General features: G+C 32.2%; 59 protein-coding genes and 7 long non-coding RNA genes across 102 annotated transcripts; 29 read left to right on the top strand and 37 right to left on the bottom strand.

Annotated features, from left to right (window-relative positions):
* Window positions 1–96,822: 96,822 nt before the first annotated feature.
* LOC139099375 (ATP-dependent DNA helicase PIF1-like) lies at window positions 96,823–97,881 on the bottom strand. Its single transcript, XM_070651819.1, has one exon. The coding sequence runs from the start codon at window positions 97,879–97,881 to the stop codon at window positions 96,823–96,825; it is 1,059 nt and encodes a 352-aa protein (XP_070507920.1).
* A 19,658-nt stretch (window positions 97,882–117,539) lies between these two features.
* Window positions 117,540–122,638, top strand: LOC139099922 (uncharacterized). Its single transcript, XM_070652464.1, has 6 exons — window positions 117,540–117,909; window positions 119,118–119,661; window positions 120,233–121,165; window positions 121,232–121,590; window positions 122,024–122,257; window positions 122,333–122,638. The coding sequence occupies exons 1-6, from the start codon at window positions 117,846–117,848 to the stop codon at window positions 122,512–122,514; spliced, it is 2,316 nt and encodes a 771-aa protein (XP_070508565.1). The 5' UTR covers window positions 117,540–117,845; the 3' UTR covers window positions 122,515–122,638.
* Window positions 122,639–128,062: 5,424 nt separating this feature from the next.
* On the bottom strand, window positions 128,063–132,002 carry LOC139099934 (synaptic vesicle glycoprotein 2B-like). Its single transcript, XM_070652473.1, has 9 exons — window positions 131,894–132,002; window positions 131,674–131,835; window positions 130,241–130,403; window positions 129,749–129,870; window positions 129,334–129,631; window positions 129,010–129,274; window positions 128,695–128,818; window positions 128,477–128,636; window positions 128,063–128,246 (listed from the first exon to the last, which is right to left on the bottom strand). Exons 1-9 carry the CDS (start codon window positions 131,976–131,978, stop codon window positions 128,084–128,086), a joined length of 1,542 nt encoding a protein of 513 aa, XP_070508574.1. The 5' UTR covers window positions 131,979–132,002; the 3' UTR covers window positions 128,063–128,083.
* A 30,536-nt stretch (window positions 132,003–162,538) lies between these two features.
* LOC139099947 (uncharacterized) lies at window positions 162,539–180,091 on the top strand. Of its 2 annotated transcripts, XM_070652490.1 has the most exons (3): window positions 162,539–163,321; window positions 176,919–178,016; window positions 178,128–180,091. In XM_070652490.1, exons 1-3 carry the CDS (start codon window positions 163,297–163,299, stop codon window positions 179,495–179,497), a joined length of 2,493 nt encoding a protein of 830 aa, XP_070508591.1. In that variant the 5' UTR covers window positions 162,539–163,296; the 3' UTR covers window positions 179,498–180,091. The 2 variants fall into 2 exon arrangements, with proteins under 2 accessions (XP_070508591.1, XP_070508590.1); XM_070652489.1 differs by having other exon boundaries at window positions 176,919–180,091.
* Window positions 180,092–272,504: 92,413 nt separating this feature from the next.
* Window positions 272,505–278,541, bottom strand: Rsph4a (Radial spoke head protein 4a). Its single transcript, XM_070651807.1, has 4 exons — window positions 277,780–278,541; window positions 276,119–276,782; window positions 274,547–274,955; window positions 272,505–272,739 (listed from the first exon to the last, which is right to left on the bottom strand). Exons 1-4 carry the CDS (start codon window positions 278,539–278,541, stop codon window positions 272,505–272,507), a joined length of 2,070 nt encoding a protein of 689 aa, XP_070507908.1.
* A 15,557-nt stretch (window positions 278,542–294,098) lies between these two features.
* On the top strand, window positions 294,099–295,490 carry LOC139099891 (apolipoprotein D-like). The gene is made up of 3 exons (XM_070652441.1): window positions 294,099–294,264; window positions 294,931–295,156; window positions 295,216–295,490. Exons 1-3 carry the CDS (start codon window positions 294,154–294,156, stop codon window positions 295,452–295,454), a joined length of 576 nt encoding a protein of 191 aa, XP_070508542.1. The 5' UTR covers window positions 294,099–294,153; the 3' UTR covers window positions 295,455–295,490.
* An 18,944-nt stretch (window positions 295,491–314,434) lies between these two features.
* On the bottom strand, window positions 314,435–322,118 carry LOC139099913 (juvenile hormone epoxide hydrolase 2-like). The gene is made up of 7 exons (XM_070652453.1): window positions 322,034–322,118; window positions 319,319–319,456; window positions 318,993–319,081; window positions 316,554–316,753; window positions 316,175–316,464; window positions 316,045–316,107; window positions 314,435–315,355 (listed from the first exon to the last, which is right to left on the bottom strand). The coding sequence occupies exons 2-7, from the start codon at window positions 319,422–319,424 to the stop codon at window positions 314,709–314,711; spliced, it is 1,395 nt and encodes a 464-aa protein (XP_070508554.1). The 5' UTR covers window positions 319,425–319,456; window positions 322,034–322,118; the 3' UTR covers window positions 314,435–314,708.
* Window positions 322,119–336,118: 14,000 nt separating this feature from the next.
* Window positions 336,119–337,635, top strand: LOC139099910 (probable transmembrane reductase CYB561D1). The gene is made up of 3 exons (XM_070652449.1): window positions 336,119–336,298; window positions 336,453–336,610; window positions 336,986–337,635. The coding sequence occupies exons 1-3, from the start codon at window positions 336,274–336,276 to the stop codon at window positions 337,490–337,492; spliced, it is 690 nt and encodes a 229-aa protein (XP_070508550.1). The 5' UTR covers window positions 336,119–336,273; the 3' UTR covers window positions 337,493–337,635.
* A 14,878-nt stretch (window positions 337,636–352,513) lies between these two features.
* On the top strand, window positions 352,514–355,471 carry LOC139099957 (cytochrome P450 307a1-like). The gene is made up of 5 exons (XM_070652508.1): window positions 352,514–353,092; window positions 353,190–353,490; window positions 353,566–353,797; window positions 353,934–354,204; window positions 354,312–355,471. The coding sequence occupies exons 1-5, from the start codon at window positions 352,621–352,623 to the stop codon at window positions 354,641–354,643; spliced, it is 1,608 nt and encodes a 535-aa protein (XP_070508609.1). The 5' UTR covers window positions 352,514–352,620; the 3' UTR covers window positions 354,644–355,471.
* Window positions 355,472–370,913: 15,442 nt separating this feature from the next.
* LOC139099832 (uncharacterized) lies at window positions 370,914–373,011 on the top strand. Its single transcript, XM_070652377.1, has 2 exons — window positions 370,914–371,302; window positions 371,753–373,011. The coding sequence occupies exon 2, from the start codon at window positions 371,896–371,898 to the stop codon at window positions 373,009–373,011; it is 1,116 nt and encodes a 371-aa protein (XP_070508478.1). The 5' UTR covers window positions 370,914–371,302; window positions 371,753–371,895.
* Window positions 373,012–381,384: 8,373 nt separating this feature from the next.
* LOC139099982 (glucose transporter GlcP-like) lies at window positions 381,385–404,604 on the bottom strand. 2 transcript variants are annotated; one of them, XM_070652538.1, is made up of 11 exons: window positions 404,568–404,604; window positions 402,430–402,553; window positions 387,869–387,994; window positions 386,925–386,979; window positions 386,777–386,857; window positions 386,626–386,706; window positions 386,447–386,557; window positions 384,714–384,862; window positions 384,401–384,560; window positions 383,957–384,301; window positions 381,385–382,001 (listed from the first exon to the last, which is right to left on the bottom strand). In XM_070652538.1, the coding sequence occupies exons 1-11, from the start codon at window positions 404,594–404,596 to the stop codon at window positions 381,586–381,588; spliced, it is 1,677 nt and encodes a 558-aa protein (XP_070508639.1). In that variant the 5' UTR covers window positions 404,597–404,604; the 3' UTR covers window positions 381,385–381,585. The 2 variants fall into 2 exon arrangements, with proteins under 2 accessions (XP_070508639.1, XP_070508640.1); XM_070652539.1 differs by lacking the exons at window positions 402,430–402,553; window positions 404,568–404,604 and adding an exon at window positions 392,642–393,530.
* A 7,553-nt stretch (window positions 404,605–412,157) lies between these two features.
* LOC139099923 (kelch-like protein 17) lies at window positions 412,158–430,283 on the top strand. The gene is made up of 13 exons (XM_070652465.1): window positions 412,158–412,274; window positions 417,575–417,815; window positions 418,558–418,820; window positions 419,585–419,821; window positions 426,785–426,891; window positions 428,327–428,560; window positions 428,632–428,881; window positions 428,946–429,033; window positions 429,140–429,183; window positions 429,254–429,283; window positions 429,369–429,567; window positions 429,627–429,814; window positions 429,888–430,283. The coding sequence occupies exons 2-13, from the start codon at window positions 417,790–417,792 to the stop codon at window positions 430,049–430,051; spliced, it is 1,830 nt and encodes a 609-aa protein (XP_070508566.1). The 5' UTR covers window positions 412,158–412,274; window positions 417,575–417,789; the 3' UTR covers window positions 430,052–430,283.
* Window positions 430,284–436,310: 6,027 nt separating this feature from the next.
* LOC139099825 (uncharacterized) lies at window positions 436,311–437,150 on the bottom strand. The gene is made up of 2 exons (XR_011545368.1): window positions 436,959–437,150; window positions 436,311–436,513 (listed from the first exon to the last, which is right to left on the bottom strand). It is a non-coding gene; the product is annotated as an uncharacterized lncRNA (long non-coding RNA).
* Window positions 437,151–438,482: 1,332 nt separating this feature from the next.
* On the bottom strand, window positions 438,483–440,056 carry osk (oskar). Its single transcript, XM_070652526.1, has 2 exons — window positions 439,928–440,056; window positions 438,483–439,870 (listed from the first exon to the last, which is right to left on the bottom strand). The coding sequence occupies exons 1-2, from the start codon at window positions 440,028–440,030 to the stop codon at window positions 438,894–438,896; spliced, it is 1,080 nt and encodes a 359-aa protein (XP_070508627.1). The 5' UTR covers window positions 440,031–440,056; the 3' UTR covers window positions 438,483–438,893.
* A 408-nt stretch (window positions 440,057–440,464) lies between these two features.
* Rab39 (RAS oncogene family member Rab39) lies at window positions 440,465–442,497 on the bottom strand. Of its 2 annotated transcripts, none has more exons than XM_070652462.1 (5): window positions 442,121–442,497; window positions 441,442–441,541; window positions 441,334–441,384; window positions 440,937–441,272; window positions 440,465–440,875 (listed from the first exon to the last, which is right to left on the bottom strand). In XM_070652462.1, the coding sequence occupies exons 1-5, from the start codon at window positions 442,223–442,225 to the stop codon at window positions 440,805–440,807; spliced, it is 663 nt and encodes a 220-aa protein (XP_070508563.1). In that variant the 5' UTR covers window positions 442,226–442,497; the 3' UTR covers window positions 440,465–440,804. The 2 variants fall into 2 exon arrangements, with proteins under 2 accessions (XP_070508563.1, XP_070508564.1); XM_070652463.1 differs by having other exon boundaries at window positions 440,466–440,875; window positions 441,442–441,532; window positions 442,121–442,496.
* Window positions 442,498–442,715: 218 nt separating this feature from the next.
* On the top strand, window positions 442,716–445,395 carry Vps4 (vacuolar protein sorting 4). Its single transcript, XM_070652460.1, has 7 exons — window positions 442,716–442,875; window positions 443,081–443,254; window positions 443,318–443,456; window positions 443,516–443,753; window positions 443,807–444,373; window positions 444,542–444,685; window positions 444,753–445,395. Exons 2-7 carry the CDS (start codon window positions 443,119–443,121, stop codon window positions 444,852–444,854), a joined length of 1,326 nt encoding a protein of 441 aa, XP_070508561.1. The 5' UTR covers window positions 442,716–442,875; window positions 443,081–443,118; the 3' UTR covers window positions 444,855–445,395.
* A 315-nt stretch (window positions 445,396–445,710) lies between these two features.
* Window positions 445,711–447,387, bottom strand: LOC139099916 (twisted gastrulation protein homolog 1-A-like). Its single transcript, XM_070652456.1, has 4 exons — window positions 447,292–447,387; window positions 446,454–446,880; window positions 446,290–446,389; window positions 445,711–446,228 (listed from the first exon to the last, which is right to left on the bottom strand). Exons 2-4 carry the CDS (start codon window positions 446,863–446,865, stop codon window positions 446,009–446,011), a joined length of 732 nt encoding a protein of 243 aa, XP_070508557.1. The 5' UTR covers window positions 446,866–446,880; window positions 447,292–447,387; the 3' UTR covers window positions 445,711–446,008.
* Window positions 447,388–447,865: 478 nt separating this feature from the next.
* Window positions 447,866–452,483, bottom strand: Vap33 (VAMP-associated protein 33kDa). The gene is made up of 4 exons (XM_070652471.1): window positions 452,304–452,483; window positions 450,146–450,298; window positions 449,663–450,048; window positions 447,866–449,577 (listed from the first exon to the last, which is right to left on the bottom strand). Exons 1-4 carry the CDS (start codon window positions 452,359–452,361, stop codon window positions 449,386–449,388), a joined length of 789 nt encoding a protein of 262 aa, XP_070508572.1. The 5' UTR covers window positions 452,362–452,483; the 3' UTR covers window positions 447,866–449,385.
* Window positions 452,484–453,602: 1,119 nt separating this feature from the next.
* Window positions 453,603–454,873, bottom strand: LOC139099359 (uncharacterized). The gene is made up of 3 exons (XM_070651793.1): window positions 454,646–454,873; window positions 454,048–454,294; window positions 453,603–453,991 (listed from the first exon to the last, which is right to left on the bottom strand). Exons 1-3 carry the CDS (start codon window positions 454,871–454,873, stop codon window positions 453,603–453,605), a joined length of 864 nt encoding a protein of 287 aa, XP_070507894.1.
* A 6,322-nt stretch (window positions 454,874–461,195) lies between these two features.
* On the top strand, window positions 461,196–483,200 carry LOC139099956 (uncharacterized). Its single transcript, XM_070652507.1, has 5 exons — window positions 461,196–461,704; window positions 480,531–480,706; window positions 480,896–481,183; window positions 481,274–481,591; window positions 481,796–483,200. The coding sequence occupies exons 2-5, from the start codon at window positions 480,701–480,703 to the stop codon at window positions 482,315–482,317; spliced, it is 1,134 nt and encodes a 377-aa protein (XP_070508608.1). The 5' UTR covers window positions 461,196–461,704; window positions 480,531–480,700; the 3' UTR covers window positions 482,318–483,200.
* Window positions 483,201–486,002: 2,802 nt separating this feature from the next.
* Window positions 486,003–490,118, bottom strand: lovit (loss of visual transmission). Its single transcript, XM_070652531.1, has 5 exons — window positions 489,912–490,118; window positions 487,396–488,564; window positions 486,973–487,280; window positions 486,281–486,353; window positions 486,003–486,213 (listed from the first exon to the last, which is right to left on the bottom strand). The coding sequence occupies exons 1-5, from the start codon at window positions 490,106–490,108 to the stop codon at window positions 486,056–486,058; spliced, it is 1,905 nt and encodes a 634-aa protein (XP_070508632.1). The 5' UTR covers window positions 490,109–490,118; the 3' UTR covers window positions 486,003–486,055.
* A 1,794-nt stretch (window positions 490,119–491,912) lies between these two features.
* On the top strand, window positions 491,913–495,139 carry LOC139099919 (synaptic vesicle glycoprotein 2B-like). Its single transcript, XM_070652459.1, has 9 exons — window positions 491,913–492,131; window positions 492,255–492,383; window positions 492,513–492,710; window positions 492,792–492,818; window positions 492,969–493,158; window positions 493,250–494,064; window positions 494,132–494,329; window positions 494,489–494,578; window positions 494,917–495,139. Exons 3-9 carry the CDS (start codon window positions 492,542–492,544, stop codon window positions 494,970–494,972), a joined length of 1,545 nt encoding a protein of 514 aa, XP_070508560.1. The 5' UTR covers window positions 491,913–492,131; window positions 492,255–492,383; window positions 492,513–492,541; the 3' UTR covers window positions 494,973–495,139.
* LOC139099917 (homeobox protein MSH-D) lies at window positions 495,034–499,291 on the bottom strand. 2 transcript variants are annotated; one of them, XM_070652458.1, is made up of 5 exons: window positions 499,067–499,291; window positions 498,906–498,977; window positions 497,022–497,114; window positions 495,899–496,091; window positions 495,034–495,534 (listed from the first exon to the last, which is right to left on the bottom strand). In XM_070652458.1, the coding sequence occupies exons 1-5, from the start codon at window positions 499,080–499,082 to the stop codon at window positions 495,333–495,335; spliced, it is 576 nt and encodes a 191-aa protein (XP_070508559.1). In that variant the 5' UTR covers window positions 499,083–499,291; the 3' UTR covers window positions 495,034–495,332. The 2 variants fall into 2 exon arrangements, with proteins under 2 accessions (XP_070508559.1, XP_070508558.1); XM_070652457.1 differs by having other exon boundaries at window positions 498,906–499,291.
* Window positions 499,292–504,059: 4,768 nt separating this feature from the next.
* On the bottom strand, window positions 504,060–517,445 carry fbl (pantothenate kinase 3 fbl). 4 transcript variants are annotated; one of them, XM_070652498.1, is made up of 11 exons: window positions 517,232–517,445; window positions 511,695–511,787; window positions 511,195–511,370; window positions 507,324–507,426; window positions 507,097–507,167; window positions 506,908–507,026; window positions 506,568–506,758; window positions 505,596–505,763; window positions 505,399–505,478; window positions 505,190–505,304; window positions 504,060–504,650 (listed from the first exon to the last, which is right to left on the bottom strand). In XM_070652498.1, exons 1-11 carry the CDS (start codon window positions 517,299–517,301, stop codon window positions 504,613–504,615), a joined length of 1,224 nt encoding a protein of 407 aa, XP_070508599.1. In that variant the 5' UTR covers window positions 517,302–517,445; the 3' UTR covers window positions 504,060–504,612. The 4 variants fall into 4 exon arrangements, with proteins under 4 accessions (XP_070508599.1, XP_070508597.1, XP_070508600.1 ...); XM_070652496.1 differs by lacking the exon at window positions 517,232–517,445 and adding an exon at window positions 513,476–514,024; XM_070652499.1 differs by lacking the exon at window positions 511,695–511,787.
* A 789-nt stretch (window positions 517,446–518,234) lies between these two features.
* Window positions 518,235–520,690, bottom strand: LOC139099841 (uncharacterized). 2 transcript variants are annotated; one of them, XR_011545370.1, is made up of 3 exons: window positions 520,482–520,690; window positions 518,692–519,011; window positions 518,235–518,633 (listed from the first exon to the last, which is right to left on the bottom strand). It is a non-coding gene; the product is annotated as an uncharacterized lncRNA (long non-coding RNA). The 2 variants fall into 2 exon arrangements; XR_011545371.1 differs by having other exon boundaries at window positions 518,700–519,011.
* A 13,911-nt stretch (window positions 520,691–534,601) lies between these two features.
* kug (FAT atypical cadherin kugelei) lies at window positions 534,602–685,166 on the bottom strand. Of its 3 annotated transcripts, XM_070652483.1 has the most exons (23): window positions 684,225–685,166; window positions 647,544–648,607; window positions 640,987–641,634; window positions 640,521–640,889; window positions 640,218–640,365; window positions 638,329–638,973; window positions 635,032–635,846; window positions 633,969–634,187; window positions 633,519–633,625; window positions 627,411–627,618; window positions 626,628–626,689; window positions 624,450–624,605; window positions 595,445–597,997; window positions 595,025–595,231; window positions 593,525–593,708; window positions 569,267–569,287; window positions 554,482–554,718; window positions 550,920–551,102; window positions 548,437–549,825; window positions 538,333–543,564; window positions 536,327–536,350; window positions 535,583–535,882; window positions 534,602–535,350 (listed from the first exon to the last, which is right to left on the bottom strand). In XM_070652483.1, exons 2-23 carry the CDS (start codon window positions 648,547–648,549, stop codon window positions 535,154–535,156), a joined length of 14,910 nt encoding a protein of 4,969 aa, XP_070508584.1. In that variant the 5' UTR covers window positions 648,550–648,607; window positions 684,225–685,166; the 3' UTR covers window positions 534,602–535,153. The 3 variants fall into 3 exon arrangements, with proteins under 3 accessions (XP_070508584.1, XP_070508586.1, XP_070508585.1); XM_070652485.1 differs by lacking the exon at window positions 536,327–536,350; XM_070652484.1 differs by lacking the exon at window positions 569,267–569,287.
* On the top strand, window positions 574,105–586,476 carry LOC139099943 (uncharacterized). Of its 2 annotated transcripts, XM_070652487.1 has the most exons (8): window positions 574,105–574,669; window positions 574,722–574,904; window positions 580,522–581,769; window positions 583,135–583,257; window positions 583,924–584,083; window positions 584,772–585,283; window positions 585,469–585,547; window positions 586,049–586,476. In XM_070652487.1, exons 2-8 carry the CDS (start codon window positions 574,752–574,754, stop codon window positions 586,171–586,173), a joined length of 2,400 nt encoding a protein of 799 aa, XP_070508588.1. In that variant the 5' UTR covers window positions 574,105–574,669; window positions 574,722–574,751; the 3' UTR covers window positions 586,174–586,476. The 2 variants fall into 2 exon arrangements, with proteins under 2 accessions (XP_070508588.1, XP_070508587.1); XM_070652486.1 differs by having other exon boundaries at window positions 574,105–574,904.
* Window positions 685,167–685,722: 556 nt separating the features above from the next.
* Window positions 685,723–688,517, top strand: Pdp (pyruvate dehydrogenase [acetyl-transferring]-phosphatase 1-like protein, mitochondrial). The gene is made up of 4 exons (XM_070652186.1): window positions 685,723–685,953; window positions 686,566–687,530; window positions 687,598–687,723; window positions 688,090–688,517. The coding sequence occupies exons 1-4, from the start codon at window positions 685,867–685,869 to the stop codon at window positions 688,292–688,294; spliced, it is 1,383 nt and encodes a 460-aa protein (XP_070508287.1). The 5' UTR covers window positions 685,723–685,866; the 3' UTR covers window positions 688,295–688,517.
* Window positions 688,518–696,036: 7,519 nt separating this feature from the next.
* Window positions 696,037–698,794, bottom strand: Cht11 (Chitinase 11). Its single transcript, XM_070652451.1, has 6 exons — window positions 698,667–698,794; window positions 698,522–698,571; window positions 698,367–698,453; window positions 697,737–698,300; window positions 697,437–697,673; window positions 696,037–697,255 (listed from the first exon to the last, which is right to left on the bottom strand). Exons 1-6 carry the CDS (start codon window positions 698,702–698,704, stop codon window positions 696,711–696,713), a joined length of 1,521 nt encoding a protein of 506 aa, XP_070508552.1. The 5' UTR covers window positions 698,705–698,794; the 3' UTR covers window positions 696,037–696,710.
* A 281-nt stretch (window positions 698,795–699,075) lies between these two features.
* On the bottom strand, window positions 699,076–700,627 carry LOC139099348 (uncharacterized). Its single transcript, XM_070651782.1, has 3 exons — window positions 700,585–700,627; window positions 700,000–700,529; window positions 699,076–699,948 (listed from the first exon to the last, which is right to left on the bottom strand). The coding sequence occupies exons 1-3, from the start codon at window positions 700,604–700,606 to the stop codon at window positions 699,076–699,078; spliced, it is 1,425 nt and encodes a 474-aa protein (XP_070507883.1). The 5' UTR covers window positions 700,607–700,627.
* Window positions 700,628–706,221: 5,594 nt separating this feature from the next.
* Window positions 706,222–751,438, bottom strand: HDAC4 (histone deacetylase 4). Of its 5 annotated transcripts, none has more exons than XM_070652518.1 (12): window positions 731,104–731,546; window positions 727,197–727,447; window positions 716,733–716,836; window positions 714,584–714,691; window positions 713,037–713,237; window positions 712,857–712,924; window positions 712,649–712,785; window positions 711,230–711,382; window positions 708,857–709,062; window positions 706,958–708,778; window positions 706,591–706,895; window positions 706,222–706,525 (listed from the first exon to the last, which is right to left on the bottom strand). In XM_070652518.1, the coding sequence occupies exons 2-12, from the start codon at window positions 727,222–727,224 to the stop codon at window positions 706,462–706,464; spliced, it is 3,195 nt and encodes a 1,064-aa protein (XP_070508619.1). In that variant the 5' UTR covers window positions 727,225–727,447; window positions 731,104–731,546; the 3' UTR covers window positions 706,222–706,461. The 5 variants fall into 5 exon arrangements, with proteins under 5 accessions (XP_070508619.1, XP_070508620.1, XP_070508617.1 ...); XM_070652519.1 differs by having other exon boundaries at window positions 731,117–731,546; XM_070652516.1 differs by lacking the exons at window positions 727,197–727,447; window positions 731,104–731,546 and adding an exon at window positions 751,236–751,438.
* Window positions 751,439–752,478: 1,040 nt separating this feature from the next.
* LOC139099990 (protein jim lovell) lies at window positions 752,479–754,724 on the top strand. 2 transcript variants are annotated; one of them, XM_070652554.1, is made up of 3 exons: window positions 752,479–752,796; window positions 752,908–753,883; window positions 753,950–754,724. In XM_070652554.1, exons 2-3 carry the CDS (start codon window positions 752,908–752,910, stop codon window positions 754,264–754,266), a joined length of 1,293 nt encoding a protein of 430 aa, XP_070508655.1. In that variant the 5' UTR covers window positions 752,479–752,796; the 3' UTR covers window positions 754,267–754,724. The 2 variants fall into 2 exon arrangements, with proteins under 2 accessions (XP_070508655.1, XP_070508654.1); XM_070652553.1 differs by having other exon boundaries at window positions 752,480–752,796; window positions 753,935–754,724.
* A 1,344-nt stretch (window positions 754,725–756,068) lies between these two features.
* LOC139099342 (2',5'-phosphodiesterase 12) lies at window positions 756,069–757,817 on the top strand. The gene is made up of 2 exons (XM_070651770.1): window positions 756,069–756,281; window positions 756,339–757,817. The coding sequence occupies exons 1-2, from the start codon at window positions 756,069–756,071 to the stop codon at window positions 757,815–757,817; spliced, it is 1,692 nt and encodes a 563-aa protein (XP_070507871.1).
* Window positions 757,818–758,099: 282 nt separating this feature from the next.
* On the bottom strand, window positions 758,100–760,233 carry LOC139099989 (charged multivesicular body protein 7). 3 transcript variants are annotated; one of them, XM_070652552.1, is made up of 4 exons: window positions 760,093–760,233; window positions 759,652–760,003; window positions 759,434–759,565; window positions 758,100–759,376 (listed from the first exon to the last, which is right to left on the bottom strand). In XM_070652552.1, the coding sequence occupies exons 2-4, from the start codon at window positions 759,662–759,664 to the stop codon at window positions 758,190–758,192; spliced, it is 1,332 nt and encodes a 443-aa protein (XP_070508653.1). In that variant the 5' UTR covers window positions 759,665–760,003; window positions 760,093–760,233; the 3' UTR covers window positions 758,100–758,189. The 3 variants fall into 3 exon arrangements, with proteins under 3 accessions (XP_070508653.1, XP_070508651.1, XP_070508652.1); XM_070652550.1 differs by lacking the exon at window positions 759,652–760,003; XM_070652551.1 differs by having other exon boundaries at window positions 759,652–760,224.
* Window positions 760,234–760,300: 67 nt separating this feature from the next.
* Window positions 760,301–762,098, bottom strand: Prim2 (DNA primase subunit 2). Its single transcript, XM_070652546.1, has 2 exons — window positions 761,704–762,098; window positions 760,301–761,642 (listed from the first exon to the last, which is right to left on the bottom strand). Exons 1-2 carry the CDS (start codon window positions 762,084–762,086, stop codon window positions 760,388–760,390), a joined length of 1,638 nt encoding a protein of 545 aa, XP_070508647.1. The 5' UTR covers window positions 762,087–762,098; the 3' UTR covers window positions 760,301–760,387.
* A 1,477-nt stretch (window positions 762,099–763,575) lies between these two features.
* Window positions 763,576–765,453, top strand: LOC139099988 (cytochrome P450 4d10-like). Its single transcript, XM_070652549.1, has 3 exons — window positions 763,576–764,227; window positions 764,288–764,354; window positions 764,420–765,453. Exons 1-3 carry the CDS (start codon window positions 763,681–763,683, stop codon window positions 765,297–765,299), a joined length of 1,494 nt encoding a protein of 497 aa, XP_070508650.1. The 5' UTR covers window positions 763,576–763,680; the 3' UTR covers window positions 765,300–765,453.
* On the bottom strand, window positions 765,399–768,083 carry Zyx (lipoma-preferred partner zyxin). 2 transcript variants are annotated; one of them, XM_070652548.1, is made up of 6 exons: window positions 767,911–768,083; window positions 767,675–767,846; window positions 767,590–767,612; window positions 766,367–767,526; window positions 766,182–766,302; window positions 765,399–765,860 (listed from the first exon to the last, which is right to left on the bottom strand). In XM_070652548.1, the coding sequence occupies exons 2-6, from the start codon at window positions 767,796–767,798 to the stop codon at window positions 765,741–765,743; spliced, it is 1,548 nt and encodes a 515-aa protein (XP_070508649.1). In that variant the 5' UTR covers window positions 767,799–767,846; window positions 767,911–768,083; the 3' UTR covers window positions 765,399–765,740. The 2 variants fall into 2 exon arrangements, with proteins under 2 accessions (XP_070508649.1, XP_070508648.1); XM_070652547.1 differs by having other exon boundaries at window positions 767,675–768,083.
* A 1,650-nt stretch (window positions 768,084–769,733) lies between these two features.
* On the top strand, window positions 769,734–771,124 carry LOC139099926 (uncharacterized). Its single transcript, XR_011545375.1, has 3 exons — window positions 769,734–769,849; window positions 770,651–770,738; window positions 770,808–771,124. It is a non-coding gene; the product is annotated as an uncharacterized lncRNA (long non-coding RNA).
* Window positions 769,838–771,167, bottom strand: LOC139099927 (uncharacterized). Its single transcript, XR_011545376.1, has 2 exons — window positions 770,366–771,167; window positions 769,838–770,003 (listed from the first exon to the last, which is right to left on the bottom strand). It is a non-coding gene; the product is annotated as an uncharacterized lncRNA (long non-coding RNA).
* A 5,844-nt stretch (window positions 771,168–777,011) lies between these two features.
* On the top strand, window positions 777,012–778,983 carry LOC139099939 (uncharacterized). 4 transcript variants are annotated; one of them, XR_011545380.1, is made up of 3 exons: window positions 777,028–777,552; window positions 777,878–777,991; window positions 778,651–778,983. It is a non-coding gene; the product is annotated as an uncharacterized lncRNA (long non-coding RNA). The 4 variants fall into 4 exon arrangements; XR_011545382.1 differs by having other exon boundaries at window positions 777,082–777,114; XR_011545381.1 differs by having other exon boundaries at window positions 777,540–777,556.
* A 698-nt stretch (window positions 778,984–779,681) lies between these two features.
* Window positions 779,682–783,729, bottom strand: LOC139099851 (aminopeptidase N-like). The gene is made up of 8 exons (XM_070652400.1): window positions 782,989–783,729; window positions 782,530–782,920; window positions 782,055–782,168; window positions 781,973–781,985; window positions 781,862–781,909; window positions 781,607–781,798; window positions 780,648–781,315; window positions 779,682–780,583 (listed from the first exon to the last, which is right to left on the bottom strand). Exons 1-8 carry the CDS (start codon window positions 783,570–783,572, stop codon window positions 779,750–779,752), a joined length of 2,844 nt encoding a protein of 947 aa, XP_070508501.1. The 5' UTR covers window positions 783,573–783,729; the 3' UTR covers window positions 779,682–779,749.
* Window positions 783,730–785,759: 2,030 nt separating this feature from the next.
* On the bottom strand, window positions 785,760–788,998 carry LOC139099331 (pickpocket protein 28-like). The gene is made up of 8 exons (XM_070651758.1): window positions 788,860–788,998; window positions 788,700–788,800; window positions 788,086–788,591; window positions 787,794–787,975; window positions 787,287–787,559; window positions 787,040–787,238; window positions 786,790–786,986; window positions 785,760–786,733 (listed from the first exon to the last, which is right to left on the bottom strand). Exons 1-8 carry the CDS (start codon window positions 788,996–788,998, stop codon window positions 786,528–786,530), a joined length of 1,803 nt encoding a protein of 600 aa, XP_070507859.1. The 3' UTR covers window positions 785,760–786,527.
* A 1,112-nt stretch (window positions 788,999–790,110) lies between these two features.
* Window positions 790,111–792,617, bottom strand: LOC139099320 (putative uncharacterized protein DDB_G0290989). Its single transcript, XM_070651747.1, has 2 exons — window positions 792,084–792,617; window positions 790,111–792,016 (listed from the first exon to the last, which is right to left on the bottom strand). Exons 1-2 carry the CDS (start codon window positions 792,116–792,118, stop codon window positions 790,111–790,113), a joined length of 1,941 nt encoding a protein of 646 aa, XP_070507848.1. The 5' UTR covers window positions 792,119–792,617.
* A 2,894-nt stretch (window positions 792,618–795,511) lies between these two features.
* Window positions 795,512–796,582, top strand: LOC139099552 (uncharacterized). The gene is made up of 2 exons (XR_011545321.1): window positions 795,512–795,671; window positions 796,203–796,582. It is a non-coding gene; the product is annotated as an uncharacterized lncRNA (long non-coding RNA).
* A 10,168-nt stretch (window positions 796,583–806,750) lies between these two features.
* On the bottom strand, window positions 806,751–810,292 carry w (eye pigment precursor family transporter white). The gene is made up of 7 exons (XM_070652480.1): window positions 809,863–810,292; window positions 808,681–809,388; window positions 808,411–808,613; window positions 808,127–808,345; window positions 807,952–808,060; window positions 807,751–807,882; window positions 806,751–807,622 (listed from the first exon to the last, which is right to left on the bottom strand). Exons 1-7 carry the CDS (start codon window positions 809,908–809,910, stop codon window positions 807,017–807,019), a joined length of 2,025 nt encoding a protein of 674 aa, XP_070508581.1. The 5' UTR covers window positions 809,911–810,292; the 3' UTR covers window positions 806,751–807,016.
* A 2,961-nt stretch (window positions 810,293–813,253) lies between these two features.
* Window positions 813,254–817,770, bottom strand: Pi3K92E (phosphatidylinositol 3-kinase 92E). Its single transcript, XM_070652195.1, has 6 exons — window positions 817,379–817,770; window positions 816,834–817,103; window positions 814,895–816,624; window positions 813,800–814,613; window positions 813,569–813,688; window positions 813,254–813,512 (listed from the first exon to the last, which is right to left on the bottom strand). Exons 1-6 carry the CDS (start codon window positions 817,520–817,522, stop codon window positions 813,384–813,386), a joined length of 3,207 nt encoding a protein of 1,068 aa, XP_070508296.1. The 5' UTR covers window positions 817,523–817,770; the 3' UTR covers window positions 813,254–813,383.
* Window positions 817,771–818,234: 464 nt separating this feature from the next.
* LOC139099309 (28S rRNA (cytosine-C(5))-methyltransferase-like) lies at window positions 818,235–820,851 on the top strand. Its single transcript, XM_070651736.1, has 3 exons — window positions 818,235–818,860; window positions 818,918–819,185; window positions 819,764–820,851. Exons 1-3 carry the CDS (start codon window positions 818,726–818,728, stop codon window positions 820,849–820,851), a joined length of 1,491 nt encoding a protein of 496 aa, XP_070507837.1. The 5' UTR covers window positions 818,235–818,725.
* Window positions 820,852–821,257: 406 nt separating this feature from the next.
* shtd (anaphase promoting complex subunit 1) lies at window positions 821,258–827,422 on the top strand. Its single transcript, XM_070652579.1, has 4 exons — window positions 821,258–822,091; window positions 822,153–825,312; window positions 825,460–826,760; window positions 826,917–827,422. The coding sequence occupies exons 1-4, from the start codon at window positions 821,390–821,392 to the stop codon at window positions 827,361–827,363; spliced, it is 5,610 nt and encodes a 1,869-aa protein (XP_070508680.1). The 5' UTR covers window positions 821,258–821,389; the 3' UTR covers window positions 827,364–827,422.
* Window positions 827,423–827,549: 127 nt separating this feature from the next.
* Remo (Remoulade) lies at window positions 827,550–833,074 on the bottom strand. Its single transcript, XM_070652577.1, has 3 exons — window positions 832,832–833,074; window positions 829,127–832,761; window positions 827,550–828,939 (listed from the first exon to the last, which is right to left on the bottom strand). Exons 1-3 carry the CDS (start codon window positions 833,023–833,025, stop codon window positions 827,876–827,878), a joined length of 4,893 nt encoding a protein of 1,630 aa, XP_070508678.1. The 5' UTR covers window positions 833,026–833,074; the 3' UTR covers window positions 827,550–827,875.
* On the top strand, window positions 829,120–836,786 carry LOC139100001 (GATA zinc finger domain-containing protein 8-like). Its single transcript, XM_070652578.1, has 4 exons — window positions 829,120–829,279; window positions 835,358–835,527; window positions 835,638–835,836; window positions 835,917–836,786. The coding sequence occupies exons 3-4, from the start codon at window positions 835,641–835,643 to the stop codon at window positions 836,381–836,383; spliced, it is 663 nt and encodes a 220-aa protein (XP_070508679.1). The 5' UTR covers window positions 829,120–829,279; window positions 835,358–835,527; window positions 835,638–835,640; the 3' UTR covers window positions 836,384–836,786.
* LOC139099951 (uncharacterized) lies at window positions 833,625–834,443 on the top strand. The gene is made up of 3 exons (XR_011545384.1): window positions 833,625–833,807; window positions 833,900–833,947; window positions 834,180–834,443. It is a non-coding gene; the product is annotated as an uncharacterized lncRNA (long non-coding RNA).
* Window positions 836,787–837,193: 407 nt separating the features above from the next.
* Lnk (SH2B adapter-like protein Lnk) lies at window positions 837,194–858,204 on the bottom strand. 5 transcript variants are annotated; one of them, XM_070652524.1, is made up of 10 exons: window positions 846,771–847,581; window positions 846,615–846,698; window positions 844,908–845,033; window positions 841,954–842,199; window positions 840,607–841,103; window positions 840,380–840,552; window positions 840,257–840,266; window positions 840,035–840,182; window positions 837,769–837,846; window positions 837,194–837,632 (listed from the first exon to the last, which is right to left on the bottom strand). In XM_070652524.1, the coding sequence occupies exons 2-10, from the start codon at window positions 846,672–846,674 to the stop codon at window positions 837,588–837,590; spliced, it is 1,383 nt and encodes a 460-aa protein (XP_070508625.1). In that variant the 5' UTR covers window positions 846,675–846,698; window positions 846,771–847,581; the 3' UTR covers window positions 837,194–837,587. The 5 variants fall into 5 exon arrangements, with proteins under 5 accessions (XP_070508625.1, XP_070508622.1, XP_070508623.1 ...); XM_070652521.1 differs by lacking the exons at window positions 846,615–846,698; window positions 846,771–847,581 and adding an exon at window positions 857,531–858,204; XM_070652522.1 differs by lacking the exons at window positions 846,615–846,698; window positions 846,771–847,581 and adding an exon at window positions 857,531–858,203 and having other exon boundaries at window positions 841,954–842,187.
* Window positions 858,205–859,065: 861 nt separating this feature from the next.
* LOC139099950 (5-hydroxytryptamine receptor 2B-like) lies at window positions 859,066–860,440 on the top strand. Its single transcript, XM_070652494.1, has 3 exons — window positions 859,066–859,151; window positions 859,214–859,347; window positions 859,411–860,440. The coding sequence occupies exons 1-3, from the start codon at window positions 859,103–859,105 to the stop codon at window positions 860,161–860,163; spliced, it is 936 nt and encodes a 311-aa protein (XP_070508595.1). The 5' UTR covers window positions 859,066–859,102; the 3' UTR covers window positions 860,164–860,440.
* Window positions 860,441–862,597: 2,157 nt separating this feature from the next.
* On the bottom strand, window positions 862,598–1,038,303 carry sick (sickie). 6 transcript variants are annotated; one of them, XM_070652545.1, is made up of 19 exons: window positions 1,038,280–1,038,303; window positions 1,033,596–1,033,695; window positions 986,474–986,644; window positions 960,274–960,479; window positions 932,846–932,976; window positions 932,663–932,762; window positions 928,695–930,158; window positions 901,691–901,781; window positions 901,359–901,632; window positions 901,140–901,275; window positions 900,784–901,071; window positions 900,188–900,214; window positions 899,231–899,448; window positions 898,933–899,090; window positions 865,706–865,789; window positions 865,132–865,467; window positions 863,756–865,056; window positions 863,448–863,700; window positions 862,598–863,386 (listed from the first exon to the last, which is right to left on the bottom strand). In XM_070652545.1, the coding sequence occupies exons 2-19, from the start codon at window positions 1,033,632–1,033,634 to the stop codon at window positions 862,790–862,792; spliced, it is 5,874 nt and encodes a 1,957-aa protein (XP_070508646.1). In that variant the 5' UTR covers window positions 1,033,635–1,033,695; window positions 1,038,280–1,038,303; the 3' UTR covers window positions 862,598–862,789. The 6 variants fall into 6 exon arrangements, with proteins under 6 accessions (XP_070508646.1, XP_070508645.1, XP_070508641.1 ...); XM_070652544.1 differs by lacking the exons at window positions 1,033,596–1,033,695; window positions 1,038,280–1,038,303 and adding exons at window positions 986,831–986,905; window positions 993,015–993,044; XM_070652540.1 differs by lacking the exons at window positions 1,033,596–1,033,695; window positions 1,038,280–1,038,303 and adding an exon at window positions 1,014,053–1,016,055.
* On the top strand, window positions 1,000,119–1,009,141 carry LOC139099935 (brachyurin-like). 2 transcript variants are annotated; one of them, XM_070652476.1, is made up of 3 exons: window positions 1,000,119–1,000,994; window positions 1,001,049–1,001,496; window positions 1,008,286–1,009,141. In XM_070652476.1, exons 1-3 carry the CDS (start codon window positions 1,000,692–1,000,694, stop codon window positions 1,008,288–1,008,290), a joined length of 756 nt encoding a protein of 251 aa, XP_070508577.1. In that variant the 5' UTR covers window positions 1,000,119–1,000,691; the 3' UTR covers window positions 1,008,291–1,009,141. The 2 variants fall into 2 exon arrangements, with proteins under 2 accessions (XP_070508577.1, XP_070508576.1); XM_070652475.1 differs by lacking the exon at window positions 1,008,286–1,009,141 and adding an exon at window positions 1,001,879–1,001,955.
* A 6,004-nt stretch (window positions 1,038,304–1,044,307) lies between the features above and the next one.
* LOC139099726 (ankyrin repeat domain-containing protein 29) lies at window positions 1,044,308–1,062,780 on the bottom strand. 5 transcript variants are annotated; one of them, XM_070652246.1, is made up of 7 exons: window positions 1,062,597–1,062,780; window positions 1,055,821–1,056,025; window positions 1,048,514–1,048,624; window positions 1,046,623–1,046,721; window positions 1,046,351–1,046,548; window positions 1,045,946–1,046,239; window positions 1,044,308–1,045,878 (listed from the first exon to the last, which is right to left on the bottom strand). In XM_070652246.1, exons 2-7 carry the CDS (start codon window positions 1,055,830–1,055,832, stop codon window positions 1,045,621–1,045,623), a joined length of 972 nt encoding a protein of 323 aa, XP_070508347.1. In that variant the 5' UTR covers window positions 1,055,833–1,056,025; window positions 1,062,597–1,062,780; the 3' UTR covers window positions 1,044,308–1,045,620. The 5 variants fall into 5 exon arrangements, with proteins under 5 accessions (XP_070508347.1, XP_070508362.1, XP_070508338.1 ...); XM_070652261.1 differs by lacking the exon at window positions 1,062,597–1,062,780 and adding an exon at window positions 1,058,274–1,058,361; XM_070652237.1 differs by lacking the exon at window positions 1,062,597–1,062,780 and adding an exon at window positions 1,058,062–1,058,343.
* A 1,164-nt stretch (window positions 1,062,781–1,063,944) lies between these two features.
* On the top strand, window positions 1,063,945–1,064,516 carry Phf5a (PHD finger protein 5a). Its single transcript, XM_070652223.1, has 2 exons — window positions 1,063,945–1,064,094; window positions 1,064,161–1,064,516. The coding sequence occupies exons 1-2, from the start codon at window positions 1,064,043–1,064,045 to the stop codon at window positions 1,064,439–1,064,441; spliced, it is 333 nt and encodes a 110-aa protein (XP_070508324.1). The 5' UTR covers window positions 1,063,945–1,064,042; the 3' UTR covers window positions 1,064,442–1,064,516.
* On the bottom strand, window positions 1,064,502–1,065,187 carry RpS21 (ribosomal protein S21). Its single transcript, XM_070652225.1, has 3 exons — window positions 1,065,112–1,065,187; window positions 1,064,979–1,065,037; window positions 1,064,502–1,064,776 (listed from the first exon to the last, which is right to left on the bottom strand). The coding sequence occupies exons 2-3, from the start codon at window positions 1,065,026–1,065,028 to the stop codon at window positions 1,064,575–1,064,577; spliced, it is 252 nt and encodes an 83-aa protein (XP_070508326.1). The 5' UTR covers window positions 1,065,029–1,065,037; window positions 1,065,112–1,065,187; the 3' UTR covers window positions 1,064,502–1,064,574.
* A 327-nt stretch (window positions 1,065,188–1,065,514) lies between these two features.
* LOC139099687 (sorting nexin lst-4-like) lies at window positions 1,065,515–1,068,667 on the top strand. The gene is made up of 3 exons (XM_070652217.1): window positions 1,065,515–1,066,298; window positions 1,066,375–1,067,336; window positions 1,067,508–1,068,667. Exons 1-3 carry the CDS (start codon window positions 1,066,238–1,066,240, stop codon window positions 1,068,177–1,068,179), a joined length of 1,695 nt encoding a protein of 564 aa, XP_070508318.1. The 5' UTR covers window positions 1,065,515–1,066,237; the 3' UTR covers window positions 1,068,180–1,068,667.
* Window positions 1,068,668–1,068,761: 94 nt separating this feature from the next.
* On the top strand, window positions 1,068,762–1,070,916 carry Ns3 (nucleostemin 3). Its single transcript, XM_070652290.1, has 2 exons — window positions 1,068,762–1,068,915; window positions 1,068,970–1,070,916. The coding sequence occupies exons 1-2, from the start codon at window positions 1,068,823–1,068,825 to the stop codon at window positions 1,070,788–1,070,790; spliced, it is 1,914 nt and encodes a 637-aa protein (XP_070508391.1). The 5' UTR covers window positions 1,068,762–1,068,822; the 3' UTR covers window positions 1,070,791–1,070,916.
* Window positions 1,070,775–1,071,681, bottom strand: Ssu72 (Ssu72 CTD phosphatase). Its single transcript, XM_070652302.1, has 3 exons — window positions 1,071,507–1,071,681; window positions 1,071,310–1,071,437; window positions 1,070,775–1,071,249 (listed from the first exon to the last, which is right to left on the bottom strand). The coding sequence occupies exons 1-3, from the start codon at window positions 1,071,603–1,071,605 to the stop codon at window positions 1,070,889–1,070,891; spliced, it is 588 nt and encodes a 195-aa protein (XP_070508403.1). The 5' UTR covers window positions 1,071,606–1,071,681; the 3' UTR covers window positions 1,070,775–1,070,888.
* A 49-nt stretch (window positions 1,071,682–1,071,730) lies between these two features.
* Window positions 1,071,731–1,073,221, top strand: Taf7 (TATA-box binding protein associated factor 7). The gene is made up of 3 exons (XM_070652323.1): window positions 1,071,731–1,071,899; window positions 1,071,976–1,072,224; window positions 1,072,285–1,073,221. The coding sequence occupies exons 1-3, from the start codon at window positions 1,071,801–1,071,803 to the stop codon at window positions 1,073,080–1,073,082; spliced, it is 1,146 nt and encodes a 381-aa protein (XP_070508424.1). The 5' UTR covers window positions 1,071,731–1,071,800; the 3' UTR covers window positions 1,073,083–1,073,221.
* Rfk (Riboflavin kinase) lies at window positions 1,073,149–1,074,430 on the bottom strand. Its single transcript, XM_070652314.1, has 4 exons — window positions 1,074,254–1,074,430; window positions 1,074,125–1,074,136; window positions 1,073,906–1,074,057; window positions 1,073,149–1,073,674 (listed from the first exon to the last, which is right to left on the bottom strand). Exons 1-4 carry the CDS (start codon window positions 1,074,342–1,074,344, stop codon window positions 1,073,351–1,073,353), a joined length of 579 nt encoding a protein of 192 aa, XP_070508415.1. The 5' UTR covers window positions 1,074,345–1,074,430; the 3' UTR covers window positions 1,073,149–1,073,350.
* Window positions 1,074,431–1,074,753: 323 nt separating this feature from the next.
* LOC139099298 (dual E2 ubiquitin-conjugating enzyme/E3 ubiquitin-protein ligase BIRC6-like) lies at window positions 1,074,754–1,076,792 on the bottom strand. The gene is made up of 6 exons (XM_070651725.1): window positions 1,076,501–1,076,792; window positions 1,076,365–1,076,441; window positions 1,076,172–1,076,310; window positions 1,075,936–1,076,116; window positions 1,075,698–1,075,882; window positions 1,074,754–1,075,632 (listed from the first exon to the last, which is right to left on the bottom strand). The coding sequence occupies exons 1-6, from the start codon at window positions 1,076,790–1,076,792 to the stop codon at window positions 1,074,764–1,074,766; spliced, it is 1,743 nt and encodes a 580-aa protein (XP_070507826.1). The 3' UTR covers window positions 1,074,754–1,074,763.
* A 5,848-nt stretch (window positions 1,076,793–1,082,640) lies between these two features.
* On the top strand, window positions 1,082,641–1,118,992 carry LOC139099979 (otoferlin-like). Its single transcript, XM_070652536.1, has 20 exons — window positions 1,082,641–1,082,697; window positions 1,083,002–1,083,257; window positions 1,084,111–1,084,298; window positions 1,096,239–1,096,297; window positions 1,097,576–1,097,759; window positions 1,100,215–1,100,457; window positions 1,100,661–1,100,743; window positions 1,101,290–1,101,432; window positions 1,101,503–1,101,896; window positions 1,101,969–1,102,031; window positions 1,103,753–1,103,837; window positions 1,112,690–1,112,846; window positions 1,112,913–1,113,685; window positions 1,114,465–1,114,964; window positions 1,115,031–1,115,384; window positions 1,115,465–1,115,927; window positions 1,115,995–1,116,529; window positions 1,116,587–1,117,444; window positions 1,117,507–1,118,520; window positions 1,118,583–1,118,992. Exons 3-20 carry the CDS (start codon window positions 1,084,220–1,084,222, stop codon window positions 1,118,761–1,118,763), a joined length of 6,168 nt encoding a protein of 2,055 aa, XP_070508637.1. The 5' UTR covers window positions 1,082,641–1,082,697; window positions 1,083,002–1,083,257; window positions 1,084,111–1,084,219; the 3' UTR covers window positions 1,118,764–1,118,992.
* SmydA-1 (SET and MYND domain containing, arthropod-specific, member 1) lies at window positions 1,085,569–1,089,817 on the bottom strand. Its single transcript, XM_070652337.1, has 5 exons — window positions 1,089,447–1,089,817; window positions 1,087,520–1,087,645; window positions 1,087,260–1,087,447; window positions 1,086,772–1,087,197; window positions 1,085,569–1,086,309 (listed from the first exon to the last, which is right to left on the bottom strand). The coding sequence occupies exons 1-5, from the start codon at window positions 1,089,744–1,089,746 to the stop codon at window positions 1,085,760–1,085,762; spliced, it is 1,590 nt and encodes a 529-aa protein (XP_070508438.1). The 5' UTR covers window positions 1,089,747–1,089,817; the 3' UTR covers window positions 1,085,569–1,085,759.
* Window positions 1,118,993–1,119,353: the final 361 nt, after the last annotated feature.

The raw sequence follows: 1,119,353 nt of genomic DNA, 5'->3' as shown, positions 1-1,119,353 counted from the left end.
TCTCTTTTTAAATAAATAAGAAGCTTTGATATGGTGTCTAGTGCAAATTGAACGAGAACTTATTTCTGCAATATATTCTCATTAAATTTTTACTCTATAAAAAAAGGCGACGCAATATGTGTAACAGAGCAAGTTTTATGCAGATGTTAATACCTGTCAAAGAGAATTTTCTATGAAACTTGCGAAAAAAAAGAAACTTTTTCTATTTCCTGCTGTGCAACTTATTATAAATAAGATATTGAGTCAGAACTTACAGCATTAGAGTCTCAAAGTTCGGCAATCGACACAATCTTAAAATAATATGTGATTTGAGGTTAGGATCTTAAGCTTTCATAATGTAACTATGGGATCATTTGGAAATTGCCCCAAATAGGCAAAGAGCATGCTCTCGATAACTCAAATTTCTCAGTTTACTTTGCTATTTAGAACAAGTCCTTGAACTTCTTTCCAAAATTCTAAACTCGCTTTTCTTTTAAACACTACCTAATTTTCGAACGTATCCTAAGTACACTTAAGAGAGTTGCTATGCAAAACAATTCAAAGACTTATAACGTAAGATTGAGGTAGCGTCATTAAAAAGGATGTCATAGTAACTCAAAGAAAATATAATCAAAATGATCCAATTAACATAAAGTCACTTAAAAACAAAAGAATCTATTTTTAGAACTCTGAAGAGTAGCATTAAGCTATCAAAAGTTTTTCTAAAATTTCATATTAGTTTAAAGCGGAACTTATAGTAGACTGCTATCCAAAGCTCAAAATCGACTCGAATTTAACATTGAGTCGAGTTTTTTATACAAAATCCGAGTCGACTACGAGCTTTGTTCGTAAAGTTTATAGAATAATTGTATAATGTTCGAAGGACACAGTCTTATGAGCTGGAGGCACTGTGAGTACAGAGACTATAATCATACTCAACTTGTTTGCTCTGGAAATTATTAAAAGACATGATGACGTCATAAGACTTGATGTACTGTTCAATGCACCCTAGTTACAATTCGTGTACGCACGATTTTGCTTAGAAAACCATCTAGATACTATGATTGCGAAAGTACTTAAAGCTTTGAAACTTTGATTTGGTTTTGGTGTTTTAAACAACATTAAGCTTGTTTAGCAACTAAATCTGTAACTAGGAATTGTTTATTTTATGGTAAATTACTAGCTTACACAACAAACATAGTAGCAAATGTCATTCCTATAAGCTATACGCCTACTTTTTTAATATCTTCCCACGGAACATCTAAAGCGCTAATAAAACCCTTAAACACAAATAATTTCCTAAGTAAGCAACTTTGTTGTTGTTTTTGTATAAGTTTACCTTACATAAGTTATTACCAAGGTGATTTCTTCTTTGTGGTTCTGATTCAAGCCTCATTCTTTTTTTTAAAAAAGTTCCCACTACCAAAATACTATCGGTATTCATTTAAAACTTTTATAAAATTTCTTAATTGGGTATTAAAAGTTAAATTTTACAAACTTAGTTCAAAGGAACCAAAAGGTTGTTTACCAATTTTTAAATAGCTTTCAAAGTTGAAAATGTCGGTAAAAATAATCTTTTTTAAAAATTTCTATGTTATTGTAAAATTCGTATGCCAAAAAAGTTTTATACCTACAATAAAACGCCAGCATAATAGGATTGAAGGCATATGTTCTTTATTATTGGTAACAGAGTGTCGATATTGCTGAATAAAATAATATATAAATTCATTCAAAATATAAATGGAATAAGTAATAATAGAAAGTACGTAGGATGTAATTCTACTAGGATCTTATTCTTAAGATAATCTTATATCCAGTGCTATATTAAATCTAGTGCTATACATTAGTTGATGAAAAATCACCACTCATTGTTATTTTTATTGCCTTAGAGATCAGAATTACAAATAATGTCATCAAAATCCATGGATTTTAAGCATAAACTGATTGCAAAAGGATACAGATGTATGGTTACTTACTTACTGAACCTTTAACAAGCAAAAAGCGTACTAGGTGGGCATGCTCGCGAGCATGTCCCAGCTTACTCAGCCCTACAGAGCATACTCTTTGCTTGCTAAGGTACCATGCTCCGACTTGGAGCCTAGGTTATTACAAAAGGATTTTTATTTGACTCTATTGCTGATCACATCGCTAAGTTTGTGCAAATACTCTGTTTTGTCATGTAATTGACATTCTGGCATTAATGTTCTACGCCATGAGGCTTTTGGCCAACCAAAGTCGGTTAAACCAGTCTTTCCATCCCACTTACGACACTTTCACTAGTGTTTCGCTTTGGAAGCGCGAGAGCTATCCATCCATACATTCGCTTGTTGGCTTCCCGATTAATGTCTTCCTGACCAGCTTTATGTAGTTGTATGGTTAATGAAGACCATAGAGCACAAACAGAGGGACACAATTATGAAAGCTCCGCTACGAAGCTTTTAGGACTCTGAAGCATTTTGGAATTCGAATGACTATAGTGGTTATTTCCATTTGGTGTTAGCAAAAGAGTTTTAGTGTAGTCTTAAAAGCTACGTGCTGTTAGCTCTGTTATTTCTTATTCAGTCAAACTTTCCCATTTGCTGGACATCAAAAGCGCACGACTCCCACAAAGCACACATGTTTCATTTTTCATCCACTTAACCTCATTTCAATACCACTGATTCATTTCACATTCAATATAATAAAATAAAAAAAAGCTTTTTCATCATAAATTGCACTTGACTCATTTCATCTATTATTTCCTGCTTTGTACTTGTGAGAACATAAAAATTTTCTCATTTTCAAGTACATTTTCTATCTGATGATAAAAATCAATGTTTTTCTTTCTTCTTTTTGAGGAAAGAATTTTTATATACATACGATATACATCCTCATGCATATAACATAAAGAACAAAAGCAAAGAAAAAAGAGGAGAGAGAAGGAACGAGAAAAAATCTTAAAAGAAATGTTAAAGTGGTACATAAATTGCTTTGTTTGAAATTCCATTTTCAGCCTTGCTTTTCGCAAGCTTTTATTTGCTGTTTCTTTTCGCATGAAAAAGGACGTCTTAAGAAATGTTTTTAAAGAATCTCTCGTTTCCTCATTCTCATTTATATCCGCGAAATACGTCACGTTTCACAAATGAAAAAAATATTTTTTCTGTTTGCAAATTTTTGTGCTTTCTTTTTGGAAGACAAATGTGCTTTTGAAATTATCTTGTCTATATTGATTGATGACTGACTTGACTATGTGCTAGGTAAAAATTGCTCAGTTATAGACTTTTTGTAATGACACTTTGAGATGATCCAGGTGTTTATATGTGAAGATCTCGACCAAACAAAGAACATGCTCATGATTATGCTCACAAAATTGAGCATGTTCAGTTATTCCCAACGCACGAGTGTAAGCTCAATAAGCATCTCCGTATGTTAGGATATATTGATGGAGTATACTAATGAGTAAGCTCATTGTCTATTAATAAGTATACAAATATTAGGTGTTTGGAAATCAATGCCGTCTAGTCATCGCTATATAAAATGCTCTAAGGCTAAATAACACTTGTTAAAGAAGTAAATATCTGTTGATTTATAACAATAATGTAGTATTAAGAATTCCCAGAAGGCACACAGCGTAGAAATTGCTGAAAATCCGACCGCATCGAATCTGGCCTGAGAGCAAAGTCACACCGTTTACTAGACCACTAGACACGCGATTATCAGACTGTATTTCCTTCGTGAAATTGACTCAATTCTTGTTGAATTTTGTATGAAGAAGTCTTTAAGCTTTACATTAAAACCAACAATCTATGCACAATCAGATGAATTGCGCACACCTGAGTTATTTAAGGAACAACGTGTACCGCAGGACACAAGTTGCCCACCCCTGGCACCATCTTAATCATTGTTGCATTTCAACTTCTCCGACTCCATAAATATTTAATCACAAAAATGCGCCTAATTCAGAAAATTTCACGGCTTGTCACCCAATGTTCTTCTATCTTCTTCTTTGCTCATTCGTTAAGAGATGAAAAAAAAAAATCCTTTTTTATGTCAATGAAGTTTTATGCTTTTTTCATTCTCACTTCTATGCCATGAGCCAGACATCAGAAGAGGAGCAGGATTCGTTTTTTGCAAATCTTGTCACGATTAGATACTTTGGAGTGAAACAAAAAAAAAGAAAGGAGAAGAAGAGATGGGAAAAGAGCATAAAATACAAAACGACAAGGAACGATGAACTTTTTGCTTCTCTCTTTTTTATTTCTTTGTGATGTTTTTTTAAAAACAATTTAACATTTTTTTTTTCTTTTTATTTTTACATCTTCTTCCTTTCACGCACATCAAATGAGATTTTCTGCTGATAATGACAGCGTGAACATTGAAAAGAATGTGTATGGATGTACATATTTCGTTAGGGATTGTAGAGAGTTTTTCTCAGGTTTTAAAAATTGAAATAGAGATCAAAGTGGAAATGATATGTACGCACAATGTATTGATGGGAACGAGAAATGCATAGATCTTTAGATATGCTCGTATAAAGGCATTACTTGAATGAAATAAGTTAGGGGAAGAAATCCATTGAGAAAAGAACTGTGTGGGAAAAAAAAATCTTTATGAGCCACCGCAGTCATGAAATCATGATTATGTTATTTGTGAAGAAAAATAATACACGAGAAACAGCATGAAGAGCTTAAGTCAATACCAAAAGCATCGCGATTTTTATGTTCAATTTCTCAATTCACATTTTCATTTTTCTTATTTTTTTTGGCTTTTCTAGCATGTGTATTTGAAGCTCGTTGGGATTTTTGGATGGATTTTTTTTTTATATTTCTACGAAAAATGTATTTATGCGGAAAATTGTCAAGAGAATAAGAAGTTAATAACGTTCCTTCGTAATTTCCTAAACAATATTATGCATGAGCATTTCTTTTGGCTTTATTGGGATTGGTAAAATATAAGTTCTCTAATTTATGGCCTTTTGGTAACTTGATTATTTGAGATAATGTGTATTCTTTTGGTTTATATCCAAATAAGATGTCAAGATTAGAATGCCGAACTTTAATATTCATTTAATAATCGACTTGAAGATTTATGAGTTTGTTGAACTTATGACCACAGTTCAGAATCAGCATGAACTTTGGTTGATCTCGAGTTTATTTGACTTCACTTTTTAATACAAAATTTGGTAAAATTCGACAGATTTGTTTTAGAGTTGATTCTTTGAATTCTATGGCAGTTTTTATTTAAGCTCTAAAATTGTCAAGTTTATGTTGAAGGTCAATGCTTGCATACCATATGATACGTAATATTATATATTACGATAATTTACAACTTACTTACTTCATTGGTCGTATCAACGTTCATCTATTGTGATGCATGACTGCTCATTGATGTCGTTTGAAGCTGGCTTTATCACTGGTTTCAACTCGTCTATTTCAATTTCTCGTAATTTAACCTGAGTAAATTAAGAGCAAAAGAATATCAACTTAAGCAACATCATTGCCTTTGTCTGTCATTGCATGTTTTTGTTTATATTTTGATTATCGTATGCTATCATGAAAAGTAAGTGCTTTCAAAATTTAGCCACTATCAAGGTCTTTGAAAATTGCATTTGAATTCAAATATATCAACTCTGAAATTCGAGTCAATTTCAAATTCAATTTCAAGTTCTGCTTATGAAGTTATGAGGTTGTGCGACATTTCGTTAAAAAGAAATCGCTCTTCTTAAAATATTTACTAGTGAGTCTAGAATTTTGATTTTGAACTCAATGATTAGATGCACAGACAAGTTATCAATAACAATATTTGACGCCAAGTTTTGGAAAATAAGAAAAAATGCTAAAACATTTTCCAAAAAGAAACCTTAAATATTTAAGAATGAATACCGACATTCTCATTCCGAGCAATACACAAGAAGTAGGCTTACGTCAAAGCTTCAAATAGCTGTTGTATGGCATACATATGCACCCACATGGAGGTGTCTTCCATTTGATGTTAATAAAAGAGCTTTAAGAACTTTCTGACGTTCATTTTGCATATTTGTCGCTCGGATCAGTTTGAGATAAATAGACAATACATGTTTCATACGGTGCTAGGTTTTAATCCCAGAAAATATAATCCCAGACGTCACTTCAAAATATAAGTCCAGAACATAATGCCAGGAGTAATTGTATGTGGCATTATAATCTGCACGTGTAGTTCATAAGGCCACATACATTTACTCCTGGACTTATGTTTGTTCAGTGCAATTATAAGTCCAGGTACAATTACTTCTGGGATTATTATCTCTTCGTGCAATTTAAGCCCAGAAATATTTCCAATTCTGGACTTATTATCCTGATGTGTATTTGAAGCTTTTGATTTTTTCCTTGAAAAATCTTATTAAAATTTGCAAAAAAGTTGTTTTTTAAATCTTAACACTTTTTAATTGTCTAATTTTAGATTTCGATTAACTAATTTAATAGATTAGTTAATTTAGGGGTCGTTCCTTTGTCACTTAACGCTTTTAAGGCGAGTTGTGCCTGTGGATAGGTGCCTAACTGTATCATGTTAGAATTTGACTTTATCTATGCAATACCTATGCAAAGGCAAACAAATCTGCCTTCTTGTAGGCTTACTTAGCCAAAGAGAATATCTCAATATTGAAATAAAAAAATAATGAAATTTTCAAATGAAATCTCGTATACTTCACAAGAGTAAAATTTCATTTTAGTCGATCTTAGTCGCGGCTTTAGTCGACTAAGAAAAATTCTGAAATTCTTTAGTCGGCTTTAGTCGACTAACTCCGACTTCGGCTTCTGGTTCAAATACCTCGGAAACAAAGACGTCACAATCGAATTATGCAAGAGGAACCAAAGCTACACCAGACGCTTATCCTGGTCATTGCACTATATTGCTCAGAAACCTGGAACTCAACACAAGCTGATGAGAACGCACTACTCTCTTTCAGAGACGCGCACTACGAGCGATTTATGGTCCTATGAAGGATGTGCTATTCCAGGAGGAGATATAGTGACAGTTTTACGTGCTAATCGAGATGGATAGGTCATGCATGCAGAAGTCCAAATGAGCTCTTAAAGTAACAACTGCAGACATTGTGGATGGCAAGAACACCGAAAAATTCCTGAATTGGATGTGTTGAAAAGGACGCTAAAGTACTTAATATCCCGAACTGGCAGAAGGATTCGAAGGATAGAGTTGTCTTTAGACATTCCCTATGCCCAAGCGCCAACTGCAAATATACGTCTATAGCTGCTATAGAAGGATTCTCAGGATTTGGTGGAACGGAAATCCAAATGATGCCTTCGAACGATAAGGTTCTGCAAAAAGCAGGTCAACAAGGAGATACAGATGAGGAAGTACGGCTGGAAAGGGCATACGCTTCGGAAGAAAAATGTAATTGCTGGGACAGAAACACAAGTTTGTTCCACAGTCCTTGGATGGAATCCACAAGGGAAAAAGCGACCAGGAGCTCCAAAAGCTACTTGGCGCAGAACAGTAATGAAAGAAGTTAGCTGCAACATGCGGACAGAGAATTTGTACAAACTAGCTGACAGAGCCAGCAACAGAGTCAGATGGAAAGCCTTTTGTTGTAACCTAAGCTCCACATAGGAACATGGTTGCAGTAAGTAAGTAAGTAATTCCCTATGCCCGGCAATGGGCCCTCGTGCGCCCCAGCCAAGGAAGTAAGAAGGAAAAACTCAATTAAAAAGTGTTAAGATTTAAAAAATAACTTTTTTCGTAAATTTTAATAAGATTTTTCAAGGAAAAAATTCAAAAGCTTCAAATACACATCAGGATAATAAGTCCAGAATTGGAAATATTTCTGGGCTTAAATTGCACGAAGAGATAATAATCCCAGAAGTAATTGTACCTGGACTTATAATTGCACTGAACAAACATAAGTCCAGGAGTAAATGTATGTGGCCTTATGAACTACACGTGCAGATTATAATGCCACATACAATTACTCCTGGCATTATGTTCTGGACTTATATTTTGGTTGTGTATTAATTTTGTATCTGGGATTATAATTTCTGGGATTAAAACCCAGCATCTTTCATACTAGCTGTAAATTGTAAAAATTTATATCAACATGTTTCGATGCAGTAGAGTTTTTATTAAAGAAAATATATTCCATACTTGTGCCATACCAAGTCAATGAAGGAGAAATATAAATTCCGATTTTAATGCTGAACCAGTACTTTTCATCTCATAGAGAAATAAAATTGAATGATTTCATTATTCAACGTTAATGTAATTCATAATTCATTAAATTTGAAAACTTTGATCATTTAAGAGGATTTATTACAAATTTTTTTATGGTTTTCTTCGAAATTTTTATCTTGATTCTTTTTCGGTCGTTCATTTTTTGCTCACTTTTTTCCTTTAGTATTGCCATAAAGATGGTTTATTTGCCTTGGAAATGTAAACATTTCTGGGAAAATCTTTTTAAATTAAAGAATTTTTTTTTCGCCCGTTATCGATGCTGAAAAAGTTCATCTTTATTAGCGCTCTTGATGAATCTTGATGGAATCAAATTATTACGAATTTTATGAAAAATAAAAATTGTTTTTGTGGAAAATTGTAAAAAAAAAATTATATTCAGGCACTTGAAAACCCAAAAGACTCATTAAAAGAAGCTTAAAACCCATTTTCGGAAGAAGCCAGTTCTCAATTGTTTTTGTATTGTTTACATGCGTTATATATACAAAAAATTAAAATCCTTTTACATATCCTTTAGCATTTATTAAATTCTAAAACATTAAAATATGGTTCGAGAAGCCACAAAAACAAAAAAAAAATTCAAATCAAGAGTTTCATACATAATTCCACATGTGCTGTTGTTGGGGATATAGACAAAAGTTTTAATTAATTTTATTATTTTAGATTGTTTAAAATTAGGAAAATATGAAGAAGATTTAGAAAATTTTCTATATTGAGTATAAGTATCATGTTATCAATATTTTGGTATTGAGGAAAACCATTTAGATAGGATTTAAGTATTAACCTAAATTGTATTTCTATTGAATATTTCAGATTCCGTCTTTTTATTACTTGTTATTGAATCTAAATATTATTACAAGATGAAAGGAATGAGGCTTGTTCATAGATGATGTCAATTAAAACCAGAGCTCGAAGTAGACTTGAATTTTTTATGGAGCCGAGTCGATTTGTAATTCTGCTATTATGAATAGATATAGTCCTCCCTCATATATCGAGAGACATCGCTTCTAGAGCAGCCAATTAATAATCCTACTTGGATCTTAGAATCAGTTCCTAGTAAGACAAAAAACAGCCTAGAATTAGTCACTAGCTGGACATTAATCTGCACGTGTTCATATCAACTCATTTTCCAATTGTATATTAACATAATAATTGAATATTTCTTATTTCTAAATATACCATTCATGACATTAAACTACTAATTAGTTTTAATTTATAAATTCAAGAAGTTGAAGTGTCTAAAATTCTTAAAACTCACTGATGGTGAAATTCGAACCAAGAAGTTCAAACTTAATACCAATTTTAGTAATCCGCTTCTAGCTAAGTGAGCTATCAAGGCACTTCTGTTTTGGCCAAAAAATGAAGGAAAAATAGCTAAAAACAATGTATTGACTCCTAGAGTAAAAGAGATCAGAAATACAACAATTCACTTTCGGTGCGGATGATCTGTTGAAAATTCACTGCAACCAATCTTCGGCTAAAGTGCTTGAACTTTTTAAATAATGAATTACAAAAATTGCAGAATTTTGCAGGTAGGTAATATTCATCTTATCTAAAATTCAGTCTACACCACAAGAATCTAGACAATAATTTTCAAATTCAAATGTTTAAATCCCCTCAAAAAGTAAATAACATTTGAGAAATTATCAAAACTTACACAAATCTACATTTTACAAATTTTTTAAGTAGATATAAAATATTAAGCAATAAAAGATTAATTTGAATACTCACATCATATTCAGTATGGAATTGCTCAAGAGTAAGTAATTTTCCACAATATTTCAAATGGCTTTCTCTTGAAAGCATTTATATAAGTTCTACAGATTATCATCTAAATCCATGATTATTATTTCTCGAACAAAATTCATAAATCAAAATTGTTATTGCATAATTCTTCTTTGTTGTGCTGTTAAGAACCAAATGTACTTATAGGATTTTTTGGTTTTAAAAATTACAGTCAACATTTTTTTTGTTGCTTTTTTAAGAAGAAATAGCAGAAATAAATTTGTATTATTCATGAACGAGAGGCGAAAAAAAAAGTGCATAAAACAGGCAAAAGCCACAAACCAAAAGCTACAAATTTTTCCATCTGCTCTTTGGCCATGCATTGCAATGTAATTTATACGATTTGAAATATGTTTTTATGTATGAAATTCAAGCATTTTTTACAGTAAAAAAATAACAAAATACGAAAACAAGGAAGGCTTTCGGTTATTCCTTCTTTTAGAATCACCAGATGCTTCTAATGGGAAAATTTTTTGTTCCTTGCTTTTTTCGCATTATTATTAACATTATTATTTTGTGAAATTACGTGCGCCTGGTATATTGGCAGACATTGAATAAAGAATGAAGGCATTGGAACGAAGAAGATAGAATGAAAGAGGGACAGAGACATCGAAGGATAGATAAACTGGATCATAACCCATATTATTTGTATTTTAAAACAGCAACATTTTTTGTGTGCAGAGAATATGAGAAGAATAGATTTATTCATGAGGAAAGGACTGCAAATGTGAGACTGTTACAGCAAATGGCATTCCAAAAGCGAATACTGAAAATGTTCAATGGAAACCATTTCATATATGCGACATTGAGAATGGAACTTGAATAATATGTGATGATTTCGACAGAAAGCTTCCAAAATTTGTATGAATGAATGGATGGGAGAATTCAGCATGAATGTTTCTGTTAATTCATATTTTATATGCTTTGTTTGCCATCCGATGAGTATTCCAATATTGAAATTCTGTGAGATGTTCTGGTGTATTCAATCGAAATGCTTAAAGAATTGCTGACATTTTTTTATGACGACATGGGGAAGAATTTTGTTGCTTTAAGGGTTCAGCTAACTCAGAATTTCAGAATTTTACAGTTCAGCTAACTTGCACGAAACTCTTGAAATTGAGGCAGTTCCATCAGATGATTTCCTTTTAAAGAATTAGCCAGTGTATATCAAATTTGTATTTAATACTGTGTAATGCCAACAACTCTGAAGACGTAACTGTTTTCCTTATTTTGTTCTAAAATTTGAAATAAGGAATTTTTTTGTTCCTTATTTTAGTATATCGAGTCCGTTAATTTTTTTTGGACAAAATCATAAAAAAACTTGCTTTCTAAGTAATAAATTAACTTTTTAACTATGCAAACGTTAATGCACTGATAAAAATAATTTAATATTTTGTATTAGATTTGTATGAGAAAATCTAATACAAAATATTAGATTTTCCTCAAATGCAAAAGTATTAAATTCTAATATATTTGTATTAAATATTTGGGAAAAATTTAAAAATAAAAGAAACGTTGTGGTCATTCCAAATTTAATATGATCGTATTAAAATTTAATATGCGAATATTAAAATTCCTCAATTTTTAAAACTGAAAAATCTGTTAAAAATTACTAAATCTAATATTTTGTATTTGATTCTAATAAAATTTTATTAAACTTTTTATAAAATAATTTTAATGAAAATGTATTTTTATCGATGCTTATCGATGCTTGCTCAGGCTTCAATTGCTTATTGATCTAATAATAAACAGAACTTCATGTCGATATTCTCAACTGTAAAATATACATAGAATTAATATAATGAATCATTATTAATAATTAAATTTAAATACCATTAAAAAGTGGAATCACTGCTCCAAATCCAAATTCGTTTAGAATGTCCTCTAAATTTCCTCCTCATCTTTCTTCATTGAACATCCAGTCCAGATCAGTTCAAAATTTATTTCCTAAAAATAAAATTATCATTAACACATGTATTTTTAAAAATTTTAATCAAAAGTTACCTATTTTTCAGTTGTATTGAACTATGCTTTGTTTGTAGATGTTCTTTATAAGTTTTAGCTTCACTGAAATATTTATGCATTTTCTTTTAAACACAGCATTTAAATATTTTAATTATTGTTTCTAAAATTGTAATATCACTTCACATTTTTTTTCACTAATAGAAATATATTAAAATTTAATACTAAAATATTAAATTTTAATACTAAATACTAATTTAATACTAAAATATTAAATTTTAATACTAAATTATTAAATTTTAATACAAAAATATTAAATTTTAATATTGTAATATATTAAATGGTAAGATATTAAATTTTAATACTAAATTATTAAATTTTAATATAAATTTTAATATTGAAATATTAAATTTTAATACAAAAATATTAAATTTTAATATTGTAAATTATTAAATGGAAAAGTATTAAATTTTAATACTAAAATATTAGATTTTAATATAATTGTATTAAAATCGAATAGAAAATTTTAAAACTTTTGAATTTTAAATAAAAACCTAATGAAAAACTATTAGAATCTAATAAAAAATATTAGAAAATATCTTAATACAAATCTAATATGAAAATATTACAATTATTTTTATGAGTGTAAAAATGGTATTTCTAATTGAAAAGTGAGTAACAGTTGGTAAAACTAAAGAGAAAAATAGTAAAATTAATTGAAAACAAATTATCTTTGCTATTGTTGTGTGCGTGTTTGCATGTATTAGTAATGTTTACAAAAGTGACCAATCAGAATTAAAGCAAGTTTTTTAATGTGAATTATGCTATTATTTAATTAAAATCCCTTCAAATCGTGAGAAATAATTTGAAAAATTGCTAAAATTACAATTTTGATACGTAATAATAGCTGATTACTTCTAAAAAAGTTGAAAAACTAATGATCAAAATTTCACATTGCATATGTGTGTGTAAATTTTTTCGCACACAAAATGAATTCAAATTCAAAATTTTGGACTAAATAACGGAAACTTTTGCTCTTCAGAGTTGTTGGTGTATAATGGCATGGACTATTTCCATAACAGTAAAATGATACTGATTTGGATCATCATTACTCATGTTTCGGTATGGAGTAATAAGAAAAATGAATGAAATATTTACTTTAAGATTGTTACAGCTATTTAGCCATTGGGTATTCCAAGTATTTTCAAGCATCTTGAATATACTCTTATTATGTGAAGTATTTCTTGAATTTAAGTCCATTAATAATGAAATGAAATCAATTAGGTCAAATCAATCACCACATAGGCATATTCATGGAAATAAGTTATAAGCATATAGTTTATTGATTGCAAATTTGAGGTTATGTCTCAATCGACACAAATAAAGAATGCTTTGCCACTGAGCTTTAAAAGCTCCTTAATTGCCTTTATTTGAATGGTGCATCTATTTGAAAGCCATATGTATGATTCACTGAGGTGGTTTTCATTTGGTGTTAATTAAACAGCTTTGGTGCTTACTTCCAGATCTCAAAGTCGACTCGAGTCAAATTTTCCACACAAAATTCGAGTCGACATTTAGCTCTGCTTACTTCGTTCTCTAATTTACCTTTTAATGCTTTAAATTAAAACTTTCAATCAGCCCTATGACTAATCATTAATCATCTAATTCCATAATCATTAAAATCCATTCACAAAACTCATCAAAATTCAATTAATCCATACAATCTGATTTGAAATCACAAAAAAAAATTCTCCCACATTCACATTTCCACATTCATTTCACTTTTTGTGTCATTTGGGATTTTTACGAATGATATTTGAAGCACATCTCGGTAGAATGTCAATTCAGCATCATCATACAATTCAAAAATCTTTCTCTCGTCTTTTCACTCAGTATTTTCCGACAAAAATGGGATGAATGATGAAGAAGAAACAAGAATGGAAAGAGCAAGTGAGAGAATGAAAAGGAAGAAGAAATAATTGAATTGGAAACGTTTTGTTGCAACAGGTAACATAGTCCTTTATAACCTAACCTTTATTTTTATATAAAAAAATCTCTAATGATTCCTTTGCATGTCATACCCGATATCCTTTAAGTAGTAGATAAAACTTACACAGAAATTGAAATTGAAAGTGAAGACAAGCAGCACAAAAAAAAAGCAAAAAAGTTTCATGTGAATAAGAAATTTTTTCAAGTGCTGGAAGGAACGAGAAGGTAATTAAGGCACTCTACAGGTGTAAAGTGATACTCACTTTATCTAACGGAAATTTCACTCTCATCATGAAAAAGCTATGGATGTGATGATAATGATGATAATATTTCAAATCAAATCATCCACAATCAACTTTATTGTTTAGAAGAGCATTTGATGATAATGTACAGGCTCTGTATAATCATCATATAAACAATTTAAGGATTTAGTTGGATGATCATCAATTTAAGATGATTTGGGGCTACTGTATATATCTCTATATGTCTATGGCGATAACAATAACATATAATAATGGCTTAACTTCAATGTACATAAAATCATCATCATTTTTAAGGGTCATTGAATACAAATAATATGGTCAGAAATTCAATTTAATAACAAACAATTTTTATTGCTTTTTGAAAAGCATAATGATAATATTGAAGCAAATATCATTCTACGACTCGGTAGGGTATCCAGTTTTTTATTTCCATTGATTTCTATATGATGATATTGATTGGAAGAAAGGGATTTTTGATTAATGATAATTGAAGTTGCCGTGCAAGTTCGCTCTCTAGATATCGAGATTGATAATTCTGGAAATTCTTAATCTCAATATAAGATTTGCGCAAGGTTTCTTAATAATTGTTGGGTTAAAGTACATAATACCGTTTTTTGACACAAAATGTGAGAACAAACTGGCATGATTTTAATCAAAAATTTGAACTTGACTCATATTTTATATGCAGTCGAGTCTTCTTTAGTTGACTTTTCAACACAAAATCCGAGTCAACTTCGAGCTCTGTTCAAACCGAATCTGGCACCAAGTCAGAGTCATTTCGGCTATGTGCCAAATTTTTGATCGATTTATTGCTTTGTGCTATTCAGGAACGCCCACAAAAAATATAATTTCAAGCACTTAACACACTATAACACAATGATCTCTAAAAGTTTGAAATTGAATGTTATTCCATGTCACAATACGACAAACCGCATTTTCGCCATTAAAATGGGTCTAAATGCCTCATCATACTGTCATCTGGGTAACTTCATGCTTTAACGTTGATATGTCGACGCAGCGGTCCCTAAGAAAACATGGTTATCTGTTTAGGCTAATTAAATTTTACTGTTCAGTTTATATGAAGACGATAAAGTATAAAATAGCATTAATTTAAGATTCAAATGAATTCTCGAATGCAATTGTAAGTTGCTGACAAGAAGAGAAACTTTTAATTTAAACAATACCAAAAAACCCTTTCAAAAATAACATCCGGAAGTGTTCTATTCAAATACTAAGGACTTTAATGCCCTAAGAAATTTCCCATCCATTTCTGTTTATTTATTGACTGTCATTAACGAAAAACAGTTCCTCGATAGAACAATTTCATTATATCTAAAAAAAGCTCCACAGATTTTCATTTCCATTTTCGTCTATAATTAAGACTAATTGATGAAGAAAGCTTTAAGAAAATTTGATTGAGGTTAATTTGATGGCTCTTGAATGTTATTCGCTTGAATGATTTGTTACGAGTAAATTCAATAGCTCATTATGCTCAACATGCATCAAAAGATGTACTTATGAACATAAAGGTTGTGGCTTTTGAGGTTAAATCTCTTTAATCTCCTTTAGAGCTATTTTATGTGATATAGATAAAATCATAAAATAATATTATTTCATAACTTGTTATGGGTAATTGAGGGAAAAAAAAACTTCTAGTTCCAAAGGGACATTAGAAGCCAATATAAAATCGATAATACGGAAAATCTTTAATAAACTCCTAAAGACTTTGTTATTGTTGATGCTTAAAGTGGCTTTAAAGATTTCAAATAAACCATGTTTTATGTTTCTTTGTAGCTTTTTCGTCTGAATAATTTTTTTTTGTATTGACAATAGATTTAAGTATTTTATTCCAAGGCTGCAACACTTTGTGATCTTGGGAATATTTGAATATTTCGAAATTACCGTACACAATTTTGTCACGGAGTTTAAATTTTGGTTCATGATTTTGTTACAAAGGGTTACAGTGGAGAAATGATGATGATTAGTTCCTATTGATTCACTGTGAATCGTAGGGTGTAAATAAACAGTGTTCTGTTCTTGATTAAAACGGCTATACTAGGGAGCGAGAAGACCTCACTAAAAAAAGCTATTTTAGCGTTACATAGTGTCTTAATTTTCCCCAAAATGAAATAATTTGGAAATTATATTAAAACTATTACAATTTCTTTATCAAAGATAAATTTTATTGCATTTGCTTAGTTATGTAAATTTGCTGAAGATTAAGCTAAAGTTTGAATATATGTAGAATTTTCAAATTTATTCATCTTCATTTGAGTTAAATTACTTTCACTTATTTGTACATAATTAATATATTAAATTGGTATAAATTTCTGATGATTGACGAAATATGAAAAATTTATTTAAATAAAATCTATATCCATGTGCTTTTTCCTACTCAAAATGTTTTTGCAGCATTTCGCTGTTAACCGCTTTATGCTGATTTTTTGCTAAAGCAAACTTACTTACTTATTTACTCTGACTTGGAGCCTAGGTTATTACAAAAGACTTTCCATCTTACTCTATTGCTGGCCACATCACAAATATTTTAGGATGCCTTATGTATTTCAACCAAGGGTGGTAAAGCAAACTTACTTTTCAAAGTTTGCCCAGTTACGCATTTGACAATTTTGAAACTTTTAATTTTTTCCCTGTAATTTTTCCTTTTCTAAAATTGAAAATCAATTTCAAAATTTGATAAATTCGGCGTTTTTGAAAAACCAGCGAAATCTTAAAATCAACAAATTTTTCCATTCGAAATTTAATTGGAGTCGACTCGACTTGAGTAGTCTTTTCAATACCAAATTCAACTCGACTTCGTGCTCTGCTAAAAAGTCAAGTATACTCGTAAGAAAACAGCTAGCAAAAACCGATTAAATTCTACAATGTCTTTTCCTTTAATTACTTGAACTCTGCTTGAACTTTAAAATTCATTTAATTTTCCTAACAATGCTATTCGTTGCTCAATTAATAAAAAGTTGAAAATGAGAATCAAAGAAAAAAAAACTTGATAGAAAAAAAAAATTCATTCAATTTAAAACTAAATATTTTTTTCCTATAGAAGAAAAAAAGTAAACTCAATCATAGAAAACAAAACTTTTGCAATTAGTTCCAACATCAGAAAAGTGTTTCCCACATCGTTATGCAAATTAATTGCGAACAAATGTTTACGTCAATCAATTATAAATGAAGAAAATTTCTTTAATTAATATAAGGAGTTTTTTTTTATTATGGAAAATGTTTAAGATTACTTTACATTTGCTTTGTATAAAGGAGATTGCTGAAGGGTCTATAAAAGCTTTTTTTTATTTTGCTCGCTTTTTTTTGCCTCCTCAAACATTAAAACAACAACTTTAAAAAAATAATTTACAAAGTAATAAAACTTGAAATTGAGTTTGGACGAGAAGGAAATGAGAAAGGAAAATTTGATTTGTCGAAACTCACTAAACATTTCATTATATCCATTGTCATCGTAAGATAAACTTTCATTTTTTATTCTTATTCATCCTCTCAATTTCTATCATCATTTTTATGATTAAACATGAGATGAGAATAAAGTTAGGAATAGAATCCAGGGTATACAACTGACTAGCAGAATGGGGAAACAAAGCATCTAATTGTAGGCAGTATGAAATTTTCTTTTGTTAGATTTTGTTTTGATGGAATTTTAATTTGGATAATATCAATTTAAGATTAGGTAAATGATCTACAAATGATTCATTACTTCACTAGAATTACAAGGAATTTTTGATTTACGGCCTCTATGGCCTCCTTGACGCCTTTATGGTGACTTAAGCTGGCTCAATCACTGTCTTTCATCAGTCAATTTCCAATACCAAGGACAATATAGTCTCTATCATTAGCCTCCTTACAAGAAAAATAATTAAAGTAATATTTCTACAAACCATGAAGTCATACGAAGTAGAATAGTCGTGTAGAATCTCCGGCTATAGACCTACTTGACTCAATTCTGTAGCCGGAAATTTGGCCTCAGACAAGAATCACACTTGCCTAATTAATCGATCCAAAATTCGGCATCAGGTTAGCGTAACTCTACTTTGAAGCTCTAATTAAACCGAATTCGGTCACCAAGAGAGGGTCATCAAGAGTCAGAACCACATTGGCTTAACACCTGTTTCTCGACTCACACCAACATCTACCCCTATCCAAAGCATATATCTTTGCCTCTACACCTTCAAGTATGCACCAAATGTAGATGTAGGGATAGATGTATACTGAGTAACCTGCCCCTCTTGCTGGATTTTCGATAGATTAACCAATTTGTACTATTCTGGTCTATTTTTGATGACGAACATTTATGAATAGTCCTTTTAAATATTGATACATCCCAAATCTTTCCTTCTTTAGTTTTGCAGTCTTGTGTGGTTAAAATAACTTCTCATAACTCAGTAGAACCTAACAGAGAATCAAAGAAGAATAGGAAATAAAGAAACAAGAATGATAAATGATAAAAATTGTTTAGTTTTGTTTCACAACAAACACATTGGTAGCCATAGAGTTGAGTAAAGTTGAACTCAATTCCGCAAGTGTGGGAGTGTGAGAGAGATATGAAATAAATTTTAATGCAACATAGAAAAATGAGGATGATAGAAAATGAAAAGTTTTTCCTTCCTACTCATTTCATTTTTTTCCCATACACATTTATTTGTGGATTTTGTTTTTGCTTGCTTGAGAAAAAAGTTTTTCTTTTTTTTGATACCTCAGTTGAAGGAAGAGAAGTGAGGGGAGATTAGACATATAGGAAGAGCAAGAAATGGAATAAGAAACCTTTTCATTTATCTTACCACTGAAATCTCAATAATAATACCTAATCTAACATATGATACCTCAAATATATACACGTTTTGCAGATGAGAAAGCTCTTTCTCACATATATTATATTCTAAAATTGCTTTATGTACTTCTTTATCCTCACAGGCCATAAAATGAAACTTCTGCTGTTTGTTATATTCTATAAATATTTTCTATATATTCATTTCTTTCCATTTGCGTATTTCACAAAAATCATAGAATAATTTTTTTGTGTGTTCAAATGTGATACTTTTGTTCCAAATTGTACTCATGCCGACAGACGCAACATAAGAAGAATATGAGAATGATCGTGTGTATGCTTAAAGAAACAAATTCATTATTTGCTGACTTTTTTTTTCTTTGCAAAATATTTGCAAATTTTTATGTTGTCGCCTTAGGCAATGCGTATGAAAATTAATAAAATGAGCAGTATACTTACATATAAGAATGTATGAGTTGTGAATGAAAACTGAGCTTGACATATTTTGGGGTTTCAAAAATTTTGGATTTTTTTTTCGTCTGCATGTGATTGAGTTGTTGACTTGGAAAAATTTAAAATTCTTAGTATGTATAATGCATAATAGATCAGTGGTTGGCAAACTTTATGATGCGACACAAGGATTTGTCTTTATAATCTCAGATGTGTTGCATTTATTCAAACCGAAAAAAAAGCAAAAGTACCTTGAAAGCTCACTTTGCAAGGTACGGATCACAAATGTTGATTTGAGTTTTTGGGTACGAATTCCATTCAGACTAAATACAGTTATAACTAGACACTAACTCGAAATTAACTTACCTTTAACCAGTTATAATGTATTTTTGTCCACTCGGGATTGGAACAGGTCAATTAGAACTAACTCAATGTCCTGATGATGTCTAATTCTAACTTATTTCTGTCCACTTGGGGCTGTGCCATGCAAAAATTTAGTTTGATATGAATCTAGTCCTATGACAAACAATCACTGAAATAATGATCCCTGAATCTGAAATTCAGTACTGCTGAAAATGAAGCTTTTAACTTCCTTATGAAAAAATAATTAGAAGAGTTTAAGAAGATTAAACCACAAATCTTCAAAACATTTGTTCATCTGAAATGCCAAATATACATTTTCAATATCAGCCAAAGCTTCTTTTGGTGGTATCATAATGGTAACCCTAAGTACGCAGTATAAATAATGAATCTAATTTATTCTCTCATTTCTGAGAATCTTCATAATTTTACATTAAAAATTACACGTGTTTCTTCTACAAAAGAAAAACTCGAGCTCCTTACTCTTTGTAAATAGAATCATTTATATTTCTTATCGATTTCTCCTTTAAGCAAAGTTAAACCTTCAAAGAAGCTATTTATATGCCATCATTATAATTACTGCAACATTAATTGGCTTAATGTTTATTTAGTGTGTTTGTAAAAATTTTACTTTAAAAAAGAAATCCAATAAATAATGATAATTAATTACGGAATAACAACCCAAGGTGATTTAAATGTTGCTTAAAAGCTAATTTTTATTGCTTGTTAATTAAGGAACTCATGCTTATTATTGAAATTCCCAAGAAAACATTATAATCGCGTTTATTCATAAAAAATATGAACTTAGTTGCTAAGATAGACAAAAGAAGATTTTATTATTTATCAACAAGCCACGAGTCAAGCTACAAGAAGATAAAAAAACGTGATTTGAATTTTTTTGTTTTGGAAAATGTTATTGAATTAATTGAAATTCATAAGAATGTATTTTAAAGTTTTGCTGAAATTAGCAAAAGAATAAGACTGAATACGGCAAAAAAGAATGAATTAATGAAATTCAAAAATATTCATATTTGGTTCATCATTTGGGGTCGTTAACTTATTAACTTATTATGTTCGCTTTTTAGGGGGAGGAGAGGGGGGTGGTCAGTGACAGGTACGATTCTGAGATAACGGTTTCTTACACGATTTGGTTAAGAAAAGTGGTTCAAAAATTAATTTATTCTTACTCGAGGTACATATGTTTTTTTTGACTAGTTATATGTGTTTAGATGAGATTAAAGCATTATTAAAATTTGACAATCGAATTTGGTATGAGGGTACGTCAAAGAGTATTTTTTGTTAGGATGGCAAATTTAAGATGGTATTGGGTTTTTTTTTTGAAAACCTAACAAACGTAATAAGTAGAAGGCTCCCAAATCAGAAATTGGTCATAGGTTTTCACAACCCTCATGTTCCTCCTTTTGAAAATGCCTTCCGTTCACTTATTACTGTCACTCACTTGATCAATGGGCCACCCTTTGGGTTCATTATTTTGAAGCATAACAAGTGAATGAACGGTTATCCCGTGATTCCCTAAGTCGATCCGAAATCGTCCTTTTTATTCAAATTTCTATTTATTCTAAACATCATTTTCCTCCTTTAGGTATCTTAAGTGATCTCATCAAATTCTAATTTAGTGCTAAAACATAAATCTGTTCTTGATAAAGACAAGATAGCAACAACGCTGTATTCTACAATAATTAGTAATTAGCATTGAAATTGCAGTCGTAAATTGCAACATGCTTAAATAAATCATATCAGTTCTTCTATTTATTTTACAAAATTGAAATAAATATTGCAATAAGAAGATAAAACAATTACGGAAACGTAATTGCAATGAATTTCTTTGAAGTGCTTGGAAATAATTATTTATGTTAACATTCTTCAGGCAGTTCCAACAGAAAAGATTTATTAAAATTTAAAAAATATTCTCCCCAAACAATGTATCATCATTGCAGTCCTCCCATTTCCCCTATATTATTCATCTATGTACATCCACATACATAAATGCTTCTATCATAATATAAATTATTGTGATTCCACCTCTCCTTTTTATTCCTTATGGAAAAGTCATTTACATAATGTATATTATATTTTACATCTTACTGATGTATCACCACTTATCATCACAATCGTTATCAAATGAGAAATTGTGTCTGCATGTGCCTCAATACTTAATGATATTCATAAAGAAAATTGAATCATAAATTTATTTTTAATTTAAGAATGAGAGCAAAAAACCACAATGATGATGACTTTTTTTTTCCTTTCTGTTCATTTTTTAATGTTCATATTTTTTTGTGGGTGTATATTATAGTACTATGTGTATATGTGTGTCTGTAAGTATGAATGCGGTGAGCATGAATGAATCGTTGATGGGATGATATGATGCGCTATATAGCGCAACATAATTTAATTTAAATATTTCTTAGATATAATAAATTTATCTCCTCATTCCATATTCTTTTATCTGCCTTTGCCTTTTTTCATTCACAAACTCTAAAGTCCCTCATCTAATAATATATTTCTTATTTTCATACTCTAAAAATTTTTCATCTTTTTCTTCTCCTTTTATCTCTTTGTCTATGTACTAAATATGGATCTTTTCCTTTTAATATCATAAATCTTATGAGATAATTTTAGACACATTTTCTTTTGAAATTTTAAAGGAGAATTTTATTCGCATGGAAATGACACACACTGGATTTTTTATGATTCGATTTAAAGTGCTCCTAGGGTAATGACTTTGATCATTGTTGAGGAAATGTCATATTCACTATGCACAAATCGATTAGTTGATCAAAAATCTGGCCTCAGGCCGATTTGACCATACTTTGTATGGGATTTAGTTTAAATCTTATCTTTATTTTAATTTATTTTATATCTTAAAACTGCTACTGTAATATTTTTAATCTCTAGATATATGTATTATTCTTCTACTGTTTAAACTTAAATTAATGTCACCCTTTGTAGACCTAAAAAAAAAAAAAATTGTAATTAGCCAATAATTTCCAAGAACTTTGAAGTTTCTTCAACGGCATTATGCCACTGAAACTTAAGTAATATAAACTTCTGTAATTTATAACGTTGATCAAAGGTTTTTATGCCTTTTTAAGTGTAACTTAGACACTTAAATCGGCTTTTCCTTTGTTTGAAAAGAAATATAATAAAATAAATAATAATAAAAAAAAATCGATTTAAAACCAGCTTGTATTACTCAGACCAATCTTAAACTAATTAAGTTTAAGTTCTGTTGATGTTTTATTGTTATATTGCCTTCTATAATTAGCCCCGGAAGCACACTGCATGGTATGTTTTGGACTATTACTACGTCAAGTGCTTTCAGGGAAAGTTTCCTAGGATTTCGGGCTCTTATTAGATTTCAGATTATAGCCGAAAATTAAAAGATCAGGCATTGCTGTCAAAAAGCACAAGCCTAAAGTCTTGGACTTTAAGGTACAGTCCAAAAATGTAAGCTGGCGAATTTATATTGCATGAAATACAGACCCGCAGTTCTTGGTCAAACTCTATTAAAAAAGGTCATTTAAATAATTAGTCAAAAAATGTCCATTAATTAGCATGAATTTCTAATAAAATATTTCAAAGGGACATGAATCACAAAACAAAATTCATTTTCTCCTTCAAATTTTACAATGGCCCAGGAGGCAATGTGGCTCTTTGGAAATTAAACCAGAAATAAATTTCATTCTTTTTTATGCTTCCTCATGCAATGAAATTAGATGTATATCCTACTAATCTCACATGTACATATGATAATTTTTTTTATTATACTCTTCTTAGTGCCTTCATACTGTACATTTTTATGTCTCAAGGATTTGTGAAAATTTAAAATTAAAATCTGATGATGAAAATTATAATCATATGGGACTTCAACACTCATGTGGATATAGAGACTCTTAGATGGATATCCATTTTAAAATTAAAAGTAGTAATGAAGTGGATCACGCTTTATTGGAATATTCACACCATATTTAGATCAGAAAACTGTACAGAAAAGTAAAAATTTTCAAAAATTATTAAGCTGCAGACAGCTGGAACATCATGTGAAAGCATCTATGCATCTATGCTGATCAATGCATCACCATTGAGAATCAAAAGAATTTTATGATAAATTTCAATAAATTTTAGAAATTTGGAAAATTTTCATCAAAGCAACCATTGAAACAATCATAGTTACAATTTTTCGTCAGTATTAATTTAAACGGAGAAGGAGCAACATCCTCAAATTTTTTGGAGGTGTTAACGTGCAGTCATCACATCGTGGAGGGTCATCAGAAGACAGAGGAGAATGAAACATTTAACAAATCATTAATTGGACCTCAAAATTAATTAATTTTGCCATTTCAAGTACTTCGACCATCAAAAATAATTTTAAGAAGGATGAAAATTTTCTCAAATGAATTGATCGATGGGAATTTAAGGATCAGAAGCTAAGTATAAAATATTTTCATGTGCATGTCTTCTTGACATTTTATTACTTTTCATTTTTCCTTTCCCGTAAATTTTTTGGAGCATGAAAAATCAATGGTTGCTGCGATATTTTTTTTTGTTTTACCAGTTTTTATTGTAATTTTTTTTTTTGAAATTTTCAGATCAAGAAAGAAGAAATGCTTAAGCTGGAGACAAAAGGTTGTGAGGCTCCAGCGGGCAGGCCAAGCTTCGCTTGGCAAATGTTTGAGGAATCAGGCTCCAGCGGGTAGGCCAAGCTTCGCTTGGCAATTGTTTGAGGAATCAGGCTCCAGCGGGTAGGCCAAGCTTCGCTTGGCTAATGTTTGAGGGATCAGGCTCCAGCGGGTAGGCCAAGCTTCGCTTGGCAAATGTTTGAGGAGTCAGGCTCCAGCGGGTAGGCCAAGCTTCGCTTGGCAAATGTTTGAGGAATCAGGCTCCAGCGGGTAGGCCAAGCTTCGCTTGGCAAATATTTGAGGGTTCAGGCTCCAGCGAGCAGGCTTTAAATATTTTTCGTAATTTTCATACAATGTTCAATGTTTCAAAAATCATAGAAAACATTGATTTTGAAATTTTGTATGAAAACGAAAGTTTTTTGCTTTTTTAGAAGCAACGGCTGTTCCTGCCATGCCCAAAAACTAATCAGCTCTTCTATAGAGGAACACGGATCGATTGCAAAAAACTAGATGTCTCTACGATGTCTCGTTATTGAGATTTCTTGCTGATTAACTTGTTTGTTTGCTTGTTTGCTTGCTTACAGAAAGCGAATTTTTAGATTTTCTCAGCAATGCCTCAACCAATTTCAAATCTGTTTTTTGATTATGGTGAGGAATTCCAGGCACAAACTTTTTGAAGTAGAACGTAACTTGCCATTATGCTTAGTTTTGCTGAAAAATCCAAAAAACTGATTTTTCAATCTGAACAAATTCAATACATTCACACGTGAAAACGGTGTGAATATAAAAAATTGGAATCAAAAAAATTTGAAATTGAATCGAAAAATAATCAAAATTAAAAAAAAAAATCGGAACTGGAAAAAAATCCGTATTAAAAAAATCGGAATCGATTAAAATATCCGAACGAAAAAAAAATGCAAATTAAAATTAGTAATGAAGCAAATAACGCTTCATCGACTAAACATGGTGTGAATATGATAATTCTTGTGAGAATTTACGACCTTACTACTATTTTTTTTTATCAAGACTTTTTCATTAAAAAGTAGAACAATCTAAAAAAAAACTTGGTTTAAGTAGGAATATGGACCAAATGTTTCATATGAATGAGGATAGGAATTTAAATTGAAATGGACGTACATCAAACAGGAATTTTAATTTACAACTGTTCAGAAAATTCTGTTGAAATATATTACAGGAAATATCATTCAGAAAGGAATTGAAAAATAAAAATTCTAGCTTTAAATCAAAGAAGGAGAGCCCCGTGGTCTCGGATGGAGAGGGGGTTTGAAAGTTTTTTTTTTGTCAAATAGGAAAATTAAACAGTTTTTGGAATTATATTAAAAAAGGAAGGAATTGAAGTTGACTTGGGGTCCTCTGGAAACGTCCCAGTTCGAGGCTATGTGCCAAACCATATTTCATGGACTAAAACAAATGTGCATTTGAATATAATAAAGTTCGTTGGTTAAGTACAAAATGAAAGTTATTTAAAATAAAATTAGATGGAATCGCTTCCACCCATCTTAAGATAACAAGAGAAATGCAATTAATGTTAGACTATCTTGGACGGTTACCAAAGGACTGCGGATTAGTCATAGCTTTTTAAGACCAAATTTTTTTGTGAAATGTTCAGGATGCATCCTTTTTGTAACAATTGAATTTTCTTTTGTCATATAGTCGAATAACTCCCGATTGCTCAGTGATAGGAGCATGCGACCGGAAACTGTAGGAGGTGGGTTCGAGTCCCACTCTGGAATTTGCTTTTCGAAATTATATATTTTCTTTCAGTTTAACGCTTTTTTATCCTGCATAAATAAATTTCGCGCAGCTTTGGGCTTACGTGCGCCCCAGCCAAGGAAATAAAAAAGAATCTGGATCATTCATGAACTCAGTTTTATACACGAGACATAGAAAATCATTTCAACCTTCGAGTGTTCAAACCTTACAAAATCTCTACACATAATAATTTAAATAATGACGACAAGTCTCTCACTCTTAAATTAAATTATGCAGACATTTGAGTAAAAATTGCAATCATATTTAATTTTCTATAGAGGAGGAGGAGGTATACACAAGTAGGAGATTGTGAGAAATGAAGTTGAACATTTAAATAAAATATAAAATAAATGAAATTTATCAAGGAAAAGTGAGTGGGAAAAATTAACAAAATTTATATATTATTTTTTTATACTCTTTCCCACTTAAGTGGGTGAAATGACTTTATCATTTGCTCCATTTTTCTGTGTGCATTTATGTGTATGGTAAATGAGCTTCTGCAGTTGTATAAATGTTATATAAAATGAAAATTGATGTGATTTAAAGTGAAATCTGATTATAAAATGAGAATGATAAATGAAATTGAGATATTTTGTGCCACTTCCAGTTCCTTTTTTATTTTAATGCTGTAAAAAACATTTACTTTTTATTTTTAAAGCATATGATGCTCTTGACTTTTTAAAATTTCTACTTCTTCTACTTGTTTTTTGGCAAGTTTACTGCGATAAATTCAATATGCTGAGTGCTATTTATTTTCATGTCTCATATGTGTACACATCATAGTACTGCAGTAAGCAAAAATGGTAAATAAACGCCAAGAAAGTCCAAATTTACTTTGACTCACATGCACACATAAGAAAGATATTAAAAAAGTACTTTGCTGCACTCTTTGAGAATATCAAGCATATATTGGTATAGGAACAAATAATAAACGACATAGCCATAATACAACGTTGCAAATGCATATGTTAGGATATGAGGTTTTTCAAAACGTTACACATAATCCCCAATATAATCTTCCCCAAAAAACTTTCCACATTTTCAGGATAGATGCATGATATGATATTATGCTGCATGCACACACATGTGTATGGATGTTATATTCGCTTTTAATTTCTTAACGTGTCTCTCAATGGGAAAACGTGCCAGCAATCTGAGAGAGACTTTATATGCTTTTTTTTTGTTGGTATCGTATCTCAATGAAATTAAGAATCATGTGCTTTTGTGGACATTGATTTGTCTGTCATTCAATTAAAGTTTCTTGTCTTGTGCTCAACATTGAGTCAATAATTGAGATAAATAGTCAATTTCAAGATTATACATTTCTTAGTTCATACTCAGCAGTCATAAATCTCTTGCATCTGTTGAGAATTTCAAAATTGTTATAAATTCTAAGAAAATGCGCTTTAAAATAGCATAATCATCTCATAAATGGAACTTTGCATTCAAATAACTCTCTTATGCCATTTTATTTTGCATAACGTACAAGCTGAATTCAGATACTGTTTAGGACTTTTTTTTTCGGAAAGAGAAGAAAATGGCAATAAACGATATTGAGTGAACATTGAATTTACCAAACATATCATTTCGCCTTTTCTGACTTTCCTCTTTTTGAAGGAATTGAAATGGCTTTTATCCCTAGAAATTCGATGGCATAGCTTGATTCAAAAACATGCATCTTTTTGAGTTCTTAATCCTTGTTAATTATACTTAATGGATTTTAGATTGAAAGTTCTTTACAAGGTTGAATTGAGCTTTTAAAGAGATACATATTCAAAAGATGCATATGAATATGACCCCGTCATTAAGCTTTTAAGGCTTCGCTTAAGCTCTTGTATTAACATCAGATGGAAACCCCATCGTGTGAAGTCTTTATAGCTTCCAAATAGAAGTGGTTTCCATTTAATGTCAATAAAAGAGCTTTAGCGAAGCCTTCTTCATTTGCTAGTGTCACTCGGGATCATGAGAACAATAAGGCTTCATAATATATTTACTAAATCCTCAACTAATTTCTCAAGAAGATGCAAAACAAAGACATATATGTTATCAATTTATTTGAACTTAGTTTCTTTAGCTATCAAAATGTCCCGAACAGCGCAATTGTTCGCTGGGACATCACCATGTCACCGTATTAACGGAAAGACATGATATTGCTGATTCTGATCCATTTCCTAAAAGGCAAAGTACTCGTGAACGTTGCTCTCAGCTTATTCTGCTCTTCGCCTGCTAGAGATTATTATGACGAAAATTGCGGTTGTGCATGACATTATGCTGATCGGGTATGCGATACAAATATTTTGGATAGTCAATCAATCAATTTCATTCAGTTCCTATTCATATATTGGCTGAAAATAGAATTTATTTTCTTATTTTTTGTTTCCACAATTTTGCATAAATTGAATTAGAATTTTTTATGCTGAAGAAAGAATTTGTATGGTATGGGATATCGGATTTCTTCTTGACTAACTTCAATGTTCTCTTTTTCCGTTCATAACATTTTTTAATAACACACATTCATATATTGCTGTAAATAGACAATGTGGCTCTGGGGATTTTTTTGCATAAAAAAAGGCTCCGGAGAATTTTTATCATCATCGATTCTTTTCATTGTTATGAATGTTTGATGAGAAATTGGCTCGAAAAAGGTTATTATTTATGGATTTCATCCAGCAACAATTTTAATATTTTTTTTTTATCGTGAATCAAAGGATGAATTATTCTGAATTCTTCAATTTTTCCATGTTTATACTCATACATGATTTAACTATTTTGACGATATCCTATTACACATTATGAACCTTATTACGTTCAGGGGGTGAATAGGGTAGGGATTAATGAATGGGTAGGAATGGCACAAGAATTGTAACTGCATACATCGCAAGGTACATCAGGTCTCATGACGTCCTCATACCTTTGCAATATGCAGAGATTACAAGTGGTTCGGATTCCACTAAACACTATTAATTTAAAGGATGTGATACATTAGATTGTTAATATATATTGTTATTCTGGAACGTAATAAGTAAACGGTTCCTTACGTTTATTTACAACAGGTGCTTCATGCCATTTTATCAATTGTTCAATATTCCCACTCCAATACATACGATTTAAACATATTTGATTTCAAATCCTTAGTCTCTCTACACAAAGCTTCTACAAATTTATCTCAGAACTAGAAATCCAAAGATGAAAAGGATTCATTCTACGAATGATGTATTATGATTTACAGCTGCATCTAATTTCTAAACCATACTAAAAATATCTTCTTATCTTTTGTTAAAATTAAATTGTTGAAATTCAACATCAACTTGAGAATCCCAAAATGAAGAATGTAAACGATTTCCAAAGAAATTTAAACTTTTTAAGCTTCCTAAAATCTTCAAGACACATTGGATCGAGGGATTGGATATCGAAAATAAATCTTTGAATTACATGACAAAAATAAACTTTACATCAAGCATATTTTTTCAGAGTTAAATTGCTTGTAACTTTTCCTTTTCCTTTTTTTATCAGAATAGTTGCATTTTGAATATTTTTAAAGATATACAGTAAGCGATACGAAAGTTCTCCCTTTTATTCGGACGATAAAGTTTTGTTTTTAAGCAAAATATTCTTTATTGTTTGCAACATTGTAATGTGCATAACTGTAATTGGCATGGAATCAATGTTGTAAAGTTTATCGATGAAATCGCGATTTAAATTATTTGTAAATGGGTGAATATTTTGGAATTGCAATGGAATTTCCTGGGGATCACTATTAAGGTTACATGCTTATTTTTCTTACAATCTTTGAATACTATCAATGTTTTATTACCACATAAATTTTGAACTACGTGCTGCTTTTAAATGATTGCCAACTCTGGAGCATTGTGTCACTATGTTGTGCATCCCGAGAGACACACGTCTTGAAAAAGTCTGAAATTCCTCGGTGACTCTAGCTTTGTATTGGATTTGCCAAAATTCAGCCTCACGCCAGAGTCATGTTAGCCTGATGACACTATTCTCCGACATTTGTGCTATGAGCACGGCACTGTATAAAGATGAAAGAAGAAGAATGTTTAAATGAGCATTGTGTCACACTCCAATCCACACTATTGTGTAACTCTTGAGCAACACCCAAAAGCTCAACTGGTTAATGCACTTAACACCTAACAATTATGAAGCACTCAATTTTCTCATTACATCGTATCTTTTGTTTTGGACCTGATTGTGACATATTTGACATATTTCAACATTGAAGTTCTTTGGAGTTTTCATTTCGATCATTTGTAATATTAAAATCTGCTGTGAGTATGTCAACTGTCGTTTAATATTCAAATTACATTTGCAATACCAATTTGTTGATTTTCCCCTTTTATAGTTATTGACCCCTTCATGTAAATATTTCAATCTGTGTTTGAACTCCAAAGAATAAACATCATTGTGAAATTTGTCTTATTTAACATTTAATTGAACTACAATTACAAAACGCTGCCTATTCTAACAAGATCATTGAAATAATTCATTGGACACAAGAAAATAAAGACTCAATTTAAAAAAAACGAAAAACATCCAATTTTTAATATCAATGTGCAACAGAATAAAACACATTTCAAATCCCTATATCATGAAATACCATAAAAAATATTTGGTACTCTATTTACACAAAAATGCAATAAAGGAAGAACTAAAAATAGAATTTCCATTATTTTCTATTAAAATCAATTCCTCTGGCGTTGCTATTTTAGTATTGTGAATTCCAGCAGTGCGACAGCAGTAGATGAGCAAATAAAAGAATGAAAATTGTTGTGTTATATGTGAAAGCATTTAGATTAGAATGATGTGAAATGGAATGATAGAGAGAAAGAGAAAAAGCAATGAAAGTGCTTTTCTAACTGCTATTTGCAAAGCCATTCGCGATCAGTTAAAGTACAATAAAGAGCATTAAAGTTTCCTTTAAACATCCTTTTGTCGTGGTTTAAGATGAAACTTTTCTCATCCATATTTCTTATTTTGTATTAAAGATTCTAGGTGATTACAGAGTTTTATTTATTTCTTGACGATTTTATGTAATTTATTGTTAAGAGGTTTAAAGTAAGATTTACCTCAATATTTTGTTACCAAACGATTTAGTGAATTGTTTTGAAAAATTAACGTTCAAAAGAAATTCAAATTCTTTCCGAATGGAAAATTGAATTTAGAGGTGATTTAAAACTGGTAATGCACTTGACATTCGGTAATTGACAAACGGTCACCAGCGTTAAAGCCAGATTCAGACGCATACTAAGGGATGTCATGTTTCAAAATTTATTTGTACGGCCAGAAAATTCCACAAACAATCAATAGTACAGAGCTAATTCCATAATGCCTGGTTACTAGTTCAAAAATCGGTAGGCTCCGTAACATACAGGACATATTGTTAGGATACCTTTTGAAGCTCTAATTAATAAAGTCTTTAAGTCTGATTTTGAAATGGAAAAAGAGCCCTAGGATTGCTTAAGAACTCTTGAAGAGAGTCTGTTGTTAGAGACAGTGAAGTATTAAGTATTGGTAACTGTTAAAGGGCAACCAGCGATAGAGCCAGTTATAGACGCCAACTGAGAAAAGCAATGGATCACAAATGATATGCACAGCCAGCGAAGTAAGTAAGGACTTGTTGCTGGTTGACTCAGACAGTGAAATTATAAACTTAATTTAAAGTTTAATATTTTATTTTCAAAAATGCTCAAAAAAATTCAAACATCCGAAAAAGATTAAAGAATCATAAAAGTTTTTTGACTACAAGGACGGTTCCTTTAAACTTAATTAAAATAAACAGATATTTTTCTATTCATTTAGTAAAAAAAAAATAACGAAAAGGTTAAATTTCTCTTCATTTTTTCCTTGAATCAAAGGAAAAGTGTAGGAGTTAACAAACGTTTAAACTTTACAAAACATTTATACTTAAGAAACCTCTTTTTATTTGTTTTTGTAATTTGAACTTTTCATTATATTTCCGTAGAGATAATCATCATAAAAAATAAAGCAACTTGTTTGTCCTAACAAATTTGCAAAGTCCTTTTTTTAAGATGAATTTTCAGTTCCATAAAAAAGAAGTTATTTGATTCATGATTCTCAAAATTTTCTTGTTCAATATTAATTGATTGTCTAGACTTTTCGAAAAGTATTCATAGAAGCATAAAGAATGATATTGAATGAAATAATTAAAATTGAATTCTGTCGAAGTTTTTTGTCATCAATATAAATCATAGAATCTTCTTTGTACAATATTATTGAAAACTGAACAGACATCCTTATCAAAGGCACATGTCATTCATGAAGTGGAATTCTACGAACTCTTGACACATTTAATACAAACAGGTCAAGTGTTTGATATATGATTCGAGTATGTAAGAGTATAAATATCGATTGAGAATCAAGAACAAGTCAAGAATATTTGTATGATGCGTGGTTGTATGCTTTATCATATTACACTTGTAACCCGAGTAACATAAATGAAGAAGGCTCCATTTAATATCCCTATGGCTCAAAAACAGTCGGCTTCCATTTGATGTTAGTAAAAGAGGTTTAGCCGTGGGTTTAGTAGAGTATTTCAGTCACAGAGCCTTTTTCATTTGTGTCGCTCAAGTGTTACTCGGGCTGTATCAATTGATACCTTTATTACATAGTACCTAATTGATTTTACTTCTTGATTTAATGGAACAAATTAAAGCATATAAAAATGAAAGTAACATAAAATTGAATATCATTTCCCTAACATTTTTAATTGCTTAGATTACATTATGATACGATTTTGCACCTTTAAGCAAAATATGATATGAAGCTATGCGAATTCCTTTAAAATGAGTGACTTTGCCAGCTTTGTGCAGGAATGTATTTGATACCTAATGTGGGTATATTTTATGCTATTATTGTGTAGGCGTTTTATGTTTTCTGGATGTGCTTGACACTTTTTAAACGATATTAACAGTAAAATTATTTAAAGAGTACTCAAGTAGTTTATTGAGTGACTAAAGAAAACAAATGAATCAAATGCAAATTGACCTTGAACTCCTAATAGGCCAAAAGACCGCTATTAGGTACCGTAGTGGTCTTTTTGCATCATGAGGCAAGCATATTCTTTGCATGTTAGAGAACAATAAGATCCATATCATTTTGATCACCAAAAAGTATGATCCAGTAGGATTCTTGTCAATTCCTGAATACAACATCAATAAGGCCAACATCAATAAATTCCAATAATATGAAAGAACGGAATTAAATCAACTGATCCGTACTCCTGTCGATATCTGCCTGGAAGAATATTATTTAGCAGCTGAACGACTGAATTAAAAAACGAGCAAAGTGTATTATTAAGCTCTAATTATTCTTAAATTTCATAAATAATTATCTCATATTGTTTTAACAAAAGCACTAAAATAATTATGAAATACATTCTGACATCACTTCATAATCCTCCCTCAAAAAAGATAATATTTTTTTATTTTCTCTCTCTTTTCATGTTACATGTAATTAAGCTCAAAGAAACCAGGAAAACGAGATTGTACACTCATAAAAATAATTGTAATATTTTCATATTAGATTTGTATTAAGATATTTTCTAATATTTTTTATTAGATTCTAATAGTTTTTCATTAGGTTTTTATTTAAAATTCAAAAGTTTTAAAATTTTCTATTCGATTTTAATACAATTATATTAAAATCTAATATTTTAGTATTAAAATTTAATACTTTTCCATTTAATAATTTACAATATTAAAATTTAATATTTTTGTATTAAAATTTAATATTTCAATATTAAAATTTATATTAAAATTTAATAATTTAGTATTAAAATTTAATATCTTACCATTTAATATATTACAATATTAAAATTTAATATTTTTGTATTAAAATTTAATAATTTAGTATTAAAATTTAATATTTTAGTATTAAATTAGTATTTAGTATTAAAATTTAATATTTTAGTATTAAATTTTAATATATTTCTATTAGTGAAAAAAAATGTGAAGTGATATTACAATTTTAGAAACAATAATTAAAATATTTAAATGCTGTGTTTAAAAGAAAATGCATAAATATTTCAGTGAAGCTAAAACTTATAAAGAACATCTACAAACAAAGCATAATTCAATACAACTGAAAAATAGGTAACTTTTGATTAAAATTTATAAAAATACATGTGTTAATGATAATTTTATTTTTAGGAAATAAATTTTGAACTGATCTGGACTGGATGTTCAATGAAGAAAGATGAGGAGGAAATTTAGAGGACATTCTAAACGAATTTGGATTTGGAGCAGTGATTCCACTTTTTAATGGTATTTAAATTTAATTATTAATAATGATTCATTATATTAATTCTATGTATATTTTACAGTTGAAAAAATCGACATGAAGTTCTGTTTATTATTAGATCAATAAGCAATTGAAGCCTGAGCAAGCACCGATAAGCATCGATAAAAATACATTTTCATTAAAATTATTTTATAAAAAGTTTAATAAAATTTTATTAGAATCAAATACAAAATATTAGATTTAGTAATTTTTAACAGATTTTTCAGTTTTAAAAATTGAGGAATTTTAATATTCGCATATTAAATTTTAATACGATCATATTAAATTTGGAATGACCACAACGTTTCTTTTATTTTTAAATTTTTCCCAAATAATTAATACAAATATATTAAAATTTAATACTTTTGCATTTGAGGAAAATCTAATATTTTGTATTAGATTTTCTCATACAAATCTAATACAAAATATTAAATTATTTTTATCAGTGTAAGAAAATTAATGTAAGAGCAGATGAAAAGACCACAACATACAAGCAATTTACATTGAGCACATTTCGACAAAAAAGCTTACAATTTTAATTAAATTTGTTCCACCATTTTACTTTTGAACAGTGTTGATGCATAGAGGTAGTTGTGGATTTAAGAGTTTATTGTAGGGAAATTTTTGAGTGCTTTTCGTCCAACACTGACTTTGTGTGTTTTTGCATCTACGTCTTTAAGACTAAAACATTCCGAATTACGAAAAAGTTTCTCAGAATGGACATTTGTAGGTACAGTTGCTTTAAATCTCCCATCATGTCACATCATAAGTAATTAATACGACACCCCTAACATACAAGAATATGTTCAATGTGCATTTTACGATAGCTGGTGAGCATGCATCAATATGCTTGTATCATTGAGCGCAACATAAGAGAACAATGCTGCAATGGGACAAAATTTGACTTGAGTAAATATATCTTTCCCATATCATATTGTCTTTAAAGACCTTCCTTAAATCGTGACGTAAAGCTTTCTTGTGTTTATCGGACATGCCATTTTCCAGACAACACTAATCAAGATTTCATCAAAATGCATGCAAACATCCAGATATCAACACTGCCTAAGCAATGTTTTGTATCTCCTTCTCATTTTCTAATGTCAACATTTTGTTCGGCTTTCAACATATTTAGATGACACGCAAATTAAAAAATAAAGCTTTATGTTTTGTCGTATTATTTTTTAGCGTCGCATTTGACATTGGAAAAAATAAGATGAGAAAAGAATTTCCCTCAACTTTATTGTTTGGTATCAAAATTAAATTTTTTATTCATTGCTGCTGCTACTGCTGGTTTTCCTCTCTCTCTCTGTGCTTCTGCTTTATATTGTATGTATGTTTATAGTCCAAATATAAAATGCGAACGAGAAAGCAAGTGAGACAAAGTTGACTTACGTGACCGGCGTATTTAATAAACTACTTTTATATTTACAGCACTATTATATCTACTATTATTGCTACTCCCATTTGCTATATTTGGAGATAAAGTCGATGCTATAATAGGAAAATTAAATGGTAAATAAATGTGACATATAGCTTCAACTGTTGTCCAATGTATGCTTTATATTTTCTTCTATTTATCCATAAATGAAAGTCCAATGAAGAAGCATAAAATGTTCATTTTCTATTTCCATGTCCACATTATGGCTTTATTGTATATTTAGTCTTCATATTCAGTCTCTATATTTCCATGTTCCGCTTTACTCCCAGCCTCGACGTATATTTGTTTTTATTCATATCATCTATAACTAATCGTCCATCTTCACCATATACATACAATCATGTACGATACACACTTATGAACATTTCCTTTAATACTTAGTGCTTTCATGATACACAGATAAAACGTAGAATTATAATCAGTGTTGGAAGAGTGCTTGGTACAGTTTTTAATAGTATTTAGTGTTTGTGAAGCTTTCCTTTGATAATGTACATAAATTGAAAATTGCCTTATTCGAGGTTTAATGCTGCAGAAAGAAATCAGTTCATTAAATGATGGAGTTGATTATGTTCTAATTTGAATCTGAAGGACTCAGTGCTTTAAAGCTTTATACGTCTTAGGGTTTAATGACAGTTTAACTAGTGAAGGTTCAGCAGACCACCTTCCTTGAACATAGCCTTACAATTTTTAATGGAATAAGGGGACCACTCCTTTGACGACATTAATGCCTGTAGCCTTGTAAAGGGAGGCTGTTGATCGCATTTGAATCGAAAAATATAAGTGAAAATTCTTATGCTTAGTCTCGAACTCATGAATGTTGGTGTGCAATGATTAAGTCTACTAAGCCATCGAAGTGATTTGATTTGTTGCCGGATCCGGTTTAATTTCAGCAACATGCCAAATTACACCGAACTGGTTGGGATTTCGATAACGATGAAAACCCTAGTGCTGAGTTTTGGATCGATTAACCGATTTATGCTATTCCCCAAAAAACTAAACATTTGTGTTAGGACATCGCTATTCCATTGTATTAACGCTAAGACGCGAATTTGCCCAGATACCACCATGACTCTTGATTTCAAAAAATGGAATCTCGCTATCTAATAAATGCTTAAAACCTTAATCTTTAAAGTGAATCAAAAACAAATCCAATTTTCTTAGAAGCTTTTTGCGTACCGAACCTAAATCATAAAAATCCAATAATTCATGTACCTTCAAAAATTAAACAAAAAAAAAAGAGTATTCAGCATCCTCATGCTATTCATCATCCAAATAATATGTGCTTTTGTAAAGTAAAAAGAATTATTTTCATTCTCCAAAAAATTCACCTGTGGATTATTAACAACTTTCTCACGCATTTTTATCATCATTTGTTGATGTGGCATGGCAAGAAGAAAGAAAAAACTTCTTTTCTCGGCTCTTATTCACCCAATTTTCTGCCTTTCACGTGTATCAACCATATCACGTAGGTGTTTTGTATGTGAACCTTTCAAGATCATCTCTCTTTTCTTCTTCCTCTTCTTTAGTTCCTTCCCTCATCATTCTGTTTAGTTACTCTTGTAAAAAAGGAATGTATAAATTAACGAAAAATGAGATTCTTTTGTGTCTGTTGTATCTGTAATTTTTACAATCAAAACAAAAATGAATAATTTATTTTTTTCGACAAAAATTGCGGCTGAAGTGGTTTATGGAATTATATTTTTACACACATACACACATATGCCATTATTATATGAGCGGCAGGGGAATTTAATTGAATGTGGAAATAAAAATAAAAATTTTTTTCATAATATGAAATTCACATCATTGCTCATACATTAATTCATTATTGTTATGTGGCTGAGCATGTTACACGAGATGATGTGGTTAAAATATTTTCCATTTAATTGACTTTTGTGTATCTGTGTAGCAAATGTTTAATGCTGAAGAAGAGAAAAATAAATCTTGATAATTTTTATGCCTCAAATTGATTGCTGTTGTCTGATTTTTTTTTTTTCGGCATTAATAGATGTACACAAATAAGATTTGAGTGTTGATGAAGATGGCAATGTGAAGCTGAGTGGAATTATTGATTCTAAAATTATTTGGATATTGACAGTATCCATCAATGCGACACAAATGCGAAGAAGGCTACGTCAAGAAGCTGAAGCTGCCTCTATTTGGGAGCCATATGGAAGCTACACGGAGGCTGCTACCAAATAGAGTGTTAAAAAATGTAGAAAACCATCGAAGCTTTTAAGACTCTTTTAAACCAAAGCTCGAAGCCGACTTAGCTGTTGTATGGAAGAGTCAACTTTAGACTTCATACAAAATATGAGTCGACTACGAGTTCTGCTCTAAAATTATACCATATGAAATGTTCCATCATGTGACATCCATATGGCTAGTAAATAGACCAGCATTGCTTTTCAAAATTTAAAGTCTCAATGGTATACCACATAGAAGGAGCCTTCCATCCTACAAATAGAGAGGATTGATAAAAAAAACTTTACGGGATCCTTAAAAGCTTTAAATCAAAGCCCTCTTCATTTGAGCTGCTCGGGTCAATCATCTCCTAAAAATAAATCTCTTGTAATAAAATTAACATGGAATTCTGAAGTACATACGCAATAATTTATTTATTTATGGAAATTCCAACGCTTCTTACAAGCCTCAATCAAAACAAACATAGATAGATAATGCGAATCCAATAAAATTATCTGATTCTTGAATATGAGCTATTTTTACCGTTAAAATAATTGTTTCTTCAATTAATTTAAATAACTTTATTATTATCAAAAATTTGGTTCTGAGAAAATAAGGCATATTTTGAAATTTTGAAGCCTTAATAACTTATTTTCTACATAGTAATGAGATAGACAACCTAGTTTGCCGTACGTTTTTCATAAAAGCACAACTATTTGTGTTCAAGGATCTGAAATGTTTTAATAAAGATTTTACAAAAATTGGGGTGGGTGCTGGTTTGGAGATTATTCATAAATAGAGTGGAGGCGTACTGAGCAGACATTGTTCATAGTGGGATGTAGATCTACAATTTAGTGTGAGATCGGAATCACTCATTAAATGTCATTCCTTTCTATAGTATTCTAAGCGAGGTTTTGAACCATGTTTCTACTATATATAATTCGAAAAAGGACAAGCTGCGGTTAGTCGACCCTATGCCTAGAAATAAATTTGACTTTTTCGACCAGTTCCACACAAGCCAAGTTTGACTATTTGTATCCAGTTCCTCTTGGATATGACTGGTAAAAGAAAATATGAAAAATGTCTCCTTCCGAGTCTTGAACCCATGTTGTCAATGTTAGTATTGCGATAATTAGGTATCAAAGCACTACGCCTTTCCACTATCGACCCACTTCGACTCAGTTTGAACAAAAAGCTTTAGGAGCCAACAAATTACAAATTACAGCATCATTTTCTGTGAGCTAAATCACTTGCCTAAAACTCCGTATGTTCTTATCTCACAGAAACTTTCCACCATAAACATAAAGTAATTCCATTGTAGTATTAAACTGGAGTAAAATTCCACAAACGCAGAGGTAACATTAATTCATTCACACCAAAAAGAAATTAAAGTTTACAATGTAGCATAAAGTTTATGTTATTCTTACAACTTCATCTTTTATAAAAGTAAAAGCCCCTCATTTTCTTTTCAGTTTTAATTGTTGTGATTTTAAAATGTTGTGCTATTGCCATTAATTTTTTAATTACGAATGAGAGCATAACAATTTTGTTTCCTTTCCTCCTTTTCCTCTCCCTTTTGTTAATATCAAAAGCAGTCAGCAGAGGAGAAGAAAAAGAAAAAAGTCTTTTTTTTTTTATTGCGAGGTTTTTTTTCTATGTATTTTATACTACATCAGCCTTGCGGTTTCCCTTAGTACATGAATTTTGTTTGAATATCTACAGCATAAGTAAAAAAGCTGTAATTTTTGCTTTAAAATGTAATTACCTGGAAGCATCTCGGCATTTCATTTTTGCACATCTTTTCGCTTCTCGCTTCGACGAGCATTGAAGTGGGAATGAATGGATGGAGATGCGAATGATTTTTTTAGTGGTAGTGGAACTAGTGGTGAGTGTGCCAATAGTCCTATGATTTTCTATTTTTCAAACAGACAAGAAGTATTCAATTCTCATGATTAAGTATGCTCACTAAATTGAACAAGCTTTACTATACTGATTGAGTATGCTCCTGGACACTCTCATTGAGGTTAGTATGTCCATTTTCTGTCAGCATATTGCTGAAATTTAGTTGCTTGCTTAGTTCAGATGAATTCAACTAATTATTGTTAACATATCAATGTATAACTTTAGGACATCGAGGGCCAAGTTGCAAAATCTTGGTTTTGCTACTTACCAGTTCCTCTTCCCTTGGTGACTCCTTCCGCAGGATACCACGCCTAGTTTGCGTCTTGCATAGGTTACCACGTTCTGACGACATTTATCTACAAAGGTTGACACCTTATCCACCTTGATAATTTGCGAAAAACACCATCGTCAAAAGAAATCAAGCTTCGGAAGCTGTCATTCGAAGATAATATCTATTTTCATGTCAATTCTGGTTTAGGTAAAGATGTATCTCGTTGGATATTATATCTAAGTTATTATACCTAGAAGTTAGGTTTGCAGTCCATACAAAATAGTTTTGACTACATCTCTATATCTTAGTTCTTCTTAAAAATCTGAGTAAATCAAAACTTAAGCGTAAATCCATCCTGTTCATTTTTAGTCCAAGGATGAAACTAAATTGTGTCTATTGGCACACACTCAAGACAATTCAAAAGAAATATCCATTTTAAGCATATTATGAATAGAATTAAATAGTCTGCAATTCAATTCAAAGCCTTCCGCTGATTGTTCAGTTTCATACCTTAAAAAAAATTCTTTGTTCTTCATTTTCATCCTCAAAACGATTCATTTTAATTGAAAGAGTTGAGAAATGAAACAAGTTAAATTCAACTATTTGGCATGAGAAACGCCCTTTAAGGCATCTTTTTAAACCAAAATTGGTAATTGTAGGGGATTAAAAATTAAATTTTCTTGTTTCTGCTAAATTAATGCCTTTTGAGAAATTTTTCATGCCTGGAAAGAATCTTTGCTGTGAAAAATGTGTCAAAGGAAATTTCTTTTTTATTGCATTTTTGTATCTCGTTTAATTTTTAAGCTGTCCGTTATTGTGCTATGTCCTTCTTTGTTTTAATATTTTTGCCCGGACAATATAACGTATTTGCTATGGCAGTGACGGGCAACCTAATGTTTTTCGCGTTATCGCTTATGATAAGCCTCGACTAAAACCGCAGATGGTATTTCCAAAAAATGTTACCAGCACACTAGTGGGCCTCGGCTCACAGGATGTCGGGTTACACAGGTTCCCCAACACTGTGCTAGAGCAACGCAATGTCACCGTGTAAACGACGTTAAGACGCGGAGGAGTCATAATGGAATAATAACGACTGAATTTGATCCAATTTTTGCGACGGAAAATGTGTCTCGCTGCATCGTGCCGCTAGGTTCCTCGTGTGATGAAGCCCAAAAAATGGACAATTTCCGTTTGCTGTAGAACAACAGAAGAATGCCAAACTTGTTTTGAAGTTAATGAAATTGATATAAAACATGGTCCTTAAGGTAACTTTTTGTCAGCTTACATCTGGGTTAGTTTACTTGGAAAAAATTTAGCAATTTTAGCTTCCAATTCAATTATGCTTAATTGTTCCACGACAATTTATTTACTAAACTCCTCATCTCAAGCTACAGAACTCTCCATTCTCATTTGAAGACTCTAGAGATATTAAGTCGAAACTTAATGACATAATGTAAAATTCATTCGACATTTTTAATCTTCAAACGAATGGTCTTACTGTAAATTCAGTCATTCTGTTGTATTGTTTGAGCAATTCATATTTTTTTATAGCTTCATTATTCATTCTTTCTTTTTAATACTCATGAAGATATTTTTTTGATGTAAGTTGGTTCTGTACATTTCCTTGTCTTTTGTCTTTATTCGCGTAAAATCTCTATTTAAGTGCTTTAATGAAGCTAAAGCTTTACTTTTATTAATTTGTTGGTTCTGAGAGATTGTCAACTTGAAGGAGATGATCAAGAACTGTTAATCTTGTAATCCTTGTCAGTTGTGCATGTAAATGGCTATATGCTGATAATCTATCAGGTATTCAACCTGGTCACACTGGTCGATACCTGATATCAAGTCAGATGAGCCTCTGGCATGGTGCTGCGGTATTATGCTGAATCCCGCACGAAGTCAGAGACACGTCAGCTTGAGGCTTTACCTTTTTTGATCGATTTGTCAATTTGTAATATTCGAGACAGTCACATAATACTTAGAATCTGCTCCTGCCTTTTAAATTTAGAATCTTCGTTGTCCATGTTCCCACTCATTGGACATCCCCCTTAATACAGAAATTCATTATACTTCCTTATCACAATATTGCTACTGTACAACTTCTTATAGTTGCAAATATTCATTAATTTCGCATACATTTTAATTTATATCTCATTAACATTAAAATGTTCTGTCAGTCTGAAGGTATGGTAAGAAAAATCGATTAAGCCAGCATTCAAATCTCATCTCTTGATTTCTTTTCATTTCGCATCTCATTTTTTTGACTTTATCACGAACGTCATTCTTTTGTTATGCTTTACTATCATCAGTAAAAGCATCACGTATATAAATAATATGAAGAAATGAGAGACGACACCTCATTGTGTGTATGAGAGCCTGAACAACTACTGCTTAGTCTGAACATCAACTTTTTCTTCATCCTCAACACGAATCCGCATATTGAAAATTTTAAATACAAAACGCATCGTCGACGATGACGATGAAATATGTTTGTGGATATTTTTTACATGTGACTGTATGTGCTCCATTAACGTTATTGACACACAATGTCAAGGTAATTTTTATTCATTATGGTTTATGGTGGTTGTATTTTGGTCTCATCTTCGCTCTTGCAAGTTTGACATGTAATAAAGGAAAGAATAAAAAGTTTTGTATGCTGTCAAGCGTCATTACAAACTTTGTGGAATTTGAAAGTGCGGAACAATGGTTTTTGTGGTTTTTAATTATGGAGAGTAATAAGCATTTTAACGAAAACCTTTCCAGGATTGAATGAATAGGAAAGCTTTGCAACTATGGAATAAATTGGTTTCATTTAGAAACTAGTTAATGAATAAAGGAGTAAATGTACAACAGTGTGTTGTATGAGCAAAGTGGAATCTGGGGTCATCAAGCCATATATAGGCGCATATGCCAGTTCGAGTGTAAGAACTCTGTGGCGAAGTAGTTAGGTAGTAGACCGGAAGTCTGTTTTACACTTTTGTGAATACTTGGGTTTGATTTCCACTAAGAACCGATCCCTCAATACTTAAAAAAACTTTTAGTTATTCAGCTCATTCAGATCCAGAACTGCACTAGGATGTTTCGCGGATAATGATTTTTTAACCAGTGAGGGTGCGCTAAATCACTGTACTCAGTAGACCTTCAGTTTAAAGTTGGATCAAAACAACTCTTTGGATGACACTATTATCAGCTGATTGTCTCTATCCTACAAAGGAAGACTGTGAGCCGCATTTCTACTACTTATGATTTGAAAAAGTACAGGAGGAAGGTTTCTCTTATCGAGTCTCGAGCCCAAGACCGCCTGGACGGCATTATAAAAATTAGGTACCGTAGTATGAAATCATTCCACCAGCAAGTCACCTCTACGCTCAATCTTTATAAAGAGTATTATCCCTGATCTAATTAAAAACTCGAATGCATTTCAACAATTTCATTTTTCATCCAGCTAGTCACTCAAAATTCCAGTCAGTCTATTAAACTCACTTTTTTTCCTAAAATAAACTCTAAATAAAAACAAACAAAAAAAAGAACCCCGAGAAGAAGAGGAAATGAAATATTTTCATGGTGCTAAATGATTACCGTGAAAAGAGATGAACGTAAAAAAGGTACACAGAATGAAAAATTGTAAAAGATGGGATGATTCATCCTCCTCTACTCTTATTTGCCGACATTTCTATGTGTCAGCTTAGAGAGATCTTAGTGTTGGATTTAAGTTATTGACATGAAATTTTTGTCCTACATTCCTTCTTTTTTTATTCTCTATATCTCTCAATGCTCTTCGTGCTGACTCTATGTATGTATGTTTTCAATTTTCTCTACCACATAAAGTTTTGTTCAAATTGATTTATGTGACATTAAGCTTCTCCTTTGTATTTTGCGTGATTTCTTGTTATTTGGGGTAAAGTGGGATAATTTAAAGATGTTACTCAATAAAATTGGGAATAACTAGAGTCATGTTAAAAAAAGTAAAATCCTGTGACATAATCAACTCCCTTTTAAAATCTTTCTGTGATTTACTTCTGGTGCTATCTTGTTAGATATAGAGGATTTACACGTATATCCCTTAATTCGAGCTTGACTCTTGTTCAGTTGTGGGTAACCTTTTATTTTACACGGTATACCTTGGTAGTAAGCCTCGACTGAAACCACTGCTGGATTTGAATTGTACCGCGACACGCAGATTGCCCACCACTGCTCTAGTTGAATGGAAATAAACACGCATGGTGTGTCACATATCTCCACATTCCTCAATTGTAAATCTTTATTTGTAAAAGGCTTTGACTGCTTTTAGAAATTTTTAAAGGAATCTCTTGTAACTCAAACAAATATTTTCTGTTCTTGAAACATCCCGAATGGCACAGATCAATTAATTTTTCAAAATCCAGCTCCAGAATGGCGTGACATTTGTTTAAACTAAATTCAGAGCAATTCCAAAGTCACGACTGATTGGTATCGAATTTTGGATAGATTATCGTCTTGTGCTTTTCGGGAATGCAGCCTGTAATGTCAAAGCATTTAGCAAAATTCCATACAAAGTGACGTGTGCATAATTGCTCAAAGCAGAATGTTTCTCGTTCATCTTTCATCCTTCATTCGAGTATTTAAATTTTCAACTACAATGCCTCTTTCAGCTCTTTTATGATATGCTCTCTTTCATGTTTGACTATATTTGAGTTTCAAAACTTGCAAAATGACAAGAATACAATGATTTTTTTCACAAAAAGGTATGATTTTCATGGATTTCAAATACATCAAACTGAAGTCAAGACAGTTCATCCAATTAAAAATGACATTTAGAAACCAATATTAGCAGTAAGAAAAGTCCTGATCAGATTTGAAAGATCAGATTTGATCTTACGGCCTGTTAAGTAAGTGAAGTCCATCTCTATGCTCAGGGACGTATTTAGGGGAGAGGGAAAGCTCTTGCCTGTGCTATTTCCGTGAATCTGCTCAACATCCACATTCCCGTCAGTTTCACCTAATGATAAATCTTTCTATATTTAAATGACCAGATGATAAAATCAAATTAAATCCAGTTTTACTTAGAAATACTGAACGACTTTTAGGTAAAAAATGAGCATAATTTCAGATGAGTGAACAAAAAATCTAAAAAAGGATGAAGTGACTTCTCATTGATGTGACAAAGAGAATTTGTGATAATGAAGGCAAAAAAATTTGAAATGAACAACAGAAAAAGGAAATGAAAAAGAAGAAAAAAATTTCAATTAACTAAAGTGCTTTAATTTTCATCAAAAGTATTCATTTACATACGTATAAAACATTCATGATGAGCATTACAAGAAACGGAAAAAAATCATGGTAATTTATTAGCCTCAACATAAACAAATGATATCCATGATATTTAGAAAATTTTATTCATTAAGGAGTAATGATATGATGCTCCTTCAAAGGACATTTACCGGATGACAATCATCTTGCTTCTTTTTTCTCTTATACTGTATAGTTCATGTCTGAAGCAGAAGATTTCAAGTGGTGATTATTGCAAACGTGTCTCTTATTAATCAGTGTACATTTCCACTTATTATGATGAGTTTTCCTCCTTTTCTTTGACTCAGCGCTTTCTTGTTGCTGTTCGGATGCTGTTTGCTCATTAAATATCCATGCTATTCACTAATACTTTAAGTTCAAACCCAGGAGATGAGGAAAAATGTTGACAAAGACTTTTTGGTGTAGATGTTTGACGTGTTAGTGAGGTGATGATTTTGGATTGACTGGTTGGCTGGAAGATTGATTTATTTTCGTTTTTATCAGGAATTCAAGCAGTTCAGATCATGTGATTTGGGTAGATCTTACAGATGAAGATCTTGATCCCTAATAGGACTCGTGGTCCCATCTGAATAATGTGATTGACAACTATAGATGAAACATCACAGATGGCCATGGCTAATGCGAGTCAATAGGATACGTCAATAGACTTCTGCGCTCAGTAGACCTACCTAGTTTATAGTTGGATCTCTTTTGGTGGTATTTTTCCTAGAATCTACAAAGTGAGTTAATCTGTTTTGGTGGGTCGAATCTCAAACTCATGATCGCAGGGTCGGTATTCCAACAATCAGGTACCTAAGTATCAAACTATTTCGTCATCGAACCATTTAGACTCACTACTGAAATTCAAAAACTTAAGAAAATACACAGCTTGACCCCAACTTTGACTTAATCCAAGATTTAAAGCGCTTCATTCCACCAAACCAAATACTCACATGAACATCACCTTTCTACTTCTTTCTTTTTTCAAAAATTGCCTTTATGTCTCTCATTCGAGTGAAAATTCAGATATAATATCGTATCTTTGTGTCTTGTTGAGTTGCATTTCACATTGAGATGAATGAAAGTGAATGATGTGATCCTTGTACTGAACATGAGCACATCTTCTTCAGAATTTTTCTCTTTTTCTATATTCCACTAATAGCATGAAGAATAATGATGATAATATTTGTGAAAAAAAAGAAGCAGACGAGAAGACAGGCAAGAGATTCTGAATAAAAAAAGAAGTGGAATGAATACAAGAAGTAGAAAATGTTGAATTTTTGATCAAAGAAATTAGGAGAATAAGTACAGATCTTTATATTTTCCACGATTCCACTCGAGAAAGCTTTTTCTCAAGAATTTTTTGATCTTCAAACATACATGCATGAGGATAATGTTTGTTCTGTTATGTATTACCATTGAGACGAGATGGATGAATGTTTCATTCTATTGCAGTGGTGGACAACCTTTTATTTTACGAACATTTTGGTGCTAAGTCTTGACTGAAACTAAACACGACATACGGCTCATGGCGAAACCTTCTTCATTTGTGTCGCTCGGGTAGTGTACCACGGCACACAGGTTAGCCACCACTGTATTCTATTGAGATGATTTTCATAAAAATAAGATTACAATTATAATAGGTAATATTTAATAATTGAATTGGATGGAAATCTAATATTGAAAAGAGTTATAAATATACAATTGCAGAGGATTTGACGAAAACAAAATTGTAGACTGATTTCAAATCTCATTCTTAGAAAAGTAAATAAAAAGCTTTTATTTGTGCTATTTTTAAATATCGTCATGTTTTTTTGTGTATAATGACAATGATGTACATAAATACGTTTCTACGTAATATTACATTACGAAATACTTGAGAATTTAATTTCAATTTGGTAAGCACATATGCTGTAAATTTTGTCTCACTGGATTTTATTTCAAAGTGAGATCTGAAGATCAGGTTCCTAAATGGTTAGTAGACAGTGAGAATACTCACTTAAATGAGTGTGTTCATGAGTATACTCTATTGATATAGTTGAGCATGTTTTATTTTGTGATCTTATTGATTAATATTGTCAATGCTGGCTGCACTTACCTTGGTTAGAGTCCAGAAAGGAAAAGACATCCTTGAGCTCCAAAAGCAACATGACGAAAGGCAGTGATAGAAGAATAGACGAAACTCAGCGAAAGGTGCGGTCAGAGAATTTGTACAGACCAGGAGACAGAGTCAGTAACATAGTTAGGGAAGCATTTTGTTGTAACCTATGTATGTTCCACATAGCAGCACCATGCTGTTACTTACAGTTACAGTAACTGAAATTGAGGGATTTTGGATTTTGTTTCAAAAAGCCTTGAAGATGGGGATTCAGGAGGTCCACCAACTTCCCTCCCCTTCACTTTGAAGACGCCCATAGTTAGTTACATTTATCAACACTAAATGGAAGCCGTCACCGTGTTTGATTTGTCCCACTCTAGATCCAGGTGTAATAATTCACTTAAAAATATCCATCTTACATAATTATATACGTCTCAAGTCTCAACAAACGAGGGTAGTTCAAAGATACTCTATTACATAAGCTAATGATAAACACATCTTTGCAGCCAAGACATTATATTCATCACAGTTGCCATTGAAACTCAATAAAACCGTCTACTACTCAATTTCAAAGAAAATAATAATTTGTGAATTACCATTAAGTACCATTAAAGCCATTTCTCATTAGGTTCATAAATATCAAAAGTTAGTGTTCAGAGAATAAAATGTGAAAAAGTGGAAAACTTTGAAGAGAAAAGAGCTTTGTGTTCGTTCGTGTGTACTATCACACGGAAAGAAAAAAAGAAGAAAATTTTCATACAATCTTGTGGATGGAGAAAGACTTGTTAATGTTAATCCACTAGCACTGAACTGACAACGTAAAGGAGATGAAGAAGAAAAAATAGTAAGAAAAATATTCGAAGCGTTAACATGAAATTCAAAGTATATGGAACAGATCATGGCTTTAGTTAACTACTTTATTATCATTATCACAAAGTCAGATGTGTCACAAAATGTTAATTTTAAGTCCAAACAGACGATGAGACACAAAAGTAGAAAAATTAATGGCCTCCAGTGTCTTTTCTTAGAAAAAAAAAGAATGTAAAGCATTTCCATTTCGTGTATTTTCTGCAATCATGAAATTGTAATGAGGATGGAGAAATTTCGATTGTTTTTTTTGAAGCTGTTATCATAATCTTCTTCCATTTTATGATCTATTATTTATTTTAATAACACAGTTCTATTTACAGACATGAAAATGAGGAAAAATGGATATTTTTAAACAATCCATGAACCATTTAGCTCGTCCTTGAGAATTGCTTTTGTTTTAAAATTCATTTCTTAATAATAAAGATGATGATTTGGATTCAGGCGCACGAGTTTCCATTTATACTAACAAACCTGACAATATTAAAGATCCATTCTATTTTGACCAAAAATATGAAAGTAAGAAGTAATTTGCAAACACGTGTATATGAACCTAAATCAAAGCATGGGTTTGATAACAAATTATAAAAGCTTGCGTCAATTAATCAAAATCATTAATTATCTCCAGTATATAAACAAATGTGATAGAATCTCATCTTGCTATAAACCAGTTGTGGGGAATCTTTTATTTTTCGTGGTACACATTGATAATATCGACTGAAGCCGTACATAGCATACGGTTCATGACGTTTACAAAACGTTTTGGCTGCACTCTGCTGTAGGTCTGCTAAGTAAAGGTCAAGCGGATACTTCGACGTTAAAGAATTATTGGACACAAGTGATATTTCGTGTCTGCAGCAGTGGTGGATAACCTAAATTTAGGAAAGGATCAGAAAAATACCTAATAAGTCAATTTCTAGAGCTGATGTGTGCCGTGACACAAAAATGGTTGCGTACTGAATTTTAGGAATTTTAAATTTGGCAGCCATGTGGAGTTGTCTTCCATTTGGCACTCGGGTATCACTTAAATCGAAGTGTTGCTTTTTTGCTAGAACCAAGTTACAGTCACTTGGTAAAAATGACCAAATTAGCCAATTGACTGCCGTTTGCAAGTTTTCCTCAATTGGCTGCATCTTGATTCTTCGTATACTGTCGCCTTTTCGTGGTAGCAACATATAAACATGTTCCGACCGGGAAATAATTTGTAAGACATGTTAAATATTCATAACTTTTTCTATTTACTGGAAGTAATTGCCAATAATTGCCAAAGAATATTTGCTATCACATAGAAAAAATAATGAGTAATTGGAAATGTTTGTTTCTGCAAAAAGTAAATTCTCTAGAAGTTTGGTAACCATAACATTTGAGGTGAAGTTTAAAAACAAAATTAAGATCATTAAGTAGTCAAAATAAATGACGAACGAAGAAGAAAATAACATACCTAGCTGTTGCTAACTGACATGGAAAAATCTAGGAAATTAAAAGTCTAAAATTTCAGTATTTAATCCTCTTTAATGAGGTTATGTCTATTCAAGTCTATTGAGGTTTGTTCAACTGAAACCGATTCAATAATTCTAGAAATTAAGAAAATTTTGCAGAATTTTAAGAAATATAGCACGTCTTCTTCAATTGCCAAAATATGCCTGAAACTAAAATATCAAGTCCCTAACGACACCCCAATGATACCCAAACCTAGAACTTACAATGAGCAAACTCATATAAATGAATATATACTCAATCACTATATTTACATACTAAGGAGTATCCGAGCGACATAAATGAAGAAGGCTTCGCCACGGAGTTTTAAAGGCATATTAATGGTTGCCATATAGCATTCAAAGATGTTTAGTTGAGCTTTTAAAGTTCCGTTCAGAAACCTTCTTCATTTTTTCACTCGCTGCATTCTCCTTGTCTGTCTAGACTAAAATTATTCAAGTACAAAATTAAAATGCTAAACAGGCTGACTGAGCTTTGTACTGTAGTTTTTGAATGCAAAATACTTTCGAACGAGATACAAACTATCTGAATTTTCAAGGCTTTTACTCGTGTAGACTTTAAGAATACCGTAATTTTGTCATAAAATAGTAAAGTTGTGTCAGATATTTGTAAAAGGATCCTCTTACTTCTTCACAAATTTCTGTGAAAATGAATTCGTTCAAATTATAGTAAAACAGTACACAGTAAGACCTTCAGCAGTAGGAGTTCTAAAAGTCTCGGTTTCGACAATTTCTTAAGATAGGAACCGCGACCGTTGCAGACATCGGGGCTGGAGACTGCGACTGATACAAAGACTGAGACTGAGACTGAGACTGAGACTGAGACTGAGACTGAGACTGAGACTGAGACTGAAACTGAGACTGAGACTGAGACTGAGACTGAGACTGAGACTGAGACTGAGACTGAGACTGAGACTAAGACTGAGACTGAGAAGAAGATCAGAACCAAGACTATAAGTGAATTTCTCGGAGTCTCGACAATTTATGATCCCGGCAACGAGAAGCCCTATTCATCAGCTTTCAAAAGAAACAAAATAAACAGAAAGTTATAAGAAGCACTTCAATAATATTTTTCAAAGACTGGCTCATGCCTTGTAGCACGACATTTTCCCTCACTTAGTCTATACTGTACAATATTGAAATTAATGTTATATTAGATATGAAAAACATATTGCGACCATGATGTGACCATGAGAAGAAATAAAGACAATCAAAAAGACAAAAGGAGCAAGACAAGAAATGAAAAACAGATTCTTATTTTTAATACACACATAACGGAGATGGAATGAAGAGGAAGAAGTTGCGGATGGATAGATGGACAATAAATAAAGCATTTGTTCTACATTCTCCATGTGACCTCGAAAAAAAAAATCAAAAGCCAGAATAGAGAAAAGAAAAATAATGTTCAGACGGATAATTTATCATGTTGTGCTTGTGCTTTTCATCCGTGATGGTCAAACAACGACTCTTCAACCATATGTACATTATATGCTGTGGGCGCAACTTGAAAATAATTAAGGATGATTTGCTCATAACATTTTATGTCTTATGGGATGTGTCCTATTCAGTTTCTTATACGCTCTATTTCAATCATGATAACATCCATGCCTTGCCACACACTTATTATTTTTTCGGGTGTATTTTCTTCGTCATCATCGTCATTGTGTTTACTGAGGACGTAACGAACAAATGTTTCAACAAAATTTCGTTCTCATATGCTGTGGTACTTATTTTATGCATCTATCTTATACTTATGTTACATTTCATATTATATATACATTCTTGATGCGAATAACGCCACTAATATATTATAGTTCAGTTGGTGGTTGTAAAAATTTGACCCAAAACACTCTTACTCATAATGTCATAATTCCTTTATGTGGACAAGTGTGCTGATATAAGCACTCATCATATACTCACTTTACTATAGATAGATAGAGAGATTATTATTTTTATTTTTAGTTCTCACCACATCTTTTCTTATTATTTCGTCATTTCCTTTCCCTTTTTTTTTACACTCATAAAAATAATTGTAATATTTTCATATTAGATTTGTATTAAGATATTTTCTAATATTTTTTATTAGATTCTAATAGTTTTTCATTAGGTTTTTATTTAAAATTCAAAAGTTTTAAAATTTTCTATTCGATTTTAATACAATTATATTAAAATCTAATATTTTAGTATTAAAATTTAATACTTTTCCATTTAATAATTTACAATATTAAAATTTAATATTTTTGTATTAAAATTTAATATTTCAATATTAAAATTTATATTAAAATTTAATAATTTAGTATTAAAATTTAATATCTTACCATTTAATATATTACAATATTAAAATTTAATATTTTTGTATTAAAATTTAATAATTTAGTATTAAAATTTAATATTTTAGTATTAAATTAGTATTTAGTATTAAAATTTAATATTTTAGTATTAAATTTTAATATATTTCTATTAGTGAAAAAAAATGTGAAGTGATATTACAATTTTAGAAACAATAATTAAAATATTTAAATGTTGTGTTTAAAAGAAAATGCATAAATATTTCAGTGAAGCTAAAACTTATAAAGAACATCTACAAACAAAGCATAATTCAATACAACTGAAAAATAGGTAACTTTTGATTAAAATTTATAAAAATACATGTGTTAATGATAATTTTATTTTTAGGAAATAAATTTTGAACCGATCTGGACTGGATGTTCAATGAAGAAAGATGAGGAGGAAATTTAGAGGACATTCTAAACGAATTTGGATTTGGAGCAGTGATTCCACTTTTTAATGGTATTTAAATTTAATTATTAATAATGATTCATTATATTAATTCTATGTATATTTTACAGTTGAGAATATCGACATGAAGTTCTGTTTATTATTAGATCAATAAGCAATTGAAGCCTGAGCAAGCATCGATAAGCATCGATAAAAATACATTTTCATTAAAATTATTTTATAAAAAGTTTAATAAAATTTTATTAGAATCAAATACAAAATATTAGATTTAGTAATTTTTAACAGATTTTTCAGTTTTAAAAATTGAGGAATTTTAATATTCGCATATTAAATTTTAATACGATCATATTAAATTTGGAATGACCACAACGTTTCTTTTATTTTTAAATTTTTCCCAAATAATTAATACAAATATATTAAAATTTAATACTTTTGCATTTGAGGAAAATCTAATATTTTGTATTAGATTTTCTCATACAAATCTAATACAAAATATTAAATTATTTTTATCAGTGTACAACGTGACTTTTTATGAATGATGGATGAACATTTCAGTAAGCTTGGCAGTCTGTTTGTTCAGTGCTTGTGAATGATAACTAGTAGGAGTGACACACAATTATTGAATTTAATTCAATTGAACTCTGAATTCCTTGTGGGTTTATAATGACTGTCATGTCGAGTCTTATGTCGGTCGGATAAGTCATGTCATTCGGAAAAAGTTAAAGATTATTGTTTGTGCAACTGCATTGTCATTGCACAGACATTTGATCATTCCAGCAGTCAAAACCATTAGAAGCTAATTAGCAGTTAGCATGCTTTAAGATTGCTTTAAATTAACATTGAACATTTCTGGTTATTTCTGATGACCGTTTCTCGGTATAAACCTACCTCTACACCTGCCCATACTCAAGTTATTGACCTACACCTACCCTTGTTTCTACTCTAAAGTATACGCTAACGTAGCCAAAAGGGTGATCAAGTGTATTTGTATACCGAGAAATGGACCCAGAATAATCGAGAAAATTGATGACAAGTAATGGTCATCTGTTGTTAAAATGAATGTTCGATATCTGTTCCTACATAGAAATTAAGCTTCTTAAAAATTTGAAGTAATTAAAAGTTGGAGTCACATAGTTGTACAAAATACAGTGTAGGAATTTAGAAATTCAATACATTTCAGGATTAAATTCTTCGAAATTTAAATCCTCAACATTTCATTTGATGCTGTTTTGCTGTATTGACAACAAGATGTGAAGGTGCCTTGACGACTTAGTGATGGCTGATTTTGACCTATTTTTACGACAAACAATTAAATTTGTCGAATCGCGTCTGATCAGAATGAGTTTTATATGGCAGTCAATTGTGGATATAGCAACCAATTGGTGGGTATCGTATCTAATTGACAATTTCTATGACAGCAAACATGAAAGTTGCTATTTGGATGCAATATGGCAGTCAAAACTTTCTAAATGCTACAAAATTTCAAACTCATTTTCGGGGAATCGTGAAGTCGAATTTCAGAGCTTGAACAAATTGACCTGGTATGGAAAAGTTGATTCAAGTCGAGTCGACCTCCATGTGAAATTCTAGTCGACTTCAAGCATTGTCAAATTCTAAGCAAATAATTGGAAAAAGCGTCTTAATCGCTCAAAAATCCACAACACTTGTGTCACTTCTTTATCCATTTTTTCCTTTTATATCCATATAGTAAAATTTTCGTAAGGTTAGATTTGTTAGGTCGAAAATGTCAAGAGGAATTGAAGGGCAGTATATGTGTGTATATATAAAAATGTGAAAGTTTAGACAAACTTTTCATTTACAAACTTCTTCTTAAATTGATATGTTTACGTAATAAAAAGAGACATATGGGTAGTCTATGATACTTCCAATAAAAAGTAAACATAAAATATCTACTCTACTTTTTATGTTGATTGATGTTTTGGGTATGTCAGCAGAAATATTTGTCGGTATTTTGTCAATAGTTGTGAATGATTATAGGCATGAAATTTATATATTTGGGTAGCATTCAAATTTGAGAATGTGACCAAAATTATTATTAAATGCTATGCAGTTCTGCTGATCGTAAATTGCTTCTAAATTGTCGATTACTTCTTGTTTAAAAATCGCTATTTTTCAAGCTTTTATGCTTATTTTCCCAATTCTCTACTATTACTATTATTATCATACTACTATGTACATATGTAGGTAGAGACACAACAGTAATTTTTACCTAAATATAAAAGAAGAAGTATAGACCAAAGTCAACAACATTGACAAATTTTTGCATGTCAAACAATTCTTCCTCTTTACTCAATTTGTGGTTTGGGACAAGAAAACTCTCTCATTTTTGTGTCTTTGTCATTTTACCATTTTTCTTTCATTTACATATGTGACTAAATGTATTCCTAGAGACTCCTATGTGTGTACTTATAATTATATGAAACATAATTTTTTTTTTGCTGATGTATGTTCATGAAAATGGAGAGTTATATCTACTAAAATACATAATTTGAATGAAATGTAACTTAGATTTTTATGTCATATCCTTCAGTTCTCAAGCGAGACTAATTAAGAAGGCTAGCCTTGGATCCTTTAAGTCTCCGTCACGAATACATTTATTAACGCCAGATAAGAGCATATGTCCATGGTGATGCCTTCTTCGTTTCTGTTTCTCTGGTATATCACGTATATGATAAACAGTTGTCGACGAGGCGACGAGGCGACAATAGACTTAGAACCAAGTGGCAGCTTAATGCCAAATTTAGTTATTTTCGCCCAGTCAATAACACTGGTGACAAAATTTCAATATGTACCGAGTAAGGAAGTTGAACGTTTGGATTTTCAATAACTCCCATTTTAATGAAGGAGGTGGTGGACATCTCAGGTAACAAGTGTCAAAAAGTTACAGAAATCTCCCAAAAGTTACAAACTTGAACACTTAATTTGCCCACTTGACTTAAATATATTTAAGGATTCCCGATGCCAAACCCAAAACCAGGATTTCAACAGCCCGTACTTAAATGTAATTAGCTCCCAACTTTACAGTTGCAAAAAATAAGTCTTTGAAATATTTTTACGAATTGAGGATTAAAATCTATTGTTTTATATTTTGAATGAAATTAATTCCAGGAAGGAAATTAATTTCAAATTTCTTGAATGGGATAATCTCTTATTTTATGCCTTGTTACCATCTCAATTTTTGCATTTTTCCTACATTTTCTTGATGATTATCTTTTTGAAATCCTGTACTTTATTATGTTGTTGCTTTTGTCATCGAATGATTTCAACAAGGATTTCAAGTTAATTTACAACCTTAACATTTGCTTCAAGTTGTTTGTGTCATTTGAATTCCTGTAAACTCATTAAAAATGTTTATAAACAGAATTAAGGACTTCGGGACAATACAACTTTGTATTGCTTAGTTGCTAAGGGATGGCAGTCAATAGTGATACAGGATGCGATGGGTCGGCATGGTGAAGGTTTGACACTTGTGGAATTTGTAATGGAATGTCAAGTTATAGGCATGCTTACTTCCTTCGCTGACCATAGAGATCTATTGTGGTTCATGTCCTACCTCAGATGTCGCCTGATTCTGGTTCTATCCCAGACTACTGCTTGTCAATTTCAAATACCAAATCCTGTCTTTAATACTAGACATATGGCCGACTAATTGAAGTCACTTCCCCTCAGTTCTCCTATATTTCTCAAATAAAATCCACACAAGATAGAATAAACCAGGATGATATCATGCATAATTAAAGATATTTGGAAATAAAAAGGACCATAAATCACTCCAAATTAGTTCCTACCTGTTGACCCAAAAAAAGCAAAAATCTTTTACATTTACATCTTTTCATATCGAGATAGAATTCCAATGATTCAATTTATCTGCAGTCTTGTCACCACCACCACCACCACTTTCATGCTCTATTCATGATATCGCACATAAATGTACTTTTATCTTGTACTACATCTCCGAAACGAAAAGATGTTGCAGTGTACATAAAAATACAATCTCATTCCATTTAACTTCTAATTAATGCAAAATAGTGAATGTAATTGAATCAAAGTAGATTCAATTTTCCATTTTACTGAGGAAAACCTCATGAGACTTCAACACTATCTGTAAATTGAAGATGAGCATGAATACATATATGTATAGGGGTAGAAAAAAAGTTTTTTTTTTTTTTCCTATCGTATCTAAATTACTTTTGCCATTTCATTTTATCTATTCATGCATGAATATGTGCAGTTTACATGATGCTTTAAATGAATTTTCATTTTGATTCGCGAGAATACGACGTAGAAGTGAAATTTCGATAAGGAAATGGGAAATAAAACAGCAATTAGAAGTTAATGGGTTTTGATAGAACAGCTTATATTGCTGCTATTCACCGCCCGAGCGACACAAATGAAGGAGGCTTCACTTAAGCTGTCTTATGGCATACACATGATTATGACCGACCCGAGCGACATATGTGAAGAAGGTTACGGTTAAGTTGTCATATGGCATCCATATGATTACGTTTTCGATACCGAGCTATATAAATGAAGATGACTTCGCTTAAGCTGTCATATAGCATCAATATGATAACGGTTTTTATCACGAATTACACAAATGAAGAAGGTTTCGCCAGGGAGCCGCTAAAGGGTATTTTATTAACACTAAACTGTAGGTGATTCCATTTGTGTCGCTCGGAATTAACACTTAATGGAAATCGCCTTAATTTAACGTCCATAAGGCTGCCACACGGATGCATTCATTTGGTGTTAGTAAAATAGCTTTTAAAGATCCTTAAAAGCTCCCTGGCAAAGCCTTCCTCACTTGTGCTGCTCGGGCTCTCAATGATGAAATCTCTTTTTTAACTCCTTGATGAATACAGCATAAAAAAAGTTTTTGAAATAAAAATTTTTTAAGTACACATTTTCATGTTTCTCTCGATGATATAGTTTGACCTACTAATTTTCAGGGAAAATTTATGGTTGTTTTAAAAAATTTATAGAGTTGTAGAAATAAATCCATGTGAAAATGGCCTGTTTGTTCTTAATTTCTTCATGAATGGCTGGTGAAATGATGGCGAGGATTTACTCGAAAATGATGCCATTAATACAATGTGAGCAGTTTCGAAAGGATTTTTTTTTTCATTTGGTACGATAAGTAAGATTAAGTGACCTGAATGTTGATTTTGTGATGGGAAAAATCTGAAATGCTTCAATTATTGTAAATATGTAATGAACTCAGATTTGAGGAAATCTGGACACAGATTAGAGTCAAGTCAGTATGGGTCGGATTTCTCGCTGTTTCTCCGTCATGTGCTTTTTTGGGTGATTCATGATATTAATCAAATATAATTACAAGAGGGCAAATTCGACTCGAATTCGCTCCGGCTTGCTGGAAATCAATTAAAATTTACAAGAATTTTTTTTTCTGTCAGCGCTTGTGAAGTATATAATTTTATAATTTATAGAAATTTCAATCGGTTATTAACGAACCGTGGCGAATTCAATTTGGCTTCTTCCTCTAATATGTCTACATAAAATTCTCTCCACTAATTATAAGTTTCCAACATATGAGAATCAAATCTTGATGAAATACACACCTAAATCATTTAATATTGCGGATCGAGATGAGATGAGCACAGTTGAAAATCACGACTCATTAATATGACATATAAAAGTCAAATGAGTTTCAAAATTCATAAATAATTCATCGCGAGAAAATCGTAAAAATTAAGAGTTTTCTTGGGAAATTAATTTCACGTTTCAAGATTTTTTCTTCTTAATTCCAAACATTTTAGGCTGTGGATGGTAATTTGAGAATGTTTCAGTCTTGTGTCAATCAAATTTAGTAAATATTTGAAATTCTTTGGTATTTTCAATAACTGAAGATCTTTATTTGCTTGTAGACTTGGTTTATTGTTAATATCAACACCAACAGACAATCATCAGACTTAACAGACAATGAGCATGGTCTCTTAAATGATGCATGCTCACGAGTATACTCTTTCAATATAGTTGAGCATACCCATGGGTTTGTTCCATGTCTTTTCGGGGCCTGGGTCAATATTCCTAAAATGAAAGCTGCAATCGCATATGTCGCACTATCCAGAGAGCATTGCCATATCTGCATTATATTTCTCCGATACTCTAGTCCTCCTGGATATTGATTCTTCCAACTTACATTAATTCACAAAAACATAACCTATAAATCAAAACATTTCAAAATTCTCATGAACTCCCACCCCATGTCACCGCCAAAAATACTCTTCTTAAGAAATTCACATCCTACATATTTTATGTATATAATGATTATTACTCAATTTGCGTGTAACGATAATTTCCTTAAGCAAAAAAGGAACAACTACTTTAGAACAAAAAACAAAAGAGAAGTTTAGAAATGTGATTGTGGAAAATTTCAACAAACGACAGATTGTTTGAAAGTCATTTACGTCCCCAAAGCCCATTTTTCATGGTCACATTTTATTTTAGTACAAAGGAAAACAAGCAACAAGACTGGTGGAATAAAGGAAAAAAACTAAAGTTTCTCAATGTTTATTGTTTTTTTGGAGTATTTTATTTTGTGATGGGTTCCTTTTTTTGGACTTGCATTTGTGGGGGTTGGGTGGGGATGTTATCAACGTTTTGTGATTTGCTCTTTCGAGTAAGGTCTCGTCATGGAGACTTTTTGGCTTCAAATAGCTCTTTTATTAATAAAAAAATGGAAGTCGTCTCGATGTGCCATGCAAATGGCTGCTTCTTAAGTCGTAAAAGCTCCACGACGGTCTTCAATTGTGTGTGACCCTTTTTTGATAGTGAAAATTCGAATTCGCCGAAGTGTGTAGGTCTGGTTTGGTAAATAAATTCCTTTAGTGAAGCTTATCCCTAACCTAACCTAACCTAATCAACCTAACCTAACCTAACCTAACCTTATCTAACCTAAACTAATCTAACATTATTCTAACTTAACCTAACCTAACCTTAACCTCAAAATTTCACAATTCACTTAACATCTTCAAAAGACCTTGAAAAAATCCTTAAAGTTTCTATATTCCTCAAAAAATGAAGAAAGCATTCATCCCCATCCAACTATTTCTTATCCATATATCCATCTTACTTTTCCCATAGATGTAGATATGCCAGTTTTATGTTTGAAATATTGCTGTTGATGTGATAATCAAAAAAATGTCTTTAAGCACAAATATGACAAAAGCAAACAAAAAAATCCCCACAAAAATGTGAATTGTGCCGAAAAAGGAATTTTTATATTTGCCGACATTCGCAGCTCTTCACATTCATCGACATACATACAAACATTTTTTTTTATATTATTGTCATTTATATCTGTTATGTGCACGTATAAAAAGATCAGCTAGGTCTATTTTTTCGTACGTAAATAAGTACATACAAATGTAATGTGCTTATCGCACTTGATTGCTATAGCCGGAGTATAAAGTTATGAAGTGTTATGTTCATTGCTGTTTCTTCCATATTCCCCTTCTTTTTCTGCTATGCGTGCAATTGTGAAAATGAGTGTCTGTATTGGGACCATTTTGGGGTGTTTTGAGTTATTGGAAGAGCTTTAAGCTTTATATTCAGATTATTGAGATCCAGAGCTTCAGATGGTAATAATTTAACAAGTGAAGACGTGGCAGACCACCACGATAAGTTGACGTATAGTTTAAATTGGAATCAGGACCACTCCTTTGATGACATTCCTGCCAGAAGTTTATAAAGGAAGATTGAGTGCCCTGTTATTTTTCTTCTGTTGGTTCTCAATCCCACGATTGCAATAATTAAGTATTGAAATATTACACCATTCTACAGCCTAGCCTTAACGGCTCAAAATTTGAATTATTATCAATGAGTAATTAAATTGAATGATTTGATTAAACAGGAATCCAGATCATTAGCCTTCAAATGAGAAGCTTCTGCAAAAAGCAGGTCAAAAAGGATATTTAGGTGAGGTAATACAGTAAGATTGGACATACGCTTTATAAAATGAATGTCAGAAAGAGTGTCAATGCTGGGCGAATTTCAAAAGCTTCTTATACCGCCCTTGGTTTTAATCCGCAAGATAAACAGCGTCCATGAGCTTTGTGGACAGTTCGACGTGCGAAGGAGCATGGTTACAGTAAGTAAGTAATGATATTGTCATTCCTGAATGATCCCCAAACGCCAAAATCCATGATCAAATTGTTTCTCTGCTTCCAAAAAATTCCTTACTGAATATTTCTTCCATCAGCGATCAAAACAAGTAAATGTGTAGCAGTAATAACAAAAAAAGAAGAGAAAGAGAGAGAGGGAGACTGCAAGTTAGGCATATTATGCTACGCCTGTGTCAGCAGAAATAAAAACGAGAAAAGTATTCTGTGGAATGTCAAAAGATTTTATGCGATTTTTTCACACTCTGTTGTTGCTTCTGTTATTGCCTCTCATTATGTGGCTCTCCTTTTGTGAAGCAAAAAATTTTTGCGCGATTTGCTAAAAAAAATAATATTTTTCCCCCATTTAACATCAATTGTCACATCATTAAATTTTAAAATGACGATAAATTAAGCGAATGAGTTTAAGAAGCTTTTCATAAATTACATTTAATATGATAAATTGCGGTAATAATACCGATACTAATGATATCATGCTGTACTCTCTATTTTTTTGTGTTGCTTCTTTTTGGTGCGGTTACGCAATTATGAGGTGAAAGATTTAAATTAAGAAATTAAGATTAATATTTTGTTTAAGGATTTGGGGATTTAGATTAATTATTTATAAACGAGTGGCATTTTTGGTAAGGTACGGGGGTGCAAATTAAATTATATTAAATGTGAAATAGAGTTAAGCTTAGGCTGGAAGTTATTGAGAGCTTTTAAAATGCTTATATTTGTTGATGCTTCTCAAAAAGGCATCTGCTTAGCTCTCGACAGATTTAAGACTCTTAAAATGCTGAAGCTTCGAGGGGAATTTTTTGTCTTCTTTGCAGATTTGCAGCAGATTGTGTCAGTTGTTATGAAAATTAGCAAAAAAGCTGAATTTTGATGAAATTTTTTTCTCGAGAATTTTTTATTAAATAAAATTTAAATCAAATTGTTTATTTTTGATTTTGGAATTCTGCCTACATTTTCTCTTGAGTTGGGTGAAAATAATTTAATGCAAATTTAAAATTTGATCAAAGCATAATGAAATTCGAGAAATCATGAACAGCTTTTTTGTACAGTAAGACAACATTTAAACCTTAATGAACACACCTACACTCCTAGTTAGTATCAGAGTTGTCATCTATCGATTTCTATCACAGACATTACTTATTGGTGTCTAGACAAAGGCAAAACTAATAAGTAATGTCTGTGATAGCCTCAGATAACTACTTTTCGACTAGACACCCTAACATACAAAGAGCATGCTCTAAGCGTGAAACAAATAAGCACACTCAAAGAAGTGAGTATACTCAAAGTATGATCTTTGTCTATTAAGGACAGTGCTTTTGTCCAGGTATTGCCTTTTGCTAGACAAGCCTTGATACAGCTAACCATGCTATGATACAGCTGGGCATGTCATAATACAGCTGGACATCTTTCCACAAGCACCTATCTGTCAACTCTGGTTAGTATTAAATTGCAGCTTTAAAATGATTTTAACGTAAACACGTGTAACGCAGCAAAGTGGCAAATTTGCTTGTTTTCGTCCATTGACTGCCTTTTGGTTCTAAGAACGCAGACGCTTCTACGCTGTGTCGGAAATATCTGAATATTAATTTTTCGGGATCTTTCTCTAAAATGATGAAATCAAAGCTTAGGGAGGAAAATGTCAGAATTCATGTGACATAGGAAAATTCTAAGAAACTGAAGACATTACATCATATGCATTCTTTGTACTATTTTTAAGAATTTATTTGACTCAAATTTTACGTTCTCAAATCTTTGATTGACTCGGTCACCTTGGTAATCATTTGATGATGTTGCTTCATTCAAATCTATTCAAATCATTCTCTCAGTTATTCATAAATTTCAAAGAGATTTATTCTCAGTAAATTATAACAATCGAGTCATTTTCATTTTATTTACCTTTCCATTGAATTCTTTAAGCATTGATGCAAATTTAAAATTTGATCAAATTTAGCAAAATTTAATGAAATGAATGAAATCATGAACAGATTTTTTTGTACAGTAATACAACATTTAAACCTTAATGAACACACCTACACTACTAGTTAGTATCAGAGTTGTCATCTATCGATTTGCTATAAAAGGTGAAAATCTATCACAGGCATTACTTATTGCTGTCTAGTCAAAGGCAAACTAATAAGTAATGTCTGTGATAGTCTAAGATAACGACTTTGCGACTAGACACCCTAACATACAAAGAGCATGCTCACATTAATGAGCATACTTTAAGCGTGCTTTTTGCATACAAATAAGCACACTCAAAGAAGTGAGTATACTCAAAGTATGATCTTTGTCTTTTAGAGACAGTGCTTTTGTCCAGGTATTGCCTTTTGCTAGACAAGCCTTGAAACAGCTAACCCATGCTATGATACAGCTGGGTATGCCATAGTGCAGCTGGGCACCTATCCACAAGCAACTATCTAACAACTCTGGTTAGTATCAAATTACAGCTTTAAATGGCTTTAAATTGATTTTTACATAAACACATGTAACGCATCCAAGTAGCAAATTTGGTTGTTTTCGTCCATTGACTGGCTCTTGGTTCTAAGAACACAGACCCTTTGACGCTGTGTACGCAATATTTCAATATTTGCTTTTCGGGATCTTTCTCTAAAATGATGAAATCAAAGCTTAGGGAGGAAAATGTCAGAATTCATGTGACATAGGAAAATTCTAAGAAACTGAAGACATTACATCATATGCATTCTTTGTACTATTTTTAAGAATTTATTTGACTCAAATTTTACGTTCTCAAATCTTTGATTGACTCGGTCACCTTGGTAATCATTTGATGATGTTGCTTCATTCAAATCTATTCAAATCATTCTCTCAGTTATTCATAAATTTCAAAGAGATTTATTCTCAGTAAATTATAACAATCGAGTCATTTTCATTTTATTTACCTTTTCATTGAATTCTTTAAGCATTGAAAAAGAAAAAAATCCTTGAATTCATTCAACTCAAATAAAATTGTAATTCTTCTGTGGAATTAATGACTGTATAATATTTATCCTAGACAATGATGACAAAATAACGGAGGAAAAAATGTTCGAGGACATTCTTGCCCGAGCGACATAAATGATGTCAAGATTCATGCATCCGCGTAGCTTTCATACTTACTTACTTACTTAGCTGACGATAAAAATCAATTGTGATTCATGGCCTTCCTTGGTTTCGTTTGAAGCTGGCTCTATCGCTGACAACCACTTGACAGTTACCGATGCCAAATGCAGTAACATATCTCTCGACAGTACCTTTCATTGAGTTCTTGGGCACCATGTAGATTGCTTGACTTCTATAAAATCAGATTTACAGACGTTATTTATAGGTGTTTCTACAGGACTTCTTACAACATGTAGGACATGTAGGACTTCTTACAACCAGCGCATCGAACATTGTTCACTTTAATTTGTTTTACAATACCTCCCTGTCCTCCCTGTTGTAAAGCTGCTCCTACATTTGAAAAGGTCCACTCTCTTCTTAGGCCCAAAAAGCATGGCTTCCATTTGATTGCCAAATAGAAACATGACTTCCTCCATTTGGTTCTAATAAAATAGCTTAATCGTAGCCAAGCTTCATGGCGGACCTTTCATCATATGTGTCGCTCGGGCTAAAGACAATAATTCTCAAGAAATATTTAAATAGAGCTCATTTGTTGATGGAAAAAATGGATGGTATATCCTCTAAAAATTTAGATTGATGCATGAAATGTTTCTTAAGTAATATTCATAAGCTCTAGTCATTAGTGATTAATTATTGTATGAATTACTTTTTCGTAATTTGTAGATATATAACATACTACACACATCCATATGGCGAAGGCACAGTTATACCAAATATTTTATTATAACATCCATAAAAATAGAAATATTTATGTTTCATCTTTTACCATGATGTAGTAAGTGTGAAAAGGGAGCAGCCGTAAAAATGAAATATGAAAATCTTCCCCAAACCAAAAAGAATATTATTGTAATAAAAAGAAGAAAGGATATGACGAAGTTGATGGTGAGGGGAGGTTAGAGATGGGAAATTGGAGGGAGTAAAGCAAGCAAGTTAATTGCATCGTACGCTCTATATGTATTCAACATATATGTATAACACGGAAGATTGCGAAATTGCTGTCATTAAACTTATTTCCCTTATGTGCCTTTTTTTAAAGCTTGGCTTTTTTTTCTTCGTTCTTCCTTTCTGCCTTCATATATACAACACATTTATGGATGAGAAAATGTTCTGTTATACTTTTAAAATATATTTTTCACTATCATTTTGTTGTTATGCAGCAATTTCTTTAATCAACATCATCACTACGATGTCTGTGTACGTGAGAATGTTGGTACAGATCATTTAATCTGTTATTACGGTTGAAATGTTTAGCGCTATTTTGCATTTTCAGTTAAATGCAAATTTTCTATTTCAACCTTTTTTAAACGGGGGAAATAATTTAGTAAATTGCATCATGGATGCACGAGTGACTGCTTGAATCTATTGTGTATGGATGTGCAAGCTTTATTGTGTGTTCAGCGGTTGACATTACTTAAAGCTTAAAACTATCAAGTTAAGAAGGAATTTAGAGAGAATTTAGAGAGCTTTCGGTAATCACTTACAAGACCGATGACATGATGCATTGTGCCAGGGGTGTAGCTAAGGGTGAGAAGCCATTGGAGGCTTGGGTCCACCTCCAAGAATTTGAAAACCGTTATTTTGAATTGAAGGAATGAGGAAAGGAGTCTAAATCGGAGGAACCTTCAATTTGGCATCAAAAAAAGATTCTTGGTCGAGCCTTCTTCTTTTGCATCGCTCGGAATTGAACCTTATTCAAAGTGCATACATTGTAACTCTCAAACTGCATCGTTACATTGCAGGCAAACAGACAACTTGTGGTATATTTATGGAGATAAACATAAAGCAACTATTAAAGGTGAATCTATTGTTTCCTCGAGGAAGCTCATACAATTGCAACATTTTTGTCACCGTCAACTTCCTATCATGAAACTAAAATTACATTTTTAATGGAGAAAAATCCATATTATTCATCATCATAGTTGACGCTTGTTAAGCTTTGTATTCTTTTCTTGTGTGTACACAATGTGAATACAATGAATGCCATATAATAATGACGATGGTGTTGATACTTTCTTTAAACCAAGTATTTTTAAAATTTAAGGATTTCAGCAATGAAACGGAAGAGATAAGAAGGTAAAATTTTTGACAATTTATATTAAAAATTTACGTCATTTAACACTGATTTATCTAGGAATTTTGTATTGGATACGAGTAATGTCACCGTTGATGTTGGTAACATTCCTGGTATAGAATGTAAGCTTCTTTGAAAAATAATTATTTTAACACAAAAACCGTCGTCCTGCAACGTTGTAATTTATTTACGTCACTTAATGTTTTTCAATTATTTAATTACATTTTCAGCATAGACACAGGCTAATATTGCCATGTAACGATGAAAATCCATCCTTGTCCTTAGTCATTTGGTTTACACTGTAAAGTATCCCGAGCAGCACTATGTGTTTGTTGGGGTACAGCTACGTTGTCGTATGAACGGTAAGAAGTAATGTTGCTCTGACGGCACCAAACAGGAGCATATTTTGGGCAGGGGGCTGTTATTTAGTATTTTTGACTTTGTGTCATTTCTGGATACGCCCCTGCCTACGTTACTGCATAATTCGACCTATTTTTCCAGCGAATGATCCAACAGACCGAATTGTGCTGCTCGGGCTTTTAAAAACAACAAAAAGGAGACACACCGTAAAGTGGATTTTTCATCCAAAGATTAAACTGTACAAATACTCAGCAAGTGTAGGTTTAGATAAAGCAAACAGTGCCACAAGCGGATTTTTTCAAGTGATGCAGAGATTACAGCAAATAGATTTTGCATTCACGTGAAAGGATTTCGGAGATTTTTTTAAGGTTAATTCAATTAAAAAATCTGCAATGTCCTGTATATCTTGTCTTCCTTTCCGTGTTTGCACATTTATGGCTGCTGGATTGCAATTTCTTTTGTTGATTTTAAAAATTGAGTAATGAGAACCTGAGCAAATCAGCTTTTTTTTTATTGAAATGGGCTAAGCCTAATATGCTTGTTTTGTGGAATGATATATCATATTCGATTGGAATGCAGCATGCAATTCATTGTGATTGCAAATCCAGCAAGGTTCGGACACTCTAAAAGTCCACAACTCTACTTACTTTTGCTGTTGAATTTATATGAAATTACAGTGAGCACAGTACTGGACAGGACTGTACTTTGGTGTGCTTGACATTGGATAGTCAGCTTGTCGATGTTGATGGAATCTTACATAACGTCCTCAAACGTTACATTGCGGCAAATCGTAAAAATGTGTCAGAATCAGCCGTCATGGTGCTGCCAAGTCAATTTTCCGTCCTGCCGTTAATGCGGAGATGATTGGGATCCCTAGCTAGCACCTTGATCTGTTCGGGGAACAAATCAACTGATAGCAAGAATAATAATAATTAGGTCTAAAATTCACTTAGAGACTCATTACTCAAACTACTTAAATTCACTTATGGAAATTGATTATCGTATAATTGAAAAACTTCAAAAACTTTACGGCTTCATTAAGGAGATTCACCACCACACATATTTGAGTCTATTCCATTTTAATAACATTAATGCATTGATTATGTAAATATGTTGAATGAAGACGAAGCAGAAGCTCATCATTTTTTATATCTCACATCGTTTAGTAAAATAACGTGCTTCCTGTTTATCCCATCATTATGTATGATGCATGAATGCTATCATCATAAAGTTTAATTTTATATAATGGTCATATATGCTGCAGAGGCAGAGGGGAAGGCATCTGTGGTAAAAATATTGAATTGAGAAGGTTTTTTTGGGGAACTATATATGGGGGAGTAGCCAGAAATTCTAACAGACAATGTGCATGCTCAATTAAATAAGCGTGCTCATAAGTACATATAGTCAACGAACATAATTGAGCATGGTTAATCCTTAAAGCATATTCACGAGTATGTTCCTTGATTTTTCTAGAACTTTGTATCTCGGAAGACACACCGGCCTCTAGCCGTGTTACAGATCATGCCCAAACTAACTTGAAACTGGTCAGAGGTTGGGTTTTATAAGATCTGGCCTGCGGTTAAAGCCACATTGTCTTAAGGTCAGAGTCACGCTGACCTAAGGCTGGTCTTCAACCATTTCTACGCCATGTACTTTCCTGCTAAATTCAAATTTTTCCTTCACTTGATTCCTCCCCTGAATGTATTTATTTGTGGATGAGTAAATAAGCACTGGATTCATAACGTTCTTTTAAATGATGAATATAAACCTCAGTTACTTACTTTATTTTTTTCCACATATATAAAATGAAAATCACAAGTACTAAAATTCCACCATTCTTTCCTCATGGACATCCATATATATATACAAAAAATATTTTTTATTAGCAGCACAGCAGTAGCAGCATTGGGAGTAAAAGCAATGGTAACAGGCAAAGCTGTCCTTTTTTTTCAACGCAATCGTTATCGTCATCATAATAATTTTTCATTCACCTCCTTTATATTACTATTATTACAGATTTTTTTTTTTGGGAAAGAAATGTTTGTAAGATCACAAAAAATGGCACCTCCATTCACTGCGTCAAGGAATTTTAATAATATGTGTGTATTTATATGAATCGATATGACACACAAGAGAATGAATAAAAAGGCAAAATTGATGATGATGATGATAATCATGATGATGAGAGGAACGGAAACGAATCTTTATTCCTTGTTATGCATGTTTATGATGTGAACGAAGAAAAAAAATGTTTTCTTTTCGCTAATCTTTCCGCATAGTTGTTCTTGCTTCCCATTCCTCTACATCAGTTCTTAAAATAAATTTTGCCATGTTTTATGGATATGAAGGCTTAGATTATTTTGGGGAATGTCTGTTCTATAGGCATAAAATGCAGGTTTGCAGCCTTGGATGAATTATAAGATATGATTTTAGACCTGAGGTTATTCGCCGAACTCTAAATTTTTAAAGATAACATACAAATTAACAATCAAAATTTAAATTTTTAAAAGTCGTTAAAATTTTAATTTTTAAGAGTCGAAAAAATTTTAATTTTAAAAAGTCGTTAAAATTTGAATTTCAAAGCCTTGAAATTTAAAATTTTTAAAAGTCGTTAAAATTTGAATTTTTAAGAGTCGAAAAAATTTTAATTTTAAAAAGTCGTTAAAATTTGAATTTCAAAGCCTTGAAATTCAAAATTTTTAAAAGTCGTTAAAATTTGAATTTTTAAGAGTCGAAAAAATTTTAATTTTAAAAAGTCGTTAAAATTTGAATTTCAAAGCCTTGAAATTTAAAATTTTTAAAAGTCGTTAAAATTTGAGTTTTAAAAATCGGTGAAATTTGAATCTTTTTAAATCGTTAAAATTTTAATTTTTAAAAAGTCGTTTAAATTTGAACTTTAAAAAGCCGTTGAAAAGTCCTCAAATTTAGTTAGAATGCGCTTTACTACCTTAAATACCAAAATGTTCATGAATTCATTACTAATTTGCTCTTTTCATCTCCTCACACACAATCTGTGTTTGTGATATTTGAGTATGGGGATGGAATTCATTCCTTTCATTCCCCCCCACGAAAAAATGAAAATGATTTTATTTCGAAAAATGGAGGAAAATAAGAAGAAGTCGAAGCATGAGTAAAAACTCATTTAAGCTTTTATTCCTTCATACTTTTTTTTTTCTCACGAGATAAAATTCAATGTTCGGTTGACGCACTTTAAAGACAACGCGAATGTGTATATATAGACATAAAATTGTTTCTTTTCCATGTACTAGCTTATGCTTTTACAAATCGGCTTTATTCAGGAGAAAAAAAAACTTTCCCTTCATGTCAATATAATTTTATGTATATTTTCATCTCGCATTCAATATACACAATTTTCGTTTCCTCTTTGTGAGTTTTGGGAATATCAATTGAGAACTAAGAGAAGGGAAAAAAATTTGTAAAAGGCGGAAAATATTTTTTTTTTTTTGTGTATGTTGCCTTCATGATGCGATTTTACAGGTGGTAAATGTGAATGACTGGAAATTTCTATTTATTTGCTTTGCTTTTAAGAAGAAAAAAGTTTGTTGAATGAGATAAAAGACTGCTCGTGGAATAATTTTGTCAGAAATGTACGGAATCTAATCTTGATTTACATCTACGCTGAAAAGTATGGAACTTGCATAAATTTTGGTGTTTAAATGTCAGACTCTTTAGAGATTCTTACGTGTTTCCGAATTAATTTCATTTCTCATGATGCTTGATGAAAGCTCCTTGAGTCTTTGAGCACGGAATGCAAAATACGAACGGAGAGAAGGTGCCTGGGATAAGGTAATGACTCATGTTTATCCATGTTTATGTACCTAATTATAGTGATATCGACAAATATAGCTAATTAAATTCAGTTCGTGAAATTAGTTTATAGGTTTGAGTGCTGAAACATTGTTGACTAGTTCTTCTTGTAAAGCAGCCAATCATAGGGTCCGAAAGTCTGGAAAGCTGTTGAACAGTTTCTTTTTCTGGCTAAAACGAATACTTATGCTCGTTTTGCTGGTTTGCTTTGTTCTTTGCCAAGGGATTGAATCCAAGCTATTCTACTTCTGTTAATACCCCGTTTGCTATTTACATTTCTAACTCTAACAGACAATGAGCATACTCACCTAAATTGCCGTACTCATGAGTACTTATACTCAATGTTGTAAGCATAATTAATTATGAGACAATAAACATGCTTCTTGTCTGTTTGAGAAAATAATGCATGTTTATCGACATTATGAGCATTGACCATGAGGTACTTCCTTACTTCCTTGGCGAAGACACGCGGGGGCCATTCCCGTATTCAGTGTTCGTCGGAAGCTGGTTCTGTCTTCAGATAACTTCAGCCAGTTTCAAATTCCCAGGATTTTTGCATCGTTACTCACACAGTAATCCCATAAGGTAGCCAGCAAAGTAAGTAAGGAGAGTAAAGGGTTAACACCCTAACCTCATTTTCTTCTTTCGATCTCGATTACAAGGACATAGCTAGGAGGAAAGTGAAGAAAGGAATGATTTTGTACACCCAGTCCCAATCTGAGATTTGGAAAATCGTTTGTCAATGAACAACACTTATTTGATAAGTTATTAAATCAGAATTTTCATTTCAAGCTTAGTTAGTCATAAATCAATCTCAAGCTAATCTAAAGCAGCTCAAAAAGAGAAAATCAAATTCATTGAAAATTTCATCAAAAAATAAACAATTTCCCTGACTTTGACAGAAATAAGATTAAATCCACTTTTCATTTCTCATTGTTACTTAAAAGTGACATAACCTTTAAATCGTACAACAAAAATTCATTTAAATCTCATGAAAAATGTGTAAGGAATGAAATTATAAGCGCATAAAATGACAGCAATGACAACGGTAGTCCTGAATATTCCATTCTTATCAAACATTAACTTTTTCATTTTATGTGGTACTGACAAAAGTAGTGGATGGAGTATAAACTTTTATTTAGAGCTATTTCTCACTTAGAGACGAACGTCAAGAAGAGAAAAAAATCATTTACATGCTCATGTAGCCTGTAATGTCATTTTTGCCCCATTTTACATAAAAAAATGAGAGAAAAAAGGTGTGATACAATCACGACAGTTTATTGCATGATATGAGGAGGTGAATGGAAGTGAAAAAAAGATACACAAAATTTAAGTGTCCTCACATTTTTTTTATTTCCTTAAATACTTAAAAATTGCTTCATGGTACACTTCCCTTTTGATGTCTTCATAAATTGTAATGGCTTTGAGTTGATTTTTATGTCTATTTACATTATGGCATGTCATTTTAATGCGATGGATGTAAAGAATTTAAGAAAAAAATTGATGTAAACATTTAGATTTGCATAACTTTAAAGCGGGGTAATTGTGCCTTTTTTCCGGGGGATTTTCAAAGAGAATTTTTATGTTTGGTTATTTTTAGGGATTGAATTTTAAAATTTTGAATGGAAGTAGGAAATATGTTGAAAGTATAAAGTTCAAGGTCTTCTTTTCTTTTGTTGCTGGCCGTACATAACAGTGGTGGAAAACATGTACGCACATTGTGTAAAAATGCCATGAACCTTGCATAAACCGTATGTCATGGGGTTTCGGTCGAGGCCTATCACCAAGATGTTCCACGAAACAGTAAAGGTTGCCCACCACTGGTGCAGATCAATTGTGATCTATGACCTTCCATAGATGTTGTCTAAAAACAGCTCTATTGGTGGCTTCTGCTTCCCAATTCTCGATTTCAAGTGCAACACTCCCGAGTGGACAATAATCCGATACAACCAGTTGATGGCAACTTAATGATCAGTTGATGAAGTATTTTAAGCCCACTCGGGACTGTTCAAGTTCAAGGTGATTCTCGAAAACAATTTTTTACGGATAATCTACTTAAAAATTCCCCAAAAAGCAAGCCATCTTAAGTTCACATCAGTTCCCACAGTAACGAAGTGCCTAGTAATAATCCATCCACTCAGATTTCGCGAGATTAGCTATTTTGGATTTCCTTAATAATTTAATAATTAGTTTTCACTCAAAGCACAGAAGCTATTTTTCTCAGTAAAGAATGCCTTTTTAAGATTCATTAAAAATTTAAATTTTGTTTAATGCTCAATTTTATATATTGAATAATTAATTAATTACCTTTATATTCACGACTCAAAAGAATATTTAGTACTCAATCTTATTTTCACTAGTATTAGCGTGGCTGAAGGTTGATTATTTGTTTGAAGAAGGTGAGTCTATCTCGAGCGGCACAAATGAAGAAAGATCCAGAAAAGATCATTAATTAACAACAAGTAGCAGTTGACTTCAAGATTTGGCCGAGCCAGCAAGGTTCCGTTACGAAGCCTTCTTCAATTGTGCTGCTCGGGATATCAACAAAATGCTGCTCACTACTTATTTACTTGATTGAAGCGTACGATGACCCATTGCCAAGAACATTTCATCCTTTGAAGCTTTTAGCCTTAATGACTGCGTATGTATCACATATCCTGTCCATCTCAATCAATTTGTATTTAGCACTGTAATTTTATCAGCCGCATTTAAAACCTGATGATAGTGATGTAGAGCCATAATGTGTTAGCAACGCACAGCAATACATTTCAATTTATCGTAGCCATAAACACTCAGCGCTCAGGGCCTAAAGCTAATTGTGGGTTCCAAGCCATCTCCATTGTGACATTTATGTATGTCTATAGCCTACAAGTTACAGACTTTCTGGATGTAAGCTCAATTTTCAATAATTTTTTTCAAAATGCCGGTTATGCTGGGTCTTGAATTAAAGAAAGAGGGAGAGAGGGAGAGAGATTGTGCAAACGGGAAAGAAAAAGACCAAGAAATGCCAGTGAGCAGTAATAAGGTCCCATATTTAAAATTCAAATAAACCACTTTCGAACCTTCTTTAGCCCCTTCTACGAAAAACTGCAAAACCCATACTTAACTTAATTAAATTAAATTTAACCTTAAAAATCATGTGCTTTAAATTCCTCAATCCAACGATTCCCTAAATTGAAAATCTACACAATATAAATTTTTACAGGAATTTTTTTCCCAATTCAAACTTTATTTTTTGTTCGTTTGCATCAACTAACGTTTTTCGTCTCTTTTTCTGGCTTGAGGACTATGAAAATAGAATTATTTTGTCATCATCATTTCCTCTCGTTCTACGAATACTTTAGCATATTACACCTTTCACGGCATATATTCTGATTTCTTACGCTTTTTACTCTCGCCTTTTTTATTTCCTTTCTTTTTTCCGTAAGCAAATACAAGACAAGAGCTTTGTGGCAGTTTTATTGGAAAGAAGGTTTGGTTTGTACATCACTTTGAGTTACATTTGATGGCTGTCGACAAATAAGAACAGGAAAACTGCCTATAGACATATATGTAAAGACAAACCTCTGCTAGATTAAATGCAATATCTAGTCTAGTGGTGGGCAATCTGTGCCCTGCGACAAACTACTGTGCCGCCTTAAATGCTATGAATCGTACGTCATGTGTTCTTTCGGTTGAAGCTGATCACCAAGATGAACCACGAACGATTTGTCTAGTCAAAGACACTTTTGTACCAACTCTGTTATGAATGATCATGTGTCATGCGGAGTTGGTCACACCGTCACTTCAGCTCATAAATTCATAGATAGCTACACTTACTCAATGCTCAGCAGATGCGCTCAAAACCAATGTGTTTGAACCCCAATTCATCTTCTAAACCAGTTATACAGAAAGGCATAAATCTGACAGTAGCTTTTCCCACATGGATTTATAGGATTTTGTTGTTATAGGGAATAAAAAGGAGAGAAAAGAAAAGAGAGATAGATCGAAAGAGAAAAGAAGAAAATCATCATACATACCTTACCAAGCAAGGTTTATTGTTAAAAGCCGATGTCATTTCCATCAACAAAAGTCGTGAAAAAGAATTGCTCTCACATCCTCATGGGTATCCTTATTTTTCCATCCATACATACATGATAGCAAAAAAAATATATTCTCAATAGCTTACTAAATACAGGAACATCATGTGAAAGACACATGATACCACACATTGGTGTCTACAAATACATGAATCGATGACTCAAAGCGGAACCATTTATGTGAATGAAGATAAAAAAAAAAAAATTTTGTGAGAAATTTCACTTCTTTCTTTCCTGTATTCTAATGTCGATGCGGCTGTTGTACCTAACAAAAAAAAAAAATTATCTCGTTGAATGCTCACTTCGAAAACACATAACCGACATTCATTTTTTGGGTGATGTTGCTTTTTTGTTTTGGCAATGGAAATTTTTTATTCTCTTTTCTCTCTCCGTGTGACTATAAAGAAGCCTTTATTTATGAGCAAACATCTCCATGCTCACAATAAACATTGAACAAGTCTGAAACATTGAAACATTCAGCAATCAAAAGATCAATGGAAATAAGGACGAATGTTGCAGTGGCTGATTGTCAAGGCAATTTACTTTCCACTGGAATGAACGGATGCAAAAAAATGTTTGGGAATGGGAATGTGTGGGGGAGGAGGTAAAATAGAGAATACATTTGATGTTATGAAAGTCTTTCAGTAACCTATTTTCCAATATGAATATGATTTTGATTTCAAGCCAATACTCATCATCTCATTCTCCATCATATATTTATGTTATTTTCTCATCCGTGTAGACGTGTATCGATTGAAAAATAGTGACTATGTCATTTTTTATTAGGATTGATGTAAGACCTATTTTTTTTGTTGTTGTTGTTGTTATTGCTTGTACATGACATGAGCTTATGCTGCAAATTATATCCGCATTTGATTGTTATGGGATAATAGCTTTTTAATTCATTATTGTTTCATATCAATGGCTTTTAATTACAAACTCTCATTAATTGCAATTAATTATTAACTCTTTTGAATCTCTTCTTTGTTATTTATGTACATACAGACATCGTGTGTCATCTCTTCTGAACGAGATGAAAATTACCAGAATTTAATTCATACAAAGAGCATATCCGGAAGGCATACGGCGTAGAAATTGTTGAAAATCCGTTCCCAGGCCAGCAAGACTCTGGCTTCAGGTCAGAGTCGATGAACTCTGACCTCGGACTAAAGTCAAGTTGACCTATAATCGGATTTTGTTTCAAACGGATGTCAAATGGAATCATGTCTCGAGCGGCACAATTTCGCATCATACCGTTGATGTGGTGATATAACGGTGGTATAGCGAATACGTTTGGTACGAGACATGTGTACATACCATTTTGCGATACCATTGTAAGGTACCAGTAGTGAATTTTTACCGAACCGTACCAGTACCACCACCGGAGAAATCTGCTCCAGGTGTTTTTTGGGTCAAGATGGAAAAGTTTGCAAGCTCTTTTAAATTCTGTGATTCAAGCTATTTATTTCTGCCAATTAATTTTTCCAGGAATTGTTATTTTCAGAAGCTCAGGCGAACATACGTAAAAGTGCAATAAAATGGAACAACTTATTTTTAAATTCACAATTTCATGAATATTCCAAGAGAAACTTTAAATGAAATGATTGCTTGCCTTTGATTATGGTACCTGACTGGCACAAGTCTGATTAATCGATCTAAAAAGCTGGCTTACTAGCGATATCAGTGGACTCTTATCATAGATGGGAAAGAAATTGTACTAATTACCGTGCAGGTTCTAATTCGTACCCTATTGAAAAGTAATTTTGCATAGCAAAAGTATAGAAGTTAATGCAACTTTTCTTATATGAAAAAATATGAAATAAAATTGAACAGCAAGCCGAAGTGACTCTTACTTGGTCCAGAGTCATGACGTTCTGGTGCCGGATTCCATTTTGAAACGGCCAAAAAGCGGCTTTTAGCTAGCGTCGTCCTGGCTCCACGATAGATTTGATAAAATTCTGCCTAACATCAGAATCAAGTCTAGTTTGGAATCGGATTTCCAGCCATTTCTACACAGTGTGTTTTCCGGATATGTTCCTATATGCTTTCATAGAGTGTTGTATAATCTAAAGAATGCTTTGTGAAATAGGATAAAGTTGATAAGTACAAATTCATATCGTATATCAGGAAAATAATTTTAATACGGTTTTATGTAATTCAGGAAGTTTACCAAATAATTTGTGTATATTAAAATTTGACAAAGCAATGATTACGTGGAATTACATATGTGCTAAATCAAACATCAACAATTATATTCAATTAAAGAGCTCAAATGTTTAATTAAAATGAGAAAAGTTGCGGATAAAAGGCTGCAAAAGTTAACAACTTCCTCTCTTCATAAGCTCAATCATATTATAAATAACGAAGAAAGTAAATTGACTGTTGATTTATTTCTCAACTCATCGCTCATTAACGAATTAATTAATTATTTTGATTACTTGCTCATTATTCATATTATCTTCTTTAAGTGGGTGAATGAGGTATAAAATACCTTGAAGTGTCGGGAAAAGTTTCCTACTTAACATAAATTATTATTACTATTATCTGCAAAATAATTTCCATTTTCATTGTATTCTCATCTGTTTATAGGTGATGGAATTTGTTTTTTATTTGTGCTGTATAGTCTAGATATTGTGAAGGCTGTTCTTTATAATATTATGATTGAACTACTGACTTCATTTATTGTTGTTGCAGGATATAACTTAATTAGGTGAGAATTGTGAATAATAATAACAAACCCGGAAAGCACATGACATATAAATGGACAAATATTCGACTCCAGGACGACTTGACATTGGCTTAAGACCGGATTTCATTGAATCTGATTGAAGGTCAGAGTTATGCTAGCCTGGAACAAGATTTTCATTCATTTCTACTCAAGAATTCCTAATCGGCACATAATGTTCATGGCAGTCAGTTGGCGTCCAATTGTCATCCAATTGACCAATTTTATGGTAGTTAACAAGAATCGTAAACCGAAGGGAGGCCATGAATCTCACTTGATCTGAACGGCTACCGAATTAAGTAAGTATGTAACATGAATCTAATCAAGAGTTAGCAGATCAGCATTGAGGTTGGTCCTTACAAGAAAAAAGCCGACCTTTTTGAGGCTACTGCTGGCCGGTGTCCAGTAGAAGCCGTCTTCAAATGGTGGCCTGCTAGCGCTGATCTTGTCACATGAACGTCCTATAGCAGCTACTTGGATGCCATGAATAATTGATGTCGGCAGAAATTTTAAATCTTATAATCAGATTTTTTGAAGATGTATGTGAGTCGGGATTAAATATTGAGCATCTCAACAAAAACTTAAGAATCTAAACTTCCAAATTAACTAAATTCCTTTAAATAAAAAAGTCGATTTTGTTTAAATTTTCATCCTAAATACACATTTAAACCCAAATTGAAATCCCATAACCTTGAACTTTCCAGTTCATTCTTTCATAGACACAGCACATAAAATCGAAAAACTAAAACAGAGAAAAAAAGATCCTACAGAAAAATAAAAAAGTTCGTGTACCATTTAAAGGAAATTTTCCTGATGAAATTTAATAAAAATGTCCGTTGGATGTACGAAGATGTAAAATTTGTTATGAAGTTTGGAAAGGGTCATGTCCAAAAATCTCAAATTACTATCGAATAGGATTTTGATAAAATTACATACCGTAATGACTTGAAATGAACCTTTTCTGCTTAATCTATTTGTTGTCTGTCGATGCTTACAAGACTCTGGTCTTCTGCCTATGAAAGGAAATAAAGTAAAAATTGCATGAAAATTTGGAATATGAAATTTGATATTTAATGAATAAAATATCCTACCCCGAGCAACAAAAATGATGAAGGTATCGCCAGGGAGCTTTAAAGACTCTTTTAAAGCTCTTTTGTTAAAACCAAACAGAAGTGGCCTACATGTGGCATCAAAATTGCTCCAAAATGACTGTAATACGGCATCCACATTAAAACGGCTTCTAACTGGTTCCAACCTTTTTATTATAGTGGAACCTCGAAAGCTCCGTGGCTGAGCCTTCTTCATTTGTGTCGCTCGGGCTATGTAGTTAATTATTCAATTCGATTGAAACTTAATTTTGTGTAAATAGACATGTAATTGAGTAAAAAAATTAGGTGAGGCGGAAAAATATCTTAAAGAGCTAGCTCATATGGCTATTTTTAAAACATTTTGATGATTTGCTCTAATTCAGTGTTGTTCAAACTGTGTGTCGCAATGCACTGGTGTATTGTAAGACAAGATTAGATGTTAAATACCGTGAATACAATTTAATAATTCCAAAAATACCTAGGTTGAAAATTCAAAATTTTTACTGTAAACGCTTAATTAAAGTGCATAGGCGTAATATCTCAAACTACGATTTAAGTGCTTTGGATCTACGTTAGGATTCCATGTCTTCAAAACAATTTTTTGAGTTGAGCTAAGGAATTGACACTGAATTTCATCCGGATGAAATTTCTTTTGTTCTGATCAAGGATTCTTTTGTTTTGGATGAAACTGAAATTGTGCTGCATGAAATAATTTTAACTGCCTTGAGCTGAGTACCAGTACAGTGGTTTATCGAAAAGTCTCGCTAAAGTGCATGTAAGTTAAATAATTCGGACAGCACTGCTTTAAATTCTCACGAAGGGATCACGTAAAAATTAAAAGAATGTAATTTGAAATTTTATTAAGAATCTATAGTAGCTGGGTAATTGAAAGAGGATGTGTACAACTATATAATGTTGAATTTTATGCTTCATCAAATTAGTTCAGTTTAAAGTAGTTTTTTATTAGAAAGTAAAAGAAAAGAAAATAAAATAATAATAAAGTATCTTGAAAGTGCCTTCCATTAAATAAGTGTTTCCTTTTTTACTTGTTAGGTAGGAGGTAGCAAAAGAAAACTTCGAAATAATGAAGAGGGGAGCAAATATTTTAGACAATTGGTTTAGGGCTGTTCATTTATAACGTTTTTAAGGAGGGTTGAGATTATGGAGTGGGGTTTAGTGGTCAAAAAGTCGATGAATATGGAATTAATGAATCAAATATTTTGCAGAGCTCGAAGTCGATTCAAATTTTATATGAAGTCGAGTTGACTTTAGTCGAATTTTCTATACAATATTATAGTTGACTTCAAGCATAAAATTTAGCATGAGGATGCCGTCATTTTTGTTGAACTTAAATAGTTACTAAAGGTGGACCAAAGAGCATATGGGATTACTGTGTGAGCAATGATGCAAAATGTGCTGGAAATTAGAAACTACCAGAAGGTCATCTAAAGACAGATCCAGATTTCAACGAATTCTTAATTCGGCAATGGGCCTTCGTGCGCCTTCGACAAGGAAGTAAGTAAAATGTTACTCGAATGCCAATTTAACTGGAACAATAGACAAGTAAATGGTGATTCCTCTCCATATATGATCCTTAATAAATACAAACAAGTTCATATTTTCATAGCTTAATCCTCCTAGAATTTCATATTTTTTCATATATATATAAAAGCATTCTCAATTAGCACTTTGGATTAAACGAGTGAATCGCATAATAATTTTTTTCAATATATTCAATAGCGACAATCATATGGCCTTCAACACAAAATGGCTATTAATGAATGCTGTTGTTCAATAAACGGAAGAGATATATTATTTAATATTGTGTGAGAGTTTCGAGGATTTTGTCGGATTTATGACTCGTTCATTTTTTTTTTCTCTCTGTGCCATCATGGGAAAGCTGTATGAAATATCTCTACCATTCCTTCAATATATACACAAATATATTTTATGTCATATATGGAATTCACAAGTGAGAAGCTTGAGAGACAAAAAAAAAAAAAACATAAATTTATGAATCCGATGAAATCATTGAATGTGAAATAAAAAAATCGTACATATATGTTGAATTTTGTGTTCAACATGACAATTTTTTTATTATTCCTCTTTTTCCTACTATTTGTGTATTTTTTTTCTATGCTTTGCTCTGTTCTGCATAGCACATGCTTTAGATTGAAGCTTTTGTGCCTTTTTTGTTATATACAAAAATTATGAACGCTCTAGTACGCAAAAGATACGATATGTGATATTATGTGAATGTTCAGGAGATCTTTGGAAAAAAGCATCAATTCATCCGTTTCTGTATATTATAGTTGAATGTTTGTTGTGTACTTAAGAATTTTCCACTTTTCTACTTGACTGAGAATTGTCTCGTACGTGAATGTAAATTTGTCTATGGATTTTGGATTTAAGTTCTTTCTTTGAATTTTTTTTGTTGTTGTTCCATTCTTTAAAAAGATATATAACTTAATTTTATTACTTATGTCTGATGAATAATTTTTGAACTTTAAAGTAAGGGCTTAGTTTAGGAGTGGGGAACCTTTCGCAGCAAACCTTGACGGGGGACTTTAACCTTGAATTAAAACAATCAAATTCAGAATGGAATGGTACAAACATCGAAATTCTGTTACAACATCGAAAAGGGAGAAGTATAGTTAGGTGGCGACACAACCGAATTTGTTGGAGTATGCAGCCGCCACTTTAGAGATTGGATGTGTAGAAAAGAACGAAAAAGTTCTTAAAATTTCAATTTGACAGTTCTTGAACGATAGAGCTGGCTTTAGAGGTTCTCTCCGTGAGGCAACAGACCCACATGCGCCCAGTCAAGAAAGTGTTGCCTCGTTCACATATCAATGTGTATTGATTTTAAATTGGGTTCCGCCAAGAGCCAAAGGCCTGCATTTTCTGGATTTTAGATGCTCAGACTTGTATTATTCAGCTGTACCTCTTACATAGTCCAAATTTGCAGGTCTGCAATTATTTTCAGCAATCCTTCAATTTTTGTCTGCAAGTCAGAAGTTTTAGAGGAACCATACACATAAATCAGTACATTTACAGCAGAACTGTTCAAAAAAGCAATCCAATGATCGCACGGAAGTTAAAGTCGCAAAACATTAAATTATTCATAAAACAGATTAAATTTTAGAAAATATTTTCAAATAAAAATCTTTAAATCCTCAAAATTGAATTTTTAGATAGGTAAATAAATGTTTTATTCTGCTTAATATTCAACACACTTGTTTCCCTTAGTCCTCTGCTCATTCAACATTTTCCTTTCTTAATTCCTTTAATCTCTTATGTCAAACATCACCAGAGTGATTGACTTAAATGTATGTGTGTTAAGACTTGTACGCACTTCAATTTTCAAAGTATTGCGTACGAAAAATGAAAAGTAGAAGAAAATTCCTTATCATTTAACTTATTTTTCTACTTCATTAAATCAAGTAAAAGTTATTCTACACACGTCTTCTATTATTTTTTTTTAACAAATCCTTCTTTCAACTCACTTCGAATGCTCCGTATATTTCCCTTCGTTATTCTTCTTTCATGTCTGATATTTTATCCATATCTCTTCCTTCTTCATCATCCTATTTTTTTTTTCATTTTGATTTTTCAAAGAAATTTTTTCCTTTCTCTTCTGCCTGACAGGAATTTCCCTACATATTCATTCCTTTTTTTTTGGATCCTTTCGTGCATTCCAGACGTACGAGAGAATTTTTTTTTCTTCCCTGGCTTATTGTTCGGTTGAGTAAAAAAACATTCTATTCTCATAGGTGCTATTCACTTATTACATAATGCTGTTAAGTGGGGAAGGGGGAGGTGCAGTGCCGAGTTTTTGTTTCTGTTCTAACCAAAGCTCGAAGTCGATATGGTTGAAGTCGACTCGACTAGACTCAAATATTATAGACTTCGAATCGACTCGAGTCGGCTTCCGTCTTTGCTTCAAATAATCAAAGAAAAGGAGTTGGTAAGCACGACAGTCGATTTTTCGCGTTACGTAATGAGTGAACGGCTCCATATTTTATTCTCATATTTCATGTGAAATTTTCTAATCATAATAGCATGCAGTAATGTAAGCACAATGAGATTTCCTTTGACTGGTTGACTTTTGTTGATCTCATTTGGCTTTTTAGATGCTTTTTATCAAAAGGTAAATTTTTGCTATTTTTTTCGTGTGTTTTTTGAAGGAAGTCTCACTCCAGTGACATAGGATGTTCTGAGAGAATTCTTATCTACCTGAAAGGCATGATGTAGCAAATTGCATTTTTTGGTGTAAAAATGGGCCATCACGGTCAATTGCTTATTCAGGAATGGGGGAGGGGTAGGTTTACTCTCCAACCTATTCGAAAAAATTCTTCAATTATGAAAATATCCCAAAACCCCTCTTAATTGGATTCATAGCCATCCCAAAGTCCACTCATAATATTGAGGTTGGGACATCTTCGCGTCCTACCACCATTAATACTACAATGTATCGATGCTCTTGCTACTAAATCTAACAGGCAAATAGAGAACACTTTTAGGTACCGTGGTGGTCTTTCTCTGTCACATAAGCATGCTCTTTGCCTGTTACGGTATGCTGCATTAGTTCCTATTCCACTGTGAATCATAGGGCGTTATTAAAGTGGTTGAGCATGTTTCTGATCCTGGCCAAAACGCTGGTACACTACACTATTCGGGCTAATTCTACCAAAAGTACTACAGAACTTTTACATGCAGCATCAAATAAATAGGAATATAATAGAAAAATTTAAGGCTTCATTACAATATTTATTTGAATGACAAAGACATAAACTTGTTTCTTTGATCAGACCAGATTAAACATTTATTTGTAATGTACTATAGTATATAATACAAGATATGATGTAGATTTCAATTTAAATTACAGTAAATCATACAAAAGTTTATCATGTTTCTAAAATGAATTTGTTTGTCATTCAGATGTAAATTTATGAAGATTTAATATACTTCCTTGAGTTTGATTGCAACATGGATAATGATGATAAACTGAATTTACGATGTCTATTGAATTGTACTTAAATTATTACAATGTATTTCAAAACTATTGTTTATTAATTTAGGAAAATTTAAATTGCAAGTTTGTTGACAAATATTTAATGGACTGAATCTTATGTCATGGACAATTGTAAAGGTAAATCACATCAATTGTCATAAAATTTAGAAATTTTCTGTAAATCTCGAATCGACACAAATTATTCATGTCAGATGCTGTTTTGTGGCGTTCAAGTGGCTGTTATGTGACGATCAAGTGGCTGTTATGTGGCGTTCAAGTGGCTGTCATATGACGTTTAAGTGGCTGTCTTGAAGCGTGCAAGTCAAGTGACTGTTATATCACGTTCAAGTGGCTATCATATACGGTTCAAGTGACTGTTATGTGGTGTTCAAGTGACTGTCATATAACGTTCAAATGGCTTTATTGTGGCGTTCAAGTGGCTGTCATATGAAGTTCAAGTGACTGTCATATGTGATGATCGTGAATATTGTAAATTTGGAACATAAATTCCGTGCGACTCAAATGAATAAAGTTCCGGCTACTGAGCTTTTAAGACTCTGCTATAGTTAAAAGAAAGCTAAATTGCAGTCTTATGGATGCCACGTTGAGACGGTTTGATTTAGCATTAATAGGCGAGCATTCGCGAGGTTAAGATCACCTTGGTGGACCCTTCTTAATTTGCGTCACTCGGGTATTAAGACACAAAATATTTTAAAAGAGTCCCTATAGTACCAAAAATAGAAATGTCCGATATTTTGCGAAAATCATGTGATTACATGATACAAGAAGTTGATAACTCTTTGACAAAAACTTCATTGAGGTCATCTTCTAACTAGTGACAAAAAGCAATAAATTATATTCAGCAATAATTTTAAAAAGTTTGAGGAACGACTAGAATATTTATAAAATCATGCAATACAAAATAGTTTTTTATCTGAATTTCAGCATTAGAAATGCATTTCAGTCTCACATAAAAATTGCATTGTCCTCGTCACATACTAAACTTTAATTTCGATATTTGAAGTACGTACAACTTTGTTCATAGATTCATTTCTTTCATAAAAAGGAACATAACGATAACCATTCAAACCATGTGGATTCGAGAGCTAGAAACATTTCCAATAACATTTAAACTTTTTCTTTTTATGGTCTGTCACATATACATGCATTCTACCCCTATACCCGGTTCTCTTTCATCTCTCTCTCTCACTCTCCTTCGATATTTGTCTTATGATTTAAGACATGAAAATTTTCAATAGAACTTATTCATGAGATGTTGCTTGCTTGCTTGCTTGTTGTAAGAAAATTTATGCAAATATTGAAATTTTCTAAAGATAAAAAAAATTCACATGAACCTCAATGTTTGAAGACGTTATTCAATTTATCATTTTTAAACACATTTGGAAGAGTCTATGTGGTTTTTATTCGAAAATTGTCTTGATGTTTGTCTGTATCATGCTACGTATATGACTGTGTCAATTAATTTTGATTTAAAAAGTTGGTTGAATTGGCTTTGCTAATTGGTGTTTTGGGAATATGTGAATATGAATGTGAATACCTAGTGTTTAGTCATTAGTATTTTACTTTATTATATTGAATTTAGTTCCAACATAAAGTATAAGCGAATGTTTGAAAATCACGTAACGATCAAGGAGCCCGTCTTAGCAGTGAGGGGTTTCAATTTTGTTATTTTTCACAAATTCTGATTCGGGGTCGTTTACTTTCTAAATAATAATCTTAGGGGGAAGAGGGTGTCTAAAAGTCGATTTTTTGAATTACGCTATAAGATAACGAGTTGATGATTTTATTACGAACAGTTACAAGTGAACTAAATATGCTACTTTAAGCGTTACGCAATTTTCTAAGATTTTCTAATGTCCAGTCCTAATGCTGGACATTCTGTTGCTTTCTTTGTACATGTGGATTCTTAGATGGCTAAGATTCTATTAAATTATAATTCCTATCCCGAATATGGGTTTTCCAACTTTCACGCAGGCTTTGAATAGACTTTGAATCTATCTTTTTAAGTAAATATCCCAGCACAAAGCTCGGACGTCAGCGGTGCATTTAATGGTAGCAAGAAATACCACGAGAAGGTGTGCACTTGACATTTGGCCAACTTTCGAGTCAGACTTTGGATCTCCAATTCCCCAATGTAATAGTTCTTAGCCATCGATAGAGACAGCTTTGGGCGCTTACTGAGAGAGGCCATGGATCACATTTGTTCTGTTCGGCCAGCGAATTAAGTAAGAAAGAAAGTATTAGTTCTTAGTTCTGAGAAATCATTTTATTACATATTTCCCCATTCGATGTCCTTCAAACTATCTTAAAGCACATATAAATTTAAATAACTGGCTAGTTCTGTACATAAATGCTGTTTAAAATCAATAATTCCCGACAGCATTCATACTCATTTATAGATATTTCATGCAATTTTATTTATTATGTATATCAATGTATATAAGAACACTCTCGACATCCATACCAAATTATGACACCGATTTGTTTTTTATTCTTCTAAAAATATGATACCTTTATGCGCAACGATGGCTACTCTGTTCCTGACTCTCACTCCCACATATTTATTATAAAATTTTTCCCCTTTTTCATCCTTTTTTCTCGTTCACTTTTTTGCTGACTAAAGTGAATGAAATATGAATTCAAATGGTATGCTTTTGGGAATGCAGCGTGAATATAAGCGAATCATTAATATTTTATCATCGGTCCTCTGATACATGCAGCAATATTTTGATGCCTTTTTTTCACTCACAAAAATATTGCATAATGTATGTAACGCTCACTTTGTCTGCCTTTAATGAATAGTTAATGGATAATTAATGTACAATTTGTGTGGAGAAAATATTGCGCAGCATAAAATGGAAATAAATTAAAAGATTGGTTATTATGAACTGTCATTTGAGAATGAATAGTTTTATAATTTTATTAAAATGCCTAAAAACAGGGGAAATATTTTAATAAATTTAAAGAACTTAATGGTCATTGGTGATTAATAAAATAAAGCTATGGGTGGATGAGGGTCCAATAATTTAGCTAATAACATTTTCTGGTTATTGATTTTATTATTCCATTTGTGGAATTAAATTCTATAAAAAATTATGTGGACAAAGTAAGAAGGCAGTCATGTTATCTGATATTATGCTTATTTAGGATATGCTTAGTCATATGTAGCTGCTTAAAATTACTTTGTATAACAATTTTGTAACAAGAAAGCATTTGTGAACGAGCAATGGTCGCAACCTATGGAAAAGGATCAACACCTAAGGATAGGCGAAAACAGGTAACCTACGGACTTCCCATAAGCCATCCAAAGGGCATCTGAAGATCATTCAGTGGTCATCTAGGTACCATCCAGGGATTATATAGGAGCCATCTAGGGAGTCATCTAGGAACCAACAGCCCCCTTCAAATTGTTTAAAAAAAAACTCAAACCATTCTCAATTTTTCTGGTTACGCCCCTGGAACTAGAGTTGCAAAACAGGCACCTGTGACAGGCAAAAAACGTAAAAATTCACGATAATTTTCCAACTCTACCTGGAACAAATTTTCGACATCGTTATATGGCAGCTTTTCGCTGATCGCATCTACATGCATGCTAACTTCGAGAACTACAATGCATATTGAATCTATAGACTTTTTCATTGTCAATGTAAATCTCAATAAGTTCTTTGAAGTTAGCAGCTAAGTTGCATGTTTACCCGAGTGACAGAAAGAGCAACGGCTTCGTTACAACTTTGTCATTCTTGCTTCCACTAACATCAAATGACCTCCACCTTCTTTTGTGTCGCACGAGTAACAAAGAATCTTTGACTACTTCCTTTGTTAGCTTCAAATCTGCCTTTCATGTTTGAGGATAAACTCAATGAAAATTCCAATTCTTCTACTTTATTAAAATTGCTCATGTATGCCTTTCTCTTCCTATATATATATATATTTTTTTTCTACAGATCCACAGATCCATATGTGTCATTACAAAGCTCCTTTATATTGAAAATTGTTTAAATACCTTTAGGCTATAGCAGACCTGAAATTTATTCTGTGCATTTTCCTGCTCACACATTAAATAAAGCAATACCGACATTGCAGAAAAAAATAAAAATTCGATGAAATTGTACAATTTATATAGGGAAAAAAATATTGATGATGACGTATTTATTGGTGAATAAAATTCATATTAATAAGTAAATGCAAAGCTTTATTGAACGGCTTTCTGAGGGAAAATTTTTTCAATGAACAATGGAAACAATAAATAATTTAACAGAAAATTTACTTATTATGATCAATGGCATTGTGAGGTTTAAAGGGAAATTTTATGGAATAAAAATTGGCAGATTTCAAGATCCTTTAAGCACAATGATTTTACCCTCAACGATAAATCTTTAATGTATCGTATCTGTAGGCATTATAAGCGGACGACTTAATGTAATGTCTAGTTAATAACGGAACGTTCCTGGAAAAAAATGTCATTAGTCGACCATAGGTCTCTAGTTATTAATTAGATATTATGTCAAGTTGTCCACTCGGGCATGCTTCAGCTTAGGTATACAGCGCAGTTGTGCGTCCAGCAGTCAAGTAAAATCCCTATTTAGATCTTAGAACCCAGTTTTCAACTACATCCATTGAATCAGGGACCAACATGGCAAGTCGAAATTTTTATATACTTCTCTACATCAATTATGACCCCCTGGCCACTACCAGGTTGATGGTTGAATTAAAATAGGAGCTCAGATCCATCAACATTAACTTTTGAGACCCGCAACTTTTTAAATGAGCTATAAAGGTAATTTCGATTCTCAATTCCTCATTTATATTTTATTGTATGCTAATGTCCTTGTAATCCTGTAATCCTTAACAGACAGTGAGGATACTCATCTAGATGAATGAGCTCATGATTCGGTCAATACAATTGCGAATACTCAATTTTGTGACATGCACTTTGTCTGTTTGGAATTAAATATAAATTTACTCATTCTAGCAAGTTTGAAGTAGTAATTTGCAAGCACTAACTTTAGAATAGAGAGAGTATGACAGGAAATGTCTTGAAGAAATCGAGGAATTTCGATCATTGAATGAGTCGCGAAAGTACTTTAATGCTGTCAAACTTGCTCGTAAGAAATTCTATCCACGTGTGGCCATCTGCAAGTCAAAAAATGGCGAGCTATTATGCAGTCAGAGTAGAGTTCTTGAGAGATGGAAAGAGCATTTTGAGGAGACATTAAATGTTGGAGTAGCTGAGAGCACAAGTGAAGGACCAAAAGTGTACATGAGGAACGATGGAAAAGATTGTCCAGAGCCTACACTGGAGGAAGTCCAGGAGGCCATTTCAAAGCTGAAAAACAACAAATCACCAGGGTTGGATGGTCTGCCTTCAGAACTGTTTAAGACTGGTTGTAATGAGTTGGAAATTGCAATCCATTCCATTATTGTACACATCTGGAAAGAGGAGAAGTTACCGGATGAGTGGACCATAGGAGTCATCTGTCCCCTTCACAAGAAAGGATGTAAACTTACTTGTAGTAACTTCAGGGGTATTACACTGCTCAACTCCTCGTACAAGATCTTTTCAAAGATCTTATCGTCTAGACTGGAACCACTCTATGAAGACTTTCTACATGACTTCCAAGCAGGATTCAGGAGAGGCCGTTCGACGATTGATCAAATCCACAACATCAGGCAGATCATACACAAGAGCGATGACAAAAACGTGGAAACCCTGCATTTGCTCATTGACTTCAAGGCAGCATATGATTCCATATTGAGAGAAGAACTATGGAGTCTAATGACTGAGTTCAAGTTCCCGCACAAAATGATCCGCCTGCTGAAAGCAACACTAAGCAAAGTTTATAGTTGCGTCAAGGTACAGGGTCTTAATTCTGAATGTTTTGAGACAGTGACTGGACTGAAGCAGGGAGATGAGTTGTCAACGAAGCTATTTAACATCGCATTGGAAGGAATCTGTAGAAGAGCAAAACTTCAATTAACTGGCACAATATACTCCAAATCGTCGCAACTACTAGCATATGCAGACGATATCGATATTGTCGGACGGAATATTCGATCCATCACAGACACGTACTCCAAGCTAGAACGAGAAGCACTTAAGTTGGGACTGCATGTAAACGAGGAAAAAACCAAAATATTACTGGTTGCTGCTTCAGCAAGAACCAAGCAGCTTATTGGCAGTCACCTGTGCGTGAATGGAAAGCGTTTCGAAATGGTGGAGGAGTTCAAATACCTTGGATCCTTGATCAATTCGACATCGGATGTGAGTTTGGAAGTGCGGAAGCGGATACAGTCGGGATATGGTGCGTACAATTCTCTTAGGCACCTGTTAACATCCAGAAGTTTATCGAGAGGCACCAAAAAGAATATTTATAAAACGTTGATCAGAGTAATTGTATTATATGGATCTGAGACCTGGAACACAACGGCGGCAGATGAAGAAGCAATTGGTGTTTTCGAGAGACGTGTATTGAGAACGATTTATGGCCCTATCAAAGATGGGGATGAATTCAGAAGTAGACATAATAATGAACTTTATGAGTTATTTCAGGAGACCGATATTGTTACAGTTCTGCGAATAAATCGTTTAAAATGGGCTGGCCACGTGAATAGAAGGCCAGAGGATGCTTCAATACTTAAATTGACAACTGGTAACTTTCTGGATGGAAAGAAATCTCGAGGTAGACCAAAAAGCTCATGGGATTGCTGTGTGAGCAACGATGCAAAAGTGCTGGGAATTAGAAACTGGCAGAAGTTATCTAAAGATAGATCCAGCTTTCGACGAATTCTAAATGCGGCAATGGGCCCCCGTGCGCCTTCGCCAAGGAAGTAAGTAAGTAACTTTCAAGGGGTTGGAACTCCCGAAAACTTGCAAGTTTTTACAAGTTTCATATAAACTCACAAGTTTCTGTGTAAAACTTGTAGTTTCACAAGTTTGTTCCCAAAAACTTGTAAAACCACAAGTTTTTGAAAATTGAAAAAATAAATTTTTTTTAAAATTTTAAAAATTTAAAGTTGAAAACTGTTTAAACCAATATTATGTTGGTTTGAGACCTTAATTTATGGTTTTCCGTGTTATATTTTTACTATAATTTAGCCATATATAAGCTTTTTTTAGCACGTATTTAGACGTATTCGACGATTGTTAAAAAAAAACTGAAATTTTGTCTAAGCTTTGAAATAGTTTGATTATAAACTATTTTTATATAGGAATCTCTAGAAGTTTTGGATTTTGAGATTTCTGTTATAACCATATGCCTATATAATATAATAAAAACCTGGTTTTAAACAATAAATATTTGCTAAAAGTAGTCAAAATTCTTCAATTCAATTCAATTAATATCTTAATAATTAGGTTTTAGTACATTGGAATGTGGTCTTTCACTTTCTAAGGTTTTTGAGGGCTAATAATCAATTTTAACGTAATGCAGTAAGGAAAAAAATCCTTAATACAATCCATATCTAAGCATAAAATCGCTTTCGAAGTATATTGTTAAAAATTAAAAAGTTGTCGTTCTCCTATAATATTTCCGGGAATAAAAACTAGTGTTTCATATCAAAAATCTCCAAAGTTTTAGGAAAAACCACTTCCGATTCTTTAGATACTTTCTGTAAACAATACAGTCCAAAATTTGCTTCATTTTAATTTATTTTATCATAAAATCATTCTGTTTTTGTCGAAAATTATCGCCAAATCTTCACTATAATCATCAAAATTACAAAAAATTCAAATAACAATCTATAACGGTTTAACATATTTTATTCATTTCCAAAAATTACATTCAAAAAAACTTGTAAACTTGCAAGTTTATAAGTTCGCTTGAAAAAAACTGGTAAACTTGTGAAACCGCAAGTTTGTATGGAAAAAACTTGTCAGACCACAAGTTCACGGGAGTTCCAACCCCTTGGTAACTTTAGAACATCCCCAAAAAAATTCCAGAACTAAATGTTAACATATTCAATTAAAATGCTAGCTTTAATTTTCCTTCCCAAAACTTGCCAGGCATTCCATAACATCTGCGTCAAAACTTTTTCCACTTATCCAATTTTTTATTATTTTTTTTTACACATTTTACGACCTTTTTTTGCCACTGATTATTTTTTCACACTGTATGCGGTGCTAAAAATGTTTCGAATGTTCTTTCATAAATTTTTCAGTCGTAAAATTTTTTTGAATCAATTTTTCAGAGTAAAATTAAGAAAACCAAACGAAAAATGATTTTATTTTTCTTTACCCGTTCAATTTCACCACGTAAAACAATTTCCATTACCAATTTTACCAAACGACTGATTAGTCATGACGAAGAACTAGTTGAGTAATTCTCACTGGCTGACAATGAGCATACTCATCTGAATGAGTGTGTACATGAGTTTACTTGAAAAAGACGTTTCGCGGTAAAAGACTGTTTGACAAGTTAAGGTACGCCAGACCTTTGCACTCAATAGACCTACAGTTTAAAGTGCGATTAGAACTACTTCTGTGATGACGCTATTATCAGCTTATTGTCCTTAGACTATCAAGGGGAGGCCGTGAGTCGCGTTTTCACTATGCCCCGGTCCAGGTCCCGGTCCCGGTTTCGAGAAAGCATAGTTTTCACTGAATATGATTCGAAAACGAACAGATGAAAAAGTTTCCTTGCTGAGTTCTGAGCCCATGACCGCTTAATCGGTATCACAAATAAACCATTTCACCACCGAGCCACTTCGACCCACTCCATGAGTATATTGAACATGCTCAATTTTGTGATCAGACTCATGAGTATACTCCTTGTTTGTTCGAATTCGAAGTTAATCTATTCAATCATGAAGCATTTTTCTTAAGAAATGTAAGGAAATGTGGAAGCACCGCAGACATCATATATTCAGTTACACATTATGAATTCCAGTACATATCTTACATAATTCCAAAATACAAGGTCAGAAAGAATATAAAATTATTGAATGCTCAAAAAAACTTGGTTTCGTTTCATTCAAATGACACCCTAGTGTATATGACAAATGCTTAACTGCACGTTTGAGAGGAAGCAAGAGTTTTTGTTCTTCCTCAGTAAAAAATGGAACAAAAAATGCAGATATAACGTACAAAAACAAGATAATGCATAATCCATTCTCTTTACTTTACATTTTGCTGGAAAAATTTAGACTATATAATTCATGGATCTTAATTGAAAAAGTTTTTTCCTTCCTAGTACCAACTTTTGTTTGGATTAAAATTGAAAAAAAAAAATCGCAAAAAAAGCAGCATAGTTGAATAATTATCATCCATAAAATATGCAGTAATAGTTCTCTTGAGATATTTTTCATGAATTTTTATTATTCACTGTTTTTATCATAAGTCGTACTACATACTTATTACCGTGCTCGTCTTCGATTATAATGAGTTATTGCTGATTTATGTACAAGTTTTAATTCAGTTTTTAGTTTGATGATGTGGTATGTGTGTGAAGTACGCCAGCTCTATACAGAATTTCAAGCTGATGTTCACAGTAAAGTTTAATTCCGAATAACGCATTCCGAGTGGGACTCGAATCTCCATCCTACGATTGTGTGGAATGCGACCGGATCACTGACCTATCAGGGTAACCACTTGCAAGCTCTTCACATTACAACACAGACACGAGTCCATCGGAAGACTTGCATTTTATCCAGATACAATTCATGTTCGCAAAACTACTTAAAAAAATCATTCAACTTGCCACATTTTCGGATTTTCTATTCTATGAACTTTTTATGAATTCTTTTGGTAATTTACATGAAATTTGCCACATGGACGCCTATTTGACGACCATGAATAGTTTGTGCCGATCACCAATTCAATAGAGTTAAAGCAGAGCTCTAACCAAAACATAATTTCATTCAAAATCGTTGTTATATATGTATGCAGCTTGTTATATATAACTTGTATATATTTCATAATATCATCATCTTCTATATCAACAGATTAAATCATATCAACTTGTCAAATCTTTATTTTTCTATAATTCAAATTAAAATAAAATATGTATACCTTAAAAAATTCCATAAATTTTACTTCATTCCCGCTTACATCTGTAGTGAGAATCCAATTGAGTTGCTATACTTCAAATCAGTTTTGAAATGCACAGAAACCTCATCGAGTTTCAATCAAAAAATAGAAGACATTCATATACTTTACAACTAGGTGTGATAACCATGAGCTCTTAAAGCTGTTAATGATACTTGGAGATGTAAAGAAGCTGACTGGACATAATGGAAAAGAATTGTTCTTATTATTTAATTTATGAACTTCCTTAGTGGAAATTTGATCCAAAAGCTCGTGTTAGAAGACTTTTGAATTTCCACAGCAAGTTTTCATTCCTTTATTTCCATCAAGCATTCCATTTTGCTCCCACGTTTGTCGTTTAATCAATTCATTTTTCAAGCTTTTTCTCTTCACATGCATCAGTGCAAAAATCTCATTTTTATATGCTTACAAACTACACTCATGATTAAAATAATATATAAATTGCATTATCAGCATGATTCCTTTTCATAATAATGATAATCATCGTTGTCGTCTTCAACATGTATATACTTTGATTTTCCCAGATTTTCCATATCAAATAGAAGCAAAAAAAATAGCTTTATCTATTAAGTAGACAGTCGCATATTCACAACTAGATAACTCATAACCAGATTTATGTTTAAGGAGGAATAAGATGTGACATGAAGTCTTTGCAAACATTAAAATGGGATAATTTTATGCTGATGTGAATATTTGGAATGCATACGTTGATGAAATGGGGCAGATCGTATGGATTTAATTGGTTTGCTTTACTCTTTAGTAAGTTTCTGTTCCGACGACTTTTTGAGATTGATATTGATACCGAGACGGAGATCGATGCCGAGACAGAGATCGATACCGAGACAGAGATCGATACCGAGACAGAGATCGATACCAAGACGGAGATCGATACCGAGACGGAGATCGATACCGAGACCGAGATCGAGATGCCGAGACCGAGATCGATGCTGAGACCGGAGATCGATACCGAGACAGAGATCGATACCGAGACCGGAGATCGATACCGAGACCGGAGATCGATACCGAGACCGGAGATCGATACCGAGACCGGAGATCGATACCGAGACCGGAGATCGATACCGAGACCGGAGATCGATACCGAGACCGGAGATCGATACCGAGACCGGAGATCGATACCGAGACAGAGATCGATACCGAGACCGGAGATCGATACCGAGACCGGAGATCGATACCGAGACCGGAGATCGATACCGAGACCGGAGATCGATACCGAGACCGGAGATCGATACCGAGACCGAGATCGACATTGAGACCAAAATCAAGATCAAATCAGAAATTGCAACGAAATTCTTAGAAGTCTTGGTCCCTAGTCAAAACAAATATCGAGATCGATTTTGCTAAGATACATAAGATAGCCATTAGATACGTAAGATACATTTAACACCTGCAATGGAACAAAACGGTTCACATTCATCCTTAACATTGAAATCAATAAGACTTCACTATTCTATATAGTCATTAATTTTTCAATCCAGACTAACCAACTATCTAGTCTTTGTTGAACAAAAAGATTTTTCCTTACGCTTTTCATTTCACTCAGTTCCCAACCTCTTCTGATTCTACTTTCTTCTATTCAATCCAATAAATATATAAGAGTCTATGATATCAATATATAATGAATGTATAAATTTATATAAAAAAAATTTTTTTTAAAAAAACCTCGTTTTTCGCGTAGACTAAAAACTAAAAAATAAAATACTTTATAAAAAAAAACTTTTTAAAAAAACATCGTTTTACGCGTGGACTAAAAAGTAAAAAATAACTTTTATTTGTGCTGTAGAGAAATTGGTTTGAAAGTTGAGACCACCCATGAATTACAAACATGCTCCTTGACTTTATCGTATAGTTCTACAACTTAAAACGAGGGCGCTTGTTAACAGAACTTCATCAAAGCTTTGCGCCCTCGTTTTAAGTTGTAGAACTATACGATAAAGTCAAGGAGCATGTTTGTAATTCATGGGTGGTCTCAACTTTCAAACCAATTTCTCTACAGCACAAATAAAAGTTATTTTTTACTTTTTAGTCCACGCGTAAAACGATGTTTTTTTAAAAAGTTTTTTTTTATAAAGTATTTTATTTTTTAGTTTTTAGTCTACGCGAAAAACGAGGTTTTTTTAAAAAAAATTTTTTTTATAAAGTATTTTATTTTCAATTTTTTAGTCCAAATTTGGATCTGTATGTCTTTTTGTTTTTCATGTAGCCTTGTAACGAGTTGTGAACATTTTCACGCCTTCACTCGCTTCGCTCCGTTCAGGTCGTAAAAATTTGTGAGATTCGCTCAACCAAGTCCGAACTACGTTCGAACTGTTTAGGTTCGAGCTTCGCTCGAATTTTTTTTATTAAACCATTATAAGATTATCTGATGAATCGTAGTTTTGTGTTGGGTTTTGAAAATTTTCTTGACTGTTATTAGATTACAGTAGTGTCGGACTCCACTTCGCTTCGCTTCGTTCGTCCGACTGTTATTAGATTACAGTAGTGTCGGACTCCACTTCGCTTCGCTTCGTTCGTCCGACTGTTATTAGATTACAGTAGTGTCGGACTCCACTTCGCTTCGCTTCGTTCGTCCGACTGTTATTAGATTACAGTAGTGTCGGACTCCACTTCGCTTCGCTTCGTTCGTCCGACTGTTATTAGATTATAGTAGTGTCGGACTCCACTTCGCTTCGCTTCGTTCGTCCGACTGTTATTAGATTACAGTAGTGTCGGACTCCACTTCGCTTCGCTTCGTTCGTCCGACTGTTATTAGATTACAGTAGTGTCGGACTCCACTTCGCTTCGCTTCGTTCGTCCGACTGTTATTAGATTACAGTAGTGTCGGACTCCACTTCGCTTCGCTTCGTTCGTCCGACTGTTATCAGATTACAGTAGTGTCGGACTCCACTTCGCTTCGCTTCGTTCGTCCGACTGTTATTAGATTACAGTAGTGTCGGACTCCACTTCGCTTCGCTTCGTTCGTCCGACTGTTATCAGATTACAGTAGTGTCGGACTCCACTTCGCTTCGCTTCGTTCGTCCGACTGTTATTAGATTACAGTAGTGTCGGACTCCACTTCGCTTCTTTCGTCCGTGTTTAGATCTCGCTAATAGTTTTGAAAAGGATTTCTGTAAATCTGAAATTTATTTCTGTTCAATTAGTACCGGTAAAAGTAATAATGTCACTGATTTTGCAAATAAAAACACAAATTAATTAAAGAAAAAAATTTTTATTTATGTTTTTATATTTTTTAAATTTATATACAACAAAAGACAAAAACATAAAGCTGGAAAGAGAGCAAAAATAAATTAAACTACATCATTATTATTATTATTATTATAGTTATATTTATTCAAATTTTTTACATGTTTAAAGGAAAAAGCCGTCTGAAACGTACTTAAACTGTTTCAAACGGCATAAAAAACCTTTATTTTTATTCAGTGTTTATTAAGTTTTATTATTTTTGTTTATTCAATCTTCAATTGAATAAATGTTGCACCGTGATCGTCTCTCCACATTTGAAAGTCGGCATGCTCGTCCGTTAAAAGTCATCATCTGGAGGCTGATATTGACGCATTCTTTCCATTTCAGCCAAGGCTTTTTCATTGCATGTACTTTTTGGGTCGGTCAGTTTAGCACAGTCCAGTTCTTCAATTCGCAATCCTTCTAGAGTCCGTACTCTGCTTAACGCTACATATGCTTGTCCTGGAGCAAAGAGTTTATTTCCAAGATAAACAACCGCAAAATCGCATGTACTACCTTGCATTTTATGAACTGTACATGCCCAACAAAGGATTAATGGCAACATTCGTCGCTCAACTGTACCCTGATTATAGTTAGCTGGAAATTGAATTGATCGAGGTTCAATCAAATGAATTCCATCGCGTCCAAAATCAATACGAAGATTAGGTAAATCAGTCTCATATAATTGGTCTCTTCGGAAATGGGGCCAAATAATTTCCGTTATATTACCAATAATGCCATTAACGAGACCCTTTTCAAAATCAATATTGGATCGGAGCATGACTCTAGCGCCAACAAATATTTCCAGTTCTCTTGGATAACCTCCAGTGCAATTTATATCTTTTGGCACTGCAGTATCCATGTTTATGTTGGCATTAATTCTTGCATCAACAATTTGATCTTGAGCTCGGATTCTAAACATTCTTTCTCCTTGCGCTCGATAGTAATCGAGAACAGATTGATTGAATGTGGCAACTAAGTTTACTGTTGGGTAAACACGAATAGCTTTATTTATTGCAAATTCACCAGTTGCATCTTTTAACATTTTAGTCTTGAGCAGATCAATATGTTGAGCATTAATTTTTCCAACTCGTAAAGCATTAAGGAGATCAGCAAATGTTGTATCTCCTTGCTGGCGCATATTCTCTGTTAATTCAACTAGAGAAAAGAGTCTCCATAAGTGTGGGGCAGGAAAGTGTTCTCTAGGTTGTTCGAAAACCGGTTTTCCATTACACGGAGGTAATTGCATTAAATCTCCAAATAGAATTACATTAAGACCACCAAATGGTAAATCTTCTCTATTCTTCAATTGTCTTAAACGTGAATCGATATTACACAACGTTTGATATGAAACCATGCTTATTTCATCAATGAAAATAAATTCAATTTCTTTCCATTGTTGACGCATGACTCTCAAGTAATTACCTGATAAGGGGCTAAATTTGTTGAAACAAAACCATTTTTTTCAACAGGCAATTTCACTAAACTGTGTAGTGTTACACCATTTACTAATTTTGCAGCAATGCCAGTTGGTGCAGCTACTTTAACTGCTTTTCTTCCAAAGCATCTACTTACTTGATTAGTCAATGTGTTGAATGTGTAAGTTTTGCCTACACCAGCACCTCCGGTAACAAACAATCGTAAACGTCTAGTACTACCTTGAAGTTGTTCGTGAATGTTGCTCGTTACTAAATTAAAAGCTCTCTCTGCTTTAAATTCATAGCTGAACATGCAGCAGTGAACTGCTCGTCAGTCATGCCTGGATCTAAAATTTCCTGATGCAGTGATGCCTCAAAAAATTCTTCAGGTTCTTCGAGAATGTTAAAGGCTCTAGCCTGATTGAACGCATTTTCAAGCTGTCGATCACGTTCACGGAACGTTTCCATGTGTGCGTTTTTTTCTTTTAATTGAGCTTCTCTTGCAAGAAACGCTTCTCGAGGACTGTTATACTCATCAATAAGCTCATTCTCATTTCGATATGGGACATATTGCAAAAGTAGACTGTAAAAGTAATTGTCCGGATCATTGTGCATGATAAAGAAAGGTACTCGCACAACTGCTGGGACTTTTCTTACAACCATTTTCTTACCATCGGTAAGTGTAATTAATTTTCTTCTTTGTCTTGGTTGTTCAGAATCCAAATCATCCTCAACTTCTGCATCTATACTCTCCTCAGTGTTGTCATTGCGTGTGCCATAATGTGGCTCAAACAACATAGCGAATTCAAGCAAACACATTTCATTAAAATTGTAATCATTATGTTCTCGCGGCCGCTTTTCATATCGTTCGAATATAGATGCACAAACACCTGCAGCTTGATTTCCCTCAAATCTGAGAACATGATAACGTTGTTCGCGTTTACGAGCATTGAGGAAAACACAATTTCGAGTACTTCCGCGTAAAGGTAAATGACACAATCTATAAGCACATTCGCTTGCAGAAATGTGTCTTTCTTTTAATATTCGCATGCATACTTTAAATAATTTTCGAGAAACATTAGTTTCTTCTCTACGAATCTCTCTAATAGCCTGTGCAATACTTGGATTCACATTTGTTGGCTCAGATTTAGAAATATATTTTGCTATGTAATGGGCAATAGCTTCATTCGATCCACAAGGTTGAATGTCCATATTGCCATTCCACAGCTTCAGGATAGGCAGTGAATAATTATTCACGTATCTATCGTGGATTCCTCTTTTAAGAGTACAAATTCGTCCACCGTTTCGAATAAATTCGTCAGAAGTCTGAGGAACCATTCGAGTTGTCGTTGATACTTGACGAGGAAAGCCAAACCGACAATTAGTCGCATTTCGCTTATGACAAGTATGAGTGTGACGATGCATTTGGTTCTTTTTCACCAAATTATAAAATTCAGGATTTTCATCTTCAGAAGGAAGATGACAAGATAACACATCGTCAATTAATTTAATTCCGTCATCAGTTTCAAATGAGGGTACATTCTCAATCCATACAACCATATGAACGTGAGGACTACCTCTATTTTGAAACTCAATTCGCCACCAGTAATCCTTGACTTTGCCACCAAGAGCTTCATTATTGTTCTTGATGTACTTTATGAAAGCATTTACTCTTCTCATAAAGTGACGACTAAGAACTACTGGATAAAGTTCAATTAATCTTTGAGCTTCATCTAAACTTATACTACTTGGATCTACATCTGGCTGATTATCAGCAATAAGCAAAGCTTTTCGCATATCAAGCCAATTCAAATCATTACAACTAAGCGTAATGAACCAAGTTGGTGGGCCAAGACAGCGAATTTGAGCTACTAATTCATTATTTGCAGTTTTCCAATATGCTGCAGAGCCTCTTAAATTTTTCAAGTAGAGATGAACGTCTTCGACAATTCCTTCTCGTCCTTGAACTTTTTTGCAGCAAGCTGCAATAGTAGATTGAATTCTACTATATTCAAAATGTGACAGAGCATAGAATAGATATTCTTTTGTTTGGTATCGAGTATCTAATCCCTCTACTCTCGATTGAAAGTAATCTAATGGAGTGATTCGAACTGGTCGGTTCTCATTCAATCCATTCTTGCCATAAGGAAATAGATGATACCAAGCAAATTCTTCTGCCTTCTTTTCGTGATTAATATTTACAATGTTATCTTTCGTTTTACGAACGATTTCATTGATATTTTCACTCTCAATTAGTTCATCTTCAACATCAGGTTGAACTGCGTCAATCGGACCCATAAGAGATGTCTGAACATGCATATGCTGAGACATAATCTCCTGATTTGGATCATGTTCGAGAGCTGTAGAAACTTGTTCTGGAGCATGTTGTCGTAAATAGTCTTCCATATTCATTATATTACCTTTTACGTTCACATCAATATAATGAATGCAGAATTGTGCATTATTAGGCTTAAGAGTGCGTCGAACGACACGATGAAATTCTTCGATCGTGTCACACTCAATCACACATGCAACTCCAGTATCATCATTTATTTGTATGCCTCTAGGATTGCAAGAATGAGAATCGGTAAAGTAATATTTCTCATCATACTTCATTAGACCAAGTGACATATCTTGAGCAACAATGATTCCCGCTTTGTGAGTCGAAAACAGTTCATTAATTGCATCAAGTAATTTCTTTATTTCTATACCGTCATTCATTTTGTCGTCTAAATTTCCATAACATAACGAATTATCATCATAGTCAATGGAAAAAGCTTCATCAAACATGAGGAAATCAGTTTTAATGACATCAAGATTTTTTATTTCCAGATATCCTGAATTAGGTATTACAAATGCTCCAGGAAACCCTTGATTCGTTTTAAAACGAATTTCTTCATAAATATGATCTCCTGCAATCATATTTTCATCCAATATGTCTTTTTTCCATTCACTTGGATGAAGAATTGCTGCTCTAACAATATTTGCAAGTGCCATTGCAAAACATTGGCTCCCTGCGTATTCAGAAAATACTATAGTATTTCCCTGGTTCCAAGAAGCGCGTAAAATTCTGGATTTATTAGATTTGTTAAGAGGTTTGTAGCTACTTCGTGAATTATTATTCATTTCATTGCCCTCTTGTTGTGGTTGCATTGCAGGGACAACTCGTACTATATCGTTTTGATCCAGTCTTACAGAATCATTGATTGTAACGTCTTTGTAAAGAGGATTGTTTGCAATGAGCCACCGTAAAGCAGTGAAAACACGATCACGGTTTATTGTGTAATCTCTCGAAACATTTAAGTTCTCAAGAGTCTCAGTTACAACTACCACACTAAGATCATCACTAGCTCTTGGTAACATATCAGGTAGTTTTTCACTAACCTGGAAAATGTCAAGAGCAAACAATGTAGCTTGGCCTTTGAAAGACCATTGACCAAAGCGTCCGTCAAGTTTAATAACTTTGACGAATGGAACAACACGAAGTAGTAGTCTTCTTTCAACCTCTGTTAAAACTTCTATTTCGTCTGGAATATCTCCTGGATACAGGTTATTCCAGTAGGCTTTAGGAGGAGCATTAGTTTTACGGCCATTCTTAAGATGTGTATTACATCTATGGCAAACCTCTAGAACGTCTTTATCAAGAAGTTCTTGAGGTAAATATGACTTAGGAGTATTCAACCGATAAGTTACTACTTGATTTGGATAACACCGCTTCAAGCAGACATCGCAAATTCTATCGCAGAATGTGTTAACTACACGATCAAATTCTTCAGCATCACCTGAACGTTGAGCGTAAGCTTGACGAGCTCGATATAATCGAGCGTTATGTTCTTCTTCAGTTTCAATAAGTCTAGCAATAGAATGTCTTTCATTGTCAGCTTCAAGACGAGCCGCTCGAAGATCTTGCGATTCAATCGTTCTTAATTGACTTTGGCGTTCTTTTTGTGCAGCAAGACGAACCGCTCGATCATCTTGCGATTCAAATCGTCTTGCTTGAATGTGCCTTTCATTGTCACTGTTAAGACGAGCCGCTCGAAGATCTTGCGATTCAATCGTTCTTAATTGATTTTGGCGTTCTTTTTGAGCATCAAGACGAACCGCTCGATCATCTTGCGATTCAAATCGTCTTGCTTGAATGTGCCTTTCATTGTCATTATTAAGACGAGCCGCTCGATGATCTTGCGATTCAATCGTTCTTAATTGATTTTGGCGTTCTTTTTGAGCAGCAAGACGAGCCGCTCGATCATCTTGCGATTCAAATCGTCTTGCTTGAATGTGCCTTTCATTGTCACTGTTAAGACGAGCCGCTCGAAGATCTTGCGATTCAATCGTTCTTAACTGACTTTGGCGTTCTTTTTGAGCAGCAAGACGAGCCGCTCGATCATCTTGCGATTCAAATCGTCTTGCTTGAATGTGCCTTTCATTATCACAAGTACGGCGAATATTTTTCTGAATTTCACTTTCGTTTGCTGCAAGCTTTTTACGTTTTGCATAACGTAATTGCTTAGCGTCTTCGGACTCAAGTAAAAGCTTTAGATCGCGTTTGGCTTTAGCTTTCTCTAAACGCCGTTTACGCTGAGTAGTTGTTTCCGGCATGATAAATTATAATACAAAATTTCTTACCTTACAACTCCTGAACTGATTATCTCACCTTTCATGCACTTTTCACTTAACACTGTTATTATTATTTTTAATTTATGTATTTAATCTTTTCAATAACTTCTATTGTAGCCTTAATTAATTCTATAAATTTTTAGTACAATATTTTTCCTCAAAATTAATCTTATATCAATATTTTTCACAATATTTTCACTTATTTTCAGTTTTGATCACTTTTAATTCACCTTTTACTTACTTTTACGCAATAACTCACTTTAATTCACTTTAAATTTAGTTAAATGTTCGATTTGGATGTTTTTTTTATTTGTTTACAATGCAGGGGGACTCCTTTTTATAAAACTTCAATTTACACAAAACTAAATTTACAATACTTGTTTTTCTGGAAGAACTTTTTTCATAACATCAGTTTGAACGCATAATAAAAGCATTTACATGATTTATATGATTTAAGATTAAGCAACGAATTCCAAAGTTATGATTTATGAGAAATTTATCAAAACTAAATCTATTATTCAAACTGAGGACCCCTTAAATTTTCTTCATCAACTGATATTTTGAAATTCAAATTTTATTTGCAGAGATTCATGAGAAAATGACCAATGAAATTTTTGTGTTGGAAAATTTGCTAAAAATGTTCTATTATAGAAGTTAATTAATAATCAATGATGTTGATTATTGCGTAATGAAAGTTATAAATGCATAATTAGTGCACTAAACATTAAACTTTAGAAAAGCGAAAAATTTGCATGATTGACATTGGATTTCTTTCTTTATTAAAATTTTTATTAATTAATTTAAGCATAATTAAATTCTTTAATGATCCGAAAATGACAAAATATTGCTTTGATATCGAGAATATACACGTTTAAAAATTATCAGCGCGAATAAAGCAGTAGAAGTGGTCGAAAATTCGAATAAAAAATTTGTTCTCCATAGAATTTATTTTAAAGTGTAAACGTACGCAATACGTACGTAAAACGTATGCAATACGTAAGAATTTGAAAAAGAAATAAATTAATTATAGTTTAATTAAACGTTTTTATTTAAGCTCGATTGGAGCAGTAGACGAGGTAAAAAAGTAAATGCTAAAAAGTCTGCTCATGCCTAGGCTTGAACTCATGACCTCATGTTTATTAATACCTGTACTCTAACCATTACGCCACCACGACATTTTATTTATAATAACCAAGTGGTTAAATTCATAATATTAATAAAAAGTATTTGTTTGAAATTATTATTATAATTATCAGGAAATTTATATATAAGCTTTAATTGAAATTTGATTTCTGATAATAAAGAAATAGATTTTTCGATACTTTCCATCATGAGGACAAAAACGTAGAATTTTATGTGAAAATGCGTGATGAAAAATATTAAACTACAAGAAAACATTGAAAAATATCTTAGATAAGTGTGAAAATGGAAAATTCTACTTTAAAACATTATAACTTATCAAAAAAGTATGAAAAAGGATTAAAAAAGTACGACAAAAAAAAGTTAGAAAATTTGAGACTTGAACCCTTGACCGGCTTGGAATTGTATAAAAATTATCTTTTTTTAAGGATTACGTAAAAATTACGTACGTAAAACGTAAGCTTGTTTTAAAAATTAATTAATTATAGCATAATTAAGCTATATTGTGATTAACTAATGCTTGAATATTGCATTGTCATCGAGAACACACATGCATAAAAAATTTCAGCTCGATTGGAGTAGTAGAAGTGGTCGAAAAATCGATCGCAAGATTTGAACAAGACAAACAGACAAACAGACAAACAGACAAACAGACAAGAAAGCAAGTTAAGAAAAACGATGTAAAAGACGTATGGCTTGTGTGGAATTGAGGGGTTGCTTTTATGTTTATGATAGTGATTTTTTACTAAGGTTTTGAGGAGGTTCCTCTTCACGAGAAACTTTAGACGCATCCTTGTGACTTTAATTTTTGAGAATCAATCCTGAACTATTTGGCAGCCATATGGATGTCACATGGAGGGGGCTTCCATTTGGTGGTAGTAAAACAGCTTTAGTGGAGCTTTAAAAGCTCTTAGGTGGACTCTGCCTTATTTATTTCGCTCAGGATTGCATTATGTTCAGTAAAGAATGAGCAACAAACATTCAAAATCATTCACAAAAGAACTAAAAGCACAGATTATCCAACCCTGCAAAAACAGAAGAACAGAATCAAAAGGACAAGATGAGAAGTGCAATAGAAGTTCCATAAAGTGAGTAGGATTTAAGTAAAATAAAAAAAAGTGAGATAGATAATCTATAAGAAGAAATATGTCTCTATAAAAGCCATTAAATCTCTACTTGTGAGTGAATGAGGATGAAAAAAAAAAAATTATTGTATAAGGTAACAACCATCTAAATTATTAATAGCTAGCTGTTGGCTTTATGCCCCTCTTTTTGTTCTGATACATTTAATGTACAATGTGGTAATTAGGATGAGATAGTGAATGCGAGATAAGATGATGATACGCTTACGCCTTAATGTACCTGAGTTGAATGAATGAAGGCAGGATTTAACTTAAAATTGCTTTTCAAATACTTAACTACCGCCAAAAAATGTATTTTTCATGACTTTATATTTATTGTCATCACCTATTGATCTGTGGTAATAAAAAGCCATTATTGACATCTAATAACCGTATACGCTTTTTTTATTGGTGTTATTCAGTCACACATATCGCGCTATAATCATCCTTTATTTTGTTTAATTTGGACACATTTCTCCGTCTTTAGTCTTTTATGGAACCAAATAAAAACTGGGGTAAGATAATTTTGCTTTATTTTCGTCTATGAAATGTTTGCGAATTGAATATTTGTGGATTGTCTTGTTGGAAACAGCTAGAATGTGATGAAGTTAATCTCAATATAAATTTAATGTCATCCTTGAAATAATGGAACGTATTAAATAGCTTTTTAGATCCCACTCCCCCACCCTAAGCATTAAGTAATTTTTAAGGGGTCGTCCAAAATTAAAGGCGTGCAACCTTGGACGAACTGTAAGATAGAGTCAAAAATTACATGCCTGCGCTTTTAAACTGCAGAAAATGCAGGCCTTCAGCTATTACCTTAACCCTAGTAATTTTCGAACTTCCCCTTACTTATTGACTTTTAAAAACTACTTCTGACTGGACCACCGAGTCATTGTCAGCATATTTAAATTCTACGTAACCTCATCGTCACCTTTTTTCCATTTCCATCAACTTTATTGCATCATTTTCATCCAAAAATAACTCATTTACCAAAAAGTAAAATGCGCACACAATTTCCACAAATATTTACTTTATTTATGATCATACATACGCACATTTATGTAGCGAAAAGAAAATGGCACTGAAATGATCTCGAAGAGTGAATGGCAGTAAATCTTTCACGCTCCAATTTGATTGCCGTAATATGTATACAAAAAGGACCACGTTTCGTTGTAAGAAAAATAAATAATCCTGGATAATATAGCCGATAGCCACAATGTCATGTTTATAATTCTACGTGAGCATTTATAGAAAAGAGATGAGGAAAATTGGGGAATGGTTTGACTATTTGGCTGATTTTATGGATTAGGGACTATATTTTTTTTGTGGATGTTTAGGTTTGACAGTAATTAATTGTATTACAGAGCGACGTAAATGAAAAAGGCTTCAGCAAGGAACTTTTAAGGCTCCACTAAAACTTCTATAGGACATCCACATGGAGACGACTTCCATTTGATGTTACCAAAGGTACTTAAGAGACAAGCTAAGGAACCTTCTTCGTTTGAGTTGTTACCCCTAACTGACATGCTTCTATACAAGTCCATGAAAGCGAACTCTTTGCCTGTATGGATCTGATACCTAAAAAAGCAACGTAATAAAGGAACGACCCCTTATATAATTACTGAAGTCTATAACAAAGCAGACGTGGAAGTCAGTAACTCTCTCCGTAGGTTGTGTTTTTAGAATTTTGAACCAGATTTTGATTCTTACTAAATGCGTCACATCCACTAATTTAGCATAAAACCATTTCCCATTAATTCCTCAATAGACATCTCCTGCAGTAGAAACGAGATGAGTAGTTGGGTGGTGGTCAGTTTTTCAATAAATTTCTTTCATCTCTCTTATTTCTTTACATCTTTCTTACCAATTGCTGAGTGGCTTAATGCCCTTTTGCTAAGACATACATCTCCACACAGAAAGGGGATTTCTTTACAGGCATTAAAGTGAAGCTTTTGGTGAAGAAGAAAAAATAATAAAATAATAAAAAAAAAATTGTGCAGGATGAGCCGATGAGAAAAGATGAGGAAGAGGCAAGCAAGAAAAAAATCGCAAGGAAAAGCAATAAATATAATCTGTCGAAGGATATATCCTTATTATTATTGTTATTGTTCGCATGGGATGATTTTATTAGGGACCTTTTTCTCATCTCATCAGAACGGGCCTCCAATATAAAAATATATACTGATATTCAATAAAAATGTACAGTTGAAAATATGAAGCTGATATAATATTCAATTGATAACTGCATGCATCGTTTGCCTTAAGTGTGAACATAGGATTTGGTTCAATTGCTCTGTGTTGATCTTCTCTTGATTCTCTTTCGACTTCCGGCTCCCTTCTTACATCCTGAACTTGATATGAAATATTAAAAATTTAAACGAATTAGGGTGATTCCTTTCACATCCATAAACGTACCTTGTTCATGCCGAAAAAAAATTAAACAAAAAGAATTTTAACGACTTCTGTTGAGTAGTTAAGCTTTTAATTTTCGCGATTAAATTACGATTTTTACGACTGTGCAAATTACGGTGAATGCCTCTCCATTATGTCTGTTCACTCTTCTTTCTTGTAAGCTTTTGTTCAATTTTTTATGCAATATTTTAAAGTTTATGATTTTTAATAATATCGTGTCTCTTTGTCCTATTAATTTTTATACATTGATTTTCAATAAGGTGCATCCAAAACTGCAGTTCTGCAGCCTACGATGAATTATTAGGTAAATCCGAAAACTGAAGTTCTTTGCATCTAAAATGCAGACCTGCGATTCTTGGGAAAAACTATTTTTTTAAACTTTTAGTTCGGTTTCAAATCGCTTGACATTACTAGCTTTACTGTGATGTTTCCGAGCTACACATGTAAAGATGGCTCCACATCGGAGCTTTTGTAAGCTTCTTCTTATATTTAGTTTTGAATATAGCAGGTTGTAAACCTACTTTATCTAGCCTGTTTATTGGGCTGCCACCCTACAAGCTAGGAGTTTGAAAAGACTTTTACTCTATTCTTAAAAGTTCTCATTCCGGTACAGATTTGGTTGCTCGCGGTGTTCTTAATGAAAATAAAAATTACCACGGGAACACTTGAAGTTTGGTGAGCCATCGAGTCAGATCGACAGTTTCCCCAACTATCCGCAACGGATTGGCCTCAATTTGACTTCCGTATGGATGCCATAAGAAGCTGACATCGATTTAGTGCTTATGAAAGAGTTGTAGCAGAGCCTCAAAAGCTCCATTAAAAACCCTTTTTCAGTTGTGTCGCTGGGAAGTATTCCAGAAAACATCAAAAAATTTCAAATGCAGTTCTCATCATAAATACATAACCGCATCACAACTTTAGCCTTAAATCTTTTGGGAATAAAAATAAAATAATGCCTTTTTGCTGGAAATAATTTCAATCCATGAGATTTTCCATTTGTTATTCATTTTTATAGAGTGAATGAGTGAGACAGAGAGAATATTGCGTGTACAACTTTGTTGGTATGAGCATACTTTTTATGTACATAATTTTTTTTAAAGGCTTAGATTGTCAGATAAGGTGTTTAATGAAATTTATTGGTACTTGAATTTTTGAGCTTTTGAGCATTTAAAATTTATCTTTTCGATTAATATGAAAATATTTTTTAACAAATTTTTTTACTCATCCTGATGAAAAGCATGAAAAGCTTTTGAAATCATTTTGGAGATGAACAAGTTTTTAAGCTGTTTTGAGAGTAGTTTATGAATTTTTTTCATTCATTGGATGATTGAAATTTTTGGTATGAAAAAATCAGTTTTTTGCTACTTTGAGTTTCTGATTATGATGTTTTTGGTTTCAACGATTACATGCTTAGTGCTTGAACACGTTCTTGAAATTTGTAGCCAGATTTGATGGAATCTTACCTTTCACCAAGCTTTTGCCGATTTGGAGCTGGATTTGACGAAATTTCAATGCCATCTATCGGAACAAGCTGTTTTCTGAAATCTGCCGGGGAGCGGAAATCCTGGTAAAGCAAGTGCTACTCGACATTCGTCTAATCGTAAAGAAATGAATCAGTAGAGCAAACAGCTTAAGGAACTTGCGCTTTTGCTTGGAAATCGAGTTAGATTCAAAATTTCCCAAACATCCTACACTTCATAGTAATTTTACAGGATATCATCATCATGCTAAGTGATGTAAATTTAAATTTATTAAAAAAATCATAAAAAATTTAAACAAATTGATTAAAATTCCGAAAAATTTTAGAACCAAATAAAAGCTCCTAAATCACAATTCCTCACCTGCATTAAATTTGATGATGATTTATCTTTCCTTTTTGCTCAGCCTATATTTATTCTCATACACCTTCATTCTATGGTGCGGGTACAGTAAAAGCTTCTCTTTGAATGCGTTAAGGCATAAATGATTTGGCGTAAAATTTATGCAAAGCATCAACACAAAAATTTGAAGGTAAACGAATAAGAAAATTGGTGTTGGTGTAAAGAATAATAAGAAATCTATGGACTGCATGTGCGTATTTTCTTTATCCCGAGTGACACAAATGATGAAAGCGTCCATATTGCTGCCAAATTCAAGAGGTTTTCACTTAGCGGAGCCCTGAAAGCTCCATTGCAGAGCTCCGTCTCAACGGATCCTTCTTCACATTTGCTGCTCGGGTTGAATGTTAATAATTATCTGTCCATATCCAATTAGCAGAACTTCATGCCTTCATTACTCTCTATTATCTCAATACCTTAATAATTTCACGAAATTTGATTGACATTGATCCTTGTTTTCAAGGCAAAATGTCTATTGACTCGCGAATGTAAGTTCATTATCATAAACCTCATCTTAGGAGCCTTCGATTAAAAAGTTTAGACATTTAAAAGAAGCACTTACATGATCCCTATAATTTCTCATAAAATTAAGTCTAAATAAGCAGAAGAAAAGATTTTTTTTGGTGTGTGCGGTTAGACGAGTGCGAGACAAGAAGATGAAAGTTAAAATCACTTTTCTGCACATCTTCCTCACATAATGATCCATAATAAAAGTTTTGTAAAAGAAGAAATGAATCTTATCGAATGTACGCATACACAAGTTTGATGATGGATGACGAAAATTTTCGTTTTTGAAAAGAAATATTTGGATTTATTTTATTTCTTTAAAGAAAAAGTTTGTTTGCCATGAGGAAATTACAAAGTTTATGATTTCTTATGTACTTTTTACAGACTTTACGGAATGATTTGATTTTGATATTAGAGAAGGGGTTGGTAGTCACTTTGTCTGACTAGCTAGTTAATTTCAATTAATTGCATGCTTAGTGCCTTAATGATTTATTCAGCCGTAATTATTATGGAGCATATATGCAGGAGAAAAAGGCTAAAAATCTAATGCCAGGTAAACATAACTCTACGATTCGGGAAGATTCAATGAAATCCGACCTCAAGCTTGAATAACGTCAGTCTTTGCGTCAATTTTAAAGAGAAGGGGTTGAGATTATTTTAGGTTCTCAAGAGAATAAGTGACTTTTTACTTGACAGCTTATGCTTGCATCTTATTGGAAGGATGAATTTTGCTACTTAGATGCGACTTGTTGTCCCTAGAACTAGAACTGTCTATTTGAGAGTTGTATGTAAATCATACTTTTCGTAAAGGAAAAAGGTCAGAATATTGAAATATTGTATCAATGTCTAGTGAGAATAGATTGATCGAAAAATCAATATAAACGTGAATTTCGAAAAACTGCTTATCATATTTAATAATTTTAACTTCAGTCTAATGGAGACTTTGTTACTTAAAGCATATATCGCGATATACATAAGATACACAAGTTTTCAAAAATCGGTGATCGATTACAGTAGTTTGTAAGCCCGCCTCCCAGTGGCATTCATACGACATGACGGTCAACTAGAGGTGGCTTCCATTTGGAAGCAAAAGAACTTTAGCGCAACCTTAAAAGTTCCATAGTTTGTATCATTCGGAAAGTTCACGTATTATAAGTGATACATAAGAAAAGAACACCATAAACTTGTCGAAAGCAATAATGCGCTTAAGCTTCTTAAACTCTCAACAACCAAGCAACAACTTTACCAGTTATTTCATTGTACAATCAGTATAGAGAGTAAAAAAAGAAAGATTGAAAGATGGTAACGTAAATAAAATAGAAATTTATTTTTTTTATTTTTGGAAGGATAGAGTAGGAACGAAAAGTTTCAAGGATTCATGGGGATTGTTCAATGAGTTTTGTCACTATGGGGAGTTTATGCATTTTTGTGACATTTCTCATAATATTGTTTCAAGACTGATGATAAAACAGCGGGGCTATTTGAGCTGTAATGAAATAAAACAAAATTTCCGCTTTTTATTTTTTTCGATTACATCTTTAATGACATTTTCACTCCATGAAGTCGTTGTCTCATATGATGAATTAATTTACGACTTTGCAAAAAAGCACTATTCGACAGGAAACAAACACAAAGTGAGTGAGTGAGAGATAGTAAGGAGATCTGAACTGTGAGTGAAGTCTATCAAATAAAACTTGAAGGAAGGAAACTTTTTTCCCCTTTTTTTAGCTCATTCTGTATGTTCCTTTATCATTTAACGCGCTTTATATTTTCAACAAAAAGTTTTCTTTTCCCTTTTTTCTTCCCCAGCAACATTTTAATATGCGTCTTCTTTCTGTGCTCCTACTGTTGCTATTGATGATGATGGAGGAAAAATCGACATACAATTTGCTTCAATTCTAGCATGAACACTACATTTTCCTTTTATATCGATTTTATTCGACCCCGATTTGTTACAAATTTCCTTCTTACATTCTGGCTGCATTCCATACTTTTTTCATCTTATGCTGTTCGGCAAACTCGATGAAGGAAGGAAAATTTATGTAAAATGTTGCACTTTGTAAGCTCAATGATATTTCAGGTCAGGTGTCCTTATCGAATCTCGTGCTTTACAATATTATGGGTTACTTCCTCACTGAATATGTAGGAAATATGAAAGGCTGATTTTATGATGTAAGTAGTTTAAGATGTTTGAATTAAACTTAAGGTGCTCATAAGCAACACGAGACTTTACGATTTAGACGAGAGGAAATGGAGCTAGATTGGACACATGATAAGAAAGAAACCTGCAGACATACCGCAACTAGCTGTTTTCTAGGATATTGCTACTTGGTAACCGACTATTTCAAGTCTATTTGTAGAGAAGCGGACCTGTAGGATAAACAGCTTGAACATTTAAAAATTTCTGTATGAACCTTTCTTTCAACATTACTTAGACACGATTCCTACAAACCACATTCGACCACATTTCCTACCCTTCCTGCCCTCCCTGCCCTCTCTGCTCTTCCTGCTCTCCCAGCTCTCCCTGTTCTCCCTGCTCGTATCTCCGTTCCACTAATAGCGAAATCTAGGGTAAAGAATCTAGCGTAAAATCTGTTATGGATTTAGATTTGTCTGTCAACAAACCATACCAAATTAAAGAATTCAATCCAAATTCCCCTGTTTCCGCTGTTGTCCCTGATCATTGCCAACACGCTCTATCAGAACCTTGTACACGACTTCCATCCACAATCTCCTCGACTGTCATTATTAATGAATTTAAACAACGAAGCAAAATATTGAACATAAGTTTCTTCCACAGAATAATAAAGAACACGATCCAGAAAAGACTTCAGTAACAGAAATGACGCACTCAATTCTGTGGCCATCAATTTTCCCTAACATCAATAACAGAAATAATGGGTAGCATCATCAGACATTATAAATTGAATTGAATTGGAAGGAAACTGTAGAAGAAAAAGTTGTGGCAAAGAGAAATAGACCGAGTAGCAGTTGCAGCAGTAACACATCGTGATTTTCAGGTGCAACATGAAATTAAATTGGATGATAAATATTTATTTATTTTCATTTCTTTTCTTTTCCTTTAACTCTACTATTCAACTTCCTCTACAGTTTTGTATAGGTCACGCTCGATTGAACGTTGAAGGAAATGAAAATAATTTTCTACCTTAACAATAAAAGCTTGCAGTAAGAGTAGCAAATTGCAAACTGCAATGGACATTCAATAAAATAGAAAGGAATAAATTTATAAGAAAAAAATCTCAACAGAATCAACAAACGACTGTTACTATTATTGCGAGAGTAGCTGCTGCAATCTCAAATGTCTTTTTAAAATTCTGTTGAGATTTATTGGCATTCGTGATATAATGGAAGATTAAGAATAGATTGTGAGGAGCAAGTGAGGAGAACAAATTCTTTTGAGGGACGTTTTAATAAGACGACCAACTTTTATTGAGGAGAGACGAGAGGAGGGACCACAAGAGGGCCACAGGAGGGACCACAAGAGGGGCCAGAACAGGAACAAGAAAAGGGATCAGAGGAGGGTCTGTTCTGAAATTTTTGATGGTTCCTCCTTACTCCGATGGTCGTCCAGATCAATTGTGATCCATGGCTTTTCTCAGATTCTACCTGAAATTGGCTCTATCGATGACTTCTGCTTGTCGATTTTTAATACCAAATGCAATATTGTCTCCATCATCAGCTTCCCTTTATGGTTTTTTGGACGTCCTCGTGATCTTTTGCCATCATCATAGTCATATTTGAAGACAAAGACCTTATTTAGAGGAGCTTTTATAGAACTTCTTACAACATATCTAACCCATCGTACCCGTAATAGCTTACATAATGCATACATTACAAAATAGAATTAGTGACGTAGGAAAAGGCCATCGAAGCTACATTTTGGTAAGCAAATTTATTTTAAAAATGTTTCAAGCACACGAAATGCTTGCTTAGCTACTTGAACGTATACGATGCCTGAACCTCTATTTGTGTAATGACGTAATTTGTTAACAATCTTTTTTCAAGGTATGAAGATTCTTCCATCTCGTGTTTAAAAATAAATTTTATCCATCTACTAGTTCCCCATATATCTCCTCTGTTGTAAATCGATATATTTGTCAGATGTTTGATATTAAAACAGAGAATGGATATGAGAAACAGACTGTAAATACATAATTAGGGTTATTTGTTTCATCATCTTTTCATTCTTTATTATTTCCTGTGCCATTTTTCCATAGAGCATTGGTGAAGCTTCTTGTTTTTCCTTGGGTATTAAATGTTTGCTTTTGGATTTAATTTTACATTGAAATAAGAGCACTGGATAATATAGGGCGTTTCTATCAATCGATTCTTATCGTACGTCTAATATATCTCTAGAGATTTCAATCGATTAGTTGAGACTCGTCTTCCGGTTTGCATCAAATTGTATTCAAACTTCATTTTAAAACTTTTCGTATCAGTAATAAATTGAAAACAGCTATAAGCCTTTCAATTAGAACTTTTTGAAGAGATCAAGATGAGACATTGTTCTACTGTGCTGTATCTCAGTTAAAAAATTTTGATGCTGTGTTGTAAGAGTCAAATGATGAGTACTAGGTATTGATAAATGTCTTTTGCATTAAGATTAGATTAAAAGATTAGTCAATTATTTCCTTCAGAGTAGTAAAGCTTAAAGACATGAGAGTATCACCCATATGAAGTTCAATAAGTCAAAAGCGACCATTCAATTGGTGCGAAGTCATACTTTAAGAGTCACAAATACTTTGAAAGCTAGCCCGAACAGACTATCGTATTTGCTAGAGCCCTATTGACATTTAGAACCGTGGTGGGCAACCTGCGAACTGTGGTACATTAGTGTGCTGATACAATTTTTATAATTGCCATGAATCGTATTCCATGTGCATTTTCGACCGTAGCTTACCACTAAGGTGTGCCGCGAAAAACAAAAGGTTGCTAACTACAGATTTAGACACTAAGTTACTCTAACGGTGATGTGACGACTGATTTTGACTCAATTTAACGGGGGAGATTGTGGTTTGATTGTGTCACTCGGGTCAGTTGGGATTCCCAACTTGGCAAAGAGCGGATCACGTGTTTTTAATTTACTGTTATACATATTACTGAAGATTATGCAATGCAATGTATAAATTGAGCTTTATATAACGTAATACAATTTAGATTAAGGAATTAATTGAAGCACTTTAAGATTCTATGAACATTATCGAACGATTTAAGAGGCTGAATAAAGTGTAATACTAATACTTTGTATAAAATATGTCTTTACCGAGCAATATCAATGAGAAAGGCTTCATCAAAGCTCTTTTCATATTCCACTAAAGACTACTACGGTACCTAAAATCGGTTTCTTTGCCTTTTGAGGATGGATACCAAATGCAAGGCTTCCAATTGAATTAAGGCTCCATAGTTGAGCCTTCTTCATTTGTGTCCCTCGGGTTAATACTTTTCGAGTTTCCTTTTCCCATCATTTATACAACAGTAATTAAAGTTTTACAACATGTAGTGTTAAGTAAATTTGCCTCTAGATCAACGTTATCATTCAAAACTAATGAATATAAAATTTTAGTTACACAAATTTTCATTGAAATACGAAAAAAATTACATTTCAATGTTTTAATTCTGAATGCAGTGCTTGAGGAGATGAAACAACAAGCAAATCATGAGGAATTCACATTATTTCATATCATTTCAACAACTTTTAATAATGCAAAGCGTATTAATGAATGGAACTGCAGATAAATTGTTGAAAAACAATCTGTAACAAAATACGTAATGTTTCATTAAAATGAACTCGTATGTGATTCCCATTTCTTTATTTACAATTCCTCGTAATTTTCCTTATGGCCCGAGCAATACAAAAATGCGTGGCCACCATGGTGTACCTCCATGCGACTCTATGCAGCTGCTATTAGAATTCGAAGTCGACTAGGATTTTGATTAGAAATTCCAACTCAATTCGACTAGACTCCATATAAAATTAAAGTCGACTTCGAGCTCTGGTTGCTGCTATAAACAAGCCATTTCCAATTTTTGTTAATAAAAAAGCTTTAACGGACCACTAAAAGATACATTCTACATTTGTGTCGCATGGGATAATTCAGTATGAAGATTAAATCTTTTCATTACTCTTCATTATTGCTTTTTTTCAATGGAAATAATTCATGGATGGAATATTTTATTATTATTTCAATTTTTGTTTGTGTAAACTTGTGTGAACTTTGTACATTTCGGGGTATTAGAATTCGAATATGCTTTCTATTTTTAAAAGTAATACAATTCAAACAAAATGAATAAAATCATTATATAGACTTCAATAAATGAGAAAAAAATTAACATCGCTGTGGAACAGACTGCGATTGAAGAAGTTATGTCCAGTAAAAAACTTGATATTTTATGGCAAGTTTCACAAATGTCAAGTTTTTAACTAGACATGAGGTCGACTAATCTTCTTCTTTTCCATTTTTTTAGGGGAATGTCCGGAAATTATGTAACCCTAAATGGAGAGCTCCATTGCAGTAAAGCATTGCGACAGCATTGTGAGTCAAAATTTTAATTCCGTAAACCACCATTGCGCCTCCTTCTAAGCCTTACGTAATCTACGTACTTTCCCTTAATATGAACTCTTAAAACATTCTTATTGGGAATATAAGAAGTGATTCATTAACAATTTAAGCAAAAAACCAATTGATGAGGCTATGGTACTTATTTCATAAGAAATTTATTGCAACATTCATCGAAGTTCGGGATTTTGGAATTTATGTGCGATGAGTAATCTAATCAGGTATTTCCCATTAAAGAATATACTGTTATAAAGAGAAGATGTTGCTTCAACAAAAGAAGATGTTGCTTCTCTTTACTATTGTAAAGTGAATAATTTCTATACTCATTCTCTTTTTTTTCAATTCATAATATTTCATTTATTCATGTATTTCATTTGAATCAACATGTATTAAGGCAGGCATATCAGGGGTATTTATATGTACATTTTTTAAAAAACTAAGTGTTAATAGTTAATTGAGCCTAATTTATTTCGACGTGATTGTTTTTAACACAATCAATTTGTTGACGCTCTTAGAGGGATAGATGATCGAGTGCTGACATGTGGTTCGAGATTTTGATTATATTTATAAAAAATAATTATAACTACCTTTCTACCCGAACAGACAATATTAGCACAATCACAAAATTTGGGGATTGAGGAAGCCGAAGTTTGACTGCGAAGCTGGCCAAATGTCAAGTGTGTACCTTCACTTGGTATCCCCTGTCACCACTTAACACGCCGTTGGTGAAAGTAGATTAAAATCCTACTCAAACTCCTCGATTGTAGTTTGGCAGACCCACAAACAAGCTAGGGATAGTAGGCTTACTTGCTTTCTCCGAACCAAAACTGTACAACAAATACTACAAAATTGAGAATGCTCAGAAAATTAAACAATCACAATTATATTGATTGTGTATACTTATTTAATTAAGTATGCTCAGGTAGGGCTCATTTTAAAATTTCTGAACACCTTAGTATTGTATAATCAAATAATAACCAGATATTTCTTGACTTATTGAATTGACAATAAAACAAACAAAAAGCCAATTATAGTTTTGACAATGAACTTCAACTGATAATGAGGCGTAAGTACCGAATGCAACTAACCGAAGCATGAAGTGCTTGACCAGAATTTAAAACCTATACTCTCACATTATCACATTATTCACTCTCAAACAAATAAAAATCTCAATCTTTTTAAAAGAAAAAAAGTTTTTGTATGTATTCTATAAGATTATTTTATAAGAATCTCAGATGTAGTTTCTCATTTGTTTGTATTGTTTTTTGTTATTTTCTTTATTTATTTAATTCTCATTCAGCAGCTTTCAGTTATCATTTGCAACTCATCGCTGAAAGTTTCTCATTTTGTTAAATTAAAAGAATTTTTTCATTATTTTTATTAAGTTAAAGTTTGGATTTAAACGAATAATTTTCTTTGTGTGATAATTAAGTTAACAAGAATTAAAAGTTTTGAGTGTAATTAGTTCAATTTATTAAAAGTGCAGTTTCTTATTATCAAAAATTGTTCATGCAACAGCAACATAACCTCGAGGGTGCAACTTATTCTACTTTTTCAGACATTATCAACTTGTTTTAATTGTGGGAATTTTTTATGAAAAAAAGAGATTAAATTAATATAAATTTGTCTGGAAAATCCAAGCATCATAATGTCAAAGATCATCAAAACATTATCTCTGTTTCTGATACCGTTGATCATATGTGAAATACAAGGTAATGAGAATGTAATTTCTCTTAAAAAGTTGAGATATTTTTAAGTTTGTATTGTGAGTAGGTGGAACGTTCAAAATATTTACATGCTTTTAATAGTTGAGATTGACGTTTGAAGTTGATTCAAGTTTTATACTTCAAAATTCTAGTCAATTTCTGTCTTTTTTGAATACCATAAATTGGTTAATCGATCATTAAATCCAACCCCAGGCAAATCAGCCCGACTATGATTTGGTGCCGGATTCGGTTTAGATCTAGAGCTAGAATCACGCCGGTTTGGTGCAAAATTTTAGATCGATTAGCCGACGTGTGCTATTTAAGTGTTTTAATTGGGTAAAATATGCAGTGACAAATTCAAGGAGAAGGGGTTTGACCTGTGTTTCTTACTCTAGATTTACCCATTGGAACTGTTCTCAAATGTACAGACATTCTTAAACAATTAAAAATAAATAAACAAATACGCAGCAAAATAACAAAAATACTTAATCAAGTAATACGTCACATATTGTACAATATTTTGGGAATTACCCTTGATAATTTAATAGGAATTATCATCAATTTTACTACATACTTTGTGACCTTAGTATTAAAATCCCAACAAGAGTATACACAATTAGTAAACAAAATCCTTACTCTCAAACATGTTCAAGGAAGCTTGGTCACTTTAAATAAATTAGATGAGCCCGTAAGCCTTGCTTTCGGCTTTTTCTACTCTTGAGAATACAATAGTTGCCTGCTAGGTATATACTTTGCTTTAAGCTTACTCCATTCTTGGGAATAAGATATTTGCTTGCTAGGGATATCCATAATTAGCTATTTGAAAATTTCAGACAAGAGTTCACTGATAGACTTTTCTAAATTAACATCCGATAGTAGAACATTTAGTTTCAATGAAAGTGTCAAATTCCTTTAGTTGGTCCTTCCTTGAAAGTCATAAAATTCTATAAAATATAAAAAATTTCCAGTACAGAGTTTTGATAGAAGGCTGCAACTGTCAATTTTGATAACTTCAAAACGAAATAACGTCTATAAAAATCAGTGTTTTTACGCAGTATTGAATGCATGTAAATAGAACATCTACGATATCATACTTGAAATTTTTGCATCAAAACAAAATTTCATCGCGTGCCATAAACTTGTTTTGTATATACGACATATGACAGAAAAATAATATATATTTCATGTATTTTTTATGAATGCTATAAATGTAGGTATCGCAGGACGAATCGAAGCAGATTGTGTCACGCCTGATGAAAAGCTTGGTTCGTGCGTTGATGTACGATATTGTGTAACAATTATGACAGCATTACTCAACGGTGACCATCTAACAAATGCTGAGATTGCCAAGTATTTGCGTGAAAGTCAATGTGGAATTGAAGCTAATTCACAAAAAGTTTGTTGTCATCTCGACAGCATAGATTTTGGCGAAGTTCCAACAGTTGATTCAAATCCAACTGAAGCTCCATTGAACAATCCCATACCGACAAAAACGCCAACATTAAATTTACCGCCAATACAACCACCACCACCTCTGCCAGTATACAATCAGCAACAGACAACGATTTCGGATCTTGAAAAATGCGGAAAATTGGAACAACAAGGAACACCATATGAATGGATTGCTGAACTTTGGTACAAACAAAACAAACTCGGTAAAAATTTTTATGAATCAAAGTGTCTCGGTACGGTTATATCACTGAAGCATGTCATTGTGCCAGCACATTGTGTCGCATCACTACCTGCACATATCTCGTTGTAAGTAAATTCTCAATAACCTTTTTTTTTACATGGAGGTATGGGGGGTTGAAGGAAGAGAGATTATAGTACACATAGAGAAAAAGCTTTTTGCTGTTGCTTAGTAGCAGCAGATGTCCTGGGCATTGAATGATGATGCAAAAATTGGTCCATTGTTTTTGTGTGAATATAGCATATTTTTCTCAATTAAACAAAGTTTAAAGTTATTAGTTGGAGATATATTTTAGTTGATTTATAACTAATAGGAAATTGAAGTATTTCATCAATGGATCCAGTGAAGTAGTAAAGGGTAGTTCACTTATTACGTAACGCTCTTATGGGGCATTGTAGGAAAAGGAAGGAAGTGTCAAACAGTCGATTTTTTGTGCTACGTAATAAGTGAACTGCCTTTAGGAGGCCTGAAACTCGATGGGGTATAAGAGGGTATTATAGATTTTTCAAGAAACCTTAGATCATTCAATGCATCTTCCGTTAAAATCGCGCTATAAAACTCTATTTACAGCACATAAATCTCTTCCGTAAATTACCTGTACAAACTTTTTTATTCATCTATACATTAATTACATTACAGAGATCATCTAATAATTCAGAATGATGAATATCTCATCGGAAAAATATTCGTTCATGCAAGTTACAATCAGCCAAAGTTTGCAAATGACATCGCGATAATTGAACTAGATGTAGAACTTTCACGTTCTAAAAATCCAAGTGCATCAGCTCCACAGCAAATTACAAATGCAATTTGCTTAGTTAAGTCAGAAGCAACTACTCAACAAAGCAAATCAAGCATTGCAGTTATGAAAACTGAACAAGGACCGCTACGACATGCTAATATTGCATATATTCCAAACAATCAGTGTAGTATGTTTTTCGATCAACAATTTACGGATTTAACATCGAGTCAATTCTGTGCAAATATCCAATCTAATGAAACGGACATTTCATCATTCACTGGAGCAATTATAATGACATATGATAACGTTAGACGACAGTATTCATTAAAAGGATTCACATCAACGAGTGTTAGAACAGAACAATCATTTGACGAGAGCAAACCATACATTTTTACAGATGTTCAGGAATACTTAAATTGGATAAAAGCAGCTTTAGGTGGCAGTATTCCACAGAATAATTTAATTGCCGATAAACCTCGAGATATTGATAATGAACTTGACACAAAAGTTTTCGATGGACTACATCCATGTCCTTTGACAAATGAGAAAGGTCGATGCGTATTTGAAGCAGACTGTAAATTATATACAATGGAAATTGACCATAGAACTGAACATGAAGAATTTTTAGAAAGCTTTAAATGCTCATTCAGAAATAATCAAGTAAAGGATGGAGTTTGTTGCCCTGAACAATTTATCAATACAACATCACTTCAAGCTCCTGATTTTAATGTTAGATTGGATAGTGGAATAACCGGACGACAAGGTACTGATTTACTTGATATGGATCAATGTGGTCAGGTTGATCCATCGAGACGAATTGTTGGTGGACGGTAAGTTATATCCTCTTTTTTCATAAAAAATACAAATTTAATGCTGAATAATAAATATCCATACAGGCAAGCGGATTTGAGAGAATTCCCATGGTTTGCTCTACTAAAATACAAAGTTGGACGACTAGATAAATTTACATGCGGTGGTTCATTAATCTCCTCACGTTACGTGTTGACCTGTGCACATTGTATCACACAACTACCAAGTGGATATGAGATTGTTGGCGTCAGATTAGGTGAATACGATCTAACAACAAATCCTGATTGTAAATTCACTGATTATGATGACGAAAGGGAATGTAATCCACCTGTCTTGGATGTTGATATTGAATCATTGATTCCACATCCGCGATACAACAATCCAAAGCACACTAACGATATTGGATTAGTAAGAATGGCACGAAATGTTGAGTTCAAGAGAGGAGGTATGTTGATTATTACTTTTGCTCTGTTTTTGTAATGGAAATGACAGTTTTTAATTCTGATAGTCGGTTCTTAAGGGATAAAATGATTCTTATGGCTTAATATGAGCTTATAGATATATTTTTAACTACCAAAGCACCAATACGTCACTGTATCAACAGTCAGACGCAAGATTGCCCTGGTATATTGGTTTGTGCTGCTCGGGACAGCCACAAACCATGTAAAATGTTTTAATGCTCGTAAAAAAATTTAAACCTTGTTATTTGCCATAAAGAAATACATGTTCTGTCTTTTTCCTCAATTTCACATGTGAAAATGTCGCTGTGAAACAAAAGCTTTCATTTCTATTGTCACAGAGTTTATTTTAGATTATCTTCAATCTCAATTTATATATATTTTTTTTACTACGTACGTTTTTCTCGTTTCTATTCACAGGCATTATTCCAATTTGTCTACCCATCAATAACGATATGCAACAAACACTTACAAATAAATCTACGGTTGCCGGATTTGGATTTACTGAACATGGTCGTGACTCGAACGTACTTATGAAGATTGTAGTGCCAAAGGTTCCGAGAGAAACATGTCAATCATTTCATCGTCCTTCGATTCAACTGTCGGAAGGTCACGCGTGCTATGGCGGAGAGGGAATCATTGATAGTTGTAAAGGTTTGTGACAAATCACCCCTTTGTGAATGGTCAGTTCATGTTAATTTACGAATAAAAATGTTCTTTTTTTTACAGGCGATAGTGGATCACCATTATTGATATACTCACTTGTTAATGGAAAGTTAAAGGCAGTTCAAATGGGCATTGTAGCATCAGGTCATACAGAATGTGGACGTGGCGTGACTGGCTTTCCTGGCATTTATACAGATGTACCTAATTATATGAGTTGGATACTTGAAAATCTTACTGAATATTAAATTAATATTATGTAAAGCACGTACTTTAATTAAACATTTTTTTTAGCGCGAATATTGAAAAATAAAAGACACATTCAGATACATACAAGAGCTGTGGTAATTAAAATTGCCGCATATTAATTAATTATTCTACTTTCATTTAAATTGGCTTTTACATCATGCACATCATGTGACGATAACGATGATGTTGCTGTATAATGTGAGCTTTTACAAATATTTTAAATTTTAATTAGAGCGTGGGAAGTATCACCCTTTTTCAGGAGATTTGTTTATCAACATCGTAATATTTGATTATTCATTTTGACTGCTTTGACAGAAATTGAATCAACAAGGTTTGGTTGAATTTTTCGTGGTTGTTTAAGCGTCCGTTCATGTGTTACGTAACGACCTGTAGAAGCTCCACTAAATAAGGTCTTTAAATCAGACTTTGTGGATGGTAAAAGAACTCCTGGAAGGAAGCTGTCGATAGAGACAGCATTGCAATTGGTATTGGCAATTGGCAGGCGGAAGCCGGCGATAGAACCAGTTATAGGCGACATTTGAGGGAGGCCATGAATCACAGTTGATCTGTACGGCCAGCGAAGTAAGTAAGTAAGTAACAAGTAAACGACTCCTTAGCCAATGATTAGCGAGAGACTTGCTAGTTTGAAGAATGGCCTCAAAATGAACATACTCTACTCAGGGGACTAGTCGGGTAAGAGTTAAGTTTCCCCTGTGTTTAGCAAAAATTACTCCATTTTCCCTCTATTTTCCACTCTTTACTAAGTTTCTTCGTACAGTTTAGGTTCAGATATACCAGGCTGAAATCTACTATACCTAGCTTGTTTGTGAGGCTGCTACCCCGCAGGCGAGGATCAACCCTGGAGGGTTTTGATCTATTTTTTGGAGATCTATTGCAGCAAAGCTTCGATCTTTAGCGGTGTTCTTAGTGTAAACAGAAAAAACTACTGAAAGAAATACTTGACATTTGGTCAGCCACTGAGTTAGATCGACAGCTTCACTAACTCCCCCAGCATAAAAATTCATTAATAGCTAAAAGCCCCATTCTTTGATTATGTCATTTAGCCATAATTGCGCTTTAACCATGAGCAAGATGCCAGTTTGTTGTCATTCTAACATTTTTCCATTCCTAATGCTGTTCCTTTTCACTCTTTTCGCTTTTTTATTTAGAATAAGGAAGAAGAAAAAAAAATTATGGAAGCTACTTCCATCAACTTTTTCTCATTTTCATATTCAGTTGTAGAGATTCGTTCATATACGGAATATATTCAACTCACATTTAAGTGAAAACAATGCGAAAAATGCTTCCTCATTCATATCCAGTCCTTACTCAACACATATTCATTGCTGACTTTTCGCAACACATGTTTATTATGCACAGATGTTGGAATGAATAAAATACATACACAACAAAGTTTATTCTCGTCTGTAAATTCATTCATTTCACTGATATGTATGACTGTTAGCACTGTCTCGCGGGCTGTATTTATTTTTCTTAATTTCATAACGGTGCGCATTTCAATTCCGGTAAGTAAATATTCGCAATTTACCTCCTTTTTGATTCATTTTCTCTCTTATTTTTTGCCTTATTGTACGTTGATATTTACGTATGAATTTTATGAAAATGAGAATGATTTGATGCTGCGTTTGATTTTCATTCAAAGTGTTGAATTTAGAAATTTGATGGAAATGTCCGGTGCTGAAGCCATATTGAGTACGTTACAATTTGCTTAGAACCAATGGAAATTTGTATGAAATGATATACTTCACAAGTGCTTTCAGCAAAAAATTCTGCTGACACTTGTGAAGTATATCATTTCATACAAATTTCAATTTCTTCTCCAATACAGCTTCAACCTCTGTTAATTGAGTTTAACTTTATAATTATTACACTAGTAATTAACATTAATTTACCTCATAGCAATGGGGAATATGCTTTAGATACAGCACATTACAATCCCAGTTGCATGTTATTAAATCGTATCTAGTTTAGGATAGCATACAGGAAGGAAGCATAATCACAGAATGAAGAAGTAAATATAAACAAATTTAAAGACTTAAGCTCTTTAATATACTAAAATTTCAATTTCATTCTATGTCCTTATTTTTGCTTTTGTATGCTCATTTGCATCAAAATGGAAATCGCGGATGCGACAAAAGCGGAAGTTGTTTCAAGTGCACTTTGGTTGGTATCTCAGCTCAATAGCACAACATTACATTCAAACGTGACATGATGTGGTGTTAAGTGATGTAGAAGGCAAAGCATTGTACGTGAAAGTTGCTATTTTTCGTGGCATTATAAAAGCGAAATTTTGCACGCTGACAAATCAACAAATTTCCGACTAAGTATATATGTATTCAAAGAGCATACGTTCCAATTTTTATGCACGTGAATTTTGGTTTTCTTCTTCATTATTATTGAAATTAGAATGTTGAGTGTACATACGACGACATTTGTAGATGCATGCTGAAATAAATATGAAGAGGAATATAATAATAGGTTTTAGAGGTGATTCCAATTACAATAAGATGCTGTAAGAACAAAAATTAAATTATTCGACATCAATTTCATGCTTTCTTAATTCAGAATAGGAATAAATGCAAATGTATCAAATTGAAGTCCAATGCCACTGTCAATGGTAATGTGATTCAGTATTACATTTGCTTGTGGTGAGAGCCAAAAGGTTGTATTCATAAATTATATGGAAAATATGTAGTAAGACGCATTTTACTGTGCCTTGAAATAGAAAATTCTTGGAGATTAGCCAGCATATTTCCGAGATATGAATTTTTGGATGATAACTACCCCAAGCGATACTAATAAAGAAGGCGAGAAGGTCTTTCAAAGCTTCATGGGGGAGCCATCTTAATTTGTGTCTCACGGCCACTAGTTACAAGCACTTTAACTCATCAAGTTGTCACCATCAAATTGAGATTTACATGCTTCGTTATATTTTGGAATTAAAATCGTAAAGGCCAGATAGTGAGAGGATCTGGAACCACTTGAAAGCTCTGCACAAATTGTAAGGACACGAGTACGCAATAGCATATCTACCTTGCAATGTACCTTGTTTGAATTAATGTGTGCATGATTCATTCCTATAAGAAAATCATCTAGAAATTAGTTTATCCTTTTGGACATGCTCAGCAATGGAGGACACACAATCCGCCAAAGACCTCAAATTTGCACCCACCTAACGAATTAAAAACGAAAAAGTGCTTCGTAAATTAGGTATAATCTGGAAATGAACCTAGGATCTTAAGCACGTAAAGCTACAGTTTCACAATTTAGGGCACTGTTGCAGATACCTTTTTAGTAAATGGATGACATTATGGTCTACAAATTGAATTTAGTTGACTATTTCAACAGAGTCTGACAATCTGACAAATAAAGTCACTCTCACATTTTATTAGAATCCCTTCCAAAACATAGAAGGACTTCCCAACAAAATAAATATCACGTATATGCTGAATGTATTGTACAGAAATTTTTTTTCCTCCTTTTTCATTTCCATTTTTGTTTATTGTAATTTTATCATATACTTGACATTCAGAGCATTAATCAAGTCCTTGATGCTACAAAATAAATATATCTCTGTTTAGTTTCTTTTTTTTTTGTATCAGTGTGTCTATATGCAGCACATGAGAATGGAGAAAAATTATTATTATTATTGTAGCTTAATTCAGTGTATTTCCATACAATTTCATTATTATATTCAGCACATGCAATGAGGCTTCTGGGCTCCTCACAATTATATTATGTACATATGTGCAAACAATATACAGACATCATATGCCATACAGTAAGAGCAAACTGAAATTGAGGTTTGTTTGATTTTATGATTAACTGTGGTCAGACTAATACTGGATAATTAAGCGCATTGCGTTGGTCTTGTTTATTTTTGTTTCATTTTTTCGTGGCTCCCTTATCCTCATCCTCATCCTTCCTTTCAATTATTTTATGTAAACATATGAAGACTTGTATTTTATGTCCGTATTTTCATTTCATTATCAGATGGGAAAAAAATATTTTATGATGATGATGATGATGACGATGATAATGCTAATGGAGATGATATAATATGAGCAGGTAGGCGTATTAATAATTTGATGGTCTTTCAACAATAAAATGTTAAAAATATCTAATTTAAAGGTCAGTATTTCGTTTCCAAAATATACTTTTCTATTATAATTGTATGCTTATTTTAAGGTCATGAAGTTGTTGACATTCTGTGAATAAACAAAGTCTTTTTCAAGAAATCATGAAGGTTTATGCCAAAGTTCAACATACTCAAAATACAGGACCGTTTTCTGAAATTGGGAGCTGGTTGGGATCAACTCCCCTCTTCAAGCCACTTTGTCCCTATCATCATGAAAAGAAACAGATAATTAAAACAATAATGTATTTACTACAGCATGCCAGTGGAGATTGTCAAGTAGGGACCAGCGATAGCGTCAGGTTTAAGACGTTATCTAACTGAAGGAATGGATCATTATTGGTCTCTGCCATGACGTATTTAAGAGATTAACAGATATCCATGGTTGGATTTGAACTCAAGACTGCAAGGCCCGAGCATTTATCTAAAAATTTTAATATGAGTTTCTTAGCATTGATCTCGAGGTAGACCAAAATCTCGAGGTAGACCAAAAAGCTCATGATTGTTGCTGTGTGAGCAACGATGCAAAAGGGCTGGGAAATTAGAAACTGACAGAAGTTATCTAAAGAAGGATCCAACTTTCGACGAATTCTAAATGCGGCAATGGGTTTCGGTGCGCCTTCGCCAAGGAAATAAGTAAGTAAGTAAGTTCTTAATATTGGCAATGTTCTAAGAGTGAGTTAAGTTGCAATTAGCTCCCATTACTTAGACTCCCACTGTATCGATTGATCAAAATCATGAACCACAATTGGTGCTTCATATCAAAATTCCTCCCCCGTCCGTCTCCCCTCTAAGCTTTACACAATATCCGAATGGTCCCAAATTTACCTTTTGAAAAATAGTCTTCCTGAGATTAATATTCATTTAAAATTTAAGTTCCTTGAATTTTACCTTTTTTATGCGATATTCTTTCATACATATTAATTATGACTCCTACGTGTTACTTTACTTACAATTTATTTACCTTTACATTTTATTTTCCATAAAAATGTTTGTTAAAAGATAATTATGAATCCAATGGGTTTTCTAAAACTATTTTCTCGTCCATTGAATGTTTTCTATGAGGTATAATGCTTTAATGAACTAATTTATGTGGTTGCAAAAAGTTGTAGCTTGGCCATAACAATTTTAATATATTTTATGGATACAAGCTAATAATGACAATGTATCGTAATGTTGTACTTTACATTAATTTGTACTGTTTGCCTTTGGAAATTTAGGTAATTTTAGATAAAATGTGTTGGTGGAAGCAATGAATCCATCAGGATATGAAAAACAGCCTAAATAGATCAAAATTGAATTTTTGTGTTCTATTTTTAAATAGGATTACTCCTGGTTCTCCCTAATTAGTGATAAAAACAACTCAATTGACGTAAACATAAAATTCAACATTTTTTAAGCATTCAGTTCCTTTATTTCGTCACTATAAATGACATTGCAAAGCAAATAAGAGCAACAACTGCACATACATTGTAAGTAAAATAACAATATTCATCTAACAAATTACCAAGTATGTTTGATGACACAGTACTTCCAAATCGTCCAACTAGCATTGATACGCTTACAGCCATTGATCTGATAAAATAAGATATTATGATTTTGAGATTATTGTTATGGTTTTGAGGTTATGGTAAACAAATTATGAATTCAGTTCTAAAATAGCATGTCAAAAAAGGGGAAGTTCGGAAATTACGTAAAAATGCAATGAACTATATGCCGTCTAAGGCTTCGTCCGAGGATTACCACCAAGGTGTGCCCCTTCTAAACGTTACGTAATTTCCGAACGTCCCCGAATCAACTTTTACCTTAAGTATGTTGGAAAAATATCACATGCAGCACCATTAATTAGTGTTATATTCATTCCAGCAGTAATTATCGTCAAAATAAAGCTAATAGTTATAAACATTTGATTATAGACGAATGGCAAAATAAATCCAAAAGTGCTTGACAAGATGAATGTTATGGCTTGAAAATTATACACAGTTAAGTATATTGAAATGTATTCTGAATAATATAATCTCACCAATTATGTATTTTCTTCGTTGTCGATTCATGACGGCTGCTATAACAACATACATACAGATGTAAACAGATCCAAGAACTATCATCTTTTCGTATACACTTGAGTCAACAGAATCATTGCATATCTAATAATAAAGAAATTAATTATTGAAATATAAAAGCACAATTAATTAGCAGATGTAAATTTTGGGTGGCTGTTCTGGCTAGAGGTTGCATAATATTGACGGAAGTGGAAAGTCTAAAATTCACAGAATCTTAAAAACCCAAAAATCAACTCTGCCTAATTATTTTCCAATAAATTAAAGATCAACGAAACCTCATTATTTGCTGTTATGTTCATGTCTTGATGAAAATCATATCCCGCAACATCACAAACATGATAAACGCATTCACTGCCTACATCACATGTCTCATCTCGATATTTCGAAAGTTTATTAAGTATGTCTGGAAGGAACAAGCCTAAACCGGCAGATATAAAGAATGTACCAAATTGTAGCATACAGCATGCTATAAATGGAAGGAGGTAGGGTGGCTTGACGAGTGGTATTGTTTGATCTATCAATGATATCACTATTCCTTTCCTAAGAAATACAAAATTAATTAGTAAGGTTATTGGCAGTGTAATTAAATTTAATATTACAATCCTTTGAAGTCATTTACAGTTGCCGAATCTTCGGTTTTTAATGCTTTGATATCAAAATCTGCATGCTTAACATTTCCTTTGTTTACTTTATGAATCCATTCAACTGCTTGATAAGCTTCATTATCTTTTTTAATTGAGAGTAGATATTTCGGACTTTCTGGTAATCGAATGCAAAAAAGCAGTCCAATGATTCCGGGAACTGCATAAATCATCAAACCTAATCTCCATGGTCGGAACTCATATCCAGTGTAGAGTGCAAAGCGCCAATCGTATCCATTCAGGAGATGTGCAATGACTAGAAGATTTTGTAAGTTAGATTCTATTTGATTGGAAATTGACCCTAGCGGACAGTTAGAATGCTCAACTTATGGGTTAGTATGCTCCTTGCCTGCTCAGGGAAATTGATACTTACATGGAATTCCAGTGTATCCTACTCCAATAAATACACCAACCCAACTTAAAATGGCAGGTCTATACTTTGATGTGTTGAATTCTCCAAGGTAGGCCCACATGACGCCAGAATATCCGCCAAGACTGTCATCAGAACAAGATTTTTGTGTTAGTCAAAATATAATTTATGAACATTTCACGTTGGTTTTAATATTCAGCTACAGTGTAGGCAATAAGTATATTTTGATAAATTTTAATCTTTTCGTAAATTAAACAGACTCATAAAAAAGAAGTTCTCATGATTCACCGTAAGGCAATAAAGCCTAGTCACTATGTGCTAATCAAAATAGAAGATTAGAAAACAGCTTGTTGCTGTTTCTTATCATAAATTGTCAACTCATCTGACTTGAAGGTGTGATTTTAACATCATCATGATTGATTGCCTTTGGTAAGGCGTTGATTCTGTTACGCAAATATTTTTTTCCTCATTCTTATGAATAAAGCATGTACTCACAATATGCCAGTTATGAATCGACATGCCATAAAAATTGTAACATTCTGTACAAAAACAGCAATAAATGTGAAAACTTTTGCTAATAATAGTGTCCTAATTATAACATATCGTCGACCTTTTGTGTCTCCTAAGTAGCCAAATATGTAGCTTGAGAATACGATGCCTGTAAAATACAAGTAAAATCTAATATTAATGCATGACAATGTTTAGAAAAGTAAGTGTTATGATTTATTAGATTGTTGTGATACTTTCTTTTAATTTTTTGTTGTCCTCAAAATGAGGATATGAAGTAAATACTGATAAATACTTTGTATTTTGACTTACCAATCAAGATTTGCGTTACTTCATTTTGTTACTTTGTATAATTGTTGATTTTAAAAAGGGTTTGACAAAAATGCACACATGCAAGTGCATACATATCAAATGTATGCGAATACTTATGTGTATGCAGTGCATATGCGCACACAGTGTTGTCGAACCCTAGTTGTAAGTGATAAAAATGTTTTTAAGTATGAATGAAACAACAAAAATTTATCAAAGGTGTAATTACCCTATTAAAAGAGGAACTTGAATCATCTTAAAATAATATTTTGCAATCTGGAAAGTGCACGGCATAGAATAAGACGAAAATCCAACACCACGTCAGCGTGACTCTGGTTTCAAGCCAAATTCGATTAAATTCGGTTTTCATGTAACTGTCAAGTCGATCTTCTGACGGACACAAGTGAAATAGACTCCGTCACGGATCTTTTTATTGGAGCCTTGCCCTAAAAGGCAAAGAGACTGCTTTTAGATACCGTAGCGGTATTTCTGTATCATGAAAGCATACTCTTTGCCAGTTAGGGTAAACCTCTTTTATTGACACAAAGCAGAAGTCGCTTCCATGTGGGTGCCATGAGGCAGCTTAATTGGAGTCTTATAAGCTCTGTAAAGGTAGCTTCAAAAGCCTTATATGCTCCATGAAGTCTTCTTCATTTGTATCGCTTAGTACTGGGATAGGAATTTCACCCATTTTCAAGCTTTGTGCTTTCAGGGTTTAGAAATCTATCAGTTGTCATATCGACAGTAATTTGTACACATGTAAGGTAATTGAAATAATAATAGATCAATATTGCTCATACGCTATCTGAAGTCTATAACTATAGGCAATGAGCATCAATAAACCAGATGCGAAAATCATTGCATAATTTCTTAATTGGATAATATTTCTGTGAATGTTTTGGTTCGCAAAAATAATATGCATGCACCAGATTCACAAAATCATCATCACAGAAATGCATTGAAGTCTTACTTGATTTGGTAAGTAATACATAAATTGGAAAAAGTGCTTGAAACGTCTATTGCGATGGGAAATTTCTCAGTATCTTATTTTTGCAACCTTATTTAAATGTTATGAAAACAATGCGAAATTGGAATGATTAAAAATACATTACCAAAAAATACCATTGACGTTAACAGTCCTTTTGTTGTGCCAGTCAGATTCAAATCACAAGTTGCTGGTGGTATGAGATTTCCAATGCCCATTGTCTCAGTTATAACATCCATAAGTGTAAATCCCATTGCAAAGAGCACTTCAATCTGTACTTGACCAAATCCTAGAAAATTAATCTATTTATATCTTATTTAGAACGGGCTGGACGTTGTCATGCAAACCTATAAGTTCCAAAGCCTCTTCATATGAAACTATCCGACTTTTCTTAGTCTTTTCATTCTCAATATTAATTATATTTGCCACCATTTTAATGACTACTTGTTCTCTCGACTTACCGAGCTCAACTAAAATTCATCTAGCTAAATAGTCAGACTTGATTGGATAAGCAACTTTTTTTTGTTGTCTCTTTCAACTGATAAGATATTGAATGTACTGTTGTGATCTTTTCAGATCATCATGGTGCTTATATTAAATATTTTTATTTTTGTGATATCTGAGCTGAGTGGAATGTGGAGTAACAAGTCATATATAACCGAATCAACTAGTTCACGAGGATTTACGTCTTTGGCTTAGTGATTAGGTTACCTAACCTATAAAGATAGGTAGACAACCGATTAGAAATTTTTTATTATCCTGAATAACCCCTCTCTTTTAGAAAGGCTTTGAATCTCCATTATCATAATAAATGACTTTTAATGGAGGGCATTACAGGCAAGGAATAGGCAGAATAACTTAAATGAAAAATTCTGAATATTTTTCAGTCAATGCATACATTTTACATTTACATGACCAATAGAAGAGAACGATTTGTTGGGTTTGCCTATAGCAAAGTAGCACTGCGATCATCGATCTGTTGTACTATTCCTTTGTTTCTATTTTAAAATTCCTATGTCCTTGATGAAACTGACGTCATCCACATATCGCTGTTTATATATCAACTCAGTACCGATTTGATCAGTACTAAAATGTTTAGCTTTCAGCCGACATAATGTTCTGCATTTGGAGCTGGTCGCCTTTTCCCTTGTGGATTCCATCCAAGGGCTGTGTAACAAACTCTCATATGCGTCTCTTTGTTGATGTCTTGTTGACTTGCTTTTTACAAATGCTTTCCTCATCTATAAAACAAAGCTGCAAGATTTTGTCAAATTCAACTTAAAACTTGAGCAATAAGAATGCAAATGCTTTTCATGGAATCTGTATGTAGATCCGATATCCATTCATATCTTGTTTTGTTGAGAACAATTCTTAGGAATTGAAGATGAGTTTTTGCTTACTTTTCATACTAAGAGAAATGCGTTTATTACCAAAAGTGACTATGCTACTTGAGAATTTTCTATAAATAATTCCATTAATGTCTAGCAGTTTCCCCCCCTCGTTACAAAGTTTTGATAGATAGATAGATAGATAGATGGGTTTTATTTACCATAAAGGTATTTGATTAACAATAAATTCATATTAATATTCACACCGCTAGTTTCTTTTGTTTAAGCTGTTACAAAATCTTAGAATCAAAGGTTCCGGATTCCTTCCCAGGGAAAGTCTAGTTGAAATTTACTTTTGCTGTTCTAGTGACACCAAATCAGTTTGTGACACATGTCGCGACACAGAAATTGGGGCTAGGTACGTTGCATTGAAATACCCTGGGTCATGCAGCGTGCAGAGTTGGTCGCGCACGACCAAAAAATCCATCTGCATGTTCATCGCATCGAAATTAGCATTCATTTAATATAAAATTTATAATTATGCAATAGCCTCTGACTGGGTCTCTTAAAAAATTGAATGGTAATTCATGAGAAAAAGAAAAATTGTCAAATCGGGCAGAGTCTGATCTCTCAGTCAGAGATGAGTCGATATGACAAGGATTACCACAGCGCTCACGACTTTGCAGTTTTCACTGTCTTGTTTTAGATAAATAGTTGCTTTACTTTGTTTACATATGAATTTACGCGCGTGCATAAACTAATGCTGCACACTTGTTATAATTGTTTTATTTAAAATATTCTTTGAGGAAACGCAGTCGATAAGAATATTTACTTTAATATATTTCATTGTCTTATCTTTTTAATAAATTCTACTTGTGACAGTACAAGATGAATAATAATCTATTATAAATTACACGACGCTACAGATGTGAGGTTGGATATTGAAAAATATCAAGGAATTTTTCTGACATTTGTTTAAGATTTTATAATTTCGTAGGGTTCTCAATCTACGAATGTGATGTAATTGTTTTAGCCCGAGGGACACAGATAAAGTAAGGTCCGCTATGGAGCTTTCAAGTCTCTTCTAAAGCTCTTAACATTCAAATGGAGTCCATATAGAGGCCAAACGTCAGCCCAAGCCTTCGAATTATGAAAATTGCATTCCAACAAATATTCTAGCTTCATATTAAATTGAAGACTACATATTAAAGAACGTATTATTGTGACTAAACCGAAAAAATCTTCAGCAGATTTAAATGTTTACCAGTTATATCAAAATAGATTTAAAACCTTAGTCAGATCTTCCTATGTATCTAAATTGAATTGTATTTAAATCTACCTAACAACTAGTTTAAAACCATTATTCTCAAATTTTCTACACCAAAAAAATTCATGCCTTAAAAGCAAAAAAGAAGAATAAACAAAATCACCCATCACAACCAACAAAAATTGTTTTTCAAGCCGACTGAATCAATTTTGCATCAACATAAGTTAACATTTGTGTTTTCTTCTTGCAAAATGCTGATTAGACATGTGTCCATCAAGTAGAACGGTGACCTAACGAGTTTAGTGAAACACTATATATGGGTTTTTTGTGCTAATTTGTGAAAACAAGAAAACAACTTTTAAAAATTTTGTGAAGGTTCCTGCTCCGAGATATGAGCATTTAAAGATGCAATTTTTGACGTTCTGGAAGTCAAAATGTAACTCCAACATAACAGCACCAAAAAATTTGAAACTTTGCTGTTTTTTTGTGCAACCCATACCCAGTAAAATAAGCCAAAAAAATTTTTTCAAAATAGTTCCGCTACAGAGTTATATCCATTTTTCGATTTAAGTGCCGAAAAAGTAGTGAAAAAATCGAAAAATTTTCACACTTTTTAATGTGAAATCTACAAACCTTCTCTAAAATTCTTTAAATTTTGCCTGTTTTTTGTGCAAGAGTTACCTAACAAAATAAGCATAAAATAATTTTTGGATGAAGCTTATGTGGTAAGATATAGCCGTTTTCCCGTGCAACCTAAACTCAAAAAATTCAAAGTTTTTTACAATTTTTGCATGGAAATTACGCAAGACTTTACCAAAATTATTGAAAATTCTCCTGAATATTGTGCATATATTAATTGTTCATAAAAAGTTTAGTAAAATATAATTTTTTGATTATATATAGAAATATAGCCATTTTTCTCTCCAAGATAGTGAAAAAGTTATTTTTTTTTAGATTTTTAGCTCTAACTTCAACAGGAAGTAACAAAAATTTTTTTAACTTTGTCTGATTTATTTGCAAATTACTAAATGAAACAAAAAAAGTTTCATAAATTTTAATCAAGATTTGCATTTCTGAGAGTTAAAAATATGAAAAATAGAATTTTTAATACTTTTTTACACCTTCCTATATGAAAAAATTGCAAAAATTTTTCAAATAAATTTTTTTCAAAAAATCTTTTTGCTTTGTTTTATTAAGTAATGTTTGCAAATAAATCAGACAAAGTTACAAAAATTTTTGTTACTTCCTATTGAAGTTAGAGCTAAAAATCTAAAAAAAAACTAACTTTTTCACTATCTTGGAGAGAAAAATGGCTATATTTCTATATATAATCAAAAAATTATATTTTACTAAACTTTTTATGAACAATTAATATATGCACAATATTCAGGAGAATTTTCAATAATTTTGGTAAAGTCTTGCGTAATTTCCATGCAAAAATTGTAAAAAACTTTGAATTTTTTTAGCTTAGGTTGCACGGGAAAACGGCTATATCTTACCACATAAGCTACATCCAAAAATTATTTTATGTTTATTTTGTTAGGTAACTCTTGCACAAAAAACAGGCAAAATTTAAAGAATTTTAGAGAAGGTTTGTAGATTTCACATTAAAAAGTGTGAAAATTTTTCGATTTTTTCACTACTTTTTCGGCACTTAAATCGAAAAATGGATATAACTCTGTAGCGGAACTATTTTGAAAAAAATTTTTTGGCTTATTTTACTGGGTATGGGTTGCACAAAATAACAGCAAAGTTTAAAATTTTTTGGTGCTGTTATGTTGGAGTTACATTTTGACTTCCAGAACGTCAAAAATTGCATCTTTAAATGCTCATATCTCGGAGCAGGAACCTTCACAAAATTTTTAAAAGTTGTTTTCTTGTTTTCACAAATTAGCACAAAAAACCCATATATAATGTTTCACTAAACTCGTTAGGTCACCGTTCTACTTGATGGACACGATTAGACATCAAGAAAAAAACATCATTTAGTAAAGGAGCTGATATTGCTAGAACTGTTGATGATTTACAGCTTGGTAAGCATTATCAATCAAAAGAGTACCGAAAAGATTTGTGAATTACTAGTTCCAACAGATTTTATTATGAAATTGTTGCCTTAATAAGAAGTTTTGTGAAAATCGTCTATTTGGTCAACAATATCGTGATTTGAATGGATTTCTTATTTATCTTATTTCTTCTACTCTGTTCTGAGTTTCTAGGTATTGGTGTGGAGGCCGTTCATTCATTACGTAACGCAAAGGATTGACTTTTTGACTCCCTTCCTTCAAAAATAAATTCTATATTATTAGATCCGTAACAAAAACTCATAACCCCCACCTCCCCTTCGTCTAAGAGCGTTACATAATAAGTAAACACCCACACACCCATAGCTGTTTACATTTATGCCAAAAAATGTCTGATCTAGAAGGTTTTCTTGTAACTAGGATATGGAATAAACAATAATGTTGAAATGTGACCTTAAATAAATTCAAATTTGCTTACAATTTTCATGATTTAAAATAGGAAAAACATTAGTTAATTTGTTGTAATTATTTAGTCTGAAATTTCCCCTTAAGGCAAACGTTTAAGATTATTTGATTAATTTTGAAGCGAAGATAAATATTTATGAAATTGATATTAGGTAAATTATACATAACAGGAAAACGCTACGTTTTTTAAATTTTTTTATATTCACACCGTTTTCACGTGTGAATGTATTGAATTTGTTCAGATTGGAAAACCAGTTTTTTGGATTTTCCAGCAAAACAAAGCATAATGACAAGTTGTGTTCTATTACAATAAGTTTGTGCCTGGAATTTCACATCATAATCAAAAAATAGATTTGAAATTGGTTGAGGCATTGCTGAGAAAACCGTAAAAATATGCATTCTGTAAGCAAGCAAACAAGCAAACAAGCAAGTTAATCATCAAGAAATCTCAATAACGAGACATCGTAGAGACTTCTAGTTTTTTGCAATCGATCCGTGCTATTCTATAGAAGAGCTGATTAGTTTTTGGGCATGGCAGGAACAGCCGTTGCTTCAGAAAAAGCAAAAAACTTTCGTTTTCATACAAAATTTTAAAACCAATGGTTAATACGATTTTTAAAACTTTGAACATTGTATGAAAATTATCAAACATGTGCCAAGCGAAGCTTGGCCTACCCGCTGGAGCCTGATCCCTCAAACATGTGCCAAGCGAAGCTTGGCCTACCCGCTGGAGCTTGATTCCTCAAACATGTGCCAAGCGAAGCTTGGCCTACCCACGCCTGATCCCTCAAACATTTGCCAAGCGAAGCTTGGCCTACCCGCTGGAGCCTGATCCCTCAAACATTTGCCAAGCGAAGCTTGGCCTATCCACTGGAGCCTAATCCCTCAAACATTTGCCAAGCGAAGCTTGGCCTACCCGCTGGAGCCTGATTCCTCAAACATTTGCCAAGCGAAGCACCTACCCACTGGAGCCTGATTCCTCAAACATTTGCCAAGCGAAGCTTGGCCTACCCACTGGAGCCTGATTCCTCAAACATGTGCCAAGCGAAGCTTGGCCTACCCGCTGGAGCCTGATTCCTCAAACATTTGCCAAGCGAAGCTTGGCCTACCCACTGGAGCCTGATTCCTCAAACATTTGCCAAGCGAAGCTTGGCCTACCCACTGGAGCCTGATTCCACAAACATGTGCCAAGCGAAGCTTGGCCTACCCGATGGAGCCTGATTCCTCAAACATTTGCCAAGCGAAGCTTGGCCTACCCACTGGAGCCTGATTCCTCAAACATTTGCCAAGCGAAGCAACCCGCTGGAGCCTGATCCCTCAAACATATGCCAAGCGAAGCTTGGCCTACCCACTGGAGCTTGATTCCTCAAACATTTGCCAAGCGAAGCGGCCTACCCGCTGGAGCCTGATTCCTCAAACATTTGCCAAGCGAAGCTTGGCCTACCCACTGGAGCCTGATTCCTCAAACATTTGCCAAGCGAAGCTTGGCCTACCCGCTGGAGCCTGATCCCTCAAACATTTGCCAAGCGAAGCTTAACCCACTGGAGCCTGATTCCTCAAACATTTGCCAAGCGAAGCTTGGCCTACCCAAGCCTGATTCCTCAAACATTTGCCAACCGAAGCTTGGCCTACCCGCTGGAGCTTGACCCTCAAAAATTTGTCAAGCGAAGCTTGGCCTACCCACATGGGCCTGATCCCTCAAACATTTGTCAAGCGAAGCTTGGCTTACCTGCGAGACTTATTATGGAACGGTGTGAATATTTCCGAATTGGGTTTCTACCCGATACACTAGTTTTTTTCAGTGTTCACCCAACTATGTGATGTGGCACTCTAATGTGCTACCGAAATGTTTTGAAAATACCATGAATCGTATGCCGTGTCCGATTTTGATCGAGTTGTGCTGTGGTGCAAAAAAGTTTGGACAATACTGTGCTGAACTGAATGAATCGGTTGTTAACCAAATCGGCACATATTGAAATATTGTCACCTCAGCGACAAAACCGCAGTATGCTTAGAATCAAGTGACATCCACTGGATGAAAAAAAACTAATAAAACTAACTGTCACTTGACTACCACATAATTTAAGTATACTACCATCTCATCGTCGCAGTGACAACATTTCAATATATGTTTCGATCGGGAAACTTTAAACACAAAGTCTTTAGAAACTAAAAAAACAATTTGACTGTTGACGATTGCAATACCTGATGCAGAGCCTAAGCTAGACATTTTTAGAAGGGGGCTCAAAAATTCAAATTCAAAAGTTCTTCAATATTTTATATAATTAAGTACTGAGTTTGAAAAAGTAGGGGACTTGAGCCCGCTAAAGCCACCCTCTGACTAAACCCCACCACACCGCCGTGTTAATGGCAAAACGTTATAGAGACGTGAAGGTTGTCTCAGGGCATGAAACACAATTTAACAAAATGTGTAGCTCAAAATATTGGAAAACAAAACAAAAAATAAAAAGACAAATTTCACTTGAAGTCATCCATTGATAGACATCAATTTTTAGACTTGAATCCGACTTTTTTCTAGTTAAATGTGATATAGAATTAAATATTTTGATCAATGAAGCCATAGCAAACAATTGATTTCTTCAGTGAAGCCAGAAAATATAATATTATTGTATGTATAAGTGTGCAAATCCCATAAGTAATATTTAATAAATTGACTCGACTTCTTGATCAGAATAAACAAAAATCTTATATATTTTTGAAATGACTCTCTTGATAAATCATACGATGTATAGCACATCTATTCTCAATTTTCATATCAGGTATTATGCATGAAACCCTATAAGTATAGACTGTAGAAGCTTAATATTAACAAGAGAGCTTCCTCACCTTAAATATTCTAGGTAAACATGTTCGTGAGCGTTGGCATGAGTCGAATTTTTACAAGAGACTAGATTCCGGAATCAGAACCTCAAACTGTCTTGAATGAACCCCTAGTTATCAACTCTGTCACATTTAAACCTTTTGAGAATAATTTTCTTCATCTATTTGTGCCTAATCGAATCTTAATTCAAATCAAAAAGAAGAATAAAAGCTTCTGAAGTTGATCAATCTCTTATTTACGTAAACAGTAGCTCACGAAACATTTTGTTAAAAATACAACATCAATTTGCTTACATGTCAATTTGCTTATTCAACATTATGACATTACTAACTTATTCTGTTCTTATTTGAACGATTAGGAATTTACAAAATGAATTTGAAAGCATAGAAAATAAGGAAGGGAAAAATCAAATATATATGTACGAAAGCTATCTATTATCATACGTCAATACCATATATGTATGTTCATGAATAAATACGTGGAGAATGAACATGTTTATTTACATTACAGAATATCAAATAAATTGTGTGGATGTACTGTAAAACTAAGAAAAATCCTTTCAATTTTGGGGAGAGAATTAAGTGCTGCAAAGCGTTGAGCTAGAAAGAATGAAAATCGATCACAAAATATATTTAAATTTTGTTTCATTCAGTCAACTGTTCTCATATCCCGAGCGGCAATAATGAAGAAGGTCCTGCCACGGAACTTTTAATGCTCCACCAAAACTTGTTTATTAACATCAAATGGAAACTATTTTTGTGTGACATCCATACTTACTTTGCTGACTGTACATATCAATTGTGATCCATGGCCTCCCTTAGTTTGCGTCTGAAGCTGGCTCTATTGCTGATAACCGCTTGCCAATTACCGATGCCAAGTGCATTACCATCTCAATTGACAGCATCTTTCCATGAGATTTTGGGGCACCCTCGTGATTGCTAGCAATCTCCATAATGCTGTCAAATAGAGGTGAATTCCATTTAGTGTCAATTCAAGAGCTTCACCTTAGCCTTTCTCATTTGTATCGCCCGGAATGTTAATAAAAGAGCTTTATCGGAGCTTTGAAAGCTCGTTGGTGTCACTCGGGTGCCTAGAAAATCGAGAAATTCTAGAATAATTTTTGTTGATCTGCTTATTGCCTACATACAAGGCCAAATTAAAATTTAACAATTTCTGTAACCTAGGCTGCAAGTCGGAGGATGGCTTCAATAAGTAATGTGAGCATTAAAAGTAAACTGTAATCAATCTGTACTGTTGTCAGATTCCTGGCCTTAAATTTTACTTAAAGCTGATTCAATTCTAAATTTGACCTCGAATTTGTCTGATCCTAGAAAACAATATTTTCTAATCTTACGGATCTCCTACACATCTATTGATGTCATGACCTTTTCCTCATTGTATATATAGCATAAATATAATTTAATATGCTGTCCCTGTCATGAAAATATCATAAAAAAAGAAACAATTTCTTTCATCATTTCATAAACCATTCAATGTCATAGTAAATGAAATGATATTGCCGCTCTCTCGTACATATTTATCATAATTCACTGTTTAGTGACATGTAAATGAAGCTACAGAGTTTAAAGGTAGGTGACAACGTAGATAAAGTGTAAAATATTAGACAATTTCATCAGCAACGTTGTTATCACTATTCATTGTCTCATCGTTTTGCATGCACAATACAAAAAAGGAGCAATGATGGATCAAAGTTCTGTGAACCATGCAAATTTATACACACACATCATGCTCTGTTCACATTACATTGAATAAATTTTTTTTTGCAGCATGTGAACAATAAAATGTGATTAATTCGATGGCAATAAACCGACTTCACCTCATGAATTCAATTTTTTTTTTTGTTGAAACTTAGACTTACTGATGAACTTCAAGTGCAACATTTGTTTAAAATTATGTGACTTGACATCATCTGGTGATGAATTGAACTTCATCATCATCATCATTACACAAACAAAATGCTCTGACCCAATTGAGGTCTTGAAATCCACTCGATAAATTCTATTTTTTTTTTGCTCTTCGTCGTCAAGCTCTTTCCTTCCTCGCTCAAGTTCAATTTTTCATTTTTCCCTGCTTCCTTTGTGCTCAACGAAGAAGAAGAAAAAGTTCCACATAATGACAATATGAGGAAGTGAAGCCAAAATAAATTGCAAAATGCTTTATGTCATAGCAGATGTGCCATCATCGTTTGGTGCTATTTATACTGAACAATCGACTTAGCATGATGTGAAAATTTTTATATATGAGAAAATACAATAAATTATGGCAGCAGGATACTTGATTTTTTTTTCTTATCCTGAATAACCTACGGCACATTTTTAAGGGATACTCTTTAGTTAAGCTTGTATGACAATAGATCGTCAATACAATTGATTCGTCTTGTTCCTTTTCTTCCTTATCAAATAAGATTTAATGGTGAAAATTTTTGAGGCGATTCTTTTTTTTTGAAATATGATCCGATACATTCATGTAATTCCTTTATTTTAAATCTTGTTATAGGAAGTTTACAGGACTTTATGTTTAACATGATTTGGGAAAAGTTTTGGTCAAAAATTGTTGGATTATTTGTAGAGAACATATTTAGGTCAAGATGAACAAAACCGGAAAATTGTGTTGAACATTTTTACTAATTATGGCTATCATTCAAGCATATCGATGATGTTGTCAAGTAATGTATCTTAAAAGCTTTGCAATTTTTATGTTCTGTTGAGTAACTTTTTCTGATTTTGCTAGTTTCAACTACAACTAGTTCCATTAAAGCTCTACTACTAACACCAAATGGATGTCACATCTATCTGGGAGCCATATTGATGCCACACAGAGGTGGTTGCCATTTGATATTTATAAAAGAGCTTTAAAAGCTTCTTGGCGGAGCATTCTTCATTTGTGTTGCTCGGGAATCGTTCATAATTTTTATAACTAGCACGAACAGCACCATGGGTTCCCACATCAACGCTAAGCCGCGAAGTTACCCTGACAGCACCGTGACGGTTGATTTTGACTCATTTTTTCGAAGGAAAAGGAGGCTAAAGTCATATAAAGGACCTAAACTGACAGAATGTTTCGAAAGATAGAGCTGTCTTTAGACATTCCCTACGTGATGCAATGAGCCCTCGTGCTCCCCAGTCAAGGAAGTAAGTAAGTAAGTTTCCGGCGAAAAGTGCGGTTTGCCGCATTGTCTCGCTCGCGTAGGTTTTCAAAACTTGACGTAATTTGACATCCCACGTAAATATGATTTTAATGAAGAATGTTTGTGATGTCACCTTTCACATTTACGAAAAGTTTCTGCTGAATTAATTTTCAAAAACAAAAACAGTTTTAATTGATGCCTCGAGCAGTTGACAAGCTCTTCTGGTTCACAATCATATCTCCTCGATATGTCCACATACTTGACAATTTTATAGACTCGAAAATTGTAGTCTACATTTTTTAATCTAGCTGTATAAAAATATATCAAATTCAGCCTAATAATCATGTTCGAGACGACAAAAAGGAAGGAAATGTATCATTTTACCTGGAATGTCATTTACCTTTTTTTACATTGAAATTGAACCGCCTCTTTGATATTTATAAAGAGTTGTATGCTTGAGACATCCCATCATATATTCTTTTCAGTCTTTAGTTTTTTTTCATGCGATGATGCTGACGACATGGAAACAAATTTTTTTACTGATTGAGAATATAGCAAAAAAGGGAAATAAAAAAGATGAGAATGTCATTTTATTATTTAGACATGCGAATTAAAGAAGATGATGATAAATTAATATCATTGAAATATTTTAAGATCACCGCCAGGTAATTTAATTATTCTCATTAATTTGCTTTAATTGACATTAAGGATTGGGTCATTTAAAACATCCTAATTTTAATATTTAATTTTTAAATGCTTGATGCTGCTTAAGAGCCGTTTGGTGATTACATTACGTAAAAAAATGAATTTTCAGACCTTCTTTTAAAGCAAACGTAATAGGTGGACGATCCTTTAAGCTTATCACTGATTAGCAACAGTCGTTTAATTGATCCAAAGATCCGACATGATGCCAGAGGTAAGCCGACCAGCGCTAGTTATAAACCGAATTACCCAGTGTCACACCAGCCTGGTGCTGGATTTTTGATTGTTCAACATATTTGTACTTTCATACTAACTGGATGAAACTCCAAATAAACAGTTTTTACATCTAGCATACATTATTTTAAAACCGTCCTATGCCATGTTACTTAACAGATCTGTGCTATTCGGGTAAATCCAATTTCTCCTTTTTTCCTTTGCATCATGCAATTTGATATAGACGTAAACAACACTGCAACAGAGAGAAATAATGCTCTAGAATGCAGATATATGCCACTTTCCATAAAAAGAAAAAAGTATCAACAAGAACATTACAGAAGACGATTCAAGTTGTCGGTTAGTACAATATAATGTATTGAAGAGCTCAAGATTTATGATCAAGCTATAAAACCACATATTTATTTACATAGTATTGTTTCGTATACACAAGAGCATGATGATGTCGTTCTATTTTCAATAAGGAGATTCTCATATAGCGAAAGTCAAATAATCCACATAATAAAAAATTATTCACCATTACAGGCATCAAGGTAGATGTGTCTCAGTGAATCCGATAAGCAAATACAACCGATTTTTTTGCTGTATTTCTATTGTTGGATCTTTGGAACTACTGTTCCTATTTTGTCAGTCTAGTTTTTGTAGGGATATTCATCACTTCTATTATCAGTGGGAAGGGGAAGGGTAAAACTGACTATCTACTTTCGGGGTATTTAAGGATCTAAGCTTCAGGATTAAAATGGACTAAATTCCATGATTATCTGTATATACCCAAGTGCAACAGAGGGGCCATAACTGGATCGTAGAATTGAGAAGTTTTGAAAAGCTGTTGAAATGGTCCTTTTTTGGGATTTTAAAAGACATTTTCGGCAACTTGTTATTGGCAAGAGCAGCCAGCAGTAGACTCAATTTCAGGCACCCGCTAAGAGAGGTCATGGATTTCAATCGCCTTTAAGACCAACGATGTAAGTAAGCAAAGAAATATTTCCAACTTTTCGTTCAAGACAGGATAAACTTTCTATAAGCTTCAAAGCAGTAAAGCCCTTTCGCATATGCATGCATACCAAAACAGAAGCTTCAAAAGACAAAAATCCATAATAAAGCAGTAAAAGTCAACCCTACATAATTCCATATGATGAAAAAAGAACCAAATGCGTTTAAGTAGTCCATCAAAAAAGTGTGACTTTCCAATTCACTGTTTATGTATTGTTTGCTGTTTATTCTTTCCTTTTTGTCATCATCATCATCATCATCATGATCAGAATGACTGTCATATCTATAAATTCCTTTAGCACTAAGTATATATCATTTGAGTATAATGCAATAGCAATACATGTATATTGTGTGGGCGTTCGTTGAAGTGTATATAAAAAAAGTGAGGATGGAATGGGAGATAAAATCATTCAACATAAATAGGATATAAGCTTTACCAGCTATGGGTAATTGTGGTTCATTATTTTTACATCATTAAATGAATTTATTCATATCAAGTCATTTGTTTGCTTTATGGAATGCTCCTCAAATGCCATTCTATGCTGCTGCTTCTTTTTTTATGTATTTTGATTCATTTTCCTTTTTCCGTCTCGTTCTTGCTCAACTTTTTTTTGTTGTTTATACTTGCTTTCCTCACTCATTGCCTTATTTATTAAGATGATGTTATTTACTCAAGTAAAAGTAACTTTGTCTCTCATTCACTTACTCGTTCACAATCTCATCGCTGTTTTTTTTTTTGTATGTTACTGCTTATTTCATTTATTTTACTGCCAGGCACAAAAACATAAATTAAATTTAAAAGAAAAAGAGAAAAAAAAAGTTTTTCTTTTCGTTTTGCTTCCTCTCTCCCGTGATGCTATACTTTTCGCTGTTGTATTTACCTATAATAAATATAAGAGAAATATGCAGATATACACACGAGATTTAGTATAATTTTTCCATACCTCGACAAGTCTTAAATGTACAAACGAAAGTGAGAAGAAATAAAAAAAAAAAAAATTTAAATTAAAAACTGAAATGTAAAAAATTCTTTTATAAACTTTTGTGTTTTTTAGATTCCGGAATTCGGTATTTATTTTGCAAATTACTTTTTATTGCTCTGTTGGTTTTATTCAAATTCATTTGTTTTCTTTACATTGAATGAGAAATGAACTAAAAGGTAATGATGCTTCATGCCGTATTTTAGTAATGTGGAGGAGATTGTTCATTTGGGTGGGCGTTGTGGGGGACATTAATATAATTTTGAAAAATATTACACACTTTTGGGAAGAATTTATTTTAATTTGCAGATATATTTTTATAAATACCTTCTTTGGGATTGAACCAAGGTCATTAGAATCGATTGGTCAATTTCAGAAGAATTTGGCTTTAGAAGTTGAAGAGTTCACTAAGAGTTCACAGACATAAGGTCAAATATGTTTGTTTATTTGTTTTTGGTCTTGTTTTGACGTACAATGTTGTGTATAGCATAAAGCAATAAATCATTGATATAAATGCAAGGGTACTTTTTGAGCAGAGCTTGATGACGATTTGAAGTTTAAATGGAGTCGACTCAAGTCGATTTTTCATACATAATCCGAGTCGATTTCGGAATCTGGTTCCAAGAAATCTTCACATGCAATACAATTATCCAGTTTTCAAGTTTCATATTGACGGAATTGGAGGACCCGAAGTCTGACTCCGAGGATAACCAAAATCATGTACATTCCTTTTTGTGGTTTGGTTTCTTCCTTTTAAATGAATCGCTAATGACCAAGCTTTGTGATTAAAAGCTGCATATAAAAAGATTGACTATAAGTCTATCCAAGCAGCCCTGCCTGAAAGATGGCAGCCCCACTATCAGGATAAGTTGGGTAAGTTTAAAATCTGTCATCTTCGAACCCAACATGTACATACAAAGAAAGCAGCAGACTACAAATAGAATATTGACAAAATTCTATCCTACTGAAGTGACACAAAAGTTCCAAGAAATCAATAAAACTTCATATAGATGCTTTATGGAATAAAAACAAAATGCGATGTTTTATGAAAGAAACTGAGAATTGCAAATGAATCCCGAGCGACTTAATGTTCCAAACCGTATTTTTCACAGTAAAAATTGGTCAAAATCCTCCGTCATCAAGGCAGCTTTGAGTGGCTCAAATTGAGTATTACCGTTAATACGGCGGTATTCTAGCGAATACGTTATGATATCCTGGTTTAATTTCTCCTGTAAATCATAAAATACAACAAAAAATGCGACTAATTGGTATAATTTCTCAGGATTTCATATTCAACAATACCATGATTGCCATGTATAAAGGTGCACGTACACATATTTTTATTCCCACATAAGCACATGTGATTAAAAAAAAATACGTCAAAGGAAACGACGATGAGACTTTTTTCGAGAATTTTGTCGTAAAAAAAAAAATATTTAATTTATTTTAAGTAAGCGAATTAAGGAGAAATAAAAAAAGGCAATTAGAAACCTTCACAGGTGTGTGATTTAAAATGACATGTCAGCTTAAGAATTGAAGCTCATAAAATTCTCAACCTGTCATATAAAAATAAATTCATCTTTAACTTCTTATTCCTTACCTCCAACAATATCTAATTAAAAAGTTTTCATTACTTTTTTTTCCATATATCATAAATGTATAAAACGGAGTCTGTGTAGACGACGGATGCTAAATGAAGCAGGTAGAAAACATATTCTTGCAATTCTTATAAAGTTACAAGTGAAAATAAAGTAAGAAGAAGACTTCATGTTTCGAATGATCTCAACGCATTTTTTAAGAAAAGACCTTGAAAATGAAAATTAAATTGAGATGAGTTTACGCTTTACACGAACAGCGATGAGAGATGACTTGAATTTTCACAAATGGTAGGCATGATGTGATGAAAAAATATTTATTTTTCATTTTTGGATGTATTTTTCTTAAAGAAAAGAAAGTTATTTTTGGGAATGTAAGATTATATTGAATAAATTCTTCTTACTTGTACAATTTGAGACTAATTCAATTACTTTTAAAGATGGATTATTGCTTCGTGACACACTATGAATTAAGAAAGCATTAAATTTTTGAAAATTGACAAGTTTTTGCAAGTTTTATTGAAATTGAAATTTTGGTAAGTTAGCTTTATAAAACTAGCATAATATGTGGACTAGAGTCTGATTTATTTCAACTTAAGTAGTAAAAAATATCCAAAAATACCCGAGAAATACCAGTTAGGCTCCGATTATTGTCCTTTGGAGACAACTTCCATTTGGTGTAGATAAAGAAGGCTTAGTGGGTCCATAAAAGATAATCTAATACCCAACACAAAAGAAGAAGACTCCGTCACGGATCTTTTAAAGCTCCGCTCAGCCTCCTTTATCTACACCAAATGGAAGCTGCCTCCAAAGGAAAATTAGCGAAGCCTTGAAAGCTCCATGGTGAAGCCTTAAAAGCTCTATGGCGCAGCCTTGTCGCTTATGATACATAATTCAAAAAAGCTCAAAATTCAAATATTCAAAATTTTTGTTTTCTTTGAAGAAGAAAAGCTCTTTCATTAGCTTTTAGATATTTCATATGGAAGCCACCTTCATGTAGCATCCAAACTACTGACATACACCTTAAGAGCGCCTTGGTCCTTTTTCTTGTTCGTTTGCATATTTTACGATGATGCCTTAAAAACTTGCTATGTTATAGGGTCGTATCTAAGGGGATGACGGTTATGTTGATCAAAAGCCATCCCTTTATTAATAACATTAATCGATTGTCCAAAGAACTCTTGGAAGGAAGCTGTCGATAGAGATAGTATTGCACTTGGTATCGAAAATTGGCAAGTGGAAGCCAGCGATAGAGCCAGCTTCAGGCGATTCTTGTGGGAGGTCATGGATCACAATTGATCTGTACGATCAGCGAAGTAAGTAAGTAAGTAATCGATCTGCTAAGATTTTTCGAGACAACAATCATCCATCACCTAAATTATGGCGTTTGATATGTTTAAAATCACTTCCTATCCCCCACCTCTTATCAAAAAAAGTTTTGTTAAGCAACTGATATGTTATGAATTTAAATTGTCTTTGACATAAGAGCTTAATTACCTGACAACCCCTAATAACCTATCTGTTACATATTCTATTTCTGCTGACTCCTTTCCAAGAATCTGAAACTTCCAAGTATTTATGTATGTTAAAAATAGAAAATATTTTAATTAGTATATAAATTTTACTATATTTTTACGTTCACATAAACTCTCAGTTCCTTCGAAAATAAAAAGCTCCTCGACTGTTTATTACGATGCTTAATTCTCAAAAATTATCTTTTTTAATGAACTGCATCAAGTCTTTATGGCTAAATGTTCTGGAAAATAAGCTTATGTATTTCTCTCAAAATCCCCTTAATTCATGAACAATGAGTAGCAGAACACACAAAGTGAGCTTGACAACATGCACAAATTGCATAAAACAAAGCCACTTTTACCACTTTTTTTTCCATTCATTTCAAATGGAAATTGCATTACCACAGAATCAAAACAAAATTTTATATCATTCATTATTCCATCTAGAACCATCCAATATGCATATAGCAACATAAAATGAATGAAAAGAAGAATAATCTTTTGTGATGTTTTGTTTTGCTCCTCTCTCCGCAAACGAGACACTTTTAAATGAAAAAGTTTCTTGTCTTCTAATTTTCTTACGAATATGGCATGAACATCATCATCTTTATATTGCCGGTGTATGTCTGTATGTGACTGAAAACTTTATCATATCATTGCTGCCATGCTTTTTTTTTCATTTCTTCACAACCTATCAAATTAGCAATATATATATATATATATATGAAAAAAAGGTTGCACTATAGACACACAGTTAGAGCTAGCTACATGCATAGATATACATAGACATTGAATCGAAAGATGTTATAAAAATCTGTTGCATGAAGCATTCATGATATGTATAAAAAATGAAAAATTTATTGGAATTATTTTATTGGAAGGTTTACTTCCAATTCTGAACATAATGCGGTAATGAAGCATTGAACATTAAACATTGAGGACAAAAAACATTCAACATTGAATGTTGAAAAAATATTTTTTTTTGGTATTTTCCTTTTCTCCCTTTTTCCAGTCAATACTTTAGGAAATTTTCCCACAAGTAGACGGTCTCGCGAAGTGAACGGATGGTACAGTGCTACGCGCGTAAAAATAAAATTTTCTCTGCCTAGTTCAAGTGAGCAAAGTTTATCAAAAAAATTAAAAAAAGGAATTAAATTAGATTAAAAGCAGCCAAAATAAAATAAATGTGCGCAGCAATTTCAATGTAAATTAATTGGATTAATTTTTCACCTCATTTGGAACCGAAATAAATGAAAAAAATAACTCATTTTGTTGAATTTAATTCTCGAATGAGAGCAATGTAGTTGGATGTGATGGATGCGGAATTTTAATTTCCCAACTAATTTTTAAAATCCTTACGCAGCACGTACAATAGGGTAAAAAAAAGTAAAAATGATTTTAAAGTGAAGTGAGGAAAAGTTTATTAAATTTATGCGCAACGTGAAAATTGTTGCTATATCTTTTTCTTATTTTTTCTCCTCCTTCCTGTTGAGGAGCCAAAAGGAAGGAAAATAAAGGAAAATCGAATAAAAATGTAAATTTTTTTTACACCAGTTCAATTTTTTTTTTCATTCCTTGAAGCTAAGAAAGAGCTTCCCAGAGTGTGTATATGTGTGAATAACAACAAAAATTTGAATAGAAATTATTACGTTTTCGAGAAGAAAATAAAATAATGGAGAATGTGTAAAAAAAGGAGCACATGAAGGCAATGAAAGGAAAAAATGTGATGTGAATTTCTTTTTTTCTCACGACTGTTTAAAGGAATGTGAAGTGAATTGTATACCTTACATATTTACGTAGCACATGCATGCACAAAAAAGAATCTTCTCAAATTTTTCTCGGATTAAATTTCAGTTCAGTTTTGAGAAATAAGGATGGAAAATAAATAAATCAATGAGAATATATGGATACATATTTAATGTAAATTTAAATAAAAGTGAAAAGTTTTGTGCTGCTCGGTATAAAAAAAAAAAAGGTAAAAAATTTTCTCATTTTCTAAAATTAAATTTTTAATTTTTTTCTGTGCCATATACGTACATAAACAAAGTAGAAATTACGATATAGGAGCACAAAAAAAGTTTTTCTTACCTTTCTCTCTCGTAAAAGATAAATATATTGCCATTGATATATCTAAGGATGTTAGTTACTTGTGTACAAAAGGCAAGATACCCATTTAAAGTTTTTTTTTTCTCTTTCTCATTTCGCTTCCATTCATTCATTTTGTTGGGTGAAAAAAAGAAAAATAAATAGCTTAAGGGATGCTTAAAGAAATAAATTTTATCAGTACCGCCTTGAAGAATGAAAGAAAATTTTTGTGTTGTTTTGTTGTTGTGGAACATTTAAAAAGAATATCTGGCTTTAAAATTCATTTGAGGATTTTTTTCTTTTCGCTCTTTACGTGTTTTACGAGCTTTGAGATTTTAGGGAAATCTTTCAAAAGTTGATTTTTCACGTTTGTGATTTGAAGCAATGTTGTTCAAGTAAGATTTAGAAATCAAATTTAATATGTTTAAATTGAGTTCGATTTTTTAAAAATTGATTAATTTTTTGAATAAAAAACAAGCAATATTTAAATATTAGCTTAATTCCAAAAATTACGGAATTCAAATCAAATCTTGATTAATGATATGAATAAGTCGAGTGTCACCAATCCTGTTCTTTTTTGGTTGCTTTCTTTGTTTGTACAAGTTGATTTCAGAAATTTTTTGTTATAAACCTTACTATTTCTAGCCTGATTGTTGGGCTACCACCCTTCAGACAAGGTGTTTTGGATAGGCTTTTACTCTATCTTTTAATGCACTTATCAGGGCACACAGCTCGGTCACCGGCGTTGAGTTTAGCGATAACAGGAACTACCACGAAAAGTTACATACTTGGTCAGATTCGAAGTCAGATTTCGGCTATACTAAGCCTTCAAAATGTCGAGTGTTACGCCCGGCCACAAAATGCTATTTTTAACCTTATTTTATGAAACATATAAAGAGACTCGGCAAATAATAGTTTAGATTGAAAAACTTAGAAACATTGAACATGAGTATATCGGTCGTGATTTGTAAAATAAAATAAGTTTCAATACGTAACAATCGAGAATGACTTTGTGAGTCGACAGAATTTCTCTAGAAATTTTTGTCAATACTTTGCAAAAGCTTTACAGAATTATTTAGAAAATTCCGCTACCTTAACATGTTTTATGAATTTTCTTGGATGTTTTCATTTCACAAAAAAGTCTAGAAAAGTTAATGTAATAAAATCTTTTTTTAGCTGGAAATTTCTTCAAATTTTTTTTTCAAATGTCCAAGATCTGCAGAACTTTTCCAGAAAATGTCGACTTAAAAAGTCACAATTTGTAAAAGTCAGTGTAATGATTAATTTTCTTTTTAACAAGAATTTGACAAGATTCTAGAAAATAAAAAGAAATTGCTTATAAAATACCTTTAATACGTCACTGCTTCTATGGTTATTACTTATTCTAGTAGATATGAGAGCATGCTAATCTTAAGCTGTGAGCAATGCTTACGAGCATGCTCATATAGTGTATTTAAGCTTATGATGTGCAACCTGTATGTCGCGGAAAATTATTTAGCCGCCATAAATTTTTGGAAATGCCATTTTTGTTTGCCCTAACAGCAAACTTTTTGCCTGTAAGGGTTAGTTATCTAGTTAATTAAAATAATAAACATTTGTTCATTATCGAACAATTTCATCAAATTGGACTATCCTCGATTTTGGATTAATTAAACATTTGATAATTATTACAATTTTGGAATCATGCACATATGTGATAATTGATACATTAATTAATACTGATTTGTAAACCAAAAGCATTCAGTCTATGTCTAATAATATCAGTTATCATTAATTCATTACATTAATTTCCCAGCCAAGTATGTCAATAACAAGCAATAATAGAAATTTCATTAAATACTTGATATTGTAATCATTAAACCTGTGAAACCTAATAGACATCCGAAAGCTCTAAAATTAACAAACAAGTAGAAAACCTTAATAATATAAACCGCAAAAATATAAAATAACAAATTTTAATGCCGTCGTAACGATCCTACCCAAATTAAACTGTAAAGGTAGCCAATTGTCTTTCATTAAGTGCCAACATCTTGGCTATGAAATGTAAGAATTTACAGGAATTTGCTCAACTATTTCATGAAATAAATAATGGGTCAACAGTTCATAAAGTTGCTGTCGAAGATTTATGTATTAATGAAAAATTTATTATAGTTCCATTCTTAGATCTTAATGAAGGCAAAAAGCCTTTAATCGATAACTTTTACATAAGAAAAACTTATGAATAGAAGTATATACACTATTGTAAACACAAAATATTAGAGCCAAGGGTCATATTTTCAAAAATATTTAAATAACTTTTCCTTTGACCTCAGTCCTTTTTTGTAAAATGTAAATAAAATGCTAATAAATTATTCAGTAAGCGAGTTAGCAACAAGTAGGTCTTAAGTAAATTTATTTCACAGTAAGATTGAGACTTGTTGTTACAGATGTTGCTGGAGATGGTAATGATTAATAATTTTAATGATATGATTTCTTGGTATTTGTTATCTACCTCTTTATAATTTATGGAAAACTAGTTTATAATCCCATTAGAGAATGATGGGCTGAAATTTATGTATCGGACAGAATTTCACATTCTGTGTATTCAGGGGAAAGAGGGGAGGTTCTGTGATTTTTTGAGGTAGACCACCTTTTTGGAAAAATTGTTCAAATTTTTAAAGTTCCTGCGTAAAATTCCAAAACTAAATTTTTTCGATTCATACAAAAATTGTCAATCCCCTACCCTAAAAGAATTCTCGCTACGCCTTTAACACCGCGTAAAGTCTTGTATTTTTAAGGTGATTAAAACCTTGGAATTTAAAGATCTTAAATTATTTAAGTGAATTAATTAAAAAATCCTCCGTCACGGTTACATTTGTTAATACTAGATGGATGCTTATGCAGCTCTATATGGCCTATAACTACTGCGATTTTGTAACAGGCTAAACAAAAGAATTTTGTTTTTTTGCATGGTCATTTTGTAATCATGGGGGGAGGTGGGTCTTGAAATTAATTTTTTTGCATAACGTAATTAGTGAACGGCCCTATAAGTGGCTTTATCATGGATAGCAAATTAACAGACATCATTAATAAGTGGCTTTATCATGGAAATCAAATTAACAGACAGAACAGTGGCAACTTAGAAATTAGTTTATATTCCATTCATAATTGTCCAAAATTCTTATTAAATTGCTTTACCTGGGTAATTAAATTTCTCTATAAATCAACAAAATGTGATGCAAAACTGAATATCCATTTTAAAGTTTAAGCATAACTAACCAAGGATTTTCATTCAAAATTTCCTAAAACCAACATTTTTTCAACACTTTTTAAACTATATTTTGTTGCCATAAATAATATTTCATTTTATTTATAGTCAGATACTTTTTAATCAACTTTTTGCATAACAACCACAATTACCTGGGCAACAACTTTTGCTAACATTTTGATCTGATATTAAATTTTTCATAAGCTCTACATCGGTTATGACGTCAGAAATCCCAAAATATTCTCTAAATTAAATAATGATGACGTCATTTTTAAAAATGTTCAAGCTTTAAAATTCATTGAGAGGAAATTCCTCTTTTTTATCCATCTTGAGCCGATGATGATCCAAATATTCTCATTCTAACAAATTGATTGATTCTATTTTATCGACATAGATCTCGAAGAATAATACATGATGTCTATAAAATTGATGAATCATTTAGAAAGTAGTAAAAATGACGAAGCTTTTGAGTTTGAAAAATAAAAGCAGAACGAGGCAAATTGTAATGAGCATGTGGAAACGAAAAAGAAGAAAAAAATTTCCGTCTCGATGCCCTTGATTGTGTAACACAATTGATATAGACATAACATCTATAACATACACAGCATATCGTGAAATCTGAACATAAATTGTTATTGGTCATTTTGCCGCTACTGCTGCTGCTTCTTTAACCGTCTTTATTTTTATCTTCTTTTATGTGAAAAGGGCGTCAGTCTATCATGTATAGTCAGATATATATACATATAATATTTGGATTCATTCGAATAGAATCATCATCATATTATGATGATAGATGAGATTATATATGAGATATGATATAACAATATTATCGACTAAGTTTGATGTTACAAAATTATAGAATTATGCAACAAAAATCAAATAATTTATTATTAGCTTGGTCAGGGTGTGTGCCGACAGGGTAAATGAATGATAACTTTTAGAATATTAATTTTATTGTTCATTGAAAGGAATTGTTTTATGAGAAGAGGAAAGTTTTCTGCTTGTGGCAATGCCTCTAGCACTTCATTTATTACGTTATAGAATATTAACTTGTTTTTAAAATTAACAATTGAATTCTCGAGATTTCTAGTAAATAAAGTCCCTCCTTAACGTAATAAGTGAACAACTCCTAGAATATCAATTTGATCTATTTTTAACATAAAATTAATAATATTAACGATATTTTAGGAACTACAATCCTTTTTATTATGTTTTTATAACTTTTAAAATTCGATAATTATTTCAACCTTTATTAATTGTCATCTTCAGGAAGTTGAGTGCCGCGACACACTGATGTACAGTGGCCCAAAAATATTGACTACCACTGATCTATACCATTTTTAATCATATTATATAAAAAAAATTATTAGGTCTTGACTAAGAAGTGCTGAATTTTAGATACAGACCTGCAGTTTTCGGCTGTATCTTATAGTTTGTTTAAGGCTGTAGGCCGGTAGTTTTGGAGGAATCCTAAAAATTAGCTAAGTTCATGTCATGCTTTAGAAGTTGTGGGCTAAAATACATTCTTCCGTTTTTTGTCAATCAAATTGCTCAATATTAATAGTCGGTATCACAATAATTAGGAACCAAGGTACGATCCACTCGGCCATCGAGCCACCTTGACTCACATTAGTATTTATAAAAAGTTATCAATATAACAATGTTTCCATTAACTTTAAATATTTCTAATGACTATCAAAGTATATGGCAAAATTGCCTTTACAAAATTACACCAACTTACCTTCCTGTCTAAAATTATAAGAAAATTCTAACAAATTAATAAAATCTCTTCATGTTAGAAATTACTATCACTCTCATTATAATTTTAATCTCTTCCATTCACACAACTTCATAAATAAATCATTCAAATGTCACATCAACTTTATCAATTTCGCTCAACTTATCCCTTTTCACAATAAATCGATTTCAAATTGAAAAGAAGCAGCAAAAAAAAATCCTTCTTTTTATCCTACTGATACATATATTTTTTTTAATTTTTCGATATTATTGTGCGATTGGACCTCAAGACCTCACTACACAATAAATTAAAAACTTTTATTCTTTCTTGCTTTCTTGCAGAGTTGCGAAGGCCGATGTCGGCGGCCGAGAGAATCGGCCAGTCGTTCGCCGTTTTTATCGGCCATCGTTTTTTATCGGCCGCCGTTTTTTATCGGCCGCCATTTTGAAAAAATAAACGGCCCGCCGTTTTTATCGCTCGCCGTTTTTATCGGCCGCCGTTTTTTATCGGCCGCCGTTTTAAAAAACAATCGGCCCGCCGTTTTTATCGCTCGCCGTTTTTGGCCGGCCGATAAAATCAGGCCGTTTCGCAACTCTGGTTTCTTGCTTTTGGGATTATTCAAGTTGGATTTGAACTTTCTTTTTTTTGTGATATGTTGAGAGCAAATACGAAAAAGGCAAGAAAAGAGGAAAAAAAATCATTTATAAAACTTTTCTTTCAGGTCGATGAGAAGATTGAAATGAATTGAAGGAATGATGATGAAGAAAAAAAAAGGAAAAAAAAGTCAAAAAGTTCAAAATGAAAGAAAGTTTTTCGGAAAATTGAAATTAAAAAAAGGAATAAAGTTTTTTATTTTGGTAAAAATCCTTTTAATGGATATAATAAAGCCCAAAGGTATTGTCGGATTATCGGAAATATTTCATTTTACATGTTTCTGTAAAGTTTTTAAGGGATTCTGCATACATTGGCTGATAACAGTAACTTACAGGCCATTTACTCAAGAATCCCGAACGACACAAATGAGGAAGGTTCCGCTAAACCTTTATGACTATTTTTGGTACCCATATGGACGCCAAATGGAGGCAACTTCCATTAGTTATCAATAAAAGAGGTTTAATGAAGACTTTAAAGTTTTGTTGCGGTGCCTTTACCATTTGTGTCGCTCGGGAATATTGCCTGAATCCATCCCATCTCTAAAGTACACATCAAACTATTATTTACTTTTATTTCTGAAGTTGATAGTAAATATAAAAGGATTCCCCATCTCCAAACATATCCATTAAACTATTCATCTCTAAAAATCAAACAATCTCTTTCCTGGGAAGGCAATCATCTGTAAAAACTTTCACACTTGATGTATTGTTATAAATGAATGATTAATTATGTTGTCCTGGGGGTGATTTAAAAGTAGCTGTGGGATTATTACCGTACTTTTTCACACCAAACAAATGTGTGTGAAATTATGTTGTGGAGATTTATCAATTTTATTCAATCATTGTTTTGATAAGTAACCTTGGCAATTAATTCTTAAGGGAGTTTACGCCAATATGTAGCACAAGTCGACTAATCGATCCAAAAGTCGACACAAGGTCGGTGAAGTTCTGGCATGTTGCCGGATTTATACTGAACTTGAACCAGATCAAAATTGAATCAGGCTCCAAGTCATCTGAGTAACGTCTATCTCATGTGGAACCTCAAAATGTGGAAAATATAAAAAAAATTTCAAATAATTTTTAAAAATTGACATTTAAAATGTAAAAATTACCTAATAATTGTAATTTTCAATCCCGATCCCGACTTTTGAAATTTTCGGGATCCCGGGATTTTTCGGGATCGGGAAATCCCGATCCTGATCCCGATAGCGAGAAAGCATAATTGTATCAATTTAGTAAATATGCTCATAATTTTTGAAAAATTTGCAGATATTGGGGGAAGCTTCACAGGTGTTATCTGAGGAAGGTGGTAATCTGCGGAAGTGACTATTTGTGAAAGATGAATAATTGCAAAAGGCAGAAGGCAACAGCTTGCAGAACTAAGATGATTTCTGAAACTGGTTCTATTGCTGAGTACCGCTAGTTAATTGGCTAAACCATGAAAATTACTTCAATCAACAGTTTCCTTCCAAGAGTTTTTTATTCGCCCATGAATTCTCTTGCAATCTTAAAAGCTAGGATTAAATTTTTTAATTAATTAATTTTCCAATTATTACAACAAATATTTAATGTGAGTCCATGACAACGTGTAATGTGTGATTTCTACTATCATTTGATGCTGTGAAGTGTGTAGGAGGTGTAGGGTGTTTTAATCACGTGTGAAATTATAATAGATTACAAAAATTTCAAAAAATCTCAACATTTCATCAATATCAATAGCAAAAGTAACAAAAATCATGAAAAATTCAACATAACTGCCCTATTCTAGGAAAATCACTTTCCAAGAACACTTAACTCATTAAGTGATTTATCCCGCACAATTTCACCAACCACAGACATTGTATTTACTTTTCATATCAAACAGCAGACATCAAAAGTTTGTAAAATACACTTCACAATTCACACGTGGAGTTAATGAAGCGTACTACCATGATGATGGTGAGGAATAAAGTATTCCGCTATAAAATATCACTCGACTAAAAAGATAAAGTAAAGAAGAATAAATAAAATTCCCATTTCTCTCCCTTTTGTGTACGAATATGTCTGCAATACATCAAACTTCCTTTCAGTCGATGAATGGCAATCAAAGGAACTTTTCTTCAACAAAGAATTTTATTGTGAATTAAAAAAAAGGACGAGACTGAGATAAATATATTCTCGAATTAGATTAAAAAGCACACTCAACGTTGAGGTAATGTTGGTTAGACAAAAACATTTTCCACATTACTGAAAATCATTTAAATCTAATTAGGATGTAGAAAATGAGTGAGAGAGAGATGAGAGTGATTTTCGGTTTGAAATTAAGTTTTACGCTTGAGATGCTTTCAATGATGAATTTACAGTTTTTCCATTTGACTTATTAACTTAAATGAGAATGTGATGGAAGAGCCCGAAATAAACTTGTAATGGAAAAAACACACAGCAAAATTAAAACTGATGGAACTAAAAAAGGGGGGAAGGAAAAGGAAGAAATGAATAGAAATAAAATGCCTGACATAAAACTTTTGCTATTTTTATTTCATTAAGCGCTCATTGTTTGATACCGAATGTTTTTATTTTATTTTCATTTGCTTTGACATGGTAATATGAAGTTGTTGCTCCAATTTTATTTTATTAACAAAAACTTTATCATAGTCAGTTGTATTGAATTTAGGGGACTCTGTTTCTAATTTAGATGAGAAGTTTATTTGTTGTGGTTGCTATTGAGTTATGTGATGTAAAGTTTTGTGCGGAAACTTTTTCTTTCAATCAATACTTGCCGGAGATTTTTTAGACCATTTTAGGGTATTATGTGCAGAGGTTAAGCCAGAAGAAGCTTTGAACTTTTTTGACCGCAAAAATAGTGTAGTGTGGCTTGGTTTAGGATTTTTATGATACTTACTGTTCGCTGACCGTACAGATCAATAAGTGAATCTAAAGAACCCTATAGAATTTCAAAATGAAAGCGGTAGCCATATGAATGTGGCAGCACCATGGAAAATAAATACAAAATATGTCCCTTTACAATTTTTTAGCTCCTTTTGAATCCTCGCTTTCGCATACATATGTTTAGCCGAGCTCGATAACAGTACAGATCAAATGTAATCCACGACTTTCCATACACATACAGTCAGTTATACTGTGTAATCTATATTAAGAACTATACTTATTCCTGGAAATCATACGGTGTAAAATTCGCAAAAAATTCTGACACGAGATCCGTGCGAATCTGTCCTAAAGCCGGATTTCATTGAATCTAATCCCACACAAGAGTTGTACGGTCTTTGTTATCATAAATAAATTGGCAATCATCATAAACAAATATTTTAAAATTCCTGATAATTGATTATTATTTGAATAATATTATTAATTACTTATTTGCCAATTATCGTGTATTTTGTGTCGTCATAAATTACAAGTCAAAGGCATATGGCGTGAAATACTCGGAAAATAGTATTCTCGAGCTGCCGTGACTCTAGCCTTTGGTTGTATGGGTGAATCTAAATACGACTCAATATTAGAGTCACACTGGTCTGGAAAAACTATTTTTCACGCTTTGTGCCTTCCGAGAAAGCTTAATTTCTAAATCATGTGATATTTGAAACTTTTGCAATTTCCATAAAGTCATTTAATGTTACATGTGACTTAATAAATCAAATTCTTCCTAGAAAATGTTTAATTAGTCAAATAGCTGTAGACACTATAACTCAAACCTACAGAACCTTCAAAATTAAATATTCATGGAAAAAGTTATCGTGACTAGTGAAAGTAAATAATCGCAACATGTGCAAAAAGTTTGTCTGCACATAAAGCTTTGCTTCATTGCTGACATTCACAAATCATTCCTTAAATCTCTTGAACAAAATAAAAATGAACGAAACGTGGGAAGCCCCATTTGATACAAATTAAGTACGAAAATATAAATTAATGAATGAATGAATTCAGGATTTGTGGTTGTATGAGGGAAAAACTTATTTACCATAACTTTGTTCAAATTTGACAATGAATTTGATGTGGGAAAGAAAACTTTTCCTACAGATGAATTTCCCATCTACACCGTCTGTGCTGCTTTTACATTACCTTATGTTAAGAAAAAATTATTATGAAATTAAATTTCCTCATGGAACCTTTTATGTTCAATTCACACTACATGAAGGTGCTATGTTTACATTTAAGTGCAAAAAAAACAACATATTTATATATCAGCTTATTAAATAGGTTTGTGTGCTCAAACATACATAGTCATGATTTAATTAAAACTCATTAAAAACGTTGTTTATTGATATATATAGCTACATATATATTTTCAATATAAATATGCATGTGTAGAGTAAACATACTGGTATGAAAATTATGTAACATGTAATCGATGTTTCAGGGGTTTCAAGGATGTTTGGAAGCAAATATTTTATGGAATTCTTTTCGTAAATTTTGTGCATATCTGTTTAACGTGAGCAATAAATCTTTAGAAGTTTATGAATTTTTAGAATTGAAAGAGTGCATATTAGGATGCAGCAAAAGATGCAAAGGATTCGCTGAGCTAATGGAGGTTCTGGCATTGTACTATCTACAAGAATAGCACAAGGGCATTAGTCTGGCATGGTGTAGTATTCAAATCGAATTTGGCGCCAAGTCGCAGTCATAAAAGTCTGAGAACAGATGTTTGAAAAATTGACCGATTTGTGCTTTTGAGCTCATACAATTTTGTATAATTGTACAATTTTCACAATTTTCAGGCGAATTTCTTTGAGCATTTTGACAAGTTCTTTGAAATCTGTCTGAGACGTTCTCTAGCAAAACAAATAAAGAATACTTTCTTGAACAGAGCAGTCTCTGTGAGGCATCTATACTACTTCAGAATCAGATACAGAAGGTTTCCAGCGAGTGTTAATAAAAGAGCTTTGACGGAATCTTTAAAACTCCGTGGCGAAGCCTTCCTCATTTGTGACACTTGTGATTAAAACACAGAGAAATGAAAATATTGAAAACTTTTCTTATTGTCTAATTTACTGTACCATATTTCGCTAATTATGCATAAATAGTCAGTAAGTTCTTATTAGCTGAAATTTAATTTGATTTATAGATTTTAATAATATGCTTATTATGCTAATGAAAATTGATAGTTAGGCAATTACTTAATCATTAAAAAAATTTTCTTTAAAAGTTTTCTAAGCGCTTTTGATCACATGAATATCTTAAACATGATAGAAAAAGGGTAGGAAACGGTCAAATATTACAGTAAAGTTTCTTTGCATGGAAGTTTTGTAACAAGGGAGGAAGGGCCTAATTAAAGTATTGATGATACCCTTAACGGGCAAACAACATATTTTCATGATCCAGAAAGACCAATAAGGTACCTAGAAGTGGTATCTTTGCCTGTTAATGTGCCTGAGCGATACTGCTTTCCTGACCTACTTATGCCACATATTCCCGAACAGAGAAGGGGCATGCTTGTGAGTTTACTCGCAAAATTGACCATGTTCAATAATATTGATTAAGTTCATTCATGAGCCAACCCCTTCAGGTGGGCATGCTTATTTTCTGCTAGGAATTTATTTCAAACAGAACCTAAATAGCAGAATTAATTAGAGTAATTTTTACATTTAAACAGACAATCTTCATGCCAAATTTTAACAATCCTTTTTTTATATCCTCAAATAATTGTAGACTGTCACAAGAATTCTCCTAAAAACGATAAGTAGCACAAAATCCACAGAAATCTCTATCATATATTACTATGACAACAATAAGCAGTTTAAACTACATAAAAGTTTATCATGAGCTCAACGAAAAGAAAATCCCTAGCAATAAAAATTGTCTCGAATTGGCAATAACATGATAATTACGTCAAAAATGTATATCTGACTTTGTAATGAACGTTGATGATGAAGAAATTAAAGAAAAAACTTTTTCTGTGCTCTAAAAAGAAAAAAACTTTTCATTTTTCCAGTTTATTCATTGTGCATCAACATAATTTTTTCGTATTTCTCAAGCAATTAGTTTGTGACTGAAAAAAGAAAAAAATTTACTGTAAATGCAGAAAGCAAATTTGCACAACTTGTAAGCATTGTTATGCTATACAGCGATTTATTACACTCAAAGTAGCTTTAAATATTTAACTCATTTTCATTCCATTTTTTATATTTTTTTACAGACAAACTTCATCACAACTCGAGTCTGAATTCAGTTGCAGGAGCAATACAAAGTAAATAATAAAAAGGAGTTGAGACTGTATTAAAATTCAGAATAAACAGAGCAAAGAAGAAAGTGGAAGGGATAGCTCAACAGAGGATATCTCCAATTCACACCATAGCTATTGTATTGTGCTAGTTTTATGGTTAGATAAACAAGTGTAAAAGAAACAAAAAAAAGGAATGAAAATTTAAATAAAGAAATTTTTGCTCGTTCATAATATTGTGTGCATACGATGCTCTCGCTCCGTGAATGTAAAAAGCATGAAGCAAAGAGAAAAGCAGAAAAAAATTATATCTGCAGTGATATGAAATAAAAAGAGGCAGGAAGAAAGTTATAATATAGTCGTGATATGACGTGGAAACTTGAATGCTTTTCTGCAATGCCTTTTGCATTTCCCACAATCACTCGTTGACTGAATGAAAAGGACGACAGCATTAAGTACACTATGAGCATCATTTTAAATGAATAATTAATCGCAACTAAAGTTAAAAAAAGTGTGAAGTGAGAGGCAAAAAATAAAAGTCGTGTAAAGTCTTGTACACACTCCTAAATGTATATACATAATATAAAGTGTTGATGGTAACTTTTGCAAAGAGTTTTATGACATTTCTGAGTGGCACTTTTGTGAAAAGAAGCACAAAGATATAAATTTACCTTTTTAATATACAAAAGTGTGTGTGTGGGGCGCAACAAAAACAAAAATATAATACAACAGAGACAGTGTGTGAGCATAAAGCCAAACCATCACAAAATATGCTACGAAAATGTGCGTTTATAATGTGCTAATAGGTAAGTTACTTATTTTCTTTCTCCCAGCACGACCATCAAAAAAACTTTGTTTTTCATAATAAGAAGCTTTCACGTTCCATACCATGTCTACTTCTTTTTTTTTTTGGTTGAGGGGTCGACTTCCACGCATATTTTATGGAAGCATTATTTTGTTTCTTTTTTTGACATTTTAATTTTGTTTTTGTAAAAACAATGTAGGATATGACTTAATTGAATGAATTCTACAACATATGGTTCATGGTCCTTTAAACGCTTTACTCCCAAACAATGGCAGCCTATCTATACCCCCTATTATTGGCAGCCAAATGGACGCCAAACGGAGCCTAGTTGGAAAACCTAATTGAAATTTAAGGAAATAGTTTATGGTCCGTCAAAACAAATAGGTACTGAGATCGTTGTTCTTTTGCATTTTCCGGATGCATCCCTATTGCACAATGATAATGTCCTCATATCCTTGATAATGTCTTTGAATGTTTTTATTCTCATTGTAGTATTTACTGAAGAGCTTGAATATATTTACTGTAAGGACATTTAAATATTAGTTAACGCTCTCAAGGGGCGATGGATAAGATTTGTTGCGAAAAGGGAAAGGAGTTGAAAAATTTGCCTCAAAAACTCTTATGTCCTATTTTAGCCTTGTAATGCCATAACTAAATGCAAGAGAGACAAAAATTCCCAATTGAACCATAATTTCGGAAAAATTCTTCAATTTGCTAGTGATTTTTGGAATAAATCATTACAGTTTTGGACAACATGTATGCTGCGACACAAAATTTTGCTAATCCTCATTTAAAAGTAGAGTTCTATGTTCGGATACCATAAAATATAGCCCCAATATTGCAGTATCCCATTACTTTACACCAACATTTTTGAAATTTAAAATTCTTCAGCACGGAAGTCAGTTACTTTTTTTAAAATCTTATTTTAAGTAGTAAAACTTTCTATTTTGTCCAAGTTTTTGTGCTTATCTTGACATTTTCGGAAAGGACCAACACAAAAAAAAAATTCTTCTTATGAAATCCTTTTTAATATTTTATGAATTTTTCTATGTCCCGTCCCTTTTTCACCACTTAACTCACATAAAATGTTGTCCATTTTTGACAAGCTCTAGTGAATAAAAGAACAATAATAATCTTGGACATTTCTCAAAAGATATCATATTACCTATTAGATGCTACATTATGTCGAGAAAGCTGGAATTTTTTTTACGATTTTGAGTGTGAGAACACTTGATACTTTTAACATCAGTTCTGTTCATATCTTGAAGCCATTAGCGATTTTAACTGCTTTATTTTTAACACATATGTTCAGTCATTTGATATTTTTATTGATTACGATATAAAAGGAAATTTTCTTTGCCTTGATGGCAATAAATGGCAAAGATTCTGCATATTATGGTGTGTGTACGTACATGGACTCTTTATGAGGCACATAATATTCTTTTTTACTCACTTGCTTGAACAAGAAATAGGGGAAGGAAATTTTCAGTGTAAATATTTACATTCTTCATGCTATGGCATATTCATGCACAAATTTTTATGATGAGATCTAGCACATTTCAAGGTTTATATTTCTATCAGCTTTATACCAACGAATTTTTAGAAGCAATATTTACATTGACAGCTGTCAGTTGAGCATAAAAATATTGTGGGTTTATGCTTAACGGATGGATCTAACATCTAAGAATATTGCTTCATTTACTGATTTTTTTTCGAGGGTTTTCTAATTTAGAAGAAAAAAGTTCACTTAAAAAGCAAATCGATTAAGTTTTCTAAAAGGACTCAAAAACTCAATATTCGCTAAACATCTGAGGCTCATCAATATTTTAAAATTTAATGTCTACTAACATTTACGATCTCAGTTTGGTTGAGTGTATCTGTAATATTTAATTTAACACTCTTAGGAAGTTTTACACGAGGAACACTACATGGGGTCGTTCATAAATGATGTGATGCACAAAATTATCCAAGATAGGATAATTGACTAAAAATCTGATTCCAGGCTGGAGGGATTCTGACGTGGTGTCGGATTTGATTTAATGCTAAAGTCATGCTGGCCTGGTACCGGATTTTGGATCAATTAACCGACCTTAGCAGGCAATCTAGTGTATTTAAGGTGAGCAAGCTTTCAAAAGCATGCTCTTTGTATGTTAGGGCATGGTAAGGGAGACAAGATTCTGCTCCAGATCTTCCATCCCTCTAAAAGTATCACCTCATTCACAAACTACTCCAATTCCACTCAACTCATTTAATTTAAGATATTTCAATGAAACTGTTCTTATAAAGAAAAATTTTCTACATTAAAAGAATTTTTTTCTCTTAATTCCATGCGAAGGAAATGAAGAAAAAGGAAAAGTACTTAAAAATATTTTCGAAAAGGAAGAAAAAGTCTTTAAGTTCTTTCTTGAAAAAAAGGCGTGAAGGGAATGGAAAAAGAAGAAAATTTTCTCATCAGCAGATTATGGATAAACAAACCTTTTAATTTATGCTTATCATCAGCATGGTGATGAAAATTTTATGCCTATATTGAGTTAATGTTTATCTTTCTTCACATCTTAATATGCTTATATCCGTATTACTTATTTTCTTGTCTTTAGTGTACATGTGAGAGTTTATGTAATATGCAGGAACAGCGTTGAAAACGAGTTACTGTAGTAAATGAATTAGGGTTTGGGGTGTCTAATTAGAGATTAATTACGCAACAGATATATAATCATCAAAAAAAGTCCAATGTTTATCTTTAAAATGTTTCTTTCTGGATTTATGAATGTATATCCGAACGGATAATCTAATTTGTTGATCAAAAAAAGGAATATCAGCTGTCATGGTGTCGTTAAGGCACTTCCACATCATTTTGATGTTTTTGCTATTTATTAACACGATGATACAGCAGTTCCGAATATTCCTAGTTGATTAATCGATTGAAAATCCGGTCACTGGCTTACATGACTCTGGCTTGGTACCGGATTCGGTATTTAAATGCCAGAGTCTTTCCAGGCGAGAGTCGGATTTTGGTATTAAATCAGAATCAATATCTTCAAAACTCCAATCATCAATAATTCCAGCCCTGATTTGCACAAAACCACAAGTTCACACGTAACAAGAAACGATTAGATTAAATAGGGAAATGAGAAGAAAGTGAGACGGATAGAAGAAGAGAGCTTAACAAATTAATGGAAAAATATTCAATTAAATTTATGATGACATGAAAATCGATTAAATTGATCGAAACCTATAGGTTGTTATTCTCCGTTCGCACATAATCTCTATTCTATCATCGTTCATAAATCTATTTGCTATGCCAACTCATACCTATGGTAACTTAACATAGGCATATTCAGTCGTGTACATACATACATCCATGTGCCATTTTCATACAATAAATGTCAAAAAAATTGAATCATAAATTTTGTTATTTCAAAATTACGCATATTTTTCACTCAAATCGTGATGGTAATAAAAAGATGTGAAATAGATGCGGCAGCTATTTGAGTCATTTTGCAAAATGTTTCTTCTACAACTCACGACATCGACTATGTCTCACTGGTATACATATAGTGTACATAAAATGAAATAAAAAAAGGAAAATGGCAAGAAAAAGATATTTTCCACATTCAAATACATCTAGGCATAAATTGCTCACCCTTTACCCCCCCCCCATCCTCCTACATTACTCTACTACTCAACGCAATAATATTTTATGAATTCAAACATTCTATCGCTATCGTTCAGCTACAACATTCCATTCGATTGTGAATTATTTGTAGGGAAAATTTGTCGGATGATGAGTAACAAAGTTAAAGGAACAGAAAACAATACAAATGCTTTCTTACTTCTTAGTTTAAATGTCGTTCATGAATATTTTATTGACAATAAGAAGCATAAAATAATGAAATAAACTTACTCTTGAATACATTTTTTGTGTACGGATGTCTACATTTACGCTGTGTATACATATAGATTCTATATTCTTCGAGTAACGCAGGATGTAAATTTCGATGAAGGTGGGAGAACGGAAAAAATGGATGGATGTGATATAATTCACTAAAAAAAGATGTAGGAGGCAATTTCATCAAATAACTTTACTGAACGAAATTGAAAATTAAATAAGAATGTTACATATCAGGTGGGTGATGCCTCAGTGGAAAATTAAATAAAGTCAGTTAGAATTCTCTAGAGCTCATAATGTCATATTAATGTTTAACTCTGTCTACATATTTAAGATCAGAGTTTTGATTTGTGACCAAATCGGTGTAATAACGAACTACCTTTAAACTTCATTCAACTTAAATTTGAACATAGTGGCGAGTCGCAGTTTTCCTCAAAAATGGGTCAAAATCAGTAATTGTTATAGTCAGGGCAATTTCATTTGTTGACTTTGAAATGACGAAAATGCCGTACCCTATTTTGATTATGGTGCTTTCTTTGTACATGTTGGGTGTAAACCATAACATTTCTTTCCTGATTGTGGGGCCACCCTTTAGGCATGGCTTGAATATGCTTTTAATCTATCCTTTCAAGCTCAAATCCCAGCACAGAGCTCGGTCATCAGCTGTGAATTTGATGGGGACAGATAATACAACGAGAAGGCATGCACTTGACATTTAGTAAGATTCAGAGTCAAACTTTGATATTCGAATTCCTCACCCTAGCAATACTCTCCCTAGCGAATACGTTGTGCTGTTCATGAAAGGTTGCTTTCCTTAATTTGGCAATTCAACCATCACTAAATTTTAGGGGTTCGTTTAGTGACCTCAGGCTTACATTTCATGAGTTGTAGATGTACAGGCTTGCGGCTCGGCTGCACTTTATAATTCGTCCAAGGCTGCGCACCTGCAATTTTTGTCTGCAAATTTAGCAAATTTCCAAAAATAACAAATTCTGTTCCCTTCAGCTTTCGCACCCCCTAGTGTTAATACTAAATTTTCATGTTGACAAAAGACAAAATTCTTTTTACATTGAAAGGCTTATCAATCATTTATTGAACATATTGCATAGCACACGTGAATGTTGTATGAAAAGAGGCTCGTTTGTTAAATTGTATGTATGTTTAAGCAACATGATATTTCATAAAACTGTTTGTATGTTGAAAATCAATAAAAATATAAAAACATAAATCAATAAACTGTCGGATGTTAAAGCTTAAATTTTTTGTTGTACAATTTAAGGTGCTGAACATTTAATAAATTGGATGATTATTATTCATCTCAGCTCAGGTTAAAAAATTGTTTAAGATGATTAAAGTGGAAATCTTTCGTTGCTACAGAAATAAGCTAGTCATTCATTCAATCAAGAATATTTGAGTATCGAATTAATGTCTTCTTATTATTAGGCCTCTTACTCGGCACAATATATTTTCTCATTTCTTTAATTTCGCTAAAAATATCTCAGCTTCTCGGCTTCATCATGATTGAAAAAGTTTGTTTTCTTTTGCAAAATTCCGTGTAAAAATGTGATTTACCTGAGAGCCCTTTGCTTATTAAGTAACGTTTTTTGGGAGGTGGGCTGATAGATTATGTTACGTGTAGCAATTTTCTATTGAGATTTTGTTATGCCTAACTCCAGTGGTTGGCAATCTTCTATTATTCATGGCAATCATCGAGGTTTGATTGAAACCACACACGATATACGGTTCATATCATTTCACACTCCACACAAGCTGCCCACTAAGTTAGAATTTCTAATAGTCGGTCTTTGCGTTACATAACAAGTCAACGACCCCCCTATTGTAGGTATACTTTATTCTTGCATATTTCATTTTTGACTAAATTTAGAATTGAAATTCTTGGTAAGAATTTTTAAATATTTTTCCATGGAGGTGTGTTGAGGGTCATCTATAGCTTAAAGCTAAGCCATAGCCTTCTTCACTTTTGTCGCTCTAGGTAGAACCCTTTCGTTAAATAATTCAATCCTAAAATTAAACGAGCATAAAATAGAAGGTGAATTTATTCTGTCAAGAACTCCAATGTTAATCATGAAAAGGTGTTTGTTGCATCATAGATGACAAAGTTTATCAATTTTTTAGCATAATGATACAACAACAACTGCTAATGAGTCTTCATGAATATTGATTAATTTTATGATCGATTAATTCCTCCTTATTTAAGTCATATTAAAAATAACCTGAATCTCTTTATGAATATTCAATTACTTCCGTAATTGATGCTTTTGGAGTTGTTTTGAAAAGTATTTTTGTCATAAATTATTAAGATCTTATTTTTGATAGATAATGATGACGATATCATAAATTTTGTAGCATAGGATATATTATCTTTTGTGTATATAATCGGTTTTCATTTTTATTTTGAGAAATTGCTTAATGCTGTTGTTTTGATGGAATATTTTATTAAAATGCTTTATGGTACTTCTTGGAATTTACTTCATATTTCATGTTATAGACGTATTAAAGAGCCATTCAGGGCTTTATCCAAATAACATAAATCTCCACATGTAAAATTAAACGATTTGTTGTGTAGATAATTGTCATGTGACCTAAATGGATTATTGATTACTTCTTATATCGATAATTAAATACGATTGATGAAATTATGTCTGTATCAGATGATAGATAGTTGAGTCTCGACAAGAAGAAGATGGAACGAGTTACTAACTTACTGTGACCATTTTCCCATGTGGAGCTTAGGTTACAAAATAGGCTCTCCATTTGCTGGCTTTGTCACCTAGTTTGTACAAATTCTCTGTTCGCACGTTGAGCTGGCCTTTTTTCATCACTGTTGAGCGCCAAGTAGCTTTTGGACCTTCTGCTCGCCATTTCCTTACCGTTTCCCCTGGTGGATTTCATCCAGCAATTACATCTGTATCTCCTTGTTGATGTCTTGCTGGCCTGCTTTTTGCGAGAGCTTCTCATTTGAATTCCAATTCCACGAAATCTTAAGAATCCATCTTTAACTGCTATTGAAGCTGTAGTATACGCTTGAATTCATTGGAAACTGGGCCGAGTACTAAACTCTAATTCATATTAAGAAGAATGCATTAAGCTCACAGCATGTAATAAAATAAGAAAAACTTTGATACAAGATCCTTGAATATTTCTATGAAAGCACGTGTACCATTATGGATGAGGGGCATCTAAGTATATCTCCGTACAATCTATATACATCCATTCCAAAAAAGAAAAGAAAAGGAAGACAAACAAAAACCTCATTTGTTTAATCTTCCATTTGGTAATTTGCGACCTTTTCATTATTTTTCTTCTCTCCTCACAGTGTCGAACAATTCATGAAACATTTACTGTAATAAAGAAGAAAAACTAGTGGATATTAAGAGGAACAAGAAGAATGTAAGCGAATAATTCAACACTTGTAAGAAAATGTTCTGTCAAAGCTTTTAAATAATTACACAAAGAGCATCGTTAGCTTCGTGTATATTGAAAGAATGTTCATACATTAAGAATAAGCACAGAGGAATACATGGGAAAGAAAAATAGAACTGACGACAAGAGAGAGAGTGAGAGAGAAGAAATGAAAATAAAAATAGACAACTTTATGTAAATAAAAAAGAATGGATGGAGACAAAAGCATACACTGTGGAGATGATGCCTACGATAATTTTCATTCTTGCCTTTTTTTACCGAAGATCTTTTACTTCCTTGCTTCATCTTCTTGTTTTATGTGACATTCATCCGCATTACTTCACACACAAGCTTCATTTTCATGACATTTCAACAATTTTTTTTTGCTTCTTTTCTTTCCTTAGTTTTCGGCATTTAAATGAGATATAAGAGAATGGAGGGAAGAAGCTAGTTTGAGTATTGTTCACACATGATCATGTAATGCGCATTTTTTGGGACCCTTAAAGTTCAAAAACGGAGCTTTTTCTAACAAGCAAATAATATGGTTTCAAGAGCATGCTCTCCTTAATTATACTAGTTAAGCATGCTTGCTAAGATGCTCTTAGCTTACTCTGGTCTCAAGAGGATGCTTTTTGCTTGCTAAGGCTCTCTATGTTAAAGATAAGATAGGGATACGATCCATCCTAGTCAGAGTTGTTAAAAACAGAAACAGTTGAAAAGTATGCCTACAATTATGAGTCATAGTGGCTTAACTACGTGTTTGTTACGTTTTTCAATACTTAATACTTATACACTGATCCAACGATCACCCGAACAGACCAACATGTCCGCAAGTCCCCAACGTCGACATGATGACTGATTTCTTGATTTCCTGATTTAATTTAGCACAGGACTTCTTCACATGTCCTTTTTCAATTCATGTGAATTGGAAATTGACCTCATGGTGTCTTAAAGGAATGAATCAAATTTTTCTTTAAAATATAAATTCCAATTGAGCATAGTTGTTGCTAAAGATGCATCTTTAAATAGCCTATTTAGTACAAGTCGATGTAGCCTTGAATCATCCACAAACAGAAACCCCACACAACTTTATCCATAACCAATCAACCGTTTTATTATATTCTCCACTTGGAAATATACGTGGTACGCATTTATGAAATTTGTATGAAATAGACTACACTCCAAAAACCCCTACATACATTTTCTAGTGGAGTTCTGGAAACCCTTGATTTTTGTGTACTGAAAAATTGACATAGCGTTTCTGGTTTTTGGATGATTAAAGGTTGCTACGACAAGTATGGAATAAGCAGTTAAGATAATATTCTATTCACATTGCATAGGGATAAGCAAAATGATTGACAGACTAAATGCAAAAAGTTGCTAAAAGCTCTTCCTTATAATAAAAAGGCAAGAAGAAAAATTATTGTCTCCTTACAAAAAAAAAGAAAGTTTCTTATGCTTCATATCGCAAAGAAAATAAAAAGACAAAAAAAAAGTGAATAAAAATTCCTCATACGCGGCAAATGTAACCCTCATATGCCATATTGACTCAACATATATGTATGTATCCACACATGTATAAAAAAAGATATGCTTTAATGACCGATGTAGGGAGACATTCAGACCAAAACTTTTTTGTCGACTCGATTGAAGATGGGAAAAAGATGTGACTGTAGAGCTATGTGTGTGGGAAATGGAAAAAGATTTTTGTCTCGTTGTCATTCCAACTACTTTCAGCAACTTTTTTTTCTCTAGCCGTACTCTTTCCTCTTTCTATTGCCCAATAAAAATGAATTTTCTTCATCATATTTATGCCTCAGATTCTCATCTCCCTAAAACTGGGACTTTTTCTTTTCTTTTGCTTTATCATCTTCATTTTCAAGTACTTTGCTGTTTTCATTTCTACATTTTTTGCTTCTTCTTCTTCTTCCTTTCAACATTTCTTCTCGTTGTTGCCTTAATTGCTCAGAAAAATTGTTTGCAAAATTTCCATTATTTTGTTGTCCGAGAGACATATTTAATTATTATAAGCTTCTGTATGGTCGCCATTTGATAATTAGTGAAATGTACTTAACAAGATTATGATGATTGGCATCATTCTGCTTCGCATATGAATGTGTTTGTTTAAGCAGTAATGAGATAATTTTGCAAAGGTTTTATGGCTACTTTCAAGTTACTTTTTAAGGATGGAAGAATGTTTTTGTTTGTTTGTAATGGGTAGAAATGGGGACTATTATAGACTATCTTAATATGCAGATAAATTCACTAAAAACTGACTAATCCATTGTAATAATCGTAAATATTTTGGAAATATCCAGTGTCAATTATCAGTTAATTCATTTTATCTTTGTGATTCATTAGTAGTGTAGAACTTTAGAGATCTGTGAGCTCTATGCAGTGTAGAACAGTGTTGCCCGAACTTTATTGAGTCGCGAAATCCAAGCTTTAGTCCAAAATACTAAAATTGCAGCTTGATACCTTAAGGATTTGACACTTCAATTACCCTTCATTATTAAAAATTTCAAATTGTTGCTTCGGAAAACCCTAGCTAATTTAAAAGAGTTCCTCAAAAATAAATAGTGTTGAAGATCCATCTGCGTCTCTATGATTTTTCACAGGAATGTCTCTCATAAAACAGATGTTTTGAGATTTATCTAAAATCATACAAAATGGATGAGAGATATTTTTTCAGGATAGTCAAACTATTTAGGTCAATGCTGTTACTGTTTTGTTCCTCAGGTCTCTATGTCTGTTAGGCTGCTTATCGAATTATTATAACAATTCATAGTATTTTATTTTTTTGCCAAACCCAAATGATCATCAATTAGCAAAATTTTCAATTAAAACTCAAAATGGCTCATACCAAAGCTGATTACTAATTCCCCTCATTCATGTCATGTGCTCTAAAAATACAAAAAAAATATTACATTTTTTTCCCATAAATCGCCTCAAACAATATCATCAGACTCTGCTAACAAGCATTAAATTTAAATGAAAACATTGAGGGGACATTGTTGATTACTGTAAATGGCAATGAGCATCAACATGAGTGACAGTGAAATGTTATTACTTTTTGGCCATTGGCAATTACATCCATAAAAGGTGTTTGAATTCGTTCATTAATTTTGACATTTTATTACTATGGCTATGGCTGTCGTAATTATAAACCAAAAATTCTAATATTCCTGGTGGCAAAAGATGACAAAAACAGAAGTTCCAATAAAAAAATTTAATAAATGTTGTCAAATCAATAAGAAATGTCCACAGATTACTCAAGAAAACTTACCCGGTAAGTTATTGAGTAATAACTCAAATATTAATCCACAACACTCAATTACATCACAGCCTACGTCAAAATTTCGGTTGCTCGGGTCAAAAGGACATAAAGAATGAACAAAAAAAGTTTTATTATCAAATAACCCCGTGGAAAGGAAGCATTTTTTTCTCAAACGATGATAAAGCAATTGACATAACTTTATCATTCAAGAATGTATTCGCCTGCCTTTCTTATTCTTATATTTTCAACGGCGAAGAAAAATTGAATTGAAAAAGTTTTGTGCCTCTTTTCACTTCTCTGCCTTATATTTTCATATTTAAAATGGAAACTTTTTTGAGATTTTCTTGGAAATTTTTGTGAAGAAGATTTACAGTTTATGAGGAATTATCAATTTATATTTTGTAGTCGTCTTGATATAAATTCTTTAACAGTTCCTGTAGGTGGATGTGCTGTAGGAAAAGTTTCTAATGAATTGATAAAGAAATCTTTCGAGGACGGATTGTCGTCAATGTGAAATTTCAATTAAGAGTGAATATTCGAGATTTTTTACTAATTAAATATTTTATAAGATATTGAAGATGCTTTAAGCTTTGAGCTTCGTCGGAGAAAATTAAAGCAAATAAAAAAGGTTTGAAGACCTCTTATTGCTATAGTTTTGAAGTATTCATCCAAAAATTGATTTCGAGTGTCAATATTGTGAAATAATTTTTCAAGAGAAATTCAGAGTCAATTTTGAATTTTTCTGGACAGAGGCGTAGCTTGAAATCTCCATTCCCACATCTCCCCTCCTTCCTTTCATGGATCGCAAACATTTAGGTCATTTTGTGATTTCATTCTTGAAAAACTTTAGAAAATCGAAGATTTTGCATCAAAAAACTGTAATTTAACCCCACAACCCCTCCTCCCAAATACACCCCCATTCCTCAGATCAGCCTTTTGCGTTGTTATTAAATTCTTATGGAACCATCGCGTTTTACGAAAATTATTCATTCAGACTTTTTTTCGTCCTTTTACCTTTTTTCTCTTCTTCTTAAATCATTAATTTACGGCTACAATTCTTTTTCACTGAATTGGAATTAAAATGATAGTACAATAAAGAAAATATTGTTTTTTTTTTGACAGAAGTTCTACCTTTATTAATTGTTGTAATAAGACCCCGAAATGAACTTTTGCTGTTTGTTTTAAGGAACATCTGACATTTTTAAATAGCACAACTTTCCAGCTTATTAAAAATGAATTTGCTAGAAGCAGCTTAGGAATTTAATAACTGTTCAGGGACATAGCCAGGGGCGGTGGTTATTAAGGTAGGGGGATGTACTTTCTCTGAGTAATAGACAATTATTCGTACATTATTGTATTTATGATTAATTATTGTAAGTGTTTTTCTATTGGCATAGCTCGAAGTCGACTTAGATTTTCTATGTAACTTTAAAGACTCCTCTTAACCTCTCTTATTAATACCAAATGAAAACTGCACAAACTTCATTTGTGTCGCTTCGGAAAATATATGACTATGAAAAGAACATAATTCAATATGCGGTCAGGTCCTTTTTCAAAAAACTCTCTGATTACTCCTCTGTCCTCATTAAATATTTTATGAATTGTAATGTCCTATTAATTTTTGAGAATTCGGAATTAGGTAATTTGTAATTTTAATTTTCTTCGTGCTTGTGCGAGAAAGTTGAAGAAAATTATATTTTTAAGAATAAAATACATTTTTGGATATACTTGAATAAATATTATTATGAACTCAATTTAACTTCTGAGTGAATTGGTATTAATTAAATTGAATTGAATTGGTTCTAAATTCAATCGATAATGAAATGTCCAATTGAAATTACTTATCAATGGTGTATAAATTTGAAAATTTCAAAGTTATGCCATTCAAATTCCCTTCCTGGTCAACATAAACTGGATTATAATTCCTGTAGAAAGTTTATTAATAAAAAATTCGATTTAATTCGTAATTGAATTCGTCTTAAAAATCAAATATTTAAGATTGGGTGCATTCAATATTAAAATTATACATACCGAAAACTTTTTTGTAATTTTCTTAAGTTTTATTGACTCGAGGGATTGAGTACATATAACTTGACTTGCTCCTTTCAATTCGCAATTTTTTTTGCTTACTCTTGAAGTAAATTTAGCATTTTTTAAGAGAAATGCACACAAATTGTCGTTTTATCTCTGATTTTTAAAGCATTGGCTCTTTGTTACTCTATGCAGTTTAGTATTAAACATCAACTAGATTGTACCAGAGCAATTCCACCGTCACGGGAACTACGCGAGTTTCCGTTAATATGGCGACACAATGGTGCTATAGCAAATACGGTATGCTGTTCAAGTTTTAGAGGAATTTCTCGATCCTGAAAAGCATAACGTACTCGTTAAAGCATTGCTACGTTACCGTATTAAAGATAAAATGCGAAGTTCCTCAAACGATACTGGGAAGGCTAATTTTGACCCATTTTTGTGACGAAAAATACTGTTCGTCATATTGTGCCACTCTTTGTTAATGCTTTCTTAGAATAATCTCAACATAAATTATTAAAATCATCTAAAAATTCGTTTCCAACCTCCTTTCCCCGACCATTTCATACTCTTTTATTTTAATTTAAAAATTTCTTTGTGTTTATTTTCATTTCCCGTGTTTTTCTTTTGCAACTTTGTTTTCTGTTCTTTTTTTCTGCTATAAAACGTTGAGTATTATTGTACTTTGAGTCCTGCCGTCATTAAATTTGCGTTTAAAAAAGTTTTCTTACTGGTTTGCTGTTTGTAGCATTATTGCGAAGAGCATCTCAGCATTTATTTCATTCCACATAATCGTTTATGATTTCTTTTCTGTTGAAACATCCTTTTCATTTAGTTTGTCAAGAGTTCTTCTTTACTTTACGCTCAATAAATGGCAAAGATGGGACAGCTAGAATGAATTGTGGAACGTGATTGCAAATAAATTGGGTTAATTTTTTTCATCACCCCTTAATCTGTTCTTTATTGTCTTCTTTACAGTTTTTGCAGTACTTTGTGTGACAAAAACAATCAATTGTGTTGATTGGACACTAAACTGTTCCATCGGATGTCACTGTAAATGGATGAATGGAAAGAAATCAGCATTGTGCAATTCGCTGAACTTGACGCAATTACCAGTAAATTTATCGACAGAAATTCAGGTGCTGATGATGAATGAAAATAACATACAGACATTAAATCGTGAAGAGTTTACGACACTTGGTATGATAAATTTACAAAAAATATTTTTAAAGAAATCAAATATAAAATATTTGCATCGAGAGACATTTAAGGATTTAAAAATACTTGTCGAACTTGACCTGAGCGAGAATCAAATTGAACAATTGGATAAGCAAACATTTGCGGGCAATGATCGATTGAGGATATTGCTATTGTATGGTAATCCAATAAAGAAACTTATAGCGGATCAATTTCCATCCTTACCATATTTACGTACAATCGATTTGCACAGCTGTGACATATTCAGCATTGATGAGACGACATTCTCAAATGTTGAGCTACTAGAATATCTTGATTTAAAACAAAATCAACTACAAAATTTACCCGGTTTGGTATTTAATCATATGAAAAATTTAAAAACTCTCCTACTCGACGAGAATCCATGGAATTGTGATTGTAAATTGAAAAATTTTCGTAATTGGTATGTGAAAAACAATCTAAATAGAATAAGTTTACAATGTAAGTCGCCATATAGTCTATTAGATCAACATTGGGAAAATATTCATGAAGATGCCTTTGGCTGTGCTCCAATCTTAAAGATATTGAATGAGGATGTAAGCTTAAGTGATTTAGAATCAAACATTACATTTAAGTGTTACACGACAGGCGATCCACCACCAAAAATTGGTTGGTATTTAGATGGTAAAGAGATTGATAATGATAATGTTGTAATTGATAATGATGATCCAATGCATTCAAATAATGATAATCCATCATTGCCGCAAGTTTCGTCGGTTGCAATAAATAGTAACAATATTGCTGTCAGTGGAATCAACAATAATATAATTAGCATCAACAACATCAACAACAACAACAACAATAACATCAATAATAACAATATTCACGGAAATAGCAATGGTAATAATAATAATAAAAATAATAATAATAAAATATGGAGTAATTTATCAATATACAACATAACGAATTTAAATGCTGGCTTTTATACATGTTTCGCACGAAATGATTTAGGTTATGCAAGTCAGAATGTATCACTACTATTGCCCGAAGTCGGCTATGAACATGTGCTGATTAAGAATAATGATAATTTCTGGTACTTTGGCCTCGTTGTAGGCATCTTCGGGACAATCACATTCTTTTTACTTATCTCCATAGTATTTTGTGTGTGCCGTAAAGTTGCGATGCGACGTCGCATAAAAAAGAATATAAAAGGTAGTGTGAGCTTTAATGACCAAGAGAAGAAGCTATTAGACTTGAGTATAACGACAACAAATGATCGCGATCGTGATTATGGTGATATGTTGAATACACCATCGTCGGCAACAAATAAAACTGACTCATCAATAATTGCACTTGAGCCTGTACAAATAACAATTGAGAATTTTCATCATCCACACAATTTACAGCATCACCTGCAGCAACATCATCGTCGTATGGGTGATGAATATAATCCATATAATCAATCCATTGCACTCTTTCCGCCACCTCCACCTGAATTTTGTACATCAGCGGCAACGACTCAATCGTCACTGTCGGCTATTGCTGCTGTGCCAACATCAACGACATCATCATCAATAATAAACGGTCAATTATATCAACAGGAGCAACATCTGAGACACAATTTACCTCCAATCGTTGCTAATGCCACGGGCAACAGTGTACAAAATTCATCAAATCAACCGCCGTATGGTAATATATTCATTTCTGTCTCACTTACACAAGATTCATTAGATAATGAACTTAATATGTACCCAGATTTATTAAATATAGTACCAAATCGTATAAAAAATTCATCAACAGCCAATAATTTATCAACATCATTATCATCATCGTTACAACAATCGTCGACAAATGTCTCGTCAGCGATCGCACCGACGTCACAGATTGTACCGATCAATATAGAATCATATGCGACACTACCAAGAAATAAGCTATTAAATTCTGGCACATCAAAATCCGGACCGGTGTCGATATTAAAGAATACAAAGAGAAATTATGATAAGCCAAGGATGTTTGAGACTGATGTTGATTGTATGGCTGGATTAATAATAAGTAGCAGTGGAGTTTCAACTGATATAAATAACAAATGTGTATCATGTAGTTTCAAAAGTGATAATATGGGATTACGTGTAACGGCTTCGGGCAATACAACAATTGGCGGAACCGCTACCTCATCGTTGTCAATACCCGATGAGGAACTTGAGGATGAGGAGGAGTTACAAAATCATGAATGTGAAAAATCTAATCATCATTTAACATCAGCACCATATCATCATCAGACAGAGGAATTTGAGCAATTATCACCGCCGCCACCGCCAAAGGCAAGTCAACAACCAGCAACGGGAGCGATTCACATGCCCAATGACTTTGTATCACTCTAGATAAATTTTTCATATTCCTTTTTACTTCTTTTTGTATTCTCTCTGTGACTTTCTCGTTCCACTGACTACACTTTACCCAACAGAACTCACAAATGTTGACGTGATGAAATTTTTTTATGTCCGTTATTTACTTTTTCCGGTTTTTCTTCATCGTCGTCTTTATTTCTCTTCTTTTATTCTTCATAAAAAAAGGCAAAAAATAAATTCCACAATGTATTGCACACTACCGTCCTATTCGAAATGGAAAAAAGACATTTTTGGTTGTTGCTGTAAACAAATAATAGAAAATGAAAATTAAGTCTTGATTTATGCAAAATGACTTTGGCGTATTTTTTGTGCTGGCTGGCAATGAATGAAATTAATCTCAAAAGGAGAATATTTTTTGAATGCCTTGAAGGGAAAATTTTTGGATGGGGAGTCATCAAATTAGAAGAAGATTTTTATAATCAATGAGATACTCAATGAAATGAAGATTTATCGATTCTTTGGGTCCTTTTGAGGAACTTAGGAACAATGGAGAATAATTTTATGCGGAAGTACTGTAGCAGCAGCTCTTTCAAAATTTTATGATGTCTTGTCATCTTTTAAGGCGAAATTAAGGGTTATGGCAATCGTACTTGATATCCATGTAGCTTTGGGGATCAGAATTGGAAATGGATGCATGCATCCTTAACTGCATGCATTTAAGAAACAGGAATTCAAGTCGAAATTTGGAATTTAATTCAAATTTAATTCTTAATCATGGATTTTTCATAAAATTCTTCCTTAAAATAGTCAAAATTTGATTTGCAGACTCTTAGTCCTCTACAAAACGAACCACATTGTCAAGTCTAAAATATCTCATTATTTCCTCAAACAAAGCATCCCTTTAAAAATTCCTTAAATAGCAGAAAATGCCGAAAATAAAGTTCCATAATTTTTCATAGCAATAAAAGGGAATAAAGAACGGATTAAAAATAATTAAAAATACTTTTCGTCGATGCCAGCAAAATACAAGGAATGGCATGAAAAATAGACGAAAAGCAGAACCTCATTACGCGACAATTCATGTGATGAAGGCAAATTTTTCCCCAGGCTTTATTATATACAAAAGGAAAAACGGGAATAGTTGATTCTGTATCTTTTTATTTTCAATAATTGGATGGGAAATGAGTGGTTGAAGGAATGAGGAGATAATGATTTGGTTTTGTGGTTGAGTGAGTTGAATAGAATTTTGAGTTAACACTGACAGGCTTTTTATGCTTTTTAATTGAAGGATTCTTTAGCAAAATTGTCAAAAGTGAAATATTCTATGAAATTAAGGTGCAAGCTTTACATGATTGAAGATGTGATGATTAAATCGAATATTCAGTTTGTAACCCGTATAGCACACATCGGTTAATTGATCAAAAAACCTAAATCAAAATGACTTGACTCTAACTTGGTGCCACATTCGATCCGACACAATGTCGACTTATGCTAACCAAGAAGCCATTTCGACTGGCATCTATTAAAATATTTTTACCACGGAGACAAGTATACAGTATACTTAGAACCAAGAGGCAGTTAATTGACATATTTGGATGTTTTCGCTATAACACTTGGTCTTAAGTATGTATACTGCCACCTCATTGCCTTGATGGCAATATTTCAATATGTGTCGATCGGGTATGAGTTCAAATCAAGCATGTTCATCTTCTAAAGTGAAACTTCGTGTCAACTTTTGTTTAAAAAAAAAAGTCAAAATGTTTAAGAGAATTTCAGCATAAATTTAATTAAAAAGCTTTAAAACTCCCCGAGCAATTAAGCAAAAAAAAAAAAAAACATAATTAAATGCCATTGACGTTTTAAAAAGCTACAAAATTTCAAAAAAAAATTAAAAATTCAGAATTTAAACAAAATCCAAAATCGCAAAGATTTACTTAAAACCCAGACAAACTTTTTGACAAGCTTCTTCTACAGAAATCTTGTAACTATTTTTATCTCATTAACTTTCTGTCTCATCAAAATGCGACATAATAAAATCTTGTAACAACAAAACAGAACAACACAGAAAATTTTTCATGCATAATTTATCCAAAAAAACTTTTCCAACTCATTGAAAATTCGTCGGGTGAAGAAAGCAGAAAAAAATCAACAACAGCACTTTCTAATCATACTTTTTGCTTGTGCAGGAAAGTCGAGTTAGTTGCTTATGATAACAGCAGTAATGGAAGTTTTCACATAGCAAAAATGAGAGACTAGAAGGCAAAGCAAGCATAAAATATCTTATGAACTATGAAGCAGCAGCAGCAGCAGTCATTGTATCAGCAATAGAGCAAGCATGAGAGAAGAGAGAGAAAAAAATGAAAGATAATTGTACACCATAAATTCGTCTTAATTGCTCTCATAAAAATAATTTGTTGCAACATCATCAAGAATGTGAGGCTCCTCAGTCCTGACTTTACTACAATTGATGTTGCTGCTTTTTTTTGTGTTTGCTTATGCTGTATCGTGTGTTCATTTATAAAGCTAAATAGAGCTGAAAAAACACAAAAAAATTGCTTGCCCTTGTTCGCTTGCCTGCCTTTTTTATACTTCTGGAAATATTTCTCATTATATTGCCACTGGCCGATGCCACTACTCGATGATGAAGATAGTGTAGATTATAAACTGCATAGAAGAAGGGCAACTAGTTTAATTATCAGAAGTCATCTTTGCCATAATTTGTAGCTTTTTTGCACAAAAATTGTTCCAGTTTTTACAGCTCTTTCCTTGTCTTCATATTTTCTTCACATAATTTCGTATTTAATGGAACATAAAGGAACAGAAATATTTTTATTGCATTTTTTTGAGATGAAAACTTTTCATATTTCATTCTTGACTTATTAATAAGAAAATTTGCGATCATATAAAATGTACAGCAGGTGTGAGCAACCTTTTTGAAGGTATGGTAAAAATAAATACCCAAATATTGTAAGGAAGCTCTTTCTAGATTGTTCTAGAGTATCCAAGAGCTTTTTCTATATCTAGAGTCGCTTTTCATTTGATTTTAATGAAGGAGCTTTGACAGAGCTTTAAAAGCTTCCTCTTACAGGCAACAAGCATACTTTCTCAGTACCTTGAAACGGTTTTTTTGCCTGTTTGGGTTCGTGAGGTGTGTCCATTTGTGTAGTATGGACTTAAATATGCTTTGATTCTCGACATGCAGGTTGACCACAACTGATGCAGAAAACTGCGAGGAAAACTTAACTTTTTTCAAAAAAATGAAAGAATCGGATGCTTGATGGAGAATATTTGCCATTCGAAAGAAATGAAAATTTTTCCTTGACTGGCTTTTATGTAGCTAAGAGTTTTCAATTTTCATTATTCTTGTAAGACTTCCTTTTTGTCAAAATTGAGAATAACAAAAAAATGCGATTTTTTCTTTTATGTTTTTTTTCCTTTAATGTTTTATATTAAGGAAGCGAAAGACAAAGAATTTTCCTGATAATATTACTTCCTGGAAGTTGTTGACGTAGACAGCAAGTGAATTAAAGTCATCTGACGAAAAATTTAATGTAATATCATATTAAAGCTTATGGATTTTAGAATCATTATATTGTTATTGCTAGATGTTTTCCAAAATAGGATTCATTGATGTTATCTAGGCAGTGCTATTAATACGTCATTACGATAAGACTTCCTCTAATTGCATTGATCTTCAAATTATATAAGCTCTTTCTGAGACAAACAATAATATTATGATGGTCTAAAATTTAAAGTATTGCTGCTAAGAAATTTGAGTACACGTGATTTGAATGTTCAATTTTGAGCTAGAGGGAAGCCGATTTGGTGTCAGCCTCAAGTCGGCTTGAATCACTGTGAGTCGAATGATTTTTCTGAGTCAACAAGATTCGATACCAAGTCGAAAAGAATGGCATGAAAAAACTGGGTCAGCTTCAGTCGACTTGACTCGAGAATTATTTACTTAGAGAAGGTGCACGAGGACCCATTATTGCATTTTGAGTCCGTCGAAAGCTGGATCAGTTATTAAATAACTTCTTCCAAGTTCTAATTCCCAGCACTTTTACATCGTTGCTCATTCTCATGAGTGTAGCCATCTTGACTCAATTTAAAATATTTCGGTCACCGACACAACAAGAAATCCACATAAATTTCCCAGAACTCCACAAATTGCCACGTGTATAAAAATCCTCAAATTCAAACGACTTCGAGCTCTGCCACAAAGTCTGCTTCTAAAGACGTCAACAATTTTTCAAAAATAAATCTTCAAAGGGTTTTTTTTCTCAGATTTCTTATTATTTTGAAAAGAGTTTGAAATTATTTAAATTTCTGTTAAAATTATGAATGCGCAAGAGTTGTAAAATATTAAAGTACTTTCATATGACATTGGAATTATTTTTAGAATTCTTTGGAAGTTGAAGAACTTATGAATAATATTTCTTGTATGATAGCTACTGCCTAACAGGCACTGAGGAAATTCATATAAATGAGCATGTTTATGAGTATATTCAATCCAGCATACTCCAATCCTTGTCTGTTGAGTACTGGGAATTGAAATATTATTAATTTTGGATAGAAATTGATGAGGAAATACAATGACTGAATGAACCATGAATTTCATTGGTCCATTCATGACAAACCATCATAATTGATTTTCGTCATAATTAGATACTTACTATCCTACGTCGGTAGTTCAAGTTAAAAAAAATGAATCAATCTCATATTTCTTATGGTTTCGATTACAATTTTCAGATGAAATGAAAAGTTTTTCGTCAGTAATAAATAAAATGGAATCAAATTACCGTAGGTGTCAATAACTTCCAAAATGAATATTGAGTGGGGTTCAAATAGGAGTTTACAAAATAAGGATGATGAACTTTCCATGAAAAATCATAAGTAGGAAAAATATTTTCGTCATAATTTATTTTGTCACATTTTTGTATCGCATGTATATCGATATGGCTTCTGACCTAGTTACCTAGTAAACAATATCTTAAAATAAGAAGAAAATCAAAGTTGCTAAGCATGAAAAAGCTCCAAAGTAACCTAGAAACACGTAAAAATTTTAAAAAATGAACTTTCATGTTCAAGGTATATCCTTTGTTTCTATACCTTTTTCCAAGAAAAGAACAAACAAAAAATGATTCTTAACCCCAAGTTGATGAATGTTATCGTAAATAATGTTTGAATTATTGATTAAATTTTTTTACGTAAGCATGCAATCATTTACAAGATTTTGTGAATATTTTCTTTCCTTCTTAGAAGTTCATTTTGTTGAAATCCGTACACCAAAATCTTCTTCCTTACGCTTTGAGGTTTTCGTGCTGCTTAAATTACTTTTCTTTTTCTGCTTTTACATTCCAAAAACATCGTGATTTATTCAAAAGCTCACTGACTTGAAGGAAGCCTAATCTTTCGTGCTGTAAAATTAGAAGATAAAAATGTTTTTCATTTACGGTTAGTGAAAATGTTAAAGATGTGGATGAGGAAATAGAGCAACAAGGAGCCACGAAGTTTGTGAGATTAAGGGATTAGGAGGACTGTCAAGGATTTTCATACTAGGAAATTTTATGATGAAAATATTGATAAATCAAAAATGACTAAGCTTTTAATTCTGATCCCTCGATTACTTCATGCTTATTCTTTTGCATTTGCTTGACATTTGCACTAAAATGGATTTATTGTGATTACCTTGGAGAGTTGATTCATTCTAAAGGTTCCTGATAATTGACTTCAGAAAAAGAATAGGTCATCTGTCTAAATCTCCAGCTTGAACTGATTTTATGACTTCAAAATTGATTTTAAGCCAAATTTGTTACTTACAAAACATTAACTTGTTTGTAGCAATTGAAGAAAGCATTAAAAGCTTCTTGGTTTAAAAACTTTATGTTGCAACCAAATGGATGTTAAGAAGACATTTTAAAGATCTTTAAAGTGCCGGAGCCTTCTTCATTTCTGTTGCTCGACCATCTTGTCTATCGCCTTGATAAAATCCAATAAAATAAAGTCCTGGCCCAAATTTTCTTAAGAATGCAATCTAAGTTTCCTATTTTTGATAAAATAACAATGAAGTCACCAAGAATTCTGATCCCTTCCCGAGAAAATTCATTTAAAAATGATTTTTTTTAAGTTTCTCTAAGAGTTTGTTTATGTTCTAATAGTACTTGTAGTAAACCTAGGCAGAACACCACCCAGGAAGTAGTACTTCCTACCATAATCTACTTTAGTCATTCCTGCAGGAGGAGATTTTAATCGATGATCCTCTTTTTTGTACAAAATTCATGAATTTCCTAGGATTTTTCGCAACGAGATTTCCATAACTCCCCTCAAAATACTTCTGACTGCATTCCTGTTCACCTGTGCCGCACTGCTCTATTGATCTGACCCCAATATATAAATCCAGACATTTCATTAAATAGCAATTGTATTGCTATCAATTTTAATTATATTCTAAAATCAAACTAATTTCCTATTCACACGAATATTGTTTAAATTAACTACCCCAACATAATTTATGCACAATGCGAACAAAAATGCATTGATTTATGTTAATTTAGCAAAATTTTATTAATCCCTCCACAATATCTAAACCTTAATAATCTGAACTGATGAATGAATAAAATTTTCTCATACTAATTAATATTCATAATAAATTTATATTTCAAAAAACTACAGAAAATATGATAAATTAATCTGTGACATAATCCTATAATAATTCTAAAGCTTTTTGATGACTGAACTCATAAAATAAGCAGTCACGACCACTAAAAGAGCAGAAAAGCGTTTTTTGATGTTTTCAGTTGACTGATTTTGATGAAAGAAATCCTTTGATTAAAGAGATGACGACGATGATGATGATGTTTGATGTTAATAAGGGAAGAGTTGTTATTTTTAGTCAGAACGCGTCAAGAAAGCTAAGATGAATTATAACAGCATCTTGTTGTTGCTATTTTTTTCTTGCGGTGCCTTCATAGATGGCAACAGAAAAAAGTAAAATTCAGATGGGAAGAAAAATTACAAAACTTGCCAAAAGCTTTTTTTTCTGTGCTGGATCATTCTTCTTAACTTTGTTTTTGCTGCTGCTACGCATATAAGTACGAAAAAAGGAAAGTTCATTTAATCGATGAATCATTCATTGTATGTGAAAATCTCATTTAGTGGAATCAATACAATTAAGGATATGGAGAAAGAAAAGACGAAGTGAAACGAGAAAGAAGCAGAACAAGAATTGAGCACTCATTTCTTATTGTACATAATATACATATATATAATCATAATATCGATCGATCAGATTATATTGAAGACAATTTACTTAATGAATCAAAATGTCATGATGATAATAAAAAGGGCGCAATCAGAAAATTTTTTAGGTACGAACATATATACTTTTTTTCCCATGGTAATATAGTGATGAATATATTAAAGACCAATGACATATACTTGATTTGACTTCATGTCTACATTGCATACATCGACCAGACATGACACATGTGAACAATGAAATTTGTACATACAATATTTGAACACTGGACGCAGTTAATATTTGTCATATGTTCCAATATATATTTTTAAATCCTGTCCAATGCGACAGAATTTCATTTTGTTTACTTGCGGCTATTAATTCTATTGAATATTTTATAATACATGCAGAAAAATGTTTTCATTTTTGTTATTTTTCACTCGACGCATTGTGAAGATTAAAATTTTCCGATGCTTCAAATGAAAACATTGGTCTTGTTGGTATTAAATACCTAGCAACATCAATACGGTTTGATCTTTTTTTTTTATATGTTGTCTTAATTGCTGTTGGAACAAGCTGTTATGGTATTTCTGTTGCCAAGAATTTTTAAACATTTATAGATTTTTATTCCCATTCATCTGAAACTAGGGCAGCTTCAAAAGTTGCAGTTTCTGTTTTGAAGAGAAATTTTCATTTTTCATGCATTTTTTTCTTGTGAATTAGGTTTATGAAAATTTATGAGTTTTGAGCTGTTTCAAACAAGATTCTTGAAAATTATGGCGTCATGCTTGTGTTACATAGTATGAAACATGAGCTTAACGAGCATCCTCAATCTTAATAAGGGTTTATTGATGAAGCTAAAGATTAAAAATTTAATCAATTTTGATAAAAATGGCTCATTTGTTATCCGCTGTATCAAAACTTTTTGACAAGAAAACTCTCTTCTCAGAAACAATTAAAGAATTTAGTATGCGGATGCTGCTGAGACACATTCCATTGAAACCGTCTTTTTGGTAGCTATTAAATGAGCGTCTTTAAGCTTTCACGAGATTAAAATCAAGGGGATGCAATTTGGAATAAAAAGAGTTTATTGAATTTTTACATATGTAGTCCCAGCATGAAAAGCCATTCCTGATTGGACCACTTGACATGATGTCTAATTAATAACTAGACCTACGATCGGTTAATGACATTTTCTTCGAAAGGTTCCATTAAATGTATCATTAGTTGACCGTAGAATAAGTTATTAACTACGCATAATGTCATGTTGTCCACTAAGTATGTATTTATCCCTAGCAGACAAATAGACGGCTTTTAGGTACCAGAAAAATATCTCTGTATCATGTTCTTTGTCTGTTGGACAAGGGATGCATTCTGTCAATTGATTTTCCATATTTTGGACTAATCCTTAGACTAAAATAAACATTGAATGAGCTAAATTACGGCTTAAACTGCTCATGTAATCGACATCGTCTATAAGTGCTACATAATGCATGCCAATTCAATAAATACACACAGTTTTGGCAGTTTTGGCTGTAAGAGCATCAGATAGAATTTTTATGGCGCATTATCAGAAAGGAGTCGTTCACTTATTACGTAACGCTCTTAGAGGAGGGAGGTAGACGGTGTCAAAAAGTCGGTATTATGTGCTTTGCAGAGCTCGAAGTAGACTCGATTTTTTGAATGAAACAGCCGACTCAAGTTGACTCTCCTACATATAAAATTCGAGTCGACTTCAAGCTCTGGTGCTACGCAATAAGTAAACAGCAAACTCCAAAAGTATCATTCAATAAAACTTTCTTATTCCAAATTGTGCTCCCCAAGAAAATAAAATAAAAATCCAAAAACACTGTAAAGACATACATAATATTGTAATGAAACGAATCTAAATCATATACATAGAACATGACAAGAATTTAGAGCAAAAAAGACAGACACAAAAGGCAGACAAAGAAGAAGAAATTAAACACTAGAAAAGAACAAAACAAAAAAAAAAAATGAATTCATTTCATTAATTAGAGCTAAAATAAATAGACAGAATGAGTGAATGAAAGCGAGAAGAAAATTCTGGTACGAGATATGGAACAAGTTTCCGTTTAACTTTGCTTTGAAAAACTTTCGAGGCATAATAATAAGAAAATAAAGGAAACAAAAACAGAAAAAAAAATATTCTGATGATTTGAAGTGAAGAAATTTGTTAATTAAGTTAATGTAAAGGAACAACAATGAAGTCTAGAAATCAAGACTGAATGCTTTGCTATTAGTAAATGATCTGTAGGTACAATTGTAAGCAAGTGAAGCATATAACAAGTACATAAAGGAAGACCTAGTTCATGCCTCCGAATAACAGGATTAAAGAAGGCACAGAATTGTCTAAAAATATGCTATGCAACTATAAAGAAGCTCAACATGTTGAACAAGCTTGATATACAATTGTAGTTATCAAGTATCTATAGATACCGAAACTCTTTACACATATTCTATTATTATTTATTTAATACCTTCAAAACTTAAGGAAAATCCTCATTTTGTATTCACAAAAAAAAAGATTTCCTGCCTGACAACACAATCGTCAATAATCCATGGAAATTTACTGCATAGTTAAAAATATACATATTTGGGTAGAAACATCAGGTAAAATGATTGTGGATGCGTAACAACTAGACTTCTTTTTATTCACATCAATTTGTGGGACATCAAAATAAATGAAGGTATGGTCAACAACCTATTTTGAGGATTTACCATGCTAAGCTTCTTGTTTGCGGGGGTTTTCTTTTGTAATAGATGTATGTTTTTTATCTAGCTTATGTATGTATGTCCTGATCAATCGTGCTTATACAATTGCGATTATTTGTTGATTTTTGGGATCATTGTTATGACTGTTTCGGGAATTTACGATAATTAAGCAGAAATTTAAGTTGTAATTTTCTGGAAATATTCATTTGATATCCCTTACACACAGACAAAGAGCATTTTTTCGTGGTACAGAAATACCAGTACGGTACCTAAAAGTATTTCATACTGTCATTTTATACCCCTTTTTAAAATTCGGTCCCTCAAATTCACATGAAATCCCTGGAGAAGCCCAGATAATCGTTCTTCTTACAGTGCTTGCTGGGGTATTATTCTAGTCACAATATATTTCTGATTGATTCATTCAAAAACTTGAAGCTGTGTTTACTATGGACTTCCTTTGATCTCATATATGAATCTCAATTTTGAATACAAATACATTGAATGAAAGGATCAAGCTAACGATTTTCTTCTACAATATCTTTTCCCGAGCAACACAAATGAAGAAGACTGTGTCATGGAGCTTTTAAAGATCTTTCATTAACACCAAATGGAAGCTACTTTCGTTTGAAAACTACATGACTGCAAACTAGATCCGAGACCCAAATATGGCATAATATTCGATGCATAACTAATTTATGGTGTAGCATAGGCATGTAGAGCAAATTTGTGTCTCGGATATATATGCTTTAAGCGATTCTCCCATATATGCTAGAATGCCAAGTAGCTTAATGTCCAAATTCGTTTGACTTGAACTTTACTTAATAGTAAAATTTCTATGGCTGCAACTGCAATCTTGAATATGTAACATAAATTTAAAACTTTTACATATGATACTATTTAATTTGATAAGCTTTCCTACTTTAAGTTTATTGAAAAACTTACGTCTTGGAAATTCCTATAGAATTTTTGCCATTCAAATCATCTTAATTTATGGATATTTAAATACACCTTTTCAATCAATTCTATAGCTTCCTATATAATTTTCCTTAAATCTGTCTGTAGCTTATAACCAAATTCGTTTTCTAAACCCAGAGTGTAACCAAAATATTCCATATATTTTCCTTCACATTGGGAAAATAATATCAAACACATACTATCCATTTAAATATCAAATTTTGTTCTGTTGTCCTTGTATGTTCTAAAAGTATTCCATTGATGGATTACCGCAACTCGCGAAAGTTCGAATCTCAGTTTTTCACCATAGAAAATTTTTTTTGGCAAGAAAAATAAATTTTGTTCTAAATTTTGAATTCTATATACTTCACAAGAGCAAACAGAAATCACTTTTATAAGTCCGACCCAAATTTATATGGAACTTATAAATATTTATGAATGTTCATTTGTTAAAAAAGAAGACTTAACAGTCTGCAGCTTAATTAAATTAAGCATCTTTTGTAATTTTTTCATGGTGTTAAATGTACTAAAAGTGAAGCTAATTAAATGCACACTAAATACTTTAACAATAAAAAGATAAATATTCATGGAAAAATAAAAAAAATCTGTTTTTATACAATTCCCCAAGGTATGAAGCCGTAAAATTTGTGAATAAAATTAGGTATATGCATTTTAAAAAATATCAAAATCAATGGTAATACTTTTGTAATTAGTTTTTGCTTTATTTAATTTTTAGAAAACCCTTTATGTTCTACATTGATGTCATATTGCATCTTCCCTATTATCTTCCTTTTCCTAACGACAAGGAACGTACATGGAATGTACAAAAGTATTATCCATGGAAGATTCTTAAGTAATACACAATTCTTCCTTTTGGTTACATGGGAAGCTTGAACTTTACTTAATAGTAAAATTTCTATGGCTGCAACTGCAATCTTGAATATGTAACATAAATTTAAAACTTTTACATATGATACTATTTAATTTGATAAGCTTTCCTAAAAGTTTAAGTTTATTGAAAAACTTACGTCTTGGAACTTTAGTATAGAATTTTTTGCCATTCAAATCATCTTAATTTATGGATATTTAAATACAGAGATGCAATCAGAAGGATTTCTGGCTGGAAACTAAAGATGTTGCAATGACTTGAATGCCTAAAATAACCAATCTGACTAGTATAATTCGGTTAGTCGGTCAAAAATCTTGCATCAAATCAGCATCACCCTGTCCTGGTACCAGATTCGGTACCGAATCATATCAGAGTGTTGCCAGGCTGGTGTCAAATTTTGGATCGATAAACCGGCTTATGTTATTCAAGCAATATTTTAAGTAAAACCAGAAATCTCATTGGGAAAAGAATTATCGAAGCTACATCATCAAACACATTTTTGAGAAAAAAATTCCAAAAACCAATCTAAATTTGCATTTTAATTAATTTTATTTGAATATTAAATATTTTAAAATTTCAAGGGAATTTGTTCTGAATAATGAATATAAAATCAAAAAAAGTTGAAAGTTAATTTTCATACTTCAGGGTCATTTATGATATAAAAAGGAAATCTCCGCAGAATTGACAACATAAAATCTTCAAAAAGAGGAAAAAAAGGAAAATAATCAGTCATAACTGTCAACCCAAAATATCATAATCTTACTGAGAATTTTCTTCTTCTTCTGTGTTTATGTGAGCTGCTTTAAGACCTTTCATAGAAATATCCTTAAGAATATTGGAATTGCCTGTATGATGAAAATCTCAATTCCTTTAACAAAAGATAGAACAGAAGTGGGTAGCAAAGCACATTCAATTGTTGAACTTTAAAAACTTTCTTTTTTTTGAATAAATGTGTATATAAAGTTAGTGTATTAAGCACAAAGCACAGCTTAAAAATTTCCATCTAAACTTTTATTAACTTTTTCACTTCAAAACCAACAGAAATGAAAACTGTAAAAAATACTCAGAATTTTCAGTTCCTTTGATTTGCTCATTCTCATTCAAGTAAAAAGTAAAATAAGAATTGAAAAAAAAAATCTACCCATTCGAGGAAAGTTCATTTTATATATGTAAAAAGTCGGGCGAGCGAAGAAGAAAAAAAGGACTAACAATAGCGAAGCTCAGCCCGGCTCGTATAGTATCTAGTCATAAAAAGGATCATAACTTGACATAGAAATAAAAGTGGAATAAACATTTTCTGATTTTTACTGGAGAAAAATAAATGGAAAATTTTGAAAAAAAAAGAAGCACAAAAAGTGAAGCTAGATGAAAAATTTAAATGAAATTCTTGTAAATTTAGATAAAGAAAAGTGAATAAAGCTTTTCTTTTTGCGCAGAATTAGAAAAAGCAGAAAATTAATAGGGAAAATTATAAAGATTAATTAATAAGCGAAGCTCACAAATGATGAACGAAGGATGAAAAAAAACACATGTAATGATTTAAATAATAAAAAAAATCTCAATTTTTTGTTCAAGTTATTTTTTAATTCCCCAAGGTCATGAAAGCCGTATTCGAATTAATTATTTAAAAGTTTAACAGGATTAAAGTTTAATTACAGGAGCTTTAAAATGGTGAAACAACAACAAATTGAAAAGTATTAAAAACAACCTAATCTGTTGATCAACTTTACTCGACTGATTTAAAATCTTAGATAAAATTTGTGGTTTAAAAAAAACGTATCCAAAATCATGGTAAGTATCTTTAATTAGTTTTTGCTATATATATAATAAAAATCTTAACTACGTTTAGAAAACCACAAAACCGAATTTAAAAGACAATTGAAAAAAAACCAGATTTTTGAAATATTTCTGATGCATTCAACAACCAACCCAGGAGTTTTATGATCAACGTAAAAAGGATAAACTAAAACAAAAGTTGTATCAACGGAGAGTTGAGAGCCTCAAATTACAGAAACCCGCACTTTAGAAACCCTCAGATTGCTCCTCATGACAATACTTGTAAATAAGAAAACATATCGATTAGGAAATGCACCAAAACTCGAACAGACAAAATAAAGAACTTGTTCAAAGAGTTATGCTCTCAAAGTATTGGGAAATACATGATTAAATGTCTATTGATCCATTGTTGAATCATAGAGCGTTGAACAGCATGATTCAAAAACCTTATTTCGATTGAAACCAAAAGGTCCCAATCGAAAAACTAAAGTGTCACTTCTGCGGCGAGAAACATATTCACAAGAAAACATCAGGAAACAAATAATCTTTATTCAAAACAGATTGAGCATACTCATGACATACGCTCACGAAATGTGGACAATATATTCTGTTTTACAGAATGTGTACATCATATGTCACCGATATTTACATGACCAGCTAGATATTCAACCGGTACCAACAACATTTTCATATTCGTGCAAAATATTCATTTTCCAGGGAATATCCACACATGTCAAAGCCAAAGACCAATAAATATCATCAACAGATCAACGCAGGTTGTAATTATGGACCTAGACTTCAATTACATGTGATCCTGAACCTTCATTTTCAAAACAAACCAGATTCATGCTTTTAACAACCCTGAATACGCCATCATTAAGGTGAATATTGGTCATTAATTTACTGGAATCTGTTGCATGATGTTAGCATTTCTCGAAGCATGCAAAACGTTGATGTTGCGTGCATATCGGAAACATAAAACCAAGGTATCCTGTATAATTTCAATTAGACACTTAAAAGAAATCTATCAGGTAACCAAGTAGAATAAATGCATCTGTCTTCATCGCATAAGCTTTTTCTTAACACTCATCTGAATTTTCAGTAGCCACTTGAAAAATCGAAAATTGCAACGTCCCCGTAGCAGACGTTCACTACTATTACGTATTACGCCAAAATCAAAAACATATCTGCAAGAAAGAAAAGTAAAGCAGCTTCTCGGTAAAAATAGGCTACCCTATTTGATTGACATCAAGAAATTTAAAAAATCATTAAAATTATTCTAGGTATATATTTCCCAATACCTAGTAAATTTGTGCTCAAAAATCAAAAAATGACATCATTATTTCCACAATCATCTACAGTCAATTACAACTTTTGTTGAGTGCATCATGAAATATTGAAAATAATTGAGCATTTTAATTTTCAACAGAAATACAATTAAGCTTGTTCAGCAGAACATACTGAAATGGTGTGGTTTACATTGTGTTTTTTTTTCAGCACATGATTTAAATATTGTGGAAGTCAAAAAGCAGGATATTTACTCAATCAATTTCAGATTTTATATTTGGTCATTAATAACAGTTGCATAATTAATATTTATAGGTGAGATTTTCCAATTATTTACAGTATTTTTCATTTAAATTATGGAGTAAAAAGTCCTTTTGGGATATTGATGACTGTAATGTTATGTATGTCAATCATGCAGTGGTGGGCAACCTTTTTTCTGACATGGCACACTTCAGAATAATCCCCCAGAGCCCAGAAACGTCCAACATGTGACTCTAGAGAGGATATTCCCTTGTCGCAGCACACAGGTTGCCCATCACTGTCAACACAGCATCAACAAAAGTACCATTGTGACATATTCATAACATGACCAATTTTATTGTACGGCACACGACTGAAACAAAAAGTGACATCAATTCTTTCAAAATCAGCACCGAATATAAAAAAGACCCTTAAAATTGAAGAGTCAGAAGAGCAAATTGAAAAGTTTAATGGAATAAAAAAAAGGGCAAAATTGATTATTTCCTGGTGAGTGAAGACAACACAGCAGCATCGTCCTAAATAATTTCCTCTTATATTTCTTCATCAAAATGTTCAACTTTTTTTTTGTTTAATCGTTACAGCTCTTGTAGATACGGCGATAAAATTTATAGAGCAATATCCATTTTTGGTAAATTAATGTACAGATATAGACCGCAGTATAGTTAAAAAATGAATGTAAAATCTCGCTGAAATGCTTAACCCTTTTCAAACTAGAATAAAACAAAATATTTATCACAAATATTAATCCTAGAGTTGAGAAAACAACATAATTGAATTGCTGCTTAAAAAATCTTTCTTCCGCATGAGATCATTTATGTTCACATTTAGGCTTTTCCTGCCTGTCTATTGCTCGTTGTTTCCTCATTTTCTTTCTCTCTCAATTAATTAAAATTTCATAATTTATTTTTCATTTTTGTTTCAACATTTCTTTTCCGTATAGCAGCTGATGAAATAAAAATATACTTCATTTATTTATGTATATAAATACACAGAAGGAGGAAGAAACAGAAACAGAAATTGGTACAAAAGTTGGCAATTTTTGAGAGGATCTTGAGCGTATTTTACAGCAATAAATCTAGAAGTTGAATTACATTCTGATCAAAATTATTAAGATTATCAAGAACCTGTCTTGTTTCTAGTGTAACCTGTAGCTCCTATTTTGTTCTGATTTCATGTGACTAAAGTACCACGACATAAAGTGTCCGACGGTTCTGAAACTTTGCTATAATTAAGTGCATATTTTGTCCATTTACGTTCAGTAAAAAAATAATTTCGTTCTACTTCCTGTGCTTGTATAAAATTTGTTGAAGTATGGGTGATATATGCCGTCTTACTTCAGTCACACCTGATTTTGAATATTGAGCAATTGACGTGTCTTAACTTCTGAAAAGGCTTAAATTCGAGCATGGATGGATTGAAACCGACGACCTTTGAGAAAGCACTTCAAATTTGAGAAAAACGTCTTGCCGATTACTTCACAGAGGCGCTTTAATTCATAATTGTGAATCTTTTGTCGTATCAAGAGATCATCTGAAACCTGCAATATCCATAGAAAATCGTCTGTTAGATAAGTTATTAGGGATGCTTGCACATTAATACTATCTTTAGACTAAACGGCTATATACAGTCCTTACTCACTAGAACAATGATAAGATTTGGAGCCTACAAAATGAGATTACTGCAGAAGTCTTTCCATATCCAATGGTAGAGCTACATGCAGTAGTTGTGTTGATTAATTTAATTGAACATTTAAACTGTCTCAAATTCAGATTCCAACATACATTTAGACAGCCAGAATTGTATCCAATCTAAATACTCATGACTTCACAAAAATTAGCACAGATTTTTTTTTGTTCAGCAAGCAAAGCATAAGTAAAGAAAACATACTCCAGAGGAACCAGAATATATATGTACGAAAAAAAAAATGTTCATGTGAAGAATGTTTCTGCCAGTTGAGATATGTTTGAAACATGCCGTTTAATTAGCAATGAAATGAAATATTTTTTTAACAGTTGGGGAAAATGAAAATAAATAATTTGTGTACCTTTTTTTATTCAGTCATTCACTCATTCATTTTCATTCACGATCAGATCCCTTTTCTCGTTCAGTTGCAGCCATTGCTGGACATACGATATATATTAACAAGACTGAAAGAGGAGAGGCAAGAGCTTCGTAAAATAAATGCTTGCTCATTATGCTAATGTATCATCGGGACTTTGGTGCTGCTCGGGTTGATTTATAAAATGGAAAGAGCGCGGTAAATGAAAATTTTTTTTTTGTTGCCTCTTCTTTTTTTCAGATGAGGTCAGTAATTTTTTTATGAATATTTTTTTTGTGCTTATTAACCAGAACTTTATTTAATCCAAATCAACGCCATTCACAAAAACATTTTGGAAGATGAAAAAATATATAAAAATTATTATTATGAGAGAGAATATTTTCATTTCAGACCAGCATGAACCCATTATGAGTGGATGAAATGAGTTTTACAGGTTTTTATGAAATAAAATTTTACATTTGTAATTTAATTTCTCTTTTTTTTCAGAAGTTCAAATGCTTGTTAAAAGCTATGGAAATTTGGAGTGAGTGGTGGTCGAATGCTTTTATTTTCTAGTACATCATTAAGTTAAAAAAATTTGTGGCTACATGTAATTCACTTGAATAGTAATCAAATATTATTTTTATAATGAAAAGTGCTGAGGAGATTTTTATTTAATAATTTTTCTCATATTTACAAAATTCTCATTGAAACAGACATTACTGTGTCAACTCGAGAGACGGTAATGAGGAAGACATCTTCATTTCTGTCGCACTCGACCATACATTATGGATTGCATAATTGGAATAAACTAACTTTATTGCTTGTATATTTGCAAAAGATGCAGCATTTTAAGGCACGTTTCTATTAAATTCTTGTAAATTAAACATTGAACGTCACCTGTTAGTGACCACTTATTAGTTGAATAGCAGCCAAGGATTGAAGTCTCCTTAATCGAAGTCGATTCGACACTACTTAAATTGAGTCGACTTGGTTTTTCTCAAAATAAAATGGCTCTATACCGAACGGTATACGCCGTAAAAATGGCCGAAAATCTATCCTCAGTTCAGCGTGACTCTGATCCTGATTCGATTGAATCCGACCTGATGCCAGAGTCAAGTCAGCTTGAGGATGAATTTTCGGTCATTCTACGCCATATGCTTTCTGGATACTCAAGTCGACTGGAGTATAGTGTCCTTATTATTTGAAAAAATTGAATAGAATCGAATCAATCGCTCATACCAATTTTTATCTCTAATGCTAACAAATGGAACGTTCCTTACGTAAATAAAGCATAGTATGCATCTACAATAATACAGAATGATTTGGATGTGTTGAAAAATCACTCCTTAAAGTTAAGTAGATACTCAAAATAATTTAATAATGCAAAATTCAAAAGAATCCCAAAAATTACAGGATTTTTTTTTCCTAAATCCCACTAGCTTGTTATATAAAAAAATCCTCCTTTAATCTTTTACCTCATCTACATAACTAAATTAAATATGTCTACACATTTGTGAGTCTCATTTTAGCATCATTTTATGATCAAGGTATTCCACAATCTCCTGATAGTTGACTTGAAAAGCATTTTATCAAACGCACAAATTTGTGAGCACACAGGAGAGAATATAGAAATGCAAAATGATGTAAAAATCGGAAGTGAAAAAGGTTGCCGATGGAGAAGAGAGATGAATAAAAAAAGAATTGCTGTCTAATGCGAGAGGAAGATAGAAAGTAGGAAAAATTTACATTTACCATCCCTCAACGCTCGTTCATACCTTCACTCACTTTCACATCATTCGAAATCAGGTAGGAAAGTACAGAAAAATTGTTTTATAGGCGGAAGAAGCAGAAATTATGTAAAATATATAAAACGAGAAGAAAAACAGAAAAGCGTGTTAAAATTGATTTTAAATTTGCAATTTTGTGTGTGCAAATTGAAAGATTGGGAATTGGGAGACAAAAAATGTTGAGTAAATTGCATTTCATTCAATGTCACTTTTTATCATCATTTGAATGATTTTGTTATGAAATGAATGAAGTAAAAGGTACATTGAGTTTTGATTACATGGAAGTGGAATTAAAAATAGAAAAAATAAGTCATTTAGGTCCAAAGCTAAGTGATGATTTACCCGAATAGTACAAAAAGGTTTATCTGTCATTGTCAAGTGCTTGCCAGCGATAGAGTCAGCTTCAGGCGCAAACTAAGGGAACTGTACGGACATGGATCACAATTGATCTGTACTGTCAACAAAGTAAGTAAGTAAGTAAGTGAATACAAATTGATTAATCGAGATTTTCGCCGGTCTGAGGTCGAATTTTGGATCCATTAACCAGATTGTGCTATCTCGGGTCATTACATAGCTTTATACAGCCCTGCTCCATGTATCACTTGGTTGCAAAGACCTGCTTCATTGAGGCAATCACCCAAAAAATTCACATTAAGCTCAATTTAAGCAATAATAGTCAATTTTAACTTTAATGAACCTACAACCTCAATAACTAAAACAAGAGGTGCCACGACAGAAAATCATTATCATATCAACATGCTGCATATTCATCATAAATTGTCATATATCACTTTATACCCAGCAATACTTAAACACTCAAAGACAGTAAACCAATCCTCTCAAAGGATTTAAACAAAAACATTAGCTTTACTGAAACAAGCTGCAATGCTCAAATGTCAAAATCATGTATACTTAATATGTATAGCAGCGTACAATATTATAATTCCCTTTCAATACAAAAGCACGTCGCATAGTGACTGAATGATAATTGTTATTGCTGAAATAAATAGCTGGATCTTTTCATTTGGAAAGCTTTTGTGATATATATGCATTATGTATGAACATTGTAGTAGTTATGAGTTAATTTTAATGCGATTTGATGTGTAATGCTATTGACTTAGTTGAATTTGATTCATCAAGATTCTATTGAAGTTTGAAACATGGAAATTAATGTATATTTTCGATATCTCAAGGCTGTCTATTGTTTAAAGGTATTTCAGCTGAAATGGATTCGATTGTGAGCATGCTGAGCTGTTCGAGCGAATAGACTTGACTCGGTCAAATCGTTAGCTTTATGCCGGATTTTCGAGAATTCCTACACCATGGGCTTGATGGATTTGATGACTTGAAAATCATTTGTGTGCCTTTAAAACCTTTAAAATTGCTAATAAATTTTACTACAAATTGAACTTGGATAAATGACTTCCATACATCACATGACCTAAAGGTCACTATCAAAATTGTGATGACCTTATGTCACTAAAGAATCCTATTATAGCTTTCTCATTCCAGTATTTTTACAGTCTAGACTAAAGCTTGTTATTAATGATTCCTCTATCTTTCTTAAATAGAATTTATTGTGGGAAATCGCATTTAAAGTTTGCAAGGGAAACATTACTTTTCTGCTCAATACTTTCTTGGTTATGCCAAGGTTTTGCATATTTAAAGCTCAATTGGATATCTTCTTATTTCTTCATCTCAGTCAAGGCTTACGAGGAAAATAAATTTAATCATCAATCAAAGATGAATTTTTTGCCATTTACTTATTGCTCATACATAATAAAAATTTCCATTCAATCTTTTCCTTCATTTTGCGTTAATATGTGAACATATTTCTTACTTAAGCATAGATACTTGTGTCGATGAAATAAATGTCTTTCGATTTCATTTTCTACACCTAAATAGCATTTTTATTCTTCTTGGTTTTTTACGCAAAAAAAAGAAAGCTTTATGGATACGCAGGAAAAGCTATAGTGAAGATAAAAAAGTAAATGTTTTGCAATAGAAAACATACAAACAGTCTTGAGCTATATGACGATAAAAATAAATAAAAGTGAGAGAAAATGGAAAAGTTTGAAGGTCAAGAATTTAGGTTTAAGGCGCATCTAGAGGTGACAGAGCCAGAATCATTGGATTTCTTAGGCATGGATCGTGTAATCATACTCATAGAATATACAATTTAAGTAGGAGTTCGATAAATTTTTGCAACCGAAACCTAGACCAGGACAAAGATCGAGACCGAAATCAAGATCGAGACCAGGACCGAGATCAAGACCGGAGCAGAGATTGAGACTGAGACAGAGATCGAGACCGGGACAGAGATCGAGACTGGAGCCGAGAGCGAAATCAAGACAAAGACCGAAACCGAGACCAAAACCGCGAAACCGAGACAAGAACCAGTACTACAAGGTGATTCTTTAAAGACTCGGCCTTGATAAATCTCCAGACCGAGACTGGGAAGTCTTGGAAGTCTACCAGACAAAATAAGCTCATTAATCACTCCTTTTGATATTATGGTAAAGCGCTAAAAAAAGAAGTATAACGGTCGCTGTGAAGAATGTGTAAAAAATGGCCCCATTCAATGTCAAGGAAATGAGGATGTGATGGCAAAAGAAGAAATCTGAATTTCATAAAGCGATATGGCGTAACAATTGATTTATTTTGCGCACATATCACAAACGCAGATTTTCATTTTTTTTTTCCTCTCGCTTTCGCTTACTTCCTCTTTTCTCTTATACTTCCTTTAACATCTCTTTCTATTTTTGCCGAGAATTTCATTACGTATTCTTGGTAGAAAAAAAAGGGAAAGGAAGAAGTAAGCACAAAAAAAATATAGCAGAATAAAGAAATTATTCTTTTTTATGCTGATATGTTGATGATGATGATGAGTTTCCCAAAGAGACAGCACGACTCCATCATTCATTCAATCGTTATTTACATGTAGTGTGTGATTCCTTTACTGTCTACATTAGAATCATCGAAATTGATGTTGACAGTGTGTAATGTGTAATCGCTCATATTGATTGAGTTCTAATACCTCATTTCCATACAAATTATATTTTCATCTCATCTACTACGCATTTATATATTTAGTAAACAAACTTTATCAACTTTGTGCTTGAGCTTCTACTTTATTCTCATGCATATTTATAGATAATTTCATTTTTCGCTTAATGATTTATTATATATTCATGATATATTATGATAATTAATTGATTTGTTTGTCTTGATCGAGGTCAAGTTTTATTTTGTTCGGACTTGCTGATGTGATGTGGTTGCAGCCAAGGGAAGGGCATTGCTAATGGGAAAGATGAGTTTCTAACAGTTAAGTGCTATAGCAATGATTTACTTTATTCCATGTCTATTACTGAAAATTAGAATCCTACTTCAGGTCTAGTGAGGGAAATCTGGATCTAGTTCTAAGCCTGACTTCTGTGTCTACTATTTTGCCATCCTGTCAGTATGATGTCCCGAATAACATAAGTTGATTGATCGATCCAAATTCCGGTATCAGACGTTACTCTAACATAGGGCCGGATTTAAACTGAATAAATGCGAGAGGAACGCCAGCCTGATGCCGAATTTCAGATTAATTAGCCTACATGTACCTACGTGACACTGACTAGATTTGACCTAGTCCGGTTTCATTCAAAAGTCACGCCTGGTACAGAATTGGGGATCAATTAACTAATTTACACTTTTCGGGTTTCATACACACTGCTGACGACAATCTTTATGCCATTCATTAAGAGTTCATTGAAATTTCCTCATTCATACGATAACAGCTCCACAATCAGGCTAGAGATGACAAATTTAACAATCGAACATTTCCGAAATCAACTTGTACAAAGAAAGCAGCATTGCATGTTCAACAGACTGACACTTAAACTGGATGCCATTGTTGTGTTTTCCAAGTGTTTCCACTATTACCGTTCATTCGAATAATGATGAAAATGAGAAATTCATTAATTTTGCTACCCTGGAGGTTCAAAATAGCATCTATGTATATCTGGGTTACTGGTCCTTCAAAACACAGCAACTACTCAAACTGCCATCAAACTCGGTCATCTCATGTTGTTTTGATTGAAAGCATAGAAAACAAACAATTCATTTATCAATTTATCAAAATTTATTTGGACGTATAAAAATAAAGCAAGAATTGTCGCAAACACTAGGGTGTAAATTATGAATTTTCTGTGTCCATGAGATGCTTATTTAATAGAAAATATTTCAATATAAATTTTCAAAGAAAAATTCTGTCAACTAACTTTATCATATTTACGCATCACTTTATTTTTAGGCAGGCAACATATTTTTTGTACATTTTTGCATTTTAATGAAAAAGAATAATGCTCAGCCTTGAACCACACTTTAAGTGGCACCAACAAAAAATTATGAGGAGGCTTATTTAATGCGACAACAAATCACTTTGTACATTAAACTCAACATTAATTTTTCAAAAAGAAATTTCTTTTTCCACCACAAAAATGACATTGAATGATGCACATTTTTATCATTCCGACAAAATGTAAATAACAAGGAATGGAAGTAAATGTGAAAATTTTTAAAAATGAAGTCATCTGTAAATTTATGAAAGTCATTATTCATTAAGTTGTGCTAAATATTATGTTAAGATTTTTTTTACTGGTGCCACTCCACTTCCACTTGTGAATAAAAAAGATCAGCGTGTGTTTTTGGCAATAAAAATTATTAACATTGAAAGTTGATGTGACGGTTTTAGGTGAAGGTTTTTGGGGTGGATGTTGTGACAGAATTCTGACAGGGACTGAGTAAGTCATTTTTTGATGCTGTTATGTCATAATTTTGCTTTACCAGCCAATTTTAAAGGAATGAAAAAAAGTTGATGTTTGGTTTTTGGCTGAATATTTAAATTTTCTTGCCTTTATACACTCCTGAGTGACACAAATGAAGAAAGCTCAATCACGACTCCTGGTAGACAAAGATAATGCTTTCATGGTGCAGAAAGATCAGTACGGTACCTAAAAGTGACCTATGTGCCTGTTAGGCATTTTAATTGAATCTAATAATTGGTAAATGGCTTCTATAGTTTTGGTTTAGAACTTTAAATCTTACATACTGAATGTATATGCTTATTAAGGTGAGTATGCTGATTGTCTTTTTGGTAATCTATAGTCTTTATTAACAGACACTTGATACTGATTCAATTTTATAATAATAATTGAATCTAATTTCATTACTAAACATCTAAAGCAGTGGTGGGCAGACTGGTGTGGAAAAAATAATTAAAATCCTGAAGTTTACTCCTTAAAAACTCACATAACGATAAATTTCCCCAACACATCATCACACAATAACTTCATAAAACATTTTTCACCCCCCACAAACCATGCTTAGTTGACAATCATTTGCAACTATGTTAAGCATCACTCATTGTTTAAGTCTCCTCGTCAACAGCAATGAAGAGCATGATATGAATATTCCATTTAAAACTCACAAGATGAAAGCAAAAATCTCATAACTTACCATTTAAGGCAATTAGTGTAATTGTCATAAATCACTTCTCAATGTCACATGAGGGAAACTTTGTCTTTTGTTGAGAGACTTTTTCAGGATTTTCATAATCTTTACTGTAAAAATATTTTCCCTTTGAAAATTCATATAAGGAATTTTTTACCATAAAAAAAAACGATGATGCGATGGCTGTATGTTATGTTTCACAAAAGCCACAAATATTTTAATTAATTTTTTCTCTCTTATATAACAGCGAAAGAGAGAGGGAAAGATATTTCCGATGATTCATGATGAAAGCATTAAATAATTTCTTTTTTTTTCATACCCGCTACATACTGGATGAATTCTTTTTTCCCAGCCATTCATTTCATTTATTCACTGCCATGCCAAATTTTTTCCCTTCTCTGATGATTAAATGTACGTACAAAAAGGCAAAGCAGCAACATATTTTGGTGACTCGACAAATAATTTTTTTTTCTCTTCTTTTTCTTCTCATCTTCAACTTCCTTCCTTACTTAAATGGTTGTCGGTCATAATTATATTTTATTCTCTCTCTTTTTTTCTGATACCTCACACCCCAAAACCTTTTATCTTTCCTATCATCATCATCGTCATCATCATGTTGCTTAATGCTCTCCTCATGCTTTTTGACCTTTCTCAAAAGAATTATGTACAAAAAATTTTTTTTTCTCGTTCGGTATATATATTGTGCATAAAGTGAGATTCGGAATGACTTGACAATAAAGTACTGATGTGTTATGGTCCTTTAATGAATTTATGGTGCACCAAGCGTCCAAATTTATTTTTACTTCTCACTTATACAAGTACTGTAGAGTACTGTACTTTGAATTTATGATTTTAGGGAATTCAAATTGACTGTGCAGCATATACTGTTGAAGGGAACTTTAGTAATAGTTTGCATAGATTTTAACTTGGTTTCATTCAGAGTTGGTAGCACGTTCAGTATCCGGATTCCAGTGGCTTCGCTTTTTTGAACTTTTGGACACCATGAATTCTGAAATCCATGATTTGGAGAGTCCGGACTCCATAAAGTTTTGTATCATATCATCAGTGAATTCAATGGAATTCGACGGACTATATATAGAACTAAGTTTATAAGTAAGTAACTAGCAGAAAGCATGTTCCTTGGTGACCGTGTATCAAGATGTTCCAGACACAACAATCACATTTTACCTGGCATTCTTTTTTCGAAGCGTATGTCTTATCCAAAAGGAGTTTCCCATTTGTATCTCCTTATTGATATCTTTCAGACTTTCATGGAGAATCTTCGCTTCAAAGTGTACTTTTGACAACTTTGGCTTCATCACCTGTTTCATCATCAAAAATAGAAATCTTTCGATTAGACAGACATTGTTCTGTTATAGCTTTACAGACCAAAAATCAACCCTAATCAATTATAATGATTCATGCCATTAGTTCAAACCATATTTCTACACTGTTTGTCGTAAATCTGTCTAATAGTTCATTGACTTTATAATTCAATATGGAGTGAAGATGAAGTTTGTTGAGTGAGAATCCTCTAGAGTGAAGAAAATCGATTCCGGATTTCCAATACAAATTGGAATTTATTATTTATCTTGAAGACCACATCGCATTCGCTAGGTCATCGCCACGTCGTTTTATTAACAGGAAGGTGTGGAGTTTCCCTGAAGTCACCATTTTACGACAAAACCAGCAGTTCGTCGCATCATGCTGCTCGGGTATGTCACTTTTCGAACAACACCCTAACAACTAACTACAGAAATATATAACCTAGTATATTATGCATAATCGTAATTGACTTGTAGTCCCGACAATATCTTTATAATTCCCCCGACTCACAACCAAAAACAACAAATCACTGTACACCCTACAGATGGCAAACATAAAAGAGACAAATCATTGCATACGCAACAAAAAACAGCATAAAATCCATGAAAAGCACAAGCAATTTGACTCTTAAAATTTCAACATTTTTTTGCACTCACATAAAGCAACATACACAGGAGGACATTGGCATCATAAAAAAAACTTTTCGTTCTCATTTTGAAATATGAGAGGAAAATAAAACCTGAAATGCAATCAGAATGCAAAGGAAATAAAAAAAAAGCATCAGCAACACCAAAAAAAAAAAAATCTCGAGAGAAATTAATGAATGTGAAAGCAAAAAAAAGGAACGAAAGAAATGAAAAAGTTTTTATTTTTCAATTTTCTTCCTCCTTTTTTTTATTTTCATTGTCCAGTCGTGAGTTTCATTTCACACATTTATGTTTTTATTGCTATCTGATTCTTTTATATCTTTTCACTCACAAAATTTTATTCGTTTCTGTTAGACGAAAATCATCGGCAGATCAGCATTTTTTGGTAGAGTAGAGTAAAATGAAGAACTGAACTTTTTTATTGTGTTCTTGAGATTCGTGATTTATGAAATATTTTATCGCTTTTAAACTAAAATAAACTCAACTCTAGCGTGAATCACAAAGAAGGATTTCTTTTTATAGAAGTTTCGATGATTTACAAATTATTTAAGCCACGCGACATTTTTCTTGAGTTCTTCAGACATGAATAATGATTTGGATTTGACAATTTTATCTTTTGTGTGTAGGTTGTTCAGGCAATCAAAGTACAAGTGGATTTGGCGGATGTTTAACTGCTTTTGTTCATCTTGATTTCCTTTTCCGAGCGACAGAAATGAAGAAGAGTCCGCTGTAGAGCTTTTAAGGGTCTGTTGAAGCTCTTTGTGAATGACATCCTTAACAGGAAATGAGCATCCCTCTAAAGCTTGTTCAATTTAAATATAATAGTTAGGCATGCTCTCAACTTATTCTCTTCTTGGAATCATGCTCTTTGTGTGCTGTGGGTATTGTAATTGGAATCAGGAAGTAACAAGCATTTTCCAGCGATAGACCTAGCTTCAGATGTCTACTAAGAGAAGTCACGGATAGCAGTTGATCGATAAGACCAGTGAAGTAACTATGTAAGTAAGTAAGGAAGCATTCTCGTGGAAGATGCTTCCATTCCCGAGTGTCATAAATGAAAAAGGCACTGCTAAAGCTATTTTTATTAACGTTATATGGAATCTACCTCTATTTAGCATACAAATGGAAACAGTCTTTTTAGGAGGCTTCCGTTGTCCAAAGACTTTCCAAATGGAATTTACGGTATGATTAATAAAAGGCAACTTAATGTCTAGCTCAAGTCTAGTTAATGACTTGTTCTAGTGCTTCCTAGAATCGCTCGGGATTTCTTCACAATTTTCACTCTTACAATGACTAATAAATCCCCAATTCAATTTTAAAGCTTCTTAATTATGACAAAATAATAAAAAATAACAATGATATTATTGAAACTATATATTCAAACTATACAGTTTTGCCTAGGGTGAGTCATAATGACAACACAAAATTCTAATATACATAGTCATGTTAATATTTTAGATTCTGAAATTTTGTTTAATTAAAATTAATTATGAGGAATGTTCCATTGGAATTTGGTAAACATACTAGAAGCATTAGAACTAACAAAATAAAGTTTATTTAATTGAAAAAACAAATGCACTTGTCTAATAATACAAAATATTCATAATAATATATTTTAGAATTGGTAGACAGAGTTTACACATGACTTTTTTATAAGGAATATATTCAGGTGCAGTTTTGATATTTTTGATAATTTTGTTCAAAGTTAGTTTAGTCTATAGAATGCAAATACTTTGGTTATTTTTCAACTTTTGACTGTCTTGGGATTAATCTTTGCAGCATTAGTACCATAACTCAAATTAGAATCAACAGCAATATTCTAATAATCAGTATTATTCCAGTATTTATATAAATTAGTATTTAAATGAACGAAAGTTGAATTATTCAACTTTTTTGTCGGAACTGATAAGATATCGGAAACACCTGTACATAATTAATTTTTTTTGGATTTATTTGAAAAACCAAATTATGCTTCATTAACATTTAATTATGTAACGTTCCGAAATCACAAAAAAATACCTAATTAATAAATATAAAAATGGAAATAATTTACTAATGGCAATAAATGAATATTACGTAGCTCTAAAATGTAATCCTAAAATCTCCCCTTCTATTTGTAACTCTTTATATTGAAATTCTTCGAAAATTAATTCTAAGAATTCCTTTTGTGTTGGCTTTACCGAATTCCCGATACTTTTGGGGATTCAGCTTGTTTGAAAATGCTTGTTTCGTCTTACTGACCGTAAAGATTAATTACCCAAGTAACCAAAATGTTCCGTACACATGTTCCTAAGAAATATCATTACATGAGTGGGATCTATGACTTAGATAACGACTTCAACTTCCTATCGCTGACTGTTGCTTGGCAATTACTAATATCAAGTATAATGCTATCGTCATCAACAGTATCCTTCCAAGAATTATGTTGGCATCTTTCTAAACTTTTACTACCAACAACATAAAACTTAAACACTATCCCTTGCATGCAATGAGCTTGTTTTCAAGAGTAGAGTAGTGTAGGGGGAACGCTCACAAACATGCTCATCTACTATGCTTAAAGTAAGCAAGCTCTCGAGATCATGCTCTTTGTCTAATAGGGTTTATTAGTGTTCGGTTCCGCAGAATCAACAAAACAGAACCGAATGACACAATACAGCGACACGTATTTTATTCTGTAAAATCAGCTGTCACCGTGCCGACTATGCAACAACTTAAATAACCGTTAAAATAGCGACAGAGTGTTGCCTTTACCCGTTAGACACATATCAGCAAAAAAAATGAATCGTGCTCTTTGCCATCATTAATAAACTAACCCCATCCTCAGAAATAAAATTAATAATTTTAATGAGTTTTCATTATCACAATAACTGCATCAACATAGAATGAGAAACAACAAAATTGTGAAATTTTTCGCAAAAATAATTTCTTGTATGTGAAATCACAAGCATAATCTCAATGTTTAAATCTCTCATGAACAAACAATTATCCAACTTTTCATTATCCTTTCGTCTGCTCAATGCTGCTGCTGATGCTGTGTGTAAATTAGAATGAGAGAAAGTAAGCAAGCAATTCTTCATAATACTGAAAAGTAATTAAGCTTAAGTATTATCAACATTATGCCTGTTCATGTATTCATTCTGTTCATTCCTTCAATTTTATTACCATGGAAGTGGAAGAGCGACGAAAAGAAAGTAAAATATGTTTGAGGAGAAAAGAATGTACACAATAGGAAGGCAAGGGTAGAAAGAAAGCGAAGTAAAAAAGTGTCAACGGTGATGTCTTTGAATTTCAATTAATTTACTTTTTGTGTTATAGCACAATAAGGAAAATTAGATTGATAAATGAATAGGAAAATTCCATTCGGAAAATTTGAAGCTGCCGTAAATTAATGCAAGGTGTGGTAGGCACGTTTATTGATGCTATGGCGCCTAATGATATAAATTGGAAAATTTTATTATCATTCCTATTGAAATAGTTATGCCTCTCTATTCAGTAGAATTTTAACGTCGCTTTTTAAGTAATTAGTTCCATTTTCTGGAGATAATAACTGCCATCGATATTTATTAGATAAAAGGGGTGTAACCAGGGGAAGGGGAAGGTATTTTGAATGATTTTTTAACTCCTGAAACCCCTCACATCTGGATATTCCCTTTTGAAGTTTTGAGCTGTTTGAGCTCATTGCCATAGTATGAGTACTTATGAGTTTACAGGTAACTCGGTAATATAGTAATGTATAACTTAATGTATAAAATTAATGAATTTCTATTAACTAGAATTTCAATATTCTTAATAAATCTAATAACGTCCACGTAGCATTACTTCCTTATACATAACAATCGCTCAGAGTATGAAACATGATTCATTCTAGGTCAACCAAGGCCATATGTAATCGAAATGTATAGCCAGTTAAATCACAACTCATTGAGGAGCCCTCAAAATGCCCAGATTCTTTTTTTCAGTTTCAGTGCCTTTCAAGCTCATTTTTATGAAAAGTTCTTCACAATTTTTCGGTTATACGAGCCCCTACCTCTAAAGTTTCATAAATTAAAATGCCGCTTCTTAAGCCATTCATAAAATTCCAGTTTCAAGAACTTCTGAAAATCTCTATTTATAAACAATTCAATGAACGGATGTGTAGGATCAAAATCGCATTAATTCAGTGAATGTAATTAATTAACTAAGATTAAATTCTTTGAAATAAAATCATTGCAATTTTTCTTTATAATATTACTTCGTAGAATATTCATTGACGTAAATCGAGATGTTTTGTGATGTCGGGACCGTGATTATGAATTCCCAGAAAAGTCCTATTCCGGTCTTGTCCTGAATTCTGAGATTTTTTTGGTTAAAGGTTCAAGTTCAACAACAGTTCTGAAAGGGATATCTTGGTACATTTTTGCAATTTTGTCCCGATCGGCACATATTGCAAATTGGCCACTAAGGCGACGGGACGGCAATACACTAAGTGACTGTCACTTGGCAAAGACAACCGAATTTGCCAAGTGGCTGCCACTTGATTCTAAATATACTGCCGCCTCATGCCTTGATGGCAACATTTCAATATGTGCTGATCGGGTTTGAATATAATTTGAAAATCATGTGCGGTATAGAATCAAAGACAACTTGAATCAACAAATTATTTACTACTTCTCAAAGAGCTTACTTAATTCTCCTATTCCCTATCAGGAAATATAATGCAAGGAAATTCCTCCCTCTTTTTTTTATTTCCTCATCTAAGCTCATGTAGCGTTATTTTGCAATTATTATCTTAAACTGAATGTTGTTTTCAAAGAAAACATTTCAATTATAGCAGGAAATAAATATCGTTTACGATTTAAGAAGGATAAGTGGAAGATAGAAAAAGCTTTATGAATAGAATTTATTGTAGATTTCATTTTAAGCTTATTCTGTGGTGTGTATTACGTTTCTTTTTTACTGCGAAAAAAAGAAATCCTACTGTATAAAAAAATGATTTAGCTTTTCACGTTAATAAATAATAATCTTTTATTTGCAACAAGTAAAATGCTAAGCAATCAACTCAAAAATAAATAAATGGAAATAATGGAATTATTATCCAACGACGTATTTAACGGAATTAATTTTTTATATATCTTTTTACAATTTGCGTAGGAAATTTGGTTATTCATTTTTATTATTTATCAGCTTTTGCTTTCGGCCCACTAGTAACTATGGTGAGTTAGTGTTACTTTTTTGCAAAACACTGAAGTAGATCCGTTCACATATTGCGTAGCAAGATAAAACATCTTTTTTAACCAACCATCCACACCCCTCCATACCAAAATCTCTATCACTCACTCCATACGGTTCATAACAATTCGCTCATACGGTTCATGAAATTTTGGCGACACACAGATTTCTCATCACTGCCTATTAGTCCTAACACGGAAAAAGGCCTCATTTAAGTACCATATTGGTCTTCCAGTACCATAAAAGAATACTTTATGCCTGCTAGGATAAGTGAGTGGCCCTTAATCCAAAATCGAGGATTACCCACTTTAGTGAAATCAGCTAATGAAGACAAAATTCGAATTTTGTTGTTTGAACACTATTTGACCCATTACAAGTGCATTAACGTCTGTGAATTTGAACACATTTTACCACTAAAAATCAATTTAGAAACTACAATTTAAAATTTTAGGGAACTTAGTTTGACGCTTAACTTAGCACATAAGAATAGCATACCCCAGCAGCACAGTACAGTAAACTGCATTTTCGCAGTAAAATGGATCGAAATCCCTCATTACGATGTCTTCAGGGCTTCTTCTCATCTTACCGTTAATAATGCAACTTAGCGGTGCCCTAGTGAACACAGTGTGCAATTTATGATTATTCAGTTAATTTTTAATTGATCTAAAACCTGGAGTCAAGCCGATGTGACTCTGGCTAAACCCCATCCGTAATTAAGTCAGAATAAAACCAGTCTGTGACGAATTTTTGATTGATTAAGCTTTTTGTGCTCTTCGGGCTAACTTAAAGCGAATTTATAAGTTTATAAAAATTAGAATAGTTCAAAAAAATAATTAATGTACACAACTTCATGCTATAAAGACATTAGCACATTATCATCAAAATTCAATCAAAGATAATGATGAAAATTTAGGAAAATTAAATTCAAAAAAATCTAAATTATCAAGAAAAAAGTTTTATCGCTCACACAATTTCTAGTCATGGCATATTTTCGATTTTCATATTCATGAACTCCACCTTATAAATAATTATTGAGGTTGAACATAATAAAAGTACAATAATTAAGAAATTCACGTTCTAGAAATTCCGATGTGGATAAAATGTGTATATTATCATAGCTCATATATAAATGGCAATATACGTATATATGTAGCTGGAAAAAAGGCATAAAAAATTCTATTATATATAATTGAGCATATCAAGCACACCTGTTCATCGTATTACGTAATGTATCATCACTAAACGTGCACAATAATTTATGAAAAAGGACTTGTGTATGACGTTTATGTACACAATTTTATGCTATAAAGACCGGAAAGTATTAAAGGCTTTTTCCTTCTTACATTTAATTTTATTTTCAACACTTTTACCTTCATATCCAACATCCAGCAAAACATCAACGTTAATTTCAACATCGTCAAACTTATCAATCATCTCCTTGTCGTGTGTATAGAGCTAAGATATCCAATGTAAAACTGGTAAGAATTCCTTGCAATTGAGGATGATTTATCGCCATGATTATTTCAATCTTAAGGGTTTTTTCGTAGATTTTATTTGGAAGCACTTGAATAGGAAAAAGGAACGAAAACATCTTTGATGTTGTCTAAAAAAAAGTAATGCAATTTGTTTTGCTCATTTTGAGTTTGGCAATGCAATGCGAAAAAAAATACACGAGAAAATCTGTTAAAAATAGAAAAATGAGTGTGGGATGACAACAGACCCTGAAAAAAATATTTTGTGAATTTCTTTTCTTTAATATTTTTTTGTAGCTGTATTTTTGTAAAAACAGAAGAAAAACCTTGTTTATCAAGGTTTTTTTTTTCTTTAATTTGATCATTTGACAAGAACTTGATAAAGCTCATACAAACTTATATTCCTATACCGAGCGACACAAATGAAGAAGCCACGAGTCACAGTTCATTTAAAGCTCCATCTCGGATAGACATATGAGCGGATAATCAAAGCTACTTTCTTGTGGTACCTTCATGACTTGGGTTTTTAATCTCGGGATTAAAAATGTACTGGATTCTGGGATTCATCTCAGGACATACAGTAGCGTGCAAAAGTTTAGAGACGGCTCTTTATTTTGGGAATTTTGGATAAAAAATACACTTAAACTTATCCAAATGAGCTGAAATTTCGCCAGTTTGTACAGTTTTTAATGTAATTCATAATAACAAAACCATTTGTACTATAATTAAGCAATTTAAAATTAACCGTTAACTTTTCAAAATTCTCAAAGTGCAAAAGTTTAGAGACGATCACTTTTTGATAAAATATTTCTGTTAATACATGTTTAACATAACTTTTAATGATCATAATTTATGATTTCTATGTTTAGCTTTATATTTATGCAAAAAAAGGATTCGAAAACACGTGTTTTCATTACTTTTTTGAATTTCAAAATGGCGGCCATTTTTTAAAGGTTTTAATCAAATATTTAATTAAATCTATGCTGAATTAATATGATTTTAACTGAATCGTATTGTATTTTTATTAAACTTTCCAAATATGTATAGTTTATTATGGTAAAAATGCGTTTAAGATATAAATTTAAACAAAATCCTTCGTTCCTTGCAAGTTTTCTCATACAACACAACACATCATTGGAGAAAACTATTTAACTAATGCCTAACTATTTACTATTTTGGTATCATTTTGTTGGATTTTGTTTATACTTTTACTTTGATAAGCTTTTAGATTTTTAAAGCCAGTGTCCAACAAGAAATAACTGGTGAAACTGTATCTCAGTTCGTGATCTCGAACCATAGAAAAATAAAATTCCAAAAATTATATTTTTATGCTAAACCAATGCTGGTTTTTGTTTTACAATAAACTTATACAACCAAACACAGCATTATTATTCAATTTTGTAAAATATTTCGACAGACTTAGTCAATTTTTCAAAAAAGTTATTTTCATATTAAAAAGTCTATAGAGAAACAAACTGACTTGCAATTTTATCTTGATAGACACTAGTTTTAAAAATCTAAAAGCTTATCAAAGTAAAAGTATAAACAAAATCCAACAAAATGATACCAAAATAGTAAATAGTTAGGCATTAGTTAAATAGTTTTCTCCAATGATGTGTTGTGTTGTATGAGAAAACTTGCAAGGAACGAAGGATTTTGTTTAAATTTATATCTTAAACGCATTTTTACCATAATAAACTATACATATTTGGAAAGTTTAATAAAAATACAATACGATTCAGTTAAAATCATATTAATTCAGCATAGATTTAATTAAATATTTGATTAAAACCTTTAAAAAATGGCCGCCATTTTGAAATTCAAAAAAAGTAATGAAAACACGTGTTTTCGAATCCTTTTTTTGCATAAATATAAAGCTAAACATAGAAATCATAAATTATGATCATTAAAAGTTATGTTAAACATGTATTAACAGAAATATTTTATCAAAAAGTGATCGTCTCTAAACTTTTGCACTTTGAGAATTTTGAAAAGTTAACGATTATTTTTAAATGGCTTAATTATATTACAAATGGTTTTGTTATTGTAAATTACATTAAAAACTGTACAAACTGGCGAAATTTCAGCTCATTTAGATAAGTTTAAGTGTATTTTTTTTCCAAAATTCCAAAAATAAAGAGCCGTCTCTAAACTTTTGCACGCTACTGTACAAGCAATTCCCTCGATGGAAAGCTCATATAACTGCTAAATAGGGCTAGATAGCTATCAAATTTAAGCTCTGTTCAAGCGTAAACTTCCAATTTGGTCGCACGCACTTTGATCGAAACTAGTCTGAGCAGCATAGGGTTCCATGTAGAAGCATTACGTAGTTCTTAGCACAGTTGGAATGGAAGCTTCACCGCTAGACATCATTCTTGAGTCTGAACACCCAAATTCCTGCAATTCCTAGTTCAAAGCTAATTTGCACTCGACTCCATACTCTTTCTCATACTTTGCGTCGCTCAGGTTGGGCACCAAAAGGCTAATAATTCCAATTTTATAAGGTTTAAGAGATTATATCGTTCGGTGCTCTCAAAGCCTGGCTTTGCTTATAAATAGAGCACAATAACCTAGTAAAGTAAAAATTCAAATGGAGTCAAATGTAGCTAGCTTTCAGCCAGCTCAGTAAGTAATGACTTCTGAGTAAAGGCACCGCAGCCGAGCCTTTTCCAAGAGGTAAGATTAATATCTTTTCTGAAAACAAACTAAGCTTATTACTTGCTTCATGTTCTTCTTTAATATTAAAGTCAAATAAATTATTTTTTTCATGAAAATCTTTGCAGTCGACAATCCAGACAGCGAACATAATTATGAACCCACACATTCATCGTAAAAAAAATTGCATGAAAATTTATCGAATATCTTTTTCAGGAAGGAATATAAAAAATAATTTCAATATGTTTGTGGCATTAACATGGAAAAAAAACTCAGAAAAATATATTTAGGTACACCAAAAAAAATATATATCCACATTTAAGAGATACAATATGTTTCACAAATCGTTACAACAAATATTCATCAGCGATTCCTTCATTCATCTGCCTAAACATAACATCAGAATTTACAATCACATGCAGCCTTTTGTGTCTCAACATTTCGTAAAATGGTAAATTAAATTATTTACTTATTCATACGAATGTGTGGATAAATGGATAAAAAGAAGCAGGGCAAGTGCCAACATATAGTGTCACGGAATCATGACTAATATATGTTGACTACACATTCTCTTGACATAATGTTTATTTTGCGGGAATGATAATAAAATGAGATTTCTTACAAGAAACTGTTGTTCAGTAGCATTTGGTGAAATATTAAGCAGTGCTGGTTAAATTAGAAAATTGCTGGAATTTCATTAATTTCACTTGAGCATCCCGAGTGGCATAAATGAAGAAAGCTCCTCCACAGAGCTTTCAATGCTAAGCATCACTAAAAGGAAGCCTTTTCTAAGTGAAAGACTAATGGCAACCATATGGATGTCATTTTGAGGAGGCTTCCACTTAATTCTAATAAAAGAACTTGTGAGGAGCATTCAATGCTCTGTGGTGAAGCCCCCTTCATTTGCGTAACTCGGGCATGTGCACTAAATGATGGCAAAGTGCTATGCAGAACCATAAGTCATAAAATAAAAAGAAACAGTTGAAAATCCGATTTTTTTTCTGACAAGTGAGAGAAAGTTGTGTGTAAAATGATTGAAATTTATTGCCTCAATATGCCATACGACCAAAAAAAGGAAAAGCACAGAAGAAGAAAAGAAAATACATTTTGAAGGTTTTAGGAAATTGTTTTAAGGGTGTGGGGGGTTCACTTCATCATGCTCTACACTTACTTGAACACTTTTTTTCTCTCATTGTTTATTTTTATACATTCTGCTCGTTTCTGCTTTCATTCCTTTTGTTCTCGTCCTATATATTTATTTTGCGGAGGAAAAGAAAAATAGGTTCAAAATAACTTCACGATAATAGATCCTTTCGTTAGCTTTTATGGAGATTTTTCTCCACAAAAGGTGTGCATATTATGTGAGATTTGAGCCACAACAGCAACATCAAACCAATTCCAATGTGAGAATTCGATGGATTTTCTAAGAGATTTATTTAAACTTTAAATTTTGAGCCTTTCATTTTGCATTCAAATTTTGATCCTTTTTTCTCTCTGAAGAAAGATTGGAGGTCAGACTAATGGATGAGTTGAACAGATTTTCTACCTCGGTGTAAGGCTCAAGGTCATCCTTTTCACATAAATTTCATCCATTACAACACGTTTCTCATTTCCTCTTCCCACATTCATATCACTTATTTGCAACTGTTTCAAGAATAATGAAACATTTGTTATTTTTATTTTTCTTTTATTATCCTTAAATTCTCTTCCGTATTCTCCACTCATGCAGCAACAAATACAATGGTTATTTATATTCATCTTCATATTTAAGAAAGAATAACATAAACTTACAATGGAAATACATGCAGAAGACCATTGTATTCGCTTAATAATGTGGAAATGGAAAATCTTTTTTTTTATTTGCTTTATTCATACGTCATGTCGATTTGAAAGGCGTAACCACACTCACCATTTTAATTCATTATTTACAACCAATGGTTATTTATGGGCTTACATACTCATTAAAACGTGAAGGAATGTGAAGGATCTAAATGATTTCGTGAACTGGTAGAGTTTTATGATGAGTGCTTATGGGAGTGTATTCAGGCAGTAATCAGTAAGGATTAAAGATTGGTAACACTAAGAGAACAGAGAGGTATAGAACTACATCAAGCTCTTTTCTGTTATATGGAATTGATTATTAATGGATTACAGTCCACATGAGAGTTTTCACTTAGTACGTAGCGCGAATAATCGACTGAAGGGGGTCATTTTACATTTATGAAGGGGGTAATAAGTCTACCGAACCCCACCCTTCATCCTAAGAGCGTTGCATAATTAGTGAGCAGCTCTAATGTAAATCAGAGCATTTTGGCTTTTGATCAATGTGCAAAGTTGGTAAGGGGACGTTCACTAATTGTGTTACACAAAAAACGAATTTTAAGACTCCTCTTCGTCCTCTTTTCATTTAAAAATGATCATTTAAAAGCTTTTTTCTTGCTTAAGGTATAGCCAAATCATAGACCCCCTTCCCCTCCCTATAATGAGGAGGTTTGAATTTCAAATGTGCTTTTAAATTATTATACATTCCCAAAAAAGCTCAAATTTAAACTTAATCTCTTAAAACCTTAACATTTTTACCTGAATCCACATTAAAGTGCTCAATGTTTCAAATTACGTTGTCACCACAGCATAAACAAAACTACCCCAAAAAATTCCTCTTAACCTCAATTCTCAGATTACTTCCATCTTAAATCCTATAAAAAATTATCCCAATCTAATGAATTTCTACCTTCATTAGCTAATTCATAACAGTTGCTTACAATAGAAACACAAATTTTCATTGTCTTCTCATCCGATAAATTAAAGAATATTGAAATTAACCATGTAATGTCTAATGTAGGGTAGAAACAATACTAAGGGAATTAATAGCATCAATTAAAGAGAACGGTAAATGTGCTTAAAATTTTCATGAACAAGTTATTTTCATTTTGGTTGCAACGTCTCTCCCCTTTTTATTTTGATGAGGGTTCAATTTTTCTCTTTCACCTTTATCCCCACCGATGTAAATGTGCTTTTTGCTGTTACTCTAAATAGAGATTTTTTTTCTCAGCGGAAATATTTCTTAATGAATATAGAATTGAAGAAAGAAAACTGAATGTAATAATGAAAGTCGATTTCTATGAAATCATCTGGGAAATTTTATATGGTATTTTATTATTACCAATTAAAATGTTGCTTAACCAGCAAATGTATTCTTGGATGTGATTTGCTGGATGAGGGAACGTTAGGAAGCTACGTTATGCTTAGAGCGGGAGGTGGAAGTGATAGTGACTACGATATTGCTACAGTGAACAAATTTTAATTCATGATTTTGTTTCAAAGAAGGCATTGACACTCTTCATCCGCTTTCATCCGGCCCATACAATCTTTCATCCGGATGAAATTTTTGTATGGAGATGAAGAATGCTTTCATTCGGATGAAACGTGTGTCAATGCCTTGGTTTCAAAGAGATACCCCTAACAGCCAAAAAACATACTCTCATTCTATTGAAATACCACTTACTAACTTACTTACCTCCTTGGCTGGGACGCACGGGAGACCGTTGCCGCGTTTATTGAACGTCCGTACAGCTATATTATCCGATAACTTTTACCAACTCGGAATATTGAGAACTCTAGCGTCCTTATCACCAATACCTACAATACCTAAATGCGGTCTCTTTGTCTGTTATGGTACGGTAGGAAGTGGGTCTAAAAATGCTTTTTTCAGTGTTACGTAATTTCCAAATGTACCCTAAATGTGTTAATTAATATTTCCTTTGTTGGCATGAAGTCATGAACTAGACTTCAGGTTAAATATGTTTATTAGTGAATCGGTATTTTAGCATCAAACTCATAATTTACATCAAATTAGAAATATAAACTCAGTATATTTGCATTAACTTTACATATATTAAACGATTTTTCTTATAACAATGTAAATTTTTTCTTCAAATCAAATTTGTAACCGACCCCAATTACTGCCTTTTTTACAAAACGTTTACATCCGCATTTAGATGAATACAATGCCACTAAGTGAGGAAATTTGTGTAAAGTTCAATGTTAAATTAATAAAATGCAAAAAATTTCTCCTTTTGTTTTCCGTTGGTAACATTTGTTCATGTTTGTAAAGCAAAAAATAGCTTTTATTTTACATTCGATCTCCCGAGTGACACAATGCGGGGAATCGGGCTTTTTGCAGAAAATTTAGATCGAAATCAGGAGTCAGGGTGCCATCTGGGCTACTTCGCGGCTTATTTTAATACGATGATGTCACAGTGCCCTAGCAAACACGACACATTATCGCGCCCAGCTACGCTTCATCATCGGATTAGCAATAATATGTTATATTGCCCTGACGGCACCTTGACTTCTGATTCCGACCCATTTTACATCTAAAACTGCAGCTCACCACATTGTGACGCTCGGGTACTCATCATACACACAAAAAAAATATATATATTTCCCATGAACAGGAAGAATTGTGGCAACATTAAAAAAAAAGTATACTCTCATTTGATTAAATACATATTTACAGAGGTATTTCCACGAAAAGGGAATGTAGCTTTTCTGGCGCGTGTAACAAGCAACAAAAACAACAAGTAAAGAACCATATCATTATATTTCAATTTCAAAGGAATATGGAAACAAAAAAAAGCCGGTGAGAATGTAGATATGAATTAAATGATGAGCATATGTTTTTAATATCATTAAGCATGGTTACGTTCACCATTAAATTAGAGGGTGAAGGAGAGGAAAAAAATTTCAGTAACAAAACCAGTGTTTTTGTGTGCATGTAAAAAATTGGATGAGAATGTTTCATTTGTGTGATATGACTAGCGCATTTGTTAGAGGAAGTAGATTCTTGTTGCATTGCTATTGAATAATTTCTCATGGCAATTTAGGATTTTCTTAGGCTTGATATTGAATTTCGAGGTTTTGCCAAAGAATTCCCTCGGAAGGATCAAGTTGGAAAAAGTGAAAAATCTTGCTCAAGACGGATCTGAGCCATCGAATCTGGTTCAAATTCAGACTCACACTGGACAGGTGCCATCTCCTATGTCATTTTATGTGCTTTCCAAGCCCTTAAACTTGAGATTACGAAAGCTTTTTGAGTAATTGCAAACCTGCAGCCTTAAGCGAATTATAAGGTACAAAGCCTGAAGCCTCAAAAACCACAACAGTATCTAACAGACTTCAAGCTCCAATTTTTAATTGTAAATACGAAGAAGACATCCATACCTTTTCCGGAAAATTGTACTACAAAGCTACAGCTACACTTACGTAGGCTTTACATCTGAACACATATATGTGGGTACTTTGTGATAATGGCTTAATTCTCAGCAATGCTTTAATACAAGTATTTTTTTCCATCTTTCTATATGGTGACAAATCCCTTACGCCATCTTAGAAACTATTGTCTATTATTTGCTTCATCTCTACATCTTATTTTCTGAGAAAATATTCAACGTTCAAGACATTGAAAATGTAAACGTGAGATTTTATTTATAGACATAAATAAATTATAATGAAAGCTTACAGTACGATTGTAAATGAGAGTGTAGATAACACATACAGCAACATGATACAAACATTTTTTATTCATGTCTAAAAATAAGATCAAAACAGGTGGAAGTAAATTCCAAGAAATCTTATATTAATTATTATAAAATGATGAAAAGGAAATTTATTTAAACGTGGATCTGAAAATAAATCATTTTGACATCGTTCCCAGAAGGATTGAAAAGCTTTTCATTAAGGTTGCAACTTGTCTAAACACAATTAGGTATTTGAGATAAATTCACGAAAATTAATTAAGAGTTCATAGAAAAAATTGTTTGAAGACAATATAGGTATTTCAAGAATTTCCTGATATTGAAGGATGAGTAAATTTGAGCTGAATTGACAACACCTGTATACAATATCTTATGTTCGAGAATCCTTTATTCGATGAAATATAGGTGCTGAGTCAAAAAAAAAACATCTAAAATATTTGAGAAAAATAAGAGTTTAATTTCATTTTGGATTTTCAGAACGATTGGCTCTGATGGCCAATAAAACAGATACTTGTGAAATTTACTGATTGGCAACAATGAATTTGGTGTCAAAAACGTTTGCGAACTTAGTCTGAAACAAGATACTTTGCAAAACCTACGAAACTTTAGAATTCCTGCTTTAGGATCATTCATTAATTATGTCCGAGGACTTCTGGAAAGTTTAGTTCCGATGAGTACAAAGGGGTCTATTTTTAACTTTGCATAATTTTTGAACGTTCCTTAAAAGGACTGTCTACTTATTACGTAACGATCTTTCGGGGCCTTTAGAGGGTTTAAGATTTTGTTAGACCTCAAAAAATGGAAATTTTGTTACAGAAGGTTGTATGGCAGAACCTTAGCAGACAAAAAGCATGCTCTCAAGAGCAGAGTAAGCTAAGAGCAACGCTCACGTGTATGCTCAACTAGTATAGTTAAGGTAAGCAAGCTCTCGAGAGCATTTTCTTTGCCTGCTAGGAAAAATTATGCAAGTATTGGTATTTTTACATTACGTAATAAATGAACAACCCCAAACGGTTTCCAGCTAAAACTAAGAATATGAAGCATTTCATAAAATCTTAATCCAAATTTTTAAAGACTGACTTTTTATTTTATTTTTACCAAAATTTGTTTGATCAATTTTGTTGATTAAAAAAAAATTCTGTTTCCTCTCGCCAACTCGTTTGTGAATAGGAAGTTATCAAAGAAGAATATTTTTATCAGTACCAGCAATTTATTCAAAAATTATTTCCTTTTGCAGAAAAATAATTTCCTTTGATGAAGAAAAAAAGATTCTCAAAAATTTCTCACGAAACCTTCTCAGAATAATTTTGTTAACAAACATTCGGTAATGTCAAGATCAAATACCAGCTCTTTCCCCACCATTTATAACATCAAAACATTCTCTCCCCCTTTCTTGTTGACACTTAACGACCCACAAGAAATCGCATAGCTACCTCACCAGCCATCAACGAGTGTGGCAAAATAAATCATTGGATATAAAGTTCACTTTTTATTGATTCTATTGAAGTTTTACATCTGTCTCTTTCGCTTTATCTATTTCTCCCTATTTCATTTAATTTGGATTTATACTTTTTTCACCGCACACAAAATGTGAAAGCTCTCTCGATGCTCATGCCAAAGTTTGATGATATTTTTTTTTTTCATCCTCAATGTTTGTGGCTGTCTATTGATAAAAATAGAACAGAATTGAATGGGGAAGATCTGAAAAGAAGAAGAAGAAGTGAAAAATTTAATGCGATTGGATTAAAATCAAAATCCTCAATACAGTTTCTTTAGTTCTCGCTCGTTCAATCAGTCCTGAGTGCATTTTAAGTATTTGTTATTAAAAAAGACTGAATGAGTGTTTGGAAAGGAGGAAAAAATATGTGGGAAATAAACACAAAACAACTATTAATCAAATGCGATCGAAGTAAGATAACTGTGGATTTATGTGTCGGTGAAAATGGAGTCGATGCGCATTTTTGGTCGTGTTTCTGCTCTGCACAGAATATGAATTAAGATTCGTTTAAAATTGCCGGACATGAAGCCTTGGAAGAACTTTAAAGTACAGCCCAAAACAGCAGGTATGTGCATCTAAAATGCAGAAAATTAAGTTTTCTGTTCTTGGCCGAGCCATATGAGGAATACATTTAGGTTTCATAGTCATCAAAAAGTCACAATAATTCTTAGACATCAGCTTAAGTCATTAAATATATAAAATTTCCAATAAACCTAACATCATCGACAATACTGCCATCCAAAGCATCCAAAAATCCATAACAGATGCTAAAAATATCCTTTACAAATCATCATCATGGACTCAGCAACAGAAGCATCTGAAAGAGTTTATTGAATGCTCTTTTTTCATTCATTAGCTCCACTATTACTTGAATAGATGACTTGTTGGATGACTCGCTAGTATGATTCATTCCCTAACCGAGGATATACATCTATCAACCAACGCACATGCAGCAGCTACCATCATCATGAATATAAAATTTTATGTATAAGAAAAAAAAGTTATGCGTATGTATGTGAATGAGAGAAGAAAAAATAAGCAAGAAAGCATGATGGACTTATTTCCAAATGAGTGGAATTTGACGAAGATGAATGAACTTTTGAGTGAAGGGAGCATTGGCAAAAGGATAAATGGTTTGTTGATTAAGCAAACTGTTTTGTGACATTCACATCTTGCTACTTATATCAACATCAAACTTTTCTTTTGCAGAGATTTTTTGCAGTCTTGAGTTTTTTACAGCACAAAGCAGCTTCTCAGACATAGAGAGAAAAAAGTTTCTGTTAAACTTCAAAAAAGATTATAGAAATTTACGAAAAGTTTTTAAAATTCTGCAGTATGTGGGAGAAGTATGTGTCATGTCATAATTTTGTGATTGTGCTGACTTGTAAATTTTATAACTTAAAGGAATTAAGCATTGGATTTTTTTAAGACAAACCTTTGAGTGCAGAATAAGTTATAACAAACATAATCTCGCAAAATTTTTTCATTGAAGAATATTAAATTTTTGAAGAAAATCGATTACTTACTTCTTACTTCCTTGGTTGGGGCGCACGAAAGCCCATTGCCAAGCGTAGGGAATGCCTAAAGACAGCTCAATCATTCGAAAACTTCAGCCAGTTCAAGATATTAAGGAACCTAGGTTCCATTTTAACACATTCAACCCAGAAATTCTTATGTCTTCCTAGCGATCTTTATACTTCCAGAATTAGGAGAAAATCGATTATGTAGCAAAACATCAACGGTTTTTTAGATCTTATCAACAAAAAAGTAGCCACAAATTCTTCGAGTGAGCACGGTCGACCTACTCGAAAATGGATCCAATTATATTTTTTATAAAAATTTCAATCTTGACTTGATCTTCCTCGAACTGCTTGGATTAGCAGTATTTTATTTAGAATTTACTGTGAAGTTACTTACGATTCTGTTACCTTGATCATTATTTTATTAAGGCATGAAAATACACAATTGGTAATAGGCAAGCGGTAGCCAGCGATTGAGCCTGCTTCAGAAGCCAACTGAGGGAGGCCATGAATCACTCATGATCTGTACGGCCAGCGAAATAAGTAAGTAAAAATAAACGTTTAGGAAAAATTGTGTCGCAACACTGCGTGATGCGCATTATACACAAAATTCTTCTATTATCCGCTTATCTTTAATGCAACACAAAAAATCTAAATCAATGGAATTTCCAATAAATTTAAAGCATGTTCTTAAACTCTTTAAATCCCAAATCAAATATCAACCATCAAATTTATTAAATCATGTCGAATTAACATAAAAATATGTAAAAAAAATTTTTAAAGATACGCTTTTATTTAGGTGCAATGAAAAGTAGAAAATAATATTTAGATTCCAGTCTCAAATTAAAAAGAGACAAATTTTTAAAATTCGACAAAGAAAATTATAATAAAAGCGTGGGCGAATCTACAAAAGTCATTATCAAAGCCCACGCTTTTATTATAATTTTCTTTGTCGAATTTTAAAAATTTGTCTCTTTTTAATTTGAGACTGGAATCTAAATATTATTTTCTACTTTTCATTGCACCTAAATAAAAGCGTATCTTTAAAAAACTTTTTTTACATATTTTTATTTTTTACTTTTTAGTTTTCTTTATCAAAAATTGTTAGTATCCGAATAATCAGTACTGAAGACTAAAAATTGCTTTTAAATGTCAATTTAAATTTTAATTCGAAATGAATTTGGTCCTAACTAGAAAAGAGTACACATATTTTAAAAAATTACGATTTTGTTTTCCATGAAGATAAATTTATAATTTAAAACAGGCCAAAAACTAGGGTTTGTTATTATAAAATCGTCAACTTTCAATTTTTTTGCAAAAATCTTTTTGCTTTTTATTAAGAATGCCTAATGAAAGATTTCGTTAAAATTTCAGATCAATCGGATAAGAAATGTAGTTAATATGTCGAAAAATCCTATAATTTTCAGTAAAAAAAACAAGTTTTTTGGCCATAACTACTACGAAATTTTAAAATTTTGCAAAATTCCTTTTACATTAGTACAGAGTAATCTATGATATACTTTCATGCCAAATTTCAGCTCTCAAGCTTACATGAAAGCAGAAATATATCAAAAAATCGTAGATTTTGGCCTTAAAAAACTAGTTTTTTGGCCCTAACTAGAGCAAAATTCAAATTTTTTTCAAAAATCTTTTTAATGTGTTCTATATTAGCCTATAATACACCACTATGCCAAATTTCAGCCTTTGAAGTTAAGTAGAAGTGGTCGAAGTAGGTACTTGAAAATTTGAAAGTCTTAAACAGAGCAACCTAAATAAAAGCGTATAAAAATATGTGTATGGATATACATATATAGGAAACAATTATGAGTACTAAGTTGCCATTCTAAAGGTTTCTCGTTGAAATATTCCTTCCGAGAAAAAGTTTTCCAAGAAAGAAAAAGCCTTCATGAAAATCAGAGGGGATTTGATTAAATTGATGTATTGACCATTTATAAATGCTTCTCATATTACACAGAAAATACGCAGACAATCTCAAAGACTGAAACAAATGTAAAAAAGCTTTAAAAGCTCACAAAACATTGGAAAAAATTTGAAGATAGAATTTGTGAAGAAAAAAAAATATTATTTTGAATAACAAATGAGGGAATTTGTTGGTGTACAAAATGAACAGCTGAGTGCTTTCTTGAGCTTTTATGCTTATCTAATGTAAATTGAATAGATTTCTTCTTTTCACAGAAATTTTTATATCGAATCATTTGAAATCAGGTGACAAGCATAAGAGAAAAGAAACTGCCAGAATTTCAATTTTCAAGGAAGTTGAAAATTCTCTTTTTATCGATGGAATTTTCTTGTTTTCGTCATATCGACAGGAAATGGGAAACAAAAGAAAAGAATCAAGTGGTGAGGAAAAATTGAACGATAAAGTCATTATCGTACTATAGCCTTAAATTTCAGATATAAAAATGTTCAAAATTCGAAAATTATGCAAATTAATCGAGAATTGTTATTTAAAGTAAATTTTTAAGCTTCAATGTCTTAAAGCTACTGTGATTTTTTTACGACTTTCGATTTTTTATGGTTTTCGATTAGAGGGAGCTCTTGTGACAAAAGAGCATCAATGACTAATGAATGGTAGTTTTATTATGAATAAAATCTTTTATCTCAATTTATATTGAAATTGATTTAGCATTGCCAGATTTTTATGGGATAAATTGGAGGATGACGAGAATTATTCAGCAGAACTCCTAGCAAATTAAGGAATTATGTCGATGGGAGGATTTGGAATTGTTCTCTTAATTAATCTAAATTTGATCTAATGCTCCAAATCTGCAGGACTGAAAATAAAATGTCAGAATACAGCCTTGAATGAACTAGAAGATACAGCCGAAAACAGCAAGGTTACGCGTTCAAAACACATTAAATCCAGGTCTGCGGAATCCTTGATTTAAGTTATATCTGATAAATTTACTTAGATAACAAACGTGGATTTTCAAGAGCTCAAAGTACATTGTATGGAAAAGTTGACTTAAATCTTCAAGCTCTGGTTTTATCATGAGCTTTTTCGTTGGAAAGTTGATATCAGTTGATATAAATAATCTCAAAACAAACATACGTGAGTTTTTCACAAAGTAATTTTGTGTAAGAATTGAAAAATGAATAAATCATTTGAAATGTTTTTGCAGACTAAAGTATGTTTTCTTTCTAAATAAACAGAGTTGTAGCTTTATATGTGTATTATTCAAAAAATATAAGTCAGCTGCTTTATCAACATTATCTTTCGATTTGTAGCAATTCTTTAGTCAAATACTGATTTTTCTAACAAAAACCTTATATCTAAGCTATTTTCCTCTTTTATAATAAAGATAATAAAAATAATAGAATGAAATGTACGAAATGTGGGATATTATTTTTTTGTACCAGCCAGTTTTGAAGGAATTCATTTTAAAATTCGCTAACAAACAGCACATACTTCACGTGCACAAAGAATATTAAGAACTCTTCTTTATGGTCTAGTAAAGAAGAGTTTTTCACTGTAGAAAAGTGCAATTACTTTTACATTGCAATTATTCATTGATGACGTTCAAATTGGGTAATAGCGAAAATTAAGGGAGACATTAACTCAAGGTGAGGTATCTAGAGGAAGAGCTCTTCTCTTTGGACAATATCATTCATTTTGCTTCGGTTTTTCGAGAAAAAAATCCACAATACATCCTTAATTTCTACATTTTGTACATTAATATCCCTCCTTTCTCAAAAAGGACCCTAAAATCCCTGACACCAAAGAACAAAGCACGTAAAAAACTAAATTTCTGATTAAGGTCATTTTAATGTACCCAGAAATGCTTCTTACAAAACCAAACTTTAAAGCTACTGAATAAATTGATAAGTCAAAATGAGAAGCAATAAGAAAATTTTCCAAAACTAAGAAGTCAAGTCAAGAGAAGAGAAAATTTTCAGCATTTAGACAATAAATCAAAATCAAAAACTTCATCATTCTTTTCATTCTCATTTCATTTCGCCATCATTGAACGAAAGTTGATAAAATATAAAAACAAGTAAGAAGAAAATTCACCGCAACATCATTTTGATGGGAGCCGAAGAAGAACAGATGAGGAAAAAAAAGAATTGCAGATGATTTTTTGAGTTGCCTAAATTTAGCGTACAATATTATATTTTTCATTATGGAGATGCTTTTTAAATAAATAAACAATTTTCCACTTTCCTCTTCGTCGTCATTTTCGTCTACGTCGTTGTTGTTGTTGCTATTACAATAACAACAAAAGAAACCGCAGCATTAAGAAAATCTAAAAGGAATGCGAGAGAGGCTGAAACGGTATCGGAAAAAAGGAGAGATGATAAGAAAAATATTAGAAACGTGCTTGGAATATTTTTAATGCCTTTTAATAAGAAAAAGGTTTAGCGGTTTTCATGGATACTTTTGTATTTTTCCCTTATATCCTTCTGCATCTACTGGCTGTTGTTGCTTCCCCCCAAAAAAAAAAACTCAATTCCATAAATGTTTCATACTTTCAAACGCAATTACCCATAATCAATTTATGGAATGAATGTAAAAAAAAGGAAAAGAAGTAGCTGTTTTGTGTCCCATCATCAAATTCGTTCTCCTCATTGAATTTCCGAGAAAACTGCTTACCAGCAGCAGACAATTGAAGGTTGCAGGAAAAAAAAAGATTAAATTAAAAATCGATTAGTATTGTTGTCTATTTACGGTTCTCCAAGCTATTTTCCCATGGCTATAGAATCTCATTTACCTCATGCTTCTTCAACATTCACCCTCTAAAATGCCTGTTGTTTGCAGACCAATATTGGTATGCGTAAATATAACACATCTGCGTTAGTCTGCCTCATTTTCCCATGTGAATTTTACCTTCATTTGTTCTCGATAAATGCCTAGTGCCTCTTCATCCCATAAATTTATCTTTCATTTCTGCTTCTTTAAGGTGAAATAGCTGCATATTCACAATTTACATCAGGTATACGTGTATATAAATAATCAAGGAGGGACAACTTCTTTTTCTAAGAAGGGTTCAACATTTTATCTATTGGGGATTTAAATCACGGTCAAATTTCAAAAGCATTAGTCTCAAAAAGTTGTTCTATTGGGATTAAAATATGTATTTAAGCTATAATTAAAGATGATTTAGATAATTAAGTGATTTCGACCGTCTGTCTTAGAAGGATGGATTCAAGGATAGTACTTGAGTATCCTTTGGAGTGCGCCTTTATAGGCCACTTTCTAAACAAGCCTAAATAGCATTAGTCAGTTAATCGATCAATAATTCGATCCGAGTCTAATTGAATCGGGCTAGGTGTCGGATTCGGTTTATACTAGAGTTACGACTGTCTGGACCCAGTTTCTCGGTAAGTACCCACATCTATACCTTTCAAAGGTTTACATCTATAGCCTCCCTAAAGTATGCGCCAAGTGTTGAAGTAAGGATGTAACCGACAGGTACAACTGGAACTTGGTACTGGATTTTGGACTATTGCCTTTCGGACCTGTTTGTATCTTACATCTCTAGTTTTCTGACAAAAAATGTCAGAATGTGGGTAGAAAATTTTAACTGGGAACTTTTCGAAATACTTCCATTTTTGAGCAATTAAGGACAAAATTCAGACTATTTCCTCAAAGGTGCTTACAAAAACTCATTTCCAAAAAAGTTTACCCCATTTTTTTATTCGAAAAATATAAATTTCCCCCGGTTTGTTAGTCCTTGTCATGAACATTGATGGAGAAAAATATCTAATATCATATCCTCTATGTTGTCTTATATCCCTTAGCCTAGCAAAAGAAAGGAGAAAAATTGCCAGGATAAGATAAAAACTTTTCTATTAAAAAGCTTTCTTGTGCTCATTTTAACCTCAAATATACATATAAAATAGAATCAAAAAGAATAAGAATTGAAGGAAATGTAGAGGAACAACAAAAATCGGATGAGGAGAAGAAAAAAAAAGCTTTCACCAAAATAGACATAGATATCTGGTGGAAAAAAGGGGTCTGTACATAAATTATATTATCGATGATACAGCCCTTTTTTCTTACATTAGCATTCTGCTGTTCTTGTCGATTAAGCAGTGAATGGAATTTAATAATCATAATATTTTATTTTTATTTAAATACAACCCGAGCTATATTTGACACCTTAACAGCATAAGTCAGTTAATCGAACGGATTTCTACCAAATCCAGCAACAAGTCAGAGATTAACTGATTCGTGTTATTCGGGATACTCGTTGCTATTGCATTTTCAATTTCTCGGTTTCTTAGTATAATTTGTGGGAATAAAAAGAAGCCTAGATATTTCTTTACACATGTGCTGTTCTCAAAATGAAACACGTGAACGGTAAAGTAATCAATTATAGATTGCATAAAAAGTTATTGAAAGGCTTCAAATGTTTGATATCCGAGCGACACACATGAGAAACGATCGGAAGCTTTCAAGACGCATATTGAAAAGTTGCAACCACGGCGACGAGGTTGCAGTTTATTAAATTAAGTAGTAGACAATTGGCAAATTTGGTTGCTTTCATCAAGTGGCTGCAACTGAGTTTTAAGTGTAATGCTTCAGCTCTTAGTATACCGCACCTTCGTCATCGTATGAGCAACATTTCCAATATCCACAGATCGGGAAAACTCCAAAAATAAACGTAAATACCTAAAAACAGAAGAATTAATTCCATTAAAAACTTCATACCAAAGAATTTAATTTGATTAAAAGTTAAAGTTTTACTAATTACTACGCACAGTTACGACGATGGTTAAATTTCCCATAGAAAATAAAAGCACAACAAAGCATTTTGTCTTTTTAAGGAAGAGAAAATTTCAATATTTTTGTTACTGACGTTATTGTAAGTGCGCTGGATTTATGGTTTTCTGCCTTTTGTTGTTATTTCCAAGTGAGATTTTATGTTTATGAGAATGATGTTCAAGGGTTGATAACTTTGAGCATTTATATGAATTTGAAAATCCGTCTAGTTCGCTGGCCGTATAGATCAATTGTGTCCTATGGTCTACCTAAGATGTCGCTTGATACTGGCTACCGATTGCTAATTTAGCTCATCCAACTCACTTTAATAATGCTCAAATAGAAGAAGTAAACTAGTTCAAATTAAGCAAACGTGAATGTGACTCAAGAAATATTCAAAACTCTAAGATGCATGCATAAATACTAAGGTAAGCCTTCACAGTTTAAAAATAGAATAATACGCTTTATATGATACTCAAATTCCCAATTTGCACGCCCTTTTCACCACACGATGAGGGAACGAAAGCAATCCTTTTATAAAATATATTTATTTAACGAAGTAAGTGAAGCAACAAATTCCATTATCGCATGTAAGTAATAGAATAAACAATTAGTATCATCACCATCATCATCATCATTGTTTGAATATGTGAATATATATTTAACACAATTTGAATATTATTAGATAGGTAAAGTAAGTAAGCAAGCACAAAAACCAAAAAGCGGATGTTTTAAAACTTTTGCATAAACCACCTTACACTCAGTATATTTCCATGCTCCCTGTGGAGATTTCCTTCGAAGTTACAAAACAAAAAAAAATTTTTTTTGTGTCGTATGATAACAGTGAAATATGAGAGCTATAGCTTACCATTAACATTCCCTTTCACCTCGATACTACAAATTCCTTTTAAGGGAAGCTCTACTTACTTAATTGTGTATGGGTGTGTAACTTTATTCACAATACATTATGGAGTTGATGTTATTTGATCCAGGGTTGTGAAGTTCGGTTGTTGACATTGAAAGATTCAATGTTTTCTAACGACTGAGATGGGAATGTCACATGCTTATGCTGCAATATTTTGTGTGTAAGCATGTTGCGTTATTAATATGTGAAGGCGTCTTGGGAATTATTACTAGAACTGAATCTACAAATCTACAATTTCACAGAATCTGTGATATTTAATCCTCATGGGGATCTGAAAGATGCATAGCTTGGTATTATATGCTTATCAAGGTACATTTTACAGTGAAATTCGAAGCACTTCATTGGCAATAATGTCTGGAGTCTACAAAGAGTGGCTATGAGCTGCGATTCAGTGCATATGATTCCATAAAGAATCCTAAGTTGAGTCTCGAAACCATGATAGATCGGTGTGCAATAATTAAGTCCCGAAGAATGACACCGAGCCACTTTAACTCACTCATTGTCTTGCTGTATCATATCATTGAACTTTAAGGATCATATATTAAGATTCTTGCCTTTGAACATCCAAAAACATTTACAATATCATCCCAACCCTGCCTCAAACAGCATGAAAGGAAAGTAAATTAGTTATTAAATGTCATTAAAAATTCTGCAAAAATACAAAAGAAAAACTTTTTTTTTCTCTTCTATGCCAATCCTTTTGGGTAATAAATATGTATATTTGAATCTACATTAGCAAAATTAATAAATTCCTAATTTTATGATGCTATTCTTTACAAAAACAGCGAAATTAACGGAAATATTGAAAGAAATTTTCGCACCCATTTTCGTCTTTCCGCTTCACTCGTTTTCATTTCTTAATGTATTTACAGCAATAAAAATAAAAATTCTGATGAATACAAAGACATGATTGGGGATGAGTTATAATCCCTAAACACGAACTTTTACAGTTTCAACATACAGAAGATTTGTTAAGCTATTGTAACTACTTTTATGGAATTTCTCATGAAATGGAAACGAAAATCAAATTACTGATAGATTGAGAACAAAATGATATATGGAAGGGTATGGGATTTTTTTGGGACTCGCTGTGAGGAAATGAAAATTAATTCTTGTCTGTGGAAATATTTGATGAATTTTTATTTTTGGAGAATTTAGGATTAGAAAATGAGGGAAAAATATGGGTAGATTGAAATTTACAGAGCAGAAGGGAGGATTGGCTTCAAACATTGGAAAAAGTTTGCAAATTCATAGGAAAATTTAGGTCAATTTTTGATAAAGCTTTGTGATTTATGAGGAATTCAAAGATAATTGAAAATTATGAAGACATTTCCTAAAACTAGTCCGAACATCGCAACATATTTGCTAGGACACCGTAACGTCATCGAATCAACGGTAAGATACCCTGACAAATTTTACGTCAAAAATGCGTTTCACTTCATTGTGCTTCTCAGATAGGGCATTGAACATTTTATTGAGAGGACAGATCATAGTTAAATGCAATTAGATTCGCAGGACCTTCTGAAAATTCTAGCAATTCATAAACATTATGTCCAATGAAGGGGATGGTTAATCTATTTCAATACTGCTCTGTGACTCCTGCAAAAATTCACTTTGACAGCTTAATTTATCGTAATTTGAATTAAGTACAAATTGACTTAAAAATTGTTATCAGAGCGTAACAATGGTCCATGTTGCCATCAGGAACCGTTCACTTATTACGTTCGCTTTTTAGGGAGGGGGTCTAGGATTTTGTAACAGCCTCAACCAAAAAATTTTTTGTAACGACCTTTTGTAACGAGGGGGGGGGTCTAGAAATTCATTTTTTTGCGTAACGTAATAAGTGAACGGTCCCTCAGCAATTAACATTAAAAATTGCATTTGAAACCACAGACAATTGGAGCGAGGTCGCGACTTTCTTCAGCCTTGTGCAGTAATTGATCTTTTATTCGTACTCGATACTGAATTCTTAAAGACAATCCTCCACATCACATGTCCCAGGGTTTACTATACAATGTATCTAGCGACAGTAATGGCAAATCGTGTATCAATCCCGTATTTTAAGTCATTGATCCTTTATTCAAGATACCAAAATATTTAATATGTATTTCATACAATGTATTTTGTATAAATCATACCCGTTCATATTTTTTCAGACAAACATTCTTCGAAATTCATCATTCAATCTTAGAAATCGGTATTATTTGGCAAACATGTATGAGGAAACCTTATACTCTAATAAATTCAAACGAATTTTTCTCTTTTTTCCAGAAATTGAAGCCGGCTTAATGTTTTCTAATTTTTGACGTCTCAAACAGGATTCAGACTTCATAACTTATTCAAAAGAAATGTACTTTTAAAGGTATTTAGGATCATATAACCAATATTTTCCTCTAATTTGAAATGCTATAAATACATCCATTACAGTTCATACGGATAAATTCATATAAATGCATTTCCAAAAGTAAAATTCCCCCACATTAACACCTCATATGAAGTTCTAAAGAAAATTAAGCTTAACATTTTCCAAATCATTCAAGCAAACAAAGTGGAATCCTCACATTCGAAATCCATCAACCATTCATTCCATTGGATCAAATTTTCTACTCCATTTGGTAAATTTCCCTTCTGTTTATGAAATATTGTTTATAATAAGAGGTAAGATTTCATACCTAATTCATTTTTTCGTTATATACCGGGCTATTTTCTATATGAAAATCCTCCATCATTTCCAACATTATTACCTGCCAACATGAAGTAATACCTTCAACACACATTATAATAAGCCTGTTTATTTTTTTAATAATATTACACACATCCCCTCATGTAGAAAAAATAGTATCAAAAAAAAGTTCTTTTTCAGCTTCCTTTTTAGTGCTCATGAAGGAAATGAGGAAATACGAATATATGAAAATATAATAGGGACGAAAAATAACAAGGCATGGACAGTTTTTCAGAGTGATTCTTAGAAGGTTGAAAGGTTTCATGAAACTTTTTTTTTTCGATGAGGGATGATTTTCAGTAGTTCCTTTATTAAAATTCATTTCAGGGGTTAGAAAACGAATACGAATGGAGATGGATGATAAGCTACAACAATAAACGCTTTACATGACATCCACACCTTGACTTCAATAAAAATACAATTATATTCACAACATATGTATGAATGAATACACAGCAAATATATTTATGCATATATATGTTTGGATTCATGTCGATATGGGAAAAATAGGGAGTGTTTATGAAATGATATTTCAAGTAGCGAAATACAATAACTTTGGACATTCTTCTTGCTTTGAAATAACATCTGTATAGCATGTATCTATTTCGTTTCAACCATTTTAACAGCAGGGGGATAATGTGAAAGCTTAAATTGATAATGCAAGGCACTTTTGAGCAACAAAAATAATGTGACGTATTTTGGGGGACTCTTCCTATTGATATACTTAACTCGTTTAGTAATGGGGTCAATTAAGGGTTGGATTTGTTATAGTTATTTTCCTTCTTCTTTGGAACTTCAAGTTATATTCATACTAATAATCACGTTTGATGGGATAAGCTGCTAATGAGACTTACTTTGCATCCAAAAACTTGTCATACCCAAATGATTAACTTGACGTTAAGGATATATAAAACCAGAACAACACATCGTGTTCTAGGGCGACGTAGGGGTCGCCGTATTAGTGATGAGACGCAAAGTTGCCAGGCAGCATCTGAATGATGGTTGATTTTGACTCATTTTTCCGGCAAAATATGCAGTTCGTCACATTTTGTTGCTCGATTAATAAGCACATTACTCGTTGCTTGAGTTCAATTGCCTGAAGAGTACCATATCCAATTCTAAAACTAATAATTGCAATGCCGATGTCACAGTAACTAAGCACTGAAGTACAGAACCACTTCAAAAGCGAGCCACTTCAATTAAAGTGAGTAATAGCGGCTATAGAATAGCTTTAACATCGACAGCACAACTTCAATCGTAAATTTCAATCAAGTAAATTACCCCCTGATCTACACCCATCGAATTGAACAGGGATTGACGTATATTCCATATATACCTGATAATGATAATAATAACAATAAAATGAATAACGAAAAAATTCTCGCTTTCAGTTCCATCACATCACAGCAATAATAATACGAACAATAGAAACGACAAGAAGAAGTAAATAAATTGGAATTGGAAACATTAAAAACGTAAACAGAATGAAAGAAAAAAATATGAAAAAAATAAAAATAATAAGAACGGAAGCATTTATGGAATGAAAATCGCATCACGAAATTATATATCAGCACATTTGCTCTTCGACCTCCGACCATAGGTGTGTGCGAGAAGTGGGAGAGACCAAACAGAAGTAATGGATGAAGGAAAGGAAGGAAAAAATGTTAAAACACATTCCATTCAAATGGAAATTAATTTTTCACTAAATTTACCTTTCATTCTACAGTAAAATGGAATTTTTAAGTTCTTCTTTTTATTGCTGTATAGTACTCGCCTATTCTCAACTTCCAACTCACTGACATGTGTGTAAGCTTTATTCCTTCTCTTGCTCCAACTCGTTACTGTTTCTGATGTTTTGCTTTTGTTCTCCTCCGAAAAATATATATTAAAAATTCCTATGCTTTAAAAAAAAGACAATGGATGTTAATTTAATTTTTTAATGAATATGGGAAAAATAAAAGTTTTTCAGTCGAAAGAGATTGTTTGATTTGGAAATGAAATTGTTTAGGATTTGTTCATATATGTTGTCTCAAGTGACATAATTGGAGCTGACTTAAACATAGTTTCCACGTAGAGACGGCTTCCATATGGTGCGTTAAATACTTCATTTATGTCATTGTTTCGCTCAGGGGTCCATTATATATGATGGACTCTAATTTTTTGAATCATTTTGACATTGTAGATTAAGTTTAGTATGATATCATCTCGGAAAGTACCCCAAAAATCTCATCTTGTTTGCTGGAGTGTCACTATGACGCCATATTGACGGTAAGTCGCGAAATAGCTCTGAAGAAAAATCTGAAGTGTGTCCTGTACATGTCATAGAAAAAAATTAAAATCCAACCTAAGTGTCGTGGAGGTCTAATTTTCCCTTTTCTTCTGTGTGTCTTCAAGACATGCAGCTTTGGATGCAGGGCTGCTCTTTTAAACATATGTGGACATTATTTTGAAGATGACATCTAAAAATTACTCATAGAAGCCCAAAAACATTTTAAAGTAACCAAATGATACATATTCCTATTTATATCGATACTCAGCCTGCATATACTGATCAAAGTCAAATTGTAACTTCAAACATGTAATTCCAGAATTTTTACAATTTCCTGCAGACTCATTTAACGGAAGACCAAGTTTACTTTCACATACCTTGCGAATGTATCTCGCCATTAAAGATCACATGTGTATCTTTCAAGTTTCGAAAAATTCCATAAAATTTATAACGACAAGGAAACTTTTTGAGTAGCAAGAAGAAATTTTGTGCCATCCCTTGTAGATTTTTCCACTTTTTCTTCTTATCGAGTAGATTTTTTTTACACAAACAAAAATTCTTTCTCAAATATTTTTTCACTCGCATTTTTTTTTATTCCACAGCAAGGGTTTTAATCCTCTTCATGCCATGTCTGTCGCAGTCTTTTTCCTCCACATCCACCGACACATTTTCTGCTTATATGCTCAGAGTCTAGCAACTAAAGAAAGATTTCAACTAATCCTTTTATTTTCAGTTGATTTTTTTTTTCTCTATCCGCTTTCGTTCGGTTAATGAATGGAGAAGTGCTTTCACAAAGAATTTAACAATGTTTTTTGATGTGCTGTGGATTGTAAAAATTGCTCGCTATACGAAAAAAATAAGGCTTTTATGTGCACGATGTGAGATGGGAGATGAAAAAAAAGTTCCGCAATTTCAAAAATTCATAAAATTAATGAATGAAAATTAAATTTTCGTATCATGATGGTATCACTGCACTGCTGTCATAAATGTTGATGGTCACATGATGAAATTACAATAAAATTAATTTTTTATTTGCTTTATTTATGCTTCATTTTTACTTGTATGCGTTACAGACCAAAAAACTGTTTTTTATTGAAATTTTATGATGATTTTCTGTGTGATTTTTTGAACGTCAAACTTTATTTATTTTGACCGATATTTTTATATTTATATTTTTAATAACTCTATTTCAATATCCCTTTATAGGTTTGTGACTCGGCAGGGGATGTCCGTGTGCTAGTCATTGTTTTTTTTCGAATCATATGTAGAAACAACGTGGCTCACAACCTTCCAATATGCACCCCAGTCAGAAATGTCAGATAAAATTATAAGCTTAAGGTCTAGGTTTTAATGCGGTGGTCTAGCGTGGCCTCACTCGTTGGTCTGAATAGCACAAATCAGTTAGTCAATCAAAAATTCGGTACCTATTATATGGGCATCTGAGTAACGTTGACTTGGTGCAAGATTATAGATCGATTAACCGACTTGTACATGCACATTTTTTAATGAACTTGGCATTGGTAATTGGCAAGCAGTTGTCAGCAATAGAGTCAGCATCAGACGCTAACTAAAATAGGCCATGGATCACAATTGATTTGTACAACCATCGAAGTAAGTAAGTAAGAAAGAGGGTAACCGACTTGTGTTATTTGGGTGTACAATCAACAGTCTTGAAGCTCCCTAGCGTAGCTCTGGATCTCAATGACCTAAATAACTAAAGGTTTTTTAGTTCCATTAACAAAAATCCAATTAATTTATTCTAATTTCATGTCTATATCATCAATAACTTTGATATTTGCCATAGAATGGCAAAATTAATTAATTCAATAAAGGAATATGGGATAGGAACCGTCTATTTTTCACGTAACACGTTTAGAGGAGAAGGGATTGAAATTTTATGGCACCTTAAACAATGAATTTGATGAAAGGGATTAAAAATTCAATTTTTCATGTTACACAATAAGTGAACGACCCCATATCAATTTTCCATAAAAGAGAAAAAAATGTGGACCTGCATATTTAATATATTTCATTCCAGACATAAATAATTCGATTAAAATTTTATCAACAAAAAAGTGAGGTATCATTCAAGGCTCATAATATTCCGAGAGCATACATATATAACGTATATTGAAGGGATTTAGAATATATTAAATATATTGGAATCAATAAATTCACTATGGGGCAAAATGAAAAAAAAGGGACATTCACTTTGTTTTTTGGACTTTTTCGAATTACATCTAGTGGGTATTATTTTCTTGTAGTACATATAGCAATAGACTTGCATGCCAAATTTCAGGTCATTTGGTGCTGTTTGGTCGATTCTGGAGCTGTTTAAAGTTGAAAAGTAGTGAAAAAACAGATTTTTTCACATCCTGTTTGACTCGGGAAATTCCATATTTAATTAAAAGATATTGAAAAACGGTTTTCGGTTCCTAATTGTACTATATAAGAGCTTTAATTTTATATACTGGAAAGTTTATATGTACTGGGTTTTAATGGCAGGGCTTTAGAAAATGTATGAAAATACCAGGAAAATAAGCTTCAGGCGTCCGGAACTAACATTTTTAGGTCGATTTCCCCCATACGGAGCCATACTAGCTTAAAGTACTTACTTTCTAGTTTTCAAAAATTATTGCATTTTAAGTTTTGGACGAATTTTTTCTCAAAACTAATATTTCTCATATAAATTTAGAAAATATCGGTTGATAATAGTTTTTTTATGTTTTTGTATGAATTTAGCCATTTAAGAACGATTAGTGAAGAAATTTTTACAAAAAGTTCAAAATTCGCCGAGTTAGAGGTACATATGCTATTTGACGACTTGACCCTTTTTCTCATCACTCAAACTGCTATAACTTTTACATGACTAAATATTTTTCAGTTCTGTTTTGTTTTTCTTGTAGCTTATTATAATACCTTTCCAACGATATATAATACTTAATAGTTGGAAATAGTCTTGGTCGTGAAAACGGACCCTGTTTGTGACTGACCCTTTTCAAAGGAATTTTCAAAAAGGTCATTTCTAAATCTACCACTTAGAAATTAAATAATACAATGTTTTTGGGTTTTTGTGTCAAAATATGATAATTATGAATCTCAAAACACAAAAAATCTCATTTTGTAAACTTTCGACAGCTTTAGGGGCCTTCATAGGTAATACTCAGGTAATCTTTCAATTCTCAGATATGAAACATTTTTATTGACTTTTTTTGATTGATATTGAATATTTATACTTATTTTGTGCAAAATATATCAATTTTAAAAAGCTTGGGTCGAGAAAAAGTGATTTTTGACTATTTTATTAAAAATAGGCTTAGGTTGGCCACATTTAAGGCACTCCAGTAGCCAGTATGATTAAGTTCTATACATGTTTTATACATATTTATAAAGGTAATAGTAGTAGCTAGTAATAACAGAAAACAGAATGAAAAAATATTGGTTCTAAAAAAGTTATAGTCATTTGAGTGGCCAAAAAAGGGTCGAGGAGGGCAACCAGCATAGGCAAAAACACAAAAATTCAAAAATTTAATGAAATTCTTGAAGTTTTTTGAATAAAAATTAATTTTATGTCATATTAATTCAAAATAATGCATTTTTTGTCAAAATAAACGTAAAATTTTAAATTTTTGTGTTTTTGCCTATGCTGGTTGCCCTCCTCGACCCTTTTTTGGCCACTCAAATGACTATAACTTTTTTTAGAACCAATATTTTTACATTCTGTTTTCTGTTATTACTAGCTACTACTATTACCTTTATAAATATGTATAAAACATGTATAGAACTTAATCATACTGGCTACTGGAGTGCCTTAAATGTGGCCTACCTAAGCCTGTTTTTAACAAAATAATCAAAAATCACTTTTTTTCGACCCAAACTTTTTAAAGTTGATATATTTTGCACAAAATAAGTGTAAATATTCAATATCAATCAAAAAAAGTCAATAAAAAAGTCTCATATCTGAGAATTGAGAGACTACCTGAGTATTACCTATGAAGGCCCCTAAAGCTGTCGAAAGTTTACAAAATGAGATTTTTGTGTTTTGAGATTCATAACTATCATACTTTGACACAAAAAACCCAAAAACATTGTATTATTTAATTTCTAAGTGGTAGATTTAGAAATGACCTTTTTGAAAATTCCTTTGAAAAGGGTCAGTCACAAACAGGGTCCGTTTTCACGACCAATACTATTTCCAACTATTAAGTATTATATATCGTTTGAAAGGTATTACAATAAGCTACAAGAAAAACAAAACAGAACTGAAAAATATTTAGTCATGTAAAAGTTATAGCAGTTTGAGTGATGAGAAAAAGGGTCAAGTCGTCAAATAGCATATGTACCTCTAACTCGGCGAATTTTGAACTTTTTGTAAAAATTTCTTCACTAATCGTTCTTAAATGGCTAAATTCATACAAAAACATAAAAAAACTATTATCAACCGATATTTTCTAAATTTATATGAGAAATATTAGTTTTGAGAAAAAATTCGTCCAAAACTTAAAATGCAATAATTTTTGCTCCCCAGTACTTATTGTAAAGGTTTTAACGGTTTTGAAAACTAGAAAGTAAGTACTTTAAGCTAGTATGGCTCCGTATGGGGGAAATCGACCTAAAAATGTTAGTTCCGGACGCCTGAAGCTTATTTTCCTGGTATTTTCATACATTTTCTAAAGCCCTGCCATTAAAACCCAGTACATATAAACTTTCCAGTATATAAAATTAAAGCTCTTATATAGTACAATTAGGAACCGAAAACCGTTTTTCAATATCTTTTAATTAAATATGGAATTTCCCGAGTCAAACAGGATGTGAAAAAATCTGTTTTTTCACTACTTTTCAACTTTAAACAGCTCCAGAATCGACCAAACAGCACCAAATGACCTGAAATTTGGCATGCAAGTCTATTGCTATATGTACTACAAGAAAATAATACCCACTAGATGTAATTCGAAAAAGTCCAAAAAACAAAGTGAATGTCCCTTTTTTTCATTTTGCCCCATAGTGAAATTTGGAATATTAGATTAAATGTCGTATTATGTTCATTTTTTGGTTCACATCCCACTCATACGTTCATCAGAGGGTATGAAAAAAAAGAGTGGATTTATGCGTAAGTTTACACAATAGATATTGAATTGTATACAACACAAGACAGTGTGTAGGTAGGAGAAAAGGCTTCTTGATTCTTTTTTTATTCCGTTGAATCAAGAACATCTCAAAAGATCAGAAGATGAATGATTTTGAGGAAAAGGAAATCCTTTCTACTGTGTAATGAACGATTTTTTTCACTCAGCAAACGTCTTACCAAGAATGAAGTCTCGGCTTGTAATCAAGTTAAGTGAGTCAGTGTCTTCAACAGTTTTTTTTTCCTCCTCTTCTCTTTCATGATTGATGATCTTAATTTCATCTTAAATCAGTAAATCGAGTTAACACTATTGACGGTTGTTATTTTACAGTCAAATGAATTTCGGATAAAAAAGTACATAACTTTGAACAGATTGAAATTAATTAATTTTGACTCTTTTTAAATGTGGGTGTTGTGTAAATTTTCGTTTTTGAAACAATCTCTAGCACTGTCTGATTTAAAGGAATTTGCGCTTTAAAAAGGTTTGGCTTTGAAATGCTTTGATTAACCCCCTCTCTTCTTCCTTCATTTGGCTTTTTGATTGCTAAGTGTGCAAAAAGTTTTTGCGACATAGATGAAGAGTAACTGAAACAATACTCTAGTGCGAAATACTTAATAGGATAAAATATGGTTTGAACTACGGTTTAAATTTTAAAGATATAAAGAACAAAAATCATGTAATTTACCCAATTATATCAAGAGAGGTAATCGATCTAAATTCTGGTTTCAGGCCGATACTTACTTACTTGCTGGAACCATTCTATTGCTGGTGGAGATGACTTTTGATGGAGCTATGCATAATGCTGTTGTGCAGCATATACTACTATAAGAGAATCTGCTAAATACTGATCTTATTATAGAGTTTGCACATATTATCCGGTATCAAGTCAATGTGACTTTGGAATGGTGTCAGTTTTAAATTAGATCGGCAACAATTCAAGGTCACACCAACCTGGAGTCGGAATTTTTATCGATTAACCGTTTTGTGTTGCTCGGAACAACCTTAACAAATAATGAGCATTTAATGAGCATTTAATTTTGTAACCATACTCATGAGCATGCTCATTGTCTGTTCGGGCAATCAGGAGAAAAATAGTTTTTGGCTAGTAAAAGTAATCTTTACTCCTTCACTCTACCATCTGCATGCAACTAATACCATTCAGATGCAGTTAATCTTGCAAATATGTATGTAATCATTCAAATTGTCTATCCAGGCACCTATGAATTTCTAGAATCTTCATAAATTTTAAAAAATTCCAACTTATTTCCTGTGTACCCGTATGTTTTAAAATTCAACAATCATTCATCTGTGAACACAAATTGAATTTCTTACTAAACATATGGAATATATCGGCAAGAAAAATTTCATCTGAATTGCTTTTTCGGCAACATATTCCGTTATTCAATAAAGAAACTCAGCTCATGAAAATATGGGAAAATATTTAAAGCATATTGCTTAAAATTCCCCTGAATTTCCAGCACAAAACATCAAAAACAAAACAAACCAAAAACTTTTATCTTAAATCAAAAAGGAAAGAGAAAAGAAAAGAAAAAAAAAAGTTTATCTCATCTTTTAAGAAACTTCATATTAAATTATGTCATCATATAAAACTTCAACTCTTTCCACTTCTTTTTCCTTCACTTTTATCATCTACCTTGTTCCTTTTCACTCACTCACTCCACTCACAAACAAAAGGATGACAAAAATATTTTTTTATGTTTTAAAAGCATAAAGTAAAAGCTATAGCATGTGCGATGATCAGAATCTACAGTTCCATAAAAAGGATATCTTAAAAACCAAAAAAATGAGAGAGAGACACAAAGAAAATTTAAGAGGATGGGGATGTGAAATAAAAATCCCAAGGTAGCTTTCACAACTTTTTCTTACTTTTTTTTGAACATTTACAAGAACATTTTCTGTGTAAGGGAACTGCAAAGAAAAGGAAGTGATTACAAGCTGCTATTTCTGAATGTTAGTAAGACGCATTTTTGGGATTTTTAAGGAACACGATCAAATGATGACTTCTTGGTTCATATACACAGCTTAAATGGTACTCGTTGTGATATACAGCATGATCTTCCCAAACGACATAGATGAGTAAGATCCGTTTGAGATCCATATGTGTAGCATAGATAGGCGACTTTCATTTGGTGTTAATTCGGGATTGTTGAAATCGAAGTCTGACCAAACGTTAAGTATCAACCTTCTTTTGGTTCCGATAAATACACCGCTTGTATCTGAGCTATGTGCCGGATGAATACGTTAAAGTGTAGAGTAAGGACTATACAAACAGCCTCGTTTGAAGGGTTGCAACTCCACAATCAAACTAGGGATGATAAGGTCGACCATTTCCAACATGAACTTGTACAAATAAAGCGACATAATATAAAAAGGACTGAATTTGGTGTTAATAAGCAGTTCGAGCAAAACCTTGAAAGCTCCGTGATTGAGCCTTTTCCATTTGTGTCGTTCGTGCTCTTTAACCAAACTTACGATCAAACATTGCTAGGACAACAAAATAAAGAAATCCATCTCATATGGAATAGTTTGCATACGCAGCCAGCCAGTGCATCATGTCAACAGCACCACACACACATTTTAAAAGCCAATTCCACGAGCAAAAATTTTTCTTGTTTCACAAAAAAAAAAAAAAAAAAATAATAAATTTCTCCCAAAAAAATAATTTTTCAAAAAAGAATTGCTGCGGAACAGTGAGATTCTGAGATTGGAGGCAGTAATAATGGCAAGCTATGGTATCATCATCGTCATCATCATTGAGGCAATAGACAAGGGAGAAGAGATGAAGTTTAAGAATGGAGACACTAAGGAAGGAAGGAAAGAAGACTTTTGCCGAGCATAGCGGAGAGAAAGGAAGGCAAGAAAAAAAATAATCAATAAATGCCAGCACTTGAAGCAATGGCACACAAAAATATATACACACACAAAGTATTGGAAGTGATATATGATATTTCGTTGCGCTTATCATTCCTCTGTCGTTCTTCAAATATTTATTTATGACATACACATTTTCTCTTCTATCTCGCTTTCCTTTCTTTCCTATTAATAACTTTTTGTCAGCTGCTTATGAAAAGAAGTACATAATAAAGATTATTTATTTCATCTCCTTTTCATTTTTTATTTTTTTTTTCTTCACATTCACTCACTTTTTTCTTTCCTTTATGTGTGCATGTAGAGAAGGCAGGTGAAGATTAATAGATTCTAGGCTCTTAACTGTATACTCATTGCTATACATATTCTATTGTTTGAGATTTTATTATCATTGTTAACGCTTCATAAAGGAAAAAGTCATGAGTGTTGAGTCATTGTTGCTCTCTTCGAGGCACACAGTGAATTTTCATAATTTTAATTACCTTTCGCCTAATTAAAGTTCTTTGGTTCTTTAATTGATTCAAGGAAATAAAGGATGTTGTAGATTTTCAACAATTCAGCTTGATTACTTGGCTTCCTGGAATTGTGCGTATTTGCTTTACATTTGTCTTTACCAATTCGAAGAAGTCGGGTCAGTATTATTTTTAAAGTAGGCATGAATATTCTATTTTGCTACTTGACTGATTCAAATTTATATTTAATTGCGACCTTTCTGACTAAATACAAATAATGGCTTAAATAACCTTCTTATTATGACCAATGCGGAAAGGTCCAGAAGGTAATTTTGTTCCTAATGCATATACCTAGCAGCTGTGGTGTAGTGGTTAGAATGTCGGGCTACCAATCCTAACGACTCGGATCCAATTCCAGGAAAAGACTAGCTGAATTTGGGATGCTCTTTCGATGTTTTGGCCACGTCAACACGATTTTTATGATTCGTGACACACAAATTAAGGTTAGGTACATTGCATTGATATATTCTGAGTCATGCGGTATGCAGAGCTGGGAATTAATCGACTTCAAAAGGTATCAAGCCTTCATGTCGCTTCCATATGGTTGTCAAATTGGGATAGCTTCACTTCAGAGCTCCGAGAGACCTAAACGAGAAAGTTAAAGCAATTTTATATCACCAAATGGAAGCTATCATTAGTTGAACCTTAAAAGTTCCATTGCAGAGCCTTCTTATTTAGCGTCGCTCCATGAGTGAAGCTCCATGGCGTAGTCTTCTTCATTTGTACCGCATTGGATAATATCAAAGCTTTTTAAAAGTATTTTAAAGGTCTCTTTTGTATGGCAAGACTGCTAGCCTCAAATCATAGTAATATGATCCCGAAAATGACAAGGACTATCTTAGATATCTATAACAAAGCAACAAACATTCTCAGAATTCCCAGGACTAAACCCTCAATTTAAATTTCATCAAACAAATTTGTGAAGAAAAAAAAATAAATCAAAAATATTTTCCTATATAGAAGCAGTGTTTGCTCGAGGCATCATGTCAAAATTCCATATCAATATGTCTATCAATACTCCAAAAACCTAATTCAATTTTTCCTCGCATTTAAAGAATGTCTTTTTAAATTTTTTTTTTATTCAATTTTCATCTTCGATTTCATGTTAATACTAAAAGCATTAAAACTGACTGTCAATCCTATACAACCCCGAAAGAATGTACATAAAGATACTATGGAGAGAGGAAAAATGTTTAAATTGAATGTCATTCTTTCCCTTTACTTTATTCACACCAAACAGTTTAAAAAAAGCGCAATTTATTTTCATTCGACGCTTCCTCAATCTCATTGCCATAAATAATTTTTATTTTAAATAGCTTAAGGGAGTCAATCTTTGACGTTTCGAAGGTTCTTGTACGCTGTTATCGAATGTGTGCATAATAAATCTTTCTTTGGAGGGATTTTAAACAGCGGTTTTTGGGATTGAAGATTTTCTTTGAATTATCCCTAAATTACGCTGTAAAGTGTGCCGTCGACAATTTTTGAAAATATCGTGAATCGTATGTCTCGTGTAGATTCAAACGAGACTTACCACTAAGGTGAGTTGCGAAAAATAAAGGGTTGTCCACCACTGATCTAAATACATGTTAACAAGCTAGTAATCATTTCAAAAAGTCACTGTTTATGATAATACTGTTGCTAATACAATAATAAGTAATTAAATGTGCATTGAGATACTTTTTAAAAATCTCATTAGTAATAAGGAACAGTTCACTTATTACGGTACCTAAAAAACTAATTTTCAGACCTAGCATCGACTTCGTTACACCTCTTTTCTCCACTCTTATTACAAGAAGCTGTTTAAACCATTACAAAATTGAAAACCTCCCTCCCCCCTCCCTAAAAAAGCATTCCGTAATAAGTAAAAAGCTCCTAATCACATTCCTTACAAACTCAACTTAGTGTATGTAGAGCAGAAAAAGCAGAGCATGTGTTTATTTTCTCCAACTCAAAGCTCTTCAAACAAAACAAAAAAAAAAAAACGTAAAAAATATTTAAATTATTTTGTAAATAAGAATATTTTTTGTTCCTTCCCATGAATTTATCATTTTTATTCTTTTTGATATGTGTCATACTTAAAGCATTGTTTATTAACATTTGAGAAAATAAATGGATGTAACATGAAGAAGTGATGCTGATGAAAAAATGAAATTAGCGTGTTCAGGAATAAATTTCAACTCAATTTCATTTATATTATTCATGATCCTATCACTGAATTCAAGTAAAAGATTTTCATATTCTTTTTTTTTCATTTGATGTCATTAGCATTTGAATATTTTATGGTGATGTGCTGGTACGTAATGATTTATTACTATGGGGAGAGTTAAAGGAATTTTATAGGAGAGGAGTTATAAACAGTTTATGGTATGAAATATAGTTTTTTAAAAGTATTCCACAAATTATAGCTTCTAAATACAATCTAGGGCTTCAATTTACCCCGAGCAGACATGGAGCATGTTCACAAAATGCTCACAAAATTGAGAATGCTCAATTTACATATGTCGATTTGTACGTTCATTTAGGTGAGTATATTCACTGTCTATTGAGGCACTGTATTTTTGCCAAGACGCTGCTTTATTTTTCTCTTGTGTGTCCTGATGTGTTTCAACTCTGCATGCTCGATGACTCAGAGTAAATCAATGTAACGAACTTATCCATAATTATTGTGTCGGGGATCGCACTCGGGGCCTTTGAGCCGATTTCCTAATTAACTGTATCATTGCCGCTTTTTCACTGCTGCGCGCCGGATATCTAGACAAACTCAAATTGGTCCGTAAAGGCCCCTTTATTGCTTAATAGTTTCTCGAGATCTCTTCTAAACTCCTCTTTCAAATAATGTCTACCAACCACCTGATCAGTGTTGCAACAATAAACTAACGAAGCATATCATTCAGCTTTTTACACAAGTTTGCGTTTGAAGAACGTCTGTAGACAGCAACAAAGTTCGGCTTAGAAAAAATTTAAATGCCAGCTTATCCAGATATCAGGAAATACTTCTCTCTATTTCACTCACTTCCATTGTTCATATCAATAAAGTTTGTTGAGGATATATGATGAATGGTTTAAATCACTTCCTTAAAAACAAACTTTGACATTTTGTTTATTCTGTCGAGATTTATTATGCAATACTTTATGTATGAGATTTTATACACAAAATAAACACAAATACGAAACTAGATTGGAAACTTTTTTTTTTCATATTTCAACTATTGAAAGTTTATCTGTCATGAGTTCTTTGACTTTCCATTTTCTTCTGCTTTTTTTCTTTTGCTATGCTTGTTTCAATAAAATAAACTTTACGACACATATAAGATTGCATGAAGATAACCCACATTCATGCACAAATATTTCTTTTAAAGTCACGATTCAATTCAATATTTATAAAATATTGTAGTAAAAGAGAGTACAAGTACCGAATGCTTTTGAAATCAATGAGCAGGAAAGATTTTATCAAAATTGAATTTGAGCATTCGAAATTTTTTTCATTGAGTAACTCTCAAAGTACTTACATTTGAAGATGAATTTATTTACTTTATAGTTCCCACAGCCATTTTCAGTGACATTTCTAAAGATTATAAACAGAATCGGAAATATGAATGTTTCTCACCCGAGCGACACAAATGAAGAAGGTTCCGTTACGGCTCCACTGAACCTCTGTTTTTAACACCAAATGGAAGTTGCCTATTTTTGACATATGGACGTTTCAGAACCTCTTTCATTTGTGTCGCTCGGATCAAGTTAAATGTACCTAATATTTATTTTCAAAATTTATATAACATTAAATAGGATTTTATATGAGAACAAAAATATTTAAACTCTGCATTATCGAATTTTATGTATGAATAAATTTAATTATTATAAATAGAAAGCACGTGACTCCTAAAATTAATTTATATTCAATATTTGCTTGGTTTCATTTGGATGGGATTTGATCACAACACGTGAATTTTTTGTATAAATTTAGAATCAATTAGGGCCTGTTCAATTATAACGTTACGACAGGGAGGAGGGAGGAAGAGATGGTTATGTATTTTATTCGCAAAAAATGGGTTTTTTTTGTAATTTTGTCAAGAAAAACCTTAGAACATTAAGGACTTTTATCAAAAAAGAGAGCTTGGACCTTCAAATTTTCCTCCTCTTCTGAATAAGCTCCTAATTTACACAAGAAAACCCTTCTCTTCATTTGTTCAAAATTGTCTTAAATTTCTTTCCATTTGGCGTCCTCATGACTGCCAAAAATAGGTGGCTACGGCATTTGGTGTTAATAGGGTGGCTTAGCAGAGCTTTAAAAGCTCCGTTGCGGAGTTATTTTCATTTGTGTCGCTTGGGTTGATAATGAGTTTCTAGTGAACGTAATAACAGAACGATTCCTCAAAAGTATTTGGTTATGCAATCCAGAGTATTAAACATATTTGTTAAGCTTCAATTTTAAAATTTATAAAGGAATATAAGCTAACGTATTAAGTAATTAAGTAAAGTACGAAGGCCAAATTTAAATAATTGTCATTAAGACATTAATTCTACATTCGCTAAAAAGTCAAAAAAAGAAAACCACTCAAAATTGCTTTTAATACAACCCAAACTGCCGGCTCTCAATTACATTTCCTTTTAAACATATCGAATATAAACAGAGTCAAAAATATTATCTTACAAGCCATTGCATGTGCATGGCACTTGATATACATGAATGAAAAAATTATATTTTTTTAGAGCATGGAAAAAGGATGAAAAAGAAAAAAAAATCTATTGAAACTCTATCGAAAGGCTACTTTAGTCCATTGCATACAAAGTATACTCCACACTTCGCCATATACTCAGACATTTATCTCGATTGAATTGGCAGAGCAACAAATTCTTTTTCTTCTTTCTCCATTTTCCAATATTATTCACGTGATGTAGATATATACCGGGAGATATATATGGAGAAGTATGCATTGTATGTGCAGTCATAGATACAATACATGCGATGGTATATTAATTTCTTAACATTTCTCCTAGTTTACTGCCCGGAGTGATGGGAATTTTGCCAAAAAAAAAATCTAAACATCGAATGTTCAAATTGTATCTACAATACCAAAGCTAAATAGATATGTATGCAAAAAAGCAAAGGCATCGTCATGTGTATTGCACAAACTATTCTTTTCGAACGATAAACACAAACATTTTCAACATCGTTCATTTCGGATGGAAAAGAAGCTTATATGGTATAGTTTTGGGATTCTTTTTTTTGTATGTTCGATAAACATAAAAAATTGCGGTCAAATTCATGAAAGAAAATTGAAATTTTATCGATCTTGTTTGGGGAAAAATTAGAGAGATTGAGTGGGGAATCATATGAGAAAATAATAAAAAATAACATTTATAGTTTTTGCGGTAATTGTAGTGCGCACATTCATATCTATCTATGCCAAGATGATTACATTTAATTGCTACTACTTCATATATATGTAGAGAAGCACCATATCATGATTGTACAAGGAATGAATTGCATTCATTCGAGTAAAATTATTCCAATGAATTTATGATGATGAGTATTTGATAATTGCGGGCAATTTTGAAAGCTAATGTTGTACAGTAATTTTGATTTATTATGAATGAATGCAAAGTCAATTATTTTCCATTTTCATATTTTTTTATCATCATTTATCGTGGAATGTTTACTTCAAAAACCTGTAATTATTTGAACATCATATCGCATTCGGACTACGATGAATGTAATAATTAAACTCTACAAGCTATTAAATGGGATTATATGAAAATAGGGAGGAATTATCCCATCCAAAGAAATGTTTTCGGTAAAAATATTTATGTTACCGTTAATTATATCACTAGACCTGAATTAAATGGCAATATTTGGGACATTTTTTGATATATTTACAGCGGAAATCCAAATGTATTTTGTATAAATACCTCTAAAATGCATGACACAAGTAATTTACGAGAACGGAGAGGAATTTTCGATACTATTTAGACCAGGAAAATATGTTAATTCGAATATATATTTTCCGGTGTAATGTTTATCATTGGAAGCGATCTATCAGTGTTGAGTTCAATATTTTTGTCCCAGTCATATTAAGTTCTTACTTATTTTGTAACATTTTAATTCTGAAATGATTTTTGCTGTTCTATTTAAGAGAATTGAGGTATATGGTGTCTGAGCAGAGTGGAATCTTAGGCATTGAGTCATATGTAGGCGAATCTTCCAATGCGAGAGTAAAGTTTCTGTGGCCGTGTAGTTAAACAATAGACCGGATTTATCCATCACTCTATTGTGAGGACGTGGGTTCAATTCCCAAAACATAAGACACATGTGTTCCGTATACACAAGAATTCGAACAATGACATTACAACAAATGATTGTCTTTGATCTCAATTATATTGTTTTCCTCCTAACTCTAATTTACTCAAAGAACAATACTATAGCCAACACTGTCTTTTCCTTTGTCCTCTCATTCCTCGAAAAATTCCACAAAACACAACCAAAGATTTTAAGAATTTGATAATTTTTTTCCATTTTCTTATTTCTTCATCAAAAATGGAAATGTTTCACTTTTTCCCCTACAATACAGGAACTACTAAAATGGAAGGAGACATACGGATTTTTTGTACGTCTCGAACAAAACGTTTACCAGTCCATAACCACTTCACACTTTTGTATGATATGAAATATTTATTAGATTGAAATTTTTTCCTACTTCTTACCTTTTTTTCGTAAGGCTTTGATTTTGTTTTAAATGTACATAAAAGAAAGATTTCATTTCATTCATGTCCTTTCATGTGGATGGATATGAGAAGAATAAGAAAGACTTTTGGTAAAATTACTTAGCGCATATGGATAAGGAGGAAGTGTTTTTCCATACTGTGTTGAACTTTAAAGTAAGTTTATGAGAGTAATGCAGTGATAGACATCGTTATTGTGTTCCGTGGCACACAGGTTGTACACCACTGCACTAATGTAATCAATGGTAGATCTAGAATTTTAGTTTTAATGAATTAATAGTTTCCGTTAAGGTTACCGATGTCTTTCTCTTTCTCTGACAGATTCTCCAGGTTGTCACCGAGACATTTCCGTGAAATTCGTCTGCATCATAATTCTTCAAAATTTCGTAATGTCATAGACATAAGCAAATGTTAACTTACCATTTGGACAGAGGATTTTCACAAAATATATTTCAGAGTCAGCAACAGAGAGAAATGGAAATCATTTTGTCCTAACTTAAGTTCCACATAGGGACACGGCTAGACTAAATCAGTAATTTGGATAACACAAGTCAATTAATGGCACCAGGCTGATATGGCTCTGTCTTGATGTCGAATTCGGTTTAATTCCGGAACCACGTCAGAGTCATATTAGCATGATGCCTGATTTTCTGATCGATTAGCCGATCCTATCCATCCACATAAAACGCGTCAACTTTTAGAATTTTCTTTTTATCAGAATGAAATCTTCTTATCCAAGAAAAGAAAAACTTCCGCACATACATTTCAGTTTAGTTTTATTGTAAATTTTCTTTTCCTTTCTCATTTTCTTTTTTTTCTTTAGTGATAAGAGTGATTATGGGATCGTATCCGCCCACACGAGAATGCCTTAAAGGAATGGAAATTATGAACTTGGGTTACTTACAATACAGTAAACAACATTTTCTTTCAAAAACTTTCATACAATAAACTGTGTTAATTTAACAACAGCTAAGCTTGTGGTATCTTGTGAAAATGTTAAGCTTAAACTCAAATTACATTTTCATGAATTGTAAAGCTGCTTTTGGCATTAAGTTATCTATATGTGTACATTAATATATAATCAAGTTTTTACATGATTTTGTAAGTTAGGTTTCATATGATCCCACGCACCACATTCCTTGTTTCTATGTAAATCTCTTTGGAAAATCTACATACTTACTAAGCTAGCAAGAAACTCCTTTTTCATTCTTGAAATAAATTGAGAATCCTTCAAGTTTTACATTGCCATGTACGTAATCATAACCCATCTCTGAATATGAGCTATTAATAGAGTTAGATGCGTCGTATATGAGGGCTTCCCGTACACAACTTCCTCACTCATATGCCCTGGTATCATGGAAATACGCAAGTGAGAAAGTGCTCATAAAATTCAATAAAACTTCTAAGTGTTTTACTCCGAAACTACGTGTCTATGACTCAATGTTATCTAGCTATCGTCTCTACGTGAATCATAAGCTAAAAGTTATTGTCACGCTCATGCTTTTTTTCTTCTTTGAGAACATTTAGAGACTAAAGATGGTTATGTGCGTGTGGTAGGGTATGATAGTTAGGAAAGTTTAGAATTTATTGCTCCTTTTTTTGTCAATAAATGTTGGAATTTAAATTATTCAAAAATTAAACTTTCATAATTTATTGAATTTTCATGAAAGTATGAAGGAACTTCCCAGAAAAATTACTTTTTTTGTCTCTAAATTAATTGATATTTAAAATCATCAAAAATCCAATAAAAACTGTCTTGAAACTGCTTTTCTTAGTGAACTGAGGATGTAATACCTGAAATTCAATTTCACGCCTACTTAGAATTCACTCTTAATTAGCTAATTTTTGCTTTCAACATTCTTCGTACCATTTGTGTTTCCCACGTGATGATGAGAATTGTTCTTGGATAGCAATGAATAAAATATGAAGTTAAAGGAAACAAATCAAAATCTTCTTCTTCATAAACTTTGTTGTTGTCACTTTCCGCGTCCTTTATTCACACCATTTTTTTTACTTCTTATTCTTCATGATTGCTTAAAAAAACAAGAGAAGAAAAAAAAAAGTTTTTCAACTTTTTTCATAAAAGTCATGCCGCTGGAAATACGCGAGAAGACGGGAAAGTTTGAAGAAATGAGAAAGTCGACGAGAATGTTAAAGATGAATGTTGTGAAAGGAAGGAAAAGTGGATTTGGTTCTGGATCAAAGAGAAGAAAAGCGCTTTTAGGAGTTGTCAGGATCCACACCCGAGCTACTCTTCAAGAAGCTTTTAAGGCTCCGCTAAAGCTCTTTCATTAACATCAAATGAAATCTGCTTATCTGTGGAGGCCATACTTACTTCGCTGGCCGATGAGATCAATTGTGATCGATAGCTAAAATCAGACACCTCCTGAAACTGGCTTCCGCATGCAAATTTCTAATACCAAATTCAATACTGTCTTTGTCAACAGATTCCTTCCATGAATTCTTTGGACATTCTCGTTTGATTTTAAGACCTTATTTAGAGGCTTTCCTACAGGCCTTCTTACTTTAGAGGCCATATGGCCGCCAAATAAGGACAACTTATAAGCTCCCTAAAAGCTTCGTGATGGACCCTTCTAAATTTGTGTTGCTCGCGATTCTATCCTTTCTGTGCCAAATCACATTGAAATCAAAGAACGATAGTTTGTCAAAGGATGTCGGTTCCATGCAATCTCATGCACCCACATGAAATAGACAAACTGATTCACAAATCCAGTCCCAATCTTATCACAAAATGCACTTAACAGCGACAAAGTAAATTATAACATTCGTTAGTGTTGAAACATTAAAAAAGGAAGTAAATTGCACGAAAGAGACGAGAAAAACATATAAATTTCTCATGCTTAAGTAGAACTTTGGCATAGTTTTTGGCAATAACTTAATTTTGTTTAACCATCTACTGCATGGAAAAGATGCGATTTTTTTCCATAAATTTTTATGACTTAAATCTGATTTTCCTTCCGCTACTTTACTTTATTGAATTTTTCTCACTCTTTTGAAACCTGCATAAAATATAAAAAATCGAGGGATATTCATGCACAGAAAGCTTTTCCGCTCTACCGAGACCACATAAATAATTGTATTCGAATCATTAAATGGGTTATGTGTGAAAAAAGCGAGAGATAAATTAATTAATTATTTCAATTTATAATCAACATATACACAATTTCTGCTGCTGTGCTGTACATTTAAAAAATCATTTTCCTCTTTATTTTACGATCCTTTTGCTAGCCTAAAGCATAAATTAATTCATTAATCATGAGGACTGACCATGAATTTCATTATATACAGCAATGGTTATATCCAAATCAATATTTAATATCCCATTCTGGATTATCATAGACGTAAATGACGTAGTACATATAAAAAGGAAAATATATGTTGGACTTATGACGCAAACGTCAGCATTATTGAACAATAAATGTTACTTTAAGGTCCGACATATGCTTATGCTTATGATTTAATGGTTCTTTAAAGGTGTGCTTTATGAATATTCATCTGCATATTGTATGTAGCATTTAAGTGATCCTGGTTTGATATGTTACCCGAGCGAAACAAACGAAGAAGACTCAGCTTAGAGCTTTTGAGACTCAATAAAAGGTTTTCTACTAACGTCAAATGAAAGCCATTCAGATAGCTGCCAAATGGCTCCATGGCGGACCCTCCTTCATTTATGTCGCTCGGGTACACGTGGGAATATTCATCAGCATAAATTATGTATTTTAGCAACCGCGGAAGTAAGTAGATTGCCACAAAATCCTAAACACGAAATTTCATTTTCCTACATTTAGATCAGCATCTATTATTAATGAAGCTGCTAATCAACATCTTTATTTCAACTTGTTATTGACTTATCTTCTTTTTATGACCTGAATATTACTTCCAATATAATTGGATAAAATGTTATGTCGCATCATAACCTTATGGATTTAACATTTTTATCTCTGTTGGCATTTTTTTCTCTGTATTTTTTTTTTATTCAGCACAGCTGATTCTCTATATCAAGCATATTTTTTTGTGTGTGTGTGCTTTTCACTCAACTCAGTGACATGAACAACTATTGTAGGAAAAAAATTGACTTTCTGTAGCGAAATAAAGCACAATGAAACAAAGAGTTATCTGTCAGAGTGTTGTTTTCTTGTCACTTGCTATTTCGATGTGTCTGTGGCCCATAAAATGAATTGGCATTGACACTTTTCTCCCCCCTGTTCTCATACTCTCATCTCACTCAAAGATAATATAAAAATGCTTGTTACATGTGAAAGATGAAACGAAAAGTTGAGAGCAAGTGAAGTGTTTCGAGGAATAAGGTTAAGGATGAATCGAGCTCAAAATAAATACCTAAAAATTTTGAGGTTGAAAAAATTGTTGAATTTAGGTCTGTTTTTATAAGTTAATCAATGAATTCATTAATTGAAGATTTCATTCAGAAAATATTGAGGATCCTTAATAGATCCGTGAAAATGTTATTAAAAAATTAAGGATTGTTCATAAATTACGATTTTAAAAAGATTTTACTTTAGATAGCCCGATAGATACGCGGATTGAAAAAGCCGGAAATAATGTCCTTTAGCCGACGTGACTCTGGTTTCGAGTCAGATTTGTATAAATATAATATGGTGTGGTCATATCAAGCCGTGTTTTTCAGATAATATTTTTTGGGTGTGGTTTTCCGAAAACCGTACGTTTTGACTTAAATTTGCGGAATTGAAAAAAAAAACCAGAGTTTTGAAAAAATACTTAGTTTTCTGTTAGGTGTAGGTATTGAAAAACTGAATTAAAATTTTAGCAAATTTTTCAAGTAATTTCAACTTTCAAGTAAAAGTTGAGATTTTCTTAATAAAATTGAGATTTTAGACATTTTTACACAGCAAATGAAGTTTTTCAAACACCCTACTTTTACTCTATCATTTCACTTCCGATACTTAATTGAATACTAGACATAATAATTAAAAAGGTCTGGAAGATTTCCTTTTCCCACAATTTATTCCTTAAGCTTTGTTGACAGACTTTTCAGGAATTCAAAATGACAATTAAATTACACTTGAGATGATTACAAGTCTTTCATCATCTCTATATTGGTAAACAGTACTTAATTAATTTACTTTAATTGTTGGGTGCAACACAAATGAAGAAGTCAACACCACGGAACTTTTAGGATTCTATGAAAGCTGTTTTATTAACACCAAATAGCCTCCGTTTAGCTGCCCTTTGAATGCCATACGCAAGTCAGCATGGCATTTCAACATGAGCTTAAGCGGAGCTTTAAAAGATTCAAGATGGAATCTTCTTCTTTTGTGTGACTCGAGTTAGGTTGTTTTATGTTGCTAATTACTTTTTAAAAGGTTAATCAGAATCAATTAGCAACATATCACACATGAATCGAATAATGCAAGTTTATCAAAAAAAGCCTTTCAATAATGTTCAACATGATCATATCAGCACTTCTCAACATCAAATCTTAAAGCAATACCCTTCCCAAAAGATTCAAAAAGAAAGCAAAAGAATTGCTTGTCACAAACTTTTTTTTTCTTTGCTTTCCTTTTTAAATTAAATTCTATCTGCCTCTTTTCACCGAACAGACATAATGGCAGCAACATCTTCCTTCATATTTACGGCAAAAGCTTTTTCATAACAAGATAAAATCAATTTCCTACAATGTTACAATATGAAAAAAAAAGCATGCGAATTAAATACAGAAAAAAATTCCATTTCTCTGCTCTATCGACAAACAACGACCCTGTAAATGACTGAAGCTGATTCGTTTTTTTTACACAAAATGATAATTTTATTGCCAATTTTCCTTTCTTCATCATGTATAAAGATTCAATTTGTCCAGTCTTTTTATCGTTGTTTGATGGAAATTCTCTTTTGTATATAGGTGGATATGGAAGGGAATTTAATGATGTTGAATATAGTGCAATTCATGATGTGCTTCTTATTATCTCCTCAACATTCACAGCATGTGTATGGATTATTGAATAATTTCGCTTTGTTAGGAAAAGGATTTTCGAACTCTGATTTGGAACAGATTTAATTCCGAGTCATGCAACGAAATAATGATGCTGTTAAAAGGTTACAGCTTTGTCATAATAGTCTGATAAAGCTCCTTTATTAACATTAAATAGAAGTCGCTTCTATTAGGATCTATCAAGTGGCAGACCAGATCGGCATATGTTGAAATGCTGCAAACACGGCGACTAAACGGCAGTAAACTTGAAACCATCTGCCATCACTTGACAAATTTGGTTGCTGTCTCTAAATTTGCAGCAGAGCTTGAATTCGACGCCAATTTCTAATGAAGTCGAGTCGACTCAAGTCGACGTTTCAATATTAAATTCGAGTCGACTTCGAGATCTGGTATTAAGCATACTTACTTCTCGTCACCATAATGTTATCATTTTAACATGGGCTGATCGAGCAAAAAAAGTTCTGTCTCGATCGGGAGCTTCAAAACCAAATTAGGATGTATTAAAATAAACCGAGTTAGATTTAATGGAAGTTAAACCCGCGCAAAATTTTTAATGTTCAAACCGGAGATCCGTTTCTGAGATACTTATACAGAAATTATTTATGTAATATTAAATTCTTGTTAAACATTTGAACGCGACTGAAGCTAAGAAAACTAAATTTACATGAAATATCGAATTTCTTCTTGAATCAATTTTCAGTATTTTTAGTTGATCTAAGAAAATCTGTTTGGATAATGCTTAAAGCTTTTGTACATTGGATCTGTTTGCATGTTCTATTCTATTAAGTATTCTCGTTTAAATATAGTCTTATTATTATTATTTCTTCTGAACTGCTTACATCAAAAATTTATTTCCATCCAGGGCCATAGTAATATTCAAATTGTGAATTAATATTCTATATTTATGTGAAATTATTGTGAAAATTCTTGTGCAAATTCGGAACTTTAATGCATAAAATAAGCTTTAAAATAGGGTTCGCCAAAAAACGGCATGCTTGCGGAAGTAAACAATTTTTCTATGATTTACAGCTATTTTGGCGCAATAAAATACTCAAAAATCCTTAAGGATTGTGCAAATAAAACACAGGATATGCAGTCTTACATTTTTTGGGCAAACCCTTCATACTTCAAAAATATTAAAGCTACAATATAATAAAGATCACAGTACAAGTGTGGCTAAATTTCAACATAACCACGAACCGAAAAGTGAATTTTATTATATTCGTAACATTCTAACCAAAAATGTCATAGCATTGGTTTTGTAACGTATGAAACTTTAATATTTCAATCATTTTGGGAGATGAATTCATGTGACATTTGAATTTTGTATTTCCGAAAGCATTTGTGCATACATCAAAATAGGAAATCAAATGTTGGATATTATAATAAAATCTATTTACAGTTCATGTTAAATCCATTTTATATAATCTACATACTAACGCAAGTCCTTCATCATATAAAATGATTTTGTAAATTTCGCTTTTGGTCCATCAACCATGAATAGTATTAAAGCTCTCTAGCGTTATCACTTCTATTTATCAATCGTTTTATGTGAGCGCTTGAAAATCGATAAGGTTATTAATTTTGGATGTTTCTGTATATTTAGTCCCAAAAGTTGATCATTTAAATAAAAAGTCTCCATAAATCAGTAGTGGTTAACCTTTTATTTCTCTTTCTTTTGCGACACGCTTGGTAGTAGAGCTTGATCAAAGACGTATACAGTATCTCTAACAGGCAAAGTGACCGCTTTTTTTTTTGACCGCATGGTTGTCTTTATTTCCTATGAAAGCTTACTCTTTGCCAGTTATCAGGTTCATGGCATTTCCAAAAAATTTTACCGCGGCACACAGGTTGGCCACCAATACTATAAATTGAAATTTCAAGTTCAATCTTTAAAATGACTTATTAAACTAGTCATGAAGAACAATCAAAAGTTCTAACCTTAAGATGCCTTCTTTGTACATGTTGATTTCGGAAATGGTCAGTTGTTTGTTTTGTATTACCTAGTCTGAATGAGGAGCTGTTTCCTAATAGATGAGGTGGTTTAGATTGACTCTTTTATAATCTATTTTAACGTACGTTTCCCGACACATATGTAGCTCTATTGTCTGCGGTGTATTTAGCGGTATCAGAGAGTACCACGAGAAGGTATACAAATAACATTTAATAACACATCCTAATTCCTTATATTTATAAAATAGATAGATGAGTAGAACCACAACTAAATCAATAGATTTACATTTTCAAGATTATTTCCAGCATGCATTTTCAGCAAAAAAAGCTCAAAAAAAAAAAATTAAGACAATTATTCTACATCACATCACGTTATCATTTGACGAACCCAATGTGTTCATGTCTACATAAAATGACAGCATCTTAAAGAATTTCAAGCTTTCACAATAAATTCCATACCCTATTATCGAGATTTTCTTTTTCTTTAAAAAATGTCATTTTTCCTGTCACTCACTTCTTCCTCTTCAATTCCTCAAATTATCGAAAAAAAAAAAAAGATTTTCCTCGAACATTGACATTTTTAAAGCCTTTTCTTCAATTTCATTTTTCACGCCAACGCTTCTAACATTCCTTGGAGATTAATTCATGTGAATTGATGATCATCATCATGATGATGATGACAAAGACTGAATGCTGAACGATAAAAGAAAAATGAAAATGCCTTTTTTTCCTTTTCACTTATTTCAAATTCATCCATTTATTTATCATTTATGTACCTTTCATGCGCACAGCTTAAACTCAAAAATAGGGTTGTATCATCCATCTCCATGCATTGAGGTACTGATGTTATCTGTTGCAGAAATTTTTCTTTTCATCATTCTGTCCTTTTTCTTTCAAAACATTTGTGCCTTTTTATTGACCGTGTCTTAATGTGTCAATCTGATTTGTGATAGAGTGACAGAGAATCTTTTTTTGGGGGGAAATTGGGACATAATAAAACAACAGAACATGATGATGATGAAGAGGATGGATCATACAAACACTTTCTTCTTTTCTCTTCAATTTCATGCTTGTCATGCAATGCATTAATGTGGATGAAGAAAAAAATCATATAAAAGGGGATCAAAAATGAGGTGAATCACCTTATGTGAAATATGTAGTGAAATGTGTAGGCAGAGTGCGTTAGTTGAACTTTCGTAGTTATTTATTAACATTTGAAAAAGAGTCAAGCACTGCATAAATGCCTAGTTTTGTTGGGATAGAGATATGAATATTCTGAAAAGAATTTGAAATATTTCCGGGAATTTATTAATCACTCAAAAGCCAATTAAAGTCAAATTGCCATACTGGCACCGTTGTGCTGATCTATCTGAGCGATTTATCCGTCTACATGGCTGCTTTTTCTGCGATAAAGGTCTTTGCTGATGTAACATAGCCATGACAATTAATGAAAATGTCTCAAAAAATGTCTATTTTCCAAAAACTGATGATAAATTTTTCACACGAACTTCTTTTATGTCTTTCCTCCATCTTTTATCATTTTCCTAGTTTCCATGCCATCAAATTCAATTGATAAAAATCTTAGAAGCCAGTCCCCAAATGAGCAATTCCATTTCAGCATAACAGATCAATTTTCCATTAAAATATAAATAATTAGATGTATATGGAAGTAAAATTTCTTCATTTTAAGGATAAATGTATAGGAAGGAATAATTTAATGAAATTACGCACGTTCGATTAAATAACTTTTTTGTCAATTCCATTTGATTAATGACCTAGAGTGATCCTCATTCTCCTCTACAACGATTATTCTAACAACGACTATCAAATATCATGAAGGAAATGCCAAGGCGTAATGCGATATGGTTTTAACTTGGAAAATAAATATCTCATTGAATTGTAATATTTTTTTACTGGTTCAAAAAAAGAGACTTATTGCTTGGCAGACTTACAACATGAAATGAAAATGTCGAAGAGGAAGAAGAAAGCCGGAAAATTTGTTACTTTTTCTCATGAAAGAAAGGCACAGCACAGCTTTCTTTAAGCTACAAGGAATGAAATAAAGAAGGGGAAAACATTTGTAGCATTCAGAAATGAAATTAAGAGGAATATAAATGAGTGTGAGTGAAAAATGGAATGAAAAGGAACAAAAATATCAATTTTGCTTCCTCTTACGCTTCCTTTATCATCGTCATCATCATTATTTGGTAAGGAGGAGAAATCTCTTCACTGTCACTTTTCCTAGTTTTTCCCATTTAAATGCTTAATGAGATTTCATGCGATACTGAATTTATTTTCCGCCTTTATACCTTCAAATTTATGTACATAGATCAATTATGGATGTCCTTTCCAGAAAATTATTTTGTTGAATTTATGGGTATTGAATTTTATGACATAATTTTTATTGTCAGACAAATAGCAATTTGATTTTGAAGGAGTTTGGCATAAAATATGAATGTCATTTGAATGAAAGGTTGTTATAGAGGTTGAGTCCTTTACATTTACAAGGGGATAGAGCAGTGGTGTGCAATCTTTTATTTTTTGCGGAACACTTTGATAGTAAGCCTATATCGAAACCAACTAGAGCATACGATTGCCAAGAATTTTTGGTTGGACAATAGTGTGTCGCGGCACATAGGTTGCCCAATACTGGATTAGAAGAATAGAGGGGAGAAAATCAGTCAGTAGAGTTTAATAAACATAATATTTAGTATTTTGAAAATCGTGAAATAACATTTAATCCTATAATTAAACTTTATTATGTGTCAGATAAGTGCAGTATGAGACCTATCCAATAGAAAATAGAGACTCTTTCATAACCTGACCTATTTTGGACAACATTCTTCATTTTAATAGGATTTTTTGTGACAAAAATTCAAAAAACCTCTCCAAAAACGTTTACATTTTTATTCTACCCCTGGCATGAGGAGCATAAGAAGCAAGTACGTATGTAAAACTTCAACTTACACCCCTGCCAGTATCCATAAATAGGATACTGCTATCAATATTCCACTTATCATACTCTGTCAAGTGTATTGACCGTTCTTATGTGCTTTATATTTTATTTACAAAAGGTATACCAACATACATACTGCTCACAAACAGGATGAACACGTGTCATCATTCTATCTATTTTTATGCGAAATATCATCAATGAAAATTCAACAAGCACTTAAATAAAAGCAGAGGACTTTGGCGAAGAGCTATTTTTAATAGAAAAAAGAGAAGAAATAGTGAAATGTATACTATGAAGTATCGGAAAATATTTTTGGAATAAAAAAAAATTGTGCATAGTCGCGTAATCGTTCGATATTAAAAATATTGAATTTTTTTTTGTGTCGAACAAGAATTTTAATTAATAAATAATTGGATTTTCACCACGCAAGGAGAAAAAGAAATTAATTTACATTTTTTTCTTCGTTTTATTAAGGCTGGCATATCGTCATGGCCCTGCTCTCTTTTTTCATGATTTTATTTTGCTAATGTCATCAATATCGATCGGCACAAATTGAAATGTTGCCACCAAGGCGACGACTCGGTCGTATACTTAAAGCCAAGTGGCTGCCACTTCGCAAATTCGGTTGTTTTCGCCAAGTGGCAGCCACTTGGCTTTAAGTATACGACCGAGTCGTCGCCGTGGTGGCAACATTTCAATTTGTGCCGATCTGCCTTCGGTACAGATTTTTTTTGTCGGTGACATAAAAATCTATCAAAAAATTTTCCTAGCGATAAAAATTTTATTAAAATTAATTGAAGAATGAATATTTTTTTCTTATTATAAATAATGATAAGAAGATTGTTGGCAACGTGGATAGAGATGAAGAGAAAAAATGAAGTGTCATGCTTGAAAATTGAATTTTTAGTCAAAATTCCAAGTAAATATTCTTGTAAATCATTTTGATTGGCTCAATTTCAATTTATGTGCTTGAAATAATTCAAAAATTATGACTTTACACCCCCTCAACGTTAATGGTTAATAGCTAATGACTATTGTTATCCTGGATTACCATGACTTTCTTATTCGCTGCTCCCTATCCCCTCTCCTTCTATAGCTAATTTTTAATCCAAATTATCACGCTCTTTTCTTAATAATGTGTCAAAAATTTAAACAATATTTACGAATCTAATACAGCTGCTTAGTTTTGCTGACGATGTGGATATCTGTGTGGATATTGTTGGATGTGGACTGACGCGGACTCTAGGATGTATTGAGATGCTTAGCTTGGATAAATCGGACTCATAGGGGGAGTATCAGAAATAACGAGCAAATTGGTGATAATAGGTTGGGGTGAGTCAACCGTTTTGCCTACTTAAGGTCCATATGGAAAGAAGCCTTCTTCATTTGCGTTGCTCAGAAAAATGCTTGACATCACCAAAGAATTGATCCAAAATGTCCTTTTTAATAACAAAAATCCTTGCCTTGAGAGATTTATTTCTCGACGGTGCTTCTTCATGAGAATTTGAAGCTTTTGTCAAAAAAAAAATAAAATTCATCCAATTTTGGGTAATGGACTTTCTTCTTGAAAAATTGTCAAGCCCATTAGGATCGTGATGAAATTTTTTTTGGACATTTGGGAGTTAAATAATACCAACTCGACATGAAATGGTCATTTCAGATAAAAAATTTGATTACTTTTAAATATTTCTCATTTAATTAAATTGAAATAAAAGGAAACAGAACTTGAGTATGTTGAATAATAGAACATTCCAAAAATGAGTATGCATATAACATGATTAATTTTGGATTGTAAATAATGAAATGTATATTTTGCGTTTATTTGCTCGTACTTTTATCCTTTTTACGTAATTCATGAAAACCTTATAATATTTATTAACATTTATTCATACTTATGAGTTCAAAATTGTTGAAGTTGTTAACAAGTCAACCTGAATTTGTATTTATAGACATGTTGTAATGATGAATGGCTTCTTTATAATTCTGGAATAGAAATTAGAAATATAATAAGCTTTAAAATTCAAAATCAACTTTTACCATGATTACCTGCATGTAAGAGCATGCTTTCAAGTCACAGAATTACCACAACGTTACCTTAAAGGTGTCTCCTTGCCTGTTAGGATATACACCTTTCAATAATAAGCTTTAAATTAAACAAATTTCCATAAAATTACCTAATCACTTCCGAATAAAAATTCTCTTCAAAAACATCTCATTGTTACTCAAAATTGTGTCTTTTTAATAGCGGAACTAATCCATTCAAGCATGGACATGATTCGAAAACATCACTTAATTGCCTGTCGATGATAAATTGCCTCAAAAATTGAATAGCGATGATGAAAAATTCTAAAAAAAGAATAAAAGAAAGGTCGCATACCCATACTTGCCTCACATACATTCAAACGTTCGTGCAACTATAGAAATTTGTTGACAAAAAAAATTTCAATAGCCAATTTGTCAGTAAAAAGGAAAGGTCTGAAATCTTCTTATTTAAAAGATGCTGCATAGCAACTTAAAGCATGTTTGTGATAAAATGAATTTTAGTGATTGGCAATTAAGGAGCAACTAAGAAGGAGGATCGCTAAAATTAGAATAAAACGTCTACATGATTTATGTCAATACGAGGAATGATCAGAAATTAGCATTAATAAGATTCTAATTGAACAAAATTACCTAAATCACAAACTTATTACGTAGCAGCATAACGAACTTTTCTCAAAAATGAACAATAGAATTTCCCGGAATTTCTATTGCTAGAAGCACATTTGTCACCCTCCAGCTTCTCTCCTTGAACATAAGTGAAAGACCTCAAATGTTTGAGAAATTTTGTGACCCTAGGGTTTGTATCCTTGAAAATTTCCCAGAAATCATTATCATTACATCTTAAATGTAATAAACATTCAAGTTGTTTCTTAACTAGTTTTACAGTAATAAGAACAAAAACTTTTTTAATTTCCTTTTTTTGTTGAATATAAAGGCAGGTAAATGCCAGAATTGGTGATCAAAGGCAATCTTGATTTTTTCAACTGTATGCTAACAGGTGTCAGTGCCTATAGAAAGTCTAACTTAGCTACTCTCTCTTTGAAAGCTTCGCAGCTGAGCCTACCTAATTTGTGTAGCTCTGGCTGGTATACACTTTTACTGGAATTTTTTAACTAGAATATACCCTCGGAAGTGTCAGCCCTCGCAGCAATTTTGAAGAAATTTGTGAAGATAAACAGGTTGGGTATTGGCCTTAACTGTACGAGTATGGCATATTTTGGAAATTTTTCTGAGAATTTTTCACCTGTTTTCCTTACAAATTTCTGCAAAACTTGTACCAAATTGCTGCTGTTTAATGGTATATCAAGAGCAAGAAGTAGACTTGAATTTTGCATGGAAAAGGTAACTCGATTCCACACTACATTCAAGTCGACTTCGAGCTCTGTCTGCAAGAAAGCTCTGTCTACACATGCAAATAGGCATTAATATTCACAAACTTATGATCCTTCTCAGAACTAAGTTTCCAAATCTGTAAGATTAAACTGAAAATTACTCAACACAATGAAAGCATCTTGACAAAAATAAATTAACAAGAGCGAGAAAAATTGTTGAAGGCGATGGATAGATAAATTGAAGGAAGGGAGAAATTCTTAAGCAGTAAAATATTTCTTCTCATTTGGCTCAGAAATTACATTATACAATTCAATTAACAAAGTAAAATTGGATGGAAGAAAATGAGAAATTAAGTGAAGGGGAAAAGTACACATTTTGTTGTTTTTAAAAATGTATGTAAGTGGAAGAGGAAGAAAAAATAGTAATTGATCGACAGGATTTTTACAATAAATTTTATAATTAATCTTTGTATTTATACATTTGAGAGATTAATTGAATTCTTTGCAATTTTATTGATAGTGAAGCTATTGAAAATATGTGAGACAAATTAGGGAACGTTTGGAAATTACTTGAAGATTTTGTTCCCTAAGAGGCAAAGAACATCCTCTCGAAAGCTTGCTCATCTTAAATATACTTGATGAGCACACTCGTGAGCGTTGCTCTCAGCTAACTAAGAAAAGCACGCTCATTACCTGTTGGGGTAGATTATCGCTTCCTGAGCTGAAATTTGTATTCCGCAACAAATTTTCATTGCTGAGACAGAATTTGGACAGAATCACAAGTTTGCTACACCGCTTTTGGCAAGAATCCGCAAGGGAAATGAAAGCCAGAAGTTTAAAAAGCTACTTAACGAAGAAAAGTGAATGTGCGCTCAACATTGGGACAGGATATTTTACAAACTAGGAGACAGAACCAGCAAAAGTGTCAAATGGAAAGTCTTTTGCTGTTACCTAAGCTTCACATATGTATGTGGTTAGAGTAAGTAAGTATATTGTAAAATTCCTCTTCCTTTTGAGTAATACGTAGATTTCGATAGACTTCTAGAATTTTTTTATAGAATAGCATCCATGATTACACTCAAGAGCTGCCCGGAAGACTACTGACCTCCAACTAACGCCCTTCACCCTAAATTCGTCCTGATAATTGATGAATCTTTTAAAATTCAATTGTAACTTAACCCTTTGTAAATAATATGCATCATCATTATGTTTTGAATTCATTTATATTTTATTCAAAAGCTTCCTCAGAAAAGCCGAACAAAAACTTCAATTCAATTAAATAATAAGCAGAACAGAAATGGAAGCAAAAGTAGAAATTGAATAGAAAATAAAAAGGATAATGAAAAAAGAAAATATGAAAGGCACTTCCACCATTTCTCAAATTGATGGAAATGAAGAGTGAAAATTGAGAAGATGAGTAGGAAAAAATAATTCCATTGGCATGAATAAAGTAAAAGATATTTTGAAACGCAATCACGTTCGAGTTCTTAGTTGAACTCTTTATCAAACATGTAATTATGCTCTTTTTCTCGTTTCAAACTTGTTAGAGAAAGCGATGCTGGTATGAAATGGAATTTTTCGGAAGGTAACAGAATAAAAATTTTGGGAGACTTGTCGAGTCTCAAGAGAAGTAAAAAATTCAAATGAAATGGAATTTAAATGTGCTGATGGTGATAAAAAAAACTAATAGAAGATGAGCGAGAATTCTAAGGATTTTTTTTGGGTCTGATGGAATTTCACTTTAAGTTTTTCTTACGTGAAATAAATTTTGCTATTTTTCAGTTCTTTTATGTGCCATCATAAAGGAGCAAGTGATAGTAGGGAGGTAATTTGATAGCAAAATATTCATTCTTGTACTTTAAAATTACATTCTTCAACAAAGGTTCTTAAAAATTGATCAAAATTTAACACACTTAAATTTGAATTGTGACTTTAATCAGGAGATGAATCAAGTTGTCATTTATTTATTAAGAAATTCGAAAAATCTAATCGTTATTTCCCTTCTCCTTCCCTCCTTCGTATCACAATCTTAACGGAAAAATTGCATTTATTAAGGAGTAAAGGGTTCATAGCAGAACTCGGAGTTGATTCAAATTTCAATGGAGTCGAGTCGAATTTTGCATACAAAATCTGAGTTGACTTTAAGTTCTGGTTCATTAAGGCATAGCTAGAAATTTTAAGAAGGTGCGTTTTTAATGGATTGTAAAAAGTTGGGAGGATTGGGGTCAACTGGAATTTGATGCGATTTTTTCCATTAACATCTCAAAAAGCCTTGTAAATTGAAGGATTCTCTGGTAACCGGGTGAAGTGGTTTACAGGGTCGTTATCAGAGGTGGGTGGGTGGCTTAAGAATTACCTCACTTATTCTCTTCTTGGAAAAAAATCATCAAATAAAAAAAAAAAATCATCTTAAAATTTCCTTCAATTTTTGCAATCCATTCAAAATAATTCTGTCTATCTTCCTGGTGGTTGAATTCAAAAGGTCATCGTCGATCTTAAACATTACCAAACTCAAGCTATATGATTGCTACAAATTTTAGATTTTGATACCAGTCGATCCTGACTTCCAAAAGCAGACATAACTACTCTGTAAGAAAGCTTCCAAGAGGCTTTAAAGCGCACAACGACATAATAGTGTTCTTCTTTATATTTCCGTTGAGGAAGGTTGAATATAAATCCAATCTATGCGTTCAATACATATTATAAAGACATTAACCCATATGGCATTTAATGACCGCACGAAATAAGATGTATGAATGAAATTCCAAGGTACGACATTTCTATTCATCTTTTTCATCTTATTGAGTATAATGAATGAACATTTTATACTAATAATAACAGTCCCGTTCAAATAATTGTGTCTATGAATAATTTTCTATCCTACTCAAATATGCCGAAAAAATCTTAATGCCAAAGCACAAAAAAATAAGAAAGACTCTCGATAAATATTTTATTCTCTTTAATTAATTTTCTTTTCATCCCATTCTCATTTTTATAAAAGATCATCATTGCCTAGGCATTCTTGTAGCTCACACAAAAAAAAAGTGCCAGCATCATTTGCAATTCTCTCGACATTTTTACCAGGTGACATTTTTTCTTCATTTCCGTCTAAATTTCCATTTTTCTTTTCCATGTCTCTTAATTACATTCCAAATTAATTCGTGATGTAATTTTAATTTGTTTTTTCATACTTCTTCCTTAGTCTTTTTTTAACCATTTGCTTTCTTCATCTTCATAGGATGGATTTTTTTTTTTTGTGTTTGTCAGGAAAACATTTTTCATAGCTACTGCCGATCCCAACATTTTTTTTTGTCTTACTCTCTTTCTGTTTCCGTATCTCTGCATTGACTTAAGCATTTGAACAGGTTTTTAATGAGAGTATCAAGAAGCGAAATGGAAATACGAAAAAAAAGGATTGTCATGATGTATATACAACACCTTAAATGCTTACAGAATTGAAGACGAAAAAAATAATAAATGAAAAAGATTGTTTTACTTAATTACTTATTAATCCAATTAAGGGTAAGCAAAATCCCTTACTTTTTTGTTCTTACAAGATCTGCAAGTTCATTTGTCATCATTTTGAATACATTGCAGCATAAAAGTATGGTTTGCAATTGGAATGCTCGTTTATCTATCAGCAAATAGTGAATTATAGAATTTATTTGAATCATCAGAAATGGTTGTAGATGGATTGATCTAAAGATGGAAGGTTCCTTGCTTTTGAGTATTGGAAAAAAATTCAATATTTGAAATGAGTTTATAGGATGTACATTTTTATGTGATTAAATTAACATGAAAATTGTTAGGAAATTGGATTTTCACGAATTGAGTGCATTTTTGCAGTTACTCGATAAGGAACCGTTCACTTATTTCGTTAGGTATAAGATTTGCTTCTAAAGATGCTGTCGATTAAGATGGTAATGTACTTGGCATCGGTAATTGGCAAGCGGTGACTAGCGATAGTCAGCTTCAGACGCAAACTTAGGGAGGCCATAGATTACAATTCATCTGTACGGCCAGCGAAGGAAGTAAGGAAGTATGAGATTTCCTTCCCCCTAAATTCATATTTAATGAAAATCTTAGTAATTTTTGTATTATAAAAATTTAATATTACAACGAGTTCCTTAATAGAGCATCGCTTTAGCACACTCTTAACGTTAAGATGTGAACTTACCCTAACGGCACCATGGAAGCTAATTTGTACAGTAAAAAATGTGACTTATTAATTTTTGCTACTCGGGAGATCCGGACCACCTTTAATGCATTTTAGCAAATTGAATCTTCCGTTTTGAATTAATCTTCATGCACTTCCTAGAATCAGTAATTCAATCAATTTCGTAATATCATTTTATTATACATTAGCAAAGTTCAATCAATCAACTTGCAATAAAGCTTAATGGAAATACTTCTCATTGAGTGAATGAATACCTGCTCTTTAAATCAATTCGTACTAATATAGCGGATATAATTCAAAGTTGAATTTGCAATAATTGAATTCTTTTCTCAAATTGTATGGGGTAGGGGGATGGGCTACTCTAGTGGCTTTGTCGCAGTTGACAAATTTCGTCACCTGACCCGAGTGACATAAATGAAAAAGTACTGTCTAAGCTTTTATATTAACGCCAAACAGATGCAACCTACATTTGACTAGATAGCCCTAGTGCGGCATTCATATGGCCCAAATGACAAACCTGAGCTTCGTATCAGCCTCTTCTTGGGTTGTGTAGCTCGTATGAATTATCCGTTCCTTGATGTTCCATGCAAATTTCACTTTGAAATGCTCTGATTCATTTCTAAATGCTTGGAAATTAACTTAAAGCTCAATTATATAAACCGCTTTGAACTTCCACGACCTTGTTAAGCTATTACAGAATTTACAAAGACTTTAATGTCTTCAAATTGTGTTTTTAAAAGATTTGTACAATTATTTTGAATGATATATGTGCTCATTCGACTCATGATCCTGCTCATAATAAAATGAGATGAATAGAACAAAGCAAAATTTCGATTAAAAGGAATTAGCGAAGTAAACATATTTCACAAAAAAAGAGAAAATCTCAAACATGTAACATCAAAAAGGTTAAAAGCTTTGTTCACTAGACTAGCAATTGAAAATAGAGATGTTTCATCTTTATAAAGTATAAAAATGGATGAACACAAAAATATTCAAATGAAAATTCATTCCTTTGAAGTTGGAAAAAGTTTAGGTTTTACTGCTTTCTAAACGTTTTGTTTCAAAACATTAATGGCCTCATTGGAATGAGGCTGCAGAATTTCGATACAATACCAGTCGAAATGGATTAGTAGTAGGGGTACCATGTGCTGTATTTTTGTCGGGATGACTAGGGTTCCGACAAAGCCCCAAAACTACTTTATAGCTAACTCTACTTTATAGCTTACTCTACTTAAGAGTTTACCCTACTTTATAGCAAATCCTATTTTATAGCTTGCCCTACTTTAAAGCAACTTTAATGACAAATTTTGCCTCAAAATCTAGAAATTATGCTTTTTTCTCATTTTCAAACGTACCCGAATAGCACAATCCCGAGTGGACAGAAATACGTTATAGCTAATTGAAGTCAAGTTAATGTCCAGTTGATGACTAGTCCTAACATATTTTAGTCCAGTCGGGAAAGTGTATGTCAGAATATCGCTAGTCGTAGTATCAAAAGTAATGTACAAAATTCCACCAAAGGCACAATGTCGGTTAAATTCAATCTATTTTTACAGCAAAAACTACAATTCCCCGTAATATGCCGCCCGGGGCACAAAAAGCTCATTAAATCAAATTTCAATAACTCTATAAAAAAGTTTACTAATTAGCAAAAATTACACTGGTTTTATAACCAATCTAATTAAAATGACAACTAAATTGCATAGAAAAAAGTAAGTTCATTATTCATCCCATAACTCTAATTGCTCACTATAAACTTGAAATTCTTGACAACATCATAAAAATTAATTCAATCCCTTTCTTTTTTCATTCTCATTAAATGAATTTTATTTAAGTGATGAAAAAAGAAAGAGAAAGAGAGAGAGAAATGAAAAATGACGTAAAAGCATAAAGTCATCATCGTAAGTTGAGGGAATGACAACACAAAAGAAAAAAAAAATTTAGAACGAAAACCATTCAAATTTATTAACGAAATGTTTAATCGCTCGTGGACATGAAGAAAAAGAATAAAAATAAATAAAAAGAAAATGAAAAAGAATAAAATGAATGTGGTGGGGGAATGGGGGGTAGTCAGGATGAATAAAAACGTAGAGACAAAGTAGGATGAAAATGATGCTTTTCTTTCACATTTAACAGATGAGTTTTTCATCTTATCAGCCAATTTGGAATGAATATAAGTAGAATGGAAAATGTCGAGTGCGATGAGCGACCGTTGATGTTGACGATGAGAAGATAATGGCTGTATGGAAGTATGGAAAAGAAATTGATAAAATTTCAGCGGGGATTGATGTTTGAGGGGACACAAAGATATTGAAATAAATGAAAATTGAGGGATATAAAATATATCCACAAAATATTTATTCAATTCCAATTTTCAATTATTGATTTCCACTTCATCTGAAACATCATCGTCATCACTACTTTGATTATTTTGACTCATTTCTTGCTGTCGTTGCCATTCCTTTTCATCATCGACAGACGGATCATTTGCTTCTTGAACAACTTCACCATGGGGATATTCCGACTCGAGTTGAGGCAAAAATGTTGTTGGAGAGTAATTTAACGATGTATACTTGTGGCCATAGCCAATGTAAATGTTGTCACAAATCCTTTTTAATTAGTAAAAAGAGCGAGACGAAAGAAGAAGAAGAAGATAAATTAAAGTCATAGTCTATTTCCTGAGGTTACTTAGGTTACAATTTTCATTTGCTCTAATAAATTATAACAAAAAGTAAGGGGAAAACAGTTGATGGGAATCGGAAAATCTTCCTGGAAATCTTTTAAATTAAAAATTTGAGTGATCATCATGGCCGAAAGGGATATAAGATTAAGGATGCTCGATACCAATTTGGGTCTTTCAATCCTACTTTGTGGATGGTGAAAGAGCTCGTGGAAGATCAAAGAACTCCTGGAAGGAAGCTGTTGATAGAGACAGTATTGCATTTGGGATTGGTAAGTGGCAGATAGAAACCAGCGGTAGAGCCAGCTATAGGCGTCATCTGAGGGTGGTCACGGATCACAGTTGATCTTCATGGCCAGCAAAGCAAGAAAATAATGTTCTCGATACCGAAAAGACCGAGACTTCTAGAAACCCTAAATAACAGGAATTAGGGTAAGATATGCTAAAATTTGCATTTTATTTTATTTCCTAATTTCCCCCTACCATAAACTTTCCATTCAATGGCAATCTTCCTTTCATTTTCTTATTTTTTTGATCCTTTTGTAACTATGAGAACATGAAGCCTTGTGATATATGTGCATAGGCGTAAAGAAAGAATAAAAATGTAAATTATATATGAGTGTCTTATAGTAAAAGGAAATGAAAGGCATGGCATGAGGAAATAATTAGTACTTGTTTGTGACATCCAAACAAAAAAAAAGAATTTTTTGATACTTTTGTTTGTTCTCTTTTGAAACCAGTTTGTGATTAGAGAAGATGCTTAAATTAGGTTGAGTGCTTTTGAGGATATCCATGCCTTAAAAGAAAGCTTTTTGAGTAAATAAAATTTATGAATAACTTTTCTTGATTAGTTTCTTTGGTGAATACATGATTAGCACTAGAGTTTAAAGTTGTGGCTACATTTCAGCTTGACATGCCTTCATTTATTAACAAGTCAAGGAGAAATGAAATCAAGCCTGGTTAATCTGAGAGATATCACGGGATTGCCTTGATTTCGATAATTTGTCAAAGCCAAAACAGAGAAGCAACGGACCACTTGAGACAGAATGGAAAACCCTTACTTCCAAATATCTAGTTTATTAAGCTTTAAGTCCCAACCAGTGTTTCCCGAAGTAAAGTGTTTCGAGCACAAAACAACAAATCGTGAACTGAGAGCTAATCCCGAGCAATCTAGATGAAAAGGCAGACATTTGGATGGGACATAGAAACTGCTTCCATTTGGTGTTAATGAAAGCTAACTCTTCTTTATTTGTGTCGATCGAAAACTGAGTCAGTATCCATCCTCCCACAACTAATTAATATGCAACGTGTATAGTTTAAGGTATAGCGCTGACCTGAACAATTTAGCAAACAACTCTTAAAGAAGAAACTAAGCTTTAATATTCTAGATTCTAAGAAAAATGAGCAATAATGTTAAGACACCTACATTATCATCATTAATAGTAAAACAGTACAAGTCGTGACAATTAAATGGATTTTTTTCTCTCTCTTAATGCCATCTCATCTTCATCTTATTCCACATTTCCTTCATCATCACAATCATTATTAACAAAATTCTATACCTAGAATATATTCAGTCATGAGACAATTCATTTCTTTTTTCTCATCATTTTTCGTTAATAACAAGAACAATAAGAAGACAAATACGAAGAGCAAGCAAACAAAAACAAGAGACATACACAAAAACAAAAAGAAATGGACGACAGAAAAAGACAAGCAAGAATGTATCAAATTACCTATCTTTGGCAAACGCAAACGCCCCTGACCAAATGTTTGATTGAAGGAGAACAAGTGGTGACTCAACAATAACATCACTCAATCTAATTGTCCATGGGGAAATGATATCATTTGTCAAACGATCACCGGAACATGTTGTGAACAATGGAACTGGCATTTCCGGTCTTATTTCGATTTTTGTTATTTCCGTTACATTTTCATCATCATCATCATCAGCTATTGATGCCTCATCATTAACATCATCATTGTCATTAGGTTGATTTTCCATCAATAAACGTCCATCAAAATAGCAAACACGTCCTTGTTTAAGAATTTCCGGCTTTATGTGCATCCAATAATCCAATTTTGAAAGTTTGTCTAATGATAGTGGATGATATGATGCATTCACTTTAATCGGCTTATCATTATCTGCAAAAAAGAGAGACACAGAACAACCAGAATGTAAAGACATTATAAACTATGATGATATCAAGTATCATAACTTCTTTTCATACATTGCAATGCCATGAAATGCACGTCACGTAACATATTAAAAGAAAGTTATACTTTAAACAGGAGAAGAAGTGAACATAAAGAGGTCATCGATATGATATCATTAAAGTTTTATGTTCACAAACTAGACATTTTGAAAGAGCGCATTTACATCAATCAACGGTTAATTGAAAATTGCTACTGTATTTTGATATGAGAACATTATTACATCATGTAGACGTCAGTGGTGGTAAACCTTTTCTACTTCACTCCCCGCTATCAGAACGACACAATGCAGCAGAACCCCCTTATTCGCAGTAAAAATGGGTCAAAATCAGCTATCACCTTGATAGGATGACTAATATGATTATAGGATGACCTAACGGTACTATAACGAACTCGTTGTAGGGTTCAAACTAGAGTATAGTGGTATACTGAGCATCGGTTTTAATGATATACGGATGCATTGAACTGACTTGATATTTGACCAATGTAACCACTAGTAGTAATGTCGTGAGCATTGAACAAATCCTTGTCCTATTTACAGCACTCTATATAAAGATTAAGAGATCGTTTGGTTGAGAATCGAACCTCCTTACTCATAAAAGAATGATCCAGATTTCCGATCTTTTGCTTATCCATCGGCCTCAGAGACGTTACTTGTGCACTGACAGATCTAGCCTATATATGACTCAATACCCCAGATTCCACTCAGCACATACATCACAATATTTATGAATTTTCCATTTAATAAAATCTACCCAAGATGTAACAAAAAATCATCCACAAATTCATATATATCCTAAATGTAAATACTGTAATGCGCCAAAAATGATGATGTAACTTACACTGAGTGCACTTAAAAAACAATTTATATTCTTAAAATGTAGTTCCATATTAAATGCGCTCTTAAAAGTAGTTTTTTGTAAGTTTTGCAAACAAAGTACAGCAAAAAAAGCAGTTTGCAGGAAAGATTTTTCATCCATAAAGTAAGCAAAAAAAATTTTGCTCCATTTTTATGAGCTTTAACTAAAGATCTTTTTATGAATGGCAAAGTAGAAAACGGAACTAAAAAGAGAGAATGAGTGAAAGACACTTACTGCATTTATCTTCATCAAATTCGTCATCTTCTTCCTCATCATTTTCATTGTTGCCATCAATAACATTCATATTTGAAGGAGCAATCTCATAAAACTTTTGTGGTGCCAAATGTGTACTTGATGAAATTCTCGCAATAATTGCACGTAAATAGTTTCGTTCCGTACCGGGAAAAATGGGATAAGAAAGAATTTCGGCATCAAGACATCCAGTAAAATATTTTTTGATACGACGTGATACATTAATTTGATGTGGTGTTGCTGAAGGCAACTCAATCCACTCATCATATAAATTTGTACAGACATAATAAACATATCGATTAACTCCATGTCCTATATCCTCAGCAGGTATCTCAATCGGCATACGATATGAAGTTTGTGGAATGTTCATTGAAAAATTCCACTCAGTTGGATATTCCTTTCTTTTATTTTCATCAGCAATTTCATTCGTTTCACTTTTATTCGATGTAGTGTCAGGAACAGGACTAATATCGTCCGATGTAGCCACAACAACTGCAGATTTTTCAATTTCGGAATTTTTTTCCATAACACTTGTGCTTTCAAATCTCATAGAAGATGCATTTGATGACGATTTACGTTGCTGATCGGAAAATTCCGGATTCAATGGTTCCAAGCTCATGATATTTATTGCCTTCTCAACAGCATCCTACAGAAGCGGCCAAACAATAGAGAACGAAGAAGAAAATTACATTTCTTTGTTTTTTTATCCTACATTCATAGTTTACAGGAAAAATAGCTTATAGAGAAAATTTTAATTTTCATTCCTTTTTTTTCAATAAAATTGGAATTTACTATGGTATATGGCTAAAAAAATAGCAAGGTTGTACAGATTATTCATTTGAGATATTTAAGATTAATTTCTAAAAAATTTAAATTTTTCCTAAAAAGTAATGTCTTACGCTCAGTAAGTTAATCGATTCTAACAGATCGGACTCAATCTAAGTACAGGGAAAATCTAGTTGAATTTTGGATGCATTTTAGCTGTTCTAGTCGCATCAACTCGGTTTTTGTAAATATCCATAAAACTGAACCACTAAATCATATGAATACCCTATGGTACCACCTTATGGTGAACTGGTGATCCAGTTGATTGGCCGTCAAACCAAGTATTGCTATAAGTCCTCAAAATAAAGTATGGCTGTATAGATCACAAGCTTCGAGAATCTGTACAAGCTTTGTGATGTGGCCAGTAACAGAATCAGAAAGGCCTTTAGTAATAACCTAGGCTCAAGGTAGGAGTTTGGACTGAACATGGTTTCAGTTATGGCGATTAATGGATGAGATTGGAAGAAGACGGTGTCCCGAATGGACAAAAATACGTTAATTGCTATAGCATATAAAGCCTTCTAAAAAAGACAATGTAATTTCCTCATATCAATCCCAATCCATACAACCTGCATTTTCATGACAAGATCTATAACAGTTTTCCATATGAAAATTCTTTTCACTCCTTTTCACATGACATGATCTGAATATCATCAGAGTAAGTGAGAAGAAGAAAAAGAAGTGAATAAAAGAAGGAAGAAGAGAATGAAAAGAAGGAAATGAAAATTGCATAGCACTAGTAAATCAGCATTAGCAAATATAAATTTGTATCCAAGACAAAGGAAATTTTTATCTTATGCAAGGAAAGAAGCACTTACGATTCGTTTCTCTAAAGCATCTTCAGTTAACGTACATTCAGCAATATAGTAGTCATTCTTTAAGCCAAATATTTTACCCCAGAAGCGGCATGTGGAAATGCTTGCATTCGTCTTCAGTTTTCGTATCGCACATGATAATGAGAAAGTTTCTTCGCGTGGAAATCCAATGCCTAATAAATTCCAATAAAACTGTAACTCACATAAATCTTTCACTGCTGGCGATTCATAATAAATAACGTCATTTTGTTCATCGTCTTCTAGCACTTCTTTTTTTTCTTCATCGTCCATGACATCTGAATTTGTGGACGCCATAGATTTCATTTCATTTTTATATTTATTCATTTGCTGACGCTGCTTTTGTTGTTGCTGATTATATTCCTCAATACGTATGGGTAACATACGTTGTGCACTTGTAAGACGATCTGGCTCCTTGTATGCGACCTCAATTCTCATGTCCTGCATACGAAACTTTTCCAAACGAACTCGTTCGCTGTATAATTCAAAATTATCCACAACATTTGTAGGACGCTGATCAATTACTTTTGTTATGACACGGGAAAGATGCTCGTAAAGTGAATCTCCACTTTCGTTACTCGATTGCTGGAGAAAAAGCTTTGCATTTTGTAAATCCTTTTTGAGTGATGGGAATACTTCCGTTATTTGTTTCATGCGATAATTTTGATTTGAAATAGTTTTTCTATTGATGCCAGTACTTCTCCTCGACCCTTTATTTTTCTCATCGTTACTCATCTTACTTGTCATATTTATTTTCCTCTTCTCCTGAGACACTTGTGAGCTATCGGAGGTATGACACAAAATAATATATATATTTGACGAAGATGAAGATGTTGGTTCAAGATGACTAGAAATGACGAGAATGAATAATCCAAGAAGAAAATTGAAAAAAATTGCTCTTGTGCGGTAGAAACTAAATAAATAATAAAAATGTAATAAATTGAAATTGAGTGAGTGCAAAAAATATGGTGACTATGATTGAAGAGTTTTTTAACTCAAGTATTGTTCACAAGGAAATTCATTGCTTTTCACCCTCAAAATTACTTATTGCAATATTAAATGAGCAGTTTATAATAACTAATTCCAAAATTATTCAGCATGATGCACTTGTAGGTGGTCAACTGGGAATCAGAGATTAATACTTTAATCGAAATCAATCTTTTTTATCTCTCGAATATCACAAACCGACTAATCAATCTAACAACAGGCAACATGCTGGTGTGACTCTTGCATGATGGCTGATTAAAAACGAATCCAGTGTCAAGTCAAAGTCACAATGGCTTGAGGCCGGATTACTGATCGATTAACCAATTTGTGCTTTTCGGAACTTGCCTTGGAAAATTGATGATGATTGATGATTAGTTCCAATTGATCAGCTGGGAATCGTAAGGCGTTAATAAAGCGGTTGAAGTTCCTGGCGAAAATGGCAACTTCTGCTTGTTTCTTGTGTTGTTGCTTTGCCTCCTAAACTAAGGTTGTACGCTCCTTTTGCCTTTTGACCTAAATGGGTTAATGTTTGACTTAGAAGCTGCTAAATTTATGTAAGTAGATTTAAAGCATTGATTCAAAATCCCGAGTGACACAAATGAAGAAGGCTCCACTATGAAGCTATAAAAAAGATCCAAAGATCTGTTATTCACACCAAATAGAAGCAGGCATATGGTGTGACATCCATATGGCTACGGAGCCTTCTTTATTTGTGTCACTCGGGTTAAATCATCCTTCATACCATTAAATGTTTTCTTTTTTTCAAAATTTTCCTTCCAAATTTACCACAAAAAAAAAACCTTAAAAAAGCAGAGCTTTTTTTGTATCCAATGTATCCAATAAAAGCATTTTCTCTGAACTTCACCCTTACTTTTTCCTACTTTTTCTATTTTCCTTCCATCATCAGCAAAACAACAAACTTTTCTTTCTTCCTTTTGTAGCGACACATAAAAATCATTTCTTCTTGGTAAAGCTCATGATGAACTTAAATGATTTTCAATGTCATTCATTCAAGTCGTATAGTGGGCTTAAATCTTATTTACGATGTAACTTACATGAAAAGATTTCAACCCTCATAAAAAAATTTGAAGAACTTAAAAGATTTTCAATGTCATTTCTGAAGAGCTTCGCATCTATGTAGCCGCATTCTTTAAGCTTAATAAAATAATTTTGACATAAAAATTTCTCTATTAAGAAAATAGTATTATTGAGCATTTTCAATAGAATTTATGGAAACGATATAAAAGTTTTTAAAGAAGCTATAAAAATTGCTGGTTGTTTGAAGATTTTTCTCATAGATTTGGATATGGACTGAATAGTGAAAGATATTTTTTTTTTGTGCTTTCTTGGAAGAGATTATTTGAAGGCTTTTATGATTTCTTTTTCTTGCAGACTTGACGGAACTGAGGCAACATGGCCAATCGGCACAAATTAATCATGGCAGTCAAGTGGCTGCCATATGGGTCCTAATCGTACAATTGGGAGTTTTCATGTTAATTGTCATGTAAATTGTTATCTAGCCACCGTGTGACTGTCATGCAATTCTTGGGCCAATCGAGGTGAATACTAAGTTTGGACTTGATAAACGAAACATTGAAGGACTGTCTCGAGATCATTAAAATTCAATATATTGGTTGAAATTCACATTGATTCGAATACATTTCAAGTGCACATTTAGAGTCTAGACACAATATCTAGCTATTAACTAGACCAAAGGTCGACTAATGACACATTTAACGGAATCTATTCAATTATATAATTTGTAAGGTTTGATAATAGCAAAATAAGCTCTGGGATCGATGATCAGTTGTACCATCCCAAAGTCTCAACTGAATGCCTACATCCTTGATAACACGAACAATGTTCAAATAATGCTGTTTGCGTATAGACTCAATAACCGTAAATTCCGAATTCCACGGAACGTACCGAATAAAATGTCATTACTTGACTGTAGGTCTGGTTAATCACTAGACATTATATCAAGTTGTCCACTCAGCCATTTCATAAGATTGATTCACTGCTCTCACTCGCACAATCCTTAAAAAAGCTAAAGCATTGTAAACAATGTGACATAGCTATTTGGCTTTACAATTGCTATCATGTGGGTTGCGTGTGGGTATCTAATGCTCATATAAACATAATTTGTAACTAAAACCCTTCCATTGTTGTATTAAAGCTACCAAAAGTTTCACATCATTAAAACAATGACAAAATAACATTATGATGAGTAGGCGTTAGGATTTTGTAAACAAATTTATGTCAATAAGCACCACGAACCGATATTTTACATTCGAGGATTTCCCAAAAAAAATGAAAAGCTTTAATGGGCTTTAATATTGCTGAAATTTAGCAGACGTCACAAAATATGTCCTGTAAAATTGCAATTAAATAAATGTATTAGCATGTCACATGCCTGGCTTACATTAAACTCGTGATGATGTTCATTGCCTACATTATAAGAAGAAATGATGCCTTAGCTGTTGCTTCTTACTTAATGCCTTCATTCTTATTTTATATCCTCAAAAAGAGTAATACAAAGAAATGTGAGAACAAAATGAAAATTGTATAAAGGAACGAAAAAAACCCAATTGAAATAAGCTTAAAGTGCAAAGAAATGAAATCAATCAATGGGAAGAGAATTTCTGTCATTACATGAAAGATCTATCAATCCATAAAACATTTTTCTCCCTCCTTATTCACCGAAAAAATTCTATTTCATGCTTTTTTTTTATTTGCATCATATAACATTGAGCTCAAACATATATTTGTGATAATGTTAAAGACAGTAAAGAAATGATAAGAAAATCCATCACACTAGATGACTACGATGTCTTATCATTCGCAAAAAAATCGATTTCTAATCAATGAGATTTCGTATGAGCACAGACATACAATTTTAACTTCATCTTATTCTACATCTTATATAGTATTTGCGATATATCGTCTGCACCATTTCCCTTTTATGTGCTCTTAGATTTCTTCTTAGTTTTTCAATTTTCTCACAATTTAGGATAGCAAATATATATCTCGTAATACTTTTTTGCTATGTGTGGGATTGAAGCAGGTTGAAGATTAATTTAAGCTTATTTTTTTTAAGGATGCATCAATCGATGTATGAATAATTGAGAAAATATTCAAGGATGCATATTCCTAATATTACTAGGAAAGAGTAAATGATTAGATATAGCGAGACTTCTTTATAAATTACAGAAAATTATGTTTACAGGACAAAATTGATGAATTGTTTCCAAATATGAGGGATGTTTGGAACACCAAGTCTCCTTCTGAATACGCCACTGTTGTGGTGTATCAGATGACTCACTTGCCAAGGACGTATTTATGACATATCGGGGAAAGGGACTAATCCCTCATTCCCTTCAGGTTTGCATAACATTGTTCAATTTTCTAGGGTTTTTCGTGAAAAAATTGAATTTTTTTACACAATCGTTTAATGCACTTGGCATCATTAATTAGCAAGGGGTTGCAAGCGATAGAACCAGCTGGAGACGCCAGCTAAGGGAGGTCATGGATCACAATTGATATGTACGGCAAGCGAAGGAAGTAAGTAGGTTTTTATGCAAAAACACTCCGAACTCTGGCTACCAGCTTCTTGTGGTCCACAATTTGTTCTTGTCAATAAAATAGGTGAAAATGATTAATATTTATTATTCATTCTTTTTTTGCGGAAATTCACACAGTGACAGTATCCAATTAGTGCTAAAAAAGAGCTTTGGCGAAGCATTGAAAGCTCCTTTATAAACGTAATCGTGAAGAACTCTCAAAGGATTCGTCAAGGAGCCTCTTCCATTTGTATCACTCAGGATCAAAGTTCAATGACACCAACAAACGATGTAATTACATATGCTTTAAAATCTCCATCATTTTAGAATGCAATAACATAAACATAATCATTAAATGAAATAATTGGACATTACCATATCTTTTCAAGACCATACATAAGTACATAAAATGAAAATTGTTGATTGCGGAATTCTCAAGCTCTAAATATCATGAGTATGTAAATAAATAAGAGCATACTGATGAAGAAATATGTATACAATTTTCTAGATAAAAAATTCCCCAGCAATCAAGTATAAAGAAGACTGCATGAGTGCATGAAATCAAATTTGAAAGCAAAAACACTGAAAGGATTGAGCAGTACAGCGAACAGCATTTGAGAACATGAAATAAATTTTATCTTTATTCTATTTAAATTTTTTTATACTTTTTCAACTATCTGCATACATCAATCTAATCATTTTTGATTTTAGTGCTGCTTCATCAACTGATTCTAGCAGAACAGAATTTTCGAGTCATTTATGTCTTCTATATGACAGTCGTGAATATTGTGAGCATTTTGCGAATGCTTGTCATATCGTCTGTATAATCATTGAGAGATCGGTCGCTAGTAGGAATCGAACAGACGTTCTCACAAAAAGTCTCACAAAAGTGTCCCTAACAGGAATAGATAATACAGTAATATCACCAAGATACCTAAAAGCAACATAGAACGACCTCTTTGCCTGTTAGCGAGTGAAACATATATCTGCTCTAATGCCTAACCACATCAGCTACAGGCCTTAGTCTCACACTGACAGATTCCTCCATATATGTCTCGATACCCCAAATTCCGCTCTGCTCAAACTTAGCTGTGATTAATTGGCCTATATCTCAAACAGACAGCGATCATCGTCACTTAAATGAACGTGCTAGTGAGTATACGCTATTTTGTGAGCAGACTTATAACCATGCTCCCAGTTTGTTCGGATATTTGATTACTCGTAATCACACAGGTGCGTACCAAGATAGTTTAGTCTAAGAAGGCACATAAGTACTACGACAATCCATAATTGTCAGTCAAATACTACTTACACAGATAGATAAATACATATTGGAACTAAAACAAAAGCTCTTAACTCATTTTTCTCTTCTTTTATGTCTACATACCAGTTTCTTAATTTATTTTATTTCTTTTTTCGAATTCTATCATGAAAGAAAAAGGAAAAGAAAAACTCAATTCAATCTTTCAGCACAGCAATGCGTAGATAAGTGCCAAAATTTCCATTTAAGTAAGTAGATAGATGACAATAGTGTACCAAATGTAGATAAAAATGGTATTATTGCAATAGAATGAAAAAGAAAGAGAAAAATTGTTGGGATTTGCCGACCGTCCATATATGTTGGATAGAGTATTCCCATAAACATTGTCATTTTATATCGGAAACTTTAATATTTGATGATCCATAATATGAATGACTATGATTATGGCGGGTTAACTTTATTTCATGTCTATCTCATACTCATTCTCCCTTGATTGCATGAAACATTTATGTTGGGACATATTCTGTAATCCACAACATTTGAAATAGTTTTACCACATTATTCTCACATACATCTATGTATGTTGCAGGGAATATGTGTAATATGTATAAGTTGTATTTTGGCCTCTGCTTACAACCCCACAATCATCTCTCACACTGTGAGGATGAGAAAAATTTTATAATTCTGCAATATGTGATGGACATTGCTGCACTGAATAAATGTTTTGACCCTTGTTTGGAGCAATTGCTTCATAAAATGATTTGATGGCATAAAAGTTTGAATTTGTACCCAAAAAAATTATTTTCAATTTCGATCAATATTTTGTGTAAATTGAGACATTTATTGTGTCATATATCCATCAACATGCAGTGGTCAGTCATATACCTTTCAACTTTTTGTTTATGATGATAAGTGGTTTATGCTTTTGTTTGGGATTTTAAATTTGAAAAATAACGGTTAATAAAATTTTGAATTTTAATGGATTTTCAAAAAATCTAGAAAATTTTAGTCAATAGCTGCAACATTAATGCTCCTTTCCGTAGCACTACACAGTTGTCAATTGATTAATAGATACCAAGCGTATCACAAAAAAATAAAAAGGTTTAATTTCCTGAAACATATGAGATATTTTAGAAAATGATTGGATGATTTTTGAAAGCAAATTCATTTCCTTTACTGTTCACTTTATTTACATTTATAGAGATAAATTGATTTTTGATTATTTTTAGATGTTGACTTCAGTGTCTGCTTGGGACATAATATAGCTATGTAGAAAAATGTTCAAAGCATTAAGTTGGAACTTATGGATTAACTTGATACCTTTGATACACTTGATATTTAGTTGTCTAGCTCACTGTCCTACACGATGGATGCAAGAATGTGTAAAGGGGTCGTTCACTTATTACGTAACGCAAATAGTCAACATGTTGACTTCAATTGCCCTCTCCATAGCCAAACTTCCATTAATAATCCATTCATTCCTTGAAGCCTAACAAAATCTCATCCCCGGGGTACCGTAGAGGATGGGATGCATAAGAGCACTACGTAATAACTGAACAGCCCCAACAATAATTCTTATGGTTTACAGCTTCAGTCCATATCAGAAAATATTAATTCCATGCTCACAAAATCATAGCTTTTAGTCACTTTATCGAGTCTTTCTTTCATCTAAATTCCATATTTTCAGCTCCATCAAAATTTAGTGATTATGAACTGATACCTATGCTATCAAATAATCCAGTCTTTAAATTTCATAATCCATTGTTCAATATTGCGACTATATCATGTCCTGAAATGTATGTTAATTTTAAAACAAAGCATCTGCCTGTCCTCTTTATGATAACATAGACTTACATTAATCCGATAGCCACAAACAGATTTGATTGCATCAAGCGTATTAAAAAAGGCCCTAATTAACAGGAACATCATCATTATAGAATAGATTCTGAGCTGCATACACACACATGACATAAAAGGAAAGTAACTGACTAACTCAAAATATTTAGTCTTTATTATTCCAAAAAACATTTTTGTTTTATCTAGATATCAGCTTTCTTATACAAGTTCTGTCTATATTTCACATGTCTGCATCCAATCTGTCCATACGGATGCGTACATAGGCATGCTGAAGCTCATATGAGTATGTATTTTTTGGAGAAAAAAATTCTGGACATAAAGAGAGCCAACAGCATTAGAATGTTATTTGCATCGTTATGTATTAGGATGTTCACTTAGAGGAATCACCCTTTTTTTGCTTTCATATACCTATCCTTTGCTAGGGCTAAGATGGACCTTGACACAAGAAAGGTTCACAACAACTGCCCTATAAGCTCTCGATTTAATCTCGAAATATCGAATTCTGACTTGATCTCGAGAATTCCTCGAATAATTTTAAGAATATTAACAATACCAATTGGTATGCATCCTTGCTAACTGAATCAGGATCGAGTTTTTCTTAGAAATATTACAATTTTACTCAAAAAATCATGAAAATTTTCAATTTAGAGCTCGAATTCGACTCTAATTGTGTATGGAAAAGTCAACTTTAAATGTCGATTCCTCTTTAAAATCCGTGTAGATTTTGAGCACCATTTCAATTCATATCACGTGCCCAAAATACTTCCCGGGACCAAGATTTCAAGAACGCATACCAATTGGCACACCATCGATATTCATACATATGTATTTATTTATTTATATAGAGAAAACATTAAATCAATTTACTGGAATCATATTAATATCAATGGAAATGGAAGAGATACATGAGCCTGCTTGGGGTTGTAAGGAAAAAAAGGAGAAGAAGGCTAAAAATAATAAAAATAATATGAATAGGAAAAGGAAATAGAGATACATACATAGATAGACATTTTAGGGGGGAGATGATGCTGCGTAATACTAGTGCAGTCATGTGTACATTTTATATCATTTTTCAAGGCTCTTTAAGCAAAAATATTATCATAAGCATTACTGCTGTGAAAATGCTTAATGGCTTTATGTGAATCAGCCCCTCGATTTGGGAGAAATTTTATATATTTATGTTCAGCACAAATGGATCTATTTTCAAACATTTTCCAATAGCTTTTTATGAAAAAACACAGGAAATTCAACTGAAGCGACTAACAAAAATTCAATCAATTTCGTTATGACCGTACTTGCTAATGAGATTTTACGTGATATACCATTGCTGATGTTAATGATTTTGCAGTCGAGTAGGGATTATTTTACGCCATCATGACTGCAATCGATAATAAATCTCATTATCGTTGTGTTATCCATTCAAATTAATTCCCACTCTCACACTTAACACAAAATTTGTGTTCCTTCTTTATTTCCATGTTTTATTTTTTTTATTTCGTTCAACAACAAAAAAAAGTTTCACTTTTGGGGCGGCGGTTCATTTGATGAAATTGAATTGAAATGAAGAGAAAATGAAAATAAATTTGAAATCAAATCCAATGAGTGAAAGGAGGAATAAAGTTGATACAATTCTAAATTGTAGTGGGTTTTTTTGGAGCGCTTTTCATAGATTTTTTCTTGTTATTGATCATGGATTCTTTAGGAATGTTGCACGAGTGACACAAAAGTAGAAGGCTCTACCATGGAACTTTATTGGCCCCGCTTATCTTCTCTTATTAGCACCAAATGGAAACCGTCTAAACATGGCGTCCATTTGGCTGTATTCAACATTTGTGTCGCTTGGGTAATAAGATTGGATTCTAATTTACTATTTCCTGGTATTTTACTCAAAATGAAAGCATTTTCGGAGTAAATAAAATGAAAATGCTTCCCTCTTCCTAATAGTTGTCATGCGAAGGCAAATTTCATTCGCCGTTAATAAATGTGTCCCTAATGGAGCCCTAACGAAGTTGCGATAGAACCGTTTTCATTTGTATCGCTCAGATAAGGTCTAAAATTGTCTTATTAACCAGTTGTATGCAGATATCATGCAGTCATTGATAGTCTCTTTCTTAAATCATTAATTCATGTTAACTTTTCAATAAAACCAGGATTTACAGAATAAATCCTTAAATACGAAGTGCTATAACTCATCATAAATCACATTTCATTTGTCCCGAGCGACACAAGCTAGCAGTCACTTAAAATTACAAACTGGAGTTAATAATAGAATCCATGACGAAGCCTTTCCCTAACATAAGTTGAGTATACACACTCAAATGATCATGCTCCTTGTAGATTTGGGTTTATCATTTGTGTCACCCGGATATCTAATCAGCGAATACAACAGAAGAGGAGGACATGCTATCATAACAAAATATAGACATAGAGGATGTAAGGATCCGAAAATTATACTCTATGCGTGGAAGTTAATCATGACACACCTTATATGTATGTATGTGAACGACTTCTAGAGAAACTAAAAAGATTAGTCAGTCTAGACTAGTGCAGGTAAATAGAAGAAACTCATAATGACATATAATCAAATTGAAGACTTCATCTTCCAAAAAAAAAAAAACCCATACCTTACCTCTCAAATTACCAATGATTATTTTATAGTCAATCAATAGAGAAGCTATAAAAAATTCTTCGTAGTTTTCGTCTATAAAACAAGAATTTATTCGACGGTTTTGGGATCAAAGGGTCAGTCATTCACTGGACACAAATTATTGGATACTTATTTTCGTTAAACTTGCTAAAAAACAGCATAAATGATGAAATGAAACTTTTCATTTTATGCTCCTTTTTCGTTATTTTTTCGGTAACCGCACATCCATAAAGAAAATAGCTTCCCGCCTTTGAAATTTCTAGTGAAATGAAAACTTTTCCAATTTTTTTTTTTCTCGTGCTCTTTTGCTCATTTTTTCAGTTACCGCTATACACAAAGCAGAAAATGAAAGAAATCTATGTCCTTTATATAAAAAAAAATAATATTAAGAAGAATTGAAGAAAATGAAAATTTCACTTATTTTTAATCAAAATTGTAGAAGATGAAAATGGAAAATTTCTTTGCTCTTTTCCTTATTTTCTATTTCATTATGATTGAAAGAAGTAATGAAAGTAATGATAAAGATGAAGATAATGATGATGAAAATTTCTGTGTCAATAACATGAAAGGGAAGGTAGGATGAGAATAATATTTCCTTTTTATCAAGCTAGGAAACGGATAATGAGTTTTTAAGTAATTGTAAATCTGCTCATTATTCATTCTTGTTTGTAGAAACTTAAGAATTGGAATGTAGTCGGTGTGGAAGGTTAACAAACTCCAAATTATTCTTGATCAATTGAATTATTGATTTGGAAACTTGTGCATGCATCGAGTGATTTTAGTTGGATTATGTAAAATTATATTTTGTCGATATGGAACGATGCTGACGACCTGCTTCAAGGAGCCATCAGCAGGAATGAAATCAAAAGAGGAATTTGAATCATACTATAACCCAGGTAAGGAAACAACTGTGTAGATACGTTAGAGCTAATTTCCATCCTTATCAGATATTTAAAATACCTTCAAGAGCTAACTTTAATACTAGTTGAGCATGCAGATGAGCACACTCTCATCTCAGCTCATTCTGCTCTTGAGAGCACGTTCTTTGCCTAGTTTAAATTTAAATTGCTGCTCTAAATTTTAATACTCTTGAAAAATTCGTTTCTTATAAATGGTTGAAAATGGCAGTGTGACTCTGATGCCAATCCAAGAGCTAAGGCAAATCACTTCTTAGTGTGGCTTATAAGTCGTGTGTCTGTGGATTGTTCATGGTAGCCAATTGGCTGCTGTAGCAGTTTACATCAAAAATGCTTCTTGGATGCCATGTGGTCGTTACCTAGATTCCAAGAAGAATTTGTGATGATCCAGCTATAGTCCGCATTTCTGATAGCTTTTGTGAGTAGCGTAAATTCAATGCTGTACAACTATTTAATTTATTTCCTTTCAAAAGTTTCCACCAAAAAAAAAAATTAGCAAAATTAATTATTCTACCACCCTAATTTAAAACTCAGCACAACATTCAGTCTATCAAAACTAACATAAATTAACATTTTGCTAGTAAAAAAAGAATCCCTGAAAATGTCAAAAATTTAATTAAATCGGAGACATATTCTTGCTGTTCATAGGAAGCAACAAACAAAATAACAAAAAAAAATGAAATTGATTTTGAAGCAAAAGCACAAGTGTGTGTGCATAATGATAATCCAAAATCTGTACAAACACACACTAAATATGTTTTCTGGAAATTGCTTCATTAGCATTTTAGCTTGAAAATTGAAAAACGCCTTTTCAATGCTGCAAAATCATTTATATGTCTCATGATATTGTGTGAATATTTGTTAAATAAATAAACATAAACATGCAATCAGAAATTGATGTATTTATAGCTATATGGAGTGAAGCAACGAATCAAGCTATTTATTGTAATTTGTATTTGCATCCTACGATGGAAATTGAGGATTGAGAATGGAAATATGAATGAGTGAATGTGAGCTGATAGGGATTATAGAAGCACACACGAATAGCAGCAAAAATTCAGTCGATCAACAATTCGGTACAGTCCAAAGTGACTCGGACTTGATGGTGGAGTCAATTTGAGTTCGGCAATCAGGGCTCATACTAGAGTCACGCCGGTGTGTTGTAGGATTTCCGATAGATTAACCGATTTGTGCTATTCGGGCTTTTTAGGGGGATTGCATACCTCCATATTTAAAGGAATTTTGAATGGATTTTTGAGACGAGATTATTAAATGACTAATCCAATAACATTTTATTTCACCTATATCAGTGGAGGGCAACCTTCGGTCTTGACCAAAACCATGCACTTTTGCATTTTGGCAGCACACTCGTGTGAACTAGTCAGCCGTAACACACGAGTTGCCCTACACTGACCTTCATCATTAGCAATCACATCCTATCGATACCATACCTTCTAATTCCCATTTGAAATCGATCTAACAATCTCAAAATTCTCGACTCCCGAGAACCCCAAAAACACGACACAACAACAAGCAAAAATAAATATTAATCGAGTTTTGTGAGAATCATTTACGTAATTGCACAACAAACTGCAAAATTTTAATTAAAATTTTCTTGTTTCCTCTTCTTCTCGCATTTCTCTCGGTCCTGAAAATTGTCTTTGAAATAGTCTCTTCCCTGAAGAGCTGATGTGAGCCAGTTGTATGTGTATTATTGTCTACAATTTTTTTATATTGTAGTTATTTAATAAAGTTTGTTATTCATGCAAATATTTTGCCAAATGCATAGAACATTTTGTAAACTGTGAACTTGCAGATGTAATTTGCATAATCATACAGAAAGTATTGCAGCCACTAGCCTCGTCATCATTGAATTTATATGCATTGATAATTTACAGAAAACTTTATGCTTAAGCAACATCCTGAAGCAAGAAATCTGTTTACATGTACAAGTTTTTTTAAAGGGGGACGAACATAAAAACAATGGTAATTGTGACGCATTTATGGCTCCTTTTTATGTAACCATTTGTGATATGAAATTGAGATTATTATGACCGAACTATTAAATATCATTTTACTTTATGGCAAACAATAAAAGAGACGGCAATATTAATCATTTAAATGAATTTAAAGCGTTTATTGAACTTTTGGTAAATAGATCATGAAAATGGATTCAATAGGGTACCTAGAAATAATTATGTATGTGTCATATGAAATGGAGGTACTGATATTAATAATCTAGTGTACCACATTCTTTGGGAAATTGGGGAAGCCGAAGTCTGAATCCGAAGCTAATTAGATGGCAACCGAGCTATTTGTCGGGATAAGTATAAAAGAGTAAAAGCCTATCCAAACCACTTGCAAACCACCTCGTCTACAGGGTGACAGCCTCACAATCATGATAGAGATGGTAAGGCTTACAATCGACCTTTTAAGAAAGCAAGACTTATTTATTGTGGGATCCGAACCATGAGCAATCTCCGCAGGACAAGAGTACTTCAAACGACTTGATGTGCCCTGCAATATAGCAATGTGCCTATTTACTTATAACGTAAATGCATTGTGATATCGAGTAGAATGGAATCTAGGGTAGAGTGTCATAAGAAGACTATTTTGTCAGTGCAACAGAAAGGCTTCTGTGACCGAATGTATGAACAGCCCAACAAAAATCTGGAAACGTTACATTCGTAAGCAAAAAAGTTCGATTCCCACCAGAGTTCGATCTTTTTAATCATTCCATAATGTGTTGTCAATATGACAAAGATGCATACACTATTCATGACATTAATCCCGAGCAATCCAATAACCACAATATTAACTACAATTCGACAACGTAGCGACACCCAAGCCAACACGTTGTGATTTGAGTATATGTTTTCAAAAGGAAGTTTCCTAAAACTGTGTCACATAAAAAAACAAAGATTTTTGTATTAAGCACTTCAAAAAATTCCATCCCTAAAACAATTCAACTAAGCACATCAATTTTATAGACCAAAAAACAGATAAAACACATTACTGTGCTGTGAAAAATTAGGCACCCTAGCCTTACAAGCTATAAAAATGTAAATAAACTATAGACAAACGGACATAAATCTTTTAATGCCGTCCTCAAATCAAAATTAAGGTCCAAAAGTTATAAAATGTTTCCTCCTTCTCTCCAAAAAAATTGGAGATGGAAATTTTCCAATGCAAATCTTAGAAAAACTTTTGTGCTCATTAAAAGCAATTTAATGTAAAAGTTTTTCTATGTCAATTTATTATAAAATTTCCTTCCTTTACTTCTCTCTTTTTTTACCATTTCTGTGTCGTTTTTATTGCATTTCCTTTTGCGACTATAAAGTTTACAAGTTTTCAGTTTATCATGACAAAAGCAGAGGAATTTAAATCAAGTATTTTTCTTCTATAGAACTACAAATAAAAAAGTTTTTTTTTTTATCAAATTGTCAGGAGCCTTGCTTGGAGTATCAGAGCGAAAATTTTACTGTTTGATTCTTTTTTTTTCTATCCAAATGGCACAAATAGTGCGATTGAAGTTTTATTAATTTTATAAAATAAATTTGTTATTCAAAAGATTTTCTTTTTTATCTTTACTTGAAAGTTTTTTAAGCGATTTACTTTCTTGAACTTTTCTAAGTGATGTTGGAATAGTTTTGTTTACGAGAATCGCTTAATGGGTTTTATTTAGATTTCTTAGAAGTTTCATTCAAGACGTTAACTCTTGATTAGGTGTGAAAAAGTTTCTTGAAATGTCAAATGTTAAATTAACTTCAGCGCATCCATAACTAAGAGTCTATCAAGAGGAACAAAGGTTATGTTGAACAAGACACTGATTCGAGTTATTGCACTATATGGCTTGGACACCTGGAACTCACCACAAGCTGATGAAGAAGCTCTTGGTGTCTTTTAAAGTCGTATATGTACTTCGAACGATTCGTACGCCTATAAAAGAAGGAGAAGAGTTTCGACCACGACATGAGATGGACTTGTCATGTATGGAGATGCTCAGAGGATGCCTCAGTATTTAGAGCAACAGTATAAAACTTTGTAGATGGTAAGAAATCTTAAGGAAGACCAAATAATTCCTAGATTGAATGTGCAGAAAAGGACACTAAAGTCCTTAACATTCTGAACAAGCTGAAGTTCTCGAAGGGTAGAGTCGGTTTTTAACGTTCTCTCGTTGCTGCAAGGGTGTCACATGCGCCCCAACCAAGGAATTAAGCGAGGATCCATATAAAAGGCAGTAACCGAAATATCATAACATTCTAGATCATTATGACATAAGCTCTAAAAGCAACTACAAACGTAACATTTATCCGGTATTTTGTTTGTTTTTAATATTTAAAAATCAAATTAAAATTTTTTAATTGTTCAAAAATAAGCTACTGATGGAAGACCGAGCGACTCGCCATGACGACGAAATTGTATGCAAATCCATTTATCACAGATTGATCTTGACTTCTTAACCGTGACAAAAACTAGTCGTGTGACTAGTCATAGCTTGATGAAAAGTGCATTTACAGCATCATCATCATCAATATCATGTGTTGCTCGGAAAGTAATTTAATAGCGATTAAATAAAATCCTCCGATTAAATTTGATTTAATAGCTATTTTATGTCATTAACTGGTTTAGGGAGCGTTCGGAAATTTTGTAACTTTTAGAGTGAAAGGGGAGATGAGTTGTTACATAGGTTTGTTATAAAACATTAAGGAGTTAGGTTAAGGGAGATCTTAAAATTATCCCCTTTAGGGGCTATTCAATTATTACGTGATGCAAAAAAACATTTTTGACCCCTCTCTCCGTAATCTGGAACCTTTTAACTTTTTGAAGCGTAACCATACCTATACCCCTTAATTGTTCCGTAATAGGTGATCGACCCCTTATCAACTTCTTGCTTCGTGATAATGACTTGAACTTTTTTGACTCTCGAAGATTCTTAACTAACGTGTTTATGCATGAAAAAACGAAGAAATTGTGAATCATCATATGTTAGATGTACTTTGACCACACGAAATATGAGATAATATTGAGTAAAAAAAAATAATTTTTCAATATAAAAGAGCGATCAGCAACTATTATTTTAGTTTGTTAACCAACTTTGTTAGGAACACATCGACGTTGCTGTTTAAAATGTTAAAATTATTATTTGTATTGTTAAGTGTTAGCTTAATATCTGCTCAGCAGTTTTTCAACAGTGCATGTCCAGATAGACCAGTACAACAGGATTTTGATCTTCAAAAGGTGAATGACATTAACATATTCTTATATTTAGGCCGCAAAACTGCAGAAGCATTAAATTTAATTGAAAATGGATTATTTTGTGATAAGACATTCAAGTTCTGCTTATGAAGTGATACATAAATAGAAAAACTGCTGAATTGCCAAATATTTCATCTGGTGTTACACTTTGATACACTTGATTGTGCATAACCCTGACCTTTTCATTTCAAAACTTAATGCACACAAGTATCAAAAGACCATTCTAAAAGAAAAGCTTAACTTCTGTTTATTGCTTAACAGGGATTGTATTCTTTATTGCCGTTATAAAACTAACCAGTTGTAGTATCTGAGCAGAATGATAATTCAGATATCGAGCCATAATTAGCCGGTTTTGTCAGAAGAAGGCTTCTGAGGTCAAGTGGTTACGCAAACGATCTATGTTCATCCTCTCTTTTGAGCGTAGCTGAGTTAGATTCCTTACAGAGACCGATCTCTCAAAAAATTACGTAGAATGTTTTCGATTTGACAGTGACTTGCATATTTCTGTTTTCGCACATTACTATCCCAATTCTTTGCTTTGAATAAAATGAAAGCAGAACCGACATACAAATAGAGAATGAATAGTGAACTAAATTATATTATTATTTCATCAAATTAAATTAACCAATATATTTTAAATTATTTCAGTATATCTCGCAAAAATGGTACGAAGTATATCGTTATAATGCCATGTTCCAAAAAGACTGCGAATGCTCACGAGCTATCTACACTCTCAATAGTGACAAAACTGTCAAAGTACACAACTGTTGCAAGAAACCTACAGGCAATGAATGTGCTATTGGAAAAGCCATTGTTAGTGAACCTGACCATTTGCCACTCGAAGCAAAATTGAATGTCGCTTTTGGAGATCAACGTAAGTTACATCCTCAAATTTATCACACATTTGATTTTAATTGGCTGTTTTTTTATTAGCTTTAACAAAGTCAAACTATTGGGTTCTGTCAACGGATTACGAAAAGTATTCAGTCGTCTACACATGCGGCAATATACCTGGAAACAAATCAATCCAATTTGCATGGATTCTCTCAACCACACCTCAACTTGACGAATCAGTTTCAGCTCATGTTAATGAATTAGTCGACAAGTATTTTGATAGAAGTGTCTTGATTACTGTCAATCAAAGTGAATCATTCTGTGAACCAAGAGATTAAGTTGTTTTGGAATAAAATTCAGAATTCTAAGCTTTATCAGATGTTTTATAAAACTGAATCATTACGCTTATCCGGAGTACGAGAAAATTTAATTTTTAAAATGATTTAAAAGTGCTTAAATTGTTTGTCGAGCAGTAAAATGCCAAGACCTTCATTACATTAAGTATGAAATTATTCATTTGATTTGGGATCGTTCATTACGTTACAGAATAACGAACTTTTTTCTAAAAAGTATAATAAAATTCTCAGAATTTCTGTTGTTTAAATCAGTTGTGGGCAACCTTTTATTTTTCGGGGCACTACTTGATGACATGCCTAGACTGAAATTACACACTTAGTACAGTACAAATCAATTCTAGGGTTTCTGATGCCGTTAACGAAAACGGAAAACGGGCCGTTTTTTGAAAAAATAAAAACGGAAAACGGCCGTTTTTTGCTAGCCGTTTTTCCGTTTTTTAATATGACTTTTTTCCTGAATTTTTTGAAATTTTTCAAAAATTTATTTAATTTTTCGACTCAAAAAAATTTTTTAATTATTAACTTAAATTAAGAAAATTAATATTCGTCAAGTTTTTAGCCTGCGGTACACTTTTAGAACTAAATTTTTCATGTACATATTTTGGCAAATCAAAAAGGACTTCAATTTGAATGTGACGTATTTTTTCGGTACTAATAAAAAAACGGACCCGTTAACGGCCGTTTTTCGGAAAAAAACGGAAACGGCCGTTTTTTAAAAATGCCGTTTTTCAGAAACCCTAATCAATTCCAAATAATGTTAGCGGCGTACTAGAGTGCCGCAGCACACAGGTTGTCCATCACTGGCTTAAATGAAAGCCCCCCAAAGCGTTAAATGTGAACGACCCCTTTCTAAGTTCATTTCGTTTTAAATTTTACAACTAAGCATTTTCTAAATAATAGCTTGAAGCTTCTTTTTCTCAGTTTCTAATTTTTTGATCAGTGGTGAGCAACCTGTGTGCCGCGGCACATTTTTATGCATTAAATTGTTTTCTGAAAACCCAAAAATTGACAATTTTTTAGAAGTTCTTAAATTTAATGACAGTACATTGGAGGCCGTGGCTTGAAATAGGTTGCCCAGCACTACTGTAGATAGTAAAATTTTGGAAAATAGCAATGCTTAATGAAAAATGTCGAAAGCAGATTTTAATCTTTAAAAGAAATAATTTTAAATATGTGCATTAAATAAAAGCTTCATGCAAGACATTTCACCACATCTAATTAAAAATTTAAGCATGGAAATGAGTAAAAAATATTAATTTTAAAGATTAAAGAAGCTTCCTCGTATGCAAAAAATGTTCATATTCATAATTTTTAATCCTCTCATCTTTAATCCAAGTTTGTTCATGAAGTAAAATTTTCCGGAAATTATTTTCATTCGGAAGCTTTATATCATCTTGTTGTTGAATTCTGGATGCTTTACTCTTTTTTTTTTCATTTAGTCTGCAACAAAATTAAACTTTAAAGTCGTCATTTATATCCGATAAGAAATGTAGATTCTTTTGAACTTCTTATTTACATCAAATTTGAATTTATATCAGATCAAAAGATAAAATACACACATTGAATTTGAATTTTAAATCGGATTTGTTTGTTCCAAAGATTTTAAATAATGGAAGCAATGGTACAAAACTTTTTCTAGCTCACATCCCAGTTCATAGTTGGCAGTTAATGACTTGTTAGTGGAATGTTATTCTTTCAAAAGGTTAATTGTCATCAAGGAATCAATTGACATGGAATTGTCCACTTATCAGAAGCTTTATCAGGATTTAATTAGAATTGACAATTAAAGGTCGTGAGATCTATGTAGTCTGGAAGAGACAAGACATACTTGAGCGACACAATTGAAGAAGGCTCTGTGCAAGGTCACTTATTAACACGGATCAACACCAAAAGGAAACCGACTCGATGTGAATGCCAAATGAGCATTATCGAAGCCTGAATAACCCCATGACAGAGTTTTGTTCACTTGCGTCACTCTGGGTTGAAAAGGCGAATAACCTTATATAAAGCAGTCATGAGTACCAATAACCTGATCAGCCAGAGGCAGGATTTTATTATATCTACTCCAATCCTAGAGTCTCACCGAGCAGAAACTGGATTTTTTTCCATTACATCTTCGTCATCTACTTTCTGAATAAGATCCAGATGCAACCAGAATTAACTCCTCCCAATTTCCTGATAAAATCCAAAATTTATCACAAAATGCCTAGACAGTTTCAAGACAATGGCAATACAGTCGCTTTGCAAGAAATTTCTGTCAATGCCTAAAGCTAGATGATCCTAGGTAACAACAAATATATTACATATATTATGATAAAGTTACCAACCTTTTCGATAGAGACAGCATTGTATTTAGTATTGGCAATTGGCAAGCGGAAGCCGGCGATAGAACCAGTTATAGGCGACATCTGAGGGAGGTCATGGATCACAGTTGATCTGTACGGCCAGCGAAGTAAGTAAGTAAGTAGCAATCTTTACAAAGCAACCTGAAAACTATAGATACATCCCCTTTAAAATTGGGAAAGCATTCTCACTCTATTACTATTGCCACAGTTCCATTTATTGAAGTTCAATATAAATTAGCTATTTGTTATAATGGCTCATAATATTATGGCCCAAATTCTGGCAAAATTTCTATTGTAAGTAAAACCTTCCAAAAAGTCAATAACAAAGTTTATTATCTGGGCTATATTCATAGAAGGGAGTAACAAAGAGCCAATGCGATAAGTAAATCGAAAAGTTTTGAAAAAGGACAGAGAAAAAAAAATATATAAAACAGTATAAAAGTGATATTCTAATTTATTGAAATGCTAATAATCGACCACTGAATTTGAATTCTTTTGTGTAACCATAAAACCTTTTGTGTCCAATTTTTTGGTCATTATGTTCAGATTTGGACTTTCACAACAATTTTGTTGATTCGAGTAAGAATGTGTAAATAGAATGTGAGTGAGAGAGAGATGCTGAAAGGAAGCCAAAAAGGGCAGGCAGTTGCAAAAAGGCTTGACTTTATTTCTATGCTGAAAAGCTTTACTTCTTTTCTTTTATTATGGTTTTGTATGCATAAGAAGCAAGGCAAATAAAAAGGGTTACCCGTCTCAGTCAGCAAATGCTCTATAAGATGAGGAGAAAAGTCCTTTGACATATTCTATATAAACACAGCTCAAACTTAAAACTGTGTGTGAATCTAATAAAGGAACATGAAGAATGGAAAAAAGAGGCAAAATTTATTTCACTTTATATTTTTTTTGTATGTGCGGGGAGGGATGAGGAAGGAAGACAAAGAGAAATCCTGAAAAGACCCTTTTTCTGTCACTTTGTGTCAGTTTAGAATTAACTTTGTTAATTTTTCATAACAACTTTTGGACTTACTAAAGCCAACTGTAGTAACAGCAGTGCCAGCTTTTTCATGTAAGCTTACTGAATATTCCATATGAAAAAAGGATCTTGCTTTATTCTTTTTACTTCTGCCTTCCTTCCATGTGCTTATATGTATATAATATATGAGTTTGTATAAATGTTGTTCCTGTATAATTTCATTTGGTTTTGTTTTTCTTTTCTCCTTTTTTTATGCATCTTTCTCTCTTCCTTATTCCCAACCGAGAATGAAAAGCTCATAAAATTAGCATATTTCATGATTGCTGTAAGCTGGTTTTAAAGGAAGAAGAAGAAAATGCAAAACAACTTTTTATTCTTTTTCATTTTCTTCACATATTGTACATACATGTATGTACAGACTCAGTTTATCCTTTTGTATTGAAATGAAAGGAATTGAAAAGTTATTTGGCTTAATGTAAATTTGTCTATAAATAGATTGAAATTTCTGCTTTTAATTTTCTGCAAATTTAATTCTCTTTTGATTTAAAATTCGATTTGAATGTGCTTAATATACTCAATTACCCAAATCATCATAAATTTAATGGGAAATTCTTACTTACTTTGCTGGTCGTACAAATCAGCTGTGATCTTCTATCGCTCTATCGCCTTTGCAAATTGCCAATAACAAGTTATACACTGTCTCTATCAACAGACTCCTTCCAAGAATTCTTTGGTCATTCTCGAGCTGAAGAGATGTTCACATACTCAAAAAATGATTTTTTAGGCCTTCCTCTCCCTCTATCTTTTTACAAAATTTTCATTCACCCTCTTCCCATTTCTCCTACAGAGCGAACGTATTAAGTGGACGACTCCCTAAACCAAATTGACAATCAATATTACCGAACAAAAAACTGTGTTTGTAATGACACAGAAATGTTGTCGTATTAAAAGTATGCCCTGACGGCATCGTGACGTTTAATTTCGATCCATTTTTATTACGACCAAAAATATGTATAACTCACTTCATTGTGTCACTCGGGTGCTAACATATATTCCAGATACAAACATACTTTTTAATTGAAGTTTCTAATTAAACAGTTAATTAAAACTAAATTACAGTCGAGACCTTATAATAGCTATACATTTACAGGATCATAAGCACAGACAGCAATTTTTTTTTTTTCTAAATCAAAGGAAAATCAGAGAATATTCAACAAATGCGTTTTGCTGAATCAAATCTTATTACAGACAAATCATAAATGCATATCAAGTAAGGATGCAAATTATGCATAAAAATCATTTTTAACTTCCATGTAAGTTCTTACTTATTTCGCTGGCCGTACAGATCAAGTGTATAATTTATTAGGTTATAAAAATCTCATTTTCTGATTCGTTTTCAGGCATGTTCAAAGCTGCCATACTGTATGAATAGGAATGCATTCTCTCGAAATGCAAGCGTGGAAGTTTGTTGCTTTTTACGAGAGTCATGTTTTTTGAATGTAGAAACTGATATGTTTATGGCATCAAACCGATTCTCGGAATTTTTGAAAAAATATCGTGTTTCTGTAATGAATCATCATAATTCAATAAAATTCCTATATTCTAGACATTAAAGACATAAAAAATTCCTGACATATTCAAGCTTCTTTTAAAAACCACAAAACAAAAATTGCTAACGATACCTGTGACAGGAGTATTCTATAATATTCCTAAACATTTGTCAGTAGTCTCAAAAATATGATAAGGAAAATTTGTTAGACAATAATCAGAAAAGTATCAATTTCCTATTGATATTTTCAATTTTACAAATAAAAATTTTCCTGATAAATAATTCAGAATGTCTATCTTCATATAAACTGAAAGCATGGTCTGATTATGACAAATAATGCTCTTTCACTCATTCGACATTGTTCAATAAATTTTCTGTCTCGACATTTTTAAATTAGATTTCATAGCTCACATGACAACCATATCGATTCTCATAATGAAAATTTTCTATCAAATTTATTTCAGTTCCTTTACATTAAAGAAATTAGAAATTGATAAAAATTTTCAGAGTGGGGAAAACTTTTTGTGGTTTTGGCGGTTTTGCAGCACAAGAATTGTAAGACATTTCTGTTACATAATTTTTTTTTATAGATTGGAACTTCCAATATTATTTATTTTAATCGCATCAACAATCAAGCTTAATTCAAATTGATAAATGAAATGAATTGAATCATTCAATCCTGATATTCGTCTATAACTAACAGGATTATTGAAACTCAATCATGAGTTTGACAAATTAAAATATTTATTGCAAATAAAATCTGTAGCAAAATTTAATCAAATTGGATGGAAAAATAAATTAATTTGATTATCAAGTGGAAACATTGTAAATTGATGAAAAATAATTTATTGTCACAACCAGGTTTGTACAGTTTGTAGAATTAAAGTGAATAGTTTGGAATCAATCTAAAATGAATTGCTGGGGTGTATTCAGGTTTTAGCTCCCACCTTCCTCACTTTTTCGAAAAAAAATCTTCAATTTGTAAGAATTTTTCATGTAAAAATTCTCAAACTTCCCCTCCTCCCTCAAAATGAGATATTGGACTACACCCCTGTTAAACTGACTTGTTCAATGATTGACATTTTAGAAATTTTGTTACCATTTACTTGGAACATATTGCTGTTTTTGGAATGAAATAAGAGTGATGAACAATTGAGAAAATGAACTAAAAATATTAAACAATTTAGAAATTTTTATTGATGTCTTAATTATTCCTTGTCAAAAATGTCCCACAATATTCTATCATAATTGAATTGAGTTTCAAAATTTTCAATAGATCTTGAGTCTCAAGAAATTTTAAACAAATAAATAGAGACATTTCTAAGTTTAGCACTGCAGGGGTTCTTCTGAACTATTTTGAGTCTTAATATTTAAAGAATTATTTGAATTCCGTTAGAAACTTACAAAAAATTTCATGAAAATATTATTGAGTCTTGAGCGACATCCTTTTGTAATTTTCTTTGTACAGTTAAGTTTCGAATATGACAAGTTGTAAACCTACTATACCTAGCATGTTTGTTGGGCTGCCACCTAAAGGCGAGGTGTTTGAATAGACTTTAAATCTATTCTTTAAAGTACTTATTCAGGCTTCGATCGCCAGCGGTGTTCTTCTGAAACACTTGACGTTTGGTCAGCCACCGCGTCAGATCAACGGCCTCCCCAACTCCCTTAAGCGAAATCGGGCCTTTATTAAGTTAAAATCTAAGGAATTATTAAATATTATGTAAGAAAAGTAAATGTTTTTGAGCATTTAATCAATTAATAACACAAATTTAGGGTTATGCACTCATAATTTATTAATATTTTATTCCAGTGGTTGAAATACTGTGTACCGAAATGCCATGAACCGTGTGCTGTGAGCAATTTCCATCGAGGCTTGAGTTACCGTGAAAAATAAAAGATTGCTCAGTCCTATTTTATTCAGAACACAAATTATATTTTGAATTTTCGACTTCCGAAAAATCGGATCATTTTGAGGATTTGTTGAGACACAGCAACAAGATGAAAAGTTCAGCAGCATCGCGACCAAAAAATACCAAATACCTTTAACATTTAAGACTGTTCAAAGAAATTACTGGACATGCCTTTAAGAAAAAGCATAGAAAATGAAAAAGCTGATGCCTTAATCTTCAATCAAAGATTAAAAGACATAAAAAAATATCCCAAGAGAAAATTTTTCTAGAAAATCTCATCAAAATAATTTTATAACAAGTCCATTAAAATTCATAATCAAAAAAGTCCATAAAATGTCTTTCGAAAGACAATCTTCGGGATCATTGTATCTAAATAATTTCAATGTCATGCCTCAAAATGTCCCAAAATACAAACAATGATAACCTCAAAAATCCATAGACACATTATCACATCAAAAAGAAAAGGAACAAATATTCACAAAAGAAATTCCATAAAGCTATTACGATCAAAAAATGTCTAAAAGTTTAATGCTGAACCCTTTCAATTACAAAACAAAAGGTGACCAAAAAAGGAGCATCCATATACTTTACCTTTATCATTCCAAAAAAGCATCCGTTATATGTTTATTAATAATATTAGCAGCAATAAAAGCGACATCAAAAGCCATAAAAAGGGTTTCATGTATAAACAGTAAAATACTTTCAAGGTAGTTTATTGTTTAATAAAAAAAAATAATATTTTTTGTTGACCGATAAGAAGATTTTTTATGACGAGAACAGTAAATATTTTTTTTTTATTTTTAATTATTTTTCTCGTACCTTCAGGTGAGAATGACAGAGAATGGAGAGAAAAAAAGGTAAATAAATTTAACAATTTTCGATATTATTAATGCTGTGTAATAATTTATTTTCATTGTATCATAACCGCATCGTTAAAAATTACTTCGTCTATCTGATTTTCTGCTTATGGAGCTTCGACATTTTAATACTCGGATCATTTTGTATAATTTGTAGCAGGCAGCGTAGAAGGTAAACAGTAAAGAAACAGGAAAGGCAGAGTAGTAATGATGGGAAGCTGTTACTGAGACGATAATCGTGAAGATCTTATGTTACTTTTGCTGGTGACTATAGACAATGCCAAGGAAGTAGTATCTGATCACCTGGCATCATTTAAAAATTCAATAAAATAATGTTTCCAAACGACATCAGAAATCTATGCTTAATTATTCCTTTGCAGGAATTGATGCTCGATCCATTTTCTAGTCTTCAAAATTGAGTGATAAGTAAATTTTGTGAAAAATATTGTGTAAGTTGTGCACTAAGTATTGAGTGAGAGCATCATCAAATAGTGCATTGTTGAAAAGTGCTGGGAGGGGGCACTCATGCGAAAGTACGACTGGATAGCTCACACACTTCGTAAGTGCAATACAGCAAAAATTTACACTTTTGTTTGAAACACAAGTTTGTTTTATCGCCCTAGGATGGAATTCATAAGAGAAAAGACGTCCTGAAGCTCCAAAAGCAACATGGCATAGGACGGTTTTAAAAGAATGTCATTTAGAAGCAAAGATAGATATTTTTTATAAGCTTAATGATATGGCCAGCAAAAGAGTCAGATAGAAGGCGTTTTGTAGAAACCTAGGCTCCATATTGAAGCATGGTTCCAGTAAGTAAGTAAGTATTGAGTGTGAGTTCAAAATTGTGAGGATAATTCGAGAATTGGTATTAGAATTGTATTCCAATAATGGCATTTAAACGGTATATCATTAGGAGTGTTTCCCCGATAGCTTAGTGGAAGGAGCATTCGACCGGAAATAATAGAATGTGGACTCGAGTCTCTCTCAGGATCATATATTCAGAATTATATTTTTTCTCAGATCAAAAATTGAGTAGTCTCTCATTTAGTCTTATCTTACATTAGGATCCTCCCTCTTCTCTTACATACGATACATAGTTGAGACAAATTGAACTATCCATAAACTCATAATCCACAAAAACCAGCCCAAAATCCTTTTGTCTCAAAACAAGAAAATGTTAATGAACATTAATTTTAAATCTTGAACATAACCTAACAAAATTTTATTAGTATCTGGCACACATACAGTCATAAAATGGCTTCTATAAAATAATTTACATTTTTATTTTTCAAAAAGAAGGATTTGAATTAAAAGAGCATTAAACTGTTTCGAAAAAAAAAATCTTTTTGGGTCACAATTTTTCACCCATTCACGTTCATTTAATGTTGAAATTAACGCTGTTGAGAAAAGCTGCAGAAGCTTAAAAATGGATAAATGTTTATAATATTTTTTAAAAAACACACAGAAGAGTGAAAAATGGAAGGAGAAAGAGACAGCACAAAAAAGGGTTAAAACATAAAAATGAGAGTGTAAAGATCGTGCAGTCAAAAATTAAGCCATTAAACTTTTCTTTATTCTTCTTTTTTTTTGTTCTCATCCTGTTCGAAAGGGAACAACAAAAATGAAAATGAGGGAAATAAAAATTAGTATCATAAAAGTTCCGCATCTCATTTTTATTTAGGATAAGCAGACAGTAGCTTGACTTTTTTTGTATGCTAGTTGGGAATAGGGATTCTTAATGAGGGGAATTAACTTTTACAGAGAATAGAGTAATTACTGTGGGATAATAGTAAAATGTCAATTAATGCTATGAGCATCGTTAAGTCCGGGATACTGGATGTTCTAAGTAAAAAGCTGATTAAGCTCGTAGTTTTATGATTCATTCTCCGAGGATCACGAATGATGAAGGTTCCGACATTGAGCTTCGAAATTAGACAATCATGTGGATGCCACATAAAATCCCTCATTTGTGTCGTTCGAGGAATTGTACTTATAATACATTCAAGTTCTGCATAACAAAATGCTTTTAGAAACCTGATGTACCCTGCTCATGAAGGCATACTTTACTTACTCTCATAATCGAGTTCTTGAATTCGAAAATTTGCACATATCAATACTCATTTAAAGTCGATCAAGAATCAATCCCTCGTCCTTCCGAGAATTATGGCGTAGAATATAGGGTATTAAGACATTTGAAGGAGAATATGTCAAGGATATGGTAAAATTTCTCGAACATTCAATTTGTAGCACTTTTTAACGAGAAATGCCGATTCTCACCAGATCTAATGGACAGTAAGTCATTCTACCTCATATCTACCTCATGTTATAATGTAAGAACCTTTTTAATTAAGTTGCTGGCCATAATGGACAATTGTGATCAATGAAATTCTGTAGATGTTGCTTATAATTACCTCTAACGCTGGCAACTTGTATGAGCAAAATGCAGTAGCAAAGCCATTCAAATCCATGACATCTCTGGTCTTTGTATGGATTCATGGTATATCAATGTAGTAACTAATCACAATTTGTGTGTCGTAAAAGCACAAACCATATTGACGTGGCTAAAACATCAAAAAAGCACCAAGATTCAACTATTCTTTCTCTGGCACTGAACCTGAATCGTTAGGATCAATCTGCCGACACTATTATCTGTACGACACTGCAACATTTCTGCTGCTTAAACTCTAAATTAAAAAAGATAAAATAAACATGCAATCTACATTCTAGAAACAACAAGCTCTGTATATTAAGCTATATTAACTAAATCATTTTAAAATATTTTGCCTTTAGCAAGACCCAGAACTATAAAAAACAGCTATATCTTTAATTAAATTTAAGTAAGCAACATTTTTCATCCTTACTGCATCATGATTCATTGATATTCTCAGCCTGAATCCATTCATCCGAAACCCCTATTAAGGAAAGAGGTTTATTTCACTTGAAACGAGAAAGTATGACGGCAGCAATTGCTCATGATGCAAAAAAAAAAGAGAGAAACAGAATTGCGATTATGATTATTCATTCAGAAAGTTATAAAAATTTATAAACACGTAAAAATCATTATTGCGTGAGAGAAACAGTTGCTCATATTTCTTTCCTTTTTTTGTTGCTGCTGCTGCATTAAAAAAGAGAACTTTCCGGTGAATTGAAACATGAACATACTTCCTTTTTAGGGGGGACACAAAAAAAAATTTGTTTTTCTCGGTACACATGCCGCAATGTTCACTTAAAAAATTATACACACACACATCATGTACATTTTTTGCGTTTAAAAGAAAGTTTCGTTGCTTCCCAAAAAAAATAAGCTTTGCCTCAAAGAATTTTTTTATGTTCTTGACATGTGGGTCAAATTTTTCATCCTCTTTTTTTGGTACAATAAATTTGTATGATTCGCATTTTTCTCTTCTCCGTCTCTTGCCTTGTCTCGAAATGTTTAGTGCTTCCTAAACTTTTCGTCTCTTTTCGTCTTTATTTATGGTGATTACACTAACCTAATTCATTTTCAATTAAGTGCTCTCCTTTCATGCTTGTTCATGAAACAGTAAAATAAAAATAAAACTTTCGCCGTAAAATGATGAGAAAGTATACAAAAAGTTTGAGTAACAATCATGCTGCTTTATGTTACGTGTGCAATATTTCATCACCATAATATGTAAGTGTCTTTTTATTTTCAATTTCGATGCTTGCGATGCGGAGTACAAGAGGTTAAAAGGTTAATGAAAAAATGTTTTACTAGTTTTGGTGCTCATCTATGTCTTATGTTCTTATAAATTTATAGTCTATAAAAATTTGTGATTGATTTAAAGATGTAATCTTGATGCTTTATACATTGCTATAGTATTTTGAGACTGCTTTATACTTTACTGTAGTATTTTGAGACTGCTTTGTGGACGAACGATACAAGAAGGCCACGCTAAAAGGTCCTTTAAAGCTCAACTAAACTTCTTTTGCATGAACCTAATATAAGCCGTGGAGTGCATCTATATAGCTGAAGAAATGAAACAGTTTCTTTTGATTCCGGAGTTCCGAAGTCTCAAAAAGTCTGTGGTGGAGCCTTCTTGATTTATATCGCTCGGACTGAATGTTTGTGAAAGACTACAAAACTAAAACTTTTATGGATCAATTGTGATCCATGACCTCGCTCAGATGCCGTCTAAAACAAGCTCTATTGGCGGCTACAACTTGCCAATTCCCGATTCCAAATGCAATACTTTCTCGATCGACAGCTTCTTTCCATATGTTCTTTGGCCGTCCACGTAACCTTTTGCCATATAATTGGTTAAAAGTTGTAAAAATACTAATTCTCTGATATATACATGAGTGGCATCAAGACTAGAACTTCAAGTCATATGAATCATACCTCATTCTATGATTTCACAGCACTCAAATTAACTCAGATTAATCTAACTCCCGAGCAGCACAAAGTGTTGCTAAAGGTGTTGCAACGATTCCGTATTGACGGTAAGGCGCAAATTTGCCATGACTGCTGATTTCGACACATTTTTACGTAGAAAAATTCGATTCATTGTAATGTGTCGCTCAGAACTCTAGACGCAATGACTAGATTAAAATTACAGAAGACAAAAACAAGTAAAACTTCAAAATTTACAACTTAATCCTTCGTACTTAAAAAAGTAAGGAAGTTAAATTTCAATAATCGAAAACTTATTATTTATTCTGAATTCTTATCTTTAAAATGTACTTAAATCATCGATTATATAACCTGCATAACATAAAGATATGAGAAACTTCAATAAGACAATCATAAAACTCTAAGTAGATTCATATAACCGCACTGTTTGAAAAAGTTCTTCGTTTTAAAAATCTTCAGAGGGAATTCTTTTATTTATTTTAGAATCGACATAAAACTGAGACTTAAGTGGTGTGCAACCTTTTTTGTGCCATGGTACGACTTACTCCTGGACCTTACAGCCATAAAGTAAATCTGTTCAGCATCAAATTGATTGTTTAAAACTCAAATGAAGGTAGAACTAAATTTTGAATTGTTACAGCACATAAGGGTGCCACACCGCACAGGTTGTCCACCACTGCCACAGATGAATTATATTCTTAAAGTTCTTATTACTTTTCAGTCACTTATCGTTAAACATGCTTAAACAATTCATGCATTGAATGAGAAACTTTTGACTATGATAATAATAATTTTCATCATTTTCAAGACTGATACTGAAGCTTTGAAGCTTTTCATTTTTTTTATATTTTCATTTTATAATGATGAATTTTTAAACTATGTTTTTATGAGTGTTTTTGATGCTATTGAGCTTTGAAGCTTAACATACCCGAGCGGCACAAATGGTGGTGCCTCCGTTTGGTAGCCATATGTACGTCATTTGGCTTCCACATTGAGGTGGACTCAATTTGATATTAGTAAAAGAGTTTTAGTGGAGAGTTATTCATTTGTGTTGCTCGGGATAGCAGCTTAGATTTATAATGTGATTTTGTCTACTTGGGAGAAGCAATAGAAATATTTAAGAATATGGCAATTAATTGAATAAAAATATGAAGTGATAACTTATTAAATCCGAGCTCCACAAATGAAGAAGGCTCCGACATCGAGCTTTTAAAGCTTCTATTTTACTTTAAGTTGCATTCTTTGTACAAATTGATTTCAGGAATGGTCAGCTGTAAGCCTTATCATCCTTAGCCTGATTGTGGGACTGCCACCCTTCAGACAAGGCACTTTGGATTGGCTTTTAATATTTTTCGTCAGCAGTGTATTAAGAGAAATCCAAGAATACCAGCAGAAGGTGTAATCGTGATATTTATCAGCAATGGACTGTCCGTCGGCTCTGTCTGGGATTTTAAACATTAAATGGAAGCCGCCTTCTTGTTTCCTCCATTTACCTGACAAATAAATCATTAAGAGCTTTAACAGTGCCATAAAAGCTCCGTCGCTAAGACTTCTTCATTTGTGTCGCTAAAGAAACCAAAAGATCAACTCAGAATAATCTTTGATCATCAGTTTCAAAGGAAGTAAAAAAAAAGTTCGTTCATAAATTAATTTTCCATAAATAATCTCAAAATGTCACTTAAGCAAACCCCAAGTTCCTCACAAAAAGTCATGAGAAATTGGCCTCGTGTCGTTTACATTTTTTTTTTTTTACACACAAACAGAGGAACCAAATTTATTTTCCTCAAAAAGGGCATAAAATATTATTAATATCGCATTACGATAAAGTTTAGAGCATTTATTTATCTCGTGCATTTCTCTTCATTTTTTTTTTACCAAAGTAAATTGAATTTTGAGTACAATTTCATTTTATTGGAAGTACGACAAACGACAGGAAAAGAGACTGTAAGACACATCTTCCTTATTTCACTTAATATTTACGCGATAAAATCGCATTAAACGTTTTTTAAAATTGAAAGATTTTTTCACATTCTAGCTAAAAGCTTGTGCTTGTCTTTCTGCTATGCTTTCACCATAGTAAATGCCTTGAAGGAATCTTCTCTTCTCCTCTTTTTTTCAATTTATTTAGTTAAATATAAAGAAAGCTTTCTGCTTATTGCCAAAGCACAAACAAAATAGCTTATGGGAGAGTAAGCATTTCATTCAACAAAAAGTTCAATTAGCATTACTTATAAGCTTTGAAATTGAGGCATCTGCTTTGAAGTTTTTTTGATCAATTTTGCGCCCTGACGACACGTACGGTGAGAGAGTGAGGAAGCATTAAGGTGTATGTTTATTCAAATAATTTCCCTCATCTCAAATGTCATTAATTTATACTCAATCGATGATGTCAATCGATAACATGACAACTCAGTTCCCCTCGTTTTCAATTTCCTTCATTACAAAAATAGTATGAAAAGCTTTTTGAATTGTTATTACATATTTGCAGTGCTATATGTGCTTGCCTATCGCATAGAAACAACAAGTTATTTAAAAAAAGACTGTAAAAATAAAATTTTATTACTCGAGCATGTAGGAACAATTTTATTGGAAATTCTTTATCGTCAAAATTGTCTGTTTTTTAGAAGATTCTGTATGTAGAATTCCTGATTTCAAATGCTTGATATTTATTGAATTTTTTAAATGCCAAAATTGATGGAATCAATGAACTTTTCTGAGGACTTTTTCTAGGTACGTCAAGCATATCTAACAATATAATTATAGTATTTTATGTATACTACTTAATTGGACCTTCCTCATAAGGTGGAGGCAACCTGATTAACAATCTGTTGAATCACGCCCTTTAGACCTACATTATATAGTGAGATCCATACCATTTGCAAGCTTTGCATATTGTAAAGACACGAATACGTCATGAAATGATGTATTTTGATGTATCACTGATGTACCCTGATCTAGTATTTTATACGATCCTAGATTTAGTCAAAAATGGCCAGATTGCTACCTTTTACGAGCTATAACTCTAACAGGCAAATAACTTAGTATCATGTGCAAAGTAAGCAGAAAGCAACGCTCAAGAGGAAATTCCTTCCCTAATAGTGAAAGGTACAGCCGAAAGATGCAGATCTGCACACCTAAAATGCAGCAAATCCAAACCTAGTTCTTGGCTCGAGCGACACAAAAGAAAAAGGCTCCGCCAAAGAGCTATGAAGGCTCTTTGCTTTTAGGAACACAACCTCAAAAAATGATAAATTATTGCAGAGCATTCGAGTACTGGCCGAGATGCTATGTACTCTAGAAAGCCACATACATTATAGAGCTTAAGGCTCTGCCAAACCTCTTGCATTAACACTATACTTCATTTGTGCCGCTCGGATGACCGAACCCATAAAAAAATCCTCAACTCCAAAATGAGAAACTGTAACCAAAAAAGGAAGCGAAATGTTAAGTAGACCTGACAAGTTGCTATTGTTATGAGACATGAGGAAGAGTCTGAAAAATGAAAGGGCGGAAGCAATTTCATAATTTAATGTGAACAGTGGAGGAAAAAAGCTGAAATTGTTTTGAATTTTAAAGCGGAATGAACGAGAAAAAATGAGGGAATCTTATCGAAGCAGAGCAATCTATCCACTGTTCTTCCACTGTAATTTGTGGCAATGCTTTTTCCTTTATTTTAAACTCTGTATACAGCACCAATGAGGTTTCCTAACAAATGCGGTTTTTTTACTGCACATTGTAGGCACTAAAAAATGTTTGGACTTTGTTGGGAATCAAACTGAATAAAAATAATGGAAATGAGTGAAAAAATGTAAAGAACGTGCTTAGTTCTCTTTATTATTTCTATAGCTTTTGCTATTTATGAATGATGAAACTTTGAACTTTTGATGTATACATGCACACACATGATTCAGTTTAAAAAACTTTTTTTTTTCTTGTTTCTCTTTGTTTGATAAAACTTTCAGATTTGAATTTATCATTTTTCCTGCTTTTTTCCTGTTTTGAAAAGACTTCTTTTTTTTATCTATGTATGTACATAGTTCAGAAATTTCCATATGAATAAGAATTGTATTTTAGCAAGTTTCAATTTGTTTAAAATAGAATTGAATAGAATATTATTCGATTTGTCCATGGAAGATTTGCATCATAACAGCAGATAATCTGTGGAACTAGAATCGATGCTCAAATAATTCAGCTAGGTGAATACTGATTTATATTCAATTTCAGCTATTGAAATCATACCATTTTGTGATTTAATGGATTACAAAGATAATTTGTTGGATTCTTCTACAACTGTGAAGAATATGAGTATATGCAGAATTGGATTGAAAATGTAATAATTGATTCAGTAGACTTTACCTGGAATAAACTACTTATAGTAAATTTCTCTCATGGTGTCGGGTACTAAATTTAAGAAAAAGCTACTATTGCTATTTTAAGGTTGCAGCCAGTAACTTTTTAGGACTGGAAGGGGAAGTGAGGAGTGGGTGTTTCAACATTTTTTGTGAAGAAAGTAAAGACTTAGAAGGAATTTAAATTTTTGTCCAAAAAAACTTCAGAAAATTAGAGAATTTTGTTCAAAAAATGGTATAGCCTATATAGGCGCCTGGAGAGCATACAGAGTGGTACAATGATTCCAGAGTAGGCTTCATGACTAGTTCTAAAAACGACTAAAGTCGTCTAAATAAGATTTTTCTTCGGCAGAATTAGACATCCAGGTAATTAAATAGACACCAAAAAACTAGAAAATTAGTCGATTATGTGAGAATTTGTCATTTTGTCAGTCTTTCACCTTAACAGGCAAAGAGTATGGTCACCTTTAATATACCATGCGAGCATGCTTGTATGCGTTACTTTTAGCATATTCTGTTTTTGAGACCTTCTAAGATAAAGTTGAGATAACAATCAAAAGGACTTCCATTTAAATGAATACTTACTTACTTCCTTCCTTGGCTGGGACGCACAAGGGACCATTGTCACGCGTAGGGAATGTCTAAAAACAGCTCTATCTTTCGAAACCTTCGTCCAATTCGGGGTGTTAAGGACTCTAGCGTCCTTTACAACACATCCAATCCATGAATTCTTCGGTCTTCCTCGCGATACTTTACCATCCACAAAGTCTGAAGTAGTTTTCTTTCTTTAAATGAATAATATATTCTTAAATGCAAAGCGAATACTCTAGTAAATGAGTGTATTTATGAGCATGCTTCTTGTCTGCTCGGGATAATCTCTGTATAACCAACTTGTCAGTGTCTATACATTTCTACCCATCATACTTGACGGAACTATATTCTAATTTTATATAGTTTCACGACTAAAAACTTCCATTTTTGACAGTTTTATTACTTTTTATTTCGCAGAAACAATAACGCAGCCTGAAATTTCTTTCCTCTATTAATTGCCAAATACAATAAACTCCAAACAAAGGCATCACAAAAAATTGCAATCCCCATAACACTAGCTCCAAATTAGTAAAACTATTGTTAGTTTTTTGTTTATATTCACTTGAAGTAGAATCGAGAGAGAGAAAAACACACAATCGTTTGATACAGAATAGAATAACTGCACAATTGTTCATCCACAAATGAAACTCCTATTTGTGGTCATTGAAAAATGTTTTTTCACCAAAAAAAAAAATAAATTTTTTGATGGTTTGGAAAAAGTCGAGCATTTTCTCTACTATGGTATCTTCTATTGTGGTCAAATGGCTAACAATGAAATAGTGGTAAACGAATTGATGAATAACTTTTGTGATTGTAAATGGATTTTCGTATAAGAATGGGGTAAAAATTTTCAAGAGAATTTTCTGATAAAATTGAAAATTTATGTGGCTTTAATCACAATAAAAATCAATCGTAATGCACATAAATTTTTAGAGAAGATGTTTAAGCTTTGGGCTGTGTGTAGTTTATGGTCATTTTAATGTGCGAATGTATATGGATGATACAGAATTAAACCGAACAGCACACATTGTTTGTTAGGACACCGGTACGTCGTTGTATTTACGGCAAGACTAAAAATTGCTCTGATGTCCTAGCAGACTAAGTGCATTCTCTCAAGAGCAGAGAAAACTGAGAGTAACGCTCACAAGAATACTTGTCTAGTGTATTTGAGGTAACAAGCTCTCGAGTCATTTGCAGACTTTGTGGACGGCAAAAGACCGAAATGTTTCTGGATTGAATGTGTTGATAAATACGCTAGAGTTCTCAATATTCCGAACTGGTAGAAGTAGTCGAAAGATAGAGCCTTTCTACAGACGTTCTCAAAACGCTACAATCAACGCCCCCATTCAAAGAGGTAAGTAAGTAAATAAGTCTCAAGAGCATGCTCTCTGCTTATTAGAGATGGCTACGGAATAGCTAATGTTGACCTATTTTTACTACTGAAAGATGCAATTTATGCTTTCCCGAAATCTCGGTCCCGTTCCCAGTCAAGGTATCGATAAAGCATATTGCAATTCGTCACATTTTGTTGCTCGGATAGAGCTTTAATTTAAAACGCATTTTATAAATTTTGAAAAATAAAATTTATTGAACCATCAGAAGAGCCTCAAATAGACAAAATTGGATGCATACAAAATAATTTCTTCCATGACTTGTTTTATAGTTTTACATTAAATTAAAAAAAGTATTTTTCCATGCATATATTGAGGGAGATACTATTTTGTAGTGAGGATAGCTTGAATTTTTTGAATGAGTCGTAAAAATGTTGGGATGGATAGAGGGGAAGACTTGCATTTCTTATGACAAACCCTAGCGAATTGAATGTTTTCCCGAGGGACACAAATGAAGAACGCTCCACCACATAGCTGGAGGGGTTCCGCCAACTCTCTTTCATTAATTTCAAACAAAACACCATTTGGCGTCCATATGGATGCCATATTTAGGTGGTTTCCATTTGGTGTCAGTAAAAGAGATTTAACAGAGTCTTAAAAGCTCCATGACTGATATTTCGTCATTTGTGCCACTCGAGTTCCGACCCCAAATTCTGCTTCCTCTCTGAATACACTCATAATGCTGCAGAATCATGAAAAATTAAATATTTGCACCAAATAGTTTTAATTTAAAATACTAACACATTTTTTAAATTATTTGCCAGCATTCAATCCTTTAAATAATTTATGAAAAAAATTTTATTCCCATTTTAAAATGAAATTAAAACTACAAAACCACCATTTTGTGGCTGCACTTCATGTACTAGCTGCAGTAAAATTTTATAATTTAAAGTTTGTTAATCATTTTTTTTCTGGTCTACCTGCAAACTTTTACGTACAAAATCAATAAAATCCTTATATAAAATCTTTGGTAATTGCATAGCCGCAAAATGTCCACCATCCTCATAATAGTTTGATTGCAAAAGGTAAGGGAATTTTTCTGGAAGCGTCCATTCCAGTTGATGCATTAATTCGTGTTTAAAATGAGCACATGCTGATGGTACGACAACTGGAACTCGATTAATAGTTGAGTCAGCAAATTCAGACGAGAAGACTTCCTTGTATATGCGCTGCGATGTTGTGATTGAGTTCGTAAGATAATAAATCATGACATTATCAAGCAATGCGTCCATTGTAAAGTACTTTTCTAATCCGCCGTCAGGTAAGTTACGATATTCGATATTAGTCCATGTTGAGAACTTTTCCAAAATATATGCAGCATGTCCGACTGGATTGCCAGTGAGAGTAGCTCCAATTGTATCAGGCTTTGTACTTTGAATGACCAAATATCCCATTTCTTGTAAAAGAGTTAGGAACTTTGGCCAGAATGGATATACCCAACTGACGTATTTTGCATCCATAAAAAGTGATGGATAAAATGATGCAATAAATGTTTTGATATTGGCCATTGGCGTATCTACTGTACACATATTTGAGTGGAAACCTGTTGGTTAGGTAATAAAAAATTGATAGGAGTGGATTGATGTAGCAAATTTGTACAATAGAGTGAGCTTGCATATTGGAGATGATTGTTTTGTGGAAAGTAATTTTATTATGAAATTCAATATTTCTACTGCCAAACAGCACACTGTGTTCGCTAGGGTACCATTGCATCGTCATATTATTGGTAAAATGGCAAGTTACCCTGACGAAATCGTGATGACGTAAAACGGCACTCAAAACTTGACCGAGAAACACCAATGAAGAAGACACCGTCATAGAGCTTTTAAGGCTACGGTGAAGCCTTGCATTAGTACAAAATGGAAGCGGCATCTTTTTTACAGTCATATGAATGCCACATGAAGCGACTTCCGTTTTGTGTCAATCAAATAGCTTTAAAAGCACAATGACCGTTCTAGAAGGAGCATTCTGAATGGAGCATTCGGCATTTGTGTCGCTGAGAATGGCACATAATACATAAGAGTACGGCCACTTAAAGACACCATTTAGCTCCAATATCGATCCATATTAGGTTATTAATTCGTTCATTAAGTATGACAATCCAAGAACGTAAGTTCAATTTTGTAATGAAATTCAATGAAGCTATGTATAGATATCCTCTTTAAGTACCAAATCAAACCTTTCCACAAAACGAATTATACCCTTTTAAAAAGTATAAATATCCAATTTTACCTAAAACATTTTCGGGGAAGAATGCAGCCATGTTTGTTCCGATTAATGCACCCCAATCGCCACCTTTAGATGTACAAAAAAATACATTAATTATTTAAACATCATAAAATGTATAAAGCACAAGACTTACCCTGAACATAATATTTATTAAAGCCAATTCTTTTCATCAAGTTCTGAAAAACGACAGCAATTTTTGCAGCACCCAATCCTTTTTTAGATGCAGCCTCACTCCATCCATATCCAGGCAACGATGGCGCAATCACCTCAAATGCAATGTTATCATCCGATGGTGTCGTGAGGAGCGGTATGATGTCATAAAATTCTCTCACAGTTCCAGGCCATCCATGCAACAAAATCAGTGGATAAACTTTTGTGTTTGCGGTTGTCTTTGGCTTGATGTGAATGTAATGAATATTTAAACTGTGTGGGATGCAGGATAAAAAAAAAAGTTTTTGAAAAATTTCACGTAATTACATATTTTTTCACATAAACATATTTCATATCCTTACCCTTGAATTTGTGTGGTGAATTGTGGAAACTGATTTAAAAATTGTTCACGTTCATTCCATTTCGGTAAATATTGGCCCTTCCAATAATTCAATATCTTTTGCAAATGCTTTGTATTAAATCCATATTCAAATGCCGTATCTTCAAGTGGCTCGGCAAAGACTGGAGCATCATCAAGTTTATCCGTTAAACGTTTTATTACCTATATAAACGATATAAGTGGATAGATTGGAATTTTTGTTCTTATTCTTTAGTCTTTTATTCGTGAATTTATGTAAGTGAGAAATGCCAGAATAATATGAAATTAGCAAGACAATATATATTTTAATAATCTGGATGTTTGGTGTCTTTTTGTGAATCAAAACTATTACACTGGAAGTGAAAATGTTTTCACAAGACTTAACTTTGTCCCTAACAGGCCAAGAACATGCTTTCGTGATACAGAAATTCCACTTTGAAACCTAAAAGCGGTCTTTTTGCCTGTTAGGGTTTGTTCTTCTTACAAATCGGTCCTTAGTCAAAAATTTGACCTTAGACTGGCGTGACTCTGAATTGGAGTCAGATATGGTTTAAATTCGGTACCATGGCTAAGTCACGCTGTCTTAATCTCGGATTTTTGATCAATTGACTGATTTTTCTCAAGAACACACGTGTACGGGCTAGGTCTCGATTTTAAGAGTTCCTAAGATCAGTTCTATCATAAGTCAAAGCAGCAGCACATTCGGTAAAGCAGAGAGGTTTGGGGGTCAAGATTCCCCCTTTATGAAATAAATTCTTCTGTTTGCTAGGGATTTTCGTGAAAAAATACCAAACCTCGCCTCAACCCCTAAATTTTTACAATCCATCCCAAAAAAATGTAAAGCCCATCCCCTCCCCCTTGCTCTTAAAAAATTCCTGACTACACCCCTAGGTCAAAGTAAAGCTCACTGACTCCTTTAACACCAACAATCTATAAAAGCTCGCTGAAAAGGGATGGCATTGGAATGTTTTAATAATAAATATTCATAAATATCTTACACCTTCCTTATATCTCCTTAATATTATATTATTACTGGTTTATTCATTGGAATATGAATAAGAAAGAAGATAACACAAAAAAATGGGGATGAAATCAAGTTTAAAGACACTTCAAACACAATAAGCAGAGCGAATTTTTCAAAAGAATTATTCGAACGAAAAAATTATATATTTCAAGCTGTTTTTTGAAGTATCTCTTTGAAGTATACCAAAAAAATTAAATTGCTTTTATATTCATTTAGTTTATTGTGTTTGGAAAGGGTTTTTTGACTTTAACGTAAGCTTTTGAGATACTTTTAAAGTGAAAATTTAATAAATTTTGTTAATAAATTGTATTAACTTTTTTGTGATGGTAAACTTTGTGTTAATAAGTTTTACTCAGTCTGATAGAGACTGAATTACTGAAAATTATTGATTTAAAATTATGAATGAAAGTTTCGATAGCCATAAGAAAATAAGAGGCTTTTTTTTAAAAAACTGAGTATTATTAATTCAAAGTCTTTTAGTGCTTTTTAGCATTAAAAGTCCAAAACTTGCAAAATTTGCATGTCAAACTTTAAACTAGGCACATGTTGCCTATTGGTTCCAAGAAATTAATAAGTCCTTAAAAGCACAACAGGGATAAATTTTACATTTACATTTTCAGTTTCAGCATGCATAAAGTTATGAAATTTAATCTACAAATGCACCAAAAGTTGTTAAAATTCTACGTAAAGTTTTTCAAAGTCTCAATTTCGGCGAAACTTCTAGACCGAGACGGAGAGTCAGTTTCCACAAAATTTTGAGACTGAGTCCAAGATTCAATTTCCATGAGTTTAAGATTCTAAGGAAATTCTTTAAAGTCTCGGTCAATTCTCTGTTTTGACAGATTCTGAGTCCATGACTGAAAAGTATTGATCTTGGTCTAAAAAATCCTTAATTACCGAGCTAAATAAATGAAGAAGACTTCGTCAAATCTCTTTATCAACAGCAAATGGAAGTTGTTTTTATTTGGCATCCATATGAATATTAGACAGCAGCTCTAGATAAATACGGTTTCCATTTGATGTTGATGATAGAGCTTTAGCGGAACCTACTTCAACTGTGAAGTTCAGACTTGTCTTTTTTGTTTGAAATGACGTAAAGTCAGAATAAATTCTGGTCTAAAATAGCATCAATATCTTATCAAATCTTGCAAAATTTTCTTCTAGTTCCAACTATCTTAAACTATTGTAACTCTACTTATTTTCTTCCTTTTTGTCACAAATTGTCCAATAAAAATTTATTTTGTTTGAAACAATACACATCCTCAAGCAACTTCCCCTTTATAACACAAACAACCCCTTTAATAAAAGACAGCCAACATCCAAATTATAGCCCAATGACTACACAATATCTCAATTCATGTGTAAAACAAGCTTATATATTTCTTTGCGTGTGCTTACCTCAGCTGAATATGAAATTTTGAATGGTTTAATCGTTGTATCTTCCTTATAGTTTTTCACATCTCCACGGCCCCAATATTCATTTAAATCTGAAAGGTATGCGTGCATTATGTATAGTTAAATATGATATTGGTAAATTGGTAGGCAAAAGATTTGGTTTTCTTTCCTCATATTCACAGAAACAGAATGAAATCTTTTCTCATAGCTTAATATTAGCATTAGGGTTAACTTCCAAACAGATTTAGAGGTAGACAAAAAAGGATTTGAAAAAGGGGAAAGAATCTTATATTAAACGAGGTTTTTTATTACATTCATATACTATTTACCTAATTCCGGTATTGGATATGGTTTTGTTATATCTCGATAAGTCTGATAACTAAAAGCTATCGCTAGTGCTAACGCGCTGTAGAAAATATTTTGTAGAAATCCCATATTTGGACTTTCTTTTCCTTATCTCTAGCTGCCTGTAAAGAAAAATTAAACAAAGATAAAAATTTATAAACAGTTTCAAATTCATGTGTGTATGCATGCAAAGCAGGCAGTATAAATGTAAGTAAAATATTGATGTGAATATAAAATATTGATGTCTGTACATTTGAGAGAAATAATTAACAATTCGTCAAAAATGCAATTAAATGATTTAACAACAAAGTTAATTACAGACTTATGACTGAGGCTTGTGTATTTGCAACAAAATAATTATAAAGTTCTGATAAGGAAACGTTTGGAAATTACACAATGTTTTAGGGGACTGGAATATTACAAATTTTTTTATGGAATACACATTTTGAACCATGATTTTATTGCAAAGCGTTGTGACGGGATGGAGGAGGTCTAAAACTTTAGCTGTTCAGATAATTCAGATCCAGAGCTATGCTAGGGCATTTTACGGCTAATAATTTTTTGAAGAGTCAGAGTGCGCCAAACCACTTCACTCAAGAGACCTACAGGTGATAGTGGGATCAGATTGATGGCATTTTTGTCTCTTTATTGTATCCACTCCATATGATTAGAAAAATGACAGGTAATAATATTTCTCCTGCTGATTCCCAAGATCGCTTAATCGGTATCACAATAATGAGGTCCCGAAGTACAAAACCATTCAGCCACCGAGCCACATTGACTCACCAAGCGAGTCCCAAAATGATATTTTTTAGCGTTACGTCATTTTTAAATGCTCTCTAAGCCAAAAATGAGAGCTCAAATTCTATAAATATTCTATATTATTCTGAGCCATAACAAGCAAACAATGGCACGACACCTCGGTTTAAGGTACACAATTGAGTAAATCTATCCGTAAAAGATTAAAAATCACACAAAAAAATTACATTGTTCGGTAAAAAAATCTCAAAATTCTGTTAAAAAATCGAACGTTCGCCACACTGTTCCCAGGTGCTCCATCTCTGATCCAAAAAACGATAATCCTTCATTTGAATTTTAAATAAAATTTTATTAAACAAAAAAAAAGTGAAAGATACTGTCGGATACTCTCATATTCAAACAATTCTATGAATGAATTTTAATCAAAAAGTTGAAATTAGTTTCAGTTTTGTAAATAATGAAGGAATATATCAAATATTTGTAAACTTTTATCTAATATAATCCAAAATATGTAATTGAGATTTCATATTTATTTCATCAGAAAAGCAATTAAGTCACGAAACTAACTGAATATTATAAAAAAAATTTAAAATAAATCTCAAATGCTGTTCAAATTGCCATTGAGGAGAACGTATGCAGAGAGCATTTAAAGTCAAATGATGTGTAGACATATGATATTTGAGAATAATAAGATAAACAGAAATAGCACGTTTTTTGAGCATCACATCTCGTTCTTACGATGCAGATTAGAATATCAATACAGACAGAGTTAACAGTAAATGCAATTATATTGGTGATATCTAGTCTAGACAGGGGCATATTCAGGGAATGTGTTCTTTGGGGTTATTCGCAACCTTACTCCCTTATTGAGCTCTTCCACCACCCTCTCTTCCGTTCTTTGTGAGGGGGCCGTACCCGTAACTGTACCCATCATATCCCAAACTATCATAAGAATCATAAATCTTTTTTAAGCCTCAAAATTCGTAAAACTACTGAAAATAATCCGTAAGTACAATGATCGCATGATAACACAAACATGACAGTATTGTCATTACATAACAGGCCGCATCTCATACAACAGTGCTGGTCAACCTTTTATTTTTTGCGGTACACCTTGGTCAAAATTGCATGTTTTTTCATGTAAATCTCGACCGAAATAGCACACGACGTAGTGTATATGACATTTCAAAGAATTTTTAAGGGTACACAGGTTGTCCAGCACTGACATAAACAATAGTCTCTAGTAACCATTCCCATAGCTATGTGCTAACAAATTCAATCAAACTCAAATGAATCAACACTCAGTATCTAATTACGTCGGAACCAATTTAATTTAATTGAACCTTCATAGCTCTTTGGACCGTACGGAAAGAACAAGTTGAACGAAAAAAAAACTTAGAATTTTTGAATAATTATCTTTAATTGAACAGAAAAATAATAAATATTGCAAAAAATAGATTCTGAACTTTGGTCTGAAATGTATGTTGCCAAAACAAGTCTGGTTAGGTATTAATGATTATACATCTGATCCAAATAAGGTAAAAGACTATAAATGTATAGAGATAACAACAATCTACATACACAAAATAACAATAATCGTACTTAAAGCACATGTATAGCGTAAATGTAAATGAACACAAAAACAGCCGTTAGCCGCATTACTAACACATTATACCCGGCAATACAATGATTTTTCAATGTCAATTATCCGGCTCTTTAGAATTTTATTAACTTATCCTCCGTCTTCTTCACTGACACCCTCATTTATAGCAATCCCTTTTTTTCCCCATTGAAACATACAATCTACAAGATCCTTGAAACTCATTATAGTAATTAACACAATAAAATATCTTGAAGGCATTGCAATGAGGAAGAAGAGGTAGCCGGAGAGTAGGAAAAAAAATGTAAATCAGTTCGAACCTTTTTTTTTTGCCTCTTACCTTAAACTTGAGGTAATTGAATGTCTTCAATTATTAATGCGATGTCCAAACGCTTACAGTCGAACGCGTACGAAGAGCAACTGATGATAAAATGCAGGATTGATTGAGTTTATATTTTTTTATATTTACTTACTGTGTATGCACGAGAAACAAAAATATAATCAAAATAAAGTAAGAATTTTTTTCTTTTTAAGTATATGTGTGTAAACATAAAGTATGTTTTTTAATGATGAGGAAGCAATAGAAAAACATTGATGATGATTGTAAGGCAAGCAATGGTAGAAAGTTTATATATTTCCTTGAGCGTAGGCAAATGGTACAACATGGGCGTTTTAAAAGTGACTAGAAAATCTTAGAATGTCAATTAGGATTAGCAATTGTTTTGTAAGCATTATTGACGTTCAGGACAAAAATAATATGGCTTGATATTGTAGGAGAATGTAAATTTAAATGAATTGTTTAGGTGGCAGAGACTTTAAGTTTATGTCAGAATTCAATGTCGGTGGAGGAATTTCTAGAAAATAAATTGTTGCTTGCAACTTGACTGGTTCAAGCTTTATTTTCTTGTAGAAGAACGCATAGCTTTTTTGATCATTTAGATCCAGAGGTGCGCTAGAGGGCCATTTGCTTGCTAAAAAATTACGAATTTTTAAACACCATCTCTCCCTTCTTGTTGCAAATTGCTTAAAATGATTAAAAAAACCGTAGACTCACTCTTCTCACTCCCTGTTTCCCCCTGCCAATCCATGTTTCCCCCAGTAACTCCCTGTTTCCCCATGTCACCTCTAAAAAGCGAAAGTAAACCGTGATAACTAATTGGTGGCAAAATAATGTCTGGTTTTAACATATTTTTGTCTACTCGGAAACGACTCCTTACGGACGTTTTGTGGCTAATTATTGTTTAACGAGGAAGAGCGCACCAGATCTCACTCAATAGGCCTACAGTTTAAAGAAGGATCAGAACCACTCTTTTGATGACATTTACTGTCTATAGCCTACAAAGGAAGACTTTGAGCAACATTTCCACTGCATAATATTCGAAAAAGAACAAGTGTAAAGTTTGTATTAGCGAATCTCTAACCCATGATCACAGGGTCGGTATTGCAATAATAAGGTACCGAAGGACTAAACTAATCCGCTCCAGAACCAATATTGAAATAGGATTTATTGAATAAAAATCAATAACTTTTAAAAAATAATATTTTTTCAATAAAAGTTAATAGAGTTTATTTCCAAAAATTTAATACTGAACTCAAAACTTGCTCAAAACCAATATAATTTAATGAAAAATTTTCATTTAAATAAAATAAAGGCATTGAATATACAATTTTCTAATAAAAAACAGTTTTATTTATTTATGATATAGAAACATTGAATAATTGTCATTTTTGCTGCACGAACAATGTATACCATACACACATCCACATGTGTGTCTTGGCAATTATTCATATCCAGTCTCATAAATATTTTCTATATTAGAAAATTCTTTGCAAATGAATGGGAAATATGACAACAAAGAAGACTCGTTCACAATAATTATTATTATTTTACCTTAGAACTATTGTGTAGCTTCATACATAACTTGATTTACATTTTAGTTGCCCAAATATATTTGTTTTATATTTGAATATGATTTAATTAAATTCATAAATATTCATTTTTCGAGAATATTCTTCTATTGTATTAAAATTTCTTATTTTATAAGGGAGGAAATGCTAAAAAGTCATTAAACAAAACGAACTTCAATCGTTTAATTCAATTAAAAGTGTTCTTATTTATTTTCATAGGTAAAATTTTGAGAGGGCTTTTAGACTTTTTCACGAAAAAGCTTATGAAATTTAAGAGTTTTTCAAAAAGGTGTGGGGGGAGATTGACCGGTTTGGAGGGACCGAGAAACTGGGTTCCATCTTTTGAATTCATCGCCAGTTTAAAGATCCGATGCTACAAAATGCATAAAGGCAAATATCACTAACTTGAGCAATAGGGGGCAACATGTGTACTGCGGCGCACTAGAGTGCCTTCAAAACAGTATGCCGGGTTCGATTTTGGTCGAAGCTTACTACCAAGGATAAGTCGAAGTGGCTCGGTGGCGGAATGGTTTAGTACTTCGGTACATAATTATTGCAACACCGATCTATCGATCATGGGTTCGAGACTTGGCATGGGAAATTTTTCACATGTCCTTTTTCGAATCATATGTAGTGGAAACGCGGCTCACAGCCTCCCTTTGAATACTACAGGCAGTAATGTCATCAAAGGAGTGGTTCTGATCCCACTATAAACTGTAGGTCTATTGAGTGCAGTGGTCTGGCGCACCCTCACTCGTTAAACAATCAGTAGCCGCGAATCGCCCTAGCGCAGCTCTGGATCTTAAAGATCTGAATAGCTAAAAGGTTTTTTTACTACCAAGGTGTCCCGCAAATAATAAATTGTTGCTCACCACTGAACTAAAGTGTGGTCGAAGTAAAGTTGGAGTATTCCACATTTTAAGCTAATCTGGTGCCAAGCTGGTATCATACACGATTATTTGAAACAGTGGGTAGATAATTTATTAGACAACTGACGAAAAAGTTTTAAAAAAATTACAAAACTGCCCAAAATGTAGGATTTGTCCAAAATGCAGACCTTAAAATGAAAAATGAATAACTGCAGCGTAGGACGGCATTTATGGGACACCCGAAAACTGTAGGTCTCCGCATCAAAAATACAGGAAATGCAGGCGTGTGACTATTAGCCGAACATTACAAATATGTAACAAAAGTGACCAAAATGTGACACAAGAGACAAAAATGTGGCAAACTTATTCACGCGGATTGCACGCCCCCTGACTTGACATATCAGAACAATGTGCCTCACAGGATATTTATGGATTAAATATTTAATAAATCAGCTAAATAGCCAATTTCAAAAATGACTGATTCATTCATCAGAAAAATAACATAACAAAACAATAAGTTCCGTTAACAACTTCCTAACGACAATCAATATTTGACTCTTTATTCAATATCATCTTACAATCAAACGTGAACAAACACATCACGTTGAATCTTCAGAAGGAATTAAAGATAAATAAAAATTTCTTATATTACGCAGTATTACGTTATAATTGAAGACGACTTTTTGGGTTCTTTTGTTCTTAAAGAACCCGAAAAAAAATCCAAAACTTTTATCTTATCCTTAAACTTTAAAATTGCTTTTTTTCTAGAATAAAATGTCGTCTTACCTCAATTAAACATACAAGAGTTATGACCATCAGTTGAAAGGGAAATTTATCCACAGACGAGACCTTTTGTGTAACATCAAATTCCCAATTGAGACTATTTGGGGCTAACATTGATTCCAAAAAAAAAAAAACACCTGTGCGACTGTCCATGAGAAAGTTAAACAGGAGTTGTGTGCATCTATTAATAAAAATGTTGTCAAACTCTCAGTCATGTCTCTATGGAATAATGAGCTGAGGGGGATGTGATTAATGAGATGATATAAGTGTGTTTAGTCTGATGACATTTTATTAATAACATTGTACTTTAGTTCCACAAATGTCTGTTGACGTCACAGACAATAGAAATTTTAACGGTAATTGTAACTGACTATTGTCAATATTTTTCGTGTGAATCGGCAGCTTGGCGTGGAACAGTATTACGGGAATGTCAATTAGATGTTAAAACAGAGAATTTGTACAAGCTTTGTGATGTTACCAGTAACTGAGTCAGATGGAAGGCCTTTTGTAATAACTTAGACTTCAAGTCGGAGCATGGTTCCAGTAAGTAAGTTCGTGTGAATTGCTTGAGATAGGCAGGTCATGTGAATAGACGTCCACTGGATGCCCCAGTATATAAAGCAACATTTGCAGACTTTGTGGATGGATGTGTTGATAAGGACGCTAGATTTCTCATTATCCGAAACTGACAGCAGTTATCGTAAGATAGAGCTATCTACAGATGTTCTCTTTACGCGGCAACGGCCCCCATGCGCCCCAGCCAAGGGAGTAAGTAAGTAACTGTAACTGACTTACATTTAAGGCTTATACAATTTCTCAATAAATTACACAAAATCAAAATAGTTGACCTTTGATGTCCGTAAAAAAAAAGAAACCAAATTAAATGTGATAAAATATTAAAAAATATTGACTTGATTTTAAATTCGAATGAGACACGCTTTTTAACGGTTTCGATGAAAAGAAGAAAAGAAATTGAAAATTTACTTCTCACTTCACAAACTGACATTAATCTTGAATTGCTTGTGCCTTTATTCCTTTCCTTATTTTTAGACTTATTTTGATAGATTATTGTAAACAATATTGTGCCAATTACATGCAATTGACACTTTGTATTCACTAGAAAATAGATTTTCTACACTACTTTTCTAGACCAAATAAATTTTAGACGCATAAATGCATGGACATTAAAGACTCATTTAAATATTGTTGACATTCTCAGATTTCTAATGTAAATAAAGAGCGCGAGACTAACAGAGAAGGAAAGATGAAAACTAGAAAAGTTTCCGCATATATAAAAAGATTTCAATGCATTTGAAGTAGTTTCTAGAAAAAATGAGCTATTTCTTGAATTTTAATGCCTTCAAATGAATTATTTTAATTTTAAGCTCATAAAGTATTAATTCTTTTAAATAAACAAGACATGTTTTGGGGTGTTATAATTAGGGGTGTCGATTATTTGGGTTTTCAGGATTTGTACAAATCCCAAATACCCAAATCCCAGGACCCCAAGTATTTGTACAAATCCCAAATCCCAATAAGAATAGGCGTATTTTCTGGGATTTTAGGCCAACGCATCCAGATGCAAGTCAAATTTTAACCATATATTGTTATTTACTATTGTAAATCTTGTTTAAAATCCTTAAAACTGCGATTTTTCACTTGAATTTTCTCAAATAGGTTATAAAACTCTCGAAAACGTGAACCTTTATCTTAATTTTTTTAATTGCAAAAAATGGCAATTTTGGCCAACATTTTCTTAAAAATTTGAAAAATCCTAGAAAGTTATAGCTTTTCACCTCAAATTTCTTTCATCAAAGTGAAAATTTATGAAAAATTGTAAGTTTTGACTGGACTTTCCTACACTAAATTGAAAAAGTCTCGTAAATGGAATTTTCACTATAAAAAATAAAAAATAAACATTAGCTTTGCAGACCTTAAGATCCATAGCTGCGCGTTTATATGCGTTTCATGGCTATCGGGAGTTTAACGAGGGAGGATTCGCCAGATCTCTCGCTCAAACCTAGACCTACAGTTTATAGTGGAATCCGAACCACTTCTTTGATGACATTACTGCCTGTAGCCTTCAAAGGGAGGCTGTGAGCCGCGTTTCCACTACATATGATTCGAAAAAGAACATGTGAAAAATTTCCCATGCCGAGTCTCGAACCCATGATCGCTAGATCGGTATTGCAATAATTATGTACCGAAGTACTAAACCATTCCGCCACCGAGCCACCTCGACTCACTATGATTTACTTAAAATTAACCAAAACAAATTTTCATATATAACAAAAATTCACTTGGATGCATTTTCAACTACGGATCGGCAAAAAAATGCCGATTTGTAGTTTTTTTGGCCAACCCTAGATTTTTCTTACCAAATATTTATGAAAATATTAATGAACAATAAAATTTTGAAGAACTAAAAAATAATAAAGATTTGTACAAGTACTTGGGTCCAAAACCCAAGTATTTGGGGTACCCCAAATCCTTACAAAATACCCCAAATCCCAAATACTTGGGATTTGTAATCGACACCCCTAGTTATCATAAGGTGTCCCCGAAAGGCACAAGTCGGTCAATCGATCCAAATTCTAACACTATATTGGTGAGATTCTGACTTGGCGCCAGATTGAATTTAAATTATGAAAGATACTCATGATTCTTGAATAGCAAAAATTTAGGAGAATTTTGGGATTTTTATTCTCAAAATCCTTTAAATATCTCTCTGATCCTAATCAGCACTAACCTTTTTGTCGAAGCGATGTTTCACCTTCTTTATCCTCCTTGAATAATTAAAAGGAAAAGACTTTGGTTTTCCTAATTAATAAATTTTCCTAATTTGTTTTTAATCGCAACTGTCGATTTTATGTCGATGTAATGGCGATGTAACGGCGATTTCCTAAATATAAAAGTATTACAAATAATTATAATAATATAAGAAATAATTAATTTAACTCACTTAAATATTTTGTGATTCTCTCACTTCAAAAAATAATAACAAAGTGAGATTTTGAATAACAGGGTAATTAACTATGAAATTTTTTGCTCAAATTTGAGCAACTAAATTTGAATTTCAAAAAGCCGTTAAAAATCTAATTTAATTCAATGTTTTAATTAAATTCAAAAAAAAATATAATGTCTCGATTAAACGATGTAATACCTAATACTTTAAGTGTAATGGTTATTAGGGTACAATTTAAGCTTACGGATGTAAAAGTAGAATTTAAGTCACAGTGCCTCTTTGCCTTTGTTAATTTTTAACACCAAATTAAACTTAAAAGTCTCTTAAATGAGTAATAATTCCATAAAAATGCTTATATTCATTCCTTAAGCATTGCTTTGCAACATACAACAGCTACACAGGCAATCATGTTATTGTCTTGTAAAAATTCATCTTTAGCGTTAGATAAACTGGCTCTGTCCAACACAGCCATTGATCATATTTGCCTTAAAGTCTCCAGCATATGTAACACATGTAATCGAAGATTCTGCCTGTATATGTATAGACAAGAATTTTCTTCTTACTGTGTAAGGTGTTGTTTGATCAGTCATATTACAAATGCCAACGCTGAAAGCATGAATATGTTAAATCTATCTTATTCTTTCTAGCAAATTCTTTTATTCTTCTTACAACAGCTCTCCCCCCTGAAACATTTATTTGAATACGCAAGAATGCTATCAAGCGAAAAAGTTTAATTTAAAACACCCTCGTACGCACTGCTAGCTGTAAATATTAATAAGCTTTTTATTTACTGTTATACACCTTCAATAATATCGTAAATAAACCTCTACGAATTATTATTGTGTTACGAGAAGTATTGGGGCATGAAAATTTTACTACTTAATGCCGTTTCAGGATTTAAGTACTTTTTCATTGAATTTATTGTATGGCTTTTCATGCGGAAGAAAAGAAACGAACGAGGAAGAAGGAAAATTCATCGAAAAACAAAAGATTGAATTTAATTTGAAAATAAACTTCATTATTGTTTGTAATTAGAAATGAAATTGAGTTATTCATCAAAAACGATGCTCATTAATTTTGAAATATTCTCTCGAAGATGAAAAATCATTGGAAATAAATACTCTGGTAAATGTTTGAATAAATAATGTTATTAAATCAACTGTACTCATACTCCATTGAAGCACTGAAGTGAATTATGATTTTTTGATAATTTTGGAATGAAATGGAAGTCTTTTATTATTTTTAGAAGATAATGAACTGGTTGTTAAGTGTAGAATGCTAGCTAAATTCCCAGGAGAGCGAGTCTCCTGAATACGCTCTTCTGATTCTATAGTTTTGCTATATGAAGAGTGTAGAGCTTGAAGTCGACTTGGGTTTTGATGTAGAAAGGAGCTCTCCCGAATAAAACAAAGCGGTTAATTGATCCAAAAAATAAAACTACCCCAAGGGCCGATGTATGTGCGGAGTATGACAGGGTTAGGCACGATATCGAAAAATCGACCACAGACTAATATTTATTTTAAATCCGACACCGTGCAAGAATCACAACGGCATAATGCCAAATTTTGGATCGATTATTAAATTTGTGTTTTTCAGGTCGGCTTAAAACTAGTCCTCAACGAAATTGGTTAATTTAATTTGATTAAATTTGAATAACATCAAGTGTATTTGAGCGACACAAATGAAGGAGGCTCTGTCATATATTTTTAAGGTTCCACTCTTTTAATAACAGCAAATTTAAGTCGCTTCATTACTTATCCTATTGTCTGTCATTTTTCAGACTTCGTCATTTGTATCACTCGACATATTAATTAAAGTCAAACTGAACTCTAAAAATTTTATTAATTGATGGACAATTTGATTTTTTAAGCTTAAATTACCATGAATCATAATGGTATGTATAAACATTTAACCCTATTAATAGAATTAAATTCATCATTTGTGATTGCACACTAAATATTTTGTGTATAGTCCTTTAATAACCATTAATATGCAAACCAATTCATTTGGTTTTTACAACAAAAAAATGTTTCCATGATGGCATTAAAAAAAAGTTAATTAATTTGAGGTTTTTACGATGTTATACCAAATATTTGCTTTGACAAACAGCATCAAGCTAGCTTACAAAATACAAATTGTTTATCAGAACAAAGCAATCAATATTTGCAAAGCAATAATGATAATAAAGAACTGTCTTTCGAAATAATCAAAACCAATTTGTCTACATCAGTGATCAGAGTTGGTGGTGAGGTAATAAACTTGGAAGGGAAACAATACAGCTGAAATGCCGACCTCAGACCATCGTAGCTCAGGCTCCAGGACAGATTAGATGAAATTTGGTTTCAGGACAGATTCTAGTCAGCTTGATCATACTTTCCAGATTTCCGGAAATTTATCTATTGTCTGTAAATACGAGCCTTAAGTTTGAGGGTGTAGGAGGGAGGGGAAGCAGAGATGAGTAGTCTAACTCGTCTAAAGAGGGGACAATTTGATTTAATACCACCTCACCCTTAATAAGTACCTACTTAGTGTTTAGTTCGAATTTAAAACCATCTTCAATTCAAATACCAACCCTGTCTATTTCTGCAATCCTTCCTTCTTGTTATTCTCCATTTGATTATGAAAATGATCTCTGCTTTCTCCTCTCCAACAATAGATTTAAATTGTTGAATCTGATTTGAATAGGAATAAGCAATCAAATTGAAAAATCGTTACGAGTCTTTTTTCTCACTAATGAAATTTAAATTATATACATTTCACGATTTGTTCGAGTAAATTCTTCAAACCTGTGAAAATATCAAAATCTAATGCATTACATAAGGCCATGTATTTTCTCACATTTGTGTAAATGAAGTTTGAAAAAAATATTTTAATTTTGATGAGTGAAAATGAGGACAATTTTGCATTTAATTAATCTACATTTGACATTCAAATTGAAAATTTATTCAGATTTGAACTTTTGTACTTTTGTTCCAAAACCTTATTGAAAATGTCGAAAATAGTCTTTCGTGTCATCTTATAAAAATGAGATCAATCAAATACATTTCATATTAAAGTCGAATAAAAAAAAATGGAAAATTCGACGAATTGTTTACGGATGTAGCCATAGTATACCGTTTCGAGATATTTCTTGGAGAATCTTCTCGTGCATGCAAATGCTACTTCCAAGAATTTCATTCAGATCAAATTAAAATAAATGTTGTTTTAAGGTAGTGATAAAATTTCACATGAGGTGATTTTGTTTTTATATACAAATTTATTGTAATTTTCTGCTGGGTACCACAATGAAAATAAATTAACAATTATTCAACTTCAAAGCCTTATGAAATAAAACCCTTTTTCTGGGTAGTTGGGTAGAATAACTCAATCATTCAACTGTCGCATACGAGTATGCAGTTGGTGTCTTTAAGAGTAAAATCCAAGAATAATCTCAAAAATTCTCTTTGGACCTAAGAAAGAAGGATTCTTCATACATAGGAGCAATGCTTAAATCTATCAACTATACTGATTATGTGAGTAGCGATTGTCGGAAGATTTCACAAGTAGACATGTAGAAACTCCTTTAAATAAGGTCTTTAAATCAGACTTTGTGCAATGCAATAAGATCAATTTGACTGTATGGACATTTGGAATTATTTACATCTAACTGTAACTATCCCTAACAGGCAATGATCATGATCACTAGTTTGTGATTGCAATCACATTACAATCACAAAGTGTTTTTTCATGATCACAGCTTGTGATCGCAATCATTATCGTATCTGATCGTGATCACTCTGAAAAAATTTTATCATCACCGTATCATAATCACTGATCATGATCACTGAACGTAATCAGAAGTCATCTGAGTACGATCACTCCAAAAATATCTGAGCATGTTCACTGATCGCGATCAATGAGCGCAATCAGATGCGACCTTATCATAATCACTACTGGAAATTTTAATTTTCAAATTATCATGATCACTGATTGTAATCAATGAGCGTGATATTTGATCATGTTCACTGATTGTAATTAGTGAGCGTAATCAGAGCATAATCACTTCCAAAACTTTTCGAAATTTTTCAAAGTCATATGACCATGTTCAATGATTGTAATCAATGAACATAATCAAATGTGTTCTGAGCATGATCACTTCAATAATATTTGAGCATGCTCACTGATTGTGGTCACTGAGCGTAGCTTGAGTGTGATCATTAACAATTAACAAAAAAAAATGTTGAAAAAAAAACTTGAGAAAATGTGAATTTTCGCAAGATTTTCATTAGGATGAAAAACGATTGAAAATACATTTTTTATATCGATTTCCCTATGCTAGGAAGAAAACCCTTCAAAAATTGATTTTCTGCCTTAATTTTCTGAAGTTAAAAAGAAAACCTTATAAAATGTAGGGTTTTGCATCTTTTTTCTCAAATTAAGATGAAAAACCTTAATAAATCCAATTTTCCGTGAATTTTCCTTCATTTGACTAAATAATGGTTTTAAGGAATCACTGATTTTAATTTGTATACATACGTATGCATAAGTATGCTTGCACATGTAAGCACATATTTCTCGAACCCTACTTTTTTCATAATCACATGATTATGTTCACTGATCATGATCAGTGAGTATGAAAAAAAAGTTAATTAAGTTAACTAATAAAACCCAAATGGTATCCGAAGTGATAAAGTAACATTACTTCCTTAAATTTGCATCATTAAAAATATAATAATTTAAATATGTCTTTTGCCATATTTTTATTATTATATATTTACAGATGGTGGCTTCAAGGAAAAACGTGAGATCTCGAAAGTTAAGCAACGCAGCAATAAGATGGGTGACCGAAAAAAAATTCTAAGTTTAAAATTTTCAAAAAAAAAAATTAATAATTCCTACTAACACACATACAAAAAAATACTTAAAAAAATTCAGCTAACACCCAAAAAAAATTGGTTAACTTAATTAATTTTTTTGTTTTTTCATGATCACTAACCCGAAGTGATCATGATCACTGATCACGCTCAGTGATCGCAATCACTGATCATGATCATGATTGCGTCTAATTACGATCAGTGAACACGAAAGTGAAAAAATTGCATGCAAGTTTGCACTTGCATACAAGTTATGATCGTAATCAGACGCAATAATGATCACGATCAGTGATCATAATCACAAAAGCGCGATCGCGTCGGTACCGTACCGTCATCAAATAATGTATGGAGTGATGATGAAAATCTATCATGATCACAACTCCGTTTCATCATCACAAATATCGTATCTGATCATGCTCATTGCCTGTTAGGGTATAGGAGCATGGATGGACTTAGAGTACAAGATGATTTTCTCCTTACTCTGTTGCTGAATCTATCACCTAGATTGTACAAATTTTGAATTCCGACATCAAACTGGCATTATGTTTTCCCTGATCTGCGCAACCTAGATAGCTTCTGGAGCTCTAAGGAATCTTTTCCCTTACGTTCAGCGAAAGAGCCAATTGGAGGAGTCATCTGAGGGATGGTCATGCACCACAATTAATTTGTACAGACTAGCGAAGTGCAAATCCTTGTCTTTTAGACTTAACACTTATAATGATTTAGAAAACAGTCTCTATTGGGAATTGAACCCACGTACTCACAAAAGAGTGATGCAGATATCCATTCTGTTTCCTAACCATTCAGCCACAGAAGTCCTTACTCTCACTTTGACAGATTCACATATATATGACTCGATGCCCCAGATTTAACATTGCGCATATCTTCCCAAATGCCACGTTCAGTGAGCAACTCAAGCATTGTGTATATAAATTAAAAATCCACGAATTACCCATCCATTTCTAAGAATTCAAGAAAATTTACATCAAGAAATACGCATAAAAATCATTAAAGTTTAAGTGCATTACTTATTATTGTTTTTCTTCCATTTCAAAGTGAATTTTCACTATCAATTGAATGAAATGTTGTTTATAACATGACAGGATACATTCGCATTCAAATATTACAGTTTCTCCTCAGAAATTTATATAAAATAAAAAAATTTGAATGAATTTGCAATGAAAAAAAAATTGAATTGATAAATTTATTTTACAATCATTCGTGTCGTATGGATCACAATCATCAACAATAATGTGTTATAATATCATGCACATCTCAATCACCCACAATTCTTGCTCTCTTTCCGTTATTTATCTCGAACAAATTTCATCTCATTTTCAATTCAATTTTTTTAAAGGTTTTCTTTTCCAATGAAATGAAATAATAACAAAATGAAGTAAGATGAAAAATAATAAATAACTTTCATTTGCTTTGCATGCGATTCAAGAGATGCATTCATGTGTTAAGAATTGCTGAAGCGCAATTTTCAAAGAAAGAATTTTGTTATTTTTTTGTGAATTATCCTAGAAATGCTGTGATTCTGGGGATCAGATGTCATCCATAATACCAAACTCAACTTCTCGCAGTGGGGCATCTTTCATCTAACCTCAATAAATGGATGAGATCTGGTATATACAAGGTGCACTGGTTTAACGTGCCGGCTTTCTTAAATTCAAGCTAGGGGTCTGAAAAGCCTTCATGGGTCTGAAGAGAGTTGAACAAGTCTAAAATTGACATATTAAAGACCTACCCCTTACTAAGGACCATCCATGACCTCCCTCAGATGACGCCTGAACATATCCCTATCGCTGTCCACAAACCTAGCAATTTCGTATTCCATATAATTTATGGAGATGATAAAAGGAAGAGAAAAAGTTTTTATTTTAATAAATGCAGTAAGACGCAAGTAAGACGTGAGAAAAAGAAAGCAGGAAACTTTCTCTTATCGTTCTTCTTCGTAACTTCTCCATGTGTGAAATTAAATTTTAGATGATCTCAATTTTATTCTCAAAATTTGTAAACAAAAGGAGAATTCTTTTTCTTTATGGATTGTTTTGCTCGAAGTTTTAAAATAAGCTATCCATGCCCGAGCAGCACAAATGAAGAAGGCTCTGCCATGGAGCTTATTTACTTCGATGGCCGTACAGATCAACTATAATCCATGTCCTCTCTCAGATGTCGTCTAAAACTGGTTCTACCGCCGGATTCCGCATGCCAATTGGCAATATCAAATACGACAGCTTCCTTTCAGGAGTTGTTCGGTCTACCACGAGCTCTCTTACCATCCACACAGTCTGACTTAAAGACATTATTTAGTGTAGCTTCAACAGGTCTTCTAATAACATGTCCAGCCCATCAGAGCCTGTTTACTTTGACTCTTCTTGTAAAATCAGCCTCTCCATATAGGTGGTACAATTCTACATTTTTTTACATTTGCCATGGACTTTATAAGCCCAAATAAGCATAAATCAAAATTTAAAAACGAATCCAACACCAATTCAGAGTCACCCCATACTGATGCCGAATGATCCGATACAAATAACCGACTAGTGCTATTTAGGTATAATAATATCGTTGCCATGAAACTACACAATACTCATCCATAAGAAATATGTCACATACTTAATACTTCTTTATAATTCAATAAGTTCTTAATCAAAAGCATAATGACATCGACAATGATCAAGTTATAAAAGTTATTCGTACACAACAAACAAGCTTTAACTTTAAATGAGGAGTATGAGTGGAGACTTAAGGGTAAAACCATTGCACCATAATATTAACACAGTCATAATGAAGACAATGTTGTTTTCATTATTATTATTTATTTATTTTTATTCCTTTTTGTTTCATGCTCATTCAAGTGAAGACATAATAAAAAAAATTCTCATCTCCCTCATTTTCTGTTCATGCTGTGTGCTATGCTTGTGGCATAATCATAAAGGCAAAACAAAAAAATAATATGAAGGAACAAAAAATTATGTTTGTATTTTAAATAGGCAAAAAAAAACATTGTTAAACATTCAATGAACATTGAGAATGGAGTAAGCAACAAGACAACAACTCATTAATAATTTGACTGTGAAAGATATCAGTTGCAGCTATTACAAATTAAACTCCGAATCAATAATAAGATTAAGAAGAAACTTGACTTCTTATCAGTTAGATTACAGTGCAGTCAACCTCATTGTCGTACTCAAAAATGGGAAAGAATCAAAAAGATGAAGGTGAGCTGGAACAAATTTTTAAGTGACCTTGATTATTCTCCCGAAATAAAAGTTAAAACTCATCGTCATCTCCATATTTTGTATTCTTCTTATTCTTTCTTATAAGACTCATTCTCACGTCACTTTTATAACTCTTTCTTTGAATCACTTCCAGCAAAATCAAAATCGGAGAAACTAAAAACGTCAACAAAATTCCTCAGTGGTTTAGTGCAACTAGCTTTAACAGGTGTAGCGGTTTTTATTGTCTTTAAGACAGTTCAAGATGCCGGAATTATTTTGTACACATTCCATCCATCTCTTATGGCAATTGGTGTGAGTAATTTTGCTATACATTTTTCATCAGGGCAGGGAGCCGGTTTGAATAGTTTTTAATAATAAGAACTAATTTTCAATGTTTACAAAATGAGGAACGTGCTCAAACATTCATCGTGGATGTTGCTAAATGTACAAACAAAACGAATTTTGATAATCTATTGATAATCATCAATCGTGGGAAAATAGAGCTGATTTGAGATAAGATAAGGTAGATAAGATATTGTTTTAGTCCAGAATCTAGAAACATCTCATCGGGTCTTTAAGCATGCCTTGTCTTAGAATCCACTAAAATCTGCAAAACAGCTCGTCCAGAATTTATGAACAATATTATCACTTCCTCACCTTTCATACTAAATTCCTTATCTTTTCCAGTACCTAATTCTAATGGCTCAAGGCATCCTCGGAATGTCAAACAGAAGCATATTCACGGAATCAATCAGTCATGATAGACGAGTAAAACTTCACTGGATCTCACAAACATTTGCCCTCATTCTTATAACAATTGCACAGACCAGCATTTTTGTGAATAAAAATATTAACGGATATCCACATTATCAGACCATTCATAGCATCTGTGGACTTGTTACTTATATCATGACCTTATGTGGAACTGTTGGTGGCATCTGCAACAATTACAGTTCATCATTGAGGAAATTCATGAAACCAGTTCAACTGAAAGTTGGACATGGATTCGCTGGAAGTTTAGTTTATGTCCTCGCGTCTGCAACAATTTGCGTTGGTATAAATCAAGTATGGGGAGAAGATGTTGCTCAAATTAAATTAGCATCAATTGCTGTTATCTTGATTAGCGCACTTTATATTGTATCAGCAAGTATTAAAACAGCATTAGCACGTGCTGCCTCAATGTCGAAAAAATAAGTGGAGGAATTTGTATGATTTACTCATGCATAAATAAAATAGAAATAAATTTCCATCCTCTCTCAACTCTGTGTGTTGTCTTTGTCACTTTTTTGGAAAAAAGAAAAGAAATAAAGAGAGAAAATAAATTTTTTACTGGGTAAGCCAAGGGATTTTTAAGTAATTCTATGGACTATTTTGTTATTTTGACTTGTTTATTTGGTCATGAATCTAGACAAGATTGACTGAAGATTAGTCTTGAAATTGTTAATTTAGTGATTTTAATCCGAACAGCACAATACGGCGAGTCGGAAACTTACTTACTTATTTCGTTGGCCGTATAGATCACCTGTGATCCATGGCCTCCTTAAGATTCCTGCCTACAGCTGGTTCTATCGCCGACTTTCACCTGTCAATTGCCAACACCAAATGCAATACTGTCAGAATGCGATCCGTAAAAAAAAACAAAATCTACTATCACGGTGTGGTCTTTACAACTTCTTGTCTTTCTGTTAATACAGCGACATATAGGTATACTAGCCAAAAGTGAAGCCAGAAATGTGGGGGTTTGAAAAATGAAATCCAAAAATTCAACTGGAAAGGTGGTGAAATTTTGGATTTTTGTATCGAAAACTCCAAGAAAACCCCACAGCAAATTGAAGAATTTGGACATTCAAAACCTATCTGGATACGTTCCTGTTCCTGGCAAATACGGTGTGCATTTCAGGTAACATCCACCGTAAATCCGATCCTCGCAAATCACTTCCAAAGCCGACTAAAATTCAGCCATCGACAATTTGGATATAACATCCCTCCGCATAACACAAGATTGTTCGTTCCTTGTTTCATAAATGAATTAGCCTGACCATCTTCAATTTCAATTCAAATAAGATCAGGAAGTGATAAATTGAACTATCCCTATTAGCACACACTAGATAATAATATAAATTTTTATTCTCTTTTCCTTTCTTTTTTTTGGTATTCAATTTCATTCATGCTTAAATCTAAGTACTGTTGCTCTGTTGGTATTAAATTAAAATGACATGAGAACGAGCAGAGAAAAAGAAGAAGGAGGAAGTCATAACAAGAGCCAGAAATTCTTCAAGTATCAGAATAGCACGAAGATATAAAAAAAAAAAGTTCAAAACTCAATCATGTGGAAAAACGAGCTAGTATGGGATCTTAAAATGATACAGTCAGTTGAAAGAGAGAATTATTTTAATACGCTTCAAGAACTAAACGCCATTCAAGGACTATGCTCAATTTCATTTTCAATTCTTATACTTTTTTGCCTCATCTTCTGTGATTTTTTTCTTCTCGCATTTCCATTTTTTGTTCTTCCTGTTAGAAGATATTTCCTTTCCTTTTTTGTGTGTATTTTTCTCTTCTTATAGTAATTTTTGATGATAATAATCTGCTTATAGTATAGAACTTTGACTTCATCCTTGTACATGAAGAGGAAATGGATTTCATTCTTTTTTATGTTGAAGGATATTTTGTAAATATATCAAAGTATGAACGGTCTTAAAGGGACTTTTCATTTAAGCACTAAATAAATTCCACTGTAAGTTTTCTTAGCATTTTATTCCTTTCTTAATTCTATGCTGATGTTGGATTGAAAGTAAATAACATACATGTGCTGGATTGGCACTACTTGTAGATCAAATGTAAGAGATGTGTCGCCGAGTTTACCTTTGTGTTGTGAGAATGTAAATGTTAAAAAACAGAAAAATTTGGATTTAGTAAAATAAATTAAGAAGCTCTTTGAGATCCATTGAAAGCCATTGACTTTTGGGTTGCACCTATAGTTGATTTTTTGAGAATATCTTGAAAGTCTACGTGCTGTTGAAAGACTTAAGGCTTTTGCTTTTGCTCATCGATCAATATTTGATGTTAACCTGAAAAACCGCTTCAGCTTGTCATCAACTAGACATTAAGTTACCTTAATCTAGTCATGACGCATTATTGTCCGTTCGAGAAATACGGTCCGCAACATTTGTACCAACTGAGAAAGGCCATGAATCATAGATGATCTGTTCGGCCAGCGAAGTAGTACACTATCTTACCAATCGATAAGGCAGTTATAACTCGTTGGTCCGTAGCTACATTTCAACTTCGAGCTTTCTAGGATAAGTGATTGCTGAGATCCCGCTCTTCAGCCATTAACCGTTCAAAGTGAAATTATAAGCGACATCTTCTGAGTTAAAAACAAGCCTATTGAAATGAAAGTCTGATAATTATGTGATTAAATTAAGGTTTTGTTTAGATAATCTACCTTTAGTACCCCGTACTAACATTATTAATGGCGATTTAAGACCTAAATAGTCTCAAATCTTTCCTTAATAATGAACATTTCAATTTTACTTATTGCATCTCTTATTAAATTTTACTTTATTAAATTAAAGCTCCATGCAGACATCCAATTATAGCAAAACTCCTCCCCAAGAAAATAATTGGCAACTCAATCAATCTCAAATTTGTACACAAATGAGAAATTTTCAATGTCATCGGATATTAAAATCATGTAATAAATTACCATTGAGAATATTTAAAGGCATTTTGTTACTGCTGCACAGACATTTCCAATAAAATTCTCTTAGGGCTGAAATAAACCATATTTCAATTATTCTTGAATTAATTTGGCTAGTCTAAGGGCTCTCAATAAATATGTAGCAGAAATATTGATCATATCTAATATCTCAGGCACGAGAATTTTCAAATAAAACAATATGATGGTCAAGTAACATTGTTTATCAATTAATTTTCATCACTGCCTCAAGGATACTGAGTATCACATACCAGACTGATATTCAAATAATGGAAATTGAGCGTAAAATCATTTCTCATGGCAAAAATGGAAGCTTTAGAATAATTTTGTTGAAAAATAATTTTAATTGGAATAAGAACGATTGATTGATTTTGTTATCTTTAAATTAGGAATCCATTGTCAGTAATTTTGCATACATACATTTAAATATTATTTTGAATCAATTATATCCTTCATTCACTAACAGCACACGGCATATTAATGGTTGAAAATCTGTACTCGGACTAACTTAACTCTGACCTGATGCCGGATTTCTTCGAATCTAGCCAGGGTCCATAGTCACGCTTACCTGGAATTGGATTTTCGGCAATTTTTACGCTGTATGCTTTCAGGGTTCTTGCTTAAAGTGATGTCCATGAAAATAAAATTATTGGGGTCCTGAGCAAAATATTGTAAATTTAATCCACGCCATCCACGTTCAGTCTTGGTTGGAAGCTGTATTGTTTATTTAGCTGATCTACTGATGAAGATTATGGTTCATAGAACTGAGGAAGGACCGGAATTTAGCCCAAATCAATATTTATTTGACTCATTCTATGAACCAAGTCCAAGATATAAGTTGTGGAATAATAGCCGGAATGACAACAAAAGTAGCTAGTGTATGAATTACAGCAAATCAAAAAGAGTGAATTAGTCTAAGCATACGTATTATGCCTTGAAACGAGATTGTTTTTGTGTAATGTATAGAGCTTGCAATGGTCTAGTAAACAATTACATCTAATCGCATCTAAATAAACAAATCCATTAAACAATTGTACATGTGCTGAATCCAAGAATCCAAAGCAATTCAAGAGGAGCCAAAACACTTAGAAAGAGGATTTTGATAGAGCATTTGGAGACATTTGGAGATAGTGTAGCATTTGATATTAGTAATTGACAAAAGATACTCTAGTAGATAAAGAGCATGCCCTCAAGATCAGAGTAAACTGAGAACATCGCTAACGAGCATGCTTAATAGTATATTAGATTAAAGAAAACTCTTAAAAGCTCCTTGCATCATAATGGCAACTAACTTCGAATGCCAACTAAGAAGGCTCAACGATCACAGTTCATAAGTTCAGCAAAGTAACAAAGCAAGAATTTGGCAAGAATCTCGAAATCGATCCCGGAATTACATTCCGGAAATTGAAAACCCTAAAAGCAGCATGAATCTGTGTGACATAGCCGAAACAAATATTTATTTTAATGCATTTTTTGATGCATCATTAAAATTCAGTTTATTTCAATGTTTTACATTTACATAATTTAAATTTTATTGTAACAATTTAATACAAATTTCAATTCAATGTGGTTTTCATGTAAACAAAAATAAATACCTGAAGGTAATTATTTGTACAATGCAATCACGTAGCATGTTAAGTTTATAGTATCAAAATATTTATTACAATTCTAAATTCTGTAAAGTTTTTCGGTTAGGTCTGATTGGAAAGTTTTGAACGTATATTTAAATTCCGATGTAATTATGCATTCCTCAACCTTATTTATGTCAATAAAGTGTTGTGCTCTTCCTAGTTTCAGCAACATTGTTCTATTCAAAATAGACTGATTAATCTATGCACCGTACACCAAGATGTGAAATGTACTGTCTATTTTGTGTAAATAGTTTTAAAATTTATTCGAATTTAAATTGATTTTTGGGAATTATTGAAGAAATCACTAAGCAACTTCTTGTCTCAGTTTTAGGCTTATGAAAGTTTAATTTTTTTGCCGTTTGTCCCAAAAAGACATTCCAAGTAAAAATTTAAATTTTTTTTGTGTATTGTTTATACAGCATTTATTCATTTCTGATTGAAATCCTCTATCATTTTGAATTAATTTTCAAAAAATATTTGAATAAAATAATCACAGAATTTATTGTATCTACTAAACTAAAAATTAATATTCACTTGTTAAATAAGTCTTGAAAGGTTGTCAATTCAATGTCAATTTAAAGATTTTATATCCAAAATGAGAAATTTATGTACTTTAATTTAAAGTTTTTCTATCGGAAACAGAACCAGGATAGTAGAATAATTTGCTAGATTTCAGTCATCATGTTCAAGTTAAATCCAGTTCAGTTGTTTGTGGAAAAAGAACTTTAGGACTAAAACTGTTATGAAGTACCCGAGTGGACAAAACCTCGTTAGAATTAGTCAGTAAATCGACATTAAATTGCCATCAATTACTTATAACTAGGGATTATGCAAAATTGCAGGTCTGCAGATAAAAATCGACCTGTACTCTTGGACTAACTGTAAGGTACATCCCAAAACTGCAGGCTTGTGCATCTAGAATGGAGTTCTTAGCCGAGCTGAGTTTATAAGCAATCTAAAGTCTTTATTTGCTCCAAATCAAAAAGGCTCGGAGTGTCGTAGTGATTTCGTTCTTGGAGACGTAATTAGGACACATTTAATCGGCAATCATGGATTCAAATCTCGTCAGGAGGATTTTTTCATAAATACATTCGTTCGTTTTATAGTCCAAATGCAATAGAATCACATCAATGACGCCTCCTTTTGACAGTCTCCTTTTGAAGCCTACAAAATCCTTTAAGCAAAATTCACATTTTTATCAAGTTATCAGAAATCGGCAAATGGGAGCCAGAAAAAGGCCATGAATCACAATTTATCTGTACGATTGTGGAATAAAGTAAGTGGTTTTTGCTTGAATTGAAATTGATTTAATACTTAAGTTTAACACTAACTTAACAAATGTTCATTAAGAATTTGTTCGTATATCTTAGGTATGGGAACTTGAACCCACTTCCTACAATTTCTAGTCACATGCACCTATCAGTGAATTATCTGAGTTTACTTGACTATATGGCACAACCTCATACATAAATTATACATCATCTGTTTCCCAATTACTACTGTACTCCCAATGATATTCCGTTGATAGGCCCGTTATTTAAGAAGAAGCCTGCCTCTACTTATATAAATATTGTTTTACAAAAAATTAAAATTACAACATAAAAGTCTTCTTTATGCTTATATTATGATTTATTTTATAGGAACATACTCAAGTGTCATCACAAGTTTTTCATTCTTCTTTATACTCAACCTTACAACCACGAGGAATATATGTTGTTTATACAATAACAATAATAACAATAAAACGAATGAAGAGAGAAGAAAAATAGTAACAGCAATGTCAAGTTTCAAGACATTTTCATTGAATAAGGAATGAAAACAAGGCAAGGCAAGAAAAAGAAAAAGAAAAAGAAAAATAAATAAAAATGAAAATCACGAGAAAGGGAGAAGAAATGATGATAAAAACATTAACGCTAAATGAAATTGAAATTTATTTTGGATAATACAGAACACTGAGGTAGGAAAAGAGAAAAAAAAAAAACAGTTTCTACATCCATTTCCAAGTCATTTGATTTGAGATGACGATTATCATAATATAAAAACGTCTCTTTTGTCATTCAGTTGACTCTGACTGTGCCTTTTATCATCTTTTTATTACATCTCTTATTATTTTCGTGCACACAATTTTTCTTAACTGTATTATATCTTTACATCTCCTATCCTCATCCCGTTTGTGTACAGAAATTACCATTCGATTTACATTAATATGTAATTCTCTTCAAAAAATGTAAATGTCAGAACCAATTTGCGAAAAAAGAACTGGATTTTTTTTATGAGCAATTCTTTAAAATTTTTGCCTTCAATTTAATGATCCAGGTGACGACTTTAATAATCACAGAATGATGTGCTCGTAATATACTTCCATGCGGAGTCTTTTATTGAAAAATTTCCTTCAATCTTCTTCGTAAGCATTTATTATTGTGAATGGCAGGAGAAAAATGGAAATAAAATACGAAATCATAAAAATATTCTGTTGATTTCAATTTTGACGGCCATTTTTCAATCATAAGCACAACATTCTGAAACATTAAATTTTTTTTCATGGTTGCTGCATGGAAGGCACATGTTGTTATTCTATTGTCATAAAATGTATTTTACTGTTCATGTTGCAGGTTGCAAATTCCGAATTGATCGAATTCCATATTTTACACAATTCATTTAAAAATGAGTTTTAGAAGCTCGTTTTGGAATGGTTTAGTACTTAGGTACCTAATTATTGTAATAACGGCAATGCGACCATGAATTCGAGACACGGTAAGAGCAATTTTGCATTTGTATTTTTATCAAATTATATGTAGAAGAAATGCGGCACACAGTCTTCTTTTGTAGGCTACAGACACTAATTACATCAAAGGAGTGAATCTGACCCTACTTTAAAATGTACGTCAACTGAGATAGGTGGTCTGGAGCCCACTTGCTTATCACATAATCATTAATTGCGCGATTTGTTACTTACATATTTCGCTGATCGTACAGATCAATTGTGATGCATGAACACCAATAGAAACAGTCCCCATGGAACTCGCTATATTGCTGGCTTTAATTTGACAATTTCCACGATCGGCACTCTTTGAAATGTTGTCACCAACATTTGCCACCAACGAAAACAACCGGATTTGCCAAGTGGATGCCAATTGGTTCCTAGTATACTTCTATCTCGTCGCCGCAATGACAACATTTCAAAGAGTGCCGATCGGGTTCCAATGAAGTAGAGATAAGAGTGTCATAAATGGTAGTTTTAGGGATGCGTAATTTCTGAACGTTCCTTACCCTAGCAACAATTCGTAACGAATTATGAAGGAATTGGTGAGAAAAGAAGCCGGAAATTGCTCTTAGCTGCACGATAAAAATGGAATTTCGAATATTTCTTCCAGTTCTTCCTTTCAGTTTTGATTTTCAAAATGAAATTCTAAGGAATATAGGCCACAAAATCTAGGAATTCAGTTCATTCCAAATTGATGCTAGAGCTGTGTATGTATGTTACATTTGGCACAGTTGGCAAAACATTCCCTTAACAGAATTTAATCAGTTGATTTTTGGAACAATGTAAAATCCGCAAGTCGTTTGTAAAGCGTGGAAATTCATAAATTTCTGTCATCATTCAAAAGTTTGTAAATTTGAAATTGAAGCTTTAAAAAAGTACAAAATTGAATAAAAATGAAGACAAAATTTTGCTCTTGAAATTTTTTTATTTTTTAAGAACCAAAATAAGGTGTGAATTTTTGATTTCTTATTCATCATTTTTTATACCTTTTTCACGAAACGTGTTCAATGGTTGTAAGTCAAACAGCAAATGCAAATGATAAGAATTCCATTAACAAAAATTAATTCACACATCACGAATAAATGTGAATATAAAAAAAAAAATTAAATTTATTTTTTCGTTGAAAGTTTTCATTATGAAAATATAAGAATTGAAATACAAATTGGATCAACTGGATATAATTGAATACATCTTCATTTGTTTCTCTCCCTTTTTGTTCAATCCAATTTCAATTTTAATTTTTATTTTTAAGGCGATATCAGAACAAACCAAGGAATATGAAGAAGATTCCCTTCTGTGATATTCATTATTGAATAGAATAACAATGAAATGTATTCACAATGTAAAGTACACATATATGCATAAATATCAAGCTATAACAGAAACACAGCTGATGGCAAATAAAGTTATGAGAAAAAAGAAAAGAAATTCTGATATAATATGTAAAATAATAAGAGCAGCAACAAGAAAGACACAAAAAAAAAAGAAAAATTATTAAAATGAAAAGACACAAATGGGATTTTCATACGTTTCGTTTCGGATATAAAACAATACAATACAAATCAATAAAACAAACTTTGACAATATTTATAACATTGATATGGTAAAGATGGAATAAAAAATATTTATTTGATTCTTTTTTTCCATATCAATTCTCTCTTCACTTCCTTCTTCTCATGACATTTTTCTTTCCTCATATATATATATTGTTCTTCATCAAATTTCAATCGATTTTTCTTATTTGTTGCATGTATTGTTTCTGTTTGCTCAAGTTGAGTACACAAAAAAAATTAACATTTCCATCGAAATGATAAGTTTAAAGTGACACAGATCGGAGAATTCATGTCAGAATTCATTCACGATTCTTTTCTGGAATGACATCAGATTCTCTGAATATTTAATAAGTTTCACATTGAGAACAATACTAGTTTCAGCAAGATCTTTTATTGCTTTTTTGGACATCTGAATTAATTCAATTATAAATCTTGAAAGTTTCATGTTTTAGGAAAAAATTAATTACCTAAGAATGAATAAATAAGTTGTACTGAATAATGAATTTTAAATAGAACATGAATGCACTAAAGAAATTTAGAAGAGAATTGTGTGACATAGAAATGACCGAATTTCTGTCATAGTTTGAATTAAATTCAAATGAATTTGGGATGAATTTCTTATGAAATTTAATTAAAATTTCTGACTATTCAATTTTTATTTATGACAGATTTAGGATGAAATTCTTTGTAAATGTTGAAATCTTTTCACGAAATTCTAATTCAAATTCTTTGAATTTTCTGCAGAATTCCTAAAATTTTTTTGTCCATATCTGGCAATTCCGGCATAATTTTGCCAAAATTTATATTTGTAAAATGATGTTATTAAAATGTTAATAATTAAAATCGAATAAAATTCGACAGAAGTCTGCAATTTTTTCTTTTAATTCGTGAAAATTTATTAAAATTTCATCAAAATTTTGTCAGAATTTCTTCATAAATCCTTAAAAGTTGTACATAATTTTTGAAGAAAATCTAAAGAAATACAACAGAAATTCTTTAGAAACTCTTGCAACTCAAAAATTCATTACAGATTTAATCATATTTAATCAATAATTTACACTAAAATTGTCATCTAAGTTCCTGTGCCCAATAAATTTTATCAAAAACACTGCACAAATTTCCCAAAAAATAATGTAAAATCCTTTTAAATAGAATACAACTTGATACTGACTAAATAATAAATTGAACATATATTTGACCTAAACAAGATTTTACAAAAATTCTAAAAAATTCAACTAAATTTAAAAGGTCAAATTTAGTAATTAAAGCCATCACTCCGACAAAATTTTATAAATAAAGTAAAACGAAATCATTTGAAATGTAAATAATGTCTAGCTATTGAATAATGTTCAACACTATTACATCAGTCCATTTAAATTCCAATTTGTAACATGGATGCGCAAATTTCCATCTGCATTCATTTATTTTAAAAAGAAAAGCTTTTCCCAAAACAAAATTTTATCATCATCAGCATCATCACAAGCCCCCCATAACAAAATGTTTACAGTCAAATATTTTCAACAGCATAATAAACAAATATTCACGAAGCCCATCACATCCACCGGACCTGATAAATTTCGCCATAAAAAAATATAAAAAGTGAATTATTTTCGTTTCAGCAGTGCCAACGCAAAAGAGAGAAAAAATATGAGTTGCATAAATGAAATTGCGATGAAAATTGTCAGTCACGTTTTTATAAAGTTACTTTTTCTTGTTATAAATGCCTTAATGCGTTTTGTAAGAGCTTCTTAACCATATTTTTTCAGTGTATATTTTTTTATGAAGCAACGAAAACCTTTATTGCTCCCGCTTGCGTCGTAAAGGATAAAAGAAGTATTATTAATAATTTTAATTCTAAAAGTTCATGGCACTTTGCAAACAGCTTCACAATTGCTTCTTATTATATTTCAGTTCTATTGTAATTATATGGAATGAGAATTGAAATTTTTCTTATAATGTCCCTGAGACGTGTCATTATCCACGTAAATATCGTTGTTATAGCAATATTCTCTTATGTATATACTTACTTATTTTATATTTTTCTAAAAGCTATGAATTTCAAATATTGACATCTTCACAAAGATTGTAACTTGATCAATATAGCATATGATGCTATAGCAACTCATTCATATGGAATTCAATATGTAATGAGCTTTTTGGAATTTAATGTGTAAAGCTCTCTCTCTTTTACTGCTATTGAACTAATTAAGGAGGTAATGACATTGAATTAATTGAAGCTTGTTTTTCTGCATTATATCTTGGCTAAAATGAGATAATAAGATAATCATTACGGATAATTTAATTGCAATGGATTATGCGAAATTCGGTATTTATGATATAATTAGATATAATGAAGATGAAAATGTCTGTCAATTTCAAAAATTTAATTAGAATTGGAATATTAAGTTCAGATATGTTTTGGTCATTTTTGATAGCTTAATGTAGCTATACTCCCGAATTTAGTCCATATAACTGCACCCTCAAGGCTATAGCCTATATAGCTACGCGCTCCGAATGTAGCCGATTTAGCTGCACCTTCGAATGTAGCCCATGCAACTACAAACCTGAATATAGCCCATGTAGCTATACCCCGAATGAAGCCCATGTAGCTACACCCAAGATTATAGACCCTGTAGCTACACACAAGAGTATAGCCCATGTAGCTCCACCCAAGAATGTACCTCATGTAGTTATAATCTCCGAATGTAGTCCATGAAGCTAAACCCACGAATGTACCACAGATAGCTACACACCGGAATGTAGCTTATGTAGCTAAACCCCAGAATGAAGCCTTTGTAGCTACGCCTCCGAATATAGACCATGTAACTTCACTCCCGAATATAGCCTATGTAGCGATATCTCCGAATCTGACTTAATTGAGCAGCACAATGCAGCGAACGGCATTTTTCGCCATAAAAATTATTCTAAATATGCTGTCTGGGTGACGTCAAGGCAACTTTCCTTTAATATGGTGACAAAGCAGCAAAAGCGATCCCTAGCGAACTCAATGATGCAAGGTGCAATGCCCTGCTACTGACACTTTGCCTCATCGATTATTAAACTTTATAATCAAAAGTGAATCAAATTTCAATATAATGAACTTCAAAAAATTACACAATGCACTCACAATATTTGACATGTACATCACCATGCTTTAAGAATCTCATATTTGCAATATTATAAGATATATAAGTTACAGCAATGTGAGAGAATAATTTGTAATCCGATGCCAATTTTCAATTTAAAGAATATTAATCAAAAAATGATTCGAAATTTAAATACAAAAAAAAAAAAAAAATCGTAACAGAAATTTTTTATTCATAAGTAAGTGCTTTTAATTCAATTCGGATCAAGAACAATCGAATGCGTGTGGTAAAGACGCAATAAATGACATACAGTACAAGACTAGTGACACCGACATACTTGGATAATATGAATCACAATATGTATCGATGACATCCACTCATCCCAATAATAATGATAATGGATGCTTTACATATTCCATTTTTTTTTCTTATTTTCATCATCATATATTTTCAAGGATAATATATTTATATGGCAGTTAATACTTACTTACATACTCACTTACTGTACATAATATTGAAAGCTTTTACTTACTTATAGTGATCTCAAAAAAAAAAAAATAAGAACAAGCACTCGATGTTCTACTTACTTGTATCATCAATGCATAATGCCATGTTGGAACTACATCTTACATACATAATGTTATTAGATGTGAAGTGGATTAACATTCGTAGGGTGTTATGCTCTTAAAAACATAAGGAAGGAGTCATGTACAATCGAGAGATGTGCTTTAGATGAAAATGAAATTGAATGATAGATTTTGCATCTATTCAACTACATCTTACATGCATTAAAGCTTCTTCTTATTAACTATCGACTTTCCCTTCAATTTACTACTTAAATGGATATTTTCTCTACGACTGGATTTTGTTGAGCATGTTCAAGACAAAATTTATTATGTTAATTTATGTGAACTTTGTTATCCCAATCCATATGGAACGTGTTTATTATTTTCAAAATTATGTAAATTATCCATCCTTATAATATCATGCAGATCTTGGTGACTCAAGTAAATGATATCTGGAGTTAGTGATATTGATATACGTCAGAACTCGAAGTAGACTAGGATTTTGTGTCGAAAAGTCGACTCGAGTCCATATAAAATTTGAGTCAACTTCAAGCTTTGATATACGTTGCTTAAATACGAAATTATTCATTGAAATTCTACTCATTTTAATATAAAGTTATGAAACATAAATCGGTCCAAGGCTTATGCACTTTACATGGAGTCAAGTTGACTTGAGTCTTTCCATACTACGTCAAATGCTACGAGCAGAACAATGCGTCAGACCATTCTTGACCGTTAAAACGGGTTGAAATAAAGGGAAGCCATAATGGTGCCATAAAGGTCGACTCGCGTCCTTTTATTAATATGCCAACGTAGCGGTAGACTAGCGGTTACGTTGTGCTATTCGAATCCGAATTGACATCGAGCACTGTCTTAGCATTAAGCTGATTAAGCATTAAGAGCAGAACTTGGAATAGCAATCAGACCGATTTCGCATGAAATTTCTTTGATTCCATCCCGTATTGGGATTTTCCTCACAAATGACCTAAAATGGGAGTGGATGGGGAGATCGACATGGAATTTGATAACCGAAACCCTTCCCTTTTCCTCCAAATACACTCCTTTAACCCTTTTATTCCACATTGCTCAAACCTTGCTTATCAAATTTAATTAAAATTCATCACCCAAATCAATACATATCATTAAAATAAATAATCATGAACTTCACATGCTCCTCTCAATGATTTTTTTATTAAATGAAATATACAATAATTTATATTTAAATTATAGTTTGATGACCGAAAAACTGATGATTTATTGGAAATGAATTTTAATTATTCATGATTTATTAGATTTTAATTAGCATAAATTCTTGATAGTGACACGAATAAAAATAAATAGTTTTGCATAATTTTTGAACTCATTATTGTAATAAATATTAAAATTTTTGGTTTAATTTTATTAGGTCACGAACTTCGACTAATATAATGTTTGAAGGGCCTAGCCTTATGAACTGGTGGCAGTGTGATGTATAATCTATTGTAATGCACCCTTTAGATCTACAGTTTATAGTGAGATCCAAACCACTTGAAAGCTTTGCACATAACGAAGATATGTGTACGTAATAAGGCCAAATTTGCCAAACAATATAACTGGTTACAATTTGTAAATACAATGCGCAAGATTTCGTAAATAAAATCATCAAGATACTAGCTTGAGTGACACAAATGACCGTTTGACGTCGATATGGCTGGAAAAAATAGACCGCGTCCATTTGATAGGAGCATTTTTCATTTGTTTCGCTCGGCTAGGACATACAATAGAGATATTTGGTGCATAATATGTTCTAAGAACCTCAAAATTGCACCTTACACCCAAAACTAGCTTCTTAATTAGAACGATGAAATTGAAAAATTCTCCGAAATTTCAACATGACCTAGAATTAAACCCAGGACCTTTGGCACGTAAAACCAACCTTCTACAGCTAAACCCACTGATACCGTATCACCAAAAACTAGTCAGCATTAAGACAAAACCAAAATCACAAGAAATGAACACAATTTATGTAAAATAATTCAGGATAATAAGCGATCGTTTAAAAAAATAAAGCAAGTAAGTTATGCGTATCCAAGTGCACAAATTCTGACTTTTTTTGCACATTTTCTCACTTTTTACTTATTTATTTACATCTTAAGTTCTCTTGACTAACAATTTCAAACAGCAAAATGAATAAAATATGAGAAGAACTTTCTAAACTTGATAAATTGATTCGATATGCATTAAACAACCTCAATAATTCCTCCTAACAGATGAGAAAAAGAAGAAGAAGAAAAAAAAGCATTTTAAGTTCAAAAGAATAAAATTAATTTTTTTTTCTTTTTTCTCTCCTTGTGTATCATCTGTAAACCTAAATACAGAACAAAAGGAATAAACAAAAAAAGCAAGAAAAACAAACCAGCAATTTGTGTCAGTCTTAATTAAAATTCAATTTTTCATCTTCAGTAGAAAGGCGACAGAAGAATTTCATATTGAAAATAATGGAACTGAAGTGAATTTTAAATTTAAAATTCTATTTTTATTTACATGTATTCCTCGCTATCCCGTTTGATTAACTAAACAACTGTTTCTACTTTCATCTTACACGTCTCTCCTTATTGCATGCCCCCCATATCATTTACACACAAATTTAATTCTTTTTTTTTGTTTCGAATACAACACAGAAAAGTATAAAAGGAAAGAAGAAGTGTCGATCGGATAAGGCATAGCGGCTGTGTACTTGATTATACAGTAAATTATTATAATCTTATTCATCAGCTTTATATAAAATGATCTGTGTATAAAAGACAGTTCTGTTCAACGAAAAGTCAGATTATCTTCAGCTTTATATCGAACAACAAGTCGGTAAAAGTTCTTTAGTGCCTTACAAAAAAATATAAAATAAAATAGAAAACCTTAAAAAACAGAAGAAATCTTAAAGTGAAAAGAAATAAAAGAAAATATTAAGTGACAAAAAAATTCAATTTTTAGTGCCGAAAAATCAGTAAAAAAAATCATTAAAAAAATGTATAATTCAATGTTTTTATTGTTCAGTTCCAACACAATTTATATAATGTTGACATGCATCATCTTAACAATCGTTTTAATTGCCAATGATTTAAATGTTAAGCAATTGAAAAAGAAATTATCACTAAAAAGTCAATTGCAATCGAAATTGAGTCAATTGAATATATTCCGTAGCAACAACGGAACCAATGAGAATAATAATAATGAAAGGCAAGCGCCAGGACCAAAACGTAAATTAATTATTGGAAATCTTGATGTACTTGATGGATATGATATACCATATCAAGCATTCAGTGACTTAGCTGAGAAATATGGAAATGTGATAAAATTACAAATGGGAAATGTACCCAGTTTAGTGATAAATGGTGTGGAAAATATTAAGGAAGTTCTGATTTATAAGGGCCACCAATTTGATTCACGTCCCAATTTCAAGCGCTTCCAGATGTTATTCGATGGAAATAAGGAGAATTGTAAGTTATAATAATTCATATTTTTTTTTGTTCCTTACTACCATTACCGTTCCTGTTGCAATTTGTTTATTAAATTAAAAAAATTTAATCTCCTTAGCATTGGCATTCTGTGACTGGTCGGATATGCAAAAAGTAAGACGTGACATGCTATCAACACACACATTCCCACGAAAATTCTCCATGAGCTTCAATCGTCTTAATGATATTACAATTGAAAATTATCATCAACTTTCATCTGAAATCCGTCACGATATTGCAAATGAAAAGAGCACATCTATTAAGCCAATTGTTATGGAGGCATGTGGAAACATTTTCACTGAATATTTTACAACACGCAATTTTGACCGCAATGATAAAAACTTTCAAACATTGATCAGGAATTTCGATAAGATCTTCTGGTATGTCCAAAAAAGAGATTCTTTAAATTTTAGTTCCAATTTTAATTAATTTAATAATTATTTATTTAAAAATAGGGAAGTAAATCAAGGATCTGCCGCCGACTTCCTTCCATTCTTATTACCATTCCAATACAAAAATATGAGGAAAATGGAACAATGGTCACATGAAATTCGTCAATTTATATTAAACAACATCATAACAGATCGATACTCAACATGGAATATTGGCAATGAGCCAAATGATTATATTGAGTCGCTTATTGATCACGTGAAGCAGAAACTTGAACCACGCATGGAATGGGAAACGGTAAGTCATCTTTTCGTCTGGTCTTGAAAATTTTTGGAATTCCCAACCCACTTTTTTGAGGAATTCATCATTATTGACGGGACCTTTGTTCTTGTAAAAACAAATAAAATAATTTTTCCAATATTTTACTTCACAGGCATTATTCGCATTAGAAGACATTATTGGCGGACACTCAGCAGTAGCAAATTTCGTATGCAAAACTCTCGCATTTATCGCAAAAGATAAGGAAATCCAGAAGAATATACAATCGGAAGTAGATAATTTGTTGAATGAGCGTAGTGAAAAGTCAGTTTTGATAGGAGATCGCAATAAATTAATTTACACAGAGGCTACTATAATGGAATCATTGAGAATCATCACATCGCCGATAGTACCTCACGTTGCGTCACAAGACAGTTCCATTGATGGTGAGTTTGATTTATTGCGAAATGCTTTTAATGGATTTTTAATGTGAACATTTTTTCTTTACTTTTTCCTTTCTTTTTTCTCTCATGTCCGTAATATGATGCTGCAGGTTATACAGTTAAAGCCGGTACATTAATTTTCCTCAACAATTACGATTTAAATATGTCAGAGACGCTATGGGAAGCCCCGAAAAAATTCGAACCAAAACGATTCCTTTCGAATGGTCGACTTATTAAGCCAGATCATTTTATACCATTCGGTGTTGGTAGACGATCATGTATGGGATACAAATTGGTACAAGTTGTTGCCTTCGCCATAGTTAGTAATTTATTGAAGGAATTCGACATTAGTACTGTTAATGGTGAGGATATTAAAGTCACACTTGGATCACTTGCTCTACCAGAAAATCCATATCAACTTGTATTCACACCAAGACATTAAGTACATAGTCTCATCATATACTGAATGTACTCTTAATTTAGATAAAGAAAAAAAAATTGAGTTGAAATCAATAGATTGGATACTCTACTAGACAAATAAGTAATCTAAATGAAGTGTTGGTAGTAGCACAAAAAAGAAGGATGAAACTGAAAGATTAATGGACTATTAGTAGATATACACTAGAAACATCCTCATTGCCTTTAAGAAAATTGAAATTAATTGAATGTTCATCAGAATCAACGGAAGATATGTGTCGATTTTGGCTGCTTTTGCTTGCTTGTAGAATGAATGAAAGAAGCAAATATATTGAAAGGAAATTTATTGTTGCTTTCGACAAACAATAAGATGCTTCTTTTCCCTAAAACTTTTTTTTTTCTTTCCTCCTCATTTTCAATCAATAGACGATAAGGATGAAGAAGGTTATTTATGGTATTAATCGAGAAAATAATGGAGAAACTTTTGGTATTCATTATAATTAAATAGATGCGATGTCTATCTGTGGTTGGGATGTTCAATCAAACTTATTGATTTTTTTAAGGAGATTTTCTTGTTAAATTGAGAGGTTTATTGAATTTTCAATGGCTAGACAGTAGCATGTTGAACAAAGTTGATAGATTTATGAGACTTTATCAGGGGTAAACCTCACCTGTTTCTCAAAAGTTTCAATAAAATAGGAGAAATTGTCTGTTGAGGACTCAATAGTATGAGGAGTTGAAAAGTGAATTTTCCTACAAATTCAAAGAATTTCCATAAATTTCCATCAAAGCCAACAAGCTTCAATATTACAAGTGAGTTTATCGATTCAAATTTTCAAATTCTGGCACTTGATTGGTGTAATTCTAGCATAATTAGTGATTTAAACTGAATCCCTTACAAAGTTAGAGTTGTGCCGTCTTGGGAGCTACTTTTTACTTTCTATTGCGATCCATGACCTCCCATAGATGCAACCTGAAGCTAGCTCTATCGTTGGCTTCCACTGGCCAATTTTCAATGCCTAATGCAACAATAGCTTCCTTCTAAAAGCTTTCTGGAGCCTGAAATATGAATTTTGATTAAATTCCCAATTTGTGCTATTGGGAAAAATTCAAATTCCAAAGCCACAAGCTCCAGCCTCTCAACATACATCCTCCCATAGATAATCCTCTACCATATCAATAATTCTCAATTTTAATCTCTTTTAATTACATCTAAATTGTACCAATTTTTTCCTAAAAATTCATGATAAACATTCAATCGAATTTTAAATGACAAGATTGCTTCCACAAACTATTTCTATGCTACATATAATCAAGAAAAAAGCTACTACCCAGAAACTAAATATCTAACAATTCCATACTAGACAAATTTATATTTTCCTATAAAGATATCGTATATTTTTATTATATAAAACAAGATATCTGGTATGTGGAAGCATAAAAATGAAACTATTTGTTAATTGAAGCATGAAAATTCATGACAATGAAGCATAAAACTTCAATATATACATACATTTATATCCGCATACATAAATTGCATCATTCTAAAAAAAAGATGTATTGACTGATAATTTAATCTCGTTTTATATTCATACGTATATAAATATAAAGTTTTTTTATGAAAAAAAAATACATATATCCTCAGACAGAATGAAAAAAAAGAGCTTTTATTAATTGAAAAAAGCTGAGTGAATGGGAAAAGAGGGAATTTTTTTTAATGTCAATAAGAGCATTAATTCTGTCATATATTTTTTTTTTATTATTATTACGTTTTTAACTATTGTTTGTTTATTTAGTGCCAAAGACCATTCCATGGTTAATAATTAATTTTATAAGTTTAAGTGCTACATACCCCCATCAATGTGTTATAAATAATAATATTAATTTCCATATTACACACCTACATTTTATGCATACATCTTTTATTCCTTTATTTGCTTCATAAACTTTATTATTATTATTATTATTATTATTATTATATCCTATATCTCATTGTAAAGTATATTATTACTATTATATCACGCAAAAAGTATAATAAAATAAAAATTTTCCAATTGTTCAAAAAACCGAAATTAAAAATTGCCTCTTTTTTATAATTAATTGTATATCATTTTAATGTTTAACACATGCAAGGTGGTAAGCATATGAACATGCTACATTGAAATTGTTCTCATTTTGACTGATTGACAATCGAATGCATTTTTCAATAGACAACACAATCTAATTTCTCTGACTGGTTTGTTCTTGGATTATTGTTCATCTATTGATGCTTAAAAGTCTATCTAAAGCAATAATCATTAGCTTATTTGCCGCGGTATACTCGTTTGTCTTGTGAAATCTCAGAATTACCGCGAAATTTACTTTTGGGTTTAAGTTTTTCGTGCTACAAAATAGGTTGTCTACCAATGGTCTAAAAGGAAACAAGATCAACTTGTAGAAGACGTTAATTATGATTATACAACATGAAAACCGCGAATTCAACAAAATCAGATTAAAAAGCACTTCGTGTCTTCTCAATCTGAAGGATCATTTATTACGTAACGTAAAAAATTGACATTTAGACTCCTCTCCCTTTCACCTCCTCATCTTCCACCGTAACATAATATCCTTGAAATTAATTTATTATTAACCTACTTCTCCTCTAAGAGCGTTACGTAACAAGTAAATAGCTACATATCAATTTAGTAATAATGTCGAATTACATCAGCTCTTCCAGGATGCTAATATCAATACAAATGGGCTGATTAAGTATACAGACGCTCACAAGCTGCTCCAAGACATAGAGTAACAGCTTCAGATTTTGTAGACGGAAGGAGAAGATGAAACAGACTGAAAAGTCTTGAATTAGATGCTTAGAAAAACACTAAAGAATGCCATAATTAAAATCGCAAACATGTTTACTTGCAAGACCTGCAAAACTACAGTTATTCGGTAAACTATAAAAAATTCGGTAAAGTCCCTAATATCTCGACTTAGAAAAGAGTTTCAAAGGATACCCCATCTTCATCACCGCACTATAGGCAAAGAAAATTCTAGTTAATAATTCACTATGAAAGCATAAATGCGTCAAAAACATTTCCTTATTAATATTTTCAATTCCTTCAATAGAAGCAGTTGAAAAGAAGATAAAAATCAAATAAAGAAATCTTGAGATGAAAACTATCTTTCATAACTCAGTATGCATCCTCAAAGGAATTAAATTTTGTTTTTAAAATTGAAAAAATAAATAAAGTTAGTTTTAAGTAGAAAATGTATTGGAAATAGTTTGAATTAAAGCGCATTTGGTGAAATTTTTAAGGATATTTTGAATTATTTTAGAATATAGCAGGGACATGGCCAGAAGCAGTTCTCGAATTCGACTTGAGTTTTGCATGGAGTTAAGTTGATTTGTATCCACTTTTCAATACAAAATCCGAGTCGATTTTGAGCTCTTTTCAGAAATAATGTTATAAAGCTATATGGTAATGCACTTTGGATTGATTGCTATTGATAGAGTCAGCTATAGACGCAAATTAGGCGGGATCATGGATCACAATTAATCTGTACGGTCAGCAACCTAAGTATATCTCGGAAAACCCTAGCAAATTGAAGAATTTGGTCCTAAAAAGAGATTGAGTCTTAGAAACATGATCACCATCACATCCTTAATACTCCACCTGGAACACAGGACAGTAAGATGATCTGTAAGAAGTGAAACCCCAAAATTTGTGATTACAAAACAGTCTTCAATTTTTTCTTAAATTTTGAATTCTCTTCAAAATAGGAAATAACTCCACATTCACTTGAATATATGACTAACTAAGAGTCAGCCGGTTATCGAGCATTAAACATCCAATAACAAGGAAAATCTTTGCCATCACATATTTATAAAAACAAGCTAAAAACAACATTTGCATGCACATTTATCAAATATTAAAATTCATAAACGTGAAAATAAATTGTATATATAAGCCAAACACATGAAGCGAACAGAAAAAAAAATTAATAAAAAATTATTCATCCTGATATATTCACTACATATGTATCTTCATGTATGTGCAAGTCATGTGCATTGTAGTGCACAAATACAACATATTCATAATAAAACCACTCGCTTTGTTTTTTTTTATCGCGGATTTTCTGTATAAAGTTATAAGAGCAATTGTTTGTTCATTGTCTATACTGTCTGGATTTCAAACAAATAACAATTTTGACTGGGAAATTTCTAGATGAGTGATTGATGTATTCATATCCACACCAATTGAAAATTGTTATATTTAATGCTGCTTTCAAGCGCTAGTTTTAGCAGTTTTGAAGGTAGATGATGAAATTAATGTCTATGATTTGTCCATAGATGTGCTTCCTGAAATTCTTTTCAAAATTGCTGGCTTCCATCTGCCAATTACCGAACCAAACGCCATTTTATCTCTATTAACGGCTTCTTTTCACGATTTCGTGAGCCTTCTACGCGTTCTTATGTCATCAACAAAATTTGACTTAAAGACCTTATTCAACGGAGCTTCCTCAGGCCTATTAACATGTCCTGCCAAAGAAGTCTGTTTACCTTAATTATTCACACTATTTAAGCTTCCATGAATAACTGAAATACATATTTAAATTTCGGAAGTATCTAGACATCCGAAAGATCACTGATGATGGGATTCGAACCCGGCAGCTCAAATTCAACACCAAGTTACGTGACCCGCACTTTTCTAAGTGAGCTATCAAGGCACATTTGGTTCTTCGACTCCCAATTCTTAATATATAACTCTGGCTATTTACAGAATGCTATCACACATTATCCACTAATGCGCTTCATTTAAATTTCACAAAACTATTCCCAACTCTTCCTCGTTCTCTTGATGAAAACCTTTTTGTGCTCTCATTCAGTCATTTGTTTCAAAGTTTTGTACATTTTTCTATATATTTTAGCCGTATTTTTTTCCTTTTATTTTATAGTGAAAAAATCAAAATGAATACTCTTGAGGTTGTATTGACATTGTTCAAAAAAATTTGACTACTATTGTATTTACCTTTCCTTGTTCCATTCAAATTGCAGTAAAAAATTGAGTTTTTTTATTGAATAAATTTCATTTAATGTTTTAGTGAGCTTCCTCTATCCATAAAGTATGAGCAGTAGAGATTCCTCTGAATCATAAATTTCCAATTTCAGGATATCCAAATAATTGTCATATCAATAAATATAAAGCTTCGAGGGACTCTCATCCAAATCTACTTTAAATGTTACGTAAACATAATGTTAACATAAAGCATTTGATGCTCAATTAATTGCATAAATGTACACTTATTACGATATCTCATTAAAAGGATAATTACTATGACAGAATAGCTGCAAAACAGCTATAGGAAGCTCCTCATAATTACAGTCAATTAATTCTATTTAATTACAATCTGATTATGACGAATTTTTTTGGAGTTTTTTATTTGGACCGGAGCTAGTTTTGGGTCATTTTGTCAGTTTAACGGAAAGTCCATCACTTCAGTGGTGAGCGTCTGACCTGATGTCTGTCTCACGACACAAAATCCCTTTGCTAAGCAGATTATGAGATCCAGATCTGCGCCCTAACCAATAATTGTTTAACGAATGAGAGGATGCAACAGACTTCTGCACTCAGTAGATCATCATCCACAGTTGGAAGTGGGAATCAGAGCCCTCTTATGGCATTTCTGACTATAGTCTACAATGAAATGCTGATAGCCGAGTTTCCTTTCCTTATGATTCGAAAAAGGACAGTTGAAAAATGTCTCATGACGAGTCTCGAACCTGTGATCGCAAGATCGGTGTTACAACACTTTGGTTTATCGAAATACTAAGCCATTCCGCCACTGAGCCTCTTCGACTCACAACTAAAAGCTGGCAATATATTTATTAAAACACCTATGCTTATCGTTGAGTACCTGAACATTCTGAACATATTGCACATCCTGAACATCCTGAACATTATATAGAAATGCACCATAATACAACTCAAATCAGAACTTTTTCCAACTATTTTAATTTGGTTTAATTTTATTAATCACTACATCACCTAAGGCTTCAAAATGTTCAATCTCTCTTTTTCCAATTTTTTATGTAACATTCGAAAATGAAATTTTTTTAAAAATGTCCCAATTGCAATAATTATCAATGCGGTATAATGTCCACAATTTTCATCCTTGAGCACCATTTACATGCTAATGATTTCATGCAACACTTAAAAAATAAATGAAAAGCATTAATGAATTATGCAGCCACAATTTTATCTACTGCATTAGAGAGATGTGTAGGTATGGACATATGGCATCGAAAGTAAATTTTTTCCCACACTGTGTTGAGGTCAACGAAAAGCTTATTGCCGCTATTGTTATAGATTTTATCATAAACATTGGAAATTATGTCTTCCTGTACTGTAGGCGAACTGTATTGTTCATTATTGCTATTATCGCACCTTTCTTCCTATTTAATATAATGTATACAGCATGAACATTTTATTTGAATTGTCTGATGAGACTCAATCAAAATTAAATTTTTATGCTGCTCACTCCACACAAAAATTTTTGTTTCCTATAATTTTCATTATAGCTCCTTTTTATTTCTCGCTGCAAAAGCAATAAAGATTGATTCTCACTAATAAAACACTCTATTAAATCGAGAAGCGGGTACGAGCGCAACATAAAATATGTCAGAGACAGATCAAGGGAAATCGAGATTGAATTGAATTGATAATATTCAAAAATATAAGGGTTGAATAATTTCAAAATGCTAAACAGGAGGCGAGTTCCTTTTATTGCTCAACTTTTTCCGCTTGATTTTTTGAATGTGAAATAATTTTCAAGTCAATTGAATTAATGAAGTATGAATTTCATTTATTTTTTTTTATTTTGAATAACGGAAATAAAATTTCTACGCATTTAATATTGAAGTGTATAGGAACACTCAAATGAGAATTTTATTTCACATTGAGAGATTCTCTTTTTGATGTTTAATAAAAAATATAAAATAAATAAATTGAGCCTGTTCAATTGAAATTTTGGCTGTAATCAAATATCTCTGTATATAACTCAAAAATTAAATTTCATGAGAATTTAAAAGCTTTTGTGTATAGATAAGTTGGTATTCTTAGGTATATATAATGATTGAAGTTCCTTGCCTTCACTAAAAACTACTACTCTACTATCCACTTCATTCTTTAGACTTACATTTTATAGCGGCATCCGAACCACTCGTAAGTCTTGCATACAAGGACGTCATAAGACCTGATGATCTCTATTGTATAGAGTTGCTATTGGTGTGCGCAAGGACATCTAAAAAATGATCCAGATACTAAGGAATGTACCCAATTATAGAGTCAGATGGAAATCCGTTTGTTGTAATTTATGCTCCACATAGGAACATGGTTGCAGTAAGTAAGCAAACTCAGCAATAGCTAGAAGACCGAAATGGAAAGCCTTAAAGATCAGACATGAACTAGTATTAAACCCAGGACTTTTAGCAATTCGGGCCAACCCTCTACCAATTAGGCCACTGATGCAATTTTACAGCAATTAAGTTAAGTATTTTAAGCTTTATTCAATGCTGCTCTGTGAAATTTAACACCACATGTATCACTGTGCTTGTACATATTTCTAGTATGCCGGAAATAAACATATGTACCACAATTGATGCAAATTTTGTTTTTTTTTCACTGTTAGAATATCCGTTATAAAATGTCTCATTTGTATCATTTATTTGCGTTTAGTTGTGAAATGGTATTTTTTTTCATGCCACTCACTCAGAGCACAACGGATTTAACTAAAAATAATTCAAATCCGACTAATGACTGTGACTTGTATTGTTCAAATCCCGAACAATACGACAAAGTTTAGTTTTGCTGGAAAAACTGGGTCAAAAACAGAAATTCTACCATCAGAACCCGAGCGGCACTAATGAAGAATGCTACACTAGTCTCCTTTATTAATATCAAATTTAAGCAGCATCCCTATCGAGTCCATATGGCTCCGTTTGGCTGCCATTTGGAGTTAATGAAGGAGCAGAACCTTAAAAAAATTCGTGATGGAGCCTCGTTTGTCAAGCCTTCATTATTGTCAATCATGGATCACTCTCACGTTTTGATGTTAGTGACGTAGCGACGTCCTAGCGACTACATTGTGCTGCTCGGGCATAACTTTTAGACGAATTCTTATGTTTCACAAAACTTCAAAAATCGTGTTCAAATGCTAACAAAACTAATACACAAAACCACTTCAACACGAACTATTCAAGTAATGAAACTACTGAACTATTTGCACACAAAAAAAGTTTTCACTGTGAAATTATTTAGTTCCTGAATATTCCTAAAAATAGAATCATTCCATATTCCAATAAAATTCAAAATAAAAAAAAATTAAATGAACCTTTTGGGACACTCAAAAATTAATATGAAAAAGTTTTCAATTGAAAAATGGACGCTTTTAAATATCAAAGAACGCAATACGACAAAGAGATAAAATGGAAAAGTTAGAAAAAAAGGGTTAATTAAATTCTCGCAGCAAAATTAATATAATTATGAAAAAGTTTCAAAATGGTCCACTATATTTCATTTTCTATTTTTGATATTCACTTTTTCATTTAATTTTACGGGAAAATTAAATTGGTATGCACCAGGGAGGTATTCAGGAGGGGTCAAACCTCTTATAACTTTTAATTTTGAGCCAAAAATCCACAACAAATCTCATTTTCTGCGTTCGATACAAAAAATGTCAACACCTCCACTTCTCTCTAAAACAGTGGTGGGCAACCTATGTGTCGCGACATAACTCCAAAGTAGAAAGTATTGCACATGGAATAGGGAATTAGAAAAATATAGAGCTAGTTTTTATTGCTGTGTGAACAACGATACAAAAGTGCTGAAAATTAGAAGTTATACTGGCAGAAGTTATTAAAAGACAAATCCAGCTTCCGACGAATTCTTAATGCGGCAATGGGCCACCGTGTGCCTTCGCCAAGGAAGTAATGTAAGTAAGAGCTAGTTTTAAGCGACATCTATGGAAGGCCATGGATCACAAATTGATCAGTACAACCAGCGAAGTAAGTAAGTAAGTAAATAATACCTCAAAAAGAGTACCGCGTAAAATAAATAGTTGCCCATAACTGCCCTAAAAGACATTCTAGCTACGCTCCTGTATACTACCTCTATATTCATATTGAAAATGAAATTGAGTTGAATTTATATGAAAATTAATTAATATTGTCAAAAATCAAATTATCCTGGAAATTATTGACTTAAATGCATCAATTGTGTAGCCTTAAAGCAACTTTTTATTGAATTTTAATGAAACCATTCTTAGAGATTGAATTTGTTTAATTAATTTTAAATCATTTCTAGAAGATTTATCTCTTTTATGATTAATTTTAAAACGCAATTTTAAAGTGCTCACCAATGACTTACTTCGCTGGCAATGCAGATCAATTGTGGTCGATGACCTCCCATAGATATCGCGAATGCCACCCATCAAAAATTATGTTTTTCAGCCTCCTTCTTTTTTTCGGTTATATTCCAAATAATATTATTTATTTACCTCAGTGGTGGACAACCTTAAATTTCTCACGGCACTCCTTAGTGGCTAGCCTCAACTAAAATCCCACACAGCACAGGGTCCATGGCGTTTCCATAAATTTTAGGCGGCACACTGGTTGCTGCACAGTACTTGGAACAGAAGTTCCAAAACCTACTTGACGCAGAACAGTGATGGAAGACAAACTAGGTGACAGAGCCAGCCACAGATTCAGATGGATAGCCTTTTGTAGGACCTTAGCTCCACATTGGAACATTGTTGCAGTAAGAAAGTAATTAAATAAGTAAGTAAGTAAGTAAGTAACTAATTAACCGCGACAAAAAGGTTGCCCATCACTGACCACTGTCTTAGCATTAAAAATCCTATTCTGTAAAAGTTGAACATCATTTCTGAATGACCCTTAAGCTATAAAATATTTATATTTCATTTAAACATAGAAAAATAATTTTTCAGAATAAAATAATGAATATTTTGCTAGAAAGCACATCCAACAAGGACTAAATAAGAGTGAAAAAAAGAAATTCATAAAGAAATAATTTTTATTAAATTTCATCATTCTTTGACTTGTTTGTATGCTGATTATAATTTCATTTTATGTGTAATAAAATCTAAAGCATAAATATTTTATAGCATTCCTTGTTTTTTCCTATTTTTTTGAACAATGCTTTACAGTAATTTATTATTTTGAGATGAAATTTAACTTCCCCCCATGATGGAACCCGCCATCATCAATGTTGTACATTTCATAACATCATAATTCATAATCAAAATCACTTTTCATTCTGAATCTACTTCTTAAATTTCTTCATTTTTATTTATTATCTTAAGTACCAAATAAAATAAAATGAAATGAACAACGACGGTCGTTTTCATATTTTTTGAAAACATTTGTGGGTGAAAAATAGAAATAAAGAAGAATTTTGGGGTCACTCATTGATTTTTAGAGAAGGTTTTTTGTAATCATGGTAATCGCGAAAATTGGAGCTATATCAATAAAATTGAAGCTTTGTAATAAATATTGATTATGGGTGAATTAGGGAATGTTCGGTAATTACCCCTGATAGGCAAAAAGCATGGTCTTGAGAGCTTTATCATGCTATTCAGCGTTGCTCTGCTCTTAAGAACGCACTCTCTGTCTGCTAGGGTACGAAATGCATAGTGAGTCTCACAATAGTGAGTCTAATAGGAGGAATAGGGGTTTACAATTTAGTTACGGAATATAAAGCGTACAGTGAGGGGAAGATGAGTCAAAAAAGCCATTTTTAGCGGTATGTAATTTCATAACATTCCCGTTTAACTTAACCTAGTGTTGTACAAACGATAAGGCACACGTTGGTGGAAATTTTTGACTAAAACTGCACATAGCAATTGGTTCATGGCATTTTCAATCATCTTTGGCAGCACATTTTGGACTAAACTTCCTTAATCATTCAAATTATCAAGAATCTGAATCGGAACTATCGGAAAGTCGACTGATACTCAATCAATATAATTGTGCATGCTCAATTTTGTGAGATTACTAATGAGCATGCTTCTTGTGTGATCAGGAAAATCACAACCAAAATCACTACATCCAATCGAGCTTTAGAAACTGAAAGCCCCTAAACTAAAAGCTTTTGTGCTGCTCCATCATACTTGAAATATTAATATTTCATAATTATCTCATTCATCTCTGCATCTTAATTGATACAAATGATGTCGGTGTTTGCTAAAAAAGTTTATTTTTATCAATCCGGACATGAAGACGACTTTATAAAATCAATTAATCATACGAAAAAGCTTTTATGGAAAATATATTCAGCAAATATTTTTGTAGTATCTGGTGTGTAGTTTAAAAATTTAAAGGATTTCAGTAAATTCAGTAAAAAAGACGAGCAGAACAGTTGGTTTTGAGCAAAATCAAGAGAGTTTCCATTACTACCCGAGCGGCATTAAAGAAAGCTTCACAAGGAAGCTCTTAGAGCTCTTCCATTAACGCCAAACATCCTTGTTGTCCTTCATATCATCTGTGATCCATGACTACTCTCAGTTGGCGTCTAAAGCTGACTCTGTTGCTGGCTGGGCTTTACCAATTATCAAAACCAATTGTCTGCTTCACTGTCTCCATTAACAGCCTCACTCCAAGATTTCTTTGACCACCCTGGTGCTCTTCTGCCATCAGATTTGAATGTGGCTTCCATATGGCTGCCAAATAGAAAGCTCCGGAAATGAGCCATCTTCATTTGTGTCGTTTGGGCCTGAATCCAGAACCCTTCCGTACACGCTCATAACGTACACAAAATATAGACAAGAACTCAATTGTATTTAAGCTGTCATAAATTTTTTCCATACAAAATAGAGACTCCTTGACAATTTTAATCCTGTTCTCAAATGAAGTATTATTTATTTATTTATTTTTGTTTAAAAATCCATAAGTAATTTTATTTTCAAAGAAGCATTAACAATTCTCTTGGACATACGTCCTTGAAATGGCATTAAATGTTCCTTTCTCAAAAATAAAGCAACAACAACAACAATAACATTTTTATGACAACTTAACTAAATTCAAATTAATATTCTTTTGGATACTGTCATGACAAAAGGTCTATTTAGGAAATGAAAATCATATTTTAGCTTGACATTTTTTATAAAACATTGATGAATGGAAATAAAGATTTTCATGTCTTATTTATAGAATTAATTAATAGCCATTAACTCACGAAGGAGGGGTGGGGGTCAAAAATTCAGTATTTCCGTAACGGAACCAAACTAATTTATACCTAAATGAAAAGCGTTTTTAAGTTGTATTCGAAGTTCAATCTTATTTCTGTGAACACTTGTGAAGTATATAATTTCATACAAAAATTTACAAAAATCTATATTTTTGTAACTTGTAAAGTTTTAAATTAAAAAATCACCTTTTTTGTCATTTTTGTATGAAATTATATACTTCAAAAGCTGATTTTCTTAACAGATAATGAGCATGATTACTTAAATGACCATACTCATGAATATAATCAATCAATATAATTGAGCATGCACAATTTTGTTAAAGTGGCGTGGTCATGGGTCACAATCGATTGATCTGTACGGCCAGCGAAATAAGTAAGTATGCCCAATTTTGTAGCCATATTCATAAGCATGATCTTTGTCTGTTCCTGATTGCTAGCTATCGCAGTTTGAACCATCAGTTACTTCAATCTCTGTATTAAATCATCAAAGCATCATACATAAATCACAACTCAAGTGAATATTCTCTTACGTTTTAATTAAAACACCCAATTAATTCACACGTTCACATCATTTAATTGCCTTTTTATGTGGAAAATTATGAAATTTTCATGTGTGTGACATTTTGTAACATAAAAAATTTTGGTTGTTAAAAAATTATAAAAATGCTAAACCTTTATCCACATTTGCATATGTGAGAGAATTTTTCCTCACAAAAATTCTGGGTCTGCAGAAAATGACAGATGACACTAAGGTTTGCATAAATTGATTATTTTATTCAATTCCCCCAAAAAAATTAGTATAATATATTCCGTCTGTTTGCTGTTTGAATATATTTGACTTTTTTTTGGATGTTGTGTGGCTATCGTTCTTTCCATCTTTATCACTTTAAATGAAATTTTAATTGAATTGTCGGAGTGGCTGGCTGCTTGAGTTGTTTAATAATCTTTATAAAAAATACCTTAATTTTAAGGAAAGAAGACTTAATTTATTCAGTCGTCAATATTCCTGTCTGTAACCAACAAGCTTCAAATATTTCACGAGTGAAGCATGGGGCGGTTAGTCGACCTTATGTCAAGTTATGATCTTGATATTTCAAGGTAAATTACACAAAGGTCAAATTAATTAGCAGGTAGGCAATATAAATCGGTCAATTGATTCCAAATCCTACCCCGAGCCTGCCTAACTCCAAAATATTGTTGGATCTGATCCGAATCGAGCATCAGGCATACAATTTAGATCCAGAATCAAGTCTTGTGCTATAAGATTGTCTGATGCAGGGTTAGGTTTAGATCCGACACCATCCCAGAGTTACACAGGTCAAGGGCCGGAATTTGTACCAATAACTGGCTTGTTACCAAATTGGGTTGCATGATGCTTGTTCAGTTTAGATCCGACAAGATTCCATAATTATGTAGACCAAGTGCTTGATTTTGGATATTTAACGGACTTGTACTGTTCAGTAGCATGATATGCTGGGTTCATCTTAGATCCAGCACCATGAGTCACGCAGTCCCGGTGCCGAGTTTTAGATCGATTAACCGACTTGCGCTATTTGGGCAGCCTGTATAGTTTAATATTTATTTCCAAAAAAATGCATCCCAACCACAATACTCGCCACAAAAGAATCATTTCTTACTAATTTACTTGACAATGAAGATTTTTCAATGTGACGCTATTCAAATTTATTTATTTCCTTTCATTCCACAGCCAATTGGAATTTCAGTTCTTCTTCATCATCCAAAATAGCTTCGACCGACTGTTCGGGGTATATTGCTTAATGATTGACGACTTTGTAATTTCGGAGCTAGTAACAGATGGAATGAATTCCTATTATACTACTTTAAGAGGAAACCATGATGATGAAGAAGAAGCATAAAGACAAATAAATAATATAAGCTGGCTGTTTTCCATTGACGCAGCACAAAAAAAATTGAATTTCATTCAATTCGTGGCTTGCAAATTAAAGCAGAGACAAAAAATCTTTTGCGAGCTGCTGACGTAAATAAAAAAAATTTTTGTTATTTTCACAGCTACTAGACAAGAACTAGATACACAAAAATATTTAAATTTTTATCCTAGATTTTATTCATTCACAATATGGCTTTTTACTCCATATGCAATATTTATGTTTGTACAGCATGTAAGACACACAAAAATTGGATATAAAATCTATGGCAAGAAAATACAGCAATATCAATTTTTTGAATGCTAATAAAAGCTTTCTATTGTCTCCATTTCACTTGCTCAATCCAATGTTTCTCTTTTGTTGTTGTTGTTTCCGTTCAAATTGTTTTTGAAGCTCACACAAGGCATTCAAGCCATGAGAAAATGTAATTGTGGAATAAAACATTGAAGCAAGGCTAAGATTTTCTGAGTATCTACAGGCATCATTTTAAGTCTAACCAAGAAAATCTTTCTATTTCTGGCATATGCAACAAAATATCTCGATCAGTGCTATTTTTCTGGGTGTCTTGATGATCATGACGTAGGCAAATCTAGATTGGGCTAAATGGTAGAGCGTTGGCCTTACATTCTATTGATCCTGGATTCAATTTCAGATCATGTCTAATTTTCGAAGCTCTTTTTCCATTTCAGTGCAGTTTTGAGGTCTTATAATATGTTGTGTCTCCATTATTAGTATGCTTTCTCGAAATCCCGGTCCCGAAAAATTGGAGTGGAAATGGAAGTTAAATTGAATGTTTAACACGTTTAACAAATATAACGGAACTAAGTTATGGTTATATAAATCAGTCATTCAAATCTGTTGATGATGTGTGTCGAAATATTTCAAGATTTAGTGACAATTGCTTTCAAGATGTTCAGCAACAGGTTAATGTTTTTGAGCAGTTTTCAGTTGACAAGAACTGCTCATCTCTACCACTCTTTAACTCAGTGACATTAAATATTGACTATAAGATTACAGAAATGTAAGAATGAACATGAACGACTTCTTTTTTTAACAATTTAAGTTTGGATTTGTTGAGGATTTGATGCTATAATTTGCTGATAATTTTATTCAAAATCAAAACATTTTATTGTTGTGTTTATATTGTTAACAGGTTTTCTAAACTAAAGAAAATGTATTATAAAGATCTGTGATCAAAAGTGCTTTGTGAATACCAAAATATATAAAAAAATTCATCGATGAGCTCAGTTTCGTTTGGACATTGAAGCTGTTATCACAAAAAATCAGGTGCATTAATTAAAAATTGATTAAAATATTAAAAAGTGATGAAATTGTGATGGACACAAAAGTGAAAATGTTTGACAAAAAATTCACTAAAAATAAAAATGTTGGATTTAGGTTTCAGTCTGGAAGTTCAGATGGTAAGTCTTGTTTTAATTATTTAGAATATTATTTTGTGTCCGGAATTCTAATTTTGTGATAATAGAAGTGAATAAATTTGATAAAACTAAGTTTCTAAGTCAGTATCTTAGTAAAGCATTAAGATTCTTAAAGAAGCCGTTTACTTATTACATAACGTCCCATCCACTCTAATAATTTAAACTTAGATAATTTGTTATAAAGCTATTCTATATTTTTGTGAGCGTGACATTATCTGCCAATTTTTGGTCTTCAAATTTTTGTGTGTGTGAATGAAAGCATTAAAAAATAGCAATCGTGTGCAAAATATGACCTTGACAAAAAAACAGACAAGACATCAAATTAAGCATAAAACTTGACAATAAAAATAAAAAAATCTGAATAAAAATCTTATAATTATCCAAAAATAATAAAGGAACAAGATATTTTTAATTTATTCTAAAACTTCATAAAAGTCATCAACATTGATCACAGCATTTGAAAAAGACATACAAGCAGTCAGACAATACGCCGGGTCATGGTCATGGGTGTACCATAAATTGCTTGCATCTTAAGCAAAGATTATTCGTTGCTCATAATGCAATGTCTAATTCAGGCTCATATTGTATCTTACCCGTTTGTGATGAATTCCAGATTTCTAAACTTATTAAAATGCAACCAACAATTACCAATGTATATTTATTTTATTTTTAGCTCAGTATGTTAATGAAGCTGGTGACGAAATTGAAAAAGAGACGTCACTTAATTTAACTGATAAAATTGATCCTGTAATAATACCGTGCATCACCAATGATGATTTCTTACAATTCATTGAATCCAGCAACGGAATTGAGCAAACAGATTATTTGTTTATCAAGTTTCTGTTCTCTGATGCTGTTCCTGGACTTGAAACAGAAAATCTTCAGAAAATTAACAGAAAATATGGTGAACATTCTCCGGTTCTTATTTTTGTGTCTAAAAATGAAGAAAAATGGTCAATTTTGTGGAAATCACAGGAAAATGAAAAATTCTTTGAACTCAAGCATCCAAAAAAGCTGAATTGGGAAGAAAGTTTGAAGTTGTGTGAATTTGTGGCTGACTTCTTGGCTAAATCCTTGAAGAATAATCACATAGGTAAGTGGATATTGACGTGTATTATAGTAATAATATGATAAAGACTAGTTTCATAATAATTTCCAAATACAGTAGGTTGAGATTAGTCTACCGCATGTCCAGAAGACTGATAATTTCCAGAAAAGGATGTGTAACAAAGGACACTAGAATCTAGAAGATTCAAATGGATATTGACGTGTATTATAGTAATAATATGATAAAGACTAGTTTCATAATAATTTCCAAATACAGTAGGTTGAGATTAGTCTACCGCATGTCCAGAAGACTGATAATTTCCAGAAAAGGATGTGTAACAAAGGACACTAGAATCTTCTAGATTCCCTCCTCCCCTCCGATAATCGAAAAACCGATTCGGTGATTCGATAATTTTCGGTTCATTTTCTGGCTACTCCTCTGAGTGTGTTCTACCTAACAAAGATGAAATATATTAATTTTTTTCATTACATCTAGGCATCATCAGTCAATTCTCATATCAATCTGGTTTAAATTTAATTGAACTGGATTTCCTTGCGGATTCTCGTGACTTTAATTTATTGCTGCTCGCTGTAGAGACCGGAAACACAGAAATCGTCGAAATTCTCCTAAAACAGAAAATGAAGACATGCTCAATGGACAACAAAGTCGATGCTCAATCTATGGCATTTAATCATAAACATTTTGATGTCCTGTACATTTTACTGCAGAATAATTTGACATTTCCGCCATCATTTAAATCCATCGAGTGTACCGGAAAATTAAAAGAGTTTTGTGATGTGACTGAAGAAGTTCATAAACTAATCAGTTCCAATGAGAAACACAAACTTGAAGAAATTCTAAACCAACATCAAGATTTACGTCACTTTTTTAATTTTACGAATAAGTCAGCATTAATGATTTCATTAGAAAGCAAGTCATTTGAGGTTTTCGACTTACTGTTGAGTAAAAAGCTTCGTTTTGGTTCCCATGAAGATCCGGCAGAATATTATGAAAAAATTACTGATTACGACATTCAACGACAGATTCGAGATATCCAGAACAAATATTCACAGCCATTTCTTGAGAAGCATATCCATACACTTGTTGCCAATTCAACAGCATGTTTCGATGAAACAGAAGTAAAAGATAAACATGATACAGTTAAGAGAGCATTCGAACTATTAAGTCAGAACATTTTCACCAAAATTATCCTTCAAATTGTGGCTGCATCTAAAAACTTTAAAATTGTCTTCGACTTTAACCGTGAAGCTGCCAATGTTCTTGATCCTACGACTGATGAGACAACTCAAGGTGTTTGTTACATTTCTGGTAAAATGTTCATTGGAGCTAAGCAACTACTAGATCCTGCCACAGAGCATGAGACATTGGCTGTATTGATTCACGAATTATGTCATTTTGTCATGATTCAAATCTACAAAAATCAGGCAAATCCATACACAAAGAATGACAAGAAGACCATGACAGAATTTGAGGAAATATCAACAATATGTAAGGAAAATTTAAAAGCTGAAGAGATCATCGGTCTCGTCTACAATTGTTATCCTGAAGAAGAATTTCATGCTGAACTGATTGTACGTGTTGTCCATTTACTTGCCTTTTACCGCAACTTACCCGAGAAACTAGCCGAAGTACGAACAACTTTCATTAAACTTTTTGAATTTTACGAGAAAAAGTCGTTCCAGAATTGCAGCAGGCATTACCAGAGATCGAAAGTCATCATGAAAAGGTGTTAGAACTTAAGGATAAAAAAATTACTAAATTTAAAATAATTTCAATTGTTGTAACAGTTCTTGGGATTCATGCTGCAATTCTTGTTGCTTACTTCCTTTATACGCCGACTTATAAGTTTAATGAATTGTCTGATGAGGACAAAATGTCTGTCTTTAAGGCTCCTGTATTGTACAAAGGAATAAATCTTGAATTTAGGGATTTGTTTGCTAAAAACTCGACCATTTATGATCACTTGACTTCCGATCATATCCTTGAGATGATTAATAACGAAACTTTAGATTTGACTGATCCACACTTGCGTTACGTACAAGAACAGATTTCACATTCGTGGGACAATATGACAAAAAAGTTAAAGAATAAAGTTTTAAATTCGACTTTCAATTTCCAAGATGAAAGTTTAAAATTGGAAAGATTGCACGAAATTAATTCAAACCTTTTTAACTATTTGACATCTGATCAGATTGTTAGTGTCTTAGACGGTCAGCAATTAGTCGTGCATGAAATGATTAAAAATGAAACTAAATTTTACGTTGAGCGGAAATTTGAAAATGCAATCATTCGTGAAATTTATTTCAATTTTCGACAATATGTAGAAAAAGCAGATTATATATCCTGCGTCGAAAGCAACTTGCCAAAATCGAACAAAACATTTGAAATCTTTTATCGAGAATTCACAAGTCAAAATATATCTGATCAAATCAACACGATCAATCAGATGAAACAAAATGATTGGTCTAGATATTGTATTGAACAGAATTACATTAATGAGCAAGTGTTTTCAAATTCTCTTCCACTTGATTTTGAAAAAGTCCTCGAAATAGTAATTGATTCAAAAATGTTCATTTTATCAGGTGAAGCAGGAACAGGAAAGACAGTCACATTTGAACAGTTTACGATGAAATTCAAGAAAATATTTCCAACTAGATGGGTTTCGTACATTGACTTGAAGGATTATAAACATCTATATCAGGACAATAGAACCTTAAATGATGTTGAGAACATGCTTGAAACTATTTTCGGACTAAACTCCAAAAATGAATTTGAGAGAAAAATTTTCGAAGATTTTTTCAAGTCGGGAAATTTAATTTTATTCTGGAATGGTTTTGATGAAATTTCACCACAGTATAGTGAGCATGTTTTGGGTATTTTGAGCTTAATTAGGAATTTAACTGCGAATATTCAGTTGGTATGCACAAGACCATTGTATTCTGATCAACTTAAGGGTAACTTCCACATCCAAACATATAGCTTGATTCCATTTGATCAATACGAACAAGAAAATTATATCAAAAAATTATTAATATCCGAAAATATTGACGAATCCAAATTTAAAAACTATCTTGAGAAAGTTTTAAAAATTGCAAATTCAACAGGATCAGATCAAAGCTTTGACACACCATTAATGTTAGGAATGATTGCGAAATTAATCGCAAATGATGTGAAAATTTATGAGTCAGAAAATATTTACGAAATTTATCAAAAATTTGTCAAGAAAAAAGTTGATATTTGGCAAGAAAATAGCGAATTTGGTTCAAAATTCATCAGTTCATTCATAAATCACAGAAATTTTGATATGATGAAACTTTATCAGTCGTTTGCAATAAGGACGGAATTATTCAATCAGAATTTCGTCATTTTGAAACTTAAAATATTGCGACAAAAGATTCCAAAGGAACTGACAAACGATGAAATCTCTCGGATGGGTATTTTGTACATTAATGACAGTAAAAATATCAAATTTGCTCACAAAACATTTGCTGAATTTTTTTTTGTACAATATTTGGTCGAAAGTATTTATATTGCTGATGATGAACCTTCGGAAGGAGAAGCAGAACTAAGAGTTATAATTTTTATAAATTTAATTATTGAAAATAATCAAATTTTAAAATTTTTAGATTCCTATATTCAGTTAAATAATCCTGAAAATTCAAAACCCTTTGAAATACAAATTGCGAAACTTTTAACTACAAAATATCAGAAATTTCTAAGACATAATTTACTTGACTTAGCTTATTTATCATTCTATTTAAACTTCTTCAAATGTGATCCGAAAGTGTTGAAAAAATTGCTTCAAATTGATGAGAATGAGACCTTTTACACATCAAAATTTAGATACCCTATTTCAAAATATAAATCAATTGAATATGAAGACATTAAAAGTCAAGTTAAATCATATCTTATTGATGATGAATATGACAAATTTATTCGAGGAAAAAATCAAAAAGGAGTCCTTTTGTTGAGCGAATATTTATACAGAAATACATATGGTATAAATAAAAATGTTGTTCATGATTTTTATAAACTTGATGAAGATTTGAAGCAAAATGATGACGCGACTTATGTTTTTAATTCCATCGCAAATGATTTGACATTAGACGAATTTAAGGAACTCACAAAATCAGGAATAATATTTGAAGAATTAAAAAATCGGGAAAATAGTAATTTTTCCGAAATATTTTTCAATTTCACTTCCCACAGATATAACGTATCCGAACAAAAGGAACTTTACATGCATGTTCTCACTGACACTAATTTCATAGTAAATAACGTCTTGGGCTTTAATCTGCTTTTAAACAAAACTATTCAAATTTATTCGGAAAATGAAATTTATGAAATTTTTGACTCATTTCGTGAAGTTACTCGATTTGATTTCAGAGACTCTGAATTATTATGGGACACATTTGTGACTTACGCATCGCGAGACATGCAAAAAATGCTTTTAAGGAAAACTAAATTCTGTGCATTAGAATACGATTGCTTTCCAAATAGCTTTCTTTTAATTCCATATAGTTCGTATGTATATTCATTTCCGGATGTTCTAAACATTTACGAAACTTACTTCAATATGGCTCAAATTCAGGAAATTTTTCTTTCACATGCAAGTGATTTGTTGTTACGCCTTATTTTGTATGGACAAAATATTAATGAATTTGTCGAATATATGTTGAAGATATTTAAGAGAAACGAAAAATCATTAAAAGAGTTTTTACTTAGGAAAGTTGAGCAAACAAATGTGAATACTTTTGAAATTTTAAATGATGTTGATATTCGTAATAAATACATATATAATAATTTAAAAATTTATTCAGATTTATTGGAGTCATTAAGTAAATATTAAAATTCTTATATACCGCACTTTCGGGTAAGATGAAAAACTAGCGACGATGTAGTCACTCGAGATCGACGAAAGTATATTTTCTGAGTGGTTTTCTCAAAAATCCAAAAGTGGAAGTTCGGTATCATTTAAATATTATTTTTTTTTAAAAAAAAATATCAATTTATAAATATTAATTTACGTATTAAATACTGTATAAATATCAAATGCTTAAGGGGCTGTTCACTTATTACGTTCAGGGGCATTTAAACAATAGAAATTCCGAGAATTCCATTGTTCATTCTTAAAAAAGCTCGTTATTCTGAAACGAAATGAGTGAACGGTCCCTTATTGTTTTTATTCAAATTTTAAAAATTTTAATTGTTTCAAAGATCAACTATTCTTTCCTGAAATCTCGGTAAATACTTTAAAAGATTGATCAAACAATACTTTTAAGGTGTTCATCCGTAAGTAATCAAAAAGCTAACACTTTGAAAATTTTTCACCTGCATACCTTTCACTCACAATTTCCTGAAAGCTGTAAAATGCATTTTTTCGAGTACAACTTGTTCAATACAATATCAAAAATAAACGATGAAGTTGATGAAGTTTTGAGTACCTTTAAATTGTTCAACACATATTTTCATCGCACTTCCTCAAAATTTATTGTATGTAATTTGTGTGCAGTTTTTAAAAACAATTGATGAAAGGTGTACAAAAAGTTTGAGAGAGTTTCAGGGATTGGCAAGTCTAGAGTACCAAGAATCTCTCACATTTCCCATCAAAACATTGCGCATGTCATCTAATGCCTTCAAAACAGTGTGAAATATCCTTAAACAATTTGTTAACAAAACATTTCTTTTATTTTTTAAGCAAAAATCTTTTTGTGTCTAAAGTTCTTTGTTCATTGTTCCACGTATCATTCATTATATTTCTATTTCCCTCACCCATCTCTCTATGTTTTTCATTTTCTTCTTCTTTGTTTTTTTATAATGTTAATGCGGTATTTTGAGATTTATTTTATTACCCTTAGAGCGACAACAACTTAAAGTTATTGCATGAAAAATAAGAAGAATAAAAAATCTGAAAACAATAAAAATGATTTACTTCCGTGAAAAATATGAGTTGAAAAAAAACTCAATTGAAATGTTTGGATTTGATGGAAATTTGTTTTAAATTTGGTGGATTAAGACGCATTCTAGGAAGGCACATGAGAAGGGTTCCCAGACTGCAGTGCTCAAAATCAACTTGGATTTTGTCTAGAAAAGTCGACTCAAATCCACTAGACTCCATTCAAAATTTAAGTCGACTTCGAGCACTGCCAGGCAAACATTAGTCTATCCTGAATCAAAATTTTATTGAATCTGACTCCAATTCAGAGTCATTCTAGTCTAGCAACGGATTTATCGTTATTTCTACGACATCTGTCAAACGAAGCTATTTCTATCCATCGACCTTAAAACCCACAAATACAACCATCGAGATTACTTACCTTCTTACTTTGACTGACCGTACAGATCAACTGCTATCCATGTCCTTTTTTGTTGGCACCTAAAACTGACTATATTGCTTGCTGCTCTCTGTCAGTTGTCAATATTAAATTCTGTCAAGCTAAAAACCCTTAAATATAAGCCGATCGAAGCTTGACCCCTTAACAGGCAAAGAGCATACTTTCATGGTAAAGAAAGACTTCTAAGGTACCTAAAAGTGGTCTCTTTGCCTTTTAAAGAGCCTTAAATCGATATGGACTCTACCCAATAAACGGAAGTAATGGACGAGATTCTGAATTGATGCCAGCATGACTCTGATTTCAGGCCAGATTCGATTATGTCTTAAGTAAAAACCAGATCGGATTTGAGCCGGATTTTCGGGCATTTTTACGACATGTTGTTTCCGGTCTAGTTTATATAATAATATCACAAAATCCAGTCAATAGACAAAATACCCACATTGTTCCATATTTCTTCCCATTCTTTACATCAAAATAGCTTTATTACCTCATCTAGTTTCTTCCTTCAAAAAAAGCTCAAAATGAATGTGAGAGATGGAAAAGAGATCTTCTTATCTAAATGTAAATTGCTTTAAGAGGATAGCATAAAGATAGGAAGTGATGGATTATTGCTCCAAGAGAAATAGCAGTTAACTTAAATGGATATTGTTGAAAATGTTTTTAATGATGGGATATGAATCCACAATGGTCCTTGAAACATAAATAAATTTAAATTTCCTTTTGCTGTGGATTTGTAGGACATGATTGTTGAATCATGCTGTGGTTTTGTTAAAAGATTTTACCAAATAAATTTACACTTCTATAATCCATTGTTGTCAAGTGACATTATATTGTATGGGCGACAGTTGAATTTAAAATTTTGGTAGATGTTGGTTTATTGATAGCGGAAGTACCTTATATTCAACAATATGCAAATTTTGGAGAACTCAACAGTTAGCCTGCCTGTGGTGTTTTAGCAGAGTTGAATCTGTAGTGTCTAAGCAGAGTAGAATCAGGGATATCGAGTCATGTATTCGCGAATCTGCCAGTGCAAGAGTATGACATCTGTGACCAAGTGGTTAGGGCAACAGATATCTGATATCTGCAGATCAGACCAGATTATCTGTATCACTCTTTTGAGAAGGCAGTTAACCTCCCTGTGGAATCTAGGGTATCTAGTCATTTATAAGCTAATCTACCAGCCAGTGCGAGAGTAAGTCCTTTACTATGGCCGAGTGGTTAGGCAGCAAAACAAATATTTATCACCTAACTTTGTGGACACGTGAATTCGATCACCACGACAGACACCGAATCTATCAATCATTATATATGGAATGTTATCGATGCTGACAAGGATTCGAACAATGCTCAAGACCTTACACTATAGTGTTAGTAGTGCACTACTAGAGTATACCCAAAAATCGTTAAAATTTAGCTAAAAGCTTGTGAAATCTTGAAGAATGATCTGATTATTCCTATTATTGAATCCCAGTCATAGCAACTGCATAAATACTCATTTTAGCAATTTTAATTTTTTTCATCGAGTACTTTACTCGATAACATCCTTTAAATCCTTTATTGAGACGTTTTATATCTTTGCAATGACAATAAAATAATTTTCATCGTTTAAGATCTTCAAATAAGAGCATCATCAAAAATACAGTAAGTATGTACGTAAATGAGACGATAACACAGTAAATTTCTGTTTAACGATTTTTATGGAATTGTTCTATTCAGCTAAGTAACATGACGAATAAGTAACTGAATATTTGACAATTTCTATGTTGGATATAATTTACATAAATTTTGCATTTTATGCTTATCTCGATTTATATCCAACAAAACCGAAACGTAAAATTTTAGATTAAACTAGATTTCATTAAGTTAGTTCATTGAGTAGTCTGTGTATGCCTAAATAAGATATAGGAAATGAAATTAAAATTGACAAAAAAAAATTTCCATAATAATGCATAAGTCACAAAACATTTTCATCAACTAACACGCAAATTGTACAGATGAGATGAGGTTTAAGGCCATAACATGGAATTTGCTGAATTTAAATTAAAATTGATTGTCAATATCCAAAACCGAAATAATTTTCTCAATAGGTAGGAGAAAAAATCTTGCAAATATTTAAGGTAGAAGCAAATGGACAACAAAAGAATTAATGTTTTTTTTTATTTGCCTGTCCATGACAATTCCCATCGATTTGTTCTATTCTGTATTATCTAGGGGTTTGATACTGAATGTTTTTAAACTAGAATCATATTATTAGTTTTAGAGGTACCAAACCCAATTACTGAAATGTTCCCCAATTAATAAAAGTATTTGGGACCTGATTAATCTAGAAATAAACGGAATAATGCGGAAAAAGTAACTTGATGACGATTGACTTATCAATATCCCGAACTGCCAGAAGTTATCGAAGGATAGAGCTGTCTACAGACGTTCTCTAAATCTGACAAAAGGCCACTGTGAACCTCAGCCAAGAAAGTAAGTAAGTAAGTAATGCAAAAATGCTTCATAGGACTAATTGATTCTAAAGAATGCCTGAATATGCATTAAGTTTATACTTACTTACTTCACTGATAATACAGATCATCTGAGATCATCTGGCATCTAAAACTGGCTCTATTTGCGTGACTGAAGTACCACCGCATGAAGTGTCCGATTGCTCTGGAACTTTGTCAGCATTAAGTACCATATTGTGTCCATTTTCGAAAATATTTTTTTGATGGACGCAAATGGTAACAATATGGACTTAATTCTGACAAAGTTTCAGAGCACTCGGACACTTCATGCCGTGGTACTTCAGTCTCAACTCTGTTTCTGGCTGCCTTTGTCAATTACAAATACTAACAAACTATCTCAATCATCAGCCTCTGTCCGAGTGTTCTTAGGTCACCCTCATGCTCATTTGCCATGCTTTAAAATTCACTTTAAATTCACCGCACTAAAATCTATAGTGAATCTGAAATTGGGATATTTAGATCGTAAGATTACAGATTACAGCATTTAGAAAAGTGAAATTTACATCAGTTGGAAGCATTCGATTTTATAAAACATTTCTGGATCATTTGATTTATTTTTAGATTAGTTAAGCATCAATTCTTTTTAGGAATTGAGGTACGATTCAAGAATTGTTTATCACACTTCTTTTTCGATTTAAATTGGATTTTTTTAAATTTAAAATAAAAGTGCTGTAACTCAGCAGTATTTTAACTACATGATATATGATACACAAGTGTTCTGCCATAGCATTCCAGGTTAAAAAAATTAAATTGTCAAAAAGTATCGGTTTTTATTGGAAAATAAAAATTGAGTTTTACGCTAGTAGAGATCAATTATTTTCCGAAGTAGAGATGTCATTACCGGTTTCAAAATGTATATTGTCGATATTTCATGTAAAGTAAGTGTCCACATTATATGCTAGACAGACAAAAATTGAGGTGTTGCCTAAGAAAATCCATTATCGGTTAGCAGTCATTCACTTATTATGTAACGTTCTTAGAGCAGGGTGTCGAGATTTTCCATGGAGATTCTGTTACGGAGGGTGTCAAAAAGTCTATGTTTGGGTTACATAATGAGTGAACGACCCCCAGGGTGATCTTGCCGAGCACATATTAAGTTGGACTTTCAGTCAATCTAGACAATCGGATACTTTACTTAAGGACTTCGCTGATCATACAAATCAACTGTGATCCATAGCCTTTCATTTGAGTCTAAACCTGACTCTAAATGCCCTTAAATACTGCAAATAATCAAGTTTATAATTTAAATTAAAAAAGTTCGTTAATTTTTTTCCTAAATTTATAATTTATTTCATTATTTTAAGTAATTCAGAAATTAGACAATTTCCAGGAGTATCCAAATTAATCACTAGAACAAAAAAAAACTTAACTATCAGCTTCTACAAATCTAATAATTGTTTTCGAATATTTCGGGTATTTTGCAATCCCTAAGACTTGCAGCACAAAATCACATACGACATCACTATACTTTTTCCGCTGAATTTGAAATCTGTCGCTTGAATAAGTTTTCGATTTCCTGCAGTGTCTTTCCTTTCGTTTCAGGCAGAATGAAATAAACGAATATCGTACCAAACAATGATACAATTGAATAAAGAAGAAATACACCATTATTTCCCATAAAATCAAGCATAGATGGATATAACTTAATAGCGATAAATGACATAAAGTATGCTACACAAACAGTCATGCCTGCTGTTACGCCGCGTACACGTTGTGGAAAAAGCTCCGGTAACATTGCAAATGGTATTGTTAAGAAGCCAAAAGTGCTCGTGATAATGTAAGCAAGTAGACAAAATGTTGAAATCCAATTGCCGTATGGAAGATTTTGGGCAAATGATGACGAATAGATGGCCAGTATTAGCATAGAAATTGTCATTCCTGTTGAATAGAGACGAAAATTTCCATAAATTTCAAATTGAATTTTCTCATCACCTTATGCGCACGATTATGTAAATTTATTTCTCTCAATCTACATCTATGCTGCTTTTTTTATTTTTTCGTCAGAAGTACCTAAAGTACTTTTTAGAGAGCAAAATTTTTGTGCTTTTGAGGCAAAATTTTCTTTTTTCCATACATCGACATTTTTTTTTTGCATAAAATGACATTCCTTTAATGGCATATAACCAATTCAATCAATCATTAAGGGAAAATTGAATTTGAAATTTTGATAGCAAGGAAAAGTTTTTGCTGCAAAGTCATTTTCAATTTACTCTTTTGCCTTGAGGAATGGCAAAAAAAAATTTTTTGATTTAGTTTTGTTTATTTGATAAAAAAAATTTTTGCATCATTTTCCTAAAAAGTTTCTCAGCACATTTTTTTGTCGTTCAGCAGGAAATGTTTTTGTCATTGTTTCCGTCTGACTGTATCTGTATGTCAATTTAAGTCGACAAACAAAATGCCAAAGTGCAGCAGGATTGTTAAAAGTACAATAAGGACATATCTTGTTTTGGATATTCACAGATGATCTCCCGAGCGACACAAATGAAGAAGGTTCTGCTACGGAGGTTTTATGGCATTGCTAGACCTCTTTTATGAGCACCAAAAAAGTCATATGCTGCAAAGAATACACTGCTGGAAGCCACGGACAAATAATGCATGAACGGGTAAACCGTGTATTTTTGGCAGTCATATGGTTTCCAAAGCTCCAAATGGAAAAAGGCTCTGCTACGGAGCGTTTAAGACTCCGCTAAATTTCTTTTGTTGGCACCAAATGGGTCCGTCTATTTCTTGTAGCCTTATGGCTTCCATTTGTTGCTTTGGATCATATGACTAAGAAAATTAGACGATCGGCTTCCATTTGGTGTTAATAAAAGAGGATTAGCGAAGCCATAAAAAACTCCATAACTAAGCCTTGTTCATTTATGTCGCTCGGAATCCATAATCTATATAATACTTTTTTAATCAGCATATTATAGCATCACTGTTAATTAACAATTTATAGATGATCTACTTATTATTTCCTTTTTTAGATAATGTTAAAATCTAGGTCAAAATCTATCGGAATTGATAGCAAATGTGTTATTTTTCTTAAAGGTGATTCTAGCAATTAAAAATTTTAATTCTGATAATTCTTGATTAGTAAGTAGTCAGAAGGTTATATTGAAATGTGAGGGGTATCCCTAGCAACATAAATGAAGAATGAAATCCATATGGCTGCCATTTGGCCTTGAATTAGAGTTAGCTTCAATTTGGTGCTTCAAGATTTTAAGCGGAGCTATAAAATCTTCCCCGTATGGACAAAAGTACGTTAGAACTAGTCATCAACTGAAAATTAACATTTTTTTGGCCACTCGGGTTTGCATAGGAGCTTTCTTTATTTTTGTCACTCGGGAGTTGGGTATGAATATTTGAATGGATCGTTAAATAAAGAGGGTGTATTCTTTTGCAATCCGTGAAAGACCTGAGTTCCGTTATAAAGCCTTAAAGCCTTCGCTAGACCTCTTTTATAAACACCGCCTTCAAATGACATCCTATTGGCTGTAAAATGATATTCACATGGAGGCGGCTTCCATTTGGTGGCCTTAAAATCAGAGCCATTTTCATTTGTGTCGCTCAGAGTCATATTTCAATTCACAAACCAGAAAATGCGCACTGCCTCAGAATTCACATAGTCATTTCCTCAACTTTAAGTCTATATTCCTCGATTGAAAAACTTTCCTTGCATATTCAGCGCAGCATGAACATTTCAATCAATGAGAATTTTTTGATTCTCAATAATATTTTTAAAGACCATTGCGGAAGCGCTTCTTTTTCATATTTTGCTCAATTGAATATTATTATAATATTCAATAAAATGTATTATTTTCAAATAATACTACAAAATTTATGCTTACCTATGCCAGAGAAAATTGATGGTGGCTTTCTACCATATCTGTCTAATATAAAGTATGCTAAAATGATTGTAGCAATAACTCGTGCAATTCCAATAAGTACGGTACATAAAAATTTATCAATTCCAGAGCCAGCCTGCTCTGCAAATTTCGATGCATAAACGACAATCACAAATGTACCGGAAAATTGCTGGAAGGCGAAAAATGCATTGATAATAGCAAGCGGTTTATAAATTTCCGGGCGCTTCAAAATGCTCCATAAGCTATCATTTCCACAGCTATTTCGTGAATTGATTTGATCATAAAACCGCTGCATTTCCTCATTTAATAACTCGCTTGTGTATAATTCTATATCATAGAATATGAGAATAAAAGGAAGACAGAATGTGTAGAAAAATTAAATTGCGTATGTCTGTATTAATTTATTATATAAATTCTCGATCGTACCATCATGCTTAATGGCGCGTATATAAGCAAGTGCTTTACGTGCTTCATCCGTGCGTCCTCTACTGATGAGCCATGATGGTGATTCTGGCATAAAATAGATGAGACCCAATGTAAATATGCTAAATATTGCTGAAATTCCTGCAACTTTTCGCCAATCGTCCTGTTGAGGAAAATTAAATTTTACCATTCATATATCCATTGTTCTAAAGAACAATTGACGTAATACACTGTATGCATGTTCGCAAAATTGTTTACGCAATTGTCGTCATATAAATTTTTTTAACAGTTTTCCATCCACAAATGTGAAACATACCGGAAAAATGAAGCCCAAAGTGTAAATCATCAAAATTCCAACCGCAATAGCCAAACTAGTAAACGTTGTGAGTCGACCACGTAATTTTGGTGTTGCTATTTCTGCAGAATAAACTGCTGCGGGTGAACTAGATAAGCCAATCGTAACACCTTTCATATAAAAAAATATGATAAATAAAAAATAATGGAATAAAAATGTAGTGCTGAAAATTGATGAAATTTCATGATATCAAAAAAAGGTTTCTTTTAAAGCTGCAGCTAGTGGGAAAAAGAGAATTATTTTTAGCATCAATTTTTAAGTACTTTTAAGTAGATACTTTAAAATAATTTTCTTAAAGCTATCATCATTGTCGGGTAATATATTTTCTCAACAAATAATAAGGAATGTAGCTAAAGATTTGTTGTAGACGAAGGGAAGCATTGGCGCATTTTGTCGGATCTGTTAAAGATAAACTACTTGGAGAAACTACTAGGATATGGTTAAAAGACACTTATTATGTAACGCGAAAAGCCGAGATATTGACCTTATCCCCCATCTCCTTAATAGCATTATTAATGTTTAGAGCAGTGAAGAGTAATCTGTGTCCCACGGCATATTAGTGTTCTACCAAAAATTATTGGAAATACCATGAACCATATGCTGTGTGTGTTTTCGGTCAAGACAAACCACCAAGGTGTGCCGCGAAAAATTAATGGTTGACCACGACAGATTTAGAGCATAACATCTCTACCACCAGCCCTCTCCCCTCTAACCCGACCGTCTAAGAGCGTTACGTGATAATTGAACATCCCGATACCGACATTAAGGTATGAAAAGCAATTCCAGACGAGAAATATGAAAATTCTGGATACTCGACAGATCATTAGCTAACCCTCGACGTGGAAAAATGTCACACAAGATTAATATAAAGCCCATACAGTCCATCTTACGCGGGGAAGATAAGACGGTAAAGAGCTTTGACATGATGGCCTTTTTCGGCACATTTTTCCTAACTGTCTTTCTTCAATCTTCCTTATCTATTTATTTGAGTCAAATTTTTTGGTGACAAAATATGAATTTCGCTACATAATGCAGTTCCAGAAAAGTAGTAACTAACTTTAAATAGCGAAAAACTGTAACTACTAATGTCACATGCTCTCAAAAATATGTTAAAAATCTACATTAAGCTTCTTATTGAGAAATATAAGCTATCATGAACTCTCATGTGAAAACTTTTTTCCTCATAACACACTTTTTAAAGAGAAATAACTAGCATATGCAATATATTGATAACTTATACATTGGAAGCTTATTAATATAGATTTATTTTAGTTCCTCTAAGCAACCTCGACCCGAACGAGTCAGACATGCTGTATGTAAGTGACTGAATGAGTCGTTGTGGCATAATATTGCAGTTCTTGCCCTAATCTGCCTTTGATTTGAAGCATAAAGTTAAAATGGAGCAAAATTGGTAAGAGATCTTAAGAAAACCCAAAAAATTCCAGGCCGAAGTTCCCGAAGGATAGAACCGGCTTTAGACATTCTATCTATGGATGTAAGAAGAACAATTTACAGACCACCATTCAGCATAAATCATAATCTGGTTACAAACAATCCCAACAAATGCTAGTCGGGTCTACATTTTATAAATATGCTCTCCCTTACCTTTCAATCGATCTCCCTTGATAGCAATTTCGTTTAACCATAGAAATAGTATTTAATGATGCAAAAAGGTTACATAAACTCTCTCTTACCTATCAAAAATCGACTCAGTAGTATTTGCCATAGCATTGTATCAAAGTCAGTTCGTGATGAGAAATACATAAGTCCCCACGAAATTATAGCTAGTATATTAATAATTACGACTGTATGGAATAAAATGAACATAATAGAAATCTATTTTTAGAACAAAATACTGGAAATAATCACTCACGCGTAAATCGTCGACCGATTTGATCTAGAATTGTAGCTGATAAGATTCCCCCGAGTGGACATACGAGCGTGTTCAAGGACGCTATATATAAAAATAATTAATCACAATTATAACTAATCTCATGATAATTTACAAGCACAAAGTCAATTACCAAACCAACTAGCTTGCCCGTCATTTAAACTCATTGGATTATCTGGCTTTCTCAGCGCTTCCAGTGTAATTGCTGGAAATCCTATAAAAAATGTATTAAATGAATTTATTTAAAATCGCTCATTAACATTCTCACTCGTTTAACTCACCAAGTCCCATGCCTGAAGATAATACTGTCGCATTTGCAATTAAACTGCAAGCAATCTAAAAAGAAGAATGAGAGTAAGAAAATGGAAAAGTTTTGGGAATTGGTTGGATAGTTAATGGCGCATCTGCTAGGGGCAAGTTATGTGAAGATTTGAAAGTAAGGAACCTTCTCGGCACGTTTTGCTTTGTTAATTGCTATGGAGTCTTGAGGACCATAGCCAATCGGCACAAATTAATCATGGCAGTCAAGTGGCTGCCATATGACATCCAAGTAACAATTTCTATGCTTCCATGCTAAGTGACCATACAATTTATATCTTATGACGGTTAACAAGAAAATTGCCACTTGGATGCTTTGTAGCCGCTATCTGGCTGATATAAAATTCCTGTACGGAGCGAGATAACTAGGTAGTCATTTAAAATATAAATTTTTGTTGAAGGACAAGCTTAAAATTGGTCCTTTTTGAGCCAATCTTCACAATATATCGGGACATATTGTGAGGAAGTAGCAAGGACTTCTGGACGTAAATTTGATGCTCATACAATCCAAAAATCATTCATTTCTTACAAAACCAAATCATTTTAGTAAGTAAGAAACCGAGAAAAAGACTATCTAGACTCAGTCTCGAGTTCTGTCAAGACAGAGACTTCGAAGAATTGTCAAGAATGAGACTACGAAGAATTAATTAACTTGTTGTCTCGATCATGAAAATTCATCGAAACAAAGGCTTCAGTAAACCTTGAAAATTCGTCGAAATCATAACTTCAAGAAGCCTTACAACATAACATTAAACAAAGAAAAAGTTAGAATAATCAGCACATAGCTTTTCCAAAAATTGCACCAATAAAATGAGAAGGAATTTCCATAAAGCTTTATTGTAGTAATTTAGAAATTTAATTTAATTATCGTTTAATTATAAAATCGCACATAGAATAACTTACTAACCTGAATCCATTCGGACTTTTTTCGTTGCCCTTTTATATTTTCTGAGATACTAGTCTTCGCCATATCTTGCTTTAGAGATGTAAACTCGTTGGGTTGATCTGCATTACTGTCGCGCATCTTAACTGACTAATAATGAAAAATAAATGAAAATTGATGTAATTAATTTTTAAATGAAGCTCAGCGATATTAAGCATGAGAAGGAGAAATGATGATTTATTACGGCAGTAAAAAAAAAAAAACTAAATTTAATGTCATTAACATTGCAGACAATATTAATTATCATGAACACATTATATGTCTGCTGTCGCTGAGGAAAAATTTTCAGTGTCATATTAATTTTTTTTTTTTTTTTTTGGTATGAGATACTGCTGCGTGTCATAAATCCTTGCCAACAACAAATTTTATAACAGTAAATAAAATGTTGAGATAGGTTCTACACTTTCCACATTCATTATCAGCTTTTGTTCAGGCTGAAGCTTGAAAATGTGTCAGAATAACAAAAGCTGTTATAATAACCTTATTGGAGATATAAAATATGATTTTTTCACAGTTGGTGCCATAAAAAAATCTCTCTTTGGAAATAGATTGAGTTGTTGATGGAGTTTTCCTCAGTGAAATACCGGCAATGGAGTTTTAAAAGTGATTGAAAATATTGATTTATACCCGATCGGCACAGATTATTCATGGGATCCAATTGGTTGCCATATGGCGTCTATGGCATTTTTCATGTAAACTGCCATGTGTCCTTGGATGTCATGCTCCTTAAATGTCATTTTTTTGCCATTTGAATACCATGAAAACTTTTGTCGATAGGGACATCAAATTTCAATATTTTAAGTGATTTTTAACGAATTGCACAACAATTTTTGACAACAAATTACTAATAAGTTCCTAACTCACTATTGCTGAAAAGTTTGATTAAGCGATTATAATCGTGAGAATTGTATTCAATGTTATGATTATTATGCACGATTGAATCCTCCATACAAAGATTGATAGAATTATTAGTTTAGAACTTTGCGTGAACTTTCCTAATCGATAAGATTCATTCAAACTTCCTCCTTTCAGTAGAATGATGAGCTTTTGCATAGAAAATAAGCAACAAATGAATAACGAGCCACACAGATAAGGAAGGATATCATGGAAGTTTGATGGGTCCATCAAATGGAAGCTGCTTTTGCGTGGGTTCTTGATCGACCCAAATGAAGAAGGCTCCACGAGACTTTAAAAATTCCACTAAACTTCATTTATTAATATCAAATTGAAGCCGCTTCACTTTAGCGTCCATATGGCTGTCAAATTAAGGCAGCATCCATTTGATATTCAAAGATTCCGGCCGAGGTTTATTAATTTGTGTTGCTCGGGATATTATATAGTAGCAAATTTCGCATAAATCAAATTTTCCTGTTGTTTGCATGTCGTATAGATCGATTGAATCTTTGACCTCCCTCAGATGATGACTAATGCAGGTGTAGGAAACTGTCTCTATCGATAGTTTCCTATCAAGAGTTCTTTCGTCGTCTACGAACTCTATTTTTTGAAAGCATCCAAAACTGTTGTTTCAAACAATCACAGACAATAATCTAATTACTTAGAGAGTACGCACTTACTAAAATCAATCCACAATCAATCGATCAAGTCCTTATTTTCCCTCACAAAAATATTCAAAATCCGTTTTTATCAAGCTTGACGCAATCAGTGACCATAATCAAAACATCACAATCCACCACTAATTGACATTAGCGAGCAGTTGCAAAATTTTTCAATTAGAATCTCATCAAATCAAAATAAAATAATCAATTTATCGTTAAAATTTTAATGATCATTATTTTATCACATAGCCATGTCTCAATCATTAACATTTTAATCAATATTCGATATGCTATTTATCCCTAAAAATTCATTTATTATGAATATAAAAAGTCATCCGCAATTGATGAGTGACGCATGATGAGGTTGCAAATACATCAGCTGAGTTTTAATCAACAAAATTAAGAGGGTCATAGCATGAGGAATTGAATAGAATATGAATCATTATCAAATGTGGAAGTGAAAAACAATTTGCGAATCTGAGTTCCTTATCAGTAGAGATTGCAAAATTTATTTTACTCTACATGTGCTTTGTTGTGCATATGATGTAGTGCATGTGTAAGATGATGATTTGAGGAAAAGATAAATTTTTTTTTTGGCTGGCTTCCTTAGTTTGATTTAGAATCAAATTATTAACTTCAGGGATGGGCAACCTGTGTGCCTCGGCACACTAGTGTACAGACAAAAATTGCTATGAATCATATGCCGTCTTCTTCAATTCAAACGTCAAGTCAGTGTTACTTTATGGAAGCGAGACATGGAAAGTGACTAAATCACTCACTAATCATATTCAAGTTTTCGTCAACAGATGCCTTAGGAAGATTTGTGGCATTTACTATCCAAAAGTCATTAGTAACTCTGAACTGTATAAGATGACAAACCAACAAGTCATCGCTGTCGAGATTGGAAGAAGAAAGTGGGGATGGATCGGTCACACTTTAAGGAAGCACGAAACAGATATTGCGAGACAAGCACTGTTTTGGAACGTTAAAGGCAAAAGGAGTGTTGGCAGAAGGAAAATTACTTGGCGTACAACAGTAGAGAAGGAGGCAGAACAACAACAAAAGAAGTTAGCAGAAGTAGCCGTTATAGCCCGGAACAGAGACCTGTTCAATCACTTTATTAACGCCCTACGATTCACAGTGGATCAATAGGAACCAATCATCATCATCATCATCATATGCCGTGAGCGGTTGCAGTCAAGACATAACACCAATATGTGTCATAGTACAAAAATGTTGCGCACCACTGGATTGCTTGAACCTTAAAAGTCAAGTTCTTCGATATTTTTAATCACAACTCAATTTAATAGAATTAAAGACATCCAGCAACCCTAAGGCAACAAAATGCATTAAAGGGAATAGAACATTTCGATTTGACATAACGGAAAGAGAATCCTGCTCATAAATTACATATAATCATAATGATCATTAATATTTATTGAAAATTATCTGTTATGACATTTTTGGAACTATTAAATTAAGCATGTGCAAAGATTTAAACTCATTTATGATTGTTAATGATGTTTCAGTTGTCAAACAGATAATTGCATTTCCATTTTCATGTTGATAATTGTTCTGGTCTATAATCAGTTGTGCCTTTTGTTTGGTAAATGCTTACATCATTAATATCACAATTTTGTCCATAAATCAATTTCTGATGCAGATGGGAATATTTTTTTCTTTTTTTTCCAATTCTAAACGATAAACGAGTTGGTGATGTCAATTCCGAAATATAAACATGAAAATTAAATTCAAACCTAACTGACCGAAAGACTTTCTTCTCAATAACATGAAAACGATGAATCATTTAACAGGCAATTTCCTGTGCCGCACGTGACTAATTTCTTACAATGATTGATTGGAGAATTTGAAAGTCAATAGCAAGACCCATGTTATAAAGCTCATATGGATACATAAGTAATCTGAGAAAACCAAAAAAAGGCATAGAGAGAAAGAGAAAAAATTTATCTCATTTTCAAATTCATTCAACAGGATCTAAATTTGGAAGAAAACTGTATTTGTAGCTGATTTAACGGTAAATACTGATACTGTTAACAGTTTGTTCTTTGATTGCTAATTTCAATGTCAAATGAGCGGGACTGATCAAAAATGTTTGATCGATTTTCCAATTCAGATCAGTTAAATGATGGATTCTAAAAAGGAAAAACACACGACATAGAACTAACTGATAATCTGGTCTCAAATCAGCTTTATTCTAATTTATGGCCGGATTCTAACAGATCTGGCCAAGAGTCATAGCTAAGTCAAAATTGAACCATTTCTACGCAGAGTGCCTTTCTTGTAAATGTGAAAATTTATTTCCATACTCATTAGAAATAATGTTCCCGAACAGCATAAATTGAATAACCGATCCTAAAACCAGTTTTGTATTTTTTTTTAAAAAAATTTCATACATTTGTATGATAATTGAAAACCGCAAAACCGCGCTTTTTAAAAAACGCGGTTTTTCAGAAAATCTACTTGGAATTTGTTTTCATTTTAGGATTCTGGGAGATATTAAACATATTCTTAAATAAATTTAAGAAAATGAGCTCTTATTTATGAAAATTTTCACTACTGTTGCTGAACCCACAAATATTCTAGTCTTGGCATTTAGATTAGAAATTCTTAACTTACATATTATTATAGCTACAAACGTTAGAAAATTCATTCAAATTCTTGATTATTAAAAGCCTAGAAACATGAGGATCAAGCAGGACTCGTAATTCATTTCAGATGCGCCTTTGGATTGAATTTAAGAGAATTATTATTGTTGAATATTATTGGGATCAAACTAACGCCCACACAACATACAATACAATATTTTTTGGTGTTGTAATATGTAACTAAGTAAAAATGTAACTGACATACCAAGCATTAAAACTTTCTCTTAGTTTTTAATAACAAAATGTCAGTTCCAATTCATTGTGTATTGTCACTTTAATCTCATCTTTTTGCCTAGCTTACCACAAAATTTTGCAAAGGTGATAAAACAAGGTCGCATGCTTAACAAATCAGACAGCGAAAAAATTCAATGTCAATGCTAAGTGATCAGTAAAGGCACAAGAGTAAGAATAAATTTACAAAAAAACAAAATTTTTGTTCCTCCAATGCCAAAGAAGCAAAAAGTAAGTCACGTATATGCTTATTCTATCTTATTTTTCTGCTTTATTACACTTACGTGTTTTCTATCTTGTCTCTCCAACTTTCCAATGAGATACGAAAATCAATGAATGAATGTGTGATGAAAGAGTAATAAGTAAATTCAGCAAAAGAAGCCAATTATCGTCACGAAATATTTTTTTTTGGTCTGCTTCTTATTTTTAAATGATAATCGACAAGATTTTTATAAATTTTAAAATTGATTTGAATTAATTTACGGTTCAGATTTGAATTTATTATTTTACTGATCGCAGACTTAAGTCTTATAAAATTTCAAAAAGAATTTAGTTATTCACGTTTCACTTCACAACAGACTGGATACAACAAACACATTCGAAATTGCGTTCTGTAAGCATAAAAAAGAAATAATGTGAGAGCGATGTTTATTTCTTTTTCATTAATCAGCTGAGATGTATGTGGACTCTTTTTATTATAATATTGTGATATTTACATTCTCTTTGGCTTTAAATATATTGAGAGACACTTGAAAATACCGAAAAATACTGTTCTGCAAATATAAATATCTTCAAAATTACTTTTATTTTTGAGAGAATTTACTCAACTTTCACATACGCTCAAGTTTATTAATATACTTAAGGCACGATGAATTTTTAATTTTGGTTCTGAATATTCTTTAAATTAAAAACCTGTTTTTTAATTTCTTTAAGGTCATTGATAAATTTGGATATCCAGATGCGCTAAAAAATATCACTTTTGATTCTTACAGAACTTGTTCATCAAAGTCAATTTATAATTGAGACTGAGAATGAATTTTCGACTCACAGCAATTGCTTATCAATTTAATTTGCGTTTTGTTTTTGAATTTCACTTTATTTACTAGAATGATACCCCACCAAGAATATGTAGGAAGATTTCAATTTAACGGTTGCTTGAGGCCGTTCACTCATTGCGTAACGCAAAAATTTGACTTCTGTAACATGATTTCCATGGAAAAATATTTTTATTGTTTGAAACGTAAGAAAGTCTTGATCCTTTCCCCCATGCTTCTTTCTAAAGCATTTCATAATAAACCCATTGGGCTTCAATTTGGGTTTAATAGAATCTAATATAAATCTATATAAGATCTCCAAGTTTAACTTCGTAGACTGCCAAAAAATTCATGAAATGAAGCTGTTAAGACAGTATTGAAAATTAGCAAGCAGTTGTCATGATTGGACCAGGCACTAAGGAAGCTATGGATCTCCGATAATCTATACATCCAGCGAAGTAATTTAGTAAGAAATAAATCTTAGTGTTTATTATAAAAGCGACGGAGCATAAATTGTGGTCGAGCGGAATAACTAATGCTCATAATTATATTTGTTTTTTTTTATTGCGAATATGAAATCATTGACAACCCAAACAAAATAATTAATTGAAGTTAGTGTGTTTAAGTTTATAGATGGCATTATTTTAGCAATTGATTCTTTTGATCGATTTTAGTTATGCTAGTAAATTTCTTTGCAAATATTGAAAAGTTGTCAAATCATGACACTTAGGTCACCACGATGACGGTCCAAAAGCATATTCAGAACCAAAAGTCAATATTGATCATTGGCTGTCAATGGTCGTTCTGAAACATTCATTGAATCAAGTTACAGTCAATGATCAAATTTGTTGGTGACGGCGCGTATGTATACTCAGAATCAAAAGACAGCCAATAACCAAGCTTGCCAATTAGCTGCTACTTGATTCGAAGTATGCTTCTACACTGTAACCATAGTGGGATTATTTCAATATGTGTCGATCGGGATCTAATTATATAAAATTGTACTAAGAATGGAAACAAAAAGAAGCTGAATGAAAGTATGTAATTAGGGAATGTAGGATACATTCGTGAGACACAAATCTCGATTATGCGATCATCAAACAAAGACAAGATCAAAACCAAAGCCATTAAAACTGTTTAAAAAATTTTTAAATAATTTTTGTCAAAACATTTCAATTTCAACAACAGAAACAAACATGTTTTTCATATGCCCACTACTGTTTGTCTTCCTAAATAAATTTACAAAACTGAATGAAAAATAAAATTATGCAATTTATCGCAAAATAAAATCTACATGTGTCACTTCTTGATGTAGTCACAAGCTTTACACTACATATGTGGTTTGAGTTTTGTAAAATTATAATTTGTCTGCAAATAGTGCAACAAACCGCATTCATCAAAACATTCATAAATTGCTGTTGACTCGTGCTTACTATTTGTTTTAGAGCATCAGAAAACTCACTTTATAACAAGTGTGAAAGCATTCATTCATCACAGCAAACTACAGTCCAATTAGCGTTTATTTACAATAATTATGCTGCATGTTGGAGAATCAACAACTTACTTCTAAGTGGAATGAAACGGTTGTAGAGTAATTGATTGGAGGTAGATACTTAGCATAAATAAAACGGTTTGCATGTATATATTCAATTTGTTGAGTGAAATGTGATTGATTTGCAGCTACAAAAAGAGTATTTCCTAGATTTTTTTATGAGTAGGCTAGGCTGAATAGTTTGATTTCTCGAAGTCTCAGTTTTGATTGATCAGAATTGTCAGATATGTGTCTATGGATAGGTGCCTAGATGTATCATGGTAGCTTTGTCTTTTACTAGGAATTGCCAAAGGTAAGGTAATCAAATTTGCATTCTTGTAGGCACTGCCTAGACTGCTATTTTATTTTAACCAAATATTGCAACTAAACAAGCACTGCCTATGTCATCCCTATCGGAGCCTTTAAAGTTCCGTGTCTTAGTCATCTTCATTTGTGTCGCTCGGTAATAACTGTTGCAGTTTGTATCACAATACTTACAAATTGTTTGATAAATATTTTATAAAGAACTTCCTAACAAATTTAAATAAATGTTATGTTTATTCTTTGAAATTCTTAATGAGACTGAATATTTATATGAAGGGGACTAACAACTATAGAAGGGAAAAACAACTAGTTGTAGTTGCATACAGTTTAAATATGAAATAACCGTTGGCATATTATGAACAATAATCAATCTTAGAATCACATTTGGAATTGGTAATTGGCAATCGGCAGCCAGCTTCAGGCGTCGACTGAGGGAGACTATGAAACACAATTGATATGTACGGCTAGCGAAATAAGTAAGTTTTAATCAATCTTAGATAGTCTCAAATACATGCTCGTGTATTTGCAATGTGTAGAGCATGCAAGTGCATCGGATCTCACTCTAAACTGTGTGCAATTGATTGTCAATCACAGTTTCTCCAGCTCATTAGGCTGAGCCTAAGCATTATGTACAGTCTCAACAATTATCAATTTTAATTCTATGCAGTATATTATTTCCATAATAGCATATAATCCTCTCAAAATCAAACTAACATATGAATGAATATCAACCTAATATGCACAATTGAAATGTCGGTAGTATTTCTAAAGCGATGCAAAACAAAAAAAAAAGATATTCAATGTACATATACTCATTGATAATGTCAAATGTTATAGATGAATTGAAAATTTTTCGAAAATTAAAATTGTAAATTGCTTTAAAATAAAAAGAGAATTCACAGCTATGTGTATGTCATGTAAATTGAATTTGCAATTCAATGTGAAGGTTATATGGTACACGGAAAACACTCACTCGATGTCAAATTTGAATCATTGAATAAAGAATGAAGGAGCAACGGAGGGAATCAGCAATCATTAAAAATTACACGTACGTAAGTGACCATATGTTCAACACATTTGCTTCTGATGTTTTAAAATATATTTTTTTTTTATCTTTACAGATTTCCTCTTACTGTTTTGTATTTCCTTTCCATGTCATATGGATGTACAGAACAAAATATCAAATATATTGTTTTACAAATTTTATTATAAAATATTCATCGTCTTATTCCTCTTTTTTTTTCTTATTCTACTCTCCTATATGTGGATTGTATAACCGGATTGTTATTGATTGTGTTGACGTACACACCTTCAGGATGTGAAACATACATTTATGATGTTTGTACAAATTGCATCATTTATTGTGCAGAAGTAAACAAATAGTCATAAATGATTGCATGCTTTTTTTTTATATTTTGCTCTTCTGTTTTTATGCATCGCATCGAAATAAACAGTGTGAATTGTCGAGATAACAAGGTTTATAAAATGTGACAATGGAAATATTTACTTTATTTATAAAGTCATATTTCATAGGAACTAACCACACGATCTTTAATATTTGTTTCATGAACGACAATGTTAGGTTCACTCATTACAGAATAACGAACTTAAGAATAGTGCTGAATAAGTAAACAGCACCTGAGAACTCCTGTAAAGAAGCTGTCGATAGAGACAGTATTGCATTTGGTATTGGAAATTGACAATTGGAAGCCGGCGTAAGATCCAGCTTTAAGAGTCATCTGAGGGAGGGTAGATCACAGTTCGGCAATCGAAGAAAGTAAGTAAGTGAACAGCATCTAATGAAATTTTGAGTTTAGCAGGGCATCAAAAAAAAAATGCTGAATTTGAAAACATCCAAATTTCATCGAATACAACCAAATTGTCCAAATGTTTCTAGGCTAGTACATATTCAAGGATGTTTTAGGGGTCAAAAAAGGAGATTCTTAGATAATATTCTTCAATTTGCTAAGGCTTTTCGTAGCATGTAAAGTATACTGCCGGCTCGTCGATATGATGGAAATATTTCAAAATATAATAACAATTTTAAAACAATTCTGGTACCGAAACAACTTGAATAGTTTTAACGTAAGTAATAATTGAGATAGAGCTGTCCAAAGACGTTCTTTAAACGCGGCAATGGACCCAGTGCACTCCAGCCAAGGAAGTAAAAAGTAAAGTAAGTAATACAATTTGATTCATACAGTTTTCACTATCATTACACTATATTCGATTAATAATTCTAATGTCGTGAGGATTGTTCGAAACCTTGACATTATCGACAAGACTCTATATATTGATTGATAGATTCGTACTCTGATACCAGAGTTTCACGCACTCACAAAAGAATGATTCAGATATTATTTACCTGAGAGACCTAATGCTTAAATTGGCAGATCAGTCTACATATATATGGCCTGATACCACAATGATGTGTTTAAATTTGTCTATAATCTACTGACAGTACACTGTTTGGCCACCATTGCTCTAAGCCAAAAACATATAGTATGCCAAGGACCGTATGATTTGTGCGGTTTTCAAAGCTATACATTCAACATAGCAACAAGAAAACGTTTAAGGAATTCTAACGCAAAGCATTTTAATCATATTCAAGAATACAGAATATCAGTATCATACAGAATTATCAGACATAAAGATGATTATCAAGAAAAAAAAAATCATAATTTATTTCCAACATGACTGTTTTAATTACTGTGCAGATGTTGGATGTCATGTATGATAATTAAGACATTTCACTTTCATGCATTAACTATGCATAAATTTGATGATAAAAAAATTGAAACTTTGCAGACGCACAAATGAACAAACATGTGTTATGTAAAATGTAACTCATGCCAAATAAAATAATCATTCACATCCGAAAGCCATAGATAATGTAGTAAGAATTTGAAGGGGAATAAGAATTTATTTAAAATTTTTTTTCGTTCAAGATTTTTTTTAAATTTTAAATTTTTTTTGAGGAATAAAATATACAAAATATTTTGTATTTAAATTTTTCGATTCCCTCCTTTCCTTCATGTGTCGACTATGTGACTAAAGTGTGTATACCGACATCACTAAGGAAATATATAGGTCATGAATTAATGATTTTCAATATATATCCATGAAAATCAGTCGGCACTTAGCACCCCAATACTTGTAGTTCCGCTTCAAACTCTCACTCTAAGCAGAATAAACAGAATGAATAAACAAATGATCAATTGAAAATTCATGAAATGTCAGTCGGATTGAATGATGTGATGATAAAATTTGTTGAAATGAAGATAGGAACTGAAACAATCAATGAAATTCAGTTCAGAAATGCATTTACAAACAATACCGTTACTTCTTTGTTATGGATTTAAAGCAATTTAGTGCAGGTTTTTGCATAATATGATGTATTCATATCTGAACGAGGAAGAACAAAGATTGAAAATTGTAATTGTGTCTACATGATGAACTTCAGATGATAAGGGAAATTGATATTCTTTCTTTTGTCAAAAGCCAATTAAGAACAACAAAATTCTTTGAAATTGATATCGAAGGCGGGAAAATTAATTTCGAATAACATTTTGAATGAAAAATGAAAATTGTACTTTTTACTTCAGAAAAGCATGTATTCAAAACTAAATTGCTATAGTATAGAAGATATAAGATCATCTAATCAGTGTAAATCATAGTTAAATGTGAAAATAATTGGAAATTGGATTGTTTTTTCTAGGGTAAAAAATATAATTTCTTGCGTTATATAATTTCTTGCGCGAACAAATTCTCCAAAAAATAATTTTTTTTCTGACGTGACATTTTGAAATCCTTATATCTTCTAAACGATAAACTCTGCTGACACCGAAATCGGTTAAAAAAATACGAATTTCGTGAATTTTCAGATTCGGTGAAAAAAATATTTTTAGGATGCTCCATTGCTTCAAAAATCGATCATTTATACTGAATATAATTTCTTGCGCAAAAAAATATAATTTCTTGCGCAATTTTGGACAATAAGGCGATTAATTTTGACGGAACAAAACATCAATTTTCTGATGATTTACCCTCTTTTGCTACGCTGTCTTCCTTCCAAACAGTTTTAGGATGCTTTATGATCATTTTAAAATATTTCAGAGGTTGATATCGCGAAAAAATTATCACAACAAATTTTTTTTGTTCTAGCCTACTTGTCCAAAATTGCACACGAAAATTTGAAAATTTTGTTTTGGTAATTTTTTCGCGTTTTCAACCTCTGAAATATTTTTAAAATAATCAAAAATCATCCTAAAACCATTTGGAATCAAAACAATGTCAGAAAGAAGGGTAAATCGTCCAAAAATTGAAGATTTGTGTCGTCAAAGTACATCGCCTACTTGTCCAAAATTGCGCAAGAAATTATATTTTTTTGCGCAAGAAATTATATACAGTATAAATGATCGATTTTTGAAGTAATGGAGCATCCTAAAAATATTTTTCTTACGGAATCTGAAAATTCACGAAAATCGTATTTTTTTTAAGCTTTGTTTGGTAAAATTCATGGTTCCGTTCAAAAGTTTTGGACATTTAAAAATTTCAACTGCATTTTGCGCAAGAAATTATATTTTTTACCCTATTTAAATTTTTGTTAACAAATTAAAAAATTGTTCAAATTCAAAATCCCTTGAAAGTTTTGCCCTCGACAACAATTTAAATATTTTTTGAACGTTAATTTTTGAAAAAAATTTAATCGTTATTTTTCATGATTTTTTTGCTGTAAATCCTCCTGATTCCGGATACATTTTGCCAACCAAATACTGATCGATGGACAAAAGTGCTCTTAAGTTTCTCGATCAATGCAATAACACGAGGACTTTAAAAAAAAATTCTATTATTCTTCATTGATACATTGCAATTCTTTTAACATAGTAACGAAACTAATAATGCATAAGGATGCAAGCCATAATTACTGCTACTTGTATTTCATAAAAGCTAGGTAATCATGCACAAAGCTTTTCATAATACGTACTTTTATTGAATAAACGGCAAGCTTATCCTGCTAATTATTTTCACTACTTTTATTCCACAGATTTTCCACAACGTTTAATGAGATTACTGTTGAATGATTGATTCGAGAATATAAAAATAATTTATTGTGTGTTTTTAAATCTTTTTTTTTATTATTTTCACCACAAAATAAATTCACAGCGAAATTTTTAACGCGTCAATAAGTAAGGATGTGTGGTTAAAAAACATTGATTGTCATGAATTATTCAGACTGCTTTTTTTTTGATGAAAAATAATAGATTTTCAACTTGATCGTACAACAACAAAACTTATTGCTGACGAAGAAACTGAAAAACTATGAAAAAGAAAACAAAAAATCTTCTTCTTCCTTTAGACGAGACTTAATCGCGACGTAATATGAAATCAAACTGAAGGGAATGCATCTCTCACAAACCGCATTTATATTATTTGATTCCATACTCATTCACTACTGTTGATATTGAGAGGCAAATTAATTATTATCAATTTTCATACACAGAAAATTAATCCACTTTATATGATGACAGATGTGTGAGGCAATTACGATAATTGAGAGAAAATTTCTTCTAAACTCACTTTTTATTTATTTTTAAATATGGAATGAAAAATTTTAATGAAAATTAATTGCTCTTCTTTCGCTTTGGTGCTTGAAATACTAATAAATTTATCAACGCGTGTCTGTAGCTCAATTTTTATGTTATCTTATCAAATTTTTTGAAACTTTATCAGAGTAACTTGTAGTAAAAAATTATCAATGTTTGCAAGTGTGGATTTATGATTCATTTTGGTATCCAAAAGTAATAATCATTAAGTTTATTACATGTTTATAAGGGCTGTTGAGGAGATAATTTTGAGTTTCAAGGGAAATAATCTTCAAATGTGTGGAAATGAACTTAAAATGTGCTTGAAGCTTCAAGCTTTGTAAATCACTCGTATCAAAAAGGTAAAATGATAACACATTATTGCTGTCACTATGCTCCAATTCAAATAGTATAATCTCTTATACATACATTAAGCATATTAAGCATCATTTATTATCAAAGCCAATTATGGGCATTTTAAATAAGAAATCACAAGACTCAAATGTGATTTTGTACGAATTGAGGAAAATCTAGTCAAAATCTTGAGAATCTTGCACGAACGACACGAATGGTATTTTATGGCGGTATAACAGACTTCAGCCGTCTTTTATTAATTCCAAATAGAAGACACCTCCGTTTGGCAGCCATATGGATGCCTTTTGGCTTCACACTTTAGGGAAGCGTGTGACTGCAGCTTCCATTTATTATTAATAAAAGAGTTTGAGTGGAACCTTGACCTAAGAACTCCTGGGATCTAAGAGCTCCTGGAAGGAAGCTGTCGATAAACACAGCATTACATTTGGTATTGGCAATTGACAAATGGAAGCCGGCGATAGAAACAGTCATAGGCGACATCTGATGGAGACCATGGTTCACAGTTGATCTGTGCGGCCATCGAAGTAAATAAGTAACGAGCCTTAAAAGTGACGCAGTGGAGACTCTTTCATTTGTGTCGCTCGTGGTGAAAATTGAAATGTTTTGAATTTTACCAGAAATCGAGTTCAGGTTCTTACAATTGTTAAATTTTTTAAGTATTTCCTTATCAACAGTAAAGATCTATGCACTGTCTAGAAAGCAAAATAAAAGTTACAGTTGGTGTTTTTTCAAGTATTTCTAACAATCCCGATAGTTTAGTGGTAAGAAAATCGAAGGACGCAGGATGGATTTCCGTTTGGCACAAGTTGTTGAGAAAAAGTTCATTTTTCTACTTTAGAGTCAAGACTAAAGTTATTAAGAAGCAAAATACTTGGTTTTTTTGAAATTAGACTTGCTGGTCGAGCAATGATAGCATTCACGACCACTCTGATGGACATTTTATACAAAAAGTAAATAGCTTCAAATGTCAAGTCATATGTAAGTTGCAACTGCTAGTTCCACACTTCTAACTTCACTCAATTTTGTTTCCATTAAATGACCAATTTTCGAAACAAATTTATAAACACTAGCCAATTTCATTCAGTACTTTTTGTAAATGTCCACTTAACTTTTACAACCGTTCCTGATTCGAAATGCTTATTTCATGGATAAGCAATTTGGATTTATTAAAGCAAATCACTTTTGCACTCTTGCCAAAATAATAAAAATATAAATTCACTCACCTCATGACTCCATACTGACAGGAGTGTCAATAAAGCAATAACTTCCTCAAATAAATTTTGCAGTACTTTATATGACTTTCGACATAATCTCAAATTATTGACTCCTTTAAAAAATTCATTGACACTTGAATTAAAAAATATTGGAGGTTATAAAATAATAATTAAAGTTGAAATTTTTGTGTTTATTGCTTTTTGTTCATCGTGGTTATTTTTCATTATCTTGCCTCATTTTTTTATTGTCATCATCCTTATAAACTTTTACGATTGGCAATGGCCATTTTTACTTTCAGGGTCAGTAATTGGAAGGTTGTCATCTATTAGTTGATGTGTAAACTGTAATATGTCTCTGGAAGCGTCCACTAATGAAGAATAATACATTAGGTAGCTTTAAGAGCCATGTGGTATCCATACGACTGCCAAATGAAGAAGGCTTTCATTTAGTGTTAGAAAAAAACTTTAGAAGAGTCCTAAAAGCTCAGTGGCATAACCTTCTACATTATGTCGGTCAAGGTTCTATATTTGTAACTACAAAGGCTTACCAATCAGGATTACTGAGCCTGAATGTAAGGAAAACCAAAATTCACTAATTTTCCGGCCATCACCAATTGCATTTGTTAAATGTTTTCATTTTAATTAATGACAAAGAAAAGAATAGATAAGTGGGTACATATTATAATGTGATAAAGATAAAGAATCATTTTGCCTGAAATCTAACATAATTATACAATTTAGACTGTAAACAAAAACTGCAATAAACAGTAAACAGTCTTGAGTGGATTTTACTGGAAAATACCTAATTTTTATCTACCAAAAAAAGAAGTCTTGTGTCCACAATATTTTTATGGAATCATTTTAAGTGAGCATGCAAACTTTTTTCCCAACAAAAACAGATGATAAATTTTTAAGGAATTAAAATTTATGGCATTTCTGAACCAATGGTTAGGGGTCCGTTCATTTATCAAATTCATAGGTTTAAGCTTTAAAATGAATAACAGGCAAAAAGCATGATGAAATATCGCTACGGTATCTAAAAGCGGTGTCTTTATATGTTATAGGATTCTGAACATAAGAGAGCAAAACTTTAAGGAACAAAGAAATGAATTGCAAATAACATCTGACTCGAGTGGACAAGAAACCCTTAGAACTAGTCATTAATTAGACCAGTGATGAGCAACCTGTGCGCCGAGAATCTTTTTTTTTTTCGAAATTTCATGAACCATATGCTCTGTTCGATTTCGATCGAAGCTTATCACTAAATTGTGCCATGAAAAAAAGAGGATTGTCAACTTCTGTACTAGACATTTACTCAGAGCTTGAATTTGTAAACTAGAGTTGTCTTTTTGATACAAAATCTGAGTCAAATTCGAGCTCTGCAATAACTTGCCTTTAACTAATAAAACGTGTAGTGCTCTCGAATGCAGAAAATCTGACTTCCTTAATTGTATTCACGATATGTGAATTTTAGAATCTCTTCTTGTTAATGTACGCTGATTGTGTCTTTAATTAGAGCTTAAGCGATACTGACACTGAATTATCATTATTGAAGCTGCATTGACCAGCACTGAAATCCTTTCTTGGTCCAGAAATAAAAATTCCATTAAAAAAATAATGAAAAACATTTCAAATTATTGACTTTTTATAATCTGTTCTATAAATACTCGAGAAAAGTTGAAAAAAAAAATGTGGTTTGCAAAAAAAATGACATTTTAAAAATGGATGAGCTTAACGCGTAAAAATTTAATGATAAAAATAATTTAAATCACGATAAAAAATCCAAAAGTCATAAATTAACATTGGGTAAGGACTTTTTTGGGTGATGTGTAAAATCTCGTTATTATATAAATGCTAAAAAAAAATGCACTGTAAAAAGCTATAAAAAGCAAATATTTTGTTCCCTGCATAATTTATGAGCAAAAATGCTCAGATGAGAATAAACCTGTTGGTGCATTTCAGAAAATTCATTTTTCCACAAAACTGAATAATTCATTGCATAACATTTACATGATGAAGACATAAAGACATGCAATTGATCAATTTAAATTTTACACTTTACTGTTCTCTTTATATTGAATTATTTATATGCAATTGGATGTTCACATGCACTTCAATTAATCTAACTTCTCTCGTAAAATACACACAATCTTGAATTAAAATACATTAGAGTCATCACCACATGTCAGTATAAAGCTCATATATCAACTCTTGTCATTGTTGTTGTTCACACAGTGGATTAATTTTGATGAAATTTCAATGTTTCTCGGCATCAAATCGAGGAAGGAATAAAAAAAAAACAAGACTGAATAAGTCAGTTGACTGATGTCGTAATGAAGTGATAAGACGATTATTATAACAACATCTCACAGAAAAACGGAATCTTGAGTCATCGTTGGAGATGTTTACAACTTTAAGTTTATTTTTAGCAAGTTTAGATAAAATAGCTTTAATGTGCCTTGAAAATTTCGTACCATTCAGGATCGACAAGTGATGAATTTCCCAAAATTAATTATCCTTCACCAATAGCTTAGCACATTTCGATAATTCCTTTCTCTTAAAGATACCTTCAGTTCTTTAATGCCAATATTATCTTAGACTGCCTGTCATAATATTTACTAACTTAATCAAGGAGCACTTTGTACTATTATCCATTTATTTATATTACTTGCTATAGATATATGCAAACATTACTTTACGGATTTACTCTTCCTATTGCTTAAGGTGATATCAAATGAATAATTTCTATAAAAACATTGAATTGATGAGTTATGTTGACTGTTCTTCACAACTGAATTTGTTTAATTCAATAACGTAGCTGCTATTTAGATCAGGATTTATATTTAGGTGATTGATCTATAAAAAGGCTATTTTAATTAGTAAACACATCATTAAAACTAAGCAAGCACAATAATTTGCTTGTATATTATTACAAACAACATGCAAATCACTGATACACTTCTGAGCAGAACTTTAAATCGACTAGGAATTTGTACGGAAAAGTAAGTAAAGTAAAGTGTTTGACAATTCTAATTTTTCTCTAAATTAAAGATTGTGAGGAATTGGATCAGTCAGAAATAGAACAGTAAGATCCGGAAGTGAAAAAAAAATCAAGAAATGTTTATAAAAAGATCCAGTACATCCAGTAAATTACCAGTTGTGAAGGATTTCAGCTTTAAAAATCTAAATTTCACATTTTAAAACAGCACAATGCTTACAAATATCCAAAATATCCATGCCTTAATCAATGTAGATAGCTGTATTATGAAAAACATTGAATTTCTGCTGTTTGTTGATTTTTTGTTTTGTTTTGAAACTCCGATATGCACATATTTACACGTAAAATTGTCACAAATCTTAATTTCTTTTCACTATTTTGATATTTAAGGTACGTAGTTTTATGTTAGCCTTACTGTTTTCGTATAATTAAGCACTTTAACTTGTTAAAACTGATTTTAATTCCACCAAAATTACTGCAATTTTATTTTCAATTTTTTCTTTACTTTTTAAAACCTTACAATTCCCAATAAAATTTTGAATTTGTAAAATACGTTGAAAGTGACTTAATCAAAATTTTGAAATTTAAAATGAATTTAACAAATCTTAATTAAGATAAAACATCATGATAAATCCTGATTAATCTAAAAAGAAATGAAAACTCAATTCAATGGAACTTAAACATCAAAGCAAATGATCTTTTGTGTAATTTAATATTTATTTACCTAAATAGGAACCTGAATGGGAATGTAGATACAGAAATAATCTTAAATTTCCTATTTTACTACACCACAAAAATGGGAAATGAAAATTTATTTCATGACATAACCATTCCATAAATGTGAGTGTGTATGTGCTTGAAGAAGCACGAATCTAGGAAATAAATGTAGACGCATCAAATAGTTGATCCTACTTAATCCATTCGGAATGCTAAGGTTCATTATCGCAGTCATATAGGCACATTATCAAATGTCATCAAATGTGTTGATTCCGAAAAATTCTCTCAACCGAGAAATGTTTCTATATATGCAAATACCAAAGAGCTAATGCTTCCAAACTTAATAGACTATCATGTTGTACGTATGTGCTTAATCCTTTGATATCATCTCATTATTTTTCTAGAAAATCCCCAAAGTACTCTCACTCATCAACATTATCATTTTCTATCTCAACTAGCAATCACATTTTCACCTTTTACGTGTATTATTGTTTGTGATGTGCTTGTTGCCTATATTTTGAGTTCCTAAAATATTTGTACAACATCAAGTGAAACATGGGATGCTCTTTAATTATTTGTGGGCAATTATATGACACGAGGCAAGGAGCTAATTAGATACATCCTTGAAATCCTACAAGATCTTTCAAAACGTGTCTGTTTTGCTTAAATGGAATTTGTTGATTTGAGTTTCAAGTTGAATAAATGGAACTAATCATCAAGACGTTTCTTTGGAATTGCGCACTTTGTAATTGTTTTGATTGTAAAGAAGGGTAAAATTCCAAGAAAATCAATTTAATGAAATTTTCCAATTCGATTCCGAAATTTTTGTAATAAGAGACTTTTGTAAAGCTGTAGGCAGCTATAAGAGAATTTCTTAAAATTGTCTACTTGATTCTGTACATTTAGCAATAAGCACATTTCATTGAAAAGAAGTTTCGTTCATTTTACATCCACGAGAAAAGACTGTCGGTTCTTAAAAGTTCTATTTTTGTTCAACAATCTCATTCTTAGTACAGATTTAGTTTTTTGCGGATAATCTTTTAAGCATAATATTATCTTTCTATTAAATTTAATCTATCCAATAGAAGATTCGAGGAAAATAAGATCTCAATTGTTGACTATTTAAAGGATTAAAAAGCTATTTTTATCTACGCTGTAATTAATTATAACAAAGGTAAAATTGTTTGGGAATTTAAGAGTTTACAGCTTTAAATGAACTTGAAACTCATAATCACCACAACACCCGAGCGACAGAGATGAAGAAAGCTTTTCTACGGCGCTTTTTAAGCTGTGAAATTGCATCAGTGGGCTTAATGGTAGAGTATTGGCCTTACGTGCCAAAAATCCTAGGTCCTAATTTTCGAAGCGTTTTCCATTTGACTGTTCTAGTTACAAAGTTCGGTTCGTGTATTGGGTGTAGTTTTGAGTCTTGGCATAATGTGTCTCCACTCAAGGTATACAAGGATATACCAGTATTAGGATGATTTTCTTTACGAAATCATGCACACGAATTGTAGCTGGGTACATTGTAGGTCTTATAACATACTCGTGTCTTTGCAATGTGCTGAGCTTGCAAGTGGTTGGGGGGTGATATAGGTCTATAAGTGCTATTATTTGTTATCAGGAGCATATTTGCTAGGATTTTTCATGAACATATTATTGGACTTTACCATTAATTCATTAATAGTTCACTAACATCCAATGAAAGTCACCTTTAGCAACCACATTCGCGGATTGGAGTTTTGAGGAGAGCTTTAAAAGCTCCATAAAAAACCTTCTTCATTCATATCCCTCGGGACTTAGAAATGAGTAATAAGTTATATCACAGACAAAAAAACATCTAGCAGGCAAGCAATAATTGTCAATTATCACTTGTGTACACATAAAATCTATTGTGAGCAATAAACAATCTTTTATTTCTGTTTTGTATTTTAATGTCTTGTGTGAGACTGTTTATTTATTATTCTTTAACAATACATAGTACATGCTTGATTTTTGTCTTGGGTGCCATAAAAAATCGCTTGAAGAGAACAAGAAGATGAGCATCATATATGAATTTGAAAGTATTTGAATCGAAGTCAATTGGGGATTCTTTGTGTAGCTTCATGTATTATTTAAGGGTGACTTTTGTGATTGTTAATAAAGGAACTATAGTCAATTAATTTCAAGAACTTCCGAATCATTAAATTAATTTTTATTTTTGCCCCTTAACGGCATTGCCATTAAACAGCTTTAATAATAATTTTCAGCAAATTTCCCTCCCCAAAAAGCGACGAAAATTGAAAATTAAATTTAATAAAAACATAAAACATGAAAATTAAATTTGGATTTTTAATGGCGACAGAACGAAAGGAAAAAGAGATAATATCGACGGCATAAGCACCTCACACCAAACAATATTTTTCATCATCATTTTAATGAACAATGACTCTCTCGCTTAGAGTGCTAAAATGTTTGTTTGTTATCGCCATCGAAAAATTCATTTGACGAGAACACGTTCGTGGAAAAAATTTAATTAGAGAAACAATGAGAACTAGGGAGAAATGCTCTTTTCGTTTTTATTTCGACATCTATAGTCACGGAGGATCGTTAATCAACAATGAAAAAAAAAGTATTAAATTTTATGATTGAATAAAATTGCGGAGCGAAAATATTCCTGAAATTTTATTACAATTAATGAAATCTTTATGAAAAGTAGGTTTGTTTCTGGTCGATAAGCACATGCTTTATTTTAGGATGTTTGTGCTAATGATGATGGATCTCTAATAGGCGCTGAGCTTTGAATCATGCAAGTCATCAATTTTACATTTATATCGTACTCTCATGTTTATTTTAGTTCATGTTGTTCCTATCCTAGATATCGGCAATATGATACCGTCTACTACCTAATCACTTGACCACTAAGTCCTTACTTTGGAAAACATCCAGATAAATTAGCCTTTCACAACTCAATACAAAAATTTTAAATGCACTCTGTTAAAATCGGTGAGATCTGCGCTGTGAAATGGGCTCCTGTAGCTGCACGAGACTCTCTGAGCCTTTCTTGAATCTCTTTTGTTGTCGTGTTCCCTTTTATTATCCCAAAGTATTGCTTCCTTTAAATTTAACTCGATAAAATTCCGGAAGTTCAAAATTGAACTTCGCTTTTGAATTTTGAACTTTCGTTACTTTTTAAATCCTGAATAACCGTTATTTCATATTGCCTTGAATTTCAATTCTCAGCACGCTCTGATATCACAGACTAAGTGTCAATCCAAAATTAAATCAACGCAATCCCTAAAATTATGCTCGAATTTTTTATGTTCAAAAGTCTCTTCAGTCTTAAGTAATTTGCAATGGATGAGTGTTCCTTTATTGTGTTATTAATTTCATCCACTTTATGCAACAAAAAAAGAGATTAAAATAAATGCACTGGAAGAAATAAAAGCAGGAATAATTTGTGACTATAAAAAAGTGATTTTTTTATTATTTTATCAACAGCAGACATCTTGAAAATGAGTGAGATGCGTGCTCAACAGCACATAAAATAAAATACAATTGCACAAAAAATTGAGGATGCAAAAATGAATATTCAGCAATTTTATGCTTTAAAACTTTTATTATCATCATATTCTCGAAAATCATAATATTTTGCGCATTATTGTCTGCTCATTTTTGCATATACAATTAACATAAAGTTTTAATTAGTTTAGAATTGATTGGCACTTTATTCATTTAATTAGATTGTTTTCAGCATTAGAAGCTATTTAACAAAAAATTCTCATTAATAAAATATATATTGAGTTGGCAAAAATTAATTAGCACCAAATATCGAATCCTATGCTTGTCTACAATATTAAACACAATATTTGCTGAATTATGATGAAATTGTTGCTTTCTAGAATATATCCCAGAATAGACGAGTTAATTATGAATTGTTAGAATTAACTAAGAAAGACACATAACAACGACATCGTCCATCATTAGATACAGATCAAGGATGTAGCCAGAAATATTTTTGAAGAGTGGATCTTAACAAATTTAAGGGATTATTGAGATTTTTTTCATTAAAAACCCAAGGAAAATGAACATCTTGTCCCAAAAATGCAAAGATTTGCCCCTCTATACCCCCTTAATACCTCCCTAACCCAGACATCCACTTAGTCGAATAATGACCTGTCTACTCGTATCTACTTCATAAACTGTTGCCTCAAAGTGTTAGTCAGTATTATACATTAAAGTTATCAGCCGTCAATGCCAAAAAAGAGAAGAAAATGAAACAAAAATGCTAAAAGCATTACTAGTAATTTATCAGATCCAGCTGTGCACATTACAAGCAAACTTGAAAAACAATCTAACAGCGCTTGATTCTGACACTGCTATTATTTCTTTAGTACCAATAAAAGCTTAAAAGGGGTTATTCATTTATTAAATTCACTTTGGTTCAAACTGATTCAAATTTAAGGAAAGATTATGATGGAAGGATTGTTATTAGGGTTACTTAGTGCAATCATGTTCCTATGTGGAGCTTAGGTTACAACAAAAGGCTTTCTATCTGACTCTGTTGCTGGCTCTGTCACCTAATTTGTACAAATTCTTTATTCGCACCTTGAGATGACATTCTTTCATCTCTGTTCAGCGCCAAGTTCTGTTCTGTTCACATTTTGCAGCTCCTGGTCACCGTTTCCCTTGTTCATTTAAAGACAGTTATAAGTGTCTATCAATTCCTTAGTTTTGGAGCATATCAAGTGAACGGCTTCGAACAAAATTGCTAACCGAGTAGACACAAAAACTGTTCGAACTAGTCATCAACTGGACATTAAGCTGCCTTTAACTAGTCATAACTTATATTTGTCCACTCCGGCTAATTGTTACTTAAGGAGCACATGTTGTTTAAACAATCCAAAATCAATATTTTGCGTCACTTTTGATTATATACCTGTAAGATTGTCGAGTATTGTCTGTTTTGCGTCACTGTCCAAATCCAGATAATCTAAACATGTACAATATTATATATAAATTTGTGCTATCCGGGTCAAACACATGTCTAAATGTACCTGAATTTTGGAACAGTGAAAAAACATCCAAATCTGACTAGAACTTTTGTGGGATCAAACATTGGTCGGTAGGATCGATTGACCCAAGATTGAACAACACTCTGGTCACTATGCCAATGTTGCCTTTTTGCCATTGATATCAAATTCTTCAAATTATAAAAATTAACGTGACAATTCTAATAAGAGTTAGAAAAGTCACCGACAAATTAGCAGTTCAAGTTAGTTTTAAAATTTTCTACATCTAAAACAAAAAATGATATGTGGATATACATTTGTTTTTCAAAACGAACACAGCCATCTACATCTTTCTACACATGTTCCATTCAACATTATTTGTGATAATGTGTTTTATTTGATTACTCAATTCACAAGTTCTGCTTGTCACATCCAATACACATCTATGTCAATATAAAACATTATATAATAGTTTGAAGTTAGACAATACTTTTAAGATAACGAGAATATCCAATATTGTAAAAAAAATTCTCAAATTTCCGTTTGTCAGCATTCAAAAAAATTGAAAACAACAACAAAAAAGTTCCATAAACAGCCCTGAACTTCATATATAAAAAAAGCACAATTTTGTTCAGAAGAGGAAGAAGAAAGAAAAAGTGAGAGAGCGACTGAGCATGCATGTCGGGCGAGCGAAGTTTATTGAACTTGAACTGCCGCTTTTTTGTTATAGAAAATGTAAACATTCTGACGGAGGTGAGCACGCTGTAAGCCATGAGGAAATGAACAACTGTATATCTATGTGTTAATGTCTATGCGTGTATTTGTAAATTATCCCTCTCACAAAAAAGTCTTTTGCTTCCTTTATGCTTCACATACAGATGAGATTCGAATCATGCGTACATGAAGCCTATTGTGCTTTTTATTCTCTCAAATTTGACATAAACGTACCAATACAATAATAAAAAAGCACATTTTTGTATGGAAAATTTATTACATTCACATTTGAGATTCTCAATTTTTCAGTCTAATACTGACTCTCTGAAAACGTGGAAGTAAAATCGAGAAAAAAAATTTTTTTTTATTGTGTACGGAAAAGAAATAAATTCATTAAAACCTTAAAATTCTCAGTATATGAGTGAAAATTTGTGGTAAATAACAAGTGATTTTTAAGGATCATTCCTCAAATTGCATAACTTTTGGCATTATTCCTACAAATTTAATGCGTTTCATTGAAAAATTGATGAATTTTGCATTACAATGAAGCATATTGTGAGGCGTTTCCCCCTTACTTTATGTATCTTTATTTTTCATTTGTCATTTTTCATTCATTTGTTTCATTCAATTCGCATTGTTGATACAAAAAAGTCAATAGTAATAACAAACTGCGAATGTCATGTAGCATAAACTGTGCTGCATTGAAATTTGATAGCACGAAATTTGCTGTGTTTTTTTTTGTGCGCCCTGCCATGTCGATTCGGTTATTAATGATTTTTTTCTGATTTTTCCACCCAAAAAAAAAAGAGTCGTGTATGTATGTGGGCGATAGTGGAATGGATGGTAAGGGATCAGAACAAAGAATGTGTTGATAAGGGCTCATGGGAACTTTGAAGTATGTAGACAACTGCTTCAAAATTCCATACATTCCTGTTGTTCAGGACATATTGTTTAATCAACGAAAATTCCCCACTAACAGGCATAGAGCATGCTTACATGATATAGAAATACTTCTACAGTGCTTTCTGGGGCTCTCGCTTTGCCTGCTAGGCCGCACAGACAATGAGCATACTCACCTAAAAGGCCGTGTTCATGATTAAAATGAATCAATAAAATTGAGCATGCTCTACTCTATGAGCATTCTCATGAGCATGCTCTTAGTTGTATAGATGAGGGTGCTAAGCATACTGTCCAAAGGACATACTATTCTTGCGACATCTTGATTCATCTCCCAATAGCATAAATGGAGCACTGGCTTGGGTACCCTATTTGAATACGCCTTAGATGACTGTATATGCTACAAAGTACAGTGGTGGGCAACCTGTGTGCCGCGACATGCTAGTTTGCTGCAAATAATTTATGGAAACGCTAAGAACCGTAGGTCATGTGCTCTAGGTCAGGCCTCTTCAATCGAAACTTACTATCAAGGTGTGCCGTGAAAGATAAAGATTACTCACCACTGTCCATGCCTATTCAGCCATGTGACGTCGAATATAAACAATCTTAATTTATTTAAAGAACTTCCGTTATGATAAAAAAATGGTGGGAAAATTATGAAAAACGGAAGCGTGAAATGGCAACATTTGCTGTTATTTAGTAGAGCAAATAACCCAAAACATGAGATGAAGTCATTGTGTCGCCATTGATGTCGCCCAAAATGTATGTAAATATATGTAATCTTTTATTTCATTTCTGTTAATATTAACAACAAAATTACCACATTATGATGCTTGTAATTTACTATTAACTAATATGTAGTTAAAAATTTTTAGGCTTCGACTTACTTGTTGGAAGTATTCACAAGGTTGTTTGTTAACATCGTGACTTATTCATTTGTATTCATGAGAATCGTATACGATTTTGGGAAATGTGAATTGACTTAACATTGTCTTGCGTGTGTGTTTTTAAGAAGGCAGGCAACTCGTTGTGGAACTGTCTCATTCCCCTGTTTGTTCCTCAAAAAAACAGGCAGAATATCGATTTTGGATTATTTTCATAGGATTACAAAATATTATTTTTCGGTGTTTCTCTTCTTATTTCTCATGACACAGCAATCGCATTCGTGCAAATGGCAATATTCAATCAAGCTTCACATTTCCGTAGAAAGGTTTTAATTGTTTTCTCAATTACTTTTATGAATGCTTAAATACTTCATTGATGGTTTTCTTTCGTTTTCCGTTCAATTGAGTTCGTTGTCAATGCCAAACTTTTTACTCAGTGCTGTCATTGAACTTGCTTGTAGTACGATAAAAATGAGAAAATTATCAAAATTACATACTTTTATAAACGGCAACTGTCATCGTTTTTCATTCTTTTTTTTTCGTCATAGGCGGGTGACATGTATTGAGGCAAGTTAGAAAGCTGTTTTAGTCGAGTTATTTTGGACAAAAATGCTGAACTTATGAGTTTGATGTTGTCTAGTCTTACTTCTCTTGATTTTTATCCTATCTTAATTAAGATTAGTAACTGAGATATACAATCATATGACGGTCATATTATTGGATTTGTGCTTTAGTCCAATATAATGATAAGAGCTGTACAATAAGCACTGGATAGAGAATAAGGTTCAAGTATGCTTTTTATCACGCTCTTTAATTACCCTACGTAGCTCAGTAGCTTAGAGCATTTGATATGTGACTATCAGAGCGTAGGTTCAAATCCTATTCGGGCTATGCTGTGGGTTCAAGTCTCATTCGGACTGAGCTGTAGTTTCAAGTCCCAATTGGGTTTGTGTTGTGAGGACGGGTAGAAGATGTAATTTTCCGAACACTTTGGTCGTCGTCATGAGAATTTTCCATAATTCACAAAATCATAATACAAGAATGGACAACCCCTAATACTACTTGATATAATCACTAGATGTAGTGACACTAGGTCAAAGTCGTGCAAGCTTAGGGTTGGATTTTCTGTTCGATTAGCCGCTTTGTACTATTCAGGCATGTTCTTACTACGTACTTAGATCTTCCTGATTGTTAACTGTTAGACTAAGCTATTTTCATGATTTTCCTAAGCCTAAACAACATTTAGAGATACTATTCATCCCATTTTCGCTTTATGACACTCGAATATAAATCAGAGACAAACTGACAGCCACGAAATGTAAAACTAACAGCACAAAGTCGAAACGAAGCAAAAAACTACATAAATGAGATTGTAATAATTCACTGTTATCGGAAAAAATATATTCACTGTATCTCAATTAAATTACAATATAGTTAGTCATTAGATGGATAATTGCCACAATTGAAATGTCATTGTCCTTTTTTGCTTCATAGTTCGGTGAACCTTTTTTCTCACACAATATTCATGGCCATTATTATAAAGCACTTTGCTACGATTCTTCCATGTGCATTTTATAGATAAGACAATGCACCTCTAATGTGCATGCATTGATTGGTTCCTTCAATGTAGCTGAATAACTCACACGACATCTGTTGATCCTATTTAGCTTTATAAGCAAAATATCCTATTTTCTAGTCTACTGACAAAATTATTCCAATTGACTTGTTTCCACTGCTAAGTATTTAAAAATCAGGTCACTCTCCCATTGCACACAAGATGATTATCCTTAAACACAATTCATAAGCCATTTTATTATATTTTATGATTGCATAAAATGCTAACTCTATGCTCATTTTAGTCTTCTTCATAGATATCATAAAAAATTTGTTCTCTTCTCCCCTATTATGTAAGTTAGCACAATCACCCCAACAGAAATGCTCATACGTATGAGAGCATGTATTTTTCATCCTTTTATGACGATAAAATAAAATAATAATAAAAAGAATGAGGTCAATGGCGGAACGTCGGGAGTTAAGGGGAACTTTTTTTCTTTCACTTCTATTCTGAACTATTTTCGTGATTTCGCATATACTATTCCCATACATAAACATGAAATACATGACAAAAACCCATAAATTTTCCTTGCTGTTTGCATACGCTACATCTGCTAATGACGACAATATATATTCGATATTTTATATTTTCGAATAAAGAACTATGATGTTTTTATTAAAAGAGCGAGTAAAGGATGGAATAAATGGTATAGAAGCGAATATTGAAAAGTAAATAAAGAGAAGATTTTTTTTCGTGCATGTTGTGTCAGCGGGAATTAAAGGATATTAAAGGAAGATGATGATGGTTTAATTTTGAACTTTTTTATGGAAGTTTTGTATTTGTGTCAAAGAAAATGACTTTTTTAATGCGATTCTAGGAAATGGTAGGCGCCATTGAGTTTGCTTTTGCTGTAATACTTATATGTATACCATTGATGACATGATTTTGGATTGGTTGACAGCTTTAAGAATGATTGTATAAATAACCAATAAATTTTGTAACATTAGTCCACAGAGACGAATTCAGAGTGGAGTTTTGGGAATCAAACCACACCCCATCCTCTTTTTCTGCATAATTTTGAATTTTGTCAGGGCTATGCAATTGCTTGCCTAATCGGAACACATTAAAACATTGCTATTACGGCAAAGAGACACCAATATAAGTATATGTGGTCTACTTGGTCAGTACACTGGTTCTTAGTATACTCCCATCTTGTCACAGTGGTGTCGACATATCAATATGTGCTATTCTAATGGATTTTACATTTTCCAGAATAAGAGTGAAAGAGATATACCCGAGTGTGCAAAAATACGTTCAAACTAGACCTCAACTGGTTATTAACATGCCATAATCTAGTTATAACAACTTTTAAACAGATGCAAAGTAATTAATGTATAGAAACTTGACTATTATTATCTCATATTGAATTATGATTAAGCAGTTTCAATGAAAATATCCCTTAGAATGAGAAAATGAGTATTGTATTGGGTTTGATTAAAGCATATCGGCTCTGCAATCGATGTATGTTGTACTATGAACCCTAATATAGAATATCTGAAGTAACCCTAATATACAAAAGCATGCTCATTGCGATGAGTACCCTCATGAGTACGATTTATTAAGACAATTTATTACATCTATAAAAATGAGTAAACTCACATAATGCTTTCATTGAAAGTATGCAAAACTTTCTAAGATTTAGAGACTTAATATTTATGTGACATTTTTCACACTTTTTGTATGCCTCATCAATCATGTCCGCGGTAAAAAATTACGTTTATCTTCCTGAAGTAATATATATTCATCTCTCAAATTTATGTCAATCATGAGCATAACTACCCCTCCTTCACACAAAACTTTTGGTGATTTTCCCCAAGTGCCATTTCACAATCACAAACATCGTTATGTGTCAACTGTAAAAAGAACTAAACTTTTATTCATATTCTGAACGGCACATATTGTTCATGGCTTCCAAGTGGTTGTCATATGGTTTCCAATTGGCAATTGTCATGTTAATTGTCATGAATATTGATGTCATATGGCTGCCTAGAAAAACTTGTGTTGATCGGGTAATGTGTTCCAGTTTGATCGATGAGGCGAAAAAAGCTCTTCCTATTTTATCAAATTGGATGGGAATGAATACATAAAAGTATGATTATGCTAGTAAAAGTATCATTTACATCCCTTCCCTATTCTCAATTGCATATCTACCCTAAATAAACAAATAAACTTTCACTTTCATTTGATATTCGCCCACATACAAATGCACACAAATGTTTACGACTCGTTACGTAGGAAGAATGGATGTCTTTTTTTTTGGGTGGAAAAATGTGAATACGGCGACAAAATAAAACAAAAAGTGAAAAAATATGTTTATATTAAAAATATCAAATTACAGATATCAATATTTACCTCAAACTACATACAAAATAAGAACAACAAAGGGAAGGACTTTAAAGAGAAGCAAAAGAAACACCAAAATTAAATTTAACGACAAAAAACAACAAAATAATCAAAGTCAACAATGGAAAATAAGAAGCCGAGTGATTTTTTATAAAGGACAAATTCAAGTTGACGATAAGATTAGTGTTTTGTATAGGACGAGCAAGGAGAATGTTTTTGCCAGTAAAGCCAAGCACGTAAGTGTCACATTCATTACATAATTTACTGCATGTTAGATGATAAAAAAAGGTCTAGTAAATAGAATCAAAAAGTTCATGAATAAGTTCAAAAAATAACTAGTCATAAATGAAATGTCGACAGTTATCAAGTGTTAAATGATACCATTAGGATAGAGAGAAAGTTTACTTACTATTCATAGCTATTCATTCAAATTGAACTTAATTCCCTTTCAATCATTTTCATAATAGAAATGTCATTTAGTTAAATTGTTTGAAGATTAGTTTAGCAAGAATTTTGCATTGAAGTTGCTGTTTTAGGTAGCTATTCATTTTTGACTAGTTGTCAGAAGTATCTTGGGGTACAGAAAGGTCTAGTTAAAAGCTAAACTAAGTTTTGAGTGCATTTGACTCATTTCTTCGGATACTTCGTGTCGCTTGGGTGTGAATTCAATATCAATCCATAGCAGGCATAGAACGTGCTGTCAAGAACAGAGCATGCTGTGAGGAAAGCTAGTGAGCATCCTTTACTAGTACAGCAAACTCTCTACAACATGCTCTTTGCCTGTTAGCGATTATCCTCTTAAAGATCATTTTAAACTGACATCCAATTGTTAAACAAGTGATAATTTTTGTCTAGCAAATCCAATTTTAAACACTTAACGCCATCCAATAAATGTAAAACGTCCCAAAACAAATTGCATGACTTTAAATTTAGACTAGAATTTTAAAACACTTTAAATCCATAAACATCAAAATTTAGCTCGCCGGACGATGGTGAAAAAATACAGCACAACTCAACGCAAACACCGAGTGATCTGAGTCCGCCAGCACCAACAGACGATTTTCTGCCACAAGCACATCATCAAAATCCTGGACATTGCATACAATCATTTAATTTAATAAATCGCATGCGAAATCATTCACAACTATGTGATGTTAAACTAGAAGTTGGCGGAGAAATAATAAATGCCCATAAGGTTATTTTAGCAGCCTCATCGCCATATTTTTATGCAATGTTTAATGGTAATTATTCATAGTCTAGTGATTTTTTGACATTGTATGGGGTGTAAATGTTTTCGATTTTAAATGCAATTTTGATGGAAAATGCAGTGTTGATAAATTTGATTTTTGGAGCAGACAGTATACCAGATTATGTCAAAATTAGACAGCATCTGATAATACAGCTGAGGTCGTAATCGACTCGAGTCAACTTTTTCATATAAAATCGGGCTCTGCATTACAAACTTTGTCTGTGGTACAAAATATCCACATTCATCCACAGAAAATGACTAATTAAGACAATGACTAAGACATCCAAACCAAAAGTATTGATCCTACTGTCTAAGTGTGATAGAACATAGACCTGAATAGCACAAATCGTTTAATCGATGAAAAATCCGGTTATAAGCCGACATCTTAGTGCTAATTCTGGCATTATGCCAGAGTCATATCCAGAGTACAGCATTGTGCCGCATTTTAGTTCGATTAACTAACTTGTACTAATCGAGAGACCTGTCGAGAGACGTCTATAATAAGTAAATAATAAAGCCCACATATGTTTGAGCATCCTTCAATATAAATCTAGATGATGTCCGTTTAACAAGTCTGTACACGATTTAATTAAAGACCTAACTAATTTTAATGACTAGAAGCAGTCGAGTTTTTGCCAAAAATTGAGAACATTTTCACCCCATCAATTTTACTCATATCAATATTTTATATCACTGTTCAAAAAATTTTATTTTTCCCATTTATCTATCATGATTCATGAATAAATTTATACGTAGATGATATGTTAGAGCGAAACAAGGATATTGTAGAATTACATGATATTGATGCGCAATCATTGAAGCAATTAATTGATTTTGCATACACTGGTGAAATTGATATAACAGAAGAGAACGTACAAGTGTTACTTCCCGCATCCAGTCTATTACAAATTCAATCTGTACGTGAAGCATGTTGCAAATTTCTATTGAGACAATTACATCCGAGCAATTGTTTGGGTATACGGAGTTTTGCAGGTAATTTACTTAAAAACTTACATATAATATTGATAGAAAGGTTTTTTGTGTTTGAAATATTTCAATTGAACTAAATGAAATGAACTTCTCTGATTGAATAAATTTATATAAAGTTTTAAGCTGAATTGCAATCAATTCATTTATTCAGATAAATTGATCAGTAAACGTACATATCATAACATTACAAATAATGTCAATAAAATGCTTCAATTGATCCTAACTAATTGCTATGAGCTATGAATTTAGTCAACATACTCAAAGAGTACTCAGTTGTGTCAAACAGCTTCAAATTTCCCTCTTAAGAGATTCGAGCTTCATAGAGAGTCGAGCTCCATAGAGAGTCAAGCTCCTTCGTGAGTCGAACTCCATATAGAGAATCGAGCATCATAGAGAATCGAGCACCATAGAGAATCGAGCTCCATAAAGAGTCGAGCTCTTTAAAGAGTCGAGCTTCTTAGAGAATCGAGCTCCATAGAAAGTCAAGCTCCATAAAGAGTCCAGCTCCATAAAGAGTCCAGCTCGCTCAATAGAGAGTCGAGCTCCATAGATAGTCGAGCTCCATAGAGGAACGAGCTTCATAGAGAGTCGAGCTCCATAGAGAGTCAAGCTCCATAGAGAGTCGAGCCTTATTAAGAGTCGAGCTTCTAAGGGTGTCGAGCTCCTTACCGTATCTCTTAGTGTGAGCAACTTTCTGCAACGTTGCACTGTATTTCCACCAAACATTAAACTTCCTACTTTATACTTCATATTTACCCCCAAAGCAAAACAATTCATGTACAATATTTATTAAATTGTCTAATAATTTTCAATTTGCTCCTTGTGCTCCCTCAATTTAAAAAATTTCTACTCATTAAACTTAATAGCAAGCGAGCAGGAAAATGATTTCAAGTTGTTCCTACAACTTTCATTTTTATTGCCAATTTCACAATAATTTTCTATTAAGAAAACTTAAATTAATTGAGCCACTTGTTGGTGCAAACAAAAAAATTCTTCCAATTCCAATGTCTCTAAAGAACTAAATTTCATTTTTTCACCCTCACTGCGTACGATCTAAAAAAGACAATTGTAATAACTTTTTGACACAACTCGAGCGGAATAAATGGAAGCAGTTCTGGTAGATTCAAAGATGAAGTTTATTAAGTAAATAAGCAACTCAATTAAACTTGATGATGTACATAGATTGTTTGGATGAAAGTTTTTTTTGTGCCTTCTTTCAAGGTTTCAAACAAATTTTCTATTTTGCTTGCTTAAAATGTAAAGCAGATGATAATTTTTTTGTGTGCCATTCATTATGTGGTTTAGTTTTTAGTTCCATTGTATAATGGAAACATTTTAATGAACAAATGAAATTTTGCAGTAAACTTTTTTGTTTGTCGTTATTGCAAAAATTAATTTTCATGTTCCATTGAACTGCATACACACTCACAGTTGTGTGAAACTGATAGAAACTGATTTTTAGGGTAATCAGATATTAATGACTAGTCAGTTTGTCAGATGTATCTATCAGGGAATCAAACATATCTTGAAATACTCAGGATATCAATTTTAAATGTTCTATGAGGAATTAGCCTCTCGGGGAAATGAAATGTTACCAGTCATGCTTCAGAGAATTAGAAAGTAGACGTTGCTATGCTTGCATCAGTTTATTCAGATTCAAGGTCTTTGCTGTCTTGATGAATGGAATTCTGATTAAATCTCTTAACGTAAACCTTTTTTAAGTGGAACAGGATGTGATTGGTCAACCTTATGACTTACCGAGTGGACAACTTGACATAATGTCTGTAACCTACGATCAACTAATGACACGTTCTCCAATACGTTTCCTAAAATTTGTCATTAGTGAACCTTATGCTGCTTTCATGATACAAGTAGATTTTAGAAATGGTCAATTTTAAACTTTACCAGTATTCCTCCATTAGTCTGAATGTTGGGCTGCCACATTTCAGACTGGATGTTTTGGATAGTCTCCATCCTTTAACTTACTTATACTGACACATTTCTTGGACGCATGCTGTGTATTTGACGGTATCATGAGATACCACGAAAAGGTCCTGACATTTGGTTAGTTTCGGAGCCTTTTAAAAGGTGTATTTAATAACTTGACATGATGTCAAGTTGCCCACTCGGAGTTATAAACTTGACATTTTATAGCTAATCTCTATTAACTGTCAAGTAAGATATAAGATTACCTAATTCCAACTTGTTCTACTCGGGTTAGTTCAGAATCATTAAAAATTGTTCGCATTTTATGGCATAAAAGTCTGCAACTTTGTAACCGCACAATCAAAAGTAATTCCTTTACAGCTTAACGAAATAAGTGAATAGCTCGTTTAATATTAAAATTCATTCAAAAACCAATTCAAATTTTAAAATTAAATGTCATTTTTCTGACACAAAATGCGTCAACGTTATACATGCTTATGATGAAAAAATAAAAGTTCTACAATGTTGCATCTGTTCATTCGCTTATAAAACTGAATTTCATCTCGTGGGAAATTCCATTCGAAAACCACAGCAGAATTTTTTTTATATTTTTGTCAACTATTTTCATCTCGGTTGTAAATTCCATCCCCAATGTACTTAATATTCGCAGGTGAAAAATTTAACATGAAAAAAGTATTTTTTTTATTCATTCACTTTCCTATTTATGCATATTTCTACTTGCGGATTTTAAACTTTGTCTTTTAAAAATTGTTTTTTTTTTTGTTCGGACATGAAATGCATCACATCAACAATAACCAGCATAGTGCTACGTACCATTATGAAAGTTTTAAATAACAGTGGGGAGTTTATGTACAGTCGACGGATTACAGATTACTGCTGTGTATTTTATGTCTGTCCTATGCCCTGATAATTTGCCAAAAAAAAAACAAGAATTCTCACTCCGTCAACAAATGGAAACGCGAGCGTTGACATTCTATAGAAACTTTTTTAACGTTCTGTCTAGGCAACATTCATTCTAGGCTAAATGTAAATCACGAAATAAGGAAGTCTTCTTCTTTAAGTCTCGCTTTCAATGGAGATATAAAAGGAAATGAAATGGAATTATTACAGCCATATTATGTATATCAACGACATATAGCACACCTTTCATTCATTTTTCACCAAAAAACCATATTTTTCATGTCTTCTTTACATTCATTCATTCATTTCATTCATAAACTCATTCATTCGCTGTACAATTATAAAACATGTTTATGGCAAGAAATAAAAATCGTCTACTTGAGACGTCTGACAGCTTGTCTAGTGCAATTCAGGCACGCTTCGTATATAAATAAAACTTGGAAGTTTGAATGAAACTTTAATATAAATTCTGGGCACATACAACAAAATGTAATATGCATACAGATCATGAATATTTAAAAAATATGTGTTATGATGGAAGAGATGAAAGGATATCTTGTTGCGAATATTATGGAACAAAACTAAATATGCTATCATTACATGTTATCGTTGAATTAAAGGGCTGTCTACTTATTACGTTCGGAAGAGTCGGGGCAAATCTGATTTAAACAATGGAAATTCCGAGAATTCTATTGTTTATTTTTGTAAAATGGTCGTTATTCTGTAACGTAATATGGACGCTAAAGGCTATGGACAATTTTACAAAAAGGGTATGTGCAACATTGTAGGATAATTGGCTGTGCACATTGCAAAATTGTAGAAGAGATATCAGTACAATTTCTGAAAAGGATTTTACTCATTTAGAGACAAAGGCAGCTTCCCCCAAGCGAGATAAATGACATAAACGACACTTCTTCATTTCTGTTGTTCGAGTCCATCATGAATCTTTGAATATAATTATAAAAAACTTCCAAGCGGATTTAAATGATAATGATGTTTATTGTTCGGAGTTGAGAAGCATACTGAATAGTTACATCCCAAGCGAGACAGATGAAGGTTTAGGCCGGCTTCGTTTGGCGACCATATGGCTCCCAAAAATAGGCATCCACTTGGTGGTAATAAAAGATATTTAGTGGAATCTGAAAAGCTCTGTAAAGGAGTTTTCTTCATTTGTATCGCTTGGGAATGAAGTGACCAACAAAATAGACCTACTTACATACAGTTGCATGGAGTCCGAATATAAAATAGCCTTTGGCATATTCATAACAATATTTGGGAAAATTTAAGCATCGATCGTATTACAAATATTGTAGTTTAAAGCTTAAATAGAAAGTAAATACATTTCTTAAGAATTTGTTCTCAGTCAATTCAAAGAACTTCTTATATTTATAAGATATAAGAACTTCAAAGGAATTTATTAAGTATTATTTATAAGATTCATTGACAATTTGTAGATATTTAAATTAATCATGTCAATGCCATTCACAAAGAAATCAATTTGATTCATTCAATAGATTATTACACTTAATTCCATCGATATGAATCCTTTCAAGTTCCAAACAAACTACCCAAAGAAAATTCCGTGACTATATCCACTAAAGCAGAACAAGATATTTAAATTATATTTTCATATAAAGTTATAAAAGCGATTATTCATAATACTTAACACAATCTTTTAAGTCACGCAAGCAGGTGACAAAAGTTTTTTAACCATTTCCATTCAGGATGCAAATTTGCAACCATTCAAGTTAGAATTTAATAAGCATTGTTAAAAGTTTCCTTTCCGCAAACTTCTACATGTCGGAAATTATACCCTTGTTCTCTCAGCCACAGACCAAAAAAAAAAGGAGCGAAATTTATAATCCAAAACTATTTTGCAGAGGCGATAAAAAGAGAAAAGAAGTAAAGTGTAAAGGAATTAAAAAGGCACGATTTCAGTATTAATGAAATAATTTTCATATCATATCGTAAAACATGTGTTTCTCGTGCGCTTACATAAATTGCTCGCTCATAAATTATTTTCTATCCATTGAAGAATGTGATGGTAACTAATCGAAAAACCAGCGCGAAAATTTAATGTACTTTGTGGATTATGTGGTTTTTTTGTTTTATTACGTGACTAGCTCAAACAGGGAAAATTAATTAACTGTCATTTGTGTGTACGCTTGTTGAAATTCTCAAAAAAAAATTCTAAATCATTATACATAGATATTTAATTAAGCTTGTAATACCTAAATCAGATCATTATCCGAAAATCCAATAACCGCATCGAACATAACTTTATTTAGAGTATTATTGGGTTTTATGGATAGAACATTTTGCAGGTTCATAAACTCATATGTATATATTGTGTGAATATTTAATCAAATTAAAGCAATGCTGTCGCATCATCGTTTAGTAACAAAAAAAGTAATAATAAACTTTTTTTTTATTTCGCTCATAAACGTGCGTTGAGTACACACAATACGTGGATATAATGATGATGATGTCGATGAGATTAGAGAGACAAAGAAGAGTTAAACTGATTTATTTTTATTATTGGAAGGGCAATTTGTTCCAAATGATTAAGCATCTCCACCCACACACTCTTCTCCTTTTTTTGTGGATATTGGAAAAAAATCAATGTGATTGATTCTCCTTATTTTCACTCTTTTTTTTATGATTGCATGATGATGACCACAAACAACACAGATTTATATTCAACAGGTTCATGCTCATAAAGACAATACAAACGAAACAGAGATATACACAAAAAAGAGCTCACAACAAGCACAACAAGCCATCACGAAAATTCAATTAGTGGAAAAAAATTTTGTTGTCGTTAACTTGGGGAAAATCTGGTTTGCGATGTCTATTGGATTTATGATTTAGATGACGCATTTTTGATGATTTAATGAAGTTTTGCACAACAAATTTTTCATGTTAACCAGATGACTGCCACATGGCGTTCAAGTAGCTTTCTTTGTACAAGTTGATTTCGGAAATGTTCGGTTGTAAGCCTTATCATCCCTAGCCTGATTGTGGGGCTGCCACCCTTCAGATAAGATGCTTTGAATAGGCTTTTACTCTGTTCTTTGATTTACTTATCAAGGCACGCAGCGCGGTCAAATTCTCAAAGTTACGATTTTCATGTTAATTGCCACAAATATCATCAGCTGATTGGGAAAAATTTATTTTTCAAAAGAGATCAGTTAAGTCTGAGATGAATCCAAAATTTGACATAGACTCTTGCCCAAACAGCACTTCATAGTCACTAAGGCTATGCTATGTTGTCGTGTTGACAGCAAAATGTAAAGGTGCTCTGATAGATCCGTAATGCTTGTGGTGGCCAATTTTTACGATGGGAATTGAAATTTGCTGTATCATTCCACTTGGGGTACTTTTGAAAAGCATACGGTTTTTGATCATATTGAAGTCATAAGGGAACTTTTTGAAATTATGTAAAGCTTTCGTATGAAGGAGAGGCTTGCAATTTTGTTACTGAGTACACATTTTGGCTTCTTATTTTGCTACAAAGCGTTACACTAGGGGATGAGAGGCCTAACAACGCTATTTCTAGTGTTACGTAATTTCCAAGCATCTCTTGAACATATTCAGAATTCTGCTGACCATGATATTAATTCTGCATAAATTGCCAAAATATTTTATGAACACTTAGAACTAAATAAAACATATTAAAACAGCAAAAGCTAGTTTATGTCATGCCTAATACGTGACAATTGCTAATAAATTAATTCACATCATAATTCATATTTTGCGTAGGATTAAACAAGTAATTCAGACAAAATGAGCACAAAAGCATATCAAAAGTACCAACAAAATATAATTTCGTGCTCTGCTTTTGTATTCATTCTCGTGTTCGTCCTTCTCAATCTCATGTTTTGTATACATTTAAAAAAATAAATCTGATGCTTCATTTATTCCCGCTGTGCTGTTAAGCGATAATGATTTACTTTTCCATTTCTATTTTGAAAATCCCTAATCATTAGTCAAGATAAAATATATTTTATGGTTTTGATGTCAAAATGTTTAGGAGGAGGGTGGGGAATGTTTGCGATTTACGATGATGTTCATTGAATATTAATTTTCTATGTCCTACTTTTTTTCTCCAAAATACAGGAATTCATTCATGCAAGGAACTACACACAAGATCACACCGATTTGCATTGCAAAATTTCCAACAAGTCATTTCAACGGAAGAGTTTGTACTCTTGGGATTTAATGAGGTAATTAATTCTTGATTGTGCGAATAAAATGCCATTTTCCTTAAGTGAGTAAATATTTTCTTTCCGTCTACTTCCTCGCTCAATTAATTAAAAAAAAAATAAAAGAAAGTCTCCCTCACAAGTCAGTTGTAATACCATTAACCATCAATTAATGGTCGTTTGCTTGCTTTTTCCATTTAAATGGAGTATCTATTTAATTTTTTGAGGAGGGGGACTGAGGGGTGAATTATTTTTATAAAATGTCAGAAAAAGTCGTAAATTTCTAGAGACAATTTCAAGTTTTTTTTTTGGGTTGTTTGCTTACTTACCTTAATGATCAATTGTATTTTAAAGTCTCTGTTGTTGTCTCTATGTGAAATAGCTTACACCTTGACATTTCCATCCCTGATGTCTGACTAATAATGTCCTGTTCCATTTAGTTTATCCAAAAGAAGGATGGGGTGTGTTTGGGGTCAAAGCTTCAACTGGACCAAATTCTTCAATATTCCTTCTACTTGCTTTCTTTTTATTCAGAATAATTTCATAAATTGCTGGCTCTACCCTTGCATAAGGGGTCATCCTCTAAATATCCATGTAATCAAAATGTTCCATATGTTTTAAATTGATATTTCATAGAAAAATTAATGAAATACGGTGTAATACATATGAAATATTTTGGTACATACATGGGTACGTTGGTCAAACAAACGAATTTTTCAGCCCCTTTTCCCCTTTCGTTACAAATTATCCAAGCAAGCAATTTCCTTCTATTTAAAATAATATAAAAACGATGACCAGCTGACCTACACCCCTAGAAAATCAAGTGTAATAAGCAAAAGAACCACCTGAAGACCCCTCAAAATAATCATTCATCCGTTCACTTGCTGGTCGTACAGATCAAATGTGACCCTTGACCTCCCATAGATGCCACTTGAAGCTGGCTCTATTGCAATAGCCAGTTTCTTAAGCCAGGTCAAACTAGAGATAGTCTCTTTCAATAATCACTCAATACTTCCTAATTAAGACATGCAGTCCTGACCAGAATTTTGCATAATTTTCCCCATATTTTAATAAGCTTCACCCACCTCATAATTCATTCAGATTGTCTCTTTATCCAACGCAGTTTACTAAAGCAAAAAAATATTCTTTATTTTCTTAACTGTCGCTATTTTCAGAAATTATGTACTTTAGCTTTCCTATCTTGCCTCTAGCTAGAAATTAGGAAAAAATAAAAAGAATTAAAGATTTATGAGTTCAATAATTTAATTCAATAGATGTAGCAAAGCGTAGTAATTTTACCCTTTTTTTTGGAGAGTAATATAGTAATAGCATGTATGGATAATTTATAGAATACCGTAATAGCCATTTTTTAATGCTTTGATAATAGCTCAAATGAAAGTAATGTATATGTACAGCAATATAACCCCGCCATAATTTTCATCATTTTCTCCATCAGGTACAAGATTTAATATCAAATTCACAGCTAAATATTTCGAGTGAGGAGCGAGTTTTTACAGCAGTATTAAATTGGATAAAGCATGACTTGACGGAGCGTAAAAAGCATATTGCTGAGCTCATTTCTAATGTACGCTTGCCACTCTTGAACCGTGAATTTTTAATGGAGAATGTTGAAACAGAGCCACTCGTCAGAGAAGATCCACAGTGCAAAGAGCTTCTCCTTGAAGCTATGGTATGAAAGTTGAATGATCCTTAACACTTAATATTATCTATTTATCATATATGCATCTTCCTACCATTTAGAAATATCACTTGTTGCCCGAACAGAGAAGTTCACTTGTCTCGCAACGTACACTCGAGAGAAAACCGGAAGGGATGAAGCCATACATCTTTGCTGTGGGCGGTGGTAGTCTTTTTGCTATTCATAATGAATGTGAAGTCTACAATCCCAAGACAAATCAATGGGCACAAATTTCACCGATGATATCTAGACGCTCTAGGGCTGGCGTTGCATCTTTAACAAAGATGTTGTATGTCTGTGGTGGATATGATGGTATGGCAATCTAATGAATTTAGAAGTACAGCATTATTTATTGCTTCTTATTATCCTCATTTAGGTGAAAATGATCTCTCGACAGCTGAATGTTATAATCCACTCATTAATGAATGGAAACAAATAACACCAATGGGAACAAAAAGGAGCTGGTAAGTCAAACAAATTTGATTGCTAATTCTGCAAATTAAATAAAATTATTTAAATTTTTTTATTTTTTTCAATTTTAATTAACTTTTTCGCTCATTCGCCTTTTAGCCTTGGCGTTTGTGCTTTTGATAATTTACTTTACGCTTGCGGAGGTAATATCCTTTGAGTTTAAATTTTATGCAAAAATATTCTGACAATTTTATCATTATTCATATCATGCAGGCTACGATGGAGCCAGTTGCCTTTCATCAGGTAAGTTATATCCACTCTTTCATCATTCCAAAATTTAAAATTCAAACTGAGAATATTTAATTTTATTAATTTTCGTCTTGTAAAGTTGAACGTTATGATCCGCTTACTGGAGTTTGGAGTTCATGTCCAGCTATGAGTACAAGACGCCGATATTGTCGTGTTGCTGTTTTAGGAAATTGCATTTATGCACTTGGTGGCTTTGATTCATCAAATTATCAATCGTCTGTTGAACGATTTGATCCGAGAATTGGACATTGGATGGTTATGCCTCCTATGACTTCCAGGTAGGATTTACATGATTCATCATTTTATTTATGGTTATACTGAATATTTGCTATGATAGACGATCGTCATGTGGTGTTGCTGCCCAGGAATATCTTTATTGCATTGGTGGTTCAGACGGCACTATGTGCATGAGTTCGGGTGAAAGGTTTAATCTGAGAACAAACACATGGGAGCCAATAAGTTCTATGAATTCTAGACGCTCTACCCATGAAGTCGTTGAAGCTGGCATGTTCCTATATGCTCTTGGTAAGACTTTTTCAGTTACAACAGTCCAGAACTCAATTAATAAAACTGTCAAATATTCACTTTAACATAATAGGTGGTAACGATGGAAGTAGTTCATTGAATTCAGTTGAACGATATGACATCGCACTCAACAAATGGACAATTGTAACAAGCATGTTTACAAGACGTAGCAGCATCGGTGCAGCTGTCTTAGAATGCTTCAATTTGGAACGTGGCTTATTGCAAACATCCATTTGACCAACACTCTTACCGTCATTATCTGTTGAAAAAGAATGTGCTTCATCTGGATGTAACAATGCTTAGTAATTTCAACCATTTCAGTAATAATGAAGATGCTACACTTGCTGAATAGTATTTCTTATTTTTTAAAAAATTCATAAATGTCATGGGAATCTCTCTCAAACAAACAAAAACTAAGAGAAAGAAAGGAAATTGAAAATTCCATTTTCAAGCAAGAACAAAAAGGAATAAGAAAATGCAGAAATGAAATTCTCTACGTGAAAATATTTTTTTTTTTGGTACGAAATGAAAAAGTTTTAAATTAAATGTTATTAGAGGAGGGAAGTATAGGAAGAAGAATTTAGTGTGTGCTTCTGTGTGTTTCTGTTCTTAACATCAGTAGAAGTTGATTAGATTTTTAAGTTTTTTTTTCCATTTTTACATTATTGGCTGCATTTTAAGCTTCTTTGCTAGGCTAAAATTTGTAAACGGAAAAGTTTCTCTTTTCTATTAATTTTGCTGCAACTCACTTCACACTTTACACTTGCTGCTGTGTTCAGTGATGTTCAAACTTTTTTGCTACGTGGGATCTCTTTTGGGAAATTATTGCGACTCTAAGCTTAGTGATCATGCTGAGTCATTGACACTTCGACGTGTTGAAGGTAAAGCATCATAATGAAGTGGATGTGTGCAGACAGCATCGTGTAGGTTGTTTGTGGTCCGTTTCAACTGCTATAAAATAAATTTGTCGCATTGTACTGTTCGACTAATTGTTGAAAGAGGTTTGAGTATGAGAACAATTTCTAATCAAATTCCAGGTCAGTATTGACCTTTCAAGATTCAAGTCATCGAAAGACATACTTAACAAACCTGAATTTTCACATGATTAGTAGCCCGAACAGCTTAACTTGTTCACTTGCCCTAACATAAAACGAGTATGCTCTTCAAAATAATCACAAAATTAAGCATACTCAACTATATTGATTGAATATCCTCATGAAAAGTGAGTATACTTATTGTCTGTTAGAGATGGGATCTATCATATTAACTATAAATCACGATGTGCTCTGACATCACAGTGACAGACGTTGCGATTCGCTGGTTCGCCGCACTGTGCTGCTCGAATACATATGGGTAAGTGATCATAATAAATACGGTAAAATTATTAAGGTCAAAAGCAGCTATCAGAAATTGATCATATTCGATTCAATCAACACTTATCAAACATTATGCTTGCTATATCCATTGATTCAAGAATCCACGAATATTGATCAATATCAAATCAACTAACAGGCAAAGCTCGAGAGCTCGCTCACCTTAAATATACCAGATGAGCATGTTCGTGAGCAAGTGGTTCAGATCCAACTATAAAATGTTAGGCTAAAGGGTGTGACACAACAGATTGTTGATCTCAGTGTCTCCAGCTCATAAGGCTGGAGCTTTCAAGCATTATATATATATGCTCATGAGCGTTGCACTCAACTTACTCTGATCTAAAGTGCACGCTCTTTGCCTGCTGGGGATCGTAACACAAAGTTTGGACAGAACATCCTGATTCCCCTAATATTTCAGCTCTAACACTGAGCTAGAAGATTATAGTAATTCTCAACATCTTTATTGTTTTAATTTTAAGCTTTTTTCTTTTCCCAAAAAAAATAGCAAAGCACACATTGTAAGACATAAGATGTTCTAAAAAAGTCGAAACTAGATTTCCTTTCAATTTTTCATTTAAGAAAAACCTTCTCGCAATAAATTTCCATTACATTGCATGTGTACATAAAAAGTACAGCATAAAATGATTAAAACAAATGAGCTTTTAATATAAAAGTAGAAAGTGAGTGAGAAAGATTTTTTTAACTTTTGTGCTTTGTCAGGAACGAATGATTTTCTTATTCTGCTGCTTTATGCGATAAAGCATAACTTAAAGAAGCTAAAATAGCTCATGATACAAGGATAAAGTTTTTCTTCTTTTTTTATAGGAATTCCAGTGGGGAAAATGTTTTAATTGAAAATTATTTTGATAAGGGAGTTCCTTTTGTCTTTTTATAAAAGTTTTAAGCGATACACTTTCTATGCTTGAGGTTATAGCTTATTTTTCATTTTTTGTTTGTTTGCTGCAGTCTCAAAGATAATTTTTTTAAGTTATGCTGTATTAAAATATATTACGTGTGCTTTTATTGCGCTGCAAATTTTTCATTCTTTATTCCGTGTATGGATAACATGATAGGAGAACAACTATTGCTGTGAACGAAATGAATTTGTGGTTATAGATTAAAAGACCATTCCAGAAACCAAATCACAAATTAGGAAACACAAAAAGTGGTTTTTAAGCAGAGAGTAAAGCTGATTTTATTGGCTAAAGGCTGTTTTGGTATTTTTAGGACCGTATCTAGCAATCTTAAAACCATTTCCGTTATTAGAACTGTTCTCTTCATGAAATACTGAAGTTCTAATTCATTTTGACACTTCAAATGATATTTTTGCTTGCATTTTAATTGAGTTACTTCAGGGGCGTAGCTACTTACTCACTTACTTCGCTGGTCTTACAGATCAGTAGTGATCCAAGACCTCCCATGATTTCTTAGCTTGTTGTTAAGGATGTCGGCTTACTAGGCCAACGAACCGTGTATTAACCAAGGCCTTATCCGACTCCTTCCACTATGTGGCTTGGATTGACGGTCTCCATCGCGAGAAGGTGAGGTTGATACATGGTAGAGTTAAGCTAGGTGTGACGACAACCATATTAATTACGCGGTCAGCACCTATAGAAGACCAGCGTAGCTAGAATCATTTTATTTATGAAATGCCCAGAAACATCTTTACTGTATTTGTGGGTCAGACGGAACTATGTGCATGAGTTCGGATGAAAGGTTCAATCTGAGAACAAACACATGGGAGCCAATAAGTTCTATGAATTCTAGACGCTCTACCCACGAAGTCGTTGAAGCTTGAATGTTTCTACATGCTTTTGGTAAGACTTTTCAATTATAACAGTACAGAACTCTGGTTGACCTCGAAGTATCCTCCATCAAACCCCTCTGACTACGCTCCTATGTTGCATCCCTAATTAATTGCATTTTTGCAGTCCTTAATCAAATTATCTACAAAAATGTTAGAATTAATTAAGTCAAATAAGTTTTAAATCCTAAAATTCCCCAAAATTTTAAAATTAAATTTGATAATTTTAAGCAAATTTTAATTAATTCTGTAGTGGAAGTTTTATTAACCATTTTAAGATTAATTTTAAGGATATTAGAAATAATTTATAAAATTATTAAATTTTTCAGTTGTTTTGGTAGTTCTAAAAACTAATTTTGTTATCTTCGTTATTTTGGTTGAAACTTTTTTGTTAATAATTTACAAAAATTAATTAATTTTCGTGATCTAAAAACTGTCAATCAAATTGTTTTATTTTTATCTAAATCAGTGGTGGACAACCTGTGTACCGCGGCACTCTAGTGAGCTTGAATTTGAAAATGCCATGAAAGGTACGCCTTGTGCGGTTTTAGTCGAAGCTTATAACCAAGGTGTGCCGCGAAAAATTAAAGGTTGCCCACCACTGATCTAAATTATTGCAGAAGTAAAAATCTCAAAATTTTATTCAATTCGTATCGTCCCTCGATACGTTATCAAGATCTGATTCATTGCCATACCAGACCAAAACAAAAATTCGAAAAAAATATTAAAGTGATCAATTTAATCGATAAATTATAAGGACCATATTTGTGCTCGCTTTAGCTATGCTTTATGCTCCAATACTTTTCATTTATGTATGTCTAAGCTTATTGAAAGTTAGAAGCAGAACAAAAAAAAAAAGAAGCAAAATTAAAGTAAAAAAGTAACAACAAAAAAGATTGCTGTAAATTAATTTTAAGACTGTGATAGAGATTTCTTCTATTCGAGAGTGGAACCGGTGTGCAGATGAAAAGGAAATTTACGAGACAAAGAATTATGTACCTTGCAGTTTCTTACTGAAAATGCATTTAGTTAACACACACACATCATCAGATTTGGCAAATTTATTATTTTCTCTTTCTCATAGTTTTAAATTTAGGGTTGTTGATTAGGTATCTGTGACTATGTGTGTCTGAGAGAGATGGTAAATGGACAAAAACAGAGTATAACCAAAATAGCATAAATTGATGTTGGATCCGGTTTAATTTCGACCACATGTCAGAATCACGCTGGTCTGGGACTGGATTTTAGATCGATTAATCGACTTGTGCTGTTCAGTAAAAGTGTAGGCAATCACACACAGTTAGACTGCTGAATAATTTGCAATGTCACAGGTCTTAGGAAGATCTGGTTCAAAGTATGTTTAAACTTTTCCCTAAAACAGAGTAAAATGATGAGCAACCCGAGTATATACGCATATTCTCAATTATCATATTACGGTACCTAAAGAGTATGATCATTGAGCGTTGCTTGTATGATAGAGCAACGCTAACTAATTCGCTAGATGTGCAAGCTCTCGAAGGCATGCTCTTTGTCTGTTAAGGTATAAATCTGTGACAAATCCTAAGCTATTCTGTCGAGCAATGTAGCCAGTATATTTCAAAACTAGTGTCATCTTTAATAGTTCTGCTCCAGATTTAGTCATGTCTACTGTCTGCTCATCACCCTTTGGACAATGAGCATACTCACCGTGTTAGTTCTATGCAGAATTAGAAGTCGACTTGAATTTTGTATGGATTCAAATCAACTTGAGTTCAAGTTCTATTGGGTCGACTTCGAATTCCAGTTCTATGCGAATCGAGTTTTTATTGTCTGTCCTCATAAGAACTTAATTCACCTTCATATGCCTGTCTGATTTTGCATCATTAATCAATCATCTCACAGACACCAACCCTGATTTACAATTTTTTTAAAGAAATACCTTACATTTTTGTCATTATGTTTTCCTACATTTAACTCTATTGAGTTCAATGATAAATCACTCGACATAACTGATTAAGTTTTTCGCCACATTAATTTTAATGATGGGAAATTTATCACTGATAAAAAACTGTATGTTTTGGAAGAAGCGGTAAACTGAAACTTTTGGCAACTATTAACTTACATTTATAAAAATAATAAAGAATGACATAGCAATGATATAAAACAAGTATTCAGGTTAATTAAAGGAACCAATCAAGCATATATAAAAATAGAAAAAAATAACAAATTTTACAATTTTTCGCATTTAAAATTAAATTAAATAAAAATAATCGCCGACTAGATATGACATAAAAAATTTCCACTGCCATAACGCGTTTGAAAATCATAAAAACATAAAATTTTTAAACTTATCAGCATAGATATTCCAAAAAAAGGAACTAGTAAGCATTAATTAATAAATTCCATCTCCTTTACTAGCTTTTCATAAAAAACATTAAAATGAAAACAATTTTTTCATTTAAAATCATTTGCATAGAGCAGTGGTGAACAACCTGCGAGACGCGGCACTCAAGTGTTATGCCATGAACCGTATGCTGTATGCGGTTTTGGTTGAGGTTTATCACCAAGGTGTGCCTCGATAAATAAAAGGTTGTGCACCACTGGCTTAGAGTTTTACATACAAAAAAAGCATAGAAAATGAATGAAATACAAAAACATTGATGTTAAACATTTAATTGATGGTATATCAGGGATATATCAAGATAGAAATTATGAAGTGAATTAATAAAATGAAAAAAAAAAAATCTGCATAAATGTGATGAATTTTTAATTACTTTTCCTTCTCTTTTTATCCATAAATTACAGTTATTACAGCTGTTGGAAATTCACATTTCATTATGAAGCAAGGCAAGTACATTGGATGTACCTTTTATGTTTATAAAAACTTATAATTGCATACATAAGACGTGATGTACTCTACAATATACACAGTTACAATAAGTGTGCGCAAGATTTTGTAAATGACATTAAGGTTTAACTAATTATTGACAGCCTAAAAATGTATAATACCGTAGGAAAGTATTAATCAGATTCAGATTCGACTGAATCCAAGTAGACTTGCGTCGACTCGACCCAGAAGAAAAATCACTCGACTCAAGATGACTCGAAAAAAAAATTAGTGGAATCGACTCAACCTACGTCGAGTGTCGTCTTCTTTAAAAAACCGATTCGAATTCACTTGACTTCTACCTATGAGTCCAGAATAGAATAGACTATATGTTCGAAATACTATAAAACACTATCACGACCTTCTACAACTACCTAAATATTTACACTACACATTTATAAAAGCAATAACTGATCTACACTCACTACAGATTGCACTGATAAAAATGAAAAATTCATTCCATTAATTTTATTATAGTTGGTTACCATTTCCTTAAAGTAATTGCCTTGCTTACAGTGATATAATTTTACAAATTTTCCCTTATCCATCTCAAGTGAGTTGAAGTTCTAATGAAAACAGATGGATATGAACCGCAAGGACGAATAGTCCATGAAGCAACTCCGATGACTGTGTTACGAAAAACTAGAGGTCCTCCACTGTGAAGGAAATTGAGATTAAGTTTAAAATTAGTATTGAAGACTTGACAGGATAATGGATCGCAGCAGTTTGGAATTGTGAGAAAAGCAGGCAAAATAACACGGATAGACAGTATAACATTTGATATTGGAAATCAGTCAGTGATAGATGCAGCTTGGATCCAGCCTCAGACGTCACTTAATAGAAGCCATGTACTACAGGTCTAGTTGTAAGCAAGACAGATATTGTTCTGCTCTGCACGATGACTCCTCATATTGTCTTGCCCATTTCTGTCAGAAACAAATTTAACTCAATGTCTATCATGTTTCCGACAGAAAATGACAATGGCCATTTCCGCTCTGTTTTTCTCGCAAATTCCTTCAAAATTCATTGCATATTGCTTGTTGTGAATTCTCGAAATTCCTCAAGCAATTACGTCTATTTCTAGCGTATCACAATACTTACGAATCGCCAGCACAAATTCCAGAATTTTGATTATTCTGAACGCCTGTTGTACAAATTTTCTCGTTCGTTATCCACCCTCGTGCCATTGTATTTTGATGAAGTGCGGAACAGGCATTATTTGAAATTGTTGTCATTTCGAGAGTTTGTAAGCTTGAGGCTAAATCACTTTCCTGTTCTGTTAATCCCCATCCTAATATTTTTATATGTAATTAATCATTTGGTGACACATTCATTAAAAAGAGGAAGTACCTGTTATTGTAACCCTTTCATTTCCACTGACTGGGAAGCTACTGCCGAGTGAAATCGGCCGTACGCGTGATGAGAATGTGATTGGAAAAAGTGTACGAATGACTGCAATATCCGCAACAATAGCATTGTATATTCCTCTATAGTCAGGATGCATAAACGTGTGAGAAACTCGTAGCTGTGATCCATCTTGTCCATTAAGACGACTTCCGCCTACACTTATTGTAATTTCTTGTGGATGTGATAATATACAATGTGCTGCCTACATTAAATGGAACTGATTAATTAGTCAATTAATTAAATTCAGTCATGTTACTTACAGTTAATATACTCCGAAAATTAATGATTGCACCACCGCATGTGAAGACATCATTCGTATAAATTCCAGCCATATACGGATAGGCATTGATCGATGCATCCAGTCCATTAATTAATTGTCGATTCACTTGTGAAAAAGCAGTGCCAAAGACACAAAAAATCAAAATTAGCTGTTTCATCTTTGGTGGTCTACAAAAGACTAGACAATATGTCCAATAAATTTATAACAACAATTTCTTATCATAATTAACTTGATTTATATTTCTGCATTATCGAAGTTCTTATGAAATTTTTTCTACGTTTGTGGAACTGATAAGAGTTTAAAATTGAGTGTAGCATATCCGGAACTATGCCACTTGTTGTTTTATGAATGAAAGTTGCGTGTTTTCATTTAAGGCTTATCAAATGTTTGTATCTATGAAATGGATTAGTAAGGAATGTTTAGTTCCTCTGTTGCTGTGTTTAAAACTTAATTTTAAATTGATGTTGAATGAAATTCAAATACCTAAAATAACGGCTTTTTCAAATTTGAATTAATGTAGAATTTCCGTTAAAATTCAAATTTTCTCCCCTCACAAAGCGAAGCTTCAATTTCAAATTTTCCAGTAAAATATGACGTAGAGTTGTTGCTTCATGGAAAGTCCCGGTTTCTAGAAAAACTATCAAAACATTATTAATGTCAATAAGCGTATGCCAATGACATGACACTACATGACTGAACTAAAAATATCTAAGAAAAGAAAACATTTTTGCAAAATGTAAGGAACAAGCAATTGTTTCCTGTAAAATTGTAGCAAGAAAATAAAAGCTTTCTGATAAGATATGAAACGTGTGTTGAACTTGACAAGGAAACAAGTAATTGTGTTGTCAAGTTGCAGTCGTTGCTGCTACTGTAATAAAATACATTTTTTGTGCATTTTAAATTTTTCTGATGTATTATTAAGGAACGAGGAAAATTATATAAAGCATAGAGTAAAGAGATGTGGATAATTATGGACTAAATATTATGCATCGATGCATTTACAATATAAACTTTATCTATTTCTTATCACTTCTATTGAATTTTTGATTGTGAAATTTTCGTTTGGCTTCCAAGGTTTTTGTACGAAAATTTCACGATGAAAAATTCATTGGACATACTTAAAATTAATTTCATAAGATGCAATAAAGTGCATTTTCTTTTTTTGTTCTTAATCTAAAGACGTATCTGCAATTACTTTAGACAATAAATAACGGTAATTTTGGTGGTTATTTCACAACAGAATTACAGAAAAAATTGAATTAAATGAGCTCATTGAAAATTTATGGCCATAAATTCTCATGAAATATTAAAAGTCATTTCTCTTAAAACGACGACACAGAAGGGATTACTTAAATATAATTATGTGAGATATTCCCTGTAGCAACTAAAGCCATTCCAAGGTTTTTGATTAGCATATCATAAACTCTATCTCGACCATCCTTTGACCAAAGAACGAGCATCTTGTTGAAACCGCTGACATATCTTGGGATTTCCAAATAATAATGTGGCAGGAAATCATCGCTGTTGCCGTTTTTAAAGCATTTGTTGAGGTCTATCGACGCAATCCCAAAAGGATTATTAGTAATATACATATTAAATCCTTTTAATGTTTCCTTTCGGTTTCCAAGTAAATAATTTGGAAGTATAGCAAGTGTACACAAAATAGGTTTGATATTTTTCTCAGCACATGCTTGCATCAATAATGTCATGTCTTGCATCATTTCAATCAATTCTCGACCCATTGCAATATCAATTGAACCAACGTAAATTATTGCTGTTTTATGACGATCATCCTCAATCTCCTTAATTTTATACATTGCATCCTTAATCGTCATTCCTGACATGCAAAAACCTGACTGTAATCTTCCTCTTTGTTTTGAAGCACTGTAGCCTAACTTGTAAATTGATACTCCCAAAAAGAAATCGTCACCGATTAACAAAGATCCATACAAATTCGGTGCACCCATAAGTCTTTGTGGACGATTTTCACTCTTGCTCCTGGATTTTGAATTTTTATTTGGTTGCTCTTTAAATCTTACAGATCTTGCCTGACGAGGTTTTGTTGGTGTTGTTGGTTCATCATTTTCCGGTGCTGAACGAGAACGTTTGACTGTTTGACATATTAACGGCGATGATGTCTTTCTTTTACTTTCGTTTGATACTGTTGATGAAACTTCATTCATTATTGGCTTCTGTATGAAATAATATTGTTGATTATTCTTTGATGCTGTTCCGATAGATTCGATTTGTGTAAGCCATTCATGTATTGCGTCATCATTTACATCAGAAAATGGGATATCTGTTGCATGCTTTTCCTTATATTCCTCTGTAAATTAAGCAAGCATATTAAATGAATACATTTACAACCTTTTAACTTATTTACTTTTTAATTCTTGAAGTGATAATGGATTTTGGTGTGAATCCAAAATATCCAGAACAAGACTTCGCCGGGCTTTATAGTAATGAATACCACTGAATTGATCCATAATAACTAATATATTTACTGCACAATATAAACAAGTATAGATTAAAAACACAATAAAATCAGCAATAAATCGATCACTGCAGTGTCTTAAAAATGTATTGAACACGTTGAAAACAATCAAATGTGTTGAAAGATCCAGTAAGGATATTTTGTACATTGAAAATGCCATTTTCAAACAGTTTTGTGATTATTTAATTATTCACAAACAACTGAAATGTTTAAAAGATAACTTTAGAATCTACTAGGCTAGCTAGTATCAAGTCTTTGTGCTGTAATTAAGAAAATTGTGAGTTACAATTTATATCCTTGCAAAAATGACGACATAATTGACAATGGATTAAATTTAAAAAATAACCGTTTTTATGACAGTTTTTCTGGAATTTTTGAATCCAATATTTCCGTTAAAATTTTAAAAATCCGTAATTTTTAATTGCTTTTTTTTACAAAAGGTCCAAATTTATTTATTTACAAAACAAAAATACAAATTGTACTAACAAAAAATTAGATCCTCAAAACAATTTTCCTCGCTGTACTATAAAAATGTTTTTCCTTTATCTCCTTTATATTCATAATTATTCAGTGAATTTTTTTACATTATTTACTACATCATTGGTAATTGAATAGTTCCATTAATTATGTATTTAATACAAAAGAATGAAGGTGATTAATTTTTTTGAGAATTTGCCTTTAACGAATACGAACCAAACAAATAATGAATAATAAAAAGAAAGAAAATCAGAACAGATTAAAATCTTATTGATGAATCGTGAAGTTTTTAACAGCATGAACTTTTCGCTGGTTCCGCCATTTGTAAGTTAAAGTCTAATGAACTTGATCGTGGAAAACCTGAAAAAATAATCAGCAATAAGTCACTCGAATATATTCATAATGTACAGAAAGTTATTACCTGTTTTAATTCCATCCCAACCATTCTCAACTTTGTATTCACCGCTTTTTATGCGATTATAAATCTCCTGAGTGACTAATGCAAAGCTTTCTCTAACATTAATTCCTGTTCTAGCTGATGTCTCAACAAAGATCAATCCATGCTGTTCAGAAAATCTTTTGGCTTCTTCGACGCTCACTTCTCGATTCTCACCGTTTGTTACTAAATCTAATTTGGTTCCAACCAATGCAAACACTGGTCGGTATGGCTCAATATGACGCTTTGCTTCTAACAGCCACAATGGAATATGTTCAAAACTAGCATGATTACAGATATCATAAACCAATAATACGCCAACTAAAAGCAGATAAATTTATATCAATAAAGTTATCATGTTATGTAAAAGTATAGACAGTACCTGAATTTCTATAATAGGATTTTGTAATGGATCTGAAGCGTTCTTGTCCAGCTGCAATATGAAATAAATTAATCATTTGTCATCGTCTAGAATTCTAAATGAACTTACCTGTATCCCACAGCTGTAGCTTGATTCTGGTTCCATCTTTAACTTCCATCATATGAGCAAAAAAGTCGACACCAATTGTTGGATCGCTGATCTGTGGATACTTTGATCAATTAATTTTGTCAGTTAAATTAAATTTTGAATTATAACAGTTAAATTTTGGAATTATAACAGTATAGCTTTGAAATTTATTTGACCGTTGAAAATTAATTGTATTTTAAGTGACAATTCTGGATGTGACAAACATTCAGTTGATATGAATTTTGTGCATACAATTTGTTTTCATCTCTCACAAAATGTTTATTAAATCGATACCCTAGCCACTATGTCAAGTTGTCACTCTGTGCTTATGAATTATTAGAAAAGCACTTTAAATCCAGGGCTTTCAAAAGTAAATAATACGCCCATAGAAATGCGTCGCATAGTAGAAAAATATTAGAATCGTAACAAAGAAAATGTCATATAATTAACAAAGAGGCGAAATCTGTTCTTAACGAAGGTTGCTGATTTAATTAGAGTATGAAATGATTATTGACATAATCGCATCATTAAACTTGAAAGATTATTCATTGTTAAACTGTTGCATAAAGCATGCAAAGTTATCAAATTCACAGGCATTAACATGCAATGGGAAAGTTTTGTGCTGTTTTCTCATAATTATGCTGGTATTAATCAAACTTACTTCTGCAAATCTTCCATCGGTGAAATATTTCAAGAGACTGGATTTACCGACTGTACTATCTCCTATGAGAATAAGTCGAAATTGGTAGTCAAATGCTATATCCATTGCTATTAATTATTTTTATTGAAGTTTTTTCTTCTATTCAAAGACTTTTTGTTATTGTTTTTTAAAAACTCTTATTTTCTAGTTATTTAAATCTATTTCGATAACTCAATTGCACTTTTACACTTTGTAATTGTTAATGGACATTTTAGTTATATTAATTAACGTGTCAGATCACTCAAAATCTTTTTAATTTGATTATTTTTTTGGTACAATTAAAACACTGAATATTTTTTTTGCAATTTTTTTGTGCCTTCACATTTGTTTTGCAGGGATTATTGCTGTGTTTGTGTGCCAGGGATTTTCATGGGTCCTCGATTTGAATAAAATTAATTCTTTTTCAATTTTATTAGTGATTTTATGTTGATTTAACAAAATACTGTGATCACTAAGTTAATCTTCACTGGATCTTACAAAACATCCAGCATACTAGTTGAAATAGTATTTCTAATAAAATAAATTGCGAAATATCAAAACGTAAACAAAGAAACAGCCCTAATTTGCTACAAGGACGGAACTGATTGCTAATAGGAGCTTTAAAATTTAAAAAATAAATTTTTTAGATATTCGCGGTTAATTACACTAAAGTGCATTCAATTCTACTGTTTACTTTATGATTTGACTAGCAGCGGATTTAAGTATTTAATTAAAATGTAAGAAGAATTGTTATTTAAAGCTTAAAAGTCATGGAAAAGATTTTTGTGTGGTGATTCATCTATTTTATATAAAGATCCAAAATATTTTCAAGTTCATCGCAAAAATTCAATTTTAATTAGTTTATATCAAAATTACAAGTGTGAAAAACAGTTTATCTGCTTCTATTGTACAACATAACTAATGATAATACTTTTAAATTAGAAATTGCAGATTATTTGTGGAAAAATCAATAATTAATCATGGCTGCTGGAACTACTTTGCAAAAAGCAATTGACATCGTAACGAAGGCCACGGAAGAAGATCGGAATAAGAATTATGAAGAAGCATTGAGATTGTATGAACATGGCGTTGAATATTTTCTACATGCCATCAAGTGTAAGTACATCCAGCAATACAGAAGAGGACTAATTCATGAAAATTACGTTGTTTTCTTTTTAGACGAAGCACAGGGAGATAAAGCTAAGGAATCAATACGAGCAAAGTGCTTACAATACCTTGATCGAGCAGAAAAGTTGAAACAATACCTGAAAAAAGGAAATAAAAAGAAGCCTGTTAAGGATGGTGATAGCTCGTCCAAGTAAGATTTAATTCCTTTGTCAAAATTGACATGGCTTTAATTAAACTTTTGATTTACAGAGATAATAAAGATAAGAAAAGTGATAGCGACTCCGATTCAGATGATCCAGAAAAGAAGAAATTACAGGGCAAATTGGAAGGTGCAATTGTCGTTGAGAAACCTCATGTTAAATGGTCCGATGTAGCTGGTCTCGAAGGAGCAAAAGAAGCTCTCAAGGAAGCTGTCATTCTGCCTATTAAATTTCCTCATTTGTTTACTGGAAAACGAGTCCCATGGAAGGGAATTCTTCTCTTTGGAGTAAGTTAAGAGCTAACAATAGTAAGCAATAGGACTAATAAATTCTGTTTTAGCCTCCCGGTACCGGTAAATCATACCTCGCAAAAGCCGTTGCAACAGAAGCAAACAATTCAACTTTCTTCTCCGTCTCAAGTGCTGACTTGGTGTCAAAATGGCTCGGTGAATCAGAAAAATTGGTCCGAAATCTCTTCGAATTGGCTCGTGCACATAAGCCTAGCATTATCTTTATTGATGAAGTTGACTCCCTATGTTCCTCACGTTCTGAGAATGAAAGTGAAAGTGCCCGACGAATTAAAACTGAATTTCTGGTTCAAATGCAAGGCGTTGGAAATGATAGTGAAGGTATTCTCGTTTTGGGCGCCACGAATATTCCTTGGGTTCTTGATTCAGCTATTAGGAGACGTTTCGAAAAGAGAATTTATATACCTTTACCTGAAGAACCAGCTAGAATGGTAATGTTTAAGATTCATTTGGGAAGTACAGCACACACCTTAACAGAAGAAAATCTAAAACAATTGGCGAAAAATACAGAAGGATATTCCGGTGCTGATATCTCAATTATCGTCAGAGATGCTCTCATGCAGCCTGTTAGAAAAGTACAGACAGCGACGCACTTTAAAGTGAGTTTAAAACTGTTTCAACGGTTTATTAAAATTTGAATTTGAAATTAAAATTTTTGAGTTCAAAATTTGAACTTGAATTTAACGGAATTAAATAATTCAAATTTGCAACCTTCAAGTGAAAATTCAAAAATTTAACGTTTTTTTTTCTTAAATTAATTTAATTAGCGTATTCGAGGACCTTCCCCACTCGATAAGAATCAAATTGTGGATGATCTTTTAACGCCTTGCTCGCCCGGTGAACGTGGTGCAATGGAAATGACTTGGATGGATGTCGATGGCGAGAAACTTTATGAACCTCCAGTAACTATGGTAAAAATTGATTGCTACATGCTCATCAGTATAAATCAATTAATTAAATTAACATTTATTTTTACAGGGAGATATGTTGAATTCTCTCGCAAGAACAAAACCAACAGTAAACGAGGATGACATGAAGAAGCTCCAGAAATTCACAGATGATTTTGGTCAAGAAGGATAAAGGAACATCGAAGCTTTATTTATTGAAAAACATGAACCTTCTAATTTTATATTTTTATTACTAAAAAAAAATTTTAATATTCTTAAAATCTTCTTGTGAAAGAAAGAAATAATGAAGAAAAATTACACGTTGCCTATATTATCAAGGCTGACACACTCAGGAATAATCCTTCCTATGATTCCGGATCACTCGTGAGTGTCTCAATCTCGCATATTATTATGATATTCATTCAAATACAAAGGAAATAATATATAAATTGTCTAGCGATGAAATATGCTAATTTGTCAAATCTTTTTGTAAAAACCGGATTTTTCTCGTTCTCAGCAATTGATTTTATTATTACTTAAAAAAAGAAAAGAAAATGTTTCGTTCTTAACACCTGTTAAATCAACTTAAGATAATCGGAAGGACTACAGAACAATATGTATATGATGATTTTTCGCCTATTTTATATAACAAATTGAAAGTTTTTTTTCATCTGTTTTACATTTATCCATTGATGTTGCGTTTCAAATAAAAAATATATTTTTAAAAAATTTAATCAGTCATGAAATTACGGGAAACTGCATTAAAGTTATTTCAGGAATCTGCAAAATTGTCTGAATTTTCAGTTGAAATTAACGGTCATTTCAAATTTGAATTTGAAAACCGTTCAAGTTCTTCAAATATTCCAAAACATTACAAATGTTTCGAAAGTTCAAAATGTTTCAGAACCTTACAAATGTCTGTAAAACCGACATAATGGTGAGTATTTAAATTCAACAAATTCGAAACTGACCACATAACATAATTAAATTCCAACTATTTTTCTTAAAAATCAGTAAAATTGCTTTTTATTGCATAAAAAATTCGATGATTAGTCAGGTATATAAAAATACATAATAAAAATTTACAAATGGTGATGATGTTAGTATATAAAAAATATCAATAAGGTCCTCATAATATGAGTATTATTTAATTTATGGACTTTTCATTCACATTTTGCTTTATAATACATAATTTGATCCATAAATACGTCAATAATAATAAAAATAAGACTAAAGAAAGCTTCATCCTTTAAGTATTACTTAAGTAATAATGACTTATCGTATTGTAATTTAAGGCACAACAAAAATGTCACATGGCAAGGTCACAAGAATCATATTTAAAATGTCTTAAATTGCTTTCATATCCTCCCCATACTCCAGATCTTCGTCTTCATTTGGCGGTGAATCGAGATGATTATTATTTCCATCGCCAATTTTAGATTCAGGACATTCACTACAACGAGATTCTTCGATGCCGTGGTGTGGACAAGTTGATCCCACACATTCACAGCATCCATCCAGGAACCATCTATAGGCGTTGGCTCCCATTGAGTTACATGTTTCTTTACTGTAAATAAGAACAAAAATCAATAAAATGCAAATTTAATTATATTATGTATCCTCCTTACCATTTTCTCATTGACATACATCCTGACATATAAGCAACACTACAATTAACGGTAATTGTCTTTAAATCTGCGATATTCTGAAGATCATGATCAGCAGATTCTGTAAATTAATAAAGCTTCTTAAGTATGGAAAGATTGACAAATAATCAGCATAAAGTACTTACGGAGGAAATTTTTTTGACTATGTGACATTGTTTGAACGTCGAAATCTACAGGGAATGTAAAGACTGACCACTTTTCCTCGTCAGAATCTTCTATTAATGCAGAAAATAATCCAGGAATGTGATCTTCGAGAGTCTCAGAATGAGATTGTTTTGACAGTGGATTTACGCGCGTCTCATTTGGTTTTGGACATAAATCGACACATGAACAGCATTCTTTCCAGAGCCAACTCAGGCAATTTACACAATCATCACAACACGAGCATGTCTTAATATCACATTTACACTGTTGAGTTAACATACATTTAGAGACTGCTGACGCACAGAGCATTTGATTACATGCAGAAGTGAATTGAAATTCGAGTAGCAGTGTGACTGATGCTAAAAGTAGCACAGCAAATATCCTGTCATTCATTCTGTTGACAATTTCCTGGAAGGATGAAAGTAAAAAAATCTAGATAACACTATTCATTGTTATTTGTGGGCATTAGTGATTATTGTGAAACATAAACAGAAACGGGTCACACAGGTATAAAATAAATGATCTTCAATGCACAGTAAAGGAATTTAGCACAAATTTTCTCTTAATTATGATACTCAATAAAATGATTTGATCAACAATTTCACTGATAATTGATTATATTATGATTCCAAACATATTGATGATGAGATCATTCTTGATCAATCAGAGCTGTTTTTAAGGTCAACAAGGAAATAACTCAAATAAACAAAATATTTTATTACAATAAAATAATTTTCACTAATATTGTCACTTTAAGCAAGTTTTTGTCCTCAACTTCATTTTCACTTAATAAACATCTATTAAAGTAATTTATCTTACCACTTATTTCGACGATTTAAGTACTCTGCTTAAAATAATTAAATTATTTTGATCACACTAAAATCCCTTTTTGAAATTCAGTAAAGATATTTGTCGAACAAATTTGAATTTTTTCTAACCGTTAATTTTCGTTCCTGACAATATTTGAAAATAGGAAGATTCATAGCAGACAAGTGTTTCGGATATAATTTCTTCATTCGCACATCATTCAGATGGCAGGAATAGCCAAACAAATAAGATGTGGGATGATAATTCAAAATTTTGAAAAATGGGCAAATGATAAATTAATTAAATGTAAATTTACGACATAGCTTGCTTTTTTAAAATTCTTATAAGATTTTTATTAAATTAAATTATGATATTGACATCATTTTCACGATTGGATGTATTATTAAATCAAATTTGATGACGTTTCAACGTTGACTGAAAATTTGAAAGTTGAAGTTTAAATTTTGAACTCTGACAATTTGTTGAAATTTTGAATTCCAAAAGTCCGTTAAAATTTGAATTCTTTAAATACGTTAAAATTTCCTGCAAAATAAAAGTGATTAACTTTGAAACATTTATTAATCTATTTACTTTTAAGCATTATTTTCCCATTTTTATTTATATTTTATTTAGTCAAAACTCATTTTGAATTCTCTAATCCATAACATGCAGTTTTAACATTATTATGCAGAGAGCACAAACTCATCGCTTATATTTTTCATGACTTTTTTTATCACTGCACATTACGATGTAAAAAAATTCAAAAAATTTCTATATAGGAAAGAAATTAAGTTGTTGTCATCGTAATTACTGTAGATTTGCGTAATATTCATTTTAAATGTAAAGGAAAAAGTTAACAAAAAATGCATTTTTTTTATTCAATTTACCATCCCATAAAATTCAATTTTCACTGCTTTCATTTTTTTTTTTATTTATTTTCATCAATTTTTTCCCAGAATTTCCATTTTAATTTTCCTTATTTTTTGGATTCATAATAATTAGTTTTTTTTTACTTTAACATGCTTTTGTATCATAATTTTTTTTAATGATGATGTACGGATTATATATTAACGTAGTGATGCTTTTAAGATTATTAGTGCTGCTTTCTTTTTAGCGCTTTTGGTCATGCACTAGGGAATTGCAAAATCGATAAATGAAGGTGGTTCGCAGAAAATTATCATTTTCCAACGAATTTTAAAAATTCAAACTTTCAAAACACAGTGACCGTATTATTTTGAAATCTAAAAATCCGTTAAAAATTTGAACTTTAAAATTCGTTAATAGTTCTTTTTTTGAATCTCAAATATACGTTATAATTGAAAAGATTTGAAATCTAGACACCAGGTCAACAACTATTAAAAAAGATAGAAAAGCACTAAGTAATCCCATTAAGCACATCACTGGATTAACATGAAACGGAAAAATTTCATCTAGGTATGAAAGTCAAGTCATATATGACCAAACACTGGAAATAGTAAGGAAATGATAAGTTATATACGTAATAAGCACAACGAAAAAGGTGAGTAGTTGAGAAAAATAATATAAAGGAACAAATAATAGAAAAATATGCGTTTCTTAATCTTTGATAATGAAAACGATAGTTTTAAAAATATATTCATAACATTAATTGATTAAATTAATAATGGACACATGTCTATTATCTTTTAAATAAGTTTTTGACTTTTTCATTTCTCATTTGTAAATTACAGTAACTGATTTTAGCCCAAAACTATAAAAAAAATTTGATGAAAAAAAAAATCACCGACATTTGATAGTCTAACAAGACTAACAAAAATTGAGGATTTTCATATGATCTTAATCTTAAATTATTTCATAAATGTTGGTATCGTATTTATTCAACAAATGTCCCCACCCGCGACTAAGAAAAAATAGCAGAAAAAACCAGAAACAGAAATAATAATAAAAATTGAAAAAAAAAATTTAATTAAATCACCCTAATTAGTTCCCATCATCATTTCTTTATGGATGTTCTTTCATTACAAATGAACAAAATTAAATTTGTCACCTTCGGACACATTGGCTGGAAAAATTAAATGATGAGCTGCTTCTTCAGAAAACAGAGACAATAATCGGTTCTTAATGCATTCAGAGGACAAATTTGCCGAGTATCAAGCCAAATATAGCCATAGCAACAGCTGCAATTACCCAAATTATAGGCATTTGTTGTTGTCCCAGTTGTGGTGGTGAATAAGGATTTGAAATAATTTTGGCTGATGGCGATGTTGAGCTTATGTCCTTTTGATTTTCTAGCATGGCTTTCAAACGAATTAATTGCTCCTATTTATTTACAATGCAAAAAAGAGAAATAAACATTATTCAAATATGTGATAATTTAATTCAAGGCATATCCAATCAATCTTACCTTTAATTCCAAATTTTCTTGATGCATTTTGCTGTTCTCCTCACGTAAATCTCGAACCTCAGCTGTCGCTCTTACAAAATCTCCTTCAATAGATTTAATGACTGGATCAATTGCTGACGATCCAACAGATGTTTGTATTTGCGATTCTGTAGTTCCCGTTTCACTCTTAAGCATTTGCGTTGTTAATTGACTAACGTTGCTCTTCTCATTGACCTCATTTGGTGTCTCAAATGTGCAACGTAATTTTGCGTCCATTAATTGCTCTGGACTCACGTCCTTCCATAACTGCTCAACATTGATGTCTCCTTCTGGAACAACCATCGATTGGACCATAAACTTATGCTTATTTTTCTCATTCGGATCGAATACAAATGGTTGCAGGCAAACTAAAATCAGTAATAAAAGTTAATTTTTATGTCTCAAAGATAAGAATTACGTGATTGATAGTGGTCAGTAACCGATAAAATTCCACATTTTACTTACTTGCAATTTCCACAGAGCTTTTAGCATCGACCACTCCACAATTGGGACGTACACAGTATTTTTTTGGGGCTGTTGTTTTAATCTTGAACGCAATCTTTTTGTCAGTTGGATTTTTCAGACTCATATGTGATGTAACGGGTTGTGTGAATGGGCCTAAAAATAGGAAATAATAGAATAAATAGTAATCTATAAATAATTGTATGAGTCAAGTGCAAAATGATAGTATGACACCTAGCGAGAACATATGTTCCGAGAGGTTTAATTTTACATGACTGACAATCAAGTGAAAAGTTAAAAACTACGCACACACGTAGTCACTTATTTTCAACATGAGAACGGAAAAATTACGGAAGGTCATGGCACCTATTTCTATACATGCTGTTTTTTATTTATTGTGGCTATTTTAATTCAATAAATGTTTTTTTGCAATTTTTAATAAAAATAAATTTCCTTACAGACATATTTATTAGACTTGAAAATTTACATCGCATATTGTATGCTTTTTGTTCGTTCCGGCGCAGGAGGTCATCGTCTCTTCAGCTGACTGACTGGATATCTAATGAATATGATTGCATAATCATATCAAATGTCTATTTACTTTATGATATTATAATGAAATTATCTTCGTATGAATGTCAATCAACAAGTCATGTCTTGTATACTAATGAACATTCTCATTCCTTTATTTCAATCCGATTCCAATTTCAATTCTACTTTCCTTTTCTCAGAAAAACGTGATTGAAATTACCGAAATTGTATTATTTTTTTTTTGTGGATTTTTCCAATAATCATATTGATTACAGTTTGTCTGATGTCCATGGGAAATAGAGGAATTTAAAGGAACTAGCATGAAAATGCGCTTTAGTATGGATAGACTAGTTGTTTAATCTGAAAAAGCTCCTTCCTTTATCACTTAAGGAACAATATCAATAATAATGATGATGATGTCATAAAAAGTACGACAAAGAAAATTGACTTCTTTTATTATTGATAAATGTTATCTTGATAATACCGGCATTATAAAGTCATAATAATAAGTGTGGAAAACCGTGAAGAAACAAAAGTAAAGCATGATATCAGAAAATTTGTTGTGTATACATTAAGATATCCTCTACGATATATATGTATGTATTTTCGCTTATATACAATTTTTATCGATTTTTTATTCCTCGACTCTTTTTCTTCATTCAGAAAAAAAAAATTCCATTCACATATTTTCCTGCCACTTCCGACGTAATTCGATGAAAAATTAAAAATTTATTATTTATCCCTGATTTGTCTCGGTTCACTTTCTATCACTTAGGTGCTATCTATCTAATCATAATTTTTTTTTCATGCTCTGTCGAACATGACAGAATGCCGTGTGATAAGCAAGAATTTTGTTTTTGGGTCTTCAAATGGGAGTGACACGAAATAAATTAAAAAATTGTTTTAAATTTCTTCACTTTTTCTTGAATAATTGCACACAAATGATGTTGGTTAAGATCATACATTATATTAGCCAACTCGCCCGAGAGATATTCATTTTTTTTTTCGTGTGTTGTTTTTTGGGCCACTCATTTAATAATAATAAGCAGCATTTTATCAGGAAAATAAAAATAGAGATGAAGTTTGCGGCCTTAAAAATATTTCGCTTTTTTTTTCTTTCTTTCAGGAGCAAATGAGTGAACCATCACAGCTCTTTCTCTCGTTTAATTTTCTTTTTTTACGTCATAATATCAAAAATCCGCACAGATCGATTAGAAGCGAGAATAATAAATAATAATATAATTTATAGAGACCACGTATGATTAGTGAGATTTAGTTTGCATGATATCGATCGATAATTGTAACGACTCTTTTGTTATTTTTGTTGTTATTCTTGCCAGCCTGCCTTTTTTACAACAATAAAAATCACTTCACCGAGCATTTACTGTATCTTGGTTTTTTCATCATACATTTTTATATGGACTGACTTGCTGATGATTAATACATTTTTTTCGAGAACATTAAAACAGTCTTTTTCACTGCTAATTGTGTATGTTGTCATGTAAATTGCATTATTTAGACCATGTCTATGCAATTAATGCATAAATTGCACATTTTTGGTTGCTTTTTGTGGGTTTTTTGCACAAGAGACTCTCTTTTTTCCCAAATGCTTTTTCATCACGAAACTTACCCCGAAACTTCAATTCTTGAGCCGGATCTATAATTAAAACATTTTCTGGTTTCGACATTGCTGTTATTAGTACTGTATTACACACAAAAACAATGAAATTAATCAATTATTCTTCAATTCTCAAATTATCTCAAAAAATCGTATTTTTCCGTTTTTTCTGCTTAGTCGTTGCCCCGCTAAACTATTAGCTCAATTTTCAAAATTCATAAAACCGTTAAAGTTTGACTAAAATTTTTTTCAAATGATTCCTCAAATTTAAAATGCTCATGTGTGGCTATTATGTTTTTATGCTATTTTGTGTATTTAGCTATTATTTTACTTTCTTATTTATGCTATAATATTTAAAAAGAACAAAACAATAAATCGTAGCTTTCTTTCCTGAAAATGTTTAAATGTTCACTAACCGTTACGCTATTATTGGCTGACATCAACAAAATAAAAATATCAAAACAAACAGATTTCAAGCTTAAAGTTTAATTAATAAAATCAACAAAAGATGAGATCTTGCAGAATTTGCTTAAAGACTGACATCCTTAACGACATGATAGCATGCTTTGAAAACACAGATTTGGTTCAAGATCTTTATTTTTTATCAAATGTTGCGGTAAAAATCACTAATTAATATAAGGAATGACTCAGCACTAATGAATTTATTTAGATTGTAGAGATTGAAGGAGATTTAGCTAAAATATGCAGACGATGTGCAAAGAATATCAAACAAGCAGCGGAATTTAAAAGACTATGCATAAAATCAGATACAGAGAGGAAGAAAATCAGCAATGAACGGTTTCTTTGGTTTACAGAACTTCAGAGTCTCAAAATTACAGAATCAATTGATGTTACAGAGTCTGCAACAGTTTCAAATGAACAAAATAATGAGAATATCGACAGTAACAAAGATCCAGAACTTGAATATCTACTATTGGAAGGAAATGATATTCTAGCCGAAATGGAAAAGTATGAGATGAATCTGGATACAAATAACTTCCTTAATAATCAGTCAAACAAAAATAATGAAATTAATATTACAAATGTAATTAACTTTATTGAATACTTAACTTACGAGCAGTTAAATGATGTGACAAATGACATTTTAAAGCTATTAAATAATAGTGACATTGAAAATGAAAAGAAGATTAATAATACTATAACAGTCAGAGATCAAAATACTGTCATAAGTACATAAAAAATAACGTATTTAATAAAATCTTAATATTATTTGTGCACTTTCCTAACTTTAGTAGTTTGATTCTGTTTCTTTAGTTTCGAATCTAGAATGTCTTGCATGCGCATGCATGACTAAAACCATTTATTATCAAACCATTGATAAGTTTTGTTTTCATTTAAATTCGTTTCAAACTCGACACATCGTCCTTTCACCTTTGATCTACATGAGATGACTGGATATTCTTCTTTGAAGCATTGATGGCCCAATATATTAAAATAAAATATTCCAATTTGTGTAGACACAAGTGTATTGACCCTTTTTAAACACGTGTAAAATTTGTCATCACAGTCACAATGTAGACGTGTAAATTTTCCTGTATTCTTTAGACCAAATCGTTCGCCATTCGGTTCTATTGTATCCTCACATAAATCATGTTCTCGACAACAATGATCTGTCAGATAAAAATAACCAATGTCGTTCACATCTTTTGCATTATCGCCACTTCCACACCACTTTGTGCCTGAAATGAGAATATATTGATACATGTCCTATTTACAGACAATTTACATCACATACCCAAAAATATAAACTTCAAATCCTGTTTATTCCCAACTGGCGGCACCATGTGTGTATTTCTGTCGAGTACAATATCAATTCCTTTATTTGTTTCATTTTTGCTATGAAGATGCTCAATGTTCCGGTTATGTTGCTGACTTCCGATAACATTCTTGATTGTTCCGAGAAATAAATCAAGAACATTTCGGGATGAATGTCTGTTTTGATTATCAAGCATTCCAAAATGCTCATCATGATGATGCTGTTTCTGTGTAATGAATTGGAGATTTATTAGGTACGAAACATGTGTGTAATCTGTTACTGATTTTGGATGTAATTTAGATCTGTATCAATTTCATGTATTTCCGTAATTAAAAGGCTATGTCCATTAAAATCAATGATGAAAAATACAACGTGGTCATAAATTATTGGCTGAAAAGCCGGTGAAAACACAACAGATTGATACAGTTGCTTACAGACAAAATATGCAGGTTTGCAACCTTGGGCGAACTGAAAGATGCAGTCGATGCATCTAAAACGCAAACCTGCAATTCTTATCCGAGCCATATTCTTAATCCTTTGTATTGATTCAAAGAACACCAAAACATGACATCCATACCTTATTTGACTGCTTGAGACTAGACTTTTGATCAAAAAGACCAAAATCAATATTGTTGCTAAAACTTTTGTCCCTTATCTCCTCTGTTACATCCTTTGATTCTTTATAGTCAAAAAATTTATCCTTTTGCCGTTTATCCGTCCATGCTCGTTCATCAAGAAACTCAAAACCGACACAGACTTGCCACAGAATTGAAAAGACACAAATATTTCGCACTAGACAATGCATTACTGTCTACATATAAACTGCACAGAACTTTCTAAATCAGTTGCACAATTATAAATGATGCTCGAGTAGCAGTAATGACAGGTAGCGGGTATCTGATCAATTATTAAAAACGAATATCACACATTAAACAGCTGCTTCATATTATTAGGTAGCGACGAGGTGAGATCAGGAATCGCACATCTAAACTTGTTTTTCCGCAATTCAATGTGACAAATTTAATCGATTTGATTTCTGTGAATGAATTTAGTAGCACAAATGAATATCTTCTCGATCTAGCACAAATGAAATATTATTAGTTGGCAGCAGTGTTGTTTAAACTCAAGAACTACCCCTAATAATACAAGGTGGGTAATCGATCTAAAAACCGATATCAGAATTCGGTATCAAATTAGAGTCACGCCGACCTAGAGCCGGATCTTTGAGGGATTAGTCGACTTGAACTATTCGGAATTTCCTTGAACATTGGCAATCAACATTCAACATTCGACTTCTGGATTCTTTTGGAAGTGCAAATCTTTTACGCAGCTCCAAAATGATAAAAATCCTTACACAAAACCCAACTGCTGTCAATAATATTACGTACATCACAATCCAACCACAGTTAGCAAACACAGAGAATGAGATGGAAAAAAATCAGAATCAAGTTCACTTTCAATTGATTTGTTATAAAAATAATTATGTAAACATTTTTTCGCTAACATACGCGACTAACTGATGATGATTATTACTGCTATAAAACTGATTGCGATATTAAAACCGATTACAGAAAAAAATTTCCGCTTGTTCTAACGACAGTATATAATAGGTGGTGTTATAATGAAGGACAGTTTGTTGGGAAAAATGTGCAATTTTGCTTCTGATGTTTCGTCGGTGAGATATGAGTTGTGACTGAAATAATTTAGCAAAAAATGCAATTGGATTTTTGTGCTTAACCTACCCTAAAATCAGAGTTGTCACCAAAGGCGTCGCCTTTGCCTAAACAATCGCCTATGGCACTTTTGTCTACGCATATGCATGTGCATGTTTAGGCATTGCGGAGCCTAAGACAAAAGCTACTATGATACTGCTAAACACATTAAGATACCTAAAGACACATCTGACAACTCTGCTTTAAACACAGAAAATGTAATGCCTTATTGTGTATGATAATTGTGATACGAATTAAAGGGAAAATTTGGGGATATCTTGTACTTTGAGGGATTCTTTGATGCGTTAACTGTGAACATGTTGATAGCAAATTTCATGCACTTCTGATAAATTTAAAGAAGCAGACAATGATAAAAGATCGTTCATGAATGAAGTCCATGCTATCCATCGGTTTAAATTTAGGAGATTTAGGACTTCTGGTTTTGACCCTGATTCTAGATACCCTTTACTCTCTTAACGTTCAAAGAAAGACACAGTTACTTCCAAAAAACATGAATAATTGCATTATCAGAACCAAAGAAAGTATCAACAAGAATCGTCTCTAATAGTTAAAATTGCATGCTTCACAAGACAAGTGCGTGATTAATTTGCCAAACCAATTACCTTTAAGAAAGAATAACAAGTGAAAAATTTGTAATTACTTAAATGAGCAACAATTACTGTTTACTGTAGCTTCTACAAACTTGGAAGATAAATGTTTATTTACTGATAATTTCAAAACTGTGCGTGTCATAATTTCATCAATTCCAAAACATGCTCGATAACAACTTTAAATGAAGGTTTTCAAAATTTGAAAATAAAACATAAAATAACGTATTTAGGTGATTTAAAAATTGGTCGGTAAAAAGCTTTTAAAAGCTTAAATCAAAAGCTTTTTAGAAAAACCAGTTGATTTTCACAATACAATGTGGTATGTTGTCAGTAAATTAATCTAGTCATGAGACGAAATCGTAAACATAATTACGGCAATTTGGTATTATTCCAAAAATTTCCGTAAACACATCAATTTTAGGAAAAATAAAAAGGAAATAAACATTTCAACATAAATTCTTAAAGGCAATACAGCACGTACTTTAAATAGCTTTACATGGAAATGAAAAGCTGTTCAATATTTAATCGTAATGAAATGAAACAATAAATTTTCAGGCTACAGTTTTCGCAGTTGTCGGTCACACGAGTAACGAGCATCAATTAATATATTAAATTGTCATGTTTACTCTTTTTTTTTATTGGAAGCGATTGTTTAAATATGCATACATATAAACTGTATACAGCAGATGAAATGAAATAAAGTACTAAATAAAAAAAAAGTTTAATACAAAATCAATAAATATTGTAATCGTATTAAAGAGTATTAAGTACTAAAAAGTTTATCAAAAAACATTTGATCCGTTGAACTCAATTTACATATCAACCTTTTGTATTTTACGACATGTGCAAAAAGAAAATTGAAATAAATTTAATATAATTCTGCAGTGGAATTTATGGAATTTTAGAGGTTCCTAACGTGCTGAGGTTTTCTCGTTTTGCTTCGTTCTCTAATTCTTAAGATCGGTTAACTTCCATTCACAATGACTGTCACTCGCGACGATGTGACTACGTACTTACAACTAAGTGTCAAACACTTGATGAAAACTACTAAATTTGCCAACATAACGGTCATTTGAAATTTGAATAATATTTATTGTACATAGTTGCAAACCCCTTTTTCATCTTAAAAAGTTAGTCTGTTTTGAACTCCGATAAATAAACATTACTGTCAAATTGAAAATTCCCGAGGAAGTCATTTTAATTAAACTACATTTATACAATTACAAAAACGCTAAATAATATTGATTAAGTGCACTCATTTAGATGAGTATGCTTATTGTCTGTAAAGGTTCATAGCATTTACCACACATAAACAATCTAAAGAATGGAATAACAAAGCCGCAACCATTTATCTCAAGCCGAACCCACTCCAACAACAGACATAAAGAGTAAAGACGATACAAAACCACTTGATATATGTTACAGTTCACATGCAACATGAATTTTGAACGTATTTATAGATATCCCGGGCATAATCGGGGGATAATCCCAGATCCGCTTTCAATAAATCGATATACAAGTTATATTCATTTCAAATCGATCGAATAACATGGTACTTAAGTATGTAAATGTCAAATTTTCTTACCTTTCTTTCAATCTAAACGACTTTTTTTTTTTCATCCCGTTCCATCATATGCATGCTTTACATGAAAAAAAGAATTGGAAGCGAAGAATTATTTTCCATTTCAAATGTTTCTTCATGGATGAACATGTGTGTATGTATATCTTCATATTTTTACTCTCTTTATTATGTGCATGTACAATATTAAGTTTATCAGTAATGCATGCAGAAATATGAAAAGCTTCTTTTTTTGCTTCTTCTTGGCTCAGCTTTTTTAAAAGAAAAATCATACAGCATACATTTTATCTTCTTCTTTTTCTATTTCCAGAGGATAAGGATGAAAAGTACTCTCATGTGAATGAATGCATGAATGAGAAAGTTAATATACGAGTACGGAACTTTGTTAAACTCTTATTTACTTCCTGCATTAATGCCTTCTTCATACTATATTTTAGAATTCTCATGTGTGTAATTCATCACTTGATGTGCCTATTAATAGTCTTTTAGTACGCGCATAAAAAAAAAGGTTCAATATCCCTAATGAAATGTCGAAGGAACCAATTAATTATTTATGTATGTAGTTGTTTGCATAGCTACATAAAAAATTTAGATCAGGTAGATAAATTAATTGTGTATAATAATAATAAAAATCAATCAATTCGCTTTAATAGACATTTCATAGAATGGGCAAACACATATGTGGTTGATATCATATGGTCAATGAAAAAGAATGAAAGCACAATAAAGCTATATATTATACTCTAATCATCGGACAGTCATTAATTCTTTTGGGGAAAATAAGTATTCAATTATCATAAGTTTTTCAGCATTATAATTGAAAATCGATTGATAAAAAAGAATGCTAAATGGAAGAAGGAAAAAGAAATAAAAAATGATATAAAACTACAGCTTTGTCTCATTCCTATTGATATTGAAATGTCAAAAGCAGTCCTATCACTAGCTGGACATTTCAGTAAGAGAAGAAATATATGCTTTGTCTACACAATAGTGCAGTGGCATAACAGAAAAAAAATTGACATTCAGCAAGATCGTAAATTAAGCTACGCTCATATACAGTTGGAATGGCTGAAAAAGAGGGAAAAAAGAATAATGTAAAAGTTTTCGTTCCGAAATAAAAAATTTTCGTCGGTAAATGAAGCGCACAGTTTAATGTGAAAAGGAAATAAAAACTGTTGAGCTTTTTCACGACTACATTTTACTTCTGTTACTAATTTTCATGAACTTGTAAAAGTTTTTGTACAACAACCCTTACCTGGAACGTTTAAAAGTTATGTAACATGCAATGGAACTAGATAGGGGGAGGGGTACAATTGTGTTCCGGGTATAATTTGTTACAGTCAGGGATGGTGGATCTCCTGCGTTGCCTAATTTCCGAACGTCCCCTCTTTAATGTGCTGGATATCACGTTACCCAGCTAAACTTTCACTCTCCATACAAGTGACTCCTCCTTTTATAGCTACATATTCAATGACTCTTTTAAGAATTAAGCCGATTATTTATTTGTTTCACAACAAGGAGATGAATACTTTTACATATGCCTTTTTGTGTTCAATTGAAGGGGGAATTAAACATGCTCATGCATAATAGTATCAGATGAATGTATGTAGGTTAAAGCAGGGGTTATTGTTAAAGGTTTTGGTATCGGAATGTGACAAACAGGGTATTAATAAGCGTTGGATAAGAGAATTATCTATGACTTAAACTGAACCCCTTTTGTGAGATCATCTTAGAACACTAAATAGAATGAAATAATATGTACATGCTGTCAGCAACAGGATATTTCTTATTGTTGTTAGTCAGTTGAGTGTGTATAAGAAATTAAATATTATAATTTTGTAGTTAAGGATCTGAATTTGCATTACGAACGAGCTAATTCGAATTAATGTTTGGATTTAACATACATCCACATCCACAAGTAAGAAACAGAGTTGTTACGATTAGACTATGTATAGTTAGTAACTTATCTAAAATGCGACTAAATGCGTCAGCAGTTCTGACATGTAGATCCAAAAATATAATTTCAGCTGAACATAGCTGCGCTCATCGAAATTGAACGTAACCTTTCCGGTAGATTAATAATAACTCTTTCGTGTCTGTGGTGTAAGCTTTCACGCTTTAATAGAAATTTATGATTAAAGTTGAAAGTTCATCAGTTCAAATAAGAATGACTTTCCATGAATATGACTCATGAGTCTATAAATTGATCCTTCAGATGCTAAGGACACTTGTAGACGTCATGTAGGTGCAAAACCAATTATGCAGAGGATATCTACAGAAAAATCTATTTTAGAATGCGTTTCAATTTCAAAAGATATCTTGACTTATTGCTGACTTCTAGACATTGTTTCAAAATTAATTTTTCATAGCCTTCAGGCTTGCTCTTTTGGTGTTTATATATTTTACACCTACATCTCATTTATTCATCTTTCAAGAAACAATAAGAAATTGCCTCAATTGAATCTCATGACAGCCAACCAAAAAAGTTTGATGTAGGACATGTTTCAACATAATGGTGTATGTGGGTATGAAATAGTATAGCGTAGAGAAATTGTGGGTGAACGGAATCGTAGGAATTTTACCATATTCATATCCTGCGGAAGGAGAAGCCCAGCAATCTACAATGGTTAGTAGACGCTTGTATGTATACAAAATAGAGAATGAAAGGAAAGTGAAAGAAAAGAAAAAAAAAATTGGGTACGGTACGAATTGAATTGAATGAATAATCTATGATGTTGTTTTAGAAAATCACGCTATAAACAATATTAAGAGCCATTTATAATGTGTATATATACTTATATCTAAATTTAACCACAACTTGCTTATGCTCATCAAATCAATTTTCTCATTTATCAGTCGTTATATCTATCATGATGCGAACACACAGGACTAGGTTAATAAAAGGCTGAAAGCAAATATTAACATGCAAAATGTCTATTTACTATTTTAGATGTGTATGGATAGATTATATATAGGTGAAGGTTACATTCAGCTACTAATTGGCAACTGTTGACAAAAGTGTAAGCAAAAGACTTAACAGACTAATATCACACAATGGAAAATTGTGTATGCTTTCCAACGATAAGCTCTTTCCAGTTCCCACCGTTGTTCTCTTCATTCCGTTTAAATTTTTTCCTTACACAGCACAAAATTTTAGTCTCGCTTTAGCCTTTGGTCTGTTAAATGTGCAAACTTAGTGATAAATTTTATATTATTTGTGTGACTATATACCAATGTTATTTTTAGTTTCATGATGATAATGATAATGACAGATTTCTGCAATTTTGATGGTTAAGCTCGGTCTGAGTTCCAAAGGATATAAAAATGGATTTTTTTATTATAAATCTTTAAAACTTTTAAGAACGAAATGGAACATTTTTTTTTTGAAAAAATGTATCTAGACACTGAAATCTGTCGCCAAATTACATCTTGAAAATGTTTTTAGTGAAAACATAAAATAATAGAAAATTGCTTTTATATCTGATAAAGTGTAACTGAATCTATAGATATAATGAAAAACTGAGAACATAAAATAAAATTGAGAGATATTAGATAATAATATAGTTGGGTATTATCAAAAAAGAAGGATGATAATGGATAGTGCTTGTGTGAATAGAAAGATGAGAAAGTTATAAAGTGGAACATCATCATGTACAATGATAATAACAATAAATAAAGCTTCAGTTCTCTCGAATCAATGCTTTATTTTTCGTCCATTAAAACTTGGTTCCTTGGTAAGGAAAAATGAATTATCTGACTGAAACTTTTGTTGTTGTGCCTCAATACAAAATAAAAATCATTCCTATATCTTTTACTCAAGCAGATTTATTCTCCGATCTTTGTTTGTGGCAAAAACTATAAACAGAAATATATATCTCAACATACACACAATGGCATGAAAGAGAATAAAGAGACAAAGTTGCATGAACAATGCGATATAAGACATAAATCATTAGGAATTATGTATTGTTAAGTTCATGAGTCGAAGCACGTTTGATTTGATTGCTTATTATCTCAATTTTTACTGGTTCTTTACCCTTTAAAGTGTTTAATTGTGAAAGTTAAAGAACTTTAATGGATGCACATGAGAAATTTTGCTTAAATGCTTTTAAACATGCTTCAAAAATGAATTGTGTCATTAATAAATGAGAATTGGTTTTCTTGTGCACTTGCTTTAATAAGTCCCGAATTGCACAAATTGAAATGCTACTCCTATGGTTACGAGGCGGCAGAACAAGAGCTCTAATCGACTCGGATTTGGTATGAAAAAGTCGATTCAAATTGACTCGAAGTCGACTTGGGTTTTGACTTCATAGAGTCGAGTTGACTCGACTTTTCCATAAAAAATCCCAGTCGAATTCGAACTCTGTTTGGAACTAGTGGAAGAAGCTTGGCAAAATCAACATAATTTGTAATTTCACCTTGAAATGTTGCACTTCAGTGTGTCGGTCGGGGATACCATTTAAAAGGAATTTAACAAAAAGCTAATGAGTCATCGTTACCAAATTTAATACGTCCCATGCTGACTTATGTAATAAAAACCAATCTCATTCATACTAACACTGGCTCTTAAGCACATATCAATTTGGATATTGTTTGATTTAGCTTTTCCTCAATAAACTGAAGTTAAACCTTATTTTGATCTGGGAAAAGGCAATTTCTACACTTCCATATGACTGAATCTACCACTTGAATAACAATACTGTCTGTAGGAAAGAATGAGTTTTTAAAAATTGAATTGTTAAAGAAAGCATACTGAAAATCCCAATTTTAGAAATTTCATGCTGTGTAAATCGGATCTTCTTGGAATTCATTAGTATTTCCAATAGGAAACTTAAAAAAAATATGTTAGAGTCATCTCTTTAAAAGCAAATCGTTTCCGACCTTTGAAATTTCTATTCATCGGAGAGCATATCGACTTCCTAATATTGAAAGTTTGAACAAAATGAAGCTTTTAAAAGGTTTCCTTGCTTCCTTTAAGAAGAAGATTTTCTAAACTCTTGGAAAGTAAAAGCTAATAAGCTTTTAATGCTTCAATAAACATAGAAACAATTGAATGTTCACATAATTCTCAATTTTTGTATGTTGTATTAAGCAACTTGATGGTTAATAGGAAGAAGAACAGAAATATGATTAAAATTGAATTTAAAAATAAACGGAGGAAATGACAATGTATAAATCAACAAAAAACACTCAAATAGAAAGCCAAAAATGATGTAGGAAGGAAAATATGAATTGCAGAAAGGCGTTCAAGATTATCATAGGCTTATTAGGTATTTACATAAGATTTCTTTGTTTTTCACAAAAATTCTACTTCTTATCCATGATAATCGTATGCTCCATACCAAGAAATTCATACTTTTTATTTATGGCGCCTTTTTAATAATGTAATTGCATAGTTGCTGACTTTATAGTAACCCCAAGCAAAGTTTTTTAATTCAAGGCTTTTCAATGACACCCATAAAAGCAATGCACAAATTATATTATGCCGTGCTTTGTAAAATTACACTCGCATATAATAAACTCTTTAAGGTTAATAAAAAAGGATTTGCGCTCGTATCCTTTGAGCTGAATTTGTCAGGCTTTTTTGGTCTGAAGCTGGCAACTTTAAATTCTATTGTGTTGTTAGTTAATCGATCAAAAATACGATCCCGGCGTGACTCTGAATCAGTGTTGCAATCTGCCAGTTTTTCTGCAGAAGACAATTTCTTTATAAAGATTTTATCTGCGGAAGAAAGTTGTCTTCTTGCAGACAAATAAAATTATCTTTCGGAAGATTGTGTCTTCCGGTAGATTTAATCTTCCGCAGACAACTGTCTTCCAGTAGACAAAAAAAAGTGTCTACAGGAAGATAGAATCTGCATGTAGATTTAATCTTCCGCAGAAAAATCAACCAAAAATTTCATTTTTTTGCAAAATCTCTAATTTAACAATATATTACCTATTAATTATGTACTATTTATGTTCGAAAACATCAATATTAATGTTTCAAAGCTTTTAATATCAACTTATATGGAATTTTCATGCAAAATTGCGCGAAAACAAATGTAAACAAAAAATAACGGCATTTTGAAAATCAAAAGTTGTTTTTCTCTATTTACATATGTTTTAAATGATCTACAATATTTTAAAAGCTTTGAAACATTAATATTGATGTTTTCGAACATAAATAGTACATAATTAATAGGTAATATATTGTTAAATTAGAGATTTTGCAAAAAAATGAAATTTTTGGTAGATTTTTCTGCGGAAGATTAAATCTACATGCAGATTCTATCTTCCTGTAGACACTTTTTTTTGTCTACTGGAAGACAGTTGTCTGCGGAAGATTAAATCTACCGGAAGACACAATCTTCCGAAAGACAATTTTATTTGTCTGCAAGAAGACAACTTTCTTCCGCAGATAAAATCTTTTGAAAGACAAATTCTGTGGAAGAATCTGCTGTCTTTGTCTTCGGCAGACATCTTCCATTGCAACACTGCTCTGAATTAAAGCCGAATTTGGTTTAGATTGGATCTTTTAACCATGTTCCTACGTATTTGTGTAGAGCTAGGGTTACAGCAAAATGTGCTTTGTATGTGACTTTGTTACTGTATTAGTCACCAACTATGTAAAAATTATTTATCCGGACGTTAAGCTGATATGCTCTCATCACTGTCCTTTTTCAAATAACTTTTGGAGTTTCTGATCGTCATCTTCCGTAAGAGATCCAGCCCTATAGCAATACAATCTCTAATTGCAGACTTTTCCACTCTAGATTTGATACCACAATCTGATAAACTTTTTCTAAGAACTGAATGTATGCGAAAGGTTCACATAAAGCACTCCACATTACATGTACTTATCTCATCAAAATGATCAGCAGTGAAATGAAAGTAATGAGTACGTATGAAAATGTTAAGGGTGGTAAAAATTAATTTTTTTCTCTGATTTTTCATTCTTACTTGAATTTATAGTTCATCCATCCAGAAAGCGTAAAAAATTTCATTACTTTTTTTCCTTCTCTCTCATGTCAAAGCTTCATAACTTATGTTGATTTTGCGTGCTCCAATGAAAGTGGTTACGTAAAGGTGGAAGCTAAAAGAAAATTTAATTACCGTTTCTACCCACAAGTTCCCGTTAACTTTCACTCTATATTTCTTACAAGTACGTCTTGATGATATGCAGCTGCCCACACACTATAATAATATTATTATTTTTTGAGCATTGTATTTTTATCATTTCATTGATATTCATGCTCCCACTCAGTAACCATATACAAAATATTTTTTATTAGCATTTGAATGACTTTAAAGAAAAAGGTTAAATTTTTGTGTGTGTGGATGGAAGGATATTTTTGGAAGGATAAATGAGTGTGAAAATTATGGGTTAATTACTACTATACATGTTTATCCATAGATGTATGAGCTTATACATATTTTTTTGCCTTCCTTTTTCCATAACGAGTGGCATTAAGTTAATTACACTTTTATGAAATACTATCGCCACAAAAGCTTGTATAGTAAGCTTAATGACACATAAGAAAAATTACTGCAATTAAAGGCAGTACAGCAAAAAAAGAAATACGAATGTTAACGGTAAATAAAAACCAAATGCATGGCTACATGTATAAACAACCGATATAACCAAATATCCTCTCTCGCTTGAACATTTAATCGACCAAGCAAATTTAATATTAAACGATATAGAGCTCTACAAATTGGATATTAATGTTTGCATGATGTGCCATTGGTAAATTGCACAATTTAATTCCCTTTGTATTCTTGAACAGTAATTTTTTTTTATCGCTTCAATTTATATCGTCGTGCTTGCATGCAAAGGTCATTTTTTAGCGCGCTAAGTCTCTCCTTTCCATTTACACTCTCGTGCTTCTATCCCAAATTTGTATTTAATGTTTCATAAGCAAAAAAAAAAACGAAATGAACTTTTTTTTTGCTGTTGCTCCTTTCATCAAAGTCCCATCTCATCTCATTCACATAGCACTTCCTCGTAGAATGAACTTTCAATGTTTGCATAAAACTCAACCGTCCGTCTATGTATGGTGAAATTTTCTTATAAATTATTTAAAAATCTTTTTTAATCTTCTCCTTCTTCTGAAGAATCTAAAGAAGAAGAAATGGAAATGAAAAAATAAAACTACTAAATTGTGGAAAATACAACTGTGTTCTGTGTATCAACAAACATCATCTTTTAAGTACAATGTAGAGAAGCTCAAGGAGTTTTAATTTATTTTGATGAAATTTCTTCTCTTAAAAGCAAGGCTTTATACTAAAAACTACATAATTCTCAGAAAATTACGAAGTAGTCATTTGTTTGGTTTGAACAAGAGTTTGAAGTCGAATCGGATTTTGTATCAACTCGACTCCATTTAAGGATTGCGCTCTAGCTCTGATTTGAAGTCATATTGACTTTAAGTTCCAGCAATTTATGTAACGGTTGAGAGATTGGTCATGTGATAAGAATCGAACACACGTCTTCTCAAAGACTCAAAGGTTAAATATATCTGGTCTGTTATCTAACCAGTTGACCACAGATACCTTACTCTCGCAATGGCAAATGCGTCTCTATATCCCATTTAACCAATATGCTCCATAAGTATAACATTAAAATTCTTAAGGGAATTTTAATGAAGTATCATGATGACTAGGGGTCGTTCACTTATTACGTTCGCTTTTTAGGGGGGAGGAGGGGTCTACGATTTTGTAACAGCCTTAACCAAAAAAAAATAATTTTCCATGGACATTTTATGGGGGTCTAGAAATTCGTTTTTGCGTAACGTAATAAGTGAATGGCCCCTAGATACTTTAGATTCTCACTCTGCTCTAACACTACAACTATGTATCCATAAACTATTTTTGTACAATGTTTCAAACAATTACTACAGGTGTACTTCTAACAGGTGTATTTAGATTTTAACTTTCTTGATTTATCATGCACAACAATGTGACTAGTTCCATAAGATAAATTGATAGATCTATCAAGTAATACTTTATCAAGCAAACCGAGTGGAACAGGTGGCGTTTGGACGATTTTATCTCTACTAAAAACCTAGAAATTAATGGAACTTACTATGAAATGTCGAGTTTGTTGCTATACATGCGGACTATTCATCTCGGTCATATCAAGCAAGCTTACAATTCCAAACAATTGAGACACGTGACTCGTTTACTCTAGCAGAAATTAATCCAACTCTCATTAAATCTAGATCTCATATTTAGATAATTTCCAAGAAGTATCTATAGAAAATTTGATACTGCTACATACTGTTCCATTTGAGTGCAAAAATAAAATGCCAAATTTATTTTCAAAATTTGTAGGAGATAACGTTGAGTTAGAATAAGATGTAAAATTACCACAAAAGAAAATGTGATAATGTAAATTCACACTTAGGAGAAAAATACTAGCACTGCATTCCATTAGCACTGTTTATTGTCAGAATTCTACTGCAGAGTTTTTTTAGATGGCTTTGATGCATGCAAAGCTATAACCATTGAGCTAACAAAAGCAAGATGATGAAAATATAAGCAAAGAATGAATGAAAGAATGCTTCAACTGAGTACCTGTTCATGCGCTATATTCACAAGGATAAATGCATTTAGAGATTCATTCGAGTGATTTATTTTCAATTCAAAGCAATAGTCTTTTCATTCGCATCTGGATTAAAAAGTCTATTTCCTTTATTTCGATTTTATCAACGTATGAATGTATAATTTCATAATACAACAGCATAAAATGCCAACAGTTTATGAGAAAAGCTATTTCTCCTCTTCCCACAGCAACACTTGCCATAAAAACAAGTGAAAATAAAGGTAGAAAAATTTCATTCTTCGAGGCAATTCTAACATGAAACACACAGGCAGCATGACCATACACAATGATTGGGAAAATGTAAGGGAATGAAACTGTTCATGCGCTACGCTTTTTCGAGCATTGCATGTTGCTTATGACTACTGCTATCTGCAAACATCAAATCTGCTTTTGATTCTTTTTTTTCGTAAATATTTGCTTATTTCTATGGCTAGATTATAAAAAAATGGAAAGAGGAAAAAAGGTAAGAATTTTAAAAAACCGTTAAGTTCTTCAAGCATTTTATTTATCTTAAAAATATGTTTTACAGCTAAGTTTTCTTCTTATAATGATGAACTAAGCTAATTTAATTGTTTTTAATGTAAATAAACAGTTTTATTGTAGAAAACATTGGAAACGTGTATGTATAAATGCATAGTAAATTCAACGGTTTTTTAAAATTTGAAAATTATAAGAGATTTGCATGAAGAATTTTTCGAAAAAATGATACGGTTGAAAAAATGAAGTGTTCGTAAAAATGAAGTTTCGAATTATTAAAATTCGTTATTTTAATAGGGACTCGAAAAAAAGATACGTAGGAAGAAAAAAGGTTTTTTTAAAGGAAATTACTTATCTGATGAGATTTGGTACATGAAACGCAAAAAAATTCGCAATTTGAATTCGATTCGCACAACTTTTTTAATTTAACAAGTTATTCGATATGACTTGTTTTCTCAAAAAAGCAGGCATGAAAAATAAATGAGATATTTTTTCGTTACTGACTTAATTAAAATTATTTCCGTTTCGATTGATCGAATTTTTTCGTAGAATGGCTGAAAAATCCTAAACAAATGAATTTTAAAAGGGGCCATTTAAGGGTTTTCGATTCCAAGAACGAGATCGAGACTTTCCCGGTAGTCTCGGTTTCGGTCTCAGCCTCGGTCTCAAAAAATTATCAACAAAAGTTCGGGAAACCTTAGCCATTCACTCATTACGTAACGCTCTTAGGAAGGAGAGGGAATCAAGATTTTGTTACGAAGCGGATGGGCTGCCAAACAGCGAAATAACAGCAATGGTCTAGTTGGTTAGGAAGTTGAGTAGTCGACTCAATGGCTCCAGTCTCGATCCCAGGGATGTTTAGCCGAATTCAGGTGATTTTTCGCTATTCTAGTCATTCTAACTCGATTTGCGTATTCGCGACACACAAATTGTGGCTAGATATGTTGCATTGATATTCCCTGGATCACGCAGTCTTCAGAGTTAAGGAAAGCAAAATGTTTATTAAGACAAAACTGTCAGCACGACGTTACGTAATAAGTGAACATTCCTAAAGTTTCTCACAAATGAAAGCACAAACCCTCTAGGTTTTGAGGTAAGCATAATAACTGTAATAAACAAATGATAAAGTGAATGTGCTGTATAGTGTCAAGTTGGTATTAAATGAATAGTTCACATAATAAAATGTTGTGGAATATGTAAATGTATCATATTCATGTACATTTTTAGAATGAAAATTAAAATAAGAAATGAAACAATAGATGAGAATATTTTTATGGCTGCTCTTACCGTAATTAAACTCAGATGAACAATAAGTAAAAATAAAGGGAAGATTATAAGTTACTTAAAATTCTTTTACCGTGTCCCAATTTTCTTCTTTCTCTTGTCTTTATTCTCCTTTTTATTTCTGTCTTAAGTAAGTATGTGCGTACAATTGTATATTTACGTGCTGCTTCGCTGAAACGAAAATAAAATGAGAAAAATAAGAAATGAGCAATCCACCCTCTTTTTTTTGGAAATAAAATGGAACGAGTGTAGGTGTAAACGGGTCGAAAGCTCTACAGGTGGATATTTACCATGCCATCATCCCTCACACCAATTTTATTATGAATACTTCCGAAAGTATTGTGAATTTGTCACGTTTTTACTTGTTGGAATATCAAGCTTTATCTAGCTGGAATGAGTGAAAATTTTCATGATGTGAATATAATTTGTCCCACAAACGATAGCAATCTCTCTTCCTTTGCTTTTGCTCTTTTTGTACTTAACTATGAAAGGAGAAATTCAATTAATAAAAGCAGACAGTCTAAATAAATTTCATCGTATACATATATACGTTCTTTCCACAAAACCTCACCTTCCCACCCTCAAAATGTGCTACAACAATCTCGTTTTTACTTTTACGTTTCCATGTGCAGTTTGAGGAACAAAACAAAAAAAAAAAGACTCAAAACTGGAATATTTCCAGAGAGTAAAATAAAGAAGCAAGGACTTTCCAATCGAAAAGGCTTCTCGTAATGGGATTATTCATGGAATGTTTTCAGTTTGTTGCTTGTCGTGTTCACTTTGAGATCCATGAAGGATTTTCATTTCGTAAAAAAAAAAAGAAAATTCAAAGAATTTGGCATTTCAAAATTGAAAGAAAAGTTTATTTTGAAAGACAGTAAAAGTGAGGAAGAAACCATAAAAGAATAAAGTTTTCAAGTGCTTTAAAATACAATACAGTTAAATGCCTCAATGAATAATCACATTCATTTTTATGTAAATTTAATCTCATAAAATATTTAATGTGTGGCAATTAAAGTGTTTTTTTATGGATCAAAGTTACCAAGCGAAGGGATGAAGACGAAAAGAAAAACGTTGAAAAGTTATGGCTTTAAATGGTGCAAGAAGGAATATTATTGAATTTGATCCATAAATTGATTACTAAAACAACGAATTTAAAAAATTAATGTGAGTTTATTCTTAATATTCATGGAATGGCTATAAGGTGGGAAGTGGGAATCATATTCATGCACATATTATCGCGTACGATAACAGTTAATTTTTATGATTCTTTATACTAAAAAAAAGAAATGTTATGCTGATGATGAAACATGAAAGAGATGAGCTTTTTTTTAGTACGCGGACGAGGATTATGATGCAAAAGACTATGTATGCAGAACAATAAATTTCCCAGAGGGTAGTTGGACGAATGATAGAGAGGAGTGAATGACAAAAAATTCTCATTTAAGTGCTGAGTGACTCTTTTAAATAAGAATCATATTTTTTAAAGGATCTAACAGACAGACTGGATGACTATCATGAAAAAACAAAAATATATAAGGCACAGCAAATTAGAAATTCTATGCAAACATTTGCCGCATAAGGATTGATATTAATATAGTTCTTTTCTCTCCTTCTCACTTACCCATTCTGTGCTGTTTGTGCACTTTCTCATATTTTGGTCACATACATACAACAGTTTTATTTTAATTTTCATTATTGTAGCTAGTAAACATAAACTTTCAGTTTTTCATTTCCATTTTCTCTCTTTTATTTATGATTTTTATCCACCATTTATGATGAAATATGTTAGTTTTCTATTAGTTTCATATGCTTGCAGCACTTGTGTAAAAAGTTAACGAACTATTAAAATTTTAAAATTCATTTTATAATGCACAACTCGAGAAAATATTATTTTATGGCACTATGCTGACCAGTGTTGATACTTTTTGGGTTGTCTAAACAAATTGACTCTCAGAGTTATTTGACTCTTTAGCCACAGGAGCTTTGATGGATATGTATGAAGCGACTCGCAGTCTGCTATTAATCTTTTAATTCATAATAATTAGTTTCATGATAATCCTTTGTTAAAAATAAATCTTGTTAGCACTGGGATATCACTTGGGAAAGTTACATCCATTTAGGTTAAGCTGATGAATTTGTAAATCAAAATTAATCTTACTGATGTCATGGAAGGAATATTTTGTTTTATGTAATAGACGAAGTAACTACATATTTTGGATACAAGAAGAATCTCCTTATACAATTTCTATAAGATTAGCTCAGTGGTAAACAATTGTTTGAAGTAAGGATTCCGTTTATAGTGTTAAAAATTGTCATTATCTGTAAATAACAGTGACTGTTTAATACTAGGTCAAAGTTTTAGTCACGAAGCTCGGTTCAGATGATAGATGACATTATAGTGTTTGGCTCTTAGTATATCTTCATTGCTTAGTTTACATAAGGATATACTACCATCTGGATGGTTAAATTACAGCACCTTGCGCAAATGAACTGTGGTTAGGTACATTGCAGATTACATCACGTCGTGTCTTTGAAATGTATAGAGCTTGCAGACTCTGCTTTACACTGTACGTCGAAGAATTCTTAGAGAAGGCTGACTCTCAAGAGCAGAATAAGCTGAGAGCAGCACTCACGAACATGCGAATTTCCGTGGTTTAACCTTCTTTATTTGTGTCACTTGAGTGCTCCTTAAATGTCTAATGACGTCCAATTGGTCTAAAAGATTGAGAGTTAAATTTCATGAATGAACAGATGTGAATTGATACCAATGTAACAACCCTGAATGCAATCAATAGTTACAACCATAAAATCACATACCAAAAATAAATGTTTTTGTAAGAAACTTTAAAAGCTACATATCAATAACTGTAAGTACCAAAAAGTTTTAATGAAACTTCTCTACAAGTTTATTGACAGGAAACTTTTGTGTCGGAAAACATGATCTTAATCTTAATAACATTGACTTATTCCAGTGATAATTAATTCATGAAAATCTTCTAATTCAATCATGTCTATTTATGCTTAATTCATGTATAGAAAAGAGTAAGCTTTAATATTAAACACAATACGAATCCTCACAAGCTTCTCAATTCTCACATTATACTCTTTTATGAGGCTTACCAAAAGTGGAAAAACTTATATGAATGAACGAGAAAATGACGTTTTTTGTGCCTTTTAAAACCAATGGAATGTGTGATGTATGCTAAAAACACGACAATATGAAGTTTTTATTACAAAATGTTTCATATTTTCATTCTTTTAGTCTTTCTTCCTCTCTTTTCAATACCATTTGCTGCTTCCATTATTGTTTTTGTAATTTTTCACATTTTTGCCATTCAATATTGCTTAATGTATCCTTTTGAATGTTGAGAATTTCAAGGGAATGTGACTTTTTACATCAAGTTTACATGAACTTGTTTGTTGGGCATCACTAGCCCTAATAGGCAAAGAGGCTGACTTTAGGTACCGTAGTGATATTTCAGCAACATGAAAGCATCTTCTGTCCCTGTTAGAGTAGTTTTGTTTGAAATTAAGTCCCTAAATTAGCATGCCTTGTCAAAACTTTCTTCTAAATTTAAAAGGCTCATGTATCGTATTTATAAGCAGCTTTTGTCGTGTCTCGAATGAAACTAAGACAGCATCGATATCTACTGTTGTTTATATTTTATGTATGATGCCAATGGCTGTATAGAATGGCATTATTTCTGCGAAGGCTTTAAGATAACGAATCAGATGATGAAAATTTCAAGAAGAATGAAAATTGCCTCATCTCAATATTACTTTCTCATTGTGCTACAAGCAAAGCATTGATATACATAATATGAGAATTTCTTCAGCATAAAATATACAGTCGTATTTAAGGGACAGGGACAGACCGCAACAAAAAAAATTATGAATTCAATACCTCCAGGCAATTACATTAGTCTGTAAAACAAAAAACGAGAAAATAATGTCAGTTATTCCCTATTGGCCAGTAAAAAAATGAAATTCCAGAAAGTCATTTACAAGTTTTGTATGTCCATTCCAATTCCTTTATTTTATTTAAAGTTTATATTCGTAATAAATTTCCCTTGATACTCGTTGCCTTCCTTTAATTAAGCCCCTAAAGTAACAAAACGCAAAAAAATAACAGCAAGTAACTTGAAGCCCATCACCATGAATTTTTGAAATCTGAAGTTTGTTTCCAGCATCTCTTGCTGTCATGTACTCTACTATGACTAGGGTGGCTAGAGAGTTTTTGGACAGAACTTAAGGTTTTTCCGAAGTCTCGTCTCGACAGATTGAGACCGAGACCGAGACACTGAGACCGAAACCGAGACCACATCGGAAGTCTCAGTTTCGATCTCGGCATTAGGCATCTTTAGGAGAACTGCAATTATAATGAAAATCGGGATATGATCTTTAGAAAATTTAAATTTTAACGGATTTTTTCGTGAAGTAAATCGGAACAATCTTGTCAAAAAACGAGCAAGTAGTCAGCCTAACTATGACCAACAATTTAATTTTTCATCTTGTTTTCTAAAAGCAGAACATGGAAATAATATAAAAAGATGTATTTTTTGTTACTTGATGAAAGAATGCACATAAAATCCACAACAATTTGATCATTAAATTTTTTATGCTTCTCATTTTTTGACGTCAAAGGACATTCGAAATTCTAGAATGTAATTCTTGAGAAAAAGTGCTGACTTGCTTTAAATTCCACAAATTTATGTTGTTGTTGTTAATATTATGGAATTTTAAAGACTCAGGGGTCATATTTGTACTAGGAAGATAAGGAAGCTTTAACTAGATACGATTAAATTATGCTTATTTAGGTAATCTAACCTTTTTTTGTATAAATTGAAAAATTTTTATTATCCTTGTTTATCAAATCTCACCTCAAAATTGACCTAATGCTACTTAATGCCCATAAATTCTCGACCCCTTATGTACACAAAGTGTCATTTATTTTCTGCTTATTCTCATAATGTGGTAAGATAATTTAGAATTAAAGTGATAAATTTTGCTGTACAGAAGCCACAAACGTTTCCACTCAAAAATCTCCGACCGCGTGAAAATTTATGCAAATTTAATAACGCCAAAACTTCTCATTTGACTTGCTCGTTCAAATCTACCCATCAAAAAGCGAAGTGTATATACGTTCTGTTTTTATTCTCATATCGCTGTACATCTGTGAAACCTGACAACATATGAATACACAACAAAAGGCAATGTTGTATCAGACTACAAATATGATTAGCATGGAATCAAATTTTTTTCCCTATGCTATCTGAACTAAAAAAAAGTTTGAAATATATGAGGATGTACGTACGTGCAACAGATGATTCACATATTTTACAATTTCATTTTTTATTCCAAAAAAAAGTACAAACTTCCCGATGGTATTTTATGCCCTTTAAAAATGTATAAAATTTAATCAAAAGTATATTTTTGTGTTATTGAATCAATGCTTAATGCCGGAGGTATGGTTGGTTTATGAAAGGAAATCATATTTCTAAGCATTTTATACACAAAGAGATGGGTAGAAGGAACGATAACAAATATTATTATGAGATTTTATAAACACGCATCCGAATCCTTTCTACTTTTGTACGTGAATGTATGCATATAAATCTTTAGTAGAAAATTCCACTGACATGTGCTGTGGTATGAAAAGTATTTATTTACATGTAGGCATACAGGAATATCAATATTCCTCTTCATAAGTTCTAACGAACGATTTAAGCAACAAGAAAATCGGTTAAGAATAAGAAGCATGTTGAAATGATATATCGTCTAGGTAAGGAAGGAGTACGTAATAATACATATTATGTGGGACTTGATAGATTGGGTATGATTACTGTCTCATAGAAAGTTAATTTTAAAATTACCTCATCACCACATTTTCGGAATTAGCTAGTAAATTAATCAAAAAAATTGATTAACATTAAACCCTTTTAATGGGGGTAAGGATATAAATAAGGTATGAACATTCCAAAGGGTTCTGTACGTCAGGAATGTGTAAGATTCTTAATTGTAGTATGAAACGTTGTAAAAATGCCTGTGACATGAATATATGGGGTGCACCTCTCCACCCCAATTGAAAGTTCAATTTTCCAATCCCGAGCACCGCTAATAAAGAAGGCTCCGCTACACAGAGATGCCTTTCCTGTCGGGTTCCGTAAGACATTTATATTGCTGCCAAACAGAAGCGACTTCCATTTGGTGTTTTAAATAGAGCTCTAGCGGAGCCTTAGGCAAGCCTTAGATTCTAAGAACTCCTTTTCTGAGCCTTCTTTGTTTGTGTCGCACGGGAATGGACGTAATTTGTAAATAATTCAGAAACCTGCTCAGAAAACAAAGTTAAAAGAAAACTCAAAATAATGTAATAAACTTAACAGGAGTGAATTTAAATAAAACATCATTGTCCTTGAAACTAGAGACATTAATCCATTGATATGAATAATTCATCAGTCATTAAACGGGGAGAAAAAAAAAATGAAAATTGTGTTTTTAAAAAGCAAAATGGAAAGCAGATCATTAATTTAAAGAATACAAAATGTTCTTGTTCTCATTTTAATTTCAAGCATATAATGGAACACATTTTATGTATATTTGTAATTTCATTGTGTCTTATATAGCTTTTAAGTAAGTATCTGATTGTCTAAAAAGTAAATTGCTATGATTTAGCATTTAAATTGCTTCTTACGAAAAGTTGTAATTCAAATTTTAAAATTACTTCATCTGTGAACTTCAGTTCTTGATTAATGATTTAAAATCAACAAGAATTACGAAAATTGAAATTTCAGTTATGGGGTTGTGATTAGACGACTGAATGTCTAGTTATAAAGTTGACATTTCATGGTAAGATACACAATTGGTTCACAGTTGTCAAGTTTATTATTACACATTTCCGAGTAAGGAATAATACGTTATAACTGGTTAATGTACCGTTCATATCTAGTTCTAAAGTATTTTTGTCTATTCGGAATTCGATCGGCTAATCGCAACCTGTTCCATTTGGAATCATTCCCTAAGTACGTAACGTAAAATATGAATCAACATTCAAAAGTAATCTTAGATCTAACCTGGAGTTTAGTCCGAAAATTTTAATTGGAAGATGGTAGTTTATTCCAATTCTCAAAAGAGAGCCCAACCCCCCAAAGGTCTTCCTTCTGGCTACGCCAAGGGATTTAACTACTGTGAATATATTTATGCGCAGTCATTTGCAACAAATCTAAAGACATTAACATTTCACATGCTTTCTAAATAAAAATATATGTTTTCTTCCGTTTACTGACTAGACGATCTGTATCCAATTGATAAATGCATTTTTAACCCGCTGTGTATTTCTTCAGCATCCATGAATTTGAGCAGACATCGAAAAAAATTGCTTTTTCGACTAATCTATAATCATTTACATATATGCTAAAAGATGGAATAATGGTCAGAGGAAGTTTTGAACAGTAAATCCCTCAAGCCAACTACTACTGGCTTCTCTTAAAGTTGATGTTATAAATTCTATTGATACTATGCCATGTTATAGACTTTTCCCTAATTTCTGTAAGCTTAATGATCCTGTACTTAAACTTTAAAACCCTCAATAGAGTCCATTCAATGATGAAAATTTCCAAATATTCATAAATCGTCGAATACTTCATGATTACGAATAAATGAATCTTCTTTCATCTCTTATCCTTCGACATTCTCAAATTCATTTTTAATTCATGTTTCCAACAATATCTTAATCTTGAGTATCTCGTGAACTTGTTTACGAATTCTCGAGAGCTTTTGAATGTGACCCATTCTATACATTCTATAGAAATACATAAAAATTTATTCCTTACTACTCGTTCCTAAGGATGCTTCAATAATGAATGGTATACAGAGGATAAATAGCATAGAAGCTGAAGAATATTTATTAATTGCAGATGGTAATAAGAAAAGAATGTCAGGAACAATTAACAATAAATCAGAAGAAAAATGAAGTAGATTCATAGAAAAGCCATGCGAACGACCATAAAGCCCATCTGAGCTTTCATTGTTCTATTATTGGTTCTGCCTTTCTTTTCTGTTTGCCATACTCAAAGCTATTCTTTCATACTTAATATTGTTCGCTCACTTTTTGTGTTATACTTATTATTATTACTGCTGACATTGTGTATGTTATTGTATTATGGTTGTTGCTGTTTTTGGCCTTCCTCGCCACCTCTACACTCTCATTCTATACATGGCATATTATTCATGATCAAATAAAATTGATGATGGATTGTGGCTGAATATGGAGATATATTATATTATTTAGTCTGAGTATAGTACTTAAGTGCATTCATGAATAATAAATGTATGAAAAGTGAATATAAAAAATTACATCATTGAACATAATTTGGATTTTTCATTATGATTTGTTCATTCACAACACATTCCTAGTTTTTTTTAACCATTTGCCTAATCATCCTGATACATTGAATGGTTCTATAAATGGAAAGTGGGGGATACCCTTAATAAATTGATATGTAAGACACAAAAATATTGAAAAATATTATACAACCATATACATACACCAGATATACATTAAAATTTCATGAGTGTTAGAAAGGAAAATTTATGCGATTGCTTTTCTGATACAGAAGGAAGAAGATATTTATCGATTGAAGTAAAGAAAGAAAAATTTAAACAAGGAAGAAAAACAAAAAATAAAAAGTTTTTTTCCAACCAACTTTATAAGAAACACGAGATGAGACGTGATGAAATAAACCTGCAGGCTACTGAATTGCTTTCAATACAACGAGTAATATGTGAACAAGAACAAACAAACAAACTAAGTTAGCTACGAAATTTTTCGTGCATTATGATAGGTGAAATAATCAAACAAAACGATAAAGCATATTTCATTGTTTGTGGAGCAGCATTGCCAAGATTTAAATTCAACAAGCATTAAGGGGCTGTTCAGTTATTAGCTTCACTTGTATTACGCGCACTAGATATTAGGAATGAACGAGTTTGTAGATGTAAAAGTCCTAAAGGAGTGGATGATGTGATTCTTAGTCAGTAGTGAGCAACCTGTATGCCGCGGCACAAATATTGTTGGAAATGTCATGAACTGTATGTCGTGTTCGGTTTCGGTCGAAGATAGTAAAAATTGTGCAGCAACAAATTATAAGTTGCCCACCATTGCTCTATGTGAAACTTCAAAAAGATAATTTGAATAAAAGGAAGTAAAAAGAATAGACATCATTAATGAATGATCCTTAAAAGACGTCTAGGAGGAAACATTCATCAGAGCATGAAATGCTCTTTAAAATGCAAGACTTTTTCAGGATCTTAGACTATTTAAAGATAATAAACCTTAAGCACTTTTCTTTAAGCATTTCCGTAAATGGAATTTTTTTTTCTACAATTGTGGGTGCAATTTATGCTCCATTTATTTTCGTGGGAACAGTTTGGAAAGTATAAGTACTGGAGATTTTCATAAGTGATTAAGAGTACTTTGTGTTTTTTAACTCCCAACACCCTCGGAAAATTTACACATTTATTTTTCCAGCTCATGCCGCAATCAGAGTCTTTTGAAATCTAAAAAAAGTCCATTTTGTGGAGCTTTTTAAAAACTTTTATGTGCTCCATAAAAATTAAGATAATAAAAATCAAATTAATGTCTGGAAAATCCTAGCTGCTTTGCTCTATTGGGATTAATGAAAATATAATTTTAAATTTTATATGCAATTTGGATTTTCATGTATACTGCTAGATATTTAACTAATGGATGTGTGAATTTTGTAAAAGTTTAAAAGTTCATAAAGCAGAAAAATCACTGATAATTTTAACTGAGCTTCTGATAAAACTTCCAGTTTTGTATTTACGAAACATGATACACACATGTGTGTAGCTAAAGAATGTTTTCATTTTTCATTCTATTTACATTCTCTTTTGATCTTTTACGCGATTTTTCAAAGCTGCAATTTTGAGCCGCAAATTTTGTTTGATGCTTACATTATGGATATGCTTCTCTGAACATTTCAAATATGCTTTATAACAAGAATTGTTGACAAAAATTTTTGAAATCGAGATGAAAACAAATATGCGGTCTTCCGAGAAATCCTGGTAAGCTCAGCAGCAGCTTAAAGATGGATTAAAGTACATCTTTGAAAGAAATCTGAAGAAAAACAGCAATTCTTAAGAATTGTTTATGTTATTGAAAACAATTGAAATCAAAATTATGTTGTTCGAAGTCATTCAACTGAAATCATCAATATTAAGATATATTTTTAAATTTCATTAATATGAAGCTATATTTTTGTAATTTTGGATGAGTGTAAATGTAATTAAGAACTTCTTACGAATTTAATTTGTTTAAAATAATGTTTATTCTTTGGAGTTCAAAAACAGACTGAACTTTTGTATGAAAAGGGGTGTTAAACTATGTACAATAAATTTTATTCAAATCAAAAATGAACGTTATAATATATTCACTAACCATACGACACATGACAGTCAAATCACGTCGTCAAGACATCATGATTAATGCATTTACATGATGTGTCACTCGAAAGTTCGGACGTAGAATTTTGAATTGTATATTAAGAAAAATTCTTGTAGAATCTTTAATTGTATGAAAGCCAAGACTCAAAAGTGGTTGTGCGACTCAAATGAGTGTCTAAGCCTCAATGAAAGCTGAACTTGTAGATCTCCCATAGCATGAAACATCCAACAATATATCATGACAAAACATATGAAAGGTTTACAGTATGGTTAACAAAAATGCTACAAACAACCCCACATAATTTACTGCCAAAGTAATTTTTTGCCAAGTCAAATGTTAAATGTAATTATTTACTGGTTTCTGAGGTTTCTGCAACAAAAAAAAAAAGAATCATAAAAAGACTCTCCTACTATCCCTGTGACATAAACAACATGCATACATTACACACCTTAACCAATTTAAAGAATACGAAAAAATAACATAAATTCCTACTTAAATATGGAAATATGGGAAGAGTAAAAGGTATGAAAGGAAAGAAAAAAAAATGATTTATGGTGAGACTGACAACAATTTGTTCAAGACGGAAATTGTATCATAAACTGTAGCATTTAAATTATAATGTGGTAAAAAGTTGTATATGTCCTAAACTAAACTAAATTAATTTGTGACAATATGCTGCACTCGTAAACTTTTATAACATCACCTTTTACTTTATGCTTCTTGTCTTCTCGTCTTTTATTTACAGATAAGCGAACAAAAGTCAAGTGAAAATTGAGCAGCATAGAAACGTACAATAATAACACTAAAAATAAAAAAGAGACATATATAGTTAATGCTGAATCTAAAACATCTGAGATACTTTGTATAACCACCTAATATTATTTGGGATGCTTGCTTCTTGTCACATTCAACCAAATGCAGGTGTGTGATTTTTTCATATACTTTATATGATGCGGAGTGTTTTTATATAAATTTTACATGAACTTACTTCCATCTACTCATAATATTATTCATCATCTTAGCTGGTTTCATCTCTTAATTCTATGATGAGATTCTCTTTTCTATTTCTTTCCGCATGCATTTATGCTCTGATTGTTACATTACGTTTAGAAGCCCGAAAAACGACGCGATTCATCATCTTCGCGTCTGAAGAAAATATGGCGCTCACCAAAACAATCAGCATCGAGCGCAACAAGCGATTCTGGTGGAGAAAACTCAAATTCATTAAGACGAGAATCAAAGAATTCAATTCAATTGGCACCATGTGGTGGCAATAATAGTAAAAGTCAAAAAGTAGCCTGTTCATTGCCTTTACTGCAAATATGGCCTAGTCAAGATAGTCCGAGAGGTGAAGCGGACGGATCATCATTTGTTTTCTCTGTTTTGTCCGATGACACTGTAAGTATCACATGATAATCTCTTGGGTACCTTGGGAAAGGTCAATTAGTCACCATATACATCTTTATCTCATATTGCCTTTTTTTGTAGATAAAGCAGCATAACGATGATACAACATTTATAGAATCACCATCAACGTCATTGGCCGTAAACATATGTCGACGAGCGTCATTGACTGTTGAGCATGGTCAAGATTCCGGAATTGAGTCCGTTCAGGCATCACCGTCGCCTATAAATGCACAATCAAATCAGCCAATTATTGTAACTAGTTCTAGTAGTTTGAAGCAACAACAAACTTCCAATACCAGCCCTACACCATCTGATAAGCAGCTACTGCAAAAACAGAGAAAGCTTTTACATCCAGATCATGCACGCATTATACAACGCCAGCCTACCTCGCCTGATAATGTAATTTTCTTTCCATGTTTTCTGTGCATTTTATAAAACACAATATAATTTTATTTACGTGTATATTTGCGATTGCGATTCTTATATCGTATCCACACGTATTTTCACTACTATTACGTAGCACCGTATTAAATTATTAATGAAATTTCCTTCATTTCATTCAATGCGAAATTTAATTTAGTTCTATTTGATCTTTTGTTTTAGACATCCATTGAGGATATGAATGAATTTGGTAATGGAAATCTGTGTACAGCAAGCTCAAGTACAACATCATCTCAAACGTCCATTGCAGCAATTGGTCCAAGTAATTTTAAACGTTTATCTGATCCGTGGCTGCATCGACAATCAACATCATCCCATAACGGTGGTGCACAAGATGATGATCAAATTGAATCACAACGAAGACGCTCAACAGGACGTTATTCATTGCTGGATGCACTGGATTTAGAATATGCATTATTAAGAGCAGCTGCTCGTGGTAGTGTCGGTCCATATTCACTTTCTGAATCAATTCACAAATTAACATTTACACAATCACTTGCTTTTCCCGCACTAGCGAGAAGCATAACAAGTAAACGAAGACGTTCCATTGAACACACACGACAACGACCATTAGATCCGAATGAGTCTGGATTAAATTTATTAGCGAAATTTATAACCGCTTGCGTTTTAGTATTGGTTAGCTTTTTAGTGTTTTTCATTGTATATAAATTTTCAACTACATGAGGTTTGCTCCTTCTGAACCCAACTGACACTGTGCTCGATGATGTGGATAATGACAATGAAACCGAATTGAGTAGTACCATTGTGAATGTGCAATCAAATTATAATAATCATAATAATATAAATCAATCCACATTTCTATACAATGCTACATCGACGCACTTTGACTTTCAATTATATCAGCGAGCTTTGTTAAAACGTAATCAGACGCTCGCTGAAGGGTTCAGAAGGATACACAATATGACATATAAGCCCTAATCAAATAAGCTGTGATTAAACCATTTCGGCGATTATAAAAAAAATGATAATTGAATGTAAAATTAATTAAATTCGCATTCATTGAAATTTTCTTGTATCGAGAACCACAACCACAATGAAATTATAAATGAGATATTAATGATATACATCATATATTAATTATATTATAGATATGAGAAATTATACTGTAACTGCAACAAACGAAAACAATTGTGTGTATTAAAAAAAGTTGGTTGTAATGTAAATTAAATGAGTCGTTTCTTAAAGTTACACGTTCTAACTTTCTATCTTTTTGCCCCCCTTAAAGAATACCACATAACATATTCAATTATATACCTAACAAAAATAATAAATTAAGAATTATAAAGTAACATTATTTTTAACTTTTTTGTCCTTTTTCTTCCACAACATATCAGATTATAATCTTCTAATTTCCTTTTTTGTCTATCTCATTTTTATAATAAAGTAAAGGTATTAAAATTATGTAATTTGTAAAGCTTGTGAATCAAAAAGAAGAATTTTTCTTGCCTAAAACATTTGATACATTTTAAGATTATTCTTAATCCGATGAAGGAAAATGTAAAAGAATTAAACAGTGTTGCTTAAACTCCCGAGCGACACAAATGAAGAAGGCTTCACCTAGTAATTTAAAAGGCTCCATTATCCTCTTTTATTAAGATCAAATGGGAGCAGTCAATTTTTGGCGTCCATATCAGAGCTCGAAATTTACTCGAATTTTGTATAAAGTCTAGTCGACTCAAGTCGATTATTGCATTCAAAATCCGAGTCGACTTTAAGCTATGGTCCATATGACTGTCAAATTTAAGACAGCTTTCATTTGGTGCTAATAAAAGAGGTTTAGCTGAACCATTTGAGTTCCTTGGTGGAGCCTTCTCCATTTGTGTTGCTCAGGACTATCTTTGGCGACGTGACTAAAAATGTAAAATTTTGAATTTTTTAACCAAGTTTGTACCAAAAAAAGTCATCATAATTTTGGTAAGAATTCTATTATATCGCTAGTTGAAAAGTTTGAGAATCTCTGGTATAAAGTGTAGGTACTTTTTCATTTCTAATTACAATTTTTCTCTATGATTCGTGACTTGGTAGTATATACATCAGACTTTTATCCATGAAATCACGTTGCATAGAAAATTCTCTTAAGGAATGCAATATTAGTTTTCTATTTACAGTTTAGAAAATGTTCTTTAAGTTACTTAGTATTGATGAAAGGAGTTTGCATTAGTTTTCTTGTTTCAAACTTTTTGAAGTTTCATTATTAGTTTAAAGATGGTACTATTAGAGCATGATACAAAGAATTTTATCAACGGTTAAATACATCAAAAAAGTTAAATTTTAATTTTTAATTTTCGCCAAAAGGGGTTTGATTGACATTTGAATTAATTTTTCAATAGTTTGAAAATTTTTGGGCACCTTTAATGGCGTTTTGCAAATTATTAAATTTTCATATTTTTAGTATTTTAAGTTTATCTGAAATGGTATTTTTTAAAGGTTCTTAACCTAATTATAATGCTATTTATGCCTAATTTAAACCAAATCCAGCTCCAAATCGGAGTCACGATATGAAAAACTGAACGAGTACCTACACTTTATACAAAAATTGGATACTTTCCTTCTTTGATTGAAATCTTCAAGATTAATATTGAGAAACACAAAATAAAGAATTCTTTAAATTTGACAAGTATTTGATATTTGACATTGTTAGAAAAACTTTTATACATTTTAAAAAAATCTTGATTTATTTTAAACAAATTTAAAATTGAAAAGATTTGAATCTATAAAATTACCAAAGAATGTACAGTGATTTAAAATTCAACAAATGCTTCTTTTTACTTAAATTAGATATAAATTATCAAAAAAAGCATTATTATTTACAGAGTTTGAAATCGAGTCAAGACGAATTTTTTAATGAAATCGATTCGAAGTCGACTCTCCTCTATTAAAAATTTTCAAAAATTTAGAGAGTGAAAAAGCATAATTTTGCCTAGATTTTCTTATTTAAACACTCAAAAATTGCCTCACAACAACTATGAACCTTAATAATGAGTGCTTATTAAAATATTAAAGAAAGAAATGATATCAAAAGAAGCTGTTTGTTTTTGATTAATAGACCTTCTCAGAAGGGTATTACTAAATGAATACCATTTGTATCCTAATTTTTCATCTACCACAAAGATTCCCAAAGTTTTGCTCCCATCGTCAAAAATCAAATACTTAATTCCACATCTCTAAAATAAAAAAAAAAATAAATATGGGAATAAATAAGAAGATTACAATATAAACCTGTTGACTTTTCTAATGCGCCTTCTATAATCATTCATATGACAAGAAAATATGAGAAAATCTTTTTATAATGTTAGATGATATATCTTATGAAAAATCAAGCATTCTTTCCTTTATTGGCCACAAATCTTTAAAAACAAAAAAAAAACATGAACAAGGAATGAAATTATTTATTAAATGTATATATAATAGTATTTCTATTTAACTCACTCATATAACGATGAATATATAATCGAAGAATAATAAATTGACGATAAAAAATTTTTGTTTGTTTTATTTTGGTTCCTAAATAATTGAATTGATGAAGATTTAAGTTTTCTAGGTTATCAAAATGTCAAGAAAATGTTAATTTGAGTCGCTGGGAAATGAAGGATTGAAATAGGGGTTTCCAACTAATTCGGTACTTCTCAAATTATACTCAGGAATGTAGACACTTTTAAGCCTTACATTCCAACCACTCCTCACACCCCAATCACCCCCATTTCTTCATGTATATGCCGTATATGCCCCTAATACTGCTGTTTAGCGACGTTTTTTCAGGCGTTTCTTCCTATCTGTTTTATAAAAATATGTCCCCAATACTCGGATAGTCATTTTAATACTTACTTGCTTATTTCCTGGAACCATGCTCCGACTTGGAGGCTAATTTGCTACAAAAAGCTATTGCCTTTTGATCTGACTATTGCTGGCCGAATAACATTCACATGGACATTTTAATACGTCGCTTACTAATAAGTTTGAGTAGCACTGAAATGCTTAGTCCTTAAAAAAAGAATTTTATGGATCTTGTCTCGAGCTCCATAATCACGAAATGTTTTAAATATTTAAAATCATTTCTAAGTGATGCTATAAATTTTCATACCTCTCTCACCATCTCAAATATCCATCCTAAAATTATCAGATGTGTCTAAAAAGTCGATATTGTCCAGAGAATTGAAAATTAGCAGACCATTGAAGCCTTCACTTTTACATAGTATCAAATACGGAAATTCAACATAGTAAATTACATTCATTTGATATCATTTAGTTGTTGTAAATATGAATTTCAGCAATCGTTCTAGAATAGCTTAGTGCATGTATAACAGTAGTCCAAACATCCAGTATTTGCAACATCAATCAATTATTATTTATTTTCTCATTCAACAACCAAAACATTTTGTTTTCATTTTAATGGATATACACTTACAAATCTAAATACATAATATTACTAGCACTTATTGCTCCACAGAATGCTAGAAATGCAGCAGTAGCACAAACAGCAGTTGTGGTTTGATAGAACGAGACTATTTGCCCCATGAAGCATGATAGTAGGAATTGAGCAAGAAAAACCATCGAGGAAACTATTGGAAATGAAAAATAAAGTTAATTTTTGTGAGAATTAATTCAACTGAATTACAAATTTTTTACCTATTGCAACATCCGTACCAATACCTCTGCTTACTGTAGAATATTTAGATTCTCCAGTTTCAGAAAGCTCAAACTGAGGTTGAATACCATGATAAATCGAGTGTATATGAAAATTTTTTAGAAAAAGGAAACGAGAAAATGGTTTTATGTAGCATCATAAATCATCATTCTATTGGGTTCTTCAAAAAAGTAGGAGACTCTTCATATTTTTTGGACTTAAAAAGGCTGTAAATGATAGACATGAGTTATTGCCTTTTTACAGTGTCCCGTATTCTATTCTCATGTGATGTTTACATAAAGCACAAACTTCCATTCAGATGTATTTAATGATAACACATCAACATATTCCTTTCAGCATATATATCTTTAAGATATCAGAAATTTATGATTTTCCTCGAGCTATAGCTTATTAGAGAATGACTATCATCATGAGAATCATGAAAATTTATGCAATTGATAGCATTTATATCAGAGTTATGCACTTTATGTTAAACATCCCTAAATATTTCGTTGTATTTTATGTTTTCCGGTCTATTTACTAAGTAAACAAAGTTACTAGGGGGACAATAGACTATGGCATCATGTTACATCCCAATAAACAATATACAGCCTAATAATTTCCACAAAATTTTCAGTCTCCCTATAAAATGTATAAATATAAGGGTTAATGTACAAATAAATTATAAACTCACAATCCCTTGTGCATGATAATGGGCAACAAGTAAGTATGGCATCGTAAATAATGTAGAATACATAACACCAGCACCCCAACTGAAAATCAAAACTCCTAATTTGTGTTTTGTTAGTGCCATTAGTGTCATCGATAAACTATAAAACAATAAGCCACCGATATAGACTCTCTTTGCCCGAAATCTCCAAATAAGTTTCTCAATGATAATCGAATAGCAAGCACATGATAGCGAATACATGGCCATTCCGAAACATCCAAATCGTACGCCTTCCTCATAAGAGTTATATTTTGTTGAACCATATGCAGCCTAAAGAGTTAGAGATCGAGGAAATGAGTGAAGCAAAAAAATTAATTAAAACGACTGTCAAGTGCAATAAAGATTAAATGGATTATAGCAACAACATAAAAAAGAAGATACTTTCCTTTGGATCTCCTTCAAAAACACTTTCGCCGACAAAGTCCGTAAAATATAGACTGTAGCATACATGAGCTGACCAGCAAAAGAAATTTGTAATACAGACATTTTGGATTGATCGTGGCATATGAATAATGGACATGAGATAATGTGATAATGATGGAACAGGCTCATCATGATGAATTACTTTGGGTTGTGATGAGTTATTTGACGCAAATGAAGTCTCAGCAATATTCTCACCAGGCAATGATGAATATCCTTCATTAACTTTACCCAAATTCAATGTTAAACTCTTCTTTCTCTCATCTAAACTGACCGTAGTTTCATCTGTCTCATTCTGTTCATTATTTTCCATTGTTCCGTACCCTCGTTTATCGTCATCTTCGTTGATTATTGAAAATGATTCGAGCATTGCTAATGGTATTTCACGAAAACTAGTTATTGTCACTGTCACACATATTATGAAAATGAAGGTAATTAATGTAAATACAGCTCGTACATGTCCACCCAACATTATACCAATTTTTGTCACATCCCAATTAATGCCACCAAGAGAATAACCCATTGCTCCACCAAGTCCAGCCATTACCGTAAATGTTGATAAACCTCGTGCATGATCGTCCGACTGTGTCACATCAAGTAAATAAGCCCTAGCTGGTGATTGACATGCATCAGCATCAAAATCCAACAATACTGTACCTAAGATTGTAAAGAATATTCCCCATGAGTGCGACGAGCTTTCAGTTGTCAACATTTCCGTAAACTCCTCATCGGAATCAATTGCTGTTGTTCGATGAGGAAGAATCTTATTTGTTCCCGTTGTATTTAATGTCAATGTCTCATTAATAAAGTCAGTCGAATAGTAATCTCCCATATAATATCCAAGATATTCTCCATGTGGAACAAGCAAAAGTCCCATTAGAACTCCAATCGATAGCAGAATGATAAAAGGACGACGTCTTCCCATCGGATGATTGCACCTATCACTTAGTGACCCAAGGAAGGGTGTCACAAAGAATCCAATAAGTGGTGATAGTGCCCAAACCAATGTCATGTGTTGATGCTGTACACCAATTTTCAGTAATGTCGGTGATACAAAAGCTGTTTCAGATGCGTATGCAAATTCAATACCCATAACACTGGCACTTAATCTTGTCAATTCGCTCGTCGTTTTACGCCTACGCACATGTCCATATATATTATTATATATTTTGTTGCACATATGAATGAAAGACAGCAAACACATAAAAAGAAAATGAAAAGCATCATGAAAATTCAAGGGATCAAAAATGCTAAATGAAAACAATAATCGTAAAGTCACAGTGAAAATTTAAATTTATTGTGATTGTGTCCGGGAGATTATTTTGAATCATCAATAAAAGTAAATCCAATATATGCCACGTCCCCAGCATCAGCAAGCCAGTTCAAACTTATTGAATTCATTTAAATAATTCAATTCTATGAAAATGTATGCGTTAAATGAATGAAAATTTATGAGCCATTTAAGGACTGGTAAGGATATTTCTTAAAGAGAAAAATGGAAAAAGGCGTTGTTTAAAGACTGACTGGATAGACTGTAACAGTTTTGGGACGAAAAGCGATTCTTCGCATTTTCTCTGTATTTGAAATGAATTATCTTGGTAAATTGATACAGAATTCGACATCTGGGTGGCGTAACTCTGACTTGCCTTAAATCCGATACAATGACAGATTCGGCCTAAATCAGGCACCAGGTCGGCGATCCTGAATCTGCCATTTCGGATCGATTAACCGGTTTATGCTATTCGGATACATAAAAAGAAAAGGCAGTATTTTTTAAACTATGTTTCATGACACACTGACAAGACATTCACTAGACTAGACCTTAAATAAGAAGTCTAAATGGATTTCTTATGAATTCAATGTGACTGCCTTTCTCTTAAGAACTCAAGAGTTCGAGAACCTCTAAGCTCAGAAATGGTTTTCTCAGAAGGGTTCAGAAACAAACACCAGCTATGACTATGCTATGATCTATTCAAAGGATTTCATTAAACTGATCCGTTCATGAATAAATCATCCAGTTATATGAATATCAATATTGTTTAAATCTAGACCAGTGTTTCTCAAACTTTTTTGAGCATAACAGAATGAAATCAGAGTTGGCAGGATTCAATTTCGGAGTCGGAATCAAAACAGTAGAGTACAGCCTTCAGTAAAGTCAGACTTTAGAATCTAGTGAAGCCTGACTTCTGGAATAGTGTCAAATTTGAATGAACTACATATCTAGTTTCAGTTTAATTAATACAGCTTGAAATTCACTGCTCTAGACAAAGTGAATCTTAATCCAATTCATTCTATCAGTAAATAACAGCACGGAATTAAAATGCGATGTAAAAAGAGTTGGGTAAGTAGAAAAAAGAAGAAAAATTAATTTAAATGTAAGGAAAAACATAACCTACATAAGTACCTTCTTGATAAATTATTTCAAGACCATTAGCGATAATTAATTTATTGTAAGTGAGATAATTCAAGGTAATTTAACTAACCTGTAGATGTGGGAAAAGTCATTATCCTTTCCGCTCTCACTACGACCCGTTGAAATTTTTCTTGCATAATTTTTCGTTAAATCAACAATATTATCACCGTCGTGAGCTTCACGCCAAGATGAGAATTTTGAGCGTAGATCGTCGCGTATTCCATGTAATCGACCCGACACACCTTGATACTCGTGAAGTTTTTCCATAATTCTTACTTTTTATGATAATGATATCCACAAAATTTTTATTGTAATTCCTTTTAAACTGTTATTTTAAATTGAGTGATGGATGTAGAGACTAATAGTAAAATGCCTTCGATTTTTCCTTTCATTCACACTTCAAAGGTTTCATAATTTATATTTTTAAAGAGCTATGCTATGTGTAACAACTTTTTACGTCACAAATGATGAATTATGTCTCAAATATTTTAGGATATTCTATACATCTTCTAATAGGTCGATATGTGGTATCTTGTAAATGTCCGAATGATAAATTGAATATTTTTTAAACTATTTAAGAATTTCACTAATTTATTTTTTTGTTCCTATCTAGTTTGAGATATCTACACACAGCCAACTACAATCGAAGACTGACAAGAATCAGAGAAATAAAAAGGAATGGAATTGAAAACGAATGCAGAAATAAATAGAAGGAAATAAATACATTTAGGGTAATTTAAGTAATGTCACATGTCACATTGTTTATTCTATACAAGCTTATATCGAGCGAACAAACTTATCTGTTCCTTTTTCTGCTACATTATTTTTATTTGATGCCATGCCATTACATAAATGAAGCCTGTAAACTTTAGGGACTCTACGCTGTCTTATTACTTCGGTCGTAATTCTTTTGAACAATATAAACGGAATAGAACTTTATTTATAAATCGTTTGTAATAATCTACCTGAAAGCATATTGCTAGATACTTTAGATTGATGACGTACAATTAAATGTCACAGCTGAAAAGATATTTTACTCGAATATTGTCACAATATAAAGACATAAGACTTTTTGACAAATGCTTCTTAATAATAATAATATGAAAATGTAAGGATGTACAATGTAGAAAAGTAATGAGGAACGAGAGTACTTTCGTTCCTTGAGAACTTTTTATCAACGAATATTATTTGAATTTGAATTTTAAAACCATACAACAGCTTCATTTCAGTTGAGCTTTTTTTAAAAGCTTTCAAGCTCCAAATTTTGAAGCATTTGATGGAGGAATGTTCAGAAATTAATTAATAAGGAATAGTAAATGGTAGTAATTATTTTTGGGAACTAAACAAGACAAACTGAGTCAATTATAGAACATTTTCTTCAATAATTGAGCTTAAAAAAGCTCATTAGAAGGAAGCTTTGTTTGTGAAAACAATAATTTAGCTTTGCCAAAATAATGTTCTTTGTCAGTGACCCTCACTATTTCTTGGCGATATCTGTGCCTGCACCTATACTTCCTTAGACATTCTAGTTATTTCCTTATGTGCTGTATGAAATGTATATGTAGCAATTAAATACGTTACATCCCTTTGAACATAAACTGTAGTTTTGCAGTTTGGTTGTGCCTGTAATGGATATCAAGAATTTTGCGAGGTCAAGGCATCAAAAACACTTAGTCTTCGATTTGCACATCTATTTAATATTGAAAGGAACCAATAATATCAAGTCATATCGATTAATTAGTGCATTCCCTTGATCAATTGTTTTCCGTAAATTTCCGGAGGTGACGATTTTCATTTCGAAATAATAAATCATTTGCTTAATTAAAATGCATTATTCGCCCAATCATCTCCGAAATAGTTAGTTCCTTATTTATTCTTCTCATTGATTGAGAAAATTTTGTGTGGTGAAATTAATTTTTTTGTAGATTAATTTATTCTAGTGATAACTAAGTACTATTAATTATAGTAAACATTGAACAGAAGTTATTTGATAGTGAATTAAAGTGCCATAAGAGAATAAAATATTGTGAAATAAATCAAATTATCATTGCAAAAAGAGTGCAAAATTTAAAGTGACAATTTAATTAATTTATTTTTTCTAAATTTGTTTCATCACGATTCTATAAATAAATCACATGAAAATAGTACTGTATTGTTTATTCGTAATCAATTGAAAACGCGAGTTGCATGTACGGACGTACCAAGTTCAATGTGACATCATCATCTTAAAATCAAAACTTCCGGATTGTTTGAATTTTCTTTTTTGATCGCTGTCTATCGATATTCTCATGTGCGTGTACTGTTTGTGATTCAATTAAATAGAGAAATCAATCAAGTAACAGCTGATTTGATCAAGTAGTGATTCATTTTTGTCCTTCGTTAATTAATTTGTTTATCTACTGTATCTTTACAGTAACAATTTGTTGCAAGCACAAATTGCAGAAATTAGAAGTGAAAAATCAAGTATTTCCTCAAATTTCAAGATACAGTCAATATATTAAGTGCAAGCTAAAAGTTCAAGAAATTTAATTAAATTATCTTGGTATAATAAGACATTTTTACTATAGCTTATATCTAGTCTACATTTAATCCTTTTTATATAAATACATAAACTAAACTTTAATCAAACTGGATCATCCATCGGAAATAATTCGTGCCGTTGGTAAAATAGATCAAAGGAAGAAAAAAGAAAAAGACGAAATGACATTAGATTTTCTAGATGATACTCAAGCTGAATATGAGCAAGCAGTGTCACAGACAAAATTTGGGAAATTCCATTTCTTCTTGCTTGCTGTTTGTGGATTAATCTATTTAAATACTGCTGTAGGCATTACGATAATATCGTTTGTACTTCCTTCAGCAACATGTGGTGAGCATTTTTATTGATATTTGCAATTTAATTCAATTTTATTATGTCCTAAACTGAAACTATGTATGAATTTTATTTTAGACTTCCAGATGACATCTGTTGATAAAGGTTCGTTGATTTTATAACATCTTTTCTCTCAGGCTATGCCAATAGATTTGAATAGATTATTCTACAGCAGACAAGTCTATTAGTGTGCTTGAGTCCTCCTTCCATTTATGGAATTAAAGTTAAAATTATTGTCTTACATCAATTTAATAGGATGGTTAACAGCCACCCCGATGTGTGGAATGGTTCTCGGCTCATATTTCTGGGGATGTCTTGCAGATACAAAAGGCAGAAAATACGTGCTGATCACATCATTGCTACTTGATGGAATTTGTGGAATTCTCTCATCAATCTCACAAATTTATGGATTATTTATATTTTTTCGATTTTTTAACGGTTTTGGGTAAAAGCACGTCTATCGATTTATCAATTTATTTAATATTATTAACATTCATTAATATTCATGACTTTCATTTTTTTTTTCTTCATCGTAGCATCACCGGAGCAATGGCTATTTGCTTTCCTTATCTCGGTGAATTTCAATCAACAAAATATCGTGAGAAAATTCTATGTTGGATGGAAGTTTTTTGGACAATTGGTATAATCCTATTACCATTAATCGCATGGCTTATTATTCCATTAGAAATAAATTTCAAATTCCTCGGCATCATCGATTTTCATAGTTGGAATCTCTTTGTCGCATTATGTGCAATTCCAAGTATTTTAATTGCAATTTGGCTCTTCTTCTTTCCTGAAAGTCCAAAATTTTTGATTGAAATTGGTGATACAGACGAAGCTCTTGAGATATTAAAGGACATTTATCATATGAACACAGGACGACCAAAAGATGACTATCCAATCAAATCATTGAAAGAGAAAGAACGTGAAAAGGTTAATCAAAGTCAGTCACTTCCGTCGTTACGGTCATTGAGTTTGAGAAAACCGAAGCATCTTAATATCCTACTTAAAGAAATATGGGAACAGACGAAATCATTGTGTAAAGCACCACATTTAAAAAATACAACACTTACGTGCGCCATACAATTTGGCTTAACAGCTTCATATTATACATTGATGATATGGTTTCCGGAACTTTTTTATCGCTTTGAAGAGTACGAGGCGAAACATGGCGAGGCAGAAGCATCTGTTTGTATTGTCAGTAATATTCGAAGAAAGGAAGACGAATTTTGTGGGAATCCAATCAAAAATGATGTTTATTGGCATACTGTAATTATTGGGCTGTCATGTATACCTACAAGTCTCCTCCTGCCAGCATGCATTCATCGTGTCGGGGCCAAGCTTTTCATATGTACGTATCCTGTCAATCTGAATTAATTACTTGATTGATAATTAATTAAAATTATTTAATTTTATAGTTTTTAGTCTTGTACTTGCTGGAGCTGCCACAATTGGATTATATTTCGTCAAAAATTCAGAAGAAAATCTTATTCTGTCATGTATATTTGAAGCATTAACATCGCTTGGAATCAGCACTGTTTATTGTGTTATGGTCGATTTATTTCCAACAAATTTACGAGTTATGGCAGCAGCATTAAGCTTAACATTTGGTAGAGGTAAATACAATTTATTGTGATATGTGTTATGTCCTAATATTACATAATGATAGCAAACTAGATGAATGTGTGTACAGAATTTAAATTACTAATCGATTCTATGTGCAAATTTAAATGCCTAATACTAAGCACTTATACATAATTTTATTATTTTTCTAGGAGGTGCATTAATAGGAAATCTACTATTTGGATTTCTCATTGATTTACATTGCGTTGTTCCAATTATCATCTTTTCTGCATTACTTTTCAGTAAGTTTAATTTATTTTTGCTTTATCATTTTGTGCATTTTTGCAGGCAGTTATAGAGTTTTTAAGGGTGAAAAATTAATTATTGGGTCAAATGTCCACAATTTTCAAATTGCCGTTAAAGTTCAAAATTTAAATTCTGAAGTTCAAAAATTCAAATTTTTGAAAAACGCTACTAATTAATTTCTCCAAATGGAACAAAATTCTATGTTTAAAGTCCAAATCCATTGCAAGCAAAAATACACTAGCTTTATCTGAATCTTTATCACTCTTTTCACCATCACTTGCTTAACTCACTCACTCTTTTATCCTTTAATTCTTTTCTTTTCATTTTTATTTAGTTAGCGGTATTCTTTGTCTCTTTTTACCGTCGACGGGTAGAGAAGCTTTAAATTAATATGCAAATTACTCACAATCTTTTATGCTAATGATTTTTAGTTAATATTATCACAATTGGATTATGTTCCTGTTTGCTTCTTTAGAAAATTGCTTCCGTTTATTTTTCAATCCACATACTCATTAACATCATGAAAATTCATAACTATGTATGCACAAATTATTATTTCTACGCTATATGCAATATCCTCATTAAAGACTTCTGTAACATTATCATACTCTTTATGCTTACTCATAAATTAATTATTTATTTATTTATCACAATATTAAGAAGAAAAAAAAATGTGAAATACATTTTTGAATGAATAAAAATGCAAGTTTGGATTAAGTTTAAAAAGTTATTATTTTTATGCTTATTGTTCTACGATAAATAATGTTGTTGCTGCTGCTGCTGCTGTTGTGATATCAGTTGTGAATTTAAATAATATATTGTTGATGGCGGAAGTACGGGATGATGTTGCGGTTCTTGATTTATCGTATAATTTTGATAAAATGTATTCCGATGTGCAATTTTAAGCTTTGATGACATTTGTTTTTTGTATTTTGTACGGCGATTTTGAAACCTGTGATATAGGATCATTCATGACAATAAATTTTATGTTAAACATTTATTATTCGCGTTGTTTTTATGGCGAGTCATTTCGTGGATGGATGACTAAAGCGTATTTAATTGATTTCATTGATATATCACCATGTATGTTTTAATTGAGGACGATTTTTTGAATATTTGAAATTTAAATACATAACCGATTTTTAAAATTTGAATTTTTCGAAACGGTTCTTTCATGATTTTTTTAACCATTGATATTTAAATTTTTGAAAGCTGTTATTTTTTGAATTTTTAAAAACCGTTAAAAGAAGTACGTTCTTAGAAATCAATAGAGCCTATGTCATCCAGCCACCCATACTTATTTAATATTAACATACCATGTTTTTATTTGTACTTCAGTTAGATTTAAAATTTTTGATAGTTCGAGCCTCTTGCTGACTGACAAATATTTATCATTTTTAAATTCATTTTCGAGCTTCTCCAATTGACATTGTGAATACGCTTGACGTGGTTTCCTATCAATTCCCGTCTTTCTCAGCCTCATTTTTCCCATTAATAATCGCTGTTGTGCTATTAAGCATATTTAACAAGAGAAAAAAGAAGGGAATATTTAACACATTTAAAACTTGTATTTAACTTTATATCAGTTAAAGTGATAATTAATTCATGATAAATAATCACTTTTCGTATAGTCGTTGAATGTTTACTCAAGATTTTAGCACCTATTTAATATTCATTCACTCACTCGAGAGTAAAAAAGATGTAAAGTAACAACTTCATTTTCTACTGTTGAGGACTTGATTGATTGATATGTTTAGCATTTATAATATTTTTCAAGCCATTAATTAAAGTTTTGTCCTTTTGTGGATTTTACTGATTTGTGTACTTATCAGGAAATTAATTAATTTATAAACATTAAGAAAAGCCGTTACGAAAATAAATCAAAATGTGTTTTTATCTAACCTGAAGTTGGCTACATTTAAGAATTCAAATTTTGAAAACTCGTTAAAATCATAAAACTTGATTTCAGAATGAAAAAGAACTAAAGTTTGAAAACTAAGCCAAAAATTACCACAAAATATTAATTAACAAATGGAAATTCTCAAGAGAAGTCTGAATCATTATTGTCAATGTCCATAACATATTTTGTACTGTAAAACAGCAGAAAACAAAAAAAAGAGTTGAAAATATTTTATGGATATGAGAAATGTCCACAGTAGAAATAAACATTTAAATGTTTCATCATTCAATTTACAAATGAAATGAGGCACAAGATCGTAATTTTCACTCAGCAGTGCACATCCACAATTTTCTACAAATCTCGTTATTGTGATTTGTGGACACAATAGTTTATCACATTTATGAATGGAATGTACAGTCAATAAGCTCTTCTATTAATTATCCGATTCTCATTAGTTGGATGTGCGATGAGGCCTTAATATTATTATTGTTATCGTCATTTTATGAAACATAAAATTCGCCAAAAATTTTTGCAATTACCTTGAAAATTAAAATTTGTATCTAGCCAGTTGCGACAAAAAACATTTGGTTCGTGCTGATGATAAAATGCTGTATCGGGTGATAAAATGACATCTACAATTACATAAAAAAGGCAATAATAAAAGTTAATGATTCATCATTATTTGATTAAATTTTATTGTGGACCACAGAATTATTGGATGTTATAAAAAGGACAGCACATAACATTTTTCACAAATCCAGATGATGTGGATCTAGTTGCTCATGCGATTATTGTTGCAAGTAGTTCCCCCTTGTTATCTAGCCTTACTTAATCTTATGATTTTGAAATAGTCTTCATACAGATTGTCATTAAATCTCGTCCGATAATAAGTCGTATAATGTCGTGGTCATTATGCAAAATATGCTAATTTGTGTGTTGAGAAGCATGATTGTGCTACTTCTAGAATCAGGAATGAGAACGTGTTTCTTCTAGTTTCTATAATCTCAGTTTATAAATTTAAGGAGATTTTACTGTATCTTGGATAAACATTGGCATAATGATGCATGACTGTCTTTAAATAAGGAAGCAGAACAATTAAAGGTAGATAGCAGAATTAACTGTTTTAACCCAGTTATTCAACTCTAACACATTGATGTCAATATATCAGTGAAGCATACTTAATGACACCGAACATATAATGAGCATACTCCTTGCTTTATCTATAGCTCAAAGTAAATTCAATCAATATAATTGAGCCTGTTAAACTTTGTAAGCACACTCGTGAGCATGTTCCTTGTCTGTTCGAGGCGACACACTGAACATAGAAAATTTCAGATTTTGCATCCTCAGAATTTAAGACGGAAGTATCGAAGCAACACAGATGAAGATGTTTGTTTGTGCAATATTGCAACCTTCTCTATTTGGACGTTTGTTGATCTAAAGAAGGAGTATGGCTCCGAATAAAGGAATCCTCAGGTGAGACTTAAACCAATGTTCTGTGCTTTTGAGGTCACATGATCCTGTTTCTGAGCTACCAGCGGTTATTCGACTATAAGGTAAAGTGGCGTATTTTATAATTTATGCATTTTCTCTATCTCTATCCCTTTTACTCCTGTAATCTCAATGATACACCGTTGATAGGACATTACAGGAACCCCATTCAAACAACCAGACTTTTTTTACCAGAATAAATTTACTGACGTTTAAAAATGAACAGGTATCGATTGGCAAGTCATGTTATTAGAAAAGCTTAAGAAACTCATTTAAGATAGGTCTCTAAGTCCGACTTTGTGAATGTCAAACGATCTTATGAGCATTTAAAGAACTCATGGAATGAAGCTGTCAATCGAGCATTGATAATTGAGATTTGGCAAGCGGTAGCCAGCAATAGAGTTAGCTTTACGCGACCAGCGAACAGCAACAACATTCTGACTACCTTAATTAGTCCAATATCTGAATCATCGAACATGTACGATCTCTTACTCATTTGACTCGTATAGTTGGAAATACAACTCATGGGTAAAAAGCAATGATCGCGACGATAAAGAATCAATTGCAACTCAAATTAGCACTTTCCGTAATTGATTTCTCCGACGGTAAACTATGTAGTAGTTCCTAACGTTCATTTACGATTTAAATAATATTTATTGTAAATAGTTGAAGACCCCTTGCCGCACAGATCTTCATTCGAACTACGAAGAATAAACATCGTAAATATAAATTACAATCCTTATAGAGTCCTTAATTACTGCAGTTAGCCACAATTATAACAAAATTAATGTTTTCCTTAAGGCTTAACCTTGCTTACAAAATTTCACAGAACTGTCCAATTAACCTTCATCCAAATTAATCCAGGTCCAATTAAATTTACCACTAATCCACATAATCTAGAACATTAAATCCTTTTTTGCACTCATACTCACCTTTCGTATTGCAAAAGTCAATCAAATCCAATCGATTAGATTTCGCTATGTCATCATTATGTGAATTGAGTCCTAAAATTGATTCTATTGAAAATTTATTACACATTTTTGTCGACATTTTATTGTCATCGACTTTTTCTGATTGCTCAATTTTCACACACTTTCGATCGATTTCATTGTTGTTTGGCTGTATGCTATCAATCTCCATTATTGCCGCTAATAAAGCAATAATAATGCTTAACACAAAAAAATGAAAAAAACCAGACAGGAACAAGAACAAAAAAAAAATATCAAAAATCACCACTCGACGCCTCTAATCTAGTCGACAACGATTTATGAAATGTTTTATGGTTTATCAGAGATTTCTTACTGATGATGCTGCTTACTTCTACCGCTGTTAAGTATTAATGTATAAATGTATGATATAAATGATGGTGATGATGATGCACGCCCTCAGTTAACAAGGTGTTAAAAAGAAAGGAAAGCAAAGTAAGCAAGTACAATGGATATATCTATCTTTTTTCAACTGTAGCCGGTAAATCGCTGAGAAAAAGACATGTGGTTATGGTAGCATGATGTATTTTCGTGTTACTTAAAAGGTTTTAATGCTATAAAAAATTATGAATGAATCTTCACTTGGCATATAACAATGAAATGCTTGCTTATTACTTGATTTTTACTCTCGATGCAGCCATTCTTTGTATATCTATATAAAAATCGTGTAGATAACTACGTATTACAATAGAAAAGTATGAATGTGTGCAATGATCAGACATTATTCTTACGGAGCATTTTGGTGATTTATTACTGATTGAATGGGGATTGGTCAGACTATTTGGGTAGGTTTTTGGCACATAACTTTGTGTATTTATCAGTGTACTTAGTTGTTTCAATAGAGGTGAGTCGAAGTGGCTAGGATGCAGTGGGTTAGTCCTTCGGTGTATAATTATTGCAACAGCGATCCAGCGATCGTGGGTTCGAGACTCGGCATGTGAAATTTTTGACGTGTCCTTTTTCGAATCATATGTACTGGAAACGCGACTCATAGCCTCTCTTTGTGTACAAAGTCTAGAGACAATAAGCTGATAATAACGTCATCAAAAGAGTGGTTCTAATTCCACTACAAACTGTAGGTCTATTGAGTGCAGTGGTCTGGTGCACCTTTACTCGTTAAACAAACATTAGCCGCGAATCCCATTAGCCCTAGCGCGCAGCTCTGGATCTCGAAAAATCCTGAATAACTATAGTTCAGATTTAGAATCAGAATATCAAGAGCATACCTTCTCGTGGATGATAAGGTTTTTCACTGACCATTTCCAAAATAGGCTTGTTCAAAGATAAACAGGATTAGCCTTTTGTTGTAGTCTCAGCTCATTGTTACAAGTGATAATAAGTAGCATCTGATAGAGCCAGCTATCTAAGGGAGGATCAGGCATAACATGAATCGAAATTGATCTTTAAGACCAGTATATGATGTAACTATGAATGTAAGAAACTAATGAACTTCAATGTTGTAAATTTAAATCCTAAATGCTACTAAAGTCATTCCATAGATGCCAAAGATGTCAGGATCATGTCAAATGTTTGGAAAAAATGTAGCAATAAAATTGAAATCCGCGAAGACTGTCGTTCTCTAAACTTACTTATTCAACTGGATTAAAATAAATCTGCAGTAATATCCACGATGTAAATGTCAAAAATGTAAAATTTCATCCATGTAGATTAACTTAAGATCCAACAAGCTAGGATTAGTTCAAACTGATTCCTAACAAGTCTATCATGTTACAAATTTCCTTTTATTTAATTCCAACACACTTAATATGGAAAGACAAAGTGTACCTAAAACCATAAGTCCTTCCAAGAAATTGTATCAAAAAGGAAAAAGAGCAATGATGTGATAATAAAATAAACCACTTAAACGCAACCATTAAAAGGATTCACCAGAAGAGGAAGAAAAAAAAACATGACAGGTTTATTTTTCTTCTACCATAAGCATACCTACCCCTCCTGAACATTTAGGAATATTACATTCGCAATATAATAAATAAAAATAACAACATATAAATAGTATGTCTGTTTTGTTGGGGTGATGCTGCTGTTGTTGTGTAATATTTCCATCTCTTTATGCTGGCTACTCGACGATTGAGTGTGGGTGTTAAAGGGACGAGATAGACACACCGTGAAGAGAAAGAGAGCAAACGTAATTAAGTTACATCCTGATGATTAATTGATTGGTTTTGATTTCAACTTAATAAATCAAATGGAACAAAAATATTTTTAGTTGATTACAATTTACACATTTACTCACTCAATCTGACAGTAATCGATTGATCGGTAATATACATGTATTGAGTATCAATTTTCTTAATTACCCTCTTACTCTTGCCAATTTTTTTATATCTCACTGATATGAGTAAAAAAAATTAATTCCATATAAACAATTAGCTGAAAATTAAAATGTCTGTGATAATTATTTTTAATTCTGTTGGCACGCGATACACCCTTGATAAATGTACAGAAAATAGTTGAGATGATGCTTTTTCACATCATTTTCAGTAAAGTGTGCCAATAGTATTGTTGAGAATATAACAACGGTCGTTTAAAATTCGAATTTTATATGCAACAAATATTAGTTGATTTTCCCCTTTTAAAGTTGTTGACCCCCTTCTATGTAAACATTTTAGTTTGTTTTTGAACTCTGAAGAATAAACATCATCTTTATTTAAATCTGTGAGGAAGTTTACATAAGTTCAGATAGAGGCTATTTTAAGCTGGGGCATGCGAAGTCCATGAGAAGATCAAATTACTACTTTTTGGATCAAAATTCTTCAATTTGATTGTGTCATAAATTGAAAGTGACAAACAATTTTTGAATTAAATTAATAAATTATGCATGCATACTTGTAACTGTCATAATTTGAAAATTCATTTACAAGAAGTACTTTCAATAATGAACGTGTAGAGGTTTAACAATGAACTTTCCGATTATTGAAAGTGTAGAAGTTCAGAATAAATTAAAAATTAGTAAGCAAATTTATTAAGTTTAAGGCCGATATATTTAATAAAACTTATATAATTTCATTGTAGAAAACGTTAGCCATCTATAAGCATTGAAATAAAGTTGGAACAGGTTGGAACGAATTAAAATTGTGCATTTTTTATTTAAAATAGAAGTTCAGCGTTCTTTCGAGCCTTCATCGACATGTACTTCAGTACAGTTAGTGATTTTCCGAGACAAAAACATCAATTCTCATCCTCTAAATATTTGCGTTCCATACAAATGATAGAATGAGTCTGAAAAGGATCAAATCACTTCCATAGAAGATCCAACCGAGAATCTGAATCTATTAGAAACCTAATTATGAAAATTGTATTTTTGATCGTAGATCACCAATATTTAATAGCTATTCACATACAAAATGAATTATTCCATAAGAACAGAGCTACACAGAGTCCCTTAGCACACCCTTCACCTCTCTTCCAATATCCGGATGTCATGCTTTCAGTAACCTTTTCTATCTACTTTAATTTCCGCTGCCTATTTTTCATGTGATAAATTGCGTGATAGCTCCTTTTTGTTCACGTACTTTACAGTTTAAATTCATTCAAGTGTATATAGAAAGGAATTTCTACCACCCGTACTGGTTTCTCATTTTATTGTTATCATTAACTTTGATAAAACAAAATCTGTGTATTGTTTATTGTATAAATAGAGAGCCACTTTAATGATAAGGAAATAGATTTATGTTGATTAATTAATTACCTGCCAGGAACAATTGACCTGTAATTACTGAAAATTCATTTTCAAATTGATAAGCACAGATTTATTTTCATTAATTTAATCAAGATGATCAAGTTGATTATTTTTTGATGGGTATAAAAAGGTTATTAAAATTGATTTGAACTTTCGATTGCATTGCCTTATCTTCCTTCGTGTTGATTGTATAGCGTCAAAATGACGTACGTAGAGTGGTTCTGACTTGAAGGTTGCTATGATTTATTTTGTCGATAAAGAATGAAATTTGGCACCGCGCTTCTCGAATGCACTTACTTCTATTATCACCATCTTAGTGCAGTTCGCAACTTACTATCCACATATACCATACTGAATCTTATTTAAATAGTATATTCCTGATTTGAGGTTATGTCTTTCGCAGTAAAAATGGGTCAAAATCAATCGTCACGTTGCCATCAGGACCACTTAACTTATTATTGCAATACAACGACGTAGCAATGCTCTACCGAACAAGTTGTGCTGTTCGCTTACATTCCTATTTTGGTCGATTAATTTAGTAGGATTTGTTACTAGCTTCTCCGCAGCCCTTTAATATCCACAGATTAATACGCTTATTTATTAAAGCATTGTAAAATTACTTAATTGCTCCTTAAACCCACAGCCTGCTATTCGACAAAGCCTTAATTCGAAGGAAAATTTCTCCGCAGAATTTTTTTTCATCTTCTTTTTAACAAGCCTGATAATTTATGAAGATTTAATCCTTTAGATCTAAAAGGATTTTTTTTTTTTCAATGTACAAACAGAGAATTTAATGTGACAAGAACAAGATTTAATGTCCTCATTTTAAAACTTTGTGGTAATTTAATTTAAAATCAATTTTGGATGGATGTATTTTATTATTCAAAGCGTAACGAGTTCTGGGTCAATTTGAGTTATTGACTCAATATTTAATGGTAGATCAGTCCTTTAATGAGGACCGTTTTGATAGTCTTAAGTGATATTTAAAATAGACACAGGACAATATAACAAGCTCTATTAACACTTTTGAGTCATGGACACTTAACGGATAATGTTGGTTATGCGATCCTGTATGTGGGTTTATTTGGTCCAGATTTTTGTGAGCAACTTCCTATCATGTACATAAGTAATAGTGATATCTACTTTAAAAATAAGACTTGACCGTAGATCATATCTGGACTAAATTGTTGTAAATAATCCTAATTTGACTTCATTGTACCTAAGCTGGATCTAGTTGGCTCCTCATTTGATTCACCTAAGGCTATCTTCTTAACGCTGCAGAAAATGATTAAGAGTAAAATTTCATCTGATCAACTCAGAAACTTATGATTGCTTAGTAAGATCCAAAAGTCAGCTAATCCTGTAATCTAATAAATCAAGCTTAATTAGGCAAAACACAGTTTTTTAATCCTGAATTATTTTTAATCTATTATTTTATGTCATTTTTTATAATATAAAAATGTTTAGCTAAAAGTATATTCTAAAAAAATGGTTTTGTCAGCTATAGCTTTAAAAAGGCTACCCTATCGACTCTTCAAAAAACTTCCAACAATCAAACTCAAAGAAAAATAGCTAATTATAATAATTATCATATTAAAAGTAAATTAAATATTACAATTTAAGTATAATCGAACTACAAAACATCTTGACCTGCTGCGCAATGATAGCTCAAGCCAAATTTATAAATTTAAAAACCAAAATAAAAATTTTGTGTGACAATGAAAAAATCCAAAACGGAAGAAGAAAAAACAGTCTGTGTAGCTAGAATTAAACAAAATATACCCCTCGTAACTATGATTTTTGAGCGCTTATCATAATATCAATGACAAAAATGCCCGACTTAAAGCTAACGATATTCTTAAAATGATTTTTTCCTTATATTCAATCGTGTGTATAAATATTGTTTGTTGTTACTCCAAAAGTAGCTGATAATGTAGAAAAAACACAAGCTTCCTATGTAAGTAAAATGGTTCCCAAGCATCCAAAATAGCCTATAAATAAAACAAAAGAAAAATATATTTTTGACTTGAATTTAAAGACTTTAATCCTGTATTTTTTTTATCGATTTTAGATATGAAGAGTTATTGAACGTCAATGAAAATTAATTGAAAGCTGCAGGTGATTAGCAAATTTGATAAAAATACAATCTTGCAAATGCCTTTGCTTGCCTAGATACTAAATTGAATAAATTTGATTTTAATTCCTAACCGACTTTTAGAGTTTAAAATATTAACGGATTTTAAAAATTCAAAAAGCTTATCAAAATTTCAAAAATGAATAATCCGTTAAATATTACAATGAATTTTGCATGTCAGTCACAATTAGTAGAATATCTTTGAATGATGTTCTTCAATTAGCAGAGATATGGTAAATTATAGCTAATTAATTCTCAGAAATTCATGCATATCATTCATCTTGATGGCGATATTATTTAAAAATAAAGTCGCACATATATCACATGTCAATCAAAGTTGAACAAAAAACTAATTACGTCCAAGAACTGCGCAAAAAATAAATATCTATAAATTACCTTCATGCTCCAAAAATAGAGCCTTCAGCGTATGATCTGACCAATAGTCCATTGCAAATGCAAGTAGCTTCATACTTATTGGATTTACACGCAAAAAGTTGCCTACAAAGACGACCTACAAAAAAAGAAAGAGACACAGGAGTAGAGGAATTGATATCATCATTATTGCAATAGTTCAATTATTATTATTAACTGAACATCATCCCTACCTTATCAATTTTTTCATTTACTGCGCACATACGAGCTATCAGGCCAATATTGTTCGTGATTGTTACTAAAGTGGCATTTGCTATAATAATCATAAAATCAATAAACAGATTCGAGTATGAAAATTGAGAGGGAAAGAAAGAAAGATGGAGAGATTAGATATAGAAGCGATAGTTTTCGAGATAATTAATTAATTTACCTAAATCTTCTCGTGTGACACTCACTCGACGCTCTTTCGAGTTCATTTGTCCAAAACTCGATGCCACTAGACTTCCTGGGAGACCGAACCTTTCATAATCACCCCCATAAATATCTCTAACTAATTTATCAACTTTTGTGTGATCACCTTTTGTCGCAAGTTGAATTGCTGTAAAGAAGTACAGATTTTAATTAAGATTTATTGGATAAAGGAACATTTATGTGTTGTTAAGCTAATATAATGGAATTTTTGGGATTAATTGAATAAACTTGTAAATTTTTTGGAAAACATTAGCCATTTAAGGAAATTGACTCTTGTAAATCATGTCTATAGATGTAAATTTTGAGTAAGTATTTCTCATGTTTTTGATAGTAAGGATTTAAAACTATTTATATACTCATGTTTACAGTATTAAGGTATGATAGATATCTTATCGTTTCAGTAAACATCTAAAGGCTTTTGATGATTTTCGAGAAGATTCCTTCTCCATATTTGGTTGACTTTTTCGTCATATTTCTGTATTCGAATATTGAAGACTGTTGTTATGTGTACACAAAGAAGCAAATTCATTGAATTCTGCAACATGATATACACATTGAATTGTTTTGATTAATTTGAAATTTATTTGCTTCGATGAGTGGCATTCATAACAAGCATTCCTACTTCAACTAACCTACTAACCTTGCGTTAACGATATGTTTCAAATTAACGGTCAAAAAATATTTAAAAATTAACGGACAAATTATTTTTGAACTTTTTTTCAAATAATTTTTGACCGTTATTTTCCAGAATAATTTTCAATATTTGTTCTATATGCAAAAATTCCCAACTTGAAAAATTACCCTAATTATCACCGACAGCAATATTTTCCATAATATTAGCAAGTTCTCAAAAAATCACCATGATTTGGAATAACCCAATCGAGTCATGTGAAAAATCATGGTCAACTTAATGTTAAATGCATTCACATACCTTCTTCAAATGTTGTACATCCAGTTAGCAGACTACAAAGTCCAAGGAATGTTCCGCCGCCAAGACTTGTACCAGAAATTCTCTTATAATCATTTGCACCACGTACTGCTAATATACTCACACCACTTCCAATATTGACTAATATAAATGGATACGGTTGAGAGAAATCAAATCGTGCTTTTTGACTTAAACTGTTATCCCGATAATGGAATGAAAGAGAATAAGAAGAAGACATGATAAAAATAAATAAAAAAAAATTGATTAATTCTTATCGATATCTAAATAAAAACTTAATTATCTCAGTGGGAGATTGATAAAATAATCGATAAGTCACACATACCTAATATCACTTGCATTTTCGTAATAATAACATTCGGTTTTACATTGAGTATCAGCATAGAGAATGCCTTTGATGAGTGCATCGAGTTCATCGAATTTCTTTAGTCGAATATTCACTTCCTATTTTATGTAAAAAATAAACATAAATTTAATTAAAATTTTCCTTCCATTTCCATTACTGTCAACTTACTCGCTTAAATTCCTCTTCGAACTTAAATGCACCACCGCCTGTGGCACAAACTGTTGTTAAAAGTTTTGCCACTGAAAAATAGAAAATAATATTAAAAATTGAAGAAATTGATGTCAATATTCATATCCTTGCAAATCTTATATCGCAAATCTATAAATTATCTACATGCATCTGTCGATTACTTAAACTTTTTATGCTATTTAAAATAAATGTTCATGTCAACTTACTTCCTTTTGACTTTGCTAATTGCAAAAACGAACCCATTTCGGCTGTCGGAAATCTAATGAAGTGCAATGTTCCTTTCTTGTTATGTATTTCCACATTGTCCATCTGTATATGACATTCAGACATATTAAACATGTTAGTTATTTTTGTTGTAAGGAAACAGAAAAAAATTCAATTATAATGTGAGTGATGCTAATAAATGCTATACAACTTGTATGTCACTGCAGATTGATCAATGGAGCGTACTTTCATTTATTTAATATATTAGAATTTGTTGTGTCTCTAGGTCAAGCTATTGAATTTAATGTCTTACACAGATATTTTGTGACACATTAATGCATTTTCAACGGATTTTTGAAATTCAAATTTTATAACAGTTTTATAACGGTTTTTTAAAATTTCAAATTTTCAAATTCCGTTAATTATTCATACCTAAGTAATTTATATTCCCAAGACATTTGTGAACTAATTAAAACTTAATGACAGATGTATAAAACAGCTGGACAAACAAACTCTGAAGAATCATTCCATTTAAATACCAGGAAATTAAAAATGCAGTACTACTGTCACAAAGCTTCATGATATGATTAATTCAAGTTCTGTTGACCTATATATCAGGTCTTACATCATAACATTAGGAAGAATATATGGGAACTCAATAAAACATTAATCATAAACAATCGGTAGATATGTACTTAAAGCAGAGCTATTTATAGCTTCTGTAATTCCCCTAAACATTCTACTAATAACTATTGACATTCCCAAAGTCACATGACGTAAAATTAATTTTTTTCAGAAAAAAAAAATCAGGTGGAAAGGTTAATAAAGTCACATCCGGAAATATGTCAACGTAACAGCCGCAAAAAGGACAAAGAAGACTAATAAAATTCTAATTAATGCCAACCAGTATGACATATTCAGTCACACGGCTAGTCTGTAAAAGTGAATAAATTTAAATTTGCCACACAAAAAAAAAAAGTTTCAGTAAAGTCTGTAAAGAGGGAGATAAATGTGAATGAGCTTTTTTTTTATGCAACGTTATGTGCTTTTTCAATTCTTGTAAATAATTCATGCAAACAACAAGCAACATCTGCGTCAACAAGTCTCTTTTCGAATTAAGGCAGTAAAATATAAAAGTTTGAGTCTACAATTTCTCTTAACATTCTATGGACGTGCCATTCTATTGGATAAATATTTTCTCAATATTATTTTATGTCATCATCGTGAAGTTTACTTTATATTACGTTATATCTATTTAGTAAGCATAAGATAAATTCTACCGCAAATAATTGTGCTGAATATAGCTTCAAAGAATATTAAAATTGGGTATGTTAGCACTGTTCTCTTGCGTCATCGACCAACAAACGGTGATTTCTGAGTTAAAGTTCAAACGATGTGAATAATCTTTAGGCTATTATTGTTAAGATAATGCTTTCTTTTTAGTACATTAGGGCTCGATCTGACTGTTTATTTTGAGAATGATTATTGTTATTATTCAGATTCTTTAGAATTATGTCTTTTAATAAGAGTAGGTCAATGGTCTTTCAGTCATAGAATTACAAAATATATGGCGTGTGTCGTAAACAGCCACGCGCTGGGAATTAAGATAGCAAATTCTCTTTGACAGTAACTTCATAAATTAGCTAGTTGATAAGCCATTTTATGTCAAGTTATCAAACTATACACAACCTTGAAAACTTATATAGATATAAGCTATGAAGTATTTGTTGAAGTGCCTTGATAGCTGCAGCTACTTGAGCACTTCTTGAGTTACTTCTTGAGCGTAACAAGGTGCGGGTCACAAAAGTTGATGTTTATTTGGACTACCAGATTCAAAACATAGTAACCTGCCTAGTGATTCCTCAGAAGCTTAGATACTTTAGTGTCTTAAGGAACAGCAGATTAGGCTGTAAAACTAAGAATTGAGCAACATGAATGTTCAGTCTTGAATGATGCAGCTAATAGACTATAAAATAAATTCACCATGTGATGGCTTTTACTAGATAGAAACTTGTTACGTTATAACTGAACTGGATCAATACTTGAGATGATGACAAGTTTTGAATACGTATCCAGTTTTTAATTCAAGCTGTTTAACACTGAAAAATTCTGTTCTGTACACCTTGGGGATGTACATCATAATAAAGTATTAAGTTATAATTGTAGTGCCTTAAGGTATATCACACGATTTGTAAGATCCGTCAATAAACAACTTAATTATTTGTTGAGTTTTGAAATATTTCAAGTGTGCATACATCCCATTGGCACACACAGTAAATTCTTCAAACATTCATAAAAACAGCTTAAAGAATCTTCATGAACTTAACTAGACACTACATCCAACAGTAAAAAAAAACATTCCAAAAAAAAATATCCGGCATCACATACAATACAAATAAAGCTTTAAAGAAAAATCACTGAACACAATCCTATGACGCAAGTCATAAATGAATCATTTTAAAGTCTCTCTGTCGAGAAGTTACTTAAATGAATTTTATAATTTTCGTTATCACTGACTGGAAGTAATGATTAAATGTGTATGCTTATACCTACATACAAAAACAAAAATCCGAAAAGAAATTGAAAGGAATTAATACTAAATAATTTAACGTAAAATCGCGATAAAGACTTTTCAGTGTATATACATAGAATTTAATGAAAAATTTAGTATGCTAATATGAGTTTAAAGAAATTAAGTACAAAGTGCAAAGTTTCAAGTTCATTGACTTCCTCTTAAATTTTTTTTCTATATCTGAATTTTAAGATTGGATTTCTCGCAAGGAAAAGTTTATGAGGAAGAAAGTAATTGAGTTGCAATCTTATTAAGAGGGAGTTAAACTTTTTTTTTTTCAGTAAGAAGAAAATTGAAGGAAAATTTTTCTCAATGTTGAGTGGAAAATTCATCATGAAGCTTACTGAGTGGTTACTTTGAAGGAGACGTTATGCACTTTTTTCGGACAGTAAGGTTAACAAGACATAGCTTGTATAGGTCAGTTCTTGACTGGTTTAGAGAAGTTCTTGATTTTTTGGAATTTTAATACTGAACATGCTCCAAGCAGATTCCAAGAGACAAAATCAAATTCCTCAACTTCTCTTACTGACTTACTTACTGAATTATGCTCTGATGTGGAGCTTAGGCTACTATAAAAGGCTTTTCATCTGCCTCTATTGCTGACCACATCACAAAGTTTGTACAAATTACCCGTTCTTGCATCTAACTGACATTCTCTTAGTCCTATGTCATGTTGCTCTGAACTACCCTTGACTATATCAAATCATCTTATGGATTATACCTTAACAGTATGCTTTCTCGAAATCCCGGTCCCGATAAATTTTCGGGATCGGGATTGACATTTTCGGGATTACTAGATTAGCATTGCTTTCAGCTTACTCTGTTCTTGAGAGCATACTCATTGCCTGTTAGGGATATTTAAGAAGAATGCGCTATCGAGCCATATAGACACAGCCTTCCTTACTGACTTTTATTTGCATCATCTCAATTCCCTCTTTTTTAATTTATAATATATATAGATATATATTGAGTGGTTTCAATGTTGTTATGTATCTTTGGGAAAGCCTCTTTATGAGTTAAGTAATAATTATACGAAGGGAAGTTTATGATGTCGGAAAATATTTGCAAGCATATATCAACCGTAAAATTATCAACAAATTAGAGTCAATGAAACAGGGGATTTATGCTCAAAATATTTGTTTTGGGGTTGAATGTTATTCAGATATTACGGTACTTAAACATGAACTTTATAATCACCCTTATGCCTTAACGTTTCGTAACATCTAATCAATCCCTCAGTATAATGAGATGTATAGCATTATCATATCGAGCACTAACACCTTGATAGATATGTTTCATACCTGTAGATGTATGTCTCTATGTCCTGTCTTTCCATAAGCAGAATTCTTGGTAAGATATCGTCGAATATTTTTCAGCACCTTTGCTTCCACTTCACTTGCCGGCTCATCCTCATCATTTGGTTCAAAATAAACTAATTTTGTCAATGTACCGCCTACATCCACTCCGATTGCTGGTACTATTGAATGGAGAGATTGAGAAACTTTGTTAATGATTAATAAATTTTGTAGGAAATAACACAAAAATCAATCAGATGGATATTTAATGGCAACCAAAAAATAATGCTACTACAGAAATGAAAGCCTTTAAAAGAGATGAATATGATTATAATGAACGAAAAACAGAAAACAAATTTCATGAGGAGATGACATTCGCATTTAAGTAAATTAAAAATAAAACAAAACAGAATTCTTATTAAAAATACTAGCAGGCACTGACAAGCAAATAATTAAAGTATTTATACAAAATTAAAAATAGACGATCAGGCAGAAAAAATTATTACCTGGCAATTGGGCTGGATGATGATCACATTGTTCATCACTAATCGAATAATGATCAGATTCATTTTGATGATTAATTTCATTACATTTAAACACTGCAAAATGAGATTGTTTTGCTGTTTTTATTAAACATGATCAAAAGTCATCGTCAATGTCAAAAAATATGGAAAAATTGGAACTTCTGTAATATTTTATTTTGAAAAACATTTATGATTGCCTCATAAATGACTGATTTCTGATCGCTTTTTACAGTCAACATGATATCAAATTTTATTTTGACTGAATATAACTGGATGTTTGAATTTATAGCTCATTAAACACGTTATTTTATATTTTATAGGAATTCTTTCAACTGAATAATTAAAAAATAAAATAATTAATTTTGTTTTTTATGGTTCAAAAGTCCGTTCTGTAAGACAAAGTTCAATTTGAACTGAAGTTCATAAGTCCAAAAATTTTGAATTTTTGAATACCGTTAAATTTTGAATAAAATGAATTCTGATCTTTTAAATGTTCACTAAGACAAAGTTCATTTCATTTCAGTTTAGAAATCCGAAATTTTGAATTTTTGAAAACCGTTAAATTTTGAATTTTTGAATACCGTTAAATTTTAATTTTTGAAAACCGTTAAATTTTAAAAATTAATTTTGTATAAAATGAAATCTGAATTTTTAAATATTTTACTGATCCTAATGTCAAAAATATCTCATAAACATCAATTCAATATTCAATAAATGTCAGCATCAACGATTCATCATCAATCGATAGTCAATTTCATGAAGTCTAACAACAAAAAATACAAAAACCACAGAAAAAATATGAATTTATAAGCGAATTGTGTGTTGCTTTAAAAGGGACAAAACTTTTTTGCGATGTTGTCAACTCGTACTAATGATAAGCATATGGAGATACGCACGTGTAGGGTCACAGATGTTTAAATGAAAGAGAAATCCCCTCCCCACTAACAAATTAATTGTCAATTAATGTTCTTCTTCTTCAAGCTTATTGAATATTTTTAAATATTTAATGAATTTTTTATCACCATAAGCATTCACATGTTTCATTCAGTCACTCGAATAAACGACTTTTTTTTTGTCTGTCGATTCTCGTAGCAAGAGATTGGGAGATACACACTCGCTGTATCACGAAGGATGAACTTTACCCATTTAAAAACTTTATTTTTTTATTATTTCTTCTTAATCGTTCACACAAAAAATAAATAAATATGATTTCTTCTTACTTCAAATGGAGCTTTAAAGACTTGACAACGTCATCAAACTCAAAATAATGATTCTGGTAGTAAACATGTACGTGTTCTAAGTGTTGAAATATGACACCAGACAGAATTTTTTTGACATAAAGCACAACAGACAAATTAATAAAATATTGGAAGTAGAGGATTGAGTCTTTTAAATTTTTGGTCATTTAGGGTCATTAAAGAAATAAACAGCTTTGACAGCCTAATTGCTTTAAGAATGGAATTTCTAACCCATTATACAAATTAAAGATTGAAATCAAAGAAGTGTCATTAAAGACCACTTAAGGAATTGACGTAAATCACTGACCCGAGCAACACAATGTAGTCGGTCTAAGACATAGTGTTGACAGCAAGACGTTTTTGACTAAATTGAAAAGCAAATAATGAAATTAGTGACACTGTGCCACTCGGGCGTAAAGCTATTGTAAACAACAATCTCAGTTTTTGAAGGAACAACATCAAGTGAAGATGAGTAGAATAATACAATGAGTATGAGAATTAATAATAATAAAGTTATCGTCTTACATGTTGAGGATATATCATTTCTGTTAAATTCATCCTGAGCATTATTATTGATGAATGACCGGCATTCAGTAAATTTATTTGTATCACTATCACTACTTGTCGTTACAGATGATGCTGATGAGGTTTTAGATTTCTTCATTTTTAATTTTCTACGTTTTGGCATTGTGGAAACCTTGTGACTTCTTACACTGTAATGGTAATGTTGTTTACGTTTCGTTGAATTCGTAATTACTAATGATGACTTAATACCATCACAACTATTTGACAATGAACCCGATGATGATGATGACAATGAGGATGAGATCGACGATACAGGTGGTGTCAAATATACAGTTGACTTCTTTGTACGGTGGGTTTTTGGATATTTGACATTAAGTGTAGCCATTATTCCTTTTTTTATTTTATCGCTCTTTTTTTTATTCTTCTCCGACTTTTCTCTTTAACTCCTTACACGACGTCTACCAATGATTGATATACACATAAAAACTTTTCTTGCATGTACGTTTCAACTTGTTCCTTAATATCGGTTTATGTTTGTTGACAATTTTTGTTTTTAAACTGCTATAAAATCAGAATATTTTTTATCACATATCAGGTGATATCCACATAAGTACAAAAGGTTATTTATTCCTTATATACTTTTCATACAGGTGTTTCAAACTCAACTGTCGGTTCTTCCCAAGCTTTCTTTTTATTTATAAATTCCACAAGTAGTTTTTAAACATTCTACACAAAAATAAAATAAATGCTTGACCTACACTAAGGTGAACTAACATTCACGAAAAATCGTCATTAAATTGAAGTAGGAAGCATTATATACAAAGTACACTTGACCACGCTTAAAGCCTTGTTTAACAGTAAACAAAATAAAGTTTACGTGCTGTTTTGAATATAGCTTGAGTTAAGGAAAATTTAAGGCAATTTTAAAGCTTAGAAAGTTACTAGTTTTACAGGATATACTGCAGAATTGGAAGTAAACTCAGATTTTGGATCGAAAAGTCGACTTCGAGCTCTAGGACTTAGAAATTTAATCCAGACACAACTTAGCATGATAATTGTTAGTAAATCTGATTCCAATGAAAATTTCTATCCAGTCAATGACTTCATGTCATTCTGAAAAACCCAGAATAGTCAATATTATTAAAATCTTCACATAAAGTTAAGAAGAAGTCAGGTAAAATTAAGCAACTACGAAAAATCAACTTTATAGCTTGTAAACCTAAATTCATTTCGTGATTAATTAAATACATCTGTGTTTGCCATACTAGGAAGTAAAGACTGCGGTAAGAATCATCACGTGAATGTGAATGCATCCATTAAAGAATGACTACTTAATATTCAGAGTATGTTAATAGACAGTCTACACAGGAGTTTCTTAATGTTCAATAAACGACTTTCGAGAAATTTTTCGGCAACATTAAGCCCAGTGACAATCCCTGGACTGAATGAATGAATGAACAAGGCTCTTTGTTGAAAGGAAAATGCGCACAAAATTCATTTCGTGTGTTTCAATAACACATTAACAGATCGTAAAATGATACCACGAGGAAAATAGACATCTATTTCTTTTATCTGTTTATCGCAAACAATTTAGGCACGAGAGAATCTAACATTGATGGCTTTTAATGATATCACATTTCTAGAAGGTACCACATAAAAATTAAAGATTATTCTAGTTCCTTTAAGATAACAAATGGAAGTATGCATTGAATGGCTTAAATTGGGCTGTTAATAATAAATTGACACATATATCACATATATGCTTTTTGGAAGTAGTGGAGTTCCTTATTATTTTACATATTAATTAATTTAAATTCACTCGATTATTTTAATTTTATTTATATAAAAAAAAATTTCCAATTTAATTAAAAGCCATCAACAATAGTGACGAAAAATATTGAAATGCTTAATACCTGACACTTGATGACCCTTATTTGCGCAAAAGGCACATTTAATTAAAATGTTTTTTATCGCATTTTACTGTAAAACTATGTAAATTTATCAGTTAATGCTTCCAGCGAGCATTTATATATATGTAATAATTGAAAATTACTGCAAGATGGAAAATTTATTGTTTCGGAATGACAACATACGATTCAATGCGCGCAAAAATATGATGCACGCTTGTTTCTGTTAAAAAATATTTTACATTATATAATAAATATCGAAAGATGTGTTTTACTTCTTCATGTAATAATGCGAAGCATACACACATGTATGCTCGATATCATTCATAATGTTCATTCAAATATTTGCCATCCAATTGATGGATTTTCACATTTTTTGTGCCTTTAGTTTAGCAACACCATTCTCATTTACTTTACATTGTTTGCAAACAATTTGAACAAAAATTCTTTAAATTCTTTTGCTGACTTGAAACACCACAGAAAAGTACGAAAGAAATTAAATAACTTGTGCATTAACATTACTTAACATACATTTTAAATAACAGTTCATTTTTTTCTAAATTAACTTTAAATCACTTCTTTTTTCAATAATTGTTTTTATGTCTTTAATGATCCACAAAATAAATTAAAAAAAAAAATGTTTAGCACTATATAAATGGTCAACCGTCTAGTTCCGTTTTGAAAACTCTACTGAAACCAAATATATTCATATAGTGTGAGGTACACATAATAATAATGAAAGAAAAATATCTTTCGATTGTCCAGCACAAGCAAACGGAGAAACAGAAAATAAAAAAAAACTTCAAATGTATTAAGCGTCCATACATGCGAGTTGTACGATTAACGCTGTCTGTCATATGTGATGTGAGTTACTTTATTAATTGTGTATTAGTTAACTACTATGCTCATTTTTTTTTTGTCTATACATATCAACATTAGTCGTCCAAAGTCTCCAGGTATAATGCACGTTGTATGTGTGGTCGGTCGGGTTATTGATAATAACAATATTTTTTTTCCTCATATCAGTTGGGCAATGTGCAAGGTTTTAAAATAGATGAAATTCATTCACATATCATATAGTGAATACAATTCATGTAAGATTAATTGCTGACAACGACTACTATCAATTTAAAAATCTATTATTGTAATATTACAAATGTGTATTAAGGTGTCAGTATAGTAAAGTATAGTTGGACTGTATTTTTAAACTTAATCGCGTGATGTTGATCTTCACTTTTTATGAATTAATAATTCTTCAGGATCCGAATATTCGTTAGTTAGTGTGACGGAAAAAGAAACTTTCGAAAAAATCTCTTATACAGCCGTCTTAATTGACCCTGAAATGCTTTTACGATAAGTAATGTATTATAGACTTAAAAATTATATTTCAATGCCTGCGTTTTTGGGTTACGATATCTGATTTTTGTGTGTTTTCTAACAACGAAATATTTGTTATTTAAATAAGCGATGAATGTGTGAATGACAAGAGGAACGTATGCAGCATAATATGAATTAACTTAGCTAGTTATGAATGAATATATGAAAATTAATGAATGCGAATAGGATTTGATGCTTAATTTAATTTCATGATTCAAGTTCATCGAAAATTCACTTGTGACATCAATCTCATTTCTCTTTCATTCGTCATCAGGCGTTTCTTCTTATTATTATACATGTAAAATCCACTTTTCTCTCTTGATTAAGTAAATTTTTTTTCGAAAAATGAAATTATGAAATACTTATGATATAACATGAAATTATAATGAATTCATTCCATCTGTGACCCTTAGTACGTTAATTATAGCTTGTTTATATTATGTTTCATTCATAAATTTTATGATTTTCTTACCATTTTCATTTTTTTCCTCTTGTGTTTTGGTATTTTCACAACTTTTCTTGTCTTCATTTGATTTATCCATTTTGATTCCTTTATTTAACTTTATCAATTAACTAGTTACTTATTCTAATTGAAATAATCGTTCAACAAGCTCAATGAATGCTCTTATTCAGCACAATAACACATTTTTTTGTAAAAATTTAATTTTCAATGATTTACTGTTTTCTCAAACGTAAACAGAAGACATAAATTTGAAATTTTTTTAACCGTTAATTAAGTTTGTAATTTTTAAGCTTATTTTTGAGAAACTTTTTGTTGATTTGAAAAGTTTCTCTCCTGCTTTGTGCTTACATTAATTAACTTACCTAAGGTGTGCTGTATTACCTGATTATTAAACAAACGATGTTTCTCTAACGAACTTTTAAATTTTTGAACACACTCAAATGTGCTGAGAAAAAAAATTCAAAAATTTATTATAACGGTTTTTATTGTTCTTAGCACATGTGCCGTTCTACCAGGTAGACAAATGTGGGAAAATAAACAAATTTGGAATTGACAGAGAACGTGTGGAAGTTTTAAATTTACCAATTTATTTTAATTACTTTCAATTAACATTCTGAGCATTACCGTGTAAATTTGCAAATAAAGAATGAGTAAATTTATGCAAATGAACCAAATTACGTTTTATTAGCACCTGAAAGCAATTCTTTGATCTTTTATTTTCTCTCTGGAGGATATTTCAATTTTGTTAACTCGACGATTACTTTGTTAAATAAGTTAAATAAATATTCACCACAAAATCCAAATTCACCACATCACTCGCGTGTTTGTCAATTAACAGATTTTTCTTGGAATAAATTTGTTATGTCCTCTAGATGATTATTGTCAATAATAAATCATGAACAAGCATATATGCATTGTACAAGACGATCTGTTATTCAAACAAGCAAATCATGACTGGAAAAATAAACTGCAAATGATATTTACTGAAAAAAGTTGTTAATTAAATAGACACTTTTCAATGTTAATTAACATATATTATATCGTAAAGTATTTTAAACAATGTGACTTTCAACTGTTTTTTTTTGTGATTTAATGGAGAAAAAAAATAAAATTATACAAATGATGATGCTGATGATGTGAGGGAATGTATACAAAAATTTACATGTCGCATACATGCGATATTTTCCTTTTTTTTACACTATTTAGTCATCATTACGTAATTATTATTACTTCTGTTCAGACATTGAGTTTTAATTAATTTTTAATGCGATTTAAATATTTTACATCACTCAACATCATCATCAGCAGCAGCCGTGCTCATGAAAAAAAAAATTGTGTGTGTTCTATGGTCATGTTGCTTGCTTATTGAGGTCTCCTTTTAATCTCCTTCTTTCTATAGACGAAGAGCGGCCTGTAAACGACAAAATTAATATATTAGTTTTCATTAACATCATCATCCGTAAGAATACCGAAATACAATCATTCGCTTGTCCTTTTTAGCATCTTTATTGTCCCTTATTATTTCATTGACGGCGAGATCGAAGGATATCGAAGGCTCACCATGTATACTTGCCTCAATTAAATCACGTTTTGATTTGCCTGCCTTTTTTTCATTATCATGTTTATACAGTTCATCTATAAAGTCGGTATATTTTACATCTACAGTTTCAGGCTTGGTAATAACAAATTCATCGGCAGTGTCCTTAACACCTATTGGATTTTTATCTTTATTATCATCGGTAGGTCGACAGTCACAGTAGAAAGTTGACAACCAACAGACGAAAACAATCTATTTTTGGAAATATTACAAAGAGAATTTCATTAAGTAATATTACTTGCTTTTTATATCCATATACTTTGTTGTACTTGTTTCAGAGTTGAATTTTCGATAAATTTTCGGACATTATAGTTATGTAATTTAAGATGCAGTAAATGTAGGTCATAAAACAAATTTTATAGCTTTACTGCTGAGATCAACAGAGTAAAAATCTCATTACACGCTGGATCTATGTCATAATTTTTCAGCTCAAACTGCATAGAAGTGCATAGAAGTTTTTGGCTTGCTGTCAAGAACAATGCAATATGTTAAAACATCTGTCTAAAGTTGTAGAATTTATTTAAACAGTTTCACTTGGCATTTAATTTGAAATTAATGGAGGAAGAATTCTGACAAGCTGACAGTAATGTTGGAACTTATGGAAGTGGTGTTTTGAAAATGATGCGTGATTTCTACACTTTTGTTATTTGATGACCATGGCATCTCAAAAAGTACACACTTCACTTTAGGGAGACTGCCATTAACGTGATACTAAAAATTGACCGATACCCCTCCCTCCTCCGTGTATCGTAACCTTTTGTAGCAAAATCATTGATCGAAATTTGTATTCTATAATCCCCTAAGTTACTGCTTGGTCATAATTTTATTGTGTCCTTGGGTGCCGAATGGATAGCAGTAAAATGAGTACGGCACAATTTCAAGTTAGCAAAGGGTCCATTTTAACCCAGGCTATTTGGGATTTGCTCTAAAAATGCTCAATTTCTAACATTACTTAAGTAGATGACTAGTTCTAACGTATTGTTGTCAACTTGGGTTTGTATTTTGTAGATTAGACTTCTAGCTCTAACTTAACTTTTATAGGGAGTTGAGTCAATTTGAGTGGAATTTTCAGTACGAAATACAGCTTGACTTCGAGCTTCGGTGTCTATCAAGTATGAAAGTTTGTTGCTATTTAAAGAATCAGTTTCTGATAACAATGTATCCCGAGCGACACAAATAAAGAAAGCTCCGAAACGGAGTTTTAAATATTCAATGCAACCTCATTCATTAACCCTAAATGGAAGCTGTCTCCATGTGGATGCCAATGAGCAGCTACATGAATTTGAAAGTCGCTCGGGTCACATAGTCTGTTCAACAACCATTATGCCACATTGCCCTTAAAATCACTCCAAAACTCTAATCCCTAAGATCCAGCAGAAGTAATTTAAATGTCGAGTAATACACCTTGTATACTTCAGAATTACAAATTAAGTCTGACCCCATTTGTCGAGACATCAACTCTGACACATAAAACGAAATGTCAAACGAGATTCAAGGAAGGGCACAAACTAAATGTCGGACAGCAACAAAAAAGCAAAAAAATTACACGACAAAAAATGCAATTTCTTCTTTTGCAAAGTCGTTGCTCGTTTGGATGGAAATAAAATTATAATAAAAAAAGTGAAATCTTTTTTCTACCGACCGACGAAAAAAAATACCTACAATTGCAATTTTTTTTACTGTTAACATTGCTGCGCTTCTTTTATTTATTTGTTCTTTTGCACAGTTTGATAAATCACCAAACAAAAATTTTATCTCACTTCAAAATTTTATGGAATTTTTTGTTATATCTTTGCAGCAGACACTGAAAAACTTTTGAGATGCAGGCACAAAATACAAAAAATGAAAATATGACTGAAGCGTTGATTTTACAGATTAGGACTGAACTGACTGAACGTTTATCATATTCTGAAGCTTCGAAAAGTCAAAATACAAAAGATATACAGTACAGGCTGAAGTGGTGAAAAAAGTGAGACAACACTCTGACATAAGAAGAAACAAAATCGCGAACGAAACAACTACAAACAGAATCAACATTTCATTCGGATGATGTTAATTGCCTTTTTCCCATTTTTTTCATCACTATTGCTGCTCATTGAAAGCTAAAAAAAAGCTAAGAGTCTTGTGGGGAATATGATTGTTTATTTTTCCTTGTTCAGCTTTTTTCTCTCGCTCACACTTACTGACTCGCTGTGCTGTGTGCTTTGTGCATTGTCAATTTGGCAGTTTAAGCCATTGATGGGTGTTGTACTGCTTGTATTCCAATAAAGTTGAGTTCACTTAATTTTTTATAGCCACAAAATGTTGATGCTTATATTAATTATTATGGCTGCTATTTGTGAGCCTTTGCCTTTATAATCCATGAGAATATCCCATCGTCGTTATGAAAATTTTTTTATGGACCTTTATGTATGCACATATTCATTTCCGGAAGGATTAATGAGGTTTTAATTGAAAAAGTCAATATGGACTAAAAGTATGTGTGGATATGCAGATGCTAGAATCAATTTTTATGGATATGAAAAAGAAATGTCATAAAATATTAAATGAATTCATAAATCAAAAACTTCCACGCACATTTACATGCTTCATATGTGGACCATTAAGTCATCAGCATAGCTAGTTTAAAATCCCCACAAAAAAATCAAGTCATGACAATCTCAGAAACATAAATTATGATAATGAGTCAATTCCAGTACATTTTCACTCAAATGAATAATCTCCAAATGAGGGTATCTATTTATCTTTTTGAAAATTATCGCCTTGTGTGCTTCTAAAGGATCCCATAAAGGATATTATTTGACTTCAATGTGCACATCATTGTTAATTATAAAACCAACTTTTAATTATAAAAATAAACTTTTTTTTCTCTTTTTTTTAGAACTATTTATGTCATTTTTAAAACTTGCTACTTTATTCTTTCTGTCCAAAATACATTTTTCGAAACTATAAAGATGAAGTTTGCAAGCTTTTAGCTTTTTAGAAAACAATAATGAATTATTTATCAGGACATTAAGTTGTACAAAAAAATAGAAAACAAAAGTCATTTCGCAATCATTTTGTTTTAAAAATTGTGACAACAAACTTAGTTCCTTAATTTGGAAGCTATGCAGTTAAATGTGCTGATGATTTCTACACAAGAATTTGATGTTGTTGGATGTTTAAAGATTAGTCATTGTTTGATTTTTAATGTTCACCTCGAGTATCGTTTGTAGTTATTATTGATTATGTAATTCTATTGCACAACTAATTTCAATAATCTATTGATGCTGTTGAGAATTGAAATTATAGGCAAAAGACATTTAACGGCCACTCAGGATTTAAAAAGTAACGGTGGTTCAAAATTTAAAATTAAGTTCAATGTTTGAACTTCGGTTATTATTGGAGGGAACTTTTAGCATAAAACGTGGAATTTTTCAGCGAAAATTTCATTCTAATTTGAACAATCAAATAGTTTACATCTTAAGGAAAAAATAAAGGCTAATTCTAAAGAATAAAAGAGAATCCAAAAGAGAAATAAGAATTAAAGTTTTAAGGGCAAAGATTATTAGTGAATAAAGTAAAACAGGGGACAGTATCACACATGTAATATTCGACACAAATAATATCAATACAAAGGGAACAACATCGCATAAATAAAATGAGGAACAGATGTTAGAAGGCAACATCGAACACAAATGGTATTAACAATACGACAGCAATAACATAAGTAAAGATTAAAGAATTCTTGTACAGCATAGGCTTACCCTTCGCTTTAATACATAGTTAAGAAGATTCCTTCACGGTAAAAGACATAGTTTTAGTATTTTACTCTATACAGTATTTTTCGTTCAGGGGCGTCTGAGAATTCTTTGGAAAAATTGTTAAAAATATTATTGAGACCTTGAATAATTTAAAGGACAATTTAAACATATTTTATTAAATTATTATTCGAAAGTATTTGTCTAATACTTAAGGACAAATAATTGCTTTCTGTCTAGATTTTCTTCTGAAATAAAACTCAAAAAAATAAATTATTCATTATACACTTGAATTGACAATATAATTTTTGATGAGCCTTAAGCACTTCTATTCCAATTACCAATTCTTAATAATTTCTAAATTTTTGATGAAGACAATACTTTAAATCTAGATTTTCGTCTTACCAATTCGGATTCATTAAAATTTTATAGTAATTTAAAAAAAATTTGATTCTGAAATAAAAATCAGTACAAGATCCACGTGGAAGTTAGTAAAACAGGCAGTTATAAAATATGAATTTGTTGCATTTTATTTCATCAGAAAATTTCTTCCATTTTTTATTTTGATTATCCTACATTAAATTTTGTATTATTCACTATTTCATTCATTACTCTATATGGATTAAATTACATTTTACATCTGGATTGAATGCATTTACTTATTTACTATACAAATACCACAATTTTTTTTTTTTCGTTTCTTAAAATTTTTTACCTCTTAATTTAATTTTATTTATTTTATTTCTCATGATTCTTGAAAATAGAAAAAGAGAAGAAAGAGTTATAACTAGATTTATATCAACATTCGATACTAAAACATCTTTATTATCTCTGAAACTAATCTTAAAACACTTTCTCATATATCGCCTTTGAATCTCTTAATTTAATTTATTTAATCAATTGAATATATATATTTCTTCTTGCTCGGTTCTGTTAGTTTCAATTGAAAAATATAATAAAAAAATAAAATAAATTAGCTCATCTACTTCATCTGTCGACTTTCTTATACAATTCCGTCTTTTTTTTTTTAGATTGAAAATTGTTGCTATTATTTTTTCATCCTTCCATTTCTATGGTAAGAACAGGGTTGTCATGAAAGTTGAGACTTATTTCATGAATTTCAATTTCTTTAAAAGAGATTTGGATATGAATGGTAGGCAAGGGGGCTTAATAACCTCAAAAATTATTGATTGACAATTTACCCGAGCGACACAAATTAAGAAGACTCCACAAGGAGTTTTTAAGGCTCCGTTAAACCTCTTTTATCAAGATTAAATGAAGGTCGCCTATTTTTGGCAGCTTAATGGAGGCGACTCCGTGACAGTCTTTTTCATTCGTGTAGCTCGGGTCAATTTAAGAAGATTTTTGACAAGTGATTCAAATTTTTCTATCACTTTAACTGCAAACGGCATTATTGTTTGTTTATATTGCGATATTCATCAAGTTACCGTTGAAAAAAGATGAAAGCGTTCAATAGTTAGCGACAAGAAAAAATTGATAAAAAGTGTAAATATAAACAGTCAAATGCCAAAATTATTTTCATTAGATAACAGTGAGTAGTTTGCATCATCACATGTGTGAATAATATGATTGTTTAACACTTGATTCTTGGAAATTTTGGCAAAATATTGATTTATTCTGGATGTTTTCGAGGTTATCTGATGTAATATGGTGAGTCATTCTTAAAAGTCTAGTCACTAACTAAACATTATTTCAAGTTATCTGTTCAAGACTTAGTTAAGCTGTTGCTTTATTGGTTTGTTATCTTTTAATTGAGAAATTTGTTAAAAACCTAGTTTTGAAAAGTTCTTCTGGATCTGATTTTCAATTTCGACTTTAAACATCCAGTTAATCGATTTAAGTAGATGACTCTGACATGGTGCTGAATGGAAGTGATAAAATATTCATCCAAATGTAACAACTAACATACTGACTATCCTGCTTAACATTTCAAAACACAACAATTCTAAATTCTGTCAAATTTTCATTTCCGTAAAATTTGTAAACAAAAATTTTCAAGATCCGAAACTTCAATTTAAACTCAAAGCACCATCAGCATTTATCAGGGTCATGTGAAAGCTACTTTAATAAGTTCAAGCAAACAAAAATGTGTGTAAACAAAAAGCCTAAATTTATCCCCTTGTTTACTGAGTTTCTTTTCCTTTGATGCCGGAACGATTTTTCATCATATGAAAAATGTCAAATTTTTTTTTTATATTTTTTAGAAGTCAAAGATTGGATTTTGTAAAGAGCTTAACAATTCTTCTTCCAAGAGCTTAACATTATTTCTTTATTGCCTACGTAAAAGGAAGGTCTCAATGGAAACTTTTACTGTCCCACCTCAACGACAACTCTGAGAAAAAGGAATTAAGAATAAAGTTTTTTCTCACTTTTCCTTATTGTTATAATTTTAGAAAGAAAAGCTTTCCTCCATTCTCATTTCTCATTGTATGTGTATGTAAATTATAGGAAATGAAACTTAATATTATAATTAGAAATTCCACGAGGAAAGTGAGTGGGAAACGAACGAGATTTTTTTGTGCTTCTTTCTTATTCCTTCACATTTCTTCCTTTTATTTTATTTTTTGATTAATAGTGTTATCTTTATGTTGAGTAGAGGGACTTGTGTAGAAAATGAGAGACGGCGGTAGAAATGAATGGAAGAAGATGAATAAAAAAAGATGCTACCTCATTACGGCAAATGGTAACACGAAGTGAAAAGGAAAACTAGCATGAAATCACTGTAGTTTTTCCACTTGACGCATTTCTATGTCCTTTATTAGTCAGATTTATACAGAATAATTAGTTTGAGCATTTAACGGTTTTTTTAAATTCAAATTTTCAATTTATTTATTTCCTTTGATTTATGATTCGGTAACTTACAGTTTAATGCGTTTTGACTCATAGGTCAGGTAGTCTATGTCGCAGTTTAGGTAGACAGGGGTAGACAGCATTTAGGAGTATGTGTTAATATCTAGATAAGACTATGTGTAGCTAGAGTAAACTTTGTTGACTATCCAAAATGAAGGCATGAGGAAATAAATTTTGAGAGGAACATAATCTCTGTACAAGTCAATGATTTATGTCATAGCTAGACATCTGTGTTAACAACACTGAATTTCATTGTCCTTAGCACAAGCTTAATGAAGTTGTACGTGGTGTCTGAGTAGATTTGAATTTGGGGTATTGAGTCATATACAGGCGAATCTGCCTGTGTGAGAGTAAGGCTTATGTGGCCGAATGGCTTGACATTAGATTGGAAATTTGTATCACAATTTTGTGAGGACTTGGGTTCGATTCCTATCAGAGATCGGATCTCTCTATCATGATATAGAGGCAGTGGTGGGCAACCTGTGTGCCGCGGCACACTAGATGAGAATTTCAGAGAATTGCCATGAACTCTGTATTTCTTGTGCGTTGCAACTGATATAAAGTGATGTCGATATGACAAGGATTCGCACAATGCTTACACGATTTACATCTTCTAAAATCAATTCCCTTAATTGCCACATTTTGTCCAAAAACCCTACAAAATCAGCTACGCATCTTCTTCTTCATTCAATGAATTTAAAATTTTAAAGAAAATTTTCCCTTTAAACTCGTGAAAGATGTTTTCATTTCAGTTTTTCCCTATTATCGTCATCGTCATCTTCCTCTTCTTTTTCATGGCTTTTGTGTATTCACCGAATTAAAAACATTGGATACACCGAGCTTTCATGAGAAAACTTTTTTCTCACTCGGTTTGGAAATTAAATTTTCAAAAAAAAAAATATTCTCATCATCTCAGCCGAAATGAGCAAAGCACATTTGTATCCTTTTTCTTTTCAGTTCCTCACTTTTACCCGTTTTAGTCTTCATCACCATGATTTTTTATGATGAAAAATTTGTGAAAAATCGCGCTTCAACTTCATCCATCATAAAATGACTTTAGATTTTCTTTTGCTCTACGTCGCTTGAAAATTGTATATGAAGTACCAAGCTTTATAAAGAATGAAATGAACTGAAATTTATGGCGTGAGAATGGCAGCAGCACAAAAAAAAAATGGAAAGGAATTGAAATCACTAAGGGAATTTTTTCAACCTTAACAGAATCGCTTTGTGCCTCTTTGTAGCGCATTTTTACGTGTTTGATTTAATTGACAATCACATTTGCATTTAGGCTGACTGCTTGTGAATTCAAAGTATCTGATTCATAGAGATGTCTGATAGAATGAGATACTAGCTGCTATTGACACATTTTCGTATTGAAGTTAATTAGATTGACTTGGAGTAAAAAGTCATCATCAGCCTACATACACATGTGTCTATGCCTTTTGGAGCTGATAATTAGCGAAATTCTATAATTGATTCCACTAACTGTCATTGATTTTTCTAATGGATGCCACTGATGCAGATGAATGATTATTGATATTGTTATAGACATTTTCAACCGCAACATTACTCCTAATGTTTCCGTAATTTTCTGTTCCAGGTATCAGTGATAAGTAAATAAATGTGACTTTCATTAATGAAATTTTGAGGCTTCAATTAAAAAGTCATTAGATTTTAGAAGCGGAATTGATTTTCTTTGATGTGATGACTTGACATTTTGTTTACTGAATGTCCTGTTGATGTGTATTTTTGCATCACTTTGAGATAAAAGAAGCAAAATCTTTTGCTTCAATTAAAAATCAGTGATATCCAGAATACTTACAAGACGCAAAATTTTGCATCATTTTCGGATAACACTAATGAAAAGAAGCGAATTTTTTGCAAATCAATCTCTTCCTGAAAACTTAATAGATGCGAAATTTTGCATCAATCTTTGCTGAATACCTGCATTAAAGATGCAAATTAAAGATGCTATCGTTCATTATAATCCAAATCGAATTTCATCAATTCCAATTATACTTAAAACTCAGATACATTGGAATTTCACATTATATCAGCTCTCATGGCATCTGCTTATTAACATTGTTCTAATTAATTTCAATTCAACACATCAGCAAATTTAATATTATACCAGTATATGTAAAGATATGTCAAATCCTTCTAAGTCCCATTGTTCTCATATCTCAACTTTCTCAGTATAAATACAAATGAAACAAAAACAAAAACTTCATTTCCAAAAGCTACGTAGCAAGTCATGCATGAGATTATTTTGTTAAATTTTCACCACAGAAAAACTTAAAGAGAAAATGCGTTAAAATGACTTGCAAATATAAATTCTACTCAACTTCTTCTTTGTTGTACAGGAACTGACTAAAAAACCTGAAGCTTCGTCTCTTTTTTTTCTTCATCCCTTCTTTTCATACCATACATATTATCAATTTACTTCATTAAAACGAGTATGAGTAAGTTTCTTTTTACCGCAATCACAATTCCTTACATGTTTATCGCATTAAACTGCTACATTGGAACTCTTATGTCGCAAAGTTTGAGTAATGATGTGAAAAGTTTTTTGCATCAAAGGAGCGTTAAATTTAAATAGATGCAAAATATTTCGTCATGGGAAAATGATGTAGAAATATTCTAAGAAGATGCAGAAATTTCGCATCAAAAGTATGTTAAATTAAATATAAGATAATTTTTCAAAGAATAAAGATGCAGAAATGTTTCACTAAAAGTGTGTTCACTGAAACAAAGATGCAAAAATTTTGCGTCAAACATTTCATCAAAGGAAAAAGATACAAAAATTTCGCATCAAAAATGTGTACAATCAAAAAAGATGCGAAACATTTGCATCAAATGTTTACTTTAGGGGACAAAGAGTGTTCAATGAAATAGAGATGCAAAATTTTTGCATTATTTATTTCTTAAAATGACAAAGATGCAGAAATGGTGCATCAAAAGAGTGTTTAATGAAATAAAAGAGAAAAAAAAATTTGCATCAAGTATTTCCTCAGATAATCGCATCATTAGTATGTTCATTGTATTAGAGATCCGAAAGTTTTGCATCATATTTTTCTTCGGAGGAAAAAGATGCAGAAATTTTGGATCAAAAATGTATTCTTTGAATGAAGAGATGTATTAATTTTTTTTTATCAAAATACAAAGATGCAGACATTTTGAATCAAATTTTTAATATGATTTAAAATTTGAATTTTAAAAAAACCGTTAAAACTTAAAAAAAATTTTTTCCAACTTTCAACTTGTTCAAGACTACAGAAATGCTTCTTAATTCACCTTCACTAAGTGACCTTTTTTAACTACAAAAAATTTACTACAATATTACACAACAACGTTCATTGCTGTTATCATCTTGACATATTCTTATTTTTTGTTGAAGAAATATATATATTTATACATACGAATACAATAATGTATAAATATAAATTATGTTTTAGGCACTTTGCATAGAGATAGAGAATAAAAAGTATACGTACATATTATATAGTTGAGAGATATAGAGTAACAGAGTTGTGAGTAGTTCATTTTCATGAATTGAAATAAATTAGGTTCAACGACGTGGATTGAGAAAAGGCAAAAAAATAATAATGATGATAAAAAAAAAGTGGCAGCAGCAGCCAAAGAAGCATGAAAATATACAAACTAAAATCTGAGGAAATAAATATATAAGAAATAAGAAGACAAATTGGAGGAAATTGAGTATAACAAATTTTTTTTCCTTAGTTTGTTTTCGTCATCATTGAAGCAAAAGCAAAAGGAAAAGATTGAATAGAAATGCAATCGACCATGCAACTTCTCATTTCATTCGTCAATTGTTCTCTTGTGACTCTTTCTTTCCTCCTCTTACATGCTTCTGCTTTCTTGAAAATGAGACATTGGTTGGGTTGTCAGATGCTGTAAACAGTCGCAAATCATGGCAGTAAATTATTTATTACCATACCTAACACCGTCATCAGCATCGGCAACCCTAAGTCGTCTTTTATTCTCGCTATGCTGCTCTATGCGACAAGAAACATAGGAAAGAAAATGAATGTAAAAAAATCTTGTTGATGTGTGCTAAATTGTAAGTGAACTGGCGTGAATGAAAAGGAAAAAAATAAATAGATTTATGTTAAAATGACATGCCATTGGAAATCTTTCATCAGATTTATAGCGTGCGGAAAATTTTTTTTCTATTTAATTTCTGCAATTTTGTTATTCAATACAGAGGTGGGTTAGTGTCAGAGGTTAAGGGTTAACTGAAATGCTTATCTTAATAAAAACCAAAGAGGTCATGGATCAAAATTCATTTTTATGGCAATACTAGGGGTTTCAATCCCGGGACAAAATCTCAATCCCGGGATTACGGGATTTGAAATCTCAATCCCGGGATCCCGGGATTAATCCCGGGATTGGATGATGAAAAAAATATCAAGTTTTTAGTCGAATTCCAGTGCAAATGTAATACTAATAATTTTATTAGAAATTTTGAGGATGAAAAAAATCATTTCCAGTACACAAAAATGTGTTCTAAATAGTTAACAAAACAAATTAATGACAAAAAATTGCCAAGATTTGTGATTTCAAAGCCGAAATCAAGATGTCAATATCATGCTTTCTCAAAATCCCAATTTTGATAGATTTTTGGGATCGGGAATAGAAATTTCGGGATCTCGGGATTTTTCGGGATTCCCCGGGAAATCCCGATATCAAGAAAGCATAATTAACACAGAATTTGCCTAAATTTTTGAGATCTTTGGTACGTCTTAACAGAATTTTAAGAAATTACAAACAAATAAATTTAATTTCTGGCCTTTCAAAATATTAAAAATTTAATATGAATTTTTAAAAAAAGTTTCAATCAATTTTTGTTATTTGATACTGTAAGCCTCATTTTTAACTTAAACTTCAAAAATTGTGGATAAAATTACTATATTATATTATTAGACATGATTTTCAAACGTCTGGTTCTTAATTTTTTTAAAATTTTAGTCTTTAAACTTGAATTTTTGTATCAACATCAAATGAATTCTCAATCCCGTAATCCCGGGATTGAAGCTTCTCCAATCCCGGGATTTCGGGACCGGAAAAACGTCCGGGATCCCGGGATCCCGGGATGCGGGATCCCGGGACTGAAACCCCTAGGCAATACTAATGGATATGGTCAGGAATATGAGAACACATTCGGCATTTCAAGACCCCTCCCCACAACCCCTACATTCTTATTTGTCTTCCTGCTTTGTAGCAAAATTAGGGCAGTCATCTGCTGTATTTTTGCTGGGACGCTGCTGTACTTTTCTACCTTACTGTTGTGTCCCGACAAAGCCTTAAATGTACCAATTTTTCAACAAGTCGAAGACTTCATACAAATATTGGAATTTTTTTACAAAATTTGAACATTTTCCTTGAACTAAGTGACAAAGTTATGATCCCTTGCTCCTCCCCTGCTAAGCATTACATAATTTCTGAATATTACCTAAGTCTATCTTTAGAAAAAAGTCTGGTCCAGTGTTTCTCAAACTTTTTCAAGAACGATTCAGTGGTGGACAACCTTTTTATGTGCCACAGTACACCTTAGCCCTAGATAATTCACTTGAATGTGATAAAACTATCAATCAAAAATAGACAAGAAACATGATCAAGAGTATGACCATAAAATTGAACATGCTCAATTATATTGATGGAGTTTACTCATGAGAACGGTCATTTAGGTGAGTATGCTAGGAATTCCTGTATTGGATGTTTTGTAAAGGACTTTAAAGTCTTTAATATCCCACACTGGCAGAAGGTTTTGAAGGATAGAGCTATCTTTAAACATTCCCTACGCGAGGCAATGTGCCCTCGTGCGCCCCAGCCTAGTAAGTAAGTAAGTAAGAATGCTAGGGAATATTATATTTACTGAACAAAAACCTTAAAAATCAGGCTTTAAAATTTCAAATACGCAAATCTAGATTTGATATTTCAGATTTTTTGCAATGTGCCGTGGCATACAGGTTACCCACATCTGCAGTGAACCGTATGTAAATTTTGCGTGTCGCCATACGTTTTGTGACACACTAGACGTTTAGACGACACATTAGAATGAACTGTATATCACGGAACATGTTCATACTATGTATTAAACTCTTAAAGGGAGTCAAATCTTTAATTAAAAGATTATTTAAAGAGAAAATTTCCATCAACTTTTTCTAAAAAAAAATCTGTTCTTGCTGGTGGTTCTCGTTCCTTTATCTCGGTCTAGAGAACTTTTTACATGTTTTTTTACTTGACATGCCTGAGAAATTTTCTTAAAAGAAACATTGAATGGAAGCAAAACCAAATTCATCAGTAGACCATACACCTTCAACCTCAAAAAAAAAAGTCTCATCATGCTCCAATTTCCTCAAACACTGTTAAATCTGCAAAAATTATATCCAAGGGCATGTCATATTGACTAAAGAGTAAGAAAGTAGTAGGAAAAAATCTATGAATGTAAGTAGTAAAATTGTTAACGATATAATAAAATATTTGTATGTAGAGAGTGAAAATCAATGTGTATATTGAATGTGGGAAAAAGAGACGTTGAGGAGAAGGAGTGGGAGTGAATGATTCGCAATATTATAGACTATTATTCTTAGTGTTATTACTTATTTAAGGTTTTATCTTAGTTTTTATGTACTTTATATATGTAAGGGGTCGTTCACTTATTACGGAATGCTCAATTCTCAAAGGCAGTGGTGGGCAACCTTGTGTTTTTCAGGGCTCATCTAGAAGTAATGCTTGAAGCAGCACACCTTGAGGTAGTTAGCTTCAACCAAAACTGCATCGTGTGCCGCGGTACACAGGTTGCCCACCACTGCTCTAAGGGGAGGGGGGGTAGTCGAGATTTTGTTGCGATGCCTCAAACAGCGGAGGAGAGAAAGGGGGCTGGGGCGGGTCTGAAAGTCAACTTTTACGTTACGTAATAAATGAACGACCCCCTAATTCCTCGTCCACTCTTGTTTTTTATTTCATATTTTTCTATATTTCTTGATGAAGTCAGCACCATTTTTATATATATTTAAAAAAAAAAAAAAAACGTTGGATCTATTCACATTATTTATATTTATTTACGTAATTTTTATGATACACGTTTTTATATTAATTGATTGAAACGAATTTCTAGGTATTTATCTTACAAAAAACGTTGGTAATAAAAATAAAAAAAAAATAAAATAAAATCTTAAGAAGTTGTGATGTAAGAAAATTGTAGACATCAGCTCTGAATGCGGGGAGTCATCTGGATTTTATTGTTATACTTAGTTATACTTTTTTTTATATTCAGGAAAAGATGAATGTGATCTGCGAGAATGGGTAAAAGGATACACAATCATATACACAACAAACGTTCATCCTGATAATTTATCGCTGTGATAAGCATCTAAGCACATTTTTCCTTATTTTTGTGGTACTGCTAATGTTATTGTCTGCCTATTCTTGGTTCGAGATGTATTCAGAATAAGGAAGTGAATGGACTTATATCTAGCAATAAACTCGACATTTGACGAACTTGCCATAGAATTTCAAGTTTATAACTAGACACTGACTTTCTTTTCATCTTCCTGACTACAACTCTGTCCAAGTCGAATGATTTTTATGTGATGTTGCATTTATGTGATTGATCGAATGACTGAAGATATGTTTGTGCCATTTATAATTCTAGGGGGGATTTGAATGGTGTAATGTTGATGAACTTGGAAAATTTATCTTTGATTTGTCACTTAAGTAGGCAACCACATAAATGCTGAGAAGAACAAAAAAAAAAGAAAGTCGTTAAAAGCTCATTTGAGAGTGGCATTTGCGATGCATGTACATTATTTACAGTTTTTGAATGAAAAATGCTCTGGATTTAACAACTATTCTCGTATATAGAACAATAACTAATGCAGCAAATCCATATATGATTTCCCCACTTCATGCTGATATTGCTTGCTACTTCTGGCTGCCTACAATTTCACATATTTTTTTTTATATTCCTCTCTCAGTCTCGTGTGTTTGAGAGAAATCCAAACAAAATATAAATACAATAAAAACGGATATATGAGATGAAAAATCCATTCTCTTAAAAAATAGATGCCATTTTAGCTGATTTAAAAAAATGCTGATGAATGCACATTCGATTCTATTCCGGGGAGTTTATAGAATGAATGAATGGGAAAAATTTTTTATATATTTCATTTTCAATGCAGTTTCCATTACAAAAGAGAAGGAAATGAATTTAAATTAAATTTGTGTAAAATCCATGCTTGGATATGCATTTTCTTTACTACACGAACGATATGATTCTGAGAGCTTAACCTGATTATTATTATATCTATGCTTATAAATGCATTCATCGGTACTAAACTTTTTAATACAATTTTTTTTTTTCATATTTCTATTATCAGTTATTATTAATTTTTATTCTTATTATTTTAATTCCTCCACTTAATTTCTATCTAACCAATAAAAAAGATTTTATTATTTTTTTCTATATTAAATTCTCTCAATATCAGCGACTTTTATTCTAGGAATTATATCCTATTGTATTCACATTGTCTATGTTTAATGGTTTCTTGGAATTTCTTGATTGATTATAATCCTTTCCCATACATAAGTTAATTAATTACAGTTCCAATGAATTTTCCTACATGATTGATGATCGTAGATTTTCTATACAAATGCAGCTTTAGCTTAATTAGGAAAATCCGTTGTGAACTTCAATTAAAATGCTTCATTAAAGGGAATGCAACTATGCAAAATTCAAAATTTGTTGCTAATATTAGAAATTTAACGTTAAAGTTCAAAATTCGTCGTTCAAAAATTCAAAATTTTCATTTATTGAAAATTCTCATTGACATCAAAGTTCAAACTTTTCTCGTTAAAGTTCAAAAATTGTTCAAACAAAGTTCAAAATTTTCCGTTACTAAATTCAAAATTCAGCGCCAAAGTTCAAAATTTGCCGTTTGAAAAATTCAAAACTTTCTCTTTCAAAAAAAGTTCAAAATTTAAAATCAAAATTCAAAACTTTCGGTTACAAAGTTCAAAATTGATCGTTAAAGTTCAAAATTTAGCGTCAAAATTCAAATTTTTCCGTTAAAAAGTTCAAAATTTGTCGTTAAAAATCAATTTTTATCCATTTACATTTCAAATTCCAAAATTTCTCTTAATATTGAACGTGTTCAATATCAATCCATTAATTTACTGACAATGCTGAACAAAAGTGCACCCTACTCAATTCGATTTTAATAGCTAACATGTCTTATTTGATTTAGTGGTTCCCTTAATTGGGTGGTCTGATATAAATGTGGAGAAATAGAAATGGTAAAAATTGAGAGAAAAGAAAATTGTAAAATGACTATGACTTATGGATGTATGTGTGTGTGTGTTAATTTAGGGGTTAAATGGAATTTTACATAAAAAAATAATAAAATGAAGAAACTTTTGTGTTTTTTCTCGTTCTTATAATAAATTCATTAGGAAATTGTCACAAATTGTTTGATTAAAAACTTTTCTTTTATCGTTTTCTTGTCACTCCACCTAAAAAAAAAAACAATGTAAGTGGGACAAGGAACAAGACAAAAAGGAATTAACAGAAATAAGTAAAAAGTGTATAAAGCTTTTCATTAATTTTTTCTCATTAATATTTGATGATGTTTGATTATTTCGTTACGTTACATTGAGTAAGTGCTTATTTATTCGTGATAATAATTCGATTCGATTCGATTTTTAAACGTCGGTGTGTGTACTTGTTTTGGTCCAATTACCCTTATTGGTATTTAATGATTTCACGTAGTTATTGCTGTTGTTTAGTTCATCCGTTTCACTATCCTCAATTTCACAGAGTTTTACTGATAAATCACTTTGTGATTGATCACCATGCATGTGTAAAAGACTAGTGTGACCAAGAAGCGAACTGCTTTCACCTGCCATAGCCATGAATAAAAATAAAGTTGAAAGGAAAACGTTTGCGATAAAAAAAAGAAAAAAAAAGAATAAATAAAGAAAAATTAGAGGAAAGAATGCGAAAATGGCAGCAATAAATCATTTTGTGAGTATGAAAATGTAGACGTTGACGACAAAAATACATTCAGATATTCACAAAAAAGAAAGCTCTTTCATCAATTGATTAAGCGTCACTTTGAAATCAAAACTTACCGCCACTGTTTAGTCCAAAATCACTATGTTCAATGCGATTACGTCGCTTTTGACTCGGAAATCCGTATGCAGGAACGTCTTCTTCATCAGATTGAATGATTTGATGTGGTCCGATGTCAACGCCATTTTTCATTAGTATTCTTTGTCCCATTCGACTATTGCCAACACCAATTCCACTGTTAAGTCCATTGCCAAGCATTGCATCATTTGATTGAGTCAATGGTATGCTTTCGCCGTCAGTTTCACTTTGTATATTGTATTTTGGCAAATAACTATTAGGATGTCGCAAATATGATTCAGCTATAGGCATAAAAGGAGGTAAAAAAAATGGAATTGTTATTATTATTGTTTATGTTATAATAGGAAGTGCAGAACAAACAGAATCAACATGAAGAAGGATGGATATTGACAATAACAGCTACAACATAACAAACAGAAATAAACAATAAATGGAATGAGGATAAAAAGGATGAGAAAATTTTCAGGTTTTTAATTAATTGTTTCATCAAATAGCTTCAAGCTTATTCAGCGAATGAATGACTGTGTTTAGAGGAAAATATACAACTGCATAATGAAATCCAATTTTCAATTGATTTTGAAATTTATTTGAATATGGATTCTAATTTTGTGAGCGTGTGATAGATTTTATATGCGGTATGAATGGTGGTTTTCATATGAAAGTGTGTCTACATTTAGGATATGAAATATACATCTAATTTAGAACATTTTCATTATCATACATACGTGAATGGTTTACTTTTAAAGGCACTGCATATAGTCAGTGCAGAATTCGTCATGAATGAAATTATTGTAGGCAATAAATGATACAAAGAGAAATGAAATTATCAATATTAAATCTATTTTTCGAGAATTTAATACATCAATAACCCACATTGTATATACAGTATAAGTTCAACTAATGGATTTAAATATGCACAAAATGCCAACGGCAACCAATTTAATGTTTAAATCAATTTTTCAAAAAGTCAGTTTAGTTTCAAATCCAATTTTGTGCATATACATTTAAAAATTAAGTTTTGTGTTGATAGAACTCCCAATGTTTTGTAACTTTATAGCCATAAAACAATAATTAATGGACTTTAAACTCTCTTATGTTGGAAATACTAACTATCACTATTGCATGCTTATTAGTGTGGAATATTTGTTTTTTACAGAGTAAATTACATGCCATAGTCCACTAGCTGTGAAGCTTTAACATTGAATTACTAATCTTTATTAGAAAACTTTTTAATAATTTTGTTTCGACAAATTTAAAAATTTTCATTTTGCAGGATTAAGCTAAGGGCGAGTTCTCAAACATTCTCATAGATTATATGGTTGTGCAATTTTCGTGATAATTATTTCGACTCAGGGGTGGAGCCAATGGTGTGGTCAAATTGAAATTTGTGTCACTGTGGATATTTGACGCCCAAATGTAGAGCTACATGCCCAAATAGCACAAGTTGGTTAATCGATCTGATAATCTGGCACCTGGCTGGTGTGACTCTGGCATACTGTCGGAATTAAACTAAATTTGGCACCATCCGCTTGGGAATTCAGTGTCACACCCGCTGGGGATTGAAGCCAAAACAGGTACCAAGTCAGAGTAACGCAGATCTCAGGCTTGATTTTTGATTGATCAACTGATTTGTGCTATTCGGGCTATTTTCCCCATTTTGGTACCCAGTAAAGCAAAGAAAAGGTTCATTGAATCACTCTTTCGGAAGTCGAAAACATGCATGCTTTGTGTGAGTTTAAGCCGAATTTTTAGAAGTTCTTTAAATGTTCTGTGTGGGCTTTTCTGAATTATAGATTTCAATGAATTTTTGGGAACGAGACAAAGATCTAGATAGGGACCGAGATTACAAGAGAATTCTTCAAAGTCTCAGTCTCGACAAATTTCTGAGAATATTGTTCTTGGCTCTGATAACCTACTAAGAACTATGTTCCTACTTGTCAAATCAGTCTCCAGTTACAGACTTGGCTAATCACATCTAAATGCCATTAGTCATCCATGTAATTGAGTAGTGAGAAACCTAAGTGTCGCGGCACTCTAGACACTAGAGTGGAGCATTGCGAATTATGTTAGGGGTCGTTCAATTTTTGAGTGGGAATTCGTTAGAAATTCGTTTTTTTTGCATAAAGTAATAAGTGAACGGCCCCTTAGGTATGCCTGAAAATTTTTCTAGGACTAAGGTTTGCCGTGGAATAAGAAAAGGTTGCGCACCACTGTTGTAATTAAAAAAATCATCTAGCAATCCAATCGAGCATGTAAGCATGAATTAAACAAAATATTGAGAACCAAGTCATTCTGAATAATTTCTAGTCTCACCCCTGGTCGAGGAAAATAATTTCAAATTTCAGTTGAATTTATCGTGCGAGAATTATGTACTTTAAAGTGACTATAATAATACTTATAGTATTGCATTATTATACAGCATTTTTATTTGAAAAGTTCGTGTCGAAAAACTTCTTTTTTTTTGAAAAGCTCTACATCTCGTCCAATTATTTATTTTTGTTATATGAACTATCAAGAGAGAGAAAAGTTTCGTTTTTTTATGGATGGAACCTTAATCAAGCTATATACTGTACATAAAATTTATATTCTTTCCTCCCATTTATCCACAAATTTTCGAAAGAATGTCAATCCATATCCAATGTGAAATTCGGTCAATAGATATAAATATAAAGTTATTCGATATTGAAGACAGAAAGGAAGAACAAAAAAAAAAAAAAAAATGTCGTCATACCTGTATTAAATCTATAATCCTCACTGCCACTGTCTAACGGATTTAGATAGGTCATCGAATTGTCAAAGTTTATTGATAAAGGCTGCTCGCTACGGTTGTCGGAAAGCTCTGGAAAATCTAATTCGATATTCTCATTTAAAGTTTCAATATCACGTGAAGGATCCATTATCGGTAAGCTTTCCATCATGATGCTTGGTATATTGTTGCCATTATTTTTATTGGCATTCGATTCATTGCTCTCGTTACTATGAAAGCTTGACGAATCAATCACTTGTTCATTATTGCATGGTACTTCAGTGATATTTGATAGAACATTTAAAGAGCGTGGCTTCCAATCTGATACGTCCCACTCGTACGCACCCGTTTCCGTTCCACCAGCATAAGTGGCAGCAGGCGATGGAAGCAAACGACCCTGTAATATTCCGCCTTGTCGATATTGACTGGTCGTTTGATGATGATGAGGACTTAATCGTTTATCATTATTTATTTTCGTCTTATCGCTAAACGTCTGCAAATGAATCTGATCCCATTTTTTATTTGGCTTATGCGACGATGTGTCTGTATCACTTGAATTTCCTGTGGTATTGTTAATGTTTACTATTTGTTGGTTCATTGGATTCCGATTAAGTTTTCCATACTCGGGTAAAAAGTTTTCCAACTCATCACCCGCCGAGCCATAATTTCGCAATGTGTCTAGGTTATTGTACTGCATCACTTGATTATAAATGACATTATGATGATCTGTTGTCGCATAAGAAGCTGGTCGTTGTTGATTTTGTACTTGTTGTTGTTGTTGTTGTTGCTGCTGTTGCTGTTCTAAATTACTCATTTTTGAGACACGCTTATAATCTGAATTTAAAATTGGCGATGCAGCGGTAACATTGTTCTTCACATCAATTCGCTCTTCTCTTGACTTTCGTCGCCGCCTACAGCAGCAACATAAGCAACAGAATATGACTATCATTAAGAATACAAGGATGGCACTAATTATAATGATTTTGAGTTGAAGACTTGTATTGTGTATGAGGTTAGAGATATTAAATTCAGAATACAGTGGATTTCCACAGCTAGCACCAGTCATGTGAGGTGGACATATACATCTAAATGAGCCGGCTTCATTCAAACATGTTGCACCATTGCCGCAAGGTTGATTTTCACATTCGTCTACGTCAATTTCACACGTTTTACCCATGTAGCCTCGACATAAGCATATTGGATTATCGTCACCTTCCTCACAAAAACCTCCATTCCGGCATGGATTAGGTAAACAGAAACGACCAAAGTCACATCGCTTTCCTGACATTTTAGCTGGACAGTCACACGTATAGTTACCATAGCCTTCATTTCGGCACTTTCCACCATATAAACATGGATTAGATGAGCATGGATCTAAATCTTCATGACAGTTCTTGCCCGTAAATCGTTGATGACATGCACATTCATATTCAACACCATTATTGAATTCCTTACATGTTCCACCATTCAAGCAAGGCTGATTACCGCACACACCAAGTGGTATTAAAGCATTTGCAGCATCACAATTAAAGTCTACGTTTGCGAATCTCTTTAATACTGCAACGGAGCTGCTAGCAGCAGCGTTCATTTGTAATGGCAAGTGTGCACGCAATAGCTTTAAATCATCCATACATCCGATAAAACCTCGTTGTATATCTTCAATACCAATAATGGTTGGATGTGAGCGCACTTCAGCACCGAAATATAAATCATGTGATTGTAAATTCAATATTCCATTTACGCCTGGTGCTATGCCGGAGCGCGTATGCTTTCCATCAACAATTAAACGCGCACTGTTTCCTAACCTCTCAAGTTGTATTTCATGCCATAGTCCATCTGAGACATAAATACTGCTAACACTCACTAATCCCTCACCACTGCCCAAATCAAAGCGATACTGTACAATGCCGTTTTGTATTTCAAGAATATTATAGTCGATTTTTCCTGCTGCGTACAGCAAATTTCCTGTTGGTTGAACTGTACGTATTCGCAATTGTAATTGGATTTGATCCTCAATTGCCTTCTTGGCTAGATTTTTATCGATTTTATAATGAGCATAGCTTTTTCCACTGAACGTAACTGGGTTCTTTGGATTATAGCAGTTCTCTTCGTTACATTTGCTCGTTTCCTTATCACAATTTGCTCCAAAAAAGCCATCCTCACATACACATCGGAAAGCATTTGGTTTTAATGTCTCGTCGGGAATACATTTTTTGGGTGGCTTGCATGGATCTTTTGCGCATTCGTTTATCATGAACTGACATGAATCGCCACCATAACCATTTTTGCATAAGCATTCAGCCTTATGTTCATATTGTGCTGATACGAAACTAAAAACATCAGTTATTATGGGAAAAGATTGTTTTGCATCCAATATAACTTTGTCTTCACACTCTCCATTAACACAATAATGTTGTAAGCATTTTGCTTTTACTACTTCCTCAATTTTCAAATTTGCTACATCTTCTATTTCCTCTAAATTTTCCTCAATGAATTTGCGAAGCTCATTTGGAGCATAAAAATTGTTTGTATAAGACGTACCGTGATTTGTATTTGACTTTCTAACGGCAAATAATACATCCAAATTTCGACTATGATGTGTATCACGTACTTGACGTTTTAGTTGCTGTTGTTCCTTGATTTTTAACGCGTCACTTGACTTTTGTACATTTATTAAAATAATGTCCTTCTGACGACAGTGAATCACTTCCTTAAGTGCCCGAATAAATAGCTTTCGTTTACTCAAAATGAATTCTTCAGGACCGATGTTTTTCACTCTAATTGAAATGGCATTCTGTAATGTCTCGTCTGTAACCATTTCGACTGACACTTTAATTATAGTTGATGATATATATTTATTATCATCCACTGTTACGTTTATACGATAATCGCCAACATCGAGACGTGGAAAGGCATACAATAATCCATCTTCTTTTGAGATATTAAATAAGGCAGTGGGTTGATATGAAACACCATTAACTGGCGCCAATCCGAATATAAGTGTATCATATCTATCTTGATCTGTTGCAAAAATTTTACCAATTTGTCCGCCAGGAAATTCATCATTAAATGAATTTATGAATATTTCTAATGGTGTTATATATGGCGGATATTGACTTTCTTCAATGACTTTAACCATTACATCAGCATCACTGTATAGAACAGGCGAACCATTGTCAAAAACTCGTATTTTCAAATTATATGTATCCTTAATTTTGTGATTGAAGCGTGTTGCCGTTTTTAATACACCATCTTGCTCATCAATACGGAAGGCACCATTTTCATTACCCGCAATGAATTCAAACGTAAATGGATCTGAATTTGGTGGAGCATCATTATCAATTACTTCAAACTTGATTAAATGGTGACCAATAGGACGATTCTCTTGTACATATACGGTATAATTTCTCTGTGAGAATGTCGGATAGTTATCATTCGCATCACTAATTTCCAAATTAACAAGTACAACTGTCGACAGTTCAGGAAAGCCGCTGTCTTTAGCAACTATCTCGAGCACATAATTTGATATACTCTCACGATCTAGTTCATTAGCTACGGATATGTAACCCGTCTCCTCTTCAATATTGAATTGATTCATGCGGTCACCCCGTTCTATATAGTATCTTATTTTACCATTTTCATTTGAATCCATATCGTTAGCACGTACTTGTAGAATTTTATCCCCAATTTCGGCATCCTCTCGAATTCTCGCTTGATATGAATTCTGTGAAAATGTTGGAGCATTATCATTAAAATCAGTTATTGAAATATTCAACGATGCTAATGTTGAAAGTGGCGGCTCGCCATGATCTTGTGCCTGTACAGTAAGGAAATAGTCTTTTGATTTCTCATAATCAACTGTGTCAGCAAGTGATACTAAGCCACTCTCTTTATCAATAACAAACTTCTTATGGTCATTTCCACCAATTATTGTATAAGATATTTCAGCATTAACGCCTATATCCTTAGATGTAGCATGTAGTTTTATGATTGATGTACCAATTTCAGATGATTCACAGATGGTGGCTGAATAGTGATTTGATGTAAAAACAGGTGGAGAGTCGTTAATATCTTGAACATTAACAATCAGATTTATGGTCGAATGGAGTGGCGGTGCACCCATGTCTGTCGCTTTAAGTGTTAAATTATAATGTGCCTGTTGCTCTCTATCCAATGGTTTCATTAAGGTTACAATTCCACTTTCGGGCTCAATTTTAAAATGATCTTTATGTGAATCGATAAAGGAATATCTGATTTTACGATTAATTCCCTTATCGTTGTCAGTTGCCAAAACCTTCGTCACAAGTGTTCCAACTTCAGCATCCTCAGGGATAAAAACATTATAAGATTCCATTGTGAAAATTGGACGTTCATCGTTCACATCAGTAATTGAAATCTCAATGAGACTGTTACACTCCCATCCAGAATGATCTCTATCTTGAACAAAAGCTGTCAATTGATATTTAGATTGACTTTCTCTGTCCAAACGTCTAGCTGTCCTTAAAATACCAGAGTTTTCATCTAAATGGAAATTATCTGCACCATTTCCAGTAAGATAAAATCGAAGGCGTGTATTTGTTGGCTCATCGGCATCACTATATAAGATCTGTAGCACATGTGTATTTATTTCGACACTTTCACTTAATGTCTCACGATATCGATATTTAAGACAAATCATTGGATTATCATTCGAATCTTGAACAGTTATAGAGATGTTTGTTTTGTCAATGAACTTGCCATCTGTTACAAGAACTGTAAGATGGTATTTATCGATTGACTCACGATCTAAAGGCTTTGCTATATACAATTCTCCACTTTGTCGAATTCTAAATTGCGAATATAAATCACCACCAATTATATAGTAGTCGACATTCGGTTCCTTTTCATCGTCATCAATGTCCGTAATCTCAAGCTGTAAAAGTACAGTACCAGGGAGAGAATCCTCACTTATTGTTGTCTCGTATTTATGTTGTTTAAACACCATAGGATTATCATTATATCCCTTGACTTTTATTACTACCGTTGCTTTTGTTGAATGCTTAATATCATGTCCATTGTCATTTGCAATCACGTTAAATTTATATTCATCTTGCTGTTCTCTATCTAATGGCACCAATGTCGTTATCCATCCCGTATAAGAATCAATATCAAAAATATTCAAAATATCGCCAGCATTTTTATCCAGTGAATATCTGATATTTCCATTTACTCCACTATCTGCTCAGAGAAAAGACACAAAAAAAAAGAAGCAACATTTTTAGATTATACAGAACAGAACATAAATGAAAAGCAAAGCAAAATAAGAAGAAGAAAAATTGTTTGAGAACAGAAACTTTCTCTTGCCATCTAAATTGTGTCGTGTTGGGGATATTTTGATGTTCATTCGTTTTTTTCTCGCTCCTTCTTATCATCCATTCTTTCGATTTTTCTTATTGTATTATTTGAAAGCAAAAGAGTTGAAAAATCTTTCCTTTCATTCTACTTGCTATAGTTTGTTTTACTTTGTATTGTTATAAATGTGCTTGAACTCTGTCTGTCTTTCATATGAATTAATGCTTGAAGTTGACTTGAATTTTGGAAGCAAAAATCGATTCAAGTTGACTCGACTGCATACAGAATATAAGCCAGAGTCTACTCTGATCTAAATTCAATAAATCGGGTTTCAATATTTTAGTACAAATTTAAAATGAGAAATCTAAAGATTTTAGTACCTATGATGGAAAATTTAAAAAATTGTAAATTTGAGTACTTTCTATTCATTTTGCAAGCTCATTTCTTGTTAAATACATAACTTTGAACTGTATACTAAGTAAAGATCATTAATATGACAAGGAGTTATGTCCAGGAAGGCTCAATTTTGAAAAACAATTCAATTTCAAATTGTAAACAAAGAATGAGTTTTGAAAATTTTGAGCTTTTTTGAAGGGTTTTTTACGGACAAACTTTGCTCTTCAGACCCAAACAGGAAAAAGAACCAATTTTAGATTCCTTTCTATACCACAAAAGCATGCTCTTTGCATGTTAGACAGAATTCTCAGCTTCAAACTAGTTGCATAAAGCACAAAAGGAGAATCCAATCAACCGAATGACATGAAAGTGACAAAATGTCAATCTTCATGTTATTTCTTAATTTTCAAGGAATCTAATCAAATGCAAGAGCTGAAGTGTCACTTGATTGAGATTTTATTGCCAATTTAAAGTCTTCATGCAGCATCAGAAAATCAGTATTGCGCTTCATTTCCGAAACCAATCTAAAGAACATCCTAACTTTAACTAGTTTCATCTTCTGCTTCTTCCTCCTTCAAGCAAAATCCACTTGTCGATTTTTTCACATTGCTTTTATATCTGTTTTTCAATTACTTAAGGAAGAAGGAAGATAAATCTTCAAATATTTCGACAAAATTTTTTATCCTCAATATTATATTGAATGATTTTGTGTTTTGTTGCTATTAGATTCCAATCCAAACTAATTGAGGTAAGGAAATTGACAATCAATAAGAAATAATAATAATAAAAGTATAGATAGAAGCAACAATAATTGATTTCATGATAAAAACTTCTTTAAAGCTTTCCGGATTTAAGAGAGGATTTTTTTTGTTGTTATTGGAAGTGATTGGAAGTTATAATGCATGCAAAATACTCATAGTGAACATGGTGAATTAATTGTTGAATTTTCATCATCAATTTCCAATTCTAATGTAATAAAAATCAATATGAATTAGATTTGGCAGACCGGATGCGACAGTCAATAATGTCGAAATTATCACTATTTAATTTATGTATATTTTATAGCATGAATATAATTTTGTGAAACTGTTTAATAATTTCATTGAAATTTTTGGAATACTATGAATAATAATTAAAGCTTATTTAAAAGGCAGATGCAGCTTGGCTTCATTAATTTTTAATTACATTGATGGATAGTCGATGGTTTAAAATTTGAAGGATTTGAAAAATGACTAAAATTTGAAAATGTCGGTTCCACCTCAAATTATTTATGAGGACATGTGAGTGGAGGGTTGCAAACCATTAATCCATTATGTCCATAGCGCAACATGCATATTTTAAAGTAAACGCCAATGGGAATCTCGTGATCAACTAAACTAGTCATATTTAAGACGCTGATACGCCTGGAAGTTCAGTATAAGACGCTGATACGCTTGGAAGTTCAACTTAAGACGCTGATACGCTCAGAAGTTCAATATAAGATGCTGATACACCTGGAAGTTCAATATAAGACGCTGATACGCTCAGAAGTTCAATATAAGATGCTGATACACCTGGAAGTTCAATATGACTTTGAGTCACATAATATGACTGTCACAGATGAGCATGTGGTTGGTGTCTTTGAACTCTTTAATTCCTTGAAAAACTTCTTTAATTAAATTCTTTAAATCTGACTTTGTAGATGGCAAAATGTCACGAGGTTGGCCAATGAACTCGTGGAAGTTAAGTGTTAATAGAGACAGTATTGCATTTGGTAATAGAAATTGGCAAGTGAGAACCAATTTCAGATGCCATTTGATAAAGGACATGGATAACAATTAATCTGTTTGGCCATAAAAGTAAGTAAGTAAACCATATTGCCTATACCTGCCTAATCATCATTAATTCAGAAGGAAAAGTGAAAAATTCTCTTAATTCATCTCAGGACAATAGCATCAAGAGATTCCCATTATAACTCATTGTAATGTTATCCAAACATAACCTACATTTTTTCATTTGAAATCCTAACAATATCTGATTTCCCATCGATGAGTCTTAATTATCTAAACAATGAACTAATTGCTTGTTATATTCAATATCCACAAAACATTATCATGTCTATTTTTCTTTGTTATTGTTTATTCTCATTGTAGTATTCAATGACAATTAATTAACTTTAATAATTAGATAAAAATCAATATAATCATCAGGCTATCAGGTTCCTGAGTTCCAGTTGAATCAACACGCATCAAGAGAATTTTTACACATTTCATTGACATCATGTCACGCATTTGACTTGAGTACAAAAAATTCCTTTACAAAGTTCAATGAGTTATGCCTACATTTTCATCGTCATGCGAATGAATAAATATCTCAAAACATATTGGAAGTGAATTTTTGTTATGAATATTATCAATATCAATTCAATCTTAATTCATTTGACATCTTTTGATGCATTGATATCATTAATATACGAAGCTGTATCGATAAATCATTCATGAATCTTCTCTCATTCCCATCCGTTTTTTTTTATCGCAGTAGCCTAACTTTGAGTTGTACAGACGCAAAAAAATTTCTTCTTTGCTGCTGTTTTACTAAGAAATGAGATGATTTTGCAGAGTGGTTGTAATGAGAAATTGTAAGGCTTGAATGTGTAGGAACTTGTAGGATTTGATGGGGAAATTGTTGTTTTTGGTAATTCTTGTGAGTAAAATTGGAAGCAAGGGTTGTGGAAGTGATTAATCACATTTTGAACAATTTAAGCGTTCTTGATCATGCCGAGTGACACGCGTGATGAAGGATCTATCACAGAGCTTTCAAGGTTCTGCTAAAGCTTTTTCATTGACACGAAATTGAAGCAATCTCTTTGTAGATGCTAAACTGCTATCAACTTGCCTTAACATAGACAAATCTTACAATTGGTGTTAATAAAAGAGCTTTAGCGAAGCCTTGAAAGTATTTCCATGTGGATGCTAAATGGCAGCAATTGGTGGCCAATTGGGTTTCGCATAGATGTAGCTTCCATTTCCCTTTTTCATTTGTGTCGCTCTGGAATTTTTGATTATTTTTGACAGTTCAACACCCTCGATTTTAAGTTTTTAAAGACCCTTATAGACAAAGAGACCGATTTTGGGTACCGTAATCATATATCAGTATCAAGAAAGCATGCTCTTTGCATGTTAGGGAGATCCAAATCCAAATCCCTGCATATCGCTAAGAAATCCAATTTTAATCAAGTTTTAATGGAAATGTCTATAATTGAAGTAGGCATCTGTAGGTATTTAAGGGTAGACATTCGATATTACAGGCATAAGGATTAAACAGCGTGCTTCCATGGACACATAACTCAAGTAACAACCCTGTAGTCAGAATGAATTATTCGACAGAACAAGTGATGAAGAAGAAATGTAAATAAAATCAACAAAATCCAACACGAGGCTATAAAAAGAAAGCGCATTTTATGGCAAATGAGCAGCGTGATAAAAAGTTCGTCTTGAAAAGGTATGTAAAACTTTATAACGATACAGACTTTGTCTAAATTCTTTACATTTTAAAGACGAGTTGAATTTAAGTCTCATCAATTTTCCGGAACATGACAATCTAAAGTCAATGATTTAATCACCAAGAGACAATATTTAAGCATGGAACTTTCTCCATTGAGAAATTTCTTATTCAATGTTTAAGCATTAAATCAATTCAATTTCTCTTCCTTTCTGACATGTCACAGATTAACAGACAGATATTTGGGCTGAAAAATACTTTGGGGAGATGCGTAAAAATGCCACATAAAAGTATAAAATTTTTTGGAAAATAAGAAGGAATCGAGGAAAACGAATTTTGTTCTATAGCTGTTCAGTATATCCCCAAAAGTAACAAAAAAAAACTCAAACAACTTACAAAGTGATCAAAAAATTAACGGCCTGTTTCACTAAAGTGGATTATCCTCGAATTTGAATTATCCATTTCAGTTTTTTGGAAATATCTCAAGCAATTTAAGAGTTTTAATATTTTTGTTTTTAATTTATAATTATGTGACCCAGCCGTGACAATTCTATATATTTTGAAATTTGGTGGTCCTTAAGGTGTATTAATTATTCAATTTTTCAGTCAAATCTAGTAGATTTACTGGAATCATTGCCATAAATTTGTCAAAAATTGAAAACCCAAAATTACAAATATACGAAAACATAGGTTTATGTGTACGCTACAAGTATTACATATTATATCTTTGAAAACTCTTGAAATGTTGGAAATATTTCAAAAAAAAAATGAAGTGGATAATCCGAAATCGAGGATAATCCACTTTAGTGAAACAGGCCGTAAATTACAGAAAATTGCGAGAAGGATGTCCAAAAAGAATATATATTTGTGTGTCTGACTTACCAGCATCATGAGCATGAACTTTGAGGATTGAAGTTCCTTTTTCAACATTTTCAGCAACTGCTAATGAGTATAAATTGCTTTCAAAAGTTGGATTTTCATCATTAACATCTTGCACTCTTAGTTCAATGTCGGCAACAGCTGTAAGTGGTGGAGATGAATCCGTTTCAGCAAGTACACTAATGTAGTATAAATCCCTTCGTTCACGATCCAATGTTTTACCCAATTTAAGTTCTCCATCTCCATTAATTGTAAATTGTGGATCATTGTAGTCGTCATCAACAGATATGATTCTGTAATTAGCACTGATGTTTCCATTATTTAGCAAAGTAAGTCGACCTATAAGCGTTCCTGGCTCAGCATTCTCTGATATAGACCAATTTCGATCTTTCTTCTCAAATAATGGCGGAATCTCACTTGGTGCCATGACATAAACATTAATAGGCACGTCAGAATGTAATTCCGGAACTCCACTATCGTGTGCACGCACAAAGAATTGAAACATTTGATTTTCAAATTTCTCAGCATCAAATTTCAAATATATGCCACCATTGTGTTCATTAATTCCAAACACATCCTTTATTCCTTTATTCTCAGAGTCATATATTGAATATTTCACGGCAGCATTCTGATTTTCATCAATATCAATTGCTTTGATCCGTAAAAATACAATGTTTTTCGTTAGATTACCATGTATGACGGCATTATACTCTGTATTGAGAAATTTAGGTGGAAATTCATTCTCGTCTGTTACTGATACACGTACAGATGTAAAACCTGAACGACCGCCCTCATCTGTTGCCATCAAAAGAATCTCATAACTCTTACGTGTTTCACGATCTAACATTATTTTTGTTGTTATGTCACCCGTTACAGAATCAACATTAAATATCTCACGCATTTCATCTGATACAATTTTATAAGTCACACGACCATACTTTCCAAAATCATTATCTTTTGCCTTTACAGATACAACGAGACGACCAGCTAACTGATTTTCATTAACTTTTGCTTCGTAAAAAAGTTGCTCAAAGAATGGATTATTAAGATTCGCTGGTAATATTGATATTTTCACACGTGTATAACTCGTATAAAGTCCATCTGATACGGACACGTTCAACAATGTATAGTGTTGGATGTCGCCAAAGTTTTGCATATTCATCAATGTTATAATTCCCGTATATGGATCAATGTGATATGTTTGATTTTCATTACCATCGACAATTGCATAAATTAGACGATTTGAGTCAATATAATCGGGATCATTGGCTGTAATAACTGTCACAAATTGACCACGTGTTGCTTCTTGTGATATTGCACAATCATATGATAATTGCTCAAAATACGGTGGATTGTCATTAAAATCGCTGACAGTAACGAAGACATGAGCAGCTACATTCATGTCATTGGAAAGAATGTTGATAAATATGATGATGATGATGTTTGTTGAGACATACGCAGATAAGTGTGTACACGAAGTAGGCGTGTAAAATAGAAAATGATGATGAAAAGGAATGAAAAGAGAATAAAAAGAAGAAAAAAGAAGAAAAAAAAATCATGATGAAAATGTGTACGGAAAAAAGTTTTAACTTTCATATATGCTTGTAAAGACTATGATGATGTCGCCATGTAAAGAAGATGTGATGTTGTGATGTATCCTTGCGAGGATTCTATAAGGTTCTACCTGAGAAGATCTCCGAGTGGATAAACTTCCGATAGAACTAGAGGGGGTGTTCACTTATTATGTTATGTTAAAAAACGGAATTATGAGCACCCCTCCAACCCTCTTTGCAAAATGTCCATTAGACCAACCCCTCATCTCATCCACAAACTCCTAAATAAGTGAAAGTAACAAGTGAACGACCCCTAGTCATCAACTGGACATAGCTTTGACACTAAATAATTAAATTGTATTTTTTCCACTTGGTACCCCAGCCCCTTCGATAGCACTCGGTACCCCATGTACCCTCGATAGCACTCGGTACCCCATGTACCCTCGATAGCACTCGGTACCCCATGCATCCACGATAGCACTCGGTACTGCAAGCACCCTCAATAGCACTCGGTACTCCAAGCACCCTTGATAGTACTAGGTATCCCAAGCATCTCCCCATATCACTCGGTACTCCTAGCACCGCTCATAGAACTCGGTACCTGATAGCACAAATTGGTTAATCGATCAAAAATCCGCACTAATGCTGACGTGAATTTGATATGGTGCATGATTCGTAATGAAATCCGACACCATTCCAGAATCACACCAACCTAGTGCCGTATCTTGGATCAGTTAACCTTCTTGTGATATTCAGGTAACATTTGTAGTCAACCACGGAAATGGCTGCAAAAACTTCCCGCAAGGGCATCATATCTTACACATTTATTATAGAAATGACGCCATTACATGTTGATAACACAGAACGTACAAGCAAGTATGTATGTATATGCGAACATGAATAGAAATGAAAATACACTTAATATTCACTTACTCGATGAAAGAGCTGGGCTTCCTTTGTCTATAACCTTTATTGTGAAACGATGGTGCTGTTGTGTTTCATGATCCAAAGACTTTTTCAAATAAATTGTGCCTTCATCCTCGTCAATGTGGAAAAATTCTGATGAATTTTTGTTATTATCTGTCTGTATAGTGTACGTTATATCGGCATTAATTCCTGAATAAATATAATAAATGAGAAAAATTTTTAATATACGTGTAAAAATGTACAAGTCGGTCGAATGAGAAAAAAAGTGACGGGAAATGGAAAATGTGATTTTTCATGTATTTTTATGCAGATTAACAATGTCATATCTCTATATAATATTATATGTTTTTTATGTTCCTCTTTATAGGAACTACGCGGAAATTATATTTAAAGAACAGATAAAAAAATGGACGCGGCATGTCTATAATAATATCATTTCCAGGCTTCCACTGAAATGAGTTACGCAATTACTGATATAAATCAATTAAAAATCCGGTCTTGGCTTCAGTCAGCATTTCAATAATGACGATTTTCAATTCCGACTAAAATTCCTCATTAAATTTTCATTGAGAAATATCATCAAAGGATGAATTAAGCTACGCTATGGCTTTGAATTAAAGCGCCAGTGGAAATTTAAATTATGGAGGGAGTTTTCCATTCATTAGGAAATTAAGTTTTTAGCTAAATATTTGTTGATGGATGTGCGTTTTGCTAGATTCTAGACAGGGACGTAATGGAGAATTTTAGTATTTTGTGTTTTTGGATCGAAAATCCAATGTTTGATTCCTAAAATTCAGTTTATTGAAATACAGAAATGTAATATGACTATTTAGCGGCTAATAGCTGTTTAACGAGCAAACATATGCTAGACGGCAACACTCATTATGCCTACAGTTTATGGCCGGATCAGAACAACTCCTCTGATGGCAATACTGACTATAGTCAATAAAAGATAGCTGTGAGTCGCTTACTCGCACAAATAGTTCGAAAAAGGACAACATGGAAAATTTTTCTTCTGCAGAGTCTACAACCCATGATCCATTGGTCGGTGTTGCAAAAGTTAGTTGCCGAAGTACTAAACTATTCCGCTATTGAGCTCTATCGACTCACTCAAATTCTTTCAAAATCCTTTGAATTCTAGGCATTCTGGGCATAGGCAAAGACATGAAGGCTACTCAGACTAGGATTTTGATACTCAGATTAGGGTTTTGATACTCAGACTAGGGTTTTGGGCTCCGGAATTGAAATCCCTAACTCATCTTACTCAATTGCCTTTAAGAATTGAGATTGGAAATAATTTAATTTTTTAAAGGTATGAGAAGGTTTAGCACAAAGTAAAAGACGAATTTTGATTCTTGCTGACTTAGATAATGATAAACTTAAGAATTTTCAGGAATTCCGTAAAATGCGTTCTAATTTTTAATCTTCACTGACTTTTTTACTTAATTGAGTTTGTTTTATTTATAAAGAACGATAAAAAATTTGAATTAATTAAATTGTGATTTATAAAGTCTTGTTGGAGATTATAAAGTTCAAGTAACCAAATTAAGATTTTTCCATCTCTTCATAAGTATTAAAAGAATTTCTGTCGAGACGCAAAATATTTCAAATTCATCCTCATCATGCTTGTTGTAAATCTTTAAGAAATAAAAAGTTTAATATTACAGCAACAAAGTTTTTTTGTTCAAATTTTACAAAGCTTAAAGGGAAATTCTTTGCAGCAGTTCCGAAAACAAAACAGTTAAAAAAAGATTGTACATAAAATAAATCATCAAAAATTCATTAAGCTACTAAAAGCTCTCATGTTGAAGTTCAATAAAAAAAAGAACTCAATGAAAAGGAAACTTCCTCAATGAATCATGACCTTTAATTATTTATTAAGCAGTATCATATTAAAAATGTAAATTCATTATTGACCTTTTATGCTGGTTTAAATCCAAAAAAAAAAAAAAAATATTAAGTATTAAACCCTAATCAGACGGAAATCTCATTAAACTGTTAAGGTGATCATAATGTTGGCATAATAATTTCATTCTCCTTTTTCAATTTATCTCTATTATGCCTACAGATTATGTAGAGATAAATAAAAAATTTGTATTAAATTTTCAACATGAAATATTCAAAATAGCAACCATAACCTCCTCTGTAGGCGTAGATTTTTTTTCTCATTGTGGGCTACAAATTGTAATGGAAAAATTATAAATAATACACAAAATATATATTTTTCTGTGGTAAAAGTGGAAATTCCCTCATTCTGTTTGATTAATATAAAATGTAGACCAGAGAAAATGCTTTTTGTCCATTTTTAATGGAATTTAGGTTTTTTAAAGTTTAATTAAGCGGTTAATGGATTTTAATAAATATTTAACTAGAAATTCAGCTTGATTTTGAGAGATTTTCATGGATTTTGTGAATAAAGCAAGCTTTGAAATTCATTTTCGTTACAATTTTCCAACGATAAATTTTTAACGGACAAAAACATTTTGAATTTTATCAATAATTTTATGCTTTCATACCCCTTTTACATCTACAAAAAATTAACGGTCAAAATATTTTTTGAATTTCATCTAAAATTTTTTACTTTCACACCCTTTAAAACATTATCTTTGGTTAAAAACATTTAAAATTCAATAATCATTGAAATTTACATTAATTTAATTATTAGACTCGCAGCAATGCTGTATAACTATAAATAAACTAAAGCACTTAACAGTAGATTCCGTTAGACTCAACAGAATCCGTGGCAATAACAATAATTTGAATAATTCTGAATTCAAATTCAAGCTCATCAAAATTCTTTGCGATTAAGGCAAAAATTCGCTTTAATCTTTATTGTTAAGTTTACTTCTTCTGTGGTATTTTGACTGTAATTGTCTAGTCAGTAATATAAAAAATAATTCCATTCTGAATGAAGTAAATAAAAAAATTCTTTTTACAATGTAAATGATGGAATGTTTATTAAATAATACCTTGAACGTTGTTAACACTAGACTATTTGGTAGAGACCATAAGCAGTTATTGTTTCTCGAAAAAAAGTAAACAGACAAGGTTCGACTTTGAGAGTTGTAAAAGTTCATGATTTGTGTACTTTTCTATGGAAAGGCAATTAGCAGAAAAACAAAAAAGTTTCTCTTGCTTAAAATTTTTTCAATTTCGATTGTTATTTTTGCTAGCAATGCTGATAAAATAACCAACATTCATTCCGAATATTCTCTTTTTTTTGGGGGGAATGGCAAAAATGAGTAATTAAATTTTGAATTATTTTCTCATAAAAGATATGAAAAAAAAAAAAGTTTTTTTATTAAAAAATGATTTAAATCTGAATATGACGCATGAATACATGAGAAAATCACGTTGCTATGTTGCTTTAGTAACATAATCATTTTTTTTTTATTTCATTTATTTATGTACATTTTTATATGTGGGGGAAACGATGACACAAAAGAAGTAAGAGAAATAACTTTTTTCATTTTGCAACAGGCATGTGAGATTAATTTGGTGATGCGTATATAATTTCGTAGATATTATCACGAACATAAAAAATAATAAAAATATACAAAGTATTTACCTATATCATTGTCCTGAGCTGCAACTTTCAGTATAGGTGAGCCAAACGGAACCGACTCTGAAACAGTGATTTCGTAATTATCCTGAGGTAATGTTGGTGGTGAGTCATTAACATCCGTAACCACAATTGAAACGGGCACTTCGGCCGAGACGCCTGAAACGCTATCTGTTGCTCTCACAATCAAATCGTAATTCTGCTTTGTCTCAAAGTCCAACTCATCAACGACATAAATTGCACCTGTGAGATAATGGTTATGGTCACACACACGTTCATTTTGTTGTGGCAATTCCAGTCATTTTCATCCAACGGAATCGTGATTTTTGTAAAGATGTAGTTTGAGCATCAGCGTCAGCAATGACATTCGAATAGACATGAAAAAAAAGGAGAGAAATAAAAGAAGGAAATAATTAATTTTAAATTACCACCGTAAAGTGTTTGTTAGCAAAGTCTGTGGAGTGGTTTTCCTTTTTTTTTCTTGCATAATCATTCCAAAGTATTATTACATTCTGAAGACGGAATAAGATATAAAGAGGAATGGACACTTTGGTTGAGGAACGGAAAAGTAAATGATGATGAAACAAAAAAAAAAGAGAAAAGAAAAGGATTTGTGTACAGAAGAATTAACTTCTGTTGGGACAGATTACATAGACTAGGTAATGAATTTTCTTGCTTGATAAGATTTAAGCAGTGATGTCCAAACTTTATTTTATGACACATAATCATATTTTATCTTATAAGTTTTTGCACAACTTTATTAGAATTCTTTTAGTTGTTTCTTATTGCTTTGTTTGTTTTGGTTCCTTTTATTTATGCAAGCTAGCTTACTTGGCATTGATAGAAATATCAAATGAATAGAACAAATAAGTTTGGTTCTGACTTTTAGAGATTATCTTTTGTTAAGCTCTAGACCCTAACAGACAAAGAACAAAAGAGCACTGTCTCAACATTAGCGCATTATCGTGCACATGAGTATACTCAATCAGAATACTTCGGTCAACTCCCTACACATGGTGCATACCGTCAGGTGTGCTATGACAAGAAGAAGGGAAGATGGATACCTTGAGTAGGGGTAGGTGTATACCTTAGGAAGAGATAGATGTATGTATAACTTGGGTAAGGGAAAATATACCAAGGATAGGGGTAGGATCTCTTGAGTAGGGTTAGGTACATTTGGTAGTGTAATAGGGGTAGAGGAAGATGTGTACCATGGGTAAGAGTAAGGATAAGTGTATGCCTTGGGTAGGGTTATGTCGAGTAACAGCTTTTTATCTGTCAGGATCAAGAATTACATGAATTATCTCTCAAACAATCAAGCCGAAACACAAAGAGCATGCTGTCGCTGATACTGTAATGGTACAGAAATACCAATTCACTATCTAAAAACAGATTCTTTGCCTGTTAGGGGAATGGCTTTCAAAAATAAAGTTTGAACAGATCTGGTCAAAAAAAGATGGGAAATAGGATCAAGTGGGAAATTAAGTGTCGATTCCTTGAATAATATTTTTTATGCATCGTCTTCAACAAGCCATAGGAAAAACAAGGCAGTTGCAGACACATAACAAGCATAATGCATGTATATAATGGTGCAAAGTATGAGATTGTTATAGCATCATTGAAATGTATTATAATATCCGTTTCGTGCAAGCACAGCAATTCATATGTTATATGCTAGACACATATACATTCAATTTTGTGCTTGAAAGATGAAGCAACAAACATATACATAAATGTAAAAATGGTTAAGAGTGCAACATAGAAAATGCAGTGAAAATTTAGTTAAATAAAAATTTTAAAACTTTAATTTTCTCGTCTCTTTTTTTTATATAAATTGTTTCCATTATGCTTCTCAGAACTGAAGAACTGGAAAATTTTAAACAGACGAGAATCTTTTTTGTTTCATGAGAATACTTTACAGCAGGGAAAAAAAAGCTCTTTTCAAATGATGAAACCAACATAAAGGAAATGAAGGGAAAATTATTAATAATTATGATGACTAAGATGATGCTGATGATGATGATAATAATAATGGTAGAACGATGGTAATGGTAAAGGCAGCAAGCAAAGATTCATACAGAAAAAGCTTAAAGCATTCACGGTCGCCGCCTTTTTTTCATTCAAAAGAAACAATTTTTTTAATTAAACTTTTGTGAAAGGATTGTTACAAGGAGATGAAGTGAAATGGATTGTCGTCTATAATTTATCCTTTTTTTCCTTTGTATTATGTCTATCTATAGACAACATAAAACCTGTGTATACAAGTATTTACTTCTGCCACAAAGAAGGATTAAGCTGTTTACGGGATTTTATCAGACCCTTACTCATTCTCTTTTGAAAATGAAACGGAAGTAAAAATGATTTAGCAAAAATTCTTTCCTTTTTGCTCAGTTGTGGGCAAACTGTGTGCTGCGGCACATTAAAAAATGTTGGGCAACCTGTTTTCCGTGGAACAGAAAATGCTTGGAAAGATCATGAACCTTAAAAAATGAGGGGTTTTGATCGAGGATTATTCAGAAGTGGGCAACAAGTGTGTCGAGACACTCAAAATGCTTGGAAAGATCATGAACCGTATGTCATATGCGAGGATTGCCATCAAAGTCTCCCGCAAAATACAAAAGGTCATCCACAACTGCCTTTCACTGATACTTATTGTATAATACTAAAACTCAATCCATTTTCTCCATTTCTTTTATTTTTAGCACATCTTCCTAAACGTGGGTGATACTCCTTTTTGCTGTTTATCTGTCTGTTTATAACATGATATTTCTCATCGGGCAAAATCTTAATAAATTGTATTTTCTCATGCGGATGTTTCTTGTGCCTACATTGAAACTTTTGAGAGGTTTTTACAGAAAATGACAAGTGTGCTCTTAACAAAAAGTTCTCAAATAACTTTCTACAACATGTTGCAGAATTTTCAAAAAAAGAAGGAAGGTAATTAAAGATTAAATTTAGAATCTGTTCATTGTTAATGTATTATCATTATATTTTAATCAGTTGGCTTTAAGATGCTTGTTTGGAGGCTTTTTGAAGCTTCTCTTAAAAGTGATAAGAAGGATGTAGACCTTTTTTTGAGGATGAGTGTCAGGTGATTTTCGAGAGTTTTAATTGCTTTAAATACACTTTGGAATTCTTGAGAATTTCTTGAATTTAACGGTTTTTTAAATTTTAAATTCTGCAAATTTGTTGAATGACAAAAAGGAAATTTCCTGGAAAATGATTTTGACGACTTTGGAAGCTCCGCAATCAAGACCAAAACCTAATTATCACACAAAACAATAAAGTTACAGTCTGAAAATCAAATAACTGTCACTTTTATTTACTCTCATAAACTCTCGTCTTAATTTCGTTCATTTTATTGAAGCTGTATTGTATTTATTCTGGTAATTAAGCAATTTGCCATGAAAAGCGCTGTCGTAATTCATTTTGAATGTATTTCGTGCCAACTTCAATTCTATATTTATGTATATATATATTTTTATCATCATCATCCGTCTTCGACTGATGAAACTTCCTTAATCCATTTCTGTTGTAAAAAAGGCAAAGAACGAAAACAAAAACAAAGGAAAAAAAAATGTGAAAAAGGAGAAAAAAACAATAAAAAGCTGTGCAATGTTAAAAAGCTTTATGAACAAATTTTTTCTTCTTCTTACGTATTTTCTGCTACTTTTACTGCTTTCTTATTTATTTTTCACACACAAAAGCAGCAGCAAAACAGAATAAAAATTGGTATATTTCGTTTACTTTTCACATTCCTTCGTTTTCGATTTGTTGAAAAAATATGATTTTGGCGAGGAAAGTTTAAAGGTTAAAATTTGTACCGGAATTTTTTAATTTAAATTATTTTTAATACCCTTGAATGTCGATGAAATCAAAATATTCTTAGTTTTAAACCCCTGATTGAATTTTTCTGTGAATTTTAATTTACTTGTGTTTTTAAGTGATCAAATAGATTAGACTTAATAGATTGAAAGGTTTAGCATGAGAAGATGGATATTTCGTGTACTTTAAACATAAATATTTTGATTTTTAAACGATTTCTGAGAATTTTTAATTGAAAAACAATTTTTTGTTGAAATTTCTAATAGAAAATCAGGTTGAAGCATATAAAAGAAGGAATTGGATTATTTTAAGGAAACAATAGTCTCATTGCAGCATATGACATCAAAATAAAGCATAAAGAAGAAGAAATAGAATGATTTTAAAGATCCAGTGAACATTCATAAGCTTATTCACAAGTAATCATCCCTAGCAGGCGAGTTTGTCAGAAAAACAATTGTTGTGAAATTTATAAATCTCTTCAAACACAAAAAAAGAATCATTCACGAGTTTTATATTCATTTCAAAAGCACGCATACACACAAACAAAAAAAAGGAAGAAAGAACTAAAATATGGTAAGCAGGTCTAGAACAAAGCAATAATAAAATCAGCGGATGAAATTACAATTTTCCTTGTTTTTTAAGTGTTATAACAACAAACATTTAATGTTAATCACATTTTTCAAATATTATAATAACACCAACAATAATAAACTCAATGAATGAAAAATTTATGTGAGCTTGAGCTATAAAATAATAATCACTTTATGAATTTTAGATTTAAAACATATATATATACATTCAAAATATTCATGGAAAAACAGAAAAGTCATTTTACGCGAGGTTGAGCGCATTTTCTAAGCTATTGAATTTTACGCGGAAAACATTTTGAGGTTCTTTAAACAGGTGGTGGAGGGGTTTGGAAATATAAACCGACAATTTTTGTTGTGATAAAATTGCCGAAAATTGCCACACATGCCTTAGAAATGACGAGGAGGATTTAATTCAGGGGAAACAATTTGTGGAATTTTTGCGACTTTTGAAATTGAGAATTTTCCATTTTATATAAAGGTTAAGTGCTATAAAATTAATTCCAATGATTCCTTGATATCTCGTTTGATTTAATTGCTTGAAATGTTTTTATTAAAACAAGTCACAGACGGGAAATTTTTCTTAAGGAATAATAAACAGTCATAAATAATAATAAATGCACACAGCACAGACAAAACGTTCAGTACCGCTGTATAAAAACGCGAATAAACAATCGGACGAGCGAGCAGGCAAGTGGTCGAAACAAAAAAGAAAGCCACAATAATCGTGATGTCGAAAATTCCATGGCGCTGAGCGTAAATTCATATAGATAGCAAGCCAACTGTGCAGCATGGTGGCTAACTTATAAATTTATGAATATTATTCAGATATTCATCAATTTTGACTCAACCACAATTTACATATTTAATGAAGTTGTTGTTTTTTCCAACTCAACAACTACTCTTTCATACTCATGCTATTCATATTAATCCTCACTCCATGGCTCCTTTATCGTCTTATGATTGCTTTTCATTCTCTCATTTTTCATATTTTATACTTCCTTATTCATTTTTTTTTTTTTGGTTAAATGAGAAGAATGTTTAAACTAAATACACTAATTTGGATGTAATTTGCATAAATAAGTCAGAGAATTAAAAAAAAGTCATGGAAGTAAGATGAAGAGGAGCTAAAAAGTTTGTTTTTCTCGTCTTTGCTCAACCCACTCAATCTTTCTTTCACATTTCGGGATGTGAGAAGATGGCTTATGCATACATTTTGTGTTTTAAATAAAATAACATGAAACATCCATTTCCACCAGTACATATTAATACATAAAATTTTTTACTTTCCTGCATGCTTCTTTTTTAATTCGCTTTTAAGCCATTTTGTATTACAAATTTGGTTTTTGAGTTTATTTTTGCTGGTTGGCAGGATGTTAAGGGTTCACTCCATAAAAAATCATAAAATTTTTCGAGAAGATCGTAAAATTTCTGTTTTATACTATGAAGGCATGAGATGAATGCCTTATGTACTGAGAAATTGCTTAATTAAAAATGTTTTTACTGGATTTTTGAAAGGGAAATTTGTTAATTTTAACTCTTTTGGGGTCTTTTATGAACCCTTTACACGTTCAACTGTCATTTGATGACTTGATTGACATTTCATAATGTATACCTACATATATGTAGTCATATGATCAAATTAAAACCGAATTTGCGAAATTGCAAATAAAAATCTTAACTGCCAAAAATATTTCAAATTTTGTGCATTTTTTGCTGTCATTTTTCAAAAATTAACGGTCATTTTCTTTTATGGCTGTTGATTTTGCATAATTCGAAATTTTAAAATCCGTTATATTTTGAATTGAAAGGGCCAAAATTTGAATTTTTTAATCCGTTATCTGTTTAAAATTTATAAATTATCGGTTTTATATTGATTGGTTACTTCGATGGCTCTACAGATCAATTGTAAATCATGGCCTTTCTTAAATGTATCCTAAAGCTAGGTCTATAACTGTCTGCCGCTTATTAATTCCCGATTCCAAGTACAATACTACTTATCTCTAATTTTAGCTCCCATAGAACGAAAAATGCGCTTTTAGCACCAAAGCGATAAACAATTTTCCCAACATTTTTATGCATATTAAATTTTTTAATTTTTTTAATCACCCAAAAGCTTCTCGAGTTCAAAACATGACACGAAAAAGAAGGGGAGTAAAGAAGAAAAGGCACAAAAAAAAATAAAAAAATTGAAAAGTTCAGAACTTTATCTCTTAAGAAGTGGCTTTAATATATGTGAATGCACACATATATCTGTTCGCGGTTGTATTCAAAGTTAATGAATAATAAACATTTTTGTGGTGCGCTCGTCTTGTTTAAAATCCTTTTCTTCTTCCATCCATAAACGAAACCATCACATCATAACATGAAACATCGTTTAATTATATTTTAGAACGGCATGAAATAAAATATAGGAACAAGAAGGAAGAGATGGAAGAAAAAATTGCTTTCTAATATTTTTTACGGATGACGGAGACAGAGTTAGAGAATAATTTAGGGAAAATGGGTGGTTAACGACAACGATGGTTACGATTATTGCAAAAGGAGGTAAATTAAGAAAGCAAGTGAGCATAAAAAGCACTCATTTTAACATCGTTTCCGTTGTCATTTTCATCTCACGCGTGTCTCTTTTTTTTTGTACCTCCATCTAACTTTCATTCTTCTTACGCCGAGGACTCATTTTTTTTTGGCTCACATTTTTCTTCCTTTTGAGAATATGTCGACAACTCCTCTAAAGCTACTCATATATAATGTCTATGCATATACAGGCAGCGCACACAGGGGGGTACTCAGGAAATATTTGAGGGGGTTCATTTTTTCTCTTTTGAGGATATGTCGACAGCTTTTTTAAAGCTAGCTATATGAAGTGTCTATAGTTATACAGACAGACACAGAGATATTCATACACAGCCACAAACAAGGTTATGCATATACAGGGATAAACAGGGCTATGTATATACAGGCTACACACAGGGGTGTATCCAGATCATACATATTTATAAGCTATATCATAAAAGCAGTCAAATGCCTTGCTGGTCAAATAGGTAAGCTGCTTGGCTCAAATTTGGAATGATTACCTAAAAGTCGTAGGTTCAAATCCCCAACGACATCAAAATTTGTTTTTTTATGGAAGTTTAGATAGTTTAGCTACTTAAAGTAGCAGAAGAACTGAGAACGAGTGCTAAAAGATTGCCTGCCTGCCTAGAGATTGAAATATTGTCAGAATGGACCAGAAAATATCACGTCACAGCCATAGAAGATTGGAATGAGAGCCTCAATTTATTCGAAACCTGGACTTGAAAATTATGAATAAAATGCTTGTTCCTACATGAAAACTAATTCATGAATTATATGGAAATAGTGGATATTTTGATGTCAACCAACCACCCCTTCCCTTACCCCCTGACTACAACCCTTCACACACATTTATATCTTCCACTCCATGGTAACATCATTGTACGTGAATAATTTCTTTCTGATTTTGTGCTGATTACAGAGATTGAAAAATAAGAATGAAAAGAAAGCTTGAATGAAGACTAAGCGATGCTGTAAATGCTTAGATGATTTTGGCATTAAAGATGCATGATGTGTGTGTGTGTGTCTGTGTATATACATATTATGATTCTCATGAGACACTCATTTTCCCTTTCCTTTATCAAATGTCGACTCCTATGCGAAATTTAATATTTTAGCGTAATTTTCACCTTAAGCAATCCGATTTATCATATCCCTTTGACTTGTTGACTGAGAGGTGAGCTGTGAGGATTGAAATGATTAGACTTTTTAATTCTCAATTTTTAACTTGAACTTATCATATGCTTATTTTCCCACGATACATGCCTTGAATATATTCTTTTAAACGTAAATAAATTCATCCTCACGTGCTGTCGCCCATAAGTCTTAACATGAATAAATTTTTCTATTATTTGCCACTTGAGTGTTGCTCTTTGAGCTATCGCATATGAAATAAATCACATTTTCACATGGAAATGTCCCATTTTTCCTCTTTAAAAAAACATTGGTGTTGAGGTGTTCCTGTCATAATTATTTTTGCAGGTGTTTGTTGTGGACATTTGATAATGCAGCAAATTGTTTGGGGAATTGTTTTGGTTCGGACACTAGACACAACATTCATGGGAAAATTGCCAGAGATTCTGGAACTTTAATGTTGCATGAAAATATGAAAATAATAAAAACTTAGGCCTTAAAAATTCATGATTGAAAAAGTTTTTAACATGGAATTCTCATTTACAAGACTTTTATGCTTGTTACAATTCGTAAAAAAATCTAATTTTCAAAAAAATATTCTGAAAATTTTTTCATGACTAACTTAACATCTTACAATTTTTTTTTAGTACTTGGAAACGGAATTTCTCTTTTTATGAGACGAACAGATTCGTTTTCTATCACTAGCTACAGTTTTTTTTTTTATGTTTCCTTAAATGGGGACTAAAACTTGCTCATAAATTCCTAACGGTTTCAAAAAAAGTTATGTGTTGTGTCAAGATAGGGTAACTTGTGATTCCATTTGGGGATTTTATTAGCTTTGGTGCTGTTTTGCCAGAAATATAATCAAGGAAGGAAGTGCATTAGTACAACATCACATTGAGTTATGAAATATATCCTTAGTGACGTAACAAGCAAGTCGTAAGAGCATCGTGATGATGCCAAAATACCAAAATTACTTGGAAGCAAACTGAAGGTCACGACTGCTTTTAACTCATTTCAACATTGTACTTCCTTAATCAATTCCTTTATTGCCTTTAAAATTCCTTAATATTAAACATAATTTTCCCATAAAGATGACCATAAAATGCCCACAAATGTACATAAATTTAAACATCAATCAAAGTTAAATTACGTTTAATCCTTACACAAATATCATTAACTACTTAGAATGTCATTGATTGGCTTCACAATTGAAAAGTAAACATCAAAACTACTTGAAATTAATGCATTTCCTCGTGCATTTCAATGTTTTCATATGCTGCAAGTGGAAACATATGGAAAATGGATAATTATTTTTAAAACTAGTATGAATCCACATTAAGGATGTTGGGAAACACTCATAAAATTGTAAATGCTCAATTATTCTTAGCAGACAATCAGCCTATTTGCCTAAATTAGCGTGCTTATGAGTATGCTCAATCTATATAACTGAGCATGCTCAATATTGTGAGCAGACTCTCAGTTTCTTCGAGTATATGGATGGGAGTGCAAAGGGTAGTGACACGCAATACAGGTGTTCACCGCCCTTTCAGCCTGTTCTACCCAAGTAACTACTTCCACCTCCTCGTGGTGCACTCCTGGTTATGCCAAACCGCTAAGGAGGTACGGTACTAACGGAACAGGTGTGAGGCATATCGAGCCCAGTCTCGTTAAACAAACGAAATCCTCGAAACTTATATTGATTGAGTATATTCATGAATACCCTAATTTAGGTGAGTATGCTGATTGTCTGTTAGGAGAAGCCTAGAACTGTCTACAAAATAGCAATATTACAGATTTAAGGCATTTTAAACTAAAATTCTTTGGATATAGACAGCATTGTCCTTTGTACCTAAAGATGAACTAGCCATAGTCCTTTAAGTGAGGCAATGGTAAGCTATGGATCACAAATGATCAATAACGACAGCCATGTAAGTAAATAAAATGAAAAATAAGGATAAATGCCTTGAAACGTGCAAAATAGGATAAAGTCTTAAAGAGCCTAGCTGACAGCAGTAACAAAATATAGTACCGATAGCAGAACTAATAAAATTCTAAAATCCCCAATCCTTGCTTTATAGTTTAGGAAATATTTCATTATCAAAGAGTTATTTACGACCGTTCCAAATATACGATTCGATATGATTCCTCATTCCTCGTATGCGTATGTATGTTCCGTAGAAGGAGAAAAAAAAAATCAAATGAAAATGCGTTTCATTCACTCAATTTAATTTAAGAATGGATTTTATGTCTACACACGTTAAGAATACATTCTCATTCCTCACTTTTCCTCACAATTTCACTTTATTTTATTTTCATATCACAGTGACAAGATTGAGTAAAGAGCGAGGAAGAAAGAGGAGAAAAGGTATAGGAAATATAATGGTACAGGTGGCAATGCTATAATGATGAAGGCTGTTCTATTGTTGAGAAAGTTACACAAAAATTCAAAAAAAAAGAATTTTTTATGAAATTTTTCTTTTGAAAAAAAAAAGAAAATCATCAAAAGATTTTTCCATAAAATTTTATCATTAAAGATTGATGTTAACCAAATTTGCATACGACCCGAAATTATTGGGATGAAGAACCTTTTTTTTTTTGCTCCCTCCGTCATATAATATAATATATAAAAATGTGCTTTTTTTAGGAACGCTCTATATCATACATACGCATACACTCATCACTCATAAAACAAATTTCCCTTTTGCTTCATTCTTCCTTCACGGATTTATACTTGTTAAATTCTTATTTCTTCTTCTTACCAACGCCTAAAATCAAAAATGAATAAAAAAAAACGAAATTTTGTTGAGCGTAAAATGTGAAAAATTCATGCGAGATGATGACGAAGGTGGTTGAGGAAAAAGTCTCTCTTACTTTATGTAAAATCTCATTGCAGCCTCTCGTTATTATTGACGTCAGAGTTGGCAACATTTACATCAATTTTTGGGGAAATTTTTTAATTATTTTAACATTTCAAAGTTCAATTTTAATACTTTTAACAGTCAGGAAATTGGTGTATATGAAGGTATGTTAGGAAGGAGTGTTATTCATCTTTAGATCAGGGATTGATACTCGATTAACTTTCGAATTTGAATTCACTTCTTTTTTATCAAATTGATTGTTTTCCTTTGTTCAAAAATGACCCGAATAGCACAAATGGACCAAAAAACCTCAGTCAGGCAACAAGGCTGAGTCATGCCGGTCTAGTGCTGGATTATGAGTCAATTGGGGAAGTGAATGTTTTGAAAGTTCTTAAAGGGGTTTACAACTAAGTAATTAAAAAAATTGTAAAAATTTGAAATTTAAATTGCAAAAATGCGTTAAATTCAAATCAAATAATTCAGTAAAAGGAATTGAATTGTTAAAGTAATTCAAGTATCGAGTATTAAGTATTGCGAATAGCACGAGTCGGTTAATCGATCTAAAATCCTGCACTACGACACGGTGTCAAATTTAGGTCATATCCGGTACAAATTCAGAGTCATGTCAGCCTGGAGTCGAATTTTGCATCAATTAACAGACTTGTGCTATTCAAAAATGAACAAAGTATCAATCCCTGCTTCCATCTTCCATCATCTCCTTTCATAAACATTATAAGTCACGAATCAATAACCCCAAAGTCAACATAACATTTTGAGAGACGCCAACGCTGTCGTACAGTGCACAGGATAAAAGAGATATTACAGGCACGATTTTCTTATTTTTCTTCTCCTCTTCTCCTTCATTGCGAGTGTCTATAAAGCTTATATGTGCGCAATTTATGTATAAAATTGTTCTCATAAAGAATTGTGTAATGTGTAAAGGAGCTTTCTAAATGACAAACAACCCATGACATTCAGTGAGAAACAATAAAAATGAAATTTGGTAAGGCAAAAGGAAAGGAATACATAAAAAATAATAAAATTATATTTCTGGGTGAGTCACAAACAATAAATCATAAATAATAAAAAATATATGAAAAATATGAAATTTGCGGAAAGAGACACAACATATATACCAAAAAAAAACATAGATTTATACACACCAATGGAATTTATATAAAGTGTACACACAGGAATATTATTAAAACACAGCAACAATGCAAGCATGCATCATAAAAATGCAATAAAAATACACTCTATGTGTACAATATCAAACACTGAAAATCGCATTATATGCACATCATAAAACGATTCTTTTTTTTTATCACATATACATATTCGTGCTTATTTCCAATATTTGATCTCTTTCTGCTCACCATTCAACCCCATGAAAGGGAAATAGAGATTCCAAATGTTCGCGAATTTATTATTTATTTTTTTATGAGTTTTGTGATCAAGTTTTTAAATAAATTCATGGAACTTCAATAAAAGGTACACTTTCTCTATACACATACATATATATTGTAAATTATGAATGCTGTGAGCATAGAATGGATTTTGAATAATTTATTAGATATGTTATGCAAAGGCGTGCATGTTAAATGTTTGAAGTTTGATGTCGATTTGTAATTTTGTTGTGGAAATTGAAAATTTTTGTTTTGTTTTCTCTTTGAAGAGCTTTAGCTCTCAAGGTCGCTTAAATTGGCAGACCCGAACTGCACAAATCTGCTAATCTATCAGAAATTTGACTCTAGACAGACGCAAATAGGAGCGAATGTTAGAGTCACGCAAGCTTGGTTCCGGATTTTGGTACCGACTTGTGCTCCTCTCAGATCCGACTTGAAGACCTCATTCGACACTAGACAGGCATGATTTCAGACTGAATGTCAGAATATCGATAGTCTGATGTCGGATTTTGGTACTGACTTGTCCTACTCGGGAGACTCATTAGACTTTAGATTGTTATGACTTTGACTTTAGTAGAATTTAAACTGAGTGTTAAAGTCACGGCGGATTTTGGTTCCAACTTTTACTAAAATGTGCATGACTTGTGCTATTTAGGATACTTCATTCGACTCTAGACAAGCTTGACTTTGTCTTGAGTTGAGATTAAAATCGATTATCATAGTCACGCCATTCGGTGCCGAATTTTGATACCAACTTGTGTTACTCGGGCGATGTCATTCGACCCTAAGCTGGCGTGACTTTAACTTAAGTCGGAAACCGAATGTCAGATTCATGTAAGCCTGGTGTTGGATTCGATCCTAGGTTGGCATTACTCTGACTTGAGTCGGATCTAATCTAACCGAATGTCAGATTCACCCCAGTACCGACTTGTACTACTCGGAAAACCTCATTCGTCAAGCTTTATTCAAAAACATCCAAAATGATGGAATTTATCACCAAGATACCCGCAAGTGTTCAAAAGTTTAGTCAATTTTTATCATCAAATTTAGGTCCTCAAGTAGCATTACCGCGAAAGCTCATCATTTTGTGTATTTCTATTCCAACTCAAAAGTCAATTTATCAAATAAGCTTATTTAGAAATTAACTTTGGAATTGTTTCGGAAAAGTTTGACTCAATTTGTCTATTCTCGAATTAAGCTAAAGATATACATACTCTAAGCTTTTTCATGACCATTAAGGAAGTTTTAATAGTTTTTATTTTTCAACAAATTTTCAAATCTAAACTGTAGTTATGCAGCACATGCATGCATTGCTAAACATTTCTAATTGGAAATTTTTAGGGATTTTTGTATGAAAATTTCGCTTCATGCTTGCAAATGTTTGTCATGTTGTTGACCTACCATACCTTCAATTCATTGAAAATACCCGAATATACAAAATAAATTCCATTTCACTTCATTGATAAAGAATGAATTGAAATTTTCAAAGCATGCATATTTATGAGAGACATAAGCTGTCTTCTATCGAATTCAAAATAAGTATATACCTTTCATTGATCACAGCAATAATTGGGGTGGGTTTCTTGAGTATACCTAAAGGTATGTTTTTTAAATGTGTGGCAGCGGTCACGATTCATCATATGTCGTGATAGCTTTATAAGTGTGTATTAAAATCGCGGCACACCCAGGTCTGTAAACTTTGGTATATAGGGGAATATATGGCTTTTTTGTGTGTTTGAATGCTTTTGGGTACAATTAGGAGCTTTAGTCTATGGGAGGTCATGGATCACAATTGATCTGTATGGCCAGCGAAGTAAGTAAGAGAGGATCCTTCAGGCTTTCGAGGCAACTAATTGTTTAAAGAGTAAGCGTAGACCAGACACTCATATTCAGGAATTCGCCATGAAATGAAGGTGGGTCAGGTGGGTCAGACCACTAAACTCAGGAGACCTACAGCTTAAGGTGAGATCGGAGTGACCCTTTTAATGAAAGTTCTGCCTGTAACTTACAAATGAAGGTTGTGCGCCTCATTTCCAATACATAAGATTTGAAAAAGGACAAGTTTCTCCTGCCGGGATTCGAACCCATGACCGCAGGGTCGGCTTTTCAATAATTAGGTCCCGAAGTACCGAAACACTAAGCCACTGACCCACTGTAACTCACTAAACAGAAACTGTTAATATTCTGTTTTGACACACAAAATTCAATTAAATACGCTTAGGTATACTCAAAACATCTACCCCTGAAACATAAGCAATAAGAAAACATTCAAAAAAAGTAAAATAAATAACGATGAAGTAACATTTGGAATCTCTACCCAATAGCAGATAGCAATGTGTGCAATCACATGTATTAAAATATATAGTCTATGGACATTTTTGGTTTGCATCATGACAGTACTTACATTGAGTATTGGTATGTAAAGCTGAAAACATACACAAAATACAGAAAAAAATTGGTTTTTTTTTATACATCATGAATATTGGGTGGATTGCAAGTAATATATTGTGAATAAAAAGAATAAAAATGAGTCAATGAAAAATAAAATAAGGAAAAATTGTTTTTTTTTTCTGCTTCATTTATGAATTTATGGGACACAAAGAAGCATAATAATAAAATGAATTTTCAATATAGTCGAAAAAAAGATTCAGAAATAAACGAAGCCTTGGGGGCCAGTTGAAAATTTATTTCCCTTCTTATTCCTTTTTTTTAACAAGAAACAAAATGAACAAACCAAGACAAGATGATGGAAGAGACGAAGACGAACAAAAAAAAAAATTGGACGAAAGATTTGTACCAAAAAAAGGAGATAACAGACAAAGAAGGGATGACAGCGGAGAAAATTTCTTCATTTTTACCCAAATAAAATAAAAAAAAAAATCATACAGCTTTTTTGTTAAAGAATATGCTTATGCCGGCAGGTGCTTTGTGCCTAACTGGTATTTACAAAATAAACTTCATTTCATTGAGAATATGAGAATTTGTTTCTTCTTCTTACCAGTCTCTGTTGTGAGAATTTCGACAGATTGGTAAGTGATTATTGTTGGGGGTTTTATGAACTTGGGGTGTGCCAATAGGAGGTTGGTAGTCAATTCTTTTATAAGAATGGAGATTTTGAATTGAGGAGCTATGGAAGCTACAAAATTGTCATATGTTTGAGCTTTATTCCTCTTATCCAAACTGATAGACAAGAGTAGATAAGTAGTTTACTCATAATTTTGAGTATGCTCAGTTATATTGACTCATGATGAGCTTGCTCATCTAGGAAAGAAATTGTACTCTTTATCTGTTAGAGAGATACAAAATACTGAAGCTGAGTTGTTTCTTAAATATCATGAGATGGTGCAGAGATCATGAAGATGAAGGGTTCTAGTCATGTGATATGTTCCCAACAGTGTTCTCCTGATGATCATCTATATTATCGCATTTTCAAATGATCGTTTTTCAAAAGATTGTCAAGCCAAATGACCACAGCGACACAATTAATTACGAATGCGACACGAAACCTTTAAAGCCCCTCTAAAGCGTTTGTACTAACATTAAATGAATGCAACCAAAATTTAGCGTCCGTAAGGGTGATAAAAGAGCTTTATCGAAGCCTTAAAAGCTTCATTTTCATTTGTGCCGTTTTAGTTGAAACACAAATGATACTCTAGATGACTTTCGGAAAAAGCACTGGTTCCTACATTAAGTGAAGGGTTGGAGGACCTTTGCTCTCTAATCGTCAATTGAATCTTTTTAACCATGTTCTGCAAATCATTAGTTTGATCATATAAATACTGAAAATAAAGCTCACAGCTTCCCATTTTAATATACAGACAGAAATGCAGTAGAAAAATTACACGAAATCCCATAAAAAAGATGAAAATTCTCAGTTTTCGTGTAATTTATTCATAACATATTCACAATGTCATACCAAATACTGAATATATTCGACTATGTCTATCTATTAGCACACCCAAAAAAGTATCTAAAATTTCATTATTTGACCTTGAATATTTTACGACCTAAAGAAATTATTTCATTTTTGGATCAAATGGATTCTGTTGGTGAAAATCACAGGCTCTTTCAACAATACTTGGAAAGTAAAAAACCAATAAAGTCTATGGGAAAACTTAAGGTAGCTATACCAAAAGTTTTTCTCTCAATGTCCCATGCAAATCAGCAAAAGGTAAAAAGATGAATGAGAAAAAAAAGACAAAGTCCATCACAAGCATCGCAAATTGTTGAAACGACGCAAAAAAAGGAACGAGAGAAGCATCAGCAACAGCAGAAACATTTTATGTAACCAATAGAATTACAGTGTGTAAATTATGGCAATTGGGGTGAGCGCTAGCTTTATGAATTGGAAAATTAAATCGCATTAAATTTATTATCGACGCTCTTTGACCTCTCAACGCAATAATGGAACCGATGAAAATGATTTTTTTTTATTTTATATATTTTCCAAACCACTAAAAGCACATACACATTTACGCATAAAGATTTATTGCCTTTTTCGGTACTGATAGAGTTGAGGAAGTGGCAACAGTTCTATTTTTTTTTATATTTTTTTTTTTCAATTCCATTTTCGTTCCAATAGACAAATGAACCTATTTTTTAATATGTTGATGGTGTGAAAATGGTGGGAAGTTGGAAAATTTTTGTTAAATTTATTGCGGATTGAATAAAATATTTGCGCATAATTTTGATTTTTTGGGGACGTTCACTTGTTATGTCACGTGAGAAATCTCGTCTACCCTCGGTAACAAAGTCGACACCGACGCCTCCCATCCCATCCCTTCGTCCTTTCGTCTCTCGGTACCAAAATCGACACCGACGCAATCCATCCTCTCTTTCGTCCCTCCGTAACAAGATGGATATCTTTGTCCCTTCGTCCTTCGGTATCAAATTCGACTCCAACTCCATCCACCCTCTCCTTTCGTCTCCCGATGACCAAGTAGACACCAACGCCACCCATTCTGTCCCTTCGTCCCTCAGTAACAAAATCGACAGCCAATGCCACCCACTCTGTCCCTTAGTCCCTTAGTAATAATATTGACACCAACACCATCCCTATCCCCACTCCTCCCATGTCCTCTCTAAGACCATCACGTAATATCTGAATGACCCCCCCTAACTTCTTGTTCTCAATTTCTTCCATTTCCTCTCCTCTCATACAGCCATTTTTGTCATCTCTTTCGCTAGACTTGATTCCACTTGATCCCATCATTTTACGCTACCGCACACTAATTTTGATATTGCTACGAATCACTGACAGTTTAAATCCTATTCACTCATGCTAGAGCAAGAAAAAAAAGGAAGGAGAGAAAGAAAAAATGTGAAAACGACGACAAAATGGCAATTTGTTATACGACAAATCATTATTTGCTATACGATATGGCTTTTTGACTTGTAGAGACTACCTAGAAGATTCGACTTGATGAGAGAAAGTAAGTCATTGTAGTATTAGTGGATGAGGAATGTAAATATAAAATGAGAAAACCAACACGTGAAATCCATTCCTAATCCTTTGGAATTAATATAGGTCAGGATTTCTTCCTTCTTTCTTTTTGTCTAACTTAAACTTTCATTTCCTTCATGTTGTTCTTTCTTATGGGAATTAAACAATCACCTTGATGAGGAAAAATCGAATTGAATGTCAGTGGATTCTCTTTTTTTTGTGTTCATTTTTATTTAATTTCAATATTTACACAGGAAAAACCACCTCTACAATTTCATTTTATATCTATATATGTGGGAAAGCTCTGGTAAGGGGATTGCTGATTATGTGCTATTTGAGAGTTGCTTGAGTGTTTTTTCAATTTTTTTTAAAGGAAACGTGTTAAATTAAATTTATCAGAAATGCATCGGTTTCGGTTGTGTACAAAAGGTATAGTAAAGTGGATGGAGTAGGAGGACAGGCTGTCTAGGGAGTTACAGTTTAGAGTACATAAGTTATCCTGAAAAGCACCGGATCGACGTGAATCTGACACGTTGCCAGATTCAAACCGAACCCGACTCCAAGGCAAAGCCACGCCAGTGTGGTTCATAAAGAACCTCAATTCGCGACACATTTAAGTACAATCATAATATTTACTGAGTACCAAAAAACTTGAGAACAACTTCATCCCGAGTGGACAGCTTGACATAACGTCTAGTTAAAACTTTGACCTTCGGTCTACTAATGGTTTATCCTATGGAACGTTCTAGATAGGGATTCCAGAATTCCCGTTCAAGTGAAATTTTGGGAATCGGAAACGGGAACGGGAATGACCTTTGTGAACGAGAATATTCCTGGCCATTCCCGGGTAATTTTTCCAACAAATTTTTAAACTATTTCCGTTCCCGTTCCCGGGAATTTCCAGGAAAACTCCCGTTTTTGGAAATCCTAGTTCCAGAGATACAATCTCATTAGTAAACCTTAGGTCTAGTTACTAACTAGACATTTTGCAAAGTTGTCCACTCTGATATCCTATCAATGAATTTTTAATCAAAAAGAGTGATCTGCAAGTCACATCAGTGATGAAACTAGGCTTAGTATCATAACGATGATAATGCAATAGCATCCGTCTTGATAAAGGTCAAATGACCGTCATAAGAAGAAAAGTCATCAAGACATCGTGACAAATGCATTTATAAAGTCATCCTTGTCATCATATTTAATATAATTTTGTGTGTCAACATTCTTTTTGAGGCATTGCTGAAGGTTTTTGGCAATATACTAATTTGTTGTGGGACATAGATAAAGGACTGGTATCTAGGGTCTTTCATGTGGATGATCATAGAGCTCTTGGAAAGAGGCTTTTGATAGAGACAGTTTTGGACTTGGTGTTGGAAATTTGGAGAAAAAAGCTAACAATGGAACTAGTTTTAGGTGACATCTGACGAGGACCTTGGATCACAATTGATCTATACGTCCAGCGAAGTAAGTAAGTAAAGCACCAAGGACCAATCCCTTAACATTACGTCATTAAAAGTTCAAAAGTATTCTAACCTTTTATGACCTCGAAGTGAATCTTCCCCAAAAACATTCTGTCCTATCCCTATGTCGTGATTCCTCCTTTTATTCTATATATATTCTATTCGACCTTGTTCCGCATTTACTCCCCCATTATGTCGACAACACCAATTTCCATGGCAATCATTATTTTCATTTTGTACATTCTACCTTTTATGCAAAAGTTTTTTCGATATTTCACTTTCACTTTCTTTTCTATCGCCTCATCGTCTTTCCTCAATTTTTCATTCGGGCAACAGCAAGGAACCAAGAAACATTTCATCATAATTTTGTTGTTTTTCGCATATACATCTCTTATTATTATTTTTCATTCTCTAACCAACACCCGAGAAATTCCATTCTCGAAGCTTTATATTTTGCCATTAAAAATTATACAAAAAAAAAGTAAGGAACAAGAAGAATAAGTGAAGAACAAAAAAAATTTGTGTGCTTCACTTTCAATATCCATTCGCATTCAGGCAGAGTTTCGTGAAACATCCGTAGTGTATATTTTATAAGTAAAGCCAAAAAAAAAAAAACCTTGCAAAAAACAAGAAGGAACAAGAAAAAAAAAGTTCTACTCTTCCTCCATCAGCTTCCTGACTAAAAGGAGAGCTTTACAGTGAATAAAGTCAGTTACTTAACATTTAAAAAGGAAAAAGTTCACACTTTTTTTCACATAAAACATCGTCGTTGAAGTTTATTTCAAGTCGCAAAAAAAATACAAATTTTCCATCAGCTTACGACAAGGAGGAAGCAGCAAATAAAAAAAAAAGAAAGTGAGTGAGACGAGAGTCGGTGGTTATTGAAGGAAATAAATAATATTAGGTAAGGAAGAAAAATATTTTTCTTTATTGCTTGTATGTACATGGAGGTAAAGGTAAAGGTCAAATCCGGTGGCAGAATAAAAATGAGTTCCAATATAAGCAAGTGGTTTCCAAAAGTATCCCAACAGCAGACAAATGACAAAGTATTTGGTGAGACGAGGAATATAGAACGTGAACTTAAAATGCTTGGAAACAAATTTACAACAAATATTAATTTCAATCTCCTTGATTATTATGTAAGTAATATGCTTAAGCTATCATAGCGCTGAACAATTTTTAATGCTACTTCTTCATCTTTCCTTCTTGCTCAATTTCCCATGAGAAATTTTATGTTTTCTCATTTTAGAAGTTGTTTTCCTTGTCTGATGATGGTCTGTCTGTAGTTTGAACAACGATTGTCTTGGTTGCCTTTATACATTTCATGGATGATAAAATTCTGCTTAGCATTATGCTGTTAGATAGATAACGTTGTAGAAGGTGCAAATGAATAGGAATTAATTTAACGTATACCTTAGAATGTGTTTTATAGAATTGAAAGTCATTCAAAACGATTTTTAAGAGAAGTTTCTGTTTTATTTTTAAAGAGAGCCTTTAAAGGAATGAATGGTTATGGATATCATCCTGAATATACCTCTCGAGAAATTGCCTTTTGTGTTATGGACTTTGAAAAGATGATGTAGAATAAAGATCAGATCTTGATCAAATCTGAGACCCGATCAGACAAGTAGCATGTTCATGAGTCTGCTTAATAAATTGAGCATGCTCAATTATATTGATTAAGTATACTCATGAATACGCTCATTTAGATTTGTATGCTCATTGTCTGATTTGGATGAACGGAACCCAGTTGAGGCATACATTTCGAGCGATATAAATGAAAGAGGTTCCGCTAAAGCTCATTTATAAACATAATTTTGAAGACACCCTTGTATGACGTCCATTTGACTGCCTAATCTTTATTTGTAGTGCTCCCGATATAGAATTGATCGAATAGATAGAATGGTTTTGGGATTGTCACTTTCGCAAGGATTTTTTTATAACAGCTTAAACTAGTGGTAGGCAGCTTATGTGTGTGGCACACTAGTGGGTTCCCAAATTTTATGGAAATGCAATGAACCAGAAAAAGGTTGCCCATCACTGTCTTAAACATGAAAATTTTGTAACAAGGGAGGGTCTGAAAATTCATCTAAACGTAATAAGGGGCAATCCACTTATTATCTTCAGGATTGTAGGGAATAGGGGTTCATTTTAGGAAAAAGTCGTTATTCTGTAACTTAATAAATGAACGGCCCACTATGTTGATTGTGTATACTCATGAATACCCTCCATCAGGTGGGTATCTTCATTGTCTGTTTGGATTTCTTGTAAGAATTAAAATTGTGTGTTTGTCTTAAAAATTTCCCAAACAAATTATTCCATAAATTTCATTATGTGTGGGAAATTTTGCTTACAAACAATTGGAAAATTCCAACATAATTTTCAAAAATATCTTCCGAATGTTTAAGGCATAAATTTAAATATAATTAGCATTTGGGGTTGTTAAAATAGTCTAATATAAATATCAAGGTTGTTTCTGATTACCACGCAAAAAAGTATCAAAATTTGTAAACACCCGTAAATAAATGTCAAGGTTTGGTCAAAAAGGGTGTTCGATATATATAACAATTAGAGTCACATCAGCTGGTAATTTAAGTGTTTTATGAATGTCGTAGATGTTATTATTTTGATAAAATATGGAAAATATTATTTGAAACTAGAATAATGGCCCATTAAGCATGGATGGGATTCTTTTGATTTAACGGTTATCTGGGGTTCTATTGGGAGTCATTAGTAGCTGTAAATGCCAAAATTCTGACAAAGGCAAAGGTAGGATGGCTTGGAGGAAGTTCTTAAAAAAGATCTTTAGGGCTCTTCGTCCTCTTATTCCAATGTCTTATTATAATCGGTTATTAGGGACGGAAGAGAGATGGAGGCAGGGGTGCAGGGGTGGATGGGTTCTAAAATGAGTTTCTGGCGTAGCTCAATAAGTGAATAACCCCTAAAAATGCTTCAAAATTAAAAATTCCAAATGACTTTTTCACAATTTTCTCAAACTTTTTCAACCCAAAATGCTTTCAAAAGCTTTAATTTTGTTCATATTTGTCTTATCAAATTTTCAAATTATAAGCATAATAACATTATATTTGGGTTAATAAAAGTACACACTATGGACTATAAAGCTCTGCTTTTTCTATTTGATCAGATTTCTTTCTCATTTAATTATCTTTTTTTTTGCCTCACATTCTCTGTATGTCTCTGCAACATTTTGCCATTTTTCTCGCATATGAAAAGCTTTTTTTTTTTGTCGAGTTATCTTTAATTAATTCAATTAAAACTTTTGGGTGGAAGGTGGAATTAAAAATGAGGAACGTGGGAAAATTAAGTTATGATTTTACGGGGTTTTTGGATAGTTTTTAGTGCCTTTTATATTGTTTTGAGGTCTGCTGTGAGATTGAATAAAGCTTCAAAAGCTCTTTGTAACTTAACTTGCTATTACCCATCAAATTAACATAGTGATAAGCATGCTGATATGCAATGTCATACTTCATAAAATTAATGCGCTTCAGGCAATCAATTAAGGCTTCAATTTTTCATAAAAAATTTTCCTCATCTCTTAAATTTCTCGAATCCACAAATTCTCTACCTGCTTCCAGCATACTTCATCATTCATTTTCTCTCTTTTTTTAATTAGTTCGTATAATTCCTTTGGCCTTTTTCTTCATCATTTCCTTACTTACACTTCTCATTCTCTTATGTCCTTCATCTTATGGCAACACCCCTCCTTTCACATTGCCATTTAAATGGAAAAAAGGCAAAAGGAATAGAAAGTACAAGAGTGTATAAAAGTAACCTTTTTACACTCATAAACGTCAATGTAAGAGACATGCATGCTAAGCGAAAAAAAGGCACAGAAAAAAGTTTCTTTTAACTCCTTTTAACCATCACAACTAACACATTTCACTTTCTACGTCATCACGATATGAACACATATAGCCATAGACATAAATTTTGTGTTTTTGTTTTTCCTTCTTCAAAATTTCATTTAGTTTTGGAACTGAAATAACTGCACGTACATGAATCTTTTTGCAATGACGTTTCTGATGATAGTTAGTTAGTACATTCATGTCTTCGTTTTGCTGGTATAGATAATAGAAAATGTGGGGATATAAAAAAGGAAAGGAATGAAAAATCGCTGTTCTGATAAAAAAAATTAAAGCTTCTTTGTTAGAAGGGGTCATTCAGAAGTGATGTCTGATGTCTGTTTAACTTTAACTTTGTATCATTTAACTGTGCATGGCTAGTCATTAATGAGAAGAGTGAAGTAAAGTTCAGTCTGTACTTTTAATTACGTACGGAAGCAAATTCCTTAGTGGTTCAAATTCCATTGATGTGTTAGAGGGTTTTGCGGCTATTAGCTATTTGACAAATGGAGGCTCGTCATGTCAATGCACTCAAACCTAAACCTACAGCTTTACATACAAGTTTAGTCAATCTATTCGATATTATATTGATTGAGCATAAGCCTCAAGATCTAACATAAAAAATTTAAAAACTGTAGTTCTAGGAATGATAAGTTGCCCACCACTGGTCTTCAGGACCTCGTGATAGTTGGGTTAAATACAGCAGTTAACCCTAGAAGTAAAGAGCTATCAAGACAGAGCAAGGTTAGAGTAATGCTCACAAACATGCTTAACTAGTATGTATATTTAAGAAGAACAAGCTCTCGGTGTTGATGCTCATTGCCTTTTAGGATAAATCATGAAGATCCTTAATGAGCTTAATGAGCAAGGGTGCGTCAAACCACTGTTCTCAGAATCTGATCTCAATGTCGATTCGAATTTTGTATGAAGTCAAGTCGACTCAAGTTGGTAATTCGATACATTTGTGTCGACTCCGAGCTCTGCTCTGAACTAATCCTTTGATGGCATTTATTGTCTAAAGCATACAAAGGAAGACTGTGAACCTGATTTCCACTAAATATGATTTGAAAAAGGGTAAATGAAAAATTTCACTTGGCGAGTTTCGAACACGTGACTACAGGGCTGAGTATTCCAATATTTCAGCAGCCAAGTACTTCACCTTTCGGCCACTGAGCTCCTTCAGCATTCTATAAAAAGAAGGGAGTGGATCATCTGGCAGAAACTATGGATTCCATGGATTTTGTGGAATTTGTGGAATCCATGGAAAAATTTATGGAAATCATGGAATTTATGGATTTTTTGATGGAATCAATGGAATTTATGGAAATTATGGATTAATTCGTGGAATCCATGGATTCTATGGATTTTTCCATGGAATCCATAGAATCTCTGGATTGATTTATGGAATTTGTTGATCCTATGGAATCTGTGGAATCCATTGAATCTATGGAATCCATGGAGTATGGAATACATGGAACTTTATTTTAAAAATTCTTAATTTTTCATGCTTTTTTAAATATTTTACTGTAATTTTTCCTTCTACAAATAAGTCCGAAATAACTGATAGGCGCATAAAATTTTAAAACGCTCACTATAATTTTTCCTTATACAAACAGTCCAAAAAATTTGATTAACATTAGAATAGATAGTAATTTTTCCATTTTTGATAACGTAAATGCAGAATTTTGCAGAAATTTTAAAGTAATTCTATAAATCCTATAAGTAAAAATCATTAGAAAAGGGTAAATATGATTTAAAGATTCTATTTTAGAGTTTTTTCAATGATTATTTCAATATATTCCACAATCCATGGATTCCATAGATTCAATGGATTCCACAAATTCCATAGGATCAACAAATTCCATAAATTAATCCATAGATTCTATGGATTGAATGGAAAAATCCATAGAATCCATGGATTCCACGAATTAATCCATAGTTTCCATGGATTCCATTGATTCCATCAAAAAATCCATAAATTCCATGATTTCCATAAATTTTTCCATGGATTCCACAAGGTCCACAAAATCCATGGAATCCATAGTTTCTGCCAGATGATCCGGACTCTAAAAAGAATGGTCTAATATTGATTCATATAACAAGACGATCCCAAAGTAAATTCCAATACTAAGCTTAAAATTCAATTATCACCTTACATCAGGGGGTGAGTCTTAAAGCATCTATAATTTTTTAACATGAATAAAAAACATTCAACGTTCAAATTCCGAGAATTCTTCTTCAAGTTAATCAAACCGACCCTACTAAAAATCATGATACCTGCCAAAAACAATAAACTTTCTTCCCTCCAAACAGAAGACCAAGCATGAACAAGACAAAAATAAAGGCAAGGCTTTTTCACTTCATAATCATTTATTTGATGATGGGCTCAAAAAGGAAATTATTGTTCATGATTAACATTTTTGTGAGATAATTTCCATTTGACTAGTATATCATGAAATATTATAGCTTTTTTGTGTATTATCAACCTTAAAAAATTTTTTTATTAATCAGTGAAGAAACCTTATCGTAAAGAATGTCGACTGAATAGAGAGTAGAGTAGATGGGGGAAGTAAAATATTTAAGCAGAGGTAGTCATTCACCATCACAGTAGAAGGCAGTGATGGGCAGCCTGTGTGCTGCGGCACACTAGTTTGCCTGCAATGCCATAAACCGTATGCCATGTCCGACATCAGTCGAGGCTGATCAGTGGCCACAAAAATTAAAAGGTTACCCAGCACTGGTATGAAGGAAGTATAAAGAAGAGAACTGAAATATGTGAAAGTGTAAGCCCAATGGGTAGGCAAGTAAATGAATAGAAAGAAAGAAGTAGCAAGCACATAAAAAAAAAGGATCTATAGAATAAACTCTGTGCTAATGAGTTCATTCCTTACAGGCATTTCAGACTCTTTTGGAGAAGGGCAACATTTACTTCCAAGACAGTTGTATGAGTCAATACAAATTATATCGCATTGGTTCATCATCATCGGATAAAAATGTTGAGAGATCATCATATAAAGGTTTACTGAAACGTAAATCAATGCTGATTCGAACAAACTTGAGGCGACGTCATTTTCAATTACTTTATATCATCTCGAAAACAATCAAGAGATTACTCTTTAATGGAATATTTGAGGCTGCATTTCATTTGTGTTCGTTATACAATAACATAATTATACTGACAAATCAGCATATGAAAAGTTCAAGTGGATCTATGATCATATCAAATACATATACAGCAATACTATCAAATCCAAAACGTATGGACGTTTTATGCATTCTACAATTGGTTACGAAATATCGGACTGAAAGTTGTTGTAGCAAATTGATATCATGTCTACTTGCAAATAGCCGTGCTGACTTACAATATGATGATGATGAATCAGATACATCAAGTTTATTAGTTTTTCATGCATTAACAAAGGAATTGAGTCAACTAGAAGAATTCAATATGCAACAGCAACAACTACAAATGATGCATCAGCAGCAAAAACGGCATCAACAGCAAGAGAAAGCAGAAAAGGAAATAAGATTATGTTCAATTGCACAAAAGCCTGCCACTATACCAGCATCGACAAATGATGATCCGGCAATAGATTTTTTTGACAATCTGACGGGAGGAAATGGGAAAAATGTCAATGGCAACAACATAAATGATATTGAGACACATGTGGATGAAAAGAACATTATAGATGGAGAGGATGGTGAATTGTTGATTGAATTAATTCGTGCAGAAGAAATTTTTATAGCTCACATAATCGTCAAGTGCCTAAAGTTTTGTCCGAGTGCCTTTGAAGGAAATATAACAAAGAATGAAGTTATGAAGCTGATAGAAAAGTCATCACGATTCTTATGGACACATATAACAAGTACGCTTGAGAATTTTGTATTATGGTGGAATCATACATTGCCATTAGCATGTCGCTCCATTGGATGTGCAAAACATTTACGAGAATGGTTATTGGCACATGCTGAGGCACCTGAGCCCATACAAACAACCTTGAAAAGTCTCGGTGAGATTCTTACCATACATGTTGTCGGATGCTTATGGGATAAGCAATTTAGGAGATGTCTTATTTTGGCAAATTTACATCCTGAACAAAAGTTTGAGCGGAATTCCGAATTTTACTGTCATGACGAGAAAGTAAGTGTTGTTCTTATTCCTTTTTTTTTAATATTTTATTATACTACATTCCATTCCCAGTCTACAGATTTTAAGTTTTAATCCTTTTTTTCCTCAACTATGAATGCTATTTGTGGATGAAACAAGCAGCATAGAATGAATAAAAAAATAACTTTTTTTTCCTCTCTGTAACTTTTTCATCTTTTGCTCTATTATTGCTGGGATTATAAATTTTTCATCAACCATTCTATGCTCAACTCGGTTTATGTGAATGTTTGACCACTTCCTAGTTCCAGAAAACTTGTACGTCTCATCACATCACATTTTATTTAATAGTTTTCTCGGTTCCGTTTTTTATAGCTTAAGTTTGGTGAAAAATTGGCATTATGTTATTTTTTTTTATTGTTGATTGTATGGCTTTGTGTGTAGACTTATTTTGGACACAAGTCGTTTGCTGACAATTGCTGATGAATGAGTTGGGTCTGGTTTTATATGTTTGGAAACTTTTTGGCGGGATTACTGTGCTTTTTGTATCATTTTAGAATATATTGCTAGAGTATCAGTATCTGCTGGTTGAAAAAAATGAGGAAGGCTCGGCATGGAGCTTCCAACGCTCTTCTAAGGCTTAAAAGCTCTCTTGTTACAACACAATATGGAAGTCGCCTTCATAAGCGCAAATGCCAGACATATGGCTGCCAAATTGAGGCACCAGCATGGAAGGTTTATCCCGACAAATGTCAGTCATATGGCAGCCAAACTAAGGCTCAAACCTTCTATTTGGAAGCCTCATGTGACAGCCATATCACTAGTCTTTGTCAGGACTTATCTTCCATATTAGTACTTTAATGTGGCAGCCATATGACTGCCATTTATTCTCATGGAGGCAGCATCCATTTAATGCCAATCAAAAAAGCTTTATCGGAACCAACTTTATTGGTGTCATTCGATTTTTGGAACTTATTTCCATAAAATCATCAGAACACAGTTCGCAGTTCACAGTCCATAAAGACACAACAAGTTGATTCCCCATTTGATTCCATAAACAATCAAATTCCAACTTTAATTCAACATAGCTATAAACTTTATTGAATAAAACAACAAAAAAATAAAAACCTTGAAAAAGTCGATGAAATGCAGCCACATATGGATGATTCTACTTAATAGAATTGCAGTAGTCCAATGGTAAAGCAACAAAATCAACAAAAACAATGGCAAAAGAAATATTTGCTTTCTCCAAACACACAAAAAATAATTAAATTTTTCTTCCAATTAAATGCGCTCAAAGCTGACCACTGAACACAAAATTTCCCGCAGTTCCTTTTTTTTCATGTGGATAATAAATTTTGTTTTTTTTTTTTGTCCAATTTTTATATATATATTTTTTAGTATACTGGTACAACATGTGGATACTTTTGGATTGAACTTTTTCGATCCCTTGTGAGTATAACAAATTCATGTGATCGTGCTGGGACAATAGCTAGCGAATTGCCAATAACTGAACAAATTCCAGTGAGTTCATTTTTCTCTATGTTTCTTGTTCTTCTCACTTCTTTCTGACTTTATCAATGGTGCCCCGAGTGACAGATGATGAAGGGTCTGGCATGGAGGTTTTGAGTTTCCGTTAGAGCTCTGTTATTGACGTCAACCTTAATAGGCGCAGAGACAGGTTTTAGGTATTTCTGCACTATGCCTTAACAGACAAAGAGATGTGGGCACGTGGTACTGAAATGCCGTGTAGCATACTATGAAAGCATGCTCTTTGCATGTAAGAGATGGAACCATCCTCTTTGCCTGTTAGGACACATGGAAGTCGACTCCGTGTGGCTATTAAGCAAACATTTAGCGTCAATTTAGTGAAAATTAAAAAGCTTCTGCGGAGACTATAAAGCTATGCGGCAGAATCTTCATCATACATGACACTCGGGATGTGCAGTACACACTATTAAGCTTTAGAAGTTATAATATTCAAGATAGAAGAATTCCATCTAAAAACTTAATACATATAAGAGAAGTAATAATAATGCAAGAAATTTGTTCCAGTAGTTAGAGATGAATAGATAACACAGACTGAACAGTTTGAGAAAAAGGAGATGGAACAAGAAGAAAAAATATTCATTTACAACTGACTGTCATGTTCACAATTTTCTTTACTATCTTTATTCTATTTAAACTCAGGTTATTCATCGTCTCGATCATTCTATTCATACAATGCGCTTATATGTAGCGACAATAGCAAAAAAATTATGCTCCGATTGGAACATGAAAACATTTTTTAAAGTTGTGCACAATGACATGAATTTATGCTTAGAGCAACTCAATGACCTACGATTGCCAGGTAGGTAAGATGAGAAACTGGGTAGATTGTGGTAAATACAAAATAGAAAGATAAGTCGTCAGACAGAGAAAAATATAAATTTTCATTTTATTTTATATGTTCCTTGTGGTTTTCTACACAAAAAAAAAAAAAATATTTAAGTGAGGAATGATAAGGGAGGATAAAGAACAATTGCACACTCTTAATGCTTAGTTTTGCACATAAATCTATTTGCCAAGTGGGATTCATTTGCTAATTATGTCGAACTCGCGACAATTGGGTTAAGGTTTGATCGATTTTTGTTTGTGCCATTTATGTTGTGACTGCATAACAATTTTGTTGCACCGAAAATTAAAGAGTTTTGCAATCAATTCAATTGAGTCGACAACATAATTGATGAAATAATCCCCAATTGTGCTAGAAAATTGAAAACGATTTCCCCAGCCATTTTCTTCATTCTCCTTCCTTACAATTCTCTTTTTTCTTTTCCTCTCTCTCTGAATTCACTTCTTTTCTTTTTCCGGTGTATAAATTTTCATCATCATCATCTATCCACTATGTTCACCACACAAACATGTATGAAACGAATAATGTATATCCTGAAACTCTTTTTTTTCTTTTTTAAACTATAAACCGCCCATTCCGCAAATCTACGTACAAATATATTGTATAAAAAAAATCTATACCTTGAACAACATTATTGCTTTAGCACTGGTTTCCAGCACAACCGACATTCATATTTCGGTAAATGTAGCATTGCGAGAGAAACTCGTGTCGGAAGTGAAAATTAACAGAGATAAAGCCAAGAAAACGTCGAGCGAGTGCATTAATAATGTTTTTGCTAATGTATGCCATGAAACCTCACTGGCAACATTAAAGCTTTATTTTCCACCGGTAAAAATATGGCGCGTCAATCATTTGAAGCCTAAACATAATGAATATATAGATGTTTATTTAGATATAATCTACAAGCCAGTAATTGAGTCAACGAAGGACATTGAAATACTTAATCTTGCACTGAAAATAATTGGTGAGGCACTTCTCGAGCACATTTACGAGCGTCGAATAAAATTCTCAATATGCGGAGCCATCAATTTGATGAAGGATTTCGATGGTATAGCTGCATGGATACTAACAAAAACGTGTAACGAACTTCCGGAAACTTATCGCGATAAATTATCAAGGCATGAAGTTCTGAAAGTGTTAGAAGGGGTCGGAAAGGTAAGAAGGGTTGAGAATTAGGCGTGATCAAGTTTTTCACCTTCTTGTAAGCCATGCTTGCTCACTCTTTACTTTATTTGCTTGCGGTCGATGCTTAAGTGAAAAATTATCAACGCCAAAGGTTCCTTATCGCATTCAATTTTTCATTATTTTCTCTCTCCATCTCACTCTCTTTTTTTCTGCAGATTTTATTGCGCCAACCCGATGATATTATTTCAATGTTTCCATCGAAGCCAAAAAGCGAAAAGGGTTCAACAGATGATGGTAAAAATTTATTAAATAGATTTTTTTTTTTACTTTTATTGATGGCTATAAATGCTCCAGAAAGGAAACGATAATGTTTCTATGTTTGTTCGTTAGCTTTTAAGCATTTATCGACTCGAACAGAGCTAGCGAAAAAAAGGGATTTGTTTTTTTGTTGCTGCTATGAAGTATGGGGATGGACATTTATGAAAATTAATTCTGTTATTTGTATTTAAATAAGGCAAAATATTTTTTTATTCCTCTCGTTTCGTCCTTTTTTGCATGAAAGCTTTTCTCTGTATTATATATTTAGAGAAAGTAATTAAAAAGCATTTAAAGTCATAACAACAATAGATATGCAGACGATATGTATGCTTAAAAAATAATCCAATTTTCTACCCTTTGCGTTTAGTCTCAATCATATATATAAAAATATTTTCATGCTCCACATGTATATCTTAACAGTCACAGAATTACATTTAGTTTCACTCCATCAATAAACGTTTTGTATGTATTTCATAGATGACGAGAGACCCCCACTGCCACCCGAAATGTACATCAATCAACAGAAATGGCTCGAGTTACGTGCAACACGGAGGTCAGCTCTAATAAGTTGTTTGTGCAATAACATTAACATCGTCTCGTGAATGATTCAATTTTCTTTTGGAAATAATATATAAGAAATTGTTGTATTTTTTTTTGTTGTTATTCCAATGTTATTCTATCCATATTGCGTACATCAACTGACAATTTTTTATATGTTGTTACTGCCAATGTTACAATTCTCATTCCAATAATCTTATATTTCCTTCGTTGTATTGTGTTATGCTATGTTTATTCACGCCTACACTTTAAGAGATGAACTTTTTATCAAAGACAGGTTTTATGAAAATGAATTCTGCTTTTATACTCACTTTATCCTTGGATTAGGATGTTTATAAATCGATTGCTGGAGGCAAAAGTGATTTATTTGTGTATTTATAGTATTTGACTACTACATAATTGAAGATATATCGTTAGAAATTGATATTTTTTGTTAATTCAATATAGAATAACAGGAAATTTATGGAAAATGTGTTTTGGACTGTGAAAAAATAACATAATTGACGTTGGATTGAACTATATTTTTGAATTCTAAAAAGTCGTTAAATTTTAATTCGCTTATAACAATCAAAAAATGTTTAAAAAAAGCTCCTTAATCACATCCCTCAGAGATTTTTCACACTAGTTTTACTCTCTCACACACTTACTGTCTATCTCTTATTCCTACATAATGTTAAAAAATATTTTTCCCTCTTGTACTCTAGAAACAATCAAATATCAATCAATTTCAAAGCAACAAAAACAATCTTCAAATATCTCTCAATGGCACAATAGATAGTATTAGAGAATTGAAGGATTTTTATTACTTTATCTTACTTATTATATTCCTTATTCGTGATAATATATACTTCTGTCTTTCTATATATTCCTCTTGTCTTATTCTTAATGTGTATGTATACATATATGAATTTTTATTATAAAGTATTATGCTATGGATTTATCGATATATATACACACTTGCTCAGCAACAGCAACAGCATGTGAAATCATATTAAGTGAATTTATTGAATCATTTAACTTTAAAATTTCACTTTTCTTCTTTAACATCTCTCGTACATAAAATCTAATAGCATTTTTCTATTTCGTCTGGATTTATTCTTGAGGAAATATCAAGAGAACTGTATTATATAGTTCTCAGATAACATGAGATAATCGTATTATTATTAGTATTATTATTGTTGTTGTTTGAAATAATCACATAATAATGTATCATGAACATGAAGCACTAGCGCCATACACACATATGTGTGTATATCTGCGAATGTGATGAAATATAAATTTCAAACAATATAGAAGATTTTTTTTATTTTTTTCTTCTTATTATTCAGCTCATTTTTCTTTTTCCCATTCCAATCTTTCTTGCCTTGCTTATCTTTAAAAGCTGTCAGAAGGCAGAGTTGGAAGCAATCTTTATATTGTATTGTTTTAATTGTACATTTTCTATAAATGTTGATTGTTAATAAAAAGTTTTATTCACTTTAATTGTTCTTGAAGTTTTAATTTATAAATAAATAGTTGATGTCTTAAAGCAATTTCTATTTTTGAAAAAGGAGGTGAAGCGCGTGATCTCGACAACCAGGCATCGCAGAGAGCTCTAGTTTGAAGCATTAGCTCAATGCCACCGGTTGTTCTGTTATTGATTAGTTTTAATGCGACAAATTATCTCTAATCATGTTAATTAATGGTTTTTCATTTCATAAACAAAAGCACGTGTTTTTGAAGTTCAAATTTTGATCTTGAATTTTGAATTCTTAAAAACCATTTAATTGTACAATTGATTTTAGGATTTGAACTTAAATTTTGAACTCTTAAAATCCGTTAAATTGTAAAATTCGACTTGAATTCAAATTTTGAACCTTAATTTTGAATTCCTAAAAACCGTTTAGTTGTAAAATTCTAGAAAAATTGTACTCAAATTCAAATTTTGAACTAAAATTTTAAATTCATAAAATCCGTTAAACTGTAAAATTCAAAAAAATTGAACTTAAAAACCGATTTAATTGAAATGAACGTGACTTTGAAACTTTATCTTAAACTTTATAAGAAATATTAAATAAATCATTCCAGAAAAAGAAGTTCTCATTCATCAGAAGTGAATAAATTTTTTTCCAGAAGTACTTCTTATTCCCACCAAACGATTTTACCGTTGAATGTAATTGAATATGCCATTAAGTATTCTGATGGCCCTTTTTATTTCGCTCAACAGAAATGGTACTTCTTTATAAAAATGGTTCAATTCATTTTTAACTGAAGAGCAAGTCAATTGTTATATCGAAATAATATCCCCATTATGGCCCCGAAGCTCTTGGAAAATTCTATAGAATTTTTTTTAAATACCACTTGTGATGGATGGATTCAGTTAAACAAAGATCGAATTTTTTTTTTATTTCTATTTAATTCTTCTACATTTTTTTTCACTAAAAAATAAATTTTCTAAAGGCAAGAAAATGTCGAGAAGAAAGTCAAGTGATGCCTTGACCATAAAAACATCTTCTTAATGCATTTTAAGAAAGCATAAATGTCGTCCGACCTCTCCGAAAACTACAAGTCGATCCTAAGATTATAGATATCAAAAATACAATAAACCTATCAATGAAAATGTTTACAATAGTCTTGAAAATTCCACAAACACAGCTATCCACTCTGTTCGCATGAAACTAAATCTTTCTAACTCTTTTATGTTCATCTCCTTGATATATACATTCGGATTTCTTGTATTTCTCTTTGTGAAATATTGTAAAAGCGGATAAATAAAAATTTATAGCCATAGTGTATTGAAAGGAAGAGAAAAGAAAAAAGAAAAGCCGGGAAAACAAGAAGAAAAAGTTGCCCATAGTCATAAAATTTTATGAATGCAGTTACGCATTTTGTAATATTATAATATGAAACGAAACAGCTCTTAATCTCAGGGCAAATTAGTGTTCATTTAAGTAGTTTTAGTTAAAAGCAAATGTACCGTACGCTATTTTCTTCTGTTTTTTTTTTTCTTCTTGCTGCTTACTTATTTTTTAATTCATTTTCTCAGAGGGATAAGACGGTGTTGTCTGCAATTTGACTGTGTGTCTTTAGTCAGCATCTTTTGTAAGTTAACTCTAATTGTAGTACAATTTTAACATTTTAAACCCAAGTTCATACAAAATGTGTGTACTAAATCGAAGAATGACTGGAGTCAGTCACTTCTGCAGTGGAAAATAGATATTTAACTTCACAAAATGACTTAACTAATCGTTATACAAATTATGCATTAAAGTCCTGTTAGATACACTGTATCAAATAGAAAAAACCGGTTAATTGATCCAAAATCTGACTCTCGGTCGGTGTGACTCCGGCATGAGTTCTGTTTGATTCAAATTTGGCCCCATGTCAGGGTTACGTCGATTCAGGGGCGGATTTTAAATCGGTTAACCGATTATTGCTATTTGGCTGTGTACGAAAAGTGAAAAATGTCGTCTCAAGCCGACGTGGACCAGGTATTAGCTGGAATTCATTGATTTTATTGTAGCCTAGAAATATATTTTTCAATTTTGTAACTCTGATGGGCATCACTCTAATTTTTGTCGTCAAAATGATCGAGATGTAGACGTCACAGTGTCGTATGTGCGCCTTTACGTCAAAATGATCAACAGGGGTGGATGGGGTAAATCAGATATGAGGAAAAGGAATTCCAGGAATCGCTCAGTTTTAAAAAGAATTCGTTATCCTCTAACTTAATGAGTACACGGTCGCTATTGTAGCAAAACCCAAACTAATATGTTTCTAAGGTGATATGAATTTGAAGCTTTGAATATTTTTTGACCGTTAACTTTTAATTTATTTTCTAGCTCAATTCTATGATACAAAAATGCGCTTTAGTCACTCACAAATCCACAAAATTCTTACTAGTTTTATTTTTTTCAGCAGCACGAGCATTGTGAAAAAAACTTTATTCCTTTACAAAAGATTGTTGGATTGGCATGAAAGGGTATAGTAGTAGTAGAAGGAGGTAAACAAGAAGAAATAGGAGTTTTTTCGAGAGCACGAAGTGAAAAGTTTTATGCTATCTTTCCCATTCTTATTTCTCTCTCTCCTTTTCACTTCTTTTAATGAGTTTTGTTGAACAAAAAAAAAATTGTTTAGCATAATTTTTTAGCAAGCTTTTAGCAAATTTAGCATCTTATAAAATTGAATGAGTTTTTGATGTTGGACATTAGTGGCAATGTGGTGTGAGAGGGACGAGTGAACACGAATAGAGAAAAAATAATGGGGGGCGTGAGAAGACTTGCCTTCCATAAAAATAAATGAAATATCTAGATGGCTGGTTTTATTAATAATTTCGCGTCATGTTTTGCATTTTTAAATATTTTTTCTCCCTCATTTATTATGAAAGAGCAATTCATGCCTCAAGTCGTCGTGTTGTTTATTCTTGTACAGAACTTTTCTTTTTTCTGTTCCTCCTTTTTGTGCTGAGCGAGCAGCCCGCTTTCCCACTGTACCGTGACAAAATACTTTAATAGTTCTCGCTTTCCCCAGCCGTAGATGATATGGGCTCTACGAGAAAAGCCATGACATCGCAATATTATGATTATCCGCAAATTTATGAAACTAAAGTGCTCTTGAAATCAATTTTGTTATTGAATTTATTTGAATTTCTTCGTACTTTTTTTTATATCTCATCATTCTTATCTACTTTCTTTTGCTTATTTTGTTGCTATTTAATATAATAAAATTGCCTCTTTCTCAGTTACATACATACAATTTACTATAGCATAATCAAGAGGCTCATGTGAGGAGGAAAAGGTTCATTTGTCTATTTGATGCAGATTATCTTATGGAATCAAATCATTTCTCGCATTTCTTTAATAAAATAAAATTTATATGTATATTTTCATCTCAATATCTTGTTTTCTTTTGATGAGCTATTTTCAATGGAAAATGTGTTGTTGGATGCTTGTTTTGACTTGGTCATATTTAGGTATGAAGGAAGTTGTTGAGGAGTAAACAAGTGTCAAGGTCAGATTTAATTAGATTTCGTAGAAGCTTTTCTCGAAGATAGTGACATAAAAAATGTTGACGCACACTATCTAGAGCTGTATTGAAATCAAGAAGGTCAAGCCTTTCCACTTTCCCCTGCAAACCTGTTGTTACCTTCTTTCTGGCAGATGATCTTTCAAACTAATATGTTCGTGTCACTCCTTTCACGGAGAAATAACGTATTGAGTGCGTAAACGGAAGAGGGGTGTTCAACTATGTCAAACCTCATCCCCTTTCCCCATCTCCCTCTCTTAAATATTACATTGCTTGTGTCGCACCTCTCTCGGAGATAGAGTGTGTTGTGGTTGGGGATGCCGGGTGTTCAAGTATGTCAAACTTCACTACCCTCGCCCCTCTCTCCTTTTAGTTCCTGTCACTATGACAGATGAACTTTCACATTTCAATATTAGATTGTTCGTGCTACACCTCTTTCAGAGATAAAGCGTAATTAGGGTAGAGATACAAGGTGTTCAGTTATGTCAAACTTGACCACCCTCCCCCTTTTACCCCATGCTCCTGTCACTAGTATTTCTTTTTTATTTTGCCATTTTGGCATTGTTCTGGTCACATCTTTTCTGACGCCATACTAATGTGTCGCGGATTGAAGTTTGAGAAGCACTGCTTTATTGCTTTTTTCCTTAACTACCCCATATACTTCTTTGCTCATATTACTAGTAATCGAAAAAGCGCTTTATACTCAAACCCCTCAAACTACTAACCTTGAAATTTTTCTGTTTTCCTTATCATTTACATAAAATCATTTCAAGACGAATTTTTTTCCCTTTTTTTTCTCATTCTTCTTATATTTTGTGTGTGAATTTTTTTCCCGCTTCTCTTTTGTATCTAAATTCCTTATTTTCTATGCAATGGAATTTCCTCAATAGAGATGCTACTTGTTCTTTATTTCATTCATCTCCTGCTGTATTTCTTCATATATAAAAAGGCAGCTAGTTCTTTTCGAATTATGATTTTCGACAGCGCATTTCGATGATGAATCCAAATGGGATTCAAAAATTGTCGAGCTTAAAAGTTTGCTTTCCATTCTCTCTCGAGTGGAGTCTTTGTGAAAATCTTAAGAGACAGGATTGAATTTCATAAATATCTAATGAGAGTATTTTTAAAATGAACAAAAAAAAATTTCTGGCATAGCTTATACTGTTGGAAGATGGCTTAGTAAAAGCTCGCATGTAAGCACATAAAAATTGTAAGGGTTTAAAAGGAATTTTCGGTTCCAATCACATTGAAGATGATTTTCTTAAAAATAAAAATGTACTCGAATTTCTAAACATTTTTGTGTTTGCAGCTATGCTTGAAAGAAATACTGAATGATCTGTTGAAAGAATTCTGTCGTTGTTCCTTTATTTCAGTGTTGTCCAAGCTGTTTTGTATCACGTAGAGCTTGAAGTCTAGTCGGATTTTGGATGAAAAAGTAAACTCGAATCGACTTGACTTCCCTAACAGGGAAAGAGCATACTTTCTTAGTACAAAAAGACCAATACAGTACCTAAAAGCTGTATCTTTGCTTGTTTGGGCTTCATGCAAAATTCAAGCCGACTTCATGCTCTAGTGTCACGATACAGCTTGTTGGTAAGCTACAACCTAAACTGCACATGAGATGCAATTGATTGCATGTTCTGTGTCACGGCTCACAGTTTAGACAGCACTGATTTGTGTAGGAATAACTCTAAATGAACTTTACCAAAGAATCCTATGTGGGTGGGACAAAGCACCGGCACAAGCACCTTTTTCATTAAACAAATTGTACAAATAAAGCAAAAAAAAAAAAAAAAATCATCAATTTCATTTCAGACATAAAAGCACATTGGTAACAACATATCAGCAGAAAAGAGATGAACGAGGTTTGTTTCGATTCTCTTTTCTCATCTCATCTCCTCTTATCATCGACTGTTTCGTCTTGAAATGAGTGGATTATGGTAAAAGAAGGAAGGAAAAAAAAATCTATCAAGTTCGTCATCATGTCAAAATCAAGCAGTGAAGCTTTAAGAAGAGGAAAAATCAATGTAACAAATCACCAGAAGAGGAGCGGTAAAAGTGTATCAACGAGAATAAGAACGGAAAAATGAGGCTGTAGATGTATATCATGTGGGAGGTAAGTATGGCATCTTCATTTTAACAGAATGAACAATAAGGTGGCGGAATATGCCAAAGTAATCGCTTGTAATAGCGAGAAAGACGTCCTTATTTCCAATGGCTTATACAACAATAACAATAGATGGTGAAATCTTGAATCAAAAGAACTTATAACCATCGGCGATGGTACTTTTAGATGAACAACAAAGTACAAAAAAAAATATAAATAAAAATAAATAAATAAAGGTATGAGGATGTAGATGAAGAAAAAAATGGAGAATGCTTGCAACATACCTGTATTAAAATCAACAGCAAATTCTTCCAGCTCGTTTCCTTTCACAATACTATAAATCAGTTTGCGGCTCATGGGAGAAGTCGCTTGTATTGATACCGAGAGCGGTGAATGTAATTCGATATTTTCGGGCACTGTATCCGAGTAGAATTGTTTGTCAAATTGTGGCATATTTTTATCCACAACCTAGGAGTAAGGAAGAGAGAAGAAGAATCGTCAATAAAATAAAATACTTAAGAATATCCATGGATTATTAATATGTCCTATAGGCGAGTCTATATCCATAGACATTTGTAGCTGTTTTCTTTACCAAAATTGTCTATTTGCCCTCTGTCTACATCTACTTCAGTGCTGGGCAACCTTAGTGATAAGCCTCGACCGAAACCGCGCACATTAAAGAACCCCAGCACACAGATTGCCCACCACTGATTCTACCATGTTATGTGATATAAAATTTACTTTCTTCAACTTCTAGGTATATATGTCTATGTCTATCAATACAATCCATAAAATGAGTATGAAAGTACACTATCACGAATAATAAATGACACACGATTTCGATGAATAAAACAGAAATGGAGTGAGATGGGAAGAAGAAGTAAAAAAATGCCATAACAAGGAATAAAAAAAAATGTATAAGCGACTGTGTTTAAGGCAACAAGAAGCACTTTATCCTTAAGGCAAAAGTAATCTCACTCACTCTATCTCTTCCCATTTTCATTCACTTCTGCTTCTATATTGTCTTTAAATGGAATGAATGACAGTTGTAGTGCTGGAGATTTATTTTTATTATGTATTGTATGTGCAGGTTGTGTCAATAGGAAGTTGACCGACATTTTTCAAGGATTGACTTTTTCTATTTAAAGCTTGGAATTTTTTAAGGACATTTTGTAGTTTTTTGGGTCATATTCGAGCAGTTTTTCTACGGTATAGACAATTTTCAAGAATTACAGCTAGACTTTACTTCTTGATGCTCATAAGATTTCCATTTTCATGGTGATAAACCATATTGGGGGACGTTCGGAAATTACGTAACTATACAATACCGTCTTTATAATCCAAAATAGGCTTTAACCTGGAGTAACAGGCATGCATATACTGTATTTTAGATACGCAGACTTGCAGCTTTTAACTGTACCTTATAGTTTGTCTGAGGTTGCAGACCTGCATTTTTTGGACGAACCCTTGAGCCCCCTAAACCTAATTTTGTATCACACCCTCCCCACCCCCACCTTCTTTATATCTTAAGCATTACGTAATTTCCGAACATTCCCTTTGTATCATACCCTAAATATGATATCACAATGTCAACGCCAAAATACATCCGGATGTAGGATGTAAAATCATAATTTTCAGACACCTACATACATAAAATCTACTGACACCGCCTGAAATATTATTAACTCATATTGTTCATCTAACGAATGTCGACTGTCTCTATGGTGTGGTATAAATGTCTATATGTATATCTCTAGGTGTATTTATTCTGATTAAATATTTACCTTAACGTTCACCAGAACATCTGTAGAGCATGGTATAAGACCGCCATCAAATGCTGATATTATAAGTTCATAATCCTTATTATGTCCTTCTAGTGGCTGCTTTAAGATCACTTCGCCAGTTTTTCGATCGACTTTAAACAGCTCTCCATGACCCTTCTTCATCTCATAACGAACTTCACCGTTCTCATTTATATCCATATCAATAGCCTAATTGTGTAAAAAAAAGTAAATACATGAAAAAATATGTAAGGAAATTAGAAGAACACGACATAGTACACAAAAAAATATTATTTTCCTTTTTTAATGCCTCCTCGTGGATAAAAAGGCATGTAGGATGCATGAGGAGGGGAAAACAAGGGCATGTTTACATAATAAAAAGTTATAATAGAACATAATAAAATGAAATTTCGTCGTACTTACCAAAACCTTAATGATTACGGAACCTTTTGGATCGTCAACAGATACGACAGCATAATATGGTAGATTGACAAAAATGGGACAATTATCGTTCTCATCTGAAATTGTTACATTTACGATTCCATGTGCAATACGCGGATTTTGATTATCGGAACTTAAAATTCCAATTTGTGATCTAGCTTCAATTATTAGCTCATAATTATCTTTTTCTTCACGATCAAAGCTATTTTCAGTCGTTTTAATAGCGCCGGATGTTAGGCCAATTTTAAACATATCAGTTGGATTAAGTATTCTAAACTCGATGTGCTCATTAAGTGCCGTGCCAAGTACATTAACGACACATACCATTTGTATTTTAGTTGTATTTTCTGTCACCGAGCTCTCATAAATCGGTTTTTGGAAGACGAGACCAGAATTTTCTGAATTTTCAACTTTTATATACACATATGCAATGGTTGAATATTTTCCATCCGAGACACGAACATGAAGCTTATAAAATGATTTAATTTTATCTATATTTTTCGTCGTCACAATTGTGCCATCCTTTGAATTAATGCGAAAAACAGAATCGAAATTTCCATCAATTATGTCATATCGCAATATTGAATCATCGAGTGCATCTTTATCCGTAGCATTTACTTGAATTACTGCTACATTTTCATATGTTGGCAATAATAAAGTTACATTATAGTCTTTCTGTAGGAATGTTGGAGCACAATCATTTATATTAATGATTTTAATTTCCACTCTTGCTGTGGTTATGGAAGATAATCGTGGCTTTCCCAAATCACTAACTTTCACATTAAAACTAAAGAATGGAATTTTCTCATGATCCAATATGAAAATATTTTTAATGGCACCCGATGATGAATCGATGTGGAAATATTTGCGGGGTAAATATTCGACAATGTCATAATGAAGAAGTGAATTTTGGCCTGAGTCTAAGTCTCGTGCTTTAATGACGAGCGGAACTGTTTCATTATATTTTGAATGTAAGGAACTATCATTTGTTAATAATGTTACGAGTGATCCAATTGGTGCTGCTTCTGATATTTCACCACGATAAATGGAACTCTCAAAGAATGGATTATTGTCATTCACATCAAGCACTTGAATAATAATATTACAATTTGCTTCCTTTGCTGCCATATTTGTTGCACGAATTGTTAAATTATAAAAGTTATTACGCTCATAATCTACATCATCTTTTGTCGTTATTATGCCCGTTGATGGATTAATGAAGAATGCATCATTCAAATTACCATTGATTATTTCAAATATAACTGATGATGTACTTCGAACATCCAAGTGCTTTACAAATGATCCGATAGGTATGTTCTCATATATTTCCGTTGCCCTCTCACGAGCATCAGATGTAAATCGCGGCGGTGCATTATCAGCCATTTGTACCATTATATGAATTGGAATTTGTGATGATAATGGCGGTTTTCCATTGTCAGAAGCTCTTACTTGAAGCATATACTCTGGCAGTGCATTAATATCTAATTCTTTTACGACGCTTATAATTCCCATATTCTCATCGATTTGAAAAGCATTTCCAATATTTCCGCTTACTATTGTATAGGTTATTTTTGCATTTTCTCCTGCATCACGATCTATTGCATATACTTGAACTACTTGTGTTCCCTCTGCTGCCGTTTCATAGACTTTACCTTCAATCAATTTTGATGTAAATTCGGGTATGTGATTATTGAAATCATGAACACGTATAATGACTTTAGCGAAATTTCTCTTTGCTGGTGTGCCTTGGTCTTTAACACTAACGACGAGTAAATGTTCGACAATTAATTCTCGATCCAATTTTTGGGTGAGTGTAATGACACCGCTAACAGAATCCACTCGAAATAAACTTAGTGAGATGGGATTTTTTGCCGTATGAAGACTGTAGAAAAGCTTCTTATCATCATCAGCATCCGTTGCATGTAATTGCAAAATCTCTGAATCTTTTTCCGTATTTTCAGATATTTCAACACGATATTCATTCTCCGTAAATTGTGGTCGATGGTCGTTACTGTTTATCACCGAAACATACAAATGAGTTTTCACAATATGAGTACCATCTGTGACAGATATCGTTAAATTATATTCCTTCTTTCTCTCCCAATCCAATCTTTTTGCTAGTAACACATTACCACTTTCACCAATATAGAATTCATTATCATCATCGCCTTCGATTATATCATACCATAATCTATCATTATCACCATCTTCTGCTTGAAAATATGTAACTAAATATCCAGGTTGGTCATTCTCTGTAACATCTACAGTTTGATCAGCTGATATAATTTTTGGTGGTTGTAATGAATCATCTGGAGCGTCAACAATTTCCACATGAACAGCTGTCGTCTTGACCTTTTTAGGATTTCCATTATCCTCAGCTTTAATCACTAAATCATATGAATCTTGATCTAAACTTTTTGCTGCATATACGATACCATTATCAGGATGAATTCTAAATTTTGCCTTCCCTTTTCCGGATTTGATAGAATATGTGATTTTTCCATTTTCACCGATATCTTTATCAAATGCCAGCACCTAATGGATGTGTTTTATTTTTTCAGCAGCATCATCATCATCGTCGTCGTCGTCATCGTTTGTTGTTTGTCGAATGTTTTGAAGTTAAAAAAAAGATGAAAATGAAAAGAAAAAAAGAAGAGTAAAGTAAATATGCTATTTTAATAATGAAAGAGGAAAAAGTTTTTTTTTTACAATTTTCTATAAGTGTAAAGAGGAATGAGGAAGCAATGGTTGGGTAGGGAGTGAAAACTAAGCACTTTTCTTTCTTATCCATAAGAGCAATATATTTAAAGTTACTGAATTTTTTTTACAAAAAATTATTATTTTCCTCCTATTTTGTAAGTAAAGTTAAACAAAAAAAGAGAAGCTACTCATAGCATCTGAGGATGAATATTTACAGTGAAAGGTATACATACTTGAAAGAATAAGAAATATGAAAATTGGAAAGGAGAAAATTTTTATACAAACTTTTATGAACGCATCTTTGCACAGAAAAAGTACTTTCCATTAATTTCGCTTGGCTTGGTAACAAAATAGTTATAAAGTTGTTAAGGCAATAGTCAGTTTTTTTTACACAAAAAAGAGACTTGAAGCAATCAAAATTTAACAACAATGCATGCAAAAGTTTAGTTTTGATTTTTACATTCCTGTTCAGCTTAAATTGGACATTCAATTATAGTTCAACACTTTTCAGCGCTTCAAATTACAACTCAGCAATGTTCAACGCTTCAAATTACAATTAAGCATTATTCAGCTATTTAAATTACAACTCAGCAATGTGCAGCGCTTTAAATTAAAATTCAGCATTGTTCAGCGCTTCAAATCACAGTTCAACACTTTTCAGCGCTTCAAATTACAACTCAGCAATGTTCAACGCTTTAAATTACAATTCAGCATTGTTCAGTGCTTTAAATTAAAATTCAGCACTGTTCAATGCTTCAAATTACAATTTAGCACTGTTTAACGCTTCAAATTACAATTCAGCGCTGTTCAGCACTTCATATTACAATTCAGCGCTTCTAAATTCAAAACACCACAATTTGGTTCAAATTTAGCTTAGCTTAAACTTAGTTCTGTACAACCTTCAGCTAAATTAGTCATAAATTCTCATACGTTTTCCTCCATATCATCCCACAACTGCGCCTTAGTTCCAAACAAACTTAAACAAACGTCCAAACATACAATTTAATTTTTGTTAAAATGTAAGAAAATACATAAAATAAGTAAATAGATATGTAGACTCAGAGTTGTCCCGGAACGTGAAGCATGAAATGAAAAACAACGGGAGCAGGAAATAATGAAATGTTTGCAACACAAACCAAAAGAATGAAAGAAAAGAAAGAAAATGAGAGATTTTTTTATGCTTCTTTTTTTAAAGCTTTCTTTTTCACTTTAGAAAATTATTTAAGAAATGTAAAGAAGAAAATTAAGGTTTTTCAGTTCCTTTGAGGGAAATTTTCTTGTGTACAAGAGCACAAAAAGAATCTTTTTGAAATGCAAGTCTCATTTGAAGGCAAATGAACTATATTCAGGCTGTTTCATTAATTTTTCATTACAATTGATTGAACTTTTGTGCTGGAGAATTCATCCAGGATTTTACAGCATGTTAGAAACTTGCATATTTGTCATATTGGAAGTAAGTTTAATCTTTATCAAAAAAACAAGAAAATTCTTCAAGTTTGCAAGCAAAACTTGCAAGTTTTAATGAATGTTTATTAAAAGCAATATTTTGTACTCAGCAAATTAGTAAAAGTTTATGAAGGATATATAATCCAGTATAAACTTTCTATAAGATATCTCATAAATTTTCATAAAATCAAAACTACAAAAAATAACAATTTTTGAGCACATGCTTGTGTAAACAACACGAGTTAATTTTACTATGAATTTATATGAGAAGTAAACATTTTTCCCATTATATCCATCCTGTATGTAGCTGTTTTGTGGATTGAAGTAAATGAAAACATATTCAGAATGGAAATAATGAAGATTCATTATGTGAAATTTTTGTAAAACTAAAGACGTGAAGCGACTGATTTTAGTCATGTAAATAATTGCTCATTTTAGTCAGGAAGATTCATTAGAGGCAAAATAAGTTTACAGACGTAAAGTGGGATGCGAAAAACATGAAAGCTTAAATTTTCTCATTTTTCCCATGAGTCGCATTAAATATTCTTAGAACTTAGCAGCGATCAATTCTCATAAAATTGTCCTGTGTGACTTTTATCGTCTCAGTTTGTTCCTGGAACAAGTTAATACTATTTCCTAGGAAGTAAGAAGACCTTTAAAATTATGTAGGAGCAGCTCGAAAAGGTATCTGAACAGATAGGTGGAAGTTGTAAAACTAATTAAAGTACAGAGGCTTTAATGGACTGGATATGAAGTAAAAATACCAAAATTTACAGCCAGACTTGAAAATGGAGCCCTGCCAACAATAGAGTGTACTTGTAGAAGCTCCTTTGCTTCACAGATTGCAAAAGATAACAGGAATGGCCAAAGAACTAATTAAATGAATCTAACAGACAATATTGCAATTAACATTGCCAAGTGATGGTCAGCGATAAAGCCAGTTCCAGGCTCCATCTGAAGGAATCCTTGAATCACAATTGATCTATACAGCCAGCGAAGTTAGTAACTAAGTATCACTTAATACTGTTGATTCAGACTTGTAAGATATGCCACATATTTCTAATGAAAGTGATTTCGTCGGAAATTCTCTTTTTCAGATGAGCTTCCTAACAGCTAAGCTGTTTCCTTCATAAAAAATTCACGAGCTTTTAGAGTGAATTTTGGTTCATCAGATAATAAGCTTATATACAGTACTTTCATGTAGTAAGTAGTTTATATATGGATATCCTTACGTAAGCATAAGGAGTTGTAAACAAATGATATGAGGCTGTATGGCAAGTAGCATATGTGGAGTACTGACATGTTTGGTAAAACATCATGTATCAAGGACTCTTCATAAAACATCGGAACTAGATTAGACATGATATGAGTTTTCAATTTAATCTATAAATAACACATTCGAGAATGATGTAGAGCAGTGGTTGGCAACCTTTTCAAGCCATGCGACACTTTTGAGGTAAGCCTCGACCATAGATGCACATGACATTTTGAATGAATTTTGGGGTTCACTTGTGGGCCGCAGCACAAAGGTTGCACACCCCTGATCTAGAGTCAAAAAAATGAGAAAAATTTCCCTTAAAATGCAACTCAACAAAAAAAAAATTTAAATCTGTCAAAAGTGTCAGTGGTTTGTGGCATGGCAAATGCTATTTCCAGATTCCACTCTATCCAGCATAGTCAGTGTAATGATTTTCAATTAAATTTCAATCTATTAAAAACTATTTGTCTCAAATTAAAATGACTATATTCCAGAAGACATTTCCATTTCCTAGTCAGACATCTCAGCTGTCAAATAGTCAAAGAGACAAAACTTAATCTACTCTATTCACATTTACTTTACATAGAAAATGGAAACAATAACGAAATGTCTGTAAAAATGTCATAAAATCTCATCAAAAAAGTTTTAAATATTTTCATAAAAGAAACTTTTTTTTTTTGTTTCCATTGAACTAACATTTTAATTAATGTCTTCGTTTTCTGTTCCTCGGATTATGTATTCCATCTCCTTTTTTTCACTTCCCATTTACAATGAACTCAAAATGAACTTTCATCATGCATGTACATGCATTTTAAATGAAATAAAGTACTTTAAACATGAAGCTTAACTTTTTTTTTTTCTCTCATTCATGACAACGTGAGTGATGTAAAGTGGGAGTGAATAAAAGATTCTTTTAAGTCATCAGTGTCATAATAACAATAATAATTGTCATTGTCGTTAAGAAAAAAAATATTCAAGATATATTTAGGGAAATTGAAACTTAGTGATCCCCACACCCCATGCCACTTAGAGACAAAAATGTTGGAAGTCTTTGTGCTGTCAAGGGAATTAAGCGCATTCTGTCCCCCAATCATTATTTATAGTATTTATGCTGGTATAAAGCTATCAAACATAGTTAAAAGCCGACTCCCGATTATGTCCGGCAGCTGACAGCTTGCATTTCAACCAATTAGTCAGCCACCCAGACAACCAGTTTTTCAACCAAATATCCAGATAGTCAAACAGCAAGCCAGTCAACCTGCCACTCAGACCAGACAACAATCCAGCCAGTCAATCAATCAGTCAGTCATTCTCCCAGTCAACCAGTCAGTTAGTTAGTCAATCAGTTGGTCAGTCATTCTCTAAGTCAGCCAGTCAACCAATCCGTCAGTCACCAATTCAGTCAATGTCTCAAACAGCCAACCAGCCAGTCAACCAGCCAGTCAACCAGTCAGCAAGTCGATCAGTCTCCCAGTCAGCCAGTTAGTCAGTCTCCAAGTCAGCTAGTCAGCCAATCTTTCAGTCAGCCAGATAGCCAGTTATCCAGTCTGTCAGACAGTCAATCAGCAAACAAGCTAGCCAGCCAGTCAACCGAACAGCCATTAAAACCACCCAGTTTTTCAGGCAGAGAGCCAGTCAGCCGATCAAACTAAAATCATAACTGTCATTTTTCCAAAAATTCGCTAAAAAATTGTCTTATGGAATTTCAATGAAAATTATAACAGCGTGAAAAAATTTTCTTTTTATATCTCCCGAAATGTAGGAAGGAGGAAGAAGAAAAGACGGAAATTCTTTCTTAAAACAAAGAATAACGAAGAGGAGCGAAGAGAAAAAAAAGTAAAAATATTTGAATTATCACCAAAAAGGAAACTTGAATGAAGGAAAAAAGGCGAAAGAATGATGGGAGATAAGCAGCTAATGTTTGGACTTATAGTCATCATCAACATCATCATTCTTCCGTTTCTACGACGAGGAACAAGAGAGAAAGAGAATCGGTGGGCGGTAAATGATGAAGAAATTCTTTGTAGCGGAAAGAGGGGGCACAAGAGGGTGTTTGGGGAAATTCTTTTCGACAACTCTTGTCAGTGAATTGGTGGAATGAAGATGAGAAGAAGAAATTCCTTTTTTCACTTTTTTATAGAGTGCTAAAAACTATAAAAATGTCATGTTTGAATGAACTTTCATTTTATTATTGTTTGAAGTGAAAAAGAACGAAAAAAAGGCGAGAACGACTTTTAAATGAAGGTACGTTAAAAAGCCAGAATCATAAAAAAGGTAGTCTTTTGTCACCTGAGAAAAAAGAACTTTGAGATGCAATAAGAGAGGCCTTAAAGGATGTGTAAAATATATTGAAGGTAAACTTGAAACTTGTGGTAATGTCGAGCAATTAATTTTGTTAAAGGTTGATTGAGAGGAATTTTTGGAATTTCAATCTAAACTGAGTAACATTTTTCAATAGCTGAACCAGCTGATTTGATTAATATTCACGGAATTCAGTCATTTGTATGAAAATTGAAGCTTTAATAATATAAACGTGTATGAAGGGATACAGCCTTATGAGTTGGAGATAGTGTGATTGATAATCTATTGCACCACACCTTATCTATCTGAAGGGTTTAACAACCTAAAGTGCCAGATGCAAGCTCTATATACTGCAAAAGACACGAGTACGTCTTAATACCTAATGAACACTGCAATCTGCCTAGTTACAGTTAGTATGTAAAAATATCCACAAAGAAAATCATCCAGATACTACCTAGAATATCTTTGTGGACATGCATAGCAATAAAGACACATTATGTGCCAAAGACATCAAAATTCCTTCTAACACACAAACTGAGCTTCATAACTAGAATGTCGAAATGGAAAATTAGCTTCGAAAATTTGCCATGACTTGGGATTGAACCCAGGACCTTTGGTATGCAAACTCAACGCTCTACCATTTAGACCAATGCCATTCCACTAATTTTTAATCAAATTTACTCATTAAAAATTCAACAGATATTTTATTTGATTTTAATTATTAAGTTCACTTATTGCCAACTTATGGCATACAAGAGGAAGGGAGATAAGAGAGAATTCCTGTAAAGTAATAAGTAAACGATGCCAAATCCATTCAACAGTTTCATTAATTTTTCTAATTCAGCATTAAAATCAGTAAAGCGAATAAATTCACATTCAATTCACAAAAACAATGACAGCTTGAAATCAAATAAATATCTCAACACGAATCCATCCAGTATTACTTCAGCGAATCCCACAAAAATCTGACAAACATTTCCTAATAATACATAAACCTCAACATACTTTTTTTTCTCTCTTTTCTAGTTGTGTCTCATTGTTTCAATTTCTTTATTATTCTTTCCTGTTGTGTCTACCTACGTGAGTCACAACAGTACAGCTTACATTTGTATATGTATGCTGCTCACACAAGAATCTTTATGTGGTTGAATGAAAACTCATTACAAAGTTTTGTCGTCATTGAAAAATGAAGAAGGAGATGAAAGCTACAAAAAGCAAGTTTTTTTTTTGAGAAATTAAATTGCTTCATTGAGTCAAATTGAGGAGAAAAAAAGTAGTAGTAAAGAAGCACATGCACGAAACAGTAGATGGAACAAGTTGAATATAATTGTCACCTAATAAAAATAAATGGCGCATTTTAAGGACGAGAAAATTATTAGAGTAAGTGTGAGTCTCAAGTCAAAACATTAACAGAAGAAGTAGTCTAAATAGGCAAATGTTTCCTGCACGTGCTTTATTTAAGCCATTAAAATATATATTTTTTTAATTAAAACTAGAAAAGGATGTAGCACAATGCTGTTGATTTTTCCTACAATAATTGGTCTTTTGAGTACGATGAAAGTTTTTCTAGCAACTAGTTATTGATGTTACATGAATAGATGTATTACTACTTGCTCCAGTTGGTTCTGCAAAAAGTATTACATGAAGATGGAGTTTCTCGAGATGATGAATATGCTTACAATGGACTGTATAGTAATGAGTATAAAATTAATGTTTTTATTCATATATTGAGGATGGATTAATTTGATTTATTTACTTTTTGAGCTAATTATCCTCAATTGATGATGATTCCAATTTTTAAAGGTATTTAATTAAACGAATTTTCATGTTTTAATTTACATAAAATTTCCCTCACATAAATAATAATATATGAAAAATACCTATTTATTTTAAATTTAAATTAAACAAATCCCACATTGAGTTATTGTTGCTTTATTAAGGGGTCATTCCAGGTAGGTATTAAATATATAACGTGAACAATTGGATCATTGTTTGAGGTGTAAACTCAAACTCACCCCTTAAAAGAGAGTTACGGGATGTGTAAACAATAACTAAGTATTGTTTGTAATAGATGCAACAGGAGCATAAGCAGAAATTATTTGAGAGGGGTCAAAAATTTAGCAGAGGGGGATTTGAGATTTTTTTCTTAAAGAAAAAAGACAGTCCCTAATAGGTAAAAAGATCACTCTTAACTATCTTAAATACTGTAGATGTACCATAAAAGCTTGCTATTTGCCTGTTGGGTAGGTGATGCTTCGACTTCAATTATATATGCAGTCAAATTGACTTGAATCTTTATTTTCCATACAAAAGTCAAGTCGACTTTAAGTTCTGTTTTAAATCTAAAGAATACGCTCTTGATATGCTACACATTCAGCAATAGGGTCAGATGAAAGGCGTTTTGTAGAAACCTAGGCTCCTCATCGGATTTTGGTCTCAGCAAGTAAGTAAGTACCCTTAGTAAGTTACACACTTAAGTTTAATTTGAAGATTTAACAATTTTTAGTAAAAAAGGGTGACTTTAGATTCAAAGTTCTTTATTTCTAGATTCGAGCGCAGCCATATGGAAGGGGTAGATTGTCATTTATGGATTAACAGCAATGTGAGAGCACAAGAGGTAGTTTTGGGAGTAGAAACCCAAGAGTTGCCTAAGGGGTAGTTTGGATGGTAAATTTACTTCCTAGATCAAAGAATTGATAGTTGACCAATTTTAGAGGATGAAGTCAACTAGAATTCGCTCCGGTTCGGTTTGATAAACCGATTAAAATCATTTATTTCTGCTAACACTTGTGAAGTATAACATTTAATATCCATCGATTGCCGATTTAGTATTCAATATGTGTGGAGTATTCCCTATTTCTACCTAATTTGCATTCTAATCTACTGAAATTATTTCTTTAAAATTCAATTTAAATTCAAAACCAAAAAATTAAATTTTCCAAATACCAAAAACCAAAAAAGCCCAAACTTCAAATGAGTACATTTCACTGAATGCCATAACTTCTTGAACGTTAATTTTTAAATGCGGCAATCTCCATATTTATTTTTATGACATAATTCTTCAACTTCAAAAGAATTTTTCTGAATAATTTACAAAACATTAAATCAAAAAAAAGAGAGAGAATCACAAAAAGTCAGATAAAGTAACACCAACAGCCCAGCACTCTTCAAAAACAAAATTGAGGATCAAAAAAAAGTTACAGAAAAAAGAAGATATAAAAAAAGTTTTTCTTTATGCAGAAGCTGGTGCTTTCCATCACTCAGAGAAAGATATAAAAGGATGCAGGAATAATAAATGAAACAGATTGGGAATGAGAAGAGATCTGACGGAATAAGGAACGGGGGACGTAAAAGAGTGTCTGTTGTCACAATTCAACTGAAACTATAGAAAATTTATTTGTGTCCAAAAAGAAATATGTACAATAAAAGCATGAGAAACAATGGAGGGGCGCATAAAAAGCTTTTTAATGCTGTTGCTATTTGCAGCCCAGCTGACAAAATTTTCTTCTTCTTTTTTGTGTCTGTATGGCACTTAAAAAAAGAGAGAGAAAAGAAGCAGAAAAATGGGGGATTTATATATTTTATATATACATAAATACGGTTTTTGGATAAACATTTGCCACTTTAGCCACTTGCCATCATCTATAAAAAAAGAAATAGATGTATATACATAGAATTTTATGACTACATGATAGTACTGCAAAACACACATAATTTTTTGCTGTTAATGTTACTAGAAAAAAAAGTTTGGCCTTTTTTTCCTAGAATTTTTGTATTGGGAGGGCATTACATGTAGTAATGATTGTCTGTCTTCTAGATCAGTAAGAAAGCATCTTTTGGAAACGTGCTGCCTAGACCTTGTTGAGTTTAATGATGTGGTCCGTAATAAGGGATTTTATCAAGTAGTAAATTTATGCTTATGCGGGTAATTTTGAATTTTGTGGATTCTTGGCATGGACATAGCCAGAAATGTGTTAGGGAGGGGAGCATGGATGTAACTAGCAATTAGTCCATAAGGAGTATTGCGCTTGGTATCGCAAATTGGCAAGTGGAAGCCAGCGATAGTGCCAGCTTTAGGCGACTCTTGTGGGATGTCATGGATCACAACTGATTTGTACGACCAGCGAAGTAAGTAAGTAACTAAGTTCATAAAAAGAGAAGGGACCGCCCTTCCCGTGGCCACCCCTGAATACGATTCGATGAGAGAAGGGTGGGTGGTCTAATTATAGCACTTAGAGTATTGTAACTAGAAACTGCTGACAAAATAGAAGAAAAATCCAGATCTTAAAAAGTGTAGTAATTGCAATCAGTTGCAATATTCAATCAATTATAAAGTCAACTTGTTTATCTTTAGAAAATACTCAATCAATATTGGAAATCTTTCTTAATTGCCATCTAGTCGGAGAGGATTTTCAGATAAATTTTAATGAGCACATAAACCTCTTTAAATAATTCCTTATTGTCTTTTCAATGCTGCTAAATATCTACTAATTTAAAGCTTTTAAATTAAGGAAGTTCATGCTGAGATACCTGTAGTGATATTTGCTCTATTTCAAGATTTAATTTAAAGGCGTAATTTGTGATAATTTAGGAAAACAGCAGGATAGATATCGTATACAGATTCATCAAATATTATTACTCTTTTGGTGCAATTTCCATGCCTGAGTCGAGGTGGGTTGGTGGCGGAATGGTTCCGTACTTTGGTATCTAATTATTGTGATACCGACCAATCGGTCATTGGTTCGAGACTCGTCAGGGGAAACTTTTTATCGAATTATATGGAAATTGGGGCTCATGCCCTCTCTTTGTAGGTTAAAGACAATAAGCTTGACAATTCCGTCATCAAGAGATTGATTCTGATCTCACAATAAGTAGTAAGTCCATTGAGTGCATTGGTCTTGGCGCACCCTCACTTGTTAAACAATCATTAAACAATGTCGGATCTAGCGAATACGTTGTTACTATTCAGATTATTAATAACCCATTAATCAATCAGTAACTGAATCCAGCACATAATCTAACATTGTATCAAGTACTTTACTGTGTCAATTGAATGATTATTCAGGATCAGTTATACTCAATAAAGTACATAAATAAAAATGTCACCTTCCCTGTCGAAATATATCTGCAGCACAAAAAAGCTCAAGCACTGCTTGTTTCGAATTCTTCACGTATTTTTCTAAAGTCCCATCTTTTAAATTCATTAAATCCTCTTACGTTGACAGAGAAATACGCTTTATAAAATCATTTACAAAGCACTTTTCAACTCCTTTTTTTGTGTACATACTTTATTTTCCCTTTTTTTCTCACTCCAGAACAAAGAGCACCAAAATGTGAAGAAGGGAAAAGAAATAACAAATTGAAAGTTTACTAAAAACAAATTTTTATTATTCATTTACAATTTTATCTATGTGATCTGACTTGTAGAAAAGTTTTGTACTTCACTTTATAGTTTTTGTTCCTAAAAAGCACTTTTTTTCATGCTTTCGTTTTAGTTTTTTTCCCATTCTCTATTAACTGGGTATAACTATAAATGGAGCTCTTTTTGATAATTTGTATGTATACATACATATGGTGATGGCCGCAAAAAATGGGAATTTTAGAAAAAATAGCATTTTAAAGATACATCAAACAAACAAAGCCAAAGCTTCAATTTGTCTAATTTGTCCGTTCAAAAAAGCTTTCAAGAAACTCAAAATTCAAAAATTCAAATCTTTGTTTACAATTTGAAATTTCAAAGTTTTCTTTAAAATTGAGTTTTCTTGGACATAATTGCTTGTCATATTAATGATCTTATATTAGTATACAGTTGAAAGTCTTGTATTTAACATGAAATGAGCTTAGAAAAGTCCAAAAAAGTATTTAAATTTACAATTTTCTAAAATTTGGTATGTACTAAAATTTGGAATTTTTAGATTCATTATTTCAAATTTTAGTACAAAATTAGGAAAACTGTTACGTTTTCATTGTGAATAATCAAATATCAAAGTATGCATCTCGCCAATTACAGTTAGAATCAAACATGAAAGTGTTCACAAAACTCAAAAATTACAGTTCACAAACCCACAATTACCAATCCTCAAACTTAAAATGGCCATCGCAATACAAAATTTACTTTTACCTACAAAACTAAAACTTTTGTAATATTAAGGTTAGACGAGTTGAAATGTGAGGGGAGGTGACGATGAGGAGAGAAAATTTGGTGAGTAAATATTTAGCATGTACGTTAATATTTCATAACTTCAAATGTTAGTTCAGATACTCTCATTATAAAATATAAATGCACAAATAAGACTACTTTTGCTGTTTTCGAATGAAATACATAAATGGAATGGAATTATGCAGGGTTGGTCTACTCAAGACATATTTTCCTATTTAAGTCAGACTGTGCCTGTTTAAAATGAGCAACTCTCATATTATTTGTTGAATGCTGAATTTCATTTCATGGAGAATTTTTACTGTCAATAAAGAATATTTTACGTGTAAAAATTTAAATAGTTTTCAGAGAGAATTCCTTTTTTTATGCCGAATGTGTGATGAAATATTTACAGTATAATATGTACGATATAATGGCATTTTAATATTACATTCGTTACACAAATATGGTTGTACATTTTTGATTTATATTACTCGAAACCACTCAGAATTGTCGATTTTCTGACAACAAAAAATAAAAATATTTCATTTGTGGCAAGATTTCATTTGGGAATGAATGTATCCCATTGCAAATCATCATATAGAGTTTCAGTTATAGTTCTAAATATAAAATAGTCAATATAAGTAAAAAATCAACATTCCATTAAAGCTTAGCTATATAAATTGGATTATGGTAGAGCTCAATGGCACTTTAAGCTCATAAAAAGTGGATAATCCAATATTATATCAACTCTTACTTGAACTTAATATTAAAGTCATTGAAAATCTATTTTCAAAAAAAAAGGCAAACCTTACATTTCAAATTGGAATCAAGACATAACAATACATTTTCATCTTTTTTTTCTTGCCAGAATCGATCAAAATATTATTTTCTGTGGAAATGCCAAAGGTTAACATCATTTTTCGATTTATCGCTCATAATGAACAATTTTCGAATCAAATCCAATAACTTTGTTACATTGAGGATATAACAAATCACAAAAAATGTCTATTGTATTTTGTTGTCGAGTAAAAGTTTTTACTGTAAATTCCTATAGGAGCAATTTCTGTACTGAATGTTTATTTTAGATTCTTCAGTTCTGAGTCAAAATTATGTTTGTGGGAATATTCTCCAGTTAGCTATGAAACATAAAATTGTGAAATATTTTGTGATTAATTCAAATATATTTCATCATCGATACTGATTTCACGTTTGAATCTTCAAAGAGACTCAAAATTGAATTGCTTAAAGCATTTAAAAAGGATTTTTTTTTGGGCCATGTTTGTAAAGTATCTTTGATATGTTATAAATACCTTGTAATATAGTTATTATTTTGCTAAATTTACTGAAAATATCTGTTGATATTTTGTGAAAAAAAAAAAATTCTCTTTTTGATTTATGATAGCTTTATTGGAGTCATTACTTGAAATTTTATAGCATTTTATATTAATATATTTATGATGCTCTCATTTATTATTCATTGACTGATTAATATTCTGTGAAATTCAGCCTTTTGATTCGAATTTAATTTTTTTATTTTGGAATGACTACTTTGATTTGTTACTGAACGAACTATTTTTTTTACTGAACAGAAATCCGATTAAAATTTGAATTGAAAATTTCCGTTAAAATTGTAACTGAACGAACTATTTTTTTTACTGAACAGAAATCCGATTAAAATTTGAATTTAAAATTTTCGTTAAAATTGTTACAGAACGAACTTTTTTTACTGAACAAACTTAAAATCTGATTAAAATTTGAACTGAAAATTTCCGTTAAATTAGAAATAAATCAAATAAAATTCCTAAATGCATTTTATAAGCGAGAAAATTGACTTTTTACAATGTTATTGATCTGCCTTGCAGGTATGTTGACATTTTTCAAACTAAATTGTTTACATGCATTCAATTATAACCATTCAAAATGTTTTCATAATGCAAAACTATTCCATATAATCTCATTATTATTAATTTGACATAATACGAAAAAAAAGTATAATATTATTCTTTTGAATGATTCGCATAAACTAGCCATAACTCTTCATGTTTAATTTATATGAAAATTACAACATCGACCGAGTAAATTGGAAGCAGATAATGTGAGGAAAAATAACACATTAAACACCCACAGGGATTAGCTAAATAATGTAATGTACATGGATATATTTGTATAACGATATAATACTATAGCTCATAACTATGTATTCACTAGGGTATAATCCCGTCAAACATGACAGGTAGAAAATTATACACCACGCAAAAGTGGGTTTCTATGGGGATTAAATTATAAGTTTAAATGGAAGTCATTCTTGTTTGTAATCTTAATGCTGAAAAGTTTCAGTGAGAAAGAGACGGGTTTAGGAGTTGTTCATTGATTACGTTATGTTATGTAATCATTTATCATACAAAGCTGGGTCAGAGGGGGAGGAAGGTTAAGATTTTGTTACCAAACTTGCCTAAAAAAATCTCAATTTTAGATTTCTAAAGATCAAAATAGCTTTGGGAGCTAAGACCGAAATGACAGACCAAATGACAAATCCTCATAATTATATTTATATAATTTCAGTGAATTTTTGTTGGATGGAGTGAATGATTCAACATTCGTTTTGGAACTGCTATTGGTTTAGTATATATTTCTGAATAGTGTTTGGAGTCCTTAATAAATGACGTGACTATTATCAAACATGATTATAAGATGTTTAGAGTACTTAAAAACTGTTATGGAATTGCATTAAGCATTAGACTTTAGAATCCAAACCGAGCGTCACGATAAAGGTTTCACGAAGTCTCAGTCTCGACAAATACTCTACATCGAGATCGAGACTACCCGGGAAATCCACCAGGGAGTCTTCCCGTATAAAGTTCTGGGATAGTTTCTGTCTCGGAATCGGGACCGGTATCTCAAGCCCTCCGTCACGCTGCGGCTAACTGGATTTCATCGTAAAAATGGGTCAAAATCAACAATCTTAGTGACATCAGGGCAACTTTATATGTAATCGTTAACACGACAACATAAAGATGCCCTTGCTAATACTCCATGTATTCAAAATGTTCCATATGTACTGTATTACATTAATATTCCTCAGGAACATCAATATTATAACGTTAATGAAGTTAATATTATAACATTGATATTCAGGAACATAATGTAATGATCGTAATGATGTAATACAATGAAATAGATAAGGAACATTCTGGTTCCATGGGATGTTTTGCTGTCCAGTAAATTATCTGCTTTCGATAAAATCTTGACGTCATTTATGTATGAACACCCCTTAACTAAATTGATCAGAAGATTGTGCTTTGGACAATGAAAAATGCGCTCTAGTCACTCATTCCAATAATATTTAAAACAATATACAATATATATATTTTTTTAGAATTTACCCTAAAAAGACCATGCGATATATCATGTACGCTTGAGAATTCCCACGTTGTGTCTAAGTGAAAATCCAAATTTTGTTTCAATGTGGATCCATGTGGATCAAAATTATTATTATTATTACTATTACTGTTGCCAAATTCGTCCTGCATGCAGATGGTAATGGTGGAATAAAAGGGAAAAAAAGAGAGATAGAAAAAAGAGTTGGAAGAAAAAGAAGAAAAAAAAGAAAGAAATCTTCGATTTAGTATTTTTTTATATGTCATCACTATTAGATTGTCAACTTCATCATCTTTTGTGAAGCATATTTTCTATGTATGTATATATCTCTTGAGTGTTTTGGATATTCTTTTTATTCTTTTCATGTTTTATGGTTTCTGTAAATATTTTCCAGAGTGTGGCCGTCTCAAATTCGACATTGGATTTTCGAAAAATTCGAATAGTTCGAACTTAACTCATTTTAAATTCGAAATTTACGTTACAAAGAAAAATAAATGTAACGGTCGAAAAAAAATTGAATCTTGAAAAAATTAACGATCGTTTTTTGAGAAAGCCACACACTGATATATTCTCTTATGATCTTGGTCTGCCATAGCATAAAAGAGAGATGGAACCATAGCTAGCAAAGAATAAAAATCTGTATAATAATATCAAATGTAATAAAAATGATGCTTATGATGATGATGACAATAATGATGATTTGATATGAATGAGAGGAGATGGTAAAAATTGTATATAATGTAGGTGAGGGTAAATGCCTAAAGTGTACGTATCAATAAAAAAGGAACAAAAAAATTTTTGTGGTGTTGGGTATAGGGTTCGTTCTTTTCTTGTTATGCGGTCAACGATTAATGTCATAAATTATAGATATTTTTCTTCGTTCTTTTCATCTACTTTTCGGCCATTCCTTTTCTTGTTATAACATCCTCTATCTTACACTTCCCTTCTTCCTCATCCCCATCCTCCGTGCTGGCATACAAAAAAGAAAACCATTTGATATCAAAAATTATGTGTCATGTCTTCCTATTCAACGCCTTTTTGTCGCTTATGGTCCTTTTACCTAATATTATTGCTATAAATTTAAAATGAAAATGCCATGTATAGGGGCTGGGGGAAGTGATGTTATATTTGCACAGTAAAACCATACTTGTGCACGAGCTTTTACATCTCTGCCATTTACCCATAGTCCTTCGCCGTTTAAATAACTTTAAATCAAATTGTAACGCAAAGATGGCAATTTTTTTGGGGACATTCTTTAAGGAACATTATGTGAAGCTTGTTTTTATCAATTTGACTGGCAGGATGATTATTTTGTCGGTTGTAGCTTCCTGGGTGTTGGTGAATGAATGAGAGAATCTACAGATTAAAATTACATTTTCTCTGGACTTATGAAGAACAATGCAATAAATCACAGGATCATCCTATGTTAAGACAAGATGATTTTCATTTTTCTATAAGATTTCAAACACCATGATAACAGCTTAGATTCCATTTATGGTGTAGCTAGGATTAGGTGAGTGGAATTATCCTACAGTAAATGAGTTTCTCAATGCAACTCTAAGGCCAAAGGTCTATCTAAGTTGTTCAAACTTTTCTGAGCTGAGGCACAGTTTGGTTGTGCTTGTTCTAAGATATACCAGTGTGCCGCGACACACAGGTTGCCCAATAGTGATCTAAGGGTTCTAAACTATGTGTGAGTGGAACTGGACTGCATGAATTCTCGCATTCCTCCTAAATGTAACAACCCCAAATGACACAAGTCGATTTATTGACCAAAAATCCTGCCTGAGGCTGGCCTTTGACTTGGTACCAGACTCGATTCTAATACGGCATCATATCTGAGTCACCACAGTCCGTTGCCGGATTTGGCCTCGATTAAGCAACTTATGCTAATCGGGTTAATCTAATTAATTATTTTACATGTAGCTTAATCCCATATTAAAAGATCCTGAACTTTGTTACAGTAAATCCTCTTCTGGACTTCCAAAATACCTTACAGATTCTTATTAACATCCTCAAAATTATGCGCTCAAGTCCTTTCCACTATGCAAATTCCCTTAAATCACAATCTATAATATGCTACATGCTCTGTGATCGAGAGTGAAATTTGCCAGCTGTTTTTTGCTGCTGATGTTGATGAAATAAATTTTCAATGCCGCCCATATCGAGATCCACTTATGTTCGTTTCACTTCCCTTTCAGTTTCACTTATATACATATTATTTCTTCTGCTGCTTATTCACTTAATGTATGAGTGTGAATATTTTTCCTTTTTATGTCAGGGATGTCTAAGCTGTGTGGCAAGGCCCAATACAATGCTGTGGAAGCCAGTTGGAAATGAATAGCAGTTTGGAGGATACTAATGTGTGCCATGGCATAAAAGAGATTGGACACAACTGATTTACAGTTATGGCATTTTAAAGGAAACAAGTAAATGTATATTTATATAATGTGGATTAAGGATGAAGCACCACGAATGATAATGTCGGAATTTAACCGCTAGAAGAGAAAAAAAGCGATTGCAAGTTGGAGTTAGGGGATATTATTTTCACAATTGTCATAAAAAAACCGCAGGATGAAGCATTAAATTTTTTAAACCGTGCACAAAAAAGTGAATCCGTGAAAGAGGCGGAAATGCTAAGGGAAATGAAAATGCCTTTTATAATATTTTTCACAACATTTTTTTTCGTTTGCTGGCTTTTTTTGATATTTTTCCCCTCCAAAATATCATTTTTTGAATCACTCCAACCTGACTACCTGATTATTCTTGTTATCATCACCCCCATCGTCAGTCGAAATTTCATAAAATAATAAAAGTCATACGGTTTCATCGTGAAGTCATATTTATGAAATATGTAATTTGAGATTAAGTGAACATGAAACTTGCCATCGAATCGCTTCATGCTTCATGTAAAAATATTACATCCCACACTTTCACTTGCTTAACGCATTTTATATTTGGCTGCAACACATATTCGCTTTGACTGGTTAATGCTCTGATGGTATCTAGATTGACACACAACTTAGTCGTTCTTTAAGCAATTTATTTTATCGTTAGCATGAAGAAGCAGCAGCTCTATTTGTTGAGCAAGAAAAAGGAAAAGATTTTCATCTTATGTTGATTTGATTTTAAAAGCTTTTACGGATTTAAATCTCTAGAAAATTAAAAACAATCATTGACATAAAATTGACTAAAAATAAACCTAATCTCTTCTTTTCTTTCCATTCATTTGCTTTAAGATACTTCAAGTCTTGTTCTCGTGCTGTTCACGTAATGGAGAAGTACACTTCAATTCTCGAATTTGAGATTGTGAATGAAAAAAGAAATTTCATTTTAATTTACGGAATTTTCAACGAAAATGAGATTAAAATTGTAGCAGGAAATTTACAATTTATACGGTAAATTACAGAAACCTTAAAGACTTTGGCAATAACTCTTGCTGTTTAAATTATTTGAATATTAAGTAGCTGATTTGCAATTTCTGGTGAATTTTTGTGATTTATTCTGAAGTCGAAATTTAAGAAACTGAATCAGAAATTTGGAGCCCTGGTGACACCAATGAATAAAGCAAATAATCGAAGCTGCTTTTGTTTGGCGTTCATATGGATGCCAATAATAGGTTGCTACAATTTAATGTTAATAAATGAGATTTTGCGGAGCCTTAAAAGCTTCATGGCGGGGCCTTCTTCATTTGTGTCGATGGGGGAAGGAGGACTTGTGATACAATGTTCACGCGATCGCAGGTTTGTTGCAAAAAGCTTGAGAAAACATCAAAAATGGAACAGTAAGATGCGAAGTTGTTCTATCGGCACCATGACGTCTAATTTCGAGTTCTAATTTTTTGGTGTCGCCTCTCTAAACAAGGGGGATTACAGGTTTATTGCTTGCATTTTGTGGAACACTCACGAATGTGCTCATCTAGTATGAGCACCTGGTTCATCTAGTGTTAGCATGTTTAAGATGAGCATGCTCTTTGCCTATTAGGATCGTCCACATATAACACAGATTGTGGCCTGTATATACTACTAGAAAACGTCTAAGGTCAGTCTCTATCCTTCGATAACTTCAGCTAGTTCAGGATGCTAGAACTGTTGCGTCCTTTTCTACTCATCCAATCCAATAATTCTCTGGATGGGTCTGTATACACATCACAATGAACAGAGTGTCAGACAATATCCTAAAAATTAAGATTTTGCAACTTTTCAGCTCAAAACTCGAAATTTCTACGATATTTTGACGAAAAACCCTTTAGCTATTCAGATCATTGAGATCCTAAGCTACGCTCGGGCGTTTTCTTAAAAAATTGTAAAAATCGTGTTACCAACAACATGAACATTTCAGCATCAAATTTCAAGTTCGTGAAAATTTTAAAATAAACCCGGAGCTTTTATCTCCTCAATTCTTAAAATCAGGAAATCCGACTCCTCATATGGAATACATATTGCTTGTTATTCCATTCTATTGTTGATCAATCACGATAACAAAAAAAAATTCATCCAATCGCCCGCGGTGTCTTCTCTACTTGTGTTTTCTTTTCACCCAAAAAAATAAATATACAGCAAGAATTTTCGCTCTCAATACAGCATAAATAACATGATGAAATCATACAATAAAAGAGAGAAATGTAGAAAGTGAAAGGCAATATCAAGCCGAAGGTCGTTAAATTCCCCGGAAGGGTGACATTAGAAATAAATATGTGTACATTATAAGAAGAACAAAAAAAAAGAAGAAGCTCCGACGGATTTCATTTCTAATTTTACAGTTGTGCGTGTCACAAGTCAGCGACGAAAATTATGAAACACACAAAAAAAGGAGAATTAGAAAATTCAAGGGAGTGCGAAGGCATACCGCCGCATAAATTATATTTCTGTTCAGACAGGGGTGGACAGAGGTGTGGAAAGTGAATTGAGAGAATTGACATATTTTACGGCACAAAACCGCACACGTTATACAGTTCATGGCATTTTCAATTAATTAGGCTACACTTTTGTATGCCGCGGCACACATGTTGCCCTTCACTGCTATAGAGCATTCTCAAAGCTCAACAGTAGACCGCATCATACCGATCACCCAGCACTGCAAAGTACCCCAAAGTTAACCTTCCAAAATCCATCCCTGAGGTAAATACAACAACAAAAAAGCTTTAATATAATGAAGCAGTTAGAACAAGTTTGTCACATGAATGGTAGCAGCTCATGTACTCAGTCATTTGAAATGGAACAAAGAGCACAAAAAAAAAAGAAACAAAAAAAAATAAAATTCCCCAAAAAAGAGAAAGAATTAATTTGTGAGCCAACAAAAAAAGGACAGGTCGTACGTCGAAAGTCGTATGTATATTACGATGAGTGGGTGACAAAAACACATGCACAATGGGGTACAGGAGGCAGAAAAAAAAAGTTTACACACAAAACAATGTTTTCGTGTTTTTCCAATTCCAATTTTTACGTGTGTACTCTTCATTTTTTTGTGAGCTTTTTTGTTCTGAATGTGTATGGAGAAAAAATATTTGGATTCTTATTCTCTCTCGTACGTATGGCAGGCATAATAGCAGATATCAGCATGAGAAAACAAAACAGCAAAAAAAGAATGAGAAAGAGAGCAGCAAATGTACGAGTGAGGGGGTTGAATTAGCCCGGGGGAACTACAAATATGGTATACTCTAATCATGCAATGATTTTTACTATAGCGTTGTTTGTTTGATGCCATTTTAAAGGAAGAGATTCAAGTGATGACAATTTAAAGGAATTGTCAACGAAAGTTGTTATTTATGGTCGTAAAATTGATTTTTGAATTGTCAAAATTTGTTTAAGCTTTTAACGGTTGAAATTTGTTCAAATTTTTAACAGTCAAAATGTATTACAACTTGTAACGGTCAAAATTTGTTTGAACTTTCAACGGTCAAAATTTGTTTAAACTTTTAACGGTCAAAATTTGTTTAAACTTTTAACGATCAAAATTTGTTCAAATTTTTAACGGTCAAAATTTGTTTAAACTTTTAACGGTCAAAATCCCTATTTAAAATTCAAACGTACAAAATACATTTAAATTGCAATTTAAAGAAAACGAATTTCAGACACAAAAGCCAACAAAACCGAAACACGGAGCGAATGTGAAACTCATAATCAAGTTAAACGGAGGATTTTAGTCTATACGAGGTTTCATTGCATTCAATGTAGCGCATTTCTAATCCTTTAGGATTATTATTGTATTAAAATGGCACGTGATCTGGGATTAGTTGTAAGTCAAACCTTACCTTTTCATTCCGTTCCTTGATATAATTTGAATTTTAAAATTTTCTTGCTCATAAATTGCGTTTAATTAAATTAAAGTTTTAGCATAAAGTTCAATCTTCATCTAAACATATAAGACATGTGTACAGACGTATTAAGGGCAAGTTTAGTTCCCTCAATCCCATTCTTAGTTAATAATAAATACATATATGTAGATTCTTATGCATAATGGATAAAAATTACACAATAGTTACACATTACATGAATAAATTTTTTTTCATCGCTTCTCTTACTTCTTATTTCGCATTCAAAACGCTCATTTTCCCCGCACTCCTTGCTCATTTTCACGTGTATAATATGTTAAGCTTTTATACTACAAATGAGTTGAATTCTTTGGTCTAAACTTGACATATACACATCAAAATGGTTTTTAGAGTGTTCTTACTATATACATATATGCAGGAGTATATAACGACATAAAAAAAGGTTTCTTGCATGACTTATGTAATGAGTTTTTATGTACATACATATGCCTCGCTTTTTTCCTCGAAACAAAAAATATAAGTCTCAAATAATATAGGCAAAAAGGAAGAAGAGTTAAGCTTTTGCGTCTATATTTGCAGAGCTTCATGGCAATTTCAGGACTAGAAATTAAAATCTTTCTTTCATATCAGAGTTGGCATGGTGACTTGTGATGAAAATAGCATCAATTCATGTAGGTTTCCTTTAATATTCAGTTATTGGTTTTTCTGTGAAAATTATAAATATCCGAATAATAAAAATTGGTTAATCGATTTAAAATCTGGGATCGAGTGGGTGTGACTCATGGCTTCGGCTTTACAATATTGCAACATTGTGAAATGGTCACGACAGAAATTACAGAATAGAATTCTAACGGATGAATATAATTTGAAATTAAACGGTTTTGAAAAATTTGAAATTCAAAAATTTGAAACTTCTAACGGTAAAAAATTTGAATTTTTAGCGGTTTTCAAAAATTTAAATTATTTAACGGGTTTATTAAATTTGAATTTTAAACGATTTTCAAAAATTTGAATTTTAAACGGATTTGAGAATTTGAATTTTAAAAGGTTTTAAAAAATTTCAATTTTTTAACGGGTTAAAAATTTTGAAATTTTAAACGGATTTATAAAATTTGAATCTTTTGACAAATTTTAGAATTTAAAGCAGTCAATCAAACTAATTGCCACTAAGTAGTCAAGGTGATTGGGTTCCTTGATAAATATTCTTCCAGTTCCAGATTCTCAAATATCACAAATCCTTTGAAAACCTTAATTAATATAATTGACTCTTATTTTAATTAAACTTTCCATTCAAAGTCTTAAAAAAAGTCAATTTTAGTAAAAAGTCACAAAAGGAACCACACGAAGGACTTCTTGGAAGAGTAGAGAAAAGTCAACTGCCTTATTTACTTAAGTAGCAATTCCTTTCCTTCAGGAAATTTAATTTTCAAAAATAAAGTCTATAAATTTACATAAAATCATAGGTGGTAAATTACACAATTCCTACATTAAAGTATGTCCCAATGATAACAAAAATCACATAATTGACCACATCACAGCAGATACAATAAATCGTTAAATTCCATTAATGTATATAACGATACTTTAATAAATTATGTACAAATTTTGTAATGCTGGCAATCAATAACGGAAACCAAAAATAGTATTTAATTGCTTAATTTATTAGGATTATACAGTACTCATTATGAATGATGTTCATTTCCGACAGACTCATTTTTTTTGGATGGGGTAGGTATTAAAAATTTTTTTCCAACATCAAACAAGTTTTATTGCACGATACTTTTTTGACTTTATTGGCCGTTGCTAGGATTTATACACAAAAAAAGTTTTTTTTTTCCAAAAAGTATAATTTGACCGCTACTTTTAAAGCTTATTTTGTGGCTGTTTGAGACTCTTTTAAGAGTGCTATACAAGCAACACGACATGGTTGATATGGGAAACTGCCAAGTGCCGCAAAAATAAAAAATTTGTCATCACGTTGCTTCAACGTGACAATGGTCACAATCCATAAGGATAATCTAAGAAAATGTGACACCAGAGTCTAGTTTGGACGCAAGATATGATTTCTATAGAATTTTTATTCGTTTTTTAAAAATTACATGATGGAACTGGAATCGTATGGAAAAATGATTTAAAGGAATGTGCGTATGTCCGTGAGAATTGTGCGAATCCTTGCCATATCAACATCACTCTTGAAAGTGATTGAGAAGGTCGATCTCTGGTGGGAATCGAACCCATGTACTCAACAAAAGACTGATACAGATGTCTAATCGGCTGCCTAACCATTGAGCCATGAAAGCCTTCCTGAGTGGACATGCAACTAGTTAAAGAGTAGTCATTTACTAGCCCATCACTTACAATTGTCATTGTAACTTGACTAAGGCACGACTAATGGCATATTTGGATGTACAGTATACATATCAGTTGCCTTTTTGGATGGTAAGAGATCACGCGATAGACCAAAGAACTTATGGAAAGAAGCTGTCGATAGAGATAGTATCACACTTGGAATTGGTAATTGGCAAGCGGTAGCCAGCGATAGAGTCACCTTCAGGCGCCGACTGAGAGAGGCCAAGGACCACACTTGATCTGTACGACCATCAAAGTAAGTAAGTAAGTCCACATGTCTACTTAATATCAAATTAGGCATTACCGTTACCCTCGCATTGACAGACTTGCCTATATATTGCTCGATACCTCTATTCCACTATGCTCAGACACCACAGTATGTAAAATACATAGTATTCTACTCAAATATGGATATTCCGATCAGAGTAGCACAAATATTACACAAATTGCATACAATTTATTTTTCTAAATGCGGGTTTGATTCCTATCGACTTCGACTTGGTTTATTAAATGCCATTTCGAGGAATCAATATGAAGTATTGTAATCCAATTCTTACAAGATTTCAAATCCCACAGCAAACTTGACATTTCAACCTACAATTTTTTTTTTATATATTACAAATAAACATTTCTGCGAATTTGTTGATCTACAAGCCACATTTCCATAAAGATTCATGCCTCATATTACTTAAGTATTTGTTCATAACAAATAATAATTTTCCGAGAATAACTTCTTGTACTTAAAACATCACAAATATGTGATTCTTGTCAAAAAATCCAATATTACTTATAACTTTCTATTTCAACCCATTGAAGGACAATCCTGAGTGTGGACGTTTAGAATTTGAGTATTTCGGCATTAAATTGTCGAAAGGATCGAACATGTTTCAAGCATTCGAACATAAACTTATTTTAAAATGAAAATATACGTTACAAAGAAAAGTGAAGATAACGATCAGAAAAAATTTGAATTTTTTGAAAAAAAAAAAATAACGGTAATATTTGAGTAGGCCGCTCTCTGGACCAACCCTGATGATCCATCTTGAATGTAACACAATAACTGCTTATTGAAATGTAAAGAAAAATAATTTTTTTTTTGCGTATCAAAAGAAGAGACACAAAAGATAAAGTCAGTAGCAGCGGCAATGTCAAACAATTTTTTTAAGTCTATCTATTCACAAGATATATACATTTTAATGTGATTTAAATGTCGCATGCCCTGACATATGCATATTATGTATGTTTTAATTTATTATATATACTTTCAGTATATCCAACACATAATACAGTAAAAATAATATATGTGATATGTATAAGTAAAGAATAGGCGTAGGAGATGTCATGAGACGAGTGAAATTAATTTAAATTTTCCACAAAGTTGAATAATCGACAACATTTAATTTGCGGAATTTGATGGCGAATAATGTTAGACAAAAAGAAAGAAAGAATGAATGCAAAAGAGTAGGAAAGAGACAGGAAATGAATATAACATAAAAAAGAATTGAGCGAGAATTTATACTATATGTGAGAGAATTTTTTTTGTATTATGGATATATGGCAAAAAATTTGCATAATGTTTGTACACATAACCAAGCGAAGAGATTCAGAGTGAACGTAATAGGTGCTTTAGTTGTTTTTGGTGCAAATTTTTAGCAATAAGCAATAAGAGAGGTCTGGCAGATTGGATTAATAAGATAGTAGATATTTGCGGGAAATTAGGAAGTTGTAGCTTAGCGATAATATAATAAGTCCGTGGTTTCATCAAGAATTTAAATTACATTAGTCAGTAATTGATAAATTTCAAAATTAAAATTGTTCAAAAATAACGGTCAAAATATTTTTGAAAATTTAACGGTCAAAAGGTTTTTGAAAATTAACGGGATACTTTTTCCAAGTGTTTTTCTTTACAGATTTTGAAAACCATTAATTAAAGCATTTAGTCATGATTTTAAACTATCAAACTAATTGACACCGAGCAAATGCTTCAAATCCAACTCTTTGTAATGCTTAGTCAGCAATGCAATTCTTCAAAATGTATTTGGGAGCGACGATAATACGCTAAAAATCTTTACTTAGGAGGAGCAATCAATTGGTGACTGAACGGCGGCTTCAGATGCCAAGAATTCTAGAAGACAAGAAATATGCTCTTAATAGCAGAGTAAGCTAAGAGCAAAGCTCACAAACATGCTTATCTAGAATGTTTAAGACGACCAAGATCTCGAGATCATGCTCTTTGCCTGTTAGAGATACAAATCAGCCTGACTAACTAAATTATAATAGACTCCACGATTTTTCAGTCTTAAAACTACAAATTTGGTTACATTAATCAATCAACCTGATCATTACAGCTATGTCTTCACACATTTCAATTAAAAAAGACTCATTAATGCTAAAAACCATTGATTAATTTAAATTTTCATTTCCCTTCAGCACTTTTTTGTGATTACAGCATTCAAATTAAATATCCCAGAGACCAAAATACCCGTAAAAACCAACTCAAACGGATTTGTAATGAAATTATCTTTTTGTATGTTTAAATTCAACAATATTTACAATTTTAAGCCAGAAACAGAAATGCACTTTCGTCACACATTTAAGAGCCAATGATCATTTGCAGCTACTAACTCGTTTGGTTATGCCTTTTGTTTTTTTGCATTGCATTGCACATTTTCAATATGTGTAGGAATGAACGATAGAGGTTTATTGTAAGTAGATAAAATAGATGAAAAGAACGAAATAAGAATTGGCATGAAATAGGAAGAATGCCAGGCCAATGCATTAGTTCCACTGAAATATTCGTCGAATTTTCAATCCCCAATGTGTATAGATTCCATATCATGTTATTATGTACGTTTACATGAATGTAACTACAGACTGCATATATGTGATATTGAATGGTACAGTATACAAAAAAAAAGGTAAAGTAAGAGTGAGATGGAAGTTAAGTGGCTTGATGTAAGTAGGAAAATATACATGTATAAATATTGTGGTAGTATTTTCAAGTGCAGGTTAAGTGTATGATAATAATCAAATTCACAAGATGACAACATACATCTAAATCGAGTCAAATATGTTACTTGAGTTTTCACTTTTTATCATAACATAGGAGCTATATATATGCTATATACACCGTGATACATACCTGGAAAAGCTTTTGATTTATTTTCGCATTCGAAGGCACCTCAACGTTGTATGTTTTCTGGTCAAATTCGGGTGAATTATCATTCACATCTTCAACTTTGATTACCACTCGAGTTGTTGATGAGAGTTGTGGCTCACCATCGTCCATTATCATGACCTAGAAAATAACAGCAAAAAAAAAAGAAAATAAGGTGTATAAGCATTTGTATATGCGATGATGTGACATGAGTGAGAGAGGAAAAGTCAATGAAGATGAAAGGTAAGTGTCTTTTCATTCGAGTGATTATATGTATAGCTACACTCATCGTAGGAGTCATTGATGATGATGATGATGAGATTAAACTTAATGAGTGTATAAAAATATGTGATTTATTTACATGGTCATGTGGACAATAGGGGTTTCCGAATTTGATTACTTCCATAGAAGTATTTCATTGATCTACCTACAGCATCTAGTGATCAATAATTTTTGTAAAATGTTCTTCACTTACTTACATATTCCTTTCACATTTTCAAATCAATTTTATGTTACTTTCTGATACTTTTCAACCTTGACAAATCTTCAGAGAAATTTGTGAATGATTTTCATATCTGAACCTTTGGTAGCCCGATCAGCACAGCGTGTTCACTCAGAATATCACTAAGTCGCCAAATCATCGATAAGACACGAAGTTGTCCGAATGACACCATGACGACGGATTTCGTAAATTGCGATTGTGCTGCTCGGAAAGGCTTTCGTTCTCGTTTTCGAATTGACATTTTTCATGCTAAACCGATAAAATCAACTTAAAATTTCCTTATAATATTACATAAATTCGATATATGTAGAATTTATTACATTGAACTTCATGAGTTTAACTCTCTAGTGACAATGAAAACCTGTTACAGTCAACAACTCAATGTATTTTACTTACTTTGTCATATATTTTGATAACAGGATATATTTTGTTGTTCAGTAATAATTGAGAACAGTAAATTTCGCTAAACTTTATTTGGTTGTAACTTATTGTCTGTCAACTGAGTGTGTCAATCATACAGCAGAAACAGAAGAAATAAGTTAAAAACTTTCAAATTTTAAATTATTTTGTCAAACTTTCACTAAATTTTGTATTTCTCACGAGATTTTAATTAATACCATGTAAATTCATCAGTTGCAAAAACTTATTGATAAGTTATTGTTAGAATAACTTAATTAAACTAACTTATTTTCAATAAATAATCCTAATCAATCAGAATTTCACAATTTTGTTTGTAATTTTCAGAACCTTACAATTGTTATCGTTTTGAAAACCATACAATTTGAAATTCAAAATCTAAAAATACGTTATATAACAAATGTGAACATGAAGCTGTAGGTTGACTGTATTGCACTTTTATAGTTTGTCTAGCAAATTGGCAATTAGTAACCAATTATAAAGTCAATTTCATATACCATATAAGGTAGGCCATGATTCACAATTGATCTGTAAGGCCAACGAAGTGAGAAAGTAACGAAATTTGTATACAAAATTATGAATGTTACGATTGCTTTGACAAATTGTCTCAAAGCCCATGAAAATATTTGGATAACGAAACTTTGAAGCTCAATTCGCAAAAATTAAATAACATTTGACAAGAATTCAAATAACAAAAGTTTCTCAAGGATATACAAGCTCGATATTCATCCTATGCATATGATTATACAAGAATGAAACTGAATACATTCAATCTTTTTCGTTTTTCTTGCCTTTTTTTAATACAAAAGAAAGAAGAAATAACAATATTATTATGTTTCGCATAATTTCGGATATCCACTATGAGTTTCTTATTTTTATCCACATTAAGGCATCCTTTTTCAGATTGCGGAGGAGCACGAGATGAAAAAAATATCAACTTTCATATTTAGTCTCCGAGATTGCGGAATCTCTAATCAAATGACTAACTACAAATTTCCTATGGCTCGACTCTGCGAAAAATGAGCAAAATGAACTCATACTGTTTTTGGACACCTCATGTGGGCTTATTTTGTTACAAATTGAGGTATACATTTTCGGTGCGTAGATTCAATGCGAAAAAGTATCCTCAATTTTATCACTCACAAATTCTCTTTTTTTTTCGGTGTAATTAATCTCTTCATCATCATTATTATCATTTTTATGTAAACTTTACTGTTTTTTTCCTTCCGTATCAAATTTCTCACCTCTAGTATATGCTCCGGTTGATTCTCTCGATCTAAACGTCGGGAGGTTGTTGTAATCAGACCTGTTGTAAATTATGATATTAATGTAAAGGTTTTTAGGTCATAAAACAAATCTTGTTTAAAATAATTAATATATTTAATGAATAAGGCACATTTTTGGACTAGATAATGATGTTATTAATCGTAATTAATGAAAAACTGGTCCCTGATGTCCAATAAAACTCTTAACGTACATTTTGAATTCAAATTGCTCTTTTGAGCAATGAATAAAATTTAACGACTTTCTAAATTTCAAAATTGAACTTTTAAAACTGATTTTTAGAACAAAAATCAATTTTTCAAGATTTTAAGCATCTAGCTCGTTCTTAGACGGAGAAAATTAATTTTCCAAGCCTTTTCAAAGCCTTTAAAGCTCTCAGTAATTTAGCTATTCCTGTGTCAGGGGTAATTAATCAAGCAAAGTGAATTTATAACCATATTTATCTTCCAAAAATGCGCTTTCAAAGGAAAAACTGAAATAAAAATTGAAATAACCAAAAAAAAAGTAAGTAATGAGAAGGTAAGGAAAGCAGAAACAGGAAAAAGGTAAAATATTAATAATTCGCGTAGGAATAATTTAATGGTAGGCAAAGCTCAGAGTAAGCGAAAAAAAGGGAAACATAAATGTATAGTTACGGTAGCTAACGTTGCTAATACGAACGAATAAAAAAAGATAAAAAAATAATAAGAAGAATTGTGGAGGACGATAGAAGCGTCAGTAAAGACTCATCTCGTCTCATTTACCTGTTGTTGTATTAATGGCAAAGAAGCCCTCGGGATTGCCTGATATTAGTTTATATGAAATTTTTTGATCCACATCTATATCGTCATCTGTAGCCTCAAGTTGAATTATTTTCGTACCAGCCGGACTATTTTCTAGCACGGATGGATAGTAAACAGGTTGTTCCGTCAAGGGTACATTGTCGTTCTCATTTTCAATTTTTATATAGACCTGGAAATAAAGAGTAAAAGAAGTGCCAAGAATATTATTTTTCCATCATTATTTTCATTGTTATTTAGATTCTTTCTCCTGTATGTAAAACAACATGCATATACACGAGAGACATGTGACACATGACACACATATTGAATTTATTAAAGAAAAATATAAAAAATAATAAAAAAAATTAAAGTGAATAGGAAGAAGAAGTCAAGAAGAAATGCCAACGGCAGCAGAATATAATTGAACAAGGCGGGGAGGGGAAAGGAGGCAGAGACGATGAGAATAAAAAAAAATCGCAAAATAAACATTAATAAACTTTAATTGAATCAATAAATATGATAAATTATGTTAATATTAATTCAATTTAAATACGAATTGGATGGATGACCTTTGTATCAGAAAATTGAACTATATACTTGCTCTAATATAGCTTTTTGTTGTTATTTATGGCGCTCTTTCTCTTTCGTATTCAGATATTTATTATTATTTTTATTTGTCGTAATATTAAGGCACTTTATTCATTAATAACAGCATATACTGTCTATAGAATAAAAGAAACTCTGGAGATCTGGGTGTGTTTTATTCGATGACTTTATGGTAAAAATGCACTTTTGTGAAACGGTAAATATAATACACAAAAGTTTTGTATACATTACTCATGTTATTGTTGTAAAATTCTTTGGTTATGACATAATGTGCCACAGTTTTATACTGTTGTATAATAAATAATGTTTATTAATTATAACAGTTCTGTCCAAACTGCTGACCATAGTATATAATGGTGGTGAGATCTACATTAAACAATGCTGTCATGACGTGAATGCTTTAGAAATGTTTTAATCATTTTATTTTGCATCACAAAACTTTAACGAGTTTTTTAAATTTGAATAATTTGAAAATTTACATGATGAAAATGGAACGAACATTTTAAATTTGAATGATTTGCAACTTTTAAATCATTTTTTTCCTTCACAAACTCTTTGATTTGAACTCTTTTTAATCATTTTTACATCACAAAAATTTAACGACTTTTTTAAATTTGAATGAATTATGCAAGCAATTATAAGGTTTTAAAAGAATTCATACAGTTCTGGTGTAAAATATAAAATTAAGCAATAAAAATGTTGATTGCCATTAAAATGAAGCAATTAAAATAGGAATGAGTAATTAAATGAATCGATAAATTTTTTCGTATCGAATAATTGACGAACATAAAAATTAAGGAACTAAATTAAGAAACTCTTAAAGGCAGCAATAATTTCCGCTGACACATTATAAAAATTTTCATCTAAATCGTATTCTTTAATGGATCTTACTGGGAATCATTTAGTTAATTTACAGGTCACCAGAAGATTTTAAATCATAGCTTCATATCACCCAAGAGTATCGTTTCAAAGAATTTTCCAAACCGTATTTTACTTCTGCTCATAATAAATTCAATTGAAATTTGTGAAGTACTTTATCTTAAAGTACAGTTTAATAAACCGTTTCTTGCACATTATTTGGCAGGAAAGCATAAATCTGACTGATTAAATTATGTTGAGAAAATGCCAACTGTCATATAATATTCAAATTATATTTGCAACTAGAGACAGTTGATTTTCCCCTTTTATAGTTGTTGACCCCTTCAAAAAATCATTTTAGTTTGTTTTTAAACTCCGAAGAATAAACATCATCTTTATTTAAATCCGTGGAGGAAGTTCTTAAATTTAATTTATAGATAAACAAGCATTGTTGTTCTATTTCCTTAATAAATTAGCCGACTACGCTAATATAAAATAATTTAATTTAATTTTTCATTAAAATGCTAAATGTCAATTTTATTCTAAATCAAAATAGCCAATTATACGCGACTATATCACAATCCTACACTGATTCCGAACCAAATTAAATTCCTAAATTAATTTTTATTATTGTTCATCAGTGAGTGACTGTCAAAAAATTGAGAAAATAATCCAATCCAGTTATTCATATTCAAAACAACAATATTTGCTTATCAAAAAAAAAAAGAAAAAAATTCAATTTGATTTGATTATCTGAATTTATTTTGATGTGGGCAGAACGAATTTTCCCTAAAGTAAATAAGAGGAGAAGAAATGTGAAAAATTCAAGGGTCAAAAAGGCTGTGAGAATTCGATAAAAAAAAATGTTCATAAACAAATAATGTAAACGACATTTTTATATTTGTGGTACACAATAAGCAACTTGAATATGATTCTACTGTGGTTGAATAGAATTCGAGTACGGCAATGTGATTGCTTTTACTATTATCATGCAAAAGACCAAATAAAATTTTGTATTTATTTACCGCAAATTCAAAGTCTATAACATGAAGTACTTTATTGTTTGCTTTTGACTCAGTCATTCTTTTTTGGGAAATTTTCAAACTAATTTGTATAGGAATTTTGACTTTATTGATGGTAATAATGAATTCTCTAAAGTCTAACATTCTTCAAAGTTAGGGTGTGCTAATAGAAAGTCTATTGAAGATCTTCTATAGCACTTGGAAGTTTTATGTTGTCTCATAAAACATTTAATTTCCATTTGCTGAGATTTAATAGCTGAATCGAGATTTATAGACATTTTTATATAGAAAAGTTGCATTTCTGATCTAACCTAACCTCAACTAGCCACATGGAGACGTATTCATTTGTGTTGCTCGGGACTGGCTCGGCCAATTGAAATTTGATCTAACCTAACCTCAACTAGCCACATGGAACTTTCTTCAATAGTGTTACTCGGGACTGGCTCGGCCATCAAACCCTTGCTAAACAATTGCATGAATGATCAGATTCTCGTTAATTTCCAAACAATTTTCTAATTTTCTCAATTTTATTGTTTTTCTTTGTTCAAATATTTAATTAGAAATCGTGCAGAGCTATTAGCTCACCCGGTCATATGAACCACCTCAAAGTAATAAAATACCTACAAAATAATTTCAGATCAAATAAATTTTATTGAGCTTAATATCCAACGAAAATGCTTCCCCAAAAAAAAAAATGCTTAACTTGTAATACCTAACAAAGCATTAGAATTGATTAATCATCCAATTAAAGAACCAAAACATGTCGGAACAATAAGCCCTTCTTTTGTACTGCTTTAGCATGATACATGATGAATAATGTACTTCCTACAACAAATTATATGTGTCGCTTAAATTTCATGGAATATACAAGCATAAATAAGAATCGAGAGGGAAAAAAAATTAGGAAGTGTTTGTTGATTAATTACTCATTTATGAGGGCATTGACATTTGAATGAATTTACCAAATTATAATAAAGGCATACCGACCGCAAAAATTGACACACAGAATTGAAATGCTCTCAAAATTCTCTAATTGAAAATATTTCTGTTGACTTCTTCAAAAATCAAATTAAAATATTTTTACGCAATCATTCTTGGAAAGAGCTTCACAGACATAGTTGGAGAGGAAAACATATTTGCTCAATAAGAAACAATTCAATGTTCATTTATTGCTGATTGCCCTTTCTATTTGAATTGCTTTTCAATGAACTTTATTAAAATTTAAAATTCTTTCTCTCTTATTTTTAATATTTTTTTTCATTTCTTCTCATTCTTCTGTAAAAACTTTACTGGGAGTGACTTTCGATTCAATATGAATGGAAAATAAGTTGTCAACAGAGAAACTAGTTATAAAGTTTTAGTATTCGATGAGATGAAGCGTTCTTATTTATGATAATTATGAGTAACTTTGTAACAAGTTTGAATTTTATTGAGATGCTTTGATTCTGTTAGAATTATGCTTTGATTCTGTTTTTGATATTGATATTTCAAAGCTTTTTGATTATGCTTGATTTTGATTTTTAATTCAAATTAACAAAGGTCAAAGTAATCCATGCAATTCGTTCCGATTCGCTAATAAACCGATTAAAAATTGAATTGAATGTTTTCTGCTTGCACTTGTGAAGTATAAACATTTCATACAAATTTCAATCGGTTCTTAGCGAATTGTGGCGAATTCAATTTCCTTCGACCTCTGTAATTTAGCACAAATTATAACAGTTTTAGCAATAAATTTTGAATTTTAGCAGAAATTTTACTGTAAATTATAACAGTTTTAGCGAATGTTTTTGAATTTTAGCGTAAAAGTAACTGCAAATTAGCCCAAATTATAACGGTTTTTGAGATGTAAAATTCAATTTTACAGACAAAATAGCAATAAAATCTCTTTAAATTCAGCAATCTCTGCATATGTAGCATAAATTCATAAAATCTAATCAAATATTTACAACGACATTTCAATATGAATTCTAAGATGATCAGAAAATTGCTGTTTACCAGCATCCAATAAACTTTCGATTTCCATAAATATTCGGTAAGCAAAGTTTTGAAAGAAAAGCAATATAACCGAAATTACCAATTTTGTTGATATCTCTAGATCTAGGCAACCTGCCAATCAGAGTAAACAACAAACCGCATCATCCACAATATGAAAAAAAATGTGCTAAAAATGCAATTTTTGTAAATAATTCAATATGGCAAAAACTTTTACTTCTTTCTTGTTCCTCCTTATTCACTATTCCAATTGATTCTCATTCTTTTCTGTTGCTTTGAATGAATACATCCACAAAATATGCTCTGTCTTTTCCCTCACGCCTTAACTTTTTAGCCACCAAATGACTTTTTATGACAGGGTCGCGTACACCAAAAAATTGCTTGCGAAAGAGAAGAGAAGCTGGAAAAAACTTTCCTTGTCTCAGCACAGAGCGAACATAAATTGAATAAATCATAATTCTTTCAATTTTTGACATAAAAAAAATGTTGTTCTTCTACTGCCATTATTTCTTCTCTTTTTATTACATCTCCTTTCTTGGGGTTTCCCTTCCGTTTTAATATAATATTGAATTTAATGATATAAGAAGTAAACAGATAAATAAGAGAAGCATCGTTGGGATAGAAGCTTTCAGGTCGATCTAAGAACTGTAAATCTGTCAAAGCAATGCATAAACATAGCACTAAAAAGTCTATGGAGTTCCATCAGTGCTAAAAATATGACTTGAAATAGCAAACAAGTGAAAAGGTCAACAGATGAATGCTAGAGCGCAGACTACTGACAGATGTTAATAAAGATTGAAGTTCAAAGACAATAAAATTGTTTTTTAGCCTATTTCAAGGCTATTGTAAGCAATGTGTTGTCCTACACATGTTTTTGCAATGTATTGCGAATTCCTGTTATATTGGCAACATTATAATATTGGCTTCTGGTGGGAATTGAACCCACGCACTTACAAATTAATGAAATAAATAAACGGACAGTCTGTTGCCTAGCCGCTCGGACACAGAAGCCTTACTATTATACTTGCAGAATTGCGTATACTTCAAACAGACAATAACCATGTCTGACATGTCCAAATGACATAGCATCATGTCTGTTCGAGTACATAAATTGACCCCCAGATTCCATTCTACGAAATATCAGCACTAACTCAATTTTTGGCGCAGAAAAAATATTCATAACATTGACAATGCATCAGCATGTGGGCCAAATTTCCGAGAATGCATTCATCCATGCAACAAACTAAGCAAGCCATCCAAAATGATTTCAAAAGCTCAAACTCACAAAACAAATAATATAAAGGCAAACTTTTTTCACTTCAGCATCCCCAATCTTTCTATTTTTCATTTTCAAAAGAAAGCAAGCCGGGGAAAATTGCCGAGAGGAGTTAGTGCTGTGGTGGAGGTTTGAAAATTTCGAATTAGTAGTATAAGGTATGGAGGCAAAAGAGACACATTAAATGAAAATATTTTCATTTTTCAATGTGAACGGGCACAGCAAAAATAAGGATTCAGAGGTGGTAGTGGGGGTAAGGGGGAGGGGGGAGAAATCCCACAACATAAAATATTTTGAGCATCAAAAGCAGCATTAGTATATAAAGCATGTACATACCTCACAGCAAGAATGTAATGGAACAATGCCATGATCCTGTGCACAAACTGTTAACCAATAATGTGATTTAACCTCAGCATCAAACTTTACCATGCTTCGGATATTTCCTGTATTTGTTTTTTTTTGGGGATGAGAATAAAAAAAAAATATGTTTAAAATGTTAATTAAATCAGCATGAATCAATTTAAACGTTAAATAATTTTAATTGCTCATTTATTTCCCTCCTCGTCGTCTCGTCTTTCATTCCTTCCTTCTTACTTTATTTTTTATATATTTTTTTTATTCGTCTGCACAGAGGAGTACACACAGTAAGGATATAAATTAATAAGTATCAAAAAAAATTGAGGCAAAAATCATCAGATGCCAACGTACAAAACGAAGCGAGAATGGAGGAAGGAAGCAAGTGAAGGGAAAATATTTTTATGGTTCAATTGGTTTTTTGAAAATTACCTTCATTATCGATAGCGAAAAGCCCGAGACCGTCTCCTTTGATTGTTGAATATGAGACACGTGAATCAGGTCCCGGAATATCAATGTCTTTTGCAATGACTTTCATGACTTGTGTGCCTGGATTTTGATTTTCTTTTAATGATCCCATTAGTACAAATTCTTCAAATTGCGGAGCAAAGCGATTCTCGTTGACATCAATCACTTCCACAATAAGTGATGCTGAAAATAATTTAAATGAAATGGATATATTGCATCGAAAGAAAAGGTAGGAAATAAAATGAATGTATGGGTAATTTTATGGGTAATTAAACTAATGTAATTTTCATATAAACTATACATTACGTGCAATTCTCTTTTTTTTTTATTCATGGAGTGCTATTAATTAAATTTTACGTAATGTCTATGTAGGCGGAAGGTCAGTTTGACACTTTTAATTCAATCATTGCTTTAAACTTATCACGTGAAATTTGACAAAACTTTTGAACTTTTTTTTTGTAACGGAAATTTTAAATTTAAATTTATCTTTATAGTGAAAATTTCAAGTTCAAAAATTTTTGAATTTTTTTGTAACGGAAATTTTCAATCCAAATTTTTCTTCAAGTTGGAAATTTCAAGTTCAAAATTTGTTGAATTTTGTCTTAACGGAAATTTTTAATTCAAATTTTGCTTAATTTTTAAAATTTTAAGTTTAAATTTTTTGAATTTTGTCTTAACGGAAATTTTAAATTCATATTTTTCTTCATGGTGAATATTTCAAGTTCAAAATCATTTGAATTTTTTCGTAACGGAAATTTTAAATTCAAACTTTTCTTCAGGGTGGATTTTTGAAGTTCAAAAATTTTTGAACTTTCTTAATAACGGAAAATTTAAATTCAAACTTTTCTTCAAGATGAAAATATAAAGTTAAAATTGATTTTGAATTTTTCATAACGGAAATAAGAGCCATGAATAAGTTCACAGACTAAATACTGATTAAATTTTAAACACTCAAAGCTTATTCGAACGGAATCAACTAACTGCTGATGGGAATAAACAATTTAACGTACATGAAAATGAAACTTACTTGAACTCGATAGTGATGGTAGTCCCTTATCGACTGCAACTATAACCAAACTATGTATTTGTCGTTCCTCAAAATCAAGCTGCTTTGCTGTACGAATTGTGCCCGTATATTTATCAATCTTAAAGAATCCCTCTCCACTTGCTCCAATTCCCTCGCCAAATGCATATAAAACTTCTCCATTATTTCCTTCATCTAAATCATTTGCCGTGACTGTCGCAACAACTGCGCCTATGGGAACATCTTCTCGTATACGAACATTATAGTCAGTCAAATGAAATTCTGGTATACAATCATTAAAGTCATCAATTTTAATTTGTATTAGTGCCTCGGATGAGAGCGATGGAAAATCACTATCAGTTGCGCCCTTGTCACCTCCATCCGTAGCTCGTACACGCAATTCATACAAATCTTGTTTTTCACGATCCAATGGTGCAGAAATTGACAGAACACCAGTTTCACGGTCGATTGTAAATTGTGATGTCTCGGTGACAAGACTGTATGTAACTTTACCATTTAATCCTTCATCTTTATCGATTGCATTGAAGCGAAAGATAATTGTGCCGTTGCGAGCATTCTCCGAAACATGTAAACTCGCAAGTGATTTCTCAAATATTGGATAACAGTCATTCTCATCTAATACGGTTATTGGTAGCAAACGCGAAACAGATTTTTGTGGCTTACCCAAATCATAAACTGTCACGTTCAATAGATATTCACTCTCCTTCTCACGATCCAAGAAGCCAATAACTTTCAATTCACCAGTTTCCAAATCAATTCTAAATAAAGAATCATTGTCACCATCGGATATGCCATAGCTATTTGGTTGATATTAGATGAGGAAAGAATGCAGAAAATGAACAGAAAAAGGAGAGAATGAGAAAAAAAAATTGAAAATTTCAATTTGCTATAAAAAAAAAAAAAGATACCGAATTGCTTGAGAAAAAATATTTGCTATTCATCTCATCTCATGTTACGGTTGCTTGGACTTGAAAGAAAATTTGTGGGTGTTTTTCTTCTTCTTCCTTTTTTTTCTTTCTTTTGCTGCAGCAATTTTCAGCAAACATCTCTATAAAATGTGAATTCGTTCGCCTCTTTTCTACACTAACTCATTCGCTCTTAGTTGAGAGAAAAAAGCATAGTAGTAAGGATTTTTGGTCATTTGTGGATGATGAAAGCGCATTTAGCACATTTAATTCAAAATTCAGCAAATAATGCTGAATTTAATAATTGAAAATTTGGTTAAAAAGTATTATTCACTGCCTTATCTAGTTTGTGTCTTCCCCCACAATTCATGAAATTCCTCATTTTGATCCAGTTAAGATTTCATCATAACTAAAAATTGCATTATTTTCGACTACGTACGTTATTTTACGTTAATCTAATACGTACGTAATTTTACATAAATCATATACGTACGTAAATTTTACTTAAGTCACATGCGCAAGTGAATTTTACGCAAGTCATTTACGTACGTAAATATTACGTAAGTCAATTACGTACGTGAATTTTACGTAAGTCAATTACATACGTAAAGTTTACGTAAGTCAATTACGTACGCAAAATTTACGTAAGTCAATTACGTACGCATAATTTACGTAATTTTACGTAAATCTTACGCAAGTAATTTACGTAACTCACATAACTACGTAATTTTACATAAGTTAAGCACGCATGTAATTTTATGTAAGTCATTTTCTTACTTAATTTTACGTGAATTACTCACATATGTAATTTTATGAAAGTCACATGCGTATTTTTACGTAAGTTTATACACGTACTTAAATTTACGTAAGTCGTATGCGTACGTAATTTTACGTAAGTCACTCACATACATAATTTTACGGAAGTCTTTTACGTACGTAATTTAACGTAAATAAAATCAAATTAGAAGAATTTTTAAGTAATAAATAGGAAGTCGGACAAAACGTGGATAAAATTGACTTTACCCATTTGAAAAATGCAACAAAAAGCGACGTTAGAGTTAAACCAATAACGAGATTTATACTAGTTTTTCTTCTATATGACTGTACACAAATAGTATTTGGTAATGTATTTTATAAAATAAATTGCAATTTTCACACATTCACATGTGTTTACTTATTTTTTTTTTTCTCATCAGCCACCAGAGTTCGTGAAGATCGAAAAAATCTTTGATTTTCCAAAATCATTTTTTTTTGTGATCTCAAAAAATCATGATTTTTTCGATCTTACGTAAATCATTACGTATGATTTTTTTACGTAACGAAGATCATTTTCAAAATGATCTTTTCTACGTAAAATCATTTTGTTTACAAATTATGTTAATGAACAACTATGCTCATTACTTAACATGATTAAACAAATCAAAAACTATCTATAGAAACACTATAGCATTTTTAGATGATTATTAAGTCATTTTGAATCTATTTACACTACTTTAAGTACTAAAATTAGCTGAATTTTCATTCAAAGTAATATGCTCTGGATCATATATTTAGTTACATTAAGCACCTAAAACCGTGTAAATAAATTCTAGATAGAGATTTCAGATGATTATCAAGTCATTTTAAATTGAATCAAACCTTTTTAAGCGATTAATTTAACTAAAAATATGATCCAGAGCATATCACTTTGAATGAAAATTCAGCTAATTTTAGTACTTAAAGTAGTGTAAATAGATTTAAAATGACTTGATAATCATCTAAAAATGCTGTAGAAACAAATCATGTTAAGTAATAATGTACTAATGAACATAGTTGTTCATTAACATAATTTGTAAACAAAATGATTTTACGTAGAAAAGATCATTTTGAAAATGATCTTCGTTACGTAAAAAAATCATACGTAATGATTTACGTAAGATCGAAAAAATCATGATTTTTTGAGATCACAAAAAAAAATGATTTTGGAAAACCAAAGATTTTTTCGATCTTCACGAACTCTGTCAGCCACTGTTGCTGATGCATCTATAAAAGTGTTGAGTGTTGAGTGTGAAAAGCAGAAGAGAGATGAGTGAAAAAAAAAAGAATTTAATTTTGATATAAAATTTAACCGCAAATTTTCACATCACCGTTCACACTACAGTCACTACTCAATGAATATATGCTTTTTTTTTTCAGTTCTGCAAAAATCCCAAATAATCATCATGATGATAATGATGATTATCACCATTAACAACGTACGTATATGCTTTGTATGTAGATACATGCAGTCATACACAAGGATACAAATAACCGATAGAAGAGATTGTGAGCAAATGAAAGCAAATAAATTTTCCAGTGAGCATATTTTTTTTTTTTGGTATGTGTCGATATTTACACTCTAGCACCATTAAAGCCGAGATCAGCATCTCGTGATTTTATCCATGCAATTGTTGTTCCCAATGGTACCGTTTCATTGACTTTTATCTCGGTGGGAAAATTGACAAATTCAGGCGAATGTATGTTTTCGCCATATCGACTAGGCATCATAACAAAATCATCATTTCCACTATTACGTTTTGGTGAATTATTCTTTTCTGATAATGCATGTACTTCAGTCCATCGACGTGCAACGTCTGTTGTTCTGCACTCAAAATTACCATGATAATTTTCATTACGTCTACTCGTACTGCTGTATGATGTTTGCAATAAATTAATTTGTATTCTTATTGTATCAGCAAAGTGTGTGCCATCCGTTGCTGTAACGTTCACCTCACGCTTGTCAACACCGACATCTTCTAGATCACATCCGAGTGAAATAAGGCCACTTGCTGAATCTAAATTAAAGCATCCATCCTCGTTGCCTGACACGATACGATAACTGATTAAATCGCCTGCATCAAAGTCAATTGCTGAGAGCTTTATCAGTTCTGAGCCGATTGGTAAATGACGTGGTATTTGACCTACACAATCTATACGCTCAAATTGCGGTCGATGATCATTTATGTTTCGCAATTTTATGTATAATTTCATTTCTGTTTGCCTATATATGTGGATGATGATGATAACAAAGCAAAATTGAAAAATCAAATCAGCATATTACGTGAATAATTAATTAAAAATTAAAAAGAGTTCAAACGTGGAGGTTAGCTTTTTTCGAATCAATGACTCTATTTACTCTTTTGAGTATATGCTAAGGATTGAAGGCAAAACAGTCTTTTGTGCGTGTGTAGAGCAGTGGTGGGCAACCTTTTATTTTATGTGGCGCACCTTGATGGTCAAGAGTAACACCGAAAGTTTCCTGGATTGTTTGGTAAGGACGCTAGAGTTCTCAATATCTCAAGTTGGCAGAAGTTATCGAAAGATGAAGCTGTCTACAAATGTTCTTTAAACGCGGCAATGGGCAATCGTGTGCCCCAGCCAAGGAAGTTAGGAAGTAAGTAACACCTTGATGGTTAGGATCAAACAGAACCGCTCATGGGTTCTTTTATATAATGCTTGAAGTGCCCCGCCTTATGTGCTTGAGTCACTGCGATTTAAATTTGTTGTACCACACCCTTTAGGCCTACACTTTATAGTGGATCCGAACTATTAACAGAAAACCAGGCGATAGAACCAGCTTTAGGCGACATCTGAGGGAGGCCATGGATTACAGTTGATCTGTACGGCCAGCAAAGTAAGTAAGTAGAACTACTTGCAAGCTCTGCACATTTCAAAGACACGAGTACGTCATAAGACCTGATGTACCCTGCAATGAACCTAGTTACAACTCGTTTGAGCAAGATTTCGTAAGGAAAGTCATTCAAATACTAGTATATCGTTGTATGCCTAGCAGTAGAGACACATTATGTGCCAAAAAAGACTTCAAAACTCCACCCTTAAATTATTAATGTTAAATGGAAAAAGAGCTTCGAAAATTTGACATGACCTGGGAATTGAACCCAGGACCATTGGAATGTAAGGCAAAGCTCTACTATTTAGGCCACTGGCTCCATTTCACCATGTGGTTCATTGTATTCCAAATCAGAGTTGGCAGGACTTCAATGTGGAGGCTCCTCCACTGGAGTCTGAAATCCAAAGATCACACAGGTTGTCCACCACTGGTGTTAAAGAACATCACAGATTGTTCAATTATGAATCGTATCCACTGATGTGAAGCATCTTTTGTGCATATCTAAATATGAAGTTTATATCGAAAAAAGCTCCCCCCACCCTTAATTATACATTTTCTATAAATATTTGAAAATTCAATTAAAAGTGGTTAAAAAAAAGAGTCATCGCACTTACCTCCTATATGGTATACCCCAATCACTTGCTCGTATTTGGAGCACATATTCTCTACGCATTGTCTCATAATCGAGTAATTTTGTCGTACGAACAGCACCCGAAAAATGGTCAATGTCGAATGGTAAGTCGCCACTCAAATTTAAATTAGCTGTGAATAGGATATGTACAGTATTAGTATATATCATATAAATAATATAAAGCAGGCGTGCGTGTATGGTAGAAGGAGATTGTGATTAATGGATAATTTATTAATATTTGTAATATCATAAACATAATAATGGAAATTAATGATTATTTACTTACCTATAGAATATGAAATGTATGCATTATCATTACTATCGGCATCAGTAGCCTTCACTTTTGCTACAATTGTACCAGCTGGCTCATTTTCATCAACCCATACTGTCATTGTTGGTGTCTCAAATACAGGATTCTCATCATTCCTATCCTCAATATTGATTTTTACTTTTGCTGACGATTGCTTTCTCGTTCCCGTATTACCTTGATCTATGGCTGATACTGTTAATGTATAAAAAGGCTTTTTTTCGGCATCTAGTATGGCATTTGTGTACAGCATCCCACTTTCAGGATTTATTTTAAATTCACCATTTTCATTTCCTCCGACTATATAAATAAGAACTTGTCCATTTTTGCCAGCATCACGATCGCTTACTGTGAATTTTTTCCGCATTGGATATTGGAGGGAAGCAGCATAAAAAAAAATTGGAACATAGAACAAAAAATGGGAATAAATTGTAAATGACGTTACCTTTAAGTCGTATCACTGGTGTATTTATTGGAGCTACTTCAGGCACTGATATCTCATATAATTCTTTATTAAAAATTGGATAATTATCATTATAATCAAGTAGTCGTACTGGTACACGCTTATAACTATCTTTTGGTGGCACGCCTTTATCAACGGCACGTAATGTCAAATTATAGCCTGCTGGTGTCGTCTCTCTATCCAGAAGCTTATGTATTTCGATAACAAATTCACCAGCATTTAGTGATGGCTTTATACGAAAATGTCCATCCGGATCTCCATCAACAATCTCAAGTGATTTTATTTCACCATGAACACCTGAATCACGATCCTCTACCCGCACAATTCCATAAATATTTGCATTTGAATTCTCTACAATCTCATTTAATGCTTGCACATAGATTTCTGGTGCATGTAAATTTGTATGTTGTACAAAAATTTCAACTGATGCCTTACTTGCTGTGCTATAATGATTACTCTTAAAATTACTATTTACATTATTCGATAAAAGTGACGCTCTGTCTGTTGCCAAAACTGTCAATTGATAGTATGTACTCCCGCTTGTTGCAAGAGATCTAGTTAATGTCAACACTCCGCTGCTCGGATGTATCGCAAATTGTTCAGTCTCATTTAATAAACTATAATAGATTTCTGTTGAATATACAAGAAAAGATATTGAATTAGTTTTTTCTATCTTTAAAATTGACAATATGCTTTGTAAAATACAAAAAGGCATCTCAGTATAAATGCTGGATTTTTTGCTTACATATTGTGAATGAAATGCTTTACATTCAGACTCGAATTACTAGAATTTTTTTATTATTATTATGTTGTTTAGGAAATATGTATCTTGTGATTTTTAGTAAGGAAAATGTTTAAAGATTTGTCTAGGGCAATTTAAGACTTTGATCTTGTAGTTGACTTGGATATTGTATGGGGAGATGCAATTGAGTCGAATCGATTCCATCTGGTAATACCCGAAGTTGATTTTGATTATGCATGGAAATATTGATTTTAGTCGACCCGGCTCCTTCTAGTCAGGCTCGAAGTCATCTCGGAGTTTGTATGGAAAAATGGATGTTAGTCAACTCGACTCCATCAAGTCAGAGCTCGACATAGACTCGGGTTTTGTATGGAAAAATTGACTTGAATCGACTCGACTCCATCTGGTCAGGCTCGAAGTCGATTCGAATTTGTACAAACTATATGACAGATCCTGCAACCTAGTCAGGTGGAAAGCCTCCTGTTATAACCTAAGCTCCAGACACGATGGTTGCAATACGTAAGTAGTAAGTCGACTCGGATGTTGTATGGAGTCAAGTTAACTGAAGACGATTTGGATTTTGAGTCAGGTCGACTCAGATCGACTCGGATTTTGTATTCAGTCACATCAATTTTAGTTGATTCAGGTTTTGTTAACAGTCGAGTCGACTCAAGTCAATTTTTGATTAAACTCGACTTTTGCTTTAAGGATAGTTGATATGCATTCTAGAGTGACATAAATGCATGTAGCTTCCTATGTTTGATAAATAGATATGTATGTGTTGCTAGGGATTATCTCCCGATCGGTACTTATTGAAATGTTGCCATCATAGCGACGTAGCTGCAGTATACTTTGGCAGTATACCCTTACAGGCATTAAGCATGATTGTATGGTACAAAAAGACTTCAACGATACCAAAAAGCGGTCTTCTCTGCCTGTTAGGGTTCACTACCAAGTGACAGCCACTTGGCAAGTTTGGTTGTTTTAACCAAGTTACACTGCCACTAGGTTCTAAGCATCCTGCAGCCTTGTCACCGTAGTAGCAGCATTTGAATATGTGCCGAAAGGATCACATTAATATTATTATTCAGCATATTAATAATAATGACGTTTTGTTTATAGATAGCTTGTAGATAGCAACAATCATAAATTTGAGATATTCTTCGTACAACCCCATCCCTCATACTCAATAGCAACATGCCTTAGATCTTCTTTAGAGTTCAAGGAAATTCTACTGAAATTTGATAATTTTCTCAAATATTTTTCTTCTTTATCAATTTAAAGCGATCAAAAATGCTAAATAATGTTCAGCAGAAACCACTTGATAAAATCAAGGATAAAATTAATTAATCTCAAATTCCATTCTTAAATTCTTTAAAAGTGGGTTTTATTACAAAGTAATAAATTTTGCGCTCCCAAGATTCTTCAATAGATTCAGATACTCAAGACATTAAGAATGTCATTCAACTTCCGTAAATACTTTTGACATATTTTTTATATCTTTAAATTCCAAACGATGAAAAAATTCTCAAAAGTAGGTATTTGCTTTCAAGTTTATTAAAAAGGAGTTCTGAACTTCCGGCAACAATCAATTGAAGTTTTTGATTACAAAGTAAATTCATGACATTGTAGTCATGGTAATGATGCTTTAAGGCATTCTCTTTTAAATTAAAACGTCAATAAAAAAAGAGTAGAAATGCAAGTGAGATGTGATCCTCTTTAAACATGTCCTTTTTATTATTCAATATTGCTGGTCTTCTTCGGGCGATAAGAATCTATTTCTATGCTACACGGAGTTCAAAGTTCATTTGAAATTCATGTGTGTTGAGGAGATAGAACAACAACAACACTTATTAATAAAAATAATTAAAGAACTTCCTAATGGATTTAAGTAAATATGATGTTTATTCTTCGGAGTTCAAAAATTGACTAAATGTTTACGTGAAGGGGTCAACAACTATGAAAGGGGAGAATCAACTAATTGAACTATCAAATACAATTTGAATATTAAATGACCGTTAAGATATTTTCAACGTTATTGAATCTTTTTTTCATCAGAATTGTTCCCAAACTAGACATACAGCTAGTCGATAAGCTCAGAACAGTCTATAAATAGACATTATTCATGAATGATCCCATATCCAATAAAAAAGCTTTCAATCAACTTAATACAAGGTCTTTTTATTCAAAACCCATTAATATTTCTAATATTAAGGCTTAAACAAAAGTTTTTGTCCTTAAATAAATCAATAATGAGAAGAACCTACGTACAAAAGTGCCACTGAAGAACAAATAAGCACTCAATAATTTAATGAATTATTAATTAATAAATGTATATATTGTTAATGGAAATTGATTCAAGAAAATTAATAAGTCTAACACGAAATCTATTGAAGCACCGAAATATGTTGAGGTGTAAACGAAAACAATTGATGTTGAAGATGCTAAGCTTGCATGTGCGGAAGGAAAATTTTTGCTGCTTTGTTTTTGAAACATAATAATATTTTCGCGTAATTCATTGTTTAGCTTTATTCCACGTGCTTTAATTTTCTTAGAAACAGAGATTGAAGATAAATATTTAAGAAAAAATTTCATGCTTCAAAATAAGGAAGTTTTTTAGATGAAATTCGTAGAATTTACTGTGCTGGAAGCTTTGAAAATGTCTAAATTATTATCTTTCTGGTTTGTTTTATCTGTTTTTTTTTAGATTTTCTAAATTTATTCGTCAAGTTTTCAGGCTTTTCCTCTTTATTGATTTTATCAAATGTTCAAGCGAAAATTAAGCTCGATTGTGGATTAGTTACTCCGGTAGTAGGATTAGAGATTATGCTGTCAAGAGTAATTTAGATAACGTCCTACATGCCAATATCGGTAAATAGAAAGATGTAAATCAAGACTGACGTAAAAGCAATTCTTACGTGTGTGTGAAGTACGTCGGTCCATGTTCGAATTTCGAACTGAAACTTCGCATGTTTAAAGACACTTTTACGACACTTTTCGACAACAAATTAGTTTTTTCGACACCCCGTAGTTTTCGAGATATGGAGTGGTCAATTTTGGGCAAAAAGGCAGGCGTACTTCACGTTTTAAGTCGGTCTTTTTTCTAAATAACAATTATTACTGACATGTTATATATCAAAATAATAGTAAATTTTACGACTATTTTCGACACGTAAACAGAATTTTAATAGGATGTCCTGTTGCAGAGTTATGGCCTGTCAAGTGACTAGGCAGACTCACAAGGTCCACTCAGAACATTTTTTATCGACACTTTTCGACACAATTTTTAATTAACTTCTGTTATTACTTTTCTATTGTAATTTGATCTAACAAATCCAAATCCGAAGAGATCTTTTCAATCGGACCATTGGTCGATGAGTTATAGCCTGTCAAGTGACTAGGCAGACTCACAAGGTCCACTCAGAACATTTTTTATCGACACTTTTCGACACAATTTTTAATTAACTTCTGTTATTACTTTTCTATTGTAATTTGGTCTAACTAATTTAAATTCGAAGAGATTTTCAAAATTCGATTATTAGTTGTCGAGATATGGCTTAGTAAGTTCTGATTAATACATCACACCGACGTACCAAGAAATTTTTAAGAAGATTTTTTTTTGAGCTCAAAAATCTTAATTCAAAAGTTTTTCAATAATTTATATGATTAAGGATATTAAAATATATTTATGACTAAGCGGTGTAAGTCAAATTTCGGAAAATTTTGTTTTAGCGAGCCCTATACCCCTAAAGACCCCCTTCTGGGTACGCCCCTAGACTTAGACACAAATTTTTAAGTGTTATTTTACATTCATAAGTATTTTAAATTTTCCGATTTATATTTTTTCTGTTCAAAATTAATTTTCTAAAATTTTTCAAAATAATTTGTTGAAAATTGAGATTTGAATCTCAGTTGTTATTGTTATTTTTGGGCAAAATTTGAAAATTTTTCTAAGGAAAAAAAATTTTTATTCATTATTACAAAAACGAAAAATAATTAACAAATCAATCCTAATTTGACAATCTTCAAAACTTTGCTTTTTTTTTAAACAAAATAATATTTAGAAAAATGGAATTATAGTTTTGATTTTTCTTGTAAAAGTTTGAAAACAAGAATTACCTGAGATAATTTTTGCCAATTTTGCCCAAAAATAACAATAACAACTGAGATTCAAATCTCAATTTTCAACAAATTATTTTGAAAAATTTTAGAAAATTAATTTTGAACAGAAAAAATATAAATCGGAAAATTTAAAATACTTATGAATGTAAAATAACACTTAAAAATTTGTGTCTAAGTCTAGGGGCGTACCCAGAAGGGGGTCTTTAGGGGTATAGGGCTCGCTAAAACAAAATTTTCCGAAATTTGACTTACACCGCTTAGTCATAAATATATTTTAATATCCTTAATCATATAAATTATTGAAAAACTTTTGAATTAAGATTTTTGAGCTCAAAAAAAAATCTTCTTAAAAATTTCTTGGTACGTCGGTGTGATGTATTAATCAGAACTTACTAAGCCATATCTCGACAACTAATAATCGAATTTTGAAAATCTCTTCGAATTTAAATTAGTTAGACCAAATTACAATAGAAAAGTAATAACAGAAGTTAATTAAAAATTGTGTCGAAAAGTGTCGATAAAAAATGTTCTGAGTGGACCTTGTGAGTCTGCCTAGTCACTTGACAGGCTATAACTCATCGACCAATGGTCCGATTGAAAAGATCTCTTCGGATTCGAATTAGTTAGACTAAATTACAATAGAAAAGTAATAACAGAAGTTAATTAAAAATTGTGTCGAAAAGTGTCGATGAAAAATGTTCTGAGTGGACCTTGTGAGTCTGCCTAGTCACTTGACAGGCCATAACTCTGCAACAGGACATCCTATTAATATTCTGTTTACGTGTCGAAAATAGTCGTAAAATTTACTATTATTTTGATATATAACATGTCAGTAATAATTGTTATTTAGAAAAAAGACCGACTTAAAACGTGAAGTACGCCTGCCTTTTTGCCCAAAATTGACCACTCCATATCTCGAAAACTACGGGGTGTCGAAAAAACTAATTTGTTGTCGAAAAGTGTCGTAAAAGTGTCTTTAAACATGCGAAGTTTCAGTTCGAAATTCGAACATGGACCGACGTACTTCACACACACAATTCTTACTCAAAAGTAAACAAATTCTCTGGGAAAAATTGAACTTTAACGAACGTTTTTTTAAAATTTTGAACTTTGAAATTTCGAAATGTGAAATTTTTGAGCCTAAAAAGTTTAAATTATGACAAAAAGTGACCAATATTAAACTCCGAAATTTCGAAATACGAAAAGTTTGAACCTCGAAATTTCGAAAATCCAAAATTTTGAACCTCAAAAGTTCGAATTACTAAAAATAAATAACATTTAATTGCATTTCATTTCTATTTTCCAGCATTGGTAAAGACAGACAAGACTCGTAAATTACTGGTGCATTTAGTAACGGGCATGATGTTTACGTTCAATTCATTTAAATTAATTACTATCCGTGTGCAAGAAAATAGTAAAATATTCACGAAAATCACAAGATAAATCTTCTGTAGTTTGGTTTATCAGACTATCCAATCTGCTTTTATAGTAATAACTCACTGGAAAATATCTTGAAAACTTTTAATTACTTGACACCTTATAAAATATAAATTTCAGCATTGTACTAGTTGCGCAAAAATGCATAACATTGCAGAAATGGGATTTTCAATTTCAATTTAAAACTTGAATAGCTGAAAAATATTGCTACAACAAGGAATAAGAAAAAAAAACTTACCTCCATTAATTCCCACATCAGCATCTTCTGCTGTAACACGGAGAATACTTTGATGAAGTGGCGTATCGTCTGTTATTGTAATGGAATATTTTGTAGGATAAAATAATGGAGAGAGATCATTTTTATCGAGAACTTTAACATCGACAAGCGTTTCAGCTTCCTGTATCGTCCTTTTCTTTGTTCCTATTCTACTACTACGTGTTATTGTTGCTTTTATTCGCAATCGATAATTATCGCCTTTCTCGCGATTTAATACTATATTGTTTGTGCGAGTACGAATTGTTAGGAATGCAAAATCACCAACAATACGTTCTTCAGCCTTAAAAATTTTATTTTTATCACCACCAACAATTTGATATTTTACATCGATATGATGCATTGATCTTAACTCATCCTCTTTACTATTATTACTAGTTTCGTATAATTGAATACCCATTCGTTCCTTATCACTATATGGTTGAATGGCAAATGTTTTTTGTACACTATTTTCGGGTATTGTGACATTATATATTGGATGTGCAAATTTAAATTGATATGGAATTTCATTGGCTTCACTACTGCTACTATGTTGATGATTTTGCTGCTCCGACGATGATGATATTGATGATAATGAGGAAGATAAAAATGTTGGTAGCGCTGATGATGACGATGTCGTTGATGATTCCGCTATTGATGTCACATCATCATCTTCATCATTTGATGCACTAATGCTCCCTGGTATAGGAGATGAAAATTTGATTGATGTATGCGATAACAATGATGTTGTATGTGCCAATGCAGCTGGTGTTGTTCTTGTTGTCGGAAGTACAATGGCATTGAAATTATTGCCAATCGATGAGGCAAGTGTTGTGGCAGTGCTACTATCTTCATCATCATCAATGTTTATATAGTTTGAATAGCTCTCTGCACAATAATGACTTGTAAAGGTTGTCAACAGTAGTAAAATTGATAAGAGCCCTCGCCATCCGGGGATGTTTGACGAGCATGAGCCCACCTTAAGGGCCATTTGTTTTCTTTCAGATTTGGCTATCTCATATTATTTTATTCACATTCCTCGAATCAATCTATTGGAAGAGAATAAAGAATAAGGATAAGGGTATGAATATAATATGTATGATGAAAGTGGAATGTAATATCGTCGAATAAGCAAAGTGTGGGAGAAAGGATAGGAATAAAAAATATGAAAAAGGACTTTGTTGTTGTTATTGCTTCCAGTTAGGAACTGACTGAAATAAAAGGGACAGCATAAGGCTGAGTTCCAAAAGAGTAAAATAACAAAATTTGTTCAATAAATATACATGACAATTGGATGGCAATATTAAATTTCATCGCTGTCAAAAAAACACAAAAATGACCACAACTCTTATATCTCTCCATCTACATCTACATCTCTCCATTTCACTTTTATATATATTTATTTTATTTATGTGTTTTGATTTCTCCTTTTTTTTTACTCAATGTAACATCTTTCATTCGTTTTTATTATGATGCCAGTGGGAAGTTATTTTATTGTTTTATTAAATTATGTCCAAAAAAAAGTCAAGCAAGCCAGTCGGATCGAAAAAAAATCTGTGTTTTCACTTTCGGCAATTGTCCAATTTTTTGCGAATGTTGGAGTTAGTGTGATTGTCAGTTTGTCGAGTTTAGATGCGATTGTCGAGATTTAACGCGTTTTTTGAGATCAAATGAGTCAAATTCAGTTTAGAGGAAGTACATCATGTTAAGAGGTAATTTGATAATTTAACATTGCTACTCAAACTATCTCGAGTGGACAAAAATACGTTATAACTAGTTGATGGCAAGTTAATGTCCAGTTGATGACTAGTTCTAGCGTATTTTCGTTCACTCAGGTATGTTCTGTGAACCAATACTCCATTGATATTACGAATTATATCACGATGTATGGTGACCTAATGTCAAGTACATATTTCTCACGATAATCCATGTTACCATTAAATGTACCACTGACGACCGTGCACTGTGCCGTAATATGTAGTGATAGAATGGATTAGGGTTTCCCAAAATTGGATGCGCATAGATCCATAATTGGAAAAAACTGCAGGCCTGTGCATCTTAACAAGCCCAAGAATGGATTAAAAGTCTGTACAAGCAACACAGCCTAAACGGTAGCAGCCACACAATCAGAACAAAAATGGTAACAGTCTATCATATTCGAGCCCAATACATTCAACGAAAGCAAACAGGACTAGATTAACGACCAAAATATGGCGAAATACATAGTTAATTTGCATTTCATAATTGGTTTAGAGAAGTGTTGTCCAAACTGTGTGCAGCGGTACACTAGAACGTCATCATTTTTGGATACTGAATGAACTGGATGCCGTTTGCAGTTTCGGTCGCCTTCGGGTTTATCACCAAGATGTACCATGGCACAAAAAATTTTGGACAGGACTGGTTTAGAATGTCAAATACATAGACCAGAATACATAGATTCTGTCATACAAATTACAATCGACCATACAATATTTTGTATCATTAAACATATTTTGTATAAATATTATAGCATGTAAATATATTTTGAGGGATTCTGAGCATTGAGTGAGCGTCTGCATATTGTCGTAAAACTCAAAAATAATAAGATTCATAAATTCTATTGATTTTTTGATTTAAAAAATCGTTTTGTAAAAAAAAGAATTTAAGAATAATTGACAGTGGATCAAGCCATCAAATTTGAAATTCAAATTCTGTTAGTTTAAATTTTAATGTGAATTTTTTTCTTTAAAAAAACATTTTTGCATAATTATTCTGATTTACTTTGCGTCAATTCCCCTGTCTTGCAGAAAGCCTCCTTGCTAATGTCATTCACAGAAGATATAAAATGTTTCGATGAGAATATTGGAATAAACAAAATTGCAAAAAATATCCATTAGATATTTTTTTCCCAAACAATGTTTGGATGTATTTGAGAAGAAAAATAAAAAACCATTAATGCTTGATTTTCGAGTGAGGATAATATTCATGGGTATCAAATTACCATTTTCAGTATTTATGTGTTGAATTTAATTGATATCGGAATCTCTTCAAAATCAAATACAGAATGTCTAAAAAAAAATATAAATTTGCACTTATCAAATTGAAATAAATTGAATTGATTTAACTTAAAGGCATAGAATGGAACAAAAGCTTTAAGAGCCCAATATACAAATTTTTCTGCGAAAATATTACAAAACGAACATGCTATTAAGTTCAATTTGGTTGGACAAATTGTGGGTAGATGGATGAATGGATAGTTGAATGTCTGAACGAAAAAATGGAGCGTTTCGAATCTTAAAATCAACCGTAATATTTTATTGTTATGATAGAGATTTGCATAAGTTTCGTACCTTTTTCTTAACAAATTTGAATAATTTGATCAAGAAATCAGGGTAAAGTGGAGTTAAAGTTTTGATTTGATTTCATATTTGAATTTTATTAAGTCGTTAATTTGATTTTTGGAATTCAAAATTACATTAATTTGATTTTTGAACTTCAAAAAGACGTTAATTTGATTTTTGAATTTCAAAAAGACGTTAATTTGAGTTTTGTACTTTAAAAGACGGTAATTTAATTTTTGAACTTCAAAAAGACGTTAATTTGATTTTTGAACTTCAAAAAGACATTAATTTAATTTTTGAACTTCAAAAAGACGTTAATTTGATTTTTGAACTTCAAAAAGACGTTAATTTGAATTTTGAATTTCAAAAAGACGAAGTTGTTTTGATTTTCAATACTTAACTTCTGATGCTACCCCAAACAAATTGTTATAGGCATTTTAAAATAATTGAATTTGGCGCCTTAGATATTCAATACCCAGTGACTTCAAACAATTTATCTCAATATATAGGACAATAACAATAAATTTCATGAATTCAAAATTAAATTTTGAATCAAACAAAAACAGAACAAACTTTAAATAGAACTCGTTAGTGTGGTCAAAAAGTCGCCATAAATGGCATTCGTTATACTTTTCCTGACCAAAAAAAAAAAGAAACTTTTTCTTTTAATCAAAATGGATTTAATGAAAATTATGACTAATTTCCTACAACACAGCGACATAATTTTTCATCATTTCCTACTGTGAAAAACATTTTCATAACGAAGCAATTTAAACGAATGGAAATTAAGTCAGATACACCATATAATCTAAATAATTAGCATTTCAGACTTGAGGGAAGTTTCTCATTTCTAATAATAGAGTGGAAATTCTTTTTCGTAAAGTTTTTCCTCTCCATCGAAAAATGTTTAAATAGTTTGTGGTACTTTTTGTTGCATTACAAACTATAAAACTTGCATGATTAACCCCTTACAATGTAATATTTTGAACTTTCAGTTTCTTTCTATGGATACTTAGAACTTTTAAAAATTAAAAACAAACAGTTCCATACAAAGATCTATCGCTAAAGGTTCTTTCTGTACAATCAGAAGCTTATTTAACATAGAGAAATAGCTGCAAGGTAGGTTAAAGAATACTAATTTAGCAAACAGAATGAAAGTAAACAACACCGAGTAAGTTTTAGGACTTTCTTATTTTTAGATGACCTTTTTCTAGCATTTTTTAAAAATCAGAATATGCAAATTTAGTTTTGCCTGGATGTAAAAACTCTTTTAATTAATAATTAAGGTAAATCTTTCTTTTTTCTTGCCCATAAATCAAAATTTCCAAATAAAAACTAATTTTTAATGAATTTATCTCGTTATTTCGCTTGAGTATTCACTGAACAATTCCCGTACGTGTGAAAATTTGATTTAAGTTCTTGTAAGCTGCATAATCTCACCAAATAACTGTCAGGAACAACTACAAAGCTTATATTAAAAACCAACTGTCATTTAATATTCAAACTAGAATTAGTTGATTTTCCCCTTTCATATTTGTTGCCCTTGCATACAAATATTTAGTCTGTTTTTAAACTCCAAAGAATAAACATGTTATTTATTTATATTTTTAAATTCTTTCATTTACAAGTAATAGAAGTCAGATTTTAACAGCTTAGAAACTTAATCGTTGATGTTAGTTCTAAATTTGTTAAACTAAACAGATAAATGAATTAAAATTAGGTTTAAAACGTCAATTCAAAGAAAATCTTGGAAAAATGTAAACAAGAAAGAAAATTTGAATAAAGAATATTCATGTTTTTCACAGAATCTTGTGTAGGATTATTAATAATTAAATGCGTCTTTAGAAAGTAATTATGATTTGGATTATTATAATATTTAAATTAAAATTTTCAAAAATAAACTCTGTTTACTTCATTTTAAGTGTATTAAAACTTAAAAGTTGAATAGGATTCGACGTGTTTTCCAAAAAACTTTTCTTTTAGAAAAAATTTAAGAAATTAACTAAATATTCAAAATTAATAAATGATTAGTTCACAAATGAGGTTAATTCTTTCATTAATCTTGATAATAATGCTCAAATTTTTCACTTTTTTACCAACGTAATTCGCGATTGAACCCTAATATAATATTTCTAATAATAATGAACATTCCTTTATGTTCAGTAATTGTACAAAAACTTTGTTTTGCATACTTTTACGAAACAACCCTTTTGATGTCTAATTATTTCCAAAAAATCAAATTTCACGAAATTTACAAGTTTCATTAAAGAATTCTACAATTAATCATTATTTGGTTCCTTATCTGTATTGAATTTCGTGGAAAGAATTTTTAAATTTTTAAATATGTTTAATTGGTTTCTAGAATTTTTATGTATGTTCAGGCTACGCCATATAAGCTTTATTACCAAGAATTCAAAATGATTTTCATATGCAGCATAGACTTTAATATTCAATCACACGCAAAACCACATCAAAATTAATCAAAGGAATTATAAAAATAATTTTTGAGGAAACATTTTAACTCGAAAATTTTGTTAATTACGTTTCAAATTAATTTTCTAATGCAAATTACAAAGTTTCAAAATGATAATCATTAGCACGAAATATTTTCAAATTAAGTTCCATTATGAAAATATTTGAGAACTGATATTTGTTAATTAATGACTAAAATCTAAATATAATTATGTAATTATTTCCAAGTAGTAATTAAGTTACGTAGTCAGTCTACCAATAAACTGATAAATTACTTTTCCAACTTACGGTAAAGTTTATTCGCTTCCTTTCTCGTGCCTTTTCCAAGACTAATTCGATAAAATCATTATTATATAAAAATTAATCAAACAAGCTTTGAAGTTTGCGCCTCCCCAAAAAAATATTAACATGTCAAAGGTTACTGAGCGCACAAAATTTTTTAACCGTTTTATTTTCAATATTTGAAAATTCAATTTAAGAAAGCTTTAAGAAAATATTGGAAAAGTCTTGAATTTTCCACCGACCTACACAACAAGACATCCATTCCGATTAGAACTCATTCACATTCATTCAAATAAAGATTGGAATTTTCATTTTTACATCACGACAAGAGCCCATTTCTTCAATATGATAACTCGTACCATAAATTGTCATAATAGAATTAAACCGAACAACATAGTTAGTTAACAGCTGTGAGTAATTGACATTTTCAATTTCCTTTGAAATATAAAAATCAATTTCCGCATTTTCACAGTAATATTATTTTATTTCATTATTTTTATTGTTATTACTTCTCTTTTTCTCTCATTTTTTATTAATAAAAGTTCTTCATTGCTAGGATGGCTGTATGAGTGGCATAGACTCAGTATGATTACAATAACAATTGAAGGGAATATGAAAGCTAAAAACAATCTTCAAATGTATAGTTTATTTATTTATTTACTCTTCTTCTTTCTCTGTTCTATAGAAATCGTAATTGATAAACAATCTATTGGTAGAATAATTCTATAACTATAGTTCCAAAGGGACTATAGCTTTAATCCTCATTTTGTCTATTTTGTTTATTGATCTGTTTATTTGGTCATTTTGGGAAAATATAAGCCGATTTATTTAGAGCTTTTCATCATTATTATTCACTGGAAATGACTAACAATGAAATATTGTATTTTTATAGAATTAATTCAAGTCGCCAAGAGCTTCAAGTGTCATAAGTGTTAAAGTATTGATCAGACAGTTTCGATGAGTTCAAGTGATTTAAATGTGCTCGAATTGAAGATTTTAGTCGATTCCAACTGGTACTGAATTTGAATAATGAACAACATGTATGTGCCTATTGGAGTCTATTGTGATTTGATGAAGTTTATCAAAATTGTTGAAAACAAATCAACGGTTATTTTATATTCAAATAATGAATGGTACTTCATATAGTTGATTTTCCCCTTTTATCGTTGTTAGTTCCCTCAATTGTAAAATTTAGTTTGTTTTTGATTTTCAAAGAATAAAGAATTTAATATTTTGGATTTCCATTAGGGACTATCAAGCATCTACAAGTTTGAACTCTACACTACAGAATCGATTCCAACAAAAACAATACGTATTGTTTATAATTCAATATAAAAAGTGAAAGTGAAATAAATCTTTTAAATCAAAACATCAAATCTATTCAGTATAAAAAATGAATGTCAATGACCAGTGCATGCAGCATATAATGCAGCAGTCAATGTAATAATAATTTTCATTTATAACATTCTCTCACACTCAATTTTTTTTTTTCAATAACATTCGATCTCGATAATTCATAATAAAAACATTTCTGCCAAATACCGGTTGGATGCATTATTGCGCCATATGGAGTCATCATATCGATGAGGATAAAAATCAAAATAAAATCGACTTCATGTTGATTTAATGGAAAATTTGGCTTTTAAATAATTGTTTCAATGGAATTTGATATGTTCATATAAAGCAGACTGGCATTCAATATGACATGTTTAATTTCATCCTTTTAAGAATCGAGACATCTCATCCATATCATCATATTCACTCTAACCAAAAAATCCCATCACAGAAATGCGTCAATTTGGCACAACCACAGTAATTTTTCTACGCTTTCTTCTCTGCTTTATCCAAACCTTTCTATCCATCTCACTCTCTCATTTTCTCAATCATTTCAGTCCATTTGCCACATGACGTGGGACAGTAATGGAGATAGATAGAGAGAAATTGATTCGTATTATGTCACATGCAATTTCTCGCAAAAGAATCATCTCATATGGTCGTCGACATTTGAATAACGTTGTATTGTTTTCAATTCTGTTTATACATTTTTTTTTTCGTATTTTATTGAATATGTGTGCTACATATTTTATAATACGACATACTCAATTAGACGATGAACGGAATGATGATGGCAACTAAAGAGGCTTTCAATTTTTGCATAATTTGAAATTCAATTAAATGGCATCTCATTAATGAAATTAAATACTCTAACGAATACTAAAAGGCCGTGGCAATATGTTTCTCATTTTTTTTTTATTTTATATTATATTTCTGCGTTCTAATTTAATTGAACGAGAGAAAAAAAAGTATTTTAAGTGCTTTCTGAGTCATTTCAGAATGAAAAATATACATTTTTTTTTACTTCATTTCTAATGAAACATTATAAAAAGTATTCTTTCTTATCAAGTGTCATCGGCGCATTTTTATCTTAGCAATCAGTATATGGCAGGATCTACGTCACTTTCGGAACCTATAAAACAAGATCCAGTAAGGTTCAAGTCACTTTTCGACCATAAAAACCAAGATCCAGGAAAGTTCAAATTATAATACAACAAATTTATGAATTTCGTCATTTAACGAATTTTTATAATTCAAATGATTTAACGATAAATTCAAACTTTGTTCATAAAACATTATAAAAACATTGACAAACACTGTAAAACAATGAAAATAATTATCGTATTTATTCATAGATTTGAAACTTTTAAATGCCTATCGGTCCAATAACTTGATGAAACCGAGCTATTAAAGCAAAAAAGAGCTCTTTACGATGTCTAGTTATTGAGTTTTTGGGTCAGCCGAATGAAAGAACATTGTGCATTGCTAAGCAACCTTTTAGAAACAAGTTTCAATAATTAGTTAAAAAGGAACGAAGAATTAAAAGCAGGAATAAAGTTTATTTTATTCTAATTAAATGAAGCACCGTTATCGTAGATTTATCTACAAATAATTATTAACGTATTTTTAAAATTCAAACCACAGTTCAAAATTTATTTGAAAAGTTTTGTTGTTTTTCAAACAATTTAGGTGAATTTGCATCAAGCAGTAAGCTGCAAAAACTTTTACTCCAGTTTCTAAACCTCAAGTTTGTTTCTAAATCAATGCACAATGCAATAAAATAGTCAAAATGTATAGAACATGCACACTTTTTAGAGATATAAAATAAATTTAATATAAACACTGAGAGTTTCTCTTCATTTTTATCAAGCATTAGTGGCAAAAAAGAGAGGTTGCATTTGCACAAGAAAATGCATGGCAGCCGCGAGAAATTGTGTATATTCCACAAAAGTTGTGCATTATTATATGAATGAAAATGAATGTGCTCTGTGCCGCTCTTTACGCCGCATTCTGCCATGACCAAATAATATAGCTATGCATAATGGTATAGATAGAGCACATTTCAGCTGAATCCATTTACAACTATTTACACTAAAATTCTCTAAAAAAAAAGCCATTGGGGCTTCTCCTGCCGCTAACAGAACCAAATAATGTACACAATATTATGTATGTATGTTTATAGCTTTGAACATACATTCAACTTGAGCGAGCGAAAGAAAGAAAACAACAGAATGAAGAAAAAGATGCAAGTAAACCATTCCATTTCACTGCATCTTCTCCGATAATGTATTTTAAGCAATTAAAGTTTGTGCAACACCAGACGTGCTCACTTCCCTTGTTATATTTTTTTGAAAAATGATCGTCTTTCTTTATTTTGTATCTATCTAAATATTGTAGATGTACAGAATGAATAAAGGAGGAAAAGAGTAAAAGAATTTGTCTTGCATCATAGCAAAATGAAGAGAAATAAAAAAAAGAATGAATGAATGAATAAATAAATACAACAACTTCATTTCTTAATTTGAAACCAGAAAGTTATTTATAAAGATGTACACATCCACACATATTTTTCATTCAAAGATTTTTCTTCATCTCATTTTCCTTTAATTTTGTTTTCATTTCAAGAACTGTTTGGTAAATTCATGAAATTTTCATCCACTTTAGTCCAATGTAGATTTAAATGAAAGATAAACAATTGAGGAAGAATGAATTTTATGGAGATGAAATAAAGAAAAAAGATGAAAGAGAAGTTGTCATTAGTTGTGAAAGATTAAAACGCATTCTTTTGTGAATATTGTTCAGGAAATCTGTTTCTAGAATGTTATTTTCTTAAAAGGTTTATTAAGTATTCTGTTTTGGGTGCGCCAATGGTCAAAAGAAATTTGTAAACAATTCTTGGAAAAATGGCGGGAAATAAATAAATATCTAGTAAATTAGGTTATTTTTGATGGAACATCATTGAGAAGTTCTTTATTTGTAAACATACTGGAACTCTATTGCGATTTCAAGATTTCGATTCATCTAATATCAAAGATACCTGTCAAGTAAAGAACGTACTCTCGAGAGCTTGCTCTACTTAAGCATAATAGTCATACATGCTTGATAGCATTATTCTTAACTTGTTCAGCTCATTGCTTGCTATGGGATGAGCATGAGGGACGACATAGGGCTCAATTGGCAGAAACCCTGAACAGACAAAGAGCATGCTCATGAGTTGGCTCACAACATTAGGTATGCTCAGCTGTATTGATTCAGCATACTCATGAGATTCTCATGCGAAAGTACGACTGGATAGGCCACGCAATTCGAAAACGCAATATACCTTAAAGTGTCAATGCGGGGGAAGAAACACAAGTTTGTTTTACCGCCCTAGGATGGAATCCACAAGGTAAAAGACGTCCTAAAGCTCTAAAAGCAACATGTCGTAGGACAATTTTAAAAGAATGCCACTTAGATGCAATGACAAAATATGTACAAACTTTGAGATGGAAGATTTTTTAAGAAATCAAGGCTTCACTTCGGAGCATGGTTCTAATAAGTAAGTAAGTAACTCATGAGCACGCATATTTAGAATAGTATGGTCCTTGTCTGTCATGTAGTGTATTTTATTTTGTTTATTTTTTGTTTAATATGTTGTGTTTTTTAAGTAAACATAAACTGAACATATCCTTATTTTTAATATTCTCACCACATTCTCACCTCATTTAATTTTAAAGTTACAAGAGTCGTTAAAAAACATTTTATTTACCTATTGGTAGCTTTGCAATAAAATGAGATCTAAAATGTTCTTTATAGCTGTATCGTGAGGATTATGTTTAATTTTTGTATAACGATTATGTCGATTTAAAATGAAAATGTCAATAATTCAGTTTTGAAAGGCTTTTATTAGTCTAAAAAAAGAATTGAAAAACAATGTATGAAGTTGACGAGTAACATTTCCCAATATGAGTAATTCTACGTATACAATTCCTAACTAGTAATGAGCATGCTTTTAAAAACTTGCTTTTCGTAAATTTACAAGTTGAGCTTGGTTCACTTAAATATACTAGCTGTGCTTGAACGCAAACGTTACTCACGGCTTACTTTGCTCTTGTGAACACGTTCCTTGCCCCCTAGCAGGCATCGCTCGGGAAATAGACTATCAAGTTATCATGTGTTCATACTCACTCCTCATTCATAATTATTTAAGACTTTAGTTTCACAAAATCTCTAACAACAAATTAAGCCTCAACTCAAATAGCTTAAATAATGAGGAGAATACAATGTATCAACAAATATGCCTATATTAAAGTCTTAAAAATTTGAATAATTTTAAATGCATTGTGGAAATTGAAAAAAATGTGAAATTTATGCACACTCACAATCAATAATATTTAAAATCTAAATATTTTAAGTATTTCTATGAATAGAAATCAATCATGAGGAAAAGAAATTATTTAAATTGAACAAATTGCATTCTTAGAATTATTTAAGATCACAAAAGTACGCGCTTCCTCTAAAAAATGTGTATGTATTGATCAAAAAAAGAGAAAAGAATTGAAATTCAAATTTCCTCCGATTTTCTCTTTAATATTTTTTCAAATAGAAAATTTATCGATTTGCAATTTTAGCTCTAAAGATTTCCTTTCTTTTGTAAATATTTGAGTTCTATAAATTTCGCCATTACAGTTGAGAGCAAAGGCGTCAGAAAGCACAAACAATTTTTCCGGAATTTCACACCCTTGACTTCTTTTGTGTTTTAAGATTTTAAGTGTTTTTTGCAATCAATCAACAAAAAGTCAATGGAGTTGCTTAATACGATCCTTGAGAAAATATGGAAATTGAAATCGCGATTAAAATCAATCGCTGCAGGATGACTTTTGAGGATTAAGCGCATTTCCTAATTCATCAAATTAACATTCATGCTCAATAAAACAGAAGGAGTTAAAGACATCAACGGTAATTGGAACCCCGTGTATCCATGCCAAATAGCAACATCAAGACCAAAATCAGGAAGTAATCTACTACGTCTGACAGTGGATATCAAACAGGTTATAAATAAAGTCGACAGGAAAGTCACTCTTCAAGGAAGAAATTAACAGACATAGCATGTCATGTAAAAGAATGAGTAAAACTAGCGGAATTGAGGGCAAAGATGAATCATCTGGAATCATAAAATGTTAAGATTGTATCATGAAAATCGGCGAATCTCAGCAGGTAAAGAAAGAACTTGGGATGGAATTTTATGCGGAAATAGCTATGAGTAAGTTCATAGCCCGGGAGATACAATTGAAGAAGTCTTGGACATGGAGCTTCTAAGATCCACCAAAGTGTAATTTGACATCCGTTTGGAGACGACATCCATTTAGCATAGCCTTTAAAGCTCCTTGCTGGACCCTTCTTCATTTGTGTCACTCGGGCAACAATCATGAAGTTCAAAACTTTTTGATTTAAAAATTTCAAGATAAATTCTTTCAAATTTCAGTTTCCATAATCAAATGTCATATCAAGGAACAGACCTAATTCCAATAATTTCTCCCCAAACGGAACCCATCGCAATTTTTTGCTTCACTTTCTGTCACTGATTGAGAAAGGTATCGATTTACTTTCATAACAATATAAAGCACAAAAACAAAACGGTTCTCATCCTTCCTGGAAAGTTAGTAAAAATAGCAGATGGAGGTTCAAACTGATAGACAGACAAAGTTTTTAGAGACACAAACAGTTCAGAATATGTGCTAAAAATATTTTTTTTGCATTTATAATTCAAGTCAATACCACATATGATTTTTCATCATGATTCATGATCAATAATGAGGTAAATGTATTTTGCGATTTAGTCGGAATTTTTTTCATACACAGCAACTGAATAACGTCGATATTTTGAAGCAAGGCTTTTTTTGTGTATGTATCTAAAGAGTTTCTGTAATTGAATAGAATTTGCATTGATAACGAAATTATAACAACTTTTTAGGCCTCTGTTGCTTAGAGAATATTGGAATGCTTTAAAAGTTCACAAAAAATATTGAATTTAAATTGAAAATTTTCCGTGTTTTTGGATTTAAAAATAAATCACTTAAAGCAATTGGGAACAAGCAAAAACCATTGAATTGGATTTCAGTTAATCAAGCTATTTGTGGCAATTTAGTTATTTAAACTTAATTAAATTTAGAATTCTCAAAATTTGAATTCACAAAAATGTACAAAAAGTACGTTCAGTAACTAAATATTGTGAATGCAACTTCATTCCGTTAAAATTTGAATAATTTTAAACCGTTGCAATTTGAATATTTTTTGAACGTTACAGTTAATTTATTGATTTTTATAGCATTTAACAAGCTACAACTATTGAATTTCAATAAGATCCAATAAAACAATGCAAGTCAGTTGAAGGAATCGACTGTATTTCCTCCGTTCTAACAACTATGTCACACATAAACACGATCCTAACAATTTATTCTCAATTACCTACTTTAATATTTGATCATTATTATTGATTGTCCTAGGCTTTAATTTTCTCAACGACAATTTAATTGACATTTACTTTAGTGAATCCAGCACACAAAACGCACATGAAATATTCAATAATTAACAAAGTCAAAGTGTTTATTGATCAATTATTTCACAATCGATAAGGTGAAATATGTTCAATAGTTAGTTAATTACCATTACAATTTCAATTCCATTCTCAATACGTTTGAGTAATTTTTATGCCTTAATGTCAAAATATATGTAATTTATTATTAGGAAGTTAATTTAAATTTAATTAAATTTCAAACTTTCAAGCATGAAAGCCTTTAAATCAGGGATGGTCAACCAGTTTGTAGTTGCTACAGTCGAAAGTTTCTGGAATTACCATGAGTCATATGCCGTGTGTAGTTTGAGTCTAAAGCAGTTGTGGGCAACCTGTGTGTCGCGGCACACTTGTGTGCTTCCAAAAATGTCTAGAAATTCAAAAGACATGCAATTTCGGACGTGGCTTACTAACAAGGTGGACCGCAAAAAACGAAAGGTTGTCCAGCACTGCTTTAAAATCGTAAAAATTATTGCTTTGTTTACTGTAGCGTTAATAAATATTTGATTATTTTTCAAATCCAATATAGTATGCCGGAGGAACTTTCCAATCTAAGGAGATACCTTAATGCAATTTTCTAAATATAAAAGTTTTACTTCCTTATACCGAAAGAATTATGTATACATAAGTTACTAGGTTCTTCATAAGTCTCCTAATATAAAGTTAGAGCCAATGATTTTCAAGAGTATACCTTCAAATTCTCCCAGAGCACAATAAATTTTTCGCTTTTGAAAGCTTATAAATTTCAGCTCTAAAGCTTATTAATTCACCTAATATTTTCCACACAAATTCGTTTCATATGAAAGAACAGTGCGGAGGGACCTTAACGGTTTTCTGAAAAACAACGTAGAAGACGAAGTGAGGAATAAAGTCTTATTAGAATGTTTGAAATATATTTTATAAGGAACGTTCCGTTTTAGATCCTGGAGTGAGAGTTTATGGCAGAATTTCCCACAATTTAAGTTTCTTTTTTTGGGGAAGTTTTGTTTTTTAGGTTATAAAATTCCAATTATCTGGGAATTTGAGGACATTTTTTACCCGAGCGACACAAATGAAGATTGCTTTGTCAAGGATCTTTAAGTCCTGAGAAACACAGCGAGGCAACTTGGCAATAGCAACACAATTGAAGAAGACTTTGCTGTGGAGCTTCTGTGTGCCTCCATAACGGAAGCAAAGGGAAGACAAAACAACCCAAGTAACAAAAATGAATGAGAAGGCTTTGCCATGGAGGTCTAAAGTCTCTGTTACAGAAGCAAAGAGAAGCCAAATTAACGCGACTTGGCAGAACCTTAATCATTTGTTTTGTCGCGGAGCTTCTATGTCTTCATCAGAGGAAGCGAAATAGATCCCGAGAGACACAAATGAAAAAGGCTCCGGTGCAAAACTTTTAAGTCTCAACCACAGAAGCAACAGAAGACCAAATAAAGCCCTAGTGACCAAAATGAAGGAGACTTTGCCGTGGAGCTTTGTGTCTAGGTCATACCCTAATAGACAATGAACATACCTAAATGAGAGTACTCATGAGTATACGGAATTAATATAATTGAGAATTCTCAATTTTGTCAGCATACCCATAAGTCTGTTCATTTTGTGAGTATACACATTATCTGTTCGGAAAAGAAACATGTAAAAGTCAAATGGAAGCAATTTGATGGAATATTGCTCGGGATCATTAAGTAACTCATGAAACTCAAGCAATTTCCCTTTAAATTGTCCCATCAATAAGTAACATCAACTTCTCGTGACTTTGATTTCCAGAAAATGCCATCATAACAACAGTATTAGGTCTACCAAGAATCAATTCTTAACAAATTCCACCAAAAAAAATTTACCTAAGCCTCGAAGGTACATAAAGTAAATTTCGGGTAGGCTAAAAAAAAAAGTCGTAAATGTATTTATATTCTATTTACTTCAAGTTAACATAAATAAACATCCAGAAACCATTATTTAGAGAAGTGGATACAACAAAAAAAAAAAATAGAAAGTACTTTTATCTCTCGCGTGATGAAAATCCTATTTGCATGCAACATTTTTGCGCTAATCCATTTGCCAAATCTCATTCAATTTTCCATTTTTACGGCATCTAACTGACACTGTACATTTCTGTTTTTGTCATCCACTTTAAAAACAGCTACAGTGAATACAGACTACGGAATTAATTAGTATGATCAAATTACATTAGAGAGAGTTGTTCATAGTTGACGGTCAACCTTTTGGATATATGTATCTAAATAGATGTTAGCTTAGCAGGATTGCTTTGCAGGTTAGATTACCAAAATTTAGAGAGGGTTTTTGGTTTACTTCCACGAAATACTATAGCAAATTGATGAATTTTTTTTCCAAAAATTTGGGGATTTTGACACTTGAATACGTCCTAGTAGCTTAGCTTGTAACGTAAAGAGTAGGGAAAGGGTGGTGCAAGGTTGAAGTAGTCAGAAATCTTGTAAGGGAAGGGACGGTAGTTTGAATGTTTTTTGCATCGAATACAAAAGTTTAAGAGAAGTTTTTGGATTTTTGCTTTAAACACCCAAACAAATTGAAGAATTCCAAAAAGAGTGGCAGGAAGTTTGGCGGTCAAAAATAAATAGGTTTCTTCAGGGGTAAGGAACATCGAACACATATATTTTAGAGAGGTTTGATGGCCATAAAGACCGATTTTTATCCATACATTGATCCATTGATGCATGCTAGCTCTATAGCTGGCTACCTATTGTCAATTCCCAATGTCAAGTCCAATACTCTCTTTATCGTCACCTTCACCGCAAGAAGAGAGATTGGCACATGGTGGTAGTTAAGCAGGGAGGTAAGAGAGTAAAGAACCACATGTATTACGCGTTCACTACCTTTAGAAAGCCGGAGGGAAACATTGGACGGATGAATTTTGGGAGGTTTGCTTAAAAAATAATTTATTGTTTAAAAAACGGGATTTGCTGGTCAAACTCAAACCCTCCTAATGCATGTTTAAGGGTATGCGCTTTATATCAAATTATTGATTATTTGACATGGATAGAGTGTGGTCAGAAATTCCCATTTTTGTGAGAGAATTTAATAGTTTTTGTGGTTAGGGAAACTAAAAATCCCAACATGGCCTAACATTTAATAAACATTATTTATGTACGACCCCCCAAGCGATATTTTTCTGTTATTTTTAATACAAATATTGCCACTGGAAGTAGAAAAATATTTTTTTCCATATTTTCTCATTGTGTGTCAAACAAAAATATTTTTCAAGATTAACCTTTAAAAAAATAAGAAAAGAAAAACTTTAAAAAAAAGAAAAATTTCAGAAAATAATTCGTTTTCCATTCTTTTAATGTTTTTCTTTACTTCTTCCGATTTTCCATCGCACATATTTTTCCATCAATACGAGAAAAAAAAAGAAAAAAGAAAAATAACATAAAAAATATGTATTAAGCCAGGCACACTCTTTGTGTACTTTTGTGCAGTGTGTACATAAATTTTATATTGGTGAGTTTTTCCTTCTCCAACTCTCTGTCGATTTATAAGTTAAAAAAAGATTTTTCCTTCTTTTTTTACATTCATTCTTTTAGAAAATTCCATCGCCTTATTTTTATTCTTCCTTATGAACATGGAAAATGTAACAAGAAATGGAAGGAGCAAAAGCAAGTTTGAAATGAAATTTGCATGAAAACGCAATTTTGAAGCATTTTTTGGATATAAAAAGTGAAATAAACTAGTCAAAGGAATTGACTCTCAAAATAAGAATCTGGAAGAATTTTCCGCATAAAATGACCTTCAAAATTGTGAATTATTGAATACTTTTCTTTCCAATCAGGATAGTCACTCAAGGGTTTTATGATATGCATTGAAGTTTTTTATGAGATGGATCATTTGTAGAAGGAAGAAATAACTATGAATAACTGAGAAGACAGTACAATTCAGCTGAGCATTAGCATATAAACAGCTATATTTACGATATTTCCTGAACAGCAACGTTTTCGTCATAACACTGTTACGTCACCGTATTGATGGCAATACACAGAGTTGCCCTATTTGTACCATGATGGTTTGAACAGCGAAAAAAGCGGTTCGTCGCAACATGATACTCGGGCTTGATAAGTAAGTAAATTTCGATTAATTAGGCTATAAAATACGTGTAGAAGCTTCTTTAAGAAAGGTTTTTAAGTCTGACTTTGTAGGCGTCCAAAGAACACATGGAAACAAGCTGTAGACAGTATGACACTTGGAATCGGAAATTGGCAAGTGATAGCCGGCAAGCTAGTGATATAGGAGCTATGTTACACCATGGATCATAATTGATCTGTGCGGCCAGCAATATAAGTAGAGAATTATGACTCAAAAGCATAATACACCTAATTATTGCTACGCCGATATAATAATCAAAGAACCTAAGCTAGGTTTGAGAAATGGCTAAACTGAAATGACTCAATTCAATGTCTGATTCCTCGAGTTTGATCCAATCGACACATATTGATATGTCGTCACTATGGTGTAAACGAGGTAGCTATGCACTTAGAACCATGTAACAGTTAATTGGCTGAAACAACCAAATATGTAGATTGTCTGCCACATGATACATATTGCCACGTCTTCGTCATGACTCATGGTCACAACAGTTTAATGAGTGTCGATCGGGTTAAATTCCATCAGATACTATCACAATAAACAAGAATTTTCAAGGTTAAAACATAAAATTTTTATTCATCAATATCATTAAAATGTTAACTAATTAAATCGGAATCTATATCAGATCTATGAAGTTGATACCCAATATTTTACCTCTAATAAACACCTGAAGGTTATGACTGTCTTTGAAAAGCAAAAGGGTAAGATGAGAAAAAAAAAATAAACTTAATTTACATCATAAATTTGTTCATCTTCCACCCACATTTTAGCGATAAATTAATCTATCTACAAAGATCCCTCCTTATTACAGATTAAGGCTCAGGAAGATGTGCCCTTTTTTGATAAGACAAAATTAATTTATGAGAAAGACAAATAGTCATCCATTGGATAAAAAAACTCATTTCAATTTATTAAATTGTGTAGAAAAGTGTATAACGTAGAAAATATGGAATAAGAAGAAGTAAGACAGCAACTTTAAGTACATGATGAAGTGTGTACATAATGAAAGAAAAAATTATGTATCGATATATATGCAAGTTATTTTTTGTACCGAATTATTATAGCGATTGAGCACAAGTGAAGGCACAAAATAAAAAATTCTAAAGCACTGGATATAGAAGGATGCATGAATGGAAAATTATAAGGGAGGCTTGAAAGAATGTAAGTGAGTGAGTGAATGAGATGGATAGAGGAAGAGAATATAGGAAATGAGAAATGAGAACGGAAAGCTTCAGAGCAATATATAGGAATATCAGGAAAGTTAATACAATTAGTTGTCAATAAAATATTCAGGAACTTATGACATTCGATTCTGATTAGGATTTCATCTTCCACGACCCAAATTTATGTGACATCGATCTGGTATAAATTTCTGTCAAAATTTTCAATAATAATTCATTGAAATGTCATTGATATTGATTTGAAATTATTGCAATTCAATAATCACATTAATAAATTTCAATTAAGTCTTTTTGAAAGCTTCATTGAGCAGATAGACTCTATTCTTGAAGCTTTAATCGATAATTATGTCTTTTGAAAGATGGAAACATAAAATAAAAGATTGAAATAAAGAAGAGAAGAACAAAAATTAATTACATTAAGAATATTAAGCAAAGATTCAGATGAGGAAGAGAAAAAAAAGAGTTGAGAAGAGCTAATTTAAATACGAGACGATGTTAATGTGTTTAACATAATATTTTAACATAATATATTCATAACCATGATCACTTTGACTGGATGTTGAATAATAACTAATTATTTACTGTTTTAATCAAGCAGTTAAACTCATTTCAAAAGCAGCAGTTTTGCAACTGCGGTATGAATTTAATTAAGAATTCCTTACGGATTTTATTTATTCACAATGATGTTTATTCTTCAGAGTTCAAAAACAGACTGAACTTTTGTATGTTCAAGGGGTTTTCAACTAAGAAAAATTAATATTATTCAAATTTAAAATAAACGTTATTATTTAAATCTCAAATGAACGTTATAACAATCATACTAAGAAATTAGAGCAAATATAAATTGATTTATATTGATTCTTTCTAAAATGACATCGCAGTGATCAATAATAATGAATTGTGCAGTCATAAATTAGTTCATTTGTGTCTGAACATAAATTGTATTAGTTTTTTCTCGGAAAGCTTAAAATTTAATAAACTGTGACGTTATACAGAACAAAAGCATTGAATCAGCAACAATTTTTAAAGTAGAATTGAGTTATTAATTTCACAATTGATCTACAATTCTAATAAACTGCAAAATAAACTCTAAAAGCTCAAAAAATCATATTTATCTAAGAGCGCCCACACCAGAGGCATCTGTCAACCGATCCTTCTCCATTTTCATCTAATTTGGCATTTTTGAGATAAAATTTTTGAAGCTTTTCACAAAAATTCTTCATTATCTGCTCCAAAAATGCTCACTAACCACAAATGGTTTCTGACAAGTTTTCAATATTTATATTCTCTCAAATAATTTTATGGGTCAGGCATTAAAACATAATGAAAATGTCTTCAAATGTCTTAAAGAAGGGTTTATAGCTCTAATAGTCGTGCACAAAGCTCATGGCATGGCACATAAAGTTTCAAATAAATATAAACTTTTATAGATGTTAAGCCTATGTGTAAATTGTTAATTTAAATTTTTACTGGATTATTAGTATAATTTTTCAAAATCGAAAAATTTATGCGGGATAAAGCTGTTCATGAATACATATGTATGGAAATTAAGTTGTTAATATTTTTATGAGATTCATTCGGTTTTAAATTTTTAATTGGAAAATTTTCTGGATATATGCATAAATTACATAACTTTTGATTTTTTAGCTCTTGACTTCTTTGAAATCATGTTTTGGTGCTTCTGTGCTACGCAAAGAGTATTATTAAATTATTAACGTATTTTCAAATTTTGAAATTGTAGCTGCAGACCGCTTAACAATTGCAATCATACTTGAAAGCCCCCTTTTATTATTGTGTAAATATTTTCATCTTCTCTCATACGTCAATCAGTAAATATCAATTAAGTTTGCGTAAATTTAAATTGCCAATAATAAGCCTGCGTCATTGCCATTCAACGAAGGAAGAATGTAACAAAGTCAACGTTTATTGATTACTTTATGGAGGACAATAGACGTGAAATCATTAAAAAATGAAGTGCATATTACCTTTCCATCACATTAAGCATTAACAGACGTGAAATATTAAATACAAAAGGCCATAAATGAAGAAAGAATGGTCACATCAAAATTATAATAACGTTGAGCATATTTAATATGAAGTTATAAATCATTTATCACCATTATGGAAAATTATGTAATTTAAAAGTTATATAATAACAGGAGTGGAGATAAAAGTGTATCTGAAACAACATGAATAATGATGACAAAGTAATAAAAAAGATGTTTTTATTATCGAAAAAAAAGTAAGTATAAAGCGAATCATCACCTATTGAATAAAATATACTTCATAAACCCATATAAATCATAATTAAAATAAAATTATGTGTAAAATGAATTAATTTCCATAAACGCTTGTCATCTAACAGTTAATAACAACTAGAAGTTGTAGATACATAGAATAAAATACTATATAAGATTCTATCCCGTAAAATGGATTATAAATTCCACTTTTAATTACTTTTTTATCATTCCCTAGACATTTTCAAGAGTACTCGATGATGATGATGACGTTCCAATGAGGAAAAATAATTTTTCATCTAACAAAATGTTGAATACAACGACTGCTGGGTGAATGAGGATGAAAAACATAAAGTCATAAAGAAACTGAATTATCATGTATATAGGAAAATATGAAAAAAAGGAGAAAAAAAGTTTTCAGTAATCTTCCTTTCTTCTATCTCTTCCTATATCTACCTAACCCTTTAAAAGTATATTAACTTTGCCATTTTCACCGCAAACTTTCATGACCTCTTTAAATCTTTACTTAACTTTGGCATTACTCAATGTTTTTCTTATTCTACATCCCCTATAAACTAATATTATATCATATTTCTTCTTACTTGCACCTTTTTTTTCTGCCTTAACATAAAAATATTATTGATATATTCGTTCAATCAATTTTGATCAGGAAGAATTTATCAGGAAAGGTGGAAGTTCAAGGCGCATTTTTTATCCTATCGATCAATATTGATTGAAAAATGGATGTCACTGTGTATGACAGATCAATAATTCATCCTATTTCCTCTTTTACAGTTGTTTCATGTGCTTACATGAAGGAAATAATATTTAAAAATTGACATTTTATTAAGGTGTTGTAAAAGCAGTTTATGTCTTAATAGGTCACCTGGAAAGATCTAAGTCGTGGATATAGTATAGTATGAGAGTTAAGGATATGGTGATTTAATACTTAATGTTATTCAGAAGTTAAGACTTGCTGAATTCTTGATAATTCGAAAACAAGAAGAAACATGAGCTTTGGGCAAGGATAAATGATAGGTTAAATCAAAATATATAGATTGATGTCGAGGAAGCAAATTGAGTTGCAAAGTTGGCAATACATGATTATGATTTGGTACAACTTTTCGACAACACAATCAAAATCATCTCAAATTCAATATCATCTTCATGTCTTCACATTTTTAAAATGTCAAGCATTTAAAATTTCATTAGTCAAGTGCATTTCAATGTGTCACTTTGCCTGATGATAAAAGAAGTGTAGCAATTTTGAAATCAAAATTTCTTTATGGAAGTAAAGAAGAGGTTGTTATAAAATATTCAGTTTGATTGATGGCAAATGATTGATAGAAAAAATCTTGAATGTTGAGATGAATTTTTCTTGTTTAAACTTTCTCTTTTATCAATTTATCATAAATATTGAAATCTGTCCTGATTTGAGCTTGAATGTATATTTTTAGCTTGAATTGAAGTTAGGTGGTAGTCATGTGCTCTTAAATAATTTCTCAATTTTTCACAATAGACCTAAGTTTAGTTGACCGGTTTGTTATAACATTCATTTGAAATTTCAATAACATTTATTTTACATAGTTGAAGACCCCTGTTCATACAAAAGTTTAATATTAATTTTACATAGTTTTCAACCCTTTTTACCACGTTTTTTCATACAAAACTTCAGTTCGCTTTTGAACTCCGAAGAATAAACAACATTGTAACTAAATAAGATCTTTATAAAAGACTTTTAATTAAGCTACAATTACAAAACCGTAAAAATCATATAGATTGGCAAAAAATGTACCTATAAATACTTCAGAATGTCACAAACATCCAATCTTGCGATCTTACGGCCAATAAATCATAGAATAACTGACAGTCTTGCATATTTTTTTATCGATTTACATCTCAAATAAATGTATAAGTAGAAAAAACTTTGATTCTGTTAATCAACTTTTTTTTTTCGATCAAATCAGAAAATAAGTCTGCCTAATGGCACAAACTAATCATTTATGTCATAGAAACGACAACATTTATTAGGTATGTCAAAGTTATTTTAAGAACACATTACATTATATAAGCGTTGAGTGAGTGATAAAATATAAAGAAGCAAAAAGAAAAAAAAAAGGCATTGACAGCATAAAGTCAAGTGTCCACATTGAACATGTTTCTGTCCTCACATTAAATACGGTAAAGGAAAAAGGAATTTAAAGCCAATTAAATTACAATCGAATTAAGGAATATTGGGTGGATTTTATGTCACAAAGCCCAATTCAATTTCTCTCTTAGGTTCCATCAAAATAGAAAACGAGGATACAGAAAATGTATTTTTGAGCCTTTAACGGTATTTAAATGTGGTCTTCAGCATTTTCTTATATATTATTGTACTGTCAAGACGTAAGATAAATATTATTTTCATCCTTTACATTATCCATTCACGTGTCTTATATGATTCCTCTCTCATGTATTAGTTTCGATGATGGTTTTGTGCCTTTTATGAAAATGAAGGGTAGATAATCCAATTTCTCAACAAAAAAGAAAGAAATCTACATACATACATACATGCATATGATCATATAAATATATAATAAAACATAAACAGATGGGGAAAAACAAAGCCAAGGTTCTGATGATAGTCAGGTATGATGAAAGGAACAGATGAGAATTGAGAGAAAGGTAAAGATGAAAGTAATGTGTGAAGAAGAAGAAACTGATGATTGCACGAAGGAGAGGATGTAAAGAGAGAGAGTGAAAAGGGATACCCATTAGTTCAGTTGCCTGCCTGCTTGCTATAGAATCACAATATTGTGTTGTTATTATTATAAATATGTGTTTTTTACCCACCCATACATGTAAACAATAAGGCAACGAAAGGAGGTAAAGCAAGCAATCACAAAAACCATCGAGAGAGGCAAAAATGCCAGGCAGAAAAAAATAATTTTTTTTATTATTGCTGAGAAGTAAATATGAAATGAATGTAAGTAAGTAAGCGAGCAAGTACATGGCATGCAAGCCTTACACATTACATTATAGTGGTGGATATATATCAGCAAGAGCGAAGAAAAAATTAATAATCTTGTATAACACACACGTTATATAGGTATATATAGTCATCGTGAATGAAAAATCTCTTCACCTTCTTTTTTATATTGCTTCATCATACACAGTGAATTATTATTATGATATTCATCCATTACATCCAATACACATTTTCTTTCTCTCAATCTCTCGTATCCATACTATATGTGTTGCCTTAATATATATTAACAACAACAAGATGTTAACAGTACCGTTGCACACACTGTTTTGGTTGCCTTTTTATTCCTTTTAAATATTTTTTTATTTATCCCACAAATGCATGCACACACATGTATGCATGCTTATACACATATTCGTAGAGATGATACTGTATCACATTTTGAAGTAAATTGTTATAATCTGTCGAGTCGAGTGCCAATAGATTTAGTTTCAACATAGAAATGTAAATATTTTTTAGATCAAGTTTCAGAATAATTTGTATAAAAAAAAACAGATGAAAGTAGCTTGTTGTAGGGTTGTTGCATCAATTTGTAAATATTATGAAGAATTTTTTATTATTTTTTGAGGTTGGGTTTTTTTTAAAGATTTAAATTTTGTCTGTATATCTCGGATTTCTAACAGAGATCTGTCGGCATACCCTAAATTATAGCTAATAACAATGATAATTTCGAAGCAGAGAAAAATAAGAAATCGTCAAGGGTAATCCTAAATCTCTTAAAAATCCATTTTACTTTCTCTTCTCAGCACAGCTAAACTGCCTTTTATCTTTCGTGAGTATTGCATATTTAACATTTTCTTTTCTTTCATTTAACGATATTATAAGTTGCTATACTTTCAATGTAGAACAACACCAATATATCGCGAATATATATATAAAAAGTACATTTACTTCTCTTAAGCATGTAATTTTGCCGTCTTATTTCTTTTTAGCACGTTTTGTACAGAAAACAATCGCAAATGTGTGAAATTCTCTCTTTTTGTCTATTCAAGCCTTGGAACATGAGCATCCATTTATTGAGACAATTGCTCTATAGGGGAATTAAGAGATCATATTTTGAGGTTTATTTTATGTAAGCACATAAGCATTCATATTTCAAGATAGTGAAAAGCATAAATTTATGTCGATTTCTTTACAATGTAAATTTTTCAAGTTGTAACAAAAGCCATACATGTAAATTGTATGTATGAAAAATTTATGCTGAATTCAAAGCCATACTTTGCATAGTTGCTGATATTATCTTTGTTCTTCTTCTTTAATATATTTTATTTTTTTTTTTTTCAACTTATATGTTTTCACGAGTTTTTACGATATAACATTAAATATTCATTGTTTCCTATTAATATTTCAAGTTCAACGAGTTTTAATGATTTGAATTGTTATCTTATGCCGGGATCTTGTACTGCTCTGAATTTAAATTATTTTTATACGTTAATCAATTGCATTAATTTTTGATTAGAATTCTTTTATGGATTTTATCATTTGCTGTTGTATTGTTTTATACAGACTGAAAACTGTTGAATGGTTTAGCCCAATTCAAAATTGATCATTAAAAACTGTTGAATGGTTTTGACTAATTCAAATTTGATTTACTGAAAACTGTTGAATGGTTTTGAACAATTCAAATTTGATCGGTAAAACTGTTGTATGGTTTTGAACAATTCAAATTGATCAATAAAACTGTTGAATGGTTTTGAATTTATTAATCTCTAAAAATTAGTTTTAAATTTAGTTTTTGGTTCTTAAAAATCCATAAAAGACATCAGGAAGTGCGTTAAAAAAGACAATCTATTTTCGGCATCAATAAGCCACACTAATGCCTCACAAAATTTTAAGTGCTGTTGATAAATTCCTAGTTCTCAAGTAATTACATCCATAAATCAAATGCGTCGTAATCCTTTAAATGATTTGACAACAAATTTTTCCCCACTTTGGTTTTTATTTTTGAAACACCGAATGAGGCATTTAGTGATGTTTTAAGACTTTATTTCACACACACACTAATTTGTTTTTATGGCTTACAACACGTACTTTTTTTTCACTCTCTTACATTTTGTATCTTTCTTATTACATTAATATAACTGGCATTATTTTGAAGAATTCTATACAGCAAAAGAATTGCGAAAAAGTTATTTTGTTTTATTTTATTTCAGTTTCTTTTTCCTTATTATTGTTATTATTATTGCCACTTCATGCATTCATTATATGATTATTATTTCACATATTTTTTATTTTATATGAGTCTTCTCCTCTCTTCATTCTCACTGTGTTTCAAATCAATTATTTAAAATAAAAATTGTATGGAAATTCTCCTTGCTGCTTCGCTCTTTGCCATCACAGAACATAACTATTCATTCATTTTGCCTGCCTTTTACGCTATATACAGTCAGATTTATGACACTTTTTGAATGAATATTTGAGATATTTAGCGGTCTATGCCTTCACTCAAATTTTTTTTTTGTGCTTCTTTCCCATGTTTCATTTATATTTCATCATCACACATAGCACCACAATATTCATAATTTCCATTTCTATTGACTAATATCATTTTGGGCTTGACTTTTATTTATAAATTTTCATTTCATTTCATTTTCTTCTACTTTTTTCTTCTCGTCTTTGCCTTTGCTTTCCATCCGAGGGAATTTCTTCCATTTAAAAAAATGTTTCCAGACGACGTGGATTACGTTATTTTTAAACTAAGAATACATTCATTTCATGCCGTTCATGTTAACCTAATTTTCAGACAACAATATGTACGTTTGTATGATTTAATTGATATTTTGTATTTTTAAAACAATTATAAATCCTCATATACAACGGAACAGCTAATCATTTCATTTTTGAGTATTTTTGTACTCATCATAGAACATTTGTTTATATTTTATGTAAACAAACTTCAAGGTTCTCATTTTGATTCAATCAGTCAACAAATTAGTGTGCAAAATTGATTAATTTACTCTTTGTCTGAGTTTATTTTAAACGATGTCAGCATAAAAGAAATTTGAGTATGAAATTTTCAATTTTATAGTATCTTATTCTGATTGAACAATGTGTTGATTGGAATTTGTAGAGGCCCGAGCAGCAAAAGACCTTGAACCACAAGCTTCGTTATCAAAATCTGCTATCATGTTCCCATTAAGGTCAATACTGCGGACAGCATTAAAATGGGTCACAATCAGACTTCAAATAAAGCAACGTAGCTATGCACCAACAGACACATTATACTGCTCGGATTTTAAGACTAATTTTAGAACATCTTGCATTTTTCTGCTGATATTTATTTGCTGAATAAAAAAGAGTGGGATACACTCTTGGAATCAAAAGATGTTAAAGTATAATGAATTAGATTTAATTTGACATTTTATGATTCATGGTGTCTTGAATTATTCACAAAAATAATTATATTGTAGAATGGAAGTATCTTTTTTGGGGAATTTCCATTAATTTTTTAGAGTGTGTCTCAGTGGCGGAATGGTTTAGAATTTTAGTACCTAATTATTGTGAAACCGACCAAGCGATCATGGGTTCGAAACTTGGCAGAAGACATCTTTCACTTGTCCTTTTTCGAATTATTTGCAGTGGAAACTCGACGCACCGCGTTCATTTGTAAGGTACAAGCAGTAATTTGGTCAAAGAAGTGGTTCGGCTCCCACTATATACAGAAGTTCTACTTAAAGGTTTCCCTTCCCAATGCCGAGACCGAAACTTTCTCGGGTAGTCTCGGTTTATGTCTCGAGAATTTGTCAAAACCGAGACATCGAGAAACCTTAGTTCTACTTAATAAAGAAGTCTAGTACACTCTAACTCGTGAAGAAATCGTAATTAGCCAAATACCCGTTTTAAGTCTGCGTGGGATATTAATGATCAGAATGAACTAAAGTTGATTTTGAAATTTTCGAATCAAACTTCGAAAGTTCGAAAATAATTTCGAAGATGTTCGAAATGAAATTTTAGCCGTCTGGGTTTACTAACCTTTCATTGCAGTCTGAAGTTAGAGACAGTTCAAGAGTTAACTCCTACATCTCATTTTAAAAACCACAAAATTAAAGTTCAAAAGACTTAAAAATCAAGCTTATCCTCCACACAAATTTGTGTAAATGTCAAATATGAATTATTGTTAATCATCCATCCTTCCAAGACACATGAGGCAAATTAAAGTACATCTCAATCTATCCCAAAACTATGAATTTATAATTTGATGATGAAAAATGGAATGAGACTCATTTTTAAGTAGGGTTTTTTCCTTTGAGAAACCCAACCCTAATGTCGTCAAATTAATATCCATCCACACGCCTTGGAATGAAAGAAATGAGTTTACGAAAAGAAAATATGGTAAGGAAGTAGTCGGAGGAAATAGAAATGGTCGAACCCAAATTATAATTATTACATCAAGATATATTTTTTATGTTTGAGCCTTTTTTTTCTGCATGTAAAATTCATATTTTTCTAATGTATATTACTTCCACTTATCCAGACATGTCCGTAGACTTTCACGTTTTCTGTCTATTGAGGCACTTTTTTTTATATTTTTTTGTTTATACATCATATACACGTCTATATCATATAGACGAAAGATGAATATGAAAAATGATTTGAAAAGCCGAGCAGCTGTAAAGGAAGATTTTTTTTTCCTTTTTATTCAGCCTTAGAATATCTCAACAGAAGCCCAAAAAAAAAAATAAAATCTCTCATGAACTTCTTGTTCCTCTATTTACATTATATTCATAACATATAGGATAAAAATTGAGATATATTCATAATTCTTTATTTTACAACTGCTGCTGATGCTTCGAGCTGTTGGATGCTTGCTACTGTTTCGCCTTTCACGTTCCTACTAACCGAGAAATTTTCTTGTTGTTTTTTTTTACGGTTCGGGTATGAAAAATATTTTGTGTATTGCATAAATGATAAAATATTTTCACTGTGAATTGCCTCTAGCCATTTAATGTAACTGACATCATAGACCTGACGTTGATGTAAAGGATGCCTTATGTTACAACCAACTCGTTTTCTATATCTTTTACCCATTCTGAAAATTATTTCATAATGAAATTGACAACATAAAAAACTTTAACATTATCCAAAAAATGAGAGATGTTCCTTTCACTTACTTCCCCTTCCCCCACCCATCAATTCGTTTAAGACTATTTCCATTCTACCGTTCAATTTAGAGATAAAGTATTTCAACCCTATTTATTATTCATTCCGTTTGGATCGCAATAAACAGCTTCTTATGGATTACAGGGCTTCTATTTATCTTTTACTCTCGCTATATTTGTTACACTTTTCACGTTGGGGATTTAGAAGAAAAATGTACTATATCCACTTTTTATGTCTATTTCAAGTGGGTCAATGTGGGATTTTTTGTTGGTCTTAGATCATTTTGAATTATTATACACCAGTTGGGTTGTGCTGTATATGACAAAGTTTTTTCGGGTAGGAAAAAGAGTGCAATAGTTGTGCTCTGGCATGAAAAAAATGTTTTTAAAAATAGTTGGCAACAAACAAACTTGATGCATTGTTTTATAGCTTAACATATTTTGTGGAAGATTGCTTCGTGGAATTGTTTGCTCTTAGCATTAAGGTCCAAAGTATGAAAACTTTTTAAAATGAATTAAAGTGAACAGGCTTAGATGGTCAGTGGATGTATTAAAAGACCAATAGAAGCTTCAATTAATAAAATCTTTAAATTTGATATTTTAGAAAGTAAGCGATCACGATGGCGCCCCAAGAACTCATGAAAAGATGCTGTCGATAGAGACATTATTGTACTTGGCAAGCGGTTGTCAGCGAAAGAGCCAATTTCAGACGCAAACTAAGTGAAGTCATGGATCACAATTGATCAGCACGACCACCAAAGTAAGTAAGTAAAAGCTCTTTTATGTAACATCTTTAAGTCTGGCTTTGTGGATGGCAAATAACTTGGGTGTTCAAGAAGCTCATGAATGAAAGCTGCAGATCGAGACTGTATTGCACTTGGATTCAGGAATTGACAAACAATATCCAGAGAAAGAGCTAGTTTTAGGCGATATCTGTGGGAGGTCATGGATCGATTTACAATTGTAAATAACCTATTCTAAGTATGTAATATTATGAAAATGTAAACTACGCAATCCCAACAGAAGCCATGATGATATTGGAGTGAAAATATAGACATAAATACATTATAACTTCGCTTAGTCAATATCCCATTTATGCAAGTTAATATCCAGTTCTAGCATATTATTGTCCACTAAGTATTTACTTATTTTTAGAACATCAAATTACATTTAATTAATTTCAAAACATTTTGATTCTCATGAATATTTCGATGAATAGAGCATGAAGTTTGAGATATAATCAGCCATGTCGAATTTCTGTATGACCTTTTACATCTTTAAAGTGCTCTTTCCAGTTAAATTCAAAACAAAGCTTTGACAATTGAGAGTGTCTGATTACTTTTGATGTAATTTGAAATGTGGATCAATGTGGAGAATAGTTCAATAATTAAATTGGTAGTGCTGCAACATAGTACGTGACTTAAATAATGACCTCTATCTCTCTTCCAGGGATTTTCAGTATCTAAATTAATGTTTACAAGTTATAGATAATGTCCATTATTGGTATAATTAATAGAGCACCAGACTAAAGATTGAATAACTTTGAAGGATTTTTGTAATTCCATAATTGCTGTTGAATGGAAATGAAAAATGTCTGTAGTGTCGCTATAAATACGATTTACAGATTATATTCAATGTAAATAACCTATTCAGCATGAGAAAAAATCACTAACAAGTTTGTGCTATCTGTACATAGAAAGAAGAAAAGCCCTAGGAATGAATGAAATCATATTGATAAGTTTTTTTTTGAATTGAATTGAATATTCTACGCAATATGGAGCAGTTATTTCCAACAGAAGCCATGATGATATTGGAGTATTAAGAAAATATAGACATGGAACATAAATCACTCTTCTATCTAATCTTTCCATTACAGTTTAATTCTGATAGAATTTAATTTATAAACCAATTCCAGCCGAGGGTATTTTTTAGACTTCCATGAGAGGAAAAATAATTCAATCACTTCCATTCTCTTGATCGAGCAAGCACAAAATTAAGCGGATTGATTCCTTTTTCGTTACCAATATCCAATTATATCCACGTTTCTCCCGAAATTGATGTCTCTTTTTTTCCATTCAACAAATAAAAAAACTTTTTTTTCCTCCTCTTGTCTTCTTTCGATTCAGTCAGTGCCCCGACAATGGCACAAACAAAAAAACCGAACGAAAATGAAAATTTCAAACAAAAAACTTTTTTTCGTTCCTTTTAATTCATTTTTTTCACTGAATTGTTTTAATTTGATTTTCAACAAATATATACTTGAGCAACAACATGATTTCTAAAGCAGAAAAACAGAAATTTAATTCCCCATGTATCTGCTCAGCCTGCTTGCTTGCCTGCTTTGAAATCATGGAGGCTGTGTGTATTAGGTTGCTTGAGAGGATTTTTCATTAGATTAATATAAAAAAAAAGTTTTCTCATCCGGCAAAAAGCTTTTTTTTTTTGTGTGTATCGAGTCCCGAGCGAGACAAATGAAGCAGATCCAGTTCGGGTTTTTCAAAATAAGTTCGGTTCGAACAGTCCAAATTTTTCGACAATGTAATCTCGAAATACTCGAATTTGAGACAGTCACACTCTGGTTTCGATAAGCTTCTTTTACTTATACCAAAAGGAAGTTGCCTCCATTTAGCTGCCAAAAATAGAAGCCTTATGGAAGTCAAACGGAGACGACTTCCATTTGAGATTAGTTTAAGAAGTATTAAAATTGACAACTGATGACATCCTGGATCGAAAAAATCTCGAGGTAGACTAAAGAGCTCATTGGATCGCTGTGTGAGCAACGATGCAAAAGTGCTGGGAATTAGAAACTGACAGAAGCTATCTGAAGACAGATCCAGCTTCCGAAGAACTCTAAATGCGGTAATGGGTCCTCGTGCGCTTTCGCCAAGAAAGTGAATAAATAAAAGAGGTTTAGCGGAGCTTTATCATTGCTGGGACAGAAACATAAATTTGCTTCACAGACTTGGATGGAAGTTACAAGGGCATAGGCGACCAGAAGCTTAAAAAAAGCGTGTAAAAACAACTTGGCGCAGAACAGTAATGAAAGAATGTGAGCTCAATTTGTGGACAGAGAATTTGTGCAAAATAGTTGACAGAGTCAGCAATAGAGTCAGTTGGAAAGCCTTCTGTTGTGAAGTAAGATTGACATAGGAACATTGTTGCAAAAAATAAGTCAGCGGAGCTTAAAAAGCTCCTTGGCGGATCTTTCTTCATCTATGTCGCTCGGGATCACAAAACAGAAAAGGAATTTTCCTTGTCTTCCTTCTATTCCTTTCCTTTCATTTTTTGTTGGCTCTTGAGTGTATTTATACAGAAAAATAATTACCGTGGTAAGTTAAAGAATGTATGTATGTACAGGAAAATAAAGCAAAAAAAAAAGTTATGCATAGTCCAAACTGATGACATTTTTAGTGAACTACTTGTACACATAACATATTTGCATAAATCGAGAACTCTGTCGCATTAAATGTGCATATAACAATTTTTTTTTTTCCTTCTGTTTCTCTACATTCATTTCACATTTTTGCAATGGGCTCTTGTAGTTAGTTTTATTTAAACAACAATTTTTTTTTCTCGTGCTATGTGCATAAAATATTCGTTTTAGCGCATATTAGCACAGCAAATGCTCTTTTGTGCCTCACTTTTTTTTATATTGGAAAACTCAATGTTGCATAGTTTGCTTCAATAATTTTCAAAATATCAAATGCTTTGAATGTTTGAACTTTTTACTATATATGAAATCATAGGAAGCGATTATGCACGCTATAGTTCTCAAATGAAAGTGGGTTTTCTCGTGAACTCATAACTTTTGAATTTTCAAAAACTTATGATTGGTAAATTCGCAAGCATAATCATTTGCTCGTTTTAATCTAATTCAGTTATTTAGTCATTTTCAATCTAAGCGGTAAGGAAGTTTGAGTTCCCGCCAAAAGTTGTCATAGTTTGTGCGAGTTCGCGCCAGAAACTATCATAGTTTGAGCAACTTCCAGGGTCTCCTAAAGATGGTCAATGCGCAGTATATGTTACTTTATGCCAATCTTGACTTAACTCCACTAAATGCTATTCAAACCTTCTCTCGATATAGACCGTCCATCAAAGCCACTTAATGGGTCAGAGGTCAAATGAAGTTCTGGTTAATGCAGGGTAGATTGGTCTAGCAAGCCTTCATCCTTGAATACAAACTAATAGATCCAAGGAGAAAGCCGGAGTTGAACTAACAATGACGACAAACGGGACCGACTTAATAATCAGAATCCAGTTTCAGCTGACATTTGAGGGAAGCCACAATTGAACTGTATATTCAGCGAAATGATTTGTGCGACTTCCCGCCAATATTATAAATTGTGTAAAAGAGCGCTTCTTACAAAGGCATGTCCAAGAATATTTTTTTGCAATTATTCCACTTTTTCCTCTCTCCGTTCTTCTCTACATGCATAAATGTATAATACACATATATAACATAATACTAGTGCATACTCATAAAAAAATTGTGAACCAGCATAGAAAAAAAAAATCTCTCGTTCCTAGCCAGAGGGTGGTGAGCTCAGATAAGGAACTCTTTTTTTTTCTTCTCTCCACTTCCTATTGCGTATAAAAGGCTGAGGAGATTTCACAAATATTTAATGAACATTTTTTTTGGATATAATACCGCCTACACAATTTTTGACAAATGGTCAAATAACATAATTCTTATTTATGATGTCTGACATAAAAATAGTGCACAATTTACGATAAATGCTGTGGAGATTATTACCACAACCTTGAATCTTAAATTCGCAATAAAAATTCCAGATTAGTCCGTAATTCTCAATTCTGACATTATTAATGGTAGTCAGAAATTATCATAATCACGTAAATCTCCTTATCTTTGGACAAAAGTTTGAAAAACATTAAAGCCTCTAGTTCCTCACCCTTCTAATCCACTTTACTATCCAGTTCGTCTGCTTTTTTTTTTACTTAACTTTTGTCATGCTTTTCAGCATACAGTGTTAGATTTTAGACATCTAACACACATACACACATAATAGAGCAAACATTTGCTAAAAATTAGGAATTTTCAAAGTAGTAGGAATATAAAAAAAGAGTTATGTAAAGAAGTTTTAATTCCATTTGAATATGCAGTGAATGTTGCTACTCTCTGATAGAAGTACGGAAAAGTTATGGAGTAGTATATTAGTTCAAAAGCAAAAAAATATATCTTCATTATGCTATTTTGAATGCCATAGAGCAATAAAAATAGCAAAATAAATTTCAAAAAGCCAATAGTATATTCAAAGTATGGCAATTTCTGGAAGTTTTTGTATTTTTGTATGGTTAATTAAAGCTTAGGTACTTGTTTAGAAATATTTTTAACTTATGTTTTGGTAAAATTCTGGAATTTTTAATTAATTTTCAAATTCTCAATCTTTTTCATGTAAATAATGTAAAAGAACTCAAACTAATGCAATGTAATGGAGATTTCAACTTTATAAAGTATAAACGATGGTTTGTCCTACTTCCAATGTACTTATAAATAGATAAGTTAAGGAAATACAGCTCCATTGTTGTTTATTCTTCGAATTTCAAAATTGAACTAATTTGAAAACCATTCAAATTTTAAAAATACGTTATTAAATTCCATAAATGACTAACCAATATTAAAGTCTATTATTTCGACATTTCCTCAGTATGAACAATAGCTCACAATAAAAGAAAAGAAGTAATGAGTGGATAAATGACATAATAAACTTTTCTTTAGAACTCATAATAATCAGTTCGTGATGATCTCGGTAAACAAACAGTTTTGAAGGATTGAGCAGCAACAAAAAAAAAAAAAAAGCAGCAAAAATTGCACTTGCCATTCGCAAAATCATCATCAACATAATCATAATAATAAATGAAAAGTATATTCTTATGCAAATAATAATCAACATAAAATGATGCGATACGAGATGAAGTCGAGCGATGAAAAAATAATTAAGAATGAAAAATAAATTCCCTAAAGGTCGTCTCATTGTTTTCAATTCGAGCATGTAGATAAATTAATTTCATTGAATAATAAGACTTTATGTCGCATGTTTGAGAGCCATTTGAAGTTATAAATAATATTATTTAGTATGTATTAATATTGTAAAAAATGGTAATAAATTAAAGCATTTTAAAAAAAAACTTTCAATAACAAGACATTCGACCGAAATGAATATACATGTGAGTATATGGTTGCGGAGTGTGACTTCATCATCTGGTATTTTAATTCGAAATAATTTATTTTAATCGTTTATCTGGTCGACCATAAAAAAAAAGTCAAACTGAAAAAAATGTTAAAAAAATCTGTCACTTTGATTTGTTCGAACGAGAGCTGTGATATTTTGTGCCTATGTTTTTATTGTTCCACTTAAAAAAGATAAAGGGCAACAATTCATGTTCAGCATAGGGTTACAAAAATTCTCTCAACTGCAAATGTATTGAGCAATTTTTAATTGATTTGAGGATATAGATTTGCACAATATTGACAAACAATTATTTATGGCTACAGAAGAAGCAACAACGTCAATAGACCAAAAAAAAAAAGTCATGAATCACATTGGGAGACATTACCAAATGACGAATGTCAAAGATTACATTTTTTCGAATCCACAACTACTTGCACATCCGAAAATTCAACCACAAATTTATAATCCAAAAGTATATTAAGGCGGGAAGATCATAAATTCCCGAGGCGATTCCCCCATTCCTAGAAACACTAGTTCAGTTGAAAACAATAAAGTTTTACGCGAACAAGCGTATACAGCCGAACTATACTAATTACTTCCGACTTAATTCCTTCATACAAGGAATATAATTTGACAATTTATCTTGACTAGGTTGCTTGCTTGCTTTCGAGTTGTTAATCTTTTGGCAATGATTTTATGGCTATGGAAATTATATCGTTATTATTTATGCTTTATTTATTTCGGTTTACAAGTTGTTGTTTTTGCATTGAACTGGAGAGATGTATGGAGAGATTGTAAATGTAATCACTAAAGATTTTATTCAATTACTATGTTAATTTTGCCTCCTTTAATTCCACTCACTTTTTCATTATTTCTTCTGCTTATTTAATTTTTTTTTTTCTCTTCTTTCTTTTATTATTTATTTATTCCTTCACTGTATGTTGTACAACTTTAACACTAACACTTTAATATCCAGAAACTGTGAACAACATATACAAAACTTCTATTGGATTTATATGCATGTATGTATATATATGTGAATATTATTATTATTATTTTTATTAATTTCTATTTTGTTGTAGGTATTCCACAATATTTCCACACACTTCAACCGACCTACTGATTTTTGTTGATGATTTATTTCCAATTTCAAAAATAGATTCCTTATTAAATCACAGGGATATATGTGGTTGGTTGAATGATACACAATAACACAAAATAAACGTAAAAGAAACTATAAATTGTTGAAACTCTGAATCACTTAATTTGCTTGCTTCCTCTCTTATCTTTTATTTATTTTTCCACTCTTCTTCGCATATATATACAATGATGTGTACATGTATAAATATTCTATTCCACCGCGTTTTCAACTGATAACGATCGATTACGTTATTCTATTTTCCGTGTATTAACAAAATGCTTCACTTTTCTATCCACGATTTTTTGCACTTTAATGAATTATTTTTTTTTTTTTACATATATGTTATTATTCCTCTTTTTCTTATAGTTCCACTCATTCACGTATTATACACATGTATATACGCTCACTAACAATAAACGTCCATTTATGGACTAAATCAAGCACACAATTTCATAAAATTATAATTTCTTTTTCTCTTGTTTTCATCTCGAAATATTTCCAAATATTGCTAAAAAGAATTAAAAATTTTTTCACTTCCGAATCGTTGTGATGTTTACACATTTATATTTTCAATTCATCTGACAACTTAATGCGAGGAAAAGCCGGAAAATGTATGAAAATCCAAATACTGTGATCGAAATTATTAGCTGCGTACTGTTCGTTCCGACGTTAAACTCTCACTGAAACACTCGACAGATCGAGCATAAAACTTTGCCTTTTCTCTCTCAATGTTTCTCTTGAACAGATGTTTAATGCTTCGACTGTTATAAAATGGTAGAGAGTAATTTAATGCACAAAAAAGCGCTTTCGAATGTGTTTGTGTGTCATTCGGACAGATAAGAGCATACATTTGTGTTTTACTAATTATAACAGTTGTTCATGTGATTTTTGTTATTGTATAGATTCGTGCAAACTTTCGGGATTAAATTCATTGGAAATTTAATTTTACAATTTAGTTGCGAATTGGATATTGAAAAAATATAGTTCAATTAAATTTCAAATCGATACAGTTTTAAAAATAACTGAAAAATCCAACGGACTGCTAAAATTTAAACTTAATAGTGCTAAAAACGTGCTGAAAAATTTAAATATTAAAAACCGTTAAATTTGTAATTAAAATTAAAAAAGCTTACTTAGAGTACAAAAATTCAATAAAAATCAATGCTTGCTAATTTGTGAATTTTGCATGAATTCATCCTAATTTTTCGCCTGTTCGAATACACAATATAACAATTTTTTCTCTTTAATCGAAATACACAGTGGTTAAGAAAAAGTTTGATTATAGTGGAATATGTGAAGAGTTTTAAGCATAAATTAGAATAATTAAAAAGTGAACTAGAATTACATTAACGATTTCGCAAAATGCACTTCGGATGGCATCTAATTACTCGAGAATTTCATTGTGGAAGAATACTACGGAATCAAATAATACCAAAATCACTACACGACGTAATGACAATTTTTCTTTTTTATATTTTTATCATTTATTCTATAATTAACATCGTTTTACGTCTTTACAACTAGCCCTATATCGTCAATTTATCAGAATCATTGACCGTGAAAATTAGTTTTTTGCACTTTATGATGAAGAAAATTTTAAAAATCCCAAAAATAACTTAAGAATGAAAATTTTCTTTCTGGATCTTTTATTTTTTATAATATCACACAGTTTTCACGTGAAAATGACAGAAAAACATCTGATAAATAGAAGACAAACAAGTGAAATTAGGGCAAATTGCAAAATATATCATCTGGATCTTCAATATCAATTTAAAAATAGTCAATAATTTAAGGAAATGACAATGCACCCGATGGCTATGTGCTAGATAATAGTTATATTAATCTATATTTCACTAGATATCAAGATCCAGAGGATAATTTTTATAGGAAAAAATAAAATTGACGGAGATTGATCCAAAAAGATGGCGATAAATCCATTATTATGTCTTCTTCTTATCATATCAAGTGGAAAACATTGAATCAGTCACGGTGTGACAATTTCTCAAAAGTTTATTGCATTTAATTCTACATACATTTATTTGTTTCATTCGCATTATTCAGGTCAATTGTATCTTAACAGCCAATGAATATTCAAGGGAATTTGAAAGTGAAAATCGCACTCATGCATGTTCAAGCTATGATTCGAATCAATTAGGATCAAATTCACCGTGTGAGGATGCTAGAACAGAAGGATCATTTCTCCATGCAGCAGGTCTACTTGTAGGAATATTCGATGGACATGCCGGAGGTGCTTGCGCTCAAGTCGTTAGTAAAAGGCTCCTCCGTTATCTCGCAGCATCATTAATACCTCAAAATGCTTTATATCAAGAAATGATAAATGGCGGAAAGAGTAGCTCATTTTTAAAATGCCATAATGATAAGCACGATTTCGTTGAAGAGTTGCGTGACTTGTACGAGAATAGTTTCAAAAAATTTACGAATGAGTTGCTCGAAAATTCACATGATCATGAGCCATATGACTTGTCAAAGTTAATGGAAAATGCATTTTTAAGACTGGACAAAGATATTTCGGATGAGGCAATGTTTTCAGGTATTAGTCAAACATTATCAGTAGCTCTTTCGGGATCCGTTTCAGTCGTCGCACATGTCGCAAAAAATCACTTGCATGTTGCAGCTTGTGGAGATTGTCAGGCTGTTTTAGGATCAATTAATGAACACGGACATTGGGTTGCTACAAAACTAAATCATGAGCACAATGCTGAAAATACAGCAGAAGTTAAACGTATACTAAGTGAACATCCAAGCTCTGAAAGAGATACAATAATAAGAGGAGATCGTTTGTTAAGTCAATTAGCACCGCTCAGGGCTTTTGGTGATTTTCGGTACAAATGGCCACAAGAGAAGCTTCAAAAGTTAATTGTCCCACATTTTGGAGAACAAGTTGTTCCTCCACATTATCATACACCGCCGTACTTGACAGCTAAACCGGACGTACAGTATCATATGTTGACACCAAAGGATAAATTTTTAGTTCTTGCTAGTGACGGCTTATGGGATGTTTTAAAGTAAGTCAATGTCGATTGAGGTCACATTGCAATATTCATTTATTAATTTAATTAATATTTATAACAGTCCTTTGGAAGTTGTACATCTCGTCGGTGAACATTCAATAGGAAAGGCATCACTGCAGCCATTCAAATTACCCAAAAAGCAAAAGCTTACTCTCAATGAGTTGAATGAAATGCTCAAAGCCAGAAAGTAATTAAAAAACATTCGTTGCTCGTTTACTAATTGAATTATTCACAAATGACGTCCTTTAAATATTCATGCTCGCATCTCATGACAAGAGTTAATTGACTTTAAAATTAACGTTTTTGAAAAATTCAAAATTTAACGAACTTTTAGAATTTAAATCTGAATCGGTTTATTTACTGAACGAACTATTTATTCAAATCTCAAAAGGTCGTTAAATTTTGAATTAAGAAATAATTGTAATGAACCTAAATTTGCAATAATTAATTCGTGCCTTAATCAAATTATGCTGGACATCATCAGTGAATAACTCCTAATTATTTTTAATTAATTTTCCTCTTTTTTTCTCTCTCTCCACCTTAATTAAATTAGATTGGGAATGGAAATGCCAATTGATAAAAATGCATCGACTCATTTGATTCGCTATGCTCTAGGCGGCACTGACTTTGGACTTGACAATGCACGTTTATTCCATCTACTATCACTTCCGTCAGACATTGTGCGACTCTTTCGCGATGATATAACAATTACCATCCTCTATTTTGACTCAGAATATTTGCGTAACTTACCCGCTTAAGACACAAGAAAATGGTATTTCATCCTGCTGCTTTTATTTGCCAAATACAGACAAAATTTTATTATTTTATTTTGTTGTTGTTATCATTATGTACATTTGGGAAGTATCTCATGTTAATTAATTTTAGCAGAGAATATTTCATTAGTCAATTTTATATATAATTATTATTATTTTTTTTTTTTTGCCTTCATCATCTTCTTTTTTTTACTGTTGAAAAAGTTAGAAATTGTTTTAAATTAGCATAAAAATATGATGCAAGTTCATCAAACTAAAACAATCTATATTTTAATGAAGAAAAAATATAATAAAAATTACAATGTGATCGTTTAAAAAAAATCCGTTGACTCGAATTTAAACAAAAACTGTTTTTGTTAATTTTTTATTATTTATCTTTGCTAATTGCTGTTACTCAAACATGAGTTTAACTAGATTTAATTAAGTGCTTGCTTTTATTACGAAAGAGGAAGCGATAGAATTTTCTATGGAATTGGCAAAGATGCATGAACTTATTCAATGTTTCAGTTAGCGAGAATTTTTAAGGATCATATGAAGCTATTGGATAAATATTTTAAGATTGTAGATAGAAATGAATTTTCAATCAGAGTTGGCAGGACTTTGGAGTCCGGACTTTAAAAGTCCGAAAAGTCCCAAAAGTCCGGACTTTGAAAGTCCGGACTCCACTAAAGTCCGGACTTTGAAAGTCCGGACTCCACTAAAGTCCGGACTATGAAAGTCCGGACTTTTGGGACTTTGAGACTTTGACTTTGGGACTTTGGGAATTTTTGGAAATTTTTTTTCGGTTACACTGCGTAACCCGAGCTAAAAAATTGAATTTTTTGACATTTTTTTCGGTTACACTGCGTAACCCGAGCTAAAAATTGAATTTTTTGACATTTTTTTCGGTTACACTGCGTAACCCGAGCTAAAAAATTGAATTTTTTGACATTTTTTTCGGTTACACTGCGTAACCCGAGCTAAAAAATTGATTTTTTTGACATTTTTTTCGGTTACACTGCGTAACCCGAGCTAAAAAATTGAATTTTTTGACATCTTTTTCGGTTACACTGCGTAACATGACTTGAAAAAGTGGTTTTTTGGACTTTGTACTTTGGACTTTGGACTTTGGACTTTGGACTTTGGACTTTGGACTTTGGACTTTGGACTTTGGACTTTGGACTTTGGACTTTGGACTTTGGACTTTGGACTTTGGACTTTGGACTTTGGACTTTGGACTTTGGACTTTGGACTTTGGACTTTGGACTTTGGACTTTGGACTTTGGACTTTGTTGCGACGGGTTACGCAGTGTAACCGAAAAAATGTCAAAAAATTCACTTTTTTAGCTCGGGTTACGCAGTGTAACCGAAAAAAATGTCAAAAAATTCAATTTTTTAGCTCGGGTTACGCAGTGTAACCGAAAAAAATGTCAAAAAAATCAATATTTTAGCTCGGGTTACGCAGTGTAACCGTAAAAAATGTCAAAAAAATCAATTTTTTAGCTCGGGTTACGCAGTGTAACCGAAAAAAATGTCAAAAAAATCAATTTTTTAGCTCGGGTTACGCAGTGTAACCGAAAAAAATGTCAAAAAAATCAATTTTTTAGCTCGGGTTACGCAGTGTAACCGAAAAAAATGTCAAAAAAATCAATTTTTTAGCTCGGGTTACGCAGTGTAACCGAAAAAAATGTCAAAAAAATCAATTTTTTAGCTCGGGTTACGCAGTGTAACCGAAAAAAATGTCAAAAAATTCAATTTTTAGCTCGGGTTACGCAGTGTAACCCAAAAAAAAGTCAAAAAATTCACTTTTTTAGCTCGGGTTACGCAGTGTAACCGAAAAAAATGTCAAAAAATTCACTTTTTTAGCTCGGGTTACGCAGTGTAACCGAAAAAAATGTCAAAAAAATCAATTTTTTAGCTCGGGTTACGCAGTGTAACCGAAAAAAATGTCAAAAAAATCAATTTTTTAGCTCGGGTTACGCAGTGTAACCGAAAAAAATGTCAAAAAATTCACTTTTTTAGCTCGGGTTACGCAGTGTAACCGAAAAAAATGTCAAAAAATTCACTTTTTTAGCTCGGGTTACGCAGTGTAACCGAAAAAAATGTCAAAAAATTCACTTTTTTAGCTCGGGTTACGCAGTGTAATCGAAAAAAAAATATTAAAATACTTTAAAAAAAAAAAAAAAAAAAAATTTGTATGGGACTTTTCGGACTCCCAAAGTCCCAAAGTCCGGACTTTCAAAGTCCGGACTATTCTAAAGTCCGGACTCCACTAAAGTCCGGACTTTGAAAGTCCGGACTCCACTTTTTTTTTTCAAAGTCCGGACTTTGAAAGTCCGGACTTTCAAAGTCCGGACTCCACTTTAAAGTCCTGCCAACTCTGTTTTCAATTTAATTTATTTAAGTACGTAAGTTTTATAATGTACGTAAAAAGCTCTTAAGCAAGTTAAGAGATTTGTTTTCACAAGTTGTGTATATTATTCCACAAATCAGTAGAAAAATCATCAGCAAAGTTAGTCAAACAGTAACATAATAATGAATAAGTTAATAAAAAGTAGATTATACTGAAAATTGCAAGAGCATGTTTTACAATGTTTTGAAAACATTCAACTTTGATGTTCCTTTGTTTTACGTTTTGCGTACGTTTTTTGCTTACGTATTGTTTATACGTACGTTTTCTTTACATACGTAGTGCTTAAACGTAAGTTTTCTTCACGTACGTATTACTTATACACGTACGTATTACTTATACGTATGTTTTCTGTACGTATGTATTACTTACACGTACGTTTTTTGTTTACGTATTGTTTATAAGTACGTTTTTTGCTTACGTATTGTTTATACGTACGTTTTTATTACGTTTGGCGTAAACATCCTAAAACAATGAATTTTCAATTAGAATCAGGACACACTAGTCAGGTGCTTTAAAATGTCGTAAGCTCAAGTATAAGTGACACTGGCATAAAAAAGCATCAGTTTGCCTTAAAATCCGCAAAAATTCCAACCTCGTTTTAAATTCTGTCTCCGAAAACATCCTAAACATCTCGAATGTTTCTCATGCATGATTGTAAAAACATCAACGAAGGAGCTTGCATGAGTATGAATTGAATTTCAGTATGGAACCGGTAAAATGTTTAACTCGTTGAAATTACTTCCTCCTTCATTTATTCGTTGATTACGATTCATCGGATAATTTCTGAAAAAGAGGCTCATTAAGACACTTTACAGAACATAATTTTCAGTTATCATATAGGCTTTATTTCACAACAATGGCATAATATGTATGTATATATATAGAGAGTATAGCTTTTAATTTTTTTATTTCTTCATATTTCATATTTTCCCACTTTTTTCTGGTGTATAATAATTTAATTAAAAATATTTGTATCGCAATTCTCTTATCATATTTTTATTATTTCGAGGGTTATTTGACTTTTTTGGATTAACTTTTAATTGGAAAATTTTTCACCTCACTCATTTTTTTTTTTTATTTTTGTTCGTTCTTCTTCCTTTTTCCCAACCATACAACTACATAATTTTTTTTATTATGATTATTTAACTCGGTATTTTTATTTTCTTCTGTTTCTCTCTTTGGTATCGATCCAATTTGTATTCATTTTTTTGGAAATATAAAAAAAGGAAATATTCATGGGGATTGTTCACTTATTACGTAACGCTCTTAGGGGGAGAGAGGGAGTGTTGAGATTCTGTTATCCCTTAAACCAGTGGTAAGCAATCTTTTATTTTTCCAGGTGCACTTGATGGTACAGAGGTTGTTCACCTCTACCTTAAACCATAGGTCGAGAGTCACGAAGTCGACTTGAATTCGCTAAAATTAATTAAAGACCGAATAAAATTTGCATGGAATTTTTTTCTGCTAACTCTTGTGAAGTATATGATTTATACAAATTTCAATCGATTCTTAGTGAAATCTAAGACGGCCTCAAGTTGGCTTCAACCGTGGGCTTAAAACAAGCCCACGGGACATCTTGATGGTAATCCTCGACCGAAACCGCACACGACATACGGTTTAATGCATTGCGGCTGCACACAGTATGGACAGCACTGTCTTAGCCAATGAATTTTGCTATTCTCATTGAGATTTTGTTACAGAGGAGGATCAAAAAGACAACCCTTAGCGTTACGTAATAAGTGAATGACCCCATATATCGTATGAACATTTTTTAAGGAAGAAAAAAAGAGCTTATCACACAAAAATAACAAAAAGAAAGCAAAATAGGAAAAACTGAACAATCAAAAAGTTAATTGCATGGAATGTTTCTTTCTGTTTTAATAAATGGCATGTTAGTTTCACGCGCACGGCACTTAAATTGTATTTCTTTTCATTTGCTGTTAAAAAATTAGCATAAATTTTTTCTGAGCCATTTCATTTGTAAATGGACAGCAGCATAGAATGAGGAAATTATAATGTATTGAGGAAGAAGAGAAAGGAGGGGAAATTTTATTCATCAGGTCAGCATTTATAAACTTCTAATTTCAATTTTAATGTATTTGCTATAAGATTATATTTTATCATCCTTAAGGGCATTTATTGGCACATTATAACTTTTCCCTATTCCTACGTATAAATTCTAATATATTACGAATAATAATAATAATAAGAAAAGGAGTAGGAATTACATATTTTTTAGATATAAGGAATACATATTTATATGTAGATAAACAGTGTTGTTTACTCAGATGTCTAGGATAGGCATGGAATGTAGATTGTTTGAAATAATTTGTATGTTAAATAGACCCAAACAGACAAAGCCTAGTCGTGGGCAAATTCAACTTTTGATCGCGAAGTCGACTTGAATTCGCTCCGGTTCACTCAAAACCGATTAAAATTTGCATGCAAGTTTTTTCTGCTATCTCTTGTGAAGTATAACATTTCATAGAAATTTTAATTGGTTCTTAGTGAATTGTTTCCAACTCCAATTGGCTTCGACCTCTGGATATTTCCCAAGATCACCTAGATCTATCTAGTCATGGCCTTACTTTAACGCGAAATTGTATTGAATCAGGTCAATCAAGGTATCAATATCATCTTTACATCTAGTTATCTTGGAACTAAAACTAGAAGTTGCATCATACGTATCTACTTCTATCATAGACAGTTCTGAGTAATAAATGTTTCTGACCAATGAAAATGGTCAGACAACAACACTGGTAGATAGATATTGGAGGATAAAATATTTTCAATAAATTAAAGAAGATTTATATGAGAATTATCAGGAAGAGGAGACGAAGAAAAAGGAGGTGGAAAGAAGCAAACGCATTTTATATCTCTTAATCATCTGAATTACATGAATAAGTGAGTTGAAAAATGAAATGAGAAATATACAGTTGGAATTTAAGAAGGGAAAGAAGGATGTGAGGATAAATGTGTCATACACAAAAATAATCTAGAGATAAGTTTGAAATTTTTAAAACTCATCGGAATCAGACAATAAATCATTAAATGATGTCGTAATTCGAGAGAAATTTCATCAATAATAATAATAATAATATTCACATAAAATCATTCATTAAGGAACAATAAAATAAAGATACATATTTTGTTTACTTTTTTGTAAAAGACTTAAAGCTTTTTTGGTTGCAAGGAATGTTAAGTTTGTCTTTAATTGTGATTAAAATTTGTTTCTCTTATTTAACTTTTCAGTTTGTATATTTCAAAACATATATAAAATGCATATTGTTTAAGGCAGTTAAGCATGTTTTCAAGGTTACAATTTATTGACATAATTTATATTGCCTTCAACTTTTCTTTGGTAACTTCTGGTCAAATTAAACTTGTTTGAGATTATTTTCATAATGAATATTAATTAAACAATACCTAGTTAAGGTATTTAAATGTAATCATACAACAGAATGGCGGTTATTTTTTTGAAAAAATACTAACACAACGACACCAATCAAATTTAAAATATTTTTGACAGTTATGATTCTAATTTGCATCATTTGCAACCGTTTTGTGAAATTTAATTTTGAATCGGTTTTTAACGAATGAAAATCAAAATTTGAATCGGTTTTTAACGTATGAAATTCAAATTTTAAATCGGTTTTAACAAATGAAATTCGAATTTCGAATCGGTTGTCAACGAATCAATGTTCAATTATTTTAAATTTAAGAAAACCGTTAACTTTTAAAATTTTAAAATACCCATTAAATTTTCTGCACATCCCTTTAAAGCCATAATCTCATGTAAAAAAAGATCCAATAAACACAATATCACATTAAAAAAAGTTTCAATTGTAATTCGACCAGCAAAAAAATATTCAGTATTCTCCGAAAACTCGTACATGTTCAAAGAGATACAAAGGTATTAATTATCACTTCTCATCCTTATCGATGAAACATTTCAGAAGCCACAACAAACTGTCAATAATGTGACGATAGATATAAAGTTTGTTTAACGTAACGTAATTTCATGTTTACAGTAGTTTTCGTTCAAGACTTTTCATCATCATGAAATTAATTAAAATTCATCAGAAGGGAATATCAAGTTACATTGTTTATATGTTGAATATTTCCTAAGATTTGTGGTGTTTTGAAGCTGTTCATTAAGGTATGAGAAATGTTAATTAATCCCAAGAATAGACTTAACATCCCTTGACTTTATTTTATAACGTAACAAATAATAAAAAGAGACGAAAAAAATAGTAAAAAATTTTATGTTTTGCTTATATCATGATCATGTACAATACATGATAAATGGTAAATAAATATACCTTTTTTATCGCACTAGCATACTTCTTTCCTCACTTATTGTTAGTTTTACTGACTGCTCCTATAAATATCTATCGTAAAAGCTTATCAAATTTATACTTTTTTTTTGCTGTTTTTGGATTCACTAAGCTATCCACACATTTTTTTGGTACTACTTTCTACATATAAGATGCACTTTTCAATTATTCTTATTATCTTCTTGTTTTTCATCTTAATTATGTCTTGTCAGGGTGTGCCAATAGATCTTGATTAATTTAACAATGGTTTTTATAATGTATGGCAATTCTTCAGACGTTCCTTATTTTTGTTTACATTGCCATAGCGTGTTTCTGAACTTAGAATTCAATTTATTAGGAAGACAACAGCAAGCTTTAAATGCTAAAGTTCACAATTGATTTAGATCTGCAATCATTATGTTCAAAATAATATGGAAACTTCAAAACTAGACGCGATTCGATTCCATTGAAGATTTTAGTCGACTTCCTGTCATTGCGACATACTGGCAGTAATTTAATAGGAGCATATAATCTCAGGACATTTTAAGTCCATTGACCTAACATAAAATGCATGATAAAATGTAACAATCAATTCATAAAATGTATTCGAGATGATTTTATGAACTATGGAATCCTGCATGGAATGTTTGATGAATTTAGTACAACAATGAAAGTTTACGACTTGGAATTGCAAAAGCAGTTTTAAGGATGTAAAGTCGTTTGTTTTAGAAATCTAGATTTCTTATGATTTTAAGGGAATTTATTACGATACTTGATATTGAGACTGCTCCAAAACTAATTGCAGCTGAGATTCCAGATTCTGACTTTTACCTACGTCCTCTTAATCATGAGTGAAATGCTGTTATATACTGATCTACCGGGGATTTCACAGTGCTCACTTAAACTTTCTTGCCTCCACAATTCTCATTGCAAGGGTCTTAACATTTTATTGGACTAAGATACGTAATCCAAAAGATATCCATAACCTTGAGCTAATAGACTCAAGTAATGAATTCATGGATCAACTTATGGAATGAACGTTAGCAGCAATCCAAACTGAATCGAATAGCCTCAGAAATTCCCGAGAAATGCTGTTGAAATCATTTTCCACTCCTCGACAGTTATTTTTATTCTTTCTGACTACCTACTGTCTAGCCTTAGTCATAACGCCTCATATGTAGCTTCACTAATGTCTGCACCATTGTCATTATTTACGTTTCAACTCTAAACTCATAAATATCCTCATAAACATAAAGAAGAATAGATAAGATTCTTATGGCGATAAAAAAGTCCTTCATACCCATATGGCACACCCTGACATAAAAAAATTATGAAAATTAATCTATAGACAGAGACAGACACATAAAAATTCTGATTAATTTTCTATAATTAAATAAATTTCGTTGTAATTGGAATTTGTTAGAGATTTTTAAACTAAATTTAAAATGTCAATTATAAAATCGGAATTGGATATAAAAGAGTGGAAGGGAGGAGAGGCAGTAAAATGAATTAACATAAATCAATTTTCAACAATATAAATGTGGAGATCATGAACGTGGAAATAAATATTAATCAATATACACTATATTTTTAGCTCCTCACTCACTCACTATTACGGCCAATTATAATTAATTTTAATTTTCTCGAGATTTTTTCACTTTTTTTTTCGAATAGTTTTGTGTTAAATGATAAATTAAGCTGTTGAGTTATGAAAGAGAATCGAATGTACTTTACGAAGTAATGGAAAAGTTTTCCTTTCATCACCTATTCGAGATGATGATTTATACTGTTTATCTGAGCAAGTTAATTGGAAATCGTCAGTATTTAATGAGAAAATCATAACTCCACCGAAATGATTATTCTTTGCATAATTTGCCTTACATTCAATGCTTCTCTCATCGTCATATGATATCCATTCGAGTCCGGCATAGAGCCATGGTGAGCAAGTTTCCGTATCATATTCAATACGTACATTATAATTTGTTTCTCGGAACCAGCAAACTTCGGAATAAGTCACGAAACCCATTGTTCCAACACTTCCGATATCCTCGGCTGGGGCACCAATTTTCGTGTTGAATGGATTGACTAATTTAAATGAATGTCCATAAGTTGGCAGTCCGATGATGATTTTTGAACGATCCAGGCCTTTAGACATCCAGTAATTTACACTGTAATTGATGTTTAATGTCTCAAAAAAGCCCTTCTCGTTTGACCTCGCATATAAAGGTGCATTAAAACCTGTTAGCATATAGGAAGAAACAAAGAGAACATAATTTATGAGTTTGTTCAGTTTAGCGATAAAAAATGAGTCCCAGTTAGCCAAAGTCTGCTGTACAACACAATACATCGTTTTGAAATCCAACAGAAAATTCATCAGTTGAGTAGATTTTGACTGCGTGGGACTACATTTCATAATTACCAGTATATGGTGTGCCTTTTGTATAGAAATGATAATCGTATGTCATAATATTGACATAATCTACATTCTCGTTTATCATGCGAACATCATAACACATATCGACAAAAATTGATGGTGCAGCAACAGCTATTGACAGCAAATATGTACTGTGTTCTCGCTGATATTCTCGCCGTATGTCATGTAGGAGTTGCATGAAGTGAATTCTTTGTTGATTAGAGCCATTTGGAAATTCCCAATCTAAATTAGCAGCAATTTGTTAATTATCCTTATTACCGTGCAATATAAAGCTATATAAATTACCTAAATCAATTCCATCAAGTCCGTACTTTTCAAGTGTTTCTTTTACTGACTGTATAAATCGTTTACGATTTGTGTGATTTGCGACCACTTCTGGAAATCCCCCTGATGCATCAGCCGCTCCAATCCACAACAGAACTTTGAGCTTGTCATTTTTAGTTTTGAGTTCATTGCTGCCATGAATGGCAGTGATGAGATCTTTATCGAGTTTAAGCGAACAATTTGAAACTAAAACGACGCCAATATTTATATGCGTGCATAAAAACGGATTAATGTCCTTTATGTTAAGAAAACTGTCCCCAGTGCTTCTTCTTCTCCTCGTCTTTCTCGTATTGTGTACGTTATTGGATAGACTCGGTGTTGTATAATAACAAACCAGCTTCTTATTTAGTGATTTTGCATGCTTTTCAATTTCATTTGAATAAATATAACTTCCAAATTTGGACGGTTGCACAATAATTTTATCATTATCTGTTTCATTTACACTACTACTTTTGTCACTAGCATGAAAGTTATTGATGTAAAAATCTAATTGCTCTAATCTATTTTGCCAAAATAATGGAATTTCTAGAAAATAAAAACAAGAACATATTCATTAATGTTATGCTGATTTAATGACAGAAGTTGACTCACCATTTGATTTTTGAGGTATATTTAATCTCTTATTATAAATTTCATCCCAAAATAAGAATATTACAGTAAATAATAGTATGCATATAACTAATGAGAAAAAAAAACAGGAAATAAATTAGATGTCGTTATTTACAGTATTTGCATAATAAACTTACATGTTAACAGACTTATCGCTAATGAATTCCTATTGAAGCTACTTATATTCCTATACATATTATTAGTTTTATGGATAACAAAGGAGAATTATGATTTTTAATAACATTGAATTTTTCTACAGCAAAATTATTAATTTCTTCGTACCTTTGATTATTGATTAGTTCATATTTTTGTTTTGTCATTATCACTAGCACATTTAGTTACTTAAAGCACTTATTGAATTGTAAAAAGAGATTAACAGATTTAAGAAATTTAATAAAAAACATAAAATATTTTTCTTTTAATTTTTCACTCAATTTCTTTGACTGAATTTCTGCGGAGGGGATTAATAGCTTGTGTGAATTTCAGTTCCATGCTGCAGCTATTATTTAATTTATTCTCGGCAGTTATTTTTATTGAGTTTTATCATATTTAGGTTTGTAAATTTTAAGGATATTCAACAGTTCTTAATGATTCTACATAGTTACATTAAATTTATATATTAGACATAATCATGCTTAATTTTTTAATTTATACAGGTAGTTAAATACTTAATTAAACATGCAAAGTTCTTTCAATTATCTTGAAAGATTACATTTAAAACAGTTTGATTTAACGATGTTAAAAAGTCAATTGGAGACACGTTAAGCCTCCACATGTAACGCTTAATCTTTAAAACTTTCAGTTTCGGAAGTTTACTTATGATCCTATACATTTCACGTTCAGATATGTCGGTTCCATCTTCAATCGATAAATACTTCAAATTTGGATAGAAGTTGGCCAACAATGAAATTTTAAATGATGAGATCTTAATGCTTAATCGTTCTAAATAATTTAAACATGGAAAAGTGTAAATCATTGATCCACGGAAATAATCAACATGAAGCGATTGCAACTTTGGAAATTGTCCACGCAGAAATACAAAATTGCTGTTGCTGTTCAAACTGAGATGCTTCAAATCCTTTAACATGATATCATTGGAATCGTCACGAGTAAAAGCCCATCCGCCATAATAAAAATCAAGGGTTAAAGATTCAATCTTCAAATAATGCTTAAAGATCAATTGGATGAAGTCAGTTCTCATGAATAGTTGTGTGTACTTGATTGTAAGATTTTTTAAGCTTGTATTCTTCTCAAAAAGATTATTTGTAATTAAATGATCAGGAAGAAAGTCAATTTGAAGCTTCAACATTGTCAGTTCGTTCATTTCTCGCATGATGTATTCCAAAATTGTTGTACAGAAGTGAATTGATAGTTCTCTTATGTATGGTTTCTGTCCGTGCAGGAAACGAATAAAATTAGGAATATCAAAGACTTTTCCAACATCAAGCTTCCTGATTTTCCATTCATTATAAATTGGAAGTATAAATAATCCTTTGCTGTATATTGCCAACGATTCGATGTTAACGAAACTAAATGCATCTACAATCTGTAAAGTTGATTCTTCCTGTAAATTAAATCATTTATATGTGGATAGCTTTATGCTTAATAATCTTACGTGTTGCGGACGGTCAATGATGCTTAAAGATTTGAGATTTGGAAAATCGTAGTAAGAAACATTTCTCATACTACGAATCTTCTTCAATGATGTTCCAGTAATGTTGAACAATCGCAATTCTTCAATATTTCTGCAAGAATTAAGCAATGACATTCTTCTCATGCGATTTTCAGGAAAAGTTCCATGAAATGTTATAACTTTAAGATGTGGTCCATAATTGCGCAATACTCTTAGGCACAATCCAAAATTCTCTTCTGATAGTTTATAAATGTCGCATGATCGATAACGTCTGATTAATAATGGACATTCCAAATCGTCAAGTGAACAGTCCACAATTTGCAAAATCAAAGATTCCATCAATTTTTTGGATGTTGAAATCACTTCATTAAAGCGTCTGCAAACAAGCATTGCTGATTTTAAGTCCGTATTCTCGGACATCTCATCATCATTCTTTGATTTTCTTTGCTTGCTGGATTTTAAATGCGAAAATATATTTTCTAAAATTTCCCAAGGCATTGCTTGAAAATAATCTGTAAATTGAATGATTTATAATATAACAGTATGTCCTGTTTATTTTAAACTTACTTTTATTGTCCTTAGAAGTCATATTAACTCTTAAATCACTAATTAAATTAAAACGAGGTACTGAAAAAAAAACTAATTCAAAAATGAGCAAAACTGAGCAAAACAAGAAACGTATTTTAAAATTTTGAACAACATGTAAAAAGATGCGAAAATTCAAATAATAAATGACCGTTAGAGAAAAAGAAATTTAATTAACGTATTTTATGATTTTTTATTTTTTTTTTTTTTCAAACCAATAATCGACATAACATCGAAATTATCCTCATCTTTTGTGTTTGTGTAAATATAATTATTCATTTTCTCATTCTTGACTTCATTAAAAATTAACCATGTATCATCATAATAAATCTTTCATAAATGTGTTGTGAAATTTCAAAAACGTGATCGTCTCTAATTTTTTTTTAAATTTGTTTGTTTATTTCCTCAAAAAATTTTCATCTCTTTATTTTCTTTAAAATAACATTTTTAATGTTTTACAAATAAAGCTAAATTTTCTTTTTTTCATCATAATAAAAATATCTATCTTCCATTTATTTTAATTCATCTTTTTTCAATTCATCAAATAAATCGTATCGGTTGATAAAACAACTTTTGAGTTGACGAAAAAAATAATTATTAATTAAATTAACTTTTAGTCATTTTAATAGGAAGTTGATTTCTTTTTCCTTATTATTCATTGGTGGTACAATATCGTTTTTTTATGGGTTTTAATCATTGTATGTAAAGAAAAAAAATTAATTCACTAACAGGAATGTCTTTTCATTTGCTTCTTTTCTTTATCATCATTAACTATAATTAATTAATTAGTTGTAAGATTTTTTAAGTGAAAGAAATTAAATAATTTGGTTTCATATTTCTTTTTTTTTTATTAAAATGTTCGAGATTCAAGAAAAATTTATTTTCAAAAAAATTATCCTGTTTTAAATGCATTTTTCATCTATTTTAATTAAGCTTTATGTTTAAGAAAAAAAAAATTAACGAATAAAAAATATTCAAAATTTGTTAACTTTTTGAACCAGTTCAAAACATTTATTCAAATATAATTTATCCGTTAAATTTTTTTTTACAAATTATTTCATTGTGTTTTGTGTCAAGTCCTGCTTAAGTATGCATTCTAATTCTCCATATATATCATCTAAATTCAAATGGATTTTTTTTTCTCCCTATCTCATCAAGTTCATCAAAAATAAACAATTAAATTACATTTAACATCATTTTTCTTCCAGAGACATAAATAGAGCCATTAATTAAACATTTTTGTTTTCTTTCATTTAAATTTAACATACGATTTTATGAAATTAAAATTCTAAATGTCATAAGCTGTTTTATCAAGAATTCATAGAGGAAATAAGAATCAGAATTGGATACTTTTAGTGGAGTTCCATTTGATCAATTGAAACAATTTTTTTTGATCAATGGAAAGTCAGGAACAGGATCCAATTTGTAGGAAAAATTTAAAGAAAGAAACAAGAAAATGATTCTTTTTGTGGATTTATATTCTATGCACCAAAAGATCAACTTTTTTTTTAAATATATCATACTCAACAAACTTATCGTCTAAAGAAACTTTTTAAGTAACACAAAGTTGAAGCGGTATAAAAAGGTTTTTAAATCCTTACAACTTACAGTTTTTTTTTTTTTTTATTTACTTCTTCGTTTTAAAGGTAATAAAAAAAATGAAAACTCAAAAAGAACTAAAGAAATTGAAACAAGAAGGAAAAAATAAAGGATAACTTAAACATTAAAGTGACCAGCACGTGAATCATGATTTCGTCTTACAGTTAACAGCAACATTATCATTTTAATGCAGGTAAACAATTAATTAGGTAATTAGGTGTGTGTATGTGATATCTTTTATCCGTTTTACTATGTTTTGTAGAGTTTTTTTTTTAAGAAAAAGAAATACCGAATATATTGGAAACATGTAGACAAGAGACGTTGAAATTTAATAAAGTAAAATTCGACTCCAATGAACTATCGAAAAACAATAATTTATAAGCTCTAGAGTCACAATTTAATTATTTACTGTGCGTGGAGGTTGTCTCTTTTTCAAAAGAGTTTAAGATCGAAAATTAATTGGCTAGCCCAGAGCGTATCCAGAAGGTTTGAGGGTCAACCCCCAACCTGTCTTCAAAAGGGTTCTTCAAAGTTCTACCCGTTCCTGTTAAAAAAAAATCTGACAATACCCCAGCAACCAATTGTTTTTATGTCTACTACAACTAGATTTGAAAACCTGCAATATTTAAGATTTTTACGAACCCAAACCATTTAGAAAACTCAGTGCTCTGTCAGAATGACATCCAGACAGATGTCTTCTGACACGAATACAAGGCAAAATGTCCACAGTCCATTAGTACAAATCATTAGATATCCACAGGACCTCTTCTTCTTCAAAAGGACACTACCCCATAATTGTCCGATTGGGATTTGAACCCACGTCCTCTTAATTGCATATCAAGTGCTGTTACCTACTGAGCTACCGTGGGTTGCAAGAAAGTGTGGCACAATACGCATTTAAATTTTCGTCTCTATCAAATGCTCATTGTACAGCTATTAACGTTGTATTTCCAATTTTGCCATCTCAAACAATTGATCATGCACAGCAAATAATTGTTCAAAAAAAGGTCCGATTCGTAGTAAATTGAGGCTGAATATTACTTTAAAAAATTTCATTTAAATTTTTTCTTGATTTCATAATCAGACGAAATAGGTAGGATGTCATTTCCTTCATAACAAATATCTTATCAATAGATAATTCTCAAAATTTTACTTTCTTTTTTCTCACTTGTTCAAAAGTGTCGTGGAAATGGAACAGTAATATACGTAAACGTAATATTTTTTTTAATTTTTTTTCCTTCTTACGATCAACTTTAGCTGATAATATTATTAAATTTATTTTTTTTTTGTTTTATAATAAAATATACGTTCCTTGAACGCAACTTTTTCAAAATTTCACATGCTTTCACAAACATAGAAAATGATTCTCATTGAATTTATATATTATAAAAGAGATTTATCATTGACCATAATAAATATGTATCATCATCGTAATATTAATATTCCGTTGTACCTACAAATTGTTTTTTAAAATTACTTTATAGCTAAATGACCGTTAAAAGTCGAGATCTAAAAAATAACGGATATTTATTTTAAAATTCAAATTTTGAATTATCATTTTTAAATTTCAAAAAACCGTTAAAATCAAAATAAATGATTTTAAAGTTACAAATTCCGATTAAATGCTAGACGACAAACTGATGACTGCTAACTAAATATCCAATTTTATATTCCTAACTGTACCCGAACAGACAAGGAACATGTTCATATAATCACTTGAGTATACTAGATGGAGTATACCAATTTGAGTATACTCATTTGAGTATGCTCAGTTGAGTATAAACAATCAAGTATACGCATCAGTATACTTTAGATGAGTATGCTCACTGTCTGTTAAGGCTTCCCGATCATTTAGCTACAAAAGTAAATTCTTGAGGATTTCTTGGATTTTTAATCACAGGACACTGAAGTACGGTAAATATTAAAATATTTCATCAATTAAAATATCTTTGTTATTATATATGGCTATTAAAAGTGTGAGAAAGTGACCTCCAATCCTTAAAAACCTCAAGAAATCCTCCCTTATCTCATTATTTAGTTTTATTTTTTTAAATCATTTGTTGTATCTTTTCTGTATCTGTTTTATTTGTGTTGTGTATGAATAAATTTTATTTTACTTTTTTCTGAACAATGAACACCAATAAAACATTCTTCTTTCCTTATCCTCTTTAATCTTTGTAACATCGTTTTATATTCGCAAAAAAATATTCTTTCTAAAATCTTTTTTTTATATCATTTCTCTTGTGTATTTTAATTTAATTTAATTATCATCTTTTGTCTTCAAAAATTTGAAAATATGTCAATGACTTCTTTATCATTTTTTTTTCTATAAAAATTTGTATTTAGGTCCTTTAATCGTATTTTTTTCATCATCATTTTTATAATTTTTATCTTTTTTTCGTTGATTTAATTAAACAGTAGGTGTAAGGCTCAACATTGAATAAAAAACTTTTACTATTTTTTTGTTTTTTTCATTAAATATGGCATCATGATCGTTATTTAATATTTCTTTTAAAGTACTATTTTTTTATATAATATGGACACAATTTTATATCATTTTTTTCCACCTAAATTAGATATACTTCCATTTTTTTTGTATATTTATATTTTGAAACTTTTCAAAAAAGAGAATCATTTTTGCTGAGAAAGTTTTCAAATAGCAAATTTGCATTGAGCAAAATTCTTTTAAATAACTTTACTATTCAGTTTTTTACTATCCATTAATTTTTTTAATTATTTCATTGTTAGCAGTTAAAAAGTTTTTTTTTTCTTTTAAAAAAATAAATTAAAATTGTGTTGTTTTTTTTTTGTATGTCAAAAAATAGATGAATCTAGTTATCATCATTAAAATTCTGAAAGGTACTTAATTTCCTTCGAAGATATGTAATATTTGAGTAATGATTACCGAGCGACACAAATGAAAAGGCTCCATTTAAGCTCTTTTATGAATACAGCCACTTTGTGACAACTAAATGACTTCCATATGATCATTTTGAATTGAAGTGAGAATTATTAAGGAACACTAGTTGCTGTTGTAAGCATTATCATGAGTTTAAAACTCATACTAGTTCCAAATAACTTCAAAAAGAAGAGGAGGTTGACACCCTCCACTACTTCCCCTGGATACGTCCCTGGCTAGACCCGTAAAAAGTTAGTTTCAAACAATCTTTGAACTGGTCTTAACCAATCAATTTTAGCTTTGCTACTAACCATAGCTAGAAATTGTCTCATATTTTGACTGGATAGGTCGATTTGAGTCAACTCAATTCCAGGAAACTTTAAACTTTGTCATCACGGACACAAATCCAAACACTCCAGAATCTAGATGCAGAGAATCCATACGTTGTCATATGTTTTCATCTAAGTCCATTATTATTATTAAGTTTTTGTTATATGCCTACATATTGTAGAAAAATAATCTATATTCGCTTTTGGTCCAGATTACTCAACATCATGACCTAAAATAGTGGTTTTCAAACTATGCTTCGCAACACACCAGTGTGTCGTGAATTTGTTATTTGTTACCAAAAAGATGAAGACTCGCAGAATTTGCACCAGATATTGGGATCCTGCTCTATATTGCTTGAGCAACACTGTTCTTAACTATTAGCATCTTAGATAAGCTTATACATATCTACTCAAACTCATGTGTCAGATGTTTAGATAAGCACCTAAACTGATATTAAATATTCATCACAATTGATATTGTAATTAAGGAAATCCAATTATTTTTATTTTTTGGCGCCAAAGGGTGTCCTGTCTCCTCTTTCATTTAAATTGTTCAAAACAAACTCAAATATTACACATCAAACCAAGAATTTCAGCACTTTACAGAAATAAATTCATCTTTGCTCATAGCATCTAACTAACATGTCCTCTTTTTATATCAAAAAAATCGCACAATTTTGTTTTTGTCCTTTTTTTCTAATAATAATAATTTATATCATTTTTCATTATCGTCAAAAAAATTTTTTTATCCCTGATTTAAAGTTCTATATATGTTATGATTTTTTTTATATCATCATCATCCATGTTTCTATTCTTCACAAGTACCGTTGAATCATTAATTGAGAAGTCTAACTTTAGATTTTTCATCAATTTCTGCTTCATCTAAAAAACGTTCTCCAATTTTTTTTTTTTGTGTGTTTTTTTCCTCTAATTAAATTTTCATTAAGCTAAAAAATTCAAGCTCTCGTTCACGACATGTTTATTTACCAAACAAATGATTGATTAGAAATTTATTTCTATTTTTGTAGCATTTTATTTATCATCTTGATCTTGATCCATTGGTTCCGATGAATCTTCACGAGATATATCTGAAAGTCTGATAGAGAATAAGGCACAATTAATGTCAGGCATAATAGATGAAGGCTTAAAATAAGATCTTACCTAGTAATTGATTGCATTGATAAACCTGCCATGGCAGTTAGAGTTTCTGATTCTTCATGTTCACTATTGAGTGCTCGAAGAGCTGAGAATCCTACAGTATGAGCGAGTTGCTTTACACATGGCCAATGTGTCATTTGAATTGCAATAGTCTTTTGAAGTGTCTCGACAGCATTCGAACATGGTGGACGTGATAATTCACTTTCAGACAATGGTGCAGGCTCGTCGCCAAGTAATCCACGTACACATTCTTGAACAGAATCACAGATTGCTGGAAGGTCATATCCACCTTCAAGTGCCATAACAACCTATTAAATTAAATGATGGAATGTTAAGACATTGTCAATGAATTTTATATCCATTAAATTACCTTTCCTCCGGCCAGTTGCATCAGCTCTCGTGTTAAATGACCGAAGCAAGCAGGAGATACAACATAACCGCCAAGTGGTGCCGGATGACCAGCAGCAGCATCAAAACCAGCAGAAATTAACACAATATCAGGTGAAAATTCTCTAGCAACAGGCATCACGATAGTTCTAAAAGCAGCTAAATATTCAGCATCACCAAGTGCCGGATTAATTCCACCGGACCATGCAATATTAATATTGAAACCTAAACCAGATCCTGAGCCACATTCCGTAGAAGCACCAGTTCCAGGAAAGAAATTTCCATCATCATGACGATGTATCGACAAGTATAAAACATTTGGATCATCATAGAAAATTTGTTGTGTACCATTTCCATGATGGACATCCCAATCAATAATAAGAACTCGTCTAATTTCAGGCATCTTTAAACGTAATAATCTAGCGGCAATGGCAATTGAATTGAAAAAGCAAAAGCCCATCGCAAGTCCTGGCTCTGAATGATGACCAGGAGGTCGTACAACAGCAAAGCCATTTTTATTGTCGCCTTTAGCAACCTTAAATGCTAAGTCTATAACACATCCAGCAGCCATACGAGCTGCACTTGCCGTATGATTCTCATTCCATGTTGTATCTAAATCAATACCGACACCACCACATGCCAAACGTACGAAACTCGCACGTGATGCCTCAATCTTTTGTCGATTAATTTGATTTGATCCAAAGAGAAGTGCATGAGCTTCCGTATGAACGACTTGAAGCTCCTCTTGTGTCGCTTTTCGTGATCTTAAACGATCACAACGATTTGCTAGATGCGTTTCAACAAGACGCGCCCAAATGCTTTGTAGACGACCGCTATGCTCAGGATGTGATGAATTATCACCACATATGCATGCATGTTTTAACATTACACTATCAAATGCTAAGCCAGTCTTAATCTTTCCATTCGGCGATCCGTTCTCGTAAATTCGATGATGATTCATTGAGAGATTCACAGGCGGTGGAAGCGTTTCATTATTACTGAGTATCATTTGACCAGTACTTGTGGTGTCGGAATGAAGAGAACTAGCTGAGCCGCTCGTAACGATGCCTGACGTAATGCCAGGATGACCAACATGTACTAATGGACTCGATAATGTTCTTGCTAATGGACGGAGTAGAGGTGTTCGTGTGTATGGATCTTCAATTGAAGCACCCATTGTTTGTCGTAAAAGAATTTCGCGTTGTTTCTGAAGATATTCACTTCGTACTCGATCATCACCTGTATGTGGAAGTGATTGTGATGTACTCGTTATCACAGAATTTGTAATGACCGTTCTTGGCGGCTGTTTCTTATCAGTTAAATCGATTACTTCACCAGGCTCTTCCTCTTTTAATAATTCTCTTGTATTTGATCGTGAAAGTGCTGTTTGACGTATTTTTTGTTTCAGCATTTGTTGTTCATATGCTTGTCGTTCTGCCTCAGAATTCTCATGTAATGTAGCGATATTAATTGGTGCACCAGTCAACATTGGATGTCCCAAAGGTAATGGTGCTGATTGTGTTCTACCTAAAGGTCGATGACCAGGTTTTTGTAATCTTTGTTGTTGTTGCTGTTGTTGTTGCTGCTGCTGCTGTTGCTGTTGTTGTGCAGCATGTGCTTCAGAGAGTTGTTGATTATATGCAGCTGCTACAACAGAATGAGCAACTGCTTGCATATGATTTAAATGTGCTGTTGCAGCTTGTGCTTCTGAAAGCTCAAATTGAGGTACTAAGTATGGCGCTGGAATTGTCGACTGGTGACCGAGAATATTCTGTGATGGTGGACGTAATTGTGACATTAATGCCTACAAATTCAGGAATGAAAGAAAATAAATAAATAAATTATTAACTTTTCAGAGTCAATAAAATATTAAAAGACTTACAAAGTGATTTGCAGCAGCAACAGCGGCATTTGATAAATGTGGACGACCTAACGATATATTGGGCATTGATGGCGAACTAAACAATTGAAGGTCACGATTTGCACCATTATATTGAGGATCTTCATTCTCTTCTTGTATTGGAGCACTCGTTGGTGATCCACGTGTAGGCGGTGAATTTGGAGAATCTGGTGCTCCACTATTACAATCTATTGACACGTGCACACATTCAGACAGTGGCAGAGGAGTAGATGAATTGAAATGAAATGGATGAAATAGAAAAGAAAAACGAATTGAATAATTAAGTAAGTGACTAAGCACACGAATAAGATTTTGGATATATTTATAATAAAGGCAATGAATAATTGACTACAGACTTAATTGTTTTGAAAAGGTTACAGTAACATTTCTCAAGAAACAATTAATGTCCGTTAAGTTTACTTTTAACTTTTTTTTTGGTCTTTTTGCTAGTGTTTAAAAAATTACAATTTCAATCGTAGGAGTGAAATTCGAATAATCATTATTGCATTGAAAAAATCCAAGTTTTTTAATCATAATTCAAATTTCATTTCAATTAAAATCCCATTTTTTGGATCGAAATTTGAATAATGATTATTCAATAATTTCGATCCTAAAAATTGGATCAAAATTAAATGATTCGATCCAAAGATTTTAATTAAAATGATTTGTATGAAAATTTTCTTTGTGTTTTGAAATTATGAATGGAATGCATTTCTCAAGGAACTGAATGCAATTTTGAATGAATTACTGCATATTTGAGTTCAAACTGGTCATATGGTCCTTAATAGGCATAAAGGAAGTAGTGGAACTGCTTAGTTCCGCAGATCTGACCCCCTCTCTAAAATGTCATGAAACGTCCAGAAATTAAATAAATAAAAATTTTTTTTGGGAGTTCCAGTCAGTTGGACATAGCCGATGGATATGGTAAAATATTTTTAAAATTATTATAGAGAACCGTGAATGCTTAAGAGACAATGTATTATCAATAATACTTACCTACTCACTTCCCTGGCTGGTGCTAACGGAGGCTCATTGCAGCGTTTTAAGAACACATGTAGATAGCTCTATCTTTCTCTGTACATGGACTATTCTTGTAACGTTTAGTGGCTTAAGGTTGTTTAACAAGGGTGGGCTCACCAGGCCTCACACTCAAACTTAACCTGCTCCGTTAGTACCGCAACGATTGAGGGGATTGGCATAGCCATGAATGAACCACGGGAAAGTGGAAGCAGGTACTTGGGTAGTAAAAGCTGAAGGACGTTGGACACCTGTATTGTGCGTCACTATCATTTGCAAACTCTCATAATAGTTTAAGATATTATTAATACCATCACGTCGAACTTTAGTCTCTCCTGTATCAAGATGGAACCGAATGGAATGAAACCATAACAGAATTACAAGAATTGATAAACGAATATTATGTTTAATTCGATTATCAGTTTTCTCTGACGTTTGATGGTTATACTGGTCATGTCCAACTGAGTGGAACTGCCAAAAAAAAATTTTTTTTATTTAATTTCTGGACGTTTCATGACATTTTAGAGAGGGGGTCAGATCTGCGGAACTAAGCAGTTCCACTACTTCCTTTATGCCTATTAAGGACCAAATGACCAATTTGAACTCAAATATGCAGTAATTCATTCAAAATTACATTCAGTTCCTTCAGAAATGCATTCCATTCATAATTTCAAAACACAAAGGAAATTTTCATACAAATCATTTTAATTAAAATCTTTGGATCGAATCATTTAATTTTGATCCAATTTTTAGGATCGAAATTATTGAATAATCATTATTCAAATTTCGATCCAAAAAATGGGATTTTAATTGAAATGAATTTTGAATTATCATTAAAAAACTTGGATTTTTTCAATGCAATAATGATTATTCGAATTTCACTCCTACGATTGAAATTGTAATTTTTTAAACACTACTTTTTGCGAATGTTATGTTAGTTCGATGTTAGTTTAGATCTAAATATGGGTATATATTGTTTTCTAAACGAGAAAAATCAAAAATTGCTTCAGTTGTCAAAAAAAAATAAGGTATTAGCTGTTACTAGATTTCTCTTAACAAACAATCCACTAACATATCAAAAAAACATAATTGATCTACTTAAAGTTATGATTAATATTATGTTAATGTATACGAAATTTTTTTATGTATAGGAATTTATCGAACTCTCTCATTCTGTTTACATCATGTCTTTATGCCTCCTAACATGACTCTTATTATGTCATTTTGGAAAAATAAAAATTATTTTTTTTGAGCAAAGTTTTCACGCACATACCAACACATAAAGCTATGAAAATATTGCTCTCATTATCTATTTTTTTGAATAATAGTTCTACATACTTGTAGCTTGTGCCAGTGCCACCTGTTTTTGTAGTCGTCTTTGGTGAGCAAGCAAAAGGCGCTCTTGACGACGTGCTGCTAATGGTCCCACACGTGCCTTTCGCTCAATCACACTTTGCTTTAATCGTATCTTCAGAAGATTCGGTTCCGATGCTGAAATTGATTTCGATGATTGATTACAAGCGAATAAATGAGAATTTGATAATGCCAATACATATTATTTTATAGCTTTTTTTTATGTGAAAACAAAATTTAATACAACTTTTATTCTTTTTTTTCATATTTTTTGTTTTGTGTGTGGAATAATTCTTGGCGCTGATTATTAACTATGACAAAGCCCCCGTGTAAACTTCATCTCCAGTCGAAGGACAATTTTTATCGTAATAAAATTCGATACTGTAATTCTAATCTTTATATGATTATGATGTGGGTAGGAAATGGTGACTAATACTCGAAAGAGGAGTTATAAGCATATGAGAAGTCGGAAAATTCGAATGAATATGGAGTCATTAAGGAAGGTTTATACGGAATTGATTCGACTTACAGTTCTCTTCATCTAAGGGAGACCATGAATCACAACTGATCTGTACGGCCAGTGAAGTAAGTACAGTGTCATATTCGAAAAAGAAGGTAATATGAAGGAGCTAACGAATGTCTCGTATAGAACAAGTCAGTTAATCGATTCGACAGCCAATACCAGGTCCAAGCATATGCTCAATGAGTATCTTATGGTACCTAGTGAGGAAGCTGGCAGACTGTGAAATGGTGCCGAATTCGACTTAAATATAACTTGTGTTTTTCGTGTGTGTTTCTGGATGAGCTCGAACTGGATTTTAAGTGAATAATCCTCAAATTAAGTTCAAGACTTAATTTTTTTGAAAATTTTATCAATATATTAATTGAAGAACATAAGAGATTAGATAATTCTTCCGTAAATCCCCTTGAACGAGTACGGAATTCCCTAAACATATCGATATAATGACTTGCTTTATTGATAACATAAGTTGAAGTCAAAGTCAATAATGAATTTGATCTTTTTTTTGAAAAAAATAAGCAAGTTTTTCCTTATCATTATTATGTTATCTTACGGACACAAAATTGACTGGCATGTGGTTAGCTCATGAGGATATAACGTAAAATCAAATAACGGAAATATCAAGAATTAAAAGGAGAAGTGAAATATGTTAATTAAATTACTTTATCACAAAAAATATGTGAGAGAAAAACAAAAATTGTTCCAGGCATGCTACATTTTTATGTAAAAAAAAATATATATAAACTCTCTTAATTATGTTAATATCATTAAATTGCACGCGCACACACACAATAATACTAAAGAAAAAAAAACTGATAATAAAAGCCTGAACAATAAAAATGATTGTTCATCAGATGATGATGATTGCCTAATTAATTTGTTACCTGTTTTCCTCAGCGGAAAGTCTGAATCGTATTTAGCTATTGAGGACGGTGGTTGAGGAATTTTATATGGATGAGAACTAACTGATGATGCTACACCAAGTGGTAAAGATTCTCCTGATGAGCTTTTCAATATACCTCTGTAAAATGAATTATGGGATTGCGCCGTTAGTAAATTAAAATTAATGTAATGTTATTAAAATAAACTTACAAATTTCTATTCCATGTCGCATTCTGTTGTCCTTTTTCTTTCTCAATTTTCTTTTGTATCAAAAAAGTCTGAATGCGTAGTAAATAAAGCGAAGAGAATAAATTTTTTAAAGGTTAATGTAAAGGTCGCATTACACTTGTGTGTATGTAATAAAGAGAAAATAAAGTTTAAAGGTCATACTTTTAATGTTTGCTTGACATCAGGACTAGCATTAGCGTTACATTCATGTCTCTCATTGTTCCTTCTTAATGCTGCGGCAGCTGCTTGTGCTGCCTCACGCTCTTTTCTTTGTTGTTCCTCAAGCATCAATGCGTTCTGACGCTCTGCTGCTATTCGTTGCAATTGTAGTTCCTGGAACATTAACATGCCATGTGCCGCAAACTATGAATTGAATTTTTACATAACGATAGGAAGTAATGTCGATGACAGAAACGAAAGAAAACGCAAATCAAATTTTCACAACTAAAAAGGTTTTTTCTTCTTTCTCTTCTTATGTTTAATTCCATCTCAAAGCGCATTTTCCCTCAATTTAATATCGGTACTATGAGTCACTATTGCATATATACACAATTTGTTTATATCTGACTATGTAAGTTCGTGCTCATATGTTTTACCGTAATTGACATTGTCAATAGATGCCACAAATAAAACACTGAATTTATTGCTTACCACAGCCTTGTCAGACAATTCACATGAATCAACAGCTACTAAACTTTGGTCTAAATAATTGGTTAGTTCTTGGAAGTAAAGGGATCCACATTTCTTGGAATGTGAATATTTGCGGATAGGTTCATTTTATCGTCCTTACTGTTACTAAGAAACTAGATTGTAATCATCAAGTCTTATATTGCTGTATATTTTCTGGAAAGGATTTCCAGTTTGGAGAGTTTCGATATTTTGTAGCAAATTTAAGTCTGACTGAACTAAAATTGTCATTCAATTGCACGTGTACTTCCCGATGGGGACATATTTAAAGGACTTGTCGCCAAGGGAGCAACATTTTAATTTGTGTCGATTGGGCTTATTTTTCTCATTTTCCGGATCAGATCTCGAAAAATCGAAATTCATATAAAGATCTTAAAAGTATCAATCAATAATGAGGAAAAGTAGACAGTAGTCTCCGGATCTATGAAATCAGAGCTCCAGTGGAAGTACCATTTTGGAATTCAGACTTCCCAAAGTCCTGTCAACACTTTTTTGAAGAGAAACTTTAAGATTTATAAATTAATCCATAGATCGAAGTTTATTCGGATTTTGTATGGAAAGGTCAACTCGAGTCGACTCAATTCCATACGAAATTCGAATCAACTTCGAGTACTAGATTGATCAAAAGTTCTAAGAAATCCGATGAAGTTTTCTTATTTCACTGAAGTATGTACTAAGCAATCAATAAATTCAGGATCATCAATACCAAATCATTTTAAGGAAAAATGCGCTCTTTTAACACACCTACGATTAATGTTTACATCTCTTTACGATATGAACATAACAACATTGTTTTTTTGTTATTCATTATTCATTATTTTCGATTAATAACAAGAACAGAAAATATGCTATTTTATGATAATTATAAGAATAAAGTAGGTAAAATAAAATTTGGAAAATGACAATATTTCTCATTGGTAAAAAATTTAGATAATGAATAATTGATGAGGAGATGAGAGAAGAAACCAAAGAACAGGCATGACAGATACAATGAAGCAATAAACATATAAACATCCACTTACTTGTAATTTGCTTTCAAGTTGCATTTTATGCTGAAGTTCAAGTTCCTTTTTTTGCTCTTGAAAATCACGCCAAAGTTTTTGTTGCTGTAATTCCTGTTCACGTCGGAGCTATAACAAGAACAAGAAGAAAAGGAAAAATATGAAAATATTTAGTTTATACTCGGAAAATTTTTATGAATCACAAAATCTTCCGTGAAACAATTTAACTTGCTTCTTCCTTTCTGCTTATTTTTTTTGTGCATATCATAAAAGATCGTTAAGACGATATGGCACAATTATTATCGTACCGAGGCATAAACCCGTCAAATGGCGACACAAAAACAAAAAGTTGTATCATTAACATCGCCATTAATTTGAAAAATTCCACGAAAAGAATGGGAAGAAAATGATTCATAAAAAATTCACAGGAAAGAACATTTTTTTGTTCGGAAAAAAGATGAAAAACTTCATCATTCAAATGAAAATGAAAATGAAAATACATATAAACATACATGCGAGAAGAAATTTTCCCACACATTTTCTTTGACACTGCCATTGAGTTATTCGTTATTTTTTTCATTTTCATTCATAAGATCCACTTGTGAATATTATTTAAATTACTATACGCGAGATTAAGACTTAATGAAAAAGTAGGGGAAGTAAAGGGAATGAATGTTTAGGATAAATATTATAATGACACAATCATCAAATAATCTATTTATAATCTCTACTGCATTACTCATTTAAGTGTCAAATTCCTTCATCTTAACCTCGGCATTCACATTCATGCTCTTGATGTTGACGACGATGATGAAATTCACATATGATGGCGATTTTTCACTTTCATTTAGTTCGTTCAACATACATGAAGCATAATAAGAAAAACATGCGTATTCCCGCTTGTTTTATTATGTAAATGTTATGATTTCCTCTGACTTGACAGACATAATTAAACAAAGTTTAATAGATCAAAAAGAGAATCTTTAAATGGCTCTTTGGCAATACATACATCTGTAAAAATATGTCATCTTAATTTTCTATCTATCATAATAACGCAGACATAGAATTAGGTGCATAGCAGGAATTGATTTGTTTGGATAAATATTCGGCTTGAATTCTTTTAACAATTTTGAAAATGGAACACTTAATTGGGGTATCTAAACGTATTGGAATCTCACCCAGATCGAACAATAAATTGGCTATTTTCTCAATGCTAAGCAAAGGCTTCTGTGGCCTAGTGGACAGGCAACAGATCGGATATCTTTATCACTTTTATGAGTACGCGGGTTCGATCCTCATCAGAGATAAATTGCCCAATCATTTTAATAGAGCAGTGATGTCCATACTGTGTGCTGCGACACGCTCGTCATGAACTGAATTCCGTATGGAGCTATGTCATATAGCCACCAAGGTTTGCCGTGGAACAAAGAGATTGAACAAACATAGATATCGAGTATCGTCGATATGGCAAGGATTCGCATAATGCTTCACGACATTTCAATCATATAGTTTGAGAGCCACGGAAATAATTCACTAATTTAAAAATAGATATGACAAAAAATCGATAAGGACTTTCGTCATATAATGAAGAATCTACATGGGCAGGCATAGACAACTAATGCATTGAAGGATAAAAACATCCAACAAGCTAAATAAAAATTTCGTCAAATTCCTACCTTCTAGCTAACGCCCAACAATTCAATCAAATTAAAGGACACAAGAAAAAAATAAATAAATAAAATTAAAGGAACAACAAAAATTTGCTGACATTTAATCTTAAAAAGGTAAAAATAAACGCTTTTATCAATATTCGATTTCAATAATAATGACTCCGTCATTATGCCAAAAAAGATCTACGTAAATAACTTTGAGTTTGAAAATAACTTAGCGAGCGTCAGTAAATTATTAATTAATATATTTCCAAACTTAGCACCATATTGTATGTACATATTGCCAAAAAAAGCCTCTTGAAATTATTCTTTATTAATTCAAGTGTAGTGATATTTATATTTCATCGTATGAATCATTACTAGATTATAAATTAGCAGGTGTCTCGAATATACGCCTTTGACTACCACCGATTTCTTTCCATCGCAGCTATATTATTTTTTTCGTGACATGCATTAATAATAACTAATTTTAACCAAAATAATATACAAGCCAAACTTACAGCAAGCAATTCTTTATTGAGATCATCTTGAAGTGCATTAGGCGGTTGACTGCCAACCACACCCGACATTATCCTTTCACGTCCTATTGAACCTCGTGCCATCTCTAAAATATAAATAAAAATGAAAATATTTTTTTGATTAGAAAATTGATCAAATTTTCGTCTATTTAGGTATTATTTTGTATATATAAAAACAGAAATGTTCGGTTCTATTTTTATGTCTCGAGAAAAAAAAATTTGCACAGAGTTGGTAAAAATAACAATGGCAATCTATTATGTTGATAAATTACTCATTTCCATGTTTTCCTCGTTGTGGGGGTCATAATTAAAACAGAACAAAGAAGAATGTTTTCCATACTACGGAGAATATGAAAATTTAGTTCTATATTTAGTCACTAAATTAAATATTTTATGTCACCATAAAAAAAAAATTGTACATTCAACATACATATACATGAGTTGAAAGTAATAAGACAATCTGTTAAAATTTTATTATTAAAATCACTTGGGAAAGTTAATTTAAGTGAGCAAACAGAATCACAATATTTTTTTGATGAGTATGTACGAATGCTCACAGACAGAGACAGAGACAAACATAAGTATAATGTAATATATATGCTTAAAATGCAAATGCATTTGAGAGTGAGAAAACCAGAGATAGATTGTTGACTATTTTTAAATGTTCTCACAAGTTGATATTTTTAGACGTAAACGGCATTTTTTTTTTCTCGTTCAATTTTCCTCAACTCAATGTCGCATAATGTTTTTTCATGTCATGACAATATATTGCAATTTATAAATATACACATCACACGAAATGTGCAAATGTACAATTGCACGGTGATGAAGAGAATATAAATGTAAGTATTGTAAGAATATATTGAGTTGAATGATTTAATGAGCGCATAAATGAAATTTTCCATTGAATTCTACGATGACTAACACTAGCTGTATGCGTATTTATTGTGCAATGTACTTTAAAGTAATTGCACTTTAAATGTCATTTTAGCTGGTGCAAAATTATATTCAATTTTTAGTTTCAAACTATTCTGATGAAATCATTGCTAAGACTTGCAACTGAAGGAACTTAATAGTCCCTATCAGAACGTACAATAACTGAACGAAAGTATAAGTAAATAATATGTTTATTCTTCGGAGTTTAAAAACAAACTAAATATTTACAAGAAAGGGCAAGCAACTATGCAAAGGAAAAATCAACCAATTCTCCTTGCAAATACAATTTGAATATTAAACGACAGTTGACATATCCAAGGTTGAGATAAGTCTCAACATAAGATGATTCGAATTACAAAACGTCCAAGTTAGCCACAATCTCGAAACTAGCTGTAAAAATATTAGCCATTGTTTTATTATTTAACTTTTTTATTAACTTTTTACAACCTTGTTTTACCAGTTCCACATATAAAAAAGGCAGATATGCTCTTGCTTGCTTGATTATTTCATGATAAAAATATATTTATAAACATTCAAAACGCAAATTATTATGAATATATGGTTTCAAGGTTATTGCGAAATTTACCAAAAAGTCGAGAGAGGAGTATGAAGCAGTTTGATAAATATTTCGCACATTGTAAAGTGTATGGATATGAAAGTATGAAAAATCTATATTTAAACAGACACATTCTATACAGCGGCATTTAATTAAATTAATTTCATTCTATTTATAAATGAAAAATTCCATTATATGCGTGTATATCAAATTACACATTTAATATTTACTTGCACACAATTCAGGTCTGATTGAGTGACATGTGGATATTATTATCGCATTTTCCTTATTTGTTCTGGCATTATTGGTGCATAAAATGGAATTAAATTCCACAGCATACCAACAATTCTCAAAAAAAAAGCAATAAATTGCATCTTTTTTGGATAATCCACTGAGAGTAATAAGATATGATGAATAGAGTCAAGATATGAAGGCAAATAGGAAAGGAAAAACGATATATAATTTATTTTTAAACAAGCAGAGAAAGAGAGTAGCAACACAAAATCTATTTTTAAAATTGGTAGAAATTAAAGAAGAAAGTATAAAAAAAGAATTTAAGAAATAAAAAAAAAAAATAAAAAACGGAGAGAAAAGTTTACACTAGCTGTAGGAAATGCTTCGTTGTGATTGAGTTAAATTTATTTTCAAACTTTTTCATCTAAAAATATCGCACGACCACGCCATCTGCGAACGTTATTAATAGATAATTTGTTCTGTTCTGCTTTTTTGTATTCATCCACACAGATAGGTAAGCATATACAACTCATCCATGTGTAATAAAGCAATGGTTTCAAGAGAGAGACTATAAGAGAGTCTAAATGCCGCTTTGAGTGTTAATTTCTTATAAGAAAAGAGCGACATAAACATAAAGATGAAGGAAGAAAAATTAGCAAAAATGTTCCCTTTGAGATTAATCTTTTTTTTAGCTGCTTTCCCATGAAATAGAAAATGATTTTCATATGATTTTTTTTTTTTGTGTCTCGCCTATTTCCGTAGAGATACGCCTCTTGTTCTCTCCGTATAGCCACACTCATAAAAAACTCGATAAAAATCTCCGATGCATCAAAATGAAATGATCTCATTACGCTATGAATCCTTGTCCCACATTTTTCTCTTTAGCCTACTTTGTCCATTAAATATTGCATCTGCATTTATTGCTCTACTCAAGTTTCTTTTAATATGTAATTGAATGTTTACAAGAGGAGGCTAGAGGATATAAAGTAATTTATTATAAACTAAGGATTTAGGTTGGAAATCTGTGTGCCGAGCGACACAAATGAAGAAGGTATTTATAAGGCTGCTAAATTGTTTTCCTTTTATGTTAAGAAAAAAGCTTTAGAAAAGAGGTGGCTCGTTGGTGGAATGGATTAGTAATTCCGGCAAGGCGTTGACACTCTTCATCCGCTTTCATCCGGCCCATACAAATCATTCATCCGCTTTCATCTTCTTTCATCCGGCCCATATAAGTATTTCATCCGCTTTCATCCGGCCCATATAAGTATTTCATCCGCTTTCATCCGGCCCATATAAATCTTTCATCCTCTTTCATCCGGCCCATATAAATCTTTCATCCGCTTTCATCCGACTCATACAAATCTTTCATCCGGATGAAATTTTTGTATGGAAAAAGAAAAAAACAATTCATCCGGATGAATTGATTCATGAATTCAAAATAAATTATTATTTTAATTTATTTAGAATGATAATTTTTTAGAAAGCAGTTTCTGTGATTTCTACACATTATGTAAAGTACAAGAAAGAATTATCCGAGTTTAAAATTAAGATTGAGTTAAATTTAGTAATATTTTACTATATTTTAGCACATTTTTCTATTTTTCACGTATATTAATAGTTTTTAATAACTAATATGGATTTTATGATGCAATATCCATCGCTAAAATGTTGAAAATAGCTCTCATGTTTCTTATACAAGGATAAAAATCCTCGAGAAGTCTAATTTTGCTTAAAATTTTTTGCATTAGAGTGAAAATTCCTCAGAAAAGCCCTGCATGGCCTCGATTCTAGTATATTACAATAAAAAACTCTCAAACAAGTCAAATTTTGCAAAAATTTCCTTATATTTGATAAAATTATGGTGGAAAACTCTCGGAAAAGAAAAAAATTCGCCTCAGTTTTGCTCTATTAGAGCAAAGTTTCTTCAAAAAAGCCATATTTTTCCTGAATTTTCCTCTATTAGGGTAAAAATCCCTCGAAAATGCCAATTTTGCTTTAGTTTTCCTATATTAAGATGAAAAATCCTCATATAAGCCCAACAATGGCTTCGAATCTCCTATATTAGGGTGAAAAATCCCTTAAAAAAGCCAAGTTTTGCCTCAATTTTCATTTATTAGACTGAAAAATTCTCGATTTTCCTATATTAGGATGGAAAATCCTTGAAAAACCCAAATTTCGACTGAATTTTCCTATATTAGGGTGAAAAACCCTCGGAAAAGCCATATTTGTCCTCGATTTTCATTTATCATGGTGAAAAATCTTTGGAAAAGCCAATTTCGACTACATTTTTACATATTAGTTTGAAAAACTCATCGGATAAGTCGAATTTAGTATCAGTTCTCTTATGTTAGGGTGAAAAAGTTTGAGAAAAATCGAATTTTTGGCCGAAAAAGGATGAAAAATCATGAAAATTGTTGTTTTTATCTTAATTTTTCTCATATTGGAATTTTTCAATCAAAAATGCAATTATTCAAACTAATTATCTCATATCAATATGTTAAAATGACTTAAAATGTCTTGTTAAAATGTATTTAAAATCATTCATCTTCTTTCATCCGGCTCATACAAATCATTCATCCGCATTCATCCGACTCATACAAATCTTTCATCCGCTTTCATCCGGCCCATATAAACCTTTCATCCGCTTTCATCCGGCCCATATAAACCTTTCATCCGCTTTCATCCGGCCCATACAAATCTTTCATCCGCTTTCATCCGGCCCATACAATCTTTCATCCGGATGAAATTTTTGTATGGAGATGAAGAATCCTTTCATCCGGATGAAACGTGTGTCAATGCCTTGAATTCCGGTACCTATTTAATTGTTGTTATACCGCATTTGCAAGCATAGGTTCGAAACTCGATATTTAAGGACATTTTACAATTGTTTTTTTTTCAATTTGCTCGCAGCCTTCCTTTTTTGACAATAGGCTGTTATGCCCTTAAAGGAGTGGTTCTAATCCCTCTCCTGAGTACTGGTTGTCTACTGAGTACGGAGGTCTGACACACCCTAACTCATTAATCAATTGCTATCCATGAAACATCCTAGCTCAGCTCTACCTCTCAATAAGTTTCTCTATGGTTTATGAACCTTTCAAGCATTTTCTAAATACCCGAAAATTGAATTTTGGAAATTCTTTCACATTTTTGGATAAAGTTAAATCTCTATAGTGCTGAAGCTTTGGATTAGTTCATAATTTTGGACATAATGGAGTCTACGTGTGTGTCTAGAAAATTATAATCCCAAAAAAAAGTTTGCACATGAACACACAGAAGATATTAGATATTTGCTCACAATTTTAACACCAGTTATTTATTCATAAATTATATCCTTAACTTTTAAAAATAATTTTTTAGTCTTAATAATATCAACAAATAGTCTCAAGTCTCAACAAAAACGAGTTCAGGCTGATGAAAATATTAACTTTTTTTTTGTGTTTACAAAAATTTATTCTGTGACTCAGCAATAAAAATAATTTAATTTAATTACGTTTCAAGCTATTTTTGTGAATCAATCGAAATGAATGAATGGATGTGAAAGCAAAAAAAATTCATAACGGAAGAAGAAAATTTGAAATTATTTCGTGAACCTTAAAAATAGAATATTGTGAGGTCTTTTCGATAAATTCCTCTAAAACTTTAAATAAACTGTAAAATGTCAACAGAAATAGATGAGTCTATTTTTAAATAGAATCTGACTGACTGCATTAAATCACTCGTTCAAACAAGTCTCAAGTGTGGAATTTTCAACTAGTTAATTGAGGAAAAGGTGTTAAATAACTTTGTGTATCATTACAACATTCATCAACATCTAACTAAACTTTATCAGAATGGCGTTGTTTTGAACACATTTTCTATTTATAGCTTTGCAAAAAAAAAATGTATATTTATTCTTCAAATGGCATCAGCAGCAACAGCAATAGAAAACTTGTATCCTATTTCTTTTCATTCCTTCTCTTCTTTTTTTCCTATTACAGAATAGCTCAATCTCTCTGTGCTATTCGTGTTCTATTTTCATCACACAACAGCAACGTATATTTAATGTCAAAGCTTTTATCCACCACCATACCACAATACCAGCTCCTCTTCTTCTCCACTCGTCAACGCTTTTTTTCTCGTCTCAACAACATTTTGCGAATATCCTCGGGCGTTGCCGATAAATACATATTACTTATTCATGTCTCTTATGCTTGTGCTTCTTGCCTCCTTCATACATACTACAATGTTGAATTTCTATTTTTAAATAAAAACTACTTAAATATTGAGCTTCCATAAAAGCAATTTTAGGTAAGTACATTGCTTATGAAATATAAAATAAATAAAAAATGAAAATAATTTCAAGCATTAAGCCAGAAATAGAAATAAATCCTTGAAAATTCTCTTTTTTTTCTTTCAAAGCACAAATCATTAAAAGTAATAAATTAAAGGTTTTCTTTCCTTTCTATTTTCACGAAACTTGTAGAAGGAAAGGAAAGCTTTCCTCGAAAGAAAAGAGAAAATAACATGAAAATGGACTGTATACATTCAACATAAACAAGAAAATACTTGGCTGCAACAAACATAAAATCGATTCAATCACGCGTTCGTTTGTTTTCATCTGAACTCGAACGGTATGAAGAAAAGCTTTTTATTTCTCTCCATCTTACTCTCGCTTTCTCTCATTCCACATGTATATATATACATAATTCTTTCCACTCTCTCTTTCTCTAATTTCTATTTTTAACAATCAATCGATAAAAAAATGTCCAATGGCAAAGTACACAAGTATAAGACATAATAACAATAATGACCATAATATATTCATTTCAAGCAGAAAAGAAAATTTATATTTTCCTTATGCTTTTTTTTTTTCATAAAAAATCAATTTCTTGATAAATAATCTAAAAGTTCAAGGATATTCATGAAAATTTGAGTAATTAAGGCGAAGGTCGTACTAGTTTTAACTTGTTTGATTTGATTTGATTTGTTTTCTTGTGACTTTTTTACTAGTCGGTACTTAATTTTTTATGTAAATTCTTTGTTCTATTATTTAAAATATATTTATGAGCTTTTTGAAGCATAATTACTGGCTTTTTGAAGTTTTTCTGGACAGCACGATGCGGCAAACTTTAGTTTTCGTCTTAAAAATGGTTTAGTTTTGTATAAATCAACAGTTTCGTAGCTGTTTAGACACTTTTAAGTCTTGCCATCAACACGGCGTCCAAGTGACTATGGGAACGATCAGAAATTATTTTGAACTTGGGAAAGGGTGGGAAGGAGTTGCCGATTTAAAAACTTGGTTCATGTGATTGCTCCTTAGCGTTACAGCAGGGGTTTAGGGGTCTAAGAAAGCTGTTTTTAGCGTTTCCCAATTTCAGTAAGTTCCTTATAATGTGCTACTCGGGTTTGAATTGTTATACAAATGTACTCATGATACTGAACAGTCCATGACAGTACATGACAAGGTCATATGCATCCAACAAAGGGGGTAAGGTTTAAGGATCAAAATCTTCATTAATAATACAAAATTCTTCAATTTTCTAGGGATTATCGAGACAATAATCCATAAATCATTTAATCCCCTCCTAAATTTCTGATCACCCCCTGCTTCATGATGCCTAATTTAAATTTCGAATAAATAAAATTTTGAATTTAAGTCGATCTTGAACAATTAGAAAAATGTCAAAATGTCAAGAACAGACCTTAAAATTGCAGATTATTAGTCTTATCTGTTTCTTATTTCAGCGCATAGTAAAAAATTTCAATTTTTTTATTCCAGACAAATGCAAAAGATAAGTCAAGTTTATTCAACTTAATCGGTTCAAAAAACAATTTTTATCAAATGAAAAAAATTCCCAAAGAAGTAAAATGAAATAAAAAAATGACTTCATAGGACTGCAAACTTTAGACCCAATTTGCTTGTAATTTTTCTTTCGTAGCAAGTTACAGATTATTTATTCATTTATGATTCACAGGTTTTTTCCTCGTGATTAGATAATATTGACCGAGTTTCTAGCTGTTTTATTTTGTTCAGCTGATTAAAAATCAGATTTGCTATCTACATTGGAATCTGTTTACAGTAGTGTCTATGATAAGATTTAATTCTTAGTTTTCATGGTAATCTTCTACACGAGGCAACTATAATTTAGATAGTGAGATGTTAATTCCAATTGACCGTGAAATAATTGAAAATTGAAATATGTTAAGGATCTGATAAAATTCAGTTTATTAACATCAAATGGATGCCGCCTTAATGTAGCAGTCATATGGATGACATATTCATATGGTGTGGTCCACAGTCATATGGAGCTCAGAAATAAAAAGTTTTCGAGTGACTTGCCGATTTGTAATTAAATGCGGATTTTTCCATGTCTTGTGTAGACATAAGGAGTCGTTCACTTATTAGGTTCGCTGTATAGAGGGAGGGTTCTAAGATTTTGTAACAGATTAAACCAGAACTCGAAGTTGAGTCGACTATTCCATGCAAAACTCGAGTCGGTATCCACATTTTGGATCTAGGGTACAGGAGGTGTGTTGTGTCTTAAAATTCATATTTTTGCGTAACGCTTGAATAAGCCATAAGCTACTTTTTATTAATGTCTTATTATTAAAATTGCTTAATTTAAATGTCTGGTATCGTTTGGTTGTTAGTAAATATTTTCAAGACTTTCCGAAAGAAACAAAGCATTCATTTACACAGTTGTGTTGTCTTTAATATATAGCATTGATAATAATTCTCAAAATAGCTTATCGCTGCATCAGGAACCGATAAATATTATAGGAAAATGATAAAATTTATATAAATTCTTGACTAATTAAGCTGCAGAAGGGATTATCAGTTTTATTCTGAATTTCGTAAATTTGGCAATGCATTGCAATGCACAAATATTCACTCAATTTGTGCTAAAGATGCATTCCGCATGAAGCATACAAATGATTCTTATTTTTAACAAACTTCCCTTTATATGTTAATTCATACAATTCTCAGAATTTGCCGCCAACAACACATTAACGAAAACAAAACAAAAAAGTATAAAATAACAAAATAAAAAAAAAAACTGCATGAGCGACGAAGCTGAATGATTAATTTGTCTGAAGATGAAATGTTCTCTTTTTCGCATTCGCATTAATATTTTATTTGAACAACAAAAAAAGACCGCATTTAGTGATAAAGAATATCATGAGACTGACAAGGCGCTACATCCTCTTTTGTAATGATAATTATGAATTGTATATGCTTTCCGCTTCTATATCCGTGCTTTATCGAAAAATGCCTCTTTATCATGCTATTCCGTTGTCCGATTGTGCTCATTGCAAAATTCTGCATATGTCCAACAACAACAACAACAACAAAAATTATATAAAATCGCATTTAATTATTATTTTCTGTCTAAAATGTGGCGACACTGTTGATAATTTGGAGTGCACATGACTGTACTTCACATCACATACATAGTCTAGCACGGTTTATTTTTAGAATTTTTTGTCACTGCATTATCATGAGTGCTTTAGTCACATTTTACATTGAGTTTATCATATTAACTGGAAAAACCTTTTTAACTTATTCATAAAATATTTTTTGTCAATACAAAAATTAGTACATTTCAGACAGAAATGTGTATTGTACGTACAATATGAAGCACAAGTTAGTTTTTCATATAGCTTATTATTAAGAATATTTGTGATTTATATGAAGTTGCTCTTTTGTCAAGCTTTCTGTTTATTAAATCTTCTAAACTCGAATTCTATCTAATTTTGTACGTCAAGGGATGCAGAGGTGGATAAATATGATTCCGAGAATTCTTTACCTCATTTTTGAAAAAGTTCATAATTCTGTAACTTAATAAGAGGACGATTCCTTAGAATAATCGGTATTTTGAATCTTTTGCGTATTTCTTTTAGTAAGTCAAGACTCCAGACAGTAAATGCGCTTAATTTATATGCCCTAGGCCACTTTTTATACTGTTTCTTTCATTATGTACCATGAAAGTATTGACACAAAATAACAACGTGAGCTAACAATATGAATAATAATAATAATAATAACACCGAGTGGCACAAATGCCTCTATTTGGTAGGCAAATCGATGTCACACGGATGCGACTTCCATTTGGTGTTAATGGAAGAGCCAGAACTCGAAGTCAATGGAGTCGAGTCAAATTTTCCATATAAAATCCAACTTGACTTCGAGCTTTAAGAAGAGCTTTATTAGAATCTTTAAATCTCATTTGCGGACCATTCTTCACTTGCGCCGCTCGGGTACGATAACTAATTAAGAGGTTCCTGTTAACATTTTAAACTTCACGTGCTTTTGATTAGCACGATTTCACGTTAAAATGTAAATATTTTTAATAATTTCAAAGAGAAAAAGAATTTTATGAATAAATACATCGGTTCCAAACCCTACGCAATGACGTACTTTATCAATAAGGAATCGATTTGAATCAATTAAAATAAAAGCTCACGAAATAAAAATAATATTATTATTTCTAATATTTTTGTTCATTTTTATTCTTAGTCGGTATATTATTTCATTAAATTGAAATTCTTTGACGTCATGCCTTCTTTTTTTTCTATACAGATGTTACGTAAAATTAGAAAGAATTGTTTTTGTTGTTGGCTGAATAGGTTGAATGTTAAATTGTTTTACATAAAGGAACAACGTGCAAACATAAAACATAAACAACCCACGCGACATAATCCATCATTATCCAATTACAATCAACCTATCAGTCTCTTACCTATTTTTAGTACATGCATATCAGCCATAACATCAAGCCGTTGCACTTGACAAGTATATTTTAATTTATAACTTTGTTGTTTTTCACTCGTTAATTTTTTTTTTCTGTGTGCTTGTTATCAGTTCAAGTTTTTCACACTTATTCCTTTCTTTTTCTGCATATATGTTGTTTTATTCACTTTACACCAGACAATTTACACTCAAATATTGAGTTTTTCATATAAAAATATTCTCATTAAATGAAAATTAAATCTACAAAAAAAAAAAAGAAATAGATTTGTGAATTATTTATCACATTTATTGACCACCATGGAAGTGAAGAGAAGGAGAAGAAGAATGATCTAATTTTTATATCGTCGAGTGAAATGTCTCTCGAAAATGAAACAAAAAAATTTTAATTCACATATTTGCTTCTATAAATGTGCAAAAAAAAATCCGGTTTTCATCAATTTGACCTCAATAAAGGTAATATCAGTATTTGAATGTTTAATGAGAAATCGCTTGGCTTCACTTCTTTCACGAGAGACATTAACAAGGAAGAAAGAGTATGAGACATTTCATTTGAATTTTTTGGTTACTTTGTTTGGTAAATTCAATTTTTAATGAATGAAATGCGTCGTTGACAGTAGAAAATTTTTCAAAACCAGAGAGCTCATGATTGCTGTGACTCAAAATTTTCCATTCAATCTCAAGGTCTTGTTTTATCAGCTATAAATAGAAACAATTACATAGCAATGACAGCTTAATTTGTCATGCAATGATTACAAAAGGAAAAATATTTATAGCACTAAGAAGCCTGTCGAGGGTTTTACATTATTAATGCTTGAGTAAAGTAGCTTGATAAAGTCTAAAGAATTTTATTATTTCTATATTTATCTCCAGATGAGATAAAAAAATTAAGGAATACCATTGCACTTCATGGACAACTTTGTATTTTCGATAAGACAAGCTTTGGTATTTAAAACTGTGTCGCGATTAACAAGTTGACTGTGAGTGCATGTTCAAGGTGTAGCCATGAAACGGGAATTTAAGAAGGTCATGACCAGAGCTCGATGTCGACTCAAGTCAACTTTTCGATACAAATTCCTACTCGACTCGAAACCGAAACCAAAACTTCCTTGTCTTGGTCTCGAGATTTGTCAAGTTCTCTTAGAGTATTGACCTCGGTCACGGTCTCGGCCTTGGGATTTGTCACGTTCCCTTAGAGTCTATGACTCGATCAAGGTCTCGATCTCAAAAATTCATCAAAATCTAAACATCGGGAAACCCCATTCAGTACCTCAAAAATGTATCTTCTTGTTCCTACACTCCATTCATAAATCCATCAAAAACCCCAAATTGAAAAATTATGCATGAATAAGCATGCAGCCTTACTAATAATACTTCAAACTTTTGTAAACAAAAAAATATCCAGTAATTTTTAAGAAAATCAGCCGAGGCACTTCAAACCATTAAAAATCGAACTAATTGACGCTTTGAGAGAATAAACTGATTAGTAGTAAAGTGTGGTATATACCAATAATAAGAATCATGTGAACATATTTTGAGAAAGAGATGAAAACAGGTTTATTTGTCTTTTCATAGTTGATGTATCGAAACAAAAGTGTTATTTTGTATTTTTTAAGAAATGAAAAGAAATATCAGACTCGCAAAAAAAAATTGAAAATGAAAATTGACTGGAACACGAAAGAGGGCTTAATCTCGAATCGGCTTAAGTATGAATGTGTATTTATATATTTCGTTAATAAATATGTGTTGGCAAATATTAGTAAATTATTTCAACATTTTTATCTGTCGTTGTTTTAACAAAAAACGAGTTAAGTTTTTTAAAAAAAAATAATTCTCAGCAGTCTATCAGCAATGGAATTTTTTAAGGTGTCTAAGACAGCACAGATTTTTGTCGTCTTTCTTTTCTTTCTCAAATATTTTTTTTTTATAAAAGTAATTGAGAACAACAAAAAAAAGTAGCAAAATTAGATGTGAAACGAGTGATATAAAAAAATTTGCATACTAAATTAGATATAGGTTTCTTTTTTTATCATCTTCAAAGAAGAATGAATTAATAATATTTAAAATATTTTTGTCTCTTCTCGAATTCTCCTTAGCTTTCCATCATAACTCTTTAGCAACTCTTTAGTTAAAGATTGTCAAATAATTCCCGAGTGACACAAAATTAATAAGGCTTCGCTGTGGAGTTCTTAAAATAGGAACAAATGGAAGCCTCTCCTCCGTACAGCACAATTTGGCAATGTGTTTGCTGGGGCACGGTTATTAAAGTTTTACTAAGTCGTAGTCTTGAATTCTGGAGACCGAGGACTAGACTAGTCGGGAAGACTCGGTATCGATATCGGCATCGGGAACTCTAAAGGGCTATGTCACCATTTTAACAATGAGACGTATATTTGTCCTGACTCTGCACAATGACAGCTGATTTCAACCCATTTTTTCATATCTCTAACAGTCAATGAAACCGCTCTTAGGGGCCATAGTGGTATTTCTGGACCATAAAAGCATGCTCTTTATCTGACAGGGTATGACTTTAGTGAAACCTTTCTAAAGCTCCATAGCTGAAGCCTTCTAAATTTTATGTCACTCGGCATTGTTGTGTCTATAAAAATATCTTCACATTTTTATTGACAAAGGGATGAGAAATCATTTTTGGAGATGAAATTTTATTGCTAAGCTATAAATTACAACTAATTAATAAGATCTTAAAATTCCAAATTAATAAATTAATTGTTGTGAAATTTTCTTAATAAAGAAGAAGCATAAAATTTTACAGTACATAAATATTCGCAAGTTTTATAGACTTCTAGCAAAATTTAGAAAAAGTATTAAAATCAGTATGTCACCATAGGATGGAAGAATATTATGTTCTAGTGCTGATAGCAATTATAAGCCCTATTTTGAAATTTGTCAGCAGAAAATCTTTTAAAGGGAATTTTGTGGTAATGACAAAAGTAGACAACCGTGTTTGTGTCACGGCCACGGCCAAATTGATGTGACATGTTGTAAATCTGATCGACATCATATTAATTAATTTTAAAGATTTTATCTAAGTAAAAAAAGTAGTTCTGGATTTGAAATTTTAGTTACTTTTCAGACTTTTACAATACAAATTTAGGAACTTTGAAAAATTTATGGTTATGACATTTGGAATTTTTGAAATTCTTTTCCGGCACATCCGAAATTTTTCACAGCACCCTAATGTGACGCGACACACAGGTTGTTAACCACTAAGCTAAGCCATTACCTCTTCCTAGAATCCTAGTCTGTTAATTTATTAATCTCTTGAGAGAATTGCGTGAATTGACACATAAAAATTCAAAAAATCTCAATAAGATTGGAACTGATAATTAATACCGAAAAATATGCTTTGACGTGGATAATTAATATCACTGTTAATCCAATTTAAGAAACGATCTTCGATGACTTGCGAATTTTCAATAGTTCGAATCTTGTTTATAGTTTTCATCTCACAAAACAATGTCATGAATATTTGTCGAATTCATTAGAACCGCTACTTTGAAAATGAATACTGCTTTAATCCCTTAGGACAGCATTTAAAACTACAAAACTCAATTCACTTGTAATGGAAATTTTACAGCATTTCTGTAAAAGAAGAACTTGAAATAATTTTCAAGTGCACAACAACAGGTTAACAGCTTTAACTCATGACAATATCCAAATTTATATCGACCTGTTTTTATTAGAAGTTAAAGCCGACAAATGAAACTTTTTTTTTACACAAATCGAAGTAAACATTCAATATTTTTATTGCAAACAATTTCTCATCAAACATCCGGAATGGGTAATATTCCATCCCTTGAAATTTTTTTTTGGTATTTCAATAACTCTTAACTTCCATGAACCAACAAACATTTTTGAAATATTTCTCGTTTATGTACTTTTCATATTTACACAGGTTTAAAACTTCTCGATCCACTTATAGCAATAAACTGAAGTATATAAATGCGTTTTTTTATATTCTGTTATCAATAAATATTCATTTGAAGTAGACACAAGTACAGAAGAAGTGTCACACATATGTAATATAATGTTTATTCTCTTTTCTCCATATCATATGTATACACTGATTATTATTATTAGTGCTGTAACATGTTGTTTTGTTACATTTTTTTCTCACAATTTTTTCAATATTAATGCTCTAAATTATTATAATTAATGTTTACTATTTCCAATTATTATTACTTTTTTTTGTATATCTTTCATGTAAATAAACTTAATTCTTTTTTTGTGTTTTTTAACAAAAACTCTTTATTTTCTTTTTGAGAAATTCACGCGAGACAAAATAATATTTCGCATGTATCAATTTTCAGCTCAATACAACGACTGATGTCTTATAACATTTGAAATAAAAATTCCACTTGATTCTTTTCTCTTTCTCTCGTTCTCGTAATAGCTCGCTCATTTATGTATGTATAGCAGTCGAATTAAAAGAAGAAAAAAAAATATCGTCGTGCATCGCACGATCGCTATACGAGAGACGCTTTTGTGGCTAAATATTTATACGAATTCAATACATATTAAGACTTGATTCTTCACGAATGTTAATAAAAATAAAAATAATACACAACAAATATTCTTTATTTTTTTGCCATGATGATGATGATAATACACTTGCAACAAAATAGTTTGCCGCTCCGTTGCTGCTTCTCTTTCTGGTGAGAATTCTTATTTTATACTTAGGCAAAAATAAAATTTAAATTGAAAAGAAGGATCTGAGAAGATGAAAAACTAAAAATAAACTTTTTTTTTACTTCTCTTGGTGATATTTTAATTCTGGCTATATACATTCATTTTTTTTGTTTGATCATATCGAGTTCTTACGAGAAAGATTCAGAAAAACTTAGCAGGAGATTCTTTTTATGAATATTATTAATGTTGCTTTGTATATTGGTTTATTATCAGTTCTATTAATATAATTAACATCAAAGTATATTCTATTGAAAAATGTGTTGCGGAACTCTTTGTTCCTTTATTTGTACAAACGAATTTAAATTGCATTTCTCAAGAAAAATAAACGTATGAGTAAATGTTATTATTTACAAAAATAAGAGTTGGAAAATTCCAGATGCAATCGATTTTTTTATTTCGCTGTATTGCTCTCGTCGATGTCATTTGAGTATTATTATCATGCATTACTCGAAAAATTTTAATGATTTCGCCAACATTGTAAATAATGATTTTAAAGTATACGTAATCAAATTCTTTGAATTGTTCCAGATTTCTAATTAAATACCATTTAAAGGTATATTCCATAGACATAAAGATTTATCACCCTGGCTACACACCTGTGCTGCAATGTATAACATAGGGAAATTATGATACAAAAATGTTGTTGTTTTTAGAGATTAAAAATTTGAATTTTTGAAAACACTAACACTATGAAAGAAATTTGTTAAAATTTAATTTGCAAATTTTTCTACTTTAAGTTAGATTTTGTCAGTACATAATCATTGCAATTGCTTTATTATGTACTAATCTAACTAGACAAAGCAAGAAAATAATGATTCTTTTGATATTTGAGTAAGAATTTGAAAATTCAATTTTACAAATTTTGTTGTTTACACTACCCGATGTGAACTTATTGAAATATTGTCGTGATAGCAGTATCCATATAATCAATTGGCAGCTGCTTAGCATAAACAACTAAATTTGCCTATTAGCTGCCATTTGATTTTAAGTATACTACAGTCTCATCGACATTGCGGCAATATTTCATTGTGTGCCAATCGGGATAGTAAGCGAAATTCCGTATGGTCGAGTAAACTGTGTGAGTATTATAGCATCTGTGAATCGTACTACAATGTTTACGAAATTCTCATTCTGGATGAATCAGAAATAGAATGTTTAGCCCCAATTTTTTCAAAATTGATCGCATTTTAATTTAATTTCATCAATTTAAAAACCAATATTAAACTTTCAGTGTCACACATGATTGCTTAATAATTTCAGGATAAATTAACCGAAATTTAAGTTGTTATTAAGAAAATGGCCTTGAAAATTTCTCGGAATAACTGCGTTTTAACAACAAAAAAAAGCTTAAATTGAATCACGAAAAAGACCATGAACTCTTGCCGGTGAAAATTTCAGTTCCGAAAAAAAATATCCACCATTGTAAAAATTTACCATTACGATACAGCGAGAGCGAAAGTGCGTGAAAATTTTTACATTTTTCAATAAGAAAATACGGTTCATATTGTATTTTTTTGTAAATTCAGTTACAGAAATTAGGGCACACAACGTTGGAGCGTGCAATGAAATGCAATTAAAAAATGATTCCATTTGTTGTAACCAACACTAGCTCATTAATATTATTATTATTTTGTTAGGCTTGAAAGGTATTTCGCAGTAAAAATAATAATAAATAAAAATACGGGCAAAAGCCCACATGCCTCTAGATACAATCATGCTCCAAACATACTATATAATATATAGACGTGTATATACTTCTGATGATTCTATTTTTAGAATTGCGCTGTTGAAGTTGCGCACTTGTTTCTTCCAGTTGTCTTCTCTCTCATTCTCATACACTAGTTTTTTTGGTTCCTTCTCACCCTCTCTATTTTGAGTATTTTTCTCTCTTTCTTGTTCTTATTTTTAATTCTAGAAAATAACAAAAATATACTAGAGATGATCGTCGCTTGTATACAATAGTTGTAAATTATGAAGTTTGTGTATCGACACAACTAAATGAAAAGCATATGTACGGCATTGTTCTTTAACCAATATATTCCATAATTTATTACTTTCGTGAAAATATTAAATCAATTGTTTTCTTTTTTTTTCTTTTTTCATAGAATAGCTCTCTTATCATTTAGTTACATATATTTTCCTGAAATAACTGCAACTTACTCGACTACATATCAATGACTGACTGAATACGTACATCATGTTCAACTCTTATTGCGTCAATTGAAAAGTTAAAAATAGTGTTCTAGGAAATGGACTCGGTATTGCAATTCATGTAGTTTACCGATTATTATAAAATTGGTATCTGAATAAGCATTGTTATTTCAAGCTAAGTTTAGGTATCCAGCAGATGCATAGCCCGTATTTTTGGGAGGGGAGAAGGATGGGGGTGAAATTCTATTTTGGAACACAAAAATTTATTGGAATTTTGGATTTTTTTCTCATAAGACCCTAGCAAATTGAAGAATTTTGTCCCTAATGGTATGGAAGGTTTATACAAACCCCTGAATACGCCCCTGGTACCCACCCATCAATTTTACTCTATTTTAGAATATCAATTTGCTTTAGATCAAAACCAATGGTTACCGATATTTTGGAGGTATTAAGCATATGAGGAGGGTATTGGCTCCCTGGATTTATCCCTGATACCCACCAATTTTCGATATTTTAGGGATATAATGGAGTAGTTGACCTCCTGGATATAGTGGGGGAGGTGACCTCTTGTATACGCCTCTGATACCCACAAATTTTTTGATAAACTAAATATCACTCTGTTCTAGACCGAAATCAATAGTTACCGATATTTTAGGGATATCATAGATATAAAAGCTAAATATAAAGGATCAATTTACCACACGAGCTCTGTTCATTTGTAAACATTACCTTTATGGTAAAGAAGAACACCTACATACATTGAAGGCAATTGCCGCCCTTTACTTCTTCAAAAAATAATAGGAATCTGCTATAATTAACTTTTATTGCGTCAATGATATGGTTATTATAACAAATAAAAAATTTAAAGACATGAAACGAAAATGTCAGAAACTTTTTAATCTTCAATTTGGTAAAATTTAGTACTTAACACCCCCATGCATCAAATTAAATTTTTTTTTTCTATTTTAATATTTAGCGACCGACCGTTTTTCTCATTACTTTATTATACGGTATAAAAAGCTATGGAAAAAATTGAGAGCAAGAGAGCCAAACAAAAAAAAATGAACGAAATAATTTACTTCAGCATATTTAATTGGTATGGAAGTGATTTGATGGAAAAGGTCAATGAAGAATATGCTGCAGAAGTAGCCAAAAATACCAAAGGTCAGAATGAAACAAATAAAGAAGACAAAATGGAGAAGCAAATTCTTCATAAAATTTTAAACAACTCGAATAGAAATGAATGATTTATTCAGCATAGTGGCTACAAAATCAGACATTATGGAAATAAATTCTAAAGTTACAAAATTTTTCAAATTATTTTACATCCACTTGTTTTCCGAAAAAGCTCACAAATACTTGTTTTATTTGGGACACTTTATCAACATCTCTTTCACCTTCTCACATCAATATGACTGAATCTGTATGATAAGGGTGGAAGAGTAAAAGGAGAAAGAGAGAGAGAAAGAGAGTGGAAAAAACAGTTCATTGGAAAGCGCACATTCCACCCAACCAACAACAAAAACAACGCTAACATCTATTTTTAGGTCTAGGTCGGTACTGTTGATAAAACAGTCGAGAATTTGTACATAATGTGAGTGAGGATGAAAGTTTGAAAGGGGGATGAGAGGGATGAACGAAAAAAAGAGTAAGCATAAATTGAAATAGATGGATGCTCAACAAACTTTGTGTACGAATAGATCTTGTACCAAAAATATATATTGAAAATATTTTCACCATCTTTTATTTAAAAAGTAGGTATTGCTGCTCTTTATTTTGCCAATGGCAATAAGGATTTTTTTTTTTTTTGGAAAAAGACATTACAGCCTTAAGCTTTTATCGTGAAGCTTGCGATATTCATGAAGTTTGTGTTGAATATTTTATATATTTTTAGACATTCCTCCAACATAATTTTTAATGGATTATAATTGAACAAAATATTCATATTTTTAGACACAAGATTTGACTCCTTTTTGATTATCGTTCAATAGCTAATATTTTAACAAATTAAAAGTATTTTTAGACATAACTCAATAAATTTTATGAAGCAATAAGCAGAATTTTTTTTTCATTAAATCATAATTTATATCTGAAGGTTCTTGCATCAGACCAAAAAAACATATTGGAAATGTTTTTTTATGAAAATATCAATGCGTATTATTGGTATTTTAAGCTTCGGATCCGACACAGCTTGTTGCAATGCCAAAAAATTCTTTTAAAGGCATAACAAGAAAAATTGGTGTTTTATTCTGACTGAGTGGGTACATCAATTTAATGGTATAAATGCAAAGCCAACCGATTTTTCAAAGATTTGTCGACATTACCACCCAGAATAATTCATTTTGCACATATATAATTAGGATCAAGGATACAATTTTCATAACTAGGTTTCGAATACATTTAGGATCTCTTTTTGATCTTCAATGGCCATGACGTGAATTAGTAATTCTATCAATATTCTAATTGTTAGGTTATGCTGACAATTTTTCTTTAAAGCATCTTAACTAGGGTTTCTGACAGCGGTTAACCGTTAACAGCATAACAGCGGTTTTTTACCTGAAAATGCGGTTAACGCAAAACAGCGGTTATAGAAAATTAACCGCTGTTAACAGCATTTTTATCTGTAAAGGCTTTAAATAAGAAAATTTTAACGGAAATTTTAATAAAAAAAAAATTAATTTTTTTCATAAATCTCTTCTTTTTTGTAAGAAAATGAGAGTTTTGGATAAAAATTTTATGCTAGAATTTCTTTGAAAAAATTGAAAGATTTTGGGAAATTTTTTTCAAAATCTCGCCATTGTCGTGGGCAATTTCCGTCTTGTTTGCCTTTAAAAAATCAGGAAAATTTCGGTCTAAATTTCTGCGAAGAGAGTGTTCTTAACTTTCGCAAACTTTTGTGCAAAAAAAACATTGCTTTCAAATATATTACAAACGCCTTAATTTTTATGAATTTTCAATAGAAAAAATAATTTTGGAGTTCATCAATCATTAAAAGTTATTCTTTTTCTTTGATTTTGATAAATATCTTTACTTTTGTAGGTTTACGTAACCTAATTCAACCATATGAGCCAAATAAAAAGAAAATATATCAATAAAAAGCTCATTAACATAGTAAAATTGTGATATTATTAAAAATTCTTAATAACCGCTGTTAACCGCGTTAACAGCTGTTTTGAGTTTTTCGTAACAGCATAACAGCGGTTATGAAAAAACGCGGTTAATCAGAAACCCTAATCTTAACTTCTGAAAGAGCATAAATTTATAAATGGCTGAATTAGAACCGACGACCTTCGAATTACAAAACCATATTTGAGTCAAGTGTTTTCCCGAGCTCGTTGACGACGAAAGAACTCTTAGAAAGAAGCTGTCCAGAGATTACACTTGGAATTGGCAATTAACAGACGAGGATCACCGATAGAGCCAGATTTAGGCACCATCTGAGAGATTTCATGAATAACAATTGATCAGTACGTTCAGCGAAGTAAGTAAGTGAAGCCTTGTCGTTTACTTCACAGAACCCAGTCGACACATAGCGTAAAAATATGGCCCCAGAAAAGCATAATTCTAGCTTAAAGCAAAATTCAATGAAATCCAGTCTCAGTTCAAAAGGCTTGAGACCAGATTTACGGGAATATTTACGCTGTTTGCTTTATGGGAAGACACTTTAACTGCTGATAATTAATGAAATAAGAGGTTGATGATAATTAATATTACAGAAGGAGTCAAAATTTAATCATCCAGAAATTAAATTTCAATTAAGACATTAAATTAGTACCTATTAATCTCAAATATTATTGGTATTAAGCAGCAATAAATTGTTCAAAATGACAAATTGTAATTTGATTTGTAAAAAAAGAGTATGTACGCAGATGAAATTTGTCGAATTGGAAATTTCTGGAGAAATTTTTTTATACATTTCCATAAAAATCTATTTTTAAATAAACATAAGATGCTCGTGATAAAAAAAAAACTCGTAGTAGAACTACACAGACGAGTATACAGACTGCTATATAAAAATTTTATTATATATGCATACGTATATAAAATATATTTAATTTATTAATCAGTAAATAAAAAATACGATAAGATTCTTTATTTATACAACGATTAATCCGGTTCTGGTAACAAGTCACACATATATTTATGTATAAAAATAAACATGAAGAATTTTTTTTTTTTTGGAACTAAACTAAAATGTGTCTTTTAACATACATACACTAAATTACGCATTTTATAATGTGCATCATTGATAACACATGGAAACAAAACAGTTTTTTCACATCCAGCAATTGCTAGTGCTGCCTATTTGTAAATAGTTAATATTTTAGTTTCGTGATAAGAGATTAAAAAAAAAAGTGGAAGAGCCATAACACGAATTTACAATCGCGACAGCATTTTATTGTATTATTTATAAAAATATTCTTTTCGTCAGAACTGTTGCTAAGTGACTCTCTTGTTCTGGATTTAAATTTGATATACCGCGATGAAAAAAAACAAAATGTGGTGAATTGACGCATTTTAACAACATTGCTCTAACATTCATTCCAAGAATTTTCACAAACTTTTTTTTTTGTCGCTTGCTAGAAATATGAAAACGTTATGCACATGTTAAGCTTCACTCAGACTCTTTTCATATTTTTTTTATAATTATAAAATCCTGATTGACGTCAATTACTGATTTCCTTTCTTTTTTTGTTTATGATTTTATATATTTGTATTTATTTTCTATTATAAAATCATTTTGAATTGTAATTTAAATTAAAATTGAAAACTTATCTATGCAAAAATTTACGATTGTGATGCATTTAGTAAAACTATTGTTGGAATTCATCAGGTTTGGATTTCATATTTTTAAAACAAAAAGAGAATTTTTATATTGTTTTTATTTACAATTTGCAGCTTCCAAAATGTAATTTTTAGTCAGTGGTGGGTAACCTTTTTTTTGCTACGGCACATCTCAACTAAGGTTTCCCGAAGTGTTGGTCTCGACAAATTCTCAAGACCGAGATCGAAACTACCCGAGAAGTCATGGTCTCAGTCTCGATATCGGGAACCCTTAATCTCAGCTTTAGCTCTATTTGAAGCCTTACACCAGTGGCACACAGGTTGACCGCCATTGTGCTACGGCATAATGGGTGAGGATACTGTGTCGCAGCAAATAGGTTGTCCACGACTAAGTTTTGTCTTATCAAATTTTCATATATGTCGTCTTGAATTTTTATAGATATTTCACCATATTACAAAATTAGTCACAGATGACTACACCAGAGCCTCCAAAATCAAATTTACCAATTTTAATTCTTTTAAAGATTCAGATCATTTCAAAATATTTGCTAAAGCTTCACTGAATTATTAATAAGTTAAATTACGTATTAATAATAAAATCGAATATTTGCATTTGTCACACGTGACTTCCAGGTATGTCCAGATGAAGTAAAAAAAGAAATTTCAATTATGACAATTGCTTCAAAGTTTTTCTGTAAATAAATCCCCCAATGAGATGAAATAAAAAGGATAAAACTTAATATTTAATGGCGACATTTCTCAAAGTATGTTTTCATCATTTATCATCCAATACTCTTACATATTTTAATCCTAAATGTTTGAGTTTAATTTTTTTTTTTTCTGCTGACGTAAATCACCTAAACAAATAAAATCAAAATAATATAGTATAGAATGAATATAACAACGAGAAATATCATCGAAGAATGTATGATGATAATGTTTTATATTTAGATTTTTAAATGACGTTTTACAGGTGGAGGATCTTTATTAATGTTTATTGTAACCATCGCTAATATGATGCAAAAGTGAAAAACAAGTAAGATAAGCCTCAAGTAGGTACGCTTCAATGTTGTGATTAGTTTAAAATAATTGCGTACTTTAACTTATTTTTTAATAAAAAATCCGATAAACACGACCTTTTTTCATGTCATTTGGTATTGAGTAATCACTACGGCCCAAAAAACTGATAATATTTTCAAAATTGCTACATTTTGATTTAGGTATCAATAATATTTATGGGACAAATTTTGAAATGATAACAAAAAAACTCGTTCAGTTTGGAATTAAACAAGGTTTTATAAGATTAAAATTTAATTAAAAGTTGTTAAAATTATCAAGAATACGTGATGTAAACAAATATTGACTTTTATAACATTATAGCTGGATTTGAATTTTAAAACAAGATTTTAGTTTCGCCATACTTTAGCGTAGTCTCCCTTATCAACTAAATTCTGTCCAATATCAGTGCTGTCGAAACTTTTTTAAGTCAAGGCACACTTTAGATGTAGAAAATATTTGACAGTTAACCATTTATTCCATGATAAAATGCTGTCGATAGTGATGGTAATGCACTTAGCATCGGTAATTGACAAGAGCTCCTTCTATATTGACGGTTCACGTCTTAACGATCTGCCCTGACGATAAGACAATAAGAAGTGAAGTTTCTTAGCAGTGCACTGCATTGCAACACTCTTGTATGCCACATCACTGTGTCGCGACACACATTTTGAACAACACGAATATACTTGATTAGATTAACGCTTTTAATAAACACAGTATGAGATTTACGACAGGTCAATGGCTCAAAAAAATCCAGTTTATAACAAGTAATACAATCAATATTATGACTCAACGGATTTAGGGATAGTGTCTGTTTTTGAACATCTTTAAGCGTGTACTATTCCCAACATCCACACAGGATTTAAAATCAACTGTGATAAAAACCCACAAAAGACAAAGTTATAACATTTTTTCACCCTCGCATAGGAAAAAAGCTCACTAAAAATGTCTCAAACAGATATCGAGTGTTCCATGTAAAGATGGGAAGAGAATGGATTTTATATTTTTATATTTTATACTATGATCTGAATAAAAGAAACAATCTTGAATGACGAAAATTACATCCAATTGGGAAAATGTCACTTACATAACTTACTCAAAAGTGACTTGCTTTATTTACATTTCAAATAAAGAAGAATTGTCGCAAAACAAAAAGGAAAAGAAATGAAAATGATAATATTAGCCTACCTAAATACGTCAACTCTTTCATAGAAAATAAATATGATGTAAGTTTAATAATGAAAGGAATAAAAGGGGGAAAAAATGTCTACAGTCATATATAGGATATATGTAGACGTCACTGGCATGTTTGTTTATATCAAATTAATGCAATTGGAAAATTTTTAATTAAATTTTTGTTTATAATTTTTTGGGAGAACTCGTGAACTCTATTAAAAGTTTAGATACATGATTTGATATAGATACGTCAATCAAGTCTATATTCTTGGCTTTACCTTATTTAATAGCATTTTAAGAGATTCTACAACAAACGAATTTGCAGTGATTTTTATTCGTCACATTTCTGACCATTTCTGAGACTCTGGCATAGAGTAAGAGTTGGCAAAAGTCTGTTTATGACGGTTATATACTCGAGTTGCAGATAGCCTAAGTGATGCTTTAAAACTGCGCTCCCTACCTGAAATATGACGAAAGTCACGCAAGAACCATAGACAGAAGGTGGCAATCTGCGAAAAAGTTGTCAGACGGGAGCCTACATAAGAGCCCATTTACGGAACCCGTTATTCGGCGGCCTTTGCTGACTGAATCTAGATGCATGCCAACTCTGAATATAGGTATTAGATACCAGCAAAAGGTAGAAAAGTTGTTGCTCGAGATAGTCATCTTGTAAGAACAAAGCAGATAAGAGATCGATCGAGATCGTGTTTTTGTCATCGATAAGTAAAACAAGAGAAAGAATTCCAATTGTTCAAATAAACCTTCAAATATTTAAATTTATTGGAGGTTTTTAATACTACAGTTGTATTTAAGTAGCCGCTTTCACATTCTTTAATTAAGTAGCAATGAAATTGTTTACAAGAATTGAAATACTGGAACAGACATTTATTAAAAAATTGAGTTTGAGGTAAAAGAACTTCACGAGATAATATAGCTGATAATTTTAGATTTCCATAAAATACTTAAATAAATAATATGCAAATCACGTAACCAAAAGTGCGGGAATTCCCAATTATTTTTCAAAATTTAATCAAATAGCAAGCAGATGCCGAATAGTAATTGACATAAATTCTTATGAAAACTGATTTACTGTCGTCAATCAATTAGAGATTTTCAAGGCTTAAACGTCTTGTTAAGTTGATAATCCATTAAACTTTTCGAGTGAAAAAATCACCTTAAGCTAAAAAAAGCTTTTTTTGTAAATAATCTATAAATTTTCTATTATAGAACTAAAATAAAATAAAATAAACTAAAAATATAAATCAAAAATCGTAATTTACTCAAATCCATGAATGAATGAATATAAATTTGGTCGAAAACTAGCGCTAGTTCTTCTTTTAAAAAATAACATTACACAAATATTTATATAATTATTTTTAGAAATAGGGAAGCTCATTTATTTTATTTTCACATGTTGTATTTTATTTCTCAAATTCCGTTTTTCTTTTTTATTTTCATAAATAAAGAGGAATGGAATTTAGGAAAAATTTCTCCATATTTTTTCTAGAGTTATTTGCGCGTTTTTCTGTCATCATCAATAAAAAAATGAATGAATGAATGCTTCTAGGAAAATTCAATAACAATTTAAAATGAGAAATCATTTTAACAGCTGAGTCACACTTCCATTCTAGGTATCAGGGGCGTAGAACAAATTATTGCCTCTAAATTAGATTCTAATAGGATGAAATGAATACTTTAAATATACTAATAAGAATTTTAATTAAAAATGTATTAAATGTAATAATGTAGTAGGAATGGTGAATGGCTATCTCCAGAAACTTTGGATATCAATTGTATTATTCTCTCATAGTTGAAGTAACTTAGATTTGGAGCTTCTACGGTTTTTAAGGGGAGGATCCAGAGGTCGACGTCGATTTAAAAATTTGCATCTATTTTTCTTCCAGCAATTGTGAACTAAAACATTTCATACAAATATTCGAGTCCCACTTAGGCTATGTTTTGGGAAACTGTACTTTTACCATAGCTTTATAAGAAGTAAGATTCCGAACAGGGCATATCATTAGAAAATCTGTAGAAAAACTCCTTTAAATCTAATTTTACAGATGACGAAGAATTACGACGTAGGCGACCAGAAAACTCTTAGAAGGAGGATGTTTATGTAGACAGTATTGTACTTGTTAAAGGCAGACGAAATCTAGTGATAGAGCAAGCTTCAGGTGTCATCTGAGGGAGGTTATGGATCACAATTGATCTGTACAATCTAAGATAGATTCTAGGAATCTAGATTTCAGATTCAATGGAAGCAAAACTCGAAACCGCATATTAGAATTTAATCTTAGAAGTCTATTTAATTAGTATTTAATTCCAAGCAACATTTACAAACTAAATACATTTTCCTAGCCACAAAAAGAATAAAGCAGAAAAATCTTAAACTGTGCATGCCAATCATTAAATTTTCTTTTTTCTTCTTTGAAGGACTTACTTCACTATGACAACGTTATTCTTTAGAAATTATTTTCTCTCCTCATGAAATTTCCTTTCATTTATGTGCTTTTCCTTTTTATTTTGTTGCTAATATTATCAACAATTTAGAATCTTTTCTTCATTCCATGTTTATTTACTAAAGAATTTATATTTTTTTATGGTTAGAATTCCTCCATGATAAATTATTATTCATCATACATTTTGCGTTTTTTTTTATGTTGTGTGTATGTAATGGAAAGTGTTTTATTTTTAGAATTAAACAGCTTTTTTTTCCTTTTTGCCTTATTATTATAGATTATTATTCTTTCTTCTGCTCGCTCTCTCATAACCGTACAATAGGTTTTCAATATATTATTGCGTACAATTCAGAACTGATAAATTATTTATAGCTTAAAAAGGTATGACATTTCACATTGTAGATTCATCGATCCTTGTTCGTTTCTATCATTACACTCTCGTAGCAATTATCAATATGTATACAGTGAAATGTGCTGGTATATAAATTTATGAAAGATTAAATGGAAAAAAAGGATCACGGTTAAGGTTATTCTTTGGTTACTTATACTTTCAGGCTTAATAGCATTTTCTGTTTTTGAGCCTAATTGGATTTTTATTCCTGGCATTTTTTCATTTTTTCATTTTACTTCTCTTCATTCCGCTTTATTTTCAGCTCAATCAATAATAAATATTTGAAATGTTCTTTATGAAATACAGCGTATGTCCGAGTAATACATCAACCTTCGGTAGAAATTATTATGGAATTTATTATTTCCATGCATGCTCCTTTTAAAATGGTGATCATATGCTTTGTGAAAGGATCGAACACAGTTATCCTGAATAATAATAAGGGGATGTTGAAATGGAATTTTTGTAATGGTCTATCAATGGTAAATCAAGTGCAGTAGTATGAAGGATACAGAAGATACTTCGCCATATAGTCGAATAACCCCCCATAACTCAGTAATAGGAGGATGTGACCGGAAATCATAGAACGTGGGTTCGAATCCCACTCGAAATGCGTTATTCGGAATTATGCAATTCCTGGTAGGATTAACAGGACGACTAAAACTTGTAATCACCAAATGATGATTCTCCATTGAGTCGTTCAATTGCTCCCTTTATGAGCTATCCACCATAATGAGCTATTAGTATCACTATTATGTCAAATGTTCAATATTCAGTTGGCGTAAGGATTTAAATTGTTATTGTTAATATATATACTAGTTAGCTACAGCTAGAGCTTCCAATATAAACTTTAAAAGCTTCAATTTAAAATTTCCAGAATAATCCAAAAAATTATAAAAATAAACAAAATTTGATAAATGTTGATCACAATTTTTGGTACATTTTGATAAGTTACTAAGCAACCGTGCGATAGCAACGGATTAAATGCCTTTCTGGGGAGCGTTTCATGATATCACAGCATATTGTATGTTTTTTTTTACACAAAATGAAGATTCTCTACTTTATTCAAGGACAAAGTAAATAAAAATAAAAAACAATAATCACAAAAGTGAAAGCAGGCACGAAAGTTCTTTACAGACATTATTATTTGACTTTTTGTTTCTCTCTCTCTATTGATTGATACGAGAAGTTTAAGGTGAATATCGTGTATAATAGATAAATCCGAGTGCTTGCATCATATAACAGAAAAGAAAATTGAAAAAAAAGCTAATAATACGTATACTGAGAATAAGAAAAGAATGAGAGATGCACTAGTATTTTTGCTTCACATGTGCTTGATTTCTGGCATGTTTTATTTTAAAATAAAAATTACTGATTTAAATATAGAAGAAGCGATTCTATAATTAAAACGTTTAAAGCCTTCTTTCCTCTTCAAGATGTAATTTCTTTTGTTTTTTTTTTCTCTGTCTATATATACATACGTTCATGTACATTTAAAATTATATTTTACAGCCAACAAGAATCTTAAAAATATTTGAAAATTGATATTCAAATGATATTCATTTGATAATCAATCAAATTAAAAACTTTATTTGGTGAATTCATGTCTAATTAGTTCCATTTACGTGAAATCATAAACTATAATAAGAACCTACATACATATTATCCGATTGTATAGAATAGTTGAACTCATAATAATAATAATATCTGTATACTACAGACAACTCGTCTCTATACTACTCAAGTCATACATTCATTTAAGCTATTTTCAAGTATTTATACAGAGCTTCAAGTTCGACTGTAAAGATTCATTTGTAACATTTCACGTGAAACTTTATAATATCATTGTAAAAAGGCATTATTGCATTATTATTATTTCGAATTAATTAGCTCAAAATGTTTAGCAACAGCACGCATGAAAGGAACATAACGACATAACTTTACGATAACTCAATTATTTATATTTTTGTAGAATTTTGTATTGTCGAGGAATATTCTAATTGAAATTGGGAACTAAATGTATAGAACAGTAGCCATTGTAATGGAATGAAAGTAAACGAGCTTCCGAGAAATACAATTTAATATTCTGAAACCTTTAAATTATTTGAAGGAACTGATTAGAAGCGATGGAAGTGATTACATGATCAAATAGGAATTAACTATGCTATTGAAACCCTTTAATCCACAAAATAATACCATAAATATTTGGTTTCCATTTGCGGCGTAACTAGCATTACTAAACATCTAAAGATGAAAATCTTAAGCATATGCTTCAAATCAGTGCAATTGTGTGGTTGTGAGACATGACTTTTATCATCGTAGTCAAGTGTAGACTTGCTATAGAAGGATTCTTATCAGAGATCGAAGCCGCTGACAATTTAGTCGGCGGCGGCTAAAATGTTCGCTTATTTTAGCGAAAAATTTAGCCGGCTAAAAAGTTCGCTTATTTTAGCGAATATTTTAGCTCGGCTAAATCTTCGGCTAAATTTAGCGAACATATTTAGCTCGGCTAAATTTTCGGCTAAATTTAGCGAACATTTTTAGCCGGCTAAATTTTTCGCTAAATTTAGCGAGCATTTTTAGCCGGCTAAATTTTTCGCTAAATTTAGCGAATTTTTTTAGCCGGCTAAATGTTCGCTAAATGTTTATGAATTGAAAAAATCATTTTTTTTCCAACAATTTGGTTATTTGTTTTGATCAGAGATCGAAGTCACTACGATCGGCGGCTAAATGTTCGCTTATTTTAGCGAAAAATTTAGCCGGCTAAAAAATTCGCTTATTTTAGCGAATATTTTAGCTCGGCTAAATCTTCGGCTAAATTTAGCGAACATTTTTAGCCGGCTAAATTTTCGGCTAAATTTAGCGAACATTTTTAGCCGGCTAAATTTTTCGCTAAATTTAGCGAGCATTTTTAGCCGGCTAAATTTTTCGCTAAATTTAGCGAATTTTTTTAGCCGGCTAAATGTTCGCTAAATGTTTATGAATTGAAAAAATCATTTTTTTTCCAACAATTTGGTTATTTGTTTTGATACTTTTTTGGAAATGATTTTTATCTTTCTGGATCTTGTTTTATTGATTCCGAAGTGACTTTATCATTACTGGACCTTGTTTTTTAATTCGTGGATGCATTTTAACCTTACTGGATCTTGTTTTTTAATATGTGGATTTACTTTGATCTTACTGGATCTTGTTTTTTTACTTCGTGGATGTACTTTGACATTACTGGATCTTGTTTTTTAATATGTGGATGTACTTTGATCTTACTGGATCTTGTTTTTACTTCGTGGATGTACTTTGACCTTACTGGATCTTGTTTTTACTTCGTGGATGTACTTTGACCTTACTGGATCTTGTTTTTTAATATGTGGATGTACTTTGACCTTACTGGATTTTGTTTTTTACTTCGTGGATGTACTTTGACCTTACTGGATCTTGTTTTTTACTTCGTGGATGTACTTTGACCTTACTGGATCTTGTTTTTTAATATGTGGATGTACTTCGACCTTACTGGATTTTGTTTTTACTTCGTGGATGTACTTTGACCTTACTGGATCTTGTTATTTATTTCGTAGATGTACTTTGACCTTACTGGATCTTGTTTTTGGTTCGTTGAAGTGACTTTGAGGAACTAAAAACAAGATCCAGCAGAGTCCAAGTCACTAATATTAACTAAAACCAAGATCCAGTAATATCAAAGTACATCCACGAAGTAAAAAAACAAGATCCAGTAAGATCAAAGTACATCCACATATTAAAAAACAAGATCCAGTAATATCAAAGTACATCCACGAAGTAAAAAAACAAGATCCAGTAAGATCAAAGTACATCCACATATTAAAAAACAAGATCCAGTAAGGTCAAAGTACATCCACGAAGTAAAAACAAGATCCAGTAAGGTCAAAGTACATCCACGAAGTAAAAACAAGATCCAGTAAGATCAAAGTACATCCACATATTAAAAAACAAGATCCAGTAATGTCAAAGTACATACACGAAGTAAAAAAACAAGATCCAGTAAGATCAAAGAACATCCACATATTAAAAAACAAGATCCAGTAAGGTTAAAATGCATCCACGAATTAAAAAACAAGGTCCAGTAATGATAAAGTCACTTCGGAATCAATAAAACAAGATCCAGAAAGATAAAAATCATTTCCAAAAAAGTATCAAAACAAATAACCAAATTGTTGGAAAAAAAATGATTTTTTCAATTCATAAACATTTAGCGAACATTTAGCCGGCTAAAAAAATTCGCTAAATTTAGCGAAAAATTTAGCCGGCTAAAAATGCTCGCTAAATTTAGCGAAAAATTTAGCCGGCTAAAAATGTTCGCTAAATTTAGCCGAAAATTTAGCCGAGCTAAATATGTTCGCTAAATTTAGCCGAAGATTTAGCCGAGCTAAAATATTCGCTAAAATAAGCGAACTTTTTAGCCGGCTAAATTTTTCGCTAAAATAAGCGAACATTTTAGCCGCCGCCGACTAAATTGTCAGCGGCTTCGATCTCTGGTTTTGATACTTTTTTGGAAATGATTTTTATCTTTCTGGATCTTGTTTTATTGATTCCGAAGTGACTTTATCATTACTGGACCTTGTTTTTTAATTCGTGGATGCATTTTAACCTTACTGGATCTTGTTTTTTAATATGTGGATGTTCTTTGATCTTACTGGATCTTGTTTTTTTACTTCGTGTATGTACTTTGACATTACTGGATCTTGTTTTTTAATATGTGGATGTACTTTGATCTTACTGGATCTTGTTTTTTTACTTCGTGGATGTACTTTGACCTTACTGGATCTTGTTTTTACTTCGTGGATGTACTTTGACCTTACTGGATCTTGTTTTTTAATATGTGGATGTACTTTGATCTTACTGGATCTTGTTTTTTTACTTCGTGGATGTACTTTGATATTACTGGATCTTGTTTTTTAATATGTGGATGTACTTTGATCTTACTGGATCTTGTTTTTTTACTTCGTGGATGTACTTTGATATTACTGGATCTTGGTTTTAGTTAATATTAGTGACTTGGACTCTGCTGGATCTTGTTTTTAGTTCCTCAAAGTCACTTCAACGAACCAAAAAACAAGATCCAGTAAGGTCAAAGTACATCTACGAAATTAATAACAAGATCCAGTAAGGTCAAAGTACATCCACGAAGTAAAAAACAAAATCCAGTAAGGTCAAAGTACATCCACATATTAAAAAACAAGATCCAGTAAGGTCAAAGTACATCCACGAAGTAAAAACAAGATCCAGTAAGGTCAAAGTACATCCACGAAGTAAAAAACAAAATCCAGTAAGGTCAAAGTACATCCACATATTAAAAAACAAGATCCAGTAAGGTCAAAGTACATCCACGAAGTAAAAAACAAGATCCAGTAAGGTCAAAGTACATCCACGAAGTAAAAACAAGATCCAGTAAGATCAAAGTACATCCACATATTAAAAAACAAGATCCAGTAATGTCAAAGTACATCCACGAAGTAAAAAAACAAGATCCAGTAAGATCAAAGTAAATCCACATATTAAAAAACAAGATCCAGTAAGGTTAAAATGCATCCACGAATTAAAAAACAAGGTCCAGTAATGATAAAGTCACTTCGGAATCAATAAAACAAGATCCAGAAAGATAAAAATCATTTCCAAAAAAGTATCAAAACAAATAACCAAATTGTTGGAAAAAAAATGATTTTTTCAATTCATAAACATTTAGCGAACATTTAGCCGGCTAAAAAAATTCGCTAAATTTAGCGAAAAATTTAGCCGGCTAAAAATGCTCGCTAAATTTAGCGAAAAATTTAGCCGGCTAAAAATGTTCGCTAAATTTAGCCGAAAATTTAGCCGGCTAAAAATGTTCGCTAAATTTAGCCGAAGATTTAGCCGAGCTAAAATATTCGCTAAAATAAGCGAATTTTTTAGCCGGCTAAATTTTTCGCTAAAATAAGCGAACATTTAGCCGCCGATCGTAGTGACTTCGATCTCTGATTCTTATGATTTGGTGGAATTAGAATTCAGAAGATTGAGCTTTTAATAAGAAACTTTTGCAAAATGAAGGTCAGGAAGACATCAACAAAGAGATGCAAATGAGGAAATACTGCTGGATGGGACAGAGACACAATTTTTACTCCTAAAACCGATGGAGCAATATCAGCCTAACGTGCTAACAGATCATTTATTCAAACTAGGTGACAGACCCAATTGTGAAGCACTTTTTTGTAGCTTAAGCTCCACTTATGTTGGAAAATGGTTACAATTGCCGTTACATTTTTGAAAATTACTGTTGATTCTTTTACATATCAAAATACATATCAAACAATTAGATAAATTTCAATTTTTAAAAATCCGTTAAATTATCAAGCTATCAATTTTGAGTGATTTATGACACGACTTTCCGTTTCAAGAATTTACATATCATCCAAGTATGCTCGTTTCTTTAGATATTATTAGCAACACTTTTGTTCGGTTACGTTAAAGAAATATATCACATGTAAATGTGGATTTTGGTTTCCATTTATATAATTACATGCGTAATTTTCATCTAAAATGATTTTTTTCTTTATAAAAAGATTTTAAAAAATTCATAAAAATATTGTCAAGTAAGTTATTTAATGTTTCACGTGATAGTAATATCCACTTGTTAGAAATGACATGTATAACAATTTAAAAGAAGAAAAAAAATCTAAATTCTATTAAGAAACAAATTTGGAAATGTTTGTATATATCAATGTTTTTCCTTATTCTCGTGCGCGCTCTCTCAAGCCTTTTCATATAGTATTTTTTTTTTCATATTCGCTGTATACAAAATTCGAGACCTTGAATATGAAAAAGAAAATAAACTACCTAATGTTAGCAGAGAATATAGTATGGAGGCATTTGAAATAATTTTCTGGTGTATTGCGTGTTTTTCGTTATTTTTTTTTTTTGGATTTTTTTATATTTTATTTTGAATTTATTTAAAGTTGCCAAATGCCATGCAAAAAATAAGTACATGTATAGCATACAGCTAGAAAGAATTTATTTCAGTAACTTGGAATAAACGAGGAAAAATAAAAATTTGCACAAGTTGTTCTCCACAAAATGAGGAAAAAAAGAGGAAACGAAAAAAAAATTCATGGCAGAAACGAGAAGGAGATTCTAAAAATATCCTGACGAATCGATCAAGAGCTTTCATCTCTTATAAGAAGAAAAATTCACTTGATGATTCATTTGATTTTTTGAAAAAAAAAATCTTATCAGAATTCTCTTTTTACTGAATAAGTAATTAGTCATTTATCTAAAATGCATTTTTTGTACTCACCGGAATCGGATATTCCTCCAAACAAATGATTATTGTGTTCATTATTCCCAGGACTTGTTGACATTTCTGTTTTTCTTAAAAATTATTACTAGTAATATACAAAAAATCTTTTTTTTCCTTAGAAATTCTTTCAAATTTTCTTCGCTACAAAATATTCACATAAAAAACCAATTTACACAAAAATTTTACTTAGTAAATTTTACATATTGTTATGTATTATACACTTATCAATAGAAAAGTGTTGTTAAAACTATTAAATTTTAACACAAATTACGCAAAAAATAGAGTTTTAAATTCATGATAAACTAGTACAAATTTCACTGACAACTGGATGTCGCAGGCGCTTTTCCCATCATGTTTAGTCATTCAAGTGTCAGAACGCTTTTTGGATGTTGTACATGAAGTTCATGTCTTTTCTTAGGTTAACAATTATGTGGAGTCTGTGGCGGGCCTGAAAGTGTGTCACACAACACAAAGAAATTAGTCATTCTGTATCAAAATTACTGTGTCTTAGTAGGCTAGGGTGTCAAAAACTCATGACATAACAAATGACCTACTTTGATTAAGATTCCTCATGATAATTCAAGGTTTGCTTCGATTTGAAATAAATTTTAATTATCAATCAGTACAAAGTGCTCTAATTAATTATCTTTTTATGAAAAATGTGCTGCAAATTGCTTTACCCATTTTCAAATTTTCTACGTCAGTTATTCTTTAAGGTTAATCCAATCTATTCGCAACGCATGACACAACATTATCTGTCTTGACTATCTGTGTAATGACTACTCTGATGAGTCAATTGCTTATCACGGGTCAATATGGACATATCTCTGAACAAATTTTCAATTCTTATTGGATAATTTCTGGAGAATCTAATAAATAAATCCATACGGTCAGAACATTTCTGATAATGCTTTCAGTCTAATGTACTAATTTTTCTTTTGTTATTATTGTTGATGTAGGGTTTTATGCTGCACAGAAGTAAATTTGAAACTTTTGTCGACGTTGAAAAATTTTTCATTGCAATAACTTATTTACAGTAGTTACAACGCCAATTACTATATTTTTTACAACTTTTATCACACAATTTGAACTGTTTACTGAAATTAAAACTATTAAAATGAAAAAATTAAATTCATGGCTACTACTGCTAACTGAGCAACACAGTTAAACGTCCAATAAAAATTTAAAATCGTTAGTTGCTCAGTTTTTGGTTTTAAAAGTGAAAAAAATATAAGCAAATAGTAAAATTAAATATTCTCGGGTTTCTATGCAAGAAAAATATTCTACGATAAATTAAAATCATATTATAAGTATTAAATTATTGGAATAGCATAAAAGTTATTGGAAAGTTGTGTAAAAAATACGAAAAAAATAAGTTAAGAAAAAACAAACAAAAATTTTAAAAAGGAAAATTTTGTGAAAATATTGAAAAGGATAAGTTATTTCACAACTTGATACAGTTTAAACAACGATTAAAGTGGTATTTTATTTAAAATACCCAAAAAATAATAGTAAAACAGTCGAGAGTGTTGAGGAAACGATGATCTAAAACAAAAAGGTTTGTATTTTCCCGTACTCCTTTTTCCGTACATTATTTTGGAGTGGGAGTTTGGGTTGTTGGATGAATATTAAAAAAAAAAAGTAAAAAAATAACAATTTTCCTCTTTAGATGGCTTCGCAACAGTTTTCTTTAAAGTGGCACTCTCATTGCCAACATTTGGCAAATTCTTTTAATGTCCTGAGAAGTGAGGACGAATTCTTGACTGATGTGACATTATGCTGCGATGGAAATAAGCGTCTTCGTGCGCATAAAATCATCCTTAGTGTATGTAGTACATACTTTCGAGAGACATTTATGGATAATCCATGTAAACATCCAGTTGTAATATTTAAGAATGTAAAATTTGATGATCTCGCAAATATAGTTGAATTTATGTATCGTGGTGAAGTATCTATAAGTCAAGATTCTCTTTCATCATTTCTTCATGTTGCTGAAATGTTACAAGTTCGAGGACTATCAGAAAATCAAGAGATTGTGCCGGAAAAGTCAATAATCGCAACACCTGTATCGCAATCAGAATCACTTTTCATTTCAGTCCCCGATGGAAATAAAATACTTTTAGCGACTCCACAAAATATCTCAAATCAACAGCAAACGACAACAACCAGTCTCATAAAGTCACCAATAAAAATTGAACAAACTCCAGTGCAGCATATAAAGACAACTTATATTGATCAGTCAGGACTTGGAAAACGTAAAAGATTTACAATAAAGGAAGCACGACCAGCCAAAATACCCGCCAATACATCAAACACAACTACACAACAATTTATTGCAGAGGCTGTTGATAATTCATTTTCAAAACAAGAAGCAGTGATTGTAGATGAGAATGGAAAGGAATCAGTTTTTGAAGAAGTTGAGTATCTCACGATGAAATCAAGTATGCCAGAGTGCAATTATGTTGTTAGTGCAATAGAAAATACCGAGCAAAGTCAAGATAATATGGAAGAGGAAATGGCATTGATGCAAGAGACATTTGAAATTATTGAAGAAGGAAAACAGCAAATGGGCGATGAAGTTGTTGGAGACGATCAAGGAAATGCAAATACAACATTATCATCTGGTGATGGAGGAACTGAATCAAGTGAGTGTTATATTTAATGTATTTAGTATTACTTTGAAGAAATCTGATAAGATTCTTATGTTATAGAAACTGAGGAGAAGCCAAGCGAAGAGACCAATAGTAAATGGACACAATGTCAGTACTGTAAGCTTGTAATTACCTCTGTAAATCTGTGGCGACATGTACGAACACAACATACATCGCAACCCCCCAGAAAATGTGAGTATTGCAAGAAAACATTCAAGAACAAGTACAGTTTAAGGGAACATGTTCGAATAAGTCACGAAAGCAAACAGAATGCCACAAAAACTGAGAGTGAAAATGAGGAAGCAACAACTACGTCCACGGCAACAACTCAAGCTACCGAAACTACCGGTAAAGTTATTTATCTTGAAAAATTATAAGTGTTGACCACGCCATATTTCACCACAATTTAAAGTAATTAATGATTCTTAGCTGAAAAAAAAATGAAGTAAATTAAATGAAAAGTACAACATTCAAATCTAATGAAATGAAAATTTAATAATAATAATAATAATTTAATGATATATAGTATGTACGCAGAAACATTACTATTCATTCATACACATGCACAGAAATGTGTGTCATTTTTGAAATTAGTAGATTCTAAGGTTGATTTATAGTGAAAATGTCCTTAATATTTAAATAATAGTTGTTAGGATTCACATTAGAGATTCGATAAGACATTTAGAAACATAAGACAACATTTAACTCCCTCCTTACTTACTCCTCGCCCTATACATGTATAATTTATTATTATTTTTGTTCCATTCGACGATGCATCCTTATGATAAGGATATACTTAACAGCTATTTGAAACGTATTTTTGGGGAGAGAATTGGCCGAATTTTAGTAATAATTTTGAAATCGGGTCAGATTCTGACAGAAAATTTATCGAATTTGTGACTTCTGTCAGAATCTTGGCAGGCTTTTTAAGATTGCTACAAAATATTCGGTAAAGGTTGTTTTCCTTCAAATATACATTTCACATTGTTGTTAAGCATATCCTTAAAATTCAATTCCTTCGTACTTTAGTCATTTTGTCCCTAAAATTCTCCATAATTTGACCATTTTTTTTGAAGCTGTGTAGTAAATTAAGAAATGATTTTTTCGTGTGTAATTGTGAAGTTTACTGCTACATAAATATGATAAATATGAAAAAAATAAGATTTTAATGTCAGTTTTAAATGAAAATGCACTATAGATCTTAAGAAATTTATCTTTCATGAATTCGGACTTGATGGATGGCAACTTTGAGATCTTGAGTCAAAATATCTTCTAATTATTTGAAATAGTTCCTACTGTCATTTATTGAAATGCGAATCTAGAATTTTGAGGATTTAGTAACATTATCTCTAGATTCGTTCCTCTATTCCTTACTGTCCCAGCAGTCAATAGAGTCCATACTTTTAAATTAATATTATTTATTAGATTCTAAATCCTTCATAGGATTGTTATTACTATACATCCCTATTCTGGATAATTTTGACTATGATCTCATTGTTGCGTCTGTTAGTTCCATCTGACTTATCATAAAAGCGTTTACCATTTTTCATTGTGTGTAAAAAGATTTCCTTTTTCTTGAAAGAAATAATACCTTTAATAAAAGATGTGAATTAAATTTGTAAGTAATCACAAAAGAAATTACGACATTTTTAGCAAATTTTAATTTTTCAGGATGTCATAGCTTAATAAAGGAAAATTGCAGACTAGAATCATGTAAACTTGAAAGTGAAACTTGCATGCAATGATTTACTTGTATGCAATCACTTGTACAATAAAATTGTTTACGAAACTTGAATGGACCCACATAAAGAATGTCACACTGGAAAATCACAAACATCATTTATGGATGGCTGTCAATTTTCGAAATCACATTGTTAAAATCAAAACAAAAATAGCCGACAGAATTAAAATTATCTAAATTTAGCTGATTCTAGTTTAATTAAGCTATAATTTAAACGACATCAAATTGTATTAGCTTCTCCTGGAAATGGATAGAACTATTCTAAGTGATTAACTTCGTATAATGTTAATATTTAGTCATTTTGTGAAACGTAGCAACAAAAATTTAGTAGAGAATATCCTCAAAATCAGTAGCTGTCAATTCTATAATTTTGTAAACAAAAACAAAGTTTTGGACATGAATCAAGTGTATTTTAAGCATGATAAGGCAGAAGCCAAAATGTTAATAAGCTTCCGATATGTAAAGCAAGTTACAGAAACTAAGAAATTGGACAGAAACTTTAATTTTGTACGCAGCACTAACGAGAAAGTTGACGTAGCATTGAATAGAATAAAATCAAATCTTCAGAAGGAACTGACAGTTAAGAGCAAGAAGAAGAATAAGAAAAATGCTGGCGAAGAACAGCCTGTTCAGGAACCGGAAGAATTACAGGTAATTAAAATTGTGCATTAACAGTTTACTGGATGTTAATTTGTTATTTTCAAGCAGGTATCTGTCAGGCTATTATTTAATGATGGAGAAATTACCGAAAAGACATTTGAAGAGTTACTTCCTCAATTCGAAGAAAATACAGATCAGTTCCAAATGCTGATTTTAGATGATGTCTTCAAGCTTAAGTTTAACAATCCATGGGTCAACAATGTGACATTACCTAATTCAATTCTTGCAAACTTCTATGTCTATCCATCAAAATTACAAATGGACTTTGCCGATCGTCACAGTTCAGAATTTATTTGGTATAAAGGCAAAATGCCGAAATCGAATAAAGAAAATGAAATAGAATGGCAAGAAATAGGACGTGGATATTCAATGTTAGTGAAAAATGAAGATATTGGATATAAAGTAAAGCTTGAAGTAACACCGAGAAGTTTTGATCAATTAAAAGTAGGTCCAAAAGTGGAAGCTATTGGAAGTTGTGAGATTCAACCTGGTCCAGGTTACTGCCCCTATGAAATGAGACATCTTTATACAACTGAAAAATTAAATGGAAATGCGATTCGTGTGACTTCCTATAACATTTTGGCTGATTATTATGCTGATACAGATGATGGAAGACAAAAGTTGTTTAACTATTGTGCACAATATGCAATTGATATTGATTATAGGAAGCAGCTGCTGATTAAAGAAATCATAGGATACAATTCCGACATTTTATGTATGCAAGAAGTAGATTTTAAAGTCTTTGATCTAGATTTGATTCCATTCTTGAATGAACAAAATATGAATGGTGTACATGATAAGAAAGGAACGACACCAGAAGGCTTAAGTACTTTTTACAGAACAGATCGATTTGAATTGATTGAGAATTATGGAATGAATATTGGTGATACAGTTAAGACACATCCAGCATGTCAAGAACTGTTTTCAAAGCTACAATATAATGAGCAGTTAGTCACACGTTTCACAGACCTTGCTACAACTTTACAAATAGTTCTATTAAAGCTCAAAGAGTTTCCAAATAAGTACATTGTCGTAGCCAACACTCATTTGTATTTCCATCCAGACGCTGATCATATCCGTTTACTTCAAATTGGATTCAACATGATTTTAGTTGAAGATTATGTCAAAAAATTTAAGGAAAAGTATGCAACTGAGGATATTTCCCTGTTATTTTGTGGAGATTTTAATTCAGTTCCTGAATGTGGCATTTATAAATTAATGACAGAAGGACATGTACCTCAAGACTTTATAGATTGGGGTTCTAAACCAGAGGAAGCTGTTATAAATGTAGAACTAAATCAACCGTTTAAAATCAAGTCAGCATGTGGAACTCCAAAATTCACAAACTACACAGTAGGCTTTAAAGAATGTCTAGACTATATCTTTTATCAAACTGACAAATTTAGTGTCACAAAAGTTGTTGAAATGCCTAGTGAAGCGGAACTAAGTTTACACAATGCAATTCCATCTGTCGTCTTTCCTAGCGATCATATCGCTATTGTAGCTGAGCTAGAAATTCTACCTTAATAAAGTGTAAACTATGAAATATTTTTGTAAAGATTCTGTACTAAACGATTTAATAAATAGTATAATAAATAATTGAAAAGTTTTTAAATTTTTAACGGTTTTTGGAAGTTTGAAAGTTTTTGTTAAGATTTCAAACATTTTTTAAGCGTTAATTTTTAAACTATTTTTGTACGTTATTTTTAAGATATTTCAATACGGCGAATTCAAAACATGAAATTCAAAATAACTTTTATCGTTAAAATTCGGTTCATTTCAAATTTCCAGAAATCGTTACAAATCGAATAAGTTTGTTTTAAATAAATGTTTATTCAAATAAGTAAGAAATTTAATGAGTTGTCATAGTACAAAATCAATAAGTTATAGACTATCACATTAAATTTGTGGTAAAGATTTTTGACTCCTGACCGGCGTAATATCACTTTCATCTAAATCTGGGAAGTCTCCTCGTAACTTTCTTAATCTCATTTCGAGATCCATTATATCAACATCGGGCTTATTCTTGATTACTTCACTTGGCTTTGGTTCTTCCTTTTTATTTTCTTTAATAAGGTCCATTAATTCGCTTTCAATGTCTGATTCATCAATTTCATTAAGACCTCGCATTGGTGCACTTAAAGCAGATTGACATTCTTCTTGTTCCTCAATCACTTCCTTCATATCCTCAATAATGTCATGGACACTATCAAGATTGATTCCATTATTTGCAAAGATGTGTTTAATTGAGTCAGATCCCATTTTATACATTTTAATAATTTCTTTGTCACTTTTAGAGTTTTGGATTCTTTGCAGCATTGTCTGAATGTTTTCAAGAATATTCATAGTTTTTGTCAGTTCCGATTCACATACATGCTTCTTTCTTAAAAATGTCTTTGCCATTTGTTTCTTTCCTTCAGCCAAAGAGTTTTTGACCTGTAATAATAATTCATTTAACTGCTGTTTCTTCTTATTCACAACATCCAGTAAGTATTTTTCTGTATGTTCCAAATTATAAATTGATCGTTCCATTTCAGTTATTGGCAATACAGTTTGATGTGGTTCACCAAATTTAATCAAAAGTTTATGATGATGATTATCGGATGAGTCTTCAACACCAAGAGAATGGTTATTTTCCTCGATATATGCTGACTTTGAATAAACATTTAAGTGCTGTAAAGCCATTAGAATACCTTCTCGAGATAATCCGTCAATATTTTCAGCACTTTCCATTAAATCATCCATAGAAATAATGTTATTAAATGTATGTCTGTTTCTTACATGTTCTTGAAGCAATCTTGCTTGCTTTTGGACGGAACTTTTGACTATAAAAACTGTATCAGGACTTGTCGATGATCCAATAATCTTCTCCTTGATTTTACTAAATCCCCATGAAGCTGGTTTATAAATTAAACTATCAACCATCCACGATCCCCAAGTTGCTTTTGGCTGCTCCATAAATAAGTTCTTTTCTTGTAAGTTTCCTTCGTACATCATTTGATTCAGAATGTCTTGAAGGCAGTAAGGTGAAGTTCCTTTTCTCTTGAAAACATCTTTAAGTTCATTAATTGTGATCGTTGGTGCACCTTTAATGATAAAATAATTAATTAAATTTATAAATATTTTGAAAACTGATCTCATACCTTTATATTCACAGTAACTTTCAATTAAGTCCTTCCAAAACTGCATCTTCTGTTCATAATGCTCTTCATTGACCTCTCTTGGTCTGAATGTGTACATCATTGCTGACATAACTTTGTCATCCTTCCAGATATCTTTAAATATTAAAAATTTAAGAAAATATTTCAAATAAAAATGAAATTCCTGGAAAATTCCATTTTCCTTAACTGATTAAACTCACGGTGAAATGGCATCAGTGGCCTAAATGGTAGAGCGTTGGCCTTACGTGCCAAAGGTCCTGGGTTCAATCCCAGGCCATGTCTAATTTTCGAAGCTCTTTTTCCATTTCACCGTTCTAGTTATGAAGCTCGGTTCGTGTGTTGGGTGGAGTTTTGAGGTCTTTGGCACACAATGTGTCTCCACTGCTAGGTATATAAGGATATACTAGTATCTGGATGACTTTCATTACGAAATCTTGCGCACACGAATTGTAACTAGGTACATTGCAGGGTACATCAGGTCTTATGACGCACTCGTGTCTTTGCAATGTGCAGAGCTTGCAAGTGGTTCGGATCCCACTATAAACTGTAGGTCTAAAGGGTGTGGTACAACAGATTTAAAATCGCAGTGCCTCCAGCTCATAAGGCTGGGCCCTTCAGTCATTATATATATATAAACTTACCTGGATAAAAATCTGCATCTAACACATATAAATTATTAGTTGCCATACTCTTTCTGTTAATTTTACTACTATTCATTGTTTAAAAGTCAATTTAATTGGGTTTTAATTTAGTTATATTTTCAAAACAAAGGTAAAGTGTCTATTTTCGAAAAATTCGTTAATTCGAAATAAATTTTCGAACAAAAATACCTAATTCAAAAATAAACCGTTGTACAAAATTGATAGTAAGTAAGGTACTTTATTGAAAAGCTTAATTAAGATATGATTACAAATAATTAGCAAGTTGAGAAATTTTCTATTCATTCTCATCGTTCCAATCCATGGTTGCAATTTGTGAAATTTCATTTTGTGTTGCCTCTTGTCTTGCCTTCCATTGACTTAGCAACTCTTCTTCGTGCTGTGACAGTTTCCAAAGTTCCTCATCAAAATCTTGTTCCTCTTTGATTCTTGCATCCATTTTACGTTTAAATTCTTGTTGCTTATTCATTTGGACTTGCTTACGATTATTAAAGCTGGATTGTTGAGATGTTGGTGTACTTTTCTCTTTTGCCTGTCTATTTCCCATAATTATTTGACTGTATTCAAAGTATGCATTTGGATGAGAAATTCCTTCATCAAGTTTTGTCTCATGTACAGCCTCAAAGTAACGTCCACAAGCTAATTGAAAATGCCCTTTACTAGCATAACTCACAACATCTTGAACTGCCATCGCATTTAAGCCATAAGTTGTTAATTTTGATCTTAATTCTATTGTATCCCATAATTTGAATGGACATCCGTGTGTATCTTGTGGATTTGGAGCTGTATTGATGACTTTCATACATGAATATGGTGACCAATTTGTTCGTGAACCTTCTTTACCGTAATTATAACGGATTCCATAGGCATAACTCTTATCAAATTTATCTGGTTCCATATTTTTTGTAAATTCTTCACGCCAAAAACGCAATGAATCTTCCAAAGTAACTCCAATGCCTTTCAAAAATAATCCATACTGAATTCGTCCTCCATGCTTTAAATGATGTGTAGTTCTCAGCGAATCATGGCACATTCTCATGCACAAAGGATAACTTTTTAATGACAATTGATTGAGACTTTCTATTGGAATATCTGCATCCTTATTGATTGTATAATCCTTGCCAACATATGATGTATGTAAGCCTTTAATAATACCAACAATTCGGTCATCATTCTCAAATTCTGGTAAAAGTTTCAAATGTGACATTAATCCTTTTTCAATAAACTTTTGATGATGTCCTCCTATTATAGAGCTGAAATCCATTGAACTGACATAAGCATATCCACCTTTTAAGAAGCATTTTCGTTGTCGAACAAGATCCAAAACTGACAGGAAGTTGACTTTATAGAAATCGACTGTATCAATATTTCCAGTGACCATATTTTGAAGTTCTTGTCTTATTTCATTCTTTTGCTCATCAGTTATTGGACGGTATCCCATCTCATAAATTTCAATAAATTCCTTTATTTCCGATGAGCTCAAGGCACTGAATTTGAACCGAAATAATTCCATTTCTCGTGCAACAAACCATCTAAATTAAATTATTCTTTAATTAATACTTTGAATAAGTGTAAATTATTGTAATTCATTACCTTCTTAATTCCTCACTACGGCAATATGCAAAACGAAGGATAAAGTGTGATAAGTAGTCTCTTCTTCTGGATTGTTTATCTTGATCTGTGTTTCCATTGCCTTTAATTAATCTTACGAAATACTTTAGTCCTTCTAAATTCAGCTCATTAATTACATGATCTTTCCATTCATCAGATAATATTTTGGGGTATTTTAATCCAGCTTGCTCGAGAATTCTCAATAATTTCAGTCTTTCAATCGCCAATTCCTCAAAATCTTTCAAACTTACATCGTTTTGCGGAGGAACGATATAAAACATACAGTTATGAGGTGCAAATCGGTCAATTGACTCCTCATCTGGAGTTTTCAATGGCTTAATCTTACTGCGTTTTGGAAAATCCATATTTAAATTTCACTGATCTGTATTAATTAATATTTTTTTTGTTAAATAAATTGTTTAGAGAAATTAATGTCGAAATTCGGATTCCCGCTCTTTTTTCAGGGGCTTAATATCGGAAATGCTTCTTTTGACTTCTTTATTCACAGAATATGATTGAATATTTTAATAAAAATCAAAGCTTGCTTTATTTTGATCACACAAATGAAAATATTCGTTAATTTTTTAAACCAATTCAAAAATTTATAATTTTCAAAATTTAACGGTTAATTTTTTCTAAAATCATCTTCAGTTGTTTGTAACCAAAAAGTTAAGAAGTGATAATTTTAATAAATTTTGTGAATTAAGACGGTTATTTCAATACATTTCCGCTGTAAGTACAACTAAAAACAAGCTGAGAATCCATCGGATACTAAACCCCTGATAAAAGAGCGGGAATTTGAAAAAACGGAAATGATCTGCAATTGTATAATGGGTTTCTATGTTGAGTCCAAACATGGAAATTCCTAATCAATTAGACTCTGCTGAGAAGTTAATACCGTACAAGATAATGATGTAAATTTAGCCATTACTTTAAAATTATTGAAAGATTCAATTCTGGACAAAAATTATTCAAACATGCAAAACATCCAAGTAACAATTTAAAGATATTTATCACTTCATAAGTTGATGAAGAAGCCGCAACTTTTGAATTTGAAATCGAAGCAAAAGTGACTTGATAGCTCAGTTGACAAGGTGCGGGTCACGAAAGTTGGTGTTGAATTTGAATTTGATTTTTCAGAAGTTTAGATACTTCAGCTTCTTAAGTACAGCAGTTTAAGACGTAAAACAAAGATTTTGGGCAACGTGAAATGTTGAAAAAACTGGTCATGAATGATGTAGTTAACGGACGAGAACAAGATACGAGAGCCGTAAATTCACCATGTAAGGGGTTTTACTGGAACGGACCTGAATGCGTTATAACTGACTGATAAATTGGAACGAGACTTAACATGGATACAAGTTCAAATATCAAGAGTTTTTAATTAAGCTGTCGGACACAAAATTACTGCCCAACAATATGCTCTGTATACCTAAGCTTATACATCATAATAAATTTAGTTTTAAAGTTGTAGCGCTTTTAGGTGAATAACATTGGCGCATGATTTAAGATGAATAAGTAAAATTTGAATTTCAATTGAAAATAAGACACTAATGATTAGTTCAATCAATATTGATGTCAATGAACTTGCATTTTCGGCATTTCGTCTGACCGAATATTGACAAATGACAAGCAGTTTCAAAATTTGCAATCTAAAGATCAATAATAAAAATATGGCAATGACATGCTAGATACTTCATGTTACATAGTTCTATCTAAGCTATGGATGTATTTGCCATTGTTTATGAAAAACTGATTAGGGTGTTTACAATAAATACACAAACAAATTATTACTGATTAAATACCGCACGTGAAAATTATATTACTTTATATGGTGGGAACTAAAGCCTCTCATATAATTGTATGCGTAAGTACTTACTACATTAGTCTGTCAATCTCAAAATTATTTTAGTCAAGAAGGAACCTTTGAACTGAGAAGGTCTAATTTGAAGCCGAAAAATGTACTTAATAAGTTTCTTTATTGTTGCTGTAATTACATTCATTTCCTGGTACCAAATAAAGTATCGTCGTCGAAATTATTTGCTGTCTAAAATACCATCCCCAAAAAAGTTGCCAGTTTTCCATCATTTAATCGAGTTTATTGGAAAGGATGCTCAAGGTGTTTTCGATTGGCTTGAAATACAAGGAAAGAAATTCAAGCCAGTATATCAATTTACAGTTTCACCTTTTGATCCAGGCTGTGCTGTAGTTTCGGATGTTAAAATCATAGAAGCACTACTTACAAGTCAAACTCAACTTAACAAAACTGTCGATTATGATTTACTTGTTCCTTGGATTGGTACCGGACTATTAATTTCAAGTGGAAAGAAATGGTTCCAACGACGAAAACTGCTTACTCCAGGATTCCATTTTCAAATTCTTGAGAAATTTGTGGACATCATGAACCAGCAGGCAAAAGTTTTTGTTAACCAATTTGAGAAGTATGATGGAAAATTTGTGGATATGTTTCCACTCGTGAACTTATATGCTTTGGATACAGTCTGTGGTAAGTCTTTCCATTTTTAAATTTACCTAATAATTTCTTATGTCTTTTTTAAATTTTCAGAAGCTGCAATGGGAATCAATATGCATGCACAAACTAAAGATTCTGAGTACCTCAGAGCGGTCAAAGAGTAAGTACAAAAGGAATCAATTATAAAATCATTAGGTTGTTGAATTTAAAATATTATTCCCACAGAGTGACGATAATTGAGATGATTCGGTCATTTGACGAGACAAAAAGGAACCAATTCTTATTCCAATTTACCGACATGTATAAAAGAGAACAGCACTGCATAAAAATTCTTCATGAATTTACTGATGGTGTCATTCAAAAAAGACGAGAAGAGTTGTTAACTATCAATCAAGTTGATGATGCAGATGACGTAGGAAAGAAGAAGAAAAAAGCACTGCTTGATATTCTATTAAGTTCAACTATTGATGGAAAACCTCTAAGTAATTTGGATATTCGGGAAGAAGTTGATACATTCACGTTTGCAGGCCATGATACAACAACCAGTGGAATTAGTTTCACATTTTATAATATCGCAAAATATCCAGAAGTTCAGCAGAAAATCTATGATGAAATTGTTGAAGTTATTGGAGATGACCAAGAATTGACCATACAGAAGTTGAACAGTTTGCATTACCTCGATCTGGTTATAAAGGAATCTTTAAGAATGTTCCCTCCAGTACCCTATTATGGCCGTAAATTATCAGAAGAACTTACAGCCGGTGGTTATACTTTTCCAAAAGATATGAATGTCTATGTCTCACCATACATATTAGGCAAAAATCCAGACATTTATCCAGAACCTGAAAAGTTCAATCCACATCGTTTTGAAGCTGAAAGATCTTATGACAAAGTAAATCCATTCTCATACATTCCATTTTCTGCTGGATCCCGAAATTGCATTGGCCAGAAGTTTGCACAGTATGAACTTAAAGTAATTGTCTCGACAGTCCTTAAACATTTCAAGCTGACATTGGACAAAAAGCAAGAAAATCTGAAATTAATAGCAGAACTTATCTTGCGTCCTGTTGATGGAATCAACGTCTATGTTGAAAAGCGTAATTAATTGGTTTGGGTTAAATTGCTAGACTAGTCTGAAGTAAGAAGTAGAAACTCTAGAAACACACTAAAAGGCAATAGATAGTAGACAATAAAAGATATGGCATTTAATATTTCCACAGGAATATCCAATAAATTTATAAGTTTATTTTATTCAAAAAGTGTATTCGATATGAATGAAGAATATTTCTAGATATCGCACATCAATCGATTAAGATGTCATTAAAAATTTTTATATAGTCATACGTAGTTATATTTATCTAAATCTATATGGAATGCAGGAAAATCACAAAACAACTTTTGCATATTTCGACTAATTTCTTAGCAAAATAAAAAATAAAGCGAATATAAGAATTTGTGAATCACAGAAAAAGTATTAAGCAGTTAAAACAACAGCAAATATTAGAAACGTGTAAATACTATAAAAGGTATGAGTAAGTTTTTGTGCTTAAATCATGCTAGTTAATGCCTGCACTCGTTTCGCATTGCAATTTTTGCACAAAACATGATCATCTAATGGAAAACATCCGCGACCTTCTGCTTCTGATGATAAAAGTAACCCGCAATCCTGTAAAGAAAAGAGGAAAAATTCAATGTTTGCTTTAATCTAGAGTTCAATGTCGACTAGGAATTCTGTGGAAAAATCAATTTGGGTCAGGTCGATTGTAATATCGAGAGCATTGTGGTTTCCTTATCATATCGGCAGCACTTTGTATAATAGATAGAGTTCGGTCTCTGGTGGGAATCAAACCGACATCCTTACAAAATAGTTACAGGTTTGTTGCCTAACCACTCGACCACAGTGGACTGTCTATCACAATGGCAGATTTGCCTGTATATGGCTCGATATCCCAGAATTCCACTCTGCTCAGATACTATAGATGCTTACCTCGCATTTATAACAGTTTATATGGAAGCTTCGATCTAATGCCACAACACGAATTGTTTCTTCTTTATCTGGCTCTGGCATAATTGGTAGCTTACACACTGAACAACGTGGAGCAAATCGTCTGTGAAATATGAATAGCAATTAATTTCAATTATCACTTACTTATATGATAATGCAAAGCTTACTTATGGAAATCTTCGATGCAGTGAATTTTATTTGTTGCATCGACAGTAAATGGAATTCCATCAAGACTTTTTCCACACACAACACATGTAAAACATTGAGGATGATATGGTTTCCCTGTTGCCCTTAAGATGCGTTCACAAATTGGAGTAAGACATACACAACACTTCTCCAAAGTATTTAAGTAGTCTTCTTCACAGAATGGCTTTCCATCGATTGGATAAAATGGCTTTCCTTGCAGGCTAGTTTGGCATTGTTGACAAGTAAAACAAGCAATGTGATAAATTTTACCCATTGCTGTACATCCTAAAGCTTCACTAACGATTCCATTACATTTACAACATGTTCCATATGATGCATAATCTGGATCAGTATTTGATTGATGCATCGATTGAACAAGTAAATCAGTAAGGGCATCGACTTCAGTTTCTTGTGTGATGATTGGCAATCGATTCATTGATGAACTACTGCTACATAATCCATCGTATGGTGCATAAAGTGAATAATTTGAGCGTGACGACATTTGGGACGGTGGACGTGGATTAATTGGTTCATAAATGGACTCATATGTCGTTGAATTCTGTGAAGATGGTCCATAAATGCCATAATCATTAGAATAAGTATTATTTTTAATGTGATGATTAGCATTGACATTTCCAATTCTATATTGGTGATTAATTGGTGCTGGCATAATTGTTGTCGCATAACAATTTCCATCAGTCGCACGTCTCAATTCAGAATAAGAAGAACTAACGGGTGATGGAGGTGCAGGAAATTCCTCATCCTGATCTCCACTTAATACATCTAAGGGCGGTGGTGGATGGATGATATTTGAATAAATCATTTTACTTTCATTCATACTCGGTGCTTGATTAATATTTTCATAAAATTGTAACTTTTGTCCATTCGCAATTGAATTTTGGTAGATGCTCTTATTATATTCCAAAATTTTCTTTCGATGCTCAAGTGCTTCTTTCTTTAATTGAAGCTCAATGGCATCATCAAGTGTTTTATTTGGAGTTTTTCCCTCGTATTGAGAATTGGCATAAATGTGTGACTCATCAGTTGGCGCACCTGTTGTCGCCAATGGTGTCACGTATGACGGCTTACAAATCTTATTAATATTCGTACTTCTTGGAACTAATGGAGTCGACACATCATTCTAAAAGAATTATAGAATTGTTAAATAAATTGTAAATGTAAGCAGCATGTGACAATGTATTACCTTGCGTGGCTTTGGAGGAACAACTGCAATGAGATAAAAATATTATGAATTTCAATGACATTGATTTTCAATGTTTTAATAATACCTGGGGCTTTCTTTGTATTACTACCCGGTTGACTATAAATTTGATTAATTCCTATATCTTTGTTTTGATCAAATTTTGCTTTAATTAAGTTCAGTTTCTGTAGATTCTCAGTCAATTCATCCATACTTATCACGAATTTCAATTAAAATTCCTAAAATATGACACAATTTTCCTGGTATAAAAATGACACCTATTTGATAAGCAAATTCTTTTACGAGATAAAATGTAGCACATACAATTTAGACGCTCATATAGACAATTAGCTTGCACGCTCCACAAAAACCCACTGCGCGAAAATTAAAGATATAGACAATTTATATCAGAAAATTAAATTTAAACAATTTCATTTAATTTTTCTAGAAAACAGTTCTTACTGTCTTCTTTTTTCACAATAAACTTGTCTTAGTCGAACCCTGTCATGTCGAAAGATGAAGTTTTCGATTTTTCGAATAAGAAATTCAAAAGATGTCGTTAGAAAAAGCTCACATATAGCTTTAGATGTGCTTATTATTAAGTTAATGAACAGCCATGACCTGACACAATGATATGCATAAAAAGCTTAAATAGACAGCGAATTAATCAACAGATATTGATTCTTTTATTTGTCTAATTAAATTTAGTAAGGAAATAATTTTTTAAGATCCTGTCAAGAATACGAAACAAGTCATTGTTTACACATTTATCAATTCTATGATTACACATGTACAATATTTAGTAAGTAAATAACGTTAATCAATTCCCCAAAATCAGCTTTTAAGTAAATACAGGTATGGTTTGATGTTTGAAGGGTCGTTTCGGTATGATGTTTGACAATAAGAAACGTGAACCTGTCTAGAGCTGTATGGAGTTCTTTAAAGAATATAGAACAGTGGTGGGCAACCTGTGTTCCACTTAAAATGCTTGGAAATGCCATGAACATAACGCCGTATGTGGTTTCGGTCTAGGATCACCATCAAGGTTTGCTGCGAAGAATAAAATGTTACTCAAATTTGATATAGAGTCTTAGAAGTAGCCAGAGATCCTGAACCGAGACAGCACAATGAGCCGTATTTTTCATCTTTAAAATTGGTCGAAATCAGCCGTCAGGGCACCTTCGTGTCTTACCATTAGGGTTTGCATATGACGAAATCGGCCCTCCTATCGAAAATCTGTTGTACTTTCCCAAAGCGGCCCGAAGCCTTTATATTATTCCTATGTCTTCAAGGAAGTCAATGATTTTCAAATAGTGCTATTCACGTTTATCTCAACAACCACAATGTATTCATCAAAGTCTTACCGTCAATATGGTGACATAGCAGTTCCGTATGCTGTTCGGGTTCACTGCTCTTTCCATTCCAGCTCTGCCAGTGGCAGAACCCTTTTTCTAGGGTAACCTGAAGTTTCGGTTTTGAGGCTGGGACCGAGATAACTAAAGAACTCTTCGATGTTTCGGTCAGTGATTTTGAATTTGCTTGAGTTTTTGATCAACCTCTTCATCAACCTTCTTGCTCTTGGCCAGAAGTATCCATATATAAATATAAGCAACAAAGAACTAGATGAAAACCTCCTTCCCTATCCTACCATCCACTTAGACTTTAAAAAATCATCACTGTTTCTTTTAAAATTTTGATCTTTAGATGTAACTATCAAGTAACTATTAGTATTAGGAAGACATTCATTTTGAACAACTCCCAAAGTGTTAGATAAGTATTAGAAGAATTTTAACATTTTTCCTATAGTCTAGATAAAAAGGTTTGAAGTTACTTAAGCATAATTACGAAATTCTAGGTAGAGTAGATAAGTGTAAAATAAAATAAATTAACAATTAAGTTCTAGCAATCTATAGCTCTTCTTATACTTGAATAAAATTATATAGAATCTCGAAATCAATTGGTCAATACTAGTCAATACGACTGAGATGAAAAAAGGTTTCAATGAATAAGATTTCACAATCTTGCTTATTAGCACAATTGTCGATTCATTAGAAGCTCCCGAACTCTTTTCTTCTTATTGGTTTCTAAAGAAGATTTGCGATAATGTTTATTTGACTTGAACAAATTTTGCGATTTTCGGAATTCTATATAAGACTGTTGGGCGGCTTGGAAAATTTATCAGTTGTTCTTTAGAATTATCCAAGTACTAAGTCAGTGAAGAAGTTTAACCATAAAAGTTATAAAAATGAAATTTTTAGTTTTCGTAAGTCCGATTTTATACATATCGTTGACATTTTAACAAAAGCTTGTGCTTTAAACAATCATTGAAGTCTTCTGAATGAGCAAATACAGTCTGTCATGACGTATAGAGTTATGTGTTTGCTATGCTATTATTGACATTGGTGCTTTAAACGGATCTGTAAAAGAATGTTTTTCTTTAAAATTCTCAACAAGTCACACATATTATTTTTTTTGGCTGACATTCAGGCTGACTTTAAAATGTGATAGATATTACATAATGGAAATGAAATTGAAGAGAGATGAAATTATTTTCGTAAATGACTTTGCAAAATTCAAGTGATGGATCAGTGGTGGACAACCTTTTATTTCTGACGACACACCTTGGAGGTTACCTTTGACTGTAACCTGACAAGGCATACGGGTAGTGGCATTTCCAGGAATTTTTGACAGCACACTAGTGTTCCGTGACACAGGTTGTCCACCACTGCCCTAAATATTGAAGACCATATGAGAATTTGATTTGACAACGCATGTTCACCTTTTGCTTTATGGATTATTGGCACATAACTCTACATTATAGCCAAAAAATTATCTCTTTCATATGCCCATATAAATTCCTGGAGATTACTGATTATTTAAATATTATGTACATTGTAATCGTGTAATGGATTGTGTCTGTATGACTAAAGAGTAGACTGAAACAGTCCCGCTGCGATTCATTATGAAGATATCAATAAATGTTAAGCCATTCATAAATTGAAATTGCTCATAAATGCTATTGAACATGTAGGCACGCTTATAACTATTATTTCTATTCCTAAAGGCATTTTTGGTCGTCTTTGCAATTGCTCTCGTATCAGCAGCACCAGCTCATGATGAAACCATTGTTAACGATGTTGCTAATGATGAAGGTAGGAATGACTATAAAATTTATAATTAGTGACTTTCATTTAAAATTTATTCTGCTTTTACTTTCAAAGCTGCCGTCGTAATTTCACCAAATGACGATCCAAACAGCTTCTTGAAACTTTTGTTGATGAAGAAATTCCTCCTCCTCGGTTAAACAACAAACAGTGCCTGCAACTCAAATAATCTGATGTTATACGTTTTTTATTATATAAAAAATCACACAAGGAACTAACTAAGCTGCTCACCAACTATACAAATAATTTTTTTGTAAAGGAAGTAAATACATCGTACCTACATTAATGATTACAATAAAATTGTAATTGAACCTTTTCTTTGAATTTAATGTTAATGAAAAAAATCAATAAAATTCTCACGTAATAAACCACAATTATTGGGATTTTTTTCTTTGGGTTCGTTCATAAATAATGTCTCAAATTAGGTAATTACTTACCTACATCACTGGCCATACAGATCAATTGCAATCCATGGCCTGAAAGATCGGGTACACAGAATTAAATATTGCAGTTACAAAAGCACCAAACCTAGATCATCTTGAGTTTAGAGTTTCGGATGTGATTTTAGTCACGAAAATTCTTGTAATATCTTAAATTTATCGAAATCACATCATACAAGACGCTTATTCGGTCGAGAAGCATTGTACGTCTGCGAATCATGGAACATGAGTACTATGGATGTGATTGTGCTTGGTGTATTTAAGCAAGAGGTTCTGCGTAGGATTCTTAAACCAAAACGGAAGGAGATTTTGCTGAAGAAATTACCAGACATAATGAAGGTCCCATCAATAAAGTCTTTAAGTCTGATTTTGTAGATGACAAAAAAACACGTGGACGGTCAAAGAACTCTTAAAATGAGGGTGTTAATCAAGACAGTGTAGCATTAGGTATTGGCAATTGTCAAAGGACAGCCAGTGAAAGATCTAGCTTCAGACGCCAACTAAGAGAGGTTATGATATAAAATTGATCTATATGGCTAGAGATGTAAGTAAGTAAGTCTTAATTTTGACTATCTTTCTACTACTCTAGCAGAAATTTTGCATGCTCACATGCACTCGCATTAACATCGCCTGTTAAGATTAAAGTTGAAACGACATTTATGAAATGACCCCTAATAATTTACATATCATATCCAACCAAGACTTCTTTCGCACGTGTATTTATTCAATGATTCAAATCTACCTATATATTGTCCATTTATCCCTCGTTTAGATCAATCAAGACACGAAAATATTTGGGTAAAAATTTGAATTTTTAAATATTTATGACGTAATCTTCTTCAGTGACACAGATGAAAATTCGATAAATCAATAAAGATACGGCAGTGTGATCAACATTAATGCTTATCAAAAATACCTTTTTATGAGACAATACCTACATATATGTTGAGGCAGGCTACATCATGTTGGGCAAGCCTTTTTACAAGATATTTAGTTTCATCATCATAATCATAGGAAAATCAAGTCCATAAAGATCCGAAAATGAAAATTTATGGTAATAAAATAAATTAAGGTATATTCAGTGACTATGAATACAATTTTATTGCCAACTGATAATCGCTATAGATTGATTGATTAAGTAATCGACTTTACTTGCTGGAAGACAGTGCAAATAGATTTTTAATTGATTTATCTAGGTCTGTTAGCTAAATCTTTAAATTTGCATAAATGATCTCTATAAAAGCACTTGAAATCCACAATGAGACAACCATTCAATTGGATCTGACATCAAGTGTAAGGTGAACTTTATCAAAAGAAAAGAAAAAAATTGAAGTACTTCCTCTAATAGAAGTAAATACAATTTTTAAGTAAATAAGCAGAGGAAGCAAAGTACACGATGAACTCAATCATATACGTAAGTATGAACGTTAAGTAGGTAGTTTCTGCTGTTCAATATCCAATATGTTTTAAAACTTGATTCATTTTGCCAGAGGTCGAAGCCTACTTGAGATCGCTTAGAACCGATTGAAATTTGTATGAAATGTTATACTTCACAAGTGCTAGCAGAAAAAATTCCAAGTGAACCCAAGTCGACGTCGACCTCTGCATTTATCGTATATGAGGATCAATAATCATCATTGTGCGTATAAAACTAACAACATTTCTTCTGTTAATCATTTGTCATATGCACAAGTTGCGAAATCTTGTTTAAGCCGTATCGAATTGTGTGCGTAGGATTTGTTGATTAGATAACACAATATTGAGTAAATTACAAGTTTTTACACCATCTTCTGATTAAGTTCATCTTTAGTGACCATCCCAAAAGGTGCCATAATATAATCAAGATAATGTTTCACAATCAAGGCAGGCTTTTTAAGATGTTTAGGTTACCGGACTAGAAAAATTCATTCTTGTCTTCAACGAAGTCTATTCACGCTTTGTGACTCAATAGTAATCAACTAGTCAGACAATGCAAATGAAATTGATATGATATAAATGCATAAAAAACGCAAATAGATGAGGAAGATTACCTGATTAGCATAGCGAGGAGCGACAATAAAAGCATAGACAGCATTTTTATGACATTAACTAATCGCAACGTGAATGAAATACATCCATAGATTGAGTAAATTAATTTACGTGGCAAGTAAAATGCTATAAAAATTCACAAAAGTCGCGTAAACTACCCGAGCGACACAAACGATAAAGGCTCCACCATGGAGTCTCTTTCATTAACACCAAATGGAAGCTGCTAATTTTTGTCAGGAATAGCGACTGATGGAAGGATTAGAAGACTCTTAAATGCTCCATGTCAGAGCCTACTCCATTTGTGTCACTCGGGAAATTAATGCAATACAATAGAAATTCAACTTCAAATTTCATGCGTTTTAGGAGTAAAGCTGTTGTCATGCATCCAATCCATGCCTCTAAATAATATTGAGAAATAGCCGAACTTCATCGTTCATTGATAAATTTTAATTTGAATTGTATGTTTGCTAATGTTTAAGTCAATATCAGACAAATTAGCGTCAAGAAATGCTTGTTTGCCTCTTATCTTAGTATGTCCCCTCCCATTTATGTCTATTCATCTCTTTTACTCACATTTTGCCTCCTCACATGTAGATATATCTCGTGAACGAGAAATTTCGATAAGCACTGAGGTGCCTCATTGATAAATGAATCAATGTCATTGTCATCACGCTCAACCTACATGTGGAAACAATTTTTTTTATTGCTAACTAATCAGTCATTCACACATCTATCAAATATTTGATTTGACTTTTTCTTCTCTCGTCCGTATATATATAGATTCTTGTGACATTGTTTATTGCCTTTACCATTGTCATCTCAGCATTGCCTCAAGATGAGACCATAATTGGTGATTTGAGTAGTTCCGATAACTTCAACCCGGAAGATGTTCAACAGCTCTTCAAACTTAAGAAGTTCAAGAAAATATTTTTGGGCTGAAAAAAAGTTCGCAAAACTCATTTTGGACTTTACGCATCGGATATAAAAATTGTTTTATGATCATTGTGTGGAGTGGCTTGTGTATATCCACACCAATATTCTTATATTGATGAGTAAATTTAATGACTAAATAAAAATCAATTAAAATTCAAACAGCCTGATGTAAGTCTCATATTAATTAGATAAATAGGTTTGGATGGGCAGTCTTTAAATAGTTTAAGTCAAATAAAGCTCATCATTTCAAGGCTTCATTGTAATATTTACATATTTGTCTCTGTGCCCGAGCGACAAAAATGAAGTAGGCTTTGTCATGGATGATGAAGGTTTTGTTCTGGATGATGAACGCTTCATTCTGGATGATGAACGCTTGGTCATGAATGATGAAGGCTCGGCCACGAAGCTTTAAAGGCTCCTCGAAGCAATTAAGCCTCTTTGATCAACACCAAATGGAAGTTCCATAAATTTGAAAGGAATATGGATGCACATGAAAAATTAAAAGAGTTTAGCGGTGCTTTTAAAACTCCTTGACGAAGCCTGCATCATTTGTGTCGTTCGGGATGTTATTGAGCTAATGTCCCAGCAAGCCTCTTGTCAAGCTCGTGTTCAGAATGTATTCTTCTTTAACTAATTTTCAAAAAATAAAATTTGCTTCATTTGGATTCTCCTAATTGGTGATATTTGCCTGTTTACTTTTCACTGGTTCTTCTTTTTCCATTCCATTCCATCACACAAATTATGATGACACAAATATATAAAATTTGACGAGATTGACTATCGCTCGTATTGATACATGTGCCAAGTATCGATGTGTGAAATAAGTAAAACAACAGCACGCATGTTAAGCTGCTCACGTAACATTTTATTCATTTCATTATTTTTTTTTTATTTGATTCGAGCCGACAAAAATTTCTTTTCTTTCATAATTATTACGAATGTACAGTTTGACGCTTATCTTTAATAAAAAGCAGTTTTTAAATGTAGATCTGCGTAATTTTTCAAAACTGAAGTCACATCCGTTGGGATCAAGGTAATAATGACATTTTTTGATTCACCATCACCCCACCACAACTCTTTTGTGATGAACTACAATTTGGACTCCTTAACAATATGAAGTCTCCCACCCAATGAGCATTACGTAATTTCCGAATGCTCCCTATTTGATTAAGGCTTTCTCATTATGTAAAATGTGCAATAAAAGATTTATTGATTTTTTTACTAGTAAAATGTGCGAAATTCATGTTTAAACGCGCTTTATTGATTTATTAATTTAATTAATTTGAAAATAAGCATGCAAATAAATATTCACATTTCTACGAAAATAAACTGATGATTGCTTTATCCGAACAGCACAATCCGGTGAACCGCATGTTAAACTGCACGAAGTCATCAGTGCAACTTCGTTTCTTACCGATGAAACGGTAACTTACCAGGGTCCTAGCAAACACGCTGCATTGTTTTGATAAATAAAATTGCATTCTGGTTTCTATCAGACTGTGGTTCTTCTTTATCGTCATTAAACAACAGTTACGTTAAATATAAGACTGTATTGGATTGCATGTCTGCATTTCTTTTAAGAAATTTTAAATCATCAATGTCTCACGAGTACCCCTGAGTACTCCATGAGATATACCCTCTCAAATTAAAAGGGATAATCAGGGGGACTCCAAAGACAACCCTGATGAAAGCATATATAAAGGCAAAAGCATTTTTCTCCGATAAATACAAATATTTATTATAGATTATTTATCACGTAGGTGGCTGTTTACTTATAAATGAGCCCAATTCTTTGGAAAATCCCGCATATGAAATTTGATGTTATTTGTTTTGACCCTGGTTTTGACACTTTCTTTCTTTTTATGATCATTAAATTTGTAATTTTATCTAAGTAAATATATTTTGGCAAATGAAACAAACACGGTAGCAAAATTTATTAGAATTTAGACGTGAACTATCTTGTGAAAGGTTTAGGTATTGGGAGTTTACTTTCTTAATTTTCTTATTATTTGGAGACGTTTCTTTCCAAAAGATCAATAGCCGCATGACACTAATAAAGAATCACGAAACTTTTAAGTTCCCGCTAAATTGCTTTTATTAGCAAGATGTGGATGTAATTTGGCAGCAATTTGTTTCGACCATATACTGAGTAAACAATGTCTTGAGAATTTATAAAAAAAAAAGTTCAAAAAGTCAAGGAATCAATAAGCTTCTGTATTGACAATAAATATTCAAATTTTGCAAATTTTTATTTCTTTACATTTAATTTTATGACTCTGTTATGGAATCTTAGTTAGAGATTTTGGTTGTAAACTTTTTTCATTTTCACACTGAATTTCAATTTTTGGTCTGATCAAAATTTCAAATTTGTAGATATTAAGCAGGATTTTGAGAGAAATTTAAATGTTACCACAATCGGCACATATTAAATTGTTGTTGGCAGCCAATTGGCTCTAAGTATACTGTAACCTCGTCGCCAAGGTGGCAACAATTCACTATGTGCCGATCGGGTATCAAGGCAACTTCGAAGTCGGCTCGGAATTTACATGAAATAAAAGTCAACTTGAGTCGACTTCTAGTTCTGAGAAAAAGTTTGACGTATATGTGTTGTGAATATTTTATCATGTGGATCAAAATATGTTTGTTACCTTTATGGAAATATTTGTAAAATGTTTTGGAATGTTTGTTTACGGAATTCCCAATTATTTGAAACCTGTTCAAATCTAAATGTTTATCAATTTTTAACAGCCTTAATAATATGTCACTCCTTATTATTGACTAAAACTAGCATTTCATTAGATCTTTAGGTAAACAAAAAATCCAAATTTTCCCATCGAATGTTCAAGTGCTTACACTCTAACATTCTATTTCTATAACATAAAATTCTTACATACCTTAAAACTCAATTTTGTGTCCAATACTTGAATTTAGATGATCACATTATCAACCTACACATGATGAAGGTAAAGCTTTAGTGCCACAAAAATGCTAATTTTCTCTTGCTGTTTAGGGCCTTTTCGTTACATTGTAAACCAGCGGTGGACAACCTTTTTTCCACGATACATCTTAGTAAGCCACGACCGGTATCTAGCCAGGCTAGAGTTCGGTTCATGACGTGTTAAATAGAACTTTTTTATAGCTTTTGATTTTCGTGATTGCCAAAATTTTTATGACCCAAAAATAGCACTTAAAGAATCACGGAACTATTGAGTTCTTTCGCTTTCGGTTTTAACACTCATTTGTCACCATTTAAGACAAAACTCTATAGAGTTGAGCAATGCCTTTACAACTCATTAAAAAGCCAAATATTTGACTTTTGTTTTCAAAGTCAATCTCTTCAGACGATATCCGAAGATATCGTAACGCAATAGCAAATTCTTTATGGTTGAATAAAAAAATGGGTAGGTAAGCTGTACATTGATGCAAAATACATAAAGCATTCCAACTCTTTTATTGGTTCAAAATTAATGTTAAGATGAATTAAGACATTGACAATTCAGTTTAATTCAATATCAGGTAGGTAATGATAGTCGTCGAGGTCATTAAAGTATCAGAACGAGCAGTTTTGAATGTATCTGCATGTAGTGCTGCCACAATACAATGAAACTTTATTTCACGTGAATAAGAAATTTTATTTAACTTCCCTAATTTAAATCAGCTGAGGAAGATGAATGCTTTTGTGTAACTACATATTAATGAATCTATCTATTGAATTTTTGACTTTAGACTATAAAAGCTTATGCCAACTATTCCCTCATCATCAGTTTTAATCAACTCGTCTTCATATCTATTAGATCCATCGAGATAACATAAATTATCAAAATGAAATTAATCGTTGTTGTAAGTGACAAAGTGGTTAAGAATTGAACAATTGGATAGACTCTGCTCATTCCTTTTGAATAATGAGAATAATAAGCTGTAAAATATTGAGATGCATTAGTGCAATTCAAATCAATTTAGATAATTGTGAACAAAAAATTGAGAAATTTAACCAAAAACAGCATATGGATACAGTGGAATAAATATATGACAAGTGGAACAGGTTGTGATTAGTAGACCAAATGTCTAGTAATAAACTTGACATTTCATGGGAAGTTAAACAAATGTATAGTTTTTAACAATACATACAGTTGATCCCGAAGTGTATAAGTTGACTAATTGATCCAAAATCCGGTTCCAGGCCGACGTGACTCTTGCATAGTAGTGCATGTAAACCATATATTGTATCAAATTTAAGTTACGACTATCTGATCCGGATTTTTGATCGATTCAATCAGTATTGTCCAAATTTTTTGTGACAAGGCACACCTTGGTGGTGAGCCACTATCGAAAATGCACACGCAATGCATGCGTAGTGGATTGAAAACAAATTGAAGTCTATTCGCAGCCTGTTACATTAACATATTTAGTTCCATGAATTGTTGCCTTCCAAATTGATCAGTTCCTTCTGAAAATGATAAACCATCATCCAAATTACGATTTTCTCTTACAATTTCCAGGCTTTCTTGGTCGTCATCTGTGCCATCGCTTTCATCTCAGCCCTCCCAGCTGATGAATCAATCATCAGCGACAGTGTTGACAACTTCAGCCCATCTGATGACAATGAAATTCTCAAGAAATTGTTGTTCAAGAAACTCCTCTTCAAGAAAAAGAAGTTGCTCGGTTAATTACTCTAACATCAACAATACTTTGTATTACGAATTTATAGTTCAAGCACCATCATCCTCAAAAAAATTGATTGTTTTCCTCCACGTCGATCAATCCTACAAAATTTATTTATTTCTTATGTTATCATTTGTTATGAAATAAAGAACCTAACATCTTAGACAACACTTTTATATTTTATGAATTAAGCTCTAGATTTCAAATTTTAGGAGAAGTAAAATTAGATCAAAATGGCATGATCAGACAGAAAATCAGACTGGATTAAGCAACATGCCGGAAATCTTTAATCCTCTCTACTAGTGAAGATATGAGTTCTATTCCGCACCAGATGCCGATCTCTCAATCATTGTCCATCATTGCATATAGTTTTGTGGATTCCTACAATGCTGACGACATTCCACAACCAGTGCCCGATCGGCATAAATTATTCATGTCAGCCAAGTGACTGCCGTATGGAAGCAATGCAACTACCATGAAAAACGTGTGTCGATCAGATTGATGATCAATCTGTGTCGTGAAAATTCGAGGTATGCTTTGACACAAAAAAGGTCCCCCACCACTGCATTAGACTGAGAATATTAAAGTACACAATAGCTCAGTGGTGGACAACCTGTGTATCACAGCAGAAGCAGAGTGTTCCGTCAAAAGATTTCGGAAATGCCATGAACCATATACCGTGTGTGGTTTTGATCAAGGCTTACCACCAAGGTGTACCGCGAAAAATAAAAGGTTGTCCACGACTGCAATAGCAAATATCTATTATAATTCCAAGGTGAAGTCCAAAAGAAAAGAAGAATCTTGATACAAACAAATTTGTCGGTTTTACCACATGACTAACTCATTAAAAATGATAAAAGAACGTGCATTTACGGTAAATTTTAAAGCAATAAAGCTATTGTCGTTGATAAATTTATTTATAGAACATTTTTCAGTTTACAAAAGTAATTTTACAATGAATGAAAATGTCAAAACAACTGCTGAGATAATATGAACGGTTGATCCATTCTGATCGAGCCATTCCTCAATATTTTTAACATATTTGTCTTGCCATTCCTTTGTTGAACTTACAATTTTCAATACCGACTGTTTGCGGCTTTCGGTAATAACTTCCTTGCCTACTAAAAAGTCAACGAGTTGATTAAATTGTTTGGTCGGCTCTTCGGATGAAATTAATGGAGCTATGTTGCCTAAGATGGAACTGGTCAGTGACGATGAAATGTTATTGAGTTTCAGGTAGTTCTCTTCGATGAACTTCATGGCTACTTTAGCTCCTACAGCTCCTGCATTTGGAATAGCACTAAAGATTCTGTATCTTTCTTGAAGACGTAATCTTGGTTCATTGGAGACTCCCAAATTCAAAAGTAATGGAAGTAATTCCTCATTTTGTGTTGATGCTAAAGCTCTAATAAGTAAAGTTCTTTCAGCTTGATTCTTGGATTCGAGCATCATTTTGATAACATCCTCATAAACCTTACTTTCTACATCACGCAATCCATTGGAGTAAATTGCTTCCTGTAAGTCAGGATGCAATATTTCTTGACCAATCTTTGACTTTGTTTCTGTCAAACATGATTCATGTTCAAATCGACATGCTAGATTGTAAGCTATTGTTCGTGAAAGACGTTTAAATTTATGTTCATTTTCAACAACTTCACTTCCAATATTTGTGTAAAATGGTTCGACGAGATTTTTTATAAAGTTTTGATACTTTTTGTGCACATTCAATCCACTCAACAATCGATTTAATAATAATATACTACCGTATGCCTATAAATCATTGAATACGTAATAGTAATGTTTAATTTATTGAATTAAATATTTACAGACTTACCGATTGCCAAGGTACATAATCGATTTCATTTTTCAGATACTTGATTATTCCAAACGGAATGTCATATGGGACGATACCGGCACGAGCCAAATTAAACGAATCATCAATTAACTGCCCTCGATTTCTTATATCAATTTTATCATGACAACTGTTAAGCTGCTCTGTTAGGGATGTCCACAATTTATTGTCATAATTGACACGGTAATAATAGCCTTGCTGTACATTCACAATAATCCAGTCGTCTTTATTCCAATACTTTGGAGCATCTTTTCTTGCGATCGACATATTCTGTTGACTCATCCACAAGTCTGCTTTTGTTGTTGTAATTTCAGAGTCTGATGCTGAAATGTAGTTTATTGGAACATGCCATAGACCTTCAGACGCAGTTTCAGGAACATATAAAAACCTCTTTTGAGTAAATGTCAATTTTTCTTCACTTAAATCAACCGTAATAAGAGGATAGCCTGCTTGATTTTCCCATGAGAGCATGATTTCATCAATAGTCTTAGGTACTTCCAATCCATCTTCATCGACTGCTTTTTGCAAATTTTTATGAAGGTCACTTGGTCTGGCGTCATTGAACATCCTCTCTGTCAAGTAGTACTTCAATCCTTTACGCCATGTGCTATCTCCCATTGCATTTTGCATCATACGCAAAACACTTCCAGCTATAAAATATTTTTGAGATTAGGGTTCGTTCGCATATTACGTAACAACTCTACTGTCGCCCTTTGTAACAAAATTGACATTCAAGCCTCTCCCTCTTTCCCTTCGAAGAGCCTTAAAAGCCCCAAGAGCCTTAAGAGCCCGAAGAGCCTTAAGAGCCCGAAGAGCCTTAAGAGCCCGAAGAGCCTTAAGAGCCCGAAGAGCCTTAAGAGCCCGAAGAGACTTAACCGTTACGTAATATGTGAACGACCCCTTATTATGACTAGCTAATTTGTGCATATCATTGGATTTACCTTTTTCGTAAGCAATCCAATCGAAGAGATCGTCAATATCACTTGGTTCTTCAACATAATAAGTCATGGGACGTTGTGGACTTCCGTCAACTTCAAGTACTGGATGAACGACATTCAACAAGAATGAGTCCATAAGACGATCTGATTCGTAAACCAAACTGACCAAATAAAACTCATATAAAGTCGCAAAACCTTTAAAAAATAAAATTAACAATAATAATAAGTAACAAGTATCATATACAATGATTTTATTACCTTCATTCAGCCATAAGTAGTTCCACCATTCCGGACAAACCAAATCACCTAAAAATAGTAAATGAATTAGCTAAAATTACTTTTTATTACACAAATGAATGCTTCACTTACCGAAATACATGTGCTATTTATTTGAACAAAGATAAGATAAATAAGAAGTATAAAGCTTTAAGTGATGACTGTATATACTTACAGCAAATTCGTGAGAAACTATAGTCAAAACATTTTCTTTTTGCCTTGTCGTATCAATTGACTTATTGTGCAATAGATATTCCTCGCGGTAGGTTACTAGTCCAAAATTCTCCATCTATAAAATATGACAAGTTCATCAATCAATTCTTTAAGCAGTGGTAAGCAACCTTTGTGTCACTACACGACTTGGTAGTAAGCCACGTCTGAAACCGTACATGACATGCGGTTCAGTGGCATTTCCAAAACAATTTGGCGGTGCTCTAGTTTGTCGCGACACATAGGTTGACCACAAATTCTTTAAAGCAGTGGTGGGCAACTTGTGTACCACGGCACGCTAGAATGCCGCCAAAAATTTTGGAAATGCCAAGAACCGTATGCTGTGTTCGATTATGGTCGAGGCTTTCCATCAAGGTGTATCGCGGCACATAGATTGACCACCACTGCTTCAAAGTCTCAATGAATTCAATTCTGCTTACCGCTCCAGCATCAAAATCAGGCATAGCAAATTGATCCATTTTTGATAATTTTCCGTCAAAATAAGGAACATCTAAATACTCAGCGAACTTTGTTAAGATCTCTACACCGTACTTTAAAGCAACTTTGCCATCATCTGCATCAATAGATTCAGCCTTTGCAAAAACTCTTTGCTTAATTGGCTTTGAATCGTCATAATTGTTTTTAAAGTCAGATATGATGAATGCGACCAAATAAGTCTGAATGCTGAAACTTTCTTCAAATTCTGTTGTTACATAACCTGGAATTCCAGCTGGAACTGATGGTTTTTCTGGCATATTACTGATAGCTCGATAGTTCTCCCCATGGGTAATTCGGATCTTGAAAGGAGTTCGAATGTTTGGCTCATCCCAACTGAAATATTTGATTGATTTTAATTATTTTTGATTGATTGGACACAACTTATGTCTAATTATACAGACCATGGGAAAGCACTTCGAGCTTCTACACTTTCGAATTGAGTTGTGGCAAGCCATACAGTCTTACTTTGTTCATTCACATAAGATGATTTGTAAAAACCCAAATTATCATCTCTCAATTCACCATCATACTCAAATTCAAGATAGTAATTTTGATCGATTGTTAAGGAAATCTTTGGCTTGATTATGAGGAAATCAGTCACATCATCAGTATCATAGTCTAAGTCATTTTCAATTACATTGCTGGTTGTATTCAATAATTTCACTTTTAAATTCTTCAATTTCTTCATGTGAAGAGTAATTTGATCAAGTGGTGCTGACTTTACCACAAACTTAGCAATCACGTGACCCTCAAATTCAAACTTGTTGTCGTGAACATGTGTTGTTAAATGAATATCATAATGCAATGGACGCGTATTATTTGGAAGACGATAATTAACTGCACTGGCATCAACTGATAATTTTCTCGGACTAAGCCGATTACTTAATGGCTTGAAATCTGTTCGAGTTTCTCTTGGTGGAATACTCGAATCAACTAGAGAGCTGATGACAAAAATAAGTAGGCATATGCCTTGTATCTTCAACATTTTTCACTTTCTTAAAAACAACTTGAAGATAGACTAACTTAATTTATTTTCAGGAACTCTTTTAATACTTTTCCATTATCTTTGAATGGTGCTATAATTGTTCTTATCAACTACTTATCACTCAATTAAAGATAATCCTTTGACGGTTCTCTATCATATTGGATAAGCTTATCATTCAATAACTGACCAAGTTGATTCCAGTTTTACTATACTTACTATTTATTACTGTTTGTGGCATTTTTCAAGCATTTGTCAAACTTATTACATGCAGTTCACTTGCTTCATTGTCAATCAAACAATGATTGCAGCTTCATTTGAATATGATCCGAGTGGCACAATGCGGTGAGCGGAATCATGCGTTGAACCAAATTTGCATCGCAAAATAGGATTGAAACCAGCTACTTCGTTACCTTGTCATCAAGTAATCTCGTGTACAATTACAGTTAATACGACGAGAAGCTTGTCTGACTTTTTGGATGGGAAAAGATCACATAAAAAAAAGGTAGAGACGGTATACCACTTGAGATCGGGAATTGGTAAGATCTGAACGAACAGCAAAGTATTTTATTTAAGTAAGTACAACAACGAAGCTTTGGTATCGCTCAAGCACATTGCGTTGTTCGGGTAACTGGATGTTTTGTTTTCAGATTCAAATTTTGAACTGATATATCAAATAATGAATTCTGAAATACACTCAATTTTCATATTATCAGATTGACATTCTGTATTTCATTCGGTTATAACAGGTTTTTAGTTTGCATAGATGATAAGATAAGATAGCAGTATTTGCATATCAGAGGTATTTCCTTCAACCATCTTGAAGTATTTTAGAAGTAAAGAGTTAATTAGATCATTGAGATCCAGATCCAGTTGCGTTAGTGCGTTTTCCGGCTAATGATTGTTTAATGAGTAAGCATTTCTCACTGAACTCAGTAGACCTTTAGTTTATGGTGGGATCAAAACCACTCCTTTGAGGAAACAATTTTCAGCTTATTGTCAAAAGCCTACAAAGGCAGGCTGTGAGCTTCGCTTTCACTGTATATAATTCAAAAGAGAACAGATGGAATTTCTTCTGCTGAGTTTCGAACCCATGACAAATGACTAATAATGTCTGAAAATGCGTGCTTAACTTATCATTTCCAATTCAGTATATAGCACATAAAGTTCAAGTATGCTTAAAATGTGATTAAAAAGAAAAACTCAAGTCTCGACAATTTTATCTTGCTAACATCAATAATTATTTTATTGCAATGCATAAGTGTTCGCCTGCCATGTCCAAAGCATTAAATGAACTAGTGTATCGGGTAGAAACCCAATGCGGATATATTCACACCGTCCATAAAAAGTCTCGTGGGTAGGCCAAGCTTCGCTTGGCAAATGTTTGAGGGATCAAGCTCCAGCGGGTAGGCCAAGCTTCGCTTGGCAAATGTTTGAGGAATCAGGCTCCAGCGGGTAGGCCAAGCTTCGCTTGGCAAATGTTTGAGGAATCAGGCTCCAGCGGGTAGGCCAAGCTTCGCTTGGCAAATGTTTGAGGAATCAGGCTCCAGCGGGTAGGCCAAGCTTCGCTTGGCAAATGTTTGAGGAATCAGGCTCCAGCGGGTAGGCCAAGCTTCGCTTGGCAAATGTTTGAGGAATCAGGCTCCAGCGGGTAGGCCAAGCTTCGCTTGGCAAATGTTTGAGGAATCAGGCTCCAGTGGGTAGGCCAAGCTTCGCTTGGCAAATGTTTGAGGAATCAGGCTCCAGCGGGTAGGCCAAGCTTCGCTTGGCAAATGTTTGAGGAATCAGGCTCCAGCGGGTAGGCAAGCTTCGCTTGGCAAATGTTTGAGGAATCAGGCTCCAGCGGGTAGGCCAAGCTTCGCTTGGCAAATGTTTGAGGAATCAGGCTCCAGCGGGTAGGCCAAGCTTCGCTTGGCAAATGTTTGAGGAATCAGGCTCCAGCGGGTAGGCCAAGCTTCGCTTGGCAAATGTTTGAGGAATCAGGCTCCAGCGGGTAGGCCAAGCTTCGCTTGGCAAATGTTTGAGGAATCAGGCTCCAGCGGGTAGGCCAAGCTTCGCTTGGCAAATGTTTGAGGGATCAAGCTCCAGCGGGTAGGCCAAGCTTCGTTTGGCAAATGTTTGAGGATCAAGCTCCAGCGGGTAGGCCAAGCTTCGCTTGGCAAATGTTTGAGGGATCAAGCTCCAGCGGGTAGGCCAAGCTTCGCTTGGCAAATGTTTGAGGAATCAGGCTCCAGCGGGTAGGCCAAGCTTCGCTTGGCAAATGTTTGAGGTATCAGGCTCCAGCGGGTAGGCCAAGCTTCGCTTGGCAAATGTTTGAGGAATCCGGCTCCAGCGGGTTAGCCAAGCTTCGCTTTGCACATGTTCAGAGTTTCAATGTTCAAAGTTTTAAAAAATCATAGAAAACATTGATTTTGAAATTTTGTATGAAAACGAAAGTTTTTTGCTTTTTTAGAAGCAACGGCTGCACCTGCCATGCCCAAAATCTAATCAGCTCTTCTATAGAGCAGCACGGATCGATTGCAAAAAACTAGAAGTCTCTACGATGTCTCGTTATTGAGATTTCTTGCTGATTAACTTGTTTGCTTGTTTGCTTGTTTGCTTGCTTACAGAAAGCGAATTTTTCGATTTTCTCGGCAACGCCTCAACCAATTTCAAATCTGTTTTTTGATTATGGTGAGGAATTCCAGGCACAAACTTTTTGCGATATAACAAAACTTGCAATTGTGCTTAGTTTTGCTGAAAAATCCAAAAAACTGATTTTTCAATCTGAACAAATTCAATACATTCACACGTGAAAACGGTGTGAATATAAATATTCTTTCATAAATGTTTGTGGCTTACACTTTTGTTATGTGTTGGCTTTATAAACTCAAAAATTACAACAAAAATCATATTTTTATCCAGATCCGTCATCCATTTAGAAATGCCAGGTCGTCAACATTTAAAGTACAATTTTGATTAATCAAGTTTTGAATCAGTGCTGCATTTTTCAACTTTTATTCCAGGTATAAATTCAATGTTTGGAGATAGTATAGGTGGAACTGAACTATTACGACGAGCTTTTATTTTTTTGTGTCGCCTATAGTTCAAATGACATGCAAGCCGAAGTGTTATGTAGTATAAGATTTCAATCAGTGATAAAATACTAACGCCCATAAAGAGACCTAGAAGAGCATTAAATTCAGCAGTTGTAATCTTATTAAATTCATCTTGTAATTACCTAACAAACCACCAACATTAGCCATAAAATCCGTCAATCCATACAGTTCTGATCTTCTTGATGTAATGAACTGAGCTTCTTTGAAGAAAATTGTCAACCTTGCTAAAATAGCTCCTGGATATTCATTCAAGTCACCTCCGTGTGCTTCAAAAACCTTAACATACTCATAATCAGCTTGAGATATCTCTGCATCATAGCTGAAAATGGAAAATGATCAGCAATGTGCAAACATAAAAGAAAATAGACATACTTAATTGATGTGCAAGAAGGCAGGCAGTTGCAAACAGTTTTTCCATGCTTATTTTCACCACCTCTGGTTTCCAACGACTGATTAAGTTCCTTCATCATCAATAAATCTTCTGCTGAATCATAGCACGTGATATCCTTTTGCGAACATATTTCCATATTCGTGTCCCTTGGCATTGAAAACTTTACACATCCACAATGTTCTAATAAAGATAATTGAATTTTATGCATGCATTTCCCATAGGACATACCATAATCATACATACCCAATGTAAAGTTAGTCAAGCATTCGAGCTCACAATTTGATTGTGTGTAGACTTTGAAGAACTTCAACTGTCGTTCGTCATTAAAATAGCACTGACGTCTATTGGGAGCATATCCAATTAGACCCTCTGATGTGGTTATCATATTGGGTTTTACGGACACAACAACTTCCTGATTCAATGGAACTCTGAAATATTGCTTTGATACTCTTGGAATTTCTCCAGGCGTATGTAAGAGGATTTTAAAGCCTTGAACAGGTCCTGGAAAATTCAACAAGTAAGCAAATTGAATGATTAACCCTAACAGGCAAGGATACCACTTTTAGGTACCGTTGTGCTATTTGCCTATTAGGGAAACTAGTTATAGCAGTGGTGGAGAACCTTTCATTTTTCACGGCACACCTTAATGGAAAGCCTATGACCTAACATTTGACCTAACATTTTTGGGCAGCAAACTAATACATATTACCCACCACTGAGTTACAAAGCACAAACCTCTACACATGTAATCCAAATCCACATCCGTTAACTTTAAAACAATATTTAATCCTGCTCTAGCTCCTGGACCAAGGACACGATACGGAAAGGTTTCAGGATCTGCCGTCTCGTATCCTCTTTCTAATGTCCAATTTGTAGATGATTTATTATGTTTGATATACTCAAAGTCATCAGCTAGTCTGTAAGAGATAATTTTGTGTATTTTTGTGACATTTAAGGAAACTATCCAGAACATGAACACGTTCATTTGAGTGAGTATGCTCATTGTCTGTTAGGCCATTAAGCTTACATTTCTTCCTTAAACAGTTCCGATGAATCCAGGACATTAAATGTGTAGCAAAATCCTTCTTCTGTTATAATTTCCGTGAAAAACTTTTCACAAGAGTCTATAGCATTGCGCCATTTACAAAACAGGGTCGTTTCATTCAGAGACACAGTAATTGACTTAAGTAAAGGAACAATATCTTGTGATTCTAATCCACTATTGATTTCCATACTTTTTTCACTGAATAAATGCAAGTCGCACACTTGAGATATAGCTTCAAGATTTCTAGCCTCATCATCTGTCAAATTATCTCTCAGACCAACTTTTGTGTATATGTAGCCTTTAGTCATGTCAACGTGCTTCTTCATAGCTTTAGTTTCAGGACAAATTGTTACAGCTGGAAACGGAATCTGCCATACAGGAGTTGACTTTTCTGCGAAGCTTACAATTACGGGAGTATTTTGCCATTTGTCATAGATCTTGACTATCATTATCGTACATCCAGTCACAGAGATTATAAATGCCATTACCTGTAATAAAAGGTTTACAAGTTCATTAGTATGAATCAGTTCCTGATCGTCACAAGATTTTCATGGCTTTGGCTGCCATGAATAATTAGTGTCGATTAGTTTAAGTACCCAAAAAGCTCTTTCACTCCAATGCCTTTGTTTCTCGCCAAGGTATTTAACTCCATGAACTGTGCTGTTATTGCAAAAGTCTGCAAACATGCTCCATGCCGCTGTAATGAAAAGTTACAGTAAGTACTTTAATATTCCTAAATAATTCGCAGTTAAACACCAGTCAATCTTGTCCCATGCTGGATCTTCTTTCTAATTTCTTTATCTGAATCAGCATCGCTGTTCACAGATAGTATTGAGGATCTTCGTTTCTGACCATCTGTATAGATGGTCAATTTATGCTTATCCTTTGATGCCATTTTACTTCATTTTTTTTTGCAACTTTCACTTTTTCATTTTTCAACTTAACAGCACAAAATTTTATGCTAGACTGCCAAAAGTTCTAAGTTCAGTATTGTTATTTATATCAGCAGAAATTAACACAACATTTATTAGGAAACGGCAATTAAACTGATTAAAATCTAGTCATAAAATAAGGACTTACCATTTCCAGTTGTAAATGTCGTTTCGTAATTATTTCCCATGACTATCGTTAGTATTCATTGAAGAGGTGCGACTGCAAATACCAACAATATTTATAGAACTATATGCTGAATATTGTTGTAATTAATATTTCTGGTAAATTAAAAATTTCATTGTTCAGCACTTGAAGCACCAAAACTTTATGCTATAAATCATTGAATTTACAATTCTACATGATGTGTACTTACAAAACCAGAACATTAAACTGGATGTCCTATATATTTTTTAATCACATGAGGATATTTGAGACGCAACCACTCCTAAATTTAAATGACGGAAGGCATATATGATAAGTGATATATGTCAACACATCATGTGTTATGACTGGCTGCTAATGATGTGCGATGACTAAACATTTTGGCGTGCTGACTGATATTTCTATTCTATATCCTTTGAGATTCACTCTGAAAAATGGTCTAATAATTTTTCATGCCTGCAAAGAAGTCATCAGTGCGTATAAAGCTATAGATATTTAGATCATTAAGATCCAGAGCTGCGCTAGGCAGTTTCTCGGCTAATGATTGTTTGACGAGTGAGGTTACGCCAGTCCACTGAACTCAGTAGACCTACAGTTTACTGTCTTAAGTCTAGAAAGGGAGACTATGAGCCAACTTTCTACTGTCTATATGATTTGAAAAAGGACAGATAAAAAAGTTTCTCATTCCGAGTCTCGAACCTATGACCACTTGGTCGGTATCACAATAATTTGGTACCAAAGTACGAAACCATTCTGCCACCGAGCCACCTCGACTCATTCATCAATGCGCACATAACAAGTAATTAAATATATCAATGGAATTTACTTAATTAAGCTCAGCATCAGAACATTTTTCGCACTTTATTTCACTAAACAATAGTCAATAACATAGTAAATGATACTTAATTTAACTTATTTAAAAAATGGTCCATGTGTTGATTTAGGTCTTATTACATTTGCATACTTTGTAGTCGGCCTGTTAAGTGTTTGGTAGTGAAACTTAATTGTCTTTGTTTTCTTGGGCTTGTTAGCACTGCTATTATTGTTGTTATAATTATGATCATCATTATTATTATTCTTATTGCTTTTAAGCCTTTTAGTTGCTGCTGTTGTATTCTTTAACATCAGATGGATAGGCTTATCTCGATAAATATCTTTATAAACGATTGATGGATGAGCATTAACACTTTGTTCCGTGTTTATGTCTTCATCTTCATCATCATCATCATAAAAGTAGTTATTATTAGGCAATGTTGCTTCTGTGGATGTTCTGTTAAATTCTATTAGCTTCTGATGCGCTATATTTTCTGGATGTCCATTTCCAGTATTAACATTGAAATTTATATTAAATGGTGTCGATGACACATCAATTGATTGATTTTTGATGTTGTTCAAATGAAATTTTGATTGTCTATGGAAGTTGTTCTTGGTCTCATGTCCTGCAGCGAACTCCTCAGCTGAAGATCTCTTATATGTTGGTGGATTATTCTTCGGATATAGATTTAAATGAACAACTAGTTGACTCGGTTTCGTCATTCCGTTAGCTTGAATTGCTCCAAAGCTTGCACTTGATTGTTGTGGCTGTGTGTGTTGCTTTTGATTGTTTTGATAGCGAAAGTAAGCGGGATATCGTGCCATTACTTGTGGGAAATTCATTGAATTAAACATCTGCGGATCTTGATAATAACGATTCATAATAGGCTTAAGTCTTCTTAAATTCGGTACATGTATGTATGGCTGCCCATACTCATTGTCTTCGCCTGGCACGGGATAGACATCAAGCATCACAGAAAATGGTTTACCTTGATGCTGAATCTCATTTCTATCTTGCACACGTTTTTTGATTGTCTGCATGCCATTGCCATTGCCATAAATATTCGCAGCTTCATTCGCATGAACATTATAATTATTAATAGAAGCTATTTTCTTTTTAAACTTTCTACGAAAATACGGTGTCTCTGATGTTGTACTCATGTACTTTACGTGTTCATCATGAGTATGTTGATTCAACATTTGATTTACTTCAAATGGTGATATTGGCCTATAATTTTGAAATGGATCTGATGCTTCAGCTTTTAATGTCTGTGGTTTACTTTGTTGAAAGAGTTGTGCTAAATTTTTATCTGTCCTTGGATGTCTGTAGCTTCCAGTTAATTGTACGGGTTTTGATCCCATCATGTCTTTAGCGGTCGTTAACACTTGCTGAGCTCCTACCAATGGATAGTAATTGTGTTGTTGATACTGATGATTTTGATTATGTATATCCTGAATATTATGCACTTGATTGCCATACAACGATCCTGGTGTTGGAGGTCTCAAAAATTCATGAGGTTTTGGCTGCATCGTACCATACTGATAAACTCGAGGATCCATTCTACGAGCTGAAATCTTGTGATTTGGCGGAAGTGATGGATAATGAATAACTTTCGGTTTTTGTACAATTCTTGGTGGTTTTAATGATCTTGTCTGATAGAATGTGAGTTTTTGAGTCTCAGGTGACATATTGCTTGAAGCATCTTCACTATCTAATCGTTTAATACGTTTGGCATGTGATTCTGTATAGTTCTTTCCAGATACTTCAATCACTTCCAATCCTAAATTTGTATTTGTTCTATTTGATTCTACATGCTGTATTGTGCTATTTAAAATTCTAGTCTTGTTAAATGTGTTACTGCTGCTTGTCGTCTCATCGACTCGACCATTGACGAAAACATAAAATAGTCCACCAAAGATGATTGTCATGGCAAGAATGCCATAGACAATAATCGAAGAAAAACATCGAGAACTTCGATTACGCTGCTTATTTCTGCTATCATATCTATATTGATCCATAACATGCACAAATTGTAGTGAAATTTTGAAAGTTAGTCAGTATAAAGTCTTACCTATACAATCCGAATTCGGAAAAATTTGGATACATTATGCTGTCTAAACACTTCCATGTGTAAAAGTAAACTGAGACAATAAAGCAAGTGCATCAAACCTATCCAATGTAGTCTGTCATCATAAACAAATCAACGAGTTGGAACAATGAGTATTTTCCAGCTTCTTGGTATAGTTTCTACTTCTAGAGAAAAGTACTCATTTGGGGAAAGTCATTCATTTATTTATAATTTTAGTGCTGTATACATTTCAACATATTTTGCAAGTGTGCGGTATGTGTGTGCATGTGATAAACATAAATGAGAATTATTACAGCATGTATGTCTTCTTTACAATTGAGATCAAATAATTAGAAACTTTTACTCTTACATTAAGCGTTCATTATACCCTTCATATGTAGCTTTTAGGTTTAATAGCTTCTTTGTCACTTTGAGTCATGATCTTGTCAGAGACCTTAAAGCATTTTTAATGAAAGGGAAATTCTTCTCAAGCATTTGATGTCACATAAATTTGTTGATGAGCAGCTTCATGTCATTAAAAAAAGAAGATAATGTCACAAATACGCTAATTGAATTTTAGCACAGTCAGGTGCAGTAAAAAATAAAATCGAAAGTATTCAAAACATTAATTGGATAGCCTTGCCATTGGGACCTCTCTAATCGGAAATGATTTGTAAGACTGCCACGCCAATAGAAGATTTCGTCGTTTCCGTGTCAGCTGATATGCAGATGTGGTCTTTCACTATAAAACCGTGCTGTACGAATTCATTCTTGCATTAACAGACTCATTTCGTAAGAGTACAGTCACCTGAAGCAATAATTGATTAAATATGCAGTCAAAAATTTTGGTGAGCATTAGCATAGCGCATCCAAATGACAATATTTACATTCCATTCTTAATCTTTCAGATTCTTTTGGTTGCCATCGTGTCAACATCCATTGCAGTTCCAATTGTTCCAGAACTAATTAGAGGCAATGAAGATGTTTTGTCACAACAAGCACAACTCAATCCAGCTCAATTGGTTGAATACTTCGTACGATACCTTTTAACAGACGATATTCCAGCACAAAGGCCACAAATTAATGCAGCAGATTTAGTACAAATTGCTGGGCGATTCCTTGGTGGACTTAATGAAGGTGCAGCAGTTCGAGATGAAAGTATCCAAGATCCAAGAGTTATTAACTATGAGCAACAAATTAATAGAAGAAATCAACTTTCAAGATTAGTAAGAATATTCACAACCTTACTGTCGTGAACAGATTAAAGACTGTACTTATATAAGATGTTAGCGAATAATACTTTTTTGAGCAATAAAGCTAATAATTTATTTACTTGAAATTATATTTATTTTTACACTTTTCTTGTATTGAGTTATTTTTTCATTCATCGAACCGTATCATCTGCTTTACATATCATTATCATTTTGTTTGCATCACGTCCAACCGAAACTGAACTTTTGTGTGCGCAACAACTTTTCAAAATATTTACTGAGTAAATTTTAAAAAATTCAAAAAACAGCGAATCAAATTAAAGGATTTTAACATTTAACGGTTTCTTAGATTTCAAAATTTTAAAGACCGAATTTTTTTTCAAAATTTTAAAGACCGACAAATCACGTGTTTTTGTTTAAGGTATGAAAAATCAGTAATTAAAGTAATTATACATAGCTTCATGCTTCTATATCGATCTATATTGAAACAGCTCTATTTCGCAGAGCTTATGCTTATAATTGGAGCTTACAATGATGTCTGATTGACGAGATCACAAGCAACATGAAGCCGTCCACCCAACCAACTGAACAAAGCAAAATTCACTTATATTTAAAAATGCTACAAATTTCAGGTATTTCAAGATGCAGCTTTAAATCCCCAACAATATGAATTCTAAATGGAAATGCATTTAATAATGTAAAATAATAATTCAAATGGTATTTTTGGAAACCCATAATTTTCGAATCGGGTTATGAAAAATTTGTGTGGGGTATTTGGCTTGTCGGTGATTAAAGGCGGCATCACATTTCTATGGTAGCTTATCTATTCAGTCTAATTATAAACTTTTAACGCTAATGCCAATTACTGCCTATAAGAACGAGAGCCGTTATTTTTTTCAAAATTCTGATTTTCCCGCACTTTTTTTCGAATGTCGTTCGAAATTCTTTGAAAATGTAAATTTAAATATTATTGACAAAATCTCAATTTCCATGCTAAATCATTCTGTTATGATGATTTTAATCACTTTCTTTTTACTTAATAAACCTAAAGAAGACCTTCTTCGATTTCGAAGAATAAGAACCAATTTCGAAGAATAAGAACCGTCGGCAGCCATTGGCGCTAATGATATTAACTGCAATAATCCGGATTGTTATTACTAAAACTAGATTTAAGAAGTCATCGGAAATTGCAAATATGCCGATCGTACAAAGCAACCATTAATAAAGTGGTGAATTCCTAAAAACCACTTAAAAATCACTTTTAATTTGAAAATGGCCTCTTCTGGTTATTGACAACTTTTTCCCGTTTTTAAATGCAGTCACGTGATGTAAAACATCTGAATGAATGTTAGTTGAGTGGCTTGCTACACTAATATCATAAGAACTGCTCACTTCTTATTCTGATTGGTGTGCAAAAACTACTTTGAATACAATAGGATTAGAAGTAGTCATAATTATGATTGATTTTGAAACAAAAATAGCATGTACAATTTAAAAATAATCTATGGATTGGCATTCGATGAACAAATATTAAGGAAGTCTACGTACATGTATGTAAAGAAGACGATACGTTGTGGCAAAATTCTTAAGCAAAATTGAATATTCTGTTGCTAGCTTAGTCAGAGGTAAATTTAGTGGATTGCGACTGAGATCGCGATTTAAGAATCACAAGATTTGTTGGGTTCCTGCACAACATTTAAGAATGTTGGCGCCAATGATCGATGGCTTTTAATAGTTTAATCGCATGAGCTTTGAAATTGCAGGTAAAAGTCTAAGAAGATATCACAATAATCAGCATTAGAAGTGAAAGGCTTAGATGATCTTGAGTGCCAAGATACTTGATAATGCGTTCTGCACATTCTTTCAAGATCACTATTATTTGGATAAGATTTGTAATGAATAAGAAGATCTTTAATCCATGAAAGATTCACTACACAAAATAGTGAATGTACTACCAATTTGATGGACGACAACTTTTCCTCGTCACATGATTATTCTCAAATATGTGCGGGCAAATCCATTAAAGGGGATTGTCGACTTTTTGAAGATTTATTTCGTGAGTTACACAAAGGCTTTAAATTCACTTCTGACAAGTTCATTAAGAATTAAAAAGTAATTTTTGTCGTTTCAACTCTTCGATGGATTTACCCTATGCTTATTGTCTGTAGGCTTTGTTTCTAAACGCGTTGTATGCAGAAATCTTTCTTCCGCCAAAAAATAACCAGATAAAATTAAGGAATAAGAAGCTTTTGTTGATTGCATATAAAAGCAAGTGAGTTCTCAAGAATAAGACAGTTCAAACTTTAAAGTCTAATCGTTCAGAAGTAATTGAAGAATCCAAAAAATCAAATTAAGCAAAATGCGTGTTGTTATTGTTTTGGTACGTGCTGGATCTCATATTAAGAATTAATTAACCATTAAACTAGCTTAATTGACTGTTAAATCTTTAAAGCTGATTACTAAGGAGATATAAATCATGTCAAGTGTTAATTATTCTTACAGTGAAATAAATCAATCAAAAAATGTGGATTTTGTGATGAAATAAATTATGCTTTATTGAGAGCATAGATGATAATGTGTCCTATTATGGATATACTATTGTGGACCATAAAAGTTGAAATATTTACATCTGATATGTATGAAATGGTCATTAATGTGTGTGTGTAACTTTATGAATATTATTGGACTAAAACATTAATGCCAAAGTTAAGAAATTCAAAAAGTATCGAATATCCAATAATACCAAAATATATATGGGGGAATAATTCAGATTCCCATATTATGACACAACATTTGTCACATTTATGTTTGATTTATTTCTAATGAACGATTCACTTCGAAAGTCATTAATAAGAAGGCACACCCTGATTCGAATGTGAAAACATAACTAACTTTATATGGATATTTTCAGGCTTTGTTGGTATGTCTTTTCGCTATTGCATACGTTAATGCAGCACCAGCTGATGAACAAATCATCAGTGATAATGTTGATGCATTCCATCCATCAGACGATAGTGAATTCAGCAAGAAGCTCATCAAGAAGAAGCTTATCATCCTGAAAGTGAAGGCTTTGAAGAAAATTCTTGGAAAGTAGGAAGAGCAGTCCATAAAATTAACATAAGCAGCATGACAAATTTCAAAATTTAATCCATTTAATCTTCCGAGTTTTTCAGTAATTTCCAAATTTTGCCATGAACAACCTTATGTAAATAAATTTAATATTAATTATACAATAATAGTAATAATAAAAAAGTTATAATTACCTGGAAGCTACATCACCAAACATATAAATGTGTGGCTTTTTAATATGTCATAAATTCATTTTCATTTCATTCATAATTTTTTATTCAGCTCTTTTGAAATAAGACAAAAGAAAACGAAGAAAAAATTAATTATCTAACGCACTTGTGAGCAACTTTTGGGTCGTGACACACTAGACTTGCGCCATTTCAAAAAATGCCAGTTAACTTTTGAATGGAAATTTTTGAAAATTTGAAATTTCATATTCACATTAATTTTAAAATTGAAAAATACGTTAAGAACAACAAATCAAATATTTTTTGAATTTCGAATCTTTTGAACTTGATTTCGAATTCTTCGAAACCAATGTCGAATCCTTTTGAACCGTATACACCGTATACACTGTGTGTCGTTTGATTCAAGACTTGTCGCGATAAAAAACAGGTTGTCCACCACTGACCTAACGCATCAATTTTGGAACTTACAAAGAGAAAATCAATTGATCGTTATGGTCGCACAAAAGCTTAAAAAGCGATAATAAAAAAATTATTCAACAATAGAAAGAGATGAATGGCAATAAAAAGAGAAGAGAAAGATAAATTGGCAGCAACTGAGTTGTTAATTTTTGCATATTTTTACACATGTTGTAAGCAAGTTTCTCATTTTTGGACTGTTACATATAAAATGTTACATTTGACATATACATGAACGATCAAAAAAGCTAAGTAAATAATATAGATTGAACTTCATTGTGATTTCGGATGAAATTTGGAATGTTTGTTGGACCAAAGTGAGTGTCAAATGCTAATTTCTTACGAAAATAACAAAGTTTGTTTTATGCAAAGATCTCAGGAGGACAAGTGGGTCTTCAGCTTGCATAACATTTTTGTAGGCAATCAATTATGAACATCGAACGAACTCCTAAAGTTCATCACATAGAAAGTTATATGTAAGAACACATTGCTAAAAGCAACAGCTGCATAGAGCTTAGAGCAGTGCTGTCTTAACTAATTTATGCCATGACACACCTTGGTGGAAAGTCACGACTTGGTATTGATCTTAACCGTATAAGGCATTCGTTTAGACAGCACTTGGCTAGTGTTGACAATTCGATCTTAACGATCCAGGTTCAATCCTAGGGGAAGTCTAGTTGAATTAGGTGCTTTGTCGCTGTTCTAGCCATGTCAACTCTGCTTGTGGGATTCGAGACTCACAAATTGTGGTTTAATCTACATTGCATTGATATATCCTAGGTCATGCAGTGTTTAGAATTAAGAATCTATCGTCATCACAACGCAGCAATAATGGAAAAACAAACGTGGTGTTTATCACATCAATATCAATAAAATGTATATGAGCAAAATCTGAATTTAAGAAACAACAACCTCTTGCTGTATATCATGAAATACCTCTATGAAAAAAGATCACCAATCAACATATTAAATTAAAAGTAAACCGAATAACATTTTAAGCAAAACATTTAGATTCTCTAATAAATTTCCTAGATCTGCCTCAATAAGTTCTAATACATCCAACCTACTGAAAATCGCAAAAGTGCTTATTTACCTTTTTGTAATATTCAATATACAGGAAAGAATTTACTAAGACAACATTCACAGTGATGTTTTCAGAATGATTCATCAGTTATTCAATTCTGTGAAGAGTTTGTGTAGAACCATGTAGAATTTATCGTTTGCTTTACGAATTTTTAACGAGATACCTAACTTGTTGTGCGAATTCCATCTGTTTTTGAAATCTTCCAATATTTTAACAAGCGACATATAAAAGTTGGTCGAGTTCAACCATCACGATGCCGTTAACTGTTCATTCAATATAGGCGTCAATATAGCGACTGTATCCAAGTGAACATGTTGTCCTGTTCTGGCACATCCCCTTTCAATTCTCCTTTAAAGACAATTCTTAAAGTTCAAACTGTTTTAACTTCAAAGATCATCCACCTCTATTGCAAAACGGATGTTAAAAGTGAACTTTTATTCAAAAATGAATTTGTGATAAATTGCAATGCTTAATGACATGAAATATTGACTAAAATATATATATTTCCCATTAAATTTAAGAAAACCAGTTAATTTTGATAAAGTCACTGTTGTCAACAAACAAATTTTATTAAAATGATTTGGTATTTCCAACAAAAACAATAATATACATCATATCTAACCATTAAAGTCGATTTCTGTTAGGGAATTTTATTATTAGCCAAAAACAACAACAACAGATGTCTTCTTCTTTTAAATCACGTGAAACATATTGATCGTTTTATAATAAGTGGCCAATTGGATTCTTCTAATTCAGTCTTCATTAACACGTTATTCTTAATTTTGTATGATTGTGCCATTAAATTGAATAATTTTAAGTAATTCACAAGTATTTCAGATTATTTTTAACCTCAAATGTCATGCCACTGCTGACTTGATTAATAAATTCATATATTAGATGATAAATATTGTAATTCCTCATATTTCTATTAGCAAGCACATGAATAAACATTTAGTAAAAGTTGTCCAAGTGATTGTATCACACGAAACCTTTTACAATCGTCCATCTTCATGTGACAAATATTTATGTCATGCTGCAAATGAATGTATTCTCAGCCACAATAAAAATACGCTAAAAGTTGAGAGATGATTAGCATGTCGATTGGGGGATTTTTTTTTACAGCAGACGAATGGAACTAGAATTGTGTTTATTTCATCATCAAACTGTTTAATGAAGTTATTAATAGCTTCAAGTTACAAGTTAAATAAATTTATCGGAAGTCTATTTTCATTATGTCCAAATCTGCATTTTTAATTTCAAATGTGCTAATTACTTCAGTAACTAGATACATACGTGGCAATCGAAAAATAATTTAATTTTCTTTCAAAGCCGAATTTAATTTTTTTAATCTTCATGCTTTTACACACAATTTGGGTTATTGCCAATGGAACTTCTTCTCAAGGGCTCTACAACTTGTGAATTATGAATAAATTTGGACTTTGTCGAACTTTGAAAGTGTTAATTGATTGGATATATGGTCCTTGTCTCGGTCGTTGTCAAAAAATGAATGAAGTCCTTGATATGCTGTATTTTCTCAAGAAATTTTGGATCATCAAACTTCCATATCATGTAAAATTCACATTTCCTTTACAAAAATTGCAGCTTAATTTTTAAGACGATGTTGTTATTTCAACAAGCTTCCGTTTTCAAACCTTCAAATAGCTTAAAATAATTGACTCGAAATTGCTTCTTCTTCATATTTACAGCCGGCTGCTTTATTTGAATTTAAGTTCATTGACTTGAAATGTTAAAGTTGATCCAAATTAAATGTTGCACTTTAATGTCTGTTGAGTTTGTAACAGCGACGTTGATTTCATTGTAACTAATTAAAATGTTTTAATAACTCAAAGGAGATGTTCACTCTCCAAAGGTTCAAGTGATAATAAAAACAATGAATTTTCAACCGGTTCGGATTCATAGGAATTTTTGAGATAATTTAAATATTAAATAACCGTTAGCATAATATTTTCATAATTACCGAACCATTTTATGGAAAACACATGTTTCTGATGCCGATAAATACATAAAAGTAATAAAATTAATATGAATAAAATCATCAGCTTATCTGAACAGGATTCATAGGCATATCATATCATGTGTCAATATAGGCTTTAATAATTTTAAAATTTGACATTGAATCTTTATTGGAATTCATCTCTTGATTTCCGTAACATGCTATAAAGTAATTTTTATCATACTATTTAATGGAATTCAGCAATCATATTCGCAACTTGATATCCAATCAATATAAAACCAAGAATTAATTGCTATTTACAAAAGTTTCACAAAAGAAATCTCTAAAATTCACTTTTTAATCAGCACGTCTTCCAATATGTAGCACGAAGAAATGTAGATTCACCAAAGTGAATTTATATAAGAATGCTTTTACACTACAATTTCATTTTATGCATGAATCTTTATGTCATACCCTTAAAAAACAACATCATCGCACTTGTATGACATAATCACAATTAATTCAATGGTCAGTGGTCAATGATTGCATGCCAAAATATCGAATGACTTAAAAAATCTCGCCGGAAATATTTTATGAATGAATCTCTTAAACCTTAAAATTGCATCTTTATATACATGCCTTATTTATGAGGTTTTGCGACATAAAGATTATTGATAAATACTGTAAAGTCAAATAGACAATATTGGTGTGATAGGCATACATTTAAATTTATTTATCATTATTGATATATTGTGTATTTTTGTGCTTTGTTTTACAGCTCCAAACCAAACGTACTGCAATCCAATATTATCATGATGCTGTCTTTTCTCTATGTCTTAACGTAAACCCGAAAAAAAAGGCGAAAAGCAAAATAAAGCAAAAAAGACGAAAAAGAAGAAGAAGAAGAAGGAAAAGCTGATTGTGTACTTGTGTGTAAGGGCAATTGTGCACACACGGTACGGTGTACGATGTACGATGGATAGTGTGAAATAGAAGATCGCTGTAAATCGTTTCATACACAAAATTCATATAAATACCCGATCAGTCTGACATCAAATCATCAGTTTCACAAAGCACTCACATTTGAGCAAACGTCTTCCTAGTGACAAAAAATAAATAAATTAAAAATTATCAAAATGAAATACATTGTTTTGGTATGTTCAGTTCCAATGAAATTTTATGAAATTTAACAAAAGTTTAAATATTAAAAAAAGAATGGAAATCAATTACTGGATTCACAAATATGCAAAGCTGAATATTGAAAAGTGACTCTAAAATCCGTGTTAAGTGATAATGACTATAAAAGCACAAAGAATTAAATAGAAACAAAGACTTTATTAAAGTGAATATCAAAGAAATACAAATTAATGTGGATTAATTGAATAAATGAGCATGGAGAGCATTAATCATAAGAAAACAAAGATATTAGCATCCAATGAAGTGTTCAATTATACAATTAAATAAAGCTGTACTAAGATAGTCATTAACTTGTTAGCTTTGCTACAAGTGATCATTTTTTTCCTGCCTATTATGAAAATAATTGATATTCACTACATAAAGCACAAAGCACGGATTAAGAATAATGTCACAAGTCGATGTTATATGCGAGCATTTAAGAATTCTCAATGACATCCAGTCAAGAAATCGTTGAAAAAATACTAATTCACTAATTTACTTATTTTTATTATTTCCACAGGCCTTGTTCGTCCTCATCGCTATTGCCTATGTTGCAGCCATCCCAGTCGATGAATCAGTCATTGGAGACTCAGTTGACAACTTCCACCCAACAGACGACCAAGAAATCCTCAAGAAATTGTTGTTGAAGAAACTTTTCCTTAAGAAGAAATTGCTCCTTGGATAAATTAATGGAAATAACTCTGATGCCCTTCCTAGTCATCAACATTTCCTCAAATTTTTCTAAGTTCAACCTATTTTTACAGTATTAAGCCAAAACTCTTTTATAATTTTATTATTTAAAGAAAAAAGAAATGAAAAATCAAAAAAATAGAATCAATTGATAACAGATAGATAAATGCAAGATGGAAAGATGTAAGCAAGACAATCACACTGTTCCACAGCACAAAAAATTGTTTTTTACCTTTTTTGTATGAGAATAAAAAAAGACATTTTTTAGTTACCAAAAAAAAAACACTGCAAAAGCTTTTTATTCATTAAAATTCCTCATTTAATCCCTAAGCAGGCAAAGAATGTGTTCCTAAGAGCAGAGTAAGCTACAAGCAACGATCATAACAACATCCAGTAGATTTACGCTCTTTGTTTGTTTGGGAATTAAATTTGCGCATCAATTCAATGCTTACTGATCGATTCTTACGAAACAATTCGTGATCAGATCATATGCCTTAACATGTTTTTATGTCATCACTTGGCACAATTCCCAAACGTCATCATATGCATAATATTGTGTAATACTCGACTATTTATGTATACATGATTTACATTTTCAAAATATATGTCAATCTACTCCAAAACGTCACCATATTTGACATACGTATGTACTTATGCTGTTCCCAAAAAAGCAACAAAAAGCAATTTCCCATAAAAAGTGAAATTTTATTTAATGCTTAGCAATTATGTAACCACAATGACCCACAATCCTACTATTCCACGCCGCCAAAAAACTGATGTGATGTGATTACCGGATTTAATGTATGGACAAAAGAAATGTTGAATAAAATGGAAATGGACAGAAGAAGAAGAAGAAATAACGCATGGAATTAAATAATCAAAAATGAAACGATATGTGAATTATCACATCAACATAATTGATTCTCTTTCTCTCTTTATACTTCGATGGCATTCAAAATATTTACTTTATTTTGTACCATTATTGGGGAGTCTATGGTTTGAATAATATTTAATTTTTGAAAAACTCAAAGCCTTCTATTCAATTTGAATTCTTCGCGTTTTTAGAATCAGATTTTGATTGAAATCGACACAAACTATTCATGGTAGCCAAGGGCCTGCTTTATGGCGTCGTGTGGTTTTCACTTGCGTACCATGAAGTTATCACTTGGATGCCATGTAGTTACCACTTACATGCCATATGGTTACCACTTGGATGCCATGTGATCACTGTCTGTGTAGTATGTGTCCACCACTTGCATATCATGTGGCCATCACCTGAATGCCATGTGGTCACCAACTGGATGCCATGAGGTCACCAACTGGATCCCATTTGGCCATCACCGGGACTCTTTATGACCATCACCTGGATGCTATGTGACCATCACCTGGATGCCATGTATCCTTCACCAGGACACCATGAAAAGCTTGTGCCAATCGGGAAAGCATATTTTTTTTTTCAAAAACGACATTATTCAAACCGTGGACCCCCAAAATCACATTATTTAAACCATGGACCACCAAATACCTTTCAATATTATGACTATTGTGTAAATTCATTTTTATTTGCATAGGCTTCAAAATAACGATGACATGCGTGAAATTTCTCTATTTTTGTAAATGTCATTGACATTTGATAATATATTTATGTTATGCTATAAATTTTATAGGTAGGGATAGGTAGATCTGTGCAAAAAATGCCGCCTTATTATGACAAAAATTTGAAGTCCATAATGTAATATATATCCCTGAAACCGCATCAACAATCGACTCATACTCGGAAGAAGACTGACTGGTTTTTGTGGTGTGTCAAAGAACCCTGAAATATCTTCTTATTCCATTTGATACCTCGCCAAATTTATACAAAAGGCATGTGAAGCACGTGAGTAAGTTTTTTGAATCTTAAGTGATTATTTTGGATTTCATATGAAATGTGTTAATGGATGCAGTAGGCGTATTTATGTCTTAATCAAATCTTTGTGTTTGATAACTTAAAGTAAACATAAATTAATTTCCTTATAAATAGCTAGGCTTTACGGAATATTTTAATTGTTGCCATAAACTTAACATTTAATTATAGTTTCATGTGTTGCGAATGACTGGAGTAACTTGGGCTTTTAATGCTTATGAACCCATAAAAATACAAAAGACTAGATATTGCTAAGTGCTAATTTGCATTACCTGTTGGAATCATCATTAGCACTTAAGGAAATACAGACAGTTCTTGATTTGAAAAGTTGTTCTGTGAGTCCGGGATGATCACAAAACTTGTAAAGACGTGAATCCTTGTCATATCGACCTAACAGACAATGAGCATATTGGTGTTAGTTTCAGTCCGGCATTCCTTCTTTTGGGTTTCGTAGTATTGGATAAACGATGTCGACTTGCTAAGCCAACGCATACTGTATTAACCGGAACCTCGTTTGTCCCCACTATATAGCTTGGATTAACAGCTTCTCACCTCGAGAAAGTGGGGTTGGTTCTTAGTGGTGTTAGGACTAGACTACATGTATTCTGCATTCACCTCTTTGAGAAGCCCAGCATACTCACCTAAATGTGTTTCACTTGCAGTGGCAGAATTGCCTCCATATGATTCGATACTCAAATTCTACTCTGTTTAGAAACCACGCCTCTCTATATACTGTCTAGAAATCTTCAAAGTATAATAATGCTTTAAATTAGCATTCTGTCAAACGCTTCATACAGATCTAATAGGTTAGTGGTAAGAGTGATATGATCTAAAATCGTAGAAAACGGGTTCGATTCTCGTTCGGAACAAGTTGTTGGGAAAATGTCCATTTTTCTTGCTATACAGACAAATCTCAAGTTATTAAGTATCAAAATGAAGTTTCAACAGTTTGGGTTTGATGGTATTAAGAAATGATGACGGTTTTTGGTCCAATGGACGTTTTGCTTTCTTCCAAATCTGCACAGTTGTAGAGAAATTAGAAACAGCGAAAAAGCTCCCGAATCCAACAAGACTTTCCTTGGGATCGAACCAGGATCATTAGAATGGTATTCCGACGCTCTAATCACTTTACCATTCCCGCTTTTTCGCTGCCATTGATATCCATCACTTGATAACGATAAGAAAACTCCAGTGACCTGCAGTAATGTAAAATAATTAATAAGTGCTGTTTACAAGTTCAATCGCTTAAATGATCTTTAATTATATTTATCACAAATGGAAATGAACTTAATGGAATTTATTCATGTAAACACCTGAATATATCTTCGACAACAGATACATGGGTCCATTTGATTACATGACATCAAGTACAATGGGTTAATTGGTAAAATACTTTAAATTCCTTCAAAAAGATAAAACTTCCTGATTTATTGTAGATCCAAAGGTCCTTTACATTTTACGATTTCTTGACTTTGAGCTATGAGGAAGAAAATGAAGCCACAAAGGTGCTTAGTAAATGATAAGTGCAAAAAATAATAATCTTCAATGTAATGACGAACCTTGAAGGCTGCTACATTGTTCCATTATCATTGAGACTGAATTCATTAATTTTAATTATATCATGTATGCTTGTGTATCAAGTGATCATCTAGTCTATATATTATTTAAAATTGAATGCTAATGTAATAGATTATTGTGATTTGCTATCCCGAGCGGCACAAAATGAAGAAGACCATGTGGATGCCATGCTTCTTACATTTTTCGCTAATTGTACAGGTCAATTGTGATCCTTGAACTCCCACTGGAGTCGCCTGAAGCTGGCTTCCCAATTTTCGACACCAAGCGCAATACTATCTCTATCCACAGCTTCCTTATGTGGATTCCATATGACTGCCAAATAGATGCGACTTTCATCTAGTGTTGATCGACGTTGATACACAAGGTTCGGCGGAACCTTAAAAGCTCCACTGCGGAACCATTTTCAATTGTATCACTCGGGTTTGCCAACAACGTGATTATAAATATGTCACATGGACCATAGTCCAATCTTTCCGCATTTCCATATTTTGATGACGTAATTTTCATGTGATCTTTAATACACAAACATCACGTCTTCCTCCTCCTATCATGAAATGATTTTAATTTACTATATTTGGCAATCACTTTAATCATGGGTCAAGTTATTTTGATGCTTTCGAGATGATTAAATACCTCCGACTACACGTGCACTAAATTAGCATGAAAAATGTGAAATTTTGGATATAATGTTTCATTAGTGGCAATAAAAAACTTTATGTTTGGTTTGATATGCTTAATTGCTATTTATTTAAAGATACATAGTTGGATGCGACATAATTAAGACAGAATTTCAGAGACAACAAACAGCTAGCCACTTAATTTATCTTATGAACAATCCTAGGCGATTCCACATTTTTTGATGATGGGCTCGTGTGGCTGATTATCAGCAGAGCCTCAAAATTTACAAAATAAATTCAAATCCATTTGAAAAAGTTAAAAGTCATTGAACTGTGCCTTATAAAAATTTTGGCAAATAAAGTAAGTCAGTCAATAAAGTTGTCCACGCCTTGGAGACATTCATGAGAAGAAAAGAGCAACAGAAATTATGTAAATTGTCGTACGAGAAGTGATGTCTGTTATCAATATCAATATTTTATACAAGTCCCTCTTATGTCAAAGTCAGAAGTAAGTAAGTAAAGTAGGTTACTGAACTAATATTTTCACTTTTTTTTTTGTTTCTCATTGACTCGAACCTGATGATAAAGCAGTTACGCAATATTTTTGTCTTTCCAGTTTCATTCCTTCTTCTTCATTAAATTAAATTCCATGTGAAGGAATTAAAGAGCAATGTGTATAGGCAGGCAATGTGAAGAGTGTGAATAACAATTGTTTAAAGAGAAATGAAAGATATAATAAAATACTAGACAGTGTGGCTCGATATTTTGGTCAATCGGCATTTTGCTGTATACTTAATATTCATGAGTATAATGTAACACTTAAGACTTAAACACGGAAAGATATAAAGAGTGAATTATTGAAAGAAAGAAAGAAATAAAAAATTAATAATGTGAGAGAGAGAAAAGGCATCGATGAATTAGGTATGTATGCATGATGACTTTTATGTCTTTACGAATTTAATTGTATGGATGATGATGACTGTAGACGTCTGATTGTCTCGTTTTTTTTACTCTTTGCTACGTGATTTTGACAAGAGGAATAGATAGGCACCGACACGAAGTATTACAATTAAGCCTACTAATGCTAAAATGTCCCACCAAAAGTTGCTGGCTGTAAAGTTGAATGTTTCCAAAATAATATCTCCAGATGTTGGACAAGTAATGTTACGTGTACACATAATGTCATTAATTCCATCCCACTGATTGATCATAAGTGCTTCATTTCCATATCTAAACCATGAAAAGTATGATAACCATTTGAAATAATCAGGCACTGATGCAGCATTTAAGAAAAATCCTCCAAAAATAAGGAATGGTATGATTACTGGTGGAGCAATAGATAGTGCCATCGAGATTGACGAGCTTGCGCATGATATTAAATATCCAAACGAGGTTGAGACGTTTGCAATCAAACAAACAATTCCAATAGCAATCAAAAAGTAAGGCCATCCTCCTCTTAATCCTATCATTGGATATGATATAGCAGTAAATAAAATTGGAATTAATAAGAATAGAGGCAGTTCGGCAAGCGTTTTTCCAAAGAAGTAGGCACTAGCTTGATAAAGACGCGCACGTGATTCTCGTATAAATATAGGCTGTTCAGCTGCAAATACCTAAAAATAAACAACAAATAAAAATTAATATATTTGACATTGCTAAAAGATATTTATGTATACATCTTTATAAGGGCCGATGACAATATAGTCACGATGGCAAGATGTAACATAATAGTGATACTCACATTGATAACCGAAAAGACGTTTTGAAAAGTCATGTTTGTCAAGAAAAGAAATAGGGCTCCATTAATATTCATCACTCCGTCTTGATCCAAAATTTGTCCATAAAAGATAACACCGATCAACAAAGACACCATCTATAAAGCATAAAGATTATTCATGAAAAATGACCTCAAGATGATAACCATTGTGACCTCTAAACTTACAATCGTCTGACTTAATCGAACTTTTACCAGCATTGGCTCTTTCAAGACACTCAGCCATGCGCGCCATGTAATTGCATAAAATTGTGTCAACCAAGAAGCTTTAAAACGTCTGTAAAGGGCGTCAATAAAAATGATAATTAGCATGGTATATTTGTCCTCCATAAATCGGACTTACTGTATCTTCCTATTTGACAATCGTCGTGTTGCAACTTCTTCATCTGTGGCTAAATTGGAAGCTACTTTGTTGATCTCTTCAGCAATTGAACTAACAGCAAATGAGTCACAAATCTTCTTAATTGTAGTACGACACTCTTGTTCCTTATTTGGTGCTATTGCAAGAATTTGTACGAAAAAGTCTGCTGGGTTATAATTCACTGGACATGGAACGCCCAATCTAATAAGGAAAGAGTTACGAAAAATGAATAAAATTTAAATTAATTAATTTGGCGTCACACATACTGATCGAAAAATTCCGTTGCTTGATGCGGTGTACCAAGAAATGCGCTACGTCCTTCAGCGATGAGAAGTATCTTGTCAAACATGCTAAAGAGTTCCGATGATGGTTGATGGATTGTTATGATGATTGTCTTTCCTTTAGCTGCCAACTTTTTCAGCACTTGTAACACATTTAAAGCCATGAATGAATCCAATCCGGAAGTTGGCTGTTAATAATGAAAGTAATAAGATACAGTCATGTGATCATACATTGCATATTTTCGTATATCTTACCTCGTCACAGAAAAGTATTACAGGATCAGTCAATGTTTCCGAAGCAAATGATAAACGCTTACGTTCACCACCTGAAAGTCCTTTAATTCGTCCTGGACTTCCAATGATTGTGTTTGCACATTTCCTTAAACTTAATTCATTAATGACTTCATTAACTCGAGCTGCCTTTTGTGATTGTGTAACATCTCGGCCCATTCTTAACATTGCTTGGAATGTCAAATGTTCCTTAGCAGTTAATGAAGCAATGAAAAGATCATCTTGTTGGACATAAGCACTTTGAGAACGAATAGTTTCAGAGTCAACAGGAACTCCATTAATTGTTCGAATTGATGACGGCGATATTTTGACACCGGGAGGAGATCGGAAGCATAATGAGTTCATTAAAGTAGTTTTTCCAGCACCACTAGCACCCAAAACTGCTAAAAGTTCACCGCTATATGCTACACCACTGACATTTTTAAGAAGATGCTTCCTTGTGACAAATTCCTTGCCATTTCCAGTAGTACAACAACAACAAAACTTTTTCTTCATTCGCTGCCAAAACGGCGCTTGAACTTTTTGTTCTCCATAAACGTCTATTTCCTTCCATGAATAGACAAGTCGGTCTTCAATCGAAATAGAAGTTTGAAATTTATCAGTTCCATATGATTTTCCACTTCCACTGCTTGATGGTATTAACGCACTTTTATCGCTCAAATCATCTGAACCCTGTAAAAAGATCATTGAGAATTATCAATCAAGCCTTAGCTTATCTTTTAAATTATATGAATGAATGATTTTGTTGCAATTTGTTGTGCAGTCGGAATGTGAATTAATACTGAGAATTTATTATTTCATTGCTTGTTATTGGAAGTGAAAACATATAAAATAGATTCCAATGGACTGACTGCTTCGGGTAAAGGAAAAGTCGGAATGAAATTTGAAACTTGTTACAAATATATTAATCTGATTCACGGTGCGGGTGAATAGTTGAAATTTAACAAACTTTAAGTCTTGTTACCTAAAGATATATAGTCACCACAGGTAGACAGATCATATTTCAAAGAGAAATAAACTCAATTGAACTTTTTATCGATTGATTTTAAAGACATTTGCATGTCTTTTCATGTTTTCGGTTCATTTAAAGGAACTAAGTTACTAGATTCTCCACTGACATACATCAAAATAGCACATAATACTTACGTCACTGATATCTTCAATTGTATCGCCATCATTATTATATCGCAACATTCTTGTTAATATTCGAAATATTTGGAGATACACAAGAAAAAATGTAAAGAATACAAGATCCACAGCTTATTTTCACCAAGATCAAAAGTGTATCAGAAAGACAAGCACGTTATCTCGTCTTAATAAACCGAACGATTATGAAAGCACTTGATATGTAGGTGATCTACTAATTTAAATTGCAATAATCTACAAATTAGAGTTTGTATATTCAATTTAGTTAATTTAATTAATCACTGACAACACTGTAATATTTTCAACAGGACTCTGTTAATTTTAATGAAACGTGATCTATGCCTTATCTCTTGCCACTCAAAATTTAAATTTTGAGAATCTTGAGAATTATTTCTTAATGCTTCCTTATCCCAGCACGTTTGAAGCCAGACTAAATGATAAGAATAATAAATAACATGTTCTTGATCGATTCTGGTGCTCTCACCCTTGAAAAACTTTCTTAAATTTTCTCTCTTCCTTCTCTATTTACTTGTTTTTAGAGTACTCAATGAATTTTTGATGCATCACTGTTCTAATCATGTTTACTTGAGTGATTGTGCACTTTTCAGACCTCAAAAATATTTTCCTGATCATTTATTATTGGGCTTAGACGAAAAAAAAGTTCCATTTGCTAAAATCACTCAAAACGTTAAAAAACGACTTCTGATTAATAATCTGAGTACCAAAACACAAAAAGGGAACATAAATGCAGCCCTTAGTTCTTTTTTAGTTCATTAATTAACAAATTAAGCTAATAATTTTAATTTTTTTCGAATTTTTGTGAATATTTTTGTTGTTGTAAACACAGAAAAATTTGTATGGAAAAATTCAAAATTTTCTTAACGATTTTACAAAAAATCATTAATTTAACTACTTTAAACAGGTTTTAGACTAAATTTTGATATTTCACAATGTAGAGCAATGAAAAATGAACAAGTACGACTAATTTTCGTACCTTAGAATTCATTATTCATAAAATTACAAGCATTTTTGTTCAAAAATTCAGAAAAAGTAACAAATTTTCAGTGTCAGAAATCGAGTTTGTTTTTCAAATTTCGGCTTAATTATAGTGTTTTATTTAACATATTATACATCAAAATGTTCGTTTTTTAGAACTATACAAGATAGACTATTTAAATATTACCCTAAATATCCAGGAAAAGAGAAAAAAGCGAATTACATCACATTTCTGACACTGAATTTTTGAACGACTAAGCCCTACTAGTAATCTTTGAAAAATTATAAAAATTAAAACTTTATTGTGGATAATTCAGCATTTATTACATTTTAGGATGATAATCTAAGAACTTTATAAAATAACTTGGCGGTAACATCGCCGACTTTCAACGTGCAAATCAGTTCCTTATCGGAAAATTCTCGAATTATTTCAGACACCTTATTGCCTCTCTCAATTTGAATCATTTTGTCGCCATCAAGTGTAATTACTGTTTTAACTATTCGTCCATCCATTGTTTCAGTTTCAAACTCCTCTCCGAGTTTAAAATCCATAATGATACTTTTAAACGTAGATACTATATGGAATCTGTATCCATCTTCGCGTTTCTTAAGGCGGACATCTGGATGTATTGTATCGGCTATTTTTCTCAGAAATAAATTTACGCCAATTTCCTTCATGTATTCTTCAAAGTTTTCACTTTTTACCAATCTGTACACTCTGCCTTCCCAAGCCATATCTAGCTTTATTAATTAATTTAATTGAAAAAATTGATGCAATTTATATCAATAAAATTTCAGATTCAAGGACGAGTTCAGTTCAAAAAAATTTAATTTGAAATTTTAAAAACCGTTGAAATTTTCATTATTTTATCCAATAGCACGTGCCAGTCACATGGCACTAATATTTTTGATACAAATTGACAAGATTCAATTTAATAGAGTTTAAGGATTCTCATCAGACATGCTCATTTGCTCCCACTTTTCTTTTATTTTTCTAAATCATGAGAGAATCCAGAGAATTCCAGAGTCTTACATTCCACGATGCACAACTGACCTATGATAATCGGAAATTAGTATGTATCATGAAAATTGTCTGTAACAAAATAAACAAGGCGGCATGTTTTTAATTTTTCATTCATTTTTTCTTTACTTTATTTTTTTGTTTTAAATTAATTGCATAGACAAGGAAAAAATCATGCTCCATTTAATGATAATCATTTGCTGAATCACTGTGTACGCAGTGATTTTTATTTGTAAAGATTATTATTATTTTTATTGTATATTTTCTACATTCAAATGATGATTGAGTAAATGAGAAGAAGAAACAGTATTCACATGTTTTTTTTTTATTGCTTTTTTTTTAAATAAAAAAATTGTTTGAGAGTAGTTATCGGTAATTTGTAAATGAAAATGGATAGAAAAAATTGGATCAGTCTTGTAACACAAATTGTTCTATAATCGTCATCATTATCATTTTTTATAGATTTTTATAATTTTTAAATTAGAGTTGTTTCATTTTCTAGTAGCTTTTAAGATTTATATCTCCCTTGACTTGGAGGCACTGACAAAAATACGAAAAAGAAAGAAGCAAAGTTCCTTTTCTTGCTATCAATTATCTATGGACATGTGGGGTCGTTCCTCTATTATGAATCCCTTCCCCTCCACTCATAGTAAGTGAACAACCTCCATGGCATCTTGAGTACCTCAATCCCGGAATCAAAATGTATTGAACCTTGGACAGAGATCGAAGTTGACTAAGAATTTATATGGACACATCAACTGTATTCCATACAAAACACGAGTTGACTCCGACCTCTGACTCCAGGATTACAAACAATTCACTTCCGAGATTGAAATTCCACAATGTCATTGCCATCCATAGACAATGATACAAAAGGAATAATAATATTTTTTTTCATAAATCGACATCACAATAATTAAAAATAAACAGTCAAAAACATTGAAATAAAATCTTTGAATAATCATGCTAGAAATGGAGCATCTCTAATAACTAAATAAGGATGTTTATAACATCATTTAATTTATCCTGTAATCAAATTTCTTTTATAAATCTTTTTCACTTTGATATAATTTCGTTAATATTCATTTAGGTTAATTATGATATACTATTAATTATCACTTTAAAGCAATATGATGCAATATGCAAGGATTGTAGTTCGTACTACAAAATTCCTGGCTAGTATGAGAATTTTTATAATATATAATTATATTCAATTTAAGAAAAAGAAGATAATAATGAGAGATTAAAGTCACAATCATATAAAATTGAATTTTTTAATATTTACAACCTAAGTGGCACATTACATAAATGACTGTTCATTCATATGATGTGCTACTTGGGTAATTTTATCATATAACGAGATCGACATGTTCTTTTCTTCTTCCTTCCTTCCTTCCCTATTTTTCTTTTCTTTTCTTTCTTTCTTTCACTAAGCGTAAATTATTTACGCCAAAATTACTATGTGTGTAGATATTTACAAAAGCAACAGTTATACTGTAATCTGTCACTTGTTATTGTTTCTACTGATGTTGTGTGAAAACCAATTTAACGATGTTTTCCAACTGTTTTGCAAGGCTTCATCGAACTTTGATCGGAAATGGCGTAGTGCTTCATCTTCCGATAAATCGAGGACCTAAATGAGTAAACTTATTAGTAAATTGACATAAATATGGACATAGAGTTACATACCAAAGTCTCTCTCAGATAATTGAGATCCTTATCAGAAGATAATTCTGGTAAACCCGTAGAGATCATCATTGCGAACAGTGATAATATTAAAGTTCCGTGCTTTCGGAGTATCATAAAGGCCTGCAAATAATACAAAATTAATAATCTGCTTTTTGCTAACCAAATTAATCAGTGCTTCTCAAACATTCGTTAGTGCCTTGACACACAGTTTGAGAATCTCTGATGACTTACTTCTTCACATAATTGTTGAAATTTCTTAAATTCATCTGCTTCCTTATCACTTCTTCCCAAATTAATGACGTATACAAAATCATGTGTCAACACGAAAGGAACTCGTTCTCGTCTTATTCCAAATTTCTCCTTAAAATGTCCAAGAATGTGACCAAAATCGATGTGGAAGAGTTGTCCATTCTTTTTAACCATAATATTGTCAGAGTGTCGATCAGCAACGCCGAGAACGTACGTTGCAACACAATATCCTGCGCAGCTTAATGTAAACTCATTGCAGGCTTTGAGTAAAAGTTCATCTGTACTATTGTGATCTTTAAGCCACGAATAAAGTGAACCTTTTTTAAAGGCAGCAGTAGCTGTGAATTTGCCCTTCTCTTTCTGAATATTTGCTATTGTTTCGCTATCTAAAACTACTTCAATCATTCCTAATCGTCTATCCATACTTATACAACCATACGTGTTTAGATGAAAATCATGACCATATGACTTCCATATTCTATCCATAATTCTTAACATTTGAATGACTAACATATCTTGTCTTAAATCATCGCCATTCTTGAAAATTATATTAATATCCTCGCCATTTGGATCTATATTTTCATATTGAAATAATATTGGGCGCATTTTTGAATCCATGACTTTACATTTCTCTTTCTTGACGCTTCGACATCGGAAACTCGGGTTAAGAGGTGATGTTACATTTACAAGATCAGTAATCACATGTGGAGTATTTAAAAATTCCATCAGTTTTGATTTTGCCTTATCTTTTACAACTTTCTTCACTTGTTCACTTCCCATTTTCAATTTCTCAAGACTGTAACGAAAAATAACACAAAAATAGAATTGATAAAATATTTTTTTTTTGTTTGGAATGTTTGTGTGTGCATTATCGGCATTTTTTTCCTATTTTCAAGAATTACGTTGAGATCATGAACAAAGCTCAAAGTGTCAGGTTTGGGATTATGAGAGACGTAAAATCGTTTATCACAAGCACAACTGTGTCTTTGTGTAACGCATTTATTGCGATTAAAATACAATCTATGCAGCACAATCATTCATGAATATAGAGTATAGAATATGAATGAAATTACTCACCATAAATGCTGTCTCATCAATATTGATATATGCTCTTTGGAGCTTCTCAGATAGGCTTCTAGAATCAATGAGAAACGAACTTCAACAGACGGCACTTGAATTTCCGATCGTAAATGCCAAAACAGGAAATGTCCAATTCGTTGATTATTAAGGGCACGTTGCAATAAAAATTCTACAAGATCACAATAAAGATAGGGCTCATGTTTGATTGCTTGCACTAATTGTAGCAGATATAATTGCAAGTCCTCATCCTGAATTTTCTTCAAGCATTCTACAGCAAAACGACGAACATAGCTATCAGCATAGGCATAGTCGAGTAATTCGAGAGATCTTTCAATAGACATTTGAGGCCAATCACTAAGCATTCTAATAATTTCAGCTACTTCATCGCGATTATTCCACTCGACACAATAAAGTAAACAAGGCAAACCGTCTGGTGCATAAGCCATTAAATCATAACGTCTATCCCAAATTTCCTTCCTTTCCTGTTCTGAAATATCGGAAATTCGATCATTGTGCATATATGGCTGAATAATATTCGCAATTAGTTTTGGATCTTCTGAAATTCGCTGTTGACGAAAATGTTTTTCAGCATAATCATTGATTTCCCTTTCATTTGGATATACTAAAGCCATATCACTTGTATGATACGAATGAAAGACCATTGTAATGTGAGCACATTCACGTGTACGAGGATTTAATTCAACTGTACCAAAAGGATGTAATAATTCATCAGAGTCTGAATCTTCTGCATAAGTCCATGAATAAAGTGTCTGACCTCCGTTCTTAAATTGACTTTTATAGTCAAATAACGTTGTATTGACAAAATATAATGGATTAATGAATAAATCTTTTTGTGTATCCTTTAAACGTCTCGCACGGACATGTTTTGCATTTCTAGCTACTTCATAAACAACTAAACATAGACGTGCCATTCTGGGTATATTACAAACTTTAATATCAAACTTTAACGTCTCATTCCATTCTGCAAACGCTTTATTATTTTCATTTCCTATTGCCTTCTTTGACTCCGTATTTTGTTTCTCGCATAGGGATTTTCCACCATGAAAAATACCCGCTTGAATTCCTATTTCGACAGTCTTATTAGCATCAATATTTAAATTGTTGATTGTATTAATTGTAATTTGGAAATTATCTTCAACTTCCCATGTTGTTTTATTCTTTCCCTTCTTCCTTAATGTTGATGTTCCACCACCACCACCTCCTTTATTTTGCTTCTTCGGTTGATTTTTCTCTAAAATTTCAGCATTACTCGTAAAGACATAAACATCAGTCACATATGTCACGACGACCATCGGTATTTCACCACGCGATAATCGATCTTGAATATATAGAAATTGTATGAGCGGATATTCTCCGAAGATGTACTCTTCCTGACCGCATATCTTTAAAATGTAGTCATGCATTTTTCCACGATAATTTTTCAATTTTGATTGCTTCTTTAAAATTATTTGCTCAAGTAATTGCGATGGATTTATAAAACAGTGAACTTGAAGTGTGATTGTTGATATATTCTCGTTGGGTAGTTTCGCCACAATTTGAAATTCATTATTTTCCCTTAATACCGGTTTAACAGCATATGGAATTTCACTATTTTTCGCTAATTTTGGTGGATATTGATACAAGATTTTCTCTTTCAGAGTCATTTTTGAGCGACGATTTGCAATTTGTTCCCCCAACACATTTATATGGTAACGAAAATCGTTTACCTAAAGATGATAAAATAAATAAATGAAATGAAAATGTGAAAAAATAAAAATAATAACGAACTTGAGTCATAAGCATGTATCAGAGTGTTATATTGTATTTACGATGACTATGTCGTCGTCATAATACAATACATTATAATACTATTTGTTTACAACTTTGAGAAATACGAGGAATGGGAAAGAAAATAAGCACAAAATATAATGTATACCTCTGGATTTTTCAATGTTTTGAAGTCATCAAGTTTCTTTCCTATTAGACTATTAATATTTTTGTTTAAATTGATGTCTTCTGATTCATTCTCTTCACGTTCAGATATCCTAAATAATGCGAAATATGGTTGAACATCGCATATTCTCTGCGATTCATCGATAATTTCTTCCAAAAGCGCTGAAGGAGACTTGATAGCTTTAATGACGTACATTGCTTTATTACGTAGATGGCCGAACAGAGGATATTTTTCAGCCTCCTCCCACAATTCCTAGAAAATTTGCCAGCAAAAAGAGAGAGATAGAGAAGAAAAGAAAAAATTAAGCAATGAACGTAGGATTAAAGAAAAATCAACGCTAAAAATAGTGCATCGTATTTGTACATATGATAACATAGTGACGCATTTAGATATATTTTTATTTTTCATTCAAAACATCCAGTCAGTCGCATGAATGAATCACACGTTACTGGATTTTTCCTTCTCGTCATAACAGACGAGTATGAGATATAGATTTATGTATATGTATATATGTGTATAATGCATACCTCCTTCATTTCAAATAGAGTAATTGTTGTTGGACAATTAAATAATATGTAATTTCCATTTGGCATAAAGCAATGCACTGTAATATTATCATTCTCGCGGATCGGATCCGAATTCCACAAATCGTATTTAAAAGGTGCAACCATTTTAATATTTTTTTTTGTTATGAATTTCAAAAATTTTTTGTTTTTCTTAGAAATTTCTGAGTAAGAAGTTTTATAATTTCCTAAAACCGTCTAATTTACATTATTTCACATTTCAATTGGACTTATAATTGGTTATTATTATATTTTCCAGCTTTTCAATATGTTTTTGACCTTTTCTCTTTGGTTAAAAACTGTAATTTAAATAATATTTTGAAATTGTGTTATTTTTCGATTAGTAATTTTTACACTTTTGATTCGCCTCCTTTGATCGCTTGGTCTTGTTCCAATTTTCAAATTTTTTTTTCGACCACTCGTCCTTTTTGGCTCTTGAACGTTATGTCCTTCTTTGTTAATTATTTTATTTAAGCTGTTAGTATTTTGGGAATAATATTTTCAGTGATTTAAGAATGAAATTTTATAAAATTTTAATTAAAATCTAGCAAAATCATATTTCACCAAAATTAAATGGTGAATTTCAAACAAATTCAACTCAAAAAACTTTTGATTTCAAATTTCAAAAACCCGTTATTCTCACCAATTTTGTCCTTCAAATAAACATATTTTCTAAATTTTTTAAAAACGTTGGAACTTAAACTTTTTCTCAAATAATCCGTAGTAAATAATAAGATTCTAGAAGCTTTGTTTTTCTTCTTCCAAAATACCATATTTTTATTTAAAACTTATTTTTTAAGCAATTTTATTAATTTCTTAATGTAAAGTCATTGACTATAAGTGATTTTAAAGTAATTTGCGATGATCAAAACAACTTTTAGAGCCAGACGGATTTTTTTGTGGATTTTTTAGGGTTATCAACCCATGTGAACTTTTTGTAAACAACGTTGAACCTGAAAGGAAACGATAAAGCACTCAATCAGTCTAACATATCCATCATCAGTTTATATGCACTTGATATTAGCTTAGCAAGTTTCATTCAGAATATTTAATAAAATTTATTTTAAAAATTATGCTCAAAATATTGTAAATTTTTAGTTGAAATCCCTAATCTGCTAAAAATTTGAGCAACTAATAAATACAAACAAATTGAAAACATTAATTATAGCCTGAAATATTAATTTAAAGGTGTAAAATCACTACTGGACTAGTGTATAATCAACTGAATTATATAAATACATAGGAAATTGTAAGAATTGACTTAAAGTAAGTGTTGTTTTGGGAATAAAGTAACTTTATGATATAAGTCACATGTCTGAAACAACCGAGACCCCGACATACAGAAAAATCAATGTTCCAACTCAATACAGACAAGCTGCAAAGATTTTGCAGCAAGTCTCGGAGGGAAAGTCTCTCAAAGATTTGGTCTACAACAACAAGCATATTGTAAGTATAAATTAATTAATAATTTCATCAAATTAACACCTTTAATTAACATTTTAGAGAGTTGGAACAACGATTGCAATGTTAAATAAGATTCAGGCAAATGAACGACAATTGGATCAAATAATTGGAAAAACTGACATCCTTCAAAAGATTCCAAATAAATATTTAGCAACTTATTTAGTCGCAGAATTGATATTTGGACGAGGAGAATTGAGTGGATTTTCTAAGCCTGTAGAATGTGTTAGGTCATATCATGAGAAGTTGAAAGAAGCTCTTCTTGATCTCGGGGAAACTCCAAAAACTAACATAAACTTATATCATAAAGGTAAGGAAGACAATCGTATTAATACTATTTAAACATTTTACAGGACTTAAATATGAAACGAAATAACAAAAATGCGTTGGAACAAACTGAAAACCAATCAAGTGAAGAAGAACAGCAGCCATCAGAGAATCCAGCTGATGCTGAAGAATTAATACCTTATCATACAAGACAAGCATCTTGGGCTATTTTGTATTTACTTTTCTTCAGTGTTTTAATGTTTACTCTGCCTTTTGGTGCTTTTTATGGAACTAAACATTTTCTCAATGAATATTTCCACATTTATGGATTTGAAGCCAATTGTTGGTCAGTGTTGGCTGCTGTAGTTACAGTCAACATTATTATTGCTCTATATGCTATTGTTGGATTTATTGATGCCAAAAAAGAAGAAGAAACTGTAAATCAGTTTGCAAAAACCAAAGCTAAAACTAATTGATTCCTTTCCATCAAGTCATATTTATGCATGATTCCATTGTTCATAATTAGTATTTAATAAATTTTAACTGTTTTTACATAATATATGCTTATATTCTTAGTATAGAACCTGATTAATTATTTGAATTATAATTTTATTCTTACAGTACCTCGATATGTACGTCTTAATACGCTAATGATGAAAAAAGCAGAAGCAATGGAATATTTTGAACGTGAAGGATGGAAATATATTGAAAATACATTCGAGACTTATGATGAATTCCTTGAAGCAGTTAAAAATTTAGATGACGAGAGCTACCTTTCAGATTTTCATATTAAGAATCTTTACGTCTTTCCACCAAGCAGCAAAAAGTATTTTGCATCGAATGAACTAGCTGCTGAGGGAAAATTTTTACTTCAAGATAAAGCCTCGTGCCTGCCTTCATTTTTGTTGAGTCCACCTCATAAATCAACGGTTTTGGACATGTGCTCAGCGCCTGGAAATAAAACGACACATTTAGCTGCAATAATGAAAAATAAAGGCAAGATTTATGCTGTTGAAATGAATACCCGCCGGTATAATACTTTAGTAGAAATGACACAAGCTACAAATGCCACTATCATTCACACAATTAATCGTGATGTCTTAGAAATTACTGATGAAGATGTTCCAAACGTTGAGTATATTTTATTAGATCCATCGTGTTCAGGAAGTGGAATCGCAAATCGTTCAATAAGTGACAATCATAAAGATTCAAGTCGTTTATACAAGCTTTCAGGATTACAATTTAAACTTTTAACGCATGCCATGACATCATTTCCAAATGTCACTAGAATAGTCTATTCTACATGCTCTATTTATCCTGAGGAGAATGAGGAAGTTGTATTAAGTTGCTTACAAAAAGTCGGCAACTTCCGATTAGTCAATGCTGGAGAGATTTTAAAAAATCAATGGAAAAATTACGGTAATGAAAAGAGCTATCCAGGAATTGGACAGAATGTGCTTTATGCAAGCAATGACGATGATTGCAGTGATCTTACAAATGGATTTTTTGTAGCAGTTTTAGAAAAGTTTGATGGATTAAATGAATTTTATTTGGAAAAGCAGCAGAAAATTTCAGCTCATAATGAGAAATTTGGTAAAAGGAAAGCAGAGTGGACACCAGAAGCTAATGCAGAGGAAAATGTTGCTGTTGAGAATGAGGAGAAACCAGTAAAAAAGAAGAAGAAATGGATTAATAAATGCTATCAATAAAATTTTTTTTATAACGATTTTTTTTTTAAAAAATTTAAATTTTATGTTTTTTAATTTTTTTGTAAAATGATCTTCAATCTTCCGCCTTTCAGCAGAATTCACCAACAGTAAAGTAAGATTTACGTCCGTGGACAAGTAGAGTTTTAAATTATCTATCACTGGTCATTTTTGAAGTCAACAAAATCAAAAAGCCTTCTCAGTTTCAAACTAGCCGAAAATTTAAATTTGAATTTTATGCTCGTTTTTTGAGCAACAATGAGCAACACAGAATAATTTATTCGGCCTGATTAACTAATATTCTAAATTAACTAATATTCTTGGACGTCTTTAAAAATTGTTTATTCTAAGCTGTAAACGTTTCTACAACATAAGTCCTTTCTTAAAATATCGTAACGATCGTTTCAAATTTAAACTCGTCAAAAAAGTAGTTTGGCGAAAACGAAGCGCAGAAAAGAGTTAAAAATTAATTAAATTGAGTGAAACTTGATGGTACAGTTGCAGCTAACAGTTTAACAATCTGGATGTCCATCAAGAAGATATGATTGCTGCACTAGATCCTTTAGAATTCGTTCCAAACGGTCGGAAAATTGTGAAAGAACATTGTGGTCCTCTAAACAAAAAAGCCGAATCAATTTCTAATGAGTTTATTCTACTTGATCGTTTAAGAAATGTTAATATTAGTGCAGAAGAACATCATAATGAATCGTGGAAGATACGAGAGTTCTATAGAAATGACGTAAAAAATGATATTCAATTTCTCGCTGCTCCGATTGCAAATTCGGAAGAAGAATTATATTTCTCCGGAAATACAGTTGTTTGGTCTAGAGGAAGAGATAATACATCATCAGAAATATGTTATACAACCGAAAGTCAAGTTCAGTTTGCCTTTTTCTGTAATCAAAATTTCCTTGATCCAGATTACAAGATACAAAAAGGACCATCCAAAAAGTCCAATCAAAGTCTGGATCATCAAGGAATTGGTATTATTGATACGACTAGTCTTAAAGTATATGCAAAGAATGGAGAAAATCTTATAACGGCAATAGAATCGCCGATAAGGAAAATTTGGATAACAAAGTACTGTATTTTAATCGAAAAGGATGCATCTACAGACATGGTCGATGGTCATGTATTGCCAATGCCTCGGATATTCTCATTGACTCATGCTTTGGATGACATGTTTCCAGTTTTGCTTAAAGTTCAACTATTAGTCAGTTACATTACAGAGGATGAATATAAGGTAATTAATTGAATTATGCACTAAAACTTAATGCTGACCGTTATTTTATTATCTTAATTAGATAATTTTCACATGCGATGAGAGTGACTTGGTGTTGATGTTTAATGCTCGCATTGGAAAGCATTTGATTTGTAAGCTCCGAAAAGCTACAGACGATGAAGCAACAAGTGTTACTGGACATTATGACACATATATCAACCATTCAATGGCATCTATGACAGCTGGATTTGCTACAAGTGTTCATAATTCATTGAAGACTCCTGGCCGACAAACTCCAACATCATCCAATAATCCAAACATCTTCAGCTTTCATAATTCAATATCAGCAAATTATCGGTCAAGTTTGAAATCATTTACAGATTCAACAATCAATAAGAACTCAATATCAATGATCGCACGAAAGATTGGCGAATGTGAGCCTTCAAAGCCACTCGTTCCTGACTTGATTTTTGAACAAATTTGGTCTGAAAACTCATCAAATTGGAATGAATATAATGAAATGTCATCAAAAGGATTCCTTCATACTGATTTTATAGGTCAACAGTACTTTTGCTTCTTACTTCCAAAATCATTCAAATTGAATCTCCTTCAAGTTGAACGTATGAATAATGTCAATAGTCCAGTATTTGGATCTACTTTCTGTATTTCTGCAAAAGATGCTGTCAATTTACCAAAAATGAATATGATTGTGCTTTTATTGTCTTGTGGAACATTAATGATATATTCAGGGCCTGTTGCTGTTGGAAAAATTCATGTTGGTGGAATATTAAGTAATTTGACTGTATCGTCTATATTGAGCACACCAGCATTTCCAAAACGATCAAGTATCTTACCAAACATATCATCTCCAATGGTTGACATGAAATTGAATGAAGAATTTCACATGCTATCGCCAGTTCATCCACTCCAAAGTAATCCACACCGACTTAATAATTGTGTTTCATTGCGAGATCCAGTTTGGAATAGAATAACGTTGGCATTTTCAAGTGGCAAAATGTATCGAATTGAACTACCTCAAATGTGTGAAAATCCATTAATTAGGAAAATGCTTATTGCACTACGACAAATACTTCCGAAAGAAGCTCTAAAAATTCTAGTTCGATGGTATTCAGTCAAAAATTCACCAGGAACTAAGGATATAAGTTTGAAGAAGGAATTTGAAATGTTTAAGAGCTTATTATTGGAAATGATGGGACGTCCACATGAAGTATCGCATTCATCAAGTTCTAGTGCAATTGTGGATCCAAAAAAGCGACGAAAAAGTGAAAATGGAGCTGATTCCGATTGGGAATTTTTATTGGACATAAATAATTCTCATTGTACAAAAACAACAGAAAATGATGAGGAAGATCACGAGATGCTGCAAAATTATCATGCTGATTCACAGCTATTTCCATTTATTCCTGTCATTTTCTATTCGTTGCATTTGCTATATGAAGATATTAAGCTGGATTTGTCGATGAGTAACGAGTTGATCTTACTGTCTGAGCTTCTTTGCCAATTAGCAGTTGACTTTAAATTGGAAAGTTATCGATTCCATTACATCAAGGATAATCCACGACTAGTTTTCATCAAAACGAAACGAGAAATATCTGCAAATGATAGCGAAAAATTATTGAAGAAGGAACTGATCAGCGAACCAATAAACATTTTTGAGGAAATAACAAAACTAGCGAATAAAAAGAATAAGGAATTCAAACAATATCCATACATTCCAAATGTAAATTCATTATCGAAGGATATATTTGAAATATTGGCAATAATATTTGGTCGAGTCGAAACTGCGAGTCATGCTACAAAGCTTGTAACCTTATTGAATGAAAATGTTAATACGAAAATTCAGTTCCCAACACTTCCACAAACATCAATTCCAAAAACAGTTATTGATATTATGCTGAAGAAGAATATCACACGAGCACATTTGGAACGTATGCCTTTAATTGTTAATTATATCATCAGTCAGATTTTGGAGACTGTTCGTTTAAATCCTCCGATTGGTTGTAGTCGTGATGCTTACACATTGCTTTTAAGACCGGAACTTTATGTACATTCGTCATTCAAGAAGAATAAGAAATATCCAACACCAAAAGCACAGCAGGAAACATCATTGACACTACGCATACAAACACAACCGGATGTTATAGCTAAATCAGAAAAGGCACTTGTTGAGGACGATGGCATGGAGCATATTGATACAAAACTATTAAGGCTGAGGTTCCCTGATGATCTTCGGATTAACGATGTAAAAAAATTCCTTAACAGTTCAAAACCAGTAACAATTGATATAACTCAAGCACCAAACATGTCAGATCATGACTTTATAGAGGAACAGGAGAAGCAATTATTTTCTCTATGTACAAGAACAATGGCATTAAGCATAGGTCGTGGAATGTTTACCTTTAAAACTTATTATCCAGTTTTGACTGAAATTTTACCAATTCCAAAATTATGTTTAACTGGAAAGGAAACAGCACGAGGTGCAACAGTCGAGTTTCAACAAATAGAAGTGCCTGCAAATATGAGTTTATGGCCACAATTTCATAACGGAGTTGCTTCAGCATTAAGAATTGCCACAAATCCTTCAGATATTGATCCTGCATATATTTTGTACAATAAACCAAAAGAAGTGGAAATGCCACCTTCATATGCTGGATTTCTTATGGCTTTAGGCTTAACTTCGAGTCTTAAATCTCTTTCGGATACATATCTTTATGACTTTTTAATAAGATCTGAGGAATTGCTTAGTGTTGGATTGATTCTTGGAATGGCTGCAAGTTATCGAGGAACAATGGATACAAAAATAACAAGGATGTTATCCATACACATTGAATCTTTATTGCCACCAACAGCAATAGAATTAGATGTACCACATAATGTTCAAGTAGCTGCATTGCTCGGCATTGGATTAGTTTACCAAAATTCAAATAAACGGTATGTTGCAGAAGCACTTCTTCAAGAAATTAATAGGCCACCAGGACCTGAAATGGAGAATTATGTTGAGAGAGAATCATATGCTTTATCTGCTGGCTTAGCTCTTGGAATGGTGTGTCTTGAAGCTGGAAATAAGGATGTCGGATTAGATGACCTCAATCTTGCTGATACTCTTCATTATTACATGATTGGAGGAACTAAACGTTCACTTACCGGGACTCAACGTGACAAATACAAGTTACCAAGTTTTCAGATACGTGAAGGTGATCAAGTTAATATCGATGTAACTTGTAAGTTGCTAATCAATTTTTAACGTTTTTCAAAATTTTATATTTTGAATCGGTTATTAAAATTTCAGTTTATTTGAATTTTTTAATACCGTTAAATTTCGATTTTATAAAAACCGTTAAAATTTTCACTATTTATTTTCTATCTAGCACCTGGCTCAACTATAGCTTTAGGATTGATGTATTTTGCAAGTGGAAATGAAGCAGTTGCTGACTGGATGAAACCTCCAGAAACTATGTTTTTGTTAGATTTTGTTAGACCAGATTTGTTATTGTTAAGAGTTATTGCTAGAGGATTAATTATGTGGAATACAATTGAGCCTACTGCTGAATGGATTAATTCGCAAATATCAAAGACTCTCTCGAAAATTATTAAACAACGTCCAGATCCTGAAAATGATCCACTGGACTTAGATCATGAAGCAATTTGTCAATCATATTGTAATATAGTTACTGGAGCTGCTATGGTTATTGGACTTAGATATGCAGGAACAGAAAATTTAGTAGCGTTCAAGACATTGAAGAAAATCATTACATTCTTCTTCTCTGCGAATGGTCAGTACATTGGAGAATATGCAGGAAAATCAACAGTAGAATCATGCATTATTTTAGTGCTAATTTCATTATCATTAGTCTTTGCTGGAACTGGAAATTTACAAATTCTGAGAATGATTAGAATGACACGTTCAAGAATCGGTCCACAAAATAGTTCCGTAACTTATGGATCACATATGGCAATTCATATGGCTTTAGGATTTTTGTTCCTTGGTGCTGGAAGATATACAATCTCAAGAAGACCTCAAGCTATTGCTGCTTTAATTTGTTCCTTATTTCCTAAATTTCCTGCACACAGTAATGATAATCGTTATCATTTACAAGCCTTACGACATCTTTACGTATTAGCTGTTGAGCCTAGATTATTTCTACCACGTGATCTTGATAGTGGCAAATTGGTTGTCTGTAAATTAAGCTATATTGAGTTTGATCAAAAGTCTATGATAGAGACCATGGCTCCCTGCATTCTACCCGAATTGGATACATTGAAAGCAGTTTATATTAATGATGTCAATTACTGGCCAATTGTGTTTGAACGTGACAGGAATTGGGATACGTTGATTGAAATCTTAAAGTCAAATGAGTGCATTGATATTGTACAGAAAGCTGGATGCTTATCACACTTGGATGATCCTAATCGACTAAAGAGTTTATTTGCACAAACACTGACAACTGAAAAGTTTTCATCATGGAAAATTGAACCCTCAAACTTGATGTCTTTCTACAATAATCAGTTGATGGCAAACTTGACAAAAGTGATAATGCATGCGGAACATGAAATGGAATTGAATATTAAAGGAAAGCAAAATCTTCGTGATAATGTATTGCTTCAAATATACGATTGTCTGACTAGAGACAAAACTCATGCTTTGGGGATATATGTTTCAATTGATAATGTAAGTAAAACTAATTTAATATTTTCATTAAAACCTTACAAATGACTAAAACAATTGTATGGTTATGAATAATTAAAAGGAAATTTGTAGCGTTTTTGAATTCAAATTTTTGAAAACCGTTAAATTTTAAATCTTTACCGTTTTCTCTATTTACAGATTATTGAGTCAATAATCAATAATAACCCAACAAAATCAACAGATTTATGGCAATTGAAAATCTTATCAACATTGATTCAAAACAAGTCCCTACAAACTGGAACTGCGGGTGAACAGTCGTCGTCAAATCTCCTATCAAATGAGATCCTGAGATCGTTGCTTGCCAAAGCTAAAGTGATAATGAATGAAAAGCTCAGTTTACACAAGCATTTAATTAAGCAGATGCTTTATGCAAAAGATTCAAACTTCCTTCAAAGCTTTTGCTTTTCATCAATTGTGGAACTTATGGAGCTTGCTACATATTACGATTTGTCATTTAATCTTCTGGATGATTCATTAAAAATTGAACGAATGAACTTATTACAATTCATTGTAGAGTTTAAGAAGCGAGATACTCAGCATAAAGAAACTGAATTTATTGCAAATCTGTGGAAAATATTGTTATAATACGTAAAAATAAATGAAAAACAAATTTAAGATTTTTTTATGTAAAATTTTTAATATAATTAATTAGCAATTTTTCAATTTTGTTTTTCTCCTTACAATGTTTGTAATTTCCTATATGTACAGCACAAATAGCAAGGCATATATTCACAGTTCATCTTTATAAATGCATAAATGAAAAAAAAAAGATTTCAATGCGTGTAAAATACACATTATATTAATAAGTTTGTATATCTCTTAACATAAAGCAATGATGGATTATAATTATTATTGGCTTAATTAGAGAGCATCCTTAATAATATTAAGTATAGACAACCTTAAATAGCTGCAAAGGTGTATCCAAGGATCCTTCAACACTCAAATAATCTTCTGGATACACCCCTGATTATTTTAAAGTTAGCGCGTAAAGCAACACTGCGTCATCAATTTTAATGGAAAGGATATCATCTTAATAATAAAAACAGAGGTAGTTTAAGTAATTAAAAATTATAAATACTTTGAAAGTTATCTTTAAACTAATCCATAATACTGCTCTCGTCCTCAGTAGGTCCCGTATTTTGAAAGATATAATTTCGTGTGACTTTTAAATTTTTCGGTTTAGGTAGCGGTGCAGGTTTCTTTTTAACTTGTGGAATCTCTGTTGGACCTCGTACCTGCTGATAAAGTTGATCAATTCCATCTTCATCACTTTGTTGTGGATGAATTAGAAAGTCACTTGAGCAATTAAATTCATGATTTGCATTGTCGTCATCCTCGTCGTCGTCACTGATTCCGAAATTCAGATTATCTCTTTCAGCTAGGATGAAATTATCCATATCATTTTCAGGTTGTGGTGCATAAAAGTCCTGACTTCTTATGGACAATTCCGAATTTTGATAATTAATATCACTAAAGTTTGTTGGACTTGAATTTCTGTGAACTGATGACGAATTGTAAATGCTAAAGTTGGCTGTGTTATCAGGATTTAGGAATATTGGGGTACATTCGAGACTATTTGAGTTATTTTGATTCATAAGATCATCCATGCTGGAATCATTTACAGTATCATTGCTTATTGTAAAATTGCTTTGCTGATCAAATTCATCAATATCGCACATTGACGGTGCAATTAATATCGGACTTCTTGATTCTTCCCGACTTATCATCATTGATGAAGTCACATGAACATCATCTGTGATTTGGTATGTTACAGAAGCTGCTTCAGATACAGGTAGCATGTCAATAAGATTATTTTGATCAAGTAATGATATGTTGTTAAAGGAAATGGATCTTGTATGAGTCTCATGATAATCTAAACTTGTCATCATGTTCAGCTGATCTAGCGATCTTGATTTTGATCTTAATGTTCGAGGTGATTGCTTAAAAACTGATTTTCCTGAAATTTCCAATGCTGGTGATATGTATGCTTCCTCACGTGATAAGTCTAAATCATTTTCTGTTTTTGTGGGTGTGTGGAACTGTGAATGCTCTGGAGGTGATGGAAGACCAATAATATTCATTTGTTCTAAGGTACTAGCGTCTGTATTTGTTTTCACAATGAGTGGTTCAACTTCTTCACGATCTGATGATTCATTAACTTCTATATTATTAATTAAAGAAGAATTAGATTAAAGATTAAAGAAAACGGTTTACAAAATTTTGGATTTTTAACGGTTTTTAAATTTTTGAATTGAATCGGTTCTTTAAATAATTCAAAATTTATCCGTTATTTGTTAGGTTAGAGATTTAGAAAAATTATTGTTTGAATAAAAAGTGAGTAAATTTACCTTGAATAGTGTTTCCAATGAGATTCTTAGTGTTAACATAAAGTGGACCTTCACCGCAAAGTGAATTATCAATAAGCTTATTAATATTACACGACTTATCAGAATTTTTCTGCTTTTCATCGATTTTATAAACTGGATCTTGATTATCGTGCAGTAAGTTTGTATAATTGTTAACAGTGTTAGCCTCAATATTGTTAATTTTACTTTTCAATGTACTAACACGTAATCCTTCATTACAAATGTCATTAAATAATTCACTTTCATTGCAACTATCTGACAGAATATTTGAATTTGAGAATTGCTTCATTTTTGTCTTATTTTCGTCCACGTGAATGTTAGTATTATTAACTTTACTGCTAGTTCCTAGCATTTCGCTGACGGGTTTTGAGTATGACATGATAGTTGATGAAATATCGCTGGAATTATCATTAAAATCATTTCTCCGTTGGACATCAATATTATTTAATTTATGGAGCTTCCTTTGTTTCTTAAAGAATCTTCTTGCTGCATTGCTTTGTGATGGATTGTAGAACATTTCTGCATTACTAGAATCATCTCCATAAACTGATGCTTGATGCCTTTGCATTGTCATCATAAAATTTGATGCTCCATTTTGCTTGACCAGCATTGGATCAACTATATGTTCCATAGATGATTTTAAACGAACTGATCCAATACTTGATAATGGACGTTGTCTTGAATTCTGACTATTTGATCTTGATAAATGCATTGGCTGGTGATAAAATACCGTTCCAATTGTTGTTCTGTCGCAATCCTTAATTGGAGTCGTTACAACTTTCGACGATTTTCCACAATGACGGAATTTCGACCAAATAGCTCGTACGTCACTTCTTGCGAGACCATAAAAGAACATTGTAAAGCATCCAAGGAAAGTTGCAAATAATGCAAAAGCAATTGAGAAGATTTCCTCCTCATAAATGACACGTTCATTGAATGGAAATGATACAGCAATTCCTGCAGATATCCACGTCAATAAATAAAGCACAAGCATAATAATGTAAGATTTCAATTGTGTTCTTGGACTTGATTCTAAATCATCTGCAGAACTATTTGTTGGTTGTGTACTTAAACTTCTCACGCTACGTACACTCCGTACACTTCTAGCTGCATTTACTGCATTATTTGATTCTAGAAGATCGATTTCTAATGCTTCAGTTCCTTCAGACAAATGTGCATTATAAACTGTTCGATTTCTCAAATGGAATCGAATACAAATAAACATGATGATAAGGAAGAAGAGGAGTATGGAAGCAGGTAAAAATAGTGCACCAAGTTCTGAGCTTGAATCCATAAAACAATGTGTATAGCTTGCATATTCCTTAATATTAACTGCTGAATTAATACCACAAATTAATAATGCGATACCATAACCGACAAAATAGAGTCCAAGGACGCTCTTTTTAATCCTCTGTTCTTCTCTGGGCATATCATCTTCCATACCAATACGATCACTCCTGGATACTCTCTTGTACATGTTGCTTACTGATACGCAAATCCATAAAAGGACACATAAACTTAAATAATGAATTGAAATTCCGAAAAATTGGCACACTTTATGATCCTCAGTTTGATAAATTCCAATGGCAAAAACAAACACTAAAGCTGATATGGATATCCAGGTATTAATCAAAGAATGCTTGATTCTTCTTCCCATCATAATCTCATTGAAATGAAATATATATGTAACGATTACTAGCCACATTGACATGAACAGTATAAAGGATCCAAAATAGAAAGCGAATGGCGAGTATCGGAACTTAGCTCCAGCATCAGGACGATCAGGAAAATCATTTAATGCTTTTGTGTGTTGTACAAGACCGTAGAATCCTAAACGATTACACGAAAACATCAACATTCCATGTGAGTAATGTAGTGATTGACATCCTTGACTTAATGACCAATCTCCAGTTCCATTCTTCAAGTCTGAATCCCACCAAACTGGTTTTGGTATGCTGATATCATCATGAAAAGGAGCTCCACGGAGAACAATGTAAATTGGATCTGATAAGTTTTTCGGAATCATTGGAACCAGTGAGCTTGATTGGGACATAATTTTGGCTCCAATAATATTGGACGTAACTTGAAAGTTTCCTTGGACACGATTTTGTGGAAATAGCTTTGTATTTTGATAAACAGACACTAATAATCTGTGCGAATGACTTTGTGGATTTGAGTATTGTGTGGCTGGAAACTGAATACTTGCTTCAATATTTCTCTCATGAAATGCAAGGCTCTGCATTTTACTGGCTGTGTTACATTGAAAGATTCTATGTCCATCGATTTTGATCCATGAGCAAAGGATTCCAACAGAAATGTCACTTGGAATGTTAAATAGCTCAATTGCCAGATTAGATTTCTGTGAATCTGCAGATGCTGAATAAGATGCTGCTAATTCTACTGCATCAATTAGTTTCTTGCAAGTTCCATTTATAGCTTGTGCTTGTTCCAGCAAATTCCTTGGAAATTCCATAAGATTTGATACAATATCGATAATTATGGAACCTAGTTCCTTTTCTGTGTGGACGAATTCAAGATAATTCTCAATTGTCTTCTCAATATAAACTATATCTAATGGATCTTGAAACTTGAGCTGTCCATCCTCGTATAATTTGCTTGTATAAGTTTTCAGTCTTCTTGCTGATTCCAAAACACTTCCTCGTGCGATAGACAAATTAACTTTAGAAAATTGCTCCAAAATTCGAGTAGTTTCTCGGATATATGGACAGTTTGAGTTATCAATAGCTTCCCATTTTCCAGCCTCATTACATCTTCTTACTGCATAGCTTCCTCCAACACCTTCAATTGAGCATGGAAGCTTTACATTATTTCCACGAATAGTTTTTGGCCATGAAAACCATCCTTTATTATCGTTAGTCTCTATAGACTTGCAATACTCTGTTTTCTCGGATATGACAAATACAGACACAGTTCTTGATAAATTTGCCTGCAATGATATCAAGGTACAATCAAACATGCCTGAATGATTTCTAGTAATATAAGGAATTTTCAGGACTGAATATAAGATTCCTGAATCTGAGTAATGTCGTTCGTCTATGATGACGGATGGGAATTTTTCGCGAGGATTGAGAAATATCACATCATCCTGACTTTCAGCATCGATAATTTTCTCGGACCATCCCCAATAAATCTTTGTGATGTAGTCTTCAGATTCTCGCATTGATCCAATAGCAACACGAGGTGCTCGACACATTAACGTCAATGAATCTCCTTCAAATATCAATTGTGGCTTATCAGGTACTAAATCAAGCACTGAACCTTGATTGTGATTAAATTGTGAACAATGAATGTCATTTCCAACTTGAATTTTCTTCAATGGCTGTCCTTTAAATTCTTCTGGTGTTGCACACTTTGGTGGTGGTTTGAGCTTAATTCCATAGGATCTTGAGAATTCAGGAAGCCACAGCAATTCACAATTACATGCTAACGGATTTGATGATATATCTAATATTTTTAATGATTTTACATTGTCTAAGGCACCTTGAAAAATGTTTATAATTTGATTGTTGCTAAAGTTCAATCGAGTCAATTTACTAAAATCTCCGGTACTGAATGAACCTTCGTCCAGTTTTGTTATGAAGTTATTTGACAAATCTCTGTAAATTAATAATTAAGATTACATTAATTATATTAAACAACTAGTAATGAGAAGTAAAGTATACATACAAGTGAACTATCTCAGCTGAAATATTCCCGAAAGATATTTCTTTTATATCCTTTATTTTTTCGCATTTAACTTTCAATCCATTTTCTTCATTTTTCTCACATTGGCACATTTGGGGACAATTCAAATCATTTTGTCCATTTGTACGAAACCATATTAAGCAAAGAATATAAAATAATAATAGAAATTTAATCATCTTTCACTAAATTTTCCATTAAAATTTTCAAAGAACATCACTCCATTTTTGTTTATTGCTACACATTAAAAAGTTTTTTCGACTTGCTGACTCGAGTGAAAATTTCAGAAATTTATGCTCAACATATTTTATGAAAATTATCGATTTTATGAATTGAATGGATGTAATTTAAATTGTCACTTGAAAGATGTGCTTGGAATGTATGTGAATAACTGCTGTAGATCAAATGTCCTTAAGGTTTTAATTCAATTTTTTGAGATTGAAAATTTTTACACATCAAAGTACACATCAGATTTTTGGGGGTCGCCTACTTAGTGGAAAATGTCAAATTCTAAATATCCTTTAAGAATATTTTGTTTTGATTCCTTTTATGCTTCTTATATCGAATATGTTTACATAACATATCAAAAATGACTTAAAAATACTGCCATAAGAACATAATACTTTGCAATAGCATGCGACCATAAATTTTTATGTCTTAATTAGTCTCACTTGGATGATAAATGGAACTAACCCCCTAGAATATATTTTTTTTCTTTTAAATTTTCATAACCGTCTCAATACTCTTTCTATGCCATCATTTCACTCATATCATTGCGCATAAACACATCAGAAACTAGAAATCATCGTAGCACATCCATTTCTCATTGTTGTTAAATTTAAAAGTCATTTCTGTTGTTGATAATTAATTTAGTGCCACATTAAACTGTTCATTATGTGTGAATTAAAAGTATATTTCCAAAATGATCAAACAATGTTCCTGCCAGGACAAGTTTTGAATGGTTTGTAAAGCTTCAAAGTTTTTATTACATAATGACTCGATAGTAATTAATCTATTTCCTTTAAAAATTGTATTTTACTATGCGGGCTATAGGTGAAGTGTCATTGGAAATCACGAAAAAGAAAATTTATCGTTTTCGAGGTATGAACTTATTTGAGTAGGTGATGTTTTTTTGTTATAGCTTAATTTCTTTTTGACATTATGACTGTCTGTGATAGCGATAATAAACATGAAAAGTGCTTCATGTAAACAACTTTTTTTTCATATGTCGCGACTCGACGTCAAAAAGTCTAATGATGTGCTTGACCTAAATAAACATGTCTTTTTTTTCTCTCCCCTTTCCACATACAATTTATATCGCCCAATCTAATAGGATTAAAGGTTGCTGCGCGCGGATATGCTATTTGCAAATTTAAGGAAGGGGGTGATTCCTTCTTCGCAAAGGAGACTGAGTACGTCGGACGACAACAGTACGTGTCTGAATCAGTTAACATTTTCAAGTGCTCTAGCAGTGATGCACCAATGCTTTTCAAGCCTGATAAATATACTTATAAATTCTGATTCAAGTTGCCAACTGAAATACCGTCAAGTTTGAATGGAAAGTATGGAAAAATTCGTTATTATGTTGAAGCATGTATGATTACTGAATGGGAATATGACATTTATGCCAAAACTCCTTTCACGGTTATAAGATTGGAGGATATAAGTAAACGAATTGATTTGATGGAGAAACGATGTGAAGAAACTATATCGGCTTTTGGATGCTTTGGATGTAAAACTAAACCGTTGTATCTAAAAGCATCTATTCCTTTTACGGGATACGCTTCGGGACAGGAAATTAGAGTCACGATCTATATATTCAATAAATGTGGATTTGATGTTTCACGTACAGTACTTTCATTGAAACGTCAACATACTTGCAATTCTATTAAACCTGAAAAGAAAGTCATTGTCGATTCCAAATCTATTGCAAAAACAATTTGTGAAGGTGTTAAGAATAATTGTGAGAAGAAAATTTTGGGTGTGATTACGATTCCAAAAATGACATTGAACTCTACTGAAAATTCGTTGACAATAAACCCCATCTGTAAATTATCTCACTTTGTTCAGGTTTCTGCATGCGTTATTGGATTTTATCAATCCCCAAAAGTTCAATTCAACGTTACTATTGGTACTAAACCGTTAAATTACGAATATAAATTACAACAAGATAGTGTTGATTGTTAATTATATTACTTTGTTCTAATAAAAGACTAGGACCAAATTCATGTTAACAGTAAATTAAAGTTTTTAATTCAATTCATTTGACTTGAATCCTTTATGAAGCGACGACTTTTGTCTCTTTAACGTATTTCGAAAATTTGAATTACTGTTTTCGAATATCGAAAATTTTGAAATGTTTGCAAAGTAGACTGGAGACATTTGGAGTGAAAATAATTATTTATTGACATTTTTTAACAACACTGCTACCTAACTTAAACCTCTTTGTATTATTTAGAGGCTAATTTACTAAAGACAAAACTCATAAAATACATTTTTCTGATTTTACAGAGATAAAAGTTATCTAACAAAAAAGTTGACGCGCCGCTCACTAGATCACCACCAAACTTCACGAACACATTTTGTTTTGGAAGAGAAAGACGATTCAACTGATAAAAACTGTAATTAATTTACTTATAGAACATTTGATAACTTACAAATAGAAAGAAAACAGCTTTAAGGTAAGAATATAGCTACTGCACTTATCAGTTTTATTGAATTTCTTATAAATAAATGAAAAAAAGTAATTGAAAATTTTTCTTAAATTTTTTACATGTTTTATTAAATTTAGAAGATGACAGATATAATTTCAATGTTAGCTCAAGCCCAAAATAAGGCACAGAATGAGAATAATTCACGACAACAGAATGATTCGGTCGCTTCTTTCTTCAATTCTATAAGCAAACAACCAAGTACAAATAATTCAACATTACCGATACAAATTAAACAAAATACATTAGAATCTATAGAAAGAAATGTCATTCCAAACCGTAAGTTTGATAAATCTTCAAGGTCTTATGTACTTGAATTATTGATTTTTCATTTAATACGCTATTTTGTTTTTTTTTAGAGGATACTCAGAACAACAATGCATCTCATAATGATCTCCAAACTGAAAATTCCCCTCTAGCAATGTTCTTGAATTCAAATAACTTTAACACTGTACGGACAGGACAAGAGACTAATAGTTCTGCATTAGGAAGTGCTTCAAAAGTACAAAATACGGCAACACCGCAAGCGTACAATAAAATTATTCAGTCGCAACAGCCATTGCCAATAAAGAATAATAAGAATATATCGTCAAATGGAACTGCCAGTGGTGCTAAGGAAACGACAAAGTTGATAACTCCTAATATGCTCGTACAGTCAAATAACAATAATACGAATAATAACAATATTAACATTAAGGGTGATAAGAAGCAACCTGAGCCATTAACACAGAATCAAATGATACAAGCTTTGAAATATCTCATTGAGAATGATGACGACTTTACAAAGAAAGTACATGATGCATATTTGAAATCGTTAAAGAACTAAGTCACTTCACTTGCCAGTTAATGACTAGAAGAACTACAGCATCTGTGTTTCAATGCATTTACTTACGATTTTATCCATCGATGTCTATTTCTATTAATATTATTATGTGCATTTTTAGAAATGTTGATAAATTGCCGTAAGACGTTTTCTTTTTCCTTCTTTATTTCTTTTATATTTTACAAGTTTAATAAACAAATAAATAATAATACTTATCCACAAGTCAAAACAATGATAATAGATTGAGCATAGTAGATTGTTAAATGTTAAAAAATACATCTCGATGGATCTTTAGAAGACAATTTTTTTTATTACTTAAATGTACTTTTTCATGAGGAAAATAAATCCATAAAAATAAATTTTAAATGTCAATAAAAGAATGGAACGAGAATCAATAAAGATGTATCTTTAATTGGCTGAAATTATGGTTTTAAATCAATTTGGTGTTTTTACACTTTGTGTGGCTAACGGACTACATAATTTAACGGAATTTTAAATTTATTCACTACATTTAGACTTAAGGTGAGTAACTGACAAAAAAATTTTGAAAACTTAACGGAATTTTATATTTTGAAATTTATTCACCACGTTTGGAAGGTTTGTTAAAATTTAAATTTGAAATGTACGTTATTAAAATAAAATTTCAACGGAATTTTAAATTTTGAAATTTATTCATCACATTTGGAAGGTTTGCTGAAATTTAAATTTAAAATGCAGGTTAAATTTCAATTTATTCAACTTCAGTTTAGTTATGCATGGATGTCAACTGGATCAGCTGTTGGGAATGCTATAAATAAAAATAAAACAAAACAGTTTATATTTTGCGAAATTTACATTGAAGATTTTCCTCTTTATTTAAATTAGATTCTTTTGCATAAAATAAATATTTTATGGCACATGATTTCTTCTATTATTCTTCATCAAAAAATACGCATTAAATGTTCTTATTTATACCATAAATATATGTAATGTATTTATATTTTTTATATCAATTATGGAATTTTTTACTTTCTTCTTTCTTCTTCCTACAACTTCTTTTTTTCATCAATCATATATCGCTGGCAGAGAATATAAGAAAAAAGTTACATTAATTAAGGTATGTGAAAGGAACAAAATAAAATGATTAGACTCAGGAATAAACATAAACTCCATTCTTTCATTTCTTATTTTTTTGGGGATTATTTTTTTTTGTTATGTAAGCAAAATTTTACACAAATGAATATTGATTATCAACGGCTCGTTCAGAAGAGTCCTGAAATAGACAATTTGGATTTACTTTTATTTTTGTTATTTAGATCTCAATTAATTGAGTTAGCTCCAAAAAGGTTTCAAAAAACAATAAAAAAGAACGAAAATTTTGATGATTTACTATATAATGTTCAATGTACCTGTGATGGGTCTTGCATCAAATCTAAATCGCATGTTTTAATTCGTACACTGCCTGCCATTGTGATTACTTGATTTTGCTATAAAATACATGTGTATATTATCGGTATAAAATGACTTTTTCAGTTTTATATGAATTGAATTAATTGAGATTATAAAAAAAAAACAATATGAAGGGCGTTAATTAAAGAACGAAAAAAATGCTAATTTGCATCATCATCAGCTAATAAGATAACAAAATGAAATCAAGCATTAAGCAAATAAATTATATTTCACTAAATTATCATCTCAAGCTGCAAATCATAGTAATGTTCGTGTGATGATCAGCACAAATGATTAAGGCAGAGGTTTGAACTGAATTGAGGTCGATAAGAAATGATAGAGATTTGTATGAAATTTCATACTTCACAAGAGTCAGCAGAAACATTTTCATTCATTTTTAATCGGTTTTTGTTCAATGCGACTAATCCTTTTTTAATTCAGATGTCAAAATCGACATGAATTTGCTCCAATTCGTAAAAACCGATTGAAATTTGTATGAAATGCTATACTTCATAAGAGTTAGCGGAAAAAAATTCATTCAGTTTTTAGTAAACCGATGCGAATTCAATCTGATCGATCATTTTCATCGTGAGTTGAGGTCGACTTAAATTTGCTCCGGTTCGTTAAAAATCGATTCATATCTTTGTGGAATTTGGTTCTGTTGACACTTGTGAAGTATAACATTTCATACAAATATCAATCAATTCTTAGCGAACTATAACGAACTGAAGTTGGCTCTGCTTATCATTTGTGTTGCTCACGCTAGATGATTGCCATATAACTATGAGTACCGGTACCATGACTTGCTTCTCGGAATTAAAAACAGAATATTTTGTATTTTTTCGTCTTTTCTCTTTCAATCATATTCTCTTAGCTAGTAATCTTTAGCCAAAACAATTGCACTATTGACCACACAGCATGTTGACTGCTGAGTGAAATGATTTCATCACAAAGATGACATTTAAATCTCTAATTATAAATTAATTTTCTATGGATTACTAAATGAATGAAGCGTATGTAGGTATCAAAATAAAATGCACTATGGAGATTTTTTGTAACTATTGCTTTGTTTCTTGTTTTGTTTATGCTATATGCTACCTATGTAAATTGTAGGGAATTTAGTTATCAAAAAAATTGAGCAAGAAAATGAACACAATGTGTATGTAAGTAATGCAATGTTTTCTTTTTTTTTTGTAGATTCTATGAGGCTCTGCAATGGACTTATTGTGAAAAAAAGTTTCCTGGATCATGAAAAAGTGATTAATATCTGCTAATAATAAAATTTCATAAATTAAAAGTTATAATTTTTTTTTCTTCATATTTCTTTAAAGCCATATTCTAAGTCTGTGTAATTTATATGGATATATATATCCAATTAAACTTAAAAATTACGTAATTAATTAACTAAAAAGTAAATCTAGAATAATATAATTTACATTCTAATGTTCTTTTCACTGTTTTTTTGTTCAATGTTAATTTCATTTCTTTTCGACTAATAATATACAATATCTATGTTCGTAATTCTTGTAGACTGACTGTGGATAAGTAAATTAACGCAAATTTCGTATCTGAAATTTAACGAACTTTTGAAATTCAAATTTAACAGATTTTTGAATCGGTTATTGATCATAAAGAAGATTTCAAATTCCAAAAGTTCGTTAAATTTTAAATGTCAAAAGTTTGTTAACGGAAATTTGGCATTTGAAATTTAAATAATTTTTGAATTGGTTATTGAACTTCAAGAAGATCTCAAAATTTAAAAGTTCGTTGAATTTCAAACTCGAAAAGTTCATCAACGGAAATTTATTATTTGAAATTAAAATGAATTTTTGAATCGGTTAAATAAATTTTTAAATCCCAGAAGTACGTTAAAATTCAAATTTCAAAAGTTCGTTGAAATTGATCATACTTATCCACAGTCAGTCTACAACAAATCATACATGAAATTAACTTAAGAATAAAATATTGTAAATATATTTATATGTGTATGTATGTACATTACAAAAGAATAATTACTAATTGAACAACTTTTTGAGGAATTTAAAGAAAAATTTGTTGTTTTTTTTGATGAGCACAGAAGAATTTTTAAAAAAAAGTCATTTAAATGATAATAAAGTCCATCGAAATAACATAACAAATAAAAAAAATGAACATAAATCAGCAACATTGCAGTAAAGTGATGCATAAATCTACTATTATTTATTAATAAAGAAAATATTATCTCACATGACGAGGACTCTGAAGTGATCTTGGATTAGCGATTACGTATTCGTTTAGTTTAACATCTGCTACGCCGCCTTGTTCCAGTGGTATAGGATTTTGTCGAAAATGTTCAAGCATTTCCGTGATTGATGGAAACCATAAATGTTGTACACTAAAAAAATAACAAACAGAAGGGATTGTAAATCTTTCTGTATTTAAGTAGTACTTTAAGTTATCAAAACTTACCGGCATTGACCTAAATTATATTTTTATTTATTGTAGATAAATGTACACAAAAATTTTATATTGATAAAAAAAGAAGGCAAACGTTAATAAACGAGTTAGAGCAAATAATATGTTCATTTCTACCTAAATCATTTAAAGTCATTCGAAGATGTTTAGCACGTCCTTGAAAATTGAATGTTAGCACATATTCTCCTTTGCGGGTCTCACTTTGACGAACTAAAAATACACCATGACTAGATACGCCACCATGAAGAACCATTGCACTCGCGTCAGCTCTTGGAAGTAATCCATGGAACCTGGAAATTAAACATTAAATAATCTGTGGCTAACAACTTGATAGAATTCTTTACCATGGATATTCCGACATCATAGCTGTTAAGTCTGAATCATGTAGAAGATCATCTTCCTCAAGATGAAAGTGTCCCGACGACTCCGGCCTTCGAGGTGGAAGTTCGGGTTGATTGTTATTGTTTGTGCTATTTACATTGTTATTGTTACTACTTATATTATTATTTAAAGATGTATCATGCGACGCATTATTGGCTGCTGTGGATGATGTTGGTTGGGCATTTGAGGATATTGACGTAGAACCTGCAGCCTCATTTGTTAATGACGTATTGGAAGTATCGTTTAACGGAAGTGGTGGCATCTGTGAGGATGTTGGTGTACTCTTCATGCAATATCGAATTGTCGCTAGCCAACTCTTCATTTCATTTGCATCCTTAGCCTCAATTACATACTCTTGATCATTAGCTTTTAATACAAACGTATTCTCTTTGTCTGGCATTTCCAATGGGATCGTTTGACGAGCTTCATTGATAAGTGCGCAAAAAACTCCACTTCGTGGCTATAATCAATTTTTTTTAGAATGGATGTTAGGTAAGCAATTACGCAAATTATTCACATGGGTTATAGAAATGCATACAGAACATTAAGTAAGAAGTAAGACTCTTTTTAAAGATGAAAGAAAAAATAAAATGTAAATAAATTCCCGTCTTCTTATAAACATTTGCCGAGTATAAACATTCATTCCAACTATTATCATAATGCTTTTGGCGATTTTTAATGAACATTTTTCGGAATTGATCATACTGAATGGATTGCCGATCAGTCATCAATTTGTAAATAAAACATTTTTTAATGACAAAATTGAACCAAATTCAAATTTTTGTTTAAGAGTCGTTAAAATGTATTTTGAACTTTATTCAAATTTCAAAAAAGTCGTTAAATTGTTATTGAACCTTATTCAAATTTCAAAAAGTCGTTAGCATGATAATTTTGTCATTTTGAACAATTTTGTCGTGAAACTTTATTCAAATTTCAAAAAAACCGTTGAAATCTTGGATGTTAAAGATGAATGTGTGGATTAATTAAAAGAGCTATTGATGAGTAAGAGTTGTATCAGAATTTTTCACTCTAGAATTAAACGCGATTCAGTCATTAATCATATCGTAACTCATCATACAGCAATATTTCAAACTAATTAATTAGATTAATCAATTTGAAAATAATAAAAAAATTAAATCCAATTAATTAAGAATAAATTAATAACGCGACATGAAATGTAAGATAATCAAGCTATGGGACAAATTGAATCGACAAGAGCTTATTTACATTTTACCTTGTAAGAATTCAATGGAAATTAATTTTTTTTTGTTTACAATATCTCAGAAAAATGACGTTATAAACATACGCACCTTCGAGGCTTTAGGGGGATAGAATTCCAGCATATATCCGCCAACTGTTTTTACTAAAACTAATCTACACTTCTCCCACTTGTTGTTATCATTCGTTTGATCGAGAGATTCTGGTGGAATATAATTTACATTTCCTTCCTTGCGGCACTCGACAACAATCTTGGCTAATTTCTTTTTATTCTGTCCTGATCCCGACACATCAAGATCATCTGTATGCGACTTTGTAAAAATTGTCTGAAATGGAACCTATCGATATGAATCCATTACATTTATAAATATAAAGTGTATATCATCCAGCTCCACAAATCAACACGAAACATTTATGTCTGAATTTCATTTGAATATGTTCAGGTATTATTAATAAAGTTGTTAAGACATACTATTTCCTAGATATTATCTATGCTAAGTCATTAATATTGATCCTTTGAATCTATTTAACAGTAGGTATACCTTTTATAGGTCAAATATCCATAAATATCAAATACTAAGAACAATGGATGTTAACCGGTATGTCGCGGGTTGAGCAACACATTCCGGGTTAACCGGTTTGTCGTAGACTAGATTTGGCCAAAATGTTTAACAAGCACTGATCTAGGCTAATATTATTTTGTGTATTCTGAATATATCTAGGTCAATGGTTCTCAACAGGGGAAACACTAAGAAGTATATCCTTTACTTCCCCTAGTAATCAAAAGAGTTAATGGTTACATAAAAACAATTGAACGTAAACTGTAGCCAGCTGTCAGTAATTATACACCCGACCGGCACAACGCGGTGAACCTCATATTTCACCATAAAAAGGATCGACATCAGCCGTTATGGTGTCATTAAAGTCAGTTCACGTCTTGCTGTTAATATGGCAACGGAGTGATACCCTTATTCATTGTTGTCCAAACTATATTATGGTACGACACATCTTAGTGGTAAACCGCAGCTGAAGTCGCCCAATACATGCGGTTCATGACATTTTCGAAAATATTTGGTGGTACACTACTGTTTCGCAGCATATAGTTTGAACAACAATACTCTAGCAAACACATTGTGCTGTTCGGGAAATAGAGAGTCATGGTTACTAAAGTTAGTAATTATGACCAGAGATCGAAGCCGCTGATAATTTAGTCGGCGGCGGCTAAAATGTTTACTTATTATAGCAAAAAATTTAGCCGGCTAAAAAATTCGCTTATTTTAGCGAATATTTTAGCTCGGCTAAATCTTCGGCTAAATTTAGCGAACATTTTTAGCCGGCTAAATTTTTCGCTAAATTTAGCGAGCATTTTTAGCCGGCTAAATTTTTCGCTAAATTTAGCGAATTTTTTTAGCCGGCTAAATGTTCGCTAAATGTTTATGAATTGACAAAATGTGTTTTTTTCCAACAATTTGGTTATTTGTTTTGATACTTTGTCGGAAATGATTTTTATCTTTCTGGATCTTGTTTTATTGATTCCGAAGTGACTTTATCATTACTGGACCTTGTTTTTTAATTCGTGGATGCATTTTAACCTTACTGGATCTTGTTTTTTAGTATGTGGATGTACTTTGACCTTACTGGATCTTGTTTTTTACTTCGTGGATGTACTTTGACCTTACTGGATCTTGTTTTTTACTTCGTGGATGTACTTTGGCCTTACTGGATCTTGTTTTTTAGTATGTGGATGTACTTTGACCTTCCTGGATCTTGTTATTTATTTCGTAAATGTACTTTGACCTTACTAAATCTTGGTTTTAGTTAATATTAGTGACTTGGACTCTGCTGGATCTTGTTTTTAGTTCCTCAAAGTCACTTCAGCGAACCAAAAAACAAGATTTAGTAAGGTTAAAGTACATCTACGAAATAAATAACAAGATCCAGTAAGGCCAAAGTAACTTCTACGAGCTAAAAACCAAGATCCAGTAAGGTTAACATGCATCCACGAACTAAAAAACAAGATCCAGTAATGATAAAGTCACTTCGGAATCAATAAAACAAGATCCAGAAAGATAAAAATCATTTCCGACAAAGTATCAAAACAAATAACCAAATTGTTGGATCATAGTACATCCACGAAGTAAAAAAACAAGATCCAGTAAGGTCAAAGTACATCCACATACTAAAAAACAAGATCCAGTAAGGTTAAAATGCATCCACGAATTAAAAAACAAGGTCCAGTAATGATAAAGTCACTTCGGAATCAATAAAACAAGATCCAGAAAGATAAAAATCATTTCCGACAAAGTATCAAAACAAATAACCAAATTGTTGGAAAAAAAACACATTTTTTCAATTCATAAACATTTAGCGAACATTTAGCCGGCTAAAAAATTCGCTAAATTTAGCGAAAAATTTAGCCGGCTAAAAATGCTCGCTAAATTTAGCGAAAAATTTAGCCGGCTAAAAATGTTCGCTAAATTTAGCCGAAAATTTAGCCGGCTAAAAATGTTCGCTAAATTTAGCCGAGCTAAAATATTCGCTAAAATAAGCGAATTTTTTAGCCGGCTAAATTTTTCGCTAAAATAAGCGAACATTTAGCCGCCGATCGTAGTGACTTCGATCTCTGATTATGACCTTCCTTTTAGGGCAATAATAAAGAATATTGTCGCGGAGAATAGCTTGAATAGCACTGACGTAGGTAATCTAGGATTTTAGAGAATTATGTAGGAATTTTTTGGAATTTGATGTTTTTATGTCTGTCCTTTACGTCCTTAACATTCCAAACTTGCAGAAGTTCTCGAAGGATAGAATGATTTTTAGACGTTCTCTCCTTGCGGCAATATGTCAACGTGCGCCCCAGTCAAGGACATAAGCAAGCAAGTATGTCTGCCCTAGATATCTCGGTTAACAACCCTGATGTTCAGCCATAATTCACTAATTTCAGACGCTATAATTATTTTAATATACCAATATTGATTTGCAGAGCGGTCCATTATGAGATGCCTAACTTTCACATAACAATGAATATACACATTTTTTCACTTACCTTTCCCTTCCTCAATGCTTTAAATGAAAGCCGCCTAAAGAATGGTTTGTGATTAATTTTTGGTGAATCTTGATCTTCCGAGAAATCGCTGCCTTCACTTGGAATTGCTGTGCCATTCGCTCCGGACTGATAGATTAGATGAAACACAAAAAATAAAGGAGTTCATAAGTCTAAATGTAATAAAATCAGCTCAATTTTTTGTTTATATTTTGCAAAGATTAAGAAATCGCGTACCGTAACAACGGAAATTCTTATCAGTATGGGATTTTATTTTAAAAACAATTTTCATTTTATTTGCGATTAATGCACTGGGATGACAAAATCAAGAAATAATATATAAAGGCATGAAGATGAAGAAGAAATTAAATTAATGAATCAAATTCTTGTCGTTTACAACAAAGGAGGATGTAGTCATGAAATTGGTACAAAGATCCTTTTTGAACTTTATTGTCAACGTTACTGTACAAAAACATTAATTTCGAGGAAGTGAATTTAAATTCCGGGAGTAGTCAAGCAAGTTTCAAATTACATGGGGGGTCCTCGGTTTGAAAAGTTCAAATTTGAATTTTTTTCGTGGAAATTTTGAATTTAATTTTGTAACGGAAAATTCAAATTTAATTTTTGTAATGGAAAATTCAAATTTAATTTTTGTAACGGAAAATTCAAATTTGATTTTTGTAACAGAAAATTGAAATTTAATTTTTGTAACGGAAAACTCAAATTTAATTTTTGTAACGGAAAATTCAAATTTAATTTTTGTAACGGAAATTTCAAATTTAATTTTTGTAACGGAAAATTCAAATTCAAAAAATGCAAAAATCCCAATTTTGATGTAATTTTTCACCAAAAATCCAGCTATTAAAACCAAGGAAACCCAAGTTGACAACAAGTTGCAGTAAAATTCAAGTATCAGTAGAAGAAGTTATTATCTCAATTTTTTTGGCACCGAAAATACATTTTTTTGTAATAAGAAGTTTATTAATAATTTTGAGATTGCAACATTGTTGCCCGAAAAATGTCATCAAAAAGTAACCTAACGAAAAAAAAAGCTTATCATAAGTAAATTTTGGCTATAAGTTGCAATGTAAAATAAGAAGAAGAGGACTAAAACGTGGAAGGAGATCATCGGTCATTGAGGGGAAAAAATGTGTCTAATTGAGTTGCTTAAAAATTCCTTGAGTGCCTAAACGCCTAGCACCAAAAAAAAAAAATTAAAAATATTCAGTACATTAAAGGTCAAAAGAGCACAGCAGTTTATCGGAAATCTGTTTAAAAATTTAAACAGTATGCCACCTACTTTTTTTTTTTGAAACATATTGTCAAGTACATTCTAATTGTGAAATGACTTTCATCTGGTTACTGAGATAATCAAAATTGGAATTAACACGACACCAATGTATATAAAAAAAAAAAAAAATGTGATGAAAATGAAAACAACAGAACATGTAAAGAGTAACAACATTATACGTTTTATAAATCATGTCTTAAATCGCAATATAAATTTCAGAATTTTGCACATTTTTATATTTATCTACTCTCCAATCTGTTTCGTTCCACGCATTCGTTACGTTTTTGAATTTCAAATTTTTCATTCCATCATCAATTATATAGCTATCGAGTATAAATAGGAATTAATTTTCAATTCGTACTCTCGAGGGGTAAAAAGAGGCAAATGGACTTGACTTTAAACAATACTTCATGATTCACCTTTTCAACAACATTGTTATTTTTTAACCGCAGCTCTATAAACTTCTTCCAGGCATTCATTTTTGTTTCACTTTTAAATGCTCACTGATAATGAAAAATGTTTGTGTAAACTGCTTCTTATTTACTTATTTTTGAGAATATTTTGATAATTATTACGTTATAGCCAGTCGTGATGGGGAAATTTACTTTCATTCAGCGCATTTCTTGATTCGCTCACTTATCAATAAATTTTAATGAACACACAAGTTTAATTCATGAACACAATCAGTTTATGTATAAATTATTTTAAATAGAAATGCACAGAACACTTCACAGATCGAACCGGCATGCTCTACAACTTTGTTGCAACAAATTTCTTCATTTTTTCCAATCTAGTTGATTCCGTGTATTTTGAGTAGCACACATTTTTATAATAAAGATGATGAGCAAAGACTTTATTTTTATCACATGAAGAACGGGGCAGTATCAAAAAAAAAAATTATCCCGCGTTTGCACTTCCTTCTTCTTCTTATTCTTGATATTCACAAAATACACATGTATGCACAAATTGCCACGCGATTGTAAATAACACTAATCTGGATCAAGATTCAACAAATTAATTAAGATTTTTTTTATTTATTTTCGTGCAATATCCGCAAAGATTTGATTCTCTCATTCGTATTGCCTTCTTCCTCACTCTTTACATGCTCAATCTCATTATGTTATTTTATTTAAATCATTTCTATGTAGATTGATGTATATTGAGTATGATTATATGGCAAATGAACTTTAAATTCACTTGCACAACAATCTGACTTTAAGTTCCTTCTCATTGGTGCCTCTCGATTCGTTGATAAAGAAAATTCTTTATCTTTTGCAAGTAAATTCATTAAATTTCTATTTTAAATGCCCCGGCTTAATATTATTTTATTTTTTTGTGTCTCACGTCTTTCAAAACACGCTTGTCGAGTAAGACTGAGAGCTCAGTGAAGGAAAGGAAGAAAAGAAACATATATACACAATGAGCGAGAAATGCCGAACTCTATAAGACAGTCTTTTTTTTTTTGTATATTGTACGCGATTTTTCGCTCATTTTTTTGTGTATACAACAAGAAAATTTTCTGCTGTTTTTATCTCTATGTACACATACTGACTTGATATATCAAAAAAAGCGCAGAGAATATTTTGCGTGTGAGAAACTCTCGGATATACACAAAACATTATATTTGAGATGGAAATGAGTGTCTGCTATTTGCATTTTAAAAACAAAAAAATAGTCTGTCTGTGATTCTTATTTTTTTTTTTGCTATTTAGTAAGAAGAACTTTAACTTTTTTTAGGCTTGATGTCGTATCTAGCTTTATATATCTAACTCTCTCATCAGCCATGCCATTGATGAAATGTCTTTTGATTTTTATTTTATTTTATTGTTTAACTCATTTTATGAATTCATTAAGGAACACGGAAAAATAGCGATCAAATATTTATGAAGATCAAAGATTTACATTATTTGGACTCACTATAATATAGGGCCATTCATAAATTATGTTAATCAATATTTAGATTTTTAAAAATGATTTCCATGTGGTATGTCGCGGTAAATTCCATTTTTTTCGTTATCAAGTGGGTCAACAATAGCTCATCATGCTGTGTCATAACGACTACAATGTGCTACTCGGGAATATAAATCCTAGTCATTATCAGTAATACTCTTTATATATTCTATGACCTTCGCTAAGAATCGAACACACGTTTTCACAAGTTAAAGACCTTCGGTCGGTCACCAAACCATTCGATTACAGTGGCATAATTTTTACATTAACAGATGTAGCACATATGTTTCGATTAACAGCTCGATATTCAAAATTATTCAAAGATCAAGAGTCTGACTATATGATCACGAGTTCAAGCATCTTATATAATATTAGAAATCTTATATTTTAATATGGATTTTAGGTTGAAAATCTTTGCTGTGGCTCTACCCTAGTTCCCTACCCTATCATACAACCATTATCTTAGTGAGCATGCTCTTTGGTACCGTAAGATGCTCTTTGAGCATACGCTCGTATTCTAAGGCAAATAGACAAAGAAGGAGCTCTCAAGATTTGAGTGAATTGAGAGCAATGCTCATGAGCATACTCATCTAGTATAATGAAGATGAGAAAGCGCTCAAGAGTATCGTCTTTGCTTGTTATGGCATAGTCTATTATCTGACTAATTGTATGCCTATCAGGAAGGCACACTTCTGTTATTGTATTAATCGAGTTTAATCAGAATAACTTCCTAATTGATTTTGTAGATAAATGAAATGTTTATTCTTTGGAGTTCAAAATCAGACTGAACTTTTGCATCAAAAAGGAGGTTTCAACTATGAATTATGAATTTTATTTAAATCTGAAATGAACGTTATAAAACAGATGGATTAAATTCAAATTAAAAAGGCAAAAATCCAGCCTCAGGACAAATCCAATGACCATTAGATGATTTTCTGTCATTTCTTAGCAGTGTGCTTTCCGGGACGGACGTTGAATTACATCACGATATAATTCATCTTTAGCTTTAAAGATAGTCCTAATCAAATAAAACCCTATCAACTCTCAAGGCTGTTTAAAAATTCTTTGCGTATCATGCAAACCTAAAATTAATTGACGTCACAACTGAGCAACCCCCATAGTATATAAACGAATGTTTATCTTTTTTTTTCATTTCTAAGTTGATCACCAGAAGAATTTTTTGTGGGATTTTTCAATGAGATCCAATTCAGAAATATATTTTTTTGATGGATTTGTACCAAAAAAAAAAAACATTCATAAATGCACAATAAACATTTTAATACGATTTCAAAATATTAATTTCATTGATTTTCTGTCTTGCTATTCCTCATAAGATTTTGCGGATGTCTCTAATTCTTTTTAATCGAATTAGAGATGAATATGTAAATCGTGAAATATTCTTTAGCATTTTATTCTGCAGAACAATACTTTATAGAATTGGTTTATTGCCATTGACTGACTAAATAAAGCAATGAGTTTTTAGTGGTATTAAGTCATTTATTGCTTCCGTTCTTATTCAGTTGTTGCAAATTTTTGGTAATCCGTTAGATTTTGGATCAAAAACCTTAATTGTGTTGCTTGATACTTTTAAGCTTTAATGAGCCTAAAACAGAACACAATGCAGTCATTTAATTAGATTTCTGTGAATTTAGAGCTAAAATCCTGAACAGGCTCTGGATCTTGAACAGACTACGTATCCCGGACAGCACAACGTGTTTGCGACGGCACCCTACGTCGCCGTATTGAAAGTAAGACACAAGGTTGGTCAGCTGACACCTTGACGGTTCGTTTAACCAATATTTAAGGCGAAGAAGCTGTTTGTAGCATGGTGCAGCTTTGGGTTACTGCCTTAAATATGCTCCGAGTGGACAAAAATGAATTAAAACCAGTTGATGGCAAGATAACTTCCAGTTGATAACTAGTTCTAATGTATTTTTGTCCACTTGGATAAATATTTCACTTATCTGGCAATATACAGCATAGCTTTAAATAATTTGACTTCGACACAGTAAACCACCTGCGGCGATGACACTCTTGTGTGTCGTAAGACATAGTTTGAGAAGCACTGTACTGGACTCTCTAAATTAAAAGAAAATGTAAAAATGCGCCAATGGAACCTACCCCAAAGTAACTCACAAATCTGATTCTTCTTTAATTCATGTTTGCCGGCATTTTATTAGCTAAAAGGCCATAATAAAAATAATTTAGAATTTTCATTCGAATATCTGCAGACAATACAGCATTGCTCTTTATTTTGGTTTATTTCTAATTCATTAGATCAATTAATTGAGATGAGAGTCAAAAAGTAATAGGAAGAAGATGATGTTTGGTTTCCATGCAACTTATTCGTTACTCGCGTAGGACTATCTCATTTACTCTCTATTTCTCTCTCTCTTGGTGGCGTACTTGTTAGTATTAATTTATGTATTTCTCATCTCAATTATGAGGTCTTTTTAACTTTAAAATAAATTTCATAATAATAATATAAATAAATATATTCACAAAAAGAAGTATGAAGAAGTTTTGTAATTTTCCATCAATTTCAAAGAAAGAAGCAACAGCATCAAGAGGAAGAGGAGGTGAAACTGAGAGTGAGAAAGAGAGAGCGTGGCAAATACTTTATTATAATATGCAGAATAAGAAATAAATAGAAGTCAAAGACGAAAAGATGCTCTGTTGACACGATACAGCAAAGGCGAGAGAGAGTGAGAGAGAAAGAATCAAGAAAGGTTATCACCGCTACAATCCAGTTCTTGCCTTTACAGCATCAAAAAAAAAAAAAATAAAAATAAAAATAAATTCATTGTGTGGGGGTTGGATGTTGTTTGTCACGACATCGCTTAGCATCCATGAAACACTAACAGAGTTACACGAATTGGGGGGAAGGAATTTTCATTATCGGTACTTAATGCTGTCATGTAACATCAAAAATCACTTAATCAAGATGTCGTCGTCTGAAAAATTACTCTTTATACCAATGGTGGCGGAGAGAAAATTTAAGGGCCTTATACTTAGAACTAAGGGCCTTATACTTAGAACAAACGTAGAACTCAAGTACTAAATTTATAGAACAAAATATTTGAATTTTTAAAATCCGTTTTTAAATGAAATGAAAATATTAAATTAATGCTGTTTTTCCAATTGTAATAGTTGCAATCGGAATGGACACTGTATATCTAGTCGTCACTGTCGTCAAATTCATAAAAGAAATGAATTTGCATCATAAAATAACTGAATTTATTTATCTTCAAAATAACGGTCAAAAATATTTTAAAATCAAAAATTTTAGATGTAAATTTGTAACAAGTTTCTTTTCAAAAAAATATTATTTGTAACGTTGACTTCTCTATCCGCCACCATTGGTCTTTATAATGTCTATATATTTACTATATTGTCCCTTTTTCTTCTTAGCGTCATAATTGTGCCATTCCACAACATTATACAGTCGTTTAATCAACAAATACTAATTGACTTGCTTCTATAAATACCAACATAGCATAATTCATTGATAAAATTTAAAAATAATCAGGTCTACTTGAGACTGTGACTATATTTTAGCGATATTATACAAGGACAAAGATTTTGGACATACTTTAATGAATGCTGAGCAGACACTTTGTCACGTCCACAACTATGTGATTCGTACGACAACCTTCATATGTCAAAATTTATGTTTACAGTAATGTCGTACTTACATAAAAGTTTCGTATATCAAAAATTAAGATTCAATGTGTAAGCCTCATTCTGATAACAACCGCAAGCCCTTATGTGATTTTACTGAATTTTGCTTAATAATAACTTAAATTCGTTTAAGTGAACGGAGCAGCAGAAAGAGTGAATATGATCGCTTGGGGTGTAAATAAAATTAGCGTTGCTCTCTTATCGCGATTATTTCACATTAAATGATATTAATTTTATATACAGTAATTGACATTATTAGAATGCCTACCAACGACATCGACTGGTTGTTATCTATTGACTGTTTTCTTATGTCTTAATTAAGGAGACAACAGGACTTAATTAACATGATGATACTTTAGTGATGATCGAATTAAGGAACACATATGGCTTTTTTATTTCACATCTTTATTTCATCTAATGCGTGGACTTTACCGAGCGACACAAACGAAAAAGGCTTTGTCATGTAACTTTAATACTTCAAGCCTCCATTTGGCTTCCATATGACTGTGGAATATAGAATGCTTCCATTAAGTGTTGATTTTGTGTGACACAAATGAAGGAGACTATGCCTTCAAGAAGGAAATTAGGGAAGCCGTAGTCTGACTCTGAAGCTGACCAAATGTCAAGTGCACGCCTTCTCGTGGTAATCCCTTTTACCACTAAATGCACCTCTATGGACCGAGCCATGTGCCGGGATATGTACTTAAAAGAATAGATTAAAAGCCTATCCAAATCCTGCCTAAAGGGTGGCAGCCCGACAAACAGGATAGGAATGGTTAAGTTTACAACCATCTCCGAATTCTGCATGTGCAAAGAAAGCAACAGAAAATGCAAACAGGACTTGACTAACAACGAATGCCTTCGTTGTGTCGAAGCCTTGGTGTATGGCTTCTAGAACCCAATGTCTAGAGCTACACGGAGACGAATTTCATTTGGTGTTAATAAAACGAAAAAAGTCTCCGCTGTGTCGCTCGGGTACATGACATTGAAAATATTGTAAGTCTTTTTTTTATTGTCTCATTACTTTCAGATAATATTGATAAAAATATTTTTAAAGGATATCAAGTAACAGAAAAGAATTTCATAAATGTCATCATTTGATACACTTAAGATACAGTCAAGCAATGCAAGCCAACGTGTGTCACAATTAATGTTATCAGATCAAATGAAGCAACTTTGTTGGAAATTGAGAATTATTTTTACTGTATTATGAAATCACTTGAGGCTCTCGTGTATAATAATAAACACGTTCAAATAATGTTCAGACATTGTTAATCCTTCTGTTTATTATTTTATTAAATTCATTCTCTTCAACACAGATCTCAAAGTGTTGCAAATTCACAAAGTTACTTTTTTCGTTGATTTTTTTTCGCATTGTACCTTTATAAAAATATTTTAAGCATCTATTAACAAAAATTTATGAATGTGCTTTATTTTTGTACAGAAACTTTTGTATTATTTCTCTTTTGATCTTAACCGAATTCACTAAGGCATTGGACTTCTTACATTAAAATGTGACCTTGTGGGACAACTAGACTGGTCCTAAACTAACAGACAATGTTCGAATCCTGGAAATTCTAGGTCAACTAGGGTGCTTTGAAGAAAGGATTTTTGTATTGGGAATTGGTTTTCAAACACGATATGAGTTGGACCGGATTTTGAAACACAATATTAATTGGAAAGGATTGATTTTTAAGGACTAATGTACATAGGAATGGATTTCCTGTAATGGATTATCAAAGACAATTTGCAATAAAGTCGAAGAACACAATATAGCTCAGTGATAGAAGCATGCTATCAGAAATCATAAGATGTAGGTTCTCGAGTTTCATTCGATATCTCCATTATTTGGAATAATACTTATTCTGTTAGATTAACAACTACAAAGTCCATAACGTACAATAGTTTTAAACGCAGTTATAATTCCAGCTTATAATGCGTAAAAATGAAAAAATTGCGTCTTAGCTTCAAAAAATCGGCACTATTGCTAGACTTAATTATTACACAAAACAAATTTTCTTGAGAAGATGTGGAACTGATGGAAGAAGAATATCAAGAGTCATAATTTTTAATGGATGAATTCATTATAGTAATACATAAGATGGTTTTAACTGATAGAAAGGATTACTGTTTATTAGAAACATTTGTGATGAAAATGAAATTGTTTTCAATCTCCAAATTGAATGTCATAGAAAGAAGTTTAACGCGACTACAACTAAGTATGTATATAATTTCCTCATTCTTGTGTAGTAGCTAGTAATCATAGACAAATAAATCGCGATAATAATAACTAGTAATGAAGCGGATCACGCTTCATGGAATATTCACACCATACATAGATCAGAAAACTGTTCAGAAAAGTAAGAATTAAAAAAACCACTTGAACAAAATAATAGATTCATCAAATAAATGTGATAAATAATGATTACTTACATAGTAACTAAAATAATTTAAATGAAGTATGCGTTCGAACTATTAATGTTCGAGCTTCGCTCGAACTATTTTTCTCCACATGGCAATATTTTTTGATATAAATGCAGTTTGTGCTGCTTGGAAAAATTTTCACGCCTTCACTCGCTTCGCTCCGTTCAGGGCGCAAAAATTTGTGAGCTTCGCTCAACCAAGTCCGAACTGCGTTCGAACTGTTAATGTTCGAGCTTCGCTCGAACTATTTTTCTCCACACGGCAATATTTTTTGATATAAATGCAGTTTGTGCTGCTTGGGAAAATTTTCACGCCTTCACTCGCTTCGCTCCGTTCAGGGCGCAAAAATTTGTGAGCTTCGCTCAACCAAGTCCGAACTGCGTTCGAACTATTGATGTTCGAGCTTTGCTCGAACTATTTTTCTACTCACACTGTAGATTACAGTACTTTCATAGATCACTATACGAGCCGGGCTGAGCTTCGCTCGCCCGACTTGGGTAGATTACAGTACTTATATAGATCACTATACGAGCCGGGCTGAGCTTCGCTCGCCCGACTTGGGTAGATTACAGTACTAATATAGATCTATACGAGCCGGGCTGAACTGCAAACTGCATTTATATCGAAAGATATCTCTAATTAATACATTTAATACAGAGTTGCAAAATTGGCACCTGTGACAGACAAAAACCAATTTGTATAGAATTTCTTACAAATCCATACAAATTATCAAGAAATTGTATGGTTTTTGCCTGTCACAGGTGTCTGTTTTGCAACTCTGATTTAATATTTATATTAATGGTAAAGTATAAGGGTTCCAAAAAAACAACTCAAAAAATTAAAAAATAAAAAAAAAATAGTAGGACTTGAACACATGACATGATGACGATAAAATGTATTTACTTTGCTACGATTGCATTACGCCAAAGCGTATTGAATAATTATATTAACATTATGGATAAAACTCATTTATAAATGCTTAATTTTTACTTAATTAAAATTATGATAAGAAGAAAATCCAATAGTATGCGGCCGAGCGAAGCGAGGCCGCGATTTTTGACACGTGTTTTGGAATAATCGGCTATAATTTTGCAAAAAAATGACAGATTTTTTCATCGTGTGCCTCAGTGGAAGCATCTTATGGTTCCAAAAACAATACAGCTCTTGCCATAACCGATATCTATCAGATGCAAAAAACCCGAAGTCTTAATATTGAGTTTGAAACGAGTTATCGCACCGATTAACTTGCTAACTTGCTAACTTGCTAACTTAATGACAGAAAGCGTTTTTTGCGATTTATCGGCACTGGAAGCACCAAATGAGATGCGGTTTTCACTGTTGGATTGGTATTCCCAGGCACAGACTTTTGGCTAGCAACTATATGGGGCAATTCCCCTAGGGTAATCCAGCAAATCAAAAAAAGTGGTTTCAGTGATAGACCAAAAACAATATATTCACCCAAATTGAAAATTTGGTGTGAATATGATAAAATAAAATCCAATATAACTGTTAATAAGCCTTCGCAATGACCTGAATATTTGCACATGAAATATGAAATTTCATCAATGGTAAGCATTAAGAGCTCAAATCATTGAATAGGAAACTGATATTCTATTAGTATTTCAATAATCGTGTATTAGTTATTGAGTGAATATCGGTAGAAAGTGAGAAGTACAATGAGCAATACAAGAGATCATCTTTTAATGATGTCCATCAAAAATAATTTTTTCGGACTTCCACTTTGGAGGCGCAGCAAGAGGTTAATATTCTTTGGGTATTTTTTGAAATTTGACATATAATGATGCTGTATATGCCAAAAACCCTCAACATGCTTCTTCTTAAATCATCCTTAGGGGCTCGATCGCTTATTACATTACGACCGTTACGCAATCAGACTTTAGAATTATTAGAACCTTTCGTCTCCCCTCGTTACAACATTTTATGGCAAGGGTACTAAGTGAACGAATCCTCAATAATTCATCTGAAGCAGTATTGGACAACCTGTGTGCTGCGGCACATCTTGGTAGTAAGCCTTGACAGAAAACGGACACTATATACAGTTCATCGCAGTCTCAAACACACTAAAGGACCGTGGATCATAAGTTGCCCAACACTGATCTAACGCACATTCTTCATACTTCTCTGTGTAAATGTATTAGACGCTTTTTGTGAACGACGTCTAAAGAAAGTTGTAAAATGAAAAGTCGAATGAATAGAGGGAAGTTCAAGTTAACAATAACTCAATTTAGGTGTTTGCGTTAAAAATTATACGCTCATTTTGCAGCCATAAATGTGATCATAATTATCAAATAAAAATAAGAATTTAATAGGTTCCACCGTCAAACACCTGTAGCGAGTCGTCTTTTTTTAGAGACGAAGTAATTTAAAGCCACAAAAGTTCATAAATTTCCATATCATTTTGCTTTACTTGACAAATTGATTGGCATCACCTGATTTTTAATGACTTTCTTTTGTGCCTCTATTTTTAGCATTAGAATGCCGGTAGCGATAGCGAAAATAAATGTCTGTGGCATACATTTACAAAAAAAGTTTGTTCAAACATTTTCATTCTTATCGACATACCACAAAGTTACATATTTATTATTAGCTAAATGGCAGTTGCGAAATGTGTGAACATCCATTTGAAATGGTAAACATCAAATAAATGGTTACATAAAGTATATGCCTAGTAATGAACTTGTCAATTCAGCAAGTGACATTCTAAAGAATTTTTAATAAAATTTATGCTGCATGCAATTGCCAACTTCTAATCATCATCTTGATTGAACATTTATTGCCATTTAATTAACGCGCCTTTCAATTGTGGAATTGTTCTTAGCGCCTCTCTATATGTGTATATATATACATAATGTATGTAGGCGCAAGCGAAATAGCATGATTTTTAACGCCGGTGTGACTGTATAGGTGCATTCATCGTATAAACACACATCTTTTGTGTGTACATTTTATCAATGAAATTAAAGCGTAGTAAAAAAACATCAGCAGCTACATCGTTTCAAATAAATGCCTGTACAAATCCTATGATAACAATTTCAATGTTAAATTACTTTTTTTCATCCGTGATTTAAATTTGGACTTGATGAAAATTTTTGAATTTTTTTCATGGAGAAAAGTTGATTCCATAAAAAGTATTCGGCAACGAGAAAATGTCACTCCCATATTTTCTTCTTCATGATTCATGAAACATTATTTTTATTGCTGCCTGCTTCTCATCTCTTGTTGTTTTCATTATATTTTAATTTGGACTTTATTTACTTACCTTATTTCCTTGCTGTACACTACGTCGCAAATATTCATATTCAAAGTTCTCGGAAAAGCAGTCGATAAATTTTTTCAGCAATTCTTTATGCGAAACCTGTGATCTAGCTTCTGGCTGTACCGAATTATTGAAATATTGAACAACAGATCTCGCAAAATCACTGCTGGCTGCACGTGCATGACGTTCGGAAAATTCTATCCAGCCTGTACCCAGTTCTGTAACTTCTGTTGTTGATTCCATGCCGATTCTCAAATCATTCTTTGGGACAGCGTGAATTTCACAATTTGAAAATAAACACAATTGACAGGCAGATATCAATTTACTTTTTTTGCCCTTTGAACTGATTTTTTCCCGTATCCACTCAATTTCACTGACTTTTATTAATCACTTTAATCTCAAATTTACTTCTAATCGATCTATTTTAATTATATTAAATGCTTATGAAATTTTTGTCAAGCCTTTTTCAAAACATCATTTTGAATTTTCTCATCATCAATTGCAAATACTCTTTTAAACTTGATCTCGGACACGAACGCGTCTTTCTTATCATACGTATTAATCTTCAGGATGATTAAGGATCTACTTAATTATCTTTTGTTATTTAAATTAACTTTTTTTTGCGATTTACTTTGAATTTTTTCTCACAAAACAACTAATCCGTGGCTAGTTCTTCGGTATTTTTTTCATCAACTTCGCATGTACTAAAGATTTAATCATTCATACTGGTTTTGATGACTATAACATCAAAACATTCCAGCATACTTTTTAATTTTAATTTAATTTTATATTTTTGAGGAATTTTGAATTGATTATTATGCTGCAAAAATGGATTCTTGAAGTAGTTCATTGATTAATAGTTGTGTTATGGCCATTTTGGTGCTTATTTACGGTATATTGAGATTTTGTAATTTTCGCATGGATCAGTCGGTTGTTGCTGGTTTTGAAATAACTGTGGGATGCAGTTGCTTAGTACGAAATCGAATTTTTGACTGAAATATGGTTAAATCAGTAACAACTTTAGGAGCTGTTCTTTAAAACTGCTTATTTTAATGAATGTTACCTTAACCTCTTTTGAACATAACCTAAAATTGCAATTTTAATTCATAATTTTCAAAATTTAACTCTTAAGCCACTTTTGAGCAATTTTATCATTAAATCCATGGATTTACCGACTATGGCTTAACAAATGAGAGAAGAACAATTGAACTCTCTGGTTCAAAAAGTAACAGTTGATAATAAAAGCACGTGTCATGTGCCGTTTTGAAGAAATTTCGCAAACTTGATACAAAATTGTATTTTAATTAATTTCCGATGGAATCTTAATTGACATGAATATTGAGCTACAGCTCTTCCTCTTTAAATACTCACAATGTAAGATTCGCGAATTCTCTCGAATTAAGTTCCTTTATACGACGCAAAAATTGATAATTTTTTGAGGAAATGAGCATATTCAATGTGATCGCGAGACATTTGTATATTTTGGTGTTGATAAACATGTTTTATTCTCTCATATTTTTGTGTTTATTTGTTGAATAGTTTTCATAAGACTTTCGTTTAATTCAGACGTTCAGCATGTCGCTGCTTTCGTACCTAATAACGCTCGTTGTATTATCAGTAATCGGTTAATATTTTGACATTATTTTCTATTTACTTGATTCTTAATAGCTTCTTATTTCATTTTAGGAAATGCATTTGTGCTTATAAGCCTGTTAAGCAACAAGAAAACAAGAAGTGCGTTTGATTCCTTTATCATTAATATTTGTATTCTTGACTTCCTGATTGGTGCGTTCTTGAAATCGAGTTTTGTCGTAGAAGATGTAAGTTTATGTCCATTTTTTTTTGTTATAAACTCTCACTCTTATCATTTTTGATTCCGTTAGTATTTTGAAGGTCAGCAAATCAATGATACGCATTGCTATTTTATGACAACGTTAATGACTGCAGCACCCACAATGGTATTAATGACGCTGGTTATATTGTTATTTTACATGATATTTTCATCAATTAAAAAAGTTCGCCTCGAGAAGCTCTTATCACCCGAGACTGCATTCATTACAATTTTCATGATGTGGTTTCTCATTGGCGGAGTACATTTGATTTATCATAAAGTCTTTGGAACTTATGGATCAACATGTGCAGTTGAAGATGATATTTTATCAACGACTGTGTACTGTAACTTGACGCTGATGATAATGGTGATTGTGCTAATGGTTATAGTCATTACAATTGAATTTATAAAGAAAGCATCTGATGCTATCAATTTGAGACGTCCCGAAGCAGTTTATAACAATTTGAGCATAGAAATCAATAATAATTCAGTTGACACTGAGGATATCGATGGACGACTAAGGAAATTGATCTATGTTCAGTCAATAATGTTCATCCTTTTTTGGATTCCATTCTATGGCATTCGAGCACAGTACATGTATGACAAACAGTCTCATGGTCTAGATTTGATAGTCTTGCAACTCTTCTTCTACATAATTGGATACTTCAGGAGTGCAGTGTCACCTATTGCAATTCTAATCGTATATCCTGAAAGTCGATACCTAATTCAGAAAATTAAAGAAATTAATTACAAAAAAATTAAGAATGTGTTCGGAAAGAGTGAAAGTAATGCAATTGTTACTTAAAATGACTTGAATCTACGTGTAGAATAAACTAATATTGATAATAAGGGCAGTCAGTATATGTATGTATGACATTTTTATTAAGCTTAATTAAAATGAAAATAATAATGAGATAAGAGATATTTTTAAACTTTAAACACGTTTAATTACTCTTTATTAGAAATATTTATAAATATTATGATTTATACAAGATTTATACTTGTAGACTACATGAGAGTTGATATTAATATGTATAGTAGCTGTTTTGTATTATATTCCATGCCAGTGTTTCTCAAACTTTTTAAAACGAGTGCGACAAAGTATACATAAGTGCAAATTTGGTGTTTTGCCGTACTTTTCGGTACACATATGAGAAGTTGGAGAAGTATTGCTTTAAACCAGAGGTCGAAGTTGGTGAAGTGAAGTCGATATAACTTTACTTCACTTTGCTAAAATTTCAATCGGTTTCGAGTCGACTCGATTGAACACGAAAAATAAAACGTGTTCACTTTAGTCGACTTGAAACCGATTGAAATTTTAGCGAAGTGAAGTGAACTTTTCGCAACGACTTCGACCTCTGGCTATTTGGTGCAGCCATCTATGTAAATATTTGAGCGACACGCTTGAGCAGTTCACTTTTTACCGATAATTGTTTCAAAAACAACTCCTTAAGTCTACATACTCATATATTCGTTCGGGCTGAAAACTCAGGTAGCTAGTGACAAAATGGTAAACTCGTAGACCCTAAAACATAGGTGTAATAACAGAAGGACAACTAAGTAAGATGTTTCTTATTTGAAGCATGTCACGATGTAAAGCTATTTCCTATATTAGATCACACTAAAGACAAAGAATTCTGAAACTTGTTTAATAAAAATGCAGAGGGCTTACTTAATTATGGAATACATTGTCTATTCTTACCTTAGCTTTTAATAGTACTTATCAATTAACTTCGATTTTGAAGATTAAAAAGTCTTGAATTCTAGAAAAAAAAACTTTGTATGTAAACATATTATGTGACTTGTAATGGGGCCGTTCACTTATTACGTTCGCTTTTTAGGGGGAGGGGGGGTCTAGGATTTTGTAACAGCCTCAACCAAAAATTTTTTTTTGTAACGACATTTTGTAACGAGGGGGGAGGGGGGTCTAGAAATTCGTTTTTTTGCGTAACGTAATAAGTGAACGGCCCCAATGCAGATTCCTGATCAGATTAAAGTTTAAAAATATCTCGTCTTTATGGATATATTTTGTAAATGGCACTGAAATTAATTAATATATTTTAAAATTCATAACCAAAACTCAGAACGGCTTTAGAATGCTGTCTGTGATATCAACAAGCTCTAAGCTTTTAATATTCTCAATTTTGAGATTTATAGAAATACCATTTACAAGCTGTACTATAAAAAAAATATAATAATCCTGAAAAAAAAGCTATATTTATAGAATTAAAGTAGAAGCTGACTTACCAAATAACGAGAGGTCAAAGACGACGTTGAGTCCCTTCCCTTAGTAGACAAATAGAACGCTTTTTGGAACCGTAGTGTTACAATTGTACCACTAAAGCATGATCTTTGTCTGTTAAGGTCAGACTCGTCAAAAACCGATCAAAATTTGCATGAAAACTTTTTCTGCAAGCACTTGTGAAGTATAAAATTTCTACAAACTTCAATCGTTTATTAGAAAGTGTAGCATACTCAAGTTGGCCTCAACCTCTGCCAAATACAAACCATGACCAAAAATAAGATAGTAAATCCAAAAGTCTTTAATTAATTTCATATTGAATGTTTGATAACAAATTAAATTTTTTTTATTTTATTTTTTTTCTTCAAAATATTTACAACATTAATCGAATTATGAAATGAAAACTATTCAACAAACAAGAATGGAAATTAGTCAGGCTAACTAAAATTGTAAGAAGCTTTTTTTCTTCGTATAATATCATACTTAAATGTATTTATTATGCACCATATGTATGTAGAGTTTATTATTAATATATGTATTAAATAGATAAGTTAAAGTATATGTAGCGCAACTAAGGAGTTAAACATTTATAACATGACCAGAAAAGAAGCAGAAAGAGATAATGACATTTGGGTTTTTCATCATTTTTTGATTATAAAAAGTTTATCTTATCCAAAAATGCATGTAAATATCATAAATATTTATTTTTGAGTACATGCTCAGCTCAAAAAAAACTTATGCAAATGTTGCGTTTTTCTTCTTTATATCCGAAATAATAAATACTTATGCATCATTGTAAATGTTAAGCCATTATGAAAAAAAAAGTGAAATAAAAACTGTTTATTTTATGTTAATTAAATTTATCAGTTCGAAAATTGTGTATCATTTTCAGTTTTTGTTGTTGTTGCCTCTTGTAAAAATTTCCTTTCTGCACTTTAATCATCAACTACATCAGTGGTGGACAACCTTTCATTTTCCGCGGCACACTTCTGTTGTAAGCCTCAACCGAAACTACACATGACATAAAGTTCATAGCAATTTCAATATTTTTTGTGCCGCGACACACAGGTTGTCCACCACTGAACTATATAATTCATATATTGTATGCGTTTAATTCATCACGTGTTTTAGCTTCTCGTTCAGACAATGAATAGAAGTAAAAAGCTTAATTAATTAATTTTTGCTCATTTTATTGTTCAGTACCGGCCGACTCATGAGTAAAATTTGAATCTAGACTTGCACAATCGGAATTATCATGATCAACATTTTCGCTTGCAGCTGCTTGTTGAAGCATGTGCAACATATTAAGTAATGGATCAGAGTCCATGTTGCCTGTAACACCTGCTTCTAAACCAACATCATCGGCTGTTATTTGTCTTAATGTTGGAACTGTTGTTGGTGTTACTTTCCATGGGTATGTCTCTCGAATATAAAGACATGGATCTGTCCATGAATTTCCCCTTCGACCGTAAAGCTGTACACCTTCTTTTATGGCATCGACGAGATATGGTGCAAGTTGATGATTCCATAAATCAACAAACCATTTCTGTGAGTCTTCTTCGCTTAGAGGACATTGAAGGAAGAGTTGTGGTCCAATTGTTACATCACTAGAACTATGATTCTCCAAGAATGTGTTTACATGAAGCCAAACACCTGGGAGCCATTTAAATACTTTTTCCATTTGAATTTGTTGTGATCCAGTCAACAAATCGTGATGGAATAATCTACGTCGAAGGTAACGGCCAAGGAATCCTTTTACTGGCTCCATATGATTTGCAGTCAAAACCTGTCATTAATATATCAAATTAGAGTACTTCCAATTTAAGCATTTAAATAAGATAACTTACCCATCGGAAATTATGGTGCAGCTGCAAATTTGTTGTATTGCACGTGGCTTGAGACATTGTTCCAATAATACATGGAAGCTTTGCAGCTGGTCCGGCACTTAAAAGACATGAAAATACATCACCTAATGCTGACGCGTGATGCAAATTATCTAGAATTATCACTAATGGAAGCTCCTCAGCTGCACCATTTATTGTAGCTTGTTCCGCAATTGTGCCCAAATATTGTTGTAAATTGGATGATTTGTTATCGACACTAAATTAGGAATTGACATAAATTGGTCTCAAACTGTATCTCAATTAATACTTACTTAAATGTAGCAATTGATTCGGCTGGACTTCGATTTGACTTAGCGACTAAAAATTCTGCCAATTTTCTAGCTAAATAACTCTTTCCAGTTCCTTTTGGTCCACATAAAATTAATCTTCTATGCTCAGTGAGAAGATTAATATATCGATGAACAATCGATCGTGGAATTAAGCTATCAAATGCTAAACTACCAACACCTTGTAAACAAATGTAAAGGGTCTTTACATGTCCAATTATATATCCACATGGTAATAATTCCGGAAATCCCATTTCTGGTCCACGTTTTGCTTCACCAAGATGATAAGATGTAATTGAATCTGTATTTAGACCCAAATTTGTACTTGGATCGATACGTGACAAATAATCTTTGAATGTCTTCCTTACGATATAATCAAGATTTTGCCATGTAGTCTTCCCAGAGATGTATGTGCATGCGATTATGGTCTCTTGTGAATGTAACAAATCAAATCCATTTGCACGTGTTTTATAGTCATAACTTTGATCTTGTTCATTCATATCGTCTGAATATTTGGCAAATGCTTCCGGTTGACCTAGAAAAACAGCAATTCCAATTTTCTTTCCATCAACTGGATCTGCTACATCTTCAGCGGGTGTCGATAAAATTTCATTTGACATTGAAATTCTCTCAATTGTCGGTGACAAATCAGCAATTCTTGTTGGGGATAAAGGTGCAGGTGGTGGATCTGGAGCTGGTGCTGGTGGTTCCTCCTCTGTATCATCAAGATGTTGAGGAAGTTCTAATGGCGGTCTTGACATTCCATTATCTGTTGCAAGACTATACCTCCTTGAATCACCTAATGAACCACTTGGACTAGCAGGACATCCATGTAGTGAAGCCTCAGAACCAGCTAATGAGCGTGTTGAAACCATTCGCTGTAATCGTTCATTATTTTGTTTAAGATTCATCATTTCCTGTCGCATATTTCGAACTGTCTCTTTAAGATTCTCCATTTGTGATGCTTGCGTGAGTGCTTCTAGCCTAATGTCCGTTAATACCATATCTTTCTCTCTAAGCTGTTTCTTTAAATCTTCGATTAGTGGATGATTATCATTTTCTATTGAATCTACGGGTTTGGCATTTTCCACAACCGGAATATACCGATGTGGACTTTTTGTGGGCGATAACTTTCCAGTGGCTGCATGCGAGTCATGTATTGTTGTCGATGAATTCTTTTGTGGTGTGGGAGGTAGTGATGATTTCGAATCGGAATGATTTGTTTGGCGATTTGTCTTGGTAATTTTGGCATTACGTGAGAAAGCTTTTGTGAAAGAACTTCGTAGCTATACATAGAACAATAGAAAATATTTTATGAAATAAAGACAAGACATGACATAAAAAAAAATGTCCAGACATACCCATCCTTTCTTTTTCTTCTTTTCCTGAGATGACGAACCATTTGATCCATTCGAGTTGACAGAGCACATAGAATCTGTACTATGTTGTCGCTGCATATTTCCATTAAGCTGCTGCTGCTGTTGCTGTTGATGGATTTGTTGTTGATGATGCTGCTGTTGCTGTTGCTCTTGTTGTCCATTTATTTTGGTTGGACTTCCATTAACTATTTTGGCTGATGATCCATTGACATTAACTTGAACTCCCATACTCTGCATGTGTGCCTGTGTCAATCCCGCTTGAATGGATTGCTTTCGAAGCAATTCAATTGTTTGGCGCATCTCTGTTATTTCAGATTCCTGTCATGAAATAAAAAGCAATAAGATTAATATTTCTTGTAATTTTCAAGTGATTTTAAGAACAACAGAAATAAGGAACATAAAGGAATACACAAAACTGCTTGATAACAAAAAAGAAGGTTTTGATATCTTGCCAAGTTCTTGAGAAATGATTTATCAATTTATATTTAATAATAACAAGAAGTAATCATCGTCAGGCACTTAAAAATTATTTTCACAACAGTGCAGAACAACGTACCTTCTTCTCGGTCGTTGCAGTTAGTTGTTGTAGTCGATTGGTCATATTTTGTAAACTTTGCTCAAAGGCATTTACGACATGAGCCTATAATTAGATAAAGAGGAAGAAATACCAAAAAAAATATAGAGTTATGTACAGACAATCAGCTACAGTCACTGTGGTTAGTAAAGAAAAGAATTTTGCTTCTTCTTAAAGAATTTTAAAGGCTTGTTATTTACTGTCATCATTAGATGTATGTACATACTTTTGTCATGTTTCATCATCTTACACGTGTCTCTTTATTTTTCGTATCTACAGACTACATAAATGCATTGACATTTTACAATCTGTTTTAAAAATAAATTTTTCTACACAATTTGATTATTTAAGAGATTTTTGAGTTTCAATTTCGTGTTTATTTCACGGAACAGAACGAATTAATTGATTCAACCTGAAACAAGTGTCGCATTTCAATACAGAAAATCAATAGCTTAGTCATTCAGAGATTCGATCAACCGATAGTAGCCATACGTTTGAATTTATCTTGATTTGTAATGCTTAAATGATACTGACTTGATATGAATGAGGAAAGGAATTGTTTATAAGTAATATCTATGAAGGGCTGCTGAAGATGAATATTCTATTGGCGTTTTCAGAATGAGGATACTCAGAGTCATATTTGGTGCTAAGAAGGAAGTAGATCTATTTAAATGCAGGAACAATAGGGAATTATATCACCTCTTTTGGAGATGCTGACATTACCAAACGAGTTAATGTGACTAGGGTTCAATGGGCTGGATATGCTTTTTGAAGACCTGTGGAAGCTCCATTTAACAAGGTCTTTAAGATTTATTTTGCAGAGTGTTAGTGACTATCGCACTTGAAATCCGTTAATTGGCAAGCCAAATATGTAGTAGCCAAGCAGGTGCCAATAATTTTTGGCGACATCTTTGGAAGGTCATAGATCACAACTGATCCGTACGGAATACAATTTTTAAACCTCTTTGTCATTACTGATTTAATATTTTTCATGCAAATAAGATTTAGTGTCAATTGCTTTCAGACTGACTTAATTAGTGTTTGCCATAATAATATTGCTTTTATTGCACTATGACACCAAACAGACAATGGCGCAAACTTTCAAGGTACTCTGATGCGATTATATACATTATATTCGCATCGTATCAGACTCCTAACAGACAATGACCGAGCTCATAAGCTGTGATCACATCACAATGCAAATGCTGATTGTCATTTATGTGATTCCATCACTATACCTTATGAGCATGCTTACTGTCTGTTAGAGAACAGCCATTCCCATAATGCAATGGCCCACCCAGTTTATTTTCACGATATTCAAATTAAGAGTCACTGACCTAAATATCAGACATCATTTATGAATGACATCAAACGTAGAAAAAGTATCAAATTTCTCTAAATCATAGACGATATTAATAGATAAACAACAAAATTAATAGATGAACAACGATAAGGTGTTGAACATGAAATTAATTGCTTGATTCCAAAATTGATGCAGCATGGGAAGTCTTCATAACTCAGCAGCAAATTAGCATAAATTGTAATAATGCGATTATACATACTTTATGTCTCATAGCTTTTTATTCATTCAAGTTTCGTTAAAAATTTCTTTATTTATGGCGATAGCTTATGTGGGAAAAAAGCAAGCATGACCGACGTTATCTCTGTTTCTGTTTGTGATTCAAAAAGTGTTAATTCCTCAATAGTTTTATTCTAAGCCGACATGCGGGCCTTATTATGAAATAACAGCATTTTTTTCTCTTTCTTTTAATTTCGGCCCACAAGACATCAATCTTAAATGCCTTAAAAATAGAATCATGCTCAAAAAATTTCCGGTTTTTATGACATTCTTCCGCTACTGTCATTTACTTCTGTAGCTAAAAGATTGTTTAACTTGATTTCAATCTCAACAGCTAGTAATTATAGGAAATGAGAATTTAATATACCTCATGTCTTGTAGCTTTTTTTTTTTATTGACACGCAAAGGTGCGAAAAATGTTCATTTTAGCTGCTAGCTTTACAACAGCCAGCATAGATTTTTTTTTATTTTAAATGCCAGATGATCATGATGATTATAGGAAAAGTTTCATTTAAAGTTTTACACTTTACTGAACAATTGTGCAATTAAAGGCACTACCAACTTACACTTATGGGCATGAATATACATAATTATCATTAATTGAGATATCGACAACATTGCAATTACATGCAAATAATGTAATGAGATACAACTTTAATGAATTTTTTTTTTTTTTTGCTTAATTGAGTGGCGTCTGATCGAGGCAGGACTATACATGAGAGAAAATAGATTGCATCAAATGTTACTTTTTAGCTACCTGCATTTATGCAAAAAATTTACAGCATAAGTAAATATTACATTATTTAGCTGTCGGCGTCTATTCAATCAAGATCTTTTAAATTTATATACCATATATCGTTTTTATGTTTATCGACATACTCCCGAGATGCGCACAGTGATTTTTGCGTGACTAATGCTGAGTCGAAGACTATTTTGTGTATAATGTGATTAATAGATGAAGTTAGAAGATTGAGGATGAAGTCATTATTGATTTAGATTGAAATTAGCAATGTTTTGACTTTGGATTGTCGGTCTCTTGACTAAGCACAGTAGCACACAGTAGTTGGCAATCTTTTTTGTGCCAATGCACACCTCAACCTTCATACTAGTCTGAAAATGTCAAAATATTGTCTTTATTTGCGTTTTTGAAAATTTTTTGGGACAACTTAGAGATTTTTCAGTGCACTGCACTGTTTTGCGACACACAAGTTGCCCACCACTGGTCTAGCAGTTCCAAATTTAATCTGAGTGCTCTTTTTATGTTTAAATCGCCTTTTCTGTTGTGTTCTACATAGACTATATTTGGATATGGAATAGGTCAAATATGTTGTCGAAAGAAATATCCGGTCGACACAAGTCATTGATGATTGCCAATTGACGACTAGATGGAATCAAAATGATGATTTTTATTGTGAATAATATGAAAATTAACACTTGGACGCCATGTAAGCATGGCAGACATCTGCCTGATAAAAAAACTTGTATCTGATCCGGATAGTATAGTACTTTGTGATAGAAATTGGGAATCGGTAATTAGCGAAGAAACCTGTTCAATCACGGTAGATACAAATTACAGTGGATCAATTGTATCTAATCATCAATTAGCGATAAATCAAGCTTCTGGATACATCTATATGGATCAGAATTGATCGTGTTCGCCGATCCAAGTAAGTATGGAATGGGTCAATAAAAGTCATATAGAGTCAAATTCAATTGAAAGACTAGTCATATGTTACTCGGGTTTTTTGCGTATTTAAATTTGTTAAATAAAACAAGTAGCATAAAACTGAACATTTAGCCATGACTAGAGTTGACAAAAAAAAATGGCCAAATCGAGTAATATTTTTATTACTCATTTAATTAGCGAGCATTAATTTTGCCTAACTGGGTCATTGAATTATTATTAAAAATAATAATAATTTCTGTAACATTGGTGGTTTAGCTGTTAGGTATATGCATAAGAAAATTGATCAATTACTACATGAAGAAATAAGATACCGCGCCACATAAGGAAGAAGAAGAAGAAAAGAAAAGAAAAAAATATTATCGTATAAAAGAGTCTTTTCAGACTCTTTAAAAGGCATTTACACAATAGATGCTTCGGATTAAAGTGTCGGTAAAGCAGTGCCATAATTCAATAAATTTCAATATTTCATATTTGTCAAAAAGCAATATCGCAACCAACATCTATGTTTGAAAATTATTGATTTCTTTTCTTTACAGCAACATGCATGTTTTATGTCAAAAATTATGTGGGTTTACCAAAGCTCTAAAGTTCATAATTGATAGATGAGATGCAGTAAAATGAGATTTCATATTTGGTAGAAAATTAATTTAAGTAAAACTTAATACGACAATTGATGTGATGTGATTTGGTGAGGTCTTGTGATATGTTATACAGCTAACTGAATGAGTTTAATCTGCATGTTAATGTTAGTATAACATGACATGCGAGTAATCGTCTAAGGATGTATTATATTTACTAATTTACTGTTTAAATAATCATGGTTCATGACTTTCCGGTATTGATTGGCATTGATCATGAAATGGAAACGAACGAACGAACGAGAGTGAGAGACATCATGGGAGGAAGAAGTAAGAATCGAAAGAAATTGTAAACCGGTTAGCATTTTATTATGCTAATTCATTGCTGCAAAAAAGAAGAGATACTCTTATCGTGGAAACGATCAGTTAAAGTAAATGATTATGCAAAGGAACATTTCTTCATTCATGGTCTCACATGTGCGATGAATGCTTAAAAGATACATAAATTTAGACCGAGAAAAAAAAAGTCATTGATTTCATCAAGTGAGATACGTGTATGGAGCAATTTAATTAAGATATTCGATTTGTATCAATTAGCTACAAAAATAAGATTTAATTCACGCAATAAAGTAATCTCTTTTGATCACATTAAAACTGTCAACAGACAATATTTATGTAAATTTACGTGAAAATTGTATCTCAATTGCGATAGGACATTTTAACTGTGAAATGAGATTAGAATGAGATTATTATATTCGACTTAATGTAAAATGTCAAATGACTTACGTATTCTTTTTATTGCACTTCGAAGAGCAATCCCGAGCGGAACACACCTGAGTGGAACACATCTGAGTGAAACACACCCGAGAGGAACAGACTATGATTAGTCTACCTTACGTCTAGTTATAATACTTGACATTCTATATAGCATAACATATAACCATATTTTAAATTATAAAGAGCTTCTGGATGACCAAAAAACTCTAGGAAGGAAGCTGTCGATAGAGACAGCATTGCACTTGATATTGAAATTGGCAGACGGAAGCCAGTTTTAGGCATCAATTGAGGAAATATGTGAGGCCAAGGGTCACAATTCAAATGTATGGACAGTGAAGTATACTATAGAATTTTCTATTGAAAATTCAACATATGTCAAGAATATTACAAGACATTAGGTCGACTAATCGCACCCTTATCATTTAGGAAATCGGCAAACCGCAATTTGTCTATAAAAATGGATCGAAATCAGCCATCACTGTACCATCAGAGCATGTACTCAAGAGCATAGTTAGCTGAGTGCAATGCTCATGAGCATGTTCATCTTTCATTCTCATCTAGCATATTTAAGGTGAGCAAGCTCTGGAAGAAGCTGTCGATTGAGATAGTGTTGCATTTGGTATTACAAATTGACATGTGGAAGCAAGCGATAAAGCCATCAACAAGCAACACATGTGGGAGGTCATGAATCCGAATTGATCAGTACGACCAGCGAAGTAAGTAAGTAAGTAAGCTCTCAAGAGCATGTTCTTTCCCTGTTAAGGATACCCTTAAATTGGCAACGTTGCGCTACCTTACCAGATACACCAGTGCTGATCGGGAATTATCATCGCGATATTCAAAGCCGTATAAGTTTATTTCAATTAATGATTCAGTAATAATAATTTTGTACGAGCTAGCTCATAAAAGTAAATAAAATCAAATGAAATCCGATCCATGAATGGAGGGAAATGCATGATTTCTTCTCAATTGAGTGCCCACAAAGATAATTCTCATAATAAAAATTTATTTATTTAATCAATGATTGTAAAAAGAGTCTGTAAACTAATCAATACCTACTTCTGAAAGTATATATCGATTCACAAAAGGTTTCCGCATCGTATTTCAACTGGTATTTTTTGTTTTTTTGGTATGTGAAGCTTTTATAATTTGATTAATAAATTCGTTCCACTCTCGTTTGTTTGGCCCGCAGGCGAAAGTCTCTGACCATATAGCCTTTTTATATCCCTTCTTTCATATGTGTAATTAATCATGGAGACTATAAATGTTTTTTCAATAAATATTCCATGTGTAGACATTGCAGTAAGATTAAGAGATTAAATAAAAACATGAGTGAAAAAATAATTTATAAACTAAGAGATTCCATTCAAGGTCATAACAATTGTTGAATGAGCCGTGAAAATATCCATAAAGCGACACGACATTTACAAAAAGCATGGTGTGATCAATTTCTCATGTTGAGAGTGTTGATTCCGTTACTATAAAATATAATAATGACAAAAAATGTATAGTAGTTGTAACTATACAGTGTCATGTAGCCACAAGCAATTGACAATTGACAACAAGGAAAAGAATAGATATAAAAGTAAAAATTAGTGAGATATTGAAATATGACATAGATTCTTATTGCTGCTATCTAAATCTCAAACAATTTTTAATGTCCAATCCATGGCGTGCGAGTTGCCACAGAAATATTCAATTTATAAATATTGTTAAACTCATGTTTCAATGCTCAATAGTGCCATTTATTATTACCATTATTTCATTCTTTAATGTCGACGGAGAATATTGAATGATTTTTTATATATCCACATCTATTTATTTATTAAACATTTCGATAGATCAGTTGATAGAGTGAAAAGATTGAATGCAAAAAAAGGCATTCATCGCCTATAAGGAGAAAATTTAGTTCACAAGTGTGGGCTGATTATTTCGCATTCTGCCCGCCGATGCGAAAAAATTATTAATTTGCATTTGATTGAGTGCAAAGAAATGTGTATATTAAAACTTATTGTAAGTATTGTAAGCAAGTATGCCAATGGAGGCATTAAAACGGTAGGAAAACCAAAAAATAACTATAAATCGAGGATTTAAGCGCAGTTTTCTGGTTGATTGAATTTGTTAGACGTAAATTGGAAGCTAATAGTTGTCGCTTTGAATATGTGGATTGAATATGCAGTAGCTTAAGTTGTAAAATGCTGTCTATTTATGGCAAATTGATTTCAAATGATTTGTTGTTACTATGCAACTGAACGTGTCCTTCAAATTTCACCTCAACAATTTCACCACATGGAGTTTTTTGAATTTGATTTATACGTTAAATTTTGAATTGCAAAATATCGTTAAATTTCATGAAAGATCTGAGAGCTTTTTAATGTTTTTTGAACGTTGGATCTCTTTAGCTTCCTTCAAGTTATAATTAACGAGATGGCAGACAATAAAAATTCAATTAAGGCCTAATCCCCGGAATATCCCTCATTAAGCCCAAATCCAAAGACACAAACTGAATATTCATCATAATAATATGCTAAGAATCTATAATTTAAACTAGAAAATTGTGAAACGAAATGTGTTTATAACAAATGCTTTTGCCATTTGTTTTCCATGTTTCTCTCTCTCTCTCTTATTTTTTTTTGAAATTAATGATTCTTGAAATGCTGGAGCTTGAAGCTATATATTGTAGAGTCACTACATATATTATGTTTTGCGTGTTTAAAATCACCATTGCAAAAGTCTTACAGAAAGCAGCAACACATGTATTGAAATATTATTAAATGCCGATTATTGTTAGGCTAGAACAGCAAGTTAGCAGAAGACATAGAGAAGGCAAAACTTTAAATTTTTTGTTTCCTTTAACTCTCTCTTTTTTGCTATCATATTCGTACATAATAAAAAATCAGAATAAGAAGTTAGTGATTCAAATGGAATTCATAATAAGAAGGTGTTAATAATGCTCGATTTCTAAGATTTGCAGATGAGTTCAATGGAGTTTTCAGAATTTTTATTGCGCAACAACAACAAAAACAAAATTTTATATCCAAAACTCGGAAAAATAAAATTAAATTCACACTAAAAATGTTTATTTTTTCACACCACAGTTAGTGCCACACTTAATGATGATGATTGTAGGATGTTGTTTTAGAAAATAAACAAAAAGCAAATTAGAGAATTGAGCAGTGGTGGACAACCTGTGTGCCGCGGCACCGTATTGCATCGCCAAAAATTATTAAAGATGCCATGAACAATATGCTGTGTTCGGTTTCAGTCGAGTCTTATCACCAAGCTGTCCCACGGGGTGTAGGACATTTGCCCACTGACATTTTCCCACTGGTACATTAGCCCACTGACATTAGCCCACTGGTACATTAGCCCACTGGTACATATGCCCACTGGTACATAAGCCCACCGGTACATATGCCCACTGGTACATAAGCCCACTGGTACATAAGCCCACTGATGCATATGCCCACTGGTACATATGCCCATTGGTACATAAGCCCACCGGTACATTTGCCCACTGGTACATAAGCCCACAGGTACATATGCCCACTGATGCATATGCCCACTGGTACATAAGCCCACTGGTTCATATGCCCACTAGTGGAAAAAATTTAAAAAAATTTTTTTTTTAAATACTTTTTTTTCTGTTAAAGTATCTATATTATTATTTTTTTTAAAATATCGCATGATTTTCTAGATGATTAATCATTAGCTTCTGCCCATGAATTTTTGGCTTTTCTCATAGTCTTTTGGCTGATACAAGGCAAGATCTTCATCAATGAAGCTTCTATATGTACTAGAAAAAGTCTTCTATTTTAAGGTTGACGTAATTGACAGAAACAATTAGCCCTAGTTAGACAACTAGTTCCTAATTGACATTCGGAGCCAGTGAACTCTTTCTGTTAAGACGTTTCTTGTTGGTAGAATTGGGTAGAATAGGTAAGGATTGGCTAAATTTTGGTATGGTAATTTGGAGAAGTTTTTTCTGTTTTCTTCAGAAGGCATTTTATTTATAAAGAAAGCATATATAGATGTATCTTCTTGATGATTAAAAAAGTATAGATTTATGCAGCATTGTCACTTATCGTTTTGCTACCAAAGGCATAAATCTATCACAGACATTAGCTATTGATAAGCAAGCAAATTTGCCTTCTTGTAAGCTTGCCTAGTGAAAATCAATACCTAGGCAAAGGCACTACCTAGCCAAAGACAATAGTTTTTTCCTCTGTCTAAGCACTGCTTATGATAAGAATACCTTTGTAGGCAAAGGCAAAAACTATTGCCTTTGGCTTGGCAGTGCCTTTGCTTAGGTATTGGTTTTCGCTATGCAAGGCTACAAGAAGGCAAATGTGTTTGTCTATCAAAAGCTAGTGCCAAGACAAAGTTAAAAGCTCCCATGATAGAGCTAGGTACATTTCCACAGACACCTATCTGACAGCTCTAGATTTATGTATTGGGAATAGGCACACAGTATCCAGTCATCTTGAAAATCATGTGATATTTAAAAAAAAATAAATAAAGTATAAAAAGATATTTTTTCAAATTTTTTCCATTAGTGGACAAAATTCCAGTGGGCTTATGTCCCAGTGGGCTTATGTACCAGTGGGCTTATGTACCAGTGGGCATATGTACCAGTGGGCATATGTACCAGTGGGCATATGTACCAGTGGGCATATGTACCAGTGGGCATATGTACCTGTGGGCATATGTACCTGTGGGCTTATGTACCAGTGGGCATATGTACCGGTGGGCATATGCATCAGTGGGCATATGTAAAAGTGGGCTTATGTACCAATGGACATATGTACCGGTGGGCTAATGTACCAGTGGGCATATGTACCAGTGGGCTAATGTACCAGTGGGAAAATGTCAGTGGGCTAATGAACAGTGGGCAAATGTACAGTGGGATTTTGTCGGTAACCCGTCCCACGGAAATTAAAGGTTATCCACCACTGGACTAGAGTAACCTAGCGATGCTATTGTTTTGAATAGCAAAGAATTTTTCGTCAAATTGTTAAATGAAATGAGAAAATTTTAATTCCGTCGTGTTTATTTTGGCTGTTCTTAATTGTGGTCTGACTGTTTTTTATAGCCTTTTATTTGAACACAAAATTTCTTCATTTTCTAACCCCAGTGTTAATAATACTAATAATGACTGGACTGATTTTTAAATTAGATTGGCGACGTTTAATCAACGTGCGTATTCTTTTGCGTCTATTCGTAAATTACACAATCTTTCTCATAGTAATAACCGTTTATTTTTGGCCGTTTTATGCCCGAGCGACACAAATGATTAAGGGTCCGATATGGAATATCTAGTCCGAGCAGCACAATGCAGTGAATCGCATTTTATGCCGGAAATAAAGTTGAAACTAGTCTTTGCGATGCCGTCAGGGCAACCTCGTGTTTTACCGTTAATATCCTAACAAATGCAAGGTACTGTTCGGGTGTACCCGGCAATACACCAAATGGAAGCTGCTTTTATTTGAAGGGCACGCTATCCATTTGGTGCTACTTTGGGAGTCATATGGAATCCGCTTCCATGAGGTGCCTTTGTGGGACATCCATATGGCTGCCAATTTAATCCCAAATGGAAGGCGCTTCTATTGTGGCATCCATAGTTCTAGTCAAAATAGTATTGAACTTTATAATGGTAATTGACAGAAGGAATCCAGCGATAGAACCAGCTTTAAAAGCCATCTGGGATAAGCCATAGATTATAAATTGATATGAATTTACGGCCAGCTAAGTAAGTACGTATGTAAGTAAGTTATCGGAGCCCTAAAAGCTACGCCGCAGATACATCTTCATTTGTGGCACTCGGGATCATTGAATTCCCAATAAGAAATATGATAAAGAGATGACGACAAAGACATCAGCGAGTGACAAAAATTTCAGGTTTTTCTTCTTCTTCTTCCCTTTCATACTCGTTCATATATATGAAACGCCATGACAAAATATTTGCAATGGAATGTACAAACACTTGTCATGTAAATAGTCGTTTGAACGGCCACTATTGTAATTTTCGTCTCACTCACAAAATATTGGACTTGAATAAAGAAAACATGTTGAAGTCAAAATTATTGCTGTGCTATGTCGGAAGAGAAAAAATATTTGCAACCTGAATGTGCCAAAAAAAGCTTCAAGACAAGAAACGTGTTTTGCCAATTTTACGATGATTCGATGCTTTAATGATTGAAATGCAGAGGGGAAGTATTTATTAAATATTTACACAATCATTGAATTTAAGTGTCAAGAGAATTCAAAGAATTCTCATCTTAGTGTAAAATTTCTTTTTAGCGCATTCATGATGTTCATCAGTGTGAATTTGTTTAGACATGCTTATTGTTTTTTTCTGTACTTTAATCATATTTTAGCATTCATTATGACTATTAAGGAAAGTATAAAAGGCGCGGACATTCTTTGCTAATGAGAGACTTTTTGCGATAGATAACAACTGATATGTAGAGCGCTGCAAAAAGCGTAAACGTAGAGAGATAAGCAGACTGACAGTTGCTATCTTTACAGTGGAGATAAGTAGATATTATGGACAGTTGCTATCTTTAAATAGTGAGCAGTAATGGTTCAGTGGCGTTATGGTTTCGTATTTCAGATCCTAATTACTGAATCACCGACTCTACGAACATGGGTTCGAAACTTGACATGAGAAACTTTACATCCGTACTTTTTCGAATCATATGGAAAAATATTCAGCTAAAAACCCTTTATTAATAGGCAATAAGCAGTATTGTCATGAAATGAATGGTTCTGATCCCACTATAAACTGTACAATCTACTGCCCCGAGTGGACTACTTGACAGAATGTCATCATGACATAATGAACTACTTGACATAAAGACTTGTTTCATGAAATTTGTCATTAGTCGACTGTGGGTCTAGTTACCCTGGCAATGAGCATACTCACCTAAATGAGTTTATATGAGTATACGTAATTAATATCCAGGCCGATACGCTGGACAGTATCAGCGGTATTTGTATGATATCCGCCTAATTTCTTTTCATGGAACAGTATAATTGAGCATGCTCAATTTCGTGACTATACTCATGAGAATGCTCTTTTACTGTTCGGGTTATTAGCTTGGAATTGTGTCAAATTTCCACTCGAGCTTTTGTTGTGGTCTGAATCGAACTAACTCGTAAAACAATCATTAACCAAGAAAGAAACACTAAAGATCAACTCTGCAGAGAGATCCAGAGCTCTGGATCTCAATGTAGTAATCTCTCTGTGAATATCAAACGGACGGAAAGAGTTCGTTAATCCAGAAGGACTCAAGACGCCACGCGCTTCAAGTTATAGATTTAAAAATTCTGATAAATGCTTTTGTCACATGTAAAAGACTTTGAAAATTAAACGAAGTATCAAAAGCAGGCTGAATAATTTTTCTTCATCCATGAGTTTATCAGATTTCATCAATCTTTTAGAAATTAATCTCTTCCACAACCAAACAGATATCATTATTCTTATTATTTATTAATTTATTTTATCTTCTTTCTCTTTATGCTTGTCAGTTAAAGAAACATTATGTTAGATGTAAATGGAATAGAAAATAAGCAGGCATTGGAGATAGAAAAAAAAAAAAACATTTCTTCTAAATCTGTTTGTGTGTTCCTTCATGTTTTATATGTATGAATTATTTGATATGAAATTCTATCCATTAATATTAATATTCCCATGCAATAAAGTAGTTTGTAAGCTGTAAGTTAAAATATATTACATATGGATCGAATTAAATCACTTTAAAGCAGCGGTAAGGGAATATCAATCCTGTTCTGAGTAAAATTTCATGTATTCAATAAATTTATTAATAAAAAGAAACAAAGTGTGAATGACCTGCGGAGATAGAGGTGGACAGCTTTGTCGAAATTCCTTTTTTATTGCCAATTCCCACCATGGAACCGGTGGTTTCGTTCTCAGCGTTGATTGTGAACCAATTTTGCAATTTAATATCGGATCCCAATGAAATGTTTTATCATTCAATGATGATGTTGATTTATTTGATGATGTCTCATGTTGCTGCTGTTTATCCTTTTGATAACCTAAAGTGGCAAATCGTCTAGGAGTGCATATATGTGATATCATTGCTGTTGTCGGATTATAGAGTGAATTTGTCATCGTCATAGAATTTAATGGTGCCTTATTAATTTGCTCTAAGCTATCGTCCTCACAGTTTATATTTTGCCATCGTACGGTATTGCTTTGAACATGACTAAATGACTTCCTATAGTTAAGGCTTGAGTGAGTCTTAAGGGGTAGTTGTGATTGTTTATTGCTTTCATCTGATTGAACATTAATTAATACGACACTTTCGTCACTATTATGCGGGTGTGGTAAATGTAAGGATTGACTCATTGCGGTATGCTTAAATACAGTACTAATATGTTGATGATGATGATGTGATGTCGAGTATGTTGATGAGTTTGATGATGAATTATCCATACTATCAGCCGATGGTGATGTTGAACGATTATACAGTAATTTCCCATACTTTGGACTATCAGGTCGAGAATAAAGTGGAAATTGCTTGGAGCTATCGCTTGACGTTTTGCTACGCATCGCATTTAACTGATTAATATACTGAGGTGACTTTAATGGCGACATAATTATGTCGTAAGGCAATGATTGAAAACATTCACTAGACTGTTGCAGATCTTTATCACTTCCATCATCTCCACTTTCAATGGAGTTACGCGGTTTAAATGTCTTAAATGTCCTTATCTTAACATTATCAGAACAAGCACTTAATGCATCTGCATCACTCTCAATGTCATTAAGGACGCCTTCATCAAGTTCACTCGACTCATCGAATACAACATTGTGCTTTGCATAAGCAACTTCTGTATCAAATTTTCCATTTGTTGATTTACATCGCGAACTCATTTCAATCATTTCAAATTGCTGTTGATTATTTTCATCAGATGACGATGATGATCGAAGAAGCTTTTGCTCGCTACGACCCTTACTTCGTCGTATTGTAGCATAACCTTCTATTGATGGCTGCTCTTGTAACATTGGCATTGTCGTAGCTTGTTCTTCTTGATTGTCATTTAGTCATCACGCTTATGTGAATATTTCACTTTTATTTTGCACTTTTAAGTCGCAATTCTTTGTCAGTCGACTCTGACAATTATCTTCGCTGTCTTCAACTTCTTCTTATTCCTTATTTTAGTCTTGTATCTTTAAATTGTTTTTAATTTTTCACTTTCAATGAGATCTGATGGAATTTAAAAGTTTCAATTTCATTAATATCTTTTATTTATGAAATGTGTATACAGCATAGCCTGATCGATTTCATCGATAACGATCTGATCGATAAAAATGTATTTGCAATTTGTAACAGTTTATGTTTATTTTTTATTGATCTCATTCATTTGATTAGATAACATGCACACACATACATACATCAAGGAGAAATATGAAGACTGATTGCTGAATCGTGTGGAATTAAATGGAAATTTTACAGCTATGAAATGATTGTTTTGTCAAACTGAACAGAACTATCCAAAAAATTATATTCAAGTGGAAAACAGCAAGAGAAATAATTCATAAAACTATGCATGACTCATGCTTAAAATCAATACGACCAAGCCCTAATAGAATTGATTGGTTACGAATCGGGGGTTCATTCAAAAGTTACGTCCAAAGGAGTTTAATGGTTGAAAATGGAATTAAAATTTCAATTGTCATGACAAGCGCAGGTTGAAAAAGTCTTAGTTGACTAAGGAGCCGTTCCTTAATTACGTTTGCGTTTTAGGGGCAGGGGACGGGGGTCTACAATTTTATAATAGCTTAAACCAATGGTAGACAACCTTTTTTGTGTCACTGCATACCTTGATAATAAATAATAACCGAAACAGGACAAAGCACAGATGGTTCGTAACCTGTTTGTCGTAACACAAAGGTTGATAACCACTGCTTAAGAAAAAGAATTTTTATGGACATTTTGAAACGAGGTAGGCATTAAGGATTTTAAAAATTCGTTGTTTAGCGTATCATAATAAGCCAGTGTTGTTCAAATTGTGTGCCGCGGCACCATATACCGTATGTCATGTGGGGACTTAATCGAGACTTATCACCAAAGTGCAGCATAGCACAAAAAAATTTAAACAACTCTGCAATAAACTAACGGCCTCTAAACTAATTGATGGACATTTTATATGAATGACTCAGCCTCGTGTGTATCTAATCGATTCCAATATGTCTGTGACAAGGAAAACGTAACAATATGAAAACAAATAATGTCAATTCTACTCGAATTTTATCAATTAAGTTTTTTTTTTCGTTATCAGACAATTTACGTTGTTATCAAGCGATATTGAGGATAAGTGGTGATTATACAACATTCACCTGATATTTTAAGCGAATTCACTTATCCTCCTTTTGCTTTGCCTACTTTTTTTAAGTCGAATTTATTAAAAATCGCAAAATAAAGTCTTTTTTAATCTTATCATCAATTTCGAAAGCCGGCATGAGCATATATAAAAGCTGATTATATTTCAGTTTCAGTACGCGCATTTAATTAGTTTTTAAGATAAATAAAATAAACAGCATGAAGAAACTGAATGGAGGAGATAAAAGTACATAATTTAATGAATGTCACAATGTATTTACATTATTTTCTGGATATGTATATGCATGTACAGTACCATGATAAGATTAATCATAAAATTATTATGAGACGAGCACATGACGTCAACTAATGTAATTGAGATTTATTTTGAAGCAGTTCCATCGTCTTTTTATGATTGCCTTTTAACTTTTGTTTTTTGTTGTTGCTGTTGCCATTTAAAATTCAATTACCGAGATTTAACTGTTAAAGTCATGTACTCAAAACTCATCATGTAACACAAATGGCTAAAAGCAGTGTGCCACAGTGTTCGGGGCTTCATTTAAAGACTTCATTATAGTCATAAAAACAGATATTAATTTTTTAAGTTTCATTCGTCAGACACGGAGATGAAAAGGAGGCATTAAATAAAATTGTACCATAAAGTAGCATTTGTAAAGATTGGCAACAAAATGAGTTGCAAATTGCAATAATATATATATCCAGCATGTTATGTTGTGGTACGGAGTAAGTAAATTGTTTATTTAATTTGTTATTGACGAGCTGTTAACATCATAATTCACAATTTCTTGCGTGAAAATTGAAGTTCCGCGTCATGTATGGATGTCAATTTTTCATGGCTAATTTATTACTCGAAAGAAAAATTGAATCATTATGCGAATCTAATTGTGTTCAAGCAGGAGGAGATGTACTGAAGAGTCAAGGTCATCTTATCGTCATTAACAATCATTAAGAAGCAATTGAATTGTTGACATACCCACAAGAAATATGCGAAATAGAATGGAAAAAAAAGATTATATTGAAGATGAGAAGTTCAATGGAACTTAATTAGCCATGAATACGCGAAACTTTGGCAGTTTATTCTACACAATTAATTTCAATTATGCGAGGAGAATGGCTTTTATAAGACAAATAATTCGTTACGAATGCGAAATGAGATGGAGAATTGAGAGTGAGAGGAAAAAAAAATTAAGATGGAAATGAGTAACAGCACAGAAATAAAGTAAAAAAAAAACGAAACAGATTATGCCTTTCGCATTCAAATATCTATCGATAATTTAAATCGTGAACATTTCATAAATACGCTTATTATAAACCTTTCTGCAAAAAGTTAGACGTACTAAGAATTTCATGAGAATAAGGCAATAATCATGAATGATGGTTACTGCACTCAATAGATCTACAATTATTAGTAGGTTCAGGAACATTTAAAAATTCAAAGGGAGGCTGTGAGGTGCGTTTCCAGTACATATGATTCGAAAATGGACAGGTGAAATAGATTCTTTTGCCGAGTCTCGAAATCATGACTGCTTTGTCGGTTACACAATAATTAGGTATCGAAATACGAAACCACTCCGCAACCGGGTCACCTTGACTAATACGAGAATGGATAAGTCCCCGATAACTAAGATTCTGGCAAACGAATCTGGCACCAAGTCAGAGTCACGCTGAACTGGGGTTGTCTGGGGATCGATTCACCGACTAGTGATATTTGGACTTTACAGGTGATTATCAAAAAATTGTCTCTTAAACACATAACATCAAAATTTAAAAAGTGACACAAAATGCCAAGCCGAGATAGCATTATGCACCATCCTAGACAAATATTCGCTAGCCCATGCTCTAAACTCTTTAATCCTCAGGAATCGCTCAATTTGTATGTTCGTTTTTCATGAGGAAGTGGGAGAGGAAGAGTCTATGGCCCTTCAAGTATTTCACATCACTCATAAACGAACCCCTCTTAATGTCATAAACGTTGCCGAAAGATTTTCATCTCATTGAATCAGCTGTTCAAGTACTTCAATCGACAATCAGTTTTGCGTTAGCTTTAGTAATACGACAGACAACCATAATAGGCAATTGTTGGTGTCAATTGGTAATTAATTATCATTAATTCATTTTTTTACACTTTTACTGTGTATATTGCGACTTGATGTTAGCAACAAGACGTTCAAAGTATAATATAATAAGCTATGGACGTAAAAAATGTGATTAACAGGTGGATGACAATAAGATTAAGACATTAATTGATAGTTGCTGGAGATTAAAAAAATATTTTAAGTATCATACTTTGTCTTGTGATTCTTAAGTCCTGTGGCTTTAAAGTTCTTAAAGCTAATTTGTCTGCTAGACTTGAAAATAAAAAGGTAATGGATTTTTATTCAAAATGACATTAAATTTATGTATTGCAGAAGTCTGTGGACTGTCTCGTATCTACCCATATCATGCAGCATGAGAACTAAAACTTCACATAAATAACTACCAAAAAATTATTCATATAATAGCATAATATCCATTTATCACAGTTAGTTCATGTGTTCTATACATAACATTTCCATTCTCCGCAACTACCACAGCAAGTCTCTTAGTTTATTTTATTTTCACCATACATCAAATATTTAATTTCCTTAAAGCACCATTTATTACTTTTTCTTTTAATTTCGACATGCCTTTACGTAAGACATGCTGTTATGCCAAAAGAACATTCAAAAGTCATCATCAATTTTAAAGTATAGCGGAAGCAAAAAGTTTTAAAGAATTTGCACAAAGAAAGATACAGTATTGCTGGTTGATTTCTTCCTAGCCAAGGCTTGTTGTCCTTGACTGAATGTTATTCTTTTTTATAGCCTTTGCGTACTTACTCTTAGATGAATTGATTCATTTCATAGTAAAATAAGGAAAGAAAACGAAGTCATAGGAGGAACAAGAAGAATACTGTTACGTATAATTTATTAATTGTTGATCAGATGATGCCTGTCTATTTGAGCTTTTGAACTGCACGAGAAACTAAATTTGCTTTCATTTTTTTTTTGCATTTTTCGAGACATCGATATGTCAAAAAATATATCTCGCTGACTTTTTAACTCATTTTCGACCATCTGGTAATACGCGAAGTGTACATGAGAAGTACAGAGTTTCAAAAAAGGCACAAGCCTTACTCTCTTTCCCTGCTTGCGATTAGTTTCACTTACCCAATCGTAAACTTATTTTTGTACACGAATAATTTGTTTTATTGTTTTGTTTTTGCGCTTTATTGCGTAGTGCAGGCGTGTGGTCAGGAGTGTGACTATTGTGGGAGATCTAAATTCCTTCCTTTAGCCTAGAGTCTAGGGGTGTGTAACCTGCGTGTCGTGTTACACTAATTTGCAGTCAATATTTTTGGAAATGTCACGAAAACCACATGACGTGTGCAGCTCGGTTGAGGCTTAGTCCCAAGGTGTCCCGTGAAAATGACAGGTTGTGCACCGCTGGCCTAGACTCAATAATAATCCGAAGTGGTTCTTAATTACTGAGGGCTGGAACATTACTTGAAGGTGACCAAGTTGGAATTTGTTAAACAGCTCTAATTCAGGGATATATCCATTAAGACTTCGGATCTTCCCATTTAAAGCATTAAGCATGTTATTTAGACAAGAATCATCAAGTTGATTAGGTATCTCAAGTCGTAATTACTGAGTTTCCTTCAAATTACTAGCTACAACCCTAATCTGACTACATCACTGCCATGTATGAATTCAAGAGCTTCAAGTACAAATATATTGGTTTATCTAGCTAAATAGCTATAATATTTTAATTCACTACATCTATATGCCTTCTTAAAATGATGATTATTGAAGTAGCAACAGAAAAGAATTGTATATAAATCTTAATGAGCTCTAAACCGACCAGATGTTTATATTCTATAGCCATTCACAAACATGTGATCTCATCTAAAGGTTGTACCTAGTGAATTCCATAAAATGCAAATAATGGAAGTGACACATTTTCCTTGTGCCAATCTCAACTCTTTTGATATGCAAACTCATTTCGATTGACAGCTTGCGAACATAACATTTTCCTCTATTGTTGCCTTATTTTCTATCCAATGAATGCAGCAGATTTAAATGAATTATAGTAAATTCAACATAAATCAGCAATATTTGTGTGAATGGTTGGGAGTTGTGTAAAATTTATTGCTCTACTTCAACCTATTCATGCATACATTCACTGGTTTTTGGTTGAGGTTAATATGATATCGTCAATTTTTTTTTTTTTTGGTATTTCATGTCTGAAGATGATATTCATATTAAAATAAATTGTGGTATTGAAATTGAGCAATTTATTAAGAAGAAGGAATAGGCAGCAAAGCACAAAAAATAGTATCCAACTGTGAACTATTCGTGAGAAAGATGTGACAGTACATGTCTTAACATTTGGCACATTCTAATGTTTTGTGGCGTAAGAAATGTTCCGGATGTTGCTTACTGTTCGATTAAGTATTTAAATTGCGTTTACATGATCTGGCTGTTTAAGAAACACGATCGTGCTTATGAGCTAGAAATCAGAACTAAATGAGAACCGCAAAAGCAATTCAATCAATTGTTTTCATTCTTTCGCGTTCTTTTCTCATTTCAATTTCCGCTTTCGCAATGGCTAGCAAGTTCTATATACAATAACAAAATCTGAATGATAGAAACGATGGTGAACATGAAGGAACAATAATTTGATTTTTACTTCTCTTCTCCTTATTCATCTCTTTATTTCGCATCATTAAGATGATGGCAAATAATTTGCATTATCAAGCACACTCTGGAATGAGAAATTGTCAAGTCGAACGTCAATGTCGTAGGATGAAAGAGGAGGACAATAACAGTCATCATGAGGCAAAGAGTAAAGAGAACTGCGCACGAGAGCATGAAAAAGAAGGCCTTTCAATCCATCAATTTTTGTGGTTACAATTGTCGACTGCTGTCCGTGAATGGAATTTTACATTCTGTGATCAAAAAAAGTCCATTTTTGTAAGGAAATGAAAACAATTTGTTAAGGAAAAAGATATTTTTTTTGTGCGTAATGTAGTAGAAAGTTCTTTCGCCAAATGCTACTATATCTATGGAGTATGTGAATGAGGACAGAGAATACAACATTGAGCGTTGTAAAATGCATATACTACATGTTGTCTAGAAATGGTATCAATTATTTGTTCGCAGAAATCTTTCACTAAACTTTACTTTTCTTCATTCATTCACTCTTTTAGCTATTTTTTTTTATTTTCATTCATCCAATCTCCATTCTCGTCGCGTATTTGTTAGCAAGAAGAGATCAATCAACTATGTTTGTTATGTTTTATGCTTTGATTCATTTGGAATATAGAAAAAGTTTATTATTTTTTTTTTTTCAGCATAGCTTTCTCAACGTTTGCGTTTACTTAAAAGATAAGTGATCATGTGATGAAGAATATTGAGCCCGAGCAGTACAAGATATGCTTTCTTGAAATCTCGGTTTTGGAAACTTTTCGGGATCGGGATTAGGACTAAAATCGAACTCAAAATCAATTTGGATTATATATCTCGAGTGGAGTAAAATGAGTTATAATTAGTTGGCTAGATACATACATCAGGTTATTGACTAGCACTAAGGTATTTTTGACCACTCGGGCATGGAGGCAAGTCGACTCAAGTCTACTTCTCCATATAAAACCAGTGTCAATTTCGAGCTCTGGATTGATTTATATAGGCAGAAAGCATAGAACGCAGTGTAAGGTTCATCATTTGCAGTCAAGATAAACACCAGAACGTAGGTCTTTGCCATTTTGATGCTAATTTAAAAATATTAGTGCTCCAATATACTATCACATTTTCAAATGTGCCATTCCGACGCACAGAGGTCCCGAGTGGATAACTTGACATAATGTCTAATTAATAACCAGACCTACGATGGACTACTGACATTTTCTCTGGAAAGGTCCGTAAAAAATGTCACCAGTCGACCGTAGATCTAGTTATTACCTAGAACAGTTGTGAGTTGTGAGAATCTATGGGCTACGGCACACTGGTTTTAAAAATTTAAGGTTGTCCATGACTGAACTAGACACTAGACACTAGACAAGTTGTACACTCAGGAGTATTCCACTAAAAATGTCACTTTTGCTCTAAGCATAGTTGACCTGAGTCGACCAGAGTTCTAACTCGAATCCATAAAAATTCCGAGTCGACTTCAAGTTCTGACACTTCTTAATATATTGCCTTCTAGGCACCTTGGTGTCAACATTTCAATGCGTTCCATTACATTGCAGCATACTTTTTTATGCTACTCGGGTAAGATACAAAAGCAAATACATTTTTCATCAGATCATTAAAAGTCGTCAAAGTGTGCTGCATGCATCCATAAACATTTTTTTTAACGAATCAATTCAAAAATTTTTTTAATCACTTTTTTCTGTTTCCTTTTTATTTAAGCATCAATTATTGCCTTTCTTAATATTTTTCTTCTTTTTTTATGTCACACAAATTTTATTTTATGATCAGCTACAACAAGATATCTGAACTAATTTCACAAATTATGTATATATCAACTGATTAAATGCATCATTAATATGCATCATAAACATCCACTATTCCCGAAATTATTTTTTATGTTCCACATGTCACACTAAACATATTTCCATCATTTTTTAATTTTACTATGTGTCACAACACACGATAAACATATTTGGATCTGCTTTATTTATATTCCGTATTCTGTCGAATTACCAACTTTAACTAGATAAGATTCTTTATCAAATTTCCTTGATAACAAGCTGATTCTATATCTCAAAAAATATAATTAACTTTCATAAGGAACGAACGACAAGCTTCAAAATTTAATTCACATTCTCGTGGTCATATACACAAATAAAAAAATATCGGAACAGAAACCAAACGGACGACCGTCGCGCTTAATTCTTTTTCTCGAACTGAAATGAGCGACGCGAGATATCCATTTTTTTTTTGAGAATGAGAAATCGCTCACCAAAACTGAGTCGAATGAGTAAACTTTTTATTTTTTTTTCTTTTGGTTCTGTTATTGCTTTCGCTTTTTTCCCCTCTCAGTTTGTAGTTTTGAAGACATGATATGAAGAAAAAAACATAAAAATTTTTAGTTTGTAAGAAAAAAATAAATATACATCAAAAAAACGAAGGAATGAGATATGAATACAATGATATTGTCAGGGGTTTTGACAACTAAAATATTGTTCATTTGGATGGAAAATGTTTTGGCACAGAATGTATGTGGATGCAAAAGTTTGCATTTGTGAGTTTGAAGTTTTTAAGTAGTTTGTGATTTATTAAATGTATTAAGATTGGTTTTTGATGATTTTATTGTTTAAACCAAGTTTATACTTGGAAACAAATGGAGCCAGGAAATTTAGTAAATAGTTTCTTACAACGCTGAAGTGCTGGAATGTTTAAAGTGTTGAGAATATAGTTCCTGATTGAAACAGGTTTCGATTAGTTGATCTATTTAGAGATATCTTATTAACTTGACATTTTTGTGGATTGTCGTCAAATTTCAGGGTTATAACTATCACACCCTACTCGAGATTACAATTATTTAGGTTGGAAACTTTGCAGTTAAGCTTAGATGATTATTCTGTATTCTTACTACTTTGGAAATAATTAGCTCATTTCCAGCCAGAGTAGCAGTCATTAGTACAGTGTTGCCCAAACTTTTTAGAAAGTTTGAAGTTGAAGAACCTACAATTTAGGGACGCATTAATAGATTTTTTGGATTCATTAATAACATCGTTGGATTAAATTTGGTTTATTGCTGTACATTGAACTTGACATGGTTATCCTGTAGTACTTCGCAGAATATAAATTAGGAAGCACTGTTACATCCCAGTTACATATCTAGAAATACTTTCTCGGAATGCACAATTTGACCTTGGCATGGAATCGAATTTTCAGCGATTTCTACGTCGTATGTCATCTAGGTTTACTGGTTATATGACGAAGTAGCTTAATCAAAAGTATTTATAAACCCTAGTGCCCCACCTCCAATAGCGTTATGTAACAAGAGAACGGATCCCCGAGCAATACACCTGCCTTAGTTGAATCCAATTCAAACTCACATATCACCAAAAAAGTCCAAATTGGAACCAATAAACATTATTTCAACAAATGATACTTTGCAGCCATCAACAACGAAACCACCTCAAGAAAACCCGGATTTATTCACATATAAGTACAAATTTATTTTCAATTGAAAATGTCATTAAATTTAATGCAGTTCAATAAATTCTTATAACTTCCATATGAATGCTAAATGATGGTAAATTATCATCCTCAATAACCCTGACAATAACATAAAAATCATTTAATTTAATGAAACTGCTCGAGTGTGTGTAAAAAATCTCACGAGACGATTGAATAAGAAGCAGAGAAAGAGAGAGAGAGAGGAACTAAAGAACTTGGGGTTTAATTGTGTTGGTGTCATCATAAAGATAAAAAGATGTATTTATTTATGCTTTTTTATGCTCGCTTTCATGTCTCATGCTTGCCCTTTCAGGATCGATAGAGTTGTTAAACAATCATAGATATTTCCCCAAAAAAAAAGTTATGACACAATGCCTATACGTTCTATATATTTTTTCCCTCTTCCGCTTATTTGTTATGCCAAAGTCATTCCTCGTTCCTTTGATATCTTTTGTTAGTTCCTTTTTTTTGTATAGGAGTGCGGTTTTTGAGTTATTTATGGTTGTGCTTCTCCCAAACTATTTACTGTACACAAAAAAAAGTTGATAGTTTTGCGCTTTTTTGTGTTGGGGTTAGACACAAAAAATATGAAAAATTGCTTAGGGGAGCCATATAATGATGGAAAGACTCGAGAACCTAATTAAATTAATTGAGGAGGGAAGCAGCAGCAGTAAGAAAATCATGACTTTTCATAATTTCCTCACTCAATTCCATAATCCATCAGTGCCAAAATTCTCTCTATTATTCATGCAATTTCCATCGTCTGACAATTTCGCACATTTCTTGTCAGCATTGAAAGGATGAAAAACTTTTTTATATTTTTTTAATTCAATGGCTTTCTTATGAAAAGATGGAAAAATTCACTTTTGTGCTGAATCAGATGAAAAGAAGTCAAATCCATTTGAATTAAGATGTCTGAATGGAACACAAGATTATTTCACATTTTTTTTCTTACTTACTGCTTGCATTGATAAAGTAGTGTGGGAATTCACCAAAATGTCATAAAAAGAATCCTAGACAAGAGCTGAATTTTAAAATTCTTATCACTTATGTCCCATCCAAAAAGTAAATCGCGACATCACGCAAATAATAAAAATTTAATTCTACCTGCGACACTCGAAAATCTTTTCAATTTTCATCATCATCAGAGACTCAAACTCTTTTTTTTTTGTGCAATCTCATTGTCGGCTGTGTCTTTTTATTCGGATTCTTATGCTACTACCTTCTTTCTTCATGACTATATCTATTCAATTAGACACTCACGAAATCTTGTTTTTTAATTCAGCAAAAAGATTCCCCTCCCATACTCATAATCATCATCTGATGATCATCAAATGACTTTGAGATTTTATACTATATGACGTGCTGCTATAAAGCATGTGTGATGATGTCCATCATGAGATATTAATAATGTATAAAAAGTTAGAATTATAACTGCTAATACTTGGACGTCTCTTATTTTTTTGTGTGACTATATACATCCATACATACACATACAATTAATTATTTCTCCATCAATTTAAGAGACGTCAAATTGTGCGGCAAGAATATTCTTTGCTTAGCTTCAATTGTATTGAATTTGAGGGATGAGATAAAGTAAAAACGGAAGAATTCTATTAAGACTAATGAAAGAGATCATTCCCGCTCTAATTCATAACTTCTCGTATTTTCATTTTCTCTACTTAAATAGCAATTAGAATGAATGAAACGTGGAAGGATCTTAAATCTTCATCATCATCATGATGATCATCATATACATATTGTTCAAAAATATATTACTATCGTCATTGTTATTATTATAATTCTGTCAGTGTTGGCATTGAGGTTTATGGGCATTTAAATATGAATCAGGTAATGAGATAAATGGACGTAAATTTGGATAATTTATATAATATTTTGGGTTGCAAGATGGCTACATAAGTATTGTCTAGATCAAGTAGATCTTCTAGACATAGGACTTGCATGTCACACAGGGCTAATGTGCTGCAAATTGGCTTATGTGACACATGTCATTCTATACAAATGCCCCTTCGTCACCGTGATGGCAACGTTTAAATATGTCGGGAAACGGTCAGTAGACCAAATATAGTAAGATAAGCTTGATGAAAAAAAGTGCATTATTTGAAGTATGAAAGGTTTAATCTATCTATCAGCTTAGTGATTTTCGAAAGTATAAATACTTCCGCTTTTAAAGTTTAGCAGTTTGATGACGAAAATCAAGTATTAGGCAACGTATTATGAATGAAACGGGTCATGATAGAAGTAGTTAGAAATAAGAAAGATACGAGAAATGTGAATGTATCGAAGAAGGTTTTTAAAAGAATGGACCTGAATATTTTGTGACTTAAGATCTACTCGAACCCGAACCCGAAACCGACAACAGATCATCGATCGCAGTGCCGTTGCTATAAGCAAACCCTACATTATATACCCGATTAGCAAAAAACAATTAATTCAACAAAAATTCTGCTCAAGAGCATCGTGGCTCTCACTTGATGCCAGACTTGATTTGAATCCGGTTTCATGTCAGAACACGTCAGTCTGGTGCTGGATTTTGGATCGATCAATTCGATAAAGACACACAACTTTGAGAAGATTATTACAAGTACCTGTGTAAATAACAACCCTGATTCATTTTGAAGATACTTGAAAGATACTTTGAAGATGCCTATATTTATTATTGTTATTATTATTGTAGTATACGCAAAAATATAAGAAGAGTACTCATCTCTATCAAATCAATTTTTTTGTTGAATAGCGGCATATGATGAATAAAGTAAATAATTCTCTCATCACATGCACAAGTTGCCTTTTAAAGTGGTTTTATTGATTCTATTTATTGCCAATTTGTGTCGATAATAAAAAAATTATTATACTTGTATCGCTTTCTGATAGATTCAAATTCATTATGAAAAAATATGAAGAGAATTGCTAAGGGAAATAAAAAGTAAAATTGTCTATAATATTTAATATAAGCTTTTGCATGTGCACTTTTAATAATAATTTTTTTTTTTTCTCTTAAGAGGATTGTGATGCATGAAGCTCATTGCATTTGTAAGGTGCATTAAAAATCATTATTCGCAATTTTCATTCAAACGATGATTACCATACTTGCTCTTTCTCTCTATTACATGCATGCTCTTTCTCACTATCTTTAATTTTCTTTAATATTGATTGAACATGTATTATATTTTTATTATATTGTGATGGTAATTTGCTGATGAATGCTTTCTGAGCAGCAATTTTGTGTGAAATAAAAATTATGAATTTCACTAAAGAGAAAAGAATAAGTTATCAGCACTTCTTATAGACTTATAATAAAAACAAAAATAATATTATTATTATTTGAATGAAAAAGGTGTCAAGTTCATGTTGAGAAGTTTATAATTTTCGATTTTACAGCTCCAAGACTTTTATTACAACTGATGTGTTTTGATTAAAATGTCAGAGATATTTGGGCCGTGTGATTCGGATATTGGATAAACGAGCATGTGGTTTATAGAAGTCTTATAAAAATATTCTAAATATTGGGGAACATTTGGAAATGATGTTCAAAATTTGGAAGAGTCTAAAGCTGCCCAAACAGAACCAACTAATGCTTTAACTGCGAATGAAGCGCAAGGCTATTTCTTCGTCTCCGCATTAATAGTGAACAGGCGAAGTTGCCCTTACGACGGATAACTTAGTTAACCGCATTGTGTCCACTCGGGTTGGATGCCTAGCTGAATTTTAACAGAGATTCAGGGTTGAGATTACCGAAGTCACGGTTTCGAGACTGAGATCAAGCCTGGGATCAATACGACAAGCGAATTCCCCTAAGTCTCAGTCTCGACAAATATTGATACTTGGTCTAAAAAGTTTTAGTCTCTCGTCTCAAGGACCCTTAGGGATTGAAATTAATTGTTGAAACTTCATTTTGATTCCTAATAACTTAAGATTTGATTGTATAGTCAGAAAAAGAACACTTTCTCAACAACTTGTTTCGAACGGGAATCGAACTAAAGTCCTTCGATTTCTGATCACATGCTCTTACCACTGAGCTATCTGGGTTATTTAGAGGTGCATGCCAGAATGTCAATTAAAACAATTATTCTGCTCTGAAGTCTTCTTGACAATTTATAGATCTTTTCTGTTGATGAGGCTTTTTAATTGGAAACAACAACAATGCCAAACCTCATCAGCAAACAACCCATTAGAAGCATAGAGTTCTCAAAACATTCCAAGTCATCTCAAAACAGTTATCCACAGAGAAGAGAAAAAACCAATAAAATTCAATCACATTTCATTCAATTCAATAAAAACAAAAAAACTGCGAATAAATTTTTTTGGAATCTCCATACAAAAGAACGAAAGAACACAAAAAAGAATGAAGGAGGAAAGTAACAGCTCATTGTTCCAATTATATCAGAATAAATTTAATTTGCCTCAATTGAATGTTTCGTGTCGTCTCTCAATTTTCATTGCTCATGTTCATAGAAAATAAAATTTATTGTGTGGAATAGAAATTGTGCCTTGTTAATTTTTTGACGCCTCTAGTCAAGTAGAAAATGTTCATAAAGTACCGATTCCTAGTCTCAGAGACTGAAGAAAAATTTCACATTTTAGAATTCATGCGAAATTGATGGCCAAAAGGCTGCGAACATAATGATTATTTTCTGATGCTCAGGCATTCAAAAAGAAGAAAAAGTAAATGACATTGAACTTGTGCATCATGCAGTTATTCTTTAACGGATCATAAACACTCCAAAAATAATGATGGCATTGCTCTTTATGTGCTCGGCATAAGCAAACAACATTAATTTAATTTCTTTCGTATCATACACAATCCTGAGCGGCACAAGCCAATGAACTGCCGTAAAAATGGGGTGGAATCAGCTGTCAAGGTGCCGACAGGGTAACTTAACGCTATATCGTTAGGGTTTGGTCAAGGTTCGCATGGTTAAATATCTCGAACTTTAGCTTAGCAGCCTGAAAGTCTGCAGATTTGGACGAACCCTACTTTCCGGTAATACGGCAACGAAGGCGACGTAGAACAAGGCAATGCCCTAGCAAACACAATGTGCTGCTCGGGAATGTTATGTACTGCTTATACATGTGCGTCTTTGGAGAGATGTTAAGAAAGAAAGAGTAAGAAAAAGGGAGAAGTCGACAAATAAATAAGAATTGACTTCTTCTTTGCTATTAAGGCATGATGAAGATTGTGCAATAAGACGAACGCAGTCTTAATGTTGAGGAAATTCGTGCACTTTCTCTCTTTTATTCTACCATTTTTTAATTCTTTATAGTTTTGTGTATTTACCATAAATAACTTTTTTGCATGTAGCTATAAAAAAATCCAGCTGCAATATGAAATTTCATCTCAAATGAACACGGCAGCTGATAAATTGCGTTTTAATCAAATTGCAACTTAAATTATTAGCAATTTGCCTTCCTTCTTTTTATTGCTCATAAAGTGTTTCCTTCGTTCCTTAATTCTCTGTTGCTTTATCGAATAAAAAAAGAGAGAATCTACAACATAAAAACAAATAAATTTATGTGATAATCGTTGGGTTGGCTTTATATTGGCATATATGATGCGGTATCGATGAATGACTCTCATGAGTTGAATTTTAACAGCTATAAGCAACAGGCAACAATGTAATTCATTCATTTTTTGGTCTAATAATTACATAAATAACAATAAAGATAGAGATGCTGTTGTTTTTCCGGATGTAGTTATAATCATTTGAATTTTAAGTAGCTTAATGACTCAATTGAGATTTAAAGCATCTATTAAGTGGTGACCAAATGATTAGTTAGTTGACTGCCACTGAAAAATTTTCTCTAATTATGTCGCTGTATATGAATTATCAGTTCCCGTTATTATTTTGGATTCTTGCAGTTTCTGCGCTGTTATAACTTTTTGTACATTCGTACTTAAACTATATATATAGTCATTCAATTCAGAAAATGATTAATGAGTTTAATTTTTAATTATGTATTATGAAAATGAAAGAAATGAACATGATTCTCTCATTTTTTTCCCTACTTTACAATCACTTCCATTATATTCATTTACTGTATTTTTGTTTTCTCTGTACTTTAAATTGCAACAACCAAAGGAATGAACAGTATTTATAGTTAATGTATTTATACATCAAATACATATTTGAGTAGCTAAAGCAAAGATGGGTCATTTATCATAGGATGGGGTATTGACGCACATGATGTAATGTAAATCTTTATAATGATTTTATGAAATTAAATTATATTATATGTACTTTATCGGGTACTCATACCACAGTGTCGATAGCAGAAGTGTACAAACTCTAATTTATCATTTTAATTGCCAGCTGTTCTCGATTGTGACTGGATGGGAAACTTATTTTATTTTGGAGAGATTTTAATTCAGTATTCGTCAAAGTTGGACAATGAAGACACAGTTACCAAGAGTTCAAGTGTAAAGTTAGTGTGTCTACACACCTTGCTTGACACATCGAAAGGTTTCGACTAGTGCAGCGAAGCCCGAACTGTGTAATGCGGTTCAATAACGAACCGCTGAAAATGACACGAATTTCATGCTTTGTGTGTGGTTTTGGACGTGGCTTACTACATAAGTGTTCCGTGGAAAAAAAAATTTTTGGACAACACTGGACTAGTGTGTCGTGGAGCATGGTTTGAGAAGCACTGTCTTAGTCAAGACATTGACACTCTTCATCCGATTATATCCGTCCCATACAATCTTTAATCCGGATGAAATTTTTGCATGGAGATGAAGAATCCGTTCATCCGGATGAAACGTGTGTCAATGCCTTGGTCTTAGTTAATTCATTCTCAATAGACTATACCGAATCCGAGGAAGTTCAGCTTTTACGCAATGCTTCTAGGAAAAAGATGGAAGGGGTGGGTACTCAATATAATTCCAAACAAACATGTAAAAGTGAGATGAGTTCAAAGTTTGTTTGCCCATTTTATGAAAGTTTTGAGAAGCATTGTCTTAAGCAGTCCAAAATTTGAGATCACCAAGGGGTCAAATATTCAAATCACCGACAGCAACCATTTCACCAACGAAATCTTTTGACTATATCAATCTCACATTTTGGATCACATTCATGAATTAAGTCACGTAGCAGCATACTACTAAAAATTGCCATAAACGTTAATGAGTACTAAAATTTTAAATTCTATCCGAAATTAAATTAAAATCTACGTTTCTTAAACTATGTAGACCGTCTACATCGATTCTGTTGTGTACTCGAAGAACAAAAAGTCACAACCTATTGTAAAATTTCACATAATTACAATGATAAATTACTGTATGTCTAGCTTGTTTGACATAACGAATTAATATGTACGAAAAAATAGTTGTGTAATGCCTCATTACTCGGGTCATGCTACTCATGCCAAAAAAATTATCCAATACTAACAATGAGAATGGAAAGAAATTAGTTTTCGATTTCTAATAAACAATTAACATCCTTGACCTCACGATTGACTCTTCAGTTACCTGACCGTTTATGGCAGATTTTCTATTATTATCTTGGGCAGTGGTGGGCAATCTGTGTGTTGCGGTACGCTAGTGTGTCGTCAAAATTGGAATTCATGGAAGTGTCATGAACCGTGATTTGGGTCAGGGGCGTAGCCAGGAGGGCTCAAGGCTTTCCATCAAGTAATGCCACGAATAATGAAAGGTTGCCCACCACTGGATTTAGCACGTACGCTCATAATCTGTTTACTCAATAAGCTTTAGCAAACTTGAACTTTCAGCTGTCATGAAAATTGTATGACATGCCATAAAGTACCTTCTGTCTATGACAATAAAGTTTTGCTTTCTACCGCACACATGTGACTTGACTTGCTTACTTTTTTATTATCCTAATCTTTTTCTTCTCTTATTTTAATGTTTACAAATTCGATTTAAATGGCATCTAATTGTAATGTTTAATGTTCATGTGATTAATGAGTAGCTAGTTGTTCATAATTATTACTATTACTATAACTATTTGTTTCTGCTTACTATATATTCTTTCATTCATCACTGACCTCCTTTCTTTCCTTTTCATTTTCATTTTGGATTCTTCTTATTATGGACTCGACAACGACTTAATGTTATATAGGAGGTTTATTTATATGGAGGAGATAGATTTCTTCTTTACTTTTATCATATATGTTAATAATAATAATAATATAAAAGTTAATGAAAAGAGAAGCGAATAAAAAAAAAACAATTTTTTTAATCAAAACTAAACATGGAAAAGCACCGGAACAATGAGTTTCTTCATCTTATGTCCATATTATATGGCATGAAGTAGAAGAATTATAAACAAGATGATTAGAGAAATTTTACTGTACGATGTAAAGCTACTGATGCATGTTTTTGGAATCTATCTATCTTTAAAATGCGTGAATTTCATCCGTTGCAGTACCGAGAAAAATAATTGGAATTCCTTTAGGAAATTCCATCACAAAGGTATAACAGCAAAATTTCTCTTGTGCAAAATCATCATAGATTTATAGTAGTTCGTAAAATTGCCTTTAAGGTCACACGACACTCGTCAATCTCTTCGTCTCACATGACAACTTCACAAATTGTCATTCCCACCCATCATGTCATGGCGAAATAAAATAACTAGCAACATATGTGTGTTAAAGCATTAAAATATATAAAAAAACAATTTTTGTGAAAGCCGACAAATAGTAAAGAAATGGCATTTGACATCTCACTAATCGTCATAGCAATTCATCATGTATAAGCACTTACGCAAATGTTTCCTCTTTATCACTCATTTGCCTTTTTAGCGTGTTTTTGAAAAGTATATCTGGTCGGTAAAGTGGCTGGGTGAGGTGAGAAATCTGTGCAGCCAGGGGCTGGTTTCTTAAACTAGTAGGAATACCCTATCGTATCCTGACCGAGGAGGTGAGGCTATCCTAAGATAACTCTCTTATGTTCCTTCTAGAGTACCCATTCTATGATAGGGTATCCCGGGTATCCTTTGCAACTAGGGAACGGTTTCTTAACCTACTCGAGGATTCCACCTGGTTAAGAAGGACTATCCTTGGATAACCCTCCTACTTAAACCCTGGGATGCAGTAGAGTTAGGTAAGACATGCCGTAGATTAGGGCGGTATCTCGGGTAGGATAACTAGTTAGGTAAGGCTATTCTAGAGTAAACCTCCTTCTCCAATCAAATAATGCCATACAATAGGGTAGGGTAGCTCGGATAGGTTAAGAAACCGGTCCTAGACATAGCAGAGTGTTAAGATTTGAAGCTATAGCTATATATCATCAAATTATTGACTTGGCTATTGATTAAGTGTCTTAAATGATTTTTAAATTTTATATGCAAAAAAAGTTATAATTTCCTTTGTAAAAATTTGAAATTTTTTTGACCGTTAATTTTCAAAAATAATATTTCCGTTAATGATTGATCAAACTCTGATGCGCTGATGTTCCTCAATCGAACTCTTAATTATTCAACACAATTTTTTTTCTAAATCATAATATACATTATTCACAGACCGCGCATAATATTAAGCTGATATTGACGTTGTTTGTTGTTACAGTTTTATGCATATGAATTAAGTGTAAATTAGCCGATTGGAAATTTTCGGCATTAAAAGGAATTAAGCTATTTAAAAATGTCATAAATTCGGAGCAAAAAAGTGAGAGTGCGCAAAAAATTAATTTAACTAGAAATTTGCCCTAAGGTTAAATTCAGCATTCATAAGCTCCTCTGTCTGAATATTCCAAAAAAGGGAGTTTGTGGAGCTTAAAAATATTCAATTTAGAGAAAGAAAATTGAAATTTGTGGTTTTTCACATTTGTACACATCCATGATTAGGTTATGCTGTATCCTTGCCTTTTAGCCAAATACACATCACCATAATATGAACTTATTTAACCGCATAAATTTACATTAATAATATCTTTTTGCTTACTCTCGTGTTGGAATGAAACATGACAAAAATTTTCATTTTATATTTGTTAGCACATAAAGTTTTAAGGCATAAAGAAGATGTTGTACTCACATTCGTTGACAATTGACTTGAGAGGCTCATGACTTGTTCCCTTGCTTCAGTTAGCTCACGTTTAAGTCGTCGCACTTCATTCGCTTGTCGCTGTTCCTCTGTTGTCGAGCCATACATTGATGAGCCACCTGACATGAGAGATATTTGACTTCCATGTACTGTACATTTAAAGAAGAAATGATTATGCGTGAAGTAGAGTTCAAGTGGATATGATGACGAAACAGAATGGAAAGGAACAAAATAAGAAAGAATTTCATTAATATTAAGCACACACAAAAGGCATTAGCATGAAAATTACCTTCATCATTTTTCTTTGGATACGTGAGTCTGTGACTGGCATTGTGCGTAGGTGATAGTAATCCAGTAAAACCACGTGACGGTGTCGGTTGTGGACTTGTTGGTTGACTCCATGGGACCATTCCTTGTGCATTAACTGGTAAACAGTAATATGGTTCCGATTCTATATCTGGTCCACGACTCAACATTGATGGATACATTTTCTCTGACTTTGTTGATCTAATGAAAAAATTGCGGAAAGAATAATGTTAAAAAATAAATAAAGATGTTGTAAGGCATTTATGGTAGTAATAAGCAACAGTTGGAATAGCTTCATGCATCAATGACGTCAGTCATTGCATTTTAAAATACATAAGAGCATTCATCATGACAAAACAGTCGAAGAAAGTAAGTAAGAGCAAAAATGGAAATAATAAAAAAATCTTAAAAGCTTTTTATGATTGATACCATTTGATATTGACTTTATGTATGTCTCGCTCGTGCTGAGATGGATGCTACATATTATTAAATGAAAAATAAAAGTGAATACTTTTTTTTAGCATATGGGATGGAAGGATGAAGCACAAACGCACACTTTAGATGGATGATGATTATGATCTCTCAGTTTATGTATCGTACGTACGTACGTATGGTGGATGGATATAATATACATTAAGCACAAGTCAAAAGGATGAATTATTGTGTGTTGTTTGGCAAGTAAGATTTTTACAAAAAGATAGCTTTTATTTCTGCTCAATGTCATGTGAATGTGTATCATGTGTACAGCACTATTAGCATCACGAGAGCAACAGAGGAATGAAAAAAAGTCTTAATTTATTGGGCGGATTCATGCAAACCCAAAGCAGTGAACAGCACAACAAAAAAAAAAAAAAAAAAATTAAAAGTTGAGTTTCTTCTTTTTGGTAGTTACAGTCATAAACATATATATGAATAAGAGAGTTGTGATGGATCAATATACCTTGGATATGTCCGTTCTTGTAGATAGCTAATGACATCAAAATGATTGGTTTTTTTGAATGAAAAAATTAAAAATTAATTAACTCAAAAAATCAAATCAAACATGTTATGAAGTCACAAAAAATAAGGAAATTCATTCAACAAATTGTAAAAAAGTTTAAGGCATAAGAAATTTTCGAGATAATGATTAAGGCAGTGGTGGTCAACCTTTGTGTCGTGGCACATAAATCTTGGAAATACCATAAACCGTATGCTCTGTGTGCTTTCAATCAAGGCTCACCACGAGAGTGTATCGCGGCACACAGGTTGCCCACCACTGGATTAAAGCTGTGCCAATTTACAGCTCCATTGAATATTCATTTGTTGCTTAATTATTTCAAGTCATTAAATGCTTGACCAATGAATAATTAAGATCATTTACTACAGCTTGGAAGCACTCATTATCTTGAAAATTTATTCTATAATCTAAAATGCCTGGGATGCCTTAAAAATCTCATGTTAAATTAGAAACAAAAATGGAATTCATCTCTGAAACTTTTAGGTCAAAAACTAATGTCAAACTAAATCCTTCGTATCAGTATTACTAAATCTACATACCTGATGCTATTACTACGATTAAGCTTTGAATTTTGACCAGTTTGCTGTGCTGACGATGAGGGCGTGGAATCCCTTGACTGTTGTAAAAGCTTTGAGTTTCTCGATAATCCGGGTGATGATACGATAGATACGGCTTCAAGTGAGTCACCTTCTGATAAACGATTGGCTGTTGTGCCACTATGCTTTAACCACATGGCGTATGTATTATATTCAGGTTTTACTTCGGCATACGTTTGTGTATCTGATAAGCTACCGTCATTTAATTTGGCTGAGCCTCTGTTGACCATTCTAAAAAAATACATAAAATATTTTGAATAAAAATGTCGAGAACATAAATCATGATTATGCCTTTATACCTTTGCTGGAAGACATGCATATCAAGTCCACCCTTTGGCAAACTATGTGATCCAAATCGTTCTTTTACCGATTGTGATAATTGAGCTGCACCGGGTCCCGTAAGTGAAAAGCTTCGATATTGCGGATTTTGTAATTCTATAGTGGACGAAGATGTGGAAAGAAGAAAGACAGAAGAAGTCATTAATCAAAACACTGTTGACAAATTGAATTAATCTTACTCTGTTGGAAGTCGGCAGTGGTTGTTTGTGTACCACCAGATACTTTCAATTTGCTTGATCGTGGTACGGCCGAGACGTGAGCTGTACGACCCCCCGTAAGCATTGCATTCGTTTGAATTTCAGTTGCAGTTGAGCTTCCATTCGTGCGTTTAATATAGCCAAAATTTTGTGGAACTCCTTTTGTACGACTAGAACTTTTTGCAGACGGTGTACTACGTCTTGAGTGACTTGGCGATGATGTTTTATCTTTACGACTTGAAGTCGGACTTGCGGCCTGATTGATTTTTTAAAATTAATATACTTTCTAATCTTTATATAGTCATAATATTCACCTGTTGATTGCTCCAATAGTCACGAGAATTTTTACTACTATTTGATTCCATATCTGCGCTATCTAAGTTACCTTCGCGACTACTTTGACATCTGAAACGAAGTGAATTGAAGCGTAAAATTAAAATCAATAATCGAAAGAAGGAAGGAACAACAAAATAAGCTGAAAAAAAGCAATTTTTTGCTCTATGAACTTTTTTCAATATTCCAGAAAGTTTTGCAGTATATATGATTTTGTGTCATAGCGTGACCCATTTCCGTAGAGTTTCTTAAGAGGTTCTTTTACTTTATAAATTTTTGTGACAAAAAGTCATGACATGAAAATCGAAAGGAATGGTATGGAAAGGAGTGCAAACAAATTGATCTAATTTAACAATTGCTGAACACGACATTGCAAAAAAAAGCAAAGTAGCAAAGGAGCTTGTAAGAGTCACAAATATAATAGTAGTCCTGGGAAAGTTTACATTGAAGCGGAACAAAAAATAATATTTATAGAAGGCAAGCGAGGAGAAATTCAGGACAACAATGTTATTCATCATTAATTTGCCTTCAACATGCATAGCTGTATATCCTATAAATTCACATTCCTTCTCACTCACTTATGTGTCGAGTGCCTTTTCTACTCAAATAATTTTGTGTACATATACATCATGATAGTAACAGCAGTGTGAATCAGCAGCGATTTTTCTTCTTTCCATTTTTACGATGCGGTGGAATTTTTATTATGTACTGTCTGAGAATGTTTTATGCTTTTTTATTATAAATACGTAAAAATGATAGAATATTATCATTTCGTGAGTCAACGCTTATAGCTTTTAAGCTTTTGCTGTGTGCTCATGCCAGCAAAAAGGAAGGATTTTTCATTCAGCAGCTGTTCGAACTGTCAATCGATAAATGGAAAATTTTCCTTCAAATGTGATTTTCAATCAATGAAGCTACAATGTGACGACGATTTGCCTTAAGGTATTCATCAACAGTCATCATATAATAGGAAAGAAGGTACTGATGCATGGCGTAAAAATCAATATCACCATCATTGCTCTTTCTCACCATCATGCAAGCACTAGATATGTGTGTACATAGCAAATGCACAGAAAATTAAATTTTACTCTCCTCATTTCACATCTCTTGACACGATCGTAAAATTAAAGCAACAGTGGAAATAGCTGATTTTTTATACATTATTCAATATTTTTGCTAAAAGCACTTTTTTATGTACTTCGTGAGTCATTTAGTAGGGCACTAGTTGCATCAAAAATTAAATAAATTCAATTTCCACTAATTTCATAAATTTCCTTTTGTAGAAAGTTTGGTGAATTTAAATGCTGAAATATTTTGTTGCTAGATTTTTCTATTGTATCAAAAAAATGCTAATTGGAAATGCTTGTTCATGATAGGAATTTTAAATTGTTATTTGGAGCATTTTATGTGATGGACGGCTTCAATTAATGTCTGCAGATGTTGCGCATTAAATGTTTCAGGAATTGCTGTACTGAACTTTAGTATTTTTGGAAATTTACTGAGTTTTCAAGGAAGTGAAGGTGTTAGTTTAAATTTGAAATCCTTACATTCTTCTGATCCCGAGCAACACAATACGGCGAATCGAATTTTTGAACTTAAAAATGAGTCAAAATCAGATACGATCGGAATCAGAGCCGTCAAGGCAACATTGCGTCTTATCGTTAATACAACAGCGTAACGACTCCCAAGAGAACACCATGTGACTTCCTATTTATGTCCTTGATCTTAAATTTAGTATTAAATATCAATTCTCGAGCGTAACAAATTGAATAAAATTTGTGGCAAATTTAATGCTCGGTCATGGATAGACTTATCAATACCAAATGAAACTTGCTTCCTCATTGAAGCTAAGATTCACCAAAGATTTGGTTCCGATGCATTTTTGTGATTGAGAACAAGGCCAAAACCGAGATAGAGCCGAGCTCGGGACCAAGATTGAGACTAAAAGAGAATTATTGGAGATCTTAACATCTACAAATCTCGAGACCGAGAATCGGAAACCTTGGTTTCGATCTCAAGAGCACTTAGTGCTCTGATGGACAATCTTTTATTTTTCTAAGCCTCAAAAACCACACGAGACAAACCTGGCATTTCCAAAATTACCCACCACTGCCTTATTGGACTCAATATTGTTGCCAAATGTAGGCACTACATAAAGCTTGTCTTTAAAACATTTGAATCCAATTTAACCTTAAAGTTTAAATCAAGCTCACAGTAGTGAATCTACAAGCAAATTGCTCCATACAAAAACATAACAATTTGTATGAAATTTTCCATACTGAATACAGCAGAATATTTTCTACACGAGTTAACATCAAGCAACAGAGAAAATCGGAAAGGAAATTCCTTCACACACTTCTAATAAAATTTAATGGTCTTTATGGTGGAAACACTTTCATCTCCTTAGTTATTTCTTTTCATCTTCTACATACACACTTTAATCTATTTTTTTTTTTGGAAATAAAAGACATCCTTATCAGATTTCATTTCTTTTTTTTTTTTTTTGGCAGAAGAGCTGGCAAGAGAAACATGTAATTGTATAACCCACACTCAGCCATAAAGAAAAATGTGAAAAAAATTTACTTGAAAATTGTTGAGGCTGTAACTGAGTTTGGGGAAGTTATTGGAATGAAAAAAAATCAATGATTTTCAATTCAGTGAACTTTTAAGGTCTGAAAGTCAGTTACTAAAAATAATTCAATAATTCCTTTTATGGAAGTAAGTATATTAATATCCAAGTCCACATCCTTTTTAAAGATAAACTTTTCCACAACTCTTAATGATCAAAATGAAAGTTTCATCCATTCTAAAGGAAGAGATTAACTTTTACTTTATTGCATGTCACTTTGAATGATATCTCTCATGATTCAAGCTTTATATTGTGCACTTCTGCACTATTCCCAACATTCACGTAGAATTCATCGGCACTTATATAATACAATAATATATCCTTACAAACAAAGGAAGCAGATATCCCACAATGAATGATGAGACACCAATGTGCATGGCTTTTTATGTTTTCCTTCATCCTGAATGAAATGCAAGAAGAAATGCAATTCGTACAAGATATTCAAGGAAGAGATATATTGCCCCTTTTTTCTTTATTATTTCAAAAATCATTTCTTTTATTGCTTCAACAACAACTTTCTTTTTTTTATTATAATGCAGGATATTTCCAACAATTTCCATTTTCTTCTATGTGCTTGAGGACGTTTTTATATTTTATGATTGCAAGAGGAGAACGACTCAGTGCAATGAAAAAGAAATCTCCTCAAAAAAATGTATTTTAACCAGGTTGAATGGATTAAGAACTTTTTTGGCCATGCTTTGTGCTGTTATAAATTGGAATTAAAGCACATTTGGAAGATTAGAACAGTAATTCCGAAATGGATTCTGAATAGGACAACAAACCAAGTCTTCCGATTTGAGTTCACATGTTCCTCTCACTGAGCTTTCGGGGGTTATTTGACTATATGCCAAAGCTTCATTTATGAATCATAAATATTCTGTATCTATCTTACTACTGCATTCTCAATGATATACAATTGTTTGGCTTTGATACATTAATTTCATTCCAATAAAAAGAGATTAGGAAGATTATAACCTTACTTTTAGGGGCTACTGGTAAGATATGCTCAATATAATATCTGAAATCTGTCTTCATAAAAGAATTGTCTAAAGGTCCAGAAGAAGCAATGTAAGAAAATCTAAAGCATTACTTGGTACGTTCATTTAAAACACCTAATTTACCTTATTGCAAACTTAGGTTCCAGAGGAAGAAACACACTTCCTCAAAACATAGCTTGAGTAGCTAGATGTCCTCTTAATTACAAGTCGCTAATGAGCTACCGAAGAATGCTAGACAGTGTGGCAAAGTAATCACCAAAACATTCTTTCGCAATGCAAACCGATCGGAAAATATTGAAATATTTCCACGACGACGACGAGGCGGCAGTATACTTAGAAGCAAGTGGTCATATCTGGTTGTTTTCACCGTGGAGGCAATATTTCAACATGTGCCGATTGAGTAATGTTCACTGCACTGCTGTTATCGTTATATTGGAAAAAGTCACAAAAATAAGGCGTATGTAAGGGTTACTAGCATAGTTTCGATTACAAACTTTGGCAAACAAAGCAACAAAGGAAAGACAACAACTTAAAAAGCCTAAAGGCAATAAACTGAAATTGTCCAAAAGAAAACACCCAAAAGAGCGGAACTGATCAAATGATCAGAAATGATCAAATCATCCAACATGTTTGATCAGCTTCGCAAATAAAAAAAGACACACAAAAGAAGTTCCACCTCACAATTTTTATTGATTTTAGTTCAGCTAGACAATACATCTATCCATAAGAGTTGAAATTCATATTATTATTGAGGTAAATAAAGAGAAGATGCTCACGATGATTCATATTTATAAGCTTATTAAACACAGATCTGTTTATTATTGAGCTATATTTTATACATTCCTACTATAAAACTCATTGATGCTTATCAAAATGCAATCACATTATGCAATTGCAGCTTTTTTCCCAATAATTTATTCATGAATTCACGATTCGTTTCGGTTCTCGCGGGCACATAATGACATGCTGTTAATAATATTCTGTTGATGAATCTGTCTGAGTCTCTATAACGATTAATCCCGAAATAATTATGACGAGAATGGAAGCATTTAAAGAGCTAGTGAAAAAATTCCTTTAAATGAGGAATTCCATTTTTGGTATTTGAAAATTGTTATATTTAGCTAGCATGCTTCATACTTTTTTGTACATTGGAATTTGATTATTTTCATTAATAGAAATATTTAATTAATTTTTGTTGTTCATAAGGAGCTTAACCTTCATTTTTGGAAATAATTTACAATTTTCATTGGAATTCCAGAGTATGGCAAGCAGGGGCATAGTCAGAGGAAGGGTAGGAAAGGGATGGAATGAGTCTGTATGAATCGAAAACATTTAAGGATGTTTTGGGATTTTTTCACGAAAAATCCAAAAAAATTCACGAATTTCATCAAAAAATGAAGGAGGGAGGACCTTCCTGAATACGACTTACATCCCTGGTATGGCAACAATATTAATCATCTTGCTGTATCTTCAAATCAGCTTAAAGATTTTCAATTTTCCTTTTCTATACCAAAACTTTAAAACCACATCATCTCCGACTATCTTTAATTTCAAATCCTATGATTGATTCTTCCTTAATTCAAGGAAGCATTTCCAACTATACATTCTATATATGTATATTCACAACATCGCAAGTAAGTGGATAGGAAATAGAAATGGCGTTTGAGTAAGATTGAATGTTCAGTCGTTGATAAAGAACTTGAAATAAAGAAGGAACGAGTAGAAGAAAGAACGGATGAAAAACTTATTAAAAAGTTCGAAAGAAGGAAAATAATTCTTTTTTGTTGAATTTCAAGCTGAAGTTTATTGTACGTACTTTTCAGAAGGATATGCTGCATTTTTCTACTTAAGTGGAAGCATTTTTACTGGGTGAAGATTTACTGATAAATTTGGACTTTTTACCCGATCGGAACTAACTTGAATGGCACTGAAACGACAGCATAGTTAGTGACAAATAGCAGGCAACGGGCGGAAGTGACCGAATTCATCAATTGTATCCCTCCTTAGCAGACAAAAAGCAAGCTTTCAAGAAAAAGCTCAGAGCACGCTCGCGAGCATGCTTAACTAACATAAAAAGCTCTTGAAAGCATGCTCTATGCTTACTAAAGTCTTGATACACTGACACATCGGTGTCTTGATGCCAACACCTCAATATGTACTGCTCGGAACAATATAAAGGTCAAATTTTTTCCCAAACATTTCTAAATCAACTTTTATATTGAAAAGGTCTAAGGAAAATTTTTTATCAAACATCCGTAAACTTCCGTGGAAATTCAGAAAAAATGTTCCAAATTCTTCGAAGGACAAGAATTGTTGACAACAGTTGATCCCTTTTGAGTAATCATGAGGGACGTTCCCAGAATGATATAAATCGAGAATTTAAAGAAGTTTCCTTCCTTTATCACACAGTATGTTCACAAAAATCTGCAGAGACTCCCACAGATCCAAAAAGTTCTGTTTTGATGGACAGGATATGGGAAGGTTAGTATATTACGGGACCCTAAGGGGATAGAGGGTATAGAATTTTGGTACAGACTTCAAATTTTAGTACATGATTATTACGGGCGAGAGAAAGGCCCTAAATATGCAACTTTCAGCATCACATAACTTCCGAACATTCCCTAAGTGAACGTGTCCCTTGATTTATCCTTCACAGCTTCCACCCAATTTACCCAAGATAAAAAGAAATGCGCAAAAAATGTCACATATTCATGAAGAATGTCAACAAACTTTCCAACTTGACAGCTTCTCATTCTTCACTATTATAACTTTAAGTTACAGTCAAGAACAATAGCTTACAATCATCTTTCGCAAAATTGAATATTTTCCATTCGTTTGTCATTTCTTATGCTGTTCATTCTCGATTTAAAGTTGAATAACGTACATAATGGAAAATAAATTTTAATTTGATTCCGTTTTCGCAGAAGTAGCGGAGGAAATAACTTTACTCTTAATGTGAATTTTCGTTTTCATTTTGTTGGTAAAAGTTTCAACCACATTTACTGCAATATGTTTCAGCTTGATTTCCCAGTATGTGAATTAATATTGCCTTGTAATTGCATAAATATTTAGTTACGGAAAAAAACCTTTAATATGCATAATTTTTGGGATGTGGTAAGGAATTGTGTGTGTTATCTGTAAATATATTCAGTCAAAAAAATCCCAAGGTGTCTGTATAGGCTCTAATGTCTAATCGATATTCGTATACTATATATACATGACATTGTGTTAGAGAAATACATGATGGAAAAGGAAGAACATCGTTAACGTAAATATGAGTAGACTACTATTCCATCATAAAACTGCTTAATAGCATCGTCTTGACAGGATGTCGGAATTTTATTAATATCGTTAATACTCTTAAGCAGAGTTGATATGTCAGGAGTATTTAAAGGTTACTGAACAATGGATTGATGGTATCAGCACATATCAATGTCTTATACAGGAATATGTCTTAGGGGAATCAAATTCCCCGTGGACAAGATTATTCAATTTTTTGAGACGAAATCTTGAATCTGGCTATAATTCCAATCCTTCATATGTCCACGATTGATTTTGTAAGACAGCTATAATGCAGTCATCATAAGCGACGACCAAGAAAGGATAGATTGATCTACCTCCCAAAAACTAGTTTCATCAACTGTCGAGATGACAGAAACTGCAGAACAATGATGTTGTGTCTAAATAGAGTCATAAGTAGACAAATTTGCCATTGCGATAGTATGACCTCTGTGGCTGAGTGGTTAGGTAACCGACCGGCTATCTATGTCACTTCTTTGTGAGTAAATGGGCTCGATTCCCACCAGATGTCGATCACTCAATCATTATATAGAGAGTTGCCAATATGATAAGAAATTGCCCAATTTTCATGAAATTACGATTGACTACTGATAAGCACCGTCAGTCGATGACACATGCTTTCGACTAATGCTTGCATACTAAAGTGCAGTCTGTTGATCGACAACAAAGCATTAATCTGGATGAAAATAATCACTTGAACGCCATATGGCAGTTACTTAGCTGCCAAGCATAATTTGTGCAGGCAACCAATTGAGTGATTCCCAACCCTGTCATGAAGAAGTTCAAGCTGATAAATACGAAATGTCATACTCACTTGATTGTAGGCGTTGCAATTAATAACTCATCAATGTTCAGTTATGTCCTGATGACATATTGCGTTCATAAAAGTTACGCTTGGTATGAGTAACATTAATCCTTTCAATTTTTATATATTGATTATTTTCCACACATATAGGTATGTACTGAGCTTGTTGCTCTCACAATGAGTCTATAACTATTTAATATTTTTGATTTATTCAGCAGTAAAAAAAGGTAAATGTTAAGGGATATTTTATTGTCCATTCACTGGCCACTTTGTGTACGATTTAATGCAATAATTATTAACAAGCAACTAGGATTCTATAAAGTATATTAGTCAAGTCATTACATGACATGAAACATCAATTCTTCAGTATATTTTATGCCACCACTTCATAATTTGTGGCTTTTTTTCGGCAATGGCATAACATAAAATTTAAAGCTATAAATTTGTTGCGGTTATACACATTAATTAAATGTCTTATTTTGGTGTCATTTTTTTGATTAATTTTCTCTCACTTTGTGTGTTATTTTGGCATAAGAATACAAAAAATCTATGTTTTAGGTCCAATTCTAATTGTGGACTGAATGAGCATACAAGTCCATATTTTATAATGTTTCTGGCAATATTGTATATTTAAGTGCTTTGCAGGATGATTCATTAATGAAAATTTATTACACAAATGACTTCAATGTCTTTAGTTCTCCCCCATTCATATTCCTTTATTTTTAGCATATTATAATATTGAAGGAAAAGCAATCGCAAAAGGAAGGAGAATGAAAAAATAGGAAGGAAAAAAAAATTCGATAATTTCACAACAACAACAAATAGTTCCCGAAATATTTTTTTTCTTCTTAATTCCTTGCGACTTTAATCTTTAAACATTGAACAATCTCCGATTCCGGTTATGTATAGCAAAAATATCCTTGTGCCGAACATTCACATACACACATTATTTTTTTCTAGTACACTTGTCTCACTTTAAATTTTCACAATTTATAATAGATTTATTGGATTCTATCCATTATATTTGTTATCAATGCACATTAATTGGTCCGAACTGTATTAATATAGACTTAATAAGCGACTTAAAGTTAACTAATAATGAAAAAAATTAAGGAAATGAAAAAGTTTTTGCTAGAACAGCGAAAAGACACTTCCATGATGTCGGTGCTGAAAAAATGAGTAAAAGCCAACCCCAATTTTTTTTTTCAGTCTTTCCGATACTGTTGATTTGAATATGAAACAGACTTTCCATTGTGGGAAATTGAATTTTCCAATAAATGACTCATGCAGTCATAACATTGTAGCTGCTATTCATAGAAATGTCTGTGAATATGAAATATTGCAAATGGAATAAATCATATGTTTTATTGGAAGTGTTGGAACTAAGAGAGTCAGTTGTGGTGAGAAGAGAGAATATTTGTGGTGAGTTTAAAATTCAACATAGTTCCTCTCATGAGAGTAAGCTCTGAAGTATGTTGAACTGGAAGTGGTGAAATTGTTGAAGCTTTCGCCACAAGCAATATCCAGCATGCATCACGTATTTTAACACTTCTCATCCCGAGCATTTTCCTACTTCTTTTATCACCTTTTAAAATTTATTTGATTTTTATGCGCTTTTCATGTGTTTTTGACTCATTTTCATGATTTTTTGCTTCTTTTATGCTTCTTTTCTTTTTCTAATGCTGTAAAAATTGATGTTTAGAAGCTGATGAAAATTTAAATAAAAATGAATCATTTGTTTGTGATGATCCACCGAGAGGGGTTTTTGAGATCATAAAATTTGGCAGTGCATCTTCATGAGAAATCTTGAGTATAGCTAATAATACTAAAAGTAAGGTTTAATTTAGAAAGAAATTGAAGAGAATTTGAAGGTTCTTGAAACTTTTTGAGGGTTCTATTTTGTGGGGTTCTGAATATTATTGTGGTTGAGTATGCAAGTGTATAATTTTGGAAGTATTTGGTTGTAATTCATAAAATTTATTAGTATATAGCAGTAATTTTGAGTCAAGGAACACCTTGGTGGTAAGAATTAACTTTAACCGAACACGGCAAGTGGCTTATGGAATTTCCAGAAAATTTTGGCTGCACACTAATGTGCCGCGACACACAGGATGTCCATCACTTGTCTATAGACAATATTGGGTATGAAGGCCTAAGTCCAGGTCTAATTAAAGCTTCAAAATGCTCTTAGGAAGACACACAATGCATAAAAGGCAAGAAATACAAGCCAGGTCGACCACTAGTCTTACTGGAAGCTGACTTATGTCAGATTGGATTCAGATTGTTCCTTATTTCCATGAAATGTGCCTTCCGAGCTCTTCTTGACCAAGTTAGATTCAAATTTTCTAATTTTAATAATTTTTTTCAATTTTTCACTACATCATGTTGATTGGAAGCAGATTGAAACAGAACCTAAACCAGACAAAAAACATTATAATAATTTTTTCGAAACCATGACAGTACTCGGTAATGTTACTAATTAGCTCATTAATATTCCCATCAATAATTTGATAGGATATCAATTACTTATTATCAATAATTTATTCATTAAATGTTTTCAATGAATTTTCAGTTCTCTAATTATCAATTTAAAATATTTATTTTTTAATAAGTAATACTTTGATAATGGTTTAGAAATGAGTTTGTAGCTGTAATAATGGGAAAGTTCAGAAGTTATGTAACACTTAAAATAGAACTTTTCAGAGTTCATCCAAAATTTTAGGCCTAAAGACAAAAACGTAGGTCTATAACATTATACGAACTATAAGTTACAGCCCAAAACTGAAGGTCTGCGCATCTAAGATTCTGGACGTGCAGGCTAGCGATTCTTGTAAGATTCCCAGAATGTTTAGACTAGTTTAGACCCCATCCCAAAAGAAATACTTAGTGACAAAATTATGAACCAGAAAATGACATCCATAACCAAATTGTGAACCCCCGTCCTCATGCTAAAGGTTTCGTAATTTCCGTACGTTCCCTAAATTGAAAAATAATCTAAAATAAGCTGCATTGAGTTTCATTTATTAATATATTTGCATTATTCTAAATATTCGCGTAGATTAACACTATAGCAAAAATTCAAAACATTTAAATCCCATACAGGCAAATCATAATGAATGAGCATAAATTCATGCTGAATAGTCCTGAATTGCGTTAAATTAGTTATGTAATTTAATCATTTTTCATTCATCAAAAAGTTTTTTTTATGAAATAAATCCATTACTCCATTACCATAAAAAGTATATGTATGCATATTGAGTATAAATCATCAAAATAAAGTTCTCAAGTTTTCAACTCACTGGGTTTGAGGAAGAGGCAAATGTGAAAAATATGACAAAAGGCACAGTACATACATAACGATGTTTCTTTTCTCTTTTTCATCGTTATAACATTGAATTAAATTTAATTTTCGTCATAAAAACATAAATTTACATCTTCTTCATCATCTTGCTTTTACACTTATTCGCTTATTCATTCATATCCAGGAGCGGAACTAGGAGATTGTTACCACAAGTAGCAGGAGGGGGAGACATTGTTTAAATCCCCAAGATTTTAAAATCTCCCCAAAAATAGCAGAAAATTGCCAAAATGTTCAAGCATGCAAGAGGAAGTGATGCCAATTCCTCTAAATACGACACTAAGCGTATCCATATAATTTATATAGACACATTTACGCACACACTCATAATAGAAAGTAAAATTATAGGAATGAAATGGAACGGATGTAGTAAATCTTAAGGAATCCTTTTTTACGACACGAATGGCATAGTAAATTGCTCAAAAAGATTGGAGATGACGAGAAATAGGTTCCCATTTTCTGCCTTTTGTATATTAGGAGAGGCAGTCGGTGATGATGTTGCTATCATCCCCACCAGATTTGTGCAAATTAATTTAATTTCTGGTTAAACGCTTTTATTGAAGGATCTGGTTTATGCCATTGTTCCTTTTAAGCTCCACTCAAAATTTTCCGTATACTCTTCCTTTATTCTTCCTTGTAAAAAGATAATGAGATTTTCTCTGTTTCCTTAATTTCTCCCAATTCACAATCATAAGAAGTCAAAATTACATTAATGTGCTTTACTTTTAGTTCCTCTTTTATTTTTGAGAGGGGATAGAGAACTTTTCCTGCTCATAATTAAATTCATGAAGTTTTCATCTCAATTGTTGTAAATTATAACAGAATCTACTTCCTTTTTCTTGTCATTTTTGTTCTACAAAAAACAAATTTTAAATGAAAACGTAAGGGGTCGTTTTGAAATTACGTAATGGTTATTATATCTTTTTAAGACCGAATTCCTCAGTGATGAAATGACATTCTTTCATTGGTAAACGTACGGACAGAGAATTTGTACAAACTAAGTGTCAGGGGCAGCAACAGAATCAGATGGAACGCATTTGTTGCAACCCTATAATAGACAAAGAGCTCGCTCTCAAGATAAGAGTAAGCAAAGAGCAACTCTCACGAGCATGTTCTTCTAGTTTATTTTAAGTGAGCATGCTCTCGAGTTTATGTTCTCTGTCTTAAGGAACCTGAGTTCCACAGAAGAACATGGCTGCAATATGTAAGTAACTAACCCTTTCTCACCGTAACGCTTTGTCATGTACTCTGTAACTGCTCACCCTTAAGTGTTACGTAATTTCCAAAGAAGCCTAAGGTATTGTTCATAAATGATGTCTAATTGTTAATGGGTTGTTGGGAATTTAAGAATTTATGACAATTTTCCCAAAATAATTTACAATTTCAATGCATTTTAATTTTCCGACATCATTTATGAAAGACTCCCCCCATAGACCTATCTTCAAAACCACCCGTCATAGCCTCGGGGAGTTAAGCAAAGTATTCAAAAATGCGAATAGATAAAGAAAAAGCTTAGAGGGGTGTCAATGTGAAGATAAACATAACTTGTTTAAATTTGTATATTTATCTGTTTGTGGATGTGTATATGTGTGTGTGTGTGAGTGTTTATGATGTTGCGTTTAACCGCAATATTTACAATAACAAATTTTTCATCCCTTTTTCTTCCCTCCTTTTTCTACAATTGTTCCTACTCAATAATAATAGTAGAAAATTCAACACACACAGAAAATGCCATCATAAAAGTAACAACAATTTAAATATTTATGAGTACAACTCACAGTAAAGTATGCATATATACCAAAAAAAAAACCAAACTCATTTTATGTGAGATAAATTCTCAAATGATCCCCAGGATTGAGTAAATGAGTGTCTCTTCCTCACAATTTTTCGTGTTTTTTTATTTTAGAATAAAAATCGGGATAAATTTTATTCTATGGCATAAATGTATCGTATAATGGAAGTGATACAGATAGTAGTTTGTGTATAATATATGCCTATCATGTACGAATCTACAACCCCAAACAAAAAAATAACTGCAGTTTACGCACAATGGCACAATCCCATTTTTTCCGATAAAAGCTGTTTAAACTTTATTTCAAATTTAATTTATGTTTGATTCTTTTTTTTTGTTGGCTCCCCTAAATTTTTTTACCACACATATCACAAAAAAATGTATGAAGTCATTTTGTTTGACTAAGTGACTTCAGCGCATTTATGCCTAACATGTCATGAAACTAGAATTCATTTAGAAGCAATTCAAATAATTCAGATTTCCTGTTAAGTTAAATAACGGAAAATTTTGTTTTGATAATTAACGGTTGATAAAAATTCAAATTTTTTGAGGGGAAAATTTCCACGTGTTTTTGCATATTTAACTTAAAAATCATTAATTAAACTATTTAACGATTGTTTAAAGCAACAAAATCAATCTTAAAGTCCAAAAATCGACGGCACAGATCGAATGCTTCAATTCTGAACCCTCTACCATGTCTGGTTGCTGAGATTTCACATCTCTGGCAGCCATCTAGCAAGGCAATCAAAGTGAATGGAAACTCATCATTATTTCTACCAAAAATGAGCTACAAATGAACATATTTTTCCACCCATACACATACACACACTTGCTGCATCAGATGCCCGAAAGGCTTTAATTTTGAAACACAAAGAAATTGAGGAACAACAAACAAGAGTTGTTTTTAATTCCGGAAGGCAGAAATGAAGAGAAAAACAATACTGACTTTATTATATTGTTTCATGTTCTTGTACTTTTTGTGCTCTATTACCAAAAAAGAGAACATTTTTTTTAATTCACGACGAAAAAAAGGAGGAAGTAGAAAAGATACAGGAAATATTTTATGCCACAAAAAATTTAATCTCTTTTTTTGCACCCTTTTTGTGTCGCTTTAAAGTCGAAAATGTATTTGTTAAATATCCTTAATACGACGTTATTGAATTTGTCATTGTCACTTGCACTTACTTTCTATCCTTAGAGTGCTTTATTGAATGGAATCAGGAAAAAATAGGAAATAGGCTTTTCCACTCTGTAAGCAGATAAGCGTATTTTGGGGAATTTGTATACATTTTCAGGTAATAAGATTCTAAAAGCCTCTTAGCTGAGATTGCATGGAGATTTTTTTGGAAATAGATGTTTAGGTGTAATTTTTGTGTAATTCGTTTAATAACCTGAAGGAGAATTTTACTTGAAGAGCGTTGCTTACTTCTAAATGTAAGCTTAGACATCCATGTAACAAAAATACTAACCTCATCCCCTACATACGCCCCTGATTAAAGATTAAATGATACTTATTTAAGATATTTAGTTACTAACACAGATTACAGACTGCCCTACCCTAGCAGTGCTCTTAAGAGTAGAGTAAGTTGAGGGCAACGCTCATAAGTATGCTTTATCTAGTGTATTTAAGGTAGAGTTCGGCAAAGATCTCCAGGCCTGCGTTTTCTGTTCCTGTTTACTAACACAGATTCCAGGCTACTAGGATAGGTCCGTATCAGGCAAATTACGTCCTTTTAAGAACAAAATAAGCTGAAGGTAACCGCTCACAGCCATGATTATCTGTACTGAATTTAAGATACAGTTCGACCAAGAACTGCATGATTACAATTTTTAATTTTTATGTGCACAAGACTGCAGTTTTTGGCTGTACCTAATATTTGTTCAAGGCCTGCGTTTCATATCTACAGGATTGCGTTGTATATCTACAGACCTGATGCTCTTGACGTACCCTAATTCAAGATTAGCGAATTCTCGGTAGCATACTGTTAGAAGCTAGTCATTCAAGCATACAAAACTGCATACCATCCAATTCATTTAATCCCTAAAAAGCAACATAGCAGTTGTCATGCCTTCTTTAATTTCTTCATTCCATCGATACAGGTGCTAGCAAAAATAAGGAAATTACAAGCATTTCTTATTCCTTTATTTCTTTCAATTTTAATAAAAATTCCTTAAAATTCATCTCGAGTACAATCTTGCTAGCAACAAGAAAAAAAAAAAGTACAGAACGAGGAATTTCGATGTGTTTACTGGAGTAGCAAACGAGTTTCATGCTTTTTGTGATTTTTCACACTTTCTTCTTCGTCTCTTCAACAAATTTAACTTCTTTTTCACTTTAAAGATTTTCCTTCTTCCTTTTACAATCTACATGAACCGTGAAAAATAAGGAAACGAAGCATTCCGAGGAAAACAAAGAGCGACAAGCGACCTGTTATCGCTGTCAAATTAAAAAGTGACTTTTTGTCTTCTTTTCTTATTTCCCTTCCCCATCTGTTTGTTGTTACTATTTCTCTTATTCCTTTTTTTCTATTTTTACGTGTCCGTGGGTGTCAAAAAATATAAAACGGAAGCAAAAATAAAATTATTTTCATAGGAAAAAAAACTAGGTGGAAAGAAGGTGGGGTTGTGAGGGAAAATAATGGGACAATTGTTTAATGGTGTGTAAAAAAAGTCAATATTTATGCTTATACATTTTGTGTGACCCATCTTCCTGTTTCACATCTCATGATTTTCAATAAAAATCGGGGTTTCACAACCTTTGATTTGCGATGCACTTGGATTTTTGGAATATCTTTGAGATTTGTCTTAAAGAATGCATTATAATAAGGATTAAGCAGATATCTATAGGCTTGGATTCCTTCGTTTTAGATGTACAGGACTGTGGTTTCAGGGTGGACTTTACAGTTCGGCAAAGTGTTTAGACCTGTAAAATGTACTTTTTAGACCGCTCTCTTAAACCCAGTTTGAGATATTTTGGGAACGAACATAAAATTTCCAATTTTATCTCACAAAATCTAGAAATCTCAAAAATAGAGATTATGACCCTCTTCCTGGCTATGACGCTGTTAAGCATCATCTTCAATCGATTCACAACAGCCATCCAGATACCAATCTTAAGGAGTTAAAGTCAAGTAAAAGAATTAAAAGCCATAAAATTCATATCAGATCTTTAATGTATCACTAGCACAATAAAGTTTAAGAACGACTGATACAAACATACATTCCATAATGAAATGGACTCTCCGGGAACCCATCTTGATTAAAATTATCATTCTTTCTAGAATTTCATCGTGCTCCCCTCTCCTATTTGTGCAGCCCCACACGACAACTTTCATTAATTTAAATTGTATTAAAAGGAGGTAGTTGTACTAAAAAATGCGGAAGTGAAAATAATGGAAATTGATGGGGTAGGATATTTGATGCGTTACTGAGATAAAATTTATTGTGCAGTTTCAATGTTTTGATGGGCAGATGGCATTGTTGGGTGAATATAATGAATCTTTTTTGATGACAGTGAAGGAATTTCTCTTTTTTTACAGAGGCAATAAAAAAAAGTCCTGGCATGGCAAATGAAACCATTTAGTACAGATGAATAATAATTATTAAATTATTCAGCATGAAGCACAATAAATTGCTCCCCATTATCTCATCTTGTTCCATTGGTAATAATGGAAAATATGTCGTACATAAAATTCCATTGAACCAATAATTTTACAGCTTAAATTTATTGGAAGCGATGAGGAAGTTTTATGACTTTTCATTTTTAATTAATCAATTTCAATCATGCCTCATGTACATCTGGCTTTTCAAACTTCAAATCTATACGTACGTGTATTGTACTGCAAATCGATTATGAAAAATGATATTGCCGACGACTTGGAATGTGTTTGTTGCTGTTCCTGGTATTAAAAAAAATATTAAATTTTGTACTTTTTTAGGGGTGAAAAAAAGAAATTTTCATTTTTTTTTTATTTTCTCTTAAAAGAATTTCAAAAATTCCATAATTCGATTTTAATTTAAAAAGGAGAATGAGTGTGGATAAAAATTCTTTGAAATAAAGGCAAAATTGCAAACAAAGGAGATGAAAAATTTTTGAATTTCATTCGATATTCGAATATTTCTTTGTGGGGAAAGGGGAATTCAGGGAGAGATTTGAGTTGGTAACGGGTGTTAAATTATGAGAATTTATTTCAATGGATTTTGATTAATAGTGAATTTTATTTCAATAGCTTTGATGTAGAACTATGGATTTTTCAATTTTTGCGACGTGGGGGATATGGGCATGTGTTTTGGACCATAGTTTGGGTGATACTGCTATAGAAATATAGTGACAAATTTTGCTCGAAAAACTATGGATCCAAATTTATGCTCTACATTGTCAGGGTTTCTAACCCGACCAGCACAAATCGGTTAAACGCAAAAAACTAATCGAAATTTGATCGAAATCCCACCGTTAATACGGCACCCTAGCAGTACCCTAGTGTACAAGGTATGTTGATCGGGTAAGCAAGGTGAGAAAACTCGCAATAATTCCAACAAGTTTAAAAAAGTCTCAGCATTTTCTGACATGGGTTTTAAAATTCCTTTGGATATCCATACTCAAGAATTTATGAGTCGAATCTAGAACCTAAAGTGGAATCTAGAGTATGAAACCGTATTAAGGAATTTCTGCAAGTGCAAGTCAGGCCGTGTGTCAGTGGCTGAGTGATGAAACAGCAGACCGGATCTCTGAATCATTCTATTTATGGTAAAGTGGATTCAATTTCCATCAAAAGGCATATGTATCAATCTGTGAGCAGTGACATGCTAGGGCACCGACAAAAAAATTTAAAAATTATCGTGTGCTAAGTACGATACGACAAGGAATCGCCTAATGTAATTTTCACGATTTTACAATTGGTAATGCCTTAAACGCCAAAAGACGGTAAAACAGCTATGAAACTCTGACTCCTCGACTTTAGTCACATATTTGTCAAATCAAGCCCCCCTACATTCGAAAATCTTCAACTCAAAAATTCTCTTTTTTTTTTTAATCTTCAATATCTTCACGTGCTGTATTCTATTCAAACTTTCCAATTCTCTCCTCATTCAATTTAATTCTTAATACAATCTCAAGGATCTTTAGAAAAAATTGTTCTTCTTTTTAAAATTAAATTGCTCTTTGAAGACACTTTAATAATCATGACAAGCTACACAATCTTATTCTATTCATTCCTCTATCCTGAAATCTTATTGAATTTGCATAAATTTATTTTTTTGTGTATCTTAAACTTTTTTTAAAAAATCAGGAAGAAAGGAAACTTTCTTAATTTAATTTCTTTATGTGAGAAAGCTGGGATGTCTATCCTGTATAATTTCGTCATAATGTCTGCATTAAAAATCATTTTCCACACTATTTGTAAGTTAAAAAAAAGGCAGAAACTTTTACCCCAACATACTTATGATTTATTTACTATATGTGAGACAAAAAGGTGAGGACTTCCTTCATTATTTTATTGTAATGCATTGAAAGTTTCTTAATAAAATCATCAAGCCACATCTCTCCACACTTAATCCAATTTCCATAAACAACAGTGAAAAGAAAAGGAAGTGAAAGGAACCAAAAAAAAAACTTTGTCATCGACTGCTCCATGTCAATTTCAAGGTTTCCTTTCACCAGTATATAAGTTAAACTTTCTGGCTTTTTAGAATACCAATATAGTGTTAGAGGATGTATGTAGAGGAATATTAAGTTTGAAACGAAAAAGGAATAAGAAGTTAGTTCTTTTGGGGGGAGGTGGGGGATGAAAAGGGTGAGTTTAAGAAAATTTAATTTAAAACTTTTTCTACACACAATATTATTAAAATTTTCCAATATTTTGTGTATATTTTTTGGATTTTCATCCTCAATCTACATACATATGTGTGTATTTGAGGATATCTGATGCGGATATAGATTAGAATATGTTTGATTTGAAAATATGTTGCTAATAAACTCTGTTAGATAGTAGTTTTTGTTTTATGAATGTTTGGAAGGCAAGGAAGCTTGAACAGAATAAAAATTAAATATTATCTTTCGAAATAGAAAGAGTGTCTGTTGCTATGTGTTGCTTAAAGCTTGTTTTTAAATTCAGGCACGCTTGTGATTTTTTGATGAATTTTAATAGATTTTTTGAATTTTACCTATTGGAATCTTACAGTTAATCAGATCCGTGAAATCCAGTGCACCAGGGTCTCAAACTAACGGGTGAGGATGCGCCTAGTCTCGAACCCATGAGCGCAAAGTCCATTTTGCAATAATAAGGCTGAGTTGTCCAACCTCCGCATGAATTTTAAACCCTTACATACAAATCATCCTCAATAATACCTTAGTGTGGTCAGTGTATTGAAGGATTGATCATGAATCTTTTCTCTGCTCACAGAGCCTGATCCAACGAGCTATCTCTCTCGATCGGCACAAGTTATTCATGGCAGCCCTTAAAAAGTGTACGTTGTCTTTAGAGATAGTAATATACTTGGCATTAAAAATTACAAGCAGTTGCCATCGATAGTGCCAGTTACAGTCATAATTGATCTGTTAGGCCAGCGAAGAAAAGAAGAGTGCCATGTGGTCGCCATTTATATGCTATGAAAACTTGTGGCAATCGGGTCTGTTTGACAATAAATTTGTCACACATTTTATTTAAAAGAGAATAAGCATCTGCATTAAAATAGTTTCATATGAAATTTATGCATACCTAAAATTGCTTCTAGTCTGCAGAAAGCTCCAATTCGAGTGTGCTTCCTAAAGCTTCCACTCGAATTTGTTCCCAACGAGATCATTGCTGTGTAAAATTTGTGAACAAACTTTTTTCAATGCCAATAAATTTTCTCCATATCAAAAGCATAAAAAGAATGAAAAGAAAATTTTTAGCGGAACAAACTTTTCATCCACAAAAACATGAAAAGCAGAAGAGAAAATTTAATTTTCATGAAAATTAAAAGTGAATGAATTTTTATTCCTTTTAGAAAAAGTTTTAGACATACAAAAAAATATGAAAAAGAACTTCAATGGTACTTGTGTATGATGGAATTCTTTCATGTGAAGTTGTATTACTAAATGCGGTCTTTTGTGCTGTATAAAAAGAGAAGAGGCTCTTAAGAAGTATATTTCATGTTATGCAAACCCCTTTTTTATCTTGCTATCGCTATTTACTTAAACATGTGCAACATCATCACTCAAATCGCGTTTCCTTTATACACTTGTTGTTTCACTTCTATCCCCACCAACATGCCGTCATCAATTATGCATAATCATAAATGCAAAAAAAGGGAATGAAAATCACAGCTGAGGTATTCATGAAATGATTGAAATGGATGGAAGTTTGAAAAAAAAAAGGAATAAAAATTGTTTGGCAACAAAGTACTCATAAATTTAAGTGCAAAGCAGGGGCGTTCGAGTATTCAAGGAGGGGGAGGGTAGGGCTTTTTCAGAACCCCCACTTTTTGGAAACAATTCACAATTCTTCAATTTTCTAGGATTTACTCTTGAAAAAAAAATTAAAAACTCACCACAAAAATTCAAAATTCACCACCCCCTCCCCCCTTGGCTACACCCCTGCAAGGCCCTGTTATACAGTAAGACATTAAATATTAATGCAAAAAATTTCTACCTTTCACTCACTTCTGATTGAATTCCTTTTCAATTTTCTAAATAAAATTCATTCATTCCTTTGTTCAATCCACTTGTTCCAATGCTTATGAATACAAAAGAGATGGAGAGAACTTGTTGAAAAGAAGATTTATGCGGTTGCATGAATTCATATATGTTTTGTTATTACAACAGCCTACACAAATGGGATATTTTTTTATAAGGCGTTGAGAACTTTGTCAAGTGCCTTTTATCCCGTTTTATCAAATTTTTGATTTTAAATCCCATGACTGTGAATAAGTGCTGTTCAATATCTACTTGACGATTCTTTTCTATTTCAATGAATAAATATTACATTCATTCACGAAATTCCCGAATTTCAATTGTAATAATTTTTGTTGGATATGAATTATATATTTAGAATTTATTGAGGATGGCTATGTTAGCGGTTCTAAGGCATTGGCTTTCAGTTCATGTATTTTTGGGGATAGACTTGGATGAAGCGGAGTCAGGAAATTTGAAGGATTGAAGTTGAGAATATTTGAATTATTAAGACGCTCTAAGCAAGATGCCTTTACTTTGGCACTTAGGGGTACAACTTTAACTCATTGTCATCAACTCCTTTCATATTTTTGAGGCTACTGAGGAATGTAACGTTAGTTCATGGCTTAAAATCACAACATACCGATAAAATGAGATTATATTTTATTCATATTTTGATATCAGCAATGAGATTTGCTGCTAATACCTGTTGTATTGGCATTTTTCTAATGGTCTATCAATAGTAAATCGATGGAAATGTAGTGGCAATAGGGATACACAACCCGAATAACACAAATCGGTTTATCGGTCCAAAATCCGCTTCTTGGCCGGCATGTTACTGACTTCGTATAAGATTCGATTTAAATTAAGTATCATGCCTAGAATAACATCATGTGCTATTCTGATAAAGAATACAGAGTCCTTAGAATATGAATAATTGGTCAGGTAACCTAATAGTTGATTGTTATTAGCATGAGACTAAGATTCACGGAATATACTTTTGATTCACACTCAAAATTCGTTGCTCTGGACTATACTTTTTAGGGTTAGATATCAAAGGATTCCACTCGAATCGTAGTAAGAAAGTGTAGTTGTCTACTATCTATGTGTCTGCTCAAATCTGCTTGTTCATTATGCAAATGCTTGAGAGTTGTAAAATCCAATGACAAGTATATACCCTTAGAACTACCAACAGAACTGCTTTCAAAATTGCCAAATTTTCAGCACATAATCATCAGTGATGAATCATCAGAAACCCTAAATTGTGTACACATATTTCTTTGATATTCAAACACACATCCATATCATCCACACAATAGTCAAGGCATAGATAGAAAAATATATATGAAAATTCTAAAGCACCAAAAACCCAGAGTGTCATAAATTTTGTTTCAATTCTTCTTCACATTTTTTTTTTCGGTTCCTTTTATCTCTTTTTATAGATATGAATAACTGTGCGTAAAATTTATGAAAAACTGAGTGCCTACGAAATATGTGTCATAAATTTCTGATTGAACCTTTGAGAGAAATAAGTATAAGCACTTTCGTTTTGGGGCAAATGTACTCAACACAACAATAAATAAACGAGAATGAGGGGATGAACTAAAAAAAAATATTGGAGATAGAACATATATTTATGGATTTTATAATTCAACATTATGGACGATATCATCGGTGCTTTCCATCGGTAAACATATAAATTTTTTTTGTCAATTCAATTTTCTATAACAATGAACTTCCTTCACTTGCTTCTTCGTTGCCTTTTCGTCTCAAACGTCGATTAAAGAAGATATCTGTTTGCCTTGTTGTGTTTGAATTGGGGCTGAACGTAAGGAATTTTCTTTTTATGACTTTAAAGAATACAATTTTCATTCTCCCTTGAGATTACTGCATCTTATTATGGACCAGGGATGGGCAACCTTTGTGCCGCGGTACACCACAAATTTCAAGTTATGCCATGAACCATACTCAATGGTGAAACTTTGATTGATGCTTCAAATCAAGGTGTGCCACAAAAAACAAAAGGTGGTGCACCCCTGCACGATATACAATAAGGGGGCAATCTTTCCTCACTGATGGTGATATCAATGGTAAGAAATTCATAAAGAATAAAAATATTGAAGGCAAACATGCTTGCATTGCTTTAACAGTTAAATATTCTTCAACTGTCTTCATTCATACATGCTACAAGGAACATCCAGAATACAGGAGTGAGGTATAGACAGCAAGAATTTTCCTTCTTCTTCTCCTGCTGATAAAATTTATTTTTATGTCTTTTATGCTTCTTGTTCATTTCTTCTTCTTGTTTCTGTATGTTTTGGCGTTTATTCACGCATCCATAGACCATAATAATACATAAAATGCTTTCATCGCACATCGTTTGCAACTGTATATATATATACATCTACACGCATTCTTATTATTATTTGTTTGCCTATACACAAAATGAAATCCTGTTGCTGATGAAACATGAATAACAACCACTTATGTTAAAGGCTTTTGCGTGCAATCATTGAGGAGTGAAAGAAGCAGTAAGAAATGGAAAAGGGAAGAAAAATTCTTTTTTTTGGAAGAGATGAATCACATGAGGAAGCAGAACATGAACATTTTTAAATGAGTTTCTACTGACTTGTAAGGATGACTAACTCACTGGGTACCTAAATACTTTTTTTTTTCAATCTTCATAAATTCTTCTTATCCGCAAATTGATGTCAAAAATGATGATATCGGCTTAAAGGAAATCATCTAGAAGAAGTGACTTCAAAAAAGTGCCATTACTCTCCCATTCGTAATACTTTTCAATCTTTCAGCAATTTCTTATTACATTTCACAGTCATCATCTTGATGTGGTGCGTGTGATGTGTTTACTTTGTTGTAGATGGATGGAAAAAAAAAGTTTGTAATGATAGTTGTGCCTTAAGCACATTATTCCCCCTTCGAGCATAACGCGACATTTGCTCAACTAATGCCTGAAAGCATTTATTCCAGTGCCGGAAATAAAAGTGAATTCTTCATATTAAGGGGAGGGATTTTGAGAAGTAAACAGATAAGATTACACATCCATCTATGCTCCACCATCATCATCATCATGTGTAAGACATCTTCAAGAGAGTCAATTTCATGCCGTTCCACCCCTTAATCGTTCACGATATTTACCGGAAAAAGCAGTAGGATGAAAAAAATAGGCAGAAAAATCCCATTAGATGGAGATTTCTTTTTTTTTTTCATCCATCCTATAACGAAAAAGATTAAGGACATTTTCCATTCAGTCTTTAATTTAGGAACATTCTTTCACCAGTTTATACACATACACGAACACATGTGTTTTTGATGTGCGTGCTTGTTACACATCCTGAATTTAATTTTAAGATTAAGTGTGAAGATTCTGCTTCTTTTTGGTTTATTAGGGGATCTTATGGGAGCTAAAAATCGATTTATCATGTGGTACTCGCAGACGGAGTTGAAGTTGAGTACAAGGTATAAGAAAATGAAATTAAATGGTTTAATAAGGGTTGACTTCTGCTGTATTACTGACCGGAAGGTTGGATTTCAACGAAAATCAGCAGATTTCACCGCAGACTAGAGTCCCGTTGGCCAGAAGTTGGGTTTCTTGACTTTTCTACTCTGTGTGCTTTCCGGACTTATCCTATAGGATTCTTACAATATGCCCTCTATTGCATTACAACAGTGGTGAGCAACCTTTTTTATGTCACGGTATTATCCAACTCCAGAAAATGTTCACCAGTGTACTGAGGCACATAAGGTGCTCAACAGTCTCTCACAATAAGGTATAACTCTCTAGGCTCTATGGTAGCAGATGTTTTTAGATTCTGAGCCAAATTTGTAGGTTTACTAAGTCTTTCGAGGAAGATCAAGAATTCCTGGATTGGACAGTAACAGAAGTTCTTGAAGGATAGAGTCGCCTTAAGACATTCTTTCCGCGAGGCAATGGACCCATATGCACCCCACCCAAGCAAGTAAGTTAGTAAGCAAGCTAACAACCCTGCCATTAAATAGCAAGTAAAACTATCGAGACACTTAAATCCCCAAATCCATCCCATAATATGATTTATTTATGAAGAATGAGATAGTTAACAACTTTTACCATTTCACCATGAGATGTAACGAATGTAGCATGAAAATTCATCTATTCATACATACATATAGGTATCCACATGTAATTGAAAATAAATTAAATGCTTTCAATCAAAAAAAAGAGTAAAAGAATATCCTTTTCTGCCATTGTGGAGGATTAGGATTTACAATGTATATGTATGTATGGTCGTGGACATCATATCGTAAAGATGAATGTTGAATTTCCAATGAGCAGAATGATGATAATGGATTAAAAGGATTTTTATTCATTATTCTGTCAAAATATACTTTAATATGTATCCAATGAGATGTGGATTTGTCATTTCAATGCGTTTCCAATAAGCAGCATGTAATGTGTAACATACATGGAAGTAAAAATAAAGCTTATGGATGCGACATTTATATACATTGATTCATGATATTTCTATGCATTTTATGGTTTTAAAAAAAAATTAATGGCAAAAAGTATCATCGCATGAATTGCATTCAATAAGATGCCATTTTAGATACATGTGCAAAAATTGTCGACATTCATTTTGATTAATGTCAGTGTAAATGTGATGAGCATGCAGAAATTTTCATTTTTTTTTGTGCTGCTCGCTTGCTCTAAATAAAGGTAACTTTCATGATAAAAAACGCTATGGTTAGCTGTTAGCAGTGTGTGCATGCACGAGAATAAATTTTCTATGCAGCTACAGCTACATGTGTGTTTTTCAACGTTAGTAATGTTTACAGCACGTAATACGGAGCGCAGCTTGAAGGCAATCTAATTATGTCATGATATGAAATAAAAAAAAAAACGGAGCGCTTACGTTTCCCATGTATAATATATTAGCGTATGACTGTAAACTTTCAATTTCAATATTATTTTTTTTAATTCCATTTTATTAGCATCCGATGCTCCATGCTGAGCATTGCACAAATTGAATATGCATTTTAATAATTCAGCCCTTTACATTTGTTATTTGATAGCTTTTAAGTTAGTAATTAATTTGTGTTGGAAATGCAAAAATTTCGACATAGTTTAGAACCATGAGAACTTTTTGTTTGTGGCCAATATTTCAATAATTATTGCGTCATTTTGCTTAGGTATGCAGAATATTTTAGGTATTATTGTACGAATTTTTATGATTAGAAATGAATCATCAATGAATAATCAGGCCTTTGACTTTTCTTTTTATGTTTTGTAGCTTCAGATTGATAAATGAGGATGGGCTTGCTAAGCTTTACGCTTAAGACTAATGTTGTTCTTTAGAACCACATATTGCAGATTGTTTTAAATAGCTGGTCCAACTTTCTATCATATTTAAACAAGTTTTAGGTCCTTTAACAATTGGATTGGAATTGGTAATTGACAAGCGGTAGCCAGCGATAGAGCCAGCTTCAGGTGCCGACTGAGGGAGGTCATGGATCACACTTGATCTGTAAGGCCAGCGAAGTAAGTAAGTAAGTAACTATAAGATACAAGCATCTTCCCGCAGGATAATACTAGGGCATCGCTTCGTCACTCCATTAACTGTAAGACTCGATGTTAGACTCTGACGACACCATAGCTCCTAATTTCCATTCATGTTAATGGTGGAAAATTCTGTTGTCAATATTTTGCCACTCGGGTAAGGAACTTGAATTCAATCTTTTTCACATAACGTTATATGTAAGTGAATTGCTCTATAGTGACGTCTTTTAGTCAAAGAGCATGCTTTCATAGTATAGCAATTCCCAAGAAATCCCACTACAGTACCTGAATCGGCATCTTTGCCTGTTACGGGACGTCTCTTTTGTCCTCAAATACCAAAGGAACATTATTGCTGAATGACCTCCTTCATTATTCTACACTTGAAACTTGAATTATTATTTTCAAATGAGCAGACTAGATATTCAGACTTATTTTTCACAGTCTGAAAAGTTGTGGCACCTGAGTGGAATAATTTCACAATTCTTAGTTTCATATAAAGTAGCAAGGCATAAAAATTGCAATAATAAATTTATAGATTCTTGGAAAATCATGAAATGTCATGAAATGCTTCCAAAAAATAAACTTGAAAGATGCTTTACCTCGAAAATGAGACACAAAATAAATATTTTATTGATCATAAGCTATAACAAAGTATGAATATCAAAATTCATTTTATATCTGTGGTATATGATATCAGCTTTAAGTGTAACTAAATCCGTATTCACGAAACTTTCTTTTAAGGCAATAATATCATCCGCAATTCGCAATGGATAAGGTTTAGTTTCATTCTTTAAGCAATAACAGTCACGCTTTTTTGTCTGTCAAAACATTCTGGCATATTGCCATCGATTTAACGCAAATTTAATGAGTTCAGCATATAGATAGGAAGGAGGCTACTCACCGCTCTTCAGCAATTGTGGATGGCATTTGAGGTCGATTCCTGAGTATGCTTAAAAAGTGTGGTCCCTCTGATAAATATCCATTTTCAATGTCTGAATATCTTATTGTTGATTTTCTAAATGCATCGCCATCACTGCAATATCCTTGTCCATTCTCCTCATAATAACCGTTCAATGTACGATTCATTCGTGATGGAGAGGACATGTGATTGTTAAAACCACGCATAAGGGATCTCATGGGAACCATAGTTGATGCTATTTCCTTATCATCTTCAAATATTGTCTGTACAACGCCATTTACCTTTGCCGGTATCATGCCGTATTTATTGCCATTGATAAGCAACGGATCATTGAAATTCTCCAATTTACGACTTGAAATTGGATTTGTGTGTGATTGCATTTGATAAATATCTGTATGTATGTTTGCATCGTTTACTGTTCCGCCTGTTGTTATTGTTGCAGACGCTGTACGATAAATGACACTCGAATCAGACGAATTGGATTGATTGTTTGTTGATGTCAAGCGTAAGCTATCACTCATTAAAACTGTAGCTGATTGCATACCATTAATATTATTGTTATTGCCATTGATATTGTTATTATTTGTTTGATTTTGTAATTGATGATTATGTAATGGACTTATGCCAAGTGGATTGACAATTTGTGTCTTTTGCACTATTTCATTATTATTTTGAACTGATATGCTCACTTTTTCAACTTTTATCACATCATTATTATTTTTATTTATATCATCACATTCGACTTGAAGTTGCTGTGATGTCTTCGATGTACCTTTTATTGCAGCCATCGGCTTTGGAATACTGGTACTAACTGATGTCGATTGTGTCGATGCCTTTGCTTGTTGCTGTTGTGACGATAAACCAGTTTTTGATTCGGATTTGCGGCCCACTGGCACTTGCAATTTGGCTTGTGGAATTTTGTGCACTTTCGTAGGCGATATGTCTGTATTTGCACCAGCATTTGTACCGTTGCTCTCTTTTGCCTGATTACTCAATTGACTCTTATCTTTCTTGTCGCCTTTCGACGACTTAACTGCTGTTGTTGTATTATTATTGATTGTCGTTGCCGGTGCAGGAACCTTAGCTTTACTTGATATTTTACCAGTATCTGATTTTTTGGTTGATGTGCTTTTATTACTTGATGATGATTGTGATGTTGGGATATTTGTTGATTCATTATTAAGGCTTAAGCTTGAATCACTTCGTTCACTACGAGCTGATGAGAAGCCACTACTGGAGCTTGTGCGTTTAGATAATTGAGTTTTTGGATTCTCTGTTGACTTGTCCTTTCCGAAAATTTTCAATTTTCCCAACATTGAATGCTTAGTTGGCGTCTGTTGAATTTGTTGTTGCTCTTGTTGCTGTAAATTTGCATTTGTAAGAAGTGATCCGTTGCTTCCATTTTGAGGTGATGTGTATGGTGGATTTGGTATTTTACTAGAGCCTCTGCAAAGACATAAATATAGATAAGTTGAGTATCATGTTCAGTTTTGATGAAAAAAGTTTTGCATGTCTATAAATTTCATAGCAGGTACGAAATATTCAATGAGAATATAAAAATACACCCAATAAAGGAAATGACACATTAAAATTATTTTTCCTGTCCTTTTGACGCCACACACAGGCATCAGCAAAAAATTATGTCCATCATCATATCAAAATATACACTTAGCATGCAAAACACGACACGGAGACACTCTCGTTGACTCATAATAATCTTCTCTTCTTCTCCTCTATCTGTTTTTGGTCTCTTTTTTTGTATGAAGCAACAAACATTATTTCTGACTACTTGACAGTTTTCAAGCGGCAAAATGACTAAACTGATCTGTCTGGAATATTTAATTAAGTTATCATCGGATAAAGCAGGAAATTCTGCTTTATAAATCTCTGCTGCTTTCTATTCAAATTCTTCTTTTTTTTGAGAAAATTGCATCTGAAATAATTAACTTTCTACTGCTCCTTTTTCCATACCATTCTCACACCCTCTTGTTCATTCATCGAGCAGCTAAACGATTTAATTTTTTTTAAATAATTTAATTTGCATTTTTACTTGAAATTCTTCTTGTTCTGTTTATAACGCTTCTTTATCATATCTTGAATAAACTTTGCATTGCAAATTGAAATAAGAATAAAATTCTCAGCCAATTAATTTCTAGGATGTTCCACTGGTATAGGGATTGGTTGTGTTAATAACTGGATTTTCTGATATCAACTAAAATAAATATTTGTTATGGCTACTTTGATTAAAATTCTTGTTAGTATTCTACTTTAATGTTAAATAGTGTATTAAGAGTTCAAATTTGGATGGATTTTGAATAGAAATGTCAGGAAGAATCAATTAAAATCACTTTCCTGAGACAAACAATTAATTTAAATTCCATATCATATAGCGATCAATAGAAATTTCAAATTTACTTCATTGAAACTAAGAGTCAACTTCAAGTTGACGGGAAGATTTTAATTCAAACACGACTCAATGAAGCATTTTAAAATTTTGAGGGAATTTTAGTTAATTTAAGATTGAAGATTGAGTTAAGAAGTAAACAGAGGCTGAACGAAGGCTGAACAAAGGCTCTTAAGATTATAAATAAAGTGCTGAAGCGTAAAAATGAGAAAAAAGTTTTATAACGTTTATTGGAAATTTAAATATTGTTTACTGTGCTTAGTTGAAAACCCCTTTTTATACAAAAGTTCAGTTTGAATTTGGGGCCGTTCACTTATTACGTTACGCAAAAAAACGAATTTCTAGACCCTCCCCCCTCGTTACAAAATGTCGTTACAAAAAAAGGCTGTTACAAAATCCTAGATGTATTTGAATTTTTCAATGCAACATTTGATGATGATGATGATGTTGGAGGCTTATGCTGCACATATGCGTTGGCGGACATGAAAGAAATTATAAAGCATTATTTACGTCACAAAAATATCCTTGACATTGCACTAAACTTGAACAACAAAATTTTTCTATCAACTAAAATAGAAAAATTATTTCTGAGTCTGCAAAAATTAAAGCCTCAGAATCTGACCTAGTAAAGCTTCAAATTGGCTCTCCGACAGAAAATTAAATTACTGTCGTAAATTCGCATTTTGCTCAGCACCATAACGTTTTAAAGACCCCAAAAGTTTTGCCTTGAGTCAATTAATTTCAGAAGAAGGATTCCATATTTAAGACAAAAACAGAATGAAACCCTTCATAAATTCTATTTATTAATTCCAAACTCCTGAATATTTGAGAATAACTTCAGAAGTTGTTTTCTCATATCAAAAATATTTTATGAATCACGACTGAAAGTCCTGAATATTTTATTTGAACAAAAATAATTTATTTTCGGTCGTAAAGGAATGAACCCTTTTTGTTAACCTCATGAATTTCTTTAAGTATGGAATAAAACTCAACATTATTCAGAATTATTGAAGCTTTATGGCAGTGGTGGGTAACCTGAGTGTCGCGGGACACTAGTATGTCATTTGGAAATGCCATGAACTGTATCTTTTGGTCAAAGCTTACCACCAAGGTGTGTCGCGACAGATAGGTTGCCCAGTACTGCATTAAAGCATGAATTTAATTTTAATACATTTCGTTGCCTTTTTTTCACTCGCAAATGTGTGATAATTATATGCAAATGATAATCACATACAAAAATTGACAATAAATCATACAAAAAAAAGCAATTTTAATTGATTTTATTTTTGCAAAGTGGTAAATCCTGATTTTGTATCCATTCATTTGCTCGCTTAAAGTTTTAATTAATCGCAAACAATCGCATAACTATGCGAGTGCAAAAAAAAGTTGTTCAACTGTCGGGGATGTGTCATTAAGGGGTGAAATTACGGAAAATTTATAAATAAATAAATACCCAATAATTAGCTTATCTGAATTTTAAAAATTGAGCAAATATTTTTAAATCACTTGATTAAGTTTTTCCTGAAAATTGATTAAAATTTATTACCTGATTCCATTTTTTGTCGGTGTATTATTATCAGGCGGACTATTCGGCCGACTGCTTTCATTCGATGGACTTCCTGATGCTGCTTTATTCGATGGAATTGCTATAAATAAATGAAAATATATATCATATACAACATAAGGACTGATGGACGTCCATTCAAAATAAATTGTGCTTAAAACATACATGATTGATGATTTGGTGTGGGTGGTAAGGGTCGTATTTTATCCGGTGGACATCTTCTTGTTACAAGGACAGTAGCCGGCAAGGGAATTGCTGTTGCTCCATTTGCTGTTTTTGTATAAACTGGCAGTTGTCTGTAAAGGCATGAATAAAAAGGAGACAGGATTAAAATATTTTGCATAGACACATGATCATCAATGCTCTCCTGTCTATCAAGTGCTCAATGATATAAAATTAAAAATTTAATCCAATTTTCATGGAAGATATTGTCTGTGCCTGTATACACATACACATATCCATGTATGTAGATGAGATGAACTTCTCTCCCTAAAGTAATTGTGTTAATTGCGTCCCACATAATCATAATGGTATAGAATGATAATTAATAGGATTATCGGGCTGGTAGGCTCATTGATTATGCATACACATGCTGCTTAAAAATTAATTGATTCATGAATACTTGAAAAATGATGTATGTTCAGGCACTGGGTAGCTTACGAGTTAATTAATGTAATCTGTATCCATATGATATTAATTTATAATTTTTTTGTGTCAAATTTTATATTCTATCCAATTTTTATCCTAGTCCACAGAGGATTATGCAGGAGATAAAATGCAATTAATTTCATGGAATCAAATGCAGACATGGAAATTGAATTTCTCACAGTCTTTCCGACAAACGGACTTTTTGGAATTTTTGAATATATTGAGGAGGCCACAATAAACATAACAATTAGTCGATGCGACAGGACAATGCACGAAAATACAATTTATAGACATTCTTTATTCATGGCGCATTTGGCATATCGGTATGAATGTGAGACTTGCTAGAAAACAATGGATTTAAAGGCGATACATTGCAAAAATAAATCAATTTGCATTTTTCGATCGTATCCCCATATTGGCTAAATCTGTTTATATTCTGTCTCATTCTCAACATCCTCTCTTATTCAGTTATTAACAAACATTTTATAATTTATGATACACAGGTCGTTCTCATTCACATGAATGTTTTTTGTGTATTATTTGCTGTTGGTGGTGCCGCAAAAAACATGATTGCCGTATTGTCGATATGTTTAATACGCTCGTATCGAGCTTACTATCAATTTATAGCAAAATAAATGCAAGCATTATTTAATATTTACATTTTATATACGATAAAGTTGGAATTTTTAAGATTTAAGCATTAATTTTGACTGGACTCATTGAAATAAAGTCCAGAGTTGGAAAAGCTGATAGTAGTTAACTATGTCTTATTTGACATTTGCCTAGCTTTCCATGTTAATGATAAGACATGTTAATTTTCTAACATGAATGCCTTAACATGACATGAAATGCCATGTTAATAATAAGACAAACCGCCGAAATTTGCAAAGAAGTTAAAATTTAACGGCTTTTGGAAATTCAAAAAAAATCGTCAGTTGTGAGTTTTTTTTTTGAATCAGAAAAGTCCGTTAGAATCTTGAATTCTAATTTTTTGACCTCGAGCAATTTTTAAGGCGCCATCGGATTGAGGCATGGCATGAATAACAATCAATCTATTCGGACAGCGAAGTAAGTAACCCGAATAGCACAAATCGTATGATCGATCAAAAATCAGGACCCAGACTGACGTGATTCTGACTTGGTGTGAAATTAGGATTGAATTCTAGGGTCTACCCTGTTTGGTGCTAGATTTTGAATCGATTGGCCAACTTGAACTATTCGGGTAAGTAGTCCGAGCGACACAATGCAACAAATCGTTCTGTTCTCCTTAAAATTGGTCAAAATTTGATATCATGATGCTGTCATAGCAATTTCATGTCTTCAACGTTGTTTCGGCAACATAGCTGTGCCTTAGCGATCATGCTGTTCTCTTTGGGTAAGGAATTTGAATAAAGTACAAGAAATTCAATTCAACTTAATAGAAGCACTCCATAACTTTATAATTATCAGCATAAATCAACAACCCAGCTTTCTCGTCCATTCTAAAAGTTCCAATAAACCCTTCTTGCCACCTCGCATTCCTAATCATTTTATGCGGGTTCATATTCAATAAAATTATTATTAAAAATTTCTGCATGTGGCTGGTATATATACAACAAATAAAGCATGTACAATATTTGAATATTGGCAACAGTCAGCATAAAGCCATCGTCTGAATATAGATTACTGGCTTATAATATAAACAGAATGGAAAGAAGAAAAAAAAAAAAAATATATGAAAAATTCGTGTTGCATATTTATGCAATAAATGTTGAATATATACTAATAAATATTTTACAGATGATTTCATACTTTTTTTTCATAAATAATTTATTTCCATTTCTTTATTCGCATTGTGGAATCGGATTAAAGTTCGTTGATGCAGAATAGAGTATAAAAGGCAACAAGAAAGTTAAGTAAATAAGCTACCTGAATTTCAACTTCAACTAAGAATGAGACATAGTGAGAGGTGGATTTTTTTATGCTGGCATAGAACTATGTATGAACAATTTCCTACTAAATGCTGCTTAGTGAAAGTCTACCATAAATCACAATTCTAATAATTTCTCATAATTTGTCATCATAAATGTGGCCGTTACGTGCGGAATTTATGAGGCTATTGCAATATCACCATGAGCAATAATGAAAATCGTATTTATGTCCAATAGGGATTTTCATTTTAATTACAGCAATTTATTAATACCATTTGTGTATATCACTACCTAGTTCAGTGATTTATTTGTATTAAGGTCAATATTAAAATCCAATCGAATGGATTTTATTGTACATCCATAACATTCTGAAGGGGCTGTTCATTTATTACGTAACTTTAAAATGCCGGCTATTTGTGATCTTTCCTTTACTTACGTCTTGCTTATTTCTCTTTTCGTACAGAGCTTACTTGGGTCGTTGACCGTACAGATCATCAATGATCCATGGAGTCTCTAAGTTGGCGTCTAAAATTAACTCTATTGCTGGCTGACCTTTGATAATTAAATTCAGTCCGGTACGCTTTACTTACTACTTAATTGGCAAATGCGAACGAGGGCTCATTGCTACATTTTGAGTTCATCAAGCGCTGGATCTGCCTTTAGATAACTTCTGTTAGTTTCTAATTTGCAGCATTTTAGCTCGTTACGCTTTACTTTGCGTTTCTTATCATTGGGATTATTGCTGGCGGCTTGCTAGGCCAACGTAGCCTAGCAAAACTAGTGTCTTGTTAATCTCTGCCCCACTATGTGGCTTGGACTAATGATCTCTCACCACGAGAAGGAGGGGTTAGGGCATGGTATTGTCAAACTAATTATGGCACAAGGCAACATATGCTCTTCATTCTTAAACCTTTTAGAGTCGAACAAATCCCCTAACAGGCCTATAGCATGCTTACATGGTACAGAAAGACCACTACGGTACCTAAAAGTGGTTTATTTGTCTGTTAGGGAACTCTAAAGAAATAAATCGGTATTGCCAAAAGCATAACAAAATCTAAAGCTCAAACCCCCATAAAAGAGAGTTACGTAACAAGTGAACGGTCCCAATGAAAATTAATCCTATCCAAAATGGTACTAAAATAATGTAAATTTTAAAGAAAATTAAATATTTGATGAACTTAATGCTTTTACCTTTGCTTGATTGCAGGAGAATTCGGAAGGCTGCGACATTTTCTGCCCTTTTCACGTCTCGAAGATGAATTACCCATTTTTTATTACCAAAAATGCTACTTTTAAAGGCTTGCTTTTTTTGCCTTTTCACTTTTTTCCTTCACTTTCAAGTTCTATGTCATATTTTCATCCTTTATATATATTCACAAAAAAATTCTTATTGCTCTGCTTTTTGTGTATAATTCAAACTTTGGAATTAAAAAAAAAAAGGTAATGCTTATTTTTTTACTTCCTTTCTACACATTAATTCCATTTTCACCAATGGGTAAACATTTAATTAATGTTGTCTTTAAAAATAACAGAGAATATTGTATTTTTTCAACATAAAAAAAGCAGCAAAAAGAAGTAACTTTGCCCATGGGGCTCATATGACCTTTCTCATTCAAAATCACTCCAACCTTTCACATTTTCATTTTTATTCAATTTTCTTATTGCTGCTCTTGTTTCAGTTCAGAATATGGAAACATTTTTATTCATGTTTGGGAAAATTTTATTCGGAAACAGAGCGGAAAATTTTAATGAAGTTTATGTCTAATGAAACAGCATCGTGGTATTTATGAAAATGTATAGTTCTTGTAGTGAACTTAGTAAATTAAAAATATAGACTCTAGACTCTTTAATGTAAACAGCAAAAATTGCACTATTCAATTTAAACAAACCAGAAGCTAGACGATGTGATTAATTTTGCACTAATTTTGACTTGTTTATTGCATTGAGAGGAAACAAGCATCAGGCTTGTGAACTTTGTGAGTGTTGGAATTTTCTTGAGTTTGTGGATGGAACGCATTTTTGAACTTTTTACATATTTTTTATCTCAACGGAATTGTTGAATTTGAATTTAACGTATTTTTGTAATTCAAATTTCAAAACCTAACAATTTTCTGAGCTTCGTAGTTGTATGCCCTTTTAAGTCATTACAATGCTTATAGTCAGAATAGCTTCATGTAGACTAGATCGCTATTTATTAACGACTATGCTCGAATGACACAAATTGATCAAATATATCTTCAGACAGGCGCGACTCTGACTTGGTGCCGGTCAAATTCGGTTTAAATTCGACACTAAGTCTGAATTATGCCTGCTGCCGGATTTTGGATCGATTAATCAACTTGTGCTTTTTAGAATGGTTACTAAGTTAGGTTCAGTTTGATTTGATTCGACTCAAGTCAGCTCCAAGAAAGTCTAGTTAAGTCGACCTATATGATGTCAACTTCGAACTCTGCTCTTAGTGCAGACATTGCCATCGCATGTCTTCGTAAAAGAATCATTGTTTTGAATCTCAAATTCTGACTAATAGTTGTTTCCATATTAAGCAGAGGACTTAAACTTTATATGGAGTCTTGTCGACTTTTCAACACAGAATCCAAGTCATCTTCAAGTTCTTTCAATTTCTGAGGCAAGAACTTCCTCTCAATTTCTTAACAAATTGGCTCTTTTCAAAGCAAACAAAATCTAAAGTTCTAAAGCAGAAATAGCCATCAAACTGAACAACAAAGAAGAAAATATTGAAAAAGTCTAGACATTAAACTTCTATAGCCATAACAGGTTCGTCTATTTATCTTTTCAGCGCCACAAAATTACAAGTTAATAGGAAGCATCTTTCTTAACAAATTCACCTTCCGTGTGAAGTATAGCTATCGTCATCGTTATTATTGTTATAGTTGAGTAAACTGCCACGACTGAAATTTATCGGTTTGGCATGGAATCGAGATGAAGGAATAAGAAGAACGTTAAGAGGAAGTTTTAAGGTGCAATACCAACTGATGATGCGAGACGAAACAATAGAGTGAATGTAGAGACTTGATAAATGTGAAGAATGTAAGGAACTAATAAATATTTACGACTTGTTTAAAGGCTGGTGCTTTTTTATAGCTTCTCTATTTTTTTATTCTTCTTCCACTAATGTAACTATTAGGTGATTCAATGATGTAAGCTTTTAGCCTTTTATGTACGATAGTCAACATTTGCGCAAGTTTATGTCTCATGCATTGTGTAATTTGAGGAGATAGCAACAAATTTTTCAACGTCATTGAATTTCAATCAGAATATAAAAATCAAATAGCAACTGAACTGTATAAATCGATAGCTACACATAGTTCTCGTTCCATAGAAATATGTCGTAAGCAGCAGTTGTTAACAACAATCACAATATGAATAGGATATTGCTTATTATAATTATTGTATTCATTTGGGGGCTGTTCACTTATTGAGTAACATGAAGAATTCATTGCCTAAGCTCTGCACAGTTGCATGACCCAGGCTGTGTGCTTAACTACAATTTGTATGTTGCGAATGCACAAACCGAGTTGGAACTAGGAACAGTGAAAAAGCATCCGAATCTGACATGAATTTCCCTGGGATCGAACCTGAGTCGTTAGGGTCGGTCGATTGTCCGGCACTCTAACCACCATGCCACTGCTGCTTTTTACTGTCTATTAGATACCCTTGCAAAAGCCTTACATAATAAGTGAACAACCCCTTGCTTAGCCAAACCATTGTTCTCGATAGAGAAATCGGCAGGCGTGCAGGCAAGAAAAAAAACTGAGAATCCACAAAGTTATTTGAATTTTAATTATAAAAACAAAGTTAATTAAAATCTTTTTTTTTTGTTCCTCTTGTTCGGCACACACATCAGATTGGGTATACAATAATCAACATCTGGTGACGCATAAGCATCCACAATGATAATGAAGACTATGATATTATGGTTATGTAAATGCAGATAGAAAGGGAAAATTAAGGATAATGAAAATCTATAAATGAATGTGTGTTTAAATGAAAACCATCTAGTAAGTGGATGCCATATGAATGTCATTGCTAATGTAAGAGGTGTGAGGGATAGAGATCTCTAAGTTGAATGTTTTCAAAGATGTTGATGGTCTCATTAGTTTTAAATGTGGTTTCCCAGGGGTAGTAATGTGATTTGGAACTGGTTTTAAGCTGGTAATGATTCTATTGTTTAGTCTTGAACCTAAGTATGTGGAATTCTGTCGTGGTTTCTCAGTAATTAATAACAATAATTATTCAAATTGCATGTTTTTTTTTCTGATTTTGTATGTTTGACTTGCTCATTTGAATTTTTTTCCATTTAACGGTTTTTCTATTATTAAATTTCGCTTGATTTGGTTTTGTTAAATTTAACGAACATAGTTTTTGCCCTCTTTGTTTACATTTCGTTTGAGTAAAATACAGAGTAAATTATTTAAGTTAGTTATAGGTCATTTTGTGAACTAAGTTTTACGATTCTATATAGATGTGGACTGAATAAGATGATGAATTTTGAATTCAGGTAAATTGAGTGTTTTATTGGCCGATTCCTCTAATTTTAGAAATTTCTCTCAAAAAGATTACAAAGTCATTGACTAAATCCGGATCTGTATCAAAAATCCACTTTAGTCCTCAATTTAAGTGACTCTTATACTTAATAATGAAGATCTTTTTGAACTCATAAATTTAATGACTTGTTCATTAATGCACATAAGGTTCAACCTTTGAAAATAATCCCATGAACAATGCCAAAATCCACTTAAATCACATCCGAAGAATATAAAGTTCAGTCAATCCAAACATATCCATTAACACTATGATTGACAAGAGAGAGAGAGAGAGTAGGAATGAAAAAAAAGGAACCAAAATAGACAATAAATCAGCAATTCAATGTACAGACAGCAGATTCATTCGGTAATTGAGCACCGAGACAACTTTTGCCAACATTGCAATGATAGAAGCTATAAAAATGAAAATAAATTCATAGTCAGCCCTGTTTCAATTTAATACACATGAGGTTACATTTTCAATTCTTTTTCTCGTACATTGTGGATGCAAAAGAATCTATTTGCTGTGCTTTGTCTTGTAAAACATAAGAATAAAACGGAAACTGTTGATTATAAGCAATAATCCAAATGAGTCTCAAATGTAAAGGTACAGAAAACGAATCTCGTAAATCTGTGCTGTATTTCATGCATAAAGAGATGAGGGAAATGCGAAATAGGAATGAATAAGACAGCAAACAGAATCAAATAGATGAAAATTAAAAAAGTTTTTTCCTTCCTTCGTTCCTTCTTTTATACTTTAAAAGATTTTCTCGTTCCTTCATTTTTCGGACATCATGCCTTTTTGCCTTTTGAAAGATGACGAGGAATGATGAAAAATGAGCCCCAAAAGGAAATGATGTAGACATTGGATGGAGAATATTCATCTCATTCTCATGTCCGAATGTCATTCTAATAGTTTTTATTCCTCTGATTTTCTGGGGTTTTTATTTCTTTCATCCCCTAAATGGAATTCCTTCATACAGATTCAAGTGCAGATATATTTTTTTTCTCGATTTAAAGTCAGAATTAATGTATTTTTGTGGCTTAAATGTTGTTGGTCTGGTCTCTGTGTGTAAACTGAAAAAGTGATTTATTGTTTTTCTCACACTCTTCATCTTAGTTCCTGTTTTTTCTACTTTTATTCTTATTTCTATTTTCAAATTAATGAAATAGAGTTGTTCGTAAATGACGTATGATATTAGGGGGAAGTGGGGATATCAGATGTATGATGAGGGTTTTTTGGTTCCATAGTAAAAGTAATGGATAGGAGGAGCATAATAATGGTTTTTATTATTTCAGGAAGTTCAGGACGGAAGCAAACGATAAAGCCAGCTTTTGATACCATATCATGGAGGCCATGGATTGCACTTGATATGTACGGTCAGCGAAGTAAGTGAGTAAGAAGGTTATAGAAATTTTCGGTTAAAGAAGGTAATTCGGCCCTTAAAACCACTCTGGCTAGACTGCTCTGGATCCCATTAGCTTTCATGTGCTATAACCAGAGTTCGAAGCAATCAACTCAACTTCAAGCTCTGGCTACGACACTAAGGGTTTGAAGCTATTCCTAACATACAGAAAACATGCTTGTTTGGTGCAGAAAGACCTCTACGATACCTAAAAGCAGTCTATTTACCTGCTTGGATATTTAACATGTCATTGCCCATACAACATTTAAGAACATTCCCAATCAAAAACAAAAAAGAAAGAAATAAAGCCATGTCCGATTTGGTTTAATTGGATAAATGCTTAGAGCATTATTTCCGTCTTCAGCTTTATGTCTCTTTGTTTCTGTTTGAATGTTTTTGTTTTTGCTTATCCTTACTTTATTCCGTTTCATTTGATACGATAAGAATCCCTAGAAAGTCAAGACAATAATTATATTTCTAGGAACTTCAATAAAGCTTGAAAGACTTATGCAAGTCATCTGCTATAACCAAGAGCACTTTGCTTTGCTCATTTAAAGTCACATGCATATGAAATGTATATTAAGCAAGACATTTTTATTATGTGAATGACAATTTAAGACGATGTGCATCAAGTATATAACTTTGAGTATATATAATCCAAAGTCATTGTCTATTGAGCTGAATAAAGTGTTCCTTTGCTTAATGTTGCTTAATGCAGAGTCATAAATTGATAAGATGCATATTATCTGCTGTCTTGATATATTCACTAATAACTTTTCATTCTTGTGCATTAGTTACAAATAACAATCAGATCTGCAAATTAGGTATAACATGGAAATTGTGTAGACATTAAATCTGTGAAAAAGAGGTCAACATATTCGATATGTTTTATGCTTTTTTATCGAATGTAGAAGCTTAAAGGTGTATTTTAGGAGTGGCTTATGTTTCATATTAAGGTGCAGGATTTTATATTGAAATTTTCATCTTTAATTTTGTAAGAAGTTGAGTATTAATGGCCACTGCCGTTACTAATTTTGAGTTCTATACTAGTAGAAGCTTACTCTCAAGGCACATTGTGTTTAAAAATAAACCGAAATATCCAGTGTTGGTCAGAAGTGACTCTGGGTTTAGCAATATTAGGTGAAATCCGACATTAGGTCATAAACACGCAGGCTTCAGAGTCACGCTGATCTGACGCTGCATTCTTCCGATTTTTCAAACAGCCCGGACAGCATACCATGTTCAATAGGGAACCTTTGTCACCGTATCCCTTGAGCCAAAATGGAAAGATTTTCGCCAGACTTTTTGGTCCGTCCGATTTTGCCAGATTTTCGCAAGATATTGGACGATTTTTTTTCGCACGAAAAACTCGGTCCGATTTTGAAAGATTTTTGGACGATATTGCCAGAAAAAAATCTTGCATTTTCTGGCAAAAATCTGACGAATCTTATACGTCCGACTTTTGCCAGAATTTGCAAGACAAATTTTCTTTGAAAACGTACGAAAAATCTTGCAGTTTTCGGTCCGATTGTGCAAGATAAATCTTGCAAAAATCTGATGAAAAAATCTTTTGAATATCGGACCGAAATTGAAAGATTCTTGAACGATTTTGCCAGATATTTTTTGGATTTTTTCTTTGGAATTTTTAGAAAATCTTATAATTTATATTTTTCTGATTTTTACCAGATTATGCCGCACACTTGTGTTACTAGATTAACTAGAAGTATAGATTTCTGTTCTCGTTACTAAATTTTTTTGATTATAAATCCAAAATGATTTGATTATTTCATAAAGGGAATTTGACAATTTCCTCGCAATCTCTCTACTAATCTCAATTCTGCATCTAGATTATGATGTAGAATTAAAAAACAAACTTATTACAACTTACTGTAATTTACCATTCGTTAAAAAATTAACTTCTGAATCTAAAAAAATTCAATACATTCACATGTGAATACGATGTGAATAAAATACACTTAAACTAAATATTTTAAAAATTAAAAAGAAAATTTTTTAAAAAAGGCTAATATAAATTTAATTCAAAAGTTATATTTAAAATATAACTATATTTCATGCTTGAAATTCATTAGTAACTTATATATGTCTTTTGCCATACATAAAGTTATATAATTTCAGATAGCGGTAGCTCAGCGGTAAAGTGTAGGACTTCAAACAATTTTCAAAACATGCGATCCAAGGTTCAAATCCCAAGACAAATCTGGCATAATCTGGCAAAAATCGGACGAGTATAAAAGGTTTTAAAAAGATTCAAACGCTTGTGAAGTATATGAGAAAGAGAAAAAAAGATGGAAAAATATAATTTTTAAAATTTTTTAATTAAAAATCTTGCAAAATCGTCCAAAATCTGGCAAAAATCGTCCATAACTTGTATGCAAGTTGATCAAGTTATGAACGATTTGTCTGGCAAAATCTTGCAAAAATCGGACCGATAAAAAAAATCGGTCCGATTTATAGCTGTTTTCTTGCATTGTCGTGCAGTTAAGGATTTTCAATGTATGGAAAATCTTGCAAAGTCTGGCAAAAATCGTTCTCGGGCAAAAATCTTGCATTCGAATTCTGGCAATATCGTCCAAAAATCTTGCCATTTTGGCGCTAGGGATTAACTGTATTAAGGCGAAGTTGCCCTAACAGCTCCGTGAAAGCGGATTATGACGAATTTTACGACGAAGAAAAACGGTTCTCCGTTCTGGTGTGTGCCTTCTTGGTTAATAGAATCTTAGAGTTAAGATTTATATCGCCATATAAACTAACCCGAAGGGTCTCATGAGTATGATCGACCGTGCTCAATTGTATCCTATCATATTCCTACGAATCATTCATTATCAATAAATGGCCCACCCATAAATAAGGCTTCATCACAATTATAGATAGATTCAGTTAATTAGATCTACGAGCTGAAAACAATATCCTCAAATAAAAACTACCAAGTCAGCTGCAAGTCAGCTCTAATAATATGAAAATCGGTTATCAAGCCATAAAAAGTTTTCCTGAAAAGCTTGCGGAAAAGTTTCATAAAACTTGAACATAAAAATAGCCAAAGTTTTTACACAGCCACATTAATCTCTGCCTTTATCAACTCTTTTAATAAATTTCATTGAAACACGTGGATGATTGAATCCTTTTGAGTAAACCACGAGGTTTTAAGAATTTCTCATGTTAATTAAAATCAAATCTTTAATCACATCAAATAGTCAGCTTTAAGGCTTATACATAAAACTCATTGTAAACTCATAATTGCCAAGTTCCATGGAAAGGAACAAGCATCAACTTTTACTTAACATTGTCGACATCCAAAAATTCTTACGGATGGCAACAAAAGGCCATTTCTCTTTACTTGTTGTATATTTCGTTTGGAGGAACCAACAGCGATAAGAATGAAAAAGAGAAACATGGAATAAGAAAGAAATTCAAACTTAATTATTCATTGCCTTTTATAAACAAGTGGAAGTAAATTTCCTACATATTTTTGCTTCCTCGTCATCGTCTAAGCATATCGCATATCGCTATGGTATAATTTCGAGCACCATTTGTGAAAATGTTTGAAGCGTGCCTTTGCGCCAAAAGTAAAAAATCTTAATTTTCATTAGCATTTCATCAGCATAAAGTCTAAATATTTATCACGGTTGGGACTGAAACAAAAATGGCAATATGTTCGTGTTGATGATGGACAATAGCGCATTTTATGGCAGTTGTGTCCGAATTTCTGTTAATTTCCCGGGTTATTCCCGGTTATTCATGTCGTAACCGAATAGACAAGGAGTATACTTATAAGCACACATGCTTAAATGAATATGCTCATTGTCTGTTAGGAGTACTTATGACAGAAAAGGAGATTTAGTCGTACTTCGAGCTGTGGTTTAGAGTAGGATTAGGTCACTTGAATATCAAGTTGATATTTGACCATCGTCGTAACTATGGCATGTGACCTAATTCAAATTAAACGACATCAAGTCAGTTTTGATCAATTTACCGATTTGCTAAATTCAGGCTTGAAATAAGGACTTGTCTTTATAGCACAAATGGAAACAATCCGGTTTATTACTGACGTTTGTAACGCATGATTTTGAGAAGGAGGAAGGTGAATTCTCCATTTTTGAAACTGCTCCTTGATACGTCCTTAATTTCAAGCCCATCAGGGTACATTTTCATTCTTTATGGTGCCATTTGGCTGTTAGGGTTCTTAAAATTGTCCCGATTGAATCTAGGGGTTTCCAAGACACTGGAGTCCTGCCATTTTTGAAACATTTTAGGCTCAGAAAAAAACTGCAGACCTGTGCATCTAAACCCGATCGGCACAAATTGAAATGTTGCCACCACGGCGACGACTCGGTCGTATACTTAAAGCCAAGTGGCTGCCACTTGGCGAAAACAACGAAAATTGCCAAGTGGCAGCCACTTGGCTTTAAGTATACGACCGAGTCGTCGCCGTGGTGGCAACATTTCAATATGTGCCGATCGGGAAAGCGCACAAATTACGATATTTAGATGATTCCTAGTTCAACATCCGTTAGTAAAGGAAATTCAGTATCACAGTAAAATAGAGCAAAGTAGAAATAATAGAGCCTATGAATCACAATACAGAAAATGCGCTAAAAAACGGAAACGAAAGTGAAAGCTTTCACATTTTTCATGAAAGACATTTTTCATTCAATTTTCATAAAAATGATATTCGCGCATTGCGTTCATGATGTGCTCATAATATTTTCATACTGTGATACATTCGCATCATAATCATCATCTTTGTTGGTTCCACAATAATAGCAATAATGGGGGGGAAGAGAATCAAGGAATGAAAAGAAATAAAGGAAGAAGAAGAAAAAAAGGGAAGAGAAAATGATTTCAATTAAGGCAGGCTTTTAGCGTAAATGATTGTAATTAAAGGGGACTTTATGGGGAATTTTCTTGATGATTGCGCTTTATAAAATGATTCCTCACTTTTTGTCCCATTATGATGCCAATTTTATCCTTTTTAATACTTTTTATATACATTTCCCTGTGCAGTCAGGGATAAAAACTTTTCAAATCGTACACAACTTTTATGGACATAACAGAAACGACTCTGCAATTAATTTTTTTTCCACTTCTTCTTCTTCTTTATCTCTACTGTTTTTGTTTTGTTCTATATCCAACAATTTTTGATATCCTAAAACATTATCATCATCTGGTATCAAGTGTGTAAGTATATATAAACAAAAGTAACACATGAATAGTCCTTCGAATCTCGTTTAAACAATGGATTATACTCCGTCTTTTTTGTTCTCTCCATCTCTCATTCACTTTTCATTCATTTTGGTGCTCAGACATTTTTTTCTGGGACTTTATATTAAGCACAATTTTGGGGAATAATGTTTGTCACTTTGGGATTTCAATTAAGTTACTTGAGTCATTTACAATCTTTGTTCGACATGAATTGGAATTTGGGGTTATGTCATAAAATTTCCAAAAACCTATTCTTTGCCAAATACGGCTTCTAAAGGGATTTGATACTCTTAGGTTCAATCTATGAGGATTCAAATTGTAAGACAATCTTGAAGCTCATGTTCCCGTCCTTTCCACTATCCTTTATCTTGTGGACCAAAATACGTTTTAGAACTAGACAATAGCAACCTAATGTTTAGTTGATTATCTAATTCTAACTTGTTTTATTCCACCAGGGGCTATGAATGTCCTATTGCTATATTCAATGTTGTTCAGAGCTCCAATCTTAAGTTGATCTTGTTCATAAACCAGTTGAAGTAACTAATCTTACGAAACAGTAAAAATTTGGAAATGATTTGAAAGGGAAGGGTTTGAATCTGAAACTCCACAACTATCACACTAATGGCAAGATTTTATGGATTAGTTTCGAACCCTTTATCAATGTAAAGTAATGTAAAATTCATGTTCCCAATTATATCCCGAATAGCACAAGTCAGTTAATAGATCCTAACTCTAGCACCAAGTCATAGCCACGCTTACATGTGGCCAGATTTTTGATCCATATACCGGATTGCGCTTTTCGAGTGTATTATATTACCAGGCTCAAAAATTTCTTTACCTCGAGAGATTCCAGCAATATTCTAGTAAAATGTGAATTTAATTTAGTAACATGATCTAAATTTTGAGACACAAAGATACAATTCAATACTCAACTCCTCAATAAGCGCCTAAAACCCAATTCAAATTGATTTCCTTACTAAATTTTCATTTGTTTTCCTTGTAAACAACGTGAACAAGTTTTTCTTGTATTGTTTCAACCTTAAAAACTTTTTACTGCTTTGTATTGTTATGAATGAGGTGTAAAAGGTATAAAAAAGGCTTTTTTAAGTGCCTCTACATTACTTTATATTCGCATAATATTGTCGCGAGGCGGATAAAATAAATAAATGGAATGAGATAATAAAGCTACATAAGAAACTTTAAAAATATTTCATTCCAGCTTATTAGAACAATGTGAAAATTTTCTCGCTTCCTTTATATTCACAATAATATAGAGTATAGACTTAAAAATGAGAAAAAGAATATGAAAAACGATAGAGAGTGAAAATTTGATGATTTTCCTACAACCGTCTGCTCTAGCGTGTTATTAGTGCTAGGCTAAGAAGCATGTGAAAAGGAATTTAAAATGTTCCATGCTTTGACACAAAAGACAAATTTTGGATGTAGCAAAAAAGTATATTTTAATATTCCGTTAGTGAAGCGAATTGCAGTTGGAATTTGCATGAACAAAATTAACACCTGAGACAAAGCTGACTCGGTGACATTTAAGATGCTACAAGGTGCTACAAGGTAATTTTTGTACAATCTGCACTAATCTTATTAAACATCATAATTTAATTATGTATATTCGTAATAAGCTAATTGAAATTTTTAGCACATTGTCGTTAATTGCCTTATAAAATCGACCAAGTTCTGAGGAATTGAAGAAGTCAATAAGTGTACATGTTATTAAAAATGTCTCAATTTTTTTTTTTGCGACTTTATACTTCCTTGATTTCTTCTTCTTTAAGTCATAAATTGATTAAATTTATTGGGTGCCAATTTAATACAGTCTTATAGCTTAACACAATTTTCACTCGGCTGACCATCGACGATTTATTTAAAATTTATGGCATTTAAATTTGATATCGAAGTGGCTTGAGTGGCCTGAGTGGCTAGCCGTTTTGTACATTGTGAATTGAATATTACACTCTGAGATAATATGAAGGTTCGAGACTAGGCATGAATAATTTATCGGATTCTCACTCATTACAATATATCAATTATAAACTAACTTTCACAATTTGAGTCGAAGTGACTCGGTGGCGTGGTGAGTTCATTCTTGGGAATATAATCATTGCTCACAAACCTATGGATCATGAGTTCGAAACTCGCCTTTGGAAATTTGTCACATGTCCTTTTTCGAATCTTATACACTCTAAATTCGACTTAATGTCTCCCTTTATAGCCAGGCAATACAGGCTATAATGTCGTCAAAGAAGTGGTTACCCTATTTTCATAAAAAACTGTAGGTGTAGGTTGCAGAGGTTTGACGAGCCCTCACTATCATTGATCCTGAGTAACATTATAACATCCGAAGCTTTTGAATCTTTTAGACCTGAATAGCTAAATTTTAATTTTTCTATTAACTGCCACTATGCTTTCTCGCTATCGGGATATCCGGAGAAATCTCGGAAATTTATCGGGACCGGGATTTCGAGAAAGCAAAATTGTCACCCACAACTGTGGATTTCCTAGATCTGAACAATTAAAAAATTTCAATGATTTTTTACAGACAACAGAGTTTTGATCCCAGGATATAATTGTAAATAATCCAGGAATCAATTCCAGAATTCAGTACAGTTTAATTCCAGAATTAAAAACTCCTAGTTAAGAATCACATCAAGTTCACAAAAAATTCACTTTAAATCCTCGCTCGATTCCCTTTAAAATCCATCACCATAAAGTCTTAAGACAATGAAAAATAGTAATAAGATTCTCAAGAAAATAATTAATGGGAACTAATATAAATCAGCTTAAGTTCTCAAATTTCACATTAGCTTCTTAACCTGAATTTAATGTAGCAAAATTTCATACATCGCAACTTGTATTTTTTGCATAAGAAAAAAATAATAAAATAACATTTCTAGCTATTGCGGCAATACAAGAAGAAATCTCTCATGCTTATGACATTTTCATAAATTGCTTCTGTTTCATGACGTCCTATAGTGAAGTGGAAAATTGTGTGATGGAAAAAACTACATTTTCCATTAATTGACAATGTAAACATTTACACATTTTAATGGAATCGGTAAGTAAAGGAAGGAGCAAAAGAATTTTTCAAGATTAATCTCAACTGTATCCAGCTTGTTTACATTCACTTTGTAGATTCACAAAGGATAATTCTCACATTAGACACAATTACATGCACAATTCAAACTTTTTTTTCTCATTTCTTCTTTACATTTTTTTCACAAATCTTATTTTTTTATGCCACTTTTTTTTTGTTATCATCAGGCATAAACTTTCCTCTTCAACGCACTTCCCGCCTCGTAATCACTTGAGTAAATATAGCACATAAATAATCCAAAAATGTGCTATAGAATGATTGGTAATCCTTGGTTACGAACGAACAAAATAGATTTTTTTTTATTTTTTATTTATATTCCACAGAGCTAAGCGCGTAAAGAATATTCCATGAATAAATGAATTGTTTAATTCCTTTCTACATGAACAACACCCGTGTATCTTAATTACAGCTTTAAACTTCGCGACACTTTAAAACATTATTTTTGTGAGACAATGAAACTTTTTCTCTAAAAAATTATTTTTTTATGGAACTTTAACTCTATAAATAAATATCATCGCGATAGCACGCGACACGTGTGGATTCTAAGAAGAATAAACGTAAACTGAAGAGTTCAACAATCGACAACAATCTTGAATGTTGAACAACAGAATGTTTTTTTATGTTGCGCAACATTGAAACATTGCAACAATGTGACATGTTGTATCTATGAATGTTTATTGTGTCGCATAGACATTATCATAATCATAAAAGCATAAATATGTACCATAAATTACTTTCTTTGCCACTGATTTTTTTGTATCGCATCCCTTACCTTATCTTCATGATATTGTTTTAATGCAATTGGAACATTACCAGTTGTTTTGATCCGTAAAACGTGTGTTTTAGTAAAATTTCCTAATTTCACTTCCCTATCTTCATTCCTGGAGTTTCCTTCTCTATGATTATAACTCACTTCCACCATCTTTTTGACATTATTTATTATTCCACAAGGAAATATTGTTTTGGGAACGTGTGTCGCATTGTTTTTACGCAATTTTTGTCACTCTTTCATGTTTACTTATTTAAATAAAAAAATGTTCATTTTATGGAATTTGCATGAAATTAAAAGGACCTGAATATGAGATTCATTTAGGTATGTATGAGTATGGATGTGCTCAAAAAAAAAGGCATAGTATTAACAGGGGGCAATGAAACATGCTCTTGATTACATTTGTGGATTTTCAGCTTTGTTAAACACAATGCGTTTGGTGAAGAGGAATGAGATGAAAATATACAAATTTAGTAACAGCTTTTTATGGAAGGGATGGATGCTATACTACCCCAAAAAATTAAATGAAAATTAATTTATGGACACACATACACGCTTTACTTTCTCTCTCCCCTTTCCTCATTTGCTTGCCTTTCTATTTTCTATAAGTTAGTTAATATATCCCCAAAAATGTTTTTTGTTACTTTGTGTAACCCGTGCAATAAAAAATTTTCACTCCATTCGTGCTCGACAATATGAACAATTTGGAAGAGATGTAGCCAGGATTCTGACTAAGATGGACATCATGAAAAGCTAATTCTAGCAAATTAGGCGAAACTCTTTGCTAAAAACTGATTAAAATTTGCATGGAATTTTTTCTGCTGACGCTTGTGAAGTATATCATTTCATACAAATTTCAATCGGTTCTTACCAAGCTGTAAAAAGCTCATGTTGGCAACGACTTCTGTTTCGATTCTTAACATTGAATGCTTGAAAGAGTAGAATCAAGGATATCGAGTCATATAAAGACAAAACTGCCATTGCGAGAGTAAGGCCTCTATGGCTGAGATGTTGAGCAACCGATTAGATACAAGTACGACTCTTTTGTGAGTACGTATGTTCGATTCCTACCATAAATCGATTTCTCAATCAATTCTCTAGATCTGAAGTTTTCGATGTGGCAAGGAATTGCACAATGCTCACCTAAGTAACTTAGCTTCCTAAGTAAAGTCAAACTTTGCTCAATCTGTGCGAGATCAAGTGTCCATTCCAAAAATTATATCAGAAAAGTCATCGTCATGACATTATAAGACATCTGTAACTACAACACTAGTTGCCCTGACTTTGCAACAACATTGACTCCCCCCTCCCCTAACTACACCCCTCTTCATCCCCAACAAATGTAAATGAATGAAAAACTTTCACTGTTATGGATGAATTTCGTCTCCATTTCTCTCGCAATGTGAATGAAAATTATTTCATTACACAGTAACAACAGTACATGTAGAGCTTCATCCGAGGACTATTTTTGCTATTTAAATGTTCTACTTCACTTTCGTCTACGCTATATATTTATTTGGGCAAGGAAGTGAAGGAAACATGAAAATTATATTTCCATCTCATGCAACAATTCCATTCAAAAATTTTGTATTTTTTACTGTAAACAAAAGAATAAGCACGAGGTAAAATGGGTAGAGGCGGTGATATTCAGTGTGAAAATTAATTCTTTTATTCTCAACGGGAAAGAAGTAACAGGAAAAAAAAATGCTAACATGTAAATCATCAGCTGAATGGAGATTTTATTGATTTTTCTCCTTTTCTCTTCCCTTACATCCTCTTCAGTCATTCGTTCCGTTCCAATTGTTGTTGATTTCTATTTTTTCTGTATGTATACATGCATTTGAAGGGATTTATCATCAAAGATGAATGTCTGTAGCATCAGAAATGCCATTTTGATGATTTCATTTTATGAATACAATTCCCATTCCCTAAATTGAGATGTGATTTCTTTATTTGCAATTGTAAAAATTTGAGATCATGACTTGGTTGAAGATGGCTACGGTAAGCAGTAAAATGACACTTTGTTGCATTAATTTGAATTATTGAAATTTAACGATTAAATAATTTTTAAAAATTTCTACAAGATTTGAATGAAAAACTGAAAATTTAAATTTAACGGTTTTCAGATATTCAAATTTTCAACGAAATTTTTCAAAAATTTAAGCCAAACTCAATTTTTTGAAAAACGTTGAACAGACAAAATCAATTTTTTTCAAGTTTTCTGGCTAATTCCACAGAAGTACAGACACAAGTAAAGTCAAGAGAAGCAGCACATATCGAATTGCCATTACCAAACCACAAGAAATTTTTATTTTTCAATTGTTATGAAAAAATAAGGATATTAAAATGTAAATATTCTCAATTTCTGAACACTTTCTTCTTTACTTCCACTAAAGGAAAGGATAAAAAAGTAAAAAGAAAGTTTGTTGGAATTTTTTCAGTTCCTCTTGGGGATACAAATCGCTTCAATATATTTTCATGGCTTTAAAAACATTCACAAAACACGCAAACAAGAATTTTTGTTGATTGAGTTTCGAAAGGGAAAAATTTCGAGAATTGCCTGATGTCATGTTGTTTGCTATTTGCCCTTTAAAAATTCAATGTTTCCATCAGACAAGACGAAAAAAAAATAAAATAAACATAAGTCAAATGATTTAAGACTACATGAACTTCCTATGTATGCAATGTTGTTGCCATTTCTCTTGGAATGTTGCTCGCTTATGTATATGTTCAATTGTGTCCGTGGACATACAGTATGAGAGGGTGAGATGGATATTTTCTTAATAAAGAAGTAGGGAACAAAATTGAATTGTAGGAAGGACACACTCTGATCATAAATTTAAAAGGGTAATAATAAATTTACTTATGAGTGTGTTTGTGAATGCAATCTGTACAAATCCCGTAGTCCTTATTCCTTAAATACCAGAAATAAAATAATAAACAGCAGAAATTGGAAATTTATTGAAACATTATGTGAAAATTATTGTAAGATTATGAAAGACTTTCTCCTTATAACTCAGTGGTGGACAACCTTTGTGCCGCGGCACATAAATCTTTGGAAGTGCCATGAACCGTCTATTTCCTTTAGAGCCTTAGCATCAAGGTGTACCTCGAAAAATAACAGGTTGCCCACCACTGGATCAACAGAACCCTCCATTTAACCATTTCATACACGACACACGGGATTGTGGGTGTGAATGAAGCTCCGATAATTGTTTTTATTCTTGTACATGCACAATATGACGCAAAAGAGGTTCCATTTTTTTTATTTACACTTCATAATTTCGATTCCATGCGACAGTCAGACAATTAAATTGCAATAAATGCGCCAGATTTTACTCTTTAATTAATCATACATGACTTCATGACGGGATCCGGCGAGACAGCGGAAGGAGGAAGAAATGAGAATTTAATTACGACAAGTAATGGTCGAAAATTGTCCAATTTTATGAACGAAATGAAATTTGTCACATCAGAAAGGCAATCAGTTCCAATTAACACTTTACATTTATCTTTCAACCCCTTCAATTTGTAAACAGTTTAACATTTTTTCTAGAGATATACATTTTTATCGATAAAATGGAAATGAAGAACATTTTTGATTGGATTTTTCACTTCCCTTTTACAGCTTGTGTCATTTAAATTTTATGGTCTTTTGATTCTATTTAAATTTTTTGTTCAACATTGAATATTATTTGAATGGTAATTACAGCAAGTCTTGGAAACGTTGAAGACTATGGCAACGGAATTGTCAACAGGAGCAGCTTGCTAGCACTTGTCTTGTTTATTGATTAATAACGTTTATGTGTATCTATTGACTTAAAATTATTAAATCGGTTAGTAACTGACTTGTTACCGGATTCGGTTTAAATCCCAGGTTGACCTGTCTCTGACTTGGTACCAGATTTGGTTCAAATCACAGACTGGAGTGACATTGACTGAGTACCAGATTCAGTTTAAGTCCCAGACTAGAATGACTCTGACTTGGCGTCAGATTCGGCTTAATATCTAATTGGTGTGACTCAAACTTGGAGTCAGATTCGACTTAAAGCCCAGGCTAGCATGACCTTGACTTGGTGTCAGATTTAGATTAAATCTTTGACTAGCACGACTCTAACTTGATGTCGTAGTCAATTTAATTTCGGATTAAATTCTACACCACGCCAGAATCACGCTGGATTCGGGACCAAGTCAGAGTCACTACGGCCAAGTGCCGGATTTTGAGGCAGTATCTAACAGTCTAGAAAGCTTGAAACCATTTAAAAATCCAATTTTATTCATGAACATTCTCAATAAATGAATCTAATATATACTTTAAATACAAGCTATCAGGTGTGAAAATTACGTCAAAATATTGAAGCTGTGGCAACAAATCAGCTTCTGCAATGTTGCGAAATGACTTCTTCTTCTCCATATCATCCCACATGACTATCTCATTCATTGATTTTTAAGTAGCATCATCAAATGAAGGTCAGTTACTTTATCTCAAAATTCATAGCATTAGACCTAGAAAAGTTGTCCATTGCCGCAGATCGGCACAATAAAAAGTCATTAGAGAAGATGATATTCAAAAAAAAAGGTATCTAGACATAAGTTACGGAGATAACAATTCTTCATTCTATTCCCCTTTTCTATTCAGATTTAATATTAGAATTATCAATCGACATCTACCGACATATCGCATCCTCCCAATAACGCTATCAAGATTCATTGGATTTACAATAAAACCGCAAAAAGCAAACACACAAAACTTGCTTTAATTACAATAACAATGGCTCAATAAATTATCATACAACAAGCCGGCAATTCCTATCTACACCGACTAATCAAACCGGTTCTTTCTACCATTTCCCATTGTTGCACTGTGTTTTTTGTGTGCCAGCCAGATATCTCGTATCCATCGTGGGTGGAAGAAGAATGAACAACAGCAGTTAATAAAGAGGATGAAGAAGAAGAAGAATGGCATCATTTGAGAAGGCATGGAGAGGAAGAGAGAGGAAAGTTTATACATAATAAAAAGTTTGAATAGATAAAAATGAGTACGGAAAGGAAGAAGAAGAAGTAAGCAAGCAAAAAAAAAGATGTTTTAAATGCTTTTATCAGCTTAATGAACATAACCGAACTTAAAAGTATTATTAATTAAGAGACTAATTGATTAGGACATATTAATGGAAGGGCCTTTTAACTTTATATTTCTCATCTACATTAAAGGGCATTGCTACCTGCTCGGATGTCTTGTAATACGAAAAAAAAAAAATCAATTGCAATTCGATACTTAAATGAAAATTGTGTGGGCGATAAAAAGAACAGTTAACAGTGAATGAACGTGTTCTCGCATTTCATTGTGAATTTATTCTTCTTTCTTCAGCATAGAGATGGTCTACGAATGAATCTGGGATATTGTAAAATTCTATTCACTCTTTTTTCACGGCCTGAGGATTGATAACTTAGGAATTGTTATTCAAATATTGTAGCGTTATTTCCATTGATGATATGTGCGTGTTCGTGTGAATTATTGACGGAAATTGCTGTTCATTGAACATTTTTTTGGGGATTTTTCCATTTTTCAATAAGGTTTATTCTTCGATTTAAGGTTTTATTCCATTCTTAAATTGATTTAAAGCTTTAAAGGAATTTTTGATGTTTTAACTGCCATTTAAAATTCAAATTATTTTAGTTTTAACGGCCATTTGAACTTTAAATCATGATTTTTCAACGACCATTTCAAATTTAAATCATGATGTTTTTAAACGGCCATTTCAAATTTAAATCAGATCATTTTTAACGACCATTTCAAATTTAAATTGCCATTTTAAATCAAAATCATGCTGATTTTAACGGCAATTTGAAATTTAAATCAGTTTATTTTCAGAATTCAAAAAAATTTTAACGGTTTTTTTCAGAATTTTTTTAAAAACTTGAAAAATCCCCTCAACTTCCAATCCCTTTGCACCGTCCACAGTTCACACGTTACATTTCTTAGCAGTCTATATAAATGCAATAGTATCAGATAAGCTATAGAAATAAAATCGTTGTAAAATTGAAATTTAAAATAAAAATTTCCTCTTGCATTCTTTTTCCATCCATAAAACGCAGATTTTTGATATCAAATGTTACTTCAATGTTGCTAAGTCAGTTGATACATACAGATTCAGGAACAGTAAAGTTTAGATTTGTATGCCACACACTAATGTTCATTTATTCAGTCCATTGAGAGAACAATGTGAATGTAAAAAGAGTAAAGGAGGTGCTGGATGTGATATTCATTCGACTATATTTTTTTTCAATGAATGCTGCTTGAAACATTCGAAATCAGTGAATTTAATATAACAAAAGAGACGAAAATTTTTAGAAATAAAAAGTGCAGGGAGAGGAAAGTACTTGCTTGCGTTATTGCACAATGAATCTCGATTAATGCTCATCACACAATATGATTCATAATTTTATTTCAATTCCTTGTTCCCTATCAAATTTTTTTAGTGTTTCTTCTCCTGCACGCACATATAAATTGATGTCACTAATGGACTCTGTTACTTAAAATTTCAATCATAATTTTTTAGAGAAGGGATCACATTGCGAGAGGGGTTGTTAATGCTGCTGCTTGCTGCTTTCATTCCCATCGAACATGTCCCATATTAATTTTCCACGCTACGTTATTGTTATGATCTGCTAAATTGATAAACTAAGAAGGGTCGAAAAGAGTCACTGCTTGTTGTTGTTGTTGTTGTTGTATGTAGCATCGCTACTGTTATTTTACAAGATGAAATAAATTTCCATTTTCCCAGCACTTTGCACCCACATCGATATTGAAATCCTTTTGGGAAATAAAACATTGTGTGTGTGACAGAAAAATTATGACTAGATATTAAGAACGACTATATTTACATTAAGATTATGTAAACCCATTTTACGCTTCTCATTAATTAACAAACATTTTATCGAAATATTTTAATGGATTTCGTCGAAAATCAAAAGAAGCAAATTGGATATGCTGAATGTATAAATGCGTATCAGAAGTAGAAAATTGTTGCTATTTTTAGTGTCATTTAATATTCTTCCGTAAAAATAAGAAACAGAATAGAAAAGAGAAACAGTAAAATTTACAAAGTAGTGGATTTTACGATGACGATGAACATGGAATCTTTAGCTAGTTTTACTTCAATAATTGGGCTTATTTTAATACATTTTGGCTCAGTCAATAGAAGTTTCTTGGTGATTTATTGACTGAAGGCTTTTGGACTAGAAGATTATGCTTGACCGACAAGCTGTGGCAAATTTAATTTTTCAACGTGCCATCAGTATACCCTCCTCTTGATAGTATGTGTCATTTTGACACTTTCAAGTGTATCATCACCAGTGACAAAACACAAAATGTGCACTAGATATGCTTGAGGAACACTATCTTAGCCAATCACTACTCAGGGACAGGGATCTGCTCAACTGCTTTATTAGTGCCTTATGATTCACAGTGCATCAATAGGGAACTAATCACCATTATCATCTCTAAAAGAGAAATTGCATTCTGATGACATTATTCGAAACCATGTGCAACCAAGTCTAATAGAAACTTGATCACTTAAGTTCACTTGCGCAACACAATATGCGCTCTAACCATCCCGTCACCTAAAATAATGAGTTTTCATCATAAATTTTTGTATTCTAAAAATATCATCTATGTCTCTTGAGAATTATATGCGAAACACGAGACCGTAAATAAACAAATAAATCAATTTTTTGAATCTACTTACTTACTATCTTTTTTTATCTATGTGACAGTGACTTGCTCAATAAAATAAGCGAATGTATAATAAAATATGATACATTGTGAACAACGTAGTAACATAATAGAACTATGAAAATAAATCCTTTTAGTGCAACAAGCTTCAAAATTTGGTGTAATTTACATATTTAAAACAGCAGTAAGGGTTAGGCACTAAGCTAGCATATGATTAAAGATTAATTTTCTATTTTCAAAAATTACATCAAAAATTTAAATTTTCTTTGAAGTAGCATCAAGTACGCTCGTGTAGGTTCCTTAACATATCCTTAATATTAGCCTTGCTCCCTTACATCATTGCCACTTAATACGAGACAAATGACGTGAATAATTTAATAAACTTCCCTACCTAAGAAGCTCCTTCGTTCTATCTTCGTTTTCACTTCTGTGTCGCGTGTCATATCTTTTCGATCTTATTCCAACTTCCTTAAAAAGCAGCAGTTTTGAGATGAACATTTATCATTTGTAAAATAGTAGAAATTGGTCGATTTTGGGGGAATAGACACAAATGTTTCATGTTTGCATTATTTGATTGGAACATTTATCTTATGCAATTTGCCAAAAAAAAGAAAAGATTGAAAGACACGAGACTCAACAAAAAAAAGGGAAGTAAAGTTGCCCGCAAGGCAATTTCCTCCTGTTATTCCTTTAAAACGCACAAGCATTTGTTCAACATCATGATGATAAATAAACTCTCGTTAAGATCGCTAAATGATTGATAAACCTTTGAAAGAAGGGAAGGAACAAGCAGTTTACGGTATGGAATTCGATGCCAATATTTCAAGTTGAATGAGCAAGAGCAAGGCAGCATGTGATTGATTTTCGCCCGGTTTGTTTCAAAAAAAAAAATAATCAATACGCAAACTGCTTCTGTTGGGGATGTTGTTAAAGTTTATCAGAAACATTTTTGTGTTAGAGATACGCAATTTTGTGCAAATGATTGCTCAATGGATCAAGGGGTTTTATATCTTTTGAGGAAATATTTATTGATTGGATTGCCATTGTGCACTCAATGATGAATTAAACTTTTATACTTTTTTTGTGGTAGATATAAGGAAAATTGAAATATCTAAGGATGGATATTGATTGCTCTTGTCCATTTTGTGGTTGAATTTATTAAAAATTCATCAAGATTTATTTTTCAGAACTTCATTATGAGTCATGACTTATGGAACTGTTAATAAAGTGTCTGGTCGTTTTAATCTTCTAAGAAATTTTTTGGCAATGCTATAAATTATTTTATGCCCGGAAGGCACATTATATGGCTTCAGGACTCAGCATCATGCAGGCCTGGAGCAACTTTTTTCGCCTTTGGTATGTCGTGTGGTCTTCCTATGTTATCTTCATTAGCAAGAGTGTTAAGAGCAATATTTCTGTTAGGATACTGTGAAGTGATTGTAAGCTTATACTGCGCTAATTCAGCTATTTAGAACTGAAAGTTCCAGAGCTTCACTTTATATGCTTCTTAGGGCTAATGACAGTGAAGGTTCACCAAGCATCCGCACTCAAATCTAGACCTTCATTTAGTAGTGGGATTCGAGTCATACCATTGACGAGATTAGTATCTGTAGCCTACAAAGGGAATAGAAGCCTACAATATTTTTAAAATCCTGACACTGTCTTGCAGTTAATTACGAAATCCATCTCATTTTCCTCTTTTTCTTGCAAAACTCTTTCCGAATTTCTTTAAAAATGATTCATCAAGTTACAGTGTACAGACACAAAACAGTCAAAAACTGTACCAACGCTAGTGGATAAACTGAGTTTTCAAAAATACAAAACTCTAGCGGCAGATATAGCAAACTATATTATGAGTAGTAAAAATATTATATCCAGTAGAATAGATATCCTATCAAATAGATTGAGCAGCTCAGTAGCCCATCTACTGGAAAAAAGATTCATGAATATAATCGAGTAGATTCGACAGTCGTGCCTCTTTCTGAAATTTCCACAAGCTTCCATAACTCATTAAGCGCCTCTTGCGGCGAATAGACAAAATTGTAAATTAATTAAGAGCGCTCCAAGTGGCAACTAGCACAAATTACAATAAAATTGTTGAATTTACAAACTGAAGATGCCGTAATAAGCACAAAAGTCTTGCTACTCATCAAGTTATTGAGTAGCCAAGAATGCCCACATTTTTAAAAGTAGCATTAGACAGTAGCATTGAAGAATAAATATTCAAAATACAGAATAAAGTCACAACTTACCTTTCCTTGGTGAGCATCATGTCATGCGAATGTAAGGGCCTCACAGGTGCTTTCAATTTGGATGCTTGCTTAAAACGACTTAAACTAAAGAACAATGATAAAATTGCTTTCAACCGTCCACTGATGATATCATTTGTTGTAATAATTTCCACTCCAGGCACGCAGTTCTGACGTAAAATTGTTAGGCATGCTTCCACATTATCAAACTGCAAATAAAAGGAAGGCAAAAACATATTTTAATAATAACTCCATACAGAGAAGCGTTTAAATTATGATGATGATGAAGGTTTCATGAGGAAAATTAAAGAATTTTTTTTTCGTATGTACTCTGGAATTTTTACGTGAGAGATCGCAGATTATTAGCACAGTTGAAAATTGGTTTCGTAACATTGTTAGTCGTTTAACAATAATCGGTATATAAATTATTTATTTTCTCGTTTCAACGCAAATTGGAATCATTCTCTAGTGACGTCAATAGATTTGGAGAAAAGTAAAGAACATTGAGCATGCATCTTCAACTTGTCTCAGGCATTAGGTAGAGTTCGAAGTCTTCTTGGATTTTGCATGGAAGCATAGACTCAAGTCAATTAGACTCTGCATACAATTCAAGTCGACTTCGAGCTCTAATATATATCGTGGCATGAGTCATACGACTGTCATGCATGTACGTGATAAGCCAAAATTTCAGACTGTTGCCCCATGGCACTGATGTGTCCGCTCGGACTAGTATTCATAGTATTAGGTTTTTATCAATGTGCGGGTAAGGCTCAAATATGAGGTCGAGAAGCTAAACAGCAGACGAATAACATTTCTAGAGGAAGTGAATTTGATTCCCATCAAGAGTTGATCTCTAAATACTTGCATGATGCTCATAAACAACACAATACCCGACATTTAATGACACTAGGATTGTAGTGCCTCCAACTTTCTGCATCGTATACCTGGTGTCTTTCTCCATTAATGACATCCAAAGAGACAGATTGCATCCACAGTTGTGTACTTAATTTTGAGGTTACCCCAATATCCCAAATTGAACCCATTGAGAATTCTCAATGGACATTACTTATGAATCAGTTCCTCACAAAATTACTGAAAAATTATTTTCAACATCCGACTACATTGAACTTTTTGTATGCGGTGTTAACTTCATTTTTTTGTTTGTGAATTAAAAGAGACATTAAGCTCTTTCTGAATTCATTTATTTTGTGCAAATTCATCGCGATATACATAAGAAAAGAGCTCATAAGTCACTCAATATACTTTTCTTTTGAAATTGGGTGTAGAGGAGAATGTCGACAATTTCCTTCATGAATCTTTTTATCTTTCTTATGAATATGACTCCTATACATGTGTACATTACTTCCATTATTATGACAGATATACGTCATTGTATAAATAAACGGCAATGAGCCACAAGGTATTGAATACCTCGCGTATACCTTTTGATTGAATGTCCCGCATGTGTAGCAATGATATACATTCTTTTTTTGTTCTTCTTAAACAGCACCAGCTGCTTTATGCAAATTCAATTCCGCATGCAATTCTTTTCTTTCTCTTAAGCATTTATATCGATATGTTGAGGGATTTTGAATAATATTTTAGTGCATTTTTATGCAAAATGAGTATGCTGTAAACTGACTGTGGCTGGATGACTAGATGATTTATTTTGATTATGGATGCTTATGTTGCTAATGACTTACGTCTTGAATGATACAAAGGAGGAAGATGAGTTCATACGGATCCTAAATTCCATCTGGCTTCTACCTTGATCACATATGAAGCTTTGCCACCCAGGAGGAAGAACAGCGTACAGCGAATATCCCCAATTATTTCGTGACATCATCATCAATCAACCCCATCAGCTATCAATCATTTGAATAAATATCAAATGCGCTCAGCTACCCAAATGTCCAAAACGTTTAACCTTAAACTCCTCTTCATATTCCCATCTACCTCTTTATGCAAATTTTTTATACTTCTTCACTGACTAACTCTTATGATGTTTCATTACATTTCCTTCCATAAACGAAATCAAATTCAGAAAATTGTGCATACACATTTAAGCGCATTTCAAAAAGTCATAAAAATCATTTTGTAATAAATTGCCATATTTAAGTATTATGAATACAGATTTATGATTTATGGCTTTTTGCAATCTTTACATGCATTTGCTTTTAATCTAAGAAAGAAGATTCTCGTGAATGTGTACCCGAGCGGCACGTGCTAATAAGCTAATTGTCATAAAAATGGGTCACAATCAGCTGATTTAATGCTTAAAGGGCAACCTTGCGTCTTCTCATCAACACTGTGACTTAGAGGTGACCTAACACAGTGATTGACAACCTATGTGCCGCGGTAAACCAGTGTGCCGCCTAGAATTTTAGAGAATGCCATGAACTACATGCCGTGAGCGGTTTTGTTCGAGGCTTAATCTGAAGGTGTGCCACAAAAAACAAAAGGTCGCTCAACACTGTCCTACCAACCACCGTGTGCTGTTCGGGCTAGCAAGTTTAAAAGCCTGAATTTCTTCTCTAAATTTTAATCATGTTCATTTAGGTTTTGTTAATTTTGACATTCAAATGCCTTGAAAAATTCAAGATTTTTTGCAAATTCAACGAAACAGTTTGATATTTGATCCGATGCCCTTTTCAACTCTACTACATGCCAGATATCATCGTATTTCATCACACAGGTTGCTATTCAAAGCAATTAATATTCAATTTACAATCTCAATGGCATCTCTGACTTATCATTTTTGTGAATCATGAAATGTTTGAATTTTTGTTGTGCCTGTTCAGTTCGTTGCTTGTGATATTGTTTGTTGAAAAAATGATACTGCATTTTTTGAGTTTTTTGATGGCTGTGCTTGAGTAAATATTGGGAATTTAATATTGAAGAGTTGATGGTGATTCAATTAAAGATTAAGCATAGCGAAGTCATAATAAAGAAGAAGGGTACCAGCTGTGCGAAGTGTAACTACAGGCTGAGAGCTGGAGGTACTGCGATCCTGATCATTCATAGAATCCATTGAAACAATGGCAAAGCCATAGGATGTCCAAAATATCATGGGTCATCCCTAAGATAGCACCTTAAGCTGGATCTTTCTGTGGTTATCGCTTGTTAATTACTAAGCCGAATAACACTATGAGTTCACTGGCACTCCAATACCTGAAATTATCATGACGGTTGATTTCGACCGAGCGACATCAATGAGTACTCGGAAAAAGGCATTGGTAATTGGCAGCCAACGATTGAGCCAGTTTATGACTCTAACTAAGAGAGTACATGGATAACAGTTAATCCGTCCGGCCAACAAAGTAAGTAAAAAGCAGACACAAATGAAAAGGCTCTGTCACGACTATATTAAAGCCAAGTAACAACTCTGAACTCATAGTCGACGTAATTTGAGCAGTTTACCTCAAAGTCAACCACCTGACTAAAATGTTTTCACCGTAGACGTAAGCATGCTAAAATATAAGACATATCTGGAGAGCATCTTAAATATTCACAGTTTTATACTTAAAAGAAACATAAATCTTGGCTATATCAACATGTATAAGAGGGCGATAATCTCATAAGTGTAGAAGTGCCATAAAAAGAAATTTTAAATTTGATTTAATAGGAATTGATTTTATAGCTGATAGAAATGAAGATGAATATTCTGCAATTAAATTAATCGTCATTTCATCGAACTCGATCAAAACATCCAAAAGAAGCGATTACTTTTAATTGGAATATATTTGAATAAAGTCTTTAAAGATCTAAAGCAGGGGTGGTCAACCTTTTTTCCCGGTATACCTTGATCATGTGCCTTGGTCGAAACTATACACAGCATATGGCTCATGGCAATTTTCGGTGGCACATTTGCGTGCCGCGACACAAAGGTTGTCCACCACTGCATATCTATAGCATACATCTTTAAAATATATAATTAGCCGGCATCTTTCTCACATGATTTATATCTCAATTTTTTAGTTCTCTTAATCTTCCCATCCGTACACATAAGATTCTGTTCTCAAAACTGTATAAATATTCAATGTCACACATTTCCATATGCTGTGTCGATGATGAATCTTATAGCAACACAAACACATGTTGTACTCAAAGTCGTATGTACTTAAAGTATAATGTGAGGAATTAAAATCGATTTCTTTACGCTTCATTAAGGCAGTCGCCGGTTCGATTATTTTAACGAAAATCAACAAATGCGATCATTAACCTCAGACAAATTTGTTGGACAAGCACATGCTTGAATATTCACAAGACAGCAATTTTTCTAACATAATTTAAGACGACTTGATATGTACAAAGACATGCGAGATGTCTATCAGTATTCAATTAATCGCTTCAATGAAAAAAAAACACCAACTCCTACTGAGCAGTATGCTAAATTAAAGTAAATAAATGTACGTCCTTGACCCACAAAATAAAATCAACTTTAAGCTGAATTTAAATATATGAAAAATAAAAGTGCAATAATCGGTTGATGTTGTGTAGGAAACTTTTTATTATTATAAGCATACCCGAGTGGCATAGATGGAGAAGGCTCCGACATGGAACTCTAAAGGATCCACTGAACTTCTTTTATTATTACTAAATTTAAGTCACCTATTTTTAGGGTCCACATGACTGTCAAAGCAACATGGCGTAGGACGGTAATGAAGGAATGCCAGTTAGATGTCAAAACTGAGAATTTGAACATGCTATGTGATACAGCCAGGAATAGAGTCAGATGGAAAGGATTTTGTAGCAAACTAGGCTTCAAGTCGGAGCATGATTCCAGTAAGTAAGGAACATGACAATCAAACTTAGGCAACTTCCATTTGGCGTTAACAATAGAGGTTTAATGTTCCGAGTCGGACCCTTTTCCATTTGTGTCACTCGGGATATACCATGCCATTCAATCAATTGAAATCGTTTTCTTTAATATGCAAAAAAATGCTTTTGTATGTTGAAATGTGTAATAATTATTATGAGTGACGTATCGAATAAGTTTTATGTATAAACATGTACATGAAGAAGAAATGATGTTGACTCATTCAGTGCTGGTTTTTTGGAGCTAATCATAAAAACATATTGTGAATGTTTAACTAATCATTTGATGGGAATGAAGTATTGGAGTTGAAATAGGAATTGATGGGGAATTTTAGTTGGTTTGATACCTGGACATTCTGTTGGGATTGCGATGCAGTTCTTATAATTTAGTCTCTTGTTTAATATTCCCCATTTAACCAAAATGATATGCTTGTCCTGGATAATACTGGATCTTTATTTTGTGCATAATTGGACTAGATATTACTTGTGTATACCCACTTGTTTATAAGTTATGAGAATCTCAATTAAGCTACGACTGTACTTTCGATCGGCACTTATTGAAATGTTGCCACTACTGCAACGAGGTGGCTGTATACTTAGAATTTAGTTGAAGCTTCTTGACAAATCCGGTTGTTTTCGCCGAGTGACTTTTACTTGGTTCAAAGTTTACTGCCGCCTCGTTACAACATTTCAATATGTGCTGATCTGGAATTCATATTTGTAATTTGAAACAAGTAAACTCTCATATATGTAAACACTAATTACCAGTAAGAGTCCTAATGACCGATAAATTAGTAATTTTACACCAGGTTGACAAAACAAGTTCGGCAAATTCTCTTAACAGTTTCTAATACATACATGCATAAAACTTCCAAAAGCACGAAATACACAACACAATTCACTGACCAAGTTCATTCAATTCTTTCAATTTCATTGGCAATTAATCAACTTGCTTGCATTTTAAATTAACATCAAAGCAATCATTCATATCAAAAAGAAGAAAATAAAAGAGAATTTGATATATTTTTACATCCATGCACTTCAAAGGGAGTTTATTGATTCACTTTGTAGAAAAATTACAAATTCATGCCAAATATGGAAATGAGTTTCGCAAAAACTTGTTCTTCAGCTGAATATCTTTTGTGTCACTATTTTTAAAATGTAAATGTAGTCGCATATATTTGACTATGAAATGAAATTGCTAAAGCAATGCTGAAAAATAAAAATTGTAAAAATGAAAACGACAGTGCACTTCTAGCCGCATAATAATAGAAATCGATGTTTTATGTTGAAAAAAAAAATGTATTCAGTGAAAATCATGTCACATTTGCATATTTTGCAATGATAACCTTAAATAGTTTCTTGCTAAATAATGATTATTTTCTATGCAAGACGTTAAGGTAATTGGACACAAAATATAAAGTTCGACAAAAATGGCACTGATGAGATAAAATCAATGTTTTTTGATAAAAAATTATTTCACAACTATGCACAAGTTTTACACTTGAATTACGAATTAAGGGAACTCAATTCCGCGTTGTGGTAGAAGAATTTGCAGGGTTGTTAATCTTGACAATTGCTGATCTAGATTGTCTAAGTCTAGACACGTTGGTTTTACAGAATTCAAGCCATATCTGGAAAACATTAGTGTCAAACGACAACATTCTATATAATGACTGAGAGATCCAGTCTCTGGTGGGAATCGAACACAAGTACTCTACTAAAATATTAAAATTTATATCCATTCGCTTGTCGTTTGCCATTCGACTACACCGACCTTACTCTCACTTTGACAAATTCGTCTACATATGACTCGGTATCTCAAATTCTACTTTACTCAACAGCTACATATATAAAAGCTTATTAATAGCTCTAATTCAATGATTCAGAGTATCAGTCCAATGCATACCAGCCCAAAGAACTCTTGGAAGGACGCTGTTGATAGAGGCAGTATTGTACTTGGTATTGCTGATTGGGAGACGGAAACCAAGAATAGAGCCAACTTTAAAACCATCTGAGGACGGTCATGGTTCTCAATTGATCTGTGATACAAGCAAAGTAAACAATTTGGTATGCCTTGAGCACAACAACCCTGCATAAAGTTTAGCATTGCAATACCTGTATATACATACACAGAATTTTTATTTAAAATACGTGTACGTAAAGCACATTTTTTTAGCTATCGCGATAAGCTAATCCCATATTGAAATGCAACATGAAGCGTATAATTTCACAATTCTAAAAAAATAATTGGTCACATCCCAAAACTTCATGTTAATGAGTACCTTGTGAGCAAAAAAAAAAAAAAAAGTTTTATTTTTTGACATTTTTAAAATCATCGAAATGTGTCGCTTATCACCGTTAGGTAAATGTATGTTTGCATGTCTGTTTATTTCGATCATCAAACAAATATACCACGTCGGAACCTAATTTAACTTAATTGAGTTTAATCAACTTCCGAAAATAATTAAAGGTGGTCATTGCACGCGCGCATTTCTGTCTATTAAACTGGAATTTTGTGCATTTATATGGAAATTTACATTTTAAAATTGAGGCTGGGATGTTGGGGGTTGTACGTCAATGATGTTGGTCGATTGGAATTGAAACTAATGTGCTTTAGGCTAGTGGTCTGCAGCCTCTGTGCCACGGTACTCTCCTGAATAAACAAAGAATGTGTCCATGAGTTTGGCCGCAAAGTTGAGCATGCTGAATTAGATTGCTTAAGTATAGTCATGACTATGCTCATTTAGATGAGTATTCTCATTGTCTGTTGGGGACTAGTGTGTCATGGAGGGTTTATAGGTATGTCGTCAAATATTTTTCGTACTTTAGTGAGCTGTGGTCAAAAAAGGTCATCCACGACTGCTGTAGACTCTCTCATGTGTCTCTAAAAACTCAGACGTCATTTATGAATAACCCCACAGGGTAAAAAAGTAATTTTAATAAATAGCTTAATAAATAATGGGGAGAAATTATCAATATTTGATTAAATATGAATTATTGGATTAACACAACCCTCCCAGCCCCGAAACACAGGCCATTTTTGTATAGCCACAACTCATCTTTCGATATCCAATTAAATTAAAACATCTGCATATGAAACCCCCTCCCTCCCAAAAATTATTGCATGTAATGTTAATTAACGCATTTATGATAAATGACATTATAACTATTATTATTATTTTTCAATCGGAAATGAATTTGCAGTTCCAATGATTTCGATTTCAATAGAACATTTGAGCACATAAACACTCTCTCTCTCCACATACAAGTATATCTGCTGCTTAATTTGCCGTATATATTTGCTGACACCGTAAATGCATTTACCTTTTAGTCAATATTAAATTGAAACGGGAGATATTTGTGCTTCATGCCGTAGCATGGAGGAATAAAAATTAGCACAATGTCAACATTAATTTGCAATATCTGTAGGAATGGCATTATTAGTTTATCTCGGCAATTTTGTGCTTACTCTTTCTACTTTTGTTTTTTTTTTTTCGTCGTCGTCCTCTCCTTTTCTTTTTCTGGATCGGAGAATGAAAGATTGTACAGCTACAATAGAACCGTAAAATTTATTCGAACATAAGTGAAAGTACGTTTAAATGCACAATGTAATGTGACGACAAATGATAATTAATTAACTTAACTTACTTCTTTTAAACAACAGGGGGACTTTTGGAAGTTATGTAACGCTATCAATTGAGGTTTAAGACTAAGGGACATTCGGAAGTTAGGTAATGCATTGTTCCGGCAAATAAAGACAAAAGGAGAGTTGGAAGAAGGAAAATCACTTGGTGTACAGCATTATAGAAGGTAACACAAGTAACCAGCAGAAGTAACCGCCTAACCAGCAACAGTAACTTGTTTTACCCTTCTATTAATGCCCTACGACTAAAAGTGGATCAATAAGAACTAAAAATCAACAAAATGCCAAGGACCTTGTCTGGAGAAAATTTTACTAGGAGACATACTATTATTTTTTGAGGTCCGAAAAGACCCTCCCTTGGCTACGCACCTGTTTCTTCCCCTGTCAAGCTGATTTATATCCTATATTGACCTTTAAAGCATTATTTGGATCGAGGTGCGATCACGAAATTTGTCTAGGAGCATTAAAGCCAACTAGAATGGCATGAACCAGATGTCGTGTGGGATTTGGGTCCAGGCTTCCCCCAAGGTGTGACATGAGACAAAAAAGTTTGGACAACACTGCTCTACACCTAAATATGATGGTGACATAATCAGACCTTCGTCTATAAATTCTAGACATCATTTACAACCAACCCCAAGCCCCAACCAGACTCTTTTTTTTTGTTTATTTTCATTACCATTTTATTGTATTTTTGCAACAGACACAAAATATCGAAATAAATTTTCATTAACTGTTGACATTAATGCAAAGGAGAATTGGCAAATGAAGCTTAAGACACGACTCTTTCTCTTCGATATTTGATCTGATTAAAAGCTACAGACAATAAGATTTGATTACTAACAAAGAGAAGTCTGTTGTTGATGGATATCATGCCAATGAGATCATTTAATTATACACTAAATGCCAGATACTGCAGAAACAAGACATAAGTCAACATCAAATGAAGCAGTAATTGAAATTTCACAAGTTCATTAATCAATCTAAATAGCCTGCTTAGTATTAGATTCATCAACCTGTTACGCATTTTGTATTATTTGTTAAATTGGACAACGATGATGTTGCTGATGCGATAAGAGAACCTATAAACTTGAAACTAATTTATCCAGATTACACTTGTTATTTTTTTGCCAAGCTATACCATCATTATGGGTTGTTTGCGAGAAGGAAAAAAATAACTCATTAATTTTATTTCGATCTGCAGTTCCCTAAAGTAGTAGAAACATTTTGGATATTAAATTGATTCATTTTCTTATTTTTATTTTCTGTTAATTCTGTTCGAGTATGTGGAGTAAGAAGAAAAAGCATGTTAAATAGTCACCTTGTAACGAAAGAGTAGAACGACTATTTGGAATAAAATTAGTTGAGTAAATATAACGGACATTTAGATTTTGAAAATTTATCGGAAATTTTTATTTTGAACTCTTTTGCTCAGAAATTTTGAATTTTTTGCTCAGAAATTTTGAATTTTTGCTCAAAAATTTGAATATTTTTGTAACGGTTTTATGAGTTTCTTAGGCAATGAGCCAAAATCACACCATTTTGCCACAAGATTTTATGCTGCACTCATAATCATGTTGTATACATGTTGATTGTCGAAATCTATTAATCATAAACCATTAATTGCTTCTTCCCCCAACTCTCTCCTTAATGGAACTTCTGTATTTCTATTTTTATTGCTGTAACTCATAAATACTTTGCCGAAAAAATATATAATTTTGCGTCCGTGAGATAAACACTTGTTATGAATGTTTACGTAAACCATGAAAATAATAATAAAGAAGAAGTCATTCAGACATTTCTTATTTACATAGTTCAGTGGTGGACAACATGTGTGTCGCGGCACACTTTGATGGTAAGCATCACAAACGGCATGCGGATCCAAAAGCTTTTGGCGACAATCTGATGTGCCGCGTCACACAGGTTGCCCACCACTGACACAATTCATCAAGTATGTACGCTAAAGTTTTACTTAATTTATCGTAAATATGCGATCACGACGAGTCATACTGCACGTGTCATTCACCTCACACATAGTAGACCCATATGACAGTATATCCAGTATGCTGGTGAATCATATCGGAAAGTATTTGTCTTCCAAACAGAAGAAGCTTAAATTAGCATAAAATGAATTATCAAATGACCGACAATATGATTAGTGGCTTATTCATGATACACGAAATGCATATAAAGGCACAAGAATTTTTCTAGCTCTTTCTGTACCGTTTTTATTGTTATTGTTGTGTCCATTTTTCATGACTAATCTTAAAATTCAATATTATGCTCTTTTTATGTTGAAATGACGACCACTTTGCATTGCATTCATTCCTTCTTTTCCTTCATCTTCAATCGTAATGCAATAAAATGTTTTATATCCAAATGATAAATGTTCGACTACTTAGATATGAAATAGAAATGCATTTTTCATAGTTTTTGATTGAACATTACGGTTTTTTTTAAATTGTGCTTTTAAGATATCCAGCCATAAACAGAATATACAATTTCTATAGTGACTCACAAAGTTCATCGGAAATCATTTATTTCATTTCAGTATATGCACGAATAGCCTACAGAGATGTCTTCATTCATTGTCGATATATCCAAAAAAAGAAGAAAATTCATTAAAACTGCGCTTTCTCGATTAATTATATTTTATTATTTTTAAAGCAATAGAGGTGATTCTTTCCTCGTTCGATTTCCTCCAACATCTGATACAATAGTATCCATGGTGTAGTAATTGTATTAATGCTAAACAACAGCCAACAATTCATTTCGCATTTCGTTTTATTTAAGTCGCGTAAATTTAATATTCAAACAAATACCCACGGAAAAAAAGACATACAAAAAGGTAAGTTTTAGAGTGGTATATAAAGTTATGAGAACATTGAACGAATAAATTAGCGTGCAAGGTTAGGAGATTGATAGTTCTGGAATATTCGACATATGGACATTGAAATTTAATTCTTGAAAACCGTTTTTGCTTCTTTATTGGCAATGAATTATTGTAGGATTTGTGCTGTGGTCTTATACAACGACAAGTGCGGTATTAAATAATGAGAACATTAGGGAGCACTGCCACGCTCCGTAACAACCCCCGGTAGCCCAATGTTAGCACCACGGGCTTTGTTGTGGGAAAGTGTATTGGGAAGTAGTAAGGTTCTTAACAATCAGCACATCGTTAATACTCAATGAACTGATTGAGAGTACCTCTTCTGATAACCACATCACTATCGAGGCCCTACTCTCGGCACTGACGAAATTATCTACATATGGTTCGATAGAATAGATTCGACTTTTTCCTAGCACAATGTTTAAGCAATATTGGACGAGAATTTGGAATATTTCAATAAATGGACATGCAGGCTTTGAAACTTGCAACTTCTAAGGTTCTGGAGAAGTGCAACTTCAATGGTTCTTTAATGAAGAAAGGACACATCCTCACAATCTGGTCCGAGTGAGATTAGAACTCACATCTTATGATTTCTAGTTGCATTCTTCTACTACTAAGCTACCGAGAACTGTTTCAGAGTATGGCACAAAGCAAACTAAAACCTTCGTTTTCTTTCTAGCCCTCATTAGACAGCTCTTATCATTGTCCTAACGCCCTACTATTCACAATGTATCAATAGGAACTAATCATCATCATCTTATCGTTGGATTGGTCTTTATCACAAATCCAACAAAGTCATAACATCAACATAATCAAGAAGATCTAAAAAGTTCCAATCCCTTGTAAAAAAACAAATGTTTTTCAAATATGCCACACGTTTCTTGTGAACAATACCTTCGTTATGGTTCTATGATGTCTAGATATCCATAATAATAATTATCATATCTCATGATCATAATCATAATCCGATCCTACATTTGATTTTGCTTAGGCAATTTAATAAAAATAAATTATTTAAATCTGCTTCTCCTATTTATGTGGATGTCTCTAGAGACTTTTTGTCATGAAAATTTATAGTTTCTCAATTCTGCCTGATCTAGAATTTGAGTATGAGTGTCTAAAGTTGTAAAATTGATCTAATTAACTAAACAGTCATTACAAACTTAGTTAATAGCAGAGGTCGTAGTCGGATGAGTTTTAGTCGGCTTTAGTCGGCTAAAGTCGACTAAAGTTTAGTCGACTAAAGCCGACTAAAGCATTACAGATTTTTTTTTTTAGTCGACTATAGTCGACTAAAACCGGCTAAAGCCGACTAAAGCCGCGACTAAGATCGACTAAAATGAAAATTTTTCACACTTGTGAAGTATATAGAATTTCATATAAGAAATTCATTTTTTTAATTTCCAACAAGCTTAAGTTCGAATCTCATAATATTTTTTGAATATTTTTTCAATATTTAACCAATTTATAATCTCAGAAAAGTCTAATTTTCTTATTCTAAGATGAGAAACTCCCAAAAAAGCTAATTTTGCATAGATTTTCTCATTAAAACGTGAAAAATTCACCAAAAATCCGAATTTTGTCTCGAATTTCTAATTTTTCGATGAAAAACTCTCGAAAAATTGAAGTTTTGCCTGAATTATCTTATTTAGGGTGAAAAACTACCCAGAAAAGCCAAGTTTTGTATCGGCTTTCTCACTAGTTAAGAAAATTTGAAGCAAAATTCAATATTTCGAGAGTTTTCTATCGAAAAATTAGAAATTCGAGACAAAATTCGGATTTTTTGTGAATTTTTCACGTTTTAATAAGAAAATCTATGCAAAATTGGCTTTTTTGGGAATTTATCATCTTAGAATAAGAAAATTAGACTTTTCTGAGATTAAAAAGTAGTTAAATATTGAAAAGATATTATGAGATTCGAACTTAAGCTTGTTGGAAATTAAAAAAAGGAATTTTTTATATGAAATTCCATATACTTCACAAGTGTGAACAATTTTCATTTTAGTCGATCTTAGTCGCGGCTTTAGTCGACTTTAGCCGGTTTTAGTCGACTATAGTCGACTAAGAAAATTCTCAGAAATTTTTTAGTCGGCTTTAGTCGACTAAAACATACTTTAGTCGACTATAGTCGACTAACACCGACTTCGACCTCTGGTTAATAGACACTCAAGTGGCATGAGGTGGGGTTATGTGTAAGTGACGTCTTTATAGAAATTAGGATTGCCTGACAGCCTCTGTGTTTGAGGCAACGTCCAAATATAAGGCTACTCTTGAAACTCTCATTCCCTAATTTTTCAGCTTTACTTCATGTTCCTGACCTGCTTTTCAATCCAAGGTTACTTAAAGCTCCAATTTAGTATTGAGGACTTGAACCGACGACCTTTAAGACACCAAAACTACTTTTGTGCCAAGCATCTTGCCGATTACTTTCAGAAGCACTTAACTGCTAATTAATGACCTCATATCATTACTGGATGACCCCTTATGAATGCTTTCACTAATATTTAAGCGAATTTTATGCTTCTTGAAAAATCAATTCAGCAAATAATTTCCCATTCTCAACAATCCATGCTGAACATATTAAATATTAGCCACACATGTTTGCATTCGTGTCTTTTTGAAAGATAATTGGCCGTATAGACTTTTCTTATTAAATATTTTATATTGTGTAAATGGTTCCTAATGACTGTCATAAATTATGTAGCACACATTGAAGGCTTCACATGCTTGCAACTATCAAGTGAGTTTAATATGTAAAACAAATTAGAAATTGTAGCTTTTCTTGTTGCATTCAGCAACGGAGTAAGTACAAAAAAAATTATTTAATGATTCCATTGTCTTTTGGCTTTTTTCTTTTTTTTTTGCCATAAATGCTTCTGATGTGGGTTTTGCACTCTCAACAAGATATCATGTGGAGCACATGAGAGGAGAACGAGACTGCAAGTGACATTCATTGTTTAACAATTGTGAGCTCCAATTTATTCTCTTCTATGCCTCATCATATGCCTTTTTTATATAAAAGGAGTCACTATTATTGTATTTTTATCCACTATCGTACGTGATCTTACCAAAATGAACAAAAAAGAAGAAATTGCTCTAATAGAATATTTTTGTACAGGCACAGAATACAAAAGTATTAAACTTGTGATTTCATAATGCTGATAAGTTGGAAAATAGCTTCATGAATTGCACATTATTGACTATTGAGAACCGAATCGAGATGAAAATTCAAAGACGTGAAAAGTTGAGCACAAAGTGGGTTGGACGAAAATTAAAGAAATATTTTTAACGGTCAAAAAATATTCAAAAAAATTTTGAATTTCAAAAATCCGCTAAAAAATTTAAATTTCAAAAATCCGTTAAAAATTTCAAAATGTTTATCAACCTCTAGGAAGCAATTCTTTTTCGGCGATGCCAAATAGAGAAAGCAAAATAAAATTCTGTTATTATATGACTTCCAATTTTCAACCTCTAGCACCACACACACAAGAAAGTGCTTAACGAGTCGACATACATGACTCAATTGATTTCTCAATGCTCTTTATGGTTTTTTAATAACAAAAACTAGTGAATTTATCTTTATTGAATGAAAATATCCAGCACGACTTGCGATGATCCCAAAAAATTGTCTGATTCAATAATTGGGATGAGGGAAGAAAGAAAAAAAAAATTTAATTTCAGTAAGTCCAGATCTCTTACTGATATTGCTTATAGATGTTTTTTAATAAAGTTGTGACATTATTGCTTCTATCAAGACTGAACCGTAGAGGAATTCCATAAGAGAATTGCTTGACTTTATTGGAAAATTCTTTCCCATGGCGACATTTTCTTAACGAGAATTCAAGTTTGATATTAATGTGTTAATTAAGATTATCATGATGGAAGTGCATGGGCTATTAAATTGCATTATAATCATCGTTCCTACATAGCTGTATTTGTCCGTTTTCATGGGAATTCAAATGAGAATTTATGACTTTATTTGATGAGTTTTGTAATTATAAATATAGTATTACATGAAACAATCTGTGGGGGTCATTCATAAATGACGTCAATTCGTTCAAACATGCCAATTATGTGCCATATGACATAGTTTAAGGATCGTGATTAAAAACCGAATTATCGTCAAAAAATTAGCCGCTCCAACCCGATCTGCACATATCACACATGTTTCCGGCAGTGAGCTGTCACTTGTTTCTAGGTATACTGGTGCATCGTCGTCGTTTCAACTTTTCAATGTATGTCGATCGGGAAATGAACCACAGCCTAGTTAATGACTTCCTCTCATTCTTCAAAACAATAGACATCATTCATGAACGCCTCCCAATCTAATGAATTCATCGAATTTTAATGATTGTAGGAAATAAAGTTCAAGAACCCGAAGATCAAATTCTGAAATTAGATCCGAAATTTATTCAAAAACAATCATACGGATTTTATTCTTTAGATAATGCCGACTGCCGACAATGTTATGCTCATGCTGTGCTAAATTAGCGAATATGTTTGAAGCATGTAGGTGTTAAATAAAAAATCAAAATCGATGCTGTATTGTGAAAGGGATAATTTAATTCTAAAAATGGCAAAATGTTAATTTGATGCTTGAATCTTTTGCGATAGATAATTCAGGGGTGGACAACCTTTTTTTGTCGGAGTCCACCAAGCTAGTAACATCTGCTGTCACAGTTGAAAGATTCATAAAACACTTGAGAATTTCTCACAATACAGCATCGTGCCGCAGACCACATGCTGCTCATCATTGAGCTAATTCCTCACTCCTTCCATTTAAATTGTTCTTGACAAATTTATTGCCGATGAACCACGATAATAAAATGTCAAAACATTGACATGCTGTATCATTCAATGGTGAAAAAACATCAAACGTTTAGGATTTCTGTGTCAATCGACAGACTGCAACCCATTCAATTTTATAATTTGTCAATGTAAATCGTTTTGAGAAATCGTAAGAACATGGCTGGTAATTTGATATTTTGAGTTATGTACACATTTTAAGTCCAATTGAGAGTAAATTCTCTCATTTTAAAAAATATCATGAAATTTATTTTTAACACGTTTTCTTGTCATTCAATTAGCGAGTTCCCAGACGATTCATACATGTAACTCTGTACGTATGGTGAATGAGTGTGGTAGATAAGTAATGGCATGGCATGGAATTTCCGGAACACACGGAAAGAGGGATTTCGGAAGACATTGAAATGTATATTTTTGATTTCTTATTTTGTTTCAATTTCGTGAGGGAGGACATGATGAATGTCTTGCGCAACAAACTATTTAAGCATTCATATCGTCATCACATGGCGCAGCTGTATGTAAAACTATTTAATTAAAAGTATAGGACAAAACATCAGCAAAAATACAAAAACTTTTCTTATCTTCTTTGTACTCAAAAAATAAAACTTTTTTGGATGAAATTTGCTTCAATTATGTGACATAAGCAGCATATTAAGTGGATAAATAGTTTTCGGCGAAATTCTTTGTGATTCTTAAAGGCAAATTTTCGAAATAGCAATTTAATTATTAGCATTTATGCATACTAGAAAGGAAAGTTCCAATTATGCAATATTTTTCATTATTAAAATAATTTTAGTTACTCAATTCCTGAATAGCTTATGAAAAAGTACAGTAAAAAGATGACTTGACAATTAGCATAGTTTATAATTGATTTTTTACCGAATTAACTCAAAATTTAAAATGAAGTTTTGTGTTGAAAAATTCTAGCAATCATTTATAATGAGTTCAAATCTCAAAATTTTAAAATTAAACTCGGTCGTAGCTTACAAAATTTTTTCAAATGTGGTTAAGATAACTTTTTTTTTGTTAGTGCGTCAAAACTACAATTCCAAACAATTTTTTTTTTTCAAAAATTGAAGATTGTAGAAAATTTTATACTTCACAATTGCCAGCAGAAAATAATTAGTTCAATTTTTGAATTAGCTAACCATTACCTCAGTGTTGGACAACTTATGTATTGCGGCACACCAATGGGATACTCGTTCAAAAATATATCCCCAATCCGGTATGACTTTGAGTTGGTGCCGGATTTATTTTCGGTCCATCGCCATACCAACTTGTGTTTTTCGGGTCAATAAAATTTTTGAAACGACATTTTTGTCGGATGCCCAAACAGGACAATGTAATCGTTAATGATTAGCTCTGTGTCGCATTCCCTGGATAGGTTGTGAAGACGGCAAAATATAAAATGTGCCGCTCGGGTTTATGTCTCATTTTCTCCACTAAATATATCTATTAACTGTACAAATTGAGTCCATTATATTTCTAAACGGAAATTTGTTTCTATAAATACATACAAATAAAAAGCCAATAATAAGAAACAGAAGAGGCTAGCATTAATTTGTTAGAATGATGAAAAATTGCGTAACATTATGAAAAGGAACTCAAGTCTTAATTTACAAAGTTAATAATTTCATTCGAATTAGCAGCACTTGATTGATCTTTTCAAAGTGCTTCTTTTGAAAGATCACAGAAGCTATTAAATCCATAAAGTCTGGAATGAGGGGAATTATGAAGATGTTTTCCGGAGGAGCAGCAGCAGCAACAAGCATTATGAAATTTAAATAAAATAAAAATCAAACGATGGTGATTATTGCCCACATTATAAGCTGTTCTACGTACGTATTATTAATAAGTATTTGAAAGCAGCTTCATCCGGTGTCGATCAAAAAAGACCATAAAATATAGCAACAATAAATCTTGACAATCTAATAAGAAACTTAATAATTATGTTCGAGTGTCAGCAAATCTCGCAAACGATCTAAACTATCGCTGTCACAACAGAGATAAATGCCACCCAGAGACAATAAACATCAAATGTTTTCATGAGCTCTAGCTCGAATCTATTGATTTCGAGAATGAAGCAATAATAGTAAAAGAAATTTCTAGCATAAATGTCCAATTTGAAAGCTTGTGCTTGACATGTTTTGTCAGTTAATGAAGTTTAGTTTCGGAAGGCTTGTATTTTATGTAATCAATTGCTTTTCTGTACCTTAAAGGTTGGCATCTATTTTAGAATTAAGTGGTCAATAAAGTTTATGGGTTCAGATTTTATGAATGGGGCTTGTCACAAAAAAGAGATGACTATGGCTCTCGCTGTACTACAATAGACTATTGGTCAGTCAAGAACATGGTCAGCTAAAGGTTGTGTCTTAGACGAGACCAAGACTCTTCAGTCTCATATGAAAATTTGTCGAGACCAAGACTTCAAAGCATTTCCTTTTAGTTTGGTTCCCGGATTTTGGTCTCGGTCCCCATCTCAGTATCGGTCCCGGTTCCAGTCTCGATCTCGAAAATTCGTCAAAACCAAGACTTTGGGGAAACCTTATGAAGCACCCTAGTGTTGTCGTCTAGACTTTCTACTCATTACCTGACAACATAGCCCTAGTGGAACTAGAACCAAAGACCTCTTAATGGATGCCAATTGCTCTTCCCACTGAGCTTCCAAGTACTCGAACCCACGTCTTCTCAAACATGTCAAGTGCTCTTACTTACTGAGCTACCAAGGATTTGAGCCCATGTTCTTTTAATACTTGTCAAGTGCTCTTACCTATTTAGCTACCAGGAGTTACTACAGAGCGAAGCACAATGCTCACTTAAACTTAATTTCTCTATAGCACTGCTCATTGCACAGCTCATATCATTAAATTTATCCTTCATATTCAGTAATTGAATTAAAATGCGCCATAAAACCTAATCAGTGTCCATTATTTATAGGAACTCCAAAATTTATATTCTATTGTTTAAATAGATGAGAAAAAAAATACTGTCGGCACAGCAATGGTGGTAATTGAAGCTGTAAAAGGTGAGAGCATCAGATCATTTATTTACACTATAGTCTGATTGATAATCCTCTATGTCTCTATTTTTTTTTTTCTCATTCGATTCTTATTTATGTACTATTGATTTTGAGAAATGAATTTTGAAATAGGCGGACGATGTACACAAAATAAAAGAGAGTGAAAGAGGTTCCATAATGACAATAGGCAGGTAGAAAAAGAAAAGAAGGCATGTTTTGATGTTGTTGTGTCTTATTCAAATGGGATTTATTTTGGGATTTAATCTAACTTTTTATCTATTCTCAGCATATATCGTTGGTGAGCAACCTTTGTGCCACGGAACACTGATATGTCGTCTAAAATTCCTGAAAGTGTCATGAACCGTGTGTCGTGCCGGTCGAGACTTATCACTATGGTGTGCCGTGAATGAAAGGTTGAGCACCACTGTCATATTCAGTCTCTTGTCAACTTCATTTACATACATTCGATTCTTTAAATTCTAGAGAACTGATTTATCATATGTAAGGGTTTCACAACATGATACCAGCTGAGACAATTGGTTGCAGCACTTTATCACTTATTGTATGATATATTACTGATATATTGAGTGGCAGAATATACATAAGGCATGATTAGATTGTTATTAATTTGTTCCCATTTAAAGTTCTTTTTATTTCCCCAACATAAGAGCCACTTTCATGTCACATTGTAAGATAAAAACGGAAAATATGTCGCGTGAGCAATTTCACAACAATTGTCTCATTGGAACTAATCAAAATGCAATAGATCATTTTAATTAATGGAAGTTTTACAAGTTTCCTTCTGTTTAGCATAACTTTTTTATGCATTTTTTAAATTTATTATGACTGATTGCTTGATGTTTCTTTTATTAATATTTTTTAAGTAGGCGATCCTTTCTCAATTTTAAATTAGTACTGGAATTCTGACGATCGGCACATACTTAAATGCTGTCCACACTGCAGTCAAATGGACAGTATAATTAGAATCAAGTGGCATTCGCATGGTAGTAGCTTCTTAGTGACAAGATGCTTCTTCATTTACGTTATACTCTTCGCTTTGTAGCAGCTTTCAAGCTACTGTCAAGTGACTGACCAGACGCTGATTGATTCTAGTTAGAGCTTGAAGACGACTTGATCTTTTTATGGAATCAGATCGAATTGAATTGACATTTCCATACAAAATTCGAGTCCACATAGAGCTTAAGTTAAGGTTACACAGGCCGCTTTACATTAGCATCCTAGTTACTGACAAGACGTCGATTGGTTCTAGTTATTCTGTCCGTGTGATTGACATATGAAGAACATTCAAGTCTGCAGCAATTTTAAAGTGACGTCACGACGTCTTTACGTTATCGAAATTAATTTTATACTTCAAGCATGATCAATGTTCAATATTTTGGAATACCAAGTATTATCCGTCAAATACGTTGACGGTAAGATGTGAGGATGCCCTAATAGCTACGAAATAGCAAAATAAAACAGTTCGGGTTCGTAGGTTCTGAAACTATGTACTACGATAAACTACTGCGTCTCGATACAGGCAGTTAAACGAAACATTTAACGTCCATTACTTAGGATTTGGCCAAAAATGTTCATCATTACTAAGTGAAGGATTTTAAAATTTAGCGATAGGGCCAATTTTAGGCGACATTCCAAAAAAGCGATGGATTACAATTGATCTGTATGGTCAGCAAAGTAAGTGATTAAGTTTGCTGAATATTTTGAGAACCACTGTTCTAATCACTAACTAACTTTCGTGTTAAGCTACAGAATTTCAGAAATTTCAAAATACCTAATAACTTATAGCAGAAACATCCAGTAGAGCCACTAAAGTTATGAATATAAAACAATAAACTCGACACTACAGTCTGAGATGAAAGTAATAAATTAAATCACAAAATTTGTTGACAGATTCATGCAGTTTTTATATAAGCAACAACAAAAAGAGCGAGAGAGACGGAGACATAAAATGAAAAACTTTTCATTATGTCTACTGTAAATAAAGGCACAAAAGTTTGTCATTTGTCGTGATTTACTTACACTTTTGCAAAATTTGTAATTAAATTAAATCAAGAACGACCGCTTATTGTACTATTTTGTAATGCTGTCTTGCTGTCCCTAAATATACTCGAACACAATATTTTTATATCCAAAACTTTTTTGTTATTGCATTGACACTTTAAATCCACAAATATAAATATGTATCTGATCAAATGTCACTGATTCCAATTCAACATGCTGTAATGCTCAGATTACAACTTTCATTTGAATTTTCTATTAATATTAATTATTTTATATCCAATTTCTATTCACTTTTAATCAATTCTGATCATTTGCTTGCACTAAGCACTAAACAACAATTAATATTTTCGGGTCATGTAACTTAAATATTTGACACTTCAATGAAACAAATCAAAAATCTGTAATTCACCCGCATAACTACATACGCGACAAAATCGTTAATTACTTTGAACATAAACAATAGACTAGTTGCTTCAATTGACGTCTATAAAGCAATTCATTCGCCGACAGCGTGTGAATTGAACTAAACCGAAAAAAGAGTAACAACTGTAACGATCAAATTCACGATGATGACTGAAGAAACAAGTTTTTTTTTGTGTTAATTCTTCCACTTCCATGAGTACGGCGATCGTTTATTGTTGTATGCTGTGTTGAAACAATAATAAAACAATGAAACATTCAACATTGTTGGAAATTGAAACATCCAAGCATCTGATTTCGATTAAACATTTTTAGGGAAATTTAATTAAGACTTGATGGCATACGCCACCATGAAATAAGATCAAAAAGACTTTAAACTTTGTGTCTGGTGGCAAAAAAGAATCAAAAGAAAAGTCTTTAATTTTCATGAAAAATCTTTCATTCTTTTTGACTTTGTCTGCTTTGTTTATTTTTGCTTGTTGTTGCTTGTTATGGTTAATGAAAAACTGGAGCAAGCTGAATACGCGAGCGTAATAATAATCTTAAAGCAAACAGAACACAATTTTTAATGCCGGAATGTAAATAAAAAGATAAAAGTTCAATAAATCAATAAATTATATGAAAGAATGCATTGAAAGTTCTACATTTATACTGTCGATAAGTCTCTGTCGCTTCTCTCCTTTAGCGGTGGCCTTTTTTGTTAAGTTTCACTGTTCTGTCTTTCACTTTTTATAGCTGCTTGAATTCTTTTTCTACCGGCACACGGGAGAAATTCGTCGTCATCGGATTAAAGCGTTTTATTGAAATGGTAACATGCTTAAAACTTTTTTTTGGGTGATTATTTCTGTTCTTTCCATTAACACAGCACTTCCGAGATAATTTTTTATTACATTAACATGATGTTTTATTCTTTTTGGGCACACATTTGTGGCCGTAATTAAAATTGGGACATTCTTGATGTTCAATAATATGTTTGAACTGAGAGATGTTCCAAATTGTAATCGTCATGAGCTGTGGAACCGATTAAAATCAAACTAAATTGCCAGTATTTCTTTTTGCATTTAACGGTCTTTCAAAATTCGAAAATTAACGGTCATTTATTATTTAAAAATTGTCAAAAATGTGAATGTGACTGAATATCTCTTGGCAATTATTCAAATTTTCAAAAACCGTTAATTTTTAATATTATACAATTTCAATTTACTTTGTGATAATTTCAAGTTTGTCGTCATTATGCCAAAAATCTCCAACATCATAAGTGGCTGACCAACTTAAACTCATAACAAACCTCATGTTTCATACATTTTGCAAAAAAAAAAAAAAACAGTCACGTCATTTCATGACATTAATCTTCAATTATTTTTAATTATTTTCTTTCTTTTCTAAGGTGGTCTTTGACTTCTAAGTCAGCCACAAAAAAAGAACCGAAAACAAAGGTTGCTTAAAGCACAATAAAAAAAAAAAAATTCCAAAAATTTCCTCTCATTGTTCCTCGCAACTGTGTTTGCGGCTTTTGTGGCCACATAAAATTCTATGAAAAAGCTTTACAAAGCGATAAATTTGCAGATTAATTGGCCACTTAAGACGAAGTTATTTGTTACATAATTTCTTCTTTACTTTCATTTCTATAGCCATTTTCGATTACTCATACATTTTCTCTCTGTGTCAGCTTCTTAACTGCGGTAGATCACGTAGTATTCAGAGTGGAAGTGAATTGAATAGCAAGCAAGAATTTCAAATAAAATGAGGAATTTTATGCACACACAAAAAAAGTATCAGTATTATTGTTAACATCATAAAAACGCTGCTATTTTCTATTAACATTGTAATGCTGCCTTTTTCAGTCATGACTTGATGGAAAAATTAAATTATTTCATGTGAACCAGATGTGCCTTACTTTTTCTCTCTCTAGTATTAATTTATTTTCAATTTTTCTCTTTCGATTCTTTTCCGTTCTTCTTCGTTTTCAGAATTTTGGAAGAATGTGCCATAATACCCAAATAATACCAGCGTAGAAGCGGAAGCATGAAACAGAGAATTATTAATTAAATTAAAGATGAGATTAAAAGATTCTTTTGGGTTTTTTGAGTCTGTGTGATTGAGTTATTAAAATTTTCTGCAATTTATTAGTATTGAGGTACATATATGATATGAGGACGTAACCAAAATTGAGAGAGGGAGGCACTGCGATTAATAATCTATGTACCACAAGCTTTAGGCCTTTAGACAGTTTAAAGTGGGATCCGAACTACCTGCAAGCTCTGCACATTGAAAACTCACCATTACGTCATAAGAGCTGATGTACCCTGCTATGTACCCAGTTACAATTCGGATGAGCAATATTTCGTAAAGAAAATCATTAAGACACCAGTATAGAATTGCAGTGGAGACACATAATGTACCAAAGACCTCAAAATTACACCCTTACTTACTTACTTCGCTGGTCATACAGATCAAGTGTGATCCATGGCCTCCCTTAGTCGGCGCATGAAGTTGGCTCTATCGCTGGCTACCGCTTGCCAATTACCAATTCCAAGTGTGACATTATCTCTATCAACAGCTTCTTTCCATGAGTTATTTGCCCTATTGTGCGAAAATTGTACCCAACACATAAAAACTCGGAAATCCCTTACAAATTGAATTTATCCAAAAATGTGTGAGAGGAAGGAGGGAGCGGGACGTCGATCATGATGAACAAATTCCCCAGATCCCTACCTTGTATATGTATGTATGAATACAACCCTGTCATTTGATAACCCATATATTTTTGTTTAAGCTCTTCACATATATATGCGTCACTATCTCTGTAATTTATAATATGTTTGTGGTAAACTTGACATACATACCGAAAAGTAAACTTTTTTGGGGGATTACGAATGAAAATTTTAATGAATAATTCGAATATTTTCTGTTCAGAAGAATCACGCCTTTGTTCAGTGATTTTAAATATTTCGGGTAATTTATGAAAAATATTCAGCAGTGTAATAGTTTTGAATGAGCACATCGTTTTACATATGTATATCTACAGAAGCACTTTAACATGCTACTATGTAGAATGTAATGTAACATATGTTTCAACCAAACTGTCTGCAAAAAGTTACTTCTTCTTGCTTGCATGCAATAAATCTTGAAGCTAACGAATATTGCGTAAACTAACAATGTAAGTGCTTTAAGATTAAAGTTCGAGCATGCTGCTGTTTTCATGTAGAATATTGCTTTTCTGGGTTTTACTTTTGGGTCGTTTAGAAATTACGGACGACATGAAATACATGTCGTGCATGGTACATCGAACATGGTACATGGCTGCTAGTAAGGTTTCCAGAAGTCTTTGTCTTGACAAATTCTCTACCTGGGAACTTGGACAAGGTCTCGGCATCGGAAAATCTTAGTTGCTTTAGATACTTTAGATTAGGATCTAACGGTTTAATGCCATTCCTAGCTATTTGGAACTATTTGGATGCTATTGTTTTACAAGCGCCGTTTAGCTGAATTCGGAAAAGGGAAGTAAACAGAAAAGATACCCAAAACCCTACTTGTGCTATATCCAACCACATATAATAATACCAAAAAATGGCAAGGCGTAAATGAACATAATTTGAACGTAATTCAGACAAAGCTTCATTTTGATCGGACTTCAAGTTAGACAATCAGATCCTTCCAATTGCATTTCAGTAATCTGATACAAACCATAATAAGTATTGCACAGCTCTGAGTTCTCTTCTCTTTTAAGTGAATTAATTCCATTTGGCAGTCATTCTTTCGAGTTACAAAAATCGGTTAACCGATCCAAAATCTGGTCCTAGGCCAGTGGAACACTGATATCAGTGACCGATAGGGTTTCAGTTCAAATTCGGCACCATGCTAAAGACACGCCGATCTGTTCTGGCACTTAATAAGTCCGCTTATTAGCAAAAATATACGAATATTTTTGATAGAAGATGTATAGAGACGTAATAAGTGAACAGCCCCATTGTATGCTTATGATGAAAATTTTACATTTTCTATTATCGTTAATTAATCTCGTTCTGTCTTATTTATTATTGCGTGTGTGGGATTCTATATTTATGAAAAATATTTTAAAAAGTTAAGATTTTTCTTGATTTATGAATTCAATTTGTGCGAGCGGAAACTGAAGACAAAAGTCTAAATGTTGAGTAATTCTCAAGAAACAACAAAAAGTTATTAGTCAGATATGAGAGAAATTAGAAACAAAAAACTCGAAAAAAGTAAGTAAAAAATTAATATTTAGACAAAGCAAACAACTCATTTTATTCAATAATGCAGGAAAGGAACAGGAGAAAGAGAAAAAGAACTGACAAAAAACGTTTTAAATGTGAAAGCAAATAGACATTTTGTCAGGAAATTCTCAATTCATTTTGTGAGACTAGATTAAGAGACATTTTGCCAACTTCCTTTAACATTTCTTTATTGAACTTCTCTGATTTCATTTTGTTGACTCTTTCAACAATAGAAAATTAAATTTACGTCCTACATCTCTGACTTTTATTTGACAAAATGATAAAAAAGTAAGAACTTGACTTGATTGATAGCTTGTTAAGGAATAAGAAGTTTCATCACTCACCATTTGCTGTTGATTTTTTGGCTTTTTTATTAAGTCGGGCACTTTAAAACTTGTAACGGCCTCAATGATTTCAGCAAGAAGCAATCCATCACGTGCATCAGCTGATAAGTCGACGACTTTACGTTTTGATTTGTGACGTTCTAGATAGTAATTGGCCCATTCTGTGTAAATCTGAAAAGTATACAAATGAGAAAGGTGAAAAAAGTTAATTTTGAAGATTAGTCATGCGAAAAAATGCCATTTAAAGTAAACGACATGGGTCAAAGGCCTTTATTGACCCAGAAAAGGTCTCCTTTAATATAATTCTGTCAAAATAAGCAAATACGAAAAGGAAAATTCAGTTTCCGTTAATTTCACCTGAATTAAATGCTTGTAGTCTTCATTTGATCCTTGACCAGTGTCAACAGAAGAAATAGCACATTTGTCTTGCATCTTAAATGGTTCAAATTTTGCTTTTTCATCTAAAATTTCTCATTTTTCTCTTCTTTCTTCAAAGCAAACACAATAAACACTCTTGTATATGAAGCTGAATAGAAGAGATTCATTGTTTGTCTATTTATCTTATGAGCATCCCACTTAATTTTTTCATCTTTTTTTATTTTCAAGTGGAATTATGTTTAGAAAGAAATATGAATTTTTTATTTCGCAATATGTCGCTTGCTTTTTAAGGTGTTCTCACTTCTACTTTATATATTTACATGTAATAAAACATTGGAGACATTCATTGATTACATATGGCGTCATATAATAAATGTTTAATTTAAAGTCTTAACAGATTTATACTTTTGACTAATTTAACGGTTATTTTGAATTTGAAATATATTTTATCAAAATTTGAAGTCAACTTCAAGTTGATCGAATAGTTTTAATCCGAACATTGTGAAAAAGAAAACATTTACCCTGAATTTACGTTATAAGCCAGTGGCTTATGGGAAGAAAAAAGTTTTCAAAATCTCAAAAAAGGCTTAATAACGAGTAGTGGCTTAGTAAAGAAATGTAAACAAATGAAGAAAAAACGAAAATTTTCATGAAAATTTTAAAAATTATTAATGTTTTCTAGTGCTAACTGATTGTCAATGTCTAAATATATCATTTAAAAACAATTAAATTATTTTATCTAGTTTAATTAATGGCATTTTGGTAATGGCTTATTTAACGAATCCAAAAAATTTTTTCAGTCAAATTTCTTTACTAAGCTGGTGGCTTAGTAATGGGTAGTGGCTTATAACGTAAATTCAGGGTAAATACAATTTAGTGAATTTTAATTAATTAGAGGCTGAAAAATACTAAGAAGTAAGACTATGGAGCGGTACAAGACAATTAAGGATTCGAGTAAAGTTGAATCTTAGGTCTAAGGACAATAAGAAGTGAGTTTTTGATTTATTTTTTAATAATATGTGCATATTCAATTTATATGGAATAGAAAAGGCTGAAAATCTAATCTAGGATAGATTTGGCTCACTCTATCCTGAATTTCATTGGATTTGTCATGAAACCTGAGCTAAGTTAAAGTACCTGAAGTTGGATTTTCTGCCTTTTCTAAGCAATGCACTTCAATGTGCCTTCCAGTACAAATCGCTAATTAATGGTAAATGACCAGACTTTACAATCAGTTTTACTAACTATAAACTGTTCCTAATAAATGTGATGATTGTTATTGACCATACAAAATCTAAAAATTGATCCAGCACTTGTTAAGCACTTTATTGAAATCAAATTTAATCAAAAAAGCTAGTGTCTACTCCACTAAAGCAAAATTAACTGGGCGTGAAAAATTCTTTATTCATGTTCAATTTGCATTGTCGTCTTTTTCATATTCCTTTTAAATTAAATTCACTTGGGGCAATATGAATAATTTTTTTTTTATGAAACACCAACTTTCCGAAAATAAAAATGCAATTAATAATTGATGCAGCAACACCCTCAACATTTTTCATTCCTTCTGGGATGTTGATGACGAGTAAAAATGAAAGAAGAAGAAGAAGATTACGGGAAATGAATAAAAAAAAAAGTGGAAATTAAAGACAAGAAATTTAAATTTATTTCGCCCTTGGGATGCAATCTTTTACAGTACATAACAAAAATGTACATTCTGTAGCGCTTGAATAGCCACAAGCTGCTAAAATAGAAGCTTTGCGTGGCAAATTAAGATTCATTATTATTCTTTGTAGATAAATATATGCGGATTTATGACAATTAAAATAAACATTTACAGTATACAACATGCTGCGCGACTTTAATTGTTTAACGATTACAAAAATGATAGTAATGTGCACGCAACAGTGTGGCGTTAAATGGTATATATGGAGAGAAATAAGTAAATATCATTGGATAATTGAGTTCAATTATCAGTGCAGTCGGTGAAGTAAGGGAATTCTTTTGTGTTGATTGTGGTGGCGCAGTATGGATACAATGAAAATTACTTTTTAATCTATAAGTTACATCAATCGCCGACATGATACTCTTAGTCCAGTTTAATAGACTAGAATCCAGTGTGAATTAGGACTTCATTATACTTTTCGCGACACAACTCAAGATTTTAGCGAAACACAAGTTCGTCTTGGAATATAGTTTGAGAAGCACTTCTGATATCAGTTAGGGATGGTCACTATACTGGGGACTTTTAGAAATGGATTCCTCTACAATATTCTCTTACAAACCAAGAGCATTATCATCTAAATGAGCGTGGTTTTGGCCATGTTCCTTGTCAGTTCGAGATTTGCTTAGACCATTTGATTCAAAAACGCTCTTTATAAACTACCCGATATTACGTACCCTTTTCCCCATATTCAACACCATGCAGATTTGCAGTTCTTCATGTTTACTTGAATTTTACCGAATTTCACACAGTAGAGTCGACTATTCCCTACACAACCCGAGTGGACTATTAGCTTGTGTTCTCAGAAAATGTCACTCAGAATGTTGGCCCTACCAAGTATTACAGATAGCAGACATTCTGTGTAATAAACTTACATATGGTTCATCACCATATAAAAAACTTATCAGACTGCTTAATTGAGATATAAATAATTACAGTTATCAGGCTTGAATAAATAATAAAGTACAGTAAAAAAAATGCAAATAAATTACTTTCCATTCTGATCGAATAGTCAAACGAGGTTGTGTGTACGACAATTTATATGATAAATAATCATTGTGACCCAAAGTGAGAAAAATTCAAAGAATTCAATATTGATTTACGATCATGGAGTGAATGAATGATGAACAAACATTGCAATTTGCATTCATCATTGGGTTTATGTCAACATGACACAGTAATTACTCAATACATTCATATATTGTAGTTTCTACTCAATGTCACTTGATGTATGAATGAATGAATGAAATTCATTATTAACTCAACAGCATTGATACATGTAGACAGTCAAAACATTGAAATATAAATAACAGAAGTTGGTGAGTGAGCTATGGGACAGAAGGAAGAAGTTTTAAATGACTTAAATGAGAGCTATCAATAGTTAATTGCTCCCTATGCCGTAATGAAAACATCAGATGGAATTGCCTATATGACTATCAACTTTCGGGGACAAAAGACGCATGTACACATTTTATAGCCCTTGTGAGACAAATTTCATTCAATTCTAATTTAAGAACAACAAAAATCTTGTGTTAGTTGACATAAATCTCATTTCTCTTTCTTTTTATATCTTCCATCTGCCATTGTTGATGGAATTGTCAATGCGGTGTCTAAATATTGAATGATATATAAAAATCGATTTTAGTCCTAAGAAAACAATAAATAGAAGATACAAAGGAATTCACTGGATGGAGGATAAAAATGATGAAGACAATCAACAAATCTACACGTCTAGACTTTTCTTACACATCTCAGATTCCATTTGCAGTCGACAAGTATGAAAATTCCTTTTCATAAAAAATATGAAGGCAAAAAAATATTGCGAGCATGATGAGGAAGTTGAATTTATGTCAAAAGTAAATGGAAATTTGTATTTAAAAGCGATATGAAAATATTTTTCTTGACATCGATTGATTTTTCCCCCTTAACAAAAATTGCTTGTTGCTCTTTCCGTGAAAGGGTTTTTAGCAATATTTAATGTACCATCATGTATATTTAATGATGTCTTATGGAAATTTTGTCAGATTTTTGAGGAGAATTGGGAAGATTTGTTTGTTTAAAAGGGTTTAGTAGGATTCTGTCTCGAGCGACACAAGGAAGAAGGCTCTCTCACTGATGTTTTAAGTCGACGCTAAACCACTTTTAATGACACTCATATATGTGTTTGTTTAATAATGGGTCCAAAAGAAACCTATTTAGGAGACATAGACAAGAATATTTTGTAGGAATCAATTCAAAATTTCAGAAAATTATTAAAAATGTGATGTCGTGTCTTCCAAATAGCCCCTTTAGACCGGTTTTTCGATACAGCTAAAGGTTCTTAGTACCGTGACCAATAATTCTTGGTCTCAGTCTCTACATTTGTCTTGATCTCGAAAATTCGTCGAAAATCAGACTTTGGGAAATCCTTCTTACACCTATACTTGGTGCATACACTAGGGTAGTTACTATACCTTATTAGTTACAAGGTGGATGTTTGCATAAAGCATAAAATCCACTTCATAGCTGCTTGAACCTAGTTCAAGATTTGGTAGCATAATAATTAAAACAAATTGAAATTGAAAATTCGTACGTAATTCATAAACGATGCCAAAATAAAATCCAATGCATATCATTCAACTTTCCTACAAGGGTATCTTGCCTTAAACTTTACCCTCAAGTATGGAAATCATGGAAATCGATATTATTATTCAATAAATTTTAATGTTATTTTTATGTTCACTTTTACGTCCCGTTTCATCCATCTATGGCGTTTGAATGAACATATCAAGTTGGGAATAGTATAAAAATATTATTCTTGAATATTTTCCAATAACAATGATTTCAATGTGTAGCAAGTCTTTAACATATTATTTTCTCATAAATCATCGCGAGTCAATAATAAAAAACCAAGTTTTATGACGAATGTCGTTAAAATGTAAATTTGTCATAAAGAAAGTCATTTCTTTGCTGTGTCGTCACAGAAAAATAATTCACATCGTTGTGGAAAACAATTTTTTTTTTTGTGATTTTCTTCTCTTTCTCATTTTCGGAAATTCTTTAGGCCTGACACTTCAAGGCACATTGGGAAAAAACATCTTTTAAATTAATAATGAAAAAAGAATTTTCTTTCTTTTTTGTCGCATGTCAGTGGAAATTTTGACATGAAATGATTTCATAATAACTTTAGACATCATTAAATCCAGTGCTTTTAACCTCAGAGAATTTGGAATGTTGATGGCGACGACAAGTTTTGCAAAAGTTAATTCTTCAAATTTTGAGTTTGGGGATTTTATTATTCTGAGGATTTCAAAATTTTTGGTACATTGAGTTAGAGCTAATTGACGGATTATCATAAGAACTTTAGGAACAGGAGAAATACTTTAAAACAAGTCCAAGTTTCTTCATCAAAGTTACTTTTGGGAATTCTACAAGCATCGAATTTGATCTAATGGAAGAATTATGTAGCAAAGCATAATAAGGAAGCTCGTCAATAATTTGATATGCTTTAGACTAAAATATGATGAAGAACTAGAAGTCAATTCGAATTTTGCTTGAAAATGTCGACTCAAGACTACTCGATTCCATATAAAAATTGAATCGACTTCGAGCTCTGATATAAAGTAATACTCATCAAAATCATACTCTGATGTTTCACCCGACCTGACTAACACATTGTCAACCTCTAAGACCCCTAATAATTTCTATTCTTGATGTTCATTTCTTCTATCTTAATATAAATGTTAACAAGTTTTTAATCCCAATCGTATTTTGTTGCATAATCTTCTAATACCAAAAAAGCCTATGCTGTCAAATTTATGAGGAAATTCATACCTTCCATTCACTATTACCTTTATTTTTAGAAAAATAATGAGAAGGGCCATTCACTTATTAAGTTACACTATTCTCGGAAGAATTGTAACTTTTCTGAACAGACAAGTGTTTTTACAATATTGAGCGTGCTGTGTTATATGGATCGAGTATATTCAAGAGCATGCTTATTTGGGAGAGCTAATGAACTGAGATGAACTGCTACAGAATCGCAGAACCTTAATGAGAAAACGATCCCAAAGTAAACTGTATGTTTAGCACCAGCATGTGTATAAGTAGTTTCATACAATATCGTTAATTACTGTATTTAATAATCAGATTCGTATCTAATTCTAATAACGCCAAATAAGAAGCAATTGAATGAACTTAATTGTAGTCAGTCATTTAATCGTAACGAAGGTTAAGTAAATCATCATTAATAACTTTATTAATTAAGAATTAGATTCATGGAATTTCCCAGAATTTTTGCCGACACACTTAAATTGCACATTGTTAGTATCACTAATGTAGAAAATCCAACCCTCCTCTTACTTAAAACCACTGTAACATCCAATCGACCCATAAGAAAAATGAGAAATTTAGACGAATTTTTGTCGTTGCACCATAAATATTGTAAATAGATTTATTTCCTACTGCAATGTGTAATTACAATTTTCTCACAGGAAACATTTATTTTTTCATTGAATATTTAATAACTCCATCACAATAAAGCACACGTAAGTCAATGTTACATGTAAATATTTTCATAATCACTGCTAAATATTTTGATTTAAATTTAATTAATAGCATTCAATTGTGTAAACAATTTACATAAAATGCTTCAAACAATTAATCCTCTTCTTTCACTTCTCTGTATTGTTATGCTCTAAACAGTTTATGTATCACGCGCGCCATAAACGAATGAATTTGCCAAATCACGAAAGGAAAATATTAAAGCAGCGGCAGTTGACACGTTAAATAAAACACGCAATTATTCAATAAAGTAATTTAAGAACACTCGGCGGAATAAAAAAATCCAAAAAAAAAAACCACAAATTTGTTAGGAAGGAAAATTGGCATTAATTTGCTCGCGACTGCTCTGTCGTGTAAATGGATTAACCGCAAATAAACGACTAAAAAGCCACAGAGTAATTTTCATTTATTTCTCATTTTCAGTAGATACTCAATTCTATAATATGTATTAAATTTCTTTATTTTTTCCGATTTGACTATACACACATGTGTCTGAGCATATAGAATTTTTCACTGAATCAAGAGAACGAGAGTAAAATAATTTTTTTTTCTTGTCTCACTTTTTATAGTCATGAAAGATTTTCTTCATCTCACACTATGATTTTCATCATCATTGCATTTGTTTATGCATGAAAATGACGGTTGGAGGTTGGCTGGGAAAATGGGGAATTTGATGAATCTTTGAGAATTTTGAGAAATTTTGACCTTTTGAAAATTTTAAGAAGTTTTTGGGATATTTTGTCGAATGAAATTGGGTGTCGTAAAACATAGTTTAAGCACCACTGCTATTACTAATTCAAGGTAAACCACAACAATTTGTGTAACTTGTCATGAAATGTCGGGAAATGTCAAGTGTAAAATTTCGATTTACGACAATATTCCGAGTGAAACAGGCTGCTCTTAGTTAAAACCTTATATCTAGCTATCAATTTGAGATTTCTGTAATTTTTCAATTTTTTTTACCAGACCAAAGTTGACAGATAGGTCCCTTGGGAAAGGTTCCTAATTATATCATTGTAACTTTTCTCTTTGTCTAGGCATTACCTTTGGAAATGCATAAAAATTTGCCTTCTTTTTAGGTTTGCTAGACAAAGACAATACCTAGGCAAAGGCACTGTCTAGCCAGAAGCAATAATTTTTAATTTTGTCTAGACTGAACCTTCGACAGACATGTATTTGCCCTGCCTTTGTCTATTCAAATCTAGCGTTGAGGAGATCCTTAATGACAAGCCTGGACCAGACGTACGGTCAACTAATCCTTTCCTGTGAGTGTACGTAATAATTTTCTCATATCCCGACGCCCTATTGGCAACGTTATCCTGATCCCAGATTAATCTCATATTGGACATATGAACAGACAAAGTTAAAACAATATGCGTGTCAGAATTACGGAAAAGATAGAAGAAAATAAAAATACACCAAGATGAAGAATTTAATTCATGAAAATGCTACGCTTTGTTATGTTTTAGTTTACGTACGACTGCATCAGACATATCTTTTTCTCTCATTTTTCTCTGTTTGGGCTTTTGAACTTCAAAATATAAAATCTTGTTTCTAAAAATGGAAATAGAATATTTCATGATGTGCAGCATAGGAAGAAACACGAGAGAGAAATAACATAGAAGACATAAAAATTATGTTTACGGAATGTGAAATTCTTATGCATAGAACAATAAATTATATCAGCAGAAGCGACTTATGGTGAGAGTAAAAAAATGGAAAAATGTACTTAAAGAGCTGATTATTACCTTTTTCACTACGCCTATGTATGCATACAGTAAATGTAAAATAAATGATAGACGAAACAAAAGTATATAAGATGAAAATGTAAAAAAGGCAAATGTGTAAGTCAGACAGGATCAAATAAATTATTTACTTCCAAGACGCCTTATGCTTATTTCTACTTATAGAGCAGTGGTAGGCAACCTGTATGCTACGAAAACAATTTTTGGAAATGACATGAATTGTAGGCTGTGTTAAGAAATTGAAGAAGCTGAAGTCTGACTCCGAAGATCACCAAATGTCAAGTGTATATCTTCTCAGGATATTCCTTGATATCGCTAAATACACTAGGGTTTCTGATTAACCGCGTTTTTTCATAACCGCTGTTATGCTGTTATGAAAAAACTCAAAACAGCTGTTAACGCGGTTAACAGCGGTTATTAAGAATTTTTAATAATATCACAATTTTACTTTGTTAATGAGCTTTTCATTGATATATTTTCTTTTTATTTGGCTCATATGGTTGAATTAGGTTACGTAAACCTACAAAAGTAAAGATATTTATCAGAATCAAAGAAAAAGAATAACTTTTAATGATTGATGAACTCCAAAATTATTTTGACTATTGAAAATTCATAAACAAAGGCGTTTGTAATATATTTGAAAGCAATGCTGTTTTTTTTGCACAAAAGTTTGCGAAAGTTAAGAACACTCTCTTCGCAGAAATTTGGACCGAAATTTTCCTGATTTTTTAAAGGCAAGCAAGACGAAAATTGCCCTTAACTCCACGACAATGGCGAGATTTTGAAAAAAATTTCCCAAAATCTTTCAAGTTTTTCAAAGGAATTCTAGCATAAAATTTTTATCCAAAACTCACATTTTCTTACAAAAAAGGAGAGATTTATGAAAAAAATTAAATTTTTTTTATTAAAATTCAAAATTTCCGTTAAAATTTTCTTATTTAAAGCCTTTACAGATAAAAATGCTGTTAACAGCGGTTAATTTTCTATAACCGCTGTTTTGCGTTAACCGCATTTTCAGGTAAAAAACTGCTGTTATGCTGTTAACGGTTAACCGCTGTCAGAAACCCTAAAATACACCGCCACCGACCGAGCTATCCGCCGGGATAAGTATGTTAAAGAAACAGAGTAAAAGCCTATCCAAAGCACCTTGTCTGAAGGTGGCAGCCTCACAATCAGACTAGAGATGGTAAGGCTTACAACCGAACATTTAACAGGACTGACTGGAGTTAACAGGACTGAACTAACAACAAATACCCAACGCAAACGATAGTGGTATGCCGTGTGCGATTTCGACCATCGCTTACCACTAAGGTGTGCCGCCGCACACAGGATACCCACCACTGCCATAGAGAGAATCAAGTTACGCAAGAGAAAATCCTTCGTCAAATTTCATTCCTTTTTTCCTGACGGCAATGAAAGCCTTTTAAAAACAAATTTTTCCTTCAAATGTGTTCACAAAATTGTTATTTTCTCACTCAAAGAAGAAAAAAAAGGAAGTTAAAGGAGATGATTTCATCCTTGAGGCACATACCGTAAATGTTAATTAAAAGTCTTCGGGATTCGCTTTCACATAAATTTCAGCAACAAGAAAATAACATGAAAAATATTTTGTTCATTTGCACCCGGTTCTTAACAAGTTTTCTGCCGTGTAGCTTTCCCCATGTTCTTCAAAATTAACTTTTTTTTCTTCCTTTCATTTTTTGCTCCACTTGGCTTCCTTATTTTCGTTGTCTTCCTACTGTTCTCAATTTATTCTTCATTATTGTTATGAAATCATGAATATAATGAGAAGGGTAATAGCTTGCATGAAAGGGGTGATGACTTGAATTCTTGAATTTTTTAAGGTTCGTCAATATTCTTAAGTAAAAAAGCAAGTCTGAATGATGACTAGGCATTGTTCATGTTTAAAACTGCGATGAGAAAGTAATGCCTAATCAGTCATTTATGGTATTACGGTGTAATACTTGCCAAATTCGGTCTTAAGCCGACTTAAGTCATTAAATGTCGAGGTCGAGTTGAATCTGATTTGAACCACGATTTAGACTTGAGATTCGAGAAGTTGCAATCTTGAAAGGCCGTCGAATTACGTCTTCAACATTCAAAACTGTTAACCAAACGATCCAGTAACATTCAGCAATAGCCTGTGGAAGGGACCATTGACGGAAGACGGTAACCTGTAAAAGGTGAGCGACTATGCATGGCTTTTACAACATCTGGTCAGATTTAGAATGTCTACGAAGTCGCGCTGACCCGGGGCAGGATTTTCAGCCATTTTTACGTAGTAAGCCTTCTAGGATAGACATGAAGTTATCTTAATCTTTTTACTTTTCTATCTTCTTCCTCAATTCCACCCCTTGGCATTTTAAGAATTATAAAGTATTTTGGCTAAGTTAATTACAAAACAAATGATTCTTTGAATAGCAAATTATTATTTATAAATTTTAATAACAAAGCTTCCCTTTTTGGATTCAACAATATTTCCACATCCATTTCTACACGCCACCCTTCTGTGTTTGTTAATATAAATTTTGTACATTCAATGGTTGAAAAAGAAGAGATATTAAGCAGAACTGCATGAGTACATATCTTTTTTTATGAATATAAATTTTTGTAAATGTGGAATCACGGCATGGTTGAATTGAAAAATAAAGGTAATTTAATTGAAATAATTGTGTCTTATATCCTCCCCGTGGATGGCAAATTGACTTATGTAGCTTTGAATGCCAATGTTCTTTATGTCTATTGAATCTACATATATAGATATAATGTGAATGATAGTGATGGAGATAAAAGGGTGAATGTTAAGTTCAATAATGACTGTATCTGTAGCTTACTCATATCCGATTGGCACATATTGGAATGTTGCTACTACAGCTCCAAGTCGGCAACATACTTAGGAACGAAATGCCACACAATTGTTTTTGCCAATTGATAATGTTCGTCATTTTCCCAAAAGCCATGCAGATATAACAATTCGTCCAATGCTAAGGTCATCAATTGCTGTCTATGCAATTAGCCTAAACTCAAATTAGCTTAAATGCGCATCCACTAAACGGAGTGACTATAAAATAAAGCACGCTTTTTCCTTCCATCTCTCTCCATAATTGGATTATTGCTGAAACCAAATGTGATAACAATTGAAATGTAAAGGAGAGAGGAAAAAGTAAAGGAAATGAAAATTGTACAATGGAAATGACAACGATTTTCAAAAAAAAGAAGCAAAACTTTTCTAATTTGAATAATGATTATGTGATGGGCGGCGAAGCAATTCAAATAACTTTTCCTCTGTATGAAAATAACAACATGAAAATTATTGTTATTATATAGTTTAGTTTGTGCTGCTCAATTCTTAATCTAAAATTTAAATTTACCTAGCAATTGAGGAAAAAGTTTTTTTTCTGCTCTTTTCTAACACACAAAAAATAGATTAGGGGTAGTTATAAATGATGTACATATGTTGATAATTAGGCTTTAAAGCATTTAGGATTGACTTTATAGCAATTGGAATGATTTCCAGCAATTGGCTTTCAATTTCTATTCGTGACTGTCTCGACCAGGACTTCGTTTCAAGGATCCTTGCTTTTGATTTATTCTTTCAGTGGGGACAATGAATTGTCCTTACAAAAGCATTGGCAAAAGAATGATAAAAATGGAAATTGACCAATGAATGCACAGAATAGAGATCTAAACTACTTGGAATTGAAGAAATCTAAACCATATCGGACATCATCTGGGTACTAACCTTAAACCAAGCTTGGCACTTTAAACTATCATTTCAATCTCAAACTTCTTCAGAACTAACAATTTGATATTAAACCAATGAATAAGATAACTTTAGCTATTAAAAAAGGTCGTTATCAGCCGTATCGGTATCATCAAGACAACTTCGCCTGACAGCAAGATCGGCAACTTACCGGTTTTCAAGCGAAGACGTTGTGCTGTTTTGGTAAGTAAGTAACCGAAAAACCCCTAACTCCGACCCATTCCGCCTAATTCCTTTTGACTCTGACCCATCTCCCCTAAAACCTTTAACGTCATTAATAAACGATACCTATCAAGTTAAAGTTTGGAATTTATTTCTCTAAATCTCTAAAGCAGAAAAATAAAACTTTTTAATGAGCTTTCACTTTCAAAAGAACTTGAAAAATTCTTTATTCCTTTTTTCGCCTTTCAATTGCCTATTGTACTGAATGTATTCATGTTCAAAAAAAGTCTCTCACTCTTTAAAATTTCATATTCAATGCCTTTCGTTATCCCCAAAAACAATGCGGCATGGGACAAATTTAAATTAAAAACTTTTCATTCCTCTCCCTTTTTCCTATATTGTTTTAAATTCCCATTCATTTATCCACTCATTCATACATTTGAGTTTTAAAATGAAATGGAATGAAATCAATGCTTTTTTTTTTCAATTTCCCGACATTGATTAAAATTCTTTCAAACTCAAACATGTCCAATAAGAGAGGAATAAAAGTTTTGAGCTGATGAAAAAAATAGAATGTTAAACTGCTGACTGCCTTTTTTTGTTCTTTTTTTGGATGATTCTCGCTTGATAACATTGATTACATTTCTACTTATGCTGTTCATATCCTCAAGTGTTTGATAAAACCTGAATTTATATTTTGATATTTTAAAATTGGACAGTGGAAATTGATAACATTTTCCATTTAAAATAATACCGCCTTAAAGCTATGAAACCATGACTGCACGAACGTTTTTGGTTTTCTTTTGAATGTGTACATAATTTTGTCGTTATTGAAATGAATTTGTGTGGCTTAATGAAAATTGTTTATTTTTGTTAATTTTCATGAATATTCTTGAATTTCTGAGGGGCTCGAAACCAAAGCTCAAAGTCGAGTCGAGTCGATCAGAAAAACCAATGTCATGGTTTTTTTAAGGAATTCAAAAAATTTTGAGGTTTCAAAGTTTTATCATTGTAGAATTCAAAAAAGGCTTCTTGAGTTCCAATTCTAGAAGTGGACTGCTTCAATAAAGGTGTCCCTCACTTCATGGCTATGGTTCTGCATTGTGCACCAAAACAAAGTTTGTATGATACAGTGCACAACAAATACCAGAAATTTTGTTTTCACAAGAAAAACATAAGCAATTCTTATCAAGCACAATAAACTTCTTATCGTTTTATGCAATACTGATAAGAATTGTACGAAAGCAAATAAACAGTGTTGTCAGAAAGATGTCATTGGAAAGGTGTCAATTGTGTCTCAGTAGTTTTTTCATTTAGTTAGGGTGCGGACAAGAATTGCAGGCCTGCAGTTTTGGACGTGTCCTACATTTAGCTAAACCACACTTAGATCAAGGCATGTTTAATCAAACTTAAATGTGTGCTTATTCTCAACTGTTGTCAAGCTAGATATCATCTTTGTTTAATCATACTAAGCTTTGGGTCCAAAAACAGACTTCACATCTCCTTTTGAACAAAAATCTACAATTTGCTAGGGTTTTTGGAACCAATAATCTCCTGCTCCCCAGCAATTGGTAGGGAATTTGTAAGTTGAAGTCATAGGTAGAGCCTTTTTCAGGCAACATCTATGGAAGATCATGGATCAAATTGATTTAAAGGGTCAGCGAAGGTATGGTAAGATAAGGCATACAAAAAATTGACAACTAGGTGACAACTCTGCAACGGATACAATTATGAATCATTTTGATTGACTGCAGAGGTTTCCCGCAAATTTTTTAAATCATTTGAATGATGTTATCACACTAATACTCGCTCGAAAAGTGCCCGATATCGATAAAGTGCTTATGAATTGTGATAAGAATTTTTATTTTATTGAAAATTTTGTATTAGTCGTAGCTTTAAACTCCAACAATGAAGTCAATTATAGTATTGTTTGTGTTCCTTAATGTTATATTACAAATGAAGTGTCAATTTGCAATTCCTGAAGAGTATCGTGATGTAAAGGATGCAATTGAGTCTGATTATTACAAAGAAGCACTGGATCACTTCTTTAAAGACGAGGATATACCTTTAGTAACAAGAGGCGGGAGAATCGCAGGTGGTGAAACTGCAAATATTGGACAATTTCCTTATCATGCATTGTTATATATGAGTGACGAGAAAGGCAGATATGTATGCGGTGGAGTTCTAGTAAAGTACAATTGGATTCTTACAGTGAGTCATTATTTAGTTCCAATTATTTTCATGATTTGATGAAAATACTTTAAGGCAGCACATTGCATTGAAGGATTTACACAAATTGAAGTATTTTTGGGTGTAATAAACAGAATTGATGGACCAGCAGCATGGCGCAGCAACCCAATCACAGATCCAAAACATTTAATTGTACATCCAAATTTTGACGCAAGATATCTGAAGAATGACATTGGCTTAATATTCCTCCAAGACGCAGAAGAGGATCTACTATTGCATGAGCATATAGAAACGTTGGAAATTCCATCATTTGATGAAGGAGCTCAAGATCTTATTGGAAGAGAATCAATTCTAAGTGGATTTGGTTTGACAGAAGATGGAGTGGCATCAAAAGTCTTAAAGTATGCAAAGTTGAAGATTATTTCAAATGAGGAATGTTATGCTACGTTTCCTGCATATATAGTGTCAACTAATTTGTGCACAGCAACTAGTTTGCGTGGTTCACCGTGTCAAGGTGATTCTGGTGAGTTTTGATGTAGTTTTCAAATGACTTTACTGGCCAAAGTTCTAGAAAGTGTAGAATTGTGTGATCCAGTCATAATCCAAGTGGAAATGTCTTTGATTTCTTGACGCTTTGTGCAGTCAAAACTTGATATTTTATGGCACGCTACATAAATGTCACTTTAGTAACTTAATTCAACTCAAAAAGCACAAATTGGTTAATCAATCAGAATTCTGGCTCAAGGCAGGCGTGGCTCCTCCTTGGTGCCGGATTCAGTTTGAATCTGGCCTAATCGAAAAACTGGCTTGGGCTATTCGAGTAAATTCTAAGAATAAAAAGCGTTTAATAAATAGCGTCACAACATTGAAAATACTTAAATTCTAATTAATCAAACAAATTCCAGGAGGTCCTCTAACTCTCGAAATCACACCTTGTTGTTTGATAACTTAATGAATAAAGACTCTATGTCTTTTTATTTAATTTAAATATATTTTTATACAAAAAATGTGTTAGCTGTATTCTTGTCACTAATGTAATGTCCGAGAGAAAACAACTTAGTTCAATATAATTTGAATATAAATAATACGTTATTGTTGTATTCCAACACCTCCCCTCAACAATAACCCTAAATGAGGTTGGCTGGCCTCATGCTCCAGTTCTGTAAGTCCTCCTCGTGTCCTTAGATCCTTGATTTTAATTCCTCCTAAAGCCTTGGTTAACATGTCCGCAACGTTGTCTTCTGCTGGTACGTAATTAACTTTAATTAGTCCTTGCTCCTTGATGTCCTTGATGAAATGATATCTCGTTTCTATATGCTTAGTGCTGTTACTGAATTTATGATTATCAATCATCTTAATTGCGCTCTGATTGTCTGCTAAAATTTGAACCGGATACTGGACATTGATACTAAAATCTTGAGATAGTCTTTGCAACCAAATCATTTCCTGACACGCTTCAGACAGTGCAACATATTCAGCTTCGGTCGACGACAGCGAAACGCATATCTGTTTTCGACATGCCCAACTTATCGTACCACCAAAAGCAAAAACTATAAAACCGCTGTTTGACTTTCTGTCCACTCTATCTTCTGCCCAATTAGCATCTGAATACATGAGTAAATCTGAATCTGAATTCTGGTTACTTAATCTTAAGCTTAATTTCTTTGTGCAACTTAAATACCGAATTACTCGTTTAACTTCATTTAAATCTAATCTAGTTGGCTTGCTTACTTTCTGACTTAATATAGAAACACTTGATGAAATATCTGGTCTTGAATTTGTACTTACGTATAAAAGCATTCCAATTAACTTTCTGTATTCTTCATTATCTGGGAGTGGATCCGAATTCTGAAGTTTGTAATAGCCTGTATCTAAGGGGAACTTTGATGCTTTTGCATCACTTAATTTTGATTCTTCAGTTATTTTATCAATATAAGATTCTTGATTAATAAAATAATCACCATTCTGATCTTTCTTGATTTGAATACCTAAGAAGTACTTAATGTGACCTAACTCCTTGATTTGGAACTTAATACTTAATTTTGATTCGATTTGATTTACTATATCTATATCTGAACCTGCAATTAGAATGTCATCAACATGAATTATTATAAAGCATGACTTATTATCTGAATGTTTAATGTAAAGACATTTGTCTATCTGACTTTGTTTAAAATTATTATCTATAAATGCTTGATGTATAGTTGAATTCCAAACTCTTGCTGCTTGCTTTAGACCGTATAAACTTTTCTTTAATCTGTAAACTTGATTATTAACTTGATATCCTGGAGGTTGTTTTAAATAAATTTCTTCTTGAAGTTCTCCATTTAGAAATGCTGACTTGATATCGAATTGTTTTATTATATATTTTCTTTTAGCACTTACTGCTAAAAATAATCTGAATGTTGATGATCTAATTACTGGAGCAAATACTTCATCGTAATCTGTTCCATACTTTTGACTGAATCCTTGAGCGACTAAACGCGCTTTATAACTTATGACTTGATTATTTTCATCTAACTTTTTCTTGAAAACCCATTTGGAGCCAACTGCAAGTCTTGATTCAGGTAAATTTACTAAATCCCATGTATTATTGTCATTAAGACACTTGATTTCCTCATTCATTGCTTCAATCCATTTATCTTTCTCTGAACTTTGAATCGCTTCCTTATAACTTCTTGGTTCTAAATGTTGAATACTATTTATTTCATAGTCTGCAAATCTTGCTGGTAATTTACCCGCATTACTTCTGACTGGTCTTTGATTTTGAATTTCAATTACTGGATTTGGTTCTTGAACTGGATTTTGAATTTCTTCCTCTGCATCATGAAATATTTCAACTTCATCTTCATTTACTTGATTTGGAATAACTGGATTTATTTCATCGAAATAAATTGGAAATTTATTTGACTCGTTATTCTGATTAACGGAAGTTTGAATGTCACTGTCTATATTGTTCTGAATCTTGCAGTCTGAAATGCTTTGATCACTGACCTGTTGATTACTTGCTTTAGAATTTTTCTTAATGAATATCACATCCCGACTTATTTTCACACATCTTGATGCTGGATCATAAACTCTATATCCTTTGGCTTGTTTGTCATGTCCTAAATACTTGCATTTGATTCCCTTAACGTCTAATTTTCGTCTTAATATTTCTGGTATGAAAATGTAAACTTCACATCCAAATTCATGAAAATCTTCATTATCTTGAGGCTTGCTGTAAAAGATTTCAAAAGGTGTCTTTAGTTTATTATTTTTACTTACAACTCGATTTAGATTATAATTTGCTTCATTGATTGCTTCTGGCCATAAATTTTGTGGAAGTTTTGAATCAATCAGCATTGTTCTGGCAGCTTCCATCAACGTCCGATTCTTTCTTTCTGATATTCCATTTTGCTCTGGTGAATATCCGCACGTTGATTGAAATCTAATTCCTTCACGTCTTAAATATTGCTGAAGTCTTTCATTTGTATACTCCGTTCCTCTATCAGATCTAAATATTTTGGGTTTTCTGTCAAACTGGACTTTGATTGTTTCAATATACTCAATGACTTTATCTGGAACTTCCGATTTTTCTCTTAAAAACTTGATTTCTGTAAATCCACTGAAAATATCTGTAAATGTTATCATATATCTGAATCTGTGTATTGAAAGAACTGGCATTGGACCGCAAACATCACTTACAACTGTATCTAGATTTTGATTAACCTTACTTGCTTGTTTTGGAAAACTTTTTCTTGATATTTTTCCTTGTATGCATGCTTCACATTGATCACTACACTTGCATTTCTTAAAATTAAATCCTTTACGCTTTAGTTGTTTAATATCACTTAAATTTCTATGGCTTAGAATTCTGTGCCATTCATGTATGCAATTTTGCTGGATGAAATTAATTTCGAATTTTGCTATTTGTTTACTAAAATCTTGAATCATAGAAAGTCCACTAAAACTTGATTCTGTGCCAAATTCTTTACCTTTATAACTTATTGTACAACCCTTACTATCAAATAAAACCTTAACATTGTCTTTAACTAAATTCTGAACTGAAATCAGGTTTGAAAAATTTTTACTTTTGAAATACATCACATTACTTAATTTTAATTGCACTAAATTTCCACATTTTGACTTTATATATAAAATTCCTTCTCCTATTCCATCACAACTAACTTCTTGTCCATTTGCTAATTTAGCATTGTTTCTAATTTTTTGATTTAGATTTGAGAAAAATTCCAAATTTGTACAAATATGCACACTCGCGCCAGAATCTAAAATCCAAAATTTGTTACTTTCATACTTACTGGATCTTGATACTGAATTCAATTCCGCAATTTGATTCTGATTCTTAACTTTATAACACGACATTTCACTTGATTTCACTTTACTTTTCACTGTATGTTGATTTTCACTAAATTTATTTCTGTAAACTCTATTTTGAAAAACTTTTTCACTGAACTCACTTTCTTTGGCCATTCTCCACTTAAGTCTTGATTTGCCTTCTGGGCCCATAACCTGTTGTTTGATAACTTAATGAATAAAGACTCTATGTCTTTTTATTTAATTTAAATATATTTTTATACAAAAAATGTGTTAGCTGTATTCTTGTCACTAATGTAATGTCCGAGAGAAAACAACTTAGTTCAATATAATTTGAATATAAATAATACGTTATTGTTGTATTCCAACACTCCTGGTAGAAAGATAGTCGTAGGTCTGACAAGTTTTGGATCCAAATATGGATGCACACAGAGTTATCCAGTAGGTTTTCAAAGAGTTGCAAATCACCTCATATGGCTTGATGATTATCTATCATCATATCCTGACGAAGAGACATTTATTGTTGAAGAAATAACAACACCTGGTTCCTCTTCAATCATTTCTGTGAATGTTTTGGTGGCAGTTGTGACATCATTTATAGCAGTAATACTTTTTCAATAATTTTTATCACCTGATATTGTCTCATTAAGTAGTAAGTAGAACCTGTTCGACTTTCACCTATACGTTCAAGCACCTGTTATTGCCAAACCATGACGGCTTGGGTATCGTATAGACAAAATTTGAGTATGTGTCGATCGGGAATGGTTTTGAATGTATAAATTGATTTATATAAATAAAATAAGCACTGACATCTTAATAGACTTTATGTCATGAACTTCTTTTTGGGTATACACTTAAGAAAATTTCAGAGGCTGTCTATAGCAAAGGATTAAGATTATTTTTCATCACAAAAAATATAATGAAGCATGAAGTATATCAGAAGTATGACATACGATGCAGTCATTTATTATATGAGCTTTTCAATTTTGTCTTCGGCATGTTTCTTTTATTAAATTTTCTTTTTTTTAAGACACACAACGCAGATGTCGTATCTTCATAATAATACATATTTTGTTCATCACATGCTACAATGTCAAATAGGAAGGAACAATTTTTTTTTGTCAAGAAATATGCAAATTTATATTTTTTTTCCTTCTTCATTTACAGCATTATAATTTTTTTTTCCATATGCATATAAAAATTATGCTTTTTGTGTGTGTATGAAAGAGGATTTATGATGTGCATACTCAAATGGATGGAGGTGGAAAAAAAGGAGTCGATAGAGGGAGGGAAATGAAAAACAATTTCTGAATTTCCGAGCGGCATAATGCAGTTAATCGCATATTCCGCCGTCAACATGGGTCGAAATCAGTCGTTGGTCACAGGGTCGTAAGGGCTACTTCGCATTTTACCGTTATTATGGCGAATAGCTGTTCACTAGCGAATACAGTGTAATGTTCGGGATTATTATTTGATCAGTCATCACGATTCCGTCAGGACAACTTCGCGTTTAGACATTAATATGTACATAGTGAGTCGAGGTAGCTCGGTTGCAAAATGGTTTCGTATTTTGATATCTAATTATTGTGATACCAAACAAGCAGTCATGGTTTCGAGACTCATCAGAAGAAACATTTTTACCTGTCCTTTTTCTAAGCATATGTAGTGGAGTCGTGAATTACAGTCTTTTTTTGTTGGTTAAAAAAATATGCTGACCATAATGTCATCAAAGAAGTGGTTCTGATTCAACTACAAACTTTAGGTTTACTGAGTGCAGTAGACTGATGCATCCTCACTCATGAAACAGTTAATAGCCGTGAAATGTCCTAGCGCAGCTTTGGATCTCATTGATCTGAATAGCTAAAAATTCTTTTTTATCGCGACATAGCCATGCCCTAGCGAATACAATGTGCTGTTCGGAATTATTATGTGAACATATTCCATTTGATATGCAAATATTTGCCTTACAAACTTTGCATGTATGAACTTCAACTCTCATGTATCAAAATTAATTATTCAACATTGTCATAATTAAAGAGAACGAGCATATTCCCATACCCACATTATTTTGGCTACGAATGAAAATTAAATGGAAAATGAAAATTTCGTGAAAATTTAATTTTATTGTATTTTTCGTAAATTATTTTCAATTTTCACAGACAATAAAACTTTTCAACTTTATTTCAATTCCTTTTATTGTTCTGGCGTTAAAAAGGAATTTTTTCCACTCTTCTGATTGTTAAAACTTTTTTTCACTTAAAAGCATAAATCTTAATAATTTTTATGCTTCAAGCACAGAAGCATTTTTCTTCTTGCAATCTTTTGCAACACATTTTTTATTTTCTTCTATTAAGACAGAACTTTCCATATTGAATTGGCGGAAGAACGTAATTTAATGTTTGAGTTTAATTTGTAAGAAGTTTTAATTGAGTAGAGTGACCAAAATGCGCTTTTGATGGTGGACATTTCGAAGAGTGGAGCAGTTTTGGACGCAGGGGAGTTTGCGAGAAGGCCAGGGTGATGTGAGAATCAACTATGATTTTTTGGAGAAATTCTTCAATTTGCCTCAAACATTTCTGGCTATTAAGTTAGCTGATAAATAATTCCTTTACTAATTTTATAATCCCCACCAAATTATTGATTAGATTCGTTCCACTTTTTTAAAGCAGTATTACTCAAACTATGCTTTGCGACACAATACTACATATATGTAGTGACAAAACATGCATATAATAACCAGGCATCATACCCATTTCGATCATGTGATTAAAAAGCCTCCGCTATCACAGATCCATGTTAACATGTCCATTTGACTATAAGTATCAATTCTGATCATATGACTCCTATGTCCAAGTGTATCACACAGTCTTTCCTAGTTACAACTCTAATATGTCCGTACTTACGAATCTACTTCAATTTATTACAATAATTTTGCAATATTCTACGTAAGAAACTCATACTTCAAAAGATGATAATGAATAAGTTTCCTTTCCAGATTAAGTATTGCTTAAAAGTTCCGGCATACAAACAAATCAGACCCTAATCCAAACCCATGCTGGTTAAGTCCATATTCCTTTTCACCATTGCTTCACCAAGTGATTTCTAGGAGTATTCACAAAACCTCAACAAAACAATCCAGTCAGCCATTTAGAATGACTCTCAACATTCATATTCCATTTAAAAAATTGCACAAAAAATAAGTAAACGGAAGAAGAAGACGAAAAATATCGTAAATAATATAAACAGTCTCATTTTATTTATTTATGAATTTCCATAATGGAATAAATGCATAATTACCATTTTCCTTCGTGAATATAAAGAAAGTCAACAATGGAAATGGCTCTTCCAAACTAATTAATTATTCATGTACATTCTCCATTCAATAAATTAAAGAATTTGACATTTCCGTACTTCTGTTCATGTCAATTTACTTCATTCAAGTCAACTGTCAGCGATTTTTCATCTTGAGCTGTATACATACTTTAAAGGAAAATCTCGGAAAATGGTGTAGGAAGGAAAAAAATGAAATATTGAAAGTCGTTTGGAACGGTTCATTGCATTTTATATATCTACATTCACAAAATCATAATGACATTGCAGGAGCAAATTTTCCAGCTGTAATAACCATGAACTCCCTCATAGAAAGTAAATTGCCATAAAATATTTATTGTAAACGTAAAAATGTGCTTCATAAATAAGCATGTCGGGACGATGTGTAGGCAAAAAAAAGCCACAAATGTGAAGCCTCATCCTGCTGGATTATTTTCAATTAAGAGTCAATTACCTGCACCTTTGCCACAGGTTTGTGAATGAAAAATTTTTATATCCAATCGATTGAAGACGAAAATCGCATTTTTGTTATTTTTATCGCTAACGCAACTTGCAATGTACATCCATATTGAGCAGAAATGATGAAAAATAAAAACCTTACGGCATTTATCGAGGAAAAATAAACCACGCAATTGCTATATATTTGCCACAACAATATTTTTTTAAAGCCACTTTATTTCTATCGCATATTCTTGTGTATACAGTGTGTATCACATGAAATTCAGCTCATAAAATTTGATGTATTTATCGAGTTGAGTGTGGATAATTTTCATATTTCCGTATGTTTTAAAATCGTATCCCGATCGGCATTTCCCGATGTGACATCCATATGACAGTCAATTGGACATCACATGACAGTCACTTTAATGTCACATGTCAGTCACTTCGTTGTCATGTGATAGTCACTTCGTTGTCACATGACAGTCACTTGGACACCATATGACAGCCACTTGAACGCCACAAAACAGCCACTTGAACGCCACATTACAGCCACATGACAGTTACTTGAACACCATGTGGCAGCCACTTGACTGTCATGAATAAGTTGTGCCGATCGGGATACACACAATAATGCCAGTAATACAGCTAGTTTGTGTCATTTATTTGCCAATGCCATTGTGTATCCTTAAACCACACATATATACACACTGGAATTGATGCTCATAAAAATTCAACTGAAAGACTTTAAAAACAACAACATCATCGTAAGCTTCTTTGCATTGTTATTTTTCTAACTTCACTTGTGCTTATTGGATAAACGTATAGATCCCATGGAAGCTCCTTCATACTTGCTTATAGCTACACACTATGCATATATTGATGGTATAAAGCTTATTCATTCTTCCAACAGAACACAGAAAATACTTCAGAGAAATATAAACTTTTCGTACTGAACTGTTCTGTCTTTCTACGTTCGGATGAGTTTTATAGACAGGAAAATTTCGAGAAAAAAAGGAAAGAATAAAATATAATGTGAACAATATTTTCATCTTTAAAAATAAAAATATGGATTCAGTGAACAGAAAGGATAGCAAGCAAGAAAATAAAGTTGTTTAATGGCAAAAGAATTTCATAAGCAGAACTGAGATGAACACAATGAATGAACTTGTTAAAGTTTTCTATTCTTTTCAATTGTGAGAAAAGTATTCAGTATACAGTTTGAAGTTTATTGAATTTAAGCTTTCCTTTTCTCCACATCGAGTGCTGTCTCTTTTATTATTATTTCTATACAGACGGTTTTTACGATGCAAAAATATTCAATTAAGTTTACATAACATCTTCATTCTTTTGTATCATGTTATAATTTTAAGTTATTGAGGAGATAGTTAGTGTACATTTTTGGGTCAAGTCAATAACTTTACAGAAAATGGTAACAAATAAACTATTATTAAGTATACTGTATGTTAATTTTGTTTACAAATTTTGATGTTATGTGGGGATCCTTATGGAAATTTAATGTGGCATTTGAATATTTGGGTTTAATAGGATGTACATTGAGTTTTAAGGGGTGATAGTACAGAGCAGGGATGTAATCAAAATTTTTTTCCATAAAGGGTTTGTGGTTAAATTCTCTTGTTTTTCTGGATATGGCACTGATTCTGATATTGTGTAAATCTCATAACAAAGTGATGAGCTGTGGCATACAGGTTATTTGTCGCTGCCCTAATAAATTGATTTTTTGGCCCCGGATTTTACCCCTTGCTAAGAAATTTTGTCCCTAGAACTACTGTCCGACTAGATAAGGAGCATGCGGATTTAGTCAATTGGTGAGTATTTTCATTGTCTGATTAAGAGCAAGGACCGGAAGTCGAGTTGACCGAGATCAGAGCTCGAAGTCAACTCGGATTTTGTATTAAAAGGTTGACTTTAGTCAACTTCGTACAACTTTCAAGTCCTCATCGAGTTCTGATGCTTACTAATCTCCCTTTGGTTGCTAGTTGAATGACTGCCCTTATTTACCATGCATCACTCGGTAAAAAAATGTATATGTTACATAACATTCGAATAAAACATTTGTAAAATCAGTAATATTTTCATTTTTCCTTTAATCAGTCCCTGATTCCTTCAGTTCCAAATTCCTATCTTACACTGCACATAAATGAACCATTTGCAAAACACAATTCAGTCAAAAGTGCTGATATGGGTGCTTTTTAATAAAGAAAGAGAAATATTCAAATTAATTTTTGTATCTTTTATTTCCAGAACCTTTTTAAGAGTCACAACAATGATATTAAAAAGGAAGAATCTTCCTATCGAAATTCCTCAAACTTTAAATGTCGTGGTATTAAATAACAAATGTCATTTATTCAGTCTTAAAATACCTTAATATCATGTTAATATCAAGAGACGACAAAGGGAAAATTGAAAAATCTTTTAGATGAATAAACAGAAAAGGAAACCCTTTGCCATCATTTGCATGATTTACTCCTTTTTTGAACATACAATGAGAAGCAATTCTCTATTAAATCGATGCTAGAAATTTGCCATGATTTCCTTTCTGTGTAAAAAAGGAAATTTTAAATTAAGTAATAGTAAAGGAAGTTCTTCCCATTCTTCATTCTGTACACAACTTTTGAGAACATTTTTCTCTCGAGAATTTATGACATGGAAAGCCATTGACATTTCACAGCGTGTAAGCGAATGAGTGGATAAAGAAAAGTTCTTTGAAGTCAGTCGAAAAATAATAATTCAATTTTCTATAAAATGCCACTTCTGTCATGTTGAAAATGGTACCGATCAGCACATGCTTTTCATAGCAGCCAGATAATGATCACATTGTGTCCAAGTAATGGTCAAATGACATCAAAGCGAAAGTCATATGGCGTCCAAGCGACAGTCACATGATTTCTAAATGACAGTCACATGGTATCCAAGTGACGGTCACATGGTATCCAAGTGACGGTCACATGGTATCCAAGAGACGGTCACATGACATCCAAGTGACGGTCACAAAGCATCCAAGTGACGGTCATATGGCATTCAAGTGACGGTCACAAGGCATTCAAGTGACAGTCACAAGGCATTCAAATGACAGTTACATAGCATTCAAGTCACATGGCATCCAAATGAATGTCACATGGTATCTAAGTGAAAGTTACATGGCATCCACGGGACGGTCAAATGGCATCGAAATGATAAATCAAGTGATATTCACATGGCATCTCAGAGACAGTCACATAACATCCAAGTGACAGTCATACCTCCAAGTGAGAGTCTCATGACAAGTGATAGTCACATGATATCCAAGTGACAGTCAAATGGTTTCCAAGTGACAGTCGCGTAACAAACAAGTGACAGTCACATGACGTCCAAGTGGTCATTTTATGACAGATAAAATGTGGCAACAACTTGACTACCATAAATAATTTGTGTCGATCGGGGTTGCAAAACAAAATCCACAATAGACACAACAGTTGCAACTTTAATTCAGGTTGAAAACAATAATCCAATTTGTTTCAGCGAGACGTATAAAAAGTGCCATAAATATTTTCAGCACCCTCTAGAACAAATCATAAAATAAAAATTTGCTCAAAAACCATAAAACCCCAGGCATTCAAAATAGGAATTTTTATTACAGAAATATGGTTTATTTGACGCATGTTGCATAAACTACATATAAATATTATGGTTGTGGATGGGAAACTTTGCGATAACAGCACAAAATCCTATAGTGTTATTTATAATCTGTACAAAAAATTCAGATGAATAATTAAAGTGAGTGGCCAAGCAGCAATTTAAATTATTTTGCTTTTTATGATGTGTCAACTTTTAACTATTTCGTGAATATTAATAAACTTTTGCGGTGAACCAAGTGATGGAAACTGAATTTTGGTCGCACTTTTTAACTCAATAATGTATTTTGATCGATTGACTGGAATTCTGAACGGATGAGGCGTGCGATTAATAGACTTAAATGTCGTAAATAGCTTGGATTTGAAAGATGCACTCGAGATTGAAGATTGAGAATAAGATGTTTTATTAAGTACAGCTCAAAGTAGACTTGGATTTTGTATAGAAAAGTCAACATAAATCGACTCGACTCCATAAAAAAATTTAAATCTGCTTCTAGCTCTGCATTATAGATTGCAATTCTTGAGACAAAGAGCACGCTTTCGTGGAATCGTAATGTGACTACGGTACCTAAAAGCATCTTCTCTCTTGGTAGGTATAGGATTATTACATTTTAGTAAATGTTTAAATGAATTTGATAGAGTCTCGGTCTCAAGAATTTGTTGAAATTGAGACATGGAGCAACCTCAAACCACAAACTCTTATTATCACTAAGTAATCTGACTTCTACTTGAAATTTAAAGGAACGTCTTAGGTCACACCGGTTCTTAATGACATAAAGCGTCTTTTCAAAAGCAAATGAAACAGAGAGTATGCTCATCAGCATAGTACATTTAAGTAGAACTAGCTCTGAAGAACATGCTCATTGCCAGTCACATCGGGTCAACTAGCCGTCTATTGACGTTCTTGTCTTTCTTCAAAATTAAATTACTTCCTTGTGATATAATGACACATGGTTTTTAGCTAAGCTAAATCTACATCCTGTTGTTTCTAATTTCAATTTATTAAGACACAAACCTTAAACTTCCATTCAGCACACTTTTGTCATAAATTAAGAAACATTCATATCCAACCCCTCATCATAGACATATGCCATTGTCTACATAAATTGCGTACTTTTAATTCATTTAAAAAACATGAATAGTAAAAAATTCATCATAGAAATATGAAAAAAACTTAATGTGATTGTAAATGTGTGGATGCATATTTGCGACAATGATTTATGAATTTAATTTCCATTTTATAATGAAAAATTTCATCTATTTCCTCATTAAATTAATTAAATAGTCATGTGTAGCACAACCCTCACTCGCATATACTTTTTTAATCAGATATCACACTGATGGTTTTGCATTACTCACCTCAATCAGCTGTTGTATATTATCACAATGATTCAACACTGTTGATTCATTCCGTCCATTGTTATTCGATTCTTCCGTTGGTTTATAATTATCCACTTGACCATTTCCGTTGGCAATGCTGCCACTTTTTGACGTACATTGTGATTGATTTGACGATGAAATTTCATTCGGTGGACTTGGAGTTGTAAAACCGCTATCGCTTGATAATGGACGTGCTTTACGTATAGCTTTTCGCATTGGTATTGCTGCCGTACGTTTATTGATTTCTACTTTGTAATCACATCCATCGTCAGCAATTTGTTGAACAGTAGTGGCTGTATTACCAATGTTTTGCAATTGCGGAAGTGAATGGCTTGATTTTAATGGATCGGCTTTATTGTAAAATAATTGCAAATTGATTTTTGTTGATTTTCCATTCATCCTTGTTGCCATAGTTTGCCATTGACTTGTATTACGTTTAGCAACTTGCTGGTGAACAATTCTCTCCAATTGTGGCTGTGATTTTTTCTTTGTACCCGTAACTGTATTGCAGGTAATTACATTTTCATTCGTATGATTGATTCCACTTTGTGGAATGTCATAATTTATTGTTTCGTTTTCGTCCGTTGATTCTATTGTAGATGATGGAGTTGTTTCTATGACGGAATTGAAGATCGATGGATAATCACAACTTGATGAGGAGCTTGATGACTGTCTTGATGTTTGCTTACCAATAAATTCAGATTTTGGATTTTCATCAATCCGATTAGGTTCAATTGCAATTGCTGTTTCATCTTGTTCCAATAAATCTGGATCTATTTCATAATAATTGTGGTATAAAAGTCTTTCGTCATGCTCTGTTGTATCATATACAGTTGAATATTCTTCTTTAATTTGTAGAACTAGTTTCTGTACTTTTTGTTGCTGCGGTACATGCTGAAATGTTCCAATGGGAAAATGAAAATCTGCAATTGATTGTGTTGCAAAGTTATTCCTTCTTAGTTCCTTATCATCATAGAAATCTGCTGGATCGAAAAGACAATAATTTTCCATATGTGATATATTTCCTTTACGTTGTCGTACGGGAATATTCTTCAACATTTCTTGTACATTTGGTTCTGTTTTTGACATGGTGTCATGCTGTTCACTGTCCGCAATTAGAGCTTCAATTAAATCAGTTTCCGCAATGTCTAGAATTTCCCTTTGTCTTGATGGTGAAAAAGTTCTCAAATTTTGTTGATCCTGCATTTCCTGCGGCATAATTTCATTTACTTCATTAAAGTTGGATATATCGATTTCCTCATAATTTGGAAATTCAGGTTGATTGCTGGAAAAGTTTTTGCATAAATTTTTTAAATTTCCTTGCTTTGCATTCGTGGATGGAATTTTAAAATTAAAGGACGGAATCAACGATGTCTTTTTACTTTTAATGTTACTTCCAATTTTGCCTTCAGTCGTTGTTTGTTGATGTTTCGCATTATCATCAATTGTTCCATTTTCTATGGCAACGCTCATTAAATTCTCCGGATTGTTTGTCTTATTCTCGGACCCATCTCGAATAAATAAATTACTTTGCCGCTCTAATTGCGATAATTTATGATTCGTGGCACTTTTCCTCCTTAATTTTGGCGTTAGATTATTCAATGAGAATCTCGATGGACTAATTGATGAAATTTTACTCGTTGCTGACTCAGCTGTACGTTTCAAGTCAAAGAAACGTTTCTTTGGTGTCGTATTGATTTTTCCATCAATTCCATCCCCTTTATCGACAATGGGACAATTTCCTCCTGTAATTTCCTGTTGTGTATCATGTTTTTCAGTCGTTGATGATGATGATGATGAAGACGACGACGATGTTGATGACTTTTCGTGCTTATTAATAATATTTTCATTGTTATGGGGATTAAGGGGAAAGGATGATTGTTCCTTACTTTGTGATTCCACTTTTATTTTATGTTTATTATAACTTGTCACTTTATTTTCACGTGAATGACTTTCCTTTTTCGATAACATCTAATTGATTAATTTCCTTCGTTTTTCATACAAAAAATTTGACATTTCACAATTCAATAAATCCTCTTACAGCATTTCCTGTTCATGATAAATTGTCGACATATAAATATCCTATATTGTTATATTTATGACTTCTTCCTTTATATAAAAATGTAATCCAAAAGTGCTATATATAGTAATTGTAAAAAAATATATATGAAGCAGGTAATAAATCGATTTTTCACTTATTCACAGGATATTTTTCACTTTTTATAGCATATTACTAAATGTGCAGTAACACTGAAATATTGTTTCTGCACAATTGATATTTATTTCACATATTTTTATTGCTTGAACATTATTCATTCCTCACATCATCATGGTTTTTAAATTTATAGTTTTTACATGAATGATTTGCAATACCCAGAAGATTGATTTTTGATAAGTAAATTAAAGCTTTTGTTTTCGGAAGAATGGGACTGTCTGGTTGTTGAATTATTATACGGATATGGTGTAGCTTTTAGTGAAGATGTGTAATATTTTCAGATTTTGTTTGAGTCATTCTTCTTAGAGTCGATTTTCGCATATGAAATTCAAATCTACTTTGAGCTTTGATTTTTCTTAATTTGGACATTATAGCCCTATGAAGGATTTCTGTAATTAGAGTGGAATTGGCTTCGATTAGTTCACAGTATGTCTAGTTAAAAACTAAAACTCCTCAAAACATTATCTGAAGGTCCACAACTGTCAAGTCAATTAGTAGCCCGACTAGCCAGAGTCACGTCGGTCTGGTGCCAGACTTTGTATCGATTAACAGATTTGTGTTGTTCAAGTAGATAATTGGTTGGGTTCCGAATGGACAATATTAAAATTTGTCTGGTGCCACAATAGTTATGCAAATTGAGGACTTCCTGAGTGGACACTTAACACTAATATCTGGCAAATAACAAGACTTAAGGTCGACTTAGTGCATTTTTAGGGATATTTTCGAAAAACATGCCTTTAATCGATCTTAGGCCTAGTAATTTAATAGACATTAGCATCAACTCGGGACTCCTGTATATCAACAATCCAGTTCCGTTTAGACAGTTAGACAGCATTTAAAATTGTGCCATACTATCTGTTTTTATATAATTATTCACAAATATACAATTATTTTCAAAAAAAAATCCTGTTCATTAGCATTCATCATTGATTCAAATTTGAAAACAAATCAGTTCCATTAGTCAGGCACTGATTGAAATCATTTATTGATCCATTTAGACTAAATATTAATTAACAATTCATTTCAATTTTAATTTGAATTAAAAAACCTATTAAAGAAGCTGTTGATTCATGAATAAATGGACATGTCCTGTATGTAACTACACAGTTAATCTACTAAAAGCGGATTACCTGGCATGAAAATGTTATTTCAATGATGGTAATAAAATTTGGTTAAAATGTTTCTCATCATACATTTTTTGCTCATCTCATTCAAATGTATGTAGAAGGCTGGTTATGTCCCCAGCACATACATTTTGCATTTTTTTTCTCCTTCATCCCTTATTCATTTATGGAAGAAAAATTATATTTTTACGTGTGCGTTTACTTTATTATGTTATATGGCTTTAGGGAGTAGATTGAACTATATTACATCCAATAATACGCAATTTTTCATTTATTCCTATACATATTGGAAGTAGAAATTGTGTATATCCTTCTGATAGCAACAACAGCAGAAAAATTATTACGTTTAAGGCACTCTTTTGGCATCATGACATGTAATTTTTCAATTTATTTCACCATGCCTACCCATAAATATTTACATGCCCGAGTGACACACTCGCGAGGTTGCCTCTGTTTGGCATACACCCCTTGATTCCCGCCTGTAGGTGGCTTCCATTTGCTATTAGTAAAAGAGATTTCGCGGAGCCTTAAAAGGTCTCCTGACGGAGTCTACTTTATTTGTGTTGCTCGGGATATAATGCTTACTGTAAATTTTGTAGCCATGTAAAAGAATCGGCAAGAAAGTTTTAAATAAAATTAAAGTAAAATAAACTTTATGTATATGTTGTCAATATTTTTGTTGTCATCACCGAATGTTGGATGCAGTTAAAATAAATTGGTTTCTCTGGAACCCACTTTTTTATCCAGAAATAAACATTTCGTTTATTTTTTTTTTGTTGCTGCTTTTAACTTTGAATGTGGAATGAAAATAAAAATTGACGACATGGCAAAAACAAAATTGAAAAATGTGCTGCCGTATGTTTCCCAGCTCTTTTTTTCATTATGAGAGTCGAAATTTGTTTGTATTGTACTGCATTTTGCTTTTATAAAGGAAATGAAATTAACATTGGAAATGATTTTTTGTTTTGGGATTTAAATTCGTATTTCACAGTGTGATAAATAAAGGTAGACAACTCTTTAATACCAATTCTATTAGGCCGGGTGACATAAATGAAGGAGCCAGAGTGTCACGGAAATTAAAGGAGCCAATAAGGGCTCTCACAAGGGAATTAAAGGAGTCTTTAAATGGTCCGATACAGGATAATGAAAGAGTCTTTAAAAGCTCGGACACTGGGAAATTAGTCCTTAAAGACTCAGACACGGGGAACTTAAAGGAATGTTTACAGCTTTAAATGGATAAAAGTCTTCAAAGTCCGCTTGATGCAGCATTCTTCATTTGTGCCGCTCGGGTAGGACACAATAACTCTAATATTTAAGACAACATCTGCGACAAGTTTTTGAATTTTAATTATAGAATTCTCGATGTAAAAGTTTGATATATGTCCCCGAAAATTTGACGCTCAAAGCTTAGCATTTAAAATTAGAAAAAAAATGAGCGAAAAACACAAATAGGATTAATTCTTTTTTTGTGTTTCTTGCCTCAATTGGAATAACAGTAGCTCAATTCAGCATAATTGTTTCTGACGTATTTTTTTAAAACAAATTTCCATTTTTGACTATGATGGAATTTCCATTATTTTATTTTTCTCGTTCAAATTCAAAGAAGTTAAAAACACGTGGTTCTTCTGCCTTCTTGGGTCAATATGACCCCCGAACATGACCAGCGGTTTTTGAACCTAGTTATATTTTTACCTATTCTCGATTTAGTAACAAATTGAAAAGATAATAGGAAATGTTTACAGACATAAAACGATTTTTTTTACAATACAGAGAAGAATCCCTTCTGTTTCCTATTATTCTGTATTTTGTTTACTATATTGTTATCAGATCTTATTCATGCAAAAGGCAGGGGTTGTATTTAGGTAGAAACCGGGGCTCACCTTCCATTTGTTTGGATAAAAATTCTTCATTTTTCTTCAATTCAAGCGACACAAATGAAGAAGGCTCTGCCAATGGAACTCTAAAGGCTTTTCTAAACCTCTTTTACTAGTACCAAATGGTAGCTGCCTTTGTTTGGCATCCATATGAATGCCATTTGGTTTCTCATCTGGAATTAGTATAGTGGAGTCTTACAAGTTCTGTGGCAGAGCCTTCTTTATTTATGTCGCTCGGAGAATACCCCTAATATACAAATTTTCCATTTTCCCTTCTGGCTACACCCCTGCTCAAATAAATAAACCCGGAGTAAACATAACCACACTTTGGTGATGTAGAGAATATATCTCAATAAAGTACTTCGCGGTGTCACGGTTTTTACTTTTTAATAGGATTAAATGATTTCTTAAATTACTTTTTCAAATAGGGGGTCGTTTGAATATTACGTAACGTTCTTAGGTGGGTGAATCGAGATTTTGATAGGCATCAAATAATGGAAATTTTGTTACAGAGGAGACAGGGAAGTCAAGAAATCGATTTTTCGTGTTACTTAATAAGCAAACAAACCAATGACTGACAATTGTATTAAAACCTAATTAAGTCACTCGTTCATATCACTAAATGTATTTAAAAAGTATAGATCTAAATAAAAAGAAGTGGAATTTAATGAATGGAAAAGGTATGAACCACAGATTCAAACATAATCACTACTAAGTATGGGAAGCAACCCCAAAATTATTCTGACAAGTTATAAGGGGAAGGAAGTTGATTAAACGGCAATTATTATACATAGAAAGTTAATCAAAAATATTCTCTTTGTACATGCTGTAAAGGAACCGAATGGCAATTATTTTGAGAATATTTAAGAATCCCTTCTCAATAAATTTTCTTTTCAATTTTCAATGATGAAAAGTGAAAGTGAAAATGAGAATATTGAGGTCAAATGCAGCATGCTGACATACTTGAGTCACGTAAAATTAGAGGAAATAAAATGTTCATCTACTTATGCTCCATAAAAAAGAAAAATTTTTTAATAGCTCTCTAGGAGGAAATTAAGTATATGTTGTTGAGGCATTTCGATACAAACATAAAAGGGAATTTCCTTGCAATTAAATTGTTATGCCTATTCCATCCATATCCATATGTATGTACATGTTAAAGACTATAGTCTTGTCTTATCTATCTCATTTAATTTCGTAAAGATATTTGTTATCAGAATTATCTCGGGACGACTTACTCATATTTCACTGAGTGTTACACAATACGTGGCTAAAATGTTAAATGACTTTCCCAACCTCCAAACATGCTATGCTTACAACAAGGAAGTTTCTTTACGCAATAATAACCGTGTGTAAGCAAAAAAAAAATTTAAGATATAAGCAGCAAGGAAGAGAAGGAAATGAAATTCATTTAATTTTTTTCCATCTTTAAGGATGAAGAAAAAACAGCAATGGTAAGGAATATGAAGGTGCTAAAAATAAACAACAACAAAAACAACAGCAACAAAGATAAAAGAGAAAGGAAGGTGAAATCTAATTTACAGATATTACTTCATGCCTTTAATGTTTCATCATTCCTCATGAATTTCACATTTTTGTGTCTATCAGCATTAGCGAAAATTGACAATAAAAATGATAAGTAGAGGATGTGATGTAATTTTTACGTCTATCTGCTTTGGGCGTGTTTTATTTAATATGAATTTTTGCGGTTGTTGCTGTTATCACTGCGTTTACATTTCACATTGCAATAAATTAAAATGGCAGTCTACAACTTTTCCAGCTCTATCTTTTGTGATTCATTCTGAAATGATGTGATGGATAACATAGAATCAGGCACTCGTTGATGTGAAAAGCAGGGAGGATCTAGTAGGGATAGGGACAAAATTGAAAACCTGAAATTTTAACTATAAGAAAAGGACGCTAGAACCCTTAATATTCCGCAATGAACCCTCGTGCGCCCAGCCAAGGAAGTAAGTAAGTAAGTATGAGATTTTTAAAGGGTCCAACCTTATAAGTGTTAGGCACTACGATCTATTGTACCACATCCCTTAGATTTACATGTTATTGTGGGATCCGATACAATTGCAGCTATGGATCTTTTCAAGGACACAAAAACGTCATAAGATTTAATGTACAATGCACTGTGCTAAGTTACAATTCATATGCACAAGGTCCTTTGTCATGAATGCCAATGTTACCCAATTTAGGCCGCAGATGTCATTCCACGGCTAAAATTTTTTAACTTAACTTAAGCTATCCTATAATAATTGATCCAAAATCCAACACCAGGACGACGTGATGCTGACTGAATCCTTGATTCTGGATTAAAACCAATCTGACACCAAGTCAGAGTCACGCCAGCATGTAGCCGGATTTTTGATCGATTTCCGCTTCACGAATTTCACTAACTGTTGAATGTCATGAGAGGACATGAACGTCATTAAAGGACATCCCCAGATTTCTCGTTAAGTTTTTTTTGCGTCATGATTATTCAAAAGTTTTATTTTTTTGTTTGTTTGGTTATAAAAGCTTTTTGCTCCGTCTGCTTTGAAGAATGTTTCACAACAATTCATTTAGAGTGTGTGTGCCATGTAGGAATATAATGCATACATAGCATTGTTTATTAGATTTATATATGACGTGATGATGCCATTAAATAAAATTTTCCTCTTGCTATCCAAAAAAAAAGAAGTGAATTCATATATGTGTTAAATGTCGCACTCTATGCTCTAGCATCGTTTGGAGGCTTAATAACCATTAAAACAATGGTTGAATATGGTTTTCATGTGTAAAACATATACAAGTGAAATAATGTATTATGCTTCATATATGAAAGAATTTTCTTTATGAGGAACGGATGTTTTTTTTTATTTCTCCCTCGATTCTTATTTCCTTGGTAATGAAAAATTATTCGCGCTTCAAATAACTTTCCAGTGAATAATCTTTTAAATATACTATGATCCACCCAGCATAAATTTCTGTTACTAAGCTTTGAAAATATTTATCCAATTTCTTTAGTTAAACGTTATATGCTTAACAGATATAACTTTTTTTTTTCATGGAACAGAAGCAAGTTTTCCCTGTTGTAATACTTTTGAAAAAAGAAAACTTTCGCGGTGAATTATTGAAACTAGTTTGGTTTGGCTTGCATAGAGATAAGACTGGCTTATTTTAATAATTTTCTAGGACATATTGTGGTAGTTTTGGGGTTTTTAAAGGGGAAAATTTTAGATAGCATAAATAGGTTACTCGATCAATAATAAGATCTGGTTTGGTGCCGGATTTTAGCCGGATTTGAAATAAAGAGATTAAGTGTATAACAATCAATTGAGGACATGATAATTCGGCTTCTGGATGTTTTTGGTATTAATTGTTCATTAGGCATGTTAACTTATCATGGACGTAGTCAGAAGATTGGATAGTTGGATATTTATGGCCTTAAAACTCCCCATCTGACTTGGCATGTCCTTGCAACTTTTACGCTACATAATTTTGTTAGTAAACAATCTAAGACCTCGAAGATCTAGCAGAATCAGCAGAGCTCGATTTCGACTTTTCCATACAAAATTCGAGTCGACTTTGAGCTCTGATTATGAGGCTATTGATAGAGAAAGTATTAAACTTGGTGTTAAAAGTTGACAGACAGAAGTCAGCATTAGAGCCTTCTTCAATCGTCATCTAAGGGAAACCATGTATCACAATTGATCTGTTCTGCACGGCCAGAGTAGTAAAGTAAGAAGAACAAGTAAACAAACTTGAATTTTAAGGTAGTTGAGAATGGGTAGGGGAAGGGTAGCTTGGAGGGAATAACTTGAAATTTTCTTAGTCTGGAAGTATTGACTGAACCATAAAGAATTCCAAAATGCCTTCTCCTTGACATAATTCTCCTTAACAAGAATAAAACATTTTTTTACAATTCTGAAGATGTTAAAAAGTTCATAAATTTTTTAGTAGCTTGATTTTTAAGCAAAACTGTCTTCCCAAGTATTCAATTTCCTCCAACAGGATTCATGCATTTTAAAATTTCAGGAAGGAAAGTGAAAAGAAATTTTTCTCTGTTTTAATACGCTTCTGTGATTCATTTCCTCATAATTATCAAAAGAATGTATACCGCATTCTTTAAAGATCATTCACATCTGTAGATGGATATAGAAATGTCATCGAAATATCTTCTAAATGAGTACACATTTAAGTGGCGTTAAGTGAAGCACATAATAATGATGTATGGAATTTTATAAAAGTATTTCCAGTGAAGGATTTACTCTGACATTAAAGAACACTTTAAAGCATTGTTGGAGCAGAGCAGAATGTGTAGATGAAAATTGAAATGTTAATTCCTTTGGAGATCCTTTTTAAAATATAAATGTACGTGCATGTGTACAGCACAATAAAGAGAGAAAATGAGAAAATTGAAAATCGAAAGTGCTTGTTTACTTATCATGCCATTCCATAACATAACATAACAACAAAATGAAAATCATAAAGCTTCATGTATATGAGAAAATGATGAGGAATGAGTTTAAATTGCAGCAACTGTTTATGTTGAGATAAATATGTACTTTTGCTGTATATATACACAAAATGTGGTGCATTCAAGGGAATAATTTTTAAGGATTTGCATATGAATTTCCTGACCGAGCAGTATAAATGAAGAAGTCTCTTTTAAAGGAAGTCACTGCCATGGCAGCCATAAGGATGCCCAATAATTTGTACAAGCTTTGTGATGTGGCCAGTAGCAGAGTCAGATGGAAAGCCTTTTGAAAAAACCTAGGCTTCAAGTCGAAGCATGGTTCCAGTAAGTATGGACGCCCAATGGAAGCATCTAAAAGCTCTGAGAAGGATCCTTCTTCATCGGCCGAGCAACACCATCGGTCGGGCTTACTTGTAGTCTGTGATTTTAAAATGCTACCCGAAGTAAGTTTAAAGAGAAAAATATTAAATCTTAATTTATTTTATAGCTTCTTTCAGCAGACGATGCTCTTTGTGCTCTTTAATTTACTATCTACTAATGGAATATAATCTTTAAGACTATCTGTAGAGTCATTAGAATCAATTATTATCACACAAAGTGCTGTATTATATTATTTGTAAACAAATAAGAAGTTTAATGCTTTTCACTTCCGCTTCCGTTATTTTTACTATTTCCATCGCATCTATATCGTTTCACTAAAAATGAGGATGCATTGTGGGATATAAAAAGTATTGAGAAATTTTCTGCTCAACTGAATTGAAACCAATTTATTGTTTTTTCGTACACATTTCTTTTCCATTTCTATATCCCCAATATGCTGGCTATATAAATCTGAACATATATGCAATGTATGCTGAAAATTTCCTATTCATACACATTATATTGTGCATAATCAAAGGCACAAATAAGGAGAGGAAATTCATTTCCAGTTTTAACTTTAACATTCGGCACATACTTTCATAAATATTCCGGTGCAGACTTAAGCAAATTTAAGTTTTATTGAGCTTCGTTTCTTTTATTTGGACACGTTCTGTCAATTCTTCTTCCACATCCTCTCAATTATATCTTTCGGTATCTTTCTGTCCGGATAAATACAGCTCCGAGTGACACAAGTGATGAAGGCTCTGACATGGAACTTTAAAGGCTTCGATAAACCTCTTTTATTAGTAGCAAATGGAAGTTGCCTCCGTTTGGCGTCCATATGGCTGCCAAAAATCCCGAGCTCGGAACCAGACCGACACAAGTTTATCATGGCAGCCACATGACATCCAAGTGACAATGTTTATAGCAATTAACATGGAAATTGTCAATATGCAGCAACCTGACAGCCAATAACAATTTGTGCTGATCGGGACAACAGCCGAGAATTAAAATTTTCAGACAGTAGCACCAAGATGAATGAATGGAAGTAGAATAGTTCTTGAAGCTTTTCTAATTATCACCAATATCATAGCTTTAAGGCACGTAAATGTTCAAAAAGAAGGAAGAATAAATTCTGAGACAACGGATATACAACGACAATGAAGGGACGCAAAATGAGGAATGAAAATGTTCAGCAACAGAAATTAAAATAGATTATTGTAGTCACACTTTCACTGTCTATGCTGTACGCTGTTTAAATTATTATTATTTTTATATCCACCCACTGTAACTTTAAAGGATTTTTTTACAGTCACCAGAAAAAAAAATCCCCCCTCAATTGTCACTAATTAAAATCATTAAAATCTCCTCCGTTTGTTGATGGACAGCAATTCATTTCAGTAACTTAATCCACAAAATACGTTCAACTGTACATCCTTGATAAATGAATTCTCCTGATATGACATATTTTTTGCGTTAAATACACTTCCATTATTTAAATGAACGAAATGACTCATTTAATGTTGTTTCGTTTATGCTTCTCTGCTTCCTTCCACAACACATTAATATTCACAAATTTTTATTTTTTTTATTTTTGCATATTCATATCTTTATAATGTGACTTTTTATAGCCCACATACATATATGTGGATTTTAAAAAGCTTCCTCGCTAATTATTTACGGCTTAATAATTTCCTTTAACAGCTAAAAGCACTTTACGTATACACTGAGAAGAATGTGACATATCACTGATATCCGTTTTTATTCACAAAAAAATGGAACTTCCTTTGTGCGATTTTTTATTTTTTCCGGTATCTCTTAACAAGGAATTTAATTCCTTTTGGTATGAAAACAACGATATGTACTGTTAGACAATACGACGGCAACTAAAACTCGACACGAGAAACAATAATAAGGTTTGAAAAAGCATGATATAAATAAACATCTGCGCAGTTGATCCTCGCATTGTAGACTCGAACTTTTGTCTACAAAACGGGATATTTTGGCTTCTTCTTATTTTTACAACTCCGGCATGTATACACACACCGCATATTCTCAATGGAACTTTTTCTCTTTTACTCATACCACGTTTTACTGCTTATCATTGTCGCATCATTGCCATTGACTGCTTCACCATGTACACATCTTTTTATCGCATTTTTCTTTCCACTTCAAGTGATCTGAATAGAAAGTGTGCTGGAATGAAGGAAGAAAAGCCTCCCTTTGTAAATGATATTTATCGAATCTTTAACACCTGTAAGGTAGACGTACTTTGCTAGTATTGTGCTGCATTTCAGAATGAAATAAATGTAAATTTTCATTTCATCCTTTTATTTTTATGCTATATCCATGTCATTCCCGGAAAATACATGGCATAGAAATGGGCGGAAATCCGACATCAGGCCAGTATGGCTTGTGCCCAAAACTAGAGTTGATGAAATTTGCAATCAAGCCAGTTTGACTCTGACTCCAGACCAGTCCAACTCTGTCCCCAAGCTTGTGTGACTTTTATCCCAATCTATTGTAATTCTAGCCTTAATCTAGTGTGACTTTAGCCCCAGGTTAGTGTGACTCTAGCCCCAGGATTTAGATCCAGAATCTAGAGACTCTAGCTCCAGGCTAATCTGGATTTGTGCCGAAGCTAGTTCCAAACACTAGTTCCAACCTAGTGTGGTTCTGTCCTCAGGCCAGTGTGATTCTGTCTCCAAGCCAAAATCGATGAAATCCAGTCTCAGACCTGAGTCAAGTCAACCTGCGTCCGGATTTTCAGCCATTTCTACATCATATCCTTCCCGGGATTGCTAAACTTGCATCGAGAGTCGGAGGGATTGAGTATAAAGCTACAAACAAATTTAATCCGATGGCACATATCGGAAGCATCTGATGAAAATTTATTGAATGAGCAGCTATATGCCTAAATATCTTTCCGTCTTTAATGTCATCTGGCATAAAATAAAATATATTTTTTTTGCCTCTTTTCCATCTCCTTCTTCGCTTTCACTTTAGATACAAACGAACCATGAGCGAGGAAAGCATAGTCGAGAGATTTAATGCCTTTTACTTCTCGTAATGTAGCTTTAAATGGTTACGAGGAGGAACACGATAGAAAGTGAAAAACTTCACATTTATTTTTAATGACTGGGGATGTATTCATTGTCGCTTCATACAGCCGTGATTATGTTGACAAAAAGGAACATCTTTTACGATATTCAATACCATGGAATATAATCATTGCCAAAAAAGTTCCATCGTTTATTGATAAAAATCAAAATAAATATGTTGCCAATAACACTGAAGACAGAACATTCCCCCTTTTAAGTTCCCCATAAATAGACGAGCTTATACAAAAAAAAGTGTCGTGAATAATAATGACATTGAATTTTAAATTTAAAAGGAACGGAAATTGGAGTCTTCATCTTCCTAGAGATTGAAATAGAATAGAGAACTTTAAAGCCATACACAAGACACCGAATGTTATTATGCTAATGGAAAGTAACATCATTTGCTTCAATATGTATTATCACTAAGACGACATCATTATGGGGATGTTTGATATAACGACATTCACAGCTATGAAGACGATGATGCAAAGAAAGGAAACCAGTGTTAACACTTTCGACACCCCCAAAGTCCCTTAATTTGATTCTTTTTTGAATAAAAATCACAGCAGCATGCAATTCTCAAAGGAAACTCATCCTGTTTACCCCGAGACTATACATTCTGGTTATTCTCGTCTTTTTTTTTTTGGTTCCGAATAAGAAAGGAATATGAAAGAAATGTGTAAAGTGATACTGAAGTGTGAGGGAAAATGTAATAAAATTCGGAATTATTTCCTTTTTCTTTCACTGCTGCTGTCTTTTTCATCTCCACTGCAAATACAAATTTATGCTTCTAAGGCGATAGAAAATGCGGAAAAATGTATACAAGCATGTACATATATTTAGTCCCAACGACCTCTCTCTCTCTCTTTGTTGTCGTAATCTTTTGAAAACAAGGATCATTTTTGGTGTGTATGTATACATCTAGTGGAGCTTTATGTCACTACATTATACTTTGACACCCATATCAAGTACTCGAGTTTATTTTCTTTCATGTTTATATGAGGATTTTAGTCTTGCTATCGGCTATGATAATTGAGTATTGGGGTTGAATGTCAAATAATTTTGGATACACATATTTTTTTTTGTTGGCACTGCAAAGTTTATCAGCATTATTTTGTAATAAAAATGTTCAAGTGATGATTTTATCATAATATTGTGACGCATTGTTGATGAGAGTCTTTATTCTCATCTATTGGACAAAAACATTGCAGGTGGCAACTTACAATCGGCAACTGATGGACTCAATAAGTTTGCGAACTTCTTTTTTGGATGTTCATCCATGTGAATTCGATACTTTAAGAAATAAGATTGTCTCGAGCAGCACAACACATTCGTCTGGGCACTGCTATATTGCTGTATCAATAATAAGGTACGTAGTTCCCTTGACGGCACCCTTACGGTTAATTTCGACTTTGACGCATTGTGTCGCTCGGGTATACAACCCGAGTACCAACGTATTAGCTAGACACTGCTAGATCGCCGTGTTAATGTAGTTAGACGCGAAGTTGTGGTAAAGGCACTGTAATGGTGGATTTTGACTAATTTTTACGAATGACTGATGAATTAGAGAAACCCAATTCATGATTCCAATGCTGACTTAATGTAAAATACATTCTTGATATCCCAAAATACACCGCTGACGGTCGAGTTGCGAAATGTGCAGTAAATCTATCCAAAACCCCTTGTATAAAGGATGGCCGCCCCACAATCAGGTTATGAATTGTAAGGCGAACAAACGACCTTTCCTGAATTCAAACAGAGCAGCACAAATGAAGAACGCTGCTACACAGAGCTGAGGCTCCGCTAAACCTCTTTTATTAACACCAAACGGAAGGCCTTTTGTTTGGCGTCCTTTTGCATTTTTGATGCTCGAGGAACATGTACAAAGAAAGCAACTTAAGGGATTATATCGCTCGACTATACAAAATTAGGTCAGAATTGGTTTTTTGAATATCCATTAGAGGTCAAAAAGTATCACAAAATACCATTAGAAGAAGTAATAAGAATTCTCAAAAATTCACCAAAGCACAAAAAAATTGGAAAATTGGAAATGAAAATCAAATGAAAAATGAGAAAATGTAAATTAACTTTTTCATTATTGAAAGCAAAGAAGTTGTTCGAATCTGAAAACTTTCCATCTGACCTTTTTTTCAACAAGCATACAGTACGCGTTGAAACGAAAATGAGCACAAAAAAAAAAGTTTTTCTTCTTTTATGCTGAATAACATCGCACTGCTTCCATCCCATACCACAAGAAAATTAATGAATTGGTTTTTAAAAAGAAGTTAATTTTGGCACAGACTTTTCTCATTTGCAGGACTACAGCTAAGCTTATTAACAATTCGAATTATCCCTTTGAAGTGAAAATTGAGATTTATGACTCGACAGTATTTAGCAATAAGCATGTTAAAGGTAAAAAAAAAAGTTTTTATGCTTCCAACACGCAAATACCTATATCCAAATGAGTTGTATGATGATTCCATTGAGAATGCCTTTTTATGTACCGTACTCGCATAAATTTCACCGAATGTGCATGTTACAGACAACAATGAGGCATGGAAAGGGAAAATCGTCGAATTCAATCCGTAGCCAACTTCAGGTCGGATAATGGAATACAGAAACTTCTTTACCGACTTGTTTTCTCCCTCATTGAATGCTAACATACAGTGTAATGTATTCATGCAGCATAAAGAGGATGAAGGGCAACGGCAAAAAAATTTATGCGAAAATAAACAAGAGAAAATTATCCTTTTTGTATTCATAATTCACACATAAAATTTTTAATGAGTAAATTTTCCACTGAGCAAAAGATTCATAATGACTTAATCCCAATGCAATGGGTTTTGTTGTTGCCATTTTTTTTAGCTCCATCAATGTTTTCTCTTCATGGTACATTTCAGGTTCATTGATACATCAAAAAAAAGCGTTTGTATTTTATAATTGAAAAAATAATGAAATTTATCAGAGGTCCAGCTGTTGATCGTTACCTTTGGTACACATTTAATGTGTACTCGGTATACCTTAACATAAACATTAAATTCTCCATTAAATTTGTTTTGTTGATTTGAAAATTTCAATTGATTGAGGAAAAAGCTGTTCTTTTTAGGGGCCGTTCACTTATTGCGTAGGAGGGGGGTTATGAAGGAGGGTATAAGAAAGGGAAAGAGGGTCAATCTAAATTAAGCAATGAAAATTCCGCGAATTCTAGTGTTCATTTTTGAAAAAAATCGTTATTCTGGAACATAATAAATACGGTCCCTAAAAGAACATCTGATCATTTTATGAGGGACATTCAAAAATGATGTCTTGCAAAAATGATCTCAAGCTTGATCAAGCTATTTTTTTAAAAATTTCATCTCTAGCGTAAGTGAATCAAAATCATTGGAAAACTTAGACCTTGTTTTCGACTTTTCAAAATATTTCTGCAATTATGCCTTTAGGCTATTGTTTAGTCAGCTTCATAGTCTTTCCGACATAATTGATTCTCGAGTATGAACTATTTCTCCATTATGAACAATATAAAAAACAATTGACACCCATATACATAAATACCCGAGCGACACAAATGATGAAGACTCTGTCTTCTGAAGTTTTAATGATCAACTAAATCTCTTCTATTAACATAAAATGGAAATTAATTAATTTTGGCAATAACCTTCTTCATTTGTGTTGTTCGTGACATGAAAAATATCATATGTAAATGATTCCTAAAATATTGATGGAACATCCATAAACCAAACAAAGTGGAATCATGTAAATTTACATATTTTTGCCATAGCCACCTGCCAATTAACAATATCAAGAGGCAATTTTTCCTAAATCAAAAAGCATCAAAAAGGAAGTCATGAATATGCAAAGTGCATCTAATAAAATATTCACCAATTTCCATTTCATCCATTTCCATTTTTGCATTAATTGTTGAAAATCATAACTTCCAAGCAACAACAACAATTTTATTCATCCTTTCTTCTAAGTTCCTTAGTGTTAATAAGAGAGAGAGAAATGTTAAGCACTACATATACATACATATGACATTAAGGCTAGAAAGACCACGTGCGACCGTTCAACATGCGCTTGCATCTTTAATGTAAAATCTATAGTCGGTTTTTTCCACAACTTCTTTTTACTCCTCTGAGTCAGTTTACCACATTTCTTCCGCACGTTCTCTGTACACTCCCTATGATTGCAAATAACCATCAAAAAAATTTCCCCCCTCAGATGAAGAAAAAAAGAATAATAAGGATGAAGAAGGAAAGAGAAGTTTTCTTTTTTGATATGGAAAAAGTATGTAGTAAATTACATTAACATCTCAAAGTAGAGGAGTAGGATGATTTTCTCCTTCATCGCGTGTGGGATGGGGTAAAGGCAGTTTACGAGATTCGAATGCCAAAAAACTCATTGCACGAAAAAAAAAGATGAAGAAGAAAGGAAATGAAGTAATTTTTATAAAAAGTCTCAATTTAGTTCAGTGATGGACAACCTGTGGGTCGTGGCACATCATACATTTTGTAAAATGCTATAGACTGTATGTCCAGTCCGGTTTCGATAAAGGCTTTCCATCAAGATATACCCCGAAAAATAAAAGGTTGCCCACCCCTGACTTAGTTATTTCACCTAACTTTGCATGTATGTGCGTCTATAAATGTATCAATTTTGAGGAGTCAATGCAACTCCACATGTTGATGTTTGCTTTCTGTTGAAAAAACAGAAATGCCTTTTTAACCCCCATACCCACGTGATTGTTGTCTGTAGTTGTAGTGTTTGCATTTTTGCCGAGAATTGTGTTGAGTAGATACAATATAAGGAAGTGAAATGTGAACTAAACAAACAACAAAAAGAAGAAAAATAAAATAAAATTTGATTGCTTGCATGCTTTTTTGTCGTCTTGATACGAGAATATTTTCTCTCCGTATCATACAGTAAAAATAGGAATTTTATTGTTGATGCTCGAAGCAAAAAATTTTACTCTCTATTTTTGAGAAACGTGCGAGACACAATATTCGGTAAAATTATGCTTTAGCAGAAATTTTTAGTAAATAAATTGTTTACTTATTGGGCTCATAAAGTCTAGACGTATATTGTAAAACTTTTTGATTCGTAGAATTTTAAATGAGCTTCAAGTTTTGACTTGTTTTGAGGATATCAGAAAGGAAAAGTCGATAATATGCGTGGAAATTGAATGACATCAGGGACGTAGCTAGAAGTTTTTTGGATGGAACACCAAAATGTAAGACTGTAGGACTGTAGGATGTTTTTTTAAAAGGAGGAAGAAGTTTTTGAGCCCCATGAGAAGTTTGGGGTATGTCCTTGAATGACAATTTCAAGTTAATAGTTAGGCTGATTCATAGAATATTATTCATCGATGGTTAAGCTGCAATAATTCTTAGATATATTAGCACCATAGGGCAGTTAGAGTATCATTGGACTTTAGTGACAAGCTGCGAAACATCAAAACCTGTAACAACCAAAATGGATTGAAACTAGGTTTCTACACCCAAACAGACAAATAACATGGCACAGTATTGTCAATATTGGAGAAAAAAGCGTTTTCTTTGCCTGTTAGGTTACAAGTCACTGCCTAGCATTTCACACATTTACACAAAGTCTTCCATCTTTTTTATTGTGATTCTCAAGTGATATGTAGTTATGATCCGTACGTAAATTTTGATCAAAAGAGAGAGGGTTCCTGATATCTCAATCAAGAAAAATTTTAGAGCTCGAGATAAGAACAAAATCGAGACAGAATGTCTTGATTTGATCTCATTTGAAGTAGTCTTAAAGACGCTTAGAGTTTGAGGTCCGTTTGAGGTCCATTTGAGAAACTACTTGAATTTGATACTCTTTACGATTTCCGAAAATGATCCGTTAAACTGCTAAGAAACCCCGTTTCAACCCTGAGATAATAAGAGAGTGACCTTTCAAAAATAAGATGTCACCAGACATCACAAGAACACAACTCCTAATTGAAAGAGCGAGACATAGAAAAACGTCACTGACGCCATCATAACATGCATACATTACAACTTCTAAATTTAGAACATTCGACATAAATATTTTTTGTTGAAAAGAAAACAAGAATATTTCGTCTATTTGAATTTTAAATTGCTGTCATCTTTATATTTCACAGCCAGTACCAACAAAAATGTTTCATTGAATTACTTAAATGAAATAAATTTTTTGAAAGAATTTCTTCTTTGTGGCTGTAATTTTCTTACTTCATAAAACAAATACTAAAGAAAATCCCTCCAAATATTTTCATACGCAATAAAAAGAAAACAAACATCAAGAAGTTAATGCCTCCACTTTCTGCCTTTTTCAGACGCATCGAATCGTGACATTTTGATTTTTCCTTAACTTAAACGTTACTGCTCACTCACCTGAAGTGTTTCTTGTGATGAAATTCGTTTATCCGTCATGATGACTTTCCTTTACCATTTAACGCGCGCCTCACTTTGAATGATAATTTGGTGTATCCATCTGTAAGCAATCGAATTAAATGAAGATATTAAAGTAACGGCAATAAGGCAATTAAATTGCAAATTATTGGATGTAAATGTAATTATCTGCGAACCTCGAAAATTGGACGGTAAATTTAAATTAATCGACGATAGAATTACTGATGCTGATGCTTCCTCCCAGTTTGAAAATAGAATCGGCTATGCGCCATAAGGATTTTTCATTAATAAAAATAAATTACAAATTGAAAAACATTGTTGTAAGTAATTGAAGTTTATGACTCATGTGTTTTCATGTAAATTAAAGTTATAGGCAAATGGTATTCGATAGCAAAAAAGGGATGCCTAATCATGAAAATTGAATTTCTGCTTCTCTCCATCACTAACTTCCTCCTTCATTTCACTTTGTTTCTTTCTTCTCTATTTTTATCCCGACATTCCAAAATCAATTTTCCTTTCAACTGAACTAATTGAATTATGTGTTTTTGTATAGTAGGCAATGAAAATTCTGGATTGAAAGCAGCAACAGTAGCCTGAAGATAAAAGAAATCCCGATTCACTTAACTGCACAATTCCTTTCCTTTTCTTTCTATTATTTTTTTGTTTTTGATTGAAATATGCAATCGAATGACAAGTTTTTATTTTTCTGACTGCTAACTAAGTTTAAGGAAATTCTAGACAAAAGAGATGGGCAATTTTTGTGTCTCGGTACATTTGAGTGGTACGAAAAGGTTTAAAGCGTGCAACTAGTTATTTAGAGACCTTTCAAATATAGTTTGCTCTTGGCAAACAATGATTCAGAACCCGATTGACACAAATGAAGAAGGTTTCGCCACAGATCTCATAAGGCCGGTAGCCTCCTCCATATTAAATTCAAATGGATGTCATATGGAATCCAAATGGAAGCGTGTTTCATTTCGTGTAGTCTTCTTCACTTGTGTCGCTGGTCGAAAATCCATGTAATCAACTGTTTGTGTACACAAGCAGTTAGGAGGTCTCAAAGCAACACACTTAATTATTGTCCACACGGCTGTCAAAAGGATGGTTTTATTAGAACAAAATGTATTTGCGAGGCAATGACAGCAACTTTGAACTGTCAAGCGGACGCCACTAGATTCTATTAGTACTGTCCGTATGGATGCCGTATATGTAAGATCTGAGAGTGTGCTGATCGTTTCTTATCAATTGTGAAATGCATACCCTAACAGGCAAAGAGCATGCTTTCATGGTATCTAAAAGTGGTCTCTTTGCCTTAAAAAGAGCTCGAAGTCGACTCGAGTTGACTTTTCATACAACAATCGAATCGACTTCGAGGTCTGGTTGAAAAACATTCTACTACAAAGAATATAATACAATGAAGTGTGAGGCTGTAAAAAAGGTTCGTCACTACTGTCTTTAACAAAGCTCATGCTGCAAAGAGAAATTTAAAGTCAACAAAATCCTTTCAGATTTCTCAAGGGTTAATCTAGAATCCGATTCTGATAAAACTATGTACTATGTAAAGGATATTCTTAACTTCAATATTTACATAGAGTTCCTTAAATGTCATGATAAAATTTGATTGAAACATGATGTTACGTAGAAAAAAAAGATTCTTGAGTTACATCCATATACATTTTATTAAATTTATGTAAAGAGATTGAAAATTGAACAAGTCATAGCAGAGAATGAAGTCCATGGGACGTAATAAAGATAGTTTTTGTTTTGGGACAAATAAATTCGCCTGAATGCACAATAATTGAAAGCACGTTCTGGGATAAAAAGGAAGATATAGAGATATAGACAGAAGGTTGTGGGGTCAAAACCCTTAAACAATGACTGAATTTAACACTACCTGAATGTTTTTAAAGGTAAAAAGTTTTACGAACCGGAAAAACCATGAAGCGATGCTTAATTTATAATGATTTTTAAAATATTATATCGTACATGCATGGTGCTTGTTGTGTATGGCTTGAATATGTGCAATTATTTACTCCTTTATGGTTAAGATATTTCCACATTCAATGTGTGTCCATTAGCATTTCACATAGCATAATTTTGAATGAATGTAGCAAATTTAAACATTTACATTAAGAAATTGTTACTGCACATTCCTTTTTTGAGATTTTGTTGATAATATATTTGACATTATGTGGTTTATACACTTCCCATACCTAACTGTTCCTGTGACTGTGTCAGTACATGAATGTTATTTTGTCATGATTATTATCATGAATTTTTCTATGGGAGATGTTCATTAATGATGTCTGACTACTAAGAGGGAGGATGGTTTTGGCAAGACTATGGTCATCTCTTGTTGATGGCATAAAAGCGCGAGGAAGACCCCCAAAAACTCATGACGAGTAGCTGTTGATAGATATAACATGAGATTTGGTATCGGCAATTGACAATCGAAAAGCAGCGATAGAACCAGATTTGCGTGATCCTTTAGAGGATGTATAATAAGTATGCTCATCTCAAAAGCGACCGTTATTTTTAAATTTGAAAAATGTCGAAGAAAATTTAAAAATTATATGTCCGTTAGAATTAATTTGTTAAATTTTTCATTTTTTTGAAGAATTCGAAGTAATTTTGAATTATTCGAACATTAATGGCGATACTCTGGTTCTGGCGTTTTCCCGAACAGACAAAGAGCATGATCATGAGTATCACGAGCTTAAGCATGCTCAACTATATTGATTGAGTATACTCAAGAGCACATTAATTTAGATGTGTGTGTGCTGATTGTCTGGAAAAGTATGTGATGATTCCCAAATGTTGAGACATAGAACAGAGGATGTCTAAGTATCCCAGCTTTTAGCAATCGTCCTGTCTCTTCGTGTCGTCATTTATGAACAATATCTATGTTTGATGAGGAATAAAAATTTGTTACGCATTCCCTTTCGCTTTCTCTCTAGATATGTATGTGAATCAGATATGAATGAGTGTTGGAGAATTTACCGCAATAGGATGAGAGCCTGAAATTGTATATGAATGTTTTTATAATGATTTTGCATGTGATGTCTGGTGTGTGATTATTTTGGTATTAGGAAGGGAGAGAAAATGTGAAAATTTGTATGATAATAATATGCATGAACTTGGACCTTCATTTTACACTCTCGTCAAATTTATTTTTCTCATATTTATTCTCATTTCAGTGTCAGTCAATTTTGTGTTATTCCTCCCATCGTCATGTGTCATGTGTCATTCGCTTGAATTGTTTATTTAAGTAAACAAATCTTTTTTTATTTATCATCATCGGAATCAGGGATAAAAATTGTCGGATACGGCAAGTAAATAAATTTTCTGTATGCTGATTCTTTGCGGCTTGCAACCGTACCGGTATGTTTTGAGGCGATGCTCATTAAAATTTAAATTAAATTTTTGACGCAAAATATTTTCCACTTGACAGTTAAGTGCGGGGGGAGAGGAAGCAGTAATTTATGCTCAAAAATAAAACTTTTCTTACGATGTATATACACAAAAGGAACAAGAAGAAAAAGAATGGGGAACAGCTTGAAAAGGACAATCTACATCTTTCACGCTCACTTAAAAAATCTTTCATTTATATCTCGTCTAATTTAATGCATGCTTTATGTTATCTCAATTTTCTTTTGTTGGAATAACAACCAACTTCTTTGCTGATTTTCACGGGAAGATGTTATTTATGAAATTATCAAGGATGACTGCCTTAAAATTATGATAATTCCAAGAGCAAGAAACTTTATTGATGGAAACACAGCAAACAGAGCAATTACTTGAATGGATCACTTTCTGCATATATGGAAATGTTGTCAATACAGCGACAAGGCGACAGTATTATTAGTGCTAACTCTAATCCATACAGGCAAAGAGGCCGCTTTTAGGCCCCAAAGTGACATTTTTACACGATAAAATCATGCTCTTTATCTGCTAGGACAAGTGACAGCCACTTGGCAAAAAAAAAACCAAATTTTCATGTGGTTCTTACCACTTGGTACTTAGCAAACTATCCTCTCGTCGCCGTTAGCTGCAATTAAACATATTTCAATCCCGGAAGCTATAACAAGAAGTGCATAGCCAAATGTGAGTCGTAGCCGTAAAATGATCAAACATAGTCTGTGGTCAGACTTTGACTGGCATTATTGTATGTATCAAGACATGCCTAGATTAAGATAACGAGAAAGCAAAAGGGCACATAACCATAATACAGTTCTAATCCTTATTTGACAATTTTGGGCAATATATTCATATATGTGAACTGACCATATACTTGTCTAAGAATTCAATAGTTTCAGACGCTAATAACATTCAGGCATCAGCTTCAGTCAGCTTTTGATAGTACATGTAGCATTCAGAAAATGAAGACTTTTAAATATTGAGAACTTTAGGGTCTAGTCAAAAATTGCAGGCCTGAGCATTTAAATTGATTTCAACTTCCTATTCTTCTTTATCCTTTCTTAGTATTCTCCTGCTGCTCTTTAATGTCATATTCTGATTAATCTTTACAAACATCACCGACACAAAAGGAGTAGATGGAAAAAAAATCCATTTTATGTTCTGACAAAATTAGGCTTTCAATTTAATTGCAAAACTTTTTCTTTCCATTTGTGTCTTTTTATCTCCTAAAATGAAGCTTTCAGCTCACCTCTTTCATTTCTGCACTGTTTATGTTCACTTGTGCTGCTCTATCTTTTCCTTTTTTTATTCTTTTATTTTCTTGATAATCCCAATGAAATTGTCGAAAATGAAAAGTTGTTTCCTCGTGGGATTTATATCCTTCAACATCAATTGCTGCACAATTTTGTATTGTATACAAAAAATAAGGAACACTAATTAATTTGCTGCTCTTTTTTTCATGGCAGAAACTTTATCTTTTTAGGTGATTATACCTTAATTATTATCACTTTTAAGCACTAATTTATGATTTTTTTGCACCGTAATTTTTGCATAAATTTTAAAATTTTTAAAACCGTTAAAATTGCTTTCATATTTCACAACACATTTTCATGCTAATTACTATTCCTCAGACTATTCCATTCACTTGCCTTTCACAGTAACAAATTATGATTTGTGCAATTTCCTAAATACATTAATTAAGAATCACATGAGAGGAAAATTGCTTAAACACTTTCCACTCATTCAATGGACGACATTTATCAAGTTGTTTCACTGCAACACTTTAACCGCTTTGCAGCATGTTCTTTTTTAATACCTCCCGACTATGGCATTTATATTCCTGACTATTACAACGTCCTTGTATGTTTGAGCAATATGCACAGAGAAAATGAAAAGCAAACGAGAAACGAGAGAGAGTGGAAAAAAAATTAAGACGTGAAAATTTATGGTGTTAAATTTCCGGGACTTCCTCTCACCACTTTGTTTCTTGCTTTATTTTCATTGTATTCTCTCATACATAATAAATTTTTATGGCACTAGTATTTTTTTGCACATTTTTATGTTTATTTCGGAAAAATAATCTTTATTAATCCTTAATTGCTGACATTATTGCCTATATGGGGTTGTCTTTCGACGTTATGTGTTGCTTACCCATTCACATACCGACACAGATATGTTTGACAATATGCTATATGCTTCTATTATGTTAATTCTTTCACTATTCCTCATGTGATGGACATGAAAACAAAATTCAATTTATTTACTATAATCATGGCTAAATGTCTTACAATCATTGTCCATTTCATATCATAAAATACACATACATGATGTGGAAGAGAGGAAGGACGACAAATGAATTGTTAATGTTATAAAACACTCAAAGTTTGTGTCCAATCCTTTCCAAAAGTGTTTATTTTTCACTCAAAACTTTATACTTTTTTTGTGTGTATCCAAATCGATAAATTTAAAGTACGAAAGGAAGTCTTTCTCGGTATTGTTGCGTGCAAATTATCTAACCGCACATATAACACTCTTGAGAGCATCATGGATAGTGGTTTGCGGATGGACAAAAAAAAAGAATTTGATACTTTATTTTTGAGTATCCCATCCAATATAGCCTCCCGCAAAAAATATTGTCCGGAAATAAAACCAAAACAAATGAAAAATTGTTATTCACAATGGACCCGGGGTTCTTATGTGAAGTTATGCTATAGCATAACAACCAAAAAAACGGACCAAAATAATGACTTTTGCCTTTACTGAAATTCTACCGACTACTGAAGAGTGAAAAGCAATTTCTCAAAACATGCAATTTAGGGGATGTTGAAGCACATGAAAATGTATGGCAATGAGAGAGAGAATGTCTCATATTTTGAGAGAACCGATTCATATCTCGTTGCTGAGAGAGTCAATTCCTGGTTGTTGTATGAGAAATAAGGAATTCTAAAGCCAATTTTCATTCAACAAATTTTTGCGGGAACCAACAATAAGGCGTAAAAATTTGTGAGTTCCTATATATTTCTGGTTAAATAGCGACACGTGTGGATTGATGGAGGAATTCGCTTCCTTCGTATTCAAGTAATTGAATTAAACATACAAATTTTCGGAATATTGATTCAGCATCAAAGTCGTTTATAACTTTTTATCCTGAAAATTTTTTCAATAGGCTGTCTGATAGCAAGGCACAAAAGTAAGTTTTATGACGTAGAATGTTAAAAAAAACAGTAAATGAGAAAAGTAAAGAAGCTCATAAATTACGATGCTTGTTGTGTTTGTAGTAAAAGGAAATTCTTAATGGCGCGCTTACCTACCTGCTTTTATAGCACAGCGAATGCAAAGAAAACGTAAAAGTTGTGAATGAATAAGGAATTGAAAATGCGTGGTTATTATAAATTTTCATCTTTTTTTATTTAAGAGGGATTTGGAGTCAATTCCATAATAATAATAGAATCGTAGAGGATTTCATACTCAGTCTAGCACAGGCAAAGCTTATTTTATTTCCATCCCCCCAAAAAAAATATATATATAACAAAGTTTTATGATAGAGCTTTTAGTGGATATAGCAATTTAAATTAATCTAATTCCTTCCTTTTTTGCATTTGCCCGCACTTTCGTTGCCTATCTATATATCTGTGGCATAAACTTTCATTAACATTGAAATATTTTTTTCTCGCATTTTTTTCGCTCATCGATTTTTTTATTATATTCACTTTAATCAGCCTCATAAATCCATCACTTCACATTTCTAATGTCCCGTTGGGAATATGAGGAAATAAAAACAGGTCTGGTAGAAAAACTTCAAATAAAACTTAATTTTGATGTATTTACAGTAACGCATTTTTCCCACAGTTGATTTAGAAGTGGGGAGTTAGGTATGGCTGAGAGTAAGCTTTATCATACTTTTATTGTTTTGGAGTAGACAACCTTTACAGAGAGTTCGAAAACTTCAATGGTAGTGCAGACCAATTTTAATCCATGAACCCCCAAAGATGTCGCCTGAAGCTGGTTCTATCGCTTATTTCCACTTGCCCATTTTCAATGTTTCCTCATTCCAAGAATTCTTTGGTCACACACCAGCTCTCTCGCCATCTAGAAAATTAGATTTGGTTTTGCTGTTAATCAAAAGTTATTTGGTATCTGCAAAAAGTTGGTCGGAAGGCAATATTAAACTGGGTTTTGCTGATTTTATCCACCTGCATGTCCACTTTGAACCTATTCACATTTAAAACTCTCAAACATGTTCCAATGTTTATTTAAACGCATTGTATCTTAGCTCAGATGGAATGTCAGATGGGATATAAATTATCAGAATAAAAAGCAGCTACGCAGAGTGAACAGAAATGGTTAAAATTAGAGTTCAATCAAGAATCGCAGGCCTTTATATCCTGTATTTTAGATTCGCAGGCCTCCAATTTTGAGCTCTTCCATGTGAGTCGTCCGAGGATCCAGGTCTTCATTTTTGTCGACAGGCCTGCAATTTTGGAAAATTCTAGTTACAAATATACATTAACTTGCCTTTAACTAATTCGAACATATTCTTGTCTACTCGTGAATGTGCAGTGCAATTGATATTTAATACAAATTTAGTTCTATTCCGAGAATTTCGAAAAAATTATTTCAGTTAATAGAAATTGACATCCAAAGTTAGTACCAATCAGCACATGCAGAAAATTTACAAATTAATAATAAAAATTTAGCAGTCTCTATGATTGTCATAGTGTTGCATTTCTGATTATACAGGAATGTTGAGTGTTCTCCTGAGATGTAGTCAGTGAAGAGTAATGGTGACTATTTGCATGAATTGATTTAACATTCTTTATCTAAAATAGAGTTATAAATTAAAAGTCTTCGTTTAGTCTCTCAGCCACAAAATAATTCATAAATTCAGCGACATAAGCTTCAATACCACAGATTCCAATATTAGACACTACAAAATCCTATTAAAATAAATCTTAAAAAGACATAAAAATATTAAAAGCATATCAAGTCTCTCAGGCTCAATTTGTAATCGAAAGTGATATAAATCTAATAGACAAAATGACTTCCAATGAGAATTTATTTGAGACATAAAAAGCAGTTAGAAAGAACTTTGCTATTTATTCATGTATAAATTTTTATCCTCTAAAAATGTGAATTGTAATTTATTGTGACGTGCCAGCAGAAATAAAAATGGAATAATTTCCAGCCTGCTTTTTTTTATGATGGACACATTTTTTCCTCTAGTTTTTATTTTTTCCTTTTCGTCGTTTAATACAAAATATGTTGTCCTATGACTGTGTATCAGACCTGTGAGAGTCGACTATAAAAATGTCGTAAAAAAGTTTTATGAACTTTGTCGGTTTGAAACAAGGAGGATCGTAAAAATAACTAGTAGACCGATTCAGGGCATCAAATAATCCATAATTACTTAAACTCACTCACAGTCCATTTTCATCATGAAAAAGTCTTTCCTTTGTTCCTGCTCTGAGCTAATAAAAAAAATTTTCACTCTTTCTATTCAAACCTCATTAAAAATGTGTTATGTGATGATGAGAAAGTATTACAGGTGTCGTAAAAATTCACTAAAACACGTTGTTGGATCGTTAGTTCAATTAAAAGTTTGGCCAGGTCATGGCATGGCTCTAAGAGAGCTTTATAAAATCATATTTTTATGCATAATTGAAAACTATGACATTGAATATGCTGAAAATACATATACAAAAATCCATTATCGACAAGAAATCCAGCTCGAGTTGGTAATTGAATATGTCGCCAATCTTCCTGCATCTCCTTCCATTTTTATAGTCCTGAAAATTGCATATTGTCGGGATTGTTCGGAAATTATGTAACGCTGAAATTAGGTTTTTTAGGCCCACTGTAATGCTTTATAACACAATATCCGAACATACAAGAAGCATGCTTAAGAGTATGGTCAAAAAGTTTAGCATGCTCAATTCATGAGGACTGTGATGTCTCATGGGACAAGATGTCTGTTCTGATGTTATAATCTGTTCATATGTTATCGAGGAGAGAATTCTGCATACATTTTACTACTAGTAATTTTTAGTGTGAATGAAGAGACAATCGTCCATTTCTTTGTAGATATAGGAAGAGGTCGAAGTTAGTGATAACATTTCAATTTAGTGAACACCTTTTATCCTTTTTCAATCGAGTTGTCCGATCGAAATTTTAGTGATTAAAGTGCATCGACTAGTTCTCTGGATATAGGTCGTTATGTATGCAGTGGGCTAAATACTCTGATAAGGACTTTTTGGTTGTTGACGATATACGACATATCATTGAACACCTTACCAATTTTGATATAAGCAAATCATATATTGCATTTCAAGCTCATAGGAATGCTTATTGTATTTTGGAGATGATGCCTTAAAAAAAGGTTAAAAGATGGTTAAACAGGTTTTTGCTAGTGTTAGAGATCATGAACGTAATTTTAAACTCTGTAACAAAATTGTCAACCGTAACGTAATTTCCGAACATACCCAAAGAAAATAAAAACTCGAATTTATTTTTCAATCATTTTTCACAGTTTTATTTTCTGCAATTTTTCATAAATAAATTTTTCATTTTCAACAAAAAGTAAAAAAAAAAATATAAAAAAATAAAGGAACAAACAATAATGAAAATGGAAATCATTAAGGAAACATTAGTCTGGGGGAAGAAACACGAATGACATAAATTATGACATCATAAATAAACATACGAAACATAAACATTTTTTTATTCTAATTCTGTTTTTTAAACGTCATACAACCTTGAACAAGTTGCGCTTACTTCCGTTCGCATAAAATATTTTATAGGTAGGTATTCTTATGTGCAAATTATTTTCTTATTTCTCTCAAAAATCCAGGAAGAAATAAAACTTTTAAGGTATATTCACAAAAAGGAATTTCTTTGAGCAAAAACAAGTTTCTATAACGGAAGTTGAAAAACTTTCGATGCGAAAATTTTCTCAGTTGTTTCGTTTGTCGAATCTTTTTTTAATACATCCATATTTTAAACTTTTTCCATTTTCAAAAGTGCATTAAAGTTTACATTAAGATTTTTTAATAAATAAATTGTACGTTAAGTCAGTGATGCATAATGTTGCAATATAATTTTAATAAAAAAATCGCTTTCAGGAGACAGCTGGGAACAATTTGATATCATAACTACATTTAGGTCTTTCATAATGATTTGGAAAATTAATGCCATGTCAGTAATGGGGTCATTCAATGTAATTGATTAAGTAGTATTAAAAAACGTCTAATCCGAAGTCAGTAATATCGACTGTGCCACCTTCAATTAATCGTTTAAGCAGCCAAAAATAGGTTTTAACGGTTCTCATTTATTCACTAGTTTTAACCAAACCTCGAAGTCAAATCGAATTTTACATGAAGCAGAGATGACTTAAGTCGACTTTTCCATACAAAATCCGAGTCGACTTCGAGCTCTAGAATTAACTAATGATTCTGAGCAACACAAATGTGATAGGCGGAACCACTTTTCATTTATCATTTATTTATAAAATCTTGTCAAAACATTCCGATCAAATTGGCAATTTTGTCTAACTGGCTATTATGTGACAATAAATGGCTTCCAGTATCCAATCGATGCCGCACGGTTCTAGTCATAACCCTTAGTCGGTTCGAATCAATATAAAATTGGAGTTGATTTCGAACTTCGAGTTCTGGTTCTAACTATACCTCCTATCTTGAGTGACACCAATGAAGAGACTCTGCCACTGAACTTTTTAGGCTCCGAAAAACCTTTTATTAGTACCAAATCGAAGCTGCTTCCATTTGGCGTTCATATGGCTACTAAAAATAGGAGGTTTCAATTTAGTAAGGGTTTAGCCGAACCTTAAAAGCTCCGTAGTGGAACCTTCTTCTTATGTAACGCTCAAGTATAAGGAAACCATGTAGATAACTTTTTAATGTATGCAGATCGAGAATTGACCATCAAATAATCATAAATGTGTATAATAGGACTGGTTTTGGACGCAATATTGGATTGATATTTTCTTTGAGTTAATGGACATGTATATTTTCTTGGATATTACAGGTATATTATTAATTCCATTAAGATTCAAAAATTTAACCGTATATCATTTTAATAACATTAAGAAGTTGTCATACCTGACTAGTGAAAACGTGTAAGTAAGATGAAAAGCTTTTAAGATGTAGACAGCATGTAAAAAAGCTCTAAAGTCGCATAAAAACTGAAGTTATATTCTGAGCTTTCGGCAGTAAATTTTCGTCATAAAAACTTGGTATTTTTTTTTTATGTCTTCCTGATCGCAATTTTTCATATCTGATAAATTGTATTTAATTCTTCCGATAACATTTTACGTCATATTGAACTGAAACATTTTCATATTTTTTTAACAAACTTTTAAAATTTATGCTATTTACAGTAAACTACAAAACTTATTTCTCTGTACTTGTTTATACTGCACTTGAGGCTGCAGTAAATTGGAAACAAACAAAAAACTAGTACGAAGCATGAAATCTGTTGAGTGGAAGAAGAACAACACTTTGTTTAAAAAGTATCGCATCTTTATCCGTAAATTAAATGACTAAGTTGAAAAACCACTGACATAGATAAACTTTCTTCATGATATCGTCTTATTAGAAATGTTGGTCATCGGAGTTCTTGGAAGTTTAGCAATGCCCGTACACAACAAACTAATTTCACGCTCCTTTTCCATGAGATATTCAACAACATAGACATACTTTTGTTGCTTTGCTATTTGTAGTGGAGTGAGTCGATCCTGATTTTTTATCATGAGATCAGATCCAGCTGCGATAAGCTGCTTAACAATAGGGAGATGGCCAAATAATGCAGCCGCATGCAATGCAGTCTCGCCATTCTATATGCAATAAAAAAAGCAGTAAATTAATGCCTTAAAAATTCTCATTTAAATCAGAATTACTTACAGGAAGAAGAGCGAGATTTGGACGGTATTTGAGAAGTTCGTGTACAACTGCACTATGACCCTTATGACTGGCTTTAAACAATGGTGTAGCTCCATCGTTTCTAATGGCATCAACATATGCTCCTTTCTGTAGGAGAACCTTAACAATATGATCATGGCCCATTTGAGATGCAATCCATAATGGTGTAGCACCATCTAAGCGTGGCTCATCGACATTAGCTCCTGCTGCTAATAACATTAACAGTACTGTTCTGTGACCATTTTGTGATGCTATAAAAAGTGGAGTTGCACGATCCTTTTAGATTAAAATAGAAATAAAAAAAAGCAATGGAAATATAAAAAAATTTTATGTTCAGCTTGCACGGAAACTTGAAATTGTTGATTGAATTAGAAAAAATTTGATTACCTTCATAAAAGCATTTACATTGGCACCGGCATTTAGTAATTCTTTTACAATATTCACATAACCGCCCTGACATGCAATAAATAAAGCAGTTCCCCCATCAACAGATGGACAATCTACCATCGCGCCATTTTTCAACAGGATTTTTGTGATGTCAAGGTATCCACCTTGTGCTGCAAAAAATAATGCTGTGGTGCCTGTCTGTAAATAAAATGATAGTTAGAGAATATCCAAACATTATTTTTGTGGTAATAAAATAAAATTTATTAACTTACTACTCTCTTTGCATTCACGTCAGCACCTTGCTCTAAAAGCTCAAGTACACATGCTGTGTGTCCGCCAGCACATGCAAGAATTAAAGGTGTTGTGTTATCCTACAAAATTTTAGAAATTTATAATACTAGAATTAATATCAGCGAAAATTTATTGTGGTAATTCCGCGTAGACATTTACCAGACATGAATTATAAATGTTCAACTTGAAGGTCGCAGACATGTACAATGTGTCTGCTCCTGTTTTTGTTAACATATGAGATTTTGTGATTTTAACGAAATTTGTTTCCATTACATATGTTTTACACATTTCATTCAGTTCATACACATTAATTTTTGATGTGGTGGACCTTCATGGTTTTTGAGATGTTTATAGGGTTCGACAAATATGCGCATATGCATGCATACATGCGCATACAGTACAAATGTATGCGCATACAGTATTCGCATACAATGCATACAAATGCATACAAATTTAAATTATTAATTCATTTAAAATCATTTTTTAATCTGTTAAATGAAAAATGGAGGTGAAAATCATATTTTTCAGACTTTTTCATCCTAACTTCATTAATATTGCACGGAAAAATGTGTTAATTAAGGTTTTTTATTCTAATTTAAAAAATGATACAGAACATTAGATTTTATAGGGTTTTGTTTTTCTTAAAATATGAGAATTATCTGAGAAAATTACATTTTCTTCATTTTTCAACTTAATATTAGAAAGTTAATGCTAAAAAACACACTTTCTAGAGGTTTGTAAAAGTTAAATATTGAAAAATCTTGAAAAATAAAAAAAAATTATTAATTTTTATGCAAACAATTGTATGCAAACAATGCATATTTATGCGCATATATGCATGTGTATGCGTATGCACGCATATGCGCATACAGTTTTTACGAACCCTAGATGTTTATTGTGATTGCTGTGGGAAACTTATTTATATTAAGAGCTGTCAGTTACGTTGCTAGAAATTTAATACCACCACTTTCTCTGCTTACTCTTTAAATGCGCTACTGAGAGCTTATAAAGATATTGGAAATGCGATTTGCATATTCATACTTCCAATATATGCTAATAAGAATCCTAAAGAACAGGTGAAAATACATTTTGGGTTTGTTCTTTTTCACAAAAATCACAGCAGTGTACCATGAACTAAAGTGATTATACAACAATCTAAAGAGCTTTGCTTGAAACTTTTTTAGAAAGACTTCATTATCTGAAGCAGTGATGGGCAACCTGTGTGCTGGGGCACATCGGTGTGTCATGGAAAATTCCAGGTGTGTCACGAAACTTGAGATGCTATAACGAGTTATATCGTTAAAAAATAATGAGCGTTTCCAAAAATGAACAACGGAACTCTTGGACCTTATATTGCTTAAATCAGATTATCACATACTCCCCTCCCTCTCCCTGAACAGAATAAGTGAACGGTCCAATGTTGCCAGTCTTCAAACTGTGTGCCGTCTATTTTTCTTTGGCAAAGTCATGAACAACATAGCGTGTACGGTTTTAGCCGTGATTAGGCACCAAACTGTGCCGAGCTACCAAAAATTTTGGACAGCACTGCCCTATTCCTAGTGACCAAAACTACGTAGCAAATAGATGATGGCAAGTTGAAGACTAGGTTTTAACGTATTTCTGTCTATTCGAGTATGGTGTACCGCAGAAAAATCTCTATGTCTGAGGTGTGCCATGACACAGAAAAGGTAGCTCACCACTGATCTTAGGTAATGTTCATATGGGAATATTCCCTAAAGTTTAAATGTCTGGTAAAAGTTCAACATACAAAGCTATAAAAAATAACAAATTTTCACATTTATCCTCACTCTTATGGCTTAATCCAACATATATGTACAAAAAAAAAGTCTGTAATTTAATTTTCAAACTCACCTCATCCTTACAGTCTACATGCACCTTCCCGCTGTCTAATACTTTCTTTAGCATTATTTCATCGCCCCGCAATGCCGATAAATGCAATTGAATATCCGATAATGTTTCTTTCTAAATAATTGAAGCACAAAAAGTGAAAACAAAAGCATTTCATTACAAAATAAAAATTTAAATGTTTTTTGTATTTATTTATGAATGAAATGAAAAAGAGAATTACGCATTAATTGCTTGCTATAAATTTCGCTCTCTTCTAATTATTCGCCCTATATTCATTCTATTAGTTTCTTTTACTTTTAGTATCGGTATTTACACACAGCAAAAAGCAAAAATAAGTTTTATTGTTTCACTTCGATGAAGACTTTATTTCGTTTTAATTGATCAAACAATCATAATAAAATGAAAATGAAAATCAAGATATTTGCATCAGCCAGCTGGTGCGGTTAGTGAGGCATTGCAATTTTATTGCAAACTATCAATAACAAATTTGATCAATGATGATGATATGATGCATTCAAATGTGGTTGGAACTCAATTGCTTTAAACTCCGAGCGACACAAATGAACGAAACCTTGTCACAGAACTTTAAAGGCTCGGCTTAGGGGCTGTTCACAAAATGAATTTCTAGACCCCCTTCCCTTGTTACAAAATGTCCAAAAATTTTCTTTTGTTTAGGCTGTTCCAAAACCGTAGACCCCCCTCCCTCCCCCTATTAAGCGAACGTAATGTGTGAACGGCCCTAAACCTATTTTAATAACACCAAATAGAAGCTGCGTCCCTTTGGAGTCCATATGGCTACCAAAAATAGGCGGCTACCATATGGTGTTAATAAATGAGGTTAAGCGGAACCTAAAAACCTCCATAGCTTCGTCTGTGTCGCTCGGAAACAAATTTTTAAGGTAAAATAGAGCAGTCCCCATCCCTCGAAAATAATACGCATAATGACATTCTCAGCACTAATTGAAATTCAGACATTTCAACAGAGGTTTCTCTGTCTATTTTGTATCATATTTCATTTCAAATCATAAGTCGGAACATTTTATCTGCTTTACGTATACACACGTGCTTATACGAAATTTTCAATTTTTTCTTTCATTTTTTTGTTTACTTTGTATAACGACCTATATGATTCAAAAAGATTATTTTCCCAATGTTTACTATACGAATCTGTCTGGCAATTCAACTCTAAGCAATTATAATTAATTCAAGGAAAATTTTCGTTGTCATGAAGTTTTTTTAACACATTTCCCACAAAATGTATTGCTAAACTATAGGCAGTTTAAATACGAAGAAGGCAGCACGCAGAGATGTATTCAAATTTGCTTTGGAAGAAAATCTGTATTTTATATAGGCAGAATTGTTATGGATTTTTTGATTTACAACAACTCTAATGAAAATTTTCGGTCATAACTAGGGCTATCGATTACAAATCCCAAGTACTTGTGATTTGGGGTATTTTGTAAAGATTTGGGGTACCCCAAGTACTAGGGTTTTTACTAGGGTTCGATGAAACTTAAAACTTTTTAAGAGAAATAAAAAATTCTTTTTAAGGCCAAAAAAAAAAAATCAAGTAACCATTGGAAATTATTTTTCTTCATTCAAAATCAAACGAAATTTTTTCATCAAAGCAACATGACCGTTTTCTTCGGGCTCCATCAATTGTCCATCAACATTGCCATCATTCCTGTTTGACTTCCTGAAGATCTTCCTGAGATTTAATTAATTTGAATTAAATCCATTCAATTCAATTAATTGTTGGAAATTAATAAAAATTGCATGGGTCTATTGGGAAGTGATCCAAATTTTCAAAAAATCAAGATTGAAAGGCAACATGAAAAAAAATGGCAAAAAAGGAAGCCGTTTAATAGAGTTAAGCATCTACAATCTTCGTTTACAAGTCCTTCAAGTCAAATAATGTGCAGACCAAATCTTCATGCAAATTTCAAAGACACAAAAAAATGATCAAGCAATCATTGGAAATTATTTTTCCTCATTCAAGATTATTCAAGAAAATTTCATCGAAGCAACAAGACCGTTTTCATCGTGCTCCATCAATTTTCGATCCACATTGTCTTGAATCATATTTGACTTCATAAATGATGCAAGCTAAGGGCAACCATTTGCTGCATTTTGGATCTGAATTTTTCGAGTTCAAAAATTTTGGTATCCGAATCTTTCGAGTTCAAAAATTTAGGGATCCGGATTTTTCAGGTTCCAAAATTTTGGGATCCGAATTTTTCAGGTTCCAAAATTTTAGAATGTAATTTTTCGAGTTCAAAAATTTTGGGATCCGAAATTTTCGAGTTCCAAAATTTTGGCATCTGAATTTTCCGAGTTCCAAAATTTTGGGATCTGAATTTTTCGAGTTCCAAAATTTTGAGATCCGAAATTTTTTTTTGAGTTCCAGGATTTTGGGATCCGAATTTTTCTGGTTCCAAAATTTTGGGATTGGGATTTTGAAACTTTAATAACTTTAAAAATTTTCTGATTTTCTTAATAATTAAACTTTTTCAGTTTACTTTCAGTATTTGATTATTGTTTTTTTTACACATTTAATTTAATTTTCGAATAAATGTAATTAAAAATAAAATATTTAATTTTGCATTTTATTATTTCTTTTATTTTTGATTCTTCAAATATTATTTATTTTTTTCTGTTTTTGTCTTTTTATTTTTTGTTTTTTTTTTGAGTTCCAAAATTTTAAAACTCCAAAAATTTTGATCACAAAAATTTGGAACTCGAAAAATTCGAATCCGAAAATTTTGCAACCTGAAAAATTCTAATTTGAGAATTATTCATTAGTTACGCTTGCATAACAGCAAATATAATAGATGTAGTTTTATTGCCGTATAGGTATTTAGATTAACAAATGAAATTGATACAATTGCACAGTTATTGGGAAAACATATTCTCCAAAGATTGATAAACATTGTAAATCGGAACATTTCATACAAACAGCTTGATTGAATAAACATACATAAATATGCAGAATTATTAGCTCATTATTAGCAAATTCTCCCTGAATACAATCCTATATGTTAGATTGAAAAACCATGGAAACAGGTTAGATTATTAGCTTTTCAAGGGAATGAAAAAATTCAAATTAAAACCTAACATCCGTTAAATCAGCGATGTGCTCATTGATTACAAATAAATAAGGTGCGCGAAGTTCGTTTAGCCGCACTAGTTCATTTTTCAATTTTCCTCATACAAACGTTGAAGGAATGAAAACTATTTTACACATTTGTAGCTAGTTTCAATAAGGATTGAAAACAGCTAAAAGATTCTAGCAATCTGCTTTCTTCGTTAAATTAATTAATTTTTTTCTAAAATTACAACAACAACATACGAAGTTCGTTTAACCGCACTTTGGAAAATTAAATATTTTGAGTTAAATACTTTATTAATTGAACCTTTTCTATTCTAATATTGTTCTAATAACAACAATGAATGATTATAGAAAGTTTCAGAATTTTCCATTAGGTTTTTCCTAATATTTTCTTCCATTTAATATTTCATAGTTTAAAAATGTTTAAAAAAATTATTTCTCGATCATTTTTTATTAAAATAATACAATTTTGGCTTATTTACATTTTTAATAAAGATTATTATTAAATTACTATCAAAAACATAGCTTAACGGTTGAACTAGAGTCAAAATTTTAAGAAAAACCATCCATTGATGAAAATTTTTCACCACTTTGTAACATTAATCACCATTTTTTACTGAAACTATAGATATCATAACAAAGTTCGAACAGCATAACTTATTAAACACATAATGCTTAATATAATGCAAAAAACTGCATGATTCTACGACCAGTGGAACATGAAAATTTTGGTAGAAAAAGTCAATTCGTGGTGAAAATTTTTCATAGCAGTAGACTTACTTACTTATTTATTGAACCCAGGCTCCGAACTGGAGTCTAGGTTATTGCAGAATGCTTTTCATCTAACTTTATTGCTTCATAGTAGTAGAAGTACTAGTAAAATAGTACTAAAACTCTTTTTTTTTATATTTGAATTTCTACTATGAAAAATTTTCACCACGAATTGACTTTTTCTACCAAAATTTTCATGTTCCACTGGTCGTAGAATCATGCAGTTTTTTGCATTATATTAAGCATTATGTGTTTAATAAGTTATGCTGTTCGAATTTGTTATGATATCTATAGTTTCAGTAAAAAATGGTGATTAATGTTACAAAGTGGTGAAAAATTTTCATCAATGGATGGTTTTCTCAAAATTTTGACTCTGATTCAATTGTTAAGCTATGTTTTGGATAGTATTTTAATAATAATCGTTATTTAAAATGTAAATCAGTTAAAATTGTATTAATTTAATCAAAAATGATTGAGAAATAAATTTTTTAAACATTTTTAAACTATGAAATATTAAATGGAAGAAAATATTAGGAAAAACCTAATGGAAAATTCTGAAACTTTCTATAATCATTCATTGTTGTTATTAGAACAATATACGAATAGAAAAGGTTCAATTAATGAAGTATTTAACTCAAAATATTTAATTTTCCAAAGTGCGGTTAAACGAACTTCGTATGTTGTTGTTGTAATTTTAGAAAAAAATTAATTAATTTAACGAAGAAAGCAGATTGCTAGAATCTTTTAGCTGTTTTCAATCCTTATTGAAACTAGCTACAAATGTGTAAAATAGTTTTCATTCCTTCAACGTTTGTATGAGGAAAATTGAAAAATGAACTAGTGCGGCTAAACGAACTTCGCGCACCTTATTCAACAACTTAAATTAGCACGAAGGCTTCAGTTCCCAAATAATCACCTTCATTTATCTCAAAATGTTCAAATGTCTTGACAATCGTAATGTCGTCATTCTTCTTATCCAGAATGAGTCAATCCTTAATGACTTTTCTACGCATTTTCTTTATTTTCGCGAATACAATGCGTACAAATGAGCAAGGTTTTATATTTTCCGCTGACAAATATCGTGCGAATGAACCTTCAACATTGCTTTTCAATCATCAATGATTATCAAGTGAAATTATTCGGCGTGCTGCGTGAATTCTACCCATTAATTTAATGACACAATCGTGATTTTACATTTATTGATTCACATTTATGCGCACATTATGCGAAAATATTCGTAATAAAGAATGTTTACATTTCCCGTAAAAAAATACAGTCCTCAGATTACATGATAAAATGCAATTTAATGTATGAAATAAATGATAACTTATTGTTATTAACTTTAATGCTCAATAAATAAGTGGGAAATGGAATCCACAAGTAGAATAGCATATAGTAGAAGCATTTTCAAGGAGCGTAGAAAAATTGGCAATATATCATGCGAATGACTGTACAAAAATAAGTCAGAAACTAAAAGACGTCAATGAATCAATTTAGCACCGCACAGAAACTGCCGCATTTATTAATATATATCCCTTAAAGCTTTCAAACTGATTGATTGTCATTTTCATGTTTTGAACTTGAATTGAAAGAGCCGATGACATGACAATAGGATATACGATATAACCATGACCTGATTTTAGTTTAACAAAAAAATAAAGAAATACTTTAACGTTCTTCTGTGCATTGATTGTAGCAAAAAAAAAGCTTATTGCCTGTCCTACTGATATTTATAATTTCGTGATGTTCAAGCATTGAAGAAATGATTTTAAGCAACTTAACTCTTGCTAAACTATAAAATACAACATAAATATAAGCATTATAAAAGTTATCTGATGTCTTGTGAAACACAACAAGCTATAGCTTGGTGAAACGGAAAACTTTTTTAATTAACTTATCAATTCTTTGTCTAACTTTTTTTTGACGCAAGTTATAAGATTTCTGACAGTTATACAACATGCTGCATTACTTTTCATGTTAACCGCTTATAGCCAAAAGCTATTTATTTTTTATGGAAGTGGTAATTAGCCATTAATTTTATGACAGGCATTAAACATTTTGGAGCACATAATAAACTCGAATCAAATTAATATTCCGTAAACAAACTTGCCAAAAATTTGAAACTTCTTTTCATTGACAATTGAGTCATGAAATCAAGAATCTGAAGAAGTTTGCATTTTCTTCGGATATGGATGGAACTAAAAATGGATGTCATTATTGCAGAAATAATTTATTCATTGTTTGGCATTTGATAACTGCAATTTATTTCAACAGGTATTTGGTAAATATGAGCCTGATTGGCACGAACTTATATGATATTCACACGGCAGCAATGCGGACAGTTTAATTAGAATCAATCAGTGTCCCGAATTGTCAGAAGTTATCAAAAGATAGAACTTTCTACAGACATTCTTTAAACGCGGCAATGGGCCCCCGTACGATTGAACCAAGGAAGTAAGAAGTAATCAGTGCCCACCTTGCAGTTGCTTCTGAACATCTGTACCATATCCCATGTGGTGACCAAGTGACTGTCATTGCCATGCGGAAATGGATTGAATCTGAGTATACTGTTCGCTTTGATGTCGTGTAAACAATTTTAACGAGTGTACTGATCGGGAAGTATGCTTTCTCACTGTTGGAATCGTATAAATAAATTTCCTGCGAATCCCGATTCTGAATTGTTCCTTTCAACTCCAATAAAATGATTTTGGTTCTCAAATCCATATTACCCCAGTTTAAATTCCAAGTAGTCAGAGTTAAAGCAAGGATAAACAGAACCCTTGAAATAAATCTGACAAACAGGTTGTTATCCAAATTCTATAAATTAAGTATGATCTTACTACGCCTGCAATATATCTACCCAATAATATTGATTCATCGATTAAATATGCACGAATCTCGTTTAATTGGTAAAATTAATGGCAAAAATCAGTGTTTATTTGCTTTATTTCCGAGTATAACTAAAGACCACATTTCTGGCACTCATTGGAATTCACTAATAGTTTATTTTATTTGCCAAGATAAAAATACTGTATACAGATGTACTGAATATCCATCATCATTGCTCCAAGTAAAACAAATTTTAAAAATGTTAATTTTCTGTACAAAAAAAAAAGTTTCTTTCCGGAAAAAGAGAACAGTTGTGGGCGCAATTTCTTTGAAGGAGTTCGAGAGTCTGCACATTTGCATGAACTGGCAATAACAAGATAAATATCTTTCTGAAGAAGTGAAACACAAATTTAGCAAAATATTCAAATTAAAGTTTCACGAAAAAGGTGTAAATATTTGAGTAAGAATTGAGGTAATAATCGGAATTTAGCACCAGTCATCATCATGGCTGATCTAATAGCAAGCAATATAATTGTTATCACGTGTTTGTTGGATGCAATTGAGGTGTTAAATAATTGATACAATTTGCATTAATACTCACTTTTAATGACATGTTTTGTGTTTTTTCTGTGTCTATGAACGCCCAGCGCCTCTCTCAGTAAGTTAAAGTCTTGAATTCTCACACATCAGACCATTCATGTAGACTAATTGTGTTACAGCATCAATTGGCTCGTTACCGCACGTCGGTATATGGATACACAATGTGTTTTATTAAATGTCTTGTAATTAGCTACTTGAATTGAAATCTACATGAGAAAAGAAACAAGAGCACACGAATCAGTTGATTTATGTCTCAATGTACACAACCAGCAAATAATAATCATTTTCATGAGCATGTAGAAATAATAGACAAAAACACGCAAATTAATTCGTGTGAGCATTTTTTTTTTTTGAGTAGTTCAAAATGAAAAGCACAAAAAGATTATTTTTCATTCATAATTGTAAGTACGACAGAAAGTATAAAAAAATTACAAAAGTCCTCGTATTATTGATCGAGGGACTTAAGCGCATTTTTGTCCCAGCGATCAGTAATTGATTATTAAGTCACTTTCAGACCTAAAAAACGTGATCTAGCATTATCCAGATCACTTCCAAACCCATAAAACAAGATCCAGTAGGATCCAGGTCACTTCCAGACCTTCAAAACGAGATCCAGGTCACTTCCCGATCCACAAAACAAGATCCAGTAGGATCCAGGTCACTTCCAGACCCACAAAACAAGATCCAGTAAATTCCAAGTCATCATACTAGATTTTTAAGAATTTCATCATTTAACGGATTTTCATAATTTAAACTACATAACGGTCAAAAAAATTCAAACTTTGTTCAGTTAACACTGTTAAAACATCGAAAAACATTGAAGTACACTGTAAAACAATGAAAAAACGTGTTGTTGTTTTTGTTGAATATGAAAATGAAAAATTGTTAATTATACTATTTATGCGTTGATTTGAAACTTTTAAATGGCCGGGGCCGCAATAACTTTATGGAACTGATCTTTTAAAACCATTCCGAGCTCTCTACGATGTCTAGTTAAAAAGTTTTTATCGGCAGCCGAACAGACAAAGTGTCTTATTAAGCTACCTTTTTGAAAAAAATTTCAAAAATGCGCTAAAAATCACTTTGGAACCATACAATGTTGTTGTTTATTTGACTTTCTCTGACTACTGCTTATAGAGTCAACCGGAAGAATAGTGGAAAAGAAGTTAAAGACGACAATAACAAAAAAGAGTCACAAAAAGAAGTAAATGTTTGTTTGCTCAAATAATTACGTGTACAAATAGCTCTATTGAGATAAGATTAATTTGCCATATGAAGGCTCAAAGAAAGTGATCAATCAAAGTGGATCATAAAAAATTCATTTAAAATTAAATGGCAATTAAACGGCATTTAAAAAAGCTGCGGAAGTATGTAAAATATTTACAAGAGAAATTTTGTAAAAAGCTCATTGATTCTTTGAGGGGTCGTTCAATAAGTGACGTCAGAGATATATCTAGAATTATTCAAAAAGTATTGAATTTTCTTCAAAATCAGGCAATTTTGAGCGACACAAATGAAGAAGGTTCGTCATGGAGCTTTTAAGGATTTTTCCTGTTGTTGATTCTAATTAGTGATCTGAAGGGTTGATCATCAGAATCAATTTTAAAGCTTACTTTGATCTAAATTGTTAAAACATAAGAAAATTATAAGAATATTTTATAAATTGTGATCGAAGTAGGCTTTAAATGGAAATCAAAATTCTAATGAATCTTGCAAATCTTAACTTTTAAAAAATCCATTAATGAATCTTCATTCTTCTTGAAATTCTTAATCTCGGCCATTCTCAAAAAATTTCAAGACTAGGAAGTAATGAATTCAGTCTAGAGAATCCTTAAGGAAATGTTAGTCCACTCGTTCATATGCCACGGCACACATTGGTGGTAATCCACGACCGAAACCACGGCATATGGTTAATGGGATTTCCAAAACATTTCGGCGAAACACAATTTGGACAACACTGTCTTAGGGGAACTTAAAAGCAAATGCAATAATTGAATGACCCCATACATAATCGACGTCATAAGCGTACAAATCCCTGACTGTTTAATGATAATATTCGTTGTGGTTTTGGTTTTTCTTTCACATTGCACAGATAGTAGATAGTAGAATAAATAGCACAAACATATACTTATTGCAGAACTGAAGATATAGAACAAGCAATAAAAAATTATAAACACTGCTTTTTATGCACGCGCGAAATTTAAATTAAGTGTTTCATTCAATATCATAACAATTCACCCACAAGTTTGTTTTTTATTTGCCGTTGTCTACTTCCAATAGATTTATGAACAGCACTTTTTTTTGTCAAGCAATTATTAATGTCACCAACATCACTTAACTTTATGAATTACAATGTATTTTAATAATCAGAACGATAATATTCGGAAAAACTCTTCTCCGCCGTATCTACAATTCGCTATATGAATGCATACATCTAAAATCTTCTTTCCCTACCCGAAAAAATAATGATGACAAGCTACAAGCTATAACCGTTTTACTCGTTCGACTCGCGATCATCAACTGAATAGTGAGCGTAAATTATGAATTAAAAAAAATCCACTGTAAACAGAGAGTTAGCTTTAGTAACTTTTTTAAAAAAGAAATCATCGGGGAGCAATCGCGTGTTGATGGCTGAAGCGCAGTCTATTTAGACTTCTGATTTCAATAGTTGTTAGTTTATTTAATGCAGGGTTTCTCAAACTAATTTAAGCATGGTTTACTATCCACATGTGTCGTGAATTTGTCGACTTGTTGTGTTGCTTTACTTGTTGCGACACACTTGAAGGTTTTGGCGTGTTGTAGAGCCTATTTACATGTGTGTCGTGAAGCATAGTTTGAGAAGCACTGAATTAAGCACAGTTGATACCATCATTGATTTTGTTTAATAAAATTTGTTTATGTAAAATTGTAGCAAATGTTCATAGTAGTCTAGTGTAATGGCACATGTAAGCTGCAAGTGTGGTAAAGTGGTTAGTGTCAATCAACCGAGCCGGGATTCGATCTGAGGGAATTTCTAATCGGATTCTAGTGATTTTCAATGCTCAAGTTATATCAACTCGGTTTTGGCAATACACAATTTGTGACTAGGCCAGGTACTAGACACATAAAAATGTTTAGAAAATGGTTCGAGCTCATTCAGTCCAAGCGACATAACGACACCGTGATGAAGACAAAACTACAAAATGTCGTGATGGTGCCATGACGGTCAAGTGACGGCTGTGCTGCTCGGACTTCTTTAATGACAATAAAAAGATTCGTCCCAGTATACTCTCATGCCTCTCTTCACCCTAAAGCTAAATTCAAAACTAAAATACTATTCAAATTTACAGCCAGCCAGTCAAAAAGAACTCAACAACTTAATTTGTCATAAGAAAATACTCTAAAAAAGAATGAATGAAAACGAATGTTGAGCATGAACGTTTTACGTCAATAAGGTAAACACAGAGAAAAGAGCAAGAAACAATTTTATTTTTTTTCTAAAGAAATTTTAAAGTGAAAGTAAAAATCAAGAGGATTTTTTTTTGGCACAGCATGTCAAGAATCTTAATGAAAATTTATCAATTTAAGTAAGTGATCTGCTAAAGATTTATCATTTAATGAAATAAATCATGTGCGTGTGTTGAGTGGGATGAGTGACGTAATTTTCGAAATATACCGAATGAAAATGTAGAAGAGAAAGATAGAAAACCATAAAACCGATCTATATACCTATCATTTTTGAGTCTAAAGCAGTGGTGGACATCATGTGTTCCGCGGCACACTTGAGTGTAACAGAATTCTTGATAATGCTTTGAACCGCAAGTCGTGTACGGTTTCGGTTGTGGTTTATCACCAAGGTGTCCCGCGGGACAAAAAAGGTTGCCCACCACTGTTTTAGAGTCTGAAAGAATGTAAATTTATATAGATAGTTTATTCATGGCTTCACTTCCTCTTATGCATAATATTTTTATGGCTTATAGAATTCTATTGTAGACATTAGATAACTAGACTCGTTTGCATATTGCATGTCTATTTTGCTCTTATTTCACGTTCACACTCCCCCTACTTATAATGTATAGTCATTCATTCTGCTTCAACAGCCTTTTTACGTACTCAATATTTCATTTAATAATAAGATGCCAGACATTCGCGTATTTGTTCATGGGAAAATTAGCAAGTTCAAGGATTAAATGAAATTAGAACTTGCAATGTTGTTATTTGACCTCTGACGAGACCATGTGGGGTAAGACTTTCCAATTGACTGACTCTCTTTCTCTAATCAAATTAACTCTCGATTCCATTCACGATGGAGATTAAATGAAAATTAATTCCCATAATAATCTATCAATGATCTATTTCTCTGCTTTCAAATACTTCCTACTATGTATTATTATGCTGAATTAAAGATGCCGCGACAATTTCATTTTTTTGTTACTTTTTCGCTTCCATATAGATTAAATTGTACAGTTAAACCATTGATTATGTTATTTACTTCTATCTCCTCTTATTCTGTTGTTTTCTATACTACAAGAAAGCGCATTCAATTCAATTTTCATTACTTTTAGTTTCTTTTATTGTTGCTATTTCCATTCTTATTATTATTGCTGTTATAAAGTATGTAAGTTGCAATAATATTGGGGCTGATTACTTATGATGTTCAACAGTTAGATCAGAGCTACTTAATAATGCTTATTGTTTAAGTTTATAAAATAGACTAAATATTTTTATGAAGGGGAAAAGCAACTGTAAAAGGGGAAATCAACTAATTGTTGTTCCAAATAAAATTTGAATATTAAACGACAGTTGACATTTTCTCAATAAATCATGAGAGACTTCTAACTAGCCACTGCCCCAATTGAGGCACATCATAATTGAATATCCCCAATATAAGAAAGAAACTAACCGAGAATGAGCAAATACTTGTGGTGAAAACAACAACATGCCTATAAAAATAATATGCTATGCTTTACAACATCGTCGAATGCCGCGGTAATTTTCACTGCTATTTATAGCATGCATGGTGTAAGTTCTATCAGAAAAAAATACTATGCGCTTTAATGCAATCAAGAATGCTGAATGCGAGGAGAAAGTTGTTAATGAGGGAATTCTTCGGGCTTGGCTTTTGACTAGAAAGATAGCAGTAGATAGATATTGGAAATATTTTATCGCGTGACTACAGCATATTTTCCTTTGTCGATCGTGAGGTTTTGATGAAAATGATTTGTGTATGGATTTACAGTGATCAATCATATTCAAATGCCGCAAAATGTCACATGTGACAATGTTTGTTCTCTTTGTGGTCAATTTTGTTAAAGAACTTTATTAATCCGAACAGCAACACATGTTCGCAAGGGCAACCGCGATTAAAGGGCAAGGCAAGAAGTTGTTCTGACGAAATCATCCATCGCACCGCTTGAGATGCTTGAAAATTCACTATCTAACTATTCTCAACGACATACACCTGTGTCGCAACACGATTTCAATTGTGTCGCAACACGGTCTCAAGTGTGTCGCCTATTTGAAGTGTCAATATTTACAAATATCAAAAAATTGGAACATTTTTTCGAACTAATGGATGTTTAACCTGCTACACTCAAGACACTAATATTCAAGCTTCATGTCAGCTTGCATTTTGTATGAGAAAGTCGACTCGACTCCATATAAAATTCGAGTCGACTTCGAGCTTTGCTAATGCTGGCTAATACTCAATGAGTATTTGAAACAATTTTGAACTGAACAAAGATCTAAAAGTATTTAAGATACACAGGCTATCGAATCGAATGTTTGCCAAAAAAGTGGCGCATCTTGACATTCATTTACCCAACGTATTTACCTAAATAACGTTAAATAATCAATACACAGTTTTAAAAGTGATCCAAAAATTAAAACAAAATAACTAATATTATCTTCAAGTTCCTACGCAATATGTAGAAAAGAAGCTACTTTAAAAGTTACACTTTATGCATGCATTCTTTTCATCTGTTGATTCATGAAAGTGTGAAAATCTGATTCTATTATTATCACCAGTTTTATTTCTATTTCATTTTTTTTATACGCAACTTCCCGGGAAATGGAGACTGAATATATGTAGAATAGTAAAAATGCAACTCACGACGGAACCAAAAGAGCGTATAATAAAATAATTTTAATCATTAAACTCCATCAACACGTTTTTATTGTAACAAAAACACAACATCCAGAAGTGCATTACTTTATCCGATATATCATCATTAACATGTTGATGATCATTAAAGCAGCTGCTGTGAGTTGGATTTAAAAAACGGCTATTTATGGTTTAATGTAAGCAAAATGAGAATGCTTAAAAGTACAAGTGTGTGGTACGAAGAAATTTTCTTCTTCTTTCCTTCTTTGTGCACAATGCACACGACTAGAGCAAATCTTCATTATTGACCCAATTTACAAAATTGTTACAAAATGAAACAAGTGAAATTCTTGACAGTGACTTATTGAAGGTCAATAGTATAATTTCATGTCTATGCGAAGATTCGCTTATTAATTTCACTGTTTTCATTTCCATTGAGAAAATTTCGGCATGAATGTGAAAGGCGAAGATTAATAAAAAAAAATAATTCATAAAATCGATTTTTCTCAGTGAAATATTCAGCCTGATATTCACGTCAAACACTCGAGTCATTATCTGATTATGTATTTACACAATCGTGATTGATGAATGTCAAGTTTTTAATTCATAAAACAAACTTTTAAACATGCTGAGCATGATAAGAAAAAATAATATTGGTTCCTATGATAAGAAGTTTTTCATCTACACAAAATTACCTTTGCCTTTTAAATGTCCATAATAAAAATATTAAATTATCAATTGTCTTCTTCTTTCACACTACAAGCTGTTTACACATTATCAGTACTTCTTTTGTCACAACCGAATAGTTAAATTAATATTGCGAATTATTTTTTTTTTATTGATAACAAAAATCTTTTCTTCTTTTGCAAGTGCCGAAAAAGCAATACGGAATGATACGAGAGGAATATAGCAGGCGAATTGGGTATTTGAAAATGAAACGTGGGAAAGTCCGTTACGCTTTGTGTTCTCACATGTTTTATTTCTTATAGATCTGTGATATATTATTTTTTGCATTAAAAGATCTTACAGTCATCAAGCATTGTTTGAGTGTTCTTTTTGTGATTTGCACAATTTTTGCACATTTAAAACATTCTAATCTCATTTCTATACCTAATTAATATAATTAATAATTCATGTATACATTATAATATAAATAACTTATAAAAAATAATAAATGTTTATCAAACAATCGGCACAGCACAATTAAATTAAATCAATTGATTACTTCAATAAGTTTAACTTTTGAATTCGTGTATTTAGGTCGAAAAATTCCATTGTTGAGAAGTTATGCTCCTTTTGGACATCCTTGTTATCTTTAGTGACGGTATTGAGGCTCTCGAGAGATTTTGATTTTTTTAATTGAACAGTTTTAATTTTGTTATATTGTGGATTACTGATATTCTGCGAAGCTGTATATTGGATTTCCATTGTATTTTCATATTCCATTGTTGCAAGCGGTTGATTACTTAATCCCTGATTATTATCCTGACTTTCTGATTTGGTCCGTTGTCTGTGCCTGAATGGAATATAATAAGGCATTGATCCCGAACTAGCCCGCTTACGAAATGAGTGCTTAATCTTTCGTGATGGATAAATCTTTATAGGAATTAATGTTTTCTTATTAGATTGATGGGGTAAAAAATGCAAGTACTTACTTGAGTTATAGCGGCTGCCTGTGATATTTGTGTAGTATTAAACGTATTAAGTCCTAATTCGTGTGAAACAATGCTTACAGGGGGAGTAAACGAGTTTTGCGGACTTACAGTTGAAGAAGAAGGATACAAAAAATCGACTTTGTTCTGTAAAATTACATATTTTAAATACCCAGAATATATACAGATTGATTTCATACCACCTCATCCATTTTTGAGAAACTTAATTAAAGCAAAAAGGTAGGGAAATAACTGGAATTCTTCAATTAATAAATTTTATATTTTTGCACAATTTTTTTTTGTTATTGTAAATATTGACATTCAGAACTGCATTTGTCCTTTAAATTTAACTTTTGCAAGAAACTGAACGCACCCATTAATAATACTGAACGTCGCCCAAAAAATTCAAAACAATTTTCCGAAAACTTTTTTAAAAATATTAAATATACTAAATTCATATAACCACATTGATCAATTAGACTTTAAACTATGGCTAAGCATCATCCTGATCTCATCTTCTGCAGAAAACAACCAGGAGTCGGTAAGTACTTGATTTAAACAAAAATTTCTCTGAAAACGTTTAAAATAAATTAAACTTTATTTGTAGCTATTGGACGATTATGTGAAAAATGCGACGGAAAGTGTGTAATTTGTGACTCATATGTTAGACCATGTACATTAGTTCGAATATGCGATGAATGCAATTATGGATCATTTCAAGGCAGATGTGTTATTTGCGGTGGTGCTGGAGTTTCTGATGCTTATTACTGTAAAGAATGCACAGTCCAAGAGAAAGATCGTGATGGATGTCCAAAGATTGTCAATCTCGGGTCAAGCAAAACAGATCTGTTCTACGAACGAAAGAAATACGGCTTCAAGCAGCGATAAACATTTTTTTCTGTCTCTGGAATTACTATTTTAATATTTTATAAATAAAAAGATTTTAAGTTCTTCTTAAACAAACATCTTTGTTTTATTGATGGATTTTCAAGGTGTAATTAATTAACTTTGATGAAATAGTTTAATAATTTCTCGAAAGAACTCCATCCTTCTTGGCTAAACGAGCGATGCAATCGTCTGATTCGCCCATTCTTCTGATTTCTCCGCAGATAGCGTATGCCTTGCTGGTGTCAGTCATGCGTCCTGTGGTTTCATCAACATCAACTAAGTTGATTTGGATTGAGGCATGATCTTTAGCGTGAATGATTCTGTTTGATGCAGAGCTGGAATTATTTGAGGTTAGGTTTTTTGTTATTATTCACTGTACCATTTTAATTCACAATATATGCTGTTAAATACTATTTAATTATAGTTTCTTATTAGCATTATGCATCAATTATGAAAATTCATCACATAAATAGTTAACAACACTGATTTTTAGATGTATTTTGTATCATACTAAATGTGTAATTTTGCGATATTTACCATTTTCTTGGGCAGTACAAGTCAACGAATTCTCCAGCGTCGTTTTCCATTTTATTAAGCTAAAACATAGAGTTAGAAAGCAGATTAGCATAAAATTGTACTTTAAAACAGCCTTAATTATATTAAAAATTACATTTTTTTCTTGAAGTAAACTTTCTTCAAAAATTCGTGAATCCGAAAAGAGCGAGTTCGAGAAAAACACAGCGAAATATTACTGAACGCATCCCAAAACATATTTTTGAAAATCTTCATTTTTTATCCGTATTTTGTCCGTCTTTCCATTCAGTTTCAGCTTATCCAATTTGTGTGTGGTATAAATGCGTTTTCATCAATCACGATTGACCACATTTATACTAGTTAACATTATTTTTCTTTCTTGATTTAATCTCATTTTGCGGAAATAAAGATATCCAGTAGACTTTTTAATATGGGCTTAGACGAAAAAACAGTTCCATTTTCTAAAATCACTCAAAACGACTTCTGTTAAATAATCTGAGTATCAAAACACAAAAAGGCAACATAAATACAGCCTCTAGTTCTATTCCGGTTCATTAATTAACAAATTAAGCTATTAATTTTAATTTTTTTCGAATTTTTGTGAATATTTTTGTTGTTGTAAACTCCGAAAAATTTGTATGGAAAAATTCAAAATTTTCTTAACGTTTTTACAAAAAAACATTAATTTAACTACTTTAAACAGGTTTTAGGCTAACTTTTGATACTTTACAACGTAGAGCACTGAAAAATGAACTAGTACGACTAATTTTTGTTCCTTAGAACTCATTATTCATAAAATTAGAAGCATTTTTGTCGAAAAATTCGGATTAAGTAACAAATTTTCAGTGTCAGAAATCGAGTTTGTTTTTGAAATTTTGGCTTAATTATAATGTTTTATTAAACATATTATACATCAAAATGTTCGTTTTCAAAAACCATACAGGATAAACTATTTTAATATTACCAGAAATATCCAGGAAAAGAGAAAAAAGCGAATTACATCACATTTCTGACACTGAATTTTCGAACGACTAAGCCCATATATTTATTACGAAGTGACTTTAGTACATTAGCAGGCTTTGATAAAATATTAAATGTGACATAAAATAAAGAAAAATTTGAGCAGGAAGAAAGATTAAAATAATAATATTTGCTTGATATTAGTCATCGCCCCTTTCATTCATCGGAATTAATCTAATTAATTATTAACTGCATTGTTTCTGGCTTTGTGAGTTAGGGATCGAAATATAAAACATAAAACGATGCGAGTTACAGTGCTTTATGATTTTACAAGTGAAATCGAGAATGAGTTGTCTATAATCGGTATGTTGACTTTGTTGTCTATCCATTGGATGTTATCTTTAATTTTCTCTTCATTTTCATTTTGTTATTTATTCAGCTGGAGAAATTCTGACTGTAACAGATCCGGATGTAGGCAATGGATGGTGGGAAGGAATGAATTCAAAAGGAAAACGAGGTATTTTTCCTGCTTCTTACGTGGAAGAAATTAAAACTCCAGTACGTCCAGTTGCACCAATATTACCGCCGACAAATACAAATTCCTATTATAATAATGAACCTTTGACAACAACTCCAGCTGCAGATGATCCATGGTCCCTTCCTACCCCAGTAATCCCTCCATCATACAATAATACACAAGCCCAACAGTCGCAACAACATCGCTATGATTACTCAAATGAAGATAATTATGAATATGACTCAGATTTTGATGATGATGATAATTCAAGTCGATATAATGCTCCGAGTAGTTCTCATACAGCGGGATATACCAATGTGCAATTGCCACCTACACCCGATGATACACAATCTATAGCAAGTAGTATGGCAGTTGCTAGAAAATCAAAAATGTTTTCAAAATCATCTGATTCATATATAATGGGTACTGCAAGTATTTCAGTGGATATGAGGGATCAAATTCAAATTTTTATGAATGAACAGAATTTGTATTACTGGAAACCAATCGATGATAACTATATAGTCACTGTGACATCACCCAAAATGGAAAGCAAATTTAAGGGCATTAAAAAGTTTATTGCTTATCAACTAACGCCGAGTTTCAACAATGATCCAGTTTCACGAAGGTATAAAAACTTTGATTGGCTGCACGAACGATTAGTGGAAAAGTTTTGCCTAATTCCAATTCCTCCATTGCCTGACAAGCAAATTTCTGGTCGCTATGAAGAGCATTTCATTGAACATCGCAGAGCTCAATTGCAGGAATTTGTTGATTGGGTTTGTAGACATCCCGTGTTATCGAGATGTGATGTTTGGATGCATTTCTTGACATGCAAAGATCAGAAAAAATGGAAGGCTGGAAAAAGAGCTGCAGAAAAAGATCCAGTAAGTAATGCGCTTAAAATATTTAATTCCTTTGTCATTTTAATATAGACCTTTGCATTTCCGAATGATAAATTGGTCTATTAAGCTTTAAAATGATAATAACATACTTATCGTTTATTTATCGTTCAATGACATTTTAATTAATATGCATCTTTGTTCGTCTAATTGTAGTTGCAAGGCTCAACATTCTGCGCAGCAATTCGAGTGACACCCGAAAAAGCTTTACTTCCTTCATTTGTGGACACACAAATAGAGTTTTGTAAGAACTTTACAATCACAATGGATGGGGCTGTTAAAATGCTTGAATCAGCTAGTGCAGATCAGTCAAGCAAATATACGAACTTATTTAAAAAGGATTATCAAAAGTTGGGAGACTGCTTTAGTGAATTGGCAAAGGCACTTGATATTGATGAGAGACGTGTTAGTACAGGATTTTCACTTTCACAAAGCGTCGGCAATACAGCAGGCATATTTATATCAATTGGCAAGCTTTACGAGGATCAAGCTAAAAAAGATTGGCAACCATTCTGCGATAAATTGCATGTTTATCGTGGAATTCTTAACTCATTTCCGGATATTCTTTCAGAACATAAAAATGCACAGCAAAAACGAAAAGAATGCGAGAAACTTGCATTTGATCAGAAAATGTCGAATTTACAAATTCAGGAAGTTAATCGTCGAGTGGATTTAATGACTATTAGCGTCCTAGCTGAGCAGTCTCATTTCCGAAATGAGCGTGATAGTCACTTAAAATTAACAATGAAGAACTTACTTGAAGAGCAAATAGCCTTTTACCAGACAATCGTTTCTAAACTTCAAACTGCACAACGCTACTTCGAATAAGTACATTAATTACATAGATTCCTGTCGGTAACTTTTTTATCAAAAAAATATTCAAGGGCATTCCATAATTATCATGGAATTCTATATTTAGTTATTATCTTCCTTGTTTTCAAAAAAGAAGCATAAACATATAAGTGTTAATTAATCAATTTTTCTATGTTATCTCTCATATCTCTTTTCGCTTAAACTTAACTTTCCAAAAACATACTTTATACACTCCAAGGGGAGAAGATAAAATCAAATTCAATTCATTCGCATTTTGTACTATTGATCGCAGAATGTTTATACGAGAAATTTGAATTCATATTGTCCCCTTGATACAAAATCTTGAATGACAAAAAATTATTAATTATATTTGTTGTGTTAAAACATTATCGTATTGAGTTACAGAGCTTACTTCATACGTGATCTATAATATTGCGGCCTTTAAAATGAAACAATGTATAAAATACATAGCTAATAAATATATATACATTTTATTGAAATAATTCAAGTCTTTTTATTTCAATTTTTTTTAACGGAAAAATAAAATTTAAAAAATTGTTAGATTTCGAACTGAACGTGTCCTTTATTTACATTTGGAAAATATCTCCATGTGAATTTTCACAAAAACAGTTTTAAATAAATAAACTAATTTGTTGACATGGTTGGAAAGAAGAAGCCGAATCAATTGGGACGGTCCTTAATTAAGGACCGTTTCAGCAATACACATAAGAGAAAAGTGGAAGAAAATATGGTAAAATTATGATAAAAATGTTTGTATGGTTATTATAATTTAATTTTATTATAGTTGCATGCTGCTGATTTAAATGATGGATATGATTGGGCGAGACTTAACTTGAATTCCGTCGTGGAAGAAGATACATTTCAGGATTTCCTTAGAAAAGCTGAATTGGCAGGGACAGAATTTGCTGCTGAGAAACTAAACATTAAATTTGTTAATCCAAAATCAAATGTAGGAATCTTGACAGCTACTGAGAAGAAGGATATGGATAAATTGATAAAAGCAAATGAAAATTTATTAAAAATCCCTCGTCGTCCCAAATGGACAAAGGATACATCTCTTGAAGAATTAAATGCTAATGAAAGTAGGGCATTCTTGGAATGGAGAAGAGACTTGTCATTGCTGCAGGAAAATGAAAATCTAGTAATCACACCTTATGAGAAGAACTTGGAATTCTGGAGACAATTATGGCGAGTTATTGAAAGATCAGATGTTCTTGTGCAAATTGTTGATGCCCGAAATCCTTTATTATTTAGATCAGAAGATTTGGAAAAATATGTAAAGGAAGTAGATCCAAACAAGCAAAATATATTGTTACTCAACAAAGCAGACTTTTTGACTGATGAACAGAGAGAAATTTGGGCAAAATACTTTGATGAACAGAATTTGAAAGTTGCCTTTTTCTCAGCTCTTGAGGCTGAAGATGATACTATTGAAGAAGAATCAGAGGAATCGGACAGTGGAAATAATGACAGCGATCAGGAAGATTCAGAAGAAGAAGAAGAGAAAATATCACTTGATTCACTAAAAGAAAGAGTTGAAGAAATTGCAAATAATATAAATGAAGCTGAAAAGGAATTAGAAACCATAATTAGCGAGCCAACAACAGAAGTTCCTGAAAATCAAGAAACAGAAACAGGAGCATGCTCATTACCACCATCAAATGACGATGGCAAAAATAATTCAAAAATCCTAACTCGTTTGGAACTTATTGAGTTCTTTAGAGACATAAGAAAGACTCATCCGTCATGCAAAAGTAGCGATCACATTGTAATAGGTCTGATGGGATATCCAAATGTTGGTAAAAGTAGTACAATCAATGCACTATTACAAGCAAAAAAGGTGAGCGTTTCAGCTACGCCAGGCAAAACAAAACATTTTCAGACTCTGTACCTTGATAGAGAAATAATCTTATGTGATTGCTGTGGTCTTGTTCTACCTAGTTTCTGTTACACAAAAGCTGATATGATTCTTAATGGAATATTACCAATTGATCAAATGAGAGATCATGTACCGCCAATTAATACTTTATGCACATTAATTCCACGTCACATTTTAGAAGATACTTATGGGATTCTTATAACAAAACCAATGGAAGGAGAAGATCCTGACCGTCCACCACATTCTGAAGAATTACTTTTAGCCTATGGATATAATAGAGGATATATGACAGCAAATGGACAGCCAGATCAGTCGAGATCAGCAAGAAGAGTTTTGAAAGATTTTGTCAATGGAAAGTTACTGTATTGTTATGGACCGCCAACAACTGATCAAAATAAATTCCATGAATTTCCTGAAAGAACAAACAAGGAAGTGTCTGTAGAGAATTTACCGCCACGACAACAACGAGCTATGAAAATAGCAAAGAAAGCATCATCAAAAGATATTGATGACTTATTTTTCCAAACTAGTGTCCAGAATGCTCACGTCAAAGGACGAAATTTGATGGGTGAGAAACAACAGATTCGTGTAAATGTCCATGGTGCACAAGCAATTGGAGTTGGATCAACGACCTCAATGGGAATGGTAGGAAAGAAAAGTAAGGCACCTAAAAGAGAGAAACGGGAGAAATTAAGAAGGAAATACGCACATTTAGATCAGCATTAAAATCAATAATTTTATACAGTTTAATCACTTTTAAGCATGTGTCACAATCCTGAATAATCCCGTAAACATTATTATCTTTGTGTAATGTTCATTAATTATTAATAAAACATAATGCAATGAAGAAAATTCTTGTCTGTGTGTTCCTCTACCATCGCAATTATGTCGTCTATCTCATTATCTAAGTCAGAACTTTTGGCTAGTTGGGTGACTAAATCGCTTATTATAAAAGCTCCTTTGACTGCCTCATCGTGATTATCAGTAATATCAATATTGATGATGTGTACTGGGATATTTGCGACATTTCCTTTGGTCTCTAGAAATTCAACAACTTGGTCATACACTCGTTCCTCACATGTTATGATTACTTCGAATCTTTCTTGACAATTTTGAAATCTTTCTGGTGCTAATTTTAATCTTCGGTTTCTATCAAGCATATGAAGCAGGCCATTCTGTGTGTAACTACAAATATAATAATCAATGAGTACTATTCATATATTTAAATTAATCATTCCGGCTTACTAAGCTTTATCTTTTTTGTTCAAATCTTCGTAAATCTCCGAATAAGGCAATCCAAACTCATAAACATTGGGCTTATCTATGGCTGTTCCAGGCAATTTGACTTTGTCTCCTGTCCCAAACGATCTCACCTGTGTAATATTAAATAAATTAATCGATTTGGAGTTGATAAAAAATTTAATAAAAATCTATTGACTTACCTTGAATTTCTTTTTATTGAGGAAATGGTGAGCTTCCATGCTACGATTCATGTTCGATGAGCATATTACAGCTATTGATAAATCACTAATATATGACATAATTTAAGATTTCATGAAAATTATTTGTTATTAATTGAAAACTGATTTTTGACGATGGGACGCGACTAGTTGAAAATGGATAAGTTCAGTTTACTTTGGTTACATTTAGTTAAGAATTTTCTAGACTCACTCCAAAAAGTAAACAACAAAATTGACAATTATTTAGTTAAAAATAAAAACAGAAAATAATCAAAAATGGCACCAGATAAGCCACAGAAAGCTGAATCAAGGCGTGATGAAGTTGATCTTGAAACGCAATTTATTCTTAGGTTGCCGGAAGAATACGCAAATAAGGTAAGAAACATTAATACACGATTTTATGACATTTCAATGTTAAAATTTTTATCTTTTGAAAAAATAATAATCTAAGCTACGAGATGCTATACGATCAGGAGCACAGAATTTAAAAGAACGACTAGCTATTTCGTTAGAAAATGATTTAAGAAAAGGAATGGTACGATTTGATGAGAGATACCTGTATGCGAAAGTAGTGGATCTTCCATGTATCATCGAATCACATAAAACAATTGACAAAAAGTCATTCTACAAAACATCCGATATCTGTCAAATGATGATATGTAAAGAAGAACCTGATCCAGTTACTGATGATGAATCACCTGTAAGTTACTATCATATCTGGAAAATAATTCAATGTTAACAATTTGATATTTATTGATAGGTCAAAAATAAGAAGAAAGATCCAAATAAGGTCGACAAGAAGTTCTTATATCCTCACGGTGTAACTCCTTCGTTGAAAAATGTAAGAAAAAGGAGATTCCGAAAAACATTAAAAAAGAAAAATGTCGAGTTGCCTGAAATTGAAAAGGAAGTAAAAAGATTGTTAAGGACAGACAATGAAGCTGTAAATGTAAAATGGGAAATAGTTGAGAGCGAAGAGCCTGTTGAAGCAGAACATGGTAGAGAATCGCCAGTTAAAAGCAAAAAGGAACAAGCATCAACAAGTAAAGGACATGCTAAGCATAAAGCTGTTGAAAATCTTCCAGTCGATGAGCATCACATCTTCGGCGAGGAATTATCTGATTCTGAAGAAGAGAACATTAACGCAGTTGTTCCAGACATAGATATTGAAGATACACGATTATCGGAAGATTCCAGAAGCAGATTTAGTGATTCAAATTCAATGATGCAAGGAATGCAATCAGCTTCAAACAGTCAATTGCCTCTTATTGATCAAACAGAATTTAGTTCCTCAATGTTTGAGGAAGATGTTGCAGGAACTAGTTCACAAAATATTGACGAAGAATCTGTTGACTACTCAGCTTCAAAAGAGCACTCAATGGCTAGTAATCTACGACGTGAGCTACAGGAGTTAAGAGTTAGTCAAGCACAAATTGAGCAAGAGATTCAAACGATTGACAATAAGAAGTTAAAGGAAAGATTGCAAGACGATTTAGAGAATATAATGGGCAAGATAATAATGAAGCAAATTGAGCTACAAGAGTTTGAGGAACAATAAATGATGAAGCAGTTCCAACATGTTGCATGTTTGTCGTTAAAGGAATAAAATATTCAGTTTTTAAAGTTTCTGATCATGTCACCAACAATAAGATTAATTTTATTTTTAAAAAACATTAATAAAAATTATAAACGAAAAATTGCATTAAGTGATTCGTCCTCAATTCTGTCGAAAAAAATAAAGTACGATATTATTGAATCTTTCAGTATCACTTTCCCTCAACATTCTACGACTTAAAAATATATACAAACACGATTTATTTAATAAATTAATTATTTTCCTTTACATGCGTCCCATTATGATGAGTTTCACTCTCACATAGACCATTTTTGTGGCCGTTCATTTCAGTTTTGTGGCCGTTTTGGTCGTTCGATATCACATTATCGCTATTTTGGAAAAATTCGTGATTTTTAAGCTTCAAATTTTCAGGACTTTCTAAAAGCTGTTCAGCATCCTCAATGTCTTTACGTATTGCAGCAATCAATGCTTCTAAACTGTCGAAATTCTTCTCGGGTCTTAAATATCCAATAATGCAAACTTTCAATAAGCTACCGTAAAGGTCTCGACCGTACTTATGCAGTATATGAGTTTCCTATAAACAGCAGAAATAAAATATGAAACACAAGTTAATCTCGGCCTTGAGAAACTGTTTAAAAATTGCGTCATTATCACGTGTAGATTAATGACAATGATGTATAAATAATAAAGTGCTGGGTTATCAAAAACAAGCTAAATGAACCAGTGCGAAAATTGAATATGACATAACTAGGACTGATTAAAGCAACAATTCAGCAACTTTCTATTGTTATATTATGTCAATTACCATAGATTTATGCTTATTGTGATAATATGGATTCCATCCAATTGACATGACCATTTTGTGAACATCGCCATTGTCAATGCTTGCATATCCATAATAAATTCCTATATCTATTTCCTTTGGCAGATTCTGTACAACTTCAACGGGAAAATTTGCTAGAAAAATAAACAATGACATTGAGTTTTCTGCTATCTGATGAGTAATACTGAGTAGCTAGCTTACCCGTCGGAATTCCTTTAAAATGAAACAGATCAAGGTGAAAACATATGTTATTATTTTGTTTAATTAGCGAATAATTATTCAAATAAAATTCTATTTCGAGATTATTCTGTTATATTTCTAATTTCTTACCTAGTTCCTTTGATCCTCTACCAAATCCTTGTGTGATTTTTCCTGCCGCAAAGTGCGGAAGAAATGACACTGTATTATTTATATTTCTCATTTTTTTATCACTATAATTAACTGATCAGAATTTTGATGCAATGGGAAAGTTACATGTTCAGAAAACTACACTTTTCTATCTCTTCCATTTGCGTACGTTCAGCAATTAATTGGAAATTTAAGTTTCTCTCAATCGTTGTTATAAAAGCTTAGAATCATCTGTTGGAAACAAAAACTTCTGGATTTGATACTTAAAATTTCGCAAAGCCTACTTAGATTTATGTGTTACGATTAGTTTTCGGATATTTTTCAAACATGCTTTGATCGTTAGTTTTTCAAATACTTTATGTCCGTTATTTCCTTATTAAAATAGTTTATACTTTATTTAAATTATGATTATCCAGTTCGTTAACATCTTAAGAAGAAATAGTAATAATAATAACAATAAAAATAATAATAATCTTAAATCTAAACCAATGTTTAAAAACCAGTGAATTTGTTGTCAAATTCATTCATGCCATTTGGAACTGGTAAATTTGACAGTAAATTATACAAATTTTGATATTGAACACTCAGTTTTTCAGAAATATGTAAAAAGTGATCAGCTAATTCACCACACTGAGAATAAAATTTAGCTTCTTCCATCCAATTTTTGACTTGCTTAAATATTTCATTTCGCTTTAACCAAAAGTGCGTATAAATAACGTCAATAAAGCACGGCGATGGTTTACAAATTTGCTCAATGATTGCAAATTGAACTGTTAAGTAATACGTTTTGCATTTATACAATCGAGATTTCAATTCACCTATTTCAGTTCCACGTAATTTTTGAAAATCAGGTTCATTGAAATAAGGATCACTGACAAAGACGCTTGTTTGAATTGCAATGAGAACTTCCATTAATGTTGATTTTAATGGATTCCACATTGAATCTGGGCTTCCTGCCCATGTGTTCAAAATACTCAAACAAATTAGTCCATTATTATACAAATTTGGATTAATATATTGATTATCTCCAGTTACTGTTTTGTAAGCCATTGCTACAGGTCGATTTGGATAATTTGGTGGATAGTAAGCGTCAAATTCAAAACAACCATTTGCATATGGTGTGTTTGATGGACCAGTAATTAAACATTTAACTATATCTAAACGATCAGAATCTTGACGAATGAATATTGAGCTATTAAATGATAGAGGCAAGCACGTTGATAATGTAGCTGATTCTTGAATTAAGCGCTTATTACGGTCAGAATGTCCTACAAAGCCATCATTAAACACATTCGATTCAAAAGTGTAAGGAACAGTGAATATAGGGCCATTTCGAGTTTCTTTAATCATTTCAAAAGAGTCTGTAATAAAAATTTGCTTAATTATTTTTCTACATATATTGTTACTTTTTGGTGATTATCCTTACCATATTGTAATTTTTTCATAGCTTGTAAATATTTATCTTCCAGACTTATTGGAGATTCCACAATTTGGATGTTTTCTTGATATTTATTTGTCTTGAATACATCATCAATTAAGTTACAGGTAGCCAATAATTCCAAATCCAAACTTTCTATTTCACGATCACTTATATAATTTAAATTTTTATTTCTGTAAATACAAAAATAACTTATTATGTCTGATAAAACAGAGAATATACATACTTTAATTGCTGAGTATAAACTTCTATGAATGCCTTCATGCCGTTGACTAAATTTTTGATTGTCTTTGAATCATATTCTTCATTATACGCCAATAAATTTGACAAACAAGGAGATAATGCTAATCCTCGCACAGTCTTCAACACTAGATGATAAATTGGGACTTTCTTTGCAATATCCATAACTGTTAATTAAAGAATAATTAGACAAATAAAAGAAATACAATACAAAATATATACTTGATTCATTATCTAGGTAAAAACTTAGTACTGGAATAAGAAATTTCTTGAGAATATCGGAAGTCCTCGGCTCAAAATCAAATTTTGCTGGATCTAATTTTTGGAATCCGTCTTTTGGATTTAAAAAGCTTGATAAAATCTATAAACATAAAATATTAGTTTTACCTATACAAATTATTGAATATACAATTACCTCCAATATAATTTTAATGTGTTTTTCTGCATATTCCTGCTTATTTGTTGCTTTTTCAGCTTTCCATGTCGAAATTCCTGGAATTTCAAAATGTTGGGTTAGAAAAATGACAAACTTTAAATATGTATGGAATTACCTTGAATTGAATTACCGCAAATTTTAGTCAGTTCAGCAAGCAACTCAGGATTGTTGTGTGTAAAGATACCCAAAATGTTCAAAAAAGCACCAAACTGACCAGTTTCAATCATCGATTTTCTAATTAAAATTCCATCTTTTGTTGTGAGCGGTGTATTGTCTAATATATTACTTAAAACATTAAATTGTAGTGATGGAAGTGATCCATTAATTGCTAAGATACATAAATCCTTTACAGCCGGAAAATAGAAATTTTGATAATGAGAAAAATAATGTTTTTCTTGATTTGCCATTTTGGTTACTAAATTAAAAAATTTGAATTTTTAAAAGCCGTTAAAAACAGCAATTTTTCAAAAAATGTGTCCTGCCAGTTTTACACTTGGTGAATAAACTTAACATGCATGATGAATTCTCATTTCATTAGAAATAAATACAGGATATATTAACAGATATCATGATCCAGTAGCAATTTGAATCGACATTAGACTGCTTTCTCAAGTAACACATTAAATTAAATTTTCATATAAGTATATAGGAACATCATAAATGACTCATTACTTTAAATGATTGTCAACATGAGAGTATGTATGAAAACTTTTCAAAGTGCCAATGTAATACTCGAATAAAGAGAATATCGGATATCTTACATCATCTACTATTCACTCGAAAAGTTTTTGTATTATCTCGCACTTGAGCTTTTCATGAAGAAAGTATTAAAAGCTTAAAGACAAGAAAAAACATCTGTTGCTTAAAAATATTATCGTGTATATATGGTATTATTTGATCAAAATTTAGTATGAGAGAAAAGAGAAGTAACGTGAGAGTAAAATATCCTTTTTTACTCAAATATCCTGTTGTGCTCATAGGCTTACAGTCAGTGCAGTAGTTAACGAGATCTCAGATAGTAGACACGTTCTTGATTACTTCCTTACCTTAAAAAAAATATAAATTGATGAGACAAGGATATGAAAATCATCCGTATCCAAAGACAAAGTGTGAATAAAAGGAAATGTAGGAAAAATTTTCATTGTAATTGTTTTAATGAATTGAAAAATTAATAAAACGTGAGACTAATTAAACAAAAAGAAAGTTCCTCGTGAATAAAATTAATTGCTTCCAAAACTTTGGGATCCTTACTGAATTTGTGAATAAATATAATTGATGATGTGACATTTGCGAATTAATTTTTGTGTGTTATTTAAAATTTGTTTACTCGAGGATTTATAAAGTGGCAATCGATGATGATGAAAAAGTCATAAAATCATGTTCTGTGCCGTTCTGTGGATTAACGTTATTTAAAGTACGCGGAAATGAACAATTGAAGGGGATTAGTGAATTTATTGTATTTTCTTCCGAACCAATCATTGTTATCAATTTTTGGGGCTTTAGATTCTCTAGTACAGTGATGAACAGCTTGTTGTGTTTTGACAATCTGTGGTTAATTACAATACAACATATAAAATAACGTATTTTTAGAATTCAAAATTTATAACGAATCTTTTGATTTTGAAATATTCATATTTTCATTCTCCTTTTTATGAATTCTTGCAAATTTTGTCACAACACACAGAAACACATAAGTGTGTTGCGACACACATGTTGCTCACCACTGGCCTTGTTCATTGACTAACTTTGTACACAAACTGCACACCAATTTTTGTGGCTTCATTCATGCAAATTCCAAGTGAAATTCTTACTCGTTCTTATTCTGACCGTATGATTTCAAAATCCGTTAGGCAATAAGCTTCTTTTTATCTTTCAAACATTTCTCATGGATCACATTTTCCTCTAATCTTGAGCGGTATTCATTTAATACTCTCCAGTGGTGTATGAAAGGGTATTTAAATAAAAGCCACAAGAGGTGAAAAGAAGTATAGATTTTACCCTTGAGAAGCATGAAGTGTTATGGATAATGCTGCGGTTTTCATATTATTTTTCGCAGGTGTATGTGAATATTGGCATGTCCATATTTCTCAAGAGATACAGCAATTGATGAACTAACTACCGACTGAGTCAATGATTTATGCATCTATGGATGAGAGATCAGGCAAAACTTTTTTTCAATGCAAAACTAAACATAGAAAATAGAAAATGTTGGTAGCAAGTTGAAAAGTTGTAGGCAGAGTTAAACGTTCGGGATATAATTAAAGATAAATATAAAGAGTATAGCAACAAATTTGCTGTTAGTATTAAGCATGGGATGTTGTACGTTGTTGTTCAAAATATTTCATCAGCCACGATTTTGCGGATTTTGTGTATCATATAACGTCAATCATAAAGGATGAAGGAGGAGATGTTAAAGGGTTATGGACGTATTAAGCATGTGAAGGGAAATTCGACCAAATTCGACATTCTATTAAATATTCGTGAATTGTCCTAGATTGACATTATTTATGGACGAACCCTAATCTAGAAATCATAGAAAATTAATTACTATAATTCAATTAATGTTTACTTAATTATGATGATTACAATAATTTTCCATTTAACCGATACCGTCGTGTTTCTCGTTTACACTTTTTCTCCCATTTTGGGTGTGAATATATGGCAATTAACATTATGCGCCCAAACCATAACAGAGTATGGAGGCATTTCCAAAACAATAACTAAACATTATCTTTATCATTCAACATAAACAAATTTGTTTTTTAGCTTTTTGTGCCTAAATATTTTCATTCTACGAACATTCAAATGTTTGGAACTCTGAAAAAGTTTGTAAAGCACAATAGATAATATTGTGTTTTGGTAGAATTATAAACAATGATCAGATAGCTATACATAATTATGTAGCTTAAATTAATTTCACTAGAAATTTATTGTTTTTCTTTTCCAGTTCTTTATCATCTATTGAAAAGATTGTGACCTACTTCATAAAATAACGATAAATTCTTGAACTCATTGGAGTCACTTCTTAAATGAAGATCTATTGCAAATTCTAATTTATAAAATAACGGATTATTCGAATTCCAAATGTAGACCGAAATTTTCGATTTCGAAAAATACATATTTTCACGCCCCTTTTTATGAATTTTTTGAATTTTTAACAGTTTTGCCAGAGCATTCAACATTAAGGAGGAAAATAGTCTTAAATTCCGATAAGATGGTTCTTCAAAATCCATTTAGGATCGTTCATAAATATTATTCACAAGATCTAGCTTTTTACAGTAAATATCCTAGAACTTCTATTGTTTGAATTTGCTTAACCCCTCTTAATCTTCATTTATGTTGTTTTACAGCGATTTTACATGCATAAATCACTTATGAATGACCCCATAGACATGAAAATGAATAAAAAATAAGATTTTCATTATTAACGACGAGAAATTCGAGAAAAAGTTTCTTTTTTCCTTTTTCCTTATATCTGTCCCAAAAGGGTACATCCTTTACTGAACATTAAACTCTGTCCAAAAATAAAAATGGGGATGAAATAGGATAGTAAGTTGAGATCATTCGTTCGTCATCTTCACATAAAAGTTTTTCCTAATTTAATAAAAATTTTCAAACAATTTACCAAAAAATATCGAAGCATACTTTGCATAAGTAGAATAATTTCAAACAGAAATCAGCCCTCAGAGTATAAATAAGCACAAAGGATGATGAAATATCAGAACCATCGCCTGATGATATACTTCCTTTTCATAAAATAAGAGTTCAAAAGCTTTAAATTTCATCCTTTCTATATTGTATATGTACATAAAATAGAAATGGCTTAAAATTAATGTTTGGACTGAAATGTATTGCAAAACATGAGAACTATGCATTTGTTATAGGAAGAAACAGTACAATCATCTTAGTAGTTATTAATTTTTTTCACGTCCATATCATCGGGAGAGCAAACAATAGCCAATAATTTTTATATCGAAATCAATAACTTTATTTTATCCATTCCATACTCTACTTTATCATATCTCTTTTTCCTTAGTATTGTATTGGAATGTGGTTATGCTTCCTGATATTTTGTTTCGGTATTTTTAATTAAAAAAATTATTTATGAACGCATTGAAATGAGATGAATGGCATTTGAATGAGTTATGCATTGCATATACGGTTCTCAAATAAGGAGATGTATAGGACTGTGATGAATAGCTGCTGCTTGCTTGATATCAATGTATAGCAGTGGTGGACAACCTATTTTGTGCTATAGCACACCTTGATGGCATGCCACGACACATAGTATGCGATTAATGGCAATTCCAAAAGTGCCGCAACACATAGGTTGTCCACAACTGATGTATAGCATCCTATAGCCTAGATTTAGCTTTCCTATTCCTTGACCTAATCATGAAAAGTATGTCTACCTCTAGGAAATGTTCATCCTCATTTCTGATTTAATCAAGTCTGCGTCCGTCCAATTCAAATGTCAACAATAGTTTGTTTGAAAAGTCATGCTTTTTTCCTTCTTATTTGTGTATTAAGATTATTAGAAGATGATAAAGTTCAATTCATGTTAATTCTAACAAGCTACGATGAAGACATCTCATTATCCTTCGACATTTCACAATACATGTTTCGCCAATTAAGATACTTCCAACCTCTTTTTTTCATTTCATTCTATGTACAGCATGATATTTGCTGAAAATTACAAGACCTTTTCGATAACAATCAAGATACAATAGCTTGCTAGTTAGAAAATGAAATTTTATAACATTGCTTGCAAATTACAAAGGTTCTCTGGAAAGAAGTAAGTGGGTTCATTCACCTATGACATTCATTACTGTCTTGACATTTACCCATGACACTTATTAAAATTTCATTTATCATTTTCAACATAAAAATTTTTCAAGTCAATCATTGGACGTCCTTTGTGTCTTTCATTAATTACGTCTGTTTGCTTTTTGGAATATGGGAGACAAGGTGACACTCCGCAAAATTTGAATGAAATCATTTATTTGAGCTGTTGCATATCTAGTTCTAAGGATGACTAATGTCGACGTGATCAGATTTTCCGTCCATAGAACTAGACATTGAACTAATTGAATAAAAATCTTTCCCTCGGGGAAATTGTGGATGAAAAATTGTGATTTATCAGACAGAACTGTCTAAACTTCTCATTTTCTGATGAATGTACAACGTGGCGAGCATATCCTGGTTTAAGATTTTTGCTTAGCTTTTTAACATGCTTTCGCAGGCAAAGAGCATGCTCTTAAGAGCAGAGGAAGCTAAGAGCACGCTTGCGAGCATGTAGAACAAGTATATTTAAGTAAAGCAAGTTCTTGAAAGCACATACTTTTCGTCTTAGGGATGGGTGTTTTAAGAATAGAACAAGTCGATTAATCAATCCAAAATTCTAGATTAAAATTGAATCCGACATCAAGACAGCGGCCTGAGTCCAGATTTTCAATCGATTATCCAATTTGAACCATTCAGGTTTATTGCATACTTACTTACTTAATTATTGGAACCATGATCCAACTTGGAATTTCTACAAAGGCATCTGACTTTATTGCTACCCTAATCACAAAGCTTGTACAAATTCCCAGTTTCAACATCTAACTGGCATTCCTCCATCACCGTCCTATGCCATGTTGCTGGCTTTATTCCATAGTATTAAATAAAATTAAAATTCATTTGAATTTCCAAATTCCCTTATCAATTCAGCAACTGCACTAACTCGATCAATAAAAAAGTAAATTACATCCAATCAAAATGGAAATACGATTTTCTCTAATACCATTTAAAAATAATGGAATTAGTAGAACGAATGCATTTTAAACTATATATTTTAGTGCATGCCATGAAAGTTTACATAATGTTATCTCCGAATATGATCAACAAATATATAAAATTTGAGTTTGTTCATGCTAAAATAAGAGGAATAAAGCACAGACATATATGTAGCCTTAGTTCAGTCATCTTTATTTGCATAATCAATCGGTTGTTTGTAAATATAATGCTAATCATACACATCAAATATTTACCATAAATTTAATGCTTCAGGAAATCGAAAAATGTGACTTTTTAGCAACATGTGTCCGTATGTTATAAAAATTCTACGTATTGAGCTTTCACGTGAGCTTTTATGCTCTCTCTTTTTGGACATAAAAATCCTCTCTCAAAATTCTCTCATTTTTTTCATGATAAAATATCCTTTAAGTACATCGCATTGCAAAATTTTCAACCAAGTTTCGAGTTATCATTCGTACAGTCAACATGTACATCCACCAGTTGCTCAATACTGTTGATTTTAATAATTAAAAGGTGAAAGCAGTTCATAAATGTAGATGTAAATTGGATTTTTAGTGCTTTCTGTTGCTCATTGTAAATGACAATATTGAGTGTGCCCAGAACTAGCTAGTGAAAGAAAATATTCTTAATTCAGTGGAACTAACCCCATTCATTAGTTTGTTGTTTTTTTTCGTACATGCAAAAATGATGAATAATAAATTCCATTAATTTTACATGTCGTTTGATAATTAATTATTTATGCGTTTACATTCACCTCTGTTCTTTCAACATATCTCCTTCAACATAACGTGATTGCATTGGATTTTCTTTTTTTCAGGACGAGTGAGACGAGTATACATATTTCCTTATAAATCCAAAAAAATATGAAAATATGAGGAACATGGGAGGCACAAAAAATTGGGTGCTTTAAGATAAATAAACAGTTCCTTCCTTTTTTTGAAAGAAATAAATTCAAACAATGGATATAACAAAAAAAATTGTGTACAAGAATGAGTTTTGCGCTGTTATAATACAGTCTGCTGGTGAAGTGGCTGATATGCTTTAAGGAATAACCACAAATTAAATGAGTAAAAGTACGAAGGAAGCAGTTTTTATGTGACTTTTTTTTTCGGAATATTAAGACATAAAAGTGAATTGTTTGTGAGGACTAACTGGAGATTTATAGTTGACCTAGCACTTAAATGATTAAAAATTTAATTTATTATAAATTAGTTTGAGTAACCTTTGAAGCAGGGGTAGGCAACCTTTTATTTTTTGTGGCACGCCTTAATGGTAAGCCTTGACATGAACCGTAAGTCATAGCATTTCCTAAAATTTTAGGTTCCGCACTTTTGTGCCACGACACACAGGTTGTCCACCACTACTTAAAGGTATCCTTAAAGTGCTTCAAAATATTAGGTCATAAATATGCTTAAAAATTTAATGGAAAGAAAAGTTTTGCTATGTTTTGTATTCTCCCTGTGTAAAGTTTCTACCATCGAGTGACTGAAATGAAAACATTAGCATTTATAAATGAATTCAAAGTGATCCAGTTCTTCTAGATGAAAATTTTAATTAACTTTTTTTTTGATTTCGGTTTCAATCAAATTTGTCACAATTTGAAGGATGTCTGTCAAGTTCGAAAATATGTTCAAATGTTTTTACGTCTTTGAAATGTAGGATACATTGTAGCTTACAGTAATTTTAAATGGAAATTGAATTTACAGCAATACGAAAAATATGCAAAAAAAAAGTTCGAGGAATTCCAATATTTTTGATCTTTTGAAGATTATTTCACACTCTACATAAATTATGCATGAAATTCGGATGAAATAAGATTAGCGTGAAATTCTAGAAGAGCTGGATTACAATGTTCAAAGTTCTATATCCTATAAGGCTGAACATGAAATGAATTCTCTTGTAATTTCATATTTCAATGATCATCAGACGAAATAAAACTAATTGGATAAAAATCAACAGCTACAAAATTTATTATAAGAACAAAGAATTAAAGGAATTTCAGCAAGTTGAAGTGATATAAGTGAACACCATAGAAATGTCAGTTACAGTAAAAATAAACAGATTCCATTTGCCTAAGGCGAAAGCTAATTTAATTGGTAGAATTGAATTTAGAGGTGAGTACAATATAAAAGACTACCTTTTTCCTTTTCCCTGACCTTGAAACAATAATCCATAACATAAGACATACAATGATTATAGCAATAGGCTAGACAATGACAATTCACAATTTCTTTTCTTTTACTTTTCCCATCAAGAATAAATGAATGAATGAACGGATGTATAACAATAAAATATCATACATCGATGAGTGAACATTGGGGTCGTTCACATATTGTGTCTAGTTTTCTTTAACATATGGATCCAAATAGCACAGGTCGGTTAATTGATTCCAAATCTTGGTGTCAACGTGACTCTGGTATGGTGTCAGATATAAACTGAATTCGTCACGAAGTCAGGATTTTAGATCAATCAACCGATTTTTGGTATTAGGGATAGCCCGAGTGGACAAAAAATACATGATATCTAGTTGATGACATGTTAATGTCCAATTGATATCTAGTTCTAATGTATCCACTCGGGTATTATGTGAAATTTTGTAGATTAACGGGAATACACGTGGGAATAGATAATTATACAGTTAGTCCACCCTAACAGACGATTAGCATACTCAATTAAATGAGCGTGCTAAATTTTGTTAGCATATGTGGCATATGCAGTAGCCTAAGACGTACTTAAATAGGGTGCTCAAGCACATTTCATGCTATGGTGAAATAGCATATCGCAAGATAGGTACTGAACAGTGTAAGCATAGTGTGCATAGTGACAGAATTTGTTCATGACCATGCTCCTTGTCTATTCGATTCAATAAATAGGTCATTTGTGAACAACTCCCACACACTCATGTGAAGAATTAATCGTCTTAATGAGGCAAATCGTAATGTAATTTTGATTAGCAAATTAATGATACGAAAGGCTAAATAATTTATTAAATTATTTGCCTAACGAAAGTTTTACCGAGAAACAATAAGGAATGTCTGCTGCTTTCATTATCATACTTTTGATCATGTATATACATTGCCTTCAGGTGCATTAAATTCAATTTTATAAAGTTTTGAATAAAAGTTTTTATCGCACATTGGTTAAAAAAGATATAAGGGTATGGATTCGTACAAACAGCATGAGATACAGAGAGAAGGAAAAAGCAACTAGAAGAACAATTTTCATCCTTACTTTTTCACAATTTTCTTTAAGCTCATCTTGTGCGACACACAAAAAAAAATATAAGATAAATTTGAGAGTATTCAAAAGAAAGGAAAGTGCGCAGGGGAAATGAAATTGGAAAGGAGGTTTAAATTTATAAAAAAAAATCTTCAATTACCATAATTTTAATTTTATCTTTCTTCATAAGTTCTCTCCACCTTTATTTCTTCCTTTCTTTGTCATGAACTTCTACAAACATATTAAATTGACTTGAAATAATAATGAAATTAAGTTTAACAAACGACGACATCAGAAGTATAGCTGGAATCATAAAACTGAATCATGTCTTTTTAATCGGGATGCATGTACTGTATCTATCCAAGAATACCGCTAATCAGAGTTTCAAGCGATGATGCGTTGATTCTAGCTTGTCTACAAATGTTCCCTTCGGGCAAGCACTTTGCTTCGTTACCCAACAGACGTATGCTGTCGTAACAATATCTCAATGAATCTTCAAGCATTGCTTTACAATTTGGATCTTTCACTTGCATTGCTCGTCGACCAGCTTCTGCGAGTGCTGAATGAAGCTCAAATTTAATTAATCCAATAATTCGTGCCTCATTCGGAGCGACTTTATCAATCAGGTCAATTAATTCCTTGGATATCTTACACTTTAGCTTCAAACGTTGATCGGATATTTTTTGAATTCCATTAACTCCAGCACCAATAATTTGTGATAAAGCGACTTTAACATCCGTTATATAGAAATGATTTGGCGATAACCATTTGGAATAATGCTCAATAAACTTGATACAATTTCCTTCATTTTCTTTCTCCATTGCTGCCAGATCCTTTCCAACATGCTCAATAAATTTATTAACTTTTTCATACGTTACAATGTTGTTGCAATTTGCATCTGTGCATCTAATGAAAATAAAGAAATGAAATCGATGAAAGGGAATTGGATATAAAATTATATTTTGTTCTCATTGTGCTTGCTGTTATAAATGACTTGCAAAGAATTTTCAGCTTTATGATTTGAAGGATTTGATATATAATTGAAAACATAAACATGAAATGAAGCAATTTATTTAAGAAAATGAAAACTATTTCTGTGCTGCGAGCATAGATGTATAACTTGAGTATACCCGAGCAGCACAAAGCTGTGAACCGTATTATTCAATTTAAAATTGAGTCAAAATAAGCAGTTACGATTTCATTAGGGCAACTTCACGTCTTATCGTCAGTATAGCGACATAGCAATGCCCTAATCAACCCATTGTGCTGCTCGGGTATAAGGTATGAGATTCTTGAAATTATTCCACAAAAACTTGGTTAAAAATTGTTTGCTATTATTTCTAGTTATTCTATTTAATGAGATTTTACCTCCAATCTTGAGTCCATTCCTTTAAACTGTTAGGATGAAGCATTCCAGCATTGCATTTCTGACATTTTAATGAACTAAAATATGTTCCATATTCTGTAACATCTGTACACCTCTCACATTCGCATTCAAAGTGCTTAGTTTGTTGTAAATGATGACGACGATTAGATGTCTCCCAAAGTACATCAGTATATGAAATTGTGAGATGTTCCTTAGCTTTTATGCCGTTAGGTGCCCAGAAAATAATTTCATTATCTTCAGAAAAGCTCTTCGATAAATTGGGACGACATGAATGCTCAAAAAATGATGCACGATGATAAATCGCAACGCACGATGGATTTGTCAATGGCAATTCGTGACCATTTATACGTGAAATTCCATTAACTTTTATTATTTCCTCCCTCGTCCACTTATTACATTTAAAAAATCTGATTGCATAAATATTATTACTTAGGGGAATAAAGAATAAGTCTTGGAAGTTCAAATTTACCTAGGAATAAATTCAACAACTCGCTCCATATCCGATTTAAATTGTAGATCGTCCGCATCATAATCATGACTCTGCAATTCCAACAATTTTTTCCATCGTTCCGTATCATTTTCTTTTAATAAAAGGCATCGAAGTGGTAGCAGACAGCTATATGATGGATGTGGAGATGCGAAATTCTTTATAACAATCTATCAATGGCAGAAACATTTTCATTAATATAAACCATAGCTACCATATGGACTTCTTTTATTATTATGTACCTTATTTCCACGTTGGACAGTCAATTTGCATTCAAAATTTGCATGATTTGGATTTTCTTGACAAGCGCGACTGCAAACTGGCCAACCGCATTTTTCACATTGTCCGTGGTTTTTCTCGCGAACTTCCTGTGGATGTCGATTAAAGGATCATTAGTTTGATCAATTACACATGTAATTTTAAGGTTGTTCAAATGATTAAAGACTCAATATCATTGGGTATGAATCTCATCAGGTTTAAAGATAATTAAAGATAGAAAATTACGTTTAGGGAACGTTCGAAAATTACGGAACTAGCGAACCTAACGTTTTCAGACCGACTTATCTCCTCCCCTTCCTCCTATCCTCAAACCTCAATATTGCAAAACTCCTTTCTGCCTTAAACGTGACAAAACTTCCGATCATCCCTTTAATGGATTTAAAACACTCTGAAGCATAAAATACTTTGATGTAAAAATTTATTCCTGTCCATTTTAATAAATCCAAAAACTTTCTGATATGCCAAATGCAGACTAATATAAAGTTAGACATGAAAAAATGTAAATTTAATTTAATGTATAAACAATTTCCTAAGTAAAATTCAAGTTCAGACTTCCTGTACAGCACAAAAAAATTATCCATCTCACAGTAAAGAGAAGAACCAGACTTAATGGAACGGAACAAAGTTTTCATGTCAATGACTGAACATCAAAATATTTAACAGAATTTCACAAAGAGTCGCATTAAAGCTTTAGGAGAATGTTTTGTGTCATTAGATAGTTTCTGCTTTGGATCAACTGTATTGGCATCGTAAAGTTTCGTATTCATCTCTCATGTTTACCTTCTTATTCCCTGTGATTAATAAAAATGTCTTGTTAAAAGCATTTTGTTGTGAAAAACTAAACCAGACCCGATTGGTACAAGTGTTTCATGGCAGCTAGTTGGCTGTCACTTCCACAAATTTATGATACTGCTCTTGGTTGGAATTAACAAGGGAAATTGCGTTCTGGTCCATGGCTTAGGACGATGATGAAGGAATGTCAGTTAGATGTCAAAACTGAGAATTTTTACAAGCTTTGTGATTCCAGCCATAAATATGGACAGTCTTTTGTAGCAACTTAGGCTCCGAGTTGGAGCATGGTTCTAGGAAGTAAGCATGGAAGATGACGGACACTTTATGGCAGTAAACATGAATATTTCAACTTGAACGACTTATGACAGCCATTAGACAGCCGTGAATAGTTTGTGCCGATCGGGAAGAATGTTCAGCTAATAATTGTATATCTCATGCGAGTTGTTTGTGTTTTCTGAATCAACTAATTGAAATATGTTCAAATGAATTTTATGATCACGTTTGGGGAAATTTATTATTTTTCCTGTAAACACTTTCAAATATACTGTCGGTAAGAACTAAAATTATTTTTTTCGCCGTCCTAATAGCAACTGATGATGGAAATAACAAAGAAGCGAAAAATTCATGCTGTTCTGTTGGGTTTTACACGTAATAAATATTAGGTGTCTGGCAATCTGGTGCATAACTTCAATCACAACAACAAAGTTGCACATGATACTAGTTTATAACCTATCTCAATTGTAACGTATGAGTAGAAAAAAATTGAAGTGTGTATGATTCATGTACAAACGGCTCATATGTATGAACAAAAAAAAAACGTGCAGCTTTAATTCTTGGCTTTTTGCCAAGCGGCAAATCAGAGTAAATCGTGAGCTAATTAACATTAGAGTACAACCGTAATGGAAAACGGACTTCGTGATGAAGTGTGACATATAACTCATGCAGGCAAAATGCATTATAAATGCTTCTGGGTCAATCCAAGTGAATATGAAAATATTTCCATGCACATGTGACTTTAATGTTTAACATGAACACTTTCTTTCCACAAAAAAAGAATATTTATAAATATGTGGACTTAGTACTATGTTTACACACTACCTTCAAGCATCCTACACAAACTGGTGGTGTCACATGTGACGGTCCAATGATTAAGGGAGATTCTTTCAAAACAATTTCTCCCGGGTTAATGTTTCGTGTCGCAACATAATGTCGACCGATTTTATCATTGTGGCACATTCTCATTGGATTGCATCGTGGCTTGTGATTTTTCCAATCTTCTCTTTGATGCTCGACACTACAATAAAATGCTTGAACACATCCAGAACAACGAGATTTAGCTACTTTGTCACAAATTTGACACTTTCCGGAATTATCTACTTCCGCGTTCGATTCCACCATGATTTAATTTCACCTTAACACTCAATTCAATTCAAATAAAAAAAAAGGAACCGGAGTATTCGACGTACGAATGTCGCTTCTTTTGCGGCTATGAATAAAATGAGCAAAAATGAGATTATTTTTCCCTTTCGTGTACGGGAAAAAAGTATGTGTTTCTGTATCTCTCGAGAAAAGTCTAAGATATTTATTTATATCCCAAAAAAAATGCTCTCGGTTTTTCTACGTTTATAAATACTTAATTGAGTTCGGGATGAATATGTAGACGAAATGTATCTCACAGACAATTTCATCTAATAAACTGTGAATGAAGATAAGTTTACAGCACATGCATTTGTCGGCTGTAATCATAATGTTCTTCGATCTTTACTGACCTTAAATTTATCTATCCAATTTTTCAACTGCTGAGCTATCAACAAGTCAATTTACACTTTATTACTATTTCCAATAAAAATTTCAGATTCCTATCATGTTGATGCTTCAATTTTATATCCTCGTTTTGTTTTTAAAGAATTATATTCACTTCCTCAATCGACAGCAGTACAGATACCTTGATTTCCGAGCTAACTCCGGGGATTTATCTAATAAATTAGCAAAGCTACACAACTAGTTGTTAACTGGATGTACAGTGAACAAATTGCAAAAGTTTTTCAGTCTATTCAGCTTAGCTGTTGCTATTATTCAAATAATTAATCCACATAATTACACGGTTCAATGGCTATAGCATGAATTTTCCAGGTACATACTATGTTTCATAGCAACATATGGTTAAAATTTTAAAGTATCGAATGAACGGAAAAAGAAGAAATATGTTTAAGCTATCTAGTCATGTTCGATGAAAATAACATTGGATTTTGTTACCTTTACTAAGGATATGCTACGAAAAAAAAGTTTGTTGTTAAAGACAATAAAATTTAATTCAAAAAAGTATTTTTAGATCCATTTTCTACAATAATATATTGCACTTCCAAGAACTGGATGGGGGTAGATTTTAGGCACGTTTTAGGTAACGAATGCACATCCCTTACTTTCAATGTCAATGGATATTTCCTCCTCTTATTTATCATTTTTTCAGAACACGTTCAATGTCTTATGAATAATATTAACGAAAAGGAATCGAACCATAATATTAAATGTCGTAATTCAAGTTGACTATCCCGAGTGACACAAATGAAGAAGGCTTGGGTGCGGAGATTTCAAAGTTCTGCTAAACCTCTTTTACTGACTTACTTATTTCCTTGGCTGGGTTGCACTATAGTGTCCTTTTCAATATTAGAATTCTTCGGTCTTCGTCGCGATCTCTTGCTATCAAAAAAATCTGCAGTTGTTACTTTAAGAACTGGGGCATCACTTGGCCTTCTGTATACATGCCCTGCCCATCTCAAGCAATTAAAGCCTCTATATTAACCACTTTTCTAATACCAAATGGAAGTCGTTTCCGTTTGGCGTCCATATGGTTGTCAAACTTAGTCATTTGTGTCACTCGGGAAAGAAGTTTCAAAAGTCGTAAAGGATGTCGTCCTGAAGTTACTTTACATAAATGTATATGATTACGTCTTAAAGCAACAAGCAACGTAAAGTGAATCTTTCCGAAATGACAACAATTTCTTTTTTGTGCTAGCCAAAGGAACTGAAAAATGGAAGGAAAAGAAAAATTTCCGGCTGTCAACGCAGTCACATCATTTAACTTAAACATTTTTCGTGTCTGACATTATAAATTTTGGCATTTTTCATCTGTCATGACCCACTTTTAAAAATTTGCCTTTCTTGTGCTGTTTTGTTGAAAGGAATTATGCTGGATTCTTTTAAAAAATTAATAGTTTCCTAGAGCATGCTTCATTTTATTGTGAATAGAACATATAATAATAGAATATAAAATATTAATGCATAGATGCTACATAATTTAAGAACAACTGAAGAGATTTGTTGGTAAAATTTATTTGTTCGTTCCTTCATAAATTATAAATTATCATCATTTTTCACATCAAAGCAGAAATATCTTCTTTTTCCTTCTTCTCTACACACAGTAGAATTCCAAGATATATTTTCCTTACTCGATTTTACTTAATTTTTTATTTCCATATACATATTCATCAGCAAATGTAAAGTTTTTATTTATAAAAAAATTTGCATGTTGTTGAAAATGTTTGGAATTGCTTAGATGTCATTCGTATGTAACTCCGAGTGAGACAAATGAAGAAGGCTCCCATACGGAGCTTCCAACAAATAGAAGCCTCCTTCATTTGACATCCCAATGATTGTCACATAACATCCAAAGAGAGACGGTTCCCATTTGGTTTTATATGTTCATATGGAAGTCATTTGGATGCTAAATGTTGAGGGGCTTCAATTTGGAGTTAAATACATAATGCTTGAACGGTCCAGTTTTATGAGCTGAAGGCACTGCGATTATCAAGCGATTATTAATCTGCTGTACCACACTGTTTAGATCTACAATTTATAGTGGGATCCAAAACACTTGCAAGCTCTGCGCATTGCAAATACACGAGTACGTCATAAGACCTGATGTATTTTGTGTTACTTCGTTTGCGTTGCTCGGGTTAACATAAATTATGAAAATCCTTCTTCAGACTCTTGGAATGCATCATATGAAATATTTAAATTTTTCATACATACTTTATACAAAGTGATTAAGAGACATCCTGGAGAGATCTTACATTTCTATACTTACTTACTTACTTACTTCGATGGCTGTACGGATCAACAGTGATCAATGGTCTCCCTCAGATGTCGTCTAAAGCTGGTTCAAGCTGGTTCTACAGTTTTATGCTCAATATTATTCTAGGAACAAATTATTCAATTTTCTAGGATTTTCTTCAAAAAGATCCCAAAATTCCTTCTAAATGTTTGCGATGCCAACAAAAACTCACCCCACATCCCCTTCTTCCTGTCATAAAATTTCTGGTTACGCCTCTAGCATTATTCAATAACGGTTCTTCAACATGAAAGGCGTAATTTTTTTCCAGTCTTCCATTTCCCAATTCGAATGGGATTGCTATTCAAGTGCACATTAAAGGCTTACAATAACAATGTGTATGAAACTAGTATAGAATGATCGTATTATGCAAAGTAATCCCTATACGTAAAAATGTAAAAACATCTAGCACCTCGTCATCAATCTACATGATAAGCACTTGGTAATAGTTCTTGAAATGTACATTCGAAAACCATCATTCAACTATTGAGCTTATTACAGCTCAACCCAAAAAATGTATATACATTTAGATGCCCATTTTATGTCCAAAGTTAAAGAAAACTTTTTTCTTTTGGGTTAACAAAGTTTGAAGCATTTATCGGAGCTGTCTGTATTACTAATTTATTTAAGGATACAAAAATCATTTCATAAGATTCAATAATAAAATTTCGTGAGTGGAAAAATAAAATTTCGTTCACTAATAAATTGATTGCGTGTGCATTTAATTCTTCATCTTAAAGAACAACAGTCTGAATGTGTTTTTACATCACATGAGATTAGGGTATCTGAGAAGATGTGATTGGAACCGTTCACTGCTTTGTATATATCGAGGTTAGGACAATTCATTTATTACTCCGATCGACACATATTGAAATGTTGCTACCAGAGTGTGGCTTTCTCAAAGAAAACCGTTAATTTTTTCAGAATATTCAAATCTTTTTTGACCGTTACTTTTATTTTTCTTCATAACGAAAATTTGTATTTTAAAATAAGTTGAGTTCGAAATGTTCGAATTTTTCGACAATCTAATGTCAAAAAACTCGAATTTGAGACGGCCACACTCTGGGTGCTACCATGGCGACGAGATGGTATTACCAACTTAGAACCAAGTGACAGACACTTGACGAAAACAACCAATTTTGCATTGTGGCCACTTGATTCTAAGTATACTGCCGCCTCGTCGCTGTGGTGGCAACATTTCAATATGTGCCGATCGTATAGATTACAGAATAACTTGGGGTAAAGAATCCTGAGCGACAAAAATGAAGAAGCCTTTGCCATGGAGCTTTTAAGGTTCCAGAATACCTCTACTATTCACACCAAATAGAATCCACCTTTTTTGGCAGTCAAATGGACGGCAAATTGAACCTTAAAAGCTCCGTGTCAAAGCCTTATTTATCCATGTCACTCGGGAATATCCTCTGAACATAATAAGTGACCAGCCTCGTTTTGCGTTCTTTAAAAACAGCAATCTTACTTCAAAAAGTGCTGGTCATGCGGTATTCAGGAAACCGCTACAAAACAACCCCAAATAAGATGCTCGCGTGATAAAAATGGATTACCAAAGTGTACGAGACTGGTAATATAAACATTGTAGTGGCTCATACATGAGGTTATGAAACTTTTTTACTGAGCACATATCCGTACATAAATGTTGTGTTGAAATGACAACTGACAATGCTTTTTATAAAGTCTGATGTTCGTTCATGGAAAAAGAGAAGGATATAATAATTACTTTCGCTTTTTTAACGCTTAAAATAATTGTAACGAAGGCAATAAACTAGAAAAACTGTGTGGAAAGTCAGGCTTTAATTTGTTTCTTGCTGCTTTTTTGAGCAGTAAAACTTTTTTTTGTTGTAATAAAGTTCTTTAATTACCTAAATTTCGTAAATGACTGAATTTTTATTCAGCTGATGAATTTTTAATCAATAAATTCATAGTAAACATAGTTCAGGCATTAAATGAGGTATTCGAATATTCCGTGAAACTTAAATTGAACAAGTTGAATGATTATTAAAAATTCAGGATGTTTTTGAGACTTTGTAAACATCCATTTTGGAGTTTGATTTAATTAATGAGGAATGGATTCCAAAAATGGTGTCTGGCAGAGTAAAATTTGGGGTATCGAGCTATATGTGCGGGAATTTGCCAGTGCGACAGTAAAACCTCTGTGATCGAGTAGTTAGGCAACAGATCGGATATCTGAATCCCTCTTTTGTTACTATATGGGTTCGATTCCCATCACAGACTGATTTCTCAATCTATTGACCCTGACCATTTATGGTCAATTTGCGTGACGCTAAAATTTTTTGGAAATGCTTGTGAATGCGGTTTCGGTCGAGGCTTACCATCAAGTTGTCCCATGAAAAATAAAAGGTTGTGCCCCCACCGCTGGTCTAGAGTGCTGTCGAAAATAAAAGGATTTCGCACAATACTCACAAATTTCCACTGAATTTCCTAAAAAGGCTCATTTAACTGATCTCGTCTAATTCCTCCTTACTTTCGAATGAAAAAGTTTTCCTCACAAACTTCATTAAAATCTCCTTAAAAGTGTTTTATTGATTTTCAAACAAAATCCCGCTTTTTGAATACAAATTTAACATGAAACTTGAAGCACAAAATTTAGTGAAGAATTCAAGAGGATTTGAAGATCTTAAAAAACTTTTTGTTGAGAGACATCACTTGAAAATTCCTTTATTAGAAACACGTCCATTTTCTCAAACACTTCGATATTTCCTTTGAGACATTTTTGAGAGAGAGAGAAAATTTGATAACAAATCTTGCGTAACAAATATGTCAAGATTGTGATTGTTGTCTGGCACATTTTGCTGCGAGTTATTTGTCTTTTAACAAAATATCTCAATCTGAAGTTTATGAAAAAGTTTTCAATTTCAATATTTTACCAAGTATTACTGAAGCTTTTAACTTTTCAACACAGTGTATTTAAGTTTTATGAGCTGGATTTATAGTCATAAAAATCTGATGTTAAACCCTGTGTGTTGAAAGTTATTAAAGCTTTTACAGCACACACTAAAGTGTGGTATGCTTCTCAACACAACAACATAATTATTTTCAGCAGATTTTTGTATGAAGTGAGGCTAATAGCTTCACTTTGAATGACTGGCACGGTGATTGGGTGAGTTGTGAGATCTCAGCAATTAGTCATTGTAGAGAGCTTGGATTTAAAGCGTTAGATCGGTTCTAATGACTTACTAGTTTTGCGATTGGTTTAGAAGCTTTAAATCATGACTAAATGCTTTAATTAATGAATCTTTAGTTTTCAATACAAAAAACACATGTTTCAAATTTTGAAATTTTTTTGCCATTAATTTTTAAATAAAATTTGACCGTTATTTTTGATACAATTTTTAACTCAATTGCTGATTGCTGAAAAAAGCGCTTAAGTCCCTCCAACAATAATATGAAGTCATTCACATTCTTTTTATAATTACAATGTACAATTACATAAAAATGTTACTTAAGCTATATACACGTTATTAAAAGAAATTCAGCACAAAAGTATAATAATGAAAATATTTTTACAATACATCCTTTTCCACCAAAATGATTCTGATTGCATTAAAGGGATTTCATTGAAATTTGTGGAAAGTCTTAAAGACGAGATGGAAAAGTTTATGAAAAGATAATTTTCTTTATTTGACGGCGCTACAGAGAAAACTTCCTTTTTGATCCTTTTTTCCTTTTATTCCTTCCTTTGAAGTGATTTATTGATTACTTTTTTATATCTAAACAACTCTCATTTCCGGTATTTCTTTTAGGAGTTGCTCACACAACAATTGAATCAAATGGATCATCCGATACGTTTGAAGTCAATCAGGTGAATCATCTTTCTGTTTATACCGATTTATTTGAATAAAGATAATATTACGCAAAACAATACAACACAATATGGATTGATGTCAAGTTATATGTTAATGTCAAAAATGTCGAAAAGTAACTGCGGGCTATATTTTTTGCCATTTTTACATATGTGTTATGCTTCAATAATATTTAAATGTAAATAAACCCGAACAGCACAATTTTTTGTAGGGCAACGGTATGTCGCTATATTAGCGGTAAGACACGAAGTTGCCCTGACAGCATCATGGTGCCACTCGGGAAAAGATTATACTATCATAGACAGATTTCTATTTAGTTCTGCTTTAATGTATACAGCCTATGTAGGTCAACCTAGTCCAGAGAATTGATAACGAACACAAAAACATAAAAGTAAACCCGAGAATCCCATTTTAGTCCCTAGGGCATCACATCATTACAGTTTTCACGACAATACGCAAAATAGTCCTTATGCCACCTTCAAGGCTGTTTTAGGATCATTTTTACGGCAGAAAATGAAATTTACCACATCGTACTGTTTGTGATTGTTTTTTATTTCAGTTGGATTATCTGAAATATTCAGCATAGTACAAGTTTACATAGTAGAACTATAAAATTTTACTACAAAACTCTTCATTGAAAAAGTCCAACAAAATTCTTTAAATCATCTTCTGCCGCCTTTATATAAATAAAAAAAGTTGGCGTTTGACATCAACCTTGCTGTCATTTACTTTTTTTTTTCAATTTAGATAAGATGAAGAAAAGCATACAACTTAAGAAAATGAATATTTCAAAAAGTTTGAATTCAATCTATCTCCTATGACATTTCGAGATATTTTTTAAGACCCAAAAACTTCAAAGAGGATAAATGTTAACAAACTTTATCTCAATTTCCTTTATAAACATCACTTTAAGACAGTTCATACAGGTATGTGTGGATATTAAAGCTTTAAAAATTCAAATTCACGCTCCTCTCAAATTCATTTCACACGAGAGAAATTCCGTGAATGAAAGATGAAGAACAAAAAAAATTTCAACGGTTCCTCACAAAACGATGTAACAGAATATTATTTCTGTAGAAATCCTGTCTTATCATAAATTCATAAAAGCAGTGAAAGCAGAAAAATAATCATTATGTCGACTTTCTCATCCATTAAGAAAATTAGAATTAACGACACTGCTGTTTAAGGATGAACAAGATTCTCAAATAAAGGAAGAAATGGATGTTAAGAATAAACTAGTTAATTAAATGAAAATTATACTTTTTATATTTATTTAGAGCTTCATATGGCCTTTGGCACGACCTACAACACCGGAGGAAACAATCACAATTGAGCTTCGACAACAAACAACCAAATTATTATTTAAGAGCGGCACGAGTTCATCATCATCATCAGGCTCATCACGTGGCACGATATCTAGTAGCTCAAAAGTCATAGGTCAATACGTTATGCTTGTGCAAGGTGAGTTGATTCTTTGAAATATTGTCAACAAGTCTTACGTATCATCAGGGGCGTAATCAGGGAGGATGGGTTGAATTAAAGCTTCTCCTAAGGGTTTTTGGAACTAAAATCTCAATCCATCTCCACTATATCCAAAAATAAATCAGTGTACGCCACTGAATATCATATAACATGGATTATCGTACATAAGAGTGCGTGAGATGTAAGCCTTTTACTTTGGCAAGATTAACACCGCTCTATGTTACTGTCTCGCGGCACTCGTAGCATTTAAATTTTCATTATGATGAGTAGATTAATGTGTCGTGACTCTCAAGAAGTAAAAAAATTATTTTCTTATTAAATTATTCTCCATCAATTTTGAATGAGCTTTTTATTTAAAAAAAGCTTTTGAAAAAGCTTCAAGTAATGTGTGGAAATGTTTACGATCAAAAATAAAGTTTTTTTTATGAATATTACATGAAAAGGTTTGTAAGAGAGCAGACATAAAAATTATGCTATAACGATAAGCATAATGTAGTAGTTAAAATCTGTTTTACTGTTAACAATATTTAATATTTACATCCTTATGCCTACACAGTGATGTATGCATAAAAATTTAATAAAATCATAAGCATTAATGCTGCCTAAATTTTTCTTTTTATTTTGTTCAAACAAATTTCATTTAATTTATTTTATCGACCACATTCTATTAACTTTATTTACTCAGTCATAATGCATTCAATCACATTTTATACCAATATGTTTTGGACATTAAAAAACTTTTCGGTCCGTACGAAATTTTACATCCAAATTGAAAAGGTTTGTTTTCAGTACCAAAGGCCATGTTTTATTAATTTTCATAATTAAAAGAAGTTTTTGAGAATTGAGGTGGTTCCTTTAGCTTACTACTCCGAGCGACAACACAAATGATGAAGGCTCCGACGCAGAGTTTTAAAGGCTCTGCTAAATTTTTTTTAATAACACTAAATGAAACCAGCCTTCGTTTGGTGGCCATATAACTGCGGAGCCTTCAAAACTCCGTGGAACAACATTCTTCATTTGAGTCACTAAGGTACGGCCATATAAGCAGGAGGGAATGCAATTACAATAAGTTGTATCACACCCTTTAGACTTACAGTTTATAGTGGGAACTGAACCACTTACAAGCTTTACACATTGCAGAGACACAAGTAAGTCTTACTAGAATACGTAGCACCCAGTTACAATTCGTGTGCGTAAGATTTCGTACAGAAACTCATCTAGATACTAGTATATCCTTGTATATCTAGCAGTAAAGACACATTATGTGTCCAAGCCTTCAAAACTGTGCCAAACACAAGAACCGAGATCCGTAAATAGAACGATGAAATGGAAAAAGAGCTTCGAAAATTAGACATGACCGACGGCTGAATTCAGGATCTTTGGCACTTAAACCCAACGATCTACCATATTGGCCACTGATGCTATTTCACCATCTCTTGTTTAGGCATAATTTTACTGAGAGAACATCCCAGGATGTTGTCCAAATCATTGAAAGTTGATTGAAAGCTTTAAAAAGGTTTCAAATTTCTCAATAAAAAAATATTGATACTTTTTTACATAAACTCGTTACAATTAGGAATGAAAATAAGCAAATGATGGATCTGTTTACACAATAGAATTACAGAAAAATAGCTAAAAGGAATCACAAAAAATTACATAGCAAAAAACTCTAAAAATAATCAATTTTTTCTCTGTTGTTGTTTACCATCACTTTTTACATTTCCTGCTCATGACTTTTATCAAACACAACTTGAATGCATTATTCCTTTCCGTCTGATTCGAAATTGGATTTGCTGTTTTGCTGTTTTTCTTCGATTTCATTTTTCACCTTTAAAGTTCTCAATGGTCTGCAATGAATTGAGTACATATGACTGATAAAAAAAGGATTGTGGAGATAAAAGTCCTTTATTGCTCCCTATTGTGATAAAAAGAGAATGTTGAGTGACTAAATATTGTGATAAAGAAAAGAACAAAGCAGCATTCAGCAAATTGAATTCTTTGTGTGGTCACTATGGATAAAAAAGGTATAATGTAAAAGAGCAGTTGTTCTTTTAGGCATTTTGAAAAAACATTTCTGTATGAAAACAAATATGGTTATAAATAAGGATGTAGGGTGGTTGTTATGAAAGTCCCGAGCAACACAAATGAAGAAGGCAGCCTTATGGACGCCAAACTGAGGCTTCTTCGATTTGGAACTATTAGAAGAATCTAAGAGGAGCATATGAAGTTCCCGTGGCAAAGCCTTGTTCATTTGTGTCGCTCGGGAGTGGAATCATCTCAGTTATATGAAAATCAAATATTTTCATTAGGAATTTCATCCTGAAAGACCAAAAGGTCATTTTGAATGCGGCTTAATTCATAATATTTAATAAACCTTTAAATACACAACATCCATATTTTATGGTTCTTTACATTCCATGTCATTTATGTGTAGGATTAATGAGAGAAGGCAGATTAAATATTGAAGACCATTTAGTTGACATAAACAATCGACCTATACCTGCATCGGTAAACTTTGAAGTACGTTATTCATCACCCGAAAGTACAGAAGGAACTTTTGATTCATCAGCTGTCTCAAAGTTTGTACATCAGGCAGAGCAAAGTATTGATGATGAACAGCAAATGCTGTTGGATATTGAACAAAATATTGCAAATCTCGAGAGAACGTTGAATCAAGGTAGGAAGTCGATAGAAGTTGATTATTGATAAAGTTATCTCTCATGGAATATTTGATGTGATAATGTTTTATTGCTTAATTCCAAACTCATGTTACCATATAAATATGGATATAAACTACATAAGCACAGCCCATGACATAAAGTTTTTGATTACTACGATATGAAAATAAACATCTATTTGTTTCCCTTTTTCAATTCACAGATGTGGAACATAAAAAGCAAAACATATTCCAAAGAGCGTTAGCAGGTGATAAAAATCATCAAAGTAATAGCAATAAACTGAAGGTAAATACATGTCACTAAAGTAGCGTTTTCCCCAATGACACTTCTCAACTCTTATTCACCTCGATGAATATTAAAATCAGATAATGTCATCAGATCTTGTCATTAGATGTCATGACTAAATGGATATGCTTAACAGACAGTGAGCATATTCAACTAAATGAGCATGCTCACTAAATTGAGAATATTCATGAGCATGCTCAATACTGTGAGTCTACTCATGAGGATGCTCAATATTGAAGCATGCTCCTTGTCGGTTCAGCTACAAGAATCATCATAAATCAAAAATATCAATTTCAATTTGCCAACATTTGACAAACAATTGTCATCATCATTTTAATGATGTTTTTCCTGTATAAATATCCGTATTTAATACGTAAAAATTTAAAACATTCTTGTAAAGTAAACCCAAACAGATTCATATCATAACCTTTTAACCCCTTCTAACCGCACGAAACAGAGAAAAGTTCATAATAATAAATAAGACAAACTTTATGGTGCTTAATTAATTTTTAACATTTTTGTATCCTTAAATCCTGATCTTATCAGAAATCACAGAGTCATGACGCTGGGAATAGTGGAAATATAGCGGATAAACGCGTAACATTGCGAGCGGTACGAAATTTTATGAAAATTGGACGCTCGAGACATTCTTCAAAGGAACGTGACAGTAGTACCGAGGATGAAGGGCGGTAAGTGGAAATAATGAGAGAGATTATTTTATAGCTACATTTCATTTCCTCTTATTCACAACAAAAATAGGTCACTAATTGCTGATTCCGATGATGCAGGTGCGAATGTTGGTGGCAGAAAAAGTAGTACGACAATACAATATGATAATATATCACAAACTGGTAGTGCTCAGTCGATATTATCAAGTGATAATGACAATGATAATGATGACAATACGGAAAATGACGCAAATAGAACCGAACAAGATCAACAAGATGCACCATCGCAGGATGCAAAACAGAAAGTTAAAATGCACAAGTTTAATGATCACTTGAAGTCACAAGACTTTCAAGTTTGTGTAACAATAATTGAAGCACGACAACTACCAGGTCTTAATATGGATCCAGTTGTATGCATTCAAGTTGGTGACCAGAAGAAATATACGAGCGTAAAAGAGAGCACAAATTGTCCTTATTACAATGAGGTAAATCAACATCATTTGAAATATGCATGTTCTCGATGTCATACAAATACTTCTTCAATCATCTTTCCACAGTATTTTGTTTTTGACTTTCACATGCCCCCCGTTATGCTGTTTGACAAAATCATTACATTGTCGGTGAGTTCAACATAATTTACTTCTTACTGTACTTTTTCTATAAACATTTTCAGACATTCTCATTTCACATAAGAAATGCATCTACACAAAAAATGGGAACTTTGTTCTCCATCTCTTACTTATTCAATCAGATCATAAATCACTGAAAGAAGTATGTTGCTATTATTATGTATAAGGAAAAGATTTTTATATTTTTTCAATTTTCTCATCGTGGATACTGATCTATATGCTCTCATTTTCTTCAAATTCATACCACAATCTTATAATAGTAGCATGTGTATCATGATAAGAAACCCCACATAGCATAAGATTATGAATTTATTCAAAAATTATGACGAGAAAATAAAATCCATTTCCAAAAGCTACTCTATGAAAAATTCAGTAGCATCATAAAAATGGGGAGCAGAACAATAGCAGATATAGTAGACTGAATTATTAAGAAGACTGCGAATGAAAAATGAACTATAGCAGTGGTGGGTAGCACGGCATACTAGTGTGTGCTAGGCAAAGGCACTGCCTAGCTATATGCATGCCTTGGTACAGACAAAACTTGTTGCCCAGGCAAAGGCAATGTCTGTGATAGATTTTTGTCTTTTATAGCAAATCTATAGGTGACAACTCTGGTGTATAAACTCATTGGTGATACCTAGCACCTGTTTTTAAAAGGAAAATCTAGGTGTAGGCAATTTTAAGTCAAAGGCAAAGACAAAAGAACATACATGTTCAAAGGCAAACCTTTGGCAGATCGTAGGCAAAATCTGATCAAAGGCTTTGTGTCAACACTGTATACATAAGAGAAAAGCCATAAATCACCCCATGTGGACAAAAATACTATAATTAATTTGAAGCAAGTCAGTGTTCAGTTTATGACTAGTTAAAGAGTATTTTCGTCCACTTTTCGTCCACATGCACCGCACATTGCACAGTACGCTTGTGGTTCACCACCAAGAGGTGTCGTCAGGGACGTAGCCAGGTGAGGCTTTAGTGGCTCGAGCCCCTAACTTCGAGCTCACCTTTTTAAAATTTCTGACTACGTCCCTGGGTGTCGTGGCATAATAAAGGTTGTCAACCACTGAAAAAGACTAAATAGATTTCCAGTTAGATTCATATCCTATCTGCTAACTTTTCTTGTACTTACTTACTAACTTCGCTTGCCTTACAGATCAATTCAGATTACTACCTGTTAATCTTTCATGTATATACATATGTATCCCCTAAATTTATAAATTAAGCATAGTTTTTCCTAATAATTGAGATAATTATCAACATTATGCATACAACCTATATAGGTTAAATGAATGACGCTGACAAAATTCCATTGAGAATTTGAGTCTTATCCCTCATAAAACATGCATAATTCATTTAACTGGAAAATAACATTTTTGATGGCTCGAAAATTGTGTTCATCCTCAGAAACTAGAAAATATAAAGAGAGGGACAAGAAAATGCCGATAAAATATCGATTGCGTTTCATTCAAAGTTTAATGCTAGATAGCTTAAACCGCTCAATCATGATGAGTTTATGTGATATGAACATGCTTTTATGGTGTTATGTGGAATATGGATAAAAAAGGTTAAATTGTGATTAATTATTATATAATTTGATGATGTTAAATTGAATGACATGCGCTACTATTATGAGAAATCAATATACATATTTACTGACATTAGACACATTATTAAAGTGGTTAATTAATTCACTCAATTGACAATTTTTATAGGTAATACATTCAAGAAGATTTATGAGATCAGGCACTGTTGTTGGATCATTTAAGATCGATTTGAAAACTGTCTATGATGCACCTGGTATTTGATTAATTTTCTTTATTCCAATTAACGTATATCTATATATATAATTTATTGCCTGTTTGTGCATATATATACAGAATGTGTGATTGATTTGAAATTGTCACTTTATGGCAAGGCTTTATGACTATTTTTTTAAAGATACCAACCCCACTTTTATACCTCAGTGGCAATTTCAAAAATATAAAGTATAAAATCTTTGTGCTGTTTACAACTCAACCTATATTATTTTATTGTTGCTGTCTATCTCTCTTTATTTTATATCAAGCATGCCTGAATGCATTTATTTTATATTATATTGACAAAAGTATTATCATTATTCCATGATAAAATTGAATTTTTTCCATTTATCAGCTACAATGTTCTTCTTCTTTATTTTCTCCCCTCTCTTATTCCTTATCTCCTTTCAAAATATTTCCTATACAAATTCATTTCATGTTAAGGATGAGTGAAGAGGAAAAACTTTCGATTTCAAACGTCAAATATGTACATGAATAAATTTTTTTTCTTTGCGTTCGCATTTCATCAGCAAAATTGATAGAAAATGTCTTAATCCTCTCGATGCTCATTTTCGCTTATATATTTATTAATGCATATTGGATATCCCGAGTGGCACAAGTGAAAGAAGCTTCTAAATGGAGCTTTTGAAATTTTGCTAAAGCTCTTCTGTTGGATCATCAAATGGAAGCATGTCTGAGTGAACAAAAATATATTAGAACTAGTCATCAAATGGTCCAGAATTGGCAGGAGTTTGGGAGTCCAAAAGTCCAAAATTGGCCTCAAAAATGGAGTCCTCTAAACCAGTCCTAACAGTTCTCTGAGCCTGGCATTAACTTTCCATCAACTAGTTTTGACGTAGTTTTGTCCACACAGGTCCCTGTACTATCATCATGGCCTCCTTTAGCGGACCCTTAAAAGCTCCATGACGAACCCTTCCTTATTTGCGTCACTCGGTCGATGTTGATATGAATGGAAATGTAATTCTCTAAGATTAAAGATACAATAACATATAAGTTCATATACACAAACACTTTAATGATTATACAGATGCGATTGGAAGTTATGACGACAAAAATATTATACATTCATACATTTGATGACTGCTGCTTTAATAATAGTGTAAATATTTTTTTTGTTTTTACTTTCATTCTACTGTGGCATTCACAATCATTATACCATGATGTGAATGGTTTTCTCATTTCTGTTCCTTCATCCCTCCTCCCATCCTCTTTATTTGTCTCCTACTAAGTATAAATGTTTTACGATGAGAGATACAAACATGAACATAACACACTGTAACATCATTTTATAACATTTTTTGTCAAATTCATGCATGCTATAGACTTACAACAAACATACATACACATATAGCTATAGGAAATAAAAAGAGTAATAAAAATGAAAATCAGAAGGAAGCTGATAAGCGGTCGGAAAAGGATGAAATAGAATTTATTAACATTCCTTAATTAAGAAGCATTTTTAGCTTCTTCCTATAAGGTAATGTAAATGCGCATTATTGTTAGACATAGCAGATTCAAATTCCAAAATATTAAATCAGAGCAGAAATAGCTGTAAAATACCACAAGTCTTTTGCTGTTTTAAACTTATACAATATGCTTTGGAATGTATAATTGTGGCATAAATCTACAATATTTATCAGGAATTTGTGAAATGGGGCGTGCTTAGGCTTAAAAATTACATTTTTCATTGTCTCCTGGATCATAAAATTTTTTATTTATTCTATGGACCTTGCAGCATTCCAAAAAATCACTCAATTAAGATTTTATATACAGGAAGATTGGAGATAGAGTCGACATTAAAACTGATGACCAAATGAAAAGTTATAGCAATTTCATACTGACTGTTTACCTCCGTTATGTCAACTTTGAAGCTTCATAAATTTATTAAGTTTTATATTTAGTAAGAGTGACAATTTAGACACATATATGTACGTGTAGTCGGAATAGATGAGAGTTATAAATCCTCATTTGAAGAGTATATGCTCGATTGGGAATAGGACAGTTCTTTTAATAGACATAATATCCCATCCACATGCTGAACTTTTGATGACTGTTCAAATCGAAAGATTTAAAGATTTCATTTTGTGGTTTCAACAAATTATAATGAAGTTATCCAGAAGTTGACTAGAAATTTTGTCACAGAACTATTGTTATTTTATTTAAGCTTGGATTTTGAGGTCATTAAACATTCAACGAGTGTCACAATCTCTGTAGTATCATACAAAGTAAATATGTTGAATATTTTATCATGTGATTATATTATTAAATAAAATCAAAGCATATTTATGTAATTATCGCATCATGTTTGTGTAAACCACAATGTTGCAAGTCGGTCAATCGATCGAAAGTCAGGTCAACATGATTCTGGCGTGTAGAAGGATTTCAATTAGGGTTCGGAGGAAAAAACCACATGCCTGCAGTTTTTGAATTTTAGATGTGAAGGCTTGCTGCTTCTGGCTGTACGCAAGGTGTCCCTTATAGTTCATCCAAGGCTGCACGCTACCACTTGAGATCGAGTTTTTGATCGATTAACCGATTTGTCCTGTTCAGGAGAGGAAATCAGCTTCCTTAAACCCCTTCAACACATCTGTAGAATTCTTCATATACTCCTATATCCTACATCGATACATTTTATAGTAAACTAAAGCTTAATATTCTAAAGCGTAGTTATAAAAAAATTAAAATATCAAAGTTTAGACAAAAAATCCTTTTGAAAAAGTAATTTTTAATGAATATTCATGATATAAATTAGAAAAAAAGGGAGGAATGAAAATGTTAAGCATTTATGAGAAAATGGAGAAAATCTCATTAAGTTTAAATGAAAGCAATAAGCATCTTAAGGTGAACGAGAAATTGATACGGAAGTTTAAAGCAAAATTGTGAATTAAACGAAATGAATAATTGGGGTGATCAGACTTATTTTAAATATATTGAGGATTTAGGGCTCAATCTCGGAATTAGAATTTGAGTCATTGGATTGATCTTATGATCATATTCCGGGATTGAGAACTGTACACAGAACGTTTTTGAACGTCGACTAAGCTTAAGGAATAAGAAGTCATGTCTGAAAAACAAGATAGCCAGTCTATGCATGACTGGCGGAATCAAATATTGAAAGCAAATCCATCGCAAACATTAATACGATTTTCACATCATTCTTTTTGAGTCTGTGAAAAATTTCATTGAATTTCGAATGAATATATCCAAATATGATCCAATAAATACGTTGGCTTTTTGAAACATCAAACAGCACTTTAGTGGAACAGAATTATTGATATTATATATCAGACATCGAAAGCATTTAAAGCAATAACTTTTGTATTCTGTTGAATGTTCGCTTTGCACACAATGAATAAAAAATGTTAACACGTGCAAAAATTTATGTGTGTCCAGAGAGGATAAACTGCCTATAAAAATGTTTGGATAAAGTTGTGAAAAAGTTCATAAAAATGAGGAAGCATTCAAATGTCTTTCAATCACGAAATTATTACTTTTTTTATAGTTCAAGCGTGTGCCACAAAGAAGACAAACAAAGGATATAGTTTGAAACTATTCAGCTCATTTTCATTAAACTATTAGATAATTAAGACTAGAAAGTTATCATGCATATTAAACACATTTCAAAATTTAAATGAAATTTCATGTAGGTAGGTAGTTTGAAATACCTAAGACTTTTTAGCAGATTATTGAAATTAATTTATTCTCAATTAACATTCGAAAGTAAATGATTATGAACAATATTGAGCACATATTGAGATGTTGCCACCTCAACTAAGAGATACAGGTAGTCATTTGGTAAATTTTCTTCAGATTCTTTCGAATTATGCCATTGGATTATAATTGTTTATAGCTCATACAAAATCCCTCCGACTGTCGATGCAAGTTTGGGAATACCGGAATACACACGGAGGAGAAATGACCGAAAATCCTGGTTTAGTTTGACTTGAATCTGGATAGCAGAGTTGCGACCACAAGTACCTGTCACAGGTAGAGGTGACAGGTCCTGTCAAAAGATGACCTGTCACAGGTCGTTACCTGTCGACAGGTAGAGAAATTTGGTCTGTCACAGGCGCGACCTGATGGTCTGTCAGGGTGAACGGTTTCTGTTGACCTGTCACAGATTGCAACTCTGCTGGATAGCAATCGCATTTCACAAAACGACAGTCTTTTGGGTCTAATTATGCTCGTTGCCTCGTCACCGTAGCGGCTCGGGGAAGTATATTGAGCAGTAACCCTAACAGACCCACCTGAATGTGCGAACAGTTGATGCGGACGTTGATTCGAAGAAATTTGAATCATATTTCGAATGTTTTTTCGGAAAAAATCCGCCATCTTGAAAAACATCAAAACTTTTAAAATTTTTAGTTTTTCATGATTTTTAGCTTGAATGTTTCATTTAAATCAAGATAACCAATTTAATTATGTTCATTGAAGCTTTTTCAATCATTTAATCGAAGTTTAAAGCTAAACTTATCAGCTTAAAGTTAGTTTTTTTCAAAAAGTATTCCAAATTTTTGATTTTGTTTTCATTGTTTGTTTACAAACATTCTAAGAAAACAATGAAAAACTAAAATGTCTTTAATTCACTTTTCTTCATTATTAAAGACTTTTTCTTTAATTTTTTACAATTATTTAGTTTAGTTTAAGCATAATTTTGCTTTAAAATCAATAATTAAAGGCTAATTTAGAGTTTTTTCGTTTATATTATTAACGTTCATTTCAAATTTAAACTTGTTTCCGAAAATAAGGACCATTCGAAATTGAAATTCCGAAAATAAGAACTCGTTCGCACATTACAGAGACCCACCTTAAATGACCACGCTCATGAGCATACTCAGTCGGTATAATTGTTCATGTGGAGTTTATAGAACATACTCATGAGCATGCTCCTTGTCTCCTCGGAAAATGATAAATATTTACTATAACATAATTGAAATATTTTCACCCCTTTTGAAATGTATGTAGGACGTCATAGAATACAAACTCAAAATATTAAAATAAAAGTGTCAATTTTCTGCATGAAAAACTACATCCACCTGCTTTATGATCTCCCTAGTGACAAGGAGGGGCCATAAAAATTTCATTTGAGATTTGAATTGCAGGCTTAATTAAAACACATTTGTTAAAATTTATGTATGTTTTGGATATTTCGACAATTAACAACATTTATATTGGTAATTCCATTAAAGCTTTTAAATTTCATGCCTTTGTCTATGCGTTGAATGTTTTTAACAAATAAAATTTAGAATAATCAATAAATTAAATCACTCTATATACAGTACATGTTATGTTAAAGGTGGCAAAAGGAATTCTTATTCCTTTTTTTACATTTGAGCAATTCCTCACTTGAGCACACACAAAAAAATGCAAATATTTGAGTTAACATTTGAAGGTATGAGGCAACATGAAATGATAAATGGGTAAACCCCCAAGACACATATTTTCCTGCCAAATCAAGTTCATGTATGAGAAAAATGTGCTTTAAGCATGCTGTACTTATACTTTTTGTTGAAATGCAGAAAGCAGAATTTATTTTAATTAAAATTTATGACTTTTGAGGAGATTGGATTCAATTAGTAGAGCATTTATACATGTTGCATCTCTTAACATCAAAGATACATTTCTTATGATAAAATATACAGTCGGTGGTACCTTCGCGTGAAATTGCGACTCTTGAGATGTTAAGCATAAATGATTACGATGTAAAGAAGGGAAAAAAATGTAAATGAACGAAGACCGCACAAAAGAATAAAAAGAAGGGAAGAGAAATTAAGGAACATAGATCCTAAATTTTAGACAAGAATGCTCTTTAGTAGTAGATTACAATGGTTCCATTTTCTATACTTCAAGGAAACATTATCAACATCATTTTTATAAATGAGATTCTTTACTTTATATCCCCAAATGTAATTTATTCATGGTAAAGCATGATGTCTATAAAAGGTACGCAAAATATAAGGATAACAAATTATATCACAAACTTTGATGTCAACTTATTGTCAGAGATATAGGATGACAGAATTATGAGTGTTTTAAAACTCATTTTTTTACACTCTTATCGTATGCAAAAAATTCCTATAAAGAGTAGCTTGCACTCAACAGAAAGTGCTTTTACATGAAGCCACACATGAGATGTAGAAAAAGTTCACAGGAACATATAACATTTTTAAGCATTTTACGTGATGACTCTTGGAATATCATGCTAACTACCTCCCTATTTTAATTTATATATTTCAAACTAGAACAAGAACCCCATTAAGCATGATGGGATGAAAATTAATTAAGCGGTTATGAGAGCTTCTATTGAGGTTTTTATACTAACTACTTGGCCATACAGATAAATTGTAAATTAAGGCATCCTAAATCTGGCACAATGACATCCCTTACAAGATGCCTAAAGTTAATTCCATTTTTGGCTTTCGTCTGCCAATTAATAAAACCAAGTTCAATACTGTCTCTAATATCATCCTCCTTCCAAGAATTGTTTTGTCGTCCACATAACATTGTCGGATTCCTGTCGGATTTAAAGACCATCCTTAACGGATCTTCTATTTGCCTTATGTTGCTTTCTTTGTACAAGTTGATTTCGGATATGGTCTATTGTAAACCTTATTTTCCCTAGTCTAATTGTGTGGTTGACCACAATAAGGTATAGACTTGACATTTGGTCAGCTATGGAGTCAGAATTGGGCTTCCCCATTCCCCCTAACAGAGCTTCTGTAGATCTTCTAATAACTTGTTCAATTCATAAAAGCATATGACTTCTTTTATAATGGAAGGAACATTTTGGTTTCTGTGATTTTTATAAATAAGAAGCATAGCTTTGAGCTGAATGACAGCAGGAACAATGAACTAAATTATATAATTAAAATTTTTATGAACCATAAACTCTTAAAAGGTGTATGTAACGTAATGGATTATCCTTGCTATATGAAGCGAGTAAGAAAATTTGAAACTTTTCATTATTGCTAAAGTATGTCAAAGATTCTTCGGATACCATTTATCGTTTGTCTTAAGCTGATAGTTACAAAAGTTTTAAATGCAGTTTTAGAATATTTCAATAAAAGTTCTGTAAAGTTTTAATTTTCCAAATTTTCCTCGATTCTGTTTTAATTTTATTATACCTTTAAGAGCCCCAAGCCACATAGCTGAAGATGGATTTGCCAGGGATCTGTTAAGGCTTAGTTACTTACTTCACTGGCTCTACAGATTATCTGTGTTCCATGGCCTCTTTCAATTGATATCTAAAAGTGGATCTATTGCTGGATGGTCTTTACCAATTGCCTAAGTTCTACACTGAATCTATCGACAGCCCTTCCAAAAAGGTGCCTCAAGACACCTCTTTTCCTCTACAAAATCAGACTTAAAAACTTTTTTAACGGGAGCTTCACTTAGTCTCCTAACAATGGTTTCATTAAACTTCTGTCATTAACAGAAAATGGATCATAGCATGCTTTGAAAGTCATAAACAAACTCAAAAACACTAAAAAATAAGAATTTATATTCAATTTGTGATATCAACAACTTGGAAACATCCATGCGAAAGATTTTAAAGAGCGACACAACTTGACAACATTATAAAGGATTGAATATTATATTTCAATGATTATCGATGAGACGTGTATCATTAAAAATATTTCACACACGAATTTGGGTGGTGTAAATTGCGTAAAATATAAATTTTTATTATTATTGTCATACAAATTCATTTAATTAAGTTTATTTCATTATTTTTCATTTCAAGTTTTTTGTGAAACTAATTTTCATTCAATATTAATCATTTAATGTCTCTTTCTTTCTCTCTATTCTCTCTTTTCTCTACACTATGTATACATATGTTGAATTTATGTTTTACATATTTCATTTGACACAACAACAATAACAACAACAAATGTCCCATTAAATCAATTGAAACCATCTGCATTTTTCATACCGTACCATAAATTTATGGATGTGTTGTGCTGTTTTACTGCAACTCGCTTTTGATGGCTATCATCATTCAAAATAATAAAATAATTGAAAATATTACAATTACACTCGCACCTACCTAACAATTAAATAATTACCTACATATGTTGGTTGATGGATATACATTCATGTAATAAAATTCTAAAGATCTTACACAGAAACAAGTACAAAACAAATAAGTTAATTGGATCATTTAAGTTAGATGTGGCTACAATTTGGTATCAGAAAGGTAATGGATGGTGATTGCTAACGTTTGTAGTTTATTTCTTAATGTGGCATGTGATAATGTTAAATTATACTTTTTAATGATTATCTGTATTGATATTGTTACGTGCTGTGAGTTATTCCGTTTCAATATATTTGGGGCTGTTCACATATTATGTCAATCCCTTCTCCTTGAGGTAATAATTACATTTAAACAATAGTAAATTACATTTAAATCCCGATACTCAGCATCGCAATGGTCTATTTGGTTAGGAAGTCGGGCAGTCGACTCAAAGGTCCTGGGTTCTAGAATTCCCATGGAGAGTCTAGTTGAATTTGAGTGCTTTTTCGCAGTTCTTCTCACATCAATTCGGTTTGTGTGATTCGAGACAGACAAATTGTCGCTAAGTACATTGTTTTACCCTGGCTCATGTAGCGTACATAGTTGGTTAAAGCGAAACGTCCATTGATACAATAGAAAATCTAAAAATTCCATTGATGATTTCTGAAAAAAGTTCGTTTATTCAGTGACGTAATATGTGAACGGTCCCTTATACTATTTTATTGGTTTGAAATTATTTCGTATGCATGAAAGATCTGATTGCATTAAGGAAGTTTAATTTACGTTTAATTTCATTTCATTTATTTTTTTTCATACAGATCATTTATTTTTTCACAAATGGGCATTACTCACTGATCCCGATGACTTTTTAAGTGGACCGAAAGGATATTTAAAATGTGATGTCGGAATAATTGGCAAAGGTGATACAGTTAAAGTTCCACCGAGAAGTGAAAAGGATCCAGATGATATTGAAGCGTAAATATAAGTTTCTAGCCAATTGAGCACAGTCAATTCATTATTATTATCTTCTAATTCACTTAGAAATCTTCTTCTACCGGATGGTGTACCAATCGAAAGACAACGAGCGAAATTTACCGTAAAGATTTATCGTGCTGATGGTTTACCACGAATGAACTCTTCTATTGTTGCTAATGTGAAGCGTGCCTTTACAGGCGAAACCAAAGATTTAGTTGATCCATATGTTCAAGTCTCATTTGCTGGATTAATGGGTAAAACATCAGTTAAGAAGGCATCGTATGCACCAGTGTGGAATGAGGCCATAATCTTTACTGAAATGTTTCCACCACTCTGTCAAAGAATCAAAATACAATTACGTGATGCTGATCCAATGAAACCTTCAATCATCGGAACACATTACATTGATTTAAAACAAATATCCAATGACGGTGAAAAAGGATTCTTACCAACATATGGACCATCATTTATACATCTTTATGGATCGACGCGTGACTACAGCTTACTAGATACAAATTCAACATTAAATACTGGTCTCGGTGAGGGTGTGAGTTATAGAGCACGATTATTGATTGCCATACGAACTGAAATAACTGACAACGCTGACATTACGACCGATAAAAATGTTGAAGTTGAACCAACATATCCAATACAGGAATCATCGTACTGTAAAAATGAGGAATATTTTCTTTTTTCTACAATTTTTGAGGCTTCAATGTTAGATAAGAAAACATCAGAAAAATCAACTCATTTTGAATTGAGCATTGGAAATTGGGGAAATTCTCTAGACGGTCACAACGAATCACAATCAAATCATTATGATGATGAGGAGGAACTAGGTAGGTGTTACGTTATAAAATCCCAAAAGTATAACAATTTACAGCTTTTTTATTTCAAACAAATTCGTCCCAATAGAATTTACGACATTTTTACATTTCTTAATTAAGATGTTTCCAAGATATATAGTAACTGAAGCAAGAAAAGAGCACTTAAAAACCATTGAGTTGAATTATTAATCAAACTTTTTTTCCTTCTGGCAAAATTATTGCAAATTACTCTTTTTAATTCAAATGATTTTCATTTGAATACATTTAGCAAGATCTGCTTTCGAATGAATTCTACATTAATTTGCCCATTGATAATGCTATAGGATGAATAAGCAGGTTTTCTTATTATTCTCTCGAATTTCCTATAATTTATCATCATAAATGCCATCTTATTTGTGATTTTTCTCTGAAAATTCTATATTTTTCTAGCTAGTCCAGTGTTGTCCAACCTGCGTACCAAGGGACACAGTTGTGCCGCCATCATTTTCTTGAAATGTCATCATTTTTCTCTAGAAATTTTATGTTTTTCTTGCTAGTTCAGTGTTGTCCAAACTGCGTGCCGCGGCACCTATCGTGACTCCAAACTTTTTTGGAAATGATAGCATGCCATAAGCGGTTTCTGTCATGATTTACCACCAAGGTGCCCCGTTGCAACCAAGTTTGGACAGCACTGTGCTGTTCCATTGAATCTTTCAACACCTACTCAGTTCCTTTAAAAATATCATGTTTTCCCGAGTGATCACACAAAGTTTATTATTAAAACCATAAAATTTTATTTCTTAAAATGACAGAATCTATCGACGTGTCATCATTTTCAAGTACGACGAGTACTTGTAAGCCAATTTCACATGATAAATATCATTACTACCTTCCCTACTGGGATTATAAACCAGCAATGAATGTTCGATGTATATTCCCGGATCTTAGAAGAAGAATGTATAACAGTAATATGATAGCAAAGCTGACAGAAAAGATAGAAATTGGTCTTACTGAAACTACACATTTAATAGAGCAGGAAGATTGTAAGGCTGAAGTGAGATTGCGGAGTTGTCTAGAAGAGCTTTCTGCTGACTGTAATAACTTTCTACAAATTACAAAAACAACACAAACTGGTCCCGGAACTGGAAAAACAAAATTGGATAAAGAACGACTAAAGTTATGTCAACGAGAAATTGAAACCATTGGTAATATGGCGCGTAACCTCAAGGCATTAGTGACGAGAAGCTCGCTCAAAGAACGATATAAAACCGCACAAACATATTTACAAAAACTTCGCTTTCTCATTGAAGATGTAAGAGATGATTTACATTCTTTTCATTCCTTAAATTCTCCATTACATTCCGTTTTTTGTTAATAGCCTCAACATGCACTTCCTGACGTATTCATTTGGGTTATTGCTAATGGTAAACGAATAGCATATCATCGAATGAATGCACGAGACTTAATTTATTCTACAACGGATGAGGAAACGGGCATTTATTGTGGGAAGATGCAGACTGTATTCTTTAAATTACCTGGAAAACATTCAACTGGTCCTGCTGGGTGGCAAATACAGGCTAAATTAACTCTATATGCATGGCTTGGTGCTGTAAAACATAAAAAGTTTTTCTTTAGTGGACTTCCAAGGGGATTTGAATTGTCGCAAGATCTAAGAAATGCCGAACGCCCAAGAGCACTAGCACCAACAAATATCCATTACTTGGAGAAACATGTAAATAATTGAAAAACATTTCCTTCCTTTTTCTTGTAAATTCATCTTCTCAATTCTCATTGGACATCTTTTTTTGATAGACTTTCCAACTTAGAGCACATATTTATCAAGCTCGGTCACTAATTGGTTCTGATGCTAGCGGATTAAGTGATCCATATGCTATGGTATTCATCACAGAGTTTTGCAAATCAACACAAGTTATTGAAGAAACTTTAAGTCCAACATGGGATGAACTTTTAGTGTTTGAAGATGTATTGGTATATTCAGCAAAAGATGAAATACAACGTGATCCGCCGACTGTCGTAATTGAAATTTATGACCAGGACAAAGTAGGTAAATCAGAATTTATAGGAAGAGCAATAGCGAGACCAAAAGTAAAGCTAAAAGAAAATGCTTACAAGACTCCAACATTAGAATGGTTTGAGATATTTCGCGGTACAGATAATGCGGGTGAATTATTGGCTGCCTTTGAAATGTTAGAAATCGGATCATCGGATCTGCCAGCATTAACGGAACCAAAATATATACCATCAGATGGAAAGAGTATGATGAAATTTCATAAAATTATAAAGCAATTTATCTTAATAAATTATTTAATATACAATTACAGATAATCAACAGCGTCCTATTATATTTCCGGTTCCAAGAGATGTTCGACCTCATCTTGCTCGTTTTCGAATAGAAGTATTATTCTGGGGCCTTCGAGATTTAAAACGAGTTCATTTTATGAGTGTTGATAAGCCACGTATTGATGTCGAATGTTCTGGAAATATATTAAGTTCAAGTATCATTCAAAATGCTAAAAAGAATCCAAATTTTGCGAATATGCTTAAATTTTTCGATTTGGAATTACCGGTTGAGGAAACATATGCTCCACCAATAACTATACGATGTGTAGATTGTCGTTCATTTGGTCGATATACATTAGTAGGCACACATCAGATAACATCCATTCATAAATATATGCATCGGCCAGCGCCTAGGGATTCAATAGCAAAACAAAATGGTCATATTATATTATCATCAGATAAAACATCAAATATGCAGGAAGACCATCTCATTTTGAATGCTGATGGAACAAAAATACATAAAAATTCGTCATGTGATAATCTAACCTTATACGGAGCAGTGTGCGTTGGGAAAGTGTAAGTATTACTATACAAATATTTGTAGCTCTTATGGATTAATTCATACCTTTACAGCGTGAAAAAGAGTACATCGAAAAAGAAGCAGCTTCATCAGTTGTCCGAAGATTCAGTTGATCAAGAAGATGATGATGATGAGACAAAAGATTGGTGGACTAAATATTTTATCTCTTATGAAAAGCTTATTGAAGCTACAAAGGGTACAAATCAGCGTGTACTTGACTCGTATTGTACGTCGCCTACAGGTACAGATACGGAAAGTAAAAAGAAATTTACATTAATTAGTAAATCAAAAATTGTTCAAAAAATAAGTCCAAAACATTCGGCACCGCAAAAAGACGAGAATAAGAATATCGCTACATGTGATATTTATATTAATGAGCTGGAGGCACAAACGGAATACAATTATTTTAAGGAATGGCTTTTATCATTTCCTTTATATCGTGGTAAGAAAACAGGCGATAGTACTGAGGATGAAAGTAGAATTGTCGGATACTTTAAAGGATCGATAAAAGTATACAGACTTCCAGTAGATAAAACAATGGAGCCCGCGTTTGCTCCATCCTTACCGCTCAATGATCCAATACACGTTCTAGTTAGAGTCTATATTGTAAAGGCAACAGATCTTCATCCAATGGATTTAAATGGAAAAGCTGATCCTTATGTTATACTGCAACTTGGTAGTAAAAAAATTTCAGATAAAGAGAACTACGTGAGTAAGCAGTTAAATCCTGTATTTGGTAAATGCTTTGAAATCGAATGCTGCTTTCCACAAGATTCAATGCTAACTGTACAGATATTCGACTGGGATTTGGTGGGATCCGATGACTTGATAGGAGAAACAAGAATTGATTTAGAAAATCGATTTTATAGTAAGCATCGAGCAACATGTGGTTTAGCTAGAAAGTATGAAGAGTAAGTTTATAAAGCATATATTCTCAAATAGACTGCCTTTAATGATTTTTCATTTGTTTTAGCTCTGGATACAACCAATGGAGAGATCCAATGAAACCAACTCAAATATTGTTAAAGCTTTGTAAGGATAACAAGCTGGAAAATCCTCATTATTTCCAAGACAGAGTTATAATTGGACGTTACTGTATGACATTCACAAAAGAGGAAGTAATAGCATGGAATAGTCCAACAACATGCAAATATCGAGATGAACATTTGGCACTGGCTGTACTTCATCGATGGGATGAAATTCCAAGAGTTGGATGTAAAATTGTTCCTGAGCACATCGAAGCACGTCCTTTATATAATCCAGATAAGCCTGGAATTGAGCAAGGAAAAATTGAATTATGGGTAGATATGTTTCCAATGGATATGCCGTTACCTGGGCCACCTGTTGATATATCTCCTCGTAAGCCGAAATCTTATGAATTACGTATTATTGTATGGAACACAGACGATGTCGTTTTGGAAGATGATGCGTTCTTTAGTGGCGAGAAAATGTCAGATATATATGTAAAAGGATGGTTAAAAGGACCACAAGATGTGCAGTCAACAGATATTCATTACCGTTCCTTAACCGGAGAAGGAAATTTCAATTGGCGCTTCATATTTCCATTTGAGTATCTTGCAGCTGAAGAGAGGATTGTACTTTCAAGAAAAGAATCGCTATTTAGTTGGGACGAAACGGAAGTGAAGATTCCGGCAAGACTGGAGCTACAAGTTTGGGATGCAGATCATTTTTCAGCCGATGACTTTTTGGGTGCAATATCATTAAACCTTACACGTTTTCCACGCGGTGCAAAATCATCAAAATTATGTACATTGGATATGCTCAAAACAGACAACGTTCCGATGATTAATATATTCAAACAGAAACGTGTACGAGGATGGTGGCCATTTTTCATAAAAAAGGAAAATGATGAAATGGAATTAACGGGAAAGGTAGAAGCTGAATTTCAATTACTGACAAAAGAAGAAGCTGAGAAGAATCCAGCTGGTTATGGCAGAAATGAACCGGATGGACTTGAAAAGCCAAAGTAATTAAAAATAACCTTGCATGTAGCTTCAAATTTAATATTAATTTCCAATTTCATTTCAGTCGTCCTGATGCCTCGTTCATGTGGTTCCTAAACCCACTCAAGTCTATACGTTACATCATATGGCACAATTATAAGTGGAAGATTCTCAAAGGACTCGTGTTTCTCTGCATAACTTTTATGATACTACTTTTCTTTTATTCCATACCCGGCTATACGGTTAAGAAACTTCTTGGTGCATAAAGAACTTAAAAAAAACTTTTTAAAAAACACGCTTTTAAAAAGACTAAAAAACTTATAAGAAAAATGTCCTAAAAAGTAGGAAATAAAAAAAATCACGCTTCTTAAATAAAACATAAAAATAATAAAAAAAAATTTGAAATTAAGAAAAGAAGCTAAAATATTTTTCCAAAATATTCTTGTGTAGTACAAGAACACTATGACTTAAAAGCGTGGGGCGTTCGAAAGAAGAAGTTAGTGTTAAAACCATAGTAATTTCGCCCCACGCTTTTAAGTCATAGTGTTCTTGTACTACACAAGAATATTTTGGAAAAATATTTTAGCTTCTTTTCTTAATTTCAAATTTTTTTTTTTATTTTTATGTTTTATTTAAGAAGCGTGATTTTTTTTTATTTCCTACTTTTTAGGACATTTTTCTTATAAGTTTTTTAGTCTTTTTTAAAAGCGTGTTTTTTAAAAAGTTTTTTTTAACGTTTTTTTTTTTATTTACTCCTTTTTAGGACATTTTTCTTTTAAGTTTTTTAGTCTTTTTTAAAAGCGTGTTTTTTAAAAAGTTTTTTTTAACGTTTTTTTTTATTTACTACTTTTTAGGA

The sequence above is a fragment of the Chironomus tepperi genome, unplaced genomic scaffold, assembly GCF_022539635.2.
Source record: "Chironomus tepperi strain 1889 unplaced genomic scaffold, CSIRO-AGI_Ctep_v1 contig_48, whole genome shotgun sequence".
Lineage (NCBI taxonomy): Eukaryota > Metazoa > Arthropoda > Insecta > Diptera > Chironomidae > Chironomus > Chironomus tepperi.
Note: the sequence above shows the minus strand (reverse complement) of the source record. Positions and strands in the feature narration are given on the sequence as shown.

What these genes read in the sequence shown, in the direction of transcription:
- Rab39 (XM_070652462.1), bottom strand. Translation starts at nt 442,225, where the DNA reads ATGGATATAGCATTTGACTACCAATTTCGACTTATTCTCATAGGAGAT. An exon ending in ATCCTATTATAGAAATTCAG is followed by an intron (nt 441,273 to 441,333) that starts GTACTGTCTATA and finishes ATCTGCTTTTAG; the next exon opens with TTGGCGTATTATTGGTTTAT. An exon ending in TTGGGATGGAATTAAAACAG is followed by an intron (nt 440,876 to 440,936) that starts GTAATAACTTTC and finishes TTATTTTTTCAG; the next exon opens with GTTTTCCACGATCAAGTTCA.
- RpS21 (XM_070652225.1), bottom strand. Translation starts at nt 1,065,028, where the DNA reads ATGGAAAACGACGCTGGAGAATTCGTTGACTTGTACTGCCCAAGAAAA. An exon ending in TTGTACTGCCCAAGAAAATG is followed by an intron (nt 1,064,777 to 1,064,978) that starts GTAAATATCGCA and finishes AAATAATTCCAG; the next exon opens with CTCTGCATCAAACAGAATCA.
- LOC139099982 (XM_070652538.1), bottom strand. Translation starts at nt 404,596, where the DNA reads ATGACTCTAATGTATTTTAATTCAAGATT. An exon ending in ACTGAGTCGATTTTTGATAG is followed by an intron (nt 384,863 to 386,446) that starts GTAAGAGAGAGT and finishes TTTATATGAAAG; the next exon opens with GTGTTACGATTGGCTTATCT. An exon ending in ACGCGCCATTAAGCATGATG is followed by an intron (nt 384,302 to 384,400) that starts GTACGATCGAGA and finishes TCTATGATATAG; the next exon opens with AATTATACACAAGCGAGTTA.
- LOC139099913 (XM_070652453.1), bottom strand. Translation starts at nt 319,424, where the DNA reads ATGGGATTTCTACAAAATATTTTCTACAGCGCGTTAGCACTAGCGATA. An exon ending in AAATTTCATATTCAGCTGAG is followed by an intron (nt 316,754 to 318,992) that starts GTAAGCACACGC and finishes TCGTTTATATAG; the next exon opens with GTAATAAAACGTTTAACGGA. An exon ending in CTTCCCCGAAAATGTTTTAG is followed by an intron (nt 315,356 to 316,044) that starts GTAAAATTGGAT and finishes CCTAACCAACAG; the next exon opens with GTTTCCACTCAAATATGTGT.
- shtd (XM_070652579.1), top strand. Translation starts at nt 821,390, where the DNA reads ATGATTGCTGCACTAGATCCTTTAGAATTCGTTCCAAACGGTCGGAAA. An exon ending in TTACAGAGGATGAATATAAG is followed by an intron (nt 822,092 to 822,152) that starts GTAATTAATTGA and finishes TATCTTAATTAG; the next exon opens with ATAATTTTCACATGCGATGA. An exon ending in TATATGTTTCAATTGATAAT is followed by an intron (nt 826,761 to 826,916) that starts GTAAGTAAAACT and finishes CTCTATTTACAG; the next exon opens with ATTATTGAGTCAATAATCAA.
- osk (XM_070652526.1), bottom strand. Translation starts at nt 440,030, where the DNA reads ATGGATCAATTCAGTGGTATTCATTACTATAAAGCCCGGCGAAGTCTT. An exon ending in ATCACTTCAAGAATTAAAAA is followed by an intron (nt 439,871 to 439,927) that starts GTAAATAAGTTA and finishes CTTAATTTACAG; the next exon opens with AGGAATATAAGGAAAAGCAT.
- LOC139099891 (XM_070652441.1), top strand. Translation starts at nt 294,154, where the DNA reads ATGTTAAAATTATTATTTGTATTGTTAAGTGTTAGCTTAATATCTGCT. An exon ending in AGGATTTTGATCTTCAAAAG is followed by an intron (nt 294,265 to 294,930) that starts GTGAATGACATT and finishes AAATTATTTCAG; the next exon opens with TATATCTCGCAAAAATGGTA. An exon ending in TGTCGCTTTTGGAGATCAAC is followed by an intron (nt 295,157 to 295,215) that starts GTAAGTTACATC and finishes TTTTTTTATTAG; the next exon opens with CTTTAACAAAGTCAAACTAT.
- LOC139099832 (XM_070652377.1), top strand. Translation starts at nt 371,896, where the DNA reads ATGAAGACATGCTCAATGGACAACAAAGTCGATGCTCAATCTATGGCA.
- Prim2 (XM_070652546.1), bottom strand. Translation starts at nt 762,086, where the DNA reads ATGGATTTTCCAAAACGCAGTAAGATTAAGCCATTGAAAACTCCAGAT. An exon ending in CGTAGTGAGGAATTAAGAAG is followed by an intron (nt 761,643 to 761,703) that starts GTAATGAATTAC and finishes AATTTAATTTAG; the next exon opens with ATGGTTTGTTGCACGAGAAA.
- Vps4 (XM_070652460.1), top strand. Translation starts at nt 443,119, where the DNA reads ATGGCTGCTGGAACTACTTTGCAAAAAGCAATTGACATCGTAACGAAG. An exon ending in TTTTCTACATGCCATCAAGT is followed by an intron (nt 443,255 to 443,317) that starts GTAAGTACATCC and finishes TTTTCTTTTTAG; the next exon opens with ACGAAGCACAGGGAGATAAA. An exon ending in GATGGTGATAGCTCGTCCAA is followed by an intron (nt 443,457 to 443,515) that starts GTAAGATTTAAT and finishes TTTGATTTACAG; the next exon opens with AGATAATAAAGATAAGAAAA.
- LOC139099726 (XM_070652246.1), bottom strand. An exon ending in ATGTAGACTGTAAGGATGAG is followed by an intron (nt 1,046,722 to 1,048,513) that starts GTGAGTTTGAAA and finishes AAAATTTTGTAG; the next exon opens with GATAACACAACACCTTTAAT. An exon ending in CAAATCTCGCTCTTCTTCCT is followed by an intron (nt 1,045,879 to 1,045,945) that starts GTAAGTAATTCT and finishes TATTGCATATAG; the next exon opens with AATGGCGAGACTGCATTGCA.
- Cht11 (XM_070652451.1), bottom strand. Translation starts at nt 698,704, where the DNA reads ATGACAAAACAAAAATATGAACTAATCAATAATCAAAG. An exon ending in ACTTGATGGAATTGATTTAG is followed by an intron (nt 697,674 to 697,736) that starts GTAATTTATATA and finishes CTGCTAATTTAG; the next exon opens with ATTGGGAATTTCCAAATGGC. An exon ending in AAAAGGCACACCATATACTG is followed by an intron (nt 697,256 to 697,436) that starts GTAATTATGAAA and finishes ATATGCTAACAG; the next exon opens with GTTTTAATGCACCTTTATAT.
- lovit (XM_070652531.1), bottom strand. Translation starts at nt 490,108, where the DNA reads ATGGAAAAACTTCACGAGTATCAAGGTGTGTCGGGTCGATTACATGGA. An exon ending in TGTTTTTGAAGGAGATCCAA is followed by an intron (nt 487,281 to 487,395) that starts AGGAAAGTATCT and finishes CTCTAACTCTTT; the next exon opens with AGGCTGCATATGGTTCAACA. An exon ending in TGGTACGGATGTTGCAATAG is followed by an intron (nt 486,214 to 486,280) that starts GTAAAAAATTTG and finishes CATTTCCAATAG; the next exon opens with TTTCCTCGATGGTTTTTCTT.
- LOC139099935 (XM_070652475.1), top strand. Translation starts at nt 1,000,692, where the DNA reads ATGAAGTCAATTATAGTATTGTTTGTGTTCCTTAATGTTATATTACAA. An exon ending in AGTACAATTGGATTCTTACA is followed by an intron (nt 1,000,995 to 1,001,048) that starts GTGAGTCATTAT and finishes AAATACTTTAAG; the next exon opens with GCAGCACATTGCATTGAAGG. An exon ending in ACCGTGTCAAGGTGATTCTG is followed by an intron (nt 1,001,497 to 1,001,878) that starts GTGAGTTTTGAT and finishes AACAAATTCCAG; the next exon opens with GAGGTCCTCTAACTCTCGAA.
- LOC139099956 (XM_070652507.1), top strand. An exon ending in CTGTTTTGTCCGATGACACT is followed by an intron (nt 481,184 to 481,273) that starts GTAAGTATCACA and finishes CTTTTTTTGTAG; the next exon opens with ATAAAGCAGCATAACGATGA. An exon ending in AGCCTACCTCGCCTGATAAT is followed by an intron (nt 481,592 to 481,795) that starts GTAATTTTCTTT and finishes CTTTTGTTTTAG; the next exon opens with ACATCCATTGAGGATATGAA.
- Zyx (XM_070652547.1), bottom strand. Translation starts at nt 767,798, where the DNA reads ATGGATGAATTGACTGAGAATCTACAGAAACTGAACTTAATTAAAGCA. An exon ending in TTCCTCCAAAGCCACGCAAG is followed by an intron (nt 767,527 to 767,589) that starts GTAATACATTGT and finishes TAATTCTTTTAG; the next exon opens with AATGATGTGTCGACTCCATT. An exon ending in TAAACTGTTATAAATGCGAG is followed by an intron (nt 765,861 to 766,181) that starts GTAAGCATCTAT and finishes TTTTCTTTACAG; the next exon opens with GATTGCGGGTTACTTTTATC.
- LOC139099922 (XM_070652464.1), top strand. Translation starts at nt 117,846, where the DNA reads ATGTCAAAGATCATCAAAACATTATCTCTGTTTCTGATACCGTTGATC. An exon ending in GATCATATGTGAAATACAAG is followed by an intron (nt 117,910 to 119,117) that starts GTAATGAGAATG and finishes CTATAAATGTAG; the next exon opens with GTATCGCAGGACGAATCGAA. An exon ending in AGACGAATTGTTGGTGGACG is followed by an intron (nt 121,166 to 121,231) that starts GTAAGTTATATC and finishes ATATCCATACAG; the next exon opens with GCAAGCGGATTTGAGAGAAT.
- Phf5a (XM_070652223.1), top strand. Translation starts at nt 1,064,043, where the DNA reads ATGGCTAAGCATCATCCTGATCTCATCTTCTGCAGAAAACAACCAGGA. An exon ending in CAGAAAACAACCAGGAGTCG is followed by an intron (nt 1,064,095 to 1,064,160) that starts GTAAGTACTTGA and finishes CTTTATTTGTAG; the next exon opens with CTATTGGACGATTATGTGAA.
- LOC139099917 (XM_070652457.1), bottom strand. Translation starts at nt 499,113, where the DNA reads ATGGAGATTGATAGCATACAGCCAAACAACAATGAAATCGATCGAAAG. An exon ending in TACAAATTTTAATTTTCAAG is followed by an intron (nt 496,092 to 497,021) that starts GTAATTGCAAAA and finishes TATGCTTAATAG; the next exon opens with CACAACAGCGATTATTAATG. An exon ending in GAAGTACAAATAAAAACATG is followed by an intron (nt 495,535 to 495,898) that starts GTATGTTAATAT and finishes CCTATATCACAG; the next exon opens with GTTTCAAAATCGCCGTACAA.
- Rsph4a (XM_070651807.1), bottom strand. Translation starts at nt 278,541, where the DNA reads ATGACAAGTAAGATGAGTAACGATGAGAAAAATAAAGGGTCGAGGAGA. An exon ending in ATGCTTTAGAGAAACGAATC is followed by an intron (nt 276,783 to 277,779) that starts GTAAGTGCTTCT and finishes CCGCTTCTGTAG; the next exon opens with GATGCTGTTGAGAAGGCAAT. An exon ending in TTTGCGTTTGCCAAAGATAG is followed by an intron (nt 272,740 to 274,546) that starts GTAATTTGATAC and finishes CTAATTAAAAAG; the next exon opens with GATTTGTGACAACATTTACA.
- Pdp (XM_070652186.1), top strand. Translation starts at nt 685,867, where the DNA reads ATGCACTTCGGATGGCATCTAATTACTCGAGAATTTCATTGTGGAAGA. An exon ending in TACCAAAATCACTACACGAC is followed by an intron (nt 685,954 to 686,565) that starts GTAATGACAATT and finishes CGCATTATTCAG; the next exon opens with GTCAATTGTATCTTAACAGC. An exon ending in GGCTTATGGGATGTTTTAAA is followed by an intron (nt 687,531 to 687,597) that starts GTAAGTCAATGT and finishes TATTTATAACAG; the next exon opens with TCCTTTGGAAGTTGTACATC.
- Vap33 (XM_070652471.1), bottom strand. Translation starts at nt 452,361, where the DNA reads ATGTCGAAACCAGAAAATGTTTTAATTATAGATCCGGCTCAAGAATTG. An exon ending in TCAAGAATTGAAGTTTCGGG is followed by an intron (nt 450,299 to 452,303) that starts GTAAGTTTCGTG and finishes TCCTATTTTTAG; the next exon opens with GCCCATTCACACAACCCGTT. An exon ending in AAGCTCTGTGGAAATTGCAA is followed by an intron (nt 450,049 to 450,145) that starts GTAAGTAAAATG and finishes TACTGATTTTAG; the next exon opens with TTTGCCTGCAACCATTTGTA.
- LOC139099348 (XM_070651782.1), bottom strand. Translation starts at nt 700,606, where the DNA reads ATGACTTCTAAGGACAATAAAA. An exon ending in GACTTCTAAGGACAATAAAA is followed by an intron (nt 700,530 to 700,584) that starts GTAAGTTTAAAA and finishes TTCAATTTACAG; the next exon opens with ATTATTTTCAAGCAATGCCT. An exon ending in TCATTGACCGTCCGCAACAC is followed by an intron (nt 699,949 to 699,999) that starts GTAAGATTATTA and finishes TTTAATTTACAG; the next exon opens with GAAGAATCAACTTTACAGAT.
- LOC139099687 (XM_070652217.1), top strand. Translation starts at nt 1,066,238, where the DNA reads ATGCGAGTTACAGTGCTTTATGATTTTACAAGTGAAATCGAGAATGAG. An exon ending in GAATGAGTTGTCTATAATCG is followed by an intron (nt 1,066,299 to 1,066,374) that starts GTATGTTGACTT and finishes TTATTTATTCAG; the next exon opens with CTGGAGAAATTCTGACTGTA. An exon ending in GAGCTGCAGAAAAAGATCCA is followed by an intron (nt 1,067,337 to 1,067,507) that starts GTAAGTAATGCG and finishes GTCTAATTGTAG; the next exon opens with TTGCAAGGCTCAACATTCTG.
- LOC139099923 (XM_070652465.1), top strand. Translation starts at nt 417,790, where the DNA reads ATGTTTTTGCCAGTAAAGCCAAGCAC. An exon ending in TGTCTGTGGTGGATATGATG is followed by an intron (nt 428,882 to 428,945) that starts GTATGGCAATCT and finishes ATCCTCATTTAG; the next exon opens with GTGAAAATGATCTCTCGACA. An exon ending in TTTACTTTACGCTTGCGGAG is followed by an intron (nt 429,184 to 429,253) that starts GTAATATCCTTT and finishes CATATCATGCAG; the next exon opens with GCTACGATGGAGCCAGTTGC.
- LOC139099934 (XM_070652473.1), bottom strand. Translation starts at nt 131,978, where the DNA reads ATGGTGGCAAATATAATTAATATTGAGAATGAAAAGACTAAGAAAAGT. An exon ending in AGGATACACTGGAATTCCAT is followed by an intron (nt 129,632 to 129,748) that starts GTAAGTATCAAT and finishes AAAATCTTCTAG; the next exon opens with TCATTGCACATCTCCTGAAT. An exon ending in ATTTTTCCAACATACTTAAG is followed by an intron (nt 128,247 to 128,476) that starts GTAAAAGTTGAT and finishes TTATTTTATCAG; the next exon opens with ATCAATGGCTGTAAGCGTAT.
- LOC139099320 (XM_070651747.1), bottom strand. Translation starts at nt 792,118, where the DNA reads ATGTATCCAAATTTTTCCGAATTCGGATTGTATAG. An exon ending in TCCGAATTCGGATTGTATAG is followed by an intron (nt 792,017 to 792,083) that starts GTAAGACTTTAT and finishes GGATCAATATAG; the next exon opens with ATATGATAGCAGAAATAAGC.
- Lnk (XM_070652521.1), bottom strand. Translation starts at nt 857,770, where the DNA reads ATGGAATCAACAACAGAAGTTACAGAACTGGGTACAGGCTGGATAGAA. An exon ending in AAGCATTGAGGAAGGGAAAG is followed by an intron (nt 842,200 to 844,907) that starts GTAAGTGAAAAA and finishes TCATATCGATAG; the next exon opens with GTTCCATTTCAGACAATTTT. An exon ending in TGATGCAAGACCCATCACAG is followed by an intron (nt 837,633 to 837,768) that starts GTACATTGAACA and finishes TGTCTATTTCAG; the next exon opens with GACTCTTCTGAACGAGCCGT.
- LOC139099947 (XM_070652489.1), top strand. Translation starts at nt 163,297, where the DNA reads ATGTGCGTTTATAATGTGCTAATAG. An exon ending in CGTTTATAATGTGCTAATAG is followed by an intron (nt 163,322 to 176,918) that starts GTAAGTTACTTA and finishes TCTTCTTTACAG; the next exon opens with TTTTTGCAGTACTTTGTGTG.
- LOC139099919 (XM_070652459.1), top strand. Translation starts at nt 492,542, where the DNA reads ATGACATTAGATTTTCTAGATGATACTCAAGCTGAATATGAGCAAGCA. An exon ending in GATGACATCTGTTGATAAAG is followed by an intron (nt 492,819 to 492,968) that starts GTTCGTTGATTT and finishes TCAATTTAATAG; the next exon opens with GATGGTTAACAGCCACCCCG. An exon ending in CGATTTTTTAACGGTTTTGG is followed by an intron (nt 493,159 to 493,249) that starts GTAAAAGCACGT and finishes TCTTCATCGTAG; the next exon opens with CATCACCGGAGCAATGGCTA.
- LOC139099943 (XM_070652486.1), top strand. Translation starts at nt 574,704, where the DNA reads ATGTACATGGAGGTAAAGGTAAAGGTCAAATCCGGTGGCAGAATAAAA. An exon ending in TTTACTGTCATGACGAGAAA is followed by an intron (nt 581,770 to 583,134) that starts GTAAGTGTTGTT and finishes TATATTTTTTAG; the next exon opens with TATACTGGTACAACATGTGG. An exon ending in CAATGACCTACGATTGCCAG is followed by an intron (nt 584,084 to 584,771) that starts GTAGGTAAGATG and finishes TTATTGCTTTAG; the next exon opens with CACTGGTTTCCAGCACAACC.
- LOC139099331 (XM_070651758.1), bottom strand. Translation starts at nt 788,998, where the DNA reads ATGGCATCAAAGGATAAGCATAAATTGACCATCTATACAGATGGTCAG. An exon ending in GGAGTGAAAGAGCTTTTTGG is followed by an intron (nt 788,592 to 788,699) that starts GTACTTAAACTA and finishes CTTTTATTACAG; the next exon opens with GTAATGGCATTTATAATCTC. An exon ending in ATTGGGTATGTATGATTATG is followed by an intron (nt 787,239 to 787,286) that starts GTATGTCCTATG and finishes TATCTTTATTAG; the next exon opens with AACATTGTGGATGTGTAAAG.
- LOC139099298 (XM_070651725.1), bottom strand. Translation starts at nt 1,076,792, where the DNA reads ATGGCAAATCAAGAAAAACATTATTTTTCTCATTATCAAAATTTCTAT. An exon ending in TTGCGGTAATTCAATTCAAG is followed by an intron (nt 1,076,442 to 1,076,500) that starts GTAATTCCATAC and finishes TTGAAATTCCAG; the next exon opens with GAATTTCGACATGGAAAGCT. An exon ending in GTTTATACTCAGCAATTAAA is followed by an intron (nt 1,075,883 to 1,075,935) that starts GTATGTATATTC and finishes TTGTATTTACAG; the next exon opens with AAATAAAAATTTAAATTATA.
- LOC139099950 (XM_070652494.1), top strand. Translation starts at nt 859,103, where the DNA reads ATGTCGCTGCTTTCGTACCTAATAACGCTCGTTGTATTATCAGTAATC. An exon ending in CGTTGTATTATCAGTAATCG is followed by an intron (nt 859,152 to 859,213) that starts GTTAATATTTTG and finishes ATTTCATTTTAG; the next exon opens with GAAATGCATTTGTGCTTATA. An exon ending in CGAGTTTTGTCGTAGAAGAT is followed by an intron (nt 859,348 to 859,410) that starts GTAAGTTTATGT and finishes TGATTCCGTTAG; the next exon opens with TATTTTGAAGGTCAGCAAAT.
- LOC139099957 (XM_070652508.1), top strand. Translation starts at nt 352,621, where the DNA reads ATGTATAATTCAATGTTTTTATTGTTCAGTTCCAACACAATTTATATA. An exon ending in AATTTCGATAAGATCTTCTG is followed by an intron (nt 353,491 to 353,565) that starts GTATGTCCAAAA and finishes ATTTAAAAATAG; the next exon opens with GGAAGTAAATCAAGGATCTG. An exon ending in ACAAGACAGTTCCATTGATG is followed by an intron (nt 354,205 to 354,311) that starts GTGAGTTTGATT and finishes ATGATGCTGCAG; the next exon opens with GTTATACAGTTAAAGCCGGT.
- LOC139099910 (XM_070652449.1), top strand. Translation starts at nt 336,274, where the DNA reads ATGGGAAAGAATCAAAAAGATGAAG. An exon ending in AAAGAATCAAAAAGATGAAG is followed by an intron (nt 336,299 to 336,452) that starts GTGAGCTGGAAC and finishes AATCACTTCCAG; the next exon opens with CAAAATCAAAATCGGAGAAA. An exon ending in CATCTCTTATGGCAATTGGT is followed by an intron (nt 336,611 to 336,985) that starts GTGAGTAATTTT and finishes TATCTTTTCCAG; the next exon opens with TACCTAATTCTAATGGCTCA.
- LOC139099988 (XM_070652549.1), top strand. Translation starts at nt 763,681, where the DNA reads ATGTACTTAATAAGTTTCTTTATTGTTGCTGTAATTACATTCATTTCC. An exon ending in TGCTTTGGATACAGTCTGTG is followed by an intron (nt 764,228 to 764,287) that starts GTAAGTCTTTCC and finishes TTAAATTTTCAG; the next exon opens with AAGCTGCAATGGGAATCAAT. An exon ending in TACCTCAGAGCGGTCAAAGA is followed by an intron (nt 764,355 to 764,419) that starts GTAAGTACAAAA and finishes TTATTCCCACAG; the next exon opens with AGTGACGATAATTGAGATGA.
- LOC139099990 (XM_070652553.1), top strand. Translation starts at nt 752,908, where the DNA reads ATGGCTTCGCAACAGTTTTCTTTAAAGTGGCACTCTCATTGCCAACAT. An exon ending in TGATGGAGGAACTGAATCAA is followed by an intron (nt 753,884 to 753,934) that starts GTGAGTGTTATA and finishes AAATCTGATAAG; the next exon opens with ATTCTTATGTTATAGAAACT.
- LOC139099989 (XM_070652550.1), bottom strand. Translation starts at nt 760,168, where the DNA reads ATGAATAGTAGTAAAATTAACAGAAAGAGTATGGCAACTAATAATTTA. An exon ending in AGATGCAGATTTTTATCCAG is followed by an intron (nt 759,566 to 760,092) that starts GTAAGTTTATAT and finishes TAATATTTAAAG; the next exon opens with ATATCTGGAAGGATGACAAA. An exon ending in AAGTTACTGTGAATATAAAG is followed by an intron (nt 759,377 to 759,433) that starts GTATGAGATCAG and finishes TTATCATTAAAG; the next exon opens with GTGCACCAACGATCACAATT.
- Ns3 (XM_070652290.1), top strand. Translation starts at nt 1,068,823, where the DNA reads ATGGTTGGAAAGAAGAAGCCGAATCAATTGGGACGGTCCTTAATTAAG. An exon ending in GAAAAGTGGAAGAAAATATG is followed by an intron (nt 1,068,916 to 1,068,969) that starts GTAAAATTATGA and finishes ATTTTATTATAG; the next exon opens with TTGCATGCTGCTGATTTAAA.
- Rfk (XM_070652314.1), bottom strand. Translation starts at nt 1,074,344, where the DNA reads ATGAGAAATATAAATAATACAGTGTCATTTCTTCCGCACTTTGCGGCA. An exon ending in ACAATAAGCATAAATCTATG is followed by an intron (nt 1,073,675 to 1,073,905) that starts GTAATTGACATA and finishes TGCTGTTTATAG; the next exon opens with GAAACTCATATACTGCATAA.
- LOC139100001 (XM_070652578.1), top strand. Translation starts at nt 835,641, where the DNA reads ATGACAGATATAATTTCAATGTTAGCTCAAGCCCAAAATAAGGCACAG. An exon ending in AAGAAATGTCATTCCAAACC is followed by an intron (nt 835,837 to 835,916) that starts GTAAGTTTGATA and finishes GTTTTTTTTTAG; the next exon opens with AGGATACTCAGAACAACAAT.
- LOC139099309 (XM_070651736.1), top strand. Translation starts at nt 818,726, where the DNA reads ATGTCTGAAACAACCGAGACCCCGACATACAGAAAAATCAATGTTCCA. An exon ending in TCTACAACAACAAGCATATT is followed by an intron (nt 818,861 to 818,917) that starts GTAAGTATAAAT and finishes TTAACATTTTAG; the next exon opens with AGAGTTGGAACAACGATTGC. An exon ending in CATAAACTTATATCATAAAG is followed by an intron (nt 819,186 to 819,763) that starts GTAAGGAAGACA and finishes TTATTCTTACAG; the next exon opens with TACCTCGATATGTACGTCTT.
- LOC139099851 (XM_070652400.1), bottom strand. Translation starts at nt 783,572, where the DNA reads ATGTTGAAGATACAAGGCATATGCCTACTTATTTTTGTCATCAGCTCT. An exon ending in CTGATTTTGATGCTGGAGCG is followed by an intron (nt 782,169 to 782,529) that starts GTAAGCAGAATT and finishes CATATTTTATAG; the next exon opens with ATGGAGAATTTTGGACTAGT. An exon ending in ATTATGTACCTTGGCAATCG is followed by an intron (nt 780,584 to 780,647) that starts GTAAGTCTGTAA and finishes AATGATTTATAG; the next exon opens with GCATACGGTAGTATATTATT.
- fbl (XM_070652496.1), bottom strand. Translation starts at nt 513,860, where the DNA reads ATGGCTACACTTAATGTCAAATATCCAAAAACCCACCGTACAAAGAAG. An exon ending in GAAAATGCAAGTGATATTAG is followed by an intron (nt 506,759 to 506,907) that starts GTATGTGTGACT and finishes TCGGGATAACAG; the next exon opens with TTTAAGTCAAAAAGCACGAT. An exon ending in TCTATTTTTGGAGCATGAAG is followed by an intron (nt 504,651 to 505,189) that starts GTAATTTATAGA and finishes TTTTATTTATAG; the next exon opens with GCTATTTTGGATGCTTGGGA.
- LOC139099359 (XM_070651793.1), bottom strand. Translation starts at nt 454,873, where the DNA reads ATGCATTGTCTAGTGCGAAATATTTGTGTCTTTTCAATTCTGTGGCAA. An exon ending in GTCTCAAGCAGTCAAATAAG is followed by an intron (nt 454,295 to 454,645) that starts GTATGGATGTCA and finishes TTCATTACACAG; the next exon opens with AAACAGCATCATCATGATGA. An exon ending in TTTGAAGTTTATATTTTTGG is followed by an intron (nt 453,992 to 454,047) that starts GTATGTGATGTA and finishes TTCTCATTTCAG; the next exon opens with GCACAAAGTGGTGTGGAAGT.
- Ssu72 (XM_070652302.1), bottom strand. Translation starts at nt 1,071,605, where the DNA reads ATGTCATATATTAGTGATTTATCAATAGCTGTAATATGCTCATCGAAC. An exon ending in TCAATAAAAAGAAATTCAAG is followed by an intron (nt 1,071,438 to 1,071,506) that starts GTAAGTCAATAG and finishes AATATTACACAG; the next exon opens with GTGAGATCGTTTGGGACAGG. An exon ending in AACAAAAAAGATAAAGCTTA is followed by an intron (nt 1,071,250 to 1,071,309) that starts GTAAGCCGGAAT and finishes TTATATTTGTAG; the next exon opens with TTACACACAGAATGGCCTGC.
- SmydA-1 (XM_070652337.1), bottom strand. Translation starts at nt 1,089,746, where the DNA reads ATGGTGGAATCGAACGCGGAAGTAGATAATTCCGGAAAGTGTCAAATT. An exon ending in TTTGTGTAGGATGCTTGAAG is followed by an intron (nt 1,087,646 to 1,089,446) that starts GTAGTGTGTAAA and finishes CGACATCCACAG; the next exon opens with GAAGTTCGCGAGAAAAACCA. An exon ending in CTGTCCAACGTGGAAATAAG is followed by an intron (nt 1,087,448 to 1,087,519) that starts GTACATAATAAT and finishes TGCCATTGATAG; the next exon opens with ATTGTTATAAAGAATTTCGC.
- w (XM_070652480.1), bottom strand. Translation starts at nt 809,910, where the DNA reads ATGTTGCGATATAATAATGATGGCGATACAATTGAAGATATCAGTGAC. An exon ending in GCAACGGAATTTTTCGATCA is followed by an intron (nt 808,346 to 808,410) that starts GTATGTGTGACG and finishes TTTCCTTATTAG; the next exon opens with ATTGGGCGTTCCATGTCCAG. An exon ending in ACGTCTTTTCGGTTATCAAT is followed by an intron (nt 807,623 to 807,750) that starts GTGAGTATCACT and finishes GTTTATTTTTAG; the next exon opens with GTATTTGCAGCTGAACAGCC.
- LOC139099342 (XM_070651770.1), top strand. Translation starts at nt 756,069, where the DNA reads ATGTTAATAAGCTTCCGATATGTAAAGCAAGTTACAGAAACTAAGAAA. An exon ending in AGGAACCGGAAGAATTACAG is followed by an intron (nt 756,282 to 756,338) that starts GTAATTAAAATT and finishes ATTTTCAAGCAG; the next exon opens with GTATCTGTCAGGCTATTATT.
- Taf7 (XM_070652323.1), top strand. Translation starts at nt 1,071,801, where the DNA reads ATGGCACCAGATAAGCCACAGAAAGCTGAATCAAGGCGTGATGAAGTT. An exon ending in CGGAAGAATACGCAAATAAG is followed by an intron (nt 1,071,900 to 1,071,975) that starts GTAAGAAACATT and finishes TAATAATCTAAG; the next exon opens with CTACGAGATGCTATACGATC. An exon ending in TTACTGATGATGAATCACCT is followed by an intron (nt 1,072,225 to 1,072,284) that starts GTAAGTTACTAT and finishes ATTTATTGATAG; the next exon opens with GTCAAAAATAAGAAGAAAGA.
- Remo (XM_070652577.1), bottom strand. Translation starts at nt 833,025, where the DNA reads ATGATTAAATTTCTATTATTATTTTATATTCTTTGCTTAATATGGTTT. An exon ending in TCAGCTGAGATAGTTCACTT is followed by an intron (nt 832,762 to 832,831) that starts GTATGTATACTT and finishes ATTAATTTACAG; the next exon opens with AGATTTGTCAAATAACTTCA. An exon ending in CATTGGAAACACTATTCAAG is followed by an intron (nt 828,940 to 829,126) that starts GTAAATTTACTC and finishes TTAATAATATAG; the next exon opens with AAGTTAATGAATCATCAGAT.
- LOC139099916 (XM_070652456.1), bottom strand. Translation starts at nt 446,865, where the DNA reads ATGAATGACAGGATATTTGCTGTGCTACTTTTAGCATCAGTCACACTG. An exon ending in TAGTCAAAAAAATTTCCTCC is followed by an intron (nt 446,390 to 446,453) that starts GTAAGTACTTTA and finishes ATTAATTTACAG; the next exon opens with AATCTGCTGATCATGATCTT. An exon ending in TGTATGTCAATGAGAAAATG is followed by an intron (nt 446,229 to 446,289) that starts GTAAGGAGGATA and finishes TCTTATTTACAG; the next exon opens with TAAAGAAACATGTAACTCAA.
- LOC139099979 (XM_070652536.1), top strand. Translation starts at nt 1,084,220, where the DNA reads ATGTCAGTTACAGTAAAAATAAACAGATTCCATTTGCCTAAGGCGAAA. An exon ending in ATACGTTATGCTTGTGCAAG is followed by an intron (nt 1,097,760 to 1,100,214) that starts GTGAGTTGATTC and finishes ATTTATGTGTAG; the next exon opens with GATTAATGAGAGAAGGCAGA. An exon ending in TGATGATGAGGAGGAACTAG is followed by an intron (nt 1,113,686 to 1,114,464) that starts GTAGGTGTTACG and finishes TTAAAATGACAG; the next exon opens with AATCTATCGACGTGTCATCA.
- LOC139099375 (XM_070651819.1), bottom strand. Translation starts at nt 97,881, where the DNA reads ATGGTTTCATATCAAACGTTGTGTAATATCGATTCACGTTTAAGACAA.
- Pi3K92E (XM_070652195.1), bottom strand. Translation starts at nt 817,522, where the DNA reads ATGGTTGCACCTTTTAAATACGATTTGTGGAATTCGGATCCGATCCGC. An exon ending in CTCTATTTGAAATGAAGGAG is followed by an intron (nt 817,104 to 817,378) that starts GTATGCATTATA and finishes CAAATTTTCTAG; the next exon opens with GAATTGTGGGAGGAGGCTGA. An exon ending in TTCAACAATTATGTGAAGAA is followed by an intron (nt 813,689 to 813,799) that starts GTAAGTCATCAG and finishes TATTATTTGCAG; the next exon opens with GCCTTTATGATACTCCGAAA.
- HDAC4 (XM_070652516.1), bottom strand. Translation starts at nt 751,299, where the DNA reads ATGTCAACAAGTCCTGGGAATAATGAACACAATAATCATTTGTTTGGA. An exon ending in ATGTCAAGCAAACATTAAAA is followed by an intron (nt 712,925 to 713,036) that starts GTATGACCTTTA and finishes CTACGCATTCAG; the next exon opens with ACTTTTTTGATACAAAAGAA. An exon ending in CTTTCCGCTGAGGAAAACAG is followed by an intron (nt 711,383 to 712,648) that starts GTAACAAATTAA and finishes AATCAATTTCAG; the next exon opens with CATCGGAACCGAATCTTCTG.
- kug (XM_070652483.1), bottom strand. Translation starts at nt 648,549, where the DNA reads ATGGCCCTTAAGGTGGGCTCATGCTCGTCAAACATCCCCGGATGGCGA. An exon ending in AACCGGAGCATATACTAGAG is followed by an intron (nt 624,606 to 626,627) that starts GTGAGAAATTTG and finishes GTTATTTTCTAG; the next exon opens with GTCATGATAATGGACGATGG. An exon ending in TTTAAAAGTAAACCATTCAC is followed by an intron (nt 535,883 to 536,326) that starts GTATGTATGATA and finishes TTATGCCTATAG; the next exon opens with CTGAATCATATTTGCGACAT.
- sick (XM_070652540.1), bottom strand. Translation starts at nt 1,016,044, where the DNA reads ATGTTATCGAAAAAGGAAAGTCATTCACGTGAAAATAAAGTGACAAGT. An exon ending in CCGACAAAAAATGGAATCAG is followed by an intron (nt 930,159 to 932,662) that starts GTAATAAATTTT and finishes ATGTCTTTGCAG; the next exon opens with AGGCTCTAGTAAAATACCAA. An exon ending in AGAAGAAAAAGAAAGGATGG is followed by an intron (nt 865,057 to 865,131) that starts GTATGTCTGGAC and finishes TTCTATGTATAG; the next exon opens with CTACGAAGTTCTTTCACAAA.